Here is a 1086813-nt window from a genome sequence, read left to right as displayed (position 1 = left end):
TTGGCCTCAGTTTGTAATGCTTAGGCTTGCATTTTTGGACAATTGTGCCTCTGATTTTGTTTCATAAAGCATGATCATTTCCCATCCTCTGCTTGGTACAAATCCTACTCCAGGCAAATTCAGGAGAGAGAATCTGCTTTTCCTGGGTGGAGACATTGTTATTCCTTTGTGCCTGAAGAGAGGCTTTATTATGGTCACCTAAACAGTCACCCTCTTTCACCTGTCTTTGTTCAGTTAGTCAGGTGAAAGTAGGTTAACAGAGGAAAGATTTGCTTGCTAGACTGCCTGATCAGAAAGGAGATGTGGACTATCAAGGGAAGGCCTTATTCAAGAGGTTATTCTGATTTCTGTAGTGTTTTCTAGCGGAAAATGTGAAGCAAGTGTAACTCCTCACTGAATGTCCCACAGGCCTTAGAGGCTTGTCTTCAGGAGCAGAAATACCCTGCTTTCTTATGGACAATTGCTTCTCAAGGTAACAGAAGTAAAAATAAGATGGAGCCTGTTCAGTGTATTTTTAGGAAGGCCAAAACAGCATTTTCTAGCTTCAGAATAAAATACTTCTCAAATAAGTATTACTGTTCCCAAATGTTTGCCAGTAGCAGCCACATCACCATTGCATGTAACATGGTAGGTGCCATGGTGATGTGAAGACCTTTTTTCAATATATGTTGTTTTAACATTTCTTTGATAATCACCACAGACCTGTACTTGCTGGGTTTAGGATTAAAATGCCAGGTGCTCGATACCACTTTATAGGAAGTGGAATGAAATTCAGGAGGTAGTGTGAAAAATAGAGAAAGAGGTGAACTGGTGCAGACTGGGATGGGAAGCGAGTGCTGCAGGGCCACTAGAGGTCACCCCATCCCGAGTCGGGGCTGGCTGGGTGCGGCTGACTCCTTGCCTCGCCAGCCTTCAAAGCAGAGCGATAATTTTTTTTGCCAAAAGGAAGAAATCAGAGGAGCTCTGGGTGGTGCCTGATTACACACCAGATTTTAGTGTTTCCTAAAGTTTGATTGCATGGCTGATTCAGTGCTCAGCGCGGGCTCTCTAAATGCCAGCATGTTCATAAATTATTAATATTTAAACAGTGGTCCATCAGTTCACAACTGTGCTACGTAATTAGGAAGAGTTCCTAAGTAAATAATTACGTGGTCCTGAACTTGGCATCCTCCTAGGACAGTTACAACATACTTGGGCTGGCAAATCCTGGAACGCTGCAGAACAGCGGGCTGCGGGCAGCTGCGAGTGCTCTCTTAACACTTTGAGCCCTGTTACTACATGCTGCTTGGCTCTGCCCAGGAGCCACAAACCAAAAAACCTCCGGCTTTGCTTGGAGAAAACATCAATTTCCAGCCCTGCATGGTGCAGAGCAAACCTTGAAAGCATGACTAAGTAGTCTGAAAGTTTTTTTTTTGTTTTGTTTTCTGACATGAAATTTTACATAAAATTTCTGACAATTTTAAGATCTGACGTTAAAATGGAAAAGGGGTGTCTGGTTCTGCCAAGGGGTGCTTCTGAGTTGTGTCAGTCCCTTATCCAAGGAGCCCATTCCCTCATTTGTGTGGCTGAGTAATTTGTGAGGCTTTTTGTAGTACACTTCACAGCGGTGGCCCTCACCTGTGCCTGCACAGGACGATGCATGGATTTTCTGTCTTGTAGGTGACATTTACACACATTTAGCTCGTCCTGCAGACACGTAGGCTTTCTTCAGCACCTCTCTGGCTGCTCGGGAGGCTGTCCAAGGTGCACCACTGTTATCTGAGCGTTGGAGCTTTGCCCCAAAGGGGGGCTCAGGGCTCTGCGTCTCGCCCCCCAGCTCCTGGGCCGGGGGAGGCTGAGGATGGAGCCAGCCCCGAGGGGCGCTCCCTGCCTCCGGGAGGCGGCCGGGCAGCAGCTCGCCCCTTCCCAGGCGCTATTTTCGGCTATTTCACTTTCCCAGCCTCTCCTCTGCTGGCTGCCCGCCCGGAGGTGGGGGGGGGGTGGGGGGGTGGAGGCCTCTCCCTCCTCCTCCTTCATAAAAGGGCCCCGAGGCGGGGGCCGGCCCGCGGGGTTATTTTTGGGAGCAGCTCCCGGCCTCCGATGGCCTTGTTAGGGCAGCGCTGACCTCCCTCCGGGCGGGGAAAGGCTTGGGGCGGGGGCTTGGGACCCCCCTCCTTTTTTTTTTTTTTTTTTTTCTTTTCCTTTACCCCCCCCCATCTTTTTTTTCCTCGCCGGCCTCCCACGGCCAGGCGAGGCCCGGCAGCAGAGGCCGGAGCCTCCCAGCATGGGGCAGCCTCGCCCCCGGCTCCTGCCCCTGCCCGGCTGAGGGGGGGGCGCTGGGGGGCTCCCCCCTAGCCAGGAGCCGGTGCCATGAGCGGAGGCAGGTTCGATTTCGATGATGGAGGCGCCTACTGCGGAGGCTGGGAAGGGGGCAAAGCCCATGGGCACGGCATCTGCACCGGCCCCAAGGGTCAGGGCGAGTACTCGGGCTCCTGGAACTACGGCTTCGAGGTGGTGGGCATCTACACGTGGCCCAGCGGCAACACCTACGAGGGGTACTGGTCCCAAGGCAAGAGGCACGGCTTGGGGATTGAGACCAAAGGGCGGTGGGTTTACAGGGGCGAGTGGACCCACGGCTTTAAGGGACGGTACGGCACGAGGCAGAGCATGAGCAGTGGAGCCAAGTATGAAGGTACCTGGAATAACGGCTTGCAGGACGGCTACGGCACCGAGACGTACGCTGATGGAGGTAAGGGCGACGGCGGGTACCAGCGCGATGTCCGCCCTGCGGTGGCAGCGGTGACCTCCTCCTGCCCCATGAGTGAGGGCTGGGTGGGCACGGCGCCCTCTTACCCGTCCCACAGGAGCTGGTTAATAGCATCGGACGGCGCAGGCTGCGGCTCCTGGCTCTCCGGTGGTCGATTCTTCCAGCTGGTGGCTGAACCCAAGTTAAATGCCTCGCTGCTTCGTGCCCGCAGCCAGCCCGTCGCTTTCTGGTCAGGCAGCACCTTGTCGGTGTTTTCATGCTGGATATGAGCCACCCCCAGCATCGTAGCGTGCTTTGCTTAGGTATTAAATGCTGCTCGCGTGCCTTCAACTGGATGCCTGAACATCTGCTTTGGTGAAATGTTTGTGCTCAAGTTATCAAAGCTGTTTAAAATACGTAGCCACGTGTCTTTCCCTAAAATAAACCCCTTTGGTTACTCTGAAGCTCGCAGTCCCCTCGGTAATGCACAAATGGCACCGAGCAGCCGGATATTTGCTGTACTCTGTGACTGCTTAGTCTAATCGTGTTTTTGCCTTAGTGGCAACTTTGGGGTTAGAACCATTACAAGAATCTCTGTGCAAGTAATTCTGTAGCTCCTCAGTGCTGTAATGTTCCAGGCTTCCATATTTAGGATAGCTAAATAGAGAGGGTGATTTGAAAGAAACACGCTTCAAAATATGTATCAGAATTACATCTATATTTATCTAGGACGTGCAAAGGAGTCAGTTTGTAAGGAAAAATAACAGTAATGGTATAAATATTCAGACTGGAGAGCATCGGATTTGTAGACATTAGAAAAACACTCATTCAAGGTAGCAGCCCTCAGGGTTGTGCTTTCATATATTTCTCAGCAAGTTGCCTAGGCTCATGGCTAACTTTTTTTGGGAATGCAGTCTTGAAGTTGACTCGCTTTGTTTGTGCCCTTAGGCTGTAGGTATAGACGCAGACCAGAAGTGGCTCATCCCTCCTGCTCCCTAGGTCTTGGCCTCTATCTGCTGTGGGCCTCGGAGCTGTTAATGAGCCAGGCCCTGCCGCCTGCACTGCGATGCCGAGGCCTAAAGCATGCTCTCTTCGTCCTTGCAGAGCAAAACCTAATGAGTTGCTGTGAGGTGTGTAGGTTACAAGTGGGGTGTGTCTGGGTGATTTGTAACGCGCAGAGATCAAATAACTGTGAGCAGCACGTGAAAGACCTTCGCTCGGCAGCTGTGTGACTTTAATTCTGGAGATCTCAAAGTATCACAGATTCAAAGCCTGTTCCTCACCGCTTACTAAAATACAGCTTTTTTCTGAGGGTGTAGGGCTGGTGCCTTTCAGGATCATGCCCTGTGGAGGATATTGGTGAGGGAACACTGGGAGGGCTGTCGCAAAGGTGGTGGTGCCAGCATTGGGCCTACGGCACGGGGACAGGTGAATCTTGCTGCTCCTGCATTATCTCCTCACCTGCACGCAGCCACTGCCTGCACCATCCCATTGTGGCCATGCCACTAATTGGGCTTGTTAATATTTGAGTTTGGGGTTGCCTAGGTAAAACCTCAGGGCACTCTGTGGGTGGATGGGGTGAGATTGGCGACCCCCTAGAAGGCAGTGGCGCCAGGAACAGGGCCCTGGGCACAGGTGGCGCCGCCAGCTCATTGGGAGCCATGGGTTGTCATGGGGCTTGTGTGAACTTCAGGTAGATGGAGCCCCTTCTGGGCCTGTAAAATGCACTTACACCTGAAGTATACATAAAAATACACGTATCAAGGTTGAACTTTAAAAGACACTTGCAGGGTTGTCTGTGCTTTGTATCTCGTGGCTGGCTGAGGCTGGTTGCTAAATAAAGCCCAAACCTAGGGAGAAGCTTTTTGAAATCCCCTATGGATTTCTGGTGCCTGGTAAGGGGTGAGCTCCCGATATAACCAAGCTCAGGCACTGCCTGGGTTGCTCCCGGTCCTCCCCTCTACCAAAGGCCCGTTGTGAAAGCTGTGGGAGGCTGAGAGCTTGAAGAGCTTCCTTCTGTAATGCTGACTGCAATTGGCCGTGAGGCTCAGAGCTCCTGGTGTGGATGGGCAGAGTAATGATCCGAAATGTTTCTGTGGGTATCCGAGCTCAGTAGTGTGTGCTTCTGTCACCAAGAAGGAGCCTGGAGCCCTTTTACAGGGGCAGGATGTGACAGCTAAAGTGAATGGTGATTTGGGCTGTGCAAGGCATGGCGTGAAGGAACTCGTCGTTTTGCCACGTAAATTCAGAGCAAAAACCTTGGTTTCTGCTTCCGAGTTTTGTCGCCACTGTAAGAAGTCCTTGCTTTTTGGATACGTGTTTATGGTGGAGTGCTCGATCCTGTCAAATCTTGCTGTAGAGAAAAGTGCCACTGCTATTCCAGGATCTTATTGCTAGCATATGGCCTGGGCTCAAAGCTGTGCTTTGCTCTACAAATCGCTGTTTATATATGCCTAGAGAGGGGAAAACCCTCGCTTGCAATCAAAGCAACCTAAACCCAACTGATTTTTGACGCCACGGTTTGCTCTCTAGGCAGCTAAGAGAAAACAGCGGTGCACATGAACCGTGCAGAGACAATTAGACCAGAGCTCACAAGACCGCAAGACCACAAGGGAAAGGAAGCAGAGAAGAGGGCTCCAGTGGGACCTACAAAGCGGGGTGGCCTGGGGCTGAGCACCCTGGGGTGGTAGCACCTCTCACAGACCCATGGGTCTGTGGGCACCTGCACAAAATGTTGAATTATCTCCATGTGACTGAGCCCGATAAAGCAGCTCATCAAAGGTCACGTAACGTCAGAGACGGAGCAGGGACTCAAATCCCTGTTTTCAGGTCCAGCACCCAGACTGCCTCCAGCCCAGGCTGCTTCTCTAGCAAAGCTGCTGCGTGGCTGACTGTGACCCATGAATTAACGCTGTGTGTTTTGTGTTTATTTTCCCTCTCTGTTTCTTTCTCCCTTTCTTTTCCGAGAGGAGCCATTAGGTAATGCCGTAACAGCCTTCCCGTGGTGGCGTTGGCACCCAAGAGAAGCACTAGGTTTTCACTGGCGTGTCTCGCACGTGGCGCTGTGCGATGCTTTGATGTGCCTGGCCTTCTACACCAAGTTCTTCTGACACATCTGTCATCGCAGTGTCTGGGTAGAAGCAGGTGCTCGGAAGGCAGTGAAGCTATTGGAGTTGTTGGCATTATTTACCTGGCTGTTTGTATAATTTACATTCATCGCTCATTATCCTAGCGCCTAGGTGCTGGGCAGGGGAGCTGTGATGCTGCTGGCAGCAGGCTCTCGCACCCAGAGCCCCATCCTGCTGATGCACAGGGAACAGAAGTGTTCAGAGGTAAAGTCTGGGGACAACATTTCTATCAGCACCACGGTTTGATCCTTCCCATGCTATGAACACAGACAGCCCCCCCCCTGCTTGTTCAGGGACAGACGGAGGTGGGGAATCTTCTACCTGGGCATCACATAGAAACCGGCACGTTTTGCCATTCCAACAAGAAAAAAAGCAGGCAATAAGGTGTTGGGGGTCCTGTGCCTGTTCTGTTTCTTGCTTTCTTTCAGATACTTACAGGTATTGCATCCCCACCCCATGGGCTTCCTCTTGCAGCCCGGTGCCTGCCTCACTCTCTGAGTGATGAATCAGGCAGGTGGCTGTGTGCCCCCCATCCCGTGTCATGCTGTTGCCAGACTGCTTCAATAGCCCCAGTGTAATTCCGGCTCAGATGTGTGCAGCTCTGCTCTGAGACCAGCCCCATGGGGTTCGTACAGCCCCAGCCCTCTGTTGGACTCACTGCACGGGTATGTGTAGGTTAACTGGGTCTGGCACTGCTCAGACCTTAAGATTTCGAAGCAGCCTGCTCTCAGGGTGCTTTATGGTGTAAGAAAAAAAAAAGTGGGGGGGATTTTTAATTTTTTTTGGTGCAGGAAGTGGAGCGTGGCACCGTGACAGCTCCTCCGGCAGCCTCATGGCTGTGCTGACAGATGCCCCAGAGAGGTGGGAAAATAGGCTCTCTCTTCCCACTGAGGGAAACTGAGTCATGAAAACATGAAATCAGCTGGGCCAGGCTGCTTGTGACTCTGTGGTAGCTCTGATGGAGCGCGGTGGTGCCTCCTGCCTTCCAGGCTCATCCTGCCCACGGTACCCATGCAGGGTGGACGAGGAGGTGACGGCGTGTCCCGGAGCATTGAGCTGCTCCCAGCATCTCCTGGCTGTGCTCCAGGCTGGTGGCTGGGCATGAAGCCTCTGTCGGGCTCCGTGCATCACAGCGTGACACGGCCACACCAGTGAGCCCTCTGCTCGAGCTCCTTGAGCTCTAGCACCCACTTGCCCACGTTTGCTTTGTAGGTTTGTCACAGTGTCGGTGCTCTCGGTTCTGCCAGGTGGCATTGGCAGGTTTGGTCACACCACGAGCTGCCAGGGCCTCGTTTCTTGTCCCGCATGGGACACCCTCTGCGTGGGCATGTGGCCAGGGGTTCATGCAGGTGCCCTTGAGAAGCAGGCTTCCAGCTCTCTGCTACCCAAAGACCTGCTGTGCCCTGTGGCTCTTCCCATCCTACCTGGCCAGGAGGTGCCCGCGGCACTGCTGGAGGGACATCGGGGACTTGCTGGAGGACAGGGGCTGCCCTGAGCTGAGCCTCCAGGAGAGGCTGAGCCCCAACGAGACTTCTCCAGAATTCCTTTCCCAGGTGGTTAATTCGACGGCGCTATCAGATGCAGCTTGCAATGTGCAAGGTTGGCCTGTCCTGCGGGGAGGGCTCCGGTGTCACCCCTATCGAGTGTCAGCCCTGCACCAGCGGCGATGGGGCACCCTGGTCCTGAGCTCCACGTGGGGAAGGGGTGGGGAGGGAAACGGGGCAGCGAGTGGTGCTTTCGTGCTTGGAAGGCTTGTCACCACTGCACGGAGCAAGGTTTGGGAGCGTGGCAGGGTGAGGAGCACGCCCAGATGCCTGCACTGGGGGGGTGAAGCAGAACTCGGGTGATGATCCCAGCTCCCAGCTCGTGCCTCCCTGATTTTTCCTAACAGAGCTTAAACTCTGCTAGGAAACCAAGCAAAGGCACCCGGCTCTGGAAAACCGTCCCCGTGGCTGCCTGGTGCAGATGCTCTGCGCTCCCCGGGCCCTCCCTTCTGTTTCCAGGGTAGCTGCGGTGCTGCAGGGAGCCGAGATGTGCCCGGGGCAGGGAGCGCTGGCGGGGGGTGGCTGCTCGGGGGCAGCAGCTGCTGCCCGCCCGGGCACTTCTTGCCTTTCCTGGCCCCGGCGCTGTAAGTTAACACCCCGCAGGCGGGTCTGGAGAGGATTTCAACGAAACCTGAAGCCTGGGAGTAGAGATTATGCTGCAGAAGTGGCCTGGGAGAGCGTAAAATATGCACTCCCACCATCGCCAAAGAAGGAGCTGCGTTTGCTCTCCGGGGACTAGGGTCATCCCTGGTCTCAGTAACAGCATCTGAATGTGGAAATGAATGTCTGGAAGCCGGGTCCCCCCCTCCTTGCTGGGCTAGCCGAGCCTGGGTCCCCGCTCAGCTGCACCCCCTAGGGTCACCCCCCCGGGGCAGCACGGGCTGGCTCCCCAAACCTCAGTGCCTTCTGCCTCTGCTGAACAAAACCCAGGTGTTCTCAGACCCGTGCCCACGAAAACGCCCCCTGCCCGGCTGGCTGCTCGCAGGGAGCCGTGCCCAGCAGCGTAAAGAGCAGGGCGCCTGTCCAGGGAGCTTTGTGCCCCCCCCAGCACAAGGCAGCCCCGTCCAGATGCCGTAGCAGGGCTGATCGATGGGAGCGGAGCTGAATGCTGCTTTTGTTTGGGGTGGTTTTGCCGGTTTCTGAGGCAACTGTAGCTCGAGGAGAGCGAGACGGGGAGGGCAGCAGGCCGGGAGGCGTCCCACGCTGTCCCGTCCCGTCCCTGCCACCCCATGGGGCTCGCCGGGGACACGCTGGCTCTTGCAGCCCTCCTGGCAGGGGGGCAGCGCTGGCATCTCGGTGCCGGAGGCGAAGGTTGCCCCCAGCAGCCCTGCTCCTGCTGGGAGCCCTTCTTGGAGAGGGGGATTTGATGAAGCGAATTGAAGTCTCTTGGCGTCCTGGTGGGGAAAATCAGAGCTGTTGTCTCCGAGCTGCTGTTCTAGCACCTGCGGAGGTGCAGACCTGGAAAGGGCCAGGCTAGTGGAGGAACAATGTGCTTTTCCCAGTCCTTCGGGGTCCTGTACCGGAGTGTAGCCCTGGTCCTGCTGAGCACTGTTCTCCCGGTGTCCCCCTGTCATATGGCACACTGTGTGTGCAATCCTGAGCTGGGTCTGGAGAAGGGGGCAGAGCTGGAGGAGCCTCAGAGATCTGCTCCTCTCCTCCCTGTTTTACCCATTTGTTGCTTTGTGGCATGAGCCTTGGTCCTGGGACCACAGGCAAGCTGTGTCAGGGCCAAGCAGACGCTGCTGCAGGTACCTGGCAGCCCGTGCTATGGGCACGTGCCCGTCTCGGGGGTCTAGAGCTGGTCCTGGCAGGCTGCGAGTGACAAACAGCAGAAGGGGCTGGAAGGGACTGTCACCGAGCCAAGAAGAGCCGTGCCACCACCGCTCACGTGTGCACGTGGGGCTGCTGCCACCCCTCGGCGCAGCCCAAACTCCAGCCCCGTGGGGCTGCCTCCTGCCCCCGGTACTGATGCCAACCCAGACTCCACGTCCACCGGGCGGCTTTGGGTTTGCACCAGCACCTTTCTGACCTGTGCTCTCTGTCCTTGCTCCCTCGGGGCAGCGGCTTTCACAGTGGATTTCGGGTGGATTTGGGGGTCCTGTCTCCGAGGGAGGGTGCGTGTGCCCTGCAGCCCTTTGCTGGCACATGCAGGCGGGACGGAGAATGCCGCCGCTTCACCGCCTCCCTCTTCTCTCCCACAGGAACCTACCAGGGCCAGTTCACCAACGGCATGCGGCACGGCTACGGCGTGCGGCAGAGCGTGCCCTACGGCATGGCGTCGGTGGTGCGCTCCCCGCTGCGCACCTCCCTGTCCTCCCTGCGCAGCGAGCACAGCAACGGCACCCTGCCACAGCAGGACTCCCCCGCCGCCCACCCCGAGAGCCTGCCCGTCTCGCCCACCATCACCCGCGGGGGCTTCGCCCTCAGCCTCTACGCGGACGCCGAGGCCGGCAAGCCGAAGAAGGGGGGGCTCTTCCGCAGGGGCTCCCTGCTGGGGAAGCTGAAGAAGTCCGAGTCCAAGTCGTCGCTGGCCAGCCAGAAGAGCCGCGTCAGCTTCCTCAAGAGCGAGAGCGGGATCAGCTCAGCCGCCAGCGATGCCACCTCCACCGTCAGCCTGGGCGAGGGCGCCGAAGGCGAGGAGTACCCCCCCTTCGAGTCCGACATCGACGCCACCACCACGGAGACCTACATGGGCGAGTGGAAGAATGACAAGCGCTCGGGCTTTGGCGTCAGCGAGCGCTCCAGCGGGCTCAAGTACGAGGGCGAGTGGCTGGACAACCTGCGGCATGGCTACGGCTGCACCACGCTGCCTGACGGCAAGAAGGAGGAGGGCAAATACCGCCACAACGTCCTCGTCAAGGGCATGAAGAAGCGTGTCATCCCCCTCAAGAGCGCCAAGATCCGGCAGAAGGTGGACAGGAGCGTGGAGGGGGCTCAGCGGGCGGCGGCCATCGCCCGGCAGAAGTCGGAGATCGCGGCATCCAGGTGGGTGCACAGGGCTCCGGCCTGGAGGTCCTTGGGGTGGTGGTGGTCCCATCCCACAGGTCCCTCTGGACCTGACCGGGTGCCCCCTGGCTGTGTCCCGGCAGTGGGGTCAAACGTGGCTCTCTGTGATTTCTGCTTCATTCTTTTTGCTGATGGAGCAAGGCCAAGGGCCCTTGCAGCAGCCAGCGGACATTTGGGACCTGCCACGGAGTGGGGAAAAGCTTCCAGCTTTCTGCTGTCTCTATCTCCTTTTTTAGCCAACCCCAGGCTTTCGGTCCCTGGAGAGTCCTTGTGGCAAACGCACGCACGGTGTCACCGAGCTGCAGCCTCTCTGCCTTGCTCTCACCCCATGGCCTGCTGCAGCCCCCGGCCCCTCCCGCAGCCCCGGCCCGGCCCCTCAAGTCCCTTGTGCAGGGCAGCTGCTGGCTGCTGTAGAGCAGGAGCTGCTGAGCCGGGCGGCACCCAGTGCCCTGCCAAGCTGCCAGTGGTGGTGTGAAGGGGGCAGGATGGAGAGCAGCGGGGTGTTGGCACTGGTGGCTCCGGCAGGCACACAAGCAGGGTGCATCCCAAGCAAATACTGCCTGCAGCAGAGACTCTGCCCCAGAGCCCCCGGTACAGCTCAGGGGGAGCTCCCAGGCCGTTTATCGGGTCGGGCTCTGTGAAGGCAGCGCTGTGCCGGGGCTCTGGGAGCCGGGAGCAGATCCCATGGGCAGGAGGAGCGTGCGTGGGGCGTGCGGCAGCACGTGGCCACCCCCTGTGCCCCCGTAGCCCTTGCACCCATGAAGACGTGGGCACGGCCGGGCATCGCGGTGTCCCCTGCACCGCCTGGTGGGCTCTGCTCCGAACTAGTTGTGTTAGGAGCTGGCTGGTGAGGGAAGGGCTGATGGCTCCAGCATCCCTCCCAGGAGGAGATGGGAGAGCAGCTCTGGGGCTGGCAGGAGAAAATCTTCTCCTGCTTATATCCCCCCCCGTCTCTGCATGCATCTGAGGGGCAGCACCACATCACCCTGTGGCTGGGGATGTTGCTGCCCATGTGACAGGGACCCCATGGGACTCGGCTGGTTGGGCTTAGCAGGACAAACACGGTGCCCCCCTGCTGCCGTGATTTTGGGGCCACATGGTGGCATCGGCGCTGTCCTCAGGCTGCTGGGAGGTGACTGTGGCTCCGGAACTGTTTTTTTTTCTTTCTTTTTTTTTTTTATTCTTAAATGTTTCTTACATTTTGTTCTTAAACCAGGCACAAACCATCTTGTTCAGGGTTTAATCACCTAAGTTGCTTCATTATTGTGCAGACATGGGGAACAGCTGCCCAGGGGAAGGCACTTTTATTTCCAAACCTCTGCCCTCCCGCACAACCCAGACATGCCCAGCCTCCGCCTTCCTGCCTCCAAAGCTTTACAAGGAGCACGACTGGCCTTTAGCAAAGCCTCGCCGCCTCAGCAAGCGGCAGGGAGAGGACAGCCCGATGTCAGAGGAGTCACTCAGGGACAGCAGGGACACAAATCCCAGCCTGGGCTGCTCCTGGCTGGGAGGCTCGGCTCAGCCGACGCCGCAGGAGCAGCACGTGGCCGCAGCGCTCGCAGCCGTACATAAGGAGGCTGGAGCTGCAAAAGCTGCTCCCTGAGAAGTCGGTCAGTTTACATAAGCCTCTTTTTATTATACACTATTTACACGTTGGATCAAAAGCGGCTCGGCTGTGTTTTCCATCAGGGGCTGGAACGCGCCACTGCCCTTGCTGGGGACCGCATCCCTCCCGGCGCAGCTGGGAGATAATTTCCTATTAAGGGAACCTCGGAGCTGGAGGAAATCGGAGGTTGCAGCACTCCGGGACGCCCTCCCCTCGCAGAGCTCCTGGCAGCACGGCTGCTGTGCGGGGCAGAGGGCGCAGCACTCCCCTGGCAGCCCCGGGATCCCACGAGGAGCACGTCCCCAGACCTGCTGCGGAGCGGGGACTTTGTCTCCTCCCTGCTGTAGGCTGCACCTCACCCTTTCCGTCTGCCTCAGTGCTGGGGTTCTGCTGCTCTGTGCAGAGCTCCTCTTTCCTTCCCTGTTCAGCTCAGGTTTGGGATCAAGAGCAAACAGACCTCATTTTGCCCAGAAAAGGTCCTGAGGTGAAATTCCAGCTCCAGCACCAGCTTTCTCTTTGGCCTTGAACCTTGCCTCGGTTTCTACACCCGCAGCAGAGAAGAGTTGCCTGCAGATTGTGAAAACAAACCACTGCAGCTTACACAAGGGCGGCACTATCGCTAGCATCTCCTTAGCTCGCAGCTACGAGGTGAAGTTTTCTACACTTTGTATTGCTTCCTGCAGGGCGCTCTGTACCTTACACCTTTGAGACCGCACAAATCCCCTTTTGGGGAGGACGTGACACGTGTCTGTGTTCAATGATCACTACAGAATAATTCCCAGGGGGTGCTCCGTGTGCCTCTGCTGCTGCGCATGGATGTTTGATTTCTGTTTGCTGCCGGCATGTGGGGGGGCCCCTTGCAGGGCTCAGCTAAGGTGCTCTCCAGCCTTCCGCTGCTGGGGAGTGCAGTGTCAGTAGGAGAGCAGAATTCACTCTCTTGCACCATAAAAGGCTCTTTAAGACAGAAATCTGGAGGAAAACAAGCCTGAGCTCTGGGGCTGCCTCCACCGGTGGCGCCGTAGGAATCTCAGGCACGCGGCCGTGCTGGGGATGCGCGGGCAGGATCCTGAATGAAGCCAGGCACTGAGCTCTGCTGGGAACGCCTGAGAGCAGCAGGGACGGGGCTGGTTGGCACCTCCAGCCCCGCTGCCCGCTCGATTTGGGTTTTCTGCCTGGTTCTCCCCAGTCTGCTGCTGTCCTGCCCTGCCCGGGTCCCTCCCAAGCCGCCTGCTTGGAAATCTGGCTCATTCCAAAAAATATCAGAGAGGGAGGGACAAAGCCTCCGAAAACAGGGAGTGGGAGATGGGGGTTGGATAGAACAGCAGGTTGAATAGAACAGCTGGCTGTGCTTTGGGATTTGATTGCTGAAGCTGTATGCCCAGGAGCTGCCCAGCTCACAGGAGCAGCTTTACTTCTTGCTGGGGCTTTTGGGGGACAGCATCAGTGTCAATCCCGCTTCTGTCCCCGTGCAGCAGTGCCTGCCGAGATCCCCCTGTGTGCGGAGCTGTGCTTCCCGCTGCCTTGGACCAGACCCAGTGCAGGCACTTGCCGTGCTTCCTGGAAGGCACGGATCTGGCCAGGCTCTAGCAGTTTGACGGGCGGACGTCCTGCTAACAGCACCTAAAATATATCTGCTGCGTGTCATAGCACCAACGGGAAGGGAAGGGGTGAGGGACAAAGACTGCCGTTGTGCTTCACCTGTTCATATGCTGGTCCTAAGGCTGAGTGTGTTATGACTGGAGAATACACCTAGAAATGAATACGCCGGGGGTATTTTTCTAAATGCTCAGAGGTCCTGCAATCCTGCTGCTTGGGTACCGAAGCCTCGATGGCTGGGTTTCAGGGCACGGCTCCCAAATCGCTTCCCGAAGCCACCCTGCCCAGCCTCTCCTGCGCTCCCAGCGCCTCCAGCCTGGCCAGGCGGCTGCGGGGGGGACGGGGCAGGAGGGTGCAAGTGACGCGCGGGCATTGCTGCAGCCAGCGCAGCGCCCTGCCTAAATAAGGGAACGCAGAGCAGGGGCTTATCAGCGCTGCCCCACGCGACAGCTGGGAGCCGCCGGCAGCCCCCACCGCCGCAGCTCGGCCCCACACTCGCAGCCATCGGGTGCTTTATTGGGCACGGTGCTGCCCTGCCTCCTGTGCTGCCTCAAGGTCTGTGCCTCCAGGGATGCCGGCAGTCCCCGTGTCCTCCGTGCCCGTGGTGCAGCCCCGTGCCCGTGGGGTGCACGCTGTGTGCCCAGGGCTTCGGCTGTGCCGCCGCAGCTGCCCAGCGCGGCATCCCTGAGGCTGGCAGGCTCGGATCCAGGCACTGGGTATGTCAGGAGGCCGGGGGAGGCCTTCCCAGGCCTCCAGGGTTGAGGCTGGCAAGCAGGAGAGCAGCTGAACCTTCCTTGCTGAGCGTTGGTGCTCAGCCTGGCACCTCGGCAGGCGTTAAAGGAAAGGTGCTGGGAGCTGGGGCGGCAGCGAGGGGACGCTGCTGGTGCTCCTCCTCGCGCTCACTGCGTCTATGTAGAGGGTGGCATGTTTAGTTCATCCTCAGTTAACACAAACAGTTGTCTTAATTAACTCCTCTGTCCCGTGTGCCTGCTGGAGGCGATGCTGTCAGAGATGCTCCCGGTTCCCAAGCACGTGGTTTGACCACGCTGAGCACTGCCCCGGGCTGTCCCCACACCCCAAACCAGGACTTTGGGGACTCTCTGTCTTTTGCATGGTGGAGCTGGGGGACCTCCAGCTCCTGTAATGGGGAGGCAGCGGGGTGTCTGGGGCTCGCTTTTGCTGCTTTTCATTTTTTCTGCGTTTCATGTTGGCTGCCCTGAGCAGTGGCACCAGGGCACTGTCCCCATGGAAGAAGACCTGTGCACAGGGTGTTGGGTGCTGGGGAGCGAGCAGCCGTGCGATGCCTTCACCTTCGCTTCATCCCTTCCCCACAGAGGCCTCCTCTCCAGCTGCAGCTGGCTGCAGCCGGAGCACTGACACATTTTTGGCCAGGCCTGCTTATTGTGCTGAGATGCATCGGCTTCAGAGCAGGGTGCGCGCCGCTTTATCTATTTTCCACCCGCCTCGCACGAATTTCCCGAGGCTCGGTCATGCCCTAGTAGGGTAAGAGGGAACGCGCGCTTCCAGTAGCTCTGAGGAGAAAGCATCTGCTGGTGGCAGAGGGCTTTCTGCAGGGCTTCCAGTGGGATTTGGGTTGGGGACCAGCACCGCCGGGACTTGCTGGGACCCAGAGCAAGAGCAGAGCTGGGGATGGGTACGGACCGGGGAGCAGGCCAGGCAGGGAAATGGGCTTAATTGGGATTAATGGGCTGCTCGGCCTGCCCTTGTGGGAAACCCTTATCTCAATGGCTTACAAACACAGAAGAGGGAGAAGTGAAGTGAGGCTTTAATCTGCAAAACGACTGGAAAATGGCAGCTTCATGCCCGATTGATGCGCTTCTGCGCGGAGCGGGAAGGACTCGAGTCCCCTCCACATGCTTGAAATCGGCCGGCAGGGTGCCAGGCTTTCAGATCATCGCTTTCAATCAGGCTTTGCTCAAGGGTTATCATCATTTCTGTGAAATGTGAAACAGGCTTATCTCAAAAAATAAAAAATATTGAAGTAAACTGTCCCATTTAAATATGAAGCCAGACATAGAGAAACGCTCCCTCCTCCTGGTGCGTTTTTTCAGTTTATGCTGGTGCTGAGCCAGAGCCCTTTCGTCTTCTGCGTACGAGTTTTTGTAGTTTTGCTCCTGCAGAACCTGCTGCCACCCGGCATCCCAGCCCCTCATGGCCGCAGCAGACGTGCAGGAGCCGTCCCAGCTCACGGCTCGGTCCCGTGTTTCTTCTGGGCTCCAACCTGTGGACATCAGCTTGCAAGACCCATGTGCTCGTAGAAAAATGCTTCTGCCTTAGGTTAGATTTAACAAATAATTGGGCTTCTAACCAAAGACAATATTTTAAGAAATCTGCCTGCTTTAATTTCCTTAGCAAAATAATAATAATAATAAATCCTGCTTTTATTTTTTTGACTGGGGAAAAGGACTTCCAGAACAGAGCCTGTACATGTATTTCCTCGCTTTCTTGGTTTGGGTTGCTGAAATCTGGAAAAACATTCAAATTACAAGTTGTTAAAACTCCTCACTGAAAAAAACAACAGCCTGATAGAAAGAATGCCCACTTTCTGACCCAGTCCAGGGCTGGCAGCCAGGTAAAACCCACTCAGACTGTGAATGCCACCTGTTTGGCAGAGCTCCGGGCTTGGGCTGAGCTTCCTCGAAGCAAGCGAGCCCTGCTGTTCCCTTGGGTCAGCCCACTCCTCTGGCTCAGCCAGCTCCACACCTGGCTCTGCCCAGGCAGGATGGAGAAGGACAGACCAAAAAACATCCCGGGTGTCCAGCTGGCAGCTGCAAATCTCCCGTTTTTCCCCAGAAATGCCCCTGAGATGCTCTTGCTGCAGGGCCGGGCTCTGTAGGTTGTCGTTGTCCTGCAGACAGCTGCAGGTCTGTCTGCTGGGAGATTAATGTCACTTTAGCTGTTCTGAGGGGAAGTATCCTTTGGTGAAAGATGCAAGTGGCTTTGAGCTATTTAGGGCCGAGGATAACATTTCGGCATTTTAAAAATCCACCAAGTAATCAGAAAGGCTCATGCTTGCTGAGCTCATTGGGTCGCAGTGAGCTCTGCCAGGCACCCCTAAAGCTGAGAGCAGGGGAGGATGCTCTTCTGCCCCAGGAGGCTGTCGGTGCTCCTAGTGCTGTAGGAAGGAGGAGAGATGCTGTTTATCCACCCAGGTACCCGGTGCCACCACTGCTGTACAGCGAGTGGCAGTCCTGGGGCATCTCAGGAGCTGGCTGCCAGGACGGAGACGGGCGGCAGGGTTGTTCCGCGAGGCCAGGATGCTTTCTCTTCTGGGATTTCCTTGAAAGCTGTGTGGGGGTGTTTCTTGTAGGAGGCAGCTTGTGTTGCTTTATGCACAATGTAGATCACACCCCGCAGTCCATAAAATAAACCAGCACAGACTCAGCTCCGGGGATGTTGGAGTTTAAACTGAGTGGGTTCGTGCACACGAGTGATGGAGCAATAGGGCAGGGGGCTCTACAGCTGGCCTGAGAGCAGGACATGCAGTCAGGTAACCGTGGGCAGGGAAGGAGGGCTCAAGAGATGAACCAAAAAGGGGTTTTCAGTCCCGTGGGGTGGTTACAGGCAGATGAGGGTAGCAGAGGTTTGCTGGTGTCTGCGTGTGCGTGGAGGTGGAGAGAGAGGCGCAAAGGGGACAGGCTGGGGCTATGCATGAAGAAAAGGATGGTGCAGATAGAGAGGTGGCACATGTGCAACAGTGGTGTGGAAAACAGAGGAGCCAGCAAGCGTCTGTCCTGCTCGGGTCTGTGTGTCCTGCCCCCTACCACGTGAGCACAGAAGGGACCACGTTGCCATCAGCAAAATCACGTCTGCGGCTTTCCCCGTATCCCTCCCGAGTGTCGTGAGCATCCCTGCCAAGACAAACCGGTATCTGGAGTTCCTCTAGAAGGACCAAATGCCCCGAGTGTGACGGTGGAGCGTGCTGGATTTGCCCTACGTCAGCACTACAAGCCCTGCACAACAAATGGGACCTGGCTTGGACCCGCCACCCAGCCCTTGCACGCCCCCAGCATGCTGCTGTGCCCCCCCTGCCGGGGCAGTAGTGCTCAGGGATCTCTCTGAGTGATCCCTGCTGGATGCCGAAGCAGGGTTTGGCTGGGGAGGGAAACGCCAGCTTCCAGGAGAGCGGAGTGTAGCAAAAGCCTCCTTTCCTAGAACTGGTGAATGACATTTGGTCATGTTTTTGGGTTGGGGTTGGGTTTTTTTGGGGCGGATTATGATCTTGAGAGTGACAAGTAGAAGGTGTTCAGCTGGTCCTTCCCGTAAGGGTTTGCTGGATCAATGGGAAGAGGAAGACCCCGGGTAGGGAAGGATGGTGCCGGATGGGCTTGTCTCTGTTGATACACGGACGTGCAGTAGCTGGGGCACAGGGCTCAGCTCTTGCCCTGTTGGTAGCCGCAAGGTCACCGCCGCACCTGGAGGTGCCCCAGCCCCATCTGCTATTTGCAGCACTCCCCACTAATTCCAATCTCGTTTGCAGGCTAATCCATTGTGGATGTGCAAAACCCTATAAACGGCCCGAAGAGATGAGCTTTGCCGGCTGGGCTTTGGCTCTCACCTGTTAGCGCTGTGCTCAGCTGTGGCTCGTGTGTCCGCGGGGGATTTCGGTAGCAGGCAGAGGAACGAACCGGGCAGTGCTCCTGGGCTGGGGCCAGGAGGGACAGCAGCGGTGCTCTGTCCACACGCTAACACAAAAACGATTAGAGCATTAGAGCTGTGCCAAGGGAGCAAGCAGAGCAGCTGCTGCGTTCAACCCTCCTGCATCCTTGTGCAGGCAGGCAGCGGCCCCACAGCAGTCGCAGCGAGCCCTGAGATGGCTCCGGGTGGCACCAGGGAACGCTTGTCCCCGCTCCGTGCTGCCTCACCTCGGGTGGGGAGCACCAGCACTGGTTTCTGAAAGTCCCTCCTTGTGGTCCTTGTCCCCACTTGGGCACATTTAGTGCTCACGGTTCATTTTCCAGCATTGCTGTGGAAAGGGGCCTCTGAATCCTGCTGCTGGGGGCCATAAAATTCTCTGGTGCGGTTTCACCCTGATCCCCTCCATCACCAACCTTCCTCCTCTGCTGGTGTTTGCGTGGGCTGTTTTCTGCAGAAGGGCTTTAGGGCTACGAGCTGGCAGCACAGCAGGGCAGTAAAACAGTGCTACCTGGAAAGTGTCAACCTTGTATGCATATAATAAAAATCCAGCAATTTGCTTTTTGAAAAAGCTGATTCTGTTTTTTGGGTTTGGTTTTGTTGTATTTTGTTTTTTACCATATCTTAACCTCAGAAGAAACTTTACACATGATATGAGGAAATGTTCAAAGATCACCCTTAGACCTGTCTCAGCTTTCTTTTACCTCTGTAGACCCCGGGCTGTGGGCCGGGAGAGGTTTTTGTTGCTGGTTGTGTTCCCTGGGCTCTTCCTGGCCGCCTGTTGTTTGTCTGCTGCTTTGCTGCTGGGACCAAGTTTTGCTCTGCATGGAGCTGGCGCTGCCAGCCACGTGGGTGAAGACAAAATTCAGAAGTACTCTGTGAGAGCTAGATGTTATTGTTATGGCTGGGCCCTTCCCTTCAGGCTGTGCTTTGTCACGACATTATTGAACCCTCAGCAGGGATTTTCGGATGGCTCTGAGTGCTCTGCCTTCGTGCCCCAGGGATGTGTGCCTGGGGAGCCGTACTCAAATTGCTGAGCAGTATCTCCGTGTCCCAGGTGTTCACCACCCAGCTGCCGCTGTGCTAAATGATCTCGGCAGCAGCAGGACCGAGCACAGGGTGTCAGCATCCCTGTCGGGGCCAGCTCTGTGCCCCGTGGCAGCAGCCCTCTTGCACCACTGCCTCTCCTGGGACACGACGTGCAGTGTGCTGGAGGTGCCAGACCTGAAGCTGCAGCTGCGTTGGCCTCAGTCCCCACAAATCAAGCGCTCCTGGACAGCTTTGGAAGCAGGGGACAAGAGCAGAGGTCAGGTATGTCTCGGAGAGTGAAGCTGCTGTGAAGCTTGCGTCCCCAGGGATGCCAAAGTCGGGTACCTGCCCCCACACCCCAGGGCTGGCAGCGGCTCCTGGCTCTGCTGCAGGGTTTGCAGGAGGGCTCATTGCAGAGCCTGCCAGGCTTGGCCCCGTGCTGACTCCCAGCGTGGCTCAGCACCTGCAGCATCATCACAGCAGCTCCTACAAGCCGGGGTCTTCCCTGGCCTCACCGCCTCTTTGCCTGTGGGAGCTGCAGTGCTCAAACCCCAGGCGGCAGCCCAAAAGCATCCAGCAGCTTCTCTGAGGGAAAGGAAAAAGCTGCAGCAGGACGTGAGCACTGTCAGGAGCTGCACTGTCACCTCCTGCGCCCACAGGCTGGTCCTGTGCATTGCCCCAAATCTCTGGGCATGCCGGGAGCTGTCTGCAGCCCCCTGGTACCACATCAGCACGAGTCGAGCTCCAGCCCTACTAGCAGAGGGAGCAGACCTCACATCCAGCCTGCTTCCAGCCTGCTTTTGGAGAAGCCACATCTAGGAAGGGTTCCCTCTGCTTGCCAGGCACTGCTCCATTCCCTGCGGGGGCTGACAAGTGGCCAGGAAAGCCTCAGCCCGCTCAGCGGGTGGCTGAAAAGGAGGATTTTATCCCTGTATGGTGAATCCCGTCCTCCCAGAGCAGCAGGACAAAGGCAAGGGTCGGGGCAGATCCTGCTGGGGTGACGAGCTGGGCTCCCTACTTGGCAAGCCTGTTCCCGGGGCTGGCGTCGTGCAGGCTTGTGCTTGGTGAGGTGTGCCGAGCCCCCTCTGATCCCCAGGCATGGAAAGCACAGAACCGTCCCCACAGCCCCTGCCAGACCACGGTGGAATTAATCATGCTGATTATATGCTACCAAAAAAGGAGGTGCTGTCTCTGTTCAGAGCTGCTTCAGACCTCCTGCATGTGAGCCGTGGTTTAAAATTGCTGTTTTCTGCCTCATCACGTAGCCTCTCTGGATGTTTCGGGAGCTGCAATAATTCGGGATTAAAAGACTAAGAATGACAGCAATGCCAGGCAGCTCAGCCCGCAGAGAAAGCGGGAGATAACGTGTGAGTGCAGCCCGGGGGTGAGCCACGGCTGTGGCACGGGGATGGCATCCCAGAGAGACGCGGTCCCAGGCGCAGCAGCTCTGTGCCCTCCGCTCTATCTCAGGCCCCTGAGCGGTGTTTTCAGCTCCCCGTCAAGTCACACCGGTGCCTCTATCAGTTGGGATTCATGCCCTGTGTTTAATTCCTTCCCCACAGCCACCCGAAATGGCGTGTGCCTGTACGCACGTACGTGAGTGTGCACCTTGTGCCTTTCTGAGCTTCTCAGAGCAGCGTTCCCAGCACCTTTCCATTGCACCCATCGAGTGCTCAGAGTAACACAAGTCTTGTCTGCGTGCTGCATCTCCAGTAGTGCCAAAGGACTAACCCGGGCACCGTGACTCCTCCCAGCAGTCCAAAAATTCCTCTCGAACATTTTCACTGCGGGGATGAGAACTTCCAATCCGCCTCTGAAAATGGTCGCTGGGTGCCGTTAAATAGCTCGACAGCCGTCGTATGACCTTATTAAATTCAGAAAGAGTTGGTGAGTTAGTGTTGAGGGCTGCTAACAGTGTGTCTGCACCAAAATACACAGGTTTGCACTGATGCAGCCAGCGTGTGCTCTGTTATGTGCAGCAGGGGAGACCCAGGGAGCCTTGGGAAGTGTTACTGAGAGCACGGGGAAAGCGAAGTCTCCTCAAGCCGCGGGTGGAGCGGAGCAGCTGAGCACACGGTGCTTTGCCCTCCCGTATTTTGAAGGTGCTGTCTTGCTGTTTGAAGTCAGCTCCCTCCCAGACTGCGAGCAGCTGGGCTGCAAAGCTAGCCCTGCTTTTAGCGTAAAGATCACAGGGCCCTGAGCACGAGGCATGTGAGGAATACGACAGCCGGCCAGCGAAATAGCTCGGATAGCTTTAGGGAGCAAGGAGGAGACGTGCCGGGAAGGAGCAGAGAGGGCTCAGGGAGCCAGGCCGCAAGGAACACAATGGCTCTGCCTTCCCTGGCGCTTGTGCCCTGGTGAGAGCAGCTCCTGGGCTGCTGCAAGCAAAGGAGCCCTTGGACGGGCTGGATTTGTTTGCTGGAGAGTTCAAATAGAGATTTGGTGTAAAACATGTGCAGAGTGCTGCTGCTGGAGAGGTGCAGTAGCTCGCTCCAGGCCAGTGGCAGTGCAGTGGTGCTCAGCCATGGCTTTGTTACTCCTGTGCACTCCAAAGACCCCTGGAAAGGTGCTTTAGGCATTCCTCTGAGCCAGGATTTCTGTGCAGTGCAGCACAGTGGCAGTCCTGTTGGCAACACCTGCTGCCTTGCTGCAACACCTAAACATGCTCCTGTCTGCAAATACACCTGCCCTGTTTGCAAATATCCCTGCCTCCTTTGCTTGCACGGCTAAGTGCAACTGTCACACCTTAGCCTTAAACTTTTGTGCCCCTTACTTGTCAAGAATCATAGAGCAGTTTGGGTTGGAAGGGACCTTGTAAAGATCTAAAGATCACCTAATTCCAACTCAGACACCTCTAGACCAGCTTGCCCAAAGCCCCATCCAGCCTGGCCGTCTCTGGTCTTTGCTCCTTGAGTGCAGGAGCTGATTTGATTCTGCTGCTGGCCGGAGTCTGCTGCTTGAGCCAGGCCGACGTCGGCTCAGACGATGCTCACTGCCATCTCCTCTTCCCTCTGCAGGACAGCTCATGCCAAGGCCAAGGCTGAAGGGTCTGAGCAGGCAGCTCAGGCAGCTAACAACGAGTCGGGCATAGCCAGGATGATGGCCAGGGAGCTCTCCCCAGACTTCTACCAGCCAGGTAAGACCAGAGGCGTCTTCTAAGAGTGATTTCGCACTTGCTTTGGGGAATCCGTTCAAAAGTTTCAGCCGCTTTATAGCTCAGCACGCTGCCCTCCTGTGTATCCTAAATGCTCTGTCACACAGGTTCAGCCAGCCCCTTCGTGGGGGTGATTTGCTCTTTTGCACTTCTGTTTTACCTGCTGTGAAACGTTACAATACGGAAAAACCCACAGCCCCTCAGCTTCCCTGCGTGTTCCTCCCCACCCTGAAGCCCTCCCAGCACCTGGCAGGGCAGGCAGCAAGCTCAGGTCTGCCTGCAGAGCTCCTGCAGATGCGTCCCTCGAGCCACTGTGGCTTTTTCTTGGAACAACTTTGCACGTTGACTCATAGCCAGTATCCTGTGGGACCCCACACTGCACCAGGGTACCATCAGCCTTGGCTAATTAGCGGCTGTAATATCCTGTAAGAAAGTTGATAATGCAAAGTACTACTTCCCTTATTTCCTATTTATTTGATAGCATCACAGCTAATTATTTGGCTGAGAAAACACTCAGGAGGTTCCTTCTTTGCGACCAAGCACTGGGGACCAGTGGATAGAAGTGTAACGAAGCAGCACTGTGAATGTCATTACCTTTCCCTAGACCAAGCTAGGCAGAGCAGTGTTCTTCTTGGAAAGCTTCCCTTTCTGGAGAGGGAAGGTAATAACAGAGCAGAAAACAGGGATCCAAATGGCTACATTTTTATTTTATCTTTCTTATTATCTGGTTTTGTTACCTGGAACAAGCGTCCCACAGCCATCACAGTGGCAAAACTGGGGACAGGAGCCAAACGCTGTGACTCCTGCTCACCAAACCGCTTTGCCTTCAGCACCTCCAGGTCACAGAACTACACCCAGCCCAGGAGCAGGGAACAGTGCACACCTGGTGTTTGGCTGGGGAAGCAACCACATTGACAGATCTGCCAAAATTCCCTGGATGCCCACCTCGCCCTGGGGAGATGCAGCTCTACAAGGGCTGCCCCTTCCTCCCTGCCGCACCGCGGGGCTCTCAGAGCCGGCTTGGAGCTGGGAACCACCGCAGCGCCTGGGCACAGGCACGAGCCAGCGTGTGACACTTCACTTAACAATAGCTACACGTCACTTGATCCTGGCATAAGCCCATCAGCTGCCAGTCACAGATCCGCATTCACCCTTTGCACACTGGGGTATTTATAGCCCGGAGGCAAAGGAAACTGGAATTCCTGTTGGGAGGTTTTTGACATCTGGCTAGATTACTTTTTCCACCCGTGGCAATTGAATGAGACAAATGAAACTGGCTCTGCAAAATGCCTGAAGCAGCCTGTCCTCTGCTCCTGGCTCCTCAGGTGCCTGAATGCTCTCACTGCCCATATGTGTGCCTTTACTTGGTCCTGGCCTCATTCTGTGGCCATGTATGAGGCTGGTGCACATTTATCTTCTATGATCCTTTATAATCTTTACATTCACTTTGTAATCAGAGCACAACAAGGGGAGATGTCTCTTCTTGCAAGGAAGCACCATCCGGGAGCAAAAAGGCAGAAATCCACCCTGGGATTTTGCTAGAACTTGTGACAGCTGACCTCACAGCCAGGAGAGCCTAGCAGCTGCATTTCTCCCTGCTATTCCTGTGTTTGGGATGGGACAGTCCTGCTCAGCAAGCCTCACGTCTTTACTAAGTATTTAGCCCTGGGTTTCATTTCGGATATCAGCCTAACAGCTTAGAGGGGAGGGATGAAAGCCAACGAACGTCCTTGCTGAAATGTGCTGGGAGGTGAAGGAGGTGAGGCAGAAGCAGAGGCTGGGGAGGGGAGGAGGACTGGGCTGTGCGGTGCCCTCCAGGCAGCCAGGGCTTTTGGTGTGAATTATTCAGGAGGAGAAGAAAGCACCAGGAGATAGCAAGGAGCGCAGGGCTGCGGGCAGGCTATTCTGAGGAGTCTGAACAACTGTTGAAAAGGCTTCCAAATAATCCATTTGCGGCCAGAAATAAACGGCCCTGAATGGGTCGCCTGCTGATTGACAGGAGCGTGCAGGCAGGGCAGAGCAGCTAAAAGCAGTGCCCTCTCTCCCCGCTGCCCCCTCAGAGCAGAGTCATTGCCCTGAGTGGGCAGGAGTTAGCAGCATGCAAATCACACCACTGATTTATTAGAGGGGATGAAGTACCAAGCTCCAATTTCCAGACCAGGCTCAAGTCTGTGTTAGTCCTTGGGGTGGAGGAGACACAAGGAGGAACTGTGAGGCAGCTGGGGACAGTGCAGCCCCAGGGTCTGTGCTGTTCAGGAGCACGCACCAAGCCCTCTATGTTTGCACCCCTCAGCATTACTTGGATTCAGCAGAATGGGGACAATGCCATTTCCAAACCCAGGTGCTTTGCTTTTGGACATGCTGCTTTGTGAGCCCACGATGCCCATAAGGAACAGGCTCATGTTATTCTCATTTGCTCTGGGCATTGCGGGGATGCACAGCGAACCCTGTCCCTGCACAGGTCCCACTGTGCAGGGCACTGTGCATGGCTGTTGTTCAGAAAAACTTTCCTGGTCAGTCCCTGCTGGATTTTGCTCTGCCAGCAGCCCAGCGTGATGGGCTGCCCTCAGTGTCAGGCTCTGGCTGATTTCCTCAGACCCTAGCTGAGCAATGATTTGCTCTGCAGACATGACCCAGGGTTAACAAGAAGTAAAGATTTAATGATACACGAATAATTGAAGTGACGGCAACATTGCTAAGAGCTGACAAGTCAGCATGGGAGATGAGGCCAGAACGAAACCTGAAGCCCTGAGTCACCTTGTGTGATGGTCCCGGGTGATTTTGCTGGTGCCCGGGTCAGTGCCTAGAGGACTGGCTCTCACTGCCAGCCCTGCTCCACACATGAAAAACATGTTTTTCCCAAAGAGAGGGATAAAAGATAGATCATCTGGGGGTATGTGCCTTTCCTGAGGAAGCAGAGCACCTCCATGTATAACTTTCTAAGTGTTCACACTATTAGCCAGACTGAAATTTCCCAGATGGGAAAACAAACAAACAAACAAACAAACAAACCAAAGCTTGTATGGGAGCTTGATACCCTTAAGGCTCAGGATAATCCTTCTGCGTGGCTCCAAACCACAAAAAGCTGGGCTGCAGACTTTCAGTGGTTCTTGACTCAGCTGGAGCTGCAGGCCTGCTCCTCCCTGCAGGACAGTGCAGGGCGGGCATCCACCACCATAGGGAATCCCTTCTGGAAACAGGCTCAGGCAGGCAGTGGAAAAATGCAGCCTCACTCCCCTCACTCGGGAGCTTGTCCTGCCCTGAAGGAGAAAAGCACAGGATGAGTTTGTAGCGATAAAAACGCAGCTTGAGGCAGCCGGAGTTGTTTTGGGGGGGCAGGTGACAACGGGGTGCTGAGATCTCTGTGTTTGGGCTGGGGTACTTTGCTCTCCATCCAGGTGGCAGAGGTGCATGGCGCCAGGGCCTCACTGAGCCCCTGCCCCAGCCTCCACGGCCCCCCCGGACCCTCTCCCACCAACCCCTCTCTCCGCAGGCCCCGAGTACCAGAAGCGGAGGCTGCTGCAGGAGATCATAGAGAACACGGAGCACACCATCAACATGGAGGAGGCGGCGCCGCCACCGCGGCCCGAGGGTGCCCCGCCGCCCCCCACGCCCCCCGAGAGCCCCCAGCTGCACGAGGAGGACGCGGTCCCCCGCCGCCGCCACAGCCCGGCCCCCAGCCCCGCCGCCACCCCGCCGGAGGCCAAGCGGGCCAAGGCGGCCGCCCGGCAGGACGGAGGCCTGCGGCCGGGCAGCTGGGGCGAGGCGGGCGGTGGGGCCGCCGATGGCGAGGCCAGGCCGGCCTCGCGGGGCGCGGGGAGGCCGGCAGAGCAGATGGAGATCAGGCCGCTGCAGCGCATGGCGCGCGAGCCCGACGTCGAGCTCTTCAAGGGCTACCACAGCTACGCCGTCAGGACCTCCTCGGTCTCCCCCACCACAGACTATGAGGAGGAGCCATTCCCTGAGCACCACAGGCCACCCTCCCCGGAGAGCCGGGGGGAGCCCCAGCGTCACGGGGGCACCCCGGTCCCACCACGGGAGCCGGAGGAGAAGCCGGCGCCGCGAGTGGAGGCCAAGGCAGAGCAGCCGCGGCCGAAGGAGGCCCAGCCACGGCCCAAGGAGGTGAAACAGCGCCCCAGCCCCGAGCGCAGGGTGGCGGGCAGGAACGAGCCCGCTGACAGAAAGACTGAGGGCCGGGCACCAGGGAGGACGGAGCACAAGGCGGGGGCCAAGCGGAGCCCGGCCCCGCTGCCGCCGGATGCAGAGGAGTGCGACGAGGTGATGTGTGGCACATTTTGGGGCAAGGCGGGACACTCCGGGGACAGCAGCAGCTCTGTTGCCTTTTCTGTCACAGGAATTGCGTTGTTTTTTTTCCCCCTGCTTATTCTCTCCCCAGGATACCCAAAGGGCCCAGAGACTGTGGTCTCAGGGCTGCAGTGCTCCTCCTTGGGGCTCCTTTTGGGATTCTGAAGCTTTATGGAGGAAATTCTCCATTTTTACCTCTCCCACCACCTTTCCACCCTCCAGGGTTTTGCTTAAGATGGGCTTTAAATGTGTTTTGGGACATGCATTTTGTTTGGGAAGGTGCAGGAAAAGGCTGGTCTCCAGCCTCTGGTCTCACACAGCCCAGAGAGTTTGGGGTCAGCCCTGGGGCCGCCCAGCCTCCAGCCCAGCTGCCTGGGGCCTCAGGGACCTTACAAATACCTTAGGAAACTTTTCCCACACTGCTCAGTCTGGAGAGTCCCTTGGGATCTGGGAGGCTGCAGAAGGACATTTCTTCCTGTCCTTCCTCTGTCCCCAGCCATGAGGGTTTCCATGGTGGATGCAGTGAGATAAATCTGCAATTCCAAAATTTGAGGAAAACAGACATTTTTAATTACATTTTTCTCTTTTTCTCTCCCCTTTCCATGGGTCTGAAAAATGTGGGGGAACATGTAGGACAGGAAAAAGAAACTGAGCATTTTTTTCCCCATTAATTTTACTCTTACAGTAGGGGCACCTTATGAACTGATCCATGGTATTGAATCACCATTTGATTTCCCAGGTGTAAAAAATAGTCCCTCAAATTCATTTTGCTGTGAGCGAATGCAGCTGTAAAACCACGATTTATTAGCCTACTGTTCCCACAGTCCTGATGTGAACAATCCCAGTGTGACTTTAGAGAAGCACTGCTTGGAAGTATTTTGTTCTGAGATTAGAAGAATCTCACACAGATGGAATTGTTCATTTCAAATGCAGCAACTTTACAAACATAGATGATGTTTGGGGTGATGTATAGGGTGAAGAAAGGAATTGGGAGGAACAGGTTGAAATGGCAGTGTACATGCATGTGGCCAGAGTCTCTAGTTTGCTTTAGCCTCAGCAGAAGCTAGCAGTGAAGGAGTTTGTAGGGAAGAAATAGGAGCAGGGATTGATAGATTCAACTAGTTTGAAATTCAGGCCAGACACTTGTGCATTGGGAGTTGGTGTTACTGATATTTTTGAACAGGAGAATCAAGGCCACTCCGTCTGTCTCCTCACCATGAAGCTGTGGAATATAATACTCTGGTTTGGGTTTTTCTTTCAGGGACCTAACACAATCGTGATCTGCATGGTCATCTTACTGAACATTGGTCTGGCCATCCTATTTGTCCATTTTTTGACATGAGGTGCCCTTCGGACAAGGTAAGAAGAGCAATGAGATTTTATCCTCAATTTGTAGACCTCACTGTGGATAGTTGACTAGTTTTAAAGCCTACACAACTCATTCACCAATGAATAGATGCAATCAGCTTGCATTGAGATTCTCAGTTATCCCTTGTTTGTCCCAAGAGTGGCTTGTGGAATAATTTCAGTGGATAGTTCTTGATTTCTCAAAGTTAAAAGGTCAGACTGTTTTGATTGGATACAATCCCACGGTTTTACCTTCCCGGTTGGAAGGACATGGTTCTCAGAGCAAGAACTCCAGTACAAGAATGTGTGATGTTAAATTTGAAATTTGTTTTCTGCAATTACTGCTGCAAGAAACACTTTCAATTTACTCTTCTATGGCCAGGTAACTTGTGCCTTGCAGTATTCCTTGGTATTCAGCACAACAAGAGGCAGGAACACACAAAGAGAATGTGAACCTGTGAAATTTGCAGCTCTGTTCGCACCAGTGCTGGTTCTGCCACTGTTAGGTAGTTGAGTTTCTAAAGATCATTGTGAGCTGAGGTGTGTCTTACTAAGGTTAAACTGGAGCTCAGGTCTTCCACCTGAATTAGGATGAGGGCTTGCATTTGGATTTGGTGGCAACAAAATCTTGCGAGGTTTCTTGTGCCTGAAGAGTTCCTAGACACAAGAATGTGTCACCTTGGGCTCAAGATTTCTGTCACCTTGCGTTCAAATATTGGGGAAAAAGAAGCAAACATCAGGGCTGAACATGACCACTGGGCCTCACATGAACATAATGTGAGATGCATCTCCCACGCTCCAGTGAGGGTATCGGGCTGCCTTCCTTGGGCATGAAATAGCTCTGCTGAGCACTGCTTTCTTTGCTGTATTATTCCTCTCTCAACCTGCAGAGATGAAAGCTGTGCAGACAGCAGTGTCTGCGTGTCAGTTGTGTGTTTTGCTCCTCTTTGACTCTCCCATTCATTTGTGTCTGTGACAGGCGTTGCTGCTCTTGGAGACCAGAGACCTTGGTGGGGATTAAATCTCAGTCACCCGGAAACACCTAAGAGGAGGACTTGAGATCCCAAGGTTGCACTGCAAACATGAACCTTAAACAAAAGTGCCTGAAGATCAGTTCAGTCTCCCTGCTCCCAGGCTGTGGCTGGCCTCTGCAATCTACCAAGAAAAAAACAGGATTTCTGCAATTCAGCCTCCTTCTCTTCTTTGTGTAAAATAGCAATTGCCTTAAATTGTTCTCACCAAAGCCATCAACTGTCCTGTCAGGCCAGGGATGAGGGATTTATCTTTAGCTGTAGGAAAATGAGTGAGAAGGTCTTATCCATGCACTGTGATATGTTGTGTAACTCCCTTGGTTTGACTCAGTGTCAGAGATTTCCCAAAGAATGTCATCCATGGCCTGAAAATGAAGCAATACACAACCAAAATGACTCATGAGAGCCGCGCCACGGCTAGGGCTGGACACCGTCGCCCTCCGCGCTCAGATGTCATCCAAAGTGACGAGCAAAAAGTCTTTCCTTTCCCCGTCGTCTGGAGCTGTATTCCGCCTATGGAGGACTGAGAGAGAGGGGAGCAAGTTGACGTTGGGCTTGTTGAAGTGTAACCAGAGGCCTGCCCGTGCCCGCCGACGTGCCGCGCTCAGGGGCTGCGGGGTGGGGTGCGAGGGGCTGGCTGATCCGAGGCTGTTGGTGTGCCCAGGGGTGCTGCGGGTGGAGATGGTGCCCATTTAGGGCCTGAGCACCATCCCAGCGCTCTCCTGCCAGCGGCAATGCTCCGTGCGGAAGCGTCTTGCAGTGGGTGACTTCCCACTGTAACGGGAAAGGAAATAGATGTGCTGAATTTGCCCCTTTGCCCCCACCCCTTTTTTTTCCTATGAAAATGGTGCAAGTTACAATTTAAAGGAGGTACTTACTGACAAATACCCCCGTACACCCGCAGGTTCCTCCCCCTCGAAGCGCTGGACTGCGAGGGGGCTCGAGTGCTGCTCTTTCACTGAGACAGAGTGAACAGACTTCCCAGCCAGAGGATGCAGGGTGGCTGTCGTGGGAGAGGTGAGGTTATTCCTGAAAGAAAAAAGGTGCAGAAACCTGAGTGACTCCAGTGCGTTTGGGTGGCAGGCTCAGAAATACACAGCAGCCAGACTTTCAGCAGTGGTAGAGCACAGAGGGGCGATCTTGCTGTTGTTCTTGTGTGTGAGGCTTAGAAGCCGAGGCAGTTTGTACCAATTCTTCCCAAAGCTGCGACAGAGAGTGACCTTTTGAAGGAGATGTTGCCACCGTGACCTGCTTTGATCCTTAGCAGTGCGAGCTTAGAAAGTCGGCACAGATGAAGTTACAGTTTAGTGTGAGGCTGAGTGCTTGGACATGTTTCTTCCTTCTTTTAAGAGCAATATGTATTTTCTATCTCTTTTTAAGTTAATCAGAAATGTTATTTATAGCTGGTTGTGCACCTCTGTGTATCCTGAAGTCCCACAGCACAGGACTGGGTGGGAAAACCTGAGGGACTGGAAAGAACGGGAAATGTTGGGTAAGGAAAAAAACAGATGGCCAGTCTGCTCCAAAGGTCGGTCTGAAAGGGTTTCAGAGCCAGGGCAGCAGACAGGCAGGAGTTTACACGGACTGGAGACACAGGGCAGAGCCTGCCTAATTTATCTACTCTAATTATGATATAAGAGAGTGAGAATAATTCAGTAGTTTTCTTTGTGAACCAAGTTTATTTTTTAACCTTATTCAGCTCAGGAACATTGCCACAGTAGCAAGTACATGGTGTTCACTGTGGGAGAAGTGAATGTGATCCCTTCCTAAAAGCAATGTGGCTGTACCAGTCCTGAGAAAGCTGTGCAGCATCATCTACACTTCCACATAGAGTAGTTTAGTTGCAATTTGCTTCTTTCTTTTTTCTTTTTCTTAAATATAAATGTATTGCAAACCCCAGGCTCTGCTGCCTTTGGCATTTTATCCCTGTTTGCTGGCCCTCACCTGCCAGCTCTGCAGTTTCAACATGCCAACTGCTTTTATTAGCCACCAAGACAATTTCCGTTGAGAGACCTGAGGGGCTTTTATTTATCACTAAGCACAAAGAAGGATCTTTTTTTCGACAATGCTAAGGTAATTCTCCCCCCTCCTGCCCCAATTTTTTTTATGCATGTGATGTGCACTCGGTAATGTGCTTTCCTCCTATTAACATTCTGAGAAACGTAGGTAGATTTGCTTTTATGTGACATATAAATATATCCATATCGCACTGAGACGTGGATATATAGACATATATATATAGCCCCTTAGGGATTTCGTTTTCTTAGATGCAAAATAACAGATTTACCTCAAACTGCATGCTTTCAAAACTGAATAGGATATTGTGTTATACTTTTCAGGTCTTACAAAGATGCAGATACATTTCACTCTTCACACAAAATTACCTTCGTCACAGATTTTGCAAGCTGTGTACTACAATCTGTGTACTGCTGTCCGGAGTTTTCTGTCAGTTGTTCTGCTGGATTACGTGCAATAATAAACAGTTATCTGCTCACTGTATCAGTGTTTATCTTTGTGAGGGTTTCTTCTCGGTATGACACACTCATTCCAGTCTTCAAGGAGAGGTCACGATGATGAGGTCCAGAATTTCAGAGGTGACAGCTGGATGGGTTTAGCTTTCCGCTAAATAAATAAATAAATTTTGAATGTCTATTTCAAAATCTGCATTTTTGGGTGATAGGGGGGTGATGTGCAAAGAGAATTGTTTTCATTTATTGTTTTTTGAAAGTTTGATGCCAGATGCTTGAGGACATCACCAGCTCTCCGAGTGACCTGTGTGTGCATGAAGCCAGCACGGGGCCCACTAGCCGCAGGGAGGAAACCCTTGCAATGAATAACAAGCACGCGCTGATGCGGACCTTGGCTCATAAATAACTCCTTGGCTGCATTTTCTCTAGAGGATGGCTCAGCTCAGAGGGGAACGCTGGGCTCTGAGGTGGCTGCGGCTGAGCTGGCAGAGCCCCAGACACAGGACGAGGTGAGCAAGACTCAAGCCTGGGGTGCCTCAGGCTGGCCGTGGCCACAGGAGCCAGGCTTTTGGGGAAGGTAGGGCTGCCCTGGCCTCTGCATCAAGGGCTTGGCACTGGTATTGCTGAGGCCCTCCAGGACCACCACCAAGGGGAGAAAACTGAAAATCACCAGCCAGAGCCTGGCTAGTCTTTGATACATACGTACAGTGCGTGTGCCAGAACCCTCTAGAACCCTGCAGGAAGGAAACCAGTTGCAGACCACGCTGCTCTGCTGCTGTTAAAACCTCAACCCAAATGCAGAGATGTCCTGGGACCTGTGTGTCAGCAGTGAGCAGAGACCCATTGAGCTGGCCTTGATGGGAGGAAGCACGGGGCCGGAGGAAACGCACCTTGCTGGCCCAAAGCCTGGCGGGGGGACGTGGGCAGCCGGTGACAGGTCCCTTCGCTGCCTGCCTCTGCCCAGGGCGGCTGCCAAGTTCCTTCCCAGCCACGTATTGCAGCCTGCTCCCCTGGCGCCACAGTTCTGTGTTTGGAGAGGAGCAATTCTCACTTTCTTTCTAGCCCACTGGCTTCAGTTCTCTTGTGTTGATTTAAAGACCCACAGATGTGATCGGGATGCCCTGTTGGTGCAAAATCTCACGTGCTCTTAGGCAGCATCGAAGTCACAGCAGACCCATGAGCTCATGGCCACCTCCAGCCCCTGAATATTTTAGTGAACAGCCGAAGTGATGGGAAAGCCAGGATGGGGAAATGGTAGCGGGGAGAAGAGCAGTTTAGGGGAAGGATGGGAGAACAGAGCCCAGCGCCAGGCGGGGGCACAGGGACCCAAGGAATGCAGGATAGCCAAAACCTTCAATCCCTTTTCTATTTCTGGAGCTTCTCACATGAGTGAAGCCAGGCTGTGCAGAGGGGCTGGCAAGACGCAGGCTCAGCCTCCACAGGCAGCAGGGGCTCCCCACAGCCTCTGCAGGGTGCAGGAGGCCTTGTGGTGGAAGATTTCTGTGCCCTGATAAGGAACTAAGGAGACGAGTTTGGTGAGACGATGGCTTTGCTCTCCTCTGGGCTTGTTTTGCTGCTGGTGTTGGAGGAGCCAGCAGCATCTCATTCAGCCAGTCACGGGGGGGGAGGCGAGGGGCAGCAGGGTAACCGGAGCCCTTCACACCTCATAAATCTCCGGCTGGTGAATGGAGCAGATCCTTGGCCCATGCGGAGGCAGCAGGCAGGGAGGCGGGTCTCTTGCTGAAGCCATGATGTAGTGCTTCAAAAATATGAAAAATACCAAAAAGAGGAGAACACCCCTTCCCCGGGGTGGGGGCACCAGCGCTGAGACTCTACCTCAGGAGCCGCTGCTTTTGGGGTGATGTCCCCAGCACTGCCCCGGGTGCAGGGAGAGGAGTCGGACATGTGAGAGCCAGGAGAGAGGCCCTGGCCCGATCCGGTGACAGAAGGGCACACGTTAGGTAGCTTGCACCGGTGGGAGGGAAGGTGCAACCCGAGCCCCGGTGTCCTTTGAGAGTGACGTGCCCAGCCCGGGGACGGGCTGGCGGCACTGCCCTGCCCGCAGAGAGCAGGAGCATCCCCCACTCCTGGCCCTGGTCTCAGGGCTAAGGGGGTCCTGGCTGCGAGCTGGTCCTGGGGAGCACAGAGGGGTGACCCCGCTCCTGTGCACAGGGCAGGGGAACTAGTAGCTTTCCCAAAAGCAGCCTGGGACAAGTTGCTTTCATTGCTTATTTCCTCCAAGCAGCCACCCAGGTCGTGCTGGCTGGGGCAGCCAGGCTCGCTTTCACCTGTGGCCATGCTGCCCACAAGCCGACTGCCAAGCAGCCAGAAGGACACCAGCCCTTTGCTGACCCTCTGAAAATCCCATCAGCGCTGGGACCACCCTAGGACCTTCTCCCCAAGAGGGAAAAGCTGCTGCCCCCAGTCCCAACCACTGGCACCAGGTGTTCCCACTCAGAGCAGCACCGAGCAGCCCCCGGCGCACTCACAGCATCCTCGGTCTCTATAGAAACAGCACGCAGAGCACCAGTCAGCGGGCTGAAACTAAATTCAGCAACTAGAAAACACTAAAACAGCCTTAATACTTCTGCCCCATCACCATACTTTGCAGTTCTGTTTCCACCCCCATGTAGCAGCTGGGAAAGTGCCCCTGGTTTGGGGTCTGCAGATAAGCCAGGGCAGGGCTGCCCACAGGGGTAAGAGCCCCCGCTGCAGGGGGTGCTTGCACCAGGTAGTGCTCATCCTATAGGGCTGGTGCTTGCAAAAATTGGCAAACTGGGGATATTTGAGTAAATAGAATCAACTAGAATCACTCCTGGGGGACTGGCAGGCTTTGATCATCACAGCACGCTCCCCGAAATGGGTGCTTTGCTTTAAGGAGCGCGGAACAGCATCCTGTGAGCGAGCAGAGAGGAGACAGCTCCGAGAGCCAAAGAGCCCTCCAGAGGCCTTGTGAAATACACATTGCAAAACAAGCAAATAACTTCGAAGTGATTACACCAATATTGCTGTAGGACTATCCCCCCAAGCCTTATTAGCAGCTCCTTAATTGGAGCTTGCTTGAACTAATTAGTTCAAAGAAGCAGCCAGGGGCCAGAGCAGATTGAAAAGGGGCCGCCTTTAATTCATTCCCTTACGTGTGGTCCACCCTCACTTGTGCCTCTAAGAAATGTAAGCAGTTGCTCAGCATGTTCTGTGGTGAGCTGTCACTAGTTTAAAGGTACTGCTATTTTGGTTTTACTCGTGTGCTCTTTACTCCTTCCTTGCAGGCTTGTACCAAAGAGCAGAGCCGGGCTCTTGTAACCAGCTCTGGTTGCAGTGTGGTGCTGGGTCCTCTTCTGCTCCTTTTTTCCTCCCTTTTTGTAGGGAGCCACTGGTGCTCTGTGGGCTGCTCCCCAGCACGGCCTGGGGCTGGCTCCCGAGGTGCTGGCAGAAACCAGGAGGCAGAGCCTGTCCCAAAGAGCCCCCAGCATGGCCACTTCTGATACCAGCTGCTGTGGATGCCCAATTACCTTCCTGAAAGCACCCCTCCCACCAGGCAAACCCAGAGATGATGTAAGAAGGCAACCTGGCTGGTGCTTATTTCAGCAACTCATTTAAATTCTGGTGTTTTGCAGCAAAGAGTCCTTGCTGTAGACCCTGCTGCTAACCCTGCCGAGGTGACCGCTCTGCCCACAAGCACTGCGCTGGGGTAAAGCAGAGCCAGGTAAGCATGCTGGATGTGGTGTCTCTGATGAATGCCTTGAGCTTCAGCCACCATGGGGTTTTCTAGCCCATAAAGCTCCCACCAGTGCTTCCCCTGAGCCACTTGTTCCCCCCTTGGCACACACACACCCACGCTCCCACCCAGTGGCTCTGCAGCACCTGTGAGCGTGGCAGAGCCGAGCACCCCTCTCCTGCCACCAGACCCCTCTGCTGCATAACCAAAGCAAGCTGCTGGCATTTTACCAGGTCAGTAAGCACTGCAAGGGCAGGATTTAGAAACAGCAAGCTTTAATTAAGAAGCTAACAGGATAGATCAAATTGAGGAGCAGCTTCAATGCGGTAAATTATTTAGGAGTGATTTTTAGGGTCTGTTTGGAGACATTTGTAGACTTGCAGCCTGCTCTCGTGCTAGTGGCAGTGACTAAGTGCTGAGGGCAGCATGCAGCTTTGGGCTTCGTGAGCAGGCTTGGGGGATTTAGGGTGCAAAGTATGCTCAAGTTTGAAAGGGGCTGGTGGATTTCTTATAAGGAATTTGAAGCTTTGCTCAGACCGCAGATACCCAGAGGAGGGAAGTCTGAGTGACTGGGAGCCTGTGGAGAATATTGGGCCCCTGAAATGTCAGTGCATCCTTCTCTCTGCTGCCCCAGGGCTTGCTGTGCTGTGCTCCCAGCTGCTCCTCGTGCAGTTCCAGCCAAGCTCTGTGCAGCTGCACAGACCCAGCACCACCAAATGTGGCACCATGGCCACAGTTCCTGGAGACAACTGACTTGTCTGCTGAGACCTTGCCCTGAGAAACGGCATGCACTGAGGTACGGAGAGCTCTTCAGGGAACCGTGAGCTGCTGCTGGAATGCGAGCTCCCAAAGGTCCCTGCAGGGCTGGCACTGATGAAGAAATAACATCAATTTCTCTCTTCTCACCACCGTGCCCAGGAGGAGCTCCCTGCCCTGTTGCACACCAGGGGTTGCTTTCCATGGGCACTCCCAGCAGATTTGACCCCTGGTCTGGCCCAGGGGGTCGCTGTGGTCTCTGTGGGGTGGGTCTGCTCAGCCCCACCCTGCCAGAGGGGACAGAGCACCATGGGGATGCCCAGGCTGGGGCTCTAGCAGTGATTGTGGAAAGGCTGAACTTCAGAACCTTTGTGATCTCTTTGTTTCACCTAAACTAGGATTTTTTTTAGAGGGAAAGCATTGAAGTCTGTCCTCCTCCAACCAGATAAAGGCCAGGCTGGATTTCCGCCCTCCTGTTTTCACTTTGCTCTGATACTACTTGCACAAAGGAAAAAATGCTTGTGAGTCCTCACCCTGCAGTGACTGGGATTTGGCTCCTGTCTCACTTCAGAGCTGGCTGCGGGGCTGTTCTGGGTGAGCAGCAGGCAGGTGGCAGAGGGAGCAGAAGGAGCAAGTAGGCAGAGGCATAAAGCTGACTGAGTGCCTTTTGGGGAAAGGAGAAGGACAGGGAGGTTGGCTCTTTCCAAATCAGAGCCCACCTCTAGGGTTTCCAAGTCCAGGGTACTATGCAATGATGCCCAGAGGAGCAGGCTGTCCCGGTGACTGGCTGCCTGTGGGAACAACCCAGTTCAACCATCAACAGAACCTCGGTCCCAGCAGGAGCTGCCCCAGCTCCCTCCGCTCTGAACCACCTCTGCAGGCCTGTGGCTTTGCTGCTGGTGATACAAAACTGCTTCAGCTGCCTGCTCCAGACTCCCTCCAGCCTAATCCCTCTGGGAGCCATCAGCTGAAGCCTCGAGCAGCAGTTACTCCTTGTAATTCCTTTCTGCTGGCAACTCCTTTCCTAACAGCATGCATCTGCCCATCTTCTCAAGCAGCATCTCCTTAGCAAGCTGAGTGCTGACCTTCTTCCTTCACCTACAGCCTTCCCAACGTTTCAGCATAAGTGCAGGGAGAAGGAGCAGGAGCTCATTCCTCATCTACTGAGTTTAATGCTCCAGTGCCTTTACTGGAGATCTCGTGGTGCTGAGAGAATTTATCTGCCAATTACTTCTCAAGAAATAACAAAGGATCATGCACTACTTGGCAGATAAGGGCAGAAAGGGGAGAAGAGAACAGGTCTTTTTTTAATTGAATCTCAAGTATGTTGAACAAAAACTTCAGAACCATCAATTAGCTGTTGGCCTGGGGCTAAAATTTAATTAGGAGAATAGTGCTTTCAAACTGTCACTGTCTGGGAAGGAAGAAAAAAAAAAGCATTAAAGGGAACAGCAAAAAAAATGGAAATGTGATGGGGAAGACAGAAAAGAGTTTGTTGGGATGCTTTAGTATTGAGCTGTTCCCTGTACTGGCAGAGATCCAGGCTGCCAAAGTGCATGTCCCTCACCTCAGAAGTGCCCTAATCCTAATTTTAATCCTAAATCTCCATCCTGTGTGGTTGAGGAGCAGGAATCAGGCAGAGGGGGCAGCTCTCTGCACCCAAAGGTGCTGGCGTGCTCAGGGCCCCGTGCCCCTGCTGCTGCAAGCTATGTTTGGCTGCCAAGATGAAGAAAATTAATTCCTGTGCAGGCTAGGTAGGGCACAGGTTTAAGCAGAAGAAGCTATTAGGTTTTGAGGAGGTAACTCTGGAGCAAGGACTCACTAGAGCAAGAGACCAGCGTAGCTCTGGGCTGTGCGACGCGTGGTTCCCATGGTTCCCACCTTGGGGCTGGGTAAGAGCTGACACATCCAGAGCTCACCCCTGGGTCTCACCATGCCCAGGGGACCAGGAGTTGTTACCTGGGTGTTGCATCGAGGTGCTCTTGTGCTTACTGATCTGTTTCTTTGTCTGCAGATGCTTTTGTCTTTTTTTTTTTTTTTTTTTCCTTTTTCTCTGAGCTGCTATGGAAGAACTTTTTCTAATGGGGGGAAAAAATCCATCTACTAGAGAAAAGATTTTATCAGCAAATTCTTTCACTTCTTAGTTTCTTTTGCTAAATAGAATGCTTCTCTTGTGCTGTAGGAAAAGTATGTCTTTTTTTTTTTTTGTTAAAGAAGCAACTCCCAAATTTCTTTGCAGAATTTTCTTAAGAACAACAAAGAGGAACTTTGCTCTTGAAGTTCCAATATATGCAAAAGAGCACAAAACAATGACATGAATCCACAAATTCCAAACATTTCATAATTCATAAATATCTGCCAAATCAGTGTTCCCTCTCCTTATCCTCTAGGTATTCTGGAGCAAAGCAGGCAGTTTAATAATCCACAACATAACAACCATACATGCAAAGCCACCCTACACCAAAATGAAATAGATCCTGAATGTTTCCGTGCACATTGGTGGGGAGTGAGGTCTTGTTCTGGCTCGCCCAGGGAAGTTATTTTCCATAGACACAGAACAGTTACTTGAAGTCTTGTGCTCTTAAAAATATCTCACAGATCTCTTCCCAAGTAAGATGTAAGCCTCTGATTTAACGCTCTGGGTTGCTGTAAAGCAATGTTGGGTGCTGAGGCTGAATTGGCTGCTCAGAGAAGAACTGTTCACAGTCACTTCAGGGTTACTGGTGGCTGACTCTTATTTTATTTGGCAAGAGCCTTGGCATTTGGCTCATCTGTAATCTCTTATGTTTTACTCCCAGTCCAGATAGTCTCTTGTGAGTCTGGGGCAAACGTTCTTAGGCTGGCTTCTTGAATGTGTCAGGTTATGAATATCCACTTCGCTTACTAGATGACAGCAGCAGTGAGCATTGTTAATGCCTTATAGGCAGTGCCACTTATCACAAAACACTTTATGGACTTTTATGAATTATTCTTAGGAAATAAGAGAACTGTTTCACCTGCCATTGAAACGCAGCTGTAGCTGGGACAGCGTGCTGCTTGATGGCATGCAGCTGCACCATGCCAGGGCTTACAGGGCAGGGCTACCAAAGGCTATCCAGCCAAAGCAACTGCAGGAATTTAGACAAAAAAAGGTAAGATTATTCAAAAGAAATTCAGGCCACAGTGTTGGAAGTATTATTATTACCTTAAGGAACACAGATTATTAATTTGATTGTTTTTTTTTTCTGTAACAAATCCAAGTGGTCTGGACCTTGGGTTTGCATGCTACCAGCACAGCAATATCTCTGGGAGCACGGGGTGAGGTTCCTGATGCCCAGCTTCAGCCATACATAATGCACAAATCTCCATCTGAAAGAGTTCAGGGTCATGGAGAGGAAGGCTCACACCTAGGGAGACATTCGTCTCCTCTCCTTCCTCAGACTGCTACTCTGAGATGAGAGGAGCCGCTTCTTGTGCCCAGCTGTCCCCGTTACCTCTGTCAGTGCTCCAGAGGAGCAGCTCACGTGAGTGTCTACGTTATAGGCACCTGCCTTTGGGAAGGGGATCCTCACCCCCTAAGAAACCCGGTCCAGTGTTTTTTTTCCTCCCTTGACTGCCCTTCTCTTCCTGGATTTCCTTCCAGTGCTCTGGCCCAACTCAACAAACAGCAGCACTTGCACGTAACACAGGACAGCATTGCGCTGCTATATTTAACTACAGATTCTTTAAAGATGCTAAGCATTGACCTGCGCCTAACACGTCAACAAACAAGAATAAATTAGCATTAAGGAAAAGCAAATTAATTCGCCTCTAAGAATCTGTTTTGTTAAATGCCCTGGAGAGGTATTAACTCAAGCTTGCCGCAATGCCAAAGCAATTTCTGTTGGCGCTTTCCCAGCACGGTGCATGCAGCCACATAGCTCCTGCGTTGTTTCAGGGTCCTGGTATTTATTTGGCAGGCCTGCTTTTCCTTGCAGGTGCCGGGAGGCTGTTCAGCTCTTCTTGTTCGGTGAGGAGATCCGAGCTGCCATGAGAGCAGTCCTTCGTGATGCTGTAGTACACCGGGGCGCTGTGTGGCGTGGGGTTCTCGGTGCTCTTCTGCTCGCACTCCCAGAGCTTCCTGAAGGCAGCCCTGAATTTCTGGGACATGAGGTTGTAGATGATGGGGTTGATGGCGCTGTTCAGGTAGATGCACGTCCGGCAGAAGAGCAGGAACCAGATGTTCAGGTACGGTGGGTCCATGAAGGAGTTTACCACCACCAGCGTGCGGTAAGGCATCCACAGGAGGGCGAAGAGCACCACCACCACTGCCAGCATTTTGGTCACCTTGTTAGAGGGGATAGGCAAAAAGAGAAACAGACAGATGGTGCTGAAGCTCCAGCAGAGCCTTCCCACCTCTAACTGCGCACGTAATTTATAGCATCGCACATATCTCTCTTTAAGGATTTAAAATAGGGTCACAAACCATGGGACTGTCTATTCCTCACTGAATCCATTTTTGTTCATGAAATAATATTGCATAAATACAACCTTTAAATGACAGATTTTCACCCACCACTCGATAGACTTTGAAATGTCAGCACAAGCATCCCTCAGCCTGGAAATGAGTTAGAAATAACCATGGGAATTTCTGTACCAGAAAACAGGTATGAAAATTGCTCATAATGTTAAATCAGTGAGGAAATTAACTTGTGTCAAAGTGGGATCCTAAGTTTTTTAGGTACCAGGGGTGAATCTCAACTCCCTGTCTGGGATCTCCTGGTTTGCTATGCCTGCTGTGCTCCCAGGGACAGGCTCCTGGTACAGAGAAGCACTGGGAGCAGACGAGACTGCCTGGCGTCCTACACAAATTCCTGACTTGCCCTGATAGGGGAGCTGCTCAGCTAATCAGTATGGGTTATTATAATTTGCAGCACACTAGGGAAGAACTACATTAATGTATTAGGAACAAGAAGATATTGAGAATGCAGGAGCGAGCAGTAATTGCCCTCAGCTCAACTCAGGCTTGCTTAAGAAAATGTGTTTTTGTACTGAAACTCCAACGATCCTAATAATTTTGACAGCTACGTGTATTTTGGGTAGGTGACAATCATCCTTCTGCAAGTGCTTACAGAATACATGCGTCCCCAAGGAGGAAAGTATGAGTAAACACCGATGCTGCCCACATATGAAGGTGGCGGTGTTTCAAATGTCAAAAAGGGGGTTGTGCACTGACTCCTCTTCTCTATAAGGAAGCAAGCACTTGGATCACACTCGGTCTTTCAGCTTTTCTTGGATGTTTTTTTTTCTTTTTTAACTTAGTTACAAGCAGTGATTCCTTCCTGTAATGCTTTGTGTAGAAAGAAGGGGTGGTTGGCGGTGGCAACAAAACTTTTCCTACAAGAAAGGATCCATTGTCAAGCCGAGGCCAAAATAGAAGTGTTTTGCTGTGTGTGGTTTAACGGGAATGTGAGGACACTTCCCAGAATCAGATCTTGCCGTGATGCTGTGAGTGCCTGGGCTGTTGCTAAGACTGCAGCGTGTTTGCTGTTGCCTTGGGGGAAGACAGAAGGGACTCTGAAGAGAAAAGCTTCAGAGCTTTCTAGTGCCTTTCACAAGGGTGGCTGGATCCATCCCACGGGCTTTTGGTTTCATGCTGCTAGGATGAGGCTGCTGGGTGACGATGTGGTTGGTAGCAATGGTCCCGAACACAGAGTCACTGTCTGCCCTGAGCCTGGCAGGGCAATAAAGGCTTGACCTCCCCTCACCAGGGGAAGGAGCATCGGGCTATGGGACCGCATTGCTGTGGGACAGAGCTCCAGGTACCACAGGAGCCCAGGAAGGAAGGATTTCTGCCGGAGGAGCCGTGCATGTGGATGGGACCCATGCTCTGTCCCTCTCTTTCCAAATATCTTTACAGCAAATAGACGCAGCCACAATGGAGCGATCAGCTGCTCTGCTGCCTCCCTTGTACCACTTCTCAGGTTTGCAGAGAGAAAGGCTTTGGGTATATTTTTGATTCATCTGAGGTTAATATCCTGAGAACATGAATGAATTTGATTTGAACAAAAATGTGATAAAAGCTGAACCCTACAGCAAAATGCAAACAGCTCAACTCAAGTGATCCTAAGTACAGTTTCATTCAGAATTTAATTCTCCCCTACTGAGCAGTTTATTCAGGCTGCTCCTCCTGGGAGATGAGGGCAGGCTGTGCTTCACCATCCCATCCCAAATGTGTCCAGGTCCTGCCTGGGAGGGGCCTTGCTAAAGGGGTGTCCCTGGGACAAGGCTGGAGGGAGCCTTTCCATCAGCTTCAGTAGTCCTACTGCAGTGGGATTTCTGCAAAATGTGTCCTGGAAAACTTAAATAGCACACCAGTGTAGGAGGGCACCGAAGCACACACACTCCTCACTCAGCACAGGGGTTGTCTCCATTTCCGAGGTGCCAAAGTGTCTGCTGTAGAGAATAAACCTCCCAACTTTTGTCCGCTTAGCTCTGCTCTCTGCCAGGTGCCACTTCTGGCCGAGAGCTTTCTGCGCAGTGAAACATCTCCCTTTAAAGCTAACGGATTAGTCCTGCTCACATGCTTGTTTGTGAGGCTGAAGCATCTCTGACCTCTTCACTGATGTAACTGTTTGCTCAGGACACCGCGATGTTTGTAAAGAGTGAGCTGGACTCTGCCTCGCCGTGACAAAGCCCGAGGGATTGCATCCTAGGCTGACAAGTAAGCTGGCTGCAGTCCTTTCCAAGACCAAACAAAGTTTGTTATGGGAAAGAATTAGTGATTCATCTGCCTTTAGCTGGAGCTGCCCCTGCTTTTCGGCTGGCTGTTACGGAAGCGTTGCAGTACCTGACAACACCTCTACCCAGACTGCAAGAGGCCACACAGGTGCTGTCACAAAAAGACCTGTGCTCCCTGCTCCACGTCCTGCAGCCCTGCAGAAAAGTCATCCTGAGAGGGGATACCTGCTGAGGAACTAGCACCACAAGGATTTGTTGCCTACTCTTGCTAAATGCCCTCGGTGCTCACCGAGGATGCTGCATCCAGGCTGCAAGGGGAGAGGGCAGCCCTGCCCCGAGCTTGCTGCGAGATGAAATTGGCCTCATAAGCCAAGTGTTCTCCTGGGGCTCAAGTTGTATGTGGTGCAGGATGGCTCTTCTGCTTCAATCCCCATGGTCTATCCCAAAGTCACGTCTCTGTCACAGGGAAAGCAATCTCCGACATCATCTCCACGCACAGCTGAAACCCCTCTCCCTGGAAGGAGGACGAAGCTTTCAGCCCGTGTCTCCCAGGCCACTCCCAGCCAGTGCCCGGTCTCCCTCTCCCAGCACCGCTGTCCTGAGCTGCTGCATCCTTTTTTAGGAATCCCGCTCCCTCTAGTGGTCCCTAGCGGGTGAAATCCGTGCTCGGAGGTGCACCCTCACTTTAAGCTTCCCTGCTGGCAGCTCACGGACTGCTTTCACAGCCTCCTCATCGCCCTTCCAGCTTGGAGACCCGCCAGCATCTCTTGCTGGAGCACTTTCTGGTGCTGTGTCCTCACGGCTGATGCTCAGGACGAGACCCATCACCAAGGCACCCCCCTGGAAATTCCTGGTGACATTTTCAAGGGCTGTCAGCGCTTCTCTGGAGAGTGTGAGAGCTGGGTGCTGTAACCCAGGCCTTTCTACCCTGGCCACGGGTAGTTCATGAGCAAAGAAACCCACTTGTGGGCTGCTCACCAGCCACAGCTATTGCAAAACAGGGTCTGGTGGGATGATTTGAGATCCTGCTGAACTTCTTCCTCCCAGAATTTCTCTCTGATTTTGAGGCAGTGTTGCAATTGCTATCGGAAAGCCAGAGAGGACATCTTTCTTCTGGTGAAGATGACCCAGGACACCAGTGTCCAAGTTGTACCAGCCCGTTGCATCAGGGTTTTTTTTGCCTCTGACTTCCTCAGGAGCAGGTCGTGGAGGTGAACCTTGCCCAGAGAAGGCCATTCTGGTCCCTTCTGTGCCTCTCAGCAGAAGACATTTCCCATCTTTCCTATGGTCACAAGAGCTGGCACCCACCTCTGCTAACGCTGACCTGGGGGGCTCCCCTGGTTCCAGGCTGGGGGTGTTGTGGGGCCGTAGCACCCCCAGGAATGCCCTCTTCTCTGCTCACTGCTGCTCCCATCCCGTATCTCCATCTGCCACCTCTGCTGGACCAAATGCATCCAGCTGCCTCCAGCCTCACACCAGTCCCCTCTCGGTGATGTGCCCTGCTCTCGCCCCGCACACTGCAGCAGCTCCTGCAAATGTCACTCATGTGGTCCCTGCTGGCCCCACGCAGGACAGCTCCAAGGCAGAGTTCTGTGCTGACCCTGCGGGGCTCCCAGGAGACCTCCTTCCTCCCTGCCCAGTTGCTCAATTGTTTTTTTCCTTGTAACTAGATGCAGAGCCGTGACTCACTGCAGCCATTGCATCAGGATGCAGTGCTCCAGCTGGGCTTCAGGCAGCACCGGGGGAGATGCTCTGGGAGGAATCGGGTTTGTTACGCTCTGAGAACTCTTCATGCTGCCCAAAGCTCTCATAAAAATGTTGGTGTGGTTTCACTTGCTTTTGGTGCACAGTCATACTGGACAGTAGTATAAATTTCCTATGCATATATATAAAATGAAGTGACCGTGTATCACAGCCACCTCTGGGGTGCAGCATGGCATCCATCCATGTGGCCAGCTGTCCGACAGGCAAGCGGTGGCCCAGCTGGGGTTTCTTTCTCCTTTGCTGTCTCAGCACAGGCTGCCTCAAAGTGCTGCTGGTGTGAAGCCAGAAGGAAGCTGGGAATGTGGCTGCAAGCCTCATGAAACAAAACTGCTCAGAAACAGAAGTTTGAAGTCACCTTGCCTGCCGGTATTTTAGCTGCTATTTGTGCTTCACGAATAGCTTATGAGCAGCTTGGATCCAGGATTCTTCCTTATTTCACGCTGCCGTGAATGTTAGAAGTATGCTCTGAACTGGAAGCATGGTCAAAACCTCCCTGAAACCTCCAAAGTCCAGTGAGGGGGAAGTAAATTCCCCCAAATAGTTACAGTCAAACGCACTGATATCCCTTATCTCTCTGCAAGGCAGGAGGTGAGGATCGAACAGATTTACAAAGTGGCTTTTGCTGTTTTCCACTACAAATAGCAGCGCTACTGCTTTCTCTCCTGGGTGAGCAGGAGATTCACAGCAGGTTCTCAGAGGCTTCAGCTGAGCTTCTGTTAAAGAGAAAATCTGGGTGATTGCTTTCTAATTCCACAAATCATCACAGAGCTCCCTATAGAGTGAGAATATTGCCGATGATGATCATAGCACTAACCACACACCTGTATAGGGAAGTAGGTGTTGATTGTGAATAGAGATAGAGAGACTCCCCCTTTCAAAACAAGTTCTGACAATTTAAAACCTCGGTGACATCTTCATTCCTGATGAGCCCAGCTCTGAGATGTAAAGCTAGCCAGAGGCAGTTTTTGCTAAGATATTTCAGGAGCTAATGAAGAGCTCAAGAAAACTGCCGGTGTAACAGAGGAAAGAGCACAGGATGTTTCCAGGGGCTGGAGTGCCTTCATCCAGCCCCTTGGGACTGACAGCCTCGGGCACTCATCCTAATGAGGCTGGAGCACGCTGTGTGCAGTGCCCACCCCACGGTGCAGATGTGGCAGGAGAGGTGTCTGCTCCTTGGCCATGCAGCTGTGGGTGCTGCCCTGTAGTGACTGGGGAACTTGCTGCGGAAAAACCCTGCACCAGCAATTGGGAGAGCAGTCTGGTGCTGTTACAGATGTTGGTGCTTGCTTTAAACCTTTCTGGGATGGAGCAAAAGGGAGAAAAAGCTGAACTAGCAAGACTTAAAAGCTCATAAAGAAATAATACTTATTCTCTGAGCTGCTTGCTTCCCTCTGCGACTGCGAATCGTCTCTCCCGGGCAGTGGAAGTTCCTGTGCAAGTCAGGCAGCGAGTTGGATAAATGATGTTTTTAAGACTGGCTGAAACTAATCTCAGCCTGGCTGGAAATCAGGTCCTGCTTGCTCAAACTCAGCAGGAGGGGCTTAAGCCAGACCCCAAGCTTCAGCCCTTATCTTAAAGCAGACCACATGTTGAAGTTTGAGGCTTGAGCAGGATGCTCTCCTGCAGGAGTCCCATGCTCAGACACTGCCCCATCCCAGGAGGTGGGTGAGAGACAGTAACTGCTTGTGGACAGAGAGAGAGGAGGAACAAGGCGAGGAGATGGAGACAAAGCAAGCAGCTGGATGACAGAGGAGTCACCGAGAGGAACACCGTACCGCTGGGACACTGAGGTGCCTTCCCCAGCCACAGGGAGCCGGGGGCTGCAGCCAGGGCTGGCTCAGAGGATGGGGTCGTGTGTCCTGCTGGCTTTCCCTTCCCTTTGCTTTCCAGATCTGAAGTCACCTGCCTGGGACCCGAGTCCGTAATGTGTCCTGGCACCCCCCTCCCTGGGGAGGCAATCAGGAATTAATTATCCAGCCAAACCCCTGCACTCTTGCCTCTCCCAAGTGATGTTGGAGGCCAGCCAAAGCAGGGGGGAATCCATCTGTGCTGCCAGACCCCAGCTTGCCTTTGGGATACCCCCTATGCAGCAAGCCAACCCTCCCAGCTCCCCACACAAAAGGAAGCAAAATATTGGGGCACCCCTTTCCCTGCCAGAATCCACCCCCCAAAACCCCTCAAAGCACTGAGCCCCAGCAGCCCACCCGGCAGGGGGGCCCTACCTGCCTGCGGGAGCTCAGGGCCCCCCTGTTGCCCCGGCAGGAGAGCTTGAGGGAGCCTCCCTGGTGCGTGGAGCCCAGGCAGGGGTGCTGCGGGGTGGCGGGCAGGGGGCTCATGAAGAGGATGCGGGCGATGAGGCCATAGAGGACAGTCGCCAGTCCCAAGGGGATGACGTAGAAGACAGCGAAATCCAAGAAGTAAATGGGCATGTAAAGGCTTCTGGAGACCCGGTAGCCACAGGTGACCTGCGCCCCATCCAAGAAGGTGACCTGGGTGGTGTCCACCAGGAAGAACCACATGAGGCAATAGAGGGAGGTGAAGAGCCAGAGCGAGGACACAATGCGCTTGGCACGGCTCACGGTGCAGAGGAGCTGCGCTTTGATGGCGTGGCAGATGGCAATGTAGCGCTCCACCGTGAAGGCAGTGATGGACCAGGCGGAGATGTTGATGCCCAGGTACTGCAGGTAGGTGATGCAGAGGCAGCCGGCGTAGCCGTACACCCAGGAGGCCACCACGTCCGAGATGTTGGGCAGCCCGGCCGCCAGCAGCACGATGAGGTCGGCCACCGCCAGGCTCACCAGGTAGCAGTTGGTGGGGGTCACCATGTGCTTGGTGCGCAGCACCACCAGCACCACCATCACGTTGCCGGCGATGCCCACGCCGCAGATGAGCAGCACCAGCAGGATGGTGACCACCTGCAGCTCCAGGGGCTGCCGGGGCATCCTGCCCAGGGTTTGGTTGCCGCTGCCGGCCGGGCTGGCTCCCGGGCTGGCCGAGCCGTTCTCCATGGGCGCTGCGCGGCTCCTGCGCGCCCCGAGCGCCTTCCCCGGCGCAGCCCTGCCGCGAGCAGGGGATGGTGAGCGCCCCCCGGCCCCCCTGTCCTCCTCCCCTCCTCCCCGCCCACCTCTTCTTCCCTCCCCTTTTTCTCCAGAATTCACCCCAAATCTTGCTGTCTCCCGCTCACCCACACCCCCCTCCCCGAGTCTCTGCTGGGGAGCAGCCAGGAAGCCCCCAGCCCCCGGGAACCCCCCAGCTCCCGAGACACCCCAACACCCGGGACCTCCCAACCCCCGGGAACCCCCAACCCCCGGGATCCCCCCGAGCCCCCGGGATCCCCCCCCTGCTCCCGGGGTGCCCCAGGACCCCCCAGAGCCCTCCCCGTGCACCTGATCCTGCCGGGTCCTAGCTCACCGCTGAGCCGAGGAGGAGGAGGAGGAAGGAGCCCAGGGAGGAAGGAGCCCAGGTGGGGGGGGGGGGGGCGGTGGCAGGCTGGAGACCCCTGGGGCAGAGACCCCTGGGCACCTCCTGGCAGGAGGCTGCAGGACCCAGGAGTGTGGGTGCCTGGACTCGGAGCCCAGCCGCAGGCACTGCCACCTCTGAGGAAGGAGAGGGGAGGATGAGGAGTCCTTCCTTCCTCCCTCATCCTCAGGAGGATGGGACCAGGGCGATGCCTTGCCTGTTTCCCTTGGGCTGGGGCAGAGGATGCCTTCCCCCTTCCCTGGGGGTCATTCAACCCAGGTAGCAACCTCCTCGAATTATTTCTCCTGCAGCCACCCCATCCCAAAGAAGCACGGCGATTTCACTTCAGGAAAGGCTTACCCACCCCTGGGCTGGGGGATCCGGGCTCTTCCTGGCAGTCGGACTGGGATATCTGCTTTCTAGCTGGTCAGCCGGGTGGATGCAGCATTTCCCCGACAGGCAGCTAACACAGCAGCAGCCACTACTTGCTGTCAGCTCCCTGCTTGCTTCTGACATCTCCACAGTCCCTCAGGAATACATTTTCATGACTGAAAGACCAACTGTGATTAGAAAGATAAAGTGCTACCGGTACCCTAACCTGTGGAGCACAGGGAAGGGCAAGGGGAAAAGCTCGCTTTTCAGTTAGATTGCATTTGGGGTAGCAGCACAGCCACCCCGTTAATTCAGACACCGAAGCACATCACCAAAATGTGAGGGATCTTTCTGATGCTGGGTGATTCAGGTCTGGGACTTCACGGGCACATCTCTGTCTGTGTGCTGCAGTCCTGGTGTGGATAAAACACCACATAATGGCTTGGCCCCACACTCCTCTCCCTGCCAGCAGCAGTCTGTCCCCAAGCTCTGCCTTGCTGGGACAAGCAGTACTTTCCCCTTTCCTCTAGGAAACCTTATGCCTCCAGTTGGCTCCACGGAGTGCTATCGCTGTAGTTTTTTTTTTTTTTCTCTTTCTCACACACACACTGACATTTCATTCAAGTTCGTCTCAGCTAGGAAGGACAAATTCTCTCTCCTTCCCTTTCCATTTCTTCCTTAGGGGTCCTGCTCCAGGACCTCACCTCTGTGCATCATCCTCAGGCCGGGGAGGCAGCAGCAGGTCCCTGCCCTCAGAGATCTTCTCAGGATGCATTTGCTTCTACTTTTCCCCACTTCTTTGTTAACAGATGCACTGCAATTACAGCTGTTTCATGATATTTTCTGCAGCCAGCAGTGTGTAATGCTGCGATGCCTCACTGGGAGGCAGCTCCAGCACCCCTGGGTGCTACTGACCCACTGGAGCCAGGCTGACGGCACCCAGCACCCACCACTTGGCAAGGCTGTCAGGCACAAGGCACCACCACAATTATAAATCCTAATCAAAATTACCAGCAGCAGCGCTGTTCTCTGGCAGGAGCGCAGCTTGGTTATTCTGGTTGCAGCATCCTGGTTGCTTTACCCCGGGTTATTTGCAGAGCCACAATACATTATCCCTTGCTCAAGTTGCCCCCTTTAGTCCCACTGTTGCTCCCATCTGCCCTGACCCTTCTCCAGTGTGAATAAATCCTCCTACCTGTGGAGCAGCATGTGTCAGGAGGTAAATGAGGAAAGGTGAGATTTAATCCTATCGCATGTGTTTTTGGGAAGGAGGAGGAGTGAGGGCATGTGTGTGTGCTCACACAATCGGGGGTTTGCACACCTCGGTGCTCAGGACCAGCTCTAGCACAGATGCGACAGCCTCATACGAAGTCCCTGGTGTCTGCTTTTCCTGAAGCTGCTGTTGGGCTCTGAGCTGTTATGGTGATTTTCCTGTTCCTGAAAATGATAACTATTGCACACGGAGGGGAGGGGAAGGGTGCTGAACAGGGTGCTCCTCTTCCAAGTGTACTTTCACCGTGATGAAAGCTTCTGTAGCGTTTTGGAAAGAGACACAAAGAATCCTCCCAGCATCTGTAGTCTACTCTGCATTTCTCTGCAAAACTTAAATTCACCTCTGAGGGGATGGGGACTTGCGTGGTAGCCACATCTTTGACTCTCTCTGCTTTTCTTTGGGATTTGAGTCCTTTCAAACAAGTCAGACTTCTCAGCTGAGCAGCAGCAGCACTGAAAATGAAACGCAGCCTGCAACCCAGCCCTTTGTTGAAGCCCCTGGACCCTTCTCTCCCTTCCTTCCCCTTTGTCTGCAGTGTAGGGCAGAGGATGTGGTGTTCAGCAGCAGCACACAGCCTGCAGCCAGCCCAGCCCAGCCTGGCCCTTCCCCTAACCCACACAACCTTTTTTCCTGGTGCTTTATTGTCCAAACACTCGTGACAGATTTCTGACTGAAGCAAGAGGAAGCATTCAGCCTTTGAACTTGGTCATTTCAGTTTCTCAGCCTGCTTCAAAGGACAAATTACCATCAAAGCCCTGGATCTCCCCCTGTCCAAGACAATTTCTGGCTGGGCCATGGTGGGCACACAGGGGAAGGAGGGGGCAGCGCAGCCCCTTCCTGCCCGCTGCTTACTGCTTAAAGCCCTTCTCTGCCCCAGGATCTCTCACCACATTTCAAGTGTGACTTTTTGCTGGTTTAGGTGACTTTTTATTCATAATCTCTGCGGAAAAGGAATTTGCAGAATTGGTTTCTCTCCCTTCTCAGACATAACAGTGCATTTCACCAGCTATTTCAAGTGGGGTGAGGAATGGCAGGCTGGGACAGCGTATAAATAAGAAACAGTTAGTTGAAAACATTTCTGCCAGTGATTTCATTTCCTCTGTTGCTCATCTGCAAAGAAACCCAAAAGCACTTCCCTGGAAGCACTGCGAGGTACTGGGCTGCCCAAGCACAGATTGCCCCTGACTTAATTTCACCCCCATTTAGTCCATGAGCCACAGCACTTCGTGTTCCCTCTGAACTGGGGGGTTGTGGTACAAGAGGAGCTGCTGGAATCAGCTCTGAGTGCCTGAGAAGGGAGCTGGTTGTCAAACCTCCCAGCATCTTTGGAAATTGGTGATGTGTGGAGTTTGGGAAATCCAGGGGCTTTGGAAGGTGCCTGGATGATGGGCTTCTGTCCAGACACAGTGGCAGTCAGCCACCTGGGAAAACCAGCACTGCTGCTGCTTCTCCTTCGGTTCTTGTGGGCTGAGGGCTTGTTATGAACCACTGATGTGGCAATGTGCAGTTGCAAAATATGAAGCATCGAGTTCAGAATGAAACTGTGAACCAATCTGCGTTCAAGAGAACCATGACGAGGAAAATGTTTCCTGTGCAGTGCAAATCACTCCTGGTCTCTCTGCAGCTGTCTCACATCTCCAACTCGCTTCAACACAGTTTGGTTCCTCCTTGGAAAAAACAATTAGCCTCTAAAATAATTTGCTCAAAAGAACAAGGTTCTAAAAGCCCTCAGTTTGCTTCACATCTGGCAGATACTCCCGGATAATTACCTGGTATCTTTTTAGGGGTGATGGGATGCTCTGCCTGGTGTTCAGCTATGGGTGCAGACGGTCATGCACCACATCTGCCACCCTGCACAGATGCCAGGCACCCCAGGGCATCCAGATGGCACCGGGTGTCTCTGCTGAGGCAGGTTTAGTCCACGTCCATGCCCCCTGCCAGGCTAGCACATGTTGTAGGGAAGCAGCAGGGAGCACCTGCAGCTCTTCTGGAGGGGGGGGGTATGAATTTAAGCTTTCAGCCCCAAGGCAGGAAACAGTCACTTTTTAACAGTACTGGGCATCGGTTCAGGACAGCACAGTGCTGACATCTCTTCTGCTTCAAATCAGCCTCTGGCAACCTTTGCACTTAGATAGCGGTTTGTTTATCACCTCTTACCTCTAAAGATAACACCTCGTCTCTTTTCCATCCCTCTTGTTTTGGCAGCAGCACCTTGCAGCCCAGCCAAGGCCCCAGAGCAGGCTGTTCCTTGCAGGAACGGCACAAAAACCCTGTCTGAAAGGGGCTCTCCCCATCCCCAGCTGTCCGTAGGGTTTGGAGGAATATCCTCAACACCAGCAGCGTTACTGGGACGAGTGGTACTGGTGGCACTGGGAGCAGTTCTGTCCTCCCATCACAGTGCGGCATGGCGAGCTGGGCAGAGTACAGACCATGCTGTGAAATAGCTTTTATTAGCTTTTGTGTTTATTTATATTGCCTTCTCTAAAAGCTGGTGTACATAACCATTGCTTTTTCATTGCAGTTATGGCTATAAATAGGATAAACACACTACAAATGGACTTTGATCAAAACTCAGGACATATTTCTGGAGAGAGGTGGTTGGTTGGTTGGTTTGCTGCTCTGGTGGATGTAGGCTTGTGGCTCTGAATGAAATCTTTCCCAGAGCATTACCTTAGCTGGACAGTTCACATTTGCTGCTATATATTAAGGCCATTCATTTCCCCAGCCAGCCAGCCAGAAGCAGGAACTTAGCGTATGTTATCTACACTTGCACTTGTTTAAGGTGAAAACCCACAAAAATACATGACAAAACCCCAAGGATAACAGGGGCTTCAGGGCAGATCCTGTCCCATACCTGAGGATCTTTCCATCCCCTGGGCTGACCACACTGGTGGAGGAAAGAGCAATCTGTGGGCCTTTCTCTCATGTAATTAACGCCTTTAATTAGTTTGGTAAGAAACTGCAAACCCCTACAAGTGTAAAGGAGAAAACAGGCGAACATGCCCACATCTGGCATCAGCAAAGATCTGGGCTGGTGTTGGCATTAATGAGCAACAGGGGTGTTAAAAAGGGGATTTGGCCCCATTGCCAGCTGCCCACTGGCTCCTGCAGAGCCCCACAGCCCTGCCTCTGTCCTCAGCACCCGCCAGTGCCTGGCCCTGAACTTTCAACTTCTCAGCTCCCCAGCTGCCAGAAGTGGTGAAATCCAGCCCTGCAGAGCCCACGGGGGCAGTGAGGAAGCTGCAGAGTGGGTGCAGTGTTTTTTTTTTTTTTTTCTGTATTCCCTTTCCCAAAGAAGTGGCAAATCCATTTTCAATGAGGAGTAAAGTAAGCCTCAGTTATGGCTCAAGCCTCAAATATAGCTGATCCTCTCCAAAAAAAAAAAAAAAAAAAAAAGCCTGACTGAGCTTCCTAAATGTTTCCTAAACATTTGCTTCCTAAATTTGAGCCTGAAGGTTCCCTATAGGACATGGCCAGCACAGGACCCAGCCCCCACCAGCTCCTGGGATGTCCCCATGGTGCTGGCACCACTCTGGGGTGATGCTGGGCAATGGGTAAGGCACAGGGAAGTCACAGCTTCTGATTTAGTTTCTCATCAGCAAAGCAAGTAGGGTAAGTGGCACAGTGATGCAGAGACAGCTTTCAACATCCCCTTTCTCCTCCAAACAGCTCCAATGGTCAGCTCCGTATGATGTGGTCGGGTGGTGCCACCGACCCCAACAACGGCAGCCTCGGGTGCATTTGTTTCGCCATGGTGTTCAATTCCATCAGCCTTCAGCGCACACATATTTAACACCAATAAGATTTCTTCTCTAAAATAACCATAAGTTATTAAAGTGACTTTTCTTCCTACATCAGAAAAAAAAAAAAAAAAAAACAACAAAACAAACCCACACTTCTGACACCAATGCAATGACAATTCACGACACTGATGGTGTAACACATTGCATTTATTGCCCTCCTTTCCAGTGAACAAACCCCAGCATTGCCATGAGAAAAGCCCATTGATTGCCTCCGATGCTCCTCCCAAGCCCAAATTCTCCCCTTGCTGGTTTCTTCATCTGCTGAAGCTGAAACCTATGGGCGAAGCCACAGCTGCCTCCTGTGGCAGAGGCACAAAACAGGGCAGGAGAACTGGCCCGTGGGTGCTGCATGCAAGGTGGGCTCTGCTATACACAGCTCCCATCACTGAAACCAGCAAAAATGGTGTGATGTGCACCAAAAAATAAAATAAAACAAAACAAAACAAAACAAAAATAAAATCTCCTTAGTCCCTGCAGACACACCTGCAGAACAGAGAAGACAGCACGTCTCTGCCTCAGGATGGTGTATGACGGCTGTGACTCCAGGAGCACGGGCAGAGCAGCAGTGCCTCGCTGATTATTATCCTTTCAAGCTGATGTAATTACCCTAATCAAGGTTTCTCGGATGCTGAACTTTACTGTCTGGAAGCATAAAGTTTCCAGAATTAGCCTTTAGTGGTTAAAATTTAGGGGGAAGCTGAAGGAAGCTCTGCACAGGAGAAGGGAGAACTGAGCCGAACCAGGGTCAGTTTTTCCTAGCGAAGAGGAATTTTCAGGCTGAAAATGGATGTTTCAGGATCCCTTCACACCAGTACAAGGCAGCACCAGTGTGAAGGATGCAGTGGGACACTCTGAGTGGCTCATAGTCCTCGGAGTCCAGCTCTGGGGTCTTCTCTGCTCCACACCCCCACCTGAACCTGGAGACCCATCTCTGGACCTGGACATTGCTCAGGGAGGTTTTCCAAATGCTACTGGCTGAAAAATAATGATTTCTTAAAAGGTAATGTATGTCTCTGTATGTATACATGTATGTATGTATGTACGTATACTGTATGTCTCTTGCCAAAAAGATGAGTCTTCTCAAGGAAAACTGCTTTAAAAGATGTGCTTGTTGGAAGGCCACGTGCTGCTGGCTTGCCAAATGAAGGGTTCCCCTGGTCTCCTTGCAGATCTTTAACCCCTGGCTCCAGGTAATTTTGGCTACTCAATGGGCACGTGGAAATCTTTCTCCTTCCCTAAACAGAACATCACAGAGTGTTTGCTAGAGAAACCTCATGACAAAGCACTCTGGCAGCTGCAGAGGCAGAAAGGTGCTTAGATTAATCATTGTAACAGCAGGGAATTAAGAAACCTGGGGAGATAAATACACCAGGGTTTTGTTAGATAGATGCTTAAAAAATAATCCAGACCTACTTTGTTTCAAGCATCTCAGACGCTGAGAGAATTTTTTGTATCTGCAGCTGCCACTTCACTTCTGTAATTTAATCTCATTGAAGTGCATTATGTCAAATAATTACCCTAATGAAAACCCTAATGGGAGACGAGAGGAAAATAATAGAGATGCTTTGAAGAAATGAAGCTGCAAAGTTACTTTGTTTTTAACCCAGCACCAGTTTAGCTTCCTCTCCTTCTGGCTGTTGCCCTTACACAGCTTCTGATCTGCCTCTCTTTCAGAAGTGATGTCTCAGATGTGGCTCCAGTGATGAATTTTGGCATATTAGATACAGCATCATCCTTCCAGAATTTGAAGCAACCCGACATATAAAGCTACTGCTTTAGGCAAGTCCAGCCTTCCACGTCCTGCCCCTTTCTGTTCCCCACTGAGCATGGGCTCGGCTGTCAGGTTTCAGCCTCACACTTGTAAAGTTCCCCTGTACATCGGCCTGAACTGACCTTTTGTTGGCTGGTCTCATCCTCTTCTGCGGTCCTTCAACTATTTTATCTGTGTTATTTTGGAGAGGCCTGGTGAAGTGATTTCAGCAAGTCCTCACATGCTGATTTCCACCCCCCACCCATGCCCAGGAGGTGGGTCCATGCCCATCTTGTGGTCGTGTGGGTCTTCAATGCATGTCAGCAGGCTAAAAAACATTTTTTGTGAGTGTGTGTGTGTGAATAAACCATCTTCTAAAGGCTAATAATTATCCCACCTACACAGATCTCTATGCACAAAAACTGAAAGAAAAACTCCTCAACAATTAAATTAATCATCTCAAATGGGTTTTCCTTCTTGCTGCCTGTGGGATAATGTCAGAGAAAAAGGAAGTGTGCACTTCCTCCAGCAGGGCCGGGGGGAGGTAAAGGAGCTCTTCCCCCACCCTGACTCCCACATATTTCCCAGTTAGCCTTGCCTAATACTGCCAACATCTTCCCAGTCATCCCAGTCATATGAGCTATATCAGGTCTGTTTTCCACTGGTCCTGGAAGAGCTGACTCCAGAAAAAAAAAAAAAAAAAAAAAAAAGACTAGTAAGTTTTGCCAATTTTTTCTTAAATTAATATTAAATATTAACATTTGGCTTTTCTCTCTCTCATTCTCTCTCTCCCTCTCTCTCTCTCTTTTTTTTTTTTCCCCCAGATATTTTTCCTGGATTCCAACCACTTCTCTGACTCTAAAAAAAAATGAATTTGGTGATTCCTTTGCAGAAGCCTGCACCCAGCCACTGCCACAAGGTGTTTCCTCGTGTTTCCCAAAGAGGCCTCAGTTTTTTGGACAGCTTTGCTCCTCCGCATGCTTCCTGGACAGCTTGCTGTAGAGGTAAAGTGCTCGCTCTTCCTCCCGGCTCTCGAAGAAGGAGGCCGCGATTTTCCTGCACAGGCGGCGTGCATAGGTTTCCAGAAACACGGTGGCATAAATGATGCAGAAGAGCAGCACCATGACAAACAGCACAGAGGGGTTGGGGGGCAGCGGGGGGCTGATGCTGCAGCGGGCAGAGCTGAAGGTCAGGTAGTGATGGTAACTCTTCTCAAAGTCCCGCAGGGTCGATTCTATGTCAGAGAGCTGAAGCAGACTCAGTATAAAAGGCAGGAGCTGTATTTTAGCCTGGAATAAAAAGAGTAAGAGGTTAAATGGGGTATGAATGGAACAAACCCAACTGGTTACCACAGAAATATCAGTCTGGAGGTGTGCAGTCACCCTTACAGCTTGTTTGGGTGCAGTGAGACAGGGAATTGAAATGTGCCTCAGGCTGAGCAGGAATAACTGCAACTGGAGTAGGCACCGAGTACATGGCACGGTGAGATCCAGTACTGTCATCTTCACCTGCTGCCACAGCAACCGCGATGGGGTGCTCCATGTGAGATTCACAGTGAAATATAGTCTAGAGGGTACCAGGAGCTGCATATTTGAATATTAGGGTGTGTTTCTCAGCCCTGATTGTTTTACTATTAGCAGGAATCTGAGCTAAAAAGCTGGGACTGGGAGCTGCTGTTTAGGTATGTGCTGCACTGGAAGGAGAAATTGAGGCTGTGCCTGGTTTTGCACCTCCCCACATACCCAAGCCTTGTGTTGCTTGTCCAGCTGGCTGCTGGGGAGGGAAGAAGGCAGCATGTAAAGCCCCACAGGTAGCTGTCTCCACCGACACCTCCCGTGATGTGGTACAACACAGCAGGTACCCCACAGAGGGAAGCCAAGAGATGTGCCTTCCCCCCACACACAGACATGGTGCAGGAGATATTTTGCCCACTGTGGCTGACACTTTTCTGTGACTTTTCCTTTTCAGTAGCAGCTGTCTCGAGCCCCCTCCTCTCTCCATCCCTCCTGAACACTGAACAGAAACGCAGCCCCAAGCAGAGCTTGGTTAGAGGGACAGAGAAGCCGATACAGAAGCATGTCCTGAGCAGGAGGGGACCTGGCACTCACGCTGTATTTGATGCTGAGCGTGACGGGCACCACGGAGAGATGAGCAACCTTCCTCACGGCTGTGTCTGCCACTCTGAAGGCGACGTGGTCCATCGCCACCACCACCAGCATCAGTGTCAGGGCCACAGCGAGGCGCAGGGCCTGCACCAGGCACAGCAGCACTTCTTCCCGGGACAACTTCAGGCCTGTGGGCCGAATGAGGTTTTTGGACGAGCCCCCCAGCAGGTGAGGAGTTTTTCTGTCCACAGCTAAACGCTCCAGCTTCTTGGTGATGTAAAAATTGTCAAAGCGGAGGTTGGTGAGGTAATTTTTCAGATACCACGCAGACTCAAAGCAGAGGTAGAACACAGAAAAGCCAGCAACCAGTTTGTTGCCCACTCGTACGGAGTCTTTGACCAGTTCTTCAACAGCCAAAAAGTCCCTCCTGACCTTCTCACCAGCCAGGTGCATCTGCTGGTTAATCAGGGAGCTGTTGTGAAGCAGTGAAAACCTAAAATGCCCGTTCATAGGCCTCCAAATATTAATGGAGTTACCGGCTGCTTGGATCTCCTCCCCAAACTCCCAGGAAGCTGTCCCCAACAGAGCAGTCGAGTTCAGCAAACTCTCGGAGGAATTCTTGCAGATGCACTTGATGACCTGCAGAATGGTTTTAATGTTGCTCACGATGTTTGGGGTCACATTAACCGCCACGATCATGATGCAGGTCGACAAGAGGAGCTTCCGACCTTGCTTGGTGCCCAACGTGGGCATGATCATGCTGAAGACACAGCGGGCAGGGTGCACCAGGAACAGGGTCAGGAGGAGGAGCAGGCTGAAGGAGACAGCCATGGCCACAGCAAGGTGCCAGGAGTACTCCAGGGAGGCAAAGAGCCAGTTGTAGAAGAGGCCTCCGACCACAGCGGTGAGGCAGGAGCACTGCAGGAACAAGGCCCACAGCTCCCTGCTGCCTGCAGGGACCGGCTTGGAGTAAATGCACCACAGATCTGCCGCCATCCTGCTCACCCTTGGGAACAGAAAGTCTTCACAGTAGGCACAGACACTCAACCTGTGCAAAGAACAAGTGGCGGGGTGTTAGCAGAGGAAATAGAGAGGCACTAATTAGGGGGCTTTGTGACCTCCCTCTCTGAGTGCCTCTGGTCTCACTCTGCCTCTCTGCCGAGCCGAGCTGTTGACACTGAGGTCTTTCCTGCAGCCACATGGGCCAGGAAAGTTCAAGGCATTTCTTGAAGTGCCAATTACAACGCTACAGCTCCTCCTTTAACATCAGCAGAGGAAAGCATTATATTCTATAAAAACCATAATAAAGCCACTTGGAGGGCTGAGCTCTAGCCATGGCTAGGAGCGGCTCTGGTGGTTAGTTAGAGGATGATGGGGGAAGAAAAGCAAAGAGGAGGTGCCTGGCCGCTCTGGAAATCATTAGTTAGCCTTGTAATTAAAAGGAGTTCAATGGATTGGAGGAGGTGGAGTAGGAGTCTCTGCTCTCCCTTCTTCTTAATAGGAAAGCAGACAAAAGGCAGCAAGTTTAAGGTGACAAATACTGAGCCGATCAGAGAAAACAGTTTCACACTAATGTTCAGTGCCAGAGGAAATCTCCAAGGATAAGAATTTGGCCATTGCAGACAGGATGAAATGTCCCATAGAGCTATTTAAATGTCTAATGAAAACAAATGTTTGGGAAGAAATACCATTTCTCAGGCCTCAGAGGAGGAATGACTCTCCAGAGACCAGAAAACCTGGTGGGGAGAAGGATTCTCCCACCACAATTTGCAACCCCCTCCCCAGGATCAGACCCCACCAGGCTGATCCCATCTCCCCCGTCCTGGCAGGAGAGATGGAGGAAGAATTTTGCCTGGCAAGCCCAGCTAATCCATGTACTGAAGATTTTTCAGCAGAAAAAGGGAAGCAGAGGGAGCGAGGCAAACACTACGTACCAAGCAGCAGAGATGTGCCCCAGCCCTGCCCGTAAGCTCTCCATGCTCCGGTGCCTCGTCACTCTCAGAAAGAATGTTGGAGGCAGCCGCTGGGTGACCCACGGTAGGAAACCAAAGCACCTGGCACCAGGGAGCAAGGACTCAAAGCCAAAATGAAGGTCAGCAAATGCTGGCAATTCCTGATGTGAGAGGGCAAAGCTGGTACAGACAGTCCAAGAGTAACCCCACTCCAGTGCTGCCCAGGCTTTGCACCTCCTTGGCTCTTACTGCTAGTGGAGAAATCCTGGTGTGTAGTGCAGAAATCTTGGTATAATGACACATGGCCAAGAAAAATGAGTCAGTACGGAGTGACCAGGATGGAAGAAGCATCACATGGGGACTGGGGTGTCACTGTCCTCTAGTGGGAAACCACTTGCCTCATCCTAGCCAGCAGTAGGGTGAGGATTGTACTGAGAGAAGATTGCACTCATACAGCAAAGGGGAGTTGAAGGCTGCAGGGAGGCTATGTTTGTCCAGTGGCTCTGGGCAGCGAAAAGTGTTTGTATCCCTCAGCAAACCTGGCCAAAAAGCCTCCACTTGGCTCCAAATCGTTCCCTGTGGGTTGGGGCCTGAGGGAGGGCTAAGATGTTATATACACCAGACCAGTAGCCAGAAAATGAGCCGAAACAATAATTGCCTAACTTTTCCTAGGGCACAATGAACAAGCTTGCTCTGCATTATAAATAAATAAATACATAAACAAAATGTAAGTATAATATATATATATATTTAAAAAGGTGGGGGGGGGGATAAAAGAAAAAAAGGGGGAAAAGGAAAAGGAAAAGGAAAAGGAAAAGGAAAAGAGGAGAGGAGAGGAGAGGAGAGGAGAGGAGAGGAGAGGAGAGGAGAGGAGAGGAGAGGAGAGGAGAGGAGAGGAGAGGAGAGGAGAGGAGAGGAGAGGAGAGGAGAGGAGAGGAGAGGAGAGGAGAGGAGAGGAGAGGAGAGGAGAGGAGAGGAGAGGAGAGGAGAGGAGAGGAGAGGAGAGGAGAGGAGAGGAGAGGAGAGGAGAGGAGAGGAGAGGAGAGGAGAGGAGAGGAGAGGAGAGGAGAGGAGAGGAGAGGAGAGGAGAGGAGAGGAGAGGAGAGGAGAGGAGAGGAGAGGAGAGGAGAGGAGAGGCGAGGCGAGGCGAGGCGAGGCGAGGAAAGGAAAGGATGCTGTGAGTGAGCACGTGTGTTTGTAGACCTCCATACAGATGTGCATGGGCTGGGGTGCAGGACATGGCCAGGACTGTGCCAGCTCCATGAAGCAACTGTGACATCTTGCGGCCAGGCTCTGCTAGAGTACTTCAAGGTCTGTGTTCATCTGAGCTCATAAACTACAGCTGTCAGTGACTGGAGACTTATAAGGAAAACTGAGGAAGTGAAGGAGAAAATTGGGGCTGGTGAGCCGGTGAGCGAGATGTGTGTGCTCTGTGTCCCTGGGGTGCTTCAAGGGGCCTCCCCTGGCCAGTCACCAGGAGTTCATGGCCCAGCACACCATGGGATGGCTGGGCTTGGCAGGCTCCAGTCTCCACAGAGCTCAGGATCTATAATTTTCTTGCTCTGATATCCCTAGTGTAGACTTCCTAGCACTTTAGCAGATGCAGAGCATCTTGCTAGGACACCTGTGAGTCCGACCTGTGGTGACAGGGCAGCCACCACGTGGTGACGGTGCTGCACGGGGCTGCAAAGGACAGCAGCAGCAGTCTGGGGTGCCCCCTGCTATGAATTTTAAGACAATGTCTGGGTGATAACAGAGGTGCAGAACTGCTATGATTTAAGGCTGAAGGTACTTTCACAAATCAAGAAATTGAGGGTGTGGGAGGGATCAGCCCAACAGCAGAGACACTTTCTTTGTTTAAAACCACGTGCAAATGAAAAACTTACAGTGATACAGTCAGCTCATGTCGGTGGTTTCTACTATAGAAATACAGAAAAATCCCAGCAAAACTTGGTGACTAATCTGGGATGAATATGACAAGGGAGCCAATGTTACCGGACCTGCAACAGCTTAATTTTGCCCATCATGCCCTGATTTCTGTGTCAGGACTCTCACTCCGCGCATCGCTGCTGGGTACAGCCAGGCTGTGCACAGCCCTGGAGCTGCTCAGTGCTGCAAAGCCCCACGGCGCTGGTTGTCTGTGCGAACAGTTTGTAAGGACACCCAAACGCTTCTGGAATAAAAGACCCTACAAAATGCTTTCCTACTGTAAATAAACCAGAACGATTTTCCTCCAAGCGTCTCAGGAGAACATGTGGACATTCATCCCAAATTGGATGGGAAACATCAAAGGAGTAAAGCAGAGATATTCTGGATGTTGAATTTCAATGCATGAGTGGCATTTCCTGTTTAATTAAAATTCACAAGCAGGCTGCTAATGTGAGTGGCTTTTGTGGCAGTTGTTGGATTCCTGCATTCCTAGAGAACTGGTACATAGGCAGGCAAAGTTCCTCTGAAATAACAGGGTTTAAGTAATGGAAGGTTAATACAGCATTCAAAATGCCCTTTCCAGGGATTTTTCATATCTCTAGCCACATCACAATACCTTCAAGAATAATAGGGGTGACTTACCGTAAAAAGCTTCTTTCAGTGATTTTTAGCACTAGCAGCAGCAAGCAGAACTGTAGCTTATTTATGTAGGTTCAGCCTTGAGCCCCAGAAATACTAAATCTTTAAATCTGCTTAAATAAAATAAAATAAAATAAAATAAAATAAAATAAAATAAAATAAAATAAAATAAAATAAAATAAAATAAAATAAAATAAATAAAAGCCAGAACAGTCCTGCTCTCATAGATGCCTAGATACGGAAAAGCAGAATTAGTTGATGGTGCCATCCATACGCCTTAACCAGATCCTCTGGAGGCCCTGGGAAATGCACACAGCCTCCTGCTTCTGAGGAGGTTAAAGCAGGCAGAAGCCAGGTCTTTGACTAAAGCGGGGGCTTAGCATCCTGGTGCTCCTTGCACCTTTCCCAGGTCTGCCAAGGCCACACTGTGGGACCACGGGGAGGTCCCCAACCCCCTCCCTGCCTCAGTTTCCCACCCCTGGCGCAGGGATGGGGACACAGCAGATGCTCCAGCAGCCGACGGCGGCTCCCTGCAGGAGCAGCAGCCCTAGCTGGGGAACAGGATCAGGGACAGCGGGGTTCCTTCCTGCCCCCTGGCCCTGGGACAGCAGCACCATGCTGTTCGCATCCAGACAGCTGGGAAAGGGACCTGCAGGGAGCAACTTGCTCTACTTGCCCTTCCCAGTCCAGCCTGGCCTCACCACAGCATGACAAAGCCCATCGATGCAGAGAGCCCGAGCCCTGGGAGGCTGGCAGGAAGATCTCCTGTTCCTCCCAGGGAACAATGCCAAAATCACAGGGGGAAAGCTAGGGGAGGGGGTGGCTCAGGCTTTGCTTTTCTTCCCTCTGTCTACAGAGCAAACAGGACAAAGCGACGTGCTAACAAATGTGCTTTATTGTACATTTTCCATGATCATTACGGATTTTGTTAAGCTGAAGGATTTTGTTGAACATTAAGGATTGTTTTTTTTCTGAACTTGATTGATCAAAGTTCCATGTTCGGCTAGTTTTGGAGGTTTTGGTTCAACCTCAAGTCCCTGCCTAAGTGTGACCTTAAGGTAATACCCAGCAGCAGCAGCAGCAAGCGCTGGCCCCAAGGGCTGCATCACCCTGCCAGCTCCAGCCTGGCCCTGGGCTTTGTCAGCAGCATGGGGGCAGGAGGGATGGGCTGGATCCTCACCCCATGCCACCAGCTGTGCCACCAGCTGTGTCACCAGCCCACACCATCAGAGAAAAGACCCAGTGGAGTCCAATCCAGAGTCCAGTCACCAACCCTCCTTAAACCAAGAATCAGATTCTTTACCTTCCCTTCTATCTATTTCAATGACTGATCCTTAAAATTAAATATTTTAGATTCTTACAGAAATTAAAAAAAAAAAAAAGGATAAAACGGTGATTAAAATCACAGTCAATTTGCAATGCTTTCATTGAAAGTACCCAAGCAATCAGAAATAAAAAGATGTTAAGAATCAAAGCCTACTTTTCAGAAATGTCAATAATATTCCAGCGCAGCTTGCCCACTGACCTGTGACTCAGCAGGTCGCTCACAAGTATCAGCCTCACAAACCTAAGACTGGCCACATTCCCAAAGCTGAAACACCACCGATGTCCACACAATTATGTCAGAAATAAATTTGGCCCCAAACCTCCATCTGCATTCAGTGCAAAGAGCCAGGCAGTGACTGAAATCCAGGTTTTCAAAACATTGCACAGGTTTGGAAACAAACTGGTCCTTTCCTGTTCCCAAAGCATGGGGCAATGCACTGAGTCCTACCGACACATCTCCTGAATCATCCTTTCATGCACAAACCTGAAGAAATAGTCTGAGTCCTTACATGAGAGAATTACTCATGAGATCATACCGAGCCCCCAGTCTCCACGGTTCTGCCAGGAGCACCCGGCCCATGCTGCCTCCTACCCAGCCAGGTTCTGATACACTCACTCACGTTGGGTTGCATGGAAATAATCCACTTGCCTCCACCCAGGGCTGCTCTCCAAAACGAGGAAGGGTATCAGAAGCTGGAGCAGCACAGCTCAGTAGCTTTCACGGGGGGAGAGGCACCCACCCACAGATGCTCGATGCTTACAGGGCTGTGCAGGTAACAACCACCTGTGAGGGACAGCTGAAATTCTCTGGGAGAATCTGTGTAAGGGGGGGGGGGAAGGATCTTCAGAGAAAATCAAAATCGGATGTTGTGGCACCGACTGGTATTGCTAAAAATAAAATTTAATCCGAGGGTCCCATGCAATGTGGGCAGCCATGGGGTCTTCTTCCTGTGCACGCGCTGACGATTCCAGTGCCCAAGTCCTAAGTGAGTGAGTCCTTCCCCTGGGGTGGCTTTGTTCATATTTTATTCAGTGCACTAAAAGTGACATTTTCTACAGCTGGCAAGAGCAATGTGGCATTTTCTGCATGGATGTTAGCCCACGCAGGGAAGGTCCCCAGCTGGAAGATGCTCTTGGCCCACGTGTTCATAGCCAAGCTAAGAAGCAGAACTCCCATAAGATTCATGAGCAACCCCGTTCTTGCCTACAAAAGAAACACAAAAGCAACTGGTGAGTTTAGCCTGGACATCTACAGCATGTGAAGAATGAAGATATTTGAATATAAACATTATAAAAATGTAAGGTTTAATTGCCATTACTATTAACAACATTTTAAGTGGGCTTTCTTAAACCACTCTGCAGATGCTTATCAAGCTTTGATCCATCAAAAATATTAGCATTCATTTAGCCACAGGAATATGAGGTGGAACTAGGACTGAGCTTATAAGCTTTATTTCACTGAGTTGTGAAACTTCTTCTGCACCCAGAAACCTCTGAAGTTGAGCTGCTGACAGTGGCAGGAGCAGGAGCAGGGGCTGAGAGGTGCTGAGCACAATTAAAATCAGTTTTGCCATCACTTGGAGCCATGGCTCCAAATCTCACAGGCCTAGACCGTAGGCTCCTTTTATATCCCTGTGCCTTCCAACACTGCAGTATGAGATTTCTGTCTTTTCACGTGTTGTACTGGTAACATGCCTGAAAGTTACTTTCTTCAACACTTCACTCAGATTGATTGTTTTCAGCATCTTGTATATCTAAAGCAACTTACCATATCCTTGACCATCAAGTGTCCAGAAGAAAATGCAATTGAGTTAGGAGGTGTTGAGACTGGCAGCATGAATGCGTAGGAGCATCCTATAGTCCCTGGTATCATTAAATAGAGGGGATTTACTTTCAGACGAATGGCCTTGAAAAACAGAAAGGAACAGAAATTGTATCTCGGGGATTAGGAGCGTAAGGCGGATATAATTAAAGGATGCAAGTAGTTAGTGCACTGTACAGAGCCATATCCCCCACTCTGTGACAGATAATAATGCATCTCACCAACAACATCTGAAGGATTATTATCCAGCAGTGTTCCCATTATACCACAGGCCCTTGCTTTGTTGCTGCAAGGGTTTCGAAGTGCCTAAAGCCCCCTCCAGGAGCAGGAGACCCGTACGGTGCCTGTCCCAGCCCAGCCACCATAAACCTGCCCTCTGATTACTGGGCTGTCTTACCAGTTCGGCCAAGACAGGCAGGAAGATGATAATAGTGGCCGTGTTACTGGCAAACTCTGTGAATAAGGCGATGACAATCGTGATGAGGATGACTGCCACGGGCGGGGGTACGCCCTCCAAGGGGTGCAGGCGGCCTCCTATCCACACAGACAGGCCGGACTCCTGCAGAAGGGAGAGCACACAAGCTGCAGTGCGGGGCTCCTTTCCTCAGATCCTTTCATAGATCTGAAAACTGTGTATGATCTTCACCACCCATGCAACTGCAGTGTCTTCAGGGGACCTAACAGCAAACAGTCTGAAAGGAGTTGCAAGATTTGTTAACTGTTCCTTACTTATCTGCTGCGCGTTGTTGTAAGGGGGAGCTGAGAAACATGCCTTCAGCTGAGAAACACCTTTTTGGCATTGTGACACTGCAGGAGCAAAATTTCCCAGAGCCAAACGAGAGCCCCAAATGGCACCATGACAAAATGCAGCTCTGCTGCCTCACCTCACAGCCCTTCGCCATGGCAAAGCCTCCTCCAAGCAGCAGGATAATGTTCCAGGGCACAGTCTCCTGGGCCTTCCTCCACGTCAGCAAGGGCTGCATCTCCGTGTTCGGTGCTAGACGAAGAGAAAACCCCACATCAAGCACCCACCCAAAGAGGAGCACGTCCGTCACCATCTGACATCGACATCATCAGCCTGGCATCAGCACCAACGCTCACTAACCATGAGTTGTTGTTGATTAAAACATGCATAAAAACATTCTCTTAAGCTAGACACTTAAAAGATCATTTACCTTAATATCAGAAAACGAGATCTTAACAAAAAGGAAGAGAAAGGAAATTCTAGCATTTGAGGTTTTATTTGAGGCTTCCTTGGGGAACTTCTAACATCGGGTTAATTTCCTTTCTGTAACAGGCACAGACATTGTCCTCAACAGATGGGAGTCCATGGAAGGAGGAAATTTTCTACCATTTGAATCATGAAGATGTTCCTAATTTTCCATTTGCCATTCAACTACCCTGGAGTTTTACAGCAAAGAACTCCCATCTCCCCTGCAGCCCTCCTCTTAGTACATGATGAAGTGAGCTCTGCCATGTGGAAGGATGCACTAATGGGGCTGTAATTTTCTTTTGAACAAGGGCACAGCTCTTTTACCCAGAGGAGGCCTGATTAAACATCTTCCTGCAGTCTGGACAACACAACAAATATCAGTGAGTGCCACAAGCCCGTCTGCTAGGGCATGTCAACACTGATTTTTAACACACGCAAACACACAGAGTATCATCTCCGACAGCAGCACGAGCAAGCGAGTCATTCCTGCAACAGGCAGCAGGGCAGTGACTGCTGAACCTCTGCTGGCACGTCAGACAACAGCCTCCATGTGTCCTAGCTGTGTCCCCAAGCCAGCGTGGCCCTGCAGGTGGCACAGTCCCAGGGTGGGACGTTACTGATCCCAGGCAAGGGCAGGGATCCTGCTCTGGGGGTCTCTTACTCACCTTTAAAGTCAAACCACCACCTGAAGGAAGGCTTTTGGGAAGGGAAGAAGAAGAGAATGATCACGATGGTGATTCCTGTAACTGCATCTGAGATAAACCTGTCCAAAAGCAGCAGAAACATTGGTAAGAAGCACAAGCCTGCAGAATTGCAAAGTTTAAGGGAATGGAGATTTACGAAAGAAGATTACAAGCTTCCATCAGGTTTGAACAACACTTGTTCACAGTTCTTTTCTTTTTAATTCCCTGTAGAGCTATATTTCTAAGATGGGCTGTGAAGAACCCCATGCAAACACTGCCCCAAAGCCCTACAAATATATATAAAAAAAGACTAAATTCAACCCCCCCCACCCCCAACAGCAATGCTCCAGCAGTTCTGCCCATGGAGCCGTAATCAGTCCATGAGGGGTTGTGAGGACAAATATCCCAGCTCCTCACAGGGAGCAGGAGGTGCAGAGCCCAGACCACCTGATTTATAAGAGCTCTTTGCAGAATGCTCAGACTGTAAGCTGAAAGCCAAGCTCCACCCAACAAAGAGCTTAAGCATGTGTTTGATTGTAAGGAGCTATTAACTGATGAGGAAAATAAGGAAAAGTCCATAACCACTTTGTTCTATTAAGGAATCATTTGTTAAGCTGGGGCATTTTATACAGAAACGAACAAACAAACAAAAAACTATGAAGGTCTCTTCTGCTTAGAAATAACAACACCCTCCCTGAGATTTAGCAATCCCCAACTTCTCTATCCCTTTGTCTTCCCAAGGTATGGATGTCACAGGGGAGATGAATGTGTAAAACAGATACGATAGCACAAAGAGTCAGCTCCTCACTCTCCAGACCTCCAGTGAAATCAGTGGATTGCATGAAGAATTCCACATAAATATGCAAATATATGTATAGACAGCATGTATTCCCCACACTCAAACCCCAGGGATGGCCTCAAACACACATATGGAAGAATTTGCAGTGCCAGCTTCCCAGCGGGCTTCGTATACCTCCTCCACGAGACAGAAACAATTAAGCTCACTCTGGAACTTGGGGCTCAATTTAATTTATTCCAGGAAACCTGAGTAACAGTGTTCAGCAATGCAACCAGAAACCCAAGAATCTCAGACTTGGAAATGCTGTTGAAAAATGTGGCAGTGGAATGAAAATAAAGTCTTACCCTGGTGCAAACAAGCTCGCCCAGCCTGGAATGAATTTGGGGTCCCTTGAGAAAAGCATGATTGCAAACATGCAGAAGAAGAAGAAAATTGCCTGTTCTGCAAACCTAAAACGAAAGGAAATGTAGTTAAAATGTTGTGCTAATGGGGTGAGGCCAAGATAGGGCAAGTATCAAGTTCAGGCTGCAGCGGTTGGGTGACAAACTAGGCGGCTTCTCTAAAAATAACTCCAGGGGAATACTGGAATAGGTTACAAATCTATTTACAGATGTTGGTATTTGCCAGCAGTGATCTCTTACTGGAAGATATCAAGGACAGGAAAGATGGGCATCAGGAATGCCCAGAGCAGATGTCACAACATGCCTGCAAAATTGACCCTGTGGATGGGGCAGAGGGGAAAGGCCAAGCAGCTTCCCAAGGTCATTCCTCTCATCACTGCCCTCTGGGATGCTCCTAAGGCATGGATTGGGCTGATACTGATCAGCTAGGGGTGGTTTTACTCCAATTCAAGCCATGTAAAAGGACAGCTAAGATTCAAATCATATATGAGACAGCAGGAACAACATTCCCCAAGGTCAAAACCTAAACAGTATCCCTTAGACACGTTGACAAATAGCAGGGGAATCTTTAAATGGCAGTATCATACTCTAAGCTAAGGTTTGATTCTACTGTGGTCAAGATTTATCCAAGACAATGCCTTAAAACTCTGCATAAAACCTCTCAGAGCACAAGGAAGGGCATGTAAACTTGGGAAGAAGCCACTTGCACTGATTTGAAGTTACGGGGTTGCTAATCAAATTGGTCGAGCATGGCTTAATGGGCTTTTTCGCTCCTAGACCTCAAAGTGGGACTTTGATTCTTCAGAGACATTTTGCAGGCTGCTCGATAATGTACTGAATGGAACAACTAAACCAATTTCTTTCATTTACAGCACAGGCCCAACCAATTGTCTTTGAAGAACCACTCCATTTTCCACACAGCAGCAACAATTACAATGTCGATAGCACGACACAAACATCTCTGAATTCTCCCAGCATCACCGTGAGCATAAGAATATTATTTTACAGATGGAGAACCACAGACCTTTTGAGGTTAAGACCTACAGTTTCAAAAACCTTCACCAGCCCTGGTTGCCCAGAATATCAGTGCCTGGTTGGATATACCTATGCTTTGATTCTTGGAGATACCTAGCTTTTCCTTTTTCCCCCTTTTTGGGCATTTCTCCTAAGTCTAAAACTCTTATGCTTCTTTCTGGTGGCACCCATCTATGACCCTAATCATTGCAACTTCAACGTTTCTTCCAGAAGACAAAACTTCTGATAAACTACAAGAAGAAGCTAAAAGTGTCATATTCTTTCCTCACGACTCATAACGTTGAATGAGTTATTCAGGAAAAATGACCTACTGCATAAAATGGATTTAAATTGTTTCCATAGGCTTTCTTTGAGCAGCTCTTAAGATTCCTTAAAGTATATCCACAATCTATGTGATTTATATCTATTTTATGATTCATCAGCCTCCTCAGCAAATACTTCCTGCCTTGCAGAACAGCTCCAAACAGGAATGCACAAATCTCCAGAATTCAGCTTGTATTGGTTAGTTACATAAAGCAAACAGGATTGCTTTGGTTCCTGGAGCAGAAAAACTACAAACAGTAATTAAACAGCCCAGCATGAATCCACTCAATAATATGAACTTTGTTCTTGATAAGATTTGAGTACAAGCTGCTATTTGCTGTTATTCCTGTTAGTGAAAATGAAGAGGAGGGAGCATGCACAAAAGTAAACTTCACTGCATCATGAATTGAGTAGAAATGTGTATTTCATTTTCTGCTAAAAAAAAAAAAAAGACTTTCCCTCAGTTCACTCCCCTTCAGACAGGACATTTCCAACCCACTTGATTTCTTTTTCATTTTGGTCCCAATTTGATGACTCACTTTGTCGGGCCCAGTTTCTGATAGTCCTCCTTTATCACTTCTCTGGCACGGGCTTCTGCGTCCACTCTTATATTTGACTTTTTTGTTCTCCAGCCCCTGCCAAGAGACACAGTTACATCGTCAAATGTGCCCAACATCACTGGCACCATTGTGAAGGCTGCGTTTACTACTGCAGCATGTGCACGCTCGGTGAACCCCTTCAGTGCCTGCTCTGCAAGCTTCAAAAAGAAACTTCTTCCCAGAGGAACTCCCCGTGGCTGCACGTCTCTCCAGCTCTGTTTGGATTATCTTCAGCTCACCGAGAGTGGGAACAGCCTGGCAAACAGAGCCCCACGCCTCACAGGGTGCAGCTGGATGTGGATATTTCCTCCCAGTCGTGACAAGACACAAGCGTGCCGGTGGCCACGTCCATGTGCACAGATAGGGGAATTTGTACAGCCAGCAGCCCCAGTGACACTGATAGTGAGCTTGGCTCATATTTTGAGGGCATGCTTTCAGATATATTAGGAGCCCAGCTCTGAATAGCAGTGGAAAAGCCCTGGTGTCACCTACGGAGCCTATCCCCTGGCACCAGGAGCACACAGCTCAGCAGCACGCAGAAAAGGCTGCAGCAAGCTGGGCAGACAGTGGCTGGATGGGACATGGGGATAAAAACGCAGCAAAGCAAAGCACCTTAAGTACACTGACTGTTCAGCAGGACTGAGGAAGAAAGTCTGCTTTCATACAAAAGAAACCCCACAGAGGGTAGGAAGTTTTGTCTCATTTATATTCTACACTGTTTCCCCCAGCACAGGCTGTAATTGCCAAAAGAAAATCCCGGCAGTGCAGGATTTCATCATCTCGAGCAGATAACTACCCGGGCAGAACACTAGGCAGCGGGTGACACAGAAAATGAACCTGTCCCTTCACTCCTCATGCCACTTTCAATTTCCTGGGCAATCTCAGGATGCTGCTGAGGCTCAACAAAAATGTGGGGAATTTCTCCATGGCCGGGAATGTTAATGTGCTCCTGGCTAAGCCTCTTAGGCTGGTATGCTGACCGCACACGCCGTTTGATCCTTTGGAGCATGTGCATACAAATGATATATTCATGTCTCACACTTCACCTCCCATCGTGTCCCATGCCTGAACTAGCCCTGCCTGTGACCTTGGTGAAACTACAAAACCCAATGTCCACACCAGCTGCATCCAACAGGCCCTGCAGTGCCTGAGCACGCTTCATTCCATCACCATTTCAATGGGAAAACATGGCCAGGTCTTCTGTACAAAAGAATTGTTGATCATCAGGAATTTCTGAACCTCAAATAGATGTACCTGGTTTTTTGAGTCTAGGAGGGTGCTACGAACAGCAGCTTCATCTTCACTCAATCAACCAACACCTCAGCCTTTTAATGTCTTTTGGATTTAAGCAAAGCCAGCCTGCTGGTGTAGCGGCGTCCCTCTGTCTGTACTTTTCTGCTCATACAGAAAGGCCAGCCACTCTTCCCAAGCTGTTGCAATCCCAGCAGCCGAGCGCCAGCAGACAGGCAGCTGTACTTGTGCGGCCTCACAGTGTCCCTCCCGAGGCACTTTGCCACTGGGGAATTCTGCTCCGCACTGGCCACAGCTATCCCAATAAAGCTGGGCTCCATGCGGACAGAGAGGAGCCAAACAAAACAAAAAGCATCACGTTCTCCGAGCAGAAGAGACATTTCACATTTTGCCAGGGGGTTCGGCCAGCAGAATTACCTTCTCTCCCCTCACCTGCTCAGTTGTGCCATGGCTGTGCCCCAGCCCTTAGCACAGGATGCACAAATCCAGGCTCATGCAAGCCCTGGGCACGCAGCCGCACAGCGGCTGAGAGCCAGCGGAGCATCCCCCAGCTGTGCATGAAGCCCCCCCAGCAATTTAAGGAGCGGCGTTTGTCATTTTCTAGCTTGAAACTTTCCCATTGATTTTTTTTCCTGCCTCTGAGACAATGTAAATATTTGGACACCTGTTCTCTTTTTTTTTTTTTCCCCTTGCTATTTGTGTTTGTAACTCACAATAACAATTAAAGACTTTTCTATCTATTAGAAGTTCTTATGGTCCCTGGAGGAAGCAGGACTAGGAGTTTGTTACTATCACGTATGAGAGTGTACAGAGGGAAAAAGGGCTCCAAAATAATCTGTGCAGCACCACTGCAAGTGTTTTAAGCTCTGTACACTCAGGGTTGCATGCGTGCAGCAAAGGTTTACCAGTAAAACACGTTACTCTCAGTTATAGATTAACGCGTTGTTGTAAAACGAAGCCCTGTTATGAAGTAATCTGTTCCAAACCCAAGTTCCAGCCCTAGGAACAAATCCTAGCTCTTACGTTCCAGGAGATTTCTGTTACTAATTCCAGGGCAACCGAGATTTCACGCTGGTCTTCAAAGTCCGATCCTGCTTTCCCTCCTGCCAAAGCAGTTCTGCCACTGACTTACCCCAGCCCAGGTAAGGCAGTGAAACAACCTCAAATAATTGTGTTTCACTGAATGCACGTGTAACACACATTCTCTACATGTATTTCAGCCAGGTATGAGATTACTGTAACCCTGTCCTTCTCAGCAAATGTCTACTGCATGCATCGAAATGCTTGAAACTGCCTGCAACCTGAGATGGCAGAGTGGGGACTTTTTAAGAAGCATTCAGCCCTAACCCTGATGCTTCCACGGGAGCCTATTTTAACAGCCAGCATCTACCTCGTTCTCCCACATGCCTGGTGACAGGACAAGGGGGAATGGGCTTAAGTTGCACCAGGGGAGTTTTAGGTTGGATCTTAGGAAGAACTTCTTTACCGAAAGGGTTGTTAGGCACTGGAACAGGCTGCCCAGGGAAGCGGTGGAGTCACCATCCCTGGAAGTCTTCAAAAGACGTTTAGATGTAGAGCTTAGGGATATGGTTTAGTGGGAACTGTTAGTGTTAGGTTAGAGGTTGGACTCGATGATCTTGAGGTCTCTTCCAACCTAGAAATTCCGTGTGTGTAATCTGTGTGTGTACCTGAATGCCAGATCTCTAGGGGCTGATCCCGAGCAGGGTGACTTTGTATCACACAGCTATTTCAGTGTTATGTGGCAATGCCCATCTGCAGGGAATCTGCCTGGCCTGACTCTGGTGGGTTTATTCCAGTCTTCACGCATGTCTGCAGCCCAAAACTTTGCATGCAGTCACATTTGCAAAACGGGTTTTGGTGAGAGCCATGAAAACACTACTGTTTCATTTGGTGTTCGGAGATTTTTGCTTCCTCAGTGTTTGCTGAGCAGTTGCACAGCCGTTTCCTCCTTTAACCCCTTCCCAAATCACCCCAGCCCCTTTCTGGACAGACCACAGCCACCATCGGGGCTGCATTCAACCCTTCCCCTAGCAGTCAGCTAGCGGCAATAAGCAGGCTGGGAGCAGAAAGCAGATGCTCTGAGTAGGAAAGATAAAAGACTCTCTTGTGACAGCAGTGCTCAGAAAATGTTTACAGAACTGGGAGCATTTTGCTGAAGACAACACACACACAGCTTCTTAAAAACAGAGGATTTGTTACACGATATGCACCCTGAAGTTAGTGATAAAACCACTGTCAAGCAGATGATTGTGGGTGATATTGTTAGACTTAGTATGAGAATCATGACGAATATGTATTTCACAATGCTGGTGTAACCAGAGCAGTGTGTATGTGCAGGGAATATAAACATACCTCAGGTTGATTCCTCCATACAGGATGGAGATCCATAGCCATCCCACGAGAAGAAAAATCAGCATTAAAGGAAATGCAAACATAAACCAAGAACCAAAGTTCACCACATCACATTCTGGAAAATAACTAAGCAAATGGGGAAAAAATCAAGTTAATGCAAGAAGGGAAAACCACCCTTCAATTTAAGGGCAAACATCTGAAACCAACAGCAAAATACCCCACAAATTCACCAGTTTAAGAACATTCCCTTGTGTGCACAGCACCCGTCTGGGCTCTAGCTGATTTGGGGAGCACAGGCGCAACCCCTGGGCTACCCAGCCAGGCACAGCTCACCTAGCCCAGCTGTGCAGGGAGAGACTTAAAAACCTCTCTCTGGATGGCTGATACTCTTCTACGACAATATTCTTCAACAGTCAGGATTAAGTAGTGCAATAGCTGCTGGAGGGTCTGAACATGAACTTCACCGGGATGTTGCACGAGCCTGGGCGAGCCTTAACATACTGCTTGTGGAGACCAGAATTAAGAAGCATCTGGAGGCTCTTAGGATGGCCCAACTCTATGCTCCTAGGAACACAGGAGGCATTTTTTATGCCTAGGAAAACAGGCCAGAAGCAGTGGGTTCCTTATTTTTCCTTTCTACCACACAGCAGCAGATATAATTGCTCAGGGAACACTACTCGGCCCTTTTTTTGACAACCCTTACGAGCCTGATTTTAAGCAGGTGGTCAAGTCCCATTAAACTCGGTGGGGTTAAGAGCAGCAGTGAGGTGACCCACACAGGCACTGAGAACCTGTTCAGCACTGCTCAGGCTGCTGCAACCACTCTCTGCCTTCATCCACTCACAAAGTTTCCCAAAACGTTCTGGAAGGGCATGAATTTTCCAAGCTAGCTCTCGGCACAGAAGGGAATTTCCCACAGGGACAGAGATTACATCTCGCCTGTGCAGGATTTACACTGGCAGACAGGCAGGGCTCTCCAGGACGGCCTCCCATACCTCTTCAGCTGTCCCAAAAGGATGAGGTTTGGTGCAGTTCCTGTCAGCGTCGCCGTTCCCCCAATGCTGGCTGCGTACGGGATTGAGATGAGGAAGCCCTTCCATATATTTGTTTTGTACTCTTCCTCCTTCTTTAAGTCTGAGAGTGCATCGCTGGCGACCTCCTTCTCCTCCGTCAGATCTTTGCTTTAAAACAGTCCAAAAGAGAATCCGGTGAAAGCCCTGGTTTAAACACAGCACGGCCGATACAGAGCCTGACAAGAAGGCAAACTCCCAGTTTTTAGAAAGCCAAGCTCACGCTGCCCTCTGGGACACCTGGGCAGCTCCGCATGGCAGGAGGGGGCTTGGAGAAGCACCAGGCGGGACCTGCAGGCGTGCAGAGCACCCTCAGTGCCTGAACGCTGCGTGTGTCTTGGCAAGCCCCTAAGCCACTTGAAAAACTTGGCATAAAGAGCTCAAAGGAACACAAAAGGAAAATTTTGATAGCACCGAGAGGAAAGAAACTCCTATTCCTGAAGAGCTGTTTCTTTCCCATCGTTGTTATCAAAGCAGGACTGTCAGCACTGTGTAAATCCTAGTGGTTTTACACCACTGGCTTCACACTTTTGATGCTCCTAGGAAAGCCAAGGAACTGTTTTCCAGCAGAAGACACCTCTGGTACTGCTCCAGGATGACTGGAAAATCCCTGCAGTGATACGGATGTGTGGAAGGATGCTGGACACAGAGAGGAGGGGTTCTGTGGCCAGTCTATAGCGACTGGGAGCTGTGGTGCAATCAAAACATTTCAGTGATTGAATTTCAAATTCCTATATCTGGGTCTAGCTCAGGGGATAATGCTCTGTCTCAACTCTCTAATACAAACTTAATAGTTAACTTACTCCTCAGTACTTGCCAGAAACTGCAGCTCAGTTGGTACAGTGTAAAGTTTATTCTGCTGTAAAGATGCTGAAAAAGAAAGATTAGGACTTTAAAACAGTTCAAAGCATCTAGAAAATCCTCCTCGACCCAAACAGCGGAAGGCAGCAAACTGCCCTTTACCGAGGAGGGAGCACACAAACGAAGGGGGAGCTCATGCCATGGTGACAGGGTCAGGAGCACCCGGAGGGGACAAACCAGCCTGGCTGCTGCTGCCACCGCTCCGGGCCTGCTGCAGCACCCCGCTTCTCCTCCAGCACCCAGAGGTGCTCCCTCCTGGTGCTACTTCTGCCGCTGCTCAGACCCTGGGGTATTCCAGTGTGGGCAGCGGCGCCGGGGTGCCACATATCCATGTATGGGCTTGGGTTAGTTTTTTGGGGGGGGAGTTAACCATAGCTTGTTAGTAGGAAGAAGAACTGGGCCTGGTGTATCCCCAGGGCACATTTCCCAAGGCTGAGCAGGAGTGTTCAGTGCCTCGGAGTTCCTCCTTCCCCCTGGGAAGCTTGTGAAGTCACCATGCAGCTGTTTTTCCCTCTTTAATGGACAGTGTGGGACATATCTGGGAATTAGGCTTTGTACCGGGTACCCCGACACCCACCTCGAGAGCAGGGACCCTTCCCAAGCCCACCACCCCCTCCACAACTGGCCGGGCAGCTCCTCCCAAACCCCAACCTCAACACAAGTTTGGAGCTGCCACGGGGGGACTTGATGGTGCACACAGTCCTCAGAGACCCTCCTGCATATCTCACGGGCTTTGCCCCAGTGTCCTTGTCACCAGCCACAGGGAAGGCAGCCAGGACTCAGCATCACTTGGGGAAAGGGTAAATCTTGACCAGAAGGACCCACATGCTCTTCAGCAGTAAATTGGGAGGTGTACATCACACCACACTGCCACGCACATATGACTGTGTGCCCCAGAGAGAACTCAGAAAGAGAAACCATAAGATAAACCAGAAATGCAATACAATCACTTTTTTCTTTTTTTTTTTTTTTTTTTAAACCTTATCTCATCTTAAACCTCGTAGCAGTTGTAGCTCTGGCTCATGGCATGACCACCTGAGGTTGGGAGCAGGGATATGCTACTAAATCCTATTTTCCATATCCTCTGTAGAACAGGAACGTTCAGGAGTTTCATCCACTGTTAGTCCAGGTCACTATGGGCTCTGTACCTGTCCTCAGGCTTTGCCTGGTTTTGGTGCATCCCTGCACCTCCCTGCGCCAGCCGACCACTGTCACCCACCACAGCCACCCTATCAGTTCCCAAACTTCCCTGCGCCCCTCCTCAGGCCAAAACCCAACCATCTGTGCCTGTCTGTGCCCCTGACACGGAAAGCAGTGCGCAGAGAGGAGCCACTGGTCAAAGTCTCCAGACTCGTACACGTAAGTGCCGAGGACAGCCCCCTCATTGTGGCTCAGTGAGCCAGGCCATTTTGCACTGTCATGTTTTACACATGGCTAATTTACCGAATCAGAGGTAATTGGCTTGGACGCACACATGCTGAGCTTTCATTCCAAGGGTGCTGCGTTAGAGGGTTGTAATTAGAAGAACATTAACCTGTGGCTGACTGTTGATCCCCCATCAGATTTAGCCCAAGCCCTCTCATCGCTGATGTCCCATTTAAGCCATAGACATATACATGTATTTCATTCCACTTTTTAACATTTTTCCAGTTTTCCCCTGTTAAGCCCAAACTCCTATCCCATCTGGCCAGGATCACCTGTGAGTTACCTCTCAAGGAAGGTCTGCAAAAGGCAACCATGAGAAGGAAAGGCAGACTTTCTGCAGAACAATCATTTCCTATGAAACTCGTAAAAAGGGGCTGAAAATTTGTACAGGTCCATAAGTCAGAAGAGGAAAAAACAAACAAACAAAAAAAGAACACTGAGCTGGGATCTGGCCTTGCATGGAGCAGCATGAGACAGATTCAGTGGCCATTTCACTCAAACACTTTGTATATCTTAGAGGCAGAAAGATTTATCCTAGAGCAGTTTGGCTTTAATTATATTTCTATTGCTCCTAAAAAAAAATAAAAGACCCCCTCATAATATTTCCACCCACTGGAAAAAAAAAAAAAAAAAAAAAAGAAGCCTGCATGCTGGTGATCAGTTCGTAATCCCACCTTCACCTTGAATAACCAGAACCAGCTGAAATTTCAAATGCCAAAGCTCATCTGAATTCTTGTATCAGTAGCTAGTAATGTAAAAATGAGGAACAGATCTACTCCAAAGCTTAGCTGTCATGAACTCAAGCATGCAGATCTACTCATCTACAAAAATTTGTCCACATGGTTGAACGTGAGCATGGCTGATTGCAACCTGGAGGATCTCACCAGCAGAGAAATATTTAATCAGAGACATCACTGTACGTGTACATGTGTATGTTTCCCCTGTACAAGTCTCTACCTCAAAAGAAAAATACATCATCACACAATCGCATCATAGTTGCAAAGCATCATTTTATTCATTCTTCTACTTGCATCCCTCTCCCTTTGCTGGCTTCTCTCAGCACCCTAAGCATTTTGAGCCAGGGACATTAACTCTGTGCTTGCCAGTGTCTAGGAAAATGGGGGTTTTGTTTTTATACGTTCCTAAACTGCCCTCCACAACTACACACTCAAATCAGGTCAGAGAATGGGGTCAAGAAGGTTAAAAGCAGGCTCACAGAACACAGTGCTTCCATACAATAAGAAAACATAGCAAGAAGGTCAGTGGGGTTGATTTTATTACACGTGCATGGTCAAAAATTCATAAAGCAAATGTGATAAAGCAGCCTAGAATGCAAACACCTCATGATTGCTAGACATTAATGATGAATTATTAGATCTTTAGTATTAGAGTATGCATATTTCAGTCTTCTTCTGAGGACTCATTTTCCTGCATTAGGTCTCAGTGGAAACCCAAAAGCCATTGTTTTTAAATTGCAGAGACAGAAGAACATCTAATTAGTGTGAAAAAGAGAAGCCATGACTACTGATCGTACTATCAGCAATAACTGCAAAGGGGACTTCACTGCTTCATTTCCTTTTTGCTGTTTTTCGTCCCTGTCTGCCAGAATCCCAAACTCCTGAGAGGTGGCTGGAGGAAGGCTTGCTCTGACCGCATAGCCCTGACCAAGCCTGTCCAGCACCTGCTCACTCTCAACACAAAGTGACACCGAGCTGGATCAGGGGACATCATGGAGCACTTTATAACTATGTGTTCAGCCTGCTAGCCCTGCCTTTCATCCTCCCCTTCTCTCCCAGCTCAAGCTCCAGTTTCACAAGGGAGGAAATAGGAAAACAGAAGAAATTACCTGTGCAGAAGCACAGGAAAGCCGTGTGTGCTGCCACGGAGGGGCTGCAACCTTTGCCCATCCCTGCAGCACGGCACCATTACACAGCACACAGCTGTAGGGGTAACTACAGCACCCCTCAGCCCTGGCCACCCTACAGCAAGGCACCTTACAAACCCCATCATCACCACATCCCAGTGGGCACGCAGAGCTGAACTTCAGCTTGTGCCAGTGACAGGTCTGGGGACCACCATTTCTCATTTTTCCAGACATTTCCAACTCATAAGCATTGCCTCTGGCATGGCATACGGAAGGAGCAGGACAAGAGAGAGCTTTATGTCAGTACCCTTCCACCACAGTAATGAAATAAATACTAAAACGGGACCAGCACTGGGGCATTTGGTGGCAGCAGGGCAGACCTCAGCTGGCTAATACTACTGCCCTGTCTCAATTACCTTGGATTTCTTCATGTTCCCTGTTCATATTCTTAGAGGTGTCCTTCTCCCCAAAGAGGCTTTTCAAAATTGCATTTGCAATCGGAAGCATCATAGCAGTGGAGGCAGTGTTACTTAACCACATGGACAGGAAGGACGTTGTCAACATCATCCCTAAAATTAACCTGGAAGAGAGAATAAAGGAAAAGCTGAATGTCTTGTGTTTGGCAAGTGTTAACATATTCTAGCTACAGGAAGAAAAGCTCATGTGTGGGGATATCATAAAATTAATAGGAAAAAGCAGTGTGTGATCAGGGCTGTGTCCCGGCCACCTGCAGCTTGTGTCCCCCCATGGACACCCCCCAGTCCCCACAGTCACCTGGCTGGCTGCACTCCCACCAGCATCAGGACCCGGAGGGCGATCCTGCGGTGCAAATTCCACTCCTCAATGGCTGAAGCCATGATTAAACCACTGAGAAAGAGGAAATTGGTGTCTAGAAAATACTGCGGGCAGACTTTGTTAGACGGGAGGATGCCCAGGAAGGGGAAGAGGACAATGGGCAGCAGGGCTGTCACAGCCAGGGGCAGTGCCTCTGTGCACCAGTACAGGGCCATCAGTAGGATCACGTAGAGGCATCGTCCTTCCTGCAAGAGAAACAGAGAGGAAAAGCAAGATGTGGTGTTAGAGAAATCTTCTCAGTTGGAGACACTGAGACAAGCAATACGCACCAGTCATTCTTCAGGGATACTGTATTTCCCCCACACTGTTCCTATTAGAGGAACATGTTCTTCCCTAGATTGTGTAAGGGGTTGCACATTCTCTGAAAGCACAGCAAAACCCAAATCCTCCTCAATTTCCTGAGCTTCCCATGTGCTGCAGGGTGGATGCACAGAGGCACCATCCAAGGAAGCTCTGGAGAGAAGGAGCTGCTCCTTCACATTGACTTGGGGTGCTAAAGCTCAGCATGCACTGCTGCTAGGGCAAGAGCTGCTAATATCCTTAGGTGTCCCCATACCTGACAGCTGCTATTCTCAATGTTTGTGCTTTCCCTCCAACTTCCACGGATCAGGCTTTGCATGGCTATGAGAAAACAGCTTTCAGAGACGGATGCATTGAGTCCCCCTGTTTGTAATAGGAGGCACACAGAAAAGCTTCTTTGACTGGATCAGGGTCTCCAGAGAGATCCGTTAGAAACTCTTCCAAGGCAACCCATCCCAATCCCTCAGGAAATCAATAAATCAAGCTCTCTGGTGCCATGCCACATCCTGAGTGTGGAGAACTTGCCCCAGCCTGGTACCTCCCATGCCAAGGCTGGCGGACACCCAGCGCTCCCGATTCATTCATCCCCCCGGAGGCACAACCGGAGCAGAGCCACCTCTCCTGACACCCACAGCTTAAACCAGGAGCTATGAAAAGGAGTCAAGACAAGGAAAGGAGTCAGGACAACGGCCCCAACCTGAGGAGCAGAGCCCGGGGCAGCACCTGGGGGGTGGATGGAGCCTGACACAAGGCAAGAAGCCGGAGCCATTGGCCGCAGTGGGGCTGAAGGGGCTTATTGTCAGTTGTGAGGCAGCGTGCCCACAGCGCTATAAATAACTGCCCAGAGCCGTTTGGAAGCCACAGAGCTATTTATTTCCCCGCTCTCTTCCAGCTTGTCGAACAGGTTGAATTGTTTCTCAAAGGCACCTCTGTGCCTCCTCCGCCCGGACCTTCCTCCCCTGCCCGAAGGGCTGAGGCTCTGCCCGGGGAGTCCAGCGCTGCTCCTGGGCTCTGTGTGAAGACTTTTGGGGAGAGCAGGGCCCAGATGAAGCTGCTGAGAGCACAGCAAGGTGTGAGCAGGTAGGGCTGAGCCAAAAGGCATCAGGCCACCTGCAAAACACTCCCTTCAGCCCACTAGCACATACTGAGACACAACTGGGATTTGTCATCGAACACGTCTGAAAACTGGCAAGTGACAGAAGTTGTTGTTCGCCTCTAGCCTTCCAACTTTGTGTCTGACAAGTAATTTAGCTTGTAAAATTCAGGTGCCTCCATGCGTGTGGAAAAGACAATACCAAAGAGCCAAGAACAATTTGCTTCAACTACTGAATAGCTATCAAATACGTTAATCACAGGAGAGCTACCGCATCACATCAGGTTCCTAAGCCCTGCATTCAAAGACCACTTATAGTCCCGATTTTAGATCATGGTGCGCTGACATACTAGACATAGTGAAGTAAAACCTCTCTGTTCCCAGAGCTCGGATCTGGCACCCGGCGGCTCCCGTGAGCTCCTGACAGCTTTACTTCCCCAGAACTTTGCTGTGCAACCCAAACAACAAAGCCAATACCACTAATTACTGCAGAAGCAAAAATTCACACTTCAAATGTTTGCACACTAGATGAGTGATTTCATTCCCATGGCAACTAATAATTCCTCTTTGCTCTGGCTCTTTCTGTATACCAAAGAAATAGTTTTGCTCTCATTGAGTCATTTTCCATTCAGCCTCTAAAGGCCATAAAAATTATTTTTTTTCTCCCAATGGCAAAATGTTCTTCAGTTTTCTGCAAGGAAAATTGCAACAGCGAACTTCAGAACAAACAGTTTGCCTCTTACAGTGGTAGAGCAAATGCAAGTATTTAACAACACCTTGGTATAAGAGCAGATCAGTGAAGATTTCAATTGACTTCATTAAGCAGATGAAGTATGAATTAGAAAGGTAATTATGAACTAAGGGATATTTATTTTCTAGTGTATGTAAAATGTTCTGGGAAACATTGCAATGAAATACAGCATGAATCTAAAAACTAATCTTCATTGTAAGATGAAAAGCCAAGGGGTAAAACCGAAACTGGGCAGAGAACTGCTGTATGGAGAGCTTTACTGAAATTACGAAACCCATCAACGTGACCAACCTATCATCAGCAAACCTCTTTAAACATAAAGCTGCAGTAATGTTTGTCAATCCTATTCCGCACCTATGTTAAATAACTTTTCATTTAAAACAGGGCAATCATTGAAAAAGAAAGGAACAAGACCACTTCAGAATAACTCAGCTTTGGAGTAAGTGTTCCAAAGATTGAAAACGTAAAGTCATTCTTAAAATTGAACCAAACCCTGTTTGTTTGTTTGTTTGTTTTTCCCCAAAATATCTTACAAATGTTAATTACTGCCCCAGTACCCTGCAAGTTGCATTAGTATGCCGCCAGCAAACGCTAACTGATGTCGGAAGAATGGTCTTTCATGGGGATGGTCACAACTGCCCCCAGGAGCGATCCCACCATCACCTCCTATCCCTCATCCTTTGACCACTCTGTTGTGTCACTCCTTTCTACTCCTCTCACCTCCAGGCAACTTTGTTTTGTGCTTTGTTTGTTTGTTTGTTTGTTTCAAAATAAATCTATCAAAGGTCAGGGGGAAAAATGGTAGCAAATACAAACTTTTAAATGGGTCTTGTGATCGGGTTAATTTTATAACCATTTAATGATTTCCAAGAAAGTGTTCTGTGGCTCTGGACCAGAGCAGCTCTCCTTGCTGTTGCACAAGACCCTCAGGAGTGACCTCTGCCCCTCCAGACACAGATGCTGTCTTCGCTGCACTGAAGGCACCGGGGATTTTCCACGCTGGGGACCTGCTGAGCTCCAGCAGGGGCAATCTCCCACAGGCAGGCAGGCTCCTGGAGGGGAGAGTGAGGTGCCCTGGGGAAGAGAGGTTCTGGCAGGGTATGTGGGTCAGATGAGGAGAACCAGCTTGCCCAGGCATGGCACCAAGGCATAGGCGTGCATGAGCCATCAGTCCCCACTACCAAGCTGAAGGGGACACAAGGAGCTTCTGCCAGACCTCGCTCTCTAGCAGGCCCAGTAAGATCCCAGACAGTCCAGTGCTCACAGAACCCCGCCACATGGGCCCGGTGCTTGAAGAAGCCCTACCCTAAGGGTCAGAGAAGCTTTGGGTTTGCTCCACCAACCTCTGCATGTGCATCCTCACAGCCTTATTGCCTCTCGTGGGCTCTCTGCAGCACCCGTCCTATGACCAGGCAAATGAGGGGCCTACAGGTCCCTCCAGAACCCAATACCAACAGATATTTTGGCCAAAGTCAGAGCTTTTCAAGCCCTATTATCCCACTATCCTCACAAAAAAAATATCCTATCAACGATACTCAGAAGTACGCAGTGCAAAAAAGTACTGGTGGCTTTTAGCATCTTGCTGACAAACTGCCCCCAGTTTGCAACCCTGACGGCGTTACTGGCCATCTTGGCCACAGACTGTTCTCCAAGGGGATGGGTATTTGAATCTGATTTCTCCTAATACAGCTCCTGCAAACATTATGTAATCTGGACATAAAACAAGCCCTGTTTACCAGCATTCCTGCCAGTGGAGCTGTTTGGCTCTGGGTATTTGCAGAGTAGCTAGAAAGGGGCCATTAGCACAGGGGCATAAGCTCTTACAGCTGAAGTGAATGCTTGTGAAGATATTTTGCTCTGGAGTTACACCAAAAAGACAAAGCTTATGAAGCACTTAAACTTTTTGAAGTGTTTTGTAATTCTCATCTTTTTCTCTGCTTCACAAACAAGACAGCTGGAGCTCAGAGTGGGCAAACTGACCATGACCATGGGAATTCATGGCACAGGCATCTTCCAGAGAATCTTCCTTGCCTCAGAGGTCTGAGCCTCACACTTCCTCTTGGAGGCAGCAGTAGATCCTACAACTTCAAACACCAATGGACGTCAAAGCTAAAACAGCACCAGATGAAGTAATCTCCATTTCATCCTAATTTTAAAGATAGATCCAACATGTTTTCATAGAAAAAAAAAAAAGAAGAAGAAGAAATATTTTCTGTGATGGTGAAACCACCGCAAGTTTAGTGAGCTGTTCCTACAGTTAACGTCACTGTTAAAATTCTGTTGTGGTAACCTGAACATCGTTTTCTGCATCTGGTTTTATGCTTTACCTTTATCCCTCAGCCTGGACTTCCCTTCCCCAAACTCTGCTCACCGTGGATGTGCTCTCATACCTGTGGGTTGTTTTGTTTTTCTTTTTCTTTTTGAAAGAACTTGGCCAAGCTGCTGAGGTCTTTCACCATGTGGTGTGTTCTCCTGTCCTTTGCTCATGCTGATGCTTCTCCGGTTTGTCAAAGTTGCTTTGGAACTGTGGAAGCAGACTGGGAGGGCATTCTGGCAAAAGCCACAAGCTCAGCAAATAGCAGCCTGGTAGATTCTCACTGCACTTGCTTAACTTTCATGTCTCTGTGTACAAACACCACATTAATCCTCTCCTCCAAGCTGTGGGTACCCAGTCCAGCAGTCGTGTTCAACTAATTACGTGGTGTCATCTCAAGCAAATATTTTCATTTCCCTTTAGTCACTGTCATGATAAAAATATTTAATATGCTATGGTATTGTATTACAAGTCCAGAACAGAAATACTGCACCGAATACAGCTTTTTTCTGCATTACCCATCTGGCAAGAGTATCCTGATTCAGATTTCTTCTGTGTTACACACTTGAAATACTGCTCATCATCTGCAACACCCTGCCCAGGGATTTCTTCATCAATTCTTCCACATCCCTTTTCATGTCCTCTATGGTTCTTAGCTTCCAGTTAATATTAATTCTTGTCATCTGTCCTTTTCCCACCACGAGCATTGCTGCTTTCAGTTCCTCTGTGCCAGCTTGCTCTGAGCCAGGCTCGCCTTATCTCCATGCTGGTAAATGGTAGTCACCCAGCTGCCAGTTATCCCTCTTCTTCCCTCATTGAAGGTCTTCCTCTTACCTCTTTTAACTGATCATTACATTCATGAAATTGGCCTTTCTAAATCACTGACTGACTTTGTGCATGAAACATAAGCAGGCTGCAGTCACTATTTCACCTACCAGGCTGATCTCCTCAGCGCTGCCCCTGCCCACCTGTGCTCCTGCAGTGCAGCACGCAGTGGGCATCGCTCCAGCCCGGAGTCCAGCTCCCTCTACCTCCCCACACACCATGCCCCACCACATCGCCTCCTTTAGCATCATCCATTCCCCCCCAGTGCCTTCCTTTGGAGATGGCTTTGTTCCTTGCTTTTGAGTGCAAGCAAAGCTATTTTTCTTCTGGAAGTTCCTAAAGTCTCCTTGTTCTCATCAGGAAGACTCATTACATCCAAGTCAATGTTAAATGGCTCTATGTCCACCGAGGAAGTCAAGCCTGTTTTCTGAAGGCACTGGGACCCATTTGCCTGCTCAGAGCTCCTTTTAGCAGATTTGGCTGCCTCAGCTGTTACCAAGCCAAGAGGCTGTAGACATTGAGTTCATTAGGAGCTGTTGGAACAAGCTCTTTGCACAGCTCATTAAAAGTGCCCCCCATGCCCCTTCCAGCAGAACAGTTCCTCCAGCCCCTCCTGCCCTGCCGAGCTTTTTGCAATCATTCACAGCTCCGCGAGCCGGGGGGTCGCCGGCACTTCCGCTCACAGGACAAAAATTTCAGCCATTTCAGCAGCCACCAGAGCGGGAGGCGACACGGACCCTTGTGCGGAGAGCCGGGTGCTGGGAAGCCACCCAGAGCCTTTCCCTGTGCTGTGCTATGTGACGGGCACAACCCATTTCCCACTGCTCCAGCCACGCTTTGGGGAGCGCACCCAGAGGGCTAGACAAACCTGCTGGCAAAGCAGAAATTTCATTTCTCTATTCAGAAGAAAGGAGACTGCTGACAAAAGCACTGAGACAAGTTTCCTTCTACAAGACTGCAGCCTACAAAGGGCATCAAATACCAACAAGGGGTATTAATATCATGTCAGCACCAGCCCTGACGTTCCACCTCCGAAAGGACACGCGGGGCAATTTGGAGATCAACTGCTGTAGAGTGACAGCTGTTGAGGGCTTTAGGAGTAGCATGCAGGTGTGGATGCTGGAGTTCAGCAGCCGTAAGGCCAGACCTGATGTATGATTTTTCCTCTAAGGATTTTGCTTCCAGGGAGAGGTCACCAAGGAGCAGGTGTCACTGGAAAGCCCACTGCACACAGGCCATGGGGTTTCACCAGAAGCACATTTGAGAAACCACAGCCTACTTGTGGTTCTCCGTTATGCAAACTGTAGGTTGTGATTTCTTGGTCTCCAGAGACAAGTGAGATGCTGCCCTTGAAGCCAAACCTCAAGTGGCTTTTTAAGGCTCTGATCCCTTGGGTTCCCATAATTGCTGAGCATCTCAGTGGGGAGAAGGCAAATTCTGGCTTGATGTGAGATTTTAGAACCACAGAGCAGGAAAGTACTGCAAAGATGTCCCTAAAACACCTTCTCTCATGAGGGAAGCCTCCTCCTGAGACTTGCAGGGGCTGAGCCTCACTGCTTCTCATCTCTGGGGTTTCTCTGACACCCTGCTGGGTAGCACAGTGACTGTCCCAGCAGGACATGGGGCTCACCAGCCCATCCAACCCTCCCATGCTCCAGCTGTGCCAGGACTCAGCCTAAAGCTTGGTACGACAGCTCTGCCTCCCCCAGGGGCTCCTCCTGCCCCAGCCTCCTCTCTGTGGGTGCCCTGTCTTGGACAGCCTCCCAGTTCCACCAGCAGCAGACCTTAACTTCTGGGATGGAGCTTGCTGAGTGCCCAAGGCAGCTCCGGTGACGTGGCTGCCCAGGACAGCCGAGGCTGGACTCCAGTCCCATGTTGGGACAAACCATGACCTGTGCGGTGCAGCTGGGGGCACACATCTCCCATCACACAGCAGGATAGCTTCCAAACCCCAGCAACACCCAACTCCCCGCTCGCTGAGCCCTCACCTGCTCCTGCTCCCTGCCCCCCGTGTTGCCACGCTGCTGTTAGAAGTGTAAACCCTTCCCTTTGCTTCCCACTGCCCCTGCAGCTTGGCTGGAGCACAGCTCTGGATGGCTGAGCCTAATCCCGTGTTGGTGCAACAGCAAACTTCCTCTCTTGCTGAACAAACGAGGGGCAATTTCGTGTTGAAACAGCAGGTGAGTCACTGCCCCCTGAACGCGACCCGGTGCAGCGCTCTGGTTACTCACAGCTGCAGGCTGAACGCAGGGACAACTTGGGGGGGGTGCAGCAGGGCTGGCCCTAAACATCCCACTGCCTGAGCAGCCACGCTAGCAGCAGTGTCAGCGCTTTGACAGCAGTGATGCAGGGACTGGACAGACTCACGGCTAAGTGTGGCACACGCAGCACTCACGGGCACCCGAGCACAGATCGCTATCATCAGTGGGCATTCAGTAAGGCCATGCCCTCTCCTTCCCTGCCCTGCTGCTCCTTCAGCTTTGTAGCTGGAAGCAGCTGCACTTTTCCATCTCCGGTCTGCCCTTAATGCAGCCGATCAGCCTGGGCTGTGCGAGCACTTCTTTCTCCGCAGGGCACAGGGAGGAGCGTGCCCCCAGCGCTGCACGGCTGGAGTCGGGGCAGGCAGTCCTGTTACACCAGCAGAGGGTTTTTTTTTCCTTTCTTTCCCAAAAACCCTAATCCCTACAGTCACTCTCTCAGTATACTTTTTCACAACTGAAATGGGCATCGGAGGCAGTGCTTTCCCTCAGCACAGTGCCAGGTTCATCTGTCATGAATTACTCCCGTGATTAACCACTGCCTGGCTCAGACGTGAACCTGTGCAGGGCGCACAGCACATCTCCTCGCCCTATAACCACAGCTCCAGAGTTTACAAGTGCCAGAGTCAAACAGGGAAACATTAAATATCATTGAAGTCACTTGTTCAGCTGCAGTAAATGAATGTACAAACAAATATGAGCTACTTATGACTCTGAAAGGGGATGAAGCACCTGTTATGCAATGTGCTTTTTGCTCTGAGGCAAACATTCAATATATTCCTATTAACAACTCATCCAAATAATGCAAATTAGAAAGAAAAAAAATGAGATTACATCCAAAGAAGGGTTTTCTCTTCTAATATATTGTGTTATTAATAAAGCAATGGTCACAGTATTATTATTAGTATTTTTAATTCAGGTGACTTATTTTGCTATCTTGAGTATGAAGGTTTCACTGACAAACACTACAGCAGCAGAAGTAAATGTCACCTCCATGTCCTTACAGCACCTGAATCACTCTGTAATCACTACGTGCTGAACATCGCTTATTTTCTGATATAAACAATGTCACTCTCAAATGGATCTGAGTCAGAATACATGGGTGAAATCCTGAGCCTACTGAAGTCAGTGGCACAAAATTTCCCAGTGACTTCAGAGCCCCGTGGACGTCCACCCAAGGATGCTCCTGGTGCAGGACAGCTGTGTTGTACGGGACAGCTGCAAAACCTTCCCTCTCCAGCTTTGCCACAGACGCTACTTGACGTGCAGCCCATCTCACACACCAAAGCCCAGACCGATTTACTCCACATCTATGGAACACCACAATCACCACACCCGCAAAGCTTTTTCAGACACAGCCTCTCCCCAGGAGCCTCCCGGAGCAGTGCGAGGCACCTGCAGCCCCGCTGCCTTCCCAGCAGCCCAGCACAACCCCGCTGCCCACCGCTCTCACCCGGTCCCTCTGGCAGTGCAGGGGATGGGGTGGCAGGGCCAAGTGGCACCACTGTCCCTGCACACAGGGGCTCGCCCCCAGCCCAGCTCTGCATGCAGCTCGCTGTAGGACACCGGCTGCCACCCAGCTTCGTGCCTCAGTTTCCCCAGCGCTTCTTTCAGAGCCACTGATAGAAACCAGAACAAGGCAGGCGGGCATTGGCAAGAAGTTGCAGTTAGCGCCACTCGGTTTGAGAACCATGGGCTGCTTGCACCTTCCCAGCGCCTCCACAAGCAACAAAAACACAGTTCACTTGATCTACCCCCTCTTTCCACTAAAAGATTACCACAACCCCAAGATGCCTCCTCTGCTTGCACCCTAAGGAGCTGTGGTGGTTTGTAGGCTTCGGGGTCCCTTTCCTCCATGGGCAAACCCTACAGGGGTCCCTGGCGAGGGTCAGGGGCTGCGGCAGGAGGGCAGCGAGCTGCGAGCTGGGCCCCTGCATGTCCCCAGCCCCAAGCTTCACACTTCGTGTCCCCAGGGCTGAGCTCCACACTGCGTGTTCCCAGCCCCTATCTCCATAGACCACTCTGCACCCCATGTCAGCGCACCCCATTTGTGCTCCCGGTCCGCGGTTTTGGTGGCCCCCAAACTGCAGCCCCCTCCTCGCAGCCCCCCACGCACGTTCCTCTGCTCGGTGCCCCCGAGGGGCCATCCCCTGCTCGGTGCCCTCACCCCACATCCCCAAACGCGCACCCCCGAGGCGGTGGCACCCCCCGGCAGGCGAGCTCCATCCCCACCCCGTGCCCACCCCCTGCGCCCCAAAACCGGTGCCCCCACCCCCTGCCCTCCCCCGGGCGGTCCTTCGGGCACCCCCCGGCTGTGCCGGGTACCTTGGGGGGCAGGCTGAGCAGCACGGGCACCAGGGCCAGGGGGGCGCACAGTAGCACCAGCACCCTCCGCACGCTCCACACCTTCTTCACCAGCGCCCCCAGCGCCGCCATCCCGCGCCCCGCGCCCCGCGCCCCGCTCCGCCGCTTTATCCCGGCCCGGAGGGGAGGGAGGAGGAGGAGGAGGAGAGGGGGGGGATGAAGGCGGCCGCCCCGCCCGCCGGGAGGGGCACCCAGCGCCCTGCCCGCCCCGCTACAGCACCCTGCTGCAGCGCCCCGCTATGCTATAGCGCCCTGCCCGCCCCACTGCGCTGCCCCCTATAACGCCCGGCCCACCTGTAACACTACAGCACCCTGCCCACCGCACCATACTGCCCTGCTATAGTGCCCTGCCCGTCCTGCAACACTCTAGCACCCTGCCCACCCTACCTCACTGCCCCACTATAGTGTCCACCCTGCCACAGTACCCTGATATAGTGCCCTGCTCAACCCTGCAACACCACAGCGCCCTGACCACCCCATTGCACAGCCCCATTATAGCACCCTGACCACCCCACCGCAGCACCCCGCTATAGCACCCTATAGCACCTGCCCTGCAAAACTCCAGCACCCTGACCACACCACCGCAGTGCCCCTTTATAGCTCCCACCCCCTCCCAGACACCTATGGCCACATCACGCCCTCCCAGTCCCCCTTCCCAGCCAAAGCCTCCTGCACCTTTTGCACAGCCCCGTTCCCACGTGCAGCAGCTCCGGATGGGGCACGGCAGTGGAGGTGTCACTTATGGGATCAGAGCCCCTGACACCTACAAAAAGGCACCCGGACCTGGAGGTTTGGCTACCTGTTCTCTGACATTTCTCCCCCCCCCCCCAATGGTCAGAAATTATACACAAATTCACGTCACTAAAAAAGTCAAAAGCATCAGAAAAACAGGGAGCTGGGACTGCTTTTGACAATTCAGCTTGAATAGGGACTCAGATGTTGGATGAGTTGTTTGCAAGGCCATGTGAAACACTTTTTTTTTGTTAAAAATGAGTGAACAGAAGCCAACAAAAGGCCAGTGGTGCAGAACAGGACAGGACCATAGGAAATACTGGAAAAGCAGGAGGCAAAGTCTTGACGCATGCAAGTGTGAGCCTCAGAAATCAAGTGAGAGGCATATGACTAAGCCCTTAAAGTAATTGGGCCAAAGTCACACAGCAAGGATGCTTCAATTGTCAGCCAAAGAGAAAATATGGGAGCTGCCCAGGTACAACCAAGCACAGGTTTTCCTCCCAGATCTGCCTTTGATGTGGGACATCATAAAGAAAAAGGGGGCGTGCGTGGGGCAGGATCCCCCCGTGGCCAAGGGAAGGCTCAGTGAGCAGTGCAGTGGCTGCCAGTCCCTGTGTGCCTGCAGGGAGCCCGAGCGAGGGGCACAGACGGCAGCAGGCAGATCTGAGGCACTATCAGATTGAGCAGATCAAAGCCAAGGGAGCTGGGTTTTCTCTCTGCTTTTTGCATTGCGATTGGAAGCTAAATGAAGCTGAGCAGCAAGGAGAAAAAAAAGGAAAGCAAAGTAACCTGACTTAGTACTTCACCAGCTTCCCAGTCCTTTAAACATATTCAAAACCTGGGTGAGTTGGGCCCATGACATGAAAGATGCCTAAAAATCCTGCTCAGCAGAGAAACCTTTCCCTCGTCATAACTAATCAGCTCTCTGGAGAGCTACTACCTCCCAGCCGGTCACTCCTAGAGCATCAAAGAAGTTAGAAACAAATGAATTGGACAAAAAAAGCAGAGAGCCCACTGAGAAAAGCTCTCTCAGGCTTCTAAAAACCGTGAATCACTGGCACAGAGGGAACAAGAGGTTAGAGAGGAAGAGTGCGGGGACACAGGCAGCACGGAGCCAGGGCTCTTCCCCCGGCTGAACGGACTCTGCTCCGGCTCCGGCCTCCACCTCCTCCATGGCACATCGATAATTTTGCACAAACAGTAACAAATCAGTTAATCCCTACACCCAGCCCGGGCAGGGGGCTGAAGGGGATGTCACAGCGTCACCGCGGCTCCTTTCAAGCAGCTGAAGGGACACAAAAGCTTTTGCCGGACGCTGCCGGGGGCCTCTGGCACAGCGAGGATCCGGCATCCGCCTGGCTGCCGGCCCCGCGGCTGCCCCAGCCCCCTGGCAAATGCTCCTGTTTCTTCTCGGGCGCCCAAAAGAAAGCACAGAGCTGACCAAGAGGGGTTTTTGTGGTGGTGGCAGTGGTGTTTTTTTGGCGAATTTTTTGTTTTTAAGTCTTGCCTTTTTAAACGGCTGGACATGATGAGTAAAAAAGTTATGTGGATAGAGAAATGAGTGGGAGGTTCCTGTGCCACCTCAATGCCATCACGTCAGGCAATGGCAGCATACGTCGTCACTTGAGCAGTGGTGAAATGCTGAAGAAAGTGGCTGAGGACCTGAAAGCAAGATTCAGGCCACCAAAGCAGTGCCATGGCTTAAAACACGCACAGCTCACCCCATAGAGCCAGCAGCCAGACTGGGAGCACATGTATGAGCCTGTGCCGTGTGGGGGACCAAAAGAGCTCCTTTAGTCTTTTTCTCTCAAAATCAACCTTGTGAATGAAAAAAAAAAAAAGCTTCAAAAGAACAATAAGCCGTCAGTGCCACGGTCTGCTCTTTCTCTTATGAAGACGCAGCTTTCTGCCAGTGCAGAGGGACAGGGGAAGGGGAGCACATCTCCGTCTTCCCCTTCCAGACATGGGTCACGTCCCTACCTGGCAGCCCCTGCCACCAACCCACCCAGCCCCTTGGGGCACAGGCTTCAGCCTCCAGCCTGTCCCAGTTGTGAGCTCTATGCAGGGACCTTCAAGGATTTCAGGTTAAATTCATTTTTTATCTTGTAAACTGCGTCTCCATCAACCACATTTCCAGCACCAGCACCAGCTGCCCTTGCTGTACCCCTCCCTGGGCTCCCCATTCACCACTGGGATCAGACCTCACTTGTTCCTGGGCCATCACTCTCCGCTACTGACAGAGGACATTGAGCTTGGCGCGGAAGAAAGAGGTTCTGTGTGGCACCCAAAGGGACAGCAGTGGGACACAGGCTGTGCTTAGGCCAGAGAGAGGCTTTATCTCTCTGTAGTGACCCTCACACACTGAACTCTGGGTTACAAATGAGCTTTTATGCTTTTATTGCACTAGCTTGGTTTCCTATCAGCGCTGATGGGAGAGGAGGGTTGCAAAAGGTTATCAATGTTTTGCATCTTGCAAAACTGGAAAATATCAATTTCCTGCAGACATCAAGGCCTAGACTAAAAAACCTACACTGTATAACTTGTATGCACAGTTTTTACATATACACACAGTGACTGCCCGCACAGAAGAGGCACTGTTCAAAAGTCATGGTAACAGCACACCCCGATTATGCAACTGCATCTTCAGTCCTATTTCTTGCCATAATAGTTTGTGGTTTCTTCCCCATTTGTTTTTCTTCAAAGCGGTCCTACAGGGCTACAGCTCAAATCTGTCTCCAAAAATCACATCTTTTTGTTGCATATTTATTGGATCATTGGGCAAAACATAATTTATCATTATTACTGTAAAGAAATGCCAGGCTGGTAAAACCACTTCCACAAAAGAAATCACTGACAATGGTCAGACACTAAAATAAGGGAAAAAACAAAAAAAAAAAAAAAAAAAAAAAAAAACACCGCAATTCCATCAATAACCAGCAATTCCCTTCAAAATCCTAACACTGCAAATTCTTCCAATGAAACCCCTCCACTTGCCGTTCATTTGTCATTCCCTCTTTCCATTTATTCTTCTTTCCACAGCTCGTTTGCACACCCCTCGTGTTCATTGTGCTTTGGGAGAAGCCCAGGTGTGAGGCAAGCAGGGGCACATGCTGGGAAACCACTGGAAATTAACAGTTTGTGGCAGGCCTGACATTGGTCTCTTGAGACAGAACTTCATTTTTAAAAGCAGGAATATTTATGCAGCAGAAAGCAGCAGTGTGACCAGCTGCCTGTCCAGCATCAGCTACAAATATTTTCTGTTGAAAGACCATTTTTCCCAAATGCAGACTTACTTTCAGTGCTGGTGATGATGGCAGGGAGACACCCAGTGGCTGCGTGCAATAAAAGCCGTCAACTTTCCCATGGCAAGCCCTTCCAGTGCCCTCCGGGAGCAGGCAGGACTTTTTGGGGCTGTGTTAAGGCCAGCACACCCCTAGGGCTGCTGCAAACAGCCTGCCTGGGGCAGAGCAAGCCTCTCTGCCTCTCCCAGCATCACATGGATTCGTGATCCAAGCTGCAGCTCCCAAGGGCACAACCAGGGACAGAGCTGAGGCTGCAGGAGGTGCAGGGTGGATACGCCTCATGTCCAGTCTCCTCTTTGCGGCTATGCGCTGGCTGTGATTTTCCTACTGATTTTCCCTACAGCAATGTAGTGATGTGCAAAAACCAACCCTTAAATAATGAGGAGTTTTATCGTGCGATGAAAAAGCAAAACATTTTGCTTTTCGTTACCTGCAATGCTCTGCCTTGTTGTGATGTACCACCACGCAGCAGATTGCAGGAGGCCAGATCAGGGTCCCTGCCAGAAGCCCGGCGCTTCGCGCAAGCAGCTGACCCCAGCTCCGCCGCAGGCCATAAAAACTTGCAGTCCATCAGCTTTGTTTCCACTCCACGGTCCTGCAGAGAGAGCTGCATTTTAATAAACATCACGATAGTTAGGAACGGGCCGCTTCAAAGGGCTCTACAAACATAACTCAATCCTGGCACCACCAGGAGACAGTCCCAGCGTGTTTGTACAGATGGGGGCGGTGGGCAGGGAGGCCAGACGTGCTGGGGGGCCGCGTGTCGGGGCTCACATCAGGCCTTGCTGGGGGACTTGTTAGCTCGCATCCACCTGCTCCCACCATGCCACGAGGCCCTGCTCCACCCCAGGGTGCCTGGGGAGCACAAAGCGACTGAGCGCTGCTGGCACTGCAGTCACTCGGCAGGCAGCAGCCGTGCTGGGTGCGAGCTCTCCAAGGAGGTTCCCTGCACAAAAACCCAGCTCCTTCTCCTTGCCCCCAGCCCAGGCACGTTCTGCACTGGGTGAGCACAGCGGGTACACCAAGCGGTTAAAACAAAACCCCGGGGTGCTGGTTTCCATCACCAGCTGTGGGAGTAGCCCGGGGAAGGCTGCGGGGTTCCTTTTGCATACCGAAGGTAAAAAGCCGTACGGTGAGACATTAACAGAGACTTCGGGCAAAGCTGTGGCTGGGTCGGTGGAACCCGGGCCCCACCTGGGGCCGAGCACTCGCCCAGGCGGCTCGTCTGGCAAGGAAGTGAATGCGCGCCGGGCACGGGCAGCCCGCAGCGCTAGGACACTTGCGGGACGCGAACCCCCAACCTTCGGGGCAGAAAGCGGCGGGCGGCGGCGTTACCGCAGCGCCACCGCGCAAAGCGCAACGCGGCTCGGCGAGCGCCTTCTAGAGCCTGGTGCCGCGGGCCGGGGTTGTGTGCGAGGAACGATGCCGAGGTCTGCAAATGGAGGTGATGCACAGCGCCTGCAGCTTCACCGCCTCCTTGCAGCCTGGCCTGCACTCGGAGCCGTGCCCAAGTGATTTCCAGCAGCCGTGTAAGGGAACAGCATGCCCTCCCCTTGGGGGGCAGAGATCTTCCTCGACGTGCAGCATAGAGGCACCCTGCACAACACATCGCACAGGGAGAGCTGAGCTGCATTCTGCCTTTTAAATCATTATCTGAAGGAAACAAGAAAGCTCACGCACACAGCATGCAGCCAACATCCCATTCTGCTAACAGCACAGAAGACTGGTTATTGTGGGGTTCGTAAACTTTTCCTCTGGGGCATCCTACATCGGCACTATCAGACAGATTAACCCAGAAAACTAATTAGAATAGGGAAAGTTACCAAAAAAAAAAAAAAAAACAAACAGCCATACCCCTGCCTGCGTAGGCAGGCAATCACATTTTGAGCAGTCCAACTTAGAAAGCTGCAAACCCAAAAGTTTACAGCAGACTTCTTGCTTAAATGAGAAGTTTCCCAGCACAAACTCATTCTTCACATTCTTTTGTCTTTACTTAAGGAACAAATACCAACTGAAAAGAGCCAAAATTACTACTGAAAACATAAATGAAACTTTCTTATGTGTAGCACTCTATTTCAGCCATTGCCCATGCCCTGAAATTCATAGTCCTAAAAATTTCAGGATGTGTACTGGACTTTGTAATGTATTTAAGCCCTTTGTAGCAAGTATTCTGAGAAAAATATTTGTCTTAATTACCTTTGGTAGGTGTTCTGGTACCCTCAGGCCCCTCCTACCTCCCAGAAGTCTACAGTCCATGGGCTGAGGAAGATCACTTGGTGTGATTCTAATTACACAAAGAAGGCCCATGGAATGACACTGAAAGCTCTATTTTAAAAGAAATATTTAACATTTAGGAAAAAAATAACCTTTAGTTGTCTTTCATGTGTGCTCACGTCTCACAATTACTTTACGACACTGTTACAAATTCAGATTTATTTAATATAAGACACAGTTATCAAAATAGTAACCTGTGAAATAAAACCAAATGGAAGTATAAATAACCATACTCGCTGAACCTAAGTAGCACTACTTCTCCATCCCTCCACTTGCTTTCACCCCACCATGGATCTCTTCCTTCCCCTCAGCCGCACTTCATCCAGCCTTTTCATCACAGGGCCAGACTTTTTAGATGTTGCTCCATAGGTCTTCAATAGGGCTTTGAACAGAGTTTCTGTATTGGGGTGAGTACTAAGGAAGGCTTTTTCCAGAACATACAAATCAACCCCTTTATCCTCCGGAAGACCTGAAATAAAACTGAGTCCAAAATCTATCAACACCAAGTCCAGCTTCTCCACGGGCGGTCGCAGAAGTACGTTGGAAGTCGTCAGATCCCCGTGTATAAGATCTTCATCGTGCATCCTCGCTAACAGCTCGCCCATCTTCTCCGCTAAATTAAGGAGGCTGCTGGTGTCACTTCCACTGTCTTGTACGGAATTGATGTGGTCTTGAACGGTGATCGAGCCTATGATATCTTCAAGATATATGCAGTTGGTCACGTAATCCACGAAGTAGACCACTGGGGCCGGAATCCCTATTAAAAAAAAAAAAAAAAAAGGTTGTTAATTGGCGTTACCTTACCAAGAAACCGGTGGAGGGCCTTGGCAGACACTCGGACCGCCCCAGCCACGGGAAACGAGGGCTGCCCCGCCACAGCCCCGGTGCCGGGCCGTGCCGTGCCCACCTGCCCGGCGGCAGCGCAGCAGGGACCGCGCCTCCTGCGCCGTGCGCCGCCGGCTGAGCCGCTCCTCCAGCGCCGGGTGCCGGTAACGCTTCGGGAAGCGGAGCTTCACCACGGCCGCCCGCCCCAGGAAGCGCCCCCGGTACACCCGCGCCTCGGCGCCCTGCTGCACCAGCTGCAGCCCCGGCAGCGGCGGAGCCTCGGACACCGCAGGGCCCGGCGCGGCCGCCACAGCCTCGGCCGAGTTCCCCGCGGGCGCCGCGGCCCCGTCCATAGCCTCGGCGCTGCCGGCCGCCGCCATCTTAGGCGCCGAGACCTCACCGCGCATGCGCGCCGCGCCGCTGTGCTCCGCCATCTTGGGCGGCCCAGCCCCGCCGGGGGCTCCCCGCTCAGCGCTCCCGGCACGGGCTCGGAGCCGCCGCCCGGCCCCCCCTGTCCGTGCCTGGGGGCACCCTGAGATCCCAGTGCAGCCCCGACCCCCTCAGGCTGTGTTCCGAGGGTCCCCGGCGCAGTCCCTGTAAATAAAATGTCTCGGTTGTGGCCTTCGGAGGTGCCGCGGGGCACTCTCGTCCTTGCTTTCTCCTCTCGGGGAGCAGAAAAGCGGCGGTTTTTTTTTGTTTTTTTTTGTTTTTTTTTTTCTTTTTTCCCCAGAGTATTTATATTTTATTAATGCATTCCGTACTGCTTACTCCTCACGCGCGTGGTGGGAGCACGCCTGGCAAATATTTGTCTTGCTTCGGGAGCGCTTTCAGGCAGCGCTTGCAAGCTGCCCCCGCACTGCCCCGCAGGGCTGCGGGATCCTGGTGGCAGCTGGGCCCCACGCTCACAGCTTGCACATGCCGTGAGCAGCCAAATACAGGGCTTTCTCCGTGTTCGGGGGCAGATTTTTATTTAAGCATCCATGCACCGTCCCTGCAGATGTACAGCCTACAAACAAGTGCACGCAGATGCTCTCCATTCGTACTTGTGGTAAACACAACGGCCCTCTCATGCTGGCCATAAACATCCTCCAGCACTTTCAAAATACAAAAGAAAATGTTTTTGCTTTATTTTTCCCATTATTTTATTTGTTTAAATTTCATCTTGCCTGCGATTTCGTTTATTCATTTCTTTTTTTGAATGCAATCAACAGTTGACATAGCCCTCGGAAACCGCCTAGAGCCATTTACAATATTTATGGTATCACCCAGTATTTTTACTGGAGTACTGACTGACTCCAGGGAGTTTCACTGAAGCCACAGACTGGCTGGTAAATTGTTTAATTATGTAACTTTGTTCTCCTGGTGACAAGCCCTTATAAACTCCCCTTTCACAAACAATGTAACTGAGTTAAAAATCGCAGTGCAGCATCCCGAGCTAATGGAAACCAAGCGGGGTCCCATGGCGCTGCCCACAGCCCTGCTGCTACTGACCCCCTGAGCGCTGGGCAGGCAGCAGTGCTGCGGGCAGCTCTCCCCTCGCTCCCCAAATTATTTAAGGAGGGAGGCTGCGACTCTCAGAGCCGGACAGTCTGGAAAAAGGCTGGATGCAGGTTTGGGGGGGTTCCTCCACCCACGTAAGGCACTGTGGACTCGGAGGTCTGTTCTACCTGCCAAGTGCAGGCTCAGGGGTAACAGTTCATGTGTGTGAATTTTCAACGCTGCTTCCCACGCAGCTTGTTGTGCTTCCTGCCATCCCTGCAATTCCAAACTGCAATTGCAATGGGGAAAAGAGGGGAAAGGAGAGGCACAGCATTACACACCTGGCCAAATCCGAGGGCTGTGGGCATCAGGCACCCCACAGAGGCAGCTTCACACTCACCACAAGTGCAGTGTGAAAGCATCCCTGAAGTGTGCAGGGAAGTGCAGGCAGCCACCAGGACCAGTGGCAGCTCACTCTGGTCCCAGCAGCTCTTGCCCTGTCCAGGCTGCAAAAAGTTCCATGATGTGCTGGGTGACCCACTGCAAGGAAAAAGATATTGCCCCAGGAGAATGTATTGCTTTGATGCAAACATCTGTGAAATGGATGGGCTTGCAGCAATAAAAATTGCACCAGACTGCAATATATTCTTAGGTATTCCTTATAAGTATCTACATGTAAAAGTCTCTGCTGTCCCTATGCTGAGCTGCATAAGCTGCTGAGCCCAAGCCTGCCCCATGCCTGTGCTGGAGGCTGTCCTGATAATGTGCCAGTGGTTAAAGCACTGCCACGTCCTCTGCAAGGCAAAGCGGGGCAGAGAGAGTCTGTGCCCTGTTAGCAACGGCTGCAGAGAACAGGAGGCAGCAGCAGTGGAAGCATCCTTCTGTTTGTTGACTTTAGGATGCAGATTGGATAACGTTAAAAGAAAAAATATGTGCAACCTAGCCTAATAATGAGAAAGCTCTCTGGGCTGCAAACAAGCACACGATAATTCAAAGTGCCTGGCAAGCTAGCTCCATCCCAGGCAACTCTAAGCCTGTTCATGGACATTATCTTTTTCAATAATTGTACTGAACTTCTTCAACATGTTCTCTTTAATCCCTTCTTAAGGGTCAATTATAGAGAAAATGTGCTTGAGTATGTGACAAGTGTTGCTGAACACCTCATCCTCCTCTTTCAGGATGGGCTTCTCTCTCCTCTGGTACTGGTATTTTCCCTTGTGACTGTACAGGCTGTCTCAGCTGCTCCAGCCCTGTGGCACCAGCTACCATCACAGCCACGCAGAGCTGCCTGCAGACGCGAGGCTGTGTCACCCAGGGCGGGCTGCTATTGCCAACGCCGAGCACGTCAGGCAGCGCATACTTGCGGCTCAGGCCGGGCGTGTTTCTATTCACTGCAAAGCAGGAATGCCCCCTCGCTTCTCTGACATCCAGCAGCCAAGGGTGCGATAAGGATCAGATGGAGAAATGGCACTGCCAAAACACGCAACCTTGAGACGAGGAGGAGAGCATCTCAGGAGACAGCAAGGCTAGAAACACACCGGCAGACACGAGGTGTGAGCTGCTGCATGGCCACGGGCACAGCTGGTCCCAGCGGATCCAGCCCTTCCCAGCCCCTCTCATGTGCAGCTAAAGGACTCAAGGACCACAACTACAGACTTCAGCAGGCCCCCAGTGCCCATTTACTAGGAATGGTACGATAAGAAAGATGTATGGCACTTCAAAACCCACAAAGGAAGATTATTTTTTTTTCCCAAAGTTATCCCTGCTGCACATCACAGCAGTTTTTTGTGGTGTGGTTTCAGAGGACTGTAACCCACAGCCACGCACAGTGCCGATGCTGCAGCTGTATTTCTGCAGATATTGATGTAATCTTTTTGGCTGCCTTTTGCAAACATACCATAAAGCTCTGCTGTACTCCCCAGGACCTCGCCTCCCTGCTGTCTTTGCTAATAATGTTTATTACCCTGCCAGAGAACAGGAAGCCTCCACAAAATGTCAGGGGTGGCTTTATGCTGGCAGATAAATAAATGCTGAGTGACCATGGAGAAAATATAATTTCTTCCTTCTCACACTGAATTCATTTGAAAAGGAGCGTAGTAAAATGTGCAGGAATTGTTTGGGCAAGTTGTAGATCATGGAGCCAGGACGCGTTTACTCTGCTGAGGTCTGCTGCTCCCCTGGCTCTCTGCCTGGTGCAGTGGGGTGACATCTCCTCCACTTCCTAGCACAGCGCACCCCGAATGTCTGGGCTTCTGCTCCAGGGAGGAACTCTGGGGGCCAGAGATCATGGGCAAGATCATGCTGCATTCCCAAAGTTCCCAAAATCTGGAACGTGAGCCAAGACACAGAGCTGTAATGTCTGCTCACCATAAGCTGGCCTCATATGCAGGTTCTTGGGGAAGAGAGAAAATTGCAAGTCTCCCTCTGAGTGTCGTGACAGCCAGTCATGGCTTCAGAGCTATTTAATCTACCTTATGAATTACAAATCCTATTGAAAAGCTCCTTCTTTGAACACCATCGGGCTCTGTTGGCTGGCTGTGTTTGAAGCCAATCTCTGCCGTGTGTATGATCCCTGTGCAGCTGTCAGTTTGTTTGAGACACACAGTTTCAGAAGAGGTATTTTTCCATTGAAATAACATGTTTCTATTTCTGTGTTTCTAGTGAAATAACAATATATGAATGGGAAGCATTTACTTAATCTATAAATCAGACGTTTTGAAACACTTTTAATATTCACTATGACTCTTAGAAGAAGCAAGAACAAAGCCTTTGATCAGCTGCTGCCCATACTGTATGCCTGACATCCAACAGACAGGCTGAAAGGACATACATGATCCAGCATTGCCTGCCTCAGGCATCCCAAAACTACGAACTGGAGAAAAAAATAATAATAAATGAATAAAAGACAATAAAGAATGAGAACAACTGGTCCCAGAATGGAGACATGGCATGCATCCCCCTACATAGAAGAACAAGGATTCCTTAAATATTTTTCTATATTCCTCATTAACACGTGGAATGACCACTGAAAAGCTCTTTTAAAAGACATCACGTGTTTTTCCTTCCTTACCCAACCTGTTTACTTTTGTCTGTGTCAGAGGTCTGTGCCTGCTCTGCAGCTACAGGTGCAATGGCCGCTGATGCAGACCGTCCCCAGCCTGACCCAGGACTGAGTCCCAATCCCAGTCCAAAAAGCTTTACCAGCACAGGCTCCATGGTGTGTTACATGCAGTCACACACCAGTCCACAAAGCAGGCTTAGGGTCATTTATGGGCATTTCCACTACGGCTGCAGTCCGTGTGGCATGACCCTGGGAAAAGCTGTGCAAGCCCACCCCAAAGCCTTGTCCCTGCTCTGATCCCTGTGCTAGCCGGGTGACAGCAAATTTCTGAGCACTGCACACGCTTCCTGGCACACACACGTACACCACATCACAGCACGTCCAGCAACAGCAGTTTGCACAAACAGCACCGAGGGACAACGTTTGCACGGTGTTAAAGCGTTCTGAAAACACTTCTAACCGTAGCAACTTTTGTGAAGTGCTTTTACAAACTCGAATTTGGGATACGTGAATTTCGCCTCAGATTCAGGAAAAAAGAAAAAAAAAAAATCTTGAATCCAAGTTGAAGTCCCAGTGGCTTTGATGCAGTAGGCAGCAGGAAGGTTTCTGTCCCACTGCGCGGAGCAGGAATGTTAATTGCACGGCAAGCTGGCCGCGGAGGCACGAATGGAGCACGGGGCTGCTGCAGGGAGACGAGCCCGAGAGCCCGACCCCGTGGCTCCGAGCCGAGCGCAAGGTGAGGGGCCCCGCTCAGCCCTGCTGCCCCGGCCCGGCTCCGAGCCGCTCCCTCCTCTCCTAGCAGCCTTCCCTCGCCTTTCCAGCCGAGCCTCCGAAAAGCTTTTCCAGCCCACCTCCTGCCGGCTGTCCGGAGCCTTTCCACTCCGCAGCAGCAAAGCCGAGCATCGCGGCGAGCCTGCGGAGGCCGGGCACGGTCGGGTCCTGCTCCGGACCCCACCGAGCCCCCCCCGGGACGGAGCAGGCGCCCCCCGAAGCGCCCCCGGCCGCTCCTTTCCCCTCCCGGGGACCGCGGGGCGAGCGAGTACCGCCGCCCCATCCCCTCCCCATCCCTCCCACCCCCTTCTCCCGGTCGGGGACCCCCCCCGGGGGCGGGCAGGGTGACTACAAGCCCCAGGCTGCCCGGCCCGGGAGGCAGGACGAGGAGCGACGTGGCGCTGCACGGCCCCGCTCCGGCCCCGCTGCGGAGCGCCCCGGGGCTGCCATGGGTGAGTGGCTCGGGGAGGGGGGGGGGTCGGGAGGGGCCGGGGGGGGGCGGCAGGCGGACAGGCGGCCCCCTGAGAGCGGCGGAGAGAAGTTGGCAACTTGGCCACTTTTCCTGAAGGCTCCGGCTGCATCTCTCTGCCTCCTTCCCTCCCTCTTTGCTTCCCCCGCCCAGCTTTACTTTTTTACTTTTTTTTCTTTTTCTTTTTCCTTTTTTTTTTTTTTTTTTTTTTAGCGCTTCCAGCAGCAAAACAGCAGTAATTTCCTGCGGCTCGGCCCCTAAGGCCGGCCCGGGAGCATGAGCGGGGCGAGGGAAGGCGAACCAGGCTGGGGCCAGCCGCCAGCAGCGCCCTGGACCAGAGCCCTCTCCCCAGGTTTTGCCACGGGCAGGGGATGTGCTGGCGCAGCTCCCCGTGAGACCCACCGGCTTCGCCGTCCTGATGAGCTCTGAAAGGTCCCCGGTACCCCGGCAGCTCCAGAACAGCCTCTGTACCGAGCCAGATCCCACGCAGAGTTCGTGAACTGTTGCTGCCCACTAAGTTAACAAGGAAAGCTGCAAAGTCTGATCGGATCGGCTGCGGCATTCGCAGCAGGGCTGCCTGTACCGAACCCACTTGGTGGCATGAAGCTAATGGCTTGCCCGCTTTGTGTGAAGACTTTTGTTCTCAGTGAGCAAATATTTTTTCTAATTATCTGCGTAACATGTGTACAAGGAATGATAAAAACGGTGCAGGTGGTCACACAGCGTGGTGGCAGGGATCGGCTTCTAGCTGGAATGGCACAAGTAGCACGAGGGAAAGAGGGATACAGAATAAATACAATTATAAACATAGCTATCGCCCAGATATAAGCTTTAGTGCTAGCTGTGATTATAGACTGAATAGGGATGCTTCCTATTAAACACAGCTTGTGAGGGGAAAAACCCCGTAGGCAGGGTGAGAAAAGTTTTCCACAGGCTGGTGGCTGTGGCCTCATTCTTTCCACATACGGTCTACTGAGGCTGGGAGTATGAAGCTGTGAGTATTTCTAATTAAACAAAGGCAATGTGAGAATTCAGATAGCATTATGTGCTGGAATCCAGTGCGTTACAGCAGAAACCTGCAAACTCATGCACTTTACCTGTGCCTTTGAATTGGGACTGGGGGAGGCAGGTCACTGCCACTGCTGTTCCCCCAAAATCCCCTCACAGTGGGGGCTGAGGGCTGTCACGCTGCGTGTGCTCCCCTCTGCCACGCTCAGTGACATGACTCACGGCTCGCACATCTTCGCCCTTTCATCCTCTCCCCAGGGCGAGAAGCGTGTGCAGCAAGCACCTTGTTTTTGTAGGGTTGGTTGGGGCGGGTTGGTTAGTTTGGGTTCAGTTTGCTTTGCTTATGCTGTTGTTTTTTCTTATTTTAAGTAAGCTTAAATACTTACTAAACTTGCATGCTCAGCTGTATGAGAAAGGCAAGGTCAAAGAATCACTTCTTGTATTTGGGGCAGGCAACAGGGAGCTTTTCAGCTCAGGAAGTTCGTGCTGCAGAGCTAGATCAGCCCAAGAAGGTTTGCCTGGCTTGGTGATCCTGGGTACCAAGAGCTAGAGAAGGAGAGGTGAAGAAATCAGTCACCCCCACAGAGTAATGCCAAGAGTGCAGGATTAGCTAGGAGGAGTAAACTCTTGTGAGCAGCATTTTTAACTACATTGTGCATTCATCCTTATTTCCTGTAAGTCAGATTTTTCTGCTTACTGTTTCTGGTTTCTCTCTTGTCTCTGTCAAAGCAGTCCAAATTCTCTCGCTCAGACTCAAGGTAAACGCAGCTGTTAGAGGCTAGGCGGGGCCCCCCAGGAACTGAGGGCTGTGGTCCCGTCAGCAGAAGACTTTCTCTCTGCTGTCTCTTTGACAATAGAAAATTTAATTTAAATCCCCATCCCCAGCTTTGCAAACTTTGACAGAAAGTAACTGTCCCGCTGCTTCATCCCAATGTTTGTTCCTGCCTGCAGCTGCAAAGAACAGCCATCAACCTCCCACTAACGTACTCAGCAGTGAAATAGTTAATGCTGCTTTTTTACTATTTTTTTTTTTTTTTTAAGAAAATTTCCTTAGATTTCCAGCTTAGGTTGAAGTGCATGTGGCATTCATCAGCTCTCACTGCAGGCTTTGAATTCCCACTCCTTACCTTGCAATCCTGAGGTCTGAAGCTTTTATTTTTAGTGAGATTGTAGAGCCTGGAGTTGTTACTGGGCTGTAGTTCAGAGGGAATGCACATACTGGGGGAGTTTTCTGGCCACATAATCACATAATAAATAAGGCCATACCTATAGGACACCACTTTACTGATGAGGAGATGTTAACGGGAAAACTGCTGCCTTGGTTATTGCCATTCATAAATGATCTGTAAAACTAAGTTAGAGGAAAGAAAGGAGGCAACATCTTTAACAACTTACTGACTTGGCCAACCATTTCTCCCTTTACCTGGGCTCAGAAGGGGACTGGAAAAAAAAAGAAGTTGATAGTTCAGTAAGCTTTAAGTATAGTGCCACCCCCCATGGATGCTGGGGTTGTTTAGTAACTTGGTATTTCTGTGATAAATGCTTCACAACAACAAAAACGAAGTTCAGAAACATCAGCTTCTGTGGGTGAACATAGGATGTCCGCTGACGTGGAAAGAGGGCTGCCTGGAAAACAGCAGGGCCTTCTTGAAAACTGGTTAGGGGGAAAAGGTGCTGCATGCAGGGCGCTGGGCAGCGACACTTGTTTCATCCTGGAATTGTGCGGAGCTTGAAGAAGGAATCAGGTGAGATATTGGAGGGAAGGGGAGCCGTAATGAAGAGGACTGGGCCAGGGCAGGTCCGTCCCAGTGAGTGACTTATGAAATTCACAGGTGACAAGGGATGGCTCTTTTCCTACAGATGCTTCTAAGCTGCAAACCATGGACTGAAACTTTATAATGGTAACACAGAGGGAGTCCAAACCCAAAAAGTGGAAGCTGCATTTCCTGCCCAGAACAGTTTTTGCCATTATAACAATGAAGAGGGACCACGGTGGGTCCCTGCACAACTCCAGGAAAGCAGATCACTGTCCTCCACTTAAATACAAGTCTTTGCTTTGCTAACACAGCCCTGTTTTCATGGTTCTGCACCCCAGTGAGTGCCCCTGCAGTCCATGGCAGTGGGTGCAGGCCTGAGAGGTTGTGTGAGTATGTGCAAGTGCCTGTATACATGGCTGAGGGACTTCTGGGGAGATTTGGCATCATAGCTTTGTAAATAGAAAACTTTGTGTGTCCTGGAAAAGCTTTTTCCAGATTGTGCCTGCTGATAGCTTTCCTGCTAGAGCCAGAAGACTGAACCTCGCATTGCTTGCTTGTTTTCCAGGTCGTGCCCTGCTGGTCCTCCTGCTGTCCGCTACAGTCTCCCTCCTGGGCGGGCTGATATTTGGATACGAGTTGGGGATTATCTCTGGTGCACTGCTGCAGCTGCAGACAGACTTTCACCTCGGCTGCTTCAGGCAGGAAGTTCTGGTGAGCTCCCTCCTCATCGGGGCGCTCCTCGCCTCTCTGGTGGGGGGCATCCTCATTGACCGCCATGGCCGGAGGAGAGCAATCCTGGTCAGCAACTTGGTCCTGCTGTTCGGCAGCCTTATTCTGACGTTGGCAAGGTCGTTCATTGGGCTGGTCATTGGGCGCATGACCGTGGGCTTTGCCATCTCTGTCTCATCCATGGCCTGCTGCATCTATGTCTCGGAGATGGTGGCGGCCCATCAGCGAGGGCTGCTTGTGTCTCTCTATGAAGCAGGCATCACTGTGGGCATCCTGCTGTCGTATGCACTGAATTACGTCTTTGCGGACGTGGATGAGGGATGGAGGTACATGTTTGGACTGGCCATTGCCCCGACAGCCATGCAGTTCCTCAGCATCCTCTTTCTCCCAGTGAACCCTGTTAAATTAAACTCGTGGGACTCAGACTGCCAGAAGGGTCTCATTCAACTGCAGACTGCTGAGGACAGAGAGGCAGCAAAACAGGAGTCCTATAAGGAGAAGCACTACTCATTTCTGGACCTTTTCAGGACCAGAGACAACATGAGAAGACGCACTCTGGTGGGTCTGGGCCTGGTGCTCTTCCAGCAGTTCACTGGGCAGCCCAACGTGCTGGGCTACGCCTCCAAAATCTTCCACTCGGTGGGATTCCAGAGCAACTCCTCTGCCATCCTGGCCTCTGTTGGGCTGGGGGCGATAAAGGTGGTGGCCACGCTCGTTGCGATGGCGTTTGCGGACAAGGCCGGCAGGAGAGTGCTGCTCATCGCCGGCTGTGTGGTGATGGCGATCTCTGTCACCACCATTGGCCTCACCAGCTGCATCGCTCCACTGGCCATGGCCAGGGACTGCACGGCAGCCGCAGACCCCAACGCATCCCACAGCCTTGGCCAGCACCCCCTGACCCCCCTGTCCTCCCAGCCCACTGGGTCACACATCCCACCAGCGTTAGGTGAAGGCAGCAGGCAGGGGGGAGCTGATTCTGCTGCCGCAAAGAGCCTTACAAAAGCCTTTGCCAGTGCTCGGAGCAGGGCGGCTGTTACTGACTCTCCCCACACCCAGAAGATGGGCTTGGCAAGTCAGTCCAAAACAGAGACAGGAGAAGAGAGCTCAGGCCCTCCTTTTGGTGGTGCTCCCCCGACGGAACATATGGTTTTAAATTGGATTACGCTGCTGAGCATGATGGCTTTCGTGAGCGCATTCTCAATTGGATTTGGACCAAGTAAGTATGGTGTTTATATATCCTTGTGCTAACCCAGAGGATAAAGCTGGGGCTGATCTTTATAGTCCGCTTCATTATGCATCTGCTTTACCAAGCCGCTGAGTGTCTGGAAATTGGAAATACATCCCCTTCAGCCTCCTGAATCATTTCCTCGTCTTGCAGCTCTGTTGGCTGTGGGGCTGGTGCAGCATCATAATAACCTTCTTGTCCATGCTATCACTACTCATGTAAATTTTTTCCCCTTGTGCTCATTGCAAAATCAGAGCGTCCCACAAACACTACCTAATCTTCACAGCACCCCGACAAGGAAGAAAAGAGAGGGCTGCGTAGGTACTGAGGGGCTTCTCCAGAAAGTCAGCAACAGAGCTGGAAAATGGAACCTCCCTGAAAGTTTCTCAGTGTCGGCTTCCAAAATCGTTATTTATCAGATGAGAACAGAGACTAGTTCTTGCTTCCATGCGAGTTCTAGCATTTTCTGGCACTTGCTGTTTTAAGGGCTTTGATGGGAGAAAACAGCATCTAGCTGAAGGAAAAACATAAGTGCACAGCAAGCCTCGGGAGTTTGGCAGTGACCCTCTAAATCATTTCAATCAAAATAACCCTAGGATAGGAGAGAGTGCTTCAAGATGCATTCTACTCCCAGCTCTGACTTTAGCCCAAATATAACATTTTCTCTTTAATCTACCCCTTCTCCTTTCTCTACAAGAGCATGTCCTGATGGCAGATACGCCGATATTTTCCCATCTGCTGAATGGCCATGTCCCCTGCCTTGTTTTTTGCTGACTGGGTCTGTTTGTTGGCATCTCATTCCTCCACAGTGCCGAGCATGGGAGTTTCAAAGTGCTCTGCTGTGACCTGACCCTGAGAACAATGATCATTGCTCACCACCAACAGCAGCGGGTGTTGGGTGAAGCCAGAGTTTGGCTCTCTATAAAACCCTTGCCAAGTATTCTACACTCATTTCCCAAATGTGTTTCTTAAACCACACAACCATCTTTCTCATCTCTGATCTGTGCAGTGACCTGGCTGGTCCTCAGTGAGATCTACCCAGCTGGAATAAGAGGAAGAGCCTTTGCTTTCTGCAACAGCTTTAACTGGGCCGCCAATTTACTGATCAGCCTCTCCTTCCTAGACCTTATTGGTAAGTGTCTGTCCCTGTCCCCCATTTCCCACAGGTGGGTTAGTGAAGACAGCCACCACAGCCATTTGGAGAGCAAGTGGTGTTTGGAACCATGGGGACTGCACACTGGAACAGCTGTGACCCCAATGCCTGTGAGAGCAGAAAAATGCAGGCACCAGTGACACTGGTCTGAGCTCCTCCATCACCCATTTCATAAAAATCATCCTTCACCCACTGGGCTGGGCTGTAATGCTGCACTGTCAGGGAACCGTGGGGTTTGCAGCTCTCATGCCAGGAGCTTTACAAAGTTTCTCGGTAGCAGAGCTCCTGGTTGAGGCATTCACATGGCACTGTTGGGCCCTGGAGCTCAGTTTTCTCCCTCCCTTGGTGGTACTGCTGGCAAAGCCTGCTGTGAACCATCCTTTTCCCTTGCTGCTTCCTAGCCCAGGCCTTGCAGATAAGGAGCTTTCCCTGTCCGGTACCGTGAGTGTTTTGTAGTAAGCAGCCAGCTTCCTTTGCATCCCACGATGTGACTGACCTCTGATGGACCCTTCCTGTGCTTGAATCTCTCTGCAGATGCCATTGGTTTCTCCTGGATGTTTCTTCTCTACGGACTGATGGGAGTGATGGCTGTTATATTCATTTACCTTTTTGTTCCAGAAACAAAAGGGCAGTCCTTAGAGGAGATAGACCAGCAGTTCTCCAGGAAACGGTACGTGTGCCAACCTGAGTGCAGGCTTTGGGTGCTTCCCACCAGCCCTACCTGAGATCCGTGGTACAGGGCAGTCCCAGCCTGGTCAGTGCCACCAAGAACATCTCAGGTGTATGGCCAGGCTGTGGGATGGGCTGTGAGGGCTGCAACATGTTTTTGTCAGCGGGTCACTGTCCTGGGCCCTACAGCCATGCTGCTCAAGGTCACTGGTGATTTTTGGAGAAAAGGGCTGATACCAAAGCTTGTTTATGACAGGAGGAGAACAGCACCAGAACATGGTGCAGGTCTAGGCTACAGGAGGGAACAATACTCCTGGCCTTTCCCCTGGGATCCTGGACTCGTGCTCCTCCTCTGGGCCAGAGACATCTCCCAGTGTCAGACCATGGGCTCTCACCCAGCCATTTCCATGCAAAGCCTGTGATTCCTGGCAAGGTGGGACAGGTCAAGTGGGATTTGTGCGTTTCTGGCTGTGAAGGAGGTGACAGGGCAAGAAATGCCGGAGTGGAGGGAGGCTGTGCAGAGCCACAATGAGGAGGGAGGTGGCCAGGAGGGGTGGCTGCTGCAAGTCTCCGGACTGGCAGTGAGCAGCAGTAGCGCCAGCTGACCTCCAGCATCACCCCCAGGCTGTGGGAAGGGAGCGGGTGTAAGCGTGCAAGAGGAGCGAGCTGCGCACACGGGCAGTACCAGCGAGTGGAGCACACCAGCAGCACCTGAAACCAGGGACCAACAGCGTCACCCTGAGGAGGGGAGCAAACCGTGCCATTGGGACATTTCTTCTTGTGGCCTGTGACTGGTGACCTCTGCTTGGATGCTGCTCTCCCCACAGTGCCTTCAGCCTTGAAAAGAGCCCATAGCTGTCCTCTGCGTCCTTGGAGAGTCACTGGTCCCAGGCAGGGACCACACCATTCCTTTGGTATCTTTTATTGTTCACGGTTTGTATCTCCTATCATTTAAGAGGTTAATGGTTTTGTATGCAGGAAATAAAACAATTTTTGCTGACAGTGCTTTCCATCCAGGCAGTTCATTTCTGAGCAAGATATATTGTTTTCCACTTCTTTGAAGTACTTGGTGCTTTATAAAAGGGACAGCATTGCAGGAGGAATGTCAAGTTCTGAGCAGCATACATTAATGTCATCACCTTTTATAATGTCTGTAAAAACCTCGAGTCTGAGAAGGGAGCTAATGCAGCTAAACACCCTAAAGGACCAGCAGCTCATGTGCCTGATTTCACGTGGCCCATGCCCACAAAAGCACAGCACATCTATCATGCATGTTTAGCTGCTTTCTTTTGTACACAGAGGATGTTCTGCATTCACTGCTAAGGTCTGCATGTACAAAAATGCTGCAGTGTTCTGGTACCTTCTACAAGTTTTCCACTTCTCACAATTGTACGTTCTTTGATTGTTGATTTTTATTTTTAGGCCCTGTTACCCTCCTCCGAGCACACATACATTACAAAAAAACTACCCTGCTACCACCACACTCACTCCCAAAAGTTTGCAAGAGAGGAGATGCTGGCATCCTGCTGACCCCACAACCTTACCTCTTTTGAACACCTAAGGAAGCAAGTCCCAAAGCTTAGTGTTTTCCCCTGAAAATGCAGCTCCATAGGGACCAGCAACCTCTATGCTGGTGACACACACAGGACAGAGCTTAATCTGTCTAACACTGAAAACACCATCTCAAAGAGAACTCACCATAGCACTGGAAAATGATCCTCTGCCCTTGGCCGTATCCAGCCCATGGCTGTCAGGTGGCTCCTTGAGATGCTGTTGGGGAGCATCGTCCTCTCCCAGCAAGTGATGGGAAGCATGGGAAGCACCTTGGGCTTCCTCGGCCACATCCACCCTGCTGCAGCTGGGCTGCCAGGGCTCAGTGGGGAGCAGCGCAGTGGCTGCAATGTTTTTGTGAGTCCCCTGAATGCTGCAGATGCTGTCACCTCAAGGACACAGAGATGTCCTTTGCAGAGGAAAGGGATCTGGGGGTGCTGATTAATGCTCACCTGAACATGAGCCAGCAGTGTGCCCACGTGTCCAAGAAGGCCAACAGCACCCTGGCTTGTGTCAGGAATAGTGCAGCCAGCAGGAGCAGGGAGGTGATCGTCCCACCGTACTCAGCTCTGGTGAAGCTGCATATCAAGTGCTGTGTTCAGTTTTGGGCCCCTCTCTACAAGAAGGACACCAAGGCCTTGGAGAGTGTCCAGAGCAGGGCTATGAAGCTGGTGAAGGGCCTGGAGCACAAGTCCTGTGAGGAGCGGCTGGGGGTGTTTGGTCTGGAGAAGAGGGGGCTCAGGGGAGACCTCATTGCTCTCTGCAGCTCCCTGAAAGGAAGCTGTGGGGAGCTGGGGGTCAGCCTCTTCTCACAGGTAACTACTGATAGGACCAGAGGGAATGGCCTCAAGTTGTGGCAGTGGAGCTTCAGGCTGGAAATGAGGAGACATTTCTGCTCAGCAAGAGCAGTCAGGCACTGGGACGGGTTGCCCAGGGAGGTGGTGGAGTCACCGTCCCTGGGGGTGTTCAAGGGAAGGCTGGACGTGGTGCTTGGGGACATGGCTCAGTGGGTGATGGTGGTGGTAGCAGGACGGTTGGACCAGATGATCTTAGAGGGCTTCTCTGACCCTAATGATTCTGTGACACCCATGAATCAGAAAACAGGTGCTCCCTTCCTACAACCGCGAGCTTGCTCCGAAAGCCCGTGTCCACTGAGCTATGCGGGGGGGTAGAGAACTCCGATTCACTGGGAAGGGCCGGGGCAGGCCTAGGGGCTGAAGCTGGGCTCCAGGCGGTGCCGGGGCCGATGCGCTGCGGCCGGCCCAGCAGGGCTGCACCGCGCCCCGGCGGCCGCCAGGGGCCAGCCCGAGCCCACGGAAGGCGCCGAGGCCGCTGCAGGCCGCTCGCTCAGCGCCACGGGCACACGCGTGTCCGCGACAGGCCGTGGGGCTGCCGCTGGGGCACCGACACGGCCGGGTTCCGCGGGAGGAGGCTTCGTTAGCAGGGGGTGAGGGGGCTCTTCCCTGTTTTTTCAGGATCAATAGCACACGGGTCCCCAAAATCTGTGGGGTCAATTCAGACTTGGGCACCTGAGGAGGAGGATGTGGCCAGTGTACAACGGAATACCAGCAGGGCAATAAAAGCTGCAATTAAAAAAAAAAAAAAAAAAAAGGTGACTGACCAAGTATGGCAAACCCACAGGAGCACTGTTAAGCAACAAAGCAAAGGCAAAACTTATAGGTGCTTCCATTTCCATCCGATCCTAGTGCAGAATCCTAAGAAAATATGGTGATACTAGGCTTTTCAACTGACCTGAATGGCCACCCCAGTATAACGGGGTTGTTGGTGACCTGCTGGCAGGAGAATGATCCCCAGGCTGGATGCTGCTGGGCTGGCGGCTGCGTGGGAAGGCTGGAGCAGGATGCACACGAGAGAAGCGCCTGTGTGGGGAGGACTGTATGAAGAAAAAGCAGCAGAAAGAGCATCACTGCAGGCTTCTCAGGGTGATAGATCCCAGATTCCAAAGGGTAAAATGTAGAGCAAGGACTGTGCTACTGACCCCTGCTAAGGATAAATATAAAGATCTGAAAACATGAGGTTAGAGAAGCTGAAATTTAGGTCAGGTGGTAATAGTGGGAGATTTCAACTATCTACATACATATTGTCTCAGTGATCCATCAGGAAGAAAAAATACTTTTGGATACAGTAATGAGTCTCGGTGACCAAGCAGTGGTAGAAGCAGCAAGGAGGGCTGCTGCTCTGGGTTTAGTTCAGGACCTGCTTCACAAGGTGTTTGTGGGAGAGCTGCTCTCTGCTAGTGACCACAGTACAACCAATTTAATGCTGTAGTGGGAGAAAGCACACCAAATAAATCCAGCACGTGGCTATGCAATTTCAAGAGAGGGAGCTATGAAAAAATAAGGTGATTGGTCAATAACAACAACAGAGCTAAAAGGAACAGGCAGAAAGCAAGGAGCCTGTGAGCAGTCTGGAGGTGATTAAAAAATACTCTATTAAAGCCCAAGTACAACATGTGCCACAACTCAAAACGAACTAAGAGGTCCTAAAAAACACCCTGCCTGACTCACTGGGAAGGTTAAGGAGGTTTCACAGGGAGAAGGTCAGCGTTTAAAAAGTGAAAAGGTTTCCCACATGAGGAGAACAGGAAAAACCATAAAACATAGCGAGTTAAGTGTAGACAGAAAATTAAAAGAGCTAAAAAAGAGCACAAAGATCTCCCTGCCAACTGACTTAAAAAGTAAAAGAAAATAAAAAGAAAGACATCAAAAACAAGAAGGTAGCTAGGGAGCTATTTGATTGCTCATGACCAAGGGACAAGTAGTGTACGGGGAAGGACAGGGCATGACGGGGTAACTCAGGCACCTCTTGGTGTTGGTCTTCACGGCTGGAGATACGTGGGAGATCCTCGCACCCATGTCATGCTCCGTAGCCTATCAGTCATAAGAATCAGATCAGCGAGACATTCCACATGCTTGCTGAACCAGAGGACCAGGATTGCCAGCACAGCTCCCACCTACAGAGCAAGCTCTGGAAGGGGCCCTGGTGAGGGTCACATCCAGCCCTGTTGGGGCGCTTGGGTCTGCACCAAATGAGGGTGGCAAGGAGCATCCGACAAGGGAAAGCCTGCCTGGCCAATGTGCTGGGGCACGAGAGGAACATCAGTAAGCATGGATAGGGAGAACCCAATGGACAGAAAAAGTATTTTCAAAAAGATTTAACAAAATTACTATTTTTTAATCTACATGGATTCAACTCAATGGAGTTGAAACAAAGCTTTTTTATGGATTGAGAGCCAGTTAAAAGCTATTCCTATGTTGTAGGCAGCAAAGTGCTAGGTTTAATGGACATTTTTGGGGAAGGATGAGAGCTTTCCATTCAGCAGTGGAGTTTCCTTTACGGGGCCTGAGATTCTTACATCTTTATTTGTGGCATTGGGAGGGGAATGGACATCAAACTCTCCAGGTTCATGGATGATGCTAAGCTCTTCTGGGAAATAAAATGTTTTGCCAATGACAAATGGCTACAAAAGAACCTGGCAACATTAAGTGGAGAAAAAGGTAGTTGAGGAGCTTAATTATAGGTAAACACTAACATATAACAGCCCCCAAACTGTTTATACCTGGTACAGACTTTTCAAGGGTGGTTGCAGCTTGGGAAAGAGATCTTGGAGATAACACCACCACGTGCAGCGTCACCCATAACGCAGCAAGAGGTAGGGCAGTGTCAGAGGGACAAGGACATCAGAGATGGACGTCCCATGGAAAGCTGCAGGCTGGTGCCAGAGACCACTGCGGCCTCTGAGAGCTGTCTGAGGCTAGTGTGGGTTGGAGGAGTCCTCGGGACTGGTGAGCTTCCTCCATCACCAAACTGGACAAATGTGTCCCCACTCTAAATTTGTGACCCATTAGTGCAGCACCAGGCCGTTTCTCTTGTTCTCTCCCCTGAGGCTGAGACCTCATAAGACTAGAGTATACAGAAATGCTTGGGGCAGTGATAAATCTTTTTTAGTGGGCTTTTATTTCCTTTTCTTTCACAATATTTTCTTTAGTTTCCTAGCCAATTTTTTTCTAAGGAAAGATTTCTGACTTCCTTTGAGCCACAGCACAACATCTGTCCACACTGGGGGCTGAAGTAATACACTGTTAAGGGGTTTTGATGTCAAGCCCAAAACCCCACCAGGGATTTATGCAGCTCTCCCCTTTCCTCCCTCCTCCTCTTCAAACAGCCTTTCATTTGCTCTCACTAATTGTGCTGTCATGCCTTTCTTTCCCCCCCAGTTGTGCAGACAGCCTTTCATGCAGACAGGTTTCGGTGACAGATGCCTGTGCCATGAGCTCTCCTATAAGGCGGGCGCGTAGCGCGTGTGCTGTCTGAGCACACCGAGCCGATCCAGGCACCCATCCAGCCCGGGGATGGATTAGGTAGTGGCTTTTCTGCCCCCCGAGGAGTGGCTGGATAATAGCTGCCGGGTGGGAGAGCTCCACCAGCCCAGCCCACCCACAGACACCACTTGCTCCTCTAAATGAGCAGGAAGAGATTAACTGAGCATCTCTTAGAGTATTTCAGGGGAGAGTCCTCTGGAGGATTTGGGTTGGAGCAAGGACACCATAACATGGGGTGTCCCAGGGCTCTGGGAGCTCCTCTGGGCTGCCCCTTCCTCAGGCAAACACAGCTGGAGTTGTATGGACAAAGATCAATGCTTTCAGGGGCTTGCCTGAGATTGTGAAAGGGAGCTCAAGGCCGTGGACCATGTAAATTGACCTGCTCCCACAGAAGCCTGCTCCCAGGCCTTGCCAACTACAGGAGGATGACATTTGAGCAGCTACCTGAAGGCATCTGGGACACAACCAGAAGCAGAGCCTCTGCAGGATTAAAGCCCAAATTTCCCCAAGGTGTCTGTGTCCTGGAAAGACAGATAGAGCAAGTAGGGGAATGCACAGCTCGAGTTTGCAGATGATTTTTCAGATGTTTCAGATGCCTGTTTGTGAAGATTTCCAAGACAGAGAAGCTCTTTACCTGTCCCAGTGCCTTCAGACAGACAGGGACAGGAAGGACTGGCAGAGGCAGGATCAGAGGCTCACACCACAACAACACTGACCTGCAGGAGGTTTGAGAGAAGTTACAGTGCTCTACCAAAGAGTGGACTTCTAAAAGCAAGGTCAGGCCACCACCACAGCTGGATACACTCCTACAATGCACCATAGTGAAAATCCAGGTTATACATGAAATAATTACAATGCCTGGCTTGCTGTCACTGGTGCAGCCTGGCTTCAGAAGCCAGCTTGCCATGTGAAGCCTGCAGGGCAGCACATAGCACCACCAAGCCCTAGCCGTGGCAGCAAGATCTGGGTGACAGACTGAGTGGAGAACATGGGAAAGCATCGCACATCCTGGCATGAAAGCTCCCACAGCTCAGCAGGGAAATGGGGGACAGGGGGCTCCTCATCACTCCTGTGCACATGAGAGCCGTGAGCTCGGAGACTGGATCCTGCTTAGTCTCTGCTTGGGGGAATGCGGGGCTGGATGAAAGGAGCCAGGATACATGAAATATGATAACTGGAAAAAATATAAACCAGAAGATGGGCTGTTTAATGCAGTACAGATCCAGCAAAACAACCAGAGCCGAGCAAAAAACATTCCTCATATTAGAACAAAGATACCATCTCAACCCAGGGAGAACCTGGAAGGAGAAGGGTGTGCTGAGATGTGTCTTGTTAGCTTGTGCATCTCCAGGCACTGCAGGGATCAGACCCAAGCCGAGGGTGCGCCAGGGGCTCTCTCCTTTTTTCTGAATCTCTCCTGCCCTCCCTGAAGCATTTCTGCTGCTCCCTCCAGCACGAGCATCTCCGGGCTCCCCACGCTGGGGGGCATGCACCATCATTCTCCCTGCCTCTCTCTTGGCCTCCTTGCTGCTGCTCCTGCCTCTGGTCTCAGCTCCCCCAGCCCTGAGGTCTTCCCTCCGCTCATTATGTTAGTAGAAGGAGAGTTGCTGTCACTTTTGGTCAGAAGACCAAAGGAGGGACAGAAAAGTGAGGTCTCCCTCAAATGTCAGGATGCTGATGGTGTGCAGAAGGAGCTGCCCTGAGAGGTCACCACCCAGAAAAGCCCGGTGTCTTCAGAGAGGCCAGGTACCTTGGACTGGGAGCTGGACTGGGATGCAGCACTGGGCAGAGCAGAATCCACCTCTATGCCCTGACCCTACTGGGACAAATTCAGCCTCTGAATAAGCAGGAATCACATAATTACCTTTTCCAGGGAACTTTTCCAGTTGTGTCCAGGTATTTCTGTGCCACTGAGCTGAGTTCACCCTCCTGTGAAGCATTTCCTCCTTGTCGTGACAGCAGGAACAGCACAGGGCTGGCAGCTGCCAGGAGCCATTTCCCTCTTGGAAGGTCCTCAGTGTGGGTCTGTGGAAAATCAGCATGCTTGGGCACCTCCTGGAAATCCTGGCATCACACAGTGGCTGCATCTGTGCCCACCGACAGCTCCTCGGGGTAACAACATCCTTTTGTTCTTGCTGAAACTCAGAGCCGAGTCCCTCTGCGTGGCGCGACCTCCAGCAGCAATACAAATACAAGTGTCAGTGTTATTACTATTAATAGTGTTCCTATTCCTGCTGCCATTATGATTGCTTTTGCTACTATTAATAATAATATTTACATATGCAAAACCACAGATGCAAAACAGATGGTTTAGTTGGGCCCTCTGAAAAACTTGTCTCTGCCACATATTTATGACAAAGACGGAGGGTTAACCACACAGAGTGCCATATAGAGAACAAATAGATGGGGAAAAAAGAATGAAATAATTCCTTCCATATACCCAACAGGGGCCAAAACTTATCCATTCCCTCTCTCTGCTTCTCTCCTTTCTAGTATTTGAGACTCTTTCCAATACCGGGTCAGGGATGGTTTCCATATTTGTTCAGACTTGTCTAATTTTATTTTCCAGTTCAGCTATTATTTTTTCAGATGCAGCTTTTCCTGATGGATGGAAAATACAAAGGGAGTCACTCATCTGCTCCCTGCGAGCTTTTTCCTGACCGCTGGGAAGCTCGGGCACTAGTCCAGACCTGGAGTAAACCTTGCCTGGTGGAGAAAACTTAATCCCTGTTTGCTGAGTTCTGGGAATAATTTAAGCTAACGGGAAAAGAGAAAGTGAGAAAAGACTACCACCACCCCGAGCCCATCTTCTTCCCTCCGTAAGGGAAGAAGTGGCCCTGCCTGGGAAGATGGCGATGGCTGTGCAAGGTGAATGGTGGCATCGCCACTACTGGCCAACGCTGTACAGCATGCAAGTGGCACAACAGAACAGGGCCAGGTTTTTGGCAGTTTCATCCAGGTTTGTTTCACAAACCCAGCATTGCCCTCTGCAGAAAGACAAGGCTTGCCTAAATGGATAAGTAGCTTTGAATTGTAGCTATGCAAGTAGCCCACCAGCACGAGTGGCTTCCCTGCAGGCATGCTTCAGTCTCTTGGCTGTATATTTAGCTGTGCAAACACCAGGGGCTCCCCCACACCTGTGGGTGTCACGTTGGTGCCCAGCAGGACTCTACAATCCTTTTCTGCTGGCAAACAACCCTGGGGATGTCCGGTGGCCCTGACCATTCCCAGGTCCAGCTGCCCCTTCCCTGAGGAGGAGGAAGGTCTACGTGCTCTGCCACAATGCAGTGATGCTGAAATGGAGAAAGTCACTGGACAGCCCATACCGCACACTAATGAGTACAACACAGCGTCCCTGAGCACTAATGAGTAATAAAGTGCCCCACAGACTAAAGAGCCCCCAAGTACTACCAAGGGCTAAGTAGTCCCCAAATACTCACCTCTCTCTCGGGTCAAATTCCACTCTTTAAACCAATCCCCATTACTTTTTGCACATAAGGCTGCGGAAAGCCTCAGAGGGGCTGTTAGGGTCTATTGTAGGGGAATAAAGCATGTGTCAAAAAGATTTTTAATGCCCAGTTAAAAATGGCCTAAACGCAGCCTGCAGTTACCTGATAAGCTGCAAGGTCTCTACTGGGATAAATATTTTGTTTTTTAAATTGTCTCAGCCCTTGCACACTTACAGGAGACTGGCTTGGCTATAAACTAAAGCTTTGTTGAGTACATTAAAACAATATTAAAAGCCTGTCTTTTGTTCCATAAAGACTTTTAATGCTTGTTGCTTTTTTCCTTATAATTGTTACGACCAGTAAATATTGAACATGTCGCTGTGCTGCAGAGTTCTGTACCTCAGGGCAGATAACGGCTTCGGTGCCCTTCCCAAGGTGTAGGTACCAAAAATGCTCAGGGAGAAGTTAATGTGCCCACAGCTGCACAACGGGGCAGTGCCAGAGGACGACACCCAAGTCCTATGTCCGCAGGCTCTGCTCATTGCAAGAGAAAAATATTCCTATTAGTGCAAGTTACTCTCTTTCTTTTTACAGGGAAACCTTAGAGACTGCTCCACTTACCATTTCAGTTAACCCTTTTTTGTGAACAACTGCCTAATTCCTGCATGCTGCAGTGCCCATTGCCATCGCACCTCTGCTGGATTCTACGCAGATATTTGGACATCCACGAGTAGGATATTTGAATAGGTAGAGGATTTTTTTCCCCCCAAACTGGTCTGTAATTCATTCAAAGATTCAGTCTCAGCGTAACAGCCAAGAAACCCAGGGTTCAAGCTGAGACAAGGTGTTTCTTCCTTCCTGTTTGTTCCTGTGCTGGAAGGGGTCTCTAGGGCGGAACAGCCTCATGGGGTTCTGCTGCTATTGCTGGGCTTTGGGAAGTGTTTGCTTAGTGGCAAGTGGGGCCAGCAGACAAAATTAATGGCATCTGAAGTTCAGTGTGAGCCTTGACTTTCAGGAATGCAGCATTAAAAACAAAACTTAAAACTTCCATATTGCAAAACCTATTAGCTGCTTTACCATTTTTGCAGTCATGCCAGTTTGCTCATACTGGATCTTTTACCAGAGCATGACAGCTCATTTGTTTAGCTTGGGCCAGGCTTAAAGCTCTGATGAAGCCTAATCTTGTGACCTGTATTTACTTTGGCCGGGGATGGCTTTTGCACAGACGACTTCCTATCCTTCCTAATCTTTCCCGCAGGAAAGAAGCTGGGAGTTACAAGCGGGGGGGAGGAAGCAAAGCCAACCAGACAGGCTGCGGAAGAGAAACAAGCGCTGCACATGTCGGTGAAGTGGGTCAGGTTCAGGGACCTTGTCTGTTAGGGGAAGGAATTGAAAGGGGAGTCAGCACCTCTGCTGTCATCAGCGGGGATGCATCAAATCCATCATCAGCCCCTGGAAGCTTACCCATCTGGAAATACGGCTGGCTGCGACATCTTTGGGCTTTTGCAAGTGCTTAGGGATGGAAAAGTCTTTGCTTTGCTCCAACTTGTAAAACCTCCAGCTGAAGCTGGGAAGGGCTGAGCTGCTGTCAGCCAGGGATTTGGCAGCGAGGGGCTGCTCACAGGTTGCTGCTGCCCATCTTGTACAGGGCTGGGAGCTCTCTGTGACCAGGGAGCCAGCACGGAGCCTTCGTCCCAGCAGCTTCGCTGGGTACTGACAACCAGCACAAACTCCTGCGTTCCTCACCTCCATTGCTTCAGGGCCTGATCCCGCAGAGGGCACAGCAGCATTCACAATGCAAATACTGCCCAGGAGCAGGCTCCCAGGTATCACACTAATGTGAGCAGGTGAGGTCTGAGCATGCTGACACCAGGGATACAGCTTGCCCTGGGTCCTGTAACGGGGTGAACAATGCTAGTGACACACCAGACTGCTTCCTAAAAATCTTTCTTACATTTTGAAGTAACGTGGCAAGTGTAAATGCAACCTTCTAATCCAGCAGCAAGACACTATACACCACGCTGGCACTAGAAGTGCTGGTGAGCTTCACAAAATCCTTGCTTTATACTCAGAAATAGGGCTGCAAGTTCAGAGACATAACAATGGGGCTGAGGACGTTTGCAGAAGACAAAAAACCAGCCAGGTTTGGATTCAATTTGGTATCTTGGGCTTAACCAATTCCCACAGGTTGAAATAAAAAATTTGGAGTAGCTGGAAATATTCCTCAGCTTCATTCCCATGAAAGAGAAAGTACTTAAAAGCATTCTAAGGTTAATGGGAACATGATGAAAGAACCATTTCTGTAGAGTAGCTTTTTGATTAAATGCCTCCTTTAAATGCATTTTCCAAGCATTATAGCAGAGAAATTTGGGACAGGGTTCAAGTCTCTCCCAAACTGCTGGAAAGCAAGTGGTGAGGAAGCAATCTATTGTGCTGCTGCTGAGAGGCTCCGGTTCACAGCTTTAGGACTCTGAGCTGGGGCTGCCAGGGACCAGCACCCATGGAGCAAGTCACCCATTGATGGGGAAACAGAACACCCATGTTTGCCCCAATAAAAGCCCTGAAACCCAGCCTAGTGTGGCCACCTGAAAGGCACATGTGCACTGCCCGCAGGGATTTGTCCAAGAAGAGCATCTTCCCAGAGCTGGCTGATGCTTTTTGCCTCAGAGGGGAAAGCTGGCATCCTAAACCTTCCCCAGTTGGGCAGCTGGGGAGTGCAGGTGCTTGTTGACCCCTCTAATTCGCATTTAAATAGCAGGCCATTACCGTGTTTTATTGCTGTTTACAAATATTTACTTTGGAATGGATTGTTTGCAATGATCTTTTTAAGAATGCCAAAACCACTCTCAATGCTAGGAGACTGTGTGTAAGGGCCACTGGATTTTAAACTATTTAAGAGCAGCTTAATCTATGCCACGTATTGGGTTTAGTTCTGTAATACCCAGTTTGCAAGGTTACCTTGCAGCAAAACTGAGATCAGTAACAATAAACCTTAAAGTGCTTCCATGCAGATATCCATTTCCAACCCAACGGCTTCAGTTCAGAGAGGGATGTGTTTTATGCAGGACACAGAAGTGTTGTGTGATTGCTGGATCTGGACCTTACAGCAGCAGCTATTTTCTACCACTACATAGTTGTTCCGTAAAGCCCTGATTTCTAAATGACCTCCCAAAACTGAATTCTGATCTCCCTATTGATAAGCTCCTGACCCCTTCTGCTCCACTGCCACCCTGCCTGCAGCTGCTTGAGCCCAAAGGTGAGGGCACAGCAGATCAAATCGATTGCACACTCCCATGCTATGGATGTTAGCGAACAAGCTCCTCATGACCCTTCACCTTTCTGCCATGGGAAAATGTCGGGAGAGTCATTTCACCCTGCTTCGGGGAGCAAACAGCAGCAGCTTTACATCACAGGAAGAACTTATATTAATGCCCACCTAATGAGTACGCTTCTCGGCAAAACCTACATCTCGCAGTGTAGTTAGGCAGTCATGCAAAGCACTGAGCTGGCCTGCCAAAGTTCTCAGGATTCATTAGATGACTGTGGTAACAAGGCAGAAGTTTTGCATTTCTATTGACTTAGTTTTAGTGCTACAGAAGGCACTGGGAAGAGCGGGCAGAAAGAAAGGCTCTGCTGATAGACTGATCAGGCTGAGTCAGTGAGAAGTACTCACAGCAAAGGAAAGCAAATAAAAGGGCTGCCTGTGGGCAGTGGCGGCTGGGAGGCTGGGCTTGCCATCCTCTCTGTGTTTACCAGGACACAGCTCCCACCACTGGCTGCCCCGTGCTTGCAGGGAGCAGCAGCTCCTGGGATGTGAGGGATGGCTTCTGTAGAAACCCTTTGTACCTGAGCAAGAAACAGCCCGAGGCAGCAGCCAGTTCGCTTCCTTAACTCGAGTGTGCTGTGCCCAGCTCCCAGACCACACCTGGGAGCCAGGCTGCAGTTACAAGGTGTATGTGCGCCCACATAATTACACACCAGTGAGCTCCTGCAGCTCCCTCAGCTCAGGAGAGAGGTGGGATGCAAAGAGTTGAAAGCCAAGAGGAGTAGGTGATGGGTGCCTTTATTGATTACCTGTTGATCTTTGACCATTTTTCCATGAAGGGTACACATAGAGAAAAGCAAGACCTTGCAGCTTAGGAGCATTCCCAGCACATTTGCATTCAGGTAGGAAACTGTGCTAATGCTCAGGCATTGCAACACCTCTGAAGGCCACCACCCCTGGCCCACAAGGAGCACCAACAGTGCTCAAGCAGTGCCCAGCAATGGCACTTCTCCCCTCTGAGACTCTGCCCTCAGTTTCCTCTGACAAGCACATTCTGCATGACCAGCATCCAGCCTGAGCCAGCACGGCCGTGTGTTTGCAGCAGCCCGTGGTCTTTCATTTAGCAGTGACCTTGGCCAAGGTAACATCAGTTGTCAAGGTGTGACCTGGCACGATCCTTCACCCCCAGGGCTCCCACCGGCCGCAGTGGAAGCTGCATGGAGCAGCTCCAGGCTCAGCCCCAAGCATTCAAACATCCCGGCGTGTCTGCTCGGACTTCTGAGGAGTGACAAATTACCAGGAAGGGCTCCCCCTGCACCCCAGCTCTGCTGCGCACAGCAGAATTCCCCCGTGCCGCATTAACAGCTAATAAAACAATAGAGCTTTTAGTGGTGGACTTCAAAGACATCTCGGGCAGATGAATGAATTTAGCATTTCTTCACTTACTGTCAGCGCTGGGGGAGAGAAGGGCAGGCTGAGGTCGAAGGCTTCAGCAGGCAGCGGCAAACAAATACAGCCTGGTATTCGGGCTACTGCAGAAAAATGAGTGGTGAACCAGACAAGCAATTGGCAAGCACCAAGTTTTCCTTCTCTTTATCACCGCTCATCCACTTCTGCTGCCCCTTTTATTTATTTTTTTCTCCCTCCTGTACTACAAGACCACTCTGGAAAACGCAATCAACATTTAAAAACCTCCAAAATTACACCTAAAGCACGGGTCAAGTCACCAGCAGCTCATTACAGTACAGAGAATCTTTATGCAGCCTGGCCCAAACTCAAGCAAACGTAATTATTTTCAGACACAGCAACACAATTGTATTTGGTAATTCTGCCTTGAGGTCCCGCAGCTAATTTACAACCGTGTGTCCATCTACAAAATGGTTTCTGCAAGCCATTAGCTCATTGTCATGTTCAGTCACAATAAACATCTATATGAATTAAGCTTTGAGTTGTGCAACCAAGAGTGGGTTAATATTGCTTAAAAATTATTTGCCTTTTAGGAGCCGGAAAAGGAAGTATGAGAAAGCAAGAAGAGCAGGGAGAACAGCATTTGCTGCGAATAGTACAGAAATGCCATGATTTTTACCAGAGTTGCAGCGGACTGAGGTCACGTTGTGCCATCACAGCTGGCTCTGCCTCAATTGCCTGACAGCTCTTCCTTCACAGAGAGGGGTTCACTATGCCTGGGGCTACAGAAGAAATGATCAGAGCCTCCCAGGTGGGATGTTGGCTCTGGAAGACAAAAAGGCAACACAAGATGTAAGGAGCAGCGCAGTAACAGGGGCAGCTTTACCAACACTGGGGACCTCTGAACCTCTGTGCCTGTTCCAGACTGGGCAAGGACCACCTGGCATTGAAGACCAAGCTCTGGCCTCACGCACAGGAGTGAGGAGGCTGCCAGCACCCACCTGGATTCCTCCAGAGGTCAGGCACTGAACTCCAGAGAAACCACTGCAATAGGGCTGCTCCTTAGGTAGCTCCCACCAGCAAGGCTGTGCCAGCCAAATCTTGACCTTGGATGGAGCCTGCGGGGCAGTTTGGAAGGGATTACAGATGGAAGAGATCTTAAACACATGAAGCATCGTCTTGTAAGACTGCAACACAAAAGAACTGCCACAAGTAATGCAGCTCAGTTTTATATTTCTCCTCCATTTTCTGGCCACCTTTTTTTAAGCCACAGCCTTTACTCCCATACAATATATGAGGAAGAAAAAAAAATCTGCTGGTTTTCTGTGTTTTTCTTTATCCTGACATAGTCCATGATATCTGAAACAGGATTTTTTTTTTTTTTTTTTTTGAGGTGCATGTTTTAGCCTCTTGAATACCATCAGCTATGTTCTAATTTCCAAGTCCAGTGCAAATGACTTGCTCTGGAATATGACTTTCAAGATTGCTATCACTAATAGTGCACTCACACACGGTGCCAAATTCTCAAAGCATTCTCCACTTGGCTGTCCTACAAAACGCTTCAGCAGAGGACACTTTCTAAGCGCTCACAACTGCTGTGCAGTGCTGGGATTTGCACGCAGCCGGCTCATGCGGAGCTGGGGCATTGCTCAAAAGCAGCACACTCACAAGCGGGGAGGGAGGCGGCTTCCTGATAACTGAGCTGACAACTTCTAGGTTCTGTAAAACCAGACCCTTCCAAGAATGCCCTTTGTTCAGCGCTAGCAGTCAGTTGCTCCATTCAGTCTCTCTCCCTGCTTGCTTGTAATTTATTCCTTCTAAAAGTCTTGCCCTAGGCTAGCAGAAAATTAAAACAAGGAGCCAGATTTTCTTTTTTTCTTTTATTTTTTTTTCCTCACTTTTGCTCTTTCATCAAGAACAGTGAAAATTTGGCACAGTTGAATATTTTGTTCAGTTCTTTCTTTCAGGCTTTGAAGTCCCCTAAAGCCTTGGTAGGAGTCTAGGCTTCCACTCACATCTGCTTTCCATGAAGCCATTTACCGCACTTTATTTGTGCCATATTAGATTTTTCAGGACAGGGACAGAACTAACGAAGCATTTACATTCCTGGGAAAGTGGCATATATACAACTACCACGTTACTCTGATAGAAACAAACTGCAACTGACATATTTCAAGTTCTCAAGAAAGCAGCCATGTTGTACTGCAGTCAGCAGAGGGTCCAGAGCCAGTGGTTACTTGGTGAAAACTTTTCTTTTTAAAGCCCAATTAAAACTGAACACCCTTGGCACAGTTTTAGTTTATACAGTTATCAAAAGATACCTTAGCACCTGTAAGGAAACAGAGGAAAATGTCTTACAAAAGGGGCAGCTTGGAGAGCAGCTTAATGAGAGCAAACGATGGCTGAGCAGAAGCTGCATCAGAGCCAGTATCAATGACACAGAGCACTGTCAGCAGGATAATGGTATCACGCTGCTAGCTGCTAAGGCATTTCTTTTACAAGCAGAAGACTAATCCCACGACAGCTCCAGTCCAAGGACTTTATTGCTATCAGAGCAGGCAAAGGGTGTTGACTGAACCCCTTTATCAGATGAATGCTGATGAGCTGTAGGGACTACTGATTATCCTGCTGTTTTCTGTTTTGCGCTTCTCTTTAATAATTAAAAAATGAAGAAATATTTGTCCACTTCTCATACTGAGAATGTTATTGAGATTGTTCCAAGTTGGGGGCGATAAAGTAGCAACTGAGAAAAACATGCCTTGGAGGAGTCAACTTCAAGAGCCCAGCAAGCTCATTCTTTGAGCACAGCCTCCAATGGCCCTAAGCTTAAGACAAGGACTTTGTTAAAAAGCCAACTGGAACTTGGAAAGTTCATCAGAGGATTGCCTCTCCAAGCTCAGCACAGCTCCAATCACTGAAGCTCACGGAAGAAACATTTTTTGGAATCCAGCCGTTTGCCATCCAGGCAAAAGACCAAATCACAACCAAATGACAAAGTGTGAAACGTGCTTACATTCACTCAGCCTTGGAGGGAAAAGACACTGACTGACTGAGCTTGATCTCAGCATCTGCTCATCAGCTAGCTGAGAAAAGCGTTTATAACCTTGCCACTGCACATAGCATAGTGCAGAAATGGCCAGATTCTGGTATGCTGTTCTAAGCAACCAAATAAAAAATTTGGATGTCTAAGCAGAAGAAATCAGGTTTGAAAATCACATCCCTGCACAGCTACGAACAGCTACAAGGAGTATGATAGTTCTGCTTCCAGCCTCGGTTTCTCTCACTGCTTGAATGTGATAGAATAACACATCCATAATCAAGGTTATTTATTACACCCTGTCACTGAGGAGGAGGATCATAAGTAGATAAGAGATAATTATTCCAGGCTTGATGCAAAGTGCATCTCTAGACCCTGTTTCTAAAGCTCCTTTGAACTTCCTGCACTCCAGCTGAAGAGTGCTGGTTCCTGAGCATCTGGTTTTCCAGGCTCCCCCACCACTTTGTTACATTGTTCTTCCTAAAGATTTCTGCTTCCTCAATTTCTTCCAAAAATGGAAACAAATTCCAAAGATAGAGGGTTTTGAAATAACCCACAGACAGCCATTCCAGTCCCAAAAAGGAGCCCATCCTCATGTCTCCATCACATACCTATACAATCCTATCCCTACTGCCACACATCTTCACTATTGTATTTACCATCCCTTACAAAAATACTGAGATATAAATCAGATATTTAAGAGTAACATGGACCTGAAGGTTTCCATAGCCTGGGCAGGGCATCGGATGCCCCAGCGATGTCCAGGACTCCTCTGCCCCCAGGTCACTGCTCTTGCTGGGAGGTGCTCGCAGTCACTGAAACGGGGCCTGCGGTGGATGTCAGGAGGCAGGGGGCCTGAGAAAGGGATGTTTTTTCCTGCTGCTCCAGTGATTTGAATTATTTCATGATGGCAAAAAAAATAGGAGAGGAAAAAACCACAGCGCTGTGTTAAAAAAAAAAAAAAAAAAAAAAAAAGAAAACATGATTTTAAGAAGTACTGTGCCAGGTAAAACTCCTCTGCTTTGTTATTATGAGAGTTCCCAGTATTGATAATTTCTCCTAGTTGCTGGTTTGTAAGTTACTTCTGAGTAGAAAATTCAATTACATGGGCCAAGTCAACAATAATGTTTTTCCTGGCAATGGTTCATTTTGCCAGTGGAAACATTTTTCCCCCTTCTTTTCTGGATTCAGCTCTGCAAAGCTGCTAAATTCTTCCAGATCTCTGGTCTGATGTGATCATAAATATCCTGATTGTATTCCACTGATTGACAGACTGGGGATGGATTAAGTGGGGATTACAGTCTGGAATGATCAAAATGTGCTTTCATGGTCAGTAACTCTGCAATAAGTCATAGTTCCAATGTACATTAACTATATAATCTAATTAACATGGCTGTTTATGTATTTAATATCATTTTTAAAACTTTTTAATAAAAGAAGGTTTTAAGGAGAATTATGTGTTGTTTAAGATTAAAGAACCTGTTCCTAGAATGTACAGTAGTTTGGGTTTTGCACTGTCACTGTTGAGATGACTGATAGTATTATCTCTTGTCATTAAAATGGGACTTGGGCAGCATAACGAACCAAATTCTGCCCTCTTTGATAGACGGGTAAGCTCAGGTTTTCTGGTTTAGTCAAAGTTACTTTGGATTTACATTTTAGTAATTCAGGGCAGAGTTTAGTTCATTAGAATTAAAAACCTACCTTTTTAATAAACTGAGACTATTAAAACCATATATAGGCACATAACTGAAAGCATCTGAATTTTCTAAGGTCCTCAGCACTCACGGGTCTCAAGGCTATCATTATTTACTGAGTAGGAGCAGCAGGAATTAGTCTTATGGGTACAAACCTTAGATGTTTTACTGCACAGGTTCATATATACATGCTACATACCTAATGATATCAAACTAAATGAAACAATTCACAAAGGCAAAAATCCAAACTACAGCAATGTGTTCAGCAGCTGCCGTTGTGAGTATGAAAAGAGCACGCTATTTGATTGAGGTCAAGGATCAAGGAACTACAGTGGAGATGCTTTGCAGTTGTCCATAAAAACTGAAATCTGAACCAAGGGAATATTTTGGAGGACTCTGGGTTCTCCGCTGTCTCCAGTCCAACCAGCAATCAGCATCTCAGAGCTGTGACTTCTGCTCTGCAGTGATACCTCTATTCCAAGAGCATGTATTTTATTTTTAAAACTTTCAGAAGTCTCTGGGAGGTTTTGCATTTTCCCTTGCTCTAGTGCCTGCTGGAACTGCAGCCTGGTGTACCTGAACGTCCATCTCTCTGTGCTCCTGCAGAAGATGGGAGCTTTACAAACAGTGCTGGACACAGCAGCTTCCACGTAAAGAGTTTGGGTAGGTATATAAGGTCCATCACACATTTCAGGACTCTGAACTTCATGACCAAGTCAATGGGGTAGCAATGAAGCTTAACATGGTCAGTACTGCTGAGCAATTCCGATGAGAGGCAGCTCTCTGGCCATGCTCCCACTCACACCCACATTGGTCTCTTCCTTCCATCACACAGCCATCCTCCAGCCCACATTCTTACAACTTCTTCCTGACCCAGGAGATTTTAAAATAAATCTGAGCTGAGAAGTTTCAGCATATCCAGCCATTGGCCTCTGATGTCCCCGCAGTTCTCATAAGTAGACAACATGCCCTAGGCTGCTGGTTCTGGTGCACGGACACAATGGGCACCGCCTGACTCAGACTTAGAACCTGGTCTGGAGATCAGAGGAAGGCTCAACCCTCTGCCCCCTGGTTCCTGGCACATGTGGCAATGCTGCTGGGCTGTGACCAGAGACCAGGCAGTGATGGCTTGCCATGAGAACAACCTTGTGTAGGAGTCAATCCATCAGCCTGGGGATGAAACGCACTTCATCACACTGCCGATCCCCCAAGCCGCACAGAGAACTCTACCCATAGTCCCTTAAATGAAGCAGGAATGTTTCAATTTAAAGGAATTGGAAGCATCTTTAAAATGTGATGGTTCCCATCACGTGAAGTCCCTGCACAGCGCACTGCCCGACAAGCCTGATTATTCCCCAGCCATACGGGGGCTTAGAAAATATGTCAAACACTCAAATCATTTTAGATCCTGCTGCATCGTACATACCCAGAATCCAAGCAGGGTTCACATTCAAGGGCTTATAAAAACTTGAACGTGCTCCAATAACTTAAATCACTTGGTGAGGTTTAGAGTGATTTAAAGGCATTGGAACTCTCCGCGTTTGGTGCGCAAGGGCTCCAGCTTGGAAGAGAATCAAGGCATGTTCTAGCATGGCAGCTCCAGGCATATTGAATCAATTTCAGCATGTAAAAATAATTAACAATGATAAAAATACATTAATAATACTGTATTTATAAGGCCAGACCAAAGCTTCAGCCTGAAGAAAAAAATGGCTGCAGAAATTCAGCAAGGTTTGTGAACAGCTTGAATCAGGAATAATGAGGGATTTCAGTGACAGGAAAATAAATGGTGGCAACTTGAGGGTAAGGAGCAAAGGAAGATCACATTTGACAGTAGTTACAAAGTTTTACTGGCCTGAGCTGCAGGACTTGCTAAATTCCAGCCTGGAGCCATGCCAGCACAGCATCGCTCAGCCAAGGGATCAGAAACTACCTAAGGCCCAAGATCTTGCAAACCATCAGGGCCAGAACCAAACGCCATATATCACCGAGCTGGCTCATAAATCTCGGTTTTCTAGTAGTGAGCAGTAGGAAGGCCAAATTTAACACCTGTCTGGAGGGGGTGCAGCTCTGTCTGAAGGATGCTTTTCCAGAGTTTCCAAAAACCATCTCAGTACCCACGGGAGCAACGTCAAGGAGGAAGCCCTGAGGGATGTCAGGTCTTTGGCTACTTCCACACGAGCTTCCCAGCGTCTGGTGCACCAGCTTCCAGCTTGGACCAGCACCAGGAGGAGTCCAAGGCTGCAGGGATAAATACTGGCAGGGACAACATTAACCACCAAGAGCTTTTGTCACGACAAATAACTGATATTTGTTTTGGTCAAAAGCCCAGAACTCGCCCATCCTAACTTGTTCTGTACTCAGAGATTGTGCAGATGCTTCCTTGAGTCTTTCACTAATGCCATCCCAGCCTCACAAGTCCATAAAATAAACTAATGGCACAACTCTGCCCCAAGAGTTTGGGGAAAGCACGTGCAACACAACTTCTAGTGCGTATGGTGGAAGGAGAGGGGTGGGCACAGACAGGTGATGTCCCTTTTTGTGGAGAAAAGCATTAATTTTAATTCTCTGGAAGAAAGAGAGGTGTTTTCCATGTTAAGGTTTATTCCCAGGTGCAGAAAATAGAGTCTCTGCTACCAGAGCTACCAGCAGAAAAATAAAGCCTAATTTATGTCATTTCACAATTCTACTGTGGTTTCGAAATGAACGTTTAGCTCTGGCATGAACTCCCATCTCATTTTCTGTGAAATACAACAGAGCTCAGAACAACTGCAAACAGGAGAGAATTCTATAAAAAAAAAAAAAAAAAAAAGCCTGTAAACCCTTTACTATCTTCAATCAAGAAAATAATTCAGTTGCTGCAAACCTGATATTCGTGGCAGGGGCCCAAGGACCTTGCAACTCAGAAAAGCACTGAAGGGATACATAAAAAGTGGCTGGCCATGAGGAATTTACACTTGCTTTTTAAGGGGAGTAAAAATGTGACTATAGCAATTTAGAGGAGTTTATGCATTCAGGACTTACAGAAGTTTAAACTGCTCAGTTCAGAAAGATGCATCGGTGCATTAGTGAGACAGAAGGCAACACAAAGAGGCAGAAATCATAAGAGAGAAGCACTTCTGGGCAGAGGAGAGTGCTTTGAACCTTGCTCTGCCCACACAAGCGGTCCCTGACCTGTGCTCACACCCCCAGCTGCCCTTGAGCAGCTCACTGCACTCCCAAAGCTGGGGAGGTGCCATGCCCAGCATCGCTGCTGCCCCCAGGACAACCGGGAGCCTTCGGCCAGCGGAAACATCCAGGGCAGGGAGGCCTGGGAGGCAAAGCGCTTTCAAAGGGCTCAGGATAAGACCGGGGTCTTTGAGAGATAATGACGAGCCCTGGCCTGACAGCATGCAAGACTAATTGCAAAGCCCATCTCCCTGACCTGGGGGTCCTGCTCTAAGCCCTGCTCTGTTTCTCATATTCGCTCACTAACTCCGCTCAAGCATTTTAATCCCACCTACTGCCAGGACAGAAAAATAAGAACCTTTACTATTTAGAAATCAAGCTGAAAAAAAAAAAAAAAAAACCACAGTGAAGAGCTACCAGTGTGCCTGAGCTGTCTTCGGGGCCCTGGTCCTGGGCACCCCACACTGCCCTGCCCTTGGGCACCTGGGTGAGGTCCTGCCCCCATCCCTGGTGTTGGTCCAGCACCACGGCTGCTCAGCTGCCTCCCATGGTGCTGTACATCTCAGGACCATCGCTGCTGCTTCCTGCAGACCAGGACTTGCTGGCAGACTCGAGAACAGCTATGTTTAGTGGGGGAATAGGAACGTGTCTGCTGCTCACAGGAGACCTGGTTATGACACTGCAGCAGTGCCCCTTGCTCCGCAGCACAGGGGCAGACTGCACCACATCTGAAGGGATGAGCAACCAAGAAAAAAAGGCCGATGCCAAGCCCTTGAACCAGGGACACAACAGAAGCAGCTGGCTTGCCAGCAGCCTTAACCTCCCCACACCCTCTCCAGAGGGGAAGGGGCATTTCCCCCCATCCCCCCCACCCCCCCGCTGCAGCCCCAGGCTGGCTCTGCTGCTGGTTGTGCTCCCAGTCTTGGAGGCAAGCATGGGGAAAGGCACTTTTCTTGCTATAGCACTGGGTGTGCATTTCATTTTCCTTGCCTCCGTGCCCTCAGGGTGGTTGTTGGCTGCAGTAGATGGTGGGTTATATTTTTCTAGCCTGTTGTACCCCTCTCAGGAGAAGTTGTTACAGTTGTAGTTGTATTTTTCCAGCTTTTCCAAGCTTACCAACTCCCCAGGGTGCTGTTTGCCTGAGTGGCTTGGTACAGTTTTATTTTTACAATAACTATTACACTTTTTAATTTTATTTTTGTATGTTAATTAAATACTTTTTAATCACAATGCAGACACAGTTGTAAGGGCCAAGAAAAATACATAAACAAGAAGAGAATCCAAACATATCTGCCCAGCATGGTACAGAAAAACTTTCCAAACCCATGTTCAATCTAGCCCAGTCCTGCATCTCCACTGTAAAAACCTAACAGAGCACAGCCACCAGTAGTATGGTCTCCAGATCACTGCAAGCCCTTTGCCTGGACAATCAAGGAGGAAAATAAGACCTCAGAGTGCACACACAAGAGAAATGCTGAACTATGGCACCACAGCAGCCCTGGAATCAGATAAACATGCCCTGAGGATGATGTAGGGCATGGGCCCTGCTACCACAGCAGATGTCCCCTTAGCAGCCAGAGCACAAGCACGAAAGCCACCACCACCAGAACATGATGGCTCTGAGCACGCTGCTGATGGGCTTTTCTCTTTGATCGTGTTAATTATCAACAAGCTGTGTCTTCTCTCACTTCTAGTCTCTGTGTAGATCTGGTACCATATCTACACAACGTGAGTCTAGAGGGAGACATGAGTCCTTGTGAGTTTTGCTCAGTTGCCCCATTGCAACTTCCTGGCCCCTAAACAAATAGGCCAAACCTCACCCTTTTAATGTAGTTCTTGAAATAATATTTGTCAGATCATGCTGAAGACGGAATTGTATATATATGCTGAAGACATGCTGGAATTGTATAGCAAAGACATAGCTCTTCTCAGCCCTGGACCTGGACACCAGTTAGGCTTGCCAGTTCAGCTATTGCTAAATATTTTCTTCTAACCCGATATTTGTCCCTGTAAAACCTGTAGGGAATCAGTTTTTCCACCTATGCATGTGCAGCAGAAAGGAATCGAAGAGACCACTGGCACCTGGAGGGACAAGTCCTTGCTGAGCACTGTCAAAGCCATCTCTCTAAAGTGCTAGTGCTGTAAAACTCCTGCCATGCCTGAGAAATAAAATGTGAGATTTAAATTAAAGTGAGAGATATTAGGAGGGAGAGCTGCAGCTGATGATGTGAAGGCATTTCTTTGGCTCAGGGCCAGGAGGGTAGGAAAAGAAAACAAGCTAGATGAATTATATCCTACGTACCTTGGCAGCTCAACAAAGTGACATTCACGGAGGGCTCATGAAAGAGGCAATTAATGACAGGGAAGCTGCAGCATGAGAAGCACTGCACAAAATCAAAGGCAAAGTTCATTCAAAGCACAGGACAGACAAGGCCAATAAAAAAATCCACTAATGGTGTGTGTGCAAAAAAGTCAATGTTCTAGACATGTGCTAGAAGCAAGGTAGATATTTCTTCTGAAACCTCACGCGTGCTCCTGGCATATCTGTCACCCTCTGGTTTTCAGTGTTTGGCTAAGCAGTGGTTTCTCTAATATGTCCATGCACCTGGATCATGCTAAAGGCTGGAGATAGTGCAGGAACAGCTAAGTATGAAGACCTCTTGTTCCCCAAATCAGGTCTAGAATACTATGGAAATAAGTGATGAAAACCCCAGCCATGGAGACATCCAGTTGCATACAAAAGCAAAACAGCATTAGACGCATCCTTGCAAGCATCCCTTGCAAACACATTGAACAGCCAGGCTACCTCGGTGCTGAGTGGTGTGTGCCGGCCACAAGCACAGGGCAGCTGCTGCCCCTTTTTGGCTCTGCCATGAGCTGCAGCTCAGGTAGTCCTGTGGCTGTGCAGCTGCAGACCATCCTCTGCAGGAGGCTTCCTAGGGACAGCTTACTGCTTTTTATGTCTGTTGTGATCCTGAGAACTCTCCCAATCACTTAGAGAAATTTGGGGGTTGGGCCATGTCAGAAATGTTTTCTTATTAATTCCTATTATTACCAGAACAACTTTTGATGTTTAGCTTGAAAAACTCCAACTCAAACAAACATGTCCAATCTCTCAATCTACAACTAGGCAGAGAAATTAAAGCAGTTTGACTTCATAAAACACATTTTGATTAAAGTAGATTGTTTCATGGTGTTGCTAAGGACATTCAAAGAATATCTGAAAGACAATATTTGCTCAGAAATCTCTATTTTCAGTATTTTCCCCATAATAAAGTTTTCGCAATGTTTTTGCTTATTTTTGTTTCATAGAGAAACCAACAGCCATGCATGTCCCTTACACAGAAACACTGAAATCTGCCTAGCACATGAGGAACTTACCAAATTTGTTGTAAATTCTTTTTGGTTGTTGTTGTTTGAAGTAATTTATAGCAATTTGATTAGAGCATTTTAAACAGGCATCAGATCTTCTGCTCTTGTAATTAGTCTAAAAAGACAAGAACAAGGCTCAGCTGCTTGGCTGCCTAGCAGAAAGGTCAAATTATTGACCTCCATTTTGGGGTATCAGTTACAGCCACCTCAGCACTCCCCATCGCCTGCTGCAGTTAGCTGCCTTCTAAATATAGCTGCTCTTGGTTGCAGGATGTTCGCTCCTTATACACAATGGCAATTTGCTTCATCACTCCCCCAAAAAAGGATATCACAGGATCCTGGCAGTATGTGTCACTAAAAGTTACAGCTTGTGTGCTATCTTATTTATTGAGTGTTGACAGAGACTTTGATGCTGCTGGTACACCCAAGTAGAGACAGCACCATTTAAGCTATTTAAGCTTAAAACATCAATGTCAGGCCATATAAATTGGCCCAAATTAAGCTGGATGGAGCAGCTTGACATAAAACCTCAGCAAGTCCTTTTGGACAGAGAAGTGAGATTCGTAGATACGTGCTACACTGAAGATTGTCTTACATTTCAATCACATGTGCATGAGCAGACCCAAAATTCATGACTCAGAACGCAAAGAAATGCAGGGATGGGAAATAAGATATCAGCAAGCCCCCGTGGAAACGAAGCAGCTCCCCCACCAACATCCCCTCCTCTCCAGCACCATGAGCGATGAGACAAAGCCAGCCCTAGAGCTGCATTTTGGCTACTCCTATTTTTAGGCACAAACGTGTTCATACAGAGCTCTTGGGGTGTCTCTTGGCTTGGGAAGTCACAGCTCAGCACTGGGGAACTAGTCCATTTTCCTTCCGGGAAGCAGTAGTGACTGCCAGCACCCCACAGCCTGGGGCAACGTGGGTCTCAGCAATGTGCCCCCTCCCAGTGGCCCCTCTCCTTTTCTCTCCTGCTACAGCATGAGAAAGGCATAAAGCATCTGTCCTTAGGGGATCCCTGTCTCTGAGGAATAAGTAGAGGGCTCCCTCAGCCCAAGAAGTTACCTACGGAGGTCACCCTGCAAGAATAAAGAGCAACCGATTGCGCTACCCATCATCTGAGATGAAGACTGGACTGGGGGGACAGAGATAAAAAGTCTTTCAAAACATGCAGGGGATAAGTGAGAAAGTTTGGCTTGCACAAGGCATTTTTGACATTCCCATGTCTCAAGTGTCCACAGCTTTAACACAAACAAATTCAGCGGAGATTATAAGAACTTTGACCCTATATTCTTCTTGCCTCTCCTTTCAAAAGAGCAGCAGGAAGCCCGTCATGCACATGGGCTCACCCAGCACCGTGGCTCAGGACCTTTTCTCATCCCTTCCAGCGGAAGCTCCCCCTGCGACCCAGCCAGGCTGCCCAGGGCACACAGTGCTTGTTTGGCACCTGCAGACTCTGAGGAGCAGCAAATAGTTGCTGCCGGGAGCACTCAACACTGACCTCGATGGACTTCCACTGGGCTGTTACGTGCCCAGAACAAAAGCCTGGTTCCCACCCCTCTGAAACTTTGGGGCATTTGAAATCTGGATCCAGATCTGAAGCTTGTGGCTGGACTTCCATCTCCAGGGTCTCAGTTAGGAGATCGGTTCATAAACACTTCTGCCACGGCCTCTTTCTCTGCCATGAATCAGTAGTTACTGCTGCAAAATAAAGTTAGACCTGACCGCAAGTGGGAATAGAAGTGAGTTTGCTCATATAACCAGCCATGCCTTTTCCCTTTTACACTTCTGGGTAAGATATAGATGTAGGGATGGGGCTCATATCTATGTGCATGGTGCTCACAGTCCCGGGATACACACCTTAGAGTCTTCTCACTTGTGAGCTCCTCACTGGAGAGCAGTTCCTGAGCTTTGCTTGTCACTCAGAGCAGAAGCCACACGTTTGAGACTTCAGCATGCAAAGTGCTTCTGCACTGTCAATGAAACAATGAACATTTTAATATAAATTAGGAAAAGCTGCCTATGGGCTTGTAACAGGAGAACTTCAAGCCTGCACATCCAGGCTCCAAGCGCGTTGCTTTAAAGCCTGCTGTAAAGCGCTGCTGTTGCTCAGACACGAAGGAGGGGAGAAGCGTGATGGGGGGCTACAGTTACACTGTCACCAAACCACTCTGAAACACCAACCTCAGTACCAACACTGTCTCCTGGACCTCAGAGAGCCCAGCTTTGTTTCAGCATGGGTTTCAGTAGCAATGCTCTGACCCTCCACTATCCTCCTGATTTCTTGCTGCTTCTGGTCCTATTCTTGCAGGAAACATTCCCCAGGCACTGAGGACTCTCTGGAAGAAGATCCAACAGACTTTATTCTTCACTGACCATTTTCATGTCATGATGCCTTTTTAAGATCAAAACCTGTTCAGTAGGTGCTTCCTACACAGTTCATAGGACTTGTGACTTTCTTCTAGGATCCCCTACATTCACTGCATGCTCCAGCATGACTGTTAATTACCACAAGCACAGAGTATTAGTTTCTATTCACAGAAGAGGAAAAATGAGCTGACGGGGGTGGGGGAAAGCAATGAAATATAAACCATCTTTCAGTTCATCAGCAAACTTTTCACTAACCCTCTGCATATTCAGTGCTTTAGGGGTTAATAACATCTCTTAGAAAGCAAAAGGTTTCCAGCTGTAATTGGATCCTTTGTATGTGCTTTCCGCTATAGGAATCAACTTAGCATTGACATCCTCGTAAAAATTTCCATTAGATCGAGGACTGAATGCCCACTAAGGCTCTGTGTGGTTTTGCAATTGATTCACTGAATGAAATCTTATCTAAAATCTTTTTATTTTATGCTATTATGGGCACAGGGGAAAATAGTGATGTAAAAATTTTCACTGCTTTGTTAATGCACAGTGCCTCTTGGAAATGGCCTCCAGGTTACCTAAAAAGATTGCCATTTCTATTTCCCACTATTTTGTTTCATATTACCAGTAATTGAAAAATGTTTCATTTGTTACGAAGTTACGTATCGACACTTTGAATTGAATTCAGAACCTTTACCTTTCATCATCTTATTAGCTAGCTTCAGACAGCAGCGCATGCTTTCCATCGGGGCTTGACAACACAGTTCTGCAGCTTACTTTCCCCACAGCAAGACCATTTTTACAAAATGCACATAAAACTTCTCCTGTGCTTAAAAGATGCAAAGATGCCTGGCTACCTGGAAGTTACAAAATTGACTTGATTTAGCATCGTTGCTTACCGAGCTCCAGAGAAAACAAGGATAGGTCAGGATGTCGCTTACACAAATTTTTAACCTCACTTCTTTAAAACAATGCCCATTCAAGAACAGGGAAGCAGGAAGACAACCATTTTGTCTGTGCTTAAGATCTGCAGGGATATGGGGCTTAGTAACTGCATCTTCTCTCTTCCTTTTCACACTACGAAGAATAATGTGAAATCTTCCAGACAAAAATTGGAATTGAAGCTGGAACGAAGGCTGAGCTGAGGAATTACCAGAACTCTCTGCAAATGCTTTTCCCTCCTCCCAGCCATACAGATCAGACATTCCCACCTACCCACTGCAGCCAGAGACACCCATGTGCTTGCACCATGTGCTTCCAGGGCACACAGCCCTAGCCCCAAACAGCAGCACAGCCCTGACACGTGCACATGCAGGACACCTGCACGCTTGCACCCTGTGCACCAGTGCTCAGAGATGCTAAACTCAAGCACATGGGTTACACAAATGTGTGCTCATGTGCGGTTCACTGACATATGGCACACATGTGGTTCATACTCAGAAATGTTTTGGAACTAATAGGTTTATTTTCCTTTTTCTCTACCGCTCCTGGCCTGGGAACTTCCAGGGCCCTAGCAGCACTTGCAGCGTCTCCTGTAGCAAGCTTTAGGACACTCAGGCCACAGCACAACTCCATCCAGATTTCACCAGGAGATCCTCAGCATCTGCTCATGAGCTCATTACAAAGCAGACAGTGCAGGTGAGCTTGTTTTTGCTTTCCTCCCTCTCATTTCAGTTGCAGGAGGGCTCTGCAGCATGTAAGAATGAAAAATCCCCTGCCCTGCTGCTGGAGGGGAGGCAAGGCAAGGCAGCGCTGAAGCAGTAGGGAACAGAGCAGAGCTGGAAAGCACCACGTGAGCCCCAGAGGCAGGATTTGCACCTGTCCCTTGGGTGAGCAGCAGCCAAGGGTCCCTGCCTGGCCAGGCTTCTCTGCAGGAGGAAACTCCTCAGTCCAGGATCTACAGTTCTCTATGCAACACTTACAATAATTTGGATAGAGCAATCCAGCATACCCTAGTGATGCTGTATTTTCAACTTTCCAAGCATTTATTTTCAGCTAAGTAGTCTGGAAATATTTATTCTGTTAAACTTTCTCTTTCTGAGAAAGCCTTAAAAAAAAAAAAATAAAGCAAAAACAGGTTATCTAAAAAAATCTCATATTTCAAAATTAAAACAGTTTTTAATTTGCGTGGCAAGTGCTCTGTCCTTTCCTCTGCCTTCCCACATTTGTTCAGCGTAAAAACAAGAGACAGTTGGGGAACAAGACAGCAGGAAAGAAAGGAGACAAAAACAACCAAAATCGGAACCAAAACCATAATTTCAAAAGCATTTTTCCTATTTGTGTTTTCGACCGAAGATGCCAGAAACAGTTCTTGTTCACAAAACAATGGGGAGAAAAAAAGCAGATTTTTTTAAGTAATATTAATGGGAGTAGTCATTTTTCCTAACAACCCACATCTGGCCTGGCTAATCCTGAAGGCACCTGACATTAGACGAGCCACGGGACCCTTGGCTCTGCAGTGATATTTGTCATTAGTCCAGGAAGAAACCTCGAACTGGCAGCATTTTCATTCCCTGCATACGCGAACACACACAGTGTGACCACAGCCTGGAAACTCCCCAAGACGACAAATGAGCTGAATCCCAGATTTCATTTCAAAGCCAACCTCAGAATTTCCATGGTACACTGAACCCTCCAGCCTCCCATCCAGAAATCAATGAGGTGACACTGGTATAGAAAAGAAATATCGTAGCGATGAAACAGGGCCCTCAAGTAGTTGGCAGTGACATTTTAAAAACAAAATGTCATGTGAAAAAATGAAGTCAAATATCCTTTAATCCCCACAACTCTGCAGTGTCACAGACTGATTAAATCCTCGGCTTTCTGCTGAGCTGGACAACTGGAAGAGGATGCCCTGCAATAGGCGTTAGGAGGCCACCTCTCCCATCCCGCCTCCTGCACAATTGCCCATGGGTCTAATGAACTGCATGGGGGAGGACTGGCAGGATTTCCAACAAATTTACCTTCACCCCATAAACCATACGGGATTGCTAATATTTCTGTCTGTCCCGCTAAAATCCTGCCCCTGGATCAGAGGCGTAGCAGAAGTGAGCTGAGCCCCCAGCTGAAGTTCCTTGCAGTCTCTTGATGTAATTTACCATTATTTCGGAGTTAGATTTATAACCCAGGCAGCCAGAAAGCAGCGAAGTGCAGCAAGCAGCCAGCTTAGAGCCTTAGCAGTGCTTGTGCAGCTGAAATTTAGTTCCTGGCCCCAGAGGGTGGTTCAGTAGGAGCACTTTCACCTGTGCACAGTCCTGGCTCCCACCCCAGCACGCAGACCTGTCCAGTCTCAGACTCTGGGTCCAAACCTCTCTTGGCTGTGGCTCCTTGCTCATCCTCCCGAGTGAGCTCAATGTGTGCATCTGCAGCATGCTTACACTGCCGCATCCTCTGCGGGGACACCCGTGACAGCACAGCTGGGCCCAAGCTGGTCACCCACAGGTTGCCTGGGGGCACTCTGGAGAGCTGCCGTAGCACGCTGCTGATAAAACTCATCCTCAGGCAGCAGCTTTAACCTCTCCTCATCACAGTACTCAGCATGCCTGGGAACTTGCCATATTTCCCCTCTCCCCACAGCCATGCCCTGATGCAGTTTGAGAGCTCTGCAATGTTATGTTTTAAACCAGTAACAATGAGCTGGTGACTAAGATGGCCACATGGCACTGAAAGAACCCCTTGCCAGTAAGGATTAAGTGCCCACCTGTCCTTATTGGGCATAACTTCAATAGGAAACAATGCTACTTATTTCAGACAGAAAAGAATACGGACTGCAGTTTGTCCTTTTCCATATATTTATTATTTAAACGCTCCCATGATCTGCATTCTCATTTCAACGTCAGACTGCAAACGGCCCACTTTGTGCTGGCCACCATTCAAATGCCTTGTGTAGAAACCTTAGAAAGAACAAACTGTAATAAAACTGTATTAAAACACATCCTCGCTCACAGTTGAGACCCAATAACCGCAGACCACCCCTAAGACTAAGGCCTTGCAACTCAACTCAAGAGCAAGGTGAAGAGCCTTTCCCCAGGTCTCACTGCAAGTCCAGGAATGACCAGAGCAGACATGACCTGTCCCCTCCTGCCAGTCCTGTTATGGTTGCTTGCCCTTCCTGGGGCCACGTCACCTCTCCCAGGCAGGAATATGCCCAGCAGCCCATTCTGCAGACAGATGACTTAGTACACCTCTAGGGAAAACCCAACCTGACTGCAAGCATGGACAAGATGGCAAAACAACAGAGAGGAAGCAGATGGAGAGAGGGCTTGGGTGGTCACGCACAGATGGGACAATCAGCCAATGGGGGCACCAACAGCCCACCCCTATCCTATGATTATTTTTTAAGCACATATTTTTTCAAAGCTGTTATTTGAGGCCTGAGCTCTGAATTTCCTTTGAAGTGAAGCCCCACACCTGGCATGACAAACTCAGCATGCATTTCACAGGTTCTTAGCTTCCTTCTCAGTAGTCCCCCAGGCACAGAGAGCACAGGGTGCTGCAGGATGGGTGCCTGCATCAACCAGCGGGCTCAGCTTATTGCGAGCAGCCAGCAAGGAGGGAACCTGCAGTAAGGGAACAGCAGAGAAGAACCAGCTGCTGTACTGGCATCACTTCAGCAAGAAGAGGGCACGCGTCCACAGCCTGCAGTGGTTGCGATTTATACCAACAGGAATAAGATCAGAACCAGGCCCTCGTGCTCAGTTACAACAGTAAATGCAATGGGAGCTTCGCCTCTTCTCCTCTGGGTATGTGCCTTCCCTGCCCCTCGTGGTACCAGCACAATAAATCATGCATTCCTGGAAAAGGAGATCCACAGAGGTTTCCATAAACAATTCAGGATTTCTCCTTCAAAAACCTCTGAAATATTCTCTTAATGGCTGAGCCATGTAAGTCATTAGGTTTCTGTCAGTGTGCTCAATACATATGTATGTGCCAGAGACCAGAATCCTGATGGAGTCTGTACTGCAGGACATCTATAAAAGAAAATTACAGTTTAAGTGTCCAAAACAATGATCTGTGGGTGGTCCTCTGGATAGCAGATGGGTTTCTACAGTGCACATATAGCTATTAGTAACAAACACGTCCTTGTTTTTGTCTCAGTAGCCCCTGCACAAGAAGAAGAGTTAGTGCACATGAGATTCCCTACCTATGGATTAGTAGTTCATATATCTTCCCAGCAGAGCACACAGTCCTACCTGTGCAGCTCTAGTAAAGCTACCAGCATTTTCATTCCAGATGCAGCCACTTGTAGATGTTTATTAGCATAAAACAAAGACCAAAAACTGACTTACCCTCTGCTCGCACATTGCTTTGTCTTCCAGTCAAACAGGGCAGCACTGAAAACACAGTTAAAGCATCTTTTCCCTTGGTATGTGGAGACGTGCAGAGCAGGTTGGACATTGCCTGCTTGTCATTCCAGCATTGCCCACAGATTTAGAACACAGCCTCTTCAGTCTAAGAACACTTTCAGAAAAGGTCTTGAAATACCGCCTTGAACTTCCCAGTTTGGGTTTAACATGAACCACAGCACTCTTCTGAGTTAGAGCATGGCCCAAGGAAGAGCTGCATAAAGCACTCTGGGGTGGGAAGGAATGATGGGGATGGGGAAAGGGGTGGCAGGTAGGACAGGAACCTTTTAAACCAGGTTTGCATTTGCACAAATTGCACCATGGCTCCAAGCCCCGAGGGTAATCAGTGTACCCACATCTTCCCACAGCTTCATGGAATCTGAAATTTAACCACCCCACTACCACCCTGTTAATTAAAATGCCAACCCAAAGCCTTTTCACAAGGGCTTTGACTGGCAGCAGCAGCCCAGTAATTTAAGAACACTGTATACTAATAGGCTATTGGGACAAGTAGTGATACGTGTGTGCATTAAGTTTAATTCAGACTTCTGGAGAATCTAAAAAGGAAACAAAAGTATGACTCGGGATAAGCCACTTCTCAGCAAGCTACTGGGGCTGTTAAGTGACAAGGTCAAAGACCTGCGGCCACAGAGACTATGGTCACAGGCTCGGAGAGGGCAAACCCACCAGCAGTCACAGCAGAAAGATGAAATTTGGGGTTCTGAGGCCAGAGCCTGCCCTGTGAGTGGAAAGAACCAAAGTTCACCCTTTGAAAAGGGGAAATAGGGGTGCTTAAGCAATAAAAGATGGGGATGCATGCAGCCTGGCCGGAGGGAGCAGATGCAGGACTGGCACCAGGAGCACAGTACTATGTTACTGTTACTTAGTTCACACTTGGTCCCTCTGGCAGACACCATAGGAGCAGGGAAGGGGTTGGGAGCAATTAAGGTGGAAAGTGTTCTCTTAGGAGAGATGAGCCAATGTGGTCTAACGCCAGTGAAGGCGGTGTCACGCAGCAGATGGCTGGGTGGCACAGGGAAGCCCCGTTCTCTGCGGCTGAGCAAGCTCAGATTTCAGCCATGGGCTGCCCATCACCAGCACTGCGCTCAGCATGGGCTGATGGATGAGCTGCAGCCCAGGATAAATTCACCTCCCCTGAGCTCTGTGTTGTGCTAGCAAGAGCTCTGCCAGTATCCAAATGTTTGTCTGCCCAGGTTGTGCGGCAAGCTCTGCTGTTTTGCAGTAAGGATGTAGGAAAAATCACTAGGTAGGGCAAGGGGTAACAGAGTTTGGTGCTAATCCCCTGAGAAAGCACTGCTGGTTTATAGCTCTTACCTAACAGTGTGATGGCTTGAACAGATCACCTCTGCCCAACCTGTAAAGAGCCAGTCAGCTGCAGATCCAAGACCTGGCTTTGTGTATCACTTTTCTAACCATAATTACACATTAAAGAGAATATAATGAATGATGTTTTGCAACAGCTTTAAAAAAGGAGCAGATGACAGGCTTGTGGAGGAAGTGGAACTGCCTGCCCGTGAAGGCTCACACCTGCTGGGGAGAGCCGGGTGTGACAGAGAAAGCATAACCCCCATATGCACCTAATTTTGGAATGGACATATGGGCCAAAACAGTACTGAAATTATGAAAGTCCTAAAGCACTCACTCCAAAGTGATTCAGCTCATAAGCACTTCCAGGGCACACAGTGTCTCCTCCTGCAGAGCATTTCTTCAGTTTTCCATCTTGGAGTAAATCCTAGAAGAAGATGTCACCAGTCAGTTCTGAGAAGTGAGGGTGTCATTAGCATGTTGCTTTAATTGTGTTTTAAATATTATATTAAACAATTTTTGTACATTTCCTAAGAAGAGTCTTCTTTCACAAGGTGTCCCAAGTCTCATGTCAACTTACTGTGGCTCAGATGTGTAAGTGAAATCCAATTAGCACATTCCAAACTTCATTTCCACTGAAACACAATCAATTGTAACTTATTTTCGATTCACGCTGCTTTCTCTAATTGTTAGCTCCAGCCTCTGCTGAATAGGTGGTTAAGCAAATTATTCCATCTCACATATGAAAATTGTGCTATTTATGCTGGCAGTTTTCATGGTTACTGATGAGGTTTCTTGAACTAATGAAATAATGAAAACACAAAACAGATTTACCTTTCTTAATAAGGAAAAAGATAATGAACTAAAATTAAAATTGAAACTCTCACTATACACAGAGTTACTGTAATATTGTTTCTGTTTTAAATTAATGCTTGTGCTTTTTTTATTTTTTACATGCCCATGACAAAGCTAGTTAAAAATCCACTTCAACGGGGGCATTGTAAAGATGCTTTTACTTTATTGCATTTTTATAATAGAGTTACGGGACGTACAGTTTTGGTGACTTTTCTCTGGCGTGTGATTAGGCACAAGCAAAAAGTCAACATGTTGGTTAGCCTCTGTGCGAGCTTTGGGGAGATGTGTCCCTTGGGGGGGAGGGTGGGCAGAGGTGGCTTTCTGTCACCTTGGTGTCCTCCCATGCCCAGGTGCTGGGCTGGCACCTTCCTGGCACAAGTCTAACGGGCTTTGCATTGCTGAAGCCCTGCAAGGTGAGCCCAGCTCCTGCTCACCCTCTGCCCTGCTCCTGGTGCCAGTGACACACCTCACGAGGAAGCTGTGCAAAAGAGAAAGCACAGCCAGGCTGCATTTAAAAAGCCCATCCTCACACCACAGGGATGAGGAGATGTCACTGTGTTCTGACAAAGCCTTCCTGCTCCCTCTAGTTTGCCCATGCTGGATTTGAGATGGCCCAGCAGTATTTTGTTGCTCCATCACCCGTGGCCCTGGGTGGCTGCAGGCTGGGGACTGCAAGTAGCACCAAGCCTACCTCAGGAGGCAGCCCCTGGAGCCAGGAGCCTGCAGGCCTGCAGCACCTCTGCGTTTAGACACACATTTCCAGAGCTGAGAGCCACCTGTCTTCAGTGTGAAGAGACCTTGGCTGGGTATACGAGATCTGGGAAATTCAGTCCGGGTTGGCTGTCAGGACACATCGGTATTTCTGTCAAATTACCCGGATGGCAGGTCCAGGGTGGCCGCTGGGTGCTGAGGCCTCTGCTCCAAGCCCACTTGCAGCCAGGGCAGTTTGCTGGGGAAGAACAGCAAGGAGCAAAGAGGGACTGAGGGAGCTGGGTGCTCCCTGGGTCCCCGTGCTGGCACGTCACACTGCCCCGATGTGCTGTATTAGGGAATGGATGTCCTGTATTAGGAAATGGCTTTGCTACAAAGCCCCCCACACTTCCCCTCTCTCACCAAGCTCCCAGCTCAGGCATCCTTTCCCTGTGCCACAGCACCCACAGATTTCTCCTTAAACGTAAAACAATTATGTGTTTCTGTCAATAAATAGCATGCCATAAATTAGCAGGCTTGCTGGCTCCCTGCCTGCCACTGGGGGAGGAAATGGCCCCATAAATATTTGTGCAAGACATCAATAAATTTGAAGTGTTGACTCGAGCACTCAGCTTCCCTATCTGAGACCTGGAGCAGAGCTTCCGGAGCTCACGTGGTTCTGCTGCGAGAAGCCAGCGCTGGAGGCTGGCGATATTCCCAGGGTGCTGAAACCAGAGATGGGGAGAGAAAAACCCTTCTGAACTCCTTTGCAAGGTCCCGTCATGTTACTGATCCAGGTGGAAAAGGTAGGGAAGGCTCAGTTGTAGGAAGGAAAGCGTTCCTCTGGCCTATGGCTTCTCTCCATTTTTTCTGTCTCATTGGATTTCCCAATTTGTTCTTGTCCTGACCTGTGCATCCTGTGGCCAGACAGCTGGACAAGCCCTCCAGCAGAGCCACTTTAGGCTGTGCACAAGAACTGTGGAAGGTCGGCTCGTGCGATCCCACTTTGTGCTGTACAGCCCCAGGACTCGGGGACAGCAGTGTCAGGAGGGCCCTCCTGAGTTTTTAAGATCAGCACAATTTAATCTGGGTTAAAAACGTTGTTCTGAAGTGCCTCTGTTTTCACAATGTGTGAAAGGCATCACATCAAACTGGAGGCTGTTTCTCTGGCACTGCTGTGTTATTCCTTGTCTAGGAGCATTTAGGAACTTTTGGACTTCAGTGCTGACTTCTCCAGGCTTGCAAACTTTATTTTGGGAAGAATTACTCCATTCTGCAATGCTCTCATACTTACACCAGCACTGGATGCTCTTCTCCAGCTGAACACAGTCTTCTTTAAGAGTAGAAAATGTGACTCAGCCATTACATACTTTGTATTTTTCTCTCTGCTTTGTGTCAACACATGTACATACACATCCAAATTGATGCAGGGAACATCCCCCAGGGAACAGAGCTGTTCCCATCCTCAGAAGATGGTTCAAGCAGTTTGCTGATGCTTTCATTTATTGTAAATCAGATATTTGGATGTCTTGTCTAGAAGAGCTTTTTTGCTATATAAGTAAGATTGAAGAGCAAGGGAAAAAAGAGCCCGAGGATGTATGGAAGAGGTGAGGGTCAGCAGGCTCCCCCAGCTTGGCATGGGGCTCCTCTCTTCTGCCCCTGCAGCCAACAGGGCTGATCAATGGAAGCAAAGACAAAAGGGATAGTTTTGTTCCTATATGGGCAATAAACTCTCCTAAATTCTCAAGAGGCCTCGAGTTGTGTCAGCTAATTAAAAATAGCTATGAACACAGCACATTTGCAAACCTTAGACTGCAGGGGTGAAGCAGACAGGCTGGGAAGATGCTTCCTTCAGTTCTCCCAGTTACTGCCTGGACTCAGCTCTCCCAGGAAGAGCAAAGGTGAGGAGGCTCAAGAAAAAAATTAATTAATTAATTAATTAATTAAAAAAGAAATTAAACTCAAGCTATCAGTTGTCAGAACTATGATAATGCTGAATTCCATAATCATGATCCAGGCTACTCAGGAACCATTTTCTAAGGCTTATTAGACATCTGGGAGTGAAGCAAGAGTGATATCTAGTAAGCTACTCGTGTCTCTAGGTTTGCCAAAATAATTGTTTTATCTCTTGATTTCCTGTGTATTGGCATTGCTACTGGACACACTCCCTGCAAGCACCCCATCATGTTGGGGACCACAGCTTGGCCATGGCAGAGCCCAGATTTGGCGTCGATACCACTTGCAGGCACTGCTGGTCTATGGAGCACTTCTCTCTCCTTGTGCCACATAAGGCACATCAGTGGCTACCATCAGAGTTCCCTCACCAACAGCAAATCCCTGTGTAATCAGGGCCCCTGGGGCTTGCTTGCTGGCTCTGCGGTCACACATCGCTCAGGTTCAGCCTTTTCCCCAGCCCAGCCTGGCATCCCCAGCTTCCACCCTGGAATTTGCCATTTTGCTGCAGCCAGGAGCTCGACATCATGTTCCCTCTTCCCTGTTGGGACCTGGCTGCAGGTTGTTCTTTCCATGTTATTTACAGCACAAGAAGGAATACTTTTTCCCCAACCTGCTGCCCTAAAAGAAAAGAAAACCGGGAAGCAGAACAAGAATTCTTCCCAGTTTGGGGCATCTTTTTGTTATTTTGCAATGGGGAAAAGGACTGGCATACAGCAATTGGTTTTTTTCCTGAAGTTATGTCTCATGAAATTAATACTTTAGAGAAAAGACAAAGCATTGCCAGTGAACTGAGACCCCTTAAGGGACCGGATAGCTGCTGGTTGCATGGATACGTGCACGTCAGTTGGGTTCAAACCTAAGGATTCACCACCAACAACCTCATTCTTGGCATTTCAGCAGCAAGAGGTTCAAGCTCAACCCCACCAGTCAGTCCTCCTATGAAAACATGAATCTTTATGACCCTTGCCCAGATAAATGTTACAGCAAATCGGAAAAAAATGTAAGTATAATGGAAGAAAAAAAAAATTGTAACTATAATAAAATCAGACAAGTACATTTACTGAAATGTGGCTGCAGGGAAGTCCCAAAAATTTGCCTTAAATCTGAAAACTCCCATCAGACATCATCAAACTGTTCAGAGATGGCATTTGTTTTCTTTACTATCATGTCTGCTTGTCCTTGCTAAGATCTGCTTCCTGCCTTATGCTGCTTTTCTCTCTCTTGTTAAAAATTTTGATTTTGTTATCTTAAGCAAAGCAGTGTTGTAGAAGAGTAAAATTAATGTATGGAGGAAGAAGTGCTGACTAAGATGACTTATGCTGGCAACTTCATGTGCAAAAGTCATTTTTCAAAGCATGCCACGCTTCCTTGGCCATCAGACATCACTCCCTTGGAAGAGCTTTTTTTTTTTTCAGCCAGGCTGATGGGACAGACTCTCATTATCAGCTGGCAGCGCACCTGCAGCAGCTTTCTGAAGACCACAATTGGAGCCCAGCACCAGCCCACAGGAAAAAAAAAAAAAAAAAAAAGGAAAAAAAAAAGGCACAAGCAGCCAGATATTTTGTCTAACTATCTTGCCTCACTAGGGCTCCTATTCTCAATTCACTGTGACCTTTAGAGCGCTAGAGCTGCTGCAGGGCAAACAACGCAGCCCCAGCCTCCTCGGGAAGCCCTCGCTCCTGCCCTCCTGGCTGCGAGTGCTTTGCTCGGGCGCTGCCAGCCACACACACTGCGCAGCCCTAGAGGAGGAGTGGGGATGACGCACCAAGTCATTATGATTTGTGGCATCTCTCTGAGTAGGATGTGCAAAATAAAGACAGATGGCAATGGATAAACTCCAACAACTGTGAGGCTGCCATTAGCAATATCTCTCACACTGTGCAGAGCGCCCTCAAATGAACTTCCCCGTGGCCCAGAGTCTCCAGTGACACAGATACTGCAGCTCATCTTTTAGTGAGAACTTCTGTGTGTTCTGCCATTTTTCCATCTCATTTTACTTTTCTTTCTTTCTTTCTTTCTTTCTTTCTTTCTTTCTTTCTTTCTTTCTTTCTTTCTTTCTTTCTTTCTTTCTTTCTTTCTTTCTTTCTTTCTTTCTTTCTTTCTCTTTCTTTCTTTCTTTCTTTCTCTTTCTTTCTTTCTTTCTTTCTCTTTCTTTCTCTTTCTTTCTTTCTCTTTCTTTCTTTCTTTCTTTCTCTTTCTTTCTTTCTTTCTTTCTCTTTCTTTCTTTTCTTTCTTTCTTTCTTTCTTTCTTTCTTTCTTTCTTTCTTTCTTTCTTTCTTTCTTTCTCTTTCTTTCTTTCTTTCTTTCTTTCTTTCTTTCTTTCTTTCTTTCTTTCTTTCTTTCTTTCTTTCTTTCTTTCTCTTTCTTTCTTTCTTTCTTTCTTTCTTTCTTTCTTTCTTTCTTTCTTTCTTTCTTTCTTTCTTTCTTTCTTTCTTTCTTTCCTTCCTTCCTTCCTTCCTTCCTTCCTTCCTTCCTTCCTTCCTTCCTTCCTTCCTTCCTTCCTTCCTTCCTTCCTTCCTTCCTTCCTTCCTTCCTTCCTTCTTTTCTTTCTTTTACCAGCCTCCTGATCTTGCTTTTAAATCACCCGTTTCACATGGCTGCTCCTGCAGCCATCACTGCCCAGCAGTGGTGCCTTGACGAAGCAGAGAGAGCTTTCACCTTCGGGGTCTACATGGGAAACCTCTTTTCACATCAAGGCTTCAAAACACCCTCTTGAGCTGCGATGTTTTCCACGTGTTCCCATCACTGCACACTGAGGTGCTAATTCCTTAACGCCCTTTTCTCCCTGGGATTTTTACAGGGTTACCAGCCCTGCTGAACCTCAGCAGAAGGGTGCAGGCAATAAGTCCAGGCACATTTCTTCCATGGGTTCAGCTTCTCTCATTCTTTACGTAACCTCTGAGTTCAGATGCCAGAAGCCTGCAGCTGACACATATGTTATTTCATCCAAAGTAAATGTGGGCACATTAGGGTTTTCTGATGCTTTTTTTTTTTTTCTTAAATATATCAATAGAAATTAACTGCTGATGGCTTTTTCCAGAAATGAAAATAAGAAACAAAAATAATGAAGAAACACAAACCATTTGGGGTAGCATTTTTATAACTTGTGGCATTTGGTCTGATTATTATTAGTGCGGAAGATGGGATGAAGGATATCCCACACATCTTCAAAGGGCAGCTGAGAACTAACTGGGTCTCCCCAAGCCAGCCCCCCCGTCCACCAGAGACTCAAAGTCAAAGCTTTCAGTAGCCTTAACAGCAGATTTCCAAGCCACTCTGGTGAAAGCAAAGAGTTTTCTCATGTGCAAACACACCTGACAATTGGCATAATCCCAACACACACACATTAGGTCAGCTGAAATATTCCGCTGTATTGACATTAATTCCACAGCTCAGGCCCAAGATCATGTTCTCATTTGTCTGAATAACAGAGCATTTAAATATTTAGTTCAAATATAAAGACCTTCAGCTTCTATATGGATGGAAGGGGGGGGAACCAAGGGACAAAAGTTTTCCTTGTAGCATGTACTGCACTGATTTCCAAACCTTGGCAGCCATGAGAAAGACACAGCAACGGCAAAAGTCTGGCCAAGACAAATCTATAAAATTTGCACTGTACATACAGCCCCTCCACTGCATGGAGACCTAATAAGCCCAAATACTTTCTGCCCCTCCAAACAGTTGAGCTTCAGAGGTTTCCCAAATGGATTCTAGTGGGGCCAGAAGCGTTGAGACTTTATTATGTAACAACCCACATTATGTAGTGAAAATCTGGAATACACTTTATTAGCTGGGGCTTTGTTTGGTCAGGAAATACCTCCAGACAAATGTGATGACACAGGCATTTTTAATTTGCCACTTCACGTTCATAGCAAATTAGGTGATTTTACTTGTTATTCCCTCCATTAAAAATGACAGGCTGCAAGGTTAGCAGTTTCCCTCAGAAGCTCTTGATGACATTGCAGACACACATAGAAAGCACGAGCACATCAGAACGAATTAAGATCACCTCCACTGCCTATAATCTGAAACACTCCATGTGGTCTCTCTTAACATCAGTCCTCAATGCCAGCACGCTGGAACAGCATGTGCAAGAGGTTGGAGGGAAGGGAAGGGAGAGGTCAAATACTGCATGCTCCATACGATCAAATTTGTGGTATAAAACCAACAATTACCAGTGCAGTGGTGAGTAAAAAACAAACGTCCTATCTATTACCCAATTTAGAATGCCAATGCGATGCCCTCAGGACTCTCGGTCTTCAGTTATTTTTTTGACATATTTGGTAACACATCAAGTCTCTGTATCTGCTCTCAGATTAAGTTGTTGGGCTCTTCTATTTGTGAGCTTAAAGCCATTTTCATTTCAGAATGGACTTAGGAAAAGGCCAGCTAGGCTGCTGCTGAAGTACAAGTTGAGTACAATAGGAAAAATGTAGCAGAAATGATGTTAAGTGCAAAATATTGAATCTTGTCTGAATATCACTGGAGCAGCTCAACACAGACCCAAAGAAAACACTGATAAAGAAAGAAAAAGATAGAAAAGGAAAAAAAAAAAGCAAGGGAAAAGGAAAAGGAAAAGGAAAAGGAAAAGGAAAAGGAAAAGGAAAAGGAAAAGGAAAAGGAAAAGGAAAAGGAAAAAAAAGGAAGGAAGGAAGGAAGGAAGGAAGGAAGGAAGGAAGGAAGGAAGGAAGGAAGGAAGGAAGGAAGGAAGGAAGGAAGGAAGGAAGGAAGGAAGGAAGGAAGGAAGAGAGGATAAAAACAATCCCAGTTTTCTGTCCAATTAGAATTAGGAACTGAAATGTGGTCAGCATAGACACATGCACTTTTGCTGGACTTTGGTCCAGAAAATATTAAAAAATAAAAAATAGAACAAGTAGAGCTGGGCAATAAACAAGTCGAGAGTGCTGTTATCCTGGTGGATTCTAGGTAGCCATGGTGAGTCTGCAGCTGCATGGTTTTTGGCTGGAGGTAAGTCTGAAGGTCTGCCAAACTGTGCTGAATGAGACTTGTGCAGCTCCTGGGGCTTGCTGAACGAGGGGAAGCATTGGCGGAGGTCTGCCGGCTGGCCATGGTGCATGGGTGGGGGCTTCACTGAGGACCTGCTGCTCCATCCATCAGCAGCACGGGACACCTCACCAGTGTGCCAACATCTTCTTGGAGAGCCCCAGAGTTACGGCTGTTTGTGTAGGCTGGAGGACACCGTGCAATTGCTCCTCGGTTGCACTTAGCTATTTTATGGTGAGGCAATGAGGTAGTGCTGGGATTTTGAGGAATACCAGGTGTGCCTCCGAGAAACTGATTTCCATTCAGGGAAAGAAAGCCTCCTGCGCCCAGGCCTCCTGCAGGCTGGCTGGGTGGGCGCCTGCCGGCCACCTTACACACAGGAGAGCGAGGGTGCTCACCCAACCGATCGAATGGAGCCAGATGCCACCATCAGGTCAAGTGAATGTGGCCTGTGTTCATCACCACTGCAAGTGATGGAAGCTCCCTGGTCTGAACAAGCAAAATGCCTTTTAGAATTCATTCCAACCCCAAAGAGAGAACCCACGACGAAAACATCATCTCACTGACAAAGTACGCTTCCCTGGAAGCCACCTCTGCAGGTGAGAGGGAGGTTTACAGATGCTGAATTTTGGCTCTTGGAGGTGTGGGGTCTGAGGGTCACAGAGGTGTGAGCACGCTGTTCTTGCTTCTGCTGGAGCTATTCTGTAGCCAAGCCTAAATGCAGAAACCACTTTTTGTATTTTCTTCCCGCTTCAGATGAATAACCTTTATTTTTAAAGCAAGAAGTGCCAGATGTATTTTCAGACATACCTGCTCGGTTGCCACCATGCCTCATCCTCTTGCCACCTCAGCTCTGCTAATCAGTGGGCAGTAAGCACCCTGTTTACTTTGTCTGCCCTCTGGTGTTTTAAGCCTGTGTATAATTGCTGAGAAACCCTCTCTACCTAAGAGTCAGAGGAGACTCTTTCTTTGTGTTTCTTTTCACTCAGAAGGGGCTGAAGCAGCAATCTTGAATTAAAGGCTGACTCTGATTGGAAAATAAACAACTATAAAGTACAATAAATCCCATTGAAGAGTCCAGTCAAAACATCCCAATGAACGGCTAATGCTCTACTAACCAAATCCAGATGTCACTGCCTTGTCTGGCACTAATTGGTTGACTGGAGAGTAAGTAACTGTGTAACCTGAAGGAAATCTCTACTTCTTGCACTTGGGATGAGTTGCTAAGGCAGAAAATGGTTTGGCTTTGCTGTGTTTCTTAATTTCCTAACCACAGAGGAGTCACAGGCACCTGCACTCATCAGGAACTCTGCTGACATCCTCCCACTGGCAGGACACGGTTTTTAAACACCTCAAAAAAAGTTTCTCCAGAACATGAAGCTGCCTCTGACATCTGATGTTCCTTCATTCCCAAACATTGCAGGGTTTATTTGTTTAACTAAAGGACATGCCCAACCAGACTGCAATGAGGGTCTTAGGTAAAGGTAGTTGCAAATTCCAGCTGGATGCTTTTGAAATACCAAAGAAAACACCAAGGAGAGCAAATGCTTTCAGATATAAATTAAAAAATAAAATAAAATCAGAAGACTGGAGATGAGTTTGGAAATAGAAAGTTGATTTTTAAAATAAGATTTGTCTTGTGCACCTCAATTCCTATGGCTTCGGAATTCCATGTCTGCCTGCACAGCCCTGCATTGGCAGATGACACACAAAGTGCCTAACCAGGATTTTCCAATTACTTTTTTTTTTAGGCATATTTGACACAGTCATGTTTTAGAAAAAAATTTATACAATAGCACAAAGCACTGTGTGCCTGGAGGGACCTTCTCTGTTTTACCAGGCTAATTCCCAGAGCCGTGATTCAGCACACCTTTACTTACATTGTTTTCCTTCAAGTAAAGATGTCTCACTGGCTTCAGTAACTTCCATGACATTGAGAATTGCTATTTGTAACTCATTCAGTCACATGCTGAGATCATAAAAAGAGCTTCTGTGACATTCCTAAAAGTTAATAAGATTCTGTTAAAAAAACAACAACAACAACAACAAAACCTGTTCATATTTCTTATCATTTTAATTACTGTCAACAATATCGTTAATTTTATCAAATAACTTACTAAAATAAACTTGGTTCTCTTGGTATCATTGCCATGTTGTTTGCACTTTATAAGAGCATTTTAGAAGTACATAAGTTTGTACACCAAAATCTAACATTGAGCTTCTGCTTACCTACATGTAAATAATTTTTTAGTGCTTGCTGAAAATAGGAGCCTATGACCCAAGCCTCAAGCAGCAAAGCCATTTTCTCAGCGGAGCACTGTACAGTGTAGCATCTGTCCAGACACATCCAGTCGTATCTTTCACTCATGAACTGCAAGTGCATAACATGGGATTTGAAATACAGTAGACAGTTGTGCAAAGCATGAACAATGAAAATTACATCCAGCCTTTAATCCAGGGGATTCTGGGCTGAGCTCAGCCTCCGTGGATATACATATCCATTCTGCATTTAGTTCCACATATTCCAAAACTGGATGTTCCCCCAGAAGAGTCTCATGGGAGCAGAAGGGGGATTAAGCAGCTTTCTCTCGATGTTTTGTTATTAGTATTATACATGTAATATGCACTCACACATGCAACTGTGCTGCACAGTTTTCGACAAAGAAACTCATTTCTTCCAAGATACCAGAAAGTTTCACATTTCAGGTACTGTCTTTGTTTTGTTCTTGGTCTTGGGAGAGAAAGGATAGAAAAGAAGTGGAAAGTTATTCATACACCGCACATTTGCAATCAGAAAAATTTTGATGTCTTCCTCCTTCAAGTCTGAACAGAGGAGCATGTCCTGCCAATAGGACTGTAAAGGCAAAACGAGCTCCTTCAGCAAACTTCTCATTCCAAGCTTTTAAAACTGCCAGAAGTTGATTTGGCTTTAGCAGTGGTGATACCATGGAGGATTTCTCTCCTGTAGATGTTGGCTAGATATCAACAAAAATAAACCCACCATCTTGCTGGTACAATCTGGCTCCTGTCAGCACCTTTACAAGAAGGCCCAGAATGAAGCGTGGGTCCTCCAAGGACCATCACTTCTACCTGTTTTTTTCTTCTCAGCTCCCTGAAGGTCTCACTCTGGTATCTCTCACCAGCAGTAATTAGATGCATGGCTTGAACACCACCAGGAATGTTTTAGAACATGTGATGCATGAAAGTACCAAATTTAAACAGACAAACATTGAACCGCTTGCAATAATGGAAGAGAATTAAATTTTCTGTTCAATTTTATTTCAAAAGTTCCTAAAAAGAAACTGTAGGATGTCAGGAAGAAAGCACCTATAAGAGTTAAATTTCTGATTCCATCAGGATGAAATAATTTGATAGTATATTCTGAAACAGGTTTTTAATAGCAGTGCAGAGCATCAATTCTTACTGGTACTTAACATTAAATATCTCTTTTTATGTCTAACCATTTTGGAGCACTGAAACACATCTTTAAAAAAGAGCCTTTGAATTTGGCAGCACAGTTGACTGCTAAAAGAAACTGTTAACATTCAGCTGAGTGGCATGTGGAAGAAACCCAGCAAAGTAAACTCAAGGGTTAATGAAAGTAAATGAGATAATCCTCATTGATCTCCCATAATCCCCACGGTCTGAGTGCAACTGTCAATCAAGGGGAGAGACTTTTTTTCAAAGCTATCCCTCTGTGAATAGGTCATTCCAAGCTGAACATACTTGATATACAGACATATATTCAAACATACACACACACACTGAACATATAACAAAAATCTTAGCAGGGAAAATTCCAAAATGAAGGGGAAAATAAAGCATAGCTAAAAAATATGGTGTGTAAATTTTAAAAAATATAAAGTTTCTTTTAGCAGTTGAAATATATTCAAGCCATCTGCTCATGCTACCTCACTGCTTCCCACGTAAGCTGGTAGCAAGTAACGAATCTGTTGGACCCTTCCCCCCAAAAAGCTGAGAAATTGTTCCCATAAAATTAAAACTTACTGTTTAACAGGTCAACCTAAACAAAATACAGTCTGGAACATAAAAGAAATTGTTTCAATCCTTCTCAGAGAACTACTGACATGAGAAATGCACTAAATTAAGTGATGGCATGTCGGAGGTTACAGGGCTGCTGCAGCATTCCTGTAGGCATCTGGACACCAGGGCAGAGGGAGAAAGGGATGTTCGGTGCCTCTGCAGAGCCTGAGATCAGCATCTATCTCTTCCAAGAACTGCACTGGTCTCGAAGGCAGTCTGAGGCATCAGTCTTTTTCTTTTAACTCATTTCACTTTGGTCCTTGGCTGCATGAGCAGTGCTGTGTGCTACTAGCACAGGCACAGCCAGGGAGGGATCTGCTGGAGCCAGGGCAGGAGCTGGCTCAGGGAGGTGACAAGATGTGGAGGCATCTGGGTTCAGCTTTACAGAAGGGCTTCAGCTCTGCAGCCAAGGCTTTGCCACAAAGGCTCAGTTCTAAACGTACACCTGATTTTGTGAGAAATGTATTCAAGATGTTTGGTGGGCAGACATGCTGTTCTGTACAATAATTATAATTACCTTCTTCCTCTGTGAAATTTCCATATAGTACTCTGCTTCTGAAGTTCTTGATATAATAGCAATCACCTACAGAGAAAGTCTACAGGGTTCAAGAGAAAGACAACCTTTCAACAGAGAGTTCAAACCTGCCTGTAATAATGTTATTACGTTCTGCAGAGGAAAAGGAAATTGTCTGTCAAAGGTTTAGGATAGAAATGCTTCACACCACACAAAGGTAACTCTTAAAAACCCAGTGCAAGAGCCATTTTCCACCTGTAAATATTCAGAGCAAACTTTGCTGCCTAAGCCACCTCTTCTAACCTGAGGCTGAGCTGGAAATAAATGCCCCACTATCAGGTTTAAAGAAAAACCAGCTTGGTAGCCATTTGGCCTGCAGCCAGGATTACAGTGTTAACTTCACGTCTGTCAACCTGTCACTTAAACATTTACCAAACTACTGACCACTTCTATTAAAAGACCATTAAACCAGGATTAAGCTTTTCCAGGGTTAAGCTGATGTAAAAATGCAAGGAATGTCACACCAAGGGTGGCTCATTTTATTTGTACTGTAAACAGGCAGAAGATGGAGGATAAAATGGTATGTGTTTATTAAATACGGGAATAGATCCCTTTTTCACATTTTTCCTTCTTTCAGCTTCCTAAACTTAGATCTCATTACCCAGTGCCCCAATAGCTGCAGAGCATCACAAAGCTAACACAGAAGCCTCCAACTGCCTTAAACCCAGCCCTGGCTGCTTTACAACAGATCAGTGCCACTCTGCCTGGACGAGGGGTGCAGTACGGAGCACAGCTGTAGTGCAGGGGAATAGCCGTGGCTATAAGCACAGCCTTTGGTTAGTGTGTTTATCATAACCAGGGACCAACCATTAAAAAAGGATGTTCTCATCAGAAGGGAGGGCCTATTCTCAGCTGGCTGTGAGTTCTTTTCGAAGCAATGTTTGCAGTTGCGGAGGTGAGGTGTGTGCCCAGGCAGGGTGCTGCTGCTCCTTTCATATTGCTTTATATCAAGTCCTATGGGAAAAGGCACAGAACTCTACAAATCATCATCTCCTCAGCTAGAAGAGGCTTACATCTGAAAATGCTCAAATGGAGATAAAATTGACCCATAAACGAAGAGTATTGTCTCAGTTTTACCTTTATAAGTTCCCGGTGACTCTGCAATGTATCACGTAGGCACAGGACCTGGAGGCCAGCCCTGCGGGCAGCCTGTACGCACGCTGAGGACAGACCATCCGTCTGCCTTCGACCTCTGGGCTCACTTGATGCTGTTCAATGCTGTTGTAGGCTGGGTTTCTCCACCCAGGTCAACACACACAGGCATGTAGGATCAGAAAGCAGCTTTTGGACTGTGCAGATCTAATGGATCTGTAGGCGATGCTTTCTTGAGGAACACATAGACTCCTAAGAGCTAGCCACAGATAATATCTGAGCTAAACAACCAGTTCTACAGATAGCTACGAACTGAAAACCTTAACAAGAAGAATTAAGAAGCTGATACAAATCCTAGTTATCCTTGCTAACATTTAATGAGATACCTCCCATTTCACCTAGACCTTCCCCCTCCTCCCTTCTCCCTCCCCCCCCCCCCCCCCAGTTAGCTATATGAAATATAATTTTGCTTTCAGGAAGTATCTATGACACTTCCATCTGAAGCAGGGCTTCCAGTATTTACAGGTATCAAAGAACTGGTCTTAATTTCATCTGATACTTTAAAAAGCCTTTTATTCTGAAATAAATTATTGAAATGTGGTATTGGTAAAATGGGTTGCTCCAGTAATGGATTTACTGTGATGGTGCAATCAATTTCAGAGATTGGATTTCAGGATAGAAACTATTCATCACTCTCCATGTCAACGCAAGGTTTACCTTCACACTGCGGTCATCCACCGTAACTTACAGATACCAAGGGCAGAAAAGGATCTATGGCAGGAAAACTCTTTCTAGGGCTTTTTTTTTTTTTTTTCCCCTGTTGTGGCTGAGGTCAGAGCCTCAGGAGCTTGTAGTTACAGCAGCTCTACAGCATCACAGGGCCATCCAGGGCATGAGAGGTCTCATCCCTGTGCAATAACAGGAATGCTTAAATATTCTGGTTACCTGCTCTCCAATCTTTCAAATGCAGGCATGTGTTTCTCCCCCTTTTCTGCTATATTTCAGCATCACAGAGCCTTTCAGTAGATAAAGCCATCAGGACTGCAATAGGAATAATGGGGAGAGACCTTGAAGCAGTACAACTTCCCATCCTGCGGCATAAAGCACCCAGGACAAGACTGATGCTCATGTGGGAAGGAGAGGAAGGAGTGCTGTTATCTGTCCCTCCTTGCCCTGCACTGCCCGCTCCCTTTCAGTAAGTGCATGCCTGAGGCTTTTCACCAGCTGGAGACCTCAACAACTGCAGGTACACCTGTCCTGCCTGACCTACAGCCACCCAAGACCTCTGCAGCAAAGGGGGGATGCTGAGAACAGGAGCACTTCTGTCCTGGAGACTGGCAACAGAGACAGGCTTTTGCTCCATTTACTTTCGCTCCACAGAGGCCTGTGTGTCCTTCTTTTTCCTTGTTCCCTGCCTGGTAGAGCCCCTCCAGTCCTGCCAGGGCCACAGTCTGTGGATCCTCCATGAATCACCAAAAAACATCTCATCTGCAGTGTCCACAACTACCAGTGGCAGCAACAAACTGCACATCTAAGCCTTGTGACATGAAAAACATGTAAACTATTTTTCCATCTTCATCTCTAATGAACCCTGTTCTTAGTTCCTAGAAAGCAAAGTCAGCTCCATAAATCAAGAAGGCTGTCGTTTTGGTGTTTTACATTAACACCTTCATTCATGTTTTGCTGTGACCTCCTGGACTGGGGTGAACTATTCTGCTGTGCTGGGAAATGGCAGCTCCAGAGCCAAATTTAGCACCTAGAAAATTTCCCTTGGCTCTTAGGTGCCATAATTTTAAACCTGACTCCCTGCTTAAAGACAAAGTCATGTCTACATTTGATTTCAGGTGTTACATACAATAATTTAAGTAGCTAAGTGGGGATCTGGCAAGTCTCTGACTTATGAAGGGGGTTGGAAAATAACGTTTGGAGCCAAAAGTGCAGTTTTCTTGGCTATGGTCTGTGCTCTGTCTAGCAGCTCTGCATTTATTCTTTCACTGACTTACTCAAGTGCTACAAATGGTGAAGTCTTGCTCAGCTTCAGAATCACCATCAATAACTACAACTGGACTGGAATACTTAGTGAGGGGTGAAAAATGGGGCTTGTGATAGCTATTTATTGTGCCCCTTAGGACAGTTAACTGAAAGGTCTCTGGAGTTTTAGAGCTCTCTTCTCACTCCACTCCACTGATTCCACTCCTTCTTCTGCTCTGTTTTTTTCATATGAAATATGGCCTATCCTGGCAATCTATTTTACAAAAATCAAAACTGAAGAAACTCACAAAAGGCACTTTGCAATGTTTCAACCAGAATGAGCCACAGCAAGAAAATTAATGATGATGCCACTGTATTGCCTGCAAAGGAAGGGCTCCTGGAAGGGCAGGGTGCCCCAGAGGCAGCTAACTCTAACTTTGGCCCCAGCAAGTGATTGCTTAAGGTTCCTCTTAATGCTGCATTTTGAATGTTTTTGTATTTTTCCATTTATGAATATCCAGCCCTCAGTTCTCTGGCACCTGGACTCATTTGTTCGTTTGACTTCTGCCAGCAAGTCCTGCTCCAAACTGCTCCAGTGCCTCTAAACCTTTAGAGGTGGTCTTGGGATGGAAGATGCTGGAAAAGGTCAGGAGGAAGAGGCAACACTGGAGGGAGAACGAAACTCTAGCATAAATGAGATTTTTGTTCAGAAATCCCAAACATTTTTTTTTTTTCTTTTTCAAAACAGCAGTAATTCCAGTGGTGAATGAAGAAAGAATTTCTTTTTTAAAGATCCAGCACTTTCACTGCTCAGATAAGATGTAAGGACTCCAAGTTCTCTAAATCAAAAAAAGCTCTTCCCAAATCTAACCATCAAGCCATAAAACTGTTCATGACACTGTTCTGAGTTTCTTAACTTAGAAACATGGATGGGCAGAAAATAAATTAAACCCCTAAAACTCTTGCAACCTTCTCAATCAACTATAAAAAGAAGGGGAGAGAAAAAAAAAAAGAAGCCATAGATACATCCACATTCACCAATAACCCGTAGAAATCATAATTAATGTCAGCAGGAGTACAAGATGCTATGAATTTATCAGTGCTATGATATATACACATCTAAGCAGAATCAAGCACTGCTCAAGGAAGATTAAGATCCATGAATCTAAGCTTACTATCTGCCTCTGGTGCAGTGCCACAAATGCATTCCTTGGGGTCTCACAGGCCACATACCTGGTTCACCAACAAAGAGATGAGATCTCAGACCTCTGATCTTAACACAACGAGACAGCAGTGCCTCCTGCTGTACGCCAGGCAGCATTTATTCCTGCACTTCCAGCTTCCTTTGTCTGATTTCAATTAGAAGTAAAGCTATGGTTAGCAAGCTGAGAATTTAGGTGATTAATGGAAGATGTGTAACTGGCCTTAACATCTTTGGAGCAACAGCCTGTGTCACAGAAATACACTCTGCACAGACCAGCATGGGACAACAGGGGAGTTGTGCAGTCTGTGAGGGAGCCAGAAATCCCCAAGAGATGTTCTGTTCATAAACCAGCTCTTAATGCATTTCTGAGCGTGTCACAGCACATCAGGGATGGTCTGCAGCACCCGCAGGGTTTCAGCCTCCTCAGACTTGCTCCCCTTTTCTTGCTTTAACTTATTTCAGTATTAATCTGCAGGAAGTCCTGCTGCAACACTGCGACCTTCTGCTGAACAGACTTTCACTTGTGCTGACCCATGACAAACTATCACAGTTGGGGAATGCTGACTGTATCATAGCCCACATGAATGCCAAGACTGGCTTAATCCAAAAACATCAGAAAAAGGAACTTGGGGTCAATCTTACTCAAGGAATGTGCCAAGCTTCCTGGAGGTCACAGAGAGAAAGAGAAAAAAAAAAAAAAAAAAAAAGCCCTATGTTTCACCTCTGAAATGGAGAGACTGAGAGGTTTTAAATCCCTTCAAGTCATCAGCCTGCAAAGCAGGTAGACTAGCAAAATAAAAGAGGGGCTTGTCTCTGCCCTGGGCTGTAACTGGGAGCCTTTCACTGAGCAGGCTCTTCCTCCCCCTCAGGGTGGGTTCCTGCATATCAGATAGAAAATCTCTTTGAAAAACAGCAAGTCAAATCTTTCAAAACAATCATTATGATAACAACGAAGAATAATAATGTTAAAGACTACTCTGCCACCACAACTTCCACCCAAAAAGTTTCTCAAGGCTTTGCAGAGTCTATTTATCAAACCTCTGTGTAGGGCAGCTGGCTCTGGGGAAGAATGTCAACAACAGCCCCCGCAGCATGCTGCAGTCACTTCTCCCTGCCATCAGAAGCACCTCGCTGTCAGATCTCTCCAGCAGAAGCACGAGGCCCTGGGCTGCTTGTGGGGCAGGATCACCACCCTCCCCACATTTGTTCAGGTGGTGGCACTGCTGAGATGGGTGTCTGTCTGTCCTGCCCTCACACTTGAATCAATCTTCTTTGCCTTATTTCCAGGCCTTGGGGTGATGTAATATGTGCAAGGCAGCTTGAGGCCTTTGGCTCAAAAGGTGCCATGGGTGCAAAGGACCATCCCAGGCAAGTTTTAAGCAACCAGTGAGTTTCACAGCATGTCTGGGAGACTTCTGTGTTTTATATTTGAAGAAGTTGAGACAGGAGATGGTGACATAGCTTCTAAAGATCATTGAATGAAACTGTGGGAGTGACAGGAAAAAAACGTAGTTATCTAAAGCTTTTCAAATGACCATCAGATAAACTCTCTTCTAGTTATTTGCCATTAAGGATCAAAGAATATCCCAGTATTCAGCTAAAAGAAGGCAGAAAAGGGCACTTGCACTTGAAACCAGTTTCATTGAGGAACAGGGTTCCCAAAAACCTTCATGCAAGTTCAGTGAGAGGGCAAGAGGGCTTGGTGGACCTGGAAGCTGCGACACCTGCCTTGCCAGGACCACGTGTCACCACTGTGCTCCTGCCAGCCTGGCTCTGGTGGCTCATGCCAACTCCAGCTTGGCTGCAGTAATCCCCTGTCACCAGGATGGCCAGGAAAAATGTAGTCTGCAAGCTGTCATGCCAACATCACTGCAGTGATGAGCCCTGAGAAGGAGCGCCAGGATGAATGTTAGCTCTTCTGTAACTAGAGTTTGCAGAAGTAGTAGGTAAAGGCTTACCTGGGCTGTGGTGCAAAGCCTTTGAGGATGGGCTGAGCTGAGGAGGTCTAAAAAAAAAAAAAAAGAGACTGGTTTGGAAGCAAGAAGGTAGCTATGGACGTTTGTAGACTGACTCCAGATTTATTCTGGGGTAAATGAGAGAAAAAAAAATTGGTCTTGTGCATGTACAGCCAAATGTGAATGTTTGCAAAGCCTGAGTAATGGGAGTAGTACGTCTCCTCACCTCTATCCCTCCTCTTTAACCATTTCAGACCTCTTTTTTTCCTCATCCCAGATGAAAAGCCTGATCCATCAGCTGGACAGACAATCCACAGGATTTCAGATCTCCCTGAAAGTCTCCTCAGAAACACCTTTCCTTAGAAATTTTACTGCTCACTCTGCAGACCAGACCATCATCTACTAAGCGTTTATGCAGGCTAAGCCAAACATATAAATCTCTGGCAATTTAAAATTCACAGCATAAAACTCAGGGATTTTGAGAGCTGTTTGTAGCACTGTTACTGAATTCTTAGAAGTGAGCAAATGCTGCACTTGAGCAGTCATGCAAAATATTAATTTCCATTGTCGAGACAGTTTTCTTAAGCTTCATTGACTGTCTTGTTTCCAAAATTGTTGCTGAGAGTAAGTAAAAGTAATCAGAAAAGTAATTCTTCTGACATTGATAAGAATGGGAGCGTCTGTTCTCCTTTCTGAAATGAAATGGTTGATGCTTGTTGTCATCCAGGGGAAGGAGGATGTGACCCATCGCATCTAGCCACATTCTGATCCTAGGTAGTTTGTACACAGTAGCAAGAAATGCTCAAAGGGAAAGATCCCTCAAAGAACATTTGAAGAAAAGGAATTTTAAATTCATTCAGGTAGAGATTGAGAAGAAAATATAACACCAAAGACTGAGCTCTTCAGAGATGAAGGAGACTGTGTTCCTGTGCAAAGCACCTAGCACCAAGTTCAGCCAGTTCACCAGTGAACAATACTCAAAAGTAATGGAATTAATGAGCATCCATCAGGCTGCTGCAAGACTGTTCAATAATATGATTTGGAAGACATTAATTTTTGTCATTTTAGTGATTTGCTTTATCTGTCCCATCATATCTTTGCTTAATTGTTTTTTACTTGCTTATCTATTGAAATTAAGCATCCCAGCTTCATTTCCCAGGCCTCCAGTTAAAGGGACTTACCAGGTTTATGAGTAGGTTCCTAAATTTTGAACAGGAGTTAAAACAGGTTCAGGTACGATTACAAAACTTCATTTATTTTTTTTCAATCTGACAGCCCCTTTGGCTGCCACAGGTCTCCTCCCCACCTTAGCAGAGCAGCAGCTTCCATGCTAACCTGAACAGGCTCTGCCAGTAAGCCAACAGCTCTTACTTTCAATCATCTCATTTTTTTTTTAGATGAAATAGCTTGGTTTTGACTTTCTCTGCAGAAAATACTTTTTCTAAGTCTTTTGTCTTTTTCTTTCATGTTTATTCTCAACTTTGTGGCAGGATCTAATGAGACTCTGAACCGAATCTGACACAGTCAGTCTCAGACAGAATGATCTCTTCTCATAGTGCACATAAGTGCTTTTTGGACCAGTTTCCTTTCTCTCAGGCAATTACAGGTGATTTTAAAGAGATAGATGTTGTCAGATTTCTCCTTTGTCTGACAGGCTTTTTTTTTTTTCTTTTTTCTTTTTTTTTTTTCCCCTTGGCTTTCTCTTTTCTGAGTAATAATAAAAAGTTGGCATTTCTGGGTGACTTCCCAAATTTCTGACCACACCACAGGATTGCATTCCAGCACAAAATCCCAGCTATTTCCTGTTTTCTGTCACAACTAGCAAACAAATGCCCCAAAAAGATCAGAATTTCTAGGGAAGAGCTGTGGATAGTCTGCTGGCAAATGACTGCAGTTAAGTAGGAGCTTATATTTATGAATTCCCTTCTCATGATAAAAGACAAAGGTATTTTTCCCATTTACTCTTCACTTAAGAACCACATCTAGCTGAGCATTTTATTTCAATCTGATTGCCAGAAATACCCTTGGAAGGATAAAATTACCCATTACAGTCCTTATGAACAGCCTGGTAATTAGAAGCAATTAAGATGCCCATTAGCCTTTCACAGCTCTCACCAAGCTGCTTGCTCCAGCCTCATGACCATCCTAGAGGCCCTGCACTGTGGACGCCCTCCAGTTTATCAGTGTCTTGAAATGGGGAGCCCAGAACCAGTATTTCACTCCAGGAAGCGTGGAGCAGAGGAAAATAACCATTTTCTCCAACCTCCTGGCTGCCCTTTTATTAATGCAGCCCCATGTGCCTTTGTCACCTCTACATTCATCTTTCTTTCCTTCACCTTGCTTTCTTGGTGAATAAATGAGCAGATTCTTTCAACTGAAAAGATTTTTTATGTCCTCTTTATCTTTACATTATGCAAATAAAGAAATAAATACGTATAATTAGGTATTGTTGGTTTTGCAGTAACCCCACAGCTTTTGCAAAACTTTAGTCTTAATTTAGCATACTTTTCAGACACATTTTGGTTCTAGGAAAGCTTGAAGGAATTGAAATGGGGCCCAAAATTGAGGGCTCGAGCAAATGTTAGACAGCTGCATGCATCCTTCCAAAGTAAAATAGATACTGAATGTAGCTGCTTGGAAATTAGGATTTTCTGCTTCTGCTATGCTTGTCATATTGGAAGTTCTTGTTTTATTTATCAGTTTGGATGCACCTGACCTTGTCTGTTCCATCTTGAAAACCTCCTTGTGCAGAGAGAGCAGCTGGACAACTGTCCCACTCACAGTCCCAAGCAAAGCAAACAAATAACCCAACAGGTTTGGAGATACACTTGTTTCAGACCTTGTTTAAGCAAAAAGAGGGGGCAAAGAACTCAATGAGGTTCACTAACCTTCACCAGCACAGGCAGAGATGAACCACAGATGCAGAAGAAAGTTCCCTTGGGTTGCTCAGCTCACAGTTGCTGCCGTCCTGAGGCTCTCTCTGACCTGACCGCTGTCTCCTTCCAATCGCCCTTTCTGATGTCCTTGCCTAGCCAAGATGGAGCAATAAACTCATCTGGGTAAAAAGCACCCTGCAGGAAAACAGAATAAAATGACACTCTTACTACAAATTTTGTCCTAATGTTGAAAATATCAAATGAAAACTGGATGCACTCTTGTCCCCTGGAGCAGGGTGGTGGCTCCCAGGAGCTGCTGAGGGACCCAGCAGTCACCCTGTCTTTGTCCCATCAGAGCCCCAGGGAGCGAAGCCAGTCCTCAGCCACAACCCCAGCCCTGCAGGCTCCAGGGGCCACGGCCATTAACCTCATTTCTGCCACCACTGGGGACAGCATCGCCGGGGTCAACTCCCAGCTGCCCTGCAGCGTCAGCAGTCTTACACCAGGGAAATGCCTACAAAATGCCTTTAAACCAGCACAACAAAAGTCCACGGCCACTTTGGTAGATGAAAATGGAAACGTTGAGGAAACAGAGATCAGACCTCTCATGCTCAGAATCACAGTAAATAACTTCCCCACCTCCAGGATCATTTCTCACCTCCTCTGTCTTTAAATCATCTGTGTCATGGTGGAAAAAACAGAAGGACTCAGTCCCTTAAAGCTCTTTCCTCTTTTTGCCTATCATTTAATTAAATTATCCTATAATGAAATCTTTCCCTAATGAGTCAGTGTTTAATAATTTATTAGACGCTGAAGCCCTGCTTAGAGTCTCATCAATTATGTATCACAGCACCAGGCACTTTCAAACTCTCTTTTTTCATTTCTCATTCACTTCATTAAAAGCCCCAGCCTTGCTACTTCTAGGTTTCAGATCACTTGCCTAGACTTAGAGGTCAGCTCACTGTTTTGCCCAGAACTCACCAACAGATGTCTGCGTGCATGTGCTACGTGTTCTAAAATTGTGTGGCATCTGCATATGTGTCTGTGCGCATGTAGAAGGGCACAAGTACCTGTCTGTAAGCAAGAATGAGCATAAATCACACTGTTTTATTCAGATTGGCACAGGGGTGTATACATATCTTTGTTGATTTGTAAAATGTATGTGTAGATGAGTTTCTGTTAGCACTCATGCATCTGCATCTATAAGGCTATATTTGCTTTACATCCATGCACGTATATCTCAGTACTGGCATTCCTGCCCACAGCAGTGTGCCAGCACACTCTTCTCAGTGCAGTAAATGAGCCTGTCTTTTCTCACTGCCTTTTTCGTTTGTTTTGCTTGAAACAGTAGCACATACAGGAATTCCTGTAGGAATCAGTCAGGAAATACGTACATGAGCTGTAAAGATAATGAATCTATGTAAGTGATCAAGAAAGGACTAAGAAGTGCACATTGCTTCAGTCCTGACCAGCACCCACAGAGTCATTTGGGGAAACGGAGCTGATTTTTCACCGTGTTTCCCATCCTGGCCACTATAACCCCTCTGCCTCCTGTAGAGCGCTAAGCCTTTATTTAAAACACATTGTCTTATTTACATGGAGGTAGTTTTGGAGTCAGCAGCTCTGTTGATTACATATCCTGGGAGCATTTTGCTGTAAAGACTTGTGTAAAGTGCACTGCTATTAAAAAACTAGTCTAGGGAACATTCCCCCCAAAGAACTGGTGATCTTGGAAGAGTTATTCTAAAACTTTGCTCATTCACTCCAGCTTGTTTTGTCAAGTCTGGGTCAAATCTGCTCAGTTAGCACAGAAATACAATTAGTTTAATCCCCAGTTTGGGAGCAGAGGGTCAAGCTCAGTTGTTGCTAACTCACATGGTCTCCACAGAAAAAAAAGTGGTGTTGGTGCTCAGGGGAGCTGCAGGGCTGGAGCAGCTGAAGCCTGTGGCTCCAGGTGCCTGCATGGGGAGCACACATCAGTGGGGTGATGCTAGCAGCAGCAGAGCAGATCTGATGTTGATCGGATGCTGTGCTGTAAAGGGTTTTTTGTTTTCTTTTCCCGAGCACAACCATGCATATTCCATACCTGAATTGGGGCATGCTGAAGCACCACCAATTTGCCACATCTTAAGGTCTCCTGTAGCTTAGGGCAAGGATTCTCCAACAGGAGCTGGTCTGGTTTTTCAGTTTCAAAATTATGCTCTTTACATTAGCCAGTCTGGGGGAGGAAAAAAAATGTGGTGCTGGCTTCCTTTCAAAAGAGTCAAATTGTGAGTTTGTGCCACTTCCCAGCAAGTCCAAGAAAGAAATTGAGTCCCACAGGACATGCGCTGGGTCACTGCTTGTTCCTGGTGACCCGATTCAGACTGACCAGGAGGAACACAGGCAGAAGGAATCCCCTTACCTCCTCTGAAGAGCTAGCGAAGTCACAGCACAGGCTGGTGCTGTCCCACTCAGCCACTGCTTCCCTTGGATCCGGGCTGGTCCACTCTGCTGCTCCCGCTGGCTGCTACCGATGCTTCCAAGGATGGGGAAATGACACTAACTCCCATGCTCATGCATTTGCATTTTGAATACTTAACTAGACAGCTGTGCAAGGGAAAGATTTTTTTGATCAATTTATACCCCAAAGCACAAAATCTGATTTTCCTTGTAATTATCTTATCAAGCAAATCTAAAGGAGTTATTAGCTGTAACAATCCCACCAGGTCTTTCAAAAAACTGCTATGATTTTAGAGGGTCTTTTCTTACTTCAGATTGTTTCCTTCAAAGTGAAAACTTCCCCAAAACCATAGAAAGAGACTCCATAACAGACACAATAAGATACATTTTGCCAATCAAATGATGATAAAAAAAAAAAAAAAAAAAAAAAAGCATGCAGCCATCCAAAACAACCCTGTACTGGTGTTACTGGAACTCTTGCATTGCTCAGCAGTAAATATTCTGTGTCAATAGGCCATTAACTTTTAATCCCAGTGCTGGCCATTTGAGAACCTTACATCAACACTCCTGTTATTTTACACATTGCTTCTCATCTCATTAAGTGACTTGCACATATGGACAAGAGCACAGTTTCACAAATGAGCTTGCGTCAATAATGCACAGGACACCACCTCTGATAAGGAAGAGGGAGAATTGCAAGAAAATGAATATGTCTGGGGCTATCATGAGTATTTATTTACATTGAGAAGAAAGAGAAACCACTCTTGAAGAGCTTAATGCATTACCTAAGCTGAACTTCCAACATATGCTCACTCTCAGCTGCATTCTAACTTCATTTTTTTCATCCTCACAGCAAATTTGGTGTTAGTGAAAGATGCCAGGCTGACAAGCAGAGTTCACTGCTCACAGCACAGGCTGCTGCCCAAGCAAGCTTCTCTCCAGGCTCAGTTCTCTGCTGCTACCTGATGCAGACAGATGATTTCCAGGGTGAGAACCGAGCTTGCTGATCCAGCTCTATAGTGCTGTTGAAGAGCATCTCCTCCAGGAATGCCTTCTCTAGAATAACAGACAACAAGGGGAGAGCTTAATAGTTTTGATTCTCATCCTTTTCTTCAACAGTATCTTGCAGATAAAATGTACGAAGCAACATTTTATTTTAATTGTGAAATATGGTGCATCAAAAAAACCTGTTTTTGAAATGAACTCAGAAGGCTGAACATTGTTTCTCTCAATAAATTCTTTCCAAGCACTGAATTTATGATATTGAATCAAGCCCTGACCTGTTGATTTTAAACTGGTTCTCCTGTAAGTCACCCTACAAATATTTAGATTCCCCAACCGGCCCTTCTCTTCCTTCCAACTGTTGTGCAAATCCACAAAGCTACTGCAAGCAATTACTCAACTGGACAAACTAAGAAATACAATATCCTGTATCCAGCTACTAGAGATGTCCCTACAGTATTCCTCAGGCTGTTGTGGAAGGTGACTGGCAAAGTTTTGAAAAGTCCTATTAGAGACGTGAGATTGAAGGGGAAAAGTGCTCACTTCTTGGTTTAGCTCTAGCACAGAAATAGAAGTGAGCGGGTAAGCAAAGAACAGAGATTCGCTGAGGGTGTGAGGAGCATGTGGCAGTCCAGCAGCCAGACAGTTGTGCACACATACAGATATAATTGAATAATACTGAAGCGGCAATTGCTACTCTGTAATTGCATGGCTCTAATTCCTGGCATTTAGTTGGCTGGAATTCAGTAGGAGTTGGTGTGTCTTCTATGGAGAGAAATGATGACAGTGTAACAGCTGTGCTCTCCAGCAAACTGCGCAATGATATTAGGGTTTTAGGGCTCTTTGGTTTGATTCCCAATAGCAACTACCCTATTATCTGTGGTCGAGACAGGTTAGCACCTGCTAAAAACAATTTCTCATAAATTAGTTCATGTCAGCTCTTGAATAGCTGCTACTTAAGCCTAAGGCCTGTCCGTGCCCGGCCGCAGCCGCCCCTCCCCGTGCAGATGGCCGTGGCCCCGCAGCTGTGCACCGCAGCGGGGCAGCCCGCAGAACAATCAGGGCAGTGTGCGAGGCCTGCCAGGTTGTGCGGGGTGTCAGCACGGGGACCCACACCTGTGCTGTGCAGATGGCGAATGCGCTCCTTCCCTTTGGGGGATTGCAGAGGGCCTGGCGCGGAGGAGGAGTGCACGGTGCTGCTGTTTGTGTCTAACCCTGGGTATCCCTTTACAAGTGGGGCCAGCTCGCTGGAGGAGAGGCAGAGCCCATGCCTTGCACTGGGTCCCTGAGCTGCCTAAGGGGATCTATTTGTTTGCACTGGGAAAGCTGTCCTCTGTCAGGAGGCAGCAGGTCTTACCCAGCCAAGTCAGGTCCTTGCTGAACACTGGCCATTTAACACTGGCCTTTACTAAGCATCTGAGGCCAGACCCAGCTTTATGTTACAGCCATCGTGAAGATAAGGATGGCCCTTGAGCTGAGAGCAAAATCTGAATCACAGCTATAAAAATTCAGGTCTCTCTCCAGTTTTTGTCACCATTCAGCTGCATGTGCTTCATGCTCTCTTCATGGACCCACATGTGTCTGTGCCCACTCCACAGGCAGCTCGAGACAGCATCGTACAAAGAGACCCGTGAGCGACAGCTTTGCGGGCTGAGCTGCCGGCACTGACCTTGACGTGATCGAGATGTTTCCAGGATGGCACATACAGATGGAACATTTCCTTGACACAGACAGACCTTATATTACACAGAGTCCAGCAGGTCACTGTAAGTGCTTTGAATCAATAAGGCATCTCATGAGAGCCTGTGCAGCCCCTGAACAGAAACGAAATCTGATCTCACAGCTCAATGTGTTACAACAATTTTTCAACTGCGTAGAAAACAAGGGGCTGCAGGGCAAGCAGTTGTCTCTCTTGAGGAAATAGCCAGAAAAGGACGAGGTTTATGCAAGGCACATTCAGGATCAGCAAACTAGGATTTGAACAGACCATTTGGAAAAGACCAAAAAGTAATAGTTGTGAATAGGGGGCAGTAATAAACGTGGTGCCCATCAGTTCACTAACACCAGTCACAGCATCAGTACCAGCAGGACATGTTTGCCTGTTGGGTAGATTTCACTAGCCTGATGTTACAAAGCAGCATTGCCTGCAGATGCCATCACTATCACATTGCAGACCAGGGAGCATTGTTTCCATTTGTGCAACTGAGCTCCAGCCTTTCCCTTCACCTGGATGAAGTCACATCCCAAGGTCTCTGTCACCAGTGGCAGTTACAGGAAACATGAACAGCCTGCCATCATGCTTATTTTTCCTCACTTTGTCACTCCAGACATCCTTTTTACATTTCAGTTGGCTTTTGTTGTTGTTGTTTTCTCCAGAAGATAACTTTCTCTTCATTTTTCCTTTGCATCTGCTCTTCCCACATTTTTCTTTTTTTCTTTTCTGCTGTCCTACCATCTGCTGTGCTTGTGAAACCATATTTATCCAAAGTTAGTTCATCTTTATTTGCAAACAGCTTCTATTTTTATCTTAACAGCTATTTATTTAGCTGTTGGACAACATACTAAACACTGCTCAAAGCTTTAGGTTTCCACCCAGAGGGAGGCTGAGCAGATTCTTTTTACCCTTCCCTAGGGGTAGGGAGAATGTGACACTTCTAGGGAAAAAAAAGAAAAAAAAAAAAAAAAACAAAAAAAAGAAAACATGATTATGAATTAAACAGTTTAAAGACATACTTAGCTAAGAAGCAAACTGGACTGATTCCCCTTGACCCGCAAAAGCAGTGATGATTCTGGAGAAAAATATTAAACGAGATATTTTACCTGGGAAAAGTGACCATTCATTAGAGCAGACTCCAGATCCTACAAAGGTGGTATGGGTACACACAGCTGAAGAGCCCCCAGCAGTCATCACTTCTCCAAAACACACCACCTGAAATTTCTAAACATTTGAACTCTAGCAATAGGAAATACTAGGAAGCATACAGCCCTGATGCTCAGGAGTTAAACAAACAGAGGGTTAGGTGTACCATTCTTGCAGGACAGCACTTGCCATCCAGCAGACCCAGCTTCTGAATAACAAAAAGCACCTGGAAAGTGTGAAAACGGTATGAGAGTCAATGCAGGAAAGTCAGAGTCAGAGAGAGCACAAAGTCCTCATTTTGTAGCACCAGACAGTGAAAAAAAGGACATAACAGAACCAACTTCATCTGTCATAGACAAGCTGATTACAATCAATAGACATGGTCTATTATTAGACCATTATTATTTAATGGTCTCTCAGAGTTCCAGCTGGGCAATTAGCAATAGCATTAAGCAAGCAAAGACGTACTGAAAGCCCATTTCTTCAGTGGAAGTGACAGAAAAGAGAAATAAGAAACCAAATTAATATTTTTTGATACAAATTCCTCTCTCATTATTACTGCATGAAACCTACTGCCATTGGTAAAAAATAGAATAAGTACCAGAGTTTTTATTTTCTTTCTGCAATTTTCTGATTTTTTTTTTTTAATGAAAAAAATCTATCTCAGCTTCAAACTGTAATAAAATGTATTGAAGTCAGGAGGTAAATATGAGTGAGAAGGAAAGAGTGGTCTTTGGGGTATTCCTTTTACAACCAAATAAATCAAAAATAATGATTTTGAAAGTCCCAAGTTCATTAAAATCAAAGAGCACAATTCATGGTTTTCCTTTCTCACCCCTAAAATGCAGCAGGTATCATCCCAGTCTTTCCAATGATAGAAAATAGCATTAAAAATAATTGAAAAAATGAAAGTTTTCTATATATCTTTTATTTTGTTCACGGTGTAATTACTGAACTAGAATGCACTCAAAAAATATGACACTGCTGCATTATGAATGACAAAATTAGACAACTAAATGACTGCCTCCTCTGTGACCTCAGAACACTTTTCTTGAGAATTGGAACAGACCCAGTATTTTGCACAAATTTAGTTGATTATCCTAAATTTTCCCCCACAACTCAGGTGACCTGCTGTTTTGCAAGTTTTGACCTGTGATTTCATATGAAATAAAGACTAAAGTTGAAGATTATATTTCCTATAATAAATTGTGCTCTTTCTAGAATGTACCAATCCAGATCATCCAAAAATAACAGGGGAACTAATTGATGAGTGTGCAAATTTCCCGTGTGAGATGTGCTTAATTATTATTGCACAAGCAAAATAGGAATCTGTGCACACAGCTCAAAAATTGGGGACACTCTTACATTAAAAACAATTATATGTTTTGTGTGCCTTCAGCTGACTTACATGGACAAGACAAACTATCACACTGAAGTCAATCTATAACTTAGAAATCAATTTTGAAAGATCAAGCGTCCAGAGTCTATCAGAGAATACAGTATTAGGCTCCATAATTGGCAAGTTATTAGCTGCTTTCTATATGTAAGTAGGGCCATTAAGATCAAATTTGAAGCAGATTCTTTTAACTTAATCCATGGAATTTTGCAGACAAAACAGACAAATTACACAAGTATATGCCAACTTGCCAGTGGAAAGCCATATCCTCTGTATACATGAGTTATGTTGTACTATTTATTATGTTGATCTCTTATATAAAGAGCTGGTGAAGTATGTATTCCTTATGCATTTGCTCCATGGCATATCTATGAATTGAAGACAATAATCTCAAAGTGATAGAGAAAGAAAGCACTACAGCTCTGAGCATGATAAACCTCTATTATGGTAACTTACTGCATCACTTACCAGTGTAACAGAGACTTCTTTGAGTTCAGTGCTGCCCCTTGAAGGATCAAATTACTTTAAACCTGCAGAGCTACTACTTTTCTTATCTTTGATCTACTGTATAAAACAACTTAAAGTCTGTCCTGAGTGGGCCTATTTTCAACAAACTTTTTAACTATTGAATTGGTGGTGAGCACTGAACAACAGGAGAAGCAACTCATTTGTAAATACTTAGTAAATCACTTTATCTGAAGTAGTTGTCAGTGAGTTAGAGCCTGTGTTTCTCTGCAAAATCTTATCTAAGAAAGAGGTCTGTATAATGGCTTTATTAAATATTGTAGAAAACTGAGAGTCCTCCTAACTGACATCCGTAACAACTGAGCCACAACCAGATGCCAGGAGTCATGCCACTGTAGCAATTATATTTGGCAGTATAAGTTGCTGAAATGCTTCTAGTCATTGAATTTCTTCTTTAAAACCCCTTCCTTTCCTCTGCCATAATGAGTTTTGCAAACATATATAAAAGATGGCACTGAAACAGCTTCTAACATATTGACTGGGTTAACTGGGTCTGCCTAGAAGGGTTTTAGGTATGAAAGTGATACTGAAAGCAATCCTGAATGCTGCCTGCTTGCTTGTAATTGATTTACATAAATGTTTATATGACTCTGATTTGATAAACATTACATGCGATGTTAAGGGATTCGTAGGAAAGATTTTTACAGCTTTCCATTTGGTCTCCATTTATCAACAAAGACACAGATCAGACAGAAAAAGCCCAGGAGAGACAGCAAAGGACCAGAAGATCCAGTGTCAGAAGTACTGAACATCAGATTAAGTTTATAATGTCTGATGGGGTGTTTTTAAAGGTTTCTGGGCTTCCCAGTACAACAGAGACATGGGTATACTGGGGTTAAGTCCAGCAAAGGGCAACAGGGACCAGAGCATCTGATTTACTAAGAGGTGCAGAGGGCTGGGAGTGCTTATCCTATAGAAGAAAAGCCTCCTGGGGCACCTTTTAATGCATAAAATACCTGATGGGAAGCAGCCAAGAAGATGGGTCAGTGGAATTCAGTGACAGGACAAGAGGCAATCTCTTCCAACCTCAAAGACTCTGTGATTCGGCTCTGCAGATGGGGTCCCTGCCACAGCAAACAGCCCTGTTACTTTGATTTACACCATCTGAAAGGCTGGGTCTATAGTGAGATACTGAAGGAAGAAGATAGAAGTGGGTTTTGTTACGTTCTTGATTCTCTAGATCGATATGATGGCACTCAAAATATGATGATAAATTATCAATTGTTGCTAACTGTTAAACACAGCGGCAGCACTGCAGAGAAATATTTTTTTTCTGAACATGATGTGGGTGTATGCTAATGGCAATATCCTACATCTGGGTATAATTGTCATTATTAATACTTACTTAAAGGAAATGTTAATTCTTGCTAATAGATTAAGCTATGAAATGTTTTAAGAGCAGAATAGCTACAATAAAAGCAAATGTGTTGTTTCTTTGTAACTTGAAGGCCCACAGAAGTCCTGAAACATATCTTATGGCTTTACAAATCTGTGATAATTTCCTTCAACTTTTACTTTTATTGCCTTGTCATTAAATTCACATTGAGTTCTTAAAACAAAAATGTTTAAAACAGATGTGGCTATTAAAGTTACAATATGAATTTTACAACCCTAAATTTTATGACACTGAAAAAAATTTCGGCCACCAAGGTCAGAGACAAGAATGGAAGCTGAAGGCAGCACTAAGGGTGACAGATTTCTGTAATTACCAGAAAGTTAAGCAAACATAACGCATAGAGTATATACCAATTATGTAAATCACGGTTCAGAAAGAAAATAATCCAAAAAAATAAAATCATGAATTATCAGGACTGAATAGCAAATAAGCAAGGAAAAAAAAAAAAAAAAAAAGAGAAAGAGAGAGAGGTAAAGCTTTAAATGTCTTAATCCAACTTCTGTTCTGTATCATTTTGCTTTATGGCTCTTCTTTACAAGACCTAACTTGTTTGCTGCACAGTGATCCACACAATGACTTTGAAGCAATCCTAAGGCAAAGATTCCTTCTAACAAAAAAACATAATTTTTATGATATTTTGGAGAGGAGATTAAACATCCTTTTAATCTTCTTATTAAAAAATAAAAACCATACCAAACAGAAAACACCACACAACTAAACTAAACAACTAAAGATGTCTGATTTCACTAGAAGTTCCACTGTGTGTGGACAGACAGAAGTGTAGACATGGTCTATTTGTATCTTAAAATAGTTCATAACAAGTGAAGGAATAACCTCTTGCAGTATGTTATTCTGCACAATATGTTTTCTGATTTTTCACATGAATGGCTCCATGCTAATTCCTCCTTTCCTGGAATGAGGAGTCTGTGCCATAACCCTCCACTGGTATGCACACATTTCATTCATTCCCTGTCAGCAGAGAACATCTTCTCCAGCTGACTATTCTTCTTCAGCAGGATTACATAATGATTATCCCAAGTGTGAGAAGTAGAAAATTGACTTCAGATTTGCTTCCTATTTTCTCTTTCTCTCAGCCTTTATTGCCTTTCCAGTTCTATAGATCTCTAAAGCTTTGGTCCTCCTAGCAGCTGCATTTACAAGTTTCCAAGGTGATTCATATCAATAGTCATTTGCTAAATTTGAGGTCTACATATTTCAGATAGGGTCTGGCTGACCCTCTCACAAGAAAACATCCATAATTTGGATTATAACCTGTCCTCTTTTTGTTGTTTCATCAGTTCTTCAAACCTCAGCTTTGTAATCAATTTAAGCAGTTTTAGTGAGGATTTGAACCTTATGCTCAAGGAAATTGGAAATTCTAGATCAAAATAACCTCCAGTGAGATAATACCATCTCCCTGTGTGCTGTGACCCACTATGTCAGAGAGCACACTATGAAGTTTGCCATGTGGGTTTCAGTGGGATGTGCATTTAAGAACGGTACCACCTACTTAACCGTGCAATCAAGTTGCTGTATTTATATACTTCCCATTTTTGATTGGACCAGTATTGATCTTAGTTTGGTCTCCTCTGGCTGTATGTGAAGAGCATTTCTGGAAGCAGAGACACCCTTGCACCACACTGGTCTGTGTTGCCTCTTTGCTCTAGCTCCCCTGGCAGCTTGCTCCTGCAGACTTTTTTCTGTTCCCAGACTCCTGGTTCTTGCTTCCACTTCACTAACGATTGGCTTTCCAGCCTTCTGCTGCTCCTTGGTTTTACTGCCTTTTCTCTCATGCGCTTTATAGTCTAAATTCAGTAACTTCCTCATGCTTGCTATTCCCATATCATCAAGAACATCCTAGAAAATGCAGCTCTGTCATTCAGCCATGTTATTACATACACTGCTGGCTACAGCAGAGCAAACCTTTTGCCTCTTGTCTTTCGGCTGCCACAAGCTCCAGCTCCTCATCACCAGAGGCCACATTACCTCACGGCTTCGGCAGTCCTCCCTGTGATCTTTCCACTTCCCTTGGGACTGATCTCAACACTGGCCAGGTAACTTTCCATATTAGCAGCTAATCTCTCTGTTCCCATATGGCTGGGGTCAGTCATCATTTCCATGACTTATTTGTTTCAATATCCGTATAAAGTGAGGAAGTCCTTGGCATCAAGTAGCTTTAAATGATGTCAGGGGTCAATGGTGTCTTTGTTCCTGCACCGTAAATGTTCCCTCGTGCCTGTGCTCACCTCCGAAGACTGCCCTGTAGTGAACAAGGGGGTAGAACAGGTGTCTGACTTTCTCATTTAATTTATTGCAGACTTTATTATATCCGTGGCAGTTCAGTTAAAAATAATATGTTCCCTTTTCTATCAGCCAAGTCATAGGTGCTTGAGAAACTTCTGAGCTGAGAGGGTACTTTCTTGTGGGAAATCTGCAAAATACTGCCTGCACTTCCAGAATTCCAGTGTCAGAATCTCAGATCTCTCTCAAAATTTGTATCATCCATGAAGGGTCACAAAGGCAAAGGAGAAGAAATTAGATATGTAAAATGATTTTAAAATAAACCAGTCATCTGCCAGAAAGCAGAAGCTCCATTGTGTAACTGAGTGTATTTAGCTCTGACAACTGTCAATCCATTTTGCTCATGTCTGTTAAACTTGGTCTATTTTAAACCTATTTTCCTAAAATTCCTCCCCCACTGCTGTGATTGGTGCAAGATCTACTAATAATGATGCTTTTGCAAGTAAGGCATATATATCTGTCAGCATCTTGGCTCTTCTGTCATCCAGACATGTTCAGAGTAGGATTGAATATCTCTTTGATTAATGTTAATGCTTGATTAGCGTACTAATGCTCTCACGAATGGTAGCAAGCCATCACATAGAAGAAAGCGTTGCAGGAAACAATTAGACACTGGCAGGAGATGATGATCCAACAGGCCTCTTAATATTTTAGGTTTTATAATTTATTTTATCTAATTTATATGCAACTTGCACGTTGTAGTCTAATGTTAACATTATTTGAAAAGTCTGAAATCTCTCAGCTCACAAACATATATGAAGTCACAAATATGCTGAAAATCTTAAATAGCCTCTGCACATTTACAGCTGCAGCTATTGCATGCAGCTTCAGAGAAGGTATTTCTTCATTGAAAGTATCACCACCACTTCCCATTCACAAATAGTTTGGACATGATATAATAGCAACAGTGCTTTGAACTAAGCAGCCCCCAGATTTCACAGATGGGCTGTGTAACTGGCTGCCACCCAAGCTGCAACACACTCCACTCTGAGCAGTGCAAATAGATTTCACCCAGAAAGTCAGAGTGGCTCCTCCCTAGGAGTGCAGAAAACAGAGTATGAGCTATGTAGCAATACACAGCTAGTAATAGTAATCAAGCTGGGGTGTCCTCCAAGGCAGCATGATGTTTGCTTTTGTGTTTAGAGACAGACAAAAAGAAATGATAAGAATAAATTCCACCTGCTGTTTCAGGACATGTTCAAAAGGTAATTAAGGCTCCTCTGGTCACAAAACCATGGTACAAGGAGGCAAAACAGGAGGAGGAAGAGCAGAGGGTCTGTGTAAGGTTTTCATCACATTAAGCATCTCAAGAAGCACTGCTGTTTAGATCCTGGCATTGACATTTAGATCACCGACATTTAGATCCTGGTGATGTCTCTGAAATTTAGGAATACTGTAAACATAACAATCTCAAAGATATTCACTGAGAAGTTCTTGCCCCTAGTAAGGTCCTGAAATTTGGTGATGTCAGAATCAGCACACTGCCTGGATCATTTGCAATCCCTAATGTTACCAGACTTTCACCTAGCTCTACCTCACGCAGATCAAACATGCTAGTCTGCAAATACTCACTGGGGATTTGGGGAAGCCGAGCAGCTATCTTCTGTACTTAGTCATAAAAGGGAGCTAATAATGATTGACTATTGCAGCAGTGATGCAAAGATGAAATAATTGACTTTGAGAAGCATTCAGATATGATGGTGATGCCACCACGGAAATGTACACAAGTAAATTAACTTTTATATTCCGGCAGCCTTTGAATAATGCACAGCACAAAACATCTGGGACCACATATTAAAAGGGCATATAAAAATCCTGAACACAGGGATGAGGCAATACAGTATAATGCAATTATGTTTTAAGTGAATCAAGCATAGAAAAAAAAAAAAGGCTACATTAAAGATACCACTCTAAATATCAACCATCCTACTTTTTGAGCGCTTGAATTAACAACTTTAATATAAGTTGTGAAATGTAACATAAGTTTTGTGGATAACTCTATGACTTCTGTGAAAGCACATGCAGATACCACCAGATAGTATCTATTACCCCAAACTTTTCTGAGTTAGATTATAACTGAGTCTTGCACATGAGAGAAAGGAGAGGTACATGTGAAACACGGAGACAAACAGGCACCTATCTCTTCTATCAGCTGTGGCATTGAGGAACACCTTCAGACATTAGCTTTGTTTCAAAATTCTTGAACAACTTTCCAGATCTCTACAGCTTCTCTGATAAATGCACTCATAGCGAACGCCTGCAGGAAAACTTGATATTACATTAAATTAATCTGGTTTCTGATTCTGTAACAGCCTCCAAACCAAGTGCCACCCTGCAGAAAGATTTTTCACTTACTGTGGGAAAATTCAGCAATGTTATGATGGAAGCAAAAGCACAGCCTGGCTCTGAAATGCATCTCTGTTAAAAGACCATCATGGAGCATTTAATCCCTCTCACTTTGATTTCTGTATTAAAATATATGCATATTAAAAGTAAATATAGTTTAATTAAAGCCCAGTTACCAAGAACAAAGTCTGGGGTGTGTGTGAGTTATTCCAGTCTTATACCTTCGTCTCATATTATTCTGTAGGTCAAATTTGGATCTTAGCAAAATTCATGATCCCCCACTGCCTTGTTGAGCTTAAACAGGTGAATTTGAATCCTCGGTTTGCTGATCCTCCATTGTTTTTGTTCTTTCAGGCTACCAGAAGTAAAAATCAGTAAAAACTTTTCTTTGGCATGAAAGGCAGAGGATCTAACCGAATACAGGAAAACAGCAGATTGACTAAAAGAGTTCCATTATTACATGGTCGTTTTGAATGTTGAACTTCACTTTAAGCCAAAGAACATGCTAAAGAAAATAAAGCTTGAATATATTGTTCCCACATTTGCAAACCACTAACATAAGAATATTTTTGAGCATCCTAAATATTCAACATTTTTGGCTATAACTTTATCACAGTCACCATCTCCAATGCCAAGTTTATTTTTAAAGAGCAGCCCAGTTCCTGCTCCTTCAGGTTTATGCAGACAGCTGTTTTGTTTTGCTCTTCCCATGCTATGAAAAATCTGTCATTCGGTATTTAATTCTAGCACCTAACTGGCTCTCTTGAGACAACAGAGGAGCCTCTGACAAATATGAACCCATCAAGATCCCCGAGTAGGATAAAAAAACCCAAAGTGAAAGCTAAAGCAAAACAGCAGGTCAGGAAGCTCAAAGGCTTGTAGCATTGATTTCTTTGGCACAAAAAGCACTGTGTTAGTCCAGTCCATACTCTGATTTAAATGGAATTATCCTGAGGTAAAAATAAAGGAATGCGGTGGTGAATCAAGCTCATTGTCTACATTTAATACAAAGCTCAGATGAAGGCACTGGGCTGTATGTGATGCAAGGTGTAAATGAACAACACGCGTGAGCAGGACTTGATCTGTTCCTTATGGTTCTCGCTAAACTTTTTGTCAGGTATTCATCTGCACAGCTCTCGAGGCCACGCAGGACTCATCTGTTTTGCAATAAAATGATTTGGCTGCTACATCAGGATCTTAAAAAAACAATTGTATCCAAATGGTTCAGTAAGACTCCACCATTCCTCTGACAAAATTTGGAGGATGCCACATCTAATTGGGAAGTGTTTAAAGCTGTAAGCTTATGTTTGTCAATACGTACTTGGGAACAATTTGCTATCTTTGCATCTAATCCTTTCACGTGGCTACCCCACAACTGTATTTGATTTTTTCAACTCCTGTGAAGGTTTAAGGCCTGGAACCCTGCTGCTGCTTTCTCTTCTCCTTGTTATCCAAAGCAAGAGCTGTTTCTCTGCCCCAAATAACCTGCAGAAAGCAGGGATTTGGCTGGCCAGTCGTGCAGACTGCAAAGTTTCAGGTTGGGAGAGGCTGCTGAGAGACACTGGGAAGAGGAAAGCCATAGAGGAGGCTGAGGAAGAGGGGATGATCAACAACTTACCATGCCCTTAACATGGCTTTCAGCAAATATCACCCTATTGTGCTTTATATTCCTCAGGAAAATTGATGGCAGATGACTTAGCATGACTTCAGGCTGTTTCAAAGGTGCATGAGAAGAGGCTCAGCAGCACAATTGTGCACTCACTCACCTGAGCGCTGAGCACATCAGATACCAGCATGAACCAGGGGCTCACCAGATCTTCTGGATGTCCTGAATCAGGCCAGCTGCATGCTCACAGTAACAAGGTTTGTCGGTTGGACTCCCACTTCTGTGAATCCACATGCACTCTGAGCACAACTCTGAGGGGTTCCTAAGACAGACAGAACTGACCAGAGAAGTACCCACTGGAATATGCAGAGGTTTTGTTCTCTTTAAGGAAACGCTCCTAATGTAATGTTACTAGATAACGAGATACGAGTTCATTTGAAATACAAATGTACTGAAAATCACAGATATGCGGATAAACCCTTAAAGGCTGAAAGAGCACATCATCATTGCTTTAAGCACCAGATGACCTTCTCTTACACATCTCTCTAGTGAGGGATCCTCTTTGAGATGCCAGAGCTGCTGCCTGGGTGTACACAAGACTCCCAGAGGTGCAAGTGGCACTTCTAGAAGCAGCTGCTTGCCTTTACAGGATGCCTCTTCTGGAGATTTCCATATCTCACAATAATCTGGCTGAGTTTTAAACAGAAACTTAGCTGAAAAGAGGCTTCTCACTGTGTTTCACAATACCTGGCACTGACTGCTCCAACAGTGAGCACAAACACCCTAAGAAAAACACAAGTTCAGCCATAATTTCCTGTCTTTCTGTTTCTGCTTTTCGGGGTTATGCATACCATTACCTAGAGCTTAGCAGTGTTGTGAAAGACACTGTCCAAGTGTAATGATTTAGGGAATTCAGCTCACTTTAGAAATTTTTCTCCCCCAAGAAGTTTTTCCAGTTATTTTACAGACACCAGAAGGAAAAACGTTTTACCTGGACAGCAGCAGAGTGAGCTGTCTTTGGGTTCACACCATCAAATGCAGAAGACATTTGTTGGGCAGCTCTTGAAGTGTGCATGCCACCAGATTTAATCAGGGGAACTCAACTTTGTGTCCTGTTTTGCAAGAGGTATATTCCCCAGCAGGCCTGGGCACACTTCCAGAGAAAACTCATCACTGCTGTGGAGCAAAAGGGAGAGGCCAAATGCTTTAATGCTGGAAATATCCCTACACTGCTTCTGTGCTGCCTGGTGACCAGACCTGGTCCTGTGGGGACAGGACCACAGCCTGTGCTCAGGCATTTACAGAATGTGGGGCACTGCAATGGAGCACCAGCACTGCTTTCAGCATCATGTGCTTGGCAGCAGCACAGGCAAAGCCCCTTGGTGAGTCTTCTAGAAACTCTAAAAGATCCTCCATAGCCGTCAAAATTTGTAATAAGTTCTTGGGTTTTTTGTTCTTTTATTAGACAGACAACTTTGATTTGGAAGTTTGATTAGGAGACAGACTTATTTGGAAAGCCCTTTTTATTCTATAAATGATGCTAATGTTAAACCAACACAGCCAGATAAGATACCAACAGCCAAGGCAGAGAAGAGACAGATTCTGTTATCTTTGCTCAGATAAACTAGCACTTCTGTAAAAATAGCTCCGTGGAAGCTGACAGCTATTGAATGAGAAAAAGATCAGCATTAAAATAATACCCAAATAATATGAGAATCAGTCTTTTTATAATAACAAAAATAAATGTCAAGAGTGATAATGATCAATACCAATAATGAGCAAAGCATGCTTCTTTTTAATGGAAAAACATCTGCTCTCTCTCTTTTTTTTTTTTTTTCCTGGACATTATGAATATAGCTGGTTTTGCCTGGGGAGGCAGAAAAGGTTTCACTGCACTAGTAATGCCTTCATTTTTCTGCTGACCCCTTGGATCATTTAATTGGGCTCCTTTTAAAGCCAGTATGTAGGTAAACTGCATGTATAATTAGCCAGCTGGGTTCCCTGCCAAGAGTGTGTCGTTTAGTATCTGTGAGTGCCAGCAGGGTCAGCGCATGACACATGGTGCATTTTTGAAAAGCAAACAACCTTAAGGTCTTGTCCATAAAACACGGAACATGTTTCAGGGCTGTATCAACCTCTTTTAGCAGTTTCTCATGCATGACCAGAGGTGTGGATTTTATGTGCAGCTCATAAAGAAAACTCTCCAATTTGCACACCACAAGCACTAACAGGTGATGGCTTAGAGTAGCAGAGGAGGTGAAAAAAGTTTGGCAAAGACATTAAATTGCATGTGCACATAAAGAATACACTTTTCCATTTAGTGCAGGCATCAGTTGCTATGTGATGCCTTAAGGAGCTAAGCAGCAGCTTTGAAATCTGGTCAGAAGTAATGGCTTCATCTCCCAGCAGGACAGGCTCAGCCTTTTAAGAAGTCAAATTTTAGCAATCTACTTGTCAATGCATTTCAATTTGCATGAAATGCTCTAACAGGACGTACCCTTCATTTTCAGTGCAAAAGAGGTGCTTGGTACAGTCACCAGAGAGTTAATGGTGCCCCGGACATGTGGTCACTGGCACAAGATCCTGGGAGGATTCTGTAGAAGGGTGTGTGTAAACGAACTCCAGGCATCTCTGAAGCCACTTGAAAAGTACTTGTAGTAACAGAGCTGCACGTGTTTCTGCCTTTCCTGGAAATTATCAGTCACAATAAGGTCTGCAGCAATGAGACACGGAATGGGATTTTTCCGGACCTGTTGAATACAGAGGCCATTTCCTGACCATAGTAATTTAATGCATCATTGTTATGCTCTCACTTCTATCACGTCGTTCTTACTCCAAATTTCTGTCTTGCCTTTAATGAATTTCCATCTGAAATCCATCTGAGACTTGTATATGTGATGTGTACTTGCCTGTATTAGTGAGGAGGCAGCAGACATCATTACCTCTGCTCTTCCCCTGGCCAGCCATGACTTTGCCATCGGAGAGCTGTCCGCTCCTTTGAGGCCGTGTTGCCAAGTCCAGTGTTGTCAAATAAACCCTAATTCTGATGAGAAGGACTCTCACGCTTCATGTGGGGAACAAGAACACAGAAAGCACTCATAAACCCAATTGTTGGTGATATTCACATCCCAGTTGTGACAGACCCAAAGCAAAGCCCCACATGTGGATCCCAGACCAGAAGCCCAGGCAGTTTGGTACTCATTGAGCACTCGGACAGTACCCCTCACTGCCTCACAACCAGCTCTGTACAAACACACAGCAAATGCCCATGGATTATCAATAAATGACAGGCAGAAAAGAAGCAGAGAACATTTAAGGGATGTTAGTACCCCAGAATGCCCATGCCACCTCTCACAACTGACACTTTATCACAGACACATACCAGCCACTGCTTTTATTTGCTGAGGTATGGGCAAACTTGCAGGTTCAGAACACAAAGAACTGCCAGATCTGCTAAATCTCAAATGGATAGTTCTTCCTATTTCCTAACATTTGAATCCTTTAGTTTCATGTTTATGTTTTTTCTCCACGAGTAGGGAAGCTTGTAACTCAGCTATGGGCTTGCTTATGTAAGGTACATGGAAATGTTGACAAATTCATTCAGCTCCAGAAGCTGGAGGTTATGAAAAACACTGGTACTGGGAAACTCTCGATAGCCATAACATTTGATGTTTTGAGCGATGGAGCTGAGCGATGGAGTTTCTACCACTTTCAGTGGAGACTGCTCCACAACAGGTTCCTGTATACTCATGGCTCTGTTAATCAGCACTTTTGTATTTTTACTACAAAACAACTCCCGTTGTAGCATTTTTGACAAGCCACAGAGAGGAAAGCCAAAGTGTAGAGGTTTTTCAGTTCTCCATAACACTTAAGGTTATGAGATTAATATATTTCTGTGGTCCACTTAAGGTTATCACAAGATTGTATTCAGGAAATGAAAGGGGCCACTTTTTCCACATTTGAAGCACATACTAATAATAAATAAATAAATAAATAAATAAATAAATAAATCACCTCTGCAATCTTTTTGTTTAACAAAGAAGACATTGTTTGGAAGATAGAAAATAAATTAATTTTCTACTATGACCTCATTAAAATTGGACTTAAGTTCCAACCCGAAAGAATTTTAGAACAACACTAATCTCTTGCCCTTGAATCTCCATCTATTGAAGCCCGTCTATTTATTAATTTTGCTGCCAGAAAGCATATTTTGACTGGCCTGTGAGCTGAGCAGACAGTCTCTCCCCAGAAGCTTACACATGAGGGCCATTTCCTTATTCACTTCTTCTCAGCAAAGAGGGTGTTTCCAACCATATCATTTTTAATCAAAGCACTCTTGACTCAGACACAATTGTTCCCTTTGATGGACAGACGGAGATTTGATCCCAACCCAAGAAAACAAAAAAAGCAGAAAGGATAGTGCCTCTCTTATCTGCAACAAATGAACAAGATTAGCCACAACCTGTTTTCTTCTCACCATACAACAAATCCAGTGTGTGCTCTCAGCACAGCCATAGATTCTCATCTTGTAATTTTTAATACAAGACATATACAGCCTGAGGGAACAAATTACTCTTCTGTATTCAACATGCTTCAGTGCCTTCAGAGGACTGTGCTTGAGAAATACACTTACTTTGCTTGGCAGAAAAAGCCTTTGAAAACAAAGGAGAGGGCTCTCTGCTATGAAAGTCGAGTTCATCCCAAAAGCAACAAAAGAAAGCAGTTTGGGAAGTTGGACATGCTTTGGGGGAAAATTGTCCAGACTCAAGTTTACATTCAAAGTGGCACTGTACATCAAATTATTTTTTGGTAGCATCCCAAAGCATTACTGTATTTAAAAAGTTGGAAATCTGCAGGACCCTGTATCCTGCACATGCAATTTGCTGTTGGGGACCTGGAGCTGAGCAGTGAGGACAGCGGAGCCTTTCTATTCCCTCTACCACCATCGGTCAGTCTGCTGGTAGAATCTCAGTTCTTCAGGACAGGCACTGCTTTCTCATGTGGAGGTACAGGAAAATGGGATCTCAAATGCTACTGAAATAAAAATACCAATCAGAGATGAAAAACTTGTGGGCTCTATAAATAAGACTGAGGGGGTTTGCTGTCTGATACCCTTCTGCAGCTGTCAATGGCATGTCTACTAAATCATAATAGGGTAGGCCTTCACCCCACCACAAAATAGTGACATTAATTTAAAAAACATGAAATTTTTAAAGTTATGAAGTTTGAGAGATTTGAGAGCTTTTGTTTAATTCAGCACATGGGGGTTTTGAGCCTATGAAAGCAGCAAAACCCAGAAACTTATTCTACCATTAAAATCAACAAAAACAAACAGAGACAAACAGTAAGTTTGCTTTTACAAAGCTAGAAAGCGGGGCTCTTTTTATATTGGATATTTGAAAAAACAAATCAAATGTTCCATTTGACTTCACTTTTCCCCAAACTTTTGCTCCGTAAAAATCTCCATTGGACTGCAAACGCCAATCACAGAAAATATTTCTATTTCTTTGACTGCAGTACTGCACTTACCAGCCTGTAGTGCTTCTACTTTTTCTTTTTTGCATAAAGCACTCTTCATTATTAGAGGAATCTGTAATACTCAATTATCTTTTTTTTTTTTTTTTTTTTTTGGGGGGGGGGGGAATGAAGGTACAAAGACAGCCCATTTCTTTTTCTTTTCCAGAAATGTTTTCAAACATGGTATAACTCTAATTCCATTTTAGTTCAAATGAAAATATCAAAATACAGCTACTTCACACCGCATCCTTCAGAACATTGTTTCAAGTTTTAGCAACTGAACATTTTTGTTTTGCAGCTCTGACGGCAGAGCAGGAGGGTTTCCAATTTCTTAACTTTCTCCCTCAACAAAAAAACAATGAGACTTGTAAAAAGGATGAAAAGAAAAAATGTAAATAGAGACTGTATTTTTTTCAGTTTACAAGTAACAGAAACACAGAACTTCCAGTACAGAAACCCCAGTTAAGGTATCCTGTCCTCTTTCCATACAGCAGTTGGTGTATTTGTTTGCCAAGATAAGTATACAAAAATGTATACAGACATTAAATGTAATTTTAGCATTCGTACAATTGCATAGGTAACAACAATACTTTTGTTTGTTAGCTTGTGGACACACTTAGAGAAGTGCAATGTTTTGCAGTTCTGAAAATCTAAATTCACTTACAAATTCTACCAACTATCTTCCTTACCAACAGTTGTCAGAACAAAGAAAAAACATATGCAAAAGTTTACCTATACAGTGCCTATGTCCACAGACTCAAATAAAATACAACAAAATTAAATTAAATTAAATTAAATACAATATATATGCTCCCTGATATGAATTTGACTTTGTCTGGTCTGTAACTAAATTCCCCTGATATTTCAGTTTTATGGTGGTGTGATGTAGTGGTAAAGCGGGACCATACTGATGATCTAAGTCAGAAAAACCAGCATGTTTTTCATTTCAGAAGAAAAAAAAAAAAAAGTTTGCAGGAGAAAGTTTGCCAGTTTCAGCACTTCCTGGCCGCCAAGAACATTTACTGAAAATCAATGGTCTGTCCAAAATCTAATGTGAGCAGGAGTCATAGTGCAGCTGTTAAGAATCTATACTGTTTCCTAGGCAAAGTTTCTAAGCCCTTTCAGTCCTTTAGAATAATAAAAATGATTAATGGCCTTGAACACTGTGAACCAAGTGTTTTGAAGTGTAACCTGCTACTTGTAATGTACTCAGTATTTCTGGTCTGCATTGCACTTGAATACAAGGCCTCTGGAAATTGATGCTAAAATGGGCAACGTTTGAAATGAATGAGGAAGGGTTCACGAAGTCTGAATGCAAAAGCAGTTTTGCCCAAATCAAGACATTATTTTCCATCAGCTCATAAAGACAAAAAATAAGTGTAAATACATATAAACAGATAACACTTACTATAAACACATTCTAAGAGAGCAATGCTGATACCACACAACATTTTTTCAGCAAAATGATCCATCTCACCCAGTGCAAGCATCTGACATAAAGGAACCTCAATATGTTTTAGAGAAACATAAAAGAGTTGGGTCTTCTCAGAGTTTTTACGCAGCAAACAGAGATTTGGAAGCTTAAGGGAACAAATTCTTCCACCTGGGCCTTCTCATATGGACTTGATGATCTTTGTAGGTCCCTTCAAAAAGAATTACCCTACACTGTTGTACCTTTAATGTAGAATCTCAGCTATAAGTGTAAGCCTTAAAGCCAGTTCAATTGATGTCAAGATTTAGCAGATTCACCAGAATCATAAAAAACACAGAAAAATGTTGGTGACCAGATAGCAGGTACCTGCAGTGTACAGTTGCATAGGTTATTGCGGGACATTTCTTTGGTTTGCACAAAGCTGGTCTCCAGCTGCCACATGCCTGGTCCCTGGCTCTGCTCACGCTGAGGCTGCAGTTGCACAACCACCTTCTTCTGAGAATTTGGACTCAAGCCTAAGTTGTCAGTTAGCTCCCATTTACCTTGACTTGTTTGCTCATGCCCTGTACCAAACTCAAGCAAACAAACTGACAAAGTTGGAACTCACCTATTTCTAAATATTGTCAGGGCCCTGAATTTACCAAGAGGCCTTAATTCCCTCGACCAGTCTCACATGGGACCCCACCTCCTGCCCACCGCCCACGAGCTCTAGTTAAGTTCAGCACCAGGACACTTACCCCTGCCTGAGCTGTAGGTGTTTCTGTGAGCAGCTCTGACTCCTGGATAGACCTTCACCCTATGCTGTAGGCAGCTAATCTTGTTTTCTCTCTTCTTGTTTTGCTCCTAGTAGGGCTCCCTGGATGGACCCAGGCCCAAGTTCATCACTCTTTGTACCTGGGGTCTCAATGGACTCCATTACCAGCATCCATCGCTGCCTGTGCTGGGGTCACACTTGGATGCGGGGTCACCTTCCCTCAGGAAGCTGTTGGCACCTGCTGCTCCCTGAAGAATACAGAACTTTGTGACAATCTGGGGGAGGAAGTGGAAAGCCAGCAAAAAAACACAAAGGAATAAGAGAAAGCTTGGCCACTGGACTGAATCTCCACTGCTGCTTTGGCATCCCTGCTGCCACTATTTCTCCACCTGATTGTTGGGTGTAATAGAAGCCGAAAAAAGCATTACAAGGAACACTTATTTAACATTTACAGAGAGGTAATGTGCTAAGTTCTCTTATGAAACTTTTTAGTCTAGACTTACAGGCCTTACATGTGATATAATTTTGGGGAGAGCAGATTGTATTCATTATATATTTTAAATGGTATAAACAAGGCAGTAGAAGTACTCAAATTGCCACAAGCCAGATGGAGATCTTATCATACTACCTCCCACAACTTAGAGCAACTTCTTGAAAGCCCGAAGTTATTCTGCTTCTAACGCAGCAGATGAGCAAATCTCCCGGGTGAATGCGGGGCTGTGTCATGTGCAACAGACACTTCTGTCCCCTCCTTCTGCTAAAGAAAGAGTAAAAAGTGCAGCCTCTTGTCTGGGCACCCACTGCTCAATTGTACAGTGGTGAGAGAAAGGTGCATGCAAGCTTAAAGTAAAAATTAAATCACAAGAAGTCACATTTTTGGAGCATAAGGGAACACTTTAGTCAAATTATCTTCTTGAGCACAGAATGAAAAGGAAACATTTTAGCAGAGTTAGTTTTTAAAAGAATTATCCTAGGTAAATTGATCTGCAGAGAATTGTTCCCAAAACTATAAATCATATTGATTTACTTGCTTTACACTTCCAAAGGGTGACCAATGAGTTATTGGATGGGTGCACTGAGCGCTCAGTCTCACAGACTGAGGATGTGGCTTATTCCTGCTTTTAATATGGATTAGCAAGATGCAAATGATCTCAATCACAGTAAGTGAACTATTGTTTCAAAAACAAAACAAAACAAAAACAAACAAACAAAAACAAACAAACAAACAAAACAGACTATTGGTGATTTCCTAGAACTATCTGATTAGATCTGAGTTTCTTAAATTTCACTATATTTACGTGGTAGTTAGAAAAGAGTATTCCCTCTTTTAACTTGGGGTAGATCTTCACAGCTTGCAGTCACCTGTATTCATTAAATATAGTTTAAGTTGCACACAAAAAGCATGTTTCCTTTGGTGCTTTCCAGTTCTTCAGAATATAACATTCTGCCCTTTCATTAGTTTGTAAAACAAATTTGAAAGTCCAACCAATCCTAACAGTGGGGAAAATAGCAAATGCACCTACTGTATTCTTAGTTTGTTTAAAAAGATTTAATCATCATATTTTGGAGCATTTTTTCAATACCGATTTTTTTAATTAGGAAGTTTTCAGACAACTAAATTGTCACTTCTGAACAGAGAAATGAGTTTGGCAGAATTGACTCATGGTCATTCTACCTGACAGCATTCCCTTTTGTGGGAATGTAACCCTTACTGTGAAAATGTTGTACTAAGCAAGCCTTAGTTCCGCTCGTAAATCAGTTCGATGAAAGGTTTGAAAGCCTGTTTCTATGCTGTAGTTAAATTACATTGAAAGTACAACTGAATTTGTCCCTCATTTTTCCATCAAGTACAATGTGACTTAGAAGTTAGCTAAGACATGAGTAGAGTTTAGAAAGCCAGATGAGATTTCTTGAACAAAAGTAGGTAGAATTTAGGTAAACATTATCCAAGTTTAAAATAACAAATTGAAGCATTTGTCTCTGATTATCAGCTTGAATGTACATAATAATAAGTCTTTATTCCCACCAGACAGGCACATTAAAAAAGTTCCAGAGTGCTTGTATTCAGAGTTCTAAAATCAAACTCCTCCTTGCAGTGAAAATCAGATGTCAAGTTGGAAGCAGGATGGCTTTTGATTCACGTGTGAATGAAGTTCCCAAACACTTGGCAGTTCTAACAGCCAGATTAAATGGAAAACTTGTAGAAAACTACTCACCCTCTCTGTACCAGTGGTGCTGCTGTCACAGCAACAGCTGAGGGACTTTGACACTTTTTGGTAGCCAGTACCTAAGCTGGAGCCCTCCCAACATTTAGCTGGTTTAGGCTTACTGTAACATCAACTACCTGTGGGCAGATGCAACATTATGTGGGTCAGAGGCAACTCCAGTGGTGTCCCTGAATTACATTTTGCTTCATGCATGCTGCTCTAGTCATAAAGAAACAGCCAAGAATCTGAGTAGGTTTGCCAGTCTGTGGAATTCACAAGTCCTCCCTAAGGAGGAAGCTGATATCTACAAAATATTGCACTTGAAGTGCAAAAAAAAAAAAACAAACCCAAACCAACAACAAACAAACAAACAACCCATGAGAAAACTGCACAAATGCCTTCCATTTTTATTCTCGGTGCACTCACAGCCATATAAATTGACCATGAGTCTTCCTTTTGGACCACGAACACATCCTATTTTCAAAGGGAACATTCTTTTATTAAAAATTAATACAAGTTTTCTTAATCCGACTTGTAATGCACATACTGATTAGAGTTGTAAACTGACAATTTTCCAGCTCTGCTCTAGCACCAAAACCCACACTTTTCTACCTCCTCTCCCAATGGATCAGTGTCCAAACTCTGAGTGATTTTTTATTACTGGTAATTCAAATAACACATCAAATCTTTAAAATATTACTCTAGCTCTGTCCCAGGTCAGGTTTTCAAGTTTCTACTGCAGACCATAATTCCTTCCACCAGCAAAGCCACGGCCTTTTCCCCATTGAGAACAGGGTTAGTAACCGCATGTGCAGCAGTGAGTCAGCAGGAAGCCAGCAGGATTTGCATATAATGCTCCATCACAAGCTAGGAAGGCAGCACAACGCAAGAATTTCATTCTCCGATTGCTATTTAAAGAGCTCTTACACTCATGGAGAAAACAATCAAAATGTTCCCAGAACTTTTCCATTTCAATACCTTTCCAAGCAAACTTATTGTTAGTCACTTGTGGCCAGAGGTGTTGTTCTTATTCCTGTTCTCAGAAATGGGTGTCCACAGTAAAGAACCACCCTGCAACATATAATTTTTTTTCTCAATGGGTGTGCTATCTGTGAAATTTCATTGTCTGCATAGTACACATCATTTTTCTGCTAAAGCAGAAGGAAGCAGGAAGGATGGAGTAGAGATCTTTTGTTTCTACAGGAGAAATTCCAAGCAAAATAGTGGGAGGGTTTAGAAAAAAAGAAAAAAAAATCTTTTTCTTTTTCTTTTTTTTTTTTTTCATTTCAAGCCAGTAATGGAAATTGATTAATGAAGCCCATCTGTACCTGGTACAAAGGGCCAAATCTTCAGCTAATATAAAATAGCAAGCTTCCACTTTTAAAACCCAGAAAGAGGAAGGGGACATAAAACTGAAAAACAAACAGGCGCATTTGATCATTTAGTGGTGAAAAGATCAGGCACTCCTCAGTTGCAGGGTTTTATTTTTGTGCATTGTGTCAATGATTGGAAACCATATGTTTTAAGACCAGCTTCAATAGTATCAGTAGCTACAGTCCTCCTCTCAGATTACTTTTTACTGCCTGCCTAATTTTGAGCTTTAATAGCTAACATGCACTTTGTTTATCAGTTACAAATGTTCTGAATGTTGATGAAGTAGGTCAGACAGCACATATTGGTTCATCATCAGTACTAAAGACCCAACTAACAACTTGTTTAACATCGTGGGCTGCAACTTTGCAAGTAAGGGTTTCTTAGGAATAAGAAAACCAATCTCACAGTCAATAGCTCTGGTTCACAATGCTGAGTGCGAGATGTTAGCACTGGGATCCTTATGCAGCTCTCGTGCATCCCTAGAAGAATCCTTCCTACAAGGTACAGAGCTTGTGGCATCAGAAGTGCAGCCAAGAGGAGCGTTGTTAAGTCTCTTCACATACCACTGCCATTGAATAGCCAGCCCCATATTAAGTGCTTTATTGCACAGAGGGCAGTCTGGCAGTATTAAAATTAAATATGTTTAAAGTCTTTCCAGGACCAGACCCGTAGTACCTTACAGGTTTGAGCACTAATATATGAAATAGCTCTTTCTAAAATTAATTCTGTTTAGCTGTATGGCACAGAAGATTCAAAATAGTCTCTAGCTTGCATTATTTATCCTCTAATTACTTGAGGACAGGGTACCTCTCCTCTGTTTTTAAAGCACTGCAAAAAGTAATGATGTTCTAACAATAACATCAGCAGCAATACTGGGCATCTACCAGAAAGGAAGCAACCATTAGCCCTGAGAATGAAATTTCACTGCAATCCACAAAATAATGTGTTAGGAAATTCTTATGGTTGCCAACTTTCGCAATTTTACTGAAAGTCTTCTAAAATTTGAGGGTTTCTCTTCACAAAGCCTGAGCTCTGGCATCATGTTTTCATGTGAGATTCTCAGTTTTAATTTTAGAAGACAAGTAAGTTACTTGGCATTGTGGTTGCAAAGAAGAATTGAAAACACGAACCCTCGGACCAGAGAACAATTAGTAAGAGCTCGAAATGTGTTGCTTTTAAAATCTTACACTTGGTAAAACAACTTTGTGATGCTCAAGGTTTGATCCGAGTGCTTCTGTGCTTGGGGTTAACAATGTCCAGCACTCCAATAAGCCTCAGTACCTCTGTTTGAGGGCTTCTCGCCTAGGTTTGCACCAGAGAGTGGCACGAGATCTTAATTGTCAGAGAAGCTGCTAAAATAAAATATTGGCCCAATTCTTGTTTGTACTGCTGTAATTATGTTCATTTCAACTATGAGGTGGACAGCAGAAACTGGAAATATTTGAAGGAAAATGTGTTTTCTGTAGTACCTACGCTTGGGGATGAAGCTCCTTGCCTCCTCAGAGGAAAGGCAGAGGTGGGCTGTGGGCTCTCTCGCACTACAGGCAAAGCAGTCCGCATCTTGTAGACACAGAAAGCAGCTTTCCCTGGCAGAAAGCAGCGTCATGACCTGTTGCCTTCCCCTAAAGGAAGGATTAGGGCTCGCTGCTGGGGTTCCTGGAGTGCCCGAGGAGGACCATTAGCTCCTCAGTCTGTCCAGGACACTGACACCCAGCCAGGTGTCCAGGAGCATTTCCATTTGGTGAATACCCGAGCTTTCTCCAGTTTCCCTTTATTCTTTCATTTTATCATACATGGGAATAAGCACAGAGAGTACCCCAATCCATAATCCCATCTGTGGCACAGAAACCACCTCATTTCCCCACCTGTCTAAGTTGCTTTTTAAGATCTACAGGTATTTTGCTGATTACTAACAATGACGAAAATACTTAAAATTCCTAATTGAAAAAATATCCTTTATCTTCCTCTTTGCACCCTTTTTCCAGCGAGCCCTTATCTGCTTTTCTAAATATTGCATACAATGTTTTCAGTAAATAGAAAGAATATTGGAGTAGACAAATAATGTTTGCCCACCAGCTCAGGAAGGTGTTTCTGGCACCAATTCACAAGTTGCAGAAATTACTTATGCTGAAAGGGACAAGGAGTGTCTTTTTGTGTGCAGGGTGCTGTACAAACAACGAGGTCCTGGTCTCTGACTGGCTTTCTGTGGCATTACCACAAACAATACTAATTCTTAAATACTTGCCTGGCTTTAAGCACTTAAGTAAATAATTGTATTGATTCTTGTAGGACTATTCACATGCATAAAACTTAAGCATATATTTAAATATGTTGTGAAATCAGGGGTTGAGTGAATTTTGCATGCAAGGCATTTCTAGATGATTAGTATATATGAACTTACTTGTTAAGACCAGCTTCAAAAGCAGCTAATGTGGCAATCTGTTTTCTGGGCAGGGTGGGCAGAATTGGGGAGAAAGGAAAGGATTTTTTTTTTTCAAGACAGATCTTGAGAGACCTAAAGGTTTATTTGTCCTTCACAGACTCCTCACCAGAACCAAGATTACAAGCAAAAAAGGCAGCGAGGAAGTCCCCCAAAGCAGCGATCTCTCCGAGTTTCATGTGAGAGCGGTGTAAACTCAGAACTGCAGATAATCCATGGGGAAATCACGGGGTTAGTGCTGAGAACTGATGGGGAATAACAACTGAAAGAGCTTTGGTTTTTCTAGGCCGGCAGGAGGTAGCTCATGCTAGGACGCTTGCCAGCTCTGAACTGATGCTGGGGAGCTTTGTCTCCTTTGGATTGTAGGAACACACTTTGCAGTCAAACTGATCTGAGAGATTTTGATAGTAAAAACAGCTGTCTCGTTGCAATGATGTTTTTGTTCCATTGTCAAAATTTTGAGTTAAATCCATGAGTGGGCTGCAGCTTGTTCAAACCCTGAACTCAACACCCTTTGTGCTCCTTTGGCTTTTCCACTGCGGTTCATGGTATATCCCCTTCCTGAGGAAAGGGCTAGGTGTAATAAAAGCCGTCGGGGCGAGGACTTGCAGGTCTCCTCGCCAGTGCTGCAGAGACGGAAGAGGAGAGCTGCAGGCTGCCTCAAATTGGTGAAAAGGGGGGAATAAAGAGGAAGAGCAGGGCGCAGAAAAGAAACACCCCAATGCTGCAGTGGCCAGGCTGCTTCCCCAGCGAGCAGGTATGCCAGTGGGAAGGGGCGGCCATGCAGTACCCGTACTGTGCCATGTGTGGGGACAAGGCTGTGTGGGCAAGGTGAAGCACACGGAGGTGCATGCGGTGGGAGCCCTCTGGATGTGCCCATGGCCACGCTCTGGAATGCACCCGGGTGAGGCTCCCACCACCAGGCAGGAGCAGAAGCCCCCCTCGAGGTGTGGGAGGGTGCCTCTGATTTTGTGCTGCCACAGGAGATGGCAGAGCACTTCCCTTTGAACACAGATCTGGTCTGGTTCCTTTGAGGATGTCAGAGGTAGAAGCAGATTGCATGGGTGGGGGTTGTTGACCCCCTGGAGAGTCAGGAGCTGTGACACCGTGTGTCCATGAGTACAGAGGGCTGGCATGCTTGAATGAGACTATTCCTGAGGGTCTGCAGGACCTGCGTCCCTGTGGTAGAGCATGCGTAAGAAAAATAAGCATCCCCCCAGCTCCTTTTAAAATTGCTATTTAAAAATTGTCACTGGAGGTCAGCAACACGAGGACTGCAGTGATTATTTTCCTGGAAGCGGAGAGCCAAGGTAGCATTCAAGCATCCAAGTTTCAAACCACGACCCCCTCTTGAAAACTTCCAGCTACATGCGGATTGATAGCAGCGACAGAGATAGAACTGGAGGTACGACCGCAAACCCGCAGGCTGGCAGTACCTGCCGCCCTGGGAGAACACAGCGCGGCTCTCCTTAGGGAGCAAGGGGGGGCGAGGAGGACACGTCCCCCCCCAGCCCAAGCAGCGGGGCTGGGCACTCGGGGCAGGGTCGTGCCAGGAGCAGCGGGGGGCTGCCAGCGCGTCCCCGCGCTCCGGCCGGGCCCCGCGGCGTGCGGGAGCCGCGGGAGGCTCCTCCTCCGCCGGGCCGGGCCGTGCCGAGCCGTGCTGTGCCGTGCCGGGCAGCGGGACACCTCCGAGGGCAGCCCCAGGCGTGCGGTAGGTGCGGGGCCAGCATCAGGTCGGTGCGCGGCGAGAAGGGGGCTTAGGGGAGGAAAGGGGTGCAAGGGGAGGTAAGGGAGTGTAAAGGGGGGTAAGAGGGGTGGGGGCACCGCGGGGTGCGGAGCCGCCGCCCCGTTCCGCAGGCATGCGCGCCCGCCCCGCACATGCTCGCTGCGCCCACCGCGGGCGCGCATCCTGCGCTGCGCCTCCGCGCTGCGCCTCCGGTGAGTCGGGGCGGCGGGGGGCGGCCGCTCCGCGCGGCTCCTTACCGGCTTCAGCCCTCCTTCAGCACCCGCGGAGGGGCTGGGAGGCAAGGGGGGGGCTCCGCTAAGCCCGCCTTGGTGGTGCTCGCGGGGCAGGGCGCTGCTTTGCGCTCCCGCGGAGCCCCCGCGGTGCGCCGGGGTCCTGCATGCGCAGCTGCGAGCAGCGCTTATTGCCGGGGTTAATTGGGGCGCAGCGCTAACGCCTGCCTCGGGCGGCTGTTTTGCGAGCTGAGGTGCGCGCTGAAATAAAGTTATTGAATGCTCCTTTGGCTGCCGCGCAAATGGGGAAAATTTCTAGCGCGGCTTGCGCGCTTTCGGGTGAAGTTTTGGGAGCGCTGAGTTGTGCCTGAGCGCCGTGATGAGCCGCTGGAGGAAGTTATTTATGGTCTGCTACCGCTTTTCAGGCGTTTCAAATAGTAGTATGTGCTGTTGGATCAGATATTAATTGTTAAAATGCATACGGTTAACCAATAAAGAGTTCATTGGCCTCCATCAAATTTATTAATAGGACTTTTTTTGCAGCGTAGCATCAGATTTGCACATCCCTTAGCGGTGGTAAGGGCAGGGATATTTCATCGTTTCATCTTTCTCGCGTACTTCAGTAATTTGCTGTGAGCTTCCTCCCTCTGCAGTGCTCTCCACTGAGAGTTTTTGCCCCCCAGTATATTTAGAAAGCATGTGAAATTTCTGCCTATGTCTGTGTGTTTTAGGGTGATCTGGTCCCTAAATGACAGTATGGATTTAAGCTAATTCTTCTCTACGCTATTAAAAGTAATGTTTCTTAGCGCTTTTCCTGCAGTCCACGTTGCATTGTTGTTTGTTACATGTAGCTGCATACAGGATAAGTCATCTCCTTGTCCATTTTGGTTTGAATAAACTGTTTCTGTTATTGAACAAAGCTAAATTTTTATTTCTGCTTTGGAATTTAAGGCATTGTGTGGCCTCAAATGTTATGCATGTAAATAAGAAAGACGTAAAGTACAGCTACCTTGCAAATAATTAGTGCTTGTAGCTTTAGAAACATCCCAAAACCTTTAAAAAAATACTTTGAAAATTCACTTAAAATGAGTCTGTAGCAAATGATTTGATTTAATTAGTCTAATTTGCATCTCTTTCCTCCCCAAAAATAATATTCCAGTGCGATGCAGAGTTAAATTGTAAAGTTATTGAGTCAAACCGTCCAGACAATTCTCATGCCTTTTCTACATTCCCACCAACAGGTCAAAACATTTGGCTAAATAACAAGTAGCGTACTCTTTTGGTTTGGGGCACATCATTTTGTTTTGCTTTGCTTTGTTTAGCCCGCTCCCCTTAGCTCATTTTCTTGTGACTGTGCACAAGTACTGTGCAGAGACTTGATTCCCACAACTCGCTAATATTATCACCATTATTTGGCTGAAATGCTTGAAATGGGCTCCGATTTCAAATATCTTGCAACCTTGGCGGTCTTAAATTTCATTAGAAAAGCTTCATTAGGGAGAAATAAAGATGTTGCTGATAATTCTCCCTGCAACAATAAGTCCCACATTCAACATGATGTGTGCAGTTGCACCTTAATTATACAAAAAGATTAAACTCACGTATTCAACATGAAGAACTTGATCTCAGAATATCATTTAAAAATCTCATGAGTTGCTGTGTTGTTGTCCTTTTATTATGTCAGCCATCTGCAGATTTTTTCCTGAAAATTAAATAACTTAACTGTTAATCCTGCAAAAACAAATTGCATCTTTAACTTAGACTGTAAGATGTCCTGCCGAAGCAGTGTGGCTGTATTTGTTTGTCAGTGTGCATGTGTGCATGCTGCTGATAAAGAAAACAATTGAAGAAGTTTAATTTTCTGCTGTCTTCCTAAGTGTTATTTATGATGTGTAGTAGTAAAACAGCTATTCTGAATTCAGCTATAATTCTCGTCAGTAAGATTTGTTTCTTCTGTGCCAAATTTTGCAGTAACCAGATGGCTTTAAGGTGTCTTCAGCTGGAGAGCAAGCAAGAACAGTGCTGAAGACTAATTATTCCTTGCAGTAAATTTCTTCTGCAATAAATTCACAGGTTGTTAGACTTAATCTGTGGAAATGGTTGTTAAGATTACTTGTGCAGTGAAAAATGCTTTTAAATTTTTGTGAAAACTAGCAAAAGTTCTTAGAATGCCAGGAAAATATTTTTGAATTAATTTTGCCTAGCTGGAATAACTTTTATTAGGGATGAATTGTTAAGTGAAGTTGCAAACTCCAATCCTTTTCATAAACCATGGAACTCTGCAGTTTTAATGTGATGATTTTAAATATGTCCCAGAAATTGAGGGCTTATTTTTTAGACTGAGCAGGGAAAACTTCTACTACCATTTCTGATGGATGGTTACTGTATGCATATACATTATTCACTGCAGTAATGCTGGACTAACAATCCGGTTCTTTTCATTAGATTTCAAGGCTTTGTGCTACAGAGGACAAAAAATAGTTACACCAAGGAAAAACAAAAGATATGTTCAGAGCTATAAGCAATGACGCATGCAAAAGTACAGCCATTCAAGTTTAGGTGCATTCTCCCTTTCAGTGTATTAATTTAGTATACGATATGATGTATGTATGTTTTTAAAAGTATAACCACTCAAACCTTTTGGCATAATAATCACTTTGATATGAACAAGGAGAACTGAGCAAATCTTTCCCTTCTTCCCACCCTCCCTTCTCTACTGCAAAGTCAGAGAGACCATCCTGGTTAGGTTTGTTTTTACGAGGTCTCATCAGAAAACAATTGTTCGTGGCAGCCTAATTCTTAAAACAATACTTCATCTTTATTTGCAGATCTTAACTCAAGTAAGGATGTTTAACAAACAACCTGTTTAAATCAGGTGAGGATAAGCCCCTCAATTAGGATGCAAATAATTGCATATCGTGGTTGTGTCATTTGGGGCCTGGGGGTGTTGCCATTTGCAGGTAGATTTGGTGCTACTGAAGTGTTGAAGCAGGAGGGAGGAGAGAACGGGAATAAGGATATAGGACTGCTCAGTTCTCTTGCAAAATATTTGTGATCGCAGCATATAAAACTAGACCAAGTTTCCTTCTTCAGCAAGCCGCTGATTAACAGTTAAAAATGGTGTGAAAGGGAAACTGGATCCAAAATAGCGACTGTCGTCACATAGACAGTTCCAGTGAATGTGTCACAGAGTGAATATTTAATTTAAAATAGTCAAGCTTCTTTTCACCCACTCTTCCTAGCTGGGCTTTAAGTATCTATGTGAATTATTTTTAAAAGTACGTAAAATTAGAGGAAAAAAGTTACATGGGCAAAATCCTTCCCATTTAAAATTTTGTCTGCAGCTGCTTAAGTCCTAGCATTAGGAGTCACATACAAACATGTTTATTTAACATCAGTGTTATCTCTTAGATTGTACATGGTTCATTAACATGGAGAGAATACGTTTTGTTTAATAGTGTGTGGGAGCTGCCAGAGGTCAGAAGAGGTTGTTTGCCTGAAGTCGAGATGGCATCTTGGCTTTGCTCTCATTCTGTTTGTCACCTCTGCTGTCTCCGGAAAATACTTCATTAGTGGAATGTTAAGGTATTTTCCCTTGTGTTTATGTGCAGAGGCTCTGCAGAAAGCCAGAAGTATGCTGCAAGGCTGCGGTAAGGTTTATGAGGAATTTTAAGGAAGCTTTGTTGTAATTTGTGAAGGATTGGTTTAGTTGGAGTTCGATTAGGAAAGGTGCTTAGAAAGGGAAGAGCAGTACAGGAAAGGGGAGCCTGGGAAAATGCGGTGATGCCCTCAAAATGTGTGGCTGTAAATTGTGGTATTTTACAGAAACAGGGAGACACAAGGGGTCCGATGTGTTAAGAAATTCAGAATGTTTTGTGTGCCGTTGAAGAACGTTTTTGTCACTGTCAGTGTGGTTGGGTCACAGCCGGACTTGAAATGGCTGTAGCTGGTGGTGACGCTGAGCTGAGAACCAAGAGGTGAGCTGGTACCTCCGTCTGCACGGGACAGAGCAGGAATGGGCCCTTTCTGTCTCCTACAAGATTTGCTGGGTGCTGTCCGTTCTTTCTTCTGTTAACTAGCAGTGTGCTTGGAAACGTTAATAACTGGGGATGCTGGAAATATCTTGTATAGAAATAACCATAGCTTCGAGTTTGAAAAGGTTATTTAAAAAGTATTTTAATGCTATTTATGTATACAACCTAACAGCCATGTACTGCACACAGTATTCTGAGGGAGAGATAAGCACATCCTTTTTCAAAGTTTAAAAACAAACAAACAAAAAAAAAACATGTTTCTGAATGTTTTTGACATGCTAGTGAATTTCTCCAGCCTGAATTAGATGGGGGTTGTTTGGTCTTTTTTTGCTTTGGAGGGAAAAGATTATAAATTTTGGTTAGAAAAATTGACCTCTATGATTTTTATCAAGGAAAGACCCTTAACAGATTATAACAAAAAGGCATTGAATAAAATGAGCATTATAGCAGAGGTCAAAGCGGCTATAGAAGAGGCAATTTGAATGAAACTTACTGGAAGCGTGCAGTTTTTTAAAAAAGCAAAACAGTAGAAATAGATTTAAAAAATAAACTGAACTTCTGCATTGCTTGTTGTAAATGAAATACATTGAGGGGCAGAATGTTGTTGGGGCTTTTTGTGTTTAGTTTTTGTTTGTTTGTTTGTTTGGTTGTTTTTTTTTTTTTGAGCCAGCAAAACTTCTGTTTCTAAAGAATACTAGGTTCTCTCGTGGCTAGAGAGAAAACAAAAATAAGTGCTGTGTTGGGGGAAGATGTCTGGTGCAGGATTTTTTTTCTTTGAATTATTTTCAACAAGTACTTACTCTGTTCTGTATTTTTAAGAAATTATGTGGACAGCAATTTTGTTTCTTTACCAAGGCAGTGAAAACACCAAGAATCCTTTTTATAATTTGGAAAGAATGTCAAAAGAATGAAGTAGTTAAACCTAAGTGTATTAGATCATATGCTCTAAATGCATAAATAAGCATAACTGCAATCACAGAAACCAATGTTAAAACCACCAGGAAAACTCACCCACAAACCCTAATGACTTAAAGGGAATGACCTCAGCCATTGTGAAATTTGTGCCTATTTGTTGACTGACATTTTTTGTAGAACCAGAGTGCATGTTTCACTGGGGTGTGGGATTTTGTTGTTTGAAAGACTGCTGTTTTTTCTTCTGTTGTTGCTGCCAGTTTGAATACAAAGAGTGAAAATGGGATTGAGGCAGGGAGAGTCTGGATATGATTTGGGCCTCAGCAATTTGAAAAGCAGGTGAAGGGGTTGTTATTGATGGACAGAGCTTGGTAGGAACTGATGGAAGTTTGTTTTTCAGATGTTAGAAACTTCCTCGATGATAGTCCATTTCTAACTTATTCCCAACTGGCTTCCTCTTAAGGAAATGAAGGTTTAAGGTATTTGGTTACAAACGTAAGATTTTTTCACATCCATGTCTTTGCATGAGTGCTGCGTGAAATACCAGTGTCATTCATCTCCCCTCTGCTTTTTTGAGAGGAAATTGATGCATAGTAGAAGCTCAACTTGCTACTGCTGCAACACCAGCTAATAATTCAGCAAAACTGAAGTCTTGAATTGTTTCAACAATAAAAGACTTCTTTGGGGATGTTTTTAAATAAACCAGTGCTACAGACAACAAACCTGGTCAGAGCCAAGTCACTCTGCAGACCTGGTTCATCTCTGCTGGCCATTTCCGGCAGTGGGCTCCTACTTTTCTGGGCTGTGGTAATTAAAGTAGGTCCAGATTTAATTGCCCCTTCTCAACTGTGCAGACAGGTTTAAGAAAACATATTTTTACGCTCTTTGGTGCCTTTCTCTAGACGTTCGATTTCATGGTGCAGAAATCCTCATTTGTCATCCTTGCTTCTGAGGAGGAAAACAGCCCAGCTAAATAAGTAAATAAAAATCCTAGATGAAAAAGAACTATTTGGGACTAGTCAGTCCAGATAGTAATTAGTTAACCCACAGAGAACTGATGCTTCACTCTATGCTGAAAAGAGCAGACTTACCAGAGAAACTTAACTGGAGTAAGAAAGCAATGTATTTCTGAACAAAAGGCAAGAGGACGTGGGGAAATTTTCTTAAACTCAGCAAATGCCTTAAAAACTGGAAATGCCTCTAGGATTACTCAAGCACCCACAAGAAACAGTGAGGGAAAAGTGGAGCAGGCATCTGATTTTTTTTTTTTTTTTTTTTTTTTAAATAGGTTGAGTAAGCAAAGCGTTCTGAGGGCCCCAGTTATTTACAACTTAGACTGTGCACCATGCAGAGATGCTCATCAGCTGTCTTAGAGGCAAGTTTTGCATCTACTGCGAATTGTCTTTTGATGACGTGCTTGATTCAGCTTTTTTGCCATGTAATTGTCCTACAACTACTTTGAAATAACCAATCGGTTTTGAATATAGATCTCTATCACCAGTTTTGATTCCCCTTGCAACTGTGCTTCTGTGCTAGATTACCATCTTTAGAATTTAATTGTAACTGCCTAATGATTCTTTAAGATTGTAACTCAAGTCAAAACGTATTTACAAAATACTTCACTTCCAGTAAGTGTTGAAAATGTTCACTTCAGTTTACAAAGCTAAAGTACTGCTATGCAAATGCATGTTGTTTTTTTTTTCAGTTTCTGTGGCTGAAACAACTCAAAATTTTGTTTAGAATTGAGCAATACTTTTTATTTGAAAAGATATTGTTTATCCACCCTTTAACAAACTAAAAAGCACCATTTTTAATGAAATGTAACACTTTTGTAAGTAAAACATTTGAATGTTATATTGGCTGTGTCCAAATTTTACTTTTTAAAAAGGATTTATTTGATTTTATGAAACACTTTCTTTTCTGAATTTATAAAGCACCTTGGTTTGCCTAAAGTATGCTTTTTGTTAGCTTACATTTGGTAAATGTTACATTGACACTCCTGCTCTCCACTGAGATACAGAACTGGGAGTCAGTCAGTTTTAATGCTTGTTGCAAAATTATCTCCTTTCTTGTGCTTAACTATGGGCAAATATATGTCAGATCCAGTCCTGCTCTCACTACAGTTTCCAGTCATTTCATTTAAATAAGGATTGCACCGCCCATTGAGAGGGAGCAGTTTTAAATTTTTTATACTTTTTGCTTACATGCATTTAAAGAAATGGTTTTGTATCGTAACCACTGTCCGTCCAAGTCCAACAGACTTCTTCAGGGCCTGAGTCTTGCAAAACGGGAGCAGGAATTGCCATGTCTCTGTGCTATCCACACTCATAGACTTTACTTGCAACTTGGCAAAGGTCTTCAGCAGCAGTTAGCAAAAGCTGAGAAATCCAAATCCAGTGGAAGCCCGTAAAGCTCCAGCAGGAGGTACCACAGCCCCTGCAGTAACAGTGGATGTAACCTCCTGCACCGAAAGACCGTTGTGGTGGTCTGACTTAGTACTCGGTCATAGCATCTTCTATGACCAAATACTCTGGGGCGTATTGGTGGAGTTAGGAGTCTAGCAGGAAAATAAGACAGGCACCAATTTTCGTTTTATTTCTTGATATAAAATAATCAAGATCCTCATTCTGTTTAGCCTTGGTAGACTGTTGTGTAAACATCTACTTCAGAGGAACCTTGTTTTTAATAAAATTCAGTTCTCTTTGAATAAAGGACAAATTTAGGTCTCAGACCTACACTACGGGATCTTTCAGCAATGCTGTAAATTGTGTGTACAAAGGAATGTAAGGCTCTTCTGTCTACAATCTTAAACAGACCTTTGCTGTCTTTCCTTAAAATGACTTTGCCTTCTTCAATCTCTCTGCACCTGAACATTTGTAAGTTGTAATTTGAAGGAAGGCATATTTCACCCTTAACATACGATTTGATTTTGTTTGTTTGGCAGCCATCCTTCCTGTTTGCTGCAACAGATGAATATAATTTGGGGAAGAGAAATGGTTGGGGAGGGAGACTAGGGAAGCAATCTTGTGTAAAATATTTGAGATCCAGTAAAACCTCTGGAGCAGATTAGTTTTGAAAATCCACTTATGCCCCCCTGCAAGGTAGGGGGTGGAGACAATGCTTGTTTAGAATTTTGAAGTAATAAAGGGTGCTACTGCTATAAGATGCATTGACGTTAGTCTGGTGTTTTCCTTCTTAAAGCTCAGTGCTGTTTCTTCCCCCAGTCCAAGCTGCCACAAATCAGGATTATTCAATCACAACAGTGGTTTAACTGCGTCTGTGGTGGAGTGTGATGGTTGCTTAACAATGCACAGAAGCATTGTACCCTGGTTTAGGACAGGAAGTGGAAAATGAATGTTGTTTTGAACTTGAACTTTGTGAGCAGGCAGCAAGTAATTATTAGAGATGGAACTCCCCCAGGAGAAGCAGGGGAGTGATGCACCACACTTGTAAGATGCACTGTGGGATTTTAAATATCTAGTTGTGTTTAATGCTTTGGTTTTACATTTCTGCTTTTTAATTGATCTTCTGCTCCTCATTTTTTTTCATGGCTAATGGAGGAAGAGACAATTGCGTGTAGACTTAATGTTCTGTATTTATTGATAGACATCTCCTGCCTGCCTTTCCCTGTAGGGGCAGACGGAATTTCCATCTTGGTCCTAGTGTTCCTTTCAGTTGTAAAAGAAACTCTTTCACTGCCTGGGTTATTTAATAGGCCTACTATAATGTGGAAAAGTGGCTTAATTGATGATTAAGAGCACATAATTGTGAAGCTATTTAATCAGAAATCCTAAATAAGGCACTTGTGTAGCATTCAGCATTAATTATAAACTATAGAAGTCTTTTTTCTGTTATAAATAAGAAAACTCCACTGAAATGACACAGTCTGCATAATTGTGAGGTTAACATTTTAAATAACGCATTTTTAATAAACACATCACTATTAAAGTATTACTCTGACCACTTTCTAGGGAAAAAAAATTAAAAGGCAAAGTTCTGCCTTCAGTGATTTTTATTTATTTATGTATTGTATTTCAGTGGCCTGTGATTTCAGCAACCTAACACTTAAGATTTTTTTTTTCCTCTATTTTGGCTGCTACTTAACAAGTTCTTCAACAAAGAATAGTCAGCACAAGTTTTTGCCTTTCCTTACAGACTACAGTTATCTTCTGTAGATTTTTAAAGTTCTATTCCCTATTGCATTAGATAATTAAACAAAAAAGGGAAAAGATTTTTTCCATCATTCTGAAGATGATACTTCTAACCATTGTAGGTGCAGGGTTTTTTTTGTTCTTGGGAGGGAGCAACTCCTCTAAAAGATGTTTATTTTTAACATAAATATTCAAAATGTGTTCTTTATACTTCATGATAATATCTTCTTTATCAAATTCACAAGATTATTTTAATTCTACATTAACAAAGTTGTGGGATTCTTTATTTGTGAGTTTTAAAGGTAGCAAAATTAGGACACTTTAAAAAAAAAAGGTGTGATGATTTATTGTGGCACAGTGGGAGAAATTCCTCCTGAGATTTTAATATCTTCCACCTGGTATAGAAATGAAAAGAAAGTAGTCTTTAGCCAGTGACTAATTTGTCACTAATACCCAGGGGTTCCTTCATTACAACACAAAGATGTCAGTTTTAAGAGAAACATACAGTAAAAAAGTTGAGTGCAACTTCCTGTTGCAGACACAAAAAAGAGAAAACTAAAGGTCTGGAAAGCAGCCGAAGCTGTGTGAAGGAAGGCTCTAAAGCTATCAATCAGGGTAAAATGAATGGAGAAGGATTTTACCTGCAGGCTTCAGTCGTATTCACGGGGACATGTTTGAGGAGGAAAGTCACTTGATATGACTCCAGAGGAGGAGCTCTGGCAAGCAGTAATACCCAGACTGACGCTCAGTTCTCTTCCAATCTGCACGTACTGCATCCTGGTAACTGTTTGAGGATGAACTGTATTGTGTTTAAAAAAAAAAAAAAAGTCACACTCTGCTTACTGATGTCTTTTATATTTCATCACAATGTTAAATGAACTGCCTCCAAGACTTACCACAGTTCAAAAGAAAATGCTACTAGAGAATACCTGGCTCTACTGACAGCTCAAACCTGACAACAAAGATCACAGCATCTGTTACATCAAAGATTCAGTAAGTCCTTTTTACCAGCGGAGAACTATTATGGTGTTCAGACACTTGCATATTTAGTGTCATCCCTTTGTTGTGTTAACAAAATTTTGACTCAGTTCCTGTCCTTTCAGTATCGTAGTTTCATGACAGCTTAGTATAAGAGGGGGAGCTTGAGTAGTCATCATACCCTCAAAAAAAAAAACAAAAACACTTCTGCACCAGTGTACTGTCACTAGGCACAATAAAACATGTATGTTAATGTTGGACAGAAAACTTCTGCTTAAAACCAGATTTAGAAATGTGAACTAGGCAATTTGCTATGGCAGCAATGTGTTGAGCTGTGGCAGCCGGCTCTGTTGTGGGTGCTTTACCTGTGCAAGAAGTGTGGTAATTGGTCTGGTTTCTCCCCCAGCAGTGGATGTTCTCAGATAGGGCAGGTGCCGCTATTCCATGCTTCTGCAGCAGCAGTCCTGCCTGTCAAGAGCTTTGTTTTATTCTTCCCCTACTTTTAAATCCAACTTAAAAACTCACTTTGGAACCCTTGAGCTGGCTCATTACCAGTTGCCTGTGATAGTAGTGATTCAGCGTCAGGACTGCAGAGATGTTAGAGATTTAGAAAGTAGTAGTGAATACTACAGCAAAAACCATACATGTTGGAAACAACATGCTTGACAACTTTGTGGTAAAAGTGTTTATGTAGCGGGGAAAGCCCTGGCATGTCCTGCAGCCCCCAGGCCATATTAACACAGGCCTGTGTTTCTTGCTGGTGAGTAAGTTTTAATGTTAGCTGTTCTATAGTTAGTTGAAGAAAAGGAAGATTTTGTATTTTGTCAGAAGCAGATTATTGGAAAGGAAACAATTGGTTTTGCTACGTTTCTTTCAGTTTTAACTTCAGTTGAACGTTTTTGTGTGCCTGCGGGCTCGAGCTCGCTTGGAGAGCACGGCTCCTCTCTGGGGCTTTAAATTCCTGTCAGGGGACCCTGCCCCATCGTGGTGCCCCCACAGGCTGCGGGGGAACCTGCTACGGCGCCTGCAGCGCCGCCCCCTGCTCCCTCACCTACCTGTGTGCTTGGAGGGCTGTTTCTCGCACTTTTCTCCTCACTCCTCTCTGCCCTGACCCGTTTTGCTCTTTTCTTCAATGCGTTTTCACGGAGGTGCCACCAGCTTGCCTCACGGGCTCGACCGCGTTGCGCCGCGGGTCTGTAAGGAGCCGGCGGGAGCAGGCCCGGGGCAGCCCTGACCTCTCCTCACAGAGGCTGCCCCTGTGGGCAACCAACACACTATGCCGAAATCAGGGCTTTATTAACTGATATCAGACTGATCTAGAGCAGCAGCACTTCTCATCCTGGGAGAATTGCTGCAGTTTTCAGGGCACATCGCGACAGGGAACGAAGGAGAAGGGTGACGAGGGAGGTTGCACACGCTCCCGCCTCCCACCTGAGGTAAGACAGACAATTAGCCCAGTCCTTGGTCACCTAAAACTGCAACCACTTTTTCAAAAGTCTTTTGAGTTGAGGCCAGCTGACTCTTTAAGCATCTTGTGGGCACAGAAAACTGAGCTTGTGCTTTGCTGATCTTTAAGGACTGGATGTTTTCCAAAATAATCTAATTTTATTTGTACAGTAGTGTGCTAGCTGTTGAAATGTGTTGAATGTGTTGTTGTCTTTCACATGACTGTCTTAACTAGGGATGTGTCTTTTCCAGGTGCAAGATACATGCTACTTCTGTGGTGTTTTGTTGTTGTTGGTTTTTTTGTGTGTGTGTGTGTGTATTTTTGATTTTAAGTTGCGTGTAACTGCTTTGAGATGGGATGCACTCCTGTAGTGAGGCAGCATCTACCATCTCCTCCCCAGCTTTCCAAAAGCCAGGTCTTTTAATCTGTTTGTTGTCGTGGTTGTTTTGTTTGTTTTTGTATTATTTTTGTTCTGCTCATATTCATATAGTGAGGGAAGAAACAGGTGAGACCTGTTTCTCAAATCAGATCAAATGGTGGCAGTCCTCTGGTTTTGATCACATGCTCAAGGCCTTAAATATCATTTAATGTTTTTTCCAGATGTTAGGCTTCACGGCTTCTCAAGCCATTAACCTGATGCTTGTATGGCACCATTTTATACCTGGTTTACGTTACAAACAAGGTAATATTTGTGTTCAGTTCCCCCTGGGCCTTGGCCTTCCTGGTGGTGATGGCAGCACTGTGCCTAGGAGGAGCCTGGAGTAGGCGGGGATGGTTGCGGATGAGAAGGGCAAAGGATCCTGCTCTTTGCAGAAGCAGGTTTACTTTCAGAGGAGTCAAATCAAAGACTTAACCTGTAGTTGCTAACTAGATAGTAAGTGAAGATGACCAAATGGTGTTAGTGTTTTGGCACCTATTAATGGCCCAGTTACTGTGCTGTCAAACTAACATTTTGGGGGGTTTCTTTTTCTTGAGAAAGAGCATTATATTTATGCCTTCATCCTGGGAATTAAATTAGTAATTTGAACGGCAACAGGCTCAGGAAAGAGATCTACATGAGCATTGTTATGCTTACTCAGACAAGCCAGACCCTTGCCCCAGAACACTGTCTGCTGCTCCAGAGAGAGACTGGTTGTCTTTTATTAATCATGCAGTGGTCTTTTAACTATATGGGAAACAAAACCCTCCAGGCCTGTGTTATCCTGCTTGCAGCCAATTCTCTTTTGTTCAACAACTCAAGCAGAACTTGGTTTGATACCCAATCTAGTGAGGTGCTGCCTCCCCCAGGAGACATGCTATTAATGGCCACAGATGTGTCCTTTAACAAATAGAATTCGTTATGCCAACACGATGTTCTGTCCTTCCTCAAATGGATGCTTTCTGTGTTGATGCAAATACTATTACCAGAAGAAATATTATGGAACTTGCAATCATGTGGTCACTGGCACTTACAATTCTGTGATTATTCTTTGCATATACTCTTAAAGGTTAATGCATACTTATGCTTTTTTTCAGAGTCACTGAAAATCAGGCTTTAAGTTGTATCGCTTTTTTCTTTTTCTTTTTTTTTTTTTTTTTTTTAGTGCATGGTTTATATACCCTAGAGACCTCTGGAAGTGCAACTTGTAATCCACAAATCAAATATTAGTAAAGAAGAAGTAGCTGGGATGTGACTTGTGGAAGCATTTTTCAGATGGTCCCCTGACAATGAAGGGTAAAATGCTTAGAAGTTGGATTATTACATACGCGAAAGGAAAACCAGGGTTTAGTTGCCAAAATCTGACTACTTTAACTTGTAAGTTGACTCAATAGGAGGTAGGCTTTGCCCTGAGGTCTTAGCCTAGAAGTTACGCAGCAATTCCTGACACTGTAAATTTGAAGATTTCCAGGCTCATTTAAGTGCTGTCAGCGAAGTCTTGTGTTCAGTCTTAAGTGTTTTGCACTTTAGTTAGGAAGGCCTGAAATCATGACTCCTTGGAAAAGAAGCTGTGTTATCCTGACATGAGTTTAAAAGAAACATTTATCCCAGATTGTAAATGTCCAAAATACACTGCTCAAATTTGTTCTGTTCAATGTTAACTTATAATGGTGAAGGTAAGTGACTGTAAAGTCAGTTTTCATATTTAATTAGTTCTGTGCATGATTCATGTATTTTTTTTATTCTCATTCCAATTTCTTGCCAGCCTTGTGTTTTTATACTGCTATGAGTTTGTATTTCAAGGTAATACTTGTGGAGTGAGGGCCGCTGGCTCTCAGCTTTCACGGGCATACTAAGTGTATTTTTGATCTGGGGATTTTTACTCTATAGTTACTGACAAGTAAGATTTTTTTTGGACACAAAAGACATACAATCCAGTTGTCTTTAACAATGCGTGTAATCTCGGAAGAGGAGAACCCTATTCTTATCCATTTAAAAGCTCTTCAGAAAAAGAATTGCATGGTGGAAAACCTGCCAAGATTTCCTCTACTTAAAAAGAAAGATGGCAATGGCCACTTGCCTGACAAAGAAATCTTTATTCTCTCCACCCTTCTAGGTAGCTGCCGAGCTGTTGAAAGTCCAGCTGTTCACAGCATCTAAAATGCTGTGCTTACAAGGGTGCCCTGTAGCCAGCTACAATGTTCACTGATACTAAACACTACTGAGCAATTTCCCACTAATTCCTAAATGCTGTTTCATTTTCTAGATATCTAGTAGAGCTTTTTGGCTCTCTCTTGACTGCAGTAGATGGCTGCCAGGGTAAATGCATGACATGAAGTAAACCCGCAAAGTAGTTTGATAGCCCTGTAAATAGGACAGTGCTGCAAGAACCTAAAGTAGATGTCAAGTAGGAATTGCTGACTCAGTCTGCACAAGTGTGGGATTAGTGTTATGGATTATGGTGGGCATAGTCCTCAAATCCATGTCACGCAAATGTTTGTCACTTAGAGTAGTAGAAGTGGTGCCAGCTTCAAATATATGGGGCATTTTATAGAAATATGTTGTTTACAGGGAAGTAAAGGTTGCTGTCACCTAAGCAGTGGAGTAATTTGGTCGGACTGTCTTACTTGGCATTATAACTGCAGTCACCTTGCAAGCAACAAGGCCCTCCTTACAGCAGTCATGTTGATAGATTGCAGGTGTGGATTCAGGACTGGATGAAGCTGACTGAGAGCTGTGTTGACATCAAAAGAAGTGGCCTTCTCAGCCTGGCTGCATGTTCCTCTCTCCTCCTTTGTGTTGGTGCTTACCAGACATGCAACAAATCAGATCAACTCACTGATCTAGCTGAAAAGAAAACCAGGAAAAAAAAAAAAATTTCTGGTGTAGCTGAAAACAGACTTGTGTGGTTGCAGGAGCTTGTGGCTCAGGCAAGGACATAGAAGGGTTGCATCTTTGGTCAGAAGTGAGGTTTTGATTTTTATAGTCATTAGAAGCTGATAGAATGCTGGATGATGATGCAGTTTTGCTGTTACCCTTGATAACTGAACTTCAAGGCAGCAATTTGGAAAATAAGTCAATTTACAAGATGAAGTCACCTTGGCTGTTGAGGATTAATTGGTTTGATGCTTTAGTTTATATATAAATGTATATTTAAAGCCAATATATAAAATTCTATCCCTTACCTGGCTTGGATTTCCAACAGCACATGCCAAGTCCTGTCCTGTTCTTTCACCTGGTTCCCAAAGGCATTTTTGGATAGGTATTTTTGAAATATGTGTCTTAAGCACGTCCTAGAGGAGATTCTGAGCAAGACATGAAGTTTACTACTGCTTTCTTTGATGACAGCCGTAGAAACTGGAGAAGAGTCGTGTCTGTGTATTGAACTGATAAAAGGACTTGCCCCAGTGGCAGGAAGCCAGGGATGATTCCCTCTAGGCACAGGCTGTGTGTGACATCTTCAGTGGCTAATAGTAATGCACTGACCCTGATTTCATTCCTGTTCGGGATCTTGTTAGAAGGGCCTTGCTTAAAATCTAACACCGTGTTAGTAGGATAGCAGTGAGAAAGAGGAATTCTTAATTCCTGGGTTTCTGAAAGCATTGGTATGTTCACTGCTTAAAGACCTCACTGAAACAAGCTATAGCAATCTCAATTTTTGGTTGCAATTTATACAATTTGGAAATTGTATTTTAAATTAATATTAACTCTCCCGTGAAGTGGGGTTGATGGGGTTGACTGACTAGCTATTTTAATTACTGAAAGTAGGTTACATATCTACAAGAATAACTTCTCTCTGACAAAAGCATATTATATCTTGGCTCTTACTAATAACCAGCTCAACTTTAATTTCACAGATTGCTGCCAACAGCTGCCTTACTAAGACATAGCACTCATAATAAATGAAATTTCATGTAAAAAAAAAAAAAAAGAAAAATGAAAACTTTGTTCCAGCTGGATTGAAAAGGCAGTTGGAGCATTTTTGTCCTGCGTATAAAGCTGCCATCCACATAAACATTTCAAATTACTTTTTCATTTTTAATAATCAGGATCAGACCTTTTCTGAGTATTGAGGCAACAGCAAGATATTAGGAGCATACAGTTTCATTCAGACTCCATTAGTTATTGAATCCTGTCCAAAGTTAAGTATTTGGAGTGTTCTGGGAGAAACTCACCTTTTAGTTTCAGGATTTTGACAACCTCCTTGGATGAAAACTCTGAAATGAGCAGGCTGTAGTCCTGCTTGGTAGCTTTCGAAGACATTGGATACATCATTTTCTCTTGGAGCTGTTGCTTGTGTGTTGTTGAAAGTCCTGCAGCTGATGAGTACTTGCCTGAACTACCAACAGGAGTCTCAGTTCAATTATCACACAGCCTCTCTGCACATGGAAGAGATTAATTCTCATAGCCACAAACAGAATGAACGCTTTGTACTTGCTATTATAATGTAAGTTCACACTGAAATGCAGTGCCAGTAACCAACTTCTTCACCAATAAATTCACAGCTCTAATAACCATGTGTTTTAACAGCATCTTGATCCCAAAGGATCAAAGAAACATTGATTTACTTAGCTTTGGGTCCCATCCCCCCTTGTTCTCTCTTTTTATTTTTTCTCCTTGCTCCCCATGAGCTCGAAAAAGCCCTATATGAGAAGAAACCCAACTGTTGTTGTATAGTTCACAGGAGGGAAGGGCACTTTGCAAAAAAATAAAAAAATAAAAAAAAAAATAAAAAAAGAGAGAAGATTTTAGCAGGAAATGGCAGAAATGGCAGGAAGTGTTGTGGGCAGACGGAACGCAAATACCAGAGCCTGCTTTGGCCAAGAGGCGACATCAACCTGTTTAAACTGCCATGAGGTCCTTAAGTGACTATAACTGGTTTGAAAGTTCAAAATCCAACACGTTAAAAAGTTGCACTATGCCTGCAGCAGTATCACTTTGCTACTGTGTAGAGGAGTTCACTGAAGACACCACTGATCTTCCGCAGACGTGGTTGAGGATGCAGCTAAGAGTACTAGCTCAAGACAGTGAAGTCAAGAAGCGATGGAGCAATATGCCTAAGGCACTCAAGGTACCAACAGTGGGTGCATTTTGGCCTTAGGAAAAGGTGAATAACGCTCACAAGGAGCATTACTGCCCTATAGGTGAGCTTTTGGTACATGATTGTGTCCCCAGACCTCTGTGAAGGCCCCTTGTACAATTGTAAGCATGAGCTGAGAGTCACGGCACATCTGTAAGCACTCCCTGAGGGCTGTTAGGATTTATACCCCAGGGGTTTCCAACGTTGTAGGACAGGCTGATGTTCTCATCAAAAGGCCAACCAAATACAAGGCTTTTGAAAATGTGAATGGACAAAACTATTCGGTAAGTGTTACTGAAACTACTCTAAAAAGGTGTTCTGTAATTCAGGAAGTATTTGGTGGCTGTTACGCTGCAGTAGCAGGTAGAGGTCCCAGCCCCACACAGCGTGTAACTGAAGTGCTTCCTGACTCAGAATATTCTGTTTCTCATGAGGGGAGAAAAATGTGTGGAAAAACAGGGTGGACACAAGATATAAAATTGCTATGGCCAGGTAATTATGTTGTTACTAAGTAAACCAAATATTTGTTTTTTTTTTTTTGTCTGTGACTTATACAACTTTGGGACAGCTCAATAATTCCTCATTGCTGAAACATCCTATTCCTAAACGTAGAAATCCTGCTTCTGATTAAATGGAGCTTATTTTTAAGAGAAGAATCCCAGGCTGAGTAGCTGCAGCTTTCACTGTTTTAAATATTTTCAATCCCATCTTAGACCAATGCAATGAGATAGTTATTAGTTATACTCAGGCATATGTGTCTGTCAGAACGAGCAATTATTCGGGGAAAATCAAATTGAAACACTGGAGGAAAAAAAAAAAGCAATTGGAGGAAATCCTTTTCTGTTATTAGTCTAATATGCTTATACTTCTGAAGTAAATTGTCACCTCAAACGTGCTTTGTTTGCTTTCTTGCTTCTGTCTAGGGTCTATAAAGCAGAGGTTGAGGCCAGTACTTGAAGCAGCGTTTGTTGCCAGCAAAAGAGACAGAAAGTGTTGGGGAGAGGAGAAAAATTGACATGTTTTTATGTTTAAGAATGTTTTTTTTTTTGCTTAGGTTTTTGGAAAGTCCAAAAAATGCTGCAAAAATGACATTATCCCATGTCTTTGTGGATGGGAATGGCAGAATAACATGAGTGTCTTTTCCTGTGCAGATAATATATAGTGGGAATACTGAACAAAATGAATAAGAGTTAATATCTGTAGCTATTACCAACTCTAATATTATTCTCCCACATCTAACAGTACAAACCTTTATCTGTCATTTGATCTGTACTGTCCATAGGTCTTTTATATACACAGAGGGATTTACTGCTTTGTAATCAAGCTGCTGAAGAAAAACGTTGTCCTTTTATTCACTAGGGATGACTGTAATAAATTAAAATGGTTTCCCATTAGCCTTCCCTACTTAGGGGAACCACTTAAAATTACTTTGGACTTTGCCCTTGTCTGACCTCCTCACCTCTGCTCAAACATTTCTGCTTCCAGGAGTGCAGCAGTGTTGGTCCTCAAGCCTTGCTTCTCTGAATAAAGTTACAAATCGTTTCAGGCTGGAAGCAGAGCACTAAGGTGGAGCCCATTTGGAGTTAAAGGAAATGCCGAGTAGTTTTAAAAGTCTGATGTAGCATCTAACTTGCAGGCAACCTGTGGCATCATAGATTGCTGTTTGTGTCAAGAGCCGATTGTAACTTAATTGCATGCATGTCATTCACTAAGACCATGTGCATACAAATGAAGATGGGTTTGGGTGTTTTTTTATTACTCCTCTGAGGTTTCTGTGGCAATAATGGCTTTACCAGCTTGTGGAAGAAGCTGTGGAGTTGCAACAACCAAAACTCAGGAGCCTGTTTGAGCACAGCAGTACGTTTAAACAAGCATATGGGAAGTTCTCTCTTGCTTTGCTTATTAAATGCAGCTAGGGTTATGCTGATTTACAAAACAAACTGCAGGATTACAGCACCTGTTTGGTCAAATGTTCAACTATTGTTTTATAACTGATAGTACACTAGTGTTAAATGCGTACATATTAATTAGGTATGCTAAAGTGAAAAGAAAATAGAAACAATTCTTAGACAGAATAAATGTAGTTCTATTCTGGATTGTCAGTTTTAGTTATGAGATGAATGAGAGAGCTACTTTTTTTTTTTTTTTTTTACTGAGTTGCCAAATCTTGTGTTCTTCTGCCTGTTCCTTCTACTTGTATTCAGGTCCTAAGGTCAGTTTTTGCGCTCCTCGCTGGTGTGGAATCATAACTTGAAGGTGGTTTGAGAAGTCCTCAGTGTGGTGTTATCATCCGAGGAGCTTTAGAGAAGATGCTGCTCTTGTAGCAGTGCAGAGAAATACATGGCATCACTGACTGGAATTCTTTCAAAATTTTCAGTAGCATAAAGTGCACAAGGAGTGGATAGCAGAACAGTGATAGGATCGAGAAGTTCTTTTTAACTATATGAAGATCACTCACATGTATAGAAGTCTGAGCAGACTGACTTTTATCTGTGCCAGGAAAGCCCGGAGGGCCAGCCCAGAAAAACTCCGTGGCTGTGGTGTGCAAGGTGTGTGGTGTGTGAATGTCTGGCTTTGGAGGCACTGCTAGTGGAAAACCCCCCAGGGTAATCATGAGCATGCACTCCCTGATAGATGGCATGTTTATTAGTGCTTACAAATGAGCGGCTTATTTTATAGACAAGGAAACTGAGTAGAGCTCCAGATATGTCTCAGCACACCCATACTGGAGACAAGTAAATGCACTAGGGAGGGAGATAACCAAACCCTTCAAAAACCAGCACGCTTGTGGGAAGGTAAGAACTGAGAAACAGGCTCAAAGGGCATTCTGCAAAGGTATCTTGTGGTAGCCTGGTTTTACAGGAATTGGTAGATAATGTCAGTCTCTATGTTTCAGGAAAAGTTCCAAAGCTGTTCTATTCTCTGCTATTCCAATTCTGAAATATTTTCATTAAGCAAGGGCTAACTTGTCAGAAGAGAAAAAGCAGCCACAAGATTTTTGGCTGGTCACAGTGAAGATCTCACATCTTAAGTATTTTCAGCTATCTGTGATTATTCCACATAGGTAAAAATAACTCATAGTCTGCATAAATTTGAATAAACAGAGGGAAACTGCAAGCTGACTGCAAATGTTGCTTAAAGAAATAAACCATACCCTGTGTGCCATTGATCAAAGTCATCAAGTCACAGCTGAGGGCAGTTTGGTATCGCCAGCATTTTTTGGTCAACAGGATGCTGAGACTGTGGCAACACGTGGCGGTCATAGGTCAGGCTCAGGTACATTGTGTGGTGTAGGGAATATCTGCTTAAGAAATATGGAAAAACCACTGTTTCTGATACTAGTTTTGGAACCTCAAATAATGTATCTTGGACCATTGGGGTGCCAAGGGCAATACTGTGAGCAGCTGAGAAAAGGAAATATGTTGCCTAGTTTTGCAATCATTAGTGCGCACTTGTATCCTGGGAGGAGGAGAGCAAGACCAGCAGAGCATTTGACCAGGAAGGCTTGTCCCCATTCCAAAGCAAACTCTGGGCTTTTTGCACATGAAACTATGCAAGAATTCATAATCTGACCCTCTGTATTATTTGTATGTATACATAGGCTGCAATTTATTAAAGAAATCCTCGGTGCAGTTCCCTGTCTCAGTACCATCTGGGAGCAATGCAGAGATGAGAATGCTCTTAGCCACTGCAAGAGATTCAGGCAAAACCACCAGTTTGCACAAGCTTATCACTGGTGAGGGAACTGTCTCTGGCATTTCATAAATCATCAGCAGTACTAACATGCTGTTTGGAGATTTGTATCATTAGCAAATTAATCACATTCAGGAACACTCCCGTAGCAGTGTTGGATGAGACACTGTGCAACGCCTTTCTGCCAAATCAACTGTAGAAAGAGGGGCCTGGGGGATGGGAGGTGGAGTGGGGAAACCAGAGCTCAGCTTTCGTATTACCTCAGTGTTGTCCTTGATAGCAAACTTTAAAAATATTTAAACAAAATGACAGTGAAAATCTTCTTCAGCATTTTAACTTATGCTGCTGGAAGAGTATGATGGAGAAATTCTTCCAGGTTCTGTCATCTTTTGTTTCTACCCCTTTGGGGAGAAGCCACAAAAGTTTGCTCCTTGGTCTTCCAAGTCTGTAACATCCCTGCCATGGCCCAGCCCTGGAGTGCCAATGCTCACCAGGCTGCTTCACGTAAGGAAGAATAGAGAAGCTAGGAAGTGCAGTGTTTATATGGACCACAGGAAAACCCCATTTTGGAGTGAGAACTAAACGTGAAGTTCTGCCCACTTGAGTGCTCCTGTCTAAAACCAGCTTTTCTTGGCGTAAACCCAAAGTTTTGGTGTAACTGAGGATAATCTTGCCAGCCTGTCTAGAGTTTCATTTATACACTCAGTTTTTCTTAAATTGATGCAGTGTTCATTCTCTTTTTCCCTTGAATTCGCTGAGCTTCAGTTTTGAATTTTAAATCCAATTGGTAATATTTCCCATTCATTGCACTCTAAAATGCATACTTGGATAAAAGTTTCCATACAGCAAAAGATAATGTTTATACCGATGCTTCTCTGATGTAATCTCCTTTCCCCTTTAAAAAAATAAACAAACATAAACCACATATTAAAACAAACGAGCAAGCTGCTGGACTATTGAGTCTTGCCAGTTTTTAATCACTGGGTGTTACCTGCAAATTTTGAGCTATAGTAGTACAAAAGACCAGCAGAACACTATGTATCTAGATATTTGATAAACTGCCTTGTACATAGCCTTTAGTTGGCTTTATCCTTTGATTAGACTTCCATACCATCCATCCAAAGATGAATGGTTTTACTGAGGAACAACACAGCCAGCAGGTTATACTATGTTACTCCACAGCCCGCCACCACCTCTTTTGTGTTGTGGCATAAATCAGGTAACTGCCATTAGTGACTAAGCCTACAGTGTACATTTTCTGTTTCACACTAGCTGCTAGATTAGTCTTCTCAGTTCTTCTGCTATGCCAGTGGGTGCCAGCAACTTTCAAATTTAAATGCTTTTTGATGCTTTGTACAGCACTGGCCACATTTATAGAGCTCAACTGGACATATGCTATATTGTGCTTACTTTTTAAAATAGCCATGATTCAGCTGCTTGTATGGAAAAATGTATGCTTAGCTTTTGAGAAAAATCTTAACTCTTACAGCTCTTGGGGTCAGGCTATTGCTTTTGAAACTTAGATTTTTGCTTTGAGTGTGTGTACGTGCTTTTCAATGTATTTGTCCCATGCATTTACTGGCAGAGTGGTGTGTGACAGGACAAGAAGAAAGTTTCCTTTTTCAGCTAGGTTTTATTAACCTTTTTCCCAATAAGCCAGAAATTTGAGGTCTTCTGGGCAGTCCCTTGACAGAGGGAAATAGTGTAATTCTTGCAGAAGCATGTTTTGTTTGTTTACAAATAGTACTGAAAGGGGGGTTGTATGTGCTTTGTTGGTTTGTTTTTGTTTTCTCCAGTGCACAAAAAAGAACAGAGATTGTGGTTTTCAGTAGTATTCTATGAGGTTTCCATAGGCCTTTCTCATGCCCGTGTCTCAGGAGCTTGTTTTTTTTTTTTTTTTTTTTTTTGTTTGTTTTTGTTTTGTTTTGTTTTTGTTTTGTGTTTGTTTGACTTTTTTGCTCACTGATTTTGTGTCTCTCAGCTTCCACTAGTTCCTAGGCCAGGTTTAGAGGGAGAAGTTCTAGTACGGGCTGTCCTCTCTTGTTAAATGCTTGCATTTCTGGATCTTTGTCGAGCCCATTTGCTCTGCAATGGCTCTTGCTGAAAATGTACCTTCAGGAACTGTGTTAGAAGTGGGAGGTGCAGGACTTTCAGCCGTTACACCCCCAGCACTAGCTTGTGAAGAGAAGCTAAATGAAGGGAAGCTGGTTCTCTAATTGTGGCATTTCAATTCCGTGCTTAAATTTGCAGCTGAGCTGAATGAATTCAGTTTCTGGGCTCCTGAAGAATTGAAGTCCCCCAAGCAGGCACACAGGCAGTCTTTGTGATGACAGTCTGTAAAACCAGCAGCTGTCTAGGGGTTAGCAGATTGGTTCTGCTTAATGCGAACCATGGCAGGACATGTGCTAATGGAAGATGCACAACATACCTAGCACCTATTGCTCTAGGGTGAAAACAGACCAACTGGAGTAGAATGACTGGGAGAGGAGAGTTACGCAGCCAGCCGTGAATTAAAAGAATTTAGCTGTGCAGAAGTTGGGCATAGGAGAAAGGGGTTATGTGGTCTAGGAGAAAACAGGAATGTGAGATTCTGGGCTGTGCTGACAACTGCAGGCAGTATCTGCTCTCACCATTGGTTTAAAAAAAAAAAAAAAAAGTGGAGAAAGTAGTATGGAAAGTCAAAAATACACTAGTTTCATGGTATTCTTAGCAGGTTTAGGGTTTGGCATTTGTATAGCTTTCTCCCTTACTCCCTTGTGCTGATTTACCCGAATGTAACCCATTATCTGCATGGTTTTGAGCTCAGCTTACTCAGAAGTGAAAAAAATGCAGGAAGCCTTGCTTTACAGAGGTAAATAGAGGCAGGCAGATTAAATATGAATTGTCTCTGTAAGATGCTCTGGTAACAGGAAACCTGTGGCTGATGGTGGCTGATGTGGAACTGAATACACGTCTGCCTAATGAGAGCCCTTACCATGCGAGTGTGGCTTCAAAATTGCCATTTCTGAGAATACCACTTGAGAAAAAAGTAAATTTTTACATAATTACGGGGTTTTTGGTGTTAGCATTTTAGGATGGCTGTTTAATTGTTCAGGGGAATTCATGTAGTACTGTAAGTCTGTAATTTATCTGAGCTGAAACCCCTTTTCTCCAATTTTTGCTTTGTTCCATGCAGTAGTTAGTTGTTTTGTTTGTTTCTGCTGTTTTTATTTTTAAAGGAGGCACACTTTCCATTTTTCGTGTGTTTCACTAGTTACCAGGACTACTATTCTGGAAGGAAGGGAAAGAGATGAGCCACTGTATTTCCTTCAGAAGCTAAGCGTTGTGTTCAGATATTTAGCCAAGTTGTTGATTTTTGGTAGCTCATATTGCGGTAGCCATGGCTACAGTGGGGGTCAGCAAGAGCATCTTTGCATGTTGCTTATTGTGAATTTGTCATGTTTGTGCCATCCTGTAGTAGCCAAAGGGAAGAAATGATTTTGATTCTTTTGTCTGTTGTTGAAGTTATTCCATCAAAGTGTCGGAGAGAAGCTGTGCCAAAGGCGATGAGCTGGACTTAATGCGGTGTCAGGAAAGGCATCAGCTGTTGAACCAGGCTGTCGGGTTCCTCTCCTGGGCTGTCGAAGGGGAGGGCCTTTGAAGTCCCACGCGCGTGGGAGAGCTTTGCCTTTAAGCTAAGGATATTGCAGATCAAATCTGAGTTTTAGGCCTACGGCAGTCACCTTCTTAATGTCATATGTAAGCTGCTTCTCAAATATCCAAGAGGCTGAAGTTGGCTTTTGCTTGCAGCTGGATTTCCTAATCTGTGGAGATGATAAAGTTTTCTTAAATTATTTGAATGAACTTGAGGTAGCTGCCAATTTCTCTGCTTGCAGGAGGTTTTCCAGAGCTGCCTTGCAGTCCTGTAAATGAAGCCATCATCTCTGTTGCTGCCCTGAATCCTGGTACTCTTGTGTTCATGGCAGTCCCCATGTTTGGCATTGTGCTCAAGCAGTTGCTGTTGACAGCCAGGCTCAGAGGTGATGAGCTGCTGGACTGGTGATCCCAAGGGTGAGTGGTGCATAATGTGATAGGAGGAAACTGCTCTTTGTTGAAACAAAAAGGCTTCAGGGTGCTAGGTTTGTCACTGCAGCTGTAAACATCTGGTAAAAGACAACATGGTTTGTGGTCATTGAAAGTTGTCTCGGTTTTCAGATTTGTCAGTTTTGTTTGGAGAATTTGAAGCCACTGGAAAAAGTTGGGTCATGGTAATCAGATCCTCTTCTTCTCAGTTTGCTTGTTTTTTGAGGGGGGGGGGGGGACGGCGAAGCGGAGTTTTCACCTTTAAAGTCTTTCCTTTCATGTGTGTGCAAGTAAGTTGGGACAGGAGGTAACTTTTATACGCCTCCCCATGCAAACAGCACGTTGGGTATCCCACTAGGAGTGCTTGTAAATATTACTTACAAAAATTGCACGGTTACTACTGAGGTTCAGATAAGTAGCTTGAAATCTGCTGTCTGCTTTTAGCATTCTTTTAAGTTTTAGTACTAACCAGATTGGCAAAAAGCTCTTAAGACACCACACGCATTTCTGACTTAAGTGCAGTTTGTCTGCCTGGTGAAAGGGGTCCCTTGTTTGAGAGCTGGGTGAGCTTGTAGAGTTTTAGAATTTGGGGTGGAATATGGGGATTTCCTGCTGAAGGAAATGAGTTGCTTGTTTGTTTGTGTGTTATTTTTGTTTGTTTTGTTTTTTAAGATAAAATATAATAGCAATTGAAAAATGCTGCTCTTATGTGGCTGCCTGGTTGTCTGTGTGAAGGAAGATGGTGTTGTCTGTCCAGTTGCAGGCAGACACATGTCCACATCACAAATCATCAGAGCCTCGTGTAGAGCAGACAAAATCAGCCCATGCTCCTTGAGTTCAAGTCAGGAGAGAGACAGGGAGAGTGGAGAAGAAAACTTGCATTTCTCTTCTCCTTTATGTCTGCATTTAAAAAAAAAAAAAAAAAAAAAAAGAAAGAAAGAAAAGAAAATCCTCATGCGCATCTATTTCCAGAGCACTGCGCCGGCATCACAGACTGTAAGCAAATTCCATCTCTGGAAAGCATAACTGAAAAGTCCTGGGAAGAGAAATTTGTTGAGACAGACGTGTTCCTGTGTGGAAAAAGTATTTTTGTGTGAGTAATCTGGTGTAACTTGCGGTTGTGCACAGAGGTTCTCCTGGCAGATAGGTAGCTGGTGGGTTTTGTGGGCTTGCTTTGGTGTGATGGACATATGAAAGGCACTGCTGTGTTACCTTTGGTCCCTGCTATTGCCCTTAATTTTGACATGCCATTGTAAAACCATTTAATAGGTGCTAGATTAAGTGGTTAGCTAATTGGCATCTTTGTTCCAGCAACAAAACCGTGGCCTTTCTCAGCATTTTTCCATTTAGTGCTCTGTATGCTGTTTATGGCAGCAGTGGCAAACCTTTTCAGTGCGTCTGCCATATTTATTTTAAAGATCATGGTGTTTGGTGCCAACTCTGATCTCTCCTGGTGCCAGACTTGGCTCTGGCAGCAGCAGTTCTACATTGTTAGGCTTTTGCAACCGTTGCATTACATCACCCTGAAAGGAGGAATAGGGATTTTAAAAAATTCGAGTTATTCAAATACAATTGTCATGGGGGAGAAAAAGAAGGCAGAAACCCAAACTCCTGCAGTTCAAATGTCAGTGTCCCTCTGTACTATGGCAAGTCATTTGAAGCCTGCCTAATATCACAGAAGGGCACTTTGAGGAAGTGCTTTTCTTTCTCAGGTTAGACTTTCAAAGTATAACTAGGGTGTTTGTGTGAATGGCATTGGGTCGATGCATTTGTCATTTGATGTTTCCATGTCCATGTTGCCCTGTGGTGTCTCAGTGACTGGATGGCAGGATCGCTGCAAAGGTTCTCCAAACTCTTCCTTGTTGGATAATATCGTCTGGTCATCCTGGTAAAAATCCCTTAGTCTTGAAAATAAATCTAATGCTAACAACTTCCTGATTTTTGGCTCATCTTAGCTTTCACCTGGGCTTCAAGAAAAAGATTCGACATATTGTCACACCAAAACTCTTGTGTGATCAGACCTCAGCCCACCTGAAGCCATGAAGTGAATCAAACTGTCACATTTCTTATTGCCATGTTATTTTAGTCTGACTCTCAAATGCCCACAGAACCAGGATGTTAATGGAACGAATATGAAGGGAAATACCATATGAACATTTGCTCCAAGAAAATTTGTTCTCTGCTTAGTTGTTTTCATGCTAATAATGAGCATGAGTGACAAATCACAGTGCAGGTTTTGGTCCAGTACTGCTTTTCATTAGTTATTTCTCCTAGTATCTCCAAGATACACAACGATTGGACTGCACTACTTTGCTTACTACTGTTGTACCGTAGCTCCTAAAATGAGAGAAGTCTGCTCCATAGACATGCCATGGGAATCCATTGCCCTGGCAGGCAAACTGCCCTTGGACCAGTTAACAGGGCTTGCATCCCACTGCCACCACAAACGTGTTCAATCAGCAATTACTCAGGAGTCATGGGTTCTGATTTAGTGATTCTTCAGTGAAGACCACAACAAGGAAACCCTAAAATGGAAGTATATATAAAAATCCCCCTCCCCTGCCATGAAAACCCTATACCAGAAATCTATCAAAGATGCAAATAGAGAAGCCAAGTGAGGGTATGTGTGGGGGGGTGTTGGTTTTTGTTCTTCCTTATGTGTAGTAATGGGCTACCACAAAGATTTTTATATTTTATTTATAAGTACAAGGAGCTGAGGGAGGCTGCTTAGATTCCAGACTTTGAGACCAAGACAAAATGGTACTGGGTTTTCAAACATTTTGTTCAATTATATTGTATCTCCAGTTTATTAAGAAAGTGTCTTCAATTTTAGGGAGTTCACAGTCTCTGTTGCATTTCCTTTTGATATGTAGGACATCGATTATGCTTTGGATAATGAGGCTGGCATTTGTGTTTTCCCTCATCAAGGTACTTTATAAATAGGTGAAAAGTATCATGAATCTTTAGTGTACTGAGGCATATTTTGCTTCTGCATCCTTGAGACTGAGCTGCAGACAGACAAGATAGTATTCTCTTCCCTTACTGGGGGGAAGAAGAGAATCCCAAGCAAAACAAAAAAAATGCTTTCAGCACTTCACATGTACAACAGACTTTCCTCTTTGTTGTCTTCTCTGGTCTCTGCTTCTGGAGCAAGTTTGACCTAGGGGATTTAATCAAGGGGAAGGTACGTCATTCTCACTCCGGCCTCACCTGTGCTGTTATGATAGACTTTTTCCTCATATCCAAGGTCCTTTTACTAACTTGCCTTTCATAGTTCTTTTCCCATAGCTCTTTTTGAATTATTATTCCCTGAATGTCAGTCCTTTACAGGCTGAGAATGGAGGTGCTGACACAAGCCTGTTATAAAGGGGCAGCCCTACCTTTCTCACCAGGTTGTTGGAGTCGCTGCAGGACTCTGACAGGTTTAAGGAGTAAATCAAAAGGGTGAAGAAATTCTCATAGTCTGGGAACGGAGAGCTTTTAGACCAAAAATGAGTGAGAGAACATGCCCTGAAGGACAGCTCTCGTGCCTCACCTCCGCCTTGGCTGTCTCGCGTTCAGGACAGTCATTATTCATCAGCATGAATATTGGTACTGCAGCAGTGTAACAAATTTCACTTGTAGATATCCGAGCACTTTCCAGCCCCTAAAAAGAGCTTAATTGGCAGTTTATACTGTGTTTCCCACTTCCACAGAGGCCCTAATATAGTCCTGAGAAACTTATCCAATCTGCTAGTGACAGAGCCTAGGAGCAAAACTGAAAGCTCAATTCTTGGTTGCCTCCTTGACACATCTCTCCACAGCTGGCGTCAGAGCCAGCGGTGTGGCAGTGAGCAGTTTTGTGCCTCACCTCGCTGCCGTTCACAGGGGCGGCTCTCAGCCCTACGGCACACCAGGCTCTGGTGTGTGCAGAAAGCTGAGGCTGCCCCAGGTGTCCTTCAGCAGGCTGGGTTTGGTCAGGGTCCTCTAAGAGAGTCTGGATTATTCATATGATGCAGCACAAAGCTAAATGTGATGGGTGAAGATATCAAGGCCAGCACAGACTTTGGGTTGATGTATGTTTGGCTGATGTGAGGGCTAGCACAGGTCCACCTCTTCTATCTGTGAAAAAAATGATGTTTGGCGGGGCAATTTTTAGCCATATCTTGCCTGTTGACAGCATGGATGCTAGGATGCTTGACACCCAAGCATATTTTTCTAAAATCTCCTACTGTTAATGTAGTGGTTGCAGCAGTGCTGAGTCCGATGTGGTCCTGTTAGAGGGAACAAAATATTGCACATCGTTCACTGCAAAAACTCAGTAGAAGCTGCTTTCTTTTACTTTGGGATAAGCTACAGCCCTAAGGAGAACTTTAAGTATATATTTTTTTTGTTATTGCTGTTTATTTAGTACAGCAGTGCCTCCAGTAGGAGCCTGTTGCACTGATGGATGCTTCACATACACAGAAGAAGGGCACATGTCCTGACGTCTGTAGTCCCTGCAGAGGAGGAAGGCATACAAAGGTCAGGAAGCACAGTGGACACAAAGGACTCGCCTCGGGTTCACCTGAGTTACCAGGGGTGGAGTGGGGAGGAGGACCCAGGTTTCCTGATGCTCAGCCCGGGAGCTGATCTGCTGATCCTCTGCTGCAGAACTCATTTGTACCGCTTCACACCCCTCCAGTGATGGCTTTGGTGTGCTGTTGGCACAGTGCTTTCCCTCCTGAGCCCTCCATGACTCGCGATAGCTTTTTTGTTCTCATCCTGCTGTGCATAATGTGTACGTTTACACAAATTTTATCTGAGCGCAGGTTCTCTCAGGCTGTGCTGTGCCTCGGCCACCAGGATCTAGGTGGGTGTACCCAGAGTGCCATGTGGGAAAGGGGTAAGTAACTAGTATTAGGGATAAAAGTAACAAGAGGGCTTCAAGACAGCAAACATTCTTGCACACGTCTGTAATAGAACCCAGAGGATTTCAGCCTGAATATCTAAGTTGTCAGCTGTTACTTCCTCATTCCAAATCTCATTGTTTTCCTCTAAATCATATTTTTGTCATTTAATTTTAAGCACGTTTTTAGCAATTGTGATTCTGAAGAGAAGAGATAACAAGCATAGTTCTTCAGTGAAAAGAGATGCCGAAGCAGTAACAAATAAATCCCGAAATGTCTACTGCAGGGTCCAGCTCCTGAGAAGCCCGGTTGGTCTCTGGAGGCAGTCATTTTGTGTTACGGGTGTTGATGCTGCAGCTGGAGCTGCTAAGTGGCTTTCTGCAGCCATAGTCTGAGTAGGAAGACCTGTTCTTTAATGGAGTTAAAAAGCTTGTGAATGTCACAGAGAAGTGTTGAAACTGAGAGAGATTATATGTACGTACATGCATATACAAGCAATTTTAGTTTTCAAATGACTGCAGATTATAAGCTTGTAGTGTTTCTTTACCAGCTTAGTCTGTTCTGTTTGGTACTTGATTGTTCACAGGAAGAGAGCTGAGCAATTATGTTTATTTTTTGGCAAATAGGAAAGTCTTTTGCAAATGTTGCTCCCATTTTAGCAAACAGGTTCAACAGGCAAGAAGGGCGTTCTGGAAAAATTAGAGTTTCTCGTTTTGATTTATTTTGAGTGAAATATTAGTGTTGAAATTAAAAAACAAAACACAGTGATTCAAAGCAATTAATAAGTATTTCCTGGTTAGGTTGCCAAATTGAGAGCTTGTGGCACAAACCCCATCACTTTGAACCTTTGAGCTGCCTGCCAGACCGCGCCTTCATGATAACCAGCTGGGAAGAAAGCTAGTTTTTGGTTGTATTTGCTCTCAAACCCCTTCCAGTGCTTATTCCCACGTTTACCTCGGACTGATCAGCCCGAAGATGCTGATGCTTCCCCGCTCTGTCTCCCTTCAATCTCCGCCCCGGTTAATTGCAGGAAGCGTGGGGACCGCAGCCTGCCTGCTCTCCCCCTCGCAGCACCGCTCTGTGCCTGCAATGTGAGGGGCAGGGAAGGAGCAGGAGTAGGAAGAATATTTATTTATTTGAAAACAGCCTGCTTTCTTTAAATCAACAGGTCTTACACGAGCAACAGAATTTCTAAATAAATAATAATAAAAAAAAAGTAATTGGAAATTAGTCTAGTATAGCAGGTGATGAAGCCTGGGGAAGGAAGCCAACGCTTCTGGAAATGCAGGGCTTCCAGGGAAACAAGTAATGCAATTATTTTTGCCAGTCCCAAGCACTCAAAAATCCTAAGGCAGGCTTCCCAGGCTTCCCTTCAAAAAAAAAAAAAAAAAAAAAAGGTCGGCTCAAAACATTTTTGAAACAGGATTTTTCATCTTTTTTTTTTTTTTTTACTGTCTAGTCTGTGAGTTAGAGCAAGACAGAAAGCTTCCAGTGAAGTAAAATTTTGATCAAAAAGACTTGTCTCATTTTTTAAAAAAGGGGGAGGTATTTTAGTGCTGTTGGAGTAATTTGGGTGTTTTTAAATGGTGATTTCAGAATTTGTCAGAAATGATCTGGCTTGTGGTCTCTCTTCTCAGATATTTTTCCTTAAATTGTTTAGAGTTAACACATTTTAAAAAGTAATTTAGGAAATTTAATTTAAATCCAAGTCAGTTTTTTTCTTTTGTCAGTGAAATAATTTTAGATGTACACAATTATTATGGAAAAGGGAGGGCTGTTTCTCATTGTGATTTTTTTTTCCCATTTTGTTCCTGAATTAACAAACTAATTAGTGATCAAGGTCTTGGGTGCTTGGGCTCCTGTTTCAAGTTTTGGATTGGTTTTTATGTTTATTTGTTTAAACTGAAGCAGTACATGTGCATCTCTTTCAGTTTATTAGAGCTGTACCTTTTGCTGAAGTAACCGTGTTGCCAGCTATTCCGGTGGTGGACTGAGCAAGAAGGGTTATGTTTCCAAAGACCCAGTAAGACTTGAAAAGAGGTTGACAATATGTGCCCAAGGACAGTGAGCAGAGGGCATAAATTTGCTGCTCTGCTGAGGGGCACTTTTTGCCAGGCTATTTCAGAAAGCAAATGACATCCTGCTTCATTCAAAATGAATACTTCCATCTGATGTGGCTTTTTTTTTTTTTTTTTCCTGTCTTATCTATCACATTTTTTTTTCCTGTCTTATCTATTCTGTGCTGGAGAATAACACTCCTGAGTGCCCCAGCCCCAGACGCTGCCCTACAAGCTGTACTACTATGAATCCTTGTACTTCTTGTGTCTGCGATGGGCTGGGCGATGATAAATCCAGACACGCACTGCTGCTTTTATTGTCCGATTACGTCAGCGAAAGGCAGCTCTCAGGAACACAAACAGCCTGAGGCACGCTGCCCTGCAGGTCACCTTGAAAGGCTATCTTGTCATCGTGGCTGGACTGTCAGTCTCGTACGTGAGCATTTTTGCCAACTCAGGTTTAACTTTATGCCCCTTCAGCCTTTCCTGCATACATCTATCAGCTGAACTTGTGTGTGAGCTGAGAGGCATTATGCATTGTGGGTTTCACCTGCTGAAGCGTTTTTCAGTTCTCGAAGTGGGAGGAACAAAGGATCTATTATGTTATCGATGGAGAGAGAGCATCCAAACTGTGTGAGGAAGAATGTACTGACAGAGGAAGTGAAATTACTTTCCTCTGCTTGAAATTCATGGAGAGATGTAGCCAAAATCTTCAGGATGGGAGACTCCCTGCTGTTCTACCACCTGGAAGGTGACAGCGAGATAATGGTGTTTTCCCTGCACTGGGAAAGCATGGCTCCCAGATACTATTGGGAGCATAATTGTGCGAACTGTAAATCTTAATTCCTGGTGAAAATTAATGAGACGTAGCAGGTGCTTTTGAAAAATTGACCCAAGGAATAAAAACAACAAATCTGGTATTTCCTAGGAATTAAGGAAAGACAACCATTTAGGATTGGGGCTTTTTTGTTTTGTTTCTTTGTATCAGAGGGAGTTGAGAAATCAATCTTCTCATTTTTTTTTTTCAGTTACCTTTTAGTAATTCACTTCTAAAACAAGGAAGAAATCAGACTGTCTTACTTTTTATGATGAGAAGCATTGGAGTTGTAAAGTTTCAGCTTTTGACTTAGGAATCTGCACCATTTTTGAAGGAGAAGAAAGGTGAAAGCAGTTAATCAAATAACGAAAACCAGATAAAGTCATGGAAGCAAGATAAAAATGCAGCCCTTGTAATTAGGCTGCAGTCTCTGTCTCTACTCCTTCTCTTCCCAGCAAAGCTAAAGCAGAGGACTTGGCTTGTACCAGCCCTGCCTAGGGCTCTGCATTGGCATATGCATACGTTTAGGAAGATGTAGTGGTTTTAGCTTTTATTTGGTCTCTAGCCAGGTATCAGTAAAAATTGAGAAGATCATTACATGGGGTTGTTGCAGGGAGAATTCTTTCTAGATCTGCCTGTGTCCTCACCAACAAACTTTCTTTGCAATTTCTTACTCCCTCAAACTATCTTATTTCTCTCATTGTAGGATCTGCGAGGTATTTCCTATGGGCAGGAGTCCCATCTTTTGTTTCTTATCTGCTTCTTTATGCAGGGCTCCTAGCTCATAAGTTCCTCTACTGATGGCAGATGCAGAGCTTGTTCTCACCACCAGGTCATCTTTTTCCCCAAGCTGTCTTCTACTGCCGGTATGTCCTTTCTGAAGTGTACCATCGGCCTCCCAGGGCTCAAATAACCTTGTACAGTCTGCCGCTGGGGCAAATGCTCTGCTCCTCCTCGTTCACATTCCAATTGAAAACTCTCCAGGCAGACTCCCATGACAAAATCCGATGCCTCCAGAGTAGAGATGGAAATGCTGATGGTCCTGAGATGTCTTTAGTGTGTTATGAGGAGGGAGTTGCAAAACCATTTAGAGTAGCCTGAGAGATGCTTTAAATTATGCCCAAGCAGCAGAGCCCAAGCTTTGGAAAGAATCTCCTTCAGCTCTTGCTGGTGCCTTCTGGCCTTTCAGCTGTGCTGAGCAGAGCTGTGGAGTGGTTGCATGTGCCCACAACACCACGGTGGTTTCCTGTTTCAGCCTTTCAGGGTGCCATCCATCAAGCTGCTATCTGCTTCTCATCACAGCCAGCACCCAGAGCACCTTGCTGGCTGGCTGTGCTGGGATCTGCTTCGGCGCTGCACTTGCACCTCCTTTGAGTACTTCGCTGGAGAGATGTGGGACTCCCCCAAATATTGATCCTCAGCTCATGTTGGAGTATTTTGAGCTGGGGTCTGGCTTCACTGCCTTCAGAACTTCATTGTAAAAGAAAATGTGATTTGTAGATTACTCCAACACCTTGAACAAAAATTTGAAACTTTAAAATGTTTAATTTGGCATTCCAAGCTTCAGAGCGACTGCAGTAGGCTTTTATTCTTTTTTCTTACTAAACATTCCTGAAAAGAAAAGACTCTGTTCTTGGCAGAGATTTTGTGGGCCAACTTTAAGGGCAAAATACATTTTTTTTTTAGTAGGGAATTCTAATGGAAAAGCTGAGCACCAAATTCACACAAGGTTCTTCTTAATTATATAAGCCAAAAGCTCTTCCAGATGTCTGTCAGCCCAGCATGCTAGATGCTGCCATCACTGGTTTTAATAAAAGCTCATATTCAGCAAATTTACTACTGATTTACTATATATTACTTAAGCCAGAAAACGTTTTTGCTCTAAAAAGCAAGCAAATGAAGTCGTGATATTTCCATCAGTTGCACTCCAGCATGTCATTCATTGTGCTAACATCCCGTCCACGTCCCATTATTTTACAGAAGATTTTCTGTAGGTTGCCACAACTAAAATTGGAATTTCAGAAACTCAGAAACTCTGTGAAGAAGTACGTGAGCATCAGATTCATATGAACAAATTGGTAAATGGGGCATGCAAAGCAAGCAAAGCCACTAACAATGCAAAAGTATACATGACGTGCATGGCCAGACAGGCTTTTCTCTGGAAAGCTACCTGTTTGTACCTGCAACCAACAACACACCCTAAAGAAAAATGGAGTCTGGGGAAGAAAAAAAAAAAAGTTTTAAAACAAATACAGGGAAGGGTGACTTTGAATATAAAGGTGATCAAAACAAAACAAACAAGAAAAGCATCAGAGATTAGCTAATGAAATCTCTGAACAATGATGTAATTAAAGTGCATTAATCATTATAAAAGATCATTTCCCTTTAAACATCTGCTCCCGTTCACTTGGCAGCAGTCTGGGCAGTATCATGAGTGATAGGGTTTGGGATTGTGCTGAAGGGCATGTGGTACCTGAGGAACAATGTGCAACATCCCCAGCCTGACAGGAGCTGGGATAGCAGTGCTTTTCCTAGATTCAGGCGATAGCTTTAAGGAAATCAGGGAAAAATCAGACCTCATTTACAGTAGAAAGGAAAACCTGTTATAAATCTGAACCCTGCTTTTCAAGCAGTGCAAGCAAAATTTCATTTTGGTGCCAATTGATTTGAATAAAGTAATTCCTCAGGGAAAAGAGGCCCTGTTCACCTGCTGCTTTCAGGGGAAGTCTTAGGAGCCACAGTCGCTCATAGGAGAGACCTCGTTCCTGCCCCAGGGGAAATAAGGCCCACCACATCCTTCCTGACTCCTTCCACTGTTGCAGCCTGGCTGTGCAGGCAAAAAAAAAAAAAAAAAAAAAGTGAAATTAGCCGTTTCAGGAAAATCTCCTTTTCCTCAGGCGCAGGCAAAGTGTGCAGAAGGGCCGCAGGCACTCCTTGCTGCCTGCCAGCCTGCGGCTCGGGGCATCCCCTGCCGCCCCTCTTCTGAGGCTGCCTGCGGAGCTGCTGAGCAACCACTGCCTGCAGGTACTGCTTCAGAGCTTACCTTGCCACGGTGCTGCTAGGGCTTAGTGACATTGCTGGTGGGCTGTGCTTTGTGTAGGCTCAGGTCAGGAGGCCTGGATTCCCATTTTAGTGCTGTTATAAAATTATATTGCTTAGGGAGAGATTTGTAAAGCAAGAGGCAGTTTTGGTATCCTTGTACAAATCTGAAGCCTCATCACATTTTCATGCTTTGGTAGCATGGGCAGTGATTGCAGGCACGGTTGGTGTCCCCTGTGCACCTGTGTCTGTATTTCTGTCCTGCTCTACCTTGGTGTGTGTCCAAGGCAGGACTTGTGTTTGCTCTTGCAGGGACACGCCTGAAGGTGGAGCACTTTGAGGGGCTCTAGCACCAAAGAGCCAGCTGTGGAGCAGTACCTAGTTCTACCCTAGTCTTCCTTAGCAAATCTACTGGGCACAGCAGTTGGGGAATGTGGATCACACAAGCAGTGGATCCAGAGCACTGTATTTCTACCCTGTTGGTCATTCACTGCTGACTTGAGGTCTCCTTCGTGGCAGGTAACCAGACAGCCTTTGCCAACCTCTGGACTTGATACTACACAGAGGGCAAAAATGCACATGCCCACGTGAATTTGTAAGGGAGGCAGACAAGGCGGGTCCAGATTCTGTTTGGAGAAGGGAGGAGGACTGGGGCTGTGCACCTTGTACATGGTTATGTCGCTTTTTTCCCCTTTTTGGCAATTCTGCAAATTCCCGGAGGATGGGTGCAGAGTGTCTTCCTAGCTGGTAGGTAGGGGAAGTGAAAATGAAATCAGCATTGGTCTTTGCTGTTTAGCTGCAGATAAAATCTGATCTGTGCCTGTTAATAACAATATGTACCCTCCCTCTCAGGAACTTGCAGTCTTTATAAAAGTGATTGGAGAAGTTCAGATAAAAAGTATGGAGTTTGTAGTATGTTCTCTGATTCTCAAAACTGGTAAAGCCATACACTGGCTTTTAAACAACAACAACAACAACAAAAAATCAAAACAAATGTCCTTGCTTCTTACAGAACTGCCTAGATTAGTACTGCAGAAGCCCGGTGTCAAGAGTTCAGATTTCCATGCTGTTGTCTTCAATTTCATGATGATTTAGGCATGCTGTGCAGTAAGTGCTGTGCTGTGCACTGCTACTGGCCTGCTGCTGCTGTGCCATCTCCTGTCTTCATAGCCCAGTTAGGTCCTGCTGAGAGCAGGGATGTGCCAGCTGCCCGTACGGGCAGTGTGTTCAGTGCTGACCAGAAAGGGGAGCCCATGCAGGTTGCCAGGATCTGCTCACCACCATGTCCCCTCTCTCCCATTTGCTCTTGCTGTTCTAAGAGCACATTTGTGCTTTTGGAGGACCTGCTCGGTGTGGCTGTGGGAAGAAGTTTGAGCCCTTTTCAGATAGATTTCATAGAATCATAGAATCATAGAATATCCTGAGTTGGAAGGGACCCTTAAGGATCATCAAGTCCAACTCTTGACACCGCACAGGTCTACCCAAAAGTTCAGACCATGTGACTAAGTGCACAGTCCAACCTCTTCTTAAATTCAGACAGGTTTTAATGGAGAAAAGGTCTCCTGCCTCTCAACACCCCCTTACGAGGAAGTTGTAGACTGTGATGAGGTCTCCCCTCAGCCTCCTCTTCTCCAGGCTGAACAGGCCCAGTGCCCTCAGCCGTTCCTCGTACGTCTTCCCCTCCAGGCCTTTCACCATCTTCGTAGCCCTCCTCTGGACACTCTCCAACAGTTTCATGTCCTTTTTGTACTGTGGTGCCCAGAACTGCACACAGTACTCAAGGTGAGCGGGACAATCACCTTCCTTGACCAACTAGCGATGCCGTGCTTGATGCACCCCAGGACACGGTTGGCCCTCCTGGCTGCCAGGGCACACTGCTGGCTCATATTCAACTTGCTGTCTACCACGACCCCCAGATCCCTCTCTTCTAGGCATCGTGTGCGTTTTAGAGAAGAAAGAAGGAAAGAAAGAGAGAAGGAAAGAAAGAGAGAAAGAAAGAGAACTGGGAACTTTAGCTTTAGATTTTCTTTGGCTGGCGGCTCTGTAGTTCCAGCTGCAGCCACTGGCTGTGCAGTAAACAGGGGCAGAACCTTGTGGGAGTAAAGGTGCCTAGGAGGCTGACCTTACGTAAACGCCATCGTGTATCATGCAGATAAATAACACACAGTTTCCTTGCTGTACTCTCCTAGATGACTTTATCCAGTCGTGCAAACATAGATGTGCAGATCTTACTGCTGTATTTTGGTATCCATCAAAAACATCCAGCACTTCAAAGGAAGCAAGTAGCTCTGTTTTAAGCAGGTTTCCTTGGAGCCCACTTCCAAAAAGCTGTACAGGTGGAGTTAGGCACATGTATCAAAAGCCGTGCTATTTAGATGAATAGATGTGTTCACATGTGTAGGGTCTGAAAGAATGATTTATTCAGTCTCTTTTCTTAAACTCTTTGTGAAGCACAGTTTGTAGGTTTTCATTATTTTGTAAACCATGCATGCCCACAAATAACTATGTTTTTCTTTGGAAACTCAAATGCTGTATGACATAGATTATTCACTTGAAATTTTCAGTTAAATCAGATGAGTTTTTAACGTGAAAACGTTAAAAACGTGAAAGGGACTGTCCTGGTATCACTGCCACCCAATGGTCAAGACTTTGTAGTTGGGATCAGTCTTCCAGGGTATATCCAGCAGAAAGCAGGATTAGCCCAGACACCTAAATCTCTCCTATCACAGGTACCAACCTTCCTATCCGGTAAAAATACACAATGCTGTTAACTGCCCTCAGATTCATTTTCAGCCCTTAGTAGTCTGTTCTGGAACCTCAGCACTGGTGGGTGCATCCTTGTGCTGCTGGCATTAAGGAAAGATGGAAATTTAGTTTTTGGAAGGCAAAATCCAGGAAGAAAGGGAAAGCATTAATCAGATGGGTGTAATCTCCAAGGGAAGAAGTAGTTCATTGCAATTCAGCATTTCCCTTTGATGAAAACTTTAGTGAATGTTATTATGTGGAATTTATATGAAGCCTGGGTTTAGGTAATCAGCTTTAATATTTATACTCTTAGGGAAAAAAATTGAATCATTAGTAAGCATGCATAATTAATGAATAAATTATATTTTTCCTTTGTTTTCCTTCAGGTATAAGGAAATGCTAGATCTAGTGATATCACCCAGCCTGACTGTAAATAGAGAGTGCCCTGACAGATTGAAGCTTAACCTTTCTAACATTTATGCCGTGGCTCCAGATGACATAGAAGGTAGGCTGCCTCTTTTGCTCACTGTTTGTTAGCTTTAGCATAACGTGTATGTATATGTAAAAGGAGAGCTGGCCACGTGCATGGCCTCCACTTCTGATAATTAGTTCTGCTGTGTAGCGAGCAATTGAGATTTTTATTTGAGAACATTTGTAGCTACTCCAGTTGTGGCTGAATTCTTTAGTTCAGAAAAGGTTTGAATGCAGTCAGAATTGCAATGTATTACACGTATAGAGGTCTTTTTATTGGAGGTGTAAACACATGCACGTGTGTATGTATCTGTTCACTGGCATAATAGCAGGTATAAAATGTGTTTTGTGTAGAGCTTGTACTTTTGGTCTAGACCCTACTGGAGCCCCAGCCCCAGAGGTGGCTTGAACATGAGCCCTGTGCTTTGGTGGCTGTGCTGCTGCCAGTGGGGTGTGGAGCACAGGGGCTCCTGGGCCCAACAACACACTGTGCAGCCAAAAAAACATTTTGCCAAAGCAGCCCTGTGCCCCAGTTTGCATCACTCTGAGGTCATTGTTATCATCTCCAAATGGTTTGTCCTGCTGATCTCTGGTCTGAAGTTTCACATTTGGCAGGTACCAAGGACAAATTCTTTCAGTGGTTGAGGCTCTGATGAAAATCTATCTGCTCTTCTCTTCCTCCTCCTCTTCCTCCTCCTCCTCCCCCCCATCATACTGTTCAAGTGAAGGAAACAGAAGAATGTTAAATCTGCTAAAAAAATTATTGGCAAGTGATGCAGCTGAACTAGTTCTTGCTAGTACAATTCCAGCTATTGTTTGCTGCGGTCAGGATCTGTCAGCCTTCCTGTTGGAGCAGAGTTAGCAAAAGACCCTGGCTATTATGTTTTAGTAGTAGGTTTAACCCTTCATTTATAGGCTCTTAGAAGCCAAGGAGATGTTTTGCTTGCATGTTTGCTAAGGCATTAGAAATTGTGTGATTAAAGCATGAACATCATGACTGCCTATTTACAAAAGTAGTCAAAGGGATAAGAATCTAAAGGAAACATCCTTTTAAATGTATGTGTTTGCAGAAAAGATTAGAGCTAGAAATGATTTTTAAATACATCATTTTGTAAACTCCTTGGTGCAGGAACTATTTGTTATTATGCAATACAAGTAAGAGCCAACAGAACACTTGTACCACAGATCAGCAATCTGTGAGTGACAGCTCATGTTGATAAGTTTCTTACAGAAATAATACAGTATTTTTTCTACAGAATGATTCCCTGTGCTACCATGATTATGTTCTTTTCATTGAAAATATTTATTGTTAATTTGGAAAACAGGAAAATACCTGTGTTTTTGTCAAATCTCAGACTGCCAGAGCTTTTAGTGTGATAAATGCACACACGTATATGCTCTGTATTACACATATAGTTTTAATTTCAGCAAGTCTAATAGCAATACTTACTTACATAGATGTCTACTCAGATGTCTAGCTTGCTGTTTTCATGGGTGCTTATCATGATGTGCAATCGTATCAGTATAATTTTCAAATACACATTTTGCCTGTAGACGTACACATTTGGATAGAAACAAATAGCTTTAACCTGCCTTTTTCGACAGTGACAGTGGCATATTGAATATTCACATACAGTAAATCCCTGTTTGGCATTCTTGGCACATGTATTTACTCTGTATTTATCTCTTTCAAAATTAAAAAATCTAAAGATGTTGTATTTCTGGAATAGAAAAGAAATTAAGCTTACGCTCAAAGTTCCTGTTCTGCTGTTTTTCAAATGTAAAAAGTATTCTATATAACTTTTTTTTTTTTTTTTTTTTTTTTTTTTTTTTTTGGTAAAGAGCAACTGATTGGTAGAAATTCATACAGATTTTGTTTTCACAATCTAAAATCCTAATTTTCAAAACTGTTTTCTTTCAGGTAAGTCAAAGCAAATTTTTCACAGTGAGTATGAAGGTGAGTCAGGTAAGCCCAGCTTTGAATTTAAAAGCAGTCTTTTTCTATACCTGGTATTCCTATATCTGTAGTATAAATCTTTGTGTACATTTACATAACGCTATCTTTTGCCTTACTATGTTTTATTCAGCTTTATTTATTTTTTTAAAAAACAAAACCTCTCTGCCTCTTGCTGGGGAAATACATTACTGTTAGCCACATTGTAGACGTAGGGAACTAGGGCACAGATACCAGTGGGTTTTACTTTTCTCAGGTGCTTCTGGAATACAGGAGCATAGAGTCTTTATGGTTTGGTTTGTTACTGCCCATCGCACATTAGGGATGTAGAGGATGCACAGTCAGGCTTGAGTTTGTTGTGCAGAAGGGTACAATAAGAGGGGAAAGGCACAGAAAAGCATTCAGAGAAGGGAGAGCAAAGAGTGGGTCATAGAAGTTGATTTTACCGCAGCAGCTGCATTGGGATGAATTTGTTCCTTTTCTTCTTAACATCCAGAAAGAAGAGGGCAAAGCAGGTGTCCAGCATGGCACGAAGAAAAAAATTAGAGTCCAGTACATGGACCTGTGGGCAGATGCGGTCAGTGTGCAGCACAGATACGCGTCCTCAAGTTGGATTTTTCTCTTAGTAATAATAGCAGGCAGCAATGTCAATGCAGTCATGCCCAGCTCACTCTGAAACCTGTTCCCCGTGGTCATCAGTGCCTTTGTTACCAGAGCCATTTTTCCTAGGATAACTCAGCACTGCACTAACATTTCTGATCTATTCTAACCTAAGAGTAGTTATTAAACACTGCAGTTATCATAGAGAAAAGAGACAGGAGTACACAGATATATTTTTTTTCTAATTTTGTGTATTTTTTATTAAGTGATCTTTGATGATTTCTAAGTTTGTGGGAAAAAGGGCCTCTTTTTTGGAGAAAGTGTGTGTTCTAGGTATTTTCATCTTTTATTGAAATATAATTCTTTCTGAGAAAATGCAGCTCTTTTTTAGTTTTATTTTTAAATATAGAAACATTACACAAATTAACATTCTAAAAAGAGAATAATATCTTGTAATACATATTATTTTGTTAAAACTCATGTACCTCCATTGGAGTTTTTCTATTTGATCACTTCCATAAGTGAACAAAGATAAAAATGCATTTTACTTCAATTTACTTTCTTTTTTTTGTCAGATTAAATGTTTCTCTTTTTAAAACTATTTTGATGTAATTTTCATGTTACAATGTAGAATGACAAAGCCATGTAAAATATTGTGAAAGAAGCGTGTGGAGATAATATTAAAAAGAGTTAAACCAGGAAGATTAAATATTTCATATGCAAGCATGTCAAAGCTTTTTGGAAATTCTCTGCACGTTTATGGCATAACAAGTTACTTAAACCCATAGGACTACTTGCATGTATTTAGATCTTATGTGTTTTTGTATATTTCATTAAATAAAACATACTTGAAATGTTTAATTCACCAACTTACAAACTGCTGAACAAATGAAGTGATTCTGTCTTGGACAACTCCGTGCTGAGGATAATGCTTCTGTAGCACTGTGGGTACATCCACCTTGATGCATGGGACAGCACTGCAGATGTTTTGTGCCTGGCAGTGGCAATGTGCAGGCAGGGGGGACACTGCAGGAGTCTCCCTTTTCACCCAGCGCATGCTCCTGCATTGGAGAGATCTTCTTTTCTGCCTGAGTTTGGGCAGAATTTCCTATCCCATGTAAGAAATTAGATGACAGATGCCAGCACCTAACGTGGAGGGCGGTGGTGCTATAGTCAGCAGAGAACATAACGGTTGATGTTATTCTTCCTGGAGAAACTCTTTGCAATTAGGTTGGTGTGTTGATTGATACAGCCAGCAGATAAAAAGGTTGAATGTGTTGGGCCTAATGCCATTATTGATGATTGTGAAGGTGTGTTGGCATTTATACTGCTTTAATAACATCTAACAGCAACCAGGACTGGAGAATCAGAATTTGAATGGCATTATGGAGCCAACCTACGTAATAATACTCATGGTGGCGTTTAAGTATGGTATTTTCCTTATGACTTGTGGGTTTTGACTTACATTTAGGTTTAATTTTTATTTATTTATTTTTAAATCTATCTCTAGATAAAGACGGTATGTTTTTCTTCGCTAGTGTTACAGAACACAACTGTTTGACACATTGGAAAGCATCCTGCACGTTTAACTCATATGCTACATTTTCTAATGGTTTAATATTTTGATTGTTGGCAGGTCAATTAGGTAGATAGTTAACTCAAAAAATTCAAGAATGAGGAGATTTACAGTGTTGTATTTTTTCTATTTATTTTGATTTTATATGTTTTAACTAGCATTTTAAAGAAAGTCAGTCATGATCTAGGAGAGCATTTTTAAAAAAAAGTAAAGGGGCAAAAAGTGCAGTGATCTTAAATCACTTCAGTGACCATATCAGGTGCTTTTATAGCCTTTAGCATGATTCATCCTACCAAAGCCCAACTTCATGGTTGGTACCAGTCCCATGTGAAGAAGAAAATGGTAACTCAGTCAATCAGTAGCACCCTCTGTGAGAAATAAAGATATATTTATTTGTTGTTAAGTGGAGAATAAGTTTATCTGCTTCAGCTTTTTGGAAATTCACTCCAAAACAAAGTCTCCTAATTACTGTATGTTTTTCTCAAACTACCAGTTGTAAAAGCAATGGTATCATTTTGGCTGTAGAACAGAACATAATGAAAATCTAAGACCCTTTAATTTTTTTTTTCCAGGCAACAGCAAAGCAGCTCCACATTGTCCTCTCCATCTGTACTCCACAAAGTGAGTGTTTCTGCCAAGTGCTGTGATTTTACAAATGATGTTTTGCTGAATAACCATTTTTTGTAGACTTCTGTCACCTTAAAATACATTTGTCTTAAGCCCATTTACCTGTTCCTCTGCATGTCTCAGGCCCAGTGAAGTAACCAGTTCCCCTAATCTTGTTAGATATGGAGTGAAAGAAGGTTTGACGTACTGTGTATTCGTACCTCTGGGAATCCAAACCTTATCACTTTGAATGTTGCTTTGTATGTTGGTGACCACAGAGGAATATGTTAAAATGTCAGAGGTTTGCCATGACCCTTTGTTGTTTGGCAGACTCAACATGAAATATGGCAATCAGAGTGCTGAGTTGTGTTGTGTTTTTTTCTTAATTTGCATGTATTTTGCAGAGTTGAAATAGACCCAATGCATATATGCAGCTTTATCTTAATAGTTTATATGAGGAACCATATACTGAAACAAACTTTTGCCCCAGCCTAGTAAACTCTACACTCCAAAATATTCACCATCATTGAAGTATATTGATAGTATTTTATCAAAATGTCTAGAAATGTTTTACATGTACTCTAGAAGATCATGTATAATAACTATTGCCTTATGCCTTCTGCTTTCTTGTTCTCAATAGACATTATCCCCATATAGTGACAGTCTCATCGTTCCCAACAATGGCAACATATGGACAGACTCAGTACAGTGCGGGAATCCAACAGGCTGCTGCATACACTGCCTACCCTGCTCCTGGGCAGCCCTACGGCATACCCTCCTACAGTGAGTACTCAGATACCATGTTACATTTGAGGACATCTTCCTCTTGCTCTTAGAAAAACATATTTGAAGATTTAGAATGGAAGGTCATTTCTGTCTTGTCAGTGTTCTCTTCTTAAGCTTGGAGGAAAATGTGACTTTGTTAGAAATGGTAGGATTACTTTGAATTATCTATCTACTCTTTGATATCCTGGGATATGGTCATACTAACTAGGTAAGGTTGGAGCTGGTCATTAATAAGGTAGGAGACAGTGTGAAAAACACAGGTTCAGTGGTATGTGCTACTTATAGTAGTAGTTTGTGACTGTTCCCATGGCTCACTGCTAACACAGTCTCTTGTAGTAAGTAAGATATTTAGGTAAAATACATTTTGCCTTCTTTGATTCTTCCTGGGGTTTCAATGATAAAAGCTATGTTAGGAAAAAAATCTGTATACTATTACTGAAGAACCAAGGCACAGAGCAAAGTAAGACATGGGTAAAAAGATAAGGAGTACTACAGTTTTGGAAGACAGTCTATGTTTCAATGGATGGTTATTAGCTATAAGTGCCGTGAGCATTTCTAACCCTGGTCAGCTTTGTTCCCTGCGTTCCTGCACAGCCTTGCAAGCAGCTGTGGGGAGATGATGCTAGGCCAGGAGCAGCTGGAGGGTTCAGGCAGAGAACTAACTAAACCAGCACTCCTGATGGTGGAAAGCCTGGCAAACCAAATGTTAAGAGTGTCTTCAAGCTGTGCATGTAAATACCAAGCTCTTGAGGCAATTGGGAAGTTCTTTCCACTCCTGAAGACCAAAGAGATATTACTCTTGCTTAGGCACAGTTCTTTAACAGAAAGCTTTGGGCTTTTCATTCCCTGCTGATCCCATGAGTGCTGAGTCTTGAAGCATTAAAATGGCTTCATAAGTTCCTTTTCTACTCTTGGTTTCTTTCATGCTCTTAAACACCTTTGTTTGCTTGGCAAATCGAGTATTCTTTTCCAACAAGAAGCCTTTATAGAGCCACTGATAAGGCTTTTACCAAAGGGAAATTCAGTGCAACAGTCTGGAAGGCCGGGGAAATGGGCTTGGAGGAGAGAAAGCTCTACCAGGATGATATGAGGAATGTTTTGAGACCCTTCCCTGGAGCTACTTGTGTGTTTGCATCATCTGGCTGATTTCCAAGAAAAACTCTGAACAGTTGTCCTGTTAGAGCAGGTGAAAGTAGAGCCATTTGCTACTGCCTTGAGTCTTTAGGGCATACATGTGTCAGGCCCATATGCTGCTTATAAATCCTGCGGATGACCTCTTAGCATCCTTGAGCAGTGATTTCCCTCCCCCAACCCATATACCCTCTCTAAGATACTTGACACAGCATATGAAAAACTCCACCTGGCTGACAACCAAGAACAATGAAGCAGTATTGTTTTTAGGCACAAAAAAAATAAAACTCGGCCAGTTTCTAGACAAAACAGAACATTGTGTGGAAATTAATTTGGTGCTAAGTTATTTCACTGTCTGACAACAATTTTTAGACTTCCAAAAAGGCCCATTTGCTGAAGATTAATTGTAGCCAGGGTAGGTTGAGTGTTTGCATGCAGAGCGCTGATGTAATTGAAAATCATGGGATGTTATGAAAAGAGGCTTCTTTACATACACTCACAAATCCTTTTGCTCCCCCAGCAGTAATGGACCCAGACGCTTGCACCAAAATATGTTCACTCACTATCCAAATAAATTTTCTGTGTTTCACAATGCAGCATTGTCATGTTGTTGCTAACTAGTACTCAAATTGCTTTGCAGTTATTCTTACCTAAAGGTAGAAGAAGAGATTTTACTAGAGAAGACATAAGCTGGGAGAAATTATTCCCAACCTGAGCAAATGCAGACTTGTTACTTCTAAGAGTCATTAAGCTAGAAAACAGCATGCTTCATGAAAGGCACATGGATTTGACTTGTCTTTTGGCAAGTTTGCCCGCAAGTGCTAAAAGACGACGGCAGCCTGGGAAGCATATAAATCCAAAGCCAGAACACCAACATCAACAGGGTCTTTGTTTAGCCCCCATACTCAGGATGTGTCCAATGGTCATTTTTGGTTTTGTGTAAATAGACATGCGAAGGAGGGGGAGGATCGCACCCAAAGGGTTCATAATAAGACATACCTTTCAGCTGTTTATTTCAATAATACAGCTGTAAAGTCATGGCAGCGTCTCGGAAGAAAAAATCAGCCCCTTTCACTACAAGCAAAGGTTTCCTCTTGCAGTGCTTCATTCAGCTGGGGCCACTCCCCCTGTAAATTATCAGTTTAATTGCCCAATTTTAGTAATGAAAAGATTTTGTGGCTTCAGGGCTTCTGTTCCTGAATTGTATGTTATACCTGTCTGAATAGGTGATAACCCCTCCTGTATGACTTGATAATAAATATTATACTACCAAAGCTGAAAATGTAATGTAAGTAGAAGATAATACCTCTATTGAGAACAGAAGTCTTGAGCTTAGTTTGCTGCAGGCCCTGTTGTTAATCGTTGCTTGCATCTGATAACTGTTCAGAAAGTTCTTGAGTCAATGAATTTAAGTGATTCTAAAACAAAACTGTCCATAAATTGTTTTTGAAAACAATGTTATTCACAGTTGCCTCTCTATCTTAGCAAAAGTTCATTCAGGTGTGCATACAGGATGTAGATGATTCAACCATTCATGGTGAATGTACTTGGCTCTATTGAGAGCTGTTTGAGTAATGTAGATTTTTTTTTCTAAAAGAAAAAAAAAAAAAGACATTATAAGAAAAAACAAAAGAGTTCATTGGTTTAAAATCTGAAATATTCTGAATTCCTAAACTTGCATTTTTATACCTCTATGTGACAAACACTTATGTTCTGCCCTTGGTTTCTACCATATGTTCCAAAGGCATCAAAACAGAGGACAGCCTGAGCCATTCCCCAGGACAGAGTGGGTTTCTTAGCTATGGATCCAGCTTCAGTACCCCAACTGCTGGACAAGCACCATACACCTACCAGATGCATGGTAAGTACAGCTTGTTGCCTTGTGGGATGTGCTATGAGAAGTCACAATAATATGCCCCTTATTAGATCAATTCTTTTCCTTTTGCAATTAGAATGAAAAGATTAGATGTAAGCAGTCAGGGTAGGAGAGACGGTAAGTCTGTAGAGGTCTGTTGTGCCTCATCAAGGAATTAATTTCTGGCAGAAGTACTGGATTTAGAACTTGTGTACCCTAGCAAAACTTTGCATGTGACCAATATAGGCTTTGCCTTTCTACAGAGACTGTTCTTGTTTGTTTGTTTTGTTCTTTTTTAAATTAATTTTGTGATTTCCTCATTGGGATTCTTGGGTTAGTGTGAATTCCTGTATTCTGAGTGGAAACAAAACAAAAGTGGTTTTACACTTTGTGCCGATAGTAATGGTGGTATTACGCTTCTCCCCAGTGCTGTTCTGAACAATCTGCTGCATGGTAAAACTGCTGTGTATTATCACCACTAAAGTTTAAAAAATAAATAAAAAAAAAGATACCTTCATATTACTTTTTTTTTTTTTTTTGACTGTTAACACATAATCAGTGCCTGCTAAGATGCATCTACCTGTTTTATCTCCTGAAGTACCAACATCATTGAATAAGTACAGGCTGTTGAGGTGAAATTCAGAAAAGCAAAGCTGAAAGCAGCTGTTTTTTCCCAAGGTTCCTGAGCTGAGACTTAATAAGTTTAGAGTAGCTGTTTTATTACCATCAAAATAATTACTGGTTATAAAATAGAGAATTGGATTTCCTTATGGCATCAATGACAGTGCCTTGTGCTTGGAGCTTTCTCACACTTTGTTTTGTTGTACAACCAGGAAGGCCAAAATACCCTATTCCTAAAAATAAAACTTAAAGTTATTTTTTCATCATTCCATTTCAGAAGCTGTACGAAACACTAGATTTCATGATTCAGTGTTGATTTGCCAACTGCAAGAAAGTCTTGAAAGGGTTTAAATCTGAATTGCCAAAAAGAGTGAAGTAAATGAAAATGGTGAAATTTCATTTTATGATTCACTTTAACTCATTTTTAGCATGGAATTTGATTTATTTGAGCATTTTGGTGCTGCTGGTCAGAAACCTGAAGTGCATATGGGAGGTTTCCATTATCTTAGCTATAGTAATGTGTTTTTTTCCTCCAGTGTGTTTTGTTCCTGATCTTTGTGAATTATGTCTGTTTGTTTATTTACTTTCCTGAAACTTGCCATGTCATTACGCATGAATTGGAGGAGGAGTATTAAGATTTGGATAAACTCTGTGAGATCTGAACTTAAAAATACCGTCCAGGGAATTCTTCAAGGAGTCAGCAGTTGCATTAGAGGAACCATAGCATAACCATTTCAGCTTTGTCAATCATTTTACATACAAAAAGGAATAATGAGTATGTTCTGAGAAATAGATCATGTCCTTAAAATGTCGCTTCATCTCTGTCCTTCCACCTTGAGTCCCATGAAGGTGCATTTTTGTTCCTCACTTGTAGGTCTCTTACTTTGAGTCCACTTTGATATTTGTGTTGAACTTGACTAGTAAAATGCATTAAAATGAAGTAAAATTAGACTTCTGCTTTTTGTCTTCTGCTAATCCTTAGCATGCATGTATTTGAACATGCCTTGCATTGAACATGAATTGCCTTGAGTGCATGAACTGAGCCAAGCATTAAGTAAACAATTCCAAGAGATTAAAATGCAAATATTCTTGCTGTTTCTAAGCAAATACCTTCATTACAGCTGATGACATAACAGTAGCACAAATGAACATGCCTCAGGTAGTTAAAAATTGCCCAACTTAGGTTCTGGTGAATTGGAAGTCTTTCCTGCTGTGACTACAGGTATTCAGACTGCCTAGTTTAAAAGCAGCTCAGGTACAACTGCAGCAGCTCTGCTGGCAGCAGTGCGAGCTTGTCAGTACAAAATATGCATGAGAGGCTGATCCGCTCCAAGATCCAACTGCTGGAGGGAAGGCAAATACATTCTGCCTTGTCTTTGTCCTTACCTCGAAAATTTTACAAGGGTTGGAAACCACAGAAGAATTATGTGACTTGTCCAAGTTCATGTGGAAGCCATGGAAAGGAGAAAGATCAAGTCTCTTACTTTGCTTTTTGATATTGCTGGGGATCTTTTTTAAAAACTCTAGGCAAAGTGTCCTTCTGTGTCACTACACTTAGCTATCCCCCACGTAATGAGGAACGGAAGGAGAAAATTGTATTTCTTCTCAGCCCTGAATGTGAAAGGTGGACAGACACATCTGCTTTGATTTTAAATCCAAGAGCAAATAAAATCCTAAACAGTTATATAAACCAGGAAACAAGGTAAAATCCATTTCGTTCCAGAAATTGTTTAGGAAAGCTAAAGACTGAGAAGTTACCTGTGGCTGAGACTTCACGTGCTAGTTTTGTAAAAGCGCACATCGCTAACACTAAGGTGTTTTTTGTGGCTTAGATTCCATGTGGGACATGTTCGAGACACCAGAGTTGAATGTGTCACCAAAAAAAAAAAAAAAAAAAAAAAAAAAAAAAGGCACAGGGCTGTGGTTTTCTTAATGTTGATTCCTACATGCTCTATCCATCCTACTCCAACTAGGAGTTCAGTTTTTGGCTTCTATTTTACTCCTTGAATGTCTCAATCCCATTTTGAGATTGTGTTATGCTGTTAGCAGTGGAAGTCCTCTCTCTTTGGTAAAACTGGCTTGCAGTTAACAACAGTTAGAGCCTCTGGAGTGTTGGAGCTTGTTTGCTGCTTTGTCGGTGAGCTGAAGTATCATGTATATGCCCTCCTGGAGCAACAGCAGTTGCACTCTAGCCTGACTAGCTGCTATATGATGAGATACTGATGCCTGTTGCACCACTTTTGACAGAAGTATGGGCATTTTCTTTTCCTGTCTTGGAAGATCGGTATATTCATGTCTAGGTTTTGGGTGTTGGTTTTGTCTTTTTCTTTTGTTTCCCCAGAATGCAGCTCCCACACGTGCTTTGTGTTAGCTTAGAAGAATCTGAGTCATTTGGGAAGGCAAACTCTTGACTCATTTGGGACTGAAATTTTTAATATGGCCCCTTTGCTCAATCAAGAGGTTTGGACAAACAAGTTTTATGCATCAGCACTTGAAAATCTTACACTTGCAAAGAATACTGACATAACTGCGCGTGTTGTGCCACGCAGACTGGGAGGAACTTTGTGTGTGTTCATATGGGTATAAATGTGCCCAAGGTACCTTCATAAACTGTTTCTTAGGGCAATGCTGTGGTGTTAAATAAAATCACTTATTTTCATTCGGATTTTTATGCCATTTCAGCCAGCTAACTGGCTGAAATGCAAGGGTAAAACAAAGGAAAACAGTTTCTGTAAGTGGCAGGTGCTTACTCCAAGGCAAAGGGAGCAGAAGTAAATGTGTCTTCCTGTTGTAAATAAATATGTCAACCCTTCTTCTCCTTGCTCATGCAGGGGAACAGTCTGAATCTCCCTGACCATACAGTTTATTTACCTTGTTGAGTGCTGGTGAAAGGTTTGAGTGAGAAGCTAGGAGCCTTCCTGTGCTGAGTGCTACTGAGGAATGTGCACTCTGTGCTTTCCCACGCTGCAGCACCTGGGGGCAGGGAGGCAATTGTTCCATCTCCTTAACCCAATCCAGCAACTCTCCATGCCACCCAAACTCCAGGACTGTTGGGACTTCTGCCAAGTTCACATCAGTCCTATTGGCCACCCCATTACTGGCCCCAGGCAGGAACTCTTACTGATGTGATAAAACAGCTGAAAGTGCAAATTTTTATTTAAATGCTTTCATAAAATCAAATTTCAGGGGGACTTGAAGAGTCAAGCTCTTAACCCTCACTTCAAGGACAAAATATTTATTATGTCATGTCAAAAGAGAGAAGGGATCTCAAAGAGGCTGACGAGTGCAGTGGATCAGTAAGGAAAGTAATCTCCAGGAGTGCCTGCTGCTTAGTTTTGTATTTTACAGTGTGAGGAAAAAAGGACCTTTTCAAGCTTAGATCTGCAAGTATTTGAAGACAGTAGTAGCTCAAGTACCTATAAGTGAAATAACTTTGACTGATGTTGGCCTCTCTTGAGCATCAGCTCCCAGAGCAACACAGTGAAGCTGTTTGCATGCAGGCGTGGGTGGTCAGGCCATGAATCTTGAGCAGTTTGTGCAGACTGTGAAATCCTCGCGGTCCCCTCATTTATGAATTACATGGCCAGGAAATAGGTGTGTTATGCAATCACAGACTAATGTACTTTTGGGTGACAAACACTTTGTCTCACAGAGCTCTAGGACAAATGTTCTCCTTCAGTAAGTGCCAAAGTAGCTGGAGCTGGTTGGTTTGCTCTCATGTTTCTTTGGAACCAGCACAAGCTCTGGCTAGGATTTGTGTGTCAGGGCCTCACCTCCCTGATGGCTGTTGTCAGTAATGTGCCACTTCTGAAGCCAGATTCTGTGCTCCCTTAAATCTGTTCATTTTCATTACAAACACAGATAATGCAGATGCAATGTAGTGTTCCGCTTTACATTTTTAATTGCTGTTTCCACCTGTATCCTGGTTCTTTAGCAAGAACAGAATACACTGGAAAGTAATAATGAGGATAAAACCTTCTTTCAATCACGAAGTGGTAAAGAAAAAAAAAATATTTTGTGGACAGCCAGAAGGGGAAATCTATTTTCATGCTCCCATAGCATGAAAATAAATTAAATGTGGAAGGGCTTTTAAGCCAAATAGCTAATGCAATATGTCACACACACATATAAATATAAAAGATGAGGTTGGCAAGTTCCATAGCTGACAAAAATGACATGAAACTGTGTCACAAACTTACTATAGATTGAAATAATGATTTTAATTGCCGCGTAACAGAGTGGATGTGATAATATTTTGGCAGACTGAGTAACATTCAAATAGACTGAAATCTAGTATTATTTACTCTGAAGGAGGGACTGTATTCTCTTTTTTTTTTTAATCAGTGCTGTTTACAGCATTGATTCAAGCCATTAGTGTATTTACAAAAATAATATTTGATAATGAAGCTCAGATATTTGCAGTATGCATATGACCAGTTGAGGGATGCCACTTATTTCGAGAGCCATGAATCAGAAGTATCAGTTTGAATTAGGTTTTTCTGTCTTTAAAGTAATACTTCTGTAATGCTGGGGGGAAAAAGTGTTGATTTGATATGCCATTTCCTAATGGATCCTTATGTAAGTACACAACTGCAGCACTGAACAGCACCACAGTCTAGATATTAGAAATATTAGAAATATATTTACTTTTTAACACACATTTTTCTAAGTTTGCGTTTTACGAAAATTTAGCAGTTCATTGACTTGCTCCGACCTTTCGTAAAATTATTCAGTAGTAGAAATGGAATACAAGACACAAAGATTATATTTAGCCTCTGCCCCAAAGAGTTTACTGTCTAAACTGCTAATTGAGGAAAATGGTTCTTGTTGGGTAGGGGCCCAGATAAGCTAATGACACGCACCCATTCTCTTTTCTGGCTTCACTGCATTAATGGTAACAGCACAGACAGGAGTAGGGCAAACTTTTTGTACTTCAGCCAAGCATAATCTTACCCAAATGGTTCCATGGTTCAAGACAAAGGAAGAGCAGGGCTGTCAAACCCAGCACTCTCTGGTTGAATCACTGGTGCGTGTATCTGTCTGCGATACTATGTCTGGTAGAGCTAATTAAGATTAGTAAAACCATACACTTCCACAGCTTTTGATAATTATTACTTTCCTTTTGTTTTCATAAGGCTGTAAATAGCTGGTCAGAACATGAAACAAATGTTCCAATTAAAATGTATCTTGTTTGTTTGGGTTGGGTTGTTTTTTTTTTAATTTGTTTTTGGAACACCTCTCTGCTCCTCTCTCCCCCCCCCCATTTTTTTACAGCAACCCTCAGATATATTTTTTATGCATCTACTCTCTAACCATTGTGCATATTACAGACACCCTTACCTAGTTTTGTAACACCTCGTATGTATTTATCTTTGGTTACTGGAGGAGATTCTTGATGCTGCAAACTGTTGCTTTGGATTTGCATAGGCAGTAGGTGCTTCATCCAGCATCATCTCTCATCCCTCTGCGCGCTGTTCGCTTCCTGATGTGTTGATCTTCCTGTCCCTTGGATGGTGAGCGAAGAGCAGACTAGGGTTTTAGTCCTATGAATATTAGCCTGGCGACCTTTTGCTCACTTGGAAAGAACATTTTTGGATTTCATGTTAGTGTAACAGAATGGAATCTGGCCCTCCATAGGAGCAAATGAATTATCAAACACTTACGGAAATCTTTGGAATGTAATAAACTTGTCATTTAATCAGCTATGTAAAATACTATGAGAAAATTGTGCCAGCGTGTTAGCTAATACAAAAAAACATAAGCTACGTAGAGAGAGCAATAGCAGCCAGCTTATAGAGCATTTCCTGTGGTCACATGAGCATGTGTTACCCCCTCATTGCACATCAGGCCATCTCTTCCCAGCTTGTCATTAATTCCTAGACAATGCCTCGCTCTTCAGTTATTGCTAAAATGACAGCTGGTATGAAACTATGAAATTGCACAACAGTTAAAACTGTGCAGATACTGCAGATACTGTTGTTGGGCAGGAAAAGATTTGACCTTTTTTTTTTAATAGCCAAATTCATCTACCCACAAAATACTTTTTACATTACAAAGGAAAATTCAGTTACGTAACTGGGATAAATTTCCTTTGCCAAGGAATTGCAAAGTAGTATTGAGTTCAGTACAGACATAAATTTGGGGCCAAAGACCTACGCAGTGAAATTCCTTGCTACTGCTGAGCATTTGTTTTCTTTATAGAGTCTGTTCTGATCAGCTGTCAAGTAATGAATGAATAGAAAGTGGCATATATTTTGTGCAATGCTGACTTGAAATGGACTAATCATGGATGTTGCTTATGTTTGTGGAATTGCTTATGCTTGAGACAAAGTAAAATCTGAACATTTAACTGATTGAAATGTTTTATTATGCTTGAAACATTTGGCCTATGTCAGTATCTGGATAATATTTTCAAAGAGATGCCTGAATTTCTTGCACTTTGTGTGCAAGTTTGTGTGTTACATATTTAATGTGAGCCCGTAAATATCTATTTGGCATGAACAGTTAGTTCTGCATGCATGAATTTTGCAAAGGAAGTGACATGTTTAATTTTAAGCTCGATTCTTTAAATATTTAGTGATGAAATGTGCAAGAAGGGTAAATCTCAATTTACACTTGAGAAATGTGGATCACACTTTGGCATACAGATAGTGAACCCATAAGTCCCAGAAAATAAAGGAGACGGAAAAAATATTCTCAGCAAACTGTCAATCAGATGCCTTAGATTCATAAAATTAAAACCTCAGTAGCAAATGAGTAGCCTCTTTCAAATGCTGCTGCTTCACAGCTGGTTTGCATTAGTTGCAGTCTCAAACTGTGGCAGCAAAGCTGTCCTCTGCTCCATGGTGAGTTCAGCAGGGAGAGGCCTCTCTTCAGGAGGGGTCAGACCTCACTTTTTACAGTGTAAATACAAGTTTCCCCAGAATAACAGCACAGCCTCCCTTTCAAAGATTTCTAAACACCAGGGGCCGACCGTGCTACATTTACTTTGTTTAAAAACCAGCTATCTTACAGGAGAGGGAACTCATGGGGAGAAGCGAAGGTGTTGACAGTGATGCACTGTAAGCTTCAAGGATCTGTGCTACTGAGACCCAAGGAGAAAGCCCTGCCTTAACTTTTCCTGTTTACTGCTTTTTTTTGGTGCTTCTATTCAGAAACCTTACTGTAGTTGATATTAAAATACATTCCTAGGTCCTTATTAAACAAGGAGGGACTTAGGAAGGGATGTGCCATGGGAGGCAGTAAACACCAGGGTGCGTGTTTCTGAAGCAAATGTGTATTTGCAGGAGAAAAAGGGGCTGACAACTAGTCTTAAACATCTCTAACAAGGCTTAGCAGCAGCGTAACGTGTCTTTGTCGGTGCCTTCATCCGTAAGAAACACCAGGGCTTGTGGTAGGGTTTAAAGTTTGTATGGGAACACAGGTTCTCATGGCTGAGTTGCACTCATGGAAACTCTGAAGCAGTGGCAGAAAACGTGTGTTGTGATAGTGGCACAGCTGAAACCAGGAGTCTGCTCTGAGACAGAGCGTGTGCTTGGGAGGTATCTCATGTCTGCCGAGGTGCTCGAGGAGGTTGTGGAGAGGGCTGTGTGGAGAAGAGCTTTGCCCACAGCCAGCTATCTGCTGTGAAGAGCTGCTGTATGCTTCATGAGGCCTCATTCTCCTAGCATGGTTCCTGTGTTTTGGAGTGTGTCCAGATCTCTGTGTTAAGAGATACAGGTAGTTTCAGACAGATGTGCTTGAATGAAAGGCAATTCACAGGTTTACCACAAAAAATTCTGGGGGTGTCTTGTACAAAACATCAGAATGACTGTTCGGGCCTGATATCCATAGCATCTAGCTGCCTGTCTGAGTGTTGATGTTGAAATAAAAAGTGTGAGTGCTGCCCAGTGATCGTGGTGAATCCTGTTTGTACGTCATCACTGCATAGACTGGACAGGCCATATATCACGCAACAAGGTGTCTGCATGGATCGGACAGGCCATATATTAGGCAAAAAAAAATCTTAAAGTTTAGGTATAACCTAGATAATATGACTATGAGAGATTTCCAAGATTACAGTCCTGAGCAACAGCCAGAAAGTTATTCATAGCCATTAAGAAAGGAGGACTTAAGAAGTGGCAATTAAGATGTCTATTTTAGCTGTTTTGAAGTCTAGGTAATGATTTGACTTCTGCAAGGAGACCTGCAAAACAAAAGCCAAGATTTTAATTTATCCTAGAAAGGTTTCCTTTCCTGGATCTTTGTTCTCCTTTTTACATATTAATATTTTGTAGATGCCTTTACGGTTGAACAGATTGGAAAAAATATGAATAATGAAATGGTCAAACATTACACTAAAATCCCTTTACATGAGGCTATATAGAGATTTCTATCAAGACCTCAGTTAGAGACCAGATGGGTGCATGTATTTCAAAGGAAACAATACATCTTTGCTATAATGAGATCTTAAATCACAGTTTTGACATCTTGTACAAGTGAGAGAGCTAGCTAATAAGAAGTGGATGAGAAAAAGGGAACATTTTTCATATCTTAACGGAGGTTTGGTAGCTAAGAGGTGGCATATGTGTTTGAATCAGCTTAAATCTGCAGTTAACATTTCTGCTTTAAAAATAATTAAGAAATTTTAAAATTATTGTTCTCTTTCATATAGATGCAACATCAACATAGAAAACAGTTGAATTGCAGAGATGTTTGGGTGTTGTGGAGACTTCTGTTTATGAATTGTATTTTCTTCATTTTTGTAGGTCAAAAAATCATCAGATGGTAACAGCTTGAGAAATTATGAACTTGGCCTTCATTATTCAGTTATAGTGCAGGTGGAATATGCTAAAATGTTACAGAAGCTTCACTGAATTAATGATTTGGAACACCTAATAATGTTTTCTTGAAAATACCTACAAGGCAATAGAAGAGCTAGTATAAAATTACATATCAAAATTTACATTAACAATTAGCGTACCTGAATAGTCAAGCCCTTGAAAGTTAGGAAACATGAGATTCACGATACTGGTGCAGTATTTGTACTGCTTTTTGTTTTATGTCCTTTTCAAGCACTGTGTGAGGTAATGCTCAAAACAGAGCCTTAAAAAATAGAGTGCAATCATATGATCAGAGACTGCGTTGATATTTGTGGACAAATAGGGTCTGACTCTGCTTCACTTAGCACAGGCTTTGCAAATCAGGACTTTCTTAACTGCTGTGTTGGCATCAGATAACCCTCCTGTATGTTGGTTGTTTTTTTTACATGAAATTTGGATACACTTTCTATTTGTATTGGCAGGGTTCAAATAGTGAAATTTGTGCTCGACAGTATTGTGACCTGTAGAACTACAAGAATACCTGCACTGTCTGAAGAAGAGTCCAAGAGCTCATTGAGAGTTATTAAGGATAAAAAGAAGAGGATATACATTTGGCTTAGAAAGTCTGTGTCTGGCAGGTTAATTGAAGCTGATGAGGCAGTACCAGGCAGATCATTCTGCTTTTGTCTTGTTTTTCATACCTTTCTCTGAGCATGCTCTGTTGGTCCCTGTTTGTTTGTTTGTTTGTTTGTTTGTTTGTTTTAGCTTCCCGGAGGTATTGCAGTACTAAAGCAGTGCATAGAGGGGCTGGAAAAGCCTTGTGGCAATTGTCTGGCTCTAGGAAGTGGTCAGTAAAGTTATCATGATCCTAAATGATGGGTCAAAGAGTGGAAACATGCTGCCCAGCTTGCTCTTTTCTTTTCTTTTGGTATTTATAGATATTTGTCTTGCTCAGGGGGAAGGGAATTGCTAGATACGTGGCTATGTCACAGGCCAGAACAGCATGACAGCAGAAGTTCTAGGGCCTGCTTGAGTTTAATGGTGACCTGGGAACTCATAACCACTAAACAGAACAGGAGGTGTCAAATCCAGCTTTCTTTTATCATGTCCAGTTATCTGTTGGTGGGGCTGCAGCGGGGTTGTGCCCCGGATCAAACCTGCAGCAGGAAGAATTGTTAATCTTCAGTGCCCATGGACTCCCCCAGATAAGGTCAGTTTTGCTGATTGCTTATTTCAACAAGGGATTGCACAGAAACAATCTACCTCATTATTCTAAGGATGTTCACTTTTTAGCCTAAAACATTTCCTTGCAATTTGTTCTTTAAGACAATCCAATGCAATTTTCTTCTGTAGCTGCATCATCATTGGATTGGAGTGGTTAAAAGGAACACTTTCTCAAAAAAATAAAATAAAATAAAATAAAATAAAATAAATTTGAATTGCTTTCCCAGGGCTCAAATCCTGAGAGTGAATGTAAACCATCACAGCACTTTCAACACCATTGTTGAGCTGGATTAAGCTCTGCAGGTGACCAGGCTCCAAAGCACAGTAAGAGCCAGGCCTGTACAAGTGGCCTGGTTATCACTCGTTAAAGCTCTTTGAGGCTCTGTGCCTTGGATGCTCCCAGAAGCAGGCAGCAAGGGAAGAGCTATGACACAGAAAAACTGTGCTGTGAACTGTGTTTTATATCACCATGCGAAGTGCCCACAAACACCTGGTCAGGTTAGCTGGAGTGGATGGGATTGTAGTGGGAGGAGAAGGGGCATATTTTAAATGGGCTGCATGTCAGGGATTATTATCTGCAGGAGGTGTTTGTATGCTCCTGGGAGCAATATTCTTTAATAGACACTGCTGATGTCAAGTGCTATAACATGATAGAGCCGAGCTTTCATCTAGGTTAGTATAGTGTGCTCTTCCCCATACTGTCTGAGCCCATTCAGACAGAAATACAAGACTGTTTTTGGGGAAGGGTTCATGATGCCTAATGGCAAACAGTTGAGCAATATGCTACAAAGTACATATGGGTTGAGTTTTTCTTCTCCTTTAACAGGTCAGATAGTCTTGAAATACCTCCACAGCTGACAGCCGTGCAACATTTTATGAGTTTTCTTGCCCAATAAATGCAGGCAGATGTTGTAGGATTTGGAACATTACAAGGCACTGGAGTATAGTTGGTAGGAGGTAATTTTGAGGAGTGCTTAACCTCTTGCTAAAAAAGTAGCAGCTTGGAGAAGGCAATATTTACTACAGGAAACATTAGCTTGTCAGAGAGCTAAAGCACTGCAAGGAACCTTTTTGAATGACCATGCAAATCTTCATCCAGATGTTCTTCGTGGCATAGAGTAATGCACACTCTGCTGGGAGTTAGACTCTGGCCTTTCCTTGCCTCGCTCATAGTCAACATTGTTTCCTTTAGGAAAACAGCTTGCTAATGTAAGATTATACAAGCCGTAATAGGCAAACTTGTGAAATACCATGCAATTCAACTGAACCCTGTAGGCATTTATTTTATTAGTGCTAAGTGATCAAATAATCCTTTGAGAGAACTCCCCCTAAAACCGCTGTGTGATTCATCTCCGAGTTAGAGGAAGCACTTCAACCTAAACGTCGTCGTTCTATTTCAGGCGTATTCAGAAGGGCCCATGGCAGCTCTCCTCCAAACCCCCTTGTCTCAGTCCAGCTTGTTCTAAGTTGCAAATAGTGCTGGCTACCCAGGGAGCTGTGTTAAGTGCCCTGCTGTCCACCTCTGTCGAACCTGGCTGTCTCCTCTGGTTTTTGAGTGTCTCATTGAATACTGGAAGTACAAACCATCTGTTCTTTTAAATATAGTGGATTATTCTTATCTGAGCAGCATCGGAGACTGAGACAAACACCCTTCTGATGACAGGGTCCCTCTGACCTGTGTAGTGCAAGAACACAAACTAATTTTCAGGCTTGCTGTGGCATTGATCCAAACTGCACCAGAGGTCCTTTCTATCTCTGCAGTCACAACTCTCTTAGACACCAGTATTCCTATGTTGTACTGTGTATTCATAAGCTGAAATAAAACTATTTTTTTTTTAGCCGTGCCAGAGCTTAGTTCTGAAGATACTGAAAATAACTGAATATTCCCTTATTTTCCTTACTTGCCCTTGCCTGAAAGGGAAAGGAAGAAATACAGCCTGTAACTGCAGCAATGGAAAGAGCAAAGGGGAGAGTCTGAGTAGAAGGAGAAGCCGGTGTGCAGTGCACACAAATTTGTGCAGTAGCAACACACACACCATTGAAAATTATCTTTGACCATAGTATAGATTTGAAAATATTTGAATTAAAATTGGAATGAGGGAAACATAGCAAATGAAATCCATCTGTATGAATGTATAACATCAAACAGCTCACAAAGAGTTTCTCTATAAATATTGCCCTTGGACACTCACAGAAGGAAGGGCCACATCTACTTATCAAGAAGCCATGGCACTGAATATGTACAGCATATGCATGGCTTTTATGCGGTGTCCTTTCATGCAAATGTGTTTGTGATATACTTACTTTAAAGGGAAAGTTTTTGGTACCATACATCTGAAGAGCTGTTCTTCTCCAGAATCCAGATTGTTTTATTACCAGCTAAATGTTCTTTAAGCTACCTGTGAATGAGGCCATTGTGACATTTAGCAACTGGTTTGATTGAATGCAGATGTGAACCATATTCCATATGGAGAAGATGCAAAAGCAGAGATCGTAGGCTTGTTTCTGATTTGCAAGCAGGAATTTGAATGCAACTACTCGACATTGAGCTACCAAGATAGTTAGAAACAAATTACTCATGTGCTCATCTACGGTGTTGCAAATGTAACGTCAGCTGCAGTTTGAGATAGCGTGCTGTCTTCAAATGTCGGGAAAATACGCCAGTGGATATGAAAGTAAAACTCCTGTAAAAATGGGCGGTATCCATTCAGAAACAAGAAGGGGACGAGCATTTCTGTACATTGCTTCCCCAGCAGCTTTCTAGAAGTGCCCCAGGGAACATAACCACTGCTATTCTAGTGTCATTGCAACCTACCTCTGAATATTTCAAGTGCTGTTATCTAGGAAGGCATTTGAAGAAAAATGGGAACAGAGATAAATTGCTAATGCCAGTATGTAAGGTTTGTTTTCCAGTGGTTTTTGAGTGTAAAATCTACTGATGCAAAACTGAAATTTCATGCAGCAAAATTAGTTTTATTACTGAAATTTTTATTTCTAACCAACAACTTAGGAAGGAAAAAAACATTTGGGGCCAGTTTTGATGTGGCTCTGAGTGGCTCAGTTCTGCGAGGTTGCTCACAGAAACTGTAACTAGCAGGGCTCATTCTCTGCGCTTCTTTGGGTGAAAAGGGAGGTTTTATCCTTTTCTTCTTTGACTGCGGTGCTTGTTTGTTTGCCTTCCATTTGAACTGATTGTTCATCATTGAAAATGTGGTCTCTCCAGGAAGTCTAGCCTGTAAAGTGGAACAGGGACTGAGCTGTCGTCCCCGTGAGAGACAGCTGTAGTCCCCAAGACAAACATTGATGTTGAGTACTATTACAAGGAAATATTTCTGAACCTGGATTTTCAAGATCTTTTGGTTTCATTCCGTTGTTTGTTTGTTTTTGTTGTTTTTGTTTTGTTTTGTTTTGTTTGAATGTTTGGTTTTGTTTTTCCCCAGCTTTTCATCCCTATTCAGCTGGGAAGAAAATCTGAATTTTTACCAGCTTTGGTTGCTTGGTTTTCTCAAGTGTCCTTGTCTGTACCTGTTCTGCTCTAACAAGGCTGAGCTGCCAAGAGATACCGAGCTTCACAGCACTGAGTATTCCTGGGGTGGGGGAGCTTCCCTCCTCTTAGTGTGGTACTGTAGGAGAAGAAAGAAAAAGAGGACTGTGTTTGATCTCAGTTTAGACAAACAATACTCAAGTGATACTCCTACTCGGTTGGGATACTGTCAGGGGACAGAATCAGTGAAAAACCTGATTTCCCAAAATTTTTTCCCAGGTCTGCTGAACTTAAGGTTCTGGGAAATACCAGGCTTATACACAGCTAAAAAAAAAAAAAAAGAAATAGTTTGTCTCAGCACCACAGTCCCTCCTTTTGAAAATCTGATGGGCAGAGGGAGCCACATTGTGAAAGCTTGTGGGGTTACCTGAACTTGCACCTGGGGTAGCTCAGCTAAAATGGCAAAAGTGTTCCACAAAACCACAGTGCAAAATCCACCAGGTAGCATCTAGTCACAGCGCACTGCAGGAAGCTGTGGAGTCATTTCCCCATTCTCTCACTCCTGTATTTTTTACCCTGTTCTCCCTGCTCGCACCCCACCATGTGTGCACGGACCCACTGGTGTTGCACAGGTGGTGCAAAGCTCAAAGTAAGCTCGTTCCAGCAGTGCAGGTCTCTCCTTCTTTTTGTAATTCTCTCAGATCACTTGGAAACTGGGAAGCTATGGTATCATGCGCAGGTAGCACAGCAGTAAACGTGTTCTCATCACAATTTGCACATAAAGTGTGAGTCCCTCGAGGTAACTCATCCCCCTCTTGACAGCTTTAATAAAGGATGATGGATTGTTTCTAAATGACAGTTTAGGAGGATCAGAAATTCCCCCCTGTATTGTTTTGAGCTCTGGTGTACAAGAGCTGTTTTGTGTTCTGTGCAAGTTGTTCTTGCCTGTAAGCGCCGGGGCTCTATTACTCCCCTTCGCTGTGGTGAGAAATGCTTGCTTACCACAGGAATAGGTTCCTCCTGCTGTATACTCATCACTTTTTTTTGGAAGAAATGTGGAAAAGCAAAGCCTGGCATGGGTAGGAGGTGGGGAAATGCCAATAGCTGAACATGTTGCTGTTGTCAGGATGCTGCTCTGGGCGGTCCCCCCCATACGGGCTGTACAGAGGAGGAGGGATCAGGTGCTGCGCTGGCTTTCCTCCTGGGTTGCCTCTAAGGGGTGAATACTAGGGGGAGGAATCACCTGAACCCATCTGCGCTGGCTCAGCTCTCCCCAGCCAGCATCCAAAGAAGGCTCCAGAGACCCAGCACTCACCTGCACCCTCTTTTCCTCCTCTTTGCCCTCTTTTATTTTTGAAGGCTACATGTGGCAGCTAATTAGTTCTGGAAGGCAGATCTTCCCTCTTGTTTCTTTTTGGCGTGAGACTTATTTCTCACTGCTTTTGCTTTGTAGCTGCACTTGGCAAAGTGCAGTTTGTTCAGCTGTCCATTCCCTAGCTAATCTTGTGTCTTAAAATAAAAACAAGCAAGTGGACCTTTGGAGAAAGGATGCCACATGACTCTCTCCACATCTTCATGTGGCTAAAACAGCACTGCTCAAAATCATTCCTAGGGTAAGAAACACGTTAAGAAGAAAAGGCTCTTTATTAGGGCCAATTTCTCAGTTGATCATGCTCTGAGGTGACAAAATGAAGCCTAGACAAGAGCCCACATGGCTACACAGCAACAAAATTAGACCTCTTTCACTGTATTTAGGTCACTGTGGAAGCAGTGGGGCTGAGTGCCCTTTGGAGCCCACCACCTTCTGTTAGGATGGAGTCAGCATAATCCAGCTTTTGCAACTTGTACATGAAGCTATCCCTTGATGCAAACACTCCTGACAACATGGGAAGAAGACTTTTGGTATAGATTAGCATCATGCCACATGGTCCCGAAAGAAATTCTCAATCCATACAAACAGGAAAATTTTGAAATGGGAAACAGCATAGACCGGAGTTAAACCGAGGCTAGAACTTGCTCAGGGGTCTAGGATCCAGAGGACAAGAAGCTTTCAGTCATCTGTCAAAGGAGGACTGTCCGAACCTCCTGTTTTCTGAACCTTTACTTCTCTGCCCATGAAATTCTTGCGGTAATGCTTCCAGCAACTAAGAAGCCTTGGATGGATATCAGCTACTTTGTTGGGAAGGAACTATGTAAAACTCACCTGTCTATCCTTTCTCTTCATTATTTCACAGGATGAAGCAATGTTTTTGCTCCCTGCTGGTCCAGAAGCTTCAGGAATATTATTCTTATGTTTTGGTTACCAACACCAGGGTACAAATTTTCAAACAACCTACAGATTTTTAGGTACCTGGTCCATAAAGACAAGATTCCAGGACATACCTATGCATGAAAGTGTGTGTGTGTGTGACTGCCAATGTAATCCAAGGTGTTTTCTTATATAAAAGATCATTAAAAAAAAAAGTTTCCATTATTTATCGGAAAAAGAAGTGACAGATTTTTAAATGGGGTTGTTGTCTCTGAACGTCTTTCAGCAAGCAGACCTCAGTATTAGCCTGAAGTCTTTACAGCCCATGTTTGTCAAGATTTATGATACGCTTATTTCTGGGGAGCAGGTACTTTATTTCCTGGTGGAAATTCTTTATTTATACATATCCCACTGTTTTGATTGCTGCTGTGTTTTATGACTGTGATATTCTCTCCCTTAGGCACAACAGGGATTTACCAGGGAGCCAATGGCCTGACAAATACTGCTGGATTCAGTGCTGTGCATCAGGTATGGCTCAGCATTTATTATTGGTAACCTTGCCACTTATTTTAAGCACCTGGGAGACTGGCAGATCAGAGAGATTACCCTGGTGCTTACATATATTTAAGGAAGGTTCTAGCGTGTGTTTTGCCATGTGCCATTTTGGTCTGCTTGGGTGGCCTGGCGGTTAGTTTCAAGATGTGTGTATCAACACATGCTCCTGGCAGTCTCTGCTGTGGTGTTGCACAGCAGTTCCAGGAGTTTCATCATTTCACTGCCATCTTACAACTTGCAGATATGTTTTCCATCTTACACAGAGAGCTCCCCTTTTAGGATCCTGTCCTCTGCTGTCTTGGCACTGTGTAATAAATAGGAACAAATTGAAAGAGGTGTTGGCAGGTGCTGAATACTCAGCCATCTGAGCCGTCTCTCTGTGCTTCCTTCTCGGAGAGTACACCTGTCTGTGGGCTTCATGCTTCAGATACCTTGAGAAATGTGTGTGTATAAATAAACAGCAAGCATATATGCACAAGACAGATGTTTTTGCAGTAGTAGATGTCTTTTCTTGATTGGACCAAACAAATGCATACACTGTCCAGAAAATGTTTTTTGGTTAGCTGTGGAGCAATAATTTCAATCACTAGACAGCAAGGTACTTGTTCTGACTCATATTTGTAATGACAACAGTGAGCAATTTTGTTATTACTTCAGTTTTGGCTACAAACATGGTCAATAAACACTAAGAGAAGTACATTTGATTGAAGTATAGAGGTTACCTGCAAAAAAGAAACATAAGTGGGATGTTTTCATCATTTTATGATGTTCTTTAAGAGAAAACAATGAATTTCTCTCATTTCATTTTCAGCTTAAATTTTATTTTGACAACTTGAGTCATCTTTGTTCTTGAGAGCTCCATGGTGACTGAGAGTTAATGAAATAGCTGTGTCATAGACAAAGATGTAAGCAGTTAAGAAGGAAAGGGCTTTTAGTCTTTCTAAAGGCTATTATTTAATTTTATTTTATAATAAAATAAATGATGGTAATTAATGTTTCTGAGGAAACAAAAACCATTGAAAGACAGTATAGTTCTGTATCTGAAAAAGCAAACCAGGTGGACAAGAACAAGGGCTGCAATTAAAAACAAAAGAAACATTTTTTTTATGTTTTAGTTATCCAGAGAGAAGTTTTCTAATGTATTTCAATGTCATCCTGCTTCTTACAAAAAACAGATGGGCAGAGCATTACAAAGTTTATTTTGGACCTTTTAAAACAAGACAAAGATCATGATACCTCAGCTCTGAGATCTCTCACACCTCATATTTTTAGTTCATTTTTTCTACAGACAGGGAAGATTATTCCAACATTTAGTTCTTACTGAGGCAGTGGGACAATCTCAAGTGTGAGCATTTCTGCAAAACAATTGTTAGATTGTTTTTTTGATTTTTGTATCCTATTTGAACAGCTTATCAGAAAATGTTGCTGATCATGAGAAAATGCAGCCTACTTCACTCCTTCACTAGAATTGTTGAACCCTATAATGCAAAATGTGTCAGCGCTGATTAATAAAATCCCATAGAAAAAGCAGAACTTGCCTGATTTCTGACCTCTTGTTGAGGCCAGCTAGTTCTAATAAAGTAGGAATGTATTTGGGAGGAGGAGAAATTTCATAAGTGAATGAAATGTGTTTCTTTAGCAAAAGTATTCCTGAGCCATGACTTGCTGCATGTGTAGATAAGACTGCCTTGCTGTATGTGGTGCCTTATTTATTTATAACACCAGTGGTACACAGAAATTACATGTTTCTTTTTTCCTCAAAGGAATATTCATCATACCCAAGCTTTCCTCAAAGCCAGTACTCACAGTATTACAGCTCCTCCTACAACTCTCCCTACATGTCCACAAACAGCATCAGCCCTTCAGCCATCCCAACCTCCACTTATTCACTGCAGGAGTCTTCTCACAATATCACCAGCCAGAGCACAGAATCACTGTCTGGTAGGTGCATTTCTTCTGTTCTTAGTTTTGCAGTTCCAGCCATCTGTAGACATAAGCACTGTAACCTTGTTGTTGGAATTCAGTTAAATACATGCATTTACCTGGATAAATGAGATTTCCTAGCGCATAACAGTTCTGCTCACACAGTACAACACGGAATTTTGGGAAGAGACTTGAAAATACAAGTTCTGTAAGACTATCCTGTGGTGTTTCCATGAGCATGCCTGGTTTGATCTCCTCTTAAGGTAGAAAATAATTACATGCAAAATCCAGATTAGTAAGAAGTGCTAATGTGTTTAGCAATGAATGGCATGCTCTGAAAAAGCCCTAGAGTGCACTTATTAGCGCACATCTCCATCAAGGCTCGTGTTCACTCCGAATAACAAAGTGTAATATATGCATTCATAAATAAGTTCATTAAGAGGAAGTCTCTTTAAAAAAAAAAATCAACGTAAACTGTTTGTCTAAGTTAAAAGTTCAGGATGAATTCCATGCAAAAAGTCTTCAGAATTTGTGGCCTCTCTTTGAGCGCTTAATTTTTAAAGTCTTGAGGCTTAAATGGTTTATGGAATTATTGACGGATTATGATCCTCCAATGTACTGTTCAAGTACAGTCTTCAGATATCGCTTCCCTACTAAAGTTTTCATTGGCATGCAATAACATTTACATAAAATGCCACATAATTTGAGGATGATCACAGTATACGCCCATTGTAGGTCTGCTGACTTATGGAACAAATCTGAACATCTGTGGTTGCTCTGAAAGAAAAATAAACTAATATTGGTTGTTAAAAAGAAGCGGTCACAGATTGCTCTGAAAGCAGTTGGAGGATTTTCTGTTCTTAGATCTTATCTCAGCCTTTTTGAGAAAGCGTGGCTTCAAAAAAGGCTTGTTAGGCACAATCCAAGCTGCTCTGAAGAAGAATATGGTTATTATAGGAAGTTGGAGGGGCCACAGCTTAGCAAGGTGAAAAGAAAAATATGTTTGAAAAGGATTTGTAATGTAAGGTAAGTGAAATCTGGACAGGTTTATGAAACTCCAGCCAATCAAAACAGATACTTTATACAGGGAAGTTTTACCTGTCTCTTCTCAGTTATTTCTAAACTACTGTCCCTTGTGAAATGGAATACAGCTAAACAGGCTAGTTATGTATTTTAAAAATAAAAGTTGATGTTGAAAGTATCTTTTTAATCATGAGTATTCATCGAGTTAAGAAAACATCATTTCTGCAGATGTTGAATTGATCCTCGTTTCCTTTTCCACTTTCTAGTTTCTCTCTTGGAAAAGGAGGAGAGAGGGGTAAAACTCAAAAAGTTGCATTGTTTTTGTTTGTTTTTAATTTAAAAATGTGTTAAGGTTCTCGAAGTGACACATCCACTTTAAAATGTTTTATATAAAGTCTTGGTGCTTTCTGAAACTGTTGCAACTAATCTTAGAAGTTATAAATCATTTCTCTAACAATGTCAGCTATTGACATAAAAAGAGATTTTCTGATAGCATTTTCATAATGTTTCTGGTGCTCTCCACTAAAAGCTTTCCTGCTTTTATTATAATGATCGGTGCAAAAATTAAGCTTATAATGGAGTTCTTTTTTTCAAAATAGGGGAATATGCAACAACACCAGCAAAAGATATAGAAACAGACAGACATCACAGAGGTTCGGATGGCAAGGTACGAGCCCGGTCAAAAAGAAGCAACGATCCTTCTCCTACTGCTGACAGTGAGATTGAGGTAATGACATTAACTTACGTAAATCCAGCAAAGAGAAGTGATTGCATCTATTAGCAAAACCGACTATCAAATGAGTGAGTTGTAAGAGCCAGAGTAAAATCAGTAATATAACTGAAGCCTTTTAAATTGGGTAGTCAGAATAATCACACAGTTTCTGTATTATTAGCATCTCAGACTGTTTTTCATATGTACATCTTTTTACTTTGTGCTTCTTGTAAGTCTGCTGTTTTGTTCCCCCAACTTGACACACAACAGGTGATGTCTGTGATTGTTAGGAGAGCAGACTCTCAGGGCAATCAGAACGCACGTAGTTCCAGAATTCTTCATCTTTCATTTTGCATGCTTTCACAAAGCATCTGCAGTCAGTGCTCTAAATGGGCTTGAGATCTTAAAAAGCTCTAGTCCAACAGGACATATCTCCTGAATGAACAAATTCTTGCATTTGCGTAATGTGTAACTGTATTTCTCTTTTCCACCCCATCTGTCATCACAGCGTGTATTTGTGTGGGATTTGGATGAGACGATAATTATTTTTCACTCCTTACTCACGGGAACCTTTGCATCCAGATATGGGAAGGTAAAACTTAATTTTTTTAACATTACTGCTTGCCCAGCCAAATTGCATTGGGAACTGTGGGGGCAGCTAATAAGACAGCTTTTCAAACAGATGCTGCTGATTTTATTCAGACACATTTGTATAAATATGTCCTGTGGTATTTCCTTCTAATGTGAAAATTTAATTTACCTCTCTTTCATGTTGCAAGTAGCCCCATGTTTTTCTAAAGCTTGTATTGTTGGCTGCTGCTAGATAGGACATCAGGATGTTCTTTGAATGTCTGTCTTCTGCGAGAAAAGAGCCTAGCCAGAGAGCAGTAACTCTGGCCTGAATGAGGTAACATTTTTTAATTTTTTGTTAGAATGCTGTTTTCTTTTGAATCTCAGACTTTTTTTTTTGTTGTTGCTGGTTTGTTTGTTTGTTTGTTTTTTTAGGAGAAGTTTTGTGTTAGTCAGTCTAGGTTGCCACAAAGACTACTGGCTCTTATTCCCATATAGCTGCGGTGGAATACATTTTTGAGAGTTTTAGGAATCAGATCTTCAGCTACCCGTGCATCAGATACCCCCTTTGAAACACTGGCAGTTGTATTTTAGGCAACTCTCTGTGGCTGAACAGACACAACTTGGCTGCTAAGGAGAAAATGCTGGGTCTTGGATTTAGTACCACGTGCTTCAATTTCTTCCTAAGGCAGCTTTTTATGATAAACACTTAAGTCACTTTGAATTACACAATGTCAAACACTTTTAAACGGGTAGGAAAAAAGACAATATCATTACCTAATTAAAGTGGATGACCTAGTTGGCAGCTGTTTCCACACATGGCTTTGAACAGTCAACTTCATCAGGAGACTGGAAAACAACCCTGCTTCTCTCTAGAAAGCAGAAATATGATTTGACATCATTTCATGGCTTTAGCAGCTGTACTTGTTTTACGACAGTTATAACAAGCTGAATGTGTAATTAGTAAGATAGATTTATTGTTTGCTGTTAGATGTGCACAGTTGTAAAGGATATAAAATGGTGTTTGTGGTGTGGAAGTCTACTGCAGCATTTGGAATGCTGCTAACACTTCCAGCAGCACCCTCTGAAAACCAAGCATGTGTTTCCAAGCAGGGATTTATTCAGACCCATGTTGCACAAGGTAATTGAAGTGGTTACTTTTCCCAGGGAACGGAATGAATAAGGCAGTCTGAGGTATACATGTGTAAGCTCAAACCTACTGCCTGCAAAAAATAGAAAGAACTAGGCAGGATCAGGAAATATAAACTGAGCTGGTGTAGACCTGCGATGTGGTCATACTTAGGATTGAGTAGGGGCTGCAAATGGCATATGGAGAATTCCCTTAACTGTGTGGGGGGATATTTTGGTCCAGCATAAAAGCTCCGAAGCAGTTCCCTTCATCTGCTGCCTCCTGTCCAAGTTCAGAGGACGCGGGGTCAGGATCTGCTACATGGGGGACATATGGTGATGGGCCAAGAGCTGTGACAGACTTGCCGAGGTGAGGAGCCCTGCCATCACAGTGACTGCGAGCTATTGCTGATGGGCTGCCATGGAGGCAAAAGCTGCCATTTCTGTAGCAGAAATCATCGTGGGGATGAAGCGATGGCAGGGAGTTAGCCAGAGAGGATTTATCCAAAGCCTTCTCCAGCAGCTGAACTGTTCTCATCAGCTCTGAGAGCAAAGTTAGGACAAGGCAGGGCACTTGTGAGCAGCAGTCTACGGAGAGAAGAGCACAGGAAAATGGAAACTCAGGGGATTGTCTGCTCTGAAAGGCCTCTAAAGCTAGAAAATGACAAACTTCCGTTGACTGTTTCCTTTATACAAATGTAAAGAGTGGTATGAGCAGGGATTTTGTGTTTTGTTTTTAGTGAATGAATCACCTTTTCTGTTAAGCTACAACAGTCTCTTTGAGAACCTTCAGTAGAAGGATTTTTTTTTAGTTCTTCATTTGCTTCATCAGTTTTAAATTCCTCAGAGCTTTTCTATAAGGTAATGGTTGTGTTATAAAAGTATTATAGGCTAACAGCTTGATCCAAAGACAACCAGAGGCTTCAGTGGGCTTTGGAACAGACCATAAACCAAGAGGGAAATAGAGCACACTCAGGCAGGCTGTCCTGGGAACCATTAAATAGTAACACAATTCAGAAAAGTGAGTTGAACTATCAAATATAAACGAAGCAGTGAGCCAAAGGTTAATAGTATTTCAGAATCTCTTACTTTGTGAAAAACATAGGAAGCGTTAATCTCAAAGTAAATTAAGTATCAGGGCCTAAAATTATTATGTTTATATATAATTGATCATAAAAGATTTACATGCCGGTGATTAAACATGCACGTGCCCTGAATTAAATCTCACACATGAAGGTCTTGGTTCTGTCTTCCTCCAGAAAGTGTGCCATTTTGTACGATATTCACCGTTCCCTGAGCAACATTCCTGTCCCAGTATTGTCCTGTTGGTTGTGCTGGTAGAGCTGCTGTGCAGCCACCCAGAAAACTGGACTATGAAGCCACTTAAGCTGAAAAATAACACCTTTTTCTGGGGTGACTTTTCCTGGGAGAGGAGGGAAAGGGTAGGAGGAATATCAACCTAGCTTCAGAGACTGGGGACTAAACTCCTGTGTAGTTTAGCTACAAAATCACAGTGCTTATGCATATTGTTCTTTTCTTGGTGGTGGTGGCAGCAGGGAGCTGTCCAAAACAATCTGACTTTGGATAGAAAAAAGAAAAAGGAAGAAAAAGGTGTAAAAAAAAAAAGAAGAAAAAGGTGTGGGGAAGAATTCACAAAAGTATTACCAGTTAGAGTCATTACATGACTCTTGGACATTAATGATTAGTGCTCCAATGCATGCATTCTGACCTGATTTCATGTGAAAATTCTCTGTATGTCTGGTATAAAACTCATCTGAGGGAAACCTGTGTGATCCTTGCCATAGATATGGGTTCCTCAGTGCATGAGCAGTTGGTCTCGGGTGTTTGGAAAATACTTTACTCACAGCATTAATAGAAGTTAAAGCACAGAAATTACTCAAGCTTGAAATACGAATGAATGGCCCAGTCTGTGTTGCTCCTCTAATCCCCTCTGTCAAACTCTGCGCACTGTCCCGTGTATTAGTCACCAGACATGGGGTCTTAATGTCTTTCCCATATGGTCCCTGCAGTACAGCCTTTACAGTGGCAGCCAGAGTGGCCTACGGATTCACATCTCCTTTTGCTTTCTTGCCCGTGGTTGAATGGATGCATACCTGCACAAACACACGGAGTCACGGTCTAAATGGCTGGGGCAGCAAAGCTGTCAAACCTGAGGAAATCTCTCCACCCCCTCATTTCTTAGGAGGAGACTACCTGAGAAAGAAAAGAGGGGAAAAAAAAAAAAGTTCTATAGCCAATTAACTCTGGATATTATGTTCAGGAGTTTTTAGAAACCTGTTCTGCAGGCTTCTGATCACTGCATGGGTACAGAATATTTACCAAGTGCTTAGAGACCACACCAGACATAAGCCATCATTATAGCTTAATGTGCTGATCACCAAGCCCTTTCAATCCCTTCAGACATGTATAATAGAGCTCCCATTCAGCAGGAAGGTGGCTGCAGCCTTCACTGTGTCTGCCGAGATCTGCCTGACAAATCACTAACGAAATACAATGGGAAAAATGGATCAAAATCTATTACAGTGCTGTTGGGATTTCACGTGAATTGAGTACATGTCAAGGGGCCTCAGCCATTTGAGGCAGCAAGGCACAACACAGAAAGACTCTTTTAGTAGTATTAGTTCAGACACAATAAAAAGAGATTATGAGCATTTCTGTGCCAAAAAAACAGAACACATGAGTCTATTCCTCTTTCCTTGACTTGAGATATTTGCAAGCTTGTTCCATAATCTGTTAAAGCATTAAGTATTTCTGCATCTCTTTCATAGAAATGTAAGTATTATGTTGCAGATTCATTCTCTTACTTTTCAGAGGACTAGTATCAAGAAGAAAGGGTGCACCAAGTGCATTGTTTTCCCTAGATGAAGGGTATGTGTGAGGCTAATTCCTTTTCTCACGATTTTGTACTGTTTCCAGAATGTGAGTTTTTTGTTCTGTGTTGAGATACTCCTTAGTAAAACACGTCCACGGGATTTTAGTGTCAAAAATGAAATGCAATTGAACTAAAATCTAGAATTAAAATTAATCATTCCATGCATGAGTTACTCTGAAATCCTGGAACTAAATGGAACAAATCCAGAGGACAGTCTAAATACCTGAATTGTGTTGGATCTTTATCAGCACTTTGATGTCTGCTGATACTTGGGAGTTAAGATTCATAAAATTCCCTGTAAGATGCATTTTATTTTACATTTCAGAAGTGGCAACATTAGATTTCTCCAAGTTGTAAGCAGCCAGGTACCAGTGTGGTGGACACGGGGCACGCACTGATGTTATGAGGGACTTGCAGTGCCACAGGTATGCTTGGGAGTAGGAGAGCATCCTCCAGCAGTAGTGGGGCCTTAAGACCTTCTGGACAAAGTAACTAAAATCACTGCTTGGCCCAGCTGAGGAGAGGACCTGAAAACGATTTTCTGCCATTTTGGATGAACGTCAGAGCTTCTGTTGGTTGTCTGAACTGGGCTGTCTTGTTCTCACCAGAAATGTTGATGTAGATCTAAGATCCCTCAGAAGTTCCACTGGCAGTTACATGTTCTTACAAAAAGCTTTCCTTTAAGTGAATTATCATTACCAATTAAAATGTAAAAAATAAAGTCCTTAAAAAGTTCTTGCGTGGCCCTACTTGGGGTCCTTTTAAAAACACAGAGTTGATTTTTTTCTTTTTTTCCCTGCTTTCATTGAATGCTTTGAGTAGCTTGTGCTTTCCCTTGCGTTGTTCCCTCACAGGACCCTAAAGCCAGGACCTGATTGAAACACCATAGGGATTTAATCAAATCTGATGGTGATTCATGCTTCTAATGGCCAAAACTGTCCTTAACTACTTTACAAACTGAGGAAGAATAAAACCCCATTTTATTGCTCGGCTGTTAAAAACTATCTGTAGAAGTTGCTAAGGTTCAAATCAAAAGCACCCTCCCTTGAGAACCATTAGTTAATTCAAAGTGCCATGCTGTTGCTTTTTTTCTTCTTCCCTCGCTTGAGATGTGGCTATCACTATTGCTGTTCAAACATCTGAGAGTTTTCCATTCCTTTGACAAACATGAGCCAAAGTGCTTAAGGACATCTGTTTATTTTATTTCTTTAATGAGAAAACCTTCCAATTTCTTACAGGCTCAGCTGTGTTTATTTACATTTTGTTAGTCATATGTGTGGGGCACCTTGGGATGTTAAAAACCTGCAGAGGCCTATGTGGAGGGCTGCTAGCAGGCATCCTGGTCAGAAAAGCAGAATGAGCCCTTCCTAAGGAAAACACAGTCCTTGGAACTCCATAAAATAGATTTTCAAAACAAACAGAGCCTAATTCACTCAGTAGATCATGGATTAAGTCAAGATGAATACAATTTGGAAAGGATTTTCTGAGGAAGTTGGAGATTTTTTTACCCACTGGAGGCTAAACCTTGTATTTAATGCCTTTTTAAGTTAAATTAAAAAAGCATTCAATCACTGCAGGTAATAAAAAAGTCTGTTACTTTAGACATGCTGCTATATCAATTATTAGTTCATTATTGGAGAGAAGGGAGTAAATAATTCCAGCTATTTGATTATTTCAAATGTGTATTTCGGGAGCAAACATCTGTGTTTATCATCTGTCCTGGCTCGAGCGGCAGCAGAAACAGCAAAACCAGACCCACAACAGCTTCAATGCTGGGCATGGGAGATGCTCTGAGCTCATGTAGATGTAACCTCTTGTACTGCAGCTTAGGTGAACCGAGGGCTTTCTAAGCAAAGTGCATGTGTGGCATTTGGAAGTATTAAAGGATTATATCTGACATAAAATACATGTCAGGAACAATGCTGGATTGTCTAACGAGCATGAGTAAAGGGAACCTGCTTTCCCATGTCGCTGAATTATGACTTGATTTTTAAGGGAAAAGTAGTATCAAAAAATAAAGGAACGTAACTCGCATTAGGAAGTTGCATGTTACAAATGCGCATTTGTGCTGAGGTTTACACACCACGATGTTTCCACCAAGCTTTCCGGGAGTTTTGTATTTTTCACAGAGCTATCAAGGGCTTACATAGAAATATGGTGATTTTCCTGTGAGAAGGGCAAGGGGGTTAAAACATGTATTTGGTTTAAATCCACACCTTTTCTGACATTTATGCCCTGTATGGTAAAAAGAAATTATTTGTAGACTTTTGGTCGTGAACCGTTCATGTTACTGTTGTGGTTTAACAGTGACAGGCAGCTCAGTACCATACAGCCCCTCTCACCCCCTCCTTAGCAGCTGCTGTGGGGAAGGTTAACTCCATCCCAGCCAGATCCAGTACGATTCCTAAAAAAAACTTCCATTTGTTCTCGAGCATTATGGCCCAGCTTTTAAAATGTATTTAGGTACTGTATTCCCACAGGCCTGGAATCCACCCGTGGGTTCAGGCGCTGTATAAATTAGTTATTCCTGCTTTTCCCTAAGCATAGCTCATTTGAGGAGGGAGGAAAACCCTTTCAACCTCTGTGTGCTTCTTGAATGTGAGGATTTAATTACTGACACATCCATTTGCTTATTGTAGTAATTTCCAAGGTGTAGTCCCCAACCACTTCTGAACAGAACCATGCCAGTGAGTTAGAATCCTTCAGTAAATAGTAAGCAGTACTGTGGAAGTACCTCCCAAATCACAGCAATGGTGAATATTGAAAGTTATCTGAAGAAAAGGATTAAATGATACTTGCTTTCTGTCTGGCTTAGACTCGCCATGAGGTCACACTGCCAATGACTGTAGAGACATCATTTAAATTCAGTAGATTGTCTAAGAAACCTGGCTAGGTCAATGTTTAGGTAAAACTGTATGTCTTCATTTTGGGGGCCAAAAAGTTTAGAGCCTGGAAATGAGAAAACTGGGTGATGCTATTTGAAAAAGGACAATTCTTTGTCAAAAGAAACAAAGTCACTTCAAAAAATGAGTTTGAGCTCCTAAACTACTTGGGTACTTAAAGCCAGTGGTCTCACAAATAGCCACTCTCTCAGCTGAAAAGCTCTGAGAAGCTGGGTCTAGAAGTTACCTGCTTCTATTAAAAAAGGATAAACAAAACTAAGCTCTAATCTAGTAAAAGAGCTAAATGTGTTTTCACCCTCAAAGAGGATGATGGGGGGACACAGGGACATCACGGGGACAGATGGGGACACAGGAGGACAGAAAGGGACGTGGGCAGACCCACACTAGGCAGGCAGCACGGCCATGGGGCCAGGCGCAGCAGCTGCCCCCCTTGACTTACTGGAACTAGAACTGATGCACGAGGTTAATTTTCTGTTTTTATGGGAAAGCCTGGTTAATGTCGCAAATTCAGATCAAGGTATAAAATGTTACAACCAAAGAATGATTATTCTCACAGGCTCTCTTTGTTCAAACATGTGGCCCAGGCGTTTGTGTCTTTGCTTTTTTTATTATTTTTATACTACAACCAAACCGGTCCATTTTTCAGGAGTTTCCAAGTAATTAAACCCAATTAAAACTATTAAATTCTTTCTCTTGGTGACAACTTCATTATTAACAGCTAACCACAAGGAAGAGATTTAACTTAGAAAGCCCTTGATTGTATACTAATCCGTCTCTCACCTCTGGCTGACACCTGTGGCAGATAAACCCTACAGAATAGGAGTCTGATGAATAACCTTAATTAATACTTTCTTCCTTGTAGAAAAGTAATTATTTGCTCATGGTATAAACAGGTATTTGACAGGGATTTAAAGACAGTGATTGGTTTTAAGTAGAAGGGCTTGCTTTATTTATTTATTTATTTATTTATTTATTTATTTATTTATTTATTTAAGTGGGGAGGTAGGAAGGTCTGAGTCCAAGATTCACTCTCCAAATGACTTTGTCCTAACATTTTGAATGTTGGGTTAATTGGCACGTTGCTAAATAGACGCGGAGTCAGACAACAAGCGGATTTGTTACCTGTCTCAAAGGAGGCAGCTTTGCCCCTTTGCTAATGGCCTGCATGTCTGAACAGGGTACCTGTAAGGCAGAGGATTGGAACTGGCTCATTTGGAGCCAGGACTGGGGTTGAGAGTGACTTGCACTTGAGAGATTGCCAGAGATAAGTCTGCTTCTTGCTTCCTTTCAAAATTACGCTATACAAGAGGGGCGAGCTGGCTATGGACATCCAGCCAAGTGGATTAGTAGTAACTGCAGGTGTTAACAAACACGTCTTTTTAATGCATTCTTTAGGGCAAGTATAAGCAGTTTATGAAAAATCCAGCTCAGTGTTCCAGGAGCAGTGGTGAGAAGGCCGTTTGGGAGGATGCTGACAGTGCAGTTTGAAGTGTGGCTGCATCCAGCATGGGCTTTTTTGTAGGTAACGCTACCTTTAATAGTGAAGATACAGCAACACAGGCATAGGTGAGCCTGTCTTTTGAGCAAGGCCAGACTGAAGGCTGCTCATCAAGTTCCTAGCCACCTTCTGTCATCCTATTATTCATAGTGAGAAAAATGAAACGGAAACAGAATTAATTTTAGGAAGGATGTTTTTAGCTTGTAGGACATAAGTGAATTAAAATTGTGATTTTAAAATGTAACAATTCACATCTACAGAATGAGTTCAAAGAGGAGCAGTGCATGCAACTAGCCAGCACAAAAGCAATATTCAGAGCAAATGTGTCAGCTCATGCTTTTGGGATCAGAAAGAAAACATTCCCCTTGGTGAATGGACACTTTTGCCTTGCCCTGAAGAGTGTTTCAGAGGCTTCTCTTTTCTGTGTTTTCCTCTAGTAGAGCTATCCATTGAAAGGGCAGTAAAGCTGCCCCCCAGCAAGCAGTTACAGATCTGGGAGCTGGCAGTGCCTCACTTCTACTGAAAATTATCTCATTCACAGCATTGTCGGCAGTAGGCAACAGCACATCAGTCCTCCTTAGCTAGAAGTCACAGGTCCTGTGACAGACACAATAGGGAGACATGTCCAGGAATACACTTTAGGTTCAACACACTTGATCCAAATGTGGTTTGTTTGTTTTTTCTAAAAAAAAAAAAAAAAAAAAAAAAAAAAAAAAAAAGCTTATTTTCCTCTTTTTATGTTTTAATACTTTGTAAAGAAGTGAAGAGGAGTGGGGGCTTTTTACCTCTCAGTTCTCTCAGGATGTACGCTGAGCAGAAATGGGCAGCTGTGAAACACTACTACTGGGTAAATGTGGAAGTGAAGGTGTGGCAGTTAGTGGGAGTATCAAGCTCTTTGGGAATGAGTACTTCAAAACGAGCACCACTGCTGTGATGCTTATCCCATCCAGCTGACGGGAAGAAGCCCATTAAGGCTGTGTTGATCGGTCATGAGCTGAGCTCTGTTGGGGTGCCTGATCTGTCGTGTAATTTTTGGGGCTGTTTAACACCAACCCTGAAGAAAGCTCCAACAATATGCCCTGCAGAGGTGAGGCACACAGAAACGCACTGTGGTGCTGGAGGTTTTATTTATAGGAGTTTGTTGCCTGTTTTCTATCCCTGCCTCTCATTGTCCTTGTCTATGAAAGCATGACTTGTAGATTAGCAGAGGGGTAGGACCTCGCGCTTCTAATGTCACTGAACAAACACTCAGGGTCGAGGTTTTAGGTGAATCTGTTTTCACTGTAAAAAAAAAAAAAAAAAGTGGTTCCTGGAGGAGATACGATTTCAAGCTGACCACAGCCCTTTCGTTCTTGGGCTTCACATGCATCAGAAAACATTGGCTAGATCTGCTATTGAGGAAGCTGGTTCCTAGGGCTCCAGGGTGCACTTTTCCTATGGTAATACATTTTGGCAGGAGTCATCATTATGGATACAGCAACTTCCTATTGCTCTGCTAAACTCAGACTGCTCTAATGTAGGTGTTAGCAGTCTACTAGGGCATCGCCTGCAGCACAGCTTTATGCTTTAGTCCTTCAGGACTTCTATCTACACTTAGGAAGAGTTCTCCATTAACATCTTCAGGAAAAAAGAAATCATAATTCTCTTTCCAATTCTTTATACCGTATACAGAGAATTCTGACGACACGTTGATATACCTGTGTCATTTTTGTGCTTGCCCATCAGTCTGATTCTCCTGTTTATTCATACTTGAATTGCAAGCTGTGGGTAGGGACTGTGTTTTTCCTGTGTGGGTAGAACTAGCACAGTGGGGTTCAAGTCTGGGACTAGTGCTTCTAGATCAGTGCAACAGTAATGCAAATAAATAATTGCTAGTGGAACCCTGGCCTCATGCCTCTAGACACCTACATCATACTGGGAGCACTGATTTGCCTTTTAACTTTATCAGCTTAAGACTTGGAAGCGTGCCTTGTTGCAGAGGAAATATCCATACTGTGAAAGCACTGATGCCAGATCATTTCCCCAAACGACTTCCCCTCTGGGTGGTAAAGTGCATTTTTCTGTTTTATTTTCATTCCATCATATTCTATATCTCAAGAGAAGGAGTTTTTGTTTTTTTTTTTCCTCTCATCTACAGTTTAATTTCCATATTGTTTAGTTTAAGAGAAGGTAACTCCATACACTGTGGAAATGTTCCTTAGTCCCTGTTAGTGATTAATACCAATAAAACTAAAGACAAAACTTAGAGAATAAATGACAGATACCAACAAATGAGACTTCCTAAAAGAGGTTTAAAGGCTAATGATCCTTGAAATGTATAAAAATAAATTGCTTCATTAAAAACTATTTTACAAAATCATTTCTTCCTAGCAGCATATTTTCTTCAAAACAGTTCCCTCGTGTAACTACACCTGGGTAGTAAAATTTGATTCAGTGCTGTTCACATGGGGCCACAGTCAGATGCCCTAATTGCACCTGTGTCCCTGCCCCTCATCAGGGGAGCAGGTTTGGGGCTTAAAGGTAGACATGTTCAAGGCAAGCCTGGTGGAGTTTACTTTTGGCCCAGAGGAGAAAGTGCCCTTCTTTCAGGGACGGCAATAAGCATGTTTAAACATCAGTGACTGAGCTTTTCTTCAGATGGGCACAGTGCTCGTAAGTCACACACATGGCTGAAACCACAGCCATTCTGCTCTAATTAAAGAGAACTACACCAAGAATGCGTAATAATTAGGTTAGTGTGTAATACACCATCCATGTCAACAGCATCTGCCGCAAAGGTTGATTGAAATGTACTCATCCTCCAAACATTATGCTCCCTGTTAGAGTTCCTCAGCTAATTCATTACTGTCCTGTCATACAATAACATGACTCCACAGAAATCTGCAGAAAATTAGTGCAAAGACTACATATAAATCTGACATTTTAGCATGGCTTGTAACGTTAGCGGAGGAAAACCACCCACATGAATGTAAAGATGAGAGATCCCTGTCCTAATGAAGATGAATTACAAATAAAAGCCTGTTGTGGGAGTGCTCTTTTTTCAAGTTCTGTTGTTGTTTAGTTTGAATGGGCAGAATGTTTTTGAGCTTGTTTTTCAAATTAACTGTAAATTATTTTTACTTGCATTTTTGAAGAAGAATATATTCAGAATGAATAATAAAACTTTCTGCTAGAGACCTAGTTTGCCTCAGAACATGTCTGTGCTTTTGTTGTGAGTTTAGGAACAAGGTCAGTTGTTTGAGGAGGGGAGATGTGGAAAAGTGGCTGCAGTTTATTTAATACTGTAGTGCACCAGGCTGGGTGCAGCATGTCCCTTGGTTGTATTTCAGAGCATCAGATCCCCGGCGCTGTACACCGTGCCCAGGAAGCAGCTTTGAAGGAGTACGCCAAGAGCTGTAAGAGCCCAGTGGCCACTGTCCCCCTACCCACAGGGGCAGCACGAGGGACCAAGTGGCTTTGCTGCACACATGCAGTCAGCCAGTAACAGTCAATTCTACACGGGTTTGTCTGCGAGCGGCTTCCCTGGCCAAACAGTCAGCCTGGCTGCTTTGGTCTGATTGAAGCTTGTGTTTGTGACTTAGCAGGGAAGTGAAGTGGTGGCCCTCTCACGGGCAGTTGTGGTGTCTTAGCTGGGTAGCAAAGAACAGGGAGAAAAATCATTTTCTAAAGTAAATCAACTAAACACACAGGAGGTCCATATTGCTTGGGACATCCTGCATTAGAGCTGCACAGGAATGTACTTGTTCTGTCACTGATTTTGGTCGGAGCAGGAGCAGGATGGTAGAAACTTCACAGGTGCTTAATATGTACAGGAGCTGTTTTAGAACTGCTGGCATGTGTGTTTTCATGTTCTTTTATTCATGAAAAAGTATGTTTTTAAAATTCTGTAGGCAGCCAGAGCTTCTGCATTGTTTTCTTGCTGTTCCCTTTAAGGAAGTGGTTTGGGACCCTGTCTGGGGTCAAGTTAGGGCCAAGTTGGACCCAGACCTGGAGGAACTGCTGATACAAGAAAACTGCAGAACAAGCAAACTGTGAAACAGTCAGTCCATGCAGGCAGGAGAATTAAGTGCATGTCACCATTTCTAACACCAGTTCAAATGGCATATGGACTGATCCAACATTGTAATAAGCAATTTTTGTTTTGTCTTCATTTTATAAATAGGTGTAGTTACTTGGGTGTAACTGCCAGTATGACATCTCTGGCTCTGCAAGTAAGCTTTATGCCACTGCAGAGCATGTCCTGTCCTGAGCAAGAATAGTCAGACTTTGACAAGCATTTTATCCTGCTGTAATTGGGTTTGCATGGGAGGATGGGATTGTTTTAACTCTGCTGGTACTGTTAAATAAACAGAGAGCTTCAGCAGAGATGGAAGAGCTTTGCACCAGTGTGGCTGCTCTTGCATCTCCATGTGCACTTACGCTACCAAGGCCAGTAGACACTGTGCCACACAGTGGGCTCTGATGTGGGAACAACACGTCTGTCTTTCTGTCCTGCTCTGTGCTGATCACCCAAGTTAGCATGGCAGTAAAGACCTAACCCAAGCATACCGAGATGCAGATTGCATGCTTTAGAGAAAGAGAGATAATTTATGTTTGAACTTGTGGGCTCTGTTTTCAGATTCTGCTCATCGTATTGCTGCTTGACGTTAAAAGTCTACTTTCATGTGTAAAGAATAATGCTGGCCTCTTATGGCTGATTCAAAGGACAGGGTCTGGAGAGAATCACCCTCTGTGGGCTCTGTTGTTTATAACTGTCCCCTAGCTGCTGTGTACTGATGCTATTGGAAATTACTTCTTTGTCCAACCTACTGAAGCAATTCTTATACAGAAGTGTTTCTTATACAGAAACACTTCTCAGGTGTTTAAATGTTCTTGTTAAACTCATCTGGATGTACAGGCTGAAATGCATAAGGTGAGCTATATCCATCCATCAGAGAACAGAAACTGATTAGTAGAGAAAATAGAAAAAAAAAAAAAAAAGGGATGGGAAAATCATGCTAAGATACACTTGGGAAATTAAATGACTTTAATGACCATATCTTCAGAAAAAGGAATGTGTAGATCCTGTGTCTAATATCTCCCACCCCCAAAAAAGAAATTGAAATGAATGGGAAAAAAAATGATTCTCCCTCAACAGGACACTACAACGTCTGTGCGGATAGGTCTTATGATGGAAGAAATGATCTTCAACCTTGCAGATACACATCTGTTCTTTAATGACCTGGAGGTATGTAGCTGCTTATTTTATTTAGCATCTTTCTTTCTAATCATTTGCATCTGCTCTACAAACTTGTTTTTCTGGCCAAGAAACTTTCATTATTGACCCCAAAGAAATGGGCCTTAGATGGTTTATTGGAAGCATACTTTTAGTATGTCCCTTTGACATCTTCATTCTGTTAAGGAATTTTTTTCTAAATACACAGTAACAATGATGGCTTTTGGCAGTTTTAGTAAATCTAATAATGAGGACATTACTGCTGCTTCTCCAGAAATTTGCTATTTAATAATTTTATTAAGCTAAATTAGCATAGATCCTATGGGGCAGGTAGCAATTAGCTATGATGCAATGCAGAGGTTTTAAAAACAGTCTCTGTTCTTGAGGAAGCTCTGTTCTGCACACAGAGGCAGAGCAGGAGGTCTGCTCAAGTGCAGACACATTGCAGGATGAAACTATGTGAGTTTCTACATGAAAGACCAAGAGGAAAAATTCCTCCTTGTCTGCATTATGGCAGATTATTACGATCTGGCTATGCCTTCCTTATACAAAGTGAAAATCCTTTTGAATATATAGTGAAATCCAAACAAAGTCATGCAAGCAAAATTCTGTCACCAGCTGAGAAACAGCTGTATAGTGCTGAAGAAAAGTTGTTTTAATTTGCAATCAGTAGAAATGATGTGAATGAGTCACCTACAGTGAGTAGGATGGGTTTGTGCTGTGGGCACCTTGGAGTCAAGAGTACTGCTTGGAGGAGTTTGGAGGAAAAAGTTCTGGGATCCCTCGGTAGGCTTTTGCGGACTTTCTCTTCACTTGAAAAATGAAGGGTTTGTTTCTGTGCTGGATAAAATGGGATAACTTTTTCTGTGCCTGATGAGTTCAGTGAGAACTTCTGATTCCTTCACTGCTTAATTGTGCTGTGTTCCTCCACACATTACAGGAGGTGCCTGCTTTCCTGCCACCTGTCTCCTTACAATCTGGGGGTTTGCTTACTGAGAATTATCTGTTTGGTTTTTTTTTCAGTCTTCCCTTTTGACTCATGCTTGACAAGTGAAACAAACTAAACTTTTTTTCAAATCAAAGACAAACCAAGGTGTTTCGATTTTAGCTGAGCATTTCAGTAATTAAAGTGATGGATAAGGAAAGATTCAAAAGAAGTGAATGCCCCTTACAAAATTCTGTGTTCCGAGAACAGAAGTCATCCATCTCTGTTCATTAGCCATCCTACTCCTTGGTTTTGGATTGTAAATGAAAGTCAGGCTTGAGCGTTCACAAAGTGGTATTTAAGGGTTGTACATCACCAAGTGCTAGGCTTGAAAAAGACACAGTGAATGATATTCTTGAGAAAAAAATAGATTTTAAAAAAAAAAAAAGCACAGAAGCTGCTTCAGTTCTAGACCTGAAAAGATTACCATATGCATTAGCACCATCATGTGGCATAACACTGACCTGTGCAACACAAAATAAGCTAAAATTGTACAGGGCTGAAACCATTTCTGATCATATTCTGTGGTGGGGCCAGGTGAAAGAAGCTGTACAGAGAAAGTGGTAGGATTGTCACCCTGTCCAGTACTAAAGCAATACTCTTGTTAGGAAATACTAAACATAGCAAGACATTTCTCTGGCATAAATCCTTCCTTAGCCAAGTTCAGGCATTTTGGGGGTGCCCAGCATACTGAAGCAGATAAAGTATGGCTGCCTCAGCGTGGGGGACAATTGTGAGGGAGAAGAAATGTCATCTCTCCTCACCAGAGAGGCAGGTTGGACAAGGAAATCAATTATTACCTTGTTTTGGCAACAGGGGACTGGTTTATTATGCTGTCTGCAGTTTTCAGTGCTGTGCAGAGCAGAAGGTGCTGCCAGGGTATAAAGCTTTATTGAAACATTCCTAGAAGGTGCCTGATGAGGATAAATCATTTGCCCATAGATACAGCAAGGGTCACACAGTCCTTGCTAGCATTTATGTAATTCTCATTAGCCTGGTAAGGCTGTGACTGGACAGCCTAGCAAAAAATTGGCTTCAAATTCTGAGTGAGGGGCCTGAACTGGAAGTAGTTGTTTGTTTGTTTTTTTCTATCAAAGCCATGTGATTCTTGCCTTATGCAGAAATAATGCTATCAGGCTGTGGCACATCGTACCTCTTTTAATGTTTCAGCAAGACAGGAGAGAGAAATAGGGCTTTCCTCTATGGCAACACACTGTCAACTTGTCCAAGGAAACTAGGCAGCCCTTTGTTTTGCTGCTCTTACATTGAAAACTAAGAAAATCAAGAGAATGAATTACTGCAGTTGATGCAAGCTGTCAGCTTAGTGGATGACAGATGAATAAATAGCAGGAATTTTCAGAGCTTGCTTCTGTAAAAAAAACCTGCCAAATGAACACAGGAGTCAGGCCACTGTTACTCTGCCTTCGCCTCACATGTGCCATAGCCTTGAACCACACGCAGTGCCATCCTGCTCCCTGGCACCCTGTTGTTGGCCAGGGTTTTGTATGTTTTCAGGGTCTTCCTGGGTGGGATTCAGGCAACTTCTTCCTGGATACATTGTCTGGAAGTGTTTTTCCTGCTATGCCAGAGAAGGGGAATCTTGGGCGTGTGTGAAAAGTAGAACCAGCAGATCCATTCAAATAAGCTGCTACAGCCCAGCCTCTCTTGGTGCTGCAGCCTACCAGAGGCCCATTTCCCACAAGATTCACCCCCAGCCCTCAGGATAGCAGGAGGCTGATCACCAGTTTCCAGGGCAGGTGGGTGAATGGAGAAGCCCTAGGCCTCGACTCTTACCAAATACTTCTGGTCTTCTTACAGAAAGGGTTTCTCTGCCAGCAAGTTAACTCTTGAGTAGTAGAACTTAGAAGATGGATTTATTTCCAGCAGATTTGGGCAGGAGGAGGGTCGATACTTATTAAAACACAGCTTAATGGTGTGGCTGCCCTGTAACAAAGAATGAAGGCACCAAACCTTGACAAGGGCAGCTTTGAGGGCATGCAGCCACACAAGTATTGCCCTGTTCTGGAGGCTGTTAGAAGCACAACCCAGGCAAGCGAGAGGCGTGTGTTTGCTGAGCCGCATTTTCAAATTATAAATATGTGGGTGTACCACACTAATTCACCTACTCATGTAGCACTTCGGTGCTTGTTGGACACATCACCTCTGACTGCAGTTGCAGTACAGGCAGGTTAGATCCCTGCTGTCTGCAAATGCAGGCCATACAAGGTGTGGCCTATAAAGGGCTCTGATCACACTATAGACTATATGAGTAAATACACTTGAAAGGAAATCTTCTCACTCTTTGTTCCCTTTTTGGGAAATCAGGCAGAAAAGGAATTGACCACGGTTACAGATCATGGTGAAGCTCAAGTATGGACTCTGGGCTTTTCAGGGTTGTGCTTTTTCTCCCAGGCTCCTTTTGTTTACAGTGCAACACAAGCTAGAAAATAGTACATTTCATCCTCCCTCTGGAGATATCGTTGCCTAGCACTCTAGAAAGCAAGTGTGAAGGACAGCAGGACCGAGAAGGGAATGAGGAATTAGCAAACAAGGGGATTAGTGTGTTTACAGGTTATTGCCTTTCAGAGCCCTCCCTGGAGGTTTCCTGTTCTGGGAACTGTTAACCCCCTATCCCCACCTTAAGAAGAGATGCGAGCTCAAGTGATCAGTTAATTCATTAGATGTTTTTTAAAATTATCTAACACAGTACCGATACAAAAATGGACAACCTGTATGTCTGCAGGCTGTTTCTACATGTGCAAGAGACTAACCTAGAGAATATGCAGAGAGAGCAGAAGTAGTAACTGAAGGAGCTTCTCCATGCATCCTCAGAACGAGCTTGTATTTCACAAGGAAGCAGCAGAAGCTTTTTCCAAGCCTGTGGTACCATTTCAAAGCTGTGCTAGCTCAAGCACCTTTCTGTGTGGGTTCAAGGGCTTGCTCCCATCTGGAGGCAGATTGTGTATCACTGACTGGCCTGGAGATGTCACAACAGTAAGAACAGTTCCGTTCCAGGAGCTTGGAGGATTGACTAGGTCTTACACGTTTGACTCCGTTACAGGTTGCACATTCAACAGATCACGTACCTCTGAGATCCTAGAGTATCATTTTAAAAAGTCAGCAGATGTGGAAACTGGGTTTTCCATTGCAGACTTCCATTCAGACAATCTGGACCTTCTTTTCAGCAGCCCAGATATCCTGCCCTGATTCCCCACTCACTAAGATCTCAAGGAAATTCTGCGAGAATGAAAAATTAGTCTCGTAACCAAGTAGTAAAACACGGTCCACATTCTTGCTTTAACCAGCTTCCCTGTGTTTTACCCAGTAACATGATAGGCTCAGCCGGCGGACTATGAGGTAGTGTCTCACCAAGTGTCATGGTATTTTATTAAGTCAGAAATGTGATAGCTACTGTTGTCACACTTCAGTGTACAGAACAATTCATTCACAAATGAGAAAAACAGATCCCTCCACAAATACCTTTCCCTTGACTTAATGCCCTGCATCACACAACTGAAATGGAGTGGGCTGCATCAATATTATCCCAGCATGGCTCACAACAGCTATGGAGAGGGGGGCTTAAAAAATGACAGTGGGTGGAAGAGAGAGAGGTGCCAGCAGAAATCTGCAATACAGTTACTTGGTTCCGGTTATACAGAGTATACACCTCAGTCATATGTTGATGAAGAGGACTGAGGAGACAAGAACAAGATGAAATTGGATGACTTGTTGAGAATTATCTAAAACAAGTTCTGCAGAAAATGTCGTGATTATGAGCAAGAACAATGCGTGACATTTTGCCATTGATATCAAGCTTAGTTACTTGTTTGGGGATTTTTTCTTTTTTGGATGGGCTAATTTAAAGTAATTCGTAAAGCCTATAATTATGTAAGGTAGGTGATTGTGTGGTTCATAAAATACTGTCGTGGTAAAGGATAACTGTTCCTTAGTTAGCTGTAGTTGTTCTGACTTCAGTCTCCTTATATCAACTGTGCTTTTACTTCTATTGAAAATCAGCCAGAACAAAGGGTAGTGTTTGCCAGCTTGAAGGCTTTGTTTTCTCCTTACCTACAAGGATCATGGAGAAAAGAGATTAAGGCAGTAGGTAGAAGCTTACAGATTTTCCTCTCTCTAATGATGGTGTTAAGACTAGGAAGGAAACAATAGAAACAACATTTCTCAAGTTTTTGAGGCAGGGCCTCCGTGATTCAAACAATGAAGAATTTTGCAAGATAAGATCTTGAGTACGTACTTCATGCAGGCTGAGCTCTAAGTGTACCTTCTGGTTAAATTTCCTGTCCGTGGATTTCCTCATTACTGACACATTATTTCTTAACTCTGCAGTACAGGGCTATGAAAGGGTGCCTTCTTCAGTGCTTCTCTGCACATCAAAGGAAGCTGAACCCCCTCGGTATGCCCTGGGAAAACACCAACAGGACAGGTGTCTCTGGAAATTTCTGAGACAGATCTCCCCTTGTAATTATGTGGGGATACACCTTCTGTCCAAAGAAGTACTGTCACAGTGGGAGAGGCTGCCAAATCTGTGCCTTATCATGTATAACAACATTTACAAAACAGTTTTCCTGGCTAAAAGACAAGCCCCTCTCTCTCCCTCATATCTGCATAGGAAGGAATTCCACTTAGTGCGTTATTAAGGAGCTGTTGTACCTTTAGATAACAGCTTGTCTCACACACAGTTAGTTATTTGTGCAAGTGCTGTGTAATATTGTTTATAACAGTCAGCTGGCTATACTGTACTAGACAGTGTTGGCAACATGTAAGATTTTCTCGTAGCATTAGCCTTGAAGTCATTTTTCATTACATGAAGTGTTCTTTAAAATGTTTTTTCAAAGTATTTATTTACTGATGTATTTTTTTCATACGCTTCTCAGGACTGTGACCAGATCCACATAGATGATGTATCGTCAGATGATAATGGTCAAGATCTAAGGTATGGGATCTCCGGGTGGAAGCTGCAGGCCAGGTAGTCCCCAGCTGTTTGAAAATAGCAGGGGGTTGGTCAGTGTTGTAAAAAAACTTCCTTGGCCATGTGCCTTCTCCCCTTCCTGGCTCCATGCTGTCTGCAGTTATTAAACACACAGAAGTACAGAGCTGGTGTTCACACATTAATTTGCCTGTGCCTACTGTCAAGCCCTGACCTTGCTCAGCTTTGAACCATTCTAGGAATTATGTTTAAAATTAGGGTGAACTTTGCTCTGACTACACTGGTTTCCAACATGGTTTGGCCAGCCAGTTGGCACAAGTGTAGCCAAACCCTTTCAAAACCAGACTGAAAGGTTTCCCACTGCCCAATCTGTAATAAATGGGCTTACTTGTATGGACTGTGGTCCTTGCCAAAGCCACAGCCTTGTCACTGGTGTAAACATACACCAAAACTGCACTAACTATTAATATTGCCTGTTTAAGTTCATTAATCATGTACATAAAAACTATTTTTGTATGATTACATTTACCTTTCCCAAAGTTTTGCTTGTAGTCACTGTAATCAGTGCAAGAAGAAGATATGCAGAGCTCTTACAAAACTTTAGTTTGTGTTTTTGTGGATGGTTGTTATGAGAAATTGGTGCAGAAGCAGCATAGAAAACAGTGGAGCAGTCTTCTAGGAGAGCTTTCTCCTTCTGTAGAGAACACTCAAAAGATTTTTTGCTGAAACTGAATTGATGGTTTGTGCTTTGTAATGCACTGAAATGGCACATGCATGTTTTGGTCCTTTGGCTCCTGTGGCTTGTTAGCAGGTGAGTCTGGATAAATATTCAGACATTGATTAAAATAATAATTTGGATTTTATCTCAATCAGTGCAATTACTTTGAGTGAACAACAACAACAAAAGCTGTAAGCTAATAGTGTATCATGAATCCTGTGAAAAGCCCCTAAGTGGTTTCAGTTGTAGATACTTCTCATGCTTATGGTTTGTCTGTGCGGGATATGAAGTTGAGCTAACTGAAATACGTTAAGCATGTTAAATTTATCTGGATGTTCTAATACTGAAATAAATTGGCCTCAGAGCTTTCAAGAAGGGGAAATTACTGCATAGTAAATCAGGATGTGAATGTAGATGCACTGGCTACTGCCCCAGTGAGGTACCAGAAGCACTTTAAGCTGAGCTGGCTTCAAGATGTAGCCCAGGAACGCTAGGTCTGAGTCTCTTAGCATTTCTGTCTCTTCCCTTGCTCTGGTTCAGTTTGTCTGACTCTGCTGGGTGTGTGACCTGACCCAGCAGACTGTGTCCCATGAGTGCAGCTGCCCTCTTCAACTGCAGCCCAGTCTGCCTTCTGCTGAAGCTCTGAAACCCACCCTGACGCTGCCATCCAGCAAACGTGTTAGGATAACGCGAGCTGCTCCATACCCCACCCCCAGCCATATTCTCACAGAATTGATCCAGCTGAAAAGCAACTCCTTTGCTTGTTTTTAAACTATATTGTCTTTAAACTGGAACAGTTCCCTGATCTGATGCACCTCAGTGCTAAAGAAATGCTTGCACTGATACAAAGCGAGGTGCATCAAGGAGGGCTCAAGACAGGAACAAACACCTGGAAGACAGCCTTGCTGCCTTCCAAGACATTGTCAGTTTAGAATGCCAGTGGAACTGCCACTAGCCCCCACCCATGGTGGTAATTACCCTGGGGTTGCTTTGAAGTTTTCATTCAGTTTTTGTTTAAAAAGCTTTACACAGTGCAGGCATTTAAGGCTTGTTTAGTTATTTTTTTTTTCTTGATTAATGTGTTCAGTTCATGTTTAACAATATAGCCAAGCAGCCAGAAAAATTCTTTAAGATTTGACTATTTCTGCGGCTTAGCAGCCTGGATGACAGGCAGGTAAGAATTTTCAGTGACCTGAGGACAGTCAGATGTTTTGTAGTCCAGAGAACCTCAGAACTGAGAGGAAGTGCTAAACAACCTGTACTGCTTACAGTTGTGGTAGTTGTCGCTGTGTTTTTTTTCAGAGATGAGGCTAATGACTGTGTGGGATCATGGGTCTGGCAACCAGGCTGATTCCCTAGCCTGGAAATAAATCATTCAAGTAAATGAAAAATAACAGGCCACAAATGCCCTTTCAAATCTTTTGGTTCTAGTTGCACACAGAAAAGTTACACAGTGGAAACGAGCATTAGGCAGGGTGGCACACGCCCTTCTGGGATACGTGGGTGAGAGCAGGCAGCAAGGATGAACTCCACGGCTGTACAGCGTGTGCTGTGTACATCTCTGCTGCCACTTGACTCCACATCACTTTTCAGTTGTTTCCGCTCCCTGCTGGCACTGTATAGACTGTGATTCTAATGACCTCTCCCCTTCCCTCCTCCTTCTCCCAGCACATATAACTTCTCTGCAGATGGCTTTCACAGTTCAACTGCCAGTGCAAATCTATGTCTGGGCTCAGGCGTTCACGGGGGAGTTGACTGGATGAGGAAATTAGCATTCCGCTACCGCCGGGTGAAAGAGATGTACAACACCTACAAAAACAATGTAGGGGGTGAGTATTTACTGCCAGACAGCAAGCATGCCTTTCATCATCTCAAATACTTCTGACCCTGCTAGAAGCATGCTGTAGAGGAGGTGTAGAGAACACTGTGATAAGAATATTTTACACTGAGCTGAGCAAGTGTTTCAGCAGTCATTCTTAAATGAGGATTCAGTATGAGGTTTTTACAAGATATGCTACAATACTTGGTTTAATGGTTGGAGAAGGACTGAAGTCTGAGCATGGGCTTTATTTTGTTATTACTTTGGCCAGAGGGCAGCCTTCTCAAATTTTCCAAAATGTCTAGTAAGCAAGCAAACAGTTTAAAACTAAATAGGCTTTTATTTATTTATTTATTCTCCACAGAAGAACACAGGGCTGATTTCTGTCTGAAAACATAACTACTTGCTTTTAACTCCCCTAAAGCAATACCACCAGTTCTTCCAATAGGTTTTTCTGATTCTCTTTTAGAACTTCAACAACAGGTCTATGACAAGAAAGAAGTAAAACTAAGAATTGTTAAAACGCAGACTTTTTGTTGTTGTTTTGTTGGAGGAATACCCTTCCACATTTACTAGAAATGGTGCATGGCTTTTTCAGGAGGAAAAAAAAAAACCTTCCTGGCTCCAGCACAGGACATCAGCCCCTATACACGGCTCTTTTGTCCTCTTGCTCATTTCCCATATGAGCTCTGTGATAACTCCAAGATGTTTTAACGTGGTCCTGCAGACTGCGGGTGACTGATACTACTCCCTCAGAGAGGAAGGAAGCTGAGCTCTAGTAGCACAGGCATGTGTTGCAGTTTGGGTTTATGGACCTCAGAGCAGAACCTTGCAGTGACATGGCTGTGGGTAAAGGGGAGCAGCCTGCACTGAGGCCAGGAGAAAGGCCTTTAGGAGAGGCAGGATTCAGAACACAGCCGGGAGGCCTTTGGCATACTACATACAAAGCCACGCAGCTCTCTTTCTGTGCTTCTGCAAAGATGCTTTCCCTGCCTACAGGTTTAATAGGAGCTCCTAAGAGGGAAACCTGGCTGCAGTTAAGAGCAGAACTCGAAGCGCTGACTGATCTCTGGCTCACACATGCTCTGAAGGCGCTGAATTTGATACATTCCCGGTAAGAACAGCTTAAAGAATTGCCTACGGGCTTGATCCAGGATCTCCTTTGCTTCCCTTTTTTTTCCCCCTCTAAACAAATTGAGACACATTTATAGGACTTTGCTGGCCAAACTTGTGGGAGGCCTGTCTGCACATGTTGGTCAGACGTGTTGGGGTTAGCTTGAGATGATGAACTGAGCAAAAGAAAAACCAGCCCTTATTTCTTGCCTTTCCATGACTGCCTCCTCTGCAGTACACTTTTCCTGTGCACAGATTTAGAGAAGGAAAGGGCCCTTCTATCCCTGAACATCCTCAAAGAACAAAAGCATGGCCATTACCTAGATAGCATTTAAATTCCTGCAAAATAGATCCTGGCATGCATGCAGTAAGGCTGCATCACTGCTGATGATTTGTTTTTTTTTTTTTTCGTTCTATTAAATTGATAAAGAGACAATACCAGTACTAAGATTACCTGCCTCTAGCTGCATAATCCTTCTAGCTCCATAATTGCCCTTGGCTGGAGAACTTGCATTTGCAAAGGTTTGCTTCCTGCCATCTTTCAATTTAGAGTAAAAGAGAGAAACACATATTGCCATTTCTACTAACTTTTGTTTTCTAGGCCTAACTGTGTGAATGTGTTGGTCACCACAACTCAGCTTATACCAGCTCTTGCAAAAGTTCTTCTCTATGGACTGGGCACTGTCTTCCCCATTGAAAATATTTACAGTGCAACAAAAACAGGTAAGAACAAACTAACTTATGCCTCACCAAAGACAGATTGAATTTTTGTCCCTAAGTCAGGCACATCCACTCAACCTGATCACAACAAGCAATGTGTGAACTTTCATTTTAGCTCCATGTTTACACATCTGTGATTTGCATCCTGACTGACCACACTTAAGCTAGTACAGTGTACAAAAAATCAAGTCTTCCCAAGCATCTCTGGGAGGGAACAAGTCTGAAAAATATCCACCTTGTGGAGCAGCTAAAGTATGTTGGGTCTTAACTGCACCTAGCTAGAAGGAAGGCAGTCTGGTTGTACGTGTTACAGAAACACTGTTTGGATCCTGTTGCTCTTGCTGGAGTCAAGTGTGCTGAATGAGTTTTATGAAGCTGTGAGAGTAATAAATATTGATAGGGTTGGCTTGGAGGTTTTTTTGCTTTGTTTTCTGTCCCTTTTGGTTTAAGTGTTTGAACTTTTGAGGTTTGTTTTTTATGAACAAGCAGAAGAGGGCTCTCAAAACTGAAAATGGTGACCATCGTATCACTCTACCAATGGCCAGTCTAAGTAATTCATCAGTCACAATGGTTACAGAAAACTTGCAGCACTTAGAAGTCTTCAGCTAATAAAGAAAGTGCTAGTAGCTTTCATGGGATGGAAAGAATCCATCTCACATGAAGATTAAGTTGGGTTCTAATTTCTAAAGAAAATGAGCAATGCAGCAAGTTCAATTAGGTTCCAACTTCAGTTCCAGTACCTGAATGTCAGCCCCACTTGTTGTATGTGTACAGATAAAATATGCATCTTCTCTTCTGTTTCTCAGGGAAAGAAAGCTGTTTTGAAAGAATAATGCAAAGGTTTGGAAGGAAAGCCGTGTACATTGTAATAGGAGACGGTGTTGAAGAGGAACAGGGAGCAAAAAAGGTACAGTTTGTGGATGCCATCCTGGATTCTTCCACATTTTCATTTCAATGGCTCATTCTTTACTTAAGCATTTAATGAAGCTCCCTCCATTTGAAACAGCTTAGAATTGGTCTAATTTCTTAATATGCAAATGGCTTAACAACCATGTGAGCTATTTCATACTGTAAATCCTCCCTCCACCTTGGCAGTTAGTGAAATTTTTCAGGCAGTTGTTCTGTCACGTGTTCCAGGAATCATTCTTGCTTAATAAAGATGGCTTTAAACACAAGAAAAGGAAAACTCCAGTGTGTGATCTCAGATGAGCAAGCAGGGTGAATTTCTGATCTGTAGCTGTTTTGTTGTTTTTGTTATTTTTGTTTTGTGAAGTCCAAATTCTTGGAATTCGTTTTGAATGGTCTATTAGAACATGCATGTATGCACACTTCTATTTCTATTTATGACTCAGTGAGGTCATAGGGCATAACATCATTACAGTAAATACCAAAAGGACCAGTACTGAGCTGTTGCCTATATTAATGATTTATTGATCAGTGTGATTAATTTCACAAGCAAAATGAAATTGGGAAGGTATACAGAATTTGAAGTAGAACAAAAACTCTGACAGCAGTATGGTCAGGAATGATAAGCCCACAGTTTGTAACATTTCATGCTTGATGAATAGCCCACTGGCATAGGTAGACATAGAAATAATTAAATGGACTAACCCTTGCATCCAATTGAGTTCTACAGCCATTAGTGTCCACAGTTCACTCATTGTGAAACAGGAATTGAAGTTTCAGGGACCAGTTGAAGCATCTTTCTTTTCAGTAGGCTGTAAGAGGAGAGAAGCTGGGATTCCAGAGCTCAGAGAAAGTACAAGCAAAGTTTAAGAAGACCAAAGCCCATGTTCTGGTTACAATGATTTACGAGGAAAAAAAATGAGATTTAGAGTTACAGCAAGGAATTATCTTCTGCCATGCACAAATGATGTCAGTGTATCAGAGAAACACAAGAGTGGCAGTAAGGTAACAACTGAAGACAGAAAGTAGTCACATTTACCAACTAAATTGTGCAACGTAAGATTTGAAGTGCCACAGTTTTCATTTCCTAATCTTTAGAACAGCAGCCTGCCTGGAATCTCTGTTTATTTAGCTTTACAGAGACAGGAATACAGTTTTCTAATGGCAAGCATTAATTTCAAGATATCTTTGTGCATCTTGAGTTTTGTGTTCCTGTTGTACCTGCAGCAATGTGATTGAATTGCATTTGCTTCAGGAGCACTGCACTTGAATCGAGATGCAGGGATTGACTGCATGAGGCCCATCTTCAGCAAACTGATTAGTTTTTAGGAGACACACAGATGGTTGTGGTAGCTTAGGTAATATACAGAATATTACATCACGGTAACTCAGCTGTGAGGCTTGACTTTATGCTGGAGAGCCTGACATCTCATTCTGAACGAAGCTTCTGCAAAGACTTTTCAAACAAATCTAATTCCTGTGGGTGCATAAACCCAGGAACAAAAGGATCCCAGCAAATAAATAAGGTGGTCAGCACATGTTCTAGCCCCAGAATTGTATCTCAAGTCATTATCAAACCCCTCCTTCTTATAATACATTTAGCCTTACTAATAAAACAACAAATCCCACCCCTTTGAAAACTGCTCAGATTTGCAGAGGGTTCTCTAGTTCATGAAGGGTTAAGGAGTCCTCAGAGATGAGTCCAGAATGCATGACTGGGAATGAAGTGATAATAGGCTGCTGCTTTTGACAGCCCAGTACCATACTTCAAAGGTAGTGGGTCAGTGAACATGACTGCATCAAAGGCCACCAGGCTCCCTGGCAGTATGAAGATGTGGGAAGGTTCAGCGGGCTCACAGAGGCAGGATTTCAAGAGTCCTCTTGCTTGTGTTTCCTGGCCTAAGCAGCTCTCCCATTAGTAGAGCACATTCTTTGCTGGGCTGTCACCTCCTTTGATTGATGACTATCATTAGTCAAGACTTCTACACACCTGAGCTCTATACAAAAAAAAAGTGGAGAGAGAGGACAGGCAAAGAGCCTTTCACTGTTTTGCCGACAGCACTGATAATATCTCCTTTTTTTAGTGGGTCATTTTTCTTCACCTGTCTGATGAGCGGTAAATCTGTAAATGCTGAGCAGCAGGAGAGGCTGGGAGACCAAGCTTTCTTCCCTTTAAAGAAGGAAAAATAGATAATTTAATGGGAGGGGTTTAATAATAACCAGGGGAAGGGAAGGGAGAAGGAAGTAACTCTTCCTCTTAAAGTGAAATTGCAGAGCAATGGAGTCCAGGCACTTCAGAGGTCTGTGTTTGCTTGCTGTTTCTACACACACTGATGAATAGCTTGAAGGAAGCATTTGTTTACTGATAGGCAACATACCAGAGGGAAACTTGAGTTGTACTTAAACATCAGATGCGTGGCAATAGACACTACACTGGAGGTTTTTTTATACAGGTAGGTAGACTTGGAAAAGGATCTTCTCCCTTCATCAGCATCATCTCTTCTTTAAAGCTTTGTTTATCCTATTTATTCAGAAACAGTATGCTTACAGTGATAAATTCAGGAATTATTCTCACACTAGAAGGGCAATACACTTTGTCAATTAAGGCTTAGTTACTGCATACTTCACGTTGACTGTACAGATACCTGTATTCTGGGAGGAAGCTAAGAAAACAACGATCTTATCATAAAATCTAAGTGCAAGTATGAGCTGCGTATCTTTGATCTAAAGTAAAATTGTTTGAATTGTTTTGGATAAGAAACAAATGCAGCTCAAACCACAGGCTGACCAGAACATACCTAGAAGAGTTGAAATTAACATTTAAAAGCAAATTCTAATTATTTTGATATTTTCACATAAAAAGTGGCCATGGCAATTGCAGCCATTGCTAATCTTTACAGAACTATGTTGTTAGAACTGGACTTTGATAGAACTATTTATACCTTACCAGATTATAGTTTCCATCTCGGGTCCTTTGTTTAATTGAATCTCTCTTGTTTCACAGCACTTACAAAAAGCTGGAATCTTTCAGAGATGTTTTGTTTTCCTATGGTATATTCACAATTCTCATTAGATGATCTCATTATCATAAAGAAGCTAATAGTAGGTCATAGCTGATTTGTCTAGATGCTAGGATATCAAGTGGCATGACTGGTTAGAACTTGGACATTTGTATACATGACTTCAGATTTATCACAATTAATATGAATTGAACAACAGGGAGGCAGAGGTACATATGATAGTCTCTCAAAAATGAGAATTGGGAGACTTTGTTGAGGATGGATTGTCATATAAACCTATTGCACCTTTCTCTGAGGCAGCAGTGTTACACTAAATGAAAAATTGATCTGAGCAATGATACCAGTTCCTACCTTTCCAGGAAATGTAGCATGACCTATTGCTCCAGTTAATTAGGAAAAGGAAGTAATTGTTAGAAAGCATTTTGTCTCTGTATGGTATTGCATCTTTGTAAGTTTAAATAACTTCATTTTGTGATAAATATATTGTTTACTTGGCTGTGATGCACTGGCTTTCACTTACAGCAAACAGAATAACTTTGAACCTTGCGTTAGAGGATAGGATTACAATGCTTAAGAATCCTGTATAGTTTGTTACTATAGGCAAACATCATAAAGTGGCAAGAAAATTGTTTCTAAGAGTACTGAAATTCTAGAAACTTTCTTAATTAATCCCTAAAAAAAAATACAAGGGTAAAGTTTAGTGGCTAGTACATTCAGAAAGTCTGCCTGCATCCTACATCATCCCTGAAGCAGGACACTCACAAATTGTGGCAGATCTTTCCTTCCTCTCTGCATAGGAGAAATGCCTCAGCAAATAGAAACTTCCTTCTTCCTTCCTTTCTCTCTAAGATGAGCCTCCTTGCCTGTGACACCATGACAACCCGGTGGCCCAAGTACAAAGCTCTGTTATTGAGGGTCCAAATTAAGAAATTTGTTTTCATCTCAGTATTAAACAACAACATCCACCAAAACAAAACAAAACAAAAAACCCTCTTTTGGTTTCACTCTAGCACAACATGCCATTCTGGAGAATCTCTTGTCATGCTGACCTGGAAGCTCTTCGGCACGCCTTGGAACTTGAATATTTGTAGCAGACCCCAACATCTTAGCACTGTGAGGGCTTCACTCAAACTATTACATCGGTTCCGCCTATTCCTCAGCATTTTCTTATTAAAAAAAAAAAATCCCACAGCAACTGCAGTTTTTCTTTTTTTGAAGGAGAACCCTTTCAGTGGAAGCCTCTAAGAACTTGCAGCCAAAGAACATTGTACCAAGTCCTTCTTCTTTTGAACAGAGGAAAAGCCTTCAGATAACTCTGGGGAGCCTGCAGTTACACACTTAAGCCGGATGCACAGAGCTGTAACTGCCTTTTTGCCATCGACAACAAACACTAGAAGTCTTGGGTCTACTTGTCAGTTTTCTTTTAAAAGGGGAAGAGGACATAGTAAAGAGTCCGTGAGCATGCTCTGTGCATAGTACATCATATCACATGGGACCTTCTGAAAATAAGAGTGAAACTGTTGATTTTTTTGTTTGTATTTTTTAATTTATGAACTAATCTCATTACTCTGGTATTAAGCTCTGTACCTGTGTTTTTAATCTGGCTTTTTGGGGTGGGTGGGTGGGTGGGGAGAGTCCTGCCATTCTAAATTAAGAGTGCATTTCTCCAGGACAATCTCTGGGGAAAATCATGTTGTGTACAGTAACAATAAGGACACATGGGACTGCCGGTAAGAACTATAGCTGTGTTTTTAAATCTTACATGGATGGTATGTGGACTGTGCATGTGTCTACACGGTGCCTTATGCTGCCATCTTGGTTTGGGGGGTTGGGGGTGGGGGAAAAGTACCTTGTGATGAGTGAAAGGCATTAAATAAAAAAATGTTTACATTTTGGGGAACTAGGTTACCTGCCTTCTCTTCTCTCCAGCTGCTCTTGGGCCTAGGAGTATATGTAGAATACATACTCCTCCTTTCAAGGTGGGGTTGGATTAGGACGACTCTGAACACAGCCCCTCAGAGGCAAAACGGAGTCTGTAGCCAACTATTCTGTCTGTTGGTGCGCAGAGTGAAGAGAGTGGCTTTGTCCACTGGAAAAGAACATGGATAGTCAGCAAATCCAACTTTTCTTGCAGAGGAAGATACAGGGCAAGCAAATATTGCAACTGTGCATATTTATTTTTATGTAAATAAATGCATCTACAAGTATGTTTCAGCTTTAGGATTTCTGCTGAACTGGCAGTTAATTCTTGCTGTCAACATGTTGCAGTTCTCTGGGTTTGGCTGAATCTGATTCACTTTCAAAACTGCTCTTTCTTGCTTGCACCAAATGACCTCACAAGGATCACAGCCTCACAGGAACAAGGTGTTAGAGCAACGCTGCAAGTAACACAATCCCCTTATCTATCATGTGTGAAACACGATCAAACACACATATATTGCACAAATTACAAGTGTTACACAAGTGCTACATAAGTGCTACACAAGCCTGAGTGACGCTCCCAATGTTAAAATACTTTTACCACAGGAAACGGACTCATTGCTAGATTTGAGAGGGGATTTTCTGCAGGACTCAAACAGAGAACGCGATCTCAGTCTTGGGCTCAAAATGTTGCAGCCCTGCAGCAGTTTTAAAATGTTAGCCATACTCATCAACAGCAGGCATGAACAGAAACATCCTGTGAGTACATGCTTTGGAGGCATTTGCAAAGAGCTGGTCTCTGGGCTGAGTACAACACACACAAATTAAAATGTGATTTTTCTAGCAGAGGCACTGCTTGTCCCAGGGTCTGCTGAGAGGCAACTGGTAGAATTTTTCCCTCAAGGTTTTCCAGCAGTGTATGAGTGTCCCAGGTAGGCAGTTTTATCACAAGTCAAAGAAATCAAACTGGAGAACTGACAGATACTTGCAAGATAAGCACATCTATGAATAAAACTTCTGAAAAAGGAACAAGTCTGCCAGGGATAGCAGACTTCAGCTTTTAACACCCTGTCAATCAGCTAATTGCTCTTGCTTGATACTCCAAATCTAACACCTGCCTTATTTGAGTCAAGAGTGATTCCCACCCAGCCCGCAAGGCTTCTTAGAAGATTTTGCTTTCTGATTGTATTTAAAGATTCTCAAGCTCTGTTGTTTCTGTCTCCAAAGTTCTTGGCGGCATTTTGTTCTCTGTTAGTGCCTGCTGGTGCTCCGCTTACTATATTACTGTTTCTCCATATATCCTCCCAGCTAATGATTTTTACTTACCCACAGGTAACAGAACTGATGAGGGTGGTGTACACCAGCGTTAGGAATGTTTGTTTGTCAGACTTAGCGTAGTGTTTCCTTCCAGTCACAGTAGCAGGTATTCATCTCTCACTAGAGCCAGACCATGAAGATTTACTGTTCCAGGGAATCAGATGGCTGGAAGAAGGTATCTGTAACAGCTTTTTATTTGTGAACATACATTAGGCCTGCAAACACATGCATGCCCCACACATACAGGGGCTTCGCTTGGCCTTTTCACCTGTGTTTCAATGTATCTGTAACATTTTGTTACTCCTGAACACAAAGGGCTTAGTATTTTCAACTGTTTCAATGCATTTGCACAGTTACAGCATAAAATCCTTTCACAGTCACATCATCAACCAGGTCAGAGTACAGCTATAATGTGACCACATTCTCAAATAAGTAGCAGTAGAGCTGAATCTGAGGTGAACAAACCAAACAAATCATGTTAGTACCATTATTAAAAAGATGGCTGATACCAAATTCTGCCCCAAAATGGCAGAACAATACACAAAGTGGCAGTATGTTAGTACCCTTCTGAACCTCTAATTCAAACCTGTTGGAACCTAAGTAGATAAGGGGATGTGAAACACATACCTGGTGAGATAACACCGGTTGGACTCTTGAATGGGACTGTAGTATGAGGGTGCAGTAGCTGCTGTCACAGCTCCTCTCCCACACTTTGACCAAAATACGTTTCCAAACAAGTAAAAAAAAAAAAAAAAAAAAAGCCTCTAAACTTGCATGTCATATTCATCACATCCTCTACACTATCATTCCCTCATAGATGACATATGAATACAATGCTGCAGAATAAAAGAAAACAGCTTTTTAAAGCTACCAATTACTGATTGCTAATATTCCCATAATTTCATAATCAGACCCTTTGTATGCCATAATCTCAACTGTTTTCCTAACCTTTTGTAAAGGAAGCAGAGTCTCACTTGGGGGCCAGAGCGAAGATTTCCTTGCTGCTGTGATCCTCTGGTACCATTTGGATCCCAGACACGTGTATTTGATGTCTGAAAAAGCTGGGACTTAAAATAACAATACTAGAAGAACTAACAACCTACACCTCAAACCATGTCATGTGAACCCCCAAAACCCCCAAATTCCTGTTCTGCTGTAGCAGAGAAGAAGAGACCCTTTGTCAAAAGGATGAAAGAAAAATCAAGCCATTTTCCTAGAGACAGCAGATATTGCAAAATACAGCAAAGCTAAGGCTTACGTGGGAGTATATAACCTTTCCCCTCTAAGCACCCACATGGGGCAGTATCACCAAAATAGCTGGTAACTCCTGCTGACCAGAGCAGAAGCCTTGTGATGAGTTACCACAGCCATCTACACTGCCTCCATTTCAGTCTGTTCCTATCAGAACAATGAACAACAAAAAAAAATAAAACAAATAACCCATACCAGTAATGGTAAAGCACCTTCCTGCATTCCTGTTGATTTGGTGGAGTTGTGATCAAGGAAAGTAAAGAAACTCATTTTTCCCCAGGAGCAGCTGCAGGTTTTGTGATTCCAACACCTCCTCCCCAAACCCCAACAATGTGGGCAGACCAATCTCTATTATAAAAGACAAAATACTCAATTGCAAAGGCATGCACTGGAAGCCATTTTTAAAATATTTTACAGCATTTTAAAAGTATTTTCCAGACTATTACAGCCTCACAGCATGTTTACTGTTTGCACTTTCCATTATTTCCCAAAGCAACAAACGGAAAACTTGCATAATGTGGGTTGCCTATTTCAGCCAGAAACTTCTCAGATATGGGAGAAAAAGCTGAAAAAGTTTATCATTCAATTATTCTGTTCTGAAATTAAGGGCAGTAATTCACCTGTTACATACTTCTTAGACAGAATGGAGTTTGAAATGCTGACTTACAGTAAATATGTATTTAATCTATTGCTGTAAGTGCAACTCAAGTGCTGATGGTCTGCTGCAGGGACTTGAGACTGCAGTGACTGGGAGATAAATTCATACAGATACGTTATCACTTGGCTCTTAAAAGCAGCTTCTAAAAGCCAGAGCAATTCTTGCTTTTCCTAGAAGTGTTTAATGTAGCTGTGTTACCTTCTCCCTCTCTTCCGGCATTTCTTGATCATCTCTTCTCTGTCAGGTAAGGACCTTCCTCACTTATGGTAGTTATTCTTAAGTAGCATACTGTATGTGGGCTTCATCAGGGTCTAAGTTTTATCCCTGAAACCTCAGTTAGCTTCTGCATGACCAGAACTTCGTATCTAATGCTATTTATTCAGCAGACTTACGAGGTACTGTGCAGAAACAGACCACAATAATTCATAGTATCCTTTCTCTTCCACTTTTCACCATAAGGTTTTCTTGCATGCCAGGACTCTAAATAAGAAGGTAACAGTTTAATTTTAACATGCATATTTCAATATATAAAACTAAAAGTAGAATGAAACCTGGAGATTATTTTCCCAAGTTTCAGTTACTTATATTGTTGAAAAATGAGCAAAAGGCCACAGCAAATTGAGTTGTGAAGTCCTTTTGTCCTGAAAACAGCAAATATACAGAATACTTAAAATGAGAAGTAACACAAAAAGCAACACACACAATGGAAAACTTGCAATCACGACAAAGATCAGATGAAGACAGATTCATGACCTATGCTGTCATTGGGAATCGAATATCAAGGAATTCTCCCAGCAGACAGTGAAGGGAAACAGGCTTTCTGGGCACAGTTGCTTTTCCCTTCACCTGTAGCCCCTGCAAGTGCTGCCCCAGAGAGGAATTCAACAGATTTGCTCCATTTTCTAAGAGCACCTTTTGCTCATCATGTCAAATTTCAGTTCTGCCTGTGCTTTTGCCTGGCTTAAAGCTCAGGTACATTTCCTAGCTCTCTGATGAGCAGTGCTCATTCATTCTTGGAGCCTATAGAGAATGATTTGCCAAACTGCGCTCACCTAATGTACTCCTTTTGCAAAAGCCTAACGTGTTTTGTAGGGAATGATCCATACCACATACCTTTCCCCTCCATCCTCTTCAGGTGCAGGACTGAAACAAAATATTTCCTTCCCTTCCCCCCTCCCCAACTTTATCCTTAGGGTCTTCCCACCTATCTGCTCTCAACTGCTACTTCTAGCAAGTCATTCGTTTTGTGGAGTGTAACACAAAGCAAATAATAGCTCTTACCAACCAAAAATAACACTGAGATGGCAGGCAGGAAAGGATGCTATCTTCTTAGGTCTCTTTGTCTTAAAACTTTCAGTTATTTAGTTGAAACAGAACTTGGATTTGAATGATTTCTAAAAACAGCTCTGCCAAAAATCACACTTGGACCTTGCCAAGCTTTGAATAATTCAGATGCAATAACAAAATAGCATTTTGTCAAACAACCAAAAAACTGTAACGGAAGTTGTTGCAAAAATGTACCTTGTTATTGGGGATGGAAGAACATGTCATTACTTTGCTAATTTCCTGTACTTTTTTTTCCTTGCAGTTCTCGCGTTTTTCCACATGATGGCAGCTAGGCTCTGCTATAAGCTTCCTCTAGACAAAGTGTTAAGAAGCTGCTTAACAGAATCTTGGCTTAGCGAGGTTTTTAAATGCCTTCAATTAAGCTGCAACTGTACAATTGTTTTTAAAAACTATCCTCTGTAATTCACACAAAGAAAGGGTTATTCAGAGGGACTTTGGTGGTGTGGATCCACCTCTCTGTAAAGAATTTCAGTTGGTTATAGATAAGCTTAGACTGAGCATGACTAGCGGAGCCTATAGCACCCCTTCTGAACTGACACATCACTACTGTAGAGGATGAGAAACTTGGAGCCTTTGGCTCTAGAAGAGCTGTGTTGCTGTTGTTTGCTCCATGTTCCTCTGCTCTATAACCACTTTTCCATGATTTAAGCACTGAAAACCTAATTCACCAAGCACCAGCACAGGAAGGTGACAGCACAACTGATGGCAAATTCTTAAACCCTGCATTCTTAGCCAGCCCACAAAGCTCCTCCCTCTTCTCCAGCCAGAGCTGCCAGAGCCAGGCTGTTGCCACCACGGCAGTTACAGCTGCATGGCATTGATTCAACTTCATCTGTCTGCTCGTCACACCCATATACTAACATCAGGTTTCTGTTAGGAAACTTTGCTATAGTAAACTCCATCCACATCATACCACCTGGTGGACTAAAGCAAAACCTCAGAGCAGCCTGAATGCTGTATTAGCACGTTCTGACCAGTGCAGGGCTCCTGAAGGTGTGGTAAAGCTAGGAACACATCGTCATCTCTTGGTAAAGCTTCAGAGATGACTGGCCCAGTTAAGGAACTCCAGTGTCCATCTCTTCCTCCTGAAGACCCAAGAGATAATGCAAGAAGAGTATAGAGATTTCTAAGTTCAAACTAAGAAAAGTTAATTTTCTCCCCAAAACTTATTGTCTCCCCAAAACTTAAGGAATCAGTAGTAATATGCCCATATCTCCTAGTAGGCTATTAATACAAGATGGAAAACCTGAGGCATATCCATTGCCTGTAGCTGAATAGTGAAGACAAGTTGTCCCAAAATGATATATGGCCAAAAAGGCTTCCCATTATTTATACTATCCCTTGCCCCCAGCAACTCAACACCTAATCACTGGCATTGCCCTCTGCAGACGGACAACCCAAGGGCAGCCCCTCCAGATTCCAAACTAAGGAGTCTGGCTGTCTTCAAGCCAGGACTGAATCAGGTTCTGCAACAGATAAACAGTCAGAAAAGTTGAAGTTGCAGACCCAGCCCACCGATCTTTCCCAAGCTTGGCTCCTACGTAAGAGACACACTCCTTAGGGGTAGGAGGTACTCCATACACAAGTGATAAATGCAGCTTAAGCCCAGTCATGACATTTGAATTTGTATTAAATAAAGTTACAGCCAATCTTTTAAACTCGTATCACATCAGTGTCATCTCCTCTGGTATGTCCAAGCCAGAGATGTGTTCTTCCCTCACGTTAGATAAAATCATCAGAAAACTGATGAACTTCATACCATAACCAGCTAAAATGAGGGGAGGACACCAGTCACCAGAACATCTAAGATGATACCTTGATACCCTGGCCTGATAACAAGTCCTCACTGGGATTTGGTCACCTATTATCCCATATGAGGAAAGAAAAAAGAAATGCCCATTAAAATAAAAATAAATAATAACAATGATCACTGAAATAGAGGCTTCAGAGATCCCAACATTATTAATCCAACATTCAAACTACATGGGGCAGGCCAAAACATCATTTCAAGCTTGCAAGATTTGTGCTTTTCTTTAAACAGGAGCACTGGGAACATTGTTTGATTTTATAAATGCATGTAACAAAATACCTACAGGAGTAGGAACTTTAAAAGAATAGGCATAGTAAGATTTTACAATGAGCTATTTCAGCTCCCTCTGGTTCTTTTAACAGAGGCACATAGCAGTCTTGCCCTACTTCATGCCCTGGCAGAGGACTACAGCAGGACTTGTCATGGAAGTCCCCACCTCAACTCACAAGCATACCTGACAAGCTGTGCGATCAATCCTTTGTGTCCTGCCCCAATGCAACAGATGAATAAATGTTACACATCAAGCACTGGACCATAGCAGCTATTAAAATGAGTCTTTACATATGTGGACTGTTACTTACAGACTGTCAACACTGCTTTGTTTTTTCTCAAATCTGACAGTCTTGGATTCAAAGGTCCCACATTGCTGAGGCAGAAAATCACAACATAAGCAAAATTAGCTATGATCTGGAGACTGTGCAGAAATGAGCAATCATCCAGACTGAATGAACTGGAAATTCAGGAACACAAAACATTTTTCTAAAACTGTTTAATAAAAAAGTGTGAAGTTTCTTGAAAAATTGGAGAAACCCAAAGCATATCGCGTGTCACCTGTCTTAGTCACAAAGAAACACAATTTTCAAAAAAGATATTTAAGTTTAATACAAATTTTATACAAAGAAAATGTGAAAAAATACTTCCATATGCTAAAAGCAATTATGCTTCACAAATAAGGCCAGCTAGGCTATTTTTGACACAACTGCAATTCACGAATAATTCTGTTCTCGCTTTTTTCTTCTAATACTTTTTTCCCTCTAATATGGGTAACTAGCTGGAGACTGTACAAACCGCATTCTTTTATAAACAATGGGAGAAATCAACATGACTAAAATGTACAACAGAATGTACTGGAATGATATCATACAATTAATTTTCTCATATACATACATCACCTTTGCTTTGTTCAATGCTTTCGTTTTACACAACATACAAAATGGTACTACAGTATAAGTGTAACAGACAGCATTTTCATGGGTTACTTTCTCTCATACTGTACTGTTTCATGCTTACATAAAAACATAAATTCCATCATATAAATAATACATGCTCTGGCCCAGCATCAAAAGTCCTTTGCCCATGTTTCCTGATCCATGTTTTTCTCCACACCTAGCTCTTGTTCCATTTGAAAACTTTTCGAAGTCCTTTTTAGAGGATTAAAAAGGAAGAAGAAGAAGAGGAAGAAGAAAATAAAACTGAACTGTGAAGCACAGGAAAGCCAAAACCAAAACCCTTTCTCATCTTTGATATTAGTGATAAGAAATAATGCTACCAACCAGCTGGTATTACACTTTCAAACTTTCCTGATATTAGGCTGAATTTTCAACTTGTCTCTTGTAAACAATTTTAACAGTCTGGTCACTGTAAAAAGCAATGTAAATATGTCTTTCAGGTCCACAGATTGGAAATGTCATAATTCGTCTAATACAATTAACAGAAAAAAAGATACCCTTCATCATTTGGTTGCTCAACAAAAAATTCTACAAGAGTTTCAAAGTGCAGAAATTGTTTTCAATCCAAATGCAAATCAAGTTGCTCAGATTCTCCTGATTACATTATTTGATGCATAACTGTGAATTTCTGAGACCAGTTTTCAGTGTTAGCTTGTGATAAGGCTATTTTAAACCTTTCTTTTTCCAACTTCAAACACTCTTTATAAGTTAAAGTCAATACAAATATAAAAATGAGATGGTACTCTAACTTTAATGACATCCACAAATTGTACATTATTTACAAAAGAAGCATAGATTTAACACAGATCTTACCTGTCCTCAGCTTTTCTAAGCCAGCGCTAATGCTTTACATTAATGTAGTGTAGTTAATGCTTTGTACACATATACAAAGCTAAAGTCTGAACCTTTGAGGTTAATCCAAAGAACTGTGTTTATTTTTCACATTTCTATTAGATTTATTTTTTCCAACAATTGTATGGACTTCTTGTTAGCAGTTAGACTCTTCGTACTTGGACTGGCATTGTGGTCTGAACATACTGAACTCCAGTTCTCATTGCCACTGTCCCAGCAGAAGGACTTACCACTACAGGAATGGTCTGTGAATTAAAACCAAGAGAAACATATTGTTATGTTAAAGGTCATATAAACATGACCACAGAAATAGAGATTTATTTTCCAGGGAAAATCCAGAACAAGTTCCAATTTTGTGCAAGAATTAAAACCTTTATTACCACAATGTCACCTTATTCCAAGGCAGAAAGTAGTATATTACTTTCCTAGAGCCAAGAGTTTTTTACTGTATTATTACTACTTCATAATTACAGGGACAGTTGTTCTTATAGGTAATGTACTATGCTAGGAGAGTTAGGTTTTCAAAGTTACTACGTCCAGTTACATAATTTCCCCAAATTAATACATGGGGAGATGAAAAAGGGCTAAGAAAATCCTTTGTCATTTGAAAAACGTTTTGATAAATCAAACCGGAGTACAAAAATACCCTTGTTTATAAGTATATTCCTGTTACACATTAGTTATTTTTTTTTCCCCAAAAAGGAACTCCCCCATGCATTCAGTCTACACAAAAGAGAATAAAGAGCATCCATTTGAACAAAAAAAGTACTTAACTTTTACACAAATAGATAACAAAAACATCAGGATTACTGGGAACTGTCTTATACTCCCTGTAAAAATACTAATATAGAATAAATTTTTCACTTCCATCATACAGATCATGATCTATAAATCTTAACAAATGTAGTTTCAGGACATCTCTATGGGTGGTAATTGATTCTACAGATGCAGAGACAAAGGCACAAGAATGTTAAACAATCTCGTAACGGTCACATCACTCTGGAAGATCTGGAAAAGGATTTATTGAATCTTAAGCCTTTATCTTACCTTTCCTACAAAAACGTGAGAAAGTTTAGAAATGTCTGTAACATACAAATTGCAAGTATGTTTTGATACAATTCCAGTGATGGACAACTGGTGATCAAACAAATGCATCCATTTCAGTTCACAATATTTAGTGGAAGAAACAAGAAGTGAGAATCTGAGAAATCTGAAAGGGATGCCCAGGTCTTCCCTTTACTGTTAGCGTAAAGTTCCAGAGAGAACACGGAAGAAGAAATATAAGTTCACTGAAACCCAATGTCTCCCCACATTGTTTTAAGAAATCACATTAGTGTCTTAATGGTATTCACCAAAGATTGTTAATATCCCTACTGAGATGGATTACAGCCTAGAGTGTTTATCAGCTCCTTTGTGACAAAGTCTATGCCTTCCAGAAGCCTACTCATTCCATTCCCTGGAATGCAAAGATGATGAATTCAAATTTTTACAATATTTAACTGCAGAAAGAATAAAAACCAAAATGAAACCAACTTTCTAAATAAATTCAAGATTTTTGTCATTTTACAGTGATTTCAGATGTGTAAAGAGAGTTCAATGGAAATGGTACCCAGAAGATATACTGGAAGTTGTTCAGAGGGGAGAAGTTCCTAGCTGGAAACAAAGTGCAAATTGAACCCTAAAGAAGCCATTGTGTAAGTCACTGTTAGTTGTATAGGCGGGGAAATTAAGGTTGCCACACTTGTCTTTTAAATATACACGCTTACACAAATGAAAAAAAAAAGTTTCAGGTATTAGAGTGAATGGAATGTGCAAGACTCCTTAAATGTGTTAGGATCATTCCCTGAGAGGTAAATTCTCCACCTCTGCCACCTTTTCACATATGTACATTTTGTATACATATTAAACATGCACTAAGGTTTAAAATTATTTAAATTGCACGTGCAATTGTTAGAATACAGAGGTGTCTGTAGCTGTGCAAGACTAATGCATATACGTGTACAAAGTTTTAAACATGCAGAAATAAAGGTTGAAACCTCCAGATGTTCCACTTAATGCTTTACATAAGTCAATACACTTTGTTTTACAGAAAACTGATGAAGGTAACTGCCATTTTTCTGAATATTACACGAAACCACTTTATGATCTTAGAACCTCTCAGCTATTCACAAAAGAACCTAACTTCACTGATGTTTCCCGTTTGACTTCAACACACACAAAACCTTGTTATGGGAATTCAGTCCAAGTAACTTCATGCCAATCCTGCAAAGGTGCACAGTGCTCTCAGTTGAGATGAAATGAGTTGAGTAAAAATGCTTAGGAATGTGACAAGTCATGACAGCCACTATAAGCGATACATTTTTTGTGTGGAGCATGATGGCTATGAAACACGTGTATGTGTGGAGGTGCATATACTCCAACGCACACAGGTGTGGTATGCTGCAGCTGGACGGGGAAGGTGCATGCATGTCTGTGTGTACACAGAGAGAGAGAAAGACAGAATAACTTAGCAAACCAGGCGTCACAGTCACAGGATGAAAATGAATTTAAATTATCTAACTTCAGGCAGAAAATGAACTGAAGTTACCCAAACATGGGCTTCTCTGCTGAACCCCCACTGAGACAAGGCATGCAGTTCAGTTACCAGTGCAGTATCAGCATTTCTCTTTTGGTAAGAATGTCAGCTCAGCTGCCGTGCTGACTCTGAAGTGAACACCGCAGAACACCACAAGTTGAAAGAATGTGATAGAATGGTGTGCAAAATCCCCAAAAAGCAAACTCACTTCTGTCCCATCTCCGGTGACTGATACTAGGGTATTCAAGTGTCCTTGGTAAAGTTTTCAGTGGAAAAAAACAGGTCTGAACACAATGCTATTTCTCATAATTTCATAACGCTAATGTGCAATACTGCATGGGAGATACACTACTGCTGAATGCGTATTTTTTTTCCAGAGTTACTGAGATGTCACAGGAATATCAAGCATAGCTCAGAATTCATTAAATCTCTTTAGGATGCCATAGACAAAAAGATATTTTAAATGAATTCTATATATTTACATTGATGTTGTTTTCAAGTATATACATGAAACGGACAAATAACTAACACAATAAGGAAAAAGTGAAGTCTGACTGTCCTCAGTGCCTTAGCTGTTCTTACTGAGAGCTTCTCAACCTTTGTAATAATCAATGGATGAAATGATAGGGTGGAATGTTGCACAGCAAAATAGGACATTTTGCACTGCAAGTTGAGACTACACCAGTGAATTCATATCTTGATAGAACAGTGTACGGAGACAACCCCCCAGAAATACTGAGCAATTTTAATGCCAGGAACAGTACTACTGCAGACTTTAAATGATGATATTGTACTTACAATTGTGGGTTGAGTAGTTGGAATATAGGTGGTGGTCTGCGGTACCTGGACCAGTTTTATAGGCTGGTTGCTTGTCACACCTGTTGCTATCTGCAGAGACAGCACAGGTAACCTCAGTAAAAGTCTCAGCTTTTACATAAATTCCACCTAGTCATAATTATTATGAAATTTATGTTGGATGTTTTGTTTGTGTTAAAAATTTGTATCTTAATGAATTCACAGGTTACTTCTTTGTTAATAAAACAAAATTCAAATTATGAACATGATCAATGTATACAGCATGATGTTTCAGGTATAACACCTACGTGAAAGCAATTCCAGATTAGTATAACTGGAATATTCCCTGGCGAAAGTTTTAGGTAATTGATTTTCTCCCATCCCATATTTCTCCAGTAATACAATGGTTGTGCTGCCACAGACAATACATACGAACTTCAACTGAGCCAAAGTTCAACTAACTTCCCCAAAGAATTCAGGTGGAACAGCACATCCTTTTTCCCCTCTTTAAATGTTTCCCAAGTTAATCCCTTAGATGACATGTCAAGCCCAAAGATCTAACATCAGACAGTAGTAGCAAAAGTGTCAAGAAATGAACACAGCTCTCTAGTTTACTATGCTTCCCAATTCTAGAGGACTATCTCAATGAGACATCATGCTGGAATCACAATACTACAAAATTAGTTTGCTTTTAATATTTTAAAATACAACAAGGCTCCTACGGATGTAGGGGATCATGTGTAAGGGTTTGAAGGATCAGCCCCCCCATAAAATTTTTCATTTAATAAATCTTGCAAGGGCAGAAGAAAAACGGTACTGAAATTGCTAATAGTCAAGTCCTACCTATAAAGCAAAATCTTCTCTATAAACATTTTCTATATATGCAATGTTAAGTCCCTTTTATTAGAGCATTTGCTCATCCTTGCCTACTGAATACTATCAGAGTAGATGCTATGGAGGATTTCATAACTGCACACTGCTCCGTTAACTGTAGATCCAGGTGAACTGTTGTATCAGTGTTATGGAACATTGTGGTACCCTAGTGGCAGTCTGTTGTGATAAAGCAAGTTGATTTGAATGCAGGTCTTGAGCTTGGCCTCTGAACCCCCAGGCAAGAAGGGCTTGGAAGTGCTGCAGTCAGTATTGCTTATCAGAAGGCAACTTGTATCGAAAGATCCAGACCAGAAGCTACACTGATGGGTCCTGGAGAGAGAGAGAGAAAGAGGTCCAGTCCCCCTTGGCTGGAAGGATGAGTCAAGCCAACACAAGGTTTTATTGGGAATGAGTGAAGGGGAAAGGGTGTTCCCAGAGGACAGAAGGAGGTATTTTGCCAAGATGAAGGAAAAAAAAAAAACAAAACAAAACAAAAAAAAAAAAACAACAACAACCACCAAACAAACCACAACTGCCTATCTTACTCCCCAAATCACACTGTTTGAAATACACAAATGGTTACAAATTCCTGGCTGATCCAGGGAAGCCTTTAGGGGTAGGTTTCAGAGGAATCTTACATACTACTTTAGTTTGAAGTGACCATAATGATACTCACTGTAACACTCTCTTTGCTTTTATCAGATGAAACTTCCTTCTCCTTGGGGGTGCTGGCTGTTTCTGTGGGTGTAGGCTGCACACTTGAACTGGGCTGTGATGTTTTATTTAATGTTTCTGTGCTAATTTCATTATCAGTTTCTTGCTGTGTTGCAGTAGCTAAAGGAAAAGAAGAAAAGAATAGCCACTACTCGTGTGCCGGTCCACAATCACTCACTCTTCATAGGCACATCTGCACGCATGTAAATGAGGAATACTGAGTCACTGTGTATTACACCCACCCTAACTCCCTCAGCTACAAAGATGCAACCCAGAGTAAGATTACCTGACTGTGTGCAAGATTTCATATGCTCAGGCCAGTGAGCTTGTTGGCAGGGATAGTCGCAGTAGCTAGTATTCCAACAGCAGTAAAAGATGGCCTCTTTCTTGCAGTTGGCACACCACTGCTTCTTCTTAGTTTCATCCACCGCTTGCTGCTTTTCCATTTCCAGCTGCTTCTTCACCTCAGCAATCAAACGATCTCTTTCTTGTTCTAGACTCTGACGCATTTCAGCCATTGTCAGTTCTGATCAAAATACAAAGAAAGATGGATTTTCTGTTCCCCCCTCCAACAGCAAGACCCTTCTTGAAAACTTGGAACAACATTTGCTAGCTTCCTACTTAGTTACTATGAAGTAATCAGCATAAAATATCTCTTGAAGAGGGATTATCCAATGATGCATTAAAAAAAAGCAATTTTTCTGTCCTATCAAAAGCTCTCTATAGCCTGGATTTGTCTCAGAGGACTGAACACCTGTTATTTACTATGCACAGGCAAAAGTACTTTGTGTATGGATTGAAATGGCATCCACTGACATCAACACAGCACATTCCATAAGGTATTCTATCCTTTACAGGGCTAATTTGTAGTATCATATGATGAAGACAATGTATACTTCTGGCATTTAAATTTTCTATTTGGGACAAAAGATAGACACAAGATTTTGAACTGTCACTTTCATACCTAGATTATGCTTCATTTCTGAGAGTTCCTGTTGATGTAACCATTGAAGTTTTTCTATCTCAATCCTCAAACGCCGAATCTAAATATTAAAAAGTTAATACTTAGTAGTAATAAACAGGGTGCAGTGAATACGTAACTATTATACAGAAAAACATGCCCATAACGAAGAGGTTGATCATCACTTACATTAAGGCTCCTTTTTATTAACATGAGGAAAGTGTTCTATTTGCTTGCTAGATTTTCTTACCATAAAAAGTGCAGGACTCTTTGAAAACAAAAAGCACTTTTATTAAATTTGGACTTCCATCTAAAATTAGTTGAGTCTCTAATTTCTCTAACCAGAATCAAAAATCTGTTCCTCAGTTTTGCTTGTATTTATTGGTGATCTTTCTGCTTATCTTATAGAGCCCAACTGATATTTTTTCTGTGTTTTTCTCTACCACACTAATCATTACTTCTGTAACAGCAAAAAAAATATGATCTCTAGATAGCATTCACATATAATGTATTATAGGAATAGCTATACAGTACTATATGATTATATGATATTTTTATACCATGTGAAATAAAGTTATTTATTTTCACAACTTTCAAAGTTAAATAGAAGCAGTTTTATTTTGTTTGTTTGTTTGTTTTTGTTTTTTAATCTTACACTAACCTCAGCTATTGTACTTCCAGTGGTATTTTTTGAAAGATCATTATAAATTTCAGTCATTGTTCCTTTGATGGCATCCATCATCTGAAACACAAAAATAAAAAAAAAAAAAGTTGATATACATTTTTAATAGATACCAGCTTACTTTTCATTGTAACCACTCTAATATGAAGTTCTATTACTATCAAGGTCACATAGCTGTATATATATATGTTTACCTGGATCTACTTTTAAAGGACTATTTTAGAAGGTAGAAGACAACATTATTTATCAGGAGTCTGATTTTTTTAATTGTCCTGAATTGGTGAACAGCTTGACCTTCTAATTACCAAGACATTGCTATTGAAGTCAGTTAGAAACAAAAAATATAACTGAGTTTGTGAGAAAAGACAAATTAAAAAATAAAAAATAAAAATAAAAAAAGAGGAAAAAAAGGCATTTACTGACATTGCTTACCACTGACAATCCTACCAAGACCATATGAAAGTTGACCACATTTAAAGTTGATAGTCAAGATTAATTCTTATGCTTTTAATATTTGTGTTTTAAAACAAAGCTACATATTTGTGTGTTACTAAATACAGATAATGAAATATTAATGTTTACTGTAAATATGATGCTATGGGACTATCTACACTTTACCAAGAACAGGCCAAAACTGAACACAGTGTAACCAAAAGAAGCAATGGGGAATATGAGAGCCAAAGAGTCTGAAGTACCTGGACAGCTAGAGCATATTGTACATACACTCTGGCTTAGAATGGCAGCATTCAGCCAGTTGCACAATGATGGTTCAGCACTGTCACCAAAGTCTAGCTGTTTCTACCCAGCAGAATGAGTATACAATATATAATAACAATTATTAATTTCACAATAAAGTTTTTATTTCACAGTTTAAAATTTTAGATATTTGAAAGTTCAATTCATGAAAAAAAAAATAAAGAAAATCCTATCCAAGAACTTACTTTGCTAGTATATTTAGCAATATCTGCAGCCACATCAGCTGAAGCTGTTGCAATTGGCAAGTCTGTATTAACTGAGGAAGAAAGTGTATTTGCAGATCCAGAACTTGTAACCATAGAAATCGGTTGAGTACTTGTAACCAAGGTTATGGTTGATGTGGAAGTGCTCTGGGTGATCTCTTTCTGCTGCACAGCTGTGGAAAGAAAACATACAGCAGATCATCAATCACAAACGATTATGAAAATGAATAGGCAAACTTTTTCTAATTTTAATGCTCATTAAATATATGCACCTAACCATTTCCAAGATTTGTCTTACTTATACAATGGTGCTATTTAATCAACAGATTATACAGTGCCCAGTCACTGAATTGATACATTATTAACAAGGCTTAAAGGTAACGTAGCAAACAACTCCAAATCTTACAAGTTTAGACTGGCCAATGAAAAAGTCTCCCTTAGCATTTCCTAACCTCTCAATTTGCAGAACTCCCAACTAATAGCATATTTTTATTTTTTGTTTTCTAAACAAGGTTTAGTGAGATACTGTTGAAGACGGTCTGTTTTAGTCTCACTTTCTGGTGTTATTTGCATTCTTTTTTTTTTTTTTTTTTTTACTAATGCTACTAATTATCGTTAGTTTTGAGTTGTGATGTCTTTAATATACATACATCCAGCTCAAGCTCAGCCATTGGCTGGGTGCAGAGCAAGGAATGCAACATGAGATTAACTCATTAAAGTAAAGAATTTCTTCAGAGAATTAAACAGGAAGAGAGTCTTGAGTTAACTCAAACAGGAAAAGCTTTCTCATCCTTGCTCAATATTTCAAATAATTTTAAAACAGTTGGTAATTCAAAAATAAGAGCAAATACCTTTCACCTTTACATCCCTAATGACTCACCTGCCTTAATTTTTTTAGACAACTCTTTAAGCGATTCACATTATAAAGATGTCTCAGTTGCTGATATCTTCAAAAGACAAGTAACTGAAATACAATAGTTCTTCAAATTATCCCTAGGCACTATTTTTATGTCATTTCAGTACGTACAAAAAGCTACATATTTTAGAATGTTTTCATGTGATATTTCTAGCATATAATACATAAGACAGAATATAGCTGTGATGCACTCAATAGTATGTTGATAAAACACACTCATGGGCTGAACATTCAAAGTTTAGTCCATGTTATTGAGCTCATACTAAGGCATGACTATAAAAATAAAACACCAAGTTTCCCCTTTATTTCTCTCACTGAATATTTCTGTACCAAATTTGTGGAGTCTATAAGCAGAAAAATAACACTTCTTCATCACTTCTTGAATGAGTCACAAAAACAGTTTGGGAGCAGGGAAATGTCACTCTGGTAAATGTTTGTATGTGTATGATATGTAAGCCTCTCTTATGTAAGAAATTACTGGCTTGCTGGTAGCATTAGCAGAATGGAGAATATATCTGAATGTATCTAGCACACCTGAAAATAGTTCAGCTGATTAATCTGAAACTACAAATAAAGCTAGATTTGCATAAAGCTGCTGTTCTTTGAACTGAAGTAGTTGAGATGCTAGCTTACATAACCATGCGCCTACTATTACAAAAACCTCTGGCAAAAGGATGGTAAGAAAACAGTTGTGAAAACACTGTGACATGCCAGACTGTTTGCCCAGTGAACTGGTATCAGAGTCCTATTAAGAGTTGATTCTTCCCATCAACAGGGATTTCAAAGACAAATGCAGCCTGGGTAATTTCATTGTTAACAAATTACTGTATGAAAAAAAAAACTCTACAAATCAGCTTCTTGACAGATAAAATTGGATCCAGTTTGTAGATACTGAGATAGTGGTGGTGGTAATTGTGCAACTGGAATAGAGTTGATGATTTAATCACGTAATCCAGAAAATAGTTCTGTTTACTCTCTCAAATCTGTGACAGCTAAGAATGGCAAAAATATTTTACAGATACATGCACAAATGTTTTGTCATTCAAATAAGGAGACATGTCTCTAAATACACACCAGAAAGAGCAGGTATGGTGAGTAAGTTGTTGTATTTTAAAGTCACTTAGAGTAGAACCAGACTTTGAGATTTTGTTTATATGGAAGAATTCCTGGTTAGGCAGCGTTGGACCACTGAGATCACTACTGGGGAATTATGGCATCATGGGCACATTGAGTTAGAAAGTGTATACCTTTAACTGCTTGTCTTGTCTGGTATCTTGTGCCTTGAGAGGACTGAGGTTGCTGTGACTGAGACTGCTGGTTCTGCTGCTGTTGCTGCTGTCTCTGCATCTTCTGCATGTGCCATTTTTGAGAAGATGTCTGAAATTTATTTGAAGAATTCCAAACTACTCGCTGCACAGCAGGGGCTGTTTCCTTAGGCAGCAGAGGCCTCTGCTTTTTCACAGGGCTTCCAGTGGCTGCAGATGGAGCACTAACAGTAGAAGTAGTGCTGGTAGTTGCTGTCACACCAGCTGGTGGAGTCTGGGCTGCAGAGCGGGTAAGAACTGGAGTTTCTGGTAGAGGCTGGGTGCTTGCACTGGAAGAAGGTGGAGTTTTACCTACGACTAAACAAACATAAAACTTAATGTCAGCTTTTCACCAGCGAATCTGACCCACAATTTTACAGCTAATTTTTAGAAGAGTCATATGCACCTTCCAGACTACTTTGAATTATTTTCCTCCAAAGGTAATTATAGAATCACCTAGGTTGGAAAAGAACTTCAAGACCACCAAGTCCAACAGTCAACCTGACCTACCAAATCCCATGTCCCTTAGCGCCACATCCAAGTCTCTTAAATACCTCCAGGGATGGGGACTCCACCATGTCCCTGGGCAGCCCATGCCAAAGTCCGGCCCCAAGACCGAGCCCTGGGGGACACCACTGGTGACCAGCCACCAACTGGACTGAACTCCATTCCCTAGGCCTCTTTGAGCCCACCCACCCAGGAAGTTCTTCATCCAGCAAACTGTTCGCCTCTCCAAGCCCTGAGCAGTCAGTTTTTCCTGGAGAATACTGGGGGAAGCAGTGTCAAAAACTTTACTAAAATCCAGGTAAACAACATCCACAGCCTTTCCCTCATCTACTGAAAATCATCTTCTCATAGGAGATCAGGTTAGTCAGGCCATTCACAACCCATTCTGTCTGCTTCTGATCAGTCAATTGTCAACATATTGATATTCTACAAGTAAACTCATTTCAGTCTAGTTGAAATTGGTGGCAATTGAGAAGCACCAGCTGTTGACAAAAACAAAACAAGAAGTACAAAACCCAGAAAAGCAGCCTGACCTCTCTGGAAGAAAGGTTCGCATTTGTTAGACAGTTTCTGGATTACCACTTAAACCTGTCATCCCAGAGTTCACAGCTGATTGTTCCACATAGCAGATCCTATTCTCTTGCTGTGCACCTTGACAGGGAAATGTTAGGATTTATCAAAAAAAACTCTTCACTGGGGTTGCTGGTGAGCTAAATGCATGGATGTTCTTACACACATTTTCTTGGTATAACTGATGTTACTTTAATATGTCCTCTTCTGACAAACAGTAGAAGACAAATAACTTTCAGACAACCAACTGAGCAAACAATTGGTATCTAAAAGCATCTGGTATCTTTTCATGAGTTTCATTGGCAAAGTACAACTGTTTACAGATAGACCTTAAACAGAAGTTCTTAAATAGATACTGTAAAAAATGGTCAAAAGCTGAAATATAATACCCCACTGTTACCTGTGCTTGTCACGTCAAAGAAAAAAAAAAACACAAACAAACAGGAATTCCTTAGCTCCAACAAATAATATGTAAGATAACACTAAACATATGAAATCCTCATTCAATGAGAAGGAATATGAGAAGAAATTATCCACATTTGAAATACGATATTCACTCAGGACTTATACACAGTCAATGAAACAGGGCAATATATGGTCAGGCTTTGCTCTGTCTACTCAGCTCTCCCTCATCGCTGAACCACTGAAGCTGAGAAAATCCTTCCAGATCAAGTAAATAAATCTGAATATCACTTTGTGTTGTGCCCAACACAGTTCTGAAATCAGCAAAAATATTACAGTTAACTTCTTTTAAATTTAACTTGTATCTATATAAGAAAAATGGCATCACTTGCTAGACATGAGTTACCAGGTATAGAGTTTGGCTTGAATCAGCAATGGTGTATTAGTTCTCATGATTTACCACTGTCCTCTCTTACTGACAATTTACCATTTGTCGAATAACTCATTTACTGTCCTTCAGCTCACCTGAAACATATTACTTTATTTTCAAAATCCAGTGGCTAGAGAAGTAAGTACCATTCTCCCTCACATGACCAAAACACTAAGAAAACTGACAAACTCACTTTCTTAAAGGTCTAGAGATCCCTTTTACCCCCTGCAAAAGCAAACAGAAGTTTCTATTGCCTTTAAGCATTGATTTTAATGGGACCTTATGAAATTTGTATGTTTGAAAAATTCCAACTACTTCTACAGCTGTGATTTTGGGATGTCTATAGAAATGTAGTTTCAGATGGAACTCATTAACACAGCAAAAAAAAATTCTAAATTTGTGGTTTAAATTTATTTAAACCAGAAATTATAATGGGGACTGAAAACCCTCCTTCATAGACATAAAGAATGAAAAATCATTCATAAAAATTGTTTTAGTATGGATATTTTTAGCATCTTAATGCAAAAATAGAGCTAACAGTTCTAACTTCAACAACAGCCCTACAGTAAAGAAAAAAGAGAATTTCATCCTACCATCTTGTTTAGGAGGAGGTTCTTTAGATTCTTTCTTGTTTTTCCGTCCTTCACGCCCACAATGATCATCTCCGAGATCGATGACAAGTTCACTCTCAGAATCAGAGTCCAGTCCTAGATGCACAGTTGGAGAGTCTGTCTCATCTTTACTTTTCAGTTTTTCTTTTGCAGGATGTTGCAAACTTTTTCCCTTTTCAGAAAATTCTTTTTCAGTGTCGGTAATTGCCTTTTCTTTGACTGGGTCATCTGTTTTCTCCACTTCTGGACTTGTGCTTTTAAGTTCCTCCTTGTCTTCATTCTGTGCTGGGGGCTTAGGTTTTTTTTTCAAGCTCAATGATTCTTTGTCACTCCTTGTACCTTCCTTATCCTCTCCATCTTCTTGATCATTCTTTGATTTCTGATCCTCATCACTATATTCACTGTCACTGGTGTCAGATTTTTCAGAATCTTCAGAGTCACTGTGTTCTACTGCAGTATAAACAGCTTCAGATATTTCATTTATTCCTAATTGTGGGAAGAAAAGTACATTCCATGCTGATATCAGACTGACTGGCATTACCAAAAAAAAAAAGTTCCCTCCATAGAACGAGGTATACAAATACCATTACCCTGTCAGTCCTTAAGCTATAAGCACCTCCCTTAGTTCCCTATCTCAATATCAAAATGTGTAAGAATTACCTTTCAAGTATTCCAATTATTTTTATTTGATTCAACAGCCCTCCTTCCACTGTTTTTCCCCCACTACCTACAAGCTGTAGCTTTGCTCGATATTGGGCCAATGCTGACAAATATGAAGAGGAATAATTAGTATCCACAACAAACCACCCTAAAATTAGTAGCACTGTTCACCTGATTAGTTACTTCCGCACATGTCAGCACAATCAGTTTTAGACAGCATAATTTTTGTGAGAAGAATCTGTAATTCTCTAGTGCCTAGACTATCTTCAATTAACTGCTAGACTATGCTTATATTTTTAACAGCTCCTGTACGACTGGATATAATAATTTGTGCAGCTAACCTAAGTTAGCTATAGTTTTTCAATTTTTCAATTTACAAAGCAAATAGAAAGACTTTAATTCTGCTATACTATCTTCAACAAAATGGTTCACAAACAAATTAAAAGATGAAAGAATGAAAGATTTTTGGCAAAAATCTAAAATGTAAGGTCTCACTATTTTAAGTTAAACTAGTTCAATGTATTCTATTGGTGTTTAAGAGCTCTAACACCCTCTTACTCTTGTGTTAATGCATAAAATATTTAAAGTTTTACTATTTGAAAACACTTTTTAAACTCCAGAATTTCCTCAAGTGGTATACTCACCAAGTTGTGCTTTACAGCTCTCTATTGTCTTGTCAAGATTAAGCTGGAACCTACTACGTATCTGTCGTTTTGGTGAAATGAGTGGCACAGGGGTGGACTGCTGTTGGACTGACTCACTCAACTCCTTCAGATCCATCTCAGCTTTGCTACGATCTAGAAAAAGAAAAAGGATCAAAGAAAAATATTTTGCAAAAAGAAAAAAGATCATTATCCACGTACGACAAATTTTACTGAGTAACAACACAACCTGAAACATCTTTCATTTCTTTTATAACTACAGGCTAAACAGTGATTCTAAAAATATTCTATTCACTAAAAATAATGGATTCTTCCTCTCTGATGCTACATATCTCACATGCAAACTGCATGCATAAGTTATACGGATGCTCTTTTCCATCAACATTAAATTATCAAGAAATTATCATTGAGTAAGTTGCCCAACAGCAGCTCTACTAAGCTATTGTTATTTACTGCTATTAGTATATTTTCACAGAGAAAATTAAATAATAATCCTTGTAGACATGAGTTAGAATTTAAAAGATAAGTCATATGGGTTGTTACACCAGATACAGTAATAAATTTAATAAGCTATTTTTTTCAATATATGCCAGCAAAATCTTCTCTTGAGCTCTCCAATACAATTAAGAGAATTTTGACTGAAATATACAGATCTGTCAGCAGAGTAGGGCTAAAACTGTCTTAGCAATTAAGTTTCACATTTTTGCTCCAGTTTTTAAAAAAGGTTACTTCTGTTCCACAGTCCTATTATTTACTCTTTGCTAGCAATGGGGACACTTCATTTTGGAGCTCAGAACACCAAACCACTCTGGAATTAGTTGCTTGTCTGGGCAGGAGGAAGAGGACACGAGCAAGGTGGATGGAATGGAGAGAAGAATTAGGTTCTGCCACTTTAGCTCCTTGAATTGGCTCATCGTAGGATTAAGTAAGATCCACAGAGGCCATTGAGAAGACACAAGACAACACTAGCACAACGAGCATTTTTACTTCATTTACAATTTCAATCCACAGAAGTTACCAAGATATCACAGTATTCTTATTTTACTTTAAAACAAAACCACAAAAAAACCCACTCATCTCCAAGACATTTTTTGGATGTACAATTCATAGAGGAAAGTGAAATAAAGAGCTAAGCCAATGATTCCTCTGTTCTAATGTTCTTCATGAGTTTTAGCTCATAGGTACACTTAAGAGCCATCATAGAGTGCCTCAAGCTCTGCAATGCAGGTGTCATAGTTGGGCTGGCCACTCTACCTCCCACTAGGGCTGCAAACAGAATCTGTATTACATGTAGAACAGGTGCAGAAGGAACCATTCAAGTATTGATGCACTTTTTCTTTTCTGCTTAAATAGCAGTTTCCCATCTCCTCCCAGAGAGAGGCAGCAACTTATATGCTGCAATCCCACAAGCTAAATATACAGGCTATATATTGGATCACCTTGGATTATTTATATATATATATATGCATTATAGCATACACAAATTCAGACTAAATAATCTAACGCACATATTTTCTAGCCCCAGTGAAATGATCCTAAAAGTAATATTGAATTTCACAGTCCTCATGTGGCATTTTCATACTGCAAAAGACCAAACATACCACAAACTCCATCACTTTTGGTGTAAATTTTGAAAATAACAAAGGCCCTAAATCGTTCAAGTATTTTTGAAAAATTTGTTCCTTGGGTTAGAACTAGGTTTCTCCTTCCTGTGCGTTTATAGACTGATAAAAACTGACCTTTAACTTTCTGTAAGAGATGGTCTTGAAATTAATTTCAATTCAGGAAGATAACTTTCTGCATGATATACAGTATACCAGTTTGTAACTTTGGAAAATATTTCACATAGGAATTACAGTAAATTATTGCAGTGTGAACCAAAGGTAATCTAGTACTGTCTTAAGAATATTTTTTTCTGCCAGCAAGAGAACACAGACTTTTGTCTGGGGCTTCACTGCAGAAATAAAGGCAGACAAAAATCCCCTTATGCCAAAAAACTGGGACAGAAAGTGAATGACAAAAAGCAGACTACTAAAGAAGTTAAGTAAAATCACAATCACAAGTCACAGCTTAATTAAACTCCTCTGACTTTCCATAATCTACCCCAGAGGGGCTGAAATAAAAATGAGATTTCAGCCTAACTTCCATCTTAACTGATGACAGGTAGCTCTTTGCAAACATACAAATTACAGCTGCATTGATTTTTAGGTTGGAAAGACAAGCTATTTGTAAAAGTTAATTTTTCTGTGATGAAAGAAATACTGTTAATTTTCCGAACCTGCAGTTCAAGATACTTCATCACACTGAAGAGCTTTGAATGGTTTCATCTACAATGACAAAACAAATAAGGCATCTAGCTCTAGTGCTTATTAAAGAAACAGGTATTGTTTTTTTTCCCCTATTGCTATTGTAGATAAGAGCAGAATAACACCCTTCAGTCTCATATTTTGTTCTTAATTGACTTATGAATATGCAGGGGAGACATTATCCCAATACTAAAAGGATGTCCTGTCGCTGAGTTGCTATCATGGAATGGAACGATATGATACATGTACTATAGCAAAGGAACGCAGAAAACTATTTCCCCTATCAAGCTACAAAAATGCATTGTTGATTAGAGTTTAAGTCCCTAGTAGATTTTGAACTAATTCACACATCCTCCTAAAAAAAGAAATTAACTGGACATATGGTAGACAGCACCTGTGAAAAATACCAACTTTGGAGCTTCACTATTATTTTGACATTCCCAGAAGCAAATCAAGGAAAGGAGATCTCATTATCACCAGGTAGGTGCGTTGTTATAGGAGGATACTTCACCTCAAACATCAAAACACTATTCTAAAACTCAGGTCTAGTCAACATTTTCCTTAATTACTATGATGACAGTAATTTATTCTTAGATGACAGAAATGAAGGCTGCCTTTTTTAGGAAAGGGGCCACAGTTCAAAATGTTTTTAAACTACAGAGTGTTTCTGAAACAAAGAAGCTGAATTAATAGTTCTAATTGCTGTTAAGCTACAGCTCTTCTGCACTCTGCACTTAAGAAGAGGGGGAGGTGTCAAAGACCCATTTATAAAATGAGGAGTATCTGGCTAAAGAAGAATAGAGGAAAAAAAAAGACCTGACTGCTGTATAGTAAATATGACTCAATGTGATGCTACTGGAGAAGCAATACATCAAAAGTGTCATTAGAAACTCTTCCTAACACTTCCTGACTTAAAGACTGGTTCTCTGAGTTATGCAAAACATGAATTATAACACATCATTCCATTTGGAGCACTTAAAAATAAAAATATAAACACACAGGGAAAAAAAAAATGCGTGCAAACAAGAGGTGGTTCATAGGAAAGAGACAAAATCAATTTAGAAAATATTATGTAAGGGGGAAAATTCCCTTTGGAGAGATGAAACATGAAAAAAATATTAACAGCCTTCCTCCTTAAAGTAGAGAAAGCTGCCTAAAAGGTGATAGCGACCATTGCTCTCCATGGTCAGGAACAAACTAGAATAATGTGCTGTATTTCCAGCAAACATTATTTAGATTGGATATTCACGTGAGGTTGAAAGAGTGATGAAACTATCAAAAAGTTTAACCAGGAATAATGTGGAATTTCCCTCATCAATTTCCAAGGACAGCTTAAATAACGTTGTGTCAGAAATGAAGTATGGGACTTACCTCTTTTCCTTAGTGTAGTTTGGAATCATGATTTTACTGGAGCATTACCAGCTTACATCTTAGGGTTTTACAGTAAGGTGTTTTGTTTACAGTTAGCTTTCAAGACGTGCAGTTTCCTTTCAGGCATGATAAGGATAGAATTTCAAAAGAAATCAGCACTCACAAAGCTTTTTCATTCACACTGAAAGAATCTGAGTGTTGATTTTTATTTTTTTTTTAATTTTGCCATATATATGTATATAATATGTATATAAATAAAAGAAAAAAATATAGAAAGCTTTGCTCTAGGATTTGATAAATACAGAGTTACCATCACTACATGGCAGGATATAAATAGAGGAAAAGATGGCCAAAAGGGGAAAGATAGACAAGAGACACTATAATATCTACCCAGCAGAGCCTCTATCTTAATATGGAAGAAGTGTCACATTTCAAACTTATCTAGCCCAGAAGGAGGTCTCACTGAGAAGATCTGTTTTTCCAATCTGTCTCATTAATTCTGAGGTATTAGTACAAAGAAAACAAGTAAGTTTTTCTCATCACCCATCTGAAAATTATAATTCCTTATTGGGTCAAAGTTTTATCTCATCTTTTCTGACTCTAATACACAAAGACAGGCGTGTATATATATATAAACCTGGAATTAACACATTTTTCCAAGCAATCTGTGTATAGTTTGATCATTCACACCTGCACTTTTCCCTTTAGCCAGTCTACCAGGAAGAACTGATGGCTCATTTCCAATATTTGTCTTTCCTTATTGCTGAAATATTGCTGTAGGATGATCATACAGCCCTTAAGCTGGCTGCTTAAGGTACAAGTTTCTGTTTTCTATACTTTCACTTTTGTTTTTTCAAAGAATCCCTGTTCACACAATTAATCTTATCTAAAAGCCATGGGATTCCCAGATGAAGCCATGTCAGGTATAGCTGACATGAACAAATGAAGAAGTGCCCTTTCCATGCCTAGTACCAAACAGCATATATAGCAAAGGAAATTCCCCTAAAGCTGAAGAAATATTTGATATTCTACCTAAAAGTATACTAGCTGTTCTTTTATGGTATTGCTTGTAGACAACAACAACAGATTTTCAGTTCCACCCTATGTATTCAAAATACTCTAAGCTCCAACTAATGTCTCCCACCTGTGGCTCAAACAATTTCAATACAAAAATGTTTCTTAACATTCTTTTTTCCCAAATGCAAATATTTTTTTTTTCAGGTAAGGCAACAAACAGCTGCAGTGCAGCAAAAGTAAGTAATGGTTACGTCCACACAGATGGATTCACACTAAAAAGTACACTATAAGCTTGTATCTACAGTTACATCTAGCTCACTGGAAGCATTTCAAATTCTGCGTGCTGTGATCAAGCCTTCCTTAAGTATTTGGCAGACCAAGAGAAAGAATCCTGTCTCTCCGTGTAATATCATAGGGATGAAAAAAGTGGCCAGAACTGAATCAGAATACTCTTGGGAACAAAGCATAACTGAAGAAACTGTTTATGTCTCTTTGGCTTTTGGAACGATTTTACCAAAGTAGTACTTTCCTACTTCATCTTTCAAAATTTCAGAATCCAAAATTAAGGGATTTTCAAGATGTCTGCTAATTCCTTTTCTCCATCTGTCTTCCTAGATGTGGATGGTTAGCAAAGAGGTGACATGAAGATAGCAAAAGAGAAACCCTAATAAATCCTAAACCCTAAAAAACACAGGAAACTTTACCAGGTGCTCACAGAAGAGACTGATGGGTGAAGAATGGCAATATTCATGTTATTACAAGCTTTAAACTTACCTACTGTTTAGTAATATTCATTTGTACAGGTTAGCCAAAAATCATCTCAGCTACTTCCTTCCATCAAAAAGAAATGATAACAGGAACTTTAATTCAATTTATAAAACAAAAAAAAGAACAGCTTATTTGATGAAACAATAATTATATAAGTGCCACATGTAAAGCCCTTTGTTCATTTAAAGCTAAGTAGAATCAAGTTTGTTCATATTTTCTCACATTAACACCACTGTAACTTACTCAGGTGTAACAGAATTAGACTTTCAAAGGTCAAGACTAACCAAGATTAAGATTCAGAATGCTTCCTGGAGTGGAAGTTCTTTCTTGCTTAGCAGAAATTGGTGTTGACGCTTGAGGAGAGAAGGGTTTGGGACTGCCTGACAAGCTCCCTGCTTGACCTGTTCTTGTGGGTGCTGGAGAAGCTGAAAAAGTACAAAATTAATAAAGAAAGGTTTAAAAATAATCACAATAAAGCCATACTCACTGGGACAAAACAGCTTTTAAACCTTTAAAAGCAGGGAAAGGATTTTTGTTTAATAATTTCAACATCATGTTATATCTCCACTGTAACTTACAACTGTCTCATACTTTAGTTTAATAAAAAAAGAAACTGTAAGGAAAATCATGTTACTACAGCTATTAATTCTATTCAGGCCAAATGCATGTTTAATCTCAAAACAACTCTGTTTTCAGTGAAGTTTCCAACTTTTGAGATTTGGCTATTTTAAATGTAAACAAACTCTGACTGCTATCTATTTTATTGCATGTATGTAGGTAAACATTTTTAAAAAATAAAACTAGCCTATTTTATAGATACATAAATAGAGAATTAAAAACACAAATCATACTAAATTTAGTCAGTGGAGTTGGAGATTACTGATGAAATCTCACAGATTAGGTAGTAGGATATTCTAATTTACACACAGTTTAGGCAAAATTCTGCGCCCTGATCCTTCAAAATGTATGCAAAGTCATGTTTCAAAAACAAACTTCTGGAAACACCCAATCTGTCTAGAAAGGGAAACATCTGTAGGCCATTACCTGAAAAGAAAGTCTTAACACCTGTCAGCAAGAGTTGTCCATTAAATCTCTGCTTAATGCTCTGAAACTGTCAATCTAAACTCACTGCTGAACAATTTGTGTTCCCCAGTGCCTAAAAGACTGTCTATATATTTTTTCAGATTCCTAAAAGGTAGTGATATCTGCTGTTTCAGGAACTCTTTCATAGAATCATAGAATGGTTTGGATTATTAATTAAAATGGTTTGGGTTATTAATTAAAACTCTACATCTTAAGACAGAAAACAGCACCTATAAGCTAGACCTCGTGTGAAAGATGCACACACACATGATAACTGATCTATAAAATGAATTATTTCTTTTGACATGTTATTATCTACTGAAATGTCCATATCTTTTCATACACTTTAACTCATCAGAGTTACTTTATCATCACTTTCATAAGATGTACAGGATCCCATCACAAGATAACGTGTACCCAAATGTCATTTCACAGCCTAGCTTTTTTGGGCTAAGAGGAATAAGATTCCCAAACCATGACCTGCCAGGTCTACTGTCCATTTGGTGTTCATGGTTGTCAGTTCAAGAAATTATTTGACAGCACACACACTGCAGAACAACGGAATAAGCATTTCTATTGCACAACATAACCTCCATAATAAGTTACATACACTTGTTTGAAGAAGCCCTCTGCAGCTTCCTCTAATGCTATTTTTAACATCAGATCGTCTAAAATAAAAATTTAGAAGGGAAAAAAAAAGCTTTCTCTCAAGATTTATGTAAAATCTGTGTAAAAAATGTATGTGAATCCTGAGAGAAAGGAAGAAGACAAATTTATATGAAAGCTTTTCCTAAGCGTAATGCTTCTTTTGGGTTACAATTTCAAGTCTAACATAAAAAAAAAAAAAAATCTATGATATTGATCATATCAAAGCAAAATAAAATTTAGGAAACTTCACTGTTATCACTTCAACCATTTTTTCCAGTCTCCAATTTCTTATGTATCTTCAACCATCCTTTACATGTAGCTTTTAGAACTTCCCTTATTTTTCAGCTTCCATGATCAAGAAACTTGGAAAACTTCAAAGTTTTTACAAGTTTTTACTTGATTATATGCCACTACCAAAAAAATTTAAAAAGGAATCTGAAAAATTAGACCCTGTCAAAAACTGTACCAAATCCATTAGCAATTTGGAACTTTTCCATTGCTCCAAAATATGTGACAAAAAAATGCAGAATTGTATGTTAAGTCTGAACAATTATTTGCAGTTAACCTACCCATTATACAGGACTGGTAAAAGTTTATCTCCAATCAATTTTTAAAGCATTATCAAAAGTTAAAGAAAAAAAAAGATTAAATTTCCTTTGCAAAGAAATTCTTTCAACAAAAGCAGTTTTATGGACACTCAAATAACATATCATATTGGAGGGGTTAGATAGTGATGATCTTAATTTGATGGACGGTTTGCATGAGCAACACAAAATTAGCTACTGTTTGGTCTTTCACTACATTGGAAGTTTGCAAAGTCCAAATTCTGTATTTGCTGCTCCTATTTCTGTTTATCTACGCTGCCTGTACAACTGTAATTTTATCATATTTTAGCTACTCAGTTGGGGAACACTAATTAACACCTTGAAAAAGAGCTATCAATTTTTAAATAGAATATCTCCTAATCATAACAATTCTGACTAGTAAATTAAACAAATGCAGAAGTCTTGTACCCCCTTCTTTTTTTACCTGTATTTTTCTCTGTAAAGTCCATGGATTCTTCACTTGCACTAAAATGACTGGAAGTTGCTTTTTTCTCTGCGTCCTGTTCAACATCAGATCCAGTGTGCACTGATGAGTTTGTACTCATTGGTGACCGTGGCATATCTGTTAACGAAATCCTACGACCAGTACTACTGCTCAACATAGGCTTGCTCATTAGAATCTTGGGTGATGCTGTCATATCAAAGTTCAGTTTGATTTTCTCTTGTTTGTCTGTCTTTGCAGTTCCAGCAGTTGGGTTTGCAGGATCTAGCAACATTTGGTATTGATTGTTGGGAGTATATGGTGTCCGGAAAGGTGCATAATTAAATACTCCAAACTTTCTACGAATGTTATCAACATAAACCTCCATTTCTTGCATTGCACTATTGAAGATGCTTTTAGTCTTTTTCACAGAAAAAGGAATTTCTTTTGACATGAGGTAGCAATTATTTATTGGAACCCAGGCCCTATTAAAAAAAAAAAAAAAGATATGACTACATTTCACACTGCGAATTGACTTTGGCAACTCTTATTATTTTTCTTCAAATTTTGATTTATTTTATCCTAGTCATAAAGATATGCACATATCAGGTAATTTCAAAGGCCTACCTCCACCTTCCGTTAACAGCTCAGTGCTTAAGCTGTGGTATGTAACTAATTGCTTGTCTTAGATTATTCCTAGCTTATTTTACACTTCCCCAGTAACACATAAAACAGGAATAAACATTGGTCAAGTATGACGAAACATACTTAACCAAAATAGTCTGTGGAACTGTAAGATGACTGTTACTAAACAATCTTTCCATTGTTCATAATTAGCGGAGAAACAGAAAAACACAGTTCAGGAAAAAAAAAAAAAGACTTCAAAATAACATTCTTAAATACATAACAATCTATTTTTACACCTAATGTAAGAGCAATCAAACTCCCCAATGTGAGGAAAAATTGCTTCTCTCCAACAAGTACTGGAAAGATTTTATTCATCATGAAATGAGCCAGACTCTAAAACTTTGCTTTCCAAAGAAGCTTGGGAAACTTTGACTTAATAGTTTCATGGCCCCGTACAGCTTTAAAGCACATGTTTTTATAACTATATGGATTTGTATTTTTAATTCATTATAAATCAACTAGTCTTCACCATGGCTTTCTCCATCTAAGCTGAGGGTTCACAGGAACAGAAAAAATACCTTTCAGAGCAAAGCTGGCATTTTCAACACAGATCATTTTTGTCCATTTTTTAAATCCACAGTTGTGTGTTCATTCCTGTAGTGTTTATACGATACTTGGTTCCACCCTTAAGAACTGCAGTTCATTGCAGCACAAAATCACAGTCACAGGAATTAACGTGCATATTCAGTGAGATTATATAGGTGTTAGTCTTACAAAAACGACTTGCATTCTACAAAAATGTATAGGCTACAGTATTATATAGCTTGTCAGAGTCACATTTCAAAAAAACAGAATCCAAAAACTCCAAGAGCACGAAATTACAATATGAATTTTTTAACTACAGCCAAAAACATCCTTTGGTTAAATTCTCACCTGTCATGTTGGCCAAAGAAACGGGCATCAACTTGCCCATCTTTATCCCTCAGTGCCTTAGCAGGCCAGAATGGAAAGCCTTTGAGTTTAGCCCAGACCAAAGGATGAGGATTGCTCTAGAGGAAGAGGTAAAACACACATGAAGAAGATACAAGCAGTATTACCTTTAAAACTCTAAGTGCAAGTACCACAGATGACCCATGAGCAAATATCCTGTATTTGTGGACTGAGAGGCTGCAAACTGCTTGCTGACAACAGGTATTTCTCACTGAAAGTATGCAATCTGACAGCTAAACATCTTTAAATGAGCTTCAGTTTCCACGAGGACCATGATTTGCATGATGCACAACCACAAGCCAGTGGTTCAGTAAACTTCAGCAGTTTTCCTTGACTCACTAACTCCTCAGTAACCACCACAGGTTGAAAACAATGGGAGGATAACAAGTCAGAGTCAAATGAGAACTTTGTTTAATCTATTGTCTAGGCTACCATAGCCCTTAACTTACACAAGGCTCACAAAACCAATTCTCTCGTTTTTGGCAAGCAGCTAAGTAACATTCCGGACACACTTCAATTTCATTCATCTGAAAAGAGAGAGCAAATGGTTATTTAGTAGCTTAAACACTGCCTAAAGTGTGATTAACAAATATTATAAAGTTAACCAAATTTACTAACATAATTTTCCCACAATTCTATGGTCATAAATCAACCATTACTTGTCATGAACTCAACACTGTTTTGACAGAAACCCATCTTTTTCTACCGCTGTAATGTATCATTTCCAGCTAATGAACTAATCACATTTTTACATATCTCTTCGGATTATGTGCTACGCTGTCATTTACTCCAGTCAAAAAAATATTCTTGCTTTGTTGATGTATTTGTTCCAGTGATAAAGAATTATTTTTGAGGTCTCTTCCAACCTAGAAATTCTGTGATTCTGTGATTTATCATCATTTGTTCCAGACACAAAAATATAACCTCAATTGGGCATTTCATTTCATAGTAATTTAGGCAGAACAAAAAATTAAATATTTTGTTCCTTATACTCAGATTACAAAAAACATGTAAGAAGCCAGGCTCAGGTTACACATGCATTTTTTTTCTGTGAAGATACAATCTCAGAATTTAATGCATATCATGCATATTGCTCTGTCAACCCAGGGGTGAGGAAAACGCTTGGCACAAAGTGTCAGATCATCAGATAATTTATAACTGAAACACTGTTCAAACATACTACATTTAGAATAGCAAGTATTTGTAATGCAAAACATTACAAATTGCCACTGAAATAAAATCAGTGCAAATGATCAGCTAAAAACACAGGCAGTCATTTCTGTACTTATTCATAGGACTTCCATATAGTAACGGCAGATGAAACACAAAAAAATGTATTTATAGATCAGAAAATCTGTGTTTCTTTTTCCAACTCAAGCATTCATTTGGAAAGATAAGTGTCTGTGCAGATTCCATATGTCTTCTTTCTCCCACCACCCACCGTTGAAAGTCTTTATTATATATAGAGAATATCCTAACGGAAGACACTTTAGCAATGCCCTTTTCAAAATCATTCCATAGGCCATGGATATGCATCTCTAAACATAAGAAAGCCTACACAAATTAGAGTTATGTAATATACACAACACAAAACATTATTTCAATCACAAGTACAAGCAATGGAATGTGTTTCCACTTTAAAAATACAGATAGAACAATCAAATTAGCTGGGGAACACATACCTCATGCTCACAGATTTTGATGATGACTTTTGCTGTTTGTGTCAATTTGTGATTTCCTGGGAAAACAAGAAAAATGCTTTAACCAAGAAAACTTATGCTAAAATATGATAAAATCAACAGGTTTTAGTTTTAAAAGTCTGTATTAAAAGACAAAAGGGAACATCTAAGAAGATAATGCAAAACCAGTATACACAAAATACATACTTGTAAAAGAAATAGGCAAACAATTATGTTCCCAACAAATACAGTAAAACTGTTAAAGTGTTCCCTTAATCCATCTGCAGCCTGCCCACCACTGATACACTGTAAAGTGATCAACATGTTGCATCATTTCCTCAACTAGGTCTCCTATAAAGCACAGCATCACGCAAAATCGTAAAGCAATGTATCGTCAATTTGAAAAAAGTTTAAGATGGAATGAGCAAGCGACAGCACAGGCAGTATTTGGTCCTAAATTATATGTATGTCAGCTCTTTAAAAAATTATTGTGTTTAGGAACTACAATAATTAGCAAAAAGATACTTTCAGCATTTGCAAGCAAATCTACAACTTGATCTATTACTTTATCTAATCCTGAATTTCATATTCAAGGACATAAGTACACATGTGCATAAGTTCTTACCCCCATTGTAAATAATGCAGTTGTGCAAAATCCATTTGGCATCAGCCAAAAATGCTTCAGTGCAACCGTACATTTTCTTTTTAACATTCTGGAAATAAAAAAATTAAAATGTATCAGGAAACAGAAATGAGTAAGAAGTGAAAGCTTCTTCCTGAACAGTTTCCTACCATAAGTCATACAACTAATAAAACAAAATACTTATTTATAGTAAAACCTGTAATTCTAAATACTTAAGAATCTATCAAATTCATGTTGGTTTTTGATTGTCCTGAAAACATGAACTAAATCAATTCTAATAAAACTAAATTCAATTCTTCAATGTTAAAAAAAAAATACCAAGGGAAAAAATACACCATCCGTTAATTTCCTCAAACAATATTATTTTACTGGCATGTTACTGCTCCACAGAACTCTCGCTTTTTTAATTTTTACAAGGCCCAGAAAAAAATTATTCACCAGACCACATAAGACAGGATGTGTGATATTCCAACCTACCAACTGGGTGAAGTAATTCATTTAGATAAAATCAATCACATGGATTTGTCATACCTTTATAACACAGATATCAACGTCCACTGTAAAGGGACAGAGAATGAAAATGCTTGCTGACTCTTCACCAAGTAGTAGCAGAGCAAAGCTCTGCAGTGCTCCACTATTTATTAACACGGTGGAGAATGAAGAACGTCATGATGTGAAGCACCTAGCTTATTACTGAATTGACAATCAAACTACCATAATCCAACTCTTTACTGTTTCATTTTTCTTCCACATCTCAGGTGCAGTGGAGATTACAATATTTGTTGAATGATCAGTACATAAGTCTAGAATGACCCCTGGTCATACACTCACATGGTCCCAAGACAAATCAATGTACCAGTGATCCACTAATAGCTAACAAACATGATGATCAAATGCAAACTCTGATTAACGAAGTCTCCCCACAGGATGATTCCTGGAATTAGATGCATTTATACAGTAGGAGGTCATCAGTGTAAGTTTGTCTTTTTCATACTGTTTTTCCTTAGCATTTGCTACTGGTTCAGACAAAATAGCAGATTCATTCAGTGGGCATATGATTATTTTCAAGCTATAACTGAACTGGCATTTATAAGCAAAAAAAAAAAAAAACTACAATAAAAAAAAAATTCTAACAACCTCTTTCCTGCCTCCCAACAAACACTCAAGGTATCTTAACCATAGCAATCAAACTGAAAGGATCTTCCTCTCCGTGTTTCATACAAACCTTTTCTAATGTACAAAGGTCCATTGGATGAAAGATATATTCTGCATAATCTGGGTGTTGATCCAGTGAAACTGGCTTTTGAAATGGCTCTGTCTGTTAGGAAAAAAAAAAATCACACTGCATCTTAATTTTGAACAGTTTCATTAATATATATATTTCTAATCAGGCACAAAAACAACAGGTTATTAGTAAAATGCCTAAAGGGCAAAATATTTCTGTAGCATTCATTAAACATTATTTTTCTATTTTTCTAGCATTTTCAAAATGTTTTGATTGTCGACTCAGTATCAACAAAAACTGACACTTTGCTTCTGAAAAGCAGCTCTTAAAGCTTCTAATGCCTCCTCCTAAAAGAAGAGTATTGACCACTCCAGAGTAAAAATACTTGAAGAGCTAAAGTGTATCAAAACTAAAGAGTAACCTTTCCAGAAAGTGCCACTATTGTTGTGCTAAAATACTTATCATAGAGACACCAAAGTTGCAAAGAGCCCATGATTCCACACATCTGGTTTTCCCGACGTATTTTACTGTAACATTGCAGACAGACTCCTCTAACTTATTTATAGGTACAAGAAAGGAACAGGAGTTAAAGCAAGCCACGGCAATTCATCTCAGCATCTTACTTTGATTTACTTTTTTTCTTCACGTGTGAAAACTAGACAAAGCTTGCGCAGTGAAGGAAGAGTGACCAGAAACTGAATCATAGAATCTGTGACTGGAATATCTGAAACTTAGAAGCATGTTGATCTTGAAGACTGAGACAGACTTGTGGAGAGAGGTAAAAGTCAAGAGGAAACAATTTTGCCTCCAAGACAAAAATTCATAGAGCAGCAATCTCAATTGGTATGCAAGTTGATGGCACAGGTTTTCAACACACTGAGAGGAAAACATTCAGTGTTTTACAAGCATATGATACTACTAATTTTTGTGGTAAAAAACTATATTTCTCCTAATAGACAGATGCTAGTATTTCAATTGTTATAATGAATTACCAAACAGCATCTGTGCTTACAATCTTGCCCATGTACCTGGACTGGTAAGAGATCATATCCTGTCACTCCCCTTGTATCTCAGAAATAGCATTGTCCACTTTCAGTGAGTGAGAAAACACAAAGTCCCCTTGGGAAGCCATGCTGTAGTTTCATTAGGTGTACTGAAAATATCTCCAGAAGTTGCATTAAAAATTAAATTTTAAATGCACTCCAAAAACATATATATAGTCTTAACTAATGTTTGCACCAGGTGATAGACAGTACAGAAGTTGTCATATATAGTCCAATAAAATATGCTAGGCTCAAGATCAACAAAAGGAAGCAAAACCCAGTGTTATGACAAACATATGATCCAAGAATACAGAAAAGTCTTCCTTACCCCTGGCTGTTTCATTTTCTGTAGTGCAAACTTCAGTAAATATGATAGCTGTTCAATGGTGAGCATTGTCATAGCTTTACTCTGTGTTTCTATGCATTCTGCAACTGTGATTTTCTAAAAATTAAGATTACAAAATATTTTGTCAGCAAACATTTCAAGGTGAATTCTTCTCCATTAAAACATCCCAGCATTTGAATGGAAGAAAATAATTACGTCCTATGAAACAAAACATTTCTGATGATGCATCATAAGTACTTCAGATAATTGTTTTACTCAATTTTAATTCTGAATACGTTAACAAAAGTTTTTAAAAAAATTAAAAAAGGGAAAGGACTGGAAACTGCATCCATCTTCTATATCACACAAAGTGAATATGGGAATATATAATTTCAATAAAATGCAAGTTCACAGAAATGTGAATAAGTGAGAAATTAACCTGGACTCTAATATGCTAAGTGGCCAAAGAATAGCATGTGATAAACCAATTTACTTTCATTGAAGATACTATGATGCTAATTATTCTCTCCCCAGGAATCATTGGAGAGGAATGGTTAAATTCTTCCTTAGCCCTGCAGAAAAAAAAATAGTAGTAATAATAATAATATTCACTTGTTTACGAAAACCCTACAGCGGCAAATAATTCGAGCACTGCTGCAGAGCTATCAGCCCACAGGAAGAAGCATAAGTTAAGCTAGCTGAAAACGAAGAATGTTTTCAGAGCTAGAGCTGTGATGAAGGGATCACTCTTTGAAATGAGGCCTTCTCTAGAGATGGGAACACAAAGGAAGTTGAAGAGTCATGGTAAGAAGGCAAACACAATCCCGGAACACATACAGAGAAGTGGGGAAGCAACAAGAGATGCCTCCTTTTTTGTACAAATTCTTCTGATACCATTACCAAGAGGTCATACAGGAATACAACAAACGTTCAGGAATGTAAAAAAGCTGCTTCTATCTCACACACATGAAAGAAATCCACTCCTTATAACAAACTAACCTCACATTCTGGGCAAAACCAATCCCCCTCTGGTTCCGCTGTCAGTTTCAGACACTTAGCATGATAAACCCGAGGACAGAGTTCACAGCAGAGGACTTGGCCTTCCCGATGACAAACCCAGCAATAGAAATCATTCCGTCCATCCTGTGGTACAACATCAACAGGGTCTGTGGTGAGTGGCTGCTTCATATAGTAAAACGGACCATGTCTTAGTTCTGACTGAAATGTAGGCAAGAAAAACAGGTTTGGTTTCAAAACAAATTTGCATTTTTCAAATAATAATATTCATTATATAAAACAAGCAGAAATCTACAGAGTTTGATTAACATTTATGTAAGAACATAATCCTTTTCATTGCACAAAATCATTCATAAAGAGGTTTACTTTCTCGTTCAGATAACAAATGCTGAATTACACTCAACACTCAAAATAAATCTTTGTGGCGAGGACATAATGTGCAGGTCACGCAATCCAATGAATATCAGTAAATACTTTTATCTTCAAGAAAAGAGTGTAGCTACAAAGGTTATATGTCCTCTGAACTCAGAATTCCATGGGACTCTGGAAGCTAAATACTGAGAGAGATTTAGTAGTGGCTAAACCTAGGACAACTGAAGAAGTTAGTCATGAAACAAGAAGCTGAACATGACGCAAATCTGTCCTAAGTTGCAGCAATTCACAACTTTTTAAAATCAAGAAAGACAGTGCTGGTTTTAATTGATAAGGCAAACCATGGAGTAGGGTGATACAGGAGCAGATTCACATCCTTAACAGGGTGTGCCAAAGCAGCATGAACCCTGGAAAAGATTTCATCTACCATTTAAATGTGTATCAAAATTTAAGACTCACAATCTCCACTGGTTTGCCTGCACTAGAAAACAGTGTTAACTTCATAAACTGCATGAACTTGACTTTCACTTGAGCCTCAAATAGCTCAAGGATGACAGTTGATATCAAAACACAACAGTTGAAGATTCTGGGATAGCCAAAACGGGTCAGAGACCCAAAGTTTATTAGATTGAATTTGAAGGGATTATAACATTTATTGGAAAATAAGTACTGTTTATCAATGACAAAGGAACTAAAGTTCACTGGTTGGTATTAACCATAGGCACAGTTTGCTGCAGAGGGGATGGAGGGAAATAATCTTATCTTTAAGCTATTTACTGTAATTTTTTTTTTGTTTGACATAAAACCATTTGTTCATGACATTATTTTAACTATCCAACTGGCTGTTTGTAGTTTGCAGAAGCGTTTTGTTTGATTCTCAGGAAATTTTGTGTGCTTCCTACACCAATTAACAGCTCCACAAGTTCTTGAGCCCTTAAACTGTCACATGCCTACGTGACTCATAAAACAGTGGAACAATATGCATGTTCCAAACCTTTGCAGCATCCTGTACAAAACTACTCACACAGGACAAATACTAAAAACCACAAGCCATTATCATGCCGGTTTGGACTGTGATCTTTCTAGATTTATTACGTTACAAAGGACAAGGTCTAATTATTTTCATGAATAGAGGATGTTCAAGGTGCAGAAGTGATATTCTATGACAATTCAGCTAAAGATTATATCTCAAAAGATACATCAGAAGAGATATTACCTGTAATTATCACATATTGTATAGCATTTTAGGCAAAGAAGGAATGTCACTGTAATTCCAGAAGTGTTTTGCTACCTACAGATTCACAAGAATTTCTATGTTTTGACAGTCTGCATTTCCTATTCTACAGACAATACAGCTAGTAAAAAGGTACTTGCTCCCACCACAGAAATGGACCAGGTATTATTTTCTGTACTTTCTCTGTGTATGTTTAATTATATAATACAAGTTTTTTTTATATGGAAGGTTCAAGGAAATCCTGTGGAATAAAAGGGATAAGAAAAGGCTTTTCCTACATTTCTAATGTATTATTATGCCATTCAAACCGAGACAGAAAGACACATGTAAACACAGAGTGAAAAAGAGAAAGCTGCAGTTTACAATTCAGAAGCAGATTTTGTTTGTAGTTGCATGCACCACAGCTATAAGACCAAAATCTCAATAGCCTATACTTATACATAGATGCAACTATGGGGCGTTGTCTTCAACTGCAGACAAAGCAAATTACCAGTAAAATTTATTGCATACTTCGATTTTCAAGTGGATATCCACACTAAAATCGTAAGAATTAAAGATCCTGTTTTAAAATCTGTAAGACACTACAGAAAAATGATCTCCTAATATCTAAATAAAAGAGTCCATTTCTGCTAGAAAATGAGAGGAATCAGTTGTCTGATCAAGGATGTTCCTATCATTTAGACATCTATCAGCTTATTTTGCCTGAGCTAAGTTTAAGGACAAAAAAAAAAAAAGATTCAAAAATGATCTGAACAACAAAACAACAGAAAATCTCAACTACATCAAAAGACCTTTTCAGTTGTTCTAATCAGAGCAAAATGTTTTAGGAGTTTAAGTTTTAGCAGTCTTGAAAGAAAAACTTTGTTTTCTCATCAGTTTCACTAGCAAGCGTCCAGGATGTGGAGCAGTTTAAAGAGCCTGCAGTGAAGCACAGTAAAAGCCAAATTGGCCACAGTAAACTAGTTCAACAATGCCTACACATGCTATTACTGGACCTGCCAATTATCCTTCAATAAAATATACTTAACACTGAAAGACTTCTTTGGCCTGAGTTATTCACAGTTTTCGTTCCAGAATAGCTGCAGTTATTAGGAATTTAATATTCTTTCTTAACCAGTGCAATTGTACCATACTAATGTTTAATATGGATGCTATTAATGAGGAAAAAATGCTTTAAGCCACAGAACTTAATCCTGTGTTTTCATGATATTGGCAAAAATGTACTAACATGCAAAAGGGCTTTGAACAACACAGAGGTATGTTATCTGTAATTTAGATGAGAAAAAATTTCAGTAGGGCTAAAGATTGCTTTCATGTAATCTGTTCCAGGATGATGCAGCTGTTTTCTAGCATTTGGTGTTCAACATAATTCACATAATTCTTTCACTTGCATCATACATTGAATCAGAATTTCTCAAAGTCCTCTGGAGTTCTTCTAAGAGCTACAACAAATGCTATGAACTCAGTATTCAGAAGACACTGAAAATAATGTTTCAAACATGAAAACTGAAAAATGCTGCCAGCATTTGATTCATCTAGTTTGATAGCAGTGTATACTGTCTGCAAATTAAAAGAAAGGAGAGGGAATCTGCATAGTACCAAGCAAGGGAACAGCTGGATTATTGTTAATAATTGGTAGTAGAAATGAGAATAGATTCCCACTGACACTGTGGTATCTTTCTTAATCTAGTAGATAGTGTCCCCAAACACTTCCTTCTAATGGTTTAAATTAATGAGAGTTTTTAGTGTTGTTGTTATTATTTCTATATTCATTTATAATCCTTTTGTTCGAAATAACACTTACTGGTTATGTCTTGTTAGTTTTATGAAATAAAGCAGGACACAGGTACTCCCTCTTTAAAAAAAAAAGTCCACAGAATAAAAAATAAAGCCCACCCAAATCCAACTTAAAAAACTCCTACACCCACAAGTGTATACTTCTTATAGTATGAAAACTGTGTTTCCTAATGAGGAAATGGCATCTATTCATCTGTCTCTAAATCCTTCATTGTTTCACATCCTAGGATAACAAGACCATGACTTCTCTTACCTGCTCTTTATTATTACTGTTCAATAGACCAGGTTTCTTTTTCTTTTTTATAGGACTTGTTGATGCATCTTGTGGTGAGTGGCCATTAGAGGAATGTGGAGGGCTGGGAAACTTCCTTTTTTGTGCTGTGCGTTCGACAGAGCCAGGATCTATAACAGATAAAAGCAACACTCTTAAGGAGTACATATCAATGAACAACATTCAGACAAGGATACGGTTTGTCATTCATACTCCACCACTGAATAGAATAAAAATTCTCAATTGCCTTTCATCCAGTCACTTACAAAACTGGAATCATAGACTTGCTAAGCTGTGCCACTGTTAAGTGAATACTCAATATATTAATTTAGATTAACATTACATTTTTTCCCCCCATGGAATTCTGGCCATTCATATAATTTTAAATTTTAGTATCTTTTGAAGTGTAACAACAATTACATTCTGTAGTGTAACAGAATTTGCAGAATTTGCACAGAGCACTGTTCCATGCAAACCTCTGCAATACCCCTTAAAAGAAGAATAAAAATAACAATTTATGACAACTTCACAATGCAATTTAGAAAGATAAACAACAGAATTTATAACATGATAAATGACAAGGTAATACACTCTTCCTATTTCCAATATTTAAATATACCTACTGAAATGTGTTAATAGAAAAAAATCAAATTGTCCAATAGTCTGAAAATAATATTACTTCAAATACTTAGTCGTTTGTAGTACATGCTAAATTGAATTGTAAAAAAGATAAAATTAAGACAAGGCTACCACTCAAGTAGTAATTTTTGACAGCTAGATAGAGTAACAAAAAGAAAGTGACACAATTTTTTAGTGTCCTTCGCAGTCAGCTCTTGCATTCACCAAGCAAATTACTAGAGCAGTTTAATAAGTCACAGTTACAATCTATGCCCAAAGTTATTACTCCATGTAACAAAGCTGGCCAGAAGGGAACATGTGCCTGTGTCTCAGCTGCTCTTAGTCGTGGTTTGCTATCTTAGTGTAAGCTCATCAAGCAGCTTAAACTAAATAGCAGCAACTTAAGTAGCCCTGGTGTGTGCCCAGGTGGCTATGAACTGAAAAAATTCTTGAGAGACAGAGAGAGGAAATTGAAACAAGTCTGCCTATATATTGTGTATCTTCTAGTCTGTTTCACTCCTCCAATTATGCTAAAAAGTTATTAATACACTTAAGAAAAATAAAATATATTTAAAAAAATCACTGACAAGCTCATCAGAAATATCCTAGGTGAAAATGTGAGCATTTGCAACTTTATTTTCTCAGAACAAAATTTAAATGACTCCTAATGAATATGGAAGACTCAGCTTAATTACAAAGTACTAATGTTTTTCAAAAACAGAAAAACACAAGCATGCAATCAGCTGCAATTGACAATCATAGTTCAGTGAAACAAGTTTGACAAAACAAGTGAAAGATTAGCAGATTTTTTAAAAAAAAAAAGTTTCATTTTTTCTTAAGTTTTTGATGTAACAAAATTAAATGATAGATAAAACCCAAGGGGTCAGAAGTCACCACTCTCATAAAGACAAATAACTGAAACCTCCCCAAAGTCACTCCAGTATTTTCAATTCCCTACTCACTTGTGCTAGTAGAAGTGCTTCTGTGGCTGCACACAAAGCCATTGAGAAATAAAATCTGTCTAAAAACTAACTTTTGGCTGCAGCTCTTTATTCTGTGGTCCCACTCACTGCACAGCCACATGTGCGTGTAACACATTCAGCAAAGCAGCTACACAGGTGAGAACAAAGGAAGGAAACAGGAAATGCTTGGGGACTGAAGCTACCTTGACAGCTTTTATGGCAGAGTAGTTTTTGGCAGCTATTTGACAGAAGCCAAAGTCAATCAAACTGCTGGCTGGGATGATGCTATTATCCCTTCCCTCCTGGATATGTGATCTTTCCTTCCAGGCCTCACTGAATGATGGGCTCAGTTGCATCAGGTTGCTAAGCCAGCAGAACTCACTGAAATGCTTCACCTGAAGTCTCCAATGAACGTCAGAACAGAAAGGTACCAGAACAACAGCCAGTAATTTATCAGCTTATCAGAGCATGTATGTTGTCAATAGTTTGAAATTTAACACAAAAAGGTCCACCAAAGAATACTGAAGGTTTCCCCAAACAGAAAAATACTGAAAAACACAGCATTAGACCATGTCATGTGGGCAGTGGATGAGCACTGTTTTCCCCACAAATGCCTCCTAGTCTGAATTTTAAGTATTTATTGAATGAGAAAGTGTCACTGAGCTACAAGGTAGGCCCATGGTCTCCTCAGTCCTCCACAAAACAGATACCAGAATGCTGTAATAAAGAGCTGAACGTATTTGGATAACACTTTACTTCCATAATTCTTCACGTCTCCCAGATCCCAAAATGAAAGGCATATTAACCTCATCAGCATTACTATCAAAATCAATTTAACCTTGTGTGAGGAAGATACACAAAAACATTCACAAGACTAAAGACTGGAGAACACTTTTGCCAGCATAACCATAGCACGTAGGTAGCACTCCCAGCCATCTAATCTGCCTGGGGCAGATGTCCTGGGCCTGCTCCAGTTTACAGCCAATCATCTTAAATCAAAGTGAGGCTAAAATGCCATTCAGAAGTCAATCATGCCTGAGATGCAACAAGGTTCACCAGAGGAGCTAGCAGATGGCCTGAGGAGGTAATATTTCAGGTATCTGATTTGAAGCCACTGCCACTGTTTTTGTCAGGGCTCTCAATTAGCAGGGCAGGCTAGTCGAGTGTCCCAGCTCCTTCCAGTTCCCAGTCCTCTTGGGTAGCACGTCACCTTCCCATAGCCTGTATTAATCCCCAGTGCCTTCAGGCATTGTTACAGAGCTACCTGAATTTGAACAGCTGTCACTCTACTCTGCCTGCAGAGCCAGTAGCAAGAGATGCGTATGGAGCCTGATTTAGATCTTCAGAGAACAATGCAGTTGACTTGCCTCCTCCTACCATACAGCCAGGGAAGATTGGACATGCTGCTAACTAAGGTGCTTTCATCAGGCAGCTGAGGTTAGGTGGACTGGACAGAGCTCTGGGATTTTATATACATGAACCAGCATCAGCGTAAGAAAGAGAGCTTGTCAGAACAAATTAAATATAATTCCTTTCTACAACAAAACCACAGATACCACAAATAACATGGCCACTGACGTGTTCTCTTTAGACATTCCTAAAAGAGCCAAGGAAATGAAGTTTATTTTAAAACTGTACACAAAATAATGCCCTGTGAAATTGAAGTTGGACTGAATCTCATTCAAAGATGAGGTAATTTGTCACATAGCACAAATCTTAGAGGGTCAATGACACAATGAAAAACTAGAATAGATTTCCAGATGACCTCTGTATTTTCAACAAATGTGAAGGTCAAACTGTCAATAAGAAGAAATAAAAAACTGGCTGCAATAATGATTTGCACAAATGGAGCTAAGGTTAACAAGCTAGGCAGAAATTGAAAGATTTTGAACAGCAGTTGAGCATATGCTAATAATGAATTAATGACTTGCCTCAGCTATGAAAACGGCCAAATGACATTGATGTAAAAATAGGAGCGATACATACAATGTAGTCTTAATAACCTTGGAATGCTTGCTTATAAAGCTTACATTTATTGAAAATAGCATATTTTTGAGTGGACAGAGTAAAACATTATCAAGAAACTACATAGTTACAAACGTAGAAAAACCTTGAGAAAACATGGTCAAAAAGCTCCATGATGCCACTGTATCTTACTCATGATTCAAGTTCAAGAAGTGAACTGAAGCTGCACCTAAGCATTTTTAAGACATACTCTGTCCACACGTATGGAAGAAAACGTAAAGAAAGACGGAAAAGGTGTAGTAGAAGAACTTCTGTAAATGAGAAGTTGTAGTGCTCCACATTAACTTGTGTCAATCAGTCTTTTATAATTAGCTTTATAATTATAATTAGCTTTATACTCTACAGGTGGGCCCAGACCTATCAGGTGTAATGACAAGTATTTTTTTCTCCATTTCCTGGACCTTTTTAACTTTTTTTTTCCCAAAAATATGTAACTGCACAGAAAATAGCATCTGTTTTGACTTCTTTCCACATGATTGTATGGAGAATTTGGTGCTATACAGTGATTTATGATTGACCAAAAGCTTGGTAACATGTCAAGACAATGATTAAGAATTGGGGAAATTGTAAATAAATATGAAAAACATCTGAAAAACACAAAGAAGCTAAATGGAAGATACAACTGAGGGAAGGATGAGAAATTTAGAAGCATTTGTCCATCCTGAGTTTTGTTCATACAGAATAGCTGCACTAACTTAACCCCACACATAATTTTGACAATACCAGGAAAAGCGTCTACTCCTGGAGTTACATAGGCACGGCTATTTCAGCAGTGCTGCCTAGCAGAAATGTTGCGTTGGCTGTCAGAGAAATTTTTCTGTACGCATAAGATACAAAATTTCAGCAGAATGTAGTTAAGCTTGTGTAAAGTAATAATAATTAAAAAAAAAAAAAAAACACACACATTTTATGTTCTAAATTGTCTTTGGCACTAAGAAATATGATTTTTTCCCTCCTACCCCTCCCCTTTCTACAACAGTAGCCTACATGTAGGACCAGTTATTTTCTCACATGCCTATGCTGAATTAAACCAATACAGTATGTCTGAGACCATTACTGTTACTTGACTTGTTTCAATTCAAGTGAATCTGCCTCCTACTCCTTTAGGCCAAAATTCAGATTAGTTTGACAATACAACAAATAGTCAAATAAGATATGTCCTCTAAATATGAGAAAAATACGTCTGCTTCTCTCCGCCTCCTTAAGCAACTATGACAATAAAAATCGTAACACGGGTACAACTACAAGTGACAGATTAGGGTTGTTTTTTTGTTTTGTTGAGATTTTTAGTTTTCCTTCTTTGTTTTGTTTTCCAATTCAGCTAATCACATACAGAAGCTGGCAGAAGAACTCCTTTGGCTGGCACATGCTTCATATATCCCAAGAGAGCTGAGCTAATACAGCTATCATGAAAGAAACACTGCAGCAGTGTCAGCTAAACCAAAACCCACAACTTAACCAAAGCGATCAAACCTAAAACCCAAACAAGTTCTGAATTCAAATTTTTCATTAAAGTAGAATGGAGCTTACTCAGCACGGAAACTGTTTGCATTCAGAGCAATCAGCAAAAACTGCATGGCACCAGTTTTTTTCTCATCCTGCCATCACCACGTGGCACAAACAGTATGTACAATGTCAGGCTTTGTTTCTTTTCTGTAAGCTGCAGTTCTCAACGAGGCTTTTCCACACGCTCCTGAAGGAAGCCATAACTAAATTTCTCTTACTGTGAAGTGCTGACCATGCCTTAATCCTTGTTTTCCCAATGCAGTGACCTGAAGAATTCTCTCTCCCTCCTCGAAACAACATCCTTAAAGTACTTGCAATGACCTGTGAGCTTGAGTTTCTCTCCAGCGAGTAACTCCCTCAGCATAACTCACTGAACAGACTTGGGCGTTTATTTCCAGAGCATACATACGTAGGCACAGCTTGAACCAGGAGGGTAACAGAAGCATATAGCATTCTGCCCTTTGGCTTCCATTTCTTACTCCCATTTCTTACTCCAGTTACTCACATAACTGCCACCAGAGGAGTACACTGTGACACTGCATGTGGCGCCTTAGCTCTAGTATGCAAAGAAGAAAATAAGGTGTAAAATTTAAGTTCTGTATTGACTTACCTCCATAATGTCATACTTTCTCACTTTCAAATGATGTTTATTCCAAAGCTGTCTGATTCAGATCAGAAAAGGGTTAAGCTGCTATTAGCTAAACAAGAACTGAACTGCAATTCAGTTACTGCCAAATCCAAACTACACTTTAACTGGAAAAAGGTACTGATTCAATACTGATTGAACCAATGCAATAATGATCCCATAGAAATATATGTTTGGTTAACTGATTTTGAAAACTACTTTACATTTGCATTAAACTAGTGTAATTTTCTTCTGTGGCTCAAGCCTGAAAATATTAGGGATTTTCAAATAAACAAGTGGTGACTCATAAAACACACAAAAACTTACCTGAATTATGATTTTTGTGTTTTTTGTTTCCAACTGACAAGTTACTGAAATGCCAAAAGATTTTCTGGAGGCAATGTAAGATATAACTTTACGAAAAATAAGGAACAGACATGAAAACAACAATGCAAAGGCATTTTCTTTCAGATTTAGTTGTGCTGGTAGAATAGTCTACCTGAAAAGGCAGGGGTCAGACTTACAGTTACACAGCACTCAGAAAGAAGTTAATATGAAATGTTCGGTACTCTAAATGAAGGGCATTACAGAGAAATAATAAATGAACATTTCGTTGAAGATTATATGATAAACCAATTGTTCTACTGAATAATTTTGCCAAACAATCTTACTCCAATTATTTCTCAATTTTTGAGATTTTTAATTTTACCTCCACATTATTTAAAAATTGTTTCTAGTGCAAGTGAAAAAATACACTTGAAATAACCTTCTAAGTTCTCAGTAATAGCTACTTGTTTTTCATCATTAGTTTATTATTAATTGTTCTACAATGTTACCAACATTGACATAAGCACTGATGAGTGCTCTCCCAAAGCATCCATTGGGAAATGACATGCTAGCCTGAGGTTCACCTGAAGTTTAGAAATCATTGTTTAAACATGCCATCACGTAACTACAGGATCAGTAACTACTGTTCACAGAAGACTGGACTAACTTCACCTAGACTATCACTTCTTCCTTCCTTCCTCCTCCTCAAAAGCTCTGAGCGCATATGCGTTAAATGGTTTGAGGAAGAATTCTGAGACAAAAAGGAGCAATACTAGCTCCAACGTGAGCATCACAATTGTCTGATTTGGTAGATCAAGCTTCAATTACTTACAGTTTCTGGAAGTATGAAGGCTCCCATTTAAACTTTTTTATTATTATTATCCTGAATGGTTGCTAACAGATTTATGAATTTTCAAACCCATTACCTATCATACTATAGCATGCTGAATTATCTACAAAATGCTCAACAATATGATGGATAACTCTTTTAGAACATATATGCCAACTCTGAGGCATTTTAATCTTATGCCAGGATTTTGAAATATTACCCAGTTGTGATCAACCACTAAAGCCTGTTTACATTCCAGAAACTTCAACTGATGCAATTAACCCAATCCAGTTGCTTGATGTACAAAATAACTGAGGTTAGCCATGGTTGTGTAAATCCTGATTAATTCTTACATTACAGTTTTGGGCAAGTACATAAAGACATTGTTACATGTCTTCAGTGCAGGACTTTGAAAGATAAAAACAAGGAACATATGCAAACCTCTGGCAATATAGCAGAGGTAAGCAGCTTATAAACTACAGCCTGGCTGTAGGGGGACTTGCTGCCCCAAGGTACTCCTGAAGACCCTCTGCACTACTGAAAAAAGTCTCAGGCTGTACTGCTTTGAACTGAAGCATTCTCAAATTATTTTTCACATTGAAGCAAGAATTTCATACTTGGTAGCTATCCTGGTTTCAGTTAGGACAGAGTTGATTTTTCCTCCTAGTAGCTGGTAAGGTGCTATGTTTTGGCTTAGGATGAGAAGAGTGCTGATAACATTCTGATGTTTTAATTGTTGCAGAGCAGTGCTTACACCAAGCCAAGGACGTTTCAGCTTCTCACTCTGACCTGCCAGCAGGCAGGCTGGGGGTGCAGCAAGAGCTGGGAGGGGACAGACCCAAACTGGCCAAAGGGGTATTCCATCCCATCTGGGGTCATGCTAAACAATATATAAGGGTCGCTAGCTGGGGTGGGGGAGCCGGGCTGCTTGGGGTTAGGCTGGGCATTGGTCAGCAGGTGGTGAGCAATTGCATTGTTTGTACATATTATTAGTAGTAGTACTATTATCATCATTATTGTTATTATTATTATTGTTATTATTTTTCTGTCTTAATAAACTGTCTTCATCTCAACTCACGGGCTTCATATTCCCGTTTCTCTCCCCCATCGCAGAGAGGGAGGGGGGAGGGTGAGTGAACAGCTGTGTGGTGTTTAGCTGCCGGTGGGGTTAAACCACAACAGTATCAGAAAGTTGATAAACAATGTTTTATTATGAAATTGTTACAATATATATAATTTATTCGGGAAATTTGATTTTACTGATCATTTTGTATTTATACATGTATTCAAAATAGCTGACCAAAGTCTTTACTGCTGAGAGGTGCCCTTAAGATGCCTTCAATACAAACCTTCTGCAGGACAAAATCTGTACTAGTCAGAATTCTCACCATTAAGTGTAGTAGTGTTTCAGGATATCATTTGATGACACAGCTAAGACCATCTAATGACTAATTGTCACTGACAGGACAAGTCTGATCCTATCAATGACATCTATCCAACTCCCTAGTAATCTGGTTCAGGGAGATAAGCACATATAAAACTGCTTCTGTACCCAAGTTCTTAACTCACTTAGAATAGGACTGGCTAAGCGCCAGTATACATCTAGATGCAAAGGAAACATAAGGAATGTATGACTCATGAAGGGATGGAGAGAGTTAAAGAACTCCATTTGACTAGTTACTAGGCAGGCAAACAGAGTACTAGCTGAAATACAGCTGAAGCCTTTATGGAAGTCCATCCGCCACCAAGGCTGACTTCTATCAACAGGTAAGTAGATGAAAAACTGACCTGAGAATTATAAAACAAACAAACAAAATCTTCAAATTCAACAGTATGAAAAAGCTCATTGATGAGTTTACTGCTGTCCAAAGAAAACAAGTACAAGTGAAGACAGAACTGCATCAGACAATGATTTAGCTGGTTCTACTGCTCTGGGAGCACAACCTGGAAACATTCAGGAAATTCTCCAGAAAGCCTTGAAAGCTCCATCTTGAAATACTTAATAAACAAGTATAAAAAGTAGTCCATAGGGCTGGAAAAGAAATACAACAAGATGTTTCTGTCCAATATGTTAATGTATCATATACAGAAGACAAAATATTACAATAATCTAATCTCTGGCCTTTCTCCTTTGCTAAACAGATACCGAATCCATTCTGTTTTCTCAGACTCTCTTTATTCTCTTTAATACATCATCTCCCATTTCCAGTTTTCAGATGCCTTACACCTGCTTGTTCTGATCAAGGCAGCAGTATATTTTAAAACCCCATCTTTACTGAAGCTGCACTTTCACAGCTTATAGGAAGACCTAAATTAGAACTGCTACAGTAAGTCTGCTCCTCCTCCTGACTATTGCTATAGACTCACTCTTAGACACCACATTCTGAAGCATAAGAAGTCTCAGCTATGGTTTTATGTTTTCATTTCATTAGAGCCTAAACCCATCTAAATATTGGCTGCCAAACCTCTGCCAGGACACTTCCTGCACTCAACTGGTATATTCCTGCCCTCTATCTTACACCAGTTCTGGCAATCTACCAAGCTATTTCAGCACACTAAGCTAGTAGGAAACTATGCATGTTTTATGGTTCAGTTAGTTTCCTGTCAGCTTAGCTATTGACGGAAGTGGATAAAACTGCAGCACTGAGCAGTTTGACCAGCTTAGTCTGCTTTGAAACCACCATCTTACTTAAACCAATTCAAAAGGCTATGTTGACACCTTTGTTACAGATTAAACAATGCATGTTTCAGCTTAGCCTAAACTGAACTGGAATTGATTTATAACAATTAGAATTAAACTGTTTATTCCAAAACAAGAACATCTATGAAGAGGTCTGCATAGATCTAGCTGGCTTTAAAACATTCTATTTCATTACAACTATCACTACCTGCTATACAAAGCACACTGTAGCAGAGCAACTAAGGCTACAAACTTGGAGCACATCAGCTTCCCCAGGACAAATGTGAAGTTAAACAATACTGTCAATTTAACTTCTGCACAAGCTTCTCAGACCATCAAGAACAAAACCACAAAACACAAACAGAGCTCTATGCTTAACGGTTCGTCTATATAGGGTCAATTTCCTCATCTACACCCTTTCTAAAACACACAAAGCAAAATTCTGAACAAGATTAATGTTACAAGAGGAAGCATTACTACCACTATCACACCAGTATAGAACCTTGCCACATTTTTTCTACCTTATCCACAGTGTAACAACAGTTTTTAAATTCTGGTTTGTGAATTTTCTATAGCAGAAACACTGCATGGAACTAACAGAGAAACTCATCTCAATACATATAACAAACCAAGAAAGGTTCATTTTAGCATGCCTAGAACATGACCAACTCTAGTACTAAGCAGATGACATTTATGTTCCGCAGTCATTTCCTTTTTATTTTCTATGCAAACTTCCTATGCATTCAACTAGTATAAGTTCTACCACCTTATAACAAGGCTTATAGGTAAGTCTTTATTTATTTACTTATTTTGTGTCCCACAATGCTTCTTCACCGACAAAAATGTAGCTGAAAGGGCTAAGAATGGGTGATGGTTATTTTTCCCCTTAGAATAGTGCAGGCACAGGTTTTGCCCAAGAGACATTTCAAATTTAACAAACCAATTAAAGAAAATGGATAGTCAGTGAAGTATAAAAGCACGAGTCTTTTTCTTACAGGTTAACTTGCTTAGAATTGAACAGAGCCCAAGCAAGGGAAGCTGCAAGATGATGTGTGAGAGCCGAGATTGCGAGTTGAAAGACTGCCCCTCTCAATAACCATGAGGGATTAAATCAGCTTACTGTCCTGGGAAATTTCATCTTAACCCTACAAGAAAAGCAGAAGTTTTCCTGTGGGCTTAATTCATTGAATCACTACACCTTGAGGTCAGACCAGGACTACAATTAAATGCAAGGGAACTGCAACCTGTTGTATGGATCATACATTTGCTTCTGTGCTGAGTAAACAGCAGTGCTAAAATTGTAGAGAACTACATAAACAGGTATTAGACTCATAAACGGCTTTTAGATATTGGATGTCAGACTGACATAAGTAATAGTTTACCTCACTTGATGCTTGTGAAACTCTTATTAGTATCAGTATCTGTGTCAAAGTCTTTCTAAGGTGAACTGAAGCGGAAATATGACTTATCACCTCCTTTGTCTCCAATATTGGCTGGGATCTGACAAGGACCACAAAGGAGTTATGTGGTGGGACCACAAAGCTGGGAGCAGGGAGGACCGAGAATTTCCCCTTTCAGTTACAATCGTTTAAAAAAAAAAAAAAGGTTAATTTTCTGCTAGCTAAGCAAACAGAAGTATAGAGAAAAGTAAACATTACAAATAGTTCAGGGATGGAGACTGGTGTGCAAGACAAGAAGCAGAGAAGGGGGAAAAGTACAGGGAGAAGGGGGGCCAAAATGAGGAACTGAATCTCTTCTGAGCTGTCAGATGGTAGGTATTACACTATCTAACCATACCAAGAGAACTGAAACAAGAAAATTACTGTCCATTAGTACACATATGACCTAAATTCAATTTAATAACCATGTTATCTCCACAAGATCTGTAATTAACAACAAGAGAATGAAGATGACCTGTGCCAAGCTTTTAAGACAATTACATCTGTGCAGTCAAGAACTGACAGGACTTAAGACCCCTGTAGTAGAAATGCGTGTGTGCATCAGAATTTAAACAGGATGGTAGTATCCATTGCTGCTGTTTTACAGAAATAGCTTTCAGGTAAACTGAGCTACAAAGTCAGCTGCAAGTGCAAAAGAAGTATGGACAGGCAGCTGGCAGTCAATTACAATGAACTGGAGCAAGTGGTTATGCACAAGTATTTGATTGAAACGCTTTTCTCCCCCACTCCAAATGACAGTAGCATTATTTACACCGATAATAGATGGTTACATCTTTGGCTTTCTTTATACTGAGAGGGAACAGTATTTGCCTCTAGTAACTTATTCATGGGAAAAACTCCAGAAACCTGAGGGACAGAAATTCTCAGTCACCTACAATTCCATCGAGTTTTCTTCAAATGAGGATAATGTGATATATATATATATAGTAATATCCTTGAAACCCAACTGTTCAATGGACCAGTTTTTATGGAAATTTAAATGTTAATGTTCTTCTTTACACTTAGAACAATTAGGATCGGTTACCATACGTAAAAATATTAAGGTAGTATTTCCTTCCCCTACATTGCAAATCTAGAAGTACTTCAAAGGAAGCCATTGTAAGTAAGATGATACAAAAGGGTGATGTTTTCTCCAAGGACCTAACCTTAGTTATTTGTAAACCAGAAATAACAATGGAGCGTGCAGGTGGGGGGTAGGGTTGACATATAACAAAAACTTAGCAAAAACTTAAACACTTTCCAAGATACAACAGACACCATAAAATATACAGTGAGTCTTGCATCTTCACTGAAGTCAAGTTTTGTTGTAGATTACATGATTGCACAGTTCCTGCTATCCTGTTTACAAATATTCTTCTTTGTTGTAGAACACACCTGAAATAGTCCTTCTCACTCACCTTTGGATCGAGTGGAGATATCCATCCCCTCCACCACCTCCTGCTCTGCCTTTATTTCCTCTTCAGCCAAACTGCAGGAGTCAAAAAAGTGAATTAGAAGAGTTTTAGATTGTATTATTCCCATGTCTAACTTCATACATAGAAATTCAACATGACACTGTCAAATACAACTATATTAAGATTTCTGATGAAATTAAAGGTCTGCTGTTCGCCAGAGTATACACTGACCAGAACATAGAGAGAGGCAGTCCAGGTACACACGCGTGCTACATGTTACCCATCACAAAGGCAACATTTCCATATTAACAACAGCCTTGTAACATGAATGCCATTGTCTGTATAAATGGTATAGGGCAGACAATTCTCTTCCTTGTGCCTCCTCATCTAAGGCCTGTATAAGCTGTGTGAACAGACTCCTGCTAGTGTTTAAACACTCGCCTGCACCACTGAGCAGATTAGCTGAAGTAACAGATTTAGCAACAGAACATCTTGCAAAATTAGAATGTAACATGCAGTTTCAAAAACTATTAAAATATATAATTTCAAGGATTTTTAAATGAGACTCTATCAGAAAACTACATATTTATAATCCACTGACAATACAATTCCATTAATTATTATCTTTAATAAAGAATAAACAGAACTGAGTTGTTACTACCATTCAACCATAGGATCTTATACAGATGCTTTTAATTTATTCCAGGCAGGATTAAATGATTAATTAGATGAAAGAATAGAGCTGACTTGCTAGTATTTTACTTTCTTATAGTTATGCCATTCAGGAAAATAACTCAATACATTTTACTACTTAAGTCAGTTTGGAGAAGGACAATGGGAGATGAAAAAAAAATAAAAGTATTGAGCTACACACCAGTTCTGCAACTATGACTGCTGTAGATGAATGATAAAAGAAAACATGACGTTGAAGCAAGCCCAAATTCAAAATAATGGACAAATGCAGTTACAGTGCTTGAAGCAGGTATCATAGTTGTCTATTAATACCACTAAAGCATGACAGGCAAGCAGGATGTAGATCTTTTCCTCTGCAATGAGGATTTACTGTCTGGTTTGTTAACATAAGTTGTTGCTAATACCAGTTTATGTTGATACGGCAGACTGTGAGCTACTGCTGCTAAGAGTGGACTGAGATTTTCCCTTCAGCCACCCAGCAATAGGGACAGCTATTTCTACCATGAAGGCCAAGATGACAGCTAGAGACCTTTGCTTTAGCCAATACCATTAAATCTGCCTAAGGCAGCTAATCGGAGAGTTGAAGTAACAGGGAGGGCTTAGTTACATTTATAACAGAAAAACTCTTGAGACTGACAAACAGTTTGTATTAGCAGAAGTTTTGTTATTGGTGTAAGTTAAAACAGTTTTCTAAACAAAGTAAAACTTACCAGCAGAAGGACTTTTTAGTCTGGTATTCATCAAAACTACTTTTGAGCACCTATCAACTGTCAGGGGGTTGGGTTGGAATTCCTTTCTTATTTTAAACAGGACAGTTACATCAGCCAAAATTTTAAATACAAATTAACAGAGCTCAATGTATGGAAGACTCAAAGCTGAGAAGATCCATCAACTGCAGAAAATGTTATTTTATATTTGTCATTCATATATAGTAATAATTCACAAATTAATCACTTTAAAGTCATAAAACACAGAATACAAGTTCTGTTAATGATGCTGCTAATTCCAGGAGCACAGAAAGGGAGCCATGTGACCAGAACTATGGTAAATGTGTAGCACTGTTGACCATAGCACAATGTTTCTCAGATTTATTTTGCACAGACAAATTAAATGCACAGTAGACTTGACCATAATATGATGCTCACCGATTTACTATGCATGGGAAGATCAGTTATACTGTGCATTTGTTACATCCTTTCCCAGAAGGCCTCTAGCAAAGAGGAGCTGACAATGTGTGGCAGACACCAGAACTTGCCCTTGCCCCTTATCTTCCCTAAGAAATAAGGATGTATGGGCTTACAGGATGGGTTCGTTACTCTCTTCCCATGTTGCACAACTTTTCTTCTCTTTCCCCATATAAAATCCTATTTGATTACAGTTTGGTGATATGAAAAGAATGCTTTTTAAAAAATCGACTTGTAAATATAATACACACTAATTCTGTCAAGAGTGAAATAAATTGGCAGCACACATTACCTGTTTTAAAATACATATCCAGTTTCAGCCACAGATTAGAACATACACAGACGTCCGTTTGAAGTCTTAAGATCATTTTACACTGTCTGCTACTAAAAGAAAAGGTCTCTCCAATAGCTGACTTCATGTTCCAAAAATCATGTCAATTTTAACTGAATCAATGCTGTTATCTAGCTCACTGTGCAGCTAGATGTGCAGAAAAGAGGAAATGAGGATATAATGCGGGCAGGAGGGAGAAGGAGGCTGTTGGGACTGAAATACCCCTTAAGCAGGAGCTCAGGTTTAATTTACATTAAAATGATGATGTTCCAGACTCATCCAAATGCGTCAGATGCATTTTGTTCATAGAATCATTCAGGTTGGAAAAGACCTCTAAGGTCATCCAGTCCAACCCTTAACCTAGTCCTAAAGCCCACCACTAAACCATGTTACTAAATTCTACTCCTACATGGTTCTTGAAAACGTCCAGGGTGTTCAACCAGGGCTCAACCACTTCCCTGGGCAGCCTGTTCCAACGCTTCACAACCCTTTCAGTAAAGAAATTTCTCCTAATATCCAACCTAAACCTCCCCTAGTGCAACTTGAGGCCTTTTCACCTCATCTTATCACTTGGTGCTTGGGAGAAGAGCCTGATCTCCACCTCACTACAACTTCTTTTAAGGTAATTGTAAAGCACAGTAAGATCTCCCCTGAGCCTCCTCTTCTCCAAGCTAAACAACCCCAGTTCCCTCAGTCAGTCCTCACAGGACTCATGTTCCAGGCCCTTCAACAGCTTCATAGCCCTTCTCTGGGCACGTTCCAGCACCTCGATGTCCTTCTTGTAGTGAGGGGCCCAAAACTGAACACAGCACTCAAGGTGCAGCCTCACCAGAGCTGAGTACAGAGGGACAGTCACTCCTCTGGTCCTGCTGGTCACTCTATTTCTGATACAAGGAAGGATGCTGTTGGCCTTCTTGGCCACCTGGGCACACTGCTGGTTCATGTACAGCTGGCTAGCGACCAATACCCCCAGGTCCCCTTCTGCTGGGCAGCTTTCCAGCCACTCTTTCCCCAGCCTGTAGCCGTGCATGGGGTTGTTGTGCCCCAAGTGCAGGACCCGGAACTCAGCCCTGCTGAACTTCATACAATTTGCCTCAGCCCATTGATCCAGCCCATCCAGCTCCCTCTGCAGAGCTCCCTCCTACCTTCACGCCTAACCTGCCGTCATCTGCAAACTTACTGAGGGTGCACTCAATCCCCCCGTCCAGATCATTGGTAAAGATACTGCAGAGAACTTGTGCTAGCACTGAGTGCTGGGGGTACAACCTCAGGGGAACATGATACAACGAGAATAACACAACAGCTGCCCCAAGTCAGCATTAAACAGCTGAGCGTTGTGCATGAATACAGGGAGAAATGGGTGTGGCAGATCAATACAGCTGCTCAGGAGTGGGAACTGTTCCTACATCCCTGACCGAAGAAGCATAGAAAGTCAGAGCTGACTGAAGGTGCTTTACTCCTGTGGGCCCAAACCTAGCACCGCAGGGGTGTTACAGGTTAGGACTTCTAACATTTCTTCACTCAAAATCTGGCTCTTCTCATCTACTGAGATCAATTTTGGAAATTCAGCCAGCTCCCCTTTTAAAAATGTTCTTTCAAGAGATCTAAAGAAACAGGAAAAACATCCTTCAAAAGCAGTTCCAAGACAAACGAAGTATCTTGACTTGACACATCTCTGGTTTATCATATAGAAGATGATGTCTGAAGACTGCTTTTCCCAAAGACTTGTGGACAGAAATGTAAAAGAACAGTCAAAATGGATTCACCACTAGACACAAAGGTTATACATCTCTCTTAGCAATGGAGGTGCATATGTCCTATACACACATCTGCACACTGCTCTTCACCCCCAACTAACACAAAATTCAGCAATTATACAGTATACTATGAAAATTGACCTTTATACCTTTATAGGAGCAAATTGTATCTCCATTTCTCTATTACATTTAATCTCTCTCAACTGACAACAATGGCACAAACATTTAAGTAGGTATGAAAACTACTGTGATTATTCTAAAAAAAAAAAAAAAAACCATCAAAATGTTGGGGGGAGAGTTAAATAAGTGTGTTAGACTTAGCTATAAAAGATACTTAAAGTTCACAACTCTTCAGAAGCATCTCCCATTGTTTTATTTGCTGTAGTGTATTATGACTTGCACAACATGACATTGTTTGAATGGTAGTAGTGATGATTGTAGTGGTAATCTTTAAAACTCAAGCTTGCAAATACATGCTAGGAATTCACAGCAAGTTTACAGTAACTTTTCTAAAGCTGACAGATCTTTTCACCTTCGTACCTTCCATCATTACGAGCAATATTCTGAAAATGCTTTATACAGCACAAACTTCCAAACCCATAAATTTCATTAGCCAAAGATTTCAAATGAAATAATTCAAGAAAAACAGGTCCTTAGTAAGAGGTATCTTCTTATTACACATAATGAAAATAAAATGAAAATCAAGAACAGCAGCAAAGTAAATATAAACATCTATTTTTCTGTAAACAATAACTGTGTGATCAAGTAGGCCAGTCTAGAGAGTTGTATTTTGAGGGGATTTCATTTTTGCAGGGCTTAGAGATGCTATTTCAGATAGCATGCATTACTATCATGCATGTGTATTATTAATGTGATGCCCTCAGGTTGCGGCTCAGAAATGATGCTGCTATGTAGGCAACTAGGTAACCAACTGAATACAGAAAATACCTTGTATCATTCTGTATGTTACTCTTATTCTCTTATTTCCTTATGAAGATGAATGAATAAAGAGGAACATACTTTAAGAACACAATTGAAATTCAAGCACTGCCAGTTTCACTGTCAATTGACTAGAGCACCAATTAATCATTTAAAGCTTCCCTACTAGTGTGGACAAAACTTACTTTAAAAAAGAAATTGTTTCCTAAAATGTTGAACTGATTTGTTTCATACAAATCATCTTAACATGTCTGAATGAGAGGGGAAGGGGTGGAGGTTATTCCTTTGGGGATAGTTGTGGACAGAAAGAAAAAAAAATGAGGATTGCAAACATACAGGATTTACTGATACTTCAGTTAAAAATAATAATAATAATAAAAAAAAATAAATAAATAAAAAATAAACAACCTTAGCTGCACAATTTTTAAATACATTCTCTATTAATCTATTAACATGAAGAGTCTTGTTTTGTTTGAATGAAATTCAGTTTTCCAAATTTCAGACAAGAAATACTGCTTCTGTTTAGGAAAATAATTCCTGTACTATTAGTATTTATCTAAAAAAAAAATGTACATACACAAAAATCTTTAAACCTGCCCTGATCTATATAAACTACCAAGAGCAATTAAAAGTTGCAGATGAACTAGTGCACCTTGACATTTAACCAAGTAAAAACTGACAGATATGGAAAACCACTTGAAAACAGCCAATGACCATATACACAGCCTAGATCTACATTAGGGAATAAGCACATCAATCTAGAATTATGTATTTATGGAATTCATTTTCCCTTTTAATTAATAGAAAACAATCAAACAAAAAAAAAAAAACACACTGATTTAAAACTATAAGCACTAAAACTGAATTTCATCCTTAAGATAATTCCTGCCTCTCCCATATCACATTTGTGAGTAGCAAATATAAACAATGATTTCAAAAAACTGCATTCAATAAAAATTTGAAAAAAAATATTTGCATGCCATTGCTGAATAAATAGCAGCTTTGTATAAGCACTCACCTATAACAGTCTCTTACTCATCGGTAGCTATGCTATTTATGCAGGATTCTTAAAATGGCGTCTGACAGCACTGCACTGCCTCATTCCTGTACTGTAGTTAAAATGGTAGCAGTTTATTCAATAACAGTATCTCTTGTTTAAACAGCAGTGCTGTATTCAAAGCAACCATCTAAATACCAGAAATGATATGAAGTACGACAAAAGCATACCTGACATCTGAATGTTTATCTAAAAAGACATAAGACAGAGTTTTGTGAAGTCACAGGTTACTAGGGAAAATCACTCAATTTTAGATTCACTCTCCAGTTTGAGCCTCTCATATTTTAAGTTTCCTTTTGTAGAATCCCCTGCAAAATGCTCCATTTATACTAAGCAATTAAGGTACACAAAATGTTTATTCAGCTGTCTGTATAGAGTAATGTTTAAGCTATTTACCTCTGCTGACATGCAGAGCCAAAATAGATATTTTTAATTTAAAGGACATGCAATTTCTTTTTAAAACCTTACTCTTTATCCAGTACATTCAAAATAGTGCCACAAAAGAGAAAATCTGGGGCAGGAGGGAGAACCTTGGTGTTATACGGTCCTCTGTAAGACTATAAACTAGAACTGAGGCCCAAGCAAGGCAACAAGAATAGCTATAGAATTCAGAAGCCAAAACCATAATTTGAGAACAATCATGTTTGAAAACAAAGGTTTATACTGGCTACATTAAGGATGTTGACATTCTGCTACAACATAATTTTAATCTCACAGTATTAAACAGATGGCACAACAACTACCAGTAAGGGGTTAACATAAGGATGACAAACAGCTATTAAATAAATAAGTTTCCGTTTCTATGTAGCAATTTCTAAATTAGAATTTAACCCATGAATATGGGACACATTTGTTAAGAAAAAGTACTAAAAAATACTTTCTAAAGACAATTTAAAGGGCCAAGCTATGTGGCCTACTACAATGGTTTTCAGCCTGTGGTCTACAGACCCCTCAGAGCCTATGTAGTACTCTCCCTGGGTATTGCAGAAAATAGGTAAATCAAACCTATTCTATTAGGCTTAAATTCGTTGTAACAGGATTCATATGCTCATGGGAAAATGTAAGGGATACACAAATAACAAAATTTCAAAATTGATGTCTTAGTGAATAATACAATATTCTACATGGGCAAAGGTTACGTTCAACTTTCATGATATTTATAGGATTCAGATCAGTATCCTGAATTCCAGACAAAGAAGAGGAGCACTTTCACAGAGATTTATCACCCTTTATCCAACTGTGCTGAAGTGGCACCATTACTATGCAAAACTGACCATCACCGATCACTTTCCAGCTACTGGATCCACATGACCAATACACTTGAAAACAAAGCAAAAAGAAAATCAAGGAAAGCCAAAACCAACAAACAAACAAAATACCAGAAGTGATATCACAAAATGGGAGACATCTCACGAAGAAGAGCCAACTGAAGTTTGTGAACACTGATATGAAGAGGTAAATTTATAACTCAATCTATTTTTGATTTTTGAGCATGAAGTCCCTTTTAGTACGTGCCTCTTTAGTATCACTGTAGGTTTTGCCCTACATTTCAATATTCCTGCCTGAAGAGAGAGGGAAAAATGTCACATTTGGAGTGGTTTATACTCTGCACTTTTTTCATTCTCAGTATGTTAAGTAGTGTCATTTGTTTAAAGAAATCATTCATTTTTCCCTAGTACTATTTAGCTTCCAACTAAAACAGCTTGCCTGGGAAGAATGAGGGAGGCATGTAGCTTTTAAAAGGTACTGTTTGCATCGTAGCTTATAATCCGGATCACTCCTTTGTTTTTCCCCCACTGCATTCTTTGTCCAACTAATTATAAAAGTAACTGGATGCTGGCACTAAATAATAATGGCTAATCATACTCATCCTGGACGATACAAATTACTCGTTAGTAGCCAGAAAACGTAAAGTGCAATTATACGATTAACTGCTAGTTACATTAGAATAATGGCCATTTACTAGAAGCTGAATAAACCTCAGCTACACTGCTTCGTATATGTTCTATCTAATTGTGAAATTCCCAAGATCCAGTCCTATAAAATCTTGGGCAGAAAGAATATGTGCTTTTCCCCCATGACTATCACTTTAACAAAACCCTATATTCCATCTGTCCTGAACAGCAGAAAATCTGCAGAGTGCTTCTTATTATGCAATCTATGAAAGTGAGTGATAGCATCGTACCTTGACAAAGCACCAAAAATACATGAAATTCTTCAGCTTGGCTGAATTTGCTTTACTTAGGTGGAACAAAGATGGTAGAAATTTCCAGAAGGCCTTTCTCAGTCTTGCCACTGCAATTGTCAATCTTTAACCTACCCTCTGCTTCTATTGGCTCGAGTACTCCATGGAGCAGCGCGATTGGGCTGATCTGTAAAACAACACTGCTGTCTCTACCTTGCCTCAGACATCTTGCTGCAATGCAGACATTTATTTTTTGTGAACTATAAAAGAATTATATTTGAGTGATTAAAAATAGTGAACCTTAACAGACTCACGATGCTATGTTTCATTTCATGTACAAGGGCAGCTTACACAAATATGCTTCACTGTCAGCAATGTGTCTGGAGGTGCAGATTTGAAACAGATCCTAGTTTAACAAAACCTGTGGGAGCCATTTTAATACAAGCTTTTTGATTGCAGATCACTTACTCCTGCTTCCTCACATTAAACAAATATTATGTTGTTCAATTTTTAAGACTGAAAGTAAACTGCTAACGTGTATAAACTAGTGCTACAAAAATTATATCCAAATGTAATTTCTGTTTTTAGCAATTGAAGAACGAAGAACAGAATAACTTCTTAGCTGTGTTAGCACCTTTATGTATGCTGAAAAATGCATTAAAATTGCAAACAAAACTGCTATCACATGAAACTCAGAGGTACAACCCAGCAGTGTTTTAGGTTGCAAATTGAACTAGAGATTCTTACAATGTAATTTATTTTTTTTTTTCGGGGGGGGGGGGGGGGGGAAGTAAGCTAAGTGAGGTACTCAGAGTAACATACACAGGCAAACAACTAAGCAGAGGTAAATGCCTATGTTACAGAATGTTATCTTGGTAACCTTCCATAGAAGTTAACATGCAAGTGCACCTAGGTGCAGTCATTTTCAAAGCTACCTGAGCTCTACGTTCTTTCCTAAAATCATGAAAGTGTGTGAACTGCCAAAAAATAGCGCAAAAATTACATTAAAGCACAAAACAGCATCTTTCCTCTGCTTTTGTAATGTTTTTCATGATCACTGAAAAGCTACTTGTTAAAACAAGCATGCAAAGGTTACGATTAAAAGCTTAATAAAGGGCACAAAATGTTCTAAATCAGTTATGAATCAAGCAAGCTTATCTGAGATTATGCTTTGTATACTATCAAAAACATACATTCATTAAGTACTATTTACTTTACTTTGTAAGGTCATTTCATTGCTGAGTACTAGCGCTTTCATCACACCTCACAAACCTAATGAACAACCAAACTGCGCTTTACCCTACAAAAATGGTAATTAAGGATCTACAAACAAATAGCAAGTAGAATATTTTTCACTGGCCTGAGGTAAACAGTAAGTATAAGCTTCAAACTTCAGAAGCAAATTATCAAAAAAAGACGTGCATTCAAATTGGAACAGTTTACATGTACAAGTCCCTTAAAATGGACGCTAAACAAATCGGATTTTTTTTTATATGGCTAACCACTAAAATCACTTCATCTACTGGACTAACTGAACCAGTAAAAGCAAAATGTTTGGAAAACTATAAAAAATGTTCAGAGTAGCATGCTGCTTACTTACCAACTGTTCAAGCACCCATCTCATTTTTCCAGTTAAGAAGATACAACAGGCTGGCAGATTTGGGAATTGATCAAAAAGGAATTTCTTGAAATAATTACGTAGCATTAAACCAAAAGTTAAAAAAGACAAAAAAAAAATAAGAACGAACAACATGTACTACTGTCATGAACCACAGATGATTTTATATCCTCTGGACTCCACAACAGAACTGTGGCTGATACAGTGTAAAACAAAAAGGCACAGATAAAAGGTACATTAGTTTATTCAAACTATGTAAAAGAAGAAAGCTAACAGTTCAAAAGCATTTTCCATAAAGAATCAGATTTGTAAACTGATGCACTGCTGCATTTTATTGAGCAGCTACCCATTTCCAAAATCTGCAGCATAAAAACTCCCTTTTAAAGGAACAAAATATTAACCATACAGTGTCTCTCAGAAAGAGAAACACATTGTATTAATTATTCCTGCAAGAAAAAGAATTCAATAATCGTTTTAAGTTAAGATAAGCTGCATAAAAAACATGATGCAACAGCACACCACCACCTAGGCCCAATATCTACAATCTGCCATTAGCACTTTTTGCTGATGTCTAGGTTTTTAAAAATCCCGTATTTTTTCATAGATAACTTATCTTAGCTATTCCATTCACTGTTTAGAAAGGTAAACTTGCCTGTTCTTCTGTCTGCCATTATCCCTGCTTGACTCCCTGTAGGGCAGTTAAATGCATCTGCTCCCTAGCTTCCATTTTCTCTTCAGCAGGCATGTGACACAACAGACAATAGTGCTGGCAAACTGCTCAGAGAGAGAAAGCTTCTTTGGAAAACCAGGATCTTGTTAAATTCTAAAAACACCATCCTCCTGTGCAGAAGTAGGTATGCCAAGGTTTTGCCAGTCTGTAAAATAAAGCTGTGGCTAATGGCTACTAACCATGTGACCCAAGAAAGCAAATTTAAACAGTTTCAACTTAATAAAGTGCTGTGGTGTGAGTTTTGCACAACAAATCACAGAGAATCACACTCTCAACCCACAACTCATAGGTCTTAGAGAAAAAAAAATGTAAAAAGTAAGGCTTACCTCTGTGGATGCATTGTTAACACAGTGTTATGTCAATACTTATAAAACATGGAGGACAGGCTCTCAGTACTCAGACAGAAAGGGCTTGGCACTTCAGCTTGATGATCTGTCTTCCCAATAAAAGCTAATCCTGGATTGGCTACTTTGCTAAATCTGAATGTAAAGCTTCAGGGGATTGGCTGAAACACTTCCTGAGCGATTATCTTTGTGCAGCTCTGGCAAGCAGGAGCCATCCTGTGCAGAGAGGAGACAGGCTAAGCTAGGCCCGTGGCAGCAAAAGAAACTTGGGAAGGGCCCCCAAATATCCACCTCCCCTATAAAATACACAGATTTTCAGGCCGAGGGAGGTGATCGCCAACTGCCTGCCTGAGCAAGCGTGCCCCAGCACGCCGCTGCTGAAGGCAGTTGGATATTTTAAACCTGAGGAAGGAAGAGTTCACCCAGGTCACAAAAGCTACGCGTTCCAAACAAAACGCTAAATTCACTTATCTGGTGGCCCGCAACGGGTTGCACGGGGAAAGCGAGGCCACAAGAGGACAAAACATACTGGAAGTGAACGTGCACAGGAGGAACGGAAAAAAACACGTGGAAATTCGGGGAGAATCCTGCACACCAACACCCGCTGGAGCAAGCACACGCTGACAGCGCGAGTGTTTTACATACTGCACGCCAAGCCCTGCATGGGAAAAACCTGACGGCTGATTTCTACAGAAACTAAGATACAATAGGAATTGCATTCTCAAAGAGGGCCGTTGGCATTCATTGCGTGCCTTCCCCGTTTATAAAAAATGCTGCAGCGAACAGCCCAAAATATCAGTATCGCACCAGATACTGTATTCTCAAATTCCCGCCCCCCCCTGTGGCCCCCACCTTTCAGCCAGCTAGGGCTGGCTGTTCAACAAAAATCTGACTTCCGTATGAGTCGGCTGCAGCTGCAGTTTCCTGTCTATTAACCCTGTAGGACTTGGTACTTTTTAAGATACAAGGCAGGCCCTAAAAAGAAGTAGAATTCTTTACGTGGCACACTATCAGTGTGCGTTCACAAAAATGTTAATAGAGCTGTCCAACTTTTTTGTTTGTTTTTTTTGCTTTACCTTTTATCTTCTACTGAAATTCTGCAAATGAAACAAAATGAGAAAACAGCATGTAAGTGATCCATTTGATCTCGAGCCAATTCCCAAACATTTAATTCAAAAACGTATTAATTCCTTTTCCTAAAATTCTGTGATTCAGTTCTCTTTCCTAATGCAGTGAAAGTGGGAGGATTTATCACTGTGCCAGGAAGGAAGAAAGTGTCGACTCCACAAGTATTTCAAAGGTCAAATCTTTAGAAATGCCCTGCCAAGGCATTGCATTCTGTTCAGAATTTTGCGTCTGTATTAGGTAGTTAGGTATTAGCATTCTATAGCCATCAACAAATTATAATGGAAATTGTAGATGAAAAGGTGATTCTGACACATGCTGCATATTATCAAAGGATTATTTCTACAACAAGAAAAACTAATGGAGTTGTAGAGAGAGAACTTCAATATTAAAGCAAAAATTATCAAATGAGCTGAAATAACAAAAGCAAAATAAACATCATGCCAATAGATTTAAAATTGAGTGAAAATGATTATAGAAACCCCTCTCCCATAAATCAAGGCCAGTTGCAAACAAAATATATGCACTTCACTATCTTTACCCGAGTGCAAATTATGCCAGAAACAGTCACCACAAATAAGGCTTATGCCCCCCTTAGCTCCAACCAGCATCTTTCACAATATAACTACTTTACCATACAAACCTCTTTGCTTGTGAGCTGACATAACTCATACCTATGCTACCCAGTAAAACTAATACTGCTACGCTGCATTGTCCCACACTGAATTCAGATTATTTCTTGAGATATCATTGTCAAAGGAAAACTGCCAAACCATCCTATCACCATGCTTACATTTTTTTTGTGTTCCTGTGCTTTAGGCCGCAACAGTGGATTAACAGCCCAGAGTATAAATTCTCATCTCATAAGTAATTCTGGAGTCCCTGCTGGAAGCATTTTCCCTTTTTAGCTTTGGCAACGTTTTTCAGGGCAGGGAGCAGGAAGGCTCATGGATTACACTGGCAGCTTGTTCTGTTTTAGGAATGTAGCAGAAACAAGAGTGCTGCTATAAAGGGAATCGTACAGCCCACTGCAGCAGCAAGAAAGCACTGGAAATGCATGACATTCAAATGAACACTTGCATCAGTTTTAACAGTTTAAATCATTCAAGATCAGTTTCTTTTTTTTATTGTATACCTAAAGCTCTATGCCACTCAGAGATACCAGCCCCCAACGCACAAATATCCAAATGTTGATCTATGAAGTATATCTAAGTAAGAGAGGATTATTGGCCATTAACATTGATGCTCATTAATTGACTGCTCTACTTCAATATTATTCTATTTATTAAATATATATCCTAATGCCAATGAAGTACAGCAAGGGAGTAAAACTTAACACACTGAATTTGTGCATGCCTTGTGCTAACCCAGACCTGACTCTGAGGATGCAGCAGCGCTGATGGTGGCTGGGAACACTGACAAACTGACACACTTGGACTGATAGGAGAGAAACAGCATGCAGCAGACAGAAGCAGTCTTAGAAAAGGCCTAGAGTCCTATCCTCTTGATTCAAGAAAATGGTGGCCCAAATGCAAATGAAAAATTTACAATCCTTCAGTGATTAACAAGAACAAGGATGAAAACATAGAAAGTAAATCTGACAACTGCATTCAGCCGTTAGACATGCTATTAAAGTAGAAAAAATAATTCTGTCAGGAATCAGGAGGGAAAAGCATTAAATATCCTTCTCTTTGTTTTCTTGTCCCTACATACACTTTACAACTGGAGATACAAGCCCAGCAAAACAACACACAGGTACATCTGGAAAACTCAGAAGATTCTGTCTGTTAAGTTACAATGAACTCATGTCCTGCGCGACTGATTATTTTACATAGGAGTGGTGATTTTTTTTGGAGGGGGAAGGGAAGGAAGGGAAAGGAAAAGAAAACAAAAGAGAGAGACAGGGGAAGCTAAAAGCTTTGTTAAAGCAGAAGAGAGGGCGGAGAGATTAGCTAGTATTTGTCCTTTTCAGTGCTTTGGAGATGCTAAGGGAAAACATGGCTGTGATGCAGGGGGGAAAAGAAAAAAAAAAAAAAAAAAAAAAAGCTAAAGAGAGAAACCAAGGGAAAGATGGAAAGCACAGATACAATCAAAAGGAAATTAAAGATAACAATGTTAGAAATGCAACCTACTATATTTAGAGTTCTTTGCAAAGAACTGTGCCCACTGTGCTGAATCTCCAGAAAGTGCACACATCAAACACCATTGTCAAAAAGAAAGAAAAAAAAAACAAAAAAGAAAGAAAAAAAAAACATTGTCAAAAAGAAAGAAAAAAAAACACTATACTGCTAAATAATTTTTTATGAGGCTTTCCAGTATATAAGTCACACCACCAAGGAAGAGAATTTTTTTATGTGACAGAAGCAGGGGTTTTGATATATGCCCCTACAGGAAGCAGACAGTTATTCACAGTCCCCCGAAAAATAAGTACTGTAGGGTGAAAGTATCAGTGGCAGAAAGGGATACATAGGTGATGGACAAAAGATGAAGCTTTAGAAATAACATTTTGAACAGATACACAAAAGGAAGAATGTCATATTGTCAAAGGATTAGCAAAACACAAGGGAAAGACGTTGCATTTAAGGGCTTTTAGCTTCATCCTGCATTTCCAAGTCATTGACTGAGAATGCTAATTTCTAGATTAGAAACATGAAATATTGTACTTCAGTATCCTTCCTTTAAGAGTCCCCTTTCCCCACCCCCTTCTACACTTTAATCTGAATCTACCCAAGTATCAGTAACTGCTTAAAGACCAGAGGACAAGACTGCCAGCTGACAAAGAATCCAGCAAGATCTGGAAAGACAGCTCTTGAAATTTTAGAATCATGCTGGATGCTAAATTTATTAACTTGCCTAAGAAGGCTGGTAATTCTGTCAATTACACCAGAAGGTGTACTGCTGGAGAACTCCATTTGTCCTGGTGAATAACATCTTTGCATACTTTTGATTTAGGTTACTTGTGGATGACACTGATAAATCACTGTCTAGGGATTAAAATTCTGATTTTGTTTGTAATACACACTGAATGTCTGGAGCATTATGAAATTTTCTTTTGACAGCCTTTTTAACTACTGCCTCATGTACGTTTGCTTCCAAAGAAAATCTCCATTAATGTTCAATCATCTGTCAAAATCTTCTTTTTTATCCAAAAAAAACAAAAAAACAAACAAAAAAAACCAACAACAAAACACAAAACCAGACCCTTGAGCCTTGTTTTAGCAGCTGTACCTATTTCAAAAGAGGTGCTATGGCCTATGTTATCTTAAAGCATAAGGCCATGTATTTAATCTCTTTCACCCCTAGATTAGATTTAACAGCTGTGAGTAGGGCTGTTGGATATCCTATATAGAACAGGATTTTTGTTAGTATACGTTTAAATTGGATGTTCTATAGGAAAGCCTACCAGATATAATTTATTTTGCATTTGATCTGCAACCAAATACTTTTTTTTTAGTTACCCGGAAAGCTGCTGCGTGACATATGCAGATATACTGCATGTCAGACCTAAAGCATATCCACCTTGCAGCTGAACCACACCGGAGTGCATGTGAATTTATCATGGCCAGACTGTACTAACACAGTGATGAGCCCAACTCACTGCACATGCAAGGCTTGTGGGTATCAGGATGTAGAAACCCTGCATGAGAACTGCATACAAAATCCTGAAAGAAGTCTGTGTTTCACCAAGGGGTTCTAATGTCCAAGTGCAAGACATCCTGCATATAGCATTTACTCTGATATCATGGCCTTCCCAGGAAAACAGAGGAGTCACTACTGCTAGGGAAGAATTATTTAGGACAGACTCTAGATAACGCTAAACCATAGTCCCATTACTATGGTTTAAATTTTTCTTCTTATTTTATTTTTTCACACAGCAACTGCTTGGTTTACATTTTAAATCATAAAATTGGCTTTTTTTTTTCCCCTTCTGTCATTAGATACAAGAGGTTTTTGTTGTTGTTGTTTTGTTTTTATTGTTGGTTTTGATGGTCTGTTTTTTATATACAAGATGATTATCTCACATAGGAGTCCATCAGCTAAAGCTCATACCAAATATTTAAAGGGATGGAATTGCAAGCATTCTGTCACCACAGCCATTTTCCTCTCACCTATACATACACTTCATCACAGCCCAATGCAGGTCTAAACTGCATCACTCTTACCTAGAACCTATTCCGTACTATTCCATCCAGTAAATTTGCAGGCTGGCTTCAGTTTTAAGCCAAGTTTTAAGTCTCTTTTAATTTTTTTAGTCTTTTTAAAGTTTTTTTAGTTTTTTAAGTCTTTTTAAGACTCTTTATTCCAATGTCTATATTTATCTCACTTTTCTAGTTTGCCTTTCAAGTATAGTTTCTTTTTCCACCACAAATGCTCAATCCTATCACTTTCACAAAAGCTTAATGCATAGTTTCACCAACTTTTTTTTTTTTTAATTAGAAGTACTAACTTGAGCATCTCCTCATTCCTTACAACCATAGCAGGCAGCTCAATCATGCTGCTTGCAGAACTGTATGTTTACATGGTATCAGTATGGTTACATGGAGAACAGGATCAGTGAATCCAATATTTACTATGCTAACTTTAACCCAGGAAAAACACCAATTCACAATAGTTCACAACGTTGCTGCAATAGTACATGTAGGGGCATGACTAAGAGGACAGGAGTGAGCAGCTTGAGATAACTTAAAGAATCATTATGACCAAAAGAAATTTTTGTGAAACTACACGCTGAAGCACTGGATCTACATTTTTACATTATTAACTATGTTCTGTTCACGCCTAAATGACACTTTAGATCTGTCCTCATCTCCTCAACCTTGTGAAAGGGCAGGAGGAAAGAAAGCCTTTAAAATATAACCACATCTCTGAGAAGAAGCAAGACTTTTTTCCAGTTGTGGCATTGCCTTGTGAAGCCAGGGGAAAGACTTGCCCATAATCAGCACATATTTCACTCACAGTAATTAACATCTCCATAAAGAGTTGAATTAATTTTAGAACTTTTACAGATTGTTATTTTTCATGCACTGTTGGACTTGCAGACAATGTCAACTAAGCCCTCCTTATCAGGTGACAGGTATGAGGACTTGACTGAATTAACGCCACTGTAAAGTTGTTTCAAAAAGGGTTTTACTGTAAGGAATACACATCAAAGAACATAATTCTGAAAGAGAAGAAGAAATCAAGCTGTATTTATTCTGCTTGCCAATAACATAGTAAGACCCAAGTGTGTGTGTTAATTAGGTATACAAGTAAGTCTTAACTACTATAAGACTAGTCTGCAAGCTTTTTCACTAAATGAGCTTCACTACACTTTTATTTTTCCTAAACCAAGAAACCCTCACATAACATTAGAGTGAACAGATGTCAGATGTAAGGGATTCAAAAATGAGACTGTATGCAACATTTCAACCACATGAGGAACCACAGAATGAAAGTATAGGGGAAATGTATTTATTTCTGTGTTTAAGTTACAATAGGCCCAAGAAGAACTCAAGCAAAATGTCAGTTTACCTCTTTATAAAGCATTATTCTGACTTATTGTACAATGGTCTTGCCTAATCCTCACTTTTAAACATTTGCTGGAATGTAACAGCACAATGCATGCTTGAAAACAAGTTGTGATATTACTCTGTCATTAGATATCCAGGAAATACCAAGATATTGCAGAAGTGCAAAAAGAAATTTCTGAAATTGTTTCTTAAGCAACTCTATACAACATCCATTCATAGACTGTTGGAGGATAAAATTAGTACTGTGACCCTTGTTTTATTGTTCTTCTCTCCATCCCTCAGCTGTATTTCTCTTAAAAGCACCTTGGATTCCAGTCCTGCATTGTTAATCTCCTAAATATCTGCATTCAGATAAAACTACTCCTTCTTTCAAGGGATGTAAGAATATTTTGAAACAACAGCCAGTTCTGGACAATAGCAAACATTTTAAGAAATAAAAAAAAAAATCAGGAAAATTAAAAATTATTTGCTAGCTGTTATAATTAAGTTCTAATTTACAGTGCATTTTTGTTCATCTTTATATGATAACAGAAAAAAAGCAACAATAAAAATATAAAAGGTAAAACTGTACCAACAATTCTATTAAGATAGAAATACCTACAAATTAAGATAAATTATATGAGCTACATAAAGACTGACAAACGAAACGTTTGTGACTTAGACCACCAAAATTGTCTAACGTGAATACAGATTAGCTGTAGTTCTGCTCCGGTAGTTACATGATTGTAAACCTCACCTACAAGAGCTAATTCACAAGGATGAATACACTTTTTAAACTGCAAATTTATCAAACCAGAGACATTATTTGCACATATGTTTAGGGCTTAGCTCCCAAATAATGCCTTAAAATTTTATGAAACAAGATCATTATTATGTAGGAGCTTACCGACACTGAACAGGTTCTATTACTCCCAACCTCATTCCCAACCACTTATTCCAACTCCTTCCATCACACTGGATTTTCTGTTTGTATAAGCAAGAAGTGAGACAGTTCTGTTTGCTCAATTTGCAGGAAACTGAATCCAACAGCAAGGTTATATTCTGCATCCACCAATAGTGACTGAAGGTTGTCCCTTTCAACAACTGGGGGTGGTTAGATCACGTTGTCTGTACTGCCCCCTCTGTTCCCCAAAAGACACTGCTACGAAAAGAAAATTACACAGATATTTGACAGTTCTCTGAACTTTCTGTGCTTTGACTTCTCAATGATAAAAATCTCTCCCATAGCCCTTGCCACTATCCGCAGTTTTGTGTGAGCTTAGTTCTTTGCATTCGTGTGAGTAAAAGGAACCTTACAGTGTTTGGTCTTTTTTTTTCCCCATTTTTTCTCCACAAGAATCTATATTAAAAATAAAAATAATATAAAACAAACAAAAAATCACAGTATATTTGCAGTGAACATTTGAGTTTATTTACATGTGCATGCTTTTTTTTTTTTTTTTTTAATGAAAACTTAGATCTTGATGGAAGGATAGCATAGAATATTACCAGCTTTTTGGAGCACACCTAAAAATTGACACTAACATTTTTTTCTGACAGCCCAGAAATGAAGAAAGAGACTATATGAACTAAGAGCAAGCATCATGCTCTTTTTTTTTTTTAAAAAAAAAAAAAAAAAAAGAATGGAATAACATAGCCACATAAGGCAGGGCTATCAACAAAAAAAAAAAAAAAAGGCAGCCGTCTAATATCTAATATATATATAAAATGTATATAATCTAATATAAATCCAAATATAAATGTAATCTAAAATATATATAGAATCTAATATATACAAAACTGTTCTTACTTAACTCATGTAATAATTAAAAAAAAAACTCATCAGTATTGCTTCTATTTGCAAAGATTTGTAAAACAAATGCTAAAATAGGCAATTTTAAATAGCAATTTCTTTGGAAGATAAGGTTGTTCCTGCTTATTGTTAGGATTTTTTTTTTAATTAAAAATAATCACCTACTTACATTTTTATATGTATTTGTTCCTTATGTCAAATACAGTAAAAGTTTACAAAATTGTTGAACAGCATTTAAATATTTCTATTTTATGAAATTTTCATAAACACTTAAAAGCAATGTGAATTATTTAAAGGAAAAACAAGTTTTCATGCGAAACAGCCAGGCTTGTCCTGTAACAATTAAGACCTCAAACCTGCATGCTGTTGCACATTTGTTGTCAAATGACAGCTTCTGAAACTGGAGCCCTGGACTAAACAGCTTTGTAGGTAGCGTATCTGAAATGTTCTTTGCCTACTTTTGCACGTAACCTATTGAAATGGGATCCTGATCTGGATATTTCTATGAGGAAAAATATTCAAAAATAAACAACTTTATATATAAATAAAAAGGACATCTTCCCTGGACTTTTAGTAAAGAATAAAAAAACACAATCTACTTCTTACTCAGATGTGTTACAACACAATACCCTTCTATATCAAATGGCCAAAAGCTGCTTTCCCTCACCATGTGTGTCAAAGAAAATGGTAATAATTTCAGAGATTTTTTCCTACATTGTTCCCAACTTTGGTAGAAATGTAGCATCCCCTAGTGTTCACTTATTTCACTGAAAAAATAAATATGGCCAAATAATCACCTATCTAGAAAACAATGCTATTCAGATCTTTTTTTTTTTTTTTTTTTTTTTTTTTTTTTTTTTTTTTTCAGTATTCGTTTTCACTTCAAGACTTTGTCAGACTCCTCTGGTCTGCCTGATAACCACAGACCATATGAGGGTTAGGTTTTCCTCATGGGACACATATCTAGCTGTACATGCTGCTCTGCTGCAGCAGCAAGAAGAAAAGCAATGAAAGAGCACATTTAAACCCTTCTCCAAGCTGGTGTCACTGCCAAGACTGAGGCTGAGCCATCCTATCCTGACCTGCATGACCCACAGCTGCCATTCTGAGCCCCCAGACCAGCCCCAGCCAGCCGTGTTCAGTCATTTCTTAGTGAGGTAAGCGTGGAACCATTTTGAAGTTGCCCTGCACTTCAACGGAAGAGAAGACTGAAGAGTCTGCATACTTTTCCTTATACTAGGGCATAATCTTCCTCTAGCCACATCAAATACCTCATGTGTAAGTTTAATTCTGGGAAGACAAACTAGCTTGATGCAAAGCATTGGAAATCATTATTAAGTCTCAGTCCATATATATTTTTGGTATATAAATTGTAGTTAGACATCCAGACATATGTAAACCGTAGATAAAATTCTGTTTGTGAAATAAACAAAGGCTAGAAACAAACCTGGAAACAAACTGGTTCTTGTATGGTGCAGCAGTAGACAGAAAATACTGAAGCAACTGGGACTTCTCTATCAAAGCACATCAGGAAAAGGAAGAAACTACCACCATCAGGGGACACTCACATAATTCCAGTAAACATATATTCATAAGATCTCAACCTGCTCATGACAACACTGTCTGAAGAACATAGGCATATGTTCTGAGGGCACTGGGCCTGTTCAGCCTGGAGAAGAGGAGGCTGAGGGGAGACCTCATCGCAGTCTACAACTTCCTCGTAAGGGGGTGTCGAGAGGCAGGAGACCTTTTCTCCATTAACATCAGCGACAGGACCCGCGGGAACGGAGTTAAGCTGAGGCAGGGGAAGTTTAGGCTTGACATCAGGAGGGGGTTCTTCACAGAGAGGGTGGTTGCACACTGGAACAGGCTCCCCAGGGAAGTGGTCACTGCACCGAGCCTGTCTGAATTTAAGAAGAGATTGGACTGTGCACTTAGTCACATGCTCTGAACTTGGGTAGACCTGTGCGGTGTCAAGAGTTGGACTTGATGATCCTTAAGGGTCCCTTCCAACTCAGGATATTCTATGATTCTATGATTCTATGATTCTATATAGGCCCTCAATAAAAATGTATGATTTCATCACAAATTTTGACCAGATTTCTTCAGAGATCAGTCAACACTGGAGGATGTTTTGAATTCAGTAGTCTTGCAATAAGTACATTTGGTTTTTTGTTTTGACGTGTTTGATTTAAATGCATTTTTTATAACACTAAGTAAAAAACAAGCAGATTATCGGAGCTTTCATATCTACATTAAAAGTGATCAGTTGCAACCAGAACGTCATTCATTCTCAATGCCATATATACCCATATATCTTTCAAAATAGGGGAAAAAGTGTATTTGTTTCAAGTCACACGTCAATCACACATTGTTTTATTCTATGTATCGCTGTATTCTGTTTTACAAGTTAACCCAGAAAGGACATAATGGACCAGCTTAGAATATCTGCATTCTCTGCAGTAACCAAACAGACTTACAGATGTAATTCACCTAAAAATGCCACACACAATGTGTTTTGAGAGAGGAGAATTTCCAATCACATTTTCTCGACCTCTGGTTTCCCTGACATTTTTTAAAGATTTTTTTTTCCTGTTAATGGAAATAAACCACCTTACTTTGATAACACATCATTTAAACAAAATGTAAATCAAACTAACTCTCAGAAATTCTTATTGAGAAAATACCCATGCTACACATATACATTAGTAAAAATCCTCCTCCTCTGGATGGCATGATGGCACTGTTTTGCCAGCTAAAACAATAGAGAAGAGCTATACTGCAAACCATTTTAGTTAACTTTTCCAAGTAGAATGATACAGTGCTTCAGAAATGAACCTCTCCATTTGTCAGCTCAAGCAGCATAAGAGAGCTTCTCAGTTCTGTAATTAAAAATCTGAAATACTTTACTTAGTCCATCACTCCTCTCTGCCCAAATCTTCCTGCGTCAACAGAATATTTCAGATAACTACAGAGACATCTAGCAATGCTGATGTCCTAGGATATTCCACGTGGCCTCTAGCTTCCACTCCCCAAGGCCAAAAGTCACTGTTAAGCCCCATGTCATACATGTGAGCCCCAGGAGGGTATCTCAGCTCCCAGAAAGCACTTAGAATTACATAAGTTACTTATACTTAGGAATCCAAATCCCACCCTTTGAAAAAGTCCTTGACTTGAAAGTCTAGTTGAGGTGCTCATTAACAGCCAACTGGAACATCAAGGAATTGAGGTTTTCACTCTCTGAAGAGATGCCTGTACAGGCTGTACAGGTCAGAATTAATGTATTCAGACAGATGGATAAAAATTTATAGAAGTTCCCATTACCTCACCTGGTTCAAACTACTATAGCCAATTTGTGAAATTTTATACAATGCTGCTTCTTACAAAGAGATGTCTTTATTGATGCTTCATTAATCTCTTCAATTAAATAGTTTTATATGGTTACCATATAAACAACAACAACAAAAAAATTCCTAACAGACTAATCTTCTCAACATGAGTAGAGGAAGAAAGAAACATAAAGCAGATGAAGAAGATTTCTTGATAATTAAAAATATTATAAAATTCCTTATGAAATTCTAAAATGCATACAAAGGAAGCCATAACAAGCACCTCTTGTACCATGCTCCACTAGTACATTTGAAATTACACATCATTAAACCACAGAAGCATAGTCACAATCACTTCTACATGCACCTAGCACACCCCTAACACTTCTCCAGTCACTGAAATAGTGCACCTTTCACTGGTTTGTGATCAGGAAATATTTCTTCCTAACATTAATACCTCTCTGTCTGTTAGAGTAAGCAATTAAGCTGGGAAAAGCTAATTTGATAGTAGGTTTTGTGGTGAAAAAACAAAGGAACAGAGCTTTATTTTAGCTAAGTTCTTGCTTTCTGATACTGCTACAGTGGCAAGAAAGCTGGTCTTGGACAGAAACGTCTGTATTATTTTTGTCCATATTTTCTTTTGTGGTTTAGGTTATACAAATTATACTAGTTATAAGAACACCACATCTATACGGTGTCTACTTATTAATTCTCATTTTTTCTTTAACGCTTAATTGGTGTGACCACTGCACAGAAGAGAGATGATGCTATTATTAATGGAGAGTAAGAACAGATGCTTATACAGAATATATGATTGGTCAACAGCTGTGACAAAATATTCCTTATTATAGGATAAAATCTAATAAGAAAAAAAAAAAAGCAGTTTGTGAAAGAGAAAGGTTTCTCTGCATCTAGCACTTCGCTATTATTATCTGCCCTGCCCAGGCTCAATTGTGAAATTTCATTTGTGTGATCTCAGCCTCATAGTTTGCAATAATGTCAAATAAATAGATTTGTAATACAAATAGTAGTAAATCATGACAATAAATCCAGGAGAAAAAATCAATCTCCTCTAAAGTCCCTTCAAAACTTTGTGTTTTATTGCACTTTCAGTAGTTGTAAGGGTCAACAATGAAATCTTTATTTTTTAACCCATTTTAGGAGATTTGCTGCTAGGTGATTCCCCATCTAAGCAACTCCAGTGTAATATGTTGGCACACTGCTACATAGACACTAGCTCAGGAGATTTCAAAGAAAGCATAATATATCTTTATAAATATTGACTTGGGAAGGACAATCTTTAAAATGCTAGAAAAATTAAGGTAGTTTATCCATACACATAAAAGATAAAGAAACCAGATTTGGGGGGGGGGGGGCGGGGGCGTATTTTCAGTTTCAATTATTTCTAGTCATTAGTTTTTCCTTGACAGACTACATAACGTATTAATGCAAGAATGAAATATTAGTCTTTGCATTGTAGGGTCATACATTGAAACGTCAGTTTAATAGCTTATTACATAAAACCCTAGGGTGAAATCCAGGTCCTATTAACTACAGTGAGGCTGGAGTTTCACCCAGGACATTCATCTGTTTTTACAATGCATTGAAATTGTACTCTTTCAAAGACAATAAAATCTGTTCTAGGCAAATTAAAAATTATTAATGTATCTAAGTCCTTGCATCTATTGAGTAAGTAGTGAAAATAACAGTTAATAAAAATGTTAAATTGACAGAAATATTAAATGGATCTGGAAGAGCTTTTCCAACCAGGAGTCTCTTTTTTATTTTATTTTTCATTAGTCTGTTTTCTTGTATTACTGTTACCACTTTGCAACTCTCAATACATTTTTAATACAAAACACTTTATAAAGCATTATTCTGCCCATTTAACAAATGGTAAAAACATGGAAAGGAGAATAAAATACTTTCCCCTGGTAAATGACAAGGTAAATTCCGTGTTACTCAGACCCAAGTGATCTCCTTGGAATATAAAACAATTTTATATTTTGGTTGAAAAAAGGCATGTGCATTCTCTCTTCCTTTTGAGCATCAACACCCAAAAGAATCTTGAAATTGTGCAATATTTTTTCATCTTATTTCTGTTTTTATTCTTGATGAATCACAAGTTGTGGTAAAAAGCCTGACAAAACACGAGCCTTTTCATTCCTTGGTTAAGCTGTATGCTACCTTCAAGCCAAAATAACAAAATTAGACAACATCAGGTATCAAAAGTTAATGGGCTTGAAAGATATCTGGAACAGAATTAAGGTTTCAGTCTCAAGGACTGTTCTGTAACAAGTAAAATATGTTGGTTTTGTACAGTGATGTTAGCACAAGAGCATACAGGCATGCATTCTGTAAGCATGAAAATAAACTTGCATCAAGATTAAACAAAGGCTTCTTTGGAAATAAGGCTAATAATAGGGAGTTTAGCTAACTAAAGCATTCTAGAAGCATGTCCATCAGCTTGGCTGTGATTTATAACACAGCCTTATAAGCCAGGTTGAATGGTGCTTTTTTGAAATACACAGAGATTTTGGTGCCAAAATTTCAATCTAAATATAAATGTCTAAATACAAAGTAACGTGTTTTTTGGTTCTGTTAAAAGCCCTGCAGGCTTTCATGGCCTTCACCTCCCAAAGGTAAACAGAGATGTCTGCTAAGAAATGGACATGGCTCATTCACATTGTTCTTGTTAGTTGATTTATGAAGGCCTGGCTGAACATCACTGCTGGCCTACCTTTGTGTTTTTTTTTTTGTTTTGTTTTGGGGTGTGTGCATGCGGAGTCTGACCTCACAACTTGATCACACTTTGAACAGGAGGTTCGTCTACAGACTTCCTGGGATCACTTTCAGACAGATTTTTTTTTGTGTTTTGCAAAAAAAGTATGTTTTTGGTTCTGTACTGACACAGTCTAAATCCTCCTTAAAGTTAACATTCAGGTAAAGGGAGCCTGTAACATAAGTGTTCTTTTCTAGCAATAAAGTGAAAGAATAGGTCTGACCTGTACTTTCATTCCTATTTATGTTTTAGTGGCAATTTTTATTTTTGTTCAGGAAAAAAATGTGATACAACAAATAATTCAGTTTATCTGAGGTGAAAACACAGAGAGAAAAAACTTACTCTTGAACTAATACCAATTATAGGATCATTGTGCAGTCTCTATATATTAGTGGTAATTATTTCAGATGACAACCTGCCTCTAGTACAAGTGTGTATACTGCATTTGAATATATTATTTTTATTCTTTTTTTATTTTAAAAATATTTTTAAAAATATTTTTTAAATCAGGAAAATAAGTATGAAGTGCAATTTTTTTTTTGGGGGGGTTACTGCCATATTATTAGTCTATCAGGGAGGGAAAGGAAATAATTATTACAAAGACAGTCATAATAATAATAAAAAATATTTCACAAAGTCAGATGCAAATGAGAAATGTTTGCTGGAAATCATTTAAAAGCTTTTATCTTAAACTTTCCCTGAAATAATTTTGCATGGAATTAAATCTGCCCCAGACATGGCCAAAAACATAAAAGCCTGAAAACCTAAGTTATTAGTTTATTATCATTATCCAAGCTGCAGAAGAAGCACATATTACTTTGACAATATAACATTAATTAAATGTTTACATTTTCTGTTTTCTGGAATATCATTTCTGACAAAACACTTTTAATATAAGAGTTTTAAACAGTTGGTGACCTTGAAAGCTGTTCTTTGAAGAACAGCATATTGAGATCTACAAACTCCATGTGTAGGGGGAAGCACATTACATGGGAAAATAGCACGTAAGTGCAAAAAGGTGTTTGTGGAAATAAGTAATTATATTGTATATACTGGATGATTCAATGATTGCTGTTTTACAAGGTAAATAAATAAATGTAAAACAATGCAGGTTTAGTGCCCTGTATATATATATGATATGCGCTAAAAACCCTGATGGGGTTGTAAAACCCACATCAACTAATGTACAGGACTGACTTTTTAGATGTATATTAAAGCAGTCTATTTAAACAAGAATTTGGCAGTATCTGGAGAATCTACTTAACTACATTACATAGTGAAATCCTTTCAATTGCTCTATTTCTGTTCAACTATAAAAAACTCTAAAATACCTTGTAAAGAAAAACGATCCAACAAATACCAACAAACATACTTTCAGCATAAATACATAATACTTAAGCATCTAAATATCAAAATCATCTTCATACCAAGCTACAACAGTATGATAACATTTTATAAATAAGTGTTTTTAACTTAAGGGTGTTACTGAAACCCCATTGATAATTGCATTTTCTTTGTGATTTGAAAGATCATTCTATCACTGTCTTTTTGGTGTACAGTCAATATAGTAACAGAAAATAAATTTAAATTAAAACTATAATGTGGGTCTCCTAAATAACCTCCCCTTAAACCAATCATTCTATTTTTAATTCAATTGCTCCTGTCTTTCTAGAAAATCTTATGACAAAAAAAAAAAAAAACAACAACCCTACACTTGACTTTCTAAATATAGTGTTATAAACTAGTTTGCAGTCAGTTCAGCACCTAGTAGATAGCCTTCGAAGATGTAATGTTGGACTGTAATGGGATTTGCAGGTTGAAAGAAAGAACCATCCTCGGAATGAAACAAAAGGTGGTGTAAAGCCAGAGAGATGTAGGAGCTTGTATTAGAAGTATGGTCTTTTAAGAAGGCACTACTGCTTTAATGTATGCAAGAATTGTTCCACCTGCTCTGCAAGTAGAGTATTTATTTGCGTAATAGACTCTAAATAAAAACTGCAATCAGTCACCTCAGAAATTGCACATCATTGCATAACAGCCAGTAATTGATTACCAGATGCAGACATTGAACTGAATTTCTAATTTTGGTTTTTACAAAACAGCAAGATAGCTTTTCACTCTTACTTGCTACCTAAAATCTAGTGCTTGTTTCCTGCCTTTCTTAAGGCTCTACAATAACTATTCAATTATATATTATAGTAAAATTACTTCAACTGTTGTTTAATTGTAAAGGTTTTTTTTGATGTATGACTCCCATTGAGTATTTTAATTATAGGGCTGAGACACAAATCCATTCTTTCTTCACTTTCCTGTCCCGATTACATGACCTAGTCTGCACATTATTAACACAGTTTCCTTTATTTCAGAGACTGTAGAGCATCAAAAAATAGGCAGACTGCTCTCTAACTGTAGCGCTGAGTTCTCAAAATTCACTAGAATATACTTAATGGTACACAATAGTATCCCCTTTTTGCAAAGCTACATTTTTGTAAAACTTTTAGGCAGACTAAATGCTGAGTTTCAGTTCTTACAAAGTAGAAGCCTGCTTTACAGTCACTTAAGAAGTAGAAAGAGAAGCAAGAAATACCGTACAGAAGCATATCAGTCATCCAGTTAAAAGCCCTGTCTGCAGAAGTGATTGGATCTTGTATGTCGGAGGAAAGCACTGAACTATTTTTTTTTATGAAAAAAATTATACTCTGACAGAAAAAACTCCTTTCTTAGCTCAGCTGATAATTCCTTAATTCCCAAATGGACGACAATTAATAGGCTCCGGTAATTTTAATCTCAGCTACTAGTATTTAACCTTTTTACATGTATTATTATTATCATTATTTTGTTGCTACTGGGTCTTATTTTGTTTGGCATTAAACGCCAATTGTGTAAAACAAGAACATCCTGTTTAAGTTTTGCTTTTAGGTACAGAATAAATCAAAACACCTGACGTATGTATCTTGCACTTTATTTTACTTTGTACCTGTCATTATCCTTCTCAAACTACAGTAGAGCTCTGTTCAGTTCCAACAACTAGATTCTGTGCAGGCAAATGCTTGGCATAAAGAGAATATTTTTCAAATGCAAAGACTGGAAATCCTGATCTTTTTCTACTTTGTCTTGTAAAACCAGTATCTTACGAACAGGCAGATAGCAAACTGGTTCAAGTAGACTAGTCCCTTTCCCTCAGGTATTTCTGGGCCCCAGACAGATAAAGGAAGATCATCCTCACTTCAGTCATACCCAGATGATTCTTCCTTTCCTTTTGCCATGTGACTATAGCTGAAGACTGTGCAGAGAAATCACCTGTAGATTCTAACCTATAAAGGTAATCATTTTTGATTATTATTATATTTTTTTTTTTTTTGCAAAAGGCAAAGAACCTCTGGCAGTCCAAAACTTGACTATACTCCTTCCATGATTTACAGAATGCACATCTCTCTTCTCTCATTTTTCCCAGCTAGTCCTTTCCTAGGTACTCTCTCCTCCCCTACACCCCAAAGGATAGAATCAATACATTTTTACGCCACTGAACTGCTCAATGCTTATGGGGTATGGTTCTTCCCCACAGGGAAACTATCTCGTCTATTTAGATCCTAAATGCTGCTAGCAAAGGTCTCTAGCTATTCTGTGTTTATACAATTCCTAACACCTCCACACCCTACCAAAAATCCCAGTCTTGGATTGTCTTTTAACGCACAAACACAAAAGGAAATCATTTAGCCAATTTTAATGTATTTACTTTGTGATTTTTTAACCGTCTTACTTACCCCATGATGATACCTTTTTTTCTCTGAATTTTCTCAAATTCCGAATTAAATCACCTTAGTTAACTGAAGCATAAAATAAAGAAGTCATTCTCAGTTCCTTCTGTGTGAGCAAGCAGATCTCAGGTTGATTTCTACCGCTCTGCAAAATACATTAATTTCATTCTGCTTTCTAGATACTAGAAAAACAAATCAACAAAACTTAAGAGGAGACTAAGTATCAAATCCTGTGCAGCTGTTCTCAAGCTAGCTGGCTAATGATAATTTTCTGTTTAATTCCTTTACTAGATAAATAAAATGATAAATCAAGAGAAAAGCGGAAAGGCTATACCATAATCTTTTCTTAACGAGAGGCTGTTTTTGTTTTGTTTACTCAATTAATGGAAAAAATCATCTAAGAATAACTATGTTTGCAAAGCTCATTTGTTTAAAGGGTAGGACATTCAAAATGACAAGGTGGGCTGTATTTGATATGTGCCCACGTATAACACAGAATTGTGGAATCAAAGATGTAAAGAAATCTTGGGTCCTTAAACCTGGGACTCAATCGTTCAAACAACAAAAACACAGAATTATAAACCAGGCAGGAAAGTTGGTAGCCAGAAAAATAAGTGCGTTGTCGGTATGCAGGCCCAAACAGTTATCTCAGTTTCCAAATAAATAACAAATTCTGGAAATGTATCTCAGAAAACTATTTGCAAGCAACAGAAATATAGGGTTTATTTTGTCTCTCCCTCTCTCTCTCTTTTTTTTTTTTAAACATGTATGTACAGTACTTTAAGAAATAGGATTTACTTACATGCCAAAGACAAGACTTCAGCACTTTAGACATCTACTGAAAACGCATACTTTTAATAGGTAGAAGGGGTCACTTCAACTGCTTGAACATGACCCTGCCATCAAATTTCAGAAAAGAAGAAGAAAACTTGACCACAGGTTCTAAGGAGTAAAATGGCGGCCTGCAACATTACATCTTGATTTTTCTTGCATCCCACACACAATGTTTTACTGCAAAAGAATAGTTTTAAGGCTTTTGTTAATCAAAATGAACATTGTAGACAACAGTGATATCCTCTTAAGCATACAGCATACGTCTATTTTAAAAAACAATATATATATATCTTACTAGATAGCTCTTGTGGTATGAACTTGAACGCTAGCTTAATATTACTTTAATCATCATACCTTATTATCTCATTATAGCTCATGATCTAAACCTTCCTTGCCATTCGTTGCTCTAAAATAGTGTAATTACTAATTATAAATTTTAAACTTGATTAAAATATTAAAACTTACTTTCTCCTACAGAAAGCATACATGTACGTAAGAGACTAATAAGTGATAAATTCAAACTAGTGCTTGTTTACAACTTCAGCATGAGATCTGAATTTTATGTTAAAAGTAAATTATCTACAATTCTACAAATCTAGAAGCTATACAGGTGTAGAACAATTCTTAAGGCCTTAAAGACACTGATTTTTTAGAAAATCATATTCCTAGGGGAAAAAAATAAAATAAAATTGTCTTGTGCACTCTGCTACAGTACAAAAAGAATGCTAACGTTTTTAATGAGATTAGTACATTCTGGGTTATAAAATCATAAACCAAGTTTGTGGTTTTTTGGTTTCCATTTCTATTTATCATTATTTGCCTCTTTCTTTTGGACGTTCCAGGTAGAAGAAATTGTTTTGAAACATGACTAATTTTTGTAGCTAAAAAACAAACAAATTGCAATTATGATAAGTAATTCTGACATTTTTTCAATTTTATTTTACATTTTTCATCAAAAATCAACCACTGTAAAAAAATCACTAGAAGTATTTTATTTCAAATATGCCTCTTCAGCTGAGGAGAAGAACATGCATGGCAGCATATTTTCGCTGTACAATTGCTCTTTAGCAATTCTTAAAATAAGATATAAAACCCAGTTTCTGAAAACATTAGTCTGAAACTCAAAATAGAGGTGGGAAAAGGAATAGGAGCATAGCCAAGCTCAGCAGCAGAACATTTAACAGAAAGCAGACTCTAGCATATATACTTCAAAACTGTTTAGGGAAGCATTAAACATTTAATAACCAACAGGTAGCCAAAATAGCTTTACAGGGGAACCAAATTTTAGGTGCAATTTTGGCAACTGGATCCAGGTGAGTCTTGCCCTCCCTCAAGCCAGCTGGGGCCAGGCACAACTTGATTTTCCCTTTTTCCTGTTCTGTCTGAGGCCTTACTTGTCCCTTGGCTTTCTCCCCAACTGATTTTTATTTCTGATAAATTGCTCCATTTTTCCCACTAAATTCCATATAGAACCAGCAGATACACAAATTTATGTATTTTTAACACCTCAGAACACCACGAATCCGTTCTCTCTCCACTTCAAAGTGAGAGTGGAATAAAAAGAGGAAACGAAGGGGGCTTCTCAACATCTTTTGCCTAACGAGGGGTGAAGAATCCCGACTGTTCTCCAGAGGGGAGGCAGAGGAGCCGCTGCAGGGAAGGTTTCTGTTCCTCAGCCTCGCGAGGAGAGCCCAGCGCGCGAGGCACCCCTCAACGGCGGGAACCCCCTCAGCTCCCCGCCGCTCCCGCCCCCCGCCCAAGCCCCACCCACCCACGTATGGGATTGGCAGGAGCCCTTGTCACTCATTCCGCACCCGTCTCCAGCCGCGAACGCCCAACCGCCTCACGAAGCTTCACCCCCTTAAAAACCGCTCTTTCAAGTCGCCTAACCATTAGCTTCCACTGCCGCCACTCATGGCTTCCTTCGTCTTGATTGGTTAAAACCAAGGAGGGGGCGGGCCCTGGGGCTGGCTGTGTTTACCGTGTGTGGGGTGAAGGCGGTTGGGCGGGAGTCGCCGCGCCCCTCTACGGGGCCGCGGGCGCCATGGGGCTCCGCAGGAAGGGCAGGAGCCCGCCGGTGCTCAGCCCCGAGTTCGTCCTTCAGAACCACGCGGACGCCGCGTCCTACCTGGCCGTGGGCATCCTGCTGGGGCTGATGTTCGAGGTACAGGGCGGGGCGAGGCGGCCGTCGGCCGCTGAGGGGAGCGGTGACTGGTCCCGGTCCTGCTGTGGGGCAGTAGCTTTGGGGTGCCCGCCTCAGAGTCCCCTCTGCGCCTCAGCCCTGTGGCTGGGGGGCTCTGCCCCGCTCCTCTGGCCCCGTCTGCCTTTCCCTTCATCCCTGCAGGGTTTTGGTCGTGGTTCTTCACCCCGACGCCCAGCTCTGTGCACCTGGACCGGGCGCCCTCAGCTCCCCCTCAGTTCCCCGCTGCCTTCTCTGCCAGCTCCTATTCGCACTTTTCAACCCTTGTGCTGGCTGCTCTCTTATTTTCTTTCTCGTCCAGTTCTCTTTCACGTTTGCACCTTGATTCCTAACAGCTTCCCACAAGCTCCCTTCTACTTAATTCCATTATGAGAAAAATGCCTCTCACGCAGAGCAAAGTCACTGCATGTCTCTTTGTTGTGACTGTTTTGAACTTTTCCCTCGTCAAATGCCCACGTGGTAAAACAAGTAGGAACACTATTGTAAAGAGGGTTTCAGACCACCAGTTTTTGTTTTAAGTACGCTTAATCAGATGGTAGTTAAAAACTATTAGTCACACTTCTGCACCGCTGCTCCCTTTATTGCTGTATTTGGCATGTTTTTCCCACTTCTGTGACAGAACTCTTCAGTGTGTGCTACTGAGTAAACACATTACGCTAGTGTGGAGTAAGGGATAAGGCTTGGTAAATAGAGGTTAAGCTGAATAGACAAATACTACACAGAGATATTTCAACGTCTTCTGCCAGTTGGATGAGATTTTAGTTCAGAACAATCGGATTTATAATTACGGTTAAATTCGGACAGAAAAGAGTTATATGCTGTTGCTCACTTTTTTGAGAAAGCAATTGTGATGTATAGATAATTCCCTTCTAAATGGGGACGAACTGATGTTGAGGAATAATGTTTTGTTATCTGTGGAGGAATATGGTATAGAAGTTTATATATGAAATGCAGAACTCAGTCTTGGGATATAAAAAAAAAAGATAAAAATGCTAGGAGCTTAACAACTTGGGTGATAAAGGCTTTGAGAACAGAAGTAAATGCCGGCACATGGGATAATGTAAACCCTGTTCGGGATCCCAAAAGGAACTTTTTATCTATCTTGATATATGTTACTTCTAAACTGGTATTGACCTGTGTCTTTCTACTGTTAAAACAACAAAAAAAATTATTTTTTGAGTTCAGTCTCCAAATTCCATTTGTCTTTGTGCAGGCTTTGTTCTTGTAACTCTACAGGTATTTGGAGGGACTCTGCAACTCCCCCAGGGTCAGCATCATTATTCTGATGAAGGTGATTTCTTTAAAGGAAGAAAGGAGAGTTGATATTAGTTACATCCAAGTATGATTAGTAAATTAATTCCTACTCAGTACAACTCTCAAAGTTCAACATTCTGCAGACTATATTCAAGGGTGGCATGTGATGTGTTTTTATACTGAGTGTTTGAATATACTTACTGTATAATTTAAATGTGCATCTACTTTTTGATGCAGAAATACTCTGTGGATTGAGATAGCTTTCAGGTGTTATGCAAGGAACAGTGGTGCTATGTAACAGGTGATAAATACTCATATTGCTATAATCTATATTAAAAAACCCTATACATCCTTTCATTCTACGACCAGATTTTTCTGTATTAGATCTGTCTCATACAGAGCAAAACTGTAAAGAAATGCGAGAGTTATGTGAATTAAATCTATATTTCATTTGTTCACTGTGGAGGTTTTAGACCATTTTTATAATCTGTAATTCAGTCTATGCCAAACAAACAAAACTACTGATGTTCTTCCAGTATTTTTTGGTGACATTTATTATGTTTCTATATTGAGTGCTTCGTAAGTATTACTGGACTTGCTTACACAGCTGTTATTTCTATTTTCTTTTGGTCTTGATTTCCTGTCTGTATTAAAGATAAATTATTTTTAACTTTTAAGTTTGAAGCACTGAAGGACTACATTTTTTTTGTCTTTTTAGTCAATGCTTTTCACTGCATTTTACGCTTTCTGTGATTTCAGCTGCAGCTGTCAATAATAGATGTCCAAACCTAACCTGTGGTACCTTGGGGTTACACACTAATAAGTCAAAGAAAGTGTAAATGAGACTTATCACAGTTGACTAACTATTGAATGATCTGCTCAGGGTTGCATAGTTTTGTGGTAAATACAGGGTTTTCTTTTCAAGATGGCTTTTGCTCGTAGTTTTAAGACCATATGAAAAAACAATAAGTGTGTTAAAGTTAGAAATGAGCACTGGAATGCTATAAATTGAATTATAAGAATTTCTCTAAAGGAAACTCTTATACTTAAGACTGTTTATCCACCTTAATTGTGTTTCCCCATACCTTAACTTTGCTGATTATAATGAGGTCTAAAGATGTGTGTAAGGAGATGCGCTGTCTTTATAACATGTTGAAAAGTGGCAGTTAAAAAACAACAGGTAAAATAGTAGTTTTTATTTTCTCTGAGAAACTTCATAGTCTCTTATGTGCCCAATACTGTTTCTTTTCCTGAAAACAGGGTGACACTTGTCTTCTAAAGAAACCTTTATTTTAGTTCTTCTTAAGCCTCTATTATCTTTTAAGAAGAAGCTTCATGTGATTTCTTTCCTCCTCTTAGAACAATTTACATCATCCTTATATCCATGGCTGTCTTACCACAGAATACCACTTAATTAGGCTCCAATACTTCCAGTAGAGTAGAGCATTTGTAGTGTCATGTTGTATGCTTCATGGACAAACAGACAAGCTAACCTGCTGGGCTCTTGCAAAGATGCTTACTACCCTCTTCTCCCAAAGAGCATTTAGAAAAAGAGAGAGCTTATCCATAGGAGAACTGACTTCCTGGTATGCCATTGGGATATGATCATAATACTTGAGTGGATTCCACTAAAGGAAGCATATGATTTCAATTCTTTTTAGAGTGAAATAAGATGAATTAGTGAATAAGATAAGATGAATAAGTGAATGTGTAGGGTAACAGGAATTATGTTAATGAAGTAAATATGAAGAAGGTATTTTGTAAAATGTGAAGTACAAGTTTAACGGTTAGATTTGTAAGCTATGCACCCATTTACTTTATAGATTGCTCCTTTTATTCTCTTTGTCATTTGAGCTGCTCTGGATTCTGTAATAAGGCTTTTCTCACAGCCTGCAGTCATCCACAGTCCCAGAAGGCAGCACAGCAGAGAGAGCCACAACCATTGACCACGTCGCTGTTCTCATTTTGGCATGTACAGTGAGAGGGAGGAGGCATGGTCCTGAATTAAGGGATCTGGCAGAAGTTGCATGGTGCTGTGAGAATGCCTCTCTGCAAGGAACAGTGTTGCTGTGGGTCCTGGGTGATGACTTACTGAAAGCAAACGGTTCAGTTTTAGCTTGGTGCTGGTGATATCAGTCCCTATATAATTACCTGTGTTTTCCCTGTCTTTCCAGGAGAATTGTCAATGGACTTGTTATGCTCTCATTCCGTGCACACTTTACGCTGGTGATGCTCTCGCTGTTTGTTCTCACCACTGAACACATGAAAGAACTTTCACAGCTGAGTAGCGCAGCATGTTAGGAAATACATCTGTGTTATAATTAGTAGGGTTTTCTCCTCCCTTTTGTTTGGCTGGGTCTGTTTTACTTTGTATAATTTTACTGTCCAGTTCAGCACATCACTACTTTTGATAGCACAAACAGACAGAGACAAGAAGCAACTGGCAGACAAGAGAAAAGCAAGATCACTCCTTTTGATGGTAGCGCTGGCTTACACAAGGTTAAATCATTTTTGGGACTTTAGTGTCTGATGGTCAATTTTGTATGCCAGAATAAATGTTTTTTTTTTTTTTCTTTCCTTAATGAGAATTCATTTCAAAAGCACTCTTGAGGATTATGACTCTACTGTTTAATTTCATGGATGCAGTGTATTGCAGTGATACGCCATTTCCCCCTTTGTTACAGAGGCTCTTTTGCATTTTTGTGCCACTTGTTTGATTTGTAGCTGGTTAAATGGATGCTTGTTTTATGTAATCCTGGATGTTTTCAGTTATACTTTGAGAAAATAGACTGTGTAACACCTGGTGAAAATAGCTTTCTCTTTTTTTTTTTCATTTAATTCACATTTGTGAAGATCAGTTTAAGAGAAAATATAACAGGTACAAGAATGTATTCTCTTACCTCACATCATTTATCAGATGAAGCCTGTTGCCCTTCTTTGATTTATTACCTAGATAACTGACTGCTTGCAGGTGTAAAAAAAATGTTTTCATTATGGTGGTGCAGGATATAATTCCGTATTGCATTTTTTGCACCAAAAGAAGCAGTTGTTTGTTTCCCCTTCCACTTATATCTCTGTTACAGTTCATCACTTTATCAGTTAGATCAACACAGCTGTTTTTGAAGTTGTGCAAGCCAGATAATGAAATGTTTTCAGTTAACTAAGCAAACATTTACCTCTTACCACTCAGTTGTAGGATCATACAGTAATCCAGATTATAAACAGTTCCATTGCCATAGCTAAGGGCTATGTAGACTGGAGGATGGAAATGGGAAGACATTATCAGGAACTGGGGATGGCTGAAAGCACTGGGTGTAGGTTTTTTTTTTTTTTTTTTTTTTTAAATAGTCTTGCCACCAGAGGAAAAAGTAATGTAAAAGTATACCATTGGTTACTGTTGATCTTATTTCTAAGATAAATCTTTATTTTTTCTTGCTTGATTGACAAAAATTCATAGGTGAGTCTTATAGTTCTACTGTGATGTTTTGAATACACAATTTGTTTATACAGAGGCTTAGCCAGTATATCACTTTTTTGAATATCTTGCAAGGTTGTGTGAAACTTTCTATCTGGATTAATTTAGAGTCTTAACTTTTGAAATAAATAAAAGCCATTTACACTTTTAAACACTTTAAAATGTTATTTAGTAGAACAGTGAGTAATTTGATCCTTAGCTTAGAAGACATAATTCAAGTCCTGACCATACGCAGCAAATGTTGAAGGATTTGCAACAAGGTGAACCTCTCCATTTGTAAGAGATGAATAACACTTTGGGGACCTTGCTGATTTAAATTAAAAGTGGAAGAACATTTGTTGATGGCATAATCTTCTACTTTTAGCTGTTGTATGGTCCAGTTTATTTGAAAAATCTGATAGCTTTTTCTTGTTTCTTTCAAAATTCCAGGTCACAGCCAAGTACGTCATCATCTTTATTACTGTGCAGTACAATGTCACCTATACCATTGGTAAGATTAAATCAAATCTATTTTGTTTCTATGTAATGGAAGAGCTCAACTGTTAAAAGTTATCTTTTTTCCCTGCTCTCAAAACTTCACTTTTATAATACAAATATTTTACTGATATTTGAACAGCATCAGGTAGAAATCTCCTAAAACAGAGGCTAAAGTAAAATCCATTTGCGGATATAAAGATGTTTGTGATGTGACCTCTTCATAGTGTTTGGTGTATATGTGTGTGTATAGATGTGTACAATTGTGTGGTCAGGTTTTAACAGAAGATCTAGATGAGTTTTGCACCAGGAATTCTTGAGGTTTTGACACAGGAATATATCACTAGTGAATGTCTCTTTTGAAAAATAGTGCAGACAGAAGCAGCATTTGATAGGCAATTACTTGTTCATTGATTATATCACAGGCTGTTTTCAAATATGGATATGGTACATTTCACACTTAGAATTCTGCAAATGTACTGTGTGTACCTGTGCCATCCCTGTTATGGGAAGCAGTTAATTGTTTTCTTGACACCTTCTGGCCTAATATCCTTTAGAAAAAATGTTTGGCCATATTTCTGCTGTTTTTTATTTGTCAAAGGATAGTCTTAAGGATAGTTAGACCAAAAAAAAATTTTTTTAATTCCTCGATGTTTATGAAAAGTGACAGCTGAAACATCCAACTCAGTGTCCTCTCTTAGACAAAAGCAGAGGATTCTAAATAGTAGATAGGCTAGCCTGGAAATCAGGATGAGTGTGGTTCTTCAGCAGTTGAAGTGCAAGTTACTTTTCTGTTGTCTCATAGATGTGTGAAGAAAGGTGGAGCTGTTGTAAGGGGTGTCTGTTGGCCAAAGGAGAGACATCCCTACAAAATACGCCTTCTTCAAGCCTACTGCTCCTTCTACGTGCTTTTTAAATTGAATTTCATATATATTTTCTCCTACACTTAAACATTGTAAATGTGAGCACTTGAAGTACTTGTGACAATAGTAATATTCTTTTTTATAGTGATTTTGTTTTTGATTTATAGGAACATATATTAGTTCTGTAAAAGTAAAATTATTTTGCAAATATGCAGCATCTCTTTAAAAAGAGAGAGAAGTTGCTTGTTATTTACCAATGTGTCAAATGACTATGGATACTATCCTCACTATGTAGTTTTTTTTCTAAGTGTAGTCATCAGTCTTAAAATCGAATCTGTTTGGTTCTCTACCAAAATGTAGACTGTAAGATGTTTTGTTTGTTTGTTTTGATGGTCTGGATGAAGAAAATGGATTGAGGCTATGGCTCAGTGTCTGCTGCTCTCAATAGTTCATTCCTGGTTTATAATTATATCACTATATTGAAGGAAAAGAGGATGTAGGTTATTTGAATCAGGCTTAAAAAATAATTTTCAAAACCAGAAAATAATTGGTCTCTTGTATCAGTTTACTGTAACTTCCAAGAACAGTGGTCACTGCTGCCTTTTCTTGGTTGCAGAGTATTTCTTCAAAGAATGTAAAAAATACACTTTTTCGTTTCCAGATGACAAGAGTGAACATGTTAATTTTTATGAATATGGTCCTAAAGACATTGCTACAATCTTCTTCTACATGCTCATAGCTATTATTCTGCATGCTGTAATCCAGGACTACATATTAGATGTAAGTTCATTACTGGTGTGTAGTTCCCTGTTTTAAATGTTATTTTTAGCCATCAGTTGCTAACAATTTTTCTATTTTTCTGTCTATTGTTAAATGGTTGTGGAATATCTTCACGTGTAGATCATTTGAACCACAGAAGCTCAACTGATTTCTGTGTGCAAATAGATTAGAAACATTTATCAATATGATTATAGGGAAAAAATATTTGAACATATCTCAACATTTTCTGTGTGGCAAATTTTCTTTAGTGGCAAATCTTAGTAAAGCAAATTGGTGTATAAAGCGCAGATTAAGGTTTTGAATAGTGGGAACTATGCATTTTGATTAAGGAATGGGAGATCTGGGAATTAAGAAATTAAGAGGGGACACTAACTCCAAAATAGTTGTTTGTCTTAGAAATTAAATGTATTGTTCATCTTTTTGTTTCTAGAAAATTAATAGACGTCTGCATTTGTCAAAAACAAAACACAGCAAATTCAATGAATCAGGACAGCTAGCATTTTTCTACTTATTTTCATTTGTATGGGGAGCCAGTATTTTGAATGCAGTAAGTAAGTCACTCTATTTGCTATTTTTATTTAAAAAAAATAGACTTGAAGGATTAAGAAGGTCCTTAAATCAATGGCCTTTTTCTTTAGGAAGAATTCACGGTGAACCCAACGTTACTGTGGAAAGATTATCCCCATTCTCGTATGCTGTAAGTATTCTATTTTCAGTTGGAAAACCTGGTGCTTCTACTTACTGGATATTTCCCTGCCCAAAATTTTAGGGACTGCTGTTAAGGTAGTGACATTGGTACTTGATAAGAATGACAATTAAGTGAAAATCCTTTCTTTTGTTTTAAAATTGATGGCTGTTTATCCAAAGGTAATTTTTGATAATTTAAAAATCTAAAAGATACTCGCATGTCTTTTTACCTTTACATTTAAATTAACTGTGGTTGCTGACAAGGTGAAACTCTTTGCAAAATGGGACCTATAATAGGACTGATGAACTGTTCTACACTCAAGAAATGTATATTTGTGAGTGGGTTAATAGACAGGACTTAGAGCTTAATTGATTTTTGATTACTATTAAGATGACTTACAGAACTCATTGTGTGGCCTTTTTTCTTTTTCATCTCATCTGTTTCCTGGCAAGGGTGGTAGAAGGAAGGGAGATCATACTAATTTTTAAGAAGTGAGTTTTACTGCTCACATGATACATTGTTTCTGGTTTTTAGGGTCTTTTTTTCCTTTCTTACTGTCTTAAAAGGTGACTGAGAACTTGCTATCAAGAAGCTTATGAACTCTAATTCAAAAAAACTGTCATCACAGGTTTGTTTTGTATTAGCAGTTCCCATGATTTGGGAATCATAAAGTATAATGAGTCAGAATGACGTATTTTAAGATAATGAAATAAAATTTATCTCATTTTAAAAGATGGTGAGTTTTCAAGCTTTCGTTTTCTTCATCTGAATTATTGTTTAGTTTTCAGGTAAAATTCTTCTATATTTGCCAGATAGCCTATTGGCTTCATGCACTGTCAGAACTATACTTTCAGAAGATCCGAAAGGTATGGAGAGAACTCATCAGTACGGTTAATTAAATACATATTCATTTCAAATTATTCATATTAATATTTGTTTATATTGCTTGTATTTGTATATGCAGTTATTTAGATACTACCATTTATGTATTTTATTTTCTTGCATTCCTAGGTAACTTGTACAGGCATTCTGTAGTTTCACATTCAGGTGTTCTTTCCAGACACTTGCACAGTAGTATGAAAAATAATCAAACTTAATGAATGATGTGCTTTTTCTTTGGATAATATAGTGAAACCATAACAGCACTTAATATAATTTCTCCAATTTTAGGAAGATATTCCAAGGCAGCTATGTTATATTTGCCTTTACATTGCTCATATCTCTGGTGCCTATATATTAAAGTAAGTATTTACATGTTCATTTTCAATCAGTGTATTTATTTTCTTCATACTTAAATTAAAAAATAAATAATTTTTCTGTTTTATAGTTTGCAGCGTTTGGGGCTAATTCTGATGGTACCTCACTATTTAGTGGAACTCATTTTTCATGCTTCACGTCTTTTCTACTTCAGTGATGAAAACAAGCAAAAAGGGTAAATCTTTCATGTATTAATTAAAATTCAGAAATTTGGTTACTAATTGTATATAAGTGGATTTCAATGTATGTAAAAGTACTTAGGTAAGAAGTCTTCTGTTCTATGTGTAATGTTACCTGCTTTGAATTCCAAAAGAAGTCATCATAATTGCATAGACATAGAAACAAATACATGTACACCACCTCATAATCATCATCGTAAGAGTTTGCTTGAGCTTTTTGTTGAAGTCCCATATGAGATATATATTGGCTTCTGCTTCTATATGATGCCGGTTTACTTATGTGTCCATAAATACTTGTATGTAGGGATGACTTTATCAATTCTTTTTTTTTTTTTTTTTTTAATAAAAGCAACATTCCCTGTGAATTCTTGCAGGTCTCTCTCCTTTATAGTTAAGGTGCAGAAGGGAAGTAACTGTACAACAAGGGAGGTGATGTCTAAAAATGTGTAGCTGATAAGGTGTTCTCAATTATATATATATATATATCTCGAGTAAGGTTCTTAACTATTCTGAGAATAATGGGTATGAAAGTAATGAATTTGAGAAAGAAATGGGATGTAGAACAGAGATATGTAACAGAAGCATGCTAAGAAGGATAGGGTATGTTTTGCCATTTGAATGCAAAGACTTCTGGAGGTTCCAACTTGAAAAGAAACAAAACACAAAAATAAATAACATTGTTCCATTTATGTGTTCTTGCTTCATATTCTTCCATTTTCTGACCAGTTTATTATCATAAACACCTTGCTTTCTTTCATGCAATCAATTATGTATAAGCAGCCTCCTTTGAGGTAGTATAGTGCTGCTTCCCTTTCTGGTCTTCTCACCGGACGCATTCGTGTCATTCCTTAAAACCAGCATTGTAAATAGGTGTGCTGAATGTTCTTTTCAGAAAATTGGTGTTTATGAATGCATATAGGGGAAGTGGGAGAGGTGATTTTTCATTTGTATATCCTATTTAATTGTGAGTTTTTTGGAGGTAGGAGGTTACCTGCTTTTCATTATATAACATCCAAAAGCATAAAGGCTAAACATACTGATTAGGAGAAAAATATTTTCCTGTCTTATAATTCTAATGATTAAATAAGCAACTGTGCCCCCCCCCCCAATAGTGCCTTTTTAATCCATTTAATTCATCAGTCATTTGATATTAAGTATTTTTCCAAATAAATCTTTATCTTATGGCAGTAATAATACTGATTTTTATACATTTATTTTTATCTTTTTAATAGCACTCTGTTACTCGGGATTCTTCTCTCACATCCTAGAGCAAAAAGTTGACCCCTATTCCCCAGTGAAAGCTCATTTTCTGTATTTAACACCTTGAAGCAGTACTGAATGTTTTGCAAGTCAGTTTTTCTGTAATTATTGGGCCTTTCTGTAGGCTTTTTCTGTAGTTACTGAGAGGAGCTTAATGAAAAGCTCTTTGTATGTTCGAGTTTATTGAAAAAAATGGGTTAAACAGGGAAAGCACATTAATTTCATTATTTTGTTTTCAGATTTACTGTCTGGGCTTTACTTTTCGTAATGGTGCGTCTTCTGACCCTAACTTTATCCGTCCTCACATTTGGATTTGGTCTGGCCAAAGTAGAGAATCCAGGTTTCTCCATAGCAGATGGAAACTTCAATGTACTCAGTGTGAGGTATAACAAGGCTAGTAGACATCAATTAATGCTTGTATAATGTGACATTTTCAAAATATCTTTTATTAAAACAATCCAAGTGGACAGTGTGTTTTGAAAAAATTCCCTGTTTGACACCTTTCCATTATATTATTTAAGGAAAAGGGAATTTTGTGCTCTATCTTTTTTTTTTTTTTTCATAGTAGTAGTAGAACAGGATATGTGTGAAAGAAGAAAGGGGTGTCTTTTTTAACTGAATTGTTTATTTATTTCTCCTATGTATATTGTGGACATAGTATCATTTGGAAATAATAATACCCATATTTTAAAAATATTTTTGTATGTGTTCATTTTGAAATTTTATTACTTTTTCATCATGAACTCATCACTTTAATGCTCACCTTATAAATCAATGCTTACAATCTAGTATGTGGGAGGGATTTTTAATCTCTATGATTTTTCATTCATAGATTGAAGCCCTTTCTGGCAAGCAGTCACACATTCTCCTATTGGCTGTTGAAAGCTATGGTCATAGCTCCTTGATAAACGTGATTGCTGATATCAGTATGCTTTCATACAGTGCTCATTCATTTCTTGTGTGATGCACTTTATCTTGAGTAAAGCCTTCTGATAGATCTGTTTCCTGTGGTATGGAGATTTAAATTGTTTTAATAGTAGACTTCTGGGGAAAAAAAATAAGGACAGATTTATAGTCTGTTAATGAATAACTAAACCTTTTATCTAACTGTCCCTAAAATCCTAAATTTCATTAGGATTAGCTGCCTGGGTGCTGTTTGTTTAACGCAGGCCTGGATGATGTGGAAATTTATAAATTTTCAGCTGAAGAAATGGAGAGAGCATATTAAGAAGCAAATTCCAAAGAAGAAAATAATAAACACAAAGAACAAACTGACAAAAAAGGAACTAAACAGAGGTCAGTGGCATAACATTTTAAGTTCTTTCTAGACCAAATGGTTTGATACAAGTTGCATCATCATCTTTTCATAAAGAGTAAAAGCATCTGTCTCTTGGTGTGTAGAGAATATACACAACATGGTAACTTCTTCAGGAGTTAGGACATGTTCTGTAATTGTCAACAGGACAGCACTCAGAGTGCTGCCTATATTTAGCGCTAACCTTGGGTGATCTTCATGATTAGTGTTATTCATTGAAGATTATTTTAATCTAAATGCAAGGAACAGTTCATGAAATGGGGCTTAACGTTTATTTTTTTATCTTTAAAATCTTTCCAATGCTTCAAAAATTAACTTAATGAGAAGAGTATCGTCTGAAATCCCTACTATATCTTATATGTTCTATTAATTTCAGATCATTAAAATTAAATTTGTTCACGTGTTCTTCTATGTAGAGATGTATTATGTAACGAACATCAAACCCACGAAAAAAGAACTCCAAAGGAACGTCCCTGACATTCTAACTGTCAAAGGACAAATGGAAGAAGTCCTTTAATAAATGACATTATATGACTTTGATTGTGAAATTTCATACCATTTATACGCTACTTAGTTCAATTTGTACTGTTACACCTTTTCTTTGTGCCATGGCCTGAACTTCTTAAGCTAGTGACAGAGAAAGCTGTTAAGTGTGAAGTGGCAAGCTGTCTAGTATAGCACCTTCCTTACTGGTGGAAGAATGCTGTATAAAGGAAAAATCTAAAGGAATCACTAAGATTGGTACAAGAAATAACGGAAAAAAGAGATACCTGTTAAACTAAGGCATCATAGAAGAGATGTTGATCAATACTTATTAGTAATTACTCAAAATATAAGAATAGTCAATTGTCTAAATAATGACAATAATCAATTGTCACTCTAGACAGAGCTTATCAGTGGGCCCCAACAAGTTTCTATACTGATGTATTCATAAACAAATTGGTGAAGTAACAAAACCTACCAATGAGACAAAACTTCAGATGCCTGATAGGAGAGCGTTGTGGAGTGATCTTGCAAACATGGAGAATGGTTTGCCTTTTTTTTTTTTTTTTTTTTTTAACAAGAACGAAAACCTAAATTCATAATCTACAATGCATTTCCTAAATTAAGCTACTCAAAGTAATGCATATTATGGAGGGAGAGAAAATGAAATATAATCTATGTATACACAACAATAGACTTCAGAGTGGCATTAATGTCTCATGAAAGATCTTCATACTTTTGTCAATGATTTGTTGCAGTCAACACCTTACAATGATCTAAATGCAGCTTAGACTTCAGGAAGTTGCCAAAGATCCCCTGGAATCTGAGATGTTATGTTGGTAGGGCTGCCCTTTATTTGCCATATTTTTAATATTCATCTTGAAACATCTGCTACTGCTCACTGCTGCAGATAGGAGACTAGACTTAAAAGCAAATTCTGATTTCCTATTCTTAGTAACTTCATACAGCCAAAGTTCGTAAACGTGTTAGGTACCTAACTTGAAGTTAATTTCGACTGGAACAAATACTTGATTTTTTCCCCTGGTCTAATTGCTGGGTTTTTCATGTGAGAATAAGTTGTATTTCTACTTACTGTATTTTAATTTTTCTTTATTTAAAATTACAGCTCACGTCATCAATGGAGCAGCAAAGCTAGAAGATGGAGAATCACCAAGAATAAGAAAGTGAAAAACAGTACATGTATGAGATACAAGCTAGTATCAGAAGACAATGTTTGACAGAATGCTGAGTTAAAGAATTGATCCTGCAAAGCTATAATTTGGATGTCTCATTATTTAAGTGGACACTATCAGGTTATATTTTTACAATATTTTTGTTAATAACCCTAACTTTATGATAGGATCCTCTTTGATCTAGTTTATCCCAGTAGTCATATTTAAACTCACTTATCTCTAACAATAAAAATGGACAGATCAATTGTAACTTCCAGTTCTGTGATCAGAAATTAGTACATTTTTAGTATATTTTAGTACATTAATATATTTTTATTACAGATATTTCAGGAGGCTGTCTAAATCTTAGTTGTTTGGTTTTATGTTTTTATACAATCTAAAGTCTGTACCAGAAAGTTCTTACCATATTTGTTTAGCCTGTGTCTCCGTGAGAGTTATTTTCTTTATTGCACTCCTCTTATATGGAGTAAGAGGAGTATCTAGAAGCTATATTGCAAAAATATACAGAAAAATGCAAAAATGCTTTATAACTAATTTCCATTCGAAGATTACAGATTTAGAGTGCAAATTCTGACAGGACATTGCTAATCTTGCAGTATAAAGATGTGGACTATCTTTAGTAAAGATGCAAATTGTGTCCCTTGGCAGAAATGGTAGATTGCCTGCTGGATTTCTGCTATGGATTATACCCTCTTGTAGGAGGAGGGCAAATGGAGGTGGAAAAAAAAAGTAGCCAGTTAATATGTGTTGTATTTTAGCCCTTTGGAAGTTTTGTCGTTCATTTTAAAATATTTTAAAAAGTTAGTATTTTACACTTGCAATCACATGCCAATTTTTTTCCTCAACTGTTTTATTTTCCTTTAATTTGTAACAGCTGCTTCTTAAACTTGAGTCTAATATTGTTCAGGGAGGCATTCAAACAGTATAGCAATGAATGCTATACCAAGCATAACCTAAAGGCCTTTTTTTTTTTCTTTGTCTCTGGATAATAATTTATTTTAGTCTCTGACTCAAGGTTTTTTGTTTGCGAAGGTATTAATTTGCTCCTTATGTGAACACTTTATTTAGATGTTATTTTAATATTAATATGCTTATATTAAAATGAATTATTTAACTATAAAGAGATTAATGGTATTTTTGTAAATAACTCTCTTAGGTCTGATGTTAATATCTTGATGTTGAATAAGTTTCAGGAACATACTTTCTTATTTGCCATAACCTTCTGTGTGACTAAATTGTAGGAATATTACATTATTCACATAAACCTATACATTTCTAGTAAAAGTGCGTACTATGGAACTAGACTACATTTGTTGATACTTTTAATGGACTTAAGTACTACTGAATGCCTTGTTCAGTGAAAGTACTACCTCTTGAGCAGTTTGAATGAGATTTGCCTAGCCTTCAAGTATTTCTCAGCATGCTGCTCAAAAGGCAGTGTTTAAAGTATACTGCAACTGCAAGCCTGAAGTTCTTGTCGATTTCAGTGTGTTTATACCTAAGTTAGCAAACTTTCAGACTGAATCCAGAGGGGGTGTAGGTTCCAGTATCCATTTCTAGGCACATGAAACTAGGTAACTTGGAACATTAAAGACCTTTTTGGCAAGTGTTACCAGAAAGTATGTTACTAATACTACCACTTGAATAAACTGATAACACTCTTGGATGTTCTTAATCCACTCACAACACTCACGATGACCATATATATATATATATATATATATATATATATATATTAAAGACTAATTTTTTTATTTGAAGTATTGTTGTAGAAATACTAGTGCAAAGTCTCAGACAGGATTTTCAAAAGTCTTAGAAATGCAGGTCCTAAGTGCCATGAAACAGACAAGTCAGCCTATGCTTAAGGTCTAGGCTAAAGACTATGCAATATGTTGGGGTATGTGTTGGGGGGTTGTTTGTTGTTTTTTTGTTTTTTTAACAGTTTTATCAGTATGCTTTTTTTTTTTTTCCTCCGGAGAACTATGAATGTCACAGAGTAACAATCAAATTAGATGTTGACTTGTTCCTGTTTCAACCGTGTAGCCTTTGCTGAAGTTGCATGAAATCCGTTAGCACAGATGTTGAGGCATGTTCCCTAGTGGTGTGATGTTATAATAAATGATCCTGTTAAGTATTTTAAACATTTAAGGCATTAATTTATGTGAATCTTAAGACTTTCAGAGCAGTTGTATGTAGTATTTTCTAACAATCTAATTGTAAACTTTATAGGGTAGAAGTGCTCTGCATAGTCACGTGTGTGCACATCAAAATGTAAAATACTACCATTCACCTGCTTTGGAAAACCAAAATTATATTCTTTTACTTATAACTTTCCTTTCCTCTCAGTGAGTATCTAAGATTATTTTATTTTTATTTTGTTTTAAAGATAAAACAGCATCTTTTAGTGCAGAAAATCTTACATTACGAATTTGCATTTCTGGTTTTGAACAGTGTGATAGGAATGAACAGATTTTCTTTTCAAATTTTTTCCCCAAAATCAAGACAAATTCTTAAGCCGATATATTTTGCATCCTCTTCTTAAAAAGGTTTTGAGTTGACCACTTGAAGCAGAATAGTTTGAAGGCTGTATAGTGGCATAAGGGATTTGGATGATGGTGTTACTGTTGCCTGCTCCTGTTTAAAAGTCTACTAAAAACTAATTATTCTAAGTTCTAAACACAGAGGATGTTGTCTTGGAGCTAGAGTTAGCAAATTCTGCAAACATAAGAATTTCTAAATGCTCAGTGTTTTGGAATGCTGTGTAACTATGCAAATTGTTTCATTATGTTGTAGATAAGTGAACTGGGATGACGAAAGCAATATTTCATCTGTATTTGTTTCTTAGTATTAGAATGGGTTGCTACATCTACTTAAATTGAAAGCACACTTGTACTGCCTTTCTTAAACCATCTGAATGTTGACTGTCACCACAGAAAGTTCTAGCAGTTAGAGAAATGGGTGGAAGAGCACTGATATATTGTAAAGTATTAAATTTTAGGTGTTTAGCTTTAAGTGTCAGTAGCTGGCAGTCACTTTATGAACTTACTGACCAGAAACAAGAGAGTGATGTTTACAGACAATATCATTCTAACACTTCTATTTGATGCTGTTACAATTATCTCCTAAAATGTAGAGTTACTCTGCCTTGAAACCAACAGTGTACTGTGGGTTATGTTGAATGTGTGTCTGTCTGATTGCAACAAATACATGGGCTTGTTTTTAATTCTACTTAAGCTGTATTTTCATTTCAGTTAATTTGTCTATGGTTTTTTTTTTTTTTTTTTTTTTTTTTCCCTGGGTAACCAAATAGAATGTCAAAATGTGTGTTTTTTAATGCAATGTGAATACCTGAATTCAGGTAAAAATAAAATCATTAAGATTGGAAAAGACCTCCAAGATCATCTGGTCCAACCACCCCCTACCATCAATGTCACCCACTAAATCAGGTCCCCAAGCACCACGTTCAGCCTTCCCTTGAACACCCCCAGGGACAGTGACTCCACCACCTCCCTGGGCAACCCATTCCAATGCTTGACTGCTCTTTCTGAGAAGAAATTTCTCCTAATTTCCAACCTAAACCTCCTCTGGTGCAACTTGAGGCCATTCCCTCTAGTCCTATCACTAGTTACCTGTGAGAAGAGGTTGACCCCCAGCTCCCCACACCTTCCTTTTATAATTTCATCAGTTATTGTCTAAGCTAAAATTATACTTTAGTGAGAGCTTGCTTAAAAAACAAACAAACAAAAAACACAATTACAGTAATACTGCAATGTATGTTGCACATAGGGTTTTGGTTTTTATTTAATGTGAAATCCATAATGCGTAGAACAAAAACTGTTTTCAACATACGTTTGCTTCTGATTCATCACTTGGTAAGATACCGATGAGGAGAACTTTCTCCATTTAAAAGAAAAATTCTCTGAAGCTGTGTTACTGGTGCATCTCATTTTACACTGGAGTTTTTTTTTTTTTTTTTTTTTTTTTTTTGTTAAATCATCCTTTAAAATTACATTAATCAGTTAATTTTGGTAGTCTGGTCAGTTAAGCAGATTAGCCATGCAAAATGAATTGGTAGTCTAGAAAGAGGGGTATATATGTAGTCTGGATTTATTAAAAATAAATTACAAACAGTCTCCCCAAGTATACTGCAGTTTTTCAATGTCCTTAACCATTTCTTAACAGTGTTGTTTTTCTTTGATTGTTATTCAGTGCCAAAGAGCTTTTCTCTTCCAGCTATGCTAATTAAAATTTCCTGGACAGTGTATATTCTCTCCAACTTTAGACAAGCATTCTGCAATCAATTTGCTGCAGTGTACAGAAAACTTATTAAAATAATACAGAAATAAGTTAAAATTTTCCATTTGTGAAAAAGTGCCAGTTCAGTTCCAGAAAACCTGGGGTTAATGGTATCCACCTTAGTTCTGATTAAACTGGTTAGATCAAAGAACCCTAAACTAATGGTGTGTGAATGATGATGATGAAAAAAAAAAATCCAATACCAAAAATTTGTTTGTGAGGATTGCTTTTCTTTTCACATTTACTGTTTCTAATTATTTGGTAAGGGAGGAAGGGATGGAAAGCTCCTTCTGTCCTAGAGTATTATTGGAAAATATCATAGCCTTGGAAGGTTGCTTTTGATGGGCTATTCTTACCTTTTCCTTGCACTTAAATGTAAAATTAAAAAAAAAAAAAAAAATATATATATATATATATATATATGGAATGGAAAGTAATCTATTATGTGAAACTTCCAATAGAGAGTGCTTTTTGATCGGTGTTTTAAATTTTTTTTTTCTGTCTCTGAGCAGAGAACAATTAAATGTGCTGAAGAAACAGGACTTTCCCTCACACTAATTGTCTAAAAAGAAAGTTATCTTGGAAAATTCAGGAGGCAAATCAGTTATGTAGAGAGATTCCCATATGAAAGATAGAACATTTTTTTTTTGAGAAGAATAATAGATGATGGAAAATGATGACCCTCTGTGTTACTGTCACATTAAAAATGAATGGCATTGTCCAAAGAGTAAGCTATGAGTCATGTTTCCCTAAGTCTATGTATCCATTGGCTTTTTTTGACTGAAAAATTATTGGGATCAGGTTGAATTTAACAAGTATATTACATAAATTAACCTTAAAGTCAAGTATGCCTCTTAGGGTATATCTTTGGCCAATTTTTTTAATACGTTTAGGCTTCTAAAGATTTCTTTAAAGAAAAATGCACCAGCAGGTGGAGCAAATAGATAAAAATGTAGCTGTAGAACTGCAACATTTAACAATTATTACTATCAGCTTCTAAGTACAAAAATCTGAGGGAGTTTATTACTAGTTTCTGTAGAGCATCGCATCAATGAAAAGTGAAAGTGTTTTATCATTGTACCCTTCATTATATAAAGTGAGCTACCTTTGAAATTATCTTTCTAATTGCTAAAACAGAAAAAGGTTACAAATGAAAACAAATATACACACTTTGGAGACATGAAGTTCTGAATTAGTGCTGAGTCTAAAATGTCTTAGATTCAATCTAAGTATAATTGAAAGACCTTATGGCCTACATGGGGAAAAAAAACATGAACAACGTGTAGTTGTTCAAAACAAACAAACAAAAAACACAACTAAATTTCAGTGTTGCTGTTGTCTGTCATCAACCTATTCCTCCCTGCACACCTCTTTTGTTCTTGTCATGGTGAATGATCCATTGTAATCCATAGTGGAAGAAGAGAACATCCTGCGGAAGAAGATAACTCGTAATGGAAGAAATGGAATCATTAAATAGCAGAACTCACACTTTGGGGAGATGCAACAGGACCTCATTTCTTTTAAGATACCCTAACAACATCAACTCTTTCCTGCTGTGATAACATGGTAAAGATTCTGTCTCTACCAGTTGGTTAAAACTGAGTTCACAAGTCCAAACACACATTTTTAATTGGCAAGTTCTTTTGTAGTATAACTACAAGGTAAAATCTAAGGTGAAACTTGTTTTTCCAGAACTCGACATATTCGGATTTCTTTCAGCTCTGTATTCACTTGGTTTGTAATGTTTGTTTCAGAGATAGTCAGAGGCTTGTATTGTACTAGTAAGTTACTCATAGGTGCCCAATATTATTTTATTTTATTTTTTATTTGGGAATTACTAGAAGGTATACTTAATTGCTCCATTAGTTTGTCCCTTTTTAATACAAATTGTGGCTATGGCCCTGTAAGGGATTCTGTACGTGTAGCTTGGCAGATCTTCAGTTTGTGCATTTTCATTATTTTGTGCTCTATGAAACCAGACTTTCAATTTTGGAAATATATATACACCACCTTTATGAGTACCTGAAACCTCGCTATACCATATTCTGCACACATCCTATTTTAATGTGAAATGGTTTGAATTCTGGTTTTAAAAATTACTAAAAAAGAGGATTTCTGCTAGCAAACCTGGGGCGCGGCTAGGTTGTACTACTTGAGGTCCCAGTCTTGTATGTCCTTGCCTTTTATTTTTTTTAAACAGATGGATACTGAACGTCTATTCTGACTTCGCATGAAAACTGTCTCTAACGTATAGCTGCAGTAGGGAATAATGGGTATTATTTGTGTACCTTTCACTCCAACCTGTTCGTGTTATTTTAAGCATTGACTTAAGCAGCCTGGCTTTCCCCTGTTGCAATGGCACAGCTCGGATTCGGTATAGCAAAGCCCCCCAGCCGCTATCTCGCAGTGCGGGGCTGGCGCCTCGCAGCGTTGTGATCCTTCACACGTAGAAAAAGCTCTTCATTAAACCCTGTATCCACACGGCTTCCCCCTTAACCCCCCCTCAGCTGCAAGGGGAGGGCGACCCCTCAGCGAGCTGGGCCCCAGCACGGCCCAGGGGAGCCCCCGGGGGCGGGTGGGGCGGTGGCTCCCCGTGACACTACAAGTACCGCGCTGCCCCGCGCGCCGCCCTACTACAGCTCCCAGCGCGCCCCGCGCCGGGCGGCTGGCGGAGGCCGGTTCCTATTTAAATGTGGGCAGCGAGGAAAATGGCGGCGAGCGGCTGAGCGCGGGGGAGACGGGGAGCAGGAGCTGCGCCTTGGCGCCTTTCCCAGGTGAGCGGGGCTGGGAGGGAGGGAGCGGGGAGCGGAGGGAGGGAGGGAGAGAGAGAGGGAGGAGAGCGGCTGCGGCTGCGGCTGGTTCTTCTCTCTGCCTGGCTCCCGGCTTCCAGCGCCGAGCTGGGAGCGGGCAGGGGGAGGGCGGGCGGCTGCCCCCGGCTGGGCACGGAGCAGCCCGGGGTTGGCCCTGAGGGGCGCCCCTCTCCCCGGCCTGCCGCCCTCTCCTCGCGCGGAGGCGGCTTCCTGAGAGAGGGGAGCGCGGTCGGGTCGGGTGTGAGGAGTAACCCCTGGGCTGGGGGCGAGGGGGTGCCCCAGGCAGCGCCTCCGCGCCTTTACCTGGGGGCTGCGCGCAGTGAGCTGCGGGCACGGCTGAGGCGGGAGGCTGCCGTGCGGGGCTGGAGGCTTCTCGCGTCGCTGTGTGATGCGTTTCCAAGTAAGGGGAGTTTGGGTGGAGGTTCCTCGTGTAGCGCTGGGAGCCTTGGGGTCGCTCGGAATTTCCCAGTCTTGCGTTTAGAAGCGTCTAATTCTGATTCTCAGCCTGGGTAAAAGGTGTGTGTGTGGGTGAGATACCTGGGCTAGAATGGCCCCATCTGCCATTCTGCTGGGTTTATCTCATACACAGGCGGTTCCAAAGACCTTGTTAACTGCATTCTCCTTCTGATCATCCTGTAGTGTTGGTAAGTTTCAGAGGTGACTTCTCGTATCTCTGCTAATGAGGAAAGGGATGAGAATAGTGGAAATGAAAGGTGATTTCCATTGCCTCTATTTGTTTCTGCCTCACAGCTGCAATGAAGCTGTTGTTGAGGGATGGAGATAAGAAAACATCTGTGTGTGTGTGTGTGTATACAATTTTTTTTGGTGTGTGTGTGGGGGGGGGGCTAGGAGGGGGAGGTCGCAGACTGCTCCCTGGAAAAGGTGTTAGTGATGCTGGGGTGTAAATGGAGGTAAACATGGGTGGGGATCTTGTCTGAGGTTGACATAGTTCCCAGAGTCCTCTTTGGTTCTAAAGTTGGTTCTGTTTGTGGTTTCTGCTCCTGGTCTTTGGCATAGGCTGAGGTTTTCTTTTAAAAGAGAAGCTTCTCACTTTTGTCAGCTCATCTAGTGATCAGTTTTAAATTAGTCTCTTTTATTTATGATGTATTTCCTTCCTGCTTAACCTGTTAAAAGAATAAAGAAATAATTGATTCAGCCTTTAGTATTGTCTGTTAACTTTTACTTAAAAGATTTATAATTTATTAGGAACAGTAAGACAGAACTGAAGCAAATTTGGAAACATAAGAGTCAGTAATGTCTAGCTATACAATATCTATCATATATATATTCCTTAAAATATTTTTATGTATATTCCTTAAAGAGGAAACTTAACATATGCTTAAATATCAGTCATCACTGTTGTAAAATAAATATTTTATACTAAAATACCTCCTCCTGATAGTAGAAGGACGCAAAAATGTGTGTTCCAAATACAAATACAAGGTAACTTCATAGTAACAAGTAATATGTGTGAAAGCCACAGTATAAGAGCTTCAATTTAGAGGAAACTGACTAAATTGCGTGTTTTTTTCATTTTTTAATAAACTAGACTATGATAATCGACTAATTTTATTTGCTATTAGGAGTTGTTGTAAAGGGCTGTTTCTCTGGCTGTGGTTCTGAATTTCATTCAGCTCTTTTACTATTACTAATATGTCTTCTTACTAGTGGATTTGCTGTTCTGATATGAAACTAGAAGTTGGGGGATAAGTGAAGGAAGTGTGGTAGCAGGCAGAATAAACCCAATATTCAGCCTTGCTTTAAATATTGTTCCTGACAACAATGTACTGTTTCCAGTCTGCTTTTATGTTGGCATGTGAGTTGTGGGATTTCTTAAATTCTTCTTTTGAAACCCTAGTTCATTCTGTCTTTGGATTTAATAACTTCCTATAAAGCTTGCCATATTTACATTAATTTTTTTTTCATAATATCACTCAGATTAATGTATAGCTGAGATAAAATGCAGGGTGGGAAGGAGAAGGAAATCTGTTCTACAATAGTGTTATCATGTGCTTTTTTTCGTTAATACTAGACAAGAAATCACAGTCAAGAGCTTTTTGATTAATTTCTGTGTTACAGTTGCATAGAAGAGTTTTTTTTTTTTTTTTTTATTTCTGCTTTAAAAGATAAAGAAAGGGCATCTTGGTTAGATTTGTCTGCAAAATCAAGCCACTGATAGCATGTAAAATGATATTGGACACTACAGTCTGATACTGGAGGTTGCTTCAACTCCTGCATTTAAATGAGCCTCTCTTGAAGATGTGATCTTGAATGACTATATGACACAGGATATTCTGCATTGTGTTCATGGAAGCTTTTTGATGATAAGTAGTTAGAAATATCTTAAATATTTTTAGTATTTTTTTTTTAAGTACTAAAAAACAGAGGGGAGAAGGTGAGGAATAGTATCCTTTATGCCAAGGATATTAGAGGATGGTGAAGAATACTTAAACCTGGATGCTAAGGCAACATGCCTGTGTGCTTTTTTTTCTGTGGCTAGATCTATTGACGTTTCTAAATGTAATGTATTAGGGAGGAGGCAACTGTGAAAGAATTTAGCTGCTACTGATTAAAATCAGAGGACAAATATTCCGTAGTAGATCTGCTGTGTTGCATTTATTTGAGGGAAGGTACATCAAATCCTTTTTCATCCTGTGTAAATAGGGGGTATACTTCAGACAGACCATATTACTTTAATAATATTTTAAATTTAATTGCTGACTTTTGTTTTCTGCTAACAGTTACCAGCAAGCTGATTGTCCTTGAAGCAGAACAAAATTAACTTGCATCCAAACTCAGTCACAGAAGGGAATTTGTCTTCTGTGTGAAGTATATGGAATTACTGTTGGTGAGGTTTAATGCTTTTAGATGTAGGTGTACTGGTCTTTCTTTTATGTTGTCTAGAGCCAGCTCTATTTCTGACATTCTGTAGAGGTAAGAAAAAGGCAGTTGCTTAAGACAGTGTGCTATTTAAATGAGAAGGAGGAGAAGGGCACTAGGAGATCTTGCTGCCTGTTTTGCTTATACACTGGGAACTCAGACTTGTTACTGCTGGTAACTTAGGATACAGTGTAAGGCACCTACCTCTGAGGCTGGGAAAAAGGTTTTCCCGCTGCAGTAATCACTGCTTTTGTGATGTACTAGAAGAATGGAGGTGGTAAGTTCAGTTCTGCAGGTATTTATCTACCTTTGTCTTTTTGTTCACTTATCGTGAACAGCACGTGCTGTTTTTTCTTATTTTTTTTTTTTTTTGCTATCTTTTGTCACCTTTTCTGTTAAATGTGACTTCGGTACACCTAAACTGCTGTGAACGTTCTTCGGCAGGTTGTGGATCATTGCCTTCTTAGAAACTTTATTTTAAAGACTTTCTGACCATCAAGTTATCTTCATTTTTGAAGACTACAAGCATGGGTAGTGTCATGACTTCAAGCCCAACACCATTATAATTGCAGTTTATGAAATATATACTAGAAACCTGAAACACTATGAAAGTCCTCCAGAAAATGTAATAATTGTTAGGTCAGGGCAAGCAATTTTTTGTCAAAAAATTCGTACACATATGGTTAAACTACCTAGCAGTGTGCCCTGATTTATCAGGTGCACCTGAAGACCTGCAGAACAATATAACTCTTATGCTGTTAGCTGTAATGATTAGCACCTGCTGATCATAGCTGAGCATGAGATTTTTGTCACAAAGCCTATATTCTTTACTGTTTCCACACTTCCATGCATATTGGGATGTGTCAGAGCTGTGGATTGAAGTAGTTTAGTACTACAGGTATATCCAGCAGGCCTTTTAGAGACACATTTTCAAGGTAGGTTTATGTATATAGACGCACGGAATATCGTGTGTGTGAAACTTCTGAGTTACGAAGATTTTCTTCCTCCTGTTCTCTGCTTTATGGAAGTGAGAAAATGTATTGTCTGCTTTTTCAAAAGCAGCACTGAAACAGGTTGCGTGTCTAAAACCATTATCAGTATAGTGCACTTCACCTACCTCTTGCGTAGTTGTAGACTAATGCTATTTCTTTGGTAGTGATAGAATGGGGGACTGAGTGGGATAGGGTAAAAAGACAAAAACCTGTTGTTTCCCTGTTTTCAGACTGTGGGGCTGTTTAATGTATGGACGAGACTGCAAACAAAGCAAATCCTAAAGAGTCATAGTATCTTTATTGAGATAAAACTCAGGTAATGAGTAGTATGACCAAAGAATTTGTTTGGAGTGGTGGCATTAGTAATTCATGGTGTTGAAACTTCTATGTGTGAGGTATGGTAAAAACCTGTTGGATGCTGTGCTGCTTGAACTGAGAGGTTAGTGGGGGAATGGTTAGTTTAGTGCAACTAAGTGCTACTGTGTTCTGCTGTGCTAGTGTTCAGGATTACATGTAGGAGTTTGGAGGTGAAGCTCTGGAATGCTAATGGATGCCTCTAGGTCCCTGTAGGTCATCATATTAAACCTGATATGGATTTAGAGATGTTGCATTGTGCAAGCTTTGCATAAATTACATCTTTAAATGGGTTTGGTATTCTGGGAACTGCCTGTTTTGGGAACGTCTCATCAGACTTCCCACTACAGCAAATACTCAGAAGGTGCAGTAACCTCAAACTAAACCTTCTGTGGAATAAGAAGGGGTTCCTCTTCTACAATGCATCATGGAACTGTTGACTTTGATACTGCTTTGAAGGCTTCTTTGTACATTCCATCTAAAAAACCACATAGAACAGACAATGGGATAATCTCTTTGCAAGTATTGTGTTTTGAAAGTGTATGGTTTTCAAGTTTTTGTAAGATGTAATTATGAGTTACTTTGCTGAAGCTTGTCTTTTTCTGGGAAAAAGCTAAGGATTTAGTCCTGCAGGCTTCCTTTACAAAATGGAGAAGTGTGGAAATATTATTTGGTTGGTTTATTGAAAGCTATGTAAAATGGGTATTTTTTTATTATGGTGTAAATCCTAAATTATTGACTACTACTTGTTTGTTATACTAGCTCTTCTGTTTCGGCTTATTCTCTTGATTAGGCAGAAAACCACTGTGCAAGTTCTACCCCTCTCTGTAGCTTGAAAGAAACTCATGCAGATCTGAAAATAGGAACATTAAAGTTGACTTCTAGCCCTCCTGAAACCTAAAGGTGAAAGAGTTCATCTCAGTGAGGATACATTTTTCAACTCAACTTTCCTTTTTGTTCTTCTTGAATGTCAGCTGCTTGTGCAAAGCTCTAAGGATTTTTTTCCCTAGCAGGGCTTATGGTTTTGAGTACCTCTCAGGATCACTTGGAGTGGTACATATGTATAATGGGCAAAGGCAGTGAGTACAAAGTATGGAGTATTCTCTGCTGATAGGTAGTGCTCTTAACACTTACCTTGTTAAGTCCATTGTTCTGAAACTTGTACCAGTGTGGAGACTGTAAGAAACTGTCTCGTTTTACTGGAAGCCTGAACTTCCTTAAGTGTTGTGACAAATTTGAGAATTTGTGTGTGTGTATGTGTATATACATATATATATTTAAAGCTGTCGCTGATAGTGCTCCCGAATGTTGTCTTCAAAGACAACTATCCAATGATGCAATCCTGAAATCTGTTAGCAATGGGCTGGGTAGTAAAATTAAGCAGTCTTCCTTACCCATGCTTTTCTGAGCAGCACTAGGTGGATAAGTAAGAACATATGCTTGCTGGGCAGAGACAACACAAATGGTGGCTTGTTAGCACCAGCCACTGCAAGACTACTGTTGTAGTCTCTTTTGGAGTCTTATCTTTAATGAAGACTTAAAAGGAAATAATCTTGGGAAGAAATGTGAAATACAGCTTGTTTCTGATGCTTTATTAAGCCGAAGTGATGGAACCTTACTGCAGTAAGGTTTTGTAATTTTTTTTTTGTAATTTCTTTTTTGTAATTTTTTTCTGCTTTGTTCATCTGAAAACCTTCAAATTTCTGCTTTTCTAAGTACTAGGCAGGGCTGTCACTGCTCTGAGCTGTAGCTAGTGCACAAGATACAAAGTGTTGGAGCATAGTGCAACAATACAGGCATTTCTACTTTATATTGGCAAATGAGTAGCAAGCTGTAAGGGTGCTAATTTACTCTTTAATTAGTGAAATGTGACTTCAGAAATCATGAGGACAAGATCTGGTATATAGATGGGCTTCTTTCATGAGTTGCATAAGCAACAGTTGACTTTATGTCTTTTAGACCTCTTACTGTTCTTAAAAAATAAGTCTTTCAAATATTGCTGTAGTTCTAGAGAGAACCTAATGCTGCATGGATTTAATGCTTTGTTATTAAATGCCACTTGCCAGATCGTGACTAGCATTCACATCTAGATAGTGGTGTGAAATTGAATGCAACTTCCAGTGGTGATTCAGCATGAAAAGTTCTGGTGACCAACTCACTTGTAAACCAACTTGGTTGAAGTACATCAATCAACTTCTGTTCAAATTGTATATAAAAGATTTCTTGTACTTGCCAAAAACCCTAAAAAAAAGTGATGCACATAATCTCTACTCAAGTATTTTAAGTAAACTTAATGGTTCAGAGTAGTTAGTCAATGTAAGATTTTAGTTCTTCCTGTGAAGAAAAAAAAAAAAAATCTAAAGCAAAGATAATGCATATGGAAAAAACAGGGGAATGCTAACGTGTAATTCTAACACATCACTGATCATCCTATGGGATGTATTAACAAATTAACCTTGCTGGTTTTGTCAAATGTCTGAGTTATTTTCACCACACTTGCTGCAGGCTAGTGAGCCTCAGAACAGGGCCATGTCTATGCTGCATGCTGCTTTCAACCGTGTGTTGCAGCTGATACAGTCTACTTGGATGAACTTCTCTGAAACTTGTTTTTAGACAACCATTCAGAGTGTATGTCTGCACACAATGTGTGGAAATGCTGTTTCTTGTCTATTGGAAATTTATGGATGAGGAAGTGAAACAAATTCTTCAACTTCATGATGGTGGGTTAAAAATGGTTACCTGCTCTGAGAAGCTTACTTTCTAAAGGTAGCATCTACAACAAAAATCAGCAGTTTATTTTGCCTGTGCCAGACACTTACTTTGACTTCTTTCCACATAATGTCTGGGCTAAAGATGCTGGACAAAACCAGGGAATTATGGCTCCTAGCTAGTTCCTTTTCATCTCTCTGCATCATTGCTGCTGTGTACTAAAGTAGATGTAGAAGCATCTTTTGCTGTAGTGATTCCTCCTCTGCTTTCTTAATCTTCCATGGAAGCTTTTCTAATGTTACCAATGGGGATGTCTGGCTCAATGGACAGATCTCTGCATGTGGCTGAGATGACCACATTCTAGGTAATGTTAGGTGTTGGTGGATTTTTGATTCTTTGAGCCAATAATTATACCATTTGTTTGGCTTAGTTGTAACTGTTAAGTGTTACAAGAGAGAGTCCTTATGTTATAACTACTTAAGGAAGTTTCAAAATACTTGCTCAGTCATATTGCTGTAGTTGTCATGTAAGTATAGTTGTGTGGTAGCCTTTTGAAATATATAAAAGGAAATGGATTCAAGACACTAAAGTTATCTTATTTGTTTGCTTAGTAGTTTGATGGCATGTACTGGTGTAAGCTTTGTTCTCATTTTGTAGATAACTTATTTTTGCATATTTGAAACCAAAATTATTAAAATAGGAAATAATTTTTATGCAGTAAATTCATAAAAATTCCTTATTAAACAATATTTAAAGTAAATATTTCATAATAGCTCTAAAGGCTACCAAAACAAGAGTACTTGATCTACAAATTGTCCTCTTAATTACATAGAACAAAAGCAGCACCACTGTTACCCTCAAATGTCCATTTGACCCCCTCCCCTTAAGAGGAAGGGATTCCTTTTGATCTGTGTACAGGAGACTGACAAAAGGTATCTGCACTGTGTAGAGTAGCTTTTGAATATTTCTGTGTTACACCTGTGGGTTTTCTGTTGAAGCTCTCTTCTAGTGATGCATGTTTGTAGCTCATAAATAAGACTTGTAGAGGTCTGGTATAGAGAAAGGACTAGCAAACTTGTCAGGCTGGTAATGTCCATGTTAAGAGATCATAAGAAGGTGGTAAGGGTGAAGAGTAAGATGCTGTGAGATGTAAAATTAGTAGAGATTTAAGGAAATTCGAGAAGAGCCATCATTTGAGAGGGTCAGAGTAGCTTGCAATGTCATCCACTCCAGCTTTATCCTGAACTGCTTCATCTTCCCTTGCCCATCTGTCTGTAGTTGGACCTCAAATGACCTCTATCAAGAGATTAATGTGTAGTACGATAACATTTCAGATTATCCAAGCAATGCTACTAGTATATGAGTAAAGTTTTTCATTTTTTTCCTGTCTTAGCACTGCTTTTTGTCCATGAAACTTTTGCTTAAACTGAGGATTCTGTCTAGTCACAGGTCTTAGTTGTTTGAGCTGTACACTTGAGAGAGCTTTTTAAAAGTCTTAAAGCAGTGGAAATTTCCAGGCTTCACACACTCGCGCGCGCACAAGATTTAAAGTTCTAGTCAAATAACTGCTTTGCAAGAAGAGAAAAATATGAAAAGGAACCGCAGACGTTCTGGATGTCAGCCTGTGAAACTTTCCACTATTTCCTTTAATAACATGCAGGCATGCTTATGTTGCTGGAATTTCAGTTAGGAGTTTCATTCTGACTGAAACTTTAAGCCTCTTGTTGAGCAAATGATCCCTGTAAACTAATTATGGAAAAAAAACCCCTCACGTGTAAGAATGTACATAAACCAAATACATGCTGAATACCAACCATGGATATTGATATATTGATCTTGCCTTCAATTTCTTGTTTTACAGTTTGTCTTAACTGTTGCTGTTACTTGATGATCACTGCCAGGTGACGATTCATCTTGTTTCTTGCACGCAACAGTGATTCTAGACTTATATTTTCAATAAGGATTGCATGTTAATACAGATTGCAATTGCCATGTCTTTGGTATACTGAAAGAAAGACATTAGGAAACATATCCTGCTCTAATCATATTCTTCTATAAAAAAGCTAACTTTTAAGACTATTTACTGGTTACTTATAAAATTATTGTAGATTTAGATACATTGCTGAAAATAAAACTGAAGGGCTCTACAAGTTCAACCTCATTTATCTACCTTGAAGCTCTTTTCTGTTGAATTCTTGTTTGCAAAAAGGCTCCCTGACCTTTCTCCAAGAACTAGATGACTCTGTACTTTTGAATGTGCCTTGTCTTTCTGTCGTTACAGATATTCATTGTTAACTTGTGCTCTTTTGGGTTAGGGCGCAAAGAATCCTGAATGTTATGTTTTTTTGTTGTTGTTTTTGCTTTGTTTAAATGCTGGGGTGGGAGCTAAGGTGGTATATTGTGTAAAAAGCAAGCAATGTCACAACAAAGTGACTTTCCTTTATTAATTGGAAATAAAAAACCATAACCCTTTAAATGTATTCCTATGGAATGCCATCTTCCTGATGCCATGCACTGCACTTCCACCACAGCTCCAGCCAAGTCAGGACTGTTATGCTTCCTTTCTCTTATCCTCCCCTTACACTAGGACTGGGGTTCTTGCACTCAGCAAACTGATTCAATAGAAAATTTTGATTCCATTCCCAACAAAAAAAACACAGCCCCCCCAAAGTGAACAAAACCACCCAGACAACTTTGGGCTTTCAGTTTACCCCCTAGTTGCAGAAACATCAGTTCTGGTGCAAGGGAATAGCAGGGGTGGGGTTGTAGCAGCTGCAGCCTAGCAAAGATAAAATTGGATGGAGTTCCTGTAAGACTGTTCCTGAAACAAATGGGTTTTAGAGGATACTCAGGTGGTACCTAGGTGTAGAAGTTCAACACCCTTTGTCTACCCTGAGGCTGTAGCTAGTAAGAGTTGGTGGAGTTATGTATTTTTACTGATAGCTCCCAATCTGTTGCATCAGCATTGGAAAATTAACTTCAGTTAAATCAATAGGGATTAAGTAGATGTATTGAGTGCTGTTCTGAAAGCTGATCTTGAGAAACCTGCGAATATTTGATATGGATTTGTTACTAGTGTAATGTAAATAGGTATTGCTAAACAAGAGTGACCTGCTGAAAGGGTGAGTACTGCAATAATGCTCTTTTGAGGTAGAATTAATCTATCGGGTCACTTCTGCAGAGACCCAGAAAATGAGCAGCCCTGTGCTATTGGGCCTAGTGTTGACAGACTTAACAGGACTGTAGGATTAGAATATATTGCTGCTTGTTGTGAAAAGCTTTCTCTTGTTTGTTTCTCCTATGCTTTTGTAGTCAGTGGTTCTTCACAGCTGATAAGGAATGTCCTGGTTTCTAGGTCAAGGTTAAAGACTGAGAACTGGGAAGATTTTGCATAGTTGGTGATATTTGTTTCTAAGTCAATTTGCAGAGTAGATTGATATATACGGTGGCATTTGTAGGATCCATACATAACCTGCTGTGGAACTGTCATTTAAGCTGTAGCTTTTACTTGCATCTAATGAAGTTGTTTTTGTCTGAGGATTTGTTTTGTAGGAATGAAAACAAAATGGGAAGGGAGGACAACAAGACAGTACAGACTCAAGTTTTGTCCTACTATATGCCACAAGTGCTTTTCATGCTTAGTTCTAGATTATTTTCAAAGTAAACCTGTGCAGTTAGGCCAAAATAAACAGCTACATGCAAAGTTGAAGACAAAGTATTGTGCTCTGATAAAATATGTTTACCCTAGGAAGCTATTGCTAAATAGGAACATATTCAGTGTTTATATGAACGCTTGTTCTAAAGGAATATGTCAATGCCTGTACACAGATTGATTGGACAGGTCAATTTAGAATATAACCATCTTGCCTGCAATGGCACAGATGAAAGAAAGAAGTGGAATGTGACAGCAATTGATAAGATCATCAATCTCAAATAATACTTTTTTGAGCCAGGGTGGCAGTTTTTCTAGACCTCTGAAAGCAATGTAGCTGAACCCTTTTGATTGGTAATCGTACTATAACAAACTGTCACCAAAATATTTTTTTTTTTTTTTTTGGGGGGTGGGAAGGAGGTGGTTAGAGCCTTGTGGAATGTCTGCTTAATATTGTTTGGGAACTTCCTTCCCATTCTGTCATCTTTTTTTCCAGTTGCATATTAACTTTTGTCAGCTCTTTTGAAGTGAAATATATAGTTCTTTAGTTTTTGCTATATTCTTTAATGCTTCAGTATCATATGAAGTAAAGTGGTAATTACTTCATCAAGAAAACTGCACATTGTATTAACTTGTGTAGGGACGGTAATAATGATAACCTCTACTTAATGCTTTTTTTTTTTTGAGTTATATTTACATATATGTAGCAGACAGAGCTTCCTTTCAGGGAACTAAGTAACTCTACTCCTAACGTAGCTTTAGGGTAAAACCAAATCTCTTGTTTCTTACTTCTACTGTTCTCTCCTGAGTGATTATATTGTCTGCCCTTCTTACTGCAGAGGGAAACATTGCTCAAATTTCAGTGATTGAAAACTCCAGGTAGTAAGGTCAGCAAAGCAAAACACAATGACACAATTTTGGAGAAATGTATGGCCAGACAGAAGGGAGATCCTGTTAGTGCCCTCACTGAGAGTTTCTGTAGTGTGAGCTTCTGCCTTGTAGGTTGTATCATTGAAAGACTCTGTGAATCCCAAACTGGGGGAAAAGCTTCAGACAGGTGCGTGACTTCTCTATTTCAATGCCTATGTTAAAAACAAGAAACAAACAAAAGAAAACAAACAAAAACAAAACAAAAAAACACAAACCCACAATATCCAAAGATACGAATTTTACAGGTGCTGATGTCACCTAAAGAAGGAGAATAAGAACTGTATGGAAGTGAAGGTGTGTCTAAGCAGTTAAAATTAAGTGGTGTGAAACTTTGGGGGGGTGGGGAAGAAGGATGTGGTTTACTCTTTCATCAGCATTTTTTAAAAATAGGTGTTATGTTTTGAAAGGGACACTTCAAGAAAAGATGTGTTATTAAATGTGTGATAACCTATTATCATTTTTTAGTTGATAAAATGAGATCTCTGAAAGAGTTTCAATGGAGTATTAAATAGACAATGAAGTATGAGAAATCTTTCTGTGTGGCTGTAAATTAAATTTGGGTATGCTTCAAGGAGCTTCTTAATGTCTTATCAAAAAGAGCAAGGTTAGAGACAACTTGTACTGTTGTCACTTTCTCTGCTTCCACAGAATTCTGTATTCAGGCTTTCTTGAACTCAAGGACACTACAGTAGTGCATGCTGTGTAGAAGACAAGTATTCCTTCTGAATTTCCCCTGCAAGCTTGCCTAAACACAAGTTTTATCATTAACTTCTCAATTAGTGAAGTGTGCAATTGGAGTGGAGGTCTGGCATGTGGATCAAGTTTCACAGGTTCTTCCTCCCTTGATGTTAGAATAGACACGAGCTTTTTTTTTTTTTTTTTTTTAAAAAAAAAAAAAATCTTGCTACTTTTTATGTATCTTCTGAAATCTTAAAAAAAAAAAAAAAAAAAAAAAAAAGACAAACATGAATTCCCTTTACCCTGCTAATACTTTTTGAAAATACTTTGCAGGTCACATTGTCTACTAGGGTTTTGTCTCTACAGATAGTATTGCAATCTTTGAGATGCCTCTATGCCCTTGTGTTTCTCCTTCTAAGCAAAGATCAAGAGTGTCATGAAAGTTAAACATAGGTTAACTCCTTTAGGCTACAGTTTGTGGATGGAGGAGCTCCTCATCCAGGTTTCAGGGCAGGTACTTGACTGAATTAACTAAAAACAATAATACTCTTTAGAGGAGTATTGAAAAGCCTATTTTAAAATATGTATATTTACTTCTGGCTGAAATTAACTTTTAGCTGACAGAGTGATTCCACTGGTGTGGAGATTCAACAAATGTTTTCCTTTGCAAAGGAGATAAGTGCAAATCCATGACTCTGGCTGATTTCTCTGAGGCAGAACAGTTCTAACTCTTGTTTCTAATCATAGGTAAAACAAATGTTTTACCTATACTAGAATCTCTTGGACATCAACAAATTATGACACTTATCTGATTTGGCCCTTTCTTCTAGTTGCAGTGTAAGGAAGAGATCGATCTTGCAAATGCAGTTTAGTTTTAAAGGAAACTTTAATATCTGACTGCTGGAGTTTTATAACTGACCGCTTATATATGTTCATTAATCCTTTGTCTTTAAACAGAAATGGTTCTACTGAACCATTTTGTTAACTGGCACTTTTCAATTCTGGCTATTTCATTTTTATTCATATTTAAGGAATCATCCACTTCTTCCTGCTCTGCCAGACCTCACAGGAACTAGTAGCATACTATGTAGAGAAAAAGCTTTTGGAGCCACACAATTAATTCCAGGTTGGTTTGAAAGTTTATTCAAGGTGATGAGGGTTGCACAGGTGGAACTGAGAATATTCTGGCATGCAAAAATAACCTATTTTGCTCTCACTTCGCATCAAATTTGACTCCATTAAGCTCTATAAAGTTTACTTGTATTAGAGAATTTGACAAAAGACAAGCTTCTTTCTCCAAGCTATGTGGTATTGCAAGGTCTCTTCAGCAGACTCATTTGTTCAAGGACCACCCTCTGGATTAAGACAGTAAGTAGCTTCAACTTTCCTTAGTGCATTATTTTAGGGTACTTTATTTAACTCCTGCACTGTGTGAACTCGTACAGCTTGTGTCACTTGTATTCATACAGAGAGCATACAGCGTCTACTACAGCACAGGTTTTTTAAATTGTAAAACAAACAAACAAAAAAAACAAAACAAAACACCTGACTTCCTCCTTAAACAGTGAGCCCTAATGCAGGGTAGATGTCCTTATTATAGATGGGTTGCACCAGGCTGGCATTGTCAGCTGAGGATGTACGGTTGTGGTGGGGTTACCATGGCGACTGCCTTCCAGGAGCTGCTCAAGGTCACCCAGCAGTTGCAGCCTGGAGTGCTTGCTGCTTAAGCAAAATATCCTCACCAAACATCAGTCCGGATGTGATTGCTGCCTTGAGAAAGCAACAACAGGGAGGCAAAGCAGGGGTTTATTTTGGGGTTGAGGGAAAGGAGGTTCTCTTTATTCTGTGTTCCAATCCATCAGATATTTCAGGATTCTTCGAATCATTGCGGTAGGGTGGGGCTTGGTTGAACTGAAAGCCAGAAGTGGTCTAGTATCAATGACATGAAAATTGTTTTATTTAAAAGCAAAACACTTGCAAAATAGAAAATGGAATTCTACATGGAATCTGTAGAAGCCTGAGCAACTTGACTAGAAATTGGTGACCAGCCCTGAAGCTTGTAGTGCCAAAGCAAATGCCTATACTGGTGGAAATTTAATTAAGATGGTGAAAATTGTTGTGCTGAGCTGAGAATTCAGAAATTCTTACATGTAAGGATCTCTGTTATAAGATGTCCAGATTCATTCTTGCATCTAAATCCTTCTGGATATAGTTTGAGAATGTCACTCTAACAGCATTTTCAGTCAAATGCAGACAAATTCAGAGATAAGGCTAGAGAAGAAATTTTTCATGAAGCTGATTCTGTGTCTGAGGTTGCAGGACTTCATACTGCATGCATAAAGTTGAATCCATTAAACTAAAATTTCATTTGAATGAAAGTGCTGTTTCCTTGGTTTGGATAGTTATCTGATGAGTAAAAAGCCACCATGTTTTATGTGGCTTTTTGTTTGTGCTTTTTCCTACTTTTTGGATTTAAACTTGGTTTTCTTCTTTCCTCTTACATCATTTCTTGGTCTAAAGTAGTGTAGCATGACAGCAACAAAGCTATCATTCAGCAGATGATATGGCTAACATCTCATCTCAAACCTCTTTCATAAAGTGGTAAGCTTTTTTTTTTTTTTTTAACTCTTCTCTCTTCCCAACATCCATTCTAACGTATTCAGACAGTAAATTAATCTTCCTCCTCCTTTTTAGGCTGAACAGACTTAGAGTTCTTCTAGCTTCCTCTCAAGAACCTGTATTATTAATCCCCCCCACTTTTTTTGTAACCTTCTGATTAGTTTGTAGCTTTGGGGGATTTTATTTCCCAAGTGATTTTTATATCCTTATAGTAAGGTACTTTATAGAGCTGTGTCCAGAGTATTTGTTAACATCTCCTGAATTGTATGCAAGGAGCCATTTCCTAGAGCCTGATCTGGATCTAGATTTGGTGCCATTCCCTTGAACTGGATTGAACTGGGTTTGGAGATGTCTGTTGTTAATAAATGTAACCAAGATATAAGTCTTGTATTTATGACCTTTAAGAGTTTGTATTAATTTGGAATTTTTATATAAGCAGGTTCAGTAGCAGTGGTTCAGGGGAACCTCCAGGCTTGAAGTACTACCAGCGCTACACAGCAACGTCAGGTGAGCTGGTACTTCTGTTTCCATGTTAGCAAGTTGTGCATATCTCTTAAGGAGGGAATGAGAACATAAGAGTGAAGGGTATCAGATGAACAGTCCTGGTGGTCTCTGTTTACCTTCAATAAAACAAGCCTAGACCCCAGTAGGGGATGGGGGATAGTTGTAGATTCAAACTACTCGTAAAAGGGGCTTAAGAAAAATCTCTTATTAAAGTCAATCTGTAAGACATCTACTTGTCTGCATCTTTTTCCCCAAAGTGAGCAGTCTGCTCAAATTTTAACACATTATAGCATGAAAATACGGGTGTGTCTATTGTTACAGTGTGAGGTTCTAGCAAGAAAAAAAACAATTTTCACCTGTGCCACATAATCGAGATTTCCAGGGCATGATACACAAGTCATTTCCTCATGATATGAAGTAGCACTTCATATCTAAGCACTGAACTCTTTGACTACAAAATAAGCAAAACTGGCAGCTAAGAAATTGCACTCAGTTCCCTATTTGTTTGAGCTGTGGGGCTGGTATCTCCATTACTAATTACCAGGGACATGCTTCCAGTCTGAGGTACAGGCTTAGCACCCCAAAGCTGTGGAGCTGTGCCACAGGATGGCTATCTTGTTGATCTGGTCTGGTAGCAGGTGCTGAGTTCCATGGGAAGTATATCCAGATTCTAGCCAAAGTTCTTGCTTCATGCAACATCTTGGCTACATTGCTGATAGAAGGTAAATTCAAAGCTCCCTTAGGCACATTCAGGCAAATTTAATTACCAGAAAGGTGCAGGAGAGAAACAGTCTGATACTCCACAGCTGTTACAGATTTCTTGAGGGTGCAAGTAGTTCATATCTTTTAACAAAATCAGGTGTGCTAATGTGGCAGACAGTGGCCATGTTTTGTTCTAAGTATACATGCTGGCATTAAGCAAAATAGACTTCATGTTTAGTGATGCTAATTGCATCAGCCATTAAAAAATCTTCTTTTTTTCAGTAGCAAGGCTGTTTCTATTTTCTAATATAACACTTTAAACAAAAGGTTGGATACTTTTTTACAGTTGTATTTGCTCCCCTGAAAGTTTATTCTGTTACGGAGCTTTGGTATTTAGTAATTCCAATCCAGTCTAGACTTGTTTTTTTCTGAAATAATAAAAACTTGCAAAACTTCCAGGCTTTTCTTCCTCACCAAATAAAATTAGTAAGACGTTTCACTAGCATTGCAAACACTAATCTTTTTTATAAATGAATCAATGTACTGTTAGAAATAAAACCCACCCTACAATACAAAACAAAAAAAACACAACACCAAAAGCACTACCAACAAAAATGTCACTGCCAGTTAGTGAGCATGAGATGGAATATTTCTCTTCTATAGTTATGCTGGCTCCTCAGCATCAATAGTGGAACAAAATAAGAAGTAATTGCCCCATAGAGATCTTAGCTAAGTCAGTTGAAAAAAAGGTTGTAGATAGGGCTATTGGTTAGTCACAAATGCCAACCCAACAACAAAAAATAAAAGAACACAACTGAGAAGCGGCTTGTTCTAACCTGCTTGTGTATTAGTGCATTTTTAGCATATTTATTCTAGCTTACAGGCCCCGCCTCCAAACCAGACATTTCATAAACTTCTCTGACTTTTCTCTCAATCTTTGCATAGAAAGTCTTCATGCATTTCAATATTATATTCAAGAACCTGAGGGGACATAGAGTAGAATTCAGTAATTGCCTAAGAACTTAACACAAAGCTAGCCACCAGCAGTTAGTTTTTAGCTGCTGTTTCATAGCTGGCAGAATTTGCATTAAGGCTTGTTACATAAAATTGTAAACACATTCTGCAGAACAGGTGAAGCAGCTTCAATATCAATGACACTTTTTTAACTCTTATAAGCATCTTCCCTAATTGTATGTGGCCAAATCAGCTAGTGTTTTGTTTTTTTTGGGGGGAGGGGGTGGGAGGGGAGAATTGTACAACTGTGGCTGCAGAAGGGGTTCCTGGGGACGTGCCTGGCACTGGTCCTAGAAACAATGTGAGTCGTGTTTTGAGGGTGTGACTACAGAATCAGTCCTGGGAGGGAGTTCAGAGGCTGTTCTACAAAAGCTTCTAGATACGGGTTGGTGTGTGTTTAGAAAGGCTCCTGGATGTTTTCTCACCAAGTCCTAGGGGTGTGCTGCTTCTGGGTGATGGTTCCAGATGCGAAGCTAGAAATGTCTTGAGGTGGTTCTTGAAATCATCTTAGTTTTTAGAGGTGGTGCTGGAAAGTTATTCTAAATGTGGTTCTAGATCTGACTCAGAAATCGGTAGCTGAGAAATGGCTTCTTGGTGCTCTAATCACATCCCAGGTTTGGGTTATTTTTATTGTGATTGTTACAAGTCCTATTTGACTTCGACGCCATCCTCTGAGCAGGTGTTGGGTTTTGTCAGTGTGCTTTTGAGATCTGATGTTTGCTTACAGTGTGTATCAATTCTTGAATGAGTCTGGCCTCCAAACAGGGTTACTGTTGAGTGATACGGGTACTGCTGCATGCAGGAGTGCTCAAAGTTTGTTGTCTCTTAAAGACAAGCTAGATGCTATTTGTTAGCATCCTTGAAATGCAGAAGTGTCTTCAAGGATGGGCTTGTTTTCAAAGGCATCGTCTGTCTTGCAGATCACTATTATGTAAACTTGGCTCTTTCCTAAGTCAGTCATGAAAATAGTCTGGGTTGGTTTGACCTTGTGAAATGCTTTTAAAAAGCATCTTCAGCAGGTCCTACAGCACTGTCCTAAATTTCACTATTAAAAAGTTATGCTAAATGAATTGTGCCATTGCTGTCAAACTATATGAATGTGAAGATTGCTTTTTTTTTTTTCTGTGAGCTGCATCAAAGGGGGAGGCCAGTTTTCTGTTGTTTCTTAAAGTTTTGGTATGAAGCTTGTGAGGCAAACGATGACTACGAAAAATAATAGCAAACAATTAAGTACTGCTTTGTTAAGCAATTAATAATCCTTTATTTGGCATACTGTGGCAATGGGAGATTGTTAGTTTGCTAGATCCAAGTAACCAAATTATTTGTTGGGCTAAACATTTTATTTTGTAAGTACATGAATTCCTAGCTGCAGCTAGGAAGTTGATTTGATATAAGAGCTTATTTATTAAGTTACTGCTAATGAGAAGGGACTTGACTAAAGTTAAAAATAGAGCACATTGAACTTGACATGAACCTTAATATCTTTTCCAGCTTTTACAAGGATTGTACTGTGAATTGTGTATTGTTTAGCTAGTTTATCGCTGATTAAAAATATTGAAATAAATAGTACATTATGAAATAAAGCCTCTGTCATTGCTTTGTTTACGTTTTGGATATCTTATCTAAATGTTACTTTGCAAATTCGATGCAAAGTTCAAGCTTGAACATGGGATTTCTAAGACTTATATTTTCTAAAGGCTAAATATATTGTTGAAGACGTAAAACAACTGAAAAGTCTTTATTGTCAAAGCCTAAAACTTGTTTTGTTTACTTAGATGCTGGATAAAAACAGTGGTAGATCAGATTTCACTATGTGGAGTTTGTTATACAAGATTAAAGACATTTCCAGAGTTTGAGCTTAGTTCTACATAGATTTTTTAAATTCTGCTTAATATAAATTCATTTATTGACTTAACTGCCAATTTATGATTTCCTTTATAGATGTGAGACTTTGATATTGTATAATACAATTTTGCAAAGCTTATTGCATGAAGATTTGCCATGCCAAAAAGAGTACAGTGGTCTTAAAGTACAGAGAAAGACAAAGGTCAAATCTATGGAACAGTTTTTATATGAGAAATAAAATTTACTGGAACTTCTATCTTTTGCCTTAAGAGTACAAGACTGATCCATATGAAATAACCATGAGTGTCATGGAAAATCAAGATGAAGACAATGTTTTGGTTTTCAGCCATTTCATGTATTTCTCTCCTATTTATTATCACATGGCAATTAAAAAAATAAAAATAAGGTACTTTTAAATAGTGTGGAGCTTAACTGCAGAACTTGCTGCCACAGAATATTACAGCTGTGTTGATTTTAATGGGTTCAAAAAGCAATTCATATACTCACAGAGGAGAAATCCAGCTGCTGGGAAACTCGGTCCTTGTGAACCAGGAAATTCCTGAGCTGGAGACTATGAAGTTTGAGAGAATGCTGAAACAGTGATATGCTTACCTTGTTCTTTCTAGGCTTTCCTACTGGCTTCTGTTGGAGAGAGAACACTGAGCTAGGTAAGTCTTCTGTTTGACTTGGTTGTCCAGGGCTACTTTGAGTTACAAGAACTGATCCACAGAAAACACTGATTGTAAGGGGGTTTGGAGAAGGGATGAAATAATTGCAATTCCCTTAGGGAAATGTATTTTCTTATGTTCTGTATTAATAATCTACAATACTTTATAGATTATATATGTTCTTTTCCACTTTCTTTAAATTTGGGGAAGTGCATGGTATTACCTGTCCCCAGTGCATGTAGTATCTAAGGCTAGTAAGCACAGAAAAAAGATTGTTTTGTTTCAGATAGCTGCGCTCATTAAAATGTTCCTAAGCAATGATTTACAGACAGGTGCCACAATGAGGTAAATAGTATACACTGGAGAGAAGGGATAAATAACTTTTGTTCTTGACAGGATGGAGGCATATGTCTAAGCATATTGTCTGTCTACCTGCAATGGGAGGGGAAAAAACCAACAACTATATCACAGCATTTATATCTTGAAAGACAGAAGGAATGACATTACTTTTGTTTCATATGCTTTTGTGTTCCCTCCATGCTATGCCATGTTTATCCTGTTATTGCATGTATGATGTCGTTTCCATATTAGAGAATCTGATGGAAGCCCAAATGTTGGTAAGGTTTTGTAGATTTCTAAATCTTACTGGATTGTTAGGTACACTAAAAAGGCTCAGTGGGTTTTAAATAGAAAACACTAAAGCTATGCCATGCCTAGAGATGACAATAGGGACTTTTCTGCTAGGAACTAAATTTGATGATGTACAAGAATATAAAGTTCTGACTGATGTACATAAACATAACATCCCTTTCTTTTAAGTGCAATGTTGCCATGATGTATTGTCATAGAAATGCAATGTGGCATTTTGTTTACTGACAAAAAAAATCAGACAGTATAAACTGCACCCGATAGGTGATACGTTTGAGTTCTGTGGCATAAATTTATGACTGGTGCGAATTGGTTATGAACCATGTTTGACATTCACCAGATGTTAATACAAACCTCCCAGTACGTGAGTGTGACTGGATATTAGCTTTAAAGCTTAGCATCAGGTTATGTGCAAAATTACCTGCAAGTCTGCTAAAGGGAGCATGACTTGTTTAAATTACGGTGGATACGTCTTGGATGTCCTGTTGGCAGACACATGCTTAAGCTATGGTTCCCCAGCTCATGGTTTTATTGCACATAAGCTACAGTTCAGTTGGTCTTGGGTGGGAACTGAAGATACAGTGCATTTAAGAAAAAGTAGTCGTATGAATCTTAAAAAAAAAAAAAAAAACAAAAAAAAAAAAACACACACACACAAAAAACACTAAACAAAACAGAAAACACTCTATCCTGATGGTCCCTCCAGTGCTCTGTATAAAAATACATTAAACTGCTTCCTAATGTTGTGAAACTACGCAACCATTTAGTCATTTATCTATAAACAAGGAAGCAACTGGATCTGAAACAAAACATTACAAATGTTTTGGGGACTTGAAGAAGATGGATGTAATCCATTCTTCTGTTTTTGGCAGTCACTGACCTCTTGTATTAACTTCCACAATGGTTGCAAATCTTCCTAAAATTACTTGGAATTTCTGTGCTAACGATGACAGTGTTATTTTGGAGAACTCTGCAGATAAACATCAGTGTATGAGACATGCTATTTGTATAAACACTTTAAGGAGCATAACTGGTTTTCTAATCGGCAAGCAGCTATTATAAATATACCTTTTGTATGAATCCTGGAGAGATCAGTGAGATTTATTGTACAATTTCTTTTTAATGAAAGTGAAGGTTTTACTTCTTTAGGAGAACATTAGAAAAAATAGAAGCGTAAGGTTTTCATGCAATGGAACTGGTTGGTGAAGAATATAAAGTTCAGTACAAAAAATCCAGAGGGCATTGAGAGCTGTATTCAAAAACATGCTGGTTTTGCTGTTAAATGGAAAAAAAAATCCTTGATGGTAGGAATTAATGTTGTCATCAGGAATATATAGTTTCTTTCCCATAAAGATGGGAATACTAACGGATGTATGCAAAATGTAAAGGATTTGTGAGACTAATAAAATATACTATGATTAAAACAGTAATGAAAAGAATGTAATGACATATCTTGAAATTAAGATAAAGTGCAATTAATCATAAAGTCCCTTGTCTTAGTAACTCATTATAATGGTACCAGTTTATCAAAAGGCTGCAGTATATAATTCTCTCATGATAATGTTTCACTGAAAATCATAGAGATGTTATGCTAGCATCAATCTAAACCTTACTGACAAAGAGCTGTTTGAGACCTGTTCAGCGAAGGTTTGGAAGGTTTCTTAGCAAAGAGATTCCACAAGTTGTCTGGAACCCATTCTGGTATTCAAACTCTTTAAAAATTGATATTTATCTTACTGGAGGTAGTAAACCCTGCCTCTTGCCCTTTTGTTGTAGGACTCAGTAGTGAGTCTGTGGCGCTCTAGTCTGTAACATAGACATAGGTGCTCTTTTCCATTTTGCGTAGCACTGAAGAAAGACTCCGATTTCAGCTTAACTTGTAAACAATTGATCTCTGAAATTTAACATTTGAGCCTAACAGTGACATGCAAAACCACATTACAGCTTTCATTTTTTTCAGTAAGTTTTAGCAGGTGCTTTTGTGTTACAGCCATTGGAACACAGAGGATGGGTAATATTTGAAATACAGTAAGATAATCTGACTGTACAGTGGCAAAACAAATTATTCTAATATGAGAATTATTCTGTTCTGTCCTTAATTGGCAGTTTGGTTGAAGGTAGTCTGTTAAACTTTAGTCAGTATGAAAGTGAAATACAGGAAGATACTTGAAAACAAGTGGAGGAAAGTGGATTTTTAGCTAATGAAATGCTCAGATAAGGTATACTGTAGACACATAACTGTCACTTCAAACACTGCATGCTAAGCATTAGCATTGAACTAAATGAAGGCCTTTTGCTGTTGTACCAAATATACTGTCTGTGTACACTCAAATTTATTCAGAGATGTTAATTACAGCATTGAGCTAGGAATTCCTCCATATTTCAAGGTCAAATTGTATTTTAGAAAGGTCCCTTTTGCATTAAGTAGCTCTTCTCACTCCTTACAATGAAGCAAAAATAGTACGTAAACACGGATACCATGCATGGAAAACTAAACTATTTTGACATCATTTCTTCAGTAACTTCCTTTGTTTTCATTCTCTGATTTTGTAGTGCCTCTTCATATTTGAGGGTCCAGTTATGCCAAAAAGTCAAGAAACTTGATTAACATACTTTTATTATTTTTAGGTTAGAGGGTAACAAGATCAAATTTTAAAAACAAGGGGAATGTGTGTGTGGCTCTTTGTTTTTCTTAAAATTAATAAACAAACACAAACTAATTTAATAGCCTGATGAAAAGAGATACTGAGTAGACTTTTCAAAAGCACTCTAACACATCAGGCATTTAACTCCCATTGAAGCCGGTTTGTGCGAGTCTGTGTGTATGTAATCTGAAAACCCTTAATGGATAGCTGCCTCCCCTCCTCTCCTCCCCCACCTGCACTCAAATACTTTTTCAGAAAACGATTCTATGTGCTTGTTCCTCTTTAGCTGTGGATTTACTAACCACAGGTTTTGTCTTGTGTTGTTTTTTAAGCAAATTCAGTACTTCACATTTAAAATGCTAATATATCCAAAGCTTTGATTAAAATCAGGGGGTTTACAGTGTTAAATAATACATTTACTGACATTAATTCTATAGCTTAGTTCCTGTGGAAACACGTGAATAAATGTCCATAAGTACTGCATCTGCTGAGTAGCAAAATGTGCTTACGGCAAGTCGATGTGATTTATGGACTACATTTCTTTCCAGCTCATGTGTTGCCACCCCCCTATTGGCTGGTGTAAATATTTCCAACAGTTAAATCAGTGATTTAAATGCCAGTTGAAAATCTGCTGTAAATGAGTAGTCTTAATCAGAAGTTGTGGTCTGTGATAATCAAGATTGCATTTGTCTTGTTTACTCCTCATGGGAAAAAAAAAACATCCTAATTTGTATGTAATTAAAATACACTATGTACCTTTACTGGGCAAGACAAAGCTCGGATGTAAGTCTTTGTCAGAATTGAGTTCTCCATTATAAGACCATTTTATATCTGTGTTTGCTGAAATAATGTACTTTGGAGGTGATACAAGTGGCATAAGTAAATCTATAGTAGTTTTTTTGTTGAATTGATGGGTGCCAGTCCCAGGTAGACACAGCAATGTGCTTAATTATCTATGTGCAACTGGGGTTAAAGGGAGAGGTGTTGAGTTGGACAGTGATTTTAAAATTTTTTCAATGATTTCAGAATGTTAATATTTTCAGTTTAACTTTTTTGTAAGCCTTTAAGAAGGAATGGAAAGAATGGAAAAAAATAGAAAAAAGGGGAAGAATAGAAAAAAGCGTTAAAAAATGTTGGCTCTCTTTGCCAGCAAGGTTGGCATGTGGAGTTGGATGGAGCAGATGGGGACATCACTTTGGCCACTGGTCTTCATGCTTTCTGTATCGGCTAGCCCCTTTTAGTGCTACTGGGCGAGCCCCCCATCTGCTGTTTCAGCTGGGATCCTGAATGGGGGGGCAGCTTTCACTAAGCCCTTGATCCTGCTGCTGCCTCCTGTTTTCAGAATGGGTGGGGCCGTATAACCTAGAAAAATGTCCCTGTTCACCAGCTACTGGGCTGCCAGGCGCTTTAACTGCTTCATAGCTGGCAGGTTCGTATGCAAGCTGCTCCTGGTCTTTATAATACAATGATAAAAAGCATGTTCTGTCCTGTCAGCATGGAGGAGTGGTGCAGCAACAAAGCTTGCTTGGTTAGATAAAATACTTGAGGATTTTGGCAAGTGGTTTAAAACACAACTGAGCATGTGCAATGACTTTAAAGGCACTTACCATCTGTGCAGAGCAGCAAGATGAAGTTTAGCTTGTTTAGAGATTTGAGCAGTTTCTTTCCTAAAACTTCTCAGATGGAATAAAAAGTTGCATTTTGTTCAACATAATTATCCACTCTGTTTTTAAATGTCTGAACCAATTTTATGCAAGTCTTCCACCAAACGTAATTCTGAGGGGTGTGTGAGACAGTCATTAAAGAATTAGAACAGGCTTCTGTGATGGAAAATGTTAGGCATCCTTAACCACAGTGCCTGCATAGGTAATGATATGCTTTAGTATATTTTTCTATTTCAGGCAAAGATGCCCACCCAAAACCAACAATGTTCTGTTCCTTCTACTACATCAATTTGTCAAAATGAACTTTCATTGAGCAGATACTCCTAATTGTAGTATGAAACTTTGGATGCAATGTTGGCTATATCAAGGCTATTTTAAAGATGAAGTATATTAAGTTGTGAGTGTGTTCATAAATAAAACCAGTGGGGCCCACTTCCTAGACAAACAGATGCCCTTGTGGGGAATGTCTGTTGGTGTGTGGTTTTAAACATTTTCCAGCAATCCTTTCCTTCCCCCCACCTCCTGTTTGGTACTTCAGATTGTACAGTTCTTATTTGTGCACACAAAAAGCAAAAATAATGCTCTGCTTTGTTTGGTACAGGTCTTATTTTCATGACCTGTAAGCTTCGTGTCTGGAAGTGGAAGAAACTGCAGCTGTTTGGCTTCATGTGTAATGTGAATGTGGCATGTTTGGAAAAAAAAATAATAATAACATCTTGAATATTACAGGTGAAAACAGCTAATTTCTAGCTCATCTTGTAAACAGCAGGTATAGTCTTCAGAAACTAGAATTATACATGCTGTAGACTTCTGGAAAAAGCTTACATGCTTAACTCAAACGTGTTTTTCCTAAATGGAGTCAGAATAGGACACTGTGGATTGGGTGGAGCCTCGGAGTCTCAGAAGGATTGAGATGTGCTGTTAATTCAAGGGCAGTCTCTCATTAGCTTCATGAGCTGCATAATAAAATACATAATGTAAAAACTGTGTACATTTTCCAGGGAATTGCATAAAGTTTAGTAAAGGATCCTCAGAATTGTTCATTATTACAGACATGCTGCTGCATCATTTTCAGTCTTTTTGCTTGAAAACACGGTTATACAGACTGACTTTGGTTAATAGGTTACTTATGTGGTGATCTAGTAAACACTTCTAAATGTTACTCAAGTGTTGTAATTAGTGTATTTTAGGAGACAATGTTAGAATTTTCTAGTGTCTTCCCATCCCCCAGCTTTTGAGCTCAGAGGAGTCTAGTTTGCTTGCAGCTGCAGTGGTAGGCATCTTTCAGGAAGTGACCTTGGCTTGTATTAATCAAATTCAGAACACACAGAAAAGCTGCTTGGTAACATGCTGACTTGATGTAAAATTTTATAGCATCCATTTTCTTTTAAAATGAGGCCATCTTATAAAAAGGGAATTTATTTGTGATATTTCAGTTTAAAAGAATTTCGCTGAAAAGACATGGTATTTAGAGAAGGTAAAAACAAAAACAAAAAAACTAACTGCTGTTTTTACTGAGAGGAAAATAGCTTTTTATATATGTAATTAAGCCTTAAATTGCTCTTGGCAAAACTGTTTTTTAACCTATCTAAACTGTGAAAATAGTGTTATTAGGTATTTTTTTCCACCGGTGTCTTATCCTTTTTGAGCTGGAGTAAAAAAAGCCTGGTAGTAAGGTCTGATCTCAAGATTTTCATGATGCCTTTAACTTTTTGATGTATTCTAATCACTTACTACATCTTTTAACAGCTCTCAAGGCATTAAGCTTAACCACAGAGTTGCTGTGTTGAGCTAATATGCCTGTTTGCATAAATTGAGAGAAGAATCTACCTGTGCCTGTTTAAGAAATTGCAGAATCACTGTTGTTTGATTCCTGGAGCAGCTTTGAAGAGCATTTGCATTATTTCCTTCATTGTGCCCCAAACTATTTTGTGCGTTGGGTTTATAAAAATGGAAGATTGCTAGCAGCATTTTCAGCTGGCATAGCTGTTTGGAAGAATGTCTGTTTATGTCTTTATTCTTCCTTGGGACCTATGCAGAGGGCTGAGACATGAATATCTTTCACCATTCTGAAGTGCTGTCAAAGCCCTGAGATTCTTGGGTAAGATAATTTTCAAACTGTTTGTGGAGAATTAGTAATAGCTGCCACCTGACTAATGTTTTTTTCCCTTATGTTGTCATGTGCGTAATCTCAAACAATCTGATATCTGGTTGTTTTCAGGGTTTGAAAAACTGAGTACTACTTTAATTGGCATCTTCAGCATAAACCTCTTGTGCATGTTGATGGCATGTTTGCCCATTTTACCTCTTCACAAGTGTATTCTGTTTGAGATCTCTGCAGAAAGATTAACAAGAGTATGCTAAGATACATGTTCTCAAGTGTTTTCTGGCTTTACTGTTAGAAGCTGCCTGTAATGGAAAGCTTAATTCCATGTTGTCTACCCTGTAAGTGTATGCTGTGACTTGCCATTCCACTTGGTATCCAGTCAGTTGCCGATCATTTACTTTGGGTCTCTACTTAACCCTGCCCTTTTCTGCTGTTTTAGGATACTTAGCCTAACAGATGTCTGAACTACATGTTTTTCTGCATTTCCTGCTGCCATTTATTATATTCTGTGTATTAATGCACCAGACTAAGAACTTTTCATCCATATCATCCCTTAGAAAGCTTTTAGTCCTCTCGCCCAGAGCATGTGAGGCCAATGAAGGGGTGACACATCCCTTGCTATCTGCTTAAGTGTCACTGACACCAGTTTTCTAAGATCAAGCAGAATGTAGTTATAGGTTGCTATTCTCGTGTTATTCAGTATTTCCGATCTTCATTCAACATTTTCATCAATCTCCTAGAGATTAAAATTGGGCACAGATTTTGGGATACTCCCACAGACTGGTGCATTGAGTCAGTAGTGCCTGTGATGAAACTGCATTGCTTGTGATGATAATTCTGACTCTGGAAAGCTTTTGTCTTAATTTCATTCATTACAATTTTACACCAGAACTGCTGATTAACAATCTTAGGTTCTGTCATCCCCTAATGCAGAATGGAAGCATACAGTGGAACGAGAAACCTGTTCCACATTCTTCCTCTAGCTCCCTAATCCTGCAATGAGTAGAGACTAGGATGTTTCTTGTCTTTTTATGTGCCAAAACAAGAAAATCTGTTTAAAATGTGTGGTGTCCAGACCATTCAGATTCTTTTCTACTTTTGTGGCTGGATGCGGGTTAACCCACAACTACTCCAACAATTAACTCCATCCCAGCCAAAGCCAGAACACTAGATGCTTGCTCAAAAGTGCTCATTGGTATACTTACTGCAGGACAGGAGCTTCTCTTCATGCTCAGTCACATGCTTCTGATTTTATTAGTTACTAAAACTTATTCTGGGGAGCAGAATACAGTATTGATATGTGAGCATCACTGTATGGGTTCATATTCAGGGGGTGCTCTATTAACTGCAGAAAGTTCCTTTCTTCATTGCCAAGAGTTTCATAGAAGGAAATACCTCAATTCATGCACTGAGCAGATGGTTAAAGGACTTGGTGCTACTTCGGGCCCTGATTGGAAGGTCTGACTTCTCAGGATGTTTCTGCATACCATGGTGGACTTCATAAATCTAAAGAATTGATCTTAATCCAGAAATTAGGTTGCCTAAACTTTTTCATTCTGTTTTTTTTGAAGCTCTACTGTATTTTGGGGGACCTCTACCTCTAATTTCTCTACATTTCTATCTAAACTAGATAAAATTTCACATTGTAGTTTCTCAGGTGTGGAAGACATTCATATACCCGTTTAAAGGCCCCTCGTGGTTCTGGCCATGATTAATATTGCTGTATTCCAATAATTTTGTGTTTTGCTGGTCAAGCTACCTCCTTCAAAGGATGTCTGAATAGTTACCATTTTTTCACAGTGCTGCTAATCAGTTGCTCTGCATCCATCACCAAACCATCTCAACAGCAGCCCTCTCCTGTGGATTGCACACTGCAACATACGTGGTATTTACACAACATAGTGAAATTTGGGACAGGCACCTGAGGCAGATACTGTAAGCAGCAGTGCCAGGGAGCCATAGGATCCATTCCTCAATCAAACACCCCTGAGGCTTCTCATTCCTGTTAGTCTGTCATTAGTCCAGTTGGCCAGTCATTAATAAATCTTGGAATGAGGTTTATATTGTCACATACATGGCAATCCAGGGTAGATGACCATCTTTGAATCCTGCCTCATGGGGGTTTGTAAGTGCTTTCATGTCCAAGACTGCACAGGATAACTGTCTGTCCTTCTCAGGATAGATGGAGGGTGACTTTTGGGGGGAGAAGTCCCGAGGCAGAGAACTAGCAGTGGGCAGCCCCGTGCTCCTCTATGTCAGTGCCCATCCCTGGCTGCCCCAGAGGCAAAGCAAACCCTGCGGGGCTTCGCTGCACGCCTCAGTCCTTTCTGCCCATTCTGCCCTCCTCTACCAAGGTCACCCCTTCCTCTTTGCTGTCAGTCGCACTAGGGCCGGTTCGGAGCCCTTGGGACCTCGCCTAGCAGCAATCCTGCGGGGCCGAGAAGCCCTTGACTCGCCCTGTTCCCTAGTTTTTGGGCTCTTTTCCTCCCTCCTCAGGGCCGGGCGGCAAGGAGTTAAGCCAGGGCCGCGGTCCTGGCCGCCGCCGCCGCTCTGCCATTGGGCGCGGAGAGGTGAAATGGAAACCAGGCTAAACTTTTGACCCCGCAGCGGCGGTGGCGGAACGCCTTCCTCGGGCCCGGAGCCCAGCGAGGGCTTCCCTCCCCCCCTCCTCTGCCCGGCCTTCCCCTCCGCCGCCGGGCCGGGCCGCGGGCAGCCGCCCGGGGAGGGGCAGCGGGAGCGGGCCCGGCGCCTGCGGGCCCACGGAGCGGGAGAGGGGAGGGCCCGGGGGGCGCTGAGGGGCCGCTGGGGGGCTGGTGCTGCCACTCCGGCTCCTCGCAAACTGGTCGGTGAACGGCGGGTCGTCCGTTTGGCAGTTTCCACCATAAAAAACAAACAAAAAAAACAACAACCCCAAACTCCAAATTGATGCTATCACAGCTAATTAGAAACTAGGGAAGGGAGGATGAGTCATCGGACACAGCGGCATGCTGGCTGCAGGGAACTCTGCTGCTTAATAAACGGGGCTTGGGCTTTTTTTTTTTATTATTATTAAAAATGAAGTGGTTGCTGTTTACTGAAATCTGAGGTAGAAATGCCTCGTTAGTTCACAGGTTGGCGTGTTAAACGCACATTCACCTAGCTGTAGCTGTTTTTCTGTTCTCATATGTCTTCTTTAAACTAAATAATTTGTATTTTCTCGACCTGGGAAAGAAGAAGTGCCTGTGCAATGTCACTGCCAACTTGCGGAGTGCCGGAGTCCCATGGTAGCCATCTTACAGATTTTTATTTGGGTAGGGTGACTAACAAATTCTGGACCCAATTAGTGTGCGTGTCACTTTCATACTATGCAGATTTTGTCACACAAAAAAATTCAAAAATATCTGTGGTCAAGTAAATTCACCTTCCCTCTGTAGCTTTGCCAAACCAGACAAATTAAAGCAGCATTACGTTTTCGATGAAATATGAATACGAGATTTAGTTAATCCACGTTTCTTTCCCCTCAAACATGTCTGTCTTTTCCCTGACAAAAGAATAGCTGACTGGGTTACTTTGCTGCATCAGCTGCCATTTTCCCCCTCCCCCGCTCCCAGGCACAGGTAGCGGCCTGCTCTTCTGGCTGGAGCATTCAAATCACTGAGTTTTAAGTGCCACTTAATCAAGGAGTCACTCAGCACCTTACTCAGAGATAACATTCAAAACTCTTCCTCAACAAAGAAACTCGATTCCTGACTACTTCAGGCTGATGTTTTCACCTCTCTGGTGGCTTGTTCTTGCAAATAGTTTCGTCAGATTTATGTAGTGTGCTCATTTTCCTAATGAGAGATTAGGGTGGGGATGAGCCCTCAACTGCTGTGATCTGGATTTTTCTTTTCTTTTTAAATTCAGTACACTAAGCTTTTCGGGTGTGAAGTGTTTAGTTTATGGCAGCGTTAGCACAGTAGGACCAGGGAGAGAAGGTTTGGTCTGGGATTCTTCATGAACGTTGTACTTGCTACAGCTTTATCTGGGAATTGAGGGAGTCTCCTGAAGCATTGCCAGCAGCATCAAGGGAACAATGAATATAATATGATTAATAGCAGATCCCCTGCCCCCTCTTGTGTGCAATTCTCCTTGCAACAGCAAAAGAAACATGCGCTTGTAATGATAGTTGGTGGCCTCCCTGTTTGTTCCAGCTAGTGTTCCCAAGCAGCAGCTATTATATAGTTTATTTTCTCCCACTCCCTATGATTCTTTGTTCTCTCCTCACTGCGCCTGTGTGCATCTTTTCTGCTTTTCGTTGTCAGTTTCATGGCAGTTCATCTGCCTTCACAATGGAGCTGCACTGAAGTCACAAATCATGTTGCATATCACAGTGAAATAGAATAAGTACTCTTCTAAAAGAAAAAGGAGTGAGTAACAATTGTCAGGAACTCAGAAATGCTTGTGAACTCTGTTTCTGAAGTGCCATTTAAGTGTCCCTATTGCATCGGGGTAGTGTTGGATGCACATGCCTTTTAGTGTTAGAAACGAGTAATCTCTACAAACATTAATACCTATGCCAGAAGCAGGGTAAGAAACCAGCAAAAAACAACCAAACAACCAAAAAAACGTCTTTCAAGCTACAGAAACTTTAACTTCACTACATTTGCACATCCTGTAACTTCAAAGTATCCTATTTTGGGTGAAGCGGCAATAGGCTGAAAGTGAAGTGCTGAAAATGAGGACAGTATAACCTTTATTTCTAATAAAAATGGCCAGAAAGAGGGGTATCAGAAATACTGACAGTGCATTTTTGTAACATAAAATCATTAAATGAGTACTTTTGAACTGAAAATAAACTGCTGAGTTCTATATATGTTTCTTCAGGGTAGATTTTGAGGTTGGTTATATCTTTTAAGTTTCCTCAGGGTGAATTGCCAATTGTTTGGGAGTTGCACTTTTAGATTTTTTTTCTTCACTATTTCCAGACTGTGAATTGGAAATTTGAAAAGGAGAAGTTCGTGCCAAGGTGTTTTCCTCTATTATTTGTTATCTAGCATAAACAGTTCCTATTGTCCTGTTTTAGTGAAGGAAGGGTGGATGATTAGAGAGAAGACTTTAGAGCACAGCCTCTCAAATAGGAAAATGATTTTATATTCAAAAACTCATTGTCAATGCATCTGTAGTCTATTTCAAGTTTCTGCTGGCTCATCCTCCTGAGTTTCCTGGCTTTCGTCATGGAGTTGCATGGTGAACTGCACTTGGAGATCTCATATGAAAGGTTGTCATTTCCACCCAAATCTGCTCCTAACTGTAAGTGCAGGCACAAATGACACTGAAAAACAGCAGAACAGTAGTATTTGGAATGTAAATTTTTGTTTGTTTTTAAAACATTATCTTCGTATCTCTGTCTTCTCTGCTTTTATTTACATTTCAGTTAGTGGTGAAACTTAATATCTGTAGTCCAAGCCTTGCATAGTGGGATGCAGTAAGCCGCCTCAATAGGTCCATCTCTGAAGGCAGTCTTGTTGGCATACTTGCTGCAGATCTCCAGTGATGAGTGAATTCTTGGTCTTCTACAACAAAAATGGGTTGAGTTTCTGGAATGAAACCCCCTCTTGGAAGAGCTGTGTTGGGTGTGGTGATGTAACCTGTTCTGAGATGTACAGTGATCAGGTCTAGAGGTTCTCAGAACATTTTAAATGGACTTTCAAGTCCTGTTTTGCTCTAGCCTTGGAGCAGGTTTATACTAGCAATTTTTTGAAACACAATAAATAAATTCAGTGTATTCATTTTCATCTCTGAAAAAAAATATTAAGATGTGGACATATTGATTCCTTTAAGCTGAAGTGTACATATCCACTGTCTCATTTCTTTGGCACAGAGTTTAGGAGTCAGGGTCTACTTCAGTGTCTATGATATATATACATTCTTTCTTTTAATATACAAAACAGTGTAGACATCAGTGTTTTTCAGATAGAATAAAGTGGTGTGATCATGGTGAAGCAGACATCCCTCTGTGAGTTGTGTGTGGCCTTTCACACTTTCTTGAAAAATGCAGTAAGTATAGGAATTGGTTGCTGTAGCTGAAAGGACTTATTGCTTTTATAATTTTCTTAGGTTGCCTTATCTATACAGCTCTCCCCCTTGCATGTCTGTGGGTTGATACGCCCTTACAGTTCCTAGCTTCTGTTATAGTTTGAAGTAGTCTCAGTTTCTCAGACTACAAGGACAGTAAATAGCTTCTCTTACTGATTTCTACTGAAGGAGCAGACCAGAATACTTTTTCTGTAGTTTTTTTAGAAGAGTCTGCTTTATTTCCAGCACAGTTTGAAGCTGTTTTTAGGTTGGTTGTTTGGATGGGGTCTTGGGGGTGGGGGTTGGACAAGACAGGATTGTTCAAAGAAATTCCACATGCTAATGAAGAACCCTCTCTGCCATTCACATTCTGCTTTTCTTTGTGTGTTCTGGAAAGCTTTTCTTATCTATCCCGAGTCATTGCTAGCTCTGATTTCTCTAAACTTTCATTCTGATGTTTATTAAGCAAACAATGCATGTCCTTCAGGAAGATAATCAGTATAATCTAACTGGTTATTTCTCAGCTTACATGGAATTTCAGTAATAGACAACATCCATGAACAGATGCAGGAAGGAAGATAGAAGGCTGGCTGAAGTGCTCAGTAACTGTTGAATTCAGTCATTTGTGGTACGTAGTCGGCTGAAGTCTCTGTCTGGAAGGCTAAGACAACAAAAGAGATCAACTTTACAGTTTGTGGTATTAAAATTTCTTCATGATGGATCACTTCACAATGTCTGTTGTTCACTCTTTCCAATCAGAAGTAGAAATGCACATTTTTATTTTTAAGATCAGTAAATTAAAAACACAACACAGTAATATTTTAAATAATAGTAAGGCCGTAGTCCTTATAGCCATCAGTTTTCAATCTCAAGGTATAAATAGGGAGTGTCCTGCTAAGTCAAGGATTGGACAAATGTAAATAGATTCAGAGCAAAAAGGGTTTGCCAGCAAAAGTGGTATGTCTTTTGTCTTGCTGGCTCCACATGCTATTGTAGTTGTTTGGTATCGATGCTGTGAAAACAGAGGACAAGTATTTTTCTTTTTGGGTGTTACTACTTAAACATATTTCTGTGACCACTGGTGGAACAGACAACTGTCAACGTTCCTTCATAGTTAAGTTCAAGGCTGTGATGTGATAGAGAATAGAAAATGAGCAATTCCTACCTATTTTTTTTCCCCAGGTTTAACTTTATCTGTCCTAGAGAGGAAAAAGGGCCATGTGTTCTGAACATGGAAAATTACAAAAACAAGTTTGTTTTATTTACAGGAAGAATTTGTTATGTCTTACAGTAGGAGAAATAATCATGCTTTTTATTCAATGCCTTTTAAATGTAATTATAAATGGACAGGGCAGAATTGAATTGTCCTGGCTATGCAAATGAAGGAGGAAGGGCAATTGTGAATTCGGTGATGGTCACTGTATCCGCTTGAATTGATCTCTATCTGTAGTTCATAGAAAAAATACCCCTTTAGATAAAGGCATTTCTCATAATATTAATTTCAGGATTTTTTAATTAATATTTTAAAATCATATGTAGCAAATTATTGATAACTCTTCTTTTTTTTCTTTTCCAGATTCTTATATAAAATTCTCATTAGGTGATTTTTTATTTCAAAAGCTGTCATTCTCCTTCTCCTCCCCACAGCACTGTTAAAGCAGGGTAGACAGTTCTGTCCATTTGCTTTGAATTTCTTTTTATTTTTCACATTACTTCCCTGCCACCCATGTAATGTCATCCTCCTGGGTCCCATGTCAACATCACTTTTCTTCCGTTGTGACAGTATTAGAATTGGGGACTTCAGTCAGTAAGGAATCTGTTTTGAAATATTCTAAATTTGAAAATGAAGAAAATTAAGATCAATGTGAAACTTTCTTAAGGCTTTTGTAAGAGACAGAAGAGAACATTTGGAGAGAGAATAAATGTTTGAGTTTTGCAGAAGCTGAATAACAGTGTGGCATAAGAACAAACTGGAGCCTTGTATGTATTATGGGGAGGGCAATGGGGACGTGGGGACAGCCTAAAATGAAAAGCCAATGCATTTAAAATTGATAAAGAAAAAAGAATTTTACTTACACAGTTAGCAGGCACGTGATATCAGACAAGTTATTTGTATACTAAAAAGCATTTTTTTTTTTTAAAGTAGGAGAGTATCTATAGTTACTAGAATTTATACTTAAAGAATATTCTGTGATATTTATTAGTTTCCTACTAGTTTCTGAAAACAAACCCACCCTTTGGTAGTTTTGTCTGCCCACCCTTTTCTACTCCTGCATAGGGCAAGCCTGGGATATGGTGTGGTGTGATGAATCCTATGTTCCTTTGTTAAAATGGGTATTGGTAATGAACACTCCAGAGCCAAAACCACTATCTTGTTATGAAGGAAATCACACTACTCTTTTCTTTTCCTGTTATTATATGATTATATAATATAAATGTTAATAGGAATGTATTCTGAAGGGACGTTATTATGTCCCTTTAGATGTTCAGAATACATTTCTGATATTTCTGAAAGCAGAGCATTCTAAGTTGTGATTCTCTTCATTCCTTGCTTTTATGGTCTGTCAGAGCAACATTAATACTGTTTAATGGCACTGATTTAAGTAACTTGCCATTCATGCTAGCCTCATAGTGTTCTTCAGTTTAAGTTTTCATAAAGTTTCAGGTTCAGGTTTCTGAGAAACTTGGAAGGCTGCTAGTCATCTATTGGCTCAGAATTTAGGAAGATTTTACCTTGCTTGGCCGTGAAATCAAAATTAGTCTTTGCTTTTAGACACTTAATTCTGTGTCTTTGAAGTGCAGTCATAACAACAAAAAAAAAAATCACCCTTTTTCCAGGTGTTTTTAAAGACTTTTTTTTCTGTCTTATAAACTAGCAGAACTAAGACAATTTTTATTGGTAGTGTCTTGGGCTCTCTGATGAGAAGCAGAAGAAGTTCTGCCCTGCTTGTACTTTCTGACAGTTACTTGTCAGTCCTGAACCACTGCAGTTTGCAGAATGGTGTTTGAAGATACCTACTGCATTTTGCTTAAAATGCTTTGCCATGATGTGTGACATTTTAGTGGCTAATAATGAGCAATTTGTCAGCAAGTAGCTGGCCATGCAGTAATGGCAGGACAGTAAGTGGTAATGTCCTCACTTGGCCAAAGACAAGAATAAATCCCTGCTCATCATTCAGAGGTCTGCAAAGATCCTAGAACTGTAAAGAACATGTAGAGATAGGAAAGACGTGGAATTTCTAAAGGAGTAAAAATAACTACTTGTTTATTCCAAAATTGCAGGGCTTCTGGCTCTTTCATAATCCAAGGCTGTTACCATTCACAGAGAGTGAATTTAACTCTTTCATGGTGTATGGGTGAAATTTACCTCTCATCCAAACAAAACTTCAAGTCGGTTTTAAGAGCACTTAAACTGGGCCTGCAGATTTCACTTTAGAATGAAATAATCTAGCGATTTTCCTAAAAGTTGTGAAGACAAAAGGAAAATTGGAAAATATAATTTAAAGACCGAGTATAGTTTTATAATGGGTTTTTAGAATTTCTCAGTGACCTATTGTGTCTCTTCTGTAATGTTTTCAAACTTTGGAATTACTCAGTTATGAGTAACCTGAATGAGCTGTTTTCTGCTTCATGGGATATTTTTCCTGGTCAGTAGTACATACACTGTAGTACTTATTTAATTTGTCACTTTTGTCATCCTTACTGCCTTTTCTGTCCTGTTGTGTATGCTTATTGCACTAATATAGGATATATTTACTAATGTGTCTCTGAAGGAAGCTATTGGAGCCATTGTTATGAGAATTATAGTTAACCAGTATGTAATGTTAGATTCTTATTTTGAAACAGAACATACATGTACAAAATACACTTTGGTATTAATGGCTCACTTATTCCAGGTTACAGCCTTTTCATAAGATTTTCTACCTTGTTTGTTCAGTTCAAATTTCATGTTACCAATGTTGGTTTCAGAGCAGGTACAATGAATACTGTAAACTAAACGTGCAAGGGGACTTTTTCATACTTTCACTGTTTCTTATGCTATAAGATCTGAAGAGTTATTTTTAATTTTGCTGAAATGTGATAGTTTGCTCTGATAAGTGTAATCACCTTCTCAGCTAAGGGATGTTTTGATGTTTACAATGCTACAGATACTGCAATATTTGTAGTAAGTGCAGCGGTTAGGTTACCACTGTTTTCAGCAGTTATTGTTCTGTTTTTCAGCACTGGTGTTCAATGTGGTCGATGAAAGGTCATCTAGATTATTTACTATAACTATAGTAAGTGCTGGACAGTTTTCTATGTCTTTTTAAAATAAAAAATGTGAACATTGAAGGACATAATTATATTAAGTTATTATTGACATTCGTTTAAAACACCAAGTAGAATGATCATTTTAAGCAGAAATCAATCCATTCCAGGCACTAGGCTTAACGTAGATCCTGGTACCAGAAAACGCTTAAAGGTTGCATTTGGAGCAGATATCTGTTTTTCTTGGCTGTGTGTAGAAACACACCTATGTTTCTAAATAGCCTGGCAAATAATCAATTGTCAATAAAATTTAGGTCTTCTGAGCCTTTCTACTCATTTTGACATATTTACAGTATCTTTCTAGTTGAGCTTAATAAAAATATACCTTTAAAAGTTTTTTTTTTCTTCCTGTTGAAGATAAAATTCTGAAAAAATACTACGTTTGGCCTTAGTAATCCTACTGAAGCTGGGGATAGAATTCTCACTGAATTATCAGAAACAGCCCTAGACCAGTGCTAAAAGCTTCTGAAAATCTCAGTGGAAATATACTAAATTAGAATAGATCAAAATACTTACTACAACAGAGAGGGAAGGGCATTGATATCACATGAGTATTTCATCTTTCAACATGCTGAGCTTTTAACCTGCTCAGGAAAACTAGCTAACACTTTTCACAAAAAATCACACAAGACTGTCAGAGTGCTTCAGACTTGGCTGCAACAGAAGAAACATGCTTGTTAATGTGGTAATCACAGTGAAATCTTTAAAGTCCATTTCCCCATTTGGCTTGACAATGGTAGTGTAGAAGTCATTTTTCGTATGCACAAAATTATCGATTATATCTGGTTTCAAATAGGGGAACTGGAGAAGGAACAGCTTTTAAGAGGACTGCACTGTAGATAGGGATGGGATGCTTGGCCTAGTTTTATCACATCAAAAAGTAATATTTCTTAATGAACAGTTGAGACAATCTGATCCCCAACTCACCCTTTACAGTGCAGCTCGTGTTCAGCTCTGCTCAGTTTGTTGTACCTGGGTTATTTCTATAGGATACTTTTAGCATTTTATAATGAGTTATTTACTACAGCAGGAAATGTTCAGGTTCATGCTGTTGAATGAGTCTCTGATTGCAAGACATTTTATTCATGTCAACAACAACAATAAAAGGGGCTTTTGTTTCTATTTCAGCTTATTTTGCTTTTGGCTTTTCTGAACACAATACTTAACATCATCCCTTCAGCTAGTAATGATTTTCTCTGTCCCTGTACACCAGTTTCATCAATATGGAAGAGAAGGTGTTTGCATTTTTATGTAAATTGTAAAATTGGACAGTAAAAAATACAGAATTGGAAGTAGAAATATGAATGTTTTTTTCCTTTTCAAGTTCTTTTGGACTAGGTTTGTTGAATGTGTACACTTTGGTAGAATGTGTATAGTAGAGTGTAGCAGAGATTTTGGAAATACTTCCATTAATTTCAGCATAATGATGTTATCTGTGTAACAATACCCTGCTTTGGAGGTTAAAATTTGAAAACACTGAACTTTTGACCTTGGCTAAATGTTGCCATGTATAATGCATTATATCTAGCTAGTGAAGTAAAAATTGCATTTTTCTGGGCTCTAGTTTGTGGAAAGTGTAGTGTATATTGGGCTGTATTGCCTGACAGCCGACATTTATCAAGGGTAACATGAGCTTTACTCATTCTCACGTTTTTAAGCAGTTTTCAAAGCTTTACATGTATACACATGTTCAGCATATGTCTTGCAGCTTTGAATGTTTTGTTCTAAAGATGTTAAATCTCATTAAAATGAGAATCCGGACTATAATAAACCCATAATGACTTTTTTGTATATCAAATTTAGGCACAGTGTTAACATCTTGTAAACTGGCACTGTAATGTAAACAGTAAGAGTAACATTAAATGTGTAAAGTGTAAAAATGCTCTTTCCTTATTGCCTGTATTAGTAAACTTCAGTAAAGAATTTGTGTTTTTAATACACTGGATTATTTTGAATGAACACATTTTGTAGAAATCATGCAATCAAATACAATAAAAAAGCCATTTCTTATTAAAATAAAAAGCTTCTCTTGAAGAACTTTAGAAAGAAAAAAGCATTATCTTTTCAGTGATGAACAAAGTTCTTGGTAGCCATTTGGATATCTTTTTAAACAGTTTGTGTACCTTAGCCAAATGAAAAACTTGTTCTACTTGCTTCAGATGTTGTAAAGAATGACGTGATTGTCTTGAAATGTTCAAAACTGTGTATGTAATTATTCTTGCTTAATAATCCTCTTAAAGAGAGAATTGTCTGGAAAAAATAATTATTTTCTTACTTAATAAGTTTTCTGCTAGTCTAAACAGTTTGCTGGGCTATTTTTATACTCCTGTTACTTCAGTAACTCAGTGTAGTGGTAAAAAGATCTCATTGGTCTGGTGCCAGGAAACTCCAAACTGTGGGTGACTCCTCAAGGTGAAGTGGCTGAGTATGGTAAAGAAGAAAACTACTCCTAATTTTATATTGCTACTTCTCTCTTTATAAATTTTCTTTATGGTCATATGATGGTCTCTGGTAACATTTTAATGTTACTCTTCTGTTACTGTAAAAGTAGAATTGAACACTGTAGCCTTTTCATTTGTTTGTGTTCATAAACTACTAAAAATTCGTAATAAAGAGGTGAAATCTGAGGACAGTCATACCACTAATCTTGATGTTTTTTTTTTTTCCAGTATTGTTAAAGACTTATTAAAATCTGTCCTAGCTTTCAACTATATGAAATCTCTTCAAAATAGATGAGGTGTGCATTTTGCTGTGTCTTTCCATCCATAGAGATCACCTTGTTTTTTTTGGCTTCTTAGTTCTTCCATATGAAATTGCAGGAAACCTCTTGGCTGATGCACCAATCTACCTGCTGCCAATGGGCAGCAAAATGTCTGACAGAATCTCATCTGCCAGAATCTCTTTGGCTTGCAATATCAAGGTAGTTGTCAATGAAGTATTTCTCTGATACATCTTCAAATCTGTTTATTAGGCAGGCTGAGGATTTCATATTATAAATCCAGTATTACTCATGTCTGTCACCCTTACATATGTTCATAATCAGTGCAAGTTTTAACACAGACTTCAGGCTTCTTTCAGCCTTTGGGAGTCTAGGATTTTGTTTGCCCCAAAACATGCACTTTTTTGAGTCAGAAGGGAAATCCCAGTCTGAGCAGGATATTTCTGCCCACAGTTCTCTGCTATTCTGTCTCTTAACAGAACAGGAGAGAGCTGCACAAGTTGACATATGAAGAAATATTTCATATGTTTTGTCATAGTTGCAGTTCCGAAGCCAGTTTGGAACTTCAGACTTTGCTGGACCACTTTGATAAAAATTGGAGATTTAAGATGGGATTTCTTTGCTCCGGTTTGGCAGCAGCAGGATTCTAAGCAGTAGTTGCTCTTGAACAGTCCTAAGAGGCTGAGCAGATTTACTGTGTTTACTCTGTTGTTTTGGATCAACCTCAGTCAAATCTGCAGTCATAATTGTAGAATAACTCCTCCCCATAGATTTGCTGAGCTTCAAATAGGGAGTACTTTGTTCTAATCATTTCAAGATATTACTAATTCATAACCAGGCATGATAAAAAATCATACAGACAACAAACAAGACAAAGTAAGATGACATTAAAAAATACATCTCTTTATTGAGCTTGCTGGTCTTTAAATAATCCATAGATTTTGACTACTGTTCTTAAAAGCTTTGCAAATTCATTTAAAAAAACGAGTGCATTGATTTATGACATTTTAAAATTTTGAAACAAACATAGTGCAGAAAAGCAGACTTTGTTTTAGGGGCTTACAGACCCATGGGGACCTTAAGCTGATGTCTAGCAAAATTTGGTCTTGCAGACAAAATAAGCTGTATGAATAGCAGAAAATATCTTCTTAAAAACATAAATAAAAAGTTAGAGTAGTTTTCCCAGTGTGATTGTTTTTAACTACCTGCGAATGTCTGTGTATTACAAGAAAGTCAGAAAATCCATTTTTTTCTGTAGCAATCATTCCTCATAATTTGTCTGCTGTTTGTGGAGTACTGGTAGGATGATGGGCAAATCTTCTCTTAGAAATGTTAATTTTCCTGTATCAGACAACATTTATATACTTATATCCTGTAAAGACTTTTTTCTGTTCATTTCCCCATGTGCACATGTCCAATAAGCCAGTATTTTGTACAGAGATACCTCTTTTGTAGAGGAAGATACTGCAGCAGGCTCTTCTCTACATGATTTTTCTTGAGATATTTTGTGTTACCGTGCTAGAAACCCGTGTGATCAATGACGAACTGTGATCTTGGTGGTGATGATTTTCATTTGTTTTTGAGGGTAACAAGATATTTTGTGCAGAGACTTGAAGCTTGGCTGTCCTTTCCTGCCTGCCCTCAGCTGTGGTAGTTACAGTCTTATTTCCCCATTGTAACACAACAGTTGACCAAGTGGGACTGGGGTGGGATGGGGAAAGAATGAGAAAGATACTGTAACTGCCTTGATACAGAGATTTGTGTGGTATTGGCCTTTTAAAAAAGCCACAAGAAGAAAGCATTAGCGGGTAGAATAATTGGTGGTGCTTCTGTCCAGAGGAGCTGGATAGTTTGATTTGCTCTATATCCAGGACTGGTATTTTTGTGAAATGTTGCTGCTACAATAGCAGAGTTTGTTTACACACGTGTGTGTGTGCGTGTATGTGCTGTGGTCAACAACATAGTTAAGTGCTTTCATAAAGGACTTAAAAGTGAGAATCTTTCTTTCTGAGTTAGATTTTGGATTACTTTCTTAATTTTATACAAACTGAAATGGATGGTAAGGTACATGTTGGAGGGGAGCATATTTCTGCCTATAAATTGATGTTGCTTTGTTTTTAATTTTCCTTATGAAGTAGCTGTAGGCATCATTATGCAAAATTATAGATGCTAGGAATGACATAGCACATATATAAATCCTTTGTTTGAAAAAGCATTTTGTAATAACAAGAATGGACAAGCTTTATAACAAGCTTCATTTTTATCAGTGCTGGTCACTGATAACGAACAGTGAATTATAATAGGGAGCATGGTGAAATTGGCATGCTGTAATGCAGTTTTGTGCTGGAATATTGCTATAGGGATTGTGTGCAAAACTCATTTTGCAACAGAGTTAAAGTCTTATAAGTATCCTGCAGTATAGGTACTGTATTTGCAGTATATTCTCTTGTGGCTTACTTGATTAATCTTCTATAATTTTTCCAGTTTCAAATATTGCACAGATGCACATTCATTCACTTGCAGTCCGCACAGGACTGGAAAGAGGTTACTAGCACACAGCTGATTTGTGAATACCTTGACAAGATTGAACATCCTTCCCTGGTTAAGGAATTTGTATAGCTATTGTACCAATGTTTGCGTTTACCTACCTGGTAAAAGGTTTCAGTGTTACCATACCTCTAGTTTTATGCTTTTGTCACTATAGTGGCTATGGCTTTCTAGTTCAACATGTGCTCCAAGCAATTTATGTAATGTTAGGATGTTTAAGTCCAATTACTTTGGAGGTAGGTCGAACGTGGGTATGATGTTTTATCCATATAATAATGCTAGTTAGTTTCCCATGTAAACCAGCCTGTAGTTTTTGTTTTACAGATCCCTTCTATGCATAGTTTCTCAGGGTGCACTGATGTTCAAACCCTTCTCTTAATTCATTTCTCCAAAATACATTTATTCTATGTTCACTTGCTTGTTTTTGTTTGTCTATGATCTAAATAATAGCTTTTTTTTTTTTTGCTAAGAGCAATTTAGACAAAGAGAAGTAACAGCTAATGTAGTTATTAATATTGTTCATATTCAAATACTTAGTTAACATAGCAAAGAAAACAATTATTTTTTCTTCACATTTTTATGTCTGTTGCAGGCTGCCACAATGACATTTTTTTCCAATCTCACTCTATTTGGCATTTCTCTTCAAACCCCGTCTGTGCCAGTGACTCAACAGGCAAAGCACCTCCTCACTTTTTGTTTTAAAAGAAAAATAGTTTCCATTCCCACAACATTGTAAAAGCAAATTTGAAAATATCAACAGTTTACACAGAAATTTGATAGAAGAAAATGGAAAAGTGAAGAGCTTAAATCTAGAAACCACCTTTTTTTTTTTTTTTTTCTTTTGAGAAATGGGGAGAGAAATGTGAGTTTTTATTACATGTAATTGTAAAGGTGGGCCAAAAAAAAGAACAAAGCAAACAACAAAACCTCGGAACCAACAAACACATCAAAAACAGGACTTGGAGAATTCAAGGTTTCACTGACCTGTTTTCCTCCTCCCTCATTGACCTCTGGCTGATAAATGCTCGAAGCTTTGACTTGTAGAAAATGTTAGATGTTCGGTATGATAGCACTATGTTTATCCTAGCAGTTTTTCTTTGGCTTAATCTTTTACAAGGGAGGCTTCCTGGTAAACCTCTATCAACAAACCTCTTCATAAAATTACATTTCTCACTGGCAAAGGAGTCTCTCTGCAAGTTCCCTGAGTAAAATAGGTTATATGGGTAAATACATCTCTGCCACTGCACTAAAGCAATTCAAATATAAAAAGAAATCTTTTTCAAGTTGTACCAAATGCACGATGACAAGAAATGTTAGATCAGTTTGAGGATCATATGACTCACACAGTGATTCTGTGTGATTTTCTTTTTTTTTTTTTTTTCAGGGCAATTTTTTCCCTCTTAAGACCAGGTTTCCTTTTCAGAGGTCACGCCAGGGTGGCAGACCTTGTTTACACACGCACTCAGTGATTTTATTCGTTAGGTTGGCCTCTACCATCTTCCTAGGGATGGAAGTCAGGCAAGGAATGAATGTCACTCGTCCAGAGCTCCTTGGTGTCCATGCAGCCTCATTTTGCCAGAAGCAGTTACACTGGTCACCTGCCAGTCCTCTGATTCAGCAGCAGTTTGTACCGACAGACTGTGCAGCTTAGCTGGCAGTTCTGAGCATTCACGTTTGAGCCCCTTGCAGATGACGGGAATCCTGGTGACTGAGCAACACCCAGTGTGTCTGTTTGCTTTAATACTTCCTCCATGAGTTCTTAACATTTTCTACATCTTGCTCCTCCAGCCAGTTTGCTGCAAAGAACATGCTGGCTGTGGGAATCACCCGAGCATCTTCAGTGGGACAGACCAGCAGCACAAATTGATTTGTGGGGCTGTGGCTTTATTTCCCCCGAGTGTCCGCTTTCTGCCTGTGCTGTGAGGAGGTTTGCTGGCTGCCTGGCTGGCTTCCTGCTTCTCATGTGTTTAAGCATCTTTTTACTATCAGAGTTCGGTGCAAGGCACGCTTCGTGTTCTTTTTTTAGCCCTGTATTTCCTGTTTACAGTTGATTTACCGGGTTTTCTAGGCGTTCCAGTTCTTCCTAGGTGGACAAGCTTCCCACTTTGAAATGCTGACCTTTTCCCCGTGGAAGCCCCCTTAGCTTTCTTGTGGAGCCATTCAGGGAGGGGGGGTTGATGTTTTTGTTCTCTGCTGCAAAAGCTGTAGGTGCAGCAGCTATTATCCAGAAATCGTTTGAGAGGCAGCATCATTTTTGTCTCTCCCTGTCTGGCTGTTGTCATCACACTACAGTCATACAGTGACAGTGTAATCACTTTCCATCTCGAGGGCTGGGGGTGTGTGGAGATGTCCTCACGTATCGCTGGAGATGTGTAAATTAATATTCCACACTGCTGCTGAGCTGCAGGGTGGTTTTTAAACACAACTGATCTTAGAGGAGAATAATACCATCTTTGAGATGTGTGTGCAAGCATTAACTGATTAATGTGCTGACTTCCTTTTCCTTTGATTTTCACCACTTACAGCTATTTAAAATATTTGGGTTTAATAGTTTGAACTGGAGCTACAAATGGTGTTATGTAATGAAGAAATAAATAGAATACAGTAATGTGCTAGAAAAGTTAGAGTATATGTTTCCCATAGCCTATATGCCTCTGTATAGTGTGGAAAAATGTTTTGGCAAAATTATTTGTAGTGTTGAAAATTAAATCTTGATTCAGTTCACGTTGTGTAACTCATGATTTAAACCTGTAAGTTTTAAATAATTGGGGACTTGCAGTGATCATAATATTGAGTATTTTTACTGTGCCAATTAGTGTTCCCAGTGAAAAAGTCATCTTAAAAATGAAGCTTACAATTGAAAGGCCTTTTTGTACTTCCAGCAGCTGTATTCAGAGCTGATAATTCAATTCTAAGTAGTACTCCTGTTGGTCTTACAAAGATCCCACAGAAAACTATTTCAAATTTGGAATTAAATTTATGAAGTCTACTTTTTAATCTGAGATCAGCTGGTGAGTTCTAGTAAGAATTTGATCTTTTTGGTTTTCTTTTGTCTTTACCTTGGTATTTCTCTGTGGCTTCAATCCAGTGTTTTTGGCCAGGCGATATTTTTTGTCTGAGGTCCTTAGAAGCGCTAGGCTTTATTTGTTCTATAGATTCAGCCCTTTGTTTAGTAGCTTTTATAAAATGTGTCCATCGTACCTAGCTGGTTACTTTTTTTTAGTAAAGATGTGTTTTCTCTTCCTGTTTCTCTCTGTTTGAGTCTGCTTCATAACTTAAGATTTAAATTATTATTAATAATAATAATAATAATAAATTCAGTTAAAAAAAAAAAGAACAAGAAGTAAGACTAATTTATTTTTGGCACGCAATGCTTCCTAACCGCATTTTCGAGAATTATTCACATCTTCACATTCCAAACAAACCCAGCCTGCTCCCCTGCCTCCCCCACATCCTCCATGTAGGCCTTATAAGCAGGCCATTGTCTCTGTCCCACTGCGGTGGCACACATGTGGATGCTCTTCTCAATTCTTTTCTCCCTTGCAGCCCTAATGACCGCTACTCTTTTGATTCCTTTTCTCAGGCAAATTGACATAGGCTGTACAAAAAGAAATTCAGGTCACAAATAGCTTCATTCTGCTTGAGTGAGGGGAAGATTCAGCTGAATGTGTGCCTATATATACTGTAAATTTCTGGCAAAATATGGTAAAATCTGTGTCATCCCACAAATATCTCATCATCTCAGATCATCAGCTCAACACTATCACCAAAGGAATGTGTAGTTTTAGTATGAAATGTGTGCAGCTGAAAGAGTTTTAAAGCTATATTTATGATTCTCTTCTGGAGACTGAAATCAGGTGTTGTGTTCTTCTGTACTGTTAATGCAACTAGGATTATTAGGAATGACTAATTTTAAATAAATGAGTTTATTTTATGTAGTTTCATTTCAAAATGGTTTGTTCTATTTTGACAGAAGCCCATTGACCACCCTCAATATCTGATTCCCTGTCTGTCAGAACAGTGAATTTAGGGTTATAGCTCTAAGTATGGGAGTAGATTTCCTCCAAGTACCTGGAACACTAAGAGTGCCTCTTGGCTCATTACACTGAGGTGTAGTGGTAGGTAATTTATGCTTGCTCATGGACCATATTAGTCACACGTGTGTTCAGATGGCTGAGTTGAGCGGGCAGTAGCAATGCTCTTTTATTCATTCAGAATTACTTTTCTCTAAGCAAACAAATTCCCTTTTTGCATGCTCCTTATATATGCCGTTCATGTGTAGAAAAAGCAAGCACTTACAAAAACAGGAAACTATTTTGTGTTTTGCATTACGTCTCCGTACTGTCTTGTAGCAACATCCTTTTATGGCTGGCTACTTGATTTTCCAGTTAAAATTAACAGTGCATTTAAAGCATACTTCAGTCACGCACTTCATTGCTTCTGTAGGCTGCGTTGTGTGTGCGGTCTAGTCCTCCTTTTTAAGTTAAGAGCACCCAAAAGGGAAAAATTTCACGGATACATCATGATCTCTAGTTGATTTACAGGATGCCGTGATTAGTCTAAGCATGTTAGTGAAGTTCTTTAAGCCGTTTCTTGTTATTGTTTTTTTTTTTTTTCTGTTGTTGTGTTGTAACAGCAGAATGCTATGCCTTCAAATGTTTGTGCCCTTGAAAGTGCTGTGTATTTCAGCTGTCTGCAAATTCGTGACAGCAGCCTGTGCAATTTATGACATGCTTTTCTTAAGGGGATAATCAGTGCTTCTGTCCAGTGCTAGAGGCTTGGTAGCGTGGGGTGCTGTGCGTTGTACAACAGCCTTTGAACGTTTAGCAAGAGGGAAAGAAATTCCTGTGAGCATGTTTTGGGTGGCATGTTATGTCAGCTCATATGCTGCAGACCCAGAGCACCACTGGCAAGGCTTATTTCTCTCCATTAAATTGTGCGTTACTCTGCTGCTAACATCAAGGTCTGTCTTTGAAGCACTGTAAAGAATAGAACCGAAAGAGTTCATTAAGCATTTTATTGTTTTCTAGGTGTCAGTGCAATGAACGTCTTAAGAGACAGGAGTTTTTCCAAGGTTAATATCGGAGACTAATTCATTAATTGTGTAACAAATTGCATTCTTATATATTAAAAACAAAATCCTAGGATGTTGTCTTGACACTAAAATAAAAGATTCTTGAAGCTGCACCACCGGCTGCATACTTTGTAGACCTAATGTTGTGTCATTCGTAAACATGCAAGGCAGACATCCTAGGGTTTTCTTTTCAGTAGTCAAAATCAAAGAGGGTCTTTCAGTTGATGGCTAGGATGTTCCATTACATTTTGAAGCTGACCTGATGCGTTTAATGCTCAGGAATTTTCACGTCAGAGGTCTTTATGCTGAGGATAAGAACTTGCCTCACTTGGTCAGTCTGGCTGAAAATGGTTTCTTTCATAGAATCCACCCAACAAAAGGGGAGGTCTATCAGAAGTTTACAGTATCTCCCAGGAGACTGTATACAAATATAGAAACAATTATAGTTTACTGTTCCCCAGTACTTCCACAAAAGCAGAGTATGACAGAGCTGTATAGAAATCCTCACAGGCACCAGGACTGTCCCTTTCAGGGATTTGCAGTTTCCAGCTGCTGATGAAGTTCTGTGCCTCTTAATAGTGGGAGATTATTCAAGCACTGGGAAAATGGTAGATGAAGTTAGCAGGCTGATATGCCAAATGAATGGCGAGGTGATTAATGACTGTGCTGTTTAAGGCAATTGAGCACCAACAAGATCACATTGGATCTCCCCAAATAAAGTATCCTAGAATAGAACTGGGGAAACAAAGGTATGATTAAAGCTTTTAGATAATTGCAAAAATTCTAGCTTGCTCATAGCTTCTAAGAGGCTTGCTTTTTAAATAAGGAGATATAAAAAGAATAATTAGATTTTATTTTCCACCTTTGCAGTTGTAATTAAAAATATTTTTTCCTCTGTGACTTCACACTTGAACATGTTTACTTCTTCAGATAAGAAGGTATCTTAACAGCCAATCTCCATGCCAACTGATTTGATGAATACTCTCAATTCACGTGCAAGAGTCAAAGACTAAATTGTAAATGCCAGGGATGAACAAACATTACTAATAATAGCTGTAGAAAATGCAACATATTCATCTGTTCTGAATGCTTTTATGAACATTACTTGCAGGGAAGTTCAAAAGCTGGCATTAAGCTTGGCATCTACTTGACAGAGATCACAAGTCAGAAACTGATAGTGTGGACAGTTAGTTTTCGATCCTGTCAAAACCAGTCAGTTTGTCCCTTTGTCTGAAGGTTTTTTGGTGTTAATAGAGATTTTCATCCAAATTTTATTTTGCAGCTGCAAAGTGAATTCTGTCTCTAAATTTCAGTTTCCAGTAGACAAGATTTTACAAAGAAATTGCTGCTATTTTGCCTAGTTTTTAATTGCTCCTTTGGAAAATTCTGACTTTGAATTGTTCTCATTCTAAACATCTTTTACATAAACTGTGGTTTCTGGAAAATGAGTAAGATTCTGCCATGAAAAGAGTCCGATTCAATTATAGCAATGCCATAGCACTAAGTGAGTTAATGCCATTTGTAATACTGTAGTTGTGTTTAAATTGTCTCCAGAATCCAGAAAGCAGTCTGCTTCTTGAGATTCTGGTAAGGTAAAATGCAGAACAGAAAAATTGCTTGCATATAATACATAAAAATGCATTTGAATCCAGTCAGAGTCTCAGGAAGGAGAATCAACTTGCTGACTGCATGTTCAGAGCTTCAGGAAAGGGAATTGGACTTGCTGATGTCTTGAGGAAAGACCATGTGTATTTAGTGAAACAAACTTGGTTGAGTTGATTACACTTCCTGTTTTCACCAAGAACTTGAGAAGTACACTCTGTTTTTGAAGTGTCACAGTGTATACCTCCCAGAAAATGCTAACCATTGCTACTGAAATCTTGCAGGTTGAGTTCTAGTTCTAGTGAAACTATGTTTGGGAAGTTGCTTGCTTTCTTTTAAGGGAAAACTAATTTCTTAGTCATTATTACATTAAGGTAAGTGGTTGTGCGTCTTTTTCAGCTCATGCAGGAAAATATCTTTGTCACCCTATTATCTTACAGGAGCTACTGTAGTTTGTAAGAAGAAAAAAATGTGGTAATCGGCTAATTTACCTGAGCTTTAATTGGTGTAATAGTGATAGTAAGGATTTGGTTTTTCTCTCTAAGTATATTAATAAAAATGTTTTGCCAAGAATGCATGGTTAAATAAAATTGGACTGCTGTATATGACTTTCAGTGTTTCAAGAATAAGAACAAAAGCATTGGCTAAGCTGTGAAAACTAGGTTTTGTCAGTAGATTGTCTCTGGCCTTGAGTTCTGAAAGATTTGCAAAGTTTTTGCTTCAGTTTATAAAAAGAAATTGAGATCAAATGCACTATTTTTTTCCTAGTAAACTCAAATTGTATTTTAATGGTTTTATTCAATATTTAAGTGCCTCATCATTTTGCAGTTCTGTCTAGAAATCAGAAAGATATATTGGTCCATATTAAAATAATGAAAAAATATTAGTAAAAAAGCATGTTTTGCATTTTTTAAATAACAAGGTTGGTTAGATGTTTCAATAAAAGAGAGATGGTTCATATATTAAGAAAAAATACATGCGCACACACACACAAAGAGAACAAAAACCTGGAATCAACATCAATTTTCCCCTCCCTCCCAAGTACCCACGAGGCCTATGCTCTGAACAGCTTTGTCTCCTGGGAATTTCGAGTTTTTTTTTCAGCTTATGTTCTAGGTTCTATTTTATGATACAGCAATGCAAAGTAAGTGTGTATATAAAGCTTAAATACTATATGGGTGGCCAAATTTTTCTGGAGTATAAAAAGATACTTCTGAACTCTTCAGAATTTAATTTCAGTTAGGCAGAGAAAGATAGAGTATTAATTAAAATTCTTTCTCTAATGTGGAGTGCTTTACCTTTTTTTTAAATTTGATATATTAAGCTCATGAGAGGAAGAAAAATAATGAACTTTTTATCCTGTTTAGATCCAGTTTTAGATAGCTGTATCAAAGCAAATATCTCACCCTTGTAGACTTTGTCAGGCTTTACTACTACTACTCCCACTGAAGTCACATATTGGTGAGGCATGAAAGAAGCTTTCGTCAGGTGAGTTAATGTATTCACATGAAAGCATAAAAGTTAGAGGTGGTTAAAAATTAATTATGTTTTCAGATTTATATGGTCCAACTCATATCTTCATGTTCTAAGGCTCTTAATTCTATTCCCAATTTACAGAGATTTTGTAGCTTGGATTAGTAATCCCAATTTAAATAATTTAGGATCTTATACTTCCCTTTTAACAAATTATGTGAATTAATTCAAATTTAATTCATAATTTAGATGACATCATAATATGTAGACGTGTTATATGCCTTAAATTCGTTTTAGTAACCTGTAAATTATATCATGTCTCATGGCATGGAGTCACTTTTGAATTAAGTCTGTGTAAATCTGGAAAGTGACTCTCCCTTGGTATTCTCTTGTGAGCTCTGGCAATGGCAATTTGTCCTGTAAATGGAGAACTTCATTAAAATTCTTCTCTCTCTCCCTCTCTCTCTCTCTCTTTTTTTTTTTTTTAAGGATTTTGCTGCTGTTATCAGCAGTAAAGAGAATAGCACACTGGTCACAGCACAAGCTCTTTCCATAGCACCCGCTATTTTGGCAAGAATGATGGGGAAGAAGTGTTTAAGTGTTTTCCACTTCTAGAATGTCAGTAAATATTAATATAAAACTCAAGCAGACCATATATATTTCAGTCAGCCAATGACTTGCCTGAGTTTCTTGTGTTGTGTCTGAATGTACAGGAAAGAATGGTGGTGGTGTGGTTTCTTGCCAGTTATGTAGTTACCACGTCTCATTATAGTAGCCCATACATCACATCCTGTCTCTTTGGTGGTATTTTTGCTCAGGATTCTTTCTTTAGATATATCCATAGCATTTTTTCTTTTTAATGTTAACTAAGTCTTCCAGATACAAGTTGGTAAGGACTCACCTATGTTAAAAACATTCTAAACCTGAGATACCAGCAGCTCTATTGACAGCCCAAACAACCACATACAGTACAGGGGCTTGGACATTAGTTGAGATGAAAGGCTCCTTTCAGCATCTTTCAGTCTCCTGTTGCCAGTGTCATGCAAGTAGATGGTGTGGCTGCGTCATGTCCAACTGCCTGTTACTTAAAAGAGCTATATCCCAATGAGAACAGCTTGCTAAGTGTAAGTTCAATACCTGTTTGCAGCTGGGTTATGAGGACAACATTTGTTCCGACTGCAGAGTGTGGCTCACACGTCACAGGTGAGCTGCTTTAACCACTTTAGCACAGTGCTGAAGCTGACAGGTGAGACATTATGCTGCAGAATACCTGGCAAATGGTCAAGGCAGAGGGATAAAGATTAGCCTTTTTTTGTGACAGTGAGTTCACTGGGACCCCTGTTTTTCTTCTGTTTTGTTATGACAGGATCTGAAATCTATTGTAGTGGCTAGCAAACACGGACGTATAGGAAACAAATTAACAAGTAATGACATTCCAAAAATAGAGCACACACATTATTTATCAGAGGAATATGAGAAGTACCAGGAGTGTGTTCCACCTCTGCCCATCCTTTAACTGAAAGTGCCCTGTCATTTTAATATATGCAAAGAGAACAAGGCTCAAGTTAATTGTCATGTCTTGAAAAAATGAGTCAAAGTGCGTAGTGCGTACTAAACGCAGCAGGGAAATTGGTAAATGAAACCTGACAAGGCCTGAAAAATTACAGTCTCCCTAAGATGGAACGTATAATATAAAAAGGATGTGTGCTGAGTTAAGATTGTTTAACATGTTGCAACAAGGTGTGCTTCATTGACTACCAGATTATAGATAGCACCTTTTATTTTTTTAACTGACAGCCCTTATTCAGTGAAGTCTGTGTCTGAGTCAGTTATTTGTTATCTGGAAAATAGAGGCTGAGAGGGTGGGAGAAAAGGGGAGTGGAGAATGATGCAATCCATATGTTTTGGAATAGTGTTTTATTATCAGTTGTTGTACTGAGGAAAGTGCTAGATTTGGATAATGATGTATCAATACAATTAACAAAGTAATTTGCTTTTTCCTCCATAATGTGGGTGTAGCTGCTTTAGTCCTAAAGTATAGGCGAAAACTTAAAAGATAGGTGAAGCACAAAATAGTTACAGTACACCAAAAGCTCCACATTAACTCTGTACTTCAGTCTTGTTATCTGTTTCTGTAGTTAGTTACACTCTGCTGTCGGTTCACAAAGCTGTGGTTAAGGTTCAGTGAGGTATTTTTTCCGTCTGCTTCTTTTTCCCCCCAGGAGGGTAAAAAAGATGTTGCTTTAACGTGCTATAGTCCACAGGATAGTGTGTTATATTTGATTTCCTTTTTAAGCAGGCATATGAATTATCTTTGAAACATTTAAAGAGGACCAAAGATGTAATCTTCTTTAGATCTTTCTAAAGGTAGCCATTGTGTTTACCTCATCTGGTACATTTGCCTATGAATGTGTCCTACTGTTGCTAGCTGTGCCACATACAATGATATGGTTTATCACTTGGCCATTCCATCCAAAGTCTAGTGTAATATTTCTGTAACATTTCTTAAAAATCAGATTGAAAACAACCAATTTTAGACTTAGATTTTTTATCTGTGCTATGTTGAATGCCTAATTTCTACATGGTGTAAACTGAGAATCTCTGTAGCTCATCCTGAAAGTGGGGAAGGCAGCTGAAGGTCCGTACGTCGAACTCATTGACATCAAAATATGCCAAACAATGGCTTTGTTTGAACAGTCTTATTTTGGTTGAACCATTTTTAGTCAGGAAACAGTATGCTCATGTGTGGAAAGTGGTACCAGTGTGGGGAGAGCTGATGGAGAAGCAACTGCACAGCCCCAAATGCCAGGCACTGTAGAGTAGCACTGGCTTTGAGACTGGCAATCACTTGGTGCACGACTCTGCTTTGGTATAGGCACTCTGGGAACCCAAACTAATTCAGGTGAAGCAGAACAGAAAACAGTGTTGACATAAACAGTGTTGACATAAAATATTCTTTATATTTAAATTGTTATAAAGTTGGCTGTGACCTCATTACTCAGATGAGGAAGTATGGTTTTAGAGTAGGGATAGGGAATACTACTCTAGATGCTCTTTTAAATCCTTTAAGGGCCTTCCTGTGGGATTATTCAGGAGGTTTCTTTGCAGTTAATTTCTTGCAGTACTACTTTTAGAATTCTGATTCCATCATCTCTTTAAACAGCTCAGATTACTTACATCTATAGAAGGAATATTTACGAATATTCTAAAACTCATTTAAATAGTATTAATATTTTTGTGGGATTTTCAACTTTATGCTTTCTCAAGGTTCCTCTCTTTCCCCTTGCAGTTCCAGTCATACAGAATCCATTAGGTACTGGTGGGTCTTGATTCTCCTGCACACTTCTTCAAGTGATTTAGCACTATCAGATTCTCCTGCGTAGTTCAGCTTTCCAGTGAGACTCCTGTTTGTGATGTTGAACTACCGCCATTCTTGCACAGGCGTAGGCATCAGTTTATCAAGCTGCTCTAAAAATCTGAGGAAGAAAAAGCTTCACATCGCATTGAGCAGTGAATATAATTTATGCTACCTTTTTCCTTTGTAAACCCTGTGCAGTAGAGATATTAGCAAATAGCCTTTTTGCTGAGTATAAGACCACCCTAGGAAGCTAGGTGGCAAGCTGTAACTGAGTGCAGTATAGGACTGGTTAGCATTTTTATGGAAACGAGCAGCTGAAGGATTTAGTTTTCCATCATGTCCAAACAAATGTTTCTGATACTTCATCTTAGGATTTCTTTTGATTTTTCTTCTTTCTGTGTGCTCTTATGTTCTGGTTTCCATGATTAGCAGAGGTTGATTTAGCATAAAATAGTGTTATAGACGTCTTTAATTAGTAGACAATTTACTCTTGATGCTTACTCTTATGTGACCACATTGTCAATCAACCTTCTAATTGGCAATTCAAAATAAAGCTACAATCAGTATTGTCAAAGGGATGGTTAAAACAGCAGATGAATGTGAATGCAACCAGTTGATAAGAAAAGCTTCAGTTTAATCTCTTAAGAAATGAGCTACTTGAATAGAACTCCTTTACCTGCCTGCTGGTTATTACCTATTAAGTAGTCTGGGTAGAAGTATCGGTTTTGAAACTCTTGCTTTTGGATAGGACTGTAGTGTGTGCTTACATGTGAATGTCTCATAAATATTTCCCAAGAGCAATTTATTTTTCTAATTAGCTTGAACAGCCTCTGCTTTACATAGTGCTTTAAGCAGTTTTCAGTAAATCAATTCAATCACGCAGCTGTTGTTTGAAACTTTTCCTAAGTTACCATAATTCTCTGTAGAGACCCAGAATCTCACTAATTAGTACACTTAATCGTACCTTGTATAAAATGCATGATAATATGGATTACTCATTCCTAGAATTTCATAGAAAAACAGGGTAACAGAAAAACAAATGTTTGTAGCTTGGAAAACAGTTTGCTGTTCTCATGTAACAGTGCAAAGCAGTATGTACAAGCTGACGCAGAGTGGCTAAGTGCTTAGTTTTGTACTTGCCAATCATAACTTTACAAAATATATATATTTTTAAATAGATTTTAAAGTTACTAAGATCAAACATCTACTTTTTTTTCCTCTTAAAGGAAAAAAAATGCATTTAAAATAAACATTTTCAGTTCTTTTAAGAAAGAAAATCTATCATACTAGTGGCATTTGTGATGTTGAGATTCAGATTTTTTTTAGAATACAGCAAAAATGACAGTTACAGTTAGTACAATTGAGTTATAATCTTTCACATTAAAATATCTGAATAATGAGTGCTTACTTTTTAAAAAGATTATTAATGTTAGATGAAATATTGAAAAGCAAACACTTTTTTCCATGTACAGCCTTTTTTGTTTTTCAGGATGTGACTTAAAATGACTTCTGATTCTGAAGGTCCTATGAAAAATATGCTGTGCTTGAATGTTTGCTAAGGACATGTAAGTTACCCATTTTATACTTGGACTATATGTACCTGAACAGTTATTTCTGTATCATTTTTAAATCTGCATATTATGCATGTAAGTATATAAGAAGCATGGGGAGAGGGGAAGAGAAGGAGGAAAGAGAGGAGGAGAGGGAAAGAGAGCGAGAGAACCAAAGGCTTACTGCAATACTAACATAAAGGGAGTTTCTTGAGTCTGCTTTTGTGTGGACTCCTGTCCTTGTAAATGGGAATGTCAGTTGTTTCTGTGGTCAGTCTTGCAACAAAAGAAACTTTGGCTGGTTTGAATAATATTTTGAATCAGAATTTATCACTGGAAAGTTATCATGTTTTTTTTATATATATATGCTTTTAAGGAAAAAAAAAATATTTTTTTTCTTAAGAATGGGGAGCAGCTGAATAGAATGTCTTTAGTTTTATTTACATAAAGTTAAATTTAATGATTTAGGACTTTCCTTAGCATAAACCAGTTTATTACAGTTTGCATCTTAAGAAGTTTTCTGAATTATGTCTTGGTTTTTAGAAAGGAAGATTGTATTTAATACTTTAAAATTATGTACAATTAAAGAAATTCCAGGCCATCTTCATGATTCACTGAAAAGGACTGGTTTGATTTAATTTTTCATAATTGGCTTATTCTGGGGAATGCTAAGAGCCAGTTTATGCTTTTTCCCTAGTGAACTCTTCAAACAAGAAGTCAGCTCAGACATAAGAGCTTCCAAATGTGCTATATGCCACAAATACATATATTTACTATAGCAAAATGTTGATGGTTTCATGGGACTAAAAAAGTGCTAAAAGAGTGTATGCACTTAATACAATTTTATCTTGTGTGTGTGTGTATGGTCAACTATTTCAACTAAACAAATACAAAACCTAAATCTGAAGTATATAGTTGTCTGTGTTTTCTGGCTTCTGATAGGACAAAAGTTTCCCAGTTGCCATAACCTTTTTGGTAAATAGCTCTTTAACCAACTGAGAACACTGGGATAAGAAAGAACATAAGGGAAGTAGCACTTGAAGAAGCAAACAAGCGCACTGAAAGACAACATAGCAGAAATTAATGTTCTAAGTTAGGAGCATTCCAGTTTATGTGAGAGTGAGGGGAGTAAGACCAGGGAAGAAAAGATCACATCAGGCTGAAAACTTTCTGCTTAATGTACTCAGTACTTCTTAATGTGCTTTTGACTTGAATGCTCTCTAATAAATGGCTTTAGGAACCTTCTGAATTTCAAACATCTTATTGTTGACATGCTTACTGTTTTTTGATGGACCAGGACACAATTTTAGAATTTTTTTAGCCTCTAAATATTGAAACTGGCAGGTTGAAAAGAGACAGTCTTCTGAATGCTGATGATTTCTTTAAATTCTGTTGGTTTGTCTTTTGAAATTTGTACATGTATTGTTGAAATGGATGGACTGTTAATTACTAGAACTGGTTTTATGTCGTGCAAAACAGTAGTGCTTCTTTTTTAACAGTCCATTTATGATTTTCATTGAAAAATTAATAGACCTACCATGTGAAAAGTATAAGGCAAGGGTAGAGACATAAGCACCTCATTAAAAGGGACTAATGCTTTTTTCAAGACACATTGATGAGCAAAAAGTTATTTGTTATTTTTTGTTTTCTTGATTCCCCATTTTGATGAGTGAGAAAAAACATGGAAAATATAAGATTATATTGGAAAAGGTAAATCTAGGGGTATTGCAAAAACAATTCTAGGATTTAATATTTTTAAATAGTCATGGAAGTTTGAAACATTTTCTCCAAATGTTGCTGCCTCTGGTTCCAATCCACAGGTGGATATGGGAACATTAGTATATAGTGGTTCATTACTGCTGCAGCTGAAGGAATTAATGTCTTTTTCTTTGAAGACATTAAACCATCTCTTATAACATCTTTTCTCAAATTTGCTTTAAGTATAAACTTAAAAGTTAGCAAACCAGTTGTCAGATTTTTTATGAAAGTCATTATTGTCACGCCTATTTTTCAGTTGTTCTGAGTAAGAATAATAATATATAATGAAAGATTATAATTCCTGTGCTTTGGGTAACTTATACTTATCTAAAGTTGCTTACACTTTCCTTGGTTTACGTAGTAACTGAGCTATTTATTGTGTCAGATTAAGCTAACTTATAAATATCTTTTCATTAAGCAAATAAGAATTTCATTGTGCAATACTTTTCTAAAAATAAATAAATAAAGCTTTCCTTAAGTCAGATTGTGCAATATAAGCAATAGAGTCTTTCTAGCACCATTTTTATAGCTAGCATTACAGATGCAAGAGCCAGAAATTGTGCTTTTAACTTAGCTCAGAAAATAGGTTTACGAAGGTGGTTATATTAAACTTCTTTTATTTCAGTGGTAAAAATGCATTAACTTTTGAAAACTGTTTCAGAGTGGTCTTCTAAATATAATGGGTAGCATAAAAAAATAATGAATCCCTCTGTCCCTCAAATAGATTTATTTTTCAAAAATCTCTTTAGCCCATTAGAAATTACAGGTTTTTATTCAATAGATAAAGGTAATATCTGGTATCTTTTAACTGGTGATTTGTTTCATTATTAACTCACTCAATAATGGCTTCTTTTGCTAAGATGTCCTGTAGCAGGAAGATTAGTTTGACTATTAACCATTTATACTGTAAATCCACGCGTATTGGAAAGCAGCTGCTAGATTTTCCTTAGCTAAGCAGTTGTTGTAGATGTTGTGTACCTTCTCAGGAATACCTCTGGAAAGGTATTCTTAGGGGAAAGAAAAGGCATGCGCAGGGCACTCTGCAGCTCCAGGATGGAAGAAGAACTGCAAGCTACTTGGGTATAACAGTAGGGAAACGAGCTACACCACTTACCAAGTTTTTTCTTCCTTCTTCAAGCTTCTATTTGTAGGCACTTAACGTTTTTCTTGAATACAAGTGCTGTGATGTGTATCATATTTCTGAGACAAAACATAGTAACTTTGTTTTCTATTTAATCCTATGCTGAATTCGATACCTGTCAATACAGGTAGATGCCAAACCAGAAATGGCATTTCCATTCTAAATCACTTAATGCAACCCAAATTACATTCCATTGAAATGCCAAAAATCAAGCTATCCAAGCTTGGTTTTTCCACTATTTAATACAGTTTCAATCTTTCTTCCTCTTAAATAGAATCATTTGCTCTTAGCTTCAGACATACTTGCTGTGCCCACACCCTTCCTGAGCCATCCTTGAATCTTTTTATAGCTTAGCTCATCCTCTCTCTCGCCGCAATAGCTCTTCGTGCTGCAGCATCGCACTTTGCTTGGGAATGCAGCTGCGGGAGGGGAGAAGCACCAATCCTGATCCTCGGGTGCGTGTGTCACCCACAGCCTGAGCATGAGCTCCACGGGCATAAGACCCTGTGAGTCTGTTCTGTCCTGAGCCTCCACTTTGGAGAATCGGCCGCTTTTTGCGTTATCGTAGCTTGTTTATATAATTTGGTTTTGAAACTACTTGTTCAGCTGAGCAGCTTTTCATTCAGCTGCATAATTGAAGAAAATACCATTCATGCTGCTGTTTAGCAATATACTGTCATCTAGTGGTGTAATTGTGTACTTTAAGCAAGGTGGGCTGCTATTTTCCCTGCGTTTAGGAATTTTTACCCTGGAGAAATACCTGATTGAATAACAGTCCTCAGGCTTGCCTTTTGATCTACCCTGTCTTATCCATCCTGGTTTTGTATCAAGGAGTTAGCTGTTACACCAACTTCATATCTGTGCAGTCCTTGCTATAGTTGTGGAGTTAGGCATCTTCTGTAATAGTTTGTTTCAAATGCAAGATTATACTTTACAGTTATTTTTAATTTTCCTGTGATTTACAAAGTATGTTACCCTTCCTGTCCTAGTGCATATCACTTGGAATGAGACTTGGTTATCAATATGACTTTATGTTAAACATTTGCTTAGCTGCTAAGAGTGCTTTAAATGTATGCCAGTCTACTTCTGAACTGTGCAAATCTGCAAGAGCAATTCAGTGTATCCTCCTCAGTGCAGTCAGCAAACCTTTCAAGTCTTCAAAGGTTAGTATTGCTGTAGGAAGAATGTCCCCAATTCTCTGTCTGTAGCTGACATAAAATGGGAATAGTATCAACTGCTGCAAGCAACCCCTCTGCTGCTTCACAAAAGTATGGTCTTGTGGGTCTTTCCCTTTCAGTTTGCTCCTCTTAAGTTGTAGTATTTTTTGCCACAAAAAGCTGGTAAGCAAAAACCAAATTAGTACATCAGAAGCAATGCAAACACCTCTCTTTTTTCTTTAGATGGCTTGTCCTGGAAACACTTTGTTTACTAGATGTCTTTTCAAGGCTATATTCCATTTTAGTTCCTTTATTGTTTTATTTGTAAATAAACCGATTTCTTATCAAGTTTTCTAGCGTATATTAAAACACTGAGAATCTTACTGTTTTCAGACAAATTGGAGCTATACAGTCATTCCTGTTCTATGGTGCAAAGCTTTAAACATCTCTGAAAATGGGAAAAATTATTTCAGCATATATAGAATACAGATTACTCATACTAATTTATACTATGAAATTAAATGCATTTTTTTACATTTAGTCTTGCTGACATTAATGCAAAGTTTTGTAAACCTACATTTTGGTGAAATAGATTTAAAAAAATTGTAACCAGATGTATTTTTAACAGTAAAATGGTAGATGGATTTTCAGTTATAAATAAATAAATGAAGACTCAGTTCTATAGATAAAAATAAGTTTTCTGGATAAGTTCTCTACATTTTGTACTTTTATTTTGAGAGGTTCATTCACAATTCTTATTGTATTGCTTTTAGTTGCTGATGTGTGGTCAGGATGAGTGGATTAGGAGAAAACTCCTTAGATAGCTTGGCCAATGAGTCAAGGAAGCGCAAGCCATTGCCTTGTGATACCCCAGGTGCAAGGTAGGTGTATAGAGACTACTTTGTTTCTTTTGCTATGTGTTTGTTTGTTTTACTATCTGAAAAGTTTTCATTGCACTTTTGAGAATGTTTTTACTAAGCATTGTGTTCAGTTGAAAAATTGTTAGGCCAGTTTTTGTTGTGAAGATGCACAGCTTTACTATTATGTGTAGATCTGCCAAAGCTTATGAACTACACTCAGTAGTTCGTCTCTTGCTAAATCTTATTGGAGTGGATGTTTAAGGAGTCACTGTTTGAAGCTGTGATAGCAAGACAAAAGAAGAAAAACTTGTTGCTTCACGGTAATTACAGAGGCAGCATCTTATATCTGGTAATTGATTTGCAGGCCTCATTTCAGATGGTGACTATTTTCAATATATGACAACAGAATATCACAGAAGGATTTTTTTTGATGAATAACTTCATGCCCCCTTAAGATAAATTGGTACTTAAGATTATTAAAAACAAAACAAACAAATAAACAAAAAAAAGGCAAAAAACCAAACAAACAAACAGCAACATACCAAAACACACACACACCCCGTTAGATTTGTGTTTGCTAGAAGAATGACTACTACTTAGGTTTAATAGATAGGTGTTACAAGAAGTACATCGAAGTTCAGTGTGAGCATACAGCCTGTGTGCATGATGGAATATAAGTATATTTAATAACGTTTTTATTCCTAGTCTGACCTGCAGTGGTGAGAAGCGTCGGCGTGAGCAGGAAAGCAAATACATTGAAGAATTGGCTGAACTGATATCTGCTAATCTGAGTGACATTGATAATTTCAATGTCAAACCAGACAAATGTGCTATTTTAAAAGAAACCGTGAGACAGATTCGACAGATAAAAGAGCAAGGTACAGTTCCCTGCTAAGCCAAACAAACAATTTCATTTTCTTGTGATTCCTCTTTCAAAGGGAAAGACTAAGTAGTATAATACATATATTTTGAAATAGGTATATGCAAAAAAAAAAAAAAGGAAATTCATAGTGATGGAATATATATGTATTCTATATATATATTTATATATATATATTTCACATGACTATATATATACATATTAATATATATATTTTAAATGACTAGCCTACCAAGTGTCGACAATACATATTTCCTTTGAACAGTAGATTCTTGTTTCAAATCAAGTGAGCTATGTTGTGTATTTTGCCCGTCCTGCTAATTTACCAGAATTCTGAATACGTTAAAACAATTCTAAAAAGATGCCTTGACATCTGTTTTAAGATATTTCTAATTCAATTGCGTGTACTCTTATATAATAATTGTTTCATTATACAGCTTAGTATGCGATACCACAGAACAAAGCTTATTGTTTGTTTTCTGTAATTCTCCTGCCTGATGTGGATGCCCATTGCACCTTTGCCTGCAACCAAATTTATCATTTAGGATATTTTGATCCTTAAAATATAATTTTATTCATATATATACATATTCATACAGACAGATTTGTGTGCTCACAAACACATATATTAACACTACCAAAGACTGTTCATAGAACAGTTGTGATAGCATTTGAGGACTGTGACCAGTGATGATGAGATAATCAAAATAAAATCAGAAAGATGTGCCAAAAAGTCTGTTTAATGGACATTGAAAGATTCATCAAGCATTCATCAGACATATGATCCCGGAAGCAGCAGAAGAAATACTGTTCACAAAACAGAGTGATGGTTGCTTTGATCCACCTTTTAACTGTCAAGACAATTTTTGTGAGCAAAGGGTTTGATATTATGTAGCCATGACATTTATTCTGGTCATAAGCAATGCACACTATTTGAGATCTCCTCTCTCAGTGTTTTTTTTAGCGTTGTTGTTTTTTTAAAAATTATTATTTATTTATTTACTTCTCAGAATCTGGCTAGTAATATTAAAAATATAGTTTCATATGAAATGTTGCTTTATGGAAACATCTGATTTTCAGGAAAAGCTGTTTCTAATGATGATGATGTTCAGAAAGCTGATGTGTCTTCTACGGGCCAAGGAGTTATTGATAAGGATTCTTTGGGACCTCTTTTATTACAGGCAAGTACAAACTAGGTACCTGGTAAATCCCTATGGAAAAAAAGATATTTAGAGCAGCTGAAACTATTACAATAGAGTCTGCAATGCTATAGTGATATAGTATGCAAGAACTATATGGAACTATGAAAGGATCAGAAATAAAATCCATTGTTTTTTCTTATTTTTGCTGAAATAATTTGTAGAATGAAAGAAAAGAATAACCTTTGGCCTTTTCTTGTATTCTTGTGCTTTACTTTTTCTGGCAGTCATTAGCAAATTACTACTAAAGCAGAGCTTAGCCATAAAAGGAATATTTTCCCTTAGCTTTAAGGAGTGTCCATTAAAATAAATGGATGAGGTTTTACAGAGACTAGGGGTCTGTGATGTATTTTGATGTTTGTGTTTCTAAAATGTGGAGCATCTTCAAAAAATGCTGCTATCAAGCATAATAATCTAAGAAAAAGCATGTTTGAAACTATCATTTTGAATAAAAAATTAATTTTTCTTTCAGTTAAGAACATACAGTATTTTAACAAACGGATAGACTCTCTGTTACCTTGTCACTTGTTGGTGGAAATGTCTTCATAGTCAGGTCTTACTACTTGTTTCTACTGAATTTCTTTGAGTTTGCCAGCTATTGAAATAATGTTATGAATTCATTATCTTTGGTTCAGATAAAGAAAGAATAAAACATGAAAGCTGGATATCACTATGAAAAATCTCAATTGAATAATAAATGAATAGATTGATTTTGGATATTGAAATCATTTCTTAACAGGCACAATTTTCTGAGCAGAAAAGATTGAAAATTTAGTACTACCAGTGAAAAGAAATGCATATATTATAATTTGACATTTAGCACCTGCATAATTTTTAAACTAAATTATGTTCAGAATTTTGCAGTCTTATATGGTCTATTGTCACATTGATATTTAGGCATTGGATGGTTTCCTGTTTGTTGTAAATCGAGATGGGAACATAGTATTTGTGTCAGAAAATGTCACACAGTATTTGCAATATAAACAAGAAGATCTGGTAAATACAAGCGTCTATGGTATCCTGCATGAAGAGGACCGGAAGGACTTCCTTAAAAACTTACCAAAATCTTCAGGTAATGAAAGTTGACTTACTATACTGTCATTAGACTATTTGAAAATAATCAGAGAAGGAAAAAAACAAACACCTAAGTAACTTGTAACGGATAACCTCACAAAACAATTTACTTTTGCAAAGTAAGTTTGACTCCAAAAGTATATTAATTTTGAAAAAATGTTAGTACGTTCTTAATAATGCACAAAATTAAAATATTCTTAATAAGCACACCACTAGAAATAAATGTGCTGGAAATTCACACTGTACTCTAGCCTTTTCAGTTTGTTTACCTGTAACTTAAAACAAGCGTACTAAAGGAACACATTTTGTGTAGCTCCAGGGCTAGCTGAAGGAACTGCTTGTTTTTTAAATCTGGGAATGAGTTTTCAGCTGTCTTTCAAGTAAGAGTGAAAGTATCATATTAAGGAAAGAGTTTTTTTAATTTAACTTGGCTCACAACATTACTATTCCCAAGGTATAGAACTGATGGTATATTGAGTACATTTTAAAATTCTTTAATTTCTGTAATCTAGTAACAAGGTATCTAAGTTAAGAAAAATATAGAAAATCATTATAAACCCATACTGTGTTCTTTTAAGTTAACGGTGTTGCTTGGACCAATGAAACACCTAGACAGAAGAGCCATACATTTAATTGCCGGATGATGGTGAAAACCTCTCATGATCTTTTGGAAGATGTAGGCAGCCATCAGGATACACGTCAGAGATACGAAACAATGCAGTGTTTTGCTTTATCTCAGCCAAGAGCTATGATGGAAGAGGGGGAAGGTAGGAAATTTTATTCAATTACTGTTCAGAAAAGAAATCTCTGAGTAAAGCTTTTTGTTATTTGGTATATATTATGAAATCTGTAGCTTATGCAATCCATTTCTGAATGAAACAGGAACAGAATGCAAAAACTTAAATTCTTATTGTTTATACTTCTATTTTAACAATGCAAGATGCTCCAGCTATTTTATTAGTCTTTAACAGAATGAAATAAGGAAAAAATGGAAGAAAAACTATTATTTTTTAAATACAGATTTGCAGTCTTGTATGATTTGTGTGGCACGTCGTATCACAACTGCTGAAAGAGTATTTCCAACAAACCCAGAGAGTTTTATTACCAGACATGATCTTTCAGGTGAGAAATGTACCCAAGATGAAGGTATGAAGGTATCTTTTTTGCCCATGTGCTTGTTTTAGATAAATAAGTAAGTTGTGGATCCATAGTGACTAGCAGAATTCGTAACAAGAATTTCTAACTTTTTTTTTTTTAGTATACCATCATTGACACTGGGGTGTAATAGCAAGTGTGGGACACATTTTCTGCCTGTAATTTCTGTCTGTATTGTATCTTTACTTGGCAGCGTTGCAAATTGTTTTCATTATGCTTTCCTTCACATGTAAGAAATATAAATCATAATTTAAGGTAATGAAAGTTCTTTAGAATGTTTGTATTTTTCTGCAGTACGTGAGCTAATATTTAAAGTGCTTTACATTGCTTAAATTGAAATACTTATCTATATGGGGTGTTTAGGTGTTTATGTTTAAGATGTTAATTTGTGGATGTAGCTGGTTAGTAGAAAGTTTTACTGCCTGTGAATCCTTCAGATGCCTGTAACTGGAGATAAAGTTGCTGTATGTTTTCTAAAAGACCTAGCATTAACGTGTGGATGTTTGAACTTCTCTTTTATGATTATCTAAATCCATTTGGGTATTGATGTTTTAACATGTAGCATCATACTCCCATATGGCAGATTATTCATAAATGTAGCTTCTGCATACTCGAAATTGGGTGTTACAGTGATGAACAATTCAAACAGTGATATTGGAGCCTTCAGAAATGTACCATATTTATATGAAAGGATTGGCATAGTCATAAGGAGTTTATCTTGCATGTTTTCTTCCATGTAACAGGCAAACTTGTTAACATTGATACAAACTCATTGCGATCTTCCATGAGACCTGGCTTTGAAGATACAATTCGTCGATGTATTCAGAGGTTCTTATGCCATAATGATGGACAGACATGGTCAAACAAACGCCATTATCATGAAGGTAAAAATCTGTTTGCAGTTTGCTTGTACTGCTTTTCCCAGTGACTGCATATTTTTCTGAAAAACAGAAGTGGCTAAAATTCTGCCTGTGTACATTTTTTCTATATTTTTAGTTGATTGCTGTGACTCATATGTACAGTCTGAAGAAGGATGAACTGTTAAGAAATGGAAATTCTGATACAAGTTTTATTTTGTTTTTCTAATGTGTCTGTGTAGATACTTTTCATGGAAAATGCCAGATAAATAATCTGGAAGCTTGAAGTAATATTTTTTTCCATGGATGGATATAGCAAGGACAGTGACAGCTAAATTTCTGTAATAACATGTAATACTTGTTTGTCGTTAGCTTGTTATTCTCTTTTAATATGACTTTCTTTTAATTTTATTTTGCTAAAGAAAGGATAGTTTACTTGTTAGCTGGTCTGAAAAGTGGTAATGTTTGTGCTGATGCCTTTTTTCATCTTATTCAAGACACAGGGTTTCAAAATATTTTCAGTGTTCCAGTGTTATTTTGTAATGCTACTTTGATAATCTTGATAAAGTGAAGTACAGCCACCATCTACAGTAAGAAAATGAAATTTCCTACATTTTCTAAACTCTAGTGGTTCTCAAGGATTAACAAATTCAAGTAGGGGGGATATTAAATCAGGAAAAACATTTAGTGGCAGAAAACGGAGATTCCACTGAAAGTTCTTCAACTTAATTGATTAAATAATTCTCACATTAAGAAGAAATTTGGGTCTCAGATTAAAAGCAGTGGTTTCCACAATTTTTTGATTAAAAAAAAAAAAAAAGAAATTGAAAATAATTAATCAGAAGCCTTCCAAATTTCAGTTCTATTTCATATTTGTTACCTATTTATTTAACTGAAGTTGCTATTTAAGTGTTGATTAGTCTTTCTCCCCACGGACGAGTCATGGAAACCTGCTAATCTAGTCTTGGAAATCTGTTAAATGTAGAACTTTGCCAGCTGTGCATGGTTAGCACAAAATACTGCAGCATCAAAATAATCTTTTGTTTGCTTTTCTGCTCCCTCTGCTGTTAGAGGAGAAAATGCGTAATGCTTCCTTTAGTTGAATATCAGTCTTGAGTGTGTCTTGGATTATTTTTATCTTCATCAGAAGAGGGGTATTTTGCTGAAAAATTTGTAGGGTGCATATTAACAATTTTTGGTCTTTTATATACGACTGATATCTGTGTATTTCCTTTACAGCTTATACACAAGGTCATGCTGAAACACCACTGTATCGGTTTTCTTTAGCGGATGGTACTATCGTGACAGCACAAACAAAGAGTAAACTATTTCGAAATCCTGTAACTAATGACCGTCATGGATTTGTCTCTACCCACTTTCTTCAAAGGTGAAATCAATGGTGTCTGTCATCTAAGTGTCATAGCTTTTAAAAATACATCTAACATTGAAGATAACTGAAAAACTAGTATGCCAAAATATTTTATTTCGTTAAAGGTCAAACAGAAGAATAATAATTTGGGAAGCAGTGTTGCATGGCATGAAAATAAATGACATATTTATTCAATCTAAGATTTTAGTCGACATGCAGCCTCACAGCTGTGTGGCAGAATGACAGTCCTAGTCAAAAGGGAAGTTTTTCCTTCTGTTCCTGCAGGGGGCCTGTTATTATGTGTTTAGTATTCTTTTGGGTTAACATTTATAATGATGAAACACTGGAAATAGAAATGCTTAGTTACATGCTTTATCTTGCATCTTGTTCTTTTTAATTGCAGATCAGTTAAAAAGACAACAACAAAACCCCCTCAGATGCATCACTGATGACTCAAATGTACCTTAAATAGCATTTCATGTGACCTGTTCTTGTTGATTGCAGGAATAATTGATGTGCCACTCTGGAGGGAGTCTCTCAGCTTCTGGCATTAAAGTATCTCCAGATGCTGAAAAATGAGTAGTTGAGATTGTTCAGGGTGTGATTAGTGTGCATGTTAGGATAGTGTCATGCATTGACTCAGGAACGAAGTAGAAGAAAGAAGGGGTAATACTGTATGCACTTGTAACTCAACTCACCTAAAGGACTGAACACTTCTAGAATGAATAAATGAGTGGCATATTTCAGTTCTGCTTTTGTGGAGATGCTTGAGTTCTCACTTCTCTTATTGAAAAATTATTCAATAATGTTGTTCTGTCTTTATAGCACTTGATTCTGAATACAGTTTAAATTTGTTCTCTTGGGGTGTATGGGGTTGTTGAATTTACAGAGAGCAAAATGGATATCGACAAAATCCTAACGCAGTTGGGCAAAACATGAGAACACCTGTGGCTGGAAATACAAATTCTGTTGGTGGTCTTATGAACATGTCACCCAGTCAAAGCATGCCATTGCAGAACAGGAACTACGGCATGGGAGATCCCAATACAGTGAGTCAGCTGAGCAACTCTCGATATGGAGGCCCTGGTAGTATGGGGCCAGTGAACTCTGGACCAGGAATGCAGTCCTCTGCCTATCAGAACAACAGTTATGGCTTAAATATAAGTAGCCCACCACATGGTAGTCCTGGTTTAACGTCCAACCAGCAGAATATAATGATATCTCCTAGGAATCGAGGGAGTCCAAAAATGAGTTCACACCAGTTTTCTCCAGTTACAGGTACTTCATTTTTGCTGCAAGCTATTTTTTTTTAAAAAGCTCTCTTCTCCCACTTTTATCTGAATTCAATTTTTCATCCTTTTTAACAGCTCTATATGACCGTGTACATGTGACTTAAATGTATTATACCTAATTTCCTATTTAAATTTATTTTAAAGTAATTAACTCAATGTAGCAGTCAGACATAATCCTGAAGGAAAAGTAATTATAGTCAGTGCTGTAATCTAATAAGTTTGCTCTCTCTTCTGTGATACAGGTATGCACTCTCCAATGGGATCTGCCAGCAACACCAGCAACAGCACTTTCTCTAGCAGTTCTCTTAGTGCTCTTCAAGCCATTAGTGAGGGTGTTGGAACTTCCCTGTTATCAACACTTTCTTCTCCGGGTCCAAAATTGGATAATTCCCCAAACATGAGTGTAGCTCAGCAAAATAAAGCAAGCACCCAAGATTCCAAAAGCCCTTCCGGCTTGTATTGTGAACAAAATCAAGTGGAAAGTTCCCTCTGCCAATCAAACAGCAGGGATCTTCTTAGCGAAAAAGATAGTAAAGAGGGAAGCCTGGAGACACCCGAAAGTCAGAGAGGACAATCTGAAAGCAAAGGGCATAAAAAGCTGCTTCAGTTACTCACGTGCTCCTCAGATGAAAGAGGACATTCCACAGCATCAAACTCACCGTTAGAATCTAATTGTAAAGAATCTTCTACCAATGTTACCAGTCCTTCGGGAGTTTCCTCATCAACATCTGGAGGGGTGTCTTCCTCCTCAAACATGCATGGGTCACTCCTGCAAGAGAAGCATAGAATTTTACATAAATTGTTGCAGAACGGTAATTCTCCTGCAGAAGTAGCCAAGATCACAGCTGAAGCTACTGGTAAAGACACATACCATGACTCTGCTAATATAGCCCCATGTGGAGAAGGCACGGTCAAACAGGAACAACTGAGCCCAAAGAAGAAGGAAAACAATGCTTTACTAAGATACCTGTTAGATAAAGATGATGTTAAGGATCCACTTTCCAAAGAGTTGAAGCCTAAAGTAGAAAATGTGGATAATAAAATGGGTCAATGCAGTAGTTCTTCTATTCCTACTTCCAGTCAAGAAAAGGACATGAAAATAAAAACGGAACCAACAGAGGAGGTAGAGTATAATGTAAAGTGGTGGTAATGAACTAGCCAGTGTTTTATTTTATTTTATTACAGTGAGTTGGTAAGAGGACAACCCCCCCCCTTTTTTTTTTCTCTCTTTCTATGCACGTATAAACATTTCTAACAAAGTTATGTGCAAATGGTAGGCAACTATGTGGTCAGGTTTTATTCTAACTGCCAACGTTCAAACAAATAGAAGTACGGGATATGTATTTAACCAAATGCTGTAGCTGTACTGAAGTCCTGGCGTAGTGCAGACTTTAAATTATTGTTTGATTAAGGTAGCATATATTTACAAATTGTTACCTAAAATTAAATCTTTAGCATCTGCAATTTCACATTGCACATGTTTATTTTTGTGGCTTATTAGGAAACAGAGCTGTTAAATGCCTTTATAATTAGCTGGAAATGCAATAGCAAAAAGTAAAATTGGCAGACATTATGTAATGTAATTTTGAAAATATAAACAATACACAGAAATGTGTAATGCTTAAAATAGATATTGACTGGGTTTAGTTAATTGGTTCTTGTACTCTTTTTTCCCTTAAATGAGGGAAAAGTTGTCTCAAACTTCTCTTGTTATTTATGTGTACCTCCAACATCACCTTATTCTCAAAATTAACAGAGCAAAATACTCTAAAAAACATAGTTAATTGATATTGGAAGTTCTTTGGAAATTGGGAGAAAGCCTAAGGTACTGTCTGTGAACTAAAACATTTATCTCAGTAATATTGTTTAAGATTAGTGAGGAGCTAAATAAAAGCTGAATGATAGTTGTATGATATTAAGTAACCTTGGTTATTTTACTGCTGCTTTTTCAGATGAGTGGAGACTTGGATAATTTGGATGCAATTTTAGGTGATCTGACTAGTTCGGAGTTTTATAATAATGCTATGTCTACAAATGGAAATAGCTTTGGAACAAAGCAAGCATTATTTCAAGGAAATGCCCCATTGAGTAAGAAATTTCATTTAATATCACTTTTGTTTTAAAATTAGGCTTTTCTTCTTACTTGATGTAAACATAATGCATCCTAAAATCCTTAGAGAATACATTTTGATCTGCTGTATCTTTACAGATAAATGCAATGCAAAATGGCAGCACTTATCTCCTATGTACACAGCGAATACAGTTAATGTCATTTCCTCATTTAATGGTATCTTCTGGAATTGTCTACCAGATTTCTCAGAGGCAAGACATCAGGAAGAATGTTTTGTCAGTTGTAAATTGAAATTGAGGATTTTTGTTCCTTGCAGATGACTAAGGAAATAACATGGGACTGGTGGCAAGCCTTTGATTTTCCATTTACTCTATGTAAAACATCTTGTGGCCTGCAAATCCTAACCAATATTCCTCTTTGACATTGAAAGGAATGACCTTTCTTAACAGGAAGCTGAGCAGGAAAAGATGACGACCTTACTAGTAAACTAGCGTCATTATCATTACAATTGTCATGTCCTTTTATAATGTTGGTCATCTCTTGATTATATGGGGTCATAGTTTGCTCATGTAACCTAAGGAGGTGAATCATGGAAAATGAAAAATGTAAGATCACTGACAGCATTGGCTGTAGAACACAGTGATCTCACTAATAAATCCACGTAATGCAAAGTGCTCAAAAACATACTGCTTCTGGGCTCCACTTCATTCAAACAGAGATCCATTTGACTTGTTCTGTCTCCATGTCAGAGTTATCCAAAGGATGGGTAGTCCACTCCTATATGTTAAAGTGTCTGAAATACTAGAGTATTTCAAAATATTAAAAGCAGGGTTCATTATAAAAACAAACATAAACATAGCTCTTTATGTCTATTGTCAGATGTAGTTGCATTTGGCTTTGCCTGTGAAAGGTCTGAACTATACATTCAAAATGTGGCTTAGGCAGTGAGAACATAAGCAGAGTAGCTAGCTATTGGCTTGTTTAAGGTCAAATATACATGCCTGTAAATAGATTAATTTTTTACAAGTCGTTAATTGTACTTTCTATTTAAAATATACAATTGCAAGTTTCTTTTAATTCTTCAACAGGTATGAGGAATCCCCAGTCTGTGCAGCCTACCCGTCCACCTTTCAACAGAGCCATGTCTTTAGACAGTCCTGTGGGTTCGAGTGCTCCAGTGAGGAATGTCAATGCATTCTCCATGTTACAAAAGCAAAACATGATGGGTGGAAGTCCAAGAATGATTGAAAACCAGGAAAATTTTGGAGCAAATCTAGGTTTGTTGATTGAGTATAAATAGTTCTCATTGTAAAAGAAAAAGCTTTAATGCAAAAAATGTTGCAAGATTATAGTATGAGCTTTGGTAGAGGAAGCATTAAAGAATATTAGTTTTATAATCACAGAATCACAGAATTTCTAGGTTGGAAGAGACCTCAAGATCATTGAGTCCAACCTCTGACCTAACACTAGCAGTCCCCACTAAACCATATCCCTAAGCGCTACATCTAAATGTCTTTTAAAGACTTCCAGGGATGGTGACTCCACCACCTCCCTGGGCAGCCTGTTCCAATGCCTAACAACCCTTTCGGTAAAGAAGTTCTTCCTAAGATCCAACCTAAAACTCCCCTGGCGCAACTTAAGCCCATTCCCCCTCGTCCTGTCACCAGGCACGTGGGAGAACAGGCCAACCCCCACCTTGCTACAGCCTCCTTTAAGGTACCTGTAGAGAGCAATAAGGTCGCCCCTGAGCCTCCTTTTCTCCAGGCTGAACAAGCCCAGCTCCCTCAGCCGCTCCTCATAGGACTTGTTCTCCAGGCCCCTCACCAGCTTCGTCGCCCTTCTTTGGACCCGCTCAAGCACCTCCATGTCCTTCTTGTAGCGAGGGGCCCAAAACTGAACACAGTACTCAAGGTGCGGCCTCACCAGAGCCGAGTACAGGGGGACGATCACCTCCCTAGCCCTGCTGGTCACAGTGTTTCTGATACAAGCCAGGATGCCGTTGGCCTTCTTGGCCACCTGAGCACACTGCTGGCTCATATTCAGCCGACTGTCCACCATCACTCCCAGGTCCTTCTCTGCCTGGCGGCTCTCCAACCATTCCTCTCCCAGCCTGTAGCTCTGCTTGGGGTTATTGCGCCCCAGGTGCAGGACCCGGCACTTGGCCTTGTTGAACTTCATGCAGTTGGCTTCAGCCCATCGGTGCAGCCTATCCAGATCCTCCTGCAGAGCCTTCCTACCCTCGAGCAGATCGACACACACACCTAACTTGGTGTCATCTGCAAACTTACTGAGGGTGCACTCGATGTCCTCATCCAGATCATTGATGAAGCTATTAAAGAGGACCGGCCCCAGCACCGAGCCCTGGGGAACGCCACTAGTAACTGGCCTCCAACTGGATTTGACTCCATTCACCACGACTCTTTGGGCCCAGCTATCCAGCCAGTTTCTAACCCAACGAAGCGTGTGCCAGTCCAAGCCAAGAGCAGCCAGTTTCTTGAGGAGAATGCTGTGGGAAACGGTGTCAAAAGCCTTGCTGAAGTCAAGGTAGACCACATCCACAGCCTTTCCCTCATCCACCCAGCGCGTCACTTTGTCATAGAAGGAGATCAGGTTCGTCAAGCAGGACCTGCCTTTCATAAACCCATGCTGACTGGGCCTGATCGCCTGCTTGCCCTGCAAGTGCTGCATGATGACTCTCAAGATAATTTGCTCCATGAGCTTCCCTGGCACTGAGGTCAAACTGACCGGCCTGTAGTTCCCCGGGTCTGCCCTCCGGCCCTTCTTGTAGATGGGCATCACATTTGCTAGCCGCCAGTCAACTGGGACCTCCCTCGATAGACAGGACTGCTGATAAATGATGGGAAGCAGCTTGGCCAGCTCCTCTGCCAGTTCTCTTAGTACCCTCTGGTGGATCCCATCCGGCCCCATCGACTTGTGCACATCCAAGTGCCGTACCAGGTCACAAACCATTTCTTTGTGGATAGTGAGGGCCACATTCTGCACCCCATCCCCTTCCACCAGCTCAGGGTACTGGGTATCCAGAGAAGAACCTGTATTACCACTAAAGACTGAGGCAAAGAAGGCATTAAGCATCTCCGCCTTTTCCTCATCATTTGTAACAATGTTTCCCCCTGCATCCAGTAAAGGATGGAGATTCTCCTTAGTCCTCTGTTTTGCATTGATGTATTTGTAAAAAGATTTTTTGTTGTCTGTAACGGCAGTAGCCAGATTGAGCTCCAGATGAGCTTTGGCCTTTCTAATTTTGTATATTAGTTTTTATTATTTGTTATTATTATTAGTTTTTATTATTTTTATTATTTGAATATTAGTTTTATAATCGGCATAGAAATACTTCTTAATTATTATCTCTAGTTGAGGTTTTAAGAATATAGCTGTTTATTTATAAGTGAGATTATTTTTGACTATTAAAAGTTTTGAATTTAATGTGTTTTTCATATATAGAAGCAAGAACAAGTCATAGTGGCAGTCAAACATTGGCAACTTAAAATATATTTAATGAGTAGTGTAACTGATGATTCAAAACTTAGAATGGTAAGCTTTAGTTGCTTTTGTTAAGTGTTCAGTGAATTGCTCTGTCATTGGTGAGTATCTTTGTTGGTGTAAAAATAAATGAAAACCAACAACAAATAAATCTACTTATAGTTAGTTTTAAAACAAAAATACGTATTGCGTTCTAGAAAAAAAAAAGACTGTATTTTGTGCTTTTCTTTATAGTGAGCGCTCCCAACAGAAGTGTAGCTATGAATCAACACCAGTCTGGAGACTGGGGTTTGCCAAACTCAAAGGTTAACAGGTTGGAACCTACAAGTTCTACTTCAGTGATGAGACCAGGACCTGAGTTTAGTGCATCACTGCCCAGACCCACAGCAGGCAGCTCTATGCCTGGACTGCCCGTTCGTTCTAATAGCATACCTGGTACAAGACCAATGCTACAACAGCAAATGATTCACATGAGTAAGTTCTTTATTTTTTATTGTCATACTTAGCACTATCTCATTAGTTTCTTTGCAAGCATCATCAAAATGTTTTCAGTTTTCATACAATGCTAGCTTTTCATCTGAAGACTTGACTTTTTGAGGTTAAGACTTATCTCCCCTGACTGGGGCATTTGATGACTTGTTGATGTTTTTTTTTTTTTTTTTTCTGGTGATCTGTGTTTTATGTATATGTTGTTCATGCTGAGTCTCCAGATCTTTTTTGGATAATTTATAGATTATTTCTGTTTCTTTAGTGCAGTACTTCTCTGCTAAATTCCAGGAACTGGATGCCATTTATGATTATATGTGAAGATGCTAGTATTCTGATCAATTTAATTCACATTATTTGGTACCTAATTTGTTTAATAATCTTTGATGTAGTTATTATTATCATTACTGTGAACTTCTCAGTGATCAGGGTTTTTAAAAGCTTTTTGCAAAATTTTTCAAAACTCTTCTCACATGGCTTATCCAAATTTCATATGGAACCACATTGCAAATTCAGGTACTCATTTAAGTAGTCATACATTTAAATCTGTGGTCGTATCATATTTCTGAAATAAGCCTGAGGATGAATTTACGTATGCACCTTGAAACAATGCTAATTAGTAGCTCTTGAAGCTACTTCATAATTTATGTGATCTTCCACAACACTTTGTGTGAACACTGAAAAGCAAGATGACACCTTTTGTTTTAAAAACAAGTGTTTTACCTCACAGGGTCGAATGAGATTAACATGGGTTTGGGGGGGAATCCGTATGGACAGCCGGCACCATCTAACCAGCCAGGATCATGGCCTGACAACATGCTGTCCATGGAGCAAGCATCGCGGAGTTCACAAAACAGGTAGAATTAAGGAAAGTTTTTAAAAGTGTTTGAATACAACTGTTCACTCTGTCAGATGAATTTAAGACGTGGAAAAAAAAATCAAAGTAGCTTATGTGGTGGGGACAACAGATCAGAATTTATTTCCTATTCTGCTGATATTTTGTCATCATATGACAACTGGACCTCTTTAACCCAGCCCCAGAAAAGGTTTTGCTAACAGAACCAATCAGTCCCTGAGTTGGGAGGCACAGAGAAAAGAAGTGGGAAAATCTTAAATTATGTCTCTCTGGCACATTCAGAAGTTAATATTTAGGTGCCAGGAGAAAACAGAATTTGCAAGTGTTGAAGAATAGATGACAGTTGACCGGGTGTTTCTAGACCTAAATTTTGGACATTAAGTTTTTAAGTCTTACTTCAGTCTTCTGGGTGATTATAGTACTTCATCATCACCAGGTCAATATATAATATAAAAACTAAGTACATGTCTCTATAGTTCATAATGGTTGCATTTTTTTTATATATATATTTATAGACAATTAGTGAGAAACTCTTTGGATGACCTCTTATGTGCAGCACCAAATGTGGAAGGACAGAATGAGGAAAGAGCGCTTTTGGATCAGCTGCACACTTTGCTGAGTAATACAGATGTCACGAGCCTGGAAGAAATTGACAGAGCGCTAGGAATTCCTGATCTTGTAAACCAAGTAAGAAGGAAGAAATTCTGGCCTTTTTTTTTTTTTTCCCAATAGCCTTTATTATTTTGGTATATGAAAAGAAAGTGAGGAGAGCCTCCTTACTCACATGTGTCTCTTCTCACTTCCTTGATGCTGTTTTTCTAAATCTCTTTGGAAGTATTTGTTTAGAGTAATGGTTATCATTGGAGAACTTAGTATTGATTAAACTGATGAGTGAGTAGGACACTTTCATCTCTTCTAATTTCACCCTGCCTGAATTTGCATGGCTAGCAAATAGGAAAAAGAAATTCTGTTAAAATCTTCGGAATTTACTCGAAAACACAAAATCATACCATTTTTTGTACAAACTGCAGTTTAAAAGTGCAAAGGGGTTTGAATAATGATATTGATCTGCTTATGTGAGTAGTGTGCAGCAGAACTGATTTTAAAATAAATTATTAACAATCACTTTGCTATTTCACTTGTCTAGAGACAAAACTAGTAGTAATCTTGCCTATGCTATCTTCTACTCAAGAAACTATTGGTCTCACTAGCAGTATGTGTTTTACGTCTCTTGAAGGGGCAAGCTCTGGAAGCCAAGCAAGATTCATTTCAAGGTCAGGAATCTGCAGTGATGATTGACCAGAAGCCTTCATTATATGGTCAGCCCTATCAAGGGCAAGGGGCAGCCCTGCCAGGAGGTTTTAGCAACATTCAGGGACAACAGCCATCCTTTAATTCAGTGATGAATCAGATGAGCCAACAAAGCAATTTTCCACTTCAAAGTATGCATCCTAGAGCAAATGTGATGAGACCTCGGACCAATACACCAAAGCAGCTCCGCATGCAGCTCCAGCAGAGGCTTCAGGGGCAGCAGGTAATCTTTTGCTCCTGCTTTTACTCTTTTGTCTTGTTTCAGAATGAGGTGTGCTCTGAACTGCGTATTACTTCAGGAATATGGAAATTGACATTATAGCACATGATTGAAAGGACGGAACTTTAATTTTAACAGTGCTTTTTAATTAAAATGGTAATCCTGTACAACATCTCTGGATGACCTCATTATCCATGTTAAGATTATCATTTTTAACCCCTAAATAAGCAGTTACATTTTTCCTGAAAACCAAATGTTCTTTTTTTTGTTGTTCTTTTTTTTTTTTTTTCCTTTTTCCCTGCATTTGAGCTTATTGAAATACTATTTTGCCTTCCCTTATGATTTGCTGTTGCCGTAGGCTTTTTCTTAGGACAGAAGTTGAGAGAGTAGATAAAACCACTTTATCTAAAGATCTTAACACTGGCTTGAAAGCACTGCTTTAAAAAATTGCTGCATGATTGCAGTATTGAATTCCCATGTGAGAAATGAAGTCCTGATACCAAATATAAGAGAACATCATTGAATATGAATTTAGTATGGAGAATGCTTCCTGTGCTGTGGCCTTTCAGAAGTACATTTGGACGTGGTGAAGTTTTGGGTAATAGAAAATGTACAAATAAAACTCAGAAAACTGAGACAGTGCTGTGTGACCTGGAATGGCAACGTTAAATCCTTAGGAAATGCTGTCTTCTGTCTTGGCTGTTCTACAACACTAGTTCAAGCTGTATGGTTTTGGGATGTTGTGATAGAAAGGAAGGAGAAAATAGTTCACTATTTTAAACAAGGCTGGAGATTATACTCTTTGTCCCCAAACATGATTTGGAACAGAGAGATAGTCTGTTACATATTTATTCTTAAAAAGTGCTATTTCAGAGGGAAAAATAAAGCCAAGTAGTACTGCACTATTTGAAGTTTTTTTTTCTTTTTATGTGTCTGTCTGAGCTCGATAACAAATAGTTTGGTACTTCAGGGATATCAAATGAGGAAAAATTAACCATTGTTCTTTAGAGATTCAAGTGGTGTGTAAAGAATTTTTTTTTAAGGAGTTGCCATAATTTTGTTCAGATACTGGTATTTTCAAGCTAACAGTGCTGAAATATCTTTTTCTAAGTTCATGAATCAAACCCGTCAAGCCCTTGAAATGAAAATGGAAAATCCAAGCAGTAATACCTCAGTGATGAGACCAGTTATGCAGCCACAGGTGGCATCACAGGTAAGTAATTATTACACTAATGATTTCTGAAACAGTCATTTTTACACAGACACCTCTTTTACAGGTTTGTTTAGAATTTAAACCTTTTTTCATGGTGCCACAGCATTTTTTTTTCTTCCATCATATAATTAAAAAAAAGTTTTTTTTTTTTTTTTTTTTTTTACCTCTTTTATTGTTGAGACTTCAGAGAGGTTTGTTCATTGGGTCCATGCTATCAATACAGTATGCAAACTGTCTTTTCCATGTAGGAAGTAATAGACAGTCTACTCTGTCACCTGTTTTGTACTAGTAACAACTCAATGAAAACCTTTGTATGAAATTTGGATATTTTTTGTAATAGCTGTGGGTTTTCTTAAAAATAAAATTTCTTTCTATTCTAGTGAGTGATATACTGGGTCTTAGATTGTACACCGTTTGATTGAGTCTGACAACTTTATTTGTAAAATTTTTCTAATATGATTTTTTTTTCTTTGGGGGATAGCAACAAGGTTTTCTTAATGCTCAAATGGTGGCTCAGCGTAACAGGGAGCTAATAAGTCATCATTTTAGACAACAGAGGATGGCAATGATGATGCAGCAGCAACAGCAACCTCAGGCCTTCAGTCCGCCACCAAATGTGACTGCCTCAGGAAGCATGGACAGTGGTCTGACAGGCCCTCCAATGGCTCAAGTTCCTCCACAGCAATTCTCCTATCCACCTAATTATGGTACTAGTACTAACATGGTGGTTTTTTGTTTTGTTTTGAATGTCTGTCTGGTGTTCTTTTCCTTTTTTATTTATTAATCCAAATTTACTAAATACTGATCATTCTGAAAAATGGAAATGTTCCTATAACAAAGATTATTCCCCCCCCCCCATCCTTGCAAGAAGATAAACCAAGGCCTAGGTGATGATAACTGAGTATAGTGTTTTTTGTCTTGTCAGGAATAACCCAACAACCTGATCCTGCCTTTAGTAGAGTATCAAGCCCTCCCAATCCAATGATGTCATCAAGAATGGGACCCTCTCAGAATCCTATGATGCAGCATCCTCAGGCAGCAGCAATGTACCAGTCTCCTGAGATGAAGGGCTGGCCCTCAGGAAGCATGACCAGGAGCAGGTAAATTTACAGCTATAACCTATAGCTCAAAAATTGTTTTCAGTTTGCCCAAAAATAGAAACTATAGCTTGTAGTAAGAAAAGGACATAGAAAAGGAAATAATAATTATATTTCTAAAGTCTGTATTGTCCTTGATATCCTGCTCTGGTTTAGGAAATACACTGATTGAACCTGTATTATGCCTAGTTCCACTTAGTCATATTGGACCCCTGCAGTCTTTGCAACTGGAGACAACATTCACTCTTTAAATATTGAAAACACAACTTGGGGGAAATACAAAGGTTCAGAATAGTACCACAGTGTGTCCGAAAAGGTTACAATAGGAAATGTGTATACATAGTTCTGCATGTATTTAAAAATTCAAAATTCCTTTGGGGAGGGAAATTTTTATTTCTATGTTAAACAGACAATATGCAGAAACAAATAAACGTAGAAGTAATTTTAGGCTTCTGTTGAATTCTTTCACATGTTGACAGCTGGTACAGGGAAGGCAACATAACAGTGAGTAAACTTCTTGGGATGTCATTTTATTCTTGCCTTTGTGCTTCAGTTCTTTTCCACAGCAACAGTTCAGCCATCAAGGTAATCCTGCAACGTATAGTATGATGCACATGAATGGCAGCAGTGGCCATCTTGGACAGATGAACATTAATACTATGCCTATGTCAGGGATGCCTATGGGTCCAGACCAGGTAAGTTGTCCATAACGAGTGGTGATGTATTGGCTCTTCCAACTGAATAAGATTTGCTTCAAGACATTCCTCAATGTCACAATCCTGTTCTCTGTTATCCTCTTTGTCTTTACATCTGTGGACATACAACTTGTATGACACAAGATACATACTATTTTTGGTGATATTTAAATCAAATCCATGATGAATCCAAGCAGCTGTGATTAGCTGTTGACTTAGAACTATCATATATAGGATCGAGGTTTAGACTGCACAAAGAGAGCTTGGAGAAAAGCAAGAAAGGGAAACACAGGGACTGTGAAAAATATCTTCAGCAGATGAGTCAGACCAAGAATCCTGGTATTGCAGTATTTTCTGTGAGTAGCTAATGGTGATACTTACCCTTGTAACACCTTAAGAATATTTGTATATGCATAGCAAGACACTAAGGAAAATTTAGGCCTCTTATTTAAGAGAAAAGTAAGCTAATAACAGGTATGACAAAGGAGGCCAAAATACTAAATACACTTGTGCTGTAAACTTTCCAGAAAATGCCAAGGGATAGGCAATATAATATTGAGATGCGCTACATTTATTAAAGTTGCTAGTACTTCATGAAATTTTGTCTAAGGTACATAAGTAGTAGCCAAAATAATCTGAGGACTTTTGCAAGACAAGGAAGGTATTAGAGGACTTTGATAAAAACCAGTACCATTTATAAAGAGGGAAAAAGGAAGTGAAATGTTACATTTTCCAAAACCACATCATACAGAGAAGATAACTAAATAATGTGTTTAGGGAATTCTGGGACAACGTTACCTTTCTACAAATTTATCTTCAAAATGGAGCTCTAAAATCTGTTCAGTTTAGAAATTGACTGTCAGTGCAAAATGTTGACCAGTTTTTCCAGCAAAAGTATTTTTTATTTTTTCTGATGATTCTTTCTTCTTTTCTTTTACAGAAATACTGCTGACACCTAAACCCGATCTCCAAACAAGAATGCGCTGTATTAACGATGCACTAGTATTGTAAAGGAAAGTTACGCATTCTTCATGGCAACTAGTACTGGCCTTCTGGAAATAAGGGATTTTTCCTGCTAATCACCATGATGTCCTAAGTTACTTCATTCAGAGAAAAAAAAAAAAAAAAAAAGATAAAAACTTTTTTAGTAGAGGCATCCATATTACTGTATATTGTGGTGTACAAATAAGGTCATAAATATTTTTGGCGCTCTGCCTCTAGAAATGTGAATTTGGCAAAGGCATTTTAGTAAATAGGATGGGTAGACCCCTGGAATACCTTGTCTGTTTACTGTAGCTATCCAAAGCCCTTTAACTACAGGCAGATGAAAGTGCCTGGAGAAGTCACAGTGATAAGAATTTCCTGATTTCTCTAGTAAGAATATCTGACAGAGAATGTAGTTCCTAGCCTTGACTCTTTTATATTAATTCCTGAATATAAATGCTGCTTTTAATCTCTTACCCCCAGGAGTCAGGATTTCCCAAGCAGAGGAGCAGTGCAAAATGAATTGGCACATACTATTCCAAAATCCTGTCCATTGATGCCAAGGGGTAAAAAGAGAGGATAATAAATTTAAATTATTTAAACACAATTGTGACTAATATTTACATATTGATGTGCAGCTGAGTGCACTTTATATAAGACTATATAATGGATTAATGCAATATCTTTGATAAGGACTTAATATGAAGGTAGGGTGTGCTCATGTTCCTTCTCAAACACAATCTCTTAAGAATTATTTGAAGACTGCATAATGTAATGTTTTCTGTGTATGGAAATTAGAGCAATAATCTTTCATCATTTTGAGAATACTTCAGAAAACTCAAGGCAAGGCACTGCAGTCGGAATCAGAATTTTGCAGTCTTTTTGTGAATAAATTTTGTAAATATGTTCTTTAAGATAATGTATTATATATATGACTTTTGTAGGTCACTAACTCATTTTTGCAGAGTTTGTGAAGCTAAATATTTAACAAAATTGATTTCTGTAAACTCAGCATAGTTGAGGTCCAAATAGAATACTTTTTTTTTTAATTAAACTTAATGACTTTGAAACTGGGTGACCTCAGCCCACATCTTTCTCTTCTTTGGTCTTTGACACTTCATTTATTTTTACATCTTTAACATATAGCTTTTTATAAAAGACGAGTTGTTAAATGCTTTCTCCACCTGTGAGCACTTTGTTACATTTATTTTTGCATAAGGCAGTTTGACAAAAAGGCTCTGCATTGTAAGATGTTATGACTTGTCATGATGATCATGTCTTTCTACAATCTTTCTCCTTTTCAGTTGATGAATCTGGATTGTGTCTTTTTTGGTCGATTTTAACAAACTCTAAATGTTCTTTGAAAGAAGTTTATCTGTTGCAAAATATTTGTTGTTACATAACATCCAGAAATCTATAAGGATATTAAGCCACACTTAACCAAATGTCTGCACTTCATTGGATTGTTCTAATAGTAATGAATGTATTTTCTAAGCAGGTTTCTCTCATATCAGTATTTAAGTTTGTTTGGTTACAAATTTATTCATATTATTTGCTGATAAGGTTTATTTTTTTCTCTATTTTGGTTCCTTGACATGAAGATCCTTTTGCAGTTTTTCCAGTTTCAGGCAGTTACAATGAGTCAAACCCCTAATCTTCCATAAGGGATGACCCAATGACCCAGAAATGTTTAAGATGTGTGGTCCTTTTGTTCTGTTGTTCACTGTGTAATGGAAAACTGACTTCTCCCAAGTGAGTAAAAAAAAAAAAAAAAAAAAAAGGAAAAAAAGGAAAAAAGTGTTCTTGATTGCTTCTTCTTGGTACTGTAAGTATGAGGTGGTTTTATTTTTCAGAATATGCAGTGATCTTCCATTTGAATAGGAATAACTTTCACTAGAAAATTTCTCAACAAATTAATCCTTAGCATACAGCCAGTTGTGTTCCAACAGGAATGTAGATTCAGTCTACCTTATGCAACCCTATCTTTGTGATTAGTACGGAGTATATAGGTTAGGTGTTAGTATTTATTTGAAATTTTCAATCCAATACATGTGTGTTTTTATTTTTAATGAAAAACTTTTAAAAGGCTAAGGAACTTTTATCTTCTTTCTTATTTCTTAGAACGTATCTGTTTGAGTGCTGCCTACTGAAGTTGAAAGGCAACAATCCCTTGCTTTTTATATAAACGAGAGTAGAACAATCTTTATATTTTGTAGTTATTCATTATATTGATGGAAACTACAAACCCTGATTGCTTTCATTAGGTGAGCTCTTAGACTATATACAACTTTATACATTGTGCCCTCTTAACTTTTTTTAAAATGAGTGATTTTGTTTATACATGTATGTATAGCTGGTACCTACCTGACTGGTGTTGTAAAGGATCATTGTTTTCTCATCTGTATTTAGAATGTTGGAGCTTTCTAGTACCTACTTTTTTGCTGAATCCAAAGATTTTTAGATTTTTAGTTTAAACTTAATAAAGGGGGGAGGGCACATTTTTAAATTGCATTGATGACATCTTTCTTGGCAACACTGATTCCAAGTATTATGTCTAGTGTGACAGGCTTATGGACTGCAGTAAATAAAACTTACCTTGAAAGCTGTTAGCATTTAATATCTCCACCAATACTGATTTGGTTCTGTAGCAGCAGATTTAACAACAACAACAAAAACTGTATACAATTTTTCAACTGTAAGAGAACAGTTAGCTAGTCCAACCACCTCTGGTCACTGCTGCATAATGAGCATAGTTTTGCTACTTTGTTATTCTTTGATCACAGAAACCATGTTTTTATAAAATTCATATGTAGTACCAATCTTGATCTCAAATTCTGCTTTTAAATTTAGGAAATCAGGACCATTTTTCAGTTAGAAGACAAAAACTATTTGAATGTTGTACCAATTAGCACACATTTTATTTTTGAATTTATGTGCAGACTACCAGGTGATTGAATGATACAGCAAGTATGAAAACCATGTAACTCTGAGAGCAATATTTTAAAAAATTCTCAGGAGAAGGCATACAGTATTGAGAATTGCATTTAAGTTTAGTTTACATTAAGTATTGCTTGAAATATCTGTATCTTTATGTTGAAAAACAGAAAAACCTTGGGGACTGGTTTATAAAAGAGTTGGTTGTAAGGTATTACTGCTCTTCTGATTTTTGTGTTTGGATGTTAATAATAATGTAAATAAAGGTTTCTATTTAAAATCAGAACTTGGTGACATAGTGTATTAGCTCTCTAATACTTCGAGGCTGCTAGCTACATCCTGGTAAGGTCAGAGGAAATCCACTACTATTACAAAATTGTTACAGCTGTTACTGTGGAAAGCTATGTATAGCAAATGATTTTATTTTTTTTTCCAGCTGGCTGTAAAAGCTAAGGGAGTAATGCCTTAGACCTTCTGCCTGTGAGACCAGTTTAGCAAAGCTGCACCAATACTGACTGGAATTGATGTCTTTTTCAACTTAAATAGCGCTCTTTAGCAGAGCTGAAAGGAGGAGAGGTGGTAGCTTTCCCCCTAACTCAGCAACAACCTACCTTTAGAAAGTAACAGTTACTTCTTATGTAATGTGCAAATCTTACAGCTCAGTATTTTGCATGAGCATAAAGGGAAATGGTAACTTTTCAAGCTTCTACCTGATATGCAACTGGAGCAGTAATACTGGCCATGCAGGACAGTCTGATAGTCTCATCCTCTGTTCAGAAGTTATAGGCTGAATGCAAAAAAAGGTAAGTGGAAACTTTTTTGATCTAACTTAGCAAGCATTCTTTCTGCATACTGACTTGGGTAAAGGTAGACTGCTAATACTTCCCCCAGGAAAGCAGCAAAAATGCTTTTCTATTGTGAAGTGCAAGTTAAGTTTGTATTTTGCAAAAAATGTACCTCTTGTTAAGAGTCAAGGCCGCAGTTGGTTGAGTCTATTACAAGCTTCCTCTCACATGCAGCTTTAAAACAGGTAGCAGATTAACATGGAAAAAAATGATAAATTATTACTGCTAGTGCCTGTACTACAATGTATTTAATAACAGCTTTATGAAGATACTCAAGTAGACTCTGTACGCTGTGCTTCCTTAGTAAAGTCATGTTTTCTTTCCTTTAAAAGCTTTTAAACAGTAACCCTTATTCAGGTCATCTACTTTTCTGTAGACTGAGCTATAACTACATTATTTTTTTATTGGTCATGATTATTGAACTTCTCAGAGCAGCCTTTTAAAAATAAGTGTAAAAGTTGCACTACTAAGCCAATGTTGCTTTCTCAAATGAATTGTTTTGGTTTTGAACATAACAATATAATATTATCCACAGAAAAAAAATTAATACAAATTTGATTTCATTAAAATGTAAGATGTACATTTACTGATTTTTTTCAGTACTTTTAAAAATGGATGAATTCTGAAATGTGCTATGCAACATTAAGTAACCTTTTGAGAAATGGTATGTGGGCATTCCACACTTTTATTAACAAAATTCTTCACAATCCGAAAGAATTTATTTTTAAACAGTATATTGATCAATATTTACACAACCCCTCCAAAAGTCTGACATCTGTTAGTTAAGATTTCTCTAATTTTCCTAGAGTTGTCAATAGGACAGACAAGTAGACATGGAACTAAAACATACCCTCAGAGGAAATTTGAGAAATACCATGGTGTTGAGAATATTCAGTGCTGCTCATTTGAATTCCTGAATCTCTTAAAAGTTCTTTTCCACCATTACCTTTACCCCAGTTGGAAGCAAAAGCATCCATGTTTTCTGTATGCTGCTTTAGAAATACTTGGTTTTGAAATTTTCCCTTGTGCCGTCCAAAGGTATAGCTGAACTGAGAAATGTTGTAAGTTTACTTCCACGGTCTTTGTGTACACTTTGCCCACGGGGATGGCAATCCTCTTTGGGATGCAGCTGTGTTTCCTCTTCTGTCAATTCCTGGAACAATGTTAGTGGTGTCTTCTTGACATAAAATGCTTTGTGAAGCAGGTGAGGTATAATCCAAAGCAAAAAGCAGGTACAATAGTGGATTTCAAAGAGACCTGTATTCCTGACAGGAGTTCCATAATTTCACTTCATCTACTTAATTCACTCACCAGTGCAAACTCTTATCTATTTTGGCCTCAAAGTTCATCCAGTCCTCCAGGCTAACATTATAATTCTTTCCGAAATCATACACATTTTCACAGTCTGTACATGAATTCAAGTTCTGGCCAGTTTATATCCTCACTGAGGTCCAGCAGGTGGGGAGGTTAGCCCTCCCATCCTTCCCACAGTTGGCCTCTTTAAAATAAAACAAACATGATTTAGTGTATAACATCCTAGTTAGGAAGTAGTTGGAATATATTTTCAATAGTTCCATGCAGGGGTAAAACAATTGAAACACTAGACCACCTATAAAAATACAGCAGGTATATCACAAGCAAACTATTATGTTTGAAACTTCAACCTGTGTATCTCATAAATTCTATCTTCGTTTGGTTCTGAATCCCATCTTGGCTCTCTTCAACTAGATATATAAAGTGTTACCATTATGTGACAAAAATGCTCTCTCTTGGAGGAGTTGAGGAGAATAGGACTGTGCCTATTGATGAAGGTGCTGGTACATAGTTCTTACTGCATAGCTGGTGAATATCTTATGAGTTGAAGTCTCAACCTTCTTTTTTAAAGAGGTTCAGAGACAGAGAGTAACTGGTACGTCAAAGGTAACTATTTTTCTTGCTTTTAAATTTGTATCTCACCTTTGAGGTCTGGCAAGTTGAGAACTAACAGTACTATACTGAATGATATTATCTGCAAGTTTCAAAGGGCAGTAAAATAAGCAACAATATTGAATTTTAGTATAATGCCAAAATAACCCAAAATGTAAAGATTTTTCTTCGTACAAAGTACACTACTTTCTGTTCTAACTTGCTTTCTTTGCTCACAACATGAAGGAGGTAGTAGTTAGATAAATAGCAAGAAAGCACATGATCCTCTATGAGTAATGACTTCAGTCATTGAATCATAATTCAAGTAATGAAATCAGTCTTGTTATTTCTGGATGTTGTGAGAGGCTGCTATGAGGCTGCCACACATTTAAGTTTAGACAAAACCAACATAATGATCTCAAATTCTTACAGATAGTTAATGATAATTGGTTTCTTAATTGAGAGTCCACCTTTGCTCAAGTTTTAAATTGCTTTAACCTTAACGTTCCTAAATTCCCAGAAAACATATACCAAGAGGTTTTGTACAGGACTGGTCTGTAATGATGGCAGTGTAATAGTGCTTGCTTAATTTAGAACACTTGCCACTTGCATGAGAATAGATGATGATGTTAAAAAGGTGCTGCATGCAAACAGAAAAGTAAAGAAAAGAAAGGTAAGCAAAAGCTAATGCTTTTCATGAACTGCTCCCAACTCACAGTGACTTAGAAGATGATGGTCTCTTCACATCTGGCCACTTTCGACGCTGAAACTGCCTAATTTTCAAGCAGCAAAAGGAGAAAAAAGTTAACCATCACCAAGAAAACCACCAGCACTACAGTCTGAAAGATGAGGAAGGAGAAGAGTTTAGCCTGATTTTTAGCTACAAAGATTAGAACATGCTATAACATTGAAACAGAAATATCTCCAGTGTTTACAGTAACTGGGATGGAAAGACCTTGCAAACGTCACTGTAGGCAGTATGTCCATGTCGTTCCCAATCCCACACTCCTAACTCTTGAGCATAAAGGTAGTATTTAAGAATAATAATTTATGTATTTTTGAAAATGTACCTGTACTGCTCATAGCTTCCATCTTTAAGTCCTAAGTGAGGAAAAAATTAACATGTTATTAACCATTGTATTAACCAACAGAATAAGGTATTGGGCAACACACAATTCAGAGAAAGATCTAAGAATATTAACAGAATATTAACAGAATTAAGACATTCACTAGAACTTATTTACAGATATAATCCCTTATTCTAGGTAAAATGGGGTGTAAATTGAGATAGGTAATCGTGAAACTTTTCTGTAAACATCCTGCAGCAGTATACTTAAATGCCAAAAACTTGATTTCAAAGCATACAGCTCTAGATGGTACATATGCTAAATAAGACCTGAAGTAATATTTTGGACTCAGGTGGACTTAGGCAGATAACAGTATTTTGGGGGTGGGGGTCTTCAAGCTCTGAAGGCTATATATATATATATACATATTTATGTTGCATTTCTTACGTCATTGTACTAAGGGATGCAATTTAAATAAGAAATGCAATTTAAAAGGAGAAATACAAGTAACTGTACCTTTCAGTTTGCTATCATGACTAAACATTAAAAAAACAACACACAATAGTATTGACTAGACCAGGAAATTTTAAAGGACTCAAAACAATGAGTCTAACCTAGAAAAAGAATACAGACCAATGGGTTTCATTCTTTTTGAAATTTGAAGGCATAGTTAGAAGAGCACATCTTTTGGTAGTGTAATGCATTCCTCAATGCATCTCCTTCCTTGATCTGCTGTTATTTTACAAGTACCTTGCACCAACAGGGGAAAATCAATCAGCTTAAGCATTAGCCTCCTTTTTTTGAGGTTAAAGTTATTTTTAAGCTAGTTTAATAAGTCTGCATGGACTGCATTGTGTCTAAAAGAAATAGTCCTAAAAATTATGCCTTCATGGAATGCTGTACCACAACTGCTAGACCAGTTGTCCAGAGGGGTTGTGCAGTCTCTATTCTTGGAGGTTTTCAAGATCCAAATGCATAAAGCCCTGAGTAACATGGTCTGACCTCAAATCTGACCCTATAGTGAGCACGAGGTTAGACCAGATGAACTCCACACGTCCCTTCCAGCTTGACTTATCCCAAGAGCCTACAAACTCAGAACCAGCTATTAGGTATTTGTTTGTTCTTTCATTAGTTTTCTTCCTTCCTTATCTCTTCCAGTCACAGAATCATAGAACGGCTTAGGCTGGAGGGACCTTAAAAATGACCTAGTTCCAACCCCCCTGCCATACGCAGGGATGCTCTTCCTGCATTTCAGCTGCTGCATATTAAGTATCCAAGTCTTACTATGTAGCTGTGAGTTTCTGGAAACATTACATAAAACAAACTGAACAAACAATACAAGAATTTGAGCATGCAATCATCAGCCACAGCAGGGCATTACTAGTGTAAATCAATTCTAAAATCATTTTTTGGCTGATGAATTTCATGTTAGTGAACAAGAGATCCATTTCTTTTGGGTAGTTTCTGAGTGTAATAGCAGAAGCACTTACCCAGATCCATATTCCTAGTTCTTGGATTGCATTGTTTATACCCTTTGCAGCTTCTTAGTTCCATCAGCTGGATGTGCAGTTGATTGAGAACTTCTCTATCTAGCGTGTTCACCGCGTTAATTAGCTGCAATACAGATAGGTTCATTTTAGAGAATAGGTATTCCTCTGTAGGTTGGTAACTTCCACATATGGAGTATCTGTGGTTTACTTCCAACAAGCAAGAAGCCAAATCATTTTATGTTAATAGTTGCATCTATTTTTTGTACCAATACTGCAGTATTTCAATGCATCATTGGTAAAGAACACTGATACATTTCCAGAGCTGTACTATGATGAGGTACCTGATATGGATCAGTGTTGAGATCAAAATACTCCAAAAAGCCAGTAGCAAATTCGCAAAACAGAAAGTTGTGAGTCTCGTTGATTGTCCTCAAGCACCAGTATGTGTTGTTGTTGGCACTGGTACAAGCACAGAAAGGACCCACTGCAAAGAAAAGCATCATGAAGACTTAAGATACATGCTGCTGGTTTTAGGCACTGCTTATTTTACTACTTTTTTGTTCATGGTACTACTTTATTCATAAGCAGTCATTCTGTCATTCCTGAGCTCTAAAGCAGAGAATGCATTTCCAGCATAACGTTCTATGCTTACCTAGCCCCCACAAAACATCTAACTTGAGTAGTGTCTCAGCTAGTTGTTTTTCCCTTGCTGGTTGGGAAACATTCCAGCTGCCGAGATAATAATAGGATGTACTGTGTATGTACTGTGTACTGTCTGCAGTATCTCTAGGTTTTCATCTGCAGCTTTTGTTGTTTGTTTGTTTGTTTGTTTAATTTAACTCCTTTGCCTTTTGTAAGGATCACACCAACACTGAAACACAGTATGAGGAAAACTGTGTGGCTTTGGCTACTTGCCTTATCATACTGGTAGTTTCTGCTAACCTAGAATCATCCTAGTCGCTACACTGTACCCAGCTAGCTGTTAGTTAGTTTAGAGTATTCTTACGTGTCCACAGGGGAGCAGTTTGCCAGTGCTGGTTGTCATGGGTGAAGCAGGTCAAACCAGGCATGCTGCAAGTGTCGTTATTTTTTATTCTCTTAAGCAGTTTGCGCAGTTTCTTCTTTCTCCTTTGCTCTCTAAGCAGCCACAGCCTGTCTTTCTCCTGTAGGGCTTTCCTGCACACATGAAACATTAGGGTCATGCAGACTCTGTTATACTTGAACACACCTAAAAAAATGAAGCAGCTAATAAAATAAGCTGCTTTGAGGGAAAGAAATAATCGGTATTTTAAAAATAAATGGCTTTTCTTCCAAATAGTTCTGGATCTCCAAAGCTCTTTGCAATTCCATGGTACTAGGGAAAAAAAATGGAGCCAAAGGGGTTTAATGGGCTTGCTTGAAGTCTTTGATGTGCATTTACAAGCATTTTTTTTACCATTGGTTTGGTTCCTTTCCCAGGTGTCTGTATGTTTATTCTTTTTAGCACAGGATAAGTGAAATTACTTCTTTTGCTTAGTTTTTAACATGTGTACTTGGACCAAATATTAGGATCTTTGCATTTTCTCTTCCAAAGGAACAGGCCTTCTTCACTTACTTGAAAGGATGAAGATTAGATCCCTTGTGCCTCAGTTTGCTTTTGTGTTTTGAATGGTAACTGGAAAATAAAAATAATTGTTGATGAACAGCAGAGACAATTATACCTGTTCATACCGTATTTTCACCCTGAATTCGAAGTGTATTTAATCCAGTATCACTTCTCCCTTCAATTTGTTCACTCAAGGTAGGTGGTGAACACAAAACAGCCTTGCTAGACTGGGTCAGGCACTTCTTGTGCCTCTCGTTTTCCTTCGATCATTTGTACATAGTGACACCTGGTGCTCTGCTGCTGTATTGCACTATATATCCACAGATGATTGCAGTTGCAATTTTCAATTTTAGTCATCATTACTTCCTGTTTCCCTACATGGGGCAGATAAAATCAGTAGATTTATAATTGAATTACGAGATTTCTTCAACAGAGTATTCATTAATTTTTCAGAGGATATGATGACAGGCTCATATCACCTTCCTGCTGTTTTCCAAACAAAATAATTTAAGCATCACATGTACCTCATAGAGTTTCTTTTCCCCCCTCCACTATTACTAGCTAGTAGTTCCAGGAAAACCAAAACGGGGTGGGACTGTCCAAGCAGTAGTAGTGTCTAATGTATTCTGAGATATGTAGGGTGGAAGTTGACATATACATTCTAATTGGGTAGCTCTACTATTTTGACTCTGTCTCCAGAGCTCTTCCTAGATTTTGCAGAGGTTTCCTTTTTTTGTAGTTTGAAAAGTTGATAAAAAAGGCAAAATAGTCTTAGGCAAGGGCAATTTTTTCCTGATTAATACAGTTCACTGTACTTACTAACCACACAAATAAACAAAGACAAAACTAAGTTCAGTAAGTGCTATTTATCTAATTGTCAGACTAAAATTCCCTTTGAAACAAAACACATCTTTTAAATTACAAATGCTAATGTAAATTTAATACTTATAGCAAATTAACAAAATAAAATTATTAAAGAACTATCTATCTTCAATTCAGTCAACTTTTTTTCTCTAGCATAGATGCTGTGCATATCATTAACTAGTCTGAAATGCTACGCTCAATGCAATTCTGCAAACATATAACTCAGATTATTACCATCATTGATTTCTGTGGGATTATTCATCTGAATGATGCTATGCACAAACAGAAGTGCTTCTTATATTGGACATGACAAATGTAATGTTCTTTATGTTAACTGTAAAAATAACTTCATCTTTACAGTACGTATCAAATAAACTTGGTTGTTAACATAATACACTGCTTTCAAAACTGATAAAACAAGGTTTGGGGAATTTGCCATTTAGAATTGTATGGGTTTAATTTTAAGTACAACTGTATGTTGTATGTACGTATGGGTTGGCATAACCTAAGAAAGAGATGTTCTGCTTATTTTAATGATCCGTTACTGAAGCTGTGTTGCAGAATCAACACAGGCCAGGACTATGTACCTTGTGTCTGTAAACTAATCTAGATTATGTTGTACCTCCATTATAGCAATGAGACAGAGAAGTATCATCCACATCCTCTTATAGAGGCTCCTTAATGAAAACTACTTTAGCCAAAGATGATAGCAAAGCTGCCTTATGTTTCTGAGTACAGCTTTTTTTGTTGTCGTACTGCCACTGTGGCTGCTGTACTCCTGGTAACATCTGCCTCACTGCAGCTTCAGTGATTGCTCTCTGATCACTCTGATCAAGAGCAGCTGCTCCTGGTTTCTTTAAGCATAATGCCCTTAAAAATAAGCTTATCTTTTGGTTAGCCCTGAAGTGGTCAGGCAGTTAGACTTGATGATCTTTGTAGATCTCTTCCAACTGAACTATTCTATTCCATTCCATCAACTTTCTCAGGGCAAATTCTGTTTGTGTTAACATTTAATTTTGTAAGATTTAATTTTGTAAAATTTAATTTTGTAATTTTTCTGCTGTGCTTATTTGCAGAGCAAGAACACACTCGCTCCCTAGAAGGTTTCAGATATGCTTGAACCTTCTTTCCATGTAATCAGTGAGCTGATCTCACAGCCATTTTGCAAATACATGTCTATGAGAAACCAACTATGCAGAGATCTTGATGCACAATTGCTATTTTAGTATTGCCTGTTGCATTTAAAATCCAGAAATCATATGCATCAGAGAAAAAAAAATATCTGTTGCACTAAGTCAGTGGTGGCTACGGAATTACAGTTACTCTGCACCAACAGTTAAATTCCTGCTTCTTCTACTTGGCACAGCTGCTTAATATTGCAGGAACTATATGCTATGCGATAACTCATCTGGCCTTGAAAAAAACAAATGGAAAGAAAGTCTCTCATCTGACCACCCTGTATTATGCACTATTCTTATTGAGAGATTTGTTTAACACTGTACCATACTGTCAAGCAAGTTTTCAGAAGAAAGCCTGCAGCTAAAAATATTAATTTCTAGTATGTAATAGCAACATCTTCAGTACAAGAGCATAACTTACTGGTTTAAAAGCATTTTACATGTGTCAGTTGACACAGAGGCAATTAAACTCCTGCCTGGCAGAAGGTGGGCCTAGTACTTTAGGAGGGTTGGACAGCTGCAGGAAGCATTAGACAAGAGTATAGCAGGTAGGAAACCACTTAAAACAGATTCTGATCTCTCCTGTGAAGACATAAATCAGCTACAGTTAACTACTCACAAGTACACCAAAAATACCTTATCTTGTTACAATCACACTCCTCAGGTCTCTTCTTCTTCAAATGACCTCTCACCTCCCTCAGATTTTTTATTTTATTTTGCAATGTTTCGATCTGAAAAAAGTAAACACACAGGTAAAAAAAAATACAGCATGGTTTATTTTAACCCTCTCGAACGTATCTCCATCAAATACTTCTTTCTTGCTACCTTCTACAACTTCCTCCCCTAACAAGCATTTTCAGATTAGCTACCTTCCCAAAAGGAAACTGCACATAGGAAGGCAATTTTGGGGCACAGTTTGCCTGCTCTGATTACTGAAGGTGAAAGCAGAATGTGGCACTGGGGGGAGCAGGGTGGGAGGGTGCCATACAGCCTTAGGCAGACAAACACTCTACTTCCACTGTGATTTTTTCCCTTCGGCATATTTGTAAAGGAGAAAGGGTACCAAAGGAAAATGAAGCCCTTAAAGGTTTGGCCTGTTAGGAGCCCGAGAAGGGGATGGAGATGGAGTGTTCTGAAGTCCCCTCTTCAGAGATTCTGGAAGAGAAAAGCAGTAAGTCTCCATCCTTTTACATGGCAGTCTAGTAACATCTGGCCACATGGGATGTATGTTAGCAGTTAATTTAATTGTGCCACCTGCATGGTTTATTTTTAACCACCTTCAGTAAATGAAACGCCTGCTTTTGTTCAATGTAGCTCATGCACAGCATAGCCCGCTCAGATGGGTATTCCAGGCTTCCACTTCAATTCTTTACACAGCAGAAAAAGTGAAGTCATGTAGTGTGAACAAAGAATTCGCTGTGCAACTACGATCAGACAACACTGACCTAATAGAAGTCCATGGCTGCATAGCAAGTGGACAAAGATTTCACGAAAAATACACAAAGAATCCAGCCCAGTGATCCTAAAGCAGGAATACAACAGGACAGAAGTGAGACTTACAAGTCTCTCTCATTTATCTCATAAGGCTTATGTCATTTCTCAGTTCTTTAAGGTGTATTTCTCTCCTCCACTTATGATCTTGTCTTCACAAACTTGTAGCAACTTAATTATCTATGAAATCTCTATTCTGAAATCAACCACTAAGTTCAAAAGGTTCCAGGGAAGAACAAAGACACCCAGAGGCAGACAGACACAAACATAGTCAGCATGATCCTATCAGCCCACAGGAAACCAGGCCAAAGACAAGCTGAAAATACATGACTGGTAACATCACTCACTTCATGGTCAATATGAAGTTTATGGTCCTTCCAAGCTTGCAGTGACCTGTACAGATCTGTGTCACACTGAACGGTGTCATTCTCCAGGATATAGCACCTGGCCATAGAAAAAACAATGTTTAGTATAGTAGATAAACACACAATGCAAACAGCTTTTGCTGTGCTGTTTTAATAGCACAACTCCAGGACACATGAGAAGCCAGATTGGAAATAAAAATAATAATTCAAGGACAATGCTCCTATCAAGAGAACCTGTTGACTGTTTCATTTCTATATGCAAATTGTGCTGCACAGTTCTTATTTATGCATTAGGCTGTCTACATAAATAATCTCTACTAACTAGCAAGTACCGAAAGCACTACTCGGAAGCAATTTCCCTATGCATAATTAAGTAACATACAGGGGTAGAGGCAGGGAGAAAGCTTCTTTATAAGATGTATTAGAATACTACAAAGAAAAAAATGATTTTCTACAAAAGGGATAAACTTTTTCAAATACAGCTCCCTGACTTCAAAGGCAAAATACCCTCTGACAACTTTAAGTGCTCATGTTCCAGTAACTTCTCATGAAGTCCAGTATTTAAAATTTAAAAAAAAAAAAAAAAGGAAGAAAAAAAAAAGACAAATGCTCAACAAGTTTATTAGGGGTCAATAAATACCATGGAGTTATTTTTGAATGATTATTCATTAAATTAAACCTGTTTTTTTTTTTCATTATTCCTCTGTTTTCTTTAAAGCGCCTCACGCATGTTATCCCACTGCCTTCTTTTCTGTAGGTGTTCCTGGGGACTCCTCATGAATTACGCACAACCTTCCTGACAGTTCCTGGTACGGGGCTGGGATTCACCCAGTAAAGCAGCACAGATCAATTTAACATGTCCCAGAAAAAAGGAACAAATAGTGATTTATGGCTCCTGAACATTCAAAAAAGCTGAGGAAGGAGGGCAGAACTCTGCTGATGTCAACCTTCCTGTTTCCTCATATTAGCAAATCTCTAACCCTGTAAACTGAAGTCAAATGGAAACCACAGATTTCAACAGCAGCTATCTGGTTCGTGCATATTTGCATGAGCTAGTCATTAAACAATTTAATTCACGTAATCCATAGTGATTGATGGATTTTCTCATAATTCACAAGTAGAAAGGGTGACAAAACACTGAAGTAAGTACAGTTGAAGATACATCACCAGACCCTGGATCTGCACACTGAGAAACCTTAAACTATTATAGTCTCTTTAGAACGCAGACAATTCCCTCACCTCTCTCTCCAATGTTCCATTCCCCAATATTCCTGGTCTATCTAACCTCCTCCATAACATAGATTTTCCTTTCCTAGCACTGGGTACCAGCAGCTCTGTGATGCTGCTGCTTCCTTTGGGACTGATTTTGTATTTTAAATACAAAGCAACCAATGGCATGTTGAAACTGGGTCATATTCCAGTTGGAGTATGGAGTATTTTGATCTTCAGACAGGCCAGGTTACCTGCTGCACGCTGAGATTTACATGGGTAGAGTCTTCCCTGGTTTCAGATAGGTGTACACACCAACACTGCAAACAGTTTCACTTGTCCTTACTGGAAATGTGTACTAATCGGTGATTACTGTCTCCAAAGCGTAGAAGACAAACAAGCACCTCTGTGGTTCTTCAGTAGCTTTCATGCCCCTTTGTGCATGATGACAAAATTAAAACAAAACTGAAAGGTGTATACAAATGAGAATAAGAAGTTCAGTGAAGTCAGATGGTAGCCAAAAGGGACACAATATGCTTATCAAAAGGTAATGCACCCATTTATGTAAAGCAGCCACTCAAGCAGCAAAAGTTTATAGAAACATACAGTATTTACTCACCTGTGCGTAACTTTTATTAGATTAGGGGCTGTATATTCTGCAATGCCACCAGTGCCACTGTATTCTGCCATGTCTTTATCTTCCTCCTCAGGAGGAATAGCCCTCTGCATCTTGTGTCGCTTGGTGATGTTTCTTGGTAAGACAGGTTGGTATCCATCCTCTAAACCCAAGTTATAAATGGCTCCATTCAGCTCAACAGATACAGAGCGGATAGAACGATTCCGGACATAGCTCGGTTTGTATTCTGCACAGAAAAGGGAGTAAAAGGATTAAGACGGGGAGAAACAGCAGGTTACACTTTGGTTCTCTGTGGTTCTTGGCAAACAACAGCCCCTAAACGTGACATTTGGAATTCACTCAACGACAACTGCTGTTTGTTGCAGTGCTGCCATGTCATTACCTGCTGGGAACCTTAAAGTCTGAGAGAGAGGGATAGATAGAGTGCAAATGCACAAGGATGGCAGAGGGGAAAGAGAAAGTACTTGTACAGTCGTGACTCAGAGTGAACAACTTTCAAAGAAACTCTAAAAGAAGCTCTTCCCCCAAGAGCCACTAGATGGCAGTAACACCTTAAAAAATAATTCTGAAAGTTAAAGACAGTAGGGTCTCAGGTCATCCTTGCGGATTAGTTCTCAACTACATTCTGTCATCTACTGTAAAACATTCCCGTGCCGGTATTCCTGCAACACTTCCCAGAAGTCACCCCGAATTTCAACAGGGAGTACTCGAGTATTCAGCCTGAACTTCTCAACTCCATACTCTTTTTTTTTTTTTTTCAATACAAGATTTTAATGGGAGGGATTAATATTTGAATCTTTACTTTTATCCACATTTAATTATTTTCTTTGCAATTATTTTCCTCATGTGCAGGCCAGACAGAAAGTTTCTACAAAAAGCACTACCCTCCAGTGCTATGCATGCCCTCAGAGTTTGCCTCTGTGTTTGCAGCCCAAAGACAGAATGAAACATTCGCTATGAATCTGCACTGCACAGTATGAGATCCCAGTGATTTGCCATTGCTGCTTTCCAAAGTTCTCTCTCCTGACTCAAATCCCAATTCCTCTTCAGTTTTGTCTAAAGTGACATGAATATCTCCTAGCTATGGAGTATGAATCCATATCTAAACTTCCCTACTGTACAGTAGGGCTCACACCTCTGACTATTTCCTGCTCACTGCAGTGACCACTCAGTCACTCATGTTAAGCAGAATTATTTCACTCCTGGAGAAAAAAGCATGACCAAAGTACCATAGCTCCAGACTCCTGGCTGTGTATATGTGCTTTGGAGTCACCCAAGATGTTGCTGGAACCAAGCAAGCCTCTTAGTTCCTCTGGTCACCTCTCCTTCACACTGAGCTGAAGCACAGCACTTTTCACTAGAACAGGACCTCCTGCTGCAACCTGGTAAGGGAAAACTCATCCAGTGTGCCACATGAGAAGACCAACACTTCTTGTTACCTCAAGATCTACAGATGAGCCAACTTGATCTCAGGGATAAACTCCACTGCAAAAACAAGCAGTGAAGAAAAGAAATGGGAGGTAGAACAACCAAATTTGACAAAAGAAATATTCACAGCAATTGGCATGCATTGGCATTAACACAGACTGACTTCTTTCAAGAAGCTTACATGAATTCTAACTGGATTACAAAGTCTCAAAGGCCATTTTGTAGACTGTGGGAAGAGAAACAAACATCCCCTCCCACCTGAAACTGGTCCAAGCCCTAAATTCACATCAGTGCCACACACAGAAAGCAGGATACCAGCTGAATTGTCCGTTTTAGCCCATTTTTCACCTGTGGCTCAAAGTTTATAGCTGATATTAAGCCAGGTTAGTCACAGCTGAGAAAAAAATAAATTTTAAAAAAGCAACAAAAAGACCAACTGTATTTCAGGCACCCATTCAGGAAATGTTTGAATAAATGAGAAGGAAACTCCCATCTTTTTAAAAGTAGGAGGAAGTTCCAAAAAGCTACACCCTAACAATTACATTCAAAGTGTAAACTCCCATTTCTTTAATTGTTCCCTCATTTCATCTTGTTAAGCTCAGCCAACTAACAATTTACCTTCCTTCCAAGTCCAATATACCAAGCTAGCATGTTGGTCCTCAACAGACAACTGCAGGGAACTGCCGTCTCCACACGCCCCTGAAGAATTCGAAGCCAGGAGCTGCTCCTCCCTTGCAGCCTGTCCTAATCCAGCCTTATAAAGAACAAATTGGTCTGGAGAGAGACAGCTCATGAAGGCCTTGCATTATTACAGCATGCTATTCACAGTGCTGACTCAATGCTGTGAGTAGTACCAAACTCCATCATTTTCAGAGGAAGTGGTTAAAATATTTAGTAAGCTCAATATTCATCTGTAGGCACAAATACCAGTGTCTAATTACTTGATCCTCCCTCGGGCTTCAGTTTTACTTTCCAATTCTTATACCTGTATATACAACCCACACAGGATTTAGGGCTGTTAAATATTTTGCCCAAAATACCTATTCTCCTTTTTTGAATTATTAAAGATTGGCCCTGGTAAGTTGAGTCCCTGTGCCTCTTCTCCTCTGCCACTGCTAAGAGATTACATCCTCTAAATTAAATCTGGATATAGAGTCCAGAGAAATTTCAGCATGAGAAAGCTAACGAGTTTTCAATGCCACACTCATCCTGCCTCAGCTCCCTGGATCACTTGACAGGCATGCGTGGCTTCACTCTAGCCTGACAGGAACAGGCACTGTTACAGTCCAGAGTTCCCCCAGATGGTCTAGGGACTCAAATACTTGCATTTTTACAACTACTTGGTGACATCTCAGGTTTCAACACCGTCTAGAGCAAGCACGAACTGCAGTATCTGAGGTATCTGAGATTATTATTCAACTGAAAAAAGTGAGGTAATGCTGTATTATAAAACCATAAGCTTCGTATCTGACATAAACATGCCCAGCCTTCAGGTTTGTATTTAACTCTCCTCACGTCCTCATCACTCAAGCTTTATTACTTATTTTGCTGCTGCCAAAACCATGATTTAACACTGAGATCATTTGAAAACAATCTCAGTGATAGCTGAGAAGACCGTGACCAACTGTATCTACTGCTTAGCCGTTTCTTCTAAGCAGGAATGTGACTGCTCAGCAGGGCCATTAGCAGAAGACAGAGAACTCCTGGGCCTTCCTGTCATCATTTATTCCAGGTAGGTGTTTTGCATCTGATGCATTGTCCAGCATCATGACGATGATGGAATAAACCAGCATGCAGGAACTCTGCATATGAACAGTGGGCCATGAGGAACCAGCACCAGCCACCTCAATTTTGTTATATTCCCCAGTAATGTCTCTGTATTTTCTCAGAGTCCTGTAGAGAAGCAGCACTTTTTCTATAAGACCAAAGTAAAATTAGGCACTTTGAAGTCAAATTTTTGAAAATATCTCAAGCGTCTAGTAATACAGATAAAGGATTAGAGGAGGATTTTCTTGATCATTAGGTAACTAGAAATTTCTAGAAATCTTATTTTGGTTCTGTTTTCTTGGATATTTCAAAGAGGAGAAAAAAAAAAACACAAAACAACCTCCAAAAATTTCCATACACCCAGTTTCTCACAACTGCCATTAAAAATCATACTTCAAATGCATTATCTTTAAAGTACTTGATGTTTGGGTATTTTTTTTTTTTATAACAAAGAAGGCCATTTTGCTACAGTATTGAAACTACTTCAAAAGAAAAACAAATTACATGAAAATTGGAATAAAAACGTACTAGCTTCTTTGTACACACTCTGTACACAAATCTGTGTGGCCTATCATCATTTCTCTACATGCAGCTTAATAACTCCTTTAATCATATGCACTTGTTTGTCACAGGAGGAAGAGATGAAATCCACAGCAAGAAAAACATAATAGACAACAAACAGCCGAAGATTTTAAGAGCTCATTATTACTTTAAGTTTCCCTCCCATTGCAGAGCTTTATTTCATCATTCTTATAAAAATAAGAACACACCAATGGAAAACAGAGGACACTGCAATGCAGAACAGGTAACAGCTTTGCAGGTGAGCTGTGTACTTACTTGTTCAGGGCCCAAAAGGCATGCAGATGGCATGACACTGTTTTGCAATTAATTTACTCAATTTAGGAAACATTCTTGCCTCTTAAATGTAATGGTGTACATGACAACGGATCTAGACCATGCCTACATTAGAAAGCAATTATTTTATCAAGACATTTGGTGCTTTGGCCCCTCTATCAGCAATTTAGTCTGGTCTTCTAGACCATGCATTCACCATGCACTGCTGGGTTGAATCTTTGTGAAAGACCAATCCTCCTATCACCATTGGGGTTTGCAACACTCTTGATGCGCCCCAGAAGCAGGGCATCCAATTTAGTTTTCTGCAAACAACTGCAGTATGTCAAAATTGCTCTGCAAATCCACCTCTACTGTTCACGATAGGAGGGAGTGATCAGGGTGTTCCTTTCAAAAGCTTCAGCATTGCTATGAACTAAATCATTAGTGTGGACCTGACACTGACATAGTCCAGTTAGAAACTTCCTTTTTCTGTATAGCTGTTGTTCAGTCTTACGGATAGCATTTGCAGGCATTCAAGTAGCACTGATCCCATGGACTCTTCAAACTCTAAGTAGTAGACCCCAAAGATGCCCTCAGAACTGTACAACCCAGCACAGACTGCACTTTATCCCATCTCATGAAACAGGTCATAGAAATCCACATGCACATCAGCAGTACTCAGGTCATCATTTACAATCCAGTGAACCAGCTTTCTAAGTAAACTGTTCAGAAAACCCTTCGCATGTTATCTTGATTTGTATTGCTTTGTGCTCATTTATTTTTGGTGTGTGATTTATTAGATAAGTGCATGTGGAAGAATAGCCAACGTCAAACCCAGGAGTCTGTGTCCACAGATCCAAGCTTAACTCTCCCATTGTATGCCACACACTGGATGTGGGCAGAGGGAAAAATAAAGCATCCAGAGCCAATTGTTTTACTTCATATAAAAGCAATGGGAACATGACTGCCAACATCCTATCTTATGCTGCTGAAGTGTATGCCTTATGGCTCAATGAGAAGTGTGCTGAACAGTACAGCATAAACTCTACCTCTTCTGAGACAAATGTAGGGAAAAAGATGTCCCAATCCTTCAGCTGAAAGTATCTTCACAACCTTCGCTTCTTTGCCTCAACCTCTTTAATACATAAACTAACGGTAATTATACACTTAACCACCTCCTCTAGATGTTGCGAAAATTAGTTAATGTTTAGAAAGCACAACACAGATGAAAAGTACTTAAGTAAGTGTTAAGTATTATCAGATAGCATTATGTTGCCCTCATGTAAATTGTTTTCCTCTTCCCATCTAAGTGCCTTCGATCTACTCCTGTTATTTGACTCCCTGTATCTGAACTTTCTTCTCTGTGACTTCAGAAAAAGAAAAAAAAAAAGATAATTGAACTGCATGTTCTAGTGTTATTTAAAGATTATCTGCTGTGCCACATGTTTAAATAGCGAGTATAGTTGAGTAATTTCATCCTGGAACCAATCATTTTTTTCAACTAAAAATTAGCTTAGTAGGTACTAATCAGCTTGCAAGGCAAATATAATGGAAGAAAATCAATTTAAACTCTCTGTTTGAAGCTTGTGCCAGGTCATTATACAGAAAGACTAATCTGCTAAATAATTAAGGCCCTGTATTTGTGGAGTGAGACGAAAGAAACATTACAAGTGAACAGTAATTCTGTGCTGCTATTTGCCTCTTTAATCTATAATTAGACTATGTACTTCAAATATAGATGTTAGTCTGACTCAGGTTTAAAACAGAGCCAGCGGAATGGGCCTTCTGAAAAAGCACCTGATCTGTGCCAAGGAAACCAGAATCAGAGTCATCCCCTTTGGATGTGATCTCTGGTTAAAAGTCAGCCCTGGCTCTGCTGACTGAGCACAAGAAAAGGATGTTAGAAGCGAGCAGCTTCTGTAGCAGCACACACATCCTTATTAAAAATAAATTACTGCAGTAACAGCCCCAAGCACTGCAGTATCTCAAAATTAGAGTACTCCCTATAACACACTGTTCATGTTTCAAGGCCTTTGCAAGGTTAAGCTACTTGCTGCTTCAATGTGTGTACTGAATTTCCTGTTTTTGAAAGAAATAAACATAGGCCTCTATTTTGGATCAAAACACTCCTCTTCCTACACACTGAGACATTTTCATACCTGATTGTCCAGTATGCAATAAACTGCTTCATGTGCAGATACAAGCAAATATGCTTGCCTTCAATGACATCTATAGAACTCAATGTCCAAGAAAATCAGAATGGTTATGGGTGTTTGAACAGTTACCATTTTGTAAGGCAGAGACACAAGATGTAGTGGGTTCACTTACTCTTCTTGGAGAAGAGCTTCTTTCTCCGTCCGACATGGCTCAGCTTGTATTCATTCTCTTCACAATTGCAGCCTTCACTATTCCTGTTGTAATACTTGGGCAAAAGATTGGAAGTGCCTTTGCTGTTGCCTGCACCTGCCAAGTTCACCATTCCCTTGCACTTGTGTAGCTTGAGCTTCCCACTGGCATCTTCTACACACTGCCATTTCTGGAAGAAAGATTTGGTCATTAAAACTCGTCTCAACTCTGCATTGTCTAATGGCCAGCTCCAGTGATCTATCAGAGACTCCTCATTACAGTAAGCTGGGGTTCACTGTCTACCAGCAAAATACATTTCTTGTGATCTTCCATTTTTAGACAACCCAGGAACATTTTGGAACACTTATATTTGTTTCTGATTTCATTTCTTGGAGGTAGAACAATAGGAATTTGTTAACAAAATCAATACTACAGCTAAAAATACAGAGGCGTCAAGCAAAAAGGTTTATTTCCCAATTACACTTCTCTAACAAGGAGGTTCAAGTCCTACCACAGGTTTGAAGAATCCTTACCCACCTGCAAGTGAGTTTGCCAGGCTGGCAGGAATCTATGCCAATAACAAGTCATTAAAACAGCACCAAGCTCCTGGCCTGTGTTCAATTCAGCCCCATCCCATAGTCTACAAGAAAGGAAGTAACTTTACTGAGAAGTCTTCTTCTCTTTCCTAGTTCAAATGCCTGATGGTGGGATAAATTTATCCAAGTAGTGGACTCCTTTACTGTAAAGATCCGGTGTGAACTGGTTATCTGGACTCTGTCTGCAGTCAAAGAAGAAGAACAGGCACTTCCAGGGTATAACTCACTGTATCCTAAGATGGCCATATAAAAGAGAGGAGAAGAATAGAGGACTGCCCTGCCGAAGAGCCTGTTTCTCTTTACTGATTCTAACAGGGTGTGTATAACTAGATCAGTTATGGATGTCTGTGGTTAGACAAGTTTATTTCCATCTTGAAATGTTTCTCTTAATAATAGCTTTTCCCATTCAACACCCTTGGGCTTGGTTGGTAATGGTGAGCTTCACTGGATGCCTGCACAGTGATAATCGCCTCCATCTTCCACTCAAACAGGAGGAAATCTCATCTTTAATTTAATCTGATTCCTTCTGGTACTCAAAAACTTGGATATAGATCCCTTTGCACTGCTGTCAGAGCCGTGCCAAGGGTAAGGAAGTTTAACCACCTTCAATCTGGCAGAGAAGTTTTACCTGCTTCTCAGATGCAGCACAAACTAATTTTACCTACTCCTTTATTCACCAACACATTACTAGCTAAAGAACTAGGCTTTGGGACACAGTAAAAAAAAAAACAACATCAACAAACAGACAAACAACAAAACAAAACAGAACAACAAAAAACAAACAAACAAAAAAAACAAAAACAAACAAACATGCATCAGTTGTTACTGTGTTAGTCTGGAAAAACCTAGAGCTTTTTGCTGAGCCTTGAGAAGGATTTCTCCTTTTCCCTGTTACAAAACCCTAACTCTGTGCCTCCAGGACTCACTGGAATATTGGTAATTTTCCAAATAAAAGAACAGAAAGAAAAAGAGCAACAGTTCCCAAGCGAGATGACATTTTACAGCACCCTGCAGCTCTACAAGGAGCTTCAGTCACTTCAATTTCCATACAGAGGTGTGCCCAGGCTTGGGCAACAAAGCACTCATTTTCCATTGAAATTCGCCCTATCATTTGCATGACAGCTAAGAAAGAAAACACTATCTTCAGTGCTTTCATTATAGAGAATATAGAGAATACATAGTGCTTTCATTATAGAGTCAGAAGCGAGACACTCAGTTACAGTGGATTTATCTACATCCACAGGAGGTCTGCTTATTTAAAGCGTTCAGAAGTTTATGGCATGGCCACTTATTTCCTTTGACAGTTGTATGCCGGGTCTCCTGAGCTATAATTACTTCTTAGCTGTATGTATCCTGTCCAAAAATCCTATATGATCCAAGCCTTGCACTGATGCAGATAAACCTGTCTGAAGTTTCGGCACAGGGAATCATAGGAAATCAGTGACACTGACAAGCAGACATTTGAATCAGGCATCTTTGCATGGCTGCAGGATGCATTTACCTAGGTGCAGAGTAGAACAAAAAAGTCTTTGAAAAATAAATTGCTGTTTTTTCTGTTACTATTTTTTATAAATGCCTAGCATTCATTGATACACAGACTGCAGTTGGAAGTTATTTTACTAGAACAAGCAACAGTTTCACAAAAAAAATGTAGAATGAGATGTAAAAATGTTTGTTGCAGCTTCCCATTACAGATATCTCAATCTTAGTTTTGAATGTATATGCACAAACTGTATTTTTTACTCAGAAGAACTCTATGCTGTAGGTGTCTGATACATGAAAAATGAAAATTCAACAGAGGGAAAGTTGAATGCCAGTATGAGAACTACTATAAGTAAGTGCTGTGATGTGTGGCCCAAAAATATTTAAACTCTATTTCTTTCATCTCCTGTCAAGAAAGTGATGCTTATTTTCCCCCTCCAGGTGAACTGGAAGAATTCCTTTAATTCTTGGTGCCATTTAAATTTTTCCAAGGCAGCTGTATGCAGGATGGATATATCCAGTGGTTATATCTCAAGGGCTGTTGTATGCATTGGCAGGCCCACTGCTGAACAACTGCAGAGCAGAGCTATATAAATGATGTTAGAAACAAACACTGAACCCAGCTGGCAAAAAAGCCCAACGTCTCAAGCTCTATTTTTTTTTTCACAGAACAGATACAGGCATGTGTGTGAACGTGTCTGGGAGCCTACAATTTTGCCTGCTCTGCTTTTAAATACAAACACAAATTCTCTAGGCAATATCACAACTATATCAACTGCATTAATTTCCACAGGATGCTTTCAATCTTAGGGAAAAGAGCTGTAGTTGCAAGAACTGCAAAAACCTCTGCTCAACAGTCAAGAAGCTTTAAATATTGGGAATTCTGGCATTTCAAATTGGTTTCTAGTGTGCAGCACAACCTCTTGCAGAAACCTGTGTCAACCCCTGGAAGCAAATAAAGTATTTTATAAGAGGTAATCACTTAAATAATTAAATTCCTGTATGAAGAACTCTAGGGTGCCCCAGAGATACTTTGGCTCACAGGTACAAATGATAACCATCCAGCAGCAAAATGTAATTACATATAAATAGTGGATTAACACAACCAGTCAAGTAAACAAAGTGCCCTTAGTTCACCATTTGCCTCCAACTTTTCAGGTTCTATAGCGTGTATTATCTCACAAGAGCTATATCCTCAAAGGGAACATGTGGTTTAACGTAAACTAAAACTCACTGGAAAATCCAAGCTCCGCCCCCCCCAGTCTTTATTCCAGCTCATATCAAAACCCCGAAGGGATAACCGGTCTTTCCTCCTGTAGTGCCTTGCAGAACAGCTACTCCAGCCATCAGATAAATGACTTTTGCAGTATGTCCTGAAGTTCATCAGGCTCACATTGTGCAAAACTTTCCAGACACCTCATTTAATCATTAAACCTGTTCCAGCTGGAGATTTCCCACCACCTTCAGGCAGGCCAAGTGAGCTGCTGTGCTTGTGCTTTCTGCCACCTACTGTGTTGGGCTTGTTCTAACATTTCTACCCCATCTCCTACCCTACTTCCCACCGCACAACATGTGCTACTCACTGTTACTTGTGTGCAAATCAGAAGAGCCTGAGCTATAGTTAGTGGAGAAATGAGTATTACTGAATAGAAAACTTGTACAAAGGTACACTGCAAAGGCAAAGAGGAGACAGTCTGTAACACATATTTGCCCTCCTTCAACCCAAACTGTCTGCTGTATGTATCAACAAGAGCAAATGACGACTTCAGCAACTATGAAACATGAATCTAACAGCAGCAGTTGCAGACTGACCAGATACTGTTTCCCTCTGCTAACACTATTCACCTTGAACATGCAAATGATCCATTAGTGGAAAAAGACATATTTCCTTCCATTATTTCCTTCACAGCCCCCATCACCATCAAGTGTTTTTTGCGTTACTGTGCATCACTGTCTCCTTACCAGTAGAGCAATCACAGATGTTAATTCAAAGTCATTACTTGAGGTTCCAATCAGAAATAAATAGCCATGACCTTCCTTGTTAGAATTTTCATACAATTCACTCATTTCCCGTAGTGAATCTCTCTAAATTTACATTGTTTTCTTTGGGAGAAAAGGGCTGATCACACAAATCTTGCTAAGAAAAGTTTCCAGTAGAAACATACAGCTTTCACAGCTGAGCCCTAAATCATCATGCTGTGTCTCATCAGCTCCTCTTTTTGTTAAGAGGAAGGGATTCCATTCCCTTTTACAGAGAAGTGAAAAGTGAAACTGCCTGATCAGTTAGCTGCCAGCACCGCTCCCTCCCTAACAGTTTTAGGAATATAGACTCCAGAATTCAAGATTTTTGCAGGCTAATAAAATCCTTTCTCACTGCCATCAATCCCATAGAAACACTTCAGCAACATCCATTTTCAGTTTACATACATATTTCTGAACCCCATCCTTGCTGCCCCATTGGATGGGGAGCTAGAAATAAACTGCTATAATGGCTGGAAATAGACTAATTTCCAGTCTAAATTGATCTATGAGTCGTTAGGATACATTTTTTCTTGTATGAAACAGTACAGTTTAGTTTAGTCGGCTCTTTTTCTTTGCTGTGCTTTGCTCCTTGTGTTATTTTTTACTGAGCTAATCCAAACAATACAGCAAATTCCGTAGATGCAAGCCCCCTCTCTACCAGAGGCAATTCTGCTGCTTTTGTGCAGCTTGTCCTATAGCTCAGGCGTTACAAGTTTCAGGAAACAGTCTGACCTGAATTTCCAATTGTTTTTCTCATACACATTACTATTCCTCTGTTCTTGTCGACTGAGATAATTAGCTTGTGCCTCTTGTATAGTATCTCTTAGATCCATGCCGACAGATGCCTCCCTCCTCTGCTATTTTTCTGAATATACCCAGTTCCTTAGCTCGTCTCCACAGGTATTATTTTCTTAATCTTTTATCAATTTATTTTTCCCATTTTATCTTCTTCCAATGTATCCATTGGCAAAGGATGAGTTTAGTTTTCTCTACTCCATTGTATCAGTATATAAACAGTACTGTCTGGTCTTTGTTCCAACTGGCCATTATTTCATTACACTGGCTCATGATTTTTGGAGATTTGGACCTCTGGGCTCTCAGCTCAATTTCAGTTGTCAAATGCTATTTATCACTCAAACCTTAAAATCACAAGATTATCAACAGAAAAGCAGGATATTTTAATGCTACAAGCTATAGCTGCAGTGAGGCAGGTGGGACAATCAGCTAGCATGCAAATGAAAAATGAGGTATTCAGCTAAACTTAATGTTACAGTTATAGAATTCACTTATTGTTACTCTAATAATTCGACTGTGGTATCAAATGGTCCCAGCTGCTGTGTTAGGTATTGAGGAAGCTAAGGAGGGTGTGCAGCCTAAGCAGCAATTAGATTAGTGGTGGAGGAAAAAAAAAACACAATAGAACCACCAAGTAGGAACTGGATTTGTCTGAGGTCCCACACTGAGTCCCTAACTAAATGAAGCCAGATACCCAGCCTCCAGCTTATTGTCTTTTGAACCAAACTACTTTGCTACACACGTACTGCATATCAGAACATTATTTTTTATTTTTTATTTTATTAAATGTTAGCATTTATTTTGGCAAGCTTCTTGTATCATCCACTACTGTAATGACAGGGAGTTTAAACGTCTTTGTTAACAAGAGATGCAAATCACTTGGATCTCTTCGACAAAAACAAGAAAAGGAACCTTTAAGTAAAATAGCCTCTGGAAATCATTACAGGCTATTTCTGGCTATTTCTTTCCTAAAGGAGGAAAACAGTTTTGTTAATTCTAATTCTTGATAAGGAATACAATCCTTGAATAACAGCCCTTAATAAATCATCGTGATTTTAATTTTCATGGTTTGTTGCCTCCTAAATGTTATCAGTCAGTGGGCTGATAAAATTTTTAATGTATGAAGTTATCAACAAGCCATTTCTTGTTGTAATCACAGATTAAGAACCAGATCCTGAAAGTTGCTGAGCACGTGCAACTCACAGTGGAATTCAGGAACTCTAAAGATCCCCTAATGAGCTATAAAAGTTATCTGGAATCTAGCTGGCTTGATATGCTTCACTGTTACCAAGAGAACCTAGGTTCTTTAGTAACCTCAGGATATCCCTGCTAGCTACAAAAGAACTAGAGAACCACAAGAGATACCACAAATTTTCTTCCCAGTTTTAGAAGAAATTCTTTATAAAATGTGACTTAGTTTCCAAGATTTGATTAATGTAAGTTCAAGCTACAGAGTCTTCAGCAAATGGAGAAAATGTAAGCTATTTTTTCCTACTGCTCCACCCTTGGCACTAGACAGCGGCTAATGATGATAACGGTGATACCACTTTATGAACTGCTGTAGGAAAGCACATATTGATCGTAACAGTTTTCATTGCTGCTATGCCATGCTATGTTGGAGAACTGAGGGGAACAATGGAGTCAGTGGAACCTTTTTTTTATGATATCTTCATGTCGCTTACAAAAGAGAATATCCCTTCTTGATCCTGGTAGAGAATGAAGCAGTCAGAAGGAAGGCTGTATATGAGACCTTTCATTTGCAGAATATCTGCAGGAAACCAAGTGCAAATCTGCATAATTTGAATTTTCTCCTGAATAAAACTGTCACATAAGAAAATTCTGTTTGTATTAGATACAAATAGAGTTTTGGGGAAAAGAAAGGATTTGAAAAGGAAATAATGTAAATTCAGACAGCTACTTTTCTTACTAAATTATCAGTTATTATTGTACTATACCATGTCCTGCTGAAGAAAAACTTCATATTCTTTTATATGTACAGCACAGATTCCCTGTAGCAGTCAGCAGTGTTGCAGGTATTTCGTGTTTAGCAAATGTGCATAAAGTTGGCAGATGATTTAGAGGGAGATTTTGTGCAGCTGTTGTTGGAGAATACTCTAGGAGTTGCTGGGAATACTCTATAGAGCAATGCTAGTATCATAATTGGCTTCTACAAAATCACATTAATGCAGGCCTACAGATAAAAGTGGGTCAGCTTCCACTTACCAGCCAGTTTAGAATGAAAAGCCAAACACCGCCGAAGAGAAAGATTTTGTGAGGGAGCTATTAGGTACTGGGAGAAATGTTTTTTATTTCACGTGGGAAGAAAGAACTCATCTCTCTTATATCCCTGAATATAAATCCTGAGCTGCTCTTTCACCTGAGTCTACACTCATCCTTTGTTGGATGCAAATAACTAATACAGCCCAAACTCCACAAATTGAGAAAGAGAACATGGCAACACACAGATTCCCCTTGCACTCAGGAGAATTTACATATATTTGTCTTGCAAAAAAAATCCCATATAATGGACTCTGAAACGAGGTTTTAAACAGCATGAATAGCCTCAGCTCCATGATCCTGGTGCTCTCTTTTCAAAACGATTATAGGTCAAGAAGGGTGACTGAGATTTGCAAAGGAAGAGCATTTTGTAGTGATAGAACTGGTATTCACAAATTTGCACAGGGAATTTCAAACTCTTCATATCACATTCAAAGCTTTCCTTACTTTTCCCTTACTCGTAACTCCGCCCTTGTTCCTTACTACTCATTCCTCTCCTGAGTCTTTGTCCTCTGTTTGTGTTTCATCTCCTATTCACACTTCAGATTCCCTGGCACTGTGCATGGACTAGCAGGTCCCCAAAACTTCTTTGAGTCAAGATGAAAAATCCCAATGACTTCTGCAAGCTTTCACCTGAATTCTGACCCAGACTTCTCTTTAGATCTGGATGTAAAAATTCACTTTTTGTACTAACACTCTGGATACTGTTAAACGCATACTAATAAGTATCCTGCAGGATGAGGAGATGTCTGTAATATAACCACTGTATCTGGATATCATAAATTCAACTGACAGCAGTATGTTATTCATTTGGGCTCTTTCTACTTACTATGCAGAGCTGTGAATAGCAACAGCAAACAGACAACAACCATTTGTCATTTGGAAAGTTAGTCTTGCTTCACTCTGAAAAGACTTTTGGGGGCACCCACGTTTAGGGACAGTTTACCCTTAAATAAGTACATTCATCTCCAACTATTCCTGCTGTCTAGACAGAGTACTAGGACATATTCTCTAGAGCAGGGGTTAGATGGATTGAGACTCCCTTGAGAGCCCTTCCCAGACTCTAATTGACTTGATTGTTAGGCAATTTTTCCTGATGTCCAACTTGAATTTATTTTTTGCTCAATTTCATCCTATCACTTCCAATTACATCTGGCTGAACTGCTCAAAACAATAATTCTGCTGTCTCCTGACTACGAGGATGCAGCACACACACCTCTTATTAGCACACCTTCACTTTGGAATTTATTGGCAATTCTGACTACAGAGTTGACATTTTATCCCCACTTCCTACAGACGCCAAAGATATTTTATTATCCACGGAAGAAAAAAAGGCTGTGAATATACGTAGACAATACAGGGCCTTCCCTCTTTCTTTCGTAACTAAGACATGGTAATTACTGTAAGAAAGCCTGAATGCAGCTAAGCTATCTTATGCAAAGAGACAGCTTCAGTGACAACATGGACTTGGAAAGTCTCTCTTCACCTCTGTTCTTACAATAATGTTCAAAATAATTGGGGAGATGAAGACAAAAGGAAATTGAAACATCCCTCAAAGAGACAATACTGATGGAAAAAGAAAAGCTGTATTTCCCCCAAACAACGTACTGGATGATCTCCTAGCAGAAATGAAAACTCTTCCCTCAGTTTCTCAAAGAATACTGAACTTTCAAAAAACAATTGCTTGCTCTCACCCATCTAAAATATCAGCTCAAGACATCTGGTGACAAACTACAGCACAGAAGTACTTTTTTAAGTTCAGGACTTCTAGCAAGAAGAGGGAAACTACAATCTCCTTGTCTGCTGAATCTGACAAAGAAGCCACAGGAGGAAAAGAGCATCTGGAAAATGCTTGTGCATATACACTGAATCCAAGCACCTAAAGAGCGGTGGACTCACTTCACAGATGCACTGAGCTACATGATCTGTGGAACCAGAAGGAAGCTGGCCCTCCAACAGTAAAAACTGAACTACTGGAGCCTAAATGGCTCATTACTGACAATAGTCTTGGTGAGACATTCAGCTCATTTCTACAGGAACATAAATATTTCCCAGACTGACTTACTCTGCCAGCCCTCTGAGCTTCCAGGATATGAGGTAATGCCCACCTAATAACAGATACATTAGCACATGGACCCATCTACCTTCGTCCCTTTGTCCACAGGCAGAACGTGTTACGGTCTGTGGGAGGGGTTATTCTAACTGGTACCTGGATGAGAAAGCAAGGGCACAGAGCCAATTTTCCTGTGTTTCCAGAGGATGGTAATTACCCCAAGAGGGGAAATATCTGCACAGAAGTGGAGTCACTGGACACAGCTTTGCTATGCCTTTGCACTGCTCTGGTAATATTGCAAAACCTTCTCCTAGGCCAAGATCATGCACTGATACTACAATTCTTTATTTCCTGAATTTCTTTTAATGCTTGTTTGCTTTCACAGTGTATTTTTGTTAACAGGAGGGATATACTGAATTCACAAGACACTAATTTTCTGTTATTACACATAATTCCAAATAATAAAATGAATTAAATTAAAAATTCAAAGAAAAGGGAGCTATATGCATGTGGAAGAGGCCAATTTGTTAGGTTCATTGTTACTTTTAATCACTGAAGAATCCCACACGCATTCAATTCAGGGAATATAATATTAAAACAACCTAGGCAGTTCTCTTAACAGTAGGCAGGAATCAATGCAGAGACATTTGAATCAGCAATTTCCTGACTGACAGTCTATCTCATAAATGCTGTAATATGGTTTTGAGCAGAGGCCACAAAATGAGCCATTTGATTTATAAGCTGGCACTGACAACAAGGAGAATGACAATGTCATAGTTAAGGTGTTAAGCTTAGCTCATCTACAACTCCTTCCTTTCAGTCTGCCCTACCTGGCCAAGCTGTTCACAAGCTGTTTGATACTCAGCTCTCTGACAGAGGTCTTTCACACGCTGGTATTTGGGCAGAAAGTTTTCTTCCTGGGCATCTACCTTCTCATTCTCTCTCTTATGCAGTAGTTTACTGGAGTGGAAAAAACAAAACAAACAAAAAGAAAAAACACGCATTTATTTTTGCATAGATTCTACGATAAACATACTGTATGCTGATAAGGCATGGAGATGTATGCTATCTGCCAGGATTCCAGCATTGCTGGTGGTGAGATCTTAATAGCCCAGCAGAAACTAGCCCTTCTCATCATCTCTGATAATACAGAAGTTATTCATATCATGCTCAGGGAGCATACAAAACCAGGGCAATGTATTGCACATCTGATTGGCAGGCAGTAACAACAGCGTTCATTAAGAGACCACATCCTCACTACACAGGGCTGCACTTTGCCAAACCTTCATGCCCAGCATTAGGTATGAAGGCAGAGAGGCACAGAGGGAATGGCCAGCAGATGATCACGTAGAGAGGAAAGGTTATTCTTACTCTCATGATATAAGTAGAAGGGTGGGGGTAGCACTTAAAAGGAAATGGGATGCCTTTCCATCTCCCAATGCAAGTAAAACTCCCCTTCCCCCACCCCAACAGCACATTTAGGTAGGCTGTAGGCAGAGGCCATACGTTCCCTCCTATCACACAATCACTGCCATTAGGCATACTGCAGCCGTGTCCCTGCTGGCACAGCTAAATGGCTTTAGGTCTGTGGTAGAGTGCTACTTTGGCTCTAGCTATTCAGTATTCTTCTATTTAAAAAGACTGAGCTTTGTGATTAACACTTTCCTTACCCTCTCTCCACTAGGAATGAGTCTCTCCACACTTTCATCTTTTTCTTTAAATGGAACCTGGGAGGAGATGAGGAGAGAAAGAAACAATTTCCAAAAAAAAAACAGTCATCAAATAATGCCCCGGTTTCCTCTCCTACTCCTAATTCAGATGAGAACCATGACAATAACCTCTCAAGGGGACATCCAGCTTTATGAAGCAGGCACATAAGCCTCTCCAGTGCAAATCATGAACAAACATAGGACAGATTTGTTCTCACAGGGACAAAATCCACAACAGATTCACACAGTACAACTATTTCAGCATAAGCACTTTTAAGGCACAGAGGATTAACTGAATTGTCCTTGATCACGAAGGATCACAAATTAAATCAGGATTTCCTGAATCCAGTTTGTACTCTTAACCTGCACACCACCCCCAAACTATCCTATTCTAAAGCTGCTGCTCCTTCCCCCCTCTCTCTACACAACTACTTACAAAGCAAATCTCCTTTTTCCCTTTTTCTTTTATACTAGCTGCTGATATTCTCTACCAAGCATCCAGTCTAATTCTCTTCCCCATCTTTTTCCAATGAAAGTATTGATGATAAATAATAACTTTGCAATTCTGAATGCGAGTATCTTTATATTATAGCCTGATACACAACCAACCCTTTCAACTCAATTATTCTACAATTTATTCAATACGAAATGTTTTGCTACAAATGATGCCACAGAGACATTTAAAATCTGTAACTCAGATAGCTAAAGACCCTCATCATGTGTGGCCCACCCACCACTACACATGCTACTTTTAGTATATCCATATGCCATACATGCCAAATACCTAATATATGAACCTTACAAAATGAAAAGAGTCATCCACATATTGTCAAATGTCTTTAGATTTTCAGATTATAGTTTTATTAATTTTAAGTTTGCTGCACACTGATGAATACTTAATCCAATTTCCTTTGCAAGCATGCGTTTTTTCATGACTATTTCCTTTTCTTACCTATTCACTGGTCTCTCAGAATCCAGAAGTTTTAGAATGGATTTACCATCCATATCAGACGGAATATCCAATCCAGCAATATCTAGAATTGTAGGTGCGAGATCGATGTTCAACACAATGTGAGGATTCCTGGAAAAACATATACAAGAACCTGGTTTGAAGGCTCTGCAATGACACCAAGCAACTAAAGCAACTACAGCTCATCCACAGAGATCACAGATCTGAAAAATCTTATTTTGTGACACAAGCAAAGAAAAGATGACACAAATCCAGTACCATGAAGTTCTGTGAAAGGATTAGAATGTTAAATATAGCTAAGTTGCATAATCTCAAGAGGAACTAGTATGAAGATATAAAACTTTACTACAAAGTATTTTTGAGAATGTAAAGTAGTTCACAAAGCAAAAAAAATAGTTAATCATTGCAAAAGAGGTTAAAAACTTTTGAAACATAAGAAAGCATTGGAAAAACTCCTTTAGTGTCTCACAGCAAAGTGTCTGCCAAATATGTTGATGACTTGATTAAAAGGTAAATTTGGCAGGCAGCACATGCATCATCTATATCAAAAAATAACATAGAAATAAGTACTGTATCTCATATCACATAAAGCATGTTCAGATCAGAACATGAGGAGAAATATATTGCAAGATACTACTGCAGAGAACTGAAAGAACTGGAAGCTGCTGTTAACGTAGAATGGGAGACAGAAAATGGGAAAGAAAAAGCAAAGAAGAAGCACTTATAGAGAAAAATAAAATAATAATTAAAAAAAATCTTTAAATTAAATAATATCAGTCTTCCCAAACTCACAACTATCCGTTCTGCAACCACTTCGAAACAGGTCTGATTGTCAAAGTTCAGAGTGTTTGCCATGCCCTGTTTCTTTAAGCAGTGGCATGTGCTTCTCAGCTATCACAGTTAACACAGTTAATTTATTTGAACATAAACTGGCTTAAAATTCAATTCAAACATTGGCATAATCTCTGAAGAAGTACAGACAGTTCCCACCCCCAAATGCCTTGAACTGCCATGGCTGAATATGAGTGGGCTCCTGGCTCAGAGCATCTCGTTGCACAATCCAGCATTCAGTGGCTGGAAGAATGCCCCACTTTCTGCCAGGTGACTTCTTTTACTCTAGGTCTAGTTGAGAAGTGCTCTAAGTTTATGTTGCTTCTGTAAAGCTTATTTCAAATACATCTATTGAGGTGATGTCTTATTATTCACAACATTACATATATATATATATATATATATAGTTTATTAGCTGTGTATTATTTTTTAAAAAACAAATATAAAGGCAGTCAGTCAATTTTAAAAAACTGGGAAAAAAAGTGAGCATACTGCCACAGAGACGATCTTCTACAGCACTAAACATAAAGACAACCATGCCATGATTTGCAGGCACAAAAGAATGATTGGGACCAGATGGGCTGCTTTACGTGTGTGTCAATGCAGAACTTTAACTCAAAATCCAGGACAGAAAAAAGCTGCTAAATTCACACTAGTTAATGAGACACCATTTAAAAATTACTGCATTTTTGAGCAAGCAAGCAAACAGGCACTGACAAGAGCATGGATGATGAATTAAATTGATGTACCTAATTTGATTTTAATTACTAATAATTGTGGTGTAGCATATTTGGTAATAGAAATGAGAGCTTAGTAATGACTTGCTACAGTGACTGCTATTAAATCTTCGTTGGTATCAAAAGGGAGTCATGGCAATTACTCTGCAGGGAAAACATAAGGTCCACAGAAAACATGGATGATTGAGGTTTTAACATTTAAAGAAAATCAGTCTGAAAGGAAGGATCAATTTATTAGCTGATATATCCCCTTCAAGCTATTTTATCCCGTTCTTCCTAACTTCCACACTGAACTGTGATGGGCTCTGTTCTGCCAGCCTGTTAGGCTGACTCCTCAGATTCTAACAGAAATATGCATCTATATTTTATCTTTAGAGACCCCTCAAAAAAAAAAAAAGAGTTCAATAGGAAGATTTCAAAGGTTTTATGAATGTCTAAGTGTGAAGATCCTTGAACTAGTGAAGATTGGAGCTGGCTGGCCTCTAGCATGGCACATTGCAGAAAAGCTAGCTTTCCCCACTTTGGCCATATTAGCTTTGCCTCTCTATGGAGACCAAAACAGCAGCTCATAGGAAGTAGAGCGAGTCCGTAGGATGCTAATCCAGCTCACTGGAAAGTCTCTGCTGCTGCAGATAAACTTCTTTCAGTGCTGGATTAATATTTTTAATTCCACCTAAGGAATTCCTTCCCTGCACTCCAGTCCATTGTGCAGGCAGTCCTGACACCATGTGAACCAAAAGGCAAGCTTTGACAGTGAAATACTTCTTATCCTTTATCACTTTTAACTTTACAGGAAGTGATCCAAGTATACCTAGGATTTCAATAGACTCACCGCACCTACATTTCATCTCCAAATTATAGAATTTTAGCAACATTTTTCAGCAGAGTATTGGATCTTCTGCTTAGCACAGGTGTCAGTCACAGTCTCTGGTGTACTCACTGGCTCCCCAGATGTTCCACTTTCAGAATACTCCTGCTCCCCTGCCACGTCTTTTCTTTTTCCTGATCTACTTCATTCTAAATTCTATTTGCACTCCTCCTCTCAAACTCTTGGCTTCACTTTCTCCTTTATGTCACCTCCCATTAGATCAGCCTGCTATTTCCCTACATAATACACTCCCTATTCTTACCCCAGTGATGTTATTCACTCCTATCCTTCTGATAGAAAGTTGTGTGCTTCAAAGTTTAGAGCTAACTTCGGGGGGGGTGGGCGAGAGAAGTGGGGCAGGTGGATTTCAGTACCTCACAACTTCAACTGAAATCATTAGTTGAATACACAGTGCTGGAAATTAAATCATGCCTAAAATTCAGTTTAACTACTATCAGAACTGTTATTCTCCATTGTTTATTTCACATGCATAACTGCTGTAAATAAATTGCACAAACTGCAGTATCTACAGGATGTAACATTTTGTGCCTACTGATAATATGAATCAGTGAATTTAACCAACAAATGGATTTTTTAATTTTTTTTTTGCCACTGTATTACATGCTAGATCTGTTCCTCTGCAGTAATGAAAAAAATGGCATGTAGAAGACTGTGTGCTTGTTAATTATGCTAAAACATGCACATTGATATAAATAAAAGGCAGTAAATTATGGCACTCTGTCCAAAATCATTACTTAAGTGCAAATATTTGCTATTGAAATAATTGCTTAGAAAGTGTATTTACGTAATTTCTTAGCTGATCAAAGCTACCATTTTAATTAACAGCAATATTCTGCATGCTCGCATGCATCTGACAAACAACCCTAACCATGTAATCTCAAAGGATGAACCACAGAAGATCTGTGGATGATAATCGTGGATAAGCTATTATGCACATTCTTCTTCCTAAGTTGAAACAAGTGGCTTCCCTAAGTGTTTTAATTAATGCCCAACAATAATTACCACCATAGCAAGTGAACATTATATCATACATTTTTTACCTTGAAAATACCATAGATACAGGCATTATTTGCATCCCTCAATATGAAACAAGTAAATGTTTCCTAGAATGGACCTATTTATTTCCCAGTGGCTTTTTCAGCTACATCCACAAAGGATGTTGTAGCCAGGTGGGGGTTGGTCTCATCTCCCAAACAACAAGTGATAGGACAAGAGGAAATGGCCTTAAGTTGTACCAGGGGAGGTTTAGGTTTGATACTAGGAGATATTTCTTCACTGAAGGGGTTGTGAAGCACTGGAACAGGCTACCAAGAGAAGTGGCTGAGTCACCATCCCCGGAGGCATTTAAAGGACAGATGCCTCCAGTTGGATGCCAGGTCAATATGACCAGAGATGTGAACATCAAGGATTTTTCTGGTTAAGACATGCACATAGAGACACACAAGCAAAGAACTTACAAGGACCCAGCTTCCACATTTGGCCCTCGGACATAGAAAGGAACTCTGATATCAAACTCATATGGCATGGACTTTCCTTTCACCAGCCCAAACTGGCCAATATGATAGCCATGGTCTGCTGTGTATATTATGTATGTATTGTCCAGTTCACCTGTTTCAACCAATGCATTGTAAATCTGAAAAAAAAAGCAAAATAAAACATGATGTTTGTTTCATTGAATAGTATTGTATACAGAATATTGGATACAATTTTCTGACTATGTGTAATCTACAAACAGTTTAGGATGCCACTGATTCATTGTAATGATCTATTCCAAATAATCTATAATCACAAAAATGTTACTAACTAAATATTGAGGCTATGTATTACAGGGCAAATCCCTGTTTTCTGTTTTTAGGTAAATGAATTCACATCCCATAGTTTCAAAAGTGTTTGTGTTCAGCATTTTGCATGAGAGCTGTCAAAATATGTATTTGATACTATCTGGTAACAGAGATGAGAGCTTCAAGGTGATGAGCATTTTAAGTTCTCTCTTCACCTTTATCTTTTCCCACCAGCAAATAATTTTAATAAAATGACAGCATTTTGCATCTCACACTTATTTAAGCAACATTTAACGATCTTGCCTTCAGACAAATGAGTCCCCGTTATGCAGAATATCTGTAAAATGTCTTCCAGATGAACACCATTCAGTCCCACTAGCCAGAGAACTAACATAAGGAATTAAGAGAAGCTTTAACTCTATTTGTAGTTGCTTCTTCGGATTTATACTAGAATCTTTAAGTGAAATGTACCAACCTGAGCACTACAGATCAATATTTCATGTGGTATTTTCACTTGCAAAGATCCAAAGGTGGGGGGGCACCACCATAGTGATGCCTTACACATTCAAGACTAATCAGCATGGAAGAAAAGAAACTCTTTTTTTGCTTTTTTTGTTTTATTGTTGCCCTTGTTTTCGCTTTAATTTTGAAAGCCTATTAGATACATATAATTCAGCTGAAAAGCTCACACCAATTTGGGCATTACAACTGAAGAACTCCCAACTGATTTTGTATGCAGTGAAACATATGTTTAATAAATTAATCCAAAGTGAAAACATTTCACTAAACAGAAAATCAAAATATTGTAGTAAAATAGCTAATCTCCCCAAATGCTGATATCTGATCTGTCTAAGAAGGTTCATTAAGAAAATTACTTGCCTGAATCAGTAATTATAAGACATTACTAACAAGTTCATGCAATGCCATTCAGATACTTCATCTTTGCCTTACAGGACTCCTCTTATTTGAATCTTCCACCATTTTGATTAAGAATACCAAGAGATAAGCAGAAAATTACAACACTTTTAAATCTGCCTTCTTATGACTGGAAACAAATCCAACCTTTTTTGCAGTAGCTTTTAGCTAATTCAGCTATTTCTGTTCAAGACTCTCAACTTGCACTAAGAAATTTCATTGTTACAAAATACAGACTTAATTTAAAAATAAAATAGAATCTACCTATATATGTATTTACTTTTAATATTTAACATGCTGGGCCTGATTTATAATGGAATTGTTCTGGCTAGTCCTGCTGTAGCACCTTTCCACCTCCCCCCCTTCAGAAATCGAGTGTTACAGGACCAAAATAGACCCACATAAGTTAAGTACATATTTTTCAACAGGTTGTTGGATGACTTTTCACTACCAGAATATTTAAAAATTAGGACAATTTTTTTCATGTGATCTCTCTCCTCTTCCCCTCAATCAGTAATGACTATATAGCAAAAAATTAGTTCACCTAAAGCACCCAACTCACAGTGCCTGTAGTTAGGAGATGAGGATCCTTATATGTTGACAGAGAGACAACATCCTCAGCAGTGAAAGGATAACACACTATTTAAAAACTGCAGCAGTCCTCCTCCCCCTCTTATCTCCATATACAGCCCCCTTATCTTCATATACAGCACTGTTTAGAGTTTAACTCAAGAAGTAAGCACTTACTGATTTAAAAAGTGACTACTAATCTTACCATCTCCATAGAGTCATCCACAGACATGAGTGTTTGAAGGCGCTTTCTCTGCAACATGTTAGTGAACTCCATGTGTATAGGTTTCATGGGACCTGTATACCTCATTATCCAGTGCTTGTCTGGGTTTGGAGCATAGTTATAACTAGGAGTGCTAAGAAGTAATGAGAAAAGCAGAATACTTTAGCAGTGTAGAGAAAAAACATGACAACGTGTAACAATTTCTGTTTGATCAACACTATAGGACATGCTCTCTGAAGTACACAAGAAAATATTAGATTTAGTTTGGAGAAGTCTATTCTTTCACATTCCACATGTAAGATGGCAGGAAAAAGCTCTGAGGGAACTAAAACCTATTAAGAGTGTAAGCATTTTTGCAATGTCTGCAGACTAACAGATACGTTTCAACGCCAAGAGACTAGCCTCGGTGTCTAACTTCACAAATGGGATGTATCGTTTATATAAAGAGCACATAGTACAGGTAGAGTTTCCTTCTACATGTTATTGCTTTGCTTTCATTCTGCCCACATTAGCACAGTAAAGGCTATTTGACAATAGCTATGAAACTTGCTGAGAAGGTTCTGCTATGTTGTTTAACAGCTTTTTTTTTTTGAATTAAACATGACTGGCTACTTTAATACTTTAGTTTAGGGGGATGCACAGGCACCCTACCTGGTGGTATCAAACTGAATGTGAGCTCATGGCAAACAGAAGTAGATAGATGCATGGCCAGATTTTAAAGACTTGCCAGGAAAAGCAGGGGTGAGGGGAAACAGGACTGTATTTTGTAGATACTTTCAAAGCCACCAACTGTATTGTGATTGTAAGAAACTTCCATATTCTGAATTGATGAGTTCAAACTAAAAACAAATAATTAAACTTCCTGCAAAAATCCCAAAAGCTGGATTCAATGTCTTCCTGGAACCTCACAGACCCTCTAAGTACTCATAATGTTGCAACCATTAAAGTTATGAGGAGAAATATTACTCATTGACCATTATTTCACGTGGTTGTCAGTTTCAGAGATTGCTCTTCTGTGCATAATTACGTCACTCTAAGCTAACTGGATCTAAACAAAAGATTTATTTTGGAATATTTTTATCATGATGTTGACTCCTTGTATCACCAGCTCACTAGGAAGCTGTATTTATAGCTTATATTTACAACAAATATTATTTGTACCTACCATAAATATTCCTTTTTTTTTTTTTTAATTCCTTAAGGCTGAGAACCACTTTTATGAGTTTCTTCCTATCCTAGTTCAAACACACCATACGCAGAGTCTAAAATATTAAAAATTACTTTTCCTATGTGATTTGTTAAGGCCTTTTCTTTCAAAGTAATAAACTCAGTCTATGCAAAAAGTGCAAGCCAAGACGGTGACACAGTAAAACAGGAAAAAATAGCAGATACTCAGCTATTTTCTTCTTCCCAAACACAATTTCCTGATAAATTCATCTCCTACTTGGCAAATATCTACTGTTATTTTTGTGCATGCAACAGAGCAGCAGGGTAGGTTATTAAGATAAACAATAGTAATATAAACTGAAACTTCTCCTTGAAGTAAGTGTATCTAATGTATCTTTGAATATGACAGGTAATCTTAAGTCTTTATATAAATAAGAAATTAATAATCTGACAGTGAAATGTTATACGCAGAAAGCCTTTGTTAGATGCTATCTGCAAAATGTGCGTAGGCAGCAAATGGAGGCTTCTTCATATAGGGGGGAAAGGGCTGGTGTTTATTCTCTGTGTATTGTTAATAGCCTCTTGAATTTCAGAACATTGTTGTGGCTGAAATAATGACATTGCTCCTTTGAAAATGCTGACAGTTATGGAAACTGTTGCTATGTGATGCCCAGAATGAATCAAAAATGCTTGGCAAACTCCTTTTCAGCTTACTTTGTGATTTCCTGGCTGATTTGAAACCTCCCACTGTTTAATCCGACCAAAGCCCATGATTTTCTTTGATTACTACAAATGTAACCCTCTTACGCTTAACAGATTTGTCTGTCTTATGGGAAAAATACACAAACGTAACATTCCTAGAAGTTGGTTAAGATAATTCCTTCAAATGTACTCAGAAGGTAAGTCCTAGTCTGATTGCATTTGACCTTGGAAAAAATGGGTGGTAAAGTGTACCCTCTACAGAAATAATATTTCTGATGACTGTTAAACTGCCCAGCAGTTGCATTCTCTGCAGCTATGTGTATATATGGTAAAAAAAGGAAAACCGGCCATTTAGCCCACAGATTTGCTCTGCTGAATGCTGGTGGATAAGGATAGTTTTCAAGACTGTAGGTACACACAAAAAGGAACTCTGCAGAACAAGGAGGACAGACACTGTAGTATAGGGTAGAATATTCATACCAGCTAGTACATGTAATAATAGAAGCACAACACACTCTGATTGTCAGTCTATGCTAAAATCCATAGTGCTAACTTTTCCTATTAGCAATGCTAGACAACACAGTATGTATGACAACCAGCATAAGCATTACAGTTGCATCTGCACTTTGCTTTGTGGATACAGCTTAAGAATCTGCATGCAGACTTTGTCAATGCTGCCACAAGTCGAGGTACAAAGACTTGTTACATGGTGTATTGCCTTCTGATTCCAGGGCTGGGCAAAGACTTTGTTCAGGGTATTGCTTCATGGCAATTCATAACAAGTGCTCTACTTGTGTCCTGAGCTTTCCCTATCTTATCCACAAGATAACAGAACAGTGAGAACTACATACACTGTCACTGACAGATCTATCTGTCACTGAGTGATTCCCTGGGATGTGGGGACAGGAGAAGGAATAGAAACCAGAGGACTAACATGTATATACAGTAAGGGAATGATGCATGTTCTGCATTTTTAAATTTATTCTTAAAACCAGGCCAGTGAACATCCTTACAGATTACTTTTATGTAATGACACGAAAAGTATTTGGAATAAGATTGGCAGTTTCTTTGCACGGGAAGTATATAAAAGTCTATTTTATGTTTATATCTAAAAAAAACAAAACCCACAGTTCCTTAATCTACTAAGTTATTTCTTTACTAACAAAATGTACTTCTGCAAAGTGTTATTTCCTGTATAATTATCATCACAAAAAAAAGCACTTGCAATTAAAAATAGTTTTGTGTAACTATTTTGTAATGAGGAAGATAAACCTAGTTTGTGTGAAAATAGAAGTTACATCATAAGCAAAATAGATGTAGTTTATATTTTTCATTGTTAGCCTTCCTCAAATCCTTCTACTCTTTTTCAATCAACCACCATAAAACTGTGCCAGAATATTGTTTGATAAGAGATCATAATCTCTGAGATACAAATGCTTACCAGAACTTCTGCTAAAACCCATGTCAATACTGAGTATAAGCAATAGCAGAAGTTACTCGTTTGGCATCTCTGTAACTTTAATTTCAGAGAAAATAAATGAACATAAGAAGGCAAACAAACATGAAATACTACATTGCTGAGATCTAGGACACAGATTGTCAGCACAGCACAGAACAAAGAAATACAATTCTAAGTTACACAACACCTAGACAACAGAACAAGGGAAGCTTTTTTCCTCTCAGACCCTATTTTAAATGAAGTGAAAAAGCTCAAATGGATTTCATTGGACTTTGGATTTGTCCTGAACAGCCTTGACTACCAATTATTACTTCAATCAGTTACCAGTTCCTTCACAAATCCAAAATAATACAGAATTCCACTTAAAAAATGAGGCAAAAGGAAGAAAGTTGCAAGTGTTGAGCATCAACGAAGACATAAGGATAGTAATTAGAAAAACACTTAATATTTTCCATTGTGACAAAGGGGGATTTGGGTGAATCATTTGATTTATCAGCATGAGATGAGATGCCTGTAGTAGAGAATTACAGGGCTGTACCTGAAAACTGTCTCTGTGGTTATAAACAAGAACCATCTTATCATGGTGTTGCACTGGATATTAACTTGGTAACTAGATGACTTGGGGACCTTAGCTAAACACTGTACTGCATCATTTTCAGATACACCAGCCCATTCAGAAATGGACAGTCTAATCTGATGCTGCAGGCCTCTATTTCTTCTCTTTCTATATGGAAAATAGGCGTAATACGTAATATATACTATGTGATTTTTGCTAATAGTGATGAAACAGTATGTCTGTGTCTATCGACAGGGAGACAGGGTTTCTTCCACCAAAGAGGCTACAACTCAAGAACCAGACTTTGATTCTTCTTCTAAAAATAAAACAGTGCTTCACTTCCCAAATAGGCTATAACAATGTCCAACGGATTCAACATGAAATTTTCTATTTATCTGTGAGCTACATTCCGGAGTTCTAGATGCAGTAGCCACCTGTACTAGTGCAAAGAGGTACAAAAAAATCTCCAAACTCTTCCTTTGTGACAAAGTCATGCCCAGAGTACTATGAAATACTGTTCCCCCAGAGGTACCCAGGATTTTTATACATCTGAACCTGAAAATAACAGAATTTTAGTTTTCCTTACATGTGTTGCGAAGCATTAGGAAAGAGATGTGAATACTGAGGAGCTGAATCTTCAGGGCCATGAGGAGCAGCATGGCTTATAACCATCAATACAGGCCTGTGAGGATACATCTTCTTCGAGATTCTGAAGAATGTAATACTGTCATTGGTTATCAGATCAGTTAGATAATCCTGCAAGTAGAAGGAAAAGTATAATGAGATACTTTAAAAATAATTTCAAGTTCGGGGTGCGATGGGAACAGGAGGTCTTAGATATCATAGGAAACAGGAAAAGGAAAGCTACTTAGCTCAGAAAGGGAAAAGGAGGGAGTAAATTATAGATGTTAAAACTGCAAAACATAAAATCAAATAATTGCCTCTTCACTGTTTAGAAATATGAAAGGAAACAGTCTCTGAAATGAATGGCATTAAAAATCAAATAGTGTATAACTGAATTATGAAGATCACAATAACAACTACAATGACCAAGTATTAATGAGGAAAAAAAGAAGAAAATTAGAGGTTAATTTATTTTCTTTTTGGTGAAATCTTCAAGGTGTGTAGTCCAACCCTATTATCATAAAAGTGCTTTGAAAATTCAAATGGATTGATACTCATTTTTCTTCTCCTCCCTCTGAACCAGAAGTCACTAAAACTAGAAGATGCTGGACTGAATGGACCCAAAATTCCATTCTATTTTACAGGCACAATGACAATCTGATAAAGATATACCTCTATCAAATTAATCACTAGTAACTTAAAGGAGTCCCTTTGGAAGATAAGGACTTCATTCTATTTTCCAAGAAGTATCGTATACATCTGATATATGCTCAAGATATAAGGATTGAAGACAGTATTTGTAATAACAGGCCATGTTCCCCCTTGGGCTGGCTGTATCATGGGAAATGTTGCAAATATAAATACCCGTCAAACATGATTAGGATAAGAAAGACACTTCTTTAAAAAAAAAATAAATCTTGTCACAGCTCAACATAAAATTGGACATAATGACTGCTTCTGGTCAAGTGAACAAGGTGTGGTACGTACTGCACTGCACCTCCTTTTACGTACTGATTTTTTCCGTGGTTTGGATGCTAACTGCTCTTTACCACTGCCAGTGTCCATGACCTGAGAAGACAGCTTCTGAGTAATCAGAGAACTTTTTCATTGACTGTATTTACTTTCCCCCACTTATTTCCTGCGTATCCCAGAACCAGGCTGGCAATCTCTCCATTTACAGATTTATAACTGGTCCCAATACAAGGCGTATCTGTCATGAAACTACCATGATTTTGACTACTATTGATATGATATTTTCATCTTGAAAGCAGGTGTAATTAGGCATAAATCCAAAGTTAACTGAAGAAACTCCATTCATAAGCATTTGCAGTGGAAGTGATGATATACGGCAAAAAAAAACAAACAAACACAAAGAAAATCTGACTTCTGAACATTAGTCTCAGTAACTGACCACACTCTCAAAAAAGCACCGACACATATCTAAAATGTGCCTGTTCTTTAAACTGGCTGGTCACTTTCTCAAGTATGTAACTCATCTTTGACTTAGACATTAAGCGAGAATAGTCTTCGAATTCTATTTTGAAGATGAAGATCTTCACCTGGTCAAAACAAGATTCAAACTTAATTTTGCAAACACAAGTGCTTGCCAGGGCAAAGACCAAACAGAAACATTTCCTTCAAGTGGTTTATTTTTTTAAAAGCTCCAGATTGTGGAGACTGTAGAAGACTCTGTGAATGCAAACCAGACTAAAAATTCAACTTAAAAAGTTGAAAGAAATTGAAAAAGAAAAAAATAGAGTAGAATACTTCCTGTTAGAGAATCTGAAAGAATTTGCAAATATTTGATTTTCAGAGGATAAATGCTTAGCAGTTGCTCTGGAGGATAGAATCAGTAATTTGTGTGGGTTTTTTTTTTCGGTTTTCCACTGGCACATAATTAGCATTAGTTATGTCAAGATGATAGGGCTAAAATACAATCTGATTATACTGTTTGTTACTGGAAAAGTAGGTTTCCAGCAACAAAAATGATAGGAAGAATAGAGGAGCAGTCTTGTATTCCAGCTTGTGTTTGTTCATTTGAACTCCAGCGTTAACATCAACACATACTGTTGCTCTGCACACTATCTGTTTATTATCATAGCTGCGTATTAGGCAAGAATATGAAGATTATAAAAACATTTACATTTTCATCAGACTGCTTTCTTTTATTTTATTAACAAACTCAGTAAAAAAAACGGAACCAACTGAAAACCTAAACATTTTCAAGTATTGCATATACAAAATAGAGCTGAGACTCTTGGAACATAAAGTTCCTTGTTGACTTTTTGTAACAATGGGGAACGCTGCCCTTTGAAATCACTTGCCTGACATTGCTCCATGTAAGGTAAATTTCCATAATGTTTCTGGTAGCACAGCTGTAAAGATTAGCTCTCTGATTCTTCATAGATCAGGAGGGAAATAAAAGACAAATAATTCTGTACATAAGTTGTCCCTTACTCCTAGCAACTGGTAATGGAAAAGAAAACCATAGAAACCTGTTAAGTTTTATCTTTCAGCACAAACTACATTTTATTAAAAATGGCAAATGAATAAGGGGAAGAAGGAAATCACATAGACATCAACCTTTGCAAGAAAAAAACACATCACTAATGAAACAAAAAGAGGAAGGCAGGATTTGTGCTCAACAGGAGAAAGTGAATTCAATTTTTGTTAAGCAAATACACCTTATAAATCCATATCATTCCTCAGCAAGTCAACTTTTGAAGTTATACACTATTTAAACTATAGCCATTTACTGATTAACTCTCTTATAGTTATACTACAGAAAAGCTGATTTCTTTGGAAAACTAACATTTACATCTGAAATAAACATTCTCCTGTATGCAAACAGGTAACTGTTTGATCTGTAATGAGATTGATGGGTGACACAGGATGACATTATATTTCACAATAATTATCAAGTATTTTACTAAGTTTGGCCACAGTACAACATCCTTGGAAGTGTATTAGGAACATACACACTTTTAACAATACATCAAGATATAAATTTAATAATTAAATTCGGCCTTCATTCAGACAGTGAAGTCAGAATTATCGTAAGATATACCAAGATAGTATGAATTCTCCTCATCTGGGTGTGAAACAAGTTCCTTTAACACAAAAAGATGGGTCTAGCTGGAGGGAACTGGATTCTTATCTCATTTACGCTTGTGCAACTCCACTGAAATCAGTTCTATACCAGGGGAATAGATGACAATCGGATTTAGCACACGATAATTATAGTACAAAGACGAAAAATAGTTGTCATGCAGCATTTAAATCCATTTTCACATCTGCAGCTCATAACACACATTAACAGTCTCAGGATGTTTTGTTTGTTTCTATTTCTGCTAACAATGTTTTCAGTAACATGACCTGCGTGGAATGGAAGATAACAGAAAGTCCAAACACGGAGCCTTCTGCATTGTAGCTGATGTAACACAGAGCAGCTTTCAAGTATGAAGAGAATTCTTTAATTAGACTGAAACCATAAATCGTAGCTTTCTTGCAGTCACACTAAAATATTAAAGAAAAAGAAATAAATTGGTAAGACCTACCCTGGAGTAGTCAAATCCATGTTTCTCCTTCACTCCATTTCTACAGAGTGTGTAGTTGTAAAATCGAGAATTTTTAAGTAATCCAACCCATTCTTTCCAGCCAGGAGGCACATAGGAACCATTGTATTCGTTAAGGTACTTTCCAAAGAAAGCTAGGGGTAGAGAAAGCAGAAGTGCAGTAAGAAGGTACAACAAACACCTCAAAGATACTGTTTTTAACCATATTCTTTCATATCTGTCTCGTCTGACTGGAACATTTTCTTCATCCAGACACACATAAGGTAATAGATAAGTTATGATTTTGCTTTTGTTTCTTTATTTCAGAGCTCCATAACATGTATCTTTTGATTTACAACCTGAGTACATGAGATACACTGCACTACAATTACCACATTTTATTTAGGGGCTGATACATTCAGACTTAGATGAACAAAACACAAAAAGTTTAAAATAGTATCATATGCCACATTATCTCATCCTACTCTGAATCACCCAATTTAGCTGCATTTTTCATTTTAGTCACACCCACTTATGCCATCTCCACTTCTGGAACAGTCAGAAGCCGTGAGGTCACCAACAGAAGGCTGGCTTAGGAGAAATGAAGACAAATGGGGACCATAAAGATGATGAGATTTTAAACTTGCTGCATAGAGGAAATGAAACAGCAGAATAAGTGCAGATAAGTGCAGAGTAAGCGCAAGGATTCCAACACAGTGTAGATGTTCAAACAATCCTCCCAGAAGAGCTATGTATATGCTAGCCTTGCTGATCTGTAAACTCCAAGTGCTAAATTATTTTCCACAAAATGGCTAAGAAAAACGGAAATTATTAGAATTATATAAGAATTATTAGAATTATATAAGAACACATTTTCCAAAGGATATGATGTATCCAGTGACACTTCCACGCTATTCCAGGAAAAAAATAAAAATTAGCAGAACATTTCTTTCAGTATTACTTTAAGTTATATCATCACTATGCAACTGCAGGATAAATTACACTCCATTCCTCCAGCTATTTTTTTTTTAAAGCTTAGAGGGGAAATTCTGCTCTTGGGCCTGTGGATTGCAATGCGATTCAGGACCTGAGTTTTTCATGTCAGAACTCACATCTCAATTTCTGACGGGTCTGGCAATCCAAGTTAGCGCTATCACAGCAACCAGCACAAAGACCTTTACATTTGTTCCACTTGACATTACAAATATTTTTAATCCAGAAGCACGTAGTGCTGCAGCATCTCATGCTAACAATCCACCAGCAAACATCTGTGCTTCTGTAAGGACAACAGAGTACCTGAGACTCTGATGTTAACCTTAGATTAAAGCTCCTCTCGAAGTTGAGGGGATAGGAGCACACAATTCTCAGCTCCCAGATTTGTCAAGATTTTTTTTTTTTAAGCTTGCAGCCCACAGCATCTGATTCTATGCCTTCTTGTACTTATATACATGCAGGGAGTAATGCTGTGGAAAGCACAGAACTGGTGTTCAGTCACTGTAAAAAGGGCCTTGAGTGAAGTCAAGGATCTGTGTCTATTTGTAGTAGGCTGAATCCGTCTGAAAGATAGAGACAATGAAAATGGTGGAAACCATGATATATATCTCTACACGAGAGAGCTCCATATCATACCAGATAATGATTTTCTTTTCTATAAAAATGGGAAACATGACCTAAGCAATATTATAATATGTAATAATACAATATAATACAATGGAATACAGGGAGTAAGTATGCTGTGCACTGAATGGCCATTAAGACCCAGCTAGAAGTGCCTACGTGGAATTCAAAAGCATGTTTTGAATCATCTTCGTGAACAAATTTAAATGTATTCAGTTGATGTTTTAGGTGTGCCAGAAGAAAGGGAATGTTTGAGAATGTTCAAAGCATTTGAAAGAGATCGAGGTGTTGACAAAATTAGGACCTATATCACAGAAGATGTGAAGGGCACACGTATTGAGACACAATTAATAAAATCCTTGAATTTCTATGTATTCTAATCCTAAGTATTTTGCAAAAGCAGATAAGGTGTTGTGTTATTTTACAGATGAGCCACTTACAGAGGCGTTAACTGAGAAGCATGCTGCAGAGAAGAATTCCCATTTCACTGTCCTGAACTACCTCTTGATGTCTTCTGTAACCAAGCTAAGTAAACCAGAAGCAACAAACAAAGCAGTAGCTACCCCACTGCAGATAAAAAAACTACTGCATTACTCAGGGACTGTATTTGTACAGTACATACTTTTGGCTTTATGAATAATTTCTAATTTTTAAAGAATGAAAAGCAACTCATAGAAATTGTGGGGAATTAAACAATGCAGATGAACATTTTTTCTTGTCTTGGTAACAATGAGTAAAGAATTGAAACACTGGCCACTGTCTGCATCAGCAGGTATGCAGCACAAGGCAGTCCAAAGTTTCTTGTTCCCCAAGCAACATATTATCATCCAAACAGATACATTTGGCATTTTTGCTCACAGAAACCAATCAGTTCCTAAAATGTATGGCTGAAGAATTCAGCAAAGAGGCATTCTGGAGAGAATTACTTCATTGTTATTCTGCAGCGGCATTAAAGGCAAGTCTGGCAGAAGTTTCCTCTAGCACCTTTCGCATAACCTCCATTGTACATTCAGGATGTCTTCATGGAAGTCAAGTGCTTTAAATAATTTTCTCTGCTGTTTCCAATCTTCCATTGCATATCTTTTTCTTTTTCCCCTCCTCCCTCCATCTGAGCCCTTCAACTGCTTGTTATTCAAAAACTGTTAATCACTTCTCCGTACTACAAAATACCGGGTTACAAAAAAGCTCTCCCGATGCTGGTGAAGGATTTTGATTTGGGATTGTAAAGATTCTCTCTAACATTTTTTCCCCTCATCAGATTAGTTCACTGCCAGAGACATCTGCTCAATAGCGTACACATGCCTTCGGTACATCCAATTGCAAACTGCTCCAAGATTTCATTAACAAACATCCTCAGAGACTGCTGTTTGATATGCTCAGCCATGTTCCTATATCCAGTCTAGGAAAGGATCATTAAAAAACACCCAAGCAATCATTTTTAATAAATGCATCAAGAATGTGATCTCCCTTTGCTTTCACTACCATATAAGACAGTTTCTCCTCAGACCCCATGGAACAGGATACACAAGAATTGAGTCCTTTGTACACTGTTACCATTTCCTCAAGGGTTCGTAACCTTTCAAAGTTCATTTCTCAGAGTCTCACCCTTCAATGATAAACACCTGGAAAATTCTTTAGTATACAGTAGATTTTTTTTTTTTTCTTCACAAGAGGTTTTGTTCTGTTTTATAAACTCTTCCTGTAAGGAAGAGAATCACACATGCAAGAATTTGCCCCTTGCTATCAATTAACGCAAAGGTCTGCTCTGAATGAAGCGCCATTGCAGGTATACCAGGGTCACAGCTCATTGCCTAGAAAGTACATCTAACGTATTGCCAAATGTAGCACAAAAGCATAATTGAAAGACCAGACATCATGGTCTCAAAAATGCTCCCAAAGGCACCAGTTACCACCATTGGAAATGCTGAGGCTAGTTCTACCATCCACGCTTACCTACCAAACTCTGCAAGTTTATTTTGAAACAAACAAACAAACAACAAAAAGACACCCTGCTACTTCTTTTAACACCTACCTAAAAACACTTAACAAGACTTAATATCTCTACAAAGGATATTCATAAAACTTCACATTACACTGCAAATTAAGACGTTTGATCCTACTGATGCATCAATAAAACAGTGTGGGGCATCATTTGTCTCTTTTCATTCCGTACAGACTGCCCAATGTTGGCAGTCAGAACAGAACTTTTTTGGCTCCCACACTAGAAAGCGGAATGCAGCGCAAGTCAACAGTGATTCTCCAGTGCAGAATTACCAGATGATCAGAATTAGACACGGAATTTCAGCCTTTCATTCAGTTTCCTCAGTTTGGCAGTTCAGGTCTGATTATGACTCCAGTCAGCCTTCTTTCTGTTAGGCACCGTTCTGTTACCCACTGGCCAAAATCACTTCCCTGTTCTGCTAGCAACCTGTTTAACAATACGATCATGGTCTTCATGTACTTTTAAAATAAGGTAAGAAGATGAAATCAAAAAAGGAATGTACAGGAGGTGTACTGATAATAGCTTCCTGACAGGGATACTTTATACATTCTGTTAGGAAGCAGTGAAAACCAAAACTCCAGCAGTCCTTAAGGATGAGACAAACTACGCACTGGACAGATACCCTCCAAGGAGCAATGCTAGCCTGGCCTCAGGAGGTCCTAATAAGCTCCTCACCTGTGAAGAGGTTATGGAGAAGACAGAGCCAGGCTCTTCACAGTGGTGTGTGGTAGGAGAAGTAACTGTGATAAATTGAAACAAGTGAGGTTCAGCCTGAATAAAAAAAACACCTTGAGAACAGTAAAACATTAAAACAGGTTGCTCAAAATGACTGTGCAGTTCCCATACCCTGTGTTTTTCAAGACTAGGCTGGGTAAAGTGCTCAGCAACATGGTTCGGCACAGGCTTGGGTACGTGGTTGGACAACAGTCCTCCCTCCCAACCGGAGTTATCCTATCATCAGCTAGGTGATTTACTAGGCCTATCTTCAGTCAAATTTACTTCATTCCAGGACTTTAGCATTTAGGAGGTTATTTGTAAATGCTTGTGCTCTCATAATAAATCCTGAAGCTGAGTAAAAGTAAAATTACTCTTTTTTTACTGCAAGACTGTACACTCTGAATTTATATTACCCATCTGTCCTTCTGGAGTCTTCATATCATCCATGCTACTTAGCTTGATCCAGTTATTAGTACCCCATTAAGCTGCATTTATCACTGTGACTGGGAAGTTAAACTCACGTTTTAAGCCACTGACCCTTTACTTTTAAACATGAATACAGTGCATTAAGTACTTCAAAGAAATACTTTAAGCACCATTTTTCTGACAGCATATAGTTTAGCAGCCAGCCTTCCAGGTATTAACTAAGGTTTTGAGTTGCGAGTCTTACAGTTACACATAAGGATTTATCTACACCTCAAAAACCTTTTACTTTTGTATCTGCTACTAGTTTTTCCCAGCTACAAGTTGAACAATTAGCTACAGTTGAACAATTCTTTAGTTTTGGATGAGAAGGGGTATTTCTGATCTTATTTTTGCTGTATATCTAGCAAAATTCACTTTCAGTACTTTTTGTCCTCTAAAAGACAATCAGAGGAAAGCAGATGAGAAAGCACTCTCAGCGTGGCAAAGTACACATATAATGAGCAATAAGCCCAAAGGTCAATTCAACTCTGCCTTCATGTCATGGCCAAATACGCTCTTAAACTGACAATGTCTAATGCAATCAACCCAGTGAAATTAATGGATTTACAGCAGAAGAAATATAGGAGTACTGAGATAAAAATCTGTAATTTTCTATGAAATCTCATCCCATAGGAGAGATTTTCAGGAGACATCAGTTCTCATTAGATATTAAAATAGCTGACCGTATCTTCCAAAAATTAGTAGCTCTTGATTATGATCATCATAATAGTTATAAGAACCATGTTGTACAGTGATTGCTAACAGTGCAATTAGAATAGCCTGCAGACTTGCTTATTTTTCTAGGGGACTAGCACGATATCTAGCAGGACAAAGTGAATTCTGAGTAATCTTTGTGACACCTTTGTTCCTCTTCCTGAATTTGCATTGCACATTTTCAGTTGTGCCCAAGGATCAGTGCCAAGATCTATTTAATGAATCACGAATTGGCAGAAGGGGAGCAGATGAAGCCAAATAAAACAAAAGGTCTCAAACCAAATATTTTGAAATGGTCAATCAGGAACCAAATAGAAGAATGCTGATAACAAGCCAAGTCTTGCATTGTCTTTCTCAGGTGAACAAATTCCCCATGGAGTCACTTGGCCAAAGCTCCCTTTCATTAATTCCTATGGCACAGCTTACAAAAGTTTAAACAGAACTAGAATTGTAAAGCATAAAGATTTTTCTGAACAGCTATCTCACACTCTCTGAAAGTTAAAGGAAAAAAAATCTAAAAATGGCAATGTTCAAATCATCAATTATTACTGTAATTCAGCACAATATGACTTAGTGTATCGCAACAGCATCATCTCCTATAATGGGCAGTGCAAGAGAAAGGAGTTTGCTGGCTACATGGTTCAGAGCGCTGCTCTGCCACACAGCTAAGTATCGTTGGACAGTTTGCTCCCTCATTGATGGCCAAACCTAATCACTCAGATTTCAAAAATCCTTCCCAATGTTAAAATCACTACAATGATGAGACATTTTGTTGAAGATTTACCATTGGTATCACACCCTTCTTTAATGTTCCATACCCACAGATAATCCTAACCTTTAGTTTATCCTCCTCTCATCATATTGTCACCTGCTTGCCTGGTTCCAGGAAGCTACTGTGATATACTGTGCAAGAAGAAATAGTCGCTGTATTTCAACACAGCCTGTTTTCTTCCACCTAGCAACAGACTTGGAAGAACATTATTAAAAACATTAGTTCATAAATAATAGTCTTACCAAATCCAGTTAGGGGAAAAGGCCATCCCCAGTTCAATATAACCACAAAATTCCTTTCATCAAGATACTCTCCCCAAAACAGAAGAAATTTAGCTTGTATAGTAGTTTACTTTCTTTACCTTCACCTTTTATCTTTCACAAAAATAAATCTTTTTTTTTTTTCTTTTTAAATAACCAGTCACATCTTACCATCCTTAAATGCATCTGTCTCATAAATGTATACAGGCCTCCTGTGCGTAACATACACACGAGGATGGCAAGTGCTATTATCTCTAACTTGAAGATGTGGCCCAGATCTCAAGGCCATACTCATGCTATGAAAACATACAAAAAGACATAAAGATGTTCAAATTCAAAGAAACTGGAATGCTACTTCCAGAACCTGAAAGCAGAATCTAACCGCAAAAATGACACTGTAGGCACTGACTAGCCTTTGAAGTTATCAGTGTTCTGCTATGCACTTATTAAAAGCTGACATGCAGCTTACTGTTCTATGAGCTCTTGTATCACTAAGCTTTTCTGCTGCCCACTGACTTGTGGATTGCTGCCCTACAGGGCAAGTGTATAACCATGTGGGCCAATGGGACACTCACACCTCTGGACATAAAGCAAAGACCAGCTTAGGACAACTGTATTCAATAAATGTTATTAAGTTAAATTCAATTAAATCAAAAAAACAGCATTCTGGAAAAACAGAGAAAAAGAATGCAAGAAGATGCCACAAGGCCTGAATAGCTAGCTGGGCAAACAACAAGATCTTAAACTGGAGTGAGAAAAGGAGGGAACCTCTTCTCATTTTTGGCTACTATGCTACCTAATGTTGAACACAGCACTGAAAGAAGTCATTCAGCCTAGGAAGATGAAGAACTTAAAAAGTACAGGAACCTATTGGCTTAGTAAGTAAACTAACAAAGATTTTAAAAATATTTTCAAATGTGCAAATATTCTGTGTAGCTTTCAGCTATTCTGAATGCTATGAAGTGATAATCCTACTTCTGAAGTAATATCAAGCTATGAATTGCTTCTTGCTTGAAATGATGTATCAGTATAACAAAATATTCCACTTTGGTGTAATACACTTACAGTATTACAATTCCAATTGGCATCCTATCAGAAGAGTACATTATAGTAGGAAAAAAAAAAAAAGAGCTGTTTTTCAAAATCTACAACATTTTATGTTGAAAAGGGAGAAGGGGATAAAATAAGAGAGAGGGCAATGGGCTATAAAATATGCCTGGAAAGAAGGGAGCCACATACACTGGCTTATTTCTGTAGTTGTGGATGCATTCATCTTGGACTCCTGGAAGGTTGTATTTGATTGCAGGCTATCTTGTGGATTTTACTCAGTGATTTTATTCACTGAAGCACAAATATTCCTTGCTCCAGGATGGTTAAAATATAATATAAAGCTACATGCAAAAGACAGATGGTGAAATAGCAGCTGTATAGATGAGTGCCGTTTGTACAACCTCTGCATAATCCTCAGGAGACCACAACTCTACCTCGTGTGCTCCCACTTGATGGTATCATACATTAAAATATGTTTAAAGTGAAATTACTGAGGCATTGAACTCAATTCATAGAAACAGAGGGAGAAGATGTATGTGCGCTTGATTCAAAACCAACTGATAGCACAGACGTGAATTTAGAGCTGGGAGAAAAAAGTCTTTAACATACACGAGGTAGGAAACTTAGAAATAACTTTTGTTGAAAATATAACTCTCCAAAACATTTGCAGGATATTCCAACTCAATAATTCGCTACAAACGACCAAGTCAGACAGAAGAAGTAACATGGGCAGAGCCATTGGTTTGGGGCTATGCATCAGGACTCTTCTTACATCCCTTCCAGCAGAGGTTCTTGGTCTCCCTTTGTAGTAACAGCTATCATGACATATCCAGTGGGCTGAAGCTTTCTTTCACACTGTTTCAAGTTTAATGGCCTTAAACTGCATAACAGACATTATTTGACAGCCCTTTTTGTTTATATACAGAGAGAAGATCTCAGGGAACCAATTTATCTTCATGTTAAATAATTCAGAAACCTGATATCCAGTTTTCTAAAGTCACCTAGATACATTAGAGGTGAATATTTAACACTTCAGTTCCTAATTATGCAAGCTGTATCTAAAAATCAAGCCTGACTCCTAATTCACTTAGTCATTATTTTAAAAGATGGCCCTCAGTTCTTCATCAGCTGTCCTGCATATAGATGTCACTCTGACTTAGACAACCTGTCTACTTTATATGCATGTAAGATGACAGAGAAGTGCAGCATGGCACAGTGGCTAGGGCATCAGGGTGCAAATGAGAACTTGCATCTCTTCTTAATGTTGTTCTTTACCTGCACCTGACCTTGCAGAAAGTATTTCACTATTCTCTATTTACGATTTGACTCTTCAGTTTACCAGTTGTTCCCTACCAAGCAATTATACAGAGAGAACAACTTCAGTTAAGCTTTTAAGTATTTCTGTAATCCAACTATCATGGAGAGAGAATTCTGCAGCAGCCAACTGATAATCAGTACTTTTCTCCTGGCACGTATAAAGATATTAACATCTGGTCACATACTTTTCATGTTCATTTGTCCTTTAATAAACATTTACCAATAGCTTTTCTCTTCTATTTTACCATTTAATGTTAAAATCACTTTAAAATGTCACAGACTCTGACAGTGAAGTGAAAAAATAATTATTTGAATGCCGTTGACCACTGTATCATCTTAGTCTAAATATTAAAGGGAAGAAATGAAAGACTGTCACTGAATTTTAATTAATTCATTAGTTAATTACTGCAAAGCCCTGTGAAAGTGGTAAGTATGATTATTATTCTTATTCCCAATAAATTTATTATGGCAGAGAGACCTCCAGCCATGACTTTTCTCTAGGTTCAAAATACACAAATGGTGCAAAATGGCACATATTAATTCTTTGCATAATTCAAGTGCAGCTTTCCATCAGAGTAAGATGTTCACGTATTACCACACAACAAGTAGCTTTTTCCTTCTTTAGCAGGTTAATTTATTGAATAGGGTTAGCTGTACTGTAGGGTACTGCTCAACAGGAACGAAGATGGTAAGTTAGCCAAAACGTGTATTGCATTTGCTGCATGCTGTGCCACATTAAGCCCTAACATAAATTAATAAAAGCTCTTTTTTTATAAAAGAGTTACTGAAGCAAGAGTGTCCTTTTGCCAGTATGAATTTGGCCCACCATCCCTAATTCTGTTGAATTTAATAAAGTAAGTATGTATTTTCATTTCCTGACTGCAGATAAGGCTGACAAAGTATTCTGGAATCAGTCGCTAACTTTAAGACCTAATCATATGGCCAGCCAGGCAAATGGAAAAGAGAAGCTTTTCTCATTAAGTAATGTCCAAGGGAAAATTTAAATCTGTATTCCAATAAAACATAACATATTTGTTGTTGCAGGAAACAAGCATGCAACAATGCCTTGTGCATTTTAAAAGATGACTCATAGAAAGACCTACGTATATTCTTGGAAAACAGAACATTTTTGTTCTAAATGTTTACACAGGAACCTTTGGCAGAGAAATCCTCTCACGTTCAGAAATGTTTGTTGTAGGATCTCCTTTTCCATCCTAATCATCTGTTGCTCCAAGCTGAAGTGCCAGTAATCACTCTTCTAAGTTACTGATGATTCAGATGTTGCTTACATGGACTTTTCTGAAGACGAATTCATCAAATGACTTGGTTTACTTAAATAAATTGTCCTTCTTGCCTGATTCTCCATGATATATAGTAGGACAATGATGTGAGAAGCTCTTCAAAAAAGGATTGACTGTTTAATGTATTGAGATTAAGGATCTGGTGTCTACATGTACTGGCTACATAATGAGAATACAGTCCTTTAGATGTTATTCACAACACTGGCATTTTTTAAGATTGTGAGAAAGGTTAATGCAGAGGAAGACATACCTGTAACGCCTACTGCCTTAATGGCTTCCTTTGTAGGAAGAAAAGCTAGCCTTTTGCCTTCTTGTAATATTTATTTTAATTGATTCACATGAAGTGACTGAGTCTTGCACATGATTGCTGAGATCCTGACTGTTAAGCCAAAGACACTCTCTTTCCCTTGAGCTCAGCCTTTTACTTTCACCTCTATTCTGCAAAGTCCAGTGCCTAACAAGGTTGATAAAACTTTGTAAAGTGCCAAGGTTGAATGATATAAAATTGGCAACCAAGGCTGAAACTAAGAACAATTTACAGAAAAGCCACACCTTTTCCATTTATCTTATTTTTTTACTTGCAACTTGTGGAGGAGAATCCCACACCACACTGATCCCTCCTGCCTGCACACCACCTGCACATTTCCCAAAGGTGCCAGCAGCAGAACAAGTCTATATAGATCCAAACCACAAATGCCACTGCCACAGGAGAAATATTACATTGCAGAAAGAACACTCACAGCAGAATCATCTTTTTAGATAGAACAAAACAAGGAGATCACCATGAATAGAGAAAAGGGCAAGAAGATGTGAAATAAGTGGCAGAAAGGGGGGAAAAATGATGGAAGCTTAAATGGAGTAGGAGAGCACAGTTTCTTCTTTTAAGTTTAAATGAAAAAAGGGAAATATAGGAAGAAGGCCTGGCTTATGAATTAAGAAAGAAAACAAAATCAACCTTTCTCCCAAAATGACAGCCTTCTCATTCCAGAGTTGTGAACTTAAATATAAAAGCAAACCTGAGAAGACTTTATTAATCATGGCCTCCTTTTCTTCTTCTTCAAAAAAAGAAGCTAAACTGTGTTTTCAGGGTAAACCAGTGGAACACAAAATAAATAGATAAACTCATGGAACTCAAAATAAATAGATAAAATCTACGAATTAACTCCAGTGCTCTCCCCACCTTCTTTTATTTACTGTAGTCATGTTCAAGGACTTGCCATGTCAAAGAACGTAATCTTAATATCCAAAATATTCTACTTAGCAGGCTAGTTTTGAAACTGTTTCTGAAACGGGCAAATCTGATCAGATATTTGAAAAAAAAAAAAAAACAGGTAAAAGAAATACCTTCTTACAGATCCCTCACAATGGTTAACACAAAATTTTAATCAGAGACCAGAAATCAACACAAACATTTAGTAATGTCAATACCCATTAAAATTTTTATAATACATCATGTTTAACTACATGAATGAAAATCTCCTTTATACCTGAAGATTGCTTTTTAATTATAAAAGTACTATTTCTGCATGTTCCAACACATTTGGCTTGCAAATTAACAGAATTAACTGAAAATAGAATAGATTCAGAAAGACCTTGGGACTACATGTAAATATTAACTTAATGTAAAAAATATAACACATGAATACCAGGACACCTGCAAAAGCTGTGGAAGTTGGTAGAACTTGCAGGTGCTCAAAACATAGTCACTAAATATAAAAATTATTACAACAGACAAATATCAGAAAACACAAAACAAATGATCTGTGAAGAATAAAACATTAACCTTGGTGTGGTATTCATATGATTACTGGTATTAGTGCCAGGAATGATAAATGGAAGGAAACAGCAACCAATTCATTAAGTATGCACACTTCCCCTATTTTATTCCTTTCCAGATTAATTCAGATCTTTATTTTAGAAAAAACAAAACAAGGAAATTATCTATTTGTTTTAAGACTAAGCCTTTACAGTGATGACATGCACAACTCATGTGAACGTTTAGAAAGACAAAGATCTTGTTACAATTACTGTTCAAGATTTATACTCTTTCCTGGAAGCATCATCATGATCAAGTCTCACATACTATAAATTCACTGCACAAACGTATACTGTCAGTAACAACTATACTACTACAGTATATATATACACTATAAACGACATGAATAGGTCCAGCTTTATGCCAGTTTTTCAATATGACAAAATGCATTAGCAAGAAACGTGACAGAAACACTGCAGTCAGCAAGAACCTAAATCTCACATCCAGAGAGTGTAAGAAAGAAATAGGTGTGAAACAAGTGCTGCATATTTTCTGAAATCCTTTCTACGCAGTTGTTATTCATAAGAAGCACTGTATGCAAAGAGGATCATCTGTTTCTCAAGAGTACATTTGATTTTGCTGATTAAGATGAAAAACAACTGAGGAGTAAACACCTTTCTGGGAATGGACTGTCCAGAGAAACCAATCCAGCTGACTGCTCTGCCCCAAAACACAGAAGGGGCAGTCCCTTGTCTTGAACTCTTAGTTTGATCATATACCTGTTTTATGAAAATTCAAATTACTAACTCCTTTCCATATTATTTTCCATGGCTTTTCTACACATTACAGGGCATATTTCACATGTGCTATGCCTTGTGTTTAGTCCTGTAACAAGAAATTCTATTCCTACAGCACACACATTTTCTTCTTTGCAGCCTCTAAAAAAACCTTTTTGGTTTTGTTTTTATATTTACTCCAACCCACACACAAAATTGAAGCTATAGCATCCTGCACTGCTCCAGTCCATTACACGTACAAACTAAAATATTATACATTAACCTCTCTACTAAGAAGGCTAAGGGAGCTTTCAGACAGAGCTGGTCTTGATCCTACCTGTCCTGTATCCTGTGTTGTTGAGGTACACAGCGAACGTACGTATTTCATGCTGAGCCTGCCAGGATGGAGAAGAGCAGTTCTCATTGTTAGTGTAGGTGTTGTGGTTGTGGACGTACTTCCCCGTCAGAATAGAGGAGCGAGACGGGCAGCACATGGGTGTTGTCACGAAGGCATTGATGAAATGAGCACCTCCATGTTCCATGATCCGCCTTGTTTTATTCATCACTTGCATAGACCCTGGAAAAAGAAAAGAATCTCAGAAATACTCTCTCGTCTTAAGTCACAAGAGCTAACTAAGACCTCGCGTGTTACATCAGAGACCAGAAAGAACCACTTGCAGTAATGGCACTGTAAGCTCACAGGGAATCCAAATCCAAAGACATTACTTTCTCCCCACTTGTGAAATTCTCCCATTGTTTCAAGAAGGACCAAATACTGAAGTCGTAACTTAAGACTGAACTCGAACTTGTTGACATAAATCATAATGCTTTTTGAATTTCTTTCCAAGCTCAAGATTTCCCACTGTATCCAAGAGCATCTGCGCAGCCTTTCTGGAGCCACTAGTACTGTTCCAGTAGCTGAAGGCGAGAAGCAGCATGAATTAGGCTGAGACAACACGGCCTGAGGGTGAAATTAACTTTGTGTAGCAACCCTGACCAAAGTTTGCATATTCCTTAAGCATTATTTAATCCTTGGTTTCTGAAGGCACCTGATGCACTGCTTTTTGTGCCAACCTTCTGCTTTTGCAGAAGAACCCTTTTGGCTGAGGGTGTAATCACAGAACCGTTGAGGCTGGAAGACAGCTGCAGATTATTTAGTTTAAACCTGCTGTTCAAGCAGGGTCTACTAGACTTGTTCTCTGGATATAAAGTTATTTCCCTTGATATGTCATATTAGCTGGTATTGGTTTCTGAAAGAAGCAATGACAGAGCAAAACCCTCATCAGAATTTCCATCACCAGCCCATTGTGTTCTGTCTATCCACCTAACCCATTCTGATAATGCTGTCACCTAAAACTCTAAGTTTTCTTACGTTTGATTCTGCAGAATCAGATTTTAGATGACCACTTGGGACAAGTAATAACCATCATCTAAAAACAAATAGCAAGTTTAGCTGGCAGAGACTTGGATGAATTGGGGTAATGGGAGTCAAAGTCCTTTTGTCAGCTGTTAGTAAAAGCCACACTGCTGCCAAATGGCTGTTCTGTTTCCTTTTTAAGGCAAGACTTTGGGCAAACAATGCATCTTTACCACAGACATACACCTAGTTAAATCTTGATCCATATCAGAATTCTCCTTATGCACAGAAATACGAAGGATCAGGAGAAAAAAGGCTTTCCATGTTCCTTACCCATCAGTGTCTGTCAGTTAAAACTGCATCAGCATACTCGATCTAGGAAGAATTTCCATTTTTTAAAGAACTTATAAAGATACCTGTCACAGTGTGACCCTGCAAAGGAGAGCAAACCTTTCCAACACCAACCCTCCCTTCTTTTTATGAGCAGAGAAAGCCAGCAGACAACATGGAGATGAAGGTATGGGCTCCTGCTGGAACAGCATTGGGGCTAACTTACCCAAGGTTGAGTTGGATTAATAGTTCAGCTTTAATCAATGCATCCTGCAACCATCTGGCACAAACTGTATGTTGTTTCTGTCAATAATGGGTTTAGGTTTCTTCTAAGCTCTTTAGGCAGGGCTTTCATTATGAAATTGCAACAGTAAGTCGATTTGATACAGGGCACATTGATATAACCAGGAGTCAAAACCTAGAGGGAAAATGGTCATAAGCCACATATGGAATCTGACTCTCTGGCACCATGAAGGAAGGTCAACAGCTATGGCAGGTCATTTCATCTTGAAATTGCCATGGCATTAGTTTTCTTAAGATCATTTTGCTGAAATGAATATTATAAAGAAATAAATGAAACCTGTTTGCACATACAGATCAGAGTATATCCCTGTCACATCACTTTGGTACAAGAACCAAGGCAGGTTATTTCATTCTCCCTTTCGAACTTGTTAAACTTCACATATCAAAAGAAAGTTTCTAAACAAAATGTTTTTTTTTGTTTGTTTCCAAAACTGTGGGATAAGAAAACGTGTTTTGGGAGCAACCTCCCTTTCTTCAAAAGTGCTAACACCACTGATGATTGTAACAGTCAATCTATTATGTGAGGCTGAGAACTGTGGATGTTTCCTCTGTGTCATCTTATGAGCTAGCCCCAAAATAACTAGTCAGACCAAAATAATGTTTTGTCATTTCAATATTAAAATACAATCTAACAACTCCTTTAAACGACAGAGGCATCTGGGCATAAATAACAGTACATGTTAAGACTCCCCTTGGGGACAGTAACCTTCTTTAATAAAACTGTTGTAATGACAAGGATCTATATATCAACAGTCTTTAATACAAAAACATATGTATGATCTTATCTGCTTCCCCATCTTGAGAACTAATACAGAGTGACAGATCAGCGGAAGGTAAAATCTAGCATACTCTTCCGTGCAATCTTAAATAGGCCAGCTTTAAATATTTCAAACAGCATTAAACCAGCCAACCAAAACTTATTTTCTTCAGCCTGCCTCCAATACAAACACAGAATTGTGAAAAAAAAAAAAAAAAAAGAAGTGCAAATTGATCTTTCTGTAGCAGAATAGTAGTTGTGTATTAATCAGCAGCTGGAACCTCACCAAATCATATTTTGAGTTGGAAAATGTTTTGGGGTTTCATTAGCTGATGTACCATGAGAAGTCATGCTTTGAAGTATCAATATTTTATTCAGAAAATAGTCTGTTACCTGTCTAAAATCACTGATGATAAATAAAAATGATTCAGAGCTAAATGTGAAGTGTCTATGCTACTTTCAAAACGCAAAAAGTCTATGGAAGTACTGTGCAAATATGCATTTAATCAATTTGATGCTCTCAAGCTGCTCACCTAACAAAGCAAAGCAAGGTCAAGGTGGAAATTCCACTTGAAACTTGTGTGGTGTCCAAAACTTTGTTTAGTGCCTTTTCACAGTTCGCTTTAAAGATAAGGCTTATATTTTGACTAATGTTAATAAAAAAATAAGTAAAACTCCATGTATTTTTAATGAGGTCTTGACACTGCGGAGAAGCTCACACACATGAGGCAGTTAAAAACATATCCAAAGGTCCATATTTCTAGACCTACAGGTTATTTTTTTTAATTATTATTATTATTTTGATTATTTTTATTTTTTATTTTGAAAATTTATTTTCGTTGTTTTGAAAATATGATTTCTGGATTCAAGGATGGATTCTGATTCACACAGAAACATTCTTATTTGAACATACAAAAATGTTTTAAAGACAAAATGCATGGGATTTTATACACACATTCATTGTGATTTTAAAAATGTACAATACTGCATACTATTTTTTGTATATTCTCTATTAGCTAGAGACACATTCAATTAGATCATCAGTGTTAGCAATGTGAAGCAGCTTATCTTGCTCACATTTTGCAGTAGATATGATACTGAACATAACTTCACTTTTTAATACATTAGAAAACATTCTACGCTATAGTACTGGAGAACTGAGTACATTTACTAATGCTACAAAGATAAGATTATCTAACAGAGCAAAATGTTTAACTATATTCAGTTCTCCAAATGTATGCAATATTGGAAAAAGAATTATGAAAAATCTTTACTGGCATATAACGACTTGTACAACTATGAGGATGCTTTATTATCTGCTCAATACGACTGCAATAAAAACTAGCTTAAAAAGTCCTTAATTAATTTAACAGTTGTTCATGAAATATTATTGACTTTCCCATTTGTACTTTGTTGTCAGAAGTCATAATTTACATGAGTTTTAGGGAGGTCCACCAAGTTTAAGAGCTGTTATTAAGTCCCAAATGACTTAGTCAACTCTGAAGCCCAATTTGAGAAGTATCATCTATATGCAGGTAAGTTCACTGGAACCCAGAATGTACTGTCCCCTAAAGCCCTCTATTTGAACCTCATTAGACAACCTTTTCACATCTTCATTTCCTTTCTTTGCTCATCTTCAATTTTGACAAAACTAGGACACTAATCCCTGTGTATGATAACTAAAAAACATTACTGTTGTGACACCTTAGTGTTTTCAAACATTGGAACGTGTAGTAACATATGAATCACCTCTCACTCAGATTTAACGAGGCTGAAATGTTTTCTAAATAATCAGATTTTTCTCCAACTACGAGATAATGAACTAAGCTGATTTCTTAAAGCACAGCAATACAGTAGGCACACCTAAGGAGCTGAAGATGCTGAGGCCATCACACAGCAGACATCAGCATTAGACTAACATGGAATTACATGGCTCTAATGGGGGAAAAAATCTTTGGTTCCAATTAATTCTTTCTCCTCATCAGTGTATTCCTCTTATTTATATTCAGGTTGTCAGTACAACTCTTGATTAAAAAGACAGTCAACTGAGTGTGCATGTTTCAGTAGTTCTTGGTGTTCTCATTTGTCGTCTTCCATCTGTATCCATTACAATTTATGCCTGTTCTTGTTTGACCTGGAGATTCTGTATCCTTTTCATCAGTCCCCTACCAGTCTTTTCCTTTTATTCAATACAAAACTAGGGTTTGGTTTCCAAAGTAAAACTCGTGATTAGAAGCAGTGAAAATAAAAAATAGTAAAAGAAGTTGAACTCGTTTGCTGAGAGAACATCTCCTTCTGGTGAACTCCACTTACTCCTGTTACATTGTTAAATCTATCTTACATTAAATGAAGAAAGGCTGTTGAGATTTAGTTGTCTTCCTTTTTGTCTAAAAAGTTGCCACAATGGAAAAACAAAAGTTCCAACACCCATCAGTTACAGAACATTCTTAGAAGCAGTTGCAATCTTTGTTATGCACAGCTTCCTTTGCTACACTTTCATTGCTTCCAAGTTTTCCTTAGCTTTTATTGGTGATTCACATCTTGTTTTCATCTTTCTTAAATGCATTAACCACAATCCCCACAAATGGCAATTTTGATTAACTTGGACAGCTCACCAGACAATACACAAGAATAAAAAATAATTCAAACAAATATTGGGTCTTGCCAAGCCATTAGTGGCAAATGACAAATATCAAATTTCAGCTTCATCAGATGGATTTTCCTTAGTTAGATCCTAATTTGTGTAGACACATGCCCATTATGCTTGAAATTGAAAAGCATCAGATTATCAGAGAAGAGAAACATACTGCCCAAAGAACTTAGACAATTGCATCAGAAACAAGCAGACTAGCATAAAATAGATGATGAATTTTTTAGGACCACCTTCTGAGCATGCAAGATAATGTACTTAGGTTATTTTGGATATACATTATTAAAACTCCTTTATTTGTGATTAGAATAACCATTCTCCAAAAGAAAAAAGAGGTGACAACCAAAAAGAAAAATCTTCTGATCCTACTCATTTCAATTAAATTTTTATTTGGTGAGTTTACTGCTATAGCAGGCTTCTCAGCCACCTTTGAGAAATATATGACATCTAGACTATCACAGACATGCAGAAATACTAATAAAAAGGAAGCATCTATAAGAATACCGCCACGTTGCTGTAATTAACTTCTCAGCTAGAGAAGTGTAGAAGTAATATAAGTCAATTAACTTTACCATGGTGTTTTATTTCTTCTTTCAGGTCTGTTTTCCAATTTTTCCCATCCATACTAGAAATTTGGCATAGTAGCTCGTCAAACAAACCTGCCAGACCATATATATAGCAGCTTTCATCTTTCAAATGATCCAGGCTTTATACTGACTTAAAAAGCACATTTTTAATGCAAAATTCCTAATATAAACTGGTTTGTGTTCATCAGTTCTAACTACAGACATTTGTAAATATACATGTAAGCTTGTTCAGGAAATAGAACAAAACCCAATCTCTGTCAGTTAATTCATTATTCCAAATCATTAGGCAAAGTGTGTTTAATCTTCATCTCCATTCTTCAACAATTAACGTAGCATTGAATAGAACCATAGAACCTTTTCATACTAAGTGATTTTGGTCAGTAATTAACTACACATCTAAATGGACAATACTGAGAGTAGTATGAATATGTTAAGTAAGATTTAAGTAATTAAAATTAAAATTGTCTATGTAATGAATGTCTGCAATTACACAAGAAATTTGGGTAATTACATAGTACAATAATCAGTTATGAATTTAAACCTACCGCTTAGGCATGTAGCTTCCCAGGTTATACTTGCAATTGCCAGAAGCACAGTTAAGACATACAGATGAAGATAGATAGGCAGGAATCTCATATTTCCACAGAAACAGGAAGTTTGACATTTTAAATGGAGACTACTTTTTGCTGTCTTTCAATTGCATGCAGCTGGAAACCTGCATATAGGTAGGTTCTTGCTACTTGTTCTATTCTATTTTTTGCAATGAAAAAAAAAAATAATTATTTTTAAAACAAGTATCTAGCTTCAAGGAAAAGAAGTGCCATACTCATTAACCAAAATTCTCTTTATGTTGGGCTCTTACCAAGTTCTACATCCTGATCATCAGTAAGAACGAGGATGATGTTTGGGCGGATGTTTCTACGGTCTCTTTGAAATCTTCCCTTCAGACGCTGATTTAACAGGAAAGCTGAACTTCCATCCAACAGTGACAAAACAGTCATCATGAATAATCCAAGGACAAGACTATGCTGTGCCATATTGTTCTGATTTAGTGTTCTCTCTGAACAAGGTAGGTTAATGTCTTCTTCTTCTTTTTTGTTTGCAGGTCTCCTGTAAGGGAGAGGGAAACGTATTCACTTATACTTTTCCTTCCACACCCCCTCCCCAAAGGAACAGCAAGGTTCTCTCCAAAGAAGTAAAAGGTTATTTGCCTAAAATAATCCAACTCCTAAGAAAATAAATAAATAAATAAATAAATAAATAAATAAATAAATAAATAAATAAATAAATAAATAAAACAAAGGAACTACATATTTTTCTAGTGCCAACCAGAAACAGAAACTTGAAAAATTCACAGTTGATAAGCTGTTACCTACATACACAAGGAAGTTTTCACTCTATACTCAAATTTGGCAGCAATTTAAGGATTTAGCAGGGCATCAACTCTTAACTCTTGCTTTGACACATAAAAAGCAATCTTCTTTAAGGTTCTGGGATGCTTTGCAATGACATTTTTGTTTACTGTATCAAAAATGCACCTGCTGAAGAGGTAAACACATTATCCACATTTTTAAACAGGACTGTGGTAAAATTTACTGAGTTAACAACATATTTGCAAACTCACAAAGGATCCTCAGATATAAGACTTGTTATACACTGTTTCATCTTACAGATTTCATTAGCGTGCAGAACTTGAAACTATTGTGTGACGCTGATTGAAGTCTACTACAGCTTTGATGATAATATGATATCCTTTCAACATTTTTGTTGGTTCCCAAGATTCTTTTTTGAGGATTTTAAGTATTGAGTACATTTGAAGGTCTACTACCACAAATGCTTGGGAACAGATGCACTGAAATGTTTTGCACTGCCTGACTTCCCTCCGTCATAAATACAATGCCCCAAAATTGACTTGTTTGCTGAACAGAGCATGAATAAAGGGTACTGCTCCTTTTGGTGAGTCTGAAACAAAGCAACTGCTAGCCATTCCTACAAGCAGATTCCTAAAAATGACTAAGTACGCTGAAGCATTTTTGAAATTATAATTCTGCTCAGTGGTCTGTCTTCTGGCATAAAGGGATTTTCTCTCACTTTCTGAAGTCAAAATACCAGTATGAGGCCGTACAGAAAATATCAAATACTAATTATTTCATCAGACCCAGTGATCAATGAGCCAGTTTTTGATGGATTCCCTACTTGCTGCTTGCCATTTCCTGGACCGATGCCAATGATCTCTTGTAATGCAGTGAAAAAAAAAATCAATTAAAAATGACACAAGGGAGACTATCTGCTCTTTGTAAAGACTAGAAATGCCTGAGTAGAAAGAATTTAGCAAAGTGTGCTTTACCCAAAGAAATACATTGGCTATTCTGTTCCTATAGCCACTTGGGAAAACAGTTTTTCCTCCAGCAGATTATTTCATAACCACATTATTACTTCATCTCTGTCAGTGTCTGTTCTTTGAGATAAACTTTGATTAAGAAAGTTCTCATGCAATAGCAAAACCACTGGTGTGAAAAATTATACTCAGCTTCTATGCTTATTTAAGAAATATGTATTTAATTTTCATATAAGTCAACAGATATCTAGCTATAGCATGATGCAATATGTACTAAGGCTGCTTTCCAGAAACGTACACTAATAGGTTTTTAAACAAAAAAGAAAAATCCTTCTTCCTTACTGGTCTCTCCCTTGAGTTTCATAGGCAGGTGAAATTAATTTTCTTCATAAAAACTAAAAACTGATTTTACATGTCCTATCACTTAATCCAGTGAGCAGGGAAAGAGAAAAGGCCAGCTTCCTAAATTTACAAATACAGTTTTAGTACCTTTGCTGCTGATCAGAGATTTGCCAGGCAATATCAGAAGGAACACCAACAAGTCCTATCAGTTTTCATTCTCCATACTCAGAATTCCATCTGCAGCAGTACAACCAGGAAGAATCATGTCAGATTCAATGTGTTGCTACTGTCTGGTGCAGTGGTGCAGTCAAAAGCAGTCTGAGAGGCAAACCTGGATCTGTTTCAAAAGGCAAGGAAAAAATAGTTAGTTTAGCAGGCATATATTCCTGGACACCAGCTTTTTGGGGGAAGGGGTAGAGAAATAGTTTCTGCTCTTCAGAAATGATTCCATATGTGCTTCTGTTCAAAAAAAAAAAAAAAAAAAAAGAAGAGATAATATAGACACTTTTATTACAAATATTTAAATATTTTTCTGAAGGTCTGAAGTTTAATTTTTTTTCTCCTGTTCTACACTAGCCAATTGCATCTCTGAATAATAGCATTCGCTGCCTTTTCTTGCAGCATTTAGAAGGCTGTCTATTTGTGCTATATCTGTTCTTAACTGCATTCATGAAGAGTGTTGTGCATATAAGTCTTCCTCACATTCTTCTCACTTCTTTTAAACAAATACATGGCAGTAACCCTATGGTCTCTCTCCCCTCAGCCTGTCTTTTCCTCATAGTTTATTGACCCTCACTCACTCCATTGTATTTAAAAATAGAAGTTGTCCCCAGCTCAGAGAGCTGCTTATCTATCTGGGAAATACTTAACACATTCAGAGATGTACATAAACTGCTATTCCACAGCTTTTATCCATACATGTACATTTATGGCTAAAGGAATCGGTTGTATCTGAGAGGATACTGTGAATGGAAGAGAGAATTAAGTACAGCAGGCATCTTCTCCCAAAGCTGTTCTCCCTCAGCCCCCACCTCAATGAAAAATTTTCAACGTTATGTTGAAAATGCTTTATGTCCCTATTATTATCAGGGTAACTACTGCCAGAAATCAACTCAAAGCATGTAATTATGTGCAAAACTCACACCAATAACTAGGTAAGAAAATTAAAGCAATTTTAGAAAATAACCTATTTCTCAAAATGTGTATTCATAAAAGACAGACATGCCACTATAACAGCATATTTGATGCAAAACCTAAAAGCCAGCTTTAGATAGTTCTCAGAATAGCAACAGAAGAGCCTCTCGCGTGGACTGCCAGTGGTCAAATATAGATTGATGGGTTTTAACCCCTTGTCTTTGGTGAACTTCAGGGAAGGAAATATGACGTAAAGCCCATTAACAACTCTTTCCCCGTTTCTGTCAACAAGCTAACCTGTGACTCAACGGTAGCTAGAAGAGTTCGGCAGCAATGGCCCAATCTGCCTTCGCTTTTAATATAGCACCCTCGCCAGTGATGCATTTTGTTCTGAGTGGCACAGATGGCCCGCTGCTTTATGTGCCTCTGCAGGCCATCCTCCAATATTAAGGACGCTTAATCTGTAGTGGTTCTTGTGAGAATTAGGTATGCCTCTTGTTTTCTCCCAGATTACACATATGAACTTGACAAGTCTGGCCACTCCTGTTTTATATTTAAGCAAGTGCTATCAGATATTCATGAAACATTCTTCAGCTGGGGCACCTAGCTCAACTTTGTTAAGCCTATATTAAACCTCCTAGCAGGTTGCTGTATAGAAAGGCTGGTCCTCTTATTTTCTGTACTTTACGGTTGAGTTTAACAAGTCCCTGCCTCCCTTCGTAGCCTGATTTAGATACAGCTACCTCTTTTTGCTCTTAACTCCTGCCAGTATGGGGAATACAAAGAGAGCCACGCTCAGTCCTCCTGCATGGTGACATGTAACAATGCACTAAGTCACATTATAAATGTTGAAGAGAGAAAGCCAGATCTTAGTGCACTTATTCTATTTATAAAAGTATGGAGACACGTTCTGTTCCCAAGCAGCATTTCCACCAAGGAAAGATAACTTCTTTTTAACACTGCCCCCACTAATTATCATCAGGTCCACTGCAGCACAGGCAGGAAGCACAGGGATGACTCGTGTCACTTCGACCCCCAGATGGTCTTTTTTAATCATGCTATTGATTAGTATTGTTTGGCCCAGATGTAACAGGCACTGTGTCAAACTCGTAACTGACTGTAGTCTGAATACACTGGTGCTCCAAACCTTGCTAATGCTGGTCACCAGCACAAATGTCACCTGCCTAAAGCTAGCATAACTTCATTGAAGTCAAATAATTAAGTTATGCCAATACACTAAAGAGTAGCACCCGACTCTTGCTGTGACAGAAGTCCAAACATACCAAATTAATTCTTGTATCAAACACACAAGTTAATCCTGCTGTGAGACTATTTCTAGAAAGTTGTTTTTAGCTATGATTACATGAACTGATTTTTTTTTTTTTTAAATAAACATACTGCAAAGCACTAAATACAAAATTGGTATGGCAAATCCAACATGTCCAGCAGCCACAACAGAATAGGGTAACAGCATGCAAGCCACGAAGTGGAACTGCACAGTAAGGGTAAACAGGTTAGCAAAAAGCAACGCACACCTGCTCTAAATACAGCTGGAGCCAATACCAGGTGTATTATTGAAGCAGACTTAGGTGTGCCATTTGTCCAGTGTTTAAAGCCATTGAAATACATGGTGGTGGATCCATTCCCTAGCAACCAACCCAATTAAAACCACTTTGCCAGTTAAATGGATTCAGCCCTGCTGCTGTTCTCTTAACTCTTGAGTCACTCCCATACATCCTGGGTTCAGTTGTAGCATTCCTTTTTCACTGAAGCTGCCAGCCACCATTTGAACCTGTTAAATTTTGTTTGTAAGATAATAAAATTATTTTATACATGGATTAAGAGAATTCCTGTTGGCAATCAAACAAAGCTCTCGGGGAAGGCTGGAATCATCGTTTACGCTGTAATCTAACAACATGCTGTGTTTCCTTGTAGTTTTATACTTCCCCATTTTTTTTTCCCCAGAAAGTCAAAAGTTTAAGAGAAAATACATAATCAAACCCCCAGCGCTAAATTTGGCTCTTGAAGCTTATGGTTGTGCTGGTTTACCTGCACAAGCTAGGGCTAAAGTATTTTTATTTGCAGGTAACCAACTTTTCTGCTCCCAGACTTCTTAGTGCACTGAATTACCATTCAGATGGGTTCTCCCCTGTTGCTTTCCTTACACTGGTGAACTCTGTGCCAAAACTAAACATTTATCAAAGGGAAGCTTATTTTCATAGGGGAATCTTTTCCCTATTATATAACTTCCTTTTAAGTAAAACTGAATTATAATTCAGTTATAATTTTTCCTAGGAGGGAACTTTATTAAAAAAAAAAAAAAAGTGTTCCAAATAGCACGATATGCTCTCCAGACATCCATACTATTTTTTCTATTCACTACTTGGCTGTTTCTACTGAAGGCTCCCAGTAACAGGCACAGCATCAGTGACTCTTCAGGTAGATTACATTGTTACTTGGATCCCCCACACCCACATAACAAAGATCCTCTTGTGCACTGTGAGCACTGTTAACCCAATAACAACTTTTAGGAGATTACGCGTTACTTCCCTATCGTACTTATTATCTTTGGGTATTTATAAACTATAAAGCCACGATGACTTCAAAGATAATTAAGCCATCTTGTACTAAGTACGGTAACAATCACAGATTGACTTCTGACAACACCAGCAGGGAACAAACACACGTGCTTTAAAATAGAAAACGCAGGCAAGCGCAGTTACCGTTACACAAACACGCTCTACCAAGCAAACAGATTTTTTTGTGGCTTCACACAGCCCAAACCTGTCCGGACCTCCGTGACCAGACGCCCAGCCACACGCTCAACCCGGCTGCGCAGCCCCCCGACGGAGCGGCGGAGCACTGGAGCATCTGTGGGTTCGGGACCGCTGCTCCTCGCCCCTTGGGGACCGGGGGACACGGGCAGCGACAGCGCGGCGCCCACCGGGGCCGGGCACCCGGGACAGCACCCGGGAAGCCGAAGCAGGAGCCGGGAAATCGGGGCAGGAGCCGGGCAGCCGTGCTCGGCAGCCCCGGCAGGCACCGAGGCGCAGCGGGCGGGCTGCCCCGGGCCAGCGGGGCTGAGCTCTCTCTCAGCCGGCGCTGCCGCCTCGCACCGCCCCGAGCCCCCCCCATCCCCGGCCGCCACCCTCTCAGCCCCCTCCGGCTCCCGGCCGCCTGCCTCAGTCTCGGGGAGCCCCAGCAGCGGGATGCCCCCGGCCCAGCCGCTGCCCTGCCCTGCCCGGCGGGAGGCCTCCGGCCGCTCGTTCCCTCACTCACCCGCGGGCCCGGCCGCGCATCCCCCTCCCGCGGCCGACAGCTGGCTCCGAGGAAGAGGAGCTGGGGCGGGTGCTGCGCCTTTCCCCGCCGCCGCCCCGCGTCCTCCCCTCCTCTCCCTTCAAAAGTTCCTGCACCTCACGGAGCCGCCTCCCCGCACTGACGCAAGGCCCCGGCGGCGCGCGGAGGGCAGGCGGGCGGCCAGCCCCCCGGGACGGCTCTGCCCCCGGGAGCACGAAGCCCTCAGAGCGGAAAGAAGGGGCCGGGGTTGCGAGTGTGTGAGGTTGAGTGACTGACTGTGTATGAGTGCGTGTGAGGGTTAATTAACGGCCCCTCGCCCCCCCCCCGGGGCTCTAGGAGGGCGCGCAGGGGGTGGGCCACCTGAGGAGAGCCCCAGCCCTGGCGGGCGCTGAGGCACCGTCCCCGTGGGGGGCTGTAGTGAGGAACACCACCGTCGCTGCTAATTAAGACATGCTTAATCAAGCTCTTCGAGGTCTCTTCTGCAGGTACCACATACACTACTTGGAACATAATGCATTCTGTCCCCTAAACGTACATAAGGGTACAGATAGTATCTTTAAGAACCACTGAATCGTCATCTTTCAAAGATACTGATATATTAAGATGTTAAAAAGCATATTTTCTTCAAGCATTCCCTCCATGACAGTCACACACAGTACAGTGTCCTCTGACTGCACTGACACTTAGCACTACATCTAGTACTGAGTTGCACAGAAGTCATCCCACATCCCAAACCCCACTGTAGCTGCAGGTTCCTTGATTTTGGATTTGTATCTTTAAAATATCCATTAGAAGATATACATGTAAAAATAAAAGAAGATCTTACAGCACTTTTTTTTTTTTTTTTTTTATATCATAAGCCATTTTCACTGCAATATCAGTTTATGTGATTCAAAACGGACAGTATACATGTTTTCTGTGCAGGAACAATAACCGGGAGAAGAAGAGTAGCTGATTAGAAAAAGATTCTACCATTTCCCTACTGAAGGCAAAACCAGTAAGAAAATAAGACAGTTCCTGAAAACTCTTAAGGAAAAGGACTAGATGTAGTTTTAAAGAAAAAAAGCCAGTGCAGAAGAGACTTGCATAAAGAACTATAATCATGCTAGAAGTAAATATTTTGAAAAGCAATGGAAAGAGAAAAAAAAAATCTGATTTATTTGGTTTTTGCTTTAAAACAAACATTACTCCTAATGACCTAATTCAGACTTTGCTAGAGAAGGCTGATCATCCTGAATCTTCTTCATTGTTGGCTACATTCCTGACTACACGTAGATTTGATCCTAAATCAGCAAAACCCAAACAGCACAATTCCCCCAATGCAGTTATATCACTACTAAGGTACCCATGTGCTCAGGAATACACAATCCAAGTGAAGCACTGCATGTCAGTACAACTGCGTCCACACTAGGGGCTGCAACAGTATAACTGTACAAGTAACCACTCTGTAACAGTGAGTTACACAAATACAAAAGCTTTATGCAGAACAGGATCTATGTATTGCTGAGATTTTGATAAAATTGTTATATTGCTTTCTAAGATAACATTTGACCTTTTGGTAGTGACTTTGATCTCATGATAAAACAATTTACAGACAATTAAGTTTTATAACACACCCGTGAGCTATGATTTTTCTGTTTCCACATATTTTAGACACGAATTAGTGTCAGATAAGGCAGATGAGTCACCCAGAGCTGAAAAGACTATCAGCAACATGGCCAGGAACAGAAACCAGGAAACCCAGCATTTCTCAGTCCCCACCACAGGCCAACGGTTTGCCATCTGCAGTACACACACCCTACAAACCATCTCTGAAAGGGCTGCAGAAAGTAACTACCGACCCAAAAGGAAATACTAATTTTGCTGCACAATAGTCCACATATTACATCGGAGAAGAAAATGGACAAGCTCCCTTTTTAATGCATTTTTTTCTAGAGCACCGTAAATGGGGTTTTCCATTATAAGAAGCCCATGACCTAATAAAGTTACTTTTCATCCACAAGCTGTAATCAAAGATACTAAAACTAGTATTAGTGACAGTAGCGTAGCAATCTAAAGGTGATTTATTATTGCTGGAAAGTCTGTCGCAATAGATCGTTCCTTTCAACAAAAGGGTATATTCACCTCACAGCCAGTGCATGTAGTTTCCATTAATGTTAATGGCAGTTATGCAAGTGCATTAGGAGGATAATATGCCCCCTGGTTTGTGATAACCCTGTAAAGTAAAAGGGGCTTCCTCTCGAAGAGAATGGGGTCTCCAGCTCATGCATTTCAAAATAACTTGTTCTGGCACTGTCCCAAAACAGGAGGGATAACAATTTTGTATACTTGGAGAACAGTTTTCAAAGTAAAAGCAGTTCTGTGATTTTAGCTTGATTTTGTAATGCCAAAAATTCAAAGGGTATAGATGCATTTAAAATGCTGTGGTTTATTTGTAGCCTAGGGCAACAAAATCATCTGAAATTACTGCTAATTAAAATTAGAAAGGCCAAAGCTCATCTTGAGCTCAATCTGGCTACTGCCGATAAAGACTACAAAAAATCTTTTTACAAATACATCAACGCAAAACGGAGGTGACCTGGTAGCAGGTCACCAACCAGTTCTTCGTGGATGGTGAGGGCCACATCCTGCTCCCCATCCCCTTCCACCAGCTCAGGGTACTGGGTATCCAGAGAACAACCGGTATTGCCGCTAAAGACTGAGGCAAAGAAGGCATTGAGCACCTCTGCCTTTTCCTCATCTCTTGTAACTAAGTTTCCCCCCGCATCCAGTAAAGGATGGAGATTCTCCTTAGTCCTCCTTTTTGTGTTGATGTATTTATAAAAACGTTTTTTGTTATCTTTAACGGCAGTAGCCAGATTGAGCTCCAGATGAGCTTTGGCCTTCCTAATTTTGTCCCTGCACAGCCTCGCAACATCATTATAGTCCTCCCTAGTGGCCTGCCCGCTTTTCCAAAGATTATAAACCCTCTTTTTTCTCCTGAGCTCAAGCCACAGTTCTCTGTTGAGCCAGGCTGGTCTTCTTCCCCGCTGGCTCATCTTTGGGCACATGGGAACAGACCGCTCCTGCGCCATTAAGATTTCCCTCTTGAAGAGCGCCCAGCCTTCCTGGACCCCTCTGCCCTTCAGAACCGCCTCCCAAGCATGTCATTTCACAGCTCTGAATTATTTTACTGTACATCCAAGTAACTAATAATGCTGATTAGCTAAAAAATTAGTCTGAAAAATCCCCACAGAAATTAGAAGAGATATGCCAGCATTTCTTTAAACACCATCGCACATCTGTCTGCATTGTTAGGCACTAATTGAAAAAAGTGTCTCTGCACACTTGGCTTTGAAGGAGCGTGGCACAGAATAGATTGAACAAAGCAGGTTGGAATGCTTACTGAGCTAGGGATTTGGGCATAAAGGGGAACCACTTGGATCCAGGTGGCAGAGTGGGGATCCCCACCACTCTCCTTCCATCACTTCAGAGGCACCAGCTGAAGCTCATGGGTGGAGCATGCACTCACCAGGAACAGTCACCCCCCTAGCAGAGCACAGCAGGAAGAGCAGCATGTCTGTGGTACAGAGAAGCAACTTCATGGAAATGGCAGGACAGTCAGAGTCCAAAGTCATTAAAAAAAAAAAAAAAAGAACTTGCTGTGTGAGACATGTGTTCTTCCCCTCTTGCCAAATACATTGTGTTTCAGAGCTCAAATACCGTTTTCTTCACACATAGGTAAGACAGGCTGGCTTTCACACTTAAATACTTCAGTCAAAGCCTTCCAACTCTTCTTCAGACTTCCCAGCCTCTATCTTTGTAGTTACTTATCATATGTAAACCTCTCAAATCAGTAGTCATTTTGATCTCTCCTTTGCTTTCATATTTTGAAATGTAAACGCACATGCTTTGAGCCCTCTTTAAAGACCTCGAAAAAAAAAGCCAGCGATAGAACACGAGTTGATCTCGCTTGCATTTTCTCAGAGTAACTTACTTGACCATAATCACTTGAGTTGTACCAACTAATCTGTTCAGACCTCTTCCAAATACAGGTATGTTGTTGTTGTTTAAGAATCTGTAAACAACTGCATTTCAGTTGCATAAAATGTGCAAACGTTGCTTCAACAACAATTGGGAGTCCTATTAAGGAGGCATAAGCAGCACAATGCGAGATCCAATGCTCAGTGCCTTGATCCCACACAATGTAATGTGTTTTTTACTGCAGATCCAGCTCAAAATAACTTTGTGGGCAATTGCTGCACATTATCTTTTAAAGTCAAGTTACACTTTCTATAAATATGCATGCACATTATGGAGGAAAATGGTTTATATGTTTTGAGGTACTATGGAAATGGAAAGAAGGAACACAGCCAACAAAAGTAAAGGAGGAGGAAAAAAATCACCTTGCTAAGCAATGGATCTGCTCTCCTGTTTACTCTTCAGCATAAAAATAAAGATTTAGTACACTGTATGAATTTAGTTACAACGCATCAAGACAATTTCTAGTCTAATGATTAAAATTTATGTGATTAATCTAATTCACAAGAGTGCATTAAGTAATTCAGCAAAATATTGAAGCAACTAAGATGACTGGGAAGTTGTAAGAATAACAAAATTAACACACCAGTGCACTGATAAAAAGTGATAGGTTATCTAGATGGATAATACACTCAAAACAAATCTTTCCTGGAAAGTCAAACAGAAACTCATAGCAAACACTATTTATCAGAATGACTCTGAAGTGCACACACAAAATTAATATGGTTGCTAAGCATTAACATTGTTAATAAGGCTCAAAGACATCTCAAGCTCTATACAGAGGACGAAGTTCGTCACACAGTCCAGACAATGAAAAAGTCCAGCCCTCCTTTTCCCTATTAGTAAATCTCTCTTAGAATAGTTTCTTGTAAGCAACCAATGATTTAGTATTTTTAATAAAGAATTTTTCATTTCATAAAGAATTCAGCTATGTTTTCTTTGTTTTTTTTTTTTTTTTGAACATCTTAATCTAGTTTTCCCTAAGTAGGGTTTCAATGCCTTTTTAGCGTGCACACTGCATCTTATTCTGATACCTGGATAAGGCAGTATATAATACAAGATGTGAAAGATTAGTAAAAGTGAATATAATAAAGAAGTCAATAGCCCTATTTTCAAGTCATTGCCCTAATTTAAATAAAATCTTGTGAGAAAATCTTAAAAAATGAAAAAGATCTGTACCTATCTAATAACTACTACTCTATGATCTGGAAGTGTTAGAACAGATAAATGAATAATCAGCTGAAATGGGCCTTAACTCAACCTAAGCACAGTGTTCGTTCTTTTCTGTACATTTAATGTTAGTCCAGGACCTATGAGGTAACCACACTCTCTGCACCCTACATGTACATGGGGCACTCCAGACACCCTGGAGCAGCCATCTACATTTTCTTCCCCCTAACAGCTCCCAGCTAGGAGCAAGAATCCAGTGCATGCGTTCTAGCTCTTTGCCAAAGGCAGGACTGGTTTGCAGCTTTTACATTCAGCTGTATTTGCTGCACCCACAGTAGGGAGTACCTTCAGTTATGAAGACCTATTCCATGGGCACAAAATCCACACACACAAAAAAAAGGATACAACTGGGCTTCACTTTCATGAGAAAGGCTACATCTTACTGTTTACTTACTCTGCTTATCATTATGACTTTTAATTATTACTGTAAAGTAGTCCTCCATCCCTACCTCAAATACTTTCCATAAAAATACAGACATCTCAAATGTACATGTTTTAAGTGGGACTTCAAATCCACACCTTTACGAGACATTCAGAGAGCACAATATACACAACTGCCAGCACTCTGCATGCACAGAGAAGGCTAAGTTTTCTTAATTTTCTTCAGCTGCCTCAGTAGCAGAGGTGAGCTAACTTTCTGGTGCGGAGGAGGAGGCGTGATACCTGTTATGAGACAGCTGTTTACACAGGAAGGAACAGACATGCCCTAGAGCATGCTAGGCACTCCTTCAGGACTGAAATAGGAGGAGCAATCTTCAAAGCTAAATTTCTTTGAGTTTCACTAATACGTTAATCAATCCATCAGAAGGGAAAGTAAGTTGCATCTCTGATATAGCAGGGCGTGCTAGCAAAGCAAGAGGAGAAAGCTCAATCTTTTAAAACAAAGAAGCAACTCATCACCTGACAAACTTGGAGGTACTAGTGAGGAGGGGATACAGGAGAAATTACAAGAGAGGTTTAAAAAATCATAATATGCCTAAGACAAGCATCTCTGAAAATTATCATTTTTCTTTTTTAATTGTAGTTAATTTTAATATTGAAGCTTATCTTTTGAAGGTGTTTTGTAGATACCCCTTGAGGGTCAGAACTGATCCATCAGAAATAGAGGGGTTACTTCATAAGAAATATTCACCCAGGAGCCACTGGCATGACTCTCCTTCATTGATCATCTGCAAGTCCCTGGGGGGTTTCCTGACTCGCTTTCTGCGAGGCCAAGTGGTTCTGCAGGTTACTTCCTTTGGGGACTGTGCAGATAGACTAGCAAAAAGACACACAGTTTTGACGTTATGGTAACTTCAGGACTCCCAGTATAGGTGATGTGCACTCATTTGGAAGACCTAAAGCATACATTATGCATTCTCAAAGTATCAATAATTATGTTTTGAAAAGGTGGCTTTTAAATTACAAATCAACTATTTCATTCTTTTTCCCTAGGTGCCCAGGGCAGAGATTACCTACATAATGTCTAAAGGACTTTAAAGTCAGCCAAATGCTTTATACTTAATCCAAGACAACAAGGAAAATACTTAAGCAGAAACACGTCCCATCACTGCTGGAGAATGCTCTACTTCCATTTCCAGAGAGTTAAAAATAGAGCTGAATCCACACATGAGCTTTAGCATCACTCCCCTACAATCTCCTTTCAGCAAGCAATTATTAAGATTTTGCGTGCAACACAGATCTGACTGCAGTACTGCACTGGTAACAGCCACTGACTCAGTGATGTCCTAAACGCACTTCGCAAACCTGTTTCCTCCTCTTTCCATCTTTTGTGTTTATATGTTAATACATTCATAATAAAAGACTTGATTTCTGTTCATCTTTCAAAAGTTTCAGGCTGATTACAGGAGTTGTCTTAAGTACTAAAAGTAAGTCTGCAGCTACTCTCTACGTTCAGAATCTAAGCAATTATATTTATTTTTCCTTACCTTCTTATATAAGCAGAAAAGAGATTCCCCTTCTGTAATCTGACTAGCATACTGGTCTTCCACTTAATTATCTTAAGCCTTTTATTTTCTTTCTGTCACATAAGTACCCATCTCAGGTGACTTATACCTATGTTTTCTTCATATGTAGAGCATGTCTGAATTATTATTTGTGACCACAATTTCTCCTTTCAATTAAGAAAAATAACTTATGCCATTTTCTCTAGACTCACAAGCTGCATCCTCTCTATTTGCCATTAAAAAAAATGTAACTTACGGTCACTGTAGGAGCATTGCTGGCTACAATTGTATTTGGCAAAGAACACATTAAGCCTGATTGGTCTCTCTAAACATTGTTTTTCTTTTTTCATTAAACATCTGAGCTGCCCTATGAGGTCTGATCCCGTATTCCTGAATTCAGAGATTGTTTTATCACTCACTTTATTAGAGGTCTGTATGTTTATCACTAAAAAGTCTCTGGATTACCAGTGAACAACAAATTAAAGTTCAGAATTCTTATGTCATTTACACACCTAAAATGGAGTGAATTGATTTTTCAGAAGTGGTTAGCACCCACAGGAAACAGTTCTGAACATTTATCTATCTTTCCTTAGGTCCTGAAATTCCACTTGAACTCTCTTGACGTTTGGCAATGCAATCTTCTTATTTACACTTCAGTTGGCTTTACATTTTTTCTATACCTCATTACTCTCATGCTTTATCACAGTAGTAATTCTTGAGAATCTTGTTCATCCCGAAGTATAATAGAAATCAGTTACTTTCCCTACAAACAGATATTCTCATGCCAGATGCTGCTGTTAGGTGGTAAAAGTTGTTACCCTACACTGAACACCTGACCTGGTATGTGTACTGCACATAAAAAAAAAAAAAATAAAAAAAATAAAATAAAATAAAATAAAATAAAATAAAATAAAATAAAATAAAATAAAATAAAATAAAAAACAAACAATTTGTTAAAATGAGATTTTAAACTCAAAATCTATTTTTGAAGATTTGATGCTTAAGGTTTTCTGAAAAGCCCTGTAGTACCAGCAAAAAAAGCTGCTGGAGGTACCTGTTGAATCATCACACAGATTTTTAGTAATAACAGTAGTAAAACCAAAAACTTACCTGCTATCTAACTGCAATCTGCTAAATGAATGACAGTGAAGTGCCAATCCATACTCATTGCTCAGTATTAAAACATTTTGACTTTTGTTTACCAGCAAAGGTCAAGACAAACTTCAGGCTTAAAAATTTCCGGCTGAATAGATTTTAAGGCTGAACTCTTACATGAAGTGGAACGTTTTATCCAAAGGGCTCTGCCTGCAGTATTACATAACCCAAAGGTGGACTTCCCACTCTCCAGCAGACTTTTGGCTTGCATATTCCTAAACGCACACAAGATTGCAGACAACTTTTTTCTGACCTGCATCAGTTTAGTACCAAGTAAATGAAATAGTCTGGTTCTTTTACCAAGAAGAAAGCATTTTCAAGTGAACAGAACAAGTATTTCACCAAAAGCACTGTGACACACTTACTAAATCGGAATCTATTCAAGCTTCCCAGTTTTATGATTAAAAACCTCTAAAATGCCTAGAGCAATTTTATTTATTTATTTATTTTAAGGAAACTATCTTGGGCATAGAACTCTTGCAAAACATGATGGTTCCAATATCCAAGACAGGAAAAAGGAGAAATATATGCAAATAAAACCCTAGTCTCAAGCTCATCAAGTCAAAAGCAAAATGAGTTGTATCAGGTAGCACCTGTTCAGAATATTTGTTTTTAAATGTTGCATGAATTAGTAGAGGTTTAATTTAAACTAGTGTGTCATCTGCCAGAAGGAAGCTGATAAAACTTCAAATGCTAACAGGGGAAAACATGTAAATTTTTTTTATGGATGGCAATTTTTTTACAGCAAAGTTAAATATCTCTTAAAGACAAATGAAATGATAAGAAGTTAGGAGTAATATTTCATCTTCTTGTCTAGTTGGTGTAGGCATCTTTCAACATGTTTGTGTTCTACAAAGATTGTAAAAGGCACTAACAATTGTGATAAAGTTTTTTTCTGGAAAAAAATAACACCTTTAATTTTACTTGAAGTATTTTTTAGTACAGACATCTATTAAAATTCAAAACAATCAAAACCAAAAGTGCCTTAATCATCTCTCAAAATACGGAAATATTTTTATTTAAGATTAATATTCATGAAGGAGAAAGTAGCATTTTGAAAGTATTCTTAGGCTGCAGTTGGTGATTTGTCAAAACCAGGCTGAAAAGGATGGAGATGTATGATAACGCGTTCATTTTACATATTCAGCTGTGATTTTTAAGGTCAAAAATATTAACGTTGAAACCATCTCTGCTTAATTAACTCCTCCCTTCTGCTGCTCCCCCACCTGATAATTCCCCTTTCTTATCCTACTGCTATGTGTAATACATATACCTAAAATAAACCCTTGGATCTGAACTCCAGACAGACAAGGGCCAGAATTTGCAGCTTGCAACTTTTCCTAAAGATCAGCCAATTCCATACACCTCAAAAGAAAAGAGTTCCCATTTGGGATTTGAACAGCTAATGTTAATGTTGTTTTTGAGCAGGTTTCCCCCTCCTCTCAGTACGAGGAACAAGTTTTTAATCAAGAATTCTAGCTTGGAATTGTATTTTTTGGAAGAACCTCATCCTTTGCAGCTTAGTATAAATTTATCGTATTTCCATACATGAACTGTGCATATGAACTGTTTGGATCAAGTCCATACAGAATGTCCTGGATGAATCCAGACACTTCAAACTGAACTTCTGCAGACAGAAACACCAGGAAAGGTATTCCAGAGTTAGTGCTGCAGCACATCAAATTTGAGCAGAAGGTGCTCAAATAATGACCAGCCATTTCCCACTGTGTCTGATCTTTTGCAATCCAAATCCAGCCTGCTGTTTGGCTGACACTGTAAAACAGGAAGATGACATCTGCATCACAACACTACATTATCATCTGGCAGCACAGTTCACATCTGAGGTCACTGCATTTAACTGAACTTGACAAGCTTTGGCTGTTTATATATGAAAATATCAAAGTGATAATTCTGTTAATTTTTAGCTTAACTGGTCTAGCATACTTTACATTTTCTAATACATTTTTTTCCTTTTTACCTATTGCCATTCATAAATAAATCTCAAATGGATTTACAAATTAAGTAGGGAATATTATATTGACTGAGAAATTGAGCCACAGAAAGGTAAAATGACTTACTCATGGTCAATTCAAGAGGCCAGCGAGCCACCTAAGTGCAGATACCCTGGGCTGCAAACCATTGTTCTGTTTGCTAGGCTGCACCTTTCCAACTTGAAGCCCATTGACCTCTGGGCCTCCTCAAACAAGAGCCAATCTATTGTCAGAAGACAAATTCACTATACAACATCCACACCTGCAACAAAGTGCTAACAGATCAAGTAGAAAAAAGATTTAATCTCCCCTCTTCTAAGGTTAAATCTTTAAGCTACACAATATATAATGACCTGCTTTGCTTACGATAGCTTCTATACATGCATCACAAGTATCAGCCCACCCTGTGCTAACTGCTCTCCTTGATACTCCCACACACGGCAGAACTTCCCCACTAGTGTTGCCAGCTGAGGTCCCAACTGTGCTGCACGAATTATTACCCGTTGAGATTACCAGAGCAGTAACGCAGGGCCACAGGCAATGCACGCTCAAAGAAGGTTATTGAGGAACAGCAGATGAGAAATGCCCTATGTTCTAGAGAAGCTTGTGGGGCAAACCAGGTGTATATGCACGGGTGTGCACGTGCACCCAAGTGGGACCAGAGGAACGCTCCAGCAGTCCCTGCAGTGGGCACAAGGCACGTGTGTTTCCAGGGGGGTGGGAAGAGGTGGATGGAGAGGGTGTGGTGAGGGGGAATGGTGGGGTCCAGCGTTGAAGACAATAATAAACTTCCCTTGCAACATATGGACTCACATACCAACTGATGTTAAAACGAAAATAGAGAATTTCCTTAACACAGCCTTAGTGAGGTAGTTTGTTTTCCCTATGTGGCATTCCGGGTTCTCTCACGACTCAGACAGATACATTTACATTGATGACAAGTGCTCAGTTCCTCAAAAAAAAAAAAAAAAAAAAAAAAAAAAAAAAAAAAGTAAATCATCAGAATACAAAGTTTAAAATAAATAAGTAAATAACTGGCATCTGATACAATCACATAACTTCAGGTTGTTAGAATTTATTCAAGCTCTGTCCAGTTTGTGAGGAAAAGAAAAAAGGTAAGTAGGAAAATACCAACGTATTTACCATGGGAAGTCATGATTAAGGACCTTACTACAACAATCAATAGGCAGTCTGTTTACTTTGATCCCCTTCTGATCATAAGCACCAAACCCAAGAACAAAAAGATGAAAAAATTTGCAGCTGAGTGTTCAATATCCAGAAGAAAATATAATGTTCCAACCATGTCCCTTTTGGCAGTCCTTAAATGACATCTCTGCTCAGAGATCTTGGGACTAAAACATTTATTAAAACTAAAATAATGCAGATTTGTCTGTAGCAGAGTTGATAACATGCAATGGTGATAACTCACAAAATTTGCATGGCTCTATCAAGTTTGCACCTACCAACAAACTGCCTCGAGGATGTTCTGACACTAATGTGTCGTATGCACGCTCCTCACATCCTTGAGAAGCTCCACTGCTAACAGAAGCTGAAGTTAGAAATCACTGCTCATCAGTTTTTGCCTTGTGATCAACTTTGAATATCAGATAAACCTCAAGGGCTTGTTTTGACTTTTGAAAACAGTTTTCCCTCAGAATAGAACCTTTTTCTTCAAGCAGCGCCTTTTTTTGCCCTTTTCCTCCTTAAAAAAATCTCTGCAAGATCTAATTTTCCACATATATTTACAGTTGTGAGCACGTGCCTGGCAAATCAGGAAGTACAAATCTCAAGCTGAGCGATAAAAACTCTTCGCTGCTGGCAGCATTATCTCTAAATACATACATATACATATATACACACAGACATATATATACATATATTTATATATTCTATTTTAGGATAGCCTGAGTGGATCAAACACACACACAACAAAAAAAAAGAGCTGACTTTAAGCCATTCTGCCAGTTCAGACACGTTCAAAAATGTTGTAGAGGTAATTTTATCCAGAGAGACTTTGTGCCAGATCAGGTATCACTTCTCCTCCCATATTTTAACAAAATAAATCACATGGTTGGCTTAATTTGGAAAAAACAAAACAAAACAAAACAAAAAAAACAACCACCACACCCACAACCAAATAAACAAACTAAAAAATAAATCTAGTTTTTACTTCCAGATGATCCAGTACTGCACAGGTCTAATCTTAATGATCGCAAATGCAATCTTATGCATGAAAATGTTATTCTCCTTGCTTTAATACAGTTAGAGTGGGAGTGATAACATTTGCCTATCAGACCTAAATGCAAGGCAGAAGATGAGACTGAAAGACACTCGACTTAGCAGGCTGTGTTACAAAGCGTGGGCTCCCCAGATCTCTTTGCCACAGCAATCCCACAGCAAGCCTTCTCAAGGTTATGGCAGATACTTCTCTTCCTTCAGTTTGCCATGTGCTCATTTCCTTAGCCTCACTGCTAAATTTAAAAAAATTAATTCAGGGTAAAAGAGCATTAGGCCTGCCTCAGTGGCTACAGAGATGAACCCAGGTAAGTTAGAAGCCTAAGTTCCTCAGTAGTTTGACCTGTTTAATGAAAAGAAACAAATACTGTGGCAAATGGTATAGCACGGATATGGATACTATTAACTCTATTTGCATCTGTAAGTCTTATAATATCTAGCTGATTTTGATTTTACTTGATACACACCAGTCCCTGATTGTCCCCTTTCCACAGCAGCTCAGTGAGCATAAATGATCTGTTTATCTGGGTGCTTTTCCCACACACCACTTCTACTGCAATAGAGTATATCAAATAAACGGTCCAACTACAGTGGTCTGAGGCAGCGCACATGAAATTGCAGTTTATGTTTAGCAGCACTATTACACCAGATTAGAATAACTGGCATCCCGAATTTTTACAACTCAGTGTATTGCATTTAGAAGTGGCCCTATAGGTTGTTCTACATCAGTGCTTATATGATGATGAATCCTTCTGGAATTTAAGCATTGAAATACTTTGTACCCTTCCTAACATATTAGCTTAAAGGTTAAGTATTACGCTAATAACGGCTATTTCTAGGGGGCATATTAACTGCACGAGATTGATGTTGGTAGGTACAACGAAGCCATAGCACGCTCTTTGCTGTAACGGAGCACAAGTTCTCTTGCTGACCTACAGCTATAGAAACAAATACGGACTTGAACAGCTGTGCAGCAGCTACTACTAAGTTAAAAAAACTGAACTGTAATGAACTACAAATTAACTACAGCACTGTAAACTCAAGTACAATTAAAATGTGCATAGTTTGAAGTTTTCACATACTTTTATACATACTGTTACTCAGACAACACTGCAATTTAACGTTAAATGTGCATCAGAAGCTACCTGACAGGCAGCAGTCAGCCTCCTGCCATCCTGATCTCAACAAATGCTTTTTTTAAGAGTTTGGGCAACACTCCCGGGCATTTAGCAGCTATTAAGTTTTAGTAACTCTGTAAATCAACAGTGATGCATCCTCAAACACTTGTACGAGCTCGGCAGCATCTTTCATATCTACAGCTTTATTAATGCTTCTTTTTACCTCCTGTGACTTAGTAATGCACATGGGAACAGCCTTAGCACGACTAATAACAAAGGTCAAGTAGATTACTAAGTAACTGATTCCAGGGAACTGATGAAGTCAGAGTGGGTGCCTTCGTGAGCATTTTCAAGCAGGAAGTATTTATTCTTTATCTTTTTAAATTAGTCAGTCAAAAGAAACAGAACTCAAACAGAAAATCTGCAAAACATAACACTAACTGAATCACTTTCAGGGACTGATTGCCACACTTCCAACCTTGGCATACCTACTTTCCCCATGATTCGGGAACTCTTTGGGATGCAATCTGACTATCTGGTACTGAAGCCATTCCTTCATTTATTCTATAGGCAGTGGGGAAACAGATGTTCTGACACTGAAGGCAGGAAATTGCAACACAAAAAACAGAGCCAAAGAAAATAAAACTCCTCTTTAGAGGAATATAACTACACCGAGATAAGTGAATATTCCTAGAAAGAAGAGATAACTAACTACAGGTAAGTAGGCAGAGGAAATGGTATCCTGAGTTTCCTCTTTACAGTTAGCCATCTTCCTGAATTGAGTTAACTGAAGGAAAAATCATTATGTATGACTAAAGGTTTTCTGTGCAAGGCTGGGAAAACAGACTATCAAAAATACACTTGATATCTTTAGGCTGCATAAAATGTATGTAAGAGAAAATAAATGGAATACTAAAATATCATCTCGGTTTACATTTCCCTGTGTTTCTGCCAGTATTTCTTCAGGCAATTCACACATGGCAGAAAACAAAAACTTCTCCACCTACCTAACACGATGCTGTTGATGTAGCAGTATTACATACCAGCATTTAAGGAAAGATTTACCAAGCTCTTCTGTCTGCAAAGTTTTTAAAGAAGCACTATTTATAATCTACAAGCTCATAAATAAGATTCAGTATCTTCATCAATAGCTTCTGTGGCAAACAGGAAAAAAATAATGAGGCAAAACATTCAAGTCCCAAAGTTTGGAAGCTCTAGTCCCCAGCAAAGCAGTTTAAATATTTAAGCTGATGTGCAGCAGAGGCTAACCTGAGGCTTTCAAGTTTAATTTCTGAGAACAAGTTTGAAATTGTCAGAGTTCTACCCATTTGCTAATTAGCTAGGACAACTACTTATCAACCCTGGTGTTCTTGTGACTGAGCACTCTTACTTTGTTTTTATCGGTGCAAATCAGTGTAAAAAGGTTCAAAAGCAGAGCCTGACTCATTTGAAGGCAGCAGTATGTGACAGCTACTTCGAGTAGTTAAGTACTCGGCAGGGTACAAAACATAACATGTAATGCTGCTCATCTCATTCCACACCTGTAGCAATCTAACCGATCACACACATGCAGAGTACAAGGGAATGAGGTTCAAAAATTCCTGACTCCTCTTGCTTTTCTACAGAGCTCACACTGTGTAATCACATTCTTCCAGTCAGACCCTAATTCAAATTGCAGCAATCTAGGAAATGTTAGCTGAGTTTCTCAGTAGTTTTTCTTCTATCATCTAATATGAAAAATTTGATGCCATCCCAAGTACCTTTACCCTTGACAGAAATAACTTCCTTTACAATTGTGCATGAATATAACACATTTTTAAAATCACCTGATTCCTAGAATACAAGATTTCCTCCTTATTCGCATAATACTTAAAAACTAAGCAAATTCAAAGCCTTTGACACTGCCTGCACTATGGCTTTAAAAAAAAAAAAAAAGGCCCAACCACTTAATTTCCAAACACTAAGGACCACTGTTAGAAAACAGTGTATCTTTAATATACAATATATTTCAAGCAATAAAGCTATAATTACCATTTTGATTTGAGCTTTGCAGAGTTTAGCACACTAAGTTTGATTGCAGACAGGAATCTGCTTGCCTAAACATCTGTCAGCTGTAAAAAAGGAAGCCACCCTACCATTCAGGGCAGTAGCATACGTGCATCATTTTCCTTAGCATGACTTTAGGAAGACCAAGTACTGGTCACTGACATTTTTAACAATGACAACTTTGAAGCTCTCTGTTTATGCATTTTCCATTTCTACACTAAATGCAGTAAGGTTTAGCCATGCAGACTCCTAAGGCTAAGCTAACTGAAGAGTGTGACCAACCAGATAGGATTGTACTACAATTTTAAATGGTAGGAAAACCAGCCAGGTTAGATTTGGTAAGCAGCGTGCTGCTGCATCCGTTCGTTGATTATTCTCATCTGGGTGAGCCATCATGCATACCAAGCTTGCTGCAGTTACACTAGGAAGCATATTTGTGATAGATCTGAAGTAGTTCTCCCTGTTTTGGTTATTACTGCTGTTCATTTAGAACACTGTATTTTTGGAGTCCAAGGTTGCTTCCTTAGGTATGTTGGAGCTAACATATCTGCAGGTTGCAAACACAGTCTACTTCAGAAGCAACTTAATGCTGGTATACACGAGTGTGTGCATCCAAACTGATGCAAAAACAGGCCATTAAAAAGAATAAAAAGAAAAAAGTGAATCATAGCTTGTCCCGCAAACATTTCCAGGAACCAATGTCATCACATGCTGCAATGTCAGAGGGAAAAATATGGCATCTGCAAGACTGTCTGGAGATTTCAAAGGAAATATGCCCTGATGAGCTCAATAAACAAGCCAAAGTTTATATGCAAGACATTCTGTAGAACTCATGTGGAAAATTCCAGCACCGTCAAAATGAACCCTTTAGCAAAATTATTCATTTATAAAACAAAAAAAGAACAAGAGGGACAAATCACAAAACACCTAGGCTTACGCACTTAAGAAACAGGTATTAAAAAATTAGAGGGTCTCATTTTCTTCAGCAGTTTATAAAGGCAATATTTTTATTTCACAGAGGCTTGGAGTAAATGCCAACATTTCTTTAAAGAAATAAGCCTGATACTGCATATTTATCAGGCACTCAGGGGATCTGTATGGTAAAAACATGCCAGTTATTTTACAGAGAATATACTAATTTGTTTATGCTCCTATAAAGCACCTTACTGTGAGCAGGTATAACACTGTATATATACTGGCCTTATGAGGCAACTGCAAAGCCCTGCATGATTGACTGCTATGACTTACAGAGAAAAATCACTTTATACATTGGCTGCGTTCCCTTATTTTCTCAGTACAGCTGTAATAAGGAGTCTTGTTATCTTAAAAGAAAGAAAAAATATCAGAAGCCTTGTTAGGGGGCTGTTTTATGTAGAAAGCCACATAGACAGCAGATAATTCAACCTATATTGTTTGTCCTCCAGCCTCACATTTATTGTTTATTATCAAATGAAATGAGAGCACAGCCTGCAATTTTTTTCCCCCTGCATTTCTGCAATACTTGGCATTTTGAAGCTTTGATTAAAACATATCCTCTTTTGGCTATTCAGATACATAAATTCACCATCTAGAAAACAAAATACTACAAAAATTCTAACAGCTGCAAGGTGCAATTCACCTGCAAACCAAGAAACCCATTTCAATGCCCTTTGAAATGAATTTGCTAGAGTGGAGTCTTCGATATGCCAGGCTTGCATTTTTTGCACATACCTGTCACATCCAACAGCATTTGCTGCTTCTGCCCAAACTGAATCCACTCCTTCATTCCTCCCTCATCAACGCACACTTTTGTCTGTGAAGCATCAGCCTGTTTTCATGATTTATTTATTTCAAGTCATTTGGTAGTAGCTGGAAAGTCAATAGGTGCATGTTAAAATGATTTTTCTTAATTATTTAAAGCCTCAGAAGATTAAAAAACTCTTAATGTGAACTGACTATTCACTAAATAATGCTCAAAGAATAAGAACCCCTATAGCCTTTTTAAAAATAAATAAAGGACTTGACAAGCTAACTTCAAGAATAACCAACACTCCTATGAACACACTGCCCCTCCTGATACAGGTTCATACGGTTGCATATTGAGTAAAATCCATTGATAACAGTGAACTGACATTGACAGATAAGCACCAATGAAGATGTATAGTGACCATCTTTTAGCCTTTGGTGTTGAAATAACGTCCAGCGTGTGATTAATGGACGCTGCATTTGTGAAAAGGTGCTGTCATCATTAAGGATTTCTGAAGCAAGGTCTGTTCCAACATGTTGTTAACACAGCTGAGGTCAGCACAGAAAGATGTCAACTAAACACTAGAAACTCCTGAAACAGCTTGTGAGAGAGAAAACTGGTGAAGATGCACTTGACATTCAGTAACAAAAGGCAGCTAGCTTGGTGCTATAACTTTTCTCTTTGTTTTGAAGGTGTGCACAAATCAGTAAAAAATATAATCAACTGAAATGAAGCTGACTTGTGAGGAGTACACATAGAGAATCTTCTGGTAAAATGAAACTATCATGAAATACATTACCTTTTAGGAGACCAGAACAGTACAAATTGATCAAATGCTCATTCTGCTCTACAGAGAAATACATTAATATGTATTAGCTTCCTTCATCAATCAGAAGTTCCAGAAATTGTATTCCTCTTGCGCAGATCAACAATGTTTTCTCTGCTAGCAGCCTTTCATGTGTATAGCAATACATTTCACACAAAACAAACATTTGAAGATGTTTGAACTGTTTAGAACAATGCCAGAACTTATTCAGTAGCAACTTCCCAGCACAGAAATTTTAACTTACTTTCCAAATCATCACACATTTTTTCCAGGAATGCCAGTGAGAGACCTTGAAGAAAACTTGTTTTGTATTTCACAAGCAATTTCTAGGATGTCCTGTATGCCAACTGCTGAGTGATTTGAGTATCTTCCTTGCAGCAGTTTTGAGACTATGAGTCATTTGGAAGTAAGATGAACAGGATATGCTTGGTGTGGTTACCACATTGTTTGAGATTTCGTGAAGACTGTCCTTCCAAATAAGCAGGAAGTGCTCCAAAGAGATACAGAAACCATTTCCTGGTACGCACAGAAAGAACTTGCCTTGAGGAGAGAGCAAGTCGCTGTGAAGCAACTTCTGTTTTCAGACAAATGATATAATACGCTTTATAATATGCAGAGAAAAGAAATTCAACTTCTACTTTAATAGGTTAAGATAATTGCAACACTTGATATAGTTTATCTATGGTTAAGCAAGTTGACTTATTAACACCCGAGATGTAATTATGCATTTGCCCAAGAAACACAAGGAAAACCTCTGCCCAGGTATCTAAGATGCTTAATTGTAAATCTGCAATTATTTATGATAAAGTTAACAGAACTCAATTGTTGTTGCTACTGTTTACCATAGCTGTTGATACTGACTGACCTCTTGTAAAATGCTCCTCAGCTTGAGCAGAGATAAACAACACACAAAGCTGTCTTCAATAGCAAGGGCTGAGCTCTGCCTGCATTTTTAGCTAGTATTTCCCTGAAATTTCTGGTGTCCTTCTGAAGTCAGATACACAAGTAGTAAAGGAAGGAAGTAGTAAAGTAGCCTCAGGATAAAGGTGAAAAGAGTCTGTCTCCCTTGCAGTGCATCATATTGGGTAACAGACACACTCTCCCACAACACAGAGCTGCTGGCAGAGGAGAGCACGCTGCCCTTTGCAGAGTCACAGCCTCTGTTCAGCTCCCTGCACCTCACAGTCAGGATCAGAGGCTTAAACACAACCTGTGGTGCTAAGAACACAAATATAAACACCACATAGTAGGAATCAGTTTAAAAGACTGAAGTCCTCTATCCTCTTCTCTTTCTGTTTTAACTCTGTAAATCAGCAATTGTTATTCTGAGTCTATGGGAAAGGGCAATTCATATAGAGTCAGTGTGCAACTTCAGAAAGAAAAAACACTACACGTTTTCCCATCTTCTCAAACCTGGAAAGGAAAATATCATGAATTGTATTTTGTAGCAGTTTTTTTTAAACTGTAAATGTTCATTTTGTTACTGCAAGATCCTCAATGGAAGCTTGAATAGGAATCTTCTCTTTTATAATGCTTGAGGGAGAAGCTTCTACATGTTAAGGACTCCCTTGCCTTAACTGAGAGCTTTTCTAAGGAGAACCGGGCAGGGGCGTTCCCTCCTTGTGACAGCAGGCAGGATCCTCCCTGGTTATTTCAGGCAGGAAGCAGTATGCTATTCACCAGAGCCTCAATAAGTGACAGTTACTTTAAGCCATGAGAAATGTTTTCCTATTGATATGTCTAATCCCCTGATGATTCAGCTGCATAGGGAAAGAAGAGCTCAGAAGCCTTTCATTTGGTCACAGACTGCCTGGAGCTCTCTACACTTTAAATAGACAGTGAGCCCATTGAGAAGGAAGACAGACATGTTCCTTTTGCCTGGTCAGATTTGAAGCCAGACTTAGAAAGTGAGGGGCTGAGGAGTGCAAGTCAGCCTGCTGTCATATATCACAACGCTGAGTTTTACAAGTAGCCCAAGCATTTGTCAACAGCAAGATCAGTGGCAGAGCCTAACCCAGACCACTGAAGGAACTGGTGTGGGGAGAAAAAACATCAAAATTTTCCTCGAGATAGGAGGATATAGGGTCTGTTGTCCAATTTTGATGTCATCTGCTTGGCAGCACTGGTCTGTCTTTGCAAGGCCCGCAGTCACAAGACTCATCTGTGCTTTAGGTAAACCTTTCTTTTGTGAGAATCCCCACCGCCAAGCTAAGCCTCACACAGCAGAGATGCAGCTCTCAGGGAACTTGAATTGCACATCTGTCCAACTAGAAGTCCATACCGTAACAGCGTGCTTGAGCAGCAGCTGGCAGCAAGGCAAAGCCTACCCTCTGATGGACCCCAAGAAGGGTGCACAGCCCTCTCTGACTGCCCTGTGCTCAACCATCTTCCCTGCTGCTGCAGCTAGGTGTGGAGCTGACCTACCGAAAGGAATGGGGAGCAAAAACCTTGTTTCAGTCACCCACCACGCACATAAAAAAAAAAAAAAAAAAAAAAAAAAAGATGAGAAAGAAGAAAGAATCATGCACAGAATGCAAGCCAACAAGAACCACCAGACTGCACGTAAAACATAATGCAGTGATGTTTCCATTCCAACAGCCCTAGGAGTTTAATGATGCAGCCTGATTGATCAGATAAAACATAAATGAACTGCCCAGAACACAGGTAACACCCTACTCTGCAGGATTAGGAAGCAGAGCAGTCACAGCCTTTGTCTGTGCTGCCTTCCTTCTCTTTACTGGCAGAATACCATTTCTGACAGCGCTTTTGCAAGCTCTTCAAGAAAGCTTCTTTTTATTTCTTGCACTGTAGCTCAGACAAGATTATTAAAGAAAAAGAGGTGGATTAACTACTTGACAGTAATTGGGAAACACCTCGGGATACAAGTTCTGTTCTTCCAAGAAAAAGGGTTAAAATTAAAATAGCTGCCTTTAATGGGACTCAAAGATCAATACCAGACCCCACAGCAAATTAATAGTATGTGTAATAAATGAAAAGAGGTTGCTGCCAGACTGCTGGGAAGTGTCACTGGGAGAGGGATCTGGGGATCCAAAATGACTGCAGGCCATACTGTATCAGCTTCCTCACCTCACCGCAAAAGAGAATTAAATATCAGAACCACTAGACAAAAATCAAACGTACAGCACCTCTCAAGTTCCACTGAGAAGATGTGAATCCTCCAGAAGAGACCTGTACACGGTAAGTGGATTCCACACAGGTCCTTGGGGCTGAGAAGAGTACAAAAGGATAATAGATCAGAGTAGAAATTTCCCCAAAGAGCCAACAGAACGTGGGAAACACAAGGAGTGAAGAGATTTCAGAGTATTTTCTATAGAGAAGCTGCAAAGGGTGCACACAAGAGACACAACGGTGCCCCTGAGCCCCAGAGCAGTGATGCAGCCAATTAAAGAACACCAGAAGAATGTGAGTATCTGGAATGTAAAGGTGTGAGGGGTCAGTAATGAGAACTATGAAAACTATGAGCTCCTGAATTCACAATAGTTTAAAGTTACTCAAAGTTTCTCATGCTAAATGGCAGAGCAAGTCCTTACACAGAGTTTAAATTTATTCAAAAACAAACAAACAATAAAATAAAATAAAATAAAAAAACAAAGAAACACAAACAAACACAAAAGCATCATCACTGCACTATTTTTCCCACCAAATGAGGAACGTTTGAAAGTCTTCAGTTTTGCCAGCAGAGATTTCTTCTCAGAAAGAGCTGGTTGCAGCACCAGATGTGTGCAGAAGCTGTTCAGAGTCCTCAGGGACTTCTTGCTATTATGTCTGCCCCAGGAGAAGAATTCTGTGCTTTCTGAGCTTGTTCACACCCACACACTTTTTGCAATGCAGACTCACTTCAATAGGCAGGGATGGCTTCAAGATACCTTAGACATTTAAATTTGTGGCCTGGCAAAGAGTAAACACTTGAAATAAAGAACTTCAACCAAAATCCGCAGCACTGTTTCCTGCAGGACTTGGTCTTTCTGGGAAGGCTTTCTTCTCCAGTACATACTACTTCTAACCCCAAGAGGCTACAGCTCCAAGCAGTCCTTGAGCCTTGTCTCATCACTGACACCCACTCCACTTTGTTACATTTTCCTGCTTCCTGGTGAGTAAGACAAGGAAAACTGTTCTGCCCCTTGGTAGTCTTTTTTTTGTGAACAGCCAAGCAAAGAATTAAGTTAGATGCTCAACAATGCCTAGTGCTTTTAATCACTAAATTATTCCCATTATCTCTTAGCAGCTCTAACTTAACCTTCAGCTTTGCCCTGTACCATTGAAAAGTCTCTGCCTTCGAATCTGTAAGCAATCTTCATTTTTTCCCCCCGTTTTAGGAAGTGCAATTAGTATCTCAGTCCCATCTTATAAAACAACATTATGTCAGTCATTTGGTACCTTATAAACATTTGAATACCGGAATCCTTTTAGGCACATTCACAGTAATTGATATTGGCTGGTTTTTCCTCTCTGCCAAAGTCTTAGCAACCTTAATCAGAAGTTTTTATTAATGGTCCTTTAATAACTATTTGTATCAGACAGATACAGTGAAAAGCTCCAAATAATTCAGTTTCAAGAAGTAAAGCAGAAGACAGAATTTTGTTACCTGTATAGGATACAAGGCTATTTCTACAATCAGCTTTCACCAACCTAACTGAGCAGCTGTGAGGTCTGCAGAACAACATCTGAGCTAACTGTGCTGGCAAAAGCTTCAATACCCCTAAACAAGGATAAAAACATGAAGTTACTGATATTGCATTATTTTGCTCACATGTTTATTAGGTTGGAACAAGCAATACTGGTATATTAGCATTTTGATCCACAGAAATGGAAACCTCCTATTTTGTATATATAACGTAGCTACTTAACCAGGAAGAGCCAAGACTCAAGAAGTTCTTTAGCATCTTAACATGCAGTGAAACTCTTGAGAAGATGGATGCTTAAATAGGAGAGCAAGTGTGGGTCTCAGCCAAATTGTTCCAAGTTCAGACACAGCCTAAATCCATAAAGCCTTTAAATTATTTTGTGAAATTTAGAATTTGTAGTAGTGCAACCAAGGCAGGAAACAGTTCCAGTTTCACCGTCTGCCAGTATTTGCTAGCAAGAAGAAATGAATCAAAATAATATATATCAGAGTTACATTAAAATGTGCCTGAAGCACCACTGAAAGAATTTTTGATTTTTGCCTTTTTTCTTCCTCCTTATTACATCTTACACCCATGAATTACTCTATTCTCCTGGTAGCCCACATCTCCCACACCACACTATGCTACCCAGAGCATTCAGAAACTTCAAGCAAAGGACAGAACTCTACAGAGTTACTGGTATTTCTTTCCACACAGGGTATTTATTTTATAAATTGGGCATTGTATTTTAACAGCTGGAAACTTAGAGCTTATTACAAGTGGAAAAAACAAATCAGAGTTATCGCTGTCAAGCGAATGAATTTGGAGTGGAAAAACACAAAAGCTATGTTTATGTGCACAAATGACTTACTACAGAAATACAGAAAAATATCTAATCTGTAGCTACAAAACATGCTGGCCACCATAATAGTATTATACGGTGTAGATGGATAAAAAACACCCAACTATATATGAAGTTTATATGCCGATTTCCTTATGTAGCATCTGTTCTGATACAACAGAGTAAGCAGACTGCAACAGGCGGGGATGAGGAGGTAAGATTTCTTTCACTGCATTTTAAACTGGCTGCAGCAGATGCCTTTTTTAGTCATTGGAAGATTGATGATTCCATTATTTGTAGTACTCAGCAATAAATCTCTGAGTTTAGGCTAAAGCGAGCACTTTTCCCTACTTTACGTCTTCCATTACACTGCTATTCATCATGTTTAATCATTCATTTACCTCTGACTGCTACTGCACTTGGGGAGGACTGGCACATTATTGATTTTTGACTTTTACCCTTTAGAAGCTGGGTAAAGGGCTTTGTGACTGCTTAATCAAAAGTGACATGACGAGAGCAGGGGAGCTGCAGACCTTGGGAAATAGCAGCTAAACAACGTGCCAAGTTATGATGAAATGAAATTAAGAGTCAACAAAGAAAGCAAATTATAATAAACTGAAAATTAAAGTGGATACCCCCAGGAGCCCAAAGAGTACAAAGCACTGCACTGCCTAGTAAAATACATTTCTGGGAAAGAAGAGACTAAGATTAAGCATGAAGATTTACAACCTCAAGTTCTCACAAAAAGAGAAATGTAAAGCCATGCTCTGCTAAAGGAGTGTGAGATAATGAAATTTCAGTGAAGTATGTTCTCAGTTGCTTATAAACCTTTTTCCTCAAATAGAGTGTCTGTCTGTTCAGTACTCCACTAGCAAACAAGCAATGCAAGTAACACATGGTAAAATATTTTGATAGCTGGCTTATTTTCTGTTTACCAAAAAAATGAAGAGTTAAAGAAGTCAGAGAACTCTATTCATACCTTGAATAAAGCCTGCATTAAAAATAAATTTCTGCTATAATATCTAGCAAATTATGCAATAAACAATAAAAGGTAAGTATTGTTATCAACTCCAAATCAACAGGATGGTAACGCCAACTTCACATTTTAGACAAAGTGGTGAAAAAATACACATGCATAACATGGTGGTTAAAATTATCCAACTTCTTGTCTAACAGCTACATATATATGTATGTATATGCTGTCTCTTTAGAGAGGAGGAAAAGTGAGAGAATTCAGTATCTTTTTCTATTGCCCTTGATATTATTATCATTTTTTTGTCCTAAATTATGTCACCCCAATTCAAACCACTTTTTTCTTTTTAAAATATATATATACATATTAATTCCCATTTTGCCCACCTGTTATATACTTGGAAAAAAAAAACAGTAAAACAAATAAAAAATGAAGTAATGGGTTTTTCTAACTAGTTATTTCACACATTTTACCCTTCTCTGCTCTAGATTTTACAAATCATCCCAGCAAAGATGTGAGAAGAAACCTCTGTCTGTTACATTGCGGTTATGGTTAGATAAATAAGCACAGGTCTGTTCACAATAACAGTCCCATAGTACACGGCATGCTGGCCGGCCTCTCCTACTCACATTAAGGCAATCTGTCCACTTTATTCCTCTTGAAAGATATTATCTATCAGCTACCAATTCCCATGCAAATGTATGCCACCTTTACTGACTTAGCTTTTACAGTGAGATCCCCAGCTGATTACCCCAGCCATGTAAATGCAATCACCCTCACATCTGTAACCTTTACTACCACAGCTAATTCAGAACTGCTGTGAAAAAAGCCATCACAACAAGTGAACCTTTAAGTCAACTTCTTGTTTTGCAGGCCTGGGCTCAAATGAGACACTGAATGGAACTAGAGCAAGTTCCCCAACAAACCTGAGCAAGGGCACTCATGCTCATAGCTCGCCTCTGACCTGCATCATACACACGATGCCTGGGACAAAAGTTACTGTACACATTAGTATCCATGCTCTTATCCTGAGCAAGTTTCCAAATGACTTCAACTCAAAAGAATGGATTTATATTTAAATATTTTTCATCCTGCGGAAAGCTTTTGAATCTTTTCAGACAAGAACTGGCTCTAAGAGGTATCACTGCCTGCATGAAAACGTAACATCAAGATGACCCCCGTGACAGGAATAAGAAAATTCAAGTGGTCTGGAAGTTGATTTTTTTTTTTTTTAAAGAGACTTTTTAATCAAATGATCTTTGTTTGGAAGCACAGTTCAGATTTATTTTTCCACTAATATTAATTTCTTCCTATTGATTTTGAGCATTAAGGGACCAAATTTCTGAAATGCTGAGCACACCAATGAATATAATTGAAGTCTTACATGCTGAGCAGTTCTGAAAGGTTGTCTAATGCCTTTTTTTTTAAATCAGATGTTCTCCATTATCACATGAGAAAGGAGACTACTATAACTGATGATTTATTGGTACTGCATGGTATATATAAGATGCTACCTTAAAACTAAGCATTATAATAACAGAGAAAATTCACAGAATCACAGAATTTCTAGGTTGGAAGAGACCTCAAGATCATCGAGTCCAACCTCTGACCTAACGCTAACAGTCCCCACTAAACCATATCCCTAAGCTCTACATCTAAACGTCTTTTAAAGACTTCCAGGGATGGTGACTCCACCACTTCCCTGGGCAGCCCGTTCCAATGTCTAACAACCCTTTCAGTAAAGTAGTTCTTCCTAAGATCCAACCTAAAACTCCCCTGGCGCAACTTAAACCCATTCCCCCTTCTCCTGTCACCAGGCACGTGGGAGAACAGGCCAACCCCCACCTCGCTACAGCCTCCTTTAAGGTACCTGTAGAGAGCAATAAGGTCGCCCCTGAGCCTCCTTTTCTCCAGGCTGAACAAGCCCAGCTCCCTCAGCCGCTCCTCGTAGGACTTGTTCTCCAGGCCCCTCACCAGCTTCGTCGCCCTTCTCTGGACCCGCTCAAGCACCTCCATGTCCTTCTTGTAGCGAGGGGCCCAAAACTGAACACAGTACTCGAGGTGCGGCCTCACCAGAGCCGAGTACAGGGGGACGATCACCTCCCTAGCCCTGCTGGTCACACTGCTTCTGATACAAGCCAGGATGCCGTTGGCCTTCTTGGCCACCTGAGCACACTGCTGGCTCATATTCAGCCGACTGTCCACCATCACTCCCAGGTCCTTCTCTGCCTGGCAGCTCTCCAACCATTCCTCTCCCAGCCTGTAGCTCTGCTTGGGGTTATTGCATCCTCAGCCCATCGGTGCAGCCTATCCAGATCCTCCTGCAGAGCCTTCCTACCCTCGAGCAGATCGACACACGCACCTAACTTGGTGTCATCTGCAAACTTACTGAGGGTGCACTTGTCCTCATCCAGATCATCGATGAAGCTATTAAAGAGGACCGGCCCCAGCACCGAGCCCTGGGGAACACCACTAGTAACCGGCCTCCAACTGGATTTGACTCCATTCACCACGACTCTGGGCCCAGCTATCCAGCCAGTTTCTAACCCAACGAAGCGTGCGCCAGTCCAAGCCAAGAGCAGCCAGTTTCTTGAGGAGAATGCTGTGGGAAACGGTGTCAAAAGCCTTGCTGAAGTCAAGGTAGACCACATCCACAGCCTTTCCCTCATCCACCCAGCGCGTCACTTTGTCATAGAAGGAGATCAGGTTCGTCAAGCAGGACCTGCCTTTCATAAACCCATGCTGACTGGGCCTGATCGCCTGCTTGCCCTGCAAGTGCCGCGTGATGACTCTCAAGTGTGTTTCTGCCACACAAGGCATCATTACCAAAAGTTAAAGAACAGAGGTGTGTGGATGGGAGGAAGATGAGAGACAACCGAAAACATCTCAAACAGAAACATCCCCTCCAGAAAGATCCTTGACTGGAATAAACTGTCGCTCTTTCAGTGATGTGAATTCAGCAAAGCACTGACAGTCAGAAAAAGGACTTTTGATGTTCACTTGCACTTTTAAAGCAAAGCAACGCCCCAACTCACTGTTCTTTTAAAATATACTACTTTCATTTTTTTTTTTTTCTCCTTCATATCTATTTTACTTTTCTCAATTTTGCTTCCGCTCAGTACAACAAAACACAATGAGACTCATTCTTTGCTGGGTTATGCCTGTTTTAAGTGATAGTGACCAAAAGACATGAATAAAGATATTATAAAATAGCACAGCAAGTAATACACAGATAAATATGATATATTGGAAGACTGTATACACATTGTGAAAGCTGTAAATCACTGCTCCATAAGCTTATTAAAACTGTGAAGCAGTCAGTGAACATGCTGACAAAACTTACCTGATTAACAGAATGTACCTCTTTTCCACAGAATTCTTGACACAATTCCTTCAATAGGTTTGTTGTTTGTTTAAATAAGCAAGCTGCCATGAGGAGGGCTTCTAGCATGTGACTCAAGTGGTTGAAAGAGGAAGCGAAAGGTCAAAATAGATTTTTAGTTTATACGGTGGAGATCTTTAGAAAGAACCTGGGAAAATCTGTATTGGGACAGATGCCACAAGACATATTAATAGATGTCCTAGGAATGGATGAAGAAGTCTGAAACTAGATGATAGTCTGTTCACACAAGAATATTCATGGTAGGTTAAATCTAAGACAAAATAGCAAAGGAATTTTGTTATGCTGAATAACTGGCCATAAAAAATGTAGTTGAAATTCAAAGTCAATAATGCAAAGTAATATACCTGAAGAGGAAACAAGAATAACTATGCATATATTTCAGGAGGACGTAGAGTAGATACCAATTTTCAGAAAGGACTTTCAATTTGGTCAGACAGTATTGTGAGAGAGTTATCTCAACGCTCAGCAATGCTGAACAAGACAACAGAAAATACGAACAGGAAAGGACTACAGAACAGAACAGAAAACTTAACTAAGTCACCATATTGATGCATAATTTGTCCACATGCAGAATATTGTATCCAGTTCTGTCCTCCTCATATCTTGAAACACCATACCACTCAGCAGAGTATAGAGAACAACAACAACAAAAAAAAAAGATAATGGAAGCTAAGGAGTATTTTTTGTTGAAGGAGATAGTTAATAGATTAGGATTTTGCAAAGATGGAACAGAAGATTACAAATGTAATGGAGTATATGATAGAAATCTATAAAGATGTGGTGAGAGCAAACAGGGAATGACTTTTCACCACTTATAAGAACCAGAGAAAATTTAAAGAAATTATCAAGCAATGTGTTTAAAACAAAGTATTTCCCCCCTACATACTGCATTATGACAATGTCAAAACTGGCAAAATAAATTCTTGAGACTAAAATGCGTGGTCTGATAAATCTCCCCTCTTTTTATTAAGCACCTCATCATTTCAGATCTCAACTCTTTTATACCCAATTGCCTAACAGCCTGAGATTGGGGTTTAAATTACAAAGTATATTTAAACATACATGTATTTCTATGGAGAAATATTTTACTACCTCCTATTACAGGCATGAAGTGCAAGTCATTGCATTGTAGCCATAGCCTCAGTCATGTACCCAATATACACATCACTGAACTGTCAATGACCCCTTAAGTTTTGCTCAGCCTGCAGGAAGAAGTTAAGGTCATCTCACGTACCTGCACCCACCCTGATGTATCCACCTGGTGATTAAAATACTGGATTTTGGAAAAGGCCACTGCAAATTTTCTACTATGACATATTTTGGCCTGTGAAATTGGAACACACAGGGTGTATCTCACAAAGCATGACTGCAATCTGGCTCAAAGGCTTCACGGAAAGCAGTTCTGATATGAAAGGTGGTGCTGCTGCAGGGGAACTGGTGTTCCTTAGCTATGCTAATTGAATGGATATCATAGATAAACTCTTTATGAAAGTGAAGTTTATCTTTCAAATGTGATAGATGACACAAGAAGCTCAAGAAAAGAAAATCAATAATGATGAATCTTTAAACACAGTACACATAGGCCTGCGAACAGCATGGATTTGTCTGTGTCGTGGTTCCACTCGAGTGGGCAGCCGAGCTCCACCACAGCCACTCTCTCACTCCCCCTCCTCAAAGAGGAATGGGGAGAAAATATGTGAAAAGGGCTCAAAGGTTGAGATAAGGATGAGAAAATCACGCAGTAATTATTGTAACGGGCAAAACAGACTCAGCATAAGGAGATAGTAAGATTTATTGCTTATTACTAACAAGCTAGAGAAGTGAGAAACAAAGGAAAGAAACCAAAAGCACCTTCCCCCCCCACCCACCCTCTTCCACCTCCTCCCCCCGAGCGGCGCAGGGGAACGGGGGAATGGGGGTTATGGTCAGTCTACAGCACTTCTTCTCTGCCGCTCCTTCTCGGTCACTCTCGTCCCCTGTGCTGTGGGGTCCCACCTACGGGATGCAGTCCTTGATGAACTGATCCGGTGTGGGCTTCCCACAGGCAGCAGCTCTTCCAGAACTGCTCCAGATATGGGTCCGTACCACGGGCTCCATCCCTCAGGAGCAAACTGCTCCAACCTGGGTCCCCCACGGGCAGCAGCTCCTGCCAGGTCACCTGCTCCTGCGTGGGCTCCTCTCCACGGGCTACAGGTCCGGCCCAGAATCTGCTCCGGCAGGGGTCTTCCACAGGCAGCAGCCTCCGTCGGTGCAGGGCCACCTGCTCCACCGTGGTCTCCTCCACGGGCTGCAGCGTGGAACCCTGCTCCACCGTGGTACTCCATGGGCTGCAGGGGGACATCCTGCTTCACCATGGGCCTCACCACAGGCCGCAGGGGACTTCTGCTCCGGCGCCTGGAGCACCTCTCCCTCTCCTTGGCGCCTGCAAGGCCGTTCCTCACTCCTCTCACTCTCCCAGCTGCTGTGTGGTGCAGCGTTTTTTTTCCCTGTCTTAAATATGCTCTCACAGAGGCACAAAACAACATCGCTTATTGGCTCGGCTCTGGTCAGCAGTGGGGCCCTTACCAAACATGGGGCAGCTTCTAGATCCTTCTCACAGAAACCACCCCTATGGCTCCCTGCTACCAAAACCTTGCCATGTAAACCCACTACAGTCTGGTACCTGGCAAAAGAGACCCTCAAAAAGTGAGACGGTTGGAAGAAATGTACAAGTGAGTATTTCAAGATGGTACCATATACACAAATCACTAATAGATTTTTAAAACCTTGCCCAGTCATACCTACATGTTTGCTGCATTGTCAGATTCCCACAATGTGTTAGCAAGTAACATTATAACATCAGAAAATCAAATTAGTGTCACTTCTCCATGAACATCAACAGGACCTGCAAGCTGTTATATAAAAACCCTTTCAAAATGGAAATTAAAAGTTTAAAGTAAAAGCTCTTAGCTGCGCTAAATGCTGGAAGTACCTAGGAAATACTATTGTTAGTATGCTAATTCATGTCTGATTTTAATTGTCTGATTCAAAAATCCTATAAAGTTCTTTTTGTAAAGTATGTTCTTCTCTGTCATGAACAGAACCATCAGACAAGCTCCCAGAATCATTATCAAAATTGTGATTTCAGAGAACTTTAGAAAGATGTGTTTTATCTGTAGCACAAAGCCCTTACTTGATCTCTTGCTTCCTAGGTACTATTACTTACAGCAATTGTGAGCAGTAGGGGCCCCATTTGCTCAAATGGAAACAGGTGGTGCCAAATACCTGTGAAAAGCAACCAATCTGACAGGCATTACGAAAGATCAATATCACCTTTTGACCCTACCTCAATCAAGTCATTTAATGAGTTCTCTTAATTTCTCAGGATAGTCTGACCAGCTTGTAGCGATGCTGTGAGCAATGTCGATGCAGGAGCCTTGAGAAGTGTCAGGAAAGTAACAATTGGCTCCGCAGCTGTCTGCAGCCGGAACGTAAGTATGCTGTTCACCCAATACCGACTGACATTTCTAACATTTAGAAATGTCATTTTTAAAACAAAAATACCTTTCTTCATCTTAATAATCCTATCAGTTCGTGTTCTGTGTGGTTTTCTGTTCTCCACAGAGACCTCTGGAAGCAAAGACCGTTTCTGATACAACTTTCCTAATGCCACGTGGCCAGGCATGTCCTTTTTATCGCAGTCAGATGTTGCAGAGTATGCTGTGCTGTGGAAACAACAGTTACTTCCCTATTGTATCTCATAGTTCAAGCAAGTTGCAGCAAAATGCTCAGTCCTTGCACCAAATCAGCAGTAGTAAATCTCAGTATAACAAATTCAGTCTGGAATAGTTCTTTTGTATAAACAAATTATTTTTTTAATATAAAATTAACGAAGTCATTTACTCCTCTATGCAATTGATCTAACATTTTTAACATTGTGTTACAGAAAACCTGGGCCAAAGGAGCAAGGTGAAAAAGCTGAGAAGGCAGGCACATATTTCCATTTTGAATCGGTCACTGTTTTCTTTTGCTACGAGGACACCACTAGCATCCCGGTGACATACAGGATGGGTGTACACAGCTCATCCCATGCTAACCAGGAACCTCACCTACTCAAAGTTCTCCACAGCCTCCTGGGCACAGCCAAGGTTTCCACCAATTGCTGTGTGACCATTGTTTTGTGACTTGGCTCACAAGACAGGAGCCTGCCCAGCATTCAAACTGCTGAAAACATTGGCAAGCACCAGTTCTGCACAGCACTGCTCTTTAGGACATGGAAAGTCCCAGGATAACACCTTGGCTTTCCCTGCATTGGCTCACCACAGCCTGCTAGATGGAAAGGTAGCAAACACACACGGCAAGAGCAACATGCTTCTTCTTGTAAAGCAAACCCTTGGGTTTATGGTCTGTTGCTTGTTGTCTGTGGGTAAATAACCTGTCATCTTGTCTTTTTTGTTGATGGTGGTTTTGTTCTTTTTTTTTAAAAGCATCTTTATCCTGCATTGTATACCTCTGCACAGCAGCTGAACACACAAGAAGTGCTTCACTGAACCTCTGGACCTGTTATACTGAGACAAACTCTCCTCAGAATTGTCTGCCTTAATTCTTTGTTTCCCTCTTGCTTACCTCTTTAACGTCTTTCACTCAACATCAAACATTGCTTGAAAAGCAAGAGCCAAACTTCTTTGCCTATATGCCTTAGAACTGAATATTCACCATTCTGGCTCAATTCTAATGATTGACATGATTATAGCTCCCAGCAATGAGTTCCCTACACAGCTTAATAGTCTGAAAAGAGCAGCAGCAAAATTGATGGAAGCCAGGAATGGAATAATGGAAGCTTGTTAGCTACTTAGACCCCCAGAGACCTTGAATTCCACAGTTCCTGGTTGGCATCGTGCATTGAATCACAGAAACATCCAGAGAGCACAAAACTGATGAAGTACACTGACTGCATTGCACTTGACTTGCTCTGACTACTAAGCAGTTAAAACAGGGCAGAGTTTTGAGGATGTAGCAGATAAGCAAAGTATCTAAGGCCAAAATAATAAACTGTGAGATATAATAAGGCAGACAATTCAGTGATAGTGCTAAATCATTGTACTTGGAGCAAGTAAACTCTGTTACTATACCACTCAGAGATGGCAGGAGAAAGGCTGTCTTATATCATAGTTTTTAACCACAGACTGAAGGCTAAATAGCCAAAGCCATGGTACATTTTCTTCTCAGTGCCCAGAAGGATAAATGCTGAAAACAATGATTTAAGCAAACAGGTACAAACCTAATAGAGGCAAACAGAGAGTCCTGTAATTTACTAATGGAGCGACTCACGTGTGGGTGGCTGCTGCTGGAGAAGATGTGGCTGCACATTTGTATTGCTTTTTCAGGGGCTATACATACATGCTTTTCTTGAGACCAGTTGCATGCTGATCCAGACTCTGGCATGCAGCTTGGAAAAAGAAAAAAGAAAGCTCATTTTGGCAACAGGAGGCCTTCCTGAAAGCACAGTAACTGAACTCTGACACTGCTCAGCTTCTCTGAATCAACAGAGGCCATTCAACTCAGCATCTGCACAGCAAAGCTAATTACATTCAGTGTTTAAACTTTGGGGTAAAGGGTGAGATGAATTAGAAATCTGAGTTCTTAGCAAGCAGAATAGGAAAGCATTGGTAAGTTTCGAAAAACAAAACCAAAAACTTTCCAAGGATTTAGGTAAGAAAATATTCAGACATTACTTGGGATTTTTAAATCTCCACCCAGCACACATGCATTCTTTCATGAGATTTTGAGACAAACACACTGCCGTCCTAACACCTCCAATATTTAAAGTTTACTTTGCTTTATGAATCAATTAAAACTTCTCTCTCGGTGAAGACACTTCCTTTTAACATTTCTAGCAGTATAAGTGAACTATTTTATAAAACAAGCAATATTTCCAATACAACAGATTAGCAGAGATAGGTAAATCACCAAACCTCTGTGACAAGCAGGCTTATGAATAATGAAGTAGCTGATACACAGCCGCCTTACCACGAGCCTCTTAGTCAGATTGCCGGATTTCTCAGCATGACACAGGCAGGACTTTGTTTCTGTAGTATAAAAAGACTCTTAATTAAATCTTCATTCTTCAGCGTGACAAGATTTATCCTTCTCTATATGAGCTCAGATTATTACATTTAATGCTGAAAAAATATTTTTTTTTTCCCTGTTTAAGTTCAGCATATTGCTGATGTTTCCTTACAATTCTTTGTTGCTTCCAACTTCTTGAAAATAAAACACTAACCATTATTTAGGTAGAAATGAATTGCACTACACCAGCTTTCAGAGTAGTTACATGAATACGAACAGTCTTAAAAGATTTCCATTTTAACATATTTTTAGTATGCTGGAGCAATCTTCAACCAGAGTTATAACATTCCACGTAATTGCCCATGTCTTAATGACCTCAGGCTTTGAATACAATTGTTGGTCTTTGCACGCTGTCTGTCACTTTCAGTGCTTGGGTATTGACACTGCATCTCTTTTAGGTTCTTTGCAGCCCTTTAATGACTATGCCAATTAATAATGCATCATTCTCTCTCCTCTAGCTAATTTTAATTGCTGTAATTTATGTCCCTAGACAATTCTTGCGCTACAGATGTAATCTATAGCGCTGTGACTGGGTTCGAAGATCACACTCTCAAGGTCCCTCACAGATAAACAACACAATTCCAAGTTCATAGACATCATCTACAAGTGACATCAATTACTGTTCAAGGAAACAAGTCATGACATTACAGGTAACAAACAGCTCCTTTTTATGTTCTGGAGCAGAGTGGACTTCACCGTCAGGTCTCTGGCAATTAATTACAGCTTAACAGACAGAGCATTACTGAGATACTCAGACACTTGACAGGGGAAAAATCAACCCGAAATTAGCAGAGGCAGAGGTTTTGCAGTTCTTCAAGAGATAGAAGTCTATACAGCTACAGAGATATTCTCAGAAATCTAAGAATAATTTAATTTACCCTTTAAGTGGTATTCGGTTGTGGCATAAGCGCTCATAATTCCTTGCCTACAGCCTGAGACAATGCATGACGAACTTCAGTTTGTATTAAAACCTATTTGCAACATGCATTGGTACAAATTAAATCATGAAGAAAAAAATATGTATAACTAATTTCTAATCAACTATACCAACAGACCATAACTGAGGGTACGACTGTGAAGTGTTTGCCTGCACTAGATCACTTAGTTCATCCCCTTGCCTATATTATAGTTACTTCAAAAATCATATTCCAGTGTTTGTTTCACTTCCTACAGCTTACTGTGATCCCTCACTGTACTAGAATATTTTCTTAGTGAATCAAAACCTATTAAAAATATAATACAAATGTCAGTTTTGGCCATAATCACATTTACCCTTTTCTCAGCATCAAAGATTCAAAACCAACAAAGTTAAAAATCCATGCAAAGAATGCCAAATGGCTAACTTGCTTGCTATCTCAATAGAAAGCTGTTTGCATTGGGTATAATTTATTTGGAGTTCAACAAAACATAATGCTACTGCAGATTACATGAAGACTGCTCAATCCCCCCTGGGTTCAGTGCTGTAACTGCATGGAACTAAGAACCAGGACCAAGTTTGGAATTTGCATTATTGATATGACTATACCTTGTAATGATTGCTCTCAAACACAGCAATAATCACAACTATTATCTAACAAATATACACCCTACTGAACAATTAAATTGTACACTACAGTTGCTGATGTGGTTTCACTTGTAAAAGTGTCACAGAATGTAATTTGCCAGTCATCTTCATTAACTGATCCTTTTCCTTTAATCACAGTATTGTTTGGTAATATATGGGACTGCTAAACTGACAAAAAGAGAATGAAAAGCAACACTTACAGAGGCTTGCACAGCATCTATCATCATTCAACTTCCAAGTGCCTCCTAATGAATCTTTGAAATAGTACACATCTTTAACTAGTCTCCAGTGAATGATATCCTTATATGCTATCCCCAGAACTCATCTAAAATGCTCCATAAATTTATCGGCATGGAGCCAAAGTCACATTTCTTTAACCTGCTTCCTCTCTCTCTGATCAGAACAGAGGCTCTGATTTGCTGTTAATTGTTTCTAAAAGCCACAAAGGTGAAAGGGTGAGAGAAACAGGGGGTGGTGGAAAAGAACTTGGGGTCCTTTAACTACACCTACATACCTCCCTCTGGAACTTGGAAGTAAACTTTAAAGGCCTCGGTTGCTGATGCGTCCTTTCTGTAAGCAAAAAGCTAGTGAGGCTGCTGTCAAGACATGCCTCTGTGCTTCCAGACAGCTGTCACATGTAGAGGACAACAAGTTGCTCGTGCAGCACTACACTCAAACCATATGCTACGGTAGGAACCTCAGGTCCCCATCACTCTTCTCACAGCCTGGCCTGCAGTAGTCTTCAAAAGCAAACAAAACAAAACAAACAAACCCCCTAAACCCCAAGCAGTAACAGAACAGCCCTCCACCACAAAAAGCATATTTAACTGTAAATGATTACATCAGCGTTTAATTATTAATGGCTCCTGTTGAATGTCTGAGAAATTGCTGAAAGGAAGCTACTGCACTGTTGGTAGCTTGGATGAAATTGCAACAGCCACTGTTTGCTGAATGTTTAACAGAGCACCCCCAAAGCACTGCACATTGTAAAATGCAAACGGAGCAAGAGATATGCTTATGAAAAATATCTTGTAAAATGCTATAACTATGCAAAGTCACCAAGATAAATCAATCCCACAAATTCATAAGCTACTCAGAAAAGGTCTATCTTAATTGTGTTGTGCCTACATTCCCCTTCTTTGAAATGGTCGTCATACTGATACTGATACCCAGTTTGAAGTTACTCTAATAGTAACAAAGTATTTAGATAGTACATTGATAGTCACCATAAAAGAACCAAAGCAGTTGATAATTCTTCATTCAGGTTCACTATTGTATAGCTCCTGATAAGCCAGACATCAGGGCAGTTAAAAAAAAAAAAAAAAAAAAAAAAAGGTACTGCAGTTACCTGCTGCAGTAAGCTCCATCTGTCCCACATGTTGAATGAGGGAAAACAAAGTAAACCTTTATGACTTGGTCACATACTGTGATAATAGACCTGCACAAGCGACCAAGGTAGACCACTTGCATGCTCAACTTTAGAAGCATAAAATTAACGACAAAAGGTGTGTCTAAGGACTTACATACAGCAGAACCTCAGCTGTTAGAACAGTTCATTAACAGTCAGTCCAAATTCAAAATTGCAACTTAAAGACATTTGTATCTCTTCACTATCAATCAGCTTTCACTCCCCATGCTTTTCAGCTTATTTTCCAAGGACACAGATCTTTCCAGTGAATGCAGACCACATTGTGGCCTTTGAGGACCATATGCTCTGCTGTAACAGAGTCAACGAGCATACCTGAGTATAATGAAATTGAATCTGAGCATGCATAAGCAGCATATTTCTCAATGAGTAACTCCTCCCAGCAAGATCATTGGCTGTAGAGAAGTCAAGGATCAAAGCCAAATATACTACACTGCTTCCCATTAAAACTCCCTGTAAAAAGGGAGATGAAGCCAGACTCCTACGGCAGTGGAGGAAGTAAACACTATAAAGATATAGTTCCTCTGAAAGCCACACACAATAGCAAGGTCAGCAAAGTGGTGTCTCTGTGATTTAGAATTAAGCTTATAATAGCTTTCTCTCCAGTAGCTCACACGTGAGCAGCTAAGCAATTTTTTCTTCCTTTCTTGCTGCATCATACTAGGAGTAGTATGTACGTAAACCAAAGAAAATGCTTAACAACATTTCATATAAGCAAAAAGCAAAAACAAACTAAAAAGCCGCCTAAGTCTTTGTTGCATTTCTTTAACTTCCAGAAGATTGAGCAGACCTTCTATGTTACTGCCAAAAGCATGAGTTGTAGCAAAGCGAAATCCTACGTGCTCCAAATTCCTCAGACTGGAGCAGCTATAAAGGAATTTGCAGTCTCTACGACTAGCAGCTGCTGGTGTTGTAAATAATTTTATTTTAATTAGAGAACTTCTGCAGTGTTTCTCATTATCCATATTCTTAAGTACAAGCAGGCTCAGAGGCTGTGCATTTACTTCCTTGGCCTACAAGATAACAATTCAAGCTACCTAAAATATTCACAGTAAAACATACAAGTTTTGAGACAAAGTTAACTCATCTTTATTCAACTTCTTGCAGTGGAATATTTTTATTATTATTATTAAATAGAAGAGCAAGAGAGTTGCTCAATTTTTATGACAATATGACAGGGCTTGTTAGAAAATGAAAATGTACAAAAAACATAGTCCCAAATCCGATCACCAGAACACCCTGCAACTGTTTACACTGACTACTAGATAAGAGATTGCATTTTGTACTGAAGCACCAGAACATGAGAATATGTATATGGTTTTATTTTTTTTTTTTTGTCAGAGCAATGATTTTCAAAACTGCTTCATTAGGCATTCCAGAAATTCTCAGTGTCACTCAAAACATTGAAGCTATCACACTCTCATGACAGGTAATCTTATTAACCACATCTTTACATTTCCAAGGATTAAACTGTCAATGACAGTTGACGATGCAATGAGTCTATACAGTACCAAGATGTATTCAAGTTCATACACAAACATACAAAGTTTGATAATGGTCCATCACAGAACTGCCTGCAAGGTGAATCCTAAGTGAGGAAAGGGCAATGATTTAAAGCTGAAGAAACAAGCGAACATTAAGCTGGAATGAACCACTCCTACAAAGTGATTCCTACAGTACCCTCAAGGGCCAACCTTTAAAAAAAATCTGTACCTTGTGCCACTTGAGCTGCAGTATGTGACAATACCCATGCCAAGCATCCTGAGAACAATTAGCTGTCTGCACCACATCCTTCTGCAGGCACTTGAGTTATTCCCAGCAGTGCCCCAAATTTTGTGTCTTTGAAAGAACTGCTGTGCTCCCCGGAGGTCACCTGGTCCAAGCCCTTGCTCAACGTTCTGTCAGCTTCTAAGTCACACTGGGCTGCTCAGGACTTTGAAACTCCTCAAAGATGGAATTTCCACAACCAGTCTGGGCAACCTGTTTTAATGTTTGATCAATTTGTCAAATGTGAGCGTTTTGTTGTTCGAGCAATTTGTTCTGAATCATCCATATCACTTCCAGAATTTGGGAAAGCAGGCAGAGGCCAAAGCCCCACAAAAGACAGTGAGGACTAGTGTTCAGAATTGATTTCATGGGATTGAGGGATGTTCTCAGGCTACAAAAGGAGATTAAAGGAAGGCTACAAAGGAAGGAGAAAGAACATTGGAAGACATCTCTATCCTCATTTACATATTCATGTTTTCACCTCATACCAAGTTAAGTGGTTTACTCTGAATTCAGGATGACATTAAGGAAAAGTCAAATCAATTTTTTAACATAAATAAATGCTCCCAAGTAATACTCAGGCACTCCCATAAATGCAAAACAAATTTATCCTGAATAACTGAAGTCAGAATCTAGCAAATAGTTCATTACATTAACAGTCAGTGGCTTAAAGAAGAAAGTCTGTGTCATTGTCATTCCCAGACTCTTACCCCTGCATACAAATAAACTCCAATTTGAAACAGATTTTTCAGATGTTCATATAGAACATTTATCAAATGTTCATTTTTCCTTGCTGTTGACTTTCAGGGAAAGAGCATCATATTCGTCAACCCATTAATATATCACACATTTTGTAATATTTGAAAATATTTAAATATTGCATGCATATGTCTGTTATTTAAGAATAAAACACAGAATACGTACTCTAATTTCAATGGGTATTTTTAATTCTTTTTGGAACATCTTGACCATCCTGGCCAAGCACGTATCTTTTGAGTTACTTTTGTAACATAATTCATAAGAGTAACATACAAAGAAGTGTGGTTAGTATCTTGTCAAATATTTTTAGTGTCATTCTATTGCAAATTAAATGTATGAATATGAATATATGTTCTTTTTATTCTATAGATGTGGCACGTAGCCATTTTTGCTAAATAAATTTTGCTATGTCATAAGAAATTGTTTCTGAATCAAATTCTTTATAAACTGACAGAGAAGACACTTGGCAATAGTATAATGAGGATGCATTGTTAGCACCCCCCATTCAGTTGAGATAAAGCTGTAGAATTCTGAAACTGACACCGAACACAAGTAAACCATTACCTTTTAAATTAAGTCACTTCTCAGTTACACCCTGAATTGAACACTGTAAGAAACTTACTGTGCAAAAACTTCTCTGTACAAGGGATAAAGCCACATATAATGGCAACAATGGAAGAATACACTCTGACATTCCCCAAAGTACAAATTCCCTGATATTAGTAAGTGGCTACATTTCAATCTGAGTGTATTTTGTCATTTATTGACACACGCTAAGATGAAAGGAAACAACAAAATATAATCACTGGAATAATGTTGTGAGTACAGACAAAACTCTGGGTTCATTGGAAAGAAGGGAGGAGAAAAAAAAAAACACAATATACCGATTAGTTCATTTAGTTGTTTCTTAATAAGAAAGCTACCTTTCCCCCTTCTACAACAGCTTCCAATCCCTGCACACTTCCAGAAAGGAAAAAATGGCTGGTCCTATCTTCAGGCTAGCAGTGGTACAACTGCCAAGAGAGTTAATTCCACCCACTGCTGGGCATTCATTTCCACCTCCTTATGTGCATGCACCCTGTACCGTATTTTTTAATATTGCTTTACATTGGAAAGTAGCAGACTCCTGTTAGACCTGTCATTACAACGTATCAGGCTGGTAGAAAGAGAGGGCAAAGGCAGAAACAGAAAACACACCAAACACTTTTAGGGTATTGAGAAAGAACCGGGAAGGGAAAATGCAAGACAGAATTTGAGCAGTACAGAATAGGGGGGTTACGAACAGTTTGTCTAAACAAAAATTTCAGAGGTAATTAGCAAAAAGAGCAGCACAGATGTTTGCTTCCCTGCTCCAATAAAAGGTAAATGAACTGATCATTAAATAGGGCATGCTTTAAAGATACCAATCCAGCCGAGAGCTCAGCTATAGTATAAATTACACCAATCTATCCTCTGTTTTTATTGGGAAGAACAGCATTTAGGGCCATTATACTGAAAAAAATGTTACTCACAATAGTCACTCGTGCAACATCTTTCTATGAGTCAGACATCTTACAGCAAGGCTAACTTTCAGAATGAGGTACACAGGAGTAAAAGCATCACTCCAGCACAAAGAGTGAAAATTAGGGAAGGAAAGCTGGACTATATTTCAGTTCCACTGCACTGGTTGTAGGTACTGCCAGACCCTCAGGGCCCTGGTTTCAGATTTGGTCCACAAGTCTTGAAAGAACATGTAAAACATTCAGTATGCCACATACATAGGACAGATTTTCTTCAATGTAAGGGAAATATAACATGGTTAGGAGGTTGTAGCAGATTTTAAGATCTTAGAATGCTGGAACTACAAACCTGAGGGTTTCATACAGTTCAGGGAGTGTATTTTAGTACTACCTGCTTGAGAAGCCACAGTATCAATGAACTTTATTCAGAATTTTAAACCCCTCCTGCCTGTACCCTATCATCCATTGGCAGAAACCAACACATCTTAAGTTTCATGAAACCACACCAATTTACAACAATGCTTTTTTTTTTTTCGAGTCCTTTACAGAAAGTGCTGCTTTTCCAAAAGACCAACTGTCAAAATAAACAAACAACAAAGCAACAAATAAAAATACCTTGACATTTTTTCAAGTATCAGGAAATTACTTGCTTTCCATTACTTTACAAAAGAAACAGGAAAAAAAAATTGCATACCAAAAGGAAACTTTGAGCTCTATTCCTCAGGCAAAACTTGTCATCAGTAAATAAACTTTGAACATATTTACAAATCTCTTCACAGAATAAATGAATTGAGTGAATTAAGTGCTACAGAGACTAGGGAATTAAGGTAGTAAAAGAGGGTTATATACTCACCAGGTCAGCGACTGGTCTTCTATAGGGGAATAGGGAGGTGAGTAATCAGGCTCTCCAGTATCAGCAGCTGTAAAATATTACCATGAACTAATTGGTAACTGATTCAGTAGGGTGCACAAATTTGCTTGTATTTACACATATAACTAGGAGTATCCACTCATTAAAACAAACAAACAAACAAAAACAACAACAACAACAACAACAAAACACAAAACAAGATTACAAAAATCAGACTTATCAGACCTTAATTTGAGGTTTCCTCCAAAGAGGCAGCACAACAGTATTGGTATATCCCCCCTTCTATAGTACTGATTTATTCAGGCCATGAAAAATTGTAGCCATTAAGCCACTAAGAGCACTTTGTACACCTGCAGGAAGGGTTTCCATGCAACCATTAACTAGCTATGGTTAAATCCTGATGTGACAGACACGTTTGGACAAAGCATCAGGCAAAGATCAGAGCACTATTGCTAAAGAAACCACACCATTTTTCAAAATAATACAAAATGCAACCTATTTCCCTGTTAAGGCATAGTTTTTAGGAAAGGCTATTTTCCTACAACTTTAACAACTCAGGAATTCTTTACTGCTTGAAAGCACCAATTTCCGTTTCCCCCAAGCATACAGTACAAGCTAGTCCTGACACACTTTCTGCATCAAATCACCCCACTACTATTAAACCAGCACTGTTTGGCCACTGCTCACTTTCAAGGTCTTCTACCACAGATGTCAGGAATTCCAGAGAGAATCCAAATCTTGCTGGATTTGTTTTCACTAGTACAAGCTGAGCGACAAATGGCCTTCACCAGGACAGTCTGCAATCTCTCTTTTGGGCACTCCCAGGTTTGCAGGCCGTGACTCAGGCACATGCTAACAGCACACGTCTTTAAATCAAGGAATCTGTTCCCAGCACATTGTTTATTCCCAATGACTCTTGTATTAGAATCACCTGCAGACCTGGTATTGAGGTAGAGTTTTCAGTATCTACAGAAACAGACAAAACTACAGAGTTTCTGCTGATACTAGTTGAACTGCTGCATGCATAAACCTGAGGAAGGCAGAGCTAAATCCCACCAGGGCACTGCAGCATCAACACTGGAAGTGCAGCAAACAGATCTGCAAGCACACACACTGCAGTTGTAGAAAAATTAGGCTGAGAATTTGCTAAGTGCTGAAGACTCAAATCTGCAGACAGGAAAGCACAGCTATAAGCTGTCAGCACAAAAGAAAAACCCTGGATCATTAAAAAACTGTTCAGAGAAGCAACTGTGATACCTTCTGTGCATCTGTTTGGGTTTAGCTTTTCAGTCTAAATCAAGTCACAATAAGAACAGATTACTCATTTTAAGAGGAAGATTTAAACATTTCGAACGAGTGTTAAGAAAAATTATAAATTTTACTATTCTGCTAGTATTATTAGATTGCATGCTAGAAGCAACAGCTTAATGTCTGACAAAATATATACTGCCTGAAGGGACAGAAGGCTTAAAAATTGCCATTGTGTTAAGAAACCAAGTGTAATACAAAATTAGTTTACCATGATACAAATCCTGGCTATTCACTTATCTTAAAGGTTGCATCAAACTTAGAATTGTTTTGGTTAAAGTCCTAAAGTAGAACTTTTTTGTTTAATTTGAGCATTTTTCATTTCATATGAGCATTCTTTCAAAAAAAAAAAAAAAAAGGTAATTACACATGAATCACATTTTCACTCTGGTGTCTATTACAGCAGACATGAAATTCAAGCAGATTTTTCTTCCTGAAGAATAGGTGTGACTCCAGACAGTCAACAGAATTATTTAACTACTTTCTCATAGGAAGCAATACCTTGTAGTTGAATACATTATGCATTTAGTAGGGAGCATCGAGATGACTCCCTACTGAAAAGCACTGAAAGCTTTTACCATGAACAATGGACGTATTTCTGGACTTGATGGTCTTAAGGGTCTTTTCCAACCTAAATAATTATCTGATTTTCAGATACATATTGCATTACTTTATGGAAGATTACAGAAGTTCCCTTTTAAACTCCTGGCTACTGCAGATCTGATAATATCTTATAAAAATATATTGGAAACAAGCCACAGTAACCTCTTCACACTTCAGGCAGTTCACGGATCCTATTTCACGGCTCATTCAAAAGGAAGATTAGAGGGACTTTTTCAATTTCATATATTAAATGGTTTAATTCACAAGGGATTTGTGTCAACATAAGGATCCAAAAATAGCATGCTTCCTGTATAAATTGTATTTTGTCATCCTAATTAAGCCACATTGCACCTGCACAGTCACCCACTGACATTGCTCCTCTGTGTTTCAGAGCATAAACCCTACAAGCAGGGAACTGCTCAGCCTAGCTCTTTAAGCTCAAGTCCTGTTTTCCAATAATAATAAATACACAATTAATTCACTGTCATCTATGATAATACGTCCACTGAAAACAAACAATCAAACAAAACACTAACTTTCAGAGAAACTGAATCTTAACCCAAAGAATTTACAATTGTTTTCTTTCAGTAAGGACAGAAACTAATGTCTGGCATGAATCCTGAAGGAAAGCAACACCAAGGATTCTAGTACATAGTAACAAAAGCTTCAGGGGGGAAAAAAATCATATTTATATTGAATTTTGTTGAGCTTTGCTGCAATTCGTATTATCTTAATGACAAATACCTGCAGACCCTAAATAAGTGAGACCTCTGACACCCATTTCACCTCCCAAACGCAGTACTTTCTAGAGCTTATGACCTTAGCATTATACAGACCCATCTGTTAGTTCGTTGTCAAAACAAGATCACAAACTGAACCAGCATAACTGAGAGCCACCATTATTAAATAACATCACAGGTAACTTTCCTCAACAATCAGAGGAAGATGAAACAGTTTACAGGGAAATTCCAGATTTCACTTCACTCTCGGTTTTATTATGTGTACTTCCAGCTTTTTCTAAGTAATACAGCAAACTTGACCTAGCTGTATTCCTTGCAGTAATAGAAAAATACGTAATATGTTCATTAGCCAACAAATTCTATTTACAATTTCTGACCAATAATGTTTTCCACTGTCCAGCTGTAGTAAATCATTGCAGGGGGCAAACCCAAGTCATTACATTACTTCAACTTTTACCCTCTGATCTGAATAAGGAAGCAATAGGCTGCCCCTGAATTGTCCCAAGAGAAAAAGCAAAGAGCAAAGCTGTGCATGCTGTAACTCACCAATCCATGGTCAGCAAACGTGTGACAGACTTTGTAGCACCATGTGCACTTCACAACAGCAAAAATGGCTTAGGAAGAGACAAGTGACATGTCTACTTCATTGGCACAACATGCTACATCTGATTCCGTTGGTAGGTTTAGATGGCAGTGCAATGACACACTAGCTCCAGAAACAAGCACACTAACATTTTGCAAGACACAATTAACAAGCCCTCAATCTGAGCAGAGCTAATTAATCCAGCAAGCAAACTTCTCACAGCTGATGACTGCTCCCAATTTTCTTGTAAGAGGTACTGGTATTGGGGGCAGGACTGAGCTGGGATTTCTGAAGAGTTGCTGAGAACTGTGGCTGAAGCCAGTGTCTTTGCAACACTGACCTACAAAACACCCAACAGTCAGTTGTTCTGTTGTACTGAAAGCACTGTAGGAGAGCAAACTACCTCCAGCTGAGCAGCCTTTGACCTGCTAAACCAGCAGCAACAAAAATGCACAAAGGGTAATCTTGACTTATATCTTTGTTTCAAATCACCAAATCACCACCTGTACAATGCAACCTTAACCTTTTCAGTTCTAAGCATACACCAGGAAAACCAGGACTTCTTGTGAAGTAATACAGTGCTATTCAACAGGAATGGTGGACAGCATGCCGTACCGTCAATTCTGGTACTTTTCAACTGCACAGGGTTGTATTCAGAACAATCCCCTTGTAGTGTAGCAAGCGTTAATGGCAAAGCTCTCTAAAACAAAGCTTTAAGCACTTCAGGGTAGAGCGTACTGAAAGTCCTAAGAGAATGTTTCATTTTTAGCAGCGATTCTGGCAAACAGTACTCCTTGAAAACATATTCTGCATTGACTTGCATATCATGATTGCTTTTTGAAACACTGAAAAATGACCAGTTTTAGAAATGTATTAAAAACACAAAACAAAAACACACACAATGTAGGTAACAGTATTTTTAAGCATAAACAGTAGGATAAACTGCATTTCCATTGTCTTGTGCCTTATGCTGCCCAAACGTTTAAATTTCTCAGAGCAGGAAGCAGCTCACGATCAGCATTTGTTTCCATGGAGGAAAATGGTGCCCAAGAAAAAGGGGCAGGGGGGAGGCAGGGAGTTCCCACTGCTAACATGACTTGGAGTTTCCTCAACCAAGGAAGCTCACTTTGCATTCACCTGCACCTTCTAGCATCACACATTGCTGTTGAGAGCTACCTTCCAGCTGCCTAAATAGCAGAGCCTGACTATAGGTTCCAGTTTCTATCCACAGATGAGAAAAAATTTACATGCATAAAGTGATCAACTCAATTCCATGCAATTAAACAACTTACCTAAAAGAAAAAAAAAAAGGAACAACAGTGACAAAAAACAGAGCACTTGTCACATAGATAAACTGAGTGACAGTGAAAATCTGTTGATAAGACTGTTGTGTTTGGGCCCAAAGAGTTGTGGTAAATGGAGTCAAGTCCAGTTGGAGGCCAGTCACTAGTGGTGTTCCCCAGGGCTCGGTGCTGGGGCCGGTCCTCTTTAATAGCTTCATCGATGATCTGGATGAGGACATCGAGTGCACCCTCAGTAAGTTTGCAGATGACACCAAGTTAGGTGCATGTGTCGATCTGCTCGAGGGTAGGAAAGCTCTGCAGGAGGATCTGGATAGGCTGCACCGATGGGCTGAGGTCAACTGCATGAAGTTCAACAAGGCCAAGTGCCGGGTCCTGCACCTGGGGCGCAATAACCCCAAGCAGAGCTACAGGCTGGGAGAGGAATGGTTGGAGAGCTGCCAGGCAGAGAAGGACCTGGGAGTGATGGTGGACAGTCGGCTGAATATGAGCCAGCAGTGTGCTCAGGTGGCCAAGAAGGCCAACGGCATCCTGGCTTGTATCAGAAGCAGTGTGACCAGCAGGGCTAGGGAGGTGATCGTCCCCCTGGACTCGGCTCTGGTGAGGCCGCACCTCGAGTACTGTGTTCAGTTTTGGGCCCCTCGCTACAAGAAGGACATGGAGGTGCTCGAGCGGGTCCAGAGAAGGGCGACAAAGCTGGTGAGGGGCCTGGAGAACAAGTCCTACGAGGAGCGGCTGAGGGAGCTGGGTTTGTTCAGCCTGGAGAAAAGGAGGCTCAGGGGCAACCTTATTGCTCTCTACAGGTACCTTAAAGGAGGCTGTAGCGAGGTGGGGGTTGGCCTGTTCTCCCACGTGCCTGGTGACAGGACGAGGGGGAATGGGCTAAAGTTGCACCAGGGGAGTTTTAGGTTAGATGTTAGGAAGAACTTCTTTACCGAAAGGGTTGTTAGGCACTAGAACAGGCTGCCCAGGGAGGTGGTGGAGTCACCATCCCTGGAAGTCTTCAAAAGACGTTTAGATGTAGAGCTTAGGGATATGGTTTAGTGGGGACTGCTAGTGTTAGGTCAGAGGTTAGACTCAATGATCTTGAGGTCTCTTCCAACCTAGAAATTCTGTGATTCTGTGTTTTTAAATAGTCTGCCTACATCTTAAAACAAGCAAGATTTACTTCTGCAGTAGGTAACATTGTTAATTGTGAAATGGAAGTGATCTGTTTTCTGTGCATTATTTCAGGATTATTAACTCAGGAAAAGTAAATAAACTGCAGTAAAGTGGAAGTTTTACACCTTGACAGTGAAAATAGTGAAAACCAGTTCAGTAATCTGCTAAAAGCACACTTGCATTGAAATCATATTATAATAATTGTAGTAAGTTATAATTGAAGTTCAAATGTAAACACCTAATGGGTGATGATGGGGTAACACCTGAAGTGAATTACCACCTCTCCCACACCTTAAGATAGAACTAACTATGCTTGTTACACAAAGTAATCTCTTTTCTAGTCATAAGCAAGGAAGCCCTGGCTATCACTTACTGATTTTAAAGTTTACTGTGCTTCAGAAAGCCTAATAATTTCTGCATAGATCCAGGTAGCATTCCAAGTTACTGTATACTTTGCAAATAGGGTCAAGCACATAGTAAATCATACTGCTATAACTCTGGATTCCAAATTTAATATCCCTAAATTTCAGATCCAAAAGGTAAATGCAAAACTGTCCAGCAGAAAATCATCAAGTAGCAAAGGTCAGCCTTCATCCCTTACAAGATGACATTTTGGAAATAGAGAATGGAAGATGGTAAGGAAAAAACCCTTTCAAAAATATGATAAAGCCAGGAACATTTATTTACAGTTTCTTGTAGATTCTCACAAACTTGTTGTGCTGTATTTTCAAGGGGCACCTTTCATCTTCCTTTTCCCCAGGACATTCTCAAGGCTATATCATTAGCTTTTCTTCTGATGCTGAAGGACTAAAATACTTCAGAGAATCAAGAATCTCACTCAGAATGATGCTGTTTGTGGTTTTCTCAGCACACAGCTCTGGTATTGTTTCAGAATTGAAAGCATGGGTGTGAGCAGATGGATGTTGTTGTGAACTGGCAAGGTTAAGCTAATGTCCTGCTTCTTGAAGATCTGATGGCACTAATTGCAAAGTCCGATAATCCCTGAAAATTTTCCTTGAATTACTTCTAAAATGGAACACAAAATAGCTTATCTGGGTGCTATATTATATTCACAAAGAGAGTATGTGAGCTTTGCCACTGTTTTCACAGGTTTTATTACACATGGATCATTCAACTGAGAGGTCAAAAGCTTATTGTTTTTACTGTGGAGATGTCCTGGTTTCAGGACAGGAGATCTGGAGCAGGACAACCATCACAGAATCATCATGAAATGTCTGAAAGGGTAATGGTACACCAGACCACCTGGCTATGAGTTTTTTCTTTCTTTTCCCATCATGTCTATTCTTAAATTATGTATGTAATTGTTATCCTGAATGAAGGATAAGCATGCCTTGCAAAGTTCTTCCTAGATCCAAGGATCTTCCCCTATAATAGATATTATTTCTAAACTTTTCAGTATAGAAACCTAAAGATATGGACATATGTGAATTACAGTATTTAGAACTCCTCATAAGAAGTATATTAAGCCCTAAGGCTTGAAAGTCTAGATTTCCTTAACTGTAGGCCTAATGAGAGGTATTAACAAAAATGAAGAGGTATACAGACTCCACACCAGGAGAAATATTCACCTAAGGGATGAAGAACAAAGTATTTTATGTGGAATTTCAAAATTAATACGAATTATCAAATCCATGGCCAAACACTATGAGGAATAAAATGCACAACATGTATGTATCCTTCAATTCTGCCACATATATTGAAGAAAAGACTTCAGAAATGACAAAACATAAAAATGGCTGCTCTTCTTCTTTCTGATGTTTTATTTCCAAGTAAGATCGTCTGGTCATTCCTGCATCTGAGACATCTTTGATGAAAGGAAATATTGTACATGATACACGGAGGCTAAGGTTGTTTGTATCACACATCACTGGTCTTACCTACAGAAGCTGCAGTTAGTCTGGAACACAGTGGAAAAAGACAGTCTTCTCAGATTAACAGCTGTTCCAAAGAAAGGAAAAAAAATGTAGCTACAAAAGTTGTACAAAATCTGTTTTATAGAAGCCAAGGAGACTAAATCATTCCAGCAGCAAACAAGAACATTTTGCAATGGTAATACAGAATTCAATAGAAAAAAGTTTTATCAAGTGCCTTTTCTTAACTACATTTCAGTTTGTATTTAAAATCCAGAAGTTAAACAGTTAACATCTTATTACAAACTGTTTAATTTTTTAAAACTGAGGCTTCCTGTGATCTTATTCTTCAACAATGTTCTTTTTTTCACATATCAGGTATGTTCTGAAGACTGTAACTATTAACAGTCAAAGAGCATTAATGTAATTAAGTTCAGTTCTAAACCTTCTCTTGCTTCATGAGTCTTCAGAGAGATACTTTCTTCTGCATCTTTGAATACATAAAAAGGTGCTTTTGTATTAAAGTGAAATTCTCCAGCTAAGCTTTTAGGCTGTGCTTCCAAAAGTTATAGAAGACATCACAGACCATGATCAGACCTCATGTCTGTCATCCTTTAAACTCATCATAGCTAATATCAATTCATCCACTGAAAAAAGAATTCTGATAAGAAAGCTGAATAACAACACATTTAATAATGGAGACTAAGGACACTGCTGCACATAACTTCTATTATTCAAAATACTTGATTGCAAGAGGTCAATAAATGTGTGTAAAGCGTTCTGAGTAGCTACTCCACCACTTTGCATACCAAAACACAGACTATTTTTTGCCATTTCTATCCTACCACTCTAAGTAGCTATCTTCAAGCATGTGGTAGGGGAGAACCTCTACCATTATCTTCTTTTTAAGACATCACAGCTACCCTTGTAATAGGAGACTTTAAATACTAAGCCTTCAAAAAGTCATTGCAAGAAAAAACTATCTATGTGGTTAACTGAAATTAAGCGGAGTTCCCTGTTTTAACCTATTGTGCACCTCTCCCAATGGTCACCTGTAACCAGAAAAAGATGCTCTCCCATACATCTGTCTTTCTTAACTTTGAGACAAAGCTTTGAACATTTTACTTTTAATCCCTCCTCTGAGGAAAAGCTAGGCAGTGTAGAACAAGCATCCACTTTTTCCTAACTTCAAGGACAATCACCATAGGATTCCCAAATATATTTCACTAAAACATCTTTCGTTATTAGTTTAAACATTCTCTCATGAGTACTCATCTGTGAAGTTTTTTCCATCACAGATAAAATTTGTACTTATAAATAGCCTTTAAGAACATCACACCATTAAAAGCAGAAGGTCTACTTTCATTAAACTTTTGTCATGAGAATAGCTATCATCTCTTTTTTTTCCTCCAGTGCCACAGTTACCATTCATGTTTACATAAATGATGCAAAGACATCTTAAATAATCAATTTTAAATGCACTCTATTGTTGAACTGTCATTAAGATACCTAATTTACCTCTGCTGCAACTACCTACCTACCTCTACTGTAACTCTCCTATCAAGGCGCCCATCTACAGTGTGACTGGAAAAGCAGTTATGAAGAAAACTTTATAAAGTCATCCCATTAAAAACATGGATCCCAATATACACTAGCAGGTAAGTATTTAGCAGAACAGCTTTACAGAACGGGAGCACATTTCTATGATATTCAAGAATACCGTCTCCGAGAAATCTTCTCAGGCACTTTTTATGTTTGGTGTTTTTCTGGCTAATTTTTACTTACTGTTCAGTTCTTCATGATTTCATTCTAAATGTTATTCCCAGTTCCACTTAATGAGGCAAAGACATAAAATGATGGCAAAATTGAAAATGTAAATTAGAATGCTAAGATTGTTTACTATGCTTCATGAATATTTTGTCTACAAGCAGACAAAATCACAAGTTTTGTTTCTTCTTCTCTAGATAGTAAGTCTCAGTCCCAGAGTGCAGCATCAATAACATCCAAAATATTTAAGTGTTCTGCAAACTGTAATAAAACCAACTATAGATTGATACTGATATTTAGTCCAAAATCTAATTGGAACTAAATAACATTAGGAATCCAATATTAAGAAGTGTGAAGAAGTACTTATTATTAGCTCTTTTCTTTAGGTGTCTAAGCTAGGGTACTGAATTCCGTGTAAAGGAAATGGAATAAAAGTGAGTTTCTGCAGAAGGTGATTCAGGACATCTAATTTAGGAGCCAAATTTAAATAGAGGAAAAACTATCATTACAGTCTGGATACCTAATTTAGCTGATGCAACTTCTATTAAAAGAACATTCTTTGTAGCTTCGTGCGGTCTGTTTTCAATACCTAATAAATTGCAAAGACTGTTGTTAACTCTTATTGTTTCCCTTCTTTCACCTCAATGTTAGACTGTTTGACTCCCTCATCCTTATATTTTACTGTAATTATTTATCCCCATAGTCATTGTTAGAGCATAAAGTTACTGAGCAGTGCAGGTTGTTGTCACATTTAAAAGCACACCTCTTTGATGGTGCGAGCATCTGGATATTTGCAGTTGTTTATTTCTGACAGCTTGTTAAAATGCCGAAGCAGAATATTGCTTGAAAATTCTCCCTCACCAGTTCCTGTCAGCTACTGACAGATCTACATTTTATTGACTTTGCAGCACTTGCAGGAGCAGCAGAGCGTCTAATGTCCTTTTGGAAAGAACGTGGAAGCCTTTTGCTAAGGTTTAAGTCTATCATATGCTTTATTCTCCTGGTTACGTCTCATGGGCAGCAAGCATGTACCATTTGTGCAGAAATGATTAAAGCAGGAAAGAAGTTACCTGAAACATTTACTAGTGAGCAAAGCCATGAACCTTTCACGTACACTGCTAAGCAGTTTAGACACATGGATGGTTTCATCAAGTATAAACCGCAACAAGTCTCTTGCCTACGGTGATCATAACTCCTTATATAATTCAGCTGGGCTTTGTGTTATTTAAAAAGAGGAAGCTGCCTTGCAGTGCAGTTCCAGACACCCTATTAACCAACATGGCTAAACGAACCAGTAAGGGTGCCTTAAAGGGTACAAAACATCGTCAGCCTCTCTAGGACAATGTTTTCCTGATCAAGGGCCAGCGACTGCTCTGTTTTCCTGTACTCCGTGCTCCCCAAGTGCCACATACATATATTCTTATCAGCAATGAAGTGCAAAGCCACAGATCATTTTCAGGAGAGGCAGATCCAGCCTTGACCTCAGGTCTGTGACAAGCACACCAAGAAACAGGAACAGCAGATTAACAGAACAGTTTGGAAAACAGCCTGATTTGTCAGCACTCTGAACACACGCAAGAAACATCACAAAGCAAATTTCCTGAAGTTGGAGCCTGACTGGCCAACAATGCCCCGCAGCAGTTCTAGGGTAGTGTAATTATTCAGCTAAGGCTTATACAGCCAGTTTGGTCAAGAAGCAATACTGCAACTGAGCATACTGGCAAGCTTTATATCACCAAGCGCAAAGAGTTAGGAATGTAACTTCTCAGACAGACTGCAAGTTTTTGGATTCTTATTGTCTATTTTGCATTGGCAGTTGAAAGCAAATAAATAAATCTAAATAATTAATTAAAAAAAAAAAGGCTAAGAGAACTCACAGTTCTTACCCTCTGGCTATCCAGCTATTAGAAGAGGAACATTTTACTCAGTGGTCCTCAGACACCCAGGACATGTGGTACGGGAGGGTAGGACAAGGAGTACCCTTCATTTAAAAGGCTTCTTCCCATCGACTAGTGTTAAGTCCTCTTGTGCTACTTCAGAAATATTGAGGAGCATAGTGCCGATTCATCTCCCAGGAAGGAAGTACACCAACATGGCTGAACAGACGTGTCAGCAAGCAGCGAATGGATCTGAACCTCTATTTCCAGATGGACAAAGGAGTGTACAGCAGTCCTGAAAAATGGTAATAAGCGAAACTTCTGCTAAACATGGGAAGAAAGTGGGAAGGAGATTATTTTTTTTTTAGTATGTATTTAAATGTATGCAAGTGTAAGTGTATATATATGCATACCCCCCCAGAAGTTATCTTTGCTTACAGACACGCACGTACACATACACACATATGCACACACCATACCAGGACTGGCTGGGTCAGAGCTGACTGTCCCCATGCTGTGCTCTGCACTGGAGCACACCAGTGTTCGGTCTATGGCTGAGCAGCACTGGCATTGTATCAAGGCTCTCTCCAGCCCCACAGAGCCAACAGGCTGCAGTGGGCAAGAGCTGGGGAGTCGACACCCCCAGGACAGCCAACCTAAACTGTGCACAGGGCCAGCCCACACCATACAGTGTCACCCAGCAATAAAAGCTGGGAAAAGGGGAAGGAGAAAGGAGGCTCCTGTTATGAAAGCCTCTGACCTCCTGCAGAACTGCTATGCCTGTTGAGGTACACAGTCAAACATTGCTCATTGATGAGAAATAGAAAATAAACATTTTCTCTTTTTGCTTCCTCATGGCCCTTCCTTGTTTTTCCTTCTTTTCATTTTAATTAAATTATCCTTATCTCAACCCGGGAGCCTTTTTCTTTCCCAGCATACTTTCTTTCCCCACACTCCCTTTGGGAAGGGGGAGTGATAACAGGGTTGGGGAGGAGTTCAGCTATCCATCAGGGTTAAACCACCACATACACACATGCTAAAAATAAAGCCAGGCATTTGTTCTTTGCATCCTTTCTCTTTTCCTGAAGTTCAGAAAAATGGTTGCTATTGTAGACTAAGATTCTTGTATATTTTACTGACCACAGATCATTGTAATCTTTGTGAAAGAGATTTACCTTGCCCCTGAGTAATCACAGGAAATTGAAATTCAAGCACGCTGCTAGAATTCTCTATTTGCTCAGCAATATTTTTTGTTTCTCCATTTTGACAGCCCACTCTAACGTGAACCTCAAGAAATGTTGCTTTGAATTATAAATGCCATTTCTGTAGCTCTAACAGCACCAAATGGCTGTCCTTCCAATCAACCCGCAGATTAGTCTAAGATCAGACAAAGTTAATTAGAATGTATGAATTTTGCTCGCTCCAACTTTCATCTTCAGTCATGTTAAATATACCAAAATATTTTGTTAAATAAAAACACACAGAAAAGAGACTAAATAAAAACAAATGCAACGCTCTCCTACAGCCTTTGCTAGCGTTCCATTATCTGCTTTTTCCATGACCTTCAGAGTGCCAGTGAAGAGAAGGGAAGGGTATTACAGATTGCAGGGTCCACAGAACTGTTCCTTACATGGCCGTTCATGATGTCAAATATGCTGTTTGCTAAGGGTGGTTAATTTAGATCACTCCTGTTAAAATTACATCATGTATACAACCCTTTAGTGCTACTGTAGACTGGTGCTAAAATAGTCCAACTTCAAAATCATTCCAAGTCACAGGACTATACTGTCTTCTAGTCAGTTTGAAGAACAGCCCTTCCTACTTTATGGAAGAAAAGTTACAAAGGTTACTTCTAATTTTTGCAGCATCACCAGAAATTGTCAGTTAGTCAGGCACCTCAGGTATCCTACCTCTCCTTGTATATGACACTGCAGTTAAAAGCTCTGTCTGGTCAAAATACTGTAGCCCAGATTACCTAAAAGAAGAAATAACCTTATTTTAATTATCTTTTTACTGGAAATCCATCTAACACTAGAAAGCTGGGATTCATCTAGCACTGAGAAACACACTGCCCTTCACATTTGTACAGTTCTGAAAGTTAAGACTTCATGAAACAAGAGGCTACACCTGAACCAAGCAGATAAAACCCAAGCTTCACTGAAATATCATGAAATTCGCAGAATGGTCAACATTTCCACATTCTCCATTCTGAAGACAAATATGACAATGGAAGCAGTCCAGGTGAACTATCGGCATCCACATTCTCCCCAGTGGAAACAGAGTCCTATTGTATTTGTCAACAGGTTCAATTTTTCCTTTTTCTTCTTTTAAAAGGTATCTTTGAGTTCACATTAAAAACAAAGAAAAACGCTCATAACAGAGTTTTATATATATAAAACTCTACATATCCCCAGTCAAAAGTATAATCTATGGAATTTGAGAAATAAATTTAATATATACAGCTAAGATTTAAGAAAATATGAAAAATTAATCAGCCAGCAACTCAACTGCTGTCGTTGATTGCCCCAGAACTCCTTGGTACAGCATACTAATTCCAAAGACACATTCTATGCAGTACACTAGAAATTGTTTATGCGGATCACATTTTTGTAGCATCTTTTTTCTTGATCATACTTTTATAACTTGGATACTGTTTGATTAAATATTCTCACCACAGTAATGGGTGAAGGACTAGGGAACTGAAACTTGGTTTCCTTAGTAGAACTCTCAATCATTTTTATTTGTTTGTATCATTGGGGATTCTCTGGCAAGTAAGCAAACACCTCCTGCAACTGGTTGAGAATTCCGAGGTTACTGTCTTCCACAGCAGGCTTGGCTGAAAGACGCAATTAAATTCACACTTCCCTTCATATCTTCTGTGATTAGTTTGCATGGAGATAAAATAGAGATACAGCAAATACTTATTTGTGTCGCCACAAATGAAAAACACTTTCAGAGTTGAAAACCAGTTCTGAATTACTGTCTGTACATCAATCTCCAGATTAAATCTCAGCAACTTTCATTTGTTATTTATGCATCTCAGTAACTGCCTTTACCTTAGAATTTCATCACAGGATGTTTATGTTCACACGGTTACAAGTCACAGCAGTAGTATTATACATATATAACAAAGATCAAGGACAAGAGAATGAGCACATGAACACTTCTCTTCCTTTCAAGCCAGGCTGTATTCACAGCAACATAATGAAGATGCAACTGGAAAAAATTGATAAATTGCAGGTCTTGCGTTCATGCTTCACTCTTCACTTAGACACATGTTCCACCTGGACAACTGATAACATCTTTAACCCTGCAGCCTCAAAGTTCTACTACAACTTCTTTTATAAGCTGTTAAAGTAACAAAGTAGTTACATATGGATTTGGCTGTTGTATCCAAACACAATCTCCCTTCATTCACGAATGGCCCACTTCGAAAGGTGGATCTTCTTCAACCCTGGCCCCAGCTCCACTTAAACTACCTCAACCAGAGGTAACTACAACCAGACTAAGCTGTATCACACCCGATTACAAGCTGTGTTTGCAGTAATTATTAAATATAAAGACTGACAAAAAATTGCCAACAGCAAATTGATCAGCTGAAGCTTTTCCCTTGTACCCTTCCCTGAACCGGTTACCAGTTTCCAAAAATATGTAATATACAGTTACTGCTGCTGCCTCTGTCCCTCTTGTAAAATTCTTTTGGAATTAGGTTACAGAAGTTACTGTTAAACTAGAATTGTGTCTCCATAACCTCTCCAACATTTGATACTGGTAAAATATGGAAATGTGTTGCTGTACAATCTTCTAATTAAGGAAAGATACTTCACAGGGGGTTTCATGCATGCCAACAACAGAAAAGAAAAACTTAAGATTACTTAGTTTCTGGATAAAATAATCCAATTCCCTTTCATTTATCCTGATACAAAGTCCGAGGTACTCTTCTTGAGATCTAAACAGCTATACTAACAAGCACTGAAGTCAGCACTGCCTTGACAAAACCCTTATTTTCATAGGTCAGGTATGTTGCACCACCACAGCACTGCAGAATTTGTCCCAAGAGCTAGAGAGCTCTCTGTGCACAGCCCAGAACAGACGCTGTGCAACTTCACTGGAGACAAAGCAAGCACGACTGTGCATACACAGAACATACTCTCCATTGCTCCGTACAATCTGATTGTTTTCTATACATGTTTACTAAAATGAAGCACTTAATCTTTTTTTTAAATTTATATAAAGAAGTTTTATTTCTTTTCATTTACAAAAAAAAGTTCTGCTGCAAACAAAATTCTTCACTGCATTCTGTTGAGAAAGGGAGAGATCAGGCCTAATTTCAGACGATACTGACACTTGTGTATTTTGATTAAAAACACATACAAAACACACTTTCATTGAGAAACCAATAAAGCTACCATTTATTTTTCACTTGCTAGAGCGTATTGTTTTTTCTTCTACATTGTCGTTTTATTGAAAGTGTTTTGAGCTGGAACCTGCACTGAAACCGACTGAAACTTCCATGCAAGACTGGGCTTTGCTGTGTCTTTACAACACCATTCACACCTATTGCATTTTGGCTATTTCAAGAAATCTAGTTTAGCCATACCATTTAAAAATTGTGTCTGGTTCAACAAATAAGACTCATATTTGAAAACAGTTCATTTAAAACAAACAAATCAGCCCTGATATGAGAGCATTCTCACAGATGGAGCAATTTTTAATCGGTAATGTTTTCAGGTTATCTTTCTTCTCACTGCTTTATTTCCCGCTCCCTATCCTTTCTGTATGTTATGACACGTGCCATCATTCACAAAAGTTGTTTTTCCCCTTTTCTTTGTCTCCTGTATTATCACCTAGAATTATGCAACCTTGTATGACAAAATAAAGACCACTCATAAATGAGACACCATCCAGTTCTCATATCTTACATGCTACCTACAGGCAAAGCAAAACATCTTTGCAAGCTTAGAGTCATTCTGATGGAGTGCAATTGTATAAATTGCCATTATACTCACTATATAACGGAAAGGAATAGAGTATTTACTATAAATCTTTGTTACAAGCCAGAAATCCCAATTACTTTTGGCCTAGTGACCCTCTCAGATTTAAACTCTTTTATATTTTGCAATCATACAATGTATGTGCTGGGTAGAGTTGAGCCAGGAAAAACAAACAAACAAACAAAAAAAAACCAACAACCCCACACCTTTAAAAGCCTGAAAGAAAAGAACAAAACACAGGCATTCAAAGAGATCAAGCTACAGTACAGAGCAGGGAACAACAGAATGTCTACTCAAGCAAAGCAATCAAGAATAGCTCTTGCACATCTAATAATGCAGAACAATCTTGCTAGACTAATTTTAGTCGTCAACCTTTTTTAATTGCCAAAAATCATACACAAAGCCCAACCTCTGTATTTCATAAATACAATTTCACTAATTTAAGCAGGCTCCGAACAGAGATCTATGTATATATGTTTATCACTCAATCCCAATCATTTTGAATACTGTGTATGAAGTTACCAATATCCATAGCAAACACCTACTAGGAGAGGTTAATGTACTGCAAGCACAGAACGACAAAGTTAAACACATCTACAGGACAAAACAAAATATTTCCTGCTTTTAAGCTGTTACTATGGTAAGTCAAGTAATTTAAAAATATGTATATACATACATACACACAGCTTGCATCTGACTGATCTGTACCTATTTGAAAGCCTTGAAACCATTTACTCGTACCAATGTCTGTGTGTACATAACATCCATGATACACACCACAAATTTTATTTATTCATTAATTATAGTGAAAAGCTGTAGCTAAAAGAGCCTTAACCTTCAGGTTGCCATTGCAGAACACTTGGAGGATAGCTAGTCAGAAATCTCATCATCCTCCCATAGTGCAGGCACAAACAGTAAAGTGCCTAGTTTCAAAACATGTTTTTCCAGACTATGGTCTGCATTATCTGTGCTAGACTGATTGTATATAAAGCACTTGCAGGTGCAAGAGAAGCAAACATTTATGAAGAGACTTTTGATTGGCTCAATAATACGATTAAGGAGCAGTAGCACTGTTAAATACCATTTTATACAAATAGTCACTACAGACATCTATGAATAGCACTGCTTAAATCAGGTTCAACAAGTATGCCTACAATATCCACTGTAATCCCTTGGGACCAGTATCCTCAGCTTGAAATGTAACTGGATAAGCATATAAAAAAAAAATATCAGTGCCATCATCAACATCTAAACCCAAGCTGACCTGCCTTTGTCCTATTCCTTCCAAGTGCCAAGATATAATGCTTCGGAGAAGGGTAAAACCCCCTTTTTACCCTGATGTAATAGACATTCAGCCAGAACATCCCAGTTTACACAGAAGAAAACCACAATAATTTGACTTCTGGAAATTCTTAGTTCACATCTGTAGCATGATGTTTGTCCCTAATTACTTCCATGTTACTGTTAAATTCATCTAGATTTTACTGTTAAACTCATCTAGATTTCTAGAATTATATTTATTTCGTAATAAAATATAGCAACTGTGCCCTACACCTGACAAACTTCCTGCTGTTATGAAGTGCCACAGCAGATGAGTCAGACAGGAGGTGCATACTTTAGAGTTGCATCCTACTTAACATTCTGCTGTTGTTTCTTTATGTCATATACTATCTGATTCTCAAGCTGGAGGAAAGCTCAGCTCCTTGCTCATGCCTGCTCTTAGTTCTGACAACTCCCTCTAGTTTTCCCTCTGAGGCATGAAATGTGCGCACGTGTACATCCTCTCATGTCTTTCAGAAGAAATATCCTATTCCCATCTCTGCTATCTTCCTTTAGCTTCATGCACTCACCCCTTCTTCTTCTCTTTTCAATCTCTGATCACAAATGCATGCCTGCCAGCCACCCTTCTTTCAGCACTGCATCTGGGGAGAGCCAACGTGTCAGGCCCACAAAATGAACTAATTCCCCGTTCTCTCTGATTACAAACAACTCCCATTCTCTTGAGTTGACAAATTAGGATCTTTTCTTCCCATGGTTACCGTCTCTGCAAACTGCTGACAACTCAATGAGAGGCCAACTAAATAAATCATTTAATAAGGAAGAGCTGCGTAAGCTCTAAGTGACCTGAAACAGCTGCTAAATTTTTAAATGCCCATACCCTCCCCTCAAAGCAATGGAATATCCTGTAGAGGTGAGCAGTGCCTTTCCAAACCTGCTGGGCTATCAGAAAGCAGGGTTCAGAAGGAAGCATGGGAAGTGGGAATCAGTAGGGAGAATTCAGTTTTCTTGGAGGACTGTAACAGTGCCATTAATTTCCTTGAAGTGTAAATGCTAGTTCTGCTTGTCTTTTAATTACATGCTTTTTGTACAGATTTTGATATAAACATATATTACGGAGCATGGTATTGTGAAAATCCTTTTAAAGGAAAAAAAAATCTTTAGGGGATAGAATTTCGTCATTATTCTTTGGATGTTAGCAAACATTTACAAACTGTTTTTCTACCAGTCTTCTCAACTTAGTAATTGTGGTTACAAGGTGAGCAGACATTTGTTTTCCAAAATAGACGAACATTAAGAGGTATTTTGTGACAAACAGCAGTGTTCTGTATAGGTTACTATTGCAAAGTTTCAGTTTAGAAAGGAACCTACGTATAAGAGAGCAGAGCTCCCAAAAGCTTGCTGCTAACTTCTTTATGTAGCTATTTTATACAGCCTAGGTAACATTGAAGGAAATAACATTTTGACAAAGTTTCCTGAAGGAAAATGACAGAATTGTGTTATCAACTGCATTTTTGTAAATATTCTGGGGACCACTTGGAATGTCTAATATCATAGAGAAAAATGCAGTATTCTCTGTAATAAGCGGCCAGTGAAAGCCAGCTACTTTCAAAACTAAGAACAAAAACAGAGAACACAGGGAAGAAAAAGTAGAATGGCAGAAATTAATTACTTAAGCTTCAGAGAATCTAATGCAAGGCAGAACAGACCATTTACAGCTCTTACACTGTTTCCACTATTTTTCCCCATTTTATTTGAGAAATAACTGAGCTATGACCTAGGCCAATAGATCTGAATCAGTAAGAACAATCTATAAAATACTGCGCACAGACTTCCCTTCCTGCACAAAGCTCCAGGCTAATCATCACATCCCTTCTATATGAATACTGAAGACATTACTTGTCTTTAATCTCTTATCCTTACCACCGATATTCTTGTACCACTCATCTTTTAGCCACCAGGATTAAATATGTTCAATGGATAATTGAGCTAAGTACAAAATGAAGATCCTTTAAGAACAGGCTCTGCACACTGAACCCCACAAAAGCTGAAGATACGCTACTGGAAGAGAATGGGAGCTATCAAAGAAACAGCACAGAAGTTCAAGCCAGGACAAAATGGATAAAATAATCATCAGCCTTTGGGTAACCCTAGTCTAATCATTACCAATGAAACTTAGCCAGCCAGCATCACCTTAAGCTTCTTCCTTCCAGCTCCAGATGACAGACAGGATGACTCAGTTTGATCCCTTCAGCTAGTGAAGAGCTACCCTCCAGCCATGACAAATCAAAGACCTCACAATACCCCTGTTCTGCACCCTGCCCTGTATTTCGTTCAACTTCACCTCTCCTTTCAGGCTTGCTAATAACTTACTGAAACTGCCTGCACTACGTGGGCTTACACAGGCCACCCCTGCTCAAAGAGCAGCCCAATAGTCCAGTAAAGATAACTTAGCCATGGCAGCACAGATCTCCACATAAGCCACACTGAATCCTGACTGTCTTCGGCACATGTATTGATGAGTAGATTACATTTGCAGCATGTTCTAGAATTGCCATGTGGAGAACTTTGTTGCACAAGATGTCAGAACAAGTTCCAGATTTTCTCTGGTAAATTCTTCAACTTGTTAAACTGTCGCAGTCGGGTATCTTCATGGCACTCTGCATGAGCTTGAGATACCAGGACATCAGGGACGTCCGTCCTCATAACAGAGGCTGACTGGATAGAATTAATAGGTCAGACATAATATTACTTCAATGCACCTCATTTGGAAGGAGACAGTCGATACTTAAGAAAAGGACTGGGAGCAATAAATTACAATTTAATTTTGGAGTCATCCGTGGCTTGGAAGGAATTCAACTAAATGACCTCCACAGGCCCGTTCTAGTCTAAATTATTCTGTAATAGAGAAGCAGAGCCAAAATGTACCATATAAGATTTTAGTTTAGCATCAGACTAGCATAAAAATCAAAGTGATTACTAGGATGTACATTTTATTAGTATGGAAAGCCCAATACAATAAGTACTAAATATTTTGTGCATTTATAGCTCTACAAATCTGAGTTTTATGCACCTTCCTTTGAAACAGAACTATTCATTGCCACTGATTTTAAAACAACTTCTATAGCATTACAAGAATGCTCAGAAGGAATTCTGAAGAGATCTGGTCTCCAAGAAGTCTTCTCCCTTCTCTTACTTTTTTATGCAGCTAATTAAACATCTCACATTCAAATTCTAGTTGATTGTGACTCTCATAACTTGCCATCTATGCCATAGCTTAGGCACAGTGTGCAGACGCAGACATGTTAGCGCAAAAAGACCAGAGGCTGCATGCAGCACAGACTTTTCACTGCAGCTACTTTTACAAACAGGTGGCATCACAAATTTACAGCTGGAATTTGCTTCAGGTTTTTCCCTAAGATGAACACTATTTATTTCTTAAGTATTTGGTTGAGGATGGAAACCAGCATGTCATTGCTTCCTATGAGAGCTGGAACACTCTTGCTTTGTAGCCAGAGCTCAACACAAGCAAACAGAGGAATGGAAAGTGACACACAATCCCATTCCAGGAAACAACTGAAAAAAGAATCTCTGGTTAAAATAAAGTTGCTAAAACTGAAACGTTCTTGCATGCTAGCTGGGTGCTGTATTGGCAGCACAAAACTGAACCATGGCTACAGCTGATGACAACATTTGAGCTGTTCCTCAACCAAGCACAATACCCAAGCTTTGTGCTCAGCACCAACTCACACATGAACAAGTGACTGCCACTGCCACCAAGGTGGTCGCCATTATGGTAACTTTTCAAGACAACTTCACATCAAGCAAAAAAGAAAGCAACATCACTACATATTATGTAGGTTAAACTGGCACACATGTAAACAGCCGACACACTTTTCTAAATTTACCAAAGTATCTCTATTTAAAATCCAAGTTAATAAATAAAGGTAGATTGAGAAGGATTCGTTTCTTATACAAGTCACTGACCTTGATGTTAACTGCCAGCCATTCCTACTTCACCATCTAGTTTCCCATAAGATCCTTCCTCATCTAACTCCTGCTAACAGAAGCAACATTAAAATTTATCACTTAGGTACCAAATCAGAAAAGAGATCATGGTCCTGGAACCCACAAAAGTAAAACTTGAAGTGTATTGACTTTTCACTTGGTTTAGCGAGGTGAACTGTCCTAAAACACATGTAAAGCACAAAAGCAGTGAGTAAGTACAACCAAACCGGTACAAAAAAAAAAAAAAAAACACAAAACAAAAAACACCACCAGAAATTAAGGGTTAACCTGAACATTGTTCAGAAACAGTAAATACAGACATACCAGATTATTCAGTTCCATTATTTTCAAGTTTTCAACTCCTCAGCCTGAGACCTGCAGCACTACAACCTCAGGCTCTCCTAGAGGCTACCCAGCACCAGAAGCTGAAGAACTATTTCTCACAACTATGCCTCCAGCCCAAGCAGCAGGAGGTGAGCAGAGATCCCAACCCAGTAAAAAGCCATGCCACCAGTCCAGAATGCAACTAACACCAGCCACAATAAATCCCAACTTCTGCATCCTCCTATTTGCTCACTTTGGGTTCTTAGAACGGGATTTTTTGTTGACAGGATTCAAGGTCAATACTGGTTGTTTGACAGAAAAAAAAATACTGCTGTTACAAAGAACATAATGTTATGTTTCTACAATGGATGAATGAAATTTATTACTTCTGTTCACTAAAAACAAACACGCCAGCTTTCCATGAACAATTATTTCACTTTTCCGAAATATGTTTGCAGATTTACTCTTTTTAGATCAGAATACGGTGGTTCTCCCTCCGCTGCCCCCAAAGATCTAAACTTACAAAAACCTAGAGATTGTGCAACAAATCTGATTTGAACCATCGGACAAATACTGGAGCAATTTCAAATACAACTGCAAATATGTGTTAGACAATGTTCTTTGCAAAGTAACCCAAACAGAGCTCCTCAGGCTGCACACAGTAACATTTTTAGGGCTTCCCAGGAAGCCTTTCTCTTATCCCTTGACACTGTACCATGCTGACTTCCCATCCTCACTGCCCTCCTCAAATCAATCACATCAAAAACACATCAAAATAAGATCCTTCTCGTTTCCTTACCTAGAACAAGAGCCGTTGGGTGAAAAGGGCTGTGAGGTACCAAATACATGTACGTGCACAAGTACCCAAAAGATGTGGCAACTGTTGGGGAAGAGTTGCAAGCCTGTTGTATCATTCTCTCTCAGAGGTAATGAGTCTGCTTCCACCCCCTCACTCCCCCAATGTAGCTGCTGGCTGGGCTAGAGAAGCGCTTACCAATTTCTGGGCTTTATTCTACCACAGAGAATCCCCTTTTCAAGAAAAATTATACAGAAAAGTTGTGTGACAAATACCAGTTTTTGATGGGCAATGTTTTAATACAGAAGTTTTCACAAACTGCTTTACCCACTTTAAGTTCTCTTCCTGTTGCATATAAAATGCCACTGCAAAAAATCAAATTTTATTTTCCAATATAAAGCAGATGTTAATAAGCTACTGTATTATTCCTGCTCATAACAGCCAGAGAAAAAGAGTTTGTACTGTTAAAATAATGTGTTTTGGGACTCACTCTCCCCACATTCTCTGAATTATCATGGATGCTACAATTACGAAATAAAATACCTAACAACCTATACTATATACTACAAATATAAACTATTTTCTTATCAAACCACCACCAACAATTCCTTAAAAAAATGTTAAAGCTCAAGGAAGCTGTTATTAAAACAAGATTTATATGCTATAAAGTGGTCACAATTCCATCCCCTGAGTGTGAAATTAGTGGCTGAGGAATGATTTCACAGGAAATCAATCTGAGAGCAGTGCTGTTGCAAAGGATTTGCAATTTTGGTCTCTGCCAAATCCTTTGTATCTGCAAGCTGCTGTAGTTATTCATGCAAAGAGACAGATAATCAGCAGCGTATAAGGCTTTTTTACATTTATATTGAACACAGTGCTCTTTTCTCTCTATCGGTGTGTATCTAATACCTTAGGCATGGCCACGTTGTATCTGAAGCAAGCCTTAGGAAAGTTCCTAGTGCCACAAGTCTAAAAATGTTTTTGATTTCATGTTTTAATAGTTTTTTGAAAGCCTCTTTGAGCTCTATTTTAGCCAACATCAGAAAAAGACACAGAATAAGTAGGGTAGAGTTAAAACCTGAAGTTTAAAAAATGTGCCAAGTGCATGATCAGCCTATAAACAAGTAAAAAGCAAATGCTATGTACATTTCTTTAATAACACTACACAGGAGTTTCAAAATAACAGATTCCAAATATCCGTAACACACTTATCATCACAGTTAAACATATGGATCTCTTGGACAAATGACCATAGCTACAGCAAGGCTGATGAAGGTATTCCCTCCGGTGCAAAATGCCAGCAACACGCACACATTCGCTCAGGGCTCAGTCAAGTGTCCTGACCCAGTAGCTACAGAGCTTCCCATTCGTAGTTTGTCACAGCCTCTCTCTTCTGCTGTTCAGAGAATTCATCAGTTGCATCTGAAATACAGCACCTGAGAAGGAAAGCCACAGCACTCACTGTTCAGCAGCAAGGGAGCAGCACACCTCCTGGATCGCAAGGTGTCCCTGCAAGGTCCAAGCAGCTGAGCAGTAGAGGCTTTTCATGGCAGCTCCTGCGCAGTCCTGAATGGCTGGACACATGGCACACCCGCCCTCAGCAAGGCATTCGACACTCGTGATGCAAGTAAAAAATCAGTTTTTGATCTCTACATTATAACTTCTTGAGCTTTCATAAACATTAAAGTGAACAAAAAAGAAAATCCTGAAAGATATCACCACCTACACACAGAAGAGCTTTACTTGTGATACAAGTATCATCAACAAATACAGGACAGTGTATCTGCCTAAAGGCCAGCTTTTTCTGATTGGTAAATATGTCTTTGAAGACAAATAGTCTAAAGAGGTGAAAGTGCACTTTCTCTTTACGTTGAAGGATACTAACGCAACTGTACTGAAGCCAAATGACTCTGAATTAATATCCAGGCAAAAACCAAACATGACATAAAGGAGAGGTTAAACTTGGTATTAAATTCATGGACTTAGCAGTTCTGTCCCCCCACTTTCCACACCAAAAATATTTTTCCATGTATCTTCCACTTGCTGAGTTTTACTCTGATAGCCAGGTGTTATAGAAAAGTGACATTTGCAGGCTTTGAGTAAGCTGGATGGGAAAAAAAATAATCAAATGATTCTATTCACATTAAACAACTGAAACCAACAAAACTAACTCAACAGAATTTTATATTGTCATGCTTTGTTCCTTCTGAAAATACATGTATTCTGAGTAACGTATTACTTTTGCACCACTATGGTTTAGAAGAAACACTGAGGTTTAAGATAAAGTTATCTTAATCAGTGCTATCTTGGGCATCTAGGCTACCTGGAGAGGGCATGATATCTTGTTACATTCTGCCTCGAAGAAAGGTGGCTCAGTGGAAGTGGCATTCTGCACTCTGTGTTGAAAACTACTTGGCAAATCAGCTGTTGTCAGGCTTGCAATACTTGCAGAGCACCAAGAGAAGAAAAAAATGCAGACGTTAGAAGCTCAGTATTTTGTTTAAGAGTTTTTCGTTAGGGTATTAAAAAATAAAAGCAAACTCTAATATAGATCCCAATAATAGATCCTAAATAATAGATCCCAATGCCCAAAATATATATTTAAATTGTGCAGAAAGTACTGGAGTCAGTATCCATAAACAGGCACATCCTGCAACTCCTTTCCCCTAGAGGGATATGGCAGTTTCATATTTTAACTTCTAGAAACAATGGTTTTGAAATTATATCCATCAGGCTAAACAAGCAGATTCATGAATGTCCTTAACAGACCATTTCTCGTCATGCTTGCAAGATCAAAACACAATTTGTTTTTTACATATTGGTCTCTAAATAAAAATTTAGTCTCAAAATAATATACTGTTTGTTTTTTTTCTACTGCAGTGCTTTATACTTCAAAAAGAACGATTTTCAAGGCACAAATATTTAAGATAAGCTTCTACATAACAACTTATGCTACAGAACACTTACACAAAGTACTTTGAATCTTTTGAGACAAAGAGGTAGTATCTAAATTCTCCCTAAGTGGCTGCACTGTACAGTCTCAAGATTATTCTCGGTGTCAGCAGAGAAGCACAGTGAGGAAGGTAATCAAACACAAAAAGTATAGGCCCTGAAAAGTTTAGTTAAATGTTGAAGTAATGAACTGTAAGGAAGGTAACAACAGCACTTCAAGCTAATCATTAATTACAATAATAATTATTATCTGAACTATCTTGTGATCATTTGTTTTTTTTAAAAATTAGTTAGGTTTTTGCTAATAGTACGCAACAAAATCAGTATTTCAGAGAAATTTCAGAAATGCTGTTAACTGAATATAACTATTTCAGAAATGTTTCAGCTTTTTCCTTCATCTTTCTTATTTTTCTATTCTTTAATCTTAGGAAGTTGATACTACTGTAAGTTGCACTGCATTTTAAGGTATTCACAACCTACTCATAAGAGATGAATGCATGATGCCACATTTCCCCTTCTACAGGGAGGCAAAACTGTACGTTTTATTGCAAAACCAAACGTGAAGACATACCACATGACAGCATTATCTAGAGCATGATAAAATATACTCAGTTTATTTTCTTACCAGCTTTTGAAGGAACTCAGGTTAGGCCTTTAATCTAAATATTCTCTTTTCCTTATACTGGCTCAATAGCACTGATTGCAGATTTGTACAAATTAATTTAAACATAACAAATATCTACATAAGAATAACTTTTCTCATTGATTTATTTTTAAACACAAAAAAAATGCAATAAAAATATCACCGAGATTAGGATTTTAAATGTCCAAAGAATACATTCCCTCTCGTAACAAAAGTTTGCAATTTGTCTCCTCAGCCACTAAGCAAGAGAAGCAATTCCCTTATAAATTTATGAATAAGGGAATTACACTGTGTGTAATTCCAATCGTCTCAGTCACAGTTGGTTTTTTCCTCTAGCGGTAGTAATACTCAGAGGTGAAATAGGGAAAGGACCCATGGAGACCACCAACAAGTCTGAAATCCTGTTAAAACTCTAACAATACCAAAACTAACAGACCCTGACAGAATAAGCTCATAAACAGAAAAGACGAGGGACTAAGCGGTGGGGCACCGCAGCTCCCTTTGCACACAGGATGCCCTGTGCTCTCTGATGACTGACAGAAGTAGCATGCATTTTCAAGATACTTCAGCCAGTAAAGCAGGAAGGATTTAATACCTTGCAACTTAAAATTCCTTACGCTTAGACCTAATTCTCAAGAAACGCAACACAAGACAGAGGTTGATACTTGCTTTTTCCTCTGCCACAAAAAAAAAAAAAGACAACACCACAATAAAGAAAGCACACCACCAAAACCAAAAAACACGTACCCAGAGGGAAATAACAGGCTTTTTATCCCCATCACTTAAGTTCACTCACACTGTACCAATACACAGCTTCAATGTTGTTTCTATGTAATAATAGTCTCTCCCCCTTACATCAAAGCACAGAATTGTAGTGCCCATTCAGATGTGATGTGGTGGATCCTTTACAGACAGGCTCTTTAGAAGCGAGGGAGAAAAAAAATGCTGCAGTCCTGTCTCAGGAATGTAGGTTTTGTTGTTTTTTTTCCTACAGGTAACAAAGAAAGGAGGGCAGATGAAAGTGAGTGCCAGCTTTGCCCAGCTGGTGGAGGTAGCTTGTCTCTACCAAAATTGGCAAAAGATACCCAAAGTACACAAACACAGATGCAGTTTATTTTGTGCAGTGCCTTAGACACCTGGCTGAGCAGAGCCCATTCCCAACAATCTGTTTGGGGGACTAACTCCTCCCCATCTCTGCATTGTGCATTTTAACTTATGCTCACCAAGCAGCAATTCTTAGCTTACAAAAAACTCCCCAAATAAAACAAGTCTCTGAAAAAGTGTCCTGTATCTCAGCAAACCAGCCCAAGCCCTGCTGTGTCCCCAAAGCCGCCTGTTTACGTGGCCAGCAGAGGCCTCAGGACTGCTGCAGACTGTTCCCTCCTGCCCTCTGCACAGCAGCTGTACTGCGGCATTAACGGGGGCACTCCGTGAGCTCTTCCTTCTTGTTGCTGCCACAGGCAAAACTGAAATAAGAAAGGATTCCATTCCCAAAGGAAATTTGTACAAACTTCAGGGAACAAACAGAGCAGAAAGGATTGGCTCTAGAGCAGCTGTTTCTCAAGGCCCCAGTCTGTAACCACTACTGTTCTACACGGCACACCACGTTCAGGTTGTCCTGGACTATGCCTTACTTAACAGATCCCTGACACAGAAGGGATGGAAAGTTACTTGGAGGAAAAAAGTCTGCCAAGACAACAGCAACATGGGGAGTTTCCTACAGAAGTCATTCTGGGCAAGGATCAAAGATTCACCTAGCCCAGTATTCTTGGAGTACTGGTGAGACACAGCAAAAAAATAAAAATAAAAATTAGAGGGATGGAGTATGTGAATCTTCTCTTGGCATATCTTCGTATCTTCTGGCAGCACGTAACTGGAAATCGCCTCATCCACAGTTACATCATATCACGATTAACAGCTATCAACAGCCTTTCTGTCCATGAAATGATCTGAACTCCATTTCAACTTGCCTGTACTTTTGCCTCCTAAAATGCACTACACTAGCATTACTTTTCAGCTATGGCTTAAAAAAAGCTAACTAAACCTGCACGAGTGGACTGTTTGACAGTCTCTCTAATTCTTAATGAAAAGAGTTCAGACCTGGAAAATAATTTTCCAGTTAGAACAAGTAGAACAATTCTGTATTGAAGAATATATTTTTGAGGGGTTGGAGTATCTTCAGAGGTCCCTTCCAACTTTGGCCACTCTGTGATACTTACAATTTCTATTTCACATACAATTTCTATTAAATTTCGTATTTACAGCTAAAAGGGACAGCACTTTCATCTGGTGCTTTGTGAATCAGTAGTATTCAGGGCTGGGCTAAATTAATTTTTTTGTTTGCTATTGAAATAAAACAAAAACAACAAGCCTGCAAACAAATATAACAAAACCAAACCAATAAAAAGACTTGGAAGTTTGAATTTAGATTGAGACCATTTTTCTGTTAAGAATTGAATCTACCCAGTCTCTAGAAATTGCGTTTAAGAGCAAACCTACAAATCTTTCAACGTCTGGAGAAACATGTCTGTAGGCAGACTGCACAACCATTAGTCAAGGGAGAGGAATCAGTGAAACGCTTTTCCATCTGTGTTCACCATTATGCAAACTTCCCTAAGCAAACTTCATTGGGTGCTTACATGGCAGTGAAACATTTAACGAGCATTTAGGTCATGTTGAATGCAGTTCAGTGATTGAGGAGACACCAAGCACCACTGCAACTAACTAGTGCTCCAGGGACCACCCAGAAACTCACTGATCAACCTGTAATACCCAGGTTACAGTGGAGAAATGGCTTGCAAGCAGAGTAAAGTAAAACAGCAGGAGGTTACAGAGGAAAAGCCAAGAATTGTCAACAGAAGCAGATGAACTGCTCTTGGGACAATTATCCTTTTAGATCTTCTGCATCCACATGTAGCTGTGGTACTGCTATGATATCATACTCTCATGTATAAATAATATAATGGAGGCAGTCACCCAATACCTTTGGGGTTTTTCCCCCCCCCATCCACGATACAAAACCATAAATCATTTCATTTTGCTGACACATCTCATAGAATTGTTTCTGGATCAGAGAAGGGCCATGCTACTGGGAGGGAGTAAACATCACCAGCCACCTGGCTCTTCGCCTTATTACCTCAGTGCTTCAGATTTCACCTGCTAGGTTCTGGCTTGTTTCTCCCCCAGTGCAGGGTCTTTGAAGCCAACACAGCTGTCCTCCCTTGCAAGGGGCATGGAAAATAAAAAACTATGCCTAAATTCAGGTGTTTCTGACAAGCACTCCAGAGGAAAGCATAAGGCCCGTTGCTATGAATGGGTGTGGATAATCACTCTCCCTTGCTGCCAGTTTTTGTACCTGTGCATGTTAATTTCCTGAAAAAGGTGGTGTATTTCATAGAGGAGCCCACCCAGACACAACAGAATCCTACTTCTGCTAGAGTAAGGGGTTATTTAGATTCACCACCCTTAAACAAGATCATTGTAATTATTTTATGGTTGATTATGTTCATATTTATTTGAATAACAGAGCCATGCCATAATGAAATGGCATGAGCTGCAGGCCTCCCTGCCAATACCTGTACTGGGCCTAACGCTGTTTTCAGCAGGCAGAAGAGGGGAGCCTCTGGGAAGCTGCCAGCCATAATGTCGGCCTGCACATTAAGCAGTTTGTTTCCTCCACAGGAGACAGATCAATACTCACGAAACAAAAACAAAACCAAGAAAAGCTAAAAGCTTAGTCATGTAAATCAGGGTGGAGGAAAAACGAAAGGAAACTCCTCATTGGCATTCTACAACTTCTGCAGACCCCCATGGCCCATTAGCTAATTTCTATTAAAACACACAGCTCTGGAATAATAAATGCCAGTGGCACATTTCTAAAGGTTTGTGGCAACTGAAGTAAACATGCCCCTGTTCCCAGGACACCAAGAGACACAAAATTAACCAGAGGTTAACTGGGTCATTAGCTGGAGCACAATATAGGTCACTGCAGATTTAATTTAGTTTGTATTCTGCTAAAGAATCAAATACAGCAACCAGTTCTCACAGCAGGAAAACAAGTAACTTATCAGCATGTTAACGTATCTTGGATACCGAGGCACAAAGTCGGGCCTTATGATTCATACCACTTTTCACAAATTTCACATTATTTTGATGAAACAAAGTACACTGTATACACACAATTTAAATGGTTCTGGATGCAAGTGTGAAACACACACAAATGCAGAATATTTAACATTGCATACAGTCTGCTTTTATGGTTTTGGTTTTTAGTTTAAACATTGGAAAATATTTAAGCAAGCTTTCCCTCCCAGAAGAGGGCTGGCAAGGAAGTAATTAATATACAAGTAAATAAAAATATATATAATATGGATTAAGGAGAAAAAAAAAAAGAACAAAACACTGGGTTTTAATAAGAGTTTGATCAGGACCTAAATAATATACATGCATGTATTTTGTCTCAATACAGTCTTCTAGGGACAAACTACCTCAACAGCTGTAACAGGGGAACCCAATGCATGGCCCAAACTTCGTGAGAGTCAACAATGTTAAACAGATTAAACATTTCTGACTGGCTTTTGCCTGAAATGATGCAAACCAAGGCTATCGGACAAGTATGAACTAAAAGAGAGGGTTCAGAAAGCTTGTCTGCATGAATTTTCAAGCAAGCTGTAGCTACATCGGGTTTAATTAAGAGATTACTAACTTCAGCTGCTCCAAGCACTAGAACTGCCGTAATTTCCATGACTGCTGTCATCTTTGCAGCTAGCCTCCTGTTGTTAATAACACTTGTGCCTCTTCTGTTGCTATGTAAGAAAAACACCACCAACAAAAAAGTAGCTATGAACTAGACATGCTCTTCAGTACACAGAGAAAACAAACAGAACTAGCTCCGTGATGGGATGCATGGATCGAAATTAAGTTTAATATGTGGCACTAGCAAACTTGGAGGTAGAAATGAAATAATTACTGTACTTCAAAAAGGCCATGTTAATCTGACGTACAACCTTTTCAATATACTGCAACAAGCAGTATAAGGATCCAACACATACAAACACATACTCAGTTTGAAATAAACAGTGAAAATGAGACAAAGTCAAGTAAGTTCCAGATTTGAGAACAAGTGTGGTATTTTGATGCAAGCCCATGACTGCAGCAGCCAGCAAATAATTTAAAGTACAGTCAGGAAATCACAAGGCAAGCATTTCTTTCCCAAGAATGATTCTGAGAATTAAACAACTCTGCTTAAATACTGTAGCTTCATCTAAATTGGATTTTTATATCTGCATATGATTAATCAAGAACTGAACTGCAGAACAAGATAACACAGTTCTGTTTGTTCAAAGGCAGCATTTTTGTACATAAACACAAGATCATCTCTTGCTCAGGATGCAGTTCCAGAGGAAAAATGTTGAAGTGGGGAAGGGAGAATCCTCTGTTACCTTTAGTATTGAGATTTCAAATCACCTTCTGTTCAGCAGCTATAGGAATCATTTCTGCACATCCCAAGCAAGCACTGGAACAAACTTACTAGGTGGTCTGGTCCTTCCATCTCATTGGAGATGGCTGCTCAGAGAGCTACACTTACTGCAGCTACATTTTCTGCTTTAGCTGGGGATATTCTCACAGCTCCCTTTCAGCTCAATATCCCAGGCAGCACCTTTTCTACACCAACAAGATTTTCTTCCCTGGAAATTCACCCTATGTAAGAATCCAGCACATCAAACACTTAACTTACTCAAAACATATTGATCTCTAGTGTTAGAAATCCTTGAAATCAGAACAGTCTCATAGGTAAGCAGGCACTGAAAGTCAGAATCTGGAATGGCTGCACTGAGAACAGTGCAGGCAGCAAAGACCAAAAGCTTCAAACTTCTGTTTTGTACAAAAGCAAAGTTCTCCCTTTAACACCCCTATAAGGGTATTTTAAAACAGCTGTAGTTTTACATCCAAAAGTAATTCTGTTTTGCCATAGCTCTGTGGCTCCAATGGTCCAATCATAGCAGCTACACCACTGCCGTCTATGACATCCTCTCTACTCCACATTCACCATAACACCAGTGGTATTACCATTCTCCAGCATTCCCATTCTGCATTGAGCAAGTCTCAACTTGATTCTTTGTATTTCTCAGTTAATTCCTTCTATTAGTCCACAGAATGCGAGTTTCTGTCTGAAAATTAACAAAGCATCTCAACAAATTCTTACTACAAGTAGTTGCAACAACTCACAAAAGCAGCTTTTGAATTTGAACAAGTTTTCTTTCTAAATAGTTCCAGCTGGCCATAAGTAGAGCTCTGTAGACCACAACACCTTTTTTTTTTTTTTTTTATTTTAAATAGACAAACAGAAAAACACAGCAACAAACTTGTAAATACTGACACAAAGGCTGAAACTGGAATAAAGCTGAATCAGAATCTAACTGAACCTAGAGACAGCTTACTAAATGAAGTCCAACTGGCCATGCATAACTTAATGAAACAAAATAGTTCGTATTTCTCTTGAACTCATTATCAAACCAGAAGATCAGAACTCGAGGAAAGCATCTGAATCATTTCTTGGGGGCTTTGTAGGCATTTTGCAGACTTCGGCATTTCTTTTCCTATACAATTGTTCTTTACAACCACCTTGCTAAATTCGGGGAACATTATCACTATAATGCACTGAACTGTAAGATGTTCTACTGAAGCTTCCTAAAATCTGAGCAATCTTTCTTTCTCCTTTTAAGGTTGGGATTACTTATGATAAACCTAGATAAATCATTCATGGTCTGAGTGCATGAGCATTAGCTGATGTAAAGTGTCTCTTCCAGGTAGGATAATGCTAAAAATCAACTACTCTGTAACCCACCTCTATCTTAAATATAATAAATGTTATTTGACCATCTGTGTCCCAGTATTTAAGCTTTCATACATATATACAGAATGATTTGATCTTTATCTAAGCCATGCCTAAGAAACACAAGTGTAATTAATGATTTTGTTATTGCTTTCTGCCACGGTAATATTAAAATAGGTTTAGATGCATATTTTCAGTGACAACACTTAAAACCTCAGATTAAAGATTAATAATGTATCACACATGCATGATTCATAAGACACACGAATGGCAGGTTCTATTTAAAGCCCTGTATGGCCATGAATAGAACACCATGATGTATACAATGGAAGGCAAAAAGCAAAGCACAACTTGCTAGAGGAAAAAAAAACAGTCCTGACTACTAAGAGTCAAAGAATCCTTAGCATATGCCAACTTGAACAAGATTATCTTCATTACATACCAAACACATTTGTAGGTCATTAGAAGACAAGTGATTTTAATTGCTGCTTCTTCTGAAGTATGAAATTTACATGGGACTCAAAATACAGTTTTAAATTAACAAATTTATGATTTTTATTTCAACTACCAGAGAAATAAGATTCTTCCCTTGCTGGAAATATTATCTTTGAAGAGTTTCCTCTCCTTCTCAGTTTTAAAACTTTGTTTTAAAAATCTTATTCTAGTCATAGTGACAACTACCTTGAAGCTAGTTCCCTGCTCTTCATATCTCAGTGCCCCAGACTCAATGAAGGGCTCAAAACTAGGAACTGCTACCCAGAAAAAAGCTTTGGGAGTCACTGCAAAAATCACAATCCAAACAAATGCTTACAAAGAAGAGACGATATAGAACTTTTTCTTTTTTTAATTTCACCAAGAGATAATATAATGGAACAAGTACACAGACTATTTCCTTTGCAAGACAATATAACACTAAAGATACCGAGAGAAGCCTGAAAGTCACTTTTCCCAAGGCTACTGTAAGAGAACATGAAATAACTCCTGCCAAGATGCAGCACTAGCAACAGAATTGGTTATCAAAGGTTCAAAGGAAGTTACTTCCTCAGCCGCTGCTGTTTCCCTCTGTGTCAGCCAAACACAGAAGGTGACAGCAACAACCAACTTGAACACCGATTTGCAATGTCACAGGCTATTCTAGGTTATAACCCTTCTAGAGGTAGCCACAGTTCACTTCACAATAAAGTAAATTCAGTCTAATTTGTAGAGGACAATATTTTGGCCTTTTTTCCTTTTCCCTCTACACACAGATGATGATTCATTTCCTCTGATTGATTCCTCTACTGGAAACATTTCTTCAGCTTGTCAGAATAGCAAAGTGCTGGGTTACACAATAAAATTTTCTGGGAAGCTGACATATGCTCAAACATTTCATTATGATTGACTACGACTTAACAAGCTTAGCTTGTGTTGTGCAAAATAAACCCAAACTAGCCAGACCTTTTTCTCCTTATGTACAAGGAAGGGATAGGGAGTAAGACAAATCAAGTGTTTTAATATTGGCATATTGTGGCTCATTAAGTGTTTTTAAATCCTCTTTAAATTCTGCAAGCTGGTGCAGATAATTCTGAGTCTACGTCATCAGCAAAATAAACAAACAAAGTGATCAATAAGCAAATGAACTGAGAGTCACCAAACCAAACACAGACTCCATATTACAATAGCTTGTAATCAACTATATTTAAAGAGAAACCAGATGATCCAAGCCATTTAACTGCTTTTTCTTTCTCTCTCCCACCCTCCCCCCTTCAAAAGCATTAATATGAAAGTCACTTAAGAGCACACCACAGAACTTCTTCATTCCTTAAGATTTGTGATGTGTCTTCTAGAGACCAGTGTCAACAGGAAACTTTAATTCACGTGGCTGACAAAAACACATCTATAAAGACAATCAGCAAGGCAGGAAATTCAGACCTTGGTTTAGATTTAACTCAACCTCACTTTCCAATAGTTTCAAATCTGCCAGACAGAGAAAACAAATCACCTTCTCAGTTCACTAGACTGAACCTCAGCTGTGGCTTACTGTTCTTGAAGGTTTCAGTCACACTGTTTCTATTGCACTCCACATATCAAGAATAAAACGCACACATCTCTATTTACAGAAGACAATGACCAATGTGTTACTGCCCGTCACTGACCAGACCTGGAGGGCTTTCCTCATGAAACTGTCCCATCCACCCAGCTCTGCCAGGCACTCCCAGCTATGCTGAGCCATTCCAACCCCTGTCTGGGTTACCTAGGCTTTAAGTCTCCAACACAGACTTCAAACTTCCACCCAAAAAATCTCTTCCAGATTTACAAATAAGAATCTCTCCTATCTCCCCTTAATCCCTATTGAAATTAAAAGCCATTAGCTTGTCCTGTTTCCAATAATTGTGGAAAACTGCTTATCCCCTTCCTCTTTACAGTAAGACTTGATTTATTTGAAAGTTTGTGTCTACCCTCAGTCTTGTCTTTCCTAGACTAAAAACCAGATTTTAGCCTTTCCTCATGGGCCCCATCTTCCAAAGTGTCCGACCATTCTTGTTACTTAAACCACGTATGCAGGAAGGGCCCCTCATGACAAGAAAAGGGAGGAAAGATATTCTGCTATGACTGCTTTCTCTATTTCAGCAGCTCTTGTTATCTCAAAGCTCCTAAAGACATTATAACAGATGATTTTCATATTGGCAGCACAACTGATTTTAATGCAACACTTCTGAAACTGTTTTACTCACATCATTAATGACATCATCTTGACTTAATTCACTTAAAAGTCACATTCTTCTGGCAATCAGTATTTCTGGTTTGATTTCATTGCTCCTTTACAAAACAAAGCCTAACCTCAAACACTTTCAGTGTGAAATAATGTGCTTAAAGTCATTTATTTCAGTAGAAAAATCTGAAATAACTTGGTTAAATATACATCATGCACAACAAACATCTAACCGCACCCCCTTACTGTGATTTTGCTTAGTCTGCAGTGTAGTCTGAAAGCACACAAACTGAACACTTTTTGGAAAAATGAACTGAACATGCAGCTTACAGACCCATTAAAAACCTCTACAAATGTTAATTCGCTTTCAGCTGAAGGCAAACACATAGCATGGGTGTCAGGAGCTCTGCACCAACAAGCTTGCTCTACAGGGCTGCTTGCACTGTCCTGTTTATTAGCCTCTAACTACATGCTAGCTGATGAAGGATAAAAAAAAAAAAAAGCTTAGCATATGCTAATATGTAAATCAAGAGCTCAAAATTAGTGTTAATAATTTGATACAAAGTTTCCTTGGCACTTAGGCACCGTCTCCATTAAATTTCTTCACACATAGAATTAAGGAGTAACCTAACTTACCTACCCTATTGTAACAGTCACAGAAAATACTAGAAGCCCTGCAAGTTTCAGCTTTGCCATCTTTTCTCTCTGGTTTCTCTAAATAGCTTTAAATCTCTAACGTGCACATCTCTCACACACACCTCTTTCAGAAATTAATATTATGAATTGTCTGCAACACCTTTGTTTTTGCTTTCTGCAAGCAATACTTTATTTAAAACTTACTTTTTGCTTTGAGAAGTCATTCAAGGGTTTTTGCTTCAGCTTTGCTTCTGCTTGACTGCTCATCATAGTTCCAAAAAATTACTATAGTGTAAAGGCAATTATACACACACACAAAAAAAAATCGTCTTCTGTTTTGTTACAGCAGTAGAACATACAGGATTATTAAAGAAAAAAAAAAAGTATCTGAAGTTTTGAAGATAACCAATTAAATTAGAAAATAAAATTTAATAAAATATTGCTTTGGTAAATGAATAGGTTGGAGAGGAAAAAAATAAGAGAGATACTAATCTAATAGTAACTTAATTCTGAAATTCTATTTGGACACCTAATTTGTTCAATTTGTAGAGCGCTCCACTGCCTGTGAAATCAATACAACTTCACTGATATTTCATCCGTTGCATTAGATCTACGCTGGAGACTTTCACATGCAGAGGAACTCTCATTTCTTGCCTTAGAGCAAAATAGGAATAGCAGAGGACTAGAAATAGCCAAGTATCTGGCCTAGTGGTAATTATTTTAGAAATAGCTGAATAATAGAAAATCCAAGAATCAGACAACTGTCATTCTTAATTCACTCAAGTTCTGCTGCCGGCCCTGAACCCACCCAAACAAATCCAAGTAAAAGTATCAGTGACAGGAAGGGGAGGAAAAAGCCCCACTGTTCATCTCGAGGCTTGGAAGAGCCAGTGCTCAGAAATGAGTGTGCCTTAAAGCACAGTCAAAATGAAGGCTATAGGCAACAAAAACCCACTCTACAACTCCAGAAGTTTCACGCCCTAGTTCCTAACTGTATTTATGTTGATACCTAATGGGCAGAAATCAGCTTGTCAGTGAATCAGATAGCTGGCTGTCCAGGTGTAAGTATTACCATCTGCTCATGCATGAAGCTGAGAAAACTGGCAGCAGGCCAGATTCTTGCGAAGGAATACACTTCACCAAGTATGATCCAGAGGTATTCACTTTCTTTGCTTTTGTTAGGGTTGGTTTCGGCTGCAAAAAGACAGGGTTTACAAAATGAACAATTCTAAACCACCTGACATTTGACTGTAACGAGAACCAAGAACTCCTTGCAAAGAGGGTGCTCGTGCTTGTCCTTCAGGTGCTTGTGTAGTTAATCTCCATTTCATCATATGTACTGTAGAGTCTTCTCTGCTGTAAGATTTGTACCGGGCTGAACTGGAATCTTCCTAGCAACAATTCTGTACTCATAAAAGGAAAAGGCTGAAAGCCACCAGAGCCCTTAGGCACATATTTAGTTTTCTTGTTAACTAAGGGCTTTAGGATTTTCTGCATTTAAGCATTTATTTTATTAGTGTTAAAAAACAGACATTTTAGTCCCTATAAGATTAGACCACACTGAAAGATGACTGATTTTATGGCAGTCTCCACAGAGACAGTCTTTCTGGGATATATGATGTACATACACATAGATTTTGGGTGGTCCTGTGTGGAGCCAGGTGTTGGACTCAGTGATTCTTGTGGGTCCCTTCTAACTCAGGATATTCTATGCTTCTGCTCTTGCAGAAACCATGTTTGGCATGACCTTGACAACTTTATACTGATGAAGTCCAGTTTGGAAACCTGAGCAACAGTGTCAGTGTAGGGGCAGGTGCTGCTCTCATGCACATCAGCCGTGGGCACACAATCCATCCCCCTCCCACCACGGAATTAGAACGCAACAGGGGAAGAAACTTGTGAACAAGTGCAGCACTAGAACAGAACTTCTGAGAATGCCCTGTGTATAGATAAGAAGGGAAGAATAATTTCATATGCAAAACTGGTGTGCTCTCTTATGTTTCTTGCTTTTTAAACCCTTACATTTTTTCTGTAACTCAGGATCTCTATCATCCCCTATAAGAATTCAAACAGGGGTAGGAGAAGAGAGTAGACTTACAATTCCTCTATGTAGAAAGATATTTAATATTATTTCATTTCCACGATATCCTGTAAGTTTTTTCCACCCTCAAAGCCACAGCTCAGTTTGGTGTGAACAGACACTACATCTAGTAAGCCACACACATTCAAAACCTAGTTCTAAACAGGATGAGAAGCAAAAAGTACTTCCAGATGTATTTTGTTAAATAAGCAGAAATGCTTTGTATTTCAACATTATTTCATTAGCTAGCAATGAACACTTCCTATTCAGTCCTGAACCAGTTTGCGAAGGTGCTTTCAAAACCTACACAAACATGCTTCTCAGAAGGGGAATCAACCCAGACTTTTCACTCAATCTCTCAGAGAAAGCTGCATAGGGCATTCTCGTTTGGTACCATCTGACAGGATGAATGCAAGCCTATCCAGCAACCATGATTGTTCAATAGAGCTCAGAATAGCAGGCATTATAATTTTTGCCATCTCTTAAAAAAGACAGAACAGATGAACTATAAAATAATATCTACAGGCTACAGCACTGAATAACTCTCTCAAGATTCTAAGATGTAATATTACTGGGAGGACCAAATACCAGTTTAGATGCTTTTGACTAAAGGGCAGAACATGGAAACAAAAAAGCTCAAATGGGCTCCTATCATAAGTCAAGCCTCTACAATACACTTCTAGAATTCCTTCTTGTGTCAGTAGCAATGCTAATTAAGCATCAAAAAAGTATGCCTATAAAATAACTTACGTCTTTATTCTTCAAAACTATTTCAAATAAAAGGAGGTCAAAGTATTTGCAGAAGGCACACAGATGTCTCACAATGGCTTGATACTCAGTATTTGTAACCTGCAGGATGGCACAAAATCCTCATTTCAGAGATAAAGGAAGTATTGCCATCACAGAGGAGAGAGAAAGCCATAGACTCTCAAACCCAAACATCTTACCAGTTACCTGTGTTTTTAGTCCAGACCATCTTAAGTTCACGACAACTATCTTTCATTACATACACAATCTCCCACCACAATATATGAAGCTAAGAAGTGATGAAAAAGAGCTCTATGTCACAAAAACCTTTTAAAAATCATAAACCAGAACTGCAAGAGAAAACACATTCAAACCATGTCAGAAATGCAAGTTTTAACGCCTTTAAAGGAACCAGAAAGACTTGCTACAGGTAAACTTATGAGGCAAAAGGTTTTCAGCATCATTATTTAGTAGGTATGTCTACAATAATTCTCAGTTGATACACACTATGCATCTGAAGAGTGAAAACATACCAAAGGAAGTGGTATTTAACAGTTTTACTGCAGCATCCTCCACATCATGCAATTCTCAGCTGGGGTACATCTGTCAAGTGAGCGACAGCCTGATACAAAAAGGCAAAGAATATCCAAAAGAGAGAGTAATTTTCATGGTCCTTTAGCAAGTCACCTAAGACTTAAGGTCGGAGTGGAGACCTTCCAGTTTCCTTCTATATACCATCTGAAAGCATGTTCTCAGAACTCTTCTGGAAGCAGTTGATTCCCCACACTGCAAAGTTCTCATTTTCTGCAGGGCAACTTTTTTTTTTCCTGTCTGTTTAATCCTATGTGATCTACTGTTCCTAAAACTATTCTATAGAAAAGTGATTCAGTAGATAATATAGATGAGAATTATAACACCCTGCTAATATTTTCTTCTCTTCTACAAACTGAACTCAAGTACTTCATCTCTAAAGTGACTTTACTGGAGAACTGTGCTTGGAAAAGCCAGATCGTAGTTTATACAATACCACAGCTATCATCTCTGTACGTTTTATTTCAGAGCAGTTGAGAAATGGGAAGATACATGATTCAGCCATAGGAAGAAACCAAATTCATCCCTGAGGATATAGGGGCAGTATGGAAAAGTAGAGAAAGAAAAGCAAAATGTCACAGAACAAACAGAAAATATCACAGATCAAACAGAAGACAAGTTTCACAAAAAAGCTTGGGGGAAGGGGGGGGGGGGGGGAATCTAATTATCTTTACTAATTCAGTGTTTTCAAAGGTGTCTGATACTCGAAGTAAAGCGACCTGCTGTTGCATTAGCTTCTAGGCAAAATTTACATATATAAACACACACACATGTTGGAAGTAGTCAAACTCAGTTCAATGACTATCAACAGAACTGAAAATACCCTTCAGTTTGTCATGGAATCACAGGATAGTTGAGCTGCCACTTTTGCTGCAAGGGCACACTGCTACTTCAATTACAGGTTGCTCCTTTTTGCTTTGAGAAACATAGTAATTCACAGCTTCTAGATCCCTAAATTTTACCTGCTTTTCAGAGAAAGTAGACAAAGGTTGATGCTAACACCCAAGGACAATCAAAACATTTGTGTTTTCCCTTTAGCCAATAACTAAAAGCACCCTACCTAACCCCAACAATCAGATAACCCAAGCCAACGTGTAGGTGGCTGAGGTTCCATTCCTGGCACATCTCATACACATTCATGCCTACTCTGAAAGCAGAAGGATTCAGTATCCTAAATTTAGAGCCTGTCAAAAAGACACAGTAATTCTACCCACAAACAAACAAAAAAAAAAAACAGAAAACAGATGTCAAAGCCAAAAGAGGACACTGCCATTGCTAAAGAAGCCTGGGTATACAGCTAAAAGAAACAAGTAAACCCAGCATGATAGTTGCAAAGTCATGGAAAATCCCAGCTAGCTACTGAAGATTTTTGTTCTAAAAAAAAATTAGAGACCCCCTTTGGCCTTTCCACAACTCCCTCAGCAGTGCTGTCACAGGAAGATTGCCTAAGACTCCACCTGCAGACAAAATTGCTAGGTTTTAAGACTGGGACCTATGAGACAGGCAGCAGGTTTCTGAGCATCTGCAACTCCCAGTAAGCATCTTCAACCTTTGAAATGCTTTCTTATCACTGGAGCTGATATGGGTGTACATGTGGAAGGCTAATGAAAGCAAAGATACCAACAATATGATGTTGGTACCCAGGCCCTTTGCCCCGAGAGCAAGGAGAACAGAAAAATTCAGCACATAGATAATGGAAGAAACAATTCTGCCATAATGAAAAGTTATCAAGCATTAAAACTTTACTGCCTCACAAGCTGACAATGTTGAATAAGACAAGAATAAAGAGACACTTCTGCCTTTTAGTGCAATTGATAGTAGGAAGTTTTCCCCTTACAGATTTAAGAATGACTTTGAAGTGAGTAATTCATCTACGAGATAAATGTTTGACGAACACTTCGGAAGCCGTGGGCAGAAAACTGCTCTTCCTTAGCACTTCCATTCTTATTTTACATACATATGCGGAAAAAAAATAATCAAGTAGAAGCAAAGTATGTGCTAAAGAAAAAAAAAAAAAAAGTATTTTAGTCTAGGATAGGAAAGCTGTCTTTCAATTATTCTCTCTGCAGGTTTTAGTGAATTTCATCTATACACACACACAGTTTATCTTTCCCTAACATCATATAAGGATAATTTTAGAGGGGAAAAAAATAATCTGCATGAAAATTAATATTTATAATAAGCTCAGAAGTAGAAATGGTACTTGTGTCTCATTTGTAAGACATCCTTACAATTAAGATTTAAGACACCACAATGCTTCTGCTCACCAAATTACCCAGAAATATCACTTGCAGGCTTTTACTACTACTATTACTGCTCCGATTTTGGCCTCAGATAGTTTTAAACTAGCTTGCCTTGATGTTATTAGCAGACTGAAAATGAGCAAGTGCTATAAAACAGAAGCAGAACCTATTCTCAAGTGGTTCTTCCACGTCAACCTCTTTGCTACCACAGTTGCTTTGTCTCCAGTCTGTCTTAGGAACACTCAGTAAGAGATACAGACAAACATATTCACCCTGATAATGACACTCTTATGATTGAGAAATCAGGACTAAGTGAATTTGCTAATAAACACAAAGCTAACACGTCTTCCATAACTGAAGGAGTTTTGTTAACGTGTAGAAACATCCTTTTGACCTTTTTTGACATACTTTAATTTTTTTTACTCTACACAATAGTTATTCAGAGAATTCTGTACAGAAATTTGATTAAGCAGACTGCTTTGGTAAAATGGACCCAATCTTGGAAATAATTTCTTTTCAAAATGAAGCACAGTTGTAGTAGTGAGTGTTAACACTACTGTGGTTCTAACATACATGGTTCTAATAAATAGCTATACTTTCTAAATAACAATGCGGGAAGAATTATATACTTATGTCTCAGCAATCTAATCAAGTACAATTGGACAATAGAGAGCTAATTAAAAAAAAAAAAAAAAAGAAGAAAAAGTAAGGGATCAGTGTAGCTCATCAAGCCCAGACCTTCACTCCATGGGAGAAAGGAGATGCAGAGCTCCTCTTTGTCTGTTGGTGGACGCCTGGACTAGATGATCTTAGAGATCTTTTCCACCATTAATGATTGTATGGTTCTGTGATGACTGTCCAGCCTGTTAAACTTCTCAAAAGGAGGTTTTACAACTTATCTGGATATTTAAATCCAGGTCTTTGAAATGCAGTGTGGCAGGAAAACAACTTCGCCCTACAGATACAGGCAAACACATAACGTATGTATATACTGCAAGCCATAAAATACTGTAAGCTTATCACAAGGAGCCCCTGCTCAAGATCACTAAAAGCAAGTCTCACAACATACCATCTCCAGAGGACAGAAGAGAAGTCACAGACTTTCTCAAACTCTTAGGATCTGAAGAAAGGAGGAATTCAGTTCGTGTCATCACCTGATTCTAGGAATGTGGATACTTCTAATGCTTAACAGTCCTTTTGGCCCCAGTCTGACATGGAAGCAGTATTTTCTCAGTTTCAGATCTGGCAGTCAACTGACACAACAGCGTGACCTACCTTTAAAACAAATATCCAAACAAGTATCCAAGTGCTCTGACTGCCTTCCGGTGCTCTAGAGACTGGTGGAGAGTCCAACAAAGATAACAGCTAGTCTCAGCAAAAGCCCTGAGACATAAATTCATAAAATAAAAAGTCTGTGCAAAACACTGTCTGCCAGCTGAGATCAAGTTTTAACTTCTGTCAACCAGCTGAATGTCCAAAGTTTCACGTCACAAGGCCTCAAGTTTATAACTTCAAAATGAGACCTGAGTTTCCCCTTAATTTAAAGGTAATGCCAAATCTCACCTACTGCAATTTTGCTCTACCTTGTATTATCCACAGTAGACACAAAGCTGACTTGTTTGTGTCAAAATCTTAAACAACCTAGGGAATTTTAAATCCAATAAACTCAGTATTCACTAATTGGGTTAATACACATTTCAGATCATAACTCATTGTACTGCTTTCCCCTAGATTCCTCCTAGGTAGTTCCTGCCTCAAGCGTTCACAATAACTCCTGAAGAGTTAAAAAACACTGATATTTGACAGCACCCAACAAGCTGGGATGCAAATCATATCCTCAGTCTCTAGAAAGTTCTAGACTAGTTCTAGCCGTAAGTGAGGGAGGGATTTCATTTCAGGTTCAGCTTTTAAGCATTACTGGTGCTAATGTGCTCTGTTTACCTCTTGGTACCAAAACATCATGCGGCATACAGGATATCATCCTGCACAAAACTGGGCAAATTCAGTCTCTATTCCCACTCCCTCATCTCTTTTCCCACAGTTCAGTGCTCATTTAAAAACTGAAGTCTTCACTTTTTAGAAGATTCTGCTATACTGACTTTATTTTTTTTCTTAAAACGCTTTACTGAATCAGAGTTATGGAGTCTGGTATAGGGTGGTACAGCCCACATGCATCAAATTATGCTTGGCTATTAGTTGATCTTAGCATACATCAAAGTACATGCCTTACTAGCTTGGGAATGATATTCTAGAAAAACTATCAAGAATCTACAACCAAGACCAGAAGCATCAGACATTCCAGGCAATGGAATTGACTGGGCCAATTTTGGGAAAAAAAAAAAAGTATTTAAATAAACCTCTCACAATTTTATAGGGTTGTTATTGGCAAATCTAGCTTCCAGAGGAAGGGAAAAAGATACTGTTGTTAGCTAATCCAAAGTCAATTTTTTCAGCCATTTTAAAGTTTTTAATATTTAACATAACAGCTATTTATACAGCTTGTAACAACTCCATTCTTAAAAAGACTGACAAAAAGTTTTCAAGTCACAGAAAATTATTTTTGTCATTTTGAAGATGACAAAAACTATCAAGTCTGTGGGGCTCTTTTTGAACTGCACTGATATCACAAGATAAAAGCAGTTCATAGTTGAGTTTTACATAGTTGATAAAAGCAATTCATAGTTGAGTTTTATTGTGGGACAGCACAGGAACTTGAGCCACAGCTGTAATGAGGCAAACAGCAGTGGTTGAAATACAGCACTCAGTCATGCTTAAAACATTGCTGCAGCAGCTAGAAACTTTACCCATGAATCGGACTAGGTAATAAGCTACTGCAAACACATCATGTTTGAAGCTTTTCTGTTCTGAAGCTGGTGATGTTAGTTCTCTAACCTGACACTACAAATCCTATACAGCTGGAGACAGGGAGTGTAAAAAAAGTCACTCAAGATTGTCAGAAACTAGACTAAGCCTTACCCTGAAGCCATGATAAATACATTCATCAGTTAACATGCAGGTTCGTATTACATCTGTAGTAATTATGGAGTCATCTGATGGAAAGGCAATCAATATGTGAGCCCCTGCTTTAATCCCTTGCATTACAGAAGATTAAAATAATAACCTGAAGTTGTTAATAACAAAAATATATGATGGACTCAAAATTATTCAGAAGATTATAGGAGGAGTTAATTGAGGCTACAGCACTTCTTTCTGCAGCACACTGCTGGAGTACTCGCTTAACAAAACCAGGACAAATCCCAATTCAACAGCAGTGCCTGAAAGAAAAGAAGAGACTTCAAGATATGCGTTAAGTATGTAAAATATTCTCTAGCTTTCTTTACAGATGTGAAAAGAATATAATGAATCCTTCATGGCTTAGAGGGGAACATTTTTCTCTTGCCAGAGGACTGATTTCCAAAGAATGATATTTACATTTTCCTACAACTGGTAATTTTCTCATTTATCATTTGTCAGGGCCCAAAGACCTTTTACTGCACATAGGATGTTTGCATATGGTTAATGATCCTTTTACCAAACAAATGTCACGGTCTGAATGAGGAAATTAGTTAATATTGCTGATGTTGCTAATTTAACACCATTAATGTCATACTGTGAACAGCTACAGAACCTACAGGGTCTTGTATCACAGTTAACTACTAGTTGCAAGTCTGTTCTCCAGCAGACAGAGCTGAGGAGAAGAGCACCCATGCAAATATTGCATTCAAGGAAATTAAAAAAAAAGTCTAAAATTGCCTTGATTCTGTAGTTAGACTACCAGACAAGTGTGACTAAAGACAGATCATTTGATGGTGATTTAAAGGCACTAATTGGAATTCACTTATCTGCAGTCTTACAGCTGCCTCCACTTTCATCGGTGTATGAGGATTCGGAGTAATCAGAAAAGAATCTAAGTGGGTCACAGAAACCATTGCATCACAGTATTTCTAGGTATACAGGAAGATCCAAAGACGTATCAAATGAAATGATGGCGGAAGTCACATCACCTTTTCACCCTTCTCTGTGTACAGATGAGTTACATTCTGTACAGTAATTTGTTTCTTCACACAAAAACTATGATAAAAAAGTTTTCTAAGTGCAGAACCATATAATTTTTCTGTAAGTCACAGATGTCTTCTACACATTCCCCCCAACAAAGTAAGCATGATTTAAAGATGCCAGATTCTTTTTAAAGCCCTTCAAATCTTGCTGGTACTGGAAACATATGGAAAAATGAGGATGGATGAAGACTGAAAGTTAAATTATTTTGAACAGTTATTTACTTTGTATGCATGGAATATACATCAAAATAAGGGTGGACAAAGGAAGTATATTAGCTAAAACACCTAATGTTCATCTTGAAGTAATTAATAACAGATATTTGCCTTATCCTGATTAGTAACAAACAGTTATTTTTTACCAAAAAAAAACAAACCAGTCAATAATTCTAAATATTATAGTCAGTAGCACAGCTTGCTTTTTGCTCTTTCCAAAGGCATAAGCTGTATGTTGGCTGCAAAGCCACAAAGGTGACAAAAACTGGTGATGAAGATGACTCATAGTCAGTAAAATTAGGGAAAAAGAACCTCAAAGACACTGAAGTCACATAGGTGACCTGGATTAAGGATACCTTAGGATATGAACTGGAACAATACTAGACATTTCTATACACTATGATTAGATATCTGAGGTTATATCAGAATTTCAAAAGTTATAGCAGTAAGTCATGTAGACTTTTATTTAAAAAAAACAACAAACAAACACATCTTAGAAGTTAAAGCAATTCAAATTATTAATTGCTGTGGGGAGGGAGGGAAATCCATCCAACAATGGAACTATACACAAACATTTGTTCAAAAGACAATAGACAATAGCTATTTAATTGCACTAGAGAGAATACAGCAGTGCAGAGAATTAAGAACTAGTGAGCCAAACAGCACAAATGAATACCTGGAGTTTGCTGCAAATCTTGTTCACTACACATACTTAAAATTCACACAAAACAACCTTGTAATTATACCCCCCCAAGAAAAAAAAAACACATGCATTTCATTACTTTTATCCTATCTGCACACTCCACCTGAAAATTTACACAATTTTAACAATGCAACATAAACATTACTACTGTTAACGAAGAAAAAAAAGGGGAAAAGCAGAAAAGGAGCAAGGGAAACTGAACTAGAAAGCCTTGTGAAGACCTGCCAGTATTAAGATCCTTTTATTTCTGAAGAGTCCTACCAGATATTTTGCATGAGAGAAGGATCAGAAATGTTGTTCCTAAATGTGCATGGAGCTTCACAAAATTTTCCTTATACGGTTTCTAGATGCAAATGACATCACCTTCTGACAGACTTCAGCATCTTGATGATCCCTGATCTTCTTTTCCCAAGTATTTCTAGAAAATGCCAAATTCCTAAATACACTGACCCCATCTATTAAACTTGGTAATCATATTCACTGATTCAGTCAGAGTTGGCCAGAACTATCAGATCACCCCAGCATCACTGGTTATAGTGCTTTCTACCTCCTGGATCAGTATTTTCAGGCCTCTACAATGATTGATGCATCTCCAAGATCTTCAGATAAAACAGGCAACACAACCACTTTCTTGTTAGAAACTTGAAATAAGAAGCTGCTTATTTTTAAAATGGCACTTGTCTTTCTGGAGCAATGAGACTTTAGCCAGTATTTTTGTTACTCCTTGTGAGGTATCGGTATTTACAGTGGTTTCCTCAAATACACTACCTTTATTTTTGAATACCACATGCAGATTGGAAACGACTCTGGAGCCTAACAGACACCTCTTTATTTTGACACTCTCTTCCAACAATCCATTAACCATGCTAATTAGTACTAGCGATCACACATCAAAACTTGTATTCTACCACAAGCTGCTCAAACTTACTGAACTATGAACTACTCATGATTTTACTGTGGAAAAAAATAAGACAAAACACTAGAACATATAATGACAAATACAAAATAATGAAACAAAGATTTGGAATAAGCTCCTTACAGATACTAACTGCATAAAAAGCTTCTACATTGTTCACAGGGGAAAAAAACACATCACTGATACAAGACCAGATTAGAAATGTCAACATGTAACCGTATATATTTCATCTGCTTAGTTACTCCAGTTTATTCTGTACAGATTTAGAGTAGGAACTGTATCTGCGTTGCAAAGGCTGTAAGCATAAAATAGGGTGTTGTAAAACTAAATAAAGTAATAGCTGCTTAACAGTGACTCTTATTCAGCTTTACAGAAAGTTGCATTTGAATAAGATCTCCTATTGTTATGTTATTTGGATCTTTCACATTAATTACTTCACTTTAGTGTCATTCTGAGCACCAAAACGGATTTCCTACCACAGCCAAACTGCAGAAGTAAGACATTATCTCAAACACTTTCATGGGAAATCTCACTCACCAGGATCTGGAAAAATAAGAACACAAGTACATAACCCCGTATTTCTCGTGTACATGAAACCCCGTATTTCTTGTGTACATACACACACACACACCCACAGACACAGAGGTGGGTCTAGGTTAAACTGTTGAACTACTGTATTCACAAAAAAGAAAGAAAGAAGTGTTACCCAATTGTAGATTTAAACTGCGTTGATACAGAAAATGGAATTTTGCATTGTGGGAAGATAAGACCACTGTAGATATTAGCATGCAGAGATCTGCACATGACAGATCCTGTGGCAGTCACAGGAGATTGGCATACATTTCCTGTGTTATGGGAACACTGGAACTCAAGTACAACTCCTTACAAGAGGGAAGATTAAATTATCTGCTTACTAAGATGTTCTTACTGCCTCACAAGCAACGTTTCTTTGGATGCTGCTTCTTGCTGAAGACCTTTGGACTTTCAGCATTTGTATTTGTAGAAAGGCATGGTTATATCTACTAATGAGACAAAGCTGAGGTAGTATTTCAGACTTGTTCTCTGAATATGTGCAATATTTGCAAGTATTACAAATCTTTTGTCCTCCTACAGATGTCAACCACTAATTAGTTGACATCCTCCCTTAACAGACTTGCATTATCACTCCATATGTACCATTTGGGGTGTGTGTGTGTGTGTGAGGGATAGGGTAGAGGCAGGTAACTAGCAACAAACAATTGTGAGAAATGCAGACAGTTTCTGAAAGATTAACTAAAAATCCAAGTGTATTAGATACCATTAACGGGAAGGGAAAATAAAACAAAAACAAAACAAATGACAAGACACTCGTGACAGCTCTTCAGGTTTCAAATCAAATCATAGCTTACACTGGAACAAATCCAGGTACTCTCAAAACCCATAAGCATTCTGGAACATCTAATTTCATACTGAAAGTGTAGGCCTGTATCTCATTCTCCAGAATGCCCACTCCAGCCTGAGAAATTAGCCCAGTGTATTGACAAAAATGAGAATCTGTTCTATCAATGATATTGCAAGGGAAAATTAGAAAGCCAAGTCTTATCTACACTTAATGGAAATAAGCAAAAGCACAGAGAATTCTACACAGAAGTAGGATCTCAGAAACAACTTTAATCAAAATGCTCTGATGGGTTGGTAGCAGCTCTTGAGCTCACTTTTGCTCTATTCTGAAATTCATAGGTGGCTGAGGAAAGGATCTTGAGAGGAAAAGAGAAAAATGTGGTTTTTAGGAAGCACAATCATTTAGAAAAGACTTCAACCATTCTATGCTATCTAAAAAGCAAGAAGCCTGAAATTCAAATTAATTACTTCTAAAAACAATTTTGAAGGGAAGATTAAATAAATCCACACCTTTTCCAAGTTGTAGAGATCTTTGAGATACCAGATATTTATTTTTCCATTTCCACTTTCCACTGTAATAACAGAAGACAACAGTACATACTGATTACTGGCCTGTGAATCTTTTTTTGCAATAGCTCCTTCATAAAAAGGAAGCTATTTACAGTTATCTTTATTCCTACTATTAATTCCAGCATCTCAAAAATATTTCTGCTGCTATACTGCACAAGTATTTGCTTTACTCCACCACCTTTTTCATTTGCAACAGAAAACAGTCCTATTCATTCAGTTACATTACCAACTTACTGTAAACAAGTCAATTTTATTTCCAAGTTTGACATCACCAAGCCATTTTGAGTTTTGTTTATGTAGATGAACACCCATGATTCTTCTTGCCTGAAGTCCTTGTAACAGATGCTTGAAAGTAAGTGCCAACAATGCAACACAGACTATTTTTAAAAACAAAACATACCGGGCCATAGCAAAGCATCAGCTATTTTAACTTAATAATTTGTTTAATGAAATAATGTGAGTTACTTCGGTGAACTGACTTCAGACTTTTTCCTATCCATTTAAAAGAAACGATAAAGTATCAGTACTGAAACATATGACTAATCAAGAGGGTTTTTATACAGCAAGGGCAAACACTTCTAGCTAGAAGTTACCTGAAGTAAGACTCCTTGCAAGGAATCCTTGCAGCAAAAGAAGTGTTGCATAGCCCAAATGCAAGCACAAAGAGGTTTCTTCTTTTTTTGCAAATATTAAAGTCCAAAGAAAAAAAAAAGTCCATTAATTACCTTGGGAATAATGCATTGTCTTCTGAATAAAGTTAAAACAAAGACACACACACAAAAATCATACAGGAACCTTGCCTTGAATTCCAAGATTTGTTTAGAAGAGAGTCCAGAGTTCACCTGAACTGTCTAATGCAAATTAATCTGTCCTATTTACACTAATATTCTGAGTGCCTTCCTAAACCCCTCATAATTGCATTTCCACACCCCCCTTAACCAAGAAGAATGGGTAAGGTAAAATTGAGAAGGATAGGTGGTCAGTTTTTGAAAAAGCACATTTAACTTTTTAAGTTTAATTGCTGCATGACATGGTGTGAAATGCAAAGCCCTGCAAAATTACATGAAGAGGATTTACTTAGAGGTCTCTAATATGTTTAGTCAAAGCATCATCCTTAGAATCTAAATGTATATTTGAACATAATGAGAAACTTCAGAGAAACGCTGACAGTGGGGGCAAAAGACAGCAGAATACCTTTATCTGAACTCATAAAAGTTATGTTTAGAGATAAAGAGAGAAGGGAGGAAAGAAGATCATTTTGCAAAAATCTAATATTAAGATAATTACTGAAACTGCGTATTTTGGAGAACTCTTAAACCCATTATACATTAGTTTTATGACATGGCCCACCAAATATTTTACATGCATTAAGCATAAAACACATTGCACTGCAGGTTAGTTTTGGCATACAGTTAACACCCAAGCAATTAAGGGTTTTTTTGATAATTCCTCTCTGATGGCATGCGAATACATTTACTATTAATATCAGACATTACTTATTAATACTATAAACCTAAAAACAAAACATAGTCTAACAATTTCTGTTTTTATCTACTGAACTTAATATTAGTAAAGAAAAGTAAGCCTATATACGTACTCATTTACATGCTTGCAGGCTAGAGAAGATGAGGGAGACAACACGGACATCGCACCTCTGTGTGGTTTCACATCAGTAGGCAACCTTTTGAAGGAGAACAAAAAGACGAGGTGATCAGAGACCTACCTACAGCTGGACCCCGTCCCTGCCCGGAGCCCTGCAGCCTCGTTGAGCCGACACCAGGACCGGGCACCAGAAGTTTTTTAAGCTATTCCCCAGCTCTGCCACCGCCTCGCTGTGTGACCTTGGGCCGGCCGCTCCCCGCACCTCAGGAAAGCCCGGTAATTAGCCGGCTCCAGCGTCGAAGCCGGGATGGAAAGGGAAAGGGGACCGAATGGCAGGGGGTTTTCCTCACAGGTGATAAAAATCTGCCCGACGTCCACACAGCCACCCGTCCCGGGGAGGATCGGCTCCCGCACCTTCCCCGCGTACGGGTTAAACCGGAGGAAAAGGCGGCTCCAGCCGGCAAAGCCGGCGGCTCCGGCTCGCCCGCCTCAAGCGCGGGCGGTGGCAGCCTGAGGAGCCGAGCCCTCAGGGCCTCCCGCAGCCAGAGCCCTTCCGGCGGCCCCAGCCCGGCCCGGCATTACTCACAGCGCCCGGCGGGCGGTTAAAACTCGCAGGTGGCCCGGAGCCGCCGAGGGCTGGAGTCGCGGGGGTGGTGGGATGGCGGCGGTGTCTCCTCAGCGCCCGCCCCGGGAGCGAGCAAAGCGGGCTTGGGGGCGCTGCGCGCCGCTCCGCGCAGCTCCGGCCGCTGCCTCTATCCCTCCCTCCCTCCAATGCGGGCCGCGGCGAGGAGCCGGCTTTAACCATCTGTTGCGAGGCGCCTCCTCCAAGGGCTTCCGCCTCCCAGCCCGGGGGGCTCCCTGCCGAGGAGGTGGCGAGCATGAGGGGAGCTTTAGGGCCCCGCCGGCCGCTCTCCGTCGCCCAGCGCGCTGAGGGACCGCGGCGGTGCCCGCCTCTCCTGCCCCCCTCACCTCAGGCTCGCCGCTGCCTTCCCCCGTCCCCTCGGTGCCCTTCCCTCCCCACAGCTGCCGTCCGTTCCCCTCATCTCTTTCCCTGCCGGGTGGGCGCCTCCCCGCAGTGCCCCGCCATGGCTGTAGGGTGAGGGGAGAAGATCTCGAAGAAGATCCCTGGGGATGGCGACAGGTGCGATATAGAGGTTTTGGGGGGAGATCAGGGAAAAATTGGGGGGGCAGGGGAGAGTCAGATCCTTTTGGGGATGGGAGGAATAAAATTCTGGCCTATTAAAACTTCTTCACGTCCCACTTAACGCTAGGCAGGGCTCTCCACATGGGGTGTGGGGAGACCGGCCGTGGTACTGCACGGAGCAGTGTGCTTCAGCCTGCTGTGAGGGGCACAGAGCCGACTCCTGTGGGTGTGTGGAGACTTCTACATCTCCTGTAGAGAATTCTTCTACGTCTCCTGTGGAGAAGCTGTTCCAGGAGAATCAAGACTCTGACCATTTAAACAGCTTTGAGTTTTAGCCTTCCATGTTTCTAATTTGAAGATTTTTCCACAGATATGTGGACAATGTATGGACAGGATCCCATATTCTGGGTCCCTATCTCCACTCCAAGTGGAAGTAGCTCAGATGTTTACCATATACTTGTAAACCATGCAAAACAGCCCCATCATTCCAGGTTTACTTCACACTTCTCCATAACTCCCTACAGATTTGAAATGCACTCACACCTTACAGGGAAACAAAGGAATAGAAAGAGATTTTTAAAATTATTTCCTTGCTACGGACCTCCCAGATGATTCTTTTTAATCCAGTCCCTACATCTTCAGTTGATTCTCCACCGAAAATCCAGGGACTGAGAACCTTATTTTATTCCAGACAGGTTCCAGGGTAATGTTTTTATGATGACATGACAAGAAAACGGTGTAAATTCTTTTCAGCATTCAACAACTTAAAGTTAACAAAACAGTCTTGATATGTGTGCTGGAGAAGAAAAAAATACTCATTTATTGCATATGGTAAACCATGTTCTGAATGAAGTTTTGTCATTTTTTGAAAGTGTCACATTCTTATTTCTCACTAGAGCAGTTTCAGAAGAGTTTGGGGTTTAAAACTAGTATGTGGACCAATTATGATTCCTGGAAATAAAATCAACCATTTGTATTCTACCCCAGCACTGTCATTAAATGTAAATGATACAGAATCACAAAATGATTGATACTGGAAGGGACCTCTGGAGATTTAGGCCTACCCCACTCCTCAAGCAGGGTCATCAAGTGCATATTGCACAGGAACGCATGCAGCTGGGTTTTGAGTATCTCTGAAGAAGACTTAACAATTTCTCTGGGCAACCTGTTCTAATGCTCTGTCATATGGCACATGCTATTCCTTATAGACACTTTTCAAAGATGGGATACATCTCTAACCCACTAGGAAGGCTTTTTCATTGCATTAGAGGATCTCAATAGAGTTGAAGTTTATCTTATTATTGCAAAAATAATCAAAAATACAATTACTTTTAATACTCAAAAATACTTTAAATGGTTTATATTTTTTCTCATGAACCTCCAGATGGATGAAATTTTACCCTCATGTAAGCATGCAAAACGTCTATAAGTCTGAAGGGAGAATTTGTCATTACAAGATATTTTTAAGGAATGGTTTATATATAGTTTTAATTATTAGAATGACAAATTAGCTAGTGAATTTTCCATTAATTTTGTAAGACTATTCTCAAACCTAAGTTATTCCCATATAAATTCTAATTAAGCCTCATTGGCATAATTTTGAGATGCTGCTTTTACCATTACTACAAGGTTTTCTCCTGCTATTCTAAGAATGTTGTTGTTACTGATTTTACTAATACATAGCAATTCCATTTAACATCTTAAACCAATTGTCCTGTCCTAGGTACCAAAGATAAGCATAAAGAGATGCTCTTCTCTTTGCGTGTTGTCATATGTAGACCTCAAACAAATAATGGCTAGGAATGGAACAATCCATAGACAAACAACTGGCCACAGAAACTGCAAATACAAATAATTTGTTCAGCTCTACATGAAGTCTTGGCAGAACCCAAAAACATGTACAGGTAGGTGGTGTCTCAGTCCACAGATGTAATAAATCACTTGTTAAGTTTAGAAATTATGCCTTAAGTCCAAAAATAATGCTTCCCTATGAAGTCTTTTATTTTACAAGCAAAAGGCGTTGACAGTATTTGATTCCAAAGTCAGTTGCTCATTTTTTATTTTTTATAAACATACCCTCTCTCCTGGTTCATCACAGTTTTTATTAATTAGTTGTATAAATTAAAAATGTTTCCAATTGTATATGCATGTTACATATAGTTAACCTGTAGCTTTTATCCCACATGGTTTCTTTATGCAAAGGTGAGAGAAATGTGACCCGTTAGGCTGATGCTTCTGTAGAGTTAAAAAATATTGGTATCCATTATTTGCAATAATCATTTTTTTTTAAATCCTTACTGTCTTAGAAGATCCATTAGCACAATCATTCCAACACTTCCGATTGTGCTTGCCATCTGCTTTTTCCCAAATAAAGATATATCAAATTACATTAATAACATTGGTAATTAAATACTAGCAGGAACTTGAAAACAAACCCTAAGACTCAAATAATCCACTGGTTCAGGTTTGGATCTTGCAGCAGGCTAATCTCTGAAGTGAACCAGCCAAAAACATGAGAGTGAAACTCAGAATGTGAATACAAAGATTAAGTTTGAATTTTAAAGCCCTATTTTTTTTCATGTGATGTATGTTAAGTTCCCAGTGGAAAAAAAACAAACAAAACACAACATCTCAGGATTGAGTAAACTAATCAGAAAGATACCTTACAGCCTTAGTCAGAAAGAAGCTGCTTTGTTATAAAGACAGCAGATTTGTGGGAATGTTGCCACTTTTTATAAACTGTCGAAAGCTGTTTTTTTTTTTTTTTTTTTTTTTTTTAATTTTGGTTATGTGCCAGTCATGACTCAGGAACTGTTAGGAAAATGAATGTACTATTTTAAATGTTGCAAGACATGGCCTAGACTGAGATAGCGTAGCAAATTTACCTAAGCAAGCAAATTCATCTCAAAAGCTGAAGAAATGAAAGCATTTGGAACATCATTTATGTGCTGACACTACTGAGAAGACAAAAACATTGATGGATGGTGCTAACCACTGAAAATGCCAGTGGATGGTAAGTGAAATGTTATGTTCATACCCCACAGGGCCATGTCTTCTGCTGGCAATCAACAACTCTATCTGTTATAGGAAAGGAAAAAAGAAAAACAGCAATATCAATAGACGATACTACAAGTACATAAAGTACTGTCTGAACTTCAGAAGATAAGACAATTTTCTATTTGGTTTAAAGATTACTCTTACTGTGTAAAGACAGCTATTGAAACTTTGAGTTTTTGCACGGCCTTTGATAATTGTGGTAACCGGTATCTGCAATGTCATGTTTCCTATCCTCTTACTCATAACACATTAAGGGAAATGGATTATAACTTCAGTGCTAACAGGGAAGTTTTAAGTAATAGAAATCTGTAGCTTCCAGAACACTTTTCCATTTCAAAGGGCTTTGCAAACATTGATTAATTAACCTGTTCTGTGTTCAATTCCGGCAAAGCATGCAGTCCTTCTACTGAACAGTTGAGCTTTGTTGTGGATTTTAAAGCCTGAGCTGTGCTGTTTGGTTGGGTGAGCACATGCGTGCAGAGGGTCAATACTAGAGCAATATCTGCTTAAGGCACACCATTTGGGTAGCTACAAGGAACATGTTTAACAGTGGCTGTAAATCTTTTCCTTTTTTGAGGTGCCAAATGATACACAGAGGTTTGGTGTTGTCTTTTTGTGTATGTGTGTGTGTGTTTGTTTTGTTTTTAAAAAGGCCTCAATATTTCTGTCCACAAGTTTGGCTTTCTCTTTGATGTATTACACATAAAGTCAGGTTGCTGTGCTGACACAATGATCACAGCCATCAGGTTCCTTCTGCTACCCACACATGCTCAGATGCTACTTTATCTTCTGACTTTCTGACTTTCCAAAACTTACTATATTGGTTTCTACATTGCATAAAATGGATTGAATTTTCATCGCACTCCCTTTGTCATGTGGAATTTCCCTTTTCAGTCCAATTTATGAAGATACACCTGTCTAGATGTGTTCACCCATACTCTTTGGCTTTGTATTTTCTGCATCTTCTGTCTAAGGACATTAAACCTGCCTTTGCCAGCTACTAAGCGTGAATGATTTGAATTATATGTATCCAGAAGTTACCTTTTCAGAGCCTATTTACAACATCAACTACTGGAAACTAAACCAAATTTCTTAATTTGAAATTCACAGAACACTCATTATGTACTACAAGTATGTATGAGTCATAATGGAGTCCTGCCAATGATGCTGTGTGAGCAATTGCATATATTGCATGTCTGCTTTGATACAGCTGTGTATCTAGCACTAAAAGTTACAGAGCAGAATTTTTCAGGTTTTGGGTGAAAGATGGTCTAAGACACCTTACTTAGGCTATAGAAGATTTTTAATTTTTTATCTCTGGTATATTGAGGAAAAGCATCTTAAGGAGGAGAAGTAAAATAAGTCATTTCAGTGGGGAAAAAAAAAAAACAGAGTAAGAAAGACCTCTGTCTAGTGGAGAAGCCTAGGCTGAGTTGCTTGCTATAGAAGTTTCTGCAGACACTTTGTAAGCAAAGGTTCTTTGGACTTTAGCAGGGGACTGAGCATTTTTTGAAAAGATGTACAACTTTATGCTGCAGGACAGGGTTCACATTATTTACTGAGAAATGACTGGCTGCCTGCCAACCTGAAAAACACTCCCTTGCTAGTATTTCAGCTGAAGAAAAAATGAGGTAAAATAAATACCTCAATATTGCTCTATTACAGTGTTTAGACTCTACCCTTCAGATAGAAAAATGAAATTTATTACAACAATAAATGACCCCCTAAGATCTCAGAACTGCCAGGGTTCTCTGTCTCTTCCTTTCTAATGAACCTTTGCAATTTCACTGAAGTCAGAAAGTTGTGATTGTATCAATAGATCATGCCTGTACATACATACGCAATGTGCACAGAGGAGTGACATGCTTTAATTGTATTTTTAATGAGAAAGATCAAGTAATTCCATGAAATATGCGCCAAGTCTCATGATTGATGATTTCATTTTGAACCAGGCAAATTAAAAATGAAACTAACAGTACAGTTTCTTGCAATAACTGTGAAATTACTCACTCTTGCATATACAGATTTATGCATAGATCTAATAATTTTGTTTGGTGTGGGTTGAATGTGCATGTGGCATCTTTCCTGATTACAAGCACATGGATCTTTCTACTATTTGTATGTTTCAAAAGTATCACAAATCAACAAAAATGCAATTTCTGCAGAATTCTATGGGAATTATTTGCTTAAACAATTCTTGAGGTATTAAACAGTTACAACAGATTTTTTTTCTTACAGTATCTGGAGAGTTGTGTTTTACACGTACAGTGCTACTGCAGGTACCCTTGTATATTAATCAGTACATCTGTACTTTGTAGATGGAGAACAGAAAAGTATGTACTCTTCAAGACTTCAAATCAGCTCTGAGTTTAACTCCTCAGAAGCAAGCATTGGTCTGCTACTGTCTTCAATCACATAGGTTAATTCATGAGCTGGATTTAAATCTTTTCCTCATGCTTCCTGTTAGAGATCGAAGACATAATAATGTAAACAGTGCAGCTATAGGCTAGGCCACACAAGCATAGGTTCATAGATATTAAGAAAAGCAGGAACTGTTGTGACAGCTTAACTAGATCTTCTGACATCTAGGATTTCTGGTTATACAGCAAATCTTTCAAGCTTCAGTGGTTACCACAGGCTCAACCATGATAACTGCTCAATATCTCACATATAGGAAGGCAGTATCTTAACTTATATATGCTACATGTGTTTTTATATATTGAGCCTTAAAATAAAACAAACACTCCCTGACCTTTGGGGCATGCTGTCTGAATAACAGTCACACCTGAATTTAGCTACTAGTCTTCTACCACTTAAAAATCGCTAACAGAAATGCCATTTTCCTTTTTTTTTTTTTTTTTTTTTTTTACTTAATAATTGGACTCAGACCAGACCTGCAAGAGTGAGATACATCTCAATATGAATGAAACAATATTTGGAATCTCTGGGTTCTCAAGGGTGCTTGGCTTGAAGGGAATTGCTTGTGCTAGGGACCAGAGGTTATGTGCAGAAGTTCTTTTGCATTTTAATCTTATAAAATATATGCACTGAATATGTACCTATTAATGCTGTCTTTAAGTTGTAAATCTGTATATAGGTAACAATTTTCCTGGGACTACATGCATCTGTTTAATCATGTCTTTCTTTGAAGGATGAACAAGTGTTGAACTAAAGTCAGTCTTTCATGCAAGTTGGATTTCCAAGCATAAAACAGGTTCCTGGCATAAAGGAGATGTCCCAATAACACATCCTTTTTGCACATACCTTTCTTTAGGTAGAAAACAAGTGTACTTTGTGAACATTGTACTCTTCTTGCTGCTTGCTATATTGCTATAAAGCATCAAAAATAATAATTAAAAAAATAGATTTCTTCCTTTATAGAGAAATTATGAAGAAATTTCTGCTCCCAGTACAGTGCCATCACATGCTACAGACCTTATTTTATGATCTTTAAGGTTTTGCCTTTTAATTTTGTATTGGCAGAGTAAAGAAATCTGAATGTATTTATGGAGGGGGAAGGGACTGAGCTGTGCAGCTTCTAGGAAGCAGGAGCAGCAAATGAGAAACCCACCCAGAAGTTTCTATTATATGGTTGTTATGAAAGAAACTACATTGTGGGATAAATGCTCAGGCCATTGTTTGGTTTTTAACCCATTTGTCACTGAAATGAAAACCTACCAAAATAAGTTGAAGTTTCCCAGACTGAAAAAAACGTGATTCGCATTTGCTTTGATTTTTGTAAAGGATCAAAGTTTTGTTTGGAAAATCCATTAGAACAGAAGGCTTTTTTGTTAATCAGTTTATCCCAGGTAGGGTTCTTTTTCAATATATGATGTCATACAGTACAGCAAATGCTGTTCTTATATATGTTACACAGTAAAATATAGTTTGATACACAGCGCCTGCAAGGATCATGATTTGCCTAAAACCTGTCTTTTTTTCTTTGTGAAGTGACAGGTACTTTTGTAGGAAAATTGCATGTAGTTAATATCATTAAAAATGAAATTCCCTATCAATTTTGTATTTTATTCCTGCTGAGAGGTAGTTATCATTTGAACTTCCATCTCCACTGCTTGAGCAAACTGGTTATATGTTTGTTTGTTTAACCTATTTCTTAGCACAAGGCATCAGAGAACTGAGTATGAAGGAGAAGTGCATATAAACTGTATTACATTCTTTTTAGTTGCATCTATTGTGTTTCTCACTTTGTGATTGCAACAGGAGAAAGTTACTGTGGTCAAAAAAGAATAGGCACATATAATGAAATCACCCATGTTTCTTTCTGTTTGACTGTACAACTCAAAAGTCAACCCTCCATTTGTATCAACCACTATTAAAGTGAGGTCACAGTGAGGGTTTCTAAGAACCTACAGCTGACTGAGCTGTAAAACCTGAAAACATGGATTGTGTCTGGTTGCATATGCATTTTTAGATGAATGGCTTTTATTGTTTCAAGATAGAATGTAAAAGTTAGTCCCTCTGTTTTCAGTGCATCCCATGTTGTGCCCTTTTGATGCTGAATAATAGGGTAACACATCTGAAGAGTAATCTAAAAGTTTTGATAGACGACTTTTCAGATTTTCTAGGAAAGAGCAGCAAAGATAGATGTACTGACTGTTGGTGTTAAGTCCATTTCGATCTAAAGTTTGTATGTCTTACCTCATTTCAATCTAAAGTTTGTACGTCTTATCTACCAGTTCATCTGTTATGTGCTGCTTTTATTTATTTTTCTGAATAGTTTTTTGATAGTAACAAAAGTCTGACTATAAATAACTGTGAAATATGTCTTAGGCACTTTTCTTCAATTTTGACATGACATTTACAACTTGGTCAGTCCAATGTAAGTTTTTTTTATTAGTTATTTCCATCTTGTTTATTCCTTAAAAGAAAGTCATATTCTTTATGCCCCAGATAAATTTGAAGGAGAAATCACTTTTGTACTAAGGAAAATAAACTTTCTTACTCCTTGCCCACCATGTAATGTCTTTATCTAAATTTATGCAAAGCCACTGCAAACTGTAAGGAAAGAGCTAATGGAAATGGCAACATTTATACTTACTTTGAACTGGTAGTGGAAAATTAAGCTCCAGATACATTGCTGTATATGGACCTCCATCTTCCTTTTTTTTTGGCAAGGGTCTTCTAGATGTACTAACTGCCATAAAATTCACTTTAGTAGGGAAAGAAATATTAAGCCATATCCTCGACTGTGTGCAGTCTCCTTTGCAGTAAAACGATCTGTAAAGCTTTCCAGAGTTGGCAGCTGAGATTTCCCCTGCAAGAGGGAATCCCTGGCTGAGGTAAAGCTGGCTTACAGCCACCTTGGCTTCTGTCTATTCCAACTGGTATAAAGAAAGAGAAGATCTGAAATACTGGCTTTTAAAATTGAATCTCCTGTAGACACACAGAGACTTTCAGTATTATTTTTTTAAATATAGGTCTGAATCTGTGTGACTCATCTTCTCCCTGTGTGTGTGTCCTGTGCATATATCTGGATGCTACACATATGACTCTTTCAGCTGAGTCGTCAACTTACAGCATTTAAGAGGTTCAATTTCTTTAGCTTTTTTTTCTTCTCTTCTTGTGAATAGTTGTTTCTCCCTTAACACGAATATTTGACTGTTACTGTGAAGAAACTGGGTGCATTTCCTTTGGGAAAACTCATGCTGATTCCAGATAGAATTTTGTTTACAGTTCCTTTTCTAAGCACCGTCTATCTTAGTATTTTACCATGATAACTGTAGATACAAAGTGTTGATTCAGCCATAATGAAGAGTAAGTAGGTTTTTTTGTTTGTTTGAAGTAGGGATTTAATAGTAATTTTTTATTATTATTATTTTCAACCTATGATACTGCATTTCAGCCATCAAAGATGCAAAATACCAATCTTAACATCCTTAGGATAGATGAATGTTCTAGAAGCACATAAAATGGACAGAAAAAAAAAGGGCTTTGTTTGAAAAATATAAACATCAAAGCTTTTACCTGTATTATGAACATAAGAAGCTAAAAGCACATTAGAGTTTGTGAGTTAATAAACTCACAAACTTATTACTGTATGTATAAAGGGAGTCATCCATACAACAGACAATGTGTAAAACATTCCAAGAACCATTTACGTAATCAGTGTAATTTCTCTTTTATAATTGTTTCCTGTTTTGACATAACTTAATTATTTGTTCTCTTGCAATACATACAGTTTTGTTTTGAAGCTTCTTTGATATTTTGAATTTGACAAACATTGAGCACTTTTATTTTTCCAAAGGCAGTGAGCCTGAGTAGGTACAGACAAACTGTTATGTGACTACTGGTAACAAGTTTGAGAATTTCAAGTGTTTGTGTGCAAGACATTGCGATTCAGAAGATAATGGCATTTTCAAGTACCAGATCTTGGAAGGATGTCTCCTTCGTAAATGTAACCCCGTGTTCTTCCAGCAAGGAGATAGCACCAGAGAGAATTCACAACTTTAGGTGACCCCCAATGAGAGTTCACTAAGATGCTTTCCTAGACTCCACTTATTTACCAGACTAATACATTCCTCGAAACAAAGAAACAACCAAAAACATTTTAAATAGTCTCCAGGTTTCACTCACCATCCTGGTTCCTTCACCTCCATGACGCTGTTCTGCATTGGTGTCTCAGAACCACACTAAGATGTTTCCTGACAGTGCAGCATTGGCACTGTAGTAGCACTAGAGCTACATTTGATCTCCACAGTAATGTTAGAGATAGATATCAGTTCAAATACTTTAACTGGGGATTATCAGCTTTTTCCTTCAGGGTTGAGCCTGTGGCATTACTGTGCTCCATCCTAGCTTGTAGGTTAGTGGTTTACCACTAATCTTTCAGTATCCCCAGCTGAGCCATTTAATTACTCCTCTTTGTGCTCCCTGATGGCCAGTCTGGTCAGGCTGTTGAGAATGGACTCACGTACTTTAGTGTTATGCTCTATAAATACCTTATGATAGTAGCTACATTGTAATATGGATAAATTAATTGTTCTGTAGGTGTATTTACAGTGAAAGGTGGCATATTATGAGATCTTTGGGCCAGATTCTTTGCTCTTGAATGGTGATGCAATTCCACTTACACAACATACCTTTTCCTGATCTGCATTGTATTTTTTTCTGTTCCATCTTAAATCTTGAGGGATTAATAATTCCATCATGAGTCTTGTTGCAATAATGTTTTGTTAGGTGGCTCTATTACAAAACTTTTTACGTTCTCTATAAAAGATGTAGTATTAGCAAGTTTGTTGATTTAACAAGCGTAGGTATAGACACAGCATTCCAGAAATCTTCACTGAAACTGAAGTTTTCATTGAAGAAAAGGTATTTCTCAACAGGTACCTTAACTTTTTTCTTTTTTTTAAGTTTAAAAATTTGTGAGTATTTTTATATAAAAGTTATTTAAAACTTTTTTTTTTTAAATTTCACAGAATCACAGAATCACAGAATTTCTAGGTTGGAAGAGACCTCAAGATCATCGAGTCCAACCTCTGACCTAACGCTAACAGTCCCCACTAAACCATATCCCTAAGCTCTACATCTAAACGTCTTTTGAAGACTTCCAGGGATGGTGACTCCACCACCTCCCTGGGCAGCCCGTTCCAGTGTCTAACAACCCTTTCAGTAAAGAAGTTCTTCCTAACATCTAACCTAAAACTCCCCTGGCGTAACTTTAGCCCATTCCCCCTCGTCCTGTCACCAGGCACGTGGGAGAACAGGCCAACCCCCACCCCGCTACAGCCTCCTTTAATGTACTTATACAGAGCAATAAGGTCACCCCTGAGCCTCCTCTTCTCTAGGCTGAACAAGCCCAGCTCCTTCAGCCGCTCCTCATAGGACTTGTTCTCCAGGCCCCTCACCAGCTTCGTCGCCCTTCTTTGGACCCGCTCAAGCACCTCGATGTCCTTCTTGTAGCGAGGGGCCCAAAACTGAACACAGTACTCGAGGTGCGGCCTCACCAGAGCCGAGTCCAGGGGGACGATCACCTCCCTAGCCCTGCTGGTCACACTGTTTCTGATACAAGCCAGGATGCCGTTGGCCTTCTTGGCCACCTGAGCACACTGCTGGCTCATATTCAGCCAACTGTCCACCATCACTCCCAGGTCCTTCTCTGCTTTAATAAAAATTAAGTAAACTTTCCAGCAAAAGTTAAAAAGTAACTTTAATCCATCACAATTTGCGCAGGCTATATATTTGTGAAAATTTTCAATACTGTTATAATTCTAATTTACCACAGTGCAACATTTTAAAATGGAGAAGGAGTTTCTTGTCCCGCGGCAATTTTTGCTTATCTCCAAGTAGCTATTTTTGCTGATATTGCTTCGTTACTATTGTAACTTATTAAACTCACCAACCTTCAGACACTGGTGACGTTATTTCTTATGTTTTGGGCTTTGATGTACTCTGGTAACAGAGGTGACATATTAAGCAAGACCCAAAGTGCCAAAGACCAAACCAGGGTGTTGTGGAGGATAAAAATCACTTAGAGATACTAGTCTAGAATAATTCCTTAGCAGAACTGTAGGCCAGGAGGAGGGAGTGCTCCTGTGTAGAAATGTTTATTTAAAAAATCCGTAATCACAGAATCACAGAATCTCTAGGTTGGAAGAGACCTCAAGATCATCGAGTCCAACCTCTAACCTAACACTAACAGTCCCCACTAAACCATATCCCTAAGTTCTACATCTAAACGTCTTTTGAAGACTTCCAGGGATGGTGACTCCACCACCTCCCTGGGCATCCCGTTCCAGTGCCTAACAACCCTTTCAGTAAAGAAGTTCTTCCTAAGATCTAACCTAAAACTCCCCTGGCGTAACTTTAGCCCATTCCCCCTCGTCCTGTCACCAGGCACATGGGAGAACAGACCAACCCCCACCTTGTTACAGCCTCCTTTAAGGTACCTGTAGAGAGTGATAAGGTCACCCCTGAGCCTCCTATTTTCCAGGCTGAACAAGCCCAGCTCCCTCAGCCGCTCCTCGTAGGACTTGTTCTCCAGGCCCCTCACCAGCTTCGTCGCCCTTCTTTGGACCCGCTCAAGCACCTCGATGTCCTTCTTGTAGCGAGGGGCCCAAAACTGAACACAGTACTCGAGGTGCAGCCTCACCAGAGCCGCGTACAGGGGGATTTTTTTTTTATTTTATTTTAATTTTTTTTTTTTTTTACAGAATCGTAAGCTTTATTTTCCTATTGGCCAGCAACTTAAACTGGGTTAAAAAAAAAAAAAAAAAAGCAATGAATATTATTACACAGAGAAAAAGTATAAAACAACTCAGTGGACACAAGCCAACTTGCTGTTCCTATCTCATTCACATAATGAAAGTATGTATTTGGTATGCTTGGTAAGGAAGACTGAAGAAATATTTATTTGCAGATCAAATATCAATTTTACTTGGGAAAATATGTATTTGCATGTGCAATTAGTTTGATGTAAGTGTCCCAGACGGATCCAAGGTAGACTTGCAGTTCCTTCAAATAAATTTATATTTTATATAAATTATCCACCAAATTCTTAATAGTAATGATAAAAAACATTGTATCTTGCATGTAGTGCATATGTGTATATACTTTTGTCAACAATTCTTTATAAGTATAAAAAAAACAGCTAACATTGCAAGTAAGAGCTACAAGAGGAGTAGATGACATCATTGTGCTGGAAAAGACTAAGAAATGAGACTTCTATACCTCTGTGTGAAAACATCAAAGGATAGAGACGATAAATGCTGAACAGGTTTCAGGTTTATTTGATTATATTTGTGACTTTTTCAAATTCCTTTTAAAAATATGCTGAGTTTTGCTGTTTTTGCTAGCAGTTCAAGACAGTGGTTTAATTGTAGGCTTTGTTGTTGCCATTCTACTGACTTAGTGCAGAAGCATTTATCAATCTAAGGTTTGAAATTAAATTTGAAATCCAAAAAAGACAGTTTAACCAAGGGAAAAAAGTAAGCATATTTTCTAACATAACAGGAATGTTAGGCTCTGAATCACGTTGGGAAGATGGTTAAATTTCTAGAAAGAAATTGCCAGATAAAATGTTATGCAGCTTGAAACTCTTCTGGAATTTATTTCAAAGGATCCATTTTCTGAAAGATTATTTTTGGAGGGATTTCTGGTGCCAGCAGATCTACTTTAGTTTATAACATTAAATTACAATTTAACACTTTACTGGCATGAACAGAAATACTATGACTAAAATTTTAGTTTATAAAGCAGCGTTGCGAAGAAGCATAAATTATTATCCTGAGCACATTTTTTTAATTTCTTGGTTGTTTACTCCTTATTCCTTTCAGTAACCTTTAAACCAAATCTCTCAAAACTGGCCTCCTGATCTCCTGTTCTCTCCAAAGTCACAATAATGTGTTTGAGTAATCATCTCATATGTGTGCAGTATTCAAAACATAAGCTATGAGATTTTGCACTGTTGCCACAGAATAAGAGCAGACCTCAGGAAGTTGATTTTTCATAACTTTAGAAATGAAGCAAACAGGAGAACTGCATGATTGGATCTTCCAGTTTGGTCCCAACACCTGAGTACATTACTACCTATTCAAACCATCCTGTTAATCTTTCGACTTGATTGTTATCATCTTGGGTGAAGAATCCTGTCTTGCTATATGCCTGTATAATAACCAGTATAATACCACCTACATACCATTCTGCTCAGATAATGTTTTAATTAATCTGATTAATTTGATTTATTTTATCTGTTCATCTTTTTCTGTGTGAAAAGTGGAAACATGGATCATAACCTGTATCTCCCAGCAAAAGAAACAAAACCCTCAACAGAGGTATATTGTTTACAACTTTAAATGGCCCAGAGCATAGAAGTCAAGATTGCAATAGTCTAGTTTAAGGCAAGAAGAAACAGGATCTTGGCTGAAGACTGTAAAACAAAAGACCTGACATGCCAAGCTGTAGCTTTGCTATGAAGCTGAATAATACTGTTTCTTGCACTTTAATCAATGGGTAGCCTCTCCTTACCTCATCCTCCCACCCAATGTAACTTTACTGATGTTTCTTCTGCCTTTCAAAAATCTGTGAGTGACTGCAAGGTGCTATCTTTGTTTGTAGGATACACGCCCTGTAGGGAAGTTACAGTTCTGCTTCTCCCTAATTACTTTTTTTTTTTTTTTCAAAGGAAGTGAAACTTTCACCTGTTTACCTGTTTCAGTTTCTCTGTTGCCTACAGGCAGGTGCCCCCCTGAAAACTAAGTGCCATCTAGGGCAGTTTTTATTGATTGATGTCTCTCACTTCCCTGGAATGATCCTTGTTAGTGCTGCGATACGTCTTACCATATTGTATGCTGTTGAATCACATTGAAACCTGTAGTAAAGAAAAAGAAGTAATGAAAACGTATGTCTATTCCATCTACAGCTGGGGTTGTAGTGTCTTTAGCATTTACATTTATCGTAAAGGTCACAGACAGTGCTGTGTGTGTGTATATATATACATGTATAGTATTTTGGACAGATTCATTCTCTAAATCCGTAGGTAAGCTGAAAAATTGAGAGTAATGCTAACAAAGTATACCTCATACTGCAGCTTTATTTGTTCTGCCATATGATCAGAAGAGTAAGCTTTGAAGAACTGCTTGTTTTTTGTAGTTGTTAACTGATAAATATAAACCAATACAGTTAAATATTCTGTCCAATGTGGAGAATCAAATGCTGGTATTTCTGCCCATTTGTTTCTGTGGTTGAGATCTAGCTGTCTCACCTGAATTCTTTGCCTTTGCTTTCTGCTAAGAAATTGGGAAAGAATAGAAGTTCTATCCTTCATATATTATTTGCTCTTATACACTTTAAGTTTAAAAAACAGTAGTAACTCTTCCCTTATTAGGTTAATGTATTTTCTCTCTATCAGTGACATTATATTGTAATATGAAAATGTGTGACATCTGAAAGTCTCACACAAATTTTATTTGGGTAGAGCTTCTGCTGGTACAGTCAGCAGTGCTGTCAAAAGGGTTATGTTGTGTTTTTTTTTACCCCTTAAAGATTTTTCTTCTGGTTTATAGTCTTAAGGGGTTTCAAAATGTATTCTGAAGTAGCAGGCTCTTTTATGATCTCCTCCTCAAGCTGCTGTGCACTAGATTTGCTCTATAGGCTTATACAGCACAGCTCAAACTCTGGAGAAATTTATGGTACTGCTAGAATATAATTTAGTTCACATTTTGCATACATCATTGGCCTCTTCGTTGTAATAAAGTGATGTAATCTCTATAACTTCTGGTATTCTTACTCAGTGCCTAGATTTTTCACTGGTTATGTCTGGAAATAGTTAAAATAATAGAGACTGCTGTTATATTTGGCTCATATTGGACGAATCAGAGATTTTTCCAGATTTTCAGTAGAGGTAATTAATCAGGAGGTAGTGAAATGTTGCTAGCTTAAGCACTTGAGCTCAATCAAGCATTTTTGGAGAGAAGTGCTTTGTACTACAATGACGTATATTCAGGAAGGCACTTTATTGTAACTGAAAACAATTTCCCTGGCAGAATCCAAGTCAAGTTCTCAATCATGACTGAAGGAAGGTGAGAGAATTGATGTACAGTGTTGTGAAAATTCTGACACGTGTTATTTTTTGCCGTTTATATTGTGTAATATAATGAGGTCACAACTTTCATCATAATGTTAACAAATCTAAGATCTTACAGAAATAAGTATAACATATGCAAGTATAACAAAGTATGCGTTTCTGGTCATAATTTTTCAAGTTGATTTCCAAGCTAGAAAAGTGGGCAACTGGTGCAATGTTGTCATACATGTCAGTAACTGAAGCTTATACTGCTTATGGTGGATTTGTATGAAATCCAGAGAGCAAAATAAAAATTTCATAAACAAGTTAAGATTACAGTCCCACACTGTGTATTTTGTGACTAAACATGTTTAGTTTTGTTTGAAAGAGTTGCTAAAAATTTCCTTAACTGATGTCTCTGTTTCAAGGTGCATTGAGTTACTTCATTGGAAGAAAACTGCAGGAATGAACCTCATAACCTTTACTACAAATGAAGGCAGGATGCCGTCATCTTTTCCAAATAACAAAATTTGTGTGCCTGGGTATTTTTCTTCACCATGTCTGTCAGAGAAAAGGAACATTTGATTCTAAAATTGAGTGCACCATAAAGAAGCCTTCAGGCCATCACAAAGAAGTTGAGAAATACCTAGGAATGATCACTTGGTTCATTTATATATATACACATGCATACACATATATATCACAGATTTATATATTATAACATATTCAGTTAGTGGGAAGTGTCCCTGTCCATGGCAGGGGTTTGGACTAGATGATTTTTGAAAGCACCTTCCAACCCAAACCATTCTATTATATATATATATACTTTATTTTTTTTATATATGTGTGTGTATGTGTATGTATATACATGTGTATATATATTTAAAAAACCCCATCAGGTTATGAGATAGATTCTGAGTTGTGTCTTGGCTGTCTGCCTGGATTAAAGGTCCCCATCTCTGTTTCAGTATCCCAAAGGATCATGTTGATCTGGCTTGAGCAGTTGTTTGAGCTGGGGCTGCACTTGAGAATCTTTTTGTCCCCTTTCCACACCCATACTTGAGAAGCATTTTGTCCCTTTTTCATACCCACACTTGCCTACAGAAAGCAGCTATCTCCTTCCTCCAGATGCTTCCGTATCAGCAGCATGCGAGCTTGCCCTCATGTTGGGACAGATCTTAGTGAGGCTGGCTGCTCTTGCTCTGTTCAGAGGGGTAGGCTGCTTCCAGCACTGCATCTTGCCAGATATGTAGTGAATAAGAGCAGGGAATTGGGATGACAATTCCTAGGGAAGGGCAAGAGAGAGAGGTATCTAAGGGAATTACGGTCTGACATTTTGAACTGAGCATTATGCTTTGGAGAATACTTGTTCCCTTCTTTATTGGGAAGAGCTGAAGTGTTAGTCCAAAGTATCATATAGGCAGTGAACACGTCTTATAGGATACACACTGGGCAGTATATACATCCTTATTTCTTTGTCTTTCCATCCTCATTCTTTCCATTACATCCTTATTTCTTTGTCTTGAGAACTCATTCGATAATATTTCTCTGAGGATTACTTTCTTTGTTACATCTCCTTGGATGTAACTTTCTTTGTTACGTCTCCTTGGATGTAACTTTCTTTGTTACATCTCCTTGGATGTTGAAAAGAAGATATAACTGGAGACTGGTAACTCAAAGGTAATTAGGTCCAGATTTGGGTCAGCCTGGAGTCTCAAAATATCTCCAAGTCAAAGCTAGAACAGCCAGAGCTAGTAGATATATAGCAGTTTGATCTGTTTTGCAAATAATGCCAAGATTCTTGCATTATCCTATTGCTCCCAAGTATCCTTTACTCTGTGAAGTATGAGTGAGCAGCATCTATTTGCTGCATCACTCTGTGTGATTATCAAAGAGAGTTAATACATTATTTTCTTTTCCCTGAAGGGTATGATCTGTTTCACACAAGTACCCTTTAGGGAATGATGCTGTTTAAACCACAGCCTCAGAGTCTTGGTTGGAAAAGTGACAAGGATATGTGTAGGAGCTCTGGTTTTGATTCCCAACGGGTGTAGTTGTCATCGTTAGGTCTACTTACTATATACTTTTTTCTTTCAGATTTCTATTCATAACCCTAGCATTCACTCTCCATTTGTCTGACATTTTTAGTGATCGAGAGGAACAGAGAAACTATAGAAAGTCTTGCAATTATTGTGTGCCAAAGCCAGTTTCAGATACGCAGGCTGAATTTTAAAATGAATTGTGTCATTGAGCCACAGATCCTTAATTAATGGCTGAGCAAATCTGTCTGTTGGCTCTGAGGGCTTGCTTCAGCTGTGGCTCTAGCTGTGGTATCTATAAAGACACCCCATTTATTTGGGGTGGTACTTTGGTCTATGTTTTAGAGTGTAAGAAAAGGTGATTGCTACTGTAGTTTAGGAAGATTTGCGTTTTTCACCAAAACACGCTTTTCTACAGGAGAAGTGATCAGATATACTTGCTATATCCAGCTGAGTCTGTAAGTTCTGCCTAATCATAACAAGAAAAAAAGAGAAAGGAAATTAAAAAGGTACCTGCAGGGTATCAAAGTGACTAGAAAATATAGTAGTCACGGTGCATAAAAGCCTGCATGATTTGTTAAGTTGCACGTATTAGCTTTAAACTAGTATATGAAGTAGCATTTATGGTCTTCCATGGAGAAGAAGCATTATGAGGTAACTTAATACAAAAACCAAACAGTGTAATAGTAGGTAGAACCTCAGAATGCTGTGGCTTTGTTGTGCTCGACTCTGTGCAGACAGATGGCTGGGGAGAGTCCTACCCAAATTATTGTGTTATCACAGTAAAGAAGCCAATGAAAATCAGGATACATGAAATAATATATAATTCAAGGGAGTTGGCCAGCAACAGATCACATCTTTGTCAGAGACTAGAACTGAATACTGGCTTTGTTGTTCCAAGTTTCAATTTTCTAAAGTTTCAACAAATCACATGCTGACAGGAGAAACAAAGGCTGCCTCTTCTTAGAGAGATGTTTTGATTTGTTTGGGTATAAGGCATTATGAAATGGCCATGGCCAGGGACTTTAAAGGTAAATGGTGCAGTTCATTGTAGCTGCATGGCGTGTCTGGTCTCAGGTTCCTGATCAGCATTTACTTAGAGAGGTATGTGTCACAGGTATTTACAGGCATCTCTAGAGACTTCTGAGCTGGGGGAAGTCAAGTGAGCAAGGTTGAAAGAAAGGAAAAGGATGTTCAGTGCTGCATGCTTTTGTTTTCCTGAGGTCCATCTTAAACGCTGTAAAGGAGTTGCACACAGGTAGAGCTTTTTCCCCCTAATTTATTGAAGGTGTTCTGTTGCCGATGAAAAGTGATTTTTTCCAAGGCAACAACACCAATACAGTGAGATGGGGAGGATGCTGAGAGATACTGATGGGTACCAGCAGCTGTTTCATACTGGAGGTTTATGTGATCTCTGGAAATTACTCACTTTGGATGAAAACCGCCTCTGCAGAGAACACTGGTGCAAGGAACTGTGCTTTGCCCAGGTTCTCTAACCAGGCTGTGTGATAAAGCCACAGGAGGCAGTATGTGTGTGCATGCTGAAGGACCTGGATGCTTCCTTTATGCTTTCCTAGAGAATGCTTTGCTTTATTTTATTTTTTCCTTGTTCAGGGTCTGTGGAACATTTTCTGAGCACGGATAGTAAGTCCTGTCCTGCTGTATGTGGAGTGACTACAAAATCTTCCACCTAAACTTGTTGTTGTCTCCTGCTTTTCTTGTTGGTTTGTGGGGTTTTGTTGTTGTTACTTGTTTTTGTTTGTTGTTGTTGTTGTTGTTGTTGTTGTTGTGTTGTTAAGAAGGGTCTTTAGATGTCAGGTGTGCTGCTTAGGAGAGGTTTGAAAGAGCCGTAAATAACTCATTTGGTGCCACAAACTTTGTCATTCCTTCTGTTTTTTCACTTGCACAGAAACTTAATTCCTTTCTTGTTTGTGTTTCGTTTCTGAGTAGTGCTTTTCAGGTAGTATGGTCAGATCTTTACATTGATATATAATGGCAACGTTCTTCCCACTTCCTGTGCTGCAGTACTCCCGATACTTGTGTGGTGGGTCTGTGCTGTACGAGGAATACCCAAAGGGCAAGTTGAACAGATAAAATTGCATTGCTTGGAAAAGGTCCTACCAGCAAATTTCACATGAATGAAGCCTGTTAAGGCGATCCTATTTAGATCTCAGTAAATATTTTCTGGTGTTTCCAGACTTGTATTTCATCACTGAGCACACACTACTAGGTAGGAGCGTTGCCTTTCACATCCTGAGGTTAAACACGTAATTGTGCTTTGGCTAGTTTGAGAATGGATTATTGAGCTTCTCTCCATTTAATGGGCTCCCAGACAGGAGCTGTGTAGAGATCACAGTGAAGTCAAAATTGTGAAGACATTGCCCGAGGGTTTATAGAAATGAAATCTACTCAGAATGGACACAGTTTTGGCACGTCAAAAAATAGGAAAAAATAATATAAAAAAAAATACCACAAACCCAAGACACCGATCCATGTCTACAAAAAGAAGGGAAAAATGAGCAACTTCTTCAGCATGTTTCTGTTTGGAGATACTACTGTTAAAACTGTAGTGTTAGTTGCTCCTGGGTTTTGAGTGAAGCAGCCCTTTTAGTAAACAAAGGATGTTTTTTCTTGGTTCAGTTTTTTGTTTTAGTTGTAGACAGCCTTGAAGGTAAAACTACTCATAATCAGGAACTGTGACAGGCCAAGAGCTATGACAAGCACAGAAGTGCACAAACATTTTTTGAAAAGTCTTAAGTGTGGGATTGATCTAACAGATGGAACTGACTTCATTCTATTTGTAAATTCTCCTTTTGCAGGAAAAAAAAAAAAAAAAAAAACAAAAACAAAACAAACAAACAAACAAAAAAAAAACACAACAACAAAATGATGTATTTTAAAGTCAGAGGGCTAACATTTGTATGTTCTGTGTCCTGTTAGTGTCTACACTAAATTGTGAACTCCTGCAGGTGCTATCAGTCATTTTCTGACTGTGTCATTATTACCCTATGGACCTATTTCGGTGAAGGTTCTACATCTTAAACACTGTTTTAGTAAGATGAGCCTGTTTGCGCTACAGCCATGGATTGTGTCACTGCGTATTTCCTTCAGACTGCTGCAACTGAAACTGTGTATGGTACGCACTTCCAGAGGCTGTGGTCTGGGCTGCCGTCTGGAATTTGTCTTGTTGACATTGTTAGTATTTTGAAATTGAATTTCAATAGTTACTTTTAGGATGGCTGTTCTTGCTTTTTCATGTGACTTCTTGCTGATCCAAGACATTTATTTCTGTCTTCTGGAGAGATCAAATGAGCATGGCTTTCCTGTAGAAATTGGATGTATTTCTTGTTTCTACGATCCTTCATGTTAATTCCCAAAACACTTCAGACATAATGTTGAGGATCAGCTGTCCTGTAGTCTTTGAACCTCTTATTTTATGGAGTAAAAGATAAGTCAGAAATGCTTTTGAAAATGTGAGAAAACCCACACCTGGTAGCTAGCCCAAATGTTGAAGATTGATGAGTCTTTTTAGGAAATAAACTTAAAGTTTGTATGACCTTGCATCTACTTCTTTTTTATTTGTAGGATTAAAAAAATACTGTAGAAACTGGAAGTCAGTGGTGTCTGGGACAGTACAGAAGCAATAATGTCATGTGTTAGGGCTAAAACTACATGATCAGGGACCATCATCAGTATCTTGTAATTCAGCTATACCAGTAGAGGGAGCTTACGGTTTTAGATAACTGAAGAAATATGCCTGGCTAGACTTTCTACAGTTAGTTTGCTCTTTGTCCTTTGCTTTCACCTCCTCTCTACTAAAGCATTTTAGGTGATTAATACAGATATAGGCAGAACTTCTTGATGCTGTTAGTTGTCTTTGCAGTGACTTTAATAATTATGCTTGCAAGTCTCCTGGCTAAGAATGTCTACTGTCTGAACAACCTTTTCAAGACTGCCTCATTCACAGTATAATTGTAATTTTATATGGGGTACTCCAAAACCAGCACATTCCTTAGTAAAATATCCAGCTATAGGTTGTGGTCCTTCCAAACCTCTTGTTCTGTGATTGTTTAAAATCTCTACAAATAATAAATGAAAGAATGTGCACTTGTGTGTCAGAGAACCCTCAAAAGCATGCACGTAAAATTCCAGAAAATTACTGAAGAATATACTATTAATGTTAGAACTATATGAACTCTATTTGGCAATCAACAGAAGAAACCTCTATTCTAAGGAATGCAGTCTGAAATGTTCAGAAGTGGTCAGTTAGCATAATTTCATCTGAACTGAACTGATACTTTATAAAATCAAGGGTAGGCCAGTGCTGAACAATTTTGAAAGTCTTCCTTTCAAAGTATAGCTTTTTAAAAGAAGTGCCTTTGTAACATTCCTCTCATTAGTAGTTAATTCTTCTTTGAAATTATTTGAAGGAACTGGATTTCTGATTCATGGAATCATAGAACATCCCAAGTTGGAAGGGACCCATAAGGATCATCAAGTCCAACTCCTGGCACCGCACAAGTCTGCCCAAAAGTTAAGACCATGTGACTAAGTGCACAGTCCAATCACTTTTTGAATTCGGACAGGCTTGGTGCAGTGACTGTGTCCCTGGGGAGCCTGTTCCAATTCCATACAGTGTTTACCAATTCCATGATAGATAGACTTCACCCTATGTCGTTTCTTATTTAAGCAAAATTCCCAGCAAACTGAATTCTCTAACAAGCCCTTTTCTGCTGTTGAAATCTGTGTGCTGGAAGCAAACCACCATCTACAGCTGTCTTGATTTTGCAAACTGATTTGGGCTTACAGTTTTCAAATAGGACAGCTGCACTTTAGCTAGAAAGTATAGTTTGGGATGTGTGAAAGTATGTAATGCATGTAGGTATGTATGTGTACTGAGGCAAATCCTTTGATTTTGATGGAATTTACAAGATTATTGCAAACATTTGGAGTCAAGACATTTACAGAAGATGTAACTGTGATTTCTGATGGTTGTGGTTTTAGTAAAGGTGCAGTTAATTTTATTGAAACACTGTTGCTTAGATCTCTATGGCTAGAACTGATGGGGATGGAGTGGAAGATTATAGCAAACTCTGATGGCTGTAGATATCTTTGTAAGGAGGATCTTTCAATATCCTTTGCATGTACAGCAAGCTCAGCTACCATTCATATTCTAACCTTTATATTCTACTTACATATTAACACAATGAATAAGTTAAACTCAATAAGTTAGATGCTCTGGGTGACTACCTACAGTCTTCTGGCAACTTAGTACACAGAAGAGCTATTCCAGTTTCCTGCTTTATGATGAACAACACGCAGTATACAGTCTTAGACAAAAGGTCTGGTCTTCAAAAACACTGCAGAGTGTTTATATTAGCGTAGTCATGGCATGCTCACCGTGACTACATTAGTGAGGGTGTTTCTTAAAGAACCTCATGAGCATAGGATTTAGCCAACATATTGTGTAATGTCACCAAAATGATATGAAGAAAATCTCTTCAATAAAAATTGTAAAATATTCCATTCATTCCTCTGTGACAGCTGTCAGATGGAAAACAAGACTAAGTAGATATTATCAAAGGGTTGGTATTCTAGATAGAAAAATCTTAATGAGGCTAGCAAGATAACCAGATTGGGAAGCTCTGAAAGAACCGCTTCATAATTCATTAAATGTCAGTGACCCTACTGAAGGTTTCTTTTATTTTTTTTTTAATGCAGAGATAGCTATTGAAATGGTTCTAAAATTTTAATGTATGATTATAAAATTCTACTGCTTTTTGTTACCAAATACAAGGAGAAATGTTGGGAGGGAGAATTTTCTCCTGGAAGAAGGCGCACTTGAATATAGTTGAATAACTTATGTTTCAGGCACTTTACTCTTCTAGACAACTGTCGGGTAGCAATATGAAGATGACAAGATCAATCACCACAATAGCAATGATTTTGCCATCTCCGTGTTTTTTTTTTTTTTTTTTTTTTTTTTTTTTTTTTTTTTTTAATCAAAGGACAACACAATGAACAACTAGTTTAAAAAGAATTTCATTTTTTTCTTTTTTGCATATTTAATAAATGCTGCATACTCTGGCTGAAGTGCAGCTTGTTTTTCCTATATTGAAACACAACATTTCCATGAATGCACTAGCTGATGTGTCTCAGCTTGTCCCTGCTGCCAGCTTCTGTGACTTACCTGGATCTCCCTCCTTATGCTTTTTGTATATATATATATACATATATGTATATATATAAACTCTGGGAACAAAATGTTAAACTCAGGGAACAAAAATGTTAAAAGCATGAGACTTTCAGTAATGGAGAAACTCAGAAGCATGCTGCTATGTTGTAGTAAACAGCAGCACTGTGGAAGAAGATACAGCAGCTGGGCGCAGGAATCTAACCTGTGTTGGTAATGTCATTTAAAGGCATGAGGAGAAGGAAAAGGGAACTGTTTGCACTACTTTTTCTTCCAGCCTTTCAATGCAGTAGCCATTAGCTAAGCAATACCATGCAGGCTTTTAGTCACTTACAGAGCTTGAGGACTGACCAAAATTACGAGAGCAATAACTGGCAGGCTCCATTTTTCCAGAGTCTATGGTGGCTCTTGAACTAGTATGGTGTTTAAATCTGGTCAAATTAATTGATGTTTTGTTAGTAAGAGCTACAAAAATGAGACTTGAGGATAGTTATATCTAATAGCTGGCACCTGAAGCAGGACTTGAATCCTCTGGCATTTGCTAGGTCCTGTACAATTAAAATGTTCATAATTTAGGCAACTGACCAATATTTTCACTGCAGTTCTTAAAAAACCCTGTAGGCAGATTGATCTGTTCACCTGTCCTCCACACACATACCTGCCAGATTTCCTTCTTTTTAGCAATAGAAACTCAACTGCATTCAGCGTGGAAAACAAGCCTTTGCTCTTCCTCTCCTTTGTTGACAGTCCTTGGGTAGTTTTTGTTTTTACATTTAGACAAATGCAAGTGGTTGATTGTGTGCTTCATGACAGGAAGGGAATCACGTAGTATTCATGCATTGCAATATTGTTTTCAAAATCTAGTTGGTCTTGCATAGGTCTTAAAGATTCCTGTTCTCAAGGACCTTTTTTTTGTAAAACAGATTATTAAAACAGTTGGCTTAAAGAGATATGCAGTGTCATGGTGATCGTTAGAGGAAATGTGGTAGTATGCCTGTCAAGTCCTAATTCATTATTGCTGTTAATAGATGGTTCTGGCCACAATTTTTTTGTATTTCTTTTTGTCAAAGATATGTTTTTCCTATTGATATTTCCTATTGAAACCCATCAAGTCTTCCTGAAAGTTATCCCTCTGTCTACTTCTTAACCATGAAACTGGTTCTTTGACTTACCCATATGCCCAACCCTTTGTAGTCAATATGTTATTTATTATTTACTAGCTCTTCATAGACCTTTCAACATTTTATAATGAAAAAATATATACAATATTATGAAAAACATATCATTACCATGGATGCTTAAATTTTAAACTGTTAATATTCAGAATATTTTTATTAGATGATATTTAAAATATGAGTATAGCATTTGAAAATAATTACTAGGTGGATTTGGTTTAGTCCAGGCTTTAGTGGCAAGAAATATGGTAATACACTTAGTAAACTGAGTAATGTGTTGTTAAAGATGAAGAGCTACGTGTACTACTTTTTTTCAAAATAAAAGTCTTTGTTGGAGGTGGGGGGGTTAGTTTTCATTCAATGACATGTAAAAGCTTCAGACAGTTTAAGAGACCTATCCTAGAACTGGTAATGTATTTTTAAAATGTGCTTTATGGACAGGCATGGATATTAGGAAAGTATCAACATTTTAGATGTCTAATCATGTAGAAGAGATAGAAGTTAAAAACGTGCATAGTGATAGTTAACCTCTGTCTGCCTCTACCATTTCTTTGGGTATGATTAACCTCAGCAGCTGATAGGACAGCCTGGACAAACTATTTTTGGTTTCTGAGCAACCCAGCAGCTGATGGCAATGTTACCACATCATTCAGGTGGACTGCCGCAGACAGCACCTGAGGCTGAAATGAGTCTCATGTAATAAAATTATGGCCTCTAAAAATGAAAGGTTTTTAATTTTGTTTATGCAGCTACCCTATTGCCACCCCTTTAGGGTATATTTTAATGACAAGCTTTTTGTACCAGTATAGAGTGTTGTGCCCCATCTCTTGTAATCATTTAGCCGCGGGTAGCACTTTACTGAATTATTAATGTTACTTCTTGCTTCACACGACAGTTAGTCCACAAATCCAACCACATGAGTTGTAGTTGCTGCTTGGTTGATTTTGATGACAAAAACAACAAATTGAAACCATAAAATTTGTTTACTCAAAGCACTTTAGGCTGTTAGTTATCAAATAAGAACTGTATTCCCACCTTAAATTACCTTGAAAATAAAATCAATAGCTTATTTAAACACAAATGAAACAAGAAAAAAAAATTAATTGCTCCCAGGAAGATGAGTAGCAAGTTTCATTTAGGAAGAAACAATGCTGATAAACTAGCAGAAGGGATTTCAAGGCAAAAGTGGGATACAATGATCGCCAGAGGGTATAGGAAGAACAACAAATTTAATGCAGTTTCCTTATTTCTATCCAAGTAAAAATAGTTCAACAAGCATTTTTCAAATTTAAGATTCATTATGACAGAAATAATAAGAATAAACACATTCATGACTCAGCTGTGCATTCAAAGTGGGTTTTAAGTGTTTCCATTTGAGAAGCTAATTTAGGAAATAAAATCTCCATCAGTTACAATGACAGTTCATCTGTACTTATGCACAGATGGTAAAACCAGTCTGATTTAGTTCAGATCCCTTGTTCGGCTGTGATCAGCCTCTTTTCGTAATTCTGAAATGGCCAGTCCCTACTTACTGTCTTCTCTTCCCCCTTTTGTTCTTGCCTTGTTTCTTGCCAAAGTGAACATTTACACTGAAATAAAAAGCAATGACCAGCCCTTAATACTTTTTGGATAAGTCGTAACTAACACTTTAAAGCAAAATTGGTTTCAGCATATTTCAATTGTTTGAAAACTCAGAGCACATGTTAACTTATAATGAATAACTCAAGCAAATGGCAGAAGATACGACTCCTTAGTAAAATCCTATGGCGTTTGAGAAAGATAGTGGCAAATTTTGCCATTGACTGCATTGACAGTGCATTTACACTGTTGTCATGGTCAGTTGGCCAGTGTTTCGTAGTGAAACCGCTGGAGGTGTGAGAGTGGTAGAGGAGAACTTCAGCTTGGGCTCACTGCTTTAGCAGTTACATTGAAGCTTTGTTCTGCCACAACTATCGCCCACGCAGAGGAGAGCAAGCAAGGGTTAAAGTTATTGAGGAATCGTGCTATTTTCAGTAATGACATTTGGCTTAGGAATTCATCCAGGTTCCAGATTCTCAGAAGATATTCTTGGAGAGGGTTCTACACTCTCTTTGGGTAGTTCTGAAGTATGCTAAGAGCCTTCAGAAGCAGAGGATTGGGATTTTCTGCTGTTTTATTATGTCCATGATGAATTCCATATTTGCTCTTCATTTTGCCCAAGGCTAAACACTGTATTCTGGAATAGCAGGTTGTGGACTGACCACCTCAAGCTGGAGGCTGGGAATGTATGTTAGCAGCAGTAAAACTCATCAGCCTTGGAGAGAACAAATGTTTCCTATCTTTTAAGTTTCTGTTGCCAACATAGATTTAGAAATGCCTGTTGTTTGTTTGTTCGTTTATCTTTGTTTTCATTTTTTATTATGGCAGCTTGCATAAATGGCTGGATATAACTCGCACAATAAGTGATCCCCATGAAAAACAGTAACAGAAAATATTTAAAGTTGGAAGGGAGTTTGAAAGACTCTGTGATACTTTCTACGTTACAAAGGAACTCCTGCTTCCGCTGCTTCTTCCTTTATGCAAATGGTATATATTTAGTAGTACAGATCTCAACAATGCTGATCTGTTAGCTTCAAATCGATGCTGTTTGTTAGTGACACATGCAACCATAGTGTTTACTATGCTTGCAGGAAAAGCTTGCCAATGAAGTACCAAAATCTTGACTAGGTTACAGGTGTGCTCTCTACTCCCGATTAGGTGTGATCATCAAAGCTTTCCAACTGCAAATAGTCAATGTCTTTAAAATAATAAGATAGTCTAATCCACTGCTTCTTTTGTTCCCACTGTATTTTAAAAGGGCTAATTCAAAATGTACAAAAGTTATTGGAAAAGTCCTCGTAATATAAAACGGGGAAACTGATTTACTCAATAAAACCCTGAGTGGTGTATAACCCCCCAAACTGGCACCAGGTGAAGGGTAAGATATATTGTTTGTATTTAAGATAATTGCAAAGAGCACTGTACAAGGCAAATGTACCGATTTGAAAATTTCTGGTGCTGTTTTGTTTGAGGCTTTCTTATCCTGTAGATACTGCTTTCATGAGCATGCACTTCACACAGCCTTTGCATATTGTCAAGTACAATGGATCTGGAGATGACCTCCAACACTATCTCACAACTGAAGTGAAAAAAAAAAAAGACATGATGGGAATGCCATTTCTCTCATTTTCCAGAATGCAAAGGTTGTAAGTGGATTCATTTATTTATCAGATAGCTCACAAAGCATCAGCTGTGGTATGTCTTCAGAAGGTAACTTGAAGTTTTCAAGTTATTTTATTTTTAGCTTTTCAGATTGCGCCAGCCCGCTCTGTGGTGCACTGAGTACTCCTGACAGATGCTGAGAGCATTCATTTCACATTGATTTGGAGATTTGGACCTTTGGTTCTGTTTCAGAATTCATCTGCCACATCTCAGCTGCAGTGCCTTACCCCAAATCAGATTCCCTGTACCATCTTTTCAATACTAACGGATATGCTTCATTTCAAGTATAGATCCAGAATACCTAGGCTTACTCTTCCTGTACGTAAGCCTGTGTGTTAGGGGCTCAAGCAGTTCTTTCTGCTCAACGGGCAGAGTTCTGTTGCTGTTTTGTCTCACTGGCAAAACAAATCTTAAGATTGCTGAATGTGTGAGCCATTGCAAAGAGAACAATTGACAACAAAGGACAATTTGACAGTAAAACAGGCAGACACATTTTAAGAGTTCTAGCAAATCACACTGAAAGGAACATCATAGAGGGAAATAAGTATAATGCCATGACTGTTGTATTGTTTACAGGGGTAATGTGCTGAATAAGCTTTTACTTCAGAAAAAATGAGTTTGAAGACTTTTTTTTTTTTTCCAAAGCCATTTTAAAGGCATTTTATAGTGTTTTTTCCTTCTTTATATGGTTGGTATTGTTTTCTATACCCTCTTTAAAGCCTGACAGGCATTTTTCCTTTTTAAATTTTGTTCTTCATAGATGGGTAATTATTGTCTCTTTTTTCATTCATTTTGGGAAAGAATTGAAATTAATTCAGATATCTCATTTAACAGCAAACATGTGGTGTGTAAAACAATAGAAGTGAAACATGGATGAGTTAAATCTTTACAAAAATTCTGTCAGTTGGAGTATTATCATATGCTTTTTGACCTGTGGGGTTTTATTTCCTGATTAAGTACTGCTGTGGTACAACAGAAAGTGTGCTACTGCATAAATATGTGTGTGTGCGCCTTCTTATGTAATTCAGCAAGATTATAAAGGTATCTGCAGTAAAAAAAAAAAAAAAAAAAAAAGTGTATAAGTCAAAGGGATATTATATTCAGTGTTGGAATCAACAATACATATTTCATAGATTGGGGGTGATAGGATTTCTCTTCACCAGAAGGTCACGTTACATTGTTCTTCAACTTTGTCTTGATTATTAGCTTTCTCCTCTGCCTCTTGTCAGAAAATGTGATAGCAATGTAGCAAAAGCATTGAGCCTTTTTTCCTGCTGGATAAAGAAATAAACTCCTTTGATTAGTAGTCATAGTAGTTGGCAACTAAGCTATGAGAGCTGACTGTCAGAGAGGGAGAAATGCTAACACCAACTGAAAGGAAGTACACCTTGCACTTAATTCAATATGGTTCTCTTCCCAGAGAGCTTCCCTCCTGCAATTCCTGTCATTAGCAACAGTCTCTCTTTTTCTCTCAGTTTTATCTCAAGTTTCAAAATAAAAGAATTTTCTTTTATGTCAACCCCCTAAGTGGTTTATATCACTTTGTTATTGAAAAGTATAATTGACGGAATATAAGAAATTTTAGGATGAAAGTGATGAAAGTGATGTGGGAGAAGCTTAACACACAGGAAAAAGAATTATTTGGGGCTTTCAGAGATTGTTTATTGTTCTATTAATTTGTTTTGAACCTTTTCTTCATTTCCCTCTGACAAGTACGCTTGGTATAAGCTTTGTTTCTCTTAAGTCCAAAGCAAAATTAACGCTAGCTTTAGTGGATGCAGCAGTTTTGCACTGGTAGTTGGTCCAAAATTGTTATTACCTCAGTTTGATGTTTTTCTGATACATAGAAGAAAAGAAAGTTAGACTGTATAAAAAGTGTGTTCTGGAAATTGATCTCTGACTTCTCAGTTTCAGTGATTTTTCCATCTGGGACTAACACTTGTGTCTTGATATTACATTTACTTTAAGCGTAATGATACTGTGATGTTACAAGTGACACCATTTGACAGCAACACATGGTAACAGCACACACTGTATGTGACAGGTTTGCTCTCTGCTGTTTGGGACAATTCCAGTTCTGTATTGTTCTATGTTCTATTGTTCCATGTTCTATATGTTTGCTGGTAAACATAAGGAGAGAAAAAAAATTATTGACTTACCTGTAATATTAATGTGGTCAGATTTTATGCTCTCTGCAAAGAAGAAAGAGGAGAATACACCCTTTGTGTTCTTCTCTTGATGCTGGCTCTACCCAATGTCTACTTTCTGTACCTGTTTTACGTAATAAGCACAGGAGCACATGCTTACCTCCAGTGAAATCATTGGAATTGATACATGTTTTGCTGAGTGGGCTTGCGACATGTTCCTCAGCTACCTTTTGTGAGCTCTTGGCTCAGGAAGCAGGTAGCTTTAAGAAATCACCTAGAAGGTGTCTAGCACTACATAAAAAATGAAATAAAAAATGAAACCTACAGTGCTGCTAATTATCTGGGACTTTGTAAGCAGATAAAAGTCACCTTTGCCTAGAGGGCTGGTATCGTTCAAGTCTTCTAGAGTGAGTTTCATCTGATATGACTGAAATAGTATAATTTTTATGTAGTCCTTCTAACTAGCTGTGCTAAACAGACAGCCTAGTGTTAATACATATAAAATTATTTGAGCAGGGACTATAGTTCTGATCCTGTCCTTGCTTTAAACCATGGCAAAGCTTGCAAATAAAAATAAGTTATTGCAGAGTTTTGCTTAAAGCTCAAATATTAATTTGGAAGGAAATAAACAAACAAAAAAGCCATTTTTAACTTTAAATTACAAAATGCTCATTTTTGTTAAGATTTGGAGCTCCTCTAAATCAGAATGTCTAGTTTCATTATAATGAATATTATTATAAAGAAAACATTCTTTGTATTGTTTATAAGTGCAGAGATGTTTTTTAAAAGTGAAAACATCTGTGAAAGCACAAAAGTTCTGTTTTCTCAGGACTTTTGGCATGGAAATTCAGAATCAGTGTACAAATAAAAATAATTCTGGAGGTACTAAAATACATTGTAAATTCAAGTTGTCACTACTTGCTCAGTTTAAGGTATATTTTTCATTCTGTACTATCCTTAGAAGGTGGTTGAAGCTCAGATTAAGGTGTTAAACACCTGGTCAAATATTGCACTTTGATAATCTTTTTTTTTATATATATTTTTTAAACTTACTTCTCCTTACCATAATTTCATGTTTTTCCTCCATGACTTTTTATTTTGATGGCAGTTGTTTGATAAAGCAATCACTTTCAAAGAAGAACTTATTTTCTGGAGATGCTTTAAACATTTTAGATATGCTCTCATCTTTGTGACCCAGCTATAAGTAGTTATTGGTTTTGGTATGAAGGATAAATGTTAAAGGGCTTACTGTTAAGCCTGTGTTCAGAAAACTGGCTCTCACCTATCTGCAGGCTGAAGGGAAATATATGTCATTTAAGTCTTGACCTTTTGAGGATTCCTGCTCTTCAAAAATGCGCGCAGCACTTTTGTTACAGAGAGGTGTGAAATGTGTTCATCTGATTCGTGTCAATATGGAACAATGCTAGGGCTGCATGGTATGAGGAATGTGACCTTCTGTCTGTCATACATACCCTTGTATAACCACAGTCTAAGAAAAACAGAGTGGTTAATGTATATAGTTCTTGTATCTTGCAAAGGAATGTTTTAGCAATTCGTGTCGATAGAGAGCTTGAAGGGAAATGTATTTGTAGGCTTTTCCTTGAAGTCTCTGATGTCTGAGGGGTTTCAGAATAACTGCTAACTATTATGACTATTGCATGGGACACTATGCAGGTCTCTGATATCCGGCCAGGAGATTAAGGAGAAGGGGAAAGCTGAAGGACGACTAAAAGACAAAGCTTGCAGGGGACGCTGCACAAGTCTCTGACATACAGCCAAGTTGGACAAAGAGGAAGGAAGACTATGAGCCTTCAGCACGAGAGACCCCCAGAGACCCCCAGAGGGACCACCAGAGACTGATACGCATGCTCCAGTAGGAGGGTTTGGATTCTGGAAACTAATTATAATAACCCTGTGTTTTTTTTAGAAGTAGTAATGAATATGTATTAGCCTAGGAGCATAAAAATCAGCTGCTTGATGTAACTGGTGTGCGTCTTGGTGGAGCAGAGACTCCTGGCACACCCAGCGCTGTTTGCTTTCCTCTATTCCTTTAATAAATTGTAAACTTTGATTATAGTCCTATTTTGAAGACTGAGCCATTTATAACAGAGGCAAATTGAAGAGGTTACATAAAGGACTGTACCCTTCTCAGGGACACCGTAACTTAAGTTAACTTTTTATCTTTGAGGAATCATTTACTGCTGGGAAGGGAGTGAGGACTAATGGCTTGTCACAGCCCTTAGGTCATCGAGAAGTCACTTAGGAGTCCTCCATTGACTTACTTTGATTTAATATTAACTGCTTCTCGGTGCCTTAGTTAATCCAAGAGTAAAATAGCTGTTCTTGAAATTTCTCAAGTGTCAAGCTACAAATGACAGTAATAATGATCCTTATTGATTCTTTTGAAGATTTTGATGAGGATTATGTTGTGAAACATTTTTCTATAAGGTTTAATTTTAAGAAAAAAAGTGGAGTTCTGTATTTGTTTGTAGTTAGCAAGCAGCATTTTCAACAGTTTGCGTGCCAAGCAGTAGGTACATCAATAAGTAAGGCAGTTGCACCTGAAGTGGCTGGACAGGAGCATCTGTGAGTGTGCTTGCAGAATGTGCTGACCATGAGCCATGACTTGGCGTGCTACTGCTCATTCTCATCTATGCTTTTCTATTGTAAATTTTATTCAGAACATGCTGTGATATGTTCAGATACTACACGTTGTTATTATCTGACTCTTCAGTATCTCCAGGAACAGACATTCCATGCACTCTCTGGGTCCCTTTTCCAGAGTTCAGCTACTGTCATCATGATTTTTTTTTCAGTATCTAACTGAAATTTCCTTTGTTGCAACTTGTGTGTGCATGCTATACCTGTATAGTGGCATCTGAGCTTAATGCTACCTGACCTAGTTGGCTCTTGGTCCACATGCTAAATTCTCTGCTGGGCACAGTAAGATTGATGTGTTTGTTTAGTGCTTCAAGACACTGTGACTGCTCTGTTTCCACTTTTTTTTTTTTTTTTTTTAAAGTTGGAGACTTGAAATGAGTAGAGAACTTGAAAGAGCATGTGGCTTGAGCATGTGGTAAAAATAAATTGTAGTCCATCTGTTAATACATGGCTGTAATGCAAACTGAAACACCTTCAGAGAAAACAAACAAACAAACAAAAACAAACAAAACAGCAACAACAAACAACAACAACAAACATTTTAAAGGTACAGGTTAATTCAGGAGAAGAGACATAGGGCATATTTATGTTTCAGTGGAAGTTTTTATGCACTTGACATATACAGAAATCAAACCATGGCAAAAGCAAACAAACCCTCTTCTACATTTAAATATTTTCTAGAAAAAAAAATAAAAATCACAAGCTTCTTTGAATTATGGAATTAATTTGGGTAACATACCTTTTGATAACATGCAATTTAAACAGCATCTGGCAGTGAGTGGGCTGTGCAGTCACTGCATGGCTGGTGGAATTGAAGCACTACCAGCCTCATCCAGCAGAAGGTCAAAGACTATCTATCCTCTAAGAGATAACTGGAGCAGACAACATGCCTCCTACAGGAATCTGGCAAGGAGGGAGCATGCCTCCTGCCTGCAGGTTGGACTGTTCCATTTTGCTATCAGGAGGCCTGTCCTGAGAGCGTCTTCAATTTGTGAAGTTTGTTGCAAGAAGCACCTTCTGTGCTCTTCTGCACATGCTCCCTTTGTCTATATTTGACATTGAAGCTACTGATGGAGTTTGAGTTGAAAGATTTTATTGATCTATAGAAGTGTGATATCCATTTTCAGTATTTTGTTCTCTGTGTCTCCTAACACATTGCTCATACTTCTTTGATAGAAAATCCAGTAGCTATTAGAATGAGCGTTTGTCTTAACAAACTGTTTCTCAGAAACAGGTATTTGATGATAACTGAAACCTGGCTGGGACTTGGCAAAAGCTGGTGGATCAGACTGGCACACTGCACGGCTATCATCAGGAGCCTTTTTCACTTCCTCTTTTCTTTTGTGCTTTTTTCCCTCTCTTTAAACACGTGCACACACAGACACCCCTTCTCTGTCAAGTTTACATTATAATTTGTGTCTTTGATAATTTGACAGCAATTTGAGAGCTTCAGAAAGATGATTTGGCCGGGCTAGAAATAGCATAGAGTGCTATGATTGTGCGGTATTTAAGATAGAAGTGGTTTGGCTGGGACCTAAAACACAGGAGCAAGATGCAGCTCTGCAGCATCAGCTGAGTTGCTGTGACTGTCCACTTGCATTCTCTCAGCCTGTCAACAGCATCTTCAAGGTTGTACTGGTTACCTTAATTCTTTTTCATTTCATGCTAAACCAAGTTTAAATTGCCCTGCATTTGTTCTGGGTTAAAAGCATGTATAGGGTCATTACTGCAGCTCTGCAAATGCATGGCAACGTGTACCACCACAGTATTATTTTGTGTCTGAGTCACTATAGGTGAGGTTATTGACATAGACGATTGCTCTGTAGTGTTGACATTACAAACACAAAAAGCTTGGCTTAGTACAACTGAAATGAAGCAAATTGAAATGTGTGTGAAATATGGGAGGGGCTCTGTCCATATCACTGTTAGTGTTTTAATGGGTGCACCCAAACAAAAATGAGCTATGTGAGACAGAATAGATAACATCATTTGGCAAGTGAATAAAGATGTCTGATAACAACTGTGGAGTATTAACTGTGGATAGGAATCAATGGGTCACACACTGCATTGTAACTTTGATTGCCATTTTGGATTTCTGTAGGTAAATCATAAAGAAATATCATTTGCTCTTACTCAAGTATCTGCAGTATTTGTGCCCAATTAGCAGAGATCATATTTTTGCTCTCCAGATGGGTATGTCAGAGGGAAAGAATGGGAAAGAATACATTTACACGAAATGATCTACCTCTGCTTTGTGCTTCCAAATGGAATATTGCAAGTACAGCAAAGTTCAGCTCTTGGGGTGGTTTTCAGAACTCTGCAATTTGGAACACTGCCATTTTTTATTTTTTTTTTGCCTTTGATTCTTACAATTTTAAGTTTTACTTTCTGCTTTGAATATCCATTTTGCAGAACGAAATTCTAGGTAAGCCACCGAGCTTTAACATACTCTGCAGTAAAATGAAATTTGTAATTTAGATCATTCGGATAGATGTAAATAAAACTGGATTTATTTAATCTAGAAGCAGGCTTATTAGATAGATTTACAAACCAGAAACTGATTTCTGTCAAATTTGGCTTGAATTGTTGGCTTGTTTTGAAATTGAAAGCTATCTGCATCAAATATTCAGAGCCTGCTTAATAGTATCCTCTGATTTTTTTTACTTTGTACTGTCTTTGACCTTGAAAGTAAGGATTTTTAATGATAAATAAAGAAACAAACAACCATACATGCACAAAGAAAAAACCTATGATAAAATCTTTCACTGAAACAAATTCAGCTGAATATCTCCCTTTTCCTTTTTGTCTTCACCAGATTTTGTTTTGTTTTGTTTCCTGAGTACATGCACACAGTTGTAGATGTATGGGAAGTATACACACATTATTTGACTGGAATAGTTAGCACACATACTGGTAAAAAGGATTTTGCAATCACTGTTGGTAGTGTTTTAATTTCATACTACGTGCCTCGACTTTAAAGATAGCTTATTACTGCGGAGTGTTAAAATTCACAAATAATAGATGAACGTCTCACAGGTAGTTTTTGAAAACTAAAATCAAGCTTTGATTTCTCTATTCAGGTCTGGAAAATCAACGTTTGTTTAGGAATATCTCCAATGAAGTTCATTAGTTACATTTTCTGGATTTTTCATCACTTATCTGTGTCTGTGTTTCAATGCAGCTGTGTTGGCTTCATTTGTAATGTCCTAGAGATTTTAGAATATTCCAAAACTAAAGCCAGGCTGTTTCTTGGTAATTGCTTAGTTTATCTAATAGTTCCATGAATCGTTCCTGCACCTTCGCCTGATCCCTTTGATGGAAGGATTTCCAAGTGGATTACTGTGTTTTGAAGTCTGCTATAATAACTGATTATGACGAAAACTGATATGGTCCAAAACCGAATATTGCACAAACTAAAAAGTTAACGTTATCAGAACTTTCTGAGTTTGTCATATCCAGCTGGTAATAATCCTCAGTCTGTCCTTAAATTCCTTCTTGCTGAGCAGTGATTCAGTCTGGAGTCAAGGCCCAGAGCTTGCAATAAAGTCAGATTCTAGATTTCAAAGATATAAAAGGTCTGATGCATTTTAATATGGACATTTTTTTCCTGCTGGCAGCAAAGAGGTTGTTTGTTTCTGTACATCCAGCTGTTCTTTCTCCACAGTTGTGGCTTTCAAATCCGTAAGTACTGTGTGTTGTCCTAACTGGCAGCTGCACTGTTGCTAATGGGCTTTAATAATGCCTTTTGTTCTCTAGACTGGCACGGGCCAGGTGCTACCACTACCTCTAGCTGCTTTCTTCATAAGGATCTGAAATGGCCGCATCAATGCAATGAAAGCAGCTTATGAACTTGTTCTAGATACAACAAGAGCTCCAGGGCAAGCTGGTTTTCTTTTCCAAGTTTTCCAAGCTTTTCAGGCTTCTCATCCATTTTGTTGGTGGACATTTGTTTTCTTCAGTGCTTAATAGTTTTCAGCCCATGGTGGTTCCAGGTTCCCCAACAGGTGCTCTAGATTACTTACACACCAGTGATTCCATCTCCTTTCTATTCCCTGTGGATGGTTTTCCCCTCCCTCTTTCAGATTTGCTTTTAACAGGCAACTGCCTGCCTGTCCAACTGTCTTTTCCGTTGAAATCTGGCCTGCAGTTGCCTCTGAGCAATTATGCAAACAGGTAGGAAGCAGAACTGACACAGATGTTCATTCCCTTCCCTTTCCTTCTCTTTCGTGCTTCCTAGACTAAAGGTCTGTAAATTGTGCTTGGAATATTTGTGACACATTTGCTTCTTATTAAAAAATCAAGGGTACATATCATAGCAAAAAACGTTGGTGACTATGACAAAAAAAAAAAAGAGAGAGAGAAATAAATCTATGTTCAGTTCATTTATAACATCAACACCATTCACCAGTTTTGGTTGGATGGAAGCGAAGCTAAATAGAAAGTCCTCCATTATACAAAGAACAGCACATTTGCCAGTGTTTCAGACAGATGTTCTAACCAACTAACTAACTTCTTATTAGCATTTTACCAATGCGTAGTCCACAGAAAAATAGGGTCCACTATTTTACTATTGAGGTATATCTAACTAATGAGCCCTCTGTTCCAGGCATGGATTACAAATCTGTCTGAAATCTAGGCCTTATTATTTAGAGTGTTTTTTTTCAAAACATCTGAGAGATTTGGGTGTTCAGTGCCTATTAACATGGTAGAGAGACAGCTACTCGGTTTGTAAATTACCATAATACTTTGTGTTTAGATCTCTCTCTCTCTTTTTTTTTTTTTTTTTTTTTTTTTTTTTTTACTTCTGGCAGGTTCCATTCCCTTAGGGTGCAACACTATTTTCATGTTTAATTCAAATGTCCCTTCAGTTACTGCATCTTTTGTAAGACTCGCTAAATGACAGAGCTTTCATTTATGTGAAGGGTAAGGTGCCTTCATAAATACCCAAGTTAATACTTAAGCAATTACTTTTACTGGCAGCAAGATTAATGTATTGTGAATGATGTGAATGTGTAACAGTATCTCTGGGGTTACTCACCCAATCCAGCTGCTGCTGGCTCTAGATAGATTATTGCATGTAATTATTTTTCTAATTTATTTTTGTGGGAGATGGGAGAGTCAGGGTGATGGCTTGTGCGAGCTCCAGGGGGACAAGAGCTTGCAACCAGTGCTGGAGCCTAGGCTGTGCCTCTCGAGGTATGTAATGGACACTGGCAGAGAACTTAATTCCTTTGCTGATTTACATTTACAGAAGGAGCAAGTTTCTCATACCTGTATCCCAACCCCAGCTCCAGTTCTCAGCCAACACCTCACACATTTAAAACACTTGAGAAACATCAGCCTACTGACGATAGTAACCTTGGTCTGATGCTGTATATAACCAGTCAGCTAGCGCTGTTATAGCTGATACACCACTCAGTCAGTCTTCCTGGACTTTTTGACCATCCTGTTACTACACTTCTGTCAGTTACATTTCATTATGTCTTACAGTAAGAATGAGTGCGTAGAAACTGATGTTCCACTGGAGCAGCAAGGCTGCAAGGATGGTCAGGGTGCTGGAGCAGCTCTGCTGTGAAGACGGGCTGAGAGAGCTGGGGGTGTTCAGCCTGGAGAAGAGAAAGCTCCAGGGGGACCTTACAGTGGCCTTCCAATGCCTAAAGGGGGCTACAAGAAAGATGAAGAGGGAATCTGTCTGGGGCTGTGGTGATAGGACAATGCAAAACAGTTTTAAACTAAAAGAGTATAAGTTTAGGTTGGATAGAAGGAAGAAACTCTTCGCTCAGAGGGCGGTGAGGCAGTGGAACAGGTTGCCCAGAGAGGCTGTGGCTGCCCCATCCCTGAAAGTGTTCAAGGCCAGGCTAGATGAGGCTTTGAGCAACCTGGACTAGTGGGAGGTGTCCCTGCCCATGGCAGGGGGCTGGAATTAGTTGGTTTTTAATGTCCATTCCAACCCAAACCATTCTATGATTCTTTCATTGAAATACTTTGCTATATAACATACCTTGGAAAATTAACTGTAATTCCAAAATTCACATTTAGTCTTCCCCTTTTTTGACAAAACAAATTCTGATTATGATCCAACATAATCATAGGTTGGAGAAAGTGTTTGGAAAAAGGTAAATTGTGGTATTTTTTATAAAACTGTTTTAAAGTAGTCAGTTAATCATTTGTCTTGGGTTTTAGCTTTAATTGTTATTTATTTTATTTATTAGTACTATTTTTAATTTTAGGATACCTTGATGTATTGCTTTTACTTCTCTGAGATTTTTGTGCCTCTTTTCTTTCCTTAGCTGTCTTCTTAGCTGTTAAGTGCCAACTTTGTACATGGTAATGTGTTTAGTGTTAAAAATACTTAGCACCAGCATACCACCTCCTAGGAATTTTAGAGAGATCTATAACTGTTACTCAATGGAGGTTGTAAAAACTGCTGTGATTCTCAGTTGAAACTGAAACTGAGGCACAAAAGGGTGAAATGAACTGGCTAAAGTCACTCAACAAATCTCTTGCAGCATTAAGACCAAGATCTTGGGTTCCCAGACTTACATACAAACTTAATTTGGGAGCCCATTGCAGTAGTCATTGAACTCAGTGGAGGGGCTCCTCCGGCTTCACAGGGTTTTAGATCAGAGCCTGTGAAGGGGCAATTCATTAGTGGTATAGTACTGCAACTGCCTGGTATGTTGTAAACCTTAGCGCTTTACACCTCCATTAAGTTGTGAAAAGTCTTTCCTACTGGTCTTGTGTTGTAAACCTCCCATGTTTATGTCAATCTAATTTCATTAGCTGCTTTATAATTGTTATGTTGCTGGTATGCAGTGCACTGAGATGATACACAGTGCAGCTGTATGTCTTGGTCTCCCAGTTTTATAGCTAATTTGGCTATAAAGGATTATGGGAAAGATTTGGATGCAGTTGATGCTGCATTATATGCCATAGCAAAGAGAGAGTTAATACTTCTGCTGGAATATCACATTGTGGGCTCAGGCTTTTTCCAGTCATCTCATACTATGAAAGAAAGAAAGAATAAAAAATAAAAAAAATAAAATAAAAAAAAAAAAAAAAAAAAAAAAAAAAGAGGCCAAGGTATTCTGAATTTTTGTGCATTTCAGGAAGCAGTACCACAGTTCAGTTGTGCTGAAATCCTACAGGTGCATACTACCATTTTGTACAGATTCCATGCAGTTCTCAGTCATCAGTCTGCTCGCTTACTGATGAGCAGACATTTCAGTACCTGTTTGGCCCTTTGCTTTTAATTCTAGTCTCATTAAGAGCCTCCTTGGACATGCACTGGCGTTCTCCTCCACCTACTTAGTTGCAGAGAATGTCCTGGAGCTGCGGGAATCCTCTTTCCCATGACGGGAAAGCAAGACTTCCTGCAGGGAGCAGGTAGAAACATGCTCATTCACTCCTTCACGTCTTCTACATCTAAACAGCTGACTCAGATACTTGTTCTTTCACAGATTTAACCTGAATGTCCACTGTGCTGTTCTCATTTGGGCTTTACATCTGGCTCTCTGTGGTGGGAATTTGTGCTGGGATTTGTGTTTCTTACTCTGGAATACTTCGTTCCTCAAGGGCTTGGTCACACAAACTGCTCGCATTGTGACTAACAGCCTTGGAACCCCGTTTTACTTGATTGCACTGAACATTTCCTTAGTTCAAGTGGGAAAGATTTGCAGGTGTTTCCCCCTATTTTACTGTACCATAGCAACTTGTCTGGCCTAGTTCTTTTATGAAAGAAAGGAGAGAAAAATTATGTGGGAAGTGAACTGCTACAATGCTATTTAAAAATAAGGCTGCATATATTTACTATGTGCATTCACAAAACAGAAATCAATTTACTGCTTTATACTCTGCCAGGACAGGCAAAGCTTTTCTGTTTTCTTTTTGATAAGAAAGAGGAAGAAAGAAAGACTCCGTTTTTGATCTGTTTGTCGCTAGCCTCTGCTAGGTACAATCAAACTAGGTCATACATGGAGCTGTGTCTCAGTCTTTTGTTTGTGTGAGTTGTTATTAAACACATCCTTCTATTTAAGATAAAATAAATCAACAACACAAAGATAAAAATCACCAGCTTGTAGCTTGTGTGAACCCTGATGTCCTGAGTGCAACAAGAGCCAAATGCTGTTTGCAGAAAACCAATGAAGCACAAAATATGGCAGCATGTGTCACTCCCTGTGTGCATTATTATCTCTCACACATTATCTGAGGCACCCCATCTTGCACAGTGTGTGTCTGAATAACCCCCTGCTGTTGAGTGGATTCATGCCTGCTGTTCATTTTTGAAAAGTCATTTCATACAATTATCCTGCTAAATATTGATAGCTTTCACCACTCCAGCCATGGCTAATTAAAAGACACACTGTGTAAAATTTTAATTAGGATTCATGTCAGGGTGAGTAATGATTAAAAAAGAGAGAGAGAGAAAGAAAAACAAAAATGTTTGGCGTTTGTGGGGGGATTTTATTTATAACCTGCTGGTTTGTTGCTGAATCTCTTTGTATCCTCAGATTTATTTCCCCTCCCAGGTTGTTCTCAGCCCCTGCTCTGAGGGTATGGAAGAAAGGAGTTCGTCAATGTGAGCCTGTAGTTCGTACATTCCCAGTAGAAGGCTGTATGTTTTCTACTGTGTTGGTTGCTATCCTTTCAATTAGGCAATAAAGATTTCAGGAACCAGACATTTCCTGGGGATTGATGACCAGTGAGCAGACTTAATGGCCCAAAAAAAGAGATAGCAGTCATTAACTTCAGTGGGTCTTTAACTCGCAGGGAAACACCCTGTACGTTGCTTTCTGTTGTACGTGAGTCACGATAGTCATAAAAGTGGTAACATAAGAGCATAAAAGCATATTTTTACTGGTATGCCCTACTTTATTTCATTTGCACAAAAGTGGAAAAATGATGTAAAATTTATATACATACATATATATATATATAATTATATTCCTGAGATACTCCTCAGGAATGCCTAAAATTTTAGGCGTTTCAGTGTTAGCTGTCAGCTGTATGGAAGCTTTGGAAGTGTTTTCAGGTATTTCTGATAATGTTGAAATTGAAAGCATGTAAGTTTTATTTGCAAATTTATAGAAATTGAATGCATGACAATACATCAAAATTCATTTGAAGTCAAAGGAAGATTGTGTAGTGAAATATTCTTACTGGTTGCTTACTTTGACTCCTTAACTGCTCTCCATATTAGAGAGGTTTACTTTGAAATGTTAGACAGATAACAAGTACACCCCTCATACAAGTCATTTTTCAACGATCCTGGGAATTTGGAGAGGTCCCGGTAGACTGGAAGCTGGCAAATGTTGTGCCGATTTTCAAGAAGGGTCAGAAAGAAGACCCTAGCAATTACAGGCCTGTCAGTCTCACGTCAGTGCCTGGTAAAATCATGGAGAAGATGGTTCTCGAACTTCTGAGGCGCACCTGGGGGACAAAGCAGTCATTGGTCCCAGCCAGCATGGGTTTGTGAAGGGTAGGTCCTGCCTAACTAACCTGATTTCCTTTTATGATAAGATCACCCGTATGGTGGACCAAGGGAAACCAGCTGATGAGATTTTTTTGGACTTCAGCAAGGCTTTTGACACGGTTTCCCATAGGATCCTACTGGACAAAATGTCCACCATACAGCTAAATAAAAACATCATACGATGGGTGAGCAATTGGCTAACGGGCAGGGCCCAAAGGGTTATGGTAAATGGGGCTGCGTCAGGCTGGCGGGCGGTCACCAGTGGGGTCCCTCAAGGCTCCATTTTAGGGCCGGTACTTTTCAATATTTTTATAAACGATCTGGATGTAGGAATAGAAGGTATTTTGAGCAAGTTTGCTGATGACACCAAACTTGGAGGAGTTGTGGACTCGAGTGAGGGTGGAAAGGCCTTGCAGAGGGATCTGGATAGGTTGGAGAGCTGGGCGATCACCAACCACATGAAGTTCAATAAGAGCAAGTGCCGGGTCCTGCACCTGGGACGGGGAAACCCTGGCTGCACGTACAGACTGGGCGATGAGACGCTGGAGAGCAGCCTAGAAGAGAGGGATCTGGGGGTCGTGGTAGACAACAAGTTGAATATGAGCCAGCAGTGTGCCCTGGCAGCCAGGAGGGCCAACCGTGTCCTGGGGTGCATCAAGCACGGCATCGCTAGTAGGTCGAGGGAGGTGATTGTCCCGCTCTACTCTGCGCTGGTGAGGCCCCACCTCGAGTACTGTGTGCAGTTCTGGGCACCACAGTATAAAAAGGACATGAAACTGTTGGAGAGTGTCCAGAGGAGGGCTACGAAGATGGTGAAAGGCCTGGAGGGGAAGATGTACGAGGAACGGCTGAGGGCACTGGGCCTGTTCAGCCTGGAGAAGAGGAGGCTGAGGGGAGACCTCATCGCAGTCTACAACTTCCTCGTAAGGGGGTGTCGAGAGGCAGGAGACCTTTTCTCCATTAACACCAGTGACAGGACCCGCAGGAACGGGGTTAAGCTGAGGCAGGGGAAATTTAGGCTTGACATCAGGAGGGGGTTCTTCACAGAGAGGGTGGTTGCACGCTGGAACAGGCTCCCCAGGGAAGTGGTCACTGCACCGAGCCTGACTGAATTTAAGAAGAGATTGGACTGTGCACTTAGTCACATGGTCTGAACTTTTGGGTAGACCTGTGCGGTGTCAAGAGTTGGACTTGATGATCCTTAAGGGTCCCTTCCAACTCAGGATATTCTATGATTCTATGATTCTATGATTTTCTTCGGTGCGCTGAAATAACTTTACTGTGTCTATGTTAACAGTCTGAGTCTGTTACTCACTAAAGGCACTGTTAATTTCTTCACACATATTGATTAACAGATTAAAATTGTGTGCTTTCTTCAGTGAGAAATCTTAAAACCTAGGAAGAATCTGGTGTATGGTTAAATGTTCTGGATCTTAGAACATTAATGAAAACAACATTTGGTTATAGCTGAACCTTTCTGCAGAGCTTCTTTATAATATGTGCTGCATACAGAAGGGTCAAAGCCAGGCAGATAGCTCAAAGGGCTCTTTGTTACACTCATGCTACCAATATATATATGACATATACATATATTTTCCCCAAAATGTGAGGAAAGGATGTAAATCATAAGTATTGCTAGGTCTATTGATAGAGTATTTATATACTCTCTGTATAGAGTATATAAATGATCCAGAGCATAAGTGATGTGAATCAGTGAAGAGGCTTGGTTGTTTAAGAGAGAAAAATAACTGAGTATGGAGGAAAAGCAATTCACATTCATAAAACACTAAGTGATTAGCTTAATAAGTACTGGAAGAGGACATATAGGAAGGAAAGTTCCAATGTTAAATATTTGCCAGTTAAGCCTTCATTGTTTGTCATTATATTATTTATTTATGTGTAAATAACTTTTATTGCTGATTTCAGGCATTCGTTCTCAGTTTTTTTTATTCAGCACCTCCCAAAGTTGGCCTCATTGAGCTGAGCATTTAAAACTGGCCCATTTGATCTGTGCTTTGCCTAATGGAATTTGTTAATGGAATGTCATCACAATTTAATTTTCAACCATTGTATTTATTTGTTAGACCAAAATATTACCAGCAGAAAAAAAACGTAGCTCACGTCATGTTTTGTGAAGGCTCTAATGTGAGTGTACCAAGTTATGTATTTATAAAATGGTAATTGTAGACTAAATCTTAGCTTAATTTCTTATTCTGCTCCGATTTGGATTTTCCTTTAGACAATATAAACATGGTGACAGGTTCCTAATTAACTGATTTACAGCTCTTCTGGAACAAATGGTAATTAATATTCATAAATGTTCACAATATTTAAACAGACGTAGAGCCCTGACATAACAAAAATGTGTACTAATTTGAAGATCTGTAAAAGCGCAATGCTGCTGTGGTTCTTTGTCTTCCAGCATGAAGTATGCTTCTTTTTAAGTGAGTAGTTGTCTTCCCTGGCAAAACAGTAACCTTTGCTAATGAGCAGACGTTTGTCACTATGGTACGTCTGGTAATTTGTTTTTAACATATTGTTATGGATCAGCAGGGGCCTAGGCCATCAAACTCAAAGCATATGTTGCAGTTACCAAGCTGTTTTTGCCGTATCTATGTTGGAGGTAATTTTGAAAGTGTCACCTACATTTTGTTGAAGAAACATTGGATGCTACTAATGTAAAGTAAGAAGAGAGGCTCAGAAGCCTTTGGATCAGTCTGTAACTGAATGCGTTCAGGTCTGACACTTAGATCCTCTCTATTCTGTACACAATTAACTTCTTACCTGCTGAGTATTAGGAGAACATGATTCCTCCAGTTATGGACAAGTTTGGGTACTGCAGCTGCTACAAGACACGTGGGGGAATGCATTGTAAATGTACCTCATGGCATGGAGCCACTCTGAGTCCTTCATCTTAGCTCTGTGCTGACATGTAAAGGTATGCAGGCATCCCACCATTGTGTTTCCACGGGGTCTGGATCCTGCAAAGATACTCCAGCTCAGGCACAACATCAGACTGAGCTGTCTGTACATTATCACCATGCTGTTGCTGAGTTAACAAACTTTCAGAACTCTAATGTGGGACATTACCTACCTTCAAACCCCATACATCAATTAGCGAAACAAGACAACATCCATTTCACAAGTAAATCACCTTTCTCATCAAAGTTATAGTTTAATATGCTTCTGCCTAATAAACCAAAAGCCCATCCTTATTTCACAAAAATCCTTTAGAGTCAAGAGTCCCTTCCTTGAGAGAAAAACTATAAATAACTACCCTTGCCTCTAATCTCAGAGAACTGGAATAATCTTGCCACTGTAAATTTATTTTAAAATATGTTAAAAAAAATCACATTTTCTTTTGTTATATACAGCATTAACTACAGCAATTGCTTTATCTGTTACCCATTTTTATATGTGCTTCCAGGCATGTAAATATTGCTAGTTCTTGTCTTTCATGCATGTTTTTTTGGAGTCAGTCAATCTCTATCAGTTTGAATTCTGTTGTTTCATAGGTTCAGTAATGGACTGTGTATCTTAAATGTAACTTATTCAGCTAAATTCTCTGAACTGCATTAATTCATGGAAGCTATCCAACCGTTTAAAAAAAAAGAGGGGGGGGGGAATTTTGTGTGACGAAGACTAAGTGGAAATAAAATAGGGATATGGAACAGTGCATGGACAGTTAGGTCAACCCTGGTGAAGCTGTAAATCTTTAGTAACCATGCAATACTGCTTGTTTGCACTGGATATTCTTCTCTGTTAGCCTTGTTGCATTTAGTAAACTTAACTGGACACACAGCAGAAATCTATGCCCAGAGGCTTTCTGATTGGTTTCTCTGGCTACCTTCCTTGAAACAACAGGTAACTTTGATATGCTAGAAACTTTGCACCCCCACGTGTTGTTGTGTTCTTAAAACCAATTGTTTCTGCAAAGTGCTTGCTAACTTTGAACTTCTCTTTGGGGAAGCACCTTCCATGTTAGTTCTAGATGTCACCCTCCAGAAAACTGGCAAAATCTGTGGCAGATGTCTGTGTAAAAACATCTATATCTGGATCAAACAGTGCTAGGAATACAGTGAACAAAAGACATTCAGGTTGCTAACTTAGAACAAATTCTATTAAGAAAACAAAATTGTGCCTTGGATGAGGTTTTATAGTTTCTACTCATCTAACTGTTTCTTAAGGAATTTTGAAACATGATAGAAAATATTTACCTTTTAGTTTCTGTCCATTAGAGAAACAGCCAGACCAATACAAATAAGTACACTTTGCATCTTTATTCAGGCTTGGAATCTTAATGCCTTTACACAGTATTCATCATGTACTCACCATAGACTAAACAAATTACTTCTTTTTCTACACGTTTATGTGTTGCCTGCTCATTATTGAGTAACTGGTGTACTTAATGCATTTATCTTCGTCTGAATTTCATTAAACAAGTGGGCTTTTTCATGCATGTCCTAAATAACATTTTTTTCCTTCTAGCTAGCCCTTAAATTTTCTGAATAATTGGAAAAACCATTCAATCAGACTCCTCCTTCATTCCCTTTGTAATATGATTGATGTCTTTCAGTCCTATTTGTACACATATAATAAAGGATGATTTCGTTCATGGAAGCAGCTAGAGGCCAGAAGACCTGATAAAATAGAGGGAGCTAATAAATCCATTACCATTCATTAGCTCCCATAGCATTAAAATGCTAGTTTTAATTGTCCAATTAACAAGCGCTAGTGTGTCCAAAGACTAGAACTGATAGGGTATATGGTATTTTTCTGAACTCTCCGGTGTTTTAAAGTATTCTTGCAATACTTTTCAAAATGTATTACTTGGTCTGATGGGATCTTAGCCAATTTAACTAAGACCAACTTGTTCCACCATTAGCATGGCTGTATCCAGAATTTTATTCATTTTCAAAGAAAATGTTTCTACCTATTTAAAGAAAGTATATGCAATTAAAAGAAGGTGTTATTTCTTTCTTCTTAATGGTAATCTACGTGTTTGCTATTTGGACCTTCTTGTTCCTCACCATAAAAGGTAACAAATTGTTTTTGATTACACCTTGATCTTAATAAGAATAAGTAAATCGTTTTCCCTTATGTGAGAATGGGAATTGTTAGTAATTATTAATCTGAGGTAATAGGGATTGAAGGGAATACCAGAAATGTGACTGCTAAATCTCCTGTCAAACTTTAGGACAGACTCATTTTCTATAGTGCATGTTAGTAAAGAGAGTAATATCTGACTGTCCAGATTGATCTAGTTTACACTTTTTTTTTTTTTTCAACAACGCCATCAGGTGACTTAAGTACCCCACAGTGGTCAGCTGGAAAAGAATTCCATAAACTTTGACCAACGCTCAAATGAAACAATACAAGTAAATTACTGACATCAGTTTCACTACTGTTAGTTCTTCACATACACTGTAAGTAACCACTAACCCTTTATTTTCGCCTGTAACACTTACGTTTCTTGTCATGGTCATCTTATCTTGTTGGATGTAAGTCTGCTGCTCTGAACATTCACAGAGTCATTACTGGAAGATTCAGTTAGTTATAAGAAAACTTGAGTTCTTCTACTGTCACCTCATCATCTTTGAGCAGCTGGCATTGTAAGGTGATGTTAGAAAATAACTCTGAAAGTTTAGCACCCATTCATTAATTGTATGTATTAATGTAATTCATGGGTACTATTTGTTTTACATGTGATATACATAAACTCAGAGTAATTCTTTTGATTAGCAGAGCTTCATTATCATGCAGCACTACAATATCAAACTATTACTAATGTATTTATTTAACCTCACACTGATACTCCCTATAGGAAAATAAAACTGTTTTGGCTAGTCAAAACACAGTACAATTTTATCAAACTGACCCACCATTAAGAAAAAAGAATCAGCGGCATTTCAGCTCTCTGACTTCACAGGTTTTCTTTTGCTGTTCCTCATTTATGAAAGAGTCACTGGCCAAGTTAGGGGTAAGTCACCTTTCACACTTATTTCCTATCACAGCTAAAGTTTACTAGGGTTGCAAATGATGACCCAGCTTTTGTATCATCACTGCAAAATAGCTTATTAGCAACTTCACTGTATGGATGGTCCAAAGACAGTATCAAAAGCATGATTTGTCTGTTGAGTATTCCTAGCTCTCAAACCAGTGTAGTGGGCTGGTAACAGTTTAGTGTACTGGAATGCTAATTACATGTTTTACGTAGCGATTGTGAGAAAATTAAGTTGCTTATCAGGCAGTAACAGGATCAGTAATATGGGGAAAAAAGGAAAAAGCTGCTTCTGGGCACTGAAAAATTACCTTCAGTTCAGTCATGTCTTTCAGCTCATAGCTTGATTTATGTTTTGTAAGAGGCATTTACAAGGAGGCTGCCAAGGTTTATGAGGGCTCCATTCAATTCAGTTAGAGATGAGCTTGAGATGTATCCCCTTATTGATGGGATTGAGTCCATAGTTTCTGTTTTCTAACTGGCTCTGGAAGAGTTTATGTGTTTTCTTTCTTTCTGTGATGCAGTCAAGTGTTTGTTTTTCATAGGCAGGAATACTTTAAAGGCTTTAGAGGGCAACCTTATTAAACTTGAGGGCTTAAGAACAAATGCTAGCAGAGTTGAGCTTTTTAAAATTTGAAAATATGCAAATCAAATAGGACATCCACAGAGGCCATTTGTATTGAATATCTTAACTTTGATCATTGTTTGTGATGTCTGATCTGAGGCACAATTGTTCATAATTAGGTAAGCTCCTAACCCTAATCAAGAGAGAGAACTTGCAGTTGTTCCTTGATGCTTCAAATCATTACTGGCAGAAGCAGAGAATATCAGATGGATCATTCTGCCCTCTTCATAACTCTCCAATGACTTCTCTCTACTCTCATTCCTACTAATAATTTAAACTCTTGTAAATCTGCAGTGATAATGTGCTAAAACCTTTTGCTGGGGAGAGTATTTTATAGTCCTTTTTCAGTGTTCCCAATATTTTGTCCTTGTCTCCTCTGCTGAAGAACGCTCTTTATATTTGCTCCAGGCTGTCACTGAAATATGTCTTAATGTCAAGCATATTATGTTTGGATTTTCAAAGGATTTCACTGTATATACCTCAAACCCAGCTGTTATCCTTGAAAACCATTTTATCAGTTACAGTAAAAACCTATAGGATTTTACATTTCTTCAGTATATAATCACCTCCTAGAATGTCTCTTGTGGAGAAGCTGAAAAGTCCACTTCTAGGCATGTACCCGCAAAGAATCATTTCAGTCACAGTCCTTGATAATCAGAGCAGAGAGATGTGTTTCTTGCATGCAATTAAAATATTTTGTTGTTCTAACTTCACCATCATGACAAATTTTTAATGTATTATAATAACAGTCCAAGACTCCCACTTGGTAGTTTTTGTCAATGATTCTCATTTCTGTTGCTTTGAGTCCTTTTCCCCAGACTGTGCTTTGCCTGTGTACCAGCACAGATTTATCAGGGCAGGAATATCAGTATGCTCCACAGATCACTACTTTCCATAGACAGAAAGGCTGTCAAATGGAACACTTTGCCTGTTATTGTTAGGGTGCCATTTAAAACAGCTGTGAGTTAATGGATGCTTTGATGCTATTTCCACTCTTGCTAGTCAGTAAAGGTGTACTCTCTGCTTATCCTTATGAAAATAAAGTCAAAATGTCCCAAAAGGCAATGCAGGCAAATTACCTATTTACTACTGGGAATGTGCACTGAATGAAAGGACAGGTCTCTCATCAGATGACAGAAGTCTACCTACTTCAGGTGGATTTGCATTTGAAAGAAAATACTCCTTATTTCTCTGAGTTGTTGCTATGCTTGTGATGAGTGCTCTGAAGTTATTTCTTGTTGCTTAAGATCTGATATCTTTGGGATCCAAGTGTCTCTCAGGCACAATTTCAGTAGGGCAGACTTTTTAGCCAGGATCAAGTTAGCTTCGCTATATATAAAAAAATAATTAAATCTCTTTCCCTTCCCAAAAAAGTTATCCAGAAAGAAGTTACCCAACTTCCCAACAGTTATCGAGAAAGAGGTTGGAAAAGGAATTTGGGGTGATCAAGTAGGAGGATGGAAACTGAGTCAAGAGATTTGGCTTGAAACAAAGTGTAAGGCAGTGACAATCATTTTCTTGTTTGTCAGAAAGGAACTGGAAAAAAGAACATTGAAACATTTTAAACTCTTATCCAACTGGATTGGACCCTACGTGAACCCTTCAGGAAGAAAATCCCGCAGCATATCTACACCAAATAATAAATTTTAATTATATGATAATATCATATGCTTATTATCAATTATTAGAAATTGATATCTTTCAGATGAGTTATTCAGTTTAATCCAGAGTGTAAAATAATATATTCTACAAAATACCACTGTCTAACTCCGAAGTTCCTTATTGAACACTTTTTTTTTTTTTTTTTTTTTTTTTTAAGAAGGATAGATATTTTGCTTAGTACTGTTTAAGAAAGATACATATGTACAGATGACCCCAGCATATCCCTATCTGGCACCCTTAGCTAAAAATTCTGTGCCAAATGAGAATTGTTTTTTAAGGAGAGGTAGAGTCAGATAATCCATTGCATTAGAGTGGAAATGGGAACTGCAGAAACTGCTAGAGCCAATCTATGCATACTTATACTAGTTTAGTTTAAACAGTACCGCTGTTTTTATAGGTACTCTTATTTCAGGTTTCATTGATTAATATGCTTACTTAACTATGTTTCTAAATAACTTTGCATTAGATATACACGGCTGATGTGGATAGCTGTGTGATAGCTCTGTTCACATCTAGCCTCGTTTGTTGTTTGTGCAGATTAACATTGGACTGTGGTCAAACTAAAAAGTACTGCCTCCTTGTTTGAAAAATAACACTGCTAAGCTGAATCTTAAATTAGCTTGTATAACTGTATGTAAACAAACAAAATAAATTATTTTCTGCTTGTGCCAAATCTGGAGTTATTCTGCTGGTGTCTAAATACTGGGATGGTTCTGCAGGATTTAGAAGTTGCACTTTAGAACAGGGTAGAATTAGCGTGATTGAAGTTGCTTGAGTTCTACAAAATAAAATCTGAGCCGTGGTGGGGTCGATCAATTTTTTGGCTTATGTCTTTTTTGCTGTTTTTTAAACTCTTATCGGCCTATTAACTATGGTTTGGTGCACAGAAAGGACTTTAAAAAGTTATATGATGGAATAAAAAGTATTTAAGATTGCTTCAGAGAAAGAAATTGAGCATGTTCTATTAAGTTCATACTTACTGTGTGGAGAATCTTAAGGGAGCTCATAGGCTTCTGAGAAGAAATTGTAAGAAATAATGTTCTCAGAGTATTTTCCCTCTGCATTTTCTCTCAGGAGTATTCCTCATGCAAGATTATTCCATCAAATTGTCAGAAGTGTTTCATTTGGTTATGCTTCACCTATTCAATGGGAGGTTTAGTTGTGATTGGTTGTGTTGGTTTGTTTCTGCTCCCTTCCAGCAAACATTTACCATCAAGTTTCTGCCAAGGAATGGTCAGTATCTGTGTGTGCTACAGGCCTAAGTGTAGGTATACTTCTTGATGTTAGTGAAATTCCTTTGCACCTAATTAAGAGAGGTGGAACCGATATTTAAAACAACGGTCAATTCATATGAACTTAGCTCTTTTCCTTCCTTGCATATGTCATTCTGTGGATTTTATGGAAAACAATAATTGCTTCAGCAACAGTCTCTACATTTGAGTTTCTATATTTTCATGGGTTATTACAACAATCTGTATCAAGAGTTACTCCTATATTTATTCTGGAATTATAGCTGCAGCAAAGCATGAGTTTAATCCAGAATTGTTGGACATAAAAGTACATCTTTATGCATGTGTTAAGAGAGAAAGAATGTGCAAGAGGATGTTTCCTCTCTTTTGAAAGTAGATTTCTGAGCAGATTTTCAGAAATCAAACATCAAAGTTAAATGGACATTATTGTTCTGTCTTGGCTACGCTGCATCTTCTCCATGCACAGCCAGGTACCTCACCTAAACCTACAAAGGCCATCGTCTTTAAGGAGTTAGCGACTCTTTATTATTATTATTATTATTATTATTATTATTATTATTATTATTATTATTATTATTACTATGGAGGCAGCCATTCCTTGCTAAACAGTACTGAGTGAAGTGTGGTGATTTTATGATTTTATCCAGGGATTAGGGAGTTGCAGCTAAACTCATTTTCCTTAGAGTCACATCTTGGCCTCAAACCATGGTTCATGGACCATGCTGATAAAAAGCAAATGATTTTATTCAATTCACATTAAATTCAAACTTCAGGCTCTAGAGACCTACAGAAATGATGTATTAACACTTTATCTTACAGAGCTGAGTTCTAGAAATAGCAATCCTTCAGCAGCAGAGCAGAGAGGATGCTAAAGCTTTTAGGAGTCAGGCATTTTGTCCTGAGGTAGGCAGTGTGCTTCAAATTAAATCTGGAAATTTGGGAGTGCAGTTTTCAGGGATGTTGTATGTGTTCTTCCTGGGAGAATCACACCAATAATATTTGTAAATACTAAAGTTAATTTCAAGCTTCTCTGTCATTGTTGAAGCAGTCTAGAGAAGCTAATATGAAATCCATCCGTAATGCCTGAGAGAATCCCTTCAGCTTTTAGCAGTTTTTCTTTGTTTGTTTTTGTTCTTTTAATTTATTATTATTATTTCCAGTGGGCAGAATGAGAAGCAAGTGGCTGGAAGGTGAAAAGGGTCCAGTGAGGTTTTGACTGATGCTTAATCGTTGTGTTTTCCCATTATAGTATACGTAGTAGCAGCACAGTCAATCACTGGTAGTGTGAGAGGAGAGATATTTTTACCTCATATGCATGATGCTATGAGTACAATATTTCTGCTGTATCATCAGTGTCACAGATGCACTAGAAGACAACAGAAAATTAAAATCCAAATATGGGAAAGGGTGCATATGTAAAAGGAAGATATATGTACTGCTTTCTAATACTGAATCATTGTGAAGGAGTGAATTCTGGATCCAAGCAATGAAATAGGGCACATTTTTCCCTGGAGTTATTTGCTCATAAATATCTACAGTATTTCGATGGTCATTGTTTGAGTATTGTAAATTCACAGGAAGATTAATAATCTACTTGCAGTAGAACCGCAATAATTTATTCTTCTGCTATCAAAAAATGCTTATCAGCATATACAGTTCCCTTTTATCCCCTGGTCCCCCCTGCTAACCAGAAAGAGCTTTGATTTCAGTGCTGGACACCATTATAAATCGAGGAAAAGTTTCAGTGCGTTATGCTCTGTTTCTCTTGAGCGGATCAATGGATGCTATTTGCCTAAGATGATCAAAGCAGGAAGGAAATGAAAAGACAGAATAATGTTTAATACTAGTTAATATAACTTTTTTTTTTAATGGAAAGAGACTGGTTTATCTACATTTCCAAAAAATGATTAGACCAATTGATAGTATAACTGGCCAGAATACTTGCATATAGCTTGCAAGGTTTTAAATATTGTCTTTGTGTTTAAGAAGCCTTCTAGCATAACAGTAAGTGTATGGATCTAAGCCTCTCATTCTGTGTTTATTTAGCAAAAAGGTTTAGATGGATCCTGCTGTGTCTCTGCTATTTCTTCATAATTAGGCACAAACTTAACCAGGAGGTATAGGGACCTTACAGCTCTTTCATTAGCGGAGCACCCACTTTCCCAGTGATGTGAATTGCAGCATTCTGTCCGATATTCACAGTGCCTCCATTTGTTTGATTACCTTTCCTGTGTGAAAGCCAACATGAGCATAAGTTACAGGCTGATTTCACTGAGACTGAAGGAAAGTTAAGCACAGCATCAAGGGCAAAGCCATTCTCAAACTCTGAAAAAGGAAAGAACAGGTCTGATAGTGTTGGGTAATGGTAATCTTGGATTCACTTCAAACAACAGTCCTGTTCTTTATGAGTGCTGGGACTTTAGGGGTGCCTCATTCTCTTCTATTAAATTGCTTGCCCTCTAAAAATCCTGCAGTGCATACCAAAGGCTTTGCAAAGTGTAGGGATTGTTCCTTCTTTAAGGACAGTTTTAATTTTATACTTTTTACCAGGTGAAACACTGGCTGCACTGTCTTGAAGTTCAGTTAACTTTTGTGTTGAGTTGAATTTGCTAACCTTGTATACCTATAGCTATCTTTTCCTCTGCCAGTTTGGATAAAGATCTCCTGACTATCCTTAAATAGAATTAATTTCTGCTGTGAAATCTTTTCTTTTGCAGGGACCTCTTTTATGTACCTCTTGACTCTCCGTATTACAGGATATTCAGACAGTCCCATATTTATTTTCTCTGCCAGTTGTGACCATGCCTCTTTCTGTCCCTGTTCTTCCAGAGTTTCTCCAATTCTACTTTTTTTCCTATCTGATTCCCAAAAAGTGGAAATACTGTCTTCATTTCTCAAATGGAGTGGAATAGATTGCCTGTGTGTTTTACATATGACTCTTGTAACAATGCTTCCCAGAATGGGATTAGCCTTTTTAATATCAGCATCATGTTGATTCACCATAAGCTTTAGATGTTTTTTCTGCTGAACTGCTGCCTCGCCAGATGGTCCCCATTTTACTTTTGTGCAGTTCCTTTGCCCTACTGAAGTGTAGAGCATTTTGCCCTTATCCATACTGAACTCAACTTTGTTGAATTTAGATTCTCTCCAGCCTGTCAAGATCGTTTTTAATTTTCAGCTTGTCATCTGAAATCCTTGCAGTGGCCCCAAAGTAGGTGTCATAGACAGATTTTTTAACTGTCCTCTATTCTTATTATTCAAACTGATATAGAAAATATTAAAATAAAATACTTTACAACAATACTACCCAGAGGATCTCTTTTCAAATATTTCTACTGTTTGACAGAGGAACAATTCTCTTATATCTATATCTATATATAGATATTAGATATATGTGTATATATATATATATATGTACAGGTTATATATATCCTGCTTTTTTGATTTTCATTGAAGACATGTACAAGTCCTTTAACACTTATCTCCTAACAAAACAGTCCTTCAGAGTCAAGCAAGGTTTAGTCCATAGGTGGTTTTGGATTGCCTCACTCTGTGCCACAGATGTGCCATCCAGTACCAAGCACATCCCTCAAACTCCCCCAGATAATAAAGGCTTTATTAATTTCATCCATTTAATTCCTGGTTTGCTTTTCACTGTGCTCATAAAGCAGAATGTAGTATCATAAGTAGTCATTCTGAGACTGTGGAAAATCATCCATTTCAGCAAAAATACTGATTAACTAGAAACTCTTGGGTTACACAGCAGACGTACTCTTCACATGAATTGGTAGAATGTCTTTTCCTCACTGCTTATGCTATTCATGCTAATTTGCTTAAGGTGTGCACTATAACTGTATGCTCTTTCAAGTGATGAAGATAATCCAAAGTATTGGTAGTGCAGGTGAGAGCACATCACCCAGTCAGTTCCTGTGGTTGCAGTTTCAGCAGTCTGTTCCTGCATTAGGAGAGCAGCCAGCTTCCTGGCTCTTATCTTTGGCTCTTCATAGCAAATGTGTAGAGGGTAATAATATATAAACATGAATGGTGGAGGAATCATAGGTGCACAACAATGTTCAATACCCAGATTTACTAAAAACAAGCAACATGTAAAGCATAGCAAACGGCCCCAGGGAAAGCCATGGACTCCAATTTCATGGGATAAAGCCAAATTAAAAATTAGGGAATTCTTGCTTTATTTCTAGCCTTTGGCCTTTGCAGATGAAGCGTTTCTCTCTTGTTACAGTTCCCAGCTACTTATTTTTTCTCTCAACTTGGAAAAAGACTTTGAATCCAATTTGTCTTTGATTAAAGTGCAGGAGGCGTAAAGCCCAGTGGGTAGGGTTCTTCCTACTCATTCTCCATGGTGTAAGAGTCCTAGGTTCAGTTTCTGGCTCTGCTAGGTTGGCCTCCTGCTTTTTCATAAACTGAATTAAACTGATGAGCTTCCTGATGGTGGACTACAGTTTCTGACTGAGGACCAGCTACCAAGTTTATGATAGCGCAGAGCCACAGAACTTTGGATCTCATCACTTGTAAGCTTTAACAGAAAGGGAGAAGAAGAAGAAGATCACAAAGCTTTCTCATTTTTTGTTTTAGCATTGCAGCTTGTTTCCTGGTGAGCCTGCTGATGTTGGTTTCAGTAACTTACTTGGCTTACTTGCCCAGCTATGTGCATTTCTCAACAGTTCCTGTGTCAGAATGGCTTCACTGCTGATCACTTGACTTAGCACTGCATGAATGTCTCCAAACTGTCTATGGCTCAAGAGCTGGCAGAGAGCCAGTCTTAAACTTTGGGCTCTTTTTGGTGTTTGCTTTTATTTTTTTTCCCTTTTGAAGTTAAAAAGAAAATTAAATCCCAGATTTCTACAGGATGGCTTTGTCCTACACTAGTCCTACACTATTCTGTACTGAAGGCAAGGGATTAATTCCTTGTAAATGTTTAATCAGTCTGTTGCAGAACCATTTTGAGGACCAAATTCTTGTATTTGAGTGTGAGGCTTTTTCACTAGCCCTGTACTCATCCAGTCCCCTGAGCTGCTACTGTCATTTACAGCAAGGTCATCGCTTCTCAGTCTAGTTCAATGTGCATCAGATTACTGGGGTAGAATAAATTTGTCCTTAGCACAATGCAGTCTCTACTGAGCAGGAGCATGTTTTGGACAGTGTTAATTTGGATAGAGAGAGATCTGTGTGGTATGTCGGAATCAGTGTTCTTTGTTTCCCACCTCCACTTTGGTTCTCTCAGTAGGATGAAGCACAGACGCGGGATCGTGGCTCACATTACATGTGTTGCAGCTGGTCTGCCTTTGGAAAGCTTACTCTATTAGTGAGTAAACCCATCTGTTTCTTTAGTTTATTTTCCATACTGGCACTTCTGCCAGAGTTTAGCAGTTCTGATATCATTCGCTAAAGGTCGAAGCCTGAATTCTGAGATATTTGTATAGCTTGATTGTCATTTCTCCCCTCACTCCCTACTGCTTCTGTGACTGCGTTAAACGCTTACTTAAAGAGCAAGACAATTTGGGAATGTTGAATACAGGCTCTAAGAAGGGGGGCTCTTTTCTCTATAAATTGCCTGTTGTGCTGGTTACATCAGCAGTTAATTCTGGCTGAAGATATTAATCAGGTTTGTGTTTCAGCATTTAACTAGTTGCATTTGCACATACCTGATTTGTATGTATACTTGAGACAAAAGATCATAAATTAGATGAACAGGATCTAACTGAGTCTGTGGGGCCGTTTTGGTGTACCTCAAAACCATTAGGGCTTCCCAATTTCCTTTAAGAAATTCAATAGTCATTTAAAAAGAGGGGTGGAGGAGGTTAACAGCTGCAAAAACAATGTTGCACAGGGATATGGCAGGGGAGATGAAATGCAGTATGCTATCTGCTTCTCTCCCCCTTCTAAAAAATAAAATAAACCACCCAAAACCAAACCACCATGATTTGTGAAAATCTGAAAAATTAGATGGCCTAAAAATTTACATCGTGATCATGATGCACATTGAGGAGGTAGGGCTCCTTACAGAGTATGCAGAACTCCAAATATTATGAGAGAGTAAAAAAATCTAAACAAAATGAAGCAGGAATTGGATTTATGTGTATGCTCTCACATCAGTAATGATATCCTGCTTTTTATAAAGTTTCTCTGGGAAATAAATTCAGCAGGGCTTTATAGCAACTACTATTTCTGTTGCATTCTGTGTTATTATTTCACTTAGACGTGAATAATGTAAGGAGTAAACAACAGCCTGCAGAGTTGATAACAGCAACTATATATTGATATCCCCTTTGCCTGTTGTAACTGACATTTTGTAGTGGTAAGCTCTCCTTTTTATATGATTTCATATATCCTTTCTTGGCTTGCTCTTGGGACACATGGAGTTTCACTTTTGCTCTTAGCTGTTGGAAACAGTTGTTGACACAGAATCATGAGCCTCCCTAGAAAAATGTTTTAAATATGTTTAAATATGTTTAAATAGTTTAAAAATGACTGTTGCTTGGAGTGGGGTGTGGGGTAAAAAACGATGGATGTGAATCCTAAAGGCTCTAAACATCAAGAATAAGGAATCGAAAATTGATCAACAGATTTAAAAAGCCATTCTCAAAAAGCTTTTTTTTTTTTTTTTTTTTTTCCCCTAGAAGGCAGCTGTTCATGATTTCTGAAAGCTGGAGGTTCAGACAAGTGCTGTGTAAGAGCTATGTATTGCTCTTACACTTCTGAAGTGCTTAGTTAATTGTATGATGGATAAGCTTTTATTGCACAGTATGCTAAATGGATGTAAAATATGTTTGCATATGCAACTAAATATCTGAATTAGCATTGGTTATTTGTTCATAGGAATTGTGTATTGCATTTGAGTGCTTAGACTCTAGGTTATGTTCATCCTGATTTTGTGCAGGACCTATTTGGAAGCAAGGGCAAGTCTTGCTTTTAAAATACTTGTCTTTTAAAAAAAGACAGTCTTGCTCTGCAACAGATTCCTGTATGCTGTTCAATTACAGCATGTGGAATTGGGGGGCAGAGGCAAAACTTCTTTGGAGAGGACAGGGCATTTTAAGTATCACTATACTTGAAGTAACAGAAGATATGATATATATCCGTGAGCATTGCAAGGTGACAGAAACCATCCTAAATAAGGTAGCTCTTCTGTTTTCTGAAAATCTGTAACACATATCCACTTACCGTATAGGAAAAACTTTGGTATTTCTCTTGACTTACTGGCCTTAGGATTTGATGCACAACCTTATACTGCAGTGACAAGGTATTTTGAAATAGAAAAAAATGCTGTGACATGGACCTGATAAAAATCATCCATGGCAGGACCCCACCAGTTGTTCTGTATAAAACTTCCATCTTTTTCACACTTGAATCTCAGCAGTCTTGTGAATTACTCTGATCCCACCCCCTCCAGCACACCTCTTCAATTGAGAACATCTAATCTTGCTTCAAGCAAACCAGCTTCATGGGTTGAAAAGTCCAAAGTACAATTGAATCTCCAGCTGAGTGTTGAATTTATGGCATGCGTTTTCAGAGCCACAAGCAGCCCTTGGCTGCACTAGCTCTGCTTTGGCCCTAAGCCCAGGCAGCCAAACCTGCAGGCGTGGGGAAGATGTGCTCGGGGCTCTGTCTCTGAACTTCCTTTCCCTGATTGTGTCTCAGAGCACTTCTGTTCTGTGGCTTTGGATACCTAGCATTAACACTTGGCTAGTTTTATCTCTGACAAGATGTTTTTTGTGTTCTGCTCCTGTCCTCTGTGGTGAGTCAAGAGAAATCAAGCTTCCCAAGAAAGTCCAACCTATTGTTTTAGAGAGCTCCCATTTGCAGGAGGGAGATGAAAAATATGTGGCTATTCTGTATTTCTGACTGGGAGAACAGCAGTCGTGACAAATCTGTTAGGAACTCATGGATTTCACATGTCACATATGTGTTTCATCATTTTTCACTGATTAAAAAAGAAAAACAGTTCATGACACCAGTCAGAATTATTACATAGTACACAAACAAACTCTTCAGCTTGGTAACAATGTCATAAGTAATTGCATGGTGCTGCCCAACAAAAGAACTCATAAAGAAGATGAACTTCCATTGCCCAATCGAAAATTTTCCATTCTTTGTGCCTGAAAATAATGAGCAGTGGTCCCACTTAGTCTACCAATTTTGAGCTACAATGGTTAAGAATTCTGAGTTTATTTTCTAGACTTACTCTATTTTCATTTTCTATCTTTATTTCCCTATTTATAAATGAAAAGGTACTGTTACTTGGAAAATTAAAGTTGTCTGGGTAGGGAGAAGGAGAGAAAAGTCTTTCTGTGTTTTGGCTTGCTTGTTCAGTGTTTTAAAAAACTGTAAATAGAAAATATCTTATTAGTTTTGTTTCCATTGGAAAACCAGGGAGTGATTATAAAAAGGAAGAAATTAAACTGCCCCAAAGTTTTCCTGATCATTTTACCTCTTTTTTTTTTTTTTTTTTTTTTTAGTTCTAGGATTTCCTCCAAATTAGTATTTTGATCTTTTGAAGGAATGAAATACACAAATACTGAAATCTTGAAATATGTTTTAAATATTTCAAGAAATAATACATTCAGTGCTTTTATTGATATTAGGAAGTAATTTCTATGAAACTTCCTTCTGCAAAAGATATGGAATAAATTCAGATAAATGTCCTAAAATGTAAAAAAATACCACTTCCAGCGTCAATGAAACTTTCAACTAGACTGGCAGTTCTCTGTGAACTTGTATCCTTTTCCCAAGGGAAGATTCCACAGTATATATTTATACAGTAGATTAATTCATCCCTAGGATCTGTGCTGATGCTTTGCCAGCAAAGTTGAAAAAGGGACAAGAGCTCCTGTGATCCAAGAATGGCAGCTGAGTGTGTGCCCAGAGCCGGGCTTTGTCACACCGCGGCTGGTCAGCCAGAGCTGAAGCAAAAATCACAATCAGTAAATACTGACTGATGACTCCTGCCCTGGGATAAGAACTCAAGGACTTATCTTTGAGAATGAAAAAGATTTGTTTTATTAAAAGTGGCTCATTTTGACTTCTGTCTCACTCTGCAAAAAGTTGTGGGAAACTTTTCATACCATCTCCAAGGATAATTTTGAGATTTTGCCAATCTAAAAGTTGCAAGCTCCTTTTAATATGCATTATGCATTCAAAAAGTCTACGTTATAAAATCAAATTCCTTTCATGCCTTGAACTAATTACTGTGCCCTTTTCACTTTAAGTATTGCCACGTCATGAAATTCCTTAGCTAAGTATTCTGAAAGGCATAAAAACCCAAGGCCAACCCAAACAAGCTGTGAAATGACTAATGGCTTCAGATTTCATCTTCTGCCCTGTCCTTTAAGAGAACACGGCTCACTGTGTGTCTTTTCTGTGACATGTCTCTGGCAGTTTAGGGGACATCATGCATATCCAGTTAGCAGTTTAACAGTTCCAATTACAACATTTGAATACTAATGTCCCTTCCTGCCTCAGAGGTTCTTATTGTAGAAACTGGAGGTTCCTATTCCTTTCTAAAATAAATACTGAGTTGAGATGTTAAACTAGCATAAAAATGGCAGCAGCAAAGTTACTAAAAGTGAAACATTTGAATGGATAAGCTCCACGCTAAAGCAGAAATATGAACTCTTCACCACATGCCTTTTGTTGTCCTAGCAAGGCAACGTCTTTTATATGGTAAGGTTGGACTAACAAAATCTCACTTTCCAGTTTTTTTCCCTAGCTAATTAGAAAGAAGCTGGATGCTGTTCAGGCTTCTGCTGCTCACATAAGCTCATTTCCAAACCTTGGGAATATGCTTTTAAGTTTTTCTCTTAAGGAAATTGAAAGCAAATTGAAGCAACAGCTTCTTTTTAGGAACCTGTCTGAATATCAGCAAAATAGCAAACAATGAATCTGGTGCTGCTTTCTTACCTGAACAGAAGGGTAATCCTCATTAGCCTCAGTGTTGTCTAATTCTAGACATTTGATTTTCTGGTTGCCTGCCCCTGATTTTAAGGTCTTTATTCTGCTGCCACATCACTTCCATGCTGCGCTTAGAGGCTGAAGGCTGATTTAAAATCCAGTGATGCCAAAGAACTTTTCCTGTTGGTTGCAATGAATTTAGCATAAAACTGAAAAATAAAGTTCTGTTAATTAGAAACAAATTTGCATGATATGAGTAGTTTCACCTTCAGGGTGTTCTACCTGTGACTCATGAAAGAAAATGAGACTTAGGTGCACCTGGTTCATGGCTTGGGCAGAAGAAAAGTGGGATTTTTGTTACAACCAGAAAACCATAAAAGGATGTTTCTGTGTGCATGAAAGGACACTGCACTTCAGTTTCCTGCCTCATGCCTTCTCATCATTTATGCCTGTCACCAAATTGGTTTAAAAACATGTGTTATAAACTGACTTGGTGTTTTGCAGACAGCTGTAAGTATTACTATTTTTATTATTACTGTAAAGTAAGTTTATGCCTGGGCTTCTTTTCTTGCATATGATTACTTTAACTTTCTCAAAGTCAGCAGTTTTGCAAGGAAGGCATAATCCTTCCCCAGAATGCATGCCTCCTCAGTACTAGCTGTGCAGGAAGGTCAGGGAAATGTCTGTTGTGTCTGGAGTTTGGACAGTTCGAGTGAGTTTCTGGACAATTTGAAGCATGAAGATCGAAAGGGACAAATCCTAAGCTTGGGCTCATATCTATAATTCTCTCTTTTCTTCTTTATCAGATAAATATAAATCCATAAAGGTGACATCTCAAAAGTAAAGATAAGGTGTTTGTTTTTTTTTTTTCTCCAGGAACTGGCTATCCACTGAATGAAGCATGTAACAAGCTTAGTAGGAAATAGAAAAAGATGTGAAAAATCCTATCTTCACTGCGTGTTTTGTAGAAGCCCCAGGTGCTCTGTAGCTGTCAGAACCTGAAGCTCTGAGTACTGGATCATGAGTGTTAGAAGAATGACATTAGACTGGTTATTGCAAAGACCTTTAAAGGGCTGTTAAAATGATAAGCTTTTAAATATACAAAGTAGTTGCTTTCCATATTTTAAATGTTCTCAATACTATCCCCTTACAAAGCATATACAGGGGATGTTTTTTAAAGCAAGCAACTAGTACTTAACTAGTCCATACCAGACAGGTTTGCTATTTGTGCTTTCCAGTATATCTTTAAAATATCGGAAAATCTTTTTTTTCTGTTTCTTTGCTATTGTGAGGACTTTGTGTGGCAAAGAGTAATCAATTCTGCTTAAGAGAAGGCACTTTACAGAGTAAAGACCTTCTCCTTATTTCTAGGTTTGCAGTCACAGCCAAAAGCTCACTAGTGGATCACGGAACTAGGTCATATTGAAGGCCAAAGATTTCACAAGCAGGAATGATAAATAAAAAATGCTGGAGTACCAGGAATGCATATTGAATGTACAGTGGTTGTGGTAAATGTGATGCATTTTTTAAAATCAATGGTTTAGTTTTGTTAAAAATACTAAAATTCTTGTAGGATATCACGATTTTTTATTTCCTTTTGCAGACAGCGAAGCTTGAGAGTGACTTACTCCTTTTCATAAGTTAATGTGAATAGGAACATGGGACATTCTTATGACTGGTAAAACCCAGTTTAACGCGCTCCAGGCACTGCATGAATGTTCAGCTACTGAAACAATGCTGGTTTCAACTTTTGCTTTCCTTTGCCAGTTCTGGAGCTGAAATATATTTAGTGAGATAAACAAATAACTTGGACATAGTTGCATTGCAATGCATTTTCCTCTTCCAGGCTGGCAATTAATAAATATTGTTGGAAATGGGAGATAAAGTTACAAATAATGTATATACAATGGAGCTCTGCAGTGAGGTCTTGGGAGGTATTCATTTGTAGTGCCTATACAAAGGGGCAAAAATGTCTGACAGCTGTGGGCACATTATAATACCATCTTAACATTGCACAAGTCTAGAAAGTTGTAATTCACCTGACAGCCTCGAATATCTTGGATCTATATTTCTTTTTCTTCCCTTGCAAAGGCTTAATATCTATTATTCTTACTTTAATTAAAAAGTAAAGTATCAAGAGATGTACGAGTTCTGAGCTTTAGGCTATGACTTTACACTCACCAGTCTTTTCTTCTGGTGGCATGTATCACTGATGGAAATGACCTAAAGCAGGACAGCTTTGGTCGTTGTGGCAAAGAATTCCCCCTGGTTCTGCCCTGAAATATTGTTTTTGTTCCCCACAATGACAAGTTCTGTGTGGAGTGCTTCCATCGCAAGTGCAAAAAGAAAACAGATGTGTTGACATAGTCACCATGGAGACACAAAGACACAGGCTAAATTCACACTAGCATCTGGGAGAAGATTCCCCCTCCTTTGTCCTCCAGAGATGGAGAATTAGGGGGAGAATATTTGAAGCAAGCAAGACAATTCTCTAGAGACTTTTTCCCCCTTGTCTTTTCAGCAAAGGATTCTTTGTGGGATCCTTCAGCAAAGACTCCTGAATGCTGTGACAGATGTTGGTTGTTTTAATACGGACTCAGTAAGAGTTTAAAACATTCTGATTTTTACTAACATGTTAAGCAATGCCAAACAGGTAATTCTCTACAAATACTTCATTCCTTGTCTCCAACATAGCAGTCATTTCAGTTTTTTCAGTGAGCACATATGTTGTTGGGAACGTTCAGGAGGTGGATCCATATGACATTCCTTCTGTTCCTTCACTGGAGGATCACTGACTAGCTTTCCTTAGACATTAATTGGACATATTTTTCTGACATATTTTATGTCTGTTTGCACTTGCCTGTTTTTATGAACCCACAATCTACCACTGTTTCTCAGAGCAACTACAGTTTGGCCATCCCATGCATATGACGGAATTCAGCATGAATATTTTGAGGCTGATAGCAACTAGGAAAGGGAGAAACTTCCCTTTTCTGCTCTCTCTGGAGACCGTGATTTGTTTACAAGTGACTCAGAACTGAATATATATATCCTTATAAAGTGATGCAGTTTTAAAAATAAATAATGAGAAACAAAGAGCAAAGTGTGAGTTTGCACAGATATTCAGGATCAGCTTATTCAGTTGCCAGAGAAGTATTTACAGCTCCTGTGTGTCCACCCAAGCTATCAGTTAGGAAAATATTCCCTAAACTAAAGCTAGTTTCAAAAACTGTCACCTAATAGACAAAGAGCTTTGTTTACATTTAAACTACATTTACATGTAATTGCATTTAAAAGTAAATTAAAAATAAACCACAAAGAGAGAAACAGTTTTGTGATATCTTCAAATTAATTTTTCTGGGGAAAAATAAGCATTTAATAAAGCTTTTTTTTTTAAAAAAAAATATTTTTTTCTTGTTTTTAAGCACCAATCATTCAGTTAAGCAGCAAAAACACTGACTTGGATGAGCAATCTCATAGTGAAAGGGAATGGCAGCAAATGGAGCAGATGGTGGGGGAAGAATCCAGAAGCAGGTGTGAGTTCAACAAAAAGTGTATTTTAGAGAATTCTACGCAGAGCATGATGTGAATGAATAATATTTTGTAAAGAAAAAAAGGATAACATGCTCAAGCTGTTAAATGCACATAGTTCCTCCAGACCTCATTGTAGGTTTAGGTTAGCTTCAGTTACAATGTGTAAGCACTAAATAAGTAACTTCATGCAAGTGAATACAGAATCAAGGCCTTAATCAGCATATACATTAAGTCTTCTCTTTGAGGACTACTCAAAAAATATTCATACGTAGTCTATAAACCCAGAATTAAAAAGTCTTCTTTCTTGAAAAATTTGCCATCAGCTGTTTGCTAGGAAATTGTTTTTCTGACTGATCAGTGCATCTACCTTTTACTTACGCTTGTGACTTTTTTCTGTCAAAGATCACGAGCTATTTCCATAAATATGGTTTTCATTTTCACTGAGTTTCTTCCACTAATTCTAATATTGATATTAAATGTTCAGGTCACCTTGGTGAAGGAGAGAACTACAGCTGGACTTAGTTTCCTATGGGATGTGATTTCCTGGGCTTCCCGTGATACACACGCAAGCTAAGTCGGAGGGATGACAGATGCAATATAGTATCCAGAGTCTGGAACAAGGTCAGGCCCATCAAGGATAGTGAGGCCATAAAGAGATCGTTTTTATTGTTTAATTCTCGAAGTATAGCATTTTGAAGAACAGTTTTACATAACATTTTTTCATCTTTACCTTGTGAAATGTTCCTTATCAGTTCGATACTATCATATCTTGGATTTAAAATAGCAATTTTTTTGTGTGTTGAAAATCAAACTGAAGTTTATTAGTGGAAGAGTTATTTTTAATCTCATTGCTAGACTAAAGAATATCTTACTGGAGTTGATATTAAGATCCTGAAAGGCATTTGGGAGAGGAATGGTTGGAAAGCTGCCAAGCAGAGAAGGACCTGGGAGTGATGGTTGACAGTCGGCTGAATATGAGCCAGCAGTGTGCTCAGGTGGCCAAGGCCAACAGCATTCTGGCTTGTATAAGAAGCAGTGGTGCCAGCAGGGCTAGGGAAAGTGATCGTCTCTGGTGAGGCCACACCTCAAGTACTGTGTTCAGTTTTGGGCCCCTCGCTACAAGAAGGACATCGAGGTGCTTGAGCGGGTCCAGAGAAGGGCGACGAAGCTGGTGAGGGGCCTGGAGAACAAGTCCTACGAGGAGCGGCTGAGGGAGCTGGGCTTGTTCAGCCTGGAGAAGAGGAGGCTCAGGGGTGACCTTATCACTCTCTACAGGTACCTTAAAGGAGGCTGTAGCAAGGTGGGGGTTGGTCTGTTCTCCCACGTGCCTGGTGACAGGAGAAGGGGGAATGGGCTTAAGTTGCGCCAGGGGAGTTTTAGGTTGGATCTTAGGAAGAACTTCTTTACCGAAAGGGTTGTTAGACATTGGAACAGGCTGCCCAGGGAAGTGGTGGAGTCACCATCCCTGGAAGTCTTTAAAAGACGTTTAGATGTAGAGCTTAGGGATATGGTTTATTGGGGACTGTTAGCGTTAGGTCAGAGGTTGGACTCGATGACCTTGAGGTCTCTTCCAACCTAGAAATTCTGTGATTCTGTGATTCTGTGATCTTGGCACTTCTGCACCTGGTAAAAATGGAAATGCCATGTGGGTGGTATGATTTCTTCTGCCAATTCCTGTGATGTTTCCATGGGCACAAAAAAGGTGAAACTCAAAGCAACCTCTTAAAGAAAGTAAGACCTACCCATGGCTTCATTACTGACAATGCTTGGATTTGTGTCCCTGTCTGTCTGCACTGTCACTTCTCCCCCATCCTACCCCATACTTTGAAAGTCTTCTAAAGCTATTGCAGGCTTACTTTGCTGCATTTTGGGCTTTACAGTTGTTCCTCGAAGGCAGAAGCCAGAGGAGATCTGTTGCCTAAATGCAGATGTTTCACAAGCTGGTTTCTGCTCATACTGGCTTTGTTTTCAAGGCAATTCTGCAGGCTTCAGGGCTAATATGAGTCTAGCATGTGCAGGGGCGATACATACCTATTGGAGTTTAGTTTTGCAGTGCAGTGTAGTTTTACTCTGGTGTAAAATTAAGTTTGTGATCTCGTGCTATCACATACGCTGAATCTCTGCAAACATTTCTGTGTTGCATCACAATATCTAAACTAAGGCGTTAGGTGTTTTTATTCACCGGGTCTGCAGGAAAACTGCAAAAGAAAAAAACTATCCTTGTCATTTTTCATTCTTTTAGATCTACCACTTGAAACTTGTTTATATGAAAACTCATGGCAGATTTAATACATAACAAATTCATGATACCTCACATCCTATTTCTGTCATTCCAGTTGCAATTTACTCCCTTTTTCCTGTACGATAGCCCAGTTATCTTATTAATGAGGCAGCTCATTTTTTTCTCATCAGCAGGTTCCATAGTTTCATTCCTCACTCTTGTACCGTGCATGTTAATAAAAATATTAAATTGCAAGTCCAAAACTGGAACTTCTGTGAACACAAATCAAGCTTTTTATGAATCTCCTTGCCAGTTTAATTATTCCCTATTTTCACTATCCTTAGTAATAGTAATTTCTGATATGGCATTTTACCAAGTGTTCTCTTTAAAGTTTTGCTAACTGAAGGCTGTTGTATTTTTCTTCTGTATTGCCTTAGGACATCTGCTACATTATGAAAAAGGTACTGCATCAGTCTGGCACGATCTGCTGTTGGTAAATCCATGCTGTATTTTCTCACTCCTATAATCCCTGTGATTTTACTTATCTCTTTTCTTCAATCTTTGTTGTAAAGCTCAGTCCAGTGATTTCTGGGGTAGCCGTTCTTATACGCCATGTGGACACCACTTTTCCTTTCACTGGGAACATGCCTCCAGCTATTGTGGAGGGTCATAATTTTGTTTCTCTACAGTCAAACCTCTGAAGTGAGGAAATAAATTGTGTAAGTTTGTTTGTCCTCCATTTATTTAATTTTATTCTCTCTGCCCTGGTGATTGGCCAGTTGGCTGTTGCATTTCTTTCTTCTCTTGATGGCTGTTGCTTCGTATTTATGGCTGGCAGCTTCAGGCCTCAAGTAGGTGCTTATTGGGTTTACTTTAATTTCTTGCTTAATCGCTAGGGGACGCTTCCAGCTGGTTCATCTCCTCATCTTGTTATGTTGTAAGAGAGAAGCTGGTGCATCTTCTTTCTTTCCTATGTCTTCTGAGGAAATAAGGAAGAGAGCAGTACAGTTTCCTGTAGGGTACCAGTTGGGAAGTGCTGTTGCAGAAGTTTCTCAGGCTTGCATAGAGCAAGGAGACAATGACAACAAGAGAGAATCCTGAGCCAGGGTCATTCTGAGGATCCACAGACCAAGTGTTCAGAGCTCGGTGTCCTGTGTTGTCCTGAAGGGCAGTGACTGTGCCTGGCAAGGGAACCATACAGCCCACGCTGATGGGTTACTTCAGAACAGGTATCCTGAATCGCGAGGTTTTTTGCTGTGCTAAGCTCACACATTCTGTCTTTGCATTGAGTAAATGACAGAGATTTCAGACAATTAAGATACCATTGGCATCTGGAGAGCTGGTCTACTATATTTGACACTGATTTAGTGACAGTGATTCTGGGGAGAGAGATGAAAGCCAGAGCTCAAAACCAAGGATCAGACCAAATCTATAACCCTGTATAATTTATTCTCTGATGAAAAAAGTTTGTTTTATGTTGTGTGTTTTTTTTTTTTTTTTTTATTATTATTATTATTATATTTATTTTGTCTTTGCTCAAGATAAATAACATATATAGAAGCTGTTGTTTAGTCCAGTGATCCAAGGTTGAAGTGCAATCCAAATATTCTTTCTGTTATGAAAGGCATACCTCAACTTTTGTGATTTCCTCCGTTGTTTTGAGGGAACGACTAGGTGTATGCACTGGGACTCACTGCAGCATTAAGAACATGTAAAGCAGTAAAAGAATCAGTTGCCAAACAGTGAGATGGTAACAGAGTATTAATGGAGCTGTATCCTGAGGCAATGCAGAAGTACTTGGAATTCACTGTTGAGCCAAGGCAGCCATATCATTGCAATGTTTTGACTTGTGCTTGCATTTGTAGGTCTCTATTGGATGGAAGGCGTCTGCATGTTTGTCTGAATCCTCTCTGCTGACTGAACTTAATGGGATTTCATTGAACCAAAAGGTTATTTATATGTCACATCTTCTGTCCTGTGCTGTAGTTTACTGCAGGACATGTGGTGTGCATCTATGCTATGGCAGGGTGTTTCCCATTGGAGAGGAAGTTATTGAGTGACATCCAGCTGAAGGATGAAAATCACGGTCTGTCTGAAGGTTTGCTGTGGTCGTGTTCAGACTCGTTAGAAAAGCAAGAGACTGAGGACCGACAGTGGCTGTTCCAGTTTGTACAGGTGCACTTGTTTTGGAGGGAGCTTGCAAATGCTTGCTTTTGCATTGGAAACCGAGACAGGTAACCTTAAGACTTCAAGCTAGATTACGTCAGACAAAATAGACCAAATTTGGAATAGTGTTGGGGTTAGAAAGCCATTATAAATAGAAAGGAGTTGATGTGAGAACACGACATTTTATTATGGGACTCCAGGAACATAGAACAAAGATTATAGAAACCCATAAAAATCACTGAGTTCTGTAATCATGTCAAACGCCGTTCGTCCAGTGGCAGCCTGTGTGTGCTTACCACATTGAGAGTGGCCTGGCCAGTCTATTCATTGTAGTCAGGGGGAGGAAAGACTCCACTAGCAGTTACCGCGTTTACCAAATGGGGTGAAATGTCAGTAGGAATATTTCTTCGTTCGTTGTCTGCTGCTTATAATGTGCTTGCGTTGAAGGCCGGCCTTATTAGAATGAACCCACTCTTCCTCAAAAGGGCTTAGCATTCTTGCAGAACCCCAGGTTTTTATGAGAATACAGTGGCATTGATTTTGAAGAAGTTCTGCCTGGTCTACATGCTTGTACATGAGACTGCAGAGGTACGGGTTTGCAGGCTGGTGACAGGCATGTGCTGCTCACCTGGATGTCCCAGCTTAGTGCTTTCAGTCTCTTACAGCCTGTGCATGACTTGGCGCTGGGAGCACAAAGGTGCTGGGTTTGGCTCTGTTTCTTTGACTCTTCTCCTGTATAGCCAGCCAGCTATCATCCCTCAAGCAGGATGATTTTCAGCCTCTGCCTTTCCCTCGGGTCAAAGTGATGCAGACTGTGGGATGGTGGTATAAATCTCCTCCCTTGAGTCCTAATTACAATTTCCTAACATCAGACCTGCAGCCAGCCAGCAGCTATCGGCTCTGAGGTATGCCAGCCAGCGCTTTGGCCCTGCTCTGGATTCTGACTCACAGCTGCCTGCTGTGCCTGGCTTAGCTGTTGGGCCCCCTCTGTATACTGGGCCACAATCCCGAAGATCTGTTAATCCTAAAATTAGTCAGGATACTGGAAAATTTGATTATCCTGAAAGGAGAGTGGGAATCTATTTGGATTTCAGTTGGGCACTCCTGTGGCATGGTAATTCCAATTTCACAGCGGTGCAGACAAACAAAGAAAACTAGGTTTGGATTGCAGCAAGTATTTGCAGACCTAGTTTTTGCTAGCCTGGAAATTAATTCCACATTTTAAAAGTAAATAATAATAAAAAGGGTATATTAATATGATGCATTTTCCATAGAGATGACGGAGGCAAAGCTTTGTCTCCCAGTGGAAGGCAACAAAAATAGATGTGGGATGTGGGGAATGGAAAGAAGTGAAAGAGGTAGAAAATACCTTTTTTTTTTTTTAAAAAAAATTTATTTTAATGGTGTCATTTGCTTTCAGAACCACACAGATGATTCTGGCCCAGGTTGTAAAAAATTTGTTAAAGCAACAGGCAGGCAAGTAGGGGCTGAAACAAGGAATGGAAGAGAATTAAAGCTGTTAGGAGTCTGCTGCAGGCCTCCCACGAGAGTTAATGCAAGTAACTTTAGACCTAGATGTTCGGTGCCCATGATTCACATGCCTCTGATTTCAGCTGGAGTCAGGCACATGAGCACTTTTGTCTGGGCTGAGCACAAGGCTCTGTGTTCTTCTTCCTTTCTGTAAAAGCAGGGTGGAAGCACTGTCCTGCCACGCAGAAGCATTGGGGAAAAACAAACTGAAGGCTATTAGGATTTTGTGCGCTGCCATAAAAGGGATCATGTTCATCTAAGGCCCAAAGTGATGACTATGACCTTTTCAGTATCAAAAATTTTAGCACTGTAATGTAACAATTTTGCCAACAGTGCTATGCTCAGGTGTCAAGTCTGTTTTAGACAAAATTAAGTTCTCTTCTGCTTCCTTTGCTGTGAGCCACTGTGGAAAGAAGGAATCGAAGTGCTAAGTGGCAGTGCTGCTAAAGGTGGAGCAACGTCATCAGGGGAAGCTTCTGCATGGCTCCTGATCTGAACCAGACCCTCACATGTTGTGGAATTCTCCTGGCCCTTATTCTCTAGAGCTTGACATGACTGTAATCTGAGGGGAAGGTAGACTGAAACTTTTTTGTATTTTTCTTATTTCCAAATGGGCACTTCTTTCTTCTGTAGCTTTCTTAAAGGAGGGAACAATTTGGTTCCAGCATAGAGTCAGGAAGGGGAAAAACTGTTTAGACTGACGTCATCTGTATGTGCTGAAGAGTTTCTTGAGCTGCAAAGTTTGCTCTGTGTGTGTGCATTGTGTCAAGGCTAGGTGGTAAAAGGCTGGATAGCATGAGGTAAGTGTTTAGAGAGCTAGCTGACATTCTGAAAAGTACCAGAGACCCTCTCTTAACACCACTTACACCCTTGTGCAGGGCTGATTTCATGTCAGTTACCCGAAAGCCCCTTGCAGAGTTGGGGAACACGACTCTCATACAGCTCACGTGAGCTCTGTCAGCTCCATTGTGGGTTGCATAGCCAGGGCCCACATTCCTCACCTCTGAGCTGGTGCTGCGCAGCCTGCGGGACAGGGCAGGTGGGAGCTGGCTGAAGGTGGGGGTGGATAAATGAGGAAATGGAAGGGACTTGTTCTTCAGCAGGAATGGTTTAGTTTGAAACACTTACTTAGATGATGAAAGAACTGAAAGAAAGTTACATGAGTTTTGGTACCCTTTTAGGAAATGGTTTAGGATTGAATGAAACCATACTACTATTTTGGAGAGTTTTGTTCTTTAAAAAAAATGTTAATGAAGAATGCTTTTATTCCAAATTAAATTTTGGCAGATTCTTGGAGTTAAATCTATATAGCTGTAAACTTTCAGTAAAGCCTGCTTTATTTAGATTTTTTCTATAATGGAAGTCTTGCCTGAAATTTAGAGGATGGAAAATATACATGCATCAGAAGTGAAATGATTTCTAGATGGAAAAACACCAGATTAGCAGAGATTATTTTTATGTTGGTGTTTGAAATGCCTTATTTTGTGCATTTCCTTTAGGAAGATAAATTTAACATGAGTGAAATTTACCCATGAGTAGCAGATCAAGCGGGGCTGTGAGGTACCCCTTTTCTGAACACCTTGTTGGTGCCTGTGCTGGCCCTTCGCACGAGAGCCGGTCACCTTGTCAGAGATGCCAGTGATGGCTGCTGTCACTATCGTGCCATTCATACAATTGAATGCAAACTTCAGGAGTGGGCGCTATATTCTCTTACAGGTCAGGGCTTTCTCAAGTTTGTTGACGCTTCTGGTTGATTTCATAGGATAACATCGTAAATAATTCTGCAAAGCCAGAGTGGTCTAGTTAGCTGCAGCTGTGGCTGGAGTAAGTTACAAATCCTCTTTTCAACCTGCTGCAGAAGGGGTTCAATTAAATCTGCACCACCAGAGGTGACAATAGGTTTGGGAAGAAGAAATAAGCTGCCAACATTTGACTGTAATTGGCAGCTTCAGCAGAAAGGCAATGGCCTAAATGGGCTAGCCAGAGCACATTCCCTTTTCACCTGAAAAAGCCATTCTTCCAGTCAGCGACTGAGGCCCACTGTCAAGGGACTCAGTGTGGGTTAAGATCACATGCTCCTGCCTGTGCTGGGCTTGGTATGTGGATAAACAGAACTTAGGTCTCCAGGGCTGTCAATCTGGCATCTTTCAAAACATGTAAGGGCCTGATCTAAATCCCAGGGAAACTGATAGGAATTGTTCCTTTGACATTGGATCAAATTCAGCTTCCACAGGCTGTACATTTCACATCTCACCCAAACATTCCCTGTGTTCATTCATTGATTTGAAAAGCAAGTGTTTGTGTTTATAAATGCAATGCAATAGTGCATGCTTGTTCTGCAAGGTGCTGAAAGCCCTCAAATGTCCTGAACTTTCTGAGAGCTGAGGTTGCTCAGTGTTCTGGAGAACTGAGCCCTGACAGAAATACAAGAAATAAGCAAAGGTTTTATTTTATTTTATTTTATTTTATTTTATTTTATTTTATTTTATTTTATTTTATTTTATTTTATTTTATTTTATTTTATTTTATTTTATTTTATTTTATTTTTTTTTTATTTTATTTTATTTTATTTCATTTCATTTCATTTCATTTCATTTTATTTTTTGAAAGAATAAGATACAATGTGAAGATGATTCTCCTCCCACCTCACCCACACCCCACCTTGTAAAATACTGGTATTAATTGCCACATGCTGGAATGCGTTTCTTTCAGTCATTTCATTTTGCATTGCTTTATTGTAACTTGGCTCTGATGCAAGATTTTGCTTATTGTCAGTATGTAAACTTTTATGAGGTTTGCTGTAGCTGTAGTCTGTTGCTGCATTCTGTTTTTCCACTCCATTCTCCTCTGCTTAGACTCACTGTGCTTTCTTTATGAAAATGTGAAGCCAATGAAAGCCATGTGTTGCTCTCTCAAAAGGATTCTCTAACAACAGGATTTGAAACTTTTCTGCTCTCCAAAGTTTGGCTCTGCCTTTAAAAAACAAACCACACAATCCACATGAAAGTCTACGTCCTTAAGTAGAAACATGTCAGAGGAAAATTTACAAGAGGTAAATCCTTACTTTGCCCATCTCGACAGTCTGCCCAGGCCACCCATTTCATGTATAAATAGTCATTTTAACTGAAACATGTAAAATATTTCCAGCTTTTGAATGCCGTTAGTTTACCTGGGTTTGGTCAAGAGAAATGACAGAAATAAACTGTCTGAACTGTTCACCATAGAAGGCAGTCTGTGTGGCCGCACTTCTCTTGTTCCAGAAGACTATTCATTATGCCTGTGAGTCTCAAATGGCTAAGTAGTTAGTGACCTCCCTAATTCTTTTTCCTTCATTTATTTTCTCAGTTTCTTCATAATGAGCAGTTGCTAGAGGCGTCAGTGAGCACATTTTGCCTAATTATCAGCCATTCCAAAAACGGTGGATTGGAAAGTTCTGCTTCTGACTTCAGTGTTTTTGGAAAAGACTGAGTAGAGAAAAAAGCAGAGCAAACATAGTGCAAAGTTTTACAAAGAAAGGCATAGTGTTAATTGAATAGAGAGAGGGGAAATGGAGAGAAATGCAAACAAAACTTCTGAAATGCTTTGCAAATTTGAATGCGGTAAGCCTAAAAGCCATGTCTATAGGAGGTAAATATTATCTTCATATTTGAACAGAGGGACACACAGGAGAGGAGGAAACCAAGGATAAATCACAAAAGGACACAGGGTGCTCAAACTCCAAGGTTTACAGCAACATCTGGATGTCCACTTGCCTAGCTCTGTCTGTAATGTCCACGCTGGAATTAGCTCTGACTGTGAGCTGCAATCTTGCAACACAGTGCTTTAATTAATAAGCTTGCATGCCAGACCCAGCCTACACTCAGGCCAGAAGGCTGTAATGGGTTCCTTTTTAGCTTCCTTTCAATATGTTACTTGGAGCTGAAGTCACATTACTGAGAATAGTGCTTCCCAAAGCGACAGTACCTGTTGCATGGCTGAGAACACAGTTCATGTAATCTGTTCCTGTTCCCAAGAAGATCACTGCGGATGTCGTGCTGTTAGGGCTGGAACTCCAGGGGCTGACATACGTTGCTTTCATGCTGCTATGGAAGATCAGTTGTTCAAGTCAAACTAGTAGCTGCTAAATAAATGTCGTTTTTTTGTTGCCAGCCATAACAATTTAACTTAAATTGATATGGGTGATTTACTTTGTTCAATATTCATAGCTAAGTTAGGCTGCTGTGTCTCTGTTTACTACACTGCTGTTTGCAGACAGATGGGTGAAAACGTGCTGAATTGATAGAGTGAAGGAGACTGCTGATGGGTATAGTTTATGGCTAAGACTGGAAGGTAAGAATAGACAAGTTTATGTTAATATATATCTCACAGGGACACCCAGAAAGTGGAAAACTTGGCAGAAGGGACTTAAATGATTTTCTTACATGTTAATCCCTAAAAAGTGTTTCATCCTGTATGATATTTTTACTTAAGTAGGAACCATCTCTTTCTCTATAACCTGTTAACAAGTTATCACAAGTGTGATTCCAGCCATCTAACTTCCTTCTCCTTTACCATCCCAAATGAATCACTATTTGGAATTTATAAGACATCTCTAATGGACTCAGGTTTTGCAACTTGCCAACAAGAATTTTAAGGCTAAGTGGTTATTAAAATGCTGCAAAGCTTTTGGGAGTCTTTAACAATATAACCTGTGTTGTTATGGTTTATGCAGTCCTCCTTTCCCCAGATTATTTTAAATTCCATTGTGGCAAGATACCAGGTGACTATTCAATCCACTACAAACTGTTCAATTAATGAGGACAAACTGAAAGAATTACTGACACTAGACTTGAAGTCAGATGCAATTCTGGCAGTGGTTAGGAACTCCCCCCTTTCAGACTGGAGGTTGGTTTTGGTTTGGTTGGTTGGTGTTTTTCAAGTGGGGAATCTCAGCTAATAGGTTGTGTGAAAGTACAGTGTTCTATTTATTAAAAAAAAAAAAAAAAAAAGCATTTTAATCTAGCTGTACTTTTATTATTAAACGAAATGGAGATCTTACCTTAACCTCAGGAGAGGCCATTACCTGTATGACGTCAAATGCAACTTTGTGCAGCTCCATTTGCCACCCGCCTTACAGCATTTAGTTTTCCAGATCTCTGAGATTATAAATCTAAGACCTATGGCTTATTACTTCCACAATGACAGAAATGGACATAACTGCAGTTATTGGCAGGCTTCTTAGTACATTAGCTGCTCCTTTTGGTTTTCCTTCTGACCATTATCTAATGAGGTTACCACTGTCTGCTGTCAAAAGCTGACTTTTGCAGGGGACCAGGGCATAGCTGAGATAGAGTACTTAGCAAGCTACAAATGGTTTTTTATTTAATATGGAACAGGTTATCTGGAAATAGAGAAGGACAGAATCAGCTGCAATTTAAACACAAAAGGAAAGTAATTCTTCTAGCCAGTTCAGTCAACTAAACAATGGCCTTTGAAATTCACCAGCCACTGTTTGGTTTATTTTCGCTCTTCCCAGGAAGCAAATGATAAACATGTATTTTGAACAACTGACCTACAGAGAGGCCATTACTTCTGCAGACACTCTCAGCTTGTCTTATTTTCATGGCTACAAAGACCCAAAGAAAACACAGCTCACACTTTATTGGTTCTAGCAATCTATGACATCTCAGTTCCAAGACAACCGTGGGACCAGGTCTCAAGGTTAAACAAGAGTAAACAGAAGCCATATATATTATTTCTGCTGATTTCAGGAGAGTAGTTCTTTTAGAAATGAATACATAAATCCAAACTGACCTATGGTGAAACTTGCCTTGTTGCCATTAACTTCTCTTGCCACCTACTGTTCCCTTGAATTTGGCTATTTCTCCTGCTAACACAGTATGATATTTGTTTGTTGTTACACAATGGTCTATGATTCTTTTCAAGCTTTAGCCAATTGTTTAACAAAATTAACATTCTGGAATTCACACTTCACTTGTCTCCATCAAAACATTTAAATCAAGTTTAAATAGATTTTTAAATGCCTAACTGATTTGCTCATTACACTCAAAGGATGAAGCTGGATGCAGCTGGTACTCTAATTAACAGTATGTTCTTAGAGATACAGTTTATTAAATATACTATGTTGATATCTTTTGTTCTGATGTTTGCACAGTAAAAACAACAACAACAACAAAAAAAAAAAAACATTAAATGTATTTCTCTAAAAGAGAAATAACAAAAACTCTTCAGAATTTCAGTGTAATCTAATTTAACAGTAATGAGGAAGCTTTTAACCAAGAACATAATTCACTGTGTTTGGAGCAAACCGTGTGTAGGCAGTAAGGTTCTATGCTATTTATGAAGATGAGCAGCTACAGATTTTTATCCAGAACATTGAAACCTAAGAAGTTATCCATACTCTGTTTTATTCTAGAGACCACTTAATCAGCTGTTAGTTGAAGATTGCCTTTCAACCTACAAAGTTTAAAATTTACTATTCAAAAATTGTTATTTATGGGAGGGAGGGAAAAGGAGGATTGCTTTTATGTCTTAATTCAAAATTTGCTGCTTTGCTTTTCCTTTCTCAATAGATTTGCTTCATGTCATTCCATAGACACATCTGTGGTTCCCTTTTACACTTCTGATCAACTGTACTTTTTTATTCTCTACTTTCATACATTTTGTGTAAGGAGCTTCTTTGGGATTCCTGTAGGCTTTCATTGTTCATTGATTCTCCAGATCTCCCAAAATTTAATTTTAAAGCATGTATTTTCTACTACTATTACACTACTTCTTGCTATTCTCCTGTAATTAAGAGTCACTATGCATGCCACATTTCACTCCACAAATGGCCTCATTCTTTTACCTAAGACTATTTCCAGGGTAAAATGCTGTTAGTATGGGTAAAGCTATTTGCTGCTAAATGCAGCAACCAAAATTTAAATGCAGCTTTCAGGGGCCTCATCAATCCAGTTTTAAAGTGATTAGGTTAGAATATTGATTATGTACCATAGTTGTTAAGAATTTACTCATCAAGAAGTCATAAGACTTCTGCTGGCTGTGCCACAATTGCTACATTTGTAGCACCTGAGCTGCTTGCAGTACCTAAAGGTAGGTGCAGCATGTATAATCTTCAGGTGCATCTTCTAGCATGTAGATATGCCACGTCTGCAGCAGAATCTGGTTTTAAGTCTGTAGATACAAATCAGTGCCAAGGTAACATTTGCCTGAGCTAAAAAAGAAGTGCAGTACTCCACATTGATCTTTAATGCAATGGATCTCTTTATTTAGTTAATTAAACAAATTTCTGAGTACGTGTCTGATTTCATCACAGAGACAAATATAAGGATACCTAAGTGGGAGTATTTTCTAGGCAATTATTATTCTGCTTTCTCTAGTTATAGTTCTTCAAAGAGTTTTCCCCACTGTGTGAAAAAGGAGTCAGAGCTATACTGAGTAGGATTGATCTCAGATGTTCTCTCACTAGTTCAGCTAGTGAGCTGTCAGCTAGTGTGAACTTCTTAATGTCTGTAAACGACACTCTGCTAAGTACAAAAACAGAGACCCTAATCAATGAGATTAGAGGAAGCATGTGATTCTGATTAATATCTACTAATGTCAAGAAATGCTCTCATCACATTGAAATGAAAATAAAACTAATTTAAGATCCAAGCTACCATTAACTCCCTTTGTCTCCTAACCTTTATTATTTTCTGGTAACCAGTTGTCTTTTGATGAATGTGCTGGAGACTCTGAGTTAAAAAAAAAAAAAGAAAAAAAGTATCAATTGTTAATATTCTGTCAAACTGCACAAGTACTTTAGTCCTTTCATGATGCTTAGTTCTTATCATTTGGAATGTCTTTTGTTTTTTTCAGTCATCAACATTGCTGCAGTTAGAATTAAAACACCAGACAAGTAGCTTTGCTTTACTTTTATGGTGTAATTCAAGCTTAGGCTGCAATATAACTTTTTTTTTTTTCTTTCTTTCTTTCTTTCTGTTGTTTTTCTATTCCTCCTATAGAAGCAATGAAATTAAATTCAGTGTTCAGTGGTAAGCGTAGCCCAAGATAGAAAGACTGTCACAAGGATTTTCTTGTCAGCAGGTTGCATAAATCAGGAATATCCAGAATGTTTTCACTGCTTATTTACCAGAGACATATGACCACTCTTGATCAGTGCACACAGACATGCACATACATTCACATATATGTACATACACACACATAATATGCACAAAATATGAGTCTGCACTGCAAAATCAGAACTATTTGAAATCCAAAAGCCAAATCCACGCACAAAGACATATTCTGCAATTCTTTTTCATAATAAAGTAAGGGAATCTCTTCCATACCCTAATTCAAAACTGAATCTGGCAATATTGAAATCCTTGGATTTGCAGTAAAAGTTGTTATTAAAATAGACTTCAGGTTTTATTTTTAACCATCATACATTATTCCATTCACTAACACATTGCTTTGCTGATAATGAAACAAACAGAAGAGATCCTGTGCATGGGAATGTAATTCTCCACAACAGAGGACCCACACATTGGCCTTGATCTACTTTAAATCCCTGTTTCAGGGCTTAATGATGCCTAAGGCATTCTTTGAGCTCTCTCTGATGGGATAATTTCCACTTGGCATCATTATAAGAAATGGAAAGCTTGGCCTGATAGCTTCATATTCAAGATGTCACAAACCTGGACACTGTCCATAAGGCAGAATTTAGAGCAATGCAGCCGTGCATTGGCATTCAGCTGCACATGGCAGATTCATGGGGTGAGAGAAACATTTTGGACTGTGCAGCATTCATTGAAGTAATTCTGTTCCTTTCAACTTTCAAGGAATTATTTAGGAGGATATACAAGCTTTAAATATGATTATTGCTACTCTTTATAAAGTCTACTGCAAACTCTCTATAGGCTCTTTGGGTACTTGTGAATATTTTTACAAACATGTAAAATGATATATGGCTACAAGATGTCATTTTTTATAGAAAATAATTTAACAGTAGAATACAGAAAAATAAAATTATGATGAATTCAATACTGAAGGCAGGCCTTTTGAAATACACTGTAAATACTTATATTGTCCTATAAATGTCACTTTCAAAATTTCTAATTATAGTATGGTTACAGAAATAAGAAACAGTCACCAAATAAATAAGTCTTTGCTGGTGGTGGGTTTTGGAGTTGGCAGATATGATAGGATAGCAACTCTTCAGACTGTGCTGGGGCTTCTGTGCAGCAATGCTGAACTCAGATGTTAACCCTTTCTGACTCCCACTAGCACAAAAACTTTCTTACTTGTGTTGCATACTGCTTTAGACTCAAACTGTGCTGTCGTGGAACATGACCTGGAGCTGGATTGTTTCCAGCAGTGCGGCTAGCAGTACAGTTGGATAACAGCTGCAAGCTGATTCCCAGCACACTGTAACGTATCAGTTCCTTATTCAATCACTCTGTGCCGGTTTTCAGACCTTTCTGCTGCACTCAAGTGATGTTTCACAGTGCCGTGGCCCTCTCATCCCCCTGTTCAGCTGGTCTTCTCATTAAACTGGGAAGATGAGCTGAACAGCTCAAACCCATTAGCAAAGGCAGGAGGGTTTTATAGATGTGAATTGGCCAAGGTTCCTGGTGGCTGTGTGAGCGCTGAGCACTGGTGCTTACCTATCTCTTGTCTGTGAAAGCACTCAGGTTATGGATAGATACGAGGGGTGTTCTGCAGTGCTCTGGGCAGCTGGATGCATAAAAGAAAGCACTTGCTAATGGCAGTGATTCTCCTGTTTGAAGAATTTCTTGGCTTTAGCTGTCAGTTCAGCATCTTGCATGGGAATTACTATCCCTGCAGGACAAACAAACCCCTTTGACTTCTGCATGTGATAAAAGCAGGCCTGCAGTTCCCCTGTCATTGAAACCCTTTCATGTACTGTGACTGCAAGCAATCAAGGGAATCCTTGTGCAACTTGTAGCATTAGGGATGAAGTAAACCTTAACATTTATATGTACGGTGTTGTGTGCTATAACACCATTACCAACTTTACCGTGTATTTTTAGTCATAAATATCATATTTTTAACAATTGCAGGAAACCTGGATTAGCGAGTGCTTATTGCTCCTACAGAGCTATAATCCATATTCAGTTAAGACCTGATAGCCTGGTTACTGATCTGGAAGGCTGCAGCCCTCAGGACCTTTCAGTCCACCTTTGCTTTGCTGAGCCTGATACTGTATGAATACGTATGGGCTGTGGGCCAGTCAGCAGCGGTGCCGATTGCCAAGGCAAGAGGCCAGACTAGAGCTATTCACTGCTAACGGCCTTCGTGCAAGAATAACCTAGGCTGGGGTTGAACCCTTACCAGAAGAGGGAGTTTCCTGACATCTTGGAGCATTCCAGGCCTTTATAAGGCGTTTCTGAGTGCATCAGTAATGTGGATATGATCACTGCAAAATACAAAAGATGATTTATTAGACAAAAGTATGCATAGGTATTTTCAGCACTGCCTGTTTCCCATATATTCTCTTAGAGGAAAAGTATGGTGTCACAGAACAGAGGTAGTGGACCTCATGGAAAATTGATTGCCACTGAGGCAAGGCTGTCATCTGGGCTATTATGACCGAACACCTCTAAGTCTGAACCTCCCCTAAATGCAGCGGCAGTTGCTGCAATTGTAATCTTAAAATCATTAATGGCTTCAAGTCATCATAGGAGTCCAGAGCTCAGGGTTGAGTTGGTGTGAGGCCCAGGTTGAATATTTCTGAGAATAACTCTTTAAAAAACTCTCTGAAAGTCGGGTGATATCTTTTTTGATAGGACTGAAGTTAAGGGGTTTTAGATCTGTAGAGAAATGAACAGGTCAGTGGCGTAGTGAAGAATTGTCACTTTGCTGCACAGACACAGGCTGGTTAAGATGATTAAATCTCCCCAGCACGTCTGAGCAGCATTAGTGGGGAGTGAGGGGAAAAAGGGAGGAGGTTTGTGCAGGAGGCAGTAATGGGAAGTGGAGCCCTTCCAGCCCAGGCGAGACCCCCAGCACAACCGCTTTGCTGCTAATTGGCACCTGCACCGGTAGTCTCAGCGTAGAGGTCAAGGACTGAAGGGCACCTGCAGGCTGAACTACCTGCCTCTAGGTCAGGCATGGGGCAAGCTGGTAAAGGTCAGGGAATGTTTAAGCCTCAGGCTGCCTGTATCATGCCTCTTACAGTAAAGGGAGAGTGTTGTCTTCACATGTGTTGTGAGTGCCAACTATTTGCTTTCACATGCTCTCTCACATTTGGGATAACAGGCTAGCAACAGTCATTGTTCCAATAACATTCAGTTCTGTGTAATAGAATACTATTGCAGGGTTTATATATTGCTATACAAAAGCTAGTTTTATTACATCTCAGCAAGTAGTACAACTCTAAATTTTGCTTGAAGATGAAGTGTAAAGCTAAAGTAGTGTATCAAAAGGATTATCAAAATGAGAAAAGTAAAGAAGCAGTGGTGTAATCAGGCTTTCAGCATACTCTGACCATCAGCTGCTCTATGATGGTTACATAGTTCGTATTCAGAAACAATTGACAGAATCAGATTACTGGAAGGTCACAACACATAATGAACCAAATGAGTCCCTGATGGGTAACTGCTGCTGGGGAGGATGAATATAGTCTGCATGTTTAATGCACTTGGTTCAAAAGTTAGGTAGCAAACCATCTTCCAGTTCATGCATTTGGCCCCTAGGATCCCCACTTCAGAGTGGCTTTTGAGAGAAGGAAATGTGTGAGTGCAAGCACATGTCCTGCAGAACTTACGATTTGCTTTGGAAGTTTTGTATACAAGTACAAGCCAGTCTATGTTGCAATAAATGAGTAGGTTTATTTATTTTGTAGGTCACTACTGTGACTTTTGAATTTCTGATTCACAAAGACAAGTGGCTTCATTAACAGTTGGCCTGCTTACTGATACTCTTATGGTAATCAGAAAATGCCAGGAAACTACGCAATGCTCAGTGCTTAATGGTGTTAAGTATCTGTATTTTTATACACTGTTCACTGATGAATAGGCAGGGGACGTACGAAGGTGTGAAGGTGATGGATGGAGAAGTAAGGAAGGCAGCAGAAAAAAAAGTTGTAGGAGTTTGCTTTGTGCTTTGCTGTTTGGACAACAGTCTTGGGTTTCTTTCTAACATTCAGCTTGAAGTGTTTGATAGGCATTGAATAGATTGCCTGATGTATAAACTACTGAAGGTAGTTCTCTTTTACCTTAAGGGAAATCTAAGGGTCCTGGTACACAAGACTGATACATGTGTGTTTTTGCATAGAAATTCAGGCTTCCATCTGACCAGCTGTGTGAGAACATGACTACTACAGCTATCCATGCACACAATTTTTTAAAAAGTGCCTTGATCCTTTTCCATGGGCAGCATCAATCCCACCTGCTGTTTCAAAAGTTAAAGTAAATAGTCAACAGCAGACAAAGCATAGTAAACATTTCTTAAAAAACAGAGAAATAATCTGGCAACTCACTTCTCTGACAGACCTGATGGGAGATTCTTGCTCTCCAGGGGTGACCGTTGTGCACCCTGTGTTTCTTGAACAGGAGGAGCTAGTAAGGTTTCTTAGTTCGGCTCTGCAATTCCAGGGAATTATCTGGACTTGTGTTACACAGATTATTTCCTTCCTTGTATGGAAAAGGCAGTTGTGTAGTAGTTGTTGATAGCTGTTGCACAGCTTACAGGGGCATTGCCACATTAGTGTTATTTGAGACAGAATCATAGAACAGGATGTCTTTAAAACAAATACACACAATAAAGTTCATTTGTCTTCTTTAAAAGCAGCAGTGTTTCCTTGCCTTGCCAGTGGAGGGGTCTCTAACAGCATGGTTTTGAGCGACCAGCAGTGATCACCGAAGTACAGTGACTGGCATGTACACAAACCTAGCGTCAATTCTCACTGTCCCCATATAGAACTAAGAAAAATGAACTTGGAACTTCCAAGTGAGCTCTGTGTGTCTAACTTGTTAACTTGTGTATGGTTTTCGATGTGGGCACAGTTGTACAGGTTACATCCAAGTCATATTTGTCTAGTTGAAATTCCAGACTAGTTAAATCTTACTCTTGACTCAGAACAGTGTTTTTCTTTTGTTGAATGGTAGTAGACATCTCTGGAACTTTGTGGGTTGAATTCCCCGTGGAGGAGAAGTCAGAGCCACAGTGCGAATGTATTCTAAATGCAACTTGTTTTGTTATGTGCATCGGTGCTGGAACAGAAGCAGTCACAGATGGCAGATTGGTGACCCCTTCTACAGAACACCACTGCCAGAGAGTAAGTTCTTGTAAAAGGACTGATATCCATCAAAGAACAAAGCAGAGATCAAACTTTCCTGCCTTTGACAAAACTTTATCTAAGAAAAATATAATCAGCACTTGTACTGTCAGCATGTCTTCCAGAGAGGGAACATTTGCTCACACTGGGAAAAATGCTTGGAATATTGGGCAATAGTGCCACCTGGTGAGGGTTGAGACTGGGAGTGCTACTTAGGGACAAGAGGTCCAAACCAGCACATTAGAGGTAAATGCAGTTTGAAGTGTTACTGTGCCTCATGCAAATAAAGAAGCTTATAGTTTTGTGTGATAGTTGATACATGAAAAGAACGTTGGTTATTGGCATGCTGGATGCGCAAAAAGACCTGTAAGGCTGTACTGTTTTTTTAAGAGTAGGGTGGCACAATGGTGCACGCTTGCACTATTCCTTTTACGCTTACCACTTATGGAAGGTGGAACTAATTTATTGCTGTTTACACACCCTTAGTGGTTTTCCGACCTTCCCAGCAGCACATAATCATAACAGTGTGAGAACGCTGTGGTGCTGCACACAATCGCTCGCTTGTTAGGAGCTGACATAAAGAGATGCTCAGTCAAAGCTACAGTCAAAACTATCAGCAAAAGGAGATAAAAGCAAGATGGCAACTCGAACCAGATGGAGTCATGCTTCTTTTGTGTATATAAGATTTCTTGTGCTGATTGTAGCTTTACCCTGCCATATGTAGGTCACTTGGCTGGCAAACTATTAATGTCTCCTAGATCTGCTATAGTTTGTGCAATGATAAATTACTCTCTTTCCTGGGAAAATGTGTGTTAAGGTTAGCCGTGAATTTACCTTCCTGACAGACTCAATGTGGGCAGAGGAAAACAATTAACCTGTTTAAGGGCAAATATTCTGAGGAAGAAATTGCATATAGGAAGACCCAAGCAACGCTTCCCTCGTATAAGACATAATGGTTCAATTATGCCCAAACAGATCAGTTTAGCATGATGAATGGAAAAGCTTTTATGATAGTGGTTTTTCAAATGATTTGAATAATTTGTTTATAGCCCAGCCAAAACAAGTTAAAGTCAGTGAGAAAATTTCATGGTTGAGGGAGGGGGGAGGAGTTGTATGAAAAAACTGAGCTGAGTTCACCACGTTCAACTGAAGTCAGCACTGTAGCTAGGAGGGGGGAGATGAACTCAGCACAGAGCTTAGCAGAAATGAAGTTAAGTCTTTCCGAGGAATGGGAACTTACTGCCTACCTTTCAGATATGCAGGCAAAATAAGGCCAGTTGAGGGAATACGGTGATGAGGCTATAGAATAAGAATCAAATAAAATGACCCAAGTGTAAAAGGTTTTGAAGGAGAGCAGATTTCATCTCCTTTTTTCTTGGTGGTTTGCCATGTTTGGCGCTGGCACAGAATGCTGAACTGAATTGGAGCTTTTATTAGCAGCTTGAGACAGAGACATTTTGAATTCCTTCTGATTTATGTTATGCAGCACTTTTATTTTATGGGGTTGACAAAGAGCAGCAAGACCTTTCTGCTGGACTTTATATGTGTGGTATCTTTGTACATCTTTGCCAGCCGAAGTGGAACTCACTTGCTTTGACATTGGCTGAGCAGCCACTCAGTGCTGAGTACGTACTTAATCTTCACTCTGACACATCCTCTGGTTATTAAAAGATGCCAGCATTTGCCCAGATTTCTTGTCATTGATGTATGCTGGGGACTCAGATATCTGTCTGGGCATTTTTCAGAAAGCAAGGAAAATCCTTGGGAGCTCAGAGTCCACACTTCAGATAGGCAGTGATTCCATCACAAAGAATGAGAAGGGAAATGAACTGAGCAGAGAGTTACAGCAACACGTTAGCAGAGCTGTGATTTTTGTTCTGAGGTTAGGGGGACCATGGGAGCATCTGAGCTAGTGAGATGCCAAGGATGTGGGAGAGCATTTCCACTGTGCAGGTGAATCCAATTTTTCCAAAGCTGAAAGGTGTCAGTGATTGAAGGATGGAGAGAGGGAGTAAATGAGGGCAGGGGTCCTAATGGAATCTCCTGCCTTGTGTTGGTCAATAGAGAAATGAACAGATCCCAGACCTGTATAACTTCCTCCTCCTGCTGACGCTTCTTTTACAGCTGACCACAGGAGTAGCTTAGTTGTGAAGGCTTTTAGGATGGTATCGAGCCTGGCAAATGAACAACAGGATCACTGGTTGAAAGGAAAGAAAAAACAGGAGAAATAACAATAACAATTAAGAATGCATGAAAAAGAGAAAACATCTAGAAGGGAAGGAAAGAAAAAGATGGAGGATGCTGTCATATGTATGGGATTAACAGAGAGTGAACAGGAAAACTTGAGTATTGGTGTTTTCCCTTGATGGTACAGGAAAGGAGAACAACCTATTCCTAAGAGAGAAAATCTATCCAAACTGGAGCTGTGCAAGCTAGTTGGTCAAATTCTCCCCTAGTAAAATGTAGATTGAGATAGATCAAATAATTCTGTGACTTCTTGCTGAATTGTTTATGTGATGTTTCTGAAACAAAACATTTCCATTTTTTTAAAAATAACAACAATAAAAAAGTAAATGCCCAATGATCAGTCATGTTTTCTTTCAGCAAATTGAAAATTTTAATGTCTGAACTCACCAAAAAACATTATCTCACTGGATTAAAAAAAAAAAAAAAAAAGAAAAAAAAAAAGAAAAAGAAAAAGGAAAAAAGAAAAAAAAAAAGCAAAGACTTTAAGGACTTAGTGTACATCTAATTTCTTTAATAATTGTTTTCCAGATCAGTGATGAAAAAAAAGTCAGCTGCTCACATATATATATTCCAACCACTTCCCACTATTTAGTAATGTTGTAACAAACACGATCCTGGGATTTCTGAACTTGCTGTAGCACATTGGATCACTGATCCATCTGGAGCAACATTCTGTCTCTAGTTTTGCCCAGTTCCTGACATTTTAGTAGAAGACAAACAAAATGTGGGGGGGGGAATAATAATCAATTACTAAGTTACTATTCTCCTCTCCTAGGCTGAGGTACTGAGTTGGGTAAGGGAGTCTGTCAGCATGCCCTGAACCAGAATGCTGGTTTCCTGATAGTCATCTCCCATGACTGTGCAGGTATTTTGTCCAGAGCACTTGTCTCAAACCTATCTGAAGTGTTTGAATGAATGGCATCCTGATGGCAGCGAGTGTCATTGTATCCATCATCTGGCTAAATAATGAAGTGCCCAGATGCTAAGCAAACAGACTAGTGGGTAATATATGACAGCAGGTCTGAGTCTTGCTATTGATTTGTGAAAGTGACATGACATCCCAAGCAGGGTTCTTAGCCAGTTAATTTAGTAAGGGTAAAAATGGACGTGTAAAATGGTTGTTCTCACACTGCTTAGCTCTAGGCATCTGATTTACAAACCCAGTCTCCCATGGATTTCTATATACTCAGCAGAAAAAGAGAGTTCCTTCACTATTACATACAGCAAGGACACAGAACAAGAGCAGAACAAGGACACAGAACTCAGATTCTTGATTCTAACATGGCTGAGATTATTCTTTGTGTAATGTGGATGAGCATGACCCTATTGGTGGTAAATGAGATACCTGTATTTACTGGAGTGTAGAGCATAGTAGTCATCTGTAAATGTACTCATAACAAAGCTGTGTGAGAATGTGAATGGAAATTTGTTACAAAGGGTTCTAAAATAGAAGCTTTATAGGACAGTCTTGTCCTGTGGCTGGTATTCCAAGTGCTAGAAACTACCTTCTGTTAGAGAAGTGTAAACCACTACATGTGTAAAGCACCAAAGAAATGTCCTCAAAGATAAAATTCCTATGCAGTGGGGTTTTACAAGTGCTGATATTTTGGCAGATAAATGCACTTGCCAATGTCCTTTTTGTTTTGAAGGAACCTATTTTGGGACTCCCTCTTGGCTTCTTTCCCAGGTTTTGGAGAGACTTCAGGTTTGGCAGAAACTTCTTTTCTGGAAGAAGTGAAATACATTTTCCAGTCCTCCTTTCATGAGACGCATGGCAACAGAAGGTGGTGAACTGGTGGTGGTCTTTGAAGGTGAGGCTGTTATGAGAATGCCTCTGGATTTAAGACTTCAATGGCAGCTGACTTAGCTCACCAAAAAGTTTATTCAGTCTTTTAGTATTTGAATTTTAAAATGGTTTTGAAGCATGCACAGGTTAAGAATGCAGTTTCGAATGATTAATCTAAAAATATTGAATAGAGTCTTTTAAAACAGAGTAAGTTTGACTTCTTCGATTTCAGCATGTGTTCCACCAGATGAAGGAAGTTTGTAGAAGCTAAAGAAACCAAAATAACTTTCAGAAGCATTTATAGTGCATTTATACACTTCTGCTGCTTGCCCATCAAAGGAGATTATCTTAATCAGCAGAGGATAAATGGAACCTGACTTGCAATTAGTGAAAATAAACACAGTACATTAAGAAGTAAAGTAACTAAATCAAAAAGGAGGGTATGAATATCAATGGGAACAATGTACTCCTTAGACTAAAGCCATTCCTGGTGGATATTTAAGTCTAGACCAAAGGCACATTCAGAGGCACATTTTCTCCAGCTGTGAGTAGAATTTTCACCATGCTTCATACCCTCCCAACCCCGCTCATATGAATGCACCTACTGAATACAGCATACAATTGGTTTCTTGTTTTCTGGAACAACCTGATAGGCACTGTGCAGCACAATTGCACAAGGTGCAAATAATGTCCACAGTAGAGAGCTGCCAGATGCAGGTGTCTGCAGCCGAAAGTTTTCTTCAGCCTGTAGCTGAAGAGTAATCCTTGAAAAAGCAGCCCCAAGGGAGAGTCAGGTGAAATGGATTGTCTCAATGTATGTCTCAATGTACAGTCGTATTTGATACCCTGACTGTACGTTAGCCATGTCTGATTCAAGACAGGAAATGTATCCATGGATATTCCAGCATGGTATTTACTCCATTGTTACTGCTTTCTTATTAAGAATCAACGTTACATACTGCAAAATAAACTGATTTACCAGTATGATGTTTGCCAGGAAAGTCATGTCATAAAAGAAGACAAACAGGAAGCCTGTGTTTCATCTACTCCTTTTTCATCTACTCTGAGGACCCAGGACCATTACTACACTTACGTGGGAGTTTTTCTTTCAATAGAGGTTGGAGGAGGACATTTAGCATTGTTTCAGCAGAATACCTGGCCTAGAAAGGGTGGTGAACCTTAATTGAACAAAAGACTAGCTTCCCTGAAACTTCCAAGGAGTTTGATTTCTTGTTTGAAGTAATGACACCCTCAGATTTGGGAGGTAAACCTCACAGTGAGGCATTCAGATAAAATCCAAGTTGTTTTTTACTTCCAAGCCCCACTGATTGGAAAACTGAGATTATTCAGTATTAACAGAGGGTCCTTGATGCCTCTAAAAGTCTAGTTACTTCTAAAAATAGTACTTATGTATCTGGTATGCAACTGTGAATGTAAGTGTTTAAAGTCAGGTATTTAGATTTTAACATTTTGGTTTAAGATGGCTTGCTTTATTTGCCTCAACTTTTTCTACTCGCTCAGTTTTATGTTTGAGAATGAACATTGTTCTAAGGTTGTGCCATACAGGAGAGCTTCTGTGCATATAAAACCAGGCCTGATGATGTACTGTATGAATCTGAAGGCAAGCTGCAATTATATAGTGAAAGGTTGTGGAAATTTTCCCAGAATATTTTACATAAACAAGTTATTTGTTCATTCAATAAACCTGCAGCGCTTCAAAGCAACTGTTTGTGTTAAGGGCAAAACAGAAAATTTTGGTTGGCAGAATGCCAGTCTCATGCCTCGAGAGTTGTCATACAGATACATAAACATTAGGGAGCTAATATGTTTGTACTGAAGGGACAGCTCCAGCCAAAAGCATATTTTGGGGTGGAACATCCTGATGTGTTCATGCATACAGCCTCTTGGTGGAAACAAAATGACTGGTGTTGGCTGGCTGGGCTGGTTTGGGAGGCCTGGCACAAGCAGTGTTTGTGCACAGGTTGCACTTCAGTTTATTGCAGGTAGAAGGCTTTGTGCTTCTTACTTTCATTCTGCTATTAGTGTTATAGAGAGAAGTCTGGGGTCATAGTATCTGAAATTGTAATTTGTTAGGTTGAGAGGAGGAAGATACAGTTTCTAACTGAGAGCAGAACTGGTGTCTCTTGTGTTACGCTGCAGGAACATGGGCCTCATTAGTCTGTGGGGAAAAAAAAAAGCTAGCAAAAATGTGAAGCTCGGTAGATACTGTAAAGCTGTATTCATGGGTATTTATTCAAATGTGCTCAGTTCAACTGCTCAGATTTTGCTTTTTTATTTTTGATGGTGCCTTCAAGCGTACATGTGGATGTTTATCCCAGTTCTTTGGCAAGCTGTGTATAGAGAGACAGTTAAGAAAAAGAGGCTAGAGACTTTTTTACTGCTTGCAATAAGTGACCATATAACTCACTGGCAGTTTCACAAAGAGCCAAATAGACAAAATCAATTAAAAAGCAATAGTTCTTCAAACCCTGCCAGGCTGTAATATATTTATGAATAAAGTTATGTATTACCAACAACTTCATAAATACCAAAGTCTGCTTGCAGCGAATTACAAACAAATGTTTTAGTCATGCCATCCATAGCTTATTATAGATAACGAAAAGCATATCTAATTGTGAGATTTACTCTGTGTTCTTTGCTTGTGTGTGTAAGAGAGTGAGGAGGTTTATTGTAGTTGACTGTATTTGCCAGCAAAAAATAAACCCTCTGAAGGAGAGCAGGCTGGTTGTAGGGAAGCCTTTCCCAGCTGTACCACTGTTTCTGTGGAGCTATTTACCAGAGGTTTTTCCAAGAACCCCTCTCCGAGGAGGTAGGTTCTCCTTTATAGAGAAATATCTATGAGAAGCAAACTACACTGAAATTTTGGATTGTATTCAGCTTATTTTGGCAGGTCCCCAAAGCATGCAGAAATTTATCCTCTGAATTTTAATAAGCTTTTTTTTTTCTTCTCTGGTTGTGAAGAGCGATCCCAGAAAGACCAGCTTCTACCCACACTTGAGTATCTAAACTGGATACCTAATTTGAACCAGTTGTAGATGCTGTTAAATGGTGGGAAAACCTAAGAAATGCAGAACTCTGGTCTCATCTCTTTTACTGGCTCTGCTTGGAAATCTCAAATTTATTATCAGTGCAGTATCCGTTACATGCCTTTTGTCTTCTAGAGGATTTGAGCTGCTTGAGATGAATTGTGTTGTTCCTGCCCTGTCAGGATGACTAATGAATCATGCCTAACGTCAGCTTTAACAGAAGCAGCTTTCAGGCGCTGTAGCTGCTTCTTGAAGTAGGCTGAAGGAAGAAGAAAAAGAAAGAAAATTGATTTCTGACCAAGCGATAAATACATCATAATGCCTCAGTAATATTCATTACAGTGTAGCTTATATACAAACATTTTCAAACTTTTTTTCATCTGGATCCTAAGTACTTCACCTAAGCAGTAAAAGGATGCTATAGGGGAGGTTCTGCTGAGCTTGTCGGCAGTGTTACTGTTACTGGTAGCTGACATTGTGACCAAAAAAGAGCATCTGTGCATAGACTAGGCCATGGAGAAGATGAGTTCCTTATCAAAACCTTGTTGAGAACAGTCTGTTGAAATAGTATAGTTTTCAGCCTTATCCTGTGTTTCCCAGATCCGTTTGTACAGCTGGAGCCATGCAGACCTGCATTAAAACAGCAAAACTACAGCAAACCAAAGCAACCTACCAAGACTTTTGAGAAATGACGTGCTTCTCAGCTGTTACAAAGTGAGCTAACCTGACCTCTCGCTAGTCCTTCTTTTCTTCCCACTGCAGGAGATACTTCAGGGGCCTGAAGGGTAGACTGAACCTCCAGCTGCCAGAAATCAGAACAGCTGGTAAAATTTATTAGGTTATTTTGAGAGCTAGCATATCCCCTGCTGACCCAGGGGAGCAGGAGAGTGGCGTAGAGGTCAGCCCACGTTAGCATCTGACTTTTGTGTTGCTATGGTCTGTCTTAGGTCTAGCTAATTTAAGCAATGGAAGAAAACAATCTAGTTCCTGTTCAATACAGGTAATTACAGAGTAGTAAACTAGTAATCTCTTGACATATCTTCTAGCTCTATATTCTAGAGGACAATCTGCCAGTGACTACTTTTTTTTTTTTTTTCATATGTGGACCAGAACTTTCAAATCATGTATTTTTAACTTTCAATTCATGATGCTCCCCTGTGCTGAAATGGAAGGGCACAGGTTGAATTGAATCAGCAAATAAAGCTCCATTAATTTGGGTTTCTCATAATCCAAATCCCTACAAACACCTAAAGGAAAGATAAATCAAACTTTAATTTATTAAAAAGAATGGGGGAAGAAAGAAAAGATAATAAGGTGATGTGAGGCTATTTCTCTGTTTGTTAACCTCAAGGGCAAACTTGCTGGCTGCTGCCCCACCGTGGACTGGGTCAACCAAAGAATTATATCCAAGGGAATCTGAACATCATTCTTTCTACTTTTTTACATTCTGTTATGATGCCAGGTTTTTGAAAGGATATGAAGAAAAAGTTGGCAATGGGAAGCAGGAGGGGAAAGAGCAAGATCATAATTCAAGCTTTCAGCCTGGCTGGTTTTCCTGTAGTGGTTGTGCAATGCCAAAAATGCTTGTGTGCAGACTTCACATGTAGTTCTGATCATTCTCACCTCTGATAAATTTCAAGCCTAGAGATGGAGATGGTACAACAGTCATGCTGTCAAGAATGCTGGCATTCTCCCGAGCTCCATGAGCAGGATCCACCTGGCAGGTGCTTATTGATTGAACCATCTGGCTCTGCATTATAACTGCAAGAATGCAAAACTTGCATTAAACTGGATAGGCATCATCTGTGCAAGGCACTCACTGCATTCAAAGTCACTGCATTAACATTGACAATGGCATGGCAAAAATGACTGATCTGTTATGCCTGACTGCATCCAAACGATTGTCTTTAATGAAACATAGTTAGAGAGAAAATGCACATCTGATTAGAAAATGAACCACAGTCATTAGATGCTAGGGAGAGAAAAGCCATCAGTGATAAACAAACCCTGTATTGATCAGGAATTGCTGGTGCATATCATCCTTTCTCTTATGTGACAGGATATTAGCGAAGAGATACATGTAGTTTTACAGTTGCATAGCTTACCTAAGAAGGAGGTAAAAAAAAAAAAAAGACTGGATTTGTTCAATTTGTTTTTCTCTGTGCATGTTGAGGCATGTTGGCATCCAGGCAAGTTCAGAGATTGCTTTGACACCAGCAGTGTTTGTCTCCAAACGGGGGGCTCTGTTCGCTCTCTGTTCTTTGCCCAGCAACATGCGTAACACCTCATGTTTTGTTAGATAAAATTAACAATAATATATTTTCAGACTTTAAAAGGTGGAGGAACTGTGAAATAGCCAGTTCTGACTCTTTCTGCCTCATCCTGCAAAAATTTCCCAGTAAGACTTCTTCCTTTATGAGCAGCATGTAATACCTTAGCACCATGCAGCTTCCCCGGCTGTGCATGGCGCAGTGGCTGATGAAGAGTGTGAGGCTTTGAAGCCTCACGGCCCCTCCTCAAGTGCTGCAGCACTCCTTTCATTGTATTGGTGTTTCCAGGAGTCAAAAGCGCAGCAGAAACTGGGCAGAAATACTTTGCAGTGAAAATGGTGGATTCTTCAGCGATTATTTGTAGTGCTCTAGCACAGAAATACAATGCATGTTGCAAACGTTTTTTAGGGATTTTTTTTTTATCTGTTGCATATCATACAGCTAATAATGTGTCGTGCCTAAAGACTCTTTCATAACACAGAAACTTGAAAGTGCAGAATTCAGATTCCAATAGAATCCATGTCTTTGGAAATAGGCTCCACGTACCTTTGTGTGTATGTGTGTGTGCATGTTCCTAAGATTCAAAGGGAGATATGCATGGTACTCATCCCATCCTACACCACCAGCAGGGTTATGTCTGGAAGACCCCTGATCAGGGCTGCCACCTGAGTGGCAGAGCTAACCCTAGCTGGCTGCAGAAGAGCACTGGCTTTGCAGAACAGAGGGCTCAGTTGTGGCTCTCAAGTTGTAGCATGAGCAGCTCTACCTCCTGTTTTCTTTCTGTTCAGTTTCTGAGGACAGAAGAATCTCAGCCCAATGGACAGATGCAAGCTTCTGGTACCATGCGTTGTACCAGAGAATGGAACTGGAAACTTGGTAGGAGAGGCAAGGAGAAAATCAAATTTTGCTGGTAAGGGTGACAGGAAAGACGAAACAGAGCAGCAGCAGGTGTGGGGGGCTGGGATAGTTGCAGGCTGTAGTTTTCTGCCCACATCTGTTTTTTCTCTCTTTGCCATGAGATTTGTTATGCTGATGCATGCCATTCCAGAATGAGCTCTGAACCTAGTGTGTCCGCGCAGGCCTTAATTCCCGCAGGCTGGCTTGTGCTATAGTGATTCTTTAATCACTGTGGTTTTCCCAGCAGGGTCCATATCCAAAAGGAAAGTAATTTAAAAGAAGTTTGTGAGTACTGAAAAAATAGTTTAAAGCTTTGTATTTTAATAACAGCATAATATCAATTGTTAACATCTATTGGACCAATTATATTGTAAATGTTACTTGCCCTAGTAAAACCATAGTAAAAATCTAGTAAAACCCAAGTGAACCTACAAAATGATTTTATTACACCAAGTCTAATTCTCTGGGTGCAGACTCTCTCACCAAAATTCACCTCTTCATCTACACGTCTGATTTTGAATCCGGTATTATTCTCTCTCATGGGAGAAAATTATAAGCAAGATTCACTAGGAAGTTACAGGCGGATTACATTTTTAATTATTACTATCTTAGTTATTATTTGCTGAACACTGATGAGGCATTTGGCATTGCACTGATGCATTTGAGGAAGCTTTGTTCTGCATCCAGCTGTTGAAAGTGACAGTCATGTGTCTGTGTGTGGGGATACGAAGAAGCAAAAGATCCTTAACTGTAAAGGGAGCAAGTATCTTTGTCCTGTATGTTTCTAGATGAAAGTAGTTGAGGAATACTAGAAACTAACTCTTCTAATTCAGCAGTGTAATATCTGTAATATGTGAAAATAAGCTTCTGAGCCAGGCTTTTGCTGCAATATTAAATTTCTCCTTCTGCAAGTAAGTGATAGTCACTGAGCAGGCCTTTTGGTATCTGTCAAAATATACATTTAGTTGACTAATATGAAGAGCTGGGAGGCTATATGCCTTTTATCTACCCTTGAGCAGACACGTTTAAGACTCTGTTTAACTTTCACTGGTGTTGCCAGCAATATCTGTTAAAGATTATATTTTCTCAGTTTCAAAATCCATTTAGATGAGACAACATGTAGAGTTACAGTCAATATTTTGAAGTTAATGTTTTTTTTTGTTTTGTTTTGTTTTGTTTTTGTTGTTGTTGTTGTTGTTTTTGCTAAGGGTAGTGTCTTTTTTTTTTTTGCTGGAGAGGAAGCCTGCCCAAAGTGACATCATCTGAAGTTAGGTTCAGAGAAATAGGAGGTGGTGGGAAGTATCCTTGGAAAGAGGGAGAGATCTTGACATTCTCCAGCCTCCCCTCTTAGCCCAGCATCAGAGTAGAGTATCGGCTATACACAGAACATGGGCTTTTGGGGGGACAGCATCATTTGAACAGATGAAGCAGGGATCTTGCTAAGTTACAGACTTGTATGAAGGTGGGCAGCAAACTGCAGTGCTTTTACAGACCCGTGGTCTATGCGTCTCCTCTTGGCATCATTAGAAAATAAGATTCATATTGCTCAGGATAAATGAGGAGTATAATTAAGAAATAAAGAGTTTTGGCTATCAGGCTGTCAAATAAATAAATAAAAAAGGAGAACAGAAGAGAAAAGTATTGAACTAAAAAAAATGTTTGCTGGCATTTCCTACTTTTTGAATACAGTCTTAACGTGGTGTATGTGTGTGCATTATACCCATGAGATACATGTGAACGTTGCTAAGGAAAGGAGTGGAGTTTTCCTTCAGCTGGTGATTATTTCGTTATAGCCAGCCTTTGTAATTTGTATCCTTTTGAGTTAAGATTATCCAGAGGCTGCTTACTCATTAAAATTTGAATCAAACACGCTGAAACCTAACAGAAGGTAATGTTAATGAGGTTCATGCCTGAACCTTATGTTTTATAGTCTTTTGAAGCCTTATTAAATATCGTTGTGACTTCTACACTTGATACATTCTTGAAAGACAGCTGGATGCCCAGCAGCATTGACCAGAATTCCGTATCAGTTTTTGATAGCACTAGCAAAAAATTAGATTTAATTCCCTCTTTAAAAAGAGGGATTTAATGAGAAGCCAGAACTGCATTCTCAAGTGCTGTCAGCTTGTTCTCCAGAAAAAATATTGATTCAGATTACTAGAACACCCACCTGTTTGACCTTTTTCACTTACATTCACAGAAAGATTTACACAATCTTGAGAATACAGAATACACTTCAGAATGTATATAAGAAAACTTGACTCTGTCTTTTCTGAAGACACAGAATACTTATTTTCAAATTGTTGCTGAACGTGGTGGTATTTCATATAGTGGTCTATATGAAGCTGTACCAGAAAAGTTAGAGTACCAAGTTGTGGCACCAATGCCCACATACTATCTACAGTTATGTCGGTGGGCTCTGGCTTTATGACATGCTTTGTAGCTGCACTCCTCTAGTCATGCCACTGGCACTCCAGTAGATAACCACAGAGGCCAGTCAGCCTGCGAGAGCAGCGAGTGCTGTAGAGCTCAGAATGATTCAAGCAAGTTGTTAGCAAGTCAGAGCTGTATGAACTCTTTCAGTGAACCACTTTCCAGATAAAATTACCCCTATTTCTGCATTTGAAAGCAGATCATGAATTCGTGACTCATTCCTGTGTAGTTTACTTCAAAGAATTTTATCTTTTGGTTACAGAGTTTGTCTACACAATTTGTAATCGGTCATCTAAGATGCAAATTAGTCTGTTTGAGCTTTGAAGTTTATTAAACAGCTTTTGCTGTTTTCAGAGTATTTGTAAACATTCATAACTGTTGTGTGATCTTATACATGAATAATAAAATCTTTTCCATGTGCAGCTTTTATTCTTTAAAGCAATAGACAATGTTTGCAAATGCATTTTTGTTTCATTTTCCCAAAGCTAGACTGAATTGCATTTACATGAAACGTTCATTTATTATTTACAAGGATTTAAAAAAAAAAATGTGAAAGGGAAAACATAGGATTTGGTAGATAAGCTATTAAAAATATTTAGGTAGTTCATATGAGAAGGATTAAACTGAAGTGATAGCATCACCTTGGAATTAGTGGCTTCAGACAGCAGCTTCTGTCATGTAGAAAATTACTTTTTTCTACTATAGCTTGCCTATTGAGCTTTATAAAGTCAGTTGCCTCTGTGATCTGCATTACAACAGCTAAATGAGTAGTTTAAGGTTTGTTTTTTTTTAATATTTTTTATTTTTATTACAAAGTTAGTAAACTAGTGTGAATAAAGTATTCATGAAGAAGTCATTAAAGCTCTTCATATTAAACTCATACATTTCATCTCTGAAAAAAATGGTGGATGGTGGACTCTTAATCATTAGGACAACTTGTTATTAATCCTTTTATAAGCCATTTAGCTTTACCAGGGCCAGTTTTTAGTAACATCAGATGAATGTGCTGTTCTTAAGAAAATTCCAAAACGCTGCCAGCTGCTGCTTGCCTTGAAGTGGTACTGAGTGCTAGCTACCCCTTCTACAATGAGATCCTCTGGCATAACTTATATCAGAGCGTATCACAGAAAGGAGATGTTACATTTAAGAGAAAGGGAATTTACCACCACACAAAACTTTTTCTGTTTTAACTGTGAATATTATATATCCTTGGCCCATTTGAGACAATATTGGTCTTGGTCTAAAAGCTCATCTGTCATTTCTCTTCAGTACGGATACTCAGGCAGTTCTTCCCTCTTCTGAGTATGCCAATTTCTGCCTTTCTGTGCCATAACGCTGTGGGATGGGGAATATATGCTCTGTCGTATTGATCCGTAAGATCACAAAGCACTTCCATTATAGTAAGGCAGAGTGCAGCCTTACTGAAGAGTTGTTGGAAGTTGTCATAAATAAAGGCAAGAACAGACATCACAAATTTGGTTTAGGAGGGGTAGCATCTCCTTTTTTCATGCTCCTGGTTTACTGTGAAAGGAGGTATACAGAAAACAGGGCCTCCTCCCCAGCAAAAGCTCTGGAGGCAAAATGGAATGCATATAAAATACTTCCAAGAAATAGCTTATCAGTTTCAGTGTCCAATATTTGCAACTTTTTTTCTTTTTTTCCTTTGGCTTCTAAGGCAGATGAGATAAATGAAGTTTATATGGTGTTTCTTCATTGGTTTGGAAGGGGTAAACAGCTGTTTATTGCATTTCAGAAGGCATGGACTTGTTCCTGTTCCACAGAGGACCATCTGTAAAGCACTCCAACCAGTAGGCCTCCATGGGTGGCATATTCCATAAGCAGAAGTCTTCTGAAACTGTATTTAGCCAATACTGAAGCAAAAGCAATGTGGCTTACTCAAAAAGGGAGTCATACTACAAAAGAAATCAGTACAGAGTAAAATAGAGATACATGTATTTATAAGAGCAGAGAACACTGCCCCTGTTAGATATTTCACCTGCAAAGCTAGAAGCTGTGGAGAACAGGAACAAGTACAAATACTGAAAAAAATGAGGAGAATGAGTACACCTCTTTTCAGCTTCATTAGCTCAATTCAGATCTGAATTTATTCTTAAGCTTTAAAAGCTCTTCAGTATTGATCTTTTCATATTGTGTTGTTTCTTGTGCTCCTTCTTCCTTATCGTGTGCTTTAGAGAACAGGCTGAGAAGCTGATGACCTAGATTCTGCTCTTGGGTTTGCCACAAACTTCCTATGTCATTTGACTTATCAAGGTAAATAGTCTCCTTGTGCTGTAATATAGAAGTAAGATAGCATTTACTACATACCCAAGATATTTCAAAGTAAATTCATTAGTGCTTGTAGTGATCTCTGTTTTGGTGAGTGCCACAGAAACTAATGACATTTGCAAGGGCAATAAACAATGGATGCTACATTTTTAAACCTTTGTGAAAGAAGTTTGTATATTTACACAGAAGAAAATCTCTTTTGTATATGCAAATTTAAGTAATCGGTCCTCCTTGCCACAAGATACTTGGAGGCAAAATTACTGTAGGTTTAAAAAGGAACGGAGAAAATGTTGAAAGAAAAATCCACTGAAAGCTATTAAATACCAAGGTATCAGCTCTCAGAAAGTCTAAAAACAGTCAACTGGTATTTTGAGAAGGTTTCCTGATAACCTTCACTCGGTCTTTGCTGCTGAGCACAGCCAGAGACATGGTGCTGGGATAGCTGGGCCTTTGTCTGACCTTTGCTGCCATTCTTAGGTTCTTTTGGCTTTGTAACCTTAGCATCAACAGTCTTCTTTTTGTGCCTGAGCACAGATCAGTTTAATGCTTTGTCATCAGTGTAGGCAGATAACCCAAAGCACTAGATTCTCCTTAATATTCTAGTCTCTCACATTTGAAGCAGAATATGACCAGACAGACACGTGTCAATCCAAAGGTCTTCATGAGGAGCTGCAATCAGACTTTACAAATGATGTGCCTTGCTTCTGGTGTGACAAAGTTTCGTCTCAAAAAGTCTCAATCACTGGCACGTGTCTAGAAGTAAAGTCTGTGGGATAATAATGCATCAATCCTGTGAGTCATTCCAGTGAGCAGGGACCCTTATGAAGAATTAAAAATGGGAAAGAATTTGTAGTTTGAAAACATTGTCTCTAATGCACTCTCTCAATCTGTTCTGTTGTAGAGATTTGTGAAGAGTGCTTTACACAATGATGGAGCTAATAGAGTAGGAGGTGGAACACTAATTACGGTACAAAGCAGTACTTAAAAACCCATGACAATAGGTAACTACAATAAAGAACGCTGCAGGCCTTTTCTAATCTTCAACATGAAGAGAGAATTGGGCTTAAATAAGAGCAGCAGATTCTGTCCCCTGAATTGTAAGTCTCGGTGTATCATAGTTTTCCTGCTAGTTGGGACAGACATTTATATACCTCTTTAAGGAAGATTTTCATTTTTCAAGCTTGCAGTGGGACAATGAAAACTGACTGACTTTACCCATAAACTTAATGGAGCCCTGGGGGCATGGAGGAGGGATAGCTGTAAGAGCTCTTGCTGCTTTCCATTTGAATGTTATGTTATTTCTCGAATTTAACTGGACTCAAGTAAAAAATTGCCTCTTTGCTTTTATAATTACCAGGGAGACATAAATTCAGCAACATGTGCTTGGTCAGCTATCGTGCTTTTCTTGGAAGCGATGAATTTGCAGCATGCTCTGAAGTGATTATTTTCTTATCATTTGTGGTATCTAAGCTTTTTTTCCTGATAAATCTAATTCATATGGTTTGACAGTTCAAACAATGTGTTTTCTGTGTCTCGGGAGGGAACGTATGGCTTACTTTTGGTTTAGTAACTTAAGAGATTAGGTTTTGCATAATGTAAATCTGAGGTGGGTGATATTTTGTCTGTAATGCTATGAATGCAATTAGTGAGATAAATACAGAGCTAAATTCATTTTCTCTGAAAAGAGGCAATCTGATTGCTATGCAAAAAGCACCTTTATTAGCAATACTGGTGCTTCATAATGTGGTTAGCAATGCATAGAGTGGCATTTTGATTTGCAGCTTTAAAGAATTCTGGGATGAATAAAACATGGAATTAATTGCCAAAGAACCTTTGCCAGACTAGATGAGATCTACTGTGCTGAATAAAAGCTATAACCTATGACAGGCTCTGTTTCACTCCCAAAGGAAATGATGTCAATACCAGAAAAGGTTAAATTGCACTTCAAGTAATTTGCAGCTGCCAGAGTTTCTTCCCCTTCAGATGTAAGGTTGAGGGTAAACATGTATACGTGTGTCCTATCATCCTGCAGCAGGTACGATTAGAACAGAGCCATGAAGAGTGTCAGACTCCATGCTCTGGATCAATAAATTTGAATCAGTGTCTCGGATGATTTTGAAGCAGGAAAAGCTGTTAAGTTGGCAGGGACAACAGGCAGATTTGGGTGCCCAGGAGAACAAATAGAAAATGTATATAATTTCAGAAAATATATAAAAATATAGTAAATATTATTTCCATTCTATTATTTTTAACAGAGGTATTAAATTCAGCTGAGGTTTGCTGTGGATCTGCCTAGAGCTGATGCATCTAGTTGAATACAGACTTGTTTAATAGCTCAGTTTCGAAACCCTGTAAAAGTGAAACCCAGGAAAGAAAAGATGTATAGAACAAAATTGGAAAACAAACAACAAAACCCTGTGTTCAACTGCTTTTAAACAATAGACATCAAGTTTAAACAAAAAGCCATCAGCTGGGAAACTGGTCAGTAGAGACATATGAGAATAATTTGCCTGTTTTCTGGACTATTTGTATTTTTTACAAGAGGAAAAAAAAAAAAAGTTACATGAAGCTCTAGCAGGCATGTTTTGGTCTAAAAGCAATTTGTGTGTGCAGAGTCTGCATTCAGTGGTTATGATGTTGCCATCTAAAAGCCCTTACAGGAGGCACCGTGTAAATAAATTGAGCTTCCGTAGGAATGTACAGATTTTCTGTGCAGGTTTTTATCAGTGTGGCATCCAGTGAGACAACTGGCAATGCACATTTGTAGAATTGCCCAAGCTGTGTTGGAAGCCTACGCAGTGCTTCAGAAAGGTGGGAAGGACCTTGAAGCTGCACGCTGTTGCCTACTGGTAGCTCTGCATTGGTGGTTATTTCTTGACAAATGCAATCATGCTGAGGAAGATCTATTAAACAATCTAACAAAATGCCAATGCCCTTGATTTTTCTGATGTTACGTTTCTGTTGACTGGTGATGTATTTTTCAGGTTTGTTAGGGGAAGGAAAGAGAACAGAAATTCTTGTGGATTCTCACAGACTTCATTGACTGCTGCCAGGTAGCTCCTGTAACAAGCCCAAAGGATATCCAGTGTCAGCCTCACACATTTGTGTTTGTGAAGGATGGCAGCTGGACCAGCACAGCAGCAGACCCATCATGTGTTGATGGGGCCTTTGCTATGAGGGGAGTTAATAGTCAACCAAGAGCAACAATGTCTTCCCTTTTTTTCCAGATTTGTGCACATCAAACACACTCACGCACTCCCACAAATCTGGATTTGTAAAGTTTGATTTCCCAATATGGTCTTTAAAAGCCCATAAAACCACTGTGTGTATGTGTCTAGTGTAACACGATATAGAGGAGGAGAAAGACGAGCAGAAAGATTGTTTCAAACTGCTTGCTTTAGCGAACAGTTCCAGAGTAATACCACTGAGAAACACAACTGTTCTGGAGGCTGTGACAGAGAGAATCTTACTGATATGGAGTATGAGAATACGAGCTCGGTTACAGCTTAATTCCTTTGTTCGTAACCTGAATGATAACGGAGATGGGAGAAGGAGATCGGAAGAATTTTAAAGAATGGAGTGCATGACCAAGGATTTTTTTTTCCAAAATAAGTGTAGATTTCTTAAATTCATATTCATTTCTATGTAAATTGTGAATTAAAAGGTTCTTTTATTAACACCTAGTAAGCTTCAGGGAATCATGGGAGCATCTAGCAGAAGAGATAAGCAGAGTATTCATCTATATAGACTTGGAATGAATAAAACACCCATACCATGGTAATTTTGATATCAATATTTGTCATACTTTTACTGGTGCATTCTAATGGGCTGTTTTTCTGTAGATCTGTGCACAATGGTGAGGTGAATAATTAAAAATAAAAATAAAATAGAGAAAGAGAGTGAGAAAAGCAGGAGCTTTCTAATGAGAAATGAATATCCATACCCTGGATTTTCAGGGTTGTGTCTGCAGTATAATTAACTAGAAGTTGAGCTCTTTCACATGTAAGTTAAGTCACTGAGAGCACTGTCAGCTGTAATCCTTTTTCTCTTTGCTTATGGGACTTTGCAGGTTTGCAGGCTACTTTCTTAATTGAAAATTCTTAAAATTGATTTTTTTGTGTGTGTCTTTTATGCCATATTGGGGTTTCACTACTGTCACATTATGTTATATGATGCAAATCATACCATGGTCAATTTAATTTGAGACTAATGAATATGCGTTAGACTTCTCTGAGGAAAGCAGTTAATAGGAAGGGCATTTCAAAGAACTATCTTACTTTAGAATTTCAGCATCAAGAGGTTTTTCCCAAGCTAAGGCTATTGATTCTCTTTTTCTGACCTATTTCAGTTGTAACAAATAAATCTTATTATGGGCTTATGAAAAACTTCAGCAAACAGAGAAGATTTGAAAGAGTTTTACATATTAAAATCTCACTGAATCATGAAACCTAATTAGGAGTCTACTGTTACATTTTATCTCAAATTATTGTGGATCGAATTTTCAGCTATGGCCACCAAATGCATGATTATTTGTCCATGGCAGTTTTCAGCTAATATCAATAGGTCTAGAGACAAGTTAGTGTCTGTTGAATATTTTTCTCACTGTATGCAATACTCACATTTTCCATGCACTTTATTAATCTCTGTGCAGGTACTATTTCAAAATGCTAAAAGAAACATTTATGTATGAGGTAACTTGGAAATAGAGACAGCTGATGGATTGGTTGAGTCAAGAGGTGACGGTTTGGGAAACTGGACAATACTATGTGGTTCTGGATGGACCCGTAAATCCATCTCACTATCAGTCATCAGATGTACCTTGCTGGAAGTCTCATGCTTGCCAAAGACTGTGAGTTGTTTACATACACAGGTTATGCATTTTATTTGAGTCTGCATTAAAACAGCGCAGCCTTCCTGCTGCTGTGCTATTGTTATCATGTTACTTGGCACTTCTATAGCTATTCTCCTGTGGGATAGAGGTTTGCCTGGTATGAAGGATCTTTGTGTATGTTTACTGGTGTCCATGGTAGGGACTGTGTAATATCATATTTTAATTAAAGAAACAAAAATAGGAAGCCCAACTCTTTAAGCCAAATGTTAGATTATTGTTTTGCAACTAGCATTAGCCTTCAAGCAACCTGATGCTATGATTACATTTTTCTTCAGAAGAGTGAAATAATTCGTGCATGTTGGCTGGTAATTCACTTCAAAGCCCACATCCTTTGTAAACAGATCTGTCTTCCCCTTTCTTATCTCTGTGCAGTTGATTTGTCCTACATGTCCTGTATGACTATAGTCTATTTTAATTTTCATTGTTTCTCAGTTATTTCTCCAGTTTTCCAAGATGAGTTGGAATTATGATCCTCTTCTCTGGTCCGTGCTGCCTATGATCAATGCAGGAACGTACTTGGTGGTGGTTAATCATACACAGTTCGGTGCTTTTGCCTGAAATACCCACCTTGCTGTAACTGGTGGTAGGCACATCGATTTTCCACATACTCTTTTGTCAGGTGTCATCTACAGGAAATGTGTGCATGTTCTGGTGTATATGATAGAGGGTATCATTTTGTCTCCTGAATAATGAGGATTTCACATAGGGTGCCATCAGTGCTATGTAGCTTTGTACCACCTAAGAACTATGCGTATTGATGAACTCTTCTATAGAGCAATTGTACTTGTGCTCCTCCGATCTCACAATGTGCGTGGTACACCTGTTAGCTGATCTCCTATCTGTTTTAGCTGGTAGACCTTGTAATCAGGTTGCCATTTTTATCCTTTAAGTTTGTATTGATTGTTTTGTCCAAAGCTTAATTCTTAGAAGCTAAAAAGTAAAAATTTTTTAGTCTTTGGAATTTGTAGAGTGTATCAATACACAGCTTAATGCTATCATCTGAAGAATGCCAGAGTGAATAAGGAAAAATTGATGTTTCTATAGCCTGAGAATGTGATATTGCTAGTGCTACATATATTAAACTGCCAGAGGGAATTTTTCTTTAGTTCCAACAATTGAACAAGACCATTAAGAACAAGTCAAAAGCTATTTTGTTTTCAGCTGTTCAAAACTGCACAATTTAGACACATTCCTTGTTTGCTTTGTGCCTGTTTGAAACCATTTTGTTCTACATCTGTATGGTCATCTCCATTAAACTGCATTGTGAAAGCTTGCTGCATACGACCTGGTGAACTGACATTCAGAGATAAGGTGACCATCTGCTCATACACCTGAAGCTTTGTGCTTAGAATTACATTTTACTTTGACAATGGCAGGCACTGAATGGCTCCTCTGAAGGGTCAAATGAAAACAGAAGCCAACAGAAGGCAGCTTTTATTTTAGTACAGAAACCTGTTGCATAACTTCTTAGGGTGTAGGTCAGGCAAGAAAATTACTGGTTAAGGTAGAACCTTTTAACCATCTGTACGTTGATTCCAAGTCTCAGATTTATCCTTGCTGTCAATCCATTAACTTCCCTGAAATAACACCAGGGATGCTTTTGGCTTTTATCTCACTTTCAACATTTTCTCAGCTCACTCATTTACATCTCACTCATCTTCTGTATTGTTTCTTTGTTTCACTCAACAATGTTTTCCTGTACTGAAGAAGCTGGGACTTAACTGATTCTCTTGGTAACCCAGACATTCCTAATATGGGAGCTGGAAGCATATAAAAACTAGCACTAACACTCCTTCAGTGAAACTTCAAACTTGTTACCCCATTCTCATTAGTTTTATACTGGATGGTTGATTATTATTTTTAAATTAAAATGAAAAAATATCCATAGCATCCACAATTCCAGTGTTTACAGTTTTTTGGGGGGAGGAAAGTCTGAAGAGTTCATTCTTAACATTATGTGGCATTGAGAATGGAATAACTGGATACAGAAAGTGAAGATAGGACTTACGATCAAAGTCATACTAGAGCCTCAATCTTCATCTGTAGGAGAAAGTTCTCTTACAGTCATAATAGCTTTTCAGTAATAAAGATGAGTTGAGTCAATTGTAATTTATGTCAGAGTATGAAGCAGCAAAATCCCAGCTGGAGCCAGAACTGCATGGATCCTTTCCATCTCTCTCTTACACAGATAGGCACAGAAAATTGATCTTAATTCATTTTTTTATTATTATTATTTTTTACTTGCTATCAGCATTGCAATGTGGTTAATGAGGGCTTGAAAGCCCAAGTCTCTTTACAATGGATTTCATGTTCTGTACTGATTTGTCAAAAGGCAGGAGTTGACCTGGAAACCATGTTCTAATGGAGGCTGTATTTCTTTGTCTTTAGCTTTTCATTTTGGAATACCTTTTTCTTTACAGATATCACCATATTTGAAAGAGTACTTTGTGCAAATTGCATATACTGTGCCTATTGGCCACCAACTTTCTTGTCGTTCTATGTTTTAGAGTGGTCTGTTTGTCTGATATTACTCCAGAACCACAGAAAGGTCAAGGTTGGAAGGGACCCCTGGGTCTACCTGGTCCAAGCCCTGCTCAAGCAGGGACACCCAGAGCAGTGTGCCCAGAAACATGTGCCTTTAGAAGATCTCCAAGGAGGAGACTCCACAACTTCTCTGGGTGGCCTGTGCCAGTGCTCTGTCACCCACACTGCACAGCAGTACTTCCTGATGTTTGGAGGGAACCTCCTGTGTTCCATTTTGTGCCCACTGCCTCTTGTCCTTGCACTGGGCACCAAAAAGAGCCTGGCTCTGGCTTCCTTGCACCCTCCCTACAGGTATTGATTTGATACATTTGATGAGATGCCCTTGAGCCTCTTCTGCTCGAGGCTGAACAGTCCCAGCTCTCCCAGCCTCTCCTCACAGGAGAATATCAGAGGTAGTAATAAAGGTGTTACTACATAGCTATATAATTTGAGAAATAAATTAAAAATAAGAAAAAATGTTTCCTAAAAAATAATAAAATAAATGATAGATTCTACTCCGTTCTAGAAATGTTGTAGAGACAATTGCAAAAATTTGGCTTTCTTCATGGCAACATAAGGAGGAAATCACATGAGGACCATTTTGTGAAAACAATGATATTTTCTCACAGCCATTTGCCATTGCTGTGTGCTCCGAGCCTTCCTGGAATTAGGTGTGATAGTATGTGCATGTACAGAATTATTACAGGACACAAAGTGATGCATGTAGAACTGTTTCTTCCTCTACACTGTGAAAGAAATTCCTTTGGAATTTCTTTAAAATTTGTGGTTTCTAAATTATGTGTTAGCTTCCAGTGTAACAGAAGTTAATGTGTATAGGTGTGGGGTTGCATTTAGGAGTGTATGTGATTGTGGGACGTACATACATAAGTTTGTCTGCAGCTGATTGCATTTCTCAGTGCATGGGATTCTATATTTTGGTGCTGGATCTAAGTAAATGGATCTGGATTTACATATTTCGGACATCTGAGAATGTGGCCCAATGAAGGGACTGAAAATACCACCTTTAGGGAATTTTTTGTTCAGGTATCTGTTTTTTGATTATTATTTTTTTTTCACAAATAAATTGCATTTGAACAGTTTAATGCATTTATTGTATTCACATGCGCCAAGACTGTGAGTGTTTTATTAGAGCTGTTTTTTTTGGCCTATTATAGGCAGTAAAGTTGAAGCTGAGCAGATGGATAGCACTGTGGAGCCAAGTCAAAAAAAATAAAAATACCACTGAAGTCAATGAAATAAAAGTAGTGATAAACAAGCTGAGAGAGGAACATGAGCTAGAAAGGGCATCTGACATAACCAGCAGGGGGAACACCTTCTGTGCTCACCTCAGGAGCCCAGAGAAATGATGGGTAAGTGGCACCACACTCCTGGAGTAGCTGCATGCTCTCAGCTCCTTCCAACACCCTGGAAAGGCAGTGACCCTCAGGGTTTCTGGAGGTGGTTGGCACTGCGCTCTCACACTGCTTTTGCAATTCCTCCCTTCCCCCTCTTTGTAAAATCCTCTTAGCAAAGCAGTCCTAATCTCATCTGTTCTCACACATGAATCTCATTATGCCTTTAGGCAGCACTTCCTTCTCAAAACCAGTTTTGCTTATTGTATCTGTTCAGTCGTGAGACCATACCTGAACACAGCACTCCGGATGAGAATACACCACTCACTGATACAGAGGCATTATAAGGTTTGGGATTATTGCTCAGTCCATTCCTAATGCTTTTCTAAACACTTCTGATCTTTCTGATGGATTATCTGCACTAAACAGAAGTTTTTCATTGAATTGTCCACAGTGACATATGGGACTTTCTCCTGAGTAGTAAAAGTTAATTTACTGTTCCTCAGTGTGCATCAGTTGTTTTCAAATGGAATTGCTTTCTAAGAAGAAATTGGTTTGGAATGCGGGAAGAAATGGTTTGTTGAGTTTGTTACTCTATGAAATACCCTAGAAATGTATTTGAATTATTTAAATCATTCATTGCTGTATGCAAGTCTTATAATACAATATATTACCTTTCCAACAATAGGCAGTGTCCCAAAAAATTAACCTTAAAATACTTTATAACGTAGTCTTCTAGTCAGTGATTACATCCATCTTGGGAAAAACATGTTATTTTATCATAGAATGACAGAATGGCTCAGGTTGGAAAGGACCTCAGAGATCACCCAGTTCCAACCCCCTGCCATGGGCTGGGACACTGCCCTGATAGGGTTGCCCAGGGCCTCATGGCCTTTATGTCATGTTAAAATTCAAAACCTTACGATGAAAAAAAACCCAAAAAACTCAGAGAAAAGTTTTCGTTGTCTATACAGAAATGTAAATATGCATATAAAAAAGTTTCCAGCAGAAGACTGAGCTCAAGCCCAGTTTCTAATTACTGTAGAGTGTTAGATGGTTGGAAAGCAGCCAGCCAGTTCACTGTTGCTGATGCTCACTGTCCCTGCTTATGAAAAGTGCCCGTCGGGCAGCACTGCTGGGAAGAGCTAACCAGTTATGGTGACACCATCCCTTATAGCCTGTCTCCACCAGTGAATGATTCAGGCTTTTTATTAAATACCAAACGTATACCTGTTCTAAATGGACTTAGTGTCTTCTGAAAATTATGTATGTCAGAAGCACTGAGTTCTGAAATTGAAGCCAAAAGAGATCAAGTTTATAGTCTGGGAACTGAAGCCCACATCTGTTTAGGCACCTGTATTGCTATTTTGTTAACATACCCTCAACCTCATATTTTTTTTCTCTTTACTTTTTCATTTCTGCTTGGCAGCCTAGCCACATAACTACGTTTCAGTTTTAGATAAAGTGCCTTCAACAAAATTAACTTTTTGGTAGTGTTCTGATATATGGCTTAACCTGCGTATCTCTGAGTCCCTTGAACATTATTTTCAGGCTGACATTAACATTAGTAGTCTATTGCACCTAGACACAGAGCTTCTTATAATGAATGATCTAGGGAAGCCTGAGTCACTAGGAGTTTAGGCTTAATTGTTTAAGATGGAGGTTATTCAGCAGCTTTCCAATGACATTTTTAATTAAATTCCAATGAGTATGTATGCATGTGTCCCCTGGAGGCAGCTTTAAAATTTCTCTATCAGAAGGTTCTTCCCACCCTCCTACCCCACAGACCATGACAATGTTAACACTGCTGGTTAATAAGTCTTCATTTTAGTATATTTCATCTTCTCGTACATTAGCTGCTAATTAAAGAAGAATTCAAAATAATAAGATGAGGAAAAAAATAAGTTGTTTTTCTCCTAATTAAAAATACTTCCAAATGAGAGAAACTCTCAGCTAATTCCATCTGGATAACTCAAAGACAGAGGAAAATATGCCAAGAAAAAAAATATCTTTGAAGGGAGTTCAATTATAAACACCATAAAAGCATGAAATGTATAGTGCTAAAATGAATGTGGATGGGAGGAAGGAAAGCTAGCAAAACATAAAGCAGTTTAGGATCAAGAATGATAAATGCCATGCAAATTGGGAGCATAGACAGACACTGAGAAAGGAGAAGGCAAGTAAACTGCCAGAGATGGGTACTACTGCAACCATCTGATTACAGTGCAAATAATGCAACTGCTAGACACATTCTCTATCCCAGTAAGGATTCTCAAACATTACTCAAGAGGAGACCCAAGTGGTTATATAGTAAAATGTCCCTAGAGAAAGAAAAAAAATAAAAAGAGCCAACCAAGGAACCAGTAAAATCTAAAATCCATCATTTACAGATATTGAACCTCTCTGGAAAAATGGGATTTGTTACAAGAAAACCAATTCAAGAAAGATAAACTCAAAATGACAAACACAAAAATGACCTAATTAAAATTGTTATCACTGTATACATTAAATAGTTCTACCTGTTTGCAATGAAGAAGCATTAGTAAATATCATCCATTAATTAAAACACTATTTAGGATTAACTGACAGAGAACCTGGCCTTTTGTGGGTAGTCAGCATTAGCTGATGTTTGTGTACGTGTGTGCATGTAGAACTAATTTCCAAGTAGTTAATGATTTGCTACAGCTACTCATAAAAACATAGATGTACACATGCATAATACGTGTAATGCAGCGTTTTCTCCTACCACGTTGATGCTCGAATTGAGCTGTATCATGCGTCTGATTCTCTTGCAGACACAACACAAAATTCACTTACATGATGTGCACAGGCTTGTGCAGAGAGCTCTAGGCTTTGAGATGACTGCTTTTATTCAGATACTGTATTAAGCAATCATATAGGCAGTGCTAGAATCTTTGCAGTGTGCTCAGTCCTCTAGTAAAATATCTAAAGATAAAACAGTGTAAAAGAGGAATTAGAAGCCTTTTGTGTTTTCTGTGCGGGTAGTTAAGTTGCTTTTATCTGCGCTGTAGGACACAGCAGGAACTGTCTCCTTCCACAGATCTGTGCTTCCTGACCTGGCCTCTTGTTAGTGTGGTAGATGTGTAACGTCTGGAGTAAAATGCCTCCGAGCACTGACATGTTAGAACATATTCTACTGCAGTTGTATAGACAAGCCCTTGTTTGCACACTTGGTCAGTCTAAAAATCTGTTAACCTGCATTGCTGCCAGCCTATTTCAGTCTTCATATTCTCCTTATTTTCGAAAGTACCAAATTATGTACCAGAGCAGGATTTTACTGCTGTTGTTTTTATGATGTACAAGGATTTTCTGTGCCAGGAAGGTAATTGAATACCATGTCAGTACAAGTTGCAGTAAATGAGAAAAACCGAAGATGGACCTGCTGGAGTTTGTATTAGTGGTGCACATTATATGTGAAGTATGGTGTATGAGGAATTTATCACTTGGCATAATCACAGAAAGCACCTCAGTTTTTCTCCTAGTAAATAGCCAGTGCAGTTTTGCAATACAATTAAGTTATTGCTATAGTAATCAATCACCTTGAAGTTATAGTATCATCTGACATCACGTCATAACTACCATGAATTCTGTGGGACTCCAGATGTGGAAATATGTTGTCTGGTTTTCTGCTTTTAGATTTATTTGGTTAAGTCAGTAAATGACTCTGAAAGGACTATCTAAGAAAGCATCATCAAGCAGTTTGCTTTACAGTTTTAGGTGTGAAAATTTTGAATAATTTACTTTTTTTTTTTTTGTTCCTTTGGATATTAATCAGAATATTTTCATATTTTCAATTAAGGTGTTTAAATACCATCAGCAAAAAATAGCTACAAGCCAAGATTAGAAGTATGCCACTGCATCTTACTGATGATAGCATGTTTTAGACGTGTTTTTTTTGTGTGTTTTTTTTTTTTTTTGTTTTGTTTTTGTTTTTGTTTTCTGGGAAATATTTAGCGTGCTTCAGTTGTAGACAGGATTATTGATCTGGATATCACTCTGTGTGTCTTTGAATTACTGCTTTACACTTACAAGACACTTCCTTCCTTTCCACCCATGTAAAACAGTTCAAAAAGTAGGAGACTAATCCTTATTCCGGTATCTCCCATGAAGCTATTCTTATCCAGCTTGTTCTGTTCCATCTTGAAAACAATTGTGTTGGTAGAGTGTCGTAGTTCCGCCAAGCTCCACCACAGCCGCTCTCTCACTCCCCCTCCTCAAAGAGGAATGGGGAGAAAACACGTGAAATACGTCCATCCCTCAGAAGCAAACTGCTCCAACCTGGGTCCCCCACGGGCAGCAGCTCCTGCCAGATCACCTGCTCCTGCGTGGGCTCCTCTCCACGGGCTACAGGTCCGGCCTGGAATCTGCTCCGGCAGGGGTCTTCCACAGGCCGCAGCCTCCGTCGGTGCAGGGCCACCTGCTCCACCGTGGTCTCCTCCACGGGCTGCAGCGTGGAACCCTGCTCCACCGTGGTACTCCATGGGCTGCAGGGGGACATCCTGCTTCACCATGGGCCTCACCACAGGCCGCAGGGGACTTCTGCTCCGGCGCCTGGAGCACCTCTCCCCCTCCTTCTACACTGACCTTGGCGCCTGCAAGGCCGTTCCTCACTCCTCTCACTCTCCCAGCTGCTGTGTGGCACAGCGTTTTTTCCCTGTCTTAAATATGCTCTCACAGAGGCACAAAACAACATTGCTTATTGGCTCAGCTCTGGAAAACAATGGGGCCCTTACCAAACATGGGGCAGTTTCTAGATCCTTCTCACAGAAACCTCCCCTATGGCCCCCTTCTACCAAAACCTTGCCACGTAAACCCACTACTTGGTGACACCTCCCATTTTTGTTGTGCATGAGCTCCACAGTTGATTACGGCATACATTTTTGGAAGCACTTTGTACAAGTGTGTAACACAGTAGGTAAGTGTATCCCAACACATGAACAAAGATGAAAACATGCATAGCTGCAGACCTGAGCTAAACTCTAACAAATTATTTCTTTATGCTAGTATTAGTGAGGAAGCTGCTAGCTGCATTTAGTTACCCAACACTTTCCAAATAGGCAGAGCTTTTTGAGAAACTCTCACTTTGCAATGGATGCAAGCAAATGTTTGCTGTTTCTCAGCAGTCAAGAAACTCCTTGAACTACAGAAATGTGTTTTCAGTGTTCCAGATGATTATTTTTGGAGCAGAAGCAACCATTTCAGGAATAGAAAAGAAATTACTAGTCACAAATATAAATCTACAAAGCCCAGAAAACGCAAGACTTGATATTGACAGTTGATTAGCTAAGTGGTTTTGCACAGAAGTTACATTTTATGATAAATACTTTCAGAAGTACCAAGGAGTACGATGGCATACTGTGTGTAATGATATATTTTTAACTTTGACAGTTGTGCCTTTTCATTATGTTTACTTTTTCTATCACTACCTTTGCTACCTGTTTTTCAGTGCTGTATCTTTTCCACTCAGGCTGATGAAAATGACAGACAGGCTTTAAGGTTCTGAATTCCCAGTAAGGGATGCCTGCTTATGTGAATCATGCCCATTTTCAGCGTAAATGAAAAAACCTGGCTTTAACATAAAAAGGGCAACATCTTGAGTAATTTCTAGTGACAGTATTTGTAACTTTTGCTTGCTTACCGGGGTACATGGTTGTGCACTTGTTATGTGCATAGCTTTAGGCTACCATGTTTTAAAAAGTTGGTTTCCAAAGCTCATCCCTGAATTTTCAGAGGCTGAGTTGGAGGATGGATCCTGACTGTGGATCCATTATCTAAGATAGCCCCTGGATTTATGCCACGAGCTATGGAACTACAGACCATTTTAAAATATATTTTTTATTTTCCAGAGTCGGCATTTCAAAAGTTTGCATGTATGAGTATGCATAAATGTTTTGTGTGCTTGCTTTTAAAAATCTGGTCAATGTTCTTTTTTTTTTTTTTTCTTTTCTTTTTTTTTTGTGATTTGTAGTTCTATTGTATTATGCTATTTATCATATAGTTTTACTAAAACTCTTTGTTGACAGTCATCATGAAATCAGAATCAATATATTGACAGTGACATGAAATACTAAAAAACTGTGAGTTTCAGTGTGTATTTGTGAGATTTTAGTCATTGGCAAGGGATTTCCAAATCACACTGCACTTAGGGTGTGTTTCCTTGCCTCCTTTAAGAATGCCACCTTTTTAGTACTGTAATGGTGAATCTGGATATGAACTTACAGTGATTTAATATAAATAAAAAAGATTAAAAAGAAAGAATTTATGTCATGAAAATACTTAGCTTAAAAGTTATGTGGTCAATGGATGCATAGGCATACACAGTATTAATTTAACTTTGGATTTAGAATCCTGTTTCATGTCCTAAAAATAAATATAATAAATAATTCCCAGAAGCAAAACCATTTGCAGAGTAACCTTTCACATTTTTCTTAAAAAAAAAAAAAAAAAAAAAAAGATGGAAATTTTTCCCCTGTTGGTCAGGATTGCTGTCTACAGCACAGCTAGTTCTGATCTTCTCAGTCATATGTCAGGTTTTTAAAAACCATGACTTCATCCTCTCATTTACACGAATTGCAATGAAATCACAATAGGTAAGTAAGAATCTTACTTATCAGATGATACTTCCCTCTTTTCACCATCAATTGAATATGACAGTAATTTGTTATGCAGAAATTATCCTGGTGGCAGCATCGGTATAAAGCAGTATTTTGAATTATTTATTGAGAATTATATGGCAGCATGCCAGACTCATTGTGTAGTTCCTCCATTCCTCCTGTTGTGTTTTTTAAGGTAAAGAAATACATAAGCTCCAAGTCAGTTTTTCCAGAAACTCCTTCCCTTCTTATACATTACTTTCATGTTCCTTCAGTTTGGTGTTAATTGGAGAGTTCACTTTCCAGAAGTTTTGTCATATTGCTACTCTAGTAAGGCATATTATAGTAGCAACAACAAAACAAAACAAAATAAAACAGGCTTTGAATATACAAACCCTGGGAGGTATTTGGGATGCAAGGTTGTGGTGGTGGAGGTGAAAATTGTGGCAATAAAACATTGACAATCTTTCTTTTCAAAAAGCAAAAGTGTTCATGTTTTTTTTCACGATAAAGATGAGATTTTACAGTCTTCCCTCTTCTATGTGATAATTAGAAAGCAGATTTATTTTTCCAGTTTATTTTTTTAGTTTTCCTTTAAAATGCGAGCTATATTCATTGAATATTATCCAGAGCATGCCTGATTTCTTTCTTCTCTTTCTACTTTAAGTGGTAAAAAAAAATGTGTTACAATGCTCATGCCTCACAGGTCCCTTCTTTTTTCATCTCAATAAGCATTCATCTGGGTGAAGATAAGGGACAAGGTATACGTAAGAAATTCCATATTTGTTAAATATGTATATATTGATTTGACCTTTTATAGCACCACATGTTCTTTCTGTGTAACACATTTAAAACTTACGAGTCTATAACAATACGGCAGAAACTTCATCACAGTGAAATACTTTGTGAAGTTGCACAGATGCTACCCATGTGTGTCGTGTAAGACATTTACATATGCAGAGATTCAACATGTGCTTGACTCTCATCACACAGCTTCCATTGATTTTGGAGAGCTCTAGTTGATATTCCACATAAGGCTGAATCTGATAAAGGAAAATTTTAGCATTTCAAATTACTTCATCTCCTGTAGAAAGCTGAACTGTATTTTCTTTAGAGCAAATAGTATTCTCACTGCGGTAAAACAAAAGTCCCCACAAACATATGCATATATTGAGAAATGTCCAGTAAAATGCCTAATGTATAAACAGAATTTCAACTCAGGAAACAAAATACAGTGAAATAAAAGCTCTGGAGGTTTTGTTCTGAAGTCAAATCCAGAACAGGTGTGTATCATCTGTAAGTGCTGAGTAGCAGAACATCAGAAATTGACATTGCAGTATGTTTTGTGATAAAGCAATATTGGAAAAACATCACGGATATCTGTAATACTTAAATTAAGGACAAATGTCCATCATCTATCAGTTCTCCCTTACTTATTTTTTTTCTTTATAGTTATTGTTAAAGTCCTCTGGTCTTTGGAATATGTGACACATTATTTTTTTAAATCAGAAGTAGAAATGTTACAGACAATGATTAACTACCAAGTCCAATGTGTAATTTAAGATGGCCAGTCAAGCATGTAGGAAGAGGAATTCTGCCAGATATATTATATAAAATTTTGATAGTGTACTATGAAAAGTTGTATCGAACCAAGTTGCTTTGGTATGTTCCGACCTGTGCAAAAACACTGATGGAAGAATATCACCTTGTGAACTGCTGTTTTCCTCTCACTTATTTTAATTCTGATTTACAGAGCTGTTTCATTATAACATTCTGCCACCACAGTGCAAAGCATAGCAGAGGAAGGACAAAAATCAGTTTTCATCTCTAGGTAAAACAATCTGCCTGGATGCTTCTTAGGCTGCTTTAATAGCAATGGATGTAGTATGAATCTGGGGAAAAGCTTACTGTCTGAATATTTAAATATTTATCTTTTAGCACAGTTGTCTGGCAATTCATTGCTTGAATTGATTTTACAAAAGAGCAAACAACCCATAAATGGGTTACCATTGCGTCAATGTCGACTTGAATCTCCTGTGTAGTTACTGCTAGAAGAATACGCACACAGAATCTGTATGTGTTGGTGCATGTGCTTCTCAGAGGAAAAAATACTAGAATGGAGCTGCTTCTCATAGGTTAACCAAATTCTTTTAGCCTTCTGTATTTACTGTGAGGTTGAGTTATAGGACAAAAGCCGCCTTCTTTAAAAACACTTTCCATCTACTCTTCAGACAGGGTATCAGGTTGCTGTGAATAAGATGAATGACATGACATGTTTGCATTGGTAGTGATCCACTTTGAATATTCTGTTAATATGGTGTTCCATATTCATGTTTTCTGCAGCAATGTCTATGTTGTGTTGTTTCAAAACAACGGCAAAATGTCTTTTTTTTTTTTTTACATTTTTCAGCACTGGAGTTAATTGAAGCCTAGTTCCTAATGACTCTGCTGTGACTGCCCCCATCTCCCCACAGTGCCCCACTTCCATCCCACATTTCCCTGCTCCTCAGCATGTAGCCAGTGGTCCCACAGCGCAAGAGACAGCACGTGCTGGTATACATGAGGTGACTGGGTAAGTACAAACTGAAATGTGGGGATTAAGGAGAGAAACAAGCAGAGATGTTCTCACCCCTTAGGGCTTATTTTATGTCTTTTACTGAGCTCTTGATTTTCATGAAGTTTATAGCAACTTACTTAGATTTGGGACATCAGTCTGAATGTCAAATGTGACTTAGTGAAATTGCTGAAAATTTATGAAAAAAATTAGTGAAAATGGGATTGAACCAGGTTTAAATACCATGAAATCTCAAATTTGTTAGATCTGCAAAAAAAGCATGGTCTCCTGTATCTCATTCCCAGGTTAAAAACCCCACTTTGCATTGTATTTAAACAGTGTTTCACTGAGTGTGCATTTGTGTTCTTACATTAAAGGCATGTTAAAGGTGTGAATTATGTCTACCTTTCAATTTTTGCTCCCAATCTGATGTCAGAATAGATTCTGAGGATAATTTTTGCTCCTTATGGTGGGTGAAGAAGGAAAGTTAGAGTTTGCTATTTCCTCTGACCCGGGGTAGGGCTGTGTGACTGCCATAAAGGAGCACAGGGGAGGGCTGTAAACAGGGTGAAATCAAAACTAGTTTCAAAGTACAGCTGACTCATGGGAATGTACTTTCACTTTCATCTTAGTTACTTTATGCATTCTTCTGAGACTCTCAGAGTGGGTTAAATGTTTACAAGTAGGACCAAAACTGCAAAAGAATGGATCAGAAAATAACTTGGTCTGTGCAATGATCTTGTTGCACTGCACCACTGAATGTTTAATTGATTGCTCAGCCATAACATTTAGATAGAAAGGCAAGTTCAAATTTACTATTCCACAGCAAGAAGGAAACCAAATTAAACATGAGGCCAATTCTGAGATCAAAGCTGCTCAGGAAGTACAGACTGAAATCAGAAAGCTCATACATTTAAAACGTGTTGAAAAGTCTTCCACCATTACAAGCCTGATGATACCGTGGCTGTGTCCTGACTCCTTAATTAACATAATTTCTAATTAATCCTGCAAACATTTGGCTTCCAAACACTTCAGTGAGAAAAATCAGTATCTGTTGCACATTTTTCTACTTTAGGTGGAGGCCCACTGTTGCTGTTGACACGTTTTTCTTCTCTGCACTTTAGATTAACAACTTCCAAACTACTGTAAATTACTCTTTGTCTGTAAATTTTTTTGCCTGTGAATATTTGAGTTGATAAAGGAAGACGCATTTCCTATTCGTGTGTTGTTCTGTTGCTTGGGATACGTCATGTGCTTTACGTTCTGTCTAATGAGCATATGCTTATATTCATTTACTGAAAAAAAATATGTAAATTATTTTTTCCTCATTGTACCATTTACTTTACACCCCTCTTACATCCCAAAGCAAAATCATCTATAGAAAAATGTATTTTTCATGTTCATTTCCATGTGCTGATTTGAGGTGATATCCCCAGGAAAACATTTTTCTCTTGTATTTTCATATGTGTGAAAATCTTAGCTCCTGTGCTCTGCACACTCAGATCTTTTGATTATTCATTGGATTGCTCCCTTTACTACTTTCATGAATATTTCTCTTCCACTGCATTTGTAGGCAAGCCCACATATATCAGCAATCCTTCTCTTCTGGGGGGGATGAGATTTGTAGGTGAGAAAGTTGATTTCCATTACATTGCTAGTGTGAATGGGGAGAGTCAGATTAAGTATTCATTACCTCTAGAAATAAGGTCAATTTCAGTAAATATCTAAATAATACCAACCATGGAAGAAAAAGAATGGAAAATAGTACCCATGCAACGTAATTGACTTTTGCTTTAGTTCTCCTTTCTGTTTTGGAGAGTAGCAGGTTAGATGAAAGGAGTCTGTACAGACTGTTTCCTACTCCCCTAACCCCCGTTTTGGGGTCACTCTGTATTATGCAAAATCTAGTCTTAAATCCCATAATTTTAAACATCTAAAATAATAAAAGTGAGAGACATCAAGAAGAATATGGAGAAAACAGATCTAATACATCGTTTCGGTTTTGACAGTTCTTTTCCATTTTTGTCTTTTTAATAAAATTTTCCTTTAAATTATCAGCTCTCTGAAACCTTGACGACTTGGTGAGTAATCCTATATGATGCTGGTTGTAGTGACTAGTATGTGCTTTTCATCTTGGGATGTGATCCCGTTCCCATTCTACTCAATGAAAAATCCTGCTGCTTTACAAGGGAGCTGAAACTGACTTCTCACTGTAGAGCAGATTCCAGCACCTTCAGCTCCAGCCCAGGAGCCTCCTTACCCTTTCACCTCCTTACCCTTTTTTAATCTGATCTCTGATTATCATGGTCCTTTAGTAGAATCAAATCTACAAACATGTAAAATGTTTGTATGTATGGTGAATATCCATTTATTTCCTGGGTTGAATCACTGCTCTTGCTGTAACCATTTCTTTTGGAACCCAACCTGAAAAATCCATTTTAAAAATATGTCTTTGAAGGTCTCTATAGTTCCTGCTATGTGACAGGCATGTCAAGCTTTGCTTGGCTCCACTGAGGTACTGCGGGCTCCCACATCCCTGTAATCAGAGTGTGCTTAAACCCTGGAAAGAGCAGCATGTTTTTAAGAACTTTTTTTTTTTTTTTTTTTTTGTGTGTGTGTGTGTGTGTGTGTGTGTGTGTGTGTGTGTGAAGAAATTCTTTTGATTTCTTGGTTGGAAACCTCCGGTGTCTTACATATCCTTGCATTCTTCAGAGGTTTTGTTCTGTATGGCAACCGTAGAGCAAGGGAACAGGGAAAGGGCAGACACAAGTCCATTCACATGGCTGCCAGTGCTGGGAACCAAGGCACAGAGGTGCGCTGTCCTTCCCACTCTGTCCAGTTCCACTGCACCTCCCAGTGTGACTCTCACTTTGGAAGATGGGATGGAGCTGAAGGCACGCGCTGAAGGATTCATTCAGTAAGTTTACAAGGACTCATCGCATACAAGAAATGGTAGTCTGTTTCAAATAGATATTTTAGTATATATTTTTAAATAATTTACCAGTCCTTTGTTCAGTTCTTCTAGATAGTTATTCTTCCAGTATTGCTGTGTTGGTGGCCTTTTTCTTACAAGGAATTGTACTATCTAATTATGCCAGGCAGTTTTATTTAACCTTCTGTAAAGCATGTTTTATTTATATTAGCAGATCTGTTTGTACAAGTCATTTTTCATCCATCTTTTTGTAAGCAGTAACATTTCTTCATAGCATAAACTTACTCATGTTGGTACACACAATTTTTTTAACCATCTGAATGTGGGCTTATCATCATTTTTGTCACCTGCACAAAAGTGCTAGATGACAGGACTTCAGAGTAGGTAAACATATACTATTACCATTTGTGCAGGCAGGGAAAACTAAGCACGATGCTGTAACAGTCATATCTTGATGGAGTAACAGCTGCCCTCACGAGACACGAGTTGCTTTGGATCCCTCCTTTGCAGTCAGCTTACCAGGCAGCACGCTGCCATCAGCCATCCACCCTGAAACAGTCTATATTCTGGTTTAAATCCAATAAGTGTAGAATTATTTTGAACAGAGTTCCCTAAAAAGGAAAACAGTTTATATCAATTAGTAGAAGCAAACATATGCTCCATAGCTTTCTGAAGATCCTATTTATCATTCCCAAATAAAGTTAGGGTATATGCATATTTTGAGTAAAGCATAGTATGTCACATAAGATTGAGACAGAAGGGGAGCTAAATGTAATAATGGTACGAACGACACAGATGATGCTGTGTAAAATTATAGAAATATTGATATGCCACCTAGCTACTGAGGGAGACTCAGTGACAGACTCGTGTGGCATGTACTTTGCAGGACGATTTGTATGGCATGGGGACAGTTAAGAGGCAGCCTGCATTCCTCCTGCGCCCGAGGACTGACGCCCAGTCCCACAAGCCAACGGCCAACAGAGCAGGATGTAAATTCATGCTGCTTGGCCAGGTGGCCTGACTTACAGCTGCTCTAACAGCCCGGCTGCCTGATGTAAATGACAGGCTCCGAACGGACTGCCTCTTGAGGTGAGCTGTGCTTGTCAGAGTGCGATCAGTCATCCTGTGTGTGTTTGGTCTTTTGCTGTGTTTTGGAACACCGAGCAGCAAAAGGCAATTGAAAAGAGGAGGCAGGTGATTAGGGGCTGACAGGGATGTCTTGCAAAAGAGGGAGAGAACAGAAAAGCTCAGTCTTGCTATTTTCAAGGGTGACAGGAGGAGTAGGAGTGGGTGATAGGACATTTTGGGATCCACTAGGACTGTTTAGGGGCAAGAGAAGGGGGAGGCCTTGTGCGAGAGGAGGGAAGGGAATGTGGGAGATAATTGAAAAATGGCAGAGGTGGAAAGTTTCCTGAAAACACAGGAGAAGTAGGGAGCATGAGCTGCTTGACAGCAGCCATGGGAGGAGTGTAGAGCCAAGCCTGCGCTGGAAATTCATGAGTGGAATATCCCTGCTTTAAAACTTGTATTGCATTCCTGAAGAAGAATACATGGAAGATAAAAATGCCTTGCCAGACATGGCAGTCATGTACGTGTGTGCTTTTTGAGGGCTTTTTCTGCCAGGAGGCAAGAGGTCCTAAGGATGCTAAATAATTAAAGTCTTCTTAAGAAGAAATACAGTTGTCAAACATGAGGAGGTGTCGTGAGCATCACCTGCAGGGGGCACTTCTGGAAGACAGCCTGTGGAAGTTCAGAGGGAATAGGTTATCCCAGTTTGTTGGCATGGGGCAGAATAAGGGGAAAGCTCGGGCTGTCCTGAGTTTCCCTGTTTGTGAGATACGTTTGTTTTCCGCTAAGTAATAGTTCAGTGTGTGAAAGAAGGGATCTTTTATTATAAAAATTGCTGTGGAGGAAATTCCAGATGTTTATGAGGTGAAGTGATATGGTTGCTACACTGTGACCCTCAGCCTGGTCTGAGACTAGGGAGATTTCATGACTGACTGTCCTCTCCAAAAATAGAGTAGGTCAGTCAAAGCCCAACGTGTGGCTTTAGAAACTTTGAGTTTCCCAAATAATGATCTTTAGTTGAGATCTGAGTTAGATAATGAAAGTCATCATGAAAGCACAGTTTTCAACATCCCATACTTTTCAACAGATGGAGATTTAACTGTGTACATCTGAATGATACAAAGCAAAAATACAGGTTAATAAAAAGAAACCAGAACTGAAAGTGCATTTGCTTTTTCTCTTTAAAACTGAAATGCAACTTGAAAACTCCTGAGCTTCTTGTCCTCTTTGAAGCATTTTCTTCGCTTCCAGGAAGCTAGTTTGGTTATGTTTCAAAAGATGCTACTTTGTCATGATCACAGTTCTTGTTTAATGCATGAATCTCACCCACAGGGTCTCTGAGTAGAGAAATTAGAATGATGAACTGTAAAAGTGTTGCAATTTTGCAACAGTGCATCCATTAAACAGGTTTATTATTTGTATAGTGTAGGCAAGAGAGGCTCATATTGTTTTCTTCTCTGGCACCAAGGAATGACGATCTGGGGATGGACATCTGAATGTTAACTAACTTTCAGAAGCCTGCAGGAACTGAATGCATCATATGTTAATCTTGACAGCCTTGAAATATTCAAACAGTTTTCACCATTTCTTCCAGCCTTCAGGAAAACAAATTCTAAGGAGTGTGATAAATTAGAGTAGGTGTTTGTCATTTTTTTTTACACTGGGCTATCTCTAAGATAATCTTAAAATATATGGCTTGTGTACCACTATTATGTGCAAAACATGGATACACATGTATAGACATGATTTTCACTTGCTGCAACTAAAGCCTATAAAGAGGCTTAATTACTTTGTAAAGCGCTTTAAGGTCTACTAGTGAAAGCACCGTGTGAGAGCTAGGTATTATTATTATTACCTTTTATTACTTTCTTCAAAAGACTGCCAAGAGCATATAGGGTGTTGAATAGTGTTCCTTCTATTAGAGACTAGTAAAAATGCAAATAAATAACTAAAGGAGTTTTTATGGATTTAATTACTTTTAGACATTTGAACAATTTAATTCCTAATGGAAATGTTGATGAACCTCTGTTTTATCACCATTTGTTACTCTACGGAGAAGCTTAAATAATTGGGGTGGGTTTTTGAATTTTTTATTAGATTTAGATAATTCATCTTGGAGGAAATCTGAAACCTGAAAGATCATAGCTAATCAGATGCTCCAGCTTCAGTTACATGTGCAGCATGCAGTCCACAAATAGGTAGCTGCAGTAATTGCTATTCAGAAGTGACCGTGCAGTTTTTAAGTCTCTTGATGGCTGTGTGTATGGTTACCCAAGTTTTTAGGTTATGTTGGGTTGAACGATTTGAGGCACTGAAGCAAGCATAAGAAGTGCTGTCTCTTAAAAACAGCATGATTTTAAGCTGAAGCACTGGAAAAACACACTAAGATTAATCCTACCACCTGCCAAGCTGGTGGTACAGGGCTGCCCTCAGTGAGCAGCTGCAGTGCCAGTGTTCCCTTTTTGTCTGTGTCCTGTAGCTCCTTACCGTGGTCAAAGGAGCATTAGGAAACAGGAATTCCCCAGGAATTCCTTTTCTTCTCTGAAGGATGACTTCAATGGAGTGGCTTAGATCACATGGATGTAAACTTGTATAGAGAAGTAAGGAGATCTGTGTGGTCTGGCAGCAACGGAGAGAGACTGGCTACAAGCAGGGCTCCAATCCACAGGAGCTGTGTAGGAGCTCAGAGTTCTGCCCTGCAAACATACAGAGGCCCTTCCAGGAGGAGCTGCTGAGGAGCAAGGGTCTTATGTGCAGTTGGACTTGTCTGACACTGGAGCCACTCGTCTCTGACCCTGTGGCATTGCTGGTGGGGCTTCTGCATCAGCAGGACAGTGCTGCTCTTGGGAAATTCTGGTGTTTGTTGTTGTTGTTTTTTGTTTATTTGTTTGTTTTTCTGTTGCTTAAAGGAACTTCTATGTATTAAATTATGATGTACTATAGCTATAATTTGTTACAAGCTAATTGCACCATTTTGTAACAAAGCACTATACTCTGGCTCCTAAACACAGGGAGAAGAAAGAGAACTCAAGTGTGGCAGCAGTCTCAGGCAGACAGCAGTGCTGCTAGCTGCCAGCTCCCAGCTGAGCCCCAGGTCTCACTCTGGACACGAGGGGGGGGTCCCCAACCTACAGCCCAGGGCTCAAATCCACCTTTAATGTACAATATAAGTTGGTACAATGACAGAGATTTGGTTCTTTCCAGAAGCCAAGAAACTTTGTACTTTCCTCTGTGTGGACTTCATAAAGAGAACAGAGTGAATTCTGGCTGATACTTATCAGCAATCCAGACACAAATTAGCAAGAATTTGAATTTAAATTAGACATGTAAAAACATCAGTCTTACTGAACGCTGTTGAGCTGGACACCAATTATAGCATATTATGTATTAGGAAATATTTAACCTGTGACATGAGTAACATGGAAGAGCAAACAGTATTTTTTTTATGTCTATCTAGAAACTTAAGATTAAAAGTAATCAAATAAGTCAAATTTCTTTGGGTACTTGCTTTAGTGTAGGGTTCAGAAATACCTTAGCATTAATGTCTAAAAATGTATGCAAAAAACAGAGATGTGTTCACAAGAAATACCAAGAGGCATAGATATATTTTTTAACAAGATATTACATAAAAGGTATTTGTAGAGTTTATGTTCTGTTTGAAGTACTGACATATTAAAGATTATTATTGCTATGTTTGCATAGCTTACATCAGGGCTGAATTTGAGCATAAATCCTTGCATTCAGACCTAAGAAATTGGATTAAGTTTGCAATAAGTCTGCAGAAGTCATGTTTGCATTTAAGGTCAAGGCCAGCATATTTCACTGGAGAAGATAGGTTTAGTGGGTACAGTCAGATCAAGGCTAGGTGGCATTTATGCTGAAGGAAGACATCTGTACACCAGATTACTTAGCTTAGATGGCATACACCTTTGTTTTTAAATTCTTAGGATATCTGTGCTGGGTGGTATGTGTCCTTATCTCCTGCATCTGCACAAAGAAGGAATTGTATAAAAGTTTGTCTGATCTATTTGTCATTTGCTGGTACAGAAAAACGTAGTATGTTGGATGACAGTGCTATTAATAGTGTTAAGTTGTTTAAGCTTTAATGGAGTATGTGCTCAGGTGTCATAGCATGGAAGAATATCTCCATAAGCATCAAAAATTAGAAGTGCATTAAAACTGTTAATACCACTGTTACCAGGCAACACATTAAATCTTACTATAGGTTCTGTAAATGTGGAGTTACATGACTTCTTGCCAAAGTAAGAGTGAGAGTGTAACTCATTTGCAATAGCAATTTGAGAACAAATGGTATCCTCTAAGACTGGGTGGTTGTAGTACTTCAGAATTCTTCTAAAACCACTAATTTTTCTTTTTATCTTCTTCATAAGGAAACCATCTATTTAGAGCAGAACTCCTATTTGATTACGGAAATTTAGGGAAAATCTAAAGGGGACAGTGGCTTCAGGTCATTGTTGAAGTACAGTTGATATGGCTGCCCAGGGAAATTGAGATGATACATACTTAGACCTTGCAGTACATTTGCCTTAAATTTTATCTTAGTACAACTTCACTCATGGATTGCTTAAAACATTTGCAAATCTTTTTATTATTACTTTTATTATTATTTTAAATATCCTACAAATAATCTTGAATATGCTGAGATTTGGGCTACATTTTTTTTAAATTTGGCAAATGCATGCAGAAAAGTATGGTTTTAAGGTGTATGTACATTTCCCATGACTGTGGTGCAGCTAAATATGGGAATGCAAACGTACCTGGTTAGTGGATTGCAGCTGGATGTATGCTGTGTCTGAAAATATTTTCATAACAAACACGTACTTACAGTACTGAAATATAGTTACTAAAATCAAAACTCTCACCAGCTTATCAGAACACACAGGTTAGGAATACAAGAGAGAGTAATTTGGGGATCGTAGCCTTCCAAACAACATTTCTTAAAAGCGCAATTTATCATTTAGAAGGGCCTTCCATCACAAGGCTGTTTTGCCACAGAGGTAATGATCTTGTGTATTCTGAAAGGATACAAATGAATTGTTCCATAGTTGTTGTGGAAATAGCTCTTCACTTAGCTTGAAAGCAGGGACAATGAAGGCTAGAATAGTGTCAAATTGGAACGAATCCTATCTATCTAATATCAATCTATCTTCATGACAACAGATGCAAACTTTGCAATACTTCAGCTGGCATACAATGAATATGTTATATTGCTATGCTAAGAAGCTTCCTCTATGTTTTGGTGAATTGCAAGACACTACTGAGGGCATGGGAGCTGTTTGTTCCTTTCTGTCTAACTAGGAATTAGTGTAAAACAGCATATGATTAAAAACCTGTGCAATAGTAAGTTCAGCTTAGATTTGTATGAATATAGATTGCTTTTTTGAAAACTTTTTCCATTTTTAAATGGGTGATACTTAATGACATAACTGAAAACATTAGCCAAATCAAGCTTGTAATTTTAACATGAACGGCACAACATTAACTATGTTAGAATTTATCAAGTATGAAACGTGTTCTTCATTCCAAATTATGATAGTTTTTTCAAAGTAAGCAATCCATATTGTTAATGCAACAGGACCAGTTTTATCCCTCATGTACCACCCAACAGCAGCCTGTTGGATTTATGTCAAACCCTAATTTTAAATTGTGGGCTTTTTTATTCTTTGAAAAACAGTTTCATATTGCATTCTCTTTCCTGGAGATGGCTGTATAGTTTTGGAGCACTATACGATTTCACAAAAGGCTTGACAGCCAATGTCTGATCCTATTCCAGAGATTCATGCTTGCCAGCCTAATAAGAACATGAACAATTATTTTTCTTTTAATCACACTGGATTTCCCCAAGGAGCAAAGAAAAGAGTTACTTCATTGCCTGGCGTGTCAGGATTTTGTAATCCTCTACTGCTGCTATTTCTGTCCTGGTGTTCAAACTGAGTGGAAGAGCAAGACTTCAAAGCCTCGTCTGCAGTGCTATGTAGGGAGTATATGTCAGTGCATAAAAACCATATTCTAACATTCAGCAGGGTCTAGTAAATTACTCTTACTACAGTGCAAAGAAGAATCTAGCCAAAAAAAAAATTTTTTTTTTTCATTTTGCTTCATTAATTTATTGCATGCTTTTCCTGAACTCTAATCTCTAGGCTCAAAATATGTCACCACAAGGGCAAATTTGTAGAAGGTACTTATAACATACCATGCATATTTATATGAACTCAACAGCTAACAAAACAAAACAAAACTTTACAGTGTATTGATTAACTAATATTGGGTATGATTCAGTTATGTAGTAGAAGTTTTAAAAGCTTTCTGCAAAAAATAAATTCTGTGTCAGTGAAAGGTTGCTTCATGGTCTTTTTAGTTTGAGCTTTTGAACAAAACCCTCACTACAGTTCTTATGCACCATTGTAAGCATAGTTTTCTCAAGAAGAAACTAATTAACCACTTCATGGTAGAACTGTCAGCTTCAATGCATAGTTACACCTACTAGAGTGGTCTAACTATTCAGTACTAGTCCTAGCAACTATTTTCATGTTTATTTTCTATAGTGCATGTCCTCTCTTGTTTCCATAAGCAATTAATATTTTGCACTAAAAACTCAAATTGTGAAATAGTATAGGTTTTGCCCTGATCTTCCTGCATCATTTTAACTAAAATGACCATCTAGATTTTGTAGGGCTTGAAAAAAAGCTGTGTTTCACTTTAGAGAGAAACAGATTTATGCCTGCAGATATTAATGCAAGGCAACTCACATTAATATACTACTATGTTGCATTGCAATCTTTGATTTTAATACCTTTCACTTATGAATTTTGGCGTGCTTTAAAATACTGGCCGCTGGCACTTAACAAGTACTGAATGAGGTAAATAAGCATTATCCTTGTGTTACAGGTGGAGAAACTGAAACACAAAGGGAAGAAATGCTGCCCATGGTTATATGGCATGCCGATGGCAGAGGTAGGTCTACAACTCTGAAATTCTAACTACAGAATTAGAAGTAAAAGACTGTGTTGGTGAAAGTGACAGGTATTCACAGTATTTCAGTACTTATGCCTATGCTTCTAACAACAGAGGAAAAGATGCTCTGAGAATAGGCCCCCATAACCATACTGCTTATGGGTGTGCGGGTAAATTGCTGCTGCCTGTTTCAGCAGAGTAGTGGCTCACTGAGATTGATGGCTGTAGTTTATGGAAGAGCGGCTCTGTTTTGTTTGGAAAAAGTGCTGAGAAGAAAACCTTAGATCTCAAGTTTTGGCATGACTTGCCTCTGCAAAAGGAAATAAAGGTAAGATATGGGTGGTACCACATCATTTTCCATTTTTCTGCCATGCTTAAGCTCTCTTTGAGATGTTAAAAAATCCAGAATCCAAATATAATTATTGGAATTTGTGAAACTAGAATAATAAAGCATACTTTTTACCTCTAGACTAGGGAAGATTTCCTGCTGACACAAATAAAGCTTGAGGAGCTTCAAGGGTCCTAGGGGCTTTCTTGCTTTTGAGAGATGAGGTTTGATTAGAAGATCCAAAGTCCATTTGTTCACCCAGTAGTAATGATGATACACTGCCCAGTATACTAGTTTGTTTAGCTGCCATGGGGAAGAATTTTACTTGAGGTCATTCTCACACCACACTATAGAAGAAGAAAGCTCCTAATCTATTTGACAAATAACAGCTGGAACCGTGGCCTGAATCTGTTGGTATAGCTCCATAAAATTAAATCAAGTTATTCCAACATACACATGCCAGTACCTTGACCAGTAATAATAAAGTGGCTAGGTGGTAAAGAAATGTAAGAGTCATAGGACATTAAATTTAACTAGTTGTGCATCTGTTAATGGCAAACAGCAAAGAGGATACACTTTCATTGTATCTACTCTGTACCAAATATTAAGTTCAGAATAATGTGCATTTTTTCATTGTGTATTTCTTGGTCTAATTCTTCACTAGGAAGTCTTAACAAGGCTTTTTGATTATGTTCTCTTTCTCAGTCTCTTCTCAAATTGATTATAGTTAGCATGCCTAAATAACAGCTAATGAACAGCAGTTACAGGTAGATATAAAACTGTATATACTTCAAAGATTTTGTATAGGAAACATTGCAGCCAGAAGGCTTTTTTTTTTTTTTCATTTAGAATTATTTCAGAAATTCAATGTTTTCTGTCCCAAACAGTCCATTCTTCTATAAAGCCAATGCTGTTTTATTAAATGAAGCCCTACCTCTTAATATTCACAAAATATCATAACATCAAATAATGATCAGACCCCAAGACAGGTTTTAAACTATTAATGATCTGCCACCTGGTGGCCTGACTTGTTTGAGTTAATGCACTTCTAATTTACAGTGATGGTAATTCTGCTCAAATCAGTGTCTTTAATATGCTCCTTGTGGTTAATGATCTTGGTGTGGGAATACACTGGTGTACACTCTGGTCCACTTCTATCCCAGTCCTTAATGCTGTGATTCAGGCTAGACTTGTGTGATCTGTATGTGTGATCTGGAAAAACCCATAGCAAACTTCTTTTGCTGAAGGAGGAGAAAGTGTTCTAACCTAGCTGTGGGTGACATCTTCCTCTACCCACGTTCAGTTTAAATAAATAATGGTTCATGTTGCCTTTTTTTTTTTTTTTTTTTTTTGAGATGGCAAATGATTTCCTTCTTGCCAAAGTTGTTATGTATTATTCCTCTTTATAACTAAAAAGCATTGCAGTAAGTGTTAAATAATTGAGATTTGTTTATATTGCTGCCCTATCCTTTTCGGTGTCTCCTTATAGCCTGAAGACATGGCAGATTTACAGACTAGTTCAGTTCTGCATTTCTGTAAGGGGTTAAGGTACATTGCACCTGATCCAAAGCTATAATAATGTATTTTTCCAGGGTTACGTCTTATCCAAGACTGGAGTCATTTAAACTGGAAGGAAGGAGATCATTATGATTGAATGACTGTACTTTTAATTAAATATTTAGGGGGCATGGCTTGTATACTAGTGGCATGAATAGGTAGGTCAGGTGTAGCAGAACTGATGCACAGATCCTGATACTTTTCTTAGATATACATATTTTAGGCAACTAAAAGAAGGTAATGTGTGATTTCTCACTGCTCACACTTAAAAGATAAAAAAATAATCCCCAACCAAGAATCTTGTTTGTGTCATAAGATTTAAATACAGCAATAACAACAGAACTCAGCATTCATGGTGAATATTACATTATCCTTACAAAAATGCTTTGCAAATGTAGGTAAAGTCTTCTGGCCCACAGTAAATAAAAATATTACTACCATTAGAAATATGGATATACAGTGTAGTAACAGGATATTGTGTTTTGCATGTTGTGGAAATCAAAAAGCACATGTATTTTCTTTTGACTCTGCTCCAAATTAATGTTATTCAGTCTTTTAGTACAAACCTGTCTGGTGCTGTCTCTAAGTATAACTGTGAATTGTTGGTATGTAACTGTGTTTGTAAAAACCAGATAGGTGATGGAAATAGTATGTATATGACACAAATAAAAAATAACAAGCAAATGTCAATGCTTAAAATTTGGATATTTCACAGAGAGAAGCAAGCACCAAGGTTAGTTGTTTGGAAAGGTAGGGAAGGAAGACAGGAAAACTGCAGAGAAATCCATGAAATAATTTCCAATTAAATACACAGTTAAAATGGATAACCAAATACAGTTTGTGAATGGAAAAAATGTAGAAAATTATGTCATCATTTCTGCCTATTACAATTTACTTAGCTATGTGACAAATTCACACCAAAATGGAAAGATACTTTATGATATGCATGTGATTATGTCATTACAGATATCATTGCCCTAGAAATTTGCATTATCATGGCTCTCAAAATGGGTATGCAACCAGTATGCTATCACCAAAGAAGTGTTTTCCATTCCTCATACTGGTACTTTCTCTCCTTCAAAGAAGAAAGATTAATATACGAAACTGTGAAAATCAGTACTACGTCCCCATGCAAATTCCTTTGGAATTAGGACTTGGACACACAATTTCACAAACTGGCAACTTGAATCTGATAAAGCTACCTGAAGTTTCTTCTCCTGGCCTCCTGGAATTTTGTTGGCATGGAGAAATAGCAAATGAGATAGGGAGGAATGATAGGAATCAACTGCACCAATTTTATCTTTCAAGAAAGAAGAAAAAGGGAAGAGATGCAGATAGAACATACTACACTCTGACACTCTGTTGTCACAATGACTTCTCAACTTTTCCTGTAGGGTGTTGTAAGCACTTTTACCCGAATGCCATGCTATTTTACATGGAGGGGACTGCCATCAGTTACCACAGCAGTGTATTACAGCCAAATGTGAGTATTGGGAAACGTCTTTCTTGACAATCTCCTTTATAATTCAGTTTTCTTTCTTTGGGAGAGATATCTATGTGGCAGTTTCCAACAAATCATTTTTGCAAATCTAGATAAAAATGATAAAGTAATTTTTTTTAGCAGAATCATCATGTAGTCTCAGTAAATTACTCAGACTGTCTCTTAAGAGTCGGTCTTCTCTTCTACTGACATCTCATTCTTTATATGCCAGAAAAATTTTGTACTGGTTTTCTCAACAGTGTCTAGTTATCCTTTATTTTCTGCCTTACCCTTTCCTATCATGGGTATGTCTCCTCTTCATTTTATTGTCACTTCAGACTTCTCACTGTCGGATATATTATTCCTCCCCTTGATCTTTTTTCATAAGCTTGGCTAGTCTTTGCAAATTGTTGTTCATAAATGTTGACCCTTTTTTGTATTTATTTTTGGTTGTGAAATGCAAGCCTAGAGAAGTCATTAATTTCCCTTCATTTTCCCCCCACACTTTTCCTGCTTTGTTTCATTTAATTATTTCCCACGTTGTGAGGAATGTTTTAACAATTCCAATTCGTGTCCATAAATTCGTGTCCATAAATAAATAAGTCTGTAATAATGTAATAATTGCAATAATTCTGTTTGAATCCTGCCTGCCTCTGGGCCCTGCACTGGCAATTTAATTCTTGAACCACAGATGCAGTGTGCTCCGGTCTCCCCCTCATTCCAGTCAGTTTATCACGTCTTCAGAAAACACTCCTTAAATTTATGAACCTGTTTGCTTTTGTTATTCCTGACTTCTAGTTCTAACAGTTACAGTTTTTCTTTTCTGTCTTCTCTGTCGAGATTGATTTAACACTGCTATAGATGTTATGTAGATGACTGTGAATAGCTGGGAAAGAATGTTTTAATTGCTTGTGAATCGCCAACCTGTTTGGGAGTTTCAGAACAACTGATAATAACCGGTGACTGCTGGTGGCTGTTATGGGATCCTTGGTATCTGGCCAGGGGGGGCCAAGAGATTAAGAGGAAGAAAGAAGAAGCTGAAGGACGGTTGGGAGACAAGACCTGCGGAGAGTGTACAGAGAGTGTTCCATAAACTTGGAATAGTGCCGAGTAAGTACAAAGGGTGAGAGGAAGACTACGAGCCTTCAGCATGAAAGACCCCTAGAGACCCCCAGAGGAGACTGATGCGCATGCTCCAGTAGGAGGAACTGGACCCCGGAAGCTAATTATAATAATCTACTTTTTTAGAAGTAGTAATGAATATGTATTAGTCTAGGTGCATAAAAATCAGCTGCTTGATGTAACTGGTGTGTGCGTCCTGGTGGAGCGGAGACTCCCGGTGCACCCAGCGCTGTTTGCTTACCTCTATTCCTTTATATTCTTTTAATAAATCCTATTTTTTTATTTAATCCTAATTTGAATCCTGAGCCATTTATAACACACGTCATAGTAAAAATGACTTTGGGGAGGAAAATTACTTTCTGACACTTGAAGCACTTTTCCTATAGACCTAACTTTTTTTAACTGAGTATTAATATTCAGAATTAAGTCTGCAGTTAATGTGCTCAGATACGTTTCACTGAAAGGTAGTCAAAGTTATTATTTTGTTTGGTGAGCTGTTCGTTTGATTTGATGATTCTCGTTTACACTAACTCCTCTTTACAGGGGTCTGACAATATAAAGGAGATTTGCATTAATATTTCATCTGATGTCTTAATCGGCTGTTGATAAATATAAATATTTGACCCTGGAAGTCTTGGGTTGCATCATGTCAAAATCTTCCTGTTTCTAGGATTTTGTTGTTCAGCTTCATGGGATTTTTAGTTAATGATCTCAGTGTGGAAATTCTTCTTCTGCAGCATGTATGAAATAAATGATACTGTTCTCATTTGGACTCTGCATCCCTGAGATTTTAAACTATTCATACTAGCTGTGTTACTCATTAAGGACTTTTAATGTCAGCAGTATCCTGAAATTTCTGTAGTGTTTTAATTTTTTGATTACAGTTTATTATTACTTCTGCTCAGTCTAGCCATTTTTTTCCTCCAAACTTTTGCTCATTTCTTTTGAAATCAAGCTGAAACTTCTTTGTATAATGGCCACATTTTGTATTCTGGCAGGTATCTATTTATAATGACTAAATTAAAAAAATATATAGGTATGACAATAACTATGAAACCATAAAGAATCATTCTTTTATGTACATATTTTAAAAGTTCCACATACATTATCGGCTGAGGGCACTGGGCCTGTTCAGCCTGGAGAAGAGGAGGCTGAGGGGAGACCTCATCGCAGTCTACAACTTCCTCGTAAGGGGGTGTCGAGAGGCAGGAGACCTTTTCTCCATTAACACCAGTGACAGGACCCACGGGAACGGGGTTAAGCTGAGGCAGGGGAAGTTTAGGCTTGACATCAGGAGGGGGTTCTTCACAGAGAGGGTGGTTGCACACTGGAACAGGCTCCCCAGGGAAGTGGTCACTGCACCGAGCCTGACTGAATTTAAGAAGAGATTGGACTGTGCACTTAGTCACATGGTCTGAACTTTTGGGTAGACCTGTGCGGTGTCAAGAGTTGGACTTGATGATCCTTAAGGGTCCCTTCCAACTCAGGATATTCTATGATTCTATGATTCTATGATTATCTTGAGATGTTTTCCACAGTAAGTTTTACACTGAAATAAAATCTCATTTGCATTTAAAATACATCTAGAGGAACAATCAATAAGAGTAAAATTCCAGCTGTGCAGCGACTTACATTATTTCCTCAGTGAAGCTAATGCTTTATAGTGGTGTCGTGGTTCCACTCGAGTGGGCAGCCGAGCTCCACCACAGCCACTCTCTCACTCCCCCTCCTCAAAGAGGAATGGGGAGAAAATATGTGAAAAGGGCTCAAGGGTTGAGATAAGGATGAGAAAATCACGCAGTAATTATTGTAACGGGCAAAACAGACTCAGCATAAGGAGATAGTAAGATTTATTGCTCATTACTAACAAGCTAGAGAAGTGAGAAACAAAGGAAAGAAACCAAAAGCACCTTCCCCCCCCATCCACCCTCTTCCACCTCCTCCCCCCGAGCGGCGCAGGGGAACGGGGGAATGGGGGTTATGGTCAGTCTACAGCACTTCTTCTCTGCCGCTCCTTCTCAGTCACTCTCGTCCCCTGTGCTGTGGGGTCCCACCTACGTGATGCAGTCCTTGATGAACTGATCCGGCGTGGGCTTCCCACAGGCAGCAGCTCTTCCAGAACTGCTCCAGATATGGGTCCGTATCACGGGCTCCATCCCTCAGGAGCAAACTGCTCCAACCTGGGTCCCCCACGGGCAGCAGCTCCTGCCAGGTCACCTGCTCCTGCGTGGGCTCCTCTCCACGGGCTACAGGTCCGGCCTGGAATCTGCTCCGGCAGGGGTCTTCCACAGGCGGCAGCCTCCGTCGGTGCAGGGCCACCTGCTCCACCGTGGTCTCCTCCACGGGCTGCAGCGTGGAACCCTGTTCCACCGTGGTACTCCATGGGCTGCAGGGGGACATCCTGCTTCACCATGGGCCTCACCACAGGCCGCAGGGGACTTCTGCTCCATGCCTGAAGCACCTCTCCCCCTCCTTGGCGCCTGCAAGGCCGTTCCTCACTCCTCTCACTCTCCCAGCTGCTGTGTGGTGCAGCGTTTTTTCCCCTGTCTTAAATATGCTCTCACAGAGGCACAAAACAACATCGCTTATTGGCTCGGCTCTGGTCAGCAGTGGGGCCCTTACCAAACATGGGGCAGCTTCTAGATCCTTCTCACAGAAACCACCCCTATGGCTCCCTGCTACCAAAACCTTGCCATGTAAACCCACTACAAGTGGCAGTAACATACAACTATATTTTGTGGTGATCAGAGACTACAGTTTGTGCCACCTTTTTATTTTTCATTTTTAACAAAATCCTTTGTTAACACTGACAATCTTAACTCAGATTCAGGGTAGCTATATGCCTGCTATTTTTATGGATTGATCAAATTCAAATCAAAAAATGTCACATATTCATGAATGGGAAAACAATAATTTTGAGGATTACTAACATATTGCACATTCATGTGGACCCATGAAAAAGTCTTTCCCCTTTCTTTTATTGGGAATCTGTTAGGGTATTAGGCACAATACCCCCCACCCTCCTTAGGAGATCAGAATTTAATACTGCATTGTCCATGGTGTCCATGAGTTGCTGGCATCTGAACACATGTTGTGTGCATTCATTTCAGATTTTTTTCATTTCTTCTGTACCAGACCCATGGAAATTAGAAACCCAGTCTAAAGAAGCTTTGTAGGTGTTATATTTTCTCTCTTCCACATAAAAGAACACTTGAGATCATATCCTCAGGGATATGCCAATTGATTAAAATCTATACTCTTCTCAGAAATCTCAGAAATTCCAGTAAACTTATTCTGCCACTGGGTGTATATTTAATATCTGGCAAATTAGGCAGGGACTTGTCCTTTTTTAAATAAGGTGTAAACACTGAAAGATACCTTCTGAATCAGGAGGAGATGGGGAGGAATTTGTGATCTAAGCTGGCTTCTTTTATCTAATTACAGATTGTATAAAATCTATGGATTTTGTTTAGCTGGTGGGTAATGATTCAACAGTTAATTATACAGAATTTAATGAAGAATGACCTTAGAACCCGTAGATTAATATACCCTTATTTCCTTTTAAATGTTTTTGAAGGCATGAAACTAATTTGCTTATAAAAATATTTTAAAAACCTTACTCTAATTTTTGAGCACATAGCTGCGAATTCTGAAGTTAGTTCGAGCCCAATTTGATTCAGTAAAGTTTCATTGTGAAACTCAGTGAAGACCTAAACTCTTCTAGCTGATTAAATTTCTCCCACCGTTTTAGCAGGGAGAGTTCATGCGATCCCCTACTATCACATGTGTACATCAAGTGCTAGAATCACTGAGTTTCATTTTCCAGTGATGCTCTTACCTGAAAGTTGTACACGTCTTTCTTTAGGGTTAGCAGTGTAGTTAGTTATAGCACCTTTGGCTGTGGAAGTAATGTTGTTGAAGCACCACACATTGTGTGTGACCATTTGCAAGGATGTTTAACATGTCTATGGGCGTGTGGTGCATTTGAACAAAAACAAATGTGAAAAGAAATGTTGATTTCCCCTGATATTCTGTGATATCAAAAGTCTGACTGTCTTTGTTTCCTTCTTCCCAAAATTCAGCATGTTCTGAATGCATCAAGACAAGCTGGAGTTAGTGTCTCACAAGCAAGCTGATAGTGTTTATTTAGCTGTGGTGGGACACACATCCATTGTCCTCAACGGATACAAACCCAAGACTGTCAGGGATGCACAGCTGTATGCAGTGCTGTCACACCATCTTATACATTCAGCAGGATGCTTCAGCACACACTTAACTTCAAGTCTGTAATAAAACTGTATTTAAGGGTATGTATAAGAACATGATTTTCAAAAGCAGCCCAAATTAACCTAATTTTTGAAAACTATGGAAATTTGGCCACCAATGTTAATACAAACTCTAAGGTCTCAGTGCTATCTGTACAGTTTCTCAGTAAAAAGGAATTTGAGCATACAGTTAAATTGTTTGCTGAAATGAATATATTTTGTTATGATTACTGTTGCTATTTATAATGCTGTAGCAGATTAACTGAGAGGAGGCCCCAGAGCAGATGATTCATGCGGCCTACATGTTCAAGACCAGTTGTTTGGATCTTATGAATCTTTCACTTTTACAGAATCATTCTGATGAAAATACATAAATGTTAATGACAGTCATAAAGAAAATATCCCAAAGTGCTGTGCCATAAATAGTTGCCAGTGCATTTGGACAGCTGAGGGTCAATAGGCCAACCCCATATTTGACAATGTGTGTTACAACATCTGATGACACTTAACTGTTCTTTTGCTGGGTCAGGAAACCTGTTCAAAGTTTTATTTCCTTCAAGTGTTGAGTGTCATATATTGGAACTCTGGAGAATATGTCCCTGTATGATTCTGTGTTCCTTATATCCATATGTAGCAACAATATGTAAGCAATCCTGTAAGCAATAGTATAAGAAATAATGGTCATAAACCATGCTATAGTTTAAACAAAGTAGAAAATTCTTTGGCTAAGTCATCTCTGCAATGAAATCAAATGTTAAGGGCTGTTACATTGTGATCTTTGGATGCTTTTGCAATGTAAATAACGTGAGGAAAAACAAGGATATATTTCTATATTGTAGGAATCTGTTGCTGGGTTTTGCATACATCTGGCTGTACTCAGAATACCCAGAGGAAGGTGGCTAACTTGACAGGCTAGGGAGAGCAATTAACGTTTAAGGACAGCCTAAGGTGAATCAAGGTGAATCGCCTTGTGAAGTTCATCTACCTGGGGTGATGACCAAGAGGGCACTACTCCTCTTATCTGAAGGAGAAAGGGGAAAACACAGAAAGTTTATAATGGGTAGGCGGGGGGTTGGGGGGGGTGAAGTGAGGGTGTGAGGGTGGGACAGCAAGGAAAGTTCCTTTGAACTGAAAACATCAAATGTATTGTTCCGACATCAAATGATTCTGAACCAGCAGTCTGGTAAAATTGGTGTGTTCCCCAGAGACTCAGCTTTGACCACTGTTGTAATGATGCTGACCTCCGCTGTAAACCAATTTGAGATGTACTGATGAAAAGTTGTGTACAACTGCTATGTATTGTTAAGTCTGAGAAAGAAAGGACCATGAGACTTAAATTTTACAGAAGATTTCGTTACATGAAAGAAAGGTGTATCCCCCCGCTTTTCAGTTTGCTATGTGCATGAAAATGTGTTTCATTATGAGCCTCTGTCACTTTGTGAGTCTCATTTGAGCCTTGGCAAGAAAACGCGGCATTGATGAGTAATAGCACAGACCATTAGCGAGTGACTAAATGAGTCTGCTGAGGGAGGTACAGTTGTTTACAGAATACTGCATCTGACAATACAGAAAATTAGAGGTTTACTTGGGAAGAGTAAGGCTGGCAGCTGGAAACTCCTTATGTACTGCCCACAAAACTGTCTCAAGTGGATGCATAGCTGGGGAAGGCAGAAAACCAGAAAGGCTTTATAGCCTTCTGCCATCTACCAGTACAAAGCAGTGAGTTTGTCTTCAGTTGAATAAGTTTTAGGATAGGTCCATAGCTTGTGTGAATCAGTCTAACTTCATTGACTTCAGCATTTTACTTCTTATAATCAAGTCCCAAAATAGTCTGATTTCCAGTTTTCTTATAGCAAAACTGTTGCCAGCTTTGGCAGGGTTTCTCTTGGTTTGCTGTGGTGTGAATCAGAGCTCACGTTTGGGAAGTAGACAAGTTCTATCAATTTTGTTTCCTAAGTCTATGGACAAAATGATGTTCAGTCACTACGTGTTTTGTCATCTTGGTTAAAATTCAACCTGACATAGTAGTAGTGTGGATTTACTGTTCCACTGCAATTTGATACAGTCTTTCACTTATCACCATGCCTGTTTTTAATTGCAGAAGTCAGGAATACACACAGTCAATATACCCTTTTTTAAGTTCAACTTAAAACTGAAACAAAAACTTTGGGGTTTTGGTAGTAATTTATATGGTTTTGAAGGATTGTAATGATAGAAAAATCATGCTTTCATTCCTAAACATAATCATTTTTTATTCCAGCAGTGGAAATATAAATAACATGAATAAATTTAATGATTTGCAGGATGTCAATATTCAGTGTGATCAACTCGAAAGGACCAGGTTTATCTGCCACACATAAATATTTTCTCCCTTTTTCAAGCACCAAACTTTCATACCCATGCATCTCCTCTACATTAACGCAGACCCAAGAGTAAGAGTATGGTATCTCTTTAATGGACAATTCTCAGAGTCAAATGACTGTGGGACCTGGGGATATAACTGAACCAGCTGCTTTCCAGAATTCTGTGAAGATTTGGTTTTGCTGACAACATTAGTAAGAAAAGTGTGTCTACCTCCATCTACACTGGCAAAACCTATATTTCTTTCACTGCTGAAATAATGGGCATCTCTGACCTTAGCTCGAAGCCTCATTCCAGTCTTATCTCTTTGCATAGTTAAATTGTAACTGGCACCATCTGATTCAATTTCCGGGAACCCCATCTGCCTCCAGTCTTCCTAATTTAGTGAGAATTGAATGGTATTTAACATAAATGTCCAGGATTTCCAGAATACTCTGATTTTCTACCTGTGTAAATTCACTCACTCTTGTACACTTTTAACCAATCATATGCATAAGGGCATATTTCTAGGGACAAATCATTCTGGCTAAACGCTCAGATTTTCAGAACCATCTGTGTACTTCTGCTTGTGAAAAATGTGTGTGCTAATGAGTATCAATATTGCTTGGAGATACTATGAGTACACCTACCATTGTGCTAATTTCAGACACTGACACCCCTTCTAAAAAATGAACAATTCTGAGAAAGTGGAACAAGAATGTTTTTCCTATTCTGTGGTTAGGTTCAGTCAGTCTGTATCTTGTCTTTTTAGAACCTTTTATACTTACAGCTATATAATTGGTATTTTTTTGTCTTCCCATTCCATTCAAAGGTGATTGTTCAGAGGAACTTCAATCTCAGGGCTCTTGTAGTTTCATTTCATTTACATTTCCACCTCGTAGTGGATCTACCTCCACCATGCAATTATCACCAGCTGTTTCTGCAGATCTCTATGCATCAAAATTGAGCGTTCTTTCTCTGTAATAACTCTACACTACCTGACAGTCCAATTTGGCTTTGTTTATACCATGATTCATCAAACCTGGGAGAGTCTTAAAGCTCTTGAAGAATTGCTTGGGATTTATGTAGTTTCATGGTACACACTGTGAGACACATCTTCCATTTTGTAGTGATTGGACATGTTGCTAATGTGCATAGAAAGCTGAGAGTAAATTATGTCCAGGCACTGCTCACTCAAAATGACGTCACATATTAAATTATACAAACCTTCTGAAAGATAGTTGAGTTATTTCGGTCAGTTTGTTCATCCTATAATCTAGGTTGGCCATTATGAGATGAAATGAAAAGTGACAAATTTATTGGCAACTTCACTGCTTTCTAGGAATTGGACTGAGACCGCCAACTCATTTCCAGGAGGCCTCCGAAGAGCTATCAAATGAAAATGAGTTTTGGTCATTGTTGACCTGAGGCTAAGTTATACTAGTGCGCTATAGCTGAACTGAAAAATTCCCTGTCCCGTTCCCAACCATCTCACCCAAACACCCTGTATAAATAATTGTTGATATGTATTATTTTCCCTCTCTGCACTAAGTTGAAAAAGTAACCACAGTCATATATCTGGGTACTGTGACAGGAAGGCTATAGCCTGCTTTTATATATTTCTTTTTTAAGTCCAATACTCCAAAAGCAATCAGACAAATGAGACTCTTTAATGGCTGATGATTGGATGAAAGCTTCACTGATTAAAGACCAAAACTGACGGAGTATCAATCACTGCTGTCTTTGATTAAGTACCTCACTAATCTCTGTCACTGTATAATGACTATCCCGGCAAACAGAGTCTGATTGCTGCAGGCAAATCATTTACATTAATCAAATAAAGTAAGAAAGGTAGTGATGTGCTTCCCTGTTCAAGAAAAGATACTGGATGTTTCTTGCTAAAAAAGCTAAATGGACAACAAACCTTTAGAAACATAACACTCACTGAACTGGATTTAATGCTCTGTCTTCTGAAAGCTTCTATTAAGAGCACCAACTTTTGCTCTCACTGACCCAGTTACACATTTCCTAGCTTGCCATAAGCAGTTCATCAACCAGTCAAATTTAGTAGGTAATGAATTCCAAATATAAGTAGCAATTAACCTGAAATCACTACAAAATGACAGGTGTTAGACTTAAAGAAAAAAAGGGACCTTCATTCTTCTGACCAGATCAAAGAAGCAGCAACATTGCCTCCTAGATATCTTTGTTATTTAAGATTTGCTTGTCACTTGAGGATGGGAAACTTAAGAGCTTTTGTAGTTAGTTGTCAAAATAAAGCCATGACTCCAATCTCCAAACCCTATCCTTTTATACATCAGTGAAGTCTCTGGATTTCTGTGAAAGCATCTAACTTCCCAGACTTTCAAGTCTGGGAAGAATACTGAAGCACTGCTGGGATCCCTAAACACATACTTCTTGGAAGTAAAAATTTCTTGGAGCTTAGATGCTTGAAAGGAAACATGTATCTTGTAAATGCTGAATCTGCCAAGCTTCCTAAAGAAATAATTCCTATCGAAGTCCCCATGGGATTTTCAAAGCTATCTTTCTCTTCTGTCTGTTAGTCAATCTGATAGCTGTTTGCAGGGCTGTGTCTTGGGGCTTAGCAGAGAAAGCAGCTGGGTATAATACTTGGCAAGGCTGACTGATGTGCAGTTGTCCCTCATCATCCAAAGCCCCTGCTGTAGAGCATTCACTCTTCTATAGTGTGAGAGACCCTTCCTAATTTGTAGGGTCTTGAATCCAGGTCTGTAGGGCAGAAGGCCCAAGTAGCAGGCTTTTGGGTACTCAGGGAGTAAAGGCATTCTTTTAAGGCTGTTCCGTCTGATGGAAATAACCAAAATATGCAGTGAATGCAGAGTTGAAGTGCTTTTCAGCTTATTGGTAATGAGGCTAGTGTCTAAGAAATTTAGCTGAGTTAATTTAGTACAAAGTGAAAAGAGCTGTATTCTTCCACTCCTTAAATAAGGCACCCTAGAAATTGGACTGTCTATCTTCAGGACACAGAAGAGATAAGCTGTGGTGGCTAACTCTGAAAGGACAGATAAATAAATGGGATGTGAGCACATAATTCATTGCTGCTGTAGTGCCATTGGAATCAATGACATTACCTAGGAATGAATTTAGCCCAATGCTAATAAAACTATCAGCAGAGGTGAGACAATAACATTTTTCTTCTTGGCCATGATTGACTGAAATCTTTCTCCTGTCATATAACCAGTAATTGTAAGAAGCTATGTACACAGTGGTGCAATAGAAATAAAAAATAACCTCTGTACTAAGGATATATGGTCAAAGACTCAGAGAACACAGCAGCTTATTTGGTATAGCAATACATTACTAGTCTTTAAATTAACAACATAAGAAAAATGAACTCCATTTATCATGTAACTAGCCTATCTCAAGTATAATATGTATCAGGCCTTTGTATTACTCAGTGAACGTTATAAACAAAGCAAAGATGGTTTGTCAATGGTAATAAACCAAGGCAGAAAAGATTTCAGAGAAGCTTAAATTCTAAATCCAATGCCTTGGTTTTCATCACTTCAAAAGCCTGGCTGAATGAAATTGAGTGCCCAATATTCAAGCACAGTCGCTGCAATTTTCTGTGCCTGTTAAGACATATATTCATGTAAATGGATGGGCTGTTGTCTAATTAGTCTGTGGAAATCAATATTCTATTTCTGTATTCAATTACAGTAAATGAATATAGCTCTATGTTTTCAAAAATCCAAAATCCTTTTTAAAGGCAGAGAAGGCTCACAAGAATGGGAAGTCAGGAAGGAAGCAGTCCAGCAAACATTCTTCCATTCTATTTAGAGAATAAGGGCAAGTCCCCTGCTTCTGCCAGTGCTCCTTCCATAATATAATTAAGCTTCAAAGCAGTTTGATTTTTTAAAAAATCAAACTTTTTCAATGAATGTGGAGAAGACCTCGTAGTGACAGCAAGCATTCAGGCGGTGGTCATGAGATGTTCAGACCTGTCCTTTTGGAGTATTATGGTAATTCTTCCTTACCTTAGCTTGCCTTTCTTGAAATATATTGTTCCTATGAAGGAATATGATGGGGAGACCTGAAAATTAATAAGTGTAGCCTAAAGGTTGTGCAACACATAGATAGTAAATTTTTGTTCTGCTTTGAAAAAAAATGTTTATCCAGCTAGCCGTAGCAGGTGGAACATATGGCAGGAGAGAAGTCTGTGTAGTCACTAGAGGATGATGAAAACCCAGTGGTATGATAGCCAAGTCTCAGTAATCTGTGTTCATTTTGTTCAGTTTCTGTTCTGTATTTTTCAGTGTGCCAAGGAGATAGAATGTTGTTGATGCTATTTTTTCTGCACTTGTCAAAATAATATGCCGCGGGAGCAAGGAAATATCAGTGATTATATAGTCACAAGATAGCATACTGTTATACACCTGATACTAACAGGAATAGAAAGTGCAGCAGACGTCCATTGTTCTGACAGTCTCTCTATTTTGATGAAAAAAGATTCAGTAAATATAGCAAAATATATTGCAAGAATGTTGATGTCAGATTTTAATGTCATTTCTGTCACTAAAGGTTGTTGATAGAATGAAAGAAAAGTCATTGGACATGTTGATAACGCCCCTGCCCCCCCCCCCAAAAAAAAAAAAACCAACAACAAAACTCACAAAAACAAAACAGAAACAATCCAGTACTTGAAAGCCAAAACAGGCCGTTACTAGCAATTTAAGATTGTGCCTTTCTTCTGCAGTGTACAACAGAGAAAGAATGTTTAAAAAGTCATAAAATATGAATGTGAAATAATGAATTTAACAAAAGCTGCAGCTGTAAAACTCCACCTCTTCCAGCAAGTTTCTTAACATTCTGTTCATCCCAGTTTTCCCTTTGTTGTTTCCTCTTTGACCTGCTGAAGTAGCTCTTACTGCAGTATCAAGCATAGGAATCACAGGAGCTTTCAGGCTGAATGAAATTGGAAATTAATTTAATCCAGAATATAATCTCCAACAGTATCCAGATTCAATTAGCAAGGAAAGATGTAAGATACAAACATTCCGAATTTCTCAAGGTTTTATGACCTTATGTGATTGCAGCAGAACTGATGTTCAACATGTACAACCTCCCTCTCTCTCTCTCTTTGAGTTTTGCATTCTTAAATTAGAAGAATACAAAACCAATAGCAAATATCTAGAAGTGCTGCTCTTGAAAATACCGTGTAGTTCTACCTTTAGGTCGCAGCTGTGTTGGAAGGGTTCACTGCTTAGATTCTGCAACATTTCTCCAGTATATCGCCAACATTTTCCTAACTTAGTAGCACACATATAGCACATGCTGTCGATAAAAAACATTCATATCATGTACGTTCCAAATTGTCTTGATTACCTGTAAAGGAATTTCCAAATATGTAATTCAAATGAGAAACAGCTGTCACCTGCTTTCAGAATGAAACATATTCAGGCTATGGCTTGTGACCAACAACTTCTGATGCCCAAGTTGGGTGACAAAAAGTATATTTCATTGTAGGTCAAATAGCCACACTTGTAATGAGGCTGTTCATCATGCAATTTAAAAATATAATGCACTTTCTTTCTAAGCAAGGCCAAATGAAATAAGACTGTAGTGACTGAATGACTGGAATCTACTTTCCGTAAATCACTTTGCATGCAAAGATCTCTCTAATGCTATATATGCTTTTCATCTGTCTTGAGTTTTCTATACTAGGAATATTTTACTAAATAGTTGCCTTTGATAGCTCTTACCCATTTTATTATATGATCATATGCTCTTTTCTCACTGTTATTATTTACAAAATCTGAAGTCAGAGACAATGTCTTTATTCAAAGGCACGTGTGGAAAATAAACGGAAACAGTTGTATGCAAAAAAGAATGCTTTTCTGTAGCCTCCTGTCATTTAACTTTTCATAGGAAAGAAGGCCTCTTGGATATCACTCATAGGTGTAAGAGGAAGTGATTTGCAAAGGTTCTACAGGAAAATTAATCTAAAAACTGTAGAGAAAGGACTTAATTTTATAAAGGACTTAAATGAAACCCCAGATACAGATAGAATGAGACAGACTGGGGGGTGAAAATTCTTACTTCTCCCTGAAGTTCTGAACCTAAATTAGAAAAGCCCTCTTAGAAGTGTAAAGGGCTTATATTTTTCCTGTGCCCTTTGATCCACTACAAGTTCATAATACAGCCTTTATGCATTGTTACAGAGTGAAATGCATTTTATTCTGAAATTCTCTAAATGAATACTTTGATAGTCATATGTTACATCCCTGACATTACTCGCACGCTCCCTCCCTTCATTACAGTAGCTTTTAAACCTGCTAGCTCCGACTTGTTAAGCACGTACCCAGCAGAGTATAAATTGGAATGGTGATCAGTAATGGGACTATCCCTGTTCTTCACACACTCAAGACACATTCTGGCTTTCTGCTTTTGTACAAAGATGAAAGACTATGAAACAGTGTCTTATATGCATATTCACTTTTACACCAGAGATATTTCTCACTGGTCAAAAGTTCAAAAGAGCTAGAAACCCCATGAAGCTACTCATTGCTGCAAACCTTTTGCCATTTACTGTCTCCAGTTAGATCCATATGCTGCTTGATAAATTAAAATTGCTGTTCAGAAGTTGTTCTGTGTTACCAATGAATATTCATGCACACTCAAAATCTTGTTCTCAATTATAAAGAAGACGGAAATAATGTGAAATTCATCCAAACCCTCCAACCATGAGAAGAGTTTCAGGGGATCTGCACATAAGAGGACAATGCCAATTTGGTCCAAGTAAACACTTCCCTCTAGACATAGTAGCTGGCTCATTGCAGCCAACTGCAGGAGTCCCAGGGCAGCACTCTGCAGAGCAACTGGCAAGTTATACATGACACTGGTATATCTGCTTGGTGTAAAACAACTAAGTACTTGGCTTTGTACAAGTTTATGTTTGTTGTTTTGTCTTGTTTTTCTTAATGAAAAACGGAGTTAGTGAAAATACAAAGGATAAAAAGTTTTCTTTCCTGAAGGCTTTCAAGCCCAACAGTCCTTACATGCAATGAATATGGCTACTGTACTTCAAAAATCTCCACTTAGGAGAAACCGCAGGGAAAGCAGGATACAGTCACTGACAAGTGCACTTTTCTCCTGAGAACACAACAAGAAAAAAATATTCATCGCAGCAGTAAGAAAGCACAGATCTCCCTGATGTTCAGTCCTTCTATGGAGTTCAGAAGAGAAGCACAGCTCACAGACATCTCATATACATTATCTTGCTGCTGGAAGAAGGTGAAGAACCATCTGTTAGTCACTGTTGTAGTCACTGTGCGCCTTATGGGAACCAAGTTAATTACCAAAATTAGGTTAGCTTCAGGCTACACTCTGTAGGTACAGAAGCGAATTTTTTATGAGCTATGCAGAAGGTCATCATGGCAATAACATTTCATTTAGATTTTGGAGACGGGTTAACACATTTTTTTTTTTTTTTTTTTTTTGAAGTACTTAAGGAGACAGATCTTGAAAGATTCTTTACAGGAGATTCCAGTAGTAGATCATGCCATTACTACAGATTTTGGAGAAGATCTTGAAGGTCCAAAAGGATTTTAGAGAAAAATTTCCAGAAAACTCTAATATGCTATCTGTATTTGCCCATCTTCTTCATAAGGTTAAGCAGTCCATTTCTCATCTGTTTACGGTTTAGCAGTAGGTAAGCAAAAGGAAAGACAAGTAAGAAAAAGCTGCAGGGCATTAGCCAACCTCCAGTAGTTTTCCCTATGCTTGTGTTTATCTATCACCACTCCATAGTGAATTCACTGTAGTTTAATCTTCAAAGTACTTTGCAACGAACATGATGTGAAAAGTTCCATATTGGCAAATACTACAGAGTAATTCAAATGCTGTCAGTTCCTGCCCAGTTAGTTCACAGAAATGTTGTGCTAAGGTCACTGTTCTCTTGTACCTTCTGTGTCTCCTCTCTGCCTCTCTGCTCAGGACTGTGATTTTGTACAGGCTGTTTTTCTGGCCACCTTGAATCAGGTCAAGATGATCTGAATTTCGTTTTTACAGACCTTGAGATTTGTAGTGAAAAGTTTTGCAATTATGTAAGTGGAGTCAGAGATTTTTAAATGTGTATCAGCACTTGGAAAAATGAAATGTTTTGGGGATTTCTTAAGTGGAGACAAAATTTCATTACAATACAAAACATAGAAGCTTGAGGTCTTGTTTCTAGAAATGCATATATCCTTGTGCTTGGCTGTACTAGTGAGTGTCTGACATCAGCTCTCATGTTTCAGTGTAGTGACCTTCTCAGTGAAGATAGAGGTGGATCCAGCTGTTAAAGTTCTCAGAATTCATTTATTTTGCTCTGATCACTTGAACTTTGAGGACCTGATGATGAAGTTCACAGGCAGACCCAGTTATGAGGATCTGAAATCACTCTAAATGTGCAGGGTTCACTCAGGTTGGCATGGATTCCTTTTTTTGTTCCTAGGTTTGGATTGATGGAAGTTATTGTAACACATTGCAGTGCTAAGTTTCATGAGGATGACCCAGTTCAGGAAATTTCTCTCTTAATTTATTTGCATAGGATAAACTGAGGTGTATGTTAAGTGCCTGTGGTGATTATCTGACTTTTAATGTTTTTGTAAATTTCAAAGGTATAAACTTCAATGACTTGGTTAAATCTCTACTAATTAGTTGAAGTTCAGTTATTATGTGTATTCCTCTATCAATTAGCAGATGTACATTGGTGCTAGTGTCAAAAACTGGATAGAAGCCAGTCCAGGGCTCATTATCTCACCAGAAATCCTTGGTTGCTAATCAGCATTTGATAAAAATCAGACGGTTCCCTGCTGGCACTTGGCTATTAAATTCCATTTATACTGTTGCCCCATAAATACTATAAATTCTATTTCATTAGCACCCTGTTCACAAAATCCTTTGAAAATAGGAGTTTCGTTTGAGGATGACTGAACAAAATGGAATCTAATTAGGCCAGAAGACCCCAAACCACCTTCATTTCTCACAGTGTAATAATGCCAAAGTAATGTTTTTGAAGCTTTTCTGCTACAGTATTTCCAAATAAATGTGTGACATTAAATTAAAAGGGCTTAACAAGCTGGGATGCATGATAGTTCTGGTCTAAAGGGCAGAGATTTATAGATGCCCATGAAGAGAGATGGGATTTTGGAAGTTAAATGCACCCATGGCGCATTTCTGCATTTGGAACAGCCATTTCACTTTGCAGCAGTTTTAAAAGAAAATAATTTTTCCAGCAGAAGAACCTACTAGCTAGATTTCACACAGGGAAACTGGAAGGACAGAGTCCCTTTATGTTGGATGTTACTTACTGTGAATGTATTGTATACAGTGATACGAACACCCACTACTTCTTCTTTTCTAGTTATAATGCAAGCTTGGGAAGGGTGAAAGTTTTAAGTTGTTCTTGTTTTTCATCTAGAGAAGAACAAGCTTGCAGAAAGATCTTGTAAAAAAGGTGTTCATGTGTCTGAAGTGGTTAGGCTGGGCTTAAACCAGACTCCATGCCAGTGTGTCACTCTGAGTCTGTGATTTTAGCCATAGTTCTCTATAGTATTTGAAAGAAGTTTTGACAATCACACATAACTAAGCATATTTTTTTGGTATTCACAACAGTGGCAGTGCTCAACGTCACTGGCAATTCAATCAATAATTACACACGCCAAGTTGATACCTTACAATCTTTTGCAGAACAAATAGATTTCTGCTAATGCCAGTAACCTTTTATTTATTTTCTCCATTTGCCTCTTTGTTGTCTTGTCTGCTTACTCTCCCATCTATCTGTGGGTCCCCTTTCCACAGCTTGACCCCCAGGAGACTTAGAATTGTTGAAAAAGGATCTGCTCCTTGCTCTCGGTACAAACTAATGTGACTGCAGCTGAACATTTGGCAGCCAGGCCACTGACATCTAATTTTAATTTTACTAGGGGAAATATTTGTTTGTTCTTCGTCAAGTCATTTGTTAATGTGCTGATAAATCTTTCTGTTTACACTTGCTGCATGATGTGTGTAATGGCAGATCTGCCCTGAGAAATTATATACACTGCAGGCTGTACAAAATGGATAGCCTGGTAGGCGTAAATATTACTTGCTACATCCTGCATCCAGGTGCTGCATTCCTCTACTAGTTCCTGTGTTGACCTACACCATTGATCTTGTTCCTTCTTAATGGCAACCTTGAAACAAACAGTCCCTGTGCTTGCATCCATCTTCAGAAAAGCTGTGCAGTACTGCTCAAAGCAGCAAGTAACCTGGGTAGAGCTTGTACCCAAGTTGTACCTTGTGGATACAAGGGTATTCAAGGACAGCTTGGTTTTTTGTTTTGTTTTGTTTTTACTTATATGTAGAATTCTCATTTAAATATAATAAAATAAATAATTTTATTTTGACAGGAAAAATATGAGAAAAATTCTGATATAATCCAGCCTCTCACATAAATGTGCTATAATTTTTCTATCATTTGGATATTTAGAAAGATATGGGGACTGTGAATTTAAAAGGTAAGTGTGCGGTTGCAATATGCAAGAAGTGATAATTATGCATTTAGCCATGTTTACATAATTAGATGAGCCACTAAAGATCTGATACACAATTGAGTTACTGTGGTTTAGTGAATTACCACAACTGAATAACAGTAAAACTCCACTCGCTCTTTCAGCCTGTTCCAAATACGTACTCAAAAGAATTAACTTAAATATTGCCAAGGTTTACTCTAACTGGTTTTGCTATTGGCTAAGAGTATGCATTTGATAACTTAGTGTACAACTATTTGATGCATAGTGAATACTTAAATCACAGAAAATTGATCCTGTAACTGAGTCCAGAGGGGTGTTTTATCTCCTACAATCCTAGAGAGGGTTGATTCGATCAGAATGTCTTTGTCTTTATAACAAGGCTTGTAAAATCTGTTGGGATGCCATTGAATTTCCTCAGTAACAAAAACTATGTCCTTGAAACATCCTGAATATTTAACTCTGTTTTTCTGTATTTCGTTTAGTTCTGTAGGAAATAGTTTTCCAATCCCTGTGCCCACCTCCATTCACCAGGGTTACATTGATTCCTACGCTGGAGATCGAGGGAGATTTTCCAGATTCAGAAGACCAGTAACTATAGGAACAGTGCTGAGAACGTGATATACATCCATCACTCCCCATTTCACTAAGTCAAGTTCTTACGAAGAACCTCCTTTGTTGAGTTCTCTACATCAGCAAACTCTCGCTGCCATTTTCATTTGCAAAGAGCAGGGAGGCAAAGAGGAAATGAAATGTTATGGTGCTTATTTTCTCAGCACATGATGACTTTCCACCCTTCTGCAGTGAGCTCTAGGCAAGCAGTTCAGCTGGAGAAGCTGTTTTGTTGGTGACACCTCTAATGTTTTTCATATGATAAATTTTCAGCAAAACCTGTTGCAGGAAGAAACTGTTTATTCCCAGCAACTCAAACAAATTAGATTCATTTGACTCCAAACACTCTCTTTAGAACTAAACCTTGGGCAATGCCAGATCCCCAGCAGTGTAGCTGACTCATTCGGGATGTTCTGTAAATGCAGAAGGATGCTTGTCCTATGTAGCTTATATAATTCACAGATTGCCTATAATGCTTAGAAGTGTAAAATACTGCTGTAAGAATGGTCAAGTCCATCATAATCAGCTCCTGAGCATTTCATATGGGCTGATGAGCTGTACTGTTACAATAAGGTCTGAGAGATCTTCTGAATCCTTACTGTTAGAGAAGGAGAGCCAGCAGAGGCTACTGAGGCTGCTGATGCCTGGTCACCCAGGGACCCAGCTGCAGCCACCTTTCTGCCATTTCATTTTGTGCCTGTGTACTCTTGTGACTTTTCAAAGTGAACACCTTTTTATGCAGCTTGTTGCGTATAGGAGACTGATCCACTCTTCTTTTGGATTGCTCTTTCTTGTTTCCCACAGATAGTTCAGGCTTGATCCCAGCAGCATCTTTCTAGGTTATGGTATGCTCTAGGGCATGTAAGAGCAGGGAACCAGACTGAGATTTTACCAGTTCTTTTGTAGTAAATCTGTAATTACCAGAAATGTTGCTGCCACTGAAGCAGACCAAACTTCAGTGATCAAAGGGACAGAAGAAGATCTATTAGTGGAGGATTTCAGGCATCCCCTTGAACAGTGACGGACACATGTATTACTCCATTTCTTTATGTTAAAATTCTCATGAGGATGGCCACAAATTCTGCCAAGTGCTACTAAACCAGCACAATCCCTTCTTGTATAGGTGTTAGATAAAACCTGTTGAGTTTTTTAGCCATGTAGCAGTTCTTCATAGTGAAATGAAGGAGTTTTTAGTATTATTTTGTAGTCTTGACAGCAGCCACATGTATAACCAGGAGTACATTTCTTAATATGCAGTAAGAGGTTGTGGAACCAGCCAGGCTGGGGAAAGAAATGGCGCAAGTCATGCTAAGGGTGATCCAGATCTTATGTAAAGGAAACCAAAGTGATGCCTGCACAGCACAGTGCAGATAGCTGAATTACCACCAGGGAGCTGCTAAACTTGCCTTGGGAAGTCCTGCTCAGCACAGCCCTTCTCAACAAGGCTATTTAGCCTGTGTGGAGAGCTACACTAATACGATTGTGTGACTTCTGCTGTGCAGGATTTAGTGCTCAAAGGTATCTAACATCTTTACACAGGATTAAATCACACAGCATAGAAATTCTGTTAAGGAATTGCCTGACTGTATCTGAGGACATGAAAAGCAGGTCAGTGTCCTTGAATGCTTAGGCGAGCTCAGAGCAGAGCAAAAAAGCAGCAGAGCAGCATATGCAGCGTAAGCATTCTGCTTTGGTTTGGACTCATCCCATGAAATAAATAGGAATTTTGACATTGAATTTGATACCAAACACTACAAAACAACACTCTATACTTTACAGTACAACCTATAAAAACTTAACTTATTTTTATTATTGGAACTGGCCATGGTAACAGCTTAACTGCTTTCAGAGTCTTCTGTGCTGTTTTATTTTGCAGGCTTGCTCCCACCTGGGTTTGGGATTTTTAAGCCAAATTGCCTTCTGCCTTTCATTTATCAACTTGCACAGTTTCACAAAAATGATTAACCATTCTGTCCTACACAAAAACCGTCACCTGTAATGATAGTGTCAGAAATAAGAGTGGCAGCCTGTGAAAAGTAGGCCATGCTGAAGGAATTTCTTTATTCCTTGTTCACAATGAAATATATGGTGGGAGGTGAAAGTGTATCACCATGTTCTTGTGCATAGTAAATGACAATTGACATATATAACAATCAACTGCCAGGCCTAGAAATAAGTCCAAGTCTTCTTCATAATCAGACAGACAGTGATATCACTCTTTCAAACTCTGTTGACTGTCTATTTCTAATTCTGTAGGAAGTGAGACCATGCTGTTTGTATGGAATCTTTGAAAATCAGAAGTAACTTCTGTCATTGGGAACATCAGAATCAGGCTGAATTCCCTGCATTTCAATGCAGGATGATGTTCTGTGTTGCGTGATTACCAGTATTCTGGTAAAGACAAGTAGTGACTTGTATTCTGTGCAAATGCAATAATCGTGTTCCTGTTTGAAACTTCCTCTCCATATATGTACAGCTGACAGATTATCATAGGAAGTAATGTTAATAAGTTTCCTTTCCAATGGAATGGGAATCATTTGTATTGCTATGTTTATAGCTGATTTTAACATCAGTGTGGTATATCTATCATGGATAGATACATAGATCTATGCAAATTTAATGTAGAACTGTAACTGTAAGAGGATTTATCCCCACCCCCAAAAAAATCTGGAATAGGTTCATACACTGACAAGCATACAGAGTATTTTGGATGGACATACGTGCATGGATATTGACTTTATGAGTATGCACATATTCAGACTATTCAGTGCATACTGTTTCTACCAGTGCTCAGGTGCATTGAGGTGTTGTGCTTATGGTCAGGAGTGAGCATCTGAAGACAGCAGATTGACATGTGAAGGTTTTACTGATCTTTTACAGCAGGTGGCTTTCTTTTTGCCCAGAAATGATGTACACAGAGATATTTTAAGTATAATCATATGATGATCATTTTAAGTATGATCATACATCAAATCTATGATTGATGTCATAGATTTTCCACAAGTTTCTTGTGACAAGAAAGATATGGGACAGCCCTGTATTGTCTCTGAGCTTTTTCTCTTTCCTTGTGGTAATCTCAATCTGCTCCTTGTGTTGGTCACAGACTCACATGCTAACTTTCCTTAGATAAAAAGATGTGTGTGTCTTGACAGGATATTAGTCCACGTATACACAGCATGATGTGAACATAAGTCCAGGCTTTCAACATGTTAATTTTACTTGGTGTTTGTGAATGCTAACAAATTCTGACTCCTGTTTCCACTTCCCAAGCTTGCAAGCAATTAAAATAGTGGCAGACATCACTTCACTACATGGGTAATGAGACCGATTCAGGTCATAAGTCATTTGAGACTACACTGATATATACGATTAGTCACGTGTGAACTACTGCTTTACAAATTTATGATGCAGTTTTGCAATACCTACAGGGCAGACATATCCGGCTCAATGACTCTTGTAGCAGGTCTCTAAGCAGTTACAAAACCACAGCACCTCTCCTATCCAGATTTTAAAATTAGAATCGTCCAGAATTAGATCGGTACAATGATTTAAAATCTGCATCCTACCTACAGTTATAAGTGGTGTTCTTAGCTGGTTTGCTGACAACAGGATATAATCGTGAATTATTTTTTTCTAATTTAGCTGTTGCAGTTTGCACTTTGTGGAGTGATCTGGAAACAGGCAGTGTTGTTTTTTTTTTCTGTGTTTTTTATTCAAATTTTGAATCTTGGCAGATTTTAGAGATTCTGTACAAGTAATACGGTCCCTTCCTCTGCTTCCAAATGTTCAAAAAAATAGTGTTAGTGAAAATAATTTATTGTATCTCTGGAAAAATATATTTGCTTTGTTTAAATCATAATCTGTTCAGACACTGCCTTTCTCACAGCCTGGGAGATGTTGATCACTTTTGCATTGCACCATTACAATGTCATCCAAAGAGACAGCAAATATTGCAGATTAATGCTGCCAAAATTGAAGTAATTACTCTTTGAAAGTGACAGGCATGTTATTAAGGCCATATGGCATTATACATAGTTGGTGTAATAACTAATCGGAAACAGCAGTATTTCTGGGACGTGAATGTTTGGCAACATATACTTGACTAAGAGTCTTAGTATTATAAATTTATGCATTTCTTGCCAGGAAACCAAGGAAACCTATTCTCAGGGGGGAAATCACATCTTTCTAGCAACAGAAAATATTTGTGACCTTGAGGTAAAAGTGACACTTGCCATTCCTTTACTGGTCAGTTAGGACTGAGAATGTTCATTATAATCTATAATGGTGGGCTGACTTTTATCTTTCAAGAGTTTTTGCTGTGGTTGCTATCTGAGAGTGCACAGCGGATGTAAGTGGTGCAAAATGACCTCGTATTGTGCATGACCTTCAGGGAAGCTGCTGAGACCTCCGCTGCCCTGCACAGGTTCATGAGCTAGGAGGACAGGGCAAGTTTCTTGTGGACTCAGGGAGGTGCTGGATGCAGTCCAGTGGTCTTCCTCATCTGGCTCTTAGCACCTGTGGAGTAAATAAAAATAACAGAAGTGCCCTTCACTTGTTTCAGGTGGGCCTTTTACTGTTCTGCATAGAGTAATGTTTCCAAGAGATTTTCCTAACAGTGATGATATAAATCAGATGGTTCACTTTGCTTTTATTGAAACTGCAGGCAATGAGTTATAATTTTATTCCTCTATGCATATTCTGAGAAACAAATTTATACTTTATCTGGGTTGGCATATTCTGACTGTATCCCCTTTGAATCCAGCCTAGGGATGTGTTGCTCAGAACTGAGGCAGAGAGAACAGCAATTCTTCTGCTCTGGGTAGATCAGAGTGAGGAAGGAAAGCTTCCGCTGGAAGGCTGTGCTGGGAAGGACTTTCAGCCGAATATGTAGTGAGTAACACTGCTGTTCCACTTGAGCAGGCTGTCGAGTTAAATATGTTTCTGGAGTGATGCTTCTGGCATAGCCTGCGTAATGCATATGCAGTACGTGTATTCAAGTAAAATAAAAATGAAATAAAATGTGCAATGACTGTGTGAGCTGGAAAACCTTATGCCATTTTTATGACCAAAGTTGATGAGCTTGGGTGTAAAGCTGTATTTCCCTAGAGCAGGAGGAGAGGCCTCTAGTGTGGCACTAGCACAGCCAGGGTACCTGGAGACATAAACCAGAAATTAGAAGTCTACATCTCTATCCCCTTGGTTATAAAAGGCAGAGTGACAGATGGACTGTAATTGTTCCAGTCTAAGGATAAAGAAAGAACATATTATGGTCTTTTTGCTAATGCAGACATATCTGGAAATACATGACAAAACCTGCCGTGTTAGCTGTATGTCAGAGAGCCTGGCTTTGAGACCCAGAAACCACTCAGATGAAGCAAAAATCTCCCCAGATAAGCTACGAGTTTTGGATCTCTCTTTTCACAGGTACACTGAGGTTCGTTTCACCTTCTAGCAGCTGATGTCCAGAGAGTGCTACAGATGCTCTTGTACAACTGGTGTGTTGCCCTCTCTGTAGTCAGCAAAAGTTACAGTTGACTGTCCAGGAGTTTACATGAGCAACAAAAATGAGAAAGCTCTTCTTACATAATGCCATTTTGCCTTGTCTCCCTAGGAGGGTTGTACTGAGCACCTCCTAGTGCGGAAATCTCCCATTTGATATAAGGCACAGACATAATAAGTGCACAACAACACCCATTTAGACAGGTCTGAAAAATGCTTAAATAAGGCAGAGCAGCTTCTGTTTACTGTTTAGCAGGTGAATACTTTGTGTGCTGGAGGGCATGAACAAGCAGGGAAGGAAACAGCAAACAAGATTGGAGGAGCAAGGACATCTGCTGCTTAAAGACAAATCTGGTGTAATTGGAGTAACTGAAATGTGGCCAGTTCAGGAAATGGGCTGTAATATTGCATTACCCAGATACAGAGTTTAAGGACAGGCAATCTTCAATGAGAAAGGAGAAGGAGATATGACAGAATAAATGAGGAAGGACATTATGCTGAAAACAGAATAACATTCACATGGATGACAACTTAGAGACACCTTGAACTTGAGGCTAAATACCCAAATGGTAAAACAATTATAATGGAAAACAATTACTGATCTCCTAGGGCTAGGTGAAAAGACAGATCGGGAAATATTTATGCAGATGGGAGGGCTGTACTTGGGCTAGGACATTGATCATATGAAACTGCAATTACTCTGACATTAACTGGAATGAGAATTATGGAGAGACTTAGGAAGCTGAATCTATGTTTATTGACAGATTTATTTATTTATTTATTTATTTTAATCCTGCATGTTGACAACCAACAAGATTAGAAGCCATCTGGAAAAAGTTGCAGTAGTTAAGTGAAGGGACACATATGCTGATGCCAGTGCTCAGGTTGGAATAATATTAGCCGAAAGATAGAAGGGAAGGAAATAGATGTTGAGATTGAGCATGATTCTGATTTCCAGGTGTGGGAAATTCTGTATTCTACTGTGCTATTGGAGCTGTTAATTTGTAAGGAATTGGATGACATATCCAGTAAAAAAAGAGTTAGGATGTAGTGTCTATGGGGCTTCAACTGTAGATGCTATAACCTTGAAGGGACTGAAATTTAGATGTCTGGGGGATATGGAAGTAGGTAATGGCAGTCTGAAAAAATACAACACAAGAACTGGTTTGTCTGGGGTGGTGTCAGGCTTAGACTGGCAAGGCAGGGATAAGTACTCTTTGTACGAGACTCAGATGACAGCAGAATCATACTGAGAGCTCAGCCAGACCACTGAAATAATTGCACATACCAATAGAAATTAAAGTGGCAAAGACGCAAAGAAGGTCCTATTCTGACGGTCTGGATTTATGTAATCTATCCTGCAGAAGTCTTTTAAAATCCACAAGACATAATTTACAGAAAGACCTTTGCCTTTTCTTTCATTGACACACCATTGTTGACTAACTTGTGGTGTATTATTTGTAATGATGTAATAAATATTTGATGTAAAAAATATTTCTCATGAGAGCTTCTGTGAGCTGTTTGCCGGGAATGTTCATCGGTACTTTTGAAATGTTAACTCTTTCGATGGGACAAGGTGGGAATGTGATGTTCATCCACTCATTCTGCCAGATTCTCTGTTGGAAAAAAATCAGCATATATCTTTTGGATTGAGATTAATGGGGCAGCATTAATTATACCACACAGGGATCTGTCATGGTAATTTAATTAATTTATAACTCTTACATTTCCAGAATAAATACGGTTTTGGAATGTGGTTATCATTAATACCTTTTAATAACTAAATAACTACACCGGATTCACTATATCTTTCAGCAGTCCTGCCTGGATATTCATTTATAGATCCTGAGCAAAATGAGGGAAATTAACATATTTTCCAAAGATCTCTTTTGTATGCATATGCCTTTTTCAGGACAGAGAATAGGAGTTTGCAGCAAATGGTAGCTCCAGGGGCAATGTGAGGTGGGTGAAGCATTGGCCAAAACTGAGGCAGAAGAGGACTTGGAGAAGACACCCAGGATATACTGTAAGGACAACACAATAATGGATGAGATTGATCTGTAAAATTGCAATGGGAGAAGAAGAATATGACACAAAAGGGATGAGAGGAGTGTCGCTAAGCTACATGTCTAGAGTCAAAGCTCTGGTATAAGAATATTGCACATTTTGTTGTGGAGGTGCCTGGGGAAGGTGGTTGCTTCTGCGTGTTTCAGTTCTTTCTTGTGTACAAGCTTTGAGCCTGTTTCCACAAATAACATTGGCATACAGCTGCTGAATGCCAGCTAGAAATGTGCAGTGTTCTTTTTGTAATATGCAGATGTGATTAGTGCTAAAAATAGCTGAAAGCTCTGCGAGCTGTATATTTTTTCAATAATTTGTCTTTCTTTTAGACACCAAAGAAATAGTGAAAATAGCCACAGAAACAAGAAAAGGAGCTTATTTATATTTCTTCCATGATCAGTGGTGTGATTTTATTTACTTAGCTCTCGCAGTCTGTTTTTGTATTTCTTCCCCTGCCCCTAACTGCCTTGTGTGCATTTCTGAGTCACAAAGTGAGTTACCGCCATCTTCTGGTCCAGCGAGACAGAAGTCCCAAAACACCTCCCCCAGTGCTGGGCGGTCACCTGGCCCCTGCCAGCAGGGAGTTCCCATGGGGTCCCCGTGTGTTCCCTGAAGGCCATTTATCTGACTATTCAGAGAAAAAAGGGATGCTTAACTCATCGTAGGTTGGAAGCCTGGTCCCAGGGGTCCAGACTAGTCTGAGATTTGTACATGGTTCCATCATTGGCTTTATATGTGAGAAGAGACAAGTCAATTATCTGTTCTTTAACAGGAGGACAAGTTATGCATTCTTTCATTAGACAATGTCTGAAACTTCTTCAACAATGCCCCTTGTGTTACAGGTCAACAATACTATCTTTGTGTTACAGGTAAACATAAATTGTGTTATCCCTTTCTGTAAAATCTGTACATTTATTTTTGCTTCCTGCAGTCACCTTTTCAGAATATGTTATTCATGAGCTTAAAAATCAGTTCGGGTGAACAGCTAAAGACAAAGCTGAAGGTTGTCGGCTCCTCTCAACTCATTGTATATTGCCAGTAAATGCCTTATGCTTTTGTACTGCTTAAATAATATTCATGCTACTTCACGTGAGAGGGGATAAAGTGATTGCCTTTGATTTACTGGGAACAATCATTTCTATAAGGCATTCTGGTTTTCCTCAGAATCTAATCTTTGGTGTGATAGCGTCTACAGTTTTCATCAGAAAAAATCTGGCGTCTATGTAAGCCAGCTTAAATATTTGTTTGGAATTATCATCTCTTATTTTTTGTCCTCCAATACATTGCTTTCATTGTGACCTCAGACTTCACAGACAGAAGTAATTGAAAGAAGCATGCCAGTACAACCACCTTTGGAGTGAATCTGCCAGCTTGTAAAATACAAAGATTGATCTTCTAAATGCTTACATGCATTATATATTGTAGTGTCTGGAACAGACTGACTGGTAAGGAGGCAGATGTAGAAAGTATGACTTAAGCATTTTGAGAGTTTGGCTTACATTTTCTAGGAGAATCCTTAAAGATGAGACCAGAGGCCTGCAGCCATGCACAGCATTTGATGTAACATTTAAATTCATTGTGCTTGTTCACATTCTTTCTGCAACTCTAATTCCACATCTGCATGCACGAATATGTTTTTCCATAAGTTCTCACCTTCTCAAAAAAAAAACTTTCTTCCTTCTCAAACCTCAAAAAAAAAAAAAAAAAAAAAATAGGAGCAACATTTAATCTTAATTGTATTTATTCATAATTTCCATTTATATTTACAATGAAGTGCAATAGCCTTTTCCTCTTCATCATGTAATCTGTGGAACTTTCAGGATAAAGGGCTTTGTGTTTAATGGTTTTCATGTTCTTACTTCTTAAAAAGCACAGAGTAATTTATGGGCATTCTTTTACATACCCAGCAGGCCTCTGCTCATCCCATTAACTATTTCTGGTAAATAAATGATCTCTGAGCATTTTGTTATGCCCTGAAGAAGCACATGTTTATATCATATGTATTAGCCAAATGTTCCATAATGCAGGAAAAAAATAAGAATATGTGAAAACAAATGCAGCAGAACAGATGATTGTAAAGAGCCTATCACCAGGAAATTCATTTAGAAGAAATCAAACCTGACCCTGGTAAGTTTGATGTTTTTTTCATTACTATCTTCAATAGACATGCAAGATGAATGCAGATTAAGGTTTTGACCTGTCTTTAATATAAAGCCTGACAATAGCAGACAGCAAAGCAGGAATGGTAGCAGATTTAATCATGGATTTCACCCACATTCATCAGACCAGCAGGGCACTCATTTCAGAGACTCATAAGATTATTCTTTTCCCCCTGTGAAATCCTCTTGCTGCTTTCTGGTTCACTGGCAGCATCTAAAGATATGTTCTGATCTGATGTGGTGCAGCTGACAAAGGAACTCTCTCTGGAACTCATCAATTATAGACTTTGCAAAAGATTTCACTTCTAACCTAGTAATTGATCTTTAAACTCACTTCAAAAAAAACCCTAGCCAACTTTGCTGAGCTGGGAGTCAGTGAGAGATTATACTTGTTTTCCTGTTCTGTTCCACAGCACCCTGCTTTTCTGTTGGTCAAAGGTTGAAACCAGTGAAGACAGCAAAGGTTTTCATCCTAATAGTTTTCATCCTTTAAGTTTACTGTCAAGACTTTACTTTTCTAAGACTCCAAACAGTATGGGGCCATCACATATAGTATACTCCACAGTGTTCCTTTCTACCGGAGAGTCATTATTATCATCTTTTTACAGGGTTCTTCACCTAGCTGAACTTCCTTTCCCCTCATCTCCTCTCATCTCATCTCCTTCTCCCTCCTCACCACTTCTCTCCCTTAAACTTTCCCCTCCTGTCCCTGAGCTATAAAACTGAATGCCATGTCTCTGTCCACAAGATGGTGGGTATTACCAGAGAGTTTTCACCCTGCCTTTGGTGATGGCTCCACTCTCCACGAGGTGAGCTGACAGGGTAGGTTAGCTGTGTGCTCACTGTGCTTCTTGTCATGAAGTCAGCCCACGGTTACCAAACAGCACATATTCCACCCTTCAGTGGTAGGATGAAGTGGGCCCTCCAGCTTCACTCTGGTGCTGATGAGAAATGCCTTCTGGAACTGTTTGTTCAGATGTGGGCCCTGAGCTGCAGCAGAGGGGCAGTAGTAAGCCCCTGGCAATGGTGAAGTAGTTCGCTGCCAGCAGCCTTCTTCACAGTAATTGGTCAGAAGTGCCTTTGTCTGCATCCATCAGCTGGCCACAAGCAAACTTCTCTTTGGTACAGCATCTGGGTCCAGAGTTCCAGGAAGCTGACTACCAGAAAAATCTGAAGTACCTCTGAGTACTGAAGTGCCTCAGAGTGAAGTTGCACAAGATATGGAGAATCCAGTACAGCAGCTCATTGCTGCTGAAAGGACAGACTGCTTCCCCCACTCCTCTCTCCCTGCTTTCCTCTTTCTCCTTGTACTGATGCAGTGAACCTTGCTGTGAGCTGATTCAGCATGCTAACTGAGCAGGAAACACACCACTGAATGGCTTTCTGCTGAGTTAGCAAGTTGAATAAGCTCACAGAAAAGTCTGATGAGTGCCAAAACTGGCACAGGACAGGGCAAAAGCTGTGCAGCTGGACCTCTCCTTGTTGGCTGCAGCAGCCTCTTGCCCTGTACACCACGTACCCTTGCTCTTAGTCAGGCAACCAACCCATTTGACCTTACAGTTCAGCATATGTTAAATGCTTTGCCAAGCAGCATCTAGAATCAAATTAAGGGGTTTTCAGGGAACTAAGTGAAATGAACAGAATCTGTTGGTTTCTGTAGAAGTTTTGTCTAGGGAAAGACTAAACAAGAGCCAAGGCCTTCAGTGGTACAGCCTGTTGCAGGATATGCCAATCATGTGGGTAGATGCCAACCTATCTCTTCTCTCATATGTAGAAAGTGATGGTGTTTTGTGGTTTACAAAGCAGTTATTTATTAAAAATCTCTTCCATATAAGATAAAAGATTGTGAAGAAAATATAAATAGAAAAAAATATATTATTTTACAATCTGGCATATTTTCATCTTTGTTCTATAGCATACCATAGTAAATCATACTCTAGCACTCACTGCAGGGCAAAAGCAGCTGTATATAGGGTGATCAGAATGCAGGGAACCAAATTCTCCTTTCCCTTGTACTGACTATACTTTCACTGCTTTCAGTGGAGATGCATTTTAAATGAGTTAGTCAAAAGATTTTTAGTTCAAAGTACTGTTGATAGGACTCACCTGTAGTATTAAGTACTGATTCTTCAGCAGTGATTTTAGTTTTTATATCAAATGATCATTCTCCCTGGAAGAAGGCTGAGTTAAACAGGAAAAAATGCATCCTGGGAGGGTTTTCGAAGCAATCATCTCTTACGGTATTTTTCAGTCAGGAAATGAAAGAATGTTTCTGTCTGCTCTTTGACAGTCCCATGCTCTTCACTGGTTTGTGGAAAAGGGAAAAAAAAATCAGGCGATTAAAACATAACGTACCCTTTTAACCCTGCTTTTTCTGATACTTTTAACATTCTCATTTTTTATTACAAGAGCTGATGAACTGTAAGTGATTGGTACGAGAGAGAATAGATTGTGCACTTAGCCCTACCATCTGACTTAGTTAATCTTCCAAAATGCAATTTATTCTGACTGGTAACTCTAGTGCGTTTAATGGAACACAGGGTTAAAGGGAGAAACTGGAAACAAATGCTCTCTATCTAAAGGCCAATCAATAACTGAATAGTTTGACAATCTCAAACCTTTGTCACTTTAATGTAATTGGAGTGTATGGAAAAGACATTACATTTCAGCACCTACTAGCATCAGCCTCCGTTATTGGTGATACCACTTTGAAAGCGTTCAAGTCGTCCTGCTGTAATAATGTGAAAGGAGTGGGTGTAGAGGCTTGTGCTGTCTTTTAAATCTATTTTGAGGGATTTTGTAGTTCTACACAGATTGCAGTTTGCTGTCTATATTGTTTTTGGGACACACATGGAACCTCTTAGTATGTTTGAAGATTTTTATGGGCTGGTATGTCTAAAACTAATGAGGCTGAACATGTTTGAAGCTGGTTATGGGGGCTCTCTCTAGCAGTCCATCATCTGTGGTTTCTCCAGATGAGCAAGTAGGGAAAAAAAAGTAATATTACTGGAGGGATATTATGCAACAAATCATGTGAATGGCATCATGCTCAAAAAGATATGAATGTTGAAATTGATTTTTAATAATCACCCTTAATAGTGATTGTTCAGTTGTATCAATCAGAAATAGCTTTCTGAAAACAATTTCCTGTGACTGCTGGTATGTTTGCTTCTTACTCATATTAATAAGTGAAAATTCATTTGGAGGAGGAGACTGAGAGAGAGTCCCTCCATTTCCTTTGGCTTTCAGAGGTAAGAAACAATTTCACATCTCTTTGAGCGTCACTCAAGTATAGTAAATAATGTCTCTGGGAGTACTAGTTTAAGGCAGTTACAACTACCTTACCTGTTTTGTCATTATAGGGCCTGGTGAACCTCCTTCCACCATTGCTACACAGAAAAGCCATGTTCCTTTTTTATATTTGTTTTGGAAAGTTCACTATTTTGAGTGTTTATGTCAATGGCTATATGGATTATTCCTGTGAATACGATGGACTAGATTCAGTGTCCTACTGACAAAATCAGCCAATTTTCCCCAGAGGAGGAAACTGAATATTTACTCTTTTCTCTCTTTAGGGGATCCAACTACCCCAGGCAGCTCTGAAAACACAGCCTAGAATTCTTAATGTGTGTTCCTTTCAGCTTTATATATAGACAGCGTAATTGTAAAGAGATATTTGATATTTCTTTGCTTAACAGCTTTTTTTTAGTTTTAATTCCTCACCCCCTGCCTTCTTGCAAACTCTGATGATGCAAATATCAGATTCACATCTAATACAGAATTAATTTGGAAGAATGCATGTGCCCTTTTATGACTTTCCTTGAACATGAATCCAGAAGTATACTTTCAACTGCAATAAAAACATGCAGTTTTAACTGCCAGCTAGTATTTGGCTGTTCTGGGAGGAGAAAAAGCCTCCATGGCCTGTGTGCTGACCACCAGGGACTTCCTGAGTGCCTTGAGCAAGGTGACTTGGTCCAGCAGAAAGGTTTCAGTCTGGGGAGGAGATGAATCTTGCTCCCTCCTTCCCTATATTGACATGGACATGTCATTTACTTTCTCTGTGTTTCATTTCTCCACATGCAGAGGTAGATAAAACTATTTACCAGGCAGTAAATGCACAGCCTCTGTAGTTGCTGACACAGAGCTATGCTGAAATTGTAGCTTTAATTCCACTACTACTTGGAAATTTGGGAGGTTTCTTGGAACCTTTGTCAGAGACATACTAAGTGGTATTGTGGCTACTTGTCATAAATTCTTTCCACCTGCATACTTTTATGTCTGAAAAAGCCTGTTATTTCACTTGAAACCAGCAGGGCTTTTACTTACTGCTGCTAAATACTGATATTTCCATGAGATTTAATGTATTTTACAATTTTATGAGTAGCTATGAATAAAAGCTACCTAGTAATGAGGAATGAAGCTAAAGATGGGTAGTCTCCTATGGCTTTTTCTTCATCAGTCTGAGACCAGGCTTTGATAGCTGAGGCAGTTTCTGAATGGTGAGTCTGACTTTTTTTTTTTAGTGGGGGAAAAATAATTAAAGGAAACTCACCTGACAGAAGAAGATGCCCAGAGCTTCTTAACAAGAAGCTTTCTGTGGAACAGAGTGAGAGGAAGGGCAGGAGGAACAGTCAGTTGGATTTGAAAGGGAGGCTGGTTGGGTGGTCGGGGGAGGCTGGCTCCTGTGACAGGGATTTCCTTTGGTGCCGCACGGAAACTTTGCACATGGCACCAGTCCTGTCGCTTGCGAGCAGCCTCAAGGTTCTTCAGAAGCATTTGGAGGCCTAAACCAGAAGAAGAATTCTTGTAGTGTTCTCAGGTATGCCATGGAATTAATAAGGTTTTGCGCTATGTTTTCTCTTCCTTTCCTAACAATTCTATTGTTCTGGTTTCCTTACGATTGCCTCAGAGCATAGAACTAATGATTCCAGGGAGTGGGCCACAAAATCTCAGAGATTTTCCAGAGCTTGGGTATCAAATTTAAAGCCTGACTGTACATCCAATATCTAATTCTTTTTTCAGTGCCCAATACATGACAATTACTTGAATTTTAGTTCCCATTTAATCACTTCAGCCACTCATTCCTATAAACATTTTCTGCAGTTCTTTTCAACTACCTTCAGATTTTGTTACCAAAAATAACATTTTTGTCATTTGTATTTTTGTCACAAGACTATTTACCCCTTCATTTTTAAAATCATTGGTGAACAAATCCTGGCAGATAGCAACACAGATCCAAGTGTGTTGCTGATAATCCTCATCCTGTGTGAAAAGTGCCATTTGGTTCTTGGCTTTTAAATGATTGTCATGCGGTTGGAATTACATCTGAGAGATCTTGTTCTCATTTTCTGTCTGTACAGTGGGTAAATAGTACTAACACTTAATGGGGATGCTATGGAGATAAATACATTTGAAAATTATTGCAAGCTACTCAGAAACTACTGTCAGAGGGGAGCCAGATGTGATGAGTGCTTGCTGGCAACCCAGAGCCAACAGCCCCTCAGATGAGGAGCTGGACCCCGCTGGGCCTGGGACTAGAGGTACAGCCATAGTGGGAAAGGAAGGAAAATGTTAGGTTGAGCCAAGGCACACACTGACTGCTAAAGCTAGAGATCTGTTGGTGAATAAGGATTGGTTGGTACAAGAGTCCAGTGTGAAAACCCCAAAGATACTGAATGAACAGTTGGGAAACTTCTGTTCTGAACTTTGTAATTAGCTCCGCTTTATAAAAGAAGGCTAACCGCAGCCGTGGTCTAGGCTGCATCTCAGAAACTGAGTGTAATTCTCTAATGAGAAATTTTAATAAATGCAATCCATAAAGCACTTCTGGCTAATTACACTATCCTGGCTCCTCCTATTTATCTCCATCTGTTAAACTGCTTTAAAAGGCAATTAAATTGTCCTTTGAAGTTAGAATGCTTTAAAAGGTAGAAAATACTTCGAATACTTTCCTATCTCTCCTTCTCATGTAAACAAGTCTTTTAGATAGCTGAATTGATGTTGTGCTATTAGTAAGAGAGTGTGTAATCATTTGTGAGGTTCTGTTCCATAGAGATAGGCAAGAAGTAGACTATCTGTTGGGGATCGTTTGGTCCACACTGTTAAAAAAATTGAAAACTATTACTTTAGTAAATGCAAATCTGTGCTGCTGTGCTTGGGTTATAAGTGCTGTTTAGCACTGTGATTCTACTGAATTTATGGAAACTACACTTGATTTGCACCAAATAGGCAATAGAAATAAGGCCCAAGGTTTGTTATTCCTTTCAGCAAGACACCTTAGCTGTTGTACTGGCTATAAAGCTGCTTATTATTTCACACAACTTTAATAAAAAAAAAAAAGAAAAAGAAAGTAGAGCTGAGTTCATATGGGATCACAGATAAATGATGCATCCTTTCCAAATCACTCTTTCCAAGCAATGTATTCTTATGATAGCTTCATTAACTTTGGCGCAATAATTTGCAGATAAATTCCATCCAAAAAAGAAGCAAGTATTCAAGCACTGCTAATAATGTGAATTAGATTTTTGCACATTAAAAATGTGATAAAGCCATACTAATTATTTTTAATTATCTCGAGATAAAAATACGTCACTCATGTAAGTAATTATGTAAGTAATTTAAACCTGATTAAATAATAATGATTCCTTGCTCATTGCCTTCAAAGTGCTTATAACCAAATTTAATTTTAAGCAGGATCAAGAAAATAATCACTTGATTCGAGCATTAATTACTAATTTTAATTCTAATTCATTAAAAACAGACCTATTTTTTGCAGACTCTGCAGGGCATTGACATTTTGCAAAATGAGTCATTATTTTGGCATGGCGAAGTATTTTTCAAATGATGAATCATGACTACCAGAAGGGATTGTGAAAGAGCTCCAAGGGAGCTTCAACTTCTTAGAAACAGCAGCCCTGTTTAGCAGCAGTGCTCTTCCTCCAGGTTGTGACTGGAGAAGGATTTGTAACTCAGCTGGTCATGTTAGCTAGGGAGCTGCTAACTACCTTTAATTACTGGCAGTAGGGGAGCAAGCAGGAGATAAACTGGCCTAAAGCAAATAGCTTTATCGAGACCAACTGGTACAAGGTAGGAGACAGTTTAAGTCAGTTTAGAAATGTAAAAATCAGGTGTTTGATAAAGCTTCACTTCCACTCAAGTTGGAAATGGATATATAATGTAAGCAGTTCATTCAGGAGTTCATCCTGGAAGGTGTAGCCTTGCTTCTGTAGGACTGCTTTTTTTTGTTAGTGGTGGTTGGGTTTTCTGTTTGCCTACCTAACCTCCTCTGTTAAGAAGTGACTGCAACACCCTCCAAAAGAATTGCTGGTTAAGCTTTTGGATTATTCATTCCTTTGGGAAAGGATTACCTTTTTGATATGTAACTGTAAAGAGTTTAGCCTAATATCTATGTGGCCCTATCTGATAAATTAAGAAAAAATACATTAATATGGCAGTAATTTTTCTTACAGTAGATTTTAAGCCCCATGGGGACTAGTGTAATTGTTGTCTAATGCACTAAACAGTACAACCTATAGGTTTCACTGCTCTTTTCTACAGCTAATTCAGTAGCTCATTTTTGCTCACTCAAATTATATGCTTTGTAAGTTCCAAATGATCAGAACAACTCCTCATAAGGGATTTGACCAACATTTTATCAAGCTTACTTTTGAGAATGTTTCCTGATGTTCAGCTTACATTTTTTACACTTAGCAGTATCATCCTTCTCATGCTTTTTCTGCTCAGAGAACTCATCTTAATCAAAGAACTGGACACTGCTTCTGCTGTTGAAAATCAACAGGACTACAGTTTTGACAAGTTATCATTTCAACTCTGAACGAAAACCAGAAAAAAGGTAACTTTTTTTCTCTTTTTGTTCTATATAGAAGGTATTATTTTGTGCTGACTTAAGGTGCTGTCAGCCATTCACCAAACCTCAGAATAAGGAGAACATAACTGCAAATAGAACCTGAGATACTCAGTGCAGCAAACCCATTGTCCACACATCACCTTTCTCTGTATATGTGTAATGACCTGAAATAGAAAAAAACAATTTTATTGAATGTAGTGATGTAGGGGATGAGCCATGTTCCTGGAGTAACTGTCATCTGCAGTTTAAACAAGAAAACCATGATGCATTAGTTAAATTGTCAGACTTAACAGAAAGAAAAACACTGAAGATTAAGGCCATATGTCATCTGTAGCAAAAAAACTGCCTAGCGTAATACAGTGTACAGGTGGAGACCGGGCACAGACAAGCATTGTGTCTTCCTTCCAAAATTTCCTCCTGTATACTTGTACCCACAGGAGGTGGGCAGTCCCTGGCAGATGTAAAATCTGGTTCTGCCTACAGTGGAAGTTTGGAAACAAATGGTCTCAGGGGTGCCCTGCTCCTGGCCTGGGTGGGCTGCAGCTGCCTCCCTGCTGCTGTCACAGCAGCTGCAGAGCTGGGGCAGACAGCAAGCACAGCACAGCTTCTCAGCAGGCCTTCAGCACTGTTTCTTTGGCAAGCTCAGCAGCAGCAGCATGCCCCTGGATGAACTGCTGTAACACGTAGCTGTACAAGGAAAAAGGGTTGTCAAAGACGTTCTAGAAATTGTTCCAATTGCTCTGAACTGGGGTTATTTACTCTTTTGTCCTGTTGATCTAAGAAGGCAGACTTCTTCACATCACTTCAGTGCAAGTCATAGGTGTGGCTAGTACTGGTACTACTAGTACAAGGTACTACAAGTACAAGCTCTCATATTTAAGCTTCCCTGGTGGTATTTGTTCTTTGTTCAAGACAACTTATGAACCCAGGCTAGCGAAATGCTATTAGGATTCCAAGGCAAAGAACTGGCACAGTCACAGTCTTTGCCCCTCACTTCTGAACTGTAACATGAAAAAACTCAGACATTTTAGTTCACCTCCAGTGAGCAAGCAGCTTATTCCTTTGTCAATGACCAGCTGATTGCCCAGGTAACTGGGATCAAATGAGAAAGCAAGCTGGTCAAATTCACCGGGGAAGAGAAAAGGAACTTTTTTAAAAATGATGCTGATTAAGTAGAAAATGTAGATGAAGACGGAGAGGGCTCTTAGATTGATGAACGTTGGACTAAGAATCTTAATGTAGATCTGTGAGATCTGCACCTTTCATGATCTGTATTACCCTCAGAAAGAAAGTTTACTAGTTTAGTTCTCTGTTCCTTAATTTGAATTCCTAGTGCCCACTTACTTTAATTTTCCTTTTCTTACTATGTAGGCTCTTTCTATAAAAATAGCCTCTGAAGCAGAAAAACTCTCTCTCAAAACTTGAGGAGTGACCACACTTGTTAGTGACAGAGAACAGATGTGCACCAACTTCCTCATTCTTTGACAGCTGTCATTTTCTGTAATATAAAATACTGCTTGGACAGCAACTCATTATATATTGCTTCTATCTATGGCACATTGACTTAGTTTGTTTTTCTTTGGTTTCTGTCCCCGTGTCATATTCAACTGCTGTAAAGCTGAAACGTGTCTCTAGGCCAGGAGTTGCTGAACCAGCAGCACACCTTTAATTTCCCTGCAAGTGCAATGGAAGTCAAACCATCGTTAAAACCAATGGAAAAAACTAGAAGCTTGTTCTTGCTTTGTAATGTGCAGGATACTAGACTTGGAGGATGTAGAGAATTCACCAGTGTAATTTTGTGTAAGAACCAAAACCTAACTTAGCTCACCATGCAATAATGAGACAAAACAGATGTTCTTTTTTAGGGCAAAGGAAGCCCCAAACAAAACTCTTCTTGAATCTGGCTCTGACAATGTTTCTCTTTATTACTAGGAACAAAAGGAAGCCCAAGTCACTGTATCTTGATCAGAGGCACCACTGAAAGGATTTAACTCTTATGTTACTCTCTTCTTTCTTGGAAAACCTGTTGAATGCTTTCAGGTGTGCAGACTTTGTGTCTGCAGTAAGTTCTTTTAGAAAACAGGATCTCTGCCTAAATGCAAGCCCCTAGATAGACAAGAAAATGGCAAGAGTTCCCATGCCAGAGATAGCTGAGAGCACTGGCAAGCTAAGTGTATCAGAGGCATTTAGGGGTAGAATAAGGTGATGTGGTGAGGCTGGCTGGCTGTCCAGAACTTCCTCGTGCAAACTGATGGATTGCCAGGCATTTGATGCAGTACATACACCATGGAAAATAGTAAATGTTGTCCCCCATTTTGATATTCTGAGTAAGTATCAGAACATATAAGTCTGAGTTCAGTGCTCTGAGGGAAGACTCAGGATCTTTCTTGGTTTCAGGGTCAAAGAAAGTTTTAGATGCTCTGTTGTGGGAATAAAAGGCAGCAATGCATTGTTCTGGCTCTAGTTTTTGCCTTTCTTTTTGCAGAGGAAGGGAAAGAGATCTAGTTCCTTAGTCTGTGACCTATAAAGACAGAATACAGTTTGCAGACAGTAGGAAAGAGCTCTTTTAATTGTTCCACATCCCACAAAACAAAATGGACTTGACCTTCAAATACAGTTTTCCATTTACTTTCTCACTCTTCATGAAGTCCAATGGTTTCTGCTTAAACAAGCAATAGCCCGAGTAATTTTAAAAACCCAACATTAATGTTCCTCATTCAGGTATCTTTCAACCATCCAAACCCAAGAGGAGTGCTCTGAATCCTGTCTGATAGAAGACCCATCATTATGACCATCTGGGCAGTGTTCTCTGAGTGACTTGAATTCAACTCTGACAGACACAGAGCATACAGTATACCAAACACACACACAGGAGTAATACCAAAATGACAGCATGGACTAGACAATACAACACAAAAAGTTGAACAAATTATATTAAGACTTTTTTCTTAATGCAGGATACACATGCTTAGTTAAAAATACAGAACATGAAGAAAAATATAACACTCTATTAGTATACTAGAATCCCTCAAACATAACTGGAAAAAAACTCTCAAATATTCTGTACATTTTTTTCTTTTTACAAAACATTTGAAAATGCCAGTCCAATGAACTGATATAAAAATATCATCTCAGAACATTTTTCCTAAAGCCATGTAAAGGTCTGGTTTATGCAAAAACATACTGTACAACTTGTGTCACTTCAGCATTTCCCCCCTGCCCAGATGAGGTAATTGATCTTAGGTGCAAAATGAGCTGTAGATGCAGTAATGTTTTATCAGTCTTGTTCCTGTAGCTGATCATCAGTTATCTTTCAAAAGCCTTTTAAATTTGGTCTAACCTATGGTCAGAGTAGTGTGGCCATTGCTACCCTTTGTAACAAGACTAAAAATAAAAGCCTTTCAAAAGTCCTCTGTCCTCTGCAATGAGTTATGTATTCTATACTTACTGTACTAGTGCAGCGATTTTCATCTTGTGGTCTTATCTCATCTAGACATGGCCGTGAAAACTCTGAAAACCAAACCTGTTGTTCTAAGGTAATTGATGTCTTTTGTCTTTAAATCAGCACTGAAGGGTGGCCTTGAGAATAAAAAGGAGTAACCAATGGTGGTACAGGTACTAACAAATTTTTCTTCTGGTACACTTGATTGATTGCAACAGAGAATCAGAGCCTGATTCTCACAGTATACAGAAACATTGACAATTAGTAGGACCTGGAATAAACAGTATTATATGTGTGCCAAACTGCGATAGAAGAAATGGGCTTAACAGGGACTATATGGAAATCCAAAATAAATAGCCTATTGCCAAGACCATATTTTAAAAAGATTATTGATTTACCATTCACTTATGTTCTGAATTCTGATATTCATCAAATCAAAGATAGTAACAGCTACTGATAAGGAGCCTGAAGAAACTTCATACGTAAATGTGTTTTTTTTTGTCCTAAAGGAAAACAGGTACGGTAAAGTAGGTTCCCTGATGGTGTGTATAAATATATGGTACTTCTGATTCCTGAAATGGAGCAGAATGACAAATATGCTCAGTTGTTTTACCTCTAACCAAGTGCTGTCAAATAATATACCTACGGGAATTAAATGCAGAGGTTTCTTTATGTGTCTTTGTGATGTTTATCCTATTTTTCTATCCATCTTCCTCTTTTTAAAGTCACTAGAACTATATTATATATGTAAAGCACTCCATGTTTTCAAAACAGCTTACAACTCCCAGTTTTGAAAACAGGTTACAGTTTTTCTCCTTTGACTCTTCACAGTACAGTGGTAAGAAAATTTCCCTCCCCAAACTGAAGCAGGAAGGAAAAGTGAATTGCTTGTTACAGCAAAGGAAGTTAGTTGGGAACAGTGAGACAGAGACCTCAGAAAGCCATGGTTTAAGGGCACAAGAAGGTCTTCTGTTTATATTAAGTAGAAACACTCCTTCAGTGATGAAGCGGAGTGATGTTGTGACAGTACCATCAAACCTGCTGTATGGTATTTAACATGTATGGTATTTAATAGAAAACAAAAATGATTTCTGCATACAGAGACAGCTCAGAGCCCAGTGGCATGACAATGGTTTCTCAGTGCTAATCAAAGCCGGGGCTCCCGCACTACGTACAGAGCAGAAAAAGCGTGCTGTTTCTTCCCTGTTTAACTTCTGCAGGTTTGTCTTACTTTGAACCTCGTATTCTAACATTGTAGGTCTACGCTATACTTAGTAGTTTTATATACAAATTGTACTGGATAATTTGATTAATCTCTGATACCTTATCAGTAAGCCTATGCACTATGCTTTTGTGAATAAGATAGCTTCACGAGCTGTTTGTTAAGTTTTTGTTGTTCTTTTTTTTTTTTCCCCTTTTGCCATTGACCAATGACCAGCTTAGCAGCTGTGCCAGACACTCGTAATGCCAAGCAGTATGACAGATTGTACTGTGTGCACTGTTACAGAGCCAGAAGCGTTTCAAATTATTTTTACATTGAAATTCTTGTTGTTTTCACTTAGTGTTTTATATCCTAAATCACTTCAGACCCATGAAATAATTAGCACTGAAAATATTCCCAAATAGCAGAGCAGTGAGCTTTTAGCACCACTTACTGATAAGAAAATGTGATAGAGGCAAAAGGATCTGCCAGAGCCCAGGTGAATTTTTCTTTTCAATATTTCTATTCTGAAAGGACTTGTTGAGACATCTGTCCGAATCTGTGGTTTCTCATCTAAAAATCCTTCTAGTTCAGTCTGCAAATAAGTACTGGCATTTGAAAATGTCTAATGCTCAAAGACTGCTAGGCCTAGACTTGAACTTTCTGCTTTGCAAATGCTATAGACAAAACAGGGCAGAGCAGGGCCTGTTTCTGGCTCCTGTCACAGACACATACAGAGCACACAGCCTTTCCTGACCCACCCAGAGAGGCTCTCCTGTTACTCTAAACACTGCTGCTTACAGGTTTTTCTAAGTTTTATGAGCACCTTTGTAAAAGTGCTGGGGTTTTGTTTTGTTGTTAGCTTTTTGTTTGCCTTTTTTTTTTTTTTTTTTTTTTTTCAGATTCTGATTGGAAAAGTTTTCTAAGGTTCAAAACAGTTCTCAGCTAATATTTATCCCCAATTGCTTGTATTCCTTTTTATCTCTTTGGCAGTGTTTAGGTTTAGACTGAACTGCCTTTACTTTTCTTACAATGCCTTCTTCTAAAGACAGTCGATGTACAGTACCTCAGGCTAAGGAAATCAAGCTCTTCTACTCTTAATTGCAGAATTGTATCCACTTTACCGATACCATTTTAGTGTCTTTTCTCAACATCTAGCCATTCAATTCACCATTCAGTAGTCACCATCTCAATTATTTGGTGACTACAACTGTACATGGCTGTCCAGCTAGGAGCCCAGCAGGCCTTTACACAGTGTCTTGAATACTTCTCAACTGGAAACCTGTCTCCTGGTGCAGGCTGAGCTTTTATGATAATTGTATTGAATCTAAGTCATCATCTGACAATCTCTATAACCAAGGTCTTTTTATTTTCAGTTAACAAGAAATACAGCAAAATACTTTGTTTAATCTTCAACTGCATGTGCTAGTATTTGGACTATATAATTTCATCCCAGTCAATTGCTTGTCTTCCAGGGCTATCTTTGTGTGTGTCCTGAATCTTCTCTAGCTTAGTGCCACATCAAACCCAGTCTGGTAGCATATCTGCTTTGGTGATTAATGAATATGTTAAATCTATTCAGTTACAAAACTGACACATAAGAAATTCCACTTGCAACCCCCATCCAACTCCCACTTTCTTTTCAGTGTTTCCTTCTCTCCTTTAGCCAGCTGCTTATACACCTCATACTCATGCTGCTAGTTTCCATTTTCTCCATCTCAACTAAGTTTTCCACATGGCAATGTATCAGACACGTCAGCTCTATGAAATCCCCACTTGCTAGGTTGTGGTAGGCCTGATTCTTATTTTGCTTTTAGCCGTGGAAATTCTGCAGACCTAATCCACTCTTTTAACTCGCAGGTTCATTTGTGCATTGACTGCTTTTTGTCTTTTTCCTATTTCAATCTGTTTTTTGCAGCCCTGGATTCCAACATAGCAATTTTGTAGCATCAAAACAGTTTTTCTTTTCTACTTTAATATGAAGTCTGCAGTAAAACCGCATCTGTAGCTGCACTGCACAAACAGGAAGTGTTTAGCACCATGCTGCCAGCTTGAGCTGGTGTACTGGGTCTGGCTGGGATGTTAACCCACCGCAGCTGGTATCAAAAACTACTTTTCCCTTACAGTTTGAACTTCTCACTGCTCAATAGAAATATCAGATCGAACTTAAAATGTTAAATAGAACTTAAACACTAAGAAAATCAAGAGTATAACAGAAAAATAAGATCATATCTTCTTTCCTTATAATATACATCAACTTTTAATAATAAAAATACTTCTATCATGTTTTCAATAAGAATAACATGTACATTTCAATGTAAAACAGTACACAGTGTAAATGCCCTTAGATGCTCTTCTATGCATCTTTAATGTCTACAATGACTACACAAATGTGGGCAAGGATCCTCACCAGGCTGTACAGATTGCTGCAGTTCCACTGAACAGAGCTGATGTAGACAAAGCGAGGATCTTGGTATATGTGTTCTTTTTGCTTTTAGGTGTTCCTACAGTCCTTATTTTGACCATATTAGGTAAATTTTAAGTTGAGAATTCAGTAGAGAAACATCCATTTCTTCTTCAAACAGCAAAGGCCGAGAATAACTTGCAAAATTGACCAAAAAATGAGAAAGTGCATTGAAATAATGCTCTGCTCATGTTACTGCAGTACAAAATGGTTACTCTAGTAACAAACCCCTGTATCTGACAGCTGGCTAATGATGGGTTGCCCTAGTTCCCTGCAACACGTTACCGTAAGTCAGAGGAAATAATTAAAAATGTTCCTTCCCCAAAATGATTTCAGTCTGTGAGTCACAAAGAAAATACTTTAAAGAATCAGAAACAAGGTTCAGAACAAGCTGCATCCCCAAACTTGTCATAAGCTGTTTTGTGCTGATGTGTAAATTAAAAAATTAAAAGACCTTCATATCCAAATTGAAAGGGTCTGATTTTAATTTAAGGTTTGAATTGGTTGGGATGTTAATAAAAGTAACGCAGCTAAAACACAAACAACTTCAGAAATAATAAGAATAATTAAAAAAAAAACAAAAACACCTTTAGTCTTGTAGAATACACATCACTGTAAAGCGCTTCTGGATCTGCTAACAATGAACTGTTTTAAATGAGACTGTGGAGAAACAGAGGAATGGTAAATATCTTATACACCTGCCCACTGACACCTGCTACAATTGAAATTTGTTAGGGATGGGTGGTCATATTAAGGCACTCCAAAAGAACACTATTTCTGTCCTGAGACTGCTGACATGTTTCAATTAGTTTCAGCCAGTAATTTGGAAAAAAATACTGTGCTTAGGATAACACTGACAGAATGAAGAACAATTTTTCAAACAAGAAAAAATAAAGTACATTATATACATGATTCCTTTTTTTTCTTTTAACTTAAAAGCATCCCTAATACATCTTAATAACTGTATTAAAGACTACTTAAATATTGAAAGATTTTAAATAATGTAGACTTCTTTTCAGTAAACTGGGAGTAGCTGTTTAATTGCCAGCATATTGGTCCCATTTTAAACAATATAATTTTTATTTAAATCTTGTATATATAATAACATGATCCAAAACACATATTCTGCTCCACATAAATAAGTATAGTTCTTCTGACTGGTTTTAAAAACTACATCTGTTCAAATAATCAGATTATAAGACTGTATTTTTCCTTTGTAAAGTTTCCTTTAAAATCTTTCACTCCAATCTCTCCCCTTATATACCACTGTATTTCCAGAGCACATAATAGGGCATTAGTAAAAAGAGTTAATCCAAAACCTGAAAGCTACAGTAAGTAACATGAAGTAATGGTGAGAAGTATTATGGAATGTATACTCTGCAGCATAGATTGGTTCTCACTTGGCTGAAGTGGAAAATGACTCCAGAAGAAATTCTTTCTGTTCGTATCTCAATAAACCATAGATTGTGCTATTTGTTGTTCCAAAGTGCAGGTCAGTACATTAAAAAGTGGTGTTTGTGAAGCTACTGCTCAAGGCCACTGACCAAAATGAGGCTGGCAATTAAATGGATGCCAGATACAGTACAGGGAGAGAGAGAGGTGTCTTTCTGGATTTTCTTAACCAATCCATACCTTTAAGTCCACAACTTTTAGGTGGCAGCACAAACAAGTCATCAGTAAAACTGCGCTTTCTTGATGCGTAATTATCATTTTTCCAGGCATCTAGCAAATGGCAGTAACATCCCTTTTAGTTCTGTGGTCTTTGTTTCAAGAATTTCTTCGAGAAGTCAAAGCCATACAAGAATCCCTGTATGTGCTGCAGGAGTTCAAAGACAGATTCTTGGTGCCTGGATCCAGCACGTTCACCTCCGACTACATCAGAGCACCATCTCTTCTCTCGTTTCAGCGCCGTCAGTGTTAGTTAGCGTGAGTCCTCAGACAGGGCTGCTTGTTGTTGAATGTTTGAATGATGCCACAACGCAGGTGCCTCTCTTACTTTTATAAATCCCCATCTGTAGGTGGCTGGCACAACCTGTAGAGTCTTTAAGGCAGATTAATAGTACGTTATTAAATGTCATAAGACTGATAACACAAAGTTACTGGCATAGTATACAAGAGTTAGCTTTTCCTTTACCATTCTGCAAGCTTTATAAGTAATCCAATATCAAGAATTCTACTAGTCTTATTCTTCATAATTGCAAATATAAAAGTGTTACTAGTGATTTATTAACTACATTATTTACCATCATTGTTTAAGTACTATTTGAGACATTCCATCACTCCTTTTTAACTTTGGCCCAATTCAGGTCTTCAGCACTCCCTTTCTTTTTCTATTTCTTTTCTTTTAAACCAGTTGGGGTATAATGGGGGACGATGGTTAAACCTAAGTGCATCTTGATTCATATGGTTGTGGTAGTATTTTCTACATTATATTTGAATAAAATCAAGGTAACAGGTCTTTTATAATTTCCCTTTCAAGACTACTACTATAGAGTTTGACAAATCTTGAAAGATGATACTGAGAATTGAAGTTAATTCACCAGATCTTCCTTTAACTTTGCTCGGTTTTATTTCAAATAAAAGGGGTAATTGCAGACTTATCCTTCACAGATGATAGAACCCAGTAGGAACATACGTATTTAAGCTTTATTGCCCTGAAATAATCACAGAATCACAGAACCACAGAATTTCTAGGTTGAAAGAGACCTCATGATCATCGAGTCCAACCTCTGACCTAACACTAACAGTCCCCACTAAACCATATCCCTAAGTTCTACATCTAAACGTCTTTTAAAGACTTCCAGGGATGGTGACTCCACCACCTCCCTGGGCAGCCTGTTCCAGTGTCTAACAACCCTTTCGGTAAAGAAGTTCTTCCTAACATCCAACCTAAAACTCCCCTGGCACAACTTTAGCCCATTCCCCCTCGTCCTGTCACCAGGCACGTGGGAGAACAGGCCAACCCCCACCTCGCTACAGCCTCCTTTAAGGTACGTGTATTTGCTTGATATGCAAGCAAATAATCCTGGAATTTGTCATTGTAATGTAGTGTGTATGCCAAAACAGAGAATTGTCTCATTTTTCTTTGTAAAACTGTTAATTTTTAAACATAGCATGTTGTTACAGTCATAAAAATGGAATCTAAGTCATGTAGGTCATTGACAAGGCAAAATAAGCATGCTGATAGAATGCTGATGTGTGACACTGGCAACATGGTAGAAGAGCCAACCCAGACTACTGTTTTATTCCTTTTTGAAATAACAATTACAACCCAACAGAAGGATAAGGTTGTAAATGCCCAATGTGTTTCCCTTTAAGGTCTCTGAAAAAATAAACCAAAGGCAGACTGCTACAGTAAGCACCATGACAGTCTCTAAAGTAATTTCCTATAAACATTTTGAGGGGCAGATAGCTCTGTCTGAAGGGATGGCAAAGACTTTACTAGATCTTTTCCGATGCCAATTCGTGCATGCTGGAATGGAACTGTTTTGCTTGCTTCGTGTAAACAATGCTATTAACAAGAGTAGAGGCACAAGTTACTCTGATATTTGTACAAACTGATTCTGTGCAAATATTAATCTAAATCATGGGGATTTGTTATGACCATTGTGTGCAAATGCTGCGGTACACTTTATTAATATCTCTTCTCTCCAACATAATGCATTTGGAGCAAATAGGCCAAAAAGATACTTCTCTTAAAAATAAAGATGCTCTTAGAAAGTATCCTGTAAAGAGAGGTGCTGAACATCTCTAGCTCCCATTAGGTGCAGGAGGATTACATATGTATAGTGCTTTCCAAAATCGTCTTCTAGACAAAAGCAGCATACATAACCCTGGGCAATCAGGGTCTTTCTTAGAGCTGCATTACTGTATGGTTGGCTACCCAGGGAAGTGCTGGAGTCCCCATCCCTGGAAGCCTTCAAGAGACATCTGAACATAGCATTAAGGGATGTGGTTTTAGTAATGGGACTCAGTAGATCAGGTTGGACTTCTGATGATCTTGAAAGTCTTTTCCAACCTAGATGGTTCTCTGCCATAAATACAGTCAAGATATTCTAAGCACACAATAGGACTGCAGCCAAAGTACTAGCTTATGAATTATGTTTGCATATCTACAGTCAGATTTACCAGTCAGGATTGTTTTTCTCAGCATTCCACAGATGGCTGTCAATTGCTAGCTTTTCCAACTCATAGCAATGGTCCAAAAAAGACCCTTATCTCTGTTCAGTGATACTTTATTTAGAAAATGCAGAAACCTTTGAAGTTAATGATCTGCCAGTTATAACAGACAAAGCTTGTTAAGCTACAGAGCACACTTTAGTACAATGAGAAAGAACTTTTTTTTTTCTGCTATTGCTAGATCTTTGGTTAGAATAGGAGCTCCACAACTAATACAGGAACATAAAACAAGCACTCAGATAACATGCATAATACATAATAACTTACCGGGGCGCACATGGTGGCATTTGGTCCATCACTTTCAGATTCTTGGCAGAGATTTCAACCCTTGGTCCCTAAAGAAAACAGAATTTATGGTACTGACAATGATAAAGCATCTCGTCCTTAGGGGAAAATATTATAATGGGACTATGTTTTCTATTTGAGAATCCATTAACTACCTCTAGAAGATTTGGAATCCACTGGGTACATACATTAGTCATCTGTGTTTACTTAAAAGATAAAATTAATCCCAAAGCACTTTACAAGCACTGCTGTCTACCACTAGGGAGTTTCTACAGTTTAACACTGATTGAGACTTCTGCTTTTTGTATTTAGAGAAATTGTCTTAAACATACTTGATAGTCTCTACTTTCTAACCATCAAGGCACACACTTTAAATAATGTGCATTAAGGCATATATTTTAATTGTTGTAACGGCTCTACATCCAAAAGCATTGTGTCAGAGATGTAAAGCTGTACAGACATTAATAGAAGTTTGGCTATATGAGTTTGTACTGCACAAAATACAGTGCCATAGTGCCATAGGGAAATAAATTGGTGTTTGTGCTATGATATTACAGGAATTAAACTGGTGGCTTGCCACAGACACATACCCAAATACTTACTTGCTTTCGCATGATATCTGTAGCTTGCATAATACACTTGGGCAGAAGTCCATGACTTCGAGCCAGTATGGCTGCTTGCTCCAGGGACACACTCAGTGTACTTCTGAACATGGGAACAGGAGAGAGGAAATCAAAGAGTGTATTTTAAAATGTACATATAGGTACGTACAGGACACTTACCTGTTAAGTATGTATTTCATTAGCTATCTTTTTTATATTTACAACTTAACTTTTTGAGTTACTAAACTACAATGTAAGCTTAGTCCTGCATTTGCAGTCTCTTTACACTTAGATTCTGCAATTGTGCAGAATCATTACCACAAGATAATGTTCCATTGCTCTTCTATGTGACGTCATGTAAGGATATTCACAAGCAGATCTTTTCTTTACTCACTTGAAGAACAGTGGTGTGTTTGTACACACCAAGATTGTACAGCTATTTCTGAGCAACTTCACACATTTTCAGTGTGTGATTGAAGGTAATATTGACTGAAAGTTACATGAAATGAGCTCACTTAATGAATTGCATCAGTTGATGCACTGAAACAAAGATTACGTGTCAAAACTAACTATCAACAGAAGTATTAAAATTCACAACCTACCCTAAAATAAAGATGGCAGTATATTTAGATTCTTATTATATTCACCTAGCATCTACCTTTGTATTGATTTGAACAGAATCATACATACTGCTCAAATCTCTAGAAAAGACAAAAATTTTCATCACAGCATTAACATGTAGGCTTTTTAAATCTCACCTCTGCATTCCAGTGCCACACATAGTAATCTGACAGGCTCCAAGTCGGTAGCAGAGCTCAGAGGATATAGGTAGCAGGCCAGCTCCTGATACGTTACTGCTTGAATATCCTGACTGGGTGGGTTTTGTATTAATGAAAGACTTCATCAGCCTGCAAAGCTCATCCATTGCATTAATGGGACGAATAAGCTAAACAAAGCAACAACAACATCAACACATAAGTGGCACGTTTACTCCTTCAGTTATAAAGATATATACTATTCTTTATCCTGTGTCTCAGCACAGGACCTTAAATCTACACAAGAGTAACTGCTGCACAGTGACACCTAGAATGTACATGATCTTTAGAAGTAGAAAAATACAAATGATGACTTAGATTTGGGGCATTTTTTTGCAATTACCACAAATCATGTAGCTTGTTTACAATGCATATTACAATTACAAAGTTTCTGATTTGTCTTCACTGCAGTAGTACTTACTGCTTTACAGGCGACTATTCATGTCACCTGTCTCAGTCAGCTTGCCTTTGGATGAGGTGCTGGGAAACACTATTGTCCTGTTGTTTTCTTCTATAATTGTGAACAAAACCTAACTTGTAAACCAAATGTTTGTTCATTTTTCTATGTCTGTGGGAGAGAAGAATTAATTAATTCTGTCTAACACCTAACCTTATTTAGCAGGGGCAATCAGTGCGATATGGAGTCTTACTAATGCCTAAGCTAAGGATTGTGTTTACTCTAGTTACCCACATTTTCTTCAAACAAAAAAACTGTAGCTATGCTCCAGAGAAATTCACATCGCTTCTTTAGAGCAAGGAACTTTTTAAAAATTATGTTTCGGTTTGTACAGGTCTACCACATGGGTATCCCATGACTGGGGTTTTAAAAACTGGCTCATGAAGAAATAAAACAAATTACAATACCTGATCAATCTTCACTGCCGTAGTATTGGAATCGGTGGGCAAGTTTGATCTCTCTAGATAAAATGTCCTGCAAAAAGGCCAGCAAGGACTACGTTAGTGATTCTAATTTCAAGTATGTATATGTGTACTGTCTAGTACAAAACGTCTGAGAAGACTATGATAGAAGTCTTGTACTTCAAGCTCTGCCTTCTTATTGAAGCATTTTGACTGCAGAAATTTAAACGATCTGTACTGAAATACTCCAAAAATCCTTTCTTACATAATGCTAGTCCTGCACACAATTCTGAAGTCAAATTAGATGGGAATTTCATCCTGTACAGTGCACTACCTCAGAATAAGCTTAACTGTGGGAAGATAATTAACAGGTTTCTCACAAAATGAGGATCTCCTCATTTGTACAAGAATCCTATTTGGACAGGAAATCATCAAGAGTGGGATCTCTTTTTCATGAGTTTTAATGTCTTTAGCAAGGAGCACTCTTTTCAATGTCTTTTAAAGGAAAAGAGAAGTGTAAAATACCTGAGTTTACGGTAGTATTGCTGCACTTTTTCAAGAGAGAGACCATTAATTTGCTGGGGAAGTTCTTCCAGAGGTGAACCAGCTGGTTGTAATTGCCCCTCCATACTCTCCAGAGCTGAAAAAGAAAACATTTTGCTAAGATATTATTATGGTAAATGCAAATGTAGAATGTTATTATTTTTCTTTTTATTTATTTATCTCTACATCATCTCACTGCTCTGCACGTGACTGTTAGATCATGTTGAGGTTAATTCTGTTACTGCATAAATTTAATGAATGTCCTAGTATAAGAATGCAGTGGTATAAAGGTGAGATTCACAGAAAGCAGTTCTGTCTAACAATAATTATAGCCCATTCAAAGACCCTTGATGGATATTTTGGTGTGAATGTTTGCTATCTAGTCAATATTCCTTCATTTCCAGCTCAGATAATTCTGCCATGGTGTATGCTTTTAAAAGGACTTGTTTGTACGCAGGGAACATCTCTTGATACCATACTAGATCAGACTGTCCATATAGCCCTATATGTCTTTGTGACACGAAGCTTTGCAGGAAGGCATTAAAAAGCCCCAAGCAGGCATATCTTGTTCTCATGACTGTGTTTTATTCTAATCTCCATCAATCCTCAGATCTTCCCAGAAAACAACTATCTGCTTCTTAAATATGTCTATATTTTTTCAGCTGTATTATGTTAAGAGTTTCATGGTCATTCTTTATTTTGGATCTTTTAATCTCATCTGTTAGCTTATTTTTCTCAAGAAAGCTTTTTATAGATACCTTTTGTAAATAGCACCGTGTGTAGTTTCAAGCTTCCCCCATTCTGAAACCGAGAAGGCAGTTTGGAGAAGTAGTAGCTGTCAAGATAAAAGATAACCTTCAAGGACTGACGACTTCCTTCGATGTGGTAGAAGACATGAGTATCTGCAGAAATAAAGATAAAACACTTGCTGTATTACCACAGCAGGCCAAATCTGAAACTATTGCTGCCTGAATTTGTTAGATAATCTGATGACATTTCACATCTCTGCCATTAGATGAATATGGGAGAACCTTTACTGAGAGAAAACAGGTTCTGAAAGATTATCCTTAAAAGATGCAGCTAGCATGATGCTTGATGCCAATACAATAAATGTGGTTAACAATTCCCATCTTATTTTATGGCATCTCATAGTCAGTAAACATGGGGAGAGATCTGGCAAGGTGGGACAGAGGACACAAGAGCTGTAGAGGGACGGTCCTTCTACCTTTTGTAGAATGGTGACTTACAAATATCTGTCAGGAACTGTTCATCATCTGTCTTATCTCCCTACATGTGAAATCATGTCAGGTACACTGACACAGACCTAAATGCCAGAACATGCCACTGGCATCCCATGGTATCAAAATCCTTGCTTTTATGTTGTGTGCTTGCAGAGGAAGCTGAGGGAATGCAACAGTGCTTCAGAGAGGTTGCTGAGTGCTCTCCGGGTTTGATGTGGTCTGTTAGATTTATAATTATGGAAAATGTAACCTATAAAACAAACAAGATAAAAGACCTCCAAAGAAACTGAGAATACTCACTTGCTACGAGACTTTCATCCATTTGCTTGAAATAGAAGGCAACTTTGTCCAGTTCAGTCAGAGTGACCTGGATGTCTTCCAGCATGGTACGCTCCTCCTTCTGTGGGGCAAAGAACCAGATACAAATAAGTCACCATCTGCCAGAAGGAAATCAATAGCAGGACAGTATTGTTGTTACTGGTGTGCTTTGCTTCAGGAGACCTAGAGCAGAACACAAAGCTTTCCACTAACTCCACCCCCCCAAGGTAACTACTGATGGCTCATTAACTTTGTGATACAAGCTTAGCTACCCTTCGCTTGGATGTCACTTGATATGATTCACAGAGAGTAGAGAGGTTGAAGCACTGAATAATTTTGAAGATGTCTCTTTTTCCAATCTTTACCCCATATCTACAAATGTGAAGAGCCTATCAGTTACTGTGAAATAAATGTTCTTACATTCCGTGCAATGTGAAAGAAGAGTTGTTCCACACATTCAATACATGATGTTTTCAAAGTCAAAAAAAAAAAAAAAAAAGACCTCCTCCTTCAACATGGTGCCTTTAGCATAGGCTCAGATCACTGCACCACAGAATTGTGTGAGAGATACACTTCAGTCCATCTATTCTATAACAACAGTCACCACGTGAACAAAAGTCTAGATTTTCTTGTTTGGAACTCTGAATACTCAGAACTTTTACCTACTTGTTGAAATGTGTGATTTCACCAGAAGAGGGCAGGCCACACATGCTTCAACAACAGCTGAGCAACTAAATGCAGCAACATCACTCCAAATATAAAAGCAGTTTGCTTCTGACGGTGCTCTAGTGTGACAGCCACAGTTGCTGCAATGAGAGCCTCAACATGCTGCTTGAACAAAAGGCTCTGGCTGGGTTGTGAGTGGCAGAGCAGCACACATACAAATGTGAACAGACCCAAGGGTGTCACAACTCTTCAACTTACCACAGTGGGGGAGAGCAGAGACTGGTAATTTAGTAAAACACCAGTGGCTGCTATCTGTTCCAGCCATTTTCTGCTGGCATCTCTGCTGCTCTCTTCATATTCCCCATTGTTGTTGTATCGATAGTTGAGAGCAGCCAGTAACTGCTCTGAGAAGGTGCAAATAGCAGCCACAAGAGATTGGCAGAAGATGGAATCACGCCTCAGCTGTAGCTCAGTATCTGCAAGAGAAGAGGAGAGATGCACAAAGTCATGAGAATACTCACTGCTATTGTATGTGTGTGCATAACATTTGACTTCTGCTATAGCTTTGCACAGACATAACAGATAACCTCTTCTTGCTCCGTGCCCTGGCTATAGAGATAAAGACAGCATCAATGGGAAAAAATTGCTGAAAATTTTCCAGGCCACTTGACTCTTTATTTTACTCTGCCATCTGCTTGCTCATTCTTCTGACTGGGAAGAGCTGTAACTCCTTAGTGCCATATCTGGACTGATTCCCTTCTTTTTATGTTTACAGAAGCAAGAGAATTCATAAAAGAGGATCTCTGTCATTACTTCTCTCCTGGGCTATTAGAGATTCATCTGCCCCTCATCCATCTGTATTTCATGGGCTTCCCATATGCTTAATGCATTAACTGGGCCTGCCAGTAGGGTACCAACTGGTTTATGTTTCCTGGGAGAATTTCCCGTGTTAACTTTGCTTCCAGTCAGGCTGTCAGGCAGCCACATGCTGGTCTAAGCAACCTCGTCATACTTAAGGGGATTGTAGGCCAAAGAGGAACATGAATAAGTGAAGAGCTACTTCCCAGGCTCCTCCAGCAGGCACTGCAGTGTTCCCAAGAGACAGAAGCTGAAGACATCATTCAGAGGCTTTGAAGATCTGGATTATTTTTATGGAGCACTGACCACAATAGACTGACCAATAAAGTCTAGGCCCTGGGCCCTATCTTCAGCTGAAGGGCAACCACTCCCTTCCAGCAGTACGAACTGAACTGCTAAAGTAAGGTAAAGAGAGCTTAGAACTGCCCTCAGGCTAGCGAATCCCTGCTGCCCTAAAGCTGGCATAGCCAGTTCAGTGCCATCTGCTCCTCCATTCTTTCCAGAGGATACGGGTGAAATCACTGAGGGCATGGGGCATAGGTAAACACTTATGGACTCAGTATAGCTATTGTCATTACAAGCAGCTTTTATGGACACTAGACTGCCACTGCAGGCTGGTTTTGACAGACTCACGGACCAGGCCTAGCAGGAGCACAGAGGTGATTTAGAGCCGTGCTAATCTAATATTTTCATTCTATGAAAACATGAGAATCAAGCTGGCACAGTGAAATAATGACAGCCTAGTGCAGTTATTTATTACCTCATTTTCAAACAAAAATACACCACGCAGATATTTAAATTATAAAAAGACAGCACATTCACTCCTGGGAACAGCCTGTCACTTGATCTGTGAGTACAACGTTTTGTGCATGGTAACAGATGAATGGTGTCTATCCACAGTGGTTTTAGGAGCTGCCTGCACATTTAGGTTCTTAGTATCCTCCTGGCTGTAATTTCAGTATACACAGTCCCAAATCCCTAACATGCCTGCTCTGTTTAGAAAGATGTCAGTGTCCATGGTCTCACAGACAGTTGTGCAATAGGTCTCATTTTTGCTGCATGTTCTCACCACAGCAGGAAACAGTAAAAGCCATCTGGGAATGGGGGTTGTACAAAAGAAAAAAGGAAGACAGAAAAACAGTGCTTGTGCAAAATCAATGGCAAGCCAGGTGACACAGCAGCCTACACTGTAACTGAAGCAATGTAAATTGAAGAACAGATGTCAGATGCATGAAAAGTCCGCCAAAGATGCAGAACACAAGAAATGTTTGCATAAAATGCCAGGACTAAAGCTAAATGCAAAGGAAATACTACTTAGATGTATGCACATGCATTCACAAAATGTTCTGGTGGGACCATGTATATACAATGTATTGCAACAAAATGATACCCCTTACCTGTGCATTTTAACAAGGCCAAAAGCAGCTGATTCTTCCCATCTAAAACAGTGAAGAAAAGGAAGGCGCAAATCAACACGATGACAAGGTAGATTTGATTATATTTAATTAACAGTGTCCTCATCCCCTGCATGGTTATTTCTATGTACTATAGTAGTACTTTCACAGATATTTTAATGACAGAAAATCAAACAAGGTGTAAATCAAAGAATTTTACAAGCTAAATGCTCCATTAACTACCAGGAATTATTGGAAACAAATTGCATGTGTGGATGAATCCTGGAGGAGGTGACTGCTGCCCAGTGCTTTGCACTGAGTGTAAACATCGGATTCGGCTATCCTCTTCCAGTTCAACCAGGTTTAGGACTATTTTCCCTGTTCTTCTTTAGAGCCCAGTACAGTGTTGTTACAAATTAATATAAAATGATAAATGGAACTGCTAGACTCGATTAGATCAGGGCTATCTGATACCAAACTTTTCCCCATTTACTGACCTTCTACATGTTTTTGTATGATTTCAACAAGGTTCTTGATGCGCAATGGAAGGTTCCACGGATCTTCTTGAATGCTGGCTTGAATATTATTCCGGCACCTCACTGTGGTTTCTTCCTTCTGCTTAAATTCTTAAAAAAAAAAATGCAGTTTGTTGGGCATTGAGGAAATGCTATATAGCTGAGAGTGGCTATATATATATTTTGAGTATCAGTAGCAATAACTGTGAATGAAAGAGGTTCTTAAGTAGATCTAATGCAGATGGGGAAAAAATAAAGACTACTCCTATAATCTAATCATCAGCAGTCTCCCAGCATTGTTTACAGGACTGTGAACTAAAACGTGTGTACCTGAGTGATGTGCACGCTGAAGGGAGGTCTGTACTACTCACATAGCACAGAATTACCTTCTGTTTTCTGTGACTCGTATTTGATATTCTAGCTTGCATACTGTATCTAAAGTTTGGGGCTGTGCAGAATCAGATCAGCTTTTTGGCTGCAGCATTCACATCCCATAATACTAATGAGAAGTTATGAAATATTCTACTTTCTTTCACCTGATGTCAGCTAATTATTTAATTACAGAACAGGGGATCTATTTTTCATGACTTTGCTATGTAGCTAAGCCAAAAAGCCCATTGTTGGCAATGAAATGTGTAAGCAGACAGAAACACAGTGCCAAATAACTGCTCATGAACAGAACTGGGACAGCATTCAAATCTACATTTGTCACTGAAAGGAATCTATGGTAGCTGTTGAAGAGACACTTTGGTCCAGGTATTCCAGACGTAAGCAGGGCTTGTCTGTTCCTTAGTGTGATGAACGTGCTATTATCAGTTAACTTGAGTTAACCTAAAGACTCTCCCAGTGCAATTAATCTAGTTGTAATAAATGAAACTCCATTTAAGCAAAATAAAATGAAGGAAGTGAACACAGAGTGTCTGTTATTTCCTCATTTTATTCCAACAGTGCGTGGAAAGACTAACAGATAATCAATGTAAGTGTAAATGTGTTTGTAAAGATGAGTTCATGTAAAACAACTTCATAGAAACTAAAAAGAAAAAGAAGAAGAAAGAAACTCTACTTTAGTTTGCCACTGTAACTTAAAAATAGAGTTTGTGAAAGGTTGGGAAGCCCATGACTACAGCACCTGAAGTATATTAGAATAGCAGGAAGCAGTTCACATTTCAAGTGGGAAAGGAAATGCAGCAAATGTTCAGAAACTAAAGCCTTGTGTATTTCAGTGAGAGAAGAAACCACATCATGGGCCTCAAAAACATAAAGACAAAAGTCTCATCATACTCCCTGATGAAAAGAAAACAGGGTATAATTTGTTTGCTCTCTATGGGAATCAGTTTTCAAAATAAGTGTCATGCAAGGATGAATTTACTCTATTACCCATCTCTGAAGAAAAGCAGAATTAAGCAAACTCAGGCAGAAACTTTTGGTGCCTCAGATGTACAGGGGACAGCCCCTCATCAGCTTCTCAGTGTTAGTTTACCTTATATCTGACATATCTCTACCTTGTACCTTTTGAGATACATTTCTGTGTTCACATCAAAGGATGAATCTGGAGACTTGTGAAAGAGCTATAAGGATTCAGTAGCATATAACAGAAAAATGTTTTGTTTGTTTTAGTCGGAATTCATGTAAAAATGACCTTTTAAAGATGCAAAATTTCTGTGGCCAGACATGGCACTTGCCATTAGAGTCACAGAATATCCCAAGTTGGAAGGGACCCACAAGGATCACCAAGTCCTTCTCATAACATAAAACTGGATAGATCCACAGTTAATAACTCTGTGTGGCCATATGGCATGTGTACATCCATGCTAATCCCTTAAGTCTTAGAAAAGTGCATTACTAAATATATTCAACCTTTTTCTTTACCTTGCAAACTGTGGTCCATTGGAAAGTGCTTGGTTTCTTCAAAGGCCTTAGTTATTGCTGATCCTTTTAGAAGTGCATTGATTGCATCAACCTACAGTAGAAATATTTTCAGTCAGCATTAGAATGGCTTGTGGAAGAAAATCTGAACAGAACTCTTCTGGAAAAATGCTGAAGTCATTACACTATTTGTATTTTGGAGTAATTTCCCCTTCATTAACAAATAGCATTAAGGCTCTATAACCCTGAACCTCAAGAGCCCCACACTGAATGTAACATTCGGCACAGACAATGATCTACATGCTGATGAGATAAAAACAATACAAAAAGTTCCTCTGGTGCTATACATCTATAAAGACATCTGTTGGCTAAGTTTTGAGGGCTCTCCTGAGATTTGTAAACGTGATTCATCAAGATCATGCAAAGTATTAGAATTTTGCTCATCTTTTCCCTTCTCCATCAAAGATTTCTTCTCTTTAATCTAATGCTTCATACAAGTCAGTTCAACCTTGCTTACATAACTCAAGGCAACATGAACGCTGATTAATTTCTTCATCAATCTGTCATACAATGTGTTTTCTTACACTGTACTTCAAAATCTTCATAGTGTTTTTTTTTCCCTCAGAATATGATTGCATTAAACAATCAGATACTTCCAATTTCTTGTGTTGACATTGATAAAAAGAAAACAATGCTGTGTAATACTTCATGTACCTGGTTAAAAAGGTGTTCCAGGCAGCCGTGAAGTTTATCTTGTTTGTCTAAAGGAATCCTCATATCACTGGGAAGCTCATCTCCTAAGAAAAGAAAGATGAAAAACTTTTAACTGTCTTACCAACATAATCTGTGATGAGACCACAGGTGACACAAGCACAACTTCATACTAGAGTGGGTAAAAAATGATTGCTGCTTTCTCTCTTATTCTTAGATCAAAATACTCAGGATTTTTCACACAACAAAAACGTTTAATAGCTCTTCCGTCTTCCAAATTTACTTTGGTTCTTTAGAAAAAGAACAGATCTCTATCTTTTCATAGTCTTGTGATTTGTTCTGATGAAACCACATTTGCAATTTAAACATGCAAGTGCTTATAGTCAGCAAAAACTTGTCACCTCTGCTAAGGAGTCTGGAATGTTACCTGTGCATATACTCACCTGATCCCATCTCATCACTGCCCAGGTAAGAGCTATTACTCCGTACACTGGTGTATGACAACACTGAATCACGGTTACTGTTACATTCACTGGAAAGAAAAGCAAAGGTGATTGAAAAAAAACTGTCCTTACACCCAGTCTATGATACACGTATACCATCATTCTGTTTTTATTAACACTGCAATAATCCCCATGACAAATTCTCTTATGTGCACACAAAAGAAAGCCTAATTGCTTGCAGAACAACCATTAAGCAAGGCCTCACAGGCTGGCATTGTAAAAGGATATCTTTCTCCATTTGTGGTGACCACTCAATGCTTAATATTGTCTGGATCCTATAAATAATGAAAATACATTTCCCACCATGACCTCATTTGGGCTGCATCATTAAACTTTTTCTAGGAGCACAGAGTAGGGGAGAAATAATTAAACTATGAGTTCAATGAACTCAGCAGTCATTACCAGTTCTTAGGATACCACAGCATCCAGATCCAGCATAAACTGAAGCTGCAGTAGAACAGATATTGAAGTTGAGACAGACATTTAAGGGATCTATACCGTTGGAAAATCAGGCACAGCAGATCCTAAAACTGCTTTGGGAAGCCGAAGAGTCACTTCAACTGTCTTCACGCCAATGCTGGCTGATGCATACATAGAAAATTGTAGCATGGATCTCTCTAACGTTCAGTTTACACTAACAATAACTTCTAAAAGTTATTAAAAAGGCAATGGATGTCAGTCTGTGCCACCTCCACTTAAATTACACACTAATAAAATACATGTTATTCCCCCTTGAATAACAATTACTTGCAATATATGCTTAATTGCCTGTCTAATAAAGATAAGACAGAATAATCTTTCTCATCTTACATTTATGTGCATAATTCTGAAGCAAGTGACAGATCCACATACGCTGTTTTTGATACCACTTTGTTACTCAGAATAGATTAGCTGCAATTATAGAAACCATTTAAACTAAACAGTGTTCACAAATGGGATTCCTACTAACAATGAAAGAAATACTTCACGTTTCAATAAAGCAGCTTCAGACCACATGTGCGGATTTAAATCTAGCACAATGAATAGATAGCGCAGATCTCAACATTTTAACTGCTGGTTGTGGTCCTTTACTGACTGGATATTTGCTGTCCTTAGAGATGTTCAATATCCAACTGCACAAGGCCCTGTGCAACCAATCTTTGTCCTTTTCTGAGAGAGAGACTGGACCATGTGGGCTCCAGATGTCCCTTCCAGTGTGAACTATCCTGATTCTGTCATTTCTGCATCCTGATGACTGTAATATATTAACATTTGCAGCAGTACAAAAAAACACCGGGAGGAGAGTCATGCCTGTAGCAGCATGAAAGTTTCAAAGGTGCATCGTTCATTCAGGCTATTCTAATCCTCCTAACTCACTATAAAGTCTTTTTACTCTTTTGAGTAGGGAAAGCCCTTTGGCCTTACTATAAATGTCAAAATGGCCTATTAGGGATATAAAATTGCAATGGTCAGACATGATTGCAACTTGTTCCATTTCTTGAGAAGTTAAGTTTTCAAATGTTTCCTCCCAGGAAAGACAGACTTGGAGTGTGTGAGATTTTCTTCAGTAGCAAATATTCCAGGAGAAGCAGCAGTCAATAATGTCTCAAAAACAAGATTTAGAGACACCTGAATAAACATTTGCCTTTGTGGTTTCAAAGGGACATTAAAAATAAAAATAAAAAATGAATGCCCATTTCTGTTTCTCAGTGGCTTAATCTTCTGGGAAAATTTTTTGCAGAATTGAGTGGGAAAAAAAACACTTACAATAGCAGCTATTATAAGACCGAACAGTCTGCAAACCCTGCTGAGCTTCTGTAGTTCACAGTTACATGGTATAGAAGGGAAAGTCATATTAGACCTATTTATTTTATTTTATTTTATTTTATTTTAATTTAATTTAATTTAATTTTATTTTATTTTATTTTATTTTTATTTTTATTTTATTTTATATTCTAAAAGTGTTGGTATTTTGGCAGTTTGGCATGGTATTTGGCATTTTGCCACAAGAAAAGTTTTTTTGTTGCATTATGTCCTCTTGGTAGTAAATGTAGTGAAATAACTATAGCAAGTGTGAATACTTTGCTAAGTAAATAAATTTTACTACAGGATTACCGACTGACTGGAAACTAACATTATTTCATATATTCAAACTCCAGAAGACTAGTTCTAATCTTTAAGTGGGTTAGGGTGTTATTTTCAAGGGACTAAGGTAGCTGAATGTCTGATTATCTGGTGAACATATGGTGGTCACTCAGGAGAAGTGTGGATGGCACCAGGGATGACACTGGATGTCTATCTGGAAAACCTCAACCAAGAGTTCCAGGATCTGTGAAAAGCCAATCAGGATATATTGAAACTTGTTCTGAGGGTCATCAGATCAGCAGAAATCTAGCATCTGCTGAAGATGTCAGGTCTTCTGGGTTTTGGTGTTTTCTCTCTGCTGCTCACTGTGATTTCAAGCCTTATCTGAGCAGCACATTTCAGCACCAGGCAAAACTCAGCTCAGAGAGAGAATATTAGACGTAGTTAAAGAAATCAAGTGCAGCAGCCTTTTACTTATGTGCATCTCTGCTTACATAATTCCAAGAATATAAAATTCCTAGGAAGCTCTGAGGACACGATGTCTTACTAGAGAACCATTGAGAAAGGCACCACACTTGTGCATGTGTACCACACTTTGGAAACTTCAGATTGATACCTGCCTGTTTTATTCATGCAAGATATACTTGCTGGTGTAAACAGTGGATAATATGCTCTAGGAAAATAATCCTGATCTATCAATTTGTCATTTACTACTACAACATTGAGAGAAAATAAGACAAACAGAGATGAGGAAAAGAACCGCAAGTACTACAGCATAACTTTAGCAAGAGTTCATGTTACAAGTGTGCTGGTTTGGGTAGAAAACCACAGAAAGCCCTCGTGCTTGTTGAATCCAGACGTGTATTAGAACTTCAAAACATTATTTTAGTATGGTAAAAGTGACACATCTTTCTTCAGACTAACCTGTATGAGTCTCTGAAACTCATTGTGTCATGTCCTGAGTCTTCCTGGTCCTCCTCTGAAACTTTGAAACAGACCTTCTTGATGCCACCATGTTCAGCTTTGTCAGGATCACTCTCTTCTGTTCCCAGGGAAGGTGGAGATGTCTCCTCATTGGATGGTGGCTCACAGGCACCACCTTCTGTAGGTTCCGTTATGGTGGACAGAAGTCTGCAGAAGGAAAATATTTGGTTCTCAGGGACCGGTAAACAGCCTCACAAATGACTAATCCTGGAATTCAGCTACGTGAAATCAGAGGCAACCTTGCCAGTATTTGTACCTGGACTACAGCTATGTAAAAGTGTGAGATCTGAGAGGGTTTGCTGAAATCTGTTAATCTCAGTTCACAAAAGCTTCACTTTCTGCAGATAACTCTACCTCCATAAGGTACAATTTAGTTATTCTAACAAAGGCAAGGGCTCTATTTCATATTCAACAGTCTACACTTTTCCCATCTCAGGCACTGGGTTTCTCCTCTGGGGCACTGCCTCAGCTCACAGACTCTCCCCAACAGCTATTGTTCTTTCTGAAGTATGTTTGAGCCAAGGCACCACCACCACATGCTTTCTGGTCAGTTGAAGTTTTCGTGCACAATGGGCTTTTTTTTCTTTTGTCAGTGAGAAGGCTGGAAACAGCTGTGGCCTCATCCCACATCAATCACCCCTGCAGTACCTGCTAGCAAAACCCTTCCAGTTATGCCCAAGACACGGACTCAAATCCTTCATTACTACTTCCAGAAGACCCATGATGAGGAAAAGAAAAAGATGAAAAGGGGAAAGGAAAACATAGGTGCCAAGGAGAAAGCTGATAAAAATCACAACTTTTGTTTAATCTGTCTTAGGACAAGCAAAACCGCCAGGTTAGGCACTCTGTCCATTCGGAGTTCCAAAACAACTTTTGGAATTTAAGACACTCTTATCTGAGAATATAGCATATATTAAGCAGTGACTTCTATAGGAGCAATGGGCAATAATATGTATACTATATATATATATATACACACATATATATACACACTGGTGGATTTCCGTGGGGTAGGTTTGACACTTCATAACTAGCAGCGAGCTGTAATGCAAGTAGCATGTGAATACGCAAGTATAATAAAGGGTAGAACAGTCAGGGCCAATAGGCAAAACGAGGTTTCTGGGGTTAATGCCTCTGTTTTGAGAGTATTGATCTCTGCAGTGCATACTGGATTCTTTACTCACTTATTTATCTGAATGACATATTGCTTCATTTCCTTCACTGCAATGTCAAGTTTGTTAAAAAGGTGCAAGTATGAGTCCTGTATCTCCCGATCTTCCTGTTTGAGTAGAAAACTGAGTCCCCTTTCTTCCTGACTTGTTCCTCCATTCTGCTGGCCAAAGCTGCCATCAAGATCTCCATCTTCTGGGGTCAGACATCTCCAGGATGGTGCAGCCATAGTGGTGATGCAATGTTGAGTATACGAGACTGGATTTATGGTACCTACTAAACATTAAAGGGTCTAGTTAGTATGGCTCTCATGAATTTCTGCAATCCATCATAGTAATGCTAGTTTAGGGTACATGGAATTTTAATAGGAAAAAAATAGAATTTCACATAATTATTTTATATAATTATATTTCATTACAAAAAACATATATTTTTTATTATTTTTTACTTTTTTATTTTTCCTGGCATGCCAACTAGATATTTTGAATTCACTGGAGTCCAGAAACAGGTTAAATTTTGGGAGTAATGACAGCAAGTGTGCACTCCTATCCTATTCCTATTGTCTGTTTGAATATCCAAAAGCATTTGTTGAAATGTTAATGAATTCAAGCTCTCAAGAGTTGGTCTGTATTATATTCCAGCATTAAAGACATTTCCATACACACGCACACACATATAGAGAAATAGGATGATGTCACTACACAAGATAAATAAAATACTTTTTCATTTTAAAAAGCTGACAGTTGTGGTATGGTCATATTTAAAATACTGTAGAATTTTAATATCCTCAAGCAAGCAGGGCTTCTTTATTGACTCATTTTGAATAGAGTCAATGCCATTTCTTCAGTAGATTCGTTAGTTTGCACCTCCCTGTGTCTCTTCCAAACGTTCCTGCTCTCTGACCTTGTCAGACAATGAATCAGAAGCACATTATGTGAGACCATGATGAGGAAATGTTGGAACTCTAATGTTCAGAATGAAGAATAAGTGCTATGCAGCAGCTGTTTATCAGAAGTAGATCCCCTTGACAGAGCAGAGACGTCCAGTTCCAATATATGGAATTTGTTTAGTAATGACAAAAGGAAATGGTATTACAATCTGATTGACCTGATATTTTCCACCTGAATGCAGCCTCTTTTCACAGTATGGAACTACTTTTTCTAGCACTATTAGCTCTCATTTACTTTTTCAGTCAGTTCTGCTAAGTCCCCAGACACTTAATTATCAGGATATGATCACATTGCTTAGTTAGTAGAATATTTGACCTGAAACTTTTGTATGCATAAAGGCATTACTATTTTACCACACAAGCAGGCTGTCATTTTACTACAATATTTTAAGGAAGAAAAAGCATACTGGCGAGACTGTTCCTTTGGAACTAATTTTGACTTTGCTGAGCAGTGGAAAGACACAACTTTCTATGCAAATAAAATCAGTGTGATTTGAAAATTAATTATCACCTTGTTCTGGATCAAGACCAATAATAGAGGGTTTCCGTCCAATGCGAATGCTGAATGACCTCCCTGCTGAGGTAGTGTTTTTGGGGTACGATACCTCCATGAGGTTAATATGGCAGTTGGTGGGGCAGAAATCCATGCTGTTGAGGGAATGTGGTTCCATGACGGCTTGTTTGAAGGCTGGGCTCACCTTTGTCTTCAATCCATCTGCAAACTGGGAGAGATAAAGCAAGCATTTGCTTACTCACTTGCAAAAAATTAGGTTGCAACACAGACAATCTCTTTCTCTTCCTGCCTCCTATTCAGATTATATGATTTGCGCTGCAACTGAAATACCACATTCCCCATAAAATGCCTATTAAACAGCAAATGAAAACAATTAGCAGCACTTTCTAGGGCCCTTTTTTCAAACAGCTCAGGTAACTACTGCACAAAAGACCACACTTTGTTCACACTTTGACCCACTGTACTTATGTTCATATACATACATACAAATCATTCTGTTCAGGCCACATTTATACACTGATGTGGTGGAGATAAACCTGCAATAATATTTTCCAACTCAGAGCTCTGACAAGCTGAGAAGAGTGGTTTACAGATTAAGTCCTTTTTCTTAGGAACTTGCAATTTGATTAACGTACAGAGCTGTTTTCATGCCACAAGGACACCTATCCGTAAACAGTTTGGATTCACTAGTAAAGAATACCAGAATCCAGTTATCAGAGTTAAGTATTGTTTTGAGACTTCACCAATAACTAGTAGGGTTGTACCTCTTGGTAGTTTGCAAGTCTTCTGCTAATGCTTTCCAGCTTAGTGTCACAGATCTGCCGGAATTCATACTGGGGCATGGTGGCCACTGCACTGCTTAGGGATATAAGCCTTTTGCAATTCCTTACAAAGTGACTGTCTTCTGCAGCAAAGGCCTCTAAAATCTAAAGAAAAAGACAGGACATCAATTATACGAGACTTGACAGTGAGGGGAAATTCCACTAAATAAATGGTAGATTCTGTATGATGACATGGCTGAGTAAAGCTGCCTTCAGAACAAGTTGTCTTTATCACCACCCAAGAACCATTTTCATGTCTAATCCTCAGATACATAAAACACCTCTGAAAATTTCAGAACAGCTCAAAATATCCACTGGCACTGTCAGAGTAACCTGGCTCAGGCATACTTCCATTTTCATGGAGCATAACTATAATGTTACTGGGATGTGGCAGAAACATTTACCATTATCTTATTATTGTATATAAATGGATCAAGATACTAGACATTGCTGATTTCCAACAGCAGCACTTCTATCTCCTTCCTTTAGCAATCCATCCGGTCCATCAGATAGGAAAAAGCTGCTTGATTTCTTTTTTTCTGAAGCAAAGCAAATTCTTGCCTGAAAGGATTAAACTTCAGTATCAACAAAGAGTACATTACCAGACAGAAAATAGCAAGAGTTCCAAAGCCTTTAGTTTCACAGAGAGGCTCCACTATCTCTACTTCAACAGCTGAAACCCAGGAAACATTTGCTGACTTGCCCATACCAAACAAGAGCTAGTAGGAGCTGGTGCACTCTAATGAGGAAAGCTCCAGGCAGGTTTGAGGAGACCATGTGCTGCCTCATCCGAAGTGTCAACCCAAGTACCGGAGAAATGCCTGTATTATTAGCTTCCCTGTTCTTTTTAGGAGCGGAGATGACTATGTACTTGGTCAGGTACCTTTGCGGTGAGACTGAAGCAACCTTTTGGTTCCACAATTTTCTCTAGGACAAAGGATTTGATTCCTGCGCTGCTGACATACTCATATACCACCCCATGCTCCAGGTGGGTGTTATCCACAGTCAAGCTAATGAGAGGTGTTTCTTCACCAGTGATCAGTGAAGAGATGATGGTCTGCTGTATCTGGGCTGGAAACAAAATTAAGTCAGAAGAGGTGTTTGGCAGCACAATGAATACAGGCATGCATGGGGAAGAGAAGTCTGGTGAGGGCTATCTAATGCAAAGGCTCAAAGACACAACCGTTGGCTCAAGGAGTCTCTGAACCACAGACTGCTAGAGGCTGGGAGAGTATTCTGAGGGAGACATTTGCTGTAGGCCACTATTGGAGACTGTAGTAGAGGTTTAGACAATAACATGCTGCAGTCCGTGTTCGGATGTTCTTCTATGTGTGCATGCACACATCCATGCACAGGACACCCTGCTTTTAGTTCTGTTCAGCATTCGGACACACAGTCCCCAGCTGAAGCTTTCAAAGGGAAGTAAAATATGTTAATCTTGGAGTCTTGTTGTCTGTAACAACCCTCTGGAAGAACGCCACTTTTCTGTCCAAGTGTTGGGAAGTGCTCCAGATGCATTTTCTGTGCAACTGTAAGACTGAGATGGCAGGGCAGGGCGGGGGTGAGGAGATAGCATTTTTAAACACAGGCAGTTCTGTTGTCACCAGAGAACAGGCTTAAATTCTAGTCAGACTGAGATTTGTCAGATGACTGCTGACATGTTTTAACCAGGGCACTGCTCCAGCTTTTCCACTGCGGAGCTGCACTGATGGCCATCAGCCTTGCAGGCTCACCGGGCCATACCTGGTATTTGCACAGGTGTGCAGCTGTTCTTAGAGAAGTTGCCAATGGCATGGAGTCCAGGCTCAGTCCTTCAGAGTGAATCTGGCTTCAGTGTTCTCCCCTAACAGCTACACTTCCAAATAAGCTCACAGCATGAAGGTAGAATAGTATTTTGTATGAATTACACTTTTCCAAGTTGGAAGACATACACTCCCGCCTTTTACTGATGCAGCGGTTAATATGTTCTGAAAACTTCCTCCAGATCAGAATTATTTAAACGGAGTTAAATGCAGTTACTGCCAGACCTTCCCCCTTTATCTCCCAATGTCCATAAATTCCTGGTTTGTCAGGGCTAGCAAATGATTCTAAAACTGCTGTGCCTGAGCAAATGGTTCTAAAACTACTCTGCCTTTCCATCCCAGAAACTGTCTCTCTTGTAAAGACCAGAAGGGACGGGAGCCGTTTCCTTTTGAATGGGGTGCAACAAACTAAAAAACATCAACAGTGCTTGTTGGGATCAAGCCTGAACCTTGCTAGGATCCTCGTTTTGCCAGTGTATAAACACTTCTGCTTCAGGCAAATCAAATCACTACAGCAAATGAAGATTAGGGCATTAGTATATGTTACATAGGTTATCTACATCTGCCTCTCACAAGCTAAATTGTGCAAGCCCCGAGATGTGCTCACAGCTTTGCCTGCTTTGTTTATAGGTTCTGGTAAGAATAAGCATTATGCTTGTTTGGGATAGCCTATAGCAAAAACTGCACAGCTACCATGTCAAATTGAGGAACCTGCTTTACCATCACATTAACCTGGTTTTGTACCCTACCTAGCTCTGTGAAAGCCAGTTAACAATATACAGATCTAGGTAAGAGTCTCCTGCAGGCTGTATTGAGTAGCTTAACATGTAGTGGAATATAAATTACTACATGTGGCACAAGAGAGGGCCTTGCTCCATGAAATTGTTTTTCCAGTGGAGTATATGCTGACCCAGCTCTGTGACACTCTGTAATTATACTGGTCCATGGCTTGATATCAAAGTTATCAGCTAAGTAACTCCAGTTCGTTCCTACCTAAGCATGCAAGACCCTAGTCATTTACAGTGGGACCAGGGATGTAACAGCAAATAAAAAGCAGATAGAGCAATAGATTTTTTTCTCTATCAAAATAATAGATTGATACTTACAAGGGTTCTCTAGGGCACAAGCAGGAAACAGACATCTAAGAATCCACTTAGTAATTCTAAAATCCTGTTTTCTGTTCAGGACAGAGTACATGCCTTTAGAGAGTAACAGGGGTACAATTTCTGTGTGTATCTCAATTTTTTTCTTCTCCCAGATAAACTGCAGGATAGGGATACTTCTTTTGGCAGACCTCATTTTATTGCAAAGCTTTACCAGCTCAAGAAATATTCTAAAATAATCATTACACTTTATATTTCTACTGCAGTTTTTCTTCCTGAAGCCCCCAAATCTTCCCTAGGTTTCCTTCCCCCATAAGAATCTTTACCTGATTCCTGCTGGCTATTTTGAAGGGGATCCACTTCTTCACCTCCTTCCAGTGAAGAGTCTTCTTTGCTGGACCCAGGATGGCTGCCATTCAGATACGCACTGGATGCTGCTTGCTGAACTCTGTCCTCCTCAGCATCTTCATGTGTTCTGTACACCCACTGGTACAATCCCTGTCAAGAGATACAGGCTTCAGCTCTGACCTCAACAAAATGCTTGATCTGTATATGCTTGGACTACAAAGGTGAATCTAGCTTACAGTTTTATATCTTTTACGTTGGCTGAAATATCAACATTGTCCCAGTGTCCCTCTGAATTTCAGACAGTATGAAGTCTGCATCATTATTTGGATGCATTTCTAGTCTTAGCAAATAGTTAATAATATTTAGTAGAGTACGAACTGACACACATACTATTTGCAGATGTTTTTGCAACTGGGGTTTACTGTAATCAGCTCCCTCGGTTACACTAGGACATTGGCATGGGAGCAAGTTGAAAGAGACTTGTGGAAGTTGCTTTTATGAATATTTAGAGAGAATAAAAACACAGAAGGGGAGGAATTAATGTACTTCCTTTGAGGTTTTGTATTCATACCAGTACTTCCTGTTGTCTCATTCTGTATGCTGTGAAGTGCTCCAGAACTTCCATATAATTTCCATGGGATGCATTATTTCCATTGACTTTCAAAATACACTGCCCTGGATGAAGGCCTACAGCTGCAGCCTCAGACCCTGAAAAAGTGACAACAGGAAGTTAGGCAGTAAAGCCATCTGTCTATGGAACAGAAAGCTGAGAAGGTTAGGTACTTATTGCAGGAAAGCTTTGTTGTATGAGAAAAACATTGTGTGTCTATCCTTCACATTTTCTGTAGTGCTGGGAAACAGCACTCCCCCAACCTAAATGCATTCATGCTAGAAATTGAAAACCCTGTGGGAAATCATTTGGAGTTCTTAGATGGCCCTTCTAGCTTTATGCTTACAGTAGGTGAGTTCTTAAATGTGAACCGTTATATATGTTTCAGTGTGTTGCACTTGAAAGATACAGAATATTTATGTGTTATGGAGTTGGTCAGGGTCTAAGAAAAAGACTGCCATGTATTTAAAGCTACATTAAGTCTAGATTGCAGTAACAATTTCAGTGGATTTATTCCAAGTTCATGTGAACAACACTCAGATAACAAATCCAGCTTCTAGAAATCTACAGTTAAGGTGACTAACTTTTTTCAGGGCACCATAGGTTAAAATTCCTAGTTTTATACCAAATGTGATTTGTCTTTTGTTAGCAAAATCCTAAGAAAGGAGAATCTAGCTAGCTTGTTCAGTTATGGAAGTAGTAAATATCTGTCAAACTGTGTTTTCTCCTTTTAAAAGGACAATGGAAGACAGTTTGACCCTGTCGTATACTGATAATTTATAGCAGTATAAACCAATGTAAAGGGAGATTTAGCCTTCAAGCCTTATAACTTAATCGACATCGGAAAATTTGTTTTTGTCTGTCAAAGAGCTGATCCCATAGGACATTCACAACTACAATGATCCAAACCAGTAGAGAAACAAGTGGTTGACCAGACAAAAATATTGAGAAAGCAACAGGCAGCATCACACCTGGACTTTTTCTTAGCCACCTCAGTTCTAAATGTTTGCTCCCTGTGACTGTAAAGACATTTCTTAGTGGTCTTACAAGAAAGCAGGTTAGGGTCACTAGGCAAATGCATTGTGGAATCAAGTTATTCCTTGTTTTGTGTTTATGGGATTAGTGACCCAATAAATTGTCAGGACTTGTTTAGAATTTGTTTGACAGAGAAGCCCGTATTTTGCTTAGTGTATCTACACATACCCTTATATAGATATGTGTATGCACTCCAGCTTAATTGTACCAGTCTTCCTACTTACCTCTTCCTACTGCATGAACATATGGTGGTGCTGCTCCCCGTATCTGAAAGCAAAGAGCTTCAGGACAATCTGGGATTTTAATAATCCTGCAGGTAAATCAAGAGGAGGAGAAAGAAACATTAAATCAGGCTGCTAAAGCTCTAGGCACTTCTATCATCATTTATCTGGCATTCACAACCATGTTTTGAAAAAAAATGTATAAAGAAAAGCACCCAAATAGTTTAGAAATAAATAAGAAATAAAGGGACATTAAGATATCATCCATTCCCTCTCCATTCTTCAGGGCAGATGAGAGATTTTCTTTGTAAAATTTTATTTTTATTTAGCTGACTTAACATTAGCTGAGGATCTTTTCTACTAAAACTACTAGAGAAACATCTTGGACTAGCATTCAGCATCAAGTGATAATTGAAAGGTTCCATTCTATGGGAAATTTTGGGATTACATAATCTAATAATGCACAAGACATCAGCAGGGTCGAGCCTCATTGTAAGATATCATAATGGATTGAAAAAGATGTATGGACTGATATAGTTACAGACATCCAAAAATAAACCAAGCTTTAACGGGGCAGAAATTGCTCTCGCTTGGACATATACTAGAGTCCGAGAAGCTCCACACTTGAGTCAAAATGACAATCCTTATGTCTCAGTTCTGTTTGTGCACAAGGAGGCCAAAAGTTAACCTGCACTTACTCTTTTGATTTGGTGGCTACCAGAAGCCGAAGTGGCCTTCGTGAGCAGAAGGACTGGTTTAAGATGGTTTCTACTTCCAAAAATGGGCGTAGGAAGACTAAGTCCTCATTGATGGAATAGATTTTCCTTCCTATTTGCAGGCCAGCCATCTGCAAATGAAACCAACACCACAGAAAACTTTCATGATTTCACAGAAATCATTTGCATCATCTCTGGAAGTTCAGGCTCCAAGGTGTGCTTTGAGAGGTTCAACTACTCTCTCCTATGGCGGTTCCTAGGATTACAAATACTGTATACATGCAGCATAGGCTCATCAAATCCTTTGTCAATCACCCTTAAAAGTTGGCTGAATTTACAAAAAAAAAAAAAAAAAAGAAAAAAGGAAAGAGAAAAGGAAAAAAAAAGAGAGATTTCACTTGCATAAATATTCCATGCCATGGATATATCTTCTTTTGTACTTTTCTGCCACAATTTTTTTTGTTTGCTTTTAACAGGCGACTTGAGTCTAGGCTGTGTTACTCAGTGACGTACAGAAGTGACATCCTACAACCTACAGGTCAGAGACAATGAACCAAGAGCATAGTTTTTGACCTCTAGCTATGCAAAAACTATCTATTACTAGTCACATAAGTAAATGTAACCTCATTTTAAGTGGTGGTAAAACCCTGCCTATGCTTTAAGTGAAACACTGGCTGTTCATCAACATAAATAGCCACAACATTTTCATTTTAATTCCTAACTTTTCCATCTAACTTTAGACAGAGACAAATCCCCTCTTCTGCACACTGGACAATAACTTTAAACTTCTCAATGATCTGTATCGGTTAAAATGTGACATAGCAGCATGTAGACTGGGTACTAGGTTACTGAGGAAATATCAAACTCACTTTAATGCCGTAAAAATTAATAAATTAAATAAATATGAATCTGTGGACCCAATTATTAATTGTTTCTATATTAGTATTATTTCCCATTACATTAAGGTCCAGTAGCTAGGCTTTCTTTTAAATGTGACAAGCCCTTTTCCTGTTCTGCCTGGAATCCATTGACAAATTTCTTGACTGCAAAAAAGGAAGTTTAAACAGTGCTACATAAATCTCCTAGATATGAAACTTTATCCAGTAGCAACAACGAATCTGGAAGTGTACAACTGGAAAAACCTCTTGACTATGCCTATTCATGGCTTGGCTTTTCTAATATATATTTTGCAGTCTTAACGTCAGAAATAAGCTTACCTACAAAAACCTATACTTTTTTTTTTCTCAAAATCAAAGTTTTTAAAAGGAGAAACTACCAAGTTCTCTCCTGGGTTTAATTCTCAAGCTTTCTACAGTTCATAGCATCCTCTTGTGTACCTGCATATAACATTTTTCCCGTCTTCTTTTGTACATAATAATCTATAAAATGGGTAAAATGTATGAATAGCAGTAGGGATGCATTTTAACTTAGAGTAGAATTTTACAAACTTTGATTTATAATTCAGAGGAAAAGTCCATGCTATTTGCAATTAGAATCATGGAATCATTTAGGTTGGAAACAACCTTGAGGATCATCAAATCTAACCATTTACTTAAACAGGGGGTTTATTATAAAGTAATAACTATTAAATATATTTCTGAAGTCATTATGTTTTAGGCCTGACTTTCTCAAAGTAGCTTATGCACTTAATGTATGGGCAGTTAGCTAAAATTTTTGTATATCTGCAATCATCCTACCTGTGGATTGTGCATATGGGAAACATACCTGCATGCATAATCATAGTAAATCCACGAATATATGAGGTACACAGTCCCACATTAAACCCTACAAACCAGTAACTGTCAGAAACAAAACCTGTTACTCTCTTGGGATATAACTAACCAGGCCAATAAACAACTGACAATGTATCTCTTTATGGTTAAAGACCCGCAGCGTCTCAGCACTTGTATTCTCTGACTAATGGATACTCCTTATGACAACTCAATGCAGTTGTCTGGATCCAGGCCACTGTTTTTCCCCAACACCAGCAGCATGCTATTTGCTATTCATCTGTGTGGCCATTGGCCAACTGGCTGCTTGTTGAACACGCTCTGCTCAACCACCAGACATCTGCTTGTCAGTTAGCTGTTCAGAGCAAGATGGCAACCACACCTCCCAGAAGGATAATCTTTTTTACTGTTGTTTCCTCCTGATAGAGTGAGAGCATCATTCATAAACCATATTCAGGCTTAAAACTGGTGGGTAAACCCAGCTCTAATTAACCTTCAATGTTAGGGCCAAAATTGAGAAGCTGAACCTCAGGTGAAGAGTTCCCAAACTGTGGTTTAAGTGTCCTGTCTGGACAGGAATTTGATGTTCCCACAATTGTTCTATTAACAATTTTTAAACACAGTTTGGTAACTGCTTCTGCCATAGGCTCATTAAACAGTTTCTAAAAACATTTGAGAAGACGAAAAGATGCTAATACTAAGAATGTTTGGCAGTTCTGATTTAAAAAAAAAAACTAAAAGCCATGTGTTGCACATGAAAGATGTTCAGCGCTGTGTGCCACCACAATCTGTGCATGACAGTTTTGATCCTAGTATATTAGGAATGAGAAATCACAATCCTAAAGTCAAAACCAATGTGTTAACCTTGAATAAATCCACACAAGCAATGGAATTGTTCCCACTTCAGTTGGTGAATCTGGAATCTTCCTGTGCCCTGAAGTCTGACAGTCCTAATGAATGCAATGCACTGTGATGGGCGCTGTGAAGCAAAGCTGTATGTCTTCATTTTTGTCCCTGAGGAGTGTGACAGCAGGCGTAGGGTCTCTAAATGGCCTACAGCTGCTAAGCCACACAGAATTACATGCTGGATATCCTTCTAGTATCACAAAGCAATTAAAAAGCCCAACAATGTAATGAAATACATTTCTGTTGGACTTCAGGTCATTCCAGAATGAGCTGAAAGCCCTCCGATTCAGACATGCAGATTTAGTTTTTTCCTTGAGCAATATTTTATGATGGAGTTGAAAAGATGGGCTTATGGTCACAAACAGTTTGTCTTGGAAGATCAAGAAAAAGATTCCTCAGAAAATTGTGTGCTTCTGTTGTTTGAAAATGCAAACAGATTTGCAGGATATTCCACAGGCAGCTAGCCAAAGCAAGGACAGCAGGATTATCTATCAGGCAATGGTTTACAGCAGAGGTTTAGATTAATACAATTTTTGGCCAACCTATGTTGATTTTGAGCATGGGAATGGTTTCTCTGCTGACTGTAAAACAAATGTGAATCGCGAATACTCAGATCACTTAACTATTAAACTCAAAAAAAAAAAAAAAAAAGAAAAAGAAAAAGTATTAAACCCCAGTTCAAAAGTTCTTTCTATTTGACATTCTCAACTTACTAAAATCAGTATGGGAATTGTAGAAGACTCTCAATTTTCTATTAGCTGCCTTTGGAAAGAAACAGACTTTAAGAAGATAGTTTTATACATTTTCAAAACATTGAAACATTCTTAGCTATCAAACCCAAATTATTTACAAATATAAGTACCTCTGCAGAAGACCCTCTTCGAACTGACTTCACCACAATTGCTTTGTTCTTTTCTTCTATGTCAAATCCGTAGTCATCCTCTTCTGGTAAAATCTTAAAAGCAAAAAGAGCACTAGGCAATTATTCATAAATATGGAATATTCATGAAGGATGGAGTTGAGAAACTGGACTTTTCATTGCAATTCATGATTGACATAGACTTGTAGATCTTTAGGCCAAAGGGATTATTAGATCATTTGGTCTGATCTTCTACAGAACGTGAGCCATAAACGTTAATCTACTTATTTCTGCATTGAGCCCTTACTATACTAAAGCAGAATTTCGAGAGAGTTATCCAATTATATCTGTGGTCTGTAAGAAGTGAAGAATTTATTCCCTCCCTAGAGAGTTTGTTTGAATGGTTAATCAACTCCTCTATTAAAAATGGGTGTTTCATTTCTCATTTCCACTTGATTTTTAACTTTTAGCCCTTCATTCTTCATAAAATCTTTCACTCGTAGATTCAAGAATTGATTCATATTCAGTATTTCCCATTGGTAGATGAACTTACAGATCAAAATGAAGTTATTTATTTATTTATGAATGTTTCCTATATACCCAATAATGAACATAATAGGACCCATTTTTAGCTATCAATTTCAGAAAAATTGAGGATCTCACAATTATTTTGTATAGACAACAACACATACTACATAAATCTACATTATAACAGTTGGTCTGCTGGATAAAACCCTAGATGGGATTGGTGAGAGAGAACAAAGAGGGAAGATAACAAGACCATGTAATATACTCAGTTTGTAGTTTTAATGGTTGGTAGAAGATGGCTGTTCTTGCTTCTGGGAATCCGCTCGCTTCTGTTTGCACTGAGGTCACACAGACCATCCTTATAAATATTTTTTAAAATCACATCAATCACGGCAAATATGTGTTTCACTCCTCCTTTTCTAGTGGTTTATTAACAACAATAAAAAAGCTTAACAACTCACTAACCATTTTAAAAAATAAAAGTAAGGCTGGCTTCTGATAAGTAGACAAATAGAAACTGTAGCAGATAAACATCTTGTCTTTGAGCTAACACTACACATTTAAGAACCATCTGATAAATCAGAATCAAGTTGAAAGGAAAAATAAAACTATGTATAATCTAGCATGCTACTGGGAAAAACATTACTGAGAATTATCTCCTTGATTCTAATTATTCCTGCTATTTTAAAATATTTCCCTTTTTCTATTGTAGCCAATGCCACCAGCTTAAAAACTTTGTCCTTTTACAGGAATTTATCTTAGAAAAAAAATAAAGAAATCAAAACCTGCAAGAGCCATACAGTTATGTTGAAGTAACGCATGACAAAATACACCTGCAGAGAAAAAAATCCTCCTCAGATGGTGTTCTGATTAAATGACAGATAGGAGAGTAAAAAAATACGTCTGCCATTCTTGGATATTCCTAATGAAACATTTTCAGAATCAATGCTATTTAAGCATGCTTAATACAAGGACAGCTTAGGAAATTGGGTATACCACCAGTTAGATTTTTACTATTGCAAGTTTCAACCCAAGCAAACATGTACTTCTACCACTTCACAATTTGGATTAAATAGAAAATTTCTAGGATAGCTCTCCCATCCAATTCTCATTTTACATTTGAAGAAACGATCAGTTTCATTTCTTCATCAGCTTCATCAGTGAAGCCATCAGCTACACAAATTTACATGATTGTTTGGGTGCAGCTACCATTACCAGACATGAAAATCTGTTATATGCTGTCATTTTTCATAACCTCTCTTGCTCTGTTCATTAGTACTGCAAAATGTAGTGTTTGAAATCAAAGAACCAAAATACATTTAATAATCCCCAAGTGCGTCATTACTAGGAACTTCATCACCATGTTGTAAAGGAAGAAATCTCACATTCTGTACAGCGATGTTTCTGTAGCAGAAACACTCTCTTATGAAAAGGTAAACTATGGAAAATATTCAATATGCAATACTTGGAGAAGGCTATGATTCATTCTCTATTATAAAATAGTAATACCTCGCAATTCCCCATCTGAATACCACTTATCCCTGAGGAACCCAAACCAGTTAGCTAACTTGCCATCTATAAGAATTATTTCCATGCTCCCGAAATCCAATCAGTTCCTTTGAACATAATGAAGCAGCTGTTTAATCTTGAAAAACAACCATATTAAAAAATGAAACCATATGAGATATAAGCATGCTTAATCAAAACCAGAGGACAAATGTAGTCAGAACCTATTCAAAGAGAATTTTGGCAGAGATGGGGACAAAGAGTGGGAAGAAAAAAAGCTGTGAAAAGAATGGTCTATTACACCTGCATCTGTTACATACACAAAGCATTTTGGGTACGTGGGTCATGATGCCAATGTAGTACCTCTTCACTGCTCCCCTTTCCTGTAGAAGGAGGATTATGGAGTCAGAAAATGCCTGGGGTGTGACACTTCAATGTACAAGGTATAGCGTCTGGTTTATCCACTACTCTTGCTGAACCCTCCCACTGCATATACACAAAGGGCCTTGGGCCGGGCACCAAGATTCTTCCTTCAGTGAAGGAGGTGAAGGATCAAATTCTCTCTTGGCAGCCTCCCCAAGCTGCTCTTACTGTTCAGGAAGAGGCTAAAGAGGGAGAAACAGGAACTCTCACAGCCTAAAGAACCTCTTGAGGACATCAGCAGCAGAAGAGGCAGCATAGTAGATGGCCCATCGTTTCCCAAACCGGGGTCCGGGACGTACATCCTTCTCTCCAGGCTTTCAGAACTCTCCAGCATAAACCCCTCTCTGTTGGACACTATTCAACAGTTTGAATATATTAAGAATTTCGTAAGGAGCAGTGATTTATGAGATGATGTCAAGTCTGAATGCTTCACAAAACTGCTGAAGTCCCTGTGGCCCTCAGTAGCCTTGGTTTTAACAGACCTACTTTCCTACCACCTCACCTCCCAGGTTGCTCCAGTCTCCCCAGGCTTGCAAAAGTCCACAGCTCTGGGGCACTAGAACAAAATTTCTTTTAAACAAGTAGCTTCAGAACCTAGGCCAGCCCTACAGCTAGTATCTTTAAAAGTATCTTTTGTCACATTAGCAAAATAGATGCTATATGTACAAAACAAGTCCAAGTTCCTTCTGGTTTATGATCTTTGAAATTGAATGGTGAAACTGAACTGAAATTGGACTGTTCATTCTGAACAGTGAAAGATTTACAGCCTAAAGGATGTTTTTCAGAGTTCACTGAAATATTTAGTATCCAAATCCACTAAAAGCCCTTATCTGGCCACATTCATCTAGTTGATGGATGCCCCTTCTTACTGACTTGCCAGCCTGCCTCCTTGGGAGATCAGATATCCCCAGAGGATGGGCTGTCATTAGTGGCCCTGTTCCCAGGGGTGTTTTAAATCAATAATTTGAATACACCTCCATACACTAGTGTAATGAATAGCAAAGGAGAAGTGCAATTCTTGCTGTCCTTGCTGAAATATTGCAGAATTAGGTCACCTTATATTAGCACAAGCACAAAGATAGTTCTCCTGAAGTAATTAAACGTGGGAGAGATTTTTATTATGGAGCAAGTTTGGCTTTGAATAATACAAATTACTGTTATTTATTTGTGATTGGAATGAGAACTGTGTTCTATATATAGTTGTATAAGAATTCTAAGGTGAATGCTATGTTTCTTCAATTAGCTGATTTAAAACAGAAAAGACATGAACTCATATGATAATTCTACTTAGTATCAAAATCTTGAGGTCTGAAGTGCTGAATTATAAAGATGCTTTCATCTTCAAAGCTGGTTCTAGATGTAAGAGCAGCAGGAAAGCCCTGCAGATAGATGAGATTTAGCATCCTCATTTTCAGATGACAAACTGAGGCAAGGAGAGACTTGATGAGGTCTTGGTCAGGCCACACAACGAGGTCAAGTGTGAAGTTAAACAAAAACCCAGGTAGCTCCGTCTTCTGTGCTCAACCCATTGGCTTTGACTGAATATGCCACCGTACTCAGGCACCTGCCTGAGCTGAAGTGCAGGACATGCCCCAGCCCAGGCTGAGAACTTCAGTGAGACTGCAACTACTCCTGCAGCTACTGTGACACACTGCTGGCAAGTAGTAAAACATACTGGGTTCCTTGGAAGAATGTAGGAGATACTACGTGTCTCGAAGTTGAGGTGCAGACTTAAAGTCGAGTACTGTGTGCAGTTGTGGACAAAGTACAGAGGACAATAATTTTTGGAGAGTGTACAGAGGAGAGTGATGAAGATGGTGAAGGGCCTAGAGGGGAAGACGTATAAGGAGCAGCTGAGGTCACTTGGCCTGTTCAACCTGGGGAAGAGGAGGTAGAGGGGAGACCTCATCGCAGTCTACAACTTCCTCGCAAGGGGGAGTGGAGAGGCAGGTGACCCATTCTCTGTAATCAGCAGTGATAGGACCCACGGGAACGGGGTTAAGCTGAGGCAGGGGAAATTTAGGCTGGACATCAGGAAGAGGTCTTCACCAAGAGGGTGGTCGCACACTGGAACAGGCTCCCCAGTGAAGTAGTCTCTGCACCAAGCCTGTCTGAATTTAAGAAGCGATTGGACTGTGCACTTAGTCACATCGTCTATAATTTTGGGTAGACCTGTGCGGTACCAGTAGTCACATCGTCTATAATTTTGGGTAGACCTGTGCGGTACCAGGAGTTGGACCTGATGATCTTTATGGGTCCCTTCCAACTCAGGATATTCTGATTCTATGATCTCCAATCTAGCATGAAAGTTTTGAGAATGGTTCAGAAAATGTACACAGGCATCATTATTAGGAATCAGCTGACATGCTTTTCTTGTGAGATTGGATAAATGATACACTAGGGTCTTCTAGAGATTCTAGCAATGTCTGTGTAACGATCTTCTTAGGCAACTTCAATGACAGCACACCTCTACAGGCAACTATCCTTGCCTGATATTAAGCTCCAAGTTAGCAGCTTTAATTTGTGCTTGGGCTAACGAGTTACTAGCATACTGCAGTAACCAAGTCACTATGTTTGGAATCAATCCAAAATCCAAATTCTCTTCAACTGTGCAAAGAATGTTGTATATTTTTTCAGTGTATCAAGATTTATGGCCTTCAATAGGAAAAAAATTGCACAAATGAATATTAAACCTTGCTTGAAGTGCATTTTTTTCAAACTGAAAGCACTTTTTTTTTTTTTCCCTTGGTATTTCCAACAATATATTGGCCAAAGCTTTTGTTTGTTGTCTTCTGTTTTCAAGGGCAAGCTCTACTGTGATAAAGCAAACTTAGATGAATGGGTGGGATTTGTCGCACTAACCAACAAGGATTTCATGGAAGTATGTTTCAAAAGCCAGTGCTGAGGAAATTCCATTAAACTTTCTATGGTGGGCTTGGGGGAAGGGAAAAATCAATGCCCTGTCATGTGAAGAGGCAGCAGTGATGTTCCACAGGCAGCAAAACCTCAAGATTCCAGCTGCTCATAATTGCTAAACACACGATGAAATACAAGTCAGGCACAAATGTTTCTGTGTATAAATGTAATGCGTTTCCTGTGCCACTATTTGTGGGATGTGCTTCTTAAGCATTCAGGGACTGCTAATTTATTTTTGCAAATGAATGCAGTACAGGCCTTTAGAATGGCTACTACTAATTGGAAAAAAAAAATCTGTTCCCTCTGAGTGGTAGATTTCTTACTCAGCGCATGCACTTCATTTCAGATTGGTTACTTTTTGAGACAGGACTGTATTTTGACAGGTTGCCTGGTGCACTTCAGAAGTACAATAACAGTAATGTTAAAATTATTCCTGTTGTAAATATTTCAGTTTTTAAAAAAGAAGAGTCACTTAAAGGACCAATTAGGGATTACACTTAATCACTAGTAAATAGTTTCTTAATCACTAGTAAATAGTTTGTGTGTGGACGATTTGCAGTTTGCTGAAGAGGCTTCAGTTTGTTCTGCCCCTTTAGTAAATACTAATAAACAATTACGTTACATTAAAACAGAATCAACTTTAGATCCCTCTTTTCAGGGCTAATGTACTATCGCTGGGCTTTTGCATTTTCTTTTTAACAGATAACCACGAGCTGCTAGAAAAAAGTGGAATAAGCATTATAGTCAATCTGTTTTCTGCTATCTTATCCTGATGAAGAAAAAAATCAAAAATACCTGAACAATGACAGTTCCCATCAATTTGTATGAAACTGATCTCTGAGTGATTTTCAAATCACAGAAGGAAAAAAAAAGTGCAAGTGTAGCACCTTTTAACTGCTTCCCTTTATCCAACAGTTCTCCAGGAGGGTAATCGTATTAGCATGACACTCCTGTCTCTGGCACTGGCTGCAAAGAGGAACAATTCTGAGGTCCCATGGTACTTTAAATATTACTACTGGCCATTGAGACAAACACAGATTGGTCTCCTGGGAGACAAGGCAATAGTGAGACAGTGAAGTTTGTGTGAACCACAGGGAAAATTTTCCCATGTAATGGACCTCTGGATCTTTTCCAGCAATTCCGCTTTTGTAGTTTCTGACCCAAGCTTTTATCCTGCTCCTGCATTCTGTTGGTGCTGATAGGGAGAAAAAGATGGGCCTGGAGTCACTGGCAGGAAACAAGGATCTCAAAACAAAGAGTACACGCAATCCAGCTACCAAGTCCAAAGCAGCATGGGAATAATCCCAGGGCAGTAAGGACTGTGGTAGCATTTAGTGAAGTGGGAATCTGGAGATAACAGTAGTGTTGCAAAAAAAGAACAATTTAAAAAAAAATAAAAAATGGTTTCTGTAAACAAAATAAGGCTGCTACTTGATCCAGTAATGCAGGGCATATTCATATCACTCAATGATGTCTTGAAATCTCTGTATTTTGATTAGTCACTTCACTCTCATCTGAATCTACTGTCTATATAAAGGTATTTAAACTGTGTTTGACCTTGATGGCAGACATCTCCCAAGACTGTAGTGCCCACTACTTCCTCCTCCACCACACCAACACTGTGGTACAGACTCAGCAAACTCAGAGACATTTGGTGCCTGTTAAGACAACATCCAGCTGCCAGCTCACTTCCAGACTGCCTCTCTCAAGGGCTTCATGGGAAAAGAAAGGGATTAGGCTGTGAACTGGATGAAACAGTCTTATCTCTGAGCCTTCTCTTCTCCTAAGACCTGTCAGAAGTAGGCAGAAACTTACGTGCATTTGCACATATGTTTGTAAGCTGTACACCAAATCTTCCAGGTAGTGCAGTAGGCCTGGTCACATGCTTGAGAAGGGGGCCTGCACCTTACACATGTCCCTTACTTCTAAAGTAAGCTGTGTAGTCTGCCCAGCTAGAAACATTGGAGCTGCAAAAACTGGGGCTCTACAGCAGAATAGCTCAAGAATTAGTATTTTTGCAGTGAAGGAAAGTCTAGCTACACCTGTAATTCTAATTTTTATTCTACTCTATCATAAATTTCCTTCACATTCTCTAGCCTGAAACAATACCAGTTTCATAGAAAGGTAAAGGTTTGCATTAACACATTTCTTACCAGAAGACGCTTTCCCAGGATGTTTTCCACAAGTTTGAAGTCATTGCGTAACTGTTTGCTCTTGGAACTGGTGCCTTCCATTTCTTCATCAGCATAAAAGCGGAAATATAAGGATTCATCCTTAAATTCACTTTTCTCCAGAACTGGAAACAATATGCATGAAACACATACATGCATTTGCACAGAGAAAGAAAGAGAAAAACAAAAAATAAAGTTAAAGGAAATCTTAAACATTTCACTTGTCTTTACAGAGCAAAGACCAGATGCATCCCCGTCAGTCAGCTATTCAGCTCTATATTTTTTAAGCTACTACTGTATTTTAGGGCCATGCTTTTCTTTACAGTACAAAGTAGCTCATGATATGATGTTTGACCTCCTTGGCAAGTAGATTGCATATAAAATGCACAAGATCCCCTTGGAAGAAAGATGCTACACAATATGTTGTGCTCCTCTCCCATATCAAAAAGAATATAGTAAAACTACAAAAGGAAGAAAGAGAGGTAGAATGGTGGTTTTAAGATAAGGGATATGACAAAACAGGCTAAGACTTTTCAACCGAAAAAGAATGGAGAGGAAAGTAAGATCCACAACATTCTGGAAGGCATGATAAAGTTCTTTAACACATTTTCAAATACCAGACCTGGGGCTGCACAATAAAAGCAGCAAGTCACAATTTTGAAACTTGAAGAACTACTTCTTCATTTACCATGTACTTATGCTGTGGAACTCCTTGCCAAAGGGTGCTGTGAATACCGATGTTTACATGGGCTCAAAAGAGATCAAATTCTTTAAAGCAAATCAATTTTTCTTACACTCTTATCAAACACTAAGCAAATTTTCTACTAGTTACTTAAAATAATCTGCTCTCAAAAACACCGTTTTTGCAAGTGTTATTTATGATGTGAACTGGATGATTCATTGGACAAATGCTATTACACTCTGGGTACTTTGTATGTGCTACTCGATACCAATACTGATGTGGTTTGTTTACTTCCCCATTTCAGAAGCAGCATCACTAAGGATGGATGATGTCTCACTTGGCAATTTGGCACTTCAAATTTAGAAGCTTCAGAGGTTCAGCTTCAAGGATTGAACTTGCTGTAAAAGTAGCAGGAACTAAACAATTTTACTTTGCACCTGACATTTCTTGGGAGACATTTCAGTACAGGACTTTGTTTGTGCATTGGTTTGATGGCTCTGAAAGAGATGCAGTGAAAAAATATTCCCCTTCTAGCTTGTCTAGTCACTGCAGGGCCCATCATAACCACTAGCAAGGGGATTCACTGAGGAAGGTACTGGGTTCAGACATTTTGTGTAAGCTCAAAGGCTGCTTTTTGGACAGACCTGCTGGGATGCCTGCAGCTGTTTGCATGTCAGCATATATGGCACAGTATACAGAAAAGGGATTTTCAGACTCTGTCAGCTAATATGACTGCAGAGCTGCTTTAATTGGTTGTGGGGAGGGGTACTGATGCGTTACCATGATGCATGAAGCCGTTATTGCAGAGTCCGACACCCAGTGCGACAGCTTCCTCGCGAGTCTGACAGTCTCCCTAGAAACAGGAGAATAAATGTTACACCCCAGACAACTTCCTAAACTAAATTAATTCCCCTCCCCATCACATGGCTCGTGGCTTTGCAATTAGCAGGATTGCTCTTTGTAGGGAGGGAACAATAGAAAGCAATTAATATAGCTACCCCCACCTTGCCCAAATCCCATTCATTCCTATATATAGCATCTTTTCCCTCTGACAGGAACTAGGAGGACAAAGACCAGAACTCTGGAAAGCAGTTGTTTAACCTACAAAGGAGTATAATATTATTTCAATGTAAAGACTTTTTACTTGCAATCACAATGTCAGACTTCAGGGCCCATTAGCCACAGCTGACAAAACTCAGAGAGGTTAAGAGATCTTATCTATACTCAAAACCCAAGGAAACAAAATAAACAAACAAAACAAAACAACAAAACAAAACTGTGTAAACCCAGTGCATTGTCTGTGAACTCCAAAGGTCGTACTGGTTAAATCTGCAGTAGCACTCTCCTTCCTCACCCAGCAGACTGACAAAGGATTCAGTTGCTCACTAACTGGCAGCCTTCAGCATAGGATTTCAAAATAGGTACCAAAAGTGACTTACAAATTTACAAAGAAATCTGAAAAAACAGCATTAAATTTTGCATCTACGGTTCAGCTAAATATAAAATATACTCAGTTTTCTCCATGCATCTGCTAACTTGCAGCCACAAGTGAATACTTCTGCAAGCATGTTGATTGCATTTTTAGACAAACAATTTCTGAATAGTGCAGAGAAAAATCAGCAGAAACTACTAGTCTTACCCAGATAAAAAACATTTTTAACATTGGTTATGGCTGTAATCCAAGACTGTCTGCTTCCCAGTTCCCTGAGGGACACAAAAGAACCCGGGATCTCCTGTCTTGCTAAGAGCAGCCGCTCAGCTCACTCCAGCACGTAGGGGGGATCTGCTGCTTTGCAATGGGACTAGTTTAGCATCTGCAAAGGGACTATTTTAGCATTGTACTTTCGGTCATACTAAACTGGAAGCTGTATCCAACAAAAATACTGCAGCTTCTTTTTTCCCCTCCCATCTGGAGAACAAAGTACCCTGAAGTTCTAGCAGCACTGGCAGAGCAGTACATGGACTTTGTTTGAAAAAAAAAAACTAATTACAGACTGAGAGCCAGTGGAACATCAATGTATACTTCACATCCAACTAAGCAGAGCAGTTGCTATGTGCCAGGCAAATACTGGCAAAGAACACTACTATGGTGTAAAGATAGTACTTAAACACAGGATCAGTTCTTGTGACTCAGATGCATTACTAGCTCTTGATGAACGGACCTTCTGAGAACACGAAAAAGACATGACATTTACACATCAAGAAGTAAATAATGTTGTCTTGGTAGGAAGAAGACTGAGGTTGTTCTGGAGGAGCTGCCTCATTATGTAATCACACAAGGAGAGCCGAGCAAAGGGCTTTAATAAACTTGAAGTTTAACTTTCACTATAAACTAATTTCAATCTCTGTAGGTCTTTTCTCATTTTCAACATCCTGCCATGTGACAATCCTCAGTACTCATTTTGTGTTAATTTATGAGATAAATGGGTAGTTTATTTTACAGAGGCTGGGACTTAAAAATCTAATTTAGTCCTTCAACTGTAAATAAACTGAAGAAAAATGCCTTCTACTATTATTTTTTTAACCTTTAGGAATCTGCTTTTGTTTTAGGCAATAAGATCTGTATAGGAAGGCTCTAAAACTTCTACTACTACTACATCAGCCTGCTCGTGGTGATGATAGGTTGGCCTCAGATCACTCCCATAGCAATACAGAACACTCTAATTAGAAAAGGTAACTAAAAACAGATTATTTCAGCTCATCTGTAAGTCTTTCTAAATGTTATGTAGCGATTCATCCAAATACAAGGAAAGCAGTAACAAAAATCTTAAGGAAAAAGAACCACCTAAAAGCAGCAATCTTGACAGAATGAATCTCAGAAATTTTTTTCACACAGAAATTGCATGTGAAACTAAATACACTAGTCTTGACATAGTAATTTAGGTTTATTCAAATGCAATCACTGAATTCAAGTCAACAGAATTACAGAAACAGTTTACAGACAGAGAAGAATCATGTGCATTAGATGCTATTATTACTACTATTGCTGCTGCCACCATTAGTTTATTACTTCATGTTGCCTAGTTCTGGTGGCAATGTGATGTCTAAAGTCCTAATCATGGACTATGGCTGGTTGTTTTGAGATGTATAAGCTCAGGGATGAAGATAGTTGCTTACAGCTACTGTAGGAGAAAAAAAAAGCAGATAAACACAGATGAGTCAAGAAGAAAAAACAAACCACTTCTAAATATTTTATTAATATCATGGAAAAGGTGAGTTTTAAGATTATGAGTGTATCAGGTTTGCAGACAATTATCAAGTGTTCCTTCTCAAACAGAAGAGGTGCTCACTCCTTTCAAGTGGCAACATACAGAGGTACAATATGTGCTGCAATGGAATGGAGTGGATGGATGGGAAGACAAGAGAATGACAGAAGCAAGAGGCATAAAGGATCTATCTTACCAGTAGGTTTCTACTTCATAGCAACATTTTATCACAGACTATTTCTGGAGGTCTGGATGTAAATCTTTGGGCAGATAGAAAAGCACTGTTTTTGTGATACTGCCCTTTAGTGAACCCTCAGTAGCACCTGAGATTCTGTGATCTACAAGTGCTCTCATGTTTATGTGAGGTCTGTGTTCATCTTTGTTCTCAGTCTACTGGCAGAGGGAGAAAGATTAGGTTGCAAAATAAAGCCAAGAGGGTGCAGAATCAATGAAACAATGAGATCCTTCCCTTCAAGAATTGCTTCTAAGCACCTGAAATACAGTTGACTCAATTTCTTTGATTAGAAAAGAAGTTCCTACTATTTTACAGTGTTCAGTCTTATTTGTAAAGGTCAAGGAAATGAAAAACAGCTTTCTTATTAGGAAAGGCTCCTCCTGGCATTTACAGTCTAAATTGCAAACAGATACAAGAGGGACTATCTTTGAAGACAATCATCTCTATCCCAACTATATCTAATCTAACAGAACAACAGACCACACTGTTTTTGTGCACCATTTCTAAACTTAAATCACGATGCAAATTGATTGTCAGAAGAAGAAATAAATATCCCAGCATTTTTGTGTAACAGGTAGTTATCAAATCAGACAATAACAACAATATTTTCAAGAACAGATTCCTAACGTTAAACTGACAAGCAGATATTTGAGCAGTTAAGTAAATGCACTGCTTTGTAAAATGCTGAACATTCAATAGCTCCTACTAAAACCTATTGTTAGCTGGTATGGTCAAAGTATGAATGGTTGCTAGAAAATGATTCCATCTGGTATGAAAACTTCAAGCAAATTGTCTTGGAAATTACTGTTTTTAAGGATCTACAAGCAAAGTGATTTTGTTACAAAGACTGAAATTCATCTAAGTTGCAGGCAGTGATTTAAATATTTATATGCTCCCTTTAATGGAGCACAGAAGAATTTTCTTTCATCGGTGCATCTGTGTGCATGTATGCATGCACACATACACTATATAAATTACATCATCTTCTGTATCTCCGTTTCTGGCTTTAGTACAATCGAGTTCGATCTTAATGTAAAGTTCAGCAAACAGGAGAACAGCGAGATTAACCTACCAGAAGGAAGAATAATGGGGAAGGTAATGAGCTACATTTTTCCAGACCAAGAGCTGATCTTTTATGTTGTTCTTTGAGTCTTTCTGCTGCCTATGGCACTACGATTAGCTATTATAATGGTGAGATTAGCCTGATTACGTCTCTCTTCTTTGGCCAAAGCAAACTTTTTTTCCTCAGCTTTCCATGAAAAGACCCTGTTAAATTACAAGTAACTGATACAACAATTTCAGTACTAACATGCTTGCTCTCTTCCAGGCTCTTAAGAGGAAAGCAATCAACTACTCCTTTCTCACTCAGTTATTTGGCACAGAATAACCTTAAATCATAGCAATCTTATTAATGTAGAAGGATGTCAAGTGCAATTGCAGGAAACATCTCTGAAGGACAACATCCCTGATAGTTAAGAGGTCTGATTCTAACTCAAACTAGCCGTCTTTTATGTCATTTTGTCAGTATTGGACTTGATGTGATTGTGAATCTGACCATCATATAAGACAAGCCCAGAATGTGCAGTAGACTCTATGGCAGTGAGCAACAGCATACCCTCTCCTTTTAGACTGCTTTAGTCTAACAAAGGTAAATTTTTAATTCCCCAATCTACAGGCTTTTCCCTGTAATTACAAGTTAAGTATTGGGCAACTCCAATTTCTAAAGACAGTGATTCAGTGATTTTATTTACTTTTAAATGAAACTGAAAAAATAAACTACTTGTCAAAGACAGCAATATCTTAAAAATTTCTTACCTGTGCGATAAGCCAATCCACTAGTTTGCTTGCAGGAATTACTGATTTGTAGGTCTTCAGGTGATAGTCACGATCTCTAATTAAGAAAGAGAATTTGGGGAAAATCAGGACAAAAGGTAAATACGTCTTTACACTCTAAACCTAAATATACTATTACAATCCACTGTTATGAAATTGAGGAAAGAATTATAGATGAAAAAAACTATGACACTCCCAGCCATAAATAAGTAAGACAAGCAATAGGAAGCAGATACCTTCCTATCTTTAGAAGCATGGAGTTTTTAAAATTTTCTAAAAACTTGAATTAAGGAGATATTTTAAATCAATACAGAGCAGTAATATTTTAAATTTCTCTTGATGTTTTTTCAAGCTGTCTTCAATGAGCTCATATTCCTGCCAGGACATTCTTTCCACAAATGCACCGAGCTTCTTCTTTAACTCAGGTTAGCATATTGCCACCATTGTGCCTGTTGAAAATCGCATTCTTCTAGCAGGAAATCATATTGTTTCCATCCTAACGGCAATCGTACCCAGTTTATATTTACTGGGTCTGTGCCAGGTCCATCTGTTAGGTTAAACAGTTCTGCTTTTTAAGTGTTTGCCCACTGACATTCATAGGCAGTCACCCTGCATATTCCCTCTGTGAGCCCTTTTGCTAGGTTCCCTGAATTAAGGACCTTTTAGCCTACTCTGTCAAGAGAGATTCTGCTGATTGTCCTCACCTGTTTGGATTTTACTTCCTTGAGCAAAATACCTGAGCAGCCAGATACAAATAGAGTGTTCCTTTATGGCATTAGCTAATTTCAGTCAGTGCAAATGAAAAAGAAGTGTTACATTTAGATCTTGTAACACAACTTGTACCATCTCACATTCAGCCCTTCTAGGCAGCAGCACTGGTCCTGAAATCAGGCAATGAAACGCCATTGTAAGTTACTGCATTTTGCAGTTTCCTTCCATTCATCTCCTCAGAGCGATGGAGATAGCTGATGTTTTCAGTCTTTCACATAGTACTTCTGAAGAATTTTGATACAAATATAAGAGTAGTATGTGTCTCAGAACATTGGGCTCTAACACCTTTCTCCTCCAGGTCACTACATTCAATCCTGCTCATGAGGGAGTGAAAAGATCTTTCCATTTTAAGCCTGTTTATCGGCTGACATGAAAAAAGTTTGGTGGTCTTGATCCAGTTCCTAGTTCCACATCACAAAAGCCACTACTGCAATTCATTTGCATTAATTGGCTCTCTCTTTTTAAGAGCCTCAGTAGAGAGGCCAAATCCTGAATGGGCCATGGAGAATTAATTCTCCTCTCACCCTCGGAGGTGATCCTTCTATTTCAAGCCTGAGGTCCACTGGCATGACTGTGGAAGGAAACTTTCACAGCCACTGTGACTGTTTTACAGTCTGGATATATCTGTAACAGCATCTCAAGAGAAGACCTTAGTGTTTTGTTCTGTCAGATCGACCTCCTTCATCAGCACCACACCATCTAATACTTCCTTCTTTTCTAAAAATCTAAAATCAAAGCACCATCTAAAACTTCATACTACCTATGTTTCCCTTTCGCTAATCATCTACAGATAAAAATATGCTGTGACTTTCTTTTGTAATTAAATGCAGCAGAAAAGCAGAATGCAGGGTGTGAGAAATTAGAAAGGGAAACAGAACTTTCAAAACTTGGTACTAAAAAAAAAAAAACAAGCATGACAGCATTTCCATAAATATATCCTCAGAACAAAAGTTTTCCTCATAGTGCTTAGGCATATTTTTCACCTTGTCTTCCAGTAATGTGCTAAGCCCAGCACAAAACTGTGGGAGTTTTCTGGGCAGTTTTCCCCTCTTATACTCTTATCTTGAGAAAATGTGCTTTTGAAATGTCAGAACAATAAAGGAAAGCATTAAAATATTGAGTACTAATGAGTAGGGGTTTCCAGATTGTGAGAAGCAACTCCCTATGTTTTAATAGAGATGCTGGCATAGAGCTTTGAATAAACTCGCACTAGGATCTTGCTCCGAGGCCAGTTTTTCACTGCTTGTTCTTAAATGCTTATCCAGAATGAATATTTCAACATTAGTTCACTGACTTTTTCCCCCTTTCAATTTAGCCTGAACAAGAGAGGAGCACGCATCACAGAATGTTATCCACAACCACAACCTGCAGGTGAACAGTCAAATATAGAAGTGGGAACCATTGAAATGTTGGCAGAACCTTGCTGCCGCACAGAAACTAGAGAAATATAATGTTCCCCACAGGCTGTATTTCATCTACACACTGAAATATTGTCCATTAAACATATAAACAGGGAACAAGTTTTCCTGCCCTCACAAACTGCCCTGAAGTAGGTCAGAGACATATTCAGAACCTCTTCTATATCTAACATTCTTCTGAAACCTTTCATACATCATTCCTCAAAGTAGCATGCTTTTTTGCAAGTGTGGTACAATACCTTGTCCTCAAAGTACATTAATGTCAGACTCTACTTAAAAAAAAACATAAAGACAAAAGTTGCATACACTCTCCCAAGCCACAAGGGAAGACAACTAAGCAAAAACGTATTCCATGGCTGCCCACAAAATAATTGAATGGTGAACTTTGATTCCTCCAGATTCTCTTGGCACTTGCACCAGGCACTGCAAGAAGTTTTCCTGATTTTCTAGAAGTAACGTTGCACTATGAAAAGATCTTTCCCACCCTGATAGCATGATTGCAGGTATCAGCAGTCTGAAGATTCCAAACACAGCAGTGGTCCAAAGGCAGAGCAGAAAGTCAAAGGGTTTGCACAAATAACTTTTGGCAAAAAACTACCTCCTGAAATGTTAGGCTTATCAGAGGCAAAAAGATATGAACAGAAGACATGAAAAGATGTCTAATAAGGAAATAAAGGAAGGGTGAGTAGGAAAGCAAATGGCTGGAAGAAGAGCCCAAACATACTCAAAATGTTCAGTCTGTCCAGAAGGATCCTAAAAATTCTGAGTCTGCAAATTTTTCACTGGTCACACGCAGTTTAGTTACATGCTGCTACAAGTACGATACAGATTACTCCTGATATACGAAGGTTCTCCAGCTGAGATTTATTACAAAAGCAGCACATTGATAAAACAGCGCAGGACAGGCCTGTGGTAGTAATTTTCTCTTTGCCGATTCCCTAAAGCTTAAGACTACATCCCTCTCGCTTTGCAGGTAACCTGAGGCCAGAGACATTTCTTCAGGTTTGCTTAACATTTTTCCTACGTTGCATGTGAATTACCATCTTAAGGAGTGAAATGTGTGTGTGTGTACAAATACACACACATCCATACACATCACTACTTTGCCTACCAGGGCTGCATCACACTTTCCTGCTCTCCTTACCCTTCAGGCTGACTGAAATCTCTATTATTGTAGAATGGCTATTCTGGCAAAAACAGAAACAAACAAACAACAACAACAAAAACAATTTACAATCAATATGGCTTATAAAGTGTAACTATCTTTGCAGCTGCTTAACTCAGGGACAAGAGGGAAACTGTACTGAATTTAGGACTTCTTCCTCATCCAATTTTTCTATGTAAAAATTAAATTCTCTTCAGTAAAAATGCCCAATTCTCAATCATAGGCAACTAAACAGAACACGAGTGGTTCACGGTGGGTTCCATTACAGGCCAGAAATGTTCATCTGATGTCACAGTAAGGCAACGATGATTGCAAATCATCTCCTGTGGGCTGGGAGGCTTAACTAACTGCAAGTAATAAATAATAAATAATAAATAATAAAATAAAATAAAATAAAATAAAATAAAATAAAATAACATAACATAAAATAAAATAACATAAAATAAAATAACAAAATAAAATAAAATAAAATAATGTAATAAAAGAATAGAGGTAAGTTCCCTCTATTCTTTAGAATTCATTTATATAAAGCCAAGTTCTGAAGACTCCATTCAAGATTTTCTTTTTTTTTTTTTTTTTCATATTACAATTTCATGTTTTATTTCACTTTTGATTGGTTGTTGTTTGTTTAGGGCTCTTTGAATGAAAGCATTCTAGCATCGCGTTGGCATCTGCTCACATCACTTCAGCATCTGTTTACATTTTCTATAACCAAATAATACATCATCTACACTACAAAATCTGCCCTGAATCAGTAGTCACTCATTAATCACACCTACTTTATCTCACAGAAAATGCCAGAATACACAAATAAACTTGTGGCATGCTAATAGCTCTCGTGAACTGGAAGAAGAAGCACATGCCAGGAAGAATGCAACACCAGCCTTTCACTCTCCCAAAATCCAGTTCAAACATCCTCCAACAGAAGTCCAATTACAGAACTGAATTGTGGAGATAGGAGGAAAGTAAAAGAGCCACAAAAATGTTTATTACAGTTTATAATGAGAAAGAAGCAAGATTTAAATAGCAGCATGTTGTCCCTTTAACAAAGCCAGATACTGTATGTGAGGTGATCACGTAGGTGAACTTACTTTACCACTGGAGTATACAGGCAGTGTAGTCTGCAGTAGAGTCTCACACCCTGAAGAAGGAAAAATAGATGATATTATTACTTTTTTCTTTGTCCAAAAAATGCTGATTAGCTACAGCTAGCAAAACTTGGACACTGCTGTCTTTACTCAGCCAGAATTATCTATTGATTAACTGTTTTTCAAAACAAATCCTTTATCCTCTGTCAAACAATTTTTTCTTATTTCCCTGCCTCCAGAAACTGAAAAATACACTTTTATCTCTAATCAAATCCATTCCAACATTTTCTCCATTAATCCTTCCTAGCAATTAACCCATGAACTGATGTCCATGAGAAGAAATCCAATTTATTAAATAATATATGGCATATATGGGTCAGCAGAACTCATTTGACATACACTTATCAGAAGCAGCAGTTAAATATTGATATCTTCTATCTCCCTGAACCATAATGCCTACATTTTCAACAGACATGCTGCATTATGGCCTACCATTTTTTTCAGACCCTTTTTAAACTGTATTAGGATTTTAAAAAGCAGTCTTGGGCATAGTCACAACTGTATTGTTATTTATGGCTAAGCTCTGTTTCCTCTCCCTAGACTGAATGTCTCTTATGGCATTAGTATGGAGAGCTGAATACAACAAAGGTAAACAGCATTAGGGATCTCCTATCCAACAGTTCACCAGCATTTAGAGGCAGAGGAAACTCTTTGGGGGTTCTTATACAAATCACAAGAATGGTAACAAACCTTGGACATGATGTCTTCCAATTCACTTCTTGGTTTATATGTTCCATCATCATAGCGAAATCTGTACATCACCTGCTCATTCTTAAACTGGTGCTTATCTGAAACTAAAACATCAGCATGATAGTTAAAATCAGTCTTTTCTCCCCTGCTATACAGGCCAGCTGGTACTTTTGTACCTAGAGATTAATTGGTATCAGTTGGTTTCTGAAGAGAAGACTCAACTTTTCACATCTCTCCTTGTGGATTTACATGCTTCTGTGCACTTCTGAACAGTTTCACTAACAAAAGCCGTTTCCTAAAATACCATGGCTCCAGTAAAATTGAAATTTCTTCCCTTTGCATCAGATTCAATTTATGTAAAGCTTTGGAAATGGCCCTAGTGAAGGCAATTGAGGTTGTCTGATTTTTTTTGTTGAGTTTTGAATAAAGTGCCTGCAAATTCCCACAACAGTTACCACAGCAGTATAGCCTTTTCTGCAGCTGCCTAAAGTTCTGCACTTCCAAAAGCAGAGAGTATTCTGGTGGGAGGAACTACAGCTGGTGGAAGTATTCTTCTACTAAGGTCCTTGTGTTTAGTAGCGAGTTCCTTCTAAAAATTAAACAGCACTTTTGAAAAACTGCTTTTTCAACCAGAATAGCTATTCTATAGTAGAATAGCTTAAAATTCATTGGGTCATGCTATATACTAACAGCCTATAAAGACAAGCGCACAAAAGATGTTGCAGTGTGATAAGCAACCATTTCAAAAGGAGCACTGGCCGAAATCAGAAGTGTTAAAAAAAACATATCCAGTTTCAAACAGTTTTATCCAATGGACCAAATCAGAAGAGGGTTGAAGTCCATATCCAATTAGACATAGGCTTATCCTGGCTCCATTCTAAGGTAAACTATTACAGAAGTGAAAACCTCATAGTGAAGATAGTAATTTGTGGTAGAAACTACTTGTTTCACTGATTAATAAACAGGTGAAAACTATTAGGTTCCAAAGAATATTCAAATTCAAAATAAGCAATAAAGTATCTTCCAGATTTTACAATACCCTGTGTAGAAATGCCATTGTTCACAACTTAACTTAATGGAGACCAGTTACAACTGCATAAAAAAGAGGGAGATCTGGAAAACAGCAACCCAAGCAGAGAGCAGATGAAGGTAGGGTAGCTTAGTCACAATTATCTTTTCTGCCTTTGCCAGTGGAACAAAACTGTAGCTATGCCTTTGTGCTGGAGCACCCTTTAAGATTTTGGATGCAGTATTTCACAGCATAGACTGTGTTTGATGAACTGAAAGACAATCGGGATTTTTACTATTTAAGGTGCACATTAGACTGAGTTTGATTACCCTGAGACAAGGGATTGCACTGGGTTAGAGCAACTCAGAAGTACCAGGATTCAGTTTGAGACTTAGCCTTCCCCTTGCAGAGTGGGTAGAGTGATTGCTTAGAAGGCAAAAAACGGAAATTCTGAAGACTTTTCCTCATCATGTACAACACGCCGGTCTGTGAATATGTCATAAAGATTCCTATTTGTGGTGATATTTTTCACAGAGTAAAACAAAATTTGCTGGATCAGGTGCATCTACTTTTCTATATGGTTGAATCTCTGGCCTGTGTTAGACTCTCTTCTTAGAGAGTCTGTCTGCTCTGGATTTTGTGTTTTGAATTCCATTGAGAACCAGGTCTGCACAAAGTGTCTTTTGTGGCCAGCACACAGTAGATGAGGTTCTGATCACTTGTACTGTCTGTGGCAGGTACCAGAACTTGCACATCAGCAGTCCCAGATAAAAAAGACAGAATAAAAGGAGACAGAGGAAAAGGAGTGATAAAATGCACAGAGCTCAGCACTCTGCCACTCAGCAATCTTCTATGGCCCTGCTTCTCAGGCAGGCTGAAAGATCAGCAGTTTTCACCTGACAGTAATGTTAAGCCAAGTGAAATCAAAAGATAAAAGATATTGCTTAATATAGAGGAAGGGTAAGGGCTTCATGGTGGTGCTTAAGTTTTAAGTTCTTGATATATGAGGAGACACAGAATGGAAAATTTTCTTTTATAATGATTTATCAAGATTTCAAGGGGTATTTCCTTAACTAAATGTAGCACTGCAAATACTTTCTAACGTCTAGCGCTAACTCTCATTATATACAATAGTATCAGGACCTCAAGGTAAAGGTAACATTAAAACCAATCAGATGTGCCTTGCTCAGTGTGTTTGAATGAGGGAAGCAGTGGATATGACAGCACAACTTCCTCTGAGCTGTAAAATTTGTGTTTAGATAGGGAGGACACTGCCAAAAGGGTCAGAGTATGAAGCTGCAGCAGGGTAAACGCTCACGAAATAGCAAGTCTCAGAAGAGCTTTTTGCATTGACAGTTCAACTGCACACATTAAGAATTCAGGCAAGTAAGGGTGTGAATGCAAAAGAGTAACCTTCATTCAAAGGGGGATTCCTACACATTGAAGACAGAGCGTTCCAGTTCTCCAGAGCCAGAGTTAGGGACAAGTACTTAAAAGCATTCAACGCTTGTGACCTCGTGCATATAAAATCTCACTTGAATCTGACGTGATAGGCTTCTCCCTACACATTTTAGCAAAAACAAATATTTTGTTACCTAAGCAAGCATCAATTCCTTCCAGTCTTTGGCCTTTTTAAGTCTGAATGTGCCAAAAAGTATGTCTAGGTAACTGGGGGTAAAAGTGTACGGGTATGAAGGATTATCATGCTGCTAATATTAGATTTCTCTGTGGTAATTAAAGGAAGAAAATATACATTATTTCTTAATAGTGTTGTCACCTGAAAGACAAGTTTATGGAGATGTGATACCAAGAGATTAAAGCAATACTTGCCTAATTAAACGGTTCCCCTATTTAAATTGGTTTCCAAGAGATTGGAAATGGTCTGTATGGAAATACAGACCATTGGTGATTTGAGACCTAAATGCCTTATCCCTTTGAAGTACATTTTGCAGCTAAACTCACCTGAGAACTGAAATTGGGACATTTGCTGCTTAAATAAAATATGAATGTGTTGCTCTGTCTGCATACCAAAACATGAAAATAGCAGGAAACAGCAGGAGATACCTGAAGTTAAAGGACATCATCTGGCAAAAGTCCTTGTTTAGTAGAAAGGCAGACAGCAAAGAAAAGTTTCAAACAAGTGCCTTGTGCTACCCACCGCTACATGACTTCAAGGTCATCTGCTGGGTACAATGAAGAAATATAATGCATTGCTATGTTAAAGAGAAAGACTTTTGCAAAATGAGCTGAAAATAACAAATCCCACAGAAACCTTCCATCATGTCTTCTCTCTCCAAGAAGCAGTCTCACAAGAAAGAATGACCCAGCATCTGGAGCCCCTCACTCTTTTTTACCTGTGCACCATTCTAAAAGAGTACTGCTGAACTTTTATTTGTATTGTTGATGTCCCACATGGAAAGCTGTATTAATGATCACTAAAGATTTTCAACCACACAAAACATAAATGAATACATACCTGATATAGTCTGTGTACACGACAACAAAGATATTGCAGAGAAATAAAGCAACTGCAGTCATAAATGCTTTTAGGATACCCAATGAGTCTTGTTTTAATCCCATTAATCCCAAAAGTCACTAACAACTGAGCATTTGATGGGTATAGTACAGAAAAGCATTCAAACATCATATGAACACCCTCAGTCAGTTTTCCACCCTCATTTCCAAGGCATTATTGAAATCTGGCATCTCTTTATGGCATGGAGCACTCACCATGATGAATAATTCCATTTTCCAATAGTGCCTGTCCCAGGTTGACCCCTTCCTCAGGTTTGCTTATCTCCCCAATCTCTGTGAGCCATGATACAAACTCACTGCAAAGGAAAGCAGAACAGAAACAATTGTCTTTTTCTCTCTGAATATAAGCAGACATATACCTGCAAGCCCTCAGCCAACCACAGGTGACACCGTCCTTGAAGCATGTGTGAAAACTGTTGTGAGGAGTGATTCCTCTTCTGTGCGGCTCAGTTTTGTACATTTCTGGCAGAAATGTTCTGCAGAATATCCAGATCTCCTGTTCATGACTTTTCCCACCACTCCTCTTAGGTCATCATAATTAACAGACACACAAAATGAGGGAAGACCTTGCTGAATCTATAAAGCTGCTGCAGATCCTTACTTTATGCAGACATTTGAAGGGGAGCAGGAAAGCAAGATTAACTAATGACCTTAAAAAGCTTATGCACAAAAGAGAAAACAGCTATTTCAATTCAGGCTACTCATCCAACCAGAGTTCATGGTCTGACTTCATTACATAGTTCACCTTTCTTCACTGGCTCTGATTCTTTTCCCCCTCAGTGTTGTAAGTGTGCTGGCTTTAAAAGGAATCACAGTAAGACTTAGGACAGAAGATTCAAACTCACTGAATTCAAGCACAGAACAGCACAAGTGCCCCTAACAGGTTAATTTAAGGTCATTTACTGAAGCTGCTGATGGTGAGATACATAAATGATGTTTCTAATTTACAAACAAAAGGTGCTAAGTCTGTCTGCATAAGCAGCATGAAATAAAACCTCTCTCTGGTGAGGGGCAGAGTTGCACACATGGGCAGAATACAAAACAGAAATGGATAAATACGTAGGATGTTACTCAATTAGAAACAGTAAGTACAGAAAAATTTACATTGCAAGTACTGCCAGAGCCCTAGGGGGATCAGAGTTGTTTGCCAAGTTAATTATTAATTACACTAGAAATGTGTTAAATTCATAAAGAAAGAACAAAAGGAATATATAAAGTAGCACAACATATGGGAAATCTGAGTTCAATAAACCACTTGGGTGCTTGCCAATCTGCGGAGGATTGCTGCTTATCAAAACCAGCATCCATGCCTCCAACTGTGGGCTCTAAATGAAGTATTTTTAGTCTCTTCATGTTTATCAGAACTGACTCATCTAAGCTGTAGGTAGTATTTACATCGTGCCTTTAGAATAACAACAACAACTTCAATAACAAAAACTTCATTTTGCTGAGGGGCCACTCTGTCATAATGTAGAAGCAGCAGCAGAATCTATTCAGCTGCGCCAGGGGAATCCCATGGAAACCAGCAGATTTTGTAAAACTCCTAAAGCCGTAGGCTGTAGTGATGAGTCAGGCTCTGTATCTCAGAAGGAAAGCTCATCCTTAATTTCCCAGTGATTCTGAACTGTTTCTAAAAGCTTTCAGAAGCTGAAACACAGAACATAAACTGCAGAAGGAGAAGTAAGAATAGTCCTCCCTATCGATTACTGGGAATACAAGACATATACCCTGTGGACTGCCCCATCCCATACCTGCTGGCCACTGACAGTAATCATGTTAGGTGCCCGGGCTGATGCCCAGTCACTACATTTTCCATCAAGTGCAATACGTCTATGACAGTTTATAGCACTTAAACAACTGCCCTAAACCACAGCAGAACATTGCTGACCTCTACGTCTTTCATTTGGACCTGGAGTTTATTGGGATTCTAAATGCAAGGCAGTCATCTTAAAGTCTGAAATTGAGCATTGGAAAAACAAAAGAAGCGAATGTACTCTCGCAGCTCTGAAGCTTCAGCACTATGGGATAGTTTTCTTAAAATTTACTGTGAGACTTGTGTGGTATTTGATTCATAAGCAAAATCAATCATCATTTGCTCCAAAAGTTTTACAAAAAACTGTAAAGTGTGTGATCCAGAAATATTCAGAGGTGGGTTTTTTTTTAGTGTATGGTAGACTTGCTAAAAAAACATCAACTTACAAAGTGAACGGCAAAACTTGTTTCCTCATCTTGTTCTAAGCAGTTCTCAGTATACCTGAGAGCATCCCCACTTCTCTTACTGCCATGCTGAGTTCTCAGCTAGCATGCCAGCCAAGACACTATTCCCAGCTCTTCCCCTGAAAGTAAGGGACTGAGAACAGCTAGGTTTCTACTCAGGAAATACAAAGGAAAATCCAGCTGAATTCAGGGTCGTGCAATATGATCAGATATGTCTGGAATCTCTTGAGATTAACAAATTCTCTCTATCACAAGCTCAGTACAGGTCAAGGCTTTGCAATCAATTTGGTGCAGTCCTGAAAAGAAGCATGGCAAACAGATCATTTACATATATTGGCTTCAACACCCAGACTGCAGATCATATCACCGCTCATATGCCTCAATGCCAGTACACCCAAAGAGTGGTCAGGAAAAAGGATTTGCAGACCAGTGCCATAAACAGCCTTATAAATAAACGCATGATATTTCTAAGGTTGTTAGAAGTAGTTCATGCTTTTTTTTTTTTTCCACTACAACCACATTTTATTTCTTGAATTATTAGATGCTATCTAATATCCAAAGGCCAAGAGAAAAATTACTTTTGTGGCCTTAGTGTTACTCTCAGCTGCATTTACCAGAAAACCACTAAGTACATCTCAGCACACTCCTTAGTTTCTCCCTGTCATGGTTTAACCCGACCAGCAGCTAAACACCACACAGCCGTTCGCTCACCCTCCCCCCTCCCTCTCTGGGACAGAGGAGAGAAATTGAAAGTAAAGCCCATGAGTTGAAATAAAGACAGTTTAATAAGACAGGAAAATAATAATAACAATAACAATAATAACAATAATAATAATAATACAACGATGATAATAGTACTACTACTAATAATGTGTACAAACAAGTGATGCACAATGCAATTGCTCACCACCCGCAGACCAATGCCCAGCCTAACCCCAAGCAGTCTGCCCCCCTCTCCCGGCTAGCCACCCATATATATTGTTTAGCATGACGTCAGATGGGATGGAATACCCCTTTGGCTAGTTTGGGTCACCTGTCCTGGGTCTGTCCCCTCCCAGCTCTTGCTGCACCCCCATCCTGCCCATTGGCAGGACAGAGCAAGAAGCTGAGATGTCCTTGGCTCAGTATAAGCACTGCTCTGCAACAATTAAAACATCGGGGTGTTATCAGCACTCTTCTCATTCTAAGCCAAAACATAGCATTCTACCAGCTACTAGTAAATTAACTCTGTTCTAACTGAAAGCAGGACACTCCCTTAGGCAGAAATATCTGAAAAAAAAAAAAAGAATAGGTCACAGCCAAAAAGCATTGTTCAGGGCAAGCCCTGGGAATGATATGAAAAGTCTGTGAGTCATGACTGCATTGCACCGACTGAGTTGCACTCAACTGAGTTGCCCAGGACTGCATTAACAAGCAACTCAAAAGACATCAGCAGAAGTTTTTGTTTCTTTGTTTGTTTTGTTTTGTTTAGAATGGCAGAGGCTGGAAAATTAGCCAAAATAATGCTTTTGTCAGAGATCAGGATACCTGTAGGCAGCCTGGTCAAATCTCCACAAGAGGTTTTCATATAGCAATAACATTACCAGCCTATGCTACTAGACTGTATTCTGTCAGGCTGAAAGCCAAAGCATCATTTCGGCACGCTGTAAACAAGGAGTGCTGCCTGCAAAATGCCATTACAGAGACCACAGGGAAGGAAGGGAAATTAATGGATAATCTTTCGTTTTTGTCTGCTGCACTGGCAAACAGGATATTCAGTCCTGAGAGCAGGACAGCTCTGCTGGATTTAAACCTTATCTGGTCAGCATCTACTTGCATACAAAAGAGGATACAGGTTAGGCCACTAAGAGCCCAGAGCTTCTGGGAGTTAAGATACTTTTTTTACTCCTTTGGCTGATTTGAAACAGCTGTTGTGTGTTACTGTACAACAGAAGAAGCTGTCACTGTTCAGCATAAAATAGAAATTGGTGATTAATTTTAATAAAAATTGTAATGAGGGTTAGGCCTTTTCAATAAGCTCCATCAAAGCACATCTAATCTGACCTCACAATGCCATTCGCAGAAAATTCAGAGTCCATTCTTTAATTGCTATGAAAAGGGCTTTTCAATTCAAATGCCACTTACTTGCCAAGAAAGCACTTGGGAACAGTACTTAGTTTTCTCCTCCTGTCTTTGATAAGGTTCACTTTCTTGCTCATCATCATTTGGTACAGCTTCTCTCCTTTCTCTGCAATCATGACGTATGCATCCCTCTCCATTCCCAGTTTCAAACCTGGAATACAAAGCAGGATTTCCTTCAGACCCTTAGCATTAGAAAAAAGTGGTTCCTCAAAGTCAAATGCTGAGGCCAAGCAGACAGTGATAGAAACACAAAAATGAAGAGGTTTATTTTCCAAATAAAAGGGAAATTGGATCACTTATTGATCTGAGTGCAAATCTGTCATCGGTGCACGTAGCACATCAGAGAGGTTCACAGCTTTTCTTCCCAGTTTTTAAAAGTACCTTTAAGCTTATGGGCCCATCACAGCACAGAAGTAGAATGGTTTACAGAACATGGATTAAGTTCCAAATAAAGAGAGAGAAAATATATACCTTTTGAAACTGAATTCCTGTTGCAATTTCACTTTTGACCCTGAAATAACTGCCTTCATAAGGCGTGTTCAAGGCACCTCTATGCTTGACAGAGCAGATGACTTTTTGAGTGTTCTATTACTTGAAGCCAAAAATACAGAACTGCTGACATCAAATTCACATCCTCAAATAAATCAGAGGTAGACGGGAACATTATTTTCTCATCCTTTCTTAATTAGCCTATTTACTAATACCCCTAGGCTAAAATTCAGTTTGAAAATCCTATTATCCAGTCATTGAAAGAAATACTGAGTGATTTAAGGAATGATAGATAATTGGATACAGAGAAAATTTCACCTCCACTTTGTATGAGTTACCACATAGCACGTTAACTTTCAAAGTGGTATAGTCAGGAGGAAGATCTCTGAAAAGAATAGCTTTCTATGTTACAATAACTGTCCTTGTAACTCACATTTTCTGACATTCTTTAAATTTGTCAAAAAAGCCTGGAAAATGAGTTTCGTCTACAAATAAAGTGCAAATTGCTTTAAGAGGACAGCACATTAAAAAAGTTGCTTTGCTGCAGAGAACGCTTTGTCACTTCTAGCCTGAACTAACCATTTTGTTTTCTGGCTATGCTTTGCTACATATACGTTTCCTAGGCATATATGTGCATGTATGTAAATCATGGATTAGATTTAGATAGTCTAGTGCAGGTCCAAAATTGAATCGGACTCAGCTGGGGACCTGAAATTGCACATTTGAACTTTTCAGAGAGAAAGGCATGAGCCTCTTGAGTTTCAATCAAGTGCTCTGAATGCTGTTATGCTCGTGCTTTTTTTTTTTTTCCACTCCTCTTTCCTGTATCTCACCAAAAATCACCTGACATGCAGAGTGTTGAAAATACAAATCTCTAAGTGCATTAGCATAACTAACTAACTAACAGAGCAGGAAGCAAGACTCGGCAGACATTTGTTCTCCTAATCATGTTTTGAGTCATGACCAGGACTCTTCTGAATACAGGCAGCACAAATTCACTTGCAGACCTAGGGAACTCTGAGTCTGAAACAGTCTCATAGTTTGGGCATCTCTAAGATCAATTCAAAGTCTGAACTGGCCTTGGATTTACTTGCCTAACTTTTACAGAGACTGACATTAGGTAGAGTTTAAGTGATCAGTGCAAGGCTAGAAAATGAAAACTGTTTATTTGTTGGGAATAGCAGGTCACCTAACTGCATTTACATTCTGTTGCTTTATGGTAAGATACTGAACTTGTCAAATTAACAAATGAACAGTCTTCTGTGTCACATCAGAGCTGCCTTCTAGCTTCCTCAGAATGCTTAATGCATTTGTTTTAAAGGCTTGACATGCATATTCCAGGAATTAGTCTTGTGCAACACTGTCTTTCAAATACTGCATTTCTTGCATGTGTCAGATATGTGGCTACATGTTTTGGCTCTACAAATCACCTGGTTTATTGCTGTTATTCTTCCATCATCTTCCCCTAATGATTTGATCCAATTCAATGCAAATGCTGACACAGGTAGCCGAGGCTAATTTGCAACATGAACTCGTGATAGAAACCAGCCTGTGTAACAGTACACTTCTCATGTGGTCTTACATCACCAAATTCCCCAGGCTCTGATGTAAATGGCAGGCTGGAAAGCACATTCTACCCAACTCATCCTACAGAATTGGGAATCCCACCAAACTTTCTAATCCAAACACAGATAGCTCTATGACTTTGCAATTACTCGGATCCAAAGGAGATTTTACAATAAAGTCTGGAATGTCTGCCAGAATATCCGTGCTTATCCATGCTCCTGTCAGCTGCCACATCATAAAGCCACATGACAAAAAATGTCAGAAAAAAACAGAGTAGCCAACGCTGCATGGAAAACTTTGACAAACTTTCTATTAACGAACAATTCCTTTCCCTTCCTGATATTTCACTCACCTAACTATATTCTCAAGCTCCCTGATAGTATTTGGTTTGTTTTCTTAGTTCAGTCTTTTTACTTCTTATCGAAATTCTCTTTCCTCACACATTTTTCTTGAGGCATAGGAAATTCCACAGAGTGCTAGTGACCTCATAAAGAAAAAACTCACTCTGAAATGAAGACTCACTGGATCTTTTGGAGATATGATTTAGCACTCTGAGGGTAAAACTAAGGGCCAAGAAATGTATTTTATTTAAAACATGCAGAACTGCAGCATTGATCAATGAGTACAGATCAGCAACTCAGAATGTTAAAACATTTCTTTAAAAAAAAATCAAAACTGATTCTCTCCGTTGCATTGAGGTAGTCCTTTTGAATTCACACTGTGCTTGATCTACATTTGTAGTGTAGTATCCTTGCTATTATCAAAAGGTGCATAACATGATAAGGTATGCTAGAAATATTTTACATTCTGATAATGTAACACTGCAATGTGATTTGTGTTTATCAGATTAGGTGTTTTACTGCTGCAAAATATTGTAACATAAAAAATAAGGTTTGGATTGCAAAGGACATTAAAGGCTTTAGAGTCCCCGCTTTCATTGAACTTCTGTGACAGATCTGTAAGTTTCTTAAACTTTAAAAGTTCTTTAAAAATTTAAAACATTATAGCATAGCAAGTACAAGTCCTAAAAACATACTACTGATAACGGGGTTCAGACTGACCTCTTTCAATACTGGCATGGATGAGCAATTAGATCTTTAATGGAGTGGTATCTGCACATAGGGGAATCCCTTCTAAAAGTCAGGCACAGAACATTTTAAAAGAAATGTCATTTCCTCTGGCAGTGAGCTACTATTGTTCCCATTCAGCAAACAGGGAACTAGGTTTACTTGTGAAGGATACTTCTGAATTAAAAAGGAACTCAGAACTTTTACCACCCACTGCTTCACAGCTTTCCAACCCTGCTCCTATTTATTGTACAACATAATTTTAAGATAAGCTTAGTTCTTCTTTCATTCCACGAGAAAAGATAAAAGTGACAAGCACCTGCACTCATTTGTCACTGCTCAGTCTAAATTTAAACATTTCTCTTTTTTTCCTCCATGAGCTGTTCTGCTTACTTTGAGATCATGTCTTTATTTTACTAATATATTTATTTTACTTTTTAATACAAAACATTTTTATCTTATTTACAAATTAAAAATTAAAAAAAAAAAGTTTAATTTTTTTCAGTAACTTAATGCATCAAAGAAACCGACCCTTTGGTAAGTGAAAACAATTTGATAAATATTACTAACACAAGCCCATAAAATAAATAAAAATTGCACATATTCAGAAACAGTTATTTTCAATCACTTGAGTTTCCTTGTCATTAAGGATAGATGTTAAGTCTTTCTCAAAACATGGAGGAAAAACTGCAACCTTTTCTCTTCCTCTCAGACTTATTTCCACATGCCAATTAATTTCTCCTTTTTACACAAATTCATTCAATGCATTAGAAAATACTTTATCCACTTACTCTCTCTCTGCTCTCTTTCCTTGATTATAGCATCCAGCCATTTCTGCTTGTCCTCTGCAGTCTTGGCCATACAGACAAACCATTTGTTTTTGGCTGTGTTGTGTATCTTCCAGCCATTTGTCACCGTGTAGCCGTTGCTGTGGTAATCTGCTGTAAAATCCCAAAGCACAATACACACGATGAATAGAAGGCCTGCTTCTTGAATCAGATCAGTGTGCAACACCTTTATTAAAATGCTCTTATTTGGAGAGCTTGATTTTTGAGGTGTTCCTTATGCATCAGTCTTACTGACTGTCCATGTGGCTGGCTGTTACTTACCACCCTGGAAGTACAAACATTAATAGGAGTATCTATGCCTGTGTTGTTCAGTTTGAAAAATCTGTTCCCTGTGCAAATTATGTAAAAAAGGTCTGTAATCAAGGATCCTTGTGACTCCAGGGCAGTGAAACCTCGGATTTGGAAGAGCCCTGACAACTTTTCTCATGAAAATCCACAGTGGGCACACTAATGACTGAAGTTCTATTCAAATAGATCACCATATTCCTATTCCTAGCACAATACTTCGCCCACAAAGCTGTCTTCTCTACAGCTTCAGTCCTAAGAGGTGCAACCTTTGTGGATGAAATCATAAACTCATCAATTCTTCCAGCTTGTGTCAGGACATGCAACAGCTATTCCCATATTTCATTCTCAGCTACATTCCATGCTTCTGATTTGATGCTAAGACTAATATTTGGTAGTATTCTAAACTAGAAGATGACCTAGAAGTTCTGTTATTTTAGCTATAATAGCTTAAGATGTAAGAAAAGAAAGAATGGAAAGAAGTTTAAAAATCTTTTACTAAATTAACTTGGATTAAGAGAAAAAATAGACAAGCTTCTGGATACATAAACTTTGTAAGGTCATTTCAGAATGAAGGACTAATGCCTGAAAGTATGACCAGTCTTTCAGCTGTGTGAGTTGGTCTAAGAATTAAGACATGGGATGTTACACAACTACCTAAGACTTCATTAAAGGAGAAGGATGAATACTTTTGTGCCAATTTCCCACACAAGATTTGGACTTTCTGTGTTGTGAAAAGACAGTATTTCTTCTCTTACCTGTTCCATCCTCCACATTCTCCACCTCCATGACTTCTGTGTTTATTCGGCCTCTGAAGATATAAAGGGACCCATTGATTGACTTTGTCCGTTTAGATGCTTTTTTCCCAGCAACTCTGCAATTAGGATTTAGACTGTTAGATACACATTAAAAAATAGCATAACGTATATGCAACACAGCTTGTTTTGGATTCAACGGGCGCAGGAAACAAGAGCACAAATCAATCCGAGATATGACTATTAAAAAAGGATTTGAATATAGAGTGTCATGATATATGGCCACTCTCAGATTGTAAGTAACTTGAATACTCAGTCAGTTCACAAATAAACATGTGCAACAGTATCAGTACAGCAGGAAAGGGCTTATTTTACAAGACTATGTGAAGATTGGGATGTATTTAAGATTTACATTCTTTACAACTGACTGAAATGACAGTACAACTGAACTGCACGTGGGTTTGGGATAAGAACTGCAATATCACCTGAAAAAAGGTTACATTTGCCTCCTTTTTGCCTACAGCTTTGAGAAACTTGTGGTAGGTGTATGAAGTTCCAAATATGAAATGAAGCATGCAAAGAGGCTGGTATCACATGGTCTGTCACGTGTGTTCAACGTCTCTGCATGTGGCATCTGATTTTTATGTCTACAATAGGTTTAAAACTATCCGACTGACACCTGCCGAGCTTTAATATCTAAGAACAACCCTGTTATGTGAACCGAAACATGACTGGTCAAATGATCACCGTTTGAGATGGCAGGTGTCCAAACTCTGTGCAGTGAGGGAATTGTGGCAACTTGCCAGGTGCTCATAAGATCCAAAGAGCATTGAAGTAAAAAACAGCTGGAAAGAAGATTTCTGTCAAAGTGAAATATTTGTGATAAACTGAGGTGCGATGAGAATCACCATGCTTTTTTTTCTGAACAATATTTCCTTTTACAACTAGTTTAGGTGACAAATATACCTTTGGTGATGACCATATATTTACATCCAATCAGACCGACAGGGACTGAGAGCTTGGAGCTATTAGATCATTTCCTAAAGATGTCTGTTAGAGTCAGGAAAAAAAAAAAAAAAAGAGCTGTACTGGCAGCCTTATAAAACTCTTTAAATACTCAGCCCACTTCCCCACATGAAACATATTGTTCCTAACATCAGGATTCAATTTAAACAGCAGTCTATGATACCACTAAAAACACAAAATAATACTCAGCTCTGAAAAAAATCTATGTCATCAGTCTGTCAGGCTTCCCAAAGCTTCTGCAAAGGATGAGACTGCAGTCTTAGATCTAAAATCACAGTTCTAATTCTGATTTTAAACTCGTTTTGAAACAGTCTCAACAAAGCTACCTCCAATTTATGCTGTTGTGAGGAGATGATGCCCAAATTCAAATGGCTGCATTGTTGACTATTTACTGAAGATCAAGGGCACAATTCTGACTGCTCTTTTTGATCAAGGAAAACTCCAGTGATTTCTACAAGCATGGTATAAATGGGATAAGAACCAAGTCGCTCAATTTCAAATTGCAAACTGACAAAGAAAGGGTGTGGTTTCTTTTTGGTTTGTTTGTTTTTCTTCCAAAATCTGTGTTCCACTAACATGTTGGTTGTTCATCAAGCACCTGGTCAAATGATCACAGCAGCACAACTGGATAGACATTCATTTCCATCCTGGACTAATTACAAATAGCAGCTAGACAGAGGAAATATCCAAAACTAAAGTCACTCAGCAATCCCTAAATATATATTTTTCATTTGGCAATTACAAACAGACAACACAATTCAATTCACAATATTCAATTTTTTTAATGGAAATCAGATTCTGGGCATTTCATCAGCCTAAGATACATTATTAGACAAAGATAAACAATATCGATCCTTTGGGGAAATCAAAGTGCTACAGCAGCCTCCTCGGAAATCAAGCCAAACTACAGAGCAGCTCAGTAACATCCCTGTACAAAAACAGAGGGTTGCTTAAAAGGCAGCAGAACATTTTGTTTTCTAAATCTTAGTATTCTGGGAAAAATGCCTGGACAGCGGGAGGGGCTAGGCTAACCTGAACTACAAACAGGACTAGAAAGACAGTTTTTAAGAGCTCTGAAGAATCAAAGAATTAGATATCAAGTTGATTTTTTAAAGGAATAGTTGTCTTTTAGACAACTCTAATTTCTGAACTCTGTTTCATATGAAAGAATGAATTTTGATAAATTGGTGAAGTGTCAAAATAAAATATTTTTTATTTCTTGCTTTATTTCAGCAATGTCAGAATGCTTTAGTTAGTTAACATTAGAAGTCATTTAAGATTAAAGTGCTATTTTTTCTTTTAATTTAAATATTTATATTACATTGTAATAATTTCTAATATAGATTTCACTTTAAAATTGTATTTTACATTATAGAGTTTCACTATTATTCACACAAAGTATGAACACTAGTGTCATGATTTTTTTTCCCAGCTTAACAGTTCCAAAATTTTCATGAACAAAAAAATGGAAATTTAACCCACTTTTTGAAACAGAAGAATTTTCTTTGGATAAAACACTCTAGTTTTTGAGAAGTTCTAACTGGTTTGGACATTCCACTTGGTCATCGCCAGTAAAGAGGTATAAACTGAAGAAGAGGGAGGATATTACAGGAAGGAAAGGAAGAGGAGAATCTGAATAGTAGAGGATATATGACAAATCCAGAAAAGACCAAGACACAGGAATGACACTAGAAGTGTGGAGGTGAAAAGCTTTAGAACTGAAATACGTTATAATTGCTGCAGAAGAAAATTGCCTTCCTCACTGCCAACACTATTTTAATAATAAGTAGTAGGTGTTAATAATGCTTAAGTTTTATAAGGTAAAATGATACAAAAATTGCCACTAGCATAAGAAAGGAAGACAATGCACAAAGCATATTGGCTGCAAATAATGAACAGCAACTTGCTGCTCATCTCTTCCTCTTTGCTCTGTGCCCTGCATCCACCTAATGTTCTCTTAGTCTTCCATTTTCCCCTTTCTTGGCTTTCTATCATTTTTCATGTCACCCTTGTCTGCTCAGAACAACCTCACAAAACAAGTTGGCAAGGCTTGCTTCTTCACATCACTCTTGGAGATCCATCTGCTCTGGGAAGCTTTCCAGCTGTAAGAACTCACTTAGTGATTTTTTTTTTTTTGCACTGTATCAACTTCTTTATTTGGATTGTGTGCTTCTCCAAGTGGGGACCCCATTAATCTCTGGCATATTTATCTTACCATGTAGTAATTTCCTCCTCACGTAGTCTAAGCAATAGCAACAGTCAAAAACAGAGGAAAGTCACACCTGTGACTCAGCCTTACACAGCAACAGGGAATACATGTACAGTGAGTGATTAGTAATTGACCATACTTCCCATGTGCAAAACCTCCGAACTTCCATTTATAAAACCTCCATTATAAAAGCAGAGGGACTCACCTGGATTTCCTCTTGCAATAGACGAGTAGATTATCAAATAGAAAGAACATTCTCTCTTGGATGTTCCCTGCTGAGATTTTTAACAAAGTCCCTTGGAGCAAGAGCTGTGTGCAGATATCTGTAAGATTTGATCCCTGAAACAGAAAAGAGATCGTTTATTTTTCACTTTCTGTGTGCACACAACGAAGCACTTTTACTAAAGCTCTGTTATTTTATCTGTACATCATTAAACTGCCAAATGATTGATGCACTTAGGAAGAGGAAATCCTCAATTTCTTATTGCAACTAAACACATCATGCCTTTTCTGGGTTACAAATACTTTTTTACAAATCCTCATACTCTGTGATAAATATTCCTTAGATCCAAGAGAGTTTTCCTTAGAAAAACCTTTCATTCTCAAAGCAGTTGTTTTGTGAGTCTCTCAAGACCATTAGTCTTCCATTCATATCCTAAGTATTCACTCAAAATATGACAAGTGATGGCTTTAGGAAAGCTTTATTAAAAAAAAAAAAAAAGTGGTATTTCTCTAACATTGTAGATCTAATTATGGCATAAGTCACTGTTAACCATCCCAATGGAAAATCATCTGAGTGGTGATCTCTCTCTCCAGCTCTTCTGTTAGAAGTACATGCAGCTGCTCTCCTTTCTAGAGCTCTAATGAACGCATGCAAGTCAGAAACGCAGCCATGAAAACCACAGGTCAGGTCTTGGACACTGTGCTAGGTGCAAGGCATCATATGCACTGAACTGCAGATATGCAAATAACTGAGCTTGATGCTCAAGCCATTCAATCACATGAGGATCCCTGCAAACTGAAAACCAAAGTGGATTACTCTAAACCATTCAATCCCCAAATTGTTATTCAGATTATTCCTAGGAAAAGTAATCAGATAGTCCTTCAGATGGGAGTTTTAGGGCCAATGCAGTTGGGCACAAATGAAAATCAACCATGGGATTGTCCTGGGTCACTATCAGAACATGCAAATTCCAAGTGTCTGCTCATTCTGAATGAGCACAGTTGAGAATCTGCTCTTCAGCTGCACCACTGACCAAACAAGATAGGTTTGACTAAACCCTAGGCACTCGTCCCTTAGTCTACTCTTACTTCAAAGGTACAAGATCATCATATCAGGAAAAAAAAAAAAAAAAAAAAAAAAGGTTTCTTTTCAGGAAAACACATGGAGACGTAAGAAACATTTACTACTCAGTCCTGGAACACTTAATATTTTTTGCATTTCTTTTTGAGTTGGAAGGAAGAATAATTTAGGGTAACAGTGTGGGTTCCCTCCCATGGTTGGCATGCAGATAAGGGAGTCAATCAGATAATGTGACCCACTGTCTTGAGTCTTACTGGAAAAGAGAACTGACTTTGGATTGCATGCCATTCATTATCAACAAAACTGCTTGATTTGCAAAGGTCCATTAACTTTAATATTCACAAATACCACAAAAGACTTGTAAAATGTAATTCACCCCACTTACAGAAACTGAAGACATCTCTCTGAACAGGCATGAAATCCAGATCTATCTAGAAAGTCACCCCAAAACGATTTGTTTGAATGATTTTAGACATTGTATCAGAGAATATTTTTCAGGAAGGCGCAGTCTGCTACCATTAAGCTATTCAGGGAAAATCACTGAATTGAAATCAGCCTTTCTAAATGTAATGCAGTCACTTTAAAGGTGTGAATAAAGTTTTAATGACATTGTTTTCTAAATCAACCCTTGCAAGCTGTGCTGTGTCTTGCTTTTAGTTAACAAGGAATCTGCTATTCTTTAAAGGCTGCCAACTACGGACATCAGTTTTGTGTATTCCACATACATGTATGTCTTTCTGTACTTTGGGGATGTACTTTAGTCATGCAGGAGCTAGTTCGACGCAATATTTCCATCTGCTGCCCTGGTATGTTTTTTATTTTTTAAATCCACCTATAGAAATACATATCCAGGAATGAGCACTTGTTAATTTGAAAATGACCTGCTGACCATGACTATCTACATGGGAATTCACTATATATCAGAAATATAACCCCAAAGCCAAGTAACACACACACAAATAGGAACAGAAACCAACCAACTGTATAACATAGAAGCATGTTCCCCACACGGTTTGCCCATGTAGAAATCAAGGCGTCATAGCACCTCAGCATCAAGTACTTAATTCACTAAAAGCCACACAGAGGAAGCAAAAGCAAGGAGCGCAGTGATATCAGTAATTGGACTTAATCTTTTACTGTCACAAGAATTACTAGGTAAAATTATCTGGCCTATTTTGTACAGGAAGTGAAAGCATATAAGTTGGTCCTCACCTTAAAATCTAAGAATCTTTATTTTTCCATCAGACCCATCATGATGGTATCTGAACATCGCTGATGCACTTCCTGTTTGCTGTTGGCCTAGCTACTTCCCATTTATACCAATCTGAGAGTTTTTTTCAATAGTAAGAAACAGAGCAGGAAGATTTATATTATGTTTTCAGAGACAAGAAAGGATTTCTCACCTTTCTAAGTAGGACCAAGCTGCAGGCAAAAAAAAGAAAACATCATAGCTGGTGGAATTGCAAATTACAGCCAATTATAAAACACTTGATCTGCCCAAGCGCTAACACATCTTACAACTCATGCTGTTCTGTGATGGGGGTTTTGCTTCCCTAAACATTTCAGACTGGGAGAATGTGTGGATTCTTCATGTAGCAATTCCGTAGTAAAAATAATTCACAAGGATTCATGAGGAGGAGCTCACCCCACAGAATAATCAACATGTAATTAACAGATTCTTCACTAACCATACAAAAACATTTTACAAAAAAGCTGGACTTCTCATGCATCCTCTACTTTTTTCCCCCTTTATTAAACTAATATTTGTTTCCCAGAAGGATTAACCAGAATCAAATTGGCCTGCCTAGACTACTCCATAAAATACAACTACAAGGATTCTGTGCATTCCAGAAGGATGAATCTGAGAGAGTTCATTTAGATGAATAAAACTCTGATCAAGCCGCGGGTCTTCAAAGGCTCCCCACGCTTGGCTTACTTTAACATGACCCATCATTATAATATGTTTCAGAAAGAGACTGATAGGATGATGTCAGCATATGATAGTGAGAATGGTTGTATTCGAGGGACAGACAGACTGGTAGGCAGAGATTTTGAAGGAAAAATGAGGAACCAAGGCAAATGCTCAAGAAAATAACTACTGCTCTTAGTGACGCTAGAGATGACCCTTGGGAGCAAGAAGAGACATGGCAGACGTCGAATGATGTTACGTTGTTCCTCATGTTGGAAATGTTGAGGGTGGCGCTGATGGCAATGGGATGAAGATAGGTCAGGGATGGTCCCACTGGGACAGTTGTAAGAAAGCATCTGGTCATAGAAACCAGTGAAACTGTGCTGGTTTGGTTAAACAGATACTCTAGGCAAGGTGGAGCCTGTTCCAAATTAAGCGAAAAAATTACTGCCAAGCTTCATGTTGGGCTGCTTGCATATTCCGCAGTCAGGATACCTCTCAGATAGTCATAAAGAACTTGGTCGTAAGTAAGCTGAAGTTTACTTCTTTTTGACAATTTCAATGGCTTGTACTAAAACTGCTGAAAGCTATGGGCCTTATCAGATTAGTACGTGGTAAATAACCACACATACAGGACATAAACATTTCAGAATCTAAAACCATGATAACAGAGAAAGAGATTTTCTATTTTCTAGGAGAGATTACCATCAGATGAACAGAAAATCTGAATGTGACATTTGCCTTATATACTTTCTCTAACAGACAGCTCTGTGGTTTGCATGGTTAAGTTAAAAATGTTTTTAATTCATCAGTTGCAACATTCCACAGGATAGGAGTTAGGAACCCTTCTCACAAACTGTGATATCCATCTGAAAGAACTGAAAACAGTTTTTTACTAACATACCACTTTGCACGAAAGTCTTAATTTGCAAGACTACGGCACTGTGGCAACCAAAAGATAAGACACTGCCATTCAGTTTCAAATTGCTTTATGGGCACAAAAGAAAAAATGTGATCGTGTTTAGTACTAGCCTACATCTATGTTATAAAGCTAGCTTGCCTCCTCTCAATATGCCACAAGGAGATTCAGTAACTTTCCACGGCTTACTACTAGTAGTCAAAAAAACACTTCTCCCTTTTTGAACTTTTGGAGTGAGTGACATAAGTGACTTTGTTACATATAAACAAATCTAAATGGATTTTCAGGCCCAGAATGTTGCTGTGAATTAGTACCCCATCTCCCACCCTCAACACTGCAATAAGTTTGATACCACTTCATTTATGACATCGTGGACACTTTCAGAGTCATGTTTCGAGCTCTAGAGCTCAAACCATGCCTCTTGCCTAGAGGACCCACAAGTTGCATTGAACCTGACATGGTTTTAGCTGCTTCTGGAAGTCCTGCTATATCAAATATTACATGACCTTTTTTGTTTGTTGAGCTTGCTATCCAAAAAATAAATACACAGCTGGATATCTGGGTTGCTCTCGTGTCTCTAGCTGGACGCCAAGAACATCCTTGAGAGAAAAAATGAGCAAGGTTTAAAATACATACGAAATACAGAAAAAACAACCCAAAAAAGATTTGTGGAGAGCACCCAAGACTCCAAACATGAGGAGGTTTATACGACCTCTAAAAATATGTCCTCAGCTGGCAATGATCAGCATCAATATTTTAAAAGTCAGTCTTGCTAAATGCCAATGCCAATCTCTTTATGACACTATTTAACACCACTGACTCCCTGTGGTACACCTCCCAGAGGCTTCCAACTCCACTGACTCAAGGGCCTCAAGTAAAGTCATCACAAAATAAGCTGCCAACCCTTTTGTGCATCATCCTGACTTCCCAGTATTTCTCCTGGGTGGCTCTTTTTTTCAGATTTCCTCTGTCCCCAAGCTTCGTATCTCAGTTATCTCCCTCTCTTTATTTTTCTCTCTTCCAGAGTACATGCTTCCACCTATACAGATACACCTACTGATAAACACATCACTATGAACACATCTATGAAAAACTTAACTGGAGTAAATACAAATATACTAGTTGCTTTCTAACTGAGCCTTTATCTTTTATACAGGAAATCTGTAGGAAGCCAACTTTCAAAGCTCCCACAAAAATGAAAGGCTTGTAGGAAAGAAAACAGAAGCTTGTGTTATTCAGACCACTCCTGATTTCATCTTCTAGTTTTGTCCTTCAAATGAAACCTGACCATTTGAAATTTCAGTCCTTGCCAGCTCTAGTACCTTTCTTTATTTCATGATCTGTTTCTTCTGCTACAATTTAGCAGCAGCAGCCTGCACTCCCCAAAATAAACATTGAATTCTAAACCTGTCAAAGTGATGCCACCCACAGCTTCTAGTGCATTTACACATCAGAAGTCCCTGTACACAGTATGAACCACCAAACTTCAGCCCACTAAACCATGCAGTAAATTGTCTCCAGAGGGCTTGCTAATCCTGCGTCATACCTCCCATCCTTCAATGTGGGACTGCAACTGTTCAAGGGCTTCCAGTTTCTCCATCTGTCGCTTGGTCTCGTTGATATTTGTGCAGACCATCTTCATTGCCTGCAATGCATTCTGGACAGCTGGGTGATCAGGATGCTTAGAGGGAGTCCTCTTAGCCAATTCCTTCAGAAAAAAATAAAAAATAAAAAAATTAGAAGTTGCATGTGGAAAGCAAACAGCATGAAAGTGCAGTCCTGCAGGAAAATGACAATAATGCAGTAGAATTAAAGAAAATTTGTGGGTACGTTACTGTAGATACTGTTCTCTGCTCTTCATGTGTACAGGGTTGCTGCTTAATAAGTTAGGGAATTACTTACATTAAATATATCAGATTAAAAGAGTTCAAGCCACATATGTTTTGCTGTATCATCACATACATTTGCTTCTAACGTGACCCGAGGCCAAATAAATTAAAATAAATTATTACATAAAAACCACACTGTCCACATCACACGTGCACTGGCCTGTTGACCTAGACATGGTCTTCATCCTATACCATTTCCAGTGATATACATCCAACGTTACACTGAAGCTGCGCTGGGCCCCATCATGAAGAACGTACGAAGAACGGGAAGACGTACGAGGAACGGCTGAGGGCACTGGGCCTGTTCAGCCTGGAGAAGAGGAGGCTGAGGGGAGACCTCATCGCAGTCTACAACTTCCTCGTAAGGGGGTGTCGAGAGGCAGGAGACCTTTTCTCCATTAACACCAGCGACACGACCCGCGGGAACGGGGTTAAGCTGAGGCAGGGGAAGTTTAGGCTTGACATCAGGAGGGGGTTCTTCACAGAGAGAGTGGTTGCACACTGGAACAGGCTCCCCAGGGAAGTAGTCACTGCACCGAGCCTGACTGAATTTAAGAAGAGATTGGACTGTGCGCTTAGTCACATGGTCTGAACTTTTGGGTAGACCTGTGCGGTGTCAAGAGTTGGACTTGATGATCCTTAAGGGTCCCTTCCAACTCAGCATATTCTATGATTCTATGATCTGATGAAGACTGTCCATAGCAAGTCTCGTTAAGAACAACCAGAGCTACGGAAGTTGGGTTTTGTGTGAGGAATAGCCTTACAGGAACACTGCTAGGCTGTATACACCGTACACAGTACTTACACAGACTGTCAGGTGTAGACTAATCCTGAAGGTGAAGCTTCAGGACCTAGTTGTATAAATCTATAAACAGCAAAAAATGCTACCAGATCCACCTCAAACCAGAAGGGCCCTCATAACAAGCCTCTTTCCCTTGACTACGGCGGGATCCCAACGTGACGCCACCCCTAACCCAGACTCCTCAGAGTACAGGTGTCCTCTAAGGGGAGGTGAGGAGCTGCCTCCGGCCCGGCACTGCCAGTCCCACTCACAGCTCTGCCCCATGAGGGTCAGCAGCAGCCTGCCCTGGCAGCCAAGAGGGCAAACCACATTTTGGGGTGTGTTAAACACAGCACGGCCAGCCGGGGAGCTTTTCCCACCACCATTCCTGTCAGTGCGGCCTCACTTCAATATTGTGTGCAGTTCTGGGCTCGATGGTATAAAAGGATGTTAAGGTGCTTGAAAAGCACCCAGATCAGGGTAACAGAGCTGGAAGGCATGCCCTATAAGAGAGCCTGAGGGCACCTGGGTAGTCTAACCTGAAGAAAAGAAACTGAGAGGTGAGCTTGCTGCTCTGCAACTTCCTGAGGAGGGGAAGCCGAGAGGTGCTGGTCTCTGCTCCCTGGTCACCACAGGACATGTGGAAATGGCACAAAGCTGTGCCTGGGGAGGCTTAGAGTGGACATTAAGAAGAATTTCTTTACCATGAGGGTATAACATACTTGGGTTTTTGGTCAGCCCTGAAGAGGTCAGGCAGTTGGATTAGATGATCTTTGAAGACCCCTTCCAACTGAACTATTCTATTCTATTTTATCCTATCTTAAACGTGCTTAAGAAAGGGCATGCCCCTTCCCCCAGTCGTATTGAGGAAGGGAGTTAGGGAGCTACTGGGTGGACAGCCAGAAGCCAGCCAAGGTCAATAACCACACTCAGGTAAGTGCCTATAGCTCTGGGTAGTCAGTCTGCATGTCCAGAAATCCCAGTGAAAGTCACTAGCTACAGGTGTCCCATGTTTGTTTGTTTTGTGTGTGTGTGTGTGTGTGAGGGATGTACCATGCTCATTTTATCAAGAAGAAAAGGAACACAAGAGTAAATTGTCCAAGAGCAAGCCACTTGCAGAACCAAGACTTTTTAGCGCTCAGTGCTTTTACCTCCAAGACAGGCACATGGCAAGTGGGGAGGGCTTCCCAAAAGGCAAACATGATGGCATGAGAAAGAGAAGTGCCAAGAGAACAGCAGGAGTTTAGCAAGGACTTCTCCTCACCTCTAGGAGGCTGTGGCATGTGTTTTGACTGGAGAGAGTAACAGAGAGATGAACAGCTTGTCTGCTCCCAAGGAGTTCATACGAGACTGCTTCACTTGACTCAACATGCAATATCCCATAAACACTGCCCGCTGAGGAACAACAGGATTAAAACTTGGGACCTGACAACATCTACCAGAGTTTGGCAAAAGGAGCAACCACTGTCAACTCACAATTAATCATTTTTTCAGACCAATGCTATTTTATAGTCATCCACGATTGGATAAAAATGCATTAACAAAACCTTAACTAAGGCTGGTAGTTCCCTCTTGATACATAATACCGTGTTTAACACCCACATTTTTACATTGCCTGGAATATTTCTCTTTCTCCCTATGTTATGTTTTGCCTCAACATGTTATTTGGTTGTTTTAAAGTCCCATGACTAAATGGCAAACTGCTGCTGAATTGCATCATTTTTCATGAGAGAGGAAAAGAGAGGTTGAAATGGTGCCTGCACAGTAGTGTGGTCTGAACAGAGCTGAACTGCCTCAGTCCAGAGCTCCCACAGCTAAGGACAAAGACAGCCAAACTGTTCCAGGTGGTATTCATCCAAGATTTGAGATTACAATCCCCAAATGTTTGTCATGGGCTCCGACAAGGTTTATTCTGTGGTCCTATTTGTCTTTGACTTCTCCACGTTGGCATGTCAACCTAAGCAAGCATCTCCTCACCACGCTGTTTTTTGCCATGTTGACATTCAAGATCTTTGTGCCATGCTGTCTTGCTTGACACTGACATACTCTGATTGCAGGTATGATCCTGAGTACAGCTGGGGCTTGCCTCCCCTGAGTTGGTAGCACAACTGTAATACAAGCTCTGCTCCTAAACTGGCTTCTGTCCTCACATGCCCTCTAGATCAACTCACCTGGTGCTTCTAGGGTGAAGGTACGTAGCCTGTGAGACAGCAGAGGGATGTGAGCTGAAGCTCAAGTCCTGCTGAAGCTTGCATTACCTTGTAGTAACTCCAATAGCTGCTAATCCAACCACTTAGCTAATCCAGACACTGTGCTGCTAAATCACGGATCTTTCTCTGTCCTAGTGTTGATTCATACATCAGCTCTACAAAGTTCTCCAGACAGAAGTCTCTTTTAGTGCGTGACAGGTTTGTGCATACCTGGCTGTACTTTTCTACTAGCAGGAATGTCTGCAGAATAAATCATTGGGACCGTGAGGTGCAGAATATTGTCTATATTAACTTCTCAGTTTGAAGAACGATCTAAACTCAAGTCTGCACCTTGAGATGAAACTATTCAGCTACTGAGACACCTGTAAGTAACACAAAAGACAGGTCTCCTGAGAATCCAGACACAACAATGGGAGGTACTCTCATACCTACCCAGACAGATCCTGGAGACAGAAAGGTCCAAATGAATGGGGGGTATGTCCGTGTTTGTCCAGTAAAATGCGACTATTCAATTCTTTGGATAGACTTGGCATTTTGAGAACTTATTCACAGCTGCAATTTCTCCTTCCTCTGTCCACTGACAGTGATTGAAAATTGCTGAAGGACGATGGAGGAGATGGGTTACGTGCTGACAACCAGGAATCCCACTAAGAGAGGAGTTAATGATCATAACTCTTGGATGATTTACAAAGTAACACATGCAGAAGAAAGGGAAGCTGCCTGCTACAACTGTCAGTCACTATTACAAATGTAATTCCCTGGGGAATTTCTCACCCCACTTTTGTTCAAAGTGAGGCCAGGGCAAGTAAGGAGAAGAGAGGGCGCCTTGGTGACACCAGCTTCTGTTTGCAGAACAGAGAACAACTTTTGCTACATGACTCTCATGAAAATCTTTGCTTGTAAGCAAAGAGAGACAGCTTGTGGCACACATCCATCTCCCTGGCTCCAGCAGCACAGTAGCCTGCTTTGATGCCCCAGACAACACCTTCTGTTGTGTCCTCATACTCTGCAGAACACCCCCCAGCTGCTCTGTGCCTCCTGATGCCTGAAAGCGGGGAAGATATGGGAGCAAGTGCCTACTTTCTGACCCACAGCATTTTATGCAGTGGCTGCTATTGCGAGGAAAATTAAGCTCTTTGACACTCATGAGTCTTTCCTCATTCTCCCTTTCCCCTATACCTTCCCCCCCCAGCCTCCCGACTTTGGGTAATGCTGTCTTGTCAAAGAAGGAAGGGCAGAAAGTGGCACCACAGCACCTTCCCCACCCCCACTAGCTGCCTGCAGCCCTGACCAAGAAGCATGAGAGGACGCTGGAAAAGGCAGGGAGAGGAGTGCTGGCTGGGCACTCGTCTGCCTCAACAGCAGCAGCAGCTGAAACAGTTGGAGCAGTGGAACTCCATTGGGGCAGGTATCTCGTTTGTCCCACCGCTACTCAGTCCTAAGCTGGGCAAGGAAGAGCCCTGCTGCTCTGCCACTGACAGCCCCTGAAAGAGCAGAGCCCGGCACTTCTGAAACACAGCCAGGGAGCTCTGGGTGCTTATTTACTCTAGTGACAGATTTATGATGTGTAAACTATGAGAGCATTTGCCAACATGTTGAAAGGCAGCTGAGAGAGAGACCAGATGGCAAACCTTGGGTATGATGGCCCTGTCTTCCATACAGCTCGTCTATATGGCTGTCTGGAAGGACTTTATGTATTGCAACTTGTGCACCACAAGGCCTAGGACATGAGGTTGCCGCCACTTGCAGAAATCTATTCCTTGCAAAGAGTGTCTTAAACTAATTCATAAAACATCTACCTTCTAGCTACAAAGTTGTTAATCCTTCAGACTAACTAGCAGTTGAGAACAGAAAAGCTGGTATTTTTCACAGCCTTTCTAATCTTCAGTGCTATCCTCTGACTTCTCTGTCTTGAAAAAAAAAAAAGTTGCAAACATATTCTGTATTATAAGCTTGAAAAAAAAGACTGTTCTTTAATAAACACAGATCAAAATGGGAACTGTCTCCTCTCAGCACAGCATTCTCTTTTTATTTCACAGCTTTTTCATAGCTGCCAAGTTTGAGGTTGTGCCACTCACAGCACCTACACACAGAGCCTGACTGCTTTTATGAGTGGAGTAACAGCACTCAGACATCCACAGCCAGCTGTAGTGTCCCTCTAAACAGCATGCAGAAAGGAAGGACAGGTAATCTACCTATCTACCCTAATCTACCCTATTTTCATTTAAAACTTTAGTCCTATCACCACAGCCCTACATAGAGTCCCTTCTCATCTTTCTGTAGGCCCCCTTTAAGTTCTGGAAAGCTTCTATAAGGTTTCCCTGAAGTCTGCTGTTCTCCCGACTGAACTTCCCAAGGTCTCTCAGCCTCTCTTCACAGCAGAGGTGCTCCAGCCCCCTGATCACCCTTGTGGCCCTCCTCTGGACCCACTCCAACAGCTCTACATGTCCTTATGCTGGGGGCTCCAGACCTGAATGCAGCACTGCAGGTGGGATTTCATGAGAGCAGAGGGGGAGAATCATCTCCCTTGACCTGAAAGTTTCCAGGAGGATCTGCTGAAGGATCTTGCCAGGCACAGAGGTGAGAATGACTGGGCTGTAGTTCCCCATGTCTTCTTTTCTTCCCTTTTTAAAAACTGGGGTTCCAGGAAGTGTGAACTTCAGACTGCCATGACTTCCCAAATGTGACAGATAGTGTCTTAGAAAGTTCATCTACCAGTACCCTCAGGACCTTTGGATGCATCTCATCAGGACCCATGAACTTGTGCACCTTCAGGTTCCTTAAATGCTCTTGCAGCTGATCTCCTCCTTCATTTTCCCAGCCCTGCCCTTGCCTTCTGCATTTGGGTGATGTGGTTAGAGCACCTGCCGGTAAAGGCTGAAGCAAAAAAGTCATTGAGTAGCTCAGCCTTCTCCATATCCTGGGTAACCACATCTCCTGTTTCCTTCAGGAGAGGACTCACAGTTTTCCTAATCTTCCTTTTATCACTGACATCGTTGTAGAAACCCTTCTTGTTGCCCTTGATCTATCAGACAGTGTCTTTTTATTCCTCTCAGGTTACCTGTCCCTGCTTCCATCCCGTGTTTCTTTTTTGTGTCTGAGTTTGGCCAGGAGCTCCTTGTTCATCCATGCAGGCATCCTTGCACTTTTGCATGATTTCCTCTCTGTAGGGATGCATCGCTCTTCAGCTTGGAGGAGGTGAGCCTTGAGTACTAACCAGCTTACTTCACCCCTATGTGTAGATGAACCTATGCAACAATTTCACATGCTTCCACATGACCAGGTTTGGATCCCTGGATAACAAATTGCACTTGGAAACAGATTCACAAAGGTGAAATTGGAAGCTACAATTTGTCAACTTATCCTCGGAAGAAACAGTGTAGAAGTAATAGATACATAGGTAAAGCTCTTGCATTTGGATTCTATGAGACTATTTGGCTTCTTAGTTCCATCCAGAAAGTCTAACAATCAGGAAATAAAACTATGAAGGAAAAGGCCCTGCTAGAGACTTAAATGCTGCCTTACTTCTTTTATTAACTGTACCAGAGAGAGAGGGAGAACTCTACAAAGAAATGCCAATCTCCAATTATGCAATGTAGTGAAAGGAATTCCAACTGAAGCATTTCAGTATCAGATACAGCTTTAAATAGCTGAAGGCTAAAAGAGTTCCAAACATGACAGAATCTAAATATAAAAGCTAAATCACATAAGAAATAAGACACATCAGCTGTTTGTGCATTTGTCATTTTACTAATTGTGCTTGATGCCCCAAAAAAGAAACAAAAAAACTCTGAGGAGAGACCTTAGCAACAAAAACATTGCACAGGAAGATGCAATAAGGTAGCAGGGGATGCTGAGCGAACGATGCAGGCTGGCAGAGGAAACTAGAGGTTTTTCAAATGTAAACACACTTTTAATACTTCCTAGCAGAAAGGATGTTATTCTGCTTAACTGATCTTTTTTTTTAAAAAAGAAGCCTGTGTCATCCTTTCACATGTCCTCCCTGTCACACAAAGATGTGTTTAAAAATGACACCTGAACATGTTTTGCAGTCAAAATTTAATTTCTGTAAGTCTCTATATTTTAAAAAACTCTATCTTCATACTTTTGAAGACACTCACACATGGCTTTAACATGAATTCTGTGCAGTGACTTAACACTGCAAATCATTGCTCGCCAGGCTGTGTCACTCTGCACTACAAACCAGTGCATGCATAAAACATGGTTTCATAGATACATCTGTTGGTAATTCAGTGAACACCTCAGGATTACAGAGATAACTAAGACACCATATTCCTTATCAATTCAAAAAGTCATGGTAATAAGCAGTTCAGTTCCAAACTGTGGGTAAAAAAAACATCACCAACACCAAAAACCACAACATGCATAAGAACACATTAACACCTTGCTGCAAAAATGTAGCTAGATTTTTTGTATTTGTGTTTTTCAGTTTACATGAATTAAAATGAATTTTGTACTTTAACCAACCAGAAAACAGATGCTACACAAGGCTCTGCATACCCATCAATCACAGCAGTTTTTATCCTGTGTGTTTTTTAAATTTACAATTTATGTCACTGCCTCTGCAAGGTAAAGACTAGACAGCAATAGATCACTAAAACTGATTACATTAGATGTGCCATCAAATCTTCAACATACGCTTAAAAATTAAAGTGAAACAAAAAGATGTTTTATATATATTAGCAGTTATTTGTGATTATATATAAAAAGCACTGAAGACAGAGTATGATTTATAAATTGGCAGTACTCCTGACAACTCTGTACGGTGTATATATAATTTTTAATGCTGTAACATTATGCTAAGAAGACTTGGATTTTAACCAGGCAATATTATGAATCTAAGAGCAACATCCCTCTTCTGAGGATTGACGGGGGAGCAAAGCCCCGAAGATTAAACGTACTCAATTAGGGCTAATTAGAAGATTTTGTTCCTTAAACATCGCTGAGAGGAATGCTGAGGGAGAAGAGGGGAGTGAGGGAGTTTTCTTCATTCTGTTCTGTGTCCCCAGCACTGGCTTCCCATCTCTGCCTTTCACTGCATTTGTTCAGACCTGTGTAGACCTCACTGCTGGGTTCTCCCCTACAAGAGGGCTCTGAGCCTGGACGCTCAGCTTTCTCCTCCAGGTTTTTCTTTTCCTCTTAGGGCCAATGAGTCTTCCGTCACATGAAGCAACACATAATAACTGCCCTAAATCCTCCACAGAGTTGCATGTATTATGAGATATTTTTAAAGTATCAAGTGTAATGTGCATTTCTGGCTGGAGACTTAGCAATTCCTTAAGAGAACAAACATCAACTAAGAAACAAGCTCTGTGACATGCACTAGGCTATCAGGAGCCTGTAGGGGTGCGGCCATCATGTGCTTCACATTCCTCGCATGTTGGGAGGAAGAAGACAGAAATGACTGTTCCTAATCCCTACCCCCAGTGGTGTGATTAACTCATGATCACTCTTCCCCTAGGGTTTTCTTCTTGCTGACATAAACGCTCTTTATTAGGGGGAAAAGGCTATTTCTGTTCAGAGATTGGTTTACACAACAGCTGCTTCTACTCTTAAGACGTATAGTTACCGCTAATTAATACAGAGTCATACAATTATTATCAGTGAGACAGAGCTGCCTTAATCCAAGACGTTCTGCTAGAAATATTTACTCAGCAAGCTCTGCAGCGTACACATCCGCAATGGAGTTTTAAGTCACTCGCACCGTATATGCTCCCAAGTTCTGTCCATCTGTTTGTCTTTTCTGCTTACCGAATTGTAATGCCCATCACAGCAAGTACAGCTCCATTTCGTTCAAGCCTACTCAAAGGCTCTTTTCTCACCTTTAAGGAAAATTTATAATGTATCTCATTGATAACAGACAAACATTCAGAGCTCCAACACACCCAAAAAGACTTCAAATCCTCTGCTAAGTGTGACATCAAGGGAAAGAAGTGGGAGATAGATACATTAGGGAGGGCTTGGACTGGGGATAAAACTAATTTACTGACCAACAAGTTTGTGCTAATTCTCTTCTCAGGCTGCCTGGAGCAGACAAAAACTGTACTAGGGAACAAATATTATCATTTCTTCTCTGATTGCACAGGGATTGTGAAACACCATGGTGAGTTCTGAGTCCCACGCTTCAAACCAAAGACAAGGCTTGCAAACTGACTTCCAAGGAAGGCAACCAAAATTTGAAAACTGTTTAGTCAGATGCTCCAAAGTTGCTGTGTTTGGTGCACAGAAAAAGAAACTGGAAAAAAAAAATAAAAATTGAGCTTTATCAATCACCATCACCTGAATGATCATTTTGTCTCCTTAATTTTTTGGTTAAAAAAATTAAAAAGTTTGGTCAGAGGATGAGAAAACGTAAGATCAGTTACAAGATTCCATACTTTACATTGGAAATAACTGGTAAGATTTGTTTAAGTTGTATCTGCACTTAGAGATATTCCAGTATGCTATTCCTAATTAAGTAACCCAGATCAATTTCACGTGAGATCCTATTATTCTGGAATAACAACACTCACATATTGAATTAATCAAAAATAGTTATCACATTTTAAAAGTGCCTTTCCCTATTATTTATGGCTGGCTTTCAAACATATAAGTCTGAGTTACTACATTCATATCATCTTAATCAAACCTAACTAATTAGCAATCCTAAATGATTATACTATAACAAGGTCATTTCAAAGTTATCAGAAAATCTGGATGTTCATAAATTCTTATTAAAAACACAAATAGAGAAGTAGGATAACATGATGATTTTTCTAATCAGCTGGAATACATAGTATCTGTTTGCCCTGGGAATTAGATAAAATAAGATCCAATTCCCATGAATACAAAACTGCTATTTCAGGAGCAATAACTGCAGTTCAGTGGCAAGGGGAGAACAAATGCTTAATTTGAGGGTTGTGTTATTTTTAAATCTAATTTTTTTTTTTTTGATTGGTGAGTTGCATTTTCCTGGTCAGCACTAACAGAAACCAGCCCTCCCCTTATCTTAGCTTTCTTCATGTCTGAAACAGTCATGTCCACGGTGGTAATTTTGTGCCAGCAAGCATCAGACAAGTCTCGAATGGGACACAGTTCATTGACCATGAGCTCACTAGTTTGAGGATCAGCATCAGTTAGATGTTCTAATGATCACAGATATTGCCGGAGCTGAATACCCCCTAGTAATGGCATAACCTCACTAACTGAGGCAGATTTGTTGCTTAACAGAAACTAAATTCCCTTCAGCTTTTACTTGAAATTTTTATGTCCTGCCCAGGAAATTATAAGTAGCAAACTGTGTGATTTATATCAGCCTGTATACATAAAGAAATCTCTAGAAAAATTGAATGCAACATTAAAGACCCATTATTGCAGCTTTCCCTGTTCACTCCCTTTGTAGCTCTTTGCTCTATGCATGTGTGTGGTTCTGAGAGAACAGCAACAGATCCAAACACCCGTGCCCCCATCCCACAAGGCAGGCACAGTGTAGGCATCAAAGGCAAATTTAACTTCATTCTACCCTATTGTGGCTGCAAGCGAAGAGACGCTGCTTAGTCTTAGCCTTCCTGGTGGTATTTTTGGCTTTCAAAGAAATGAGGTTTGTGCTTGCTGGCTTCTTTACATACACAACTGTGTACATGTGAGAAAGTAAAAACCACACACCTTATTTCCATAGGCCAACATTTGTTCCCCAGAGCACAATGCCTTCAGTTACCATTGTACTTGGAAAGACCACAGTTCAGAGAAACTTATTTTAGGCTTTTGATCACTCCCTCTTTGCAAAGCAAACTCTTAAAGAAGAGCAAGCAAGACCGTTCATTCATAGCTCTTCCAATCACTGACACAGAACCTCATACTTTTTGAAAGATTTGTCCTATAATAGTAGAGGAACAGGAAAGTTTAAGTTGAAGAATACCAAAAAGTCACTGCATCGATTATACTACTACCCTGTAATCAAAAGTGTGCATCTCCTCTGGCATTTGAGTGACAGAGTATCTCTCACTCATTTCTGAGTAAAATCCCTGAAATTTCAGGATTTTTTTTAATATTGGCAGTTTCTGACATTCTAATATTTTGATGGGCTTTTAAAACAGAATAGAGATTTTGATTTGCAAGTCAAACTTCTGTCTGTAGCTAAGAAGTCAGATTATTCAAACTGACAGAGATCTACGACTCAAATACATTTTCCAAAAAAGCTTAGAAATTAAGCAAGTCTAATTAGCAACAGGTGATTTGGCAACAGGTGGTCAGAACCAGTGCAGAAAACCACATTGGCTTCAGCTTATCAAAAAGGTCACAGAGCAGAATAAGAGAAACACAGCACATTAACAGTGATATTCTGGTTCAAAAAGATTGAGAAGTACTGAGATAAAACTGCTCAAAGATCACTGAAGATGAACATAGCAAAGGTACAGCAGATTTTGACCATTCTGGCTCTATGAAGATGTCTCCAGCGTGGAACCAGTAACGAGGTGAACGAACCTGGCCCGCAGGCTCTGTACCTAACCTGATTTCCTTTTATGATAAGATCACCCGTATGGTGGACCAAGGGAAACCAGCTGATGTGATTTTTTTGGACTTCAGCAAGGCTTTTGACACGGTTTCCCATAGGATCCTACTGGACAAAATGTCCACCATACAGCTAAATAAAAACATCATACGATGGGTGAGCAATTGGCTAACGGGCAGGGCCCAAAGGGTTATGGTAAATGGGGCTGCGTCAGGCTGGCGGGCGGTCACCAGTGGGGTCCCTCAAGGCTCCATTTTAGGGCCGGTACTTTTCAATATTTTTATAAACGATCTGGATGTAGGAATAGAAGGCATTTTGAGCAAGTTTGCTGATGACACCAAACTTGGAGGAGTTGTGGACTCTGTTGAGGGTGGAAAGGCCTTGCAGAGGGATCTGGATAGGTTGGAGAGCTGGGCGATCGCCAACCGCATGAAGTTCAATAAGAGCAAGTGCCGGGTCCTGCACCTGGGACGGGGAAACCCTGGCTGCACGTACAGACTGGGCGATGAGACGCTGGAGAGCAGCCTAGAAGAGAGGGATCTGGGGGTCGTGGTAGACAGCAAGTTGAATATGAGCCAGCAGTGTGCCCTGGCAGCCAGGAGGGCCAACCGTGTCCTGGGGTGCATCAAGCACGGCATCGCTAGTAGGTCGAGGGAGGTGATTGTCCCGCTCTACTCTGCGCTGGTGAGGCCTCACCTCGAGTACTGTGTGCAGTTCTGGGCACCACAGTATAAAAAGGACATGAAACTGTTGGAGAGTGTCCAGAGGAGGGCTACGAAGATGGTGAAAGGCCTGGAGGGGAAGACGTACGAGGAACGGCTGAGGGCACTGGGCCTGTTCAGCCTGGAGAAGAGGAGGCTGAGGGGAGACCTCATCGCAGTCTACAACTTCCTCGTAAGGGGGTGTCGAGAGGCAGGAGACCTTTTCTCCATTAACACCAGAGACAGGACCCGCGGGAACGGGGTTAAGCTGAGGCAGGGGAAATTTAGGCTTGACATAAGGAGGGGGTTCTTCACAGAGAGGGTGGTTGCACGCTGGAACAGGCTCCCCAGGGAAGTGGTCACTGCACCGAGCCTGACTGAATTTAAGAAGAGATTGGACTGTGCACTTAGTCACATGGTCTGAACTTTTGGGTAGACCTGTGCGGTGTCAAGAGTTGGACTTGATGATCCTTAAGGGTCCCTTCCAACTCAGGATATTCTATGATTCTATGATTCTATGATTCCCTTCATACAAAGGGTAACTGTGACAGGAAATCTGCAGGAAGTTAACGCTTCATCTTTCAGTAGCAGCACAAACGTAGAGATCAGTTCAAAAGTAAAAATACAGGCACTGCTTCCTCTGACTGAAGATTCTTAGAAAATAAGAAAGGGATCTCTGCAAAGAACCAAGACAATCTTATATTTTCACATCTTTAACATGCTGGTAGATAGCAATCAGTGAACACACCTCATATTGAAAATGAGAAAACACTACCAAAATATTAGGTCAGGAATGCACACCTCAAGGTCTGCACATCCCCCCTTCCAGTCACCATATCAGATGCTGCAGGAGCTCTCTTTTTGTGCAGATCAATGTTGCTCACAGTCATCAAACAGACCCACAGACTCAACAGCTACCAAATTCTCTCCATAATAACCCCAAATAAACAAATACACTGGACTTAAGCTGAGGCATCATTACATTTTCAATTAACCCTATATAACCACTCTTCTCTGAAGATAAATCAGAGCTGGAGCCACTTATGTGCTTCCTTAATCTAGACACCTTTGCCTCATCTTGACTATTATTAATACTCTGAGAGAAATGCCTGCAGCAGTCCCTCACATCAGCTTCTCCTATGTGCCTAATAGCAGGGGAAAAGAAACAAAGAAACCACGTCCAGTCATTTAAAACTGTAAGAGCAATCTGCACTCCAATGGATTGACTGGACTGATAAACTGTCCATATACACGTAAATCTCAGTAACAGGTCCACAAGACATGGTACATGAACACCTGCTGTAAGATGGGTTTGTACTGTATAGACCAAAAAAATGATTCCACTTGTAGGAAGGACGTATTTTGAAAATCTACCTCTTGAAAGTTCCAATTGGATGGAGGGAAATAATTTAAATATTAAGAAGGTGAAACAGAACTCTAATAAAAGGGAAATACATCACTATTGAACTAACCAACTTGTACCTATGAAAGCCCTTATTCAATCTGAACTTTGGGTTCTTTGATCACAGGAAGGTCTATGCTACACCGGGCCTGATGGCACCGGATGGGATGCGCCTCTCTCGGAGAGGGGTAAGGATCTTTGGTCAGGAGTTGGCAGGGCTGATAGATAGGGCTTTAAACTAGAGTTGAAGGGGGAAGGGGCTAAAACCAGGCACGCCGGTGAAGACCTAAGGGATGGTATGCTAGAATCAGAGGGGCTGTGTGCCAGTGAGGTCCTTCGGTTAGATCCACAAGGTGCTGAGTGTAAGGAGACGCACCTGAAATGCTTCTACACGAACGCACGCAGTATGAGGAATAAAATGGATGAGCTAGAAGTACTGGCCCAGTCCCGCAACTACGACATCATCAGCATAAGCGAAACCTGGTGGGATGAGTCCTGTGACTGGGGTGTTGCGATAGATGGTTACAGGCTCTTCAGGAGGGACAGGCAGGGTAGGCGAGGTGGTGGGGTGGCGATGTATGTGAAGCAGGGGCTGGACTGTGTGGAACTTCAGGTCGGCGATGGCAAAGTTGAGAGCCTCTGGGTAAGGATCAAGGGACGAACGAATAAAGGGGATGTCATTGTGGGAGTCTATTACAGACCGCCTGGCCAGGACCCCTTAACGGGGTTAAGCTGAGGCAGGGGAAATTTAGGCTTGACATCAGGAGGGGGTTCTTCACAGAGAGGGTGGTTGCACGCTGGAACAGGCTCCCCAGGGAAGTGGTCACTGCACCGAGCCTGACTGAATTTAAGAAGAGATTGGACTGTGCACTTAGTCACATGGTCTGAACTTTTGGGTAGACCTGTGCGGTGTCAAGAGTTGGACTTGATGATCCTTAAGGGTCCCTTCCAACTCAGCATATTCTATGATTCTATGAATTTACAAGCACAGCACTGCAATAATTTTACACAACATACACTTGATTCACGTGGTCAGCCTGTGACTAAGAACACTAACTCATCACAGAATTGTTTTCTTCCACAATTAAAGGACCTTTCTTCTGAGATAAAAGGTAGTTGCTTCTTGTATTTTTTTATTACTTAACTTTATCTTAGTAAATATAATGTCACTCTAAGAATGACACCCTTGAAAATTCATGGCTTTTAGCCAAAGAGTAGCTGCAAGGCCAATGGTGTTGCAAGCTCTCCCAGAAACCACTTTCTCTTTTTCCTTCTCCCCACCAGGCGTGTGACCCAGCCCTGACCTGGAGGATGAGAAGCAAGTTAGTTCTCTGTAGGTCTCTCATTCTTCAGCTCCTACACTAAGACTGCTAGCAAGGGGGACAGTTAGTGCCAATTGCAGTAGTCATTTCTGCAATGCCACCTGTCCATTGGGAACTTGTCTGAGACAACCAAACAGGTTTCAAACAAGCCTCCAAACAGCTGTCAGATGATAAAGAATTTTGATCATTACTGACCTGAAAACACTCAAACTAGAGACCTAGTGATGAAAGATGTCTCCTGTTTCCAGTCCCCAGAGCCGTAGAGTTCCTCAGAATACTGATACAATTCTGTTTGAACACAGCTTTTCAGGAAGTGGTTAAAACAGCACTCAAGTCTTAACAAACATCAGAAGAGATCTGAAGTCAAAAGACATTAGCTAGACAGTAAGTCACCCTGTCTGGTCTACTCACACCATTACAACTTTAACAGCCTGGCAGCATCAGCCAGCTTTTTGACTGTACCCACAAAAAGCCATGTTCTGCAAAGAGCATCCAGCTTTTGGAAGTACGTGCCAGGCAGGTAGTAGTGACAGCAGAATCCATGGCTAAAAAGTTGCAAAAATCACGCCAACAGTAAAACAACAAGCTAGAGAAATTCTTTTGTTGGTTTACCTTGAGCAGAAGTGGATACTTGCAAATTCGCTGAATTGGCGTCAGCAGATAACCCTCCAGTGGAATGTCTGTTGTCTTTCTGCCTCCCAAAAGCATGCAACTCTATAATCAAAAAAAGGAAACAAATGTTAACCCAGACACAACACTTTCACATGCTCTTTGACATGATTTTCTGTTTCTATAATACATACTATGGTCACAAAGAACTTTGCCATCCTAAGATAAAGGAAATGAGACTTCATTCACCACTGAAATATGGCCATCAAGTTAAGCCTGATTCTCTGTGAATCAGCAAAATAAATATCTCTGTGGATAACAGTGGCTGTATAGAAAGGTCTCTTAAAGGAATACTAAACAGCTGGTGACTCAGAAAAAAAGTGTCATAATACCATGACAATCAGCAAAACCTAGATGCACCATTACCTAAAGGAATCCAACCTACCCCCACAATCAACACGGCCATTTGTCTTCATGCACTATCCAAAGTTTGCACTATTGGTCCAGAAAAGTCAAAGGCTAAAATAAAACATACTAACTAGGAATCATGTAATTAACTCTTGGCCAGTCTCTGCATCTGAAGGAAATCAAATATAGCTCTGAAATAAGTGAGTCATCTGCATCACATCCACCAATTCTCTGGCAAAACATTATGTCTAACCCCAGCTGGACAAACAGCATGGGCTAAACACTGCAAATGTAGCTCTGAACCAGTCACAGTGCATGATGCTGCTTGCCCAGCAAAGAAGTTACAGGACTTGAGGGCAAAGCTGCTACATGGAAAGGAGAACGCTGATGCAAGAGATGATTAAATTTAAGGAAACCAGATTTCAGTAATTCTAATGCTCAAAAAAAAAAAAAAAAATCCACTGTTTCAACATTAATTATTCTCGTAGCCCTGTGCTTTCCAGACAAAGGTGAAGGGCATTTCTGTACCCAGGACAGTGACTACTCTTCCAGCATTGCTTGAATATAGCAAGAAAGGTGACAATATAAAACCTTAAGAAATATTGGACCAATGCACAAAAGAAACAGAAATCCAAACAGCTTTTAGGTTAAGAAACAGATGCAGCAACTGAGCAACCCTCGCAATACTCATATAAGTTCTCACACCTTTGGGGGGGCATTCTGGGAAAATCATTTCACAGACAAATTTGTGCACCACTACAAGAGATGTTTAATTTCTTAGTAGATTATGGAAATTCTCAGGGCTGCCATGGAATTTAAGAACTGAGTATGACATAGGAGAACCTACAGTCCCTCACCTGTCTTTATTTCTTCACAATAATCTGTAATCTCTGTGATAAACAATCACAGACCTATTGTAAACTTTTTATGCATTTCCCTGAAGATGCTGGTATTGCATGCTGCCAGAGGTAGGCAGCTGACTCAGATTTCAAATCTATCTGAGAGAACCTAGTCCTACATTTCTATGTTTGGCCATGAATCTGGACAACTTTGCTCCAAAAATCATCCCAGTTGCAAACCTGCCCTGTCAACAGAAGCTGAAGTTTAAATCAATTTCAGCCAAGATGTGCTTGCTTTGGGGCATCACTGATGACATTTTCCCCTGTGAAATGTGTGCTATGGCTCAGACACACTCTAATATAGTGGGTTTTTGGCTGTAGTTCAATAATTCTCTTCTTCAAGAAGTGTTCATAGACATCCTACATAAATCTCATCACTCCTAAGTGGTATTTTTACAGACAGTTGTCTGTAAAATAACCCTTCCCCAGGGCTATTCTAGATCTGTGGCGTTGGCTACCAGCTCACAATGCTCCCTGTCCAATTTTCCAAGTCTCGGGTGATTCAGTCCTTCCCGTCTCTCCTTTCAGCCCTCCCTCTAGCTCTGGGCTCAAAACTGCCCTTTAACACTTACTGATTTTTCAAACACACTCCCACATTCTGCATTTCAGCAGCTACGAGGGGGCAATCGGGCCAAATCCATACTCACAAGCAAAGCTTTGTATTTTAATGCAGCTTTCTCTGCATGGTGGCATTATAGCATCGGCTTTAGGAGGGAGTGGATAGGAGACTGAAGGCCTGGAAGAAATTACAACAGCCACAACAAAGAAAATACTTCTGCATAACCTCTCCTCCCATAGTTACTGTTATTTTAAAATTCTCTTGGATTCAGGTGCTGCTGCAAGCCACAGCAGACAGTGTGACATATTTAATGTGCTTCATAATTAGTTTGCCAGCTGCTGCCGGCAACAGAGATGAGAGGTTTTCGCCAATCCAGTGGAAATGCAGAGAACACTCTGGATGCTGGGAAGGATGGTGTTTATATTCACCTTCATTGCTCCTCTTTCTTGTTATTTTTCCTCAACAGAAGCATCCAGAGGAGTCCATGGACAGGAATGGCTCATTTGAAGACTCAAACTAATGGTTTAATGGTGTTCATTAAACTCAGATATGATAAAGAGATTCCAAATACCCAATAGCAATCATGTTCCTGCCCCTCCCTCCAAGGCCTGTATTTTGTGGCTAAAATAATGCTCTGCTTGTGACAGGCATCTATGCAGAAGTTTTCTTCTGCTGTACTGTATTAGGAAAGAGAAAGCCTTCAGCAGAAAGGAAAAAACAAGAGCAGAAAGAAGAGCAGACGGTCCATTGCAAAGACAGCCTTTCTTTATCTGCACAGCATTCACTAAGACAGTAAACTAGCATGCTGAATTGGTCCCTCATCTACACACCATCCCCATTCCAAATGCCTTCCATCCATGGGTAGGAAAACGAGACATCTAAAATCAAGGAGAATTGGGGTGGATGTTGGGAGGAGAAATAAGGAAGGAATAAAAAAAAAAAAAAAAAAAAAGAAATAAGAAACCTCAGTGTCGTGGTTTAACCCAGCCAGCAGCTAAACACCACACAACCGTTCGCTCACGCTCACCCTCCCCCCTCCCTCTCTGGGACGGGGGAGAGAAATGGAAAGTGAAGCCCATGAGTTGAGATAAAGACAGTTTAATAAGACAGGAAGGAAAATAATAATATTATACAAATATATAAAATAATAATACCAGCTACTAGGAAGAAAATTAACTCTGTTCTAACTGAAACCAGGACACTCACAGTCAGAAGGTGCTGTCTGGAGGTTGTTTCTCCTCCCAGCCCAGCATCCAAAGAAGGCTGTAGGCCACACTCCCTTCCCAACATAGATACTAACACATCATGGGTTGGATGAGGAATTGGGTCATTTTTGAAACAAGCAGCAACGACACCACCAAAAGAATTCATCCAGCCTATGTTTCATGCCCACAACTGAGCTCCCAGGGAAAATAGTGTCAGAAGCGGGCCACATGTTTCTAGTAGGTCTGCAGATGGCAAATTGGTCAGAGAATTGAGAAGGGAACCAGATCCTCTGGGAGCTAGTCACAGCCCCACTGACGACTTATTGCATTAGTCCTTTCACAATCTTTACTCAACTTTTCTGTTGATTCTTTTAAAAAAAATATTCCCTGTTTCTAATGGAATTACTCATACCAAAGCTGTGCTTAGTTCTGTACTTGAACTTACCAATGATTTCAATACCCAACCTTTCTGAGTGCTTCATAGCTGGAATGAATAATGTCTGCAAAATGCTTCGCATTCCTGGGATACTAGGGGGGTATTATGAGTACAGTACAAAGTCAGATCAGTAAGTCAAGAGTGCTAGAGAAGGTGCTTACCAAGAGGAATGCTCTCACTGTTGGGATCTTGTTCAATTCCATTAGCAGTCTGAGTGCTTTCTCATGGTTGCTACAGTACTCCTCATACACAAAGAATTTGTCTTTCTGCAAGGAAAAGCATATTAAGTTATTGACTTGGATAAAACTGAAGTGACAATATTGTCTCAGTCTGATACCAAATTCTTTACAAAGGAGGGTGCACACAAGTGGCGTTAGAGTTGCATTTTACATGAAGTGAATGATACTCCCCAAATGTGAATAATGTATAGAGGTGTTCCACTAATTCCAAACTTACTCTTGTAAATTAGCGTCAGCTTTTGAGCACAGATCTCTCCAACACTTTTCCTTTTAATGCATCACTGAAATAATATATCCTTTGCTGAAAGGATGGATTTTGCTATCTCAGGGACACTCATGTATGTGTTAAGATATTCCAGTAGAGTAGACAGGAGCAAAGTAAAGGCAGGAGCAAGGGGGATGTTAACAGGACTGACATTTTGGAACTGTGCTGATTACTGCTGCAGGAAGAGGAAACAGAGAAGGCTGGGAAGAACCAAGGACTGGAACATGTCAGAGGGGAACTATGGCACGTAGAGCAACCAGCTGGAAATCCCCTGCCTTGCAGGGCGGAGGGGGAAAACACCAGTGAATTGACAAATTCACTTTGTGTTCTGAAACACGAAGTGATGCAATAGCTGCCCACAACAGCTCTTCCGAATTGAAGCATTTCATTGAACATATACAAAATATCCAACAGACCATGGAAATGAAAGAAGAAAGGTAGCTTTACGACTAGATTGAGTTACTTAGAGTGGACCATGTCATACCCACCACCACCTGTAGTGGACTGAAATCCCTTGTCAAGAACCAAGGGAAAACTGGCAGCGCTCAGTTCTGCTTCACTGATCTTCAGAGCCAAAGACAGTCCTTCTTCTTACAATGAACATTACCAGAGTCCACAGCAAACATCTGCAAACACTATGAAGTGATTCACAAAAGAAGCAGTAACAACTATTTCCATGCCTTAGTGGACCAGGCAAGGAGGTGAATCAATCCTTTCAAGGCTGTTGGGAAGGGCTGAACTTTTAGCAGCTATGCTAGAGATCAGCATTGCATTCACTGTAATAAAAGGAGGTCAAGAGGCTGCATTAGGCTTCAGTCAGGTTAAATGGTTCAGAAGCCAAAAGCACACAATATTTATCGGGTGATTCTCATAACAGTAGCTTCTCTCCTGGTTCAGCTAAGGCACAGTGAAGTACCATGCAGAGGTACACAGAAAAGTTACTTTGCACATTAAAAGCAATTTAGCTGGGTTAGGGATAATGCAGAAGACCTCGCAGAGCCAGCATCTCGGGGCATCATGGCATGTTTACAATGCCCTGCAGAGTTTGTTGTGGTGTTCACATCAACTTCCAATTTAGGATCCTGGCATGAAAGTATTCTTCCTGAATTAACTAATCTCTCCAGAACTTGGAAGTGAATTTTCTGAGCGTTGATAGGCCTCCTAGCACTCTTCAGGAGACGTGGAGCACTCTGTGCTAGCTCGTGATGAGATACCTGCAGTCTGGCTACCTCTAAGAGAGCTTATAGTGATCTAACCAAAAACTACTGCCAACTGAAGGAGTTAAGTAACACAGAGCCCTGGAACACAGCTGCACTCATCGGGCATTCCCTTCACTATTGTCACAAGGAAAAGAAATTGTGTTTATATTAGTTTAGGAGAAGCATTTGACATTCTGGTCAGATGCTCAATGGTCAGACATACATGCTCAGGGACTGAAAAGCACATTTAGATTTATTTGTTTTAACTAACAATGTGGTGACTTTTTTTTTCCCCTCCTCATGCCTCCAAAGGAAGAACTGACAATAAAAAGATGCATTTCCAAACACGGCAACAATGGTACAAAGCAAATAAAACAACGGCCACAAAGTGCAGTGCAAAGAGCTGGAACACAGTTGTTCAAGACATCCTTCATCTACAGCTGTTCGTATTGCTCTAATACTGGGAAGCTAGAAAGAAACAAAGACTTCTGACCACCAGATGCAGGAAAAGGCAGGATTGAATCCATAGCACAATAGAAAAGAGGTAACTGACAGACCCAGAATTGTTTTTATCCTTAAAATGGAGAGTGGTGGAGAGAGAGGACAGATTTATGAGTTTCCCCTACATTTCCTCCCCTCCCCTCAGCTCCCTGGATGCACACAAGCAGCATGCATGAAACTAAAAATAGCAACCATTAACACAGCAGCATCCAGTGCATCAATGCACGCAAAATGTCATTGCTCAGATTTCTGACTGCAGCTCCGAATGTCTGGAGTTTTGAGAGGTTATATTTAGATCATGACAAAATCCCTTTGCTGAACTCAAGACAGTACAATAATTATACACACACCAGAGTGCATTCATCAAGTCTTTCCCATCTGTCCCTCATGCATGAGACCCACAAATATGACAACTATGTTTTAAATTACTCAGTGTCTGAAGTGTTTAATTTCCTCTCTGGGTGACATTCAGTCCTGGACTCTCCCATCCCCTGGTGAGGAAATTATCAGTTATATAATTACAGATGTTAGCCCAGGAATTCGGAACCTACAGTTACTCTATATTAAAGTGCAATTATGGTCAGAGAAGTGACCACACAAAAATGGCACCTTCTTATTCAGCAAATCTGCTGAATACATGGCTAGACCTTCTGGCTTTGGTGACAAAAATAAGTCTATACCCTTCTTAGTTTGGTTAAATATTTAAACCAATAGTTTATTTTTCATATATGTTATTTTTGGTCTGGTAGAACAGCCACAAATTAGTGCAAATTTGAAAACAGGCTTGGCTAGAAAATTTATGGAAGACATTTGGTAAACTGTAATCATGTTATTTGGATGTATTTTTAATGAGGCATGACATTTTCTTCTTTCAAAGCAAGCTGAAATCAGTTTTGTCAACATGAAAACCCTAAACAAAAGAGATTTCATTCTGAACAGAACAAAATCCCTGATGACTTAAACAGTAAAACTGATCACTCATGCAGCATTGCTCCTAAAAATGAGATGAAAACATTTCACTTGAACAAGCTTATTTTATAGCTACGAGGTTACTGAAGCTCTACCAGTATGACAGCAACATAAATCAAGCACCAGTCAATCCTTTGCCCTTCTGCTCTGCAGTCTTATATTTTCATCACCAGTACAAGAAAGCCAATATTGACAAGGTGTGATTATTCAAAGTTCAGTGTATACATTCTCCTTGATGTTAAAGATCTGTTCTACACGTCATATTTCTTTTCAGTCAGCAGATTTTATTTTGAATTAACATCTAAGTGAGTTTGGTATGACAATAACAGAAAGTAAAGAACAACAACTCTTTATGAAATTCTAGTACCTAGCATCAGACAACGGACTTTTCATCATCTTCTGATCAAACAGAATACACCAGGGCAAACAAAGTCTGTTTTCCAGAACAAAACAGCTTTTCACAGCTGAATAACAGAGCAAGCATATTTCATCATTTGTTAAAATACTTCCAAGTCAATATGCATTAGTTGCAGTGAAACATTATAGCTCTTCTGGAGCCATTGCAATATTGGCTTGTTTCAGGTATTACCCAAGATCAGAATGCTTCCAAGCTGGAGATCGGGGAGGATGTCCTAGCATTAATATAAATGGATCAATCATGATCCTAGAGGCTTATTATGACTAAAAGTGGTGTCCTGTTTTTCAGCATGTCTGGACTGTTGTTGAGCTAGGCTATTCTAGGCCAAGGTAAACCATTAAAATAGTGAAGTCTATGGACATTAGAAGAAATTTAGGATACATAGATCTCATCAACAGGACCTAAACACTATTCTGGTGGATCTCCCCATGGGGAATCTGGAAACGTCTGTCAGAGGTGTGTAATACAAGGAAACTAGAGAAGAAATGCCCTCTGAGAAACTCTCTGTCTGAAAAAAAACCTGTGCTTCAAACATTCTCAAACTCTTCTCTAAATTTATGAGCACTTTTAACATGGAGCTTCTGGAGAAAAGTACCTATGCTAACATCTGGCTGCTGACAAGGACGGGGTTTATAATCTAAACTAAGAATGACCTCGCCAGGTGATCATGATAGAAGATACACTGATATGTTCGAGATTCACAGGCTTTATGTCATTTCCTTGCTGCAGACTCCCCGAGGATACACTGTGATTTGATGATAATGGGAAAAAATAGCACCGAGGGCATTTTTTTTAGCACTTCTTTTTTTAAAAGCACATTACAACACAAGAACCTTAGGCAAAATGAAAAAAAAAAAAAGTAAAGAAGTATCACCCATATTTTCCTTGGGTACACAGGCTAATGACATGCTCTGTCTCTCTCAAAACCAAAACAAAGCAACACATTCTTCAGCCACGTTGCAGGAGTGCATCCCTAGAAGAGAACGGCTGGCTTTTTCTTCAGGAAACCTTAAGTGTACTGCAAGGGCTTCTTGTAGTCCAAAATACTGTACACAATTTCAAAAAAACTGGTTTCAGCATCACAGAAATGCCTTCAGGAATGACTGTTTCTGAGGCACAGTTTTGAGGATTTTGTTTGTTCGTTTTTTTGTTCGTTTGTTTTCTGCGAATGCTTCTGCTTCACCAGAACAACCCCAATACGGGAAATGGAGCTCTGGAAACCTGATCAGAGAGGAAATCAAGACTCACTCTGAACCACAATTGCTGCTGGCATCTCCTGCTGGCAACTCACTATGGAAGCCTGCACTGTGAGAGGGGACAAATCCTACATCCCTCAATCCCACATACCTGCAGCGAGGTGATTATAAAACTTAGGCACCGTCTGTAGACAAGGACAGATCATTTCCTCCTCTCTTGGTAACCTGCTGTTGACTATTCCCTGCTCAGTCCTGAGGTGCCGCAAAGCTTCTAATGTTATTCCTACACTTCCTTAGGTTCATTATGGATGAGACCAGCTTCTTCCATATATTCTGAATTAAAAGATGTTTGACTTCCACCTGCATAAGCTACAGGTCTTCTTCCCTAGGGGACTGTGACATAGTTGATATACACATTATTTGCAATGCACTCCGCAGACTACAATGTAAACTGATCTCAGTCAAATAGCCACTAGGCTATTTGGAGGACAAATTCTTACCAGCACTCATGTCTATACATTATAGTTTCATAATTCCTGCTTTGTTGCATGTTTGAGAAATAATAAACATCCAATTACATAATTATTAAATCCTGCAGGAATAAAGTTACAAAATGCTATGTTCACATACAAGAAGACATTGCCAATGACTACATGTACCAGGCTTGAATTCAGTCAAACTACATGATATTAACATTTCTTGCTAGTCAGTGCCACCCTGAAACACAGTAAACAATTTGACAGCATCCCTCAAGACACCCTTGCTAATGAGTAATAATGTCCTGTACAAGATGTCCTGAGCATGTCTTCTTGGCGGCCAATGATTCTAGTGAGTATTCAAGTCCTTAACCGAGTACCTCAGTATGTTCTTCAGCAGCTGACAGTCACTCCTTACAGATGATACAGTTTTGGGGCACTGTTTCAATATAACAACATTCTGCTATTATTTTAATTGTTACAACATAAATAAAACTTATAATTGGTAAAGCTCTATAAATCAAGAATTCCTGCATCACCACCGTCCACTCAAGCTCAATGAATTATGAAAGCATTAATTATAATTATGAAAGTGTAATAGAACATATTTTGATGGGAAGTTGGCCTGTGGCTTAATGCAGTTAATAAGAATTTGAAGAAATGGCTATTATGTATATACTTTCTAATTTTTCAGACATCTCAGGAGGGCAGCTGCATGCAAAAAAATCCATAGCTTTGAATTATTATACTTGTAAATCAGTAAATCAGCATTTAAATGAGTCCAGCTTGTGACTAGGTGTATGCAATAATTGATCTTGCATACTCAATTAGTGCATACTCTATGTTCTTATTAGTTTGCAATAATAAGAAGCAAATTATAATGAGAGGAGCAGTGGTTCTCTGACTTCCATGATTCTCTCATTTCCAATTCCATAGTTCCATGGTCCCTATTTATAGGTCTGTGCTTTCCAGGTCACCTAGCAGTACCAATCTGACTGGTGCACATAACTGCATTATGAATGTATTAAGAGAACAAATAATAAAACAATCAGGCATAAAGTCAGATGACACAAAAGTAACCTGATAAAATGTTTTGAACAACCTGGAACTGTCAGAGTGTACCACAACTACTTTGCATTTTGTGGCTGTGGCATTCTTAAGCTATTGTTGAGTCTAAAAGCCAAATTTTCTGTATTTTTGAGCTACAGAAATCAGTAATTTATTAATAAGTAATTTATATTTATTATACTTATTAATAATATTATTAATAATAATTAATAATTATTATTATTTTAATAATTGTATTAATAATGTTGTTAATAAGTAACTCATTCCATAGTAAAAGGTAGTATATGGTAACTCGTACTATATTTCAGCAAGTGCAAGATAATCTCATGTTACCTTTAATTTACTGAATGATACATGTATGCACAGACACTAACTACTGTAGATGAGGTACAGTCTTTTGTTTTCAATTTTTGTCTTCATAGGTTTCCAATGTTATTTAGGTACAAAAAATATTCATTTACTTGACATCGTGCTGCTTTCCTGAAATATTTGGAACCAAAGCAGATAAATTCTCAGCAATAAGTGTGATCAGCTGTGTGAGGGGGAGAAAAAAGGAAAAAAAATATTCAATGGGAAAAGAAAGAGTTTCTAAAAATACCTCGTTGTTTAGCTGAGTTTGATGTGGCTTCCATTGTTCTAACCTCATTCACAAGTTTTTTCCCACCCTAACTTCAACTTTCATACAAGACACACATTGTCACAGTATTGCTACAAGCCATAGAGATTAGGGCTAGTTAAGGGGCATGGGAGCTTATGACAGGAAACTGCATTTTCAGATAGCGTTAAGTCATTGTACTTACAAATTTTAAGAAAACATTTCCCAGTTCATGCTGAGACTGAGGTTCTGGTTGTAAACTAAATTCCAGAGCAGCCAGGAACTCCTTGTGAACACCAAGAATGTCTTCGATGTTAGAAAATAAGACCTGAAATACATAAAGAGAAATCCAATGCCAGCTGTTAATAAAACACTCTCGGGTATATTAAGAGTAGTAGCACCAAAATACTGTGGTTCTAGACCTTCTCGTGAAAAGATGTAAAGCACAGATAGTAACTGGTAACGAAGGAATTACATCGTATTTGCCCCATTCCTGGCCTCCTATGGAAATCTTTATTGCTACTGATGTACCTGCTGTAAATGAAGGTTATCTTTCCAGGCACCTGAGCATGATAAATGTGAACAATCCCTTTCAAGTCTACAGAAAGTCTCCTATGAGACCAAACAGGTAAATGGAACCACAAGGACCAAAGTGACTTTGCAGGAGATAGAAGCAGGAAGTTGTTTGCCTTTCTTTCCCACACATAATAAAGCATTTCCTAGAAGAAAGGGACATGAAACTAGAAGTCACAAAGAAGTACCTGTACATGTGAGACCAAATCTCTGCAACATGTGAGCTGGCATTTCACTGACAGGAGCACAGAATAGTGTAAAATATTTCCAAACCACAAGAGCAGAGCTTTAGAGTTTCCTTTCACCACTCTCAGTGACTGTAAAATTTGTAGTGGGAGAGAGGCCCTTACTTTAGATGTGCACTGAAGAGATTGTGCAATCTCACAGCTAAATGATCCCTAGGAATTTGAATAGGCATATGCTAAGGGAAATAAACTGCCAGGACAAAAGCTGCTATAAACATACAGAATTTTATTAGGCTATCATCTTCATAGGAAATATGAAAAAATGTGAATACATTTATAGAAGATGGGAGATTACCTGCATAGGAGAAGTCCTGATGCACGGTGACACAGCTATCAGTACTGACAGCCACTGAAGGAAAGCCTGACTGGGCAGACCAAAACCTGGAGCCTGCTGTAACACACACATTGCTGACAGCATTTTCCATCACTCTGCTTCAACCGTGCCAATTGCAAAGAGAAGATTTGCCGTGCAGTCAAACCAGCTTTCATATTGGGAGCTGCCTCTCAGGTCTTGCACAGTGAGTGGGTGTCACTCTTACGAACCCCAAAGACAGCAGCCTGGCAGAACCAGCCTTCAGCTTCCTGGCAGTTAGTGGAGAAACTGAGTGAGCCTAAGATCTTCTAACAATTCCTGAAGCATCTTACAGCAACATTAACCTTTTCAGCTTTATGAGCTTTATTATGCAGTGGAATTTATTCAGCAGATGTGACACTAATTCAGCCTGGTGGATGGTGATATAGCAGTAATTATTAAAAAAAAAAATCTCTAAATTACATATAATCATTAAGGACAGAAATGAAAACAGATTCTTGGTTTAAAACCAGTCTCCTCTGGTTTTGTGGGGATAGACATGACAAGGAATTCAAGGAGCCTTCTGTGCATGTACCCAGATACAACTCTGTATCTTGTGTTATTCAAGGATAGGGAGGGCATTTTTTTTCAAATTTGCAAGCTGGCTGCATGCGCAGAGCACATCGTGATGCACTTTCCTTTTCTTTGCTCACCTCTGCCTTCAGGAATATCAAGGTACGGTAGCCTGCACTACCATTTATGTATACTTGTGCCTTGTTGCTCCTTTCTGGCCCTGAATAAACTGAAGATTCCAGCACACTGCTTGCACTGAGGGGCTCTGAACCCATCAGAAAAGAAAGGACAGGGAACTAGGACTATTTCATTGCTTCCAGAAAACTTCCAGTGCAAATTCAAGCAGAGCATATGATGGTTCTATCGCATGGCTGAAAGCAATGTGATGACACATTAGCCTGTCTACACATGGCTGTGCCAGAAGCTGTGCCAAAAGAGGATTAACAAGGAAGAGGAAAATATCTGTCAAGGATGACTTTCTCCTTCAGGAGCAGTCTATCTGATACATAATTACCCTTGATAAACTTCATGTGAAGCATCTATGGCTGACAGTTTGCGTACACCAACAAGTTGTGCTGCCTTCACGGTGCTTTATCAGTAAAATGGTATCACTGTCCTACTGCAAATGCAGCACGATGCTAAATATCAATAGTTATTCCCACATAGGGCAGGAAATAAACTGAAACAACATTGATGATGTTGCTGCAGCTGTTAGTCACTGGAGTACTAGGCCTTGCAACGATTCACAGAATCACAGAACTGCAGGGGTTTGAAGGGACCTTGAAAGATCATCGGGTCCAACCCCCCGCCAAAGCAGGTTCCTCAGAGCAGGCTGCCCAGGGAGGCATCCAGAAAGGCCTTGAATATCTCCAGAGAAGGAGACTCCACAACCTCCCTGGGCAGCCTGTTCCAGTGCTCCGTCACCCTCACCATGAAGAAGTTCTTTTGCATGTCAGTGCAGAACTTCCCGTGTTCTAATTTGCAGCCATTGCCCCTTGTCCTATCCCCACAAACCACTGAGAAGAGGTTGGCTACATCCTTCTGTCTCCTACCCCTCAGATATTTATATACATTGAGGAGATCCCCTCTCAGTCTTCTCTTCTCCAGGCTAAACAGACCCAGCTCTCTCAGCCTTTCTTCATAAGGAAGATGCTCCAGGCCCAGTATCATCTTTGTGGCCCTCTGCTGGACTCTTTCCAGGAGATCCCTGTCTTTCTTGTATCGGGGAGCCCAGAACTGGACACAGTACTCCAGGTGAGGCCTGACCAGGGCAGAGTAGAGGGGGAGGATTCAATGTGGCCTCTCTGGAAGAGGATACAGTGGCCAAAGATCATTGAAATCTTCACTGCTCAGTGCCAGCCGTAGGAGAAACCTGCAAAAATACTATTGGGAGCCATAACCCAAGTTACTCTAAAAAGTACTTTTTCCTTTTGCTTAGAGGTAGGTGACTGCCAGAATACCCTGGATTTTCCTCTAGACATTTCTGCTGCATGAAGAAAGAGAGGAAAACACAGGGTTTTCTTTGCGTAAGCTACCAAACCATTTATGCACTCTGCTACCACCTTTTCTGCTGCCACCCACCTCACAGCTCCCTGATGACCCAAAACGTATAGGATTAGCAGGCAGAGTTATCAGAAGTCCCAACACAGCCTCGCTTGTCCTGCCTCTACCAACAAGGATCAGCAGAAGGAAAGAACAGCCAACCTTCAACTGCAGGAAAGACAATTGCATTGTTTAGGACGGGAGGAGGAAGGGGGAGAGATAACATTGACTCTGGTCAGAAAAACTGTGCCTTTGTGATTCTGTTTCACCAGCAGCAGGCATAGGTCCTTTATTACCAAAGAGCAGCTCTGTTATTGAAAGCTGGGTATTGTAATAATAAGAATTAATGAGGCCTCACAGTAGCCTCACAAAGGCACCCGCAGGCAGTTGAAGAATGACACAAAAATGAAGTAGTACTTCCCCAGAGGAATGTGATGGAACTTAGAATACAAATACATTTAATCAGCAGAGAAAATAAGGGCTTTTTTGCATGGGCTATGTGGGCACTGCAGCTTAGTATATGGCAATCATAATGGTATCTGAAGAACGAGAGAATTAACAGCAACTTTCACCAACCTCTGCAGTTGTTTGTCAAACTGGCAAATGGTTGTGTACGTTTACTTCTCCTGCAGAGGTTTCTTGCACACTTCTCTACTCACAGGATCTGTTATCACTAATCACTTGTCTACTTTTCTCTCAGCCGTCCCCAAACTTACTTCAGACTGCACATGATGAGCTTCCAGGGAACACGGACTTCCAAATTTGAAGACAGCAAGAGGCTTAGCTCTCCAAATCTGCCAAACCTTCTTGCTACCACCCCATGCTGATGTCAGTTCTTCAGTAATAGCATATTGCTAGCCCACAGAAAGAATTGCATAATGGAGGCTGGATCCCTGCTAGGATCTCTATACTTTCAGGTGATACTGCTATGTAAAATGGAAACACATCGGCTGTAATAGTGCTGGCCACAATGACGTACCTATTGTTGCTGCACTGTTCCCATTAACATATAAAGCGAAGACTCTGCTTCTACTCTGATGTAGAAGCTACAGGATCAAATGCAAGTCCAGTAAGTAAGACTCTGAAGGCAGATGCTGCACACTGTCCCACTGATGCTGAAGTTTCATTTGTGTATATGTACAAAGAAGGTTTTGGTTTCACAAGCATGTGTGTAACAAAGAGGTTGTTTAAGCCAAATTGCTAAAAGAAAGTGTTGCTTATTTTTATGAATATAAACGATAAGGCCTCCTGTGACAGTACACAGTAGAGAAGCTAGTACCTCACAGCTCTGCGTCCTATATGCCTTTCCAGTGCAGAATTCATTCATCAATGTCCTCATGCTAGGGTCTCCCATTCCTCAGTCCTCCCACAGGAGCCCAAATTCTTTCCTATTGCAATTCAAAGGAATATTCCTGCCTCCTTATAACACATTTAATTTATAGATTTGGAAGAGACAACAGATGTAAACTGGCTCACTGATTACTGTCAAGCAAAATAGATAGACACAGCCACTTCATTCCGTGCCTTTTCCCTTAAGAGGGCTAAAAAGGTCTCTCTGTCCTCTATACACCATATCACAAATCTTGCCAGAAGTTAGTGTTTCTGACAACACTACACTGTTATCAAATTCTACTGAAATTAGCTGGTGGGATAAAAAAATGTTGGAAGTTGACAGCTAAACAAATGGGCAAACAGACTGAGAAACTGTCAGCGTGAGCCTCTTTTCCTCTGGGAACCAGTTTAATAATAAGCATCAATAAGATATGAGGATGTTTGATATCCATATCCCAGAATCTAGGCTTTCACTATGTATGAAATCCCTATCAATGAGGAATATGGAAAAAATACCTTAACATTCTCCTCTGTTATGTACTTCTCGGCTTTGTCCACAGCATTCTGGCGGATCCGGTGAAGAAATGCCTGCAGAGAAGAAAAAATGATGTTCAAACGTCTTGATATAGTTTGTTTTCATTCCTTTATATTACCCTCGTTTCCCATCAACAGTGTGGCTGATTACCTTTAAGACTGAATGAATGTAACCACCTACCAAATCACCACCACAGTTCTTAGACTCAGACTTGCATTCAGGATAACACAAAAGACATTTCCTACAACATTGCTGGGTTTTGCCTGGTGATAAATGTCTTACCTCTGATGAGATTTTTAGACTTAGCTATCTGTTACTGCCAACAGACCACAGCAAGACTGGTTATTTTTTCTTTGAGGGTTTCCCCTCTCTCTAAAGCTGTTTTGACTCTAGGAGGCATAGTGCCTGATGTACATCAAGCTGCATGTCAGGGAAAAGGACTGGGGTGAAGAAAAAAGAAAAAACTAACATTCACGGTGTACATTCACCATGAAGTACATTCACGGTGCTGGAGCTGAAGTATGTCAGAGCTATGGACTAGGGTTATGGACACTTTCAACAGACTTGATACTTGGAGAAGGGAAATGAAAATCTCCAGACAATTCCTGGGACACATTATCCTGTTTGCTGTTTTGTTTGGTTATAAACAGGCAAAATAATGCTAGAACTTTTCACTTAGGCCAGGTTACCCCTTTCCTCAGCTCTGCAAAAGCTTGATTTCAAGTGGCAATCAAAAACAAGCCCCAGGCCAGATATAAATGGACAGCGATTCCAATACCAGCCTTTACAGCTTAATTCTGGCCGCTAGAAGTGAGGAGCTACTTGCATTTGCACCAAATAAACCCACAGCACATTTGATCCAGCAGGAAGGACTTAGCAAAGCATGCTTTGGAGTATTTCTTCTTCAAATCTCTGCTTTTTCAGCAACCGTTGGCTAAAAGGCTCTTCTGAACGAGAGCAGGATCAGCACAGAGATGCAACTACCTGCAGGTGAGACTGAAAGGAAAGCAGCGCAGGCAGAACCAGCTCTGATAAACTACAACACCCATGCACGAGAGGAGAGGGCTTTTCTCCCTGTCTGTGGCTTCTAACTTGCCTCCCACACAAAGGGTGAGCCCTGGGGAGTACTGTGAACAAAGAAGGAAGGAACTTGTCCTACCCACCTGAGACAGAGGGAAATGGGTCAATTCTTTGTATTTATGGTACAAAGCAGCTTTGCTACAGCTTGATAATAAAACACTTTTAAAAGTTGTCCACTCCTCAGCAACGTTCGTGCCAGCTGATGCACACTCAGCTTTTTCTTTTTTCCTTCTCCCCTTTTGCCTGTTAGGATTGTCAGCAGCTTACAACCTGGTAAGAAGCAATGCCACTGAAACACACTCAGAGCTTACAGAATGCCTCTGCCTCTGTTAGTTTGGTTGGAAGACAGCAAGCATGTCCCTGCGTCTCACTTTCAGCCCCCAAAATGGCACATCCTTGTTTCTGGGAAGCCGTGGCTCTATAACACATCACTCGTTCAGACTTTACAGGTCAGGCACCAATAAAATAAAATAAAATAAAATAAAAAGAATTAATGAGGCAAACAGCCCCTACATTTGTTTGGGGCCCTGGGGTTCTCAATCTGCTTTTTTGTGACCAAATTTCCAGGCCTACAAGCACATTCCTCCCCCTTGTATTACTAAACAGGAAGGGGATCCTGGCTGGATTCCAGCTAGATATGGAGAATTTGGAGCAGGTTGGGTGGACTGAGATGTCTGAAAACCAGATTCCTGCAGTAAAGGAACAGGACTTGCACCAGTGGCCGTAAGGCCATTTGATAAAAGCCAGCCCAGCCACCTCGCCACTAACCTGGCCAGGAACTGCTGCTATGTGAATGCACTGCCCAGCATCTTGGAAAACTCAGGAAGTGTCTGAAATGAAGTGTTCAGCAGGATGATTAATAGCAGGAGGGTTGACAGGAATAGCTGTTGCCCTCCCACTTCACTGCTGGGTGTGGTATCTGAGCGTTAAGAGTCAGGTATCTGATTGATGTGAGGTAGCACGTCATACTGAAGTCACTTATTCACAAAAGATAAGCCAATCGGGGACTCTTCCTTGCTTTAATCACATCTGTTTGGAGACAACAAATCCAATTGGAACGATTAATTAATCTAGGCACTTAGCAGCTCCACTGGTGACTAATATTTACCTGCATATTAGTCTCAGTAACTTGGGTCTAATAATAGATGGTAAACAGAAGTGCAAATCACATTAGCTGTTACAGGCCAGTCAATAAAAAAGCAGAGTCTGTGTTAATCTAAAAAACAGCTTTGCTGTGACGCTTGTCTGAAAAGATCATTTAACAGGAACATGAGAAATGGAGAAAGAGAGAGAAAGAAAAAAATGAGAAAAGCTCAGAAGAGAAAATAGAAAGTATGAAATACTTAACAGGAAAAGAAGCAGCCGACTTACTAGTTAGTTTATCAGATCTTCTACAAGCCTCTGATTTGTCTTGACGTGCACAAGCAGCAATCTCTCCAGTAACATTAAAAACAAGAGAGCTACACGAGATTTTCATCCTAGAAATTTAGTAGTACACTTTCCAAAACGCAGCCACAAAAATCTAAGCTTACTGGACGCAGCACTATTTGTTCCCCAGCTCTCAATACCTTTTCATCTGCAAACAGAATCTTTTGCAGCATGGTCACTCAAATTAAAAGCATGACAAATGCAGCCTACTAAACAGCAGTTTGTGGAGCTAATGTTGTGTGCCCTGTTCACATGACAACACCACTTCCCTTCCAAACTGCTTCGAGCTTGGAAAAAGCAGCCCTTTTCCCAGAGATTTGTTCAGACATTTAGGTCAGTGTTTTCCAAACGTCAAGCTATTTTGGTGCTACTGGTTTTATACTGGGCTCCAGACTCTTCTGCATCAAAACCATCCCTCCCTTCACCTGGTGACAGCCCCTAAGGCCCGCTACACAAGCGGTGCACAGCTCTCTTTGGGGAACACAGCTACAGGGAGTGGTATGAACTTTTATGAGAACAAGTGATTTATCTGGAAAATCAGACAGGTATTTATGGCAGGACTTGACAAACGGGAGAAGAAGGAACTTTAGCAACTTGCCATGCCTATATTTCATTTATGTTCCAAAACATACTGTTTAAAGAGTAGATACTCAAAGGGATAGGAGCTTTTCTGGCCATTTATAATGTTGCAGAGTCAAATGCTGCCTGCTCCTTCCTAGGATGCCACAGGATGACCATGAGCATCTTTTCTCCACAACCAAAACCAAAACCCTCTACCACAACATGCTATCATTTTCCTACATTTACAAATTAGCATGACTTTAGGGGAAGCATAGCAGCTTATGATACAAACTTCACTAAAACAATGACATATCGGGTGGGCAATATGCTGTTGAAGAGCTAGAGAGATGACCGGGTAACAGAAGTCGGCTGCTCGCTTCTACCTGCCTGTATACTGGTCGTGACTAATACAAGGTTAAAAATTACACCAAAAAAAAATAGGATGGGAGAAAAAAAAAATGACTTTTTCTTTTTTTTTTTTTAATCCCCGCAGTTGTTGATTTTGCTCTCTTGCCATTTGTAGTGTTTTGCTGTGCTCACGCTGGGCAGACCCAGGTCTCTGAGCTACCCAAGCTGCACAGGAGGCTACTGCTTCCACATCAGAAGGGACTGGCGCAGCCCACGGCTCCTGAACAAAAACACGCACAGAAAAAATGGGAAAGCAGGCCGGTAGATTTTCATTCTCCTGACAAAGCTCTGCAAAGGTCTCATCTTCTATGTGTGTGTGCTAATCATTAGGAAAACAGCCCACAGATGATTTGTTTTTGTTTAAAATTCTGCTGCTGCATCAACATAACATTTATTTGTGCACTGTGACTTGTTGCCCTAGAGATCTGCTGCTTCCAAACTCAGCAGGCCATGTCTGATGGCCCCTCATGTCATGCATAAACACAGCTCAGAGTTTGTCTTACAGCACAATGCCTTGCGGAACTCAAGGAAACCTATAACAAATTAGAAGAAGCAGAGTGAAAAGCTTCCTTTCTGCACTATGGTGTACCGGGTGAGTTCATAATGACTGAAAAATAGCCTCCTTCTTCCAACAAAGAGTAGGACACTACAAATCAATTTAGGTACACAACTTCATTTCACCAAATAAGCATTTCTAATGGCCCCTTCTTCTTAAAGAGGTTTCATTCTCCAGTTCTTTATCCTCAAAATCCACAGCTGCAATGAAACTTCGTTCCTTGGGATGTCTTTGCTCCACCTCTGAACCAAAAAAACATAAAGCACAATTCTAGGAAAGAGTCTGCTAACTGGGAGTTGTTCTGGCACGGTAGCCTCAACCAGCTAGGATTTGTCTCAAATGCTTTTCAAGTGGCCCTTGTTAAACTTTGACTTGCAGTCTTAGCTTCATTACAGTAAGTGAGTGTTTAGCACCTTCCATCTAGTGTAAGTAACGCATGGCAAATCCTGGGACGAGGCAGTGAGAGTTTGCTGGGGCCTCTTTTCAAGGGGGCACTTCCTCAAACATTCGGACAGGCCGGGAGATTTCTCATTGAACAGCAAGGCAGGCACACTGTGCATAACCCAGAGGGAAATGAAAGGAGAACAGAAACAGTGATGAGGCAATGGTGAGCATATCCAAAAGGATTTCAGCCAGAGCCGAAAGCACAATCCTGTGAAACCTGTGTTCTGAACAGGGGACTGCAATTTCATCTTTTCCTTTAGTGACAGACAACTTTGCTAGACCCATTAGTGATCAGCACTGAAAACAACACAGGGATCCATATGTACCTAGTATCTTCCGTGTTAAAACAAACACATTCCTTTACACCTTTACTCTTGTGCAAACAGTTGTTGAAAGCTCCTTGCAAGTGCAGACATTTTGATTCCAAGAAAATGTGCCCCCAGTGAAAAACCAAAGAGGTGAGGTGAACAAGTAATTTCACCATCCAACTATTGCTAACCATGCAGCCCCAGCACAGGGGATATATATACATTGATCTGTCTCTGACAACACACAGTAAAATCTGTCAGACATTTGAACAAGAACTTGCAAGTATAATTTCACTTTCTTTTTTTAATCACTTGAGTAAATATTGGGACTGAATGTAGCTGTCAGATATGCTTTTGACTCCACTGCAGTACTGATCATGTCCCAAAAAACTCCTTTGTCTTTAGCAAAGCAGCTTGGCAGTCCTGTGGAAACGTGGCTCTACTAAAATAGCCCAGTGATTTAAAATGAGTGTTAAAATGAGTGTTTGCTGCAGCTTGTGTTTTAAGAGCAGGTGCATCCTTGCTCATGGTACTCAACGGTTAGCTTTGAACCTTGCCATCCTGGCCATGTTCTTTTTCTTTCTATCAGATGTGCAGCTTCTAACCTAAGGCTCTACACAAACGACAGGAAACACAACTATCCTGCATCCTACACATGAACTGGAGTTCTCACCTGCACTCAAGACCGAGAGACAATGCAATAGATAATCTCAAAATAACGTAACAATGACTGCACGGGGCTACTTATACAAAATAAATCCCATTGCATCTTTAGCATTGTTATTATTCAGAACAAGTAAACCTGCATTTCTATAGAAAACTAAGTCTTTCAGCACTTCCTCTTAAGCATGTTGCAACTACCTGAATGCAGATCTTTCACTGCATGCTAGCACAGCTCCGGGTCATTAACCAAATGGGAACCAAGTCCTTTCAGCCGGGGCTCTGCTGTTCCTGGAGCATCCCGCAGTCCTGAACACTACTAACCAAACTCTGACTTCCATCCTAGAGACAGTTGGATTTTAATGACCGATGAAGTAATTTTTGTATAAATTCAGACAATTAGTTTTCAAAGACCTCTTACATTCCTGGACAAAAGCCAGAACACATATGGAGAACTCAGGGTCTGATTCAGGTTTTTCAGTAGCGAAGCTTCAGTTAGAATATCTTCAGTCAGGAGGAACTCCTTTGGCATCGTCAGTATGACACATGCAAAGCAGAGAGAGACTGAAGCGATTCTCCTACTTTTAGAGAACGAATTACTGTAGCTCTTACACTGTAAACTGGCAGCCTGGGATTCACTCATTGCTTAATTACTGGCTGCCCTATTGAGATTTCTCTACGAACACATTTTAAGTTATCAGTATCTGGTAAAGGAAGAAAGAACTTAAGCATCAGATGAGTGCATGATAATGAAATTCTTGCAAAGGATATTTCACTTACGGAGAACATTTTTCTTTAGATCCTTTTGAAACAATGAGGAGCTACAGCTGTGAGAAAGCACTCTGCAAAAAGGAGCTCAGATCTACAGCCAAATTAATTCATCAGCAAACAGCTGAACAGGGACTGGCCTACAAGGCAGAGGTGTTTAGCAAGAGGAAATAGCATCAGAAATACCCTTTATTGCCCTAATTTCAGGCTTCCTGTGTATCAAATTGGCTTTAAAACCTCAAAGCTCATTGGTACATATTTATTTTTTGATCTATCCCCTGGCGAGGAACTAAACTATTAAGTAACCAAAAAGATTTCAAGAAAAAAGAAAGTTATGCTCATTATGGAATACTGAGCATATTCTCTGCAAACAGTTCAGGCAGCCTGAGCCATGAGCCTGCAGCATTGCCTACTGCTAAGCAGAAGATCAAACAGACTCTAGAGTACAGTTTTTCAAATGGTACTTCTTTTCCAAAGGTTACTGCCCTTGCATAATCTCGGGCTATGTTAGACAAGAAATGAGGTGGACTACTTGTACTCATCACCTACGTTCTGTGAAACTCATCTCACTGCCTTTTGAAAGGAAATTTGAAGATCTCTGTCTTCGTAACTCTTACTCCAGTATTCCTGAGGACACCTTCTTTGGGGAGGATGTGAGCTCCCCTGCCCCAGCTCCATGCCCCACATCCGCACTTCCTTCCTTTAAGGAGACTTCATTCAAGTGTTGCCATTTACAATAACAATTAGTTCACACACAAACACAGAGATGTTACAGCACGAATCATCTCTTTCTACAAAAGACTGCATGACTACTTGCAGAAGAAGCAGACTCTATCCCAGAAGAAACTGCAAAGACCATCACAAAACAAACACAGCTTAAGTTGCAAAATCCAGATGTAACATGGGGAGAGATGTTTTGTCTGAAGCATGTTTTCAACAGATTTTATTTTTAATGGTATAGATACATGAGCAATAAATACGTCTATATATATTACAAAACCTCCACTAACACTGACAACTTAATAATCGTGAATTAAGCACTGATCCTGGCAATCTGAAACCTCATCTTCCCCACTTCTCAGCCTCACATTCGGTGAATCCTGATAAATACCAAATGAAATATGGGGAAGCATTCAGAAACTGAGCTGTTTAAAATCATAGAAGTATATGTATGAATAAAATGCTTGAATAAACAATCTGGACTACTTCTTTATAGACTACACAAGAGAAGTGTCCCCTGCTTATATAAACTACATGATTGACATTTCCAAAACCCGAACTGATTTGTCCTTAACCCATCTTACATTTGAAGGCCCATGCAGTTATGTCCATGTCTGGCTGATTTATCTTGCATCTGTCTTGCCATCAAGTGATTTACTGTCTATAGCATCACAGTTAATGAAAAACAGTTGCAAAATGCTGGCACTGCATAGCACTGGGAGTTTCAGTGGTACTCAAGGCAGTCAGACATTCCCATCACTTGTTATTTACTTGGACTCTCTTGACAAGGGTTCACTACAAGACGGGATCTGTCAACAAGTCACCGTGGCTAGGATTCACCTCATCTGCTTGCATCCCCCTAGAAGCTGAAGTCTACCTAAGGTAGTGATGCAGCTTCTCTCCACAACAGAAAACAACAGGCAGACAACTTCAGAGGATGAATCAGTGAACTCTGGGAGTGATGTCTAGGAAGAAAGGCTGAACTACCCTCCAGAAATGCCTTTTCTTTCCAACAAGAGCGCCCAGGTGACAAGTTGAGATCAGATCACCTTCCTCGCCTGTACCAGCCTCACAGCATCTGCAAATACAAAGTTCCAGGGCAAAGAGTGCAAATGAATCATGTCTAAAAGCAAACCAGTGACTGAGTGTCTCAGCATGGATGCACAAGCACATTGTGGGTGCACTGCAAGTGAATACCTGCAAAATTCACGTGCATGGCAGTGTTCTGGGACTCAGCACAAAAGAACTGATCTATCTGCACTTCCCAGGAAAATAAAGTACAAAGAAAGCTCTAAAAATACACTGGGCTGTATCAGTACTGCTGGTGTACTGATGTTTACACCAGAATACTGCAGCAACAAAAAAAAAGGTCAGCCCGAATTCATTCATGCATTGACTGATGAAGGAAGGTGAAACCAAAGGGAAGTGAGAGTGAAATATGTCTCAGTGTTTCTCCCTCCAAAGAGAGGTCCCTTTCTTAAGGAGGGCTCGCTCTCATTTGAATTACAAAAACCTTTTTTGTGAAGTGAAAGCCAGGCTGGTGCTGCAAAGGAGCCCATTGTCTGCCTTCTACCATTGCGCTGACCTCTCCTATGCCCTCCTCCCCTGCCGTCACTAATATTTGCATCCGCAGGCAGGTCTGAAGATCCCAGTTCACTTCAGAGTCCAATAAAAGCTACCTTTTTCACCTTTTAAATCCTTCAGGACTCATTTATTAGCATTGCCTGCACTCTGGCTCTCTCACCTCTTCTTCATGCTCTCCCTCCTCCCCAACGTGACCACAAATCACTTCAATTACTGTAGATTAAAATAAAAATTGTCTCCTTTGCATACCCAGAGCCTAAGGAAGCCCTTCTGTGACAATCTAACCTTGGATGACTCCAATCCATTTTCAATGTCATCACAAATTATCTGTTTAGATTTTCAAAGGAGCTTAAAAAAAGATATGTGCCTAAGTCCTGTAAGCCTTTGAAATATCTTACGTTTTCTCAGCCTCTTCATGACTTCTCTTTTTCTACTATCACAATTTTCATCATTTGACTGCACCATGGAACTCTTCAAAAAGCTTTTAGCATGTTTGAATGGAGTGTTTTATTTCATTTCTCTTTTACATAGAGGAACAAATCCTGACAAGTCTGTGTCTGCTTAGCCTTTACCTAACAGAAGTTTGTTTCGGGAGCACGTAAACACTGTAAAAAGGCTTCAGAGTCTGACCCATAAAACTTGTATTCATAATGCCCACGGCTGAGAAAAGCCTGCAGACTGCAATCATTTTCTGACTACTGGTAACTCCAACTGCAAAGATATGATCAGCACAGGGAACGTTTCATCAGGTCTCGGGCTCTGCACAGCTATTCCTTTTTCAAGAAGAAGGTAAAAGCATCAGAGTGACTGGAAATATCAAGTGGCTCCCAACAGAGATAGTTAAGTTCAGGCATTGAATGTAATTGTAGCAAAGACTGGAGTGTCTTCAATATTTCAAACTTCTGATCTAAGATAAATAATTTAGATACCAGAAAGAGCGTCCTTTCCCTTTTCTGCTCTCTCTTTTCAGTCACAGTGTCAGAACATGTTAAACACTTAATAGACAAAGCTGAAAGTTTTAAAATGAAACCTGGTGTTATTGAAGTCCATGGAATTTATTACATTAGTTGCAATACAGGCTACAGCTTCCCCTGTGCTATCCCCTCAGAAGGTAAGGGTCATAGAGAGCAAATAAAAGCTTACAAAAAATCTTTTCTTGCATACTCGTTTTCTAAGTGTAATGAGTTGGTCATTGTTAATCTTGTGGCTCTGAAATTTTACTTCAAGTGGATGGTCAAGTAAGCAGAACTGCCAAAACCTGCAGGGGTGTGAATCCAGGCAACCTTGCTGACCTGCACATCATTAGAGCCAGCTGACAGCTCAGCCCTCAGTCTTCCAGCCAGGTCCATGGGGTGATACTGAATGAGATCAATTTTCAAGCTTAGACTGAATCTCTAAGCTAAGAACCAGACCAGTTCAGCTTACTGCCACCAGGTTCACTGACAACTGTTCCAAATCACACTGCAAATCTACATGGGGCCCAGGTATCACGATCTCAGGTGACCCACAAAATTGATCTACATTGCAAACGTAACAAGATCCCAGGATCCTGTTTCACTATGAACATTGTGTCCACATCTGGCTGACGTGTACTTAAATAGCCTCATATGTCAGTTTGGCATCAGGCTTTGGACCTAAATCTTGAGATTGCTTCCATGGGTATCTTCTCAAGCAGTTGTCTTTCTGATCTTGATTAATGTGTATGCATGTGGCTGGCAAGCAAGACTGGTGATCCTTGGTTTGAACCAGATTGTGTACCAAACCAAACTCCAAAATGTACATATGATGTATTCATATTTGAGCATCTCCTTTACGTATGCAAACATTCTGGTGTTCTCAGGGGTGCATTTCCACCACAGCAGAGTTAGGTCACCATTTCTCTAACTTGATTCCTAACTTTAAGAAGACCCAAGACAAACTGAGTGAGCAGTACCTTGTTAATTGATCAAATTCAGAGCTGCAAAATTATCAGGTAAAATTTCAAAATTAGAGACGTTTCACCTTACCAAAGTCCTCAGAAGTACTTGCCTGGATCTGTTTATGTACTTACAGGTTTCCTATTACTCAGTCATTACAGCTGAAGTAAAATGGGAGGCACTGAGTCCTGTAGGAAATCCCAGTGAAACCATCCTGATTTCAGGTGTACTGCCCATCAGACTTTGGGCAAGCAGTAATGACTGTGTTTGACAGTCTCCACACAGACATACTAGACACAGGTGCAGCCATGGGTCAGGGTTTCCAAGTTGTCATTTCTTGTTGAGGAGATATCCCGGTATCTGCCCGTGCAGCAGCTGCAGGCAGCACCGGCAGTCGGCTCCCAGCTGCAGCGGTGTCTGTGCTGGCTCCCTGGCCAGGGCTGTGAATACTTCGGGAACTTGTGCTCCTTCACAACTAGCAACTGGGGCCCTGGTACGGCACAGTGTCAGGATTCCTGGTCCTTAGTGATTGAAATTTCCTGGGAGAAATTGGCTCAAGTGCCTCTGGTGTGAGGGTGAGGACGCAGCTTTCAGTGGGGGAGCAAACTGCACGCAAGCCCCTGGCCTTCTGGGACTCGCACCACTGGAGCTGAAGAGGAGTAGCTGTCACTCTGTAGCCCATGAAAGGTTTCCAAGAACTCCAAATGTACAGAAAAACAAGATTTTGTGAGATGTAGAGAAATCCCATAAGGGGAAAGGGGGGGAGGAGGGCTAAGAGGGAACTCGCACTGCTCTGAGCCTTTTTCTGCTAAAGGGCCGCAGATAACACATGCCTCATGCACCTTGGGCAGCTTTCAAGAAGCCAGCTTTCAGGCTTTCCCTGCTATGAATCTCCCACCTCATAAAGTTGTCAGTAAAGCTATGCTTATTTGTGAGCTAGAGGATTAACCTACAGGTAACTGGGAAGGAAAATGATTCTGAAGGACACTGATTTTTCTCTTCCCCAAGCAAAAGCCGCAAGATCGTCACACATCATCCCTCTGAAATGAATGAGTTAAAAGTTGAGTCTCCAATGTATTGTCTTCACTCAAACTGCTGGTTATGCTGTGCTATGTGTCTTCTGGGAAAAAATATCAATTGTACATCAGAGACGTACACTTCTATATTTTGCCTACATACTAAATATTTGTATTACAATTATTTCATAGTTCACTAAATAATAATGCTTGTAAAAGTGAAACGGTTACAAATATAGTTCTGGGGAGTAATTCAGGCCAAGTCAAACAGTAGACTTTTTTTTTTTTTTTTTAATGTTCAGTAAAAATATTTCTTGTTTATTTGCTTTTTAGTATTTATTTTGCAAACTGCTAGTCCCTCTGGCATGCTCCCTGGCTCCCCACCCTGATGCACAGTTGCTCTTACTTCCACAGCATGGACAACTGCTAGCCTCAGAGTATATTTGAGCTGCAATACAGATCCTGACATTAGTTCAGTTTAAGCTTACTTTGGTCCTGCAAGCAGCCCCTCAAATGTCTCAACAGCACAAGTTAGCCCAAACTGACCTCTCCGTCTTGAAGGACTGTTTCTGGTATTCAAGCAATCTTGTTTAAGGCCAGCTCTAGTATGGTCTCATTTCACTGAAGATTGCAGCACCGAAGTACACTAAATCATTACCTAATGCCTCCTGCCCCTTCTCTGTTCATCGTCATATCTGCAGTTATTTTTTCATCTTTATAATGTTTTAATATTTGACCTCTCTTGTCCCAACACAGGACCATTATGAGGTATTTTACAATTAAGGAACCTAAACCATAAATCAGTCAGTAAGTGATAAACAAGCCACTCAAATACTCAAAGCCTGTATGGTGTGAGGACAAGTACACTTACTGGAAAGTTTCACAAATACTGACTTTAGTAAGACTACTTCATAAGGAAAGTATTCCCAGCCTTGCTTTGTGGCGGGGCAAAGAGGACTCAGAAGGTTACAGCTTAGCCAAGGCAACCCATGGAGTCTGGGAAGGAAGCTTCTGATTCCCTGGCCTCCGATCAGCTCCTCACTCCCATCTCTGTAAGGAGTACAGGGAGTAAACTTGCAAAAACTACCTAACACTTGATGTACCCTTTTTCTCCAATCACACAGGCTTTTTCAGTCAACTTTGACTTCCAAAAAAAAAGAGGGAGCATTTCTGTTTCATGGCGACATGTCAGTAAATATTTCAAAATTTGATTAAACCCAGTTTAAAGTTTTTTTTTGTTGTTGTTGTTTTTCTTTTCTTTTTCCTTCCCTGCCCCCCCCTCCCCCAAGCTGCACAATGCTTCAAAAGCCTTCCTACCCCAGCAAAGAGAACACAGCTTTGGAGCTCTGCTTTGCATGCGTTACCCCAGACAGAGCTCGCACCCAGCCACCGGTTATGCTTACATGTTGAGAAAGGCTGCACACAGCTGCACCTTGCAAAGGTTGCCCGGCTGCATTTGCAATTATTTACACACAAAAAATAAACATTAAAAAAAAAGAGGAAAAAAGAGTGAGCATCTTTCACATGTTTGTTTAAAAGAGGAATTACAAAAATTAACCTCACAAGCACATTTTTCGTCACCAGCCCTGAGCAGGAACAAACAGTTTAGCTGATGAAGAGCTGCTTGCTGAAAGTGCAGCAGCTGATCTGAGCTAGTTTTCCTAACCAAGCCCAATCCAACAGCCTCTGCACCGTTTTTAAAGCGTGCACCATCAGGGTTCTGCTGTTTGTGGGGATGTACACGTATGCGATGTTTTCCAGCCAACTTTCCCCTACTGGGCATAAGAGAGCCAAAGATTGAACTGGACAAGCATGCAGGACAGAATCCTCAATTAATTATGAAATATTACACCAAAATTTTAACCAAACCAAAAATCCTTCTGCAGGTAGACAACATGATTTATGGGGCTTGGATTATTATTAGTTTTTAAACAAATACCACTACATCCCTAAGCTCTAGCAAGAAGCTCAAGCACACCGCAGGGTGGTCTGGAGCTGCCCTCCATCCACACACTACCTCAGAAACACCCCAAGAAAGCTTATTCATATGTTAGGGCTCCTGCCCAGTATTACAGACTGGAAATATTTGGGCTGCTCTAAAAAGCAGCAGTCTGCGGTGCCTAGCCAGACCTAAATTCTGCACCACATCCAGTACTGTGCAGCAACCTGTCCCATTCCTTCTCAGACAAGAGGAAAACTATGCCATTTTGCCAGGTCAAAGAGCTAGACGGAGCACTGGCTAAAAATACCTCCTGTCCTACTGCCCCACACCAGCCAAAGGGCTGGGTTTCGTAGTTCCCCTTAACTACATTTATTTTGTTGTGACAGCCTCTAAAAGAGCTCCTACTCATTGTAGCATTTCTTCTCCGCACACATGTTCTTGCAGAACACAATCATATCACACATGGTCTAAAACCCCAGCTTCCTCTGAATCAGAGCAAAGAATTATACCATTATATTTGAAACATAAAGGGGAAGTTGACAGAAACCAAGAGAAGCTTGCTGCTGTGCCCTGAGCTGAATGGCTGCAGCAAGCAGGCTGCCCTCCCTGCATCCCGTAGCCTCTGACTCAGTCTGAGTGCTGGGAAGGTCTGGGGACGACGTACTGGCACTGCCTCGGCACCTCCGGGGACGGACAGTGCTCTGCATGGTGTACAGGCTGCTTCAGATCTCATCTTCACTCAGAGCTACTTCGTTTTGTGCTGTGCTAGGAAGGCTGGGTTGAAAACGGGATGATAGTTAAGCTTTTAGACTGTGCGCACCCCAGTGCAAAGCTAAAGAGGTAGCTTCGGTACCCACTTGCTCTTTCTTTAGAGAGATGCAAATAGGAACTCCTCCTGAGGTTTTCCATCCAAAATTTTAATTTTACCAAAAGCAGCTGTGTGATCAAAACAGTTTGATGAAAGTACCCTGATGTTTTAAATGAAAAACAGCTGAAGTTTTGAGTTCCCTTCATCTGAAGTTAACTGAGTTACCTTGCAGGAGTTGTGAAGCAGGCGCTGCTTGTTCAACAAGAGATCTCCCCCTTGCTCAGCTTTCCAAATGCAACCCAGCTTAGGTTTCTGCAGCCTTCCCTTTTCTCAGCAACGCCACAGGTCTCTCCCTTGCACTACAATTCCTAGTAGCTCAGGGCTGTAATACCACCAGCCCAGTCCTCTGAAAACCGCGTTCCAGTGCAGGTAGTCAGTGTCTGCAGACCTGGAGCTAGAATTGTGTGCATTTTCGTCCCCTCTGCCCCATCCCGCCCCAAGTACTGCCCCTGCAAGAAAAGGACATCAAGAAAAGGACACTGATGCACCGCCAACGCACCAGCATGCTGCCTGGGGCATTTTGCAGGCCATTCATTCAGGCTGCCATCTTCTCCTCGCAAATATTTTCCCCTCAGCTGCCTTTTCATTAGAGGCTGAATAGTAGCACCTACTGTCTAGCCAAGAAATCCACACAAGGAGTTCCCTTTGGAGCGATGCTCCTGCATTCAGGCTCTGTCAGCGCTGGGGCTCCACATCCAAGTCCATCATCAGTCACCTCAGTCACTGCTGGCACTGCTTTCCCCACTGACCCATCCCTACCAGCCTGAAGAACAAACCTCCAAATATTCAACCAAAGCCCAGCTCCCCCTGCCACCATGCGCCGGGCCAAAGCAAATAGCTTATTTAACACTTCATCCCCCCCCCGTTTACACACTGGATTGAATTTAGCCTTTGCAAGAGCCCCAACCGCATCTGTGAACTCAGCTGATTGCCAGTTACTGAGTGCTCGCACATAGCAGGGCTTTTATTTGTAATAAAATATTTAGAGTGGAAAAACACCCCAGAATTTAATAAAAGCAACAGTCTCAGGTTGCCAGTGACTTGTGGTGTATCTATTCAGATGCTCGGAATTCCCTACATAAATAAAGCGAGGCTTTCAAGTTCTGCCAATTAAATAAATGCCTGTTTTAACTCAGTTTTGTATTAAAACAGTGATCAATTTTACTTGCACAAAATAAATGTGAGGTCCTGGATTGTAAATAGGCTCCATTTGTGGATGTATTTTCAGTTACTTTCCCTAAATAGCTGACTGTTCACAAGTGGAAGGGGGGGAAGCAACATCCAATTTGCACAATAACTCCATAAAGCAACTTAAAGGCTAAATATGCTTACAAAGTTGCACTTAGACACGCGGCATTCAATGCGTTAGCCATCCTCATAGAAAACACAAAAGATAAAAACAGAAAAATATATGTTTTTTAGGAATAAGTGTTCCTAAAAGTTATCCTGAAAGCTTATAGAATTGGAAAAAAGGCAGTAACTTCTGTTGAGTTTGTTTCATCCCTTTTGTGCAGTGAAAAGCCCAAAGACAGAATTCTGAACGCTCCACCAACTATCATCCCAACAAAATATCCTTTATTAAAACCTTTATTTGATCATTTAAGCTGTCTTTAAGGGCACTACAGATGGCTGATAAAGCAGAGAGGGAAGCGCATTCCTCCTCCTCTGCTGCTGCCCAAGTAGACGTGCCCACTCTCCGTACTCCAGGGAATCACTCTTCCCCTTTTCCTGTTTCTATCTATTTAAATCCCTGAAAGCTGTCTGTAGTTTTCTCCAGCCCAGCTATTTTGGAAGGAATACAAGCTGGCAGTAAGGCGTCATTCCACAGGCAATCACACCGACCTGACTCCCCCTCTGCATCGCTGCTTATGCAATTGCAGCCTGATTGCAGGCAGCAGAGGTAACTCCAACAGCCAAACACTAACCTCACAAAAATTAAGTAATTCCCTTAGAGCCACCTTAGCTTCCTGAACTGCCTCATAACCCTCTCACCTGAGCACTACTGCTGATACTCTTAAGCAAGGTAGAAACAAATCAGTTTCAGCTACAACACTCTCATTTCTCTTTGGTCTTTCTAAAACTTGCCCTGGATAGCCCCACTCCTAGAATCACGCTGATCAGGTTAAACTGGGGAGACAGTGAGGACAGGGCTGCAATGCTTGGTCTGCTAGATTTGTGTCCTAACTTTAAAGCCTGGCATGGTTCAGTAGGGGAGAGCTGACTGCTCTGCATACACCAGGCCCTCTGTCCCAGTCTCGTATTGTGTACACTTTTAGAATGTGAAGGAAATAACAGCGGCTGAAGGGGTTCGCTGCTACATCCTGTGGCTAACACCCTGCTGGCTGCACATGGGAGGCGTTAACTGAGCAGCAAGTACCTGGTGCAAGTACATGGTTGATAGTCAGGGAGGGGAATGGGGTTTGTCCCCAAAAAGTTCAAAAGCAAAGACTTGTGGCCTCAAATTCCAGCCTTCTCCATCCGCTCAAGCATACAGAGAGCTGCTCCGGTTTGTTTGTTGTTGTGTTTTTTTTTTTTCCCCCGTGTTAAAATGATGGCCTTCTTGTCCTGAAATTAGTAACAGGCAGTGATCAAGCTACAAAATAACCCTGGTATCTGACTCTCAGCAATCTAAGGACCTTCCCTCTACTTACTAAGACATCCCCATCTCATTTGATACAGTGCCACCAGCTTCATTTCCCTCCCATTACCTTCAGGACACTTCACCAAACCTAGGACACAGCTCTGCTGATCAGAGCCTGGACACCAACATTCCCAACAACACAGGAACAGTTGTGCCAAAGAACGGGGGCTTGCTCTTCTTGTCAGCCACCCACCACAGGCAGAAAGTGGGTGATACAAAATACCTGTGCAAACACTGAGAAGCCACAGCAGGAAACCACACGCATGCTATGGTGCAGGAAATCTTTGTACTGATGCCAGATGGGCTGGTTGCATGGGGAGATCTTCAAGCGTCCATTCCACAAGCCTGGGTGAGCTACAAGTAAGAAAGCTGGGTGGCACAAGCAGCACTTGCTTCTGCTGAACTCCCTCAGAATGGGAGAACTTACTGGAAGAAGGACAAGGAGATGTCACCCAATGTACTGATCAGAAGCAGGTGCCCTCTTTCAAAGAGAAAGTCCGCAAAGTCCTCAGCATGCCAGCACTGCAGCTCAGGTGTGTGGTGCTCGGTTCCTTCAGCAGTACAGAGAGGGCAATGTACAACCTCCTGCGTGGGGATTTCTCCCCATCAGCATAAAAATAAGGCTCAGTCTGTGATGTACAGATTAGAGAGATCCTGACAAGTGTCTCTTCAAAAAAGTCTTCCTGCTTGTTCCCTCCTCTCCTCCCCCCCTTTGGATTACTTTCTCTCCCTGCCCTGATAAAGGTGTTCTTATGACTCCGGTGTGTCTGCATACAAACACAAGTCTGGCAGGCCATTTTGGCATGCGAAGGTGTCACCAAAATACATGGAAGGTGTTACTTTGAAAAGCCACCCTGGTCAGATGGGAGGATGCTAAGGGCCACCATCAGGGCAGCTGCACAGACACTTCAGCCAACGGGAATTACGCTGTGCTCACCGTCTGCGTTGACTGAGTCAATCTGTTGCTCTTCCCTCCTTGGCTCCATGTAATAAAGGATCAATCTCTGTTTTAAATGCACATGTTGATTAAATCGGACTCACTCTAAAGATTTAACAAGTATTGACTCCAGCCTTAAAGGTGACAGCTCCTTTCCTACTGATGGGATTTCTGGCTCATTATCATAGTGCTAATTTACATAGCTTTCATCACATCCTTCCTGATGCCTTGTCAATTACTGGCTGTAGAGGCAGGCTGATACCTCAGCTTTATCTTATCCCTTGCCCCGGAGCTGCCAGCAGTGCTTCTAATTACAGGCGAACAGTCACAAAGCAAACTTCATCTGCAGGGCACAACTCTTAAAAGAATGACCCGTGCACGCAGGGATGCCAGAAATCTTCTGAGGCGTAACCCACAGACCTTGGTCCAAGGTCCTCCTGCACATTATGGTGCTCCTGGCACTTCATGCAGCAGACAGGGAGATAATGGCAATGGCTGTTCAGAAGCTAGACAATTAATTAGTCCCATACTTACAAAGCCTTCCCATTATTCAGGCATTCTCTTCAAAATTCATTGCTTTTAATTAAATAACATTAAAAATTTTACTACTATAACCAACAACATTAAGCTTTATTCCCTAAATTAAATACAGCAATTCCTATGAAATGCATTTCGTCATCATTTTTTTTTAAGTGTTTTATTTAATAAGAGTTCTGATTTAATTCAAATAATTCACTTTTGAGATCTGAATGCTGAAGCCACAAAATACCCACAGGTTATTACAGAAAAAATCTGTTTTTTAAGTGCTTCTTGGTTTTATCTTTCCTGCAAAAGCTTAATCAATCACCATTCATTTGCAAGGAAGGAGCAGTATGGTTCAAGAAAATCCTATGCAAAACATGAGAATATTTCAAACCCTCTGGCAAAACAAATAGTCAGGCACAGACAAAGACATGCTATAGATATTAAAGCCCACTGTTCCCATCAAAATAGCTTCCTGATATCTATAATGTGCGTTTCACTTTGCAACCACAATCATCAAAAATGGTCTATTAAAGGAGGCACAGCACGGGTGACAATTTCCTTCCCAGAATTCAAACTTCTTTCCTGCAGCCTTTTCCAGACCCAGCAGAGGGAACAATAGAGAATACTGGTGGAGAAATGCAGAGCTGGAAAGAAATGAGGGAGGTGACAAGAAGGCCAGCTTGGCCTTCCAAAGGTTCATGCACTGCCCTGGTGTACAAACCAGCCCACATCTCAGCAGGATGATTTCAGTCAGCCCTTGTTTAATATTTAGTCCATGGCTAAATACTTTCTCAGAAAGTAATTCTGGCTTAGGCCAGAACTAAATGCTGTGTTTGAAATGATAAAGAAAAGTAATGAAGGCAATAAGAGCACTGCCCAGGAATGTAATCACACACCATGCCAAGATTTCTATGCTCCATTGTTTCTTTTTCTCGCTCTTTCATAAACCCCATTATAATGTCCTTGCATTGGGGTTACAATATCACAGAATCACAGAATTTCTAGGTTGGAAGAGACCTCAAGATCATCGAGTTCAACCTCTGACCTAATGCTAACAGTCCCCACTAAACCATACCCCTAAGCTCTACATCTAAACGTCTTTTAAAGACTTCCAGGGATGGTGACTCCACCACTTCCCTGGGCAGCCTATTCCAATGTCTAACAACCCTTTCGGTAAAGAAGTTCTTCCTAAGATCCAACCTAAAACTCCCCTGGCGCAACTTAAGCCCATTCCCCCTTCTCCTGTCACCAGGCACGTGGGAGAACAGGCCAACCCCCACCTCACTACAGCCTCCTTTAAGGTACCTGTAGAGAGCGATAAGGTCGCCCCTGAGCCTCCTCTTCTCCAGGCTGAACAAGCCCAGCTCCCTCAGCCGCTCCTCATAGGACTTGTTCTCCAGGCCCCTCACCAGCTTCGTCGCCCTTCTCTGGACCCGCTCGAGCACCTCCATGTCCTTCTTGTAGCGAGGGGCCCAAAACTGAACACAGTACTCGAGGTGCGGCCTCACCAGAGCCGAGTACAGGGGGGTGATCACCTCCCTAGCCCTGCTGGTCACACTGTTTCTGATACAAGCCAGGATGCCGTTGGCCTTCTTGGCCACCTGAGCACACTGCTGGCTCATATTCAGCTGACTGTCCACCATCACTCCCAGGTCCTTCTCTGCCTGGCAGGTCTCCAACCATTCCTCTCCCAGCCTGTAGTTCTGCTTGGGGTTATTGCGCCCCAGGTGCAGGACCCGGCACTTGGCCTTGTTGAACTTCATGCAGTTGACCTCAGCCCATCGGTGCAGCCTATCCAGATCCTCCTGCAGAGCCTTCCTACCCTCGAGCAGATCGACACACGCACCTAGCTTGGTGTCATCTGCAAACTTACTGAGGGTGCACTCAATGCCCTCGTCCAGATCATTGATGAAGCTATTAAAGAGGACCGGCCCCAGCACCGAGCCCTGGGGGACGCCACTAGTGACTGGCCTCCAACTGGACTTGGCTCCATTTACCACAACTCTTTGGGCCCGGCTATCCAGCCAGTTTCTAACCCAACGAAGCGTGCGCCAGTCCAAGCCAAGAGCAACCAGTTTCTTGAGGAGAATGCTGTGGGAAATGGTGTCAAAAGCCTTGCTGAAGTCAAGGTAGACCACATCCACAGCCTTTCCCTCATCCACCCAGCGCATCACTTTGTCGTAGAAGGAGATCAGGTTCGTCAAGCAGGACCTGCCTTCCATAAACCCATGCTGGCTGGGCCTGATCGCCTGCTTGCCCTTCAAGTGCCGCAATTCTTGTAGATGGGCATCACATTTGCTAGCCGCCAGTCAACTGGGACCTCCCCCGATAGCCAGGACTGCTGATAAATGATGGATAGGGGCTTGGCCAGCTCCTCTGCCAGTTCTCTTAGTACCCTTGGGTGGATCCCATCCGGCCCCATCGACTTGTGCACATCCAAGTGCCGTAGCAGGTCACCAACCAGTTCTTCGTGGATGGTGAGGGCCACATCTTGCTCCCCATCCCCTTCCACCAGCTCAGGGTACTGGGTATCCAGAGAACAACCGGTATTGCCGCTAAAGACTGAGGCAAAGAAGGCATTAAGCATCTCTGCCTTTTCCTCATCTCTTGTAACTAAGTTTCCCCCCGCATCCAGTAAAGGATGGAGATTCTCCTTAGTCCTCCTTTTTGTGTTGATGTATTTATAAAAACGTTTTTTGTTATCTTTAACGGCAGTAGCCAGATTGAGCTCCAGATGAGCTTTGGCCTTCCTAATTTTGTCCCTGCACAGCCTCGCAACATCCTTATAGTCCTCCCTAGTGGCCTGCCCACTTTTCCAAAGATTATAAACCCTCTTTTTTCTCCTAAGATCAAGCCACAATTCTCTGTTGAGCCAGGCTGGTCTTCTTCCCTGCCAGCTCGTCTTTGGGCACGTGGGGACAGACCGCTCCTGCGCCATTAAGATGGATATGATGTCTTACTCTAGCTTAATGGCAAGAGGAAACCGTATGCATCACTGCTGTATCAGAAGGAAGTTCCCCCCCTGCTGTGACAGCCTCTTGCCAGGCCCCACGAGGACAGGAATCACAACACAGGCTGGCTCCATGGGGTCAGTCCAAGAAGGTCTCTAAAGACAGCAGAGACGTTTTACTGCTCTGACTCTTGTAACTCTTTACTTCAAGATATGCTCTCAGTTTTAAGGTCTGGCAGGGTCTGTATGCTCTTTTATCTTGACTTTGGTGTCTTTTTGCTTTTGGATCTTTCAATTTCATGTCAAACACTCACTTCTTGCTTCTTTTCTGAAAGCCATTTACAACAGGACCTCACCGTCAGTTAGACACTGGAGCATGGCTTGCACGTCAGACCACCAACACAACTTACAACTGGTTCAAAAGGATTTTAATTTTAGAGAAAACAAGATATCTACAAATTATATCATGGCTTGTATTTCTGTATGAACAACTATGTATGCATATATACAAACATGTATACATCTTCACTTCCTCTGAGCCTCTCTTCAGTTGTCCGAGACTTTTGTTTGGGTAAAGAATTTCACAGGAAGCATCGAGAGATTTTTTTTCTCGTTTGTTTCTCTCCTGAGAGTCCTGCTTATTCTTACCCTTTGTGTTTCTTGTGTATTGTTTCTAGAGACTTGAGCTTCTTAAATCAACATGACTAGCCCACTAGAAAGGAATTACTGCCTGCCTGCCAGAATACACAGGATTGTTTAGAGAAAAGTATTTTGGCGTTGATTAGCAAGTCATTGTCTTTCAGTGTCAAGGGTTAATTTTTATTGTTCTCCAGTCACAATCTGTTTATAATGTTGTTAAATTTAAACACAGAACTAGGAACTAGCAATATGTTAATTTGCAACCCACCAATAAATGGTTGCTACCTATCATCAGGAATAAACTACAACCTGCAGTAAATCACTTAACTTCTCCATTTACATTTCCTCATTTTTAAAAATGGAAGCATCATAATTTTTCCGTACATCCCCCATGTGAGAACGTAAACACAAGGTGGACTTAGACAGATCCTATCAGCCCCGTCTCCTACAGCAACAAGGAGCAGTTGCTTAAGGAACAAGTAGAAGGAAGAGAGCAAGCACAGACTGCTTATTGTACCAGCACACTCTCCAAGTCTCCGATCATTTCCAGAGATGACACTCACATCGTAACGTTTAAGAACCACCAGGGTACCTCTTCTCCATTTACTTGGCAGCCAGGTTTGGTGAGCAGGTCAGTTGCTTCCATGCGTGAAGCATGGCTGAAATTCTGTCATGCCAAAGAGGTATTCCAGGGGGGTGAAAATCGCACCCCTGAGAAAATCTAAACTCAGCCTCTATTATTCTGTTTCCTTTACTCAGTGCATCTATGAGCTACTCCCCAATGGGGTTTTTATGTGCTTTCTCTTCTAGTGAAAAATACCAGCTTTCCATGAACAGTTTTCCACTTACTGCATAACCATCTTGTTTTTCCACATTTGACCCATTTGGTATACGTAATAATAAAAGAACACATCCTCAGATACATTTAGAAAATGCTTTCAAACTACATCAAAGCCGTATGAACCATCCTAGCTGGTGAGCAGAGACTCATTAGAGAAACATGATAGGAAAAAAACCTTGATAGGAAAAAAACCTCTAAACCTTTCAGAGAAACCATCACCTGACAAGAACTGTCCTGCTACAGAGCTGCCTCTAACATCTGACCAACAGAAATGTGACCAGTGCAGAAGAGACACCAGCCTTGTTACCCCTGTTCTGGGGGAATTCACGCTGACTGGAGCACAAAGCAGGACAGTGACCACCTGGAGAATTGGGTTGTGGCTGTATAAGCTGGACAAATGAAAACAGGAACAAATTTGTCACGAACTGTAGCCCCCCAAACTGCAAAGCAGCAGCAGAGCTAGAATTCGGCCCCAACCACTGCAATCATAGAGCTTTTCCAGACTCCAGGGAGTAGTTTCTGTTTTCACTTACTTATATTCTTAAGGGACTGGTTTAAGATACAGATTTTGGAGAAGGTACAAATGAAGGGCCCTCCGGTTTTCATTTCTTCTGGCAAGAAAAAAAGAAACCCAGTAAGGGAACATGAAAACAAGGATCTGAGAACAGAAAACACATCACAGCAATGGATAAAACATCAGTGTCTAGCTGGGGCAGGGGGCGTCAATAAATGTGCCTCCAGGATAACAGCAGGGAACCAAACCAAGGAAAACACGGAGCTACTTTTAGCTTCACCAATGAACACAAAAATCTGTCTCCTAGTAATGAACTCAACTTGCACACGAAGAGCCTTCTATTCCTGACAGTCACCATGGATTTTGCATGGCTATTTAAGCAAATAGCCCTTAGGAAAGAGACGCCTCTCTGAAAGCTGCTTGATGACAATGTGGAAGTCAAGCTCCTCAAAACTGTTCCATAATCAGCAAAAAGATTCAATCAATCAGCATACATCCTACATTACCAGAGAAACATCTAAATCTACTAACAAATACACAGTCTTTCTTAAATTCTCCTTGCTATCCCAATCACCAAGAATAATTTTAACTTACATTTTTATTTTCCCATTTTAGTAGCTTTTGGCTGAAAAGCAAAGCTCTCAGAGAGAAAGCATCGCTGAACTGCAAGGCGACAGAAGCTACCTGCCAAAGATGAACAAGGAAACATGGCTTTCCTCCAGGGAGCTTTCAGTGCTGACTCTCACCTGCCATTGAAGAACTAAGAGCACCTCCACTATGTACCACTTCAAGTCATGCAGGACTTGCTGACACTTCAAATTCAGCAATAAAGCAGCAAGAGAGGATCAACATCTTCTAATTGTTTTCCTTTAAACAAACTTCATGTTAACAGATTAAAAAATATTCATTCACACATACTGATGTCAGCTAGCCTCCACTGCCCAAGGCACAGAATAAATGGTTCAAAGACACGCTCCTGTCCAAAGGCTCATCATGGTGACCAGTAACTGTGGGAATGTTTATGCCAGGTAACACCAGAGAGTCATGCAAAGATGTTTGAAATGCCCAGGCTCACCCAATGAAATTTCGATTGTTGTAGAATCTCTTGCCCTATCTATGCCTCAGAGACAGTTCTGTGACTGGATAACTATCTCACAAGTTAAGTCTGCCCATTTCCCATGTTCTATCATGTTCTGGTTTTGATGGGTCTTGTACAACATGCACTTACAATTGGCCCTTGTAAATCATCTTACAGATCGCTTCTGAACTGGCTGCATAGACAGGGAAGTGGCAGTATTTTCTGCGAAAAACCTAAAACCCAGTATACAAAGCACACAAGGAATGACAGGTCTCACTGAGATTTACAGCTTCCCTGTGTAAAGCAGATGCTCTTAAAATCACTGGTTCCACATTACCCTGTGCTCTTACTGATACCATCAACACACAACCTGCTAAAACCATGAATCAACTGCATTATTTTCTCCATGAAAGGTACCAGCAGAATAGTGCAGTACAGAACTCCATGAACTTCTTTTCCACTGTAATGAAGAAACACTTTATCCGTGATCTAGGCAGAGAAGAGAAAAAAACAGGTATCCTTACTCAGAGGTAATATCAGCTACTGGAATGACTCCTTACTTTATACTGACACTTGGAGAATTACCTGAACTCCATTATAGTGAAAAAAAAATCTGTATGCTTTGGGTATTTCGTCATTGGTACTCAAGTTATTTTATAAAAGCAGTGATCGTGCTCTTAGAGCTCCCAGCCCTCTGCAAAGGGATTTTAAATTAGAAACATGATAATAAAAATAACAATAATAAGCATATGCCATTCTTGAATTATGATATAGAAAGTTAAACCAATTTGCCGAAATGAACAGTTAAGTTGCTCGTATGAACCCTATCAGCCTGACAACTACAAAACAAGGAAGAGGAGTAAAAGCAATCTCTTCCCAGCATATGATATATAGCATATCCATCCCTGTGCAGAAAATCAGGGAATTTTTCTTTTTTAATAACTGAAATTTACTCTACTCTGAATAGCTTCAAAATGCTGCAAAACATTTTATTCATTGACACAGCACAATCAGATCTTCTGGTCTACAACTTCTGGTTTCACACCTTCATGGCTCTCCACAAAGGTCGTGGTTTTTAACTTGCTGCAAGTTCACCTTTCTCTAAGCTTCAGTGCTGCAGATGTAACTCCAGAAATAGAGAAACATCACAAAGCCACTTCAGAGTTCAAGCAATTGCTAGTCAAATTTGGCAACTGAGAAAGTTCAAAGGCTTTAGCTAGAAGCCACTGGATCTTTAAGTGCTTATTAGGATCTTAAATCTCTTCAGCTCATCCTGTAAATTTAAAGAATTATTTGCACACAGGTCTACACTAGTTTAATTAGATGATTAAGTCTTTCACCAAGCCAAAACTAGAATTTCACTGCCTGGGCTACTGAGGAAACTATGGCTAATGCTTTGCAAAAGTTTAAGTTGACTGATGCACTACTTGGACTCTGGCAAACACTAAACAAGCAGCAGGCAAGAACACAGTCAGAACAGAAGCCATGAGGCTGTTACAATAACCAAGGGGAAGCAATCACTCCTATCTAGAATTCAAGGCACAATGAGGAAGTATCAGATTTTTCAAACGTAGAGGAGAAGGACAGTATTTCCACGGTGCTAATTTACAGCCATTTAGTTAAGCAGGTGCAGACCTCTATGGAGATGCTTTGATATTTCTGGAAGTATCCTATGTCAGGTTCTAAACCGTTCCCAGTTGATCTAAACTAAACTGCAAACAGCCACTGCTATGAAGATGTTTGCATAAGAGCAGCGATTTGTTTTAAAATCACTTCTCAGATTACACAAACACATCTGTTGGCATAAACAAGTGCTAAAGTGAGGCTCTGCACAGAGAGAGTGGCAGCCAGAGGCTAGGAGGAAACAAGTCAAGGAAGAAATTAGTACTGCTTCATACAGGGCTACATGAAATTAAGGAGAGTCACAGTTGAGCTCTGTGCACCCTTTCAATTTTTGCTTCAAGCCACAATGAGAGCACCAAAAGATGTGAGGCTTTGTCAGGCTGACATTTATACAACATTGCCAGGTTCCTTAGACCCGAGATCCTGCTCCAGGCCCACCTCCAGAGGTTGAATAAACCTGTCCACATGTGCTGATTGCAACGATGCTGACTCCTCAGGAGCTCTGAGTCTGAAAGGTTCAACTCGTTGGGTAAAGCCTGGGAAGGCATTTACATAGGAGATGCAGTTTTGCTGCTCAGGTATCAAGTGTGACATGGCTGTCACATAGCAACACAGGGAAGGATCCCAGCCCTCACTCATAGCAACCATTATATTTGACACTACCTACAAACCCTCTGACAAAAATACACGTTTCCTCATCGTTCCAAAGCTCTTTTGTTATTCATTAAGGACCACATATTCATCAGATGGTGAAAAAGGATGTTGTTCTATTTCTAATATTCGAGGATTCACAAGGCTCTCACTGCCCAATCTCCAGCATTCCCAGCATTTCAGGTATTTAACTAACAAAACAAAAGCTTCACAAGCGCCTGGTTGGGCTCTGGACACTTATCTGCAAACAGGATCTCTGTCTGTGCCAAGGCTAAGGCCTTGTCAGTGTGCCTGGTAATTCAGCAACTCTCCCTTCCCTCACCTGAAGGAATGAGGGCACAATCAGGCTGTAAGGCCAGGATCCCTGACAGCCTGCAGACTTGTTGCCACATTTAACAGCACTGTGAGAACTGACTTCCCCAGTGCTCTCTTCCGTAGGCACCCACTAAGAGGAAACACGAGGAGCTGAAAGTCTCCTGCACAAAGCAAACTAAGCTCCATTGCCCAAGTGTCACACAGCAACATAAGCTGTTACTGACCCAGAAGCATCAATTTTACATTGCTGTAACTACAAGAGATGGAGTTAAGTCTCCCCCTGCAAGCGATATTCCTAGCAGTGCTGCTGCACAAAGATGTTTGCACCGATGGCTTGTGTTTCTCTTCACTTAACAAAAATGTATGTTTGCATCTTCAGTACCCACAAAACAAAGCTACAGGAAATCTGACTACCAAATGCAAGCAAAATTAACAGTGTTCACAGCACTTAAAAGGAGAAGCGTACCTGCTATTTTAATTGTTATAAATAACATGAGCAAATGATCAATACAGATGTCCCTAGAAAAATGGATTCTATTTTCAAGAAACAGGATTAAGTTATTCTGATAATAAAACTGGGACGTACAAAATAATGCAGGGATTTTAGTCACAATGTACAACAGCTGACAGAATGTTAAATGCAGTCAAATGCTCACCAGTATTCTCATTATTGAGTACAGTGAATGTAAAAGGATCCTGAAATCAGTATTAAATGTTACATGCAACCCCTACGAGCAGGCAGAACTGGAATGATTAAGGTCTTTGTGTTCCTAAGGAAACCGGCTGCTTCTCACCCCCTTCCTTTCATTAACATCTCCCAGAGAAATGTCAGCTCCGAGTTCTTCCCAAAGCATTCAGCACACTTGAACCTTGGAAACATGCCTAGGAAGTTGAATCCAGTCCTGATGTGAGGGGTCTCCTTACCCCAGAGATTTTACATTTGCTTGAGTGGAATAAATTCCCTTATGCTGTTAGTGTAAGATTCCAGAAGGAGAGAATAAGAGAAATTTTATCACCTCTCTTACACAGCAGGCAAGAAGCAAAGTTTCTTTGACCCAGAAGGATGGTGTAATAGCGAGACACTTTAGGTTTTCCCCTTAACACAACAATTCACTGTCCTGGACTGCGACCAACTGCCTGCACTGCACAGCTTGCTTCTCACACTCTGCTGTCCTAGTTACTACATGAGCATTACAATGTATTAGTTCTGTGCATCACTTGTCTGTAGCAATAACACTGATTTTGCAAAATACAAGGATTAAAAAAGAAACTATGGCCTAACCACACATGGAAGCAAGTTGCAAAAGCAAATGTGACCTTAAGAGCTGTAGGTCCCTGACAGGCCTGACTTGTAACTCGTCTCCAGAGCGAGCAGAAGAAACGTTCATTCATCCCTTGCATCACAGCCCACTCACAGCTAGAGCTAGCCAATATTCCCATGGATGTGGGATTCTCAATTTCATCCATTCAACCTGAAAATAATTAAGATCTGACTTGTCAAGGTATGAAACTCCACTCATTCTTCTACCTAGCAGAAAGGGCAATCTTTTGGGAAAAACACAAATACATAGAAGTAGTATCCCCCGGGTGAGTGCATCCAAGGCTGTATATTGCTAATTAACTTAAAAAAAAAAAAATTGGATTGATTTATATTATAATTGGAGGCTCTATCAAGAGCTTTGCTTTGTATTGATGCTCCTAGTGACTGAGGTTCTTGTAACAAGCAAATGCGGCTGCCCTTGACAATGGACAAGTCTCTTGGGAAGGGATGAGGATTGCGTAATGACATTAATGAGGTTAGTGTAGAACGAAGCCTGAATTCTGTAAAACAAGTGGTGGAGGACACAATGTTTCATAGAGGATCTGCATGAAAGCACATTTGGTCCCTTTCTCATCTCCGCAAATGCTACAGAAAGCTTTCAGAGTTAACAGACATTGTCAGGCCTTGAAGTATGTGTTCCACAAGAAAACACATTTTTAAGTATGAAACCAGTATAAAACTTTTCCGTGACGTATTTTTTCACTAGAAAACTGTCTTCACTGAGCAGTGCTGAGACCTCATTCTTCTATTTGTTTATATATTCACTATGTACCACCAAGTGAAAGTAACACTGCCAGGACTATTTTTGAGATTCAAAGCTTGTTTCCATGGTAAGAAAAACACTGAAAGGTAAGAAAAACATTGAAAGTCAGTCAGTATTAACAATGATCCATAAATTTTCGTTAATACTCTTAAAGTAGTACTAGTAGAGAACTAAATAACAACATAGAGGTCTGAAGCTGGTTGAAGCAAAAGGAAGTTAGCTTTCTGACTTAGCAACTGCTGGTCTAGGCTTTTGTTTCTACAAAATTTTCCAGCATCCTGAGTATGCATTTGTTCAGTGACACCTCAGATAGATGCTGGACACCGAGTTGCTCTGAAAATCAGGTAACTATTTACATCTTGTGTTGTTTTTTCCTTTCTGATATGGAATACTTTGTATGATTCTGCTTCCAGGGAGCTGGATTATGTCATTTATCCTTGTTAGCCACTGCCTCCTCAACAGCTGAGGAGATACTGCTCCCAGCAAACTGTGCAGGTCAGGTGCCCCCCTTCTTTCACGTACCTGAAAAAACATTCGTGTTGTTGCCATTATTAACAGCGTCACCAGAGTTAGTGCAGCTAATGGTGCTCCAGCCACCACAGCTTGTAACTACCTCTCCTGCTGTTTGGTGAAGGTGAGCCTGCTGCAGGCCGACTCTCACACAGGCAGCTCTAAATTACTGGCTGCCATTTTTCTTTTTGTTAGTTTTGTTTGTTTTCCTTCTTACTCATTCAGAGGATAAAAATGTGGCTTATTTTTTAAACAGAATGGAAGTTGATGCTGTGCAGGATGGGACAGAAAGAGAGGGCTGTGGCAAGATCCAAGCTCTCACGTCCAGTGCAGACAGGTTAATACGTCACCCAGCGCTACTTTAGCTCTCTAAAGGTCCCTGGGGTCTGACTAACTGGACAAGACTTCTTGCTTTGCTTGTCCTTTCTGTTCAGAAGGCCTCTCTGACTTACAAGGCAAGGTCCCATGGATTTTTGCTGAGCTATTTTAAGCTCCTAAACTTGCTGAAAAACATATTGAACTTTTTTATATATATATATTTTGCTGTTTTTTTCTAGGTGTTAAATTGCTTTTATAGAAGTATCTTTTCAGCAAGTGACTCACTGTTTCTAGCAGAGAACTGACCTCAGAATCCGTTCATAAATATGACAGCAAATCATCCTTTGAGGAAGACTGAGATGCTTGTGTCAGTTTATCCTGTTGCTTTGTTCACGTTGTGCCTGTACAAAAGCTCCCATTCAAGTGGCTCCCTGTTGTTCACATTCTCTCTGCTTTGCTAAAGCCCATCTCAGCTCATGGGAAATCACTTCCAGAGGAAATCAGAGAGGCCCAAAGATCCACAAAATGAATTCGCCCTCACCCTATTGTGTGCATAGCCACACATTTGCGAGGGCTGCACATACAGAACTGCTCAGCACAACTTCATATTCCTAAGAATGTTAGACTTTCTTTTTATTTACCCAGGAGAAAAACATAGAAGAATCAAGGTTACCTACAGAAATGTAAGTTAACTGAGCTGCCTCAATGAGGATTAAAATTCCTTGGATACCGTGATCACAACAAATTTCCATATAAAATTGATTATTTTCCTATAAAACTCGTGGTACTCACACTTGAGTGATGCAGTCTTTTGTCACTGAGTCTGCAACGTTCTGGCAGCCAAGACAATTTGTTTTGTACCAGAACCCTCAGCTGACTACCTTGGCATTACCCAAACACAGCGAATGCTCAGTGATGTTTGTAGCATCAGTTACCCAACATTTCACTTTGATGGCTCCGCTCCTTTAGGAATGCGGACTCTTCTGCAATTTGGTCATTCACTGTCTCAACAGCAAGGCAGTTGCAATTCTCACCTAAGGCAATACACACGTGTATAAACAGAAGACAAGCTAATACATCCTGCTGCTCTATAGCTGCTAATCAATTTCAACACAGGAAAGAGAGGAAGAAGTACGTCAGGGGCTTGGAGGTGGTAAAATGAATAAATATAGTATTTATATATAATCGTACAAAATACCTTTCACATTGTTCATCAAGTTGAGTTTAGCTCACTCTATTAATACCCTATTTTTATTTTTATTTTTTATCATTTGGGAACTCTTTAAAGGTCTGTGTGGATCACAAATGAGTTCTTTGAAAATAATACTGCTGTAGGTAGCAAAGGCGGAAGTGTGCTCCTACTGCCTCTGTTTGCCCTGCTGCAACAGAAGGCCCCATCTCCAAAGCTGTCAGTCCATCACCTTCACCAGAACTGCAAGGAACTGAAAGCAAGGAAGATACCAACAACGTCTGATGGAGAATATTTTTCAGACACACCTAGAACATTATTACGGTGGGAAGAGGAGGAGAATTACCAGCTACCTGGCCTGTTAAGTTCTGTACAGTTTCTAATGGCATCACAATTAATGCTGTGTTTCTTTCCAGTCTTACACAAGCAGCCATGTGAAGCTCAAGCTTCAACAATGCTGCACAGGTCAATTTCTAGGCTTGGCTAGAATTACAGTATTTTGTGGAATTTAACACTTCAGGAGAAGATGAACACTACTGATGCCTGTTGTTCAGCAAGCCAGATGTTCAGCTTTTAATGCATCCCAGCCCTAAATGCATTAGCAGGGAACAGTGAGTCCAAAGGCCTTCCAGGATGAGCAACATCCACACAGTTACTACATCACGCCTCAGCTTGCCTCACTGCAGCCACAACCATTCCTCTGAACCAAGCAAAAGAGGGATTATTTCAGCTCTCACGTTATATTCAAAAAATTATCTCTACATCAGTCCCATCTGCTCATGGGGTCTTCAAGTACCCCGGGAGTGTTACGCAGGAGGAAGTTGTGATCTGCGTTCCACACTGTGTGGCCATCAGCCGGCACACTCACATACAAATAGCAGCTATGGCAGCTTTGCTTCTGCCCAAAAAGATCAAAACTCTCTGCACAAAGCACTCTGAGCTAACTTCAGCTCAAGTTCCCAGAGGATAATTTCTACCCAGCCAGCAGAAATACTTTGAATTCTTCTGTGACACACTAGAGGAATTGATCTGAGCCATTAGAGTTTAGCTTCTTTTGCAAAAGTCTACAGCTTGCTCGAGTACAATGACTCAAAGACGCCCCAGCTCTGCAGTCAGCTGTCGGCCCCAGCACTCAGCGCAGGGCTCTTCCTTTTGCTCTCAATTATTGCTTTCTAAAACCAGAGCTTAGTTACCTGAGATCTATAGCCCACTGATCGATGCCATCTGACTCTTCCTCTCTCCCTCGTCCTTCATACTGCTCAATTACTTCACTCTGCATTTCGTTTCCACCCGTGTAACGCATTAAGCTGTACTACTGGGGTTAAACAGCACAGTATGCGTTGTGAAGGTCTCTTTTCCCCATTCTTTGTACCCATGGGAACAGTTTTGGAGTACTTTGGAACCACACCTCTAATTTAGGGTTAGCTTCCCAGGCTACTCTAGCATCCCAACTCTTCTATTTATACCACAGTCTCTGATGTGGCACTAAATATATGCATGTAGATCTAGAGTGCTTGCACTCTGAGGCTGGTTCCACCCAGCCGCCTGCTTCAGCAATTAGGCGCTGTGATATCTCTTATATGATGACAGAAGGAAAGCAAGGCAAAGGTACTGAGCTGCCTGGTAGGCAGCCCCTGTGCCCTAACCCCCACCCCGATGTACCCCCTGCTGAAGCAGAGCCCTCAGCAGCAAATCAGCAATGCAAATGAAGCGCTGAGTATCTACAAGGACACGTGGATTTATCAGCAGAGGTGACACAGCGAGGGCGAGACTGCCAGACACTGCCTCGACACCAGTTCGGAGATGGCACTGTTCCCTGCTTGCAGAGTCTGGCCAAGCTGTGAATAATTTCAAACACAGAGCTCCGCAGGGGAGATCACAGCACCTACCTGATAGGCACAGGGCTCTAGGTTTCAGGCCTGTTTTCATCTGAATTGAATTACTCTCTGCAAGCAATCACAAAGAGACTCCCCCAAGCTCAGATGCTGTGAAAAGCAGATCTTGAGAAATCATTTTTAACCCTTCAGGGTGCAAGGACTTTGGTTTGCTGCAGTAATTAGTCACCCAAAATAGGAAGGAAGGGTACAAGAAAACCATTTCCAAAGCTTGTGACAACAAAAACCTCCGTCTGGCCAGCAGCAGGGCGAGCAGCTCCTGAGGAGACTGCCTGCAAGGGCCTTGCCCTGTTTGATGCTCTAAACCAGAGGTTTCCAACCTGGTGGTGAGGAAGGCTATTGTTCTTCTTTCTGGTTTGGGAAGCACAGCATTTCCCTTTTCATAGGCAAAACTGGAGTCCTTTGAAGGACCCAGCACTTCCTGGGAAATACTGGCTAAGCTGCTTGTCAACAGCAAACCTGATGCTTCTGGGTAGCCACATTCCTTCACTCACATGTTACAGACAGCTTGTTCAGGAAAAGAAGGCAAAAACAGATAAGCCGTGAGCAAAACCCATGGCAGAGTGTGTATAGGTGCTGTTCCCTTCAGATCCATTTATTTTCTCTCACTTCCACTATTCCTCATGGCAGGTATGAAAAGAGAAGAGCACTCCCTGTCTATTTCACCGCTGGTTCACCTCCTCCATGGCTTCACTCCCAACTCGCTCCTTCCTTCTAACGGCCCCGTGCAGTTTCTCTGCCATTCCAACACTTGCAAGCAAGCATCTGCCCTGCAGAGGGGAGCACTGCAGGCCAGTCGGTACTAAGGAGTAGGTTGTTTGGTTACACTTGGTGTGCTGAATTTTGCTTCAAGGCTGTCACATGAAGGAATTATTTGAAGTCTTCCTGGGAACCTAGTCTGGTCCAATGAAAGGGGAAAACAAAGAAGGAAGAAAACAAACAAACAAACAAACAAACAAAAAAAAAAAACACAAGCTTTTAACCAGAAATGATGAAATCCCAAGAAGTGCAAAATAATCTTTTCTGCTCAGTGACCCAGACTACAGCGTGATTCTCTTGCCGAGCTATGGAGCCCAAGAAGTCCCATTTCTTTTGTTGTAATAATGCGCTGGTTTCACACTGATGGGCAGCTGAATTCCACACCACTCTCGCTCCCTCTCCTCAAAGAGCGGGAAAAATACGATGAAAAAGAGCTTGAAGTTTGAGCTAAGGACAAGGAGATTGCTCACCAATTACCAGCATGGGAAAAACAGACTCAGCGTAGGGAGATTGCTGTAATTTATTGCCTATTACTAACGAACTAGGGCAGTGAGAAACTAAAAGCATACTAAAACCACCTTCTCTCCATCCACTCTCCTCTACCTCCTCCCCCCAAGCAACACAGGGAGATGGGGGCTGCGCTCAGTCCCTAATGCTTTGCCTGCACTGCTCCTTCTTTGTCCCTCCCTGCCCCTGCTCCTCATGGGGTCCCTCCCACGGGATGCCGTCCTTCCCAAACTGACCCCATGTGGGCTGCCCACAGGCGCAGCAGCTCTTTAGGAACTGCTCCCACACGGCTCCATACCACGGGGTCAATCCCCCAGGAGCAAACTGCTCCAGCACGGGTTCCCCATGGGCAGCAGCTTCCCCTAGACCCCCTGCTCCTGCGTGGGCTCCTCTCCACGGGCTGCAGCTCCGGCCTGGGGCCTGCTCCTGTGGGGGCTCTCCACGGGCTGCAGCTTCCTCCAGGCCACATCCACCTGCTCCACCGGGGGCTCCTCCACGGGCTGCAGCGTGGAGATCTGCTCCATGTGGGACCATGGGTGCAGGGGGACAGCCTGCTCCACCAGGGACCTCTCCCTGCACAGGCCGCAGGGGAACTGCTGCTGCGTGCCCAGAGCACCTCCTGCACTGACCTTGGGGGCTGCAGGGCTGCTGCTCTCTACGTTTTGTCACTCCTCTCTCCCAGCTGCTGTTATGTTTTTATTTTCCCCTTTCTTAAATGTGCTCTCCCAGAGGCCCAACCAGCATTGCTCCCTGGCTCAGCTCTGGTTAGCGGCAAGTCCCTCTGGAGCCACCTGGAGCTGGCTCTGATCTGCCAGAGCAATTTCTGGGCTCTGCTCACAGCAGCCATCCCTGCAACCCCCCCCCCCCCCCCCCCAATACCAAGATCTTGCCACCTGAACCCAATTCAAGCAACCACAAGACCACCTCCCCTTTCAGTAGCTCTGTCTTTGTCTGCCTCCCTCCCTCCTGGCTGCTAGGGTACAAAAATACGTCTTACCCATTTTTAACAGCAACATACAGTACTCAAACCTAGTGCTGAACATCACCACACGTGAAATCAAAGCTAACTACAAAAGCAGCCTGCAGGCCACAATATGATTTAGAATTCAAAACACCTTTTTTTAATTCTGCCCTAGAAGCACACACTGAGCCACAGATAATTAGAGTAAGATACGTGATTACAGAAAAATGGATGAGGGAAGATGAAGAAGGCTCCAAAGTTCCTGTGGGTAGCATCCTGTTGTCTGATTTCATTTGACTCGATGAAATGATGCTCACTGGAATCAATGCGATTGCAAGCAATAAAATTGTCACTTCATTACGTAGCCTCTGTATTTTACGATGATACATTAGCTCTGCTTGCATCTGCTGATGTTATCACTACAGTAAATATTTAGCACCTACGCTGTGTTGGATGCAGAACAAGGCTGCAGACAGGAGAACATCCTCTGGCCCGAGTGACTGTACAAGAAAAAGCACACCTGGGAATGTCAGCTGGATGTCGGAGCCACTCTGTTATACAAAAAACCCTCCTCTGTATTGATGGCTCTTCGATGAGAACTTTAGCTTACTGACTGCACTCAGAGGCCATGTTCCTTTCACATTAAGGGCTAATTATGAAATTATATTTAATTCAATATTTGGCAAAGCTTCTTTAGGAAGATTACTGAGCCCAAGTGATATATTTTTCACCAAAACAGTTTCTGAAGAGCAAGGCTAGGAGGTACCTCACCCCCAAAACACATGTATTACCAAAGACTATATATAAAACTGAAATAACAATTCATAAGCAGTCACAAATCACCTGCCATGTTTTCAGACCAGCACTGTAATGAACACACCCCTTTCAGACCTCATATGGCTGCCCCTTCAGATCAGTGGCAAAGTTTCATGGTTTTCTCAGGCTGTAATTCGGGTTAATTCTTTAGTTTACCCTTTCTAGAATTAGCAGAGATAATTGCTGTGAGCAGCAGTGATTCAGTTCCAAACTTCAGGGTCCTGCTGAGTTGTTTTTTTTTGTTTTGTTTTGTTTTTGCATAATCTTTGCAAACACAGCTTTAAACCTTATAAATTCTGCACTCAACAACTACAGAAGGTCTTTAGGGTGCATGGAATATATGAGGATTTAATAACTCCTGGTTTGTTCCTGACCTCACTTTGATTTCGTGTCCGTAACAACTAACAGAAGTGAAGGAAATGCAATCATTTTGAGCAGTTCCTCCCTGCAGTGGTCTCATCTGGGAGAACTTACTATCAGCCAGAACCATCTCCTGGAGATTTGCCCCCATTTTCTTCCTCTGAACTCTGTATAAAACCATCTCCACTCAACTGCCTCTGAATAATGTACAACAACAGATGAAGGACAGTGGATGCCAGGGGAGCTCCATCCAACAGCAGCTAAGTGAGCCCATTGCTGTGCTTCAGCTTTCAAAAGCAGTCTGGGGGTATCAGAACAACAGATTCAGTCAAGAAAGATCCAGATCACTTAAAAAATACATGTGCCGCAAGAACAAAGAGCGCCAGACAGCTCACTCAGGACTGAAACAAAATCACCAGATCCCATTCTGCTAACAGTTTTCCCAACTAATATCCCAGTAACTCCAGAACCTGCATCAGACATCACAAAGTGAAATAATTGGTTTTTTGAGCCCTTATATCTCACTCTGTCTCCCTCAGTTACTTCGTATTTATGAAATCTGTTAACAGAGTTTTCATTAAATTAAAAAAAAAGTAATAATTGGAGAGGATTCAACTATTGGCATAAAAAGCTGGATTCACACCCTAAAAAAGTTCAGTTCATCAAATGGTAAATGCAAGATCCATTCCACTGGCACTTAAATGTCACGACTACTCAGTCAATGTGCAGCAGCCCTGCATTCTTCAGGAAGAGAGGAGAATGGGTTTATCCCATGGCAGAGAACAAGTGCCACCAGGACCACCAGTCAGGATCATTATGAGGAATCACTGGAGGGGAACAACTTTCTACAGAGAATTGGACTAAGATGTTTCACCTGGGAGATTTTATTAACAAATCCTGCATAGGTGGGGCTGGTCAGGTGTACATACACGGAGGATGCAAACACGCAGTAGAAAATGAGGGAGTCACAGCACTCATGAAACACAAATAGCACAGGCTGGAAAAATAACGAGCACCGTGGCACGATACTACAAAGCTCCACTGACTCCACACTTGAGCTATACACAGAGCCCGTGGCGTAACTCATTCCACCTCATATGCACTCAGCTAGATGCAGATGTGTCCCTTACTCCCTTCCATGAACACCTAGCTACAGGACCCTCAGTCGTGTTAATCTGCAGTCCTGGTTCTCTCTCTGCACACTGTATGACAGCGCTCTGACCCCTGACAGACCTCGTTCCTTCCTGATAACCACGGGCCAGGATCAGCTGTCTGCTAAATCCACCAGAGCCCCCAGCCAGCGTACAGCAGAGGACAGTCTGTCTCCATTGTGTCACTTCACCGAGTTTAGCTCTGGAAGCTCGCCCTTCCTTCTTCTCTTCCAAGATGCCGGCTGATATTCATCAGCTTTCCCAGCCAGCTCTTCTTCCTTCCCATTATAAGCATCGGTTGCACGCATGCATTTGTTTTAAAGTGCTGGGATTTTTACCAGGGGCATTTTGTTAGCTGCTGTATCTGTTTCATGTGTTACTCAAAGAAAAAAAAAATATATAACCTTTGCAGAGTCCTGCTAACATAATGCAAGCCATTACCACGACACTATTTCTTTACACTGAGGTCTTACTCATTATGGGTTATAGGGAAAAAAAAAAGCATAATAATAGTACCCAAACCAAGAAAATAATTACCATCCCTTAATTTTGAAATCCCAATGAAAAATGAGTAAGAGTGGAGAGGGCATCTGTTTACATCAGGGGAAGAGTATGCCAGGTCAACTGAAGGCAGGGCCAACTGGAGTTTGCCTGATGCGCAGCCCCTTTACAGAGCTGCCATATGGCTATTGGTGCACGACTGCAACAGAAGAGATCTTTGACATGTCAATTCCAGCTGCTGACTTGTAATCAGTCCTGCTAGGAAGAAAAATGATTATTTCCTTTACTTGCCCTTGCTTCCCACCTGCATCTAAGCCCTTGTCCTTTTTCCAGTTGCTTTTTCCATCCTGCCCTCCTCCTGTGAATTCACCGCCTGCTTCCACTACTCCGTTCCTGCTCAAGCAGAGTCACAGATTGCATGCTGGGCACCAAGAATTCTCCCAGTATAATTACTGGGGTGGGGTGGGGGAATCAGCTTTTTCTGTTATTAAAGAAAACAGCCTCAGAATTTGGCAAGGAAACAGGTTTTTCACTCCCCAGACAACTCGAATCTTTTGGGGAGTCAGGAGTGGAGAAAGTATCTTACTAAACAACAAACGAATCTGAAAGCTACACAGAACAATTCCCTGTTTGACTCAGTTGCCTTTGTCAGAGGAACTAAGAGAAACATCACGGCCCTTGGTGACGAGAGACCAGCCCATGGAGAACAGCTCTCAAGGAGTTATGATCAGTGCCTTTTCATCTCAGTGAGAATGCTGATTGCATAGGAGCCTGTCCCAAAGCGTTCAAACCACCACTTCACCGAGCACTTGATGTGATACTTGAGTAGACTTGAGTAGCAAGCCCTAGACAGAAAGCCAGGAATGAAGAAGTATTCATTAAAAAAAAGTAGTTCTCGGGTCTCACGGCACCTGTCACTACCAAAGCAAAAGGAGCCAAATTCATCCCTAGCATAACTGTTATCTTCAAAAAAGAGGGGTACAATGGCTGAACTTAGCGTGGCTAAGTGATAAAAGCATTTTTCCAAAGAAAAAAGTAAATATTCTGCATGGGAATGCTCTCACATTACTGGAGATAGGGGGTTTTCCAGTACAGCCTGGAGTGTACCCCCAGGAGGCGCAGATCACTGCTAGACCAGGGTTTGAATCGGCATACTGAACGCACGGCGCGTGGACAGTTGGCTTGTGAGATGACTGGACAAGAAAGGAACAAACCCTGATTCTCACACTTCTTTAGTACCTGAAACCAAACCAAGGTTTCTATTCAGTTCTATTCCAGAGAAGATAAAAACCAAGGGACCAAGCTGCAGAGAGCAAGAAATCAAAACAAAGGGAACGGGCTGAAAAGATCTGAAGAACCTGCTGCAGAGCTGAAGGTGCCACAAATCCAACAACATCACAGCTTGCGTGCTGAGGGAAAGAAGATGAGTTCTGCCATCACAGAAGCAGCACTGGAAGATGGGAGCCTATGAAAGGTACTGGCAACCACTGTGGTAAGGTGAGGGAACTGCCCTTTTCCTACAGTCCTACAGGAAGAAAAGCTCCTTTCCCTCTGTGAGCCAGCAGCTTCATTCCTGCCATCTCCATCACATACTTTGAACTCGCACTCCCAGTCCCCAGGGTTTAGGGGGACGGACTGCACCCCAGCCCTGCACAAGGACTGGGAAGCTCTTGGTGCCTTGTTCACTGCCTCTTGGCTTGTGCATAACAAACCAGCTACAGTCTGGCTTTAATAAGAGCTGCGCTATTCATCGTGGCAACGGCACTTGAAATCTCTTCAACAAGTAATAGGCAGCCCTTCCCATGCACACTGCAAAGTCACAGCAACAGGACAAGAACTAGCCACTGGAATTGGGCATTTCAAGAAATAGTCAGATGGCTGCTGGCCACAGGGCAATAATCCTTTCCAGGAATTTGGTTTAGGCAGCAAGCAACTCATGCAGCAGCTCGAAAGGCCTCATGAGACAAAGCGTTCATGCCGGCAAAGCACAATGCAGCCCCAGTAGTGATTAAATCATGGAGATGATAGAGAACAAATGCATTCAACATTGTTTATTCCACATATTTTCCATATGCTTGAAAACAGAGAGGAAAGAAATAAAAATTATAAACAGACACTTCTTTGCTCAGACAGGAATCTTTGCACAAGAGCCAAGTCACCATACTAGCCAGGAGTACTGAGAGCTGGAAGAGATGGGAGAGATGAACTGCTCTCAGTCAAACTCCCAGCAATGCTTTCCCTAACCACAAACAAAAGCTTGGGAGACACAAGCAGACTCAGTTTGGGGGGTTGCTTTATTTTACATCCCCTCCAAGTTTTGACAGTGTTGATTACAAGCAGTAGGCATACACTGATAGCGTGTATTTGAGAGACATCCTGTTCTCAGAGACATCCTGTTCTCACCCAGTTCTTTCACCGACCTGAGATATGCCAAGAAGTATTTAAGAGGCTCCTCCAGTCCAAAATATATATATTTATTAGCCTTCCATTGCTTGCCCAGTACAAATCCTGACCTGGTTGAGGTTGAACCCTGCCCTCAGCTGCTGAAGCTGTACCGGGAGGGCACTGAGGCTGGTCTGTTAGGATAAGGCCGAACACCTCCGGATGACAGGGAGAACACAGGGCAGGATGCTTAACGCTGTTTTAGAGGAAAGCAGCCCATTCCTGACCACTGCACCCCACATTGGGGGGCACAAACTGCACACACCAACGCAACAGGCCACATGTCCCTGAAGAAAAGCAATTCTTGTAAACTCCCAGATTATCCCCCTGTCCTGTTGGAACAGCAGTGGAGGGGAGGGGAACTTGCCCTTCTGTTGTGTGCCTTCGGATTACTCCCTCTCAAGTACCCAGGGACAGCAGCTTCATTGTGAAAGAGCAATTGAAAATGCTGCAGGGATGAGAAGGGTCCAAAGTCCCCAAGTCCTGCACGTCAAAAGTTTTAAGCAGTCTCAGATAAGCAGAAATGTTTTAACCTGCACTATCCATTTACCTCTAAATCATTCCCACCTTTGACAAAACTTGAAGAAGCCCATAACAATGAGATTATGAAGCAGAAAGCAATGCCTTGCAAAGACTCTAGCAGTCGTAGTTCTACTGATCTATACAAAGTGTGGTTGTGGGATACACCCTAGCTGATCAAAAATAATGATCTGGTTAGAAAAATCTGAAGTTTTCAAAGTTACCACAAACTGTGCTCTGCTCACAAAAAAAAAAAAAAAAAAGTCTTTAGAATTTAAGTTTTCAAGCTTTCAGTTATGGCCAAGAGAACTGGAAACGTACTATGTCAAAAATGTAAGCTAGGATTCTCTTCTGATCACTTAAGTACAGCTGCCAATGTTATACGTACAACCAGGTCTTACAAAACTCATGACAAATCCTGATGGTGCCAATTCATCAGATTAGGGAGAGAGAGCAGACTGTAGTGGTCTGACACTAGTAAATACCTAACAGTTTAGGGTACTCGTGCTTAAGACTCCATGGCGTTCTCAGGCTTCCAACTATCTCCTAGTTTGTGATCAAAGCAGTTGCTTATATTGATAATTATATTGATAAAAGAGGTCTAATTTTCAATAGTTTTTTTTTCCAGCCGTGCCTGCAAAATTCTCTGGGTGAACACCACTGGTGAGAGAGAGCACATTATGTGGATGGCCAAGTGTGCTGGGCACAGAATCAAATCCCAAGCTGGTCCCACCAGATGTCTGTAATTACCAGGAGGCTATATTTGATGCTGGGTAGTGCAATATGCGCTACCCAGAGCCAGTATACTTAACTGAGAAGTTAGAAATGCAGAGTTATTTAACAGACACATTTACGTTGCAGAGATAATTTGCAGACAATTGGTATCAGGCAGCCAAATGTCTCTTTTACAACAAGGCCTAATCCACAGAGCACCACAGTAACAAAAAGAACTATCAGCTTTGTGCTGGTTCTCTAGATCTCTTCCCTGAGAAAGCAGGGCAAACTGCTTGTTGTCCCTTCCACAGCAGCACCACCACAGGTCAGCCTCCTCAATCCAGTCCTGTACGGAGTGATGGAAATAAAATAGTCACCTACATAATTTCAAATAAAACAAGACAACTTTTGGCAAACTAAGCAAAAAGAAACTGGCAGAATGTTAGCACGGTACCAGTCAAAGAGGCTACCAAAATCACCATCCCACTCAAGGGCCTCCCTCAGCACAAGTCCATGTGCTCAGACGAACTGGGGTTGAGTTGGAGCGCTACAGAGGAGCCAGAATGGTGACCTACTTTCAGCCTCTACGAGCTGGGGCACATCCTAGTCGCTATTAATAGACACACTTCACTTCCAATCACGTGCTATAATCTGAATACTGCTTTGGTCCTTAGAGTAATAAAAAACCCAAAAACCTAGTTTACAGAAACATCTTTAATACATGAGCATTTCAGACACTTGCCACAGACTCATGAAATAAGGTTTGATCCCCCCCCAAAACGTTTCCTTTCTGTTCAATCTTAATTCCAGTTATGTCTCCTTTACTTCAGTGAGCTTGGCAGATTATGGAGTAAGAAATCCCACCCTGCTCTCACAGGTTAGGGATTGTGTAGACCAGATGTTGTTGAAGTCAATGCATCCCCTCGTGTTCCACTAAAGGCTTCACTAGCATTGAGAAAACCTCTTCCCACTCCAATGCTCAGAAGTATGCAAAACTGAAGTAAGTATGGCAGCTTTATCCTATCTACTTCTCGGTCACAGTAAGGGAAATTCAACTTGTGAGAATCCATCAGTTTCCTGAAGACATGAAGCAGATGTCCCACTCAGAACAACACCCGGTTTTCCTTCAGACCTCACTAACAACCTCCCTCAGTGGGACCTCCTCTACACTTACACATGCCTCCATGGCAGGCACTAAACTGGGGTTAAAGTCTTACAAATTGCAAGTTGCTTGCTTCTTTAGCTCAAGGGCAGATTCCAGCCTTGGGCTGCTGCGTACCAGGTAACTCAGCATCATATTGCTAGAACACAGCCTCATGTCCTGAAGGTGGAGGTCATGGCTCATCATAACAGTCTTAAAAAAAAAAAAAAATCAGGTCCTCCTAGTCAGCATAACTAGTGAATATATCCCGAAATATTCTGAACACAAGCTGTGCATTTGGGTCTACCTCAGAGAGAACTTCAAGTGTTTGACCCACAGACCCAGCAGGATTCGTACCATGCATCAAATGAATCCCACAGGCAACAGGGGGGAACAGAGATGCCTGTGATCACTGTGCTCCAAAGTCTGCGTAATGCAACCCATGTTCTTCCCATCAGCATTACTTCTTAAATTTAACTTGTCTGTGTGTGGACAAGTTCTGGATATAAACACATCAGGATTAGGTTCCTAGTGGTACAGTTACAGTCACACTGCAAAGTACAGTTGCAGATAAATGAAATGCTGGAAACTGCACATCTACTTAATGGCAAAGCTACAAATGGGTCTCTGTTGCCTGTATTCAGATTAATGGATCATACCACATCCTTTAGCATAAGGATTAAAACTGATTCTAGAGTTACCTGGGCAAATGAGCAAATTCATGTTGCTGACATAATGTTACACATAAATCCAGGAACTGAGAAAGTAGCTAGTCTTACTTAAGGCTTGAGTTTTGGCATGGTCCTCTCCAGTTAATTTGAACAGGGTGTACTAAGATGGCAGGAAACAATGTTGAAGAAGTGGTTACCAAACATTCTTGCTTCAAAGTGACAGTACTTAAGCCATAAACAAACTTTTAGACATTCTGTATTCACTTCACAGTAACAGAGCACTCCGGGATCTCCGTGAAACCCCTCCAGGCCCCTGGTTCCCAGGAACCTCACACAGGCACAGCATCTGCCCATCTTCCAAACTAAAGAATTCCAGAATGCTTCGCAAGCTTTAGCTCATCTCTCAACTACCAGAGTTTATCTTCTGGACAGAAGCAAAGAGTAAAATGAATTTACAGGAGTAAACAGGGATTACCTCTCACCAGGCTGCAGATGTTACTTGAAACATGCACAGTTATATGCAAACTGTCTGTCACTAGGAGGGTAGGTGAGCTTTTACCCGGTGACGCAAAAGAAAACAAGAAACACTCCCAAACTTTCTGGCCACCCAACAAAGCAACAGTCCCAACTCCTTTTGGGTGTCTTGGTACTGTAAAATAATCCAGGAAAAACTGACTGGGCGCATATTATTTTCCAAAGCAGAATGGGAACCAGTTGAGGTTATCTAGGCAAGAGATCAAGAGAAATTCAAGCAGCAAACAATGTACTTCCAAGCCAAACAACAACCGAGGTTCACAGACTCTCTGCAAAGCTCTCCAAGAGCCTGGCCCAGGAAAGACACCCTTCGTTTAGCAGAAAGAGGCCTGTCGACTCAGCACCATGAAATTGAATAAAACTTTTGTGGCAGCATCCAGGGGAGAAGGACAAAGGGCCTCTGCCACTGCAGCGTTTCTGAATGACTGAGGCCTCCAGCACCTCCAGCACCCCTCCCACCAGCAGCAAAATCCCAGCAAACTGAGTGCTTATTCATGGCTTAGGCTCTGTCCTTTTACTGAGTTTCCCCCTGCATCCTCCAATGCTGAGCATTTAACAATATCTCCTTTTAGCTCGTCTCGTCTGCCACTTCCGCATTTAATTGCAAGTTCATGGGTATTAAGAGGGCTGCACAGCTGAACGAAGTCATCTTGATTTGAAGGCTCCCTTTCCGCATAAAAGGGGAAACAGTTCTTTCTCTGTCTTGTCTGTCTCTCTCCATTTCCCTTTCCCTTGGCCACTTCTCCCCTCTCCCTGCCTCCTCCCCAGTTTTTCTCCTTCCTACTCCCTATTTCCCAACCCATGTTTCTCTGTCTTTCCCCATAAATCAAATTCACACTGCTCAGAGGTCTGTGCGTGCGGAGAAGGGAAGGCAGAGCTCTCAAGCACTGGCACCTGTTCTCAAAATGGCTCCCAGGCTTCCAGGGGAATTTCTTGCCTGCATCAAAGGCTGTGGCAGAACACAACAAAACCGCCCACTGCTATCTGCATGCTAAGCATGTGGGCAGACCGCTCTGTGGTGATGTACCTCAGCGGCAGCTCAGGGAGAACAACAGATCTGCAAAGGTGAGATACCCTCGGTGTTGCACAAAAAGGGTCAGAGGAAAACATGCAAGCCTAAGCTGCAACTTCTGTAATACCAAGCTCTGGAGAAGCAGGAGGAAAGGCTACAAACATGTTCCCTATATGCATGTATTTTACGTGCACTGAGTCACTGAAGACGGTAAAAAAAAAAATTAAGAGATTAACAGAGCACTCCTGTTTCCTCCTTGCAGTCTGAATCCTAAGTGATGTAATTCTTGCTCACTGCATAAAGCTGATTTAACAACGCTCCGCAGTGTTAAAACAAAAGAGGAACTGAACGCTACAACAGGTGGCGGCTTGAAAGGACCTGGAGTCCACGATGTACTCCACACATTTCACTTGCTGCATCAAACAGAGAAAGTGGGGTGCCAGAGGCAAAAGCCACAGTAAAACAACCACCAATGTCTAGTGCAACCTGGGACACAAATCCACAGACTTGATTAGTTAATTGTGCCATATGCTTAACATAATTTCACTTTTCTTCCATGTCCCTTCTTTTCCAATCTCTCCAAACACCTACAATACCACAATTTTATGCAGGAATGGAAACCCTTATCAAAGGATCCATCCAAAACACGAAAAAAGGCAATTTGACGGTGTACATACATCTTAGCATTACACTGTTCTTTCCCATTCTCATTCTGCACAGGATGGTCGTTAATTCATCTGGCTCACAAAATCTGATGTTGGAATTTCCGAAGATCTAAAAATATATTACAGATAATAACTAAGAACTCTTCATAACCATACAAAATATATATATTTATACAAAAAAAAAGCTTTGAACCAGAAGCTTGAAACCGAACTAACTGTGTTATATGTAATTCCCGGGTTTTGGTTGAGAAAGTTCACATATGGAAACAAGCGTTATAACCGGCAGAAAAACAGGTAATTCAGGAAAGAGTTTTCAACTAAGCTATACATTTGATAACAACATTTTGCTTGAAATACTTTACTTAGAAGAAACTGAGGAATCTACTCACTCAATTGGACACTTGTATGGGTGGGGAGGGGAACTAATCCCTTGTTTCTGAAGGTCTTCAAACAACCTTTTGCGAAAATAATGGAATCAAGGCAACTTATTCTTTCAAATCAGTTAAATCCCTGGCAAACCTGGCACCTCTTGCTGACTCCCTTCTATCTGCCTTTCACATCCCCAAGACCTGGGCAATCCAGCCCTTCCGTCAGCAGCTCGGTAAGAGAAGGTACCACATGTGGAAATTACTTCTGACTTCCCTGGTAACAGCAACAAAAATAATAAATGCTAACCCGATTTGCTTAGAGCTATCTGATTTGAGGACAGAAACAAAAAAAAGCTTTTTTTTTTTTTTTTCCTGATTTATTATAAAGCAGTGCAGAAGGAAGGAGGCTTTCTCAGCAAGGGTCAGCACAACACCGAATGTTCTGCTGTGAGAAAACAGAGCTATCCATGTTTTTCATGGGACTGCTTGAGCCAACAGTGACATGGAAGTGGAAAACTCTCCCCGATTTGGGGCATCTGTGAGATTTAAGACAAAGATTTACAGAGTTTGCTCAGTAGTACACTGCACAAGATACAAAAAGGACAAGTCTATATTTTAAGTCATCTGCCTCAGCACTCCACTGCCATGAAAATGATTTCAAACCGAGTCCATCTCTTTGCAGAGCTGTAAGAACAACAGGGTAACACGAAGGCAGCTTGATCTGATTGCATGTTCTGTGTTATACATTCATGTTATGTATCTTTTGACTGGGATCGTTCACAATGTCTGAGCAACTTCTTAGCTTAGCCTCTGCATCCTTCTCCCGTTTGAGTGAACCCGCAGAGTGGCTGCCTCCAGCAAAGCACAGCTGGGCCGGCGCTCCCAGAGGTGCACACAGAGGGGCTGTGACTCCAGGAAAGCTGTACTCCTTCAACGAGTTGGGAAGTTGGAGTCAAGTCCAGTTGGAGGCCAGTCACTAGTGGTGTTCCCCAGGGCTCGGTGCTGGGGCCGGTCCTCTTTAATATCTTCATCAATGATCTGGATGAGGGCATTGAGTGCACCCTCAGTAAGTTTGCAGATGACACCAAGCTAGGTGCGTGTGTCGATCTGCTCGAGGGTAGGAAAGCTCTGCAGGAGGATCTGGATAGGCTGCACCGATGGGCTGAGGTCAACTGCATGAAGTTCAACAAGGCCAAGTGCCGGGTCCTGCACCTGGGGCGCAATAACCCCAAGCAGAGCTACAGGCTGGGAGATGAGTGGTTGGAGAGCTGCCAGGCAGAGAAGGACCTGGGAGTGATGGTGGACAGTCGGCTGAATATGAGCCAGCAGTGTGCTCAGGTGGCCAAGAAGGCCAACGGCATCCTGGCTTGTATCAGAAACAGTGTGACCAGCAGGGCTAGGGAGGTGATCGTCCCCCTGGACTCGGCTCTGGTGAGGCCACACCTCAAGTACTGTGTTCAGTTTTGGGCCCCTCGCTACAAGAAGGACATCAAGGTGCTTGAGCGGGTCCAGAGAAGGGCGACGAAGCTGGTGAGGGGCCTGGAGAACAAGTCCTACGAGGAGCGGCTGAAGGAGCTGGGCTTGTTCAGCCTGGAGAAAAGGAGGCTCAGGGGCGACCTTATTGCTCTCTACAGGTACCTTAAAGGAGGCTGTAGCGGGGTGGGGGTTGGCCTGTTCTCCCACGTGCCTGGTGACAGGACGAGGGGGAATGGGCTTAAGTTGCGCCAGGGGAGTTTTAGGTTGGATCTTAGGAAGAACTTCTTTACCGAAAGGGTTGTTAGACATTGGAACGGGCTGCCCAGGGAGGTGGTGGAGTCACCATCCCTGGAGGTCTTTAAAAGACATTTAGATGTAGAGCTTAGGGATATGGTTTAGTGGGGACTGTTAGCGTTAGGTCAGAGGTTGGACTCGATGATCTTGAGGTCTCTTCCAACCTAGAAATTCTGTGATTCTGTAAAGTTACAGAAACAACTCTAAAAGTCACAATGCCAACGCAAGGGAACAGAACGTCTGCTCTTCTGTAGCAGGAGAGTGCTCTGGCCTCTCTTTTACAGAGCACTTAACACACTGTTGAGATTTTGTACCTCCATTGGAATAGAGAAGTTAAATTGCCTCAATTGTACACATCAAAGCACCTATCTGTTGGTAGCTGTCAACAGCAACTGGAGGTCACCTGCGGGAGGATGTATGTCACTGTCCTACATGTTTGGTGCAGGGTAGCACAACACTCAGAAGCATGTTTTGCTAAGATCCTTCTGACCCTGAATTTGTGGAAAGCAACAGCAAGAGATCTCAGTTCTGCAAGTCTTTTTTTGCAATGCAAGCAGCGTGATCCGAAAGCTCAGGACAAGGCCGTGTACCAGTCACTAGTTATTCAGTCTCCTCAAAACCAGCTGCTACTGGGCTTACACGTACGGACAAACCAAAGCTCTGTTCCACCAAGAGGCATGTGTCAGGCTTACCATGGAAGATGAGAATGTCACCTGTGCTCCTCCTTCCAAATTGCCACCATCATCTCTACCTAGAGCACACAGCTGAATATGTAAATCAATGATTAAGGACCAACAAATGAACTGCATGGCAAGTGATACAGAGCAGAGGCCTATCAATCAACCCTCTTTAAAATCAGGAGAGGGTTGCTGTTTTTTTGTTGTTGTTGTTTGTTTTTGTTTTTTACACATTTTAATTACCTTGTGGGTTCTGGGCTTTTTCAGTGCTTGTACACTTCCATTCCATAAGCTGAGCTGAACATGACTGAAGCACAGACCACCAGCCTTCATTACACACCTCTGATGTCCAGCTGTGTTTTTGTACTCTGCTCCCCACAGATACCACCTTGTAAAACTGAAGCTGTCAGAGACCTTCCCGAAGCATTCTGTGACAATTTGCTTGTTTGAGAAAATTTGCTACGGCACACCCCGAAGGTGATATATTTTCAGATTTTAGCAGAAAGGAGTATAAGCACATAAAGAGAGGAGAAAAAGGGGGAGAAACAAAAGAAAGGCAGCGTGAATGATATAAGATGAAGCCCAAGAGAAGGATAGTGTGCAAACTGAGTGGTCTTGGGTAGCACAGACACACCCAGCCAGCACATTGCCATTAAATGTGGTTGGCACTGGGTTATGTGCTCTGAGAAACCACATCCTTATTACAGACAGAGCTACTGTCAAATGTCTCTTGGTACAAAGCTAGTAATTATTACTAATGGTATCATTAATTGTCATTTTACTACGTATCATAAAATAATATTTTGTTCTCATTAAGCTGAAAGAGCACAAAGTCTCTTGGAAACGATTATGTCAAAATAACAATTAAGTCTAAGCAGCTTTTAGAGACTGCATGTGCTGCTGTGGCAAACAAAAAGGATGCAAGCCCACGGACTCACAGCATTTAGGAAAGCACAACTTCAATACAGCAAAAATAGCCAGGGTTCCTGAAAGGAGATCTCCTGAAAACAGCCGATAGGGCATATGCTCAGGCAGATCATATCTTGCAAGCAGATTTCAGAAGCAGACTTTGGAAAACAGCACCATCTGGATCAAATTTGCAACTCTATCCATAAATAAGAAGGGACAGCTTATGGCACCACTGCAAGCATATTTATAAAGTGTGGGAATATCAGGCTGAGAGGCAAGAGTGCTAAGGGGAAAATGCTGTCTACAAGAGCAAAAAACGCAGCTGCACTGCTAAGGAAGTGGTGTGAGGAAGCCACTTCACAGCAAAATGAAACCAGCCAGGACAAAGATGACTGGAAATGAGGCAGATGGATGCCAATAACATTCAAAAAAGGTGAGACCAGCCAGGTTCTGGAGCCAAACTGTGATTAGGAACAATGGGCAAAATTCTCCCATTCGCACAGCAAACCTCCATAGGGTGCTCCCATGCACGGACAGCAGAGCCAGGCGTGTAGGGAAAGCTGACAGCAGCATCTAGTTCCCCCAGGAGGATTTGGAATGAGAATCCGTACAACTGAAAATGGTCCGGTGATTTACACCTTTGAGAACCCAGGCAGACAAAACATGCTGTTATTCTTTTTACCCAAGTGACTAGCCAGAAATTCACATGTTGTCCCAATTAGGAGGAGACAATTCTTAATGGAGTTAGGTGATTTTGCTTTTCTACAAGAACATGTAAAATCCCACTTCCATGAATGCATCAGGAATCAAACAACCAGAGATGGAGATCTTGCTGTCAGCACTTGACTTAAAACCTCTTTGTACTTTTTCTCAGCCATGAAAGCTGCTAGGTGCAAAAGTAATTTTCTTTTTTAGGCTCACTAGTAGCTAAATGTAAATAGCCATAGTGCTAACCTTCTTAACGCTGTAGGAATAAAATATGATGAAGTGATTTTGCTGCTGAGCAGAAGGAACACCACACAGATAAACACTAGTTGCAAATCACTGGCATCACGAGCCATCATCTCCGCTTTAAAAGCACTGTGCTGGTAGCAACCCGGGGAATGGCAGCTTTGGAACAAACAAGGGAGGAAGAAAGCTGGAAGAGGCAGGAGAGAACAGACCCTACTAATTGGTACCACTTCTATGCTGGAAGTTATTAACCTCTACTCTCAGCAAGTTTGTGAGAGCTACTCCTTGGCTTCAGCAGAGTGTCAGCCAGCTTGGTTCAAGGCACCAAAAGGGCACTTTGGGCTAACCTGAGCTACACCGATGAGCATGTCATCCACCCAGTACATTCCAGGTGGCGGATCCAGACAAAGAAACTTGTGTTGACTGTGCTCTTGTATACAAACACTTAGGGTGTGTATGTAGGGAAGGGTAGAAAGAAGTCAGCCAGACAACTGGCATCTCAGTTTCTTCCCATGCTAACAGCTCTCCAATTGCTTTTTAAAAGAAAAGTAAATCTCACTTCCCAAGTCTTCTGATGGGATTGAAAATTGGCCTGTCTTCTCAACAACTCCTTCTCATTCTCTGTGCCTTAAGGCTGTGCTTTACTGTGCCTACTCTCAGCTCTGCTGTGAGCAAATGTGTTCTCCAACGAAACGCTGCCACCCAGAACTGAAATGAAATGCTTTCTTGTCACTCTCTCATACCCTGCTTATGGACTGGTCATACTGTTCTGCTCAATTTATGTCTGCCTCTGAAAAACTGCTGCTCAATTTATTCTACTCAATTGCAGACTTAATTTTTTCTTCTTAAGACTAACATCAGCAGAGATCAGAATGTCTGCGTTCCCAGCACTGAAGGGAACCTATACCTCCCTGACATTTCATCTAAGGAAATGTTTACTTGGCTGTATATGAGAGGAAAAATAAAAACGGTAAGTCTGCTGCTGCTTTTGTTTTATGATGATTATTTTGTTGAAGGAACAGCCACTGCAGCTGGAGAACTGGAGGCCTGGAAAGCAGCGATGAGCTCCAGAGAAGGAGCATCATCTAATATTTAGCATCACACTCTTTATGCATGAATGTCCTCCATAATGCACTCCACTCTGCAAACATCTCCAGCTCATGCATGCTTTAATGGTTGGTACCATGCATCAATAAGTTATGAATTTGGAGATATGACTACTAAGTAAACTCATCAAGATTCCACTTGAATGAGTAACAGCCAAGAATTCGCTACCAAGAAGCACGAACCCCTTAATTCCCCTCCAGTCAAGGAGCTACTCTGCTGTAATAAATGGGGAAAGCAGCTATGTGGGGGGGACGAACCATTCAAACCCAAGTTTAAGAAACTGAAAACAAACATTCAGGTTGTTTTGTGGAAGTAAATAGAAATTGCTCCAAACTAGCAGCAGTTTACTTTCAAACAAGATGCTTTGGTAGAAAGGGGGTGGTGTTCTTGCTAGGTGGCATCCGTGACTCCTTTGGGGTGCAGCACCTTCCTGCTGCAGAGCACGCAAGCCCCAGGAGCCAGGCAGGGACCTGCACATGCCACCCCTTTTTATCCTGGCATGAGCATAGGAGAATCCCTTCTCTTGGCTGTTGTGTGTTCACCACTTAGCACACAGAAAACCAATTTTAGAAATGTTTTCAAAACCTTACCACTCCTGCTTTTGTAAAACTGCCTGAAAAATTCAGCTTGTGTTTATATACACAGCCACAATTCACCTGAATCTGAAATCGATAAAAACCTGATTTTTCTAATCTGTTCTGTTACCATCTTCCTTACCTCCTTGGGACATAATTCCTTTATAAATACTGAAACGTTCACACAAATGAAGGAAGTTACGTAAATAAATTTCACACCCTTCTGTTTATCACCTTGATGGTTAAAATCAGTACTAGAGTCAATTTGAAACAAGCTTTTTCGTACTAGAATCGCTACAGGGGTAGCTCCAATCAGAGCTGGTGAATAAACAGTAAGGGCAGGTATATGCAGGAAAAATGCAGTGTTTTATGCAACTAACACTAAAATCAGTGAAAAACACTGATGCAGAAAATTCACGTCCAATAGCTCTAAAGATATTGCTAGAAATTAACAGTTTTTCAGAGAGTTCCTGGAACAGGAGACCTTTACATAATTACTTTGCTCAAGTTTTGGATCCATGAAAACTTCTCTAGGTCAATGGCCTCTGAGCTGAAAAACGTTTTTGTCTTTCTACCTCACAAAAATCCTCCCCCATATCTCTACAAGAACATGTAGAGAAGTAGCATTTCAGTTATTCTCCATCTCTCTCCCGAGATCTACTCTGCATAAAACCTAAAACCAATGAGAACTTCTTCACTGGCTATGAAATTCTGGTATGCCAAGCACTGCACACCTCAGGTAGATCTCCCTTCAGTGAAGATTAAAACAACAACGTGGGGAAAGAAAATGCTATAGGGTTTCAGTGCATGTCAGAACTTCACATCTGAAATTGATAAATAACCTCTTCCTACAAACAGAAAAACCCCACTAACAAGTACAAAGGATAAGGCCTGCATCACCAGGCAAAAATAAACAGAAGCCCTCCATTTTCCGAAGAGTGCTGGTAAGGAGATGCATGTATCATGGCACATCAAATCTTTTTCTTCCAGGTACTCCAAAGCAGACTACCCTTTTGGAGAGGCATCCCAGAACCCCAGTATCACAGTCTCATATGAAATACATGCTGGCAAAGATGCTGTGTGTCTCTACATTGAGAAAATTCCCAGTGGATGGCATTGTGCACCCTGCCCAGAAGTTTCTAACGGCAACATGAGAGCTGCCCCAGAAAGACAAGGAAGTTTGAGAACAAAGCACCACATTACCAAGGGAGATTCGTACCTGGGTGGGTCACTGCCTTGTGTTTACACTGCTGGGAAAAACTTTTTGATTCTGCCTTAAAAGTGTAGAAAAGATTCATATAATGATGAATGAAGACAGAAATGATCCATTTAGCCAAATTTGACTTAAATACATGTTAGAACGGACAGGTAATATGTAAATAAGAGGCTTTGCCATGAAGATTATGTAATTTCTGTCACTAGTGCCACACCTGGTGTACAGTTAGTCAGAAAAAAAGACACCAAAGTGCAAATTACTCCCCCATGAAGAACAAGCTAACAAAAGAACCTAGGAAATTTGTTTCCACTTCACCCAAAGCCTCAATCCTTCTGAACAATTACACCAGCTCTGCTGAAACTTGCTTACACAGCAAATAGCAAAAACCATAAGCCTAGAAAACAGAAGCAGAATAAGGCAGCACATTTCTCTTCCTCCTTTGAGACTGTCACTCAGACATCATCTGTATTTAACACTTCTTCCAAAAGGCAAGTTCTATTCTGATGGCTGGGGGCTCACTGCAGATGACTCAGGTGATGAGCACAAGGCTGGAGAGCCATCGGAGCTTGGTCTAGACACAAGCAGCTGTAAAGCAAGACCACGTCTGAGCTCCTCTGCCCCCACAGCCCAAATAAACACCACCCCCAGGGCACTGTGCGCCAGCTGGGCTTACAGCTCCTGCTCAGGGCTCCAGCAGAGGAGCTCTGGCACATGCTGAGTTTCATAGCCCCTAGGTATCTTCCCCACTACTTTTCTAGTGTTTTCCATGTCTATGTGGCAAAACAGACAAATACCTAACCCTCAGCCACTCATGTTACGATTCTGCTGATAGCTGTAAACTACTATGTAGCATGTATTTGGGCTAAGGACTGGGATTCACATTTGCAAACCAATTTAAATGAGATGGCTGAAGCAATTTTTGTCCTCTGCTCTGGTCCTTCCTCTCCTAAAGGTCGCACCTGCCTCAGAGAAAGGTGTACAGAACACACATCTGTTGCTAAAGCATTGCCTGCTACAACTCAACGTAAAAGCCTGCCTTTATACACTGACCTGTGAACTACGGGAGCTAAAACAGAACCCCAGTCATGCTTTCCTAGTCCCTTTCCTAGGACTTCAGGTTCTAGGAATGGGGCAAGGCAATCACTGTTGTGTTAACCATCATATAGACCCATCTAAATGTGCCTGTGAACGTAAGTTGGGGCCCTAAGCAGTACAAAAGAGCAAAACGAGTGGGAATACTTTCTGGTTACTGTAGTCTAAACTAACAGTGTGAATGAAATAGGGATTCCAGAGTACTGGTATACTGCGTTCCCTAGCGCTTCCAATCGTTCACAATGAGTAGGAAGCACCAAGATGATAACCATCAAGTACACACAACATTAATTTTGTGTTTTGCTGTGCACCAACACAGCCCCACTGGGCCTTTGTGTGTCTATCCCCCTTGGACCATACAACAGCATCACCTGTGTACTCCAACAGTAGGGACAAGGAGGCTGAAAATGCAATGTTCTCTGCTTCCCCTTGGACACATCTGATGAACAGAAGTCTTCTTATGCAAAAATAAGAATTAGGACAACTCCCAACAAGAGCATTGTCTGAAGATAAATCTTCAGAGCAAGTGAAACAGGAGGCAGAAAAGAAGGAGGGAGCTGAAGCCTTGAAAGATCAGAAGTGTTCATAGAGGCCCAAAACATACACCCTCCTGCTCTGAAAAATTGGTTTATGCAGTGAATTTCAGGATTCAATGACTTATTCAATTCTCTTTCAATTTCAAGATCTGAACACTGGAACTAAAAAATTGCCTGAGAAGAAGCTTCCCTTCTGTGGCATCTCCAAAGTTCCAGCTCATCGCCAAAATCAAGAAGTAGAGGGGAGCCACACAAGTGAAGTGTTGTATATACTGACAGCTCTAAATAAGCTTTTTCCAAATCTCCCCTCGGACTCTGTTTGGTCTCTGACAGTTTCACTTTCCTGGAACACGCTGGCATTTCCTAGTGAACATAAGGGCAGCACTAGCAGTACATTCAAACCACTGACATTTTCACTTCACTTCTGTCTTTTAGACCCTTTGTGCTCAGCAGAGTCTTGATTGCAGAACTCAGGCTTGCACTGCTTAATAAAGTATTTTTGCATAGTACTGAGAAGAGCAGCTAACATACACACACAAGCAGCCTAGGCAAGCGTGGAACAACCAGATGTCTGAGTGTTTGCACTTGCACTTGTTGAGATTCTAGCATAAGCACAACTGTTCAGACAACTGCCACTGAGTAATTCTAAGACATAAAGTTAACTTCTTTATTTACATTTTTATTACTCACTGAGAGCAATGGAAAGCTGCTGACTGGCAATTCCTGAAGAGCTGAGACTTATGTTCAACATTTCATGTTCACATCAGTGAACTACAGCAGGAAAACTCTCTGAGCACAGTCTCTTGCACCCAGCACTAATAATTTTCCAGTTCTGAGAGTACCAGTGTCCCGCATCCTCACTGACTCTTGGTCTGTGCATAGATTGCCAACACTGCTTCAGGTTATGCCTAACAACAGTCCCCTTGGAGTGGAGCTACGACCATCAGTTCATTGAGCATTAACTGCCAAGGATGTGTCAGCTGGTTGCCAGAAGACTGAATTAAAGGAGTGTTATTCCTGCTGCTTTTTTTCCTCCAGGATGTATAGTTTGTGTGACATCTTTTACTCTGTTTTTTCTCCTACAGGAAACGAAGGATCAAGACCATTTACGATGGATCATTTAGCTTCGGCTGCCGACTCTCTTAGTTATTTCCTCTGCAACCTTCAGGCAAGTCATCTTGCTTTTCTGGGCCTCAGTTTCTCCATCTGCTAAATGCTGGTTTTTTACTTTGAGAAAATACAGCTAAAAAAGTGCCGCATAAACACAGACCAGTATCTTTATTCTTAATGCACTTCAAAGCAAAAATTTTCTTCTTCTCCAAACCCTGAGAAGAAAACAGCCTGAGACTTTTCTTTCCACTGGGTTAAGCTGTTTTTTTGATACCATGCTGCCCCAGCAGCTCACCCAGAACCACATTAAAAGAGAACTTATGTCATGCAGCCTTGCTTCCAAACACACACCACCTGGACACAGCAACTGCTGCCACTGCAATTTAATTCTTGCTTGCCGATTGCAAATTTCAGTTCCTCTGGTTGTGTGCTGTAAAAATTTGATTCATACTTTACTTTCCAAATATTGTGGCTTTTTCTTGTGCAACTGCTCATTGGCCTCTATTGTGCAAAAGGATCTCCTGTGACATATATGCTGCATACACAGTATAACAGACAAACCAAAAGACCGGCCGTACTTTCTAACTTATCTGATGCCAAGATGCATATTAAGCTGGTTTTAGATGTGGAAGGAAACAGGTCAGAGTGAAATTCCCAGATGTGCTTTCTGTTGATGATGCTCATATTTATATACAAAAGGCTGATACTGCAAGGTGACAGCACCTGCTAGAGCAGGCTGAGCTCCACCAGCTCCTCTGGGCTTCAGCATCCTGCAGGATAAAGCCCATGGAGATAGCAGAAGCCCCAAAGGATGCTCTGCCAAACATAACGCAAAGCAGAATATCATCCTAAGTATCCTATCTTTTTTCTTTTTCCTCTGCTACTCAGTGTAACTGCAGAAGATTTCCAGCACCCTTCACCAGAAAAAAAATTCTACGCAAAGTTTCATCAGCTTGATCTGCTCCCCATGTCAGAATGCAACTGAGTACATTAAATATTTAAAGCAAGAGAGGCTTAATAGTCAAATGAGAGATGAAAACATGCATTACTTCAGGGAATGTTTTGTTCACTGAATAAAGAGTAAGAAAGTCATGCCTCGTTTGGCAAACATACAAAAAATACAGGCCCAGCCAACAACAGAAACTAAAGCAATAAAGAAACCTGTATACAAATTTTTAATTTTATAACAGGAACTGCCCAGAGCTGATTTTTTCACAGAACCATCACGGTTGGTGAATAGTGAAAGGCTAAGAAATTACGTACTATGTCTGCATTGACCTGTTCTAACTCCCCAGAAGTACTGCTCTGTCCTTTTTGACTTCTTCCATTCACTCAAAACCAATACTCTTTCCAGCTGTGTTTAGCTCAAAAGTCTTCAATACATTTTAACTTTTTTTTTTTTTTTTTTTTTTTCCTTTCTCCTCTTGTTCCCTAACTCCTAATTGTAATTACTCTGGCAAGCACTGAGCACAAGAGGAGGCAGAGTACCTGTCCTTGTGCTAAGGCTTGGCTAGCCGTGGTAAAACAAGGCAACATAAACCAAAAATCTGGGTCCAACATGAAGGCCAGAGGACGGGATCCAGCAGAATACTAGCAAGTCAGCTATGGCAAAGCTGGAGGCCTGGCTCAGTAAAAAGCCCAGCAAAAACAGATGCTGCACCACTAAGTACACTGGATTTTGTGTGCCTCGTACCATTTAATGACTAAGCGAAGAACTCCAGTGGCACTTTTGTCTTATATAAGTAACATAATCAGCAAATCTCACCTTTCAACTATTTCCCAAAGAAATTATCTTTAGCCCAAAGAGCCCCCAAATCATCATTTGCTTACTGACAAGCTTCCAGAACTTGTTCTCCACACATGTGAACAAAACACTTGTGCCGATGTAAAGAAGGAGACATTTCTTTGCAACAGTGCTATCTGCACATGCTCTGGTATAAGAGCTGACAAAGGAACCATGTTCTGGGAAAAGCCTCTCTCTAGCATTCATCTTTTCCCATTGAGGAATCATACCTCTGACAACTGAATGCTCCTGGCAAACGTACTTCTGCAGGTCTCTTTGGAAACCTTCCCCTGCTGTTCTTCCCTTTTCTGCCTCCTGTCAGTACCCTCTCCTCACAAACAGCTGTTTCCCATCTGATCTGATTTCTGAGCACAGTGCTGGTAACATGACAGAGACAGGAGCACCAGCATCCAGAGAGCTATAAGGTAAAAAAAAAAAAAAATAATAATAATAATAATAATAATATCCAAGTGTCCAGCAAGGACTGTCTGAAACCTTGGATTTTCCACAGTAAGAAGGGCAGGAAATAAAACAGAAACGAGCAAGCAGTACCTCACGTGAAGGACCAACATGCTTTCAGTGTACTGTATCTCAGCACACAGCTGTAAGCAGTGACAGTCAGAGTTAGGTAACTGCTGTCTGCTTCCCTTTCACGCTGTCCTGAAGTAGCCCCCACCCGCTCAGACTGCATTTCCTCTCCCTTCCCTCCTGCACAGATCAAGAAAACAGAAGATACTGGGGCAATGGCAGAGTCAGCAGTGAGAGAAATCAGTTACGGAAGGCTGGCCAAATGAATTGCCACCACTTGTGGCCTGGCACCCACAACTTTCACCTAAGCACAAAGCATCAGGAGAAAACCCATCCCCAGCCACCCCCGCACTGGGGCTGGGCATTATTACCTCTGCCACAGGCATCCCTCTACCCCTGTCCTGTTTCAGGGAGATGTGCCTCAGGCGGGGATGGGATGCCCATCCTAGAAGGCTAACAGCGGCAGGACACCGGCCTGAGCCTGGGAATACTGCTGGAGAAGCACTGGAAAAGCGCCTGGCACCCTTGTGGCCCAGGCAGGGTGGCAGTGTTAGGACAGGGCAGGGACCATTCCCAGGAGGCAGGCTGGATGCAACCACCCTGCTTTGAGACTAGAACAGTTCAGGGGGACAAGGCAAGACAAAATCATGGCACTTGGCTGCAGGGTCAGAGAATGAAGCCCGGCACTGTTTTGTTTACTAAGTCCGTAGCCTGAGTTCTTGCTTCACAATATGGGGCATTAACCACCGATCTGTCCTGACAGTATCAGATAAACTTCTGCCACAGCATCTCCCAACCCCCTGTGACCCACATATTAAATAATCCACAGCCCACTGATATTTATCTGCAGCAGGCTTGTCCATTGTTCCCACAACCACCTGGATTGTGCGTAAGAATCAGGTTTCAGAGTCTGAAGCATTTTACCAGCTCAGAAGTTTTACAGCTGTCTGTTCCTGCCCCTTCAAACGAAATGAAAGGGGGCTCTTTAGCCTCCTAGTGACAATGTTAGCAGCAAATGGCTCCTTGTGAATTCAAAGCAGTTGTCGGATTAGACAAAAAGTCCCATGAGACCAGAGACTTTGCTGTGTAGCTAAAACCCACCCACCTATCTGAGATAAGAATTTGCATTTTAGTGAGTTCTTATCAGAAATCTGTCCCCAGACCAGGGCCATCCGCCACTTACAAACCACACTTTGAATGTCGGGGAGCTCCTCTCATTGTCAGTTTCTTCAGCCTCCAAAATAACCCCGAATGCGACCTTTTATGGTTTTTTCCTCTTTCTTGACACACATTTCCCTCATGTATCCTATGACGGGTTGTTCCAAGTTACTCAAACCATGCTAGGATGATAGGTGCAGGAGCAAGCAAAACTTGCAAGACAAAAGTGTTATCACTAAGTGATTTACTACGGATAAGCAAATGTATAAGGAAATGTGGATAGTGTCATTATGCCTTTTTTTTCCCCAATCTAAGCTTATTAAACATGTACAAAAGTACTTAACATCTGACAGCCATCCAGCACTTCCAGCGTAAAATGAGTCTCAAGTTCAAAGCTGTTTCTTAATAAATCGTTTAATAAATCATTTGGATCACAAAGTCAAGCATCGCTCCTTGGTGACAGTCTCAGCAGTCAGGGTCACCCCTGTAAAGGACTGTGCGAGCCTCTCTCTAAGTGGCCCAGTCAGGGGAGGGATGAGCAGCACGACCCCCTAGCAATCAGTATTTTCCCCTCTGCCTTTTCTGACACATGAGATGTTAGCAGAAAGAACCCATGGTTGGCAGCACTGGTGGTGACACTGTTTCACATCTAAACCAGCAATCTGGTTTGTACCAGTCAAACTCCCAGCCCAATCGCATCAAGCTTCACATCCAAAACATATCGCCAAGTACTTCCCAACATGTGCTCCAAGGAGCCCTGGAAATGTTAGCCCTAACTCTTAAATACCAGCAACTGAATAACTAACGAATCCACAGGCAACATGCCATCAGCACCCTGCATGTTGGATTGTTTGCTTCTTTTATTTAACTGAAAGTGTATTTCTGTGCCAACTGAATGATGACTAGTCCATGAATACTTTTAATGACTAAAAGACAGTGCTCGTATAAAAAAAAAAAAAAAAAAAAAAAAAAAACATCAAAACAGCCTCATTTTACATAGATTTTACATAGGCTAAGTAGTTTGGGAATTAACAAATTAACCTGTTGGCACACAAGAACTGACCACAAGCAAAGCCAGAAGTAAAAACTGAAGGTTGCATTGAAAGTGTTCAAAAATTTATTCCATGAATCATGAGATGTCAGCTGGGTTGCAGCCAGGTGTTATCTGTGTGGCTGATACTCCTCCATAAAATTAGTGGTAGCAATGAGATTGATTCAACATTCTTACATGAACATACAAGCTCCTTTATCTCAGTTCCACAGTCCCACAATGCAAGTAAACAAACCAATTTTTAAATAATCAAGGTGTAAAAATCTATTGCCTTCTCTGCAGCTCAGCAAAATATGACATGGAATTGCCTGTTCTCTGAACTGTTGGAAGTTCCCTGCAGTTAGCGACAAGTCCTTGTGCTAGCAGCACTGGATGAGAAAGCAGGTGGGTTTTTATACATGGGCATCATGATGCTTGGAACAGTCAGTGTGTCCTCCTACCCTCAGGTTTCCAAGGGCCTGTCACAGCTCCCATTCAGTTTGGGGCAATTACTATCTTGTGGCCTGACATATGGCTCTCAGCTGTGTAAGCAGCAAGTTTTTCTTCCAAGGAGCAGGGCTCATTAGGAAGAGTGAAGGAACTGTTTTCTCCCCACAGAACTGTTTTCTCCCACTCCGGTCTTGAAATCTGCAGTTCAAAGGGAGCTGAGGTTGCTTCACATGAGTGGCTCCTACACAAGGGGGAAGAAGGGAGTCAGGCACTTTAGCCACAGCAACCACCCTGAGGTTCTCCCACAGTACAGGTCTACTGCAGCTCTGAGTGCCCGTTGCAGCTTGCCTCAATCAGCCAGGCAGAAGGCAGGGTTAAAGCTTTAACCAGTCTTGCCTAGGCTGGGCAATCAACCAGCAGTCTTCACCCGCAGCAACATTCAAGTCCAAGGTTTTGCTCAGGTCTTCAGCATCCTGTTGGTGCATCCCCAGACCCAGCCTCAGTTTGTGACTCAGAGCGGAAAGAGAAGTAAAAGGTGCCATTCAGTCTCTGCATGAGATAGCTCTGTAGGAATTGCATTACTCCACAATGAAGTCTCTGTAACTGACTAAAAAATGACATTGTTGCATATTTCAAATCTTTTTATTGCCTCTGGCTGTTAAAGGCTGAGAATGCTGCAGTCATTCCTTCTGCTAAACAGGAACTCTTCCAAATAGATAAGAGAGTGACACTTCCATTCCATCCTTCAAAAAGGTAGGAGCAGTTGCTTCGATGCAAGTAGAAAACAGAACGTAAAACACTGAGACAGAAATTAAGATACAGAAAGGAGGCGTGGAAAATGGATTGAAGTCACCCCAGAAGAAGAAATAGCAGCCTTCCTATGCCACAAGTACAACCCCTACTGTTTAGGTCCTTAATGCAAACAGCCTTCGTGCACTCTGAAACAGAACTGCTTTACTGATTGCATTAATCAAGAAATCATCTGTCAATGCAGGGCATTAATGGAAATACTGCTGTGTAAATATGGATTAAGCATCCCACCACACTACAAGGAGGACGGGAACATGCAGCAGCATTAACTACAAATGAACTATGCATTCTTGCAAGTCATCTAAAACACAAAACAAAAGGGCCTGGCCGAACGATGGCTGCAAAGGAACCTTGCGCAGAGACAGCCATTCAGAACCATTTCAAAGGTTTGATCCACAAAACAGACGTCTGCAATTGTGACAACTGCTATTTGCAAATGAAAAATCTTCACAAAATACAGGAGGCCATAAGATATCTTTCCATTTCCTTATTTCAAGAGTGTCAAACAAGGAGATCCAAAAGCCTTTGCCACTGGTAAGGCCTGGTCCAGCGAGATCTGAGGGGCCAAATTAGGTTTCTGCAAAGCTGTGTCACTACATCCTAATTTAGTGCAAAAAAACTAACAATAGCCTTCACAGATAACGGAAGGCCTAGCAGATAAGCAGATACATGTGTATGTGGGTGAGCAGTACTCTTTCTGTTGGCCACCACTACAGACTGCCACTGCACAGTGACTCTGAGCATCACCAATGTGAAACAACCTTACAATTTACACCTTAAAAACCCACTGCTACTCTTCAAGACCTTTACCAAGAAGGCATGCGTTGCAGATTGAGAATCCAGCTGAGACTAGAAGAAAAAAAAATAGAAAACGGATTTTATAGCTGGAAACAAAGGGGAAATTCTCACATAGTCCCTTGTATTTTTTTGCAAGTGCCTAAAGAAAACAATAGACAGGCAACAGAAATAGGTAGTTTGTTGAAAACCTCGTCTGTCAGGGACTCATCTGCATACCTGCAGGCAGACAGGGCACTTGGGAGAAGGTTTTTCAAGCCTCAGATACCCCTGTGGAGCAGGATGCCTCTAGGGCCGCCAGGTCTGACCAGAGCAGCTTACTTGAAGACACTCTTGAAGTCGCTCTCTGCCCCTTGAGCAAGGCTCAGTGCTGTCCTTCCAGGACACTTCCCAGAATTGTAAACATTACACTGCTCCCATAAAGCCCGTATGCAAACAGTCGCTGTCACTGGTATGATCAATGAGTTGTCCTCAAAGACAGGTACAATCTCAGGCAAACTGTTTATGGCTGCTGTGCTACAATACTGCTCCTGTGTAATGTGTAAGAACTCTGCACTGCTAAAGACTTTTAAGTGCCTTGTGCCCACAGTTTAAACACTAGAGTTCAAGAAACAGAGTAAGTGGAGAATCCAAATAATAGCACAGAAATTATCAGAGGTAAAATTAAATAGCTTGTAAGAAAAGAGTTGCATAATTTGACAATTTAGTCTAGAGTGAAACAAAATGTGCTAACAGCCACAATATACATGTACTTGAGAAATTGATACAAGAGAAAAAGATCACCTCTGTGCTCACTGCAAAAAAAAAAAAGTGATTAGACATTACAGCAGGCATTAGGAAGATATTTCCAACAGTAAGGACACCTAAACACCAGGATAAACCACCAGAAACGACCCTCCTTTCAGATCAGAATATGATCTGTCAAGATCCTCTGCAGCCCTCCTGATGATTTTTTGCTACGCTGTCAATTGAGGAGCCACGTTTCCCAACACCACCAGGCAGCACGCCTTCCCATGGCACAAATGCTGAACAACCTGGGAACTGGAAAAATAACAGAACTGTCAAACTTTTTCTCCCTATATTTAGGTACAAACAAGCTCCTTTACTATGTATCAGTCTGCCTCCTGCTAAAGTCAGCCAAAAAACTATAAAGTTGGCCATGCATTCAGCTACATATGGAGAACTTTACCCCTATCAGTCCTGCTATCTCCAATGTTTGTTTCATTTTCAATCCACAGGCCTATTCCTACCAAAGCCCAGGGTCTTTGTCCCTCCCGTGCACTTACTCAGCGCCAGACTGCTATTGCAAAAGAGTTTTGTTGCAGAGGCATCAGCACCGAGCTGGGAAAGCACAGGGCCTCCAGGCTCTCCCTGCCCCCCAGAGAGCACAACACATGTTCAGACAACTGGCATCCCCAACATGAGAGGGAGGGACAAATGGCAAAAGCGCTGATTGATGGTATCGCTGCAATCAAGGAGGAAGAGTCAGAGCAAACACTGCATTCTGAAGAATGGAATGAGACCAAGGTAGAGAGAGAATAGTTAACAAAGGGTCAGCTGCACGCCAAGCCAGAGCGACCTACAGAAAGCAAAGAAAAAGGAGGTTTATTTCTCACCTGTGTGGCAGCAAAGTGGTGAAACCACATGGGGGATTTACAGGTATTTTCTCCTTGTGGCTCTTCTGTGAGAGACCAAAAATAACTAAACAACTTAATTTATGTGAAAAATCTGCTGCGCTCCTATACGCCTTTGGTCTGTAAAGCCTCACCGCAAAAGGCATGGGTTGGTCATGCAACTTTCCAGGTGAAGGAAATTGAGCTCAGACGTGTCTCCAAGTAGAAGAGGACCCTTGAATTCTGTATCCTCAGTTCCTGCTCTTAGACCCACAGCTGGCTCTCCAGATCACAGGTGGTCCACGTGGACCTAGCAAGCCGTCCACCTGAGGTCCACAGAAATGCCAACACAGTGTCTCAGTGAAAAGTCTGACAGAAAGTGCACGTGCAGGTATGCAAGAAAATCTGGGACTGTTCTTAGTTCTCTGCTCCAAGTGGCCTTAGACTGTACTCCCTATTGCATTCCCATCCGTACAGTGGAGGAAGAAGAGGTTATCACCTGCTGGCATTTCAGAAACAAGTGAAAACTATGAAGATCTCTCTGTCTTTATGTCATATCCTACTGATAAGTAGAAGTACAACTTAACATTAACGTCATTTAGTATACCCTGACCTGTAAAATATGACAGCTATAGCATGCAAGAGAAACTTACAAAATGCATAGAAAAAAACTTTTTTGCTACAGAAAACTGACAATGCCATTGATACCCCTGATGTTTCGCTGCTGTACACCAGCTGAGTCTTTCCTCCTTCTAAGCCTAAAGATGAAGGAATGTTTTCAGAGCTTTCTTTTGCCTTTCTGTTTTCCATTTTGTTTCACTTTCTACCTCCAGACCATTTTCTTCACATTCTCTTAGTATCTAGCACAAAAGAACTTTCTCACCTGCTTGCATTTCAGCCTTTAGTAGCTCTTTTTGCAAAGCATAATCTGAAAACAAAACTCCTACCAACAGAACTGCCATCCCAATACAAGAGTCATAATGCAAACTCCTAAAAACTAACAAGCATTTATGCTTTGCTTATGTTCTTCGCACTCTACAACCACAAGGGCTACAAAACTTGCCCTTTAAAATGAAAGCCACAATCTTCCTCAATTTACAAGTATCAGGAACCAAGCTTTTAAGAAAAGCATCCCATGCTGTTAAGACTCAACAGCAGAAAGCCTTGATCATAGGCAATCATAATAATTGGATGTAGGTGAGCACATCTCAGTAACTGAAAGTACCAAACAGCAAAGCTAATTTAGATCTCTTCCAAACAAATTTCCATCTCCTTCCTCTCCCCAGCTGCTGTTTTAGCAGCCTCATAGCAGAGGAACGGCATCACCCAAACCATATGGTTCACCTTCCAGAATTAGAGTTTATCTGGGTCTACTGAGGGTGAAACTCGCAGAGAACAGAGCAAGACAGGAAACCACACCTCACAGATGAGACGAATGGTCTGTTTGCTGCTCTGAGTACCGGAGCCCTAATCTTGGATGCAAACACGATTGTGAAATATGAAGAAAAAAATAAGAGGCCTGTGATGCTTATCATATTTCGGTATGGGTGGAGTGCAAAATCCAGAGATACTAGATCAATTACAACCACAAAGCAAACAAGAAAAGGGAGCATAACAAATATTTTGAGACGGTAGGATGTGGGTTAATTTATCTGATGGCACGTGTCCTAACGTAATATTTATACAACAGATAAGATGGAAGAAGACTTCTAATCTTCATATAAAAATATAGGATGCCATAATATTCAAACCTAAAAATAGTCCTGGTACAATTAGTTATCCAACCTGATACCTGTCTGATAAGGACAGCTCAACTTTCATGCTGTTCTCATGCCTGCACTGAGCATGCAGCAACTGCTTAAACTAAAACTACATCCTGGCATCCTGATATTAAAATTTACACATTGGTGGTTTGTCTTTGGAGAGATGAAAGAGCCATATCTGCATATGATGCAGAGCACAATTTGGTTGTATATACTTGCAATTACCTGACCAAGTTGTGGGAGCTGCACGTGCAGCTTACAGCCAAGTGTTCAGTGAAATTAAAGGACTGCGGAAAAAAGTAAGTGTGTATACACCAAAATACCTATAATTGCAACCTACTATATTGGATAATTACTGTTACTACACTTTCACATGCAATTAATATGATTACATCTCCAAACTGCTAAGCCAAACCTCTAAATGCTGACATCTAATTGTTGCACACCACTTTAGAACAATGGTCAGTGAATGTGCATGAAATTACTCAGGGCTCCTGCACCTCCTCACTTGAAAAATGGTCTTTAATCACCACAACACCAATATCACAGATTTGACTGTAATTCTGTGGAATGACTACATAGCATTCAAACAAGCCACAACCTTTCTTTTCTCAAGGAATTTTGCAGGGACTTTTTTCTACAGCACAGGCAAGAACAGATACCTAGAGAACAACAAGCAAGCTTAGGGGCTGCAGAGTGCCAACATTATGCCTCAGTACCCAAAGGCTCTACTGTCAGCCACAAATTCATGTCAACCTTGGTATGCTAGCAAAATTATATGTCACCAGACAGATGCTTTAACATTTATCAGACTGGTCATCAAAGTAAATCATCGCCTGTTTTAGTTCTGTCACATAAAACTGAAATATTTACAAGATCACGTATAACATGTAAACATTTCTGCATAAATTGCACTGTTAAAAGAGGTTGCGGGGAGGCAAAGGATTAATTGAATGTTGAAGTCTGGAGACTGAAAATGCTTATGGCTTATGATCTCAGCAGAGACTTACAACAGAACTATTTGCCCTGTTCTCTTTGAAGTTTATCTTACTCCATCAGTAACTTTTAGTCAAGTTCCATTAGCTTCAGACAATTTTCCACTTTGTTTCTCATTTGATCAGTAGTTCTTTAATGACGTTGGCAGCAGTATGTTTTCATCCATTCCCTGTAGTTCTCCCTGCTGCTTTAAAAATTGGTCCATATAATGGGGCTTTATAAAGAAAGTTAGCACACATCCATATAACTACATTATCTATTAATATTCATGATTTCCACAGTACTTCTTCAAGCAGGATTCTGTATTTTGCAACATCACACCTGCCTAGTAAAATGGCAGATAAGACAGGACACAATACAGCCTGTGCATATTTATAATTGAGTAACTCCAGATCATTAGCTGAGTGCTGGTAGAAAACAGTTTGCTCTTTCTCAGTATGGTGCCTCTTCATTTTGAGGCTCAATCTAGGAAAAGTAAGTCTATCAAAATCCTATGATACGCATGAGTATCTTATCTGCACCCTACTAACATTTAATATGGAATCTAGGCACTCTAATTAAATAGCTATAACTCTTGGAACTCATCACCTCATCTTGCAAGATCTGGAGCAAACCACAGTAAAAAGCTATGAGGTTTCGTTCTCTCCACAGTTCTGGTACTTAATACTGCAATGGGACTTTGGGACTCACAGGTGTAACAGGAACTGACCAGGAAAAAAATGACCAGAACTGCCTTCCTGTGCCCCCAAATCAAACCTACTGGATTGAATAAAACAGTTAAGCTGTAGTGATGTGGGACAGCTAAGTTAACATTGCAGATACAACTCCTTTTGTGAGAATCACTAGAGGTACAAAATAACAGGTTCTAGACACTACATTATTTAAATAGGCAAATACCTGGAGCATTTTTATTAATGTTTTTACTTCTGAGCACAAAACCAATAGAAAGATGTTTTTCCTGGTAACTTATAGTTTTTCTTGTGAGAAAAAGAGAACTTGACGTGCTGTAACTTTCATGATACCCTCTTTACGAATCCATAGAAGCAAAAATAAAGACAATTTTCTACACAAGGCAAACAAAATAAAGATTGAGTCCCTTTGTTTCCGGGGAAACTACTTTCCCTATAGCTTGGAGGAGGGCTGGGGGGAGGGGAAGATTTCTAAGAATACGAAAAAGATAAAAGGAAACCTTTCCTTTAACATGGTCACATGCTAGTCTTCAAAAAAGGACAAAAATACTCTTAGTTGTTTTGCAAATCCATAGCATCAAATACTTAAGAGATTCTTTTACATTACTAGGGAACACATGGAAGCTTCTGTTAGCAAGCAACCTCAGGGTTGTGAATAAACCCATAGAATTTAGTTGTTTGCTTTTTAAAACATTGTTTATTGAGAATACTTACTAAGAACTGCAGCTTCAACAGCAAATATTTAACAAGGAGCACAAACTCCCTCAGGTAACCTTTTTCTAAAGCATAACTGTCCCATCTAACTTATGGAAAACTCATTCTGATGACTGAAAGATGCGAGATTTAGCCTTCCTTTATTTATCAAAGTGATTAAAGTTACTGAAGCAAAGGAATCTGCACCCCTCCTGTCTCAGCGCATGTTCAACAGGAGCTAGTTTCCATAGGATTTGGGAACTGCAGCCTTTTCTCCACTGCTGCCAAGAAATTCCTTCTATAGCTTATGGAAAAATAATTAATTTCAGTACAATTCACACTGAAGAAAAAAAACAACACATTAATATCACGCAACCACGTTTGAGTGTTAACTGGGTACCATACCCCAGAAAGTAGAAGAGTTTATGTTTATTTTGCACTGGGTAAGTGATGCTCACATGGAACATGAGACAGTAATAAAGAGACCCATGGGGCAAAAGCAACAGTTCCTACACAGTCACATCTGAACACTCAGAAAAAAGCTAATGGGAGTAAAGTGGACTTAATTGGTGAAGCCCACGCAGATTTGAGAATACCGAATCCCAGAGTTACTTGTTAGAAGGTACTAAGTTAGGGCCTTCCACCAAATTCATGCAGAAAATACTTCTCACTCCGAATTTTGTTTTTAAAAATATCTTCCCACTACTGCTCCATTCACCCTCATGCACTGCAGTAGGCCCTCATTCTCCTTTCCTTGGTGCTAAAACCATTCAGCTGCCTGAATGCAGTTGTATAGAGACTCAGCCCATAAGAACTAGGTCAATGATTTAAGGAACTTGTTGTTATTTAGGACAAGAGGAACATTCAATACATGCTTCAAGTTAAGTCTATGTGTGAACGCTGCTCTAAACCAAGGCCTAGAGATAGGAAAGATCCCATCCCTCAGTGCTTTATTCAAACATAATTACCAAAACAGAAACTCCACAGGGGAGTAAAGCCACGCCATCAGAACCAGCCCCCAAGATAATTCTACCGCCAATCTCCGGCGGGTAGCTACTAACAAAGTGGCTGTGAAGGGCTCTGGCTGCAGCAAGCCATCCTGAGAAGGCAGCCAAGCGTACTCCATCAGTATCTTCTACTGCCATTACCTAAGGCACATTACTCACCGCTGCTCCCACGAAAACTGCCAAGTTAACAAATATAAATAAATAAAAGACTGTTATGTTCTGTTTCAATATATGAGAATCCCATTAGTTAATATTGCAAATGCATTTAGCTGCAGGAACTGAAGCTAAAAAACACATGCAGCATGAATCTGCATTCCAGCCTGCAGCTCACAAAATCGCAAATTCAGTACTTAGGACAGAGGAATTTTCTGAGTTTTATTATGATTATTATTTTGTTTTGTCTATAGGGTGGGGCATTTTGCAACTCACAGCTATTTTAGGAATCTCCTTACAGTGAGACAGAATCCTCGTTTTAAATGAAGATAACTGACACTTTAATTGGAAGCTTTCTGAAATTACAGACTTTGTCTTCAACTATTTGAGAGAGAAAAGGAGGATTTAAGCAGAGACTAGTTCTTAAAGCAACCGCTTCCCTTTCATTTATCTTTTCGCTAGACAGTTTGCCACTTGGGTGACTCTGAACAACGCTGAAGACAAACCGAATTTAAACAATAAACAAAAAAAAATTTCCTGGAAAGATGAGTCAGAAAGGGTCCAGGGTCTAAGCCATTTAGATGAAATCAGGGTTTAGTACTTATCTAGCAAAACACCAGAAAGAATTTCTGCCCTGACCAATCTTTTGGAAATCTCTGCAGAGACTTCCCTTGCTTTGATTCCTGATCTCTGTGTGATCGTATAGTTTATTCTTCTTCTTTTTGATGGCATATCTGTTATCTAGTAACTTTTACTGCGGGCTCTTCGAGTTATTTGCAGGACTGTGGTGGTATGCTGATGAATTCCACATCTAGAGCCTACGTAGGGAAAAGGAAACATCCTGCTGGAGTTTTACTTCTGAACCACTCCGTTCGGAGGGCGGGTGTAATTGTCTCCACATGCACAGACGCACCCGGCCCAATCCCTTATTTGTGTTTACCCGTAAAGCAAAATATATTTATATATATATAGCATTTATTTACAAATAACAGCCAACGGGCAAGGATAGAGCTCGCGGCTGGGTGGAACAGCAACTTCCGAACAACAACAAAAGGGGGGAGGCACTCAGCGAGGCGCACTCGCTCCCGGAGCGGTCCCTGTCACCTCGCGGGGCACCCGCGTGCTTCCCCGGGGCTGCAGGGGCGACACAGCCGGTCCTCCGCCGCCCCGGCTGGTTTTTTTTTCCTCGCCGGAGGCCCAAACGCCGCCGCTGGCGGCCCCCTCACGCAGCGGGGGCATCCCCCGCCCTCTGCGGCTCAAAGAGCAGAAATTTCCCCGGCCGCAGCGGGCCTGCCCCCCTCACGCTTCGCCCCGCCGCCGGGACGCGGCACGCAGCCCCCGGCCCGCCCCGGGAGGAGCCGAGCCCCTGAGGGGGCTTTGTCCCCCCGCTGCTCACCGACTGCAGGAACCGGAGGGTCCCCACGTAGTCCCGCTCGGTGCTGAGGATCTCGTTGAGGACACAGAGACGGAGGCGCAGCTGGCGGTCGGTGTCTTTGGGGCAGCCGGCGGGCTCCGCCGCGCCGGGGTGAGGAGGAGGAGGAGGAGGAAGAGGAGGAGGAGAAGGAGAAGGCGGCTCCATGGTGGTGGTGGTGGCGGCGGGGCGAGACGTTCCGCTTCCCCGCTGCTCGCCTCAGGAGCCCCCCATAGCCCCGCGGTGTCCGGAGAGCCCCGGGAACGGCACCCCCTTGGCCGCCCCCCTCAGCCCTGCCTCACCCGCGGGCGGAGGCGCTACAGGAGCCGGGTGCTGAGGGGAGCCCGGCTGCGGGACATGCCGGGGGAACAGCGGCGCGGCGGGCGCTCGGCGGCCGAGGCGGCGCTGAATGAGGAGAGGAAGGGAAGCCCCGGCGGCGGGGGGGTGCGGGGGAGCGGGAGGCGGGCGAGGAAGGCGGGACGGGGCGGGAGGAGGCGGCGGAGCCCGGCCCCTGGAGGCCCGGCCCGGGCAGCGGCCGGCCGGGGGTGGCTGAGGGGAGAGCGCAGGGGGGCGAGGGCGGGAGGGATGGGGCGGCCCTGACGGGTAGCGCGCACGGCGGGAACGCGGCCTCACCGCGCTCCCTCAGTCCGCTCCGCCCTCAGGTCGCTCACACCCGAACTCCCTCACACACCACATGCCCTGTGCTCCCTCAGACCACTCACCCCTCAGACACGACTCACCCCTCAGTTCGCTCACTCCTTACACAGATACCCGTCACAGCCGGGCTCTCTCACAGACCAAATGCTCCGCACTCCTTCATTCCACTCACCCCTCACACACCACATGCCCTGTGCTCCCTACATCCACTCATCCCTCGGTCCACTTACAGCCGAGCTCCCTCACATGCAAAGTGCCCCGCGCTCCCGCAGTCCACTCACCCCTCACAGCCACACTCCCTCACACACCACACGACCCGCTCTCCCTCAGTCCGTTTGCCCCTCACACCCAACACACGGCCCCCACAAACACCACATTCACACAACATACGCAGACACTGAACTCAGGCACCCCACACCGCAGTAACACAACACACAGCCACGTGCCCCATTTCCACGCACAGCCACACACAGCAGATGCCCACACACAGACCTCACAGCCCATGGCCTGCTGCGAGCAGACGTACACCAGGACAGGCACACTCACACACAAACTCACATATACTCACAGAAACAGGCACAAATGCACGCGCCTCTGAAAGTGGAGATGTACACACAGCTTCACTGGGGCAGAAATTCACCACAGGCACTTGCATGCACAGAGAAATGCACCCAAATCTCCATACCTCCCTCTTCTGAGATGTACTGAGGGGCAGGCATACAAACACAGTGGTCTGGCACATACATGTAGAAATGCATTCAGAAATGCATACACAGAAAGTACACAAATATGTAGAAGTAAGGGGTCACACACTTCTACACCAATGAAGAACATATGCAAGAAATGTCAGTGTTTCTCTAATGTGAATCAGAAATATTATGGTTTTAGTTGGCTATAACTGCTCATGCAAAGTGGGTGCGAAGCACGAGGGCAGAGGTGAACTGAGTAAATTTCACAGAACAGTAAACGGAGCCCTGTAAATCACTGCTGGTCCCACTGATTTCCAGAAAGCTAACGTGATTCATACCAGTGGAGATTCACTCAAATATCTTCAATGCACCATAGAAAAGCTGCCAGGCTTTCTTCATGGTACTAATAAATATTTATTTCCTTTGAATTAAGAAGAAAAATGTTTCAAGAGAAAATTAAAAAAATGTTAATAATGTGAACTTTTAAGTGGCACAACTGCAGGGACAGATCTCATCTATTACCTTAAACATGAACATAAGTAATGTAATGAAACATCATTTTCCTCAGGCTAACACAAAATACCTCTTTTGGTATTTCAACTTAACAGTGACATTTTTCTGTCTTGGTGGGTGTCTTTTATCCTAAGCATTAAGTTTTCTATTTAGGAGAAAATGACGGCAGTCCAACACACAATTGTCATCTTTAATTCTGATTTGAGCTTCATGGATATCATATTACGTGACGTGAAAAAATAGCTCTTCAGTCAAGGTATAGTGGCAGCAGGCTGTATGTCTGCTTCATAAAGAAATATTGAAGATGTTTTTAGACCTAGATGTGGAAATTTTCTGAATCAAGTAATATTGATATGTTAGCTTGTGAGATCTCATTACAATGTAGCTTTGGGTCAAGGTACGCAATTCACACCTTTGCAAACATGATTCTCATGATACGTTGCAATATCACTCAATTTCTGAAGCCTTATCAATGAGAAATGTTGTCTTCACTCCAAGTCAGTCAGAAACCCGATTGCTCGGAATGGGAAGAAAAATGTGGGAAAGCTCATGCATCCATAATTGCAGAAAATCAGAGGGAAAAGCACTGGGGGAAAGGGAATAGTAGGAGATAATTCTGGGTTTTGCACAGATCTGAGCTGCATGGAGGGGCGCTACAGGAAATGGAAGAGCGCCACAGACAAGGTCTTAGACAAGGACAAAGAAGCAAGACTACAGAACAGGTAAGATTAAACTCTAAATTTGCTGTTTTTCCTTCAAGTTAATTATTACCATTTGTTTTCTCCTGCGAGTTACTACATTTTCATTTATTTAGTTAGTGTGTTTCTAGTTGCTGTCTTTTTAAAAATCAAATGATATTTCTGTGTGGGACAAGTGACAAGACTCTCATTTAAAACATCCTGATGGTTTAAATAACAACATTCTCTGTTTGGAAAAATCAGCATCCCCAAAGCTACGCCCCCGCCCTGTGGCTGAATGAGAAAGCTGACAGTTTGAAAGTTTTGATTTGTTAACTCTAGATCCTGTTTTTGCCTCAGAAGTACCATAATAGTTTCATTTCCTCAGCAAATGCTGAGACAGGAGACCATCACAGGGAATCAGTGGGACGGTCTCTGAGCAATGCTTGAACTACTGTGTAGCGTACATACCTTTTTGTTTACGTTGTGTGTGAGATACGTACACAATTTCTAACTTTGTTGTTAATATTAAAAGCATTATTATGTAAGGTATTTTAAAAGGATGCTAATTCTGACTGGAAATATTAAAATATTAAGAAAGAAGCTTACATTAAAATTAAAGAGAGAATCTTCACTCTTTTTTTGAAATGGTTTTCTTTTAGCTGTAGAAAATATTTTTGATACTGTAGAAAAATATTTTTGGTGCTGTAAAGAGTTTTGTTTTGTTAGTTACTGTTTATTTTATTTCTTTCCAAATTATCTCAAATATACACAGAGAGTCCTTACTTCAGACTGGATGATTTGTTAGTTGCTAGCATGGCTTTTAATTTTAAAGACAAAAATCTGTAATTTGCCAGCCAGCTCTTTTATTTTTAAAGGGATGTTGTATATTAACTGAACACAGTTTAAGCTGAATTTTTGCCTCCTAGCTTGTTGTTTTTTTTCTCTTTTTTTTTTTTTTATTATTTTAAAAAAGGAAGTAGTTTACAACTACTGTTCAGTTTTGAAGAGAAATTTTGCTGCCAATATTTTTTCAAGTGAGCACTTCAAAAGCAAACAAAAAAAATGCTGCTACTTTGTAAAACAATCAGGGAGTCAATTATCAGGAGAGTGACATATCAATTACCATGAAATTCACCATCTTTCATGACGATGTAATTAATTTACATGTGCTTGTTAGTTGTTTGGAGCTTTTATGTTTGTACATTGTCTACCACAGTAAAACCAAGGTGTTAAGGCCTCTACATGGTATTACAATACCAAAAAAATAATTATCAACTATGTGTTTGTCTCCGTACTGGTTGTGTTCCTTATTATAGGAGAAAATATTATTCACTCTTGGCCTTGTGAAGGCCATGCTGAAGGTTCTGGGAAGGCTGCTGTAGAATAAGATTTAGAAATCCAGAGTGATTGTAGAATTTGTTAATTTAAACTGAGATTAGACTCTTTAGCAGGGAAGATCCAGTAATGTACCTACCTGCCTATTCCCAACTGTTTTGTTTTTTTGTTTGTTTCCTTCTTCTTCTCCTTTAACCATTATTATTCCATTCTGAAAGGCATATCTCTCTATTAGTCTTCCCAAAAGTGTATTTGAAATTTGCTGGAGTTAATAGGTTTTTGCTAACATTAGGAAATTTTGAATCCAATCCCCATTTCCGACTTAACAAAGAATAGTCACTTATGCTTAGTTTCAAAGTGGCTTGATGACAAAGGCAGCTGTTCAGTGCATTACACATTCTGCATTGTATATGTGTACACATTGTATATATGATCTATATGAATCGATCCTATTAAATAATTTATTTATTTATTGTGGTGCTGAATAAACTCCAGTCTCACATGCTTTGATTTATGAAGACGTTTATACTGCTTTTGAGTAGAATTTGGTACGCCACACTTTCACACTTCATTAAGCCTTTCTGTGGTGAACAGTGTCTGGATGACAAAGAGTCTAGGGTACAATGTACATCTAAGGGACAATATATGTGAACATTACTTTCCTGTATGGATCTCCACTGGGTCTTTTTGTGTGTGTTCTTATTGTTGTGATAAAGGAGGTGCTGGATTATAAGTTCCTGTATGCTGCTGTACAAGTTGGTTGTATGGACCTCTTGGTGAAAATGGGTCTCAAACAGTCCACATATGGCAAGCTAACTTTAAGAGAAGCTTAAAGCTGGAAGTGAGCTTTGTGTGGAACTGTGTATTAGCTGGTATGGACTAAATAAAGGCAGGCATCACAGAGCTGTTAGCTCACATAAGTGCAGTTATACTGTTTCCAGATCTGTTACATGATGTCTGTCTATAGGGCACCCTAAATTTACCAGCCCAGTTCAGCATTAACTCACCCACAGCCCATTTCACTGAGTGGTATAGAAATACCGAAGGTGTACACGTGAAATCCATAGGTCAGTAGAAGTTTGGTTCCCCCAAACAATTTCAGCACTCAGGCGCTGTATATGACATACCTGGCTTAAGGTAGTGTGAGGATTTGTGAGGATTTATGGTTTAGCGAAGGACTTGTTAGTGTTAGAATCATAGAATCATAGAAGCATAGAATATCCTGAGTTGGAAGGGACCCTTAAGGATCATCAAGTCCAACTCTTGACACTGCACAGGTCTACCCAAGTTCAGACCATGTGACTAAGCGCACAGTCCAATCTCTTCTTAAATTCAGACAGGCTCGGTGCAGTGACCACTTCCCTGGGGAGCCTGTTCCAGTGTGCAACCACCCTCTCTGTGAAGAACCCCTTCCTGATGTCCAGCCTAAACTTCCCCTGCCTCAGCTTAACTCCATTCCCGCGGGTCCTGTCGCTGGTGTTAATGGAGAAAAGGTCTCCTGCCTCTCGACACCCCCTTACGAGGAAGTTGTAGACTGCGATGAGGTCTCCCCTCAGCCTCCTCTTCTCCAGGCTGAACAGGCCCAGTGCCCTCAGCCGTTCCTCGTACGTCTTCCCCTCCAGGCCTTTCACCATCTTCGTAGCCCTCCTCTGGACACTCTCCAACAGTTTCATGTCCTTTTTATACTGTGGTGCCCAGAACTGCACACAGTACTCGAGGTGAGGCCGCACCAGCGCAGAGTAGAGCGGGACAATCACCTCCCTTGACCTACTAGCGATGCCGTGCTTGATCAGAGGTTGGACTAGGTGATCTTGAAGGTGTCTTCCAACCTAGACGATTCTGTGATTCTGTGATTTCCTGAGCCTAGAGGTTGTGCCTGGACCATTGCTTTTAATAGTCACTCGTGGACCTATTCCACGATGAATTCTGCTAAAGCCTTTCACACACATTTAAACTATTGGCTTTTCCAGGACTCTTTAGTTGGCGATTTCCAGTATTCAATCGGCTCCACGTTTCATGATGTGCTCTATAAAAATAATTTAAAAATCCCTTTTGCTTCAGACTTGGCAATTTGCCTGTGTACACCTTAACTTTAGTATTGTGAGAAATAGAGCTTGACCACTGGTCCCTTCTCCTTCTACTCTCCATTTAAGATTTTGTAGACCTTTAGGATATTCGCCTTCAGTGGTTTCTACATCAAGTTAAAATACCCTGATCTGTTAGTCTCTTGTCATATGGAAGCCATTTCATATGGTTGATCACCTTTACTGCCCTCCTCTCTACTTATAGTAGTCCTACTATACCCTTTTAGAGGTGGTAGTAATGGATTTCTGCAATGCATTAAAGTCGTGTGTGCACTAGGGATTTGTGCGGTGGTACCATGGTGTTCAGTGTATTATTTCTATATAGGTTCTAAAATGCTGCTTGCTTTTATGGCTGCTACTGAGCAGAGAACAAGCCCTGACTCCAGGTACTGTTTACTGAATGGCAGTAGCTAATTTAAAACCTGATATTGTATCCGTAGATATGCAGAGTAGTTCTAGAAACTTCAGTCAAAATAATGTAGTGAATGGAGATTTCCACCAGTGTAATTGAAATCAGATCCTGGCCTGTGTATAGTGGACATGAATCACCTTTCACCTACCCCTATATATTTCATCGCAGCTCACTGGTTTCACTAAAGCCACTGCTGATTTATTCTAGCTAAGGATTAATCTCTTTGATTTCTACAAATGATTTATCTTTGAGCAAGATATATAAACATAGCTTGCAGTGAGCTTCACAGAAATAATTTCTCAGGTTCTCACTCTCCAGGAGCCTAAACTGCCAGTGGAGCATTTGCACTTCCTTTTTTACAATCAGCATAAAAATAATTTTTGGAAGAAAAACGCTCAGGTAACTTGTCTGTAGAACGACATAGGACAAATATAGAGAGGCTTAGAGTGAGCTTGAAGAACAAAGGAACTGAATTGCTAGGCAGGGCTGGGTGGAATTCTCTTTGATTAGAGGATAATATTGTACACATTCAGTCAAACTCTGAAAGCACTTAATTAGACTCACAGTGTGTGGCAGAAGAAGTTAAGTATTATTACGTCCATTTGAAAATGGAGTAACTGAGATACAGACAGCTGAAGTGGCTTGCCCAAGAACACAGTGTCAATATGTGCAAACCCAGAATGCAGGAATTCGCAGTTCCTGTCTTTGACTTACGGAACACACTCAAAGGGGGCCCCACAATGTCACACGAGTTTCCAGTCAGCTATTTACATTTTAACCATGCTGTTGTTCAGGTCACTTCAGCGTGTGACGAGACAGCACTGCCTGAAGCCTGTGCTTCTCCTTGGAGTCCTCAAGTACCTTATTATTTCATAACTAATATCCCAAAGAAAACCAAGAGTCAACAACTTAATGACAAAAAGGATTTGGGATTTGAGAGGAAGGAAGGATATGCTTAAATTTTGACATAGAATCTATACAGAACATTTTGTAAAATGTTGTATTACTGTTACATGTAGCAGAGAGACAGCACAATGAGAATGGACAGTTGTTTCCATCATAAGGTTAGGTGACATGGACAAAATTTTTGGAACATATTGCTGGTATTGAACACACTAGTTAATTGGAAATACAGCCTATTGCCTTTTCATTGGCATCGGTGAGGATTTGTGTCAAATCCTAAATGCATAGTATTGAGAAGCATGTCTTATTTCAAACATGCTGTAATCAATGTAGAATTCTATAATTCTATAATCAAGTCAAGAAATCCAATTTTTGAAGACATACTGGAAGGGAGTTGTATTTGTCATTATTCACTTCTCTGATAATCTTTTCTTTCCACTGTCTGATTTACCTCTTTTATCATATTTCCCTCTTTGGCTCTTCCTCAATCATACCCACCTAGTTAAAACTAATCACGTACTAAAAAGTGCATAATTAGATTTTCATGACGCTCTTTCCTGACATAATTTTGGATTATGTAATTAAAGGTTCTCATTGGGCTCTTGAACTGAGAGAAGATTTTGGTTTAATTAATCAAAAGGTCTTGCTCAAATCAGGGTATTTTTAAGCAGTTTAGTGTTTAACTAATGTGCAACAAGCATTTTTATTTTTCCTGACTTATAGAATGTTATGTGATATGTTCTTTACTCTCTAAAGTCAACATTTTTTTTCCTCTATGAAACCATTAAAATAAATTTGCCTTTTTTTTTTTTTCCTGTTAAATTAATATTCTTATGAAATTTGTTGTTTTGAGCAGTACTAAGAGAGGCTGCTGGACGTTTTGCAGATAGTATTGGAAAAAAGTATTTGCCCTGAGCTAACATAACCAAGTAAAAGGCACTTTTTGTATTTTATTCACTGTAAGTATATGAAGTGATAATAATAATAATAATAATAATAATAATAATAATAATAATAATAATAATAATAACAACAACAATAACAATAACAATAATAACAATAACATGAATGATAGTGCTTGTTTTTGTTTATGAATTGCTACTTCCTAAACGCATTTGTGTCTTGTTGTTATCAACCACCAGTATATCCTATGGGAAAAGCCACCTGCCTTTTGGTCAGCACAACCAATGTGAATTAAAAAAAAAAAAAAAAAAGAACAGGTGGAGGCTAGTATTATGCAGCAACTTCTAAAGTTGTACTGTTTACATAATTAAAGGCAGAAAAAAAGGTCTCCCTCATGCAACAGAGATTTTGAGAGAAAAGAATGTTTTATTAGATAAACAAACTACAAGCTATCCATCTGTTTATTCTTTTCTTCCATTCCAGTCTCTCTCTGTTTTTTCCCATGTGTCTCAGTGCTTTTGAAGATGCAGATCCTGATTTTGGGGGCTAGGGATTGGCAATAGCTCAGCAATCTGTCGTCCACTTGCTTTCAGCTGCAACAAGTGCTTAAGATGCTTGTTGAGAATGAATGGATCATTCACATGTTTATGTTCAGATCACACGTAAGTGATTGACTAAATTGGGACCTATTTCCAGCGTTGGTGTAAGGGAAAGGAGCAAAACCTCATGTAATGTGGTGCTGCGTCAGCTGCTGCTTTGATATTCAGTGCTTCAAGTGTATTTAAGCAGAGCTGTAATTTTTATTTTTTGTCTACACCAGCAATTTAGTGCAGTAATAATTATTTCTTTTAAATATGGAGTGATTTCAGTAATAAGCATTTGTGAAATAATATGTGAACCCTTCACCACTAAATATTGAGAACAAAAGAGGTCTGCGCTTGATAAACCAAAGATCTTTCTCTAAGGGTGGACTCAACCAGTTAGACATCAGATTAGCACAAAATAGATAGCTTTGTCATAATACCTAAGTTTGCATTTGCAGTCTCCCTGGACAACTTGTATTAATGGTAAAACTCTCTATATGGTTATCGTGCATGTATTTTATACCTACAGGGCTGAATTCACGTTAATTAGGAAAAATTTACTTCTATATGCAGCTCAGGCTGTGGTTTCGTTATTGGACATAAGCCCATCTACCCTTTTTCCCCTTTCTCCATTGCTGCATGTTTTCACCACCTCCTTTGTGACACTGTGGTGAACAGGATCAGGATCAGCTGATGCAGCTGAAAATTAACCAGAAGGCAAAAAAACAAAAGCTCCTTTTTTCAGACAGATTTATTCCCTGACTGGCTCAGTGTGCAACCCCTAAGAGCTGCCGCTGGCATGAGAGGAGACCTAAGGTCTTGTGGTAAGGGCAAGGCTGAGAGAAGGATGGGACTGCCTCCTTTGGCAGCAACTCACATGCAGATCAGTTGAAAGCCATTTGTGAAACTATAGCCTTACACTGCTACATGCATCAATGCTGGATGCAGTCCATGAAATTATAACCACTTCTATAAGGTCAGTGCATGGGCTGTGAGCTCACAGCGTAGGCGTAGAAAGACATTCTGGGAAAACATCACCAAGCTCTAACAGAATACTAATTGACTACAGCAGTCCCATCGGAGAATGGGAATCAGACTTTTTTTTTTTGCCTTATTGATATTATCATAAAGAGCTTTTTTTTTTTCCTCTTGCTGATTTTCTACAGAAACATTAAAAATAAGAGTAGCAATAAAAATGCCATTAAACTGACAGTATCACTCGTGAAATCACAGAACACTTTAATTTGAATTACAGTGTAAATGCTGTAACATCATACATAGCAGGAAGCCAGTGACAGCAGACTAAAGTTAGGATGAGGCCAATATGCTTTGCCACAGAAGATGAAACCATGTAAACACTACTGGCCCAGAACACAGCACACAGAGTGTCTTAGACTGAAGATGGAAGGGAACAGGGCAGATGTGTTTTTCTTGAAGCTTCTCTTAACAACCAAATTGCATTAACAATAGCAAAAATGTCAGTTATGGTCCCTTTGCTTTCCGAAGTTCAGCACTTTCAAGAAATCTTCATTTTGGATAAAAATTTGGCCAATTAAGTCAAAATGTAAAAAATCCAAAGCTTTTCAAAATGCTCAGCTGGAGAAGTGAAGAAAAGTTCTTTGTTAGAACTGAAGAAAAACATCGCCATGTAGACACAGCTCTATGGAAAGGAAAAAAAATAGTTACTTTGAATTAGATGTATATAATGTGCTGCAGAATACTTATTTATTTATTTATTTAAGAAAAAAATACCAAAGTGTAAGGTGTTTGTCTTTGGCATGTATGAGATTGAGATTTTATAGCTCTTAGATGCACCCTGGTGTTGGGTGACTGTAAAGTATAAATTCTATACAGGGTTTTCTTTTCTTTTCTAAGGGTGTTGACTTGAACTACATTGTGCAGCCCTTTTTACACATTTACACCCACTGTTGATCTTCATAATGTCTTACTATGCAAACAGTTCCAAGCCATGAGAAAGACCTCCACGATTCAGACTTTTCTGAAAGTCTTTGCAAAGTTCAGACAGCAGCCCCAAGCCCTGATAGTCCCTGGAGAAGGAGAAAAATGCCTCTTCTGCTTGCTTTCACCCAGGCACAAGGAGACAGTGCCTCTTAAGGAGTGTGTAGACAAAGCTCTCTCTTCTGAATGGCTGGTACTTTGGGGATGACATGCACTAGAGCTGAATTTCCATTCCTCAAGGACCAAAATCCTGGGGCAGAAGTCAGTTTTCTGTACATGAAGTTTAGGCTTAGGCCAGATTCCTGTTTGGTATGCATCAGGTTACAGCAACGTACTAAGCTTGGGCAAGGTAATTACATAGATAGTCACACTGAATTCATTGACATTACCCACGTGCATAAGGGTGGTGGGGCTGGCTTTAGTAAATCTGAGTCTCCACATTTCATTTGAATGACCTGTGATATGTTAATTATTTTTCCATTCCACCAGCTGAACAAATTACAGAATGATTTCGGTTTCAAATTGAGCATGCTTCCTAATAACAGCAGATCAGAAATTTACAGCTTCCCTCTTCTGTGTCAGTACAACATACTGCAGCTACGTTTTTGCATAGGAAGTTTCCTTAAAATGGTAGCGGGGATCTAAGTAATAAAGTACGGGATAAAACTACAGTACTAAAATACTTTTCTTTTTTTTTTTTTTTTTTTAATTAAGAAAATTGTAATAACCAACATGATGAGACAGAGGTGTTCAAGAAGGATGAGCAGTGAAAAGGTTTGCAGTGACAACATGGAAAAATCATTTCACACTTTATAAACTGAACCACTCCAGAGGAGACAGAAAGAAATGGTCCTATTCTCCTAATTTCTCCCCACACGCTTCCTTAATTTTTTTCAGAAATTAAAGTGTTTCTTCTGTTCCATAGTATTTAGCCTCATAAAGTATTTGGGAAACACTGAAAGAATAAAGAAAATTAATGTTAAGTAAAGTAAGTGTGACTGGAGAGCTCACTAGAGCTTCTGTTGTGTTGCTTATGTTAATGCTGGCCCAGTGGGCAGAAGATACAAGAGATGAAACCAGAATAAAGCTCCTTTTGTCTAAATGAAGATTCTTCTAATGAATACCTAACAGCAAATAAAGAATTAATTACTATAGTAATGAGCAGAGAGAGGAAGCCTTTCCTGCTGTGAGGAAAGGAAACAAGTTTTCTTAAATCTGAATCAAGGAGCGAAGGAACTGTCTTGAACTGCGCTTATGAAAAACATGAAGAGTTCTGAACATACATGAGTAAAATCTGTACTGTATGGTAAAAACCAGGGACATTTCTTGATTCTGTTGACTCTGTTAAGTTTCTTGCAAGAAGTTATGCGATATAAAGATCAGCAGAAAGGTCAGAGCATATCATATGGCAGATTAGCTCCTGATGCTACTAATAGCTCTCCTTGTGGCTGAATTCATCTCACTAGTAAGGAAAATGAGGGCTGTTATACAGATGTGGATTAGAGGAGCAATTGCTAAAATCCTATGAGTCTGCAAACACTGTTAACTCCTTTTAGTGTAAGACATTCTGACTGACTTTCGTTGCATTATAACCAGGATCTTCCTGATTCCTGCATAGTGTTTATTTCCTATTTACCGAATACATGTTTCTGTCAACAATATCTGAACAGTTACACTATTATCTAAGCGAAAATCAAAATAAAATGTAAAATAGGTTTTTCTGTGCACAATATAGGATGTGTAACAAGTCAGTCCTATAGCATTTAGATACATGCAAATCTAACAAGTGCTTGTGTGGCAAGTAAAGTCTCATTATCACCTCTCAGACAGGAAAAAATTGCAAGTGAGTGATTATCCAGCCCTGGGTCTTCCACCTCTCTGACACTTCAGGGTTTGGGAGCTATTCGATTTCATTTGCATCTTTCCACTCAATTAGACTTCTCACTCTGCAGTCAAAAACAGTGATTTTCCCCATCTGCTCTCTCACTGTTTGCTATATAGATAGATTTAGTAAATACACTTCTTGTTTTTTTTTTTTTTTTGTTTTTTTGTTTTAAAGACAAGTTGTTTCTAATGTTTCTCTATATTTTAGTAATTGTAAGCTTTTCTGACATAGACATTGTTCTAAAGACTTGAAAATGACAATAGTCTCAAATTTTCAAGCTTGAGTATGTTAAGCTTCTTAAAATGATCATTTTTAGGGCTGCTACACACCAGAAGCACACTGATGTCAGTCAGAGGGAGCACTGAGTGCACAGCACAGGTAAAATAAGCCATGTTCATGAAGATAATCATATCTGGATAGACAAACACTTAAAATCTTATCTTCAGATTCTCTTGCACCTCTGGTTGTCTAAACCCTGTTATGTTCCTAACAGATGCCATTATTGTTACAAATTATTTAATAATATGACAGTGAACAGAGCCTGCAGTTTGGGATCAAAGTGTCTTTAGCTGTTTCTGTATTGCACATCTGAAGATACAGTTTACAGTACTGAGTCATGTGAGTCTCATATTGTACATGTACCTTGCAGGTAGCAGGTGACTACTGATTTCACAAAGCAGCCCCTTTTGCCAGGACAACTAAAATAAAAATAAAACACACACACACACCAAAAAAACCTCTCTCTAATATGTTTTGTTATAGAAATGTGGGATTTTAACAAAATTATTCTGTGTGAGAAGTGTCTGCTTTCTTTGGACGTGTTGCTGTTCCTTTGAAATGCTGAAAACATGAAAAATGCAAATTTGGGAGTTTAGCCAATGTGTTAGTTTTACAGTTTTTTTACAAGAAAGTCCAAGTTCTCCTGTGAAAGCGACAGCTGAAAATCTGATGTGTCCTGTTGGCTTCACAAGGAAAGCAGAATTTAATTTCCATTGACTTAGAATTGTATAAATCTCAAATATTCTATATATGACTATTATCCTTTGTAAATTAATTCAGGGTTAAATATCAAGGTAAAAGGTAAACTGTCAGCACCACACAGTAATACCGATGTTAGTTTCTAACATCATTCCTAGTTCCTAGGTCTTTATTGCTGGAAGAGCATCATTGCATTAGTGAAGCACTGTATGTGGACTAATTACAGAAAGAGCTGATCTAATTTGTCTGGCACAGCACTGTGTACATACAGCTATACTACTCCTCCTGTCAAATGCTCGTATTTTCTTATCATGACATTGCCTGGTGCTGTTCAGATATTTTGTCAGAGTCCTTCCCTCAAATTACAGATCTGACCTGGGTAGGAATGGGAGTTCAGTGTAAGGCGCATGGCAGGAAGCTGGCCCGAAAGATGCAGAAGGTCTGAGATCTGGATTTGAAGGAGACTGTGGGCATAAGAGGGAGAGAATTGTATTTAAACCTCATGATGAAGTACCTTGCTAATACCACCTGAATTGTCATATAAATAACCACTCAATAATTTGTTTTATTAATCCTCCAGTTACCTCAATTGTACTGTTAGCAATAGGAGAACTCTTTACCAGACTGGATTTATTGATTTTAGGGCATGCAGCATTGGAAAAAAAATGTAGAGAGCTGAGACAGTGAATCAAATGTGGAGTCCCTTGGGAGATCCACTAGTACATTACTGGACAGCAGAGAAACCAGCTAGAAGCCAAGCAGAATAAATAGAATCATTCCCTCTGGAAATGGTTAAAAATGGGCAGCAGAAGGGAAAAGATCTATAGGAAGTCTCTGCTAATGCTGGACTGGGAACTGAGCTACTGTACAGGTAGTGCTGTTTTCCCAAGAATTTTTTCTGTCCATTCTGCATCTTTCTTAGGGTGAGGTTTCCTTCCTAACATAAAATATATAGCAATATGCCAGTGGGGGAAGTGCTGCGAGGTTAGCCCTGTCAATCAGTGAGGAGCACCTGGCCCCTGGGCAGACATCCAGAGATGCTTCTTGCCAAGGAAGTAGCTTATACAAACTGTGAACTGTGTCCACCTGTTAGGCATTGTATGCACTTGATTTATGTCTTGTACTACAGACGTATTTGCTACAACTAGCTCTTTACATCAATTTAATGGTAATTCTTGTACTTGGCACTGATTCACACATACATGCAGATACATGTATTCCTTTCCTATTTATCTGCCTTCTGCTCTGTTTGAAAGGCTTCCTTTCCTTGTATGCCTCTAACCATAAGAACACATCATCCAGTTATGTACGCAGCACAGTGCCATATTCAATAGTAATGTTGAACTACTCTGTTTCTTTTAAATTAGCCAAAGAACTCTAATTTTCCCCTCAGAAAATCAGCTAATGTGGTCTTAAAATATTTTTAAAAAGTTCTAAGAATGATGCCAAACGCGTTATTCTTCCACTGCAGTTGCCAACTCACTTCAGTATGATGAGAGCACTGTTTGCCAAGTGTATCCAACTTGACATCAGGACTATGAGTCTTGGTAGATTAAGACATTATATTTAAATCACAGTCATGTGTCAGAAAGCCCAGGTGCATTTGGTGCTCAGGTGAAAGCAGCCCGCAGTGAAGCAGTGTTCATGTAGACTATTTTGTGTGTGTGTGATACATTGAGCAGTTAGAAACTTATCAGGAGGGCAAAAGGGATTCATTAATACAATGCAAAATCATCAACCAAAAGCATCCCTAAACATGAAAAGGGCAGAGCTCTTAGTCTCTACCACTGTTATCACATTGGTGGCAATTCTTTCTTTGACAGGCCAACCCTACAGCTCCATTTTGACATTTTAGCTTTTAATTTTTGAGACTGTAAAACAGAGATACTGCATTCATGTGCAAATATTTGTATATCTATCATATTCACAGTGCTCTTACTAGCAGCTTAATTATCTGCTTGGTAGCTATTAAGTTTGAGAATGCATGTTGTTTCTTCCCTTTTGGGGGTTCCTAAATATTTGTTTGTAAAGAAGACTGATGTGCTGCTTTCCATGTCCTACTTGTTCTGAAGTTTGGTACATGTTAACTGTGGGAATCATAGCATTGTCCTATCTGTCCTGGTAATTTATAGAAGACATGTGTTTCCTGTTTTCTCATCAAAGTACGGAGATGTTCATAGAATGGTGGAAAAAGAGTGTGTGATCACTTTTTATGAGATCTCTGGATGAGATCATTCTAATTCAATTTTACTAGTCAGGGCTATTTTGAGTGACATTCTGGTTAGAAAAAAGAAAAAAAAAAAAAAACGCAAATTCTATGCTCAGTTTCACATATCCTGTCATGGATGGTATGCCACTGCCGCTTCAGGAGAATAACCATGATCTGTGAAAGCATTTCTTTAATTTTGAAGTGGAAGCATAGATTTGGGGATTGAAGAGAAAATCTTCAAAACGTGAATCGTTATGATCAGAAGGCTAGTAGAGAATATACCCATTTTAAATTCTGTAAAATCTTGTGCCTTTTAAGGTAATCTGATGTTTTGGGGTATCTGTATTTTTGCCTCACAAATGCTTGGATTTCATACCATACAAAGTTCACAAGGCTGCCAGGTTTGATCTCATCTTAGAAGAGTACCTTCTTCAGCTACTACGGTAATCTTACTGGGACTTGTTGACTCAACCTCACTTTAGCACAGAAAGCAAAAGCCTAGGACATATTTAACATTTGCCTTTGTATATTATGCTAAAATTTGGTATATATTATAATATTAGAATACAAAAGAAATTCTGATCCCATTTCCTGCTTTCTGTATCTTCAAATGAACCAACTTGCCATCATCCGACTGGAGCTGTGGGTTGTTCTGCACATAAATTACAGGTGTGTGTCAGAGGAGGGGTCACACAAGAGACCTCATCTGTTCTTTGTTGCCTTCCTTAATCTAGAGTAAAGAACTCTGTGGACTCAACACATCAGTGTGGGGTTGTGGTAAATGGAAAACACACCCAAGCCACTAAGGGCTGAAATGGATAATCTTGTAGGCTGGGCATTTACCTATAGGGATGAGCCATAATCAGTCATCCAAGCCATGTTATCAACAATTTTTGAGGTTTCAGCTAAAATATAAGCCAGATGTAAACCAGCCGAGCCAATAAAATTGTTTGGCACAAACCTCTCTCACATTCTGCCTCATTCTGAACTCTCTCCATGGTTGAACGGCACTTCAGAGTGCGTTCTGTTCCAGCAGAGCCTAGAAATGGTCGTATTGGGCTGAGGCAAACTCACATTACATGTCAGCAGCTTCTTATTGACTCAAGAGCAGCTGTATTGCTAGCTGTAGTTCTCTTTGGCTAACTGGATTGCTAGCAAAATATCAGAGAAAAAATGAATTTGTGGGAACGCTTGTGAGATCCCCAGAAAACTTCTGCTTTCTCAGCTTCTGAATGCAAGCCATAAAATTACAGGGGATTTCACTGCTTATGAAACCAGTGTGCACAGTATTTTCTTGTAAATACAGATCTCTTTCTCCTCTGACCTTACAGTTCTGTGAGTAAGTAACACCATGACCTGACTTACGGCCTCTACACAGAGTTAATGCACCCATCGCTTCTGAAAGTCAGGTTACTCAAAGTCTTTCCCATCAGACTGACCATACTGAAGTGCATAATGCAATAAACTTTTTGCCTCCAAATTCTTCGGTTGTATTTTGGCTTTGTTTGAATTAGCTGTTGCAGAAATGAATTAATACCCCTCTTTTGATTATTTTTAATCTCTTTCTCCTTCTGCTTTTTATTATTTTTAGTAAAATGTTACTTAACCATTTGTCTATACTAAACATATTTCTAAATTCCCAGGGCTGCATTTTAATATAGCAAGCATTTGAAAACATTGCAAGAATTTGAAATTTCCTTTAAAGATGACACATAAAACACTATTAATACTTATTGGTCTGAAAAAGGCCAAAAGTTAAGTGCCTGTCTTTTACTATCAGATCAAATATCACTTTATGTACGAGTTGTTAAAACTTCAAGAAACAAGAACACCTATGGTACTGTATGCTAAGAATAAAGCAGTGCTTACCATGCAGGAGTTTATATAATTTACTGTAAGAAAGCAAATGTGTTACACAGGTTAAAGGATCACAATTTTTATTACATCTGTAATTAGAAGCAGAATCTGTTTTTGTTGTTGTTGTGTATTTCTCTAGTGCCTGGCATGGATTGCAGAGTATTTTGGTAAATAGTTACAACTTACTTTTTTTTTTTTTTCTTTTTTTTTCCCCAAGTCACAGTCTTTGTACTGTTCTCCAAGCAAGAGAGAGGCATTTGGTTCAGGTTTGACTCCCCCGTGCCATTTGGTTAGCAAATGTGTCACAAGTACCCAGGGACAGCAAATTTTGATGATTTACATGTGCCACCTCCATAACTGTGTATGAAAATCAGAAATATACCCTTTGGAAAACCTTGTCTTTCTTCATACATACTGACACGAGTCTCACTGAAAACAACTCAGTTTTAAATTACTGTGTGGGTACAAGTCACTGATCAATACTGGAGTTAAAGGAAACGTCGATTGGAACAACACGCTGTAGACAAAGTATATGCAGATTTAAGGCCTCATAGCTTTCCCCCTGGCCTCATTTACTGCATTGTGGTTTCCACGTCATGTAATAGAGACAAGGTTGTGCTGCTGTTTATGTTGTCCCCTGTGGTTATTATCTGTTGACGGTGCTGTCTTAATAACCCTGTGTGCAATATGGGAGGACACGTTCTTTGAGTATCTCACTTTTCTCCTTCCAGGAGGCCCAAGACAGTTCAGGATTTTCCAATAATTTAGCTCATTCCCTCTCTTGTCACTTTTCTTCACATATTTTTCTTCATTGTCCATGAGCACAGACATGCACAGGATGCCTTGCTTAGTCACGAATGCAGACAACCCTCCCACCTGCTAAAGGGTATATAAGCACATTTAGAAGGGGCCTTCATGCCTCTCAGTTTTGACAGGTTTTATGCTCATAATCCCCTGTAAGCTTTCCGTGTCCACCTCGGTGAGACCTGGGAATTCAGGTGACTGTGCTCAGTGTCTCAGCTAGTGGGTAGGAAAGTAGTCTGTCTTAGCCAGATTGCATTTCTATAGGAGGATGGGCAACTGAGCAAGCCTCACAAGGAGGGGGGGAGACTGCTCTTCCACATGCTGACCTCCATGCTTGTCCTTGACTAGATGGCAAATTGAGCCATCTGGTTTTTAATAGCATAAAGTAGTCGAGGGAGGGTTATCTGGGACGTACACCTGCCTTTAGCTCAGGAAGGAGGTGTGGGTAGTATATGAAACTATGCGTAGTAGCAGAAAAATGGTAGCAATCAGCACCTAGAGGACCCACAGTGACCCTTGATTCAGCCTCTGATTTTGCATGTATAAAAATTAACACATCTTGTCTTGTTGCCCTCTCATTTATATAGCACTGTCAATAAAATAATTGAAAACAGTTGAAAAATTCCAAGAGGACAGGGGAGTTTAAAATATCTGAAACCATGGTGGGAAGTGGGCTTGTAGCTCAAACAGACCGTAAATGTTTCAACTCAATTGCCAGATTATTCTGAAACAGTAGTCATATGAATAGTTACAGAACGTCATCAGAAACATTCAAAATACAACCCAGCACATTAGCATGACCAATATATTAGTCATATGTGATTTAGCTATGAAAGGTAGCTTTGCGTATGACATCAGTGGAATATTGCTTTTGTTGCATCCTGGGTTTAGCAAGTATCTTACAGCTTGAATGACATTTCAACTGTGAGGAGGTGACAGAAAGTAGATATTCTGCTAATAGATCTTAAAAAATATTAATGACTACCATGTAGATTAATGCCATAAAAAGCTTTTTGAAAAGGAGAAGCTAGAGGGAAGAGAAAGATAATATGAAGTGAACTCTTTAAGACTGTGAGAGAACCAGATCTACAGCTGAATTAAATATTGACTTGTAGAACTAAAATGAGCTAAATGGTAGCTATGAATTCAGACATGTATGGATTGGGAGGGACTAGGAACACATGCGATGGAGGCAAATAAAAGCAATATTTTCAGGTCTCTGTTTAGCCTAAAGGGCCAAGTCTGCCATGTGTCTGTCTACTCACTTGTGTGGAAGGAGTATGGGTCACAGAGGAGTACTCATGACCTTCCTCTCTTCTACGAGCTTCTGAACATCTTCTGATCCAAATCAGACAGTGACATGTCTTCTGTTATGATCTCTAGGATGATAACCTCTTTCCACCTCTAGAACTGAAGATTTCATCATGTCGACATGTGTAACTAAAGTCCTTATTTGCACTTTAGAGGTCAAAGAATAGCAGGTTTTGTTTTGTTTTGTTTTGCTGTGTGACATTTCTCAGCAGTAGTGCTGTGCATTCCCTTTATGGTACTAGACCTTTGGCGCCCTCAAGTGAAAAAAACTAGTTTGAACAAGTGTAAGATCAGAAAAGGAAAAACCAACCTAACAAGAACATGACGGTATGATTGGAAACTGTGCATCTTACTCAGCATGGGCATCTAGCTCTCTTACTTTTTTTTTCTTTTTTCTTTTTTTTTTTTCAAATTATAAGCCTAGTGCAGACATGCTCTCAGCTACGAACAATATCTCAAGTGCTATGTCTAACATCAGGGTAAATTCAAATAGTATTTATTACCACCTAAATAACAGGTTTGATTTTTGAAGACCCAGTTAGTTGCAATGTTACACCAACATCAGCAGGAGCGATGAGCAAAGTCAGAGGGAAGGGTTTACCCAGGGCTGCTGCCTGTTTTTTCCTCCCACAGGCTGCTCCTAAGTTGATGTGGTTTTAGGTGGTCTCTCAATTTTTTGTATTTGTCTTTTGCATGTTTGGGATCTTGATTTTCACTCCACATATTGATGCCATAACATGCTTTTTTTTTTCTTTCTTTTTTTTTCTTTTTTTTTCCCCTGTGGTGTGTGAAGAATTGGGGATTATAAGCTAAGCAAGATTTTCATGATGATACACTGGTGAGGGGAAAGAACATAAATATTCTGTCTATGGATCATTTTCTATCGCAAACTTACCATGATTGTCTCCATCTGACAACTGGTGTTTGGAATTCAAGCTGTTCATGTTAGTTGGTTATGTAAATTACCCAGAAGTGTTTCTGTTCCCTAGCTGGATGGATAGATTGCACACAGCAGAAGTGGTTTGAAAACCCACAAGGGCAGTTCAGGCAAAAATAGCAAATAAAAAAGATGTAAAGTGTTTCAGAAAATGTGAAAGTGTTCCCTTTTTTCACTGTGCCATCATTGCAGACCCTAGAGAACTAGGCCATGCTGTGGATTGTTGGCTTGTCACAGTGTTGGATGGAACTTACTCTCATTTCATACTTGGTTCATTGCCTTTTTGCAGTGTTACTTGCAAAGGTGCAGCCAGATCCCTCTCTGTCCCACTGACTTGCCTCTCTTGAAACCTTCTAGTCATGAAGCTGTAGGGATACAGCTTCATCCAACCAGGTCCCTCCCAAAACTGACCCATCTTTCTGCAGCTGTTGTCCTTATATAAATTAACATGGCAAATGCTCTGTGGGAATAACTTGTCTCCAGTTGTAAGTGCCCTAAGTATTACCCAGCCAGAGCAGAGATCACCTCAGGAAACACCTCAGAATAATATTCAGTTATCCAGTGTAATCTTTTTGGCATGGAAGTAATGGGAAAAGGTACCAATATCATCTAAAAGCTGCATCCATCAGCTTGAATTCTGATTTTTAAAGGAACTATTCTCCACCTCTTCCACATTTTTTCTTGTATAATCAAGCAGTCTTTGATCAAGTCAACTCATTGGTCTGGTACAGATGATTCAAGGATCCTTGGCCTCAATATCCAGTTGCATGCTCTCTCCCCATTACCAACAAGCACGGAACGTGCCTGTATGTTAAATATACTCAAATTTCTATGAAAGAGAAAGAAAAGAACAAAGAGGAAGAGAGTTCTATTTCAAGAAAACAGAAATGAGAGTGGTTCTGGGTTGCGGGTGGGAAATCCTAGCACATGATCCTTGCCATGTGTGCACAGTGGCAGAAATATAATAGCCCAAACAAATGAGAGACAGGTCGGTAATAAAACAGGAAAGCATAATTAACAGCCCTAATATTATCTGTCATGGACCCCAACCTAGGCAGAATATCATTATGAGGGTGAATGCCTTGCTATGGCATAAATACCAGTATTTCTGAGTTGTTTTTATTGTGGCTAAGGAAAGCCCTCTGCTGGAGAGTTATGTCGTCCTCTCAATTTTGTAAACTACAGAATGGCTGAAAGGATTTAATCAGTTTTTGAACAGCGCTGCAGAATATATTTCCATTCTTCATATTTCCTGTTTTATTATATTTGCAAGAATAAGCTATAGATTTTTACCACATTTGCTGTTTTAGGGAGTAAACAGCAATAACAAGTTTTCTTAGGGTATCAAAAGTCAAACAAAGGCAAACTGGTGAACAGAATGAAGAGAAGTCAAGCAGAAAAAAATGCATCCCATAAACACACTGTATGCAACATGCAGGATCTTTTGTACTCTTCTCCTGAGGCAAATCCAAAGAATTTTCTAGGGACAAAAGGACATTTATCATTTTTAAGCCTGTTTCTAGAAAATAAATTTGCAAACCTGTTCGAGATATCTTAATTTTCTATATGGTGATATTTATGGCACATGGTATCTAGTGGGGAGTGACATATATAATTTTTTTTTCAGATTATCCTGTATGTGTGAAACTGTTTCCTGAAAGATGTTCCATTTGGCATGGATGACTGACTGTCTCTTTTGGTTTAAAATAATGATGATGTTGATGCCATGCATAATAGGAATTGCTAAAAGGATGTGAGTCACCAAACTAATCATGGTTTGCTGACTTGTAACAGTAGCAACCGAAACTTAGGACTCAACTCAACTGTCCTGCATAAGTTCACATCTAACTTTAGCCCTTATATAAACTGTATGGAAAACTTTAAGCAAAAAGTCTCTCTTCATCATCTAGCTCCTGAACTAAGTGCAGTTTCCTAGACAGTATAGAGATCATCTTACTGATATTCAAAATAAGCTCCATCCTCCTTACGGAGCAAGCAGTTCTTCTCCCAAAAACTAATACTATTTTTCCAAACATCTCTTATTTACTCCGGTAAATGCAGGACTGATCTTGGCTTATCTTCCCTAGCAGATTTATTATCTAAGTCTAGACCTAGCCATAAGATTAACCTCACAGTTAGCTCTCAGCTTCTGGTCTCTAGCAGTCCGAAGCACGATTGTTCATCAGTGCCTGATGGCAGCAACATTAAATTTGTCTTGTCTGCTTTCTGAACATCTTTCTGAATAATGGCTTGTGTACTCAAAAGCATCAGAACCCTGCCCTAAAAATTAACCTCAGTCCTAACTTTGACTGTTATGTTGATCCTAAGGAGGAAACCCATATCCAGCCCTCTCTAAAACAGTGCACAGTCTGCACTATCCCAATAGATTCTGTTGTAAACTTAATGTGACCACCCCGTCAGATTCAGGCCTGAACTTAATTCACCTCCCCTGGTAGAATCCAAACTCTAACCCTAATTCTACCATGACCATAATTGTAATGCTGGGAATAGATCTTTATTATCTCAAAAGATGAACACAATTGGCAAACTTGATGTTATGAGCCCTACTGTGAACCCAGAAACCTAATATAAACTCTAGCTTAACCTACAGAGTCACAACCCAAAGCTCAGCCTGCTTCCTAACTCTGCACCTACTCTTGATTCTCCTGTCAACTTGAAGTAAGCAATCACTTTCAGCCTTATATATCCATAGCCTTTGATGATAATGCCTCCCCTAATTCATGCAAATTACAGAATCACAGAATTTCTAGGTTGGAAGAGGCCTCAAGATCATTGAGTCCAACCTCTGACCTAGCAGTCCCCACTAAACCATATCCGTAAGCTCTACATCTAAACATCTTTTAAAGACTTCCAGGGATGGTGACTCCACCACTTCCCTGGGCAGCCTGTTCCAAAGTCTAATAACCCTTTCGGTAAAGAAGTTCTTCCTAAGATCCAACCTAAGTCCATGTAAAATAGGCCTAGCAACAGCTCCAGTGAGTTTCAATCCTAACAATTGAAAATTCTAGTCCTACTCATAACAGGAATTCTGTTGTAAATCATAAGGGGAAACGAAAGTTGTCTGAAAACTAAATACGCTCCAACTCTCTCTCAGTATGAGCACATGTTACTCAGTGCAGTCCCAAAACCAACTTCCTTAACCTCAGTGAGTGTCAGCCTTGAGCCTACCTATAACTCAAACCTTAAATAGTAGAGCCTCCCATTCACTAGCTTCATATTCTTCACATGCCACTAGCACTCAAAAAGCTCATTGTAGCTGAAACCTGGTATTCACTCTTGTCTCTTTTAAGTCCAAACCATAACCTCAGATGTAATCGTACACCTAGGAATTCAAATACTGCTGTAAGATTTGAAAGGCAAGTTTTTTGCTTGACATGTAACTAAAAAAAGATTTCTGTAAAACTGTCTGCTCAATCTATTCCCTAAAATCAAGACCATATCCATTTTGCTTCTCCAATGAAAACTAATCTTGTCCCACAATAAATGTCCTAAAATCAGAACTGATAATTTGGCTGACAATACATGAACAGCTTCTGCTGCTTAATTAGTTCTGAAAATGCTGCTGACAGTAATTACAGCCTTTTTTGTGTCAATAACTAAGTCAGCATCCCTCAAAAAAGACTAAGGGCCTTATTTGACTTTTAGTTATGTCACTTCTGCATCACTGTAATTTCACTGATAACTGTAGAATTACCCTTGATTTAAACTAATAGAAGTGAAAGAAGAATCAGATGCATAGACAGCAATAACAAACGTGGGCAATTCTTGGGGGACTGGTTTTGGATCCACTTTTCTTGGATTGTGAGCATTATTTCAAAATTACACATTTAAAAATGCTAGCATGTGGAGGTGTAATATATCGGTACAAGAAAACTACACATTTTGTCTTGTTATTGCTAAACTGATAGCTTTTCAAGAGACGGGGCTTATTTGCATTACCATGGCTCCTTAGGATTACAAATTAGTGGAAGCTACAGTGTTCTCTGTCACTGTCCCCAATATGACAATTTTTCATCAAAATCTGACTACTGGTTAACTTTCATCAGCCAAATCTTCCTTTCTGACTTGTCCCTAACACAAGGCCATCATGTTCTCCGAGGCATATTCTACGTTGAGACTGCAGATTTCAGCACTGAAATGAAGTGACTCTTGAGTCCAAGAACAATCAGTTTGTCTTTTGACTTCTCTCACTGTCAGTACTTGACTCTGTGACAGGTGATCCTGTTCTTACTTTTTTGTGTGTCTTCATCTCTCCCTTTCTATTAGAAAGATTATTAGGGAGAGTTATTAAACCTTTTCTTATTTTGGATGTGCTAAATTAAAGTAGCCAGAAGAAATTTGAAATTGTTCCTCTTTTTTTTTTTTGTCAGTAATGAGGCTCTCAAGGTTCGTATTGAATTTTTTACCTTTCAGGACAGGGCAAATTAAATTAGATGTTGCCTGGTTGTTAAGATAGTCAGTGAGATATCCTGTGGAGAGGATCTGAAAGCTTGCGGTATAGCAGAGCTACGATGGAGCCAAGAGTAGGAATTAAAGAAGGCAGCTGAGTCATGAGGTGCACAGCAAGACGTCTTCCTAATTCCCTCCTGGTGACACACTGAATGAATATAAACCTGAAAAGCATATTTCTCAGACTTTGCATTTTGGGAACAAGGTCTGAAAAGTACAATTAAAACCCATAATGCTATCTGTATTTAGGTCTTTAATGCAAATGAATTCATCGACCTGGCATGTAAACTGTCTCAACCACTTGATGCCCAAGGTGATAAGCTCAGAAATGTAACACTTAAGTGATCACAGACATACAGAGATATACAAATATGGTTTAAAACTTTAAGATGTTTAGAAGCCAAAGGATATTATGGCATATTTCATGGAACTAGATACTCCAAACCAAATACTAGACCATGTAATGACTTAAAGCCCTGCACCTTTACATCTGCAACATACTTGGAAAAATAAATAGCAAATATAGACAATGATTGCCCAGTTCATTCTATTTTAAAATAATACCATACTGAACCCTGATAGGAAAACACCAGGAAAAATATGGTCTATCTCAGCATTCTGAAATTCGTTGCATTTTTCAAAATTTTTATTGGAGTTAGTTGTTACTAAAGAAGCATAGGCTATCTGGTTTCACTGTATTGTGCAATGAAATTAACACACAGACTATCAGCATGCAGTGTAAGGATGAAATGGATGAAATCTCCTCAGTGTAAAAACAATTACATTACTGAGGCTACAAGAGTGAAGTCAGCATACCTATATGATTACAGGGATGAACATCTTCTGTATAAGAGACCAGAAATTAAAAAATAAAAATAAAAAAAAATTAGGAACAACCAGGCTTTTGATAGAAAACAAAATCCAAACCCTAGTCACAATCTGGAAATATGCAAATTCAATAATAATAATAATAATAATAGTAATAATCACTCAATACTCTGATTTCTATGTTATTTGTCTCTATTTTTCTGTTATTCCTATCTCTATGATATAGAGTCCATCCATCTGCTAATGGATAGCAGTTAACATCCAGACCAGATGTTAGGAATTTCCTAACTGCATAATTAGTGAAACACTGGAGGCAACAAACTGAAATGCTATTGAATCTCCTTTACTGGAGCTGTTCAGTAAGAGGCAGCATTCTGTCTTAATGCTTGGAGATGTACTAAATGATCTCTTGAAGACCTTCCCAGTCCTGCATTTTTGTGATTCTGACATGGAATAGTGATCCATTCTAAACTTGTACTAATCACTTAATGTGGAGGAAAGTTCAAGTCAGTTGCCTAATGACAGCTTCAGCTGATAAACGCTCAGAAGGACTTTAACCTTCCAACATTGTCTCACATTTATTACATGGTGCATTTGCTCATACTAGAAGAGGCTGAACACACTATTATTGCCAAGAGAACAGATATAACTAGGAGGTTTTTGAGGTAGTTACACCCTGACAATTTGTGACTTAATGACAAACCACAAAATTGTACTCTTATCACAGCCACATTGGAACTGCTGATTTCCTGGGAAAACCGAAGTCTTTAGCTAGTAGCTTTAAAAACTGTTTCCAGATAGGGGCACTTCCCCCTGTTCTTGTCCACCTTCATCATGTCTGATTTCCTATAATCTAACTCATAGTTTTCCATGTAAGTAGAGTCTTCAGCTCCATGTAGCCAGTCCACACAAACCTCTGGACAGTAGAGGTGGTCACATAGCACCTGCCCATTTTCCACATGAAGTAATACTATGAATGCTGCACACAGGCGTTTATGGTTGGACCCTTCGTTAGTGCTTTTTAGACAAATATTGTAGAATTTGACAATGCTAAGTGTCTATTAATGACATTTTAAAAGATAAGAATGCCAGTGTTTGAGAAATAAAATCACAGTATAGACAATCTAATAGGTCCCTGTATTCTTAGTTAGATATTGCTGTCTTAATTTGATTAAGCCCATTGTGGAGGGATGTGGAAGAGGTGACTGCATGCTAGTGATGGTTGCAAGTTGCTAAAGGAGGGCATCAAATGAGTAATTTATCTCTGCAGATTATTTCCATAGATTATACTGGCTTTCAAGGAGTCCAGAATTTGATTTGGGGAATAAGACACCCTACTGCATAGGGCGATGGATAAAAGGAGAAGAAACAATTGGGCATCAGGTTATAAATGGATACTAAATTTATGGGACGTGAAATTTATTTTTTAATGATTCATCTTTAACATGACTTTGGGTCTTTGAAACATCTATATTCTTAGTGTCTCTTCACAGGCCTTGTTCTGTGGAAGTTATCAGCGATAACGGAAACACTGGGATGCTCAGATTAAAAGCGTTATAAAAATGAGGAGTATTGTATTAACATGACCTTCTTTCAGTCACAATTCAAACACAATCAATGCAACTGATTGCAGCAATAACAGTGCTTGCATTTGGGATGTCCTGCTAGTGAAATCACCCGACACCCAACACATTTGGGGGACGCAACTCCCAGGGACATGCCAAGAGAACGGGTTTTAAAAAAGCGCGGATGGGCACTGTAATACACCATAAATGTTTGTTCATTGTCTTTTGTATTATAAAAAACAAGGAGTTCGTTTGAGGAGCAGGAGTTGCGAAAGCTCCCTGCTGAAGTAAGGAGCTGTATAATACTTGGCTGGACACTGTGAAAATTCTTTTGCTTAATGTAGCAAAAAAGAGAACCCCCTCCCCTTCTCTCCTTCTGCATCTCAGTTGCCTCTTTTGTTCAGAGACACTGCTGCAAAGCTCATGTAACCATCTCCTGATCAGTTGCTAAACTAGTGTATCAACATCCTGCCTTCCTGTCTCACGCTGGGCCAACATGACCAAATAAAAAAAAGAAGTTGAACCACAACGCCGAGGAAGACTACGGCCTTCATCTTCACGACCACCAGAGGGACAGAGATGACCCCCTAGCAACAATGTGCGCAGTCACAGAATATACCAGGATGTGCTGCGTAATCCCGGAATTACCAAGATATAAAAAGGGACCCTGGCGGGGGTGAGGTGCGCGCCATTGGCAGAGCCGAGACTCCCTGGATGCCCAGCGCTGTTTTGCTTGCTGTTGGCTTACTCAGTAAATTCCTTTCTCTGGTTAATACAATGCTCTCTGAAAAATTAATTAAGGGGGCAATTTATAACAGGCACCAAGCCTGGTTTCGGCAGGGCTGACCCAGCCTGCTGGAACTGAAGGGGCAGGACGTGGCTGCCAACTCCACTTATTGTGGTGAAGGGCCTGGAACACAAGTCCTGTGAGGAGCGGCTGAGGGAGCTGGCGGTGTTTGGTCTGGAGGAGGCTCGGGGAGCCCTCATTGCTCTCTGCAACTGCCTGAAAAGGTGTGGAGAGCTGGGGGTCGGCCTCTTCTCACAGATAACCACTGATAGGACCAGAGGGAATGGCCTCAAGTTGTGGCAGTGGAGGTTCAGGCTGGAAATGAGGAGACATTTCTGCTCAGAAAGAGCAGTCAGGCACTGGGACGGGTTGCCCAGGGAGGTGGTGGAGTCACCGTCCCTGGGGGTGTCTAAAGAAAGGCTGGACGTGGTGCTTGGGGACACGGCTTAGAGGGTGATGGCGGTGAGAGGGGCACGGTTGGATCAGACGACCTCGGAGCCCATTCCTCCACCCTCCCCCCACGGCCCCTTGCCCGCCAGCCGGCCAGGCCCCGCCTGCCGCCGGGCTCGCAAGTCGCGATGGGGCGGCGGGCAGGGCGGCCGGGTCACGTGACGGTGCCAAGATGGCGGCGCCGTGGCTGCGGTGCGGCGGCGGCCGCTGAGGGCGGAGGCGCGGCGCAGCTCCCCGGCGGCCCCGGCCCCGCCGCCATGCAGCCCCCGGGCCGCGAGCAGGACGCCCGCACCAAGAGCATGTTCGTGTCGCGGGCCCTCGAGAAGATCCTGGCCGAGAAGGAGGCCAAGCGGCCCCCGCACGGGCAGCTGCGGAGAGCCTGCCAGGTGGCGCTGGGTGAGTCCGCCCCCGCCGGGCCGGGAGCCGCCGCCGCTGCCCGGCCCGGCCCTTCCCGGCCCCGCTCGAGCTGTCCCGGCGCGTCCCGGCGGGGAACAGCCCCGCAGCCCGGGCGCCACCTGCGTTCGGGGTCTGTGAAGCGGGAGGGGCGCGGGGCTGCCCCGCCGGGACTCAGCTGGGGGGAATCAACCCCGAGCGTTTCGGCTGGGACACGGGGTGCTGGAGGGGCCCTTCTGCTGTCCCGGGCCTGGCAGTCCCCGATACCTTCCCTCTGACTCATGGACGGGCTGAAAACTTGGGGCGGCCGCATACGGTGTGGTGTCTTGCACAACTGAGGCACTTTCTGCAAACTTCGTAGGCTGGTCCTCAAACCTGCACCTGCAAATCCATCCTTTCGTAGTACAGGGCTAGGTGTTAAAGTTGTGAGAGCAGATGGCATGACATGTAGGCAAAAAACTAGGTAAAGCAGTACAGCTCTCACAGGTAGGCTTCTTTGTGGCCTTTTTATTTTATAGCAAAGATATCTCTTACAGTTTCACTTGGTTTGCACTGATATTCTTCCTTTAATTTGAGTGTATTTACTGTATGTAGAACATTGAAACAGGAGAGACTGGCTGAGTGAGTAAGAATGCTGAGCAGAGGCAAGTCTTGTCAAATGTATTATGAAAGCAAACTTGAAAAAAAGTGTTTTTTTATCTTTGTTTTCATCTTCCTGCCCACAGTCCTTACCTTGAAGAAATCTGAAGGCACTAACTACCTAGTGGTAACTACATAGAAGTGTATTTATTATTATTTAAAGTTGACATTGTGAGCAACAGAGATTATTTTTACTACTTCCCTTTCCTGACTTCCCACCAACATCCACCCAACCCATTTACAGGACTGGAAACCTGCTTGTCTGCTACATAAATACTTTTCGAGAAAGGGAACTTTCTTGAAAAATTAGTAGGAAGGCTTTTGTTTACTACCACATCAAAGACCCATGATACGAGGGGAGGAGTATTATGCAATAGCCATTTACTGGCATTTGTCTTTTGGATTAGGGCTGTTTTACCTCCCAGTTTTTTAAGGTATAATGTTTGATTTCAGTTAATGCTTGTGATGATAGATAATCATGTTGTTAATCATGCTGAAAAAAAAGTCTATGGTACTACTTGACTGGACTGAAGCAGAGGTCGGCATGAATAGGTAACCTTCTGTTGCCCAACTCTCCTACACTAGTAGGGCCTTGATTACTGTACTAAAGGCTCTCTGTTATACTTGGTAAATGTTACATCATTTCAAGGTGACAATGTGAATGCAGTTCCTTACATTCATGTGTGCTTTTTTTTTCTAAACTTTATTCTGTGTAGAATAAGCTCTTTTCTAATAACTTTTTTTTAAAGTTTTATTTTATGTAAGCTTATTAAGCTTATACTTTGTTAAATAAAAGTCAGTTTAATTTCAAAAGTGCTAGCTTAATTATCAAGCCCTGTGCTGTAGTAAATATGCTAGGGAATGTGGGAAGAAACATTACTTGCAGTCCAAAGAATTCAGGCCAGACTTCTTAATCTACACAAATAGTTTTGCAAGAAAGAAGCTACAGTGTTTTCAATAATAGTAAAGTTCAGTTATCCCTTAATAATTAAATCTAAGTACAATTAATTCAAGAGAAATGTAAAGTTAACTATATGGACCTGGTAACTGTCAGACGTTGTCTTTTAATTTTCCATGTCATATTTCAAATGATGCCCCTCTACCTATGACTAAGTTCCATTTGCTATGCTGTCTTCTTTATACAATGATCTCTTGAATGGAGCTTTGAGCTGTCATATCTTTTATAAAGCAGTCAGCACAGTATGGGTCACAAGTAAATTATTGCTCTAAATAGTTCCTGAACACACCAATTCCTCTCTATCTAACCTACCTAACCTGCTGCTATTTCTACAGCTTGTGCTGTGGTGGTACTGGAGTAGTGTTTCTGTTAATTGCACATGCTTTAAATTTTTGTTTGGTGAGACAGGAATATATTTCTAACTACGGGAATCATGCTTCTGTTTTCTCTTTTATTGGTTTATAATGTGTTTCACTGTTGAGAACTTAAGTTACCACTGAAAACTGCTGTCATTCTTATCTAGGAAATACATGTGATACTTAATTCTAAACTGCTGTTGTCCTGTTCTTCCATTCCCAATGGGTGTTTTACTGGAGCAGTAGTCTGCAGTTTTGGACTGCAAAATATCTTCACAACTTTGTAGAAATTAGAAGTGGTGTAGGCTCAAATAGGGTATGAACATGGGAAGGGTGAAAGGAGCACTTATTCACTTCTGAACTGTACAGGGCTTGTTAGCTTGCACTGTTGGCCCAAAGCAGTGATACATGTGTCCTTGGAAATGGGTTTGGTAACAAAACCATTTCTCAGTTATTAAAAAAAAAAAATTGCTCTGTCCATCCCCCTCTTGAAATATACAGGGTAAATATGGAGTAAGCAGAGTTGAATGGATTCCTTCATTCAGCCTCTTGCTTCATCAGTAGGTGTAATAGTTGTATCCAGTGCTCATAGTGCCAGTAAACCCCAGGAGAGGCGAGGAGAAATAAAGTTTTTAAACAGAGAAGCTGTTCTGCTCTGGTTTAGAAAACTGCGATTTTTAAGAAAACTGGTTTTAAACAGACAGCCAGTGTATTGTATATAAATAGTTGCCTAATAAGCACTTCTGTGGAGCTCTGGGCATGCACGGTTCTTAGCAAGTCTACTGAAACAGTCTGTATCCTCATGAATTTCCAGTGGAGTACAGGCAGCGCATATCACAGCAGTTCGTATGGGTGAAATGCTAATTGCGTGCCTGGGTCTCTCAAATAAAGACTCTCAGAACTATTAATCTTACCCTATGAGGACTGTTTTTAATAACATACTATGCAGCCAGCCTGGTTCTGTGACATTTGATTGCCTAGGCACTTCCATGTACATACCTTTGAGCCATGTAAGCAACAGAGTTTGTTTAGTTTGTTAATTAATTTTAATAATAATCTCTTCAGCCATGCCTTTGCTTAGGAATCTGTATGTGTATTTGTCTCTTGATAGAAATGACAAATGGCTGAAGTGAGTTTGTTTCTTGGTTTAGTAAAGCCTCTTGGCTGGCATACTTGGGGAGTGCTGGTGCAAAGCGAGATCTTGCTTCACTGTGGCAGCCTCCTGTAAAGGGCTCTCCACAGAGGGATAGAATCAATAAATGTAGGATGTCTTTTTGCATGTTTGCTTTTTGCTTTAAATTTAAGGCAGCCTGGAATTAGGCAATGCAGTGGACTGTACAAAAAAAAAAAAAAAAAAAGCTGTTACTGCTGTTCCATGTGTTTGCATTGGCATTGCTCTCCGGTGTTCTGACAAGCTCTGGAACGACATTGCTCGTGTCCTTGTGCTAACGAACTGCTGCTCTCTGCACAGAAACTGGTTTGCTTCCACTGCGATGAACCTGACCATTCATTAGCGCGGGGTGCATCCAACTTCAAGCCAGCAATTGTCCTTCCTTTTAATACGTAGTTTTCATTATACACAAACTTAAACAGTTTAATACAGAACAGGGGTTACTTTTGGCATGTGCTTCATGCCAAATGCTTTCGTTATGGCAAGAAGCTCTGGAAGAAATGGCTGCTCCGGTTGTGCTGGCCGGTGGGAGCGCCCAAAGGCTTGCACTGAGTGTGGTGCATGGAGCTGAAGTCCCGTGTTGGGACTGCTCTGCTTGGAGGAGGAAGGGGCACAGCCACAGACCAGAAGCGTGGCAATAGCAGAGGGCTGCTGCAGGCTGGCTCTGCCTGGCCTGGGCTTGGTGAGTGCTTCACGGTAACAGACTTCAGTTAGGCAACCGTTTGTTTCACTCGCTCTTGGTGGTCAGACCACCAAATGAGCTCTTCAAATGTGGAGATTTCCAAATGATTTTGATGCAATCAGTAGCAAGGGCATGGCTGTAACTTGTTTTTGTCTTTTCACTTATTCTTTTCTGCCAGCATTATTTATTAAAATGCTATTGTGATGCAGACACTTTTATGCTGCTTTGGAAAACCCTTTATATAACAAAATAGTGGGGAACTTCATCAGAACTTGCTTAGATTTTTGTTGTTGTTGTTGTTTGTTTTATTTTGTTTCATTTATGGAAGGTTTTGGAAAGTAAAATCATCATTGCTTTAATATGGGGCACTATTCTTATACTTTTTTCTAGTACAAGATCTAATATACCTATCTCAGTGAAGGTATTATTGCAGTATTAAACCTAAGATGGGCCTGGATCATGTTTCCTTAAGGCTAAAACTTTCATTAAACTTGCGTTTAAAACATTTTTTGCTATGCTGATCTGCTAGTTAAGAATATGAGGGGGAGGGTGATTTGTTTGGGGAAAAAAAAGTCTTTCAGTTGGGTATAAAGAATTTTCTGGGGGTGCTGGTGGGGGGAAAACTCATCGCTTGGTTACTCTATAAACATAGAATTGAGCGCTTAGATTTTTCTCAGCTATCGATGCTAATAATGAAACCTGTTTGCTTGTGCAGTATTAAATTTTACAAAACAACCTTTTATTTTCTTGGGTGGGCTCATTGCTCCATGTTTTTAGCATAGTTTGATTTTTATTTTTTTTTTTATATATATAAACAACTTAATCTCTAGTTGAGGAATTTTTATTTTGGAGAAAATGCAGTCATTTCAACCCTACCCCAGGCTGCCCTTCCAACAAGCTCGCCTTGTGCCTCCTCCAGGCGCAGTGAATGATCAGTTTCTGATAACTTTGCAGTTTAAACAAGTTTTGTAGATGTGGTAACTTGCGGGGACGTGAGGTTGGATGGGAGGGACAGGATTCCACATGGTATTACAAACGTGTGTAGCTGTGCACCCTTATGGCATGTGGTCTCTTTGCTGTGTGTCAGCGTTCAGTTTGTATCTGGTGTAGTGCAGTCTGCATTGTGCATCATGGTGATGTATTAGAAATCCAAACAAACAAACAAAAACATGCTAGGATCTTAAGGATTTGCTGGTGTTTGTAATAGAAATGAAGGATGCATTTTTCCTGTATTTACTCTTATGAAAAGCTCCCCAAAACTTTAAGTTCAAAAAGAAGGAGGAGGGAAAAAAAATAAAAAATAAAAAATAAAAGCTGCTGGCAAGATGACGGCATCCATTTAATATTTCTTATCTCTGAGTAAGAGTTTGTTTATTCAGCTGATGTCATATTGTAAGGTTTGTCAGAAGCGAACTAACCAGCATTGTAGTTAACAGGAAGCTCTGATGCATTGAATTCATGGTTCCTGCAGCGGCTTAAAGACTTCCTCAAACCTGAGCTCTCTGTGATGTAGGCTTACCCTAAAATAAAAATTACGCTTGGGTTGTTAGTTTTTTTTTCTAAATATACCTTTCTACTGAGAACACTTAGGGAAAAAAAAAAAAAAAAAAAGCTTTTTCCTGTAGAAGTTGAGAGCTATGCCTTGCCATAAATTTTGTAATTGTCTATGGTCTCTGGCTTGGGATGCTGAAGAAGTTACAGGAAAGGAGCAGCTAATAATGGAGTGTAATGGTTTGAAACAGCTTTGCTTTATTATGCTTTCCGTATTTGTGGAGATGTTATAGAATACAGAATATCCTGAGTTGGAAGGGACCCTTAAGGATCATCAAGTCCAACTCTTGACACCGCACAGGTCTACCCAAAAGTTCAGACCATGTGACTAAGTGCACAGTCCAATCTCTTCTTAAATTCAGTCAGGCTCGGTGCAGTGACCACTTCCCTGGGGAGCCTGTTCCAGCGTGCAACCACCCTCTCTGTGAAGAACCCCCTCCTTATGTCAAGCCTAAATTTCCCCTGCCTCAGCTTAACCCCGTTCCCGCGGGTCCTGTCACTGGTGTTAATGGAGAAAAGGTCTCCTGCCTCTCGACACCCCCTTACGAGGAAGTTGTAGACTGAACATCTTAAGTGTTAACAATATTAGGTGTTATCAATAACATCTTAGGTGTTAACTTCTGAATTTTTCTTTCTTTCAGATGAAATAAAAACAGAGCTGGAAAAGCAAAGGTAAATTATTAATTGCTGTAATTTGCAAGAAAGCAGCAGGTTGAATAATTTGGTAGTGGAAATGTAAGAGTACATACAAGTTACTGCAATGAACTTGTGAATATGCAGCTACTTACCTTTCTGCCATAAGCATGATTTGGCCCATGTTTCCCAATTACACAACGTCTGTGGCACTGGGTGCTCAAGCTGTAACTGCCTTTTGAATTTCACTATGAAATAATTGCAAAACTTCTAACAGGTGCTAATTTTTCACTTCCTGTTACTGTTCTTAATACAGCCTGATAGAATACCTACTGTTCCTTATGGTTTTCTAGGTTTGGTGGTATATGACCCTAAATACATACATCAAGAACACCTTTTTCAATATTACTTATATTTAAATAATTTTTAAATTTAGATTTATGTAATTAAATTCCTTAAACTTTTTAAACAATATTTTAGAACGACGCGTCTAAAAATCATAGCACAATACTAGGAACTGAGCCCCCAAAATGTTTCTTTTTTTTCCTGTTTTTCCTACAGGCTCTGTTTAAGTTACTCAGAATAATTTGGGAAATTTTATCATTAAGTTATTCTCCAGTATTACAGGTAGTGGAACAGTACTGGAGTGTAGTGGGGGAAGAGGTAAGCTGAAGAATAAATAAAAGGTCAGATGTAATATACGAAAATATTAAGTTATTTTAATGTGATTTTAAAGAAAAATGAACTTTCTAAAGAAAGCATGCATAAGAGAATACGTTAGGCTTTTATGCTTCTGTATACTATTCAGCTTTAATCAGAAGAGAGGATGGATAGCTTGCTGTGATATACGTATTCAGAAAAATTAACAGCTCTTCTCCTCTGACCTAGAGAAGGCACTGTTGCTCCACCAAAAGCAAACTTCATTGAAGCAGATAAGTACTTCCTTCCGTTTGAGCTGGCCTGCCAGTCCAAGTCACCGCGCATTGTCAGTACTTCCCTGGACTGTTTACAAGTAAGCTTCAATTCGGACAGACTGAAATGGAGTAACGTGCAGTTACCTTGCATGCTGTTGGCTTTCTTCGAGTGCAGAAGAAATATCCTGAGAACATGCAGCTATGCAGATATCTGCTATGGGTGTTTTGATGCATAAATCATGCAAAATAGGTTGTCATCAGACTTGGCTCAAAGTGCATCTTGTGAAAGCAGGAAATGCACATTTGTTGTTCTGTAGGGAAACAAACATTCATTGAAGCTCCTGGGTTATTCTGTAAAGATACTTCATCTGCATTGGTTTGAAAGGTCTGTTTACCATGGTGTCCCTTGTAATGCTGATGTGATGGGAGGTCAGACTTTGGGATTGTTCTACTTCTTTCCTCCTTAGATACATAAAGAAAAAACAATTTTGACTTGACCCTAGCTAACTTCTTGGGCAGAACTTTTCTATTGTGAGTAGGTACAAAGACTGACAATAAAAGGTTTTGTCAGGTAGTGGTAGACAGAAATGTTATGAATGGCAGAATGTATTGCTTATTAAATCCTGTTTTGTCCACAAGTACTTAGGACCCAGACTACTGAAGGTGATAATTTTTATGTTAAAGTTGGTTAAGTGAGGTTTGCTGCTCACCCCCCCATCGCCATTCCTATGCTGTATTTTACTAAACAGTATGTGATTGTCCGAATCATAGAACTAACTTGTGTTCTTTTTACGTAGAAACTTATTGCATATGGACATATCACTGGCAATGCCCCTGATAGCGGAGCTCCTGGAAAACGACTGATTGACCGAATAGTTGATACAATTTGCAATTGCTTTCAGGGTCCTCAAACAGATGAAGGAGTACAACTGCAGATAATTAAGGTATTTTATTTGGCACATTTTGGCATGATTGTAATTTGCTATTTTTGTCTCTGATTTTGTAACTAAAAAAAATTAAATGTGAAATGCTGCTTAGGACCCAGTTTCTCCACTTCTTAAAACATTAGCTATGTTGCTGAATTTATGGAGGCTACCAGAGGGTCTGAATTGATATGTGAAATAAATTTTCTTTTGGTGAAGTGGAATATAATGGATTAGTATATAAACTTTGGTTCTACTTTCTGGAATGACCCATGGCCTTGAAACTTTATGTTGTAGAAATAGGACAACTTGGAGTTCGTCTTCTAGGTTAGTAATGCTCACGTTCATTCGGTTACTGAATTACTGTCACCCTTATACTATCACTCTGTGGAACTTTCATTTGAAGGCACGTTAATGTAATGCAGCATCATGGACTGTTGCTCTAGTCTGTCTGCTCTCTTGTCAATTTTTTCAGACTGCTGCAGTTCATTTTCTCAACAAGTCATAGGAGTACCAGTTGTGTGTGATCTGATTCATATATTTACGTGGGCTAATGTAGCTAAGATTATAAATTGGTGAACTTTCTAATAATCTAATTTGATAACAATTTAGGCCAACTGACAGTTTTACAGAAATGAAGCTATAAAACATAATGGTAACTGTTTAGTTCAGAGCAGGAAAACTGTCAGTGGAAAACTAATTCTGGTAAAAAACACTTTAACAGGTCAGGAGAGAACAAAGATATATGTAAGTTATATTAAATTTTCTTTTGCTTGAAATGTAGTTTCAGAAAACTAGTATTTCTTTATAAAGAAGTCTTATAAAAAGATGTATGTGTTGCATAACAAAACCACAGATTTTTATGGAAGACCTGTATAAAGTATATTGCCTCAGTTCTATTGTTTTATGGAATTTTTCAGGCTCTCCTCACTGCAGTAACGTCTCCATATATAGAAATTCATGAAGGAACAGTTCTTCAAACAGTTAGAACCTGTTACAACATTTATCTGGCCAGTAAAAATCTTATTAATCAGACGACCGCCAAAGCTACACTTACACAGATGCTAAATGTCATTTTTACACGGATGGAAAATCAATCTGTATGTACCTATTACTTTTGCTTCTATCAAACATCTAGGCTTGACAAATGAACAGAATACTTTTTTTGTATAGGTCTGTCATTGTAGTTAGATATCTGTTGATTTGAAATTCAAAACAGCTGTCAAATTCTGCAATGAAGCATATTGAAGTTAAGGAATTCGACCAATTGGTTAAAAATAACACATGAAACTTATTGCTGATAACAAGGTTTCACATTGTAGCTTTTGCTGAACAGCTTTGTACAAACAAATGATGAATTGCTTTTAAAATGAACTTGATACTGGAGTGCCTAAGCTAAAGCAAGTGTTTCTGACTGGAGTGGCCAAGTGATGGTATCTTCATTGTTGGGTTTTTCCTCATTAGCACATGAATTCTCATGGGAACATTGGTTACCATAGGCATTTATTTTTCTTTATCATGTTTTCTGCCTTACATTAACTTTATTATAATGCTTTCTCAAGGTACAAGAATCCAGAGAAGCAGAAAAAACAAATCAGCAAAAATCCGTGTCTCCTGCAACTCATGTGGTCACCAGGTCTCCAAAGATTGGTCAGTTAAAGCACAACCATCAGGAAGACAAATGTGTTGTGACTTTAAGTGTGGAATTAACTAATGGTGAGCCTGAGAGAACAGAATATGGAAACCTGAAGTCAGGGCAGGATCTGATTCCTTCAGCATCAGGTGAACAAGTACTGCTTTTGGTTACGTTTCTATTGGAAATTGTTCTCTTACGTTATTTTGGGGAGAAATAATTGGGGTTATTGGTTGAAATCATATTTACATATGGTCTTGGTAGCTATTGAGAGTATACAGGCTGTTATTACATATTGTCTACAACATTATAATCATTGAAGAAAAGTTCTTCATCTGCCCTAGAATTCTAGTAAAACTATATATAGTTATATATATAGAATTATACTGGAATTTGACTTGATTAGTTAGATAGGGAAGGAAAGGAGAGAGGATAATTGTGGTACACCTGAGGTGACAGAATTACTTTGAGATAATCTAAATGTCATGGTAAAAAACAATGCATTTTATGAAGACGTTATCATATCCGTATACTGTATCCAATTTAGGAAAGTATATGAAAGAATAAAAAATTCCTGACAATTGATAAATACAATGACAAAACTACTGCATTAAAAATATCAGTGCTTTGATTTAATTTAAGGAAATAAAATGAGTATTTTCATATGGCATCTTATAAATGGTTTTAAATGAGAGGTAGTGAAGAAAATCTACAACTGTTAACACTTCTGTCTCTGTCCCCTTTATTCTTTGTCTTCTTCCTAAACAAAAGTACAAAACTCATAAAATTATCTCTGTTTCATCAGATGGAACTACTGATGGAGGAAAGGAAATGGTTAAAGGCATCTTGGAAGATGTAGTTGAGTCAGCTGTGAAAGGTAGTGAAATCTTCTGAAGTAAAATAGATGCGTGCATATTGCAAAATTTTATTCCTCTCATTATAGAAGCATACTTTTTTTTTTTTTTTACTATTACTACTAAGCATCTTGTAAAGAACACCTACTAAAGCAGTAAGGGCAGTCTTTCATTGTCTTAAAGGATTCCTCTTTTGCTCATAACTGAAAAATTCTTCTAGTTTATTAGTGCTGCTTCTGTCTCAGTCAGTTGTAGAGCTTCACAAATGTCATGGGACAATGTCAGTGAGCGATTTCAATTGTATTTTTCTTTTTCTCCTTTAGTGGCTGAAGAGAAACAGGTAACAGAACTGGTTAAGGCTCTACCTGCAGTAGAAACTGCAGATACTGCTCTTTCTGTCTCCAGTAATGAAAATGTACAAACGAATGGAATTCCAGATGATGGACAGTCTGTTTCCTCTACTGATAACCTGGTAAATAACTTCACTGGATGCCAGTGTATGGATAGAAAAGAGAAACATTCTTTTCACACCAACTAATAATGTGGGATTTTGGGGAGGGAAGGAACAGAAGCTTTCATGTGTGTGTCCTTAGGTTTAAAAGGGAAGCGGCAACTCCAGCTTAGGTAGATGTTGAAAATAACTGTTCTAAAATTTATTGTTAATTCTATTTTAATATTGACGGGAAGAGGGAAAGGCAGTCAACATGTGTTCAAAAAAAAAAAAAGACCCAGGTCACTTGTATTCCCATTTTAGGGTTTCATTTATGCCTTCTCAGAAGAGCTGTAGCATCTTCCCAATTGTTTTGTTCCTTTGTTTCACTGAGGATCTAATGTTTTATTTCTTGCTCTTTAGGAAACAGATGTATCTGGACATCAAGCTGCTGCAAAATTTTCCCATGTTCTACAGAAGGATGCCTTCCTTGTGTTCAGGTCACTGTGCAAGCTCTCCATGAAACCACTTGGTGATGGACCTCCAGATCCCAAGTAATGAGATTGTATTCGTTGCATTCTCCTCTCTAGATACTTTTTGGAGACAGGGAGTGCAGTTAAGTAGTTGCTGTATACTAAAGCAGGCATTCAGAATTCACCTGTCAGGCCCATGTTTCAGTTAGCTTGATGAATCTAAGATTGAAACTTGCTTCATAGTATTAGAAATGTAGTACTTGAGGGATTCTTTTTTGTGTGTGATCGGTTTGTTAACCGTATCAGTTGAAGTGGTCTTGTGAAGTGGCCTTGTGGTATTTGTGAAGTTTCATTTTTTTCGAGGGCAGCAGTGTTAGGAGGGGAATCCTTTTGAATAGGATTGAATTGCAAGTATCTGTTATCCTAGTCCAAGTTGTTAATATTCCTGGAAAATTTCTAAATGAAGATTGTAGCTGTTGTCCAACATTGCTTGCAGGCTAATGTTTTTTTTTTCCCATTTGAAATGGCTTATAATAGCAGTTGTTTTTTCATGAAGTGGAAGTAGTACATAAGTATTTATTCAGAGATACAATAACTAATGTTGATTTTTTTTCTAGATCCCATGAATTGCGTTCTAAGATAGTGTCTCTTCAGCTTCTTCTCTCAGTACTGCAGAATGCTGGTCCAGTTTTCAGGACACATGAAATGTTCATCAATGCAATAAAGCAATACCTTTGTGTAGCATTATCTAAGAATGGAGTCTCATCTGTTCCTGATGTATTTGAGCTCTCTCTTGCCATCTTTCTCACGCTTCTCTCAAATTTTAAGACCCATTTAAAAATGCAGATCGAGGTGAGAAACTTCTTTCGTTTTAATGATGCTGTAGTTCTCAAATAAGGATACTGCCATGATAAAAGTCCAATGGGAACTTAGAAGTTAACGTCTTAGCTTGGTTGGCTTAGTAAACTGGTAAATTACTACTACATTTGAATTCTAGTATGCAAGAGAAATTACTGAGTAGAAATGAATTTGCACTCTTGATTTATTTCCAACAAGTTTCAGATCAAGTCCTTTACTGCATTTATTTTGCAGGTGTTCTTCAAAGAGATCTTCTTGAATATTCTAGAGACTTCCTCAAGCTCCTTTGAACACAAATGGATGGTGATTCAGACTTTAACTAGAATTTGTGCAGGTATTTCTATTGTGAAAAGCAGATGCTTCCTCTGGCAGCAGAGTAAAATCATTTTGAAGACAAATGCTACATAAAATATTTAAGAAATTCTGTGAAAAAATTAATTTGATCCCATAGTGCTTGGGTTAAAATGTCTGTGTTAACCCTCACTGCCTGCTCAAACTGTCTGTTTCCTTTTAAAAATGCTGCTACGCTGAACTCTAATGCTTGCACTTTCATTTATTTTCTAGATGCCCAGTGTGTAGTGGATATTTATGTTAACTATGACTGTGATTTAAACGCTGCTAATATATTTGAACGCCTTGTAAATGATTTGTCCAAAATAGCACAGGGACGAAGTGGGCATGAATTGGGAATGACGCCTTTGCAGGTAAAAATAACACTTTTGAAGATCAGGTACAGATCTTATTTTCCATAAATGATGATATCTCTACATTATTGATACTTCCAGTGGTTTGCATGGTTCATAATATACTGATGTTACTTATTAGTTAGCTGTGTTAGATAAGTTAAACTGGATGATGAAGCAATATGATTGATTTACTTGGATTTACTGTGTGTTTTCATTGTGATCCTGAGCTTGTTCTGGGCTCTTTTGTTGGCTTGCTAAGGGAGAGAGAATCAAATGAGCCACCTTCTGCTTTACCCAATGACTTTCCTCCTGAGATTTATGCCCCAGAAGTATCTTCATCTGGAGTGCACCTCATTCCTTTGATTAGAATTGCATCAGTACTTGCTGGTTTATTTTTTTCTGCGTTCCTTTAACCAGAAAGTAAAAGCAATACCAAGAGACTTTTGCTTCAGTGTTTAAGACTGTTTACTGAACAGCTAAGGTAGTGAGACACTTGTCTTGTTTGTGGAGAGATCTGATGCTATGTACTTGCTGTATGTTCTTAATGTTTGTAATGCATCCTAAAACTATAATATATATGTGTATTGCTTTTTGTTTTTTGTTGTTGTTGAATATTTTTAGGAACTAAGCCTGAGGAAAAAAGGACTTGAATGTTTGGTTTCTATTTTAAAGTGTATGGTAGAATGGAGCAAAGACCTTTATGTGAACCCCAATCATCAGGCTAGCTTGGGTAAGATGGTTTGTTTAAGTAAGTTTGTCCCTGTATTTCCTTATGGTTTGGAAGTTTTATTCAGCAATGTAGATGCTACGTTTTTGCATGACAAATTGTTTATACAAGTAAGATGTTTTTACAGATGATTATTAGTGATGTTGCAGTAACTGATTCTTTGAACATCTGGTTCAAATAACCAGATTCTGTTTTAAGGCTATTAGCCAGGCCATTGTCAACACTAGAAAAGCTGATTTATGTAGAGCAAGAAATGGGACAAATCTTGCCGTTGTGAGGTTAAAGTGCAAGTTTTCTCCATAGGCTCTGATGCTTTTTTTCCTTCTGCTGAACTGTTTCAGAATTGCATCCATGTAGCTTACTCATGTACTGCAGACTGTCAAAAAGTAAGCCTACTCAAATAAGAATTTTGGCTCATAAACATCTAGTAGAAGTTTTTCTGACTAAATGTTTTTTTTGCTGAACAGGATGACTTAAGTCTCTCCCTGTTCATAAATAGGTTTGTACAAACCATCTGAACAGGAAATGGCTGAAGGGAAATGCCTTGAGAGTGGAGGGAGACGGAGTAGTGTCAGTTCCTTGGACTCCACTGTGTCATCAGGAGTTGGAAGTGTTGGTACCCAGACCTCTGTCCCAGATGACCCTGAGCAATTTGAAGTTATCAAACAACAAAAGGAAATAATTGAACATGGGATAGAGCTGTAAGTTCAATATGACAAGAAAATGAAAACTTGCTAATAAAGAAATGATACATACAACCATATTGTTTCTTATGGTCTTAGACAGTCACACGTGCAGGGACGCTAACAAGCTGAATTTAATCTGGAAGATGCTTGCCTGCTGTTGTTAAGAGCTAACATTGGAGGCTGTCATAGTCAAAAAGGAATTCAGTGAAATCTTGGGTGGAGTGGTGTGTGGTTTCATAGCTTTCCTTTGTGCTGGTTCAGCCATATAAGAGAGGAAAGTGTGTATATATACTGATCTGAGCAGACAGGCTTAATGTTGTCTTCTAGCTCTTAAACCATTTGTTGTCTATTATTGAAATAGTTGTAATTAAATGATTTTCTAGCAATGGTTTATTTCTGTTTCATTTATTTGGAGATCTTTGCCTGTAAATGCTACGAACAGCAACATTTTTAACGTTTCATGAAAATTCTCTAATTTCAGGTGTTTCAAATGGGTCAGTTTTTAATGGTAGCAATAATTTATAACCTTACTAGCAACTGAATATACCTTATGAGATATAGCCTGTTGCGTGATACAGTTCATGTATTTATTGCATGTTCTTTGTCCTTTTTCTAACTTTGAAAGAGACAAAACTGCAAGTTAGCATTTGGTTTAGAATAGCTCTTTAAAACTAAAACTTTATTGGTGGGGATGTTTTCAATTGTATGTATCACCTTTCTCCCTGTTTTTGTGAATAGGTTTAACAAAAAAACAAAGCGAGGAATACAATATCTACAGGAGCAGGGAATGCTTGGTACTACAGCAGAAGACATTGCGCAATTTCTGCACCAAGAAGAACGTCTCTGTTCTGTAAGACTATGGGCAACATAAGATAGTTCATAATGTTTTAACAGGAATACTTTTCCCCTGTCATCGTCTGATATTTGTGTATGCACTCAGAGTTCATATTTAATTAAAAGATAACTAGAAACTAAAGGCTCTAATGAATGTACTTAATCCCAATGCTGCTTTCTCCTTATTTGCTGTCCCTGGCTTTTTAGTAAAGTAATTGTGTTTACAATAAAGTGCTGAAGGGGTCCCCGTGAACAGGAACATGTGGCTTTATATATCTACATCAGCAGTATCTTCCAACCTAGATGACTCTGTTGTTCTGTGATCTGGCCAGCAAAGAAATATCACGTGCCGCAGTGGCAAAGCATAGTCCACTGCATGTGAAATTGGGTGCAATTCACCTTTCCTTGACCCTCCAATAATGCAGAATTCACCATGGGGAATGAGGGAAGCAAGAATATGCAAGCTAAATCCATTTTCTACTGAGACTGGTTTCTTGTCATTCTTGTAACAGTTACTCTGCCTGTTAGTGAAGTCTTACAAAACTTACTAGTGTGCAACTCTTGTACTTAGACTTTATTGCGAAGCTGGCAGTTGGATTACACAGTAATAACTGTCTCTTGTGTTTTTTAGACTCAAGTAGGAGAATTTCTTGGGGAAAGCAACAAGTTTAATAAGGAAGTGATGTATGCCTACGTAGACCAGCTTGATTTCTGTGGGAAAGACTTTGTCTCTGCTCTACGTATATTTCTGGAAGGCTTCCGGCTGCCAGGTGAAGCCCAGAAGATTGATAGATTAATGGAGAAGTTTGCTGCTAGATATATTGAATGCAACCAACGGTAAATCAAAACGTTTGTATTGGATACGTACGTACCTGAAAAATGTCTGTTTTGTTCATGGCCTTTAGCCATAAGGTATAACACTCACTCTTACCAGGTCAGGTATTTCTACAGGTCTGCATGGGAGAGCGGTTCTTGTTACTTATATTGGTGCAGAATATCTTCACCAGCTAGGTAAAATGTTTCGAAAGTGTATGGATGGCGGCATTTCATTAGGTTCCAAATACTTGCTAGAAGGAATTACTGGAAGAGGGAAGCCCTAAGTATGTTAAATTATCTGTGTGTTAACTGTTCTGTTTTTTGACAAATGTGGGTTAGTCAAGAGTAAATAACAGCAATGAGCAATAGTAACTACTACATGGCTTAAATAACTGCTAAGATATTATATGTTTTTGCTTGCAATTAGATGCTGAACAATGATGCATGTATGTTAGTTGACATCAAGGATGCAGTGTTTTCTTTTCTAATGCAATAACCAAATTAGCTGTGATGTTTCGCTAGGTGTACAGGCTTAATTGGTTCCCATTCTGTAGTCCTGTTGATGTATCACTGGGTCGGTTTTGTATAATTCTTGATGAAAGCCTGGGAGTGAAAAATAGGCTGTTCCTTAGCTTTTGTGTGGTCACCCAAAGAAGGATAAAATATAAAATTTTGGGAGTGCCTTTGAAACTCCCCTAGTCATAATTTGTATACAGCTTTGCAAAGATGTTGCTTTTAGGTTTTAAGATACAAATAAAAACCAAAATTATTTGGGGCTTTATGCATTTCTGAAGACTAACTTGAGTCTATGATCTATTTAAATATGTATTGCTTCTGGGTATTTTTTCTGCATGTTGAAATAGAGATAATGGATAGAGGAATGAAGCCTCTTAATAACCTGTTTTGTTTTTCCCCCTTTCATAGGCAAACACTTTTTGCTAGTGCTGACACTGCCTATGTTTTGGCATACTCTATTATAATGCTGACTACAGACTTGCACAGTCCACAGGTAGAAAATAAAAAGAAACAAAACCAGATTTGTAAAAGTTCAGATTTCCTTAGAACTTGGTATGCAAAATCTGATACCTTGATTCTTTTTTTTTTTTTTACAGGTAAAGAATAAAATGACAAAGGAACAATACATTAAAATGAATCGAGGAATCAATGACAGTAAAGACCTTCCAGTAGAGTATTTATCCACGATCTATGAAGAAATAGAAGGAAAGAAAATTGCTATGAAAGAGACAAAAGAATACGCAATTACAACCAAGAGTAGTAAACCAAGTAAGAAGGAACTAGAAACTGGAATGACCACAGTATTCTGAACTATTGCATTAACTTTCAGGATGGTGTAGTGGAGTTCAGAGCCCTTCTGAAAAAACTTTGTGCAATAAATAAATTAAATTTAGAATGCTAATATCTATATCTGGAATGAAACTGTCTCAGTTATTGATTAATGCAGCTACTTCTATGATGGAAACAGATGTGTGAGTGCATCCAGCACCATTGCAGAGGCACTAGATACTAATGTTTTTTTCATGTAAGTGTGAGGGAAGTGGTAAAATAACTGAAGGTGGTAGCACTTGATTTGCTAATTAGCAAAATGTTAGACAGCAGGTAAGCTTTTGTTTCCTTATCAGTAGCATGGCATACATGCAATTCAAAGGCTGATAAATGTCACAGTCTCGTTATGTCACATTATGATAATGTTTGAAAGAGACTTATGCGTGTAGTATATTTGTAGAAACCGTTATCTCTGGTTGTACTCTGTGCTTCCTCAGGATAGTGACTATTCATTTAATTCTATTTAGCAAATTCTGAATCTTCAGCATAGTGCTTTTCTGGTGTTTTTGTGCCACTTCCAAGTTTCCTAGATCAGAACAGGAACAATTTATCTTCGTGAAAAGTGAAGTTTCAACCTTTAGTGTAAGGGTAAAGAAAAACAGTTAATAATTTCTTCTTCAAATTGGTGATAGCCAGTTTTGTACTGAGCATGTCAGCCTAAGCAATGAAGGATTTTCCATCCATTTTTATAAGTGGAGTGGCTTGACTTAATAGAGTATGTCTCTCTGATTTCTAGTGATTAGGTCACAACACATGGCATATAATAAAATGCTGAATTAGTTGCATTGTGTAGAATAAAGTCTTAAGTTGGCATGTGGGTTTTAGTGCTAGAACTCCTTGCTTGTGACCTGTGACAGCTTCCTGAATTCTAGCACTTGTGGAGGATGCATTTGGATTCTATTTGGAACACCTTCATTTAATTTTTGTGATACTCAGTAAGAAGATGTGGATTGTGCTGTTATGAAAACAAACCAAATCATCTGTGTGGTGTTTCCCTTAGGTGTAGCTAATGAGAAGCAGCGGAGGCTGTTGTACAACTTGGAGATGGAACAAATGGCTAAAACTGCTAAAGCTCTCATGGAGGCAGTAAGCCATGCAAAGGCTCCTTTTACTAGTGCCACTCATCTGGACCATGTCAGGCCCATGTTCAAAGTAAGTGTGTGAAATTTACCGTGTATATTCATTGCTAAGAGTTTCAAGCAAGGAAAAAAAAGTGGAGAAATTACTGTGAGAGAATTAACAGGTGGATTTTATTTTGGATATATATGGTTCAAGTTGTGCAGTGTTTTGGGCTAAAACCTTAGCAAACTCCTGAACTTTGTTTCTTCCTTTCTTTAGCTTGTATGGACACCGTTGTTGGCAGCTTACAGTGTTGGTTTGCAGAACTGTGATGACACAGAAGTTGCATCCCTTTGTTTGGAAGGAATACGATGTGCAATTCGAATAGCCTGTATCTTTGGAATGCAGGTTTGTGTGAGACTGAGCATGGGTGTTGTTAATGTAGGCAGTGTAGATTCTGGGAGGAAGGTGGAGGAATGAGGAATTGCAAATAATTTGCACAGAGAAAATAAGGCTTACATACATTGTTGAAGTGGTCAAATAAAACAGTACCATCTTTTTTCAGTTGAAGATCTTTAAATGTTAAAGCTTTTCTCAAGTTCTGCTTTCCTTTTGTTGCCAAGTCCTGTAAAAGTATTTGCCAGCTTGCCTTCTATTTTCATTCTGCTGAGAAGTGTTTTAATATAGTCACTGACTATGTAGAAAAAAATTGCTTGGGCATGCTGGAGAAGTATCCTTCTGTAGCTCTTCAGAGACTTGATTACAATGACTTGTTTCTCTGTCTCATAGCTTGAACGAGATGCTTATGTACAGGCCCTTGCTCGGTTTTCCTTGTTGACTGCCAGTTCCAGTATTACAGAAATGAAACAGAAGAACATAGATACCATTAAGACACTTATTACAGTTGCTCACACAGATGGCAACTATCTCGGGAACTCTTGGCATGAGGTAAAAACTTGAATAGCTTAAGTATACAACTGCACTGTCCTTTTGTCCAAAAGACCTTGGAGGATTTTGCTCTTCTGATGTGCTCAATACTTTCGGTCTGTAGTAAGTGCATCTACTGCCCAGGATGTGTCAGAACTCTGCTTGAAATACCAGTACAAGTGCATTATTTTGTTTATTTAAAATAAAAAAATAAAAAGGAGAGGGGAGGACACTATTTTTTTTGGCAGGCTCTCTACACACTGTGTGAACAGAATTGTAATGTTTGAAGGTGCATTTGATACGGAATTAAAACCATACTGAAACTGCATTTGACTTCAGGGAATCCTGCACAGAAACTATTGCCTTCTTCTTCATACAAACAAAAATGCTCCAGCTCACAGCTCAAGACTTCTCTATGCAGTGGTTGGGAACTTCTACACGACAATTGATTGAAGAATTGTGGCCAGAATAATTTAGTGAGGGACAGGCAAGGATAATCTATCACGATCATATATATTTTCATAAAGCATGTTTCCCAGAAACTCTTCAATCAGATATAAATCTTCTGTGATGCTGCTAAAAGGGTCATTCCTGCTGTGTTATTTTCTCTGGCATTAGTCTTTGGCCGCATGATGATAGGAGCCAAAAGGGACTCTAGCTGACAAGTCACTTGGACCTGGTTTAAAGTACACCCCTACAAATGCTTGTGCCAGTTAAAGGGATGTTTCAGTGCGGGTGTAAGGAAAGAAGAAAAGGCCCCTTCAGTGCCTATAGCAAGGCACAGCTGTGGCATTTTCACTGTGTGCACTGAACATCATGGCATAGCGGGAGCTGCAATGATGCAATCTTTTCATTTCTGGAATGGTGAAGTTGTTCGTAGTTTTGAAAGTTGATGCTGCAGAAGTAATGAAATGGTCTCTTCTGATAGAGATCCAAGTTAGATTTCTTGTTACTGTTTATTTGTTCTTCTAATATGGGAATGATTCATGGCAGCTGGTGGTAGGGAATGAATCATTCTATGCAACTTTATTTCCAGTTGTATTAGTAATGTTGTTTCACTTACATCAGAACTATTATAGTTGTCCAAGTTGTTTTAAAGGTTAGACGATCTGAAGAGTGTTAGGAATAAATGTATGATATTCAGAAAGAGTGTTTAAATGCCTTTGTTTTCAGATCTTGAAATGTATTAGCCAGCTGGAACTAGCGCAACTTATAGGAACTGGAGTGAAAACTCGGTATTTATCTGGCGCTGGGCGTGAAAGGGAAGGAAGCATTAAAGGCTATACATCTGGAGGGGAAGAGTTTATGGGCCTGGGATTAGGTAAGATGATTAATCTTAGACTTCATGAAGATGCATAAATAAGTGAAGTATTGTGGCTGATAAAGTTGAATGTTATAAGATACCAAAATGTTTTTACTTGCTTCTAGTGGAAACTATATTAGGATTAATGGAACTTCAACAAACAAAAAACAATTTATACTTAAAGATGTTTTAATGATTACCAAATACATTCCTATTTTAATGACTTCAGTTGTGTTAAGCTATTAAACAAAACTCAAGATTTAGTTGTTAGAATGTGATGTTGTCAAAGCTGTTTTGCCATACAAATGAAGTAATTGTTTTCGTGCCAGTGTTACCTGTTCTTCCTTTTTATGCTCTGTTTAAAAATAAAAACAAATTGTTTATCTTTAGGAACATTACAGTGACTGATAATTGTTTTCTCCAAAGAAATTCCTTATCTCTGTGTTTTGGGCTTGCTGTTTTCTCAGTTCCAATCTTATTAACAGCATTGCATCTTAATTAACATGATGGCAAAGACACAATGCCCTCATAAAAAAAAAAGTGCCTCTTAGTGCTTTTTAATTTTGTCATAATCTGACACAGATCAGGCAAAGGCACCATGTTCTCCGTATAAATTTGCAAGGTAATTGGATGCAGTAGTTGCTTATCTTTGTTTACTTGTATAAAGTTAAGGTTACTATAAGGTCATGATTTCATAATGCGAAGTACTGATTTCTTCTGGCTGTTATTGCAGGTAACCTTGTTGGAAGTGGAGCTGATAAACGGCATATGGCAAGCATTCAAGAGTCAGTGGGAGAGACCAGTTCACAGAGTGTAGTGGTAGCAGTAGACAGGTACTTAGAATCTGATCTTGTTCTAGGGAAAACGTGGCTTGAAGTTACTGACCACCCTCACGTTATTTGCAGACTGTCAGGGACATCTGTTCTTGAAGCCTATTTCTAGAGTGAGAAAGAGGCTGATACTGTCTGTGTAATTTGTGTTGCATGCATCCTGTGTATGTGGATTTCTTCTGCCAGATTTAGCCCGAAGTGGACTGGTATCTGAAATGAAGATATGTTCGTATTCTATTAAATCATGCTGTTTTCTTTGGTCTTGCGAACCTCAGTGTTTCAGCATTTCTTTAGTTGCTCTTCTGCAGCTTTTCATTTATTAATAAATATATTCTTGTCCAAATCATTATCTTGTTCATCCGTCTCTCTAAAATGTTGGATAAAGAGATGCTTCTATCATAAACTGTATGTTGGAAGCAGAATTAATTACATAATCAAGAGTGTAGTTTTTATTATAGCATGATGTGTATATACTACATCACAGATTTGGGAGTATTACCAGTGATTTATGTGGATCACAGTCAGTGATTTTAACTTCTCTCGACTGTGAAGAGCTGAAGGGGAGGAAGGAACTTAATGATCCATAGTTCTGTGGCTGTTTTGACAGCCACAGCATAGAGTACTCTCAAACCATGTAAAGAGCAAGCGGGTGGCTGGCATCCAGCAGAGTCTTGCAGCAAAGTTCTCTTAATGTCTCTTCACTCCCTCAATGCTATTTAACGTTATCAACCAAATGAGAGTTCCAGTGCTACTTGTACAGGCTCATGTTTTTGTTCAGTACCTGTTTCCTGCTATGGAATGCTTCTTCCTGGAAGAAGTATAGCAGACTGACTTGCAGCAGGGAAGAGTCTGCTTAGACTTAGGAAAGGTACATGAGCTGCTACCAAAGATTAAAACAGTTGCAGAGGTTAAGGTGTTGAGGGTTGTGACGTACCTCCAGGACATATGCTGACAATTGTCTACAGCACTGAAATGTGACTGACTCTTGTGGATGTGCAGCTAAATCTGCAACGCATTTATTTCTTCCACAGGATATTTACAGGATCGACTAGACTGGATGGAAATGCGATAGGTATGTATGCTGACTGTGTGGTGGGTTACAGGAATTTTTGCAGTGTAACATCCTGAATTTACAGTAGTGTTTTAATGTTCAGTTGACTTTGTCAGATGGCTGTGTGCTGTTTCTATGGATGAGCTGGCTTCCCCACACCATCCACGCATGTTCAGTCTGCAGAAGATAGTGGAGATATCCTATTACAACATGAATCGCATTAGGTTGCAGTGGTCAAGGATTTGGCAAGTGATTGGAGATCACTTCAACAAGGTATTTTTAAAAGTCAGGTTAAAGAACATGTATGAATGTGGCAGGACTTGTTTAATCAGCTTTTTCTTCTAATGTTCTTGAGTGGTATAGGTTGTGATGTTAAAAAAAAAAAAAAAAACACATTGAAGGCGCAAACTTCTCAGCAGTTGATTTGGAGTAATGCTAACAATGTTAATTAAACAACCAGATTTGTAGCACAAAAAGTGAAAAAGACATCAACGTTTAAAGGGTATAAGCAGGCATGAAAATGTTTGAGAATGATGTTTAATCACTTTATTATACGATTTTATGTTTATACTTCTTCATATATGCCTTTCTTATCCTCCTGATCAAATTCCATGTTAGTTTTTGTCTAAAGTATGTACGGATAATCCTGAAACAACAAAGTTATTTTCCTTAGGAAGTTGGACCATGTGTTTTTCTAACTGATTTTCTGTGGTTTGTTTTTTGAATGTCTAGCTGTTTTTTCTTATGCTACTGTTGTATACAAAATCCAAGGAGCTGCTTAGATGTCTCCAATGACTGAGACAGTTCCCTATTTTCTAAATATCTAAAAACTAGAACATGCTTGAAATTTTCACGGACTGACCATGAAACTTAAATGATAGAAAATTTACTGGCTAATGTATTACTTATATAAGTGCTTGAAAATTTGTATTTCTTCTAGGTTGGATGTAACCCTAATGAAGATGTTGCCATCTTTGCAGTAGACTCATTAAGGCAGCTGTCCATGAAGTTTCTTGAGAAGGGAGAGTTAGCCAACTTCCGTTTCCAGAAAGACTTCTTAAGGCCTTTTGAGCATATTATGAAGAAAAACAGGTGTGAGGGAGTGGTATTTGTTAGCTTGCTTTATTTCTACTTTGTGTGGATTGAATTCTCTTGTATGTGGAAATGGTAGTTGACATAGTGTTGGTTTCCATCTTTTTAAGATCTCCAACTATTCGGGACATGGTAATACGCTGTATTGCTCAGATGGTGAACTCTCAAGCTGGCAATATTCGCTCAGGCTGGAAAAATATCTTTGCAGTCTTTCACCAAGCAGCATCAGACCATGATGGGAATATTGTGGAGCTGGCCTTTCAAACTACAGCACATATAGTTAGTAAGTAGTAACAGATGCAACTAACAGATACAACTACACAAATTAGCTTAGCTGCTGTGACTCTGGTTTAAAAGGCCCATCTGCATATGAGCTTTGTATTCCCTAGTAAATAAATTCAATGTCTTGTAAGTAAACTCTTAAAACTCTGCAGCTAGGTCTTATCTGTTAAGTCTACTGATTTTTATGGACAGGAAAAAATAGATAGGAATGGGATAGGATTTTTTTCTTGTGGATATGAAAAAAATAATTCCTTGCTCCAAAACTCTTTAAATCAGGAATAAATTCAGTAAGTTCCTAGGTTGCCCATCTCTGTTGCAATAAATTAATTTTGATTAGGAAAACTGTGTTAACAGATTGCACGAACTTCCACGCTGTTCCAGTTTTATATGGTGGGGATCACGATTCTTGTGACACTGATAGGTGATTACTTGTAGAGTTTACTTCAGGCTACCTGCTCTAAAACTAGATTTGAACAATATACTGCTGCCACTTTCAAAGAAAGACAACTGACTTGAATATTCTTGAAGTGGAATTTCAGTGTATTGATGGGAGCTTTATGTGTCCTGAAACTACCCTACTCCCATTAAATATTGGAATATTTAATAAGCATGGGAGGAGAATAGTGATAGACGGCATTAATAAATGCAACAAGTAGCAAAATTTTTTGTCAACTTGAACTAGAATTAGAATAGTTCAGTTGGAAGGTACCTACAAAGATTGAGTCCAAAGTGAAATACGTAGATCTTGGGAATTGTAGGCTGTTCAAAAGCTTGTATGCATTGGATTTGCTTTCTAAAGTCTGTCCATTAAGCATGAAATCAAATGCTTTTTCCTTTATTGATACAGAATCTGAATAACTTCAGGCTTGGGTGGCTTAGATTAATTTATGTAACTTCATATACAGCAGGGAAGCTAACATCAAGCCTTACTCTTATTTTTTTTTTTTTTTTAACTCCTATTATTTTTTAAGATATTTTAAGGGATATTTTAAGATATTGTTGGGTGGTATATGCTGTGAATAGAAATGGAACCAGATGAGAAGATATGAAAGAATTTTAGAATATAAATTAGAAATTGCCCAGCCTGAGAACATGTGATGCTGGGGCTGGGAGGACAGGATGCGGAAGAGCACAAGGGAAGACATGAAACTACCTAATCCAGAAGATCTGTTCCTTCCATGTTTGTATATTTAGTACTGGTATGCCATGCCTGGCTTCAGTAAATCAATACCAGTTCATATCTGTATTTCAATACCAGTAAGTTTTAATAAGCTTTTTGTTTGTTCTTGACAGCAAATATTTTTCAACAGCACTTTCCAGCAGCAATTGATTCATTCCAAGATGCAGTAAAATGTCTTTCTGAGTTTGCCTGTAATGTTGCGTTCCCGGACACGAGCATGGAAGCAATTAGACTTATCCGATATTGTGCAAAATACGTTTCAGAAAGACCACAGGTATTTTTTTAATCCTTGTGTTTTTGTTCACTGTCATCTTCTGTATAAATTTGCCTAACTTGTATAATTGTTTCCTATCATTGTTAAACTTGCTTCCTGAAGTACAAATCTCTGCAGTTTTTCAAGCCTCTAGCAGAATTTAAGTAAAACTGATTGGCTTGAAACATTTGTTTTCTATATTTTTTTTCCATCTATCTTCACAAATAGATATGTCTCAGACTTATATTTGACGGGAGTTGAGTGTTAGAGTATAAACTAAGCTAAATTTTCAATTCTGTCTGTGTGCCATGAATGGTATCTAAACCTGTTATAATTAAAGACTTTCGAGATTTTATTTAATATTTTTTTCCTGCTCATCTCTAAGGTATTAAGAGAATACACAAGTGATGACATGAATGTTGCTCCTGGGGACAGAGTATGGGTCAGAGGATGGTTCCCTATTTTATTTGAACTTTCTTGTATCATCAATCGTTGCAAATTAGATGTTCGAACAAGGTAATAAGGCTTTTCTGGTTTTTGGTTTGTATTCATTTAGTGAAGGGATCACAGATACACATTTTAATATCATCTTTGTTTGTTTATAGAGGCTTAACAGTGATGTTTGAAATAATGAAGAGTTATGGGCATACATTTGAAAAGCACTGGTGGCAAGATCTGTTCAGAATTGTGTTTCGGATTTTTGATAATATGAAACTTCCTGAACAACAAACAGAGGTAAAACAAGCAAATAAGCAAGCAAACTCTGGAGTATTTTTTTCTTAAGAACTCAAATGATCCAGGCTGCAGCTTGTATCATTTGCCATGTCAGTATATTTCCAGCCCATGCTGCCCCAAATTCCATTTGTAATGTTATCTATAACATGACAAATGCAGATAGCTTCCATGTGGAAAACTTCTCCTAGTATCCAGTGACCTGTCTGTTCTGCCTGACTGAATATGTTCAAGGAGAATATTCACGCTCTGTGAAACTGCATAGTCGTCTGAATAGTTATCGTATGGCCAAGTAAATGCTTCTGAAAAGATATCATCAGTAGTAGGTGTTGGGGGCTCTTCCAGTTCTATCTAAATTGAGTTCTTCTCATAGACTACCTCCTTTTTTGAATAGCCAGTCATAAGCCAAGTGCTATCATGACAGCAGAACCTACATACAAGTAAAGGCTTCTAATTTTTTGTCACAGAAATCTGAATGGATGACCACTACATGCAACCACGCACTTTATGCAATCTGTGATGTCTTTACACAATTCTATGAAGCTTTAAATGAGATCCTTCTTCCTGACATACTTGCACAGTTACACTGGTGTGTAAAACAAGGTAGCTTATTTAATTTTAATTAATATTTTTTTGAAATGCTTATTACTTAAGAAGGGGGAAGTAAGCTGAATTTTGGAAGAATAAAAACTACCTTTAGGGCAATGTGTAATTTAATAGATGTGTACAGTATCTTAAATATTCCAGGGTTGTTCTATCTAATCAGGTAGGCAGCTTTTCTATTAATGTGTTTATGGTGCTACTGGGACCAAGCAAAAGATTTTAGTACAGCTCTTTAATCTTTTGCCAACAGCTTTTCTTCATTTGGCTGTGTGGAATAAATATCTCATTTACATATATATGTGTTTGTGTGTGTGTATGCATTCTGATTTTTTATCTGCTTTTCCCCTCTTTCTCTCCATTTCAACCATCTAGTGTTTGTAGATATGTCTTTCTAAATATTTTTTCATTTGGGACCAGACTCTTACACCTGAAATCTTGCATATTTCTAGTATGGAATGGGGGTACTAGCTTGGAGGAAATCATAACTTTCAAATTCATGCTTTCCTTCCTTCATCCCAGTGTACACTCCCTTTCTGCTTCTTTCTTGTCCTTTGTCTTTTCTGTTTGGATTTCAGTCTCATGAAGTCTATTTTCAAACACTATTTTTATATTCTGTAGAGTCCTGAGCTTGAATTTACTGTCATGTAGTAGTTACGTAGTAGATTTATGTAGTAGTTTGAGCTGAAGTAGCATGCCTTTCACAAAATTGGGAAGAAAAATGTTGATGGAGCAATAGTAGAGTACTTAATTTTACACTGATATTGTAAAAGTTGATAAATACAGAACATGTCTTTCACAGATAATGAGCAGTTGGCTCGATCAGGTACAAACTGCCTAGAAAACCTGGTGATACTAAATGGACAGAAATTCAGCCCGGAAGTCTGGGGCCAGACATGCAATTGTATGCTAGAAATCTTCAAAACTACCATTCCTCATGTGTAAGTTCATAGAGCATAGTTGTTATACTAATACCTGATTTCAGAGCAACAATATTTACTTTATTTTTTCCCCTCCCTCTGTTATGAAGCTTGCTTACTTGGAGGCCTGTAGGAATGGAGGAAGATTCTGCCGAAAGACATCTGGTAAGAGTTACTCCAGTGCAATAAAGGAAGCTGGAAGGTTGTATGTTAAGTTAGCTTTTGAAATATTGCATTGTATTTGTTGACAACAAATACTGGAATTGACATTAACTTGTATTTGACAGTGATGACAAATAAGATAAAAAGAGTTAATGCGGGGAATATTTTGAGTCTAAGATTTGCATAGCTGGTTGGTAGTTAGCATTTTGGGTTGTAAAAGTTGCTCTAAATTTTATTCTAGGATTTGGACCTAGATCGCCAATCTTTAAGCAGTGTGGATAAAAATGCTTCAGAAAGAGGACATAGTCAATTTTCAAATCCAATGGATGAAAGCTGGAAAGGTGGTCCTTATACAAGTAAGGAAAACATGCAAGTTGACTACATGAACTTTTATAGCCGCTCTAAGTCTCTTTCTGTAGTCTTTTAGCTTTAGGGTACTTGATAGTGAACTTGAAAAACTTTCTTTAAAACTTGCATTTATTCCTTTTAGGCAAATTGTATTTTTATAAGGTAATTCACAGCATCATTAAATATGAAAATGCTAATGGTAATATGTTTCACTAATCTGTTGTATGTAGGCTGTCATAAGTTGCTTCTGAGACTTCTGTTTTTTTTTGTTTCGTTAGACCAAAAACTGTTTGCTGGCCTCCTTATAAAGTGTGTGGTACAGCTGGAATTGATACAGACAATTGATAATATAGTGTTCTACCCAGCAACGAGTAAGAAGGAAGATGCTGAGCACATGGCTGCAGCCCAGGTACCATCAGATATGTAAATAACCTGTTGAGCAGTGAAGTACCTTACTGAATGCTTCAAAGTGTTTACAAAATACAGCATGTAGTCTTTGTATTTCTAGCTCTACGTACTGCCTTGAATATATGTCATTACTCTTACACAGTGATTTTTGACCATCTCCAGTGTTCCCTGGCAGTTTGACGATCAGATTGTTAGTTTTTCTTATCAATAACCTGGATATACATGTACTGTAACTTCTCTTTGGAATATTTCAACAAAAAAGCCCACAGCTTTAACAGGTCATTTTGCTGTAGTGTATTGTACTAATACTTCACTTGTACCTAAAAATGGAATTTCAGGTTAGCGGTGTATGGTATACTCCTTTTATACAAGAGACTAAGAATCTTAAGACACTTTGATGCTTCACATATTACTGACAGTGTTCTTTCTTGTTCTTTCTGTCTTGATCTCTTTGGTTTAGCGAGATGCATTGGATGCAGATATCCACATTGACACAGAGGACCAAGGAATGTATAAATACATGTCTTCACATCACCTCTTCAAGTTACTAGATTGTTTGCAAGAGTCTCATTCATTTTCAAAATCCTTTAATTCAAATTATGAACAACGAACTGTGTTGTGGAGAGCAGGTGAGGCTTTTGTTTAGTTTGGTTAAAAAATATACTGAGCTCTCTTAGGGCTTTTAACTATCAAGGTGCATAAAGTATGCTACTGCAATAATCTCTACGTTTTATCTGATACTACATGCTTTTATTCCTTGTCTCTTTTCTGATGACTTCAGGTTAATTCTGTCTTCTAAATTACTTATTTTTTGATTGCAGCAGCACTGTACAGTTGTTACTGCTGTATTTAAATATATTTATAAAAATATGTTAGGTGTCAGTCAAAATCAAGGAGGAAGAAATACTGTCTGAAAAAAAAAAAGATACCTGCTGCTGTTCATTAATGGAGATGTACTTGATAAACTTTACATTTTGGTTGATAACTACAACTGTGAATGTTCTCCTCTCCCTATGTGTGATTTCTAGGGTTCAAGGGTAAATCAAAACCCAATCTCTTAAAACAAGAGACGAGCAGCTTGGCTTGTTGCTTGAGAATACTCTTCCGAATGTATGTGGATGAAAACCACCGAGATTCCTGGGATGCTATACAAAGACGACTGCTTAGGTAAGAATACCAAGTTGGTTCAGGTGTGTTTTGTTTTCAGTGAAATATGCATGGTGTATCCTTGGATACAAGGATGTTCCATTTTTAAATTGCTGAGCAGAGCATGAAAAGCATACGAAGATATATAAACATATAAAGGGTTGCTCATTATTAAAAGCAAATGTAGGAAAAAGGAAACAATTAATTTGAAATAAATGAAACACCTTCCTGCTTGACTGACTGCTCTTTTAAAAAAAAAGGTAGTGAAGGAATACTTTTCACATCAGAGCACAGATCAAAATTCAGAGGTATAATGTGATAAAATAATCTAAATAGAACATATGTTTCATCTTACGTGAAAACAAAATACACTATGAGAGGACAAACAGTGCATGTTAGAAATGCTTCTTGTGTAGTTTTTTTTCTGGCCTGTTTGAACTGTGACATCTCTTTAGTGTATGCACTGAAGCCCTGGCATATTTTATTACCGTGAACTCGGAAAGCCACAGAGAAGCTTGGACCAATCTCCTGCTGTTGCTTTTAACAAAAACACTAAAAATCAACGATGAAAAGGTAAGAACAGGCTGGATGCCATCTTTGTTTGCGTTCAGGTGTTTTCATCTTTCCTTTCATAGAAGTCAGTCTGTATTGTTGTACATATCACAAGATTGCTGTTTTGCTGATGCATGTAGTGTGCACTCTCTTTGAAATACAGTAATCATTACAATTCCATCTTTTAGCAAGCATTCCACATAGTGAGAATTGGACTTCATCCATGAAATTGAGTTGTATAGAAACCTTGATACAGTTACTGCAGAACTTTCACACAAAAGCACCATGAGTGTGCAGTAAAGGATGTGCTTAGGCTGTATTATAGCTGCATAGAATCATAGAAGTAAACTTCATCATTGTAAAACTGATAATCTAGTTTATTGACATTAGTGGTACAAAACAGTCTTTGTATCTCAGCCTTTTGGAAGAAAAGGTGAATGCAACTATTTCCTGGGCTATCACGTGCAGAAAAACTTATGCTTAAATCTGTAGGTGTTTTCTATTTTTCTCCAGAAGTTATTTTTTCCAACTGTTTTGGAAAGTTTAAAAGTGTGCTGTTTGTTCTCAGTGTTGTTTTTTTTTTTCCTTTTCTTCCCTGTATTGTTAATTTTGTAATTCCAGTTCACTCCTGTATTATAGTCTTGAATGTTTTATTGCAATTTATCAATATTTGAAGAAACCGGTGGTAGTGGTGATTTGATTTTTCACCATTTAGCAGCAATTCAGTGATGTCCATGTTGCTACGGTGTTATGAGAAAATCTCTGCACTTTCCTACAGGAGTAGAGAATAACTTTCTCTTTTCATATGTTCTCTGATAGTTCAGGGCACATGCTTCAACCTATTATCCATACTTGTGTGAAATCATGCAATTTGACCTGATTCCTGAGCTTCGAGCTGTGCTACGGAAGTTCTTCCTGCGTGTAGGTGTTGTGTTCAAAATCTGCATAACAGAGGAGCAAATACGGACAATTGGGACGAACTTACCTTCGTGGTAGCCCTAAGTAGAGTTGGTTACTTCTGCTTGTACATAAAGCTGTGTTCCAGAGATGGATTGAAGTGAACGGGGAAAAAATGGAACCCTGGCCTATCAACAGAGCAGCAAGTTACCCTTACCGCAATGGCATTTGGGGAGGGCTTGGGGGGGTGGGTGGGGAAAATAACTCCTGTCCATCCTATGAGACTATCAGCAGTTTTTATTTAAATCGTTGCTTACGAAGTTAATACAGTGGATGTAAAGTCTGTTTCAATGCTCATCATCCTTACGATCGAGTCTGTCTCTTCTGGTCTTTTATCGATTGTTCAGTCTTGCAGCCCAACTAAACCTTATGAATCATCTGGATTCCTTGATGGAAATTATGCCCCTTGGAAATAATGAATATAGTTGTATAGCCTTGTGATGTTAGCACGTGTTCATAATAAACTATACTGCAGTGGCTAATGACCACCCAAGATCATTCTGGGTTTTTCTTTGTGTGCACATGGCTAGACTAAGCAGTGTGTCATAGTTTTTGAAGTGAACAGCTCGTAGGATATTTGAGGAAGCGGTTTTCCTGTTGTTTAGTAAGTCACTTTAAAACTATTTTTTTATTCTCACTTCACCTACCAAGATTCATTTTTATTGTTATGGAAGGTTTTACATCAGGAGTACACAGTAGTATCTACCCCATTTAGCTTGTTAGTTCTGAGTTAAAGATATTAAGAAAAAACTTTTAAACCTTCCATTGACTTTCATACATTGCCAAATCATGGACAGAAAGCATCTACAGTAATATTAAAAACAGGGTTCAAAGCAATTAAAAAAACGTATTTACCCTTGACCATAATGTATTTAGTAGCAATTATGTCTGTTTAGCAATAAGTCTTATCCTTACTACCTATCCAGTTCTGTCTTTTTACTGCAGATTTGCAACTTCTGATTTGTCTTTGTGCAAATCACTTTTGTTTTCAGCTGTTAGTTCCTATTGTGATGTGAAAATTGAATTCCCATGACAGCTCTAGCAAAATTAAACTTAAGATCATTCATGTAGTAAAACAGTAACCAACACATTTCTCTGTTTTTCAAGTATAAATGAACCAAATGTGACTTAACACTACAGCTTTGCTTACCCTGGAGATGTTCCTTTCCTCAAAATGCATAAGGTTTCTGTGATGTAACAACAATTTGCAAGTGCAGTACTGCAGGACTGAATTTTGTCCTTTGAACTAATTTTAATTTCAAGGTTTGGACTTTCTGAAATGGAAAAGTATGGAGAAGTTCCACTTCCTAAAGTATACGTAAACGAAAGTGTTATACTAATCACTGTGCTACTCATATCAGCAAACCTCAAATATAAGAGTATTTAACGACAACGATGAAATAATGGTATTGTGTTGAAACTATTCTTTTGCATTATAAGTTGAGTTTCCTGGTAGGGCGGCCATAGTTGATGTAGCATTGGAATATAACATTTTTTTTCTTTTGAGCTATTTCCAAAGGATTCTTACAGCGTTCTTCAGTAAATTGGCTTGTTCTGTGTAAGCACTGTTTGTCAATTGTTTTGCAGGCAATAATACCAGTAAGGCTTTCGTGATTTTATTTTTAACCAAAGAAAAGTAAACCATGATTGCAGCTCTCTAACTTTTAAACATCCTGTAGATAAATCTATACACTAATGTTTTGTAGGAGGAAATATAGGGCTGCATTTTACCATAGGAAAAGACTGAAAAATAAGCAATGCTAATATTTAATTCGCTGCATTTCAGATGTCCTTTTGTGTTGCATTTAGTATAGTTGCTTGTTTCCTGGTAATGTCACTTAATTACAGTAAAAAAAAAAAAAGTATTTATTTTAATTATATTTAAATATGTAAGAACAGGCCATTCTTTTTTCTTCCTGCCCTAGATAGTCCTTAATATATATATTTTTCAGATTTTTTGAATGTCACTGCCTCATTGAATGTATACCCTTATCTCCTATCAAAACAAAATCTGTAAAGAGTTGCATAATTTTTCTTTATTTTATAGTTCTGAAAGCCTTACAACTCCTGTCTTGAAACAGGTCTCATAATTTTCAAATCTGAAGTTATAACGGCATCATGGGCTTTCTTTAACATGCAACGTTTGTACTATCTCTACATATAGAGTTAGGGCCTTTAATCATTCCTTTCCTTCAGCCTTAGTTCTGAGAGACTCTTACTTTTACTAGAGCTTTTATTGTATTTATGCCATTTATAAACTGCTGAAATTAGGCACGTGACATTAGAAACGTTCTAGACTTACTGCAGTGCATGAAGGAGAAGGGGGGACTGGAATGCAGGGGGATAGACACAGCCTTAATCCTGTCTCAGTTTTCCGAGTTGATTGTAGCTGTTAAAGCAATAAGAGTGGTTTGCAAAGTAGAATACCTGAAACAATTGTATTTGCATCAGCTTTTTGTTTTCCTCTATACAGTCAGAAAGATCATAACCCACAGACATCTCTGTGAAGCTAAAAATGCTGAGCCAAAACTCCTGCAGTAATCACTGCTGGTTCTGATCTTGTCCTGACTCTGCTGACGTTAAAGACTTTATCTGCCTGTAGCAGTTTTTTGGGCTGTGGTGGAACTATGAACGAGAGCAGGGTTCTGTGTCAGCACGGCCTGGTAGAGATCAACATCTGTGCAATACATGGAGTAATACAAATAAGGTTAGATGTCTGAAGTAGTGTTATGCAACAAATTAAACTATAAAGTGATTTTACCTGTAACGGTATTAATATGGAGACTGCATGGTATTTATTGCTACTTATTTTTGAACCTTGTAGGAAACAGGTAAGGAGGGGAGGGATGGTAATGAGAATCCTAAAACCTCCCTTCCATGTTGATTCTACCATCTTACAAGGAAGTTGTTTTAAGAGGTTTATTACCCATGTTTCATGTCTCTTTCTGAGCTGTAACCAGAACAGTCCAGAACAGCTTTCACTAATGCAAGCAACCAGCCCCCAACTTTTAGCTGTCTTACTATTGAAGGATTAAATACAAAACCTTTTAAAACTGAGCTTTTCCTGTCAAAAGTGTGGCTCCCTTTAGTATGTAAATTGTTTGTTCAGCACCTTTACTGTTATTTCTGTGTAAAATGTATGTTTTCACCTATTTAAAATGCCTATGTTTTCAAGGACCTCCGTATTAAGTGCATTTACTACCAATAATTTAAAGAGCAGTACTTTGCCTGACGGATGTATACATTTTTGAGAGAATAGCGAAATTATAAGATATGAAAAAACTATGTAAAGTTTTCTACATGAAAATACACTGTATAGTACTGTTATAATATTCCATGCTTTAATGAAGTGGTAAATCAATAAAGTTTTAAGAAGTGACGCGTGTCTTCCGTGCGTTTTTTGGACTGTATTGGCATGGGGGTGCCTCTGCTCAGCGGGGTAATGGCTAACGGTCCCTCGGGCCCTTATTCAGTGGTGTAAGGCACAGAGGCCGCTGTGGCAGCCCCGTCCCTCCCCTGCCTTCCTCCCCCTCTCCTCCTCCTCCTCCTCTCCCTCACAGCGCCCCCCTCAGCCGCAGGCCAGGCCCCGGCCCTCCGCAGCGGGCCGCGGCCGCCTATTGGCCGCCAGCCCCGTGTGTGGAGCAGGGCCGCGATTGGCTCTCCGCGCGGAAGGGGAGGCCGCCCATTGGCCCGGCGGCCAGGCCCCGCCTCCGCCCCGCGCGCTGCCGTCACGGTGCCGCCGCCGCGCCCTCTCGGCGCGGTTTGAATGTGAGGCGCAGCCCCGGCCCGCACGGCCCAGCCCGCCCCGCCGCCGCCGCCGCCGCCCCGGGGCAGCCGCCAGGTGAGCTTTGTCTGCGCCGCCCGGCCCTAACGCGACCCCGCGTCCCGGCCCTGGGCAGCGCTCGGCGGCGCTCCGTTCCGCGCTCGGCCCGTTGGGCCCACGGCGCAGCGAGAGGCGCAGCGAGAGGCGCAGCTCACCATGCTGGGGCGCCTCGGCCCGCCTCCCGCGAGCCACGATTGGCCGGCGGCTGGCAGGCGGCTCCGCGCATTGGCGTTCGCGGCTGTCAGTCGGGGAGGTGGCGGGGAGCGAGGTAGTGTGAGGGCGGCGGGGCCCTGCTCCCTCCCCTCCCCCCCCCCCGGCGCCATCCCGGGCTGAGGCGCTGGGGCCGGGATCGGGGCCGGGCTGCCCAGGGCTCCCCTCAGCGCCCCGGCCCCGCCGCCGGCCTCCCCTCGGCCTCCTGCCGCGGGAGGGGAGGGGGCCGCGGAGGTGATCTGTGGTGATCGATCCGTGTGGGATCCCCGTGGCGGTGACCCGGCGGCCTGCCCCCGGCCTGCCCCCAGCCCGCCCCGCGCCCCTCAGGCGGGCCGTGCCCGGCGGCGGGGCCGGAGCAGCTCGCTGAGGCGCCTGGCAGCGCGAGGCCGGCCGCGCTTTGGGGGAATTTATTTTTAATTTCCCCTTTGAGCTGTCTGCTGCCGGCCGGAGCGCCGCAGGGAAGCGGTGGGCGCCTGTGGGGGTTTCTGCAGGGGGAGTTTGCAACTTCCAACTTTCTCGTCTTCTGCGCCCTGCCGAGGGGACGCGGAGCGGCGCGCAGCGAGAAGCCCGGGGCTGCTGCGGTGAGGGCCGCTCGCGTCCCTCGTGGGAGGCAGAGGGGAAGGAACAGCTGGAGGAGGGGGTGAGGAGCTGAGAGCCGGCGGTGAACATCGCAGCTCTGTGGGCGGCGTGGAGCAGCGGCTTCAGGTCATCGCCTTTGGCCTTCAGAACAAGCCCGAAGCCAGCTCGACCCCTGTGTGCCGTGTGGGCATCAGGCGTTTGGGAGAGGCTAGGCAGGATCCCCACTGTATCGAACAGTGCTCTGAGTTTGGCTTCCTTGTCCAGGCTTTTATAAATGATTTCCATATGGGTTTGTACCTCAGTCTTGCCAGCTTTTTCAAAGCAGATCTTTGTTTTTTTCCACCCTCAATAGTGAAAGGCTTCAGTATTTGTTTCAGCATCTACCACTGACACATGAGCTTGTTTTATAGGAGAACAAATGAGCCGACCATTGCTGGAGCTGTTTGCTTACCTTGTACTCTGTTAGGGTTTTGTTGGTTGATGTGAACAAGTGAAAAAGGCTTCAGGCAAGTAAACCCCCAGAAGGGAGGGACACTGCTCCCCCTCTTACAATGACACAGCTAGCACAGAATAAGTGGAGTTATTAAAACTCACTTCCTTTGCACTCGTGCTTAAATAGAAACTGCGTTTTTTGCGCTGAGTGTCAATATAGAATAGATGCAAAGTGGGTTGAGTAAATTTCAGTCTTAACACTTAGAAACTCCAGAGGAAAAATAGCCTTTGGTTCCTTGTTATTTCTCTGGCAAATAAGCCATGCTGTCGGTGAGGAAGATGGGTGCGTGCGGCACTTAGTAATGGGATTCAGTGGTGGACTTAGTAGTGTTTGGTGGTGGTTGGTGATATTCAGGGTCCTTTCCAATCTAAATAATTCTGTAATAGGTGGTGATACCCTACACAACACATCCATTACAGCGTTTCTTGATGCTGTTTTAGTGTTACTGTGATTTTAATTATTTCAATTGAAGCTGTGAAGTTACTCTGTCACTGTGGTATGAGAATATCTGTGGGAGGATGACTAGAGAGGAGTAATTCGATTTATTTGCACAAAGTTATTCTGATATACGTATTGCTGTTTAAATGAATGCCTGCCCTAGTGTGAGTTACTTTTGCAGGGTGGACAACCCCTTTGTCAGTGTGCAGTCTTTTATCTTTATAGAAGTTCATTTTCTGTTCAGAGTTTTCTGTAGATAATGAGTATTTAGTTTTAAGCAAACCCTTACTCTCCAATGCACTTTGAATTGCTTGATTTGCAATTACCTAAGGCAGCTTTTCAACCAGGGGTAGGTTTCTGTGGCTGACAGTAGTTCTCAAAAGCAAAACCCAACTCATGTTGTCATGAAAGAGTAAGTGATCGTCTTGCGCTGTACCTGAGTAATGCTTCACTGGATGTGTGATCCTATTTTAGGAGCTTGGTTTCAATAAACCAACCAGTAACGGCTATGTGGAGTTGAAAAATTTGATATTTTTTTCTTTTGTGTTTAGTGCACACTAGCTGTTGTTTTATTGCACCAGACAAGTAAGATGAGACCGTGCTTTATGAGACGTAGCCTAAAAGAGTGGATGGGTGTCTTCTGAGGAATCAAGTTTTACGTATGCGTAGCTTATAGGATGGATTTTCTAATCTGTGTTTTTAACAAAACTACTTGTGGGTCATAGGTTCTGCCAAAATGGAGTTGAGCGATGCCAATTTACAGACCTTAACTGAGTATCTAAAGAAAACACTGGATCCGGATCCTGCTATAAGGCGTCCTGGTAAGTGATTGTCGTGTGAGACCAAGAAGTTTGGTTTCATTTTAGCTCTTCAGTCTGCATATAACAAACTCCAGCTAAAGTTTATGCAGAAGTTCTTTTGCAGAAATTCTCTGTCTCCTTTAAAAAAAAAAAACAACAAGAAAACAAAAACTTAACACCTAATGAAGGATGGATGTAAATATAAACTTAATTTCTGTTTGCTTTTCATTTTTTTTTCCTGATTTTTTTTTTTTGTTCTGTTGTTATTTAAAACAGGGATGCTATTTATGATGAATAGGGGCTGGCTTCTGTCAGGACATGGCTTTTAAAAATGCTGAGAAGGCTATATTTCCACAGCCTGCTTTGAATTGAGAGCTTTTGTTAATAGCAGCGGCATTAAAGAGCTTAGTAATAAAGAAGCTACAGTACCTTTTGCTATTTACCCAGTGTTCTTGTGAAGCTCTGGAGACGTGTTTGTGTGTTGATTATTTTAAATAGACCTTTGAGAAATCATAGGACTCCAGTTAGAAAATCAGTTCAGCCTTTGCTAACCTTACTGTATTCTCTTACAGCGGAAAAGTTTCTTGAGTCAGTTGAAGGAAGCCAGAATTATCCATTGTTACTCTTAACGCTGCTGGAGAAATCACAGGAAAATGTCATCAAAGTTTGTGCATCTGTAACATTCAAGAATTACATTAAGAGGAACTGGAGAATTGTAGGTATTCTAGTGAGTAGTTCTGCTAAGATTTAGTAATCCTTGTAGGATCCAGTACTGTATTCTATAGTAACCTTGAACTGAAGAATGCTTGTATGTTTTCATTTTGCCAGAGAAGATAGATCATACAGGAAACAAACACAAAGCGTAACTTACAGATAAGGGACTAAAACCTCCTCTGTTGGAATCCATTCTATTAAAAAAGAAATAGAGCTGGGGGATAAAATGGTGAAGGAAGAATTCTTCCTGTTATCATACTTCTTTAGAAATACAATATTTACAGCCCATTTAACTAACTATAATGTTTTTACACCAAAATGATTGCAAAGTGTCTGTATTTGTGAGCTGCCCAGGTTGGCCTGTATCTATTGGTGTAGTGTTAGAGCTGTTTCCAGCCAGACTGCAGCTGGAAGCAGTGATGCTGGTTTCTCTTTCATGTTAGTGCTTCTGGGGCATAGAAGCCTTGACAGTTTAATATGTAGAAGTATTTGTAGACATAAGATAGAAATATTGCCATTTAACTTCATTTTATCTTTATTTTGAAGATGTCAGGAAAAAAAATCATTTAGAACTTTCCTCATTAGTGGAATTTAATTAGTGCTGTAAAGTATTACATTCAAGAGCTCAAATCCTTCAGTGATGAAAGATATTAATTGCTAGTATTTGTATTTTGTCTCCCAGAAAGAACCATTTGTATGTCTGAAAGAGTACCAGATGTGCACTCCTGTTTTATGTCTCTCTGCCTATTTAAAAATTTGCATGTGACTTTTCTTCCCCTGCCTGTCATGCAAATATTAAGAAGCTATTGCAGTCCTAGATTTGGTTGCATTTGTTAAAATCGGCACATTCACGCTAGCATGAAATTTCTAGAACTTTGTGTTAACACTGCATTTTCAGTTGTTTCTCCAAATTGCATCTTTATTATTGAAATTTATTTATTATTGAAAATTATTTATTATTATTTATTATTGCATCTTTATTATTATTGAGTATTGAAAGTAGAAATTGCACTCGGAAAATGTGTATTCCTTGGTATGGGTTACTGAAGTTCTTCAGAATGAGGTTTTGTGTTGGAGTAGGAGGAGATGCTCTGCAGTAAGTTCATCCAGGGAACTGGTAGGATTGCTGTGTGACTTCAAGCACATTGTTTTTTTCAAAATCGAAGCTTTCATTTTGAAAGCTGTATGAATATGAACAGCCTCAAGGCTACCTTACTTAGATCAAATGGTATAATTTAATAGCATTGAACATGGATGGAGACAAAGCTCAGATGCAGAAAAGGGTTCTGTTTACTTAAGCACTTCGATTTGGTAGACCCCGGAAAGCCAGCTGTGTAGGGCATTTCTGGAGAGAGGGAAGAGTGTACTTAATTTTTTTTTTTCATGGATTTAGTTTTACTTAAAGTATTTTTAAGATAGTCACCCATGCTGCTTTCCATGTCTTATTAAAAAAAAAAAAAAAAAGCCTAATTTCCTTGGAAAAAAATCTCATAAATAACCTCAAACAAGTAGGATTTGCTGTTGCTCATTTCACTACCACCTCTCTCCTCTTCATCTAAGTACAAGTGTAGTAGTGCCATCTGGTTAAAGGCATCTTAAGATTGTTGAATTACTCTGCAGTGCTGGATGACTTCTAGGTTTCTAAACTTCAGTGCTGCCATCACAGGTAATGTGACTGTCACTGGTTGGTGATAAGCCATGGTATTTTATTTCTTTAATAGTGATACCATGATTTACTACCACTTGGCACTACAGACTGACAAGGTTTTAAACTGGTTGGCTAATTCTTAAAGCCCATGTTAACATTTTTGTGTCACCTGCATCTATCTTCCTATACAGTTTCTAGAAAATAAGGCTTGAGGCAGCTTGCACACAGTAATTTCTGAGGTTAGCAGAAATGAGGACAGACATGATTTGGTGTGCTGAAAGAATTCAACAATGTAATAGTTGCATAAATTTCTTGGCTTCGAAATACTGGTATTTGCACAGTGCCTGGAGTATACTAATATGTCTATGACTTAATTATTGTTCTAATTGTAGGTGGAGGATGAACCGAACAAAATCTGTGAATCAGACAGGATAGCCATTAAAGCCAACATAGTGCCCTTGATGCTTAGCAGCCCAGAACAAATACAAAAGCAGGTAACAAGGCAATTTATGGTTGTGTCCATGAGACTTTTAGAATATTGCAGGTGTGTCTAAGAGGCTGTGGTTACTGGCAGCTCTCCCTTGTTCTTCCAGTGACATCACCCCTATCCAAATAACTGGGAGTATATTGTTGAAGGTACTTCTGCCCACTTTAAAAAATATATCTCTAAGTTTCAGCACTAGGTGGTTAAGTATATTAATTGTAGAAAGTGAAACTGCATGTACACATACATTGGATTGAAAGTGAGATTTCTTGCGATGAAAAATAGTAGATGCTTAACCTGATGATTTTTGAATCTGACAAGAACAATAAGCATTCTTAAATATTTGTAACATCTGGCATGATAGCTGCATTCTTTTTATAAGTAGTCTGCTATTATATCATGTAATGGTTATATTTCCTTTCCAGTTAAGTGATGCTATTAGTATTATTGGTCGGGAAGACTTCCCTCAGAAATGGCCAGACTTGCTGACAGAAATGGTGAATCGTTTTCAAAGTGGAGATTTCCATGTCATTAATGGGGTCCTTCGTACTGCTCACTCTTTATTTAAAAGGTATTGGAAATAAGGGAATGGATATACGGGTCAAAAAAAAATTGTTTGACTCAGACTTTTTACTGCTGGACTTACTTCTTTGTATTTACAAAGTTTGCCTATGTTGCTTCTGGTTATGCTTATTGACTTTTTAGTAAGACTTCAAGTGGTTATCAAGTTTTACACCTTTCATAGCTTTAACTATGCTGTTTAGTTCTTGTGTTTACTTGACCAGATTTGTTTCTAGGTCCAGTGTGAAAAATCAGTTGTTCACAAGTTAATTTAGGAAGAAATGTGAAGACTGTTATATTTTTTGTGTATTTTCTTTTCACTTGTCAGGTACCGCCATGAATTTAAGTCAAATGCATTATGGACAGAGATCAAACTTGTACTTGATGCCTTTGCATTGCCCTTGACAAACCTCTTTAAGGTATTTATTGTTGAATAATTTCTAAAAACAAGTCTAGCATTCTGAATTGCTTGTTGCAAATGTCTACAAAATGAAAACTTAGAAACAGTTGGAACTGTTAATGGTGTTCCAGCTAGAGCGAGGAATGAGATGGGATCAGTAAGAGGAAGAAAAAGAATTGTATTTTCCAGTTTAAAAGAAAAGTAAAAAATACTGTGTCATGTGATACTTCTCATTATCACTTGTTGATGTGGCTTGTGTGTGTGTTACTTCACTGAATCTTGTGTCTTTTTCTAGGCAACTATTGAACTTTGCAGCACACATGCAAATGATGCTAGTGCTTTGAAGGTTCTATTTTCTTCTCTCATTCTAATTGCGAAGCTGTTCTACAGTTTAAATTTTCAGGTGAATGAATCTCCTTGTTTTTTTAATACTTTTGCTTTAATTTCACAAAACTGTTACGCTCTTATTTATAGAATCCATTTGAGGCAGCCTTTAAGGCCATCTGTGAGTATGAGCAACGAAAGACAAAAGTCAAATGCTTGAGTTTGAACTTGCTGTGCTCTTTTATTAATGCATCTGTACTGATACGAATTCAGTCAAGTAGATGAAAGTCAATTAGTTTAAACTAGTAACTTTAGCACTATAGTAGCAAGCAATTCTAGTAGAGGGTTTTTTTATTTTAATGAGATCTAAATTTTTTAGCATTAAACAAATGCGCTGTATGAAAAATGGTAAAAATAGACTGCTGAGGTGATGTGTAGTGTTTCAACATGATCATAACCCTGTGAAGTGTGATGATAAGGACTTGATTGCTGGGCTGCTCTTTCTATATTGGGCAAAAGAGTAAGTTGGAGCTAAAAGGAAGGTCTGTGCTTTCTTATTCTAAGAGACAGAGGCAATTAAGTTCTTTCCATATAAAGCTGTAGGCTATATAGGGTGTAAACAACTAGTGTTTTTGGAAATGTGCTGCAAAGCCTCTGTCTGTAGGGTTTTCATTTATGGGGTTGCTTTTGTAGTAGGGCAGGGCAAGGTGGTAGTGTTTTGTTTCATATATTTATTTTCCACAATTCATTGTCCCTTAGTAGATTATAAGGTGGATACGTATTACTTAAAACAAAGGTATATTATCTGAGCAGTGCAATCACAAATTAAAATGTTGATTTGTGTTTTTCCTTCACAGGATCTTCCTGAGTTTTTTGAAGATAACATGGAAACATGGATGACAAATTTTCATACGCTTTTAACTTTAGATAATAAACTTTTGCAGACTGATGTAAGTACTGCATAAACCTCCCGTTTTGCCTCTGTACGGTGGAGAGGGTTGATAAGAGAATTGAGGTATAATTCTGGGTGATGTAATGTTCCCTTTGTTGGGTAAACAAAGAAATAGAATGACTATAAGGAAATGTGATTTAAGAGAAGTAGCTCCATTGTCTAAGAATTTGGTTTCCAGTTCTTGAAGTTACGTATTAGTTATAGGTATAGGTAGCTGTGTGCAGAAATCAAATCACCAATAATTGTCAGTGAATATCTTCTTTTGAGGGGATTTGTTAAAGTAACCTTGGTACAAATGTGAAAATACAAATAGTTTGTCTAAGAGCCTGATTTTTTGAGTCATAGGGTTCAGGTTTTCTATACCTTTCAGATGGTTCATATGCTGTTTTAGAAAACAGGGTATCTTAAAGAATTTGAAATATTTGAACATATAAGGCATGACATCTGTAAGTAATTTAGTTTACTATTTGTTGTCTTTGTTTAATTATAAGTATTAGTAGTTTCACATGTGAAAAGTGATACCAAGTCATCAAAGCTCAAATTCATTTTGTGCAATGCTTTCCTCATTTTAAATGCTGTGATCTTCCAGATGCAGTACAGTAGCTTGCCACGTGGTGGAGCCAATGAAACTATAAATGCCTTTACAATATGTAGGGGACACATTAAGTACATCTTGTGCTATAGTTTCGTGGTCATTTTAGGCTAGTGATGGTGCAAAAGAAGCTTTGCCTATCGGTTTTCTTGCTCTTCTGTCTGTGGGCCATTGCCCAGCACAGACATCCATGCAGTTGCATGCTGACATGCATTAAAATTGAAAGTTGGGATTAAAAAAAAAGGGAGGGTGTTCTTTGTGTGGTGTTTTTTAATTATTAATATTATTCCAACATATTTTTCCAGTTTGCTTTGCGGTACCAAAAAACGTATGTGCTGATACGGAGAAGAGGGGAAAAAAAAAAAACTTCTATCAACTATATCAATTTAAAGTAGCAAGATAGAGTGCCTCCTGAACGTGTATTTTCAGTGTTTTGTGTTACCTTTTACAAATGTAATAGGAAAATTAATTCTGCACTGAATCTTATCAGTTCTAAATCACTTAAAGTGTGTAGTACTGTTACGTGAACTACGGATATAATAGCACAAATGTATGATTTGTAGTGCACTTCCAGTACAAATCAGCAAAATACAGTAGTTTCAGGAAAATGGGATGGATTTCTTTCACCTACTTAGAAATAATACTGCGTAAAATAATGTAAAATAATACTGTGTTCCTTGAAATATGTTGATACTTTTAATACTTTAGTGTTGAAATGTGGATGCTTAAGTTCCTACTTTTGTTTTATGTGAGGATGAAGAAGAAGCTGGGTTACTGGAGCTCTTGAAATCACAAATTTGTGATAATGCTGCTTTATATGCTCAAAAATATGATGAAGAATTCCAACCCTACCTGCCACGTTTTGTAACAGCGATCTGGAATCTGTTAGTCACAACAGGCCAGGAAGTGAAATATGACTTGGTAAGCTGTTAAAAACTGATCTTGTCAAGTTTAATAATGAATTATAAATTATTCATTCATGCTAAAGTTGTATGTATTTTGTGTGTGCTTCTGTTCTAGTTGGTTAGCAATGCAATCCAGTTTCTGGCCTCAGTTTGTGAAAGACCACATTACAAGCATCTCTTTGAAGACCAGAATACATTGACAAGTATCTGTGAAAAAGTTATTGTTCCCAATATGGAATTTAGAGGTAACTTTTCAAGATACAAATTTTCAAAGACACAGTAAAATATAACTGTAATTATAACAATGTTTTGTTTTAAAGGACTAAGAATTGAGGATCACATCCCAAGTGCTTGAGTACTAGAATCAAAACGAAGTTTCTACAGCAAATTGCTGTGCTATGGGCTTTGTAAAATTGTTGTATGAACGTATCTAATGATTTTTCTGTCCTATTGTGATCTCAAATTGAAAAAATATAGAATGTCTAAGTCATGTGCTATCAATATTTTTTCATGCTTAAAGTGAATACCAGAGTAATTGAAGGCATGGATAGGCATGGATATATGGATATTCAAGAGTTGGACTTGATGATCCTTAAGGGTCCCTTCCAACTCAGGATATTCTATGATATACAGCCTACTAAATTGTAATGTCTGTTTCTCGAAGATGGGTTTATGTTAATCTATCTAAATTAGATACAATATCTAAATATCTAAAATGCAGTGTGTTCCAAATGTGTTACAGCAGTAAGAAGCTTCTCTCTAAGTCTATGACTCTGGAAAACTCTTTTAAGTACATTTAGTATTGAATATGTCTTTTAAATCAGGAATGCATTAGCTCATGAGTATGAAAGACTGCAGTTTATGGGGCAGCAAGCTGAACAGGCTAGGATATTTCAGGCTGGATAACAGGCTGGATATTTCTGATTAATTTCTATGAATGTTATAGAGAAGTACTTGAAAAAAATAGTAAGTTCATAATGATACCTCTTTTTAGCATAAAACAGATCTCAGTATTATAACTCCTATGTATTTTATATTTTCAGCTGCTGATGAAGAAGCATTTGAAGATAATTCTGAAGAATATATAAGAAGGGATTTGGAAGGATCTGGTAATCCACAGATTAATACTAAGAATACTTGGTCTTTAAATACAGCTCTAAAGAGCTGAAGCAATATACTGAGGCTTTTAAAACTTATTTTTGAACTTGGGAAGCTTTCTTCCTCAAGATATTTTATCAGGTTTTTTGGTCAAGTTTACTGTCAGGATGTGCCCATCCCAGTGTCTTTTTGTTTTGACCAATGTTCTTAATAGTTTTTCTTAACTGAATCCGTATGTCTCCTGCACTGCGCATGTTCTCATATCAGCAAATATAGCCTGTAAGTTAATGCTGAGTAGTGGCCATAGTTGTGTATTTAGTTCCTGTGCGTGGAGTTTTAAATAACATGGGTAGACTCTCTGCCTCTATTTGTTAGTCTTTCGTGTTTAAACTGAAACTCTGACCGGTTCTGCATAGAAATCTGTGATGAACCCAGCTGGATGGCAGGCTGCCTTTGCATGCTGGCACTGTGTTCCAGCCACTGTAATAACTGTCCTGAAAACACAGCACTGTGCTAACAGAGCTACTTGATGTTCTGATTGTCTGTCTCCAGCCAGGTCAGCGCACAAATGAACCAAGTCTAGATCTGTGTGATAACTCTGTATGGGCTGTTCTGTGCCGCTGACATTGCACTGACTGACACTGACTCTTTTAGATGACTGGAACTTCATAATGGGTTTGAGAAATTTCTGTACATTGGAAGTAGAGGAAAAAGTTTTGATTATTTTTTGTCAAGCAAATATTTTATCATTCTTACCCAGGCTTACAGGTATTAGTGAAGCTTATAAAAGCTTGTTAGCTATTTAGACAAGACATATTTGTGTTCTTCTGAGATGTCTTTAAATGCAATATAGAGTGCATTTCTAAATTCACTTGCTTTATTTTCCTTTTGTCCCTTCTGTTAGTTATGTATGTTAGTATGTAGTCTTCTGTTAGTATGTAGAAACAGCTGAGCTGTTTTCTTTTCTTCTTGAGACAATTAATTTTGACAAGTTTATTACCAAAAAAAATACTGTTTCATTGTTTTTAGCCAGTGGCTAAGCACCACACAGCAGTTTGCTTACTCCCCACCCTGCTGTGATGGGATGGGGAAGAGACTAGGCAGTGTAAAACTGAGAAAACTCATAGGTTGTGATAGTTTAATAAGTGAAAGAAAGAGGAAGAAAACAGAAGGAAAAGCCAATTGCTTATCACTTTCCATAAGTACCCTGATGCCCAACCTGTCCCCAAGCAATGGCTGCCTTTTCAAAAACCTTCTACCCTCAGTTTTTGTTGTCAAGCATGATGTTACACGGCATGGGATAACAGCACTTCGGTCCCTTTGGGTCAGCTGTCCAGGTTGTGTCCCTTCCTAGTTTCTTGCCCACCTCAAGCCTCCTTGCTTGGAAGGCAGAGAGAGAAGGCAAAAGAAAGCATTGACACTGTGCAAGTACTGCTCAGCAAGAGACAAAACACTGGTGTGTAATTAAGGCAGTTGTAGTCACCAGTCTAAAACGCATCACCACAGAGGCTGTTACAGGGAAGAATTTAACTCAACTGCCAGAATCAGTACGTTTCTGTGTGTACTTACCAAGATAGTAAAAAGCCTCCCCCTGCATCCTTGCTGAAACTTTCTGTAGGGTACATTGAAAACACTGAATACACTTGTATTATTGGTAGGTGTCCATTCCTCATTTTGTTGTGCAAGCAGCCCTTGGTATTACAGTAAGTAAAAAGACTTAAATGTGTTCTTAGGCATCAATGTGGAGTGTGACTGTAGCTTGAAAAGCTGTGCGTTTCTGATACATTTTTATTATTATGCTTAGTAACATAAAGAGTTGTGTATTTTCTCATACCCAAAGAACCTTTTGTTCTTGTGCAGATATTGACACCAGACGCAGAGCAGCTTGTGATCTGGTTAGAGGCCTGTGCAAGTTTTTTGAGGGGCCTGTGACAGGGATTTTTTCTGGATACGTTAATTCCATGCTGCAGGAATATGCGAAGAATCCATCTGTTAACTGGAAGCACAAAGATGCAGCTATTTACCTTGTCACGTCTTTGGCATCCAAAGCTCAGACACAGAAGGTACTGCTATTTCTTTTAATCTATAAGTGTTCAAAAATTATAATGTCTATGAGGATTAGAGGGTTGATGCGATTCCTTTTATTCTGCTTCTAAATGGGAATAATTAGATTTGTAGTAGTTTAATGTTGATGAGACTAAAAGTCATCTGTAATATAATACTTTCACAGCTGATGGAAATGTGATGGTATATCATCTTCAGATAGATTGGGCAAAGTCAACAAGCACATGTGACCATTCGGCAGGTCTTATTAGTATCTGTGAAACAGTGAAAAGAAACAAAATTGGTTTGGGTCCAGCATCTGTGAGTTTTCACATGCTCCTGAGCCAGAGCTTACAAGCCATGGAATGGCCAAATCCAGCTTTACAGAAGATGATGAGTGGTGTTGAGCAGGCTAGAAGGAATCCAAGTGACACAGTTTTTGTCTTTATATTCCATAATGTCTCATGTTGTTTTAGTGTTTATTGTCTTGGAAATGGCAATCAGGTAAAACTGAAGTACTTATTATAATTTTGCTGTTCTCATTTGGAATTGGAATGTGACAAACTCTTCCTTTTCAAAAGGCTTGTCATTTTAAAAAAAAAAAAAAAAAACAACAACAAAAAAACATACCAAGTGAATAAGCTGCTAAGCTGCTAATGTTTTTCTGCCTAAAACTGTGGTTCATTATTACTGTTATATGCTATTATTCCTCAACTCAAGGCTTATGAATTTTGAACCCCTGTAGCGTTACAGCTGAAACCTAGACACTGAAAAGTTAAGAAGTTGGGTGGTCCTCTGCTTGGGATTATTAAAATTGCATCTTTTCATGTGCATACACTCTTTATAATGCTTTTATTAAAAAGATACAAGAACTAGTGGGAAAAATAGCTGAGTGATAGCATGTACATAAACATACTTTATTTTTTTTTTTAGCATGGAATAACACAAGCTAATGAACTTGTTAATCTGACCGAATTCTTTGTGAATCACATTCAACCTGACTTAAAGTCTCCTAGTGGTAAGTTTAACGTTAGTTTTCATGCATTATCTTTTGTGATATGTCTAGAACCTCGATTGTAACCATTGTTTCTTAAGGCTCAAGTACAAATTAAAATGTGCTCCTATATCAGCATTATCTCTGAGCCAGAAGCCTGTTTCCACCTGGTGCGTGGGAAGTAATTCAAGTTAGTTTGACCAGTGATTAATGAGTTTTTAAACAAAGGTGGATTATCACGTGCTGTCTGCAAGATCAGGGCATGTACACACATGGTTGCTATCTGCTGACATGCTTTAACTTGTTGAATCAAAGTAATTTGACTTCTGTAACTGAGACCTTACAACAAGCATCTATGTTAAACAAAACCTGGAGAAGGTAAAATACTGAAGTCTAGGTTGCAGCCTGTACTAGTGTGTGTTGATGAGACTACAGGTGTCTAGGTTCAAGCAACATGATGTATTTATACTTGAGCAATTATCTTATGACATTCAGAGGGTAGTGGAGTGTCTTGGAACGTGCCATTGGAGTTTGCTAGAATCAGAGCCAGAAGGGGAACTTTAACGTTGAGCAGTTGCACAGTATGTTTAATGTTATTGCAGAGTGCCCAGACAGAGATGCATAAACTAAGCAAAACAGAAAGATGTTGTATTACCTGGGATGGGTATTCAGGGGTTAATGTCACTTTTAATATGTAGAATATGTTCAGTAATGTGTATTTTTTTCTTTTGCAGTGAATGAATTCCCTGTGCTAAAAGCTGATGGTATCAAATATATCATGATTTTTAGGAGCCAAGTAAGTTTTTGTTCTACTGTTACAGTAAAAACATTTTGTGGTCTGTTACTTTACACTTGCCAAGCCTAATTTATCTTACTTGGCCATATGTTAACTCAACAGGTGTTTAGACAGCCATACATAACATTTCCTGCTGAATTTTGAGTTTTGAAAGTAAATGATACTGCTACTATAAATATCAAATGGACATGTAGCCTATATTCCCTCCATATGCTATTGGAGGACTGAGTATCTTTGCATGCTTAGTCCTGCGACCCACTCAGATTTAATTACCCATTAAGACAAAGTAAAGTGGAAAAAGAAATAAACATTAGGAATATATGCATTTAAAAGAGCATTGATGTTCTAGGGGAAATACACAGGAGATGACAGAAATAGATACTTTTCAGTTGTCAAGGTGTGTTTTAGCAACTGGAGGAGCCTTCTGAGATTTCTTCTTTCTGCCATGCTTTCTATTTACAGTTGACGAGTTCAGTGATTCTGTTCTAATGTTGAACCATCTGTATTTTTCTGTAATTTATATAATTTGTTGCTATCACTTTTTTTTAGGTACCTAAGGAACAACTGTTGTTATCTATTCCTCTCTTAATCAATCATCTTCAAGCAGAAAGTATTGTGGTCCATACTTATGCAGCCCACGCTCTTGAAAGACTGTTTACCCTGAGAGGGACAAATAATAGTATTCTGTAAGTTTCCAAGCAGAAATTAAATTCATTGCTATCTAGTTTTTGTGCATTATGGGTGAAATACTGGTAGGGGATCTTTCATTTCTTGCTATTATGGTACTGTAAGATGCTTGAAGTTTGTGAGTGAATTTAATCATTAAAACCCTGTGCTTTCCTACAGTATTACAGCTGCAGAAATGGCACCATTTGTAGAAGTGCTGCTAACAAACCTGTTTAAAGCACTAACGCTTCCTGGCTCTTCTGAAAATGAATACATTATGAAAGGTAAGTGCTGTGCGAGTCCTGCACTGTAAGAGTAACTTGGTTAATTTGAGGTGAAGGCTTATAGTTAGAGGCTACTGAAATTTTTATTAGAAAAGCGTAATTTTGTGCAAAAATGCTAAAGTGGTCTGTACAGCCTACAGTTATTTACCAGCCAGTATTAAGTCATTTTTCAGTAAATTTATGGAACTAAAGAGAAATACTAAACATAATGGTATTGTGACTTGTGAAGAACATCTTTTTACTTTGCGTGAGTTGCTTAGTCTTCTGTGCTCAGTCCATAGAATGGCAATAATGAAGCTTTGCTTTATCCTTTGTTATTATTATAGATTGATTGCCCTTGCAATACGTACTCATCCTTATTGTACTTAATTCCTTGGGATCTGATTTAATGGTAAAAGTAAAGATTTAGACATATACTTCTGCCATCTACCTCTCTCCAGAAGTTAATAACTTTCAATTAATTTGCAGCAATCATGCGGAGTTTTTCTCTGCTGCAGGAATCGATAATTCCCTACATCCCTTCTGTCATCACACAGCTTACACAGAAACTGCTGGCTGTCAGTAAGGTAAAGAGCAGGCTATCTGGGCCAAGTGTTGATGCTTTTTTTCTTAGAGCAATATTTTTAAAGATTTATGTATACTTTGTTGTTTGCATTCTGTTAATATATCACAAATTGTTCAATACTTTGATTAAAATAAGTAAAAATAGCCTCCCAGTGAAGTACTTTATTCCTGTTAGGGTGTCCTTCCAAATCATTTTCCCCCACTTTCATCTGAAATTTGAGAACAGCATATAAAGTCTTTTTATAATATTAATTTGTTCTAGTATAAATGTTTGCTTGTGCAGGAGCCACCATTACAATAATCTGTTTCTGTTGCAACTCCTTTATTCTTTGTCCAGGAAACTTCTGAGACTAATACTAAATTTATACACTGAAATGTGGGAATAAATTAAATTACCCACCTGCTTTTGGTGGGTAAAATTCTCTTAGTCTCCCTTGTTCAAGTTGGACTAATATTTTTCCATGTTCAATATTCTTGATTTTTAATTTAGGGAATGCTTTAGAATACCTTAATCAACTATCCAATGAACTACTACTATGGGTAATTTAAACTTAGCTGCAGAGTTTTTGTTACATCATACTATAACTGCGTGTTAGTTCATGTAGGGATTCTGAAAAACACCTGTATTCGAAAGACTTAGAAAAACAAACTCATTTTTTTAAAAGTTTTTCAATATTTGCTTTAATCTATAATTTCATCAACCTATTAATAAGGCATAGTATCCTTACTTCCAATTGCTCTTTTAGAATTCAGTTGAATCTAAAAATACATTTTGCTAAATAAGTGACTTGGCAGCAAGTTTAAGTTGATTTATTTGTTCATAACTTGTTTTTAGAATCCAAGCAAACCTCACTTTAACCATTACATGTTTGAATCAATATGCTTGTCAATAAGGATAACGTGCAAAGCAAACCCTGATGCAGTTGGCAGCTTTGAAGAGGCTTTGTTTATGGTGTTCACTGAGATACTACAGAATGATGTGCAAGGTAAATTCAAATCAGTAAGTGCTTGTGCTCTCTCTGCTGTAATTGATTGTCATGGTTTATGTTCTGGCAGGTTTTTTTTCTGTAGCACAGGAAACTCAAGTGAGAACACAGGATGTTCACAGTCCTAATAAACACTTCTAGGAAGAATCTGAGCTGTTCCATTGGATAAATCAACTGTATTATTTTTTTAAACAAACTCCACCTTAAAAGTATCTGATAATCACTAACCCCAAATCCTCTTATTACCTACATTGCCCTGTTTCTAGTAGTTCGTATTCCATCCTCTGAAACACCAAAAGAGAAAACAGGAAGTGTGTATGTATATATAGATACAGTGCTTGCAAATGTTTGGAATAATTAAATTTGAGAAGCAGTATACTTTCTCCAACGTTTTATTCGTAGGAATATTTCTGTCAATATCCTACAACTGTAGGTTTATTCAATAGATACGTGGTTCTTACGACTTAACAGGTGACCATTTTTTCTGAATTTATAAGTGTCATTATTTCTTTTCCAGAGTTCATTCCATATGTGTTTCAAGTGATGTCCCTACTTCTGGAGATGCATAAAAATGAAATCCCATCATCCTATATGGCATTATTTCCTCATCTACTTCAGCCAGTGTTATGGGAAAGGACAGGAAATATTCCGCCTTTGGTCCGACTCCTGCAGGCTTATTTAGAGCGGGGTGCCAACACAATAGCAAGTGCTGCTGCTGACAAAATTGTAAGTTGTATTGTTTTAGTAGCAGTGTTTGCCTCTAGGCATACTGATTTAAGATAAAAAATTATAAGGATTTTTTTTCTTTAGTGGATACCTGGGTTTCTGCAGAATATATATTTGTACTTTAAATTAAAAAAAAAAAAGTGGGTGCAGACTTCTGGAATGGTTTTGCATTATGGGGGAAAAGAGAAATCCTTCATCTTTTGTTGATAAAGATGCAAAATTCCTGCATTTAGTACAGTGAAGCAGTTAAGCTTCTATGGTTTAACTTTCTTACCTGACATACGTGGAACACACTGGATGGGGAAAATTTGGAGGTTCTTCTTGGAACAGTCTCCAGAATTGTGAGTAAGGACAAGTCAAAATGCTGGAAAATCTGAGGATTAGTGGATTCATGGGGATATTTACTCTGCATGCTTAGCTTCTGTTACTTCTGCTGCATGATCTGCTGTAGTCAAACTTGATTAGACAATGCCAATGATGAAGCAGACATGCATTTTCAAATTAGCTTTGGTGTTCATTTGATCAAGGCTAATTTTGAGGCTCAAAGAAAGATCATTTGGTCCCAAGAGAAATCTGCCTTCCTACAGAAAGAATCCTGGTTTCAGGTTGTGAAAGCTTTTGCCATGTTGTGTGTTTTAGATGGTAAGGGTCAGCTTGCTGGTAGATCATGTATGAAGAACTGTTGTATAGTGTTATATATTTGTTTTACTTACAGCCTGGATTGTTAGGTGTGTTTCAGAAGTTGATTGCCTCTAAAGCTAATGACCATCAAGGATTCTACCTTCTAAATAGTATTATAGAGCACATGCCTCCGTGAGTACGAGCTGATATTACATTCAAAAATAATTTCTGTGGACTTTAATACTTGGTATGTTTGTACACTTTGTAGTTAATGTTTAACAACTGAAAAATGCTACATTTGTCAGTAAATTATATTTGAACAGTTCTATACATGTTTTCTGTAAAATGACATGAGTAAAATGCTAGTATGGCTTGAATAACCAATCTTTTAACTTCCTAGTGAATCAGTTGACCAGTACAGGAAACAGATCTTCATTCTACTCTTCCAAAGACTTCAAAACTCCAAAACAACAAAATTTATTAAAAGTAAGTTTCTTGCTATATGAAAAGCTTCAGTGATGCCAACAGTTTAGAACGAGCGGCTGTACTGAATAAGTATGCAGTCATGTCCTGTGATTATGCAAAGGGAGAGTGCTGAGCTGCTAACATCAGGGACTTGATTCAAATTATTTGTGTAATCAAGGGTGGTACGTGGGGAAGTTGACACAAAAGGTCACACTTAACCTCATTGGAACTGAAAGAGTTGGAAATGAAGGGAAAGAAATCTGTATTCCCTTCTGCTTTCTTATTCTGTGTATTGTTATCTGAAAGTGTTTCTATTTAATCTCCAACACACAATTTAATCTTGCACAACACAATAATATGGGCCACACTTCCTTTCTCTTATTTATAGTAGTAGTTATTGTTAAATAGTCTATGGATCCATGTCACTCTGCCTTAATATTATAAATTCTTGATAAAGTTTTGTGGTAAATAAGCAGAACTGTGACAAATTAACTGAGGTATGCTGGTTATTGCTGCTATAACTGGAAGATTATTGTCATACTGCTTAAATTATTTTAATGATTTTATTGCTGCACAAATTACATAGTATCTATTATTTAACCCTGTGAAATCTGGTTAATGCCTCCTACTGATAGGAGGAAGAATGACAGAATGACTTAGAGTGGCCTTTCACAACCAATTAAGTGATGCTTTTAATGCATTGTATCTGTGCTCCGGTACAAAGGTCGTGAAAAGGGGTTCACACCTGATCTGAATAACTACATTGCATGAAGTTTTCAGGTGAAAGCATTGAAGTCTTCTTATGATCCTTAATCTGAAAAGTTTGGGAATAGCTTTTCTAATGCTTTTAAAGTGATACAAGGGGAAAGGACTGAATCTTGTCCTAGGTGGGTTATTGCCATGTTAGGGTAGGTGAAAAGGTCTGCAGGTTTTTATACAGGGTTAAAGGTAGCAAGTTAATGTACTTCACTAAAACTGAACACTTGCAAAGATTACCATTTTTATCCCCTTGACAAATTTGTTATAATGTATTTTGCTGCTGATTATCCTTTCTCTCATTATAGGTTTCCTAGTCTTCATTAACTTGTACTGCATAAAATATGGGGCATTAGCTCTTCAAGAAATATTTGACAGCATACAGCCCAAGTTAGTATGATTTTTATTTAAGACTGCCGTGTAACTTTTTCTACTTCAAAAGACAATGGTTGTCTCCTTTAGCTAAAATTGCAAACTGCATTTGTCACTAATTTGACTAGCCAGACGTTTCTTCTACTATTCTTTGACTAGCAATGTTTCTTTTTCTGCTATGCTGCCCATAGTTCCTTCCTGATTGTTTAAGACCATTAATCTCATGAGCAGCTCATAAAAATGGAAGAGTGATATTTTTATTTTTCTCCCTTCATGAAAAATTTCTACTATCTAATTTCTACCGGCCATCTACTATGACAGGGCAGCACTGTAACAAATTCTCTGTTTTTCTCTCTCTTCTAGTGACTCATACTGTTTCTGATTGTTGTCACTAAAAGGCTGAAAAGGCTTTCTAATACTTCTTTTAATGTCATAATAGGATGTTTGGAATGGTTTTGGAGAAAATTATAATTCCTGAAATACAGAAAGTATCCGGACAAGTTGAAAAGAAAATCTGTGCTGTTGGCATTACAAAAATACTAACAGAATGTCCTCCTATGATGGACACCGAGTACACCAAACTGTGGTATGTAGAACAGTTCATGTTCTGTTGGTGAAGCTACTTGATTATGAAAACGTGAACTACTCATCAAAATACTCTCTTGTGATTTTTTCAGGCCTGCTGCTGTTATGAGGCTTAGTTTAAGGCTTTTCACACTTTTCAAGAAGTAAAACATTTTCAAAGCAGGTGCCAGAACAGCTTTGAGATTTTTGTGATGAAGATAGCACTGACTGGGCTAGCTAGAATTGCATTTAAGAAAATAGGCTACCTTTCTTTTAGCTTATATTGTTTCTGAAAAGCTAGGACCAGTTTTTGTTATAGCTGTTCTGCTAGTCAGGAAACCTTATCACAGATACTTACTACCTGAGCAAGACACCGTAAGATCTTAGTGTGACAGTAGCTTTTTGGGGAAAGCTATCTGGTAAGATTGTGAGCCAGTCTAGCAGTCCAGGTTGTCAGGTAGCCTGAACTCAGTAACTGTTGAAGAGAATTTAGAAGAAAAATATTATTAGAGGAAAGGTGTAATCTGTAAAAGAATTACTTTTCATAGATAAGTTTCATGAGGATTTGACCTGATCAAAAATAAATATATTATTCCTGTTTGTACTGTGAACATCCACATTATGCTTGTAAAATATACACATCCACAGCTCTTTGAGTTCAGCTCAGGTTGGGCACTATAAACGTTCAATAGCTGAGCTAGTACCTGCAAGGACTAAATAGTTGAAAGGGTTCTGAATAACTTGAACATTCCTGTAAAAACAAACAAACAAACAACAACAAAAAAAACACCCTGTCCTAATGTATTTTTCTACACTCGTCCCCCGTCTTTCCATATAGGACTCCTTTGCTGCAGGCCCTCATTGGGCTCTTTGAGCTGCCTGAGGATGACACTATCCCTGACGAAGAACACTTCATTGACATAGAAGATACTCCAGGATATCAGACTGCGTTCTCTCAGCTAGCCTTTGCTGGGAAAAAAGAGCACGATCCTGTAGGTCAAATGGTGAACAATCCTAGAATCCATCTGGCACAGTCTCTTCACAAACTGTCTACTGCGTGCCCTGGCAGGGTAGGTGACTTTCATACACAGCACATTAAACATAATTCTACAGAGAAAAAATGCTTATATGACAGTGGGTCTCTTCTGGTAGTGTTTGATAATTCAGCAAGATGCAGTATATCATAAGCAGAATGCTAGGTATTGCTTTCTATTTTGTTTTCGTTAAATATAGCTTTTGTACGTTGTTTTCCTACTAACCTAAATAATGTGAAAAATATTAGCCCTTCTTATAGTGATAAGATTAATATGCCATTTCTTACATGAAAATCTATCCACGTGAAGGTATACAGCTTAACACTTGTCTCCAGTTCAATTGTATGTATTCAGGAAACCTCAGGCAACTCATGTTAAATTAAACAAGTTAAATTTAAGTTGACTTTTATCCCATTGTGTATTTGTTTTCAGGATTTTGGTAAGTAAGATTGCTTGGGAGATCTGCTGTTTGCTGTATCCAGATACCTGCTTTAATAACTGATAGTTTGCTAACCTCCTCTTTCATGTTTAATTAGGATAAGTACTACATAAAACTTAATATTGTCAGTATCAGGAATTGTAATTCCAGCAACTGCATTTACAGTGGATAAACTGCTGCTGTCAGGATGTCATTTGACTTTGTACAGTATGTTGACACGGCAATTAACAGGATGTAGCAGTAGCTTAATGTATACGCACATTGACACTTCTGCTCTATCATATTTTAAGGTTCCATCAATGCTGAGTACTAGTCTGAATGCAGAAGCGTTGCAGTATCTCCAAGGATACCTCCAAGCTGCAAGTGTGACACTGCTCTGAATTGCATAAATTTCACAAGCAAGATCAAAAGCTGTTTTGTTATACAGAAGGTTGACACTGACTTTTTTTTTTTATAGCGGAGCTCCGACAAAATGAAATGCTACTTGAAAATGTATTGCAGAATCCATCTTGTAAAAGATAAATGCAGCTTTAAGCAGCAATTGAAAGAATTTGGTGGTGTGTGTAATGATAGATAAACGGTGGCTAACTTCCATTCCCAGTTTAATTGCAAAGGGAATAGTCATAGCGGTTTGTTATGGGGTTGATTTGAAATCTGCATCTGCAGTATTTGGGTAACATTTGGAAGTGTATGGAGAGCACTGGCTGTAGAAACTCCCTTCAATCACTAAAATTCCTTTTCATTTTGATGTTGTCCTTTGTATTTCTTTTGTCTTTCCTTAAACTTTATCTAAATTGTGAATAAATAAGAAGTACTTGTTTAAAATGCCTGTCACTGTGCGCTTACTGTTTTAGAAGAATGTAGCTGGTTTAAAAAAAATAAAGGTAGTGTTTTAATCTTAGGATAGAATATAAGATAGTGGGACTGTAGGGATTTTTCTTTACCTTTAGTAATAGCTTAAATACATTGTAGGGTCATGCAGAGCAAATCTAAAACTTTGGCAGAAGATCCAAAGCTGCTATTACTGTTTTGATATTCATCAACAGGTGCACCCCTTCTCTTCGGACAAGACATGTCAGAGTCATGCGGTCAAAG

General features: G+C 40.6%; 13 protein-coding genes, 5 long non-coding RNA genes and 1 pseudogene across 72 annotated transcripts; 9 read left to right on the top strand and 10 right to left on the bottom strand.

Annotated features, from left to right (window-relative positions):
• Nucleotides 1-2084: 2084 nt before the first annotated feature.
• On the top strand, nucleotides 2085-31626 carry JPH2 (junctophilin 2). The gene is made up of 6 exons (XM_068700688.1): nucleotides 2085-2728; nucleotides 9599-10382; nucleotides 22308-22426; nucleotides 25938-26722; nucleotides 28011-28108; nucleotides 29076-31626. The coding sequence occupies exons 1-5, from the start codon at nucleotides 2350-2352 to the stop codon at nucleotides 28089-28091; spliced, it is 2148 nt and encodes a 715-aa protein (XP_068556789.1). The 5' UTR covers nucleotides 2085-2349; the 3' UTR covers nucleotides 28092-28108; nucleotides 29076-31626.
• A 3027-nt stretch (nucleotides 31627-34653) lies between these two features.
• On the top strand, nucleotides 34654-38269 carry LOC137865470 (uncharacterized). Its single transcript, XR_011101917.1, has 3 exons — nucleotides 34654-34766; nucleotides 34865-35301; nucleotides 35948-38269. It is a non-coding gene; the product is annotated as an uncharacterized lncRNA (long non-coding RNA).
• Nucleotides 38270-39981: 1712 nt separating this feature from the next.
• LOC137865662 (thyrotropin-releasing hormone receptor-like) lies at nucleotides 39982-47620 on the bottom strand (annotated as a pseudogene).
• Nucleotides 47621-53575: 5955 nt separating this feature from the next.
• On the bottom strand, nucleotides 53576-59908 carry OCSTAMP (osteoclast stimulatory transmembrane protein). Its single transcript, XM_068700695.1, has 3 exons — nucleotides 59229-59908; nucleotides 57298-58342; nucleotides 53576-56478 (listed from the first exon to the last, which is right to left on the bottom strand). Exons 1-3 carry the CDS (start codon nucleotides 59270-59272, stop codon nucleotides 56137-56139), a joined length of 1431 nt encoding a protein of 476 aa, XP_068556796.1. The 5' UTR covers nucleotides 59273-59908; the 3' UTR covers nucleotides 53576-56136.
• A 2783-nt stretch (nucleotides 59909-62691) lies between these two features.
• On the bottom strand, nucleotides 62692-89722 carry SLC13A3 (solute carrier family 13 member 3). The gene is made up of 13 exons (XM_068700491.1): nucleotides 89561-89722; nucleotides 79614-79879; nucleotides 79256-79419; nucleotides 75493-75559; nucleotides 74615-74800; nucleotides 73620-73745; nucleotides 69936-70031; nucleotides 68002-68106; nucleotides 66841-66938; nucleotides 65847-65959; nucleotides 65360-65521; nucleotides 64909-65046; nucleotides 62692-64344 (listed from the first exon to the last, which is right to left on the bottom strand). The coding sequence occupies exons 1-13, from the start codon at nucleotides 89669-89671 to the stop codon at nucleotides 64159-64161; spliced, it is 1818 nt and encodes a 605-aa protein (XP_068556592.1). The 5' UTR covers nucleotides 89672-89722; the 3' UTR covers nucleotides 62692-64158.
• Nucleotides 89723-96051: 6329 nt separating this feature from the next.
• Nucleotides 96052-97243, bottom strand: TP53RK (TP53 regulating kinase). Its single transcript, XM_068700477.1, has 2 exons — nucleotides 96815-97243; nucleotides 96052-96664 (listed from the first exon to the last, which is right to left on the bottom strand). Exons 1-2 carry the CDS (start codon nucleotides 97164-97166, stop codon nucleotides 96186-96188), a joined length of 831 nt encoding a protein of 276 aa, XP_068556578.1. The 5' UTR covers nucleotides 97167-97243; the 3' UTR covers nucleotides 96052-96185.
• A 4607-nt stretch (nucleotides 97244-101850) lies between these two features.
• SLC2A10 (solute carrier family 2 member 10) lies at nucleotides 101851-110055 on the top strand. Of its 4 annotated transcripts, none has more exons than XM_068700476.1 (5): nucleotides 101851-102008; nucleotides 105843-107222; nucleotides 108241-108363; nucleotides 109003-109054; nucleotides 109678-110055. In XM_068700476.1, exons 1-5 carry the CDS (start codon nucleotides 101939-101941, stop codon nucleotides 109766-109768), a joined length of 1716 nt encoding a protein of 571 aa, XP_068556577.1. In that variant the 5' UTR covers nucleotides 101851-101938; the 3' UTR covers nucleotides 109769-110055. The 4 variants fall into 4 exon arrangements, with proteins under 4 accessions (XP_068556577.1, XP_068556574.1, XP_068556576.1 ...); XM_068700473.1 differs by having other exon boundaries at nucleotides 108919-109054; XM_068700475.1 differs by lacking the exon at nucleotides 101851-102008 and adding an exon at nucleotides 102017-102495 and having other exon boundaries at nucleotides 108919-109054.
• Nucleotides 110056-110463: 408 nt separating this feature from the next.
• LOC137865404 (uncharacterized) lies at nucleotides 110464-118871 on the bottom strand. The gene is made up of 3 exons (XR_011101882.1): nucleotides 116812-118871; nucleotides 112357-112498; nucleotides 110464-112187 (listed from the first exon to the last, which is right to left on the bottom strand). It is a non-coding gene; the product is annotated as an uncharacterized lncRNA (long non-coding RNA).
• A 32689-nt stretch (nucleotides 118872-151560) lies between these two features.
• LOC137865594 (uncharacterized) lies at nucleotides 151561-171689 on the bottom strand. Its single transcript, XR_011102010.1, has 6 exons — nucleotides 169006-171689; nucleotides 168006-168119; nucleotides 167688-167819; nucleotides 165614-165796; nucleotides 154115-154616; nucleotides 151561-153886 (listed from the first exon to the last, which is right to left on the bottom strand). It is a non-coding gene; the product is annotated as an uncharacterized lncRNA (long non-coding RNA).
• A 51312-nt stretch (nucleotides 171690-223001) lies between these two features.
• EYA2 (EYA transcriptional coactivator and phosphatase 2) lies at nucleotides 223002-295666 on the top strand. 5 transcript variants are annotated; one of them, XM_068700745.1, is made up of 16 exons: nucleotides 223002-223023; nucleotides 235843-235961; nucleotides 237849-237893; nucleotides 240630-240678; nucleotides 241304-241446; nucleotides 244325-244441; nucleotides 261274-261341; nucleotides 263132-263309; nucleotides 264914-265041; nucleotides 265535-265618; nucleotides 285111-285169; nucleotides 287550-287710; nucleotides 288700-288814; nucleotides 289415-289536; nucleotides 290340-290440; nucleotides 294470-295666. In XM_068700745.1, the coding sequence occupies exons 2-16, from the start codon at nucleotides 235853-235855 to the stop codon at nucleotides 294548-294550; spliced, it is 1560 nt and encodes a 519-aa protein (XP_068556846.1). In that variant the 5' UTR covers nucleotides 223002-223023; nucleotides 235843-235852; the 3' UTR covers nucleotides 294551-295666. The 5 variants fall into 5 exon arrangements, with proteins under 5 accessions (XP_068556846.1, XP_068556844.1, XP_068556842.1 ...); XM_068700743.1 differs by lacking the exon at nucleotides 223002-223023 and adding an exon at nucleotides 279156-279245 and having other exon boundaries at nucleotides 294678-295666; XM_068700741.1 differs by lacking the exon at nucleotides 223002-223023 and adding an exon at nucleotides 279156-279245.
• Nucleotides 295667-302618: 6952 nt separating this feature from the next.
• On the bottom strand, nucleotides 302619-367741 carry ZMYND8 (zinc finger MYND-type containing 8). 7 transcript variants are annotated; one of them, XM_068700737.1, is made up of 22 exons: nucleotides 367692-367741; nucleotides 349336-349406; nucleotides 336889-337037; nucleotides 333215-333433; nucleotides 332219-332332; nucleotides 330848-330940; nucleotides 329605-329692; nucleotides 328983-329038; nucleotides 327750-327827; nucleotides 327244-327359; nucleotides 325687-326168; nucleotides 323211-323351; nucleotides 317447-317599; nucleotides 316125-316628; nucleotides 313566-313940; nucleotides 311385-311575; nucleotides 310423-310503; nucleotides 309765-309843; nucleotides 309087-309326; nucleotides 308763-308920; nucleotides 307217-307306; nucleotides 302619-304088 (listed from the first exon to the last, which is right to left on the bottom strand). In XM_068700737.1, the coding sequence occupies exons 1-22, from the start codon at nucleotides 367724-367726 to the stop codon at nucleotides 303987-303989; spliced, it is 3615 nt and encodes a 1204-aa protein (XP_068556838.1). In that variant the 5' UTR covers nucleotides 367727-367741; the 3' UTR covers nucleotides 302619-303986. The 7 variants fall into 7 exon arrangements, 5 of the variants coding, with proteins under 5 accessions (XP_068556838.1, XP_068556837.1, XP_068556840.1 ...); XR_011102003.1 differs by lacking the exon at nucleotides 302619-304088 and adding an exon at nucleotides 308252-308416 and having other exon boundaries at nucleotides 307212-307306; XR_011102002.1 differs by lacking the exon at nucleotides 302619-304088 and adding an exon at nucleotides 308057-308416.
• Nucleotides 367742-373687: 5946 nt separating this feature from the next.
• On the bottom strand, nucleotides 373688-379472 carry LOC137865583 (uncharacterized). The gene is made up of 3 exons (XR_011102004.1): nucleotides 379269-379472; nucleotides 378473-378611; nucleotides 373688-378022 (listed from the first exon to the last, which is right to left on the bottom strand). It is a non-coding gene; the product is annotated as an uncharacterized lncRNA (long non-coding RNA).
• A 1759-nt stretch (nucleotides 379473-381231) lies between these two features.
• On the top strand, nucleotides 381232-397971 carry LOC137865712 (translocating chain-associated membrane protein 1-like 1). 4 transcript variants are annotated; one of them, XR_011102042.1, is made up of 12 exons: nucleotides 381234-381464; nucleotides 386659-386719; nucleotides 388228-388346; nucleotides 388777-388893; nucleotides 388985-389043; nucleotides 389816-389900; nucleotides 390205-390275; nucleotides 390362-390466; nucleotides 391970-392113; nucleotides 392866-393026; nucleotides 393929-394074; nucleotides 394655-397971. XR_011102042.1 is itself a non-coding variant. In XM_068701051.1 (11 exons), exons 1-11 carry the CDS (start codon nucleotides 381345-381347, stop codon nucleotides 394714-394716), a joined length of 1104 nt encoding a protein of 367 aa, XP_068557152.1. In that variant the 5' UTR covers nucleotides 381246-381344; the 3' UTR covers nucleotides 394717-397971. The 4 variants fall into 4 exon arrangements, 2 of the variants coding, with proteins under 2 accessions (XP_068557153.1, XP_068557152.1); XR_011102043.1 differs by lacking the exon at nucleotides 393929-394074 and having other exon boundaries at nucleotides 381233-381464; nucleotides 392933-393026; nucleotides 394655-394725; XM_068701051.1 differs by lacking the exon at nucleotides 393929-394074 and having other exon boundaries at nucleotides 381246-381464.
• Nucleotides 397972-401657: 3686 nt separating this feature from the next.
• NCOA3 (nuclear receptor coactivator 3) lies at nucleotides 401658-485501 on the top strand. 11 transcript variants are annotated; one of them, XM_068701018.1, is made up of 26 exons: nucleotides 414285-415390; nucleotides 416543-416623; nucleotides 417081-417148; nucleotides 421333-421374; nucleotides 457045-457120; nucleotides 461935-462042; nucleotides 462727-462899; nucleotides 463982-464082; nucleotides 464998-465172; nucleotides 465753-465941; nucleotides 466195-466296; nucleotides 467073-467213; nucleotides 468426-468573; nucleotides 469445-469833; nucleotides 470090-470970; nucleotides 471800-471935; nucleotides 473007-473195; nucleotides 475654-475893; nucleotides 476636-476762; nucleotides 477277-477448; nucleotides 477999-478295; nucleotides 479404-479505; nucleotides 479987-480212; nucleotides 480431-480605; nucleotides 481156-481297; nucleotides 482238-485501. In XM_068701018.1, the coding sequence occupies exons 6-26, from the start codon at nucleotides 461954-461956 to the stop codon at nucleotides 482247-482249; spliced, it is 4206 nt and encodes a 1401-aa protein (XP_068557119.1). In that variant the 5' UTR covers nucleotides 414285-415390; nucleotides 416543-416623; nucleotides 417081-417148; nucleotides 421333-421374; nucleotides 457045-457120; nucleotides 461935-461953; the 3' UTR covers nucleotides 482250-485501. The 11 variants fall into 11 exon arrangements, with proteins under 11 accessions (XP_068557116.1, XP_068557124.1, XP_068557123.1 ...); XM_068701015.1 differs by lacking the exons at nucleotides 414285-415390; nucleotides 416543-416623 and adding an exon at nucleotides 401658-401791; XM_068701017.1 differs by lacking the exons at nucleotides 414285-415390; nucleotides 416543-416623 and adding an exon at nucleotides 401676-401791 and having other exon boundaries at nucleotides 417078-417148.
• On the bottom strand, nucleotides 485176-650362 carry SULF2 (sulfatase 2). 21 transcript variants are annotated; one of them, XM_068701033.1, is made up of 29 exons: nucleotides 650168-650361; nucleotides 649577-649660; nucleotides 611231-611295; nucleotides 609330-609615; nucleotides 605704-605764; nucleotides 598092-598158; nucleotides 590125-590183; nucleotides 589426-589543; nucleotides 551697-551886; nucleotides 549732-549979; nucleotides 543223-543462; nucleotides 530142-530293; nucleotides 526547-526716; nucleotides 522059-522209; nucleotides 520045-520220; nucleotides 516113-516241; nucleotides 515122-515178; nucleotides 514282-514411; nucleotides 504209-504416; nucleotides 497834-498077; nucleotides 495988-496084; nucleotides 494786-494880; nucleotides 492117-492176; nucleotides 491529-491698; nucleotides 490864-491006; nucleotides 490523-490646; nucleotides 489036-489066; nucleotides 488682-488738; nucleotides 485176-487558 (listed from the first exon to the last, which is right to left on the bottom strand). In XM_068701033.1, the coding sequence occupies exons 10-29, from the start codon at nucleotides 549904-549906 to the stop codon at nucleotides 487528-487530; spliced, it is 2640 nt and encodes an 879-aa protein (XP_068557134.1). In that variant the 5' UTR covers nucleotides 549907-549979; nucleotides 551697-551886; nucleotides 589426-589543; nucleotides 590125-590183; nucleotides 598092-598158; nucleotides 605704-605764; nucleotides 609330-609615; nucleotides 611231-611295; nucleotides 649577-649660; nucleotides 650168-650361; the 3' UTR covers nucleotides 485176-487527. The 21 variants fall into 21 exon arrangements, with proteins under 21 accessions (XP_068557134.1, XP_068557141.1, XP_068557131.1 ...); XM_068701040.1 differs by lacking the exon at nucleotides 650168-650361 and adding an exon at nucleotides 649932-650076; XM_068701030.1 differs by lacking the exon at nucleotides 611231-611295.
• An 18-nt stretch (nucleotides 650363-650380) lies between these two features.
• LOC137865713 (uncharacterized) lies at nucleotides 650381-835568 on the top strand. 4 transcript variants are annotated; one of them, XR_011102045.1, is made up of 9 exons: nucleotides 650381-650722; nucleotides 652449-652629; nucleotides 768175-768336; nucleotides 770377-770399; nucleotides 771031-771235; nucleotides 779228-779293; nucleotides 782145-782661; nucleotides 818995-819103; nucleotides 834902-835568. It is a non-coding gene; the product is annotated as an uncharacterized lncRNA (long non-coding RNA). The 4 variants fall into 4 exon arrangements; XR_011102046.1 differs by lacking the exons at nucleotides 818995-819103; nucleotides 834902-835568 and adding an exon at nucleotides 784324-784746 and having other exon boundaries at nucleotides 782573-782661; XR_011102044.1 differs by lacking the exons at nucleotides 818995-819103; nucleotides 834902-835568 and adding an exon at nucleotides 784324-784746.
• Nucleotides 824607-1000992, bottom strand: PREX1 (phosphatidylinositol-3,4,5-trisphosphate dependent Rac exchange factor 1). 4 transcript variants are annotated; one of them, XM_068701013.1, is made up of 40 exons: nucleotides 1000210-1000992; nucleotides 929294-929365; nucleotides 924426-924548; nucleotides 917456-917560; nucleotides 913791-913892; nucleotides 897908-898069; nucleotides 892436-892569; nucleotides 888999-889114; nucleotides 887899-888045; nucleotides 883989-884136; nucleotides 879843-879943; nucleotides 876104-876207; nucleotides 875357-875406; nucleotides 870894-870969; nucleotides 866418-866490; nucleotides 864938-865080; nucleotides 857415-857507; nucleotides 853899-854047; nucleotides 853204-853289; nucleotides 851906-852042; nucleotides 851313-851484; nucleotides 848965-849152; nucleotides 848025-848186; nucleotides 847258-847468; nucleotides 845812-846073; nucleotides 844568-844774; nucleotides 841520-841608; nucleotides 841080-841162; nucleotides 840369-840459; nucleotides 838482-838610; nucleotides 837988-838029; nucleotides 835991-836208; nucleotides 835049-835148; nucleotides 834266-834409; nucleotides 833490-833604; nucleotides 832971-833037; nucleotides 832050-832237; nucleotides 831292-831394; nucleotides 830672-830739; nucleotides 824607-828266 (listed from the first exon to the last, which is right to left on the bottom strand). In XM_068701013.1, the coding sequence occupies exons 1-40, from the start codon at nucleotides 1000390-1000392 to the stop codon at nucleotides 828224-828226; spliced, it is 4986 nt and encodes a 1661-aa protein (XP_068557114.1). In that variant the 5' UTR covers nucleotides 1000393-1000992; the 3' UTR covers nucleotides 824607-828223. The 4 variants fall into 4 exon arrangements, with proteins under 4 accessions (XP_068557114.1, XP_068557113.1, XP_068557112.1 ...); XM_068701012.1 differs by having other exon boundaries at nucleotides 845812-846070; nucleotides 887899-888048; nucleotides 1000210-1000990; XM_068701011.1 differs by having other exon boundaries at nucleotides 887899-888048; nucleotides 1000210-1000988.
• A 28145-nt stretch (nucleotides 1000993-1029137) lies between these two features.
• ARFGEF2 (ARF guanine nucleotide exchange factor 2) lies at nucleotides 1029138-1063766 on the top strand. Its single transcript, XM_068701010.1, has 39 exons — nucleotides 1029138-1029420; nucleotides 1035416-1035446; nucleotides 1036296-1036419; nucleotides 1037119-1037265; nucleotides 1038165-1038344; nucleotides 1038807-1039026; nucleotides 1039683-1039754; nucleotides 1040055-1040203; nucleotides 1040585-1040715; nucleotides 1041252-1041486; nucleotides 1041727-1041826; nucleotides 1042057-1042196; nucleotides 1042800-1042908; nucleotides 1043405-1043606; nucleotides 1044330-1044441; nucleotides 1045057-1045262; nucleotides 1046166-1046250; nucleotides 1046354-1046525; nucleotides 1047586-1047737; nucleotides 1047924-1048052; nucleotides 1048434-1048592; nucleotides 1049745-1049892; nucleotides 1050608-1050707; nucleotides 1051736-1051776; nucleotides 1051859-1052028; nucleotides 1052696-1052847; nucleotides 1052958-1053130; nucleotides 1054423-1054583; nucleotides 1054948-1055078; nucleotides 1055168-1055297; nucleotides 1055762-1055897; nucleotides 1056697-1056835; nucleotides 1056925-1056979; nucleotides 1057218-1057332; nucleotides 1057603-1057733; nucleotides 1058193-1058361; nucleotides 1058761-1058899; nucleotides 1059334-1059451; nucleotides 1060250-1063766. The coding sequence occupies exons 1-39, from the start codon at nucleotides 1029153-1029155 to the stop codon at nucleotides 1060424-1060426; spliced, it is 5508 nt and encodes a 1835-aa protein (XP_068557111.1). The 5' UTR covers nucleotides 1029138-1029152; the 3' UTR covers nucleotides 1060427-1063766.
• A 301-nt stretch (nucleotides 1063767-1064067) lies between these two features.
• CSE1L (chromosome segregation 1 like) lies at nucleotides 1064068-1086543 on the top strand. Of its 3 annotated transcripts, none has more exons than XM_068700539.1 (25): nucleotides 1064068-1064228; nucleotides 1066656-1066751; nucleotides 1067303-1067445; nucleotides 1069485-1069586; nucleotides 1070002-1070147; nucleotides 1070466-1070556; nucleotides 1070833-1070940; nucleotides 1071719-1071811; nucleotides 1073159-1073326; nucleotides 1073426-1073555; nucleotides 1074354-1074419; nucleotides 1076269-1076471; nucleotides 1077385-1077469; nucleotides 1078180-1078241; nucleotides 1078791-1078927; nucleotides 1079088-1079191; nucleotides 1079660-1079757; nucleotides 1080591-1080741; nucleotides 1081259-1081467; nucleotides 1082183-1082280; nucleotides 1082489-1082574; nucleotides 1083618-1083699; nucleotides 1084121-1084267; nucleotides 1085084-1085315; nucleotides 1086009-1086543. In XM_068700539.1, exons 2-25 carry the CDS (start codon nucleotides 1066667-1066669, stop codon nucleotides 1086096-1086098), a joined length of 2916 nt encoding a protein of 971 aa, XP_068556640.1. In that variant the 5' UTR covers nucleotides 1064068-1064228; nucleotides 1066656-1066666; the 3' UTR covers nucleotides 1086099-1086543. The 3 variants fall into 3 exon arrangements, with proteins under 3 accessions (XP_068556640.1, XP_068556641.1, XP_068556642.1); XM_068700540.1 differs by lacking the exon at nucleotides 1064068-1064228 and adding an exon at nucleotides 1064527-1065001; XM_068700541.1 differs by lacking the exon at nucleotides 1064068-1064228 and adding an exon at nucleotides 1065040-1065060.
• The last annotated feature ends 270 nt before the right edge of the window (nucleotides 1086544-1086813 follow it).

The sequence above is a fragment of the Anas acuta genome, chromosome 16 (genome assembly GCF_963932015.1).
Source record: "Anas acuta chromosome 16, bAnaAcu1.1, whole genome shotgun sequence".
NCBI classification, from domain to species: Eukaryota; Metazoa; Chordata; class Aves; order Anseriformes; family Anatidae; genus Anas; species Anas acuta.
This window is presented reverse-complemented; position numbering and strand designations above follow the sequence as displayed.

Bases quoted from the DNA above. Each gene is read 5' to 3' on its own strand.
- CSE1L (XM_068700539.1), top strand. From the start codon at position 1,066,667: ATGGAGTTGAGCGATGCCAATTTACAGACCTTAACTGAGTATCTAAAG. The intron at 1,079,758-1,080,590 runs GTAAAGAGCAGG...ACTTGTTTTTAG, and splicing joins AACTGCTGGCTGTCAGTAAG to AATCCAAGCAAACCTCACTT. The intron at 1,085,316-1,086,008 runs GTAGGTGACTTT...TCATATTTTAAG, and splicing joins CTACTGCGTGCCCTGGCAGG to GTTCCATCAATGCTGAGTAC.
- SLC2A10 (XM_068700473.1), top strand. From the start codon at position 101,939: ATGGAGCACGGGGCTGCTGCAGGGAGACGAGCCCGAGAGCCCGACCCC. The intron at 107,223-108,240 runs GTAAGTATGGTG...TGATCTGTGCAG, and splicing joins CTCAATTGGATTTGGACCAA to TGACCTGGCTGGTCCTCAGT. The intron at 109,055-109,677 runs GTACGTGTGCCA...CATCACCCCCAG, and splicing joins CAGCAGTTCTCCAGGAAACG to GCTGTGGGAAGGGAGCGGGT.
- SLC13A3 (XM_068700491.1), bottom strand. From the start codon at position 89,671: ATGGCGGCGCTGGGGGCGCTGGTGAAGAAGGTGTGGAGCGTGCGGAGG. The intron at 79,880-89,560 runs GTACCCGGCACA...TTTCTCTTGCAG, and splicing joins TGCTCAGCCTGCCCCCCAAG to GAAGGACGATGCCTCTACGT. The intron at 70,032-73,619 runs GTATGTTTATAT...GTCTCTTGGCAG, and splicing joins TATGGAGGAATCAACCTGAG to GGGCTGGAGAACAAAAAAGT.
- NCOA3 (XM_068701023.1), top strand. From the start codon at position 461,954: ATGAGTGGATTAGGAGAAAACTCCTTAGATAGCTTGGCCAATGAGTCA. The intron at 462,900-463,981 runs GTACAGTTCCCT...TCTGATTTTCAG, and splicing joins TCGACAGATAAAAGAGCAAG to GAAAAGCTGTTTCTAATGAT. The intron at 469,834-470,089 runs GTACTTCATTTT...TCTGTGATACAG, and splicing joins CCAGTTTTCTCCAGTTACAG to GTATGCACTCTCCAATGGGA.
- TP53RK (XM_068700477.1), bottom strand. From the start codon at position 97,166: ATGGCGGAGCACAGCGGCGCGGCGCGCATGCGCGGTGAGGTCTCGGCG. The intron at 96,665-96,814 runs GTGGGCACGGCA...TTTTTTTAATAG, and splicing joins GCTGCGCTGCCGCCGGGCAG to GGATTCCGGCCCCAGTGGTC.
- JPH2 (XM_068700688.1), top strand. From the start codon at position 2,350: ATGAGCGGAGGCAGGTTCGATTTCGATGATGGAGGCGCCTACTGCGGA. The intron at 2,729-9,598 runs GTAAGGGCGACG...TCTCTCCCACAG, and splicing joins CGAGACGTACGCTGATGGAG to GAACCTACCAGGGCCAGTTC. The intron at 10,383-22,307 runs GTGGGTGCACAG...TTCCCTCTGCAG, and splicing joins TCGGAGATCGCGGCATCCAG to GACAGCTCATGCCAAGGCCA.
- OCSTAMP (XM_068700695.1), bottom strand. From the start codon at position 59,272: ATGGAGAGCTTACGGGCAGGGCTGGGGCACATCTCTGCTGCTTG. The intron at 58,343-59,228 runs GTACGTAGTGTT...TTCTTTGCACAG, and splicing joins GGGCACATCTCTGCTGCTTG to GTTGAGTGTCTGTGCCTACT. The intron at 56,479-57,297 runs GTGAGTGCCAGG...TTTTTATTCCAG, and splicing joins CGCTCAGCATCAAATACAGC to GCTAAAATACAGCTCCTGCC.
- ARFGEF2 (XM_068701010.1), top strand. From the start codon at position 1,029,153: ATGGGGCGGCGGGCAGGGCGGCCGGGTCACGTGACGGTGCCAAGATGG. The intron at 1,040,204-1,040,584 runs GTAAATAACTTC...CTTGCTCTTTAG, and splicing joins TTTCCTCTACTGATAACCTG to GAAACAGATGTATCTGGACA. The intron at 1,044,442-1,045,056 runs GTAAGACTATGG...TGTGTTTTTTAG, and splicing joins AAGAAGAACGTCTCTGTTCT to ACTCAAGTAGGAGAATTTCT.
- SULF2 (XM_068701033.1), bottom strand. From the start codon at position 549,906: ATGGCACAGCATAGTCTTGTCCTTGGATTATTCATGATGACTGTTTTG. The intron at 520,221-522,058 runs GTAAGATTAGTA...TTTTTTTTTCAG, and splicing joins TGGATGACTCTATGGAGATG to ATTTACAATGCATTGGTTGA. The intron at 492,177-494,785 runs GTATTTTTGGTG...TTTATTTTCCAG, and splicing joins TGTGATTGTAACAAGATAAG to TTACCATTCAAAACACAAAA.
- LOC137865712 (XM_068701051.1), top strand. From the start codon at position 381,345: ATGGGGCTCCGCAGGAAGGGCAGGAGCCCGCCGGTGCTCAGCCCCGAG. The intron at 389,901-390,204 runs GTATGGAGAGAA...CTCCAATTTTAG, and splicing joins ACTTTCAGAAGATCCGAAAG to GAAGATATTCCAAGGCAGCT. The intron at 390,276-390,361 runs GTAAGTATTTAC...TCTGTTTTATAG, and splicing joins TCTGGTGCCTATATATTAAA to TTTGCAGCGTTTGGGGCTAA.
- PREX1 (XM_068701011.1), bottom strand. From the start codon at position 1,000,392: ATGGAGCCGCCTTCTCCTTCTCCTCCTCCTCTTCCTCCTCCTCCTCCT. The intron at 924,549-929,293 runs GTATTTTTTCCA...TATGTATTTCAG, and splicing joins TAACAGAGGAGAATGTTAAG to GTCTTATTTTCTAACATCGA. The intron at 875,407-876,103 runs GTTTGTTACCAT...TTCCTTCTTCAG, and splicing joins TGGAAGACATCATGTCCAAG to GGTGTGAGACTCTACTGCAG.
- ZMYND8 (XM_068700736.1), bottom strand. From the start codon at position 367,726: ATGAGGTTGGGAGTAATAGAACCTGTTCAGTGTCG. The intron at 337,038-349,335 runs GTGAGTGAGAAG...TATCTGTTATAG, and splicing joins TATCTCCACTCGATCCAAAG to ATCCTGGCTCTGTCGAACGC. The intron at 309,327-309,764 runs GTATGAAAGTGA...TATTTTGATCAG, and splicing joins AGAAATGAAGCATAATCTAG to AACTGACAATGGCTGAAATG.
- EYA2 (XM_068700741.1), top strand. From the start codon at position 235,853: ATGCTAGATCTAGTGATATCACCCAGCCTGACTGTAAATAGAGAGTGC. The intron at 241,447-244,324 runs GTGAGTACTCAG...TATGTTCCAAAG, and splicing joins CTACGGCATACCCTCCTACA to GCATCAAAACAGAGGACAGC. The intron at 285,170-287,549 runs GTATGGGATCTC...TCCTTCTCCCAG, and splicing joins GATAATGGTCAAGATCTAAG to CACATATAACTTCTCTGCAG.